Source organism: Rousettus aegyptiacus, unplaced genomic scaffold (genome assembly GCF_014176215.1).
Source record: "Rousettus aegyptiacus isolate mRouAeg1 unplaced genomic scaffold, mRouAeg1.p scaffold_m13_p_10, whole genome shotgun sequence".
Taxonomy (NCBI): Eukaryota; Metazoa; Chordata; class Mammalia; order Chiroptera; family Pteropodidae; genus Rousettus; species Rousettus aegyptiacus.
Genome location: NW_023416285.1, coordinates 12686489 through 13787830, shown reverse-complemented (window position 1 = coordinate 13787830; position 1101342 = coordinate 12686489). Strand labels below are relative to the sequence as shown.

Below are 1101342 nucleotides of genomic sequence, written 5' to 3'. Positions count from 1 at the left end.
GAGTCCGATACATAGCAAGCGCTCTGAGAGTAGCTCTTGTTAAATGATGGCTAATCAAAAAAAAAAAAATAGGAAAATAAAATAGCATCAGAAATAATACTTCAAAAATGTAGCTGTGTTTGTTGGCTTGATCTTCATTAAATTCTCTTAGGTCAGATGAAAAAAGAAAATTGAGACTGGAACTGGATTCAGAGCTCTTGGCTTAAGGGCCTTTTTCTAGTGGCCTACCCCCTCCCCTTTGTTCCCGCCTGACTTGTCACTGTTGGATTCACTTCTGTGTCTTATCTCCTATTTAAATGCAGTGGCATTAGGAAATAGATAACTGCTATTTGTCCTTATCAGTTAATGACATCTCAGTTTGGATGGGTTTATCAAATGTTTCCCTAAGAGCGGGTTATTGTTTTTTGTTTTTTTTTTAAATCTTTTTATTATAGAAAATTTCAAACATACACAGAAGTGGAGAGAACCTTGTAATGAAGCCCAGAATCCATCACAGCTTGGACACTTGAGTTGCTAAGTTCCACCTACGCCACCCTAGTATTTTAAAACAAAGCTCAGGCCTCATTTCAAGGTGTAGCTCACATTTTAATATGTATTTCCAAGCAAGGAACTCATTTTTTTTTTTTAGTCACATCATTATCACACCTAAAATAATTAACAATAATGTCTTGATATCATCAAATATGCTATCAGTGTTTATTTCCCATTACCTTTTTTTTTTTTTAATGTTTATATCAGGATCCAAATACGATTCTCTAAGGGTAGATTTTAATAGAAAAGGGGGAGAGATGTAAGAATGTGAGAGAGGAAATTAAAAGTACTTGAGACAGTGTTTTTCTAACAGCTTTTCCATGGATTAGTAAAACTGAATTTATGGGGCTGTTCATACTCCACAGGGACTCCTGACAATCCCTCCCGGATGCTGGAGAAGTTACGATTTGACCTGCTCCAAGTTTCACTGGCTATCATGAGAAATGGACTTGAGTTCACACTCACATCTAAGTCTTGATACCAAATTCCTGTAAATTAGGCTGCAAATTAGAACCCCAAAGTGGATTAGACCTGTAAGGTGGGGGGGGGGGAGGCGCAGGAGGGTAATCGTTCTAGCAATATAGAGGGGATCCTTGTACAGAATAAATGTATTGGGCTGCAGCCGGCCAGGCTTAATGAGCAGTGGAAGGTGGAGGGCCATCTCCAAACCAGTTTTCAGAGGAGGAGGGAGGCAGACAGGCCCGCAGGATCGATCGGAGGAGCTGGGTGTGATGCTCCAGTGGGACGAGTCTGCTTTATGTGTCTTGTGGATTACATTACAGAGTAAAAGAACTTAACGGAAAAGCACTTGGAGCTTTTGACCACACAAAAAACTGAAAAGCGTCATTCTGTACTCCCCACTCCAAAAATTTTGGTCATAGGCAGTAAAAAGGGCCCTTTACGCCACAAAGGCAGAAAGTGCTTTTAGTTAGAAAGCTGTCAGGAAAACAAAACGAAAACAACAAAACAGCAAAAATAAACCTCTTCTTGGAGAAGTTAACCTGGGAATGTGTCATCTGAGCTCCTGGAACACACTGGTCTAATGACCCGCCCCCTCCTCGCCCTCCCCCAGTGAAGCTGTCCCCCGTAAGAAAGCAGGTTCTGAGGCTGACTACCCAAAGTCACGCGGCTGAGGCAAGTCTCAGAGGCTGGAGCCACCAACGCGCCCGTGACAGTGCAGGGGCCAGTCTGAAGGAGGTGGAGAAACCCTTCTCAAGATAAAACGTCGATCCAGAAAGCGTTTTCACGGCTTTGAGGTAAACTCTTCCGTTTCTCTGTAAAATCCATCAATTTCTCTTTGTCCCTTCGGTTTCCCTTGCCTGCTCTCACCGTGTCCAGCTTATGCCCTATTCACCGTCGCCCAGTGACTTAACCTTCCGAGGTTGGGATGGGGGGTCGGTGGGGGTGAGAGGGGCCCGGGGCTGGGCGATGGGAGCCTTGTGCGTGCGCGACGTTCCCTGCTAACTTTTCTCGAAGACCAGTAAAAATCCTCTTCACTTTTAATCTACTAATTCTAAGTAAATGGACCTTTTAACATTAGGAAATTCAGCATTTTTTTTTGTTTGCATTTATGATCACTGTCTATTTTCCATTTATTCCCATCTATTTGCAATAAGTGTATTTTCGAGCCAGCTTGGTTTATACTGTTCCCCGGGAAAAAAAAAAAAAAAAAAGAAAGAAAGAAAACCCCACAACCAGCCAAACTGCTTATATAGCCATCCTCATGGAGCCCAGCGCTTCCTAGGCATGAAATTGACTGACGCACACAAAGGCAGCAGGTGCGGGGCCACATGCCACTTGCCGCCTTTTTTTTTAGTGTGTGTTTATAATCAGTAAATGGCTGTGGATGTTTAAATGGTTCCTTAATACTGATGGAGAGCGGATGCCATTATAACTTGAACTTGTATCGCCACGCAGATGGTGGGAATAAACATCCAATTCTACACACAGTTTTGTTTGTCTCTCACTTTTAAAGATGGGCTGCGTGTCAGGCCTGCACGGTGCCAGCAGGGGGACTCGGGCGGGGGCATAGGAGAGCAAGGCTGCTGTCAGATTCCAGACTGGCTTTTGTGTTGAGACGCCCGAGGACAGCAGGTTTCCCCAGAAGTGGGAGGGGGTTCATTGTGGCAGCGGACCCTGCCCCAGAGTGACCAGGGGGCAGCTCCATTATCGCCTCACACTCAAGATGTGCCTCGCACCTTTGACCTTCTCTCTTACAAAACTGTTGCAAACCTGACCGTACCTCCTGCAACTCCCCCTGCATCTTCCCCTCCACCTGGCACTTTTTCAGACGCCTCGACCACTGGGGTTGGTTTAGCACAGCGGCGATGGCCTCAGATGCGATGTTGCCCTCCCCTCCTCCCCTGCCTCCTTCGGATGCCGCCTTTCTGGGGGTCATTGCCTACTTCGTTCATTTTCCTCCTTTTCCTCGGCACGTTGGGAGACCTTAGTAAATATGTTGAACAAATGATCAACTAACTTGTTCACGCTATGGAAATTACCGGTAGGGTTTAACATTAGCCTATGCCAGAAATACTTGTTTTGACAAGTTTGGAATTAAGATAGAAATAAATCTCTCTGCAAGTTTGCAATTCAGTGAGCAGGAAGAACTGGGCATGTTCGGGGCAGGGAAGCCTTCCTGGCATTTTAAGGTTCCCCAGAGGGAAGTCCACTCCTTGGGAGGAAGTCCAAACCCAGGAAGGCCCTGGGAGCCATTTCTCTGGGGCAGAGGCACTGGCCCCATGTTTGAATGTTTAAGGAATAATTTCTGTCTCCAGGGCCAAAGAAACTGCTACATGAGCAAGGGGCACAGGTTTATGACAAAGGCCGTGCTAGCAGGTGTGGTCTGTTTTATTAATGACTCATGCGAAAGCAAGGCAGAATCCCTTCTCCCTGCAATTGGTTTATTTCCCTTGTCCCAACTTCCTTTCTCTGAATCAGATCATGTAGCAATCCTTCCCATTTCTGCAGAATGCTTTCCAGATTACAAAATGCTTTCCCATACATTATCTTGTTTCCATATTCTGACAGTCTTTGGAGCCAGGCAGGGCGTGATGATCCTTATTTTGCAGTTAAGCCCCAGAGAAGCTGGGTGGCTTAAATGGCTTAGCTGGTTTCATTCCAGGGGAAGAATCTAGAAACCCTGGTGCTCAGGGCTCTGACGCTGTTTTTGGAGCTTTCTTGGAAACTTTGGAACACTGTTAAGACCCTGTAGTTTGGAGCAGGGATAGGCAAGCTTTTCCTGTAAAGGGCCAGGTAGTAAATGCTTGACTGTGACTTTGCAGGCCACGCGGCCTCTGTTGCAACCGCTGACAAGCAGCCAGGGACAGAGTGTAACTGACCGGGCGTGACTGTGCTCCAATAACGCTTTATTTACAGACACTGAAATTTGAATTTCATTTACTTTTCATGAGTTGTGAACTATTTGTTTTCTTTTAATATTTTTTTCCAGTCATTTAAATGTGTAAAAATGATTCTGGAACCATACAAAAATAGGAGGCTGATTGGATTTTGCTCACGGGCCATTGCGTGCTGACCTTCCTTTGGAGCTGGCCGTATTTATGAAGCATGTAATTAGGGGCAGATTATCTGCATAAGCCTCAGTGTCTAAAAGAGGGGTAAAGTGTGGTGAATTCTACCTCAGGAACTGGAGGATGAACTGCAGTGACTACACTATGTCTAACGTCATGGTCGTCATACAGCTGGCTCTCGGTAAATGGGAGGTGTCGTGATTCAATGATGTTAAGTTCAGGGAATGGTTTGTCCTCCCAAAATATACTTATAAGGGATTCTGGTCTCTTTAAAACAACCTTGGCCTTTTCTGCACCTGGTGCTAATGAAGAATTGTGTGTCGAAGGGGATTCCAGACATGCCCACAGGACAGAAATACTTTTTCTTAACCAAAGATAAGTCTTTAAAAAATAATAACTCATCGGTGACAAGAAAGGCCCAAACAAAATGAAAACAGGCCGCACATTTGGCCTGACGACACAGACTCCGGATGAGGAGCTTCTGCTTTCTGGCCTTATTTTCTTCATCTATAAAATGGGGATAATAACAATAATCTCTGCCTCATAGGACTGGGGAGAAGATGAAACAGGATATTGGGCGTCAAGGGCATAGTGCGATGCTCGGCACACGATAAGCACAGTCCAGAGCTCGTGCGGAACTCCAAGTCTGCACCTCCCCGTGCCCGCCTCCCAAGTTCAGGGTCCAAAGGGACCAGCCTTGGTAGTAATGGCAGTGCTGGGGGTGGTGGGGAGCTGTCTAGTAGCCAGATATGTATCTTTTATACCTGAAGGCTAAGAGACTGTGAACTGTGGAAACTCTCCATTCCCGGCACCCAGAGGATTCGGCCCAGCCGGGGGTCACGGTGTGCGGGGCTGCAGCATCACCAGAGGATGCTGGGATGGACGCGGGTGGGGGATGCCTCTGAGCGCGGGAGGCTGCTGAGGAGCTGAATCCAGGAAGAAGTCCTGAGTCTGTCTCCTCAGCATGTGTGGACCTGGCCTAGATTTGCCCGAATCTGGCTCCCTGCTCTCTCCTTTCAGAAGCAGAAGCTTGTGACTTGGCACCTGTTTCTGGAACCCTCTATAGACCAACCGTCTTGGATGATTCTACACCCCTGAGCCAGGGAGGATGCAGGCCAGAGAGGAGAGCAAGGCTCTTGGGACCAAAAAGGCCAAGTGGGGCGTCTCTGGCCTGAAGTTCCCTGTCGTCAGCTGGAATCTGCACCTGCCCAGATGGCGGATGAGGGGAACCATCACTGACCAAGCAGACGAAGTCCTGGGGCGAAAGGCAAGCGAACAAGGTCAGCCCTGTCCTTGGCTGTCCCCACGCCATCGGGCAGCCTCACTGTCGGTTGGTCATCCCTCCCGTGCCCAGCGATGGTTCCGGCGGTGATTCGGGGGCCTTCCATTTGGGAAGGAGGAGATAAACCGGGACCGAAGAGTGTCCTCCTCCGCCTCACCCATCCCTCTTCCCTGGGCCAGGCTCCTACCTTCTGACTCCCACTCACTCAGGCAGCGGTCTCAGTGTGGTGTAGACAGGGCTGGCACAGATCACAGGCCAATTGGCCTTCAATTCGGTGCACTTCCCAGAGCGCATTTGGAAAGGACGGAAGCTGCTGGACCATCTGCCTGTCTGACCAATATCTGTCTGAGCACTGGCCAGAGACTGCTAGTTTCTTCTCAACTTTAACTGGGAATAATGGCACCCTTCCAATGGAGTGAATCTTCCAGTAGCCACCTAGTAAGGTCAGGCCAATGAGATGTAAGCTGAGTTACTGTACGCGACTCCTGAAAATGTCCTTAAATGAGAAGCAATGCACATTTTTGTGCTTCCTCATTCCTACCACAGAATTCAGATGGGACGGTTGGAGCTCAAGCAACCATCTTGGACCATGAAGTGAGCAGGCTAAGCCTGATGGAGGAGCTCGGCAGGAGGAGTTTGGGCCTCTGATGATGACAGCGCCACATAACTTTTCCTGGGCTGCACGCCTCCAAAAGTTTATCTCGAGGGACAAAGTGCTGCTTTTAAAACTATCGTCGTGAGTTCATTTGTTACGTACAGCTAAACCCGATCTCAGCTGACACAAGTCCCCACCCCTTCTTCTAGGTAGTGGCGACGCAGCAGTGAGTTTTGAGATCAACCTACCTTTATCGGAACTAGCCCCAAATCCAGGAAAACCTTCCAAGGGGAATCTCCGGAGGGTCCCCAAAAGCTGTGGAGTCATCTGAGGTTTGGGGAATTCGGTCCAGGATGGTCTTTGTCCTTGCTTTCAGTCATGTCCTGGTCACTCGCCTTGTGACCTTAAGCACGTGGCTTCCATCTTTCTGAATTTCAGTATCCCTGATGGGTGTTCCACCCAGACACTGCCTGGACCATCTGCAGCTTGGGACAGCTGGGCTTTGGGTGGCTGGGAAGATGACTGTAGAACTGTTTTCCCAGAAGAGGAGAACAATGGAAAGTGTGGTTTATTAGGGGTAAAAGGAGGGGAGGAATCTGGAACGAAAGGAAGGATTTTATTTTCGATAAGAAGGCATTCCTCCAGGCCTCTTGTTCTTCGACTTGCTTCGACCAAGAACAAAGCCCTTATTATATGTTGAACAAACGTCTTGTCCCCAACAGCTTCTTGGGAACCCCAGCTCCAAACTCACCCTGGCCGTGACCTCGGAGCACAACAACAGCTCTCCGCCCCAAGCTTCTCCGTTCTTGAAAATGAGAAGCGTGAGCGGAGATGCACGCCTCGGTTTGGCTTTGCCCCATTCCAGAGCCACGCTCCGTTAACGTTATCCCAAACTCAAAACCTCTGGAAACCTGAAGTTTAAAAAAATCTGACTCGAGGCGCTATGCGAGGCTCTTTTCAGTCCTCGTTGACCCCCTCTGCGTGTGAATATCCCTCCATTTTTGCTGCAGAGACGTCACAGTGTTTGCGTCCAGGACACCGCCCCACAGGGGCTATGGCCCACGGTACCTTCCTTAAAAACGCCCAAAACTCTGAGTACAGAAAACATCTGGTCCCAAGATGCCACAAAAGGACTTGTAAATCCACATCCGAAAACAGCTGGATGTCGCCCCTCCCACCCTCCTCTCGGTCTGTCTTTGCCCGTCTCCATCTTTTTTCCCCCTTTTTACTTCGCCCCTTAGAAATACTGTTTTTTTTCTTCTTCTTTTTTTTTTTTAAATATCCTGTTTCTTCTTTTCCTTGCCTCTCTGCTCCTCCGCCTTAGTTCTTTGGCTCTGTCTCCCTCCTATGCACACCCGCACCCAACCATCCACCCAGCAGAGACGCACAGCGAGTGGGCCAGGTGCACGACCAGCCGTGCGGCCACAATGCCGACTGAGCGGGCTTCGTCCTGGCCTCAATTAGGTCTTGAGAGCTGAGGCCAGCGGGGGAGCTGGCAAGCAAAGGGGTGATCATCAAGCCGTGGGAGTAAGATGGGGAGAGTATGAGGTGCTACGGGAGCGCGTGGGAGGAGTACCTCTCCCAGACTTGGGGGAGGAGGGGCAGGATGGAGCCCCAGTGGGAGCCTTAACTGGGATTTCCTTCTTTCCTTGTTATATTTTCTCCTTAATATCCAGAGTATTAGTTTGCTGGGGATGCCGTAACGAAGTACCCAAACTAAGTGCCTTAAACAATGGAAGTGTATTGTCTCCCAGTTCTGGGGGCTGTCAGCCTAGGATCAAAGCGTCAGCTGGGCTGGTTCCTTCTGAGGGCCGTGAGGAGGATGGTCCCCTGCCTCTCCTCCGGCTTCTGGAGGTCGGCTGGCACTCTTCTGTGTTCTTGGCTTCTGCCGCATCCCCCTGATCTCTGCCTTTGGCCCCACGTCTCCTCACGGCCTTCTCCCTGTGTGTGTGTCTGTGTCCAAGTTTCCTCATTTTATAAGGACACTAGTCATATTGCTCTACAGCCCACCCTGCTCCAGCGTGACCTCATCGTATTTACCTGTTTCCAAATAAAGCCGCCTTCTGAGGTGCTGGGGGTTAGGATTTCCGTATGTGAATTTGGGGGGAACACAGAGCAACCCATAACACCAAGTCATTCCTTGTGGACGCCACCTCCGGGGAGGAAGAGACCGTCGTCCCTACCATCGGCTTAGTCTGGGCCTGTGGTTCCTGAGAGGACCGACGGCGGATGAGTCAGGGGACAGGAAGGGAGCCCGATCGGCCTTCCCGGTGAAGAATGGAGAAGTGGCAGCTGGGAAGACGACTGCAGAACTCTTTCCCAGAAAAGGAGAACCATGTGGGCACAGCGGGGAGTGGCTCATACCCACGCCGGGATCGGGAGGCGGGGGACCAGGGGCGGGAGGAGGACTGGGCCTCTGTGAAGGTGGGGGCAATCAGGACGCGCAAAGAGCCGCCTAAGATGGGTTTTAAAAACAACCACTCACCAAACTTTAACAGAAAACCAAAAATCTCCCATCGTTCCATCATGCCGTAAAGGGCTTTCGAAGCAGCGGCAAAGGAGGGACAGATCAGGGCAGCGACGTGGTTCAGGACACGGGTTTGCGTGTGGGCTCTGCTGCTGACCAGCTGTGCGAACTCGGAGAAGCGACTCACACTCTCCGTGCTTCGGCCGTTTCATCTGCGCAAGGGGCTCAGTCAGTAGCCACACTCACTCCGCTGAGCTGTCGCACGAATCGCGTGTGAGCCGGCAAGTCAAGCCCTCGGGAACAGTGGCCAGCACAGCGGACGCTTTTCCGTCGACGTAGCTGTCACTACTGGGATGAGAGCAGGCGAGTGTGCGCCCCGAGCGGGCCTGACCGCATGCGCTTCGCCTTTGGCTTCTTCAGAGGGGCCGTCGCCTTAAAACAGCAGTGCGGGGAATAAGTAAACCGATCCCGAAGACCAGGACGATGGTGAAAGTCTATCAGCTCCTCCAGATCAGCACCGTTCCCAAGGCTCAGCAAACCCGCATTTTAGGATGCCAAAAAACCCGCTAACATGGCCACAGAACTGTTAACGTCCCATGAAGAATCAGGAAATAGGGGAACGGTGGGAGAGAGCCAGGGACAGAAAGAGGAGTTGTAGTTTATGTTAAAGGAGAAAAGGGTACATTATAGAGACTCCAGATTGGTGTGCTAAAAACCCTATAAAATTATTAGACAATTTGGGCAAACATGTAGAAGAAAGGAGAGGTCACCCAGGACCATCGTGGGCTCCCTACGAACGAGTCATGCCAACCTACTTTATCCCTTTTGGGGATGGGTTAATATGAATTTTGAAAACTCTAAAGACCTCCTAGACCTTGATCTGGTGAGATATTTATCAGTGACCCTCTCGATAGCCTTTTGGATAGGCAGGAGAAATGTGGTCTGGTTATCTAGCACAGGTAGGTCAATTCATCTTGCTTGTAACCAAAGAATGTTGAATCATGACCTGTTTGAGAGGAAGGTCTTCAAAGCTGAGCCCCTGGACCAAACACCTCCCTGTTGTCTTTTAGAAATAGAGTGCATCCTCCCCAGCACTGGATCTATTATTCTGGGGTGTTTTTTTCCGTCCTCTGCATATAGTGTTGAAGTTTTTTTTGTTTGTTTGTTCGTAGAAGCACCTTGAAACTAACAAAAAATGTTAGTTTTCTTTCCTTGCATTTTTTTCTTAAATTTTCTCCCAGTGGTGTAATGTTTCATCAAAATTCAAAGTTTGGTACTCATTTCACGGTTCATTAATACTGAGTTCCCTGCAGAATCTGGACGATGAAGAAAGAAGCCAGGTGGCCAATAGGCATTTTTTCTGCTGGTTTTTTTTTTTGTATTATTTTTTATTTGCTTAATACCAACTAAATGCCAGGCACTGTGCTAGACACAAGTCACTATCAGCAGGAAAGTGGAGATTTTTTAGAACAAACACAAAAGGCATGGAAATTGCAGATACATTTTAAAGAAAGCCATCCTCAAAAGGTTCGCAAGCTTCCTTACCTTTTGTACTGGGGTTTTATTTTTGAAATAAAAGCCGATCTCATGGGAGAGGCCGTAAAACCAAGACTGCAGTCCACGCATTCTTCTTTAAAGCAGGGAGGAGTGTTCAGACAGGAACTTCTGAATGATTACATTTGGCCAACCCTGGAAAACACACAAATGACCCCCAGCCCCAGCCCTCGCTGCTCCAACCACTGAAAAACCAAATAGCACCCCGACGTGGAGTGCTGGCTCCTGCCCAGTCCTGCTCCTGGCCCTCGCTGTGGCAAGTGTGTGGTGGGACCAGCTGCATATACTGTCCCCTGCACATCACAGGGAAATGTGTGCTTATAAGTGGAGTGGAACAAAACATGGATCATGATGGTGACAAGCCAGGAGCCACCATCCCCCAGAGGTCCCCGCTGCAGCTGCATTTCGTTACTTCCTAGTGCTATAAAGCGTGTTGTCTAAAAACGACAGGCCAAATAAAGCAGGGAAGAATCATTCTCCTCTTTTCGCCTAGCCCGCCCCCACGCCCCCACTTGTACCCTCCAGATCAGGTCGCAGTTCCATCAGTCAGGGGCTGACGGGACCCACATAATCCAAGTGGAGGTGTTTAGTCGAACTCGGAGTTGCCCTGAGCTGCTGGGAGTTTGGAGTCACATGGTTTCTTGGAAGTGGCTGAAGCTACTTGAGAGTTGAGAACTGCATCGCACGTGATCTCCATCCTGGCTGCCCATCAGGACCACGGGAGCTTTGAGAAAATACCAATGCTGGGCTCCGCTCCAGACCGAGTGACCCAAATCTCTAGATTCCTGAGATTTCTGTAGTTTCTTAACGCCAAGCTGGGGGTTCAACATCGGGGAGATCTGGGTTCGAGAATTGATTTTACTGCTGCCTTCGGAGGGTGTCTTTGAGGAAGTTTTAAAAGTCTTTGAGGCTGTTTTCTCAGCCATAGAATGGAGGATAATAGAAACTATCTTTCAAGGTTGAGAGGACTAAAAGAGACAGAACATATTAGTGCTTGACTCATAGTGAGTGCTCAAAACATAATTGTGGTTAATATTACTGGAAGCCTCCTCCATGTTCTGTGGGCTGTATTTGAAGATACCATGGCTCACCTTCTCTCCCTTCTCTGTTCTGCCCCCAGTGTGTGGGCTTCAGTCTCTGACTCCACAGGAACATTAGTCTTGCTTCTATCACCTCTCGTATTCATGACGAAAGAGCGAGCCAAAAATCCAGCTCAGGGGGTATAACTGGCCTCGGTGGTGTTACATATTCATCCTTGACCAATCAGTCGCTCTAGCGGTGAGCATGTAAGACTGATTGGCTCAGCCCTGGGTCACATGGTTTATCTCGGAGCCAGGGGTGGCGTGCAAGCTGAGGGGTATGGGCTGGAGATTGGCGAGGGAGTGGTTCCCAGGAGAGAAACTACTGATGGGATTTAGCGGATACTGGGGCAACAGAGTAGATGCCTGCCTCCTACAACCTGCCTTGCTCATAGTTAATTATAACCACACAAAGAAATAAGTCGGACTACAGCAAACGGAAAGGTGGAAGAGGACAAGAAAGAACCAGGGGGTCATGCCCTTTGTTTACTCCATTGATTGCCATGTTGTTGCTAATTCTTTACCCAACTACAATAAATTCCCGGCTGCTCCCTGAACAGATTCTGATCATGCTCTTCCATCTACCTGGTGCCGAGTTCCTTCTTTTACATGCACCTGTCCACATTCTACTGACCCGTGAAGCTTCCACTTCAAGTTCTGCTCCTCCAAAAAGCCTTCCATGAGCACCTCGCTCCTTCTTCTCCTCCCCGTGGTCAAAGGAAATGCATCCAGACTCCTAGCGCTGTTATCTGTGTCTCTGTCATATAGCACACGTTGCTTCCCGTGCTGTTTTAGTACACGGTACTATTTTAGTACACAGTATTGCTTCTACTACTAGTCTGTGATCTTCTTGAGGGCTGATTTTATTCAGCTCAGTGCCTTCTTTATTATCATATTTAATTTTCTGTGTCGACTTGGCCGAGCATGGCACCCAGGTATTTGGTCAAATATTATTCTGAATGTTTCTTTGAGGTGTTTTTGGATGAGATCAGCATTCAAATCGGTTGCCATGGAGTAAAGCAGATTGCCCTCCACAGTGTAGGTGAGCCTTATACAATCAGTTGGAGGTCTGAAAAGAACAAAAGGCTCGCCTCCTCTAGGTGAGAGGGAAGTTTGCCAGAAGACAGCCGTCGGACTTGAACTGCAACATTAGCGCTTCCTGAGTCTCTAGCCTGCTGGCCTATCCTGCAGATTTTGGACTTGCCAGGCTCCACAGTCAAATGAGTGAATTTCATAAAATAAATCTCTCCTTTATATATACATATCCTATCAGTTCTGTTTCTGGCTAACATAAGTACCTAGCAGAGCGCCTGGAAGAAAGTAGGAGCTCTGTGTTCGTGAATTAGTGGATTAATGAAGGAATGGATCCTGCATGGCTCTTAGGTGCTATGCATCTAAGGGAAAACCTGTCTTTTAACTTCAGCTAATGAGATTACATGTGGAAACATGCTTCGTAGAGGGCCAACCTCTCTACAAATGTCTGTTGTTATAATGGTTACTTCTCCCGCCACTGTTATCACCACCATGGTGGCTATCGGTTCTAAGACTTGTGCCACTGCCGGCCTTAATGTGGTCTGCAGCCCTTGCCTTCATGGACCATCAGACACTTTGTTCCTAATAGCCACACCCTCCTCTTCTTTCTCCAACTGTCTAGTACTGAGCTGATCAACTGGTGTTTAATTTCTAGCCACCCTCTCACGTCTGGGCCATGCTGTTTGAGGTTGTGGCTCCAACTGATGGAAAGAAGTCAAGATGGGGTGGGCGGGGGGCTATGTTCACTGTCCCCTCTTCTCTCTCATGAGCAAACCATGTAGTCATGGAAGAACCAAACTGCGTTAGCAGATAGAGGGGACCTCTTTGGGCAGTGTATCTGGTAGTGAGAGAAAGCCAGTTCTCCAAACTTATGATGTTGCCAAAACTTGTTACTGTCTCCACTGAACAGTCTTTTTTGAAAGTATAGAAACAATAAAAAGATCCGTGAGTGCCAGGGACGGGGAGGCGACGTGGGGAGATGAACAGGCAGAGAACACACATGATTTTTAGGGCAGTGAAAATACCTGTCTAATATTATAACGATGGGTCTATGTCATTATACATTTGTCCAAAACCATTGAATATACAACACCAAGAGCCAATCCTAAGGTAAACTATGGACTTTGAGTGATTGTGATGTGTCAACGTAGGTTCATCCTCGGTAAACAATGCACCATCCTGATGAGTGGTGATGATGATGAGGGAGGCCATACATGCGTGGGGGCAGAGGGTACATGGGCAATCTCTGCGGCTTCCTCTCTATTTTATCGTAAACCTAAAACTGCCCTAAACAAAATCAAATTTTAAAAGAGTGTTTGCTCATGGAGAACAGTTTCTGAAACCAATGACAAGCCCCAGATGAAACATCGCCCCAATTTATTGCAAGTCTAAACAGCTTGGCTCAGATGAGGGGTCTGGCACCACACTTGAAGAACAGCTGTAGATCAGTTCGGGTTTGGGCTTATTAGCCGTGAGTCGGGTTAGAAGGGTATCTTCGGGGAAAAGGGGTCTTGGGCAGGGAACCCAAGCGACTGTGAATAACCCTGACAGCACGTGTAGTTGCTGGGGAAGTTTAACTGCCTCAGCTGTGCCTCATCAGTCGGCCAGTTCAGCGGAGCCTCAGCAGATAGAAATACCAAGCCAGAGCCAGGGCTAGCCAGCCAGTTCCCAGCCCGGCGTGGGGCCTGGATTGGTTTCGCTTGTCGGATGGCCGCCTCAGCTTCTGAGAGCCTCGGAGTTGGAAGACATGCGAGAAGGTCGTGGAGTTCAACAGTTGTCAGATGGGAGGAGCCCCGTGAGGCTTTCGGAGGTGAGTGCGTCTCGCCTCAGGGCAGCAGCCCCCAAAGGCACGAGCCGTCATTGGACAGCTGCCCCGTGCCAGCCCCAGTCCCTAGATACACTTCAGGAGCTCGGATCCTCCCAGGGCAGAGTGTGAGGGAGTCCAGGTCTTCTGCGAAGACTGTTTTGCCTTCCCAGGCAGTTAGTTCCTTGGTTGAATTGTAAAGCTATTTTGCTTTTGTCTCATTCATTTATTCATTCTGTTTACAGAGATAATATTTGCATTCTGTGTATACGCGCTTGTAGAAAATTTAAATACATGAAGGTAGAAAAAAGAATGTAAGACTCCCCATCATCCAAGAACAAATCCATTGAACGTTCTGACATTTGACAGTGAAGTTTTCGACACCTTTCTCTATGTATATACTCATGTAGACAGTTATGTGTCACTCAACATAATGAGACATTTTCTGTTTCCCAATTTGCATTTTTTTTTACTCAGCAATGTCACAGAGAGCCTCCTCCAGCAATGACTAGAGATGCATAGCAACATTTTAAATGGCTACTTATGATTCTGTTACATCACTACATCAAAACAGACTCTCAGCCATCCATGGATGGACTTTTAGGTTGCTGCTGGCCTTTTGCTCTGAAATGCCCCAGGGGGTGATTCTCCTCAGACCCGCGCATGCCTTGAGAGCCTCCTGCCCCACGCTGAGTCACACTCTGTCCAGCCTTGTGGCGAGTGGGTTCTCAGTAGATGTTTGGGGAACAACCCAGATAAACAGCTTTTCCTTAGGAAAAGACCCAAGAACTAGAATTTTAAAATCAAAGGGAAGAGACACTTTGGTTTTAGTGATTTTTGCCAGATCGCCCTCTGGAACGGTCCTAAACACGTACAATCTTACACACATTGTCGGAGCTTCTCCCCACCCCTGCCGAAATTAGGCATCTCCCTCTGTTAAACCTTTCCCAGTCTAACAGCTTCCATGCTTTACACTTTACTCTAAGTACCATTTATCAATTTGGGTTAAAATTATTTGTCTACCTTCTTTCTTCTCCTCACTAGCAGCTACCCTAAGGTCTGGAGCAAAATTAGTATTTAATCTATATGTAACGCAGTCGCTTACGAATATTTATAAAGCCCATCACATGCTACGCACTCTCGGACCTGGAGAGGAACATGGCATGGTTTCTGCTGCTGCCTACAGGGAGACCCAGTGCTGGACCTGGTGTGGGGGCGCCTGCCTTTGGAGGAAAACAAGCGATGCCTGGGGAGGGAGATAAACAGGACGGTGAGGGTCGTCCCACGTGGCTGTGTCCTGGGAGCGCACACGGGGTCCAGGGGTGGAAAGGAGGAAGCACGGAACACCCCAGAGTTGGCATCCTGGCCGTCGTCTCGAGGACTGAGTCAGTGTGGGAGGAAGGCATTGGGTGTAGCAACCACGTTTCTACTACAGCTGAGAACCACCTACAAGAGAACACTGCCGAGTGCGTGTTCAACGTGCGTTTTCCTGAGCTCGCGTCAAAGCAACAGATTCAGGACCTGTGGAGACTGGACAGGTCTTGACACAGCCACCAGGAAATTCCTTTACACACCGAAACTCGGGGGGCCATCGCTCAGGGTGACGCCCACCCTGTCAGAGTGAAATAGTCAGAGAGAGGGGATTTAGAGTTTGCACAAAAGTGAATAACCAGTTTGTCCGGCACCCTCGCTTCCCCTGCACACCCTCACAGCAGCCCATCGTCCTGGGAGCAAGCAGACGGGGAAGGACATCCGCCTCCCTTCCCGGCCCCTCTGTGAACTCTGTGGCCAACGTTCCTTCCTCTGAGTCCGAGGGATTTAGAGAACTGGCCAGGTGTGGGTGCCCATGTGTCTTCCGCACCACCTCACTCACCACGACACCCTCGAGAGTCTGCGTGTGGCTAAATGGTCAACACAATGGGCAGTTCTCTTGAGCTCGCTCAGGATGCTCAGTGGAAGACCTCTGTCCGGCTCTTCCGTGGCCGCACAGAAGAGCACACTCGGACTGCCCTGTCTGTCCCCAGAACCAAGTTCCTCTTCCTGGGTGGCGGCAGTTACCCCCAGGGGAGTTGGCCAGGGCAGAGTTTTGGGGGCAGTAACAGCTGCTGGGAACTTCCCAGGTAAGCTGCCTGTAGAACTGAGGGGTGAGCCTCCTGAACGAGCATACTGTGGAAAATTCAATTTCTGCTTGTTGCCTCCTGCAGTTCTCAACCAGACGCTGCAGAGGTAAAGCCAGGAAGAGCTATGGAAATGTCATAAAGCAATTGACGCGGCCGAATCACGGCTGTCATCGCAGGCACATCCGTACGTCCTGATCTTGCTTTACCGACAGTCTTGGCTAAGGATCCCACTCCTGGTGGGGGAAGGGGGGCGGAGCAGGGGGAGCTGTGATGCCAGATGGTGGTGAGAGGCCCAATGCGCACATGTCACACTGACTGACAGCGTCGAGAATTGTGCAGATGGAGAAGGAGCCCTTTAGCTACAGTGGATGGTGCTTCAGCAATTCACTGAACACCTACGCGGAAAGTAATGCACCTTGGTAACTGACCGTGAACTCTTCCTAAAGGTCTGATTTGGCGAGACGGGCGCGCCTGTTCCAGCAGCGGCGGCGGCTGGTACGGTCAGCATATCAGGATAATGTTCTTCGGAGCCATCTTTCGCTGGAACCAAATAAAGCAGTTGCTCTTTCAAGTTTGCTGACTTAAGCCAGATAGATGACTGAGAAACAGAGAAAGGGCAAACGGCTTTATCCATGGACCTCCTAGTCTTCCTTGGTTTTCTCTGCCTCCTCCCACCAAGAAAACATTCTTCCGGTCCTGTAAAATCTACCCCACCTTCAAGAAGCCTTCCTGGATTTACTGGCCAATACTCTTTCCTTAGAATGCACTAGCACTAGATTCCAGCTCTCTGTTCCAAGAATTGCATGGCCTTGGGCAAACCTCAGGGCTGCTAGGAGGATGAAATGAATTAATATGCAAAGAACATAGAACTGTGCCTGGACTAGAGGGAGGCTAGTTGATTATAACTAGTATATATAATATATGCGACACATAAATAAAATATAATATTACATATATACATTATAGACAACATAGAATGTATGTATACATATATACAATGTAATAATAATTATTACTAATTCAACAAATTATTTTCAGTAAGTGCCTGCTATGTGTCCAGGATGATGCTGGCCACCGGAAATGGGGGAATCAGTACAAAGCACAGTAAAATGTCTCCCATTCTCATCTATATGTAACAGTGCCTGGAATGAGAGCAGGATGCACATGCCACTTGCTCCAAAATATAGCCAAACAAAATATTTTCTAAGCAGAGGAGGGGCGGGAGGAGGCTCAAGGGGAGGCCCGAAGAGAAAGAAGAAACTCCCCAAGTCATTCAAACGGCTGGAGAGAATGGTGGGGGCAGAGGCTTCCTGGAGAAACTTGAGCATGAGCGGGACCAGGACCCTGAGGGATCAGTAGGATTTGGGGGTGTGGTGGGGGGATGGGCCAGGCAACCTAGGCACAGATCGAGGGAAGGGAACAAAGGCATTCACCCATGCGGAGTGCACTTGGTGAACGCCACGGTGTGGCAGGCATTGTGCTAGACCTTGGGGATAGAGCAGCGACCAACATGGGTCACGAAGGCTTAGCCAGAGTTAGGAAGAAGTGAGCATGACATAAAGACCACGAACTGGTCTTTGCTTTTGTGTTCCCTGCTAGCCGCTGGGGGCGTAGGCAGCTTTAGAAGTATCCAGACAGGCAGGGGTACTCCAGGTCTGGAGTCCCCACCTTTGTTGGCACCAGAGTCCGGTGCTCCTATGAGACTCTAACGCCTGATGATCTGAGGTGGAGCTGAGGCGGTGATGCTGGCGCTGGGGAGCGGCTGCAAATACAGATGCAGTTTCGTTCGCTTGTCCACCGCTCACCTCCTGCTGTGCGGTCCAGTTCCTAGCAGGCCACAGACAGGTACTGGGTCCACCACCCGGGGCTTGGGGACCCCCGCTTTAGGGAACATGGCGTTTGGACCTATTGTACTGGGCGGGGCACGGGTCGGAGGAAGCTGCAGGCCCCCGGGGTGGGGCGGAGAAGTGCGACCCTCAGTGTGTCCCCACGCAACACGGGCACGGGGCGATGAGAGAGGGGCAGGCATGGGGAGCAGGCAGTTGAACAAGCCCGAGGTGGTGTCCCCCGGCTTCCAGGCCTCGGGCATTTTCACCCTCTTTAGTAAGGAAGCAGTTTCGCAAAGCTGGGCACTTTTGATAAGGAACACATCTTTCTAAATTCCTTTATTTCCTTATTTAAAATAGGCAGGCCAGCGAGTGGGCGGGAGCATGAAGAAGGGGAAAGCAGGGCCCCGGTAAGACTCTGAATTTTTTAAGGCCTGCGCCTCTCTTCCGAAGGGGACTCCTGCCACACAGCCCGGATCACATGCAGACGGACCGAGCCTGAAGGGAGAGATGCGTCTCCTTGCTGGCCGGGCAGAGGGCCCTCGGCCAGGAGTGTGGGAGCCACGACAGCGGGAGAGGTCACCTCAGGCTTGGCAGTGGGAGAGTCAGAGCTTCATTATCAGTCCTCCCTGCCTGGGCCGCATGGTGGGCCCAGAGTTGGCAGCGAGTTCCGGGTAAGGAGACCTGGAAGAACACAGTGCCAATGGATCTTCCCGGGCAAGGGAGGCCGTCGAGACCAGCAGGTGCAGGGAAGACTGTGTGAGGGCGTCCCCGCTCCCCCGCCATCCCCCACTGAGTACAGAGCCCTGACTTTTTATGATAGTAGGTGGAGCCCCAGGTGGGACATGAGGACTGGCCTCAGCCTATCATGGCAACCCCAGCTTCCTTTTCTAGATTTATCAGCCTCCCTTGCAGTGAGGAGTAGGCTGTTGTCCTGGTTTGGGTCTATGAAATGTAAGGGAAATTCTGTCGAAGAAATTTTAAGAGGGAAAGGAGACAGAGAGAAGGAGGGGCTGAGTCAGGGGAGTTCTTTCTTGCTACCCCGGCTGTCTGTCTGCTTTCTGCCTTTGAACGTAGCCGCAGTGTCGGGGGCTGCAGCAGCCATCTTGCTACTCCGTGGTGACAGACAGGAAGAGGAAGGGACAGTTTCCCACAGATGACGGAGCAGGAAGGTAGAACCTGCCCGAGTCCTCCGCGGCAGGGCTGAGAAACGAAGCCAGCCTTCAGACTCAGCCTCCAGACATTTTCCCGAGTAAACCATAAATGTCCTTAGGGTTTAATCCACCAATAGTTGGGTGTCTGATACTTGCAGCAAAACACACTTTAGCTGATGGACTGTTACTCAGGATTTAGTCAGGAAAGCAGAAACTAAATCAACTATCTTTAACAAAGATAGTTTAATATAGGGAATTGGCTGAACAGAGTATTAAAAAAGCAACAAGGGAACAGTGAGGTGTCCAAGAGGTAGCAACGAAGAGGAAGCAGGAAGAGGTCCGGGTTCTTGGGATTTAGAGCCAAGGGGAATGAGCTCTGCAGAACCTGCATCCGGGCGAGATCTGGAAGGGTGGGGAAGACTGGAACCAACTGCAGCCCCGTCAGGCTGAAGGCCACTGCTGAGGCTCCGCAGGTAGGAACGGAACGCGAAGAGAAAGGAACAAGCTCCTTCTCCCTCCCCTCCTGCCTTCCAGGTTCCCTCGACTCACAGAATGTGACGGAAGTGCTGACAGATATGTCATGGTGCCTAGGCCTCAGGAGGCCTTGTGGCTCCCAACTCACTGTCTCGAAATCGCCCTGAGACCACCATAGGACAAAGAACCTGCGAGGAAAGACCACGGGGAGAGAGACGCCCAGTCCAGACGGCCCAGCGGCCCTAGCCAACCTGCTGGCTGAGTATGGCTGCGTGCGTGAGCCCGGGAGAGTCCCGCTGAAGGACCAACCATTCCACCTGCAAAAATGTGAGAACTACATGTTGGGGTTTATTATGCAGCAATCGACAGCTGAAACAATGAAGAGACCAGTTAAGGACGGCAAGGCACCCAGCAGCAGGACTTGATGGTGCCAGGGCAGGTGGGAGGGGGCCAGGGGAGGGACAAGGCATGGAGATGGACGGTGAGGAAGAGGGGCCTGCCTCTCCCTTCTGACCTCTTACCAGGGAGTCTCAAGGAGGCCACAGCTGGAAGTGGATTCCTTTGGGTTGGCAACTCATACTTGCGATATTCTCTCCTTTCCTCTCTCTTCCCTCCCTGGCAACGCGGCTCCAAGGCGTAAGCTTGGGCCCCCTTCTGGCCATGCTGTTTGATGGCTCCTCTGCATCCTCACTCGAAATCCGCTGAGAATTCCATGCCTTCTCAGCGTCCATTGTTGCGTCCTCGGAGCAGTCCCTGTGGATCCTAATCCGAGTCCCACACCCCGTAGGTTCTCTCAAAACTGGCTGTTTGCCTACATACCACTCATCTCAATTACATTTGTAGTTATACACTTATTCGTGTGTTCCAAAGGTCCCAGGCTCAGCAAGACTTAAAGGACACATGTGCTGAGACTCTACAAGATGTGACGAGTGACATCAGAATGTCCTAGCCCTTCGCCTTTCCTATGAGTTTCTCTAGACCATCGGTCCTCAAAGCGTGGCCCCTGATGGAATCCGTGTCATGCGGTGCCCTCTGGGAACTTGTTCGGAATGTAAATTCTTGGGCCCCACCCCAGTCCTTCTGAACTGCAAACTCTGGAGGTGGAGCTCAGCATTCTGGGATTTAATGAGTTGTCCTGGTAATTTTGCTGACACACTAAAGTTTGAGAACTGCTCGTCTAGACGGCGAGGGGAGAGGCGAGCTGGGGAGGAAGCAGGAAATGAGATGGGAACTGGGAAAAAGACAACCCTAGGCCAGCTTCCTTCTCCGCTTGGTTTGACCAAATCAGCAGGTGGGGCCAGAAATGCCAGACGGGTTTGGAGGGGGCGGTTTACATGCACAAGGGGCTTCGCCCAATGAAATGGATGGATGGACAGACAGACAGACACTACCATATCCTCATTAAACAGTGCCGACTCTGAACTTCAGTGGAATTAGGTAACTTCCCAGATCCATAGCTACAGTGTGGCAGGACCCCTAGTTGACCCCGTCTGTCTGTCCCCAGGGTCTGCACTGCTAGCCAGCCAGCTCAGCTGCCAGCCTCATCATTATTTGGAAATGCATTTTCATAGTTTTCTTACAGAAGCAGCAAAGTGAGCATCTCAGCAGAGAAATGCCCAGCACTGCACTGTTGGCTCTGAGGCCGAGAGAGGGTCAGAGGCTTGTGGGCAGCTGGTGGGCTCAGCCGCAGACGCTGACTACAGGGCTGGCTGCTTGAACCTATTCTCCAAGCCCTTTGCTTCTAGCGCTGAGGGTGAGGCCTGGGGGATAAACCGTGGCTCACAATACATCACTCTGAGTTTATTTACTAAAACAACATTTTTTATTACCAGGACATGTTCACAGCGAAAATATGACAGCCTACATTTTATGTCGCCATTGATCTTTAATCCGAACCTGCCTCGAGGTTTCCTATAAAATCAGGGCTTCCTGGCCCCAAATGTGATTCCAGCCCCGGAATGAATGACTGACTGCCCGGGCTGCTCCTTTTCTCATCTGAAAAGGCTGAAATTGCTTTGTGTAAATGGGTGGAAAATGCTGATATTTGGATTCTATAAATAGCTCACCTCCCGAGCGAGCAGCGCAGTGTTTCATCTGTGCTGTCTCCTTGGAGTGTTTGGGGCCTTATCACTTTTATCCAGGGTGCAGCATACAAATGAACCCCGCCGCTGCGCGCCCCGCGGGGCAGCGCGGAGTTGGAACATTTGGGCGCATCTGCGGGTCAGGAGGGAGGGGCGCTGCGGGAGGCACCGGGCATTGCCTGCAAGCGCGGCGGGGGGGCTGGAGATGGGCACGAACCGTCCTTTGGGGAGAGAGAGAGCGGCACAGCCTCTTCTCTCCACTTCCATTTGCAGCCTGTGCCTGCCTGCGTGGGAGACGGTTCTATCTATAGCGCGCTATTTTTAGCTCCATCATCTGAAGAACCTGACAGCCAGTTAATGACTGGGACCCATCGCGGCGTGTCTGCCACGCTACGGAATGGAATGCGCACGCGGGGAGCAGATGTGTGGAGGCTCAAGGTTGCTGCATTTGCAAATGCCCTTCCTTCCCAGGGAGGTGGGCTGTTTGAGGGGCGTCGGGCCCCCCCCCTACCACTTTCTGAGCACCCTCATGTGGCAGAGAGGGGGCATCTTGCTAATTTCTGGTACAGTAAAGTGACATCTTCCTAACCCAGGATCCCATTCCTAGACACTGTTAACACAGCCTGGAGAGATGGAGGGGACAGAGAAGGAGAAGGCAGGGCTGGCAGTCCTGGGAGCTGAGAAAGGAGTCTCGTTTCACCTCGGGGAGATCAGGGACCCGGGAAGAAGGCCAGCGGATAGCTAGCATCCTGGTTAGAAAGCTGTAGTTTTCCCAAAGCGGGAAAAGCCTGCTTCAGAGATTTCATGCTCTTCAGAAGCTGTAGTCTGTATTGGCTCCAAACCCTGAGTCTACAGATCGGGTGCCTGGTGCTCAGAGAGGCCCAGCGATCTGCCCAGGACCACACAGCTCACTTCTGCCCCCACACCCTCTGGAGGGGCTGCATCCTAGACCCAGTTACAATTCAAAGGGTCTGCTTATCCTTGGTGAACGCACACAAGGATGTGTTCGTGTTTGTCCACTCATTCATTCTCTCACTCAGCCTACAGCCAGGGGTCACAGTGGGCCGGCCAGCGGGCCTGCTGTCTGGGATGGGGAGATCAGACTCAGAACAAGGCGTGGTATGGAAATGACAGAGCCAGGGCCTCACTTGGGAACCCTAGGGACTGGCAGGGACATGGCAGACGTGTCCAGTCAAGGCCACCTGTCAGGCCTCTCAGATAACAAAGACAGCTGAAATGTCTAGCAGGCGGTCTGTGCCAGGGCGCCATTCCCAGCACAGTTTCCGAATCAGCTTGGAGTTCGCACTGTGACCGTAGGAGACGGCGACCTATCCCCGCTCCCATCTTACGGATGGGGAAAGAGCGGGAAAGTAACTTGTCCGAGTCACCTGCCCAGTAAGTGGCGACCTGGGATTCGAACCCGGGCCGTCTGGCTCCACAGTTCATGCCCTTCACCACGCTTCTACACTGCCTTCGGGTCAGGCCCATCTGACTTGCCCCACTTGAATCGGGCCAGGTTTAAGGGACCTTGACATCCTGAGCAGGTTCTCACTCTCAGATGCCTCTGGAACGGTGCCATCCAATCACAGCCCTGTCAGCAAAGACGGAAATGTCTGATACCATAGCCACTAGCCCCAGGTTGGAAATGTGGCCAGTGTGACTGAGAAGCTAAATTTTCCATTTTATTCAATTTTAATCTATTTTAATGTCAATGTCAGTCATCGATAGTGGCTGCACGTTGGACAGCGCTGCTCTGGAGGACCGGCCGCACATTTTAATCCACTGGGGAGCTTTTACAGGTAGCAGCGCCGGGGTGTAGCCCTTGAGATTCAGATCTAAGCGGTCTGGAGTAGGGCATCATTATTTTAAAAGATCTTCAGGGGATTCTGATGTACAAGTGTTGGGAACCACTGGGACCCATGATATCCTGTCCTTCCAGCCTCTTCCAGCCTCTGGTAAGTAGTCCTCTATTTCTATTGTGGTAGATACTATAGGTATGTTTTATGTCTTACCTTCCTCTGCTGCAAAGGTTACAAAGCTAAATACTTGATTTCTATAATGGTCATGCAGCTGGGAGTGTCACGTGACACTGCTCTAGCCAAAGAAACATAAGTAAGATTCCACTGGTGTTGTTCCTTCTCCTTTCTTCCTGCCTGGAATGCAACTAGATGTCCGGAGCCATGGCAGCCATCTTACCACCCGGAGCATAGCAGACGACCACCTTGACCTCATGGCGATACTGCATCAGACCTAGCAGCAGCTTACCTCTGAACTTCTTGCTTTAAGAAAAAATACAACTTATTTGCTTAAGCCACTCTAGTTATATTTTCTGTCTCTTACAGCTTAAAGCATTCCTAATAGTGCTATCTTTTAATTTCCTTAGCAATGAAATTGCTCTAAAGTCTGAACATGTTGATGTTCGTGAAAACACTTTGCACACTGTAAACCACTTAGCAAATGGACAATGTTTGCAGTTGGTTTGGAAACATGACCAATCTCCACTTCAGGCGAGAAATCCATACTCAGGGGCTTGACATCCTTGATTCTAAGGAAGGTTGGGGAGAGTTCTCAATGGGCTTTGGTGAGGGGAGGGGCAGAGTCCTGGGAATAAGGTGACCAACTTGCTCTACTTTGTCGAGGGCAACCCGGTTTTAGAATTGCAAGTCCCGTGTCCCACGAAACCCCTCAGTTCTGACAAAGCCAGGAGAGTTGGCCACCCTACCTGGGAGCATGGGACGCAGACACCTCTTTTCCACCACAGGACATCTGCTCTTAGATTAGGTTGCGAACTGACTTCGCAGATCTGGCCACTCGCTGCTGGAAAACCCATCAGCTGATGCATTCTGGGCCAGAACATCCTCTACTCAGCATTTCAGTTGCGGTTGTAGAAAATGAATTGTGGCTCTTAGAAATGCTCACGCACTTCCCTCAAAGGCTCTGCTTCTTCTTTTTCTAAGGAAAAAAAAAAATCTAACACTCCAGAGGAGACAGGGCTGGCCTGAGGACTGAGTGTCCAGCTCCTCACACAGTGTCCAGCCAGAGCTGCCCTTCAAACCGCATGCTGCTTTAATGAAGTGTCTTGGGTTGGCCTTTGCTCCCCATCTCCAGCTGCTGTGTCCACATTTTGGCCACCCCGCTGCTGCCCCCTCTCAATCCCAATCCCTGCCGACTTCTCCAGTAGTCATGCTCACCCCTTTCGTTTGAATGGTGCGTCATGGTTTGCAAAGGAAGCTCATCTGTATTATCCCTTTCGATTTCTTCCAGCAGTCTTGGGAGGTGGTTCTTTTTCATTTCATCTCCATTGTCTAGATGGTAAAACTGAGGCTCAAGGGATAAAAAAGCGAACTTGCCAGTTTCTCCCCAATTTCTGTCTGCTCTTGCTGAGGCGTTGCGAGATGTGGTTCTAGACAGGGCTTTGGAATCTGACACATCTGGGTTTGAATTCTACCTCTTCTTTTCTGCTGTGTAACTGGGCATTTTATCCTCCTGAGCCTCACCTCTTGGCAAGATAAGATAGTGTGTCTGGAGTTTCCAAGACAGAGCCTGGAACCCAGTAGGGGCTCAGTAAGTGACCCTCCCCCTTCCTTTCTCCTCTGCCTCCCCACCCCCCATCATCTCTTCCACCACTTAAATTTTAACAGGCTTCTACAAGACTAAAAGTCCTTCCATAATAATAGCTGATGGCCATGTGCTGGACACCCCTCCAAGCATTCGTTAATTCTCTTGGCCCTTGAAGTTTCTTCTATTTTCATTCCCAAATCTGCAAATGAGGAAACTGAGGCACAAGAAGGCTAAATAACTTGTTTATAGTCTCACAGGTCGCCAGTTCCAGAAGGCCTGTCCCGAACCACCACACTGCTCTGTCTCTACTGCTTTTCTAGTCGAGGATTCCAGGAGCTGACAATACAGAGTAGCCGGAGGGCCTTTCTGGCTCCTACACGCCGTCTGTGTTGTTTCTATCAAGTGTAAATTTATTTAAAAATAGCTTGCATCTTGAAAACATCATGGTGCCTAGCAGTCACTGGGGGGTGTATCAGCTTCCTGTTGCTGCTGTAACAAATTACCACAAACTTAGTGGCTTCAAACAACGCTGATTTATTAGTTCTATTTCTGGAGGTCATAAGTCCTAAATGAGTCTAATGAAGCTGAAATCAACGTGATTACAGAGTTGCATTCCTTCTAGAGACTGGGGAAGAATCTACTTCTTTGTCTTTTCCAGCTTCTAGAGGCCTCCTGCGTTCTGTGGCTTGTGCTCCTTCGTCTTCAACGCCAATGGCATCTTTCAATCTATGATTATAGCCTTCTCTTTATAAGGATCCTTGCATTTGGGACCAGCCAGATAATCCAGAATGTAATCTTCTCAAGATCCTGAATTTAATCACATCTACAAAATCCCTTTTGTCATGCAAGGTAACATATTCTGGGGAGTAGGGCATGGACACCTTTGGGACCCCATTATTATGTTTAGCATTGGGGTGGGGCAGGGTTTGAATCATAGCTCTACTGTTTGTAGCTCTCTGTGCCTCAGTTTCCTCCTATGTAAAGTCGAAGGACGATGAGGCTGGTGGAAATACATACCTCTTAGGATTCGAAAGACTAAAGTGGATAATATGTGATCCCTAAGCACAATGTTCTTTGGCTGTGATGCAAAACCATGGTATATGTAGCATCTACCTGGGCCCCTCCCTGTTGTTTCCTATAGAACTTTGGAGAAGTGGGAACCAACCCCAACATCATACTCTTTTACTTGCTATGCTATGAGTAATAAATCCCTTTGTTTCTGACCCAGGAGTCTTGTGTCTTTTGCCAGCATCCATGAACTGTGACAGGTTAACTTATTAGCTTGCAGGTAGAGTAAAATCCCAGCCCCTGACAGAATGGTGGTGGTGAAGGGGAGGCCAGGGTAGCTTGAGGTGATCTTATCTGGATCTCAAGGGGCAATGAAATACCCCCTGATATTGAAGTTACATGATGTAGATTTGATGGTAGAAAAAGAGCTGTTAACATAACTAGGTGATTTAGGAAGCTTTAACTGGTGACTACAAGGCAGGTGAGGAAAATTGTTAGGTTTTTCAACAAAAGAGGGGAGTGAAGGTGATGGTAATATTGTCTACAATTTAATTAAACATTTTAGCAGATACTATGATATGTAAATGTACACTGGTTAGTTTTGTTCTATATTCTAGAGACAATTAACATTTTAAGTGTTCTAATCAGAACACTCCAGGGGGGATTGGTTAGCATTTCAGATTATAAATCCAACCTCTTGAGGTGACTACCACAAGTTTTCAGCTATCGGTATCTTGGATCAATATCAGAGGATTTGTTAATTAACATAATGGGTGCTAGAAATTATTTTTTTCATGTGTGAAAACAGTAGTATTTTTGATATGCAGGTGCTCTTGAAATATTATACAGAGACTCCTGGTCTTGCATGAACAGAATTCAGAAGTCCAGGGAGTCTAATAGTCTATGAGTTCTTAAACTTGGCTGCACATGTGATCAATGGGCAGGAAGCTTTGAAAAATACCTGGGTTCTACCAGCAGAGATTGACTTAATTGGTGTGCTCCACATTTAGCTCTGTTACCTATAAGCTAGGTGATCTTGAGCAAGTTACTAACCTCTGTGAGCCTCAGTTTCCCCACCTGTAACATGGGCACAATAGTATGTCTACTTTACCTGGTTGTTTTGAGGAGTTAATGAGTTAATTCATGTTGAACACTTGGAACAGTGTCTGGCAAGTAGAAAGTTCTCAGTTAAATATTAGCTATTATTATATTATTCTTATTCAAGCTGTTTTTCTGATGATCTTTGGAAAAGTTTTTAAGGCGGGATTATAGTGTCTAGATGTTCGTTGGCTAAAACCTGAAATTAGACTATTTGCCCGGAACGAACTTTTCAGATGTGGTGCTGTAGGAACTCCTTAAAAGAGATGGAACCGGAACTTGATCTCGCTTCCAGAATAAGTTGCAGGAACTGTGTTAGTGCCCACTTGCTAATAAATGTTTACAGCAGGACTCACAGTGCAACCTGGTGAGAAACTGGCAGAGTAGAGAACTTTGGCCTGTACCTACCTCTGGTTCAGGGACTTTTATTTCTTTTTAGGGCCATGGACCCCTTTAGCAGAGCTATGAAGCAAGATAATGGTTCTAAATGCATAACACAACATACTAGTATTACAGAGGACATAAGTTACAATGAAGTGCAGTTATCAAAATATTAATAAATAATTTATTATAATAATATATGTAATTTATTAGTAAGACCTAGCAGTAGGTTGTGATAAGCATGAAAAATATTTTAAGATACCTGCTAACAATTGTAATGTGATATGAAAAAAATCTATCTGTGATTTCTATTAATGACAGTCATAAGCACTCTTATTCTAGTGTGGCTTATTACATCGTAATTAAGGACAATGCTAAGTTTCAGTTAAAGAGTGATGTAAATAAAGATGTTATTATTATTTTTTATCCAAGTTTACAGACTTTCATGAGTTCTATGACTCTCAGGTTAAAAAGCCCTATTGGCAGGCTACTAGTAGCTACCCAGCTAATAATTGGATTATTAGCCGATAATCCAATTATTAGCTGGGTAGCTATTAGTAGCCTGAGCAAATGAGCTTCGTTAGGTCAGACTGCAGTGCCATACAGTGGAAAGAAAAAGTGCTAAGGGAGGCTTTTTTCTCCAGTTCCTACTGCTATATAACAAAAGATTTCAAAACTTAGTGGCTTAGACAGTGATTTCTAAGTTTTCTCCTGATTCCGTAGGCTATGTGTTAGGCCAGGGCTCAGCTGGGCGATTTTCTGCTGGTCTCACTTGGGGTTTTCATGTGTCTCCATTCACCTGGGACCTGGGACCTGGGGCTCCGGGCTGACCTCTCCTCCTATACATTAATCTGCTCAGGCTGCCAGAACTAGATACCATGGACTGAGTGGCTTAAACAATAGAAGCTTATTTTCTCACAGTTCTGGAGGCTGGCAGGTCCAAGAAATTTCTGGCAGCATTACTTTCTTGTGAGGGCTCTGTTTCTGGCTTGTAGACAGTCACCTTCTTGCTCTGTGTGCACTTGGCCTTTTTTTTCGTGCAGAGAGAGAGAGCTCTGGTCTCTTCCTCTTCTTATAAGGACATTAATCCTGTCAGATCAGGATCTCACCCTTATGACCTCATTTAACCTCACTTACTTCCATAAAGGCCCTATCTCCAAATATAGTCACACTGGAGATTAGGACTTCAATGTCAGGTTTTTTTTTGGGGGGGGAGGGGGCACAATTCAGTCCATAGCACCCTCCCAGGACTCTCTACGTGCATAATCTCTGATCATGCCACCAGGTAGCCTGCACTTCTTTATAGCATGGCTGCATCTGGACTCCAGAGAGACAAGGTAGCAAGTGCTAGTCCTTTTCAGGCCTGAGCTTAGAAATTCAGAAAGTTGCTTCCACAACCTTCTACTGATCCAAACAAGTCATAGGCCAGTCCAGGTCTCAAGGGAGGGAAGACGGACCCCACCTCTGATGTCAGGAGTGGCAAGCAAGCACAGGGAAGGGAGGGCTTATTAGGGGCCATGTCTGGAGTCTGGTTATCACAGAGACCTAACTTAAGGACTGGTGACTTCTCAGACCCAGGGAGGAGGAAAAGGATGAGTCGAAGCTGCCACAGAAGGGTTCTGGTCCAGGACTTGCTTTTTTTGTTCCCACACCAGACCTCTTCCCCCAGAGTTCCCAATAGGCTCCAACCAAATCGTCAAAAGCTATTCCTGAGCCCTGAGAAGTGTTAATCTAAATGAAAAAACGCGTCAATTTTATTAATACTCATTAACAGACTTAATTATGCAGTGTGTCCTATACTGTCAATAATATAAGGGGTTGTTGTTTTACAAATGAGAATTAAGGGAACACTTTTCCCTTCATTATCTCAGCATGTCTGGCTACTGCTGATATCCAAGCAGAGAGGATACTCCCCCACTTAGGGAATCTTCGTTAAGTCCTAGCCTCACCCCGAGTCAGAATCAGGTTGCCCTCCCTGGGCTCCTGCAACCCCCACACTTGCCTGTTTGTTTGTTTGCCTTTACCAGCTTTACTGAGATGGAATTCCATCACTTGCCTGTTCTAGCAACATCAGATTGTAATAATCTTTTCTCTGCCTCTCTCACCAGATCACTGGCTCTCTCCTCCGCTACACATTGGACTCCTCTGGGGAACTTTAAAATACTGCTGCCTGGGTCCCACCCCAAGAGATTCTGATTTAATGGGTCTGGAGGGCTTGGCACTTTTAAAAGCTTCCCAGGTGATCCTAATGTGAAGCCAAGCTCACCTTGAGGGCAGGAGGCCTATCTTACTAGTATACAGTAGGTGCTTAATGCAGAGTGAACAAGTGAATGAATGCCCTGCCTTCCTTCTTGGGGAGCTGGACCCTGCTCTTCCATAGGCACCCAGCTTCTGGAAAAGATATTGAGGTTTTAGTTTTTGTTTGTCCTTGCATTTGTAGATGAGTTGGTAAAAAAATGAAAGGTTTTCTTTTTTGTTTTTTCCTTTTGTCTTTCCTTTCCTTAAAAAGGAAGCAGAGCTCGGTAGTTTGGAATCTTAAGAGTATTTTTTGTCCTTAGGGCAGAGGAAGAGGCCTCTGTTTTTGAAAGCTTACATTAGGAGCCTAGAAGAGGGACAGAGGGATTGGCGGGCTGAGGAGGTGTTGAGGGTGGGGGGCACTCTGAATGTTAGCAAAAGCCAACGCATGTGCAGCACTTACTTTGTGTTAGGCACCGTGCCAAGGGCTTTATGTGAACTCACTTGTCCTTTGCTATGATGCAACCCCGTGAGGAAGACATAATTGTTTTCCCTTTATTGATAAGGAAACTAAGGCACCAAGCAGTTAAAGGGGTGACCTCAAAGGGGCAAGTGCCAGGAGGGAAGTTCCCGAAGACTGGAAGGGTGGCAGGAGGTGGCGGGTCCTGCGCCTCGGTGCCTTTGTGTGGGTAGCACCTTGGAGGGAACGTGCCAAGCATGGTTTCCTGGGAGGTTTCGGAGTCTCAGACAATGGGCTTGTCAGCATTGTCCGATAAGAACCGGGCAGCAAAGGACCCTCTGGAGATATTCCGGGTTATTTATAAGTCTCCGGTTTCCTCCACCTTACCCCGGAAAGGACCCTTCCCAAGAAAAGAACCCTGGTAGGTGATGGCTAGACTTGTATTAAATTTTACATTTAAGTATAACAAAGAAAGCAAGAATAAAACTCATGCTCGTGACTATGTCTGGGAGCAGGCTAGGGTCACAGGGTCTTGGCAATTCTGCTTCTGGGCCTCTCCTCCTGCTTTGACCAAGTTCAAGGTTACTCCATGCCTAGGCTAGCTTCTGGAGCATGTTCCCAGCCTCCGCCCCTCTGTGTCCCAGCTGCCTTCACGTTTCCACCAGTTCCAGTGGCCTGGCCCCCGCATGCCTCTTGCCTAGGCCTGTCTGATTGGTTTATTTAGGGAAATGAAGAACCAAACCCGGTTTAACTCAGATGGGCACCAACTCAATAATGTGTTCCTTTCCTGAGCTTCAAGTCAGCCTGAACAAACGCCAGTGAGCAGTGCTTAAAGGCACCGCCCCTCCGCCCCCTTAAAAAAGTTCCCGTCACACTTCTTGGCAGGTGCATGCTAGGAAGAAATCTGTATTTGATCATTCATATATGTGTTTGGTTTTACTTAATAGGATTTAGAATGTTCCAAAGAGCGGCAGGCAGGTGGCTGGCCAGGGGAGGGGTCATGTTAAGGGACAAAAAGGGGAGGCTCCTTTTTCTCCTTTGACAGAATCTGAGGGATCCTGATGGAGCTGGCAACAAACTGTAAGTTAAAGAACTCCCGTGGGAAAATAGCAAGTTCGTCCTCACGCCAGGAAGCGAGAGTCCCCGGAAGCGTTCCTTCATGATGACATGTACCATCGTGCAGTAAGCACTTCAGCTGCCTGCCAGGCACTGCGCTGTACCCACGTATTACCCCATCCATTCTCGTTGCCCCCAGGGTACAGAGGAGAAAACTAAGGACCAGAGCAGTTATCCCATGTGCCTGAGACCACACAGGAGGGACCTGAGGGGAGGCTTAGGCCTGACTCTGGTTTGAAGTGCCCTGCTTTTCGGAGCTCTGCAGACAGGCAGCTGGGATGAAGCCAGAACAGACTATTCGGCGCTTCTCAGCCCGGGTGCACATTAAAATCAGCCGGGGAGCTCTTAAAGCCGCGCTGCTGCCCAGGCTCCACCCTGCAGGGGCGGATTTAATTGAATTGAGCTGTGGCCCGGGTATCCGTATGTTTTTAAAGCTCCCAGGTGAATCTGATGTGCAGCCGGGGTGGGAACTCCGGCTGGATGATCTGGAGCTAGGATTGAGCCCTGAGGCGGCCCAGGTGGCCCAGACTGACGTAGACTGGGAGGCAGGAGACCCAGCGAGCGTGTTGCGGGGGAGTCTAGGAAAAGGATGACTGGGATTATTACAACTTTATCTTTCCTTCTTTCCTATTGATAAGGGACCCTACGTTCAAGATAGACTCTAAGAACTTTAAACACCATGGTTCCTTAGATACAACACAAAGAGAGCAAATTATCTAAAACTCTTTCATTTCCTCAGAAATCTAGGTCCAGAACCAACCTGGCTACCATTTGACACCAGCACCCCCGTTCTCACCGTGGTCTAGAGCCAGGTTAACCTACACCTAATTTTTAAAAAAATTATTTATTTTTTTAAATTGTGGTAAAATATAACATAAAATTCACCATTGCAAACGTTTTCAAGGGCACAGGTCAGTGGCATTAAGTACATTCACACTGTAGGGCAACCATCATCCCCATCCATCTGAAGAGCATGTTTTCACCTTGTAAAACTAAAACTCTGTGCCCTTCAAATAGAAACTCCCCTTTACCTGCTCCCAGCTCCTGTAACTGTCATTCTACTTTCTCTATGAATCTGACTACAGCCCAGACCTAATTTTATGGCAGATTAATTGTACCTATATCGGCTCAAATTTAAATAATAATAACTACCTTTGTATGAGCAACTAGTTGTACAGAAACCATCTCAGTAGGTCCTGCTGCATTCCCTTCATTGTAAGATGCTCAGACAGTGTGGCAGGGGCGATTCTATGTGCTCATACCGGAGGACCACCTTTTCTAGCCTCTATGACAGGTGGGACCATGCTGCTGGGCCTGGACGATGGCCAATGGACGGAAGTGATGCATATCGTTTCCAGGCCTGGCTCTAAAACCCCCATACTGTTTACCACACTCACTTCCCCTTCCATAGCAATCATAGAGGCTACATGTTTAACGTGGCATTGTCAAAATTTGGGAGGAGCCAAATCTTTGAGTCTCTGCTTAGACCAGAGCCACCGAGAATTGGTGCCCAACCTGCGTCGGTCAAATTGGCACATGAACAAGAAATCAAACCAAGCTATTTGGCACATTTGTTACTGTAGCAGAACCTATTTCATCCTGCCTAATATCCAGGGGTTAAATAACTTACCATGACCTCATAGCTAATAGTCACTGGATTCAACCTTAGCTCCTTCTGATACCAAATTTTGTGTTCTTCTGCGTTACACTCTACTACTATCGGGTTATCTTGTATTGTTCCCAAACTATTCATTTGAGGTTAAATATGTGGTCTTAAAAAACAAAAGACAGTGTTTACTTTGGTGAAGGAAGCTAATCATTTAAATGTGTCTCCACACCCTACCAGCCTTCTCTATATCATGCCACATCTCAAAAGAAAAATAAAACAAATTTTTTTCTGCTGAGCTCCATCCCTCCAGCTGATAAAAATTCTGGCAGCTTCTGGCACTCGAGTCAGGATGTTTAAACCTACTCTTCTTTAAGAAATGCTTCTCCAGCAATTTATTTTCTGTCACTGCCTTTGTTTCTGCCTATGAAGGATGATATTTTGTTCACCTTTAATGCCTTTACTTCATTGTATTCTGCAGTAAATGTCCCCAAACAATGCTTACACTATCCATTAGGTAGGGCTGTCTCGACTGGCTGTCACCCAGCAAGGCTGCATTTCTCAGTCTTTGGTCTAAACATAATGTCATTTCTTCTTAGCATATCACCCACCACTATCTCCTGTTGAGTGAGTGTGCGTGCATTAAAAAAAATGTTTCGACACAGTATTTCTTTTCTATTCTATATCAATACAGCATGTGTCAACAGACATAGAGCAAGCTCAGTGGTTGATAACCTTTTTAAAACTTCGAAGAGGAAGGTATAGAAAAATGACTCAAAGTTAACACATAAATCTGGGAACTTGGAAACAGAAAAGCAAAGCTAGATATAGAGAAGCACCAATGCTAAGAAGAAAATGCCAGAAAACTTTTCTCATTCTGAACTTAACAGACCAGCGAGGTATTCTTTACCCAACCATTGAAATAGAATAGGGTGGCCAGATTTAGCAAATAAAACACCTGCATTCACAGAGGGCCTCTTCGGTGTCCGGCGTTGTGGTGTGTATGCTCCACAACTTATTTGCTGTATGACTTGGAACAAGGTGTTAATCTTTCTGAGCCTCACCTTCATCATCTACAAAATGGAGCTAATAACATTTACGTTTCAGAATTACTGGAGGCATTAGCGAATTGTGTGTGAAGCACCTGGAACTCTCTAGGTCCTCTTCCTTTATTTAGATCACCTTTCTTGTGGCTTAAGTATTGGTCAGCAGCAAAGTCTGTCCTCTTGAAAGCATGGAGCAGCCCAAGGCATCAGGAAATTTGCTCAGGAGATTAAGTAGGGGCTCTGCAAGGGCCGGAGGAGAAAATGACACTAGGGAAAAGCAGAGGATCCAGAAGAAACCTTCTCTTTCCTTGAACTTCGTCTTGTGTGGGAGCAGCTGGGTTTCTGTTTTAGCGAGAGGTCTCCAGTGAGAAGGTACCTTCTGATTTCTCCCCACCATCCCCTTTCCTCTGATGCTGATGTCTGAATTTCTTTTTTTTCCTAGAGGACTCAATCTCTAAAGCAGTTTGATTCTTCAAATATTTTTTCAGCACCTACCACATGCATTCAGGTGTCAAGGGGCAGCGGAGGCATATATAGAATTTGAATGGGATCAGAGTCTTAGGCTAGAAGGAAAGGCTCTGCTGGTAGAATTTAATGAACTCAGAGAAGTACTTCTGGAAGCAGGAGGAGTTATCCAGGGACTTGGAGTTATACTATATAATTCCTTTATTCAACAGGCATTTTTTGAGTACCTATTGTGTCCTGGGGACTAGAGAGGTAGATGAATAAGACCCAGTTCTTGTCTTGTAGTTGCTTGTGATCCACTAAGCAAAGTGGTAAATACCATACAATGTGGCAACTGTAAGTATAAGAACATGATGCCATGGAAACACAGAGGAGGCTTAGCCACCTCAGACCTGTGGGGTCAGGGAAGGCTTCCTGGAGGAAGTAGCATTTGACTTAGGTCTTGAAGAAGAAGTAGGTAAAGAGACAAAACAGAAAGACATTTCAGGTGGAAAATATAGCACATGCAAAGGTAAAGATCAGTTCTGTCGACCCGCCCAATAATAATGAAACAGCACCAAAAATAGTAGCAGCCGAGATGTCTTAAATATTTACTGTAAGGTAAAGCACTTTACATACATGATCTCATTTAACCTCAAAACTGTCCTTGGAAATGGGTGTTCTTCATTATCCCTTTCTCTGAATGAGGAAACTGAGTCATAGGGAGGTTGGGTAATTTGTCTGAACTTATAGTCAGTTAACTTCTGAGATCAGAACCTAACCTGGCTTTTTCTATTCTGAAAGCAGAACTCTTAAAGCCTCTTCCAGATCTGCTGAATCTTAATTTGGAGTGTTGAAGCCAGGAGCTCAGCATTCCTAAGTCATCTTTCTATATATTTGCTATTTCCCTTTAACGTGGAAATCTGGCCCAATGTGAGACCCAGTGGCTCGGTGTGTTTTAGAATCTGTGGTGTTCCTCGTTGCCCTCTCACGGCCCAGTATTCCAGCCATCTATCTTCACAACGTGCCAAATTAGAAAAAAGTTCTGGGAAGGACAGAATCGATGGCCGATGTCACCTCCAGATCTTTAACGAAATTGCACGATGCCTGACTTGTGGTGGCCTGGGCCGCTCGCCGGCCTGCTCGCCTGCACGTAGCTGTTCCCTGTTGCGGGAGATGGGAGCCCACAAGGAAGAATCACGGAAGTCTGTTAACTTGCCTTCCTCTGTGGGTTGATTTTTCATTTCACCTGTTGCTTTTCCTTGTCTCATTTCCCTAGATGCTCCAGTTAGAAATAAGTTATATTGTCAAGCTAAAATAGAAAATAAAAGGAAAAAAGTGTGCTTGCCTTTGCTCTGCTCTGTATCAGAGGGAGCTGACCTGCTCTGTTTCAATGGTTGGGTAAAAAGCACTTACCTCGCTGTCCTGTTCAATTCAGAATGTGGAAACTTTTCTGGCATTTTTCTTCTTAGTATTGTTGGTGCTCTATATCCAGCTTTACAACTTTTGTTCACATCTATATATCAGAATTTGTGGTCTTGAGCTCTCACTGCCCAGTATTCTAGCCATCCATCTTTTTATTGATGCCAAATCAGAGAAAAGTTTTCAGAAAAACAAAATCGACAGCATCTATATCACTTTCAATATTCCAAGTAGATAAGCATCTCTGCTTATTGACTTATAGTGAAAATCTGAAATTTGAAAATAGCTTGTCTTAGGCAGCTTTGCTGTGCGACAGACAATCATAGCATTTCACGTCACGCAATAATTTAAATTGGGTCCCGAAGGATGAATAGGAGTCGACTAGGCAGAGGGAGGTCCAGGCAGAAGAAAGATGTGTAAATGTGGGGAGGCCTGAAAGGACACATTTAAGGAGCAACAAGGAGCTGGATGTGGCAAGAACCTAGGTTGCATGTGTCGGGGGAGGGAGGGAAGGTAAAAGGGGAGAAGTCAATTGGGGTCAGGGGTTTTAGTACCATCCTGAAAATTAGACAATGGACAGTCAATCAAAATTTACAAACAGAGTTGTGGTAGGCATCATTCTGTTTCAGGAAGTTCATGAGGCATCTTGGAAGCAGAGGGACAGTCAGCAGTTTCCAGCGAGAAGCCAGCCAAGGCTGGCTGAGGTTCAGCCCAACGCAGAGGTGGGGGGAAGATTAGACGGGCATGAAAAAGCAGGACTGTCAAGGCAAGGATAACCACAGACTTAATTTCTGGATTTTTAATTTTTTGAGACAAATGGGAACAAATAATTAGAATATGGTTGACACTTGCATTTGAGAATGTGAGGGGTATGAAGGAGGAAGGCAGTAAAAGAGAAAACTGGGGAGGCGATTGCCTCGTACATTGGGAATTCTGAAAGAATACCTTCCAAGCTGGTGCCAGCCTTATCCGATGACAATAAAATCTCTGGTCCTCCCTGGAATGTGTCCAGGAAGCCCAGTCCACTCCCACAGCTCTGAGGTGGACAGGCAGATGTCCACATGTTTCTAGCATCTACCCCGTTCTAGCCTTTTCTCTATCCATTTTCCTCCATAGTGTACGTGGGAGAAATAAGTTCATGAAATACCCCCTCTGAATTTGCTACGGATAAGAGAATACAGTTGGTGGTCAAACTCAAAATATGGATTTTCTGTGAATATCTACAATAGCCCTTCCTTGAAATGGGTGGATGTTTTGGACACTGGAGACCGGTTGTGCATGCACACTCACACACATGCACGTGTGCGCACACATGCAGAGCACTCTATCCCGCATACATTTTGCCTGCCTTTAAGAGGCGACCATTTGCCAAGCTGATCTGACTGCCCATGAAAACAGTTCCGCATATTACTGTGACATTCTTCATGTAATAAGAGAAAAGAAGAAGGTTGGGGTTGGCTTGTAGGGCTGCAAGCTGTGTCCAGTAATAAGGCCTTCAGTTTACAGGTTAATTCTGCCAAAAATATCCTTACAGAGGCTGCCTTCTCAGGCATGTCAGAGAGAGAATTTATTACTCAAGGCACTGCTGTCATTGGGAATGTAGGTAAATAACTGCACTGCAAATGTGGTGTGAAGGGGACATGCTTCTGTTTAAAGTCAGCAGGTGGGTGGGCTGCAAGGGGGAGCTCAGGCCTAGGAGGCAGGGGAGAGAAAAGACCACCCAGCTTATGTGTTTGGACATTTCCCATTTGGAAGCACTGTCATGTCCAGATATTCAGCCCTGGTTAAGCCTGGGAAAGAGAGTGGTTGCACGTTTTAGAGCCTGTTTCTAAATAGCGCTGTCATCATTCCTGAGGGCTTTAAATGAGCAGTAGCCTGGTGACAAAGGGGATTAAAATGCCAAGAGTGTGACCATTGAGTAAAAGCTGGCAATTAACCTCCATGACCCCTATTATCCACTGGTTTTCTCAGAATTAGATGCCAACCCCAGATGGAGTTCTGACCCTACATCACAGGCTCATGGTCTGTGACGAGTTAATATTCTGGGCCCAAACCTCACAGCAAAGCTTAAGAAATGTTTTTTTCCTATCTTGTGCTCCACTATCTCACCCTAAATACCTCATCTTTGGGGACTTCTCACTGAGGCTTCATCTCATGGGCTCCCATAAGTTTTTAGGGTAAAAGCTAAACTATTGCAATGATACCAAAAAATACAGACCCTCACACAAGATGTAAAGTTTCTCTCACATGACACTTCAGTCGTAGTAAGATGGTACAGATTGGGGAATTCTGGTCGGTCGGTCCCGATACTCGGGACCCAAGCTGCTTCTCTGCTGAAACTGATCAACCTTTAGATCAGGAGTCAGCAAATATTTTCTGTCAAGAGCCAGACAATAAATATTTCCAGCTCTGTGATCCAAATGGACTCTGTTGTGACTCTGCAACTCTGCAGCTGGAGATCAGACGTGAACAAATGGACATGGCCGTGTGCCAACAAAAGTTTATTTACAAAAACAGGTGGCGGGCGGGATTTTGCCTGTGTGTGGTAGTTTTGTTCACCCCACTCTGGACCAAGGCTGTCCAATGGAAATAGAATGCGAGCCACACATGTTTTTAAATTTTCCAGTAGCCACATTAAAAAAAGGACAGCAAGGCAGCTGTAATTCATTTTAATATTACATTGTATTTAACTGATGTCTAAAAGTTGATCATTTCAACATGTCATCAAAATAAATAAGTATTAGTGAGCTATTTTATATATATATATATATATATATATATATATATATATATATTTTGTTACTGAGTGTTTGATATCCAATGATATCCAGTGTGTATTCTATTTACACAGACCTCAGTTCGGAGAAGCCACATTTCAAGTGCTTGGTAGCACATGTGGCCAGTGATGCTCGTATTATAGCACGGACTTAGAGGGTCACCCTTTGTCTGCCTGGTTAAAGCTGCCTCATTGGTACCACTTTTGCTTTCTAGCTCGTGGGAAGAGAGAAGGGGAGAATGTGTCCAGTTGTTGTAGAGTCGAGACTCCAAAGTTGCATAGGTCACTTTCCTTGACTCAATATTGGTAACAATCTAGCCATGGGGACACATCCAGCTGCAAAGGAGAGTGGGGAATGCAGTCTCTAGCTGGGTGGCCATCTGCCCGGTTAACACTTGGCAGGAGTGGTTCCATCCCTAAGAGGAAGAAGGAAATAAAAGGGGTTCGTGGACAGTGATGTTTTTCCATGCCATCTAAGTTTTATTTAATTGTTCGACAGTCTCCTTTCTGTGTCTGAAATCATACTCTGGCTTAGGGGGTCCTGAAAGTCAGGGAGGCTGTAGAGAGTTTCTGTTCAGATCCCGTCTTTCTCTCCTTGGCACCACTGCTGAGTCCCTCTCCATCCCTTGGATCAGCACTTCATCTGTATTACTTTCTTAGAGCCGTCATAACAAACCACCATAAACTTGGTGGCTTAAACAACGGAAATTTATTCTCTCAAAGTTCTGGAAGCCAGAAGTCCAAAATTAAGGTGCCAGCAGGGCCAAGCTCCCTCCAGTGTCCTAAGGGAGAATCCTTCCCTGCCTCTCCCAGCTCCTGGACTAGCTAGTGGCCTTCCTTGGCTTATTGACCCATCATTCCAATCCCTGCCTCCATCTTTGCATCATCTTCTCTGTATTTCTCTGTGTCTTCAAATCTCATAAGGATGCCAGTCATTGGATTCTCAAGATCCTTGATTATACTTGCAAAGACCCTATTTCCAAATAAAGTCTCATTCTGAGGCTCCAGGTGGGCATGAGTTTTTGGGACACTGTTCAATCCACTACATTACCTTACTAGGACTCTGAATCATGGCCAGAGACTTTTCCAACTACCTTCCCCACATGTCCCTGGATTCTGCCCGTTTCGAGCCCCTTGCATGTAGGAAACCCAGTACCAGAGAAGAGCACAGGGTGCTTGTTGGGCGCCATCTAAATGGTAGGAGGACCCAGAAAAGATTGGAGAAGGGTGTGCAGAGCAGAAGGCCCCTCAGCACTGCAGGTGTCAGAAGGGAGTAAGGGACAGGGAGTGCAGAAGCAAAACTGACCCTCTGCACATTTCCACAAGGACTAAATACGTTTGCCCATCATGCCCCATCAGTGAAAAAAATATCAAACACATTGCATCCTGAGATAAAACAACACAAAAGAAAACAACAAAGGAGGAGGATCACCCTGTCTAGTCCTAGTACCCAAAATAAATGAGTCCTTGAGCATCTCTTGACAGTTGCTGATTACCTAGCAAAATGCCTTCATCTCTGACTTGCATAACGCTGATTTCTACAGATGTGGAGATGAAAATCACATCGGAAAATTGCTCTCATTCCACCATAAAGAGACAAATGGAAAGTTGGTAACCTTGGCAGTTTTGCAGGTTAAAAAAAAACAAAAACCTTTTTCCTAGCCTTCTTGCAATTCTTTGTAAATAGACTTCTTTCTCTTGTCTCTGAGTTTCCTTTCACAGTCTTTTTTTTTTTTTTTTTGGCTGTCGAGGGGGAAGAATGGCGACACTAACTGAGATGAGACCTTCCACTCTCTTTCCTGTTGATTTTGTCCCCTATCTCTTCTTTCTGTCCATTTGTCACCACCATTCTTGTTCAAGTCTCACCTGGACAATTGCCATCATTCTAATGTACATGGTTGTGTGCCAATAAAACTTTATTTAAAAAAACAACTAGTGGATAGAATTTAGCCTGTGGCCAACCCACAGTGTCTTCCTCTCTATAATCCATTTTCAATATGGAGTCTTGAATGACCATTTTGAAATCCAAACCTGATGATGTCACCTTCTTGCTACTAAGCTGCACTTTGTCTCTATTGCTCTTAGAATGATATAGCAAATATGTCTATGGCAATGAACGTGTGCCAAACACTGTTCTGAAAGTTTTACACACACCAGTGTTAATTAACTTAATTCTCCCATTAATGTCCTCATATTTCACATGAGCAAACAGAGAGATTAAGTAACACAGCTAGTAAGTGATGGAGTGGCGACTTGGACCCAAGGAGACGGGCTCCGGAGTCTAATCTTCCCTGCTGCTTTGGAAAGTGGCCTAGAGGCTTTTGACATCCTCCATGATACCCCTGCCCCCGGCCAGCCTCTTCACTCCCTGTATTCCAGTAAGGCCTGCCCGCTTCCAAGTCCTTGTCCCCCTCCTGCTGTTGCCATGGGGCCTTTGCACACACCCAGCTCTGCTGACCACGCTCTTCCTTCCTCTCGGGGCGAAGGTAACTCTTCCCAGATGTCGAATCAGGAATGCCATCCGTGGTCTCCTCCGGGAGACCAGACCTCCTTAGGGAGGCTTCCAGGGAGCCGAGAGCTTCTCCCGCACACCACACACCCCAGCACTACCTCTCGTTGGTCCAGATGACGACTCGGTAATGCCCCTGCCTCCTCTGTCCTTCATGGGACAGAGTTCTCTCTGCCGCCCCACTAGGGCATGGCACAAGGTCTGGCTCACACCATTTGAGAAGAATGTTGACGTATCAGTGATACCTGATGTCAGGCTTTAAAAGAGTCCTTACTGGCACAGCTCACGGAAAAGCTAACAAGAGATGGAGAGGACTAAAAATGTGGTTTCGTTGTGTGAGTTCTGGTTCTCAGAGTGACCTGCCACCGTTGGCCCTGACGCACAGAGGAGAGAGCGAGCAGGCTGTCATGGAGAGAGCCTGGGTCTCGTGACCAGAAAGACCTTGATAGAAAGCCTTTCCTCAGGGCTGGTGTTCTGCCACATTTCCGTGTATTTCAGATGCTCTTTTTTTTTTTCTTTCACATTTTAATGTTTTTGAAAGCGCAATTGATCTTACAACAGAGCTGTACATTTAATGAAGTGTGTTTTTTGTTGGTCCCTATAAAGCAGTTATGAAATCGATGGCGAGTCCCACAGTCAATGGCATTTTAGAATCGAGGTAATTCTATTTGTGGCCTTGGGTAAAGTTTTTGGTTTTCTGCGTCCTAATTTCCTTATCTATAAAAGGGCAGGGTTGTTGCAAATATTGGAGATGAATATAATGGCCTCGGTGACTGGTAGCTTTAATTCATCAACAGCAAGTCTATTATGAGTTTCATAAAATATGTGTCAGATTAGTGTTTTGCTAGAACAATCCATATTCTTGCATGATCAGTCACATATTTTGCTGCTCACAATTTTAGAAAAGGAAATGAGAAGATTTTAGGGGCTCTTTCTTCTTTACATTTTAATTAATGCTGTGAAACCTCTTTCTGGTATCTCTACTTTGTGAAGCGAGCCTTCCCCAGCAATAGCCACAGGAGAGGCGCTGTTTAACTGGTCACGAGGGTGAGCTCTGAAAGCTGGCTTTTCCTTCTCCCCACTTTTTAAAGACTCTACAAATACTTTACATACGAACTTGCTTCTCCCTTACATTAAAAATTATGTGGAATTTGATTCATCTACGAAGCACATCATTTTTTTTTTTTTTAACTCAGGGCAATTACTTGTTCTATTTCTACATCTAATGCTCATTCCAGTTTATTCTTGGTGAGCATTAGTCAGTGCTGCTATATTTCAGTAAAGGATTCTATTTGCTTCGAACCAATAACCGGAGTATAATCTTGGTAAAGTCATCTAAAGTCTTCATTTACATCACTGTTTATTATTCATTGACTTGAGCCAGGACCAAAAAAAAAAAAAAAAAGATAAAAATTAGGCCTTCAGATGATTCTGTGAAAAATTACGCCTTTGTGAAGGACCTCCCTTTACTCTTAAAAATATCACAGGGCCGATAAATAGCTGTCTTAACTATATTTAACTTGGCAGATTAATGCATACTAAGAATAATTGAGAAAACATGTATTTGGATTAAAAACAGAAAAAGCAACTGCTGAGTGAGGGCAGAGAAGGAGTGCCAAGTGAACCGAACATGCTTTTCAAGCACAGAGACGCAAATCCCTTTTCTGTTGACTGGAAGAGTCAGCCGTAGTGAGAGACAGAGTTCGACTGACCAGCTTTTGTGGATGTCAGCAAGTCATTTTTCCTCTCTATTTACGCTGCTATGATAAGGTTTTCCATTATTTGCCATAGAAGACATTCCCCATCTTTTAAGAGTTGATTTAATTTTTGGAAACAGCAAAAAATGTGAGAGCTAAGTTGGGTTAATGAAGTTGATGATCAAATGGAGTAATGAATGTGTGTGTGTATGCGTGCATGTGTGTGTGTGTGTGTGTGTGTGTGTGTGTGTGTGTGTGAGAGAGAGAGAGAGAGAGAGAGAGAATGAGAGAGAGAGAGAGCGAGAGAGAGAGAGAGACTCAGACAGAGGAAGCTAAAGCAATGAAAACGGTTGAAAGGTGACCCTTCCCCCAAAGATCTGTTTATGTCTTAATCTGAGAAACCTGTGACTGTGACCTTTTTAGAAAAAAAGTCTTTACAGAGGTAATTAAGTTAAGGATCCCAAGATGAGTTCATCCTGGATTATCCAGGTGGGCCTTGAATCCAATGACAGCGGCCTTACACGACCGAGGCAGATGGAGGAGACAGCAAATCGGAGAAGGCCCTCTGACGATGGAGGCAGGGACTAGAGCGACACAGCCATGAGCCAGGGGAGCTTAGAGCCAGCGGCAGCTGGGACCGGCAACGAAGGGCTCTCTCTCAGAGCCTTCAGGGGGAGCACGGACCTGCTGACACCTCGATTTCAGATTTCTGCCCCACAGAACTAACAGAATAAATTTCTTTTGTTTGAAGCTACCATGTTCGTGATAATTTGTTGTAGCAGCTCCAGAAAGTGAATGTGCTGGTGTTCTTTTTTGGCTTGAACATTTGGTTTTAAGATAATTCCCCAAGAGAAAGAAATTTCAGAACTAATTTGAACAATAACAGTATTATTGAAATAAGTGTCTATTTTCCTCCAAAGTCTACTTAAAATAATTTCTCCTGAATGATATCAATCAGGGTCCAACAAGGAAATGGAAAGCACTTTGGGTATTCATAGAAAGGGAATTTATTCCAGGAATTTGTCATACTACTGATAGAGAAGCTAAGAAGTCAAAAGGAGACAGAGAGGTAATTCAGAGACTGGCAGCAGCCATGAAGCCATGGCCACCACAAGGGAGGAGGTGGTGGTCAGAAGTCAGGGTCACCTACAAGAAGCTGGAACCATGGTGCGCTTATGTGGTGGGAGATGTTACCAGAGGTGGAGGTGGAGGGAAGAAATATCGCCAGCTTCTTTCTCCTCCGTCCTCTCATCTCTCTCAGTCCCTCTCATTGGCTGAACTGAGATCTAGTGAATCACTAGGGAAACTTATTAAGGGAGGAGGTAGGTGAGAAGGCTGTGGATGGGCTCCAGGCAGAGGGAATGGTTTGTGCAAACCATTCTAATCAGGTAGGACAAAAAACATGGCTCTTGGCCTGAGCCTTAGTCAATAACAGCACACCACACGTTGTCCAAACAAAACATTTCTCTGGCTATGTCGTTCAAATCCTATGGGGTCAGTTACGCCCTGCGGTCCCACCCCTGGTTGCCGAGGGGTGCTGTAATACAAAACCATGGACATGAAATAGTAAAGAAGAATCAAAAACAAGTCAACGGTTTATGGGAACATTGTATATAAATGAAATCTTGAAGAAAATAATCTAATAAACAGGGATGTAAGTTATTTAGGCACACTTGGAAGATGAGGTGAGCGAGCCCTTTAACAAATCCAATGATTTCAAATTACTAAAATACCCTCCAGTCATCACTCAAATGAAGCAGCTCCAGTGTACCCCCGTGAATTAGTGGTGGCTGTGACTTTCAAATGTCCTTTTCATGACGGGCAGCAGGACCAGTTTTTATTGGGTTAATAGAGATGAGAACCCCCCACAACTACACCAGGAATTTATTGAGTATAAGCCCAGCAAACCGCCCCCAGATTTGAACCTCTACGCTCCGAAGAGAAATCCTCCTCCATCCAAACGCAGGATGTGAACCTGACACTCTGAGCTGAGAACCTGACTTGAAAAGATGACAGAACAAGGAGGAGGGAAGAGAGAACCAGATCCATGTATTTACTTCCATGCTGAGCCCTGCTGCCTTCGAATTCATCTGCTTTCTTAGCTTGAGAAGAAGTTTCTTTTACACGTCGACAATTAAAATGCGGATGGTTAGCACTAGAAGGATGCCTTTTTTGTTTGCGTTCAGTTTTTTTTTTTTTTAATTGGAATAAAATACATATGTATTTCAGGAGTACAACATTCTAAGATGGCGGCTGTGTATACTACGCTGTGTTCACAGCTGTAAGTCTAGTTATCATCACCATACAATTGATCTCCTTCACCCATTTCACACCCCCCACCCCAAGCTTTTCCCCTCTGGTAACCATCAGTCTATTCTCTGTGTCTGTTGTTTTGTTCGTTTGTTTTATTTTGTTTTGTTTTTAAGAGTCCACGTATAAGTGGAACATATAAGTATTTATCTTTCTCTGTCTGACTTGTCTTCCTCAGCATAATACTCTCAAGGTCCATCCATGTTGTCACAAATGGCGAGATTTCCTAGAAGAATGTCTTTGAGGCAATCTAATTTTTCATACAGGCTAATACCCTTCTACCTCTATGCTCCTTCGAGAGTTAGAACCATTGCAAGTTCTTATTATAGCATAGTGTTATCATTCATTCATTTGCTCACTCACCCATTCATTCAATAACTTTTATAGAGCCCAGAGAGATTAAGGTTGTAGGGCCAGTTAGAGACAGAGTCCATCCTCCCTATGGTGAAGGAGAATTTTAGAAGCCAATCTTCATGCTGTATGATGGGAACCTCCTCATCATCTTAGACCAGAGATCTACATGGCTCTAGGGGCCTCACGAATCTTTGATTCTCCCTGACTTCATAGAGTTTTTCCTCTTCATTAGTGACCATTCCGGGTGCTCCGAATCCAAATGCTGTCTGGGACTCTTCCTCGGTCACACAGTGTGCATGCTGGGATAGATATCGGTCCTTCCTGCTTGCTTTTATCTATTCATCTGATGAATATTTGAAAGTCTTTGATGGGTCAGGGACTGGGATAGGCAATGGGTCTAGAACAGCGAACCAAACATCATGGTGTCTGCCCTTGGCTTCCCCCAGAAGCATACCATCCCAATGCCATCTGCTCATCCACTCATTCACCAGTCTTCACTGAGTGACCGTTCAGTGCCAGGAGCTTTTCTAGACAGCAGAGTATAAGACAGGCAAGGTCTCTGCCTTTCGTGGCGATCACATTCTAATGAGGAAAACGATGTTGAAAAAGCTGCGCGAACCGATAGAGGATGACGGAGGCAGGGGAGGCCTTGCTGGGGACTAGACACCTGAGAAAAGATCTTAATGAGGTGATAGGTGACCCATTGCTGAGCAAAGATGAGCAATGGGTTATTTATTATTCCTCCTAAGGGAAGAACTGGCAAAGGAGTCTCTCATCTCAGCTGCCGTGGCGTCTGAGTTGGAGAGGGATTTGTCGGTGACGTGAGGGTCTTCTCAGTGACGCTCGGTCTGCCCTCCCGGGCTCACAAAGTTGTGTCTGAAGTTGCTCAACATCTTCTTTGGCCGGAGACAGTACAGCGGGGGACAGTGGAGAGCCTGCCGGAATAGTCAAAGTCAGAGTGACAGAAAGGAGACTCGCCACACAAGGTCGCATCCCTCCTTCCTCCTGCGAGTCCTTCATCCGTTCAGGAGAGAAGATCCTCATTTCCAGAGCTGCATGATCAGAGCCTAATTATCCCTGGGGCCCTGAGTTTGAGCAGTGGGGTTCCTGTCACCTGGTGTTGAGAAATGGGTCAGCGGTCGGGACAGAATGTGCCGCCCTCGCGCACACGTCAGGGCTGGACACTCAGGTCTGGTACGGAGACACTTTCCCAACGGAACTATACTTGGCACCTTATTAAAAAAAAAAAAAGTTGTGGACACATAATCTCCTAGACAGGAGAATGGCCCTCTGGCCCTGCTACTCTCCCAGAAGGCACTGCCCCTTTCCCAGTGGGCGGCTCTGCCCGTGACCTTAGCCTCAGCACTCGGCAGCACCGGAAGCCACCGCTTCGTGCCTCCCCTCTCTGTATCCATGACATGTAGCTCTTCCCGCTGCTCCGACCTTCCTGCTTGCTCTTCCCCAGAGCCAACGGCATCAGCGGTTGAAAATCTCTGGGGTTGTGTGGTCTCCTGCTCCCCCGTGGTGACCATGAGACCCAGAGGTATTTGGTTGATTTAGCTAATGCTCAACACTTGGTTCAGGCTAGAGCCAGGCCCCCAGGCCGTTCCCTCTGCTCACTGTCACCTCCGTCCTCTATTCTGTCCCTTTGCTTTCTCCTTCGCTGGATTCGGTCTCCATCGCAGTTTCTCAGGCGGTGGCTAGAGGTCCATCCTCAGCCTGCTCTCACGCAGCCAGGCCTCCCTGGTCCACAGAGAACTTGGTAGATTTGATTTGACGCTCTGGCCCGTGAAAGGCCAGAGCCTTGCCCGTGACTTCTGCGATTCTCAGGCTTGGTTGTCGGGTCCCTCTGCTTGGGCCCGTGCTCTGAGCACATAGTCTCTGTGTCAGCCACTGTGGGCCTGGCATGAAAGTCTCCCTTGCTGGCTTTCAGCAAAACAAACAAACGACAACAAGAAACCCCCCACTCGTCCTGAGCTTGTGTGCTTTTGGCAGTTTTTCCAAAGATTGAGGAGTCCCAAGGAAGGGCTTGTAGCTAGCAGAGCCTTCCTCATCTGTCTCTGTCCTTCTTTCTTGCTCCCTATTTCTCTAGCCCACTCCTCTGCCCCCTGCTCCGCTCGTGAGGCAAAAACATACCCTGCTCCTCTTTTCGAAACTAGAAGGCATTTAGTCAAACTTTGGAGTCTCAAGACCATAGTATTTTTCTAAGCTGACCGGCTGCTCATCATGGTCAACGAGCAGGTCTCCACCTACTAACACAAACCCCTTCCTCATCCCAGTCTCTCATCCACATTTTAGATGCAGATTTCTACCTGGCTCCTGGGCACATCCACTCAGAGGATCCGCAGACAACCCAGCCCTGGACCCATGTTCTTCTCCCCCAGAATCCCTCCTCCTTCTCACCCTGCTGCGTGCTCTCCCCGGCCAGCGGTGTCATTTTATCTCAAATTCACCCAAGTCGGATGACCTGGATTTTCAAGTCAGATGACCTTACTTCGAAACCTGAATCTGCCTCTCCCTGTGCAACCGAAGGCAAATTGCTTAACCTCTCTGAGCCTTAGACTCTCCCCCAGGATGTTGGGACTATTAACACCTTCCCTTGAAGAAGATCTCTAACCACTTTGACCAAGTTCCTCTCAGTTTTTGTCAACTGATCAATCTCAAGTGTCTTCCTTTTCAATAGCAATTATGTGATTTCTTGCATTTTGAAAGTTATCCGTTGTGTGAGTGCTGGGCCTTTGAGGGCAGGACTTCGGCCCTGGGAATCTTTGTAGCCTCTGTCTTTCACCCAGGGTTTTTGCCATATTCAAGGAGCTCGGCAGATACATATTGAAAACGCTCAATAACTGATGTTTGCCAGAGGGGAGTATAGTGGGGGGGGGGGCAAAAAAGGTGAAGGGGAATACATGTTTCAATTATAAAATAAAAGTCATGAGGATGTAATAGACAGCACAGGGAATATAGTCAATAATATTATAATAACTTTGTACGGTAACAGATGATTACTAGACTTATTGTGTTGATCACATTATAAGGTATATAAATATCGAATTGCTATGTTATACACCTGAAACTAATATAATATTGTATGTCAATTATACTTTAATAAAAAATAATTAACTAATTACTAAATAAATAAAATAGAAAGTACTCGATAGGTGTTGAATCAACCAATGACCTATAAAAAATGGAGTTCAATAAGCAGCAGTTATTAGCTCCTGTTAAGCAGTAAATTTTTCAGAAGTAATCACAGCTAACCGTTTCTTGGGCCCAAAAAGGCCCGGAGTCCTTTTGTAACAGCTTTTACTATATTCCTCTCAGTTTGTGTCAATTGGCGAAGCTCAAATGTCTCTTTCATTGTGTTTAGCAGACCTGGGACATCACAGCTCAGGTGTCTCTTCCTGAAAAACCTGGATGACCAGTGGGCAGGACTGCGCTTAGCTGACAGTCTCCGGCTTTTAGCTTCTCTGGTCCTTTTTGGCTTGCAAGCCAACGTCACTCTTCTCTCAGGGAACATCAGGACTGTGATTTAGCAAGGTGGTGGCACAAAGGTCAGCCATTTCCTCCAACAGGCAGTCTCAGCTTCAGAGGCTCCACCCCCATAGGGCTGGCTGAACTCTGCGGGGTCACTTACTGGGGCCTCCCCTGCCCTGGCCTGCTTCTCCCCTTTTAGAGGTGTTATTCCTTAATAAGCCTTTTCCACTTTCAATTCCAACTCAGCCTCTGCTTCCCAAAGATTCCAAATAGCATACCACTGCGGACCAATGTCCCAAGAGAGCTTAGGAAGAGCCAGAGGAAGACTGACCTCATTTTTTAGGCACTGGGCACATTTACGACAGGTAAATACAGACTCTTGAGCTTATCTGACAGCATCAATTTTGGCCATACTCTGGCCCTTAGGAGCTGTTTCCAGATACCAGAAAAGCTTTGGTTTTTATGGGGGAATCCAGCTATAATCATGTTGTCCAAAATATTGTAGTAAAGTAGATTGGAGGAAATGCTATTCTCATGGCAAATTTTCTGATTTCCCAAATGAGTCTAAAAATAAGACATTATTGATGAATCCTATTATTGCTCTCAGTGGATAAAAGATAAAAATAAACAGTGCTGTTTGGGACTGTGCCCCCGAGGCGCTGCTCAGCCCCACTGGAATGGGAGGGGCGTGGAGGGAGGCTGGGGGCAGGTTTTCCAGCTAGCTCCAGAATTACGTGAGATCTCCAAGGGTGACTACGCCCTTTCCTCTCCCTGCCCTTGTTACCCTTCAGCAGCTCTCTCTTGCCTCCTGGCGATTCTTGCCTCCAGCCAGGCCTCCTCTGCAACAAGGAGAAATTTGCAGAGGGTTTTCATTTTACCATTTGCTTTATTGCACCCAGCTGGTGCCTCTTGGGAATTTTGGACATCTCGTAGGTCATGCATGGCCTGAAAATCATTGAGACCCACCCTCTGAGGGCTTGTAGAGTGGTCACATTTACCATTGCTTTTGGGCAATAGTTGAACATCAGAGACATGGCTTCATTGGATGACACTTGGACTATTTCCATTTTGTTGCGGTGGATGATGCTGCAGGTGTATCTTTGAGGTCCCGATTTCCGTTCCTTTGGGTCTACACCCAGTGGTGAGGCTGCTGGGTCACATGGCGGTTCTATTCTTAAGTTATTTTGAGGAGCCTCCATAGTATTTCCCACAGTGGCTGCGCCAATTTACATTCTCACCAATGGTGCACAAGGGGAAAAAAAGATATGCCCGTAAGTACCTTGGGGACAAGGTGGAGGAAGGAATAGCAAGGCTCCTGCTTTCTAGACTCTGGTGGAAGGGATTGATTTGTTGCGGCTTTTTTTCCCTAACATATCCATGCATAACCTTCACCCCAATGCCCTCCAGCATGATCGTGGTGGCTAGGACAACTCAGTCCCCCGCAGCCTGTGACATGTTGGCCTTGGCTGCCTGATCTCGGGCAGGACACTTAACCCGTCCATGCCTCGGTTTCTTTCTCTGAAAACATCTTCTATTCCAGGATTATGGTGAGGCTGCAGTTGAGAAAATGGGAGTGAAGAGGCCTTGTTAACTGTGAAACTGCTGTGTAACTGTCAGATCTTACCGTTGTATCCTTATGAGCTACTTTACTTCTCCTGCCTTGGAGAAAAATATCCTCGAGCTAGAAACACTCCTGGAACTTTTTTTTTTTTTTTTTTTTACACAAGACAAGCTTTTGTCGGATGTGAGCTAATACAGCCTGCTGAGGATAAATGGGATTTATAACTACCTCTTCCTGAAGTGACCACTCCTGCAGATTTGCATTTGGGCCAGTGGACACACCCCCTTGTCTGTCCTTAAATGAAGGATCACCTGCTTGCCTATCAAATTAACAGTCTTTAAGAGGCATGTAAATTCTAAGCTCCAATGTCATCCTATCCTTTGAGAACAAGTAGTCATGAGGTTTGTTTAAGAGATGAGACTTTATCTTAGTGCAGTGGCGGGTCTGGTTTTGCCCTGGTGTGCAGGAAGTTGGGGGCATGTGCGTTGGTGTTACCACCATATTGTTCCCTGGCTGGGCTCCTGGGAGTCTGTCCAGTTGCCTGAGGGCTGCTAATCCAAGTGTGCAGGATATCCACCTGGATTTGCTGCATGAGCAGGACAGGCTGGGAGCAGCAGGAATGCACAGCCACACCACATCTGCCTTTCCGCCACTGTATTCCCAGAGTCTAGCACGGCATTTTTCTCTGTGGAGTGGCTCAATAATATTTGCTGAACAATTAAACTAATCTTTCTAGCTTCCAGAAAAATGCACAGATTCTTTTTCTTGGGCTGTGGATAGATCCATTTCTATATCCATAGCCATATCCATAGCCATATCCAAGCCATATCCATAGCCATATCTATAGCCATATCCATAGCCATATTCATATCTGCAGTGATTTGTGGCTCTCAAGGAACAAGTAGAGATGTACTAGCTAACCACTTAATTAACTAACTTACAAAGAATTGTCACGTTCTTCAACTGGTTTGGTCCTTCAAGCAGCCCAGGGCGATGTGTATCATCCTCTCCCATTTGCAGAAGAAGAAATCAAGGCCTACAGAAGATGAGACCTGCCGAGGTCTCACTGGTGATAAATGGTGAAACTGGGATCCCATCAGGCCCTCCAGTAGCACTTTCCATGATGCCCTCACTAAGCCAGTGCTTCTTAGTACTAGATTCTGAACAGCTAAAGAGAGGGAGGCACAGGGAGGGCTCTGAGGATAAGCTTTGGATACTTTTCTTCAGGGCAACTCTTCCTATAAGGCATAGGTGGAGTGGAGAGGGGAGACCCATGCTCAGGGCTACAGGCGGCAGTGGAAGCCTTAGTCCATTTTCTGATTTCAGGGACTCTGTCTGAATTTTGCCTTTTGGTGTTTAGTTTATTCCTGAGAGCTATGTTCAAACATGTCCCTGGGAAGGGCGGTCCATTGAACAAACAGCCATTGGGATTAAATGTGGATGCATTTCAGATACTTCCCTTAGAATACATTTTGATCTGGGCTGGGGTGGGTTGAACAGAGGGTATAAGAACGCACAATGAAAAATGAAGAATGAAAAAATTTTAAGCCCCTAATATCTTTAAGTTAGCCTTGATTAAAATGGAGACCCAAGGCCACAGTTTTCAGTAGTAGGAATCTTAAGAGAATATATGTCGTTTCAGGATGCAAAGCATTGAATTAACCATTGTTTATGGATAAGGGAAGAACTTAGAGAATATTTACAGACCTATTGCTATAAATTTAAATCTGTACTCACTGTGTAACTTGTTCTCCTAAAGCAGAATTTCTAAGTCTGTTTGCAAATAAGAACAGAAAGATTTCTCATAAAATTATTATATCGACTCATAAATGTGAGACCATGAAAGTTTGTTATTTAGAAAACTGTCCTTGTCTTAGGGGATTGACTTTACTCAGACCCACTGTCTGTGACTTATAAATGTATTTTTAATCAACTCTACCCAACTAAAAGATTGGGCTCCTAGAAGTAAGAACATGCCTAAAGGCATTCTGTCTTACAAATATAAAGTGATATATTAGTCAGGGTTCTCCCGAGAAACAGAACCAATGATTTTACACACACACACACACACACACACACACACACACACACACACGAAATTAGCTGACATAGTTCTGGAGGCTGAGAAGTTCCATGTGCCATAATTTGCCATCTGTAAGCTGGAGACCCAGGAAAAACAGTAGTGTAATTCCGCTTAGTCCAAAGGCCTAAGAATCAGGGAGGGGGTGGGAGGTGGGGTGTAGCGTGATTGTGTAAGTCCCTATTCGAGTCTGAAAGCCTGTAAAACAGGAGCGGATGGATGTCCCAGCTCAGGCAGAGAGGGAATTCACCCTTCTCTGGATTGCTCCAGTTAAGTGATATGTTCCCCATTAAACTAGTCACTGTGGCTGGGAGAATGAAGTGTCCTGGAATGCTTTAGTCTAGATGACATATGCCATGGAAGATGGAAGTGTTCATCAAATGAGCAACACGGATTGAATGTTAAGAAGGAGTCATTCCCTCCCAAGCAAAACTGTGTCCCGCTGCCATGAGAAGGTGCAGCTGTGATTGGGTGACAAATATCCCACAGGTGCCCATTACACTGGCGGCGGGGGGGAGGTGGCAAAGGTCACCAGACGCCATGGCCAGGGTCTCGAGGGCCTTTTAACCGATTTAGGAAACTGCATGAGATATCCGCAGGCAGCCCTTCAATAACATGATGGAAAGTCAAGAGGCCAGGCTGGGGCAAGTTCAGAGTGAGTTCCAGACTTGTGACACCCACTGAGTTTACGAAGAAAGGAAATGATAAGAAGCCAGAAAGTGGCGTCTACATTTGACCAGCAGCCAACCGCAAGAGTGGTGCATTGGGGCGCTGTGGTCAAAGAGGGATTGGCAAATTCTCTGATAGAAAAAAAATGGACAAGACTGTTTTATTTTTGTTTTGTTTTGTTTTGCCCCAGGGAATCTCATTTGTAGCCATTCAAGTCCAGTGCCTTTGAGGTTTGGATGAAGACTTTTTCCTCTCTTGTTAGTGCGAACGTCAGAGCCAGAACTGTTAGACGTTAGTGAAGGCTTTCCAAAGCTTATAGTTCTGGTGGGAGTGGAGTCTGGTTGGAAAATAGGGAAGGGGGATTAGGAGCATGATGAGGTCTCTGAGATACTCATGAGACTTACAGTTTGGTTTATTGTTTGAAGATTATTTTTCGTCTAAAAATAGATCCCCAACTGCAGTGTTCCTAGATTCACCCTCTTCTGTAAGATTTCTGTTGTTCCTTGCTAATTGCACTTGAGAAATATCTTCCCTTTAGTGTCTATATGTTCAAAATGTCATTGATTCATTCGTTCCGTCATTTATTCATGCAATCAACCAACATTACATTGAGGACTTACTGAGGGAGAATCGACGTTTCATTTAGGGTATGAAGATTTCCCATCTTACCCCTGCCCCTCATTTCCACCTGACCATCCCTCCGGCCATCTAGCTGCCAACTCAGGTCTACATCGATGTCTCCTGGACATTTCAGAGTCAACATCTCTAATGCTAAACTCTTGATACCTCTCTCCCAGCCAACCCTTCTCCTCTTCTAGGCCTTCTCGTCTCAAGAAATGATGCCTCCATCTACCCACTGGCTTAAGCTAAAACATGGGAGCCATTCTTGACATTTCATTTGACCCAGCATCTAACAGAATTGACCGAATGAACTGACAGGTGGTTGAATGAGAGAAGAAATGAATGAACAACGAATGCTTTGATCTGTCTACACCTGCCACTCTGGCCCGCACCATTTCACCCCCTATGGGTATGAATGTGTGCTGGTGTCATGGAGACAGCTTGAGTAAGTGTACATCTGAACAAGGATTCTTACATTTTGAAAAACTCTTGCTATTTCCTGGAAACAGATTGTGTTTCTCTGATTGTCTATTAAGTTTTTTTTTTTTTTTTTTTTTTTAACAGCTGAAGATCTTGGAACCAAACCAAAGTAATCTGCATTTCCATTTTTATATCTTAATTTATAAACTGCACCTTATAATTTACAAGCACTCACTTAGTGTTTCTAACAGAGACGAAACAAATACCGACCCTGCCAGCTATGCTACCCAGCCTCCTCTCTGCACCCTTCCTACGGGGGACTTTGTAGTGTTTCTGGTCAGAGAGGATGGGCTGGAGTCAGCCCTTGCTTGGGGAGGGTGAGGATAGTAAAAATGATAATATGTCACATTTGTACAGGGAAGAGAGAGGAAGATCTTCTTACTCCCACTTTATAGATGAGAAAATAGAGGCTGGGAGTGACGTAACCAAAGTTTGCCAATGAATGGTGGAGCCAGGCTTAGCATCTGTACTCTGAAATTCCTCGTGCCAATGGCCTTTCCAGGACACCAGGCCAGGGTCTCTCCACTTAGGCACTGGTGACATTTTGGGCTGGATCATTCACTGTTGTGCATTGTAGGATGTTTTACAGCATCCCTAGCCTCTCGCCATTAAATGCTAGTCAGACCTACCCTACTATGACAACCCAAAGTATCTCCAGACAATGCCAAGGGTCACCCCTGATTAAGAACCACTGTGCCGTACTATCTTTGCCCTTGATTATAAAGGAGGAACAAAGGTTGGGAAAACTCATCTCTTTTCACAGCCCTCCTCTCCATTAAGCGGTAGCCCATCCCTCTTAAGGCAGGCGTCTTTCAGGGGTGCAGGACACACATCCATGATTGCAGGGGGGCGTGCCAGTCACCCTCTTCAGACTGTGGCCTGCGTTCTCGGCGCTGGCACTGGGCATGCTGAGTAAAGCATTTGTGGAATGCATGCCAACACAGCAGTGAGGGCTAGACACAGCAGCCTGTTCTGGAGTGGGATGCCCCTGGCTGTGTCCTAAGGACCCTCTGGGCAAGAGAAGAGCATCTCAGAGCTCCATTTTCCCATCTATGAAATGGGAAGACCCACTTGTCCGGGGGAGGCGGAGGGAGATGTGGAAATTAAATGATGATAAATGTAGACTGGTTTCACGCAGATGCTAGGTGCTGGGGAAATGCTTCCTGTGATGGATGTCCAACCCTTTCCCTGAGGTTAACTGCGACACACTCGCTTTCAATTCCCGAACCCCTTTTTGATCAGTCTGTGCCCCCTGGTAGCCATGTGGAGTGAATTCTTTAGGGCTATTTGCCTAGCTAGACTTCAAGCACCCTGAGGATAAGGCCTGTTCCTTTGTGGCCTCCCACAGGGGCCAGCCCAGTACATGTTCAGAATGGCTGCAGAAACAGTGATAGTAGCAGAGATTCCCGTACTCATAACCTTAGGCATTGAGCCTTGCCTTCTCTGGGCATGTCATAGAACACATAAAACGGGTTTCCTTCGTTAGTAGCTGGGTGACAGTGACCTGGATTCCCCACTCTGGGCAGTCTGGGCTATTAGCCATCATTTTAGTTTTGCTTGGGCCATTTCCTTTGATTTCTCCAGTTCACACTACCTTATGGTAAGATTCAAGCAAAGTTCAGAGTGGAAGAGGAGGAAGGGAGGACCTGGTTTCCCATCCCCATCTCTGCCCGGCCGCTCACTCCTGGACCACCGCTGGGGCTTCCTGTGCCTCAATTTTCCCCCGCTCAATTTTCTCGACGGAGCATCAGTTGTATTAACAGGACATGGCTCAAAGGGACAAGAGAAGATTAAATGTAGAGTGCCCAGAATGCATCTCTCCGTCAGTATCTATTAACGAAGCACCCTGTCCTTGAACTGGGGTGGCTAGGGTGCCAGAGAGCACGCCGAGGGAGAAAGCCTCCGCGGGTTTTCTCTGTGGGCAGCAGCGGGCAGGGCCCAGGGGAGCCCGACGCGCACTCTGTAGCAGCTTCTCTTTTCCACATCCTTTCAGCAGGAAAAGGTGACTTCAGTAACCCTGGGTGCTGTGGGGCCAGGAGCCAGACCCCACTGCCCCACCACAAAAGATCCGGCTCTGCCCAACTCAATGACAGCAGTCGTTTCGTTTCTTCTGTTAAAAATTAAGAAAGCTGCTCAAAATTCTACATTCTTCAAAGCACCCAGGACAAAATCTCCCTTCCCAGTCATCGACCCTACTTTATTTATTTATTTATTTTGCCGGGCAAGAGGAGCTCAGAGTCTCCCCCCAAATGATTTAGAACCGGTGGAGGGGCTGCGGGCATCTGATCCCCCACCGCTCGGCCGGGCCCCGGGGGTGGGGAGGGGGGTCTCGGTTCAGGCCGGCCCCTCCCCCAAGGTCACCTAACTTTTCCCGCTCCCTGCAGCTCCCGGGAGGGCCCGGAGGGGGGTGGCAGTCGCGGGGCGCGGTGGGGGCGGGGCGCGGCCCCACTCCCGCGGGGCGGGCGGCCGCCCCGCATTCTTCATTGGCCAGAGCGGGCTGCGGGCGCGAGTGCTGATGTCAGGCGGGCGCGAGTGCGGCGGGCGCAGCGGCGGCGGCCGCCCAGCAGCTCGGGCTCGGCTGGTGGGGCGCCGAGTGGGGGTGGCGGCCAGCATGCTGCTCGGCTGCGGCTCGGCCTCCCACACCCGCGGCGCCCGAGTCCTCGCTAGCGGCGGCGGCGGCGGCGGCGGCGGAGCGGCGAGCGGCGCCCGCGTCTGCAGAGGCGCCGGGTCCCAGCGCGCGGCGCGGCGGCGGGGGTCAGGCCCGGGGCGGGGACCGGGCGCCGGGCATGGAACTGCGGCGGGGCGGCGGCGGGGCGGCGCGGGGGCTGCTGCTGCTGCTGCTGGGCGCCGCGTGCGTGGTCCCGCCGAGCGCGCAGGTGAGGCGGCTGGCGCGCTGCCCCGCCACTTGCAGCTGCACCAAGGAGTCCATCATCTGCGTGGGCTCTTCCTGGGTGCCCAGGGTCGTGCCGGGCGACATCAGCTCCCTGTGAGTGAGTGGGACCCCTCCAGCCCCCGCCCCGCCCTGCCCTGCGCCCGCCGCCGCCAGGGAGTTGCCTCTGGCGCCGGGACAGCGCGACCTGGCCCCACTCCCCAGCCCGCTCCTTTACGTTTGGGTGGGGGCGCACTCCGGGACGTGGGTGGAGTCTCGGGGCCTTGGGGGAATGGAGGGAACCCGGACAAATCTCTGTGGCAGTGTTTCTCCAAGTGGCCCGCGGACCACCTGCATCAGACCCACTTGGGGGAGCTTGTGCCAGTGCAGATTCTGGGGCCCGCGCCGAATAAAGCAGGGGCTCTGGAGTGGAGCCTTGGAGTCTGAATTTGGCGTCCGCCGGTGATTCTGGGGCGCATTAAAGTTTGAGAGGACCTGTGTCGTTGTGAGGTGGTGCTGTAAAGGCGTGTATATGCAGTGAACATGACTGGAGTGAGGGCACCGCCTCAGGTTTGGGGCTGTGGTTGGTCCCCTTGCCCCCTCTCCCCGACTTCCCCACAGTGCAGGTTAGGGAGAAGCTGGGTAAAGGCACACAGCCTCTGGAAGTGGGGTCTGTCCCGTATGGTCTGGAAACAGGAGCACAGAGGGTGTGGCAGAGCGTTGGGGCATGCGGGGCACCCAGCCCAGTGGTCAGGTGCTGGAAGTCAGCCCGAGTTCACAAGGGCTTCTTGCTGCCCCAACATATTACATTAGATGCTCTTCTTGCTCTGAAGGAACTGACGGGAAAGGATCCACATCATTTAGCCACCTGCTAAGAGATGCTTTCAACCTGTCTGCACACGGCCACTCAAGCCACATGACCAGCTCTCATAATGGCTGTGGAAGGGGCTACTGGGCTGTTTCTTTACTGCTGGGAAATGTTTTCTGCTGAAATGACTCCCTTGCTCCAGGCCGAGGTGCTGGGTGATACCCACTCAATAGCAGAGGCAGGGAATTCCCAGGTGAAGCTGCTGTGCTCAGGGCTCTTCCTTTTGTACTGTACCCTCCTGCCCCAAGCAAGGCACAGGGGCTTGGACCCAGGGGCGAAGGGCTTCCCATTTGCATTTCTAGAAAGTTAGGAGTCTGGCGGGCAGAGGAAGAAGGGCTCTTTGGTTCCAAATATTGCTAAATCGGGTAACATGGAGGATTCCAGAAATTAGAATTCCCCTTGTTAAATCCTTTAGGCCAGTAGCCGCTCAACTGATCTGCATGCTATCTGATGAAATTCTGAAATAATGTGTTGAGGTTCTGCTTTGGCCAGAAAAGATGAGGGACCTCATGGCAAGAATAGAGCAAATCTCTTGCCCCCACATCGACTGTTATGTATGGCAGATGGCATCGCCTCCCACTGCACATTCAAGTTCAGGTGTCTCTGAGTTTTTCCCCAAGGCTTTCACGGTGCATTTAATCAGAAGTGCTCTGAGTGTCTTTCAGAGATGGGCTCCCAAGGGGAATGCCTAATCCTACCCCAGAGTTTCATCGGCCAACATCAACACTATGTCTACACAAACAGAATCATGGGCAGAGGTGAAGTAATTATCCATTTGCAGCCATGGCCTCCTGTAGTTAAGCGAAGGAGGCGGGGAGATTGATTTAAACTGGCTGAGATAACGTCTGTGGAAGGAGACTGATGGTAAAGGTTTCTGTTATTCAGACTGGTTTTCATATTGATCCAGTTCACTGCAACATGGCTTGACTCTTCTCCTTCCTGCTTCTACAAAGCCCCTGGCCACCTGTGTTAAGCCTCGTTCCCGAGTGGAGTTGTCTGAAGTACAGGTAGAGGATCAGGTCGATAGCCCACCCTGCCCAGCATTTCTAAAAGAAACCCAGGCTTGTTTTGTTGCTCTTTTACCCGTAGGAGCCTGGTAAATGGAACGTTCTCGGAAATCAAGGATCGAATGTTTTCCCATCTGCCTTCCTTGCAGCTCCTGTGAGTATGAGACGTTCCCTCTGAAAATGGGGGTCCCGGAGGTGTGGTACCGGGAGGGGCGGTCTTTGCCTCGTTGGTGTCAATTTTTCCTAAAATATCCAAGCTCCATGATAAACCGGTACATGTTCCATGGCTGGCTCTGCATGGTGACTTGGCCATGTCCCTACAAGCTGAGTCCCAAGGCTCTTTGCTCAGTCTCCTTCCTTTTGGCACATGTTTTCCTCAGGGACTTTATCGTAGATCCCAATGCCCATAGCCAGCAACTAGGGACAGGATTACATTGGCTTTTGACCAGAACTTCACCTAAGTGAACTGTTTCTCCACTTTAAAAGAAAACCTACGGTTTAAATTCTTAAACTTACTCTGGAAATAGGAATATTTCTAGTTGACTGAGTATATGCACTGTTGGGAAGCATATTCTGAATTTATATGCAAATTTTTATTTAATCATCCTGTTATTCTTACAAGGAGGGTATTTTTATTTCCCCATTTGACAGATGAGAAAATTGAGGCTCAGAGAAGTTAAGGAACTTGCCTAAAGTCACAGCCAGAATTCTAACCCACACTCCTTAACTGCCACTTTTGGCAAGTACTTCTGTTATACCCTGATGTCCAGGACAGTTAATGTTTGCTAATGAAAAGAAATGTCCAAAAACGGAGCGTTCAAAAGCAAATCAGTGACAGGCAAACTTGTGAATACAGATTCTCATTCTCTGTACCTGTACTGGTTTCTTAAATCTGAGATGAGATCAATATTAAAAAAAGCAACGTACAACAGAAAAATAAACTTAATATTGATATTTTTGTTCTTGAAATGCTATGTACCTACTTACAACATTATACTTAGTTTTTTAATCTGAAATTTCTTAGGAATTCCAGTTTTATTAAAATATATTTTTCACATTATAGAAATACAATTTTAGGTACTTTACCAAATAGACTTAATTGGTCACTGTATAGTCTGTATAAATTTTTACCAAATAGCCTTAAGTGGTGACTCATTAAAAACGATATGGTATTAAAGAGTCTTTTGAGGTTTTTAAAAACTTTTTTAATATATCATGGGAATATATCATATAGGAGAAAGATGTGTGTGCGCGCCTAAGCTGCTGACTTTAGTCAAGTCACTTAACCTCTGTGGGTTCAAGTTTCTCTAAAAATAGCATTGGATTAGACCCTTTTAGACCTCTAATTCAATGAATGTTCATGTATCGTAAGTATTCACTGGCTGTTTAGTTGTGCTAAGCATTAGAATGTTTGGAAATAACAGCTCTCAGGTCATACATACCGAGATCCACAGGGGAAAAAGGATAGAGTAATGGGGGTGACCAGAAAACGTGGCCGAAAGGAATCTACTGGCCATTGTTCATCAGCCTCAGCCAGTCGGCTTGTGCATCTCATGGGTAAGTCTTAGGATGAGAAGAGCCCATGTTTGCCCATGGATTGAACACAGGAAGAGAAACAAGTTAGGCTTCACTATGTGACTCCAGTTTTACATCTCTGCATTGAAATCTGTCCTTTTTTTTTTTTTTTCCAGATTGCTGAATTCTAACTCATTTACAGTCATCCGGGATGATGCTTTTGCTGGACTTTTTCATCTCGAATACCTGTAAGTGTTGCGTGCTTTGTCTATTTGCTGAGCATTTGGTCTGTCAGTAGAATTGCTGTATTGCTTTCCAAGCCAAACAGCATCTCTTGTAGAACTGAGGGGTGGAGAAACCCTATTCTCTTTTCAGTGCTGACCTTTTATAGTTTACTTGTGTATAAACATGTTGGGACAGGAGGAGGCTGGGGACAAAGAGTGGGGAAAGGAAACAAAGAAGGAGGGATATTCATTCATTCTCTGCTGACATTTAATTTGTCATGTAGTAAGCACAATTGGAAATTGCGCTGGATATTTTTACCCCTCATAACTGGGCATGGATTTGCTGATGAGCTAGAAATAGAGCTGAAGGATTTTGAGGGTTACATATTTTTAAATGAAGTCTCCCTATATGGGGATACAACTTCATGTTTTTAATTTAGCTGGCCTATATCCCGTTTGCAGTATCTCTTGTGAGCTGCTGATGAGGGTCTAATTTTATTTTTTCTTTAAAAAAGGGTTATATTTTTCCTTTTCAGATGTGCAGTTCCCCCCCAGCGATGAGCTTTTACCCTCCGATTTCTGCCTTTTCCTGCTTTCATGTCTTTTTTCCTCTTAAGTTCTTTCATCCTTGTCTTTTGTAACTTTATAATAATATTAATCCTGCTATCAGATGGGATTTCCTTCCTGAGCATTCAGAGGGATTTTTAAAGCCCTGTCTCTGCTTTCTTATCTGAAGTTAACAGGTAGATGTTTGAATTCTAAACACATTTTGGGTCTAAGAAAGCTGTCTGCTCATTTTATGTCCTGAGGAGGGATGTCGATGGGGGAGTTCGTTCCCCAGAGTACGCATAACGTGTATGCGCTCATGACACTCTGACAGTGTACTTCACGTGGGAGGAGTGGCCTACCGAAGCACCAAGTCCAGCCAGGCTCTGTGTGTCAAAGCGCATAAACAAGAGATGGCGGCAGTGGATGTAAAGCTACCAGTTTTCTCTTATGAGCAGTTCATCTTACTATCAAGCTGATTGAGGAGAATAACTTAGTTTGTACTGAAGTCTGTTACCAAATAGATTAAACAAACAAACAAACAAACAAACAAACAGACATCAGAGCGTTCTCAGTGCAGGAATCAAGAACTGCTTCACTAACTAATGGCCTTGTGTTTCAAAGCCTCTCCCTTGGACCGTCTCGTTAAAGACCTCCTTATATTTGATGAAATATGATGCCATAAACTAAACTGTTGGTGTCTATGTCCCAAGGTGGTCCTAGAGCATAATTGTAGTGCATATATTTCCCACAAAAACTTGAAAGCGTGGTCAAAGTTATTAGTGCAGGGCCCTATGCTCAAGCCCTAAGACCTTTTAGTCAGAGAAGGAAGTTTGGCCCATACAGAATTACATTAACTTCCTACTTCCTAGTGGCTTCGAGATCTTGACAGGATTCCTGCCTTGTCACCCATTTGTTCAGTGATTACACTGTGTAGGACATGATGAACTCAAAGTTTGACAGAAGCCAAGCTTAATGGAATTCTCCCTTAGCAAAAACTTTAATATGGAGCTCTGATGCAGTGGGCTCTCCTCAAGGGACAATGATACTAACACAAGTATTAATAGCCAGGCACCATGAAATGTAAGAAGGGTTGACCATCTGGGAGCATTCCAGGCTTGCAGAGAGATGAACTTTGCCTGCCTTTATGGAATGTCTTACTCTTTTTTTGTTTCCCAAGATGTTTTCATCCATGTTGCTGACTCTGAATTTGAAGACATCCACGCTTCTTCTGGAAAGAATACAGAACATACCCTTATGCCCTGAATCCTTTCACGCATGCTCTGCTCCCACTTAGAATCTGGTGGAGCTGACCTCGCCTTCAGAGATGAATATTTAAAATTCACGAATGCTTTTAGGTTTTATTTCGAAGGCATACCAATATCATTTTTTTTTTTGAGACGTTAAGCTGAGAAAATTCAGGTTAATTATACTGCCATTCTTTTTAGGTTCATTGAAGGGAACAAAATAGAAACCATTTCAAGAAATGCCTTCCGTGGCCTCCGTGACCTGACTCACCTGTAAGTCCTATGAAAAGTATTGCCAGTCGTTGAATGTGTGGGGTAAGGTTCACGTCCTGGTGCCGCTCTCTTTCTTAACTCTTTTGTCCACACTGTAACCTTCCCTGAAGGAAACTAATTTCCAGGTTGCCCTAGAGGTTTCTGTATTGTCAGTCAGGCACCAGCACATGGTGATCACTCACACGCTTGGCTTGATCATCTTATCCATCACCCTGGATCGCCATCATGGACCACATGAGTATATGTCAAGTAGGGAACACTCCAACATGTGAGGGATTTATGTCAAGTGATGGAAGAGGTGAGAAGGAAACTGACGAGTATCATATACCTACTGTGTGCCAGGCACAAGGCAGGGCTCTTAGTGAGCCTTTTCTTTATCTTTCATGATAACCTGAGCCCCCATTTTACAGATTTGGGAACTGCGGCTTGCTTGACTCACGGAAGAATGTTGAATGCAGGGTCAGAATTAGGGCAAAATGGAATAAAGACATTTTTGTGGTTTCTCTAATTTGAATGCAAATAGCTTTTTCTTTTATGTTGGATTAATCTGCAGCTTAAGCTAAGCTCTCTGGGTTCTTTAATAGCTTCCTGGAGAAAAAAAAATTAAACAAATTGATTTGAATTGGCATATCAGAATGAAGCAAGTGCACACACTCAGCAAATTCAGGAAACTGGAAAAAATAGGGGCTGTGTTTATGAAAATGTAAAAATAGCCATTGCCTTGGTAGAAGCCATTTATTAGCCAGGAACCGGGTCCCATTTGCATAGTAGATATTTTGTGTTTGAGTAAAGTAAGATAACACGTCTCGTCTCCCTAGTCAGCATGTGCATGGGAAAAGGGAGAACCGGGAAAATTGGAGGGCTTTGAGTGGGGGTGTTGGGCAAGAGCAATAAAGCCCTCAACATGTGTTACCCTGACTGATACAGCATCTAAAGAGATAGTCATTTACATCAAACCCTGGTATAGGCAAAGGTGCCTGTCACCAGGCGCAGGGAACACTTGATTCTGGAATCCTACCAACTAGCAGCTCCGCCTGAGTTCAAGCTCATACAGACAAGAGCTGAGGGGGCGGAAGTGAGAGGTCCAAACATCTGGACAAACGTCAGCACAGTTGATCCTGGAGAGCATCAGACTCTCGCTGGCATTATTGTTCCAGGTTTTCATTTTTTCCTCTAAAAACCTTGATTTTTTTTCCCCCAAAGTCTATCAAGATGCCGAATCCTCACATTCTTATAGAGGCTAAGACAATGGGCTCGGAGTCACAAAGTCTTGGGTTCAAATCTCAAGGCCATCATTTATTACTATTGCTTAACCATGTTGAGCCTTAGTTTCCTGATTCTTAAAATGAGGATGATTATACTGACCCCATAGGTTAACACTAGCTTGCGAAGCACCCAGCCCATCACCCATGGTAAATACTCAAGGTATGGTAGGTGTCATTATCATTGTCAGCGTCATCATCATCATCATCATCATCATCAACAACAACATTGTTCTCTTCCTCATTCATCAAGAGTTTCAGTTTCCTCCGTGGACTATTGAATAGCTTTGGCAGTTTGGGTGGCCAGACAGGGTCTGCTAAGAAAACAGCTGTGGGCATCTGGAGAAGAACAGCTGTGGTCAGATAAATCCAATACCCAGCAGTCAGGAATGAGGGGCTTTGTTTTTAAACAAAGACTCTGGGAAGATTGTGAATCTAAAGCAAAGCCCATGTGACTGGTTAAGTTAGCCGAGATGTCAACTTTCATTTGACCAATTGGCTGTGGGTCCTTGGTCTAAAAATGGAGGTATTGTGTGTGTGTATATTTGCCTTGCTTTGCACATGTGTGTCCGTGGGTGCATGAACTTCTCTACATGTGTGTACGTAACTGCGTTTGTGTGTGCATGCTTGTGCATCTGCGTATGCAACCATATGTGCATAGCACATGCGCATATGTGTAAGAGGCACTTCCTTTTCTGTGTGAAATGCAGAGGACACAAAGGAGTCCTGCTTGTGTCCAGAGTGCATCTGATGCATCCCAGCACGTATCAGATGTATCCTACAGTTCCCCAGATGTCCTCAGACTACTGGGCTCCCAGTGGGCCCCCGTGCATATCCGACCCATCGCACTCCTGGGCTTTTCCTCTCATCCTTCCTCTTGCCCTGGATACTGTTTCTTCTGCCTGTGATCTCTTAGAATCTGCTTTTTCTTCCAAGTCTAGATTAAGTGCTGTCTCCCCCATGGAGCCATTTCTGATCAGCCGTCACCGTCCTGTAGACCTCCCTGTCAGCCTCACGCACTCAGCACTTTACCATAGACTGAGGCTATGCTGGTCAGTGCTATGTTATGAATACAAGTTTTGTCTCCTCAGCCTTGAAAGCTCCCCAAGTAGAGGACCCATGAGAATCTTCCATTAGCTCTGCTCTTCTCCCAGTATCTAGTGCAAGACTAAGCCAGCAGGACATTCTGATTCGCTGGCTGACCAATGGGTTCCTTACTGAGCTGGATTTTCCATGCAGACCTACTTCTGGGCAAGTCAGGTGACTTTTAAAATGGACTCCTCTAGGCTGGAGATGTATGCTGTAATTAAAGCACTGAATACTTTGTTTAAGAACGAAATGATCCACATATAAGTGAAATCATATGGCATTTGTCTTCCTCCGCCTGACTTATTTCACTCGGCATAGTGATCCTCCCGTTTCACTTCCTTTTTTTGTAAACTTAGAAGCAAAGAGAGCTCACCGCCTGTCTGAAGTTCCCTCCTGCGCTTAAGGAAGTCCCCATCTGTATTTACTTATTTAAATATCTGATTTTTATCTTTTATGAACTTTTCCAACGCCTACAGGCTCACATTTATACTCAGAGAAACATAGATCAGGTTTCAAAGCACTGAAGAAGCACTGCCAATCTGTAAGTAAGATCGAGGGCATTTGCTTTCCAGCCGTCCTGTAAAGCCCAAGGGACAGGTTGCTCTTAAGTAGTTTTAGAAATGAAGTAAGTGGCATGGATTTGTAGATAAAATGAAGTGGAAAGTAAGATGTTATACGCCGAGTGTGGGCGGGGTGGATGGTCCACCTAAATAATTCAGCTTTCTGAAATCTAAGCTGAACACTTGAAATGGTTGCTAAACAGTCCGCTTTTTGGGCCTAGACTGTTTTATATATTCTTATTACTTTAATACTATACATTTGACTAGTTAAGTTTTTTTAGCTAAATAATTAACCTTTAATTAGCTAAAAAAATTTTTACTTTATTTTTCAGGAAAAGTAGCCATCAACCAGAAAAAAAAAAAAAATCAGAACAAACATGTCCTTTGTTAATTTCAGAAAGCTTTTGTAGAGTATGTTCAGTCTGATTACATATTCACTCTATTTTCCAACATCTTTAAAAAAACTTACATGAAATGGTATTTTAATTCGTTCGTGGTTACCTAGATGCAAAGGGGCATCCCCATATTCTGGTAGTATCTTGAAGTAAGATTAGTTGGTTAAAAAGGGGTTCAAAGCTTTCTATTCTAACTGCTTCTGTGGAGGAACACTCATTTCTTTAATTCCTCTTTCTGGGATAGGTCATTATGATGCTACAAAAGACTAAGTTCATGCGTATTTTCAAAGAAGTTGATGCTGAATTGCCTCCATGTTTATATGTTTTGCTGTTTGTACTTGTGTAGGAGAAAAAGCAGGCATCAGTTTCTTGGCTGACTCACCTCAGAGTAGGGTGCCTGGGGAAACCACAGACTTGTACATCGTTTCAGCATCTTTCAACATCGGCAGCCCAGCACTGTGGACATTTATCTTCAGCAGAATGATGACAGGGCACTGCAAAATCCTGAATCATCAGAGAGTCTATGGTGTTCAGTCAAGTCTACTTCTGAGAGTTGAGGAGTGGGCTAGGGCATTCTAGAAAGCTCTTCAACACTGAGAGCAAAAAGTGCAAAAATGGTTTCTGGTCAACCTTCGTTCTAAGAAAATGGAATTGATCATAATCATTCATTCCCTAAACATGGTGGTTCATTGAGATTTTCTGTTATCAGGGGTTAGAGCTGAGAGTCTTTATGGAAAAGGGTATTTACTGAATCCTTTCTAAGAACCATAAGAAATAGAACTCACTTCAACAGACCTTTAGGGAACTTCATGGGACAAGACTGTACATCTTTTTTTTTTTTTTTTAACCATTCTCATTTCAGCGCATAATTTATTCATTCGACAAAGATTTACTGAGTACCTACTATATTCCAGGCACTATCCTAGGAGCTGAGGATACAGATGTGGACAGACAAAAGTCCCTGTCCTTATGTTGGTTATGTATAAGGAAAATACACAGTCAATAATCAAATAGATAAATAAAATATATAGGATGCTAAGCAACCATCATGCAGTGAAGAATAGAGCAGGGGAGGGAGCAGCGTAAAGGTTAGGGAAGGTAGTGATAGTTGAGATGTAAAGGAGGTGATGGAGTGAGCTGTGTGGGTATCTTGGGGAGGAGTATTCCAGGTAGGTGAAGATGTGGTTTCACAGGTAGGCAGGCATGCAAGTAAACTAGAGAATGGAGGGTCTTGCATGCCATAAAAGGGACGTTGGCTTTTATCCTGATAAACAGGAGATGCCATCTGAGGTTTAACAAATGTATATCAAGAGCTTAACAGATGCTTGTTTTAAAAAAAAACAAAACCCTTATGATATACTCCAGCATTTATCTAATTATCTTTGTATAACTAAGCACATTTCTTTATCTCAGTATCGATGACCAAAGCCAGAAATTGAACCACATTGGGTTGAAGAGGTTTAAAGCTCTATTTTAAATTATCAGCTTTATTTAAGAGACTTCAGAGTAACAGGGCATGAAGATAATAACCACATTAAAATGTTACTTTCTTGTTCTAGTTCTTTGGCCAATAACCACATAAAAGCACTCCCAAGGGATGTCTTCAGTGATTTAGATTCTCTGATTGAACTGTAAGTAATGACAATCAAGTTTATGTCTGCTTGTCACTGTGCCCCAGTTAATCATGTCTTTAAATGCCCTCTTTCCTGCATTTACTGCATTCCTTTTTTATTATAGCTAAATATCTATGTTAAAGTGGTGCCTATAGTTTGTACTGTGTTTGGTTTTGCTGTTTGGGAATGTACTTTGTAGTATTTGGCTATCTCTTTCCCTCCGATAGCATATCCATCTGCTTTATCTTCTTGTGTTTGTCACTTCTTACCGGACATAGTTTAACAAGACCTTAAAAGTTTCCAATGTGTTTGTGAAAACTGTCTTCCTACAACGTCCTATTCTTGCTTGTGAGAAACTACATTGAGCGGTACTTCTGTCATCTTTCCCTCATTTCTAGCATGACATGGTGACAGTTTCAAGAGAGTTAGGAAAAATAATGATACGTTAGCTCGGAGAGCTCTCTGTAGGCCGTACAGTTACCATCGGGAGCAGTAAAGATCATTAAATAAAGTCAGTGATAAGTACAAGAAATAAGATGTATGAATACAATTTTTTTTTAATTCCATTTTTTGGAGGTATGAAATATATCAAGATGTTAATAATTCTAGAATCTCATATTACTGCCAAAACATTTCAGGCATGTCTGTGTCTCTGTTTGTGTATTTAGAGATTTAAGGGGCAATAAATTTGAATGTGACTGCAAAGCTAAGTGGTTGTATTTGTGGCTGAAGATGACAAATTCCACCGTTTCTGATGTGCTGTGTATCGGTCCACCAGAATACCAGGAAAAGAAGCTAAATGATGTGACGAGCTTTGACTACGAATGCACAACTACAGGTATTCAGAACCTCTATCATTGAAGATTGTTATTTAGAATATCCCCGTTGTTTGGCTTTTAGATCGTCAACAGGAATTAGAGAAAAGTGGGTGTACATTTTTTCTATCAAAATTCTTTTAGGTGAAGTTTAAGCCTCATAAAAGATACAAATCGATGTGCAAGAAAACTATCTCCACAATTTAGATTTTTGTTAACGACACCAGCTTTAATTTTGATTCTTTTTGAGTCTTTGCCAAATTCAAATTTCTCTAAAGATTTTTTTTTAAAGATCAAAGTATAAAGTAGCGAATTTGGCATAAGAACATTTTCAAATCGGCTTGGGTTTCTGGTGCAGAGCCAGTGCAGAGAAGCCGAAATTATTGTTCTCTTGATTGAATAATGAAGTTTATTGAAAATTTAACTAATAAATACCAGACTTTCCAATCTACAGATTGCTTTCATAGATAAGTTATAAGCGATGGCAAAGTGCAAATATAAGTTAACAATTAATTGTCAGGAGAAAAAACTCACATTGAGGGAAAAATGTAAAGAAAGTTTGATATTGTTTTTGAGCGCCCGCCTCAAGGTTTCAGTTTATACGTTTTTTTCAGGCTACGAGATAAAATTAAATGCTAACTGCCTCAGCTCTCTACAGATCTTATAGAGAGCAGGTGAGTGTCTCCATATGAACGTCTTAGATGGAGTTTTCACAGCTTCTAAAGCCAGATTTTAAAGGCAAGTGGATCAATCCACGGTATGAAACCTGCTTATCAGACTTATAAAAATAAACACTGAAGTTCAGAGTTGATATGTACAGAGCCTCAAGGCATGTCAGTAGGAGCAGCGGAAATAAGAACTTGGGAAATAGTTTCAGAAACTCAAAAGACAAAAGCAAAATATCACATTTAGGCCAGTCCTCCTGCTGCCCTCCAAACAAAATAAATAAAAACTCACAAAGTAAAAATTATTTCTATCTATCTTTGTAAGTAAGGGACCCTACAGATCTGAGAGAAAACCTGAGATCTTATGGAAGTGACCTTGTCTTTCATCGCTGAACAGGAGCTCATTCAGCTGTGTAATTGGCAGGTACCCTTTAGCCAGCGAGGCCACTAGCAGGTGATTTATTGTATTGCAGAGCAGTGTAATAAATCAGAGGTCATAGTCAATGACATTTGCACCAAAAGGTGGCATTCAAGGCCATTTGGTATGAAATGCTAAGCCAAAGCTCCCTGGGGCTCTTCTCTGTCTCTAGTTTTCTAGAGAGTTCTTGAACCCTTAAAAGTGAAGTTAGCAGCTTTTCCATTGTTCTGTTCACACCTGGCCATAACATGTAAAAAGTTTGCCAATCTGTGAGAGAAATGTCATGGGCTATAGTGGGCCTTGGGGAACTGGGGATAATTTATATGACAAAACGTGATTTCTGACCTTGGAGCCCTCTGGATGGTTATGCAAATGATCCAGGCTCTGAGAATTGTGGGAGGAATGGAGCGGCTTGCAACCCAGGTAGCCAGGTTCTGAAATCCATCCCGAAGCCAGAATCCATGGGGCAGTGTGAGCCCCCAATGCCGTAGGGTACTCTCTCTCTTATATATGTCTTGGCTAAAAAGCTTCCTATTAAAATTTAGGAAGTCAGCAGTCCTCCCTGGTAGCAAGGAGATGATGATTCTGTCTTTGCTATTGTTTTATCCCTTTAAGATTTATGGACGAATTGACTCTTGCTTCCAGTTTCTTCCATCATAAAGAAAATGGAGGCAGTTAAGTTGTGACCTGCCTCCAAATACAGTCCTTGACTCGTAAGAATTTAGGCTGATCAATTACAAGTTTTTCTGAGTTCCTACTTTCTGCTCAGCTCAAGCCTCATCCTCTGGTGCTTTATTAAAGGCTGGGGAGGAAATACGTGAGGAGGGATGGAAGATGGAGAGCCCAAGTCCGAGAGCCATGGCACTGTTATCATCTCCTTGCCTCAGAAAAGAAGAAGCACGTTTTCTGAGTGCACTGTTTTCCTCTTAGCTCGGGTTCTCGGGAGAGGAGTAAGTTCTTCAGGTAGAGGAAGGAGAGGCAGATGCTGTTCTTCCTGGGAGAGGAGGGTACTGTTACCATCCCGCTCCGGCTCAGAGGTGTAATTAACACCACGAAGCCACCCCTGGACTGTTTTAGCTCTCTGGATTAATCACAGTCCTTCTACAACCCTCCTCCTCCAGTCTATTTTTAACCACCTCAGAAATCCCTGCTACCTGCTCATGATTCCCCGTGTTAGGTGGATAATTCACTAAATTCCTTAGAGGGAGAGAATTTTGCATCCTAATGGTCCTGTTTAGCTTTCCTATTTCAGGGCTGATGAAAATGCAAAGAGAAATAATGCATTAATGTGCAGTTTCTCTCCCAATAGGGTTGGCATCATGTATAATTTATTTTCCGCAAGTGCTATAAATAGCTGTGTAAAAATCTGTCGATTCCAGTGGGAGCCATGCCTAAATTGGAAGAGTCCCACTGACATCATGAACTTAATCCTGTGTGAATGGAAGTGGCAGTGTCTTTGCAGAGAATACCAATAATACTTAAACGCTAGTAAATTGATGTCATATCAACATGTGTATCCCCTGAGATCTTTCCACAATGAATGTGCTTTTGCCATTAGTGGAAGATACATTAAAATGCGGATGGAAGAAGACGTTTAAATTCCTCGAGTTAGCTCCGCACCCGCATCCCCCGCACATACAAACATATGTATCATTTTTTTCACCCATTTCCTCTTCTTTTTCTTCCCTTCCTCTTCCTTTTCTTTTGGGGGGTGGAGGGTGGTGCTGGTGGAGGGGAGAAAGGGTCTCCTATTAAGAATTAGATTTATAATTCAAATGACTTAACAGTCTGTGTCATACCAGATACTCAGTAAATAGAAAATACGAAGAAACCAATGTTTTGGGGGAAATAAATAGAAATCAGGCCGTTAAAGGCTAGCTTTGTAAAATGCTCTCCATTCCAGCAGCTCCTTTTTGTTCTGAGATTCTTTAAAAAAAAAAAAAAAACACACACACCTGACTTTTTGATCTGCACTTGCAATGACCTGCCTTTTTAAGCGGATACTCATGTTGCTGAGAATTCAGAGTGCAGTTGGGAGACGACTAGAATGAGTCACGGGCATCACAGACGTGTTTGGAACCTTCTGCGGACTTGGGTTAGACGAATGCCACCGGATGTGAGAGATATTTATAGCCATCTCAGTTGTAATTAAAAGAATGCAGCTGTATTCTCCGAGTCCTTTTCTAACTCTAGAAAAGGAAGCCGGAGCAGACTGCTGGCGTATCCCTCCTCCCATGTCTCTACACGTGGACACAGAGGCCTCGGAGCCTTGTGTCGTCAGCCGGCGCTTTCTGGCGTCTACACTGGTTCTGCCAGTGCTGACTGGAGAGAACTGAGGTTGAGTTTTTCTCTTTCGGTCTTTGATCAGTGCCGGTATTTCGGGGGTGTTGGTAGAGGGGCGGGGCTAGGAGCTGTTGTTACTCTCCCGAGTCTTCACACAGTGAGAATACTATCATTGTCACTGTATCTAATTGTGTAATACATCGTTACACATGTAACTGTGGAGGGGATTACCATAGACAAGGTCTGTGCTAATACTTATGTGTCCGGTTTTATGAAATAGATGTCACCCCCAGTTTACTCAGGAGGACACTGAGGCTCAAGTGTTGAGCCCATGGTCACAGAGCTACAAGTGCAGGCGGGAACCCGAAGCCTAGTCTGTTTCACCTTCTGGATTGTCCACTCCCTGCGGGGTACGGGAGAGGGTACCTTGCCCACTATCCCCCCCTGTCCCCACTGTCCCTCGGCCACTCCTTACGGTTGTCGGGGTACAGGGGCAGCCTCCTCTTTGCTTCTCCCCCTTTTCCCTGTACCTGCAAGCATCATTCATTCAGCCCTGTCCTCTCGCCACCACAGTCTGCAGAATGGGCCCGCCCTCCCACACTCATTCAGCCAGCAAGCATTTATGAAGCACCTGCTGTACACAGGGAGGGGCAGCTCTGGAGCACTAACTGTGTGCTCGGTCCAATTTTAAGTGAGCATGAATCATAATATACAATGAGGAAACTGAGGCAGAGAGAGGTTAAGTAACTCCCCCAAGGTCACTCAGCAAGAAGGTGGAGTCACAGCTCTGGCATCTTATCTTAGGTGCCATTAACATGGACAACCTGTCCTCCCCACGTGGCAGCCCAGTGGCGGCCAGAGCAGAGGGGGTGGACTGTCCTTTCTCAGACCTCGAGTCCATATTTACCAAGCACCTACTATGTGCTGAGCCTTCCCGTCGGCATCACGCAATGTGTCCCTGCCATTAGGCTTGGGAGGTGTCATTGCCCCCATACTGTGGATCAGTAAACTGAGGCCTTGTAAGGGGAAGCGCACGGCTCAGGGTCTCACGTCCGGGAAGTGGCCTCGGGTAGTCTGCCTCCGAGCTTGGTGCTCCTTCTGGCGCCCTCACTCCCTCAGCCCTGCCGCTGGCCCCTGCCCCCTGACCGTCACCCGCTCTTCCTGCCCCTGCCCCTCTCTTCCCACCCCAGCGCTTGCTCAGCTGCTCTCGCCGCCTTTCCTGCCTCCATTCCTTTCGCACTGCTGCTCACTGCTCGCCGCCGAGTGCCCTGCCCCTTTATTGCCTTTCTCACGAGTCAGCTTTATGAGGCTGCTGAGTCAGAGTTTTTTCTTGAGGGGCTGCTGTGGGTGTGTGTTATGGGGACTCTGGGAATATGGGACGCAGGCCAGACCTTAGGAAGCACTCGCCCTGTTCAGGACACACCACTCTGGCTGTGTGGCCATGGCCAGACACGCACTTGCTCTGGCCTTCAGCTTCTAGCTCCGTAAAATGACTCAAAGCGCGAGGATCTCTCTCGTTGCTCCAAATCTGACTCTGTTTTTGGAGATTCAGGCGTCGCGAACATTAAGATACAAACGACAATGCTCTGTTACGGTCCAGCGTGTCAGGGAGAGTCCTGTGAACTGGGCCAGTGAGGTGGGACTTGTGGAAAGAGAAGAGATGAGCAAAGCCAGGATTTTCTCATGGGAACAACTTTCCTTAGCCAGACGTCCGCCGTCACTCTACCATGGCAGGGCACGTTTAGCCCGCCAAGAAGCAGAGCGCATTGAAGGGTCTTGGGCCAAAAATATACCTTTCCTTAAACTTTATTAGCATTTTCTTTTTCTTTCTTCATTGGTTCTCCTGCTACCCCGCACGCTCACCATTCTTGCATCCGAGAGCACCCTCACCCTGTAACTTGGTAAAATTGTACATTCCCTACCCAGATTTATTACAGTGAGTCAGTCGTAGCTCTGGGGAGCGATGTGGGCGAGCAGTATTGAGTTACCACTAAACGCAGGAGCAGAACGCGTGCTCAAATCAGACGGGTCCCACGCTGCTGGAGAATCCAATAGTTCTCCCCGTAAGTGCCTGCCGAGTTGCAGGGTGCGGCGGGGACCCCGCGCGCGTAGCCGTTCCGTACACTGCACCGCGTCCAGTGACCCGTGAGCATGCTCGGCTTAACTTCCCCGCACGGTGGGTGGGCTTGGTAAACCTCCCGGACCCTATCGGAGGGTTCGACTTCGTTTCCAAACGTGCAGCGCGCCATTCGGGGAGTTGGCTCCATTCTGAACGTACCACAGCAGTTTTCCCCACCCAGGTCATGCGGAGCGGGGGAGTAGGCTGCCAGGTGATGAAAGGGTCCCGTTCTCGGATAAGCGTGAGAGGCACCACGGCGAACCAGACCGAACAGGCTTCTCTCCTGCCCGAGCCCTTCGCGGGGGCCTAGGAAACCGGCGTTTCCCAAACGGATTTTCCCACGGGAGCCCTTCTTCTCGGAGACATTTTCCGTGATAGTTTCAGGAACATTGCTCGGTGGCTTTCTTTCTGTCTCGTCTTGTCTTTTCGAAAGCCAAGTCTCCCCAGATTTGTTTAAAACATCGAGATCCTTTAGCCAAACTCGGGAGCTCTTTATCTCAGAGACGCTGCGTTAGAAGCCGCGCGTTTGGCTGGATGGTCGTGTGCGAGCCAGAGCCGGCCGGGCTCTCCCGGAGTCGGACCCGCTATGATGCTCCCGTTCCTTCTCCCCTGTCCTCCCTCCTCCCCGTACCTGCTAGAGCCAGTAATAGAAAAGATGGAAGGGTAATGGTGGCTAATGATTCCCACAAAGGATCTCATGAGGTCTTTTTCTTTTTTAAACACCCACGCCCAGATTTTGTGGTTCATCAGACCTTGCCCTACCAGTCGGTTTCCGTGGATACGTTCAACTCCAAGAATGACGTGTATGTGGCCATCGCCCAGCCCAGCATGGAGAACTGTATGGTCCTGGAGTGGGACCACATCGAAATGAATTTCCGGAGCTACGACAACATAACAGGTGTGTTGTGTCTTTAAACAGATGTAATGGCCCGATTTCGGTGAGAGGAGAAGCGTTCTCTGCCGGACGGAGGGACCGCGTGCTCTCCGACGCGGTTAGGTTTGGGGAACACATTCCAGCCCGCCCTCATCCCTCTGGCTTTTTCTCAACATGGTTGGTTACGGTGAGAACAGGAACCTCAGGTGGCGTTGGTGAAAGAGAGAGGGTGGTGGGGTGGTGAAAAGTCACCGAGGGACCCCTCGATCTTGAGCACTTACGGCAGCCTAAGGCCGCACCCGCTTTGTAGCAGCTAAACGATTCCTTTGACTTTTGCTGAGTTGATTGTTGACTAATATGCTATTGTATGCACACACAAGTGTGTGTGCTCATGCACACACGTGGACACACACACGGACACACACATGCACGTGCACATATACGCATGCACCACACGGACACACAGGGGCCCTCTCTAGCTGTTTCTGCTGCCCCCTTGCCCGGTCCTGGTGATCACTGCTTCCTTTTAATAGTACAAACAAAATAAGAATAAATGACTCTAAATTCAGGCCTTTGGGATAAGACTTAGTTAATGCTTCTTTTACCGCTGGCAGGGGATTAGAGTGTCTTAGTGTTACCAAAAATGGATGGTTTACTTGCTTTTTAAATAAGTGGATAAATTCGAAATGATCTTTCAAAGACTTCTCATTTATCACGTGCAATCTGATAATCATACTCGCTTTATAAACAGCACACGACGGCCTGTTAGCCCCTGAGAGGATTTCCTTTAGTGGTTCCCGACTCGGAGTCAGAGCAGCATTCTGCTGTTGCAGCGAGGAGCAGAGAAGCCCAGTATCTGGGTAGAATTTCCGGATGGGGAGGCTCCTAGGAATTGGCACGAAGTGGCTTCTCAGCAGGTGCAGGGACGTAGGGACACAGGGAGCGTCATCTCTGCCCTCGGGGAGCAGAGCTGCTAATGAGCCTCATCTCGCAGCCCTGAGAGGTCTGTGAGCCGCACGTGCAGATGCCACGAAGATGCCATTTCAGATGAGCCGCGTTGCTCTCGGGCCATCTGGCTGCCTCGTGCTGAGCTCGCAGTCCTGGGAGCAGCCCCGCTCGTCCAAGTGCGGATTCAGCACAGAGCCGCGCAGGTGAATCTGTCGCGGGAAGCCGAGGCCTCAGCGCCCTCAGCCCAGCCCACGTCAGAGGGTAGAGGGAGGTGAGAGGGGGACTCACTCCCTACGGTTTTTTGCATCCTCTTTTCCGACTCGGAAGATGGGTGAGGGGTGAATGAGCTGGCCCCTCTGCCTTCCCCCCACGGTGGGAGGCGGGAGCAGAGTGAAGCTTTGCCCTTGTGCAGGGAGTTTCGATGCCAATGCTGGCTGCAGGCCGGCGAGGTGCTAGGCGCTGGTTTGTCTCATTGGAAACTGACAGCAGCTGCTGGGGGTATTATTGTGGGTTGCCCACCCGTAGGTAAAGGACAGAAGTTCTCTGTTCAAGGGAGAGCTGGCATGCAGACTATAAAAGAGCTTAGGTTTTAAAAACCAACGAGTGTGGATCCTCCTCCTGACTCTGCCGTGCGCTAGGAAGTAACAGTGGCCCCGGAGGCTCAGTTTCTTCATCTGTCAGATGGGCAGCCAATGTCCCTCATGTGGACGTTGTGCGGAGTCAGTGACTACCAGGCACAGAACAGACAGTGCTTCATGCTGGCTTCCTTCCTATACCTTGACAGATGAAGACGTCAGGGTGCAGGCATGTCGAGTCACTCCACCGCGAATTCTGAGGCAGAGCGCTGGGTCTGTCCCTGTGGCCTCCCACCCCTTCTCTCTCCCAGGTTGACCTTGGCGGGAAGGTTTAGCACTACCCTCCACCTGCACGTGGTAGCATGCCCGAGTTCATCAATTCATTCATTCATTCATTCATTCATTCACAAAGATTTCTTAAGCACGTGCTTTGAGCCAGACACAGTCTAGGTGCTGAGACCATAGCAATAAACCAGCCAGAGGAAAACCTTCTCCCTCAAGGACTTTGCATGATGATAAGAGGGAGAGGTAATCAAAAAGGCACATAATTGTAATACACGTAACACTCAGGTAGCAGCATGCTGGGAAGAGAGACAAGGTGGGGAAGGAAGCTTTGAAGTGCTGGGCGTGGGAGGGTTGAAATTATGGCTAGGTCCTGGTAAAGGCCTCATTAAAAAAAGGGCTCTTTGCGTAGATCTGTGGAAATGGAGAGCTGGGGAAGAGCATTCCAGGCCGAGGGAACAGCAGTGTAAAGGTCCAGAGGCAGGAGGGATTGTTCCTGTTTAGTCCAAGGGCGAAATGATCCAGGTGAGGACAGGAGATGAAGTCGGAGAGGTAGGAAGGGCTGATCGTGGGGCCTTTTACTCCGTGGGCTCTGCGAAGCCTTCGGGGGGTCGGCACAGAGGGCACAGGGCTGCACAGGAAGAGGCAGTGCCGGCCGGGCCCAGGGGGTGCTGGATTGTGTCCAGCTGCCTGTGGAGGAGGAGGGACAGAGGCGGAAGCAGAGCTACTAGTTCAGAGGAGCCCACAGGATACTCTTTACAGCCAAGCCCAAGAAATGAACTCCGACATCACACTAGCTTTTGATAAACGACTTAACTTCCATGAGTGCCTCTCAACTGTAAAATGGGGCCATCATCGCATCGGGCCCATGGGCACCAGGATGATGTGCGTAATGCATAGCAAGCACAGTGCCTGGCATGTAGTAAATCCTCAAGGAATGTTGGTTATCAGTCAGGCATAAAAATAGACATTTGGTTACCATTCCTTGCTACCACCACTAGAGGACGCTACTAGCCTCAGAGCTTTTAACCTTAATTCACGAATTCCACATATCATACAAACCCATGTATCAGGGGCCCAACATGCCTGCCTAATATCTATTCCCCCTTTTCTGCCACCAATTGTTGATTTCCGATCACATCTTACAATTCAACCACCTCACTTTCTTATATTTCTCCCTTCACCTGGGTCTCCATGCTCGAATGCAGCTTCTTACAGGAAGCATTCCTTGATGACCTGATTGGCACGAAGTATTTGTCTTCTGTGCTCCCTTAGTGAATTTCCATTAAACACAAATCGCATTCATCGAAACATTATTTTTCACTCAAAGAAAGGCAACTAACACTGATGTACTCAGTGATGTATATGCCTTTTCTCTCGTAAACCACATAACAACCTCGTAACGTGTACATTATTATCTCCATTTTAAAGTGAAAAAAAAAAATAGGAGCAGGTCTCCCTCCCCCGCAGAGCCTAACTCTTTGATTTCAATTAAAATCTCTCCGCAGTGTTCATAAGCATAGGAAATGGCAGGGAGCAGCAGAGAAGGGTCTACATGGGGCGGGGGGGGGGGGGGAGGGCGGGTCCAGGATTAGGAGGACCGCTTGGTGATGGAGGAAGCATGGCCAGCTGGACTTTGGCAGGGCCTGAAGGACAGAGCTGCACGTGCAGGTGCAGGGCAGATGACAGATGTGTACGCAAGGGAACAGCACAGAACCGCTGGCCTTGAACGAGACCGAGGCAAACGTGGGCCATCTCCCCTCACGGGGCTGCGCATGCCTCATTTGTCACCTGGTGTGATCACAGGGTGATCCCAGAGTCGGCAAGGCGCAGGTTTTTCTCAATCTTTACCCTGCAAGACTGGGCCTCCAAGGAATGGGAGTGGCACCTGCTTCTCCCTTGTGACCTCAGTGGGCATGGTGCCAAAGGGACAACTCCAGCTTTCTGTCATCTTCTAGAGGGGGTGGGAAACCCATGGTCACATTCACCCCAGGGCTCTACTCCTCACACCCTTTTCTTTCCATATATTTTCTTAGCTCTCCTTGTTTCAGCTTATTTTGTTCTCCTTTGAAATTCTATAAACAATGTTCCAGGCTCTAATCAATTTTCTATATGAAAACACACACACACACACACACACACACACACACACACACACACGACCTCAGCTGCTACAGACAACTCCATAGGCTAACAGCAATTACCTGGACAGAAGTGTTATGGAGCATCTCCAGAAAGCAGTTCTTTCTGTCTCTCACGGCCCCTCAGCTGAGACAGGCAGACCTGTAGGACACTCTGGGCAGTGAGGACCTCCGTGACCAGGTGGTTCAGGAGGGGGACCGGGAGCATGCACTCTCAGCTAGAGTTGACAGGGTGGGAGTCAGTGCCGCTTTCGAAGAGCAGTTTGCTAGTTTAAACCAGAAGCCTTAAAAATGTGTGCAGTGTTTGAGTCAGCAAACATTTAAGAACGCTGCCAGATGGTTTTCAAAAAAAGATTTCTCTACGAGGAAGCATGTTACTTACAATAATGAGAAGCTAGAAATAACTGCAGTGTCCAACAATAGGGGATTAGTTAAATCAACTATGGTGCATCCACACAGTGAAATTCTGTGTGGTCTTAAAAAAGTCTAGTTATAGAAGATAAAACAACGCGGAAAGTGTTCACGACATGGTAGTCAAGTGTAAAAAAAGTAGGTTATAAAAAGCCTGTGTACATTATAAGCTCAAATTTATTTTAAAAAGTGTTTTTGAATAAGAGCATAAATGGACAACTACAGAAATATATCGAGATAATATCATTTCAGCATTTGCAGTACACGCGATTTTGATTTTCTTCTTTGTGCTTTTTGGTGCATTGGTGGTGGAGTGTAACCTGAAGCAAGACTACCTGGATTTGGATCCCAGGCTCCACCACATACTAGCGATGAGACCTTGCATGAGTTACTTAGCTTCTCTGTGCCTCAGTCTTACCCTTTATAAAATGTGGACCATGATAATAGTAATCCGTGCCTCATCTGGTTGTCATAAGGATTAAATGAGTGAAAATACGAGCAGAGTGCTCGGTATAGTGCCTGGTCATAGTACACACTTTACAAGTGTTGCCTATTATTATTTTTAAAATTTGCTTTGGTGACCATTTAAAACTTGTGTACTTAGAGAAAAAATGTAATAATTAGTTTTAAACAAAGAAAAGGGACCAGGTTATTGCAAGAGGGCCAGATCGGTGAAAGAGAAAAGTAAATATTACCCTGAGAACCACCTCTCGCTGTCCCCAAAGTCATTACCAAGGACAGAAATGGGGTCGTTAGCCTTGTCATTTGCAGACCAAATGCACTGTGGTCCAAATTGCCTAGAAAATTAGAAGAAAGAAATAATTTTTCATTGAATGATCCTGATGGAGGGATCAACACTTTTCGAGATGTGGGTGGTACTATTTCTTGCTGGCTGGGATGGGAAGTCGGGGGAGGGTCTGGGGACCTGAAATCAAGTGGGAGAGGATGGTAGGAGGTGATCCTGACCTTTGGGGGAGTCACTACTGAAAACGTTCCCCTTTTCCTGCTGAGTTCTCGTTTGTGCTGCCTGAGCTAGATCATTCAGATCATTGCTGCTTCTATGGGATTTATGCAGTGGGCAGTCTGTAAAGGGGCTAGGTCTTTTGATCATCAGGACAATTGCTTCCATGATCTAATAATGATGACTACTAGTTATCGACTACTTCCTGTGTGCAGGGGCTCTGTACTGAAAATCCTAGCCGTGAAATTTCTCGTTCAGTCTTTACAGTTGCCCTGTGAGGTTAGTGCTGGCAGCAGCCTTAGTCTCATTTCGTAGACAAGGAGCCTGAGCACAGAGAGCTGAGTTAACCTCAGGGCCAGGAAGCTTTTCAGGTGTGGGGCTGCGTCTGGAACCCGGGCACCTGGTTTAGAGTCACAAGGTTCAACACCGTTCTGTCTCGGTTTCCTTTGGCGCTGGTCATTAGATGTCTTTGAGAGCCCTTATTAAAGCTTTTTCCTCATGCCTCTGAGACCCGACTCCTACCTTTCTACCCTACCCCCCCCCCCCCCCCGCCGCCAAGAGAAGAAGTCCCATTTGATTGCCTCATCCCACCCTATGGAGTTGGGAAATACTTTTTTAGAATAGCTTGAAGTTCATTTGGCATGATAGTGAATTTTATGAATTATACATCTGTCTCTACAGATGCAGAAGCCCTGGTGACCAGCGCTTAGCTATTTCTATGGAGGCACAATTTATTAAAAAGGTTTAACTTTTTTTTTTTAATTACGGGAAAAACTGAAAATCTATACCCATTCAACAGCAGCCCTTCATTTCCCCCTCTTCCCAGACCCAGGCAGCCACCTTCTACTTTCTGTCCTAATGAATCTGACTACCTAGGTGCCTCATGTAAGGGGAATCATACAGTATTTATCTGTGACTAGCTAATGTCCTCAGCATTCATCCATGTTGTAGCATATATCAGAATTTTCTTCTTTTTCAAGGCTGAACAACGTGGCAGTGTACGTGCACAGCACATTTGTTCATTCATTCATCCATCAACGGACGCTAGGGTCGCTTCCACCTTTTGGATATTGTGAATAGTGCCGCTGTGAACACGGGTGTACAAATATCTCCTTGAGACCCTGCTTTCCATTCTTTGGGGCAAGGAGCCAGAATTGGAATTGCTGGATCAAATGCTAATTCTATGCTTCATTTTTCAAGGAACCGCCACACCGGTTGCCATAGCGGCTGCCACATTTGACATTTCTCACCAGCTGTTCCCGGGGGTCCCCGTTTCACGATGGAGGAGCGTCCTTAACCGTGGCTGCTCTAATTCCCTCTCCTTTCTTTCGGAGCACAGGTCAGTCCATCGTGGGTTGTAAGGCCATCCTCATCGACGACCAAGTCTTCGTGGTGGTGGCCCAGCTCTTCGGTGGCTCTCACATTTACAAATACGATGAGAGCTGGACCAAGTTTGTCAAATTCCAAGACATAGAAGTCTCTCGCATTTCCAAGCCCAACGACATCGAGCTATTTCAGATCGACGACGAAGTGTTTTTTGTCATTGCAGACAGCTCGAAAGCGGGTCTGTCCACAGTTTATAAATGGAACAGCAAAGGGTTCTACTCGTACCAGTCTCTGCACGAATGGTTCAGGGACACGGACGCCGAGTTTGTTGACATAGATGGGAAATCGCATCTGATCCTGTCCAGCCGCTCCCAGGTCCCCATCATCCTCCAGTGGAATAAAAGTTCCAAGAAGTTCGTCCCCCACAGCGACATCCCCAACATGGAGGACGTGCTGGCTGTGAAGAGCTTCCGGATGCAGAACGCCCTCTATCTTTCTCTCACCCGCTTCATCGGGGACTCCAGGGTCATGAAGTGGAACAGTAAGCAGTTTGTGGAGATCCAGGCGCTTCCATCCCGGGGGGCCATGACCTTGCAACCTTTTTCTTTTAAAGAGAATCACTACCTGGCCCTGGGGAGTGACTATACATTCTCTCAGATATATCAGTGGGATAAAGAGAAGCAGCTATTCAAAAAATTTAAGGAGATTTACGTACAGGCACCTCGTTCCTTCACGGCAGTCTCCACTGACAGGAGAGATTTCTTTTTTGCATCCAGTTTCAAAGGGAAAACAAAGATTTTCGAACACATAGTTGTTGACTTAAGTTTGTGAAGGCGTGATGGGCGAGTTTAAAAGACACGTAGCACTAACTCTCAGAAGAGAGGACCAAGAAAAAATTTAAAAGAAGCCAGGTTCAGAGCTCTGACATTAAAAATTCACTGGGGGAATAGTTAGAAGTTTTCAAACTTTTAGAACTCGCATTTTAATCAGGGATTGCGTTTATTGGCTAACTGCATGACATGTCCATTCTCCCACTTAAAAAGATATCTTAAAGCTTGTAATTCCTGAGAAAAGAGTACAATATTAACTCTTGCTATCTAGGAAAGTAATGTGCTTTTTTTTTTTTTTTTTATGAAGAAGGAGAAAATAGGATAAGATAGGACAACTCTTATAATGAAACTTTTTAAAAAGACCGAACTATGGGCCATTCTCATCCCTTGTTAGCAATCTTTTTGGCAAGAACTCTTAAAGCGAAAGTCAGCTGAAAAGATTTGCTGATGATAAGTTTAAAAATCTGATAACACTCAGCAATGCTATTTTGAGCCATCCCAATTTCCTGAGCCACCCCGCCCCCCACCCCTTACTAGCAGAACCTTGGCTATTTTATTGGCTTGTACGGATGCTTGTTATGGGTGTGTCAACAAAATCATGTTTGACAAATTGCTTCCTCTGCTGCAAAGATGGTATTCTGCTGACACGTGTCTAGGTCCAGCATGGGCTGTAGGCCCAGGAGTGAGACAAACGAGTTTCCCCCTCTTCTTGTGGTTCAAAGCTGGCCCCTGTGGAGGTCGGAGCAATGATGCTTGTTTGATGCGCTCCATGACTCACCTGCTTCTCTGAACCTATCCTTTGAGTGTGTGGGTAACCAGCAGACAGGCCAAAGACTGAATGGTGCTTTTTATTCTATCCTTTAGAGCAATAGAACAGGTATTTCCATCTGATGAGGACTTTTGAAGTAAGAGTTTGTGGAGTCAAAGAGGACTTTACGCGAGTCTCGATGTCCTTTGAAACCTAGAGATGGCCCTCTGATTGATGCATGTCGTTGCCCTCTGGGCAACTTAATATTGCAAGTAATTGAATACCAACCTACCTCCCTGCCCGCCCGCCTCCCTCCCCACTCACCTAACAGTCCCGCTCTGTCGATTCGCTGGTACTTCCAGATCTGCTGCAGCATCAAACTACAGGACTTGGAACTCGGGACGGCAGGCCCCTTCCCTTCTCAGTCCTTCGCAGAGAAGCACACGTGCTCCCCCCGGGCCACGTGCTGCCAGGAGGCTCATCCTAGTCGGGCCGGGGTGGAGGTGGGGGAGTCTCATGCTGATCAGTAGGGACCAGGTTTGCAGCCAGAGACTCTGAATCCCACAGACCAGGTCTGCACTCAGGGGACCAGATGGCCTGTTTCAAAATGGGCTTCTCTGGTGTGGCCCATCGGGAAGCTCGTGAGGGGGGTCTGGTTTTATGGAAGGTTCTAGGTGGATGTTCTGCCTGGTTAGCTGGCTCTCTTCAAAAAAATATGATATGGATGCTTTTAGGGGTGGCTGTGCAAGAGCGAGCCAACAATGTCTCTTCTAGCCATGAAAGTAGCACAAACGTATCATGCTGTATTGTTATTTTGGACGATTGTTTGACAAGTGATGAGTAGGTAGATGTTTTGCCACAAACATGAATGCGTTTGTTGTTTCCAGACTGTAAGCAGCACAGATGGAGGCGACACACAGCACTTAGAGAACAATGCGTCCGCGTCACCACGGTGCCCTCGGGCACGCCTGGGACTGCAGGCCGAGGGCTCCGGGGATTTCAACCAACAAACTCATCCGCACATGGCAAAGCTGTTGTTGTTTGAAACGTTCCTACGAAGCACTGAGCAAACAGAAGAAAAGTGGTTTGTTTTTACTTTCGTAAGGCACAAATCACTCTTCCTTCGGCGTTCTTCTGCTTTCCTGGTTTATATGAACTGACTCAGATCCCAAAATTGGAGGCTGCAAGTGGGACAGCTCTGCTATTCCCCCAGCTGTCAAGATGGGCAAGCTATTCTCTCTGGCACATGGAACCCCTCAGGATAAAGCTGGGTGGAAGAGCGGGCGCTCGGCAAACAGCGTAGGAGGCCTTTAGACAGGCCCAGCAATCGTGCAGGGTCGAAATGATGTTCCCCACTCAGACAGGGCGGCCTCTGCGGAGCGGTGCACTGGTGTCTCAGCTTCGGCTGTGAGGGTGAGGTTTGGGGCTAACCACGGGCACTCACCACGCTGGCAACCGTTGCCTAGAACCTGGACAATCGGGCAGCACGAGGAGCGGGGCTAGGAGCAAGAGGAAGTGCCGAGTCCAGGTGAGACAGGATGAGAGACAGATCCGAAGCATGATGGGGGGAGGGGAGCAGGGGGGGAGAGGGTGGGCAATCCACACAGCCGCGATCAGGATTTCTTTTCTTTTTCTTTTTAAAACTTTTAGACTAGACCAGAGTCTGCGCTCTGCAGAGTCCCTGTGCTGAGGGAGGAGATATTTGTTCTGGCCGACTTACTTAAGGAGTGTAGATGTTTTTGGCACGAGGAGATGGAAGCTTTGCTTCATTAATCTTACTGCTCCCTCCCAAGAGTCCCTCAAGTTTTAAACAATTTCTGCAAGAAGTCTTCCCTCCAGTAATAATGTAAGACAAAACCAAATAAACAAACAAACAACAACAAAAATCCAAAGCAGAGAGACATGGGGGACCATCCCTGTGGAGACAGCTTTAGCGGGGGCTCTGATTGTGTCCTTTTTCCCATCACCTATGGGTCGATCATCTCAGCTTATTTCTTCTTTCTACGCTCTGTGGCTGGGCTCCCAGACTCAGTCCCTCCGCATAACCGTGTGGCCAAGACGCACAGCCTTAAATGAGGACTTGTCCCCAAACTCCATGGAGTCATCGATAGGTCTCTTATGAAGACTAAAAATAAACCTCGGGCGTAAATGGTGCTGTGTTCTTCGGCAGTGGGTAATAAGACCACCTTGCATTTCAGCAAAGCGTTATGTATTTTTTCCCAATGTACATTTGTGTTCACCTCATTTTTGTTCATAAATAGTTCTTCAGGTTATCGGAGGGCAGCCTTTACTCCAATTTCAGAGAGAAGGAAATAGACAAAGAAAATAGAAGTCAATTGCCTGCTCAAGATTATCCGGTCATGAGTGTCAAAGCTAGAACTTCCCTTCCGAATGGCAGGCTTTGTGTTTTCTTCCTTTGACACTGCCGTGCCCTCCAGACTTTGCAATCATGATTTTGAATATAGCAGCACCTTGAGATAAAATAAAAAATGCAACAGAATGTGCATAGCTAGAAGGAAAATAGTGCTGAATAGACACCATCCAATCAACCGGCCCATTTAACAATTAAACACCACGGAACTGCTATCACATGCAAGGCCCCACTCTCGAAAGCCTTTTGGAAGTCTCGGATAATTTTCTTTTCTGAAGAGGGCTGCTAGCTGGCATGGCTGTTTCTCCCCTCACACAGCTATGGAAAGGATGCTAAGGTTGAGATGCATCTGGTTCTTGTCACAGTGTCCACGACATAAACAAGAACAGTCGTGTGAGGAAAAAAAACTAAAAACTTGAATGCACAAGTGATGATGAATTGCTCCCGGCCACACTCAGCCTTTGGGGAGCATGCTGGAAATGGCAGTGCTGCGTTTTTCTTCCCCACGGAGTGAGAGGCTGTATATATTTTAGGAAAGAAATCAGCGTGGGATGCTGGAGGTTTGGCTGCCAAGAACACTCACGATGGAAATTTCTTTGACCAGGATATAAAGAAAGAGTGGTGGAGGGTGGAAGGAGAGGAGTCTATTTGCATGCCACCCAAAGAAAATCTTTTTAGCTAGCTCCTGATTCTTCTGCAGAGGTATCTGTCTGTCCCTCACTTGCAGCTTCGTGGGCAGTGGCCAAAGCGTCTGTTAAGCAGCACCCTGGAATAGGATGCAGTAATCTGGTGGTTGACGCAGTGAGCGAGATGGTCCAGACTTGGGATAAATGTAAAGGGGATGGGCAGAAAAGCAGGACGGATGGTTGTGGAGGAAACTCTTTGGGGAAAATGGAAATAAACTGGAAGGAAAGAAAAAGTCGTCATTGATTTCCTTTGGAGCGACTAGACAAATTGACGGCATCCGAATTATTAATGAAGAGAACCAATTAGAACGGTCATTAAAATAAGAATGACATGGAAAGCTGCTGAGATGTGAACCGAGATGCTCTTAGCTTTACATCATTCCATTGCTTGTATCAGAATCTACCTTTTCTCTAGTAGGAAACTGCAGTCCCCATTCAACCCCTTTGACTATCAGGAATGTATAAGACCTGTGATAAAATAGGCCAATATGCCGTTTGGTACCATTTTTATGTATTTTCAATGCATAACATAGGCAAAATAAGAATAGTTTATATGTACATGAAAGTGAATTTTGCAGTATGCAAGCTATAATGAATGCATTTTAAGGCTGAATATATATTTAGCTTTTTTTGGTAAATAGAGTTAACAAATGATATGCCTCTTAATTCGATATATTCTGTAAACCTATGAATAAAACATAATTCCTGTCTAATATGGCGTTGCTCTCTGGTCTGCTGGGATATGGCTCTGCCCTCTTGAGTCACAGAGTCGAAGGGCCGCCTGCCCTGGGCTGTGAGGAAGGGCAGAGTGTGCACGTGTGTCCTCGTAGCTCACTCCCTGGTAAACGGAGTGTTATCAGGGGCCTTATGCTGCTTCTACTTGCAAACTAAAAAGTCACAGCGAGTCACTGAAGAACTTCAGTTTCTCTACCCGCTCTGTGGAATCATCGTTGGACAGATAAACTGTAGGAATCAGGATGCCTCCTGATTCTGCGTGGTAAGAAGATGAGATCGCGAGGTCTCTTCCTTTGGACTGAACTGTGAATACCTGGACGGCAGGATTTCTGACTTATCTGCGTGCTTGGGGTCCGCCCTGGTACACAGTAGGCTCTCACAAAACCTTTGCTGTATGTCTCTGTCTTTAAGACCCATTTAGTTTAGCTGGACAAATGAAGGCTCAAAAACTCAAATTGCATAGGGCTGTGTACCTACTGTGTGCCAAGTACTTTGATGTACTGTGGGGCCTTTTAAGAAGAAGAAGAACAGTGTTCTTGCCTTCCTGGGACTTAACAACCCAGGTAAGAAGAAAAGGCATAATTACCTGAGGTTATAGTCACCATGCAAGGTCTAGGTAACATCCTGCATCACAAAGCAGCACACGGCTCCTTGTGTGATGAATGAAACGGGTGATAACCAGAGATTTACCTATTGACGTGGCATGTACACCGAATTCATCTTCTACTGCTGTGAAATGAGTGACCACAAATGTCATGGCTTTAAACAAAATATGTTCATGGGTTTACTGCTCTGATGGGTCAGGAGTCCTGACACAGTTCAGCGGGGTTCCCTGCTCACAGGGTCTCGCGGGCTGCAGTCAAGGTATCAGCCAGATCACGTTCTAATTTGGAGCCTCAGTGAGGAGATCTGCTTTCAAGCTCGTTCAGGTAGTTTGCAGAATTTATTTCCTTGAGATTATAGGACTGACAGCCTCATTTTCTTTCTTTTTTCATGTGTGTGTGGCAGTGGATTTTTCTTTCAAAACTTATTTTTAATTGTAGTTAACACACAATATTACATTCATTTCAGGTGTACAACATAGTGATTTAACACTTAATATACCTTACGAAGTGATCACCACAGTAAGTCTAGTACCCATATGTCACCGTACGTAGTTATGAAATCATCAATCGTATGCCCCATGCTGGACTTTACATCCCCGTGACTTATTTTCTAACTGGAAGTTTGTGCTTCTTAATTGAGGGCCTCCTTTTCTTGCTGACTGTTGGTCGGAGGCCTCTCTTCAGCTGCGGTGGCCTTCGTCACAAGCCCCCTCGCAACATAACTTGGTTCCGGAACTCATCGGTATGACACCCCATCACCTTCGACCTATTCTCTTGATCTGAAGCAGGTTATGAGTTCTGCCCTCATTGAAAGAGATAGGATTGTCAAGAACATGACTCATGGGGTAGGGGTCACCTTAGGGTGTGTGCACCACAGGTACTAACCAAACAGAATGGATGCCCAGCTGATCAGAATAGATACCAACCACAAATGACTACTGACCCGGGCCCAGTACATTTCAGTAGAATCTGAGCTGTGAATATAGATGATAAATTTATAGGAGAAAAGGTAACCTCAGGCCAAGATGAGGACTCTTTTGACCAGGATAAAGTGGGGAAAGGGCCTCGTTCACTTTCATTATTGTTTTACCATTAAATCATTGTTTTGTGTTTACAGAGAAGAATAAAATAAGAACTGAATTTTTCCAGATTTACAAGTCAGAAACTCATGAATCCCACTATCTTGGTGCATTACATCTTGGAACAAAAACGCTCTGTGTAAATTGTCCAGTCCTGACCATGTGCCTATTAGCGAGGCAAGTACACTTATTTTCTGTTTCTCAGAGAGCTAATTGAGGGCTAACTGTCTAAGAAAAATTGGAGGCATAAGTAATGTGTCACTTTCATTGATTGCCTGTTCTTGCAATTGGCTTTTTACCTGCTTCCCAGACAAGACAACCCTTTACAAAGTAGGGTCTAATTGGCACAAATGACTTTTCCCAACAAATTGGTAGCAGAGCTGAGACTGAAAGCCTTAGACGAAACCCACCTCTTGGGGCCACTACCCCAGGCAGCCTCTTCTTAAACCTGAGCTGCTCCTGCCTTCAGCCAGACAACAAACCAAATCAACACAGGAAACGAGGCCTATAGTGATAGAAGAGCTACTTCAGAATCCCCAGCACTTTCTAAAATTTATATGTGAGCCCTGAGGAACATTCTCCTGCATACATTCCAGGCGTCTACTCCAAGAAGTCTGCTAGAAACCTAGAGAAAAAGCACAGCCGAGTTCCTTCGCCTTGCAAGGAACAATTGTTAGGGCAGAGAGAAACCTGCTCAGGTCTCCATTGTCATCTCACCCCACCCATCACACCCAGAAATGACCCAGGGCCCTGACCAGCATCTCCAGAGGCAGGGCCGAGAGATTCCAGACTGTGTTGCCAGCCTAGTTAGTTCCGTCATCTTCATATTTGCTTTCAAGGGTAGGTAGCCTGGGCTGAAGAGCATATGAAAGTAAGGTTGGGGCCTCAGGAGAAAACAGCAGTCTTCACGCTTGTCCTGGCTCCTGCTCACCGCTGCTCGGCCCTGGCGCGGTTCACTCTTCATCTCCTACCTGTGTTTGGAGGATTGTATCTGACCCAGAGAAAGATGATAATGCGCTGAAGACCAGCCTCGGTGCTCAGCCTGTCACCAGCAGCCCTGGACTGAATGTCCGTGTCTCCCTAAAACTCATCTGTTGAAGTCTAACCCCCAACGTGATGGTAGGTGGAGGTGGGGCCTGTGGGAGGTGAGAGGGTCATGAGGGTGGAGCCCACAGGAATGGGATTAGTGCCCTCATAAAAGGAGGAGGAGACACAGGTTATCTTTCTACTTTCTGTCCTGTGAGGATATAAGGAGAAGGCGTTCATCTGCAAACCAAGAAGAGGGCTCTCGCCAGACACCTAATCTGCCAGCACCTTGGTCTTGGACGTCCAGCCTCCAAAACTGTGAGAAATAAATATCTTTTCTTTATAAGCCACCCAGTCTATGGTATCCTGTTACAGCAGCTTGAACTGACTAAGACACAAACCCCCAGTCTTCGAAGACTACACCCGCTGAGAAATGGGAAAATGCCAGAATAGCACCTTTATTATTCACAAAGGTTATATTGGCGACTCTGATTTATTATCTACAGGCAAGTGGGTTTCCTAACACTGAACCCTGAAATAGACCTGGTCACAGACTTACAGTGTGGAGGAACAGGGGGCATGCTCGCTCTCTGCATACAGACCAGGAGGGAGAGAGTAAGATGGGCTGGAGCCATCTCTGTCCTAGTTCACCAATCCTGTTAGGACATGCTGCATTGTCTCAAGTGGAAAGTGAAGCCCACAGGTTCGTGATGGGAGCGTTATGCTCCTGGGGCCCTTCCACGTGGACAGAGGCGGCAGGAATAGAGAAGAAGCCTTTTCTCCACTAACATCAACAACTCAAGACAAAGAGATGTTTCTTCATCCTTCAATGGATCTGGGGAGCTCAGGCTCCCTGTTTTCTAAGTCCATATGCCATTTATCCAGAGACCAAGGGAATATATTTCAAGCACTTGGAAAAGATCCTTGGGGTATGAAATAGACCAGAAGACAAAGAAAATTTTCCAGCACTGAGAGAGGATCTTTTATGCAGGTGACAGGAGCTGACACAGTTGAGTCAATCTCTGTTCTTCCTCATGATGCTTTTCTAGATTTTTATTTGCTGTTTTATATTTTCACATCAAATAGTACCAAATATGATGAACTCTAATGTCATTCCGGGGTCCTGAAAGAAGAAACAGGTCAACTTCAAATTTCTTTCAGTAACATAGAAAGTCAGGAGAATTTCCTGGCATTCCGTATTTTCAGCAAAGTGTAGTATCTGCTCTACTTACTAAAAATGACACTGTCTCCCACCGTTTCCATCTGCATTTACGTTCCGCACGTACCGCTGAGGTAGCTTTTCCTCCTTATGTTTACTGCCAATTCATTTGCATTCTCGGTCACAATAAATAACCCAGGAAAACCCTTCCGTGAGGAGGTGCCAGCCCCAGCTCTTTCTAAGCGTAGAGCTACAGGCAGTGACTTATAGTCAGTCATGATGGCTCGGAGGAAGGGAGAAGTGGACATTTGCAAAGAAAAATAAGTGAATGCAAATGAATGCTGACTGAGCTGTTAGGAAATTAAGGGCATGAGGCTAGAGTGGAATTTCTATGAGTCGTGGGTGTGGAGGGAGCCATGGCCGGAGGATGCTCTCGGTCCAGAGGCCATGTCCGCTTCCCCAGCACTCAGTGTGTCACCTGGCCGCAAAGGTTCCCCAATAAATGTTCACTGAACAGACGTTACTGAACGAATGGCGTGCGTTTGTTGAGTACTGGGCACTAAGCAGAGGGCATATTACCTGCCTTAACTCATCTATCCTCACAACTATTCTATGAAGCAGGCACTCTCATACCCCCATTTCACAGATGAGATCACGGAGGCACAGAGAAGTTGAGGGAATCCCTGGGTCATACAGCTAAAAACTGGCAAAGCCAGAAAATCATGCCCCAAAGCACTTCGGTAACTTGCTCAAGTTTGTACCGTGATGGGGGCCTGGGATACAAACACAATTAGTTCACCTCCAGAATAGGGTTGATAATTTCAGATAAACAACAATTTTTTTTTTTATTATAAGGATGTCCCAAATCTTGCATGGGATCTACCTATGCTAAAAATTATTCCTCGTTTTTCTGAAATTTGAATTTAACAGATGCGGAGTCTTGTGTTTTTTCCTGCTAAATCAGATGACCCTAATCCAGAAACCACACTTTTAACCACTGCATTGCCTTCAGGCTCAAAGCGCAGCTGGGGGGATGGCCCCCATTCTCATTTACTTTGCATGTCTGTATGGTTTGTTACACACATTAACTTTTGCAACGAATCCTCGCGACCAAGGGGCAGGTCAATATTGTTATCTGCTTTCACAGATGAAGAAACTGAGACTCAGATCACTCATGTCACTTGTCCAAGTCACACAGAAAATACTAATGATGGCACTTGACCGGGTGCCATTCTAAGAGTTTTATAACTATTTTCTCATTTAGTCTTCACAAATCCTGCAAGACACGTTCAGTCATTATCCCCGTTTTACAGATGAAGCAACAGAGGCACAGAGAGGTTACGGACTTTCCTGGAGTCGTACAGCCGGCAGGTGGAAGAGCCTGGCTTTGAACCCAGGAAAATCCGACACCAAAGAGTCTTTGCCCATCCACTGTGCTACATTCCTTCTTCACTCACAAATACAAAAAAAAAAAAAAAAAAAAGCCATGTTTTGTAGGTACCGAGTGCTAATCCAGATGTTTGACTCCGAAGTCCGTGTTTTTCCTGTAACTCCATTCAGAGTAAAGCCTGTGTGGTGTGTGGGGTCGTGGAGTGGAGGAACACACCTAGAGTGAGGGGTCTGTTTTATTGTGTCAGTGATATGAGAAGCTGACAAGGTCATCCTTGTCCCCAGTCCTCACTGCAGCAAGGACTTCCCAGGACCGGCTTTTTCTGCCGTCCGCCACGCGCTCTCTCATCTCGATGACCCATCGGTAGTCACTGGCATGGGCCCCTCTTCTGTGCCACCAGACAGTCACTCCGTTTTGGGCGCAGGACACCAAGGACCAGGCCTGAGTCTGAAGACGTGGGTCATGCAGGATGAAATTTTTCGGAGGCCTCTTGTTCCAAAGCTGTTGCTTTTTAGGTAGGAAGCCAAGGTCCAGAGAAATGGAATCAATTGGAGGTGATAGATGATGACAGATGATAGATAGATAGATAGATAGATAGATAGATAGATAGATAGACAGACAGACAGACAGACAGGTTTATTACAAGAAATTGTTCAGCTTGGTTGTGGAGGCTGGCAGTTCCCCGAACCTGTAATCTGAAGGCCTGAGAACCAGGAGACCCAGTGGTATAAGTTCTAGTTCCATCCAGAAGGCCTGAGAAGACCGGTATCTCAGCCTGCAGACCATTAACAAGGAGAATGAATTTTCTCTTGTTCAGTCTTTTGTTTTATTCAGGCCATCAAAGGGTTGATGGGGCCCCCGCATTGGGGGGGTCGGGGCAATCTGCTAACTCGGTCTACAGATTTTAATGTTAATCTCATTCAGAATTATCCTTACAGACACACCCAGAAATAATGTTTAACCATATATCTGGGCACCCTGTGGCCCAGCCCAACTGACATATAAAATTAACCCTCACAGTATATTTTGTTCAAGGGTTGCAGACCCAGCAAATTCCTGCTTATACTTTGTCTTTACAGTAGATTATGAACATGGCGGCTCTTTGGAATTTGCAACTCGAACCATCTTGGTTTCAAGTAAGTAAGACTGTAAAAGCCCATGACCTTGTGTTTTACCAAAGCGCAGCCCAGTGGCCTGCAAGGCTGTGGCCTCTTGAGCTAGAGGTGGGCTGGCTGTGCTGGAACCTCCATCCCTCCTTGGTACTCGCCTCAGCCTCACACAGTGGGAGCTCAAAAGCAGAAGCTGTGCTTCTGCGTGGAAGGTAACACTAGCTTAGTTTATTGGCAGACTCTGCATTAATTGCTATGCAATGTGCTTTCTTGTGTTTTGTTAGGGAAAGTCATTCATTCATCATTCAGGAAATATTTATTAAGGGCCTGCAATGTAGTGGGCACTGTGCTAAGCCCTGGGGATTTAGAGTCGAACAAAATAGACAGAATGCCTTCTCCTGTAGAGCTATTTGCTATAATGATGCTCAGACATTAAGTGTTTCTCAGAGGCCTGTAGTCATATCCCCAGTGTAAGTGGCCTACACAGAGCTTCATTCATTATTTTCTGGAGGATCAACTTTCGATAAGCTGAATAGTGTCATGAATCTTCTCAGCAGAAAAAAACAAAAGCACATTTCTATTTAAAAGTATGTCCAGAATCTGATCACATCCACCCTGGTCCAAGGCACCACCGTCTCTTGCCCTGTTCGTTGCAATGGACACCTCACTGGTCCCCCTGCTGCCTGCCTGCCTCCCTCCCCAGTGCGTTCTCTGCACAGTGGCTGGAGGGATCCTGTTAAAATGTAACTCAGATCATGTGGCTCTGAGAAAAGTCAAGGCTTGCCATCACATGCAGGGGAAAGACTACATGGCCAGAAGATCCTCTTGTGCATGCATGTGCAAGCGCACACACACACACACACACACACACACACACACACACATGCTTTCTGACCTCCTCTCCTATCCTATTCTGCTTGCTTGTTACACTCCAATCACTCCAGCCTATTCTTTGAATATTCCTTAGGCACAGAGGAGCTAAGGGCGGAAAGACCTTGGATCCTGAATGGCCACATGGAGCAGAGCTGCCCCGCTAGCTTAGATGGCTCACTTCTAAACCATTGATGAGAGAAAGAAATAAGCTTCTGTTTGACCTAAAACACCATACTTTACGGTCTCTTCGTTATTGCATAGGCTATACTCTAAGCAGGGGTTAGCAAGCTAAGACTCTTGTGCCAAATCTGGCTTTCTGTTTTCATAACTAAAGTTTTATTAGAACACAGCCTTGCTCATCCATTTAGGTATTGTTTGTGGCTACTTTTATGCTTCAATGGTAGGGCTGAATAGTTGCAATAGAGATTCTATGACCTGCAAAGTCTAAATTATTTATTCACTGGCCTTTTACAGTGTGTCACTGTAGAATTCTTGCCCGCCCCCCATGGCATACCCCCAACCCCCAACATCCAGGACCTTGCCCTTGCCTCTCTCCTCTTGTCCCATTATCTCCGAAGTAGAAAGAACGGACTTCCCCTGCCTTGTGTCTCATAGCATGGCTTCTTTCTCCCTTGTCTTTCAGTAAAACTATGATCCAGCCAGCCAATGAAACTAGAAGAATTTAGAAAATCCTTTTCTTCTGACAGCTTGCCTGGCTGTCAAGACTATTGTCTTGCTAAAGGGGTCAAGGAAGGCAGTTTAGAGATTCAAACTGATGAATGGCTTCTTTCTTCTGGGTAGAACCTGCCTTTTCCTCCCTTGGGGCAACTGGGAGTTATTATTATCCCCATGGAGAAGCACTCTGGCAGGTCCACTAGGTGGGGATGTTGTAGAAGGGAACTGGGCCTCAGATGCCTGAATGTCCTCCAAGGTCCTTCCTGGCTGGGTTACCTGAGACCGTAGCCAGGCTAAGGAAGCTCTGTGGGAGCCTTTGGTATTCCAGGGGGGCCAGGGCTCTGGGTTCTGGCTTTCTTCTTATGCCCCCAGGAGCCTCGCAAGTCCCGAGTGAGGGCTTCCCAGAGCAGGTACACCCCTGGGGACTGGCTGAGTGTACCTAATTTAGGGGACACTTCACAAGCTGCCGAGACACACTTTCAGTCGGCTCACCATGCTCATGCTTTTCCAAGCACAAACAAAGAAACCGGCCACAGGAACAGCAGCAAAGCGGGGTTGAAGGAATCATTGTAAAAAGAAAGAAATGTTTCTATCTATTAAGGCATCATGAGGAAAGGCCTGACTGAACAGTCATTGAAAATGGAGAACATATTTGAAAAAGCCCGTTTTACAGCATATGCTGGTATTGTGTATGTTGGTGGCTTCCCAAAGGGATAGATAGCCATCCTCCAGAGGGGCTCAAATGAGCCTCAGCAGAAGCCCACGTGAAGACCAGTTGCAGAAAACATGCAGTGTAAATTCAGATGATGTAGACACAGAGAGCGAGCTACAGTTGCAAATATAAACCGCAAATTAAGATTCAATTATTCCGATGTCGCAGCCTGTATTTTCCAAATTTGGCCACAGCAATACCTCCCATCCCAGAGTTGGAATCAGGGTGGGCTTATGGCTCACTTGTACCCAGTAAAACACAGGGGAGGTGGCGCTGTGACTTCCAAGGCTGATCTTACAAGATGGGTTAGGTTTCTGTGTTGCATAACAAATGACCACACGCACAGCAACTTACCGTGACATCTATGGTTATCTTCCACTTTCTGTGGGTCATGCCTTCGGGTCTGGCTTAGCTGGGTCTCTCGAGGATGAACTCAAGATGTCAGCGGGGCTGTGCTCTTTGCAGGAGGCTCAGGGAGGGAAGGGTGCATGTCCAAGCTCCCTCAGGTTATTGGCAGAGTTCTGTTCCTTGTGACCGTGGACCTCACGGCAGCTGACTTCTTCAAGGAATGTGTATTAGTTCTCCCAGGCTGCCATAACAAAATGGGACAGATCGGGTGGCTTAAAGAACGAAATTTTATTCTCTCACAGTTTTGGAGGCTAGGAGTCTGAGATCAAGGTGTCCACAGGTCTGGTTTCTTCCGAGGTCTGGCTTACAGGTGGCTGCCTTCTTGCCATGTCCTCACATGGTCCTTTCTCTGTGTACGTGCATCCCCACGTCGGTCTGCATGACCTAAGTCCCTCTCCTTATAAGGTTACCAGTTGGATTGGATTAGAGGCCACTTTAATGGTCTCATTTTAACTTAATCACCTCTTTAAATGCTCTGTCTCCAAACAGTCACATTCTAAGGTGCCAGAGGTTAAGGCTTCAACATATGAATTTAGAGGGGACACAGTTCAGCCCACAACAGCAAGCAATGGACAGAGAGAGTCTCTGCTTCTTGGAGCCTCTCACTTCAGGAAGGATCTAGGCCTTCTTTTAGAGAGTTCACATGATTAGCTCAGGCCCAGGTGGGATCAGCTCCCTTTTGATGAGCTCAAAGTCAAATGATTAGGGACATTAACTGCACCTGAAAAACTTTCTGCTTTTGCCATTTAATAACGTAATCATGGGAGTGACAGACCTTTGCTTTGGCGTGTTCTGTTGATTAGAATTAGGTCACAGTTCCTGCCAACTTCAAGCGGAAGGGATTCTACATGGTGCAGACATTAAGGGACAAGAATCACAGGATCTCTCTAGGGAATGTCCATCACAAAAGATGTTACAACTTTTGTTTGCTGGGACGCTCACCTGGAGCTCTGTGCCATCCTATAAGTGGTCTGATTGCAGAGAGGGCTCCACGCAGAGAGGAAGCTCAAACTGCTCCACGTTAGGGAGACCCCTTGAATCAACCATGAGCCTAAGTGAAGAAAGGCCGTCCAGGCACCCCCAGCGGCTCCAGCCCATCTGATCAAACTGCAGGAGAGACCGCAAGCCAAGCCGCCTGGCCACGCGTGTCTCGTATTCCTGGCCGACAGAAACAACGTGAGATGATGACAGAAGGATTGTTCTAAGCAACTACATTTGGGGGCCATTCTTGATGCAGCAGCAGTAACAGGAAGAGCGGGCATTCCAAATGGGAGAAGGTCCCAAGGGAGGCGCCCCTCGCCGATGACTCTCTGGGGGGAGTAGCACAGGAACCTGTTTATTTGGCAGCCCATGTTCACTAACCTCTTACCTCTTGTACTTTTTTCTGTTACTCTTACTGCCTGGCACGCTTTATGCTTAATTGTTTTGTTTGTTGCCTATTCCCCACCCCCCGCCGCCTCTTCAAAAGTAACTGACGTAATGGCAAGGCTTTGCCTGGCAGGTAGGGATCCTCAACATGAACTTTATTATGTTAAGTGTCGATGGCTGGTCTAACTGCGGGACAGAGGCCAGAGCAAGAAAACGAGTGCTCAGAAAAGGTCAGAAGATCAGAGAACCATACAGAAATAGAGCAGAGCTGGTCCTTGGCGTCATACAGTTCAATGTCCCATTTTACCCTTGAGGAAACGGGTGCCCAGAGGAAAGGCCGACACAGAAGGTTAATGGCAGAGCTGACTCTTGGAGCCAGGTCCCCCGACCCGCCTTCTAAGGTTCTGACCCCGAGGTCACGTCCTTGGTGGATTCACGCAAAGGTGCCCGTATCAACACTGCTCTCGTGATCTTCTAGTAGTTTTGCCTGAACTTATGCACATTGGAAGACATTTTATTTTATTTTTTATAGACGACTTCCTGTTATTTCTCCATCAAAATACAGTTAGAGCATTCTATTGATTTTTTTTTTTTTAATATGTGTGGAAGTAGGTTATCATGAGTGAATTTCATTTCAGGAGAATCCCAAAGATTGTCTTGGCTTGGGTCCCCCAGCAGGCAGGGCCTGAGACAAGGGCTTTGCTGGGAGGGCTTACTGCTGGGGAGTGTGATCCACGGAGCCGGAGTGAGACACAGGGGAAGGAAGCAGGTGGCGGTGCCGGGGGGGCTGCCACCCCATCCCACCGGGACGGTCTCAGTGGCCGTGGGACCTGCGTTTCAGAGCTGCCTGCAGAGGGGATGAGCGGGAAGCATTCGCCCACCAGCTCTCGTCCCTCGATGGCCACGGGGGACCTTGTAGGCATTCGCTGTTGCCCGTTTCTGGGTTGGGCAGCCTCTGGAGGTGCCTTGGATGACGGCATCAGGAAGTACGTCCTTGCAAAGCGGAAGGACAGAGGTGCGTGGAGGATCCTGCGCAACAGGTGTGGTTGTGCTCGTGCAAAGGCGGTCAGGGTCTGCCTGGAACCGGTCACTGCAGGAGCCACTGGAACAAAAGGTGAGGGCCAGAGGACTCTCAGGAGCATTCGGGGGGGGGGGGGGGAGTCTGTTTGGTCCCCAAACCTCAGTTCTTCCCAGTGCGGACAGGTGTCTGCAGTGTGGAAGACAGAGGCAGCTCAGAGCTTCTGCTACGAGCCGCTGGCGCTTCTGACTAATCGCATGGCCTGGATTTCTCATTGTAGAGTTCTCTAGGAAATTCCATCTGCAGGATCAAAGTCATAGGAGAATTTCAATGTGCTTTTATATGTGGAAAGAACCGAACCAAAATCCCGCCTCTGGGAATCCTTGGTTGCCTCAGGTGTCCCACTACCTCAATGCCGCAGTGTGTATCAAATCTGTCCCCCCATGGGCCCCGAGTGTGTGGAGGTGGAGGGGGGAAGGAGCATGGCCTGCTAGGAAGGATGCTGTAAGGAAATTAGCAGTTATCACTTGCCGAGAACATATTGTTTCCAGGAACTAGCCTGAGCACGTAAGAGCTCATTTAATTTTCATCGCAAACCTTTGAAGTAAATATTATTCCCATTTTATAGAGGAGCAGGACAGGCTACATAATTTGCAGGGGCCAGTGCAAAATGAAAATGTAGGACCCCTTGTTCAAAAATCAGGAATTTCAAGATGGCAGACTGCAAAGTATGAAAGTAACCGGGGGGCCCTGCTAAGCAGAGGGGACTCTGTGTAACCCCACAGGTCGTGCGTTCAAGAAGCTGGCCCTGTAGAGGAAGAAACCAAAACTCAGAGAACGTAAGCGACTGCCCTAAGGCCACACAGTGGGGAAGAGTTGGAGTGATGATTTAAGTCCAAGTTGTCTAACTCTATATACACTTTCTTAGGCTGAAGGCAGAGAAGTGAGCTGGAGAGCACATTTGATCTGGAGTCAGAGGCTGAGGTTTGAGCAGCTCCTCACCTGTTAGGTTTCCCTATGCCAGTCTTTTGCCTTTGTTTCCCCATCCATAACTTCACCCCAAAAAGCTCAGCACTGTTGTGGTTTCTGGGAACGAGATGGGTGGAGATAATAAGAATTGTCTTGCCTCTTGCCCATGTTGCAGAAGTCCAAAGTAAGGGAATGCCTGATCTCAGATCAGCCATTCCTAACGAGAAATTCAAGGTTTTTTTTTTTGGGGGGGGGGGAATTGGATTTTGATAAGAGAGACTGGGAGGGGCAGAACTTGCTCCAAGTCACAGCTGTGTGCATTAGGCCTTGAGGTTGTAGGCAAAAGACCAAGCAGAAAAGGACCTTATTAAAAAGCTATTGGGTATAGCACATAGATCCCCCTACTCCAGTCTCTCTGAAATGGAGTCTCCCTTAGTTCGGTCTGATCAATAGAGCCTCCTGCTGGGAGGGGCCTGCACATTGGAGTTCTTTGAGTTCTGCTGTGGGGAGGCCCAACGCTCCATGCCAGAATGTCCCCAAACATAGTAAGGATGCTCAAACATTTGAGACAGACAGAAAATGCAATAAATATCCACTGCATTGATCCTAAAGTGTGATGATGAGGATCAGTTAGGCTCATGTTCAGCTCATGTTACAGAAAGCCACCTGCAGGGGCCTAACCGAAGGAGGTGTTTGTTCTGCTCACACCACGAGCAGTCCCTGGGTGGGCAGTGCTGGGCTGGGGACGCTGTTCGGGGAACTGGTCTCCTTTCTGCTTCCACCATTCTTAGGATGTGTCTGCCAACCTCACGGTTCCAAGGAGGCTGCTCCAACGCTAGACATTGTGTCTGCATTCCAGGTAGGGAAAGCTGGGAAGAGCAACGGGCAAAAGGCACATGTCAACCAAGCCCCCCCCCTTTTTTTTAGATGCCCCATCCTGTAGATTTCCATCTGTACCTTTGGGGCAAGAACTGAGTTACGTGGGAAGGTAAGGAAAACAGCATTTACACAAGGCCATTCCGAACACGATCGGGATCTTGGTGCTTGGAGGAAACAACGCAGACATCGGCTGGGCTGGCGTAGCAGTGTTCGTCACGGCAGCTCTGATAGCACGGCTCAGCCTCACCGGCACATCCCGCCATCCGCGCCAGCACTGTCCGACGGAAACACGACGCACACCACAGACGCCAGCCACAGGCGGGCGTTACCTTTTCCTAGTAGCCACGTTAAGAAAAGTACAAAGAAACAGGTAAAATTATTTTAAATGTCTTATTTAATAATATGTCCGAGGCCTTATCATTTCATCATGCAATCGACATAAGAAATTTCATGAGATACTTCCATTCCCTTTTTTATGCTAAGTCTTTAAAACCCAGTGTGCTTGATCTTATACTTCTGGCCCATCTCGGTTCGGCTAGCTTCATTTCCTGAGCTCCAAGCCACACGGGACTAGTGGCTTTTATACTGGACGGCACGGGTTTATTTATACTTTACAGAACTAGTTCTCAGCTGGGTATTTAAAACAGTGCAAGGGAGTCAGGCTCTTATATGACTGAGGGGCAGTAACTGTGCCCAGTGGGCAGAGATTCTGAGGGTCCTGTAAGACCCTTGACAACCATACAATGACCAGGACAGTGTCAAAGAGGATGAAGAACCGTCCTGCCCAAATGCCAGTAGCTCCTGTTGAGAATCACTCCTCTGATATGTGTAAAGTGCTCAGAACAGGGCCTGGCTATAGTGAGCACTTGATACGAGTTTATCATCATTATTATTATTAGCCATTCAAGTCCAGACTATAATTCCTGGCAAATAAAATCCTCTGTAATCTAATTCCTATTACTAAGAAACTATAAGCACATGCACAATACCCATAACAACATATATGCCAGGTAGTTGTTATATCTACTATTCTATTTTATATATATTGTGTATGTGTATCTCTCAGCTCTTCATATTTCATTTCATGGGTCCTCAAATCTGCCTTCAGAATAAGAGAGTAAGTATTATTAGTCCCATCGTACAGATGAGAAAATGAAGGCCGCAGAAGTTGAGCTGCTTGCTTAAGCTCACACAGCGAGTGAGGGCAGAGACGTGACTTCAGTCATCTTTATGAGAGATTATCTGTAAGGCTGGGAGCCATACTGATCCCGAGGCTGCAGGCATCGCGGCTGAAGCCGGCCCATCTTCCACTCCCAAGCCGCTGTCAAGCTCTTTCTTGGGTGACACAGGGAAGAACGATTCTCCTTACCCCAGGCCTCAGGCTCACCACACAGTTTCACTTCTGTCCTAGAAATGAGCTTGGAGCCCGACAAAGAGAAACATCCCGTGCAATTGCAGCCTCAACAATGATAACTGATGAGGCACAATAGCAGGATCTGGCCTGTAATCAGCCTCAAGCTATACTCAGCTATTTAGGCGTCCATTCTGCTCGCTGCAGAGAGAGTGCAGGGAGAGGCACACACCCCTCAACTTCAGCTCCGGCTCATCATCGCCGCACCATGCAGAAAAAGGACCCCTTTGTGACAGCACCGCAAATTACAGCCCAGGCAATCTGGAGTCTCAGCTAGAGCAGATTCTTCTCTTTCCTAAAAGAAAAATCTGTTTTAAGCTTAATTATAGTCTATCATTACCCACAATCTCATAATGATCCAAAGTCCCTGGCAGAATGATAATAATAATAAAAAAGAGAAAGAGAGAGAGGGAGAAGGAGAGAGAATCAATTCAAATATGAGCTGAAAAGACTCAGACGAGCACGGGGAAGGGAGGTGATGGCGGCATTCTTCAGAAACAATTGCGAAATGAGGATCAGAGCTTCAGAGTGGTAAATAGTTATTCTGACTCGATTGTCAATTTACCAGGCCCAAGGGCTCAGTATTAACTTTACCCACTTTCTGACTCTTTAATCTTGTTGCTCCAAAATTCACCTTGTAAAATGTAGGAGCAGCTCCCAAGATAAACCAATGCCCAAAATCGAATGACCTAGATTTAATAAGACAATGCTTCCTAGATCCTGAGAGGATGCATTGAACAGGCTAAAAGCGTTCAGGGATAGTTCGTGGCATGTTAGCAAGAAGATGCTGAGGTTTATGAGAAGACCTCACCTTTTAAATCAAATTTTCTTTGTCAATTTCCCTGCACTGGACTGTAATTTCCTTTCAGGTACAGCCAACCACTGGGAGCTCCCTCTTGTGGCCATATTAGGAATGGACCTGTATCTCTTTACCCAATTCCCCACTCACCCCCAAAAGCAAAACTGAGAAGACCAATTGACCAAGCTGGTGGCTCTGGGATTGGATACTAGAGAGGCAGATTTCTGGGAGTCTGATGTCATGCTAAATCTTCCTGGAGCCCCGCTGTCCTCCTGAATCCATGAAGCTTCATGAAATGATGTGAACATCAGGAGAAATTTTTTTTCTCCTGTTTAACTTCTTTCTGTTATTTTTTAAATACATTATTTGTGGACAGAATTGTTTTATACTTTATAGAAAATATATGTCTTATAGTGTATGGAAAATGGTATTTTCCATTTACTGCTCTGTGAGAATTCTTGGAGCATCAAAGAATCCCTTTCAACTTTGCTTCCACAGGAAGATCCTTGATGTAATTCGGTTCTGTGGAACAAACATCAGTGCATTGGGTGTGGAGTTCAGGCTGGAACATGGAGCTGGCAGTGTTTCGAGAGGGCTGAGTGAGGGCCCCACGAGGTTCCCTTCACCAGAATGGCTTCTGGGCACGAGGAGGACCTGGCCGGCATCTCATGCAGCTCCCCATTCTCTTATCACTGCAGCCCAGTCTCAGGAAATGATGGTATGGCCTGCCCATCAGCCCCGTTTCCTGATTTTGAAACCACGGGGAGACTTCTTAGCTGTGGGAACAAGATTAGAAGAGAAATGAGTTAGGAATCATTAAGCTGCAAATAACAGAAAACTTAACTCAAACCAGCTTCAACAGTGTATGATATGGAGCAGATAAATGAGACGTCTATGTAGGCATCAGGTAAGGCTTGATCTAGCGGATCAGAGACATTACCGAGGATCTCATTTCTCCCATTTCTCCTCTCTGTCTTCTAAGGTGGAGCAGGCACTATCTGTGCTCTGCCTGTTTCCCCTCAGCCTTACCTGAAGCCCACGTGCAGATATTTCCTATATACTTTAAAGATTTTCTATATCTTTCTGACTGAAGGAGTGTACTCAACAAACCAGAAACACCAAGAGAGTTAACACCCCAAGACTGACCCTCAACATAAAAGAATAAAAGTTAGTGAGTAAATAGGCTAGCCTGCTGATGCCTAGTGGGATGCTTAAGATACGTGCTCCACTCCATCTCTCAAAGTCCCCCAAAGAACCGAGCCCCTGCCACCCACAACGGTCTCATTAATCCACCCTTTATTGGCTTCTGTCCTTTCCCTACTACCTCCCAGTGTTTTCGAGGGATTCCCTCACTCCAAAATCTCTTGCACACAAATCCTTGTCTCAGGATCTCTTTTGTAGGGGAGCCCAGGCTAAGAACAAAGAGTTCTGCTCCCCGAAAGGGGAGCGTGGACGCTGGACCACAGACCACGGATATCACCCTGTCGAGAAATGCTGAAGACATACTTGACTCAGAGAAGCCAGAGGGGCTCCTTTCTAGATATGGGGTGTTTCAGGGAAGGAAACCAGTGAGCACAGGTGGATCAGAATCTGCAGCCAGACTGCCAGGTTTTCCACTGTGACGAGTGCACGGGTGGCTGAACCCGGTTCATTCTTCGAGGGGCAGGTGGCGAATGGCGGCAGCAGGTCAGGAAAAGGCAAGATGGTCCATTTTATTCCCAGGGGAATTAGAGGCATCCAAAAGGTGTTCTACCCCTCCCCCACTTTTTGATCCGAGGTTTGTCTGATTTCCCCGACTGCTCCGGACTGACTGACGGCCCCCCACACCAACACGATTTGGACTAGTGGTGTCCAACAGAACTATAATGCGAGCTCCAAATGCAAGGCACTTATATGATTTAGGATTTGCTAGTATTCACATCAAACGAGGGAAAATAAACAGGTGAGATCAATTTTTAGTAAAACATTTTATTTAACCCAAAGTATCACACATATCATCCTTTCAACAGGTAATCAATGTAAAAATTACTAAGGTGATATTTACATTATTTTAAAAAAATACTAAAAGCCTTCCGAAACCAATGTGCATTTGCACTAACAGCGCATTTCAATTTAGATGAGCCGTATTTTAGTGCTCAGTGGCTACGTGGGGCTGATGGCTGTTGTGTCGGGCAGCGCAGCTTTGCAGCATAATTTATTGCTATGTTTGCACTGGGCTTTAGAATTTCGAAACACTTCCGTATCCTTATTATCATTGGTCAACATTCCTAAGAGGCAGACTTCTTGGTATTATGATCCCCATATTGATGGGGGAGGTTATGCTATTTTATACCCCTAGGGGGCAGCAGGGCTGGGACTTCAGCTAGATCTCAGTCCTGTGTGCCTTCCATCACATTCCGTGTATTTCATCTGGGTTCATACAACCATTTTTTTTTTTTTAAATCTCCTTCAATATCTGGTAGCTGCTAGACAAGATGACATCTCTCAGAATTGCTGACAGAGCCAAGCGGTGAGGGTTCCCTTGGTGGAATTCAAGGGATTTTCAGCCCTCTGGGTTCTGGGTCGGGTGGCGGTCCACCCACGGGGACGTGGGGGCATGGAGCCCATGGCATGCCAGGTCTCTTCCAGGCCTGTGAGTCTCAAACCACAGATGGCTGATTGGTGGGGACAGGAGCCAGCACCTGCGGGTCACCTTCGGGAGCAAACTGTCAGAAGCGGTTGTGCCTGAGGCTGACCTAGTTTGACAGTGGGCTGCGCACAGTCGCCCTCCTTCTCAGGATTCATTCCAGGCATTTGTTTTTTCGCAAACCACTCTATTTGCCGCTAAAAATACTTTTCCAAAGCAGATGCACAACTGACCGTGACCCTTCGGCTAGCTCTGGAGCACTAAGGCACTGGGGTCTCCCCGTGGGCCTCAGCTCAGGGACCACAGGGGGACAGGGCAGGGCCTTCCCGCCCCAAGACAGGCAGCGCTGGTTACTCCCACAGCCCATAAGCGAACCCCTCCCTAAGATACATGCCGATGGAGGAGGGCTTCTCAGTCCCCCTGTCCGGCTGTGGACACGATTAAGTGGAGCTCTTCAGTTGCGACAGAGTAAACTTGACTCAGACTGAGTTAATCACACACTCACTCACTCACACACACACACACACTCACACACACACAAGTGTTGTCTCAATGAGCAAAAATTCCAGGGATAGCTTCAGGCACAGCTGGATCCAGGGGCTCAATGGATCGCCAGAATCTTTTTTTTTTTTTCCTGGTCTTCTTGCGGTCTGTTTTCCTCCATGTTGGCTTCACTCTTAAGCAGGATTTCTCTCCGCAGTGTCAAAGTGGTTGCCGGTAGCCTCAGTCTTGCAAGCTCACTGCTCCAAGTTCAACCAAAAGGCGGTCTCTTTTCCCTACTAATTTTTTTTTTAACAGTTTTACTGGGGGTATAATTGATATACAGTAAATTGTACATACTTAGGGTGCATAATTTGATGCATTCGACATAGTCTACACCCGGAAAGCCATCACCACAGTCGAGACAGTGAGTGTATCCATGACTCACAAGTGTCCCTGCGCCTCTTTCTAATTCTCGCCACTCCTTTTCCTCCATCCCCAAGTAACTGCTGATCTGCCTCCTGTCACTTTAGATGACTTTGCGTATTCTAGAGTTTTATATACGTGGAATCATAGAGTATATACCTCTTGCCAGGGGTGGGGAGGGGCCGTCTGGATTACTCTGAGTTTAATCGACTCTTGTCCTGACTTTCCGTTGACGTGGCTGACCTCAGTCTCCTCGTCCTTAATCTCCCGATGATACATACGTATTAAACAGTACCCTCGTTGGCTGCCCATCTATCTTGCCCTTAGAAACCTCTCTTTCTATGAGCCAGAGGGTGGTTGGTGGCAAAGGCCTGGAGGAGGTGCAGTAAGGTGTGAGTGTGGGGTGCGTGTTGGGGAAAACCGAGGTAACAGATCCCTAAAATAATTTACATTGATAGCCTGAAATTGCCCAGATCCGGCTCAGTCCTCACAGGATGGCAGTGTAGTAAATTCACAAGTTCAGGCTGGTGAACAGCGGGAGTCAGAGGCTGTCAGCAGCCTTTAAACAAAACAGGACAGTGTTAGAAGTCACTTTGAAAGTCTTTACATATGTTAATAGAGGGTCACCAAGGGGGTGCGTTGGGACCATCAGGCCTGGGGCGAGTTCAGCGAAATCCTTGTTATGGGGTCAGGTTGGGTTAACTAGGTTTTCAGTCATCTCACAAGAATCACTTTGGCTTCTACCTCAGCGAAGAGAGAAATGACTCAGCATAGATCCAATTAATTTGGGAGAAGATACATGAAAACCTTGAGGTTTATATTTTTGTCTCTCTGTATTCTAACAATTGTGCCCCAATTGTTTCAGATTCACCTCTGGAGTCTAAGACATTCATTAAGCTTTCTGCCATTTTCTTGGGTGAAGATGAAAGCAAAGATCGTTTTCCTCTATTTTTAAATTAAATGTACCGGGGTGACATTGGTTAACAACATTATGTAAGTTTCCAGTGTACGATTCTATAATACATCCTCAATGTACCGCACTGTGTGCTCACCAACCATATAGGCTACTGTCCCTCCATCACCATATATTTGACCTTATTTACCTTCTTCAACTTCCCCCCATTCTGTTTTCCTCTCTTTTGGGGGGTGGGAATGATGTCACATAACTGAAGTTCCTAGAGGGACTTTATCTTTGTTTCTTCGAAAAGCCTCCTTCAAATGAGACCGAAGTATGACGCTCCTCCTCCTTTCTTTTCTACCAGGGGGATTTGGTCACATTGCCTCTCATGTCTGGAAGGAGTTATCTTGCCACTTGGGAGCCATGGGGCCTTCTGGGGCTGACGATACCCCGGGACAGCTCCCTGAGTCATCCAGACGGTGGGAGAGGAGGTCGGAGGGAGGCATGTCTTGACTCCATTGGGCCTCGCACCAGATGCTCTCGGAGCCGTCCTTATTTTTGTCCACTTGCTGCCTCTGCTTGCCACGTGCCAGTCCTCTCCAGACCCAATAGACAGTGAGTGGGCAAGAGTGGGAAGCAGAGCATGTTCCGGCACCGGCGAGTGAGCACTTCCCTGGAGGGTCAGGTGGATCTCGCAAGCAGCGCAGAAAGATCACTTGTATCTCCAGGGGCATCATGATTGTCTTCTAACAAACTCAGATCCGACCTTCTTCTAAAAAGTGATTTATAAAAAGTCAATGCTCTGTGATTCCACAAATTTGAGGTATCTAAAGTAGTCAAATTCATAGAAACAGAAAATAGGATGGTGGCGACCAAGGAAAATGGAGAGTCATTGTGTAATGAGTATAGAGTTTCATTTTTCAAAGACGAAAAAGTTCTGGAGAGGTTGGGCTGGGAGTGGAGGATGGATAGGCAGAGCACGGAGGATTTTCAGGGCAGTGAAAATATTGTGTTTGATTTTACAATGGTGGATATATGTCTTTATACATTTGTCCAAACCCAGAGAATGTACAACTCCAAGAGTGAACCCCAAGATAAACTATGGACTTTGGGTGACATGATGTGTCAGTGTGGGTTCATTAATTTTAACGAATGTATACCTGGTGGGGGATGTTGGTAGTGGAGGGTACGCATGTGTGGGGCAGGAGGTATATGGGAAATCTCTGTGCCTCCCCCTGAATTTTACAGTGAACCTAAACCTGCTCTAGAAAATTAAAGTCTTAATTTAATAAAGGATCCCCCCTTTCCAAAGTTCTGGAGATCTGTTCCACAGCAATGAGAATACACTTAACACTACTGTACACTTAAAAGTGGTTAAGATGGTAAATTTTCTGTCATGGGCTTTACCACAATAAAAAAATATTTTAAAAATCCACTTAAATTGCACCTATTTCCAAACCCGGGTGGTTCCAAACAGTTAATAATAGAAGAGGCATTATTATTTAAAGCCGGATGTTCCAAGCGTGGACCTGTGCACACACTACGTGTGGACATGAACTTAGATGCCCTGTAATCCTCTCAGGAGAGTGAAGTTCTGAGAGTCCTAAAGCCAACTGAAGAAATAATATCTGTGAGCCTGGGGATTGGTGCTCCTTTGTCCTAAGAGACAAGGCAGAGGAGGCTCTGAGAGAGGGGAGGTCGAGTCGAGCGTAGGTGATTGAAGCAGACGGACATGGGAACCCATGGAGAAGAGGATTATTGCAAAGAGAATAAAGGAGGACCTGGCCCTTCATGAAAACTCCTTGTCCTCCAGGATCCAAAAAGCCACGTTTGTGTACAGCGCTGACCCTCTGCAGAGTTTGGGAGGACGCGCCTGCAGTGTGGGCTTCTGCGAAGACCTGGATTATTAAGATGCAAATTAATAATCATAATTCCTGGCCCTTAAATGGCGTCTTTTCCTGAAAGGCCTCAAAGAGCTTTGCTGTTTACTGTTCTACACAAAATGCTGCTTTCTCCAATAACATTGTGAGGTATAAACAGCCACAAAACCAATATAAAAAGAAAACGTTTTAAATAGTCACTATCGCAAGTACGTTTTGGATGGGAAATGTATTTGGTCGGAGAAATTGTTATCAGCTAGGCTTTCCCTTCTTTTCTCCCTTTTAAGCCACCATAAAAACCCAGAGTAAGTTACCATGAAAAGCTATAATAATGCTAATTTTGTTCCCATTTCCTGGCTTTTTCCACTAGACTCGAGGCTCTTTAATATGACTTTAAAATTTTTTTTCCCATTAATAATACCCTTTCTTTTGGCCTTTGCTCTTTTGAAGTTGTCTTATTATTTCCCTCTGTGACTGACGGTGGCACATTTGCTGTTAAAAATCAACTCCTAATGCATGAAAGCACATTCCCAAGGGCCACGCTATCTACCCTCAAGTTTAAAAGCGTCCCCAAAATGAGTGGGGGTGCATCGCTCTGAATGGAAACACTCGAGGGAAGCGCGCCCTGAAACCTCCTTGGGAACAGGCAGATTGGGAACATGGGGGCGCGTCTAAATGAGGAGGCATGGGTCTGATTTGTCACTTACTGCTCGTAGTCCTGGTAACCGCCCAGGCACCAGTGGTACCCACACGTGGGGTAGTCACCCATCACCGGCAGCGATTTCTTCCACACTCCTGCCCCTGGCCCCTTTCCCTCCTCCCCAGCATGGGCACAGCTGCCTTCTTCTCCAGAAGGGGTCCCTGAGGGTCCACAGATGCCAAAATGGGGTGTCGAGGGAATCCATGTCCTTGAAGGCTGGAGTTGAGGAGCACAGGGAGCATCTGACTCAGAAGTGAGAATGTGGCAACTTCCTGTGGCAACTTGGGCCTGGCCGTGCTCATCAGAGACCCCGAGGGACCGTTACACATGTCTCAGACCCATCCCCCAAACTGGGAACAAGTTACCTTAATAAACACAGCTTGCTTGGGTGGCACAAACCTGTTTATTAAATAAATGAGGGAATGTGTAAATGGAAAATAAAGGAACGATTTACATTAAGCCCCACCACAACCTTAAGAGGTAAACGCCATCTTTGTCCTCATTGTACAGATGAGAAAACTAAGTATAGAGGGCGAGCCCTTGCCAAGGTCATAGTGCTGCCTCATGGCAGAACTAAGAGTCAAATATTTCCCTTTTCTAAAGCTCAGGATGCCCCACTTTCCCTTCCAACTTCGTGCCTATTAGCCAGATTTGCACCTCCAAGTCTACTAGATTTGGGGGCCATCTTGAAGTATTTTCACATCTTGGCCACCAGATAATGAAAATAGTAAAGTGGCATGGAGTAATTAGAACTAACATTTACGTAGTGTTTACCCTGGGCCAGGCACTGTTCTACGTCCGCTGTGTATATTAATTAATTAAACCTTCTCAACCATCCCCTGAGCTAGGGCTAAAATCTGCCTTTACAGATGAGGAGACTGAAGACAAATCTATTATTTGTCAGCAAGTGGCAAAGCCTGGCTTCAGAGCTGGGCAGTTTGGCTCCAGGGTTCGTGCTCACAAGCTTCACACTGTCATCGGTGACAAAGGTGGCTGCCCTTGCATATCCCCTGGGTCAGGGCCACCCCGTTCTCCCCATCAGGATGAACACTCTCCGTTCTCACTTCCCCAGGCGGAGAGAGACCTCGGCAGCAGAGTAGCCCGGCACGCCGTCAGCACCTCTAAGATCCTTGGCACAGACTCCACTGCCCACTCGCTGTGCGCAGTGAGCCCTGCTGCCCCTCCACAGACCCGTGGATTTCTAAAGCAATCACCCACCTAAGTCGAGAGCCCTGAGGGGTCTTGGGGGAAGGGCCCGTAGGTCTTATCCTTCTGCCCATCGCCATCTCCCCTCAGAGGAGTTGGCTTCTATCTGCATAACGTACTGTTCTTGCCTGGAGGTGGGGCCCCCCGTTATGCTTCAGTGCAGCCGGGAATGAGAGCTGTCCACAGGGCCATCTCCCCCAGGTTCCGAATCACACAAAAAGTATTTGGTGTGTGTGTTTGCAGAATGCATGCGAGCCCCTTGAGACCAGGAATCATGCCCTGTTTATCTCTTAACTTCAGAATGGAGCATAGAATCTGGCTCACTGAGGTGTTCTATTGATGATAGTTGAATAAGCGAATAAAAGAATATAGGAGCTGAGTCTATTTTGATTACATTGGATAAGGGAGCCACCCCCCAGCCCCTCTCCAGGTAATGACTTGGACAGAAACATCTTGGAAATCCCTTCCTGCAGGAGACAAGGCCCCCCAGACACAGGGGGATGGGGCACGGTGCATGCAGGGCCATCCTGCCTGCCGCAACCACAGCGGCTTCTCTCTCATGTGTTTATCTAAGAAGCCTCCACATGCATCGTCCCGGCAGGAAAGAGTTGCAACATTTCCATATGGTCATCGAGGAAAACTCAATGGAGAGGTTATTAACAAAGGTGTAGGTAGGGTGAAAGGAAACCCAAAATGGATGATGAAGCTCTCGAGACTAACAAGAATGGTTGCTACCCACGTCCAAAGGGGCAGAGGAAGCGGAATGGAGATGAAGGAGAGAGCCAGGAACCAGGCGGGAGCACAGCCCATAACCTGGCAGGGAGAGAGCCGGGGCAACAAATACCTTCATCTCTCTTCTCCCATCTTTCACTCACCTGCTGGCTCTTCCTCCTGGCGGAACCTGTCAACTCGAGGGGGTTTAAGGATGCAGTCCTCAGCATCCCGGAGCTCAGGGCAGGATCAGGAAGGTCGGTGTCTTCATCCATACGAGCTACTATAACGAAATAGACTGGCTGGCTTAAACGGCAAACATTTATTTGCTCACCAGCTCCCAAGGCCCCACTGCCGAATACCATCACATTGGCGATTATGTCTCAACATGTGAGTCTTGGGGGTCACAAACACTCAATGCCTTGCAGCTAGAGTATGAGTCTGAAGGGTAAATCAAACGTTCAATGAATTTGTTGATTAAAAACCTCCTGTTATTAAAAAGACAAGACTAAACAAAACTTTGAAAACCATTACTCTGATCCAGCCCTCTTATTTCACAGGTGAGGAAATTGAGGTACAACCATAGGGTCTAGAATTGATCCAAAGTGCAAAACCAGAGCCCTAGCTACCTGCTTGCAAATCCCTGATTTGTCCTCACAAATAACCTTCCAGCTTTTTCTTGTGGACATACTTCAGAGTCACATGGTTCTCTAAGCACTGGTATTCACAGCCACTTGCTGATTTTTTGTGATAGGTCTCTTAAATCACCCACTATAACCCACTGCCTGGCCACTCCAATGCCTCTGAATTTACAGTGCTACTTAGTTGCATGAAGGGGGCTCTCCCAATCCCGTCAAGCCCCCAAATTGATTTGGCACTCGAAGTCACTCCTATATTTTATACTGAGTCTTCTGAATCAGTTCATTGAATTTTAGCTGTAGCTATATAAAATCTTCTCCAGTGAAATTATTTGGCCATATTGCGAATGGTTTGGCCATGATCTATCAATGCCACTATCACCAATAATAAAAAAATTACCCTCCCTCTTTTCTTTTCATTGTAATGAATTTTCTAAACTCAGGTTGAACCTCAGAAGGCACTTCCCTGGCTTTTTAATTTTTAAAAGACAGCATTTTGTATTTTTATATGAAATGCAAGATGGATGGTGGCGAATGTTGACTATTTCCTATGTTGCAGAAAGGTTGCTGGGGACACTCAGGAAAGCTCAGCTTGGGTTTCTTGGGAGGAAACGATGGGCTTGGGGAAGGCTCCTGGGAGTCCGGTGTGACTTAAACGCCCGTGAGTCAGTGCAGGTCAGGAGGACAGAGTTTGTTAAGCAAAGATCAGGTATGAAAACCTGGCTGAGATTGTTTCACTGCATCAATGCATTGATAAAGGGAGAATGTTGGCTTTATGTACCTAATGGTTGCAAAAATATATATATTATTGTCTTGCACAAGAACCTGATTTCCAGATCAGGTAGGAAGCTATTAAAACTGACTTTATAATAGCATTATAAAGTGGCTTAGATGAGGAAGCAGATGATAGCACAAAGAGGAAACGATTTACAGTTCAGGAAGGAAAAGCTATAAATTTGCATGTGAATACTTAGACACCCCAAATAATTGTGTGTTAAAAATTTAAGTCTTAAACTCTGAGAGTCTATCTGGAGTCAACATAATGAGATTTTTTTTTTTCAATTAGAGTGGACATTTGAATTTATTTTATATTAGTTTTCTTATAATGAGAGTTTTAAGGCAAATCTTAGGCTGATGGTAAAGAAGGAGTTAATATTAACTTGCCTCATAGGTTAAGGAGAGGAAATTCCTACTCCTTGTTAGGATAAAGTTACCTCATATTCACCAGAACTGTGTTTTTTGTTTTTTTTTTGTGTGATTTTTTTGACAGCCATTTAATATATGTGTTCCTTCTTCAGGGGAAAGCCCTTTAGTTAATCAACATTTTATCTTCTCACTATCTGTACAATGGGATATATGATGGCATTTTAACTAATGGAAACAAAAAGATGAAAAAATAAACCTTTAAAAGGATCCTCCCTTTGTTGTAACGTTTGCATTAATTTTATAATTAGGGGAGAAAAAGAAGATTTTTTAATTGAAAAAATGTCGTTTGAATTATAAGAAATTTGAAGTAAAATATTAAGTCCTCACTTTTCCGCCACCCAGCTCAGCGTAGACCACGTCCAGGACACGGACGAAGGCTCCGAGCAAGAATCCTTCCTTGTCTCCTCCTCCTTCCTGGTGGTCGCTGGCGATCCTTGGTGATTCGTTGTTTGTGGATGGGCCACTTCAGTCTCTGCCTCGGTCATCACATGGTGTGTCTCGGGGTCTCTTCTCTTCTGAGAAAGACACCAGCCATCGTGAATTTAGGCTCACTCTTATCTAATTACATTTGCAAAGACCTTCCTTCCGAAGAAGGTCATTCTCTAAGGTTCTGGGTGGACATGAACCTTGGAGGAGAGACACTATTCAATTCAACACCCACGATATATAAATTCTCAGGCTCCATGTTAGACCTGTGGAGTCATGCATTTTGGGTGTGAAGCCTGTCAATCTTCTAGTGTCCTAGAAGGAGCCGCACGCATCTCTTCAGCTTCAGCCTTCAGCCCTCACAGAAAACATATGGAAAGTCACTACTTTGAGGAGAAAGCGTTCGTTAATGGGATTTGTGCCCTTATAAAAGAGATCCCAGGGAGCCGTCTTGTCCCCTTCTCTCCATGGGAGGACACAGCCAGAAGATGGCCACCTACAAACCGATAACTGGGCTCTTAGCAGATCCCGAATCTGCTGGCACCTCGATCTTGGACTTTCCAACCTCCAGAACTGGGAGAAACAAATTTCTGTTCTTTATCCGCGACCCAGTTTGTAGTATTTTGTTTGGCCATATTTTTATGGTATTTTGTTATAGTAGCTTTAACAGCCTAAGACACTGTTTGTTTTCTTCATAGCAATTATCTCAGTGAGAAATTACACAATTATTAGTTTATCTGTCTACTGTTTATTATTTGTCTCTCCCTCCGGAATATAAACTTTATGAGAAAAAGGACTTTGTCTTGTTTACCACAGCATTCCCAGTGCTTGGAACAATCCCCGGCCTATTTTAAGACTCAATAAATATTTGTCAAATCAATTAAAATATCGAGAATCCTAACTGATCCATGAGCCTTACTTTTCTACAAAAAAAAAAAAAAAACCAAACTCATATCTGTCTTCATGGAAATAGTTTCATTTAAATCCCAACATTGATTTACATTTGCTTATTAAACCAGAGCTTTCTATCAGGTTATTAGGAAAATGGCAGGCTTTTTTTTTTTTTTTTTTTAATCTGGAAAATACTTTAGTTCAAGATCTGTGGTGTATTTTTAAATGACTTGGGCATTATTACCATTCAGTGGATAGTGCAGAGCCATCCTGTGGGTGGGCTGATGACAAGGTAACACTTAGTCCCCCATCTTCCCCAGGACAGACTTCTCATGCCGCCCATCCCCTCCCATTTAAGTACATACGAGTCCCCACTTTCACGATAGAATATCCAAGAGGGGTTGATGGTTCCCTATTAACTCCTGAGATCCCACCAATTTTTCCATCAGGGCCATCCGGGAACAGCCCCCTCTGTGTTAGTCATCGGAGCTCGTGTTCTAGTGTTTTTCCTCCCTGACTCACTGGCCCTCACCGTGCATCAGACATCGGCCACGGCCACACTGGGGAATGCCTTCCCCTGAAATAGGTTTACTGCGATTTCTTTCATGCCTGGTTGGAACACAGAGTCATAATTAGAATAAGGCTCCTCTCCCAGATCATTGCTCTGATGGTTCTAAATTGGTTCACACAATCTCATTTCTTTCTGAGTGAACAGGATCTCTTTGCCTTTCTGGTTGTGGACATGTGAGGTGGACCACCGGGTCCCTGACACTTTCCTCTCGCTACCCTTCCCCCTGGTGTTTTCGGGTACTCTGCCCTATACATTTCATTTTGGGAGCCACATTGCTAGGTTGTAATTTAATTTTTCTAAATTTAGTCTGTAGAAGGTTCACAGCCAATGGAAGGGAATTACAGCTTACCAGAAATCCACATTTAAGCAAATGAAAGTCCTCTCTGGGGATCTGGATTTATTTATGAAGTTTGGGGACTCAAATGGAGACCAAATAGATTTAGCAGCCACATGTCCCTATTGCAATTTAACAGTCTCTTAAGCACAAAATCAAACACAATATAAATAAAGTGGCTGGAGTCTTTCCTGAGCGTCTTACCTTAACTTCTGCTGCCTCTGTCTTGCTATCCCCTAGATGTCCCCAAAGACCCCATTTTATCTTCTGGAAGACCTGTATCTTTTTAAGGAGAAACAATCGCATCTCCTAAAATGCTTCCTGATACCTCAGGAGCCATCCAGCGATGCTGAATGCAAAATACCTCAAAGATCAGATCTGTTGACGATCTTGATTAGAAAATGTGCTAGACTTGTGCAACATCTTTCAGAAAACCTCTTATGTGCCCCAAAATGTACTTGGCAGTGAAGGACATAAAGAAGTGAATCAATTTTCTATCTTAATCTCTGCTAATGAGCAAACTAAAAAGACAAGTGATAATATAATAGAGCAGTTCAGAGCATGCGCCGTGGAAGTAACTAGGCTGCGCTGGAATCCTGGCTAGAATCCTGTGGGAATGCTTAGCCTTTCTGTGCCTCAGTTTCCTCATCTATAAGTTAGAGACAATAAGAGTAGCTACTTCTAGGGTGATTATGAAGTTTTAAATAAGTTATTATGTGTAAATGACATGTAGTAAGTTATTTTTATTTTACATAGAGATGGATGTTTGTGTATTTTTATACGATGTAAAAATTAATTGGCATTATAAGAGAGTGGCAACAGAGAGTGCTGTCAGGATTCAGAGGCAGGAGACATTGTTTGCAGCTGAAAGGAATCATGGAAGCTTTCTGGAAAAGTGGCAAAGACAGTTATACTCGCTAAATACTACATTTGCTTAGTCTAGTTCCCAGATCAGGGTCACGTGACGAGTTCTGGCCAATAGGAAGCACGCGAAAGATCTGGGCTTACTTGGCCTCTCCTCTCTTGCTGCAGTGAATGAGAAGGCTACTCATCCCAGACACTGCAGCTAAAAATGGTAGAAAGGCCATTGGCCTGGGTAGCTGAGTGTTGGCGTAGAGTAGAGACCCCTCCTCTGACTCAAACACACCCATACAACCCCTGCAATAGAGATGTAGCACGAGTGAAATATAAACATTGGGACTTTGGGCTTAATTTGTCACCGTAGTGTTACCTAACTTCTCTTGACTAATATAAAATTTAATATACATTATAAGATAATCAAGAATCATGGTATTTATACTTTTTTCCCCCCAGAAATACTAAAACCTGTTATATTGGTGAAGGTGATCCTAGCTACTGTAGCAAATAAACCCCAAACTGTACAACAGCATCTCCTAACATGGCAGACATTGATTTCTTACACAATATCCCCAAACGGTGTTCGTGATTGGCAGGTGGCATCTCTCCATGTGATGATTTAAGGACCCAGGCTCCTTCCATCTTGTGGCGTTGTCATCTTCCAGATGTAGTTTCCAAGGTTACTGTGCCAATCTGCATCAAGCTGGCAGGCATGGAAAGAGAACGGAGGGCCATGCCCATGGAGATGGAATGCGCCAGGCCCTGAAGCGGTCAGGACACATCATTTCTGCTCACTTTCCATTGGCCAGAACTCAGTGACAGGCTCCTTTAACTGCAAAAAAAAGGCAACACAATGTCATTTACCCGTGTGTCCAGGAAGGAGAGAAAAGATGTTTGGGAAATAAAAGCAAGCTCTGCCACACCTGCTATCGTTCCCCTAAACGGCTTTCTTCTTGATATACGTCTGTTAGAAGAACGAGTTAATAAATTTCTAGTTTCTCAATAGACATCGATCAACACCACATGCTTGCTCGGTGGCTGGGGTGTGGGGGACGCAGGGAAGAAAGCAACGGAAAATCTCTCTCTCGGAGAGTTCATAATCTAGTAGAAGAAAAAAACGTGTGTGTGTGTGTGTGTGTGTGTGTGTGTGTGTACGAGCGCACGCGCGTGTGTGTGACATAAGGCAGAAAATGACAAAAGCTCCGAGAGAGTCAGGTAAGGCTTTTTGGAAGTTCAAGAGACGGGTAGAGGGAGGATTCTGTGACGTGAGGGGCTGTTACAAGCAAAACGAGAAGGCACAGAGGTAGATAATCGAGGAGTCTTTATGGCAGGGAGTCAGAGACTGAATCTGGCTGGAGTGAAGGGTGTAAGAAGAGAGCAAGTTTAAGTTAGGACAGTTTGTTGAGGTCCAAAGCCCTCAAATTCTCCCTAATCGCATATGAGGATGTGCATTTCTGAGACAGGCTATTCAATCACCTGTCTCCACACTTTCTATTTTTTCCCCATCTATTTTTCATTAAGCAGGTAACCTGCTCCCTTTCCACTTCAAATAATTATAAAGATGATTATGGAAATGATAGTGGTGGTGGTGCTAATCATTAGGAGGGAGAAGAGACTTTGGAAAATTTCCTAATCCACTCGGAAGCCTTTCCGTCTCACTCTGAGCAGAAGCCCGGAAATCATCATTCATGAGCTGCCCTGGGCTGATCTCCGCTCCCTGGGAGCCCACACAAGAAAAAAGCGCAGAAGATTACGGGCTGCTTTTGAGAATCAGCAGAGCAAGGCCGCGGGACAATCAATTTGGAGGACACAGAAGTCACCGAGCAGCACATTTAGGCCAGCTCCGAATGGGACCAAACGTCGTCACCAGACCATAGGACTGAAAACCACTGGGGTTGAGACTGGTTTTCTCCACCCTTGCCCATGATTAAAAGTCAGAACACCGTGCTAATAGGAGTGCTTATTCTTCGTTTAAATTATGCAGGCAGGCCAGCTAAGCGCATGACACTAGTAACCTGGCTGATGAAGTTTAACAAAAATCCAAGTTCATTTCAGCTGACCGGAAATGCTACTTAAAGAAAGGGTGTGCGCTGCCTCGCCCGTCACACGGAGCGCAACCCGCACCTCTTGTTTTTCTCCTTCCTTACTCTCCAGATTCATTTCTGCTCCCAGATGCATGAGGAACAGCAGGAAAACACCGCTACTCTGTGAAGATCACGGCGCACCTGTATTGGTTTCCTGGGGCTGTCACGACGAAGTACCATGAACTTGGTGGCTGAAAACAACAGCCATTTAGTCTCTCAGTTTTGGAAGAAGAAGGAACCAGAAGTGCCAAGAGTCTGAGGTGGGAGGATTCCTGGCCAGTGTGATTGGAGCAGAGAAAGCAAGAATAAGGGCAGCAGGAGCTGAGATGAGAAGCCTAGTGATGCTAAGTTCACACATTGGCAGTGATAAGGAGTCAGGAGGTTAATTTCTTTAAGAAAGGGAGAAAAATATACATACTATCCATTCTGTTAAAATTCCTAAGCATCCTTCAAAACCATCTTGTGTCCTCTTTCCCCGATTCTGTCCCTCCCCCTTATCCTCTGTCACCTTCTCCTTCCTGGGCACCTGCCCCATCTACACACACAGTACTAATCTTGACCTCTTTTATGCCAAATCATACAACTTACTTATCTCTAAAAAAGCACCTATCATGTTGCTTCGGACACAGTGAGCTCTGAGTGGTGTTTCCTTCTTTATCTCTTAAACTCCTTACCACGTAGGGATTTCTACTACAAATCAAATTTAAACTGTTTTTAGAGAAGACCTAGTCTATGTGCAAAGATGTAAAGATGTAATAGAATCCTTTCAAAGAGTTCTCTGGGCAATGCTACATCGTAAGGAACAATGCATTTCCTATCGTTTTCAGATTCTTAGACCAGAGAAAGAATATGATTGAGGGTGGGGGGAAGGAGTGACAATTTCGTAAAGTTCTTTGGTCCCATCCTTTTCCAGACTATATCTTTATTCGTGGGGCAAAGGAAAAAAATCCATGTAGAGTAAAATCGATTTTATGGATGGGCACAGGTGTATGTGCCCTGACTTTTGTCCAAGACAAGTCTTCGCTATAGAAAATACACATGGTCTATATAAAAAACCTAAGGAACTCTAAAGGACTCCAGGGGGATATAGGAAATTTTGTGTATGCGTGTGTATGTGTGAATGTGTGTGTGGAGAGGGAGATGGAGAAAGGGAAGAGAGAGAGCACCTGAGTTCGTGTGTGTTGTAGGTGGGAGGAGTGGTGGATCAAGTTAACATAAGGAAGTTTCACAGGCATTTGCTTAGACAGCTATAGAAGTAGTACCTAGAGAACGACGTCATTAAATGGAAAGGGTTTTTTTTTTTTTTTTTTTGTAAGTGGAACACTTCAGGCTAGGAGATTTCAGCACCTGCTTTAATCATACTCACAACTACTTTTATGAAGATTTACACTTATAGAAGTTTGAGTAGTTTTCTCAAGTTCTTTCCCTTTGCTTGTAGTTTGGAATTTTTCCATGTTTTTGGACGCAAATAAATGCAGCTGTTTGCTTTGTTAGAGCTATGGAAAACATATATTTATGCTGCATTTGTAATAGAGAATGTTCAATTGAGACCGAATTTGGCTCCTTGCCTTATGTTTCAACTTTTTTATCTAATAACATGAGGTCCTTCATTCATGCAAATGATGCTATTGACTCATCGGCATGGCATAGCAAAAGAACAGGGGTCTGGGCATAAAAACAACTCAGATTCAGTTCTGCTTCATCAGTAATGACCTTTATGGATGCAGCAGATTATATTTTCCAAAGATGGCCTCAAAAATCTTACATCCCCGAGGTCAGGACTGGTTAGTACTTGGATGAGCGACCACCTAGGAAGACCACCAGGTGCTGTAGGTGTAAAAAATAAAAAATAAGGGATTGTAAGCTGACAAGGTCCTTGCAATCTGTGAGGTCAACCAAGGGTTGCCTCGCCTAAAAAAAAAAAAATCTTACATCCCACATACTCCTTTACAATATGACCTTGACAATTTCCCATTCGGCGGAAGAGTCTGCATCCTCTCCCCTGGAATCCAAACAGGCTTGGAACTTCCATGTAACTAATGGAATGTCACAGAAGTGACCACGCGTGAATTCTGAGGCTGAGTCACAAAAGGCCATGTGCAGCGTCCACCTTGTTTACCAGGACATTCGCTCTAGGAGCTGGCCTGCCAGGCGAGGAGTCTGACTATCCCGAGGCTGCCATATTGTGAGGAAGCCAAGCGCCACGGAGTAGCCATGCATAGGTACTCCGGTCAAGAACCTAGTCTCTGTGTCCTCACAGCCCAGGTGCAAACCGATTGCAGCAGCCTTCAAAAGCTCCAAACTTTCAGTTGTGGAGTCACTTCCAACCTTCAAGTCTTTCCAACTCGAAGGCTCCGGATGTGCCAGACACAAGCTATTCCTGCTATGCTTTCTGAATTCTCCATCCACATAATCTGTCAGTATAGTATCCTATGCCACTGAGTTTGGAAGCAAGAGAAATGGAATCGGCAGCAATAGAAACAGAAAATCTGGAATCTGGAAGTGGGGGGGCTTCCGTAACAAAAAACTAAAACATGTGGCATTAGCTTCAGGACCCAGCAGCAGGCGGGTTCTAGAAACCCCTTTTGAGGGCAGTTAGGGCTTCAAGGAGTTTGCTGATGAGGGTTTAAAGCAAACTGAGGAAAACGTTATTAGAAACTGATGGGAAGGAGATTCTTGTTCTGTAGCAGAAGAAATTTCAGCAAAAGTGTTTCCTGTGGTAATGTATAAATAGAAAATATATCCATAGAACCTCGTAAACTGGATTTCTAGGCAGAGTATTGAGGGTACTGGCTGATTTCTAGTTGCCTATAATGAAATGAAAGCTGAGATAGGCTAAAGGATGAATTCTTAAGCTTCCACGTATAATGCAGAAACTATAAAAAGATCCTAGAACAACAATCTTTTCAGCCAGGAAAGAATCCCAAATGAAAAAGTGACTTCTGAGAAAATATAAGTTCATGATGTGGCTTTAAGATCCTTTGTTTAAATCTGAGAAAGGTCTAAAGTGCTATCTCAGAGATTCTTCCAGAAAGATAAAAGGCCTTCTAAGAATCTTTAGTGTGGGCCTTGTAGACCCTCCTCATTAAACAATGAAACTTCTAAAAATCTTGAGGGTGTTGCTCCACAATAATCACACCAAGGCCCACGAGAGAGAAGGGCCTGATTCAAAGACTTATAAACATGGTTTTGTCTAATACAGTGAATTATATATCAATACATAGTAAAAACATTTTTTTTTTCAAAAGGAACTACGTCAGCTTTGGATGGAAGAAACAGAAACAGGATAAAATTAAAAGATTTTTGACTTCTAACTCTTTAAAGATGAAAAGTCTATCTAGTTGCATGCATAAGTCATTTCTTGTGAAAAAGGAAGGATAACTCAGAGAGTAGAACCAAGATCCACAAAGAAAATCTCCTAAAGAGTAGGACTGAGTCTAAATCTGTGCCCAGGGTTCTGACTTGCTGTGGAACCAGCGGCCACTCATACCTCTGTTTTCCCTGTTTTTTAAATGGGAATGTTGACAATGGATATGCTAGACCTGTCTTACCATTGTATACTGCTCGTATATGCATCTCTTCAGTTCATAGATGTACAGATTAAGGAATAGTCTTTAAGGAGATGGACCAAAGAAAACTACCTCAGGAGCTTCATCCACACTTGGACATGACTTAAATGATGAGATTCTGGCTTATAACTGATGCAGTTAAGAGATGAAACTGTGTGTGTGTTGGGGGAGAGAGTTGATTCATTTTGAATGTGCAATGGGTATTGTGGCCAGTGGGCGTGGCCACTATCACAGGTTATACTTTCCAAAGATAATGGCAACAATTTCTCCCATCCCACAAACTCCTCTGAAGTGTAACTTTAGTACTCTTCTCACCTTCAGGTGGAGTCTGCATAAATTTTAACTCAGTTATGAACATAAAAAAATGTAGTGGAAATGATGTTAAATGTCTTCCAAGAATAGATCATAAAAAGCCACGTAGTTGCGACCATGTTTGCTGGAATAGTCATTCTTGCAACTTCACGGCACTGTGTGAGAAATAGCCATCCTGAGGCTTCCATGATGGTGAAAACCACGTGGACAGACTAAAGTCAACACTCTTGTCAATAGTCTTAGTGTCCTGCCAGACCAGGTGTCAGGCATACGATAGAATGAGCCGTTGGCTGATGCCAGCCCCAGCCAGAGTCACTCCCTGACTTTGAATCTCTCCAATAAAACCCCAGCCTCATGGAGAAGAGAAAGCTGGCTCCATTGTGCCCTTTCTGAATTCCCGAACATAGAATCCATGAGCATAATGACACGTTTTACATCAGTAAGTCTGGGATAATGTGTCACACAGCCCTGGACTTCATTTTGTTTTCACATTTGTGAGATGAAAAATTTGGTTGGTATGACTTCTAAGACTTCTTTTTTCAGCTACAAAGGCTTGAAAATCTGATTTCATCACCTTATGGCTTAAAAGCCTTTGGGTCAGACTGCTGGCTATTCTCTGACCCCAAATCTGTTCTCCTTTTTATGCACATGACCACCCAGGTAGAGAGTAATTTCCCAGGCTCTTTTGCAGTGGTACGTGACCATATGACTGAGTGGAGGGAACACTTTCCTTGTTTAGAAGGAAATTGCTGACCCTGGACTCATTTGCCTTCCCAAAAGCTAGAACGCACTTGGGCCAGCAACTCAGCTTCAAACTTGCACTTGAGATGAGTGAAGGAAGAACCAGAGTATGTAAAGAACCTGGGTCTCTGAGTGGCCTTGGGAGCAGGCCTGCCTTACCAGCCTGTCACGTGAAGGAGAAATTAAATTTTCTTATTCAAGCCACTGTATATTTGATCCTCTGTGACCGAAGCTTCGTTTTGATCCTAATACACCTCCAAAGGCTTCCAACGCTTTGTGACAAATTCCAACGTCTTTAACGTGGCTAAGGCTCTGGTTCTCCCTCCAGCCCACTCTCTCATTGGGTTTTTCCTACTCTGTGCTCAGGTTAAGCGGGTCATCGTGAAGTTCCTTTTTGTCTTCGTGTTGTTCTCTTTGCCTGAGTGGCACTCCTCAGCTAATCTCTTTTGCCTGGCGAACTTTTGCACATAATTCAGGTCTTGCTTTAAATGATATGTAACTTAGATTCCCTATTATATGCTTTCCGACCATCCTTAGATATTTTTTTTTTCCTCACAGCACTTATCACTTTGCTAATTAAGTAATCATTTGCATAAATTTGATGCCCTCTTTGTCACTATGCTGTAGACATTAAGGGGACAAGGTCCATGTCCTTTTTTGTTTCCTGCTCTATTCTAGGTACTCTAAACAGTGCCTGGCACATAATAGGTATTTAAAGAGTATTTGTTAAATTTTATTGAATGAACTTGTAAGACAGCTGACACCAAGTTTTGCAGTTTAGGCTTGTGGCCATAGATGTAAGTAAAAGATGAACTTGCCGCTACAGTTTCAACCTGCAATCTTGGTTTCATAGTTATTATGCTCACAAATCAGCTGAGCTCACCCCACCAGGCTGTGGGCCTCCTGAGTTCGCTCCCTATAGGCCATCTTGGTGTCATCAGGGACACTTCTGATAATAGAATCTCTCTCTTTAAAAAATTGGTTTATGGATGAAAAAGTCCCAAGTATATATAGGATGCTGAGTTTAGCAGAATTTGTATGTAAATTGGTATTTTGCTGGTGATCAATCTTGTGCTAAAAATGGAAAATCAATAAAAAAAGAAAAGAAAAGAAAAGAAAAGAAAATCTAAGGGGAAAAATAAGTTGTAGACATTTTTGGTCCAGTGAGTTTCCAAGTCCGAGGACACTGCATCTGAGACCAAGGTTACTGTCTGTTTCAAAAGTGTGCAGGAAAACCAGACGGCCCTCTCCCATGCACGGAATGCAGCCGGAGCTCCCGGCATAAGAACAGCTAAAACGCAAGGCTTCCCGTCACGCTTCCTGGGAATGGCCTTGCAGTATCTCCTTGAGATGAAGAAAGGAGTCGTCACCTGTGAACAGCAGTTCTGCGATCTCTCGGGCTGCAGAGTTCACTGAACTGCCGAAGGGGTAAGAGCTGACCTCGTGTGCCAGGTGGTGACTGCAGAAACAGCGGTGAGCTAAAGGACGTTGAAGTAGTAGGCAAAAGAATATAAATCAGTTTTTTGAAAAAAAAGAACCATCTCATCTCAGTGCCTTCAAATATATACATCGAAATGGGTTGGCATAACAGAAAGAAATGGGTTGCAAGGGGGAAGGGCAAATGTCATGAGTAGAACCAACCAGCCACTTCTGATTGAAGTGTGGGGTCGGGGTGAGGGGCTTGGGAAAGGTTAAGCATTTGTCGGGAAGCTGGTGGACCCAGAGAATTTATCTAGTTGCTTAATTAACTCTGTTGTAGAGAGATTTGGAGATGTCTCGTTGAAAAGAAAATAGCTGTGTGTTGTGAATTGTCCACCCCAACTCCCATCAGATTCGTATGTTGAAATCCTAACCCCCAGGACCTCAGAATGTGTCTTTATTTGGAAATAAGGTCATTGCTGATGCAATTAGGTTAAGACGAGGTCATACTGGAGTAGGTGGGCCCCTAATCCAGTATGACCGGTGTCCTTATGAAGAGCAGAAATTTGGGCAGAGATAGACACACATAGAAAGAAGACAAGATGAAGAGACACGGAGAAAACGGCATCTCCAAGGAGAGGCCTGGCATATCCTTCCCTCGGAAGGAGGCAACGTAACCAGTTCTGACTTTACACTTCTAGCCTCAGAGCTACAGGAAAATAAATTTTTGTTGTCTCAAGCACCCAGCCTGTGGTCCTTTGAACCAGCAGCCCTAGCCAACTCCCACAGTAGCATGGCACAATAACAGAGTGCATGGATCTCGGAGATGGGTTAGTCCTGGACCACCCACCCCTCACTAGCTCTGTGACTTTGGTCAAGCCATTTAAAAACTCTTTAAAATTCTCAGCTCCCTTTTCTTGTAAACACAGATAATCGAGAGTGATACTCAAAGCATTCAACAGCCCATAATCTGTAAGAGGCCGCTGAGCCCACTTACAGGACAGTGACTCTAGGTGTATTTGTTCTTGGAAATTCATTCCAGTCTTGGATGGCTAGACAGGCACCAAGCATTTACCTGCTGAGATGCCAGCAATACCTGCATCAGAGCTCCGCCTACTCCATTAGGGTCTGGTCAAATCAGGCCAGGAAGACACATGGGGATGGGAGCCATCAAGGAGGAACCACTCTGGGCTCTCGGGCTCATGGGGGCTCCCTGGCAGTGCACACCTGGTTCTCCTCTGTGCTGGGGTGTTCGGTGGCGGAGAGATATGAGGTAAGGGGCTCATTCAAGGGGCATAGAGCATACGATACTTACCCACCTATATGGAAGCATTTTACTATTTCAGCAACCAATAGGGCCTTCCTGAGTTTTACCTGCTGAATATCAGGCCCGGGACAATTATAGATAATTGTACAGTTTTGTGAAGATTAGATGAGATGACACATGTCAAGTGCTTAGCAAAGTGCTAATGGCGTATGGCAAGTGCCTAATAAACGCTAGTTTGCATTATTATTGAGAAGAATGGTATTTAAATAGAGCTCAGCAAACATTCAGTAAGCACCTACTATGTGCCAGGCCCTGCCAGACATTAGGAATGCAGAGCCGAATATGGCGAATATGGCGTACTCCCTTCCCTCAAGGAGTTTATTTGTAGCACAGCTGAGCCGCTCTTTTCTACTTCCCTGCTTTTCATAATGAAGGGGACAGACGGAGGGGCTTTTAGGGTGTCAGCGACTGTCATTGTCGGTTCCCCCTTCCTGTCCACACGAGATATCCTCGTACATTCCTCGCTTGAGCCTGTGTCATGGTTTGACTTAAGGGATCCCTGAACTAGTAGGTTCCAAAATGAACGAACAAACAAACAAACGATTTGTGTTGAGGCTTAAATGTAATTGATTTTGATTCTATTAAGATGGAAAGAGGTCAGGCGTGGTTACTACCTGCGCAGTATTCTTTCGCCAAACAGGGCACCAAAGGATAGTTTGTGTTCAAAATCAGAATTACTGCTGCGGCGGCTTGTTTCCAATGATGGCAACCATCGAATTTCTCCCTTTCCCTGTGTGTGTGGCTTCGCCCTCTCCCTTTCTAGAGGCAGAGTCTGCTCCCTGCCCTCTTGGATCTGGGCTGACTTGTGAGGCACTTCGAACAAAAGGTATGCTGGAAGTGACTCTATGCCAGCTCCAGGGCTAACTCTTAAGAGGACAAGCAACTCCCACTTTGCTATGGTCTCGATGTTTCTGTCCCCTCAAAATTAGTGAGTTGGAATTCTAACCCCAAGGTGATGGTATTATAAAGTGGGGACTTTGGGAAGTGATTAGGTCCTGAATGCTCTGCCCTCAGGACTCAGATTTATGTCCTTAGCAAAGAGACCCCAGAGAGCTAGCTCACCCATACACTGTGTGGAGGTCACAGTGAAGAGCGGGCCATCTAGCAAATGGGTTCTCATCAGACACCAAATGTGCCTGTATCGTGACCTTGGATGTCCAGCCAACTGTGAGAAAGAAATTTCTGTGGATTTTTAACTAACCAGTTTATGGTATTTTGTCATAGCCACCTGAATGGACAGAGACATGCTTCTACCTTTTTGAAATACTTCCTCTTGAGCAGCTCCCTCTGGGAACCGAGCAACTACATGTGGGAAGCCCAACATGGAGAGACGTGAGCCGGTGGTCCAGGTGACAGCCTCAGCTGAGCTCCCAGCTCACAGCCAGCATGGACCGCTAGCCACGTAAGTGTTTACCCTAGACACCCAGCCCAGCCAGGTCTTCAGAGGACCACAGTCCCAGTCTCTGTTTAACTTCCACCAGAGAGACTCCACATAAGAACTACCCAGCTGAGCCCAGCTAAACCACAAAACCACAAGAGGTGGTGATAAATTAACATTTAAGCCACTCGTTTGGGGCAGTTTATTGAATAGGAATAAATAAGCAGAATTCTGCTCTTCAGGAACCTTAAGCATTGTCATCTTGTAAGCACTGTGAAGAAGTCAGGGCATGGAAATCTGAAGTTCTGGGCTCCCACTAGAGCTCTGTCTATCACAAGCTCTGTGACCTTTGTCACGCTGGGCACCTATTTCTCCTCTTGTACAATAAGGGGTCCAGGTCACTATGATTCCTCAAACTTCTAACGCTCTGTGATGCTGTATTATCTCTTGGTAGGTATGAACATCATCTTCACTAACCTTTGGTACAGAGTTTCAGCCAAAGATAAAATTCTGCTTTAATTTAATAGAATCACAGACCTTCAAGGTCATCTGGCCCAATCTGCTCATCGCATAGCTGAGGACAAGTCACAGACAGGTGAAGGTCCTCCAGCTCCCACACTCGCTGCTCCCACCCACTGCTTCCTTTCTAAAGTGTTTGTCCAATTACTATTTCCTTCCTCTTGGAAAGGGGGCATTACTTCCTCTTGTTCAAATGTTCTGGGATTTGGTGAGTGAACTGGCTAACGTGTGCTTTTTGTATCTTTGTGGTCTTTGATGCTGCCCCGCCCAGCTTTCCACATGAACCTGGTTTTTCTTTTTGTGTGTTTTTTATTTTTATTTTTTTGTTTTTTTTCCTTTCACTTTTTATTATTCTAGAATATAGATAATATAAAAATTTCCATTTTAACCACTTTTAAGTGTATCAAATGGAACTAGTTTTCAGGGTTCATTCCCAGTGGCTGCCTGTATGACCCATCAAAACCGAAGAGGCCAGTTTTGGAACATCTTTCCATGTTTCTGCAGCATTCAACTGCTTGAGGAATGTGGCTATTAGACTAAAAGCCTCAAGGACAAAGACCTGGGTCTTAGTCTAGTTGTAATCCCCACAGCCTAGCTCAGCGTATAGGAAGGTTCGAGAAATGTTTGTTGAGGGAATAAATGATCTTTTATATTAAAAGAGACCTTCCTTAGACATTCTTATATCACCTTAAGATGATTTTTCCTGTTTTATGGGAACAAACAGCGTTAATAAATGGCAACCATCGTGTCACATGTGGGCACATATGTGACTCTTTCCCCAAAAGCAAGCTAGTCAGTGCAATAGCAGGAGCACGATGAGCTCGTAAATACTCTTGTTGACAGTTTCTCTTTAGAAATCATGTTTACTTGCCATGTTCGGTTTCTGTTAGAGAACAAGGAGAATTTGCCCTTCGGTGACTGAATGAGGTCAAAGCATAATAATCAGTGCCACCAAGGGCTGACAATTCTGCCCCACAGAATGTAATAAAAATGAGCAGATCACTACCATCTTTGAAACATTTGCTCAAGATCCGTCCGTGTTGTCACAAACGGCAGTGTTTCATCTTTTCTTATGGCCGAGTAATATTCCATTGTATATATGCACCACAGCTTCTTTAGTCAAAAGACACTTGAGCTGTTTCCAGGTCTTGGCCGCCCCGAATGATCCTGCAATGAACATTGGGGTGCATATGATAAGCGAAATAAGTCAGACAGAAAACGTTGAGAACCATATGATTTCACTCGTATGTGGAATATAAAACTGAAAGCAACAAATGAACAAAAACTCAAAAGAAAGAAAGGAAAGATTTGCTTAAATATGCCCACAAAGCAGAGCTGTGGGCTGTAACCAAACACCTCTTTGTGTGCCCTAAGACCAGGTGGGTCACAGCAGCTCAGGGCCCCACAATTGTTTGGACATTGGAAGAAATCCGCAGCTTTGATAGAAAGCAAGAATTTTTGTCACTAACGGGAATGAAAGGATGGTAAAACTCTTTGGCCTGGCCCTGTCTCTGGTGTCTTGAACTTCCTGTTTTATTGCAATTACAAGTTGCAGAATAAGGCCTGGCCCGGAGAGGCTACTCCCAAACTGCAAAAGGTTCTCTTTGCTGTCACCGTCAGGGCCGTGCTGGAGAGGCTGCTACCTACAGGGAAAAGCGCAGCATTAAATAAATGCCATGACCTGATACGAGGGAGAAGATAAAAATCAACATCCAGTGTCGTGAAGGACAGCCTAATGGACAATAAATATTTTACCAGCTCTGGCCGTTTATATGGAATGCCACCTTTTCACCCTCTCTAGCAAATTGTTTTGTTTTGTTTTTTGTTTTTTTTTTTTTCTCCCCAAGTCCCATTATTCTTTCGTAGTGCAGAAGGAAAAAACAACACTTCTGTCATTTCACTAACAAATGCTGTGCACATAGTAGGTCCTAGGTAAAGTTAATCTCTCTTCTTTTTTTCTCCCCTGCCCATCTCTACTGGATAAAAATTGTTCCCCAACCCCAAGACAAAAATCAGACAGGAGGACAATGTAGGTGATTCTATTTTGGACAGTCATCAGACATTTTTTTTTTTTTTAATAAGTCTTCCAGAGCAACAGGGTCAGTCCCCCTATTGGCCTGCAGGAGAGGCCATGGCCCCCAAGTCAGACGCTTCTATTTTCAGCTCCCCAAGTCCAGAGAGTGGTAACCTCGCCTTGCTGAGGGCCACACAGCCAACCCGCCAGGGCCAGCAGCTAGGGCCTGCAGCCTCTCTGCATTTTCATTTCCATAAATTTACATCACATTTGTGCTGAATCATATCACCCCCTCCCCCCATGCAAAAGAAATGAACTGTATTATCAATAAGTACGACGAATTCAAATAAGCTGAGAGGTGAGTATCTTTCCCTATCTCTTTTCCATTTAACGCCTTCCTTGGGCCATAGCTCACTTATTCCACGCCCCCCACCAGCCTGGGCCGTCTTTCTCCCCATCCACCCCTGTGCCCAAGGTTTCCCACTTTTCTCTTCTTGATTTTCCTGCCTCTCATCAGGACCCCCCGGGCCCTGCATCTCCCTCTGTCTCTCCTCTCCTACCTGGCCTCCTCCGGCAGATCGGCCTTTTCCTGCTGCCATCTCAGTCCCCCTCCTGGAACTCCTCCATCAGCTGAAGGAGCTGCCCCTCTGCGTCCCCTTGTCCCCACCCCCACCCCAGCCAATCACACCCACGCTTGTGCTCCGTCTGGATGGCAATTGCAGTCCCGGGCCTGCCAGGCCATCATCAGCCCCACTCAGTCATTTTGGGTACCTCCTGGAGGTTCAGCGGGGAGTGGAACTTCCTTCCACCCCCTGCTGCCGGGCTGATTGGCAGCCAGCAGGGCTGGAGGGAGCAGTGCACAACTGATTGTTTGCTGCTGGGCAGGGAGAGGGCCCAGGAGCTCAGGGGCTAAGAGACAGAGGATGCTCTGATCAGGAAGCTGGCCAGGCTCTCCTGCCTGCCTGTCTGGTGTCTGGCTGCCGGCCCTGGAAGAAAAATGGATGAGGCCCTTTGCAGAGTGTCCCCAGGTAGGGGGAAGAGAGGAGGTTCATCTTTTACAAAATTGAGGCCAGAGGCCCAAGGGACCTCAGGTCTCAGGGCTTTGCAGAAGGCCTGACTGCAGTGCACACTGGGACCTGCAGTCCCCGGCCGGAGGATGAAATCAAGAACAAAGGAAGGCATTTAGCAATCAGCCCAGGGGTACTCCTGGCAGGACCTGTCAAAATGGCCCCCCTTTGAAGAGCAAGAATTAGGGACTTTGGCTCACATAGAGCTAATACACACACACACACACACACACACACACACACACACACACATGCGCGCGCGTGTGTGTGTATGTGTGTGTATCTATCATTATAAGGTGCGGTCATTATGAATCATTTTCTTTCCATGCTCATCAGACTGGGTTTCTTAATTCAGGCAGGAGAAAAGTGACTGGGGAAAGGAGTGGCCATGAATATTGTCCCAGTTGTATAGTTCTGAGAAAAATCGAGCCAAAAATCTCTCCTGGAGATTTGCTTCATTTCCTTTAATGAGAACTCTGACATTTTTGCTTGGGCAGCCAGAATGTAACGAAAAATACTGTCGGGAGAAGGTGTATCAAAAGCTTTAGGGTTTTCTCTGTGTGTCTGGGGCTGCTGGCACTTGGCCAAAGTCATCCTGCAAGTCAGTAGATAACCTGCAAGGAGAGGCCCAGGTTTCTAACAATGAGTTCAAGTCGTCCTTTCTTTTCCGATCTCTCCAGGGATTTTGTTTTGTTTTGTTTTCATCAGTATCCTCCCTTTCAATTTCTTAGATTAAGCTATTTTTGGAGTTTCCACTTCTAAAACCCTCTCTAACTTTTGAAAGTGAAAAGCATCACTCAAAACCATCTGAGTACTTTCTTCTAACACTGGATGTGCATATAAATAAATAAATAAAACTGGCCTGGGGCTATGAATATACAAGGAAAAATTAGGTCCCCAGAGGTTTCTCAGAGAGCTAAGGGGATGTGAAAAGAGAGGCTCACACCAATGTGTTGCTGCTTAGCATGAGGGTGGCAAATTTAAGAGAAGGGCTCTTGGTTTTAAACTAGTCCTGTGCAAGTGTATGCTTTTATCAGAGTAAGGATAGTTGGTCAGCAGTTTTATTTATTTTTTGATTTTTTGAAAAAAGTTAACCACAGTATAATTAGCTTTGTTTTTGTCAGCCCAGGCTGCTGTTGATGAGGTATCTGGAGGCCTTCTGGTATAGGTGCCTAAAAGCTTAAATAGCATTTAATTATTATTATTACTCAATGTCAGGCTACATAAATGAAAAGAGATAAAAAAGAATCGCTCGCAGCAACACTGCCTTGGTTTGTGATTTCATCACATCTCACAAGCGAAGCAGATTCGAGCTGGCACGTGGGGCATGAAACCTCTAAGGAAAACCCAGGCGACTGAAGATGCTGTTTCAACTGAGTTGGAAGTTTTTCCACATGCTGGGGAGGGAAGAGGCTTGCCTCTTTGATTTTCCTCCTCAATTTTATTTTTAAATACCTTCATAACTGGCTGACTTACTTCAGAGAAGGAAAGCAAATAAGAGACATGGCGTCACACAGAGAGTGGTCCTAAAGGTACATGGCCTCTAATGTAAGATCTCTTGGCTCCCAACAGCTTGCCGATGGTCTGTCCTGCTGCCTGAAATACCAGCGAAGGCTCTCAATGAGCAGGAGTACTTAAAGCCTCAGCTAAACATGGAGACTGGAAGGGGCAAGATGCTTTCCCACCTGAATGCCAGCTGAGAGCAAGGAGCAGACCAGGAGGCAGCAGGAGGCAGATGGATCAAGTTATGTCCACTCTTACAGTCTATTTCATCGACAGGTCAGAATGAAACCAGACGGTTTGCCAGGAGGCAATAGATTGGCAAACAGTACCTTGCTTCTTAGCATGAGACATCAGGCTGTTCGAAACAAGTGCTTGGCGCTGAGTTAACCCCAGACGTTCAGCTCGGGGATGACCTTCTTTCTGCACTCCTTGGATTAAGAAGGGAATGAATTAGGTGGCCCAGCTTGGTCAGCCTTAGCTGCATTCTGGCCCCTTCTTTCTCTCTTCTTATTCCTTAGAGCAAAACTTTGATGGTAAGCATGCAAACCCATCAGGTTCCGGGACAGGGACTATGGGCAGCAATGATATAGAACCCAGGATGGCTATAGTATTTGCACACAACAGGCATGTAATAAATGTACTGGGTCCTTCTCTTAGTCTTTGGTCTGCCAGATTCTGTTGCAGAATCTTCTTTAGATGAGGACTCAACAGGTCATGATGCCAGGGCCTATTGCTTTTTAAGGGCTGCTGGAGCTCAGGCCATCCAGGCTCTTTATCACTAGTGTCACCATTTGTGTCAGTTATTTGTTGATGTGCAGCAAACTCCCCCAAACATCAGCGGCTTAAAACAACAACAGTTTATATGGCATGTGATCTGTGGGTCAGCGAACTAGGCAAGGCTCAGCTGGGTAGTTGTTCTGCTGGTCTCAGCTGGGCTCATCTGTGGCACCTAGGGGTTGATGGCCTCACTCACATATGTGACAGTTTGCTGGTGGTGTCCTTCATTATCCAGCAAGCTTTTCTGGGCTTGTTTCTATGGTGGGGACCACAGGATCCCAAGAACATCAGCAAGGATTTGCCTGACTGCACAAGTGTTTTACAAGCCTCTTTGTGCAGCACATTTGCAAACATCGCATTAGCCAAAGCAAGGCACATGGCTGAGCCAAGGGTCAAAGTTACAGACAATGGCTGTAACTTTGACAGTATTTTGCAAACAAGCTACCATGTCCACAAAACAAGGCCAGCAATAGAATGCAATCTTTCCAATTCCCAGCAGTGATACTTCATTTTCAGGTTTCCAACATACAAAAGAGGGCCTCATGGAGCCAGAAATCCTAGCTGAGTCTCTGTTTCTCCACTTTTCAAGCCTCAACTTCGCCATTTGATAAGTGGAGATAATGTCCACCTTATAGAGTTGATCCAGGATCAACAGGGGCTAAAAATAATAAATAAATGTTGGCTGTGATGCTTTCGCACCTGCAAAAAAGGTTCACTTCTTCTCAACCTACCTGTTCATCTCCACAGGCAGTGCTTCTGCAGTATGGAAAACTCACTCGCTATTGGTGGTGGTCCGTGAGACGATTTTAGGCGGCACAGGAAAACCACCTAGAATAATGTCGCTCATGGGTGAACCTGGCCTGCCCTGCCCACTGTCATTCTCTTTAAGTCCTTCCTCTTAGAGGATGTTACAGTTTGATGCTGTTACGTCTAGAGTATCTCTCCTGCCGTGTGCTAAACATCACACTCAGAGCCTTTGGTTCTATTTAGAATTCAATATCATTTTACTTCCAATTTTTACACTTGCTTTCTATTTATGACAGCTGATAATTTAAGAAATAAATAGAAGTAAACCTTAGTAGCTTGAAAAACAATGTTAAATATATTACGCGTGGTTCATTCATTCATGCGTTCACCAAATCTTTGTAGAGCACCTACTATGTGCCAGGCCCTGTAGCTGTCATTCATCAGAGAACACAGCAAAGCCTCCTGCTCCGGTGGGGCTTATACCGTAGCGGCAGGAGCCTGATGGCTTTCAGGGAACGGCCGGATCCGGGGATGTGCTTCCCGAGGGGGTCACACAGGTGCCTGCCCCGCCCGCCTCCCGCACTGCAGAGCGGTAATGCCGGGGTCAGGGGTCTCCTCGGGGCTGAGACCCGGGCTGCCCTTGCGCTAGGAGCCCGGGCGCGGGCCAAGGGTGGAGGTCGCGGGCGGGTAAGCGCGGGGCGGGCCGGCCGGGCCGGGCCGGGCCGGGCCGTGGCCGCGGCCCCCGGAGGCCTCGGCTCCTCCTCCCCTTCCTCCCGCCGAGGCTGACGTTGAGTCAACAGCGCGGCGGCCGCAGGAGGCGGCGGCGCAGCGGCTCGGAGGCGCGGGGCGCTCGCGGGCCCCGGGGGCGGCGACGGCCGCGGCGCGCGGGGAGGAAGAGGTGGCGGCGGAGGCGGGCGGCGACCGAGCGGCGGGCCCGCGCCTGCGGGAGGCGGCCATGAACAGCGACCGGACGGAGAGCGACTGGCAGGGGCTGGTGAGCGAGGTGAGGCCGAGGCGCCGGCCAGGCGGGCCGGGCCGGGCCGCGCCGGGCGGCCGCCAGCCCCGGGCCCGCGCCCCCGGGGGCCCGGGCCGGGGCAGGGACGCGCGGGTGCGCGCCCCCGGTCGCCGCAGCGCGCTGCCCCCGCGCGACCCGCCCGGTGCGCCCTTCCTCCCGCACTTTCCGGTCTATCCCGGGGCCACTCTCTCCCACGCCATCAGGTGCCAGCCTTTGGGGAGGGGACTTCCCTCCGGCTGGGCTTGGCTCTGGATTGGAGAGAGAAGCCCGGGATCCGGGAGCAGGAGCCAAGTCACACCTGCCTTCCTGTTCACCACTGTTTTGGAGCCAAGCGATTGGACACCCAGTGCTGAAGCTGCAAGGTGGTGCCAGGGGGGAAATCCGGCCCGAGTAACACCTGGACCAGGTGGAATTACCTGCGCAGATGTTTGGGTGGGGGACAGCTGGGTCCTCCGTAGCCTTCATTCATTCACTTATTCACTTCAGTTAACACGTGTTTACCGCCGGCCTACTATGTGTAAGGTGGTGAGCCATTTATCAAAGGCGTGAACCACAGGTGCGAAAGTCACCGACCTGTGGAAGCAGAGGTCACCATGCCCCTCTGTGTTGTCATAAACGCCCCTGAGGTCTGTTTTGGGACTCCTGCGCCATTCCCTCTTCAGCCCACCCTAAGAGTTTTTTGGACTGGTGGGGGCTGCCTGACTTCTCCAGGTGAGAAGGAGTGCTGGCGTCTCCTTATCACAGGTAATTTGCTTGTCCTGACTTCCATCGTTTGTGAAGGCAGTTAGTTACCCATGTTACCTAGCCATGCTGACCATCCACCAGAAATTCTCTCTTCTCTCTCTCCTGAGAATTATTCTCCACCCCAAGGCCCACGTTGGGCTTCTTTTTCTTTACTCCTGTGCATACGTGCAGGTGTAATGGTTTGCTTGCTCCCTTCCCTTGCAGGGTGTTGGAAGGAAAACCTTGTATTGTCTTTTTCTTCTAATCATTTTCTGAGCCTCCAGGTCAGCCTGATAACAGTACTTAATGTCTAGTATGTGCAAAGCGTTATGTTTCTGAAGAGGAATGAGATGTCATATCTTCTCCCCTAGTTGAGTTTACTCTTGGGTAGTAGATGAAAACTCCTAACTGCACAGAATTATGAGGTATTGTATTACAGCCTGTCCTCGTCTCCTCAGGCTTTCTGTCAGGGGACAGATCCTCTGGGCATCTTTTCTCTCAGGCTCTTGAGAATCATACCCAGTAGTCAAGGAGGCTGGAGGTAGTTCTTCATAGAAGTCCAGTGTTGGACTTAAAGAGCAGCAGAATATTCACTATGCTAACAATTGCTTATCAGATGCCTTTTGGGAGTCAGGTTCATTGCTAGGTGCTTGGGGTTGAGTGGTGAAGAAGAGAGAACTCCTTCCTCCCTCAAAGGACTCCTGGAGCATGTGGTATGGTTTGGGAGGGGAGTCACACTAACACTAAGGGGATATTAAAGAACGGAATGAAGGATGAAAAGCCGAAAGAAGGAGGTGCGTTGTATTGTAACCTAGCAGTCTCCCAGCTGGGCTGTGCGTTTTACTTTGCTCATTGTTCGAAGGGCCTACACACTGAGCAGGTGCTCAAAAACTGCTTGTAGAGTAAGTCGACATCCTGAAGTGGGTCTTTCCGGAGTTGTCTTGCCAATGCCAGCCCCATTTCTCCAGATGTATGCCTTAATATCTTCCATAGGCCTTCATTAGGGGCTTAGCATATGGAAGGCACACAGCAAGGAATTGGGGGGTGCGTATGCCTTCTGCCTTCACAATGGCTCATAACTATTTCTCGAGTCTGTCTTTGATGTCAGCCAATTTACGTGGCCTCGTCTCATAGCTGTATAAGGTAGAAATTCTTTCTCATTTTACAGATAAGGAGACTGTGGCTCAGACAGGCTAAGGAACTTGCTCAGAGCCTTACAGCTGGAGGGGACAGGGTTGGAACCCTGGTCTGTCTGTCTCTGGGGCTTGGGATCTTTAGACCTTACTTTGTGTTTTTAATCATCAGTTCATCTGTCTGTATTTTTCACTAGACAGCAGGTTACCCAGGAACCACGTCTTACTCATTTTTGAATCCTCAGCAAATAGATTAAGTGTTTTTCAGAATGTGATCCACAAATCACCTACATCAGAGTCATTTTGAGAGCAGTCACTTTGCATTTTTGGCAAAAAATGCAAGATTCTGGGTCTCTCCCCAGATCTGTTGTAGCAGATTGAAATATCTCCCTGCCCCCGCTCCGCTCCAGTGGGTTCGTCTGAGCCCTAACCGTCCAACCTCATGAATGCGACCTTAGTTGGAAATAGGGTCTTTGCAGATAGAATCAAGTTAAGAATCTTAGGATGAGGCTATCCCAGATTTAGGATGGGCCCTCAATCTAATGAATGGTATCCTTACAAAAGAAACCAAAGGTAGATTCGTGACACAGAGATCCAAGGGAGAATGCTATGTGAAGACGGAGACACACCGAGAGAACATCCGTGTGTAGACAGAGGCAGAAATGAGAGTTATGCAGCAACAAGCCAAGGAATACCAAGGGTGGCCGGCAGCCACTGGAAGCTGGAATGGCCTGGAACACATTCTGCCTCAGAGCCTCCAGAAAAAAAAACTAATTTTATTACCACCTTGATTTTAGACTGCTAACCTTCACAACTGTGAGAGAATACATTTCTGTGTTTTAAGCCACTCAGTTTGTGGTCATTTGTTGTGGCGGGCACAGGAAATAGATACACGTAGGACGTGAAAGTGCCTGGAGATGTAGCCCCAAATCTGCATTTCTCACAAACCGAGCTACCCAGGTGACTCCTCTGCACCCTCGAGTTCAACTGGCCAGGTGTGGACTAGGCCCGGTGTGGAGAGCTGTCCGGTGCTCAGCCAGATAGGATTCAAGAAAGAGTGTGGTCAGCGGCCATTGGTGTCTCAAAGTGATTTTGGAAGCCAGCTAAAGGAACTGGAGAGGACATCCTCTGACATCCGCCCGGGCCAGATGGGCCTTTTGATGAGCTCACAACTATTCCTGCTGAAGTCCCGGTTTCTACCTCCCACCCTGGATCCGCACTCCGTCGCCCGTCCTGCCCAGAGCCTGTGCTCTCATTCAATCAGTCTGCTTCCTTGGCTTGCCTCTAGGAAGCAGTTTTCATTTACCACGATCCTACAGAGATCAGTTATTTTCATATTTTTAGTGTAACAAGCTGAAATTACAGCCTCCTCTTAGGCCCCGAAGTAAACGCGGCCATGCATGTGAAAGCAGCGTGGCTGGAGTTCTGTTCTGGAAATTAGATATGTGGGGAGGGGGAAATGTTCTTCTTATCACCACCTGAGGCGATCTTTCAAAATCGGGAAAACCTTGACATGCAGCCGTGCGGACAATCAATAACTTTTTATTTCCGAGATAAAAATCCTGGTCATCTCTCCGCCTACTGCCCTATGATAAACCATGCCTAATTCAATTTCACTATTTGAATTTTGGTTAATTAATTAGATAGCAATCACACTCATTCTCCTTGAGAGTGTTGCATGCAGTAGCTGTGAGGCAGAAAGAAGACAGTTAACCCTGCGCCTCTACCCAAAGCAGAGCCACTGATTTTTGGAAGAGAGCGATTGACTGGGCACATCGTGCGGCCCTGTGGTTTAGGGCACAGCTCTGGGTCTTGGTTGTGGACTGAGACCTGGGCGTGGGTCTTGTCTCTACCGCTCTCTTGATGCAAACGATCAAAAGCCCAACCTAGAGTGCTTTAGCTCAGAGAGAATTTTCTGGTTGGTGTTGTGGGTTGAATTGTGTCCCCAAAAAGATAGGTTCAAGTCCTTACCCCTTTATCTGTGAATGCAACCTTATTTGGAAGAAGAATCTTTAAAGAGGTAATCAGGTTAAGGTGAAGTCATTAGGATGGGCTCCTGATCCAGTGACCAGTGTCCTTGTAATAAGGAAGAGGGAAATTTGGACACAGATGCGCAGAGGGAAGACAAGGTGAAGTCACAGAAAAAGGAAGGCCATGTGATGACAGAGGCAGAGATTAGAGGCATGCAGCTGCGAGCCAAGGAACGCCAAAGCTCGCTGGCCACTGTCAGGATCCAGAGAGACAAGAAGCATCTCCCCTAGTGCAGGGGTCTCCAACCCCCAGGAGGAGCCGAGGCCTGTTAGGAACTGGGCCTCACAGCAGGAGGTGAATGGCGGGCAAGCGAGCAAAGCTTTATCTGTATTTGCAGCCGCTCCCCAGCACCAGCATCACCTCCTCAGCTCCACCTCAGGTCATCAGGCATTAGATTCTCATAGGAGCACCGGTCCCTGGTGCAAAAAAGGTTGGATACCTCTGCCCTAGAGCCTTATTAGGGAGCTGTTCATGGGGCCCTCCCAGGACCATATGGACTGAGAGTGGTTTGGGACAGTGGGAGCTGTTTGCCAGAAAAGGAATGGGTGTTGATAGAATCACTACACTGTGCAACTTCTCTGAGCCTCGTTTTTCTCATCTTTAAATAAGATAATAAAATACCTACCTCATAGGTGCTATAATTGTGAGGCTCAAATGAAATAATGCTTGTTAGTGCTTAGCTCTTCACCTGGAAGGTAGTAAGTGTTTAGTGACCATTAGTACAATGAAAGTGACCCTCAGGACACAAACTCAGGTGTTCCCAAAATGAAAACTTCTTTATTTTGCTATAACATCTTAATTTTGATTACTAATTCCCATCATAAGAGTGGAAGAAATGTAATCTGGATTGGAGTCATGCCTCTCTCTTTCCCTGACCTTGTATTTAAATTCTAGGGGGCTTAAGTAGTACTCAGCCATCAGCAGGGGTGATGGGGTGGAGGGCACGCATCTTGTCTGGGCTGTTTTTGTTTAGCCACATGCTCCTTTTTTCAATCTAGCATCTTGTCATTGGTCACTGGAGGTCACGCTGCGCCCTCCTTCTGGCCCTTCGGCTGTCTGTACCACACCCATCCTACCTCGGGTGATGAAGAACAAGTTGATGTGGTGCTCCTTCACTGCTCTGGGCATCGAGGGACTTTGCTCCAAGGCGGGGGCAAGGTCCTATTCTCCTGCCCCTGAATCACTCCTGAGGCGAGGGAAATTTGGGGAAACTATTGTGCCATCTACATAGAGGTACCACACAATGGCTGGCTGGGTCCGGGGAACTCAGGATTGTTTTATACTTCCTAAGAAAGGTGTCTTTGTTAAACTCGAAGTCACTATAACCAAGATCTCTAGCCCCCCAAATATATCGTTTTAAATCAGGTAGCTGTGTAGGTGCCTTTCATGTCACAGTGTGGTGGTTCATCGAGAGGGCACCCTTGCTCTATGAGTCATTAGAGAACCCAGGTTTATTCCATCTTGTTACTCTACTGTGACTTAGCAGGTAGTCCTTAATGGTATGGTTAAACCTGGTTGTCACCACATTTTTGTCTGAGCCCATGGGAAGAGGAGGAGTGAGGGAGAGAGAGAAAGAGATCTAGGTGAAGAGTGAGTGGGGGAGTACAGGCAAGAGGCTTTTCTTTAGGGGTGACTGGAGAGTTGTACACATCACTTCTACTTTTGTTTCATTAGTCTGAGCATAGCCACATGGCCACACCTAGCTGCAAGGGAGGCCAGGCAAGGCAGTCTTTAGTTGGACATGTCCAGCTTAAGCTTGGGAAAGTTCTTCTTATCACCATCTGAGGTGATCTTTCAAAAATTTGGGAGATTAAAAAGTGAGAAGGGTATATAGGACACAAAAACCCAAACCATAAAAAAAAAAGAAAAAAAGAAAAAGAAAAAGAAAAATTGGACTTTATCGGAATTAAAAATTTCTGTTCTTAGAAAGATTCTGTCAAGAAAATGAAAAGACAAGCCACAGACTAAGTGGGAGAAAATGTGTGCTGAAGACATGTCTCATATTCAGAATATATAAAGAACTTTCCCAATTCAATAATAAGAAAATAACCTAAGTTTAAAAACAAGCAAAAGAGTTAGATAGACATTGCACTCAAAAAGAAATTTGGATGGCAAATTAGCACACGAACAGGTACTCAACATCATCAGTCATTAGTGAAACGTAAATGAAAACCACAATAAGATGCACAACACACCTATTAGAGTGGAAAAGCAAATAAAAAATCGATAAACCAAGTGTGGATAAGGATGCAGAGCAATTGGAAGTCTCATACATTGCTGGAGGAATGTAAAATGGTACAGCCACTTTTGAAAAGTTTCGTAGTCAAAAATACACCTAACTAAAGAACCCAGCAATTCTACTCTTAGGCATTTACCCAAGAGAAATGAAGACACATGTTCACACTGTATCTAAACATTTATAGCAGTCTTATTTATAATTACTGAAAACTGGAAATGATCCCAAAGCCCATTAACCAGTGAGTGAATAAACTGTGCTATATTCTTATAATGGAACCGTGCTCAGCATTGAGAAGGAACATACTGGTCCATGCAAAAACATGGATGAATCTTAAACAACATTCGGTAACTGAAAGAAGCCAGAGACTCAGATGTACCTACTGTAAGATTCCATTTATATGAAATTCTTGAAAAGGCAAAACTAAAAGACAGAAAACAGACTGATGGTTGCCAGAGCCTGGGAGTCGGGGGAGTGGACCAACTGCAGAGGAGCACGCAGGAACTTTCTGGAGCGATGGATGCATTCTATGCCTAGATGGCGAGATGACTACATGACTGTATAAGCTGGTGAAAATTCATAGAACTGTATACCCAAAAAGGGTGAATTTTTTTCTATGTAAATTTTGCCTCAATAAATCTAATTTTTGAAAAAGAGGGGAATGGATATTTAAGACAGCCATTGTTGTAGAGAGCTTTACTCCTCGCCTCTCCTCAATTTCTCAACCCCTCAGGTTTCCATCACAACAAGCCACACCCCCTTCCTCCTTGGTCCCCCAGTTCTTGCTTCGCTCTCCTCACCCCAGGCTGATTGGGCAAAGCTCAGTGTTTACTCTTAGAGACTCACCGATAACCAAGTTCTCCTTCCTTGAACTCTGCTTTTGCCCTTTTTCCAACTCTGAAATCTTTTGTAGTCTTTTGTAGGGGTCATGGAGATGGGAGATACTGGCAGACTCTTCCATGCTCTGATGTCTTAAGGACCAGGCTTTCAAAACTGAAAAGCCAATAACTTTGTTACCCGTGTTATCTCCTTGGAACACAAAGGCAGACTTCTGGCGTCTAAAAGGGCAGAAACGTATATGGGGAGAAACAGTGGAAGGGTTACAGGAAATGGAGGCAAGAGGGACAGGTAGGAGGATATCAGTTAATATTTCAAAGTATCGGTGATATTAATATTAGTGTTAAATGAAAAAACGGTGCACAATAGCGAATGATGTACTTTAGACACATACGTAGGGACTTGGTGAGGCTCAAAGTAGGAAAAGTCTTCTGAGAAGAAGTGGCACTTGAACTGGCCCCCTCCTTTGGTTCAGAGGGTATGAGTCGTCATGCCAGGAAGCAGGTGTGAATAGCTGGTGGCTGATGTCTGAAGTCATGCTCCAGATGAAGACCGAAACGGGAAACTCGTGGGTTGAAGTTTAGCAGACATGACGGTTGGATAGCCAAGGGCATCAGAGAGGGAATGACTTCAAAAGCAAGACAGAAGGGTGTGCTCTAATGTAGCTGGTAACAAGGAGGTGCTGAATGCTTTTTTTTTTTTTTTTTTTTTTTTTTTTTTTTAAGCTAGAATACAAGTTGATGAAAATGCTTGGGGGAGATTTGTTTCCACTGAACTCAGTAATCGCCGAGCCTTTATTTCCCAAATAAAGAGAAATTGGTAACTCTGCCAGGAATCAGGAAAAGACAAGACGAGAGACAGACTAGTAATCTAGTTTTCTTCTTTCGCCATCAACATTCCCAAATTACCCCTATTGTCCTGATATCATACCACTTTATCATGTGGTTTTCTAACTAATCCTTGACTCGTCTCTCTCCACTGGACTCAAAAGATCTAGAACTCCTTGAGAGTAGGGACCAGGTGTTATTAATTTGTGACCTTAGCACTAAGAGCTGTGCCTTGTCCTTTGTAGGTACTCAGTGAATATAGAATGCGTGAATGCCTTGGTGTTTGAAGAGGTAATAAGAGGATACGGCATCAGTGGGAACAGAGAAAAAGGGAGAGCTACAAGAAAGATTTTTAAAGGATGATCCCTACAGGATTCCTAGCCAACTGGCTTGGGAAGATGAGCTAGAATGAGTCCAAGGTAACCCTTGGCGGGTGGCAGGGGCGACCGAGTCTGGCGAGCAGAAAATGAGTTCCATTTAGAACTCCGCATTGTTCACAGTTTCCTGGGAGCACTTGAACTCCTATAAGGCAAGCTTAGTGCTTACTGGGAACGTTTTTGATGAGCAGCTATCTTCATAGAGGCAGGCTAATTTCAGAGTAAGTTTATTAAAATTAGCATGTGGGGGAAAGTGAGCGCAACTGCTATTTTTAACTAATGGGATTCATGTTCTCTCCTGTGCAGGGAAATTCGCATATGTGCCTCTAAAATTGACAATTTCTACTCTTATTATGTTAAAAATTAATTTACTGACTTACACATTGAATAAAATAATTGGTTGAAGATTAGAAAAGGACTTTGGCTAGTCCCTGAATGGAAATGGCCAGAGCGAATGACATTTCTTACTCACTGCCTGATTTTCCACCAATAAAACTGTACTGGGGCTTTGGGTACCTCATGGTAGAGGACTTGGCTCAATGGAGAGCCTGCACCTCTCCCTGGCCCATCAGGTAAAGTGGTGCCAGTGGTAGGTGCTACCTGGTCCCCAAGGAACAGAAACCTTTGGTCGAGTTTTTATTTCGGAATCCCCCCAGCTTCCTTTCACCTCGTCTAGTCTGCCGTTTCCATTATCTTATGCTATTTTATCCTAACACATCATAGTTATGTTCAGGATATCAGGTTGTCTTCAATCCAGTCTACCCTCTATACAACTGACCTATTAAGCCACCTTAAAAAAACTAAACACTTTCCACCAGGTTTTCTTACTTAAAAGTCCCCATTGCTGGTATTCAAGACCTTTCTCAAGCTGGCCTTGACCTTTATAGCCTCAGGTCTCATTGTTCCTTTTATAAATGGCTGCTCTAGCCAAGCTGATCAGTCATGCACTCTGGCTCCTACCTTATTCTCACACCATGACCTCATTCAGGTGGCCTTCCATTTCTTCCCTGACCACAGCCTTTATCAGTCCTTCAAGGTGGAAGAGATGCCCGCATTCCTCATAAAATCATAAAACCCTCCATGGCCAGCCATGCTTGAAAGAGCTCTTTGTCCTATTCCCTATGTGGCTTAGGTTTTAAACCATTCACACAGCACTTAATGGGCCCTGAGAGGAAGGGATATTCTCTGCGTGTGGATCTTAACTCCGACACACATTAGTGAGATTCTGAGAGAAGGGACTGTGACTTCCTGTGTTGGGGTAGGAGACAGGAATTCTAGAATGATGAGCTTCGTGCTGTGGCTGAAGAGGAGCAGGACCTGAGTGAGGATGCTGACATAGCATTTCAGAACCGCCCTGGTTCCAGCCCATTTGCATGGCCTCTGCGTTGATTTCGCATGCTCATTTATGGAAAGGAAGTCGAGGATATATAGCTTTATTAATGGCGGACGCACTGGCCACTTGTACCAATACCTGCACCTCTGTCTCCTTGTTCTCATCCATTCTCAACCCACCTGAGTCTGCCTTCCGCCTCTTCTTTGGTCCTGACAATGCCCTTGCCAAGGCCACCCAAGACCAGCCTCCTACTTGCCGCACCCAGTGGTCTTTCTTCAGGCCTCGACCGACTTGACACCTGGCTGTGTAGCCTCTGACACTACACTCTTCTTCCCCTACATGCCGGGCTTCTCTGTCCTTCCTCGCGGCCACTGGGCATGTCCCCCAGGCACCTCTCTCTCAGCGTGCCCTCAACCCAATTCATCCCTCTGCCTTCTGCCTTTTATCTTTTTCCTTCTTTTGTCTTATCTCAATTAACATCACTGTGGAGTTTTCTTTGATTCTTCTTCCCAACTTACCCCCCCCCCCAATTTAATTATTCATTGAGGCCCATATTTTCTGCTTTAATACAAATCCTTAGGTAAGTGCTCCATGTGACCATTCCCACAATCCCTCCATGGCCCAAATTCTCCATTCTCCGGGGAATATTTGCAATGTCTTCTAAGATCGTCTTTCCTCTATGCAGTTACAATAGTTGTCATTCTAAGCACTGAAGTGATTTACCACTCCTGTTCCTAAAGCTCTCGGATGTCTTTCCAGAGCTTCTAAAGCAAGAGCCAGCCTGTCAGTTAGTCTCCAAGGGCCCCGTTGCCTCCTTGTCCCCAGTAGCTCCCCCCATCCCAAATGCTTACTACCTCCCCTACTCTCTGCAGAACTCCTGACTGTTACCAGGTCATTCCCTACCCCGAGACATCTCTAAGCCTGTGCTTACATCCACAGGTGACCTTCTACTTTGAGGCCCAGCTCAAATATCCTCTGCTTGGGTTTCCCACCTTCCTTGGGCCTCCAGAGGTTGGGAAGTGGATGGTATATTTCAGTTGGAACAAGTGGGATTGTTGGCAGGATAAGAAGGCAAGGTAACAGGGTTCCTGAGTCTGGGGGACCCTCAGAGAGGTCGATGTTCACCGATGTCTAGCACAGTGCCAAGCACATGACACTTAGCGGGTACTTGTGAAAGGGAGGGGGCCAGGGAGGGAATAAAGAGAAGGAAAGAAGGAAGGAAAGAATTTACCCTGCCATTTGCAACACTCTCTTTAAAGCCAGCCCTGCTCACCGGCTGGTGTGCCCCTCTTCCAACCGCTCCCCCAGGCTGATCTTGGCCCTGCAGGAGCTGGGAGTGAGTGTCTACATGCCCCCAGCCCATGCCCAGTGTCCTGGCCAGCTTCCTGGCTCAGACCGCAGTGGGTTTAACAAATCTTCAAGCTCCACTACTAGGTCACCGCATGGTCTTGGACAAATCTGACTACTCCAGACCTGGACTTTATACAATGAGGATAAGAATATCTGCTTCGCGTCCCTCATTTAAGATGAGAATAAAGTGAGATGATGTGAAAGTGTGTGTTAAAGTCCCCAACCCTCTACAGCTGAGGTGATGGTCCTGTCCTTGCCCGGGCTTCAGCAAAACCCTTCTCAGGCCTTCAGAGGTGCTTCTGCAGAGGGAGGTAATGTGTCAGCTGCTGGCTGTCAAGATGATGCCGTTGAAAATTCATATCGATTGGGGTGCAGATTGACATATCTGCTTGCTCTGCCACCTGCAGACCCCATGGCCACGGCAATATTAGAGGCGGCAGGGATGGGACTCCCTTTTTTTAGCCAGTTCCGATTTGCTCTTTAGTTTGCTCCAGCCTGGTGAGCGCCGTCAGGGTCAAGCTGTACCTTTCCTTCTTTCCCGATAGCCTCCGGCGGCGCCCCACCTTCCAGCAAGTTGGTAGCTACTCGGTCATTTCCTGAGCACTTTCCATTTCTGTGGCCTCTTCTGTGCCCCCGTTAATCACCTTCTGACTCTGCATCCCTCTCGTGTCCAGGCTTCTGCCCTGATAATTTGGCCCCTCCCTATCTGTCTGTACCCCTCTCTGGTCTTCCGAGCCATCTGCTGACCACTCTCCTTTCCTCGTTCGTTGGGGTTTTGAATAAGCCTCTTTCTTATTAAGCCAATGGCGGCATTCAGGAAAAGAGACAGCACTTGCTCACAAAGAAGCAACTGGAAACCCTCTCCCGCATGGCTTCCTGCGGGCGCCTCCATCAGCCTTCTCGCCTCCTGCATCTCCCTCCACCTTTCTATCCCAGCCATCACTGCCTGCTCAGGTGCCTGGAAGCAGAACTCTGTCCTGACCCTTCCTGGCTCAGAGACCTCGCAAGCTCCTGTTGGCTCTCACTTCGGTTCAGTCTGCTGTTATTTAAGACCTTTCTTACTTTCATCCGAACCAAACGTTCTGACTGTATTTTGTATTTCTCCTTCTCACATGTCCTGTGCTCCTGGCAAACAGCCTCCTTGGGTTTCCATGCACCTGGCCTTTCCTCAGGCCCTGCCCTCTGCCTGCAACGCTTGCTCTCTTACTTCTCCTCACTTCTCTTCCAAGGCTTGGTCATGACCGCCGTGCCCCCCGCCTGGAAGCTCCCTTACCTTCTCGATCCCATAGCATCTAAGCGCACCTCTGTGACCAGTGTCTGCCTGGATGCCTGATGTTAGAAGTATTTGTGTTCTCGCCTCACCTCTATCTAGCCTGGAGTTACTGAGAGCAAGAAAGGGCTGATTCATTTGTGAATCACCCGTTGTGCCCAGCGCAAAGTCCTGTGCATAATAAACAAATTGAAAAGAGATGACAAACCTATTTGGCTCTCAGTTAACACCTGAATTGAGAAACTACTGAATTAAAACAAGGACAGCCATTTGTTTTTGTTGGGACAAAAGCATCCTCATCCGTTTCTTTCCCCCAAAGTCCTCATATATCCATTTGATCTCACAGACCGTCCGAGTTTCAAAATAGAGATTGTAATCTTTTACAGGTCGTAAGTCAAATCTCCTTTTATTAAGCTCTAAGGGATTTATGAATTTACTATTAGTCAAAATCCCTCCCTCCCTCACTCCCTCTCCCTTCTTTTCCTTTCTTCCAAACCGGAATTTTATTGTATCGGATATACTGCTTGAGAATAGTCATTTGCTTATAAAGATCCACTTCCTATAATAGGTCTCTGACTTGTGTTGTGTTGTGTCTGAACACATGCCAGCCTTAGCTCTGCTCTGGACTGGAATTGAAGCTTGCTCCAAGATTATCTGCCACCCATAGTTGACTCTTACACAAGACATGATACCATTCCTTTGGTTCTTCTGGTCATCTTCTCATCATGAGAAATAAGAAGAGTAACTCCTTACATTTGTCTTTATTTCACTGATATTTAAGAGGATTTACTATGCCCCAGGCACTTTGCTAAAAGTTGGGGTGCAAAGTCCAACAGGATGTCATAGCTTCTCTCTACGTTCCTTTATCTGATCCTTATAACCACCTTATCAGTTAGAATGAGCAGGGGGTAGGGTCCTCATTTTATAGACAAAAAAGCTTCTTTATGGTCATTTGGCAAGAGAAGCCCATCTTTTAAACTCCAAGTTAGGTGTTTTCTCATTGGACACTTTGGGTTCAGACCTTCCACCCACTCATATCAGCTGACCTGGCGCTAAACCCAAGACCTTGAACTGAAAAGAGACTTTTCTGGTCCAGTTCCAGATTTCTGCCCGGAATTCAATATGGGCTGGAAGGTGTCAAGAAACCGGCCCATGTGACCATAACTTTCAGGCCTGTCAGGATACCACCTCTGCTGCTCGTAGGCCAAAAGCAGGTGAGCCAGGTATGCCAGGTGAGCCGGCCCTGTCGGAGCATGTGAGAGAACCCACCCGTGCCGAGGAGTCACCTCCTCACTCCCGCCCACGTCGCCCCCAGCGCAAAGGGCTTCCTTAGGGAGCCGTGGGCGCCCCGCCCATGATGGACTAAATCTGGGAGTGCAGAGAGGTTTGTGCAAATTGAGTGGCCAAAAGGATGACCTGGACATGATAAACCCCCGGGTCACGGTGCAGGTAACTTCAAAGAGCCAAGTAATACGAACTCCCTGCACCCCTTATATTTAGAAAATATAGATACACTTAAAAGAAAAAAAAAAAAAAACTAATTCCGGTGCCCAGAGCTGACTGCAGACATTTTCCCATGCCTTCATTTCTAAAACCAAGTCGGTGTCGTACGCTATTTTATTTTTTATTCGTGTCAAGGCTAACATACATTCAGTGAGCGCTCTGTGTGTTTTCACATGGGCACGCACCTGTGTACCCGCCTCCCAGATCAAGATATAGAAGGCTCCACGTGTCCTTTCCCAGTCACCTCTCCCCCGGGTGACCGTTATTCTGCCGTCTGTCACCGTATGCTGTTTTTAGAACTGGTTCTTTCTCCTACTCAGCAATAAGTAGTGTGTAGCTTCCACATCACTAACTCCTTATCGCTGTCATCATAATCATCAGTCATAAAGGCATCCACGGCACTGACAAACCATACGTTTGTTGGACTTCGAGCCTACGTCTCAGAAATACTGGGCGCATTGTTCCCCACTGTCAGAAGGCCCAGAAGTCTGACGACACCAGGGGTTCTGTTTGGCTCTAGCACGGGCCGCAGGGCCAGTGCCTTCGAGGCTTTCCTGTGGCTCTTGGCGTGGCCCATTTGTACCTTCCCTGACTCGCTCTTTCTTTGAGTCCACGTGTGTCATGAGGAACGCCCCGCCCGCCCCTGTGCCCTGGGGAGGTCATCTCACGTCCTGACACGTGGTACCAAGATCTCGAGAGCAGAGCACATTCTAGGGTGCTAGTTCATCTCACTCCTCAACTCCTTTTTTTAAAAAAATCATTTTTGAGGGAGGAAAGAAACTCACTGGACAACTTACTTAACACAGGCAGGTGTAGAGAGAGGTTCTTTTCAGATGACATTGGTGGGCTAGGGAAGTAGCTGTTCGGGTTACTGGACTCTGCCATGAAGGCACCGACAAGGAGAAAAATTCCACGCGTCTCCAGAAACACTCTCTTGCCTGATGCTGAGCCGTTGGGTCTTGATCACGTAGCACTAACCACGCACCTCTGGGATCCTTCTCCGAAATCCCACTCTCAAGATTCAGCTTTTGGTTATTTTACTATCTCTATTACTAGGACCGCTACTCTGGTCGCCACTGCTACTCTTAGCATCATTATTACTAATCGCAGTAAAGTTATTCTTATATTCTTCCATTTATTAAGCACATGTGCCAAGCACAACACGAAGCATGTTTCATATAACGTTCAGTTCAGGCACACACGTGAAGGAAAAAGGAAACGTTTTATCGAACCCTTTTTAATGTGCCGAGTCCTGTGCCGGATGCTTTTTTGTGTGCGATTTCATTTATTCCTCCTAACAGCCTCAGCGGGCCACTGGATGACCACCATTTTATAGCCGTGGTGAATACAGACAAGAGTTGATAAGTAAACATGAGGGAATGTGTGAGTAACGCAAGAGCAGGGATTTGAACCCTAGGTTTTTCTGATTCCAAAGTGTGTCCCACTCTACCACGGCCTCACCGACTGAATGAATGAGTGAATGAATGAATGAGTAAACCAACCAACCGAGTACAGTGAAATACTCATTTTTAGGAAGGCTGTATTTTGAATGATGGAGCCAGAGCAAAAATACTCTTTCATTTAAACTCAGTTTAATACCTTGATTATGGTACTTGTACACTTTGTGCTGTGGATATACAGCGTCACCTGTCAGTGGTGACATAGGGCTCTAATATGAATTTGATTTCATATCTTGCATTATAAGGCATCGGATTTCCTCAATATCACTTATTTGGCAGTATCGGTATATTATTTAGGATTAATTTTAATGTAATACCAGAAATGACAGTGCTTTAAATAGGATAGAATTATATGTATTTCTCTCTCAAGAACGATAACTTTGGAGGTAGGCAGTTTCAGGGTGATATGCAGCTATCCAGTCACCTTTAGTTTCTCTGGCTTGCCACTCCATTCCAAGAGTGAGACTTTTCATTTTGTGGACCAGTATATTGCAAGAAGGAGGAAGACATGAAAAAAAGTGTGCCCTCCCCTTAAGGAAACTTCCCAGAAGTCCCACAGGACACTTCTGCTTCCTGCTTATTGGCCAGCACTTTATATGTATGTATGGGATCACAGTAGTACCTACCTCATAAGGTCTCACTATGGGGACAGAATGAGCTAACGTGTGCAAAGTGCCCAGAACAGTGCCTGATAAACAGTAAATGGTAGAGGAGAGTCTGCCATCTGTGTTTTGACTGATGCTTTCATGGTCATATCTGGATCTGGGTCCATCAAGCTTGGACTTGTCGTAATGACTTTAGTCTTTGTGCCTTCCCACACAATGCGGATAGCAACCAGTCCTGGTGAATCCATGAAGATGATGATTATGGATGATGATGACGATGATGATAAAGATACCTCTCAGTAAATGCCAGCTGCATGCCAGTTACTGGGCTAAATACCTTGTTTCATTATCTCCTTTAATCTCACAAATCCTATGAAGTATATACAATCAGGGCTCTCATTGTATAGATCAAGGGTCTTTGGCTCAGTGGAGATAGATTAATTTGTTCATGGTCATTCAGCTGGATGTAGCAGGGCAGGGATTAGAATCCAGGAATGTCAGGGTCTTACCCGGGATAGCCGCTACTCTTTGTATCCTTTTTAGTTCTCTCTGCCTCTGAAACTTCATCTTCCTTTTGGAATGTCAACCATCTTGATGCTACTATCTGTAGTGACCCTGATTATCACTGTATTTTCTTTATTGAAACCGAAATGCCTAGACCCTGATATTGCCTGCAGCAGTGATGTCTGTGTTCCCTTCTCCAAGGAACTTTTTAAATGTCAGGTCTCAATTCCATACTTGGAGAAGAGTAAAATGGAGTAACCTATTTTATTGTCATTAAAATGCTCTCCTGATGAACGGTGATGATGGAGGTAGGGGTAGTGGTAGACAAATTGGCCGTCAAGGACAGTGAGCAAAATTACGCCCAATATTGCCTTGAAGTCTATTGGTGATGTGTAGCCAATGAAGATTTTGTCATCTTCCCCGAAAGCCATAATTAACTCAGGTCACCCACAGGACCCTTTTACTAACATAATCAACCCATTTGCACAGTTATCAGTCAGAGAAACAGACCTGGACACTGTCTCCACCTTAAGAAATGTTTACAATTTAATATGTTGTCTGAAATCTCCAGTGATTTGAATCACTGGAATTGCACACCTACTCATGTTCTGGAATGAATCGCTACCTAACTTCATGCTCTGGGGCTAAGTTCTGAACTGACAGTTCTTGTTGAGGAAAATTTTTCAATAATCAGTACTGTCTGGAGTTGGTGGAAAGTAAGAATGACAGAGATGAAGCACAGGAGTAAATTAACAATATTCAGAAAAATATGAGACAGGGGGAAAAACAGCTCCCAGCCACAGGCGTCCACTGGGGAGACCTTCATCCTAGAAGTGGAAGTCTGGGCCCAAGCGAGATGACTCCGTGGTTCACATCCAGACAGAACCGCTGGGGGAGCTGTAATGATCACGATTGATTAGAATCTTGGCATATGGTGGTAAGAGCTCTATTTACTCGGATAATTAAAGCGGGGATGGATTTGCATGGCTGATTTCAAGATCTCTAGTCCGCAGATGACTGTCTTTTGGGGCAGACTGGGATGGAACACCTCCTTGCTTTAGAGTATCTGCACCTGACTCAAGTATCAGAGAGGTGGGAGCCAGGGAGTATTCGCACAAATGCTTCATCTTGAGTCGAATCTTCATCGTGAGTGCTCTGGTTCTCTCGTGAAACTATTCACCCCAGCAGAGAGAGAATATTTTTCAGACAGGCAAGGTCTGCTGACAGTCTTAGGAGTGTTTTTTTTTTTTTCTTTGAGTAGGACTGACACAGTTCTTTTGATTGCTGTGATAATTACTAAGAATGGTGCCTTTAGAATTTATTGCATGCTTTTTTTAAAAAAAAAATCTATTGTCATATGCAATCCTTAGCTGCTTCTGAGAGAGAGGCAGGGAGGGCACTGTAGCAGAAGGTGCATGGGACAAGCCTGGGTTCAAATTCCACCTTTTCCACTTATAAGCTACATGATTTTTTTTTTTAACCTCTTAGAGCCTTAGTTTCCTCATCTGTAAAACGAAGTAACAATGTTTAACTTTGGGGGTTGTGATGAAGATGAATGAATTTTTTTGTGTGAAATACTGAATCATCTCTGGGCACTGAGTGGCCTCCACAATGATGCTGGTCATTCATATCATCATTTATAGAAGAGGAAACGGACGCACAGAGGGGTGAGTGGCTTCTCACAGCCCCGTGGTAGGTGATTGTAGTGAAACCCACAGTTCACTCTAAATCCCAGGTGCTGCACTGCTTCTATTAATGGAGCCTTTGTCTCTGTATCTCCTGAATACCTTTTGTTAAAGGACAGTCCAGGAATAATTCTGGTCTGGCAAATGCCACCTCTTGAGCCTCTCAGTACCTCGTTTATAGAGTGGAAGCACTGCTACAGGTCCCCTCTGCCTCATGGTGTTTTGTGGGGGGGCGGATCTGAGAGGTTAAGAGCTGGTAGATATGTAAGAGGGTGCTATAACTCATCCATAGTGGGGATTTTAAGGTCTTTTTATGATTTCCTTTTGAGACAAAGGGAAGATGAGGCACAGTGTTTTGATAGCTTTTAAAGACAATTTGACCAAAAGTTGTCCATGCCTTGCTGACTTTTTACTGTTACCTCATCCATGAGAAAAGCCCTCTGGAGCTGAACCAAGTTATCATGTAATGAAACAACCAGAGAATCTATCATTATGTGTCACTTGTGACTGTTATATCATATGTCATTGCATCTGTGAGGATTGGTGACGTGAGCTGTCGCCTACATCCAGTGTATCCCAGGCCCACAGCAACCTGGATGGAGAAGGAAGAGCCTCGGGTGCCTGGGGAATTTTAGTGCTCCATCCTTAACACCCATCTCTGAAACAAACCAGAATTGCATGCCCCAGCATCAGCACCTCAGCCCGAGGCAAGGTCAGATCTGCCTAACAATGGGAAGACAGCAAATTCACTCCAGGCAAGTAATGATGTTTAAAAATGCATGCTCTCTTCAGCTGTGCAAAAGGGGGAGGTTCCTAGACTGTTTATGGTCAACAGCCAACCTTTTCCCCTCCCGTTTCCTCCTCATCTTTATAGGCCACTCTTTGTAGAGTGCAGAGACTGAGAAGATAGGGAGAAGGGAGGAAAGGAGAAATAACAGGAGTGAAACAGACATTCAGGCAAAGCTTCCTTGTTCAAAATTTGAGTTAACCAGACTGTCAGTGACTTCCACATACCCCCCAGCTACTACAGTTCGCATTATCCACTCTTCCAAATACCCGAAATCTCACTTAACTTAAACTCCGGTATGTCCCCTGAGGCATTCAAATCATCACAGTCTGCCTTTTGAGAGTACTACTGGAGAGGGGAAACCACCATGATGACTTTGAGAAAGATAGATCTTTTTTTTTTTTAAACTATCTTAGAGAATGACATTAGAATCGTTAAATTCCCAACTTGAAATTGCTGAAATGTTATTTGAAAATTACAGAGGTGAACAGAGCTTTAGACAAGGGCTGTGGAAATGCTCAGGAAGCTGTATAAGTGGAGACGAGGGTGTGGACTAGGCTGGGAAAGACTCGTTGCTGAAGGCCCGGGCGAGTCGTGGTAGGTGGTGGGGATTGCCGTGGAGGGCTTGAGCGAAATGTACATCAGTGCGTGGTTAGCCCCACGTGGCCCTTTACCCCGCAGCTGCCCAAAACGAGTTTGGTGAGGTTAAGTGTATGTGTAACTCCAAGTGACAGACCTGTACGACGCCTATCTGGGGTGGTGAATCTGCAAGATTTTAAAAAACGAAGACGGTGAACTGAGTATATGCCCATGTGATGTAGGGAGGTGCTCGTTTTAAGTGATAAAAATGAGGTTAAATACAAATGCCATTTTGACAATCGTATAGGAGCTATCCTGACTTCTACACACACATCTAGTTTATGTAACTAGCCTTTTTAATTTTTCCTTTGTTTCTAAGCATGATGCTAAAATGAGATTTAGAGATTTAGGCTTAACAATAAATTGATGACTACCTTAACTAAAAATATGTATTACAATTATAGTATATAAAAAGTATATATATATATATATATTTTCAGCTTCGTAGGAACAAAAAGTCCTTCATTTCTCACTTATTTACTGAGCACTCACCCTGGGCCGGGAGCTGTGCTCGACTCTGGAGATGCAAAGGTGAACGATACTGCTGCACAGAAGCCCCAGGCTGTGGGGAGGCAGACAGGTGGGCAGGCAGGTGGTCGTGATGCAGTGCGTGGTACTGTGATCAAGGCGTACCCAGAATGCCATGCGGCTACCAAGATTCAGCTCTTGTCCTGCCCACAGGGAGGCAGAGGGCTTCCCAGACACCGATGTGTGTGCTGGGTCCAGGACAGGATAAAGACAGAGAGAGGTGAGGGAGAGCGAGAGTGGGGTGCAGTAGCGGGGACTGATGGCAACACAGCAGGCGGGGAATGTCCGAGAAGGACTGGAGCCACCTATCGAAGGGCTCCTGTTGGCCAGTCTCCTTAGGGTGACATTTTTAGAGAAGAGTGGCAGGGCCCGACTTATGGTTCTCAAAGGGACTGGTACCTAGATGAGACAGGTAGGGAGACGAGAGGAAGCTGTCCTGATGGTCCTGGCCGGAGATCGCTGGGCAAGTAGGGTTCTGGGAATGGAGGGAGTGACTTCGTTGAGGTTGGGGAATTGACTCTGATTGTCGAATCCTTTTTACCTGGAGCTGCTTTTTGGGTGGGGAAGGAGGTATTCCTGGATGGGGGAGGGGGTAGGAAGAGGGCAGTAACAGAATAGAAAGGGGGGGTGGAGAGGAGACGGGGAGGGGAGGAAATACCTCTAAGAATGAACCTGCAGTGGAGAAGTTTCTAAATTATTCCTGAACATGAGCACTGCAGCCACATAAGCTCATCATCACGCTGAGAACCCTTTCTGGATTAGCAGGCTGTGTTCTTGCAGCGGCTGATGAGAGCCCGCCTGCTCCCGCCAGTGAAGGTCTCCAAGGGCCTGGAGTCATTGTTTCATGCAGAGGGTCACTTGGTGGAGAGGCCACCTCCCCGACATCCCACTACCTTCATCCCTCTTAGCAGTTATCTGGTTGTAAAGCCATCCAAATAGTAATGTAGGATGTCAGATAGTCATTTAATTATTATGATCTTCCTTGTAGCAATTATGACTTGCTTTATTGCAGAGAACAGTAAATGGTTAGATAAAAGCCGCTCAGTAGTGAAAATTGTGGGTTTGGGTCCTTAAGATGATAAGCACAAGACTACCTTCGTGGTGTTTGTAGGCGGGCATGAATTAACATCGACAAATGAGTTACGGGCTCTGCTTTAAAAATATAATTGAAATGCAATTCAAAAGAAAACTTCGTGAGAGGATAATAAAAATATTTCATGATATCTAATATACATGCCAAAAACTGGGCATATTTTATCAAGTTTATTCTATTTGTGTTTCACTGATTACCCAGTCTACTTGGTGTGTGTGTGTGTTTTTTTTTCTTTTCTGCAGTTGGCAGGTGTGTATCCCACAGCAGCCAGGTAAACTTCACCTCGTCTGTGTTTCTGCGTACAGTTAATAGAGGCTTCGAGGTTAATGAGAGTAAAAGATGTCCTGTCCTTCTCCAGGCAAAGGACAGCACGTGATCTGCTTCGGGCCAGGCGGAGACACCCTCGAGCAGAGGCGCAGAGGGCCTGAAACGCGGTGGTGTTCAGTTCTGCCCCATTTGGCGGCCTCTGGCTTGACCTTTTCTTCACTGAGGTTGGGTGGTTCCTGCTCCTGCCTGCAGACTCCAGAGTCACCTGCCTCACTGTCTACCTGTTTCTAGGTCTATTCCTATGAGTTCCGATGTTCTTCCAACACATTCCTATGTTAGAGTTACTGTCCCTGACCACCAAGGATCGTAACTGATAAGCGCAGGGAACAGTCCGGCTCCGCCGCTTGTCGCCTTCATGATGCAGGACCTCCTTGAGCTTCGGTGTCTTCATCTCTAAAATGGGGCCAATCGTTCAACCTGTTTCATCGAGCAGCCATAGGATGTCTCGAGTATTTAGCGCAATTTGGAAAACGGTCATGTTCATTATTATTGCACTTAACTATTATAATCAAATAAAGGTCATCTTATTATTATTCCTAATAGCGCCTGGCACAGAGTAGACATTCAAAAAATACTTATTTTTTTCTTTCCCCCGTCTCCTGAGAACAAACTGAAACCCTCCTTTTCTGAGGTTAGAGAGGAGAGCAAATATCTCTGGCCCTTATGTTACACGTGAACTTGACAAGCAGAATTACACTCTGCCTAAAGAATGAAAACAGAGGCACAAGGAGAAGCAAGTGACTGGGAGTAGGACATTTTTCTGTGGTTTGCCCTGCTCAGCTCAGCCTTATGAGATGTCGTCGGGTGGCCACGTGACCCACTCACCCACCAATGTGATTCTAATACTAGCTGCTATGGCTGAGGCTAAACCCATGAGTGCATCTGGTTGCCTGGGCAGCAACCTGCCAAACAGTATTGTGTTAGACAAGGTGATAACAGACCCCACATTAAGAAACAGCAAAGCCAGTATGTTCTCTGTAGGCCTGACGGATCAGATCAAATCACAAGATCCAGAGGTATGCCTGAAAAGTGGAGGGGCCGAACCCCAACCACCTTTCTCTCCTCGTGTGAGCAAGCTTTGTTCTGGCCCAGGTCCAACTTGCAGTCACATCATGGAACAGTCTCTCCACAGTGATGTCAGGACAAAATTGTCTTCCTTAAAGGATTCTTAGTGTCACTCTCCTATTCAGAGACCCTCAGGGCTCCTGCTTACTGGGAGATTAAAATCTGAATTTCGAGGTCGCAGTCCAGGCCCTTTCTGACCTGGCCTTCATCTGTCTCTCTCTCTGGCTTTATCGTACAGCTTGCGTTCCCTCCCCTCCTCCGAAGCCAGCCCAGCCCATTGGTCACTGTTCTGACCACTTGCCTTCTGGGGTCTCAGCTTTGTGCTTTGTTGTTGCCCGTTTTCCTTCCAATCACCACTTCCTGTCACGACACCCCTTATCCCTAAACAAAACAAATCCCTCTCCCTGTCCTTCAAGATCCCTTTCAAATTTCTACATCCTCTTCCAATAATTGGAGGCAAGCCGCAGTCACTCTCCTAGTGACTCAAACAGCCGTAATAACAATTAACACGCTTACAGCATTTACTGTGTTCAGTGTTTGCGTATACTAATTCTTTTAATTATCACGTCAGCCCTGTGAAGATACTATAACTATACCATTTAACGAATGGAGACACTGAGGCACAGAGAGGCTAAGTAATTGGCCGCATAGCTAGGGAGTGGCAGAGCCAAGATTTGAACTCAGGCATCCCGGCTCCTTCTGCCAGCTCTCAACCGTTACTCTCAACCACCTTCTCTACGTTCTGGGAGCTTTGTATCTCTTCGTAGCATTTAGCATACTACAGTTAATAACTCTTGGTGAATGATGATCAGACTACTTATTATTATCTATTTTATAATAATAATTGTTATTATTACTATTTTTAAAAAGTCCCAAGCACCACTCTAAGTTTATCGGCATTTATGTCTCCCTAGCAGGAGTGCGTACCTTAGCTTGGTAGTGTGGAGAGACCGCTAAACTCGGAATAAGAAGATTCTTAGTTTCGATTTTGGAACTCTGGGTCCTACCGGCCTTGGATACGTCAGTTCACCATTCTGAGTCCTAATTTTCTCATCTGTACAATGAATGGCCTGGCTTAGATGATTCCTATGGTCTTCACCAGCTGTGTGTTTGAGTATCTGTAAAATGGGGACAATATCACATGTGTTACAGGTATGCGGAGGCTACAATAAGATGCTATATGAAGCTTTCTCATTTATTAGACATGTATTTTGAGCACCAGCTATCTACCATGGAGTGTTCTCAGAACTAGGGATCTGGCATGAAAAAACAACATCCTTGCTGCCGTGGAGAAGGAGATGTTGAAAATAAACCAATAATTAGTTATTTAAGTCCAGGTCAAGTGATGAGTGCTATGAAGAAAAGTAGCAGCGTAAAGGGATTGAGAGTCTGGGATGAGCTTCCTGAGAAGGAAACATTACAGCAGAGATTTGAATGAAGACAGGGAACAAGCCACACAAGCCAAGCTGGGGGAATGGCAGTGCAAAGGTCCTGCGGTTGGAGTGGGATTGATGCAGTCAAAGCCTAGCAAGGCGGCCAGTGAGAATGGAGAGCAGTGAGCAAGGATGAGTGGAAGGACTGGATTTTAATTTAAATGTAATGGGAAGCCATCGTGGATTTTGAGCTACCACATAACACCATCTCTTTCATTTAAAAAGCATCTTTCTCATAGTACATCAAAAATAGACTGTAGGCGGGTAGAAGGATGAGACGGAAGTGGGAGGTTCGGGCCAAAGTCCACCTGAGACACGATGGTGGCTTAAATGAGGGCGATTGTGGCCGAAGTGGGTGAGAAGTATCCGAATTCAATACATCTTGTGAAGGTAATGCCAATAGAATACGCTGACGAATTAAATGAGGGCTGGGAGAGAAAGAATTGGCAAGGGCAACTCCAAGGTTTTTACGGAAAACCAAACATGATTTGTACCATTTACCAAGAGGGAAGATTCAGGGAGGGACAGGCTCGAGGGGATATCAAGGGTTCAGTTTGGGACGCCTCTCGGATGTTCACATGGAGTGATGCGGTCGGATATCAGAGTGAGAAGTGCAAGTGAGGGGTCCGAGCCGGTGAGATCAATCTGAGTGAGATCAGCGCAGAGATGACAGTGAAAGCCATTGGACTGGATGAGGTCACCTCGATGGGGTCAGGGGTAAGGCTGGGATTCGAGTTAGCCAAGAGAAGAGGGCTAGGGCCTGAGTCACCCCTCCCACGAACACGTAAGTGCCCTTGGAAAAACGAAGTAGGTCACACCTGCAGTTTCAGCTGGTAAAGACCCCCGTGTGGTGAGCCTGCCATTCAACACTCAGCTAGCCAGGCCTCTCGGGGACGTGGAGTTGGCTGATCGCTGAGCAGATCTGCAGGGGGACCTCTTGCACTTCAGCCATTTCTCATGGAAGAGGGTTGAAAAGGCCCCAGGTGGGCTGCTAGTCTTCTGAACAGGGTCTCGAAATACTAAGAATTAAAATGCATTGCTTTCAGGTACACAATTACCTCCGAGTGTCTTGTTAAAACTATGATTTGAGTCAATAGAAGTAATGTGTGGAACTGGTAATCATTTATTTGGTACCAGGATAGAATAGTAAAAAGAGCTTGAAATTTGTAGTTAGGAGTCCTAGTTTGAGCTAATAGCTGTTAGTTAATGTGACTCTGGGAAAGACAATCTCAGTTATTTTGTCTATAAAATGGGAAAAACAGTATGTGTCCCACTTGTCATAGAGGGTTGACTTTCAAATGAGAGCGCGCCCATGACAGTGTTTTATAAGCTTTAAGTGCTATAAAAATACCTTTAATTTTGAAAACGTTTACAAAACCAAATTTTATCATAGGCCCATTTATTTCAAGCTCATAGTAACCTCAGTGAGATGAGCAGAGCAAACATTAATTAATTAATCAGAGTTTGCGCCTCCGTCTCAAAGAATGGGCTAATTATTTCCATAACGTAATGGCCTTTATTTGACTGCGTTTTATGCCTTGTCGTCTCTCAAAACTCATTTCAAGCAGCATCTCCTGTGTATAGCTTCCCCCTGCTCCTCCCCCCACAATCACCCCCCCCAGGTCCCCTCTCGCCTCTCTTGGTGCCTTTCACTAAATATTTGTTGAACAAATGAATTTATTACAGAGTAGTAGTTTTCAAACTTTTAAAATGCAGCCCACAGAAATGTGTGAAAATATTCATATATGCGTATTTATTCCCACGCACATATTGAAAAAGAAAAGTTCCATGAAACAGTATGTACCTTTACTGCATGGGGTGCACAGTGATACTTTTTGTTCTAATCCGTGTCTTTTTTTTTTTTTTTTTTTAAAGAAAATGAGGGTTGCAACTGAACTGATTTCACTACCCAGACTGATGTATCATGACCCACAGTTTGGGAAACATTGTTATGGGATGTGCTGCCAGCCGGGAACCTTATTCTTTGCAATTGGGCAGATCACCTGAGTTACCTGTGAGGTTTAGCCCAGCTCCAGCATTCATTTTTTTTTTCTAAAGAATAAAGAAATTAGGAGGCTATGGGAACAGGCAATTGGGCGTTATGGCAACTCGAACAATTACTGCATGTAATGTACTGTTAGTTTTTCCTGGCCTCCGTAAGGAAGTCGAAATCTAATAAATGCTTAAGTTTGGGGCAATTACTGTTTGAGAAAGATTTGGTTTTAGTCACACGGTTGTCTTCAAGACTATGTAGAGATTTGCAAGGCTGACTTTAAAATAAAAATCAGGTCCCTTATTCAAAATCCCCGGGCCCCAAATGTTTCAGATGCGGGGACTTTTGGCACCTGGAAGGGAATGCGATGAGCACACTGTGTGTTTTGTTATCATCTCCGGTAGAGGTGTGGCCAGCAGCCAGGAATCAGACACACTGATTTGTCTTTAGAAAATGTATGAATATTCACACGCAGCGGCATAAAGACCGTAAATGACCTCAGCCGAGGTCGTTAGTGGGCTATGAACATGATTTCAGTTTTTAGAACTGTTGGGGCTTCAGAAAAATTCCTGAGGGATTATGGAGGTGAATTTTTGTGGTCCCAGTATCATGTTTTTTCTTTCAAAATGACAGGACCATTTCCAATGCTTGGCTCAGTGCCTAACACATAGAAGACACCCAGAAAACATTTGTTGACTGAACAATCGAGACCAACTACCCCTTACAGAAAACTCCTGTTACAACCAAGCCGCCTTGGAGGAAATAGCCCGCTAGTTCTTTTCTAAGACCCTCTGGTTCTCTCCCATTTCTCGTAAGTGAATGGAAACCCTCCTGCTTCCACGTGGCTCCCTCACAAAGAGCAGAGGGGAGAGACGCTTGTGGATTCTTTGGCTTTTTCCCTCCTTCCTTCAGGCTTTGCATCTGAGGAGAGAAGACGCAAGCCCACCAGTTTTAGAGCGATGGGGCTGGGTGCAGAGATAAAGGTTTTACCTGTTTGTTCTACATCTAAAAAGTAGCCAAATTCAAAATTGCCCTTTCTTTGCTTCCTTGTGCTAGGAATACCAACTTGATGCAGTAACCAACTCCACGAATATCCTGATTTTCTTTTCGTATGTGTTGGGGGGATGGGCACAGAATGCTTAGTCTGTCAGGAATTGGAGGTTCGCAGGCTCGGCTCTGCAAAGATCTGGGTGCAGATTCCGGCCGTGCTAATCCCTTGGCATATTACATAAACTCTTTAAGCCTCGCTTCTCATTTAGAAACATGATACCAACATAGTAACCTCACTGCGTTGTGAGGATTCATGGCAATCAGACATGGAAAACTTTTGTCACAAAACTTTATTTTCTGTCGTTGTTATTAGCCATCGCGGTAACGTTCATCCTTTTCATCGTTGTGGTGATTCAGCAGAAGCACAGAGCAGGTATCGCCTCTACCAGTCTCCTACCCTCCTGTTCTTTGGTACGGACTGTATTAGTCAGAATGGGCTAAGTGAAGCTGTGGTGACAAATATCCCCCAAATCGTAATACCACAAAAGTTTGTTTCTGGACCACACGAATTTCTCCATGGCCCCCAGCGCCGCTCCAGGGCAGCTGTCTGCTCTGTTGGTGCGGTCCACTAGGCCGTTTTGTTCCTTTGGCACCTCCGGATCGACACGTGCTTCCACAAATGTCGCAACAGGGGAGGAGAAGGCTTGGCAATTCGCACTTCGGTTCTTAAGTGCTTTCACCTTTGAAGTGCCTAGTGTTTCCTCTAGTCCCGTTTTATTGGATAAAGCGAGTTACAGGGCTCCGCCTTATTCCAAAGCAATGGGGAGGGACCGTCCCACCACGGGCCTGGAAGGAAAGGAGGACTGGAAATGTCAGAGAGAGGCGCCAATGTCGACCACGTAAACGTTTGGCCTTTTCCCGCTCTGTCATAAACTGCCGTTGAAACACGGCTTCAGCACCCCGTCCATCTGGGTGGCTCCCCTGAAGCCCCGGCCATAGAGAGATTCTGGAGCTGTCACTTTTGCAGGCCACCTTCAGAAGTCGTCGCTCTGGCTCTGCCCTAGACAAGGCCGAAGCAGTGACTCCTGGGGGCTCGACGTGAGTCATGCCTCCTGGACTGGAGCCCCTCACCACCCCCAGTGATATTGAACGAGGTGTTAAAATTGAGAGTTCCTCAAGTTGGAGGGCACTCCAGGAGACCCCTTATCTCCCAAGTCTGGAAACTTAGGCCCATGCTGTGTGTGTGTGTGTGCGTGTGTGTGTGTGTGTGTGTATTCCCTTGTGTTCTGTGGCCTTCCCAGGGTCCCAGCAGTCCATGACCAGCTCACCGTTAGACCCACGCTGGTAAGCCTCCTGCCTCCGCCTGGCGACTTTCTGCCGTCCACCTCCTCCCTCACCCTCCTTGAGGAGCCGAAATGTCCCAAGCACAGGCACGTGGTCCGGCCAGCTTTCTGCTCTTTACCGGTCCCTTCTAAGGCTGAGGAGTGAATCCATGAGTTGGCTGGTTGTTCAAAGCTCCCACGGGAAGGTCTTCAACATCTTTTTCTTTCTTTCTTTCCAGTTTTTGTTGTTGTCGTCATCGTTGTTGTTATTGTTGTTGTTGTTTGTTTCCAGTTGGGCAGATAGGACATGGGGCATTTTAGCAGCTACCTTCCCAGGTACGAAGCTATCACCATTTTAGTGCTAGCAAGAAATTACGTCCCATTCGCCAATACCCCCCACCAAATGCAGGACTCCGAGTGTCCTACTGTTGTGTCCGTGAGACTCTGCATTTAGAAGATCTTTGGCCAGATGCAGTAGAATGCAGTCTGTGCTTGTACTTGTTCAGAACACCTCTGTGCTACAAAAGGTGGCGTGGACGGCCCCAGCACGGTCCTGAGACTGTGCTTTAGCCTTGAACTCTGTGCGCTGCTGTGGTCTCTCGACCCTTCCGGACTACTGTAGCTGGTCCTAACTTTTGAGATACCGTAAAGCTGGAGGCCTCCAGAGCCTGGGCTTTCAAAGTGTAGATGGAGTCAGAGTCACTTGTGCCATGTGCTAACAGTGCAGAGTCCTCAGCCGCAGGAGATGCTGATTCAGGGGGTCTGCCCTGGGGCCCAGGAATCTGCATTTTCACAAGCGGTCCAGGGTGGTGTGGAGCAGTCTTCTGAGGTTTCCTTGCTGCTGTGGCCACACCAGGGTGTATGTGTGTATGTGTGTGTGTGGGGGGGGAGGGAGCTATAAGGTGGGTGTCCCACCTTGAGCCAGGGGAGTGCCCATTTGAGGTGTTTTAGAAATGAGGCTTCAGCCTAAGACTGTTGTACCGATGAAAATAACTGACATGTAATAAAAATTTTTGAAATCCACTGTTCTGGACCTTAGTAAGCAGAACAAGTAGCCCAAGCAGTGGCTTTCTAAAGACCAACCTTTTCTCGGCATGACTCCGTCTTCCAGACAGAATGCGTTTGCTTTCTTACCCTTTGGTAGAGTCGTAATTGTCCTGTTTTCCACGCCATGGGGAAGTCACACTGCAATGCTCGTTCTCCTCGCATCCTGGCCCTGGCTCTTAGGAGAGGCCAAAGTGCCTGTTTTCTGCCAGGTACCTTAGACCCAAGGGAAGGGCGTCCGATTACCACCCCTACAGTTTCCGGGACCCCACTTGGACCATGCCTCATGAGGAAAATGGCTTCTCCCTTGGGCTTTAACTGATCGTAGTTCAAGGTCAGAGGACTTGGACTTCCACTTGGCCACTAAGTGGTGGCCCGTACCCATTCCCCTTCAGTAGACCGCATGTTACGGCTAGCCCTGCCTCCTGCACCTTGCAGTGTTTCCACAACATTGGGATTTTCTTTCCCAAAGTCGGAAAATGCTGGGTATCTTTGGGGCCTTAGCTTGGGATCTGATAAATTAAAGGGACAAAGGTGACCATCTCGGTGCCACTAATACTAACAACACAACAGAGGCTGCAGATAATGAGCAAAGAACTGAAGGCACAAGGGTGGAGCTCTTCAATTGTGTGTAAATGGTATTTTTTTTCCTGTGAAATCTCAATACATCCCTTAGGACATTGCTGTTGAGGTTTCTGAGACACTCCTTTGATATTTACTCCTTGGGGATTTTACTCTGGAGAAATCACTGTGGCAACAGAACCATTTTTGCCTCCACGAAGACGATGTCAAAGTCTTAAAATCCAGGATGTTTTAAGGCAGGATTCCAAACTCATTACCGCCAGGAATACGATCCATCCAAGGTGGAAGTGTCCTCTCTTAGAACTCAAATCCATCTCAGAACGGCTTTTTTATTCCTCGTTTTGGAACCTGAGCAATTACTTTTTTTTTTTTTTTTTTAAGGAAAAAAAAAATGTGCTAATGCACAGAACTCTCTCTTTCGCCTTGCCTTTATTTGAAAGTGAACTTAACAAAGTCAGTTCCGAGCAAGCACTATATATGAGTAATGCTTTTTGTCCATAAAAGAGCATCGACTCTAACGGCACGGGAGTGCCGATCCTCCCCGCTTTGTGTGCGCGTCCATGATGACAAAGTGCTCGTGTCAGAGTGTATAATGAAACTATAAATTGTTTTCATGAATGCTCTGAATTTGGTCTTTTACGGGGCAAATTCAAAAGGTGTTTAGTGCCACATTTCACATGTGTGAGTAACACGAGGTGGTACAGTGCATCCAGGAAAAGCGGAAAAGTCCCAGGCGGGGCTCACACTGGCCCAGGTGGTGGCTGATGGTCCGGTAAGGGTGGTTTACGGCGGGGAGAGTGGGTTCCAGCAGGGTATGCCGACCGTTTGGGGACAATTCAAAGTGTTGCTAAAATACTTAGCTCATGAAATTGGTCTTTGGGGAATGGGGGTGGTGAGTGCCTACAGGTGCCTATCACGGAAAGTGCATATCTTGGCCGATCTGGTGAATAAAAAAATCTCAAGTGAGAAAATGTCTGCTGGGTTGCATGGTCAGGTACAATCTATTGCAGTGATTTATGGTTCAATTAAATTATTTTTTCATAACGTATTTTGTATTTTTTTATTATAGAAGGCATATGAGTATTCTAGAGAATATAGGAAACACAGAAAAGCATAAAGAATAAAATTTAAAAACATGCACATAATTTTACTACCAAGAGACAATTGTAATATACAAAATTTTTATTAAATATTTTTCCATGTGTATCATTTTGTAGAATTTTAATAAAATTTTACATAATTTTATCTGGATTTTTTTTTTAATTTGGGGTCCAGCTATCCATTTATGTATTTATCTATGTAATTTTAAAGAAGTATTTCACTTTTTAACTTATTTGTCAATTACCTTATTTTGTCTGTCCTAATTTGCCAAAGTTCATGAACTTTGTGCCAAGTCTCGGTGACATGAGGGAACTATGTCAGGTTCTGTAGCAGCCTTAGGGTGCATATGTCAATTACTGACAAATGTCTCTGGATATACGGTCTCTAAAAACAAAAAAAGGCCACAGAACAAAACGAAAACCAACCCTGCAGGGTGTGCTAAATCTCACGTCTGTTGACTGACCAGTCGCTTGGATTTGGCTGTTTTGCAGTACCTGGTGTGTAAAAGGAAGCTGGAGAGTAAAAAGGAAGCCCTGCTGATCCTTTCGAAGGAGCTGGACACATGCCAGCAGGAAAGGGACCAGTACAAACTCATGGCCAATCAGCTTCGAGAACGCCACCAGTCCCTGAAGAAGAAATACCGAGAGCTGATTGTACGTATTACGTCGCGGTGACCTATGAAGTATGCACATATATGGATGTGTTCGTATGTGCCTATTTATATGGAGTATTTTAAAGAGGATTTGTATTATAAGTCCAGACTGCCTGATACTGAAGCCATTAGTGACATGTGGTTATTTAAATTTCATTATGAATAAATTAGAATGAAATAGAATTGCAAACTCAGTTCTTCAGTCTCACCACACTTCGTGGGCTCAGTCGCCGTCGGAGCTGGTGATGACCGCACTGGGTTGCGTTGTTGCTATGGAGCATTTCCATGGTGGCCACTGTGCTGGACAATTAGGTGCAGGACATTTCCATTGTCACAGGATTCTGTTGGACAGCACTCTATGAATGTTGTTCTAAAACGGGCTCTTTTCGCTCAGCACTTGATTTTGGACATCTCTCTAGGTCATACATACAAATTTTTAAGAACAGTTGCATAGTAATATTTTCATAATTCTTGAAACCTTTCCTTTATCCTGGGCATTTAGCTTTTCTCTAAGTTTTTATACAGCAAGATTTTTAAGGGAAGAAACTATACCAAAATGGAGGGTACCAACGGCGTAGTGCTATTTTGCATTTCTTACTTATTTTTCCTCACTTATAGAATTTTTTTATGTGCTGACAGTATTACTGACATTTCACCATTTGTGCTGGGATCATTGGACTGTCTGGGACAGTGACAGAGGAGATAGATTCCTCAGGTTAACGTAGTGCTGACTTCTGTATGGACAGCACGGGATAGCAGGGCGCTGGCTCCCTGAGCATTTACTCATTCACCCGGGATATTTGTATTCCTAGATGGCACATGAGAGAGGAATTGCATTTTTTTTCAGATAAAAAGTCTGATAGGACTGGAAGTTGTCAGTTAATTTTCTTTCGAGCATATCCTTTCCCCAACCCCCCAAATTGTTCTGCTCATAGAGAAAATTCAAGAGTGTGTGTGTGTGTATGTGTGTGTGTGTATCTATTACTATTCTTTTGCATCTATTTAAAAGAGGAACTCAAACCAAATGAAATGCTCAAAAATAATTTTGATAAATCCAGTTGGTTTATTTACAAATTTTTTTGGTTCACATTGATGTAGAAAATATATAGATTTGGTCCTAAATGGAACTGATTCCATAGAGGTTTTTCCAAACTAACTCTGGTTCAGTTATTTGAGCACATTACTGATTGCAAGGACTAGGAGGAGTGGGGAGTATCTGAACTTACTTCATAGTTTGGTTCAATTCCTTGAATGTAAGAACATCTATTTTTTTTTTTTAAGTAAAATATAGCATGTGTTTCTTCGTAGGATGGAGATCCGTCACTTCCCCCTGAAAAGAGGAAACAGGTAAGACTTATTTCTGATCTTTAATATCTCTCCAATTGTTCATATTGATGCCTTACAATTAGGGGCATCAGGAAATCCCCCAGTGTACAGAGAAATCTTTTATTTTCCAAAATCTTTTTGTTGTACTGGGGGCAGTGAGTGGTAGGGAAATGCTGACTGCAAAGAGGGGCTGAGGTGGGGTGACGGGCGAGGGAAACCCAGTGAAGTCCAGCGGGGGTGGGAAACCGTGATTGAGGGTTCGTGGCTGTAGCACTTGAGCTTCCTGGCCCGGGGATTGGTGCTGTTTTGCTGTTAGTTCCTGCCGCTTCAGACTTGAAAAAAATGTTATTTTATTTTATTTTATTTTATTTTATTTTATTTTATTTTGTTTTGTTTTGTTTTGTTTTGTTTTGTTTTGTTTTGTTTTATTTTACTGTAGTATAATTGGCATACAACGTTATATTAGTTTCAGGTGTATAACATAGTGATTCAACACTTACATTCCTTATGATGAGATCGCCAGGATAAGATTAGTAACCATCTGTCACCATACGAAGTTATTACGATACTATTGACTGTGTTCCCCGTGCCGTACGTTACATCCCCGTGACTTGTGAATTTTATAACTGGAAGTTCGTATCTCATTCATTCCCTTTCACCTTCTTCACTCATCTTCCCACCCCTTCCTTCTCCTTTGGCAGCCATCAGTTTGTTCTCTGTTTGTATGAGTCCATTTTTGTTTTGTTTTGTTCACCCTTTATTTTTTTTAATTATTATTATTATTATTATTTTATTTTTTAGGCGAGGCAACCCTTGGTTGACCCCCAGATTGCAAGGACCTTGTCAGTTTACAATCCCTTAGTTTTTTATGTTTTACACCTACAACACTGGTCTTCCTAGTCGATCTCCCATCCAAGTACTCACCAGGCTTGACCCTGCTTAGCTTCTGAGATCAGACGGGATTGGGGTTGTTCAGGGTGGCATGGCCGTAGACACTTTTTTTTTTTTTTAGATTCCACATGTAAATGAAATCATATGGTATTTGTTGTTCTCTGACTTATGTCACTTAAAATAATACCCTCTGTGTCCATCCATGCTGGTGCAGGCTGTAAGACTTTATTCATTTTTATTTCATCATGTGTGTGTATGTGTGTGTGTGTGTGTGTGTATCACACCTTCTTTATCCATTCGTCCACCCATGGACACCTAGCACTTCAGACTTTTAAACCCCGTCATACCGGCAAAACTCACAAGTCTTTTATGTTTTTCTCTCCTAAATGGTAGCCAGCGATGTTCGTTGATGAGTCTAATTTTTTTCCTGTAGACTTTAGATGCCCCCTTTTATCATGAGCAAATCTTTGTTGATCTGTTTCTGAACTTACTGTTCTTTTCCACGGTGCTTCCTGTGTAATCCTGTGGCTGTAACACATGATTCCGATTTTACTTTATGTGTCCGTTTAGACTGGTGTCCTTCCCGTTGCTCGTCTTTTTCAGGAAGATGAAACTGACATTTTATCAAGTCCTCCTCTGATCTCACCCATCTCCAACCCATACCTATTGGTATTTCGATAGAGGTTTTGTTAAATATATAGATTAATTTGGGGACAGTTAACACTTTCATAATATTACATCCAGGAATATTGTACATCAAATTTATTTTAATCCAGTTGCAGGGATAGATACATATATATTGCTTTTTTCTAAAGATATCTTTATTAGAACTTTTCTCAACTTCACAATTGTTCTAGACTGGCGTGCTCTGAATTTTAGCCTTTTATGGTCTTGAAGGGAGGCTGGATGATGGTGATGCTAAAGCTGCGTGTTTTATGTTAGGGGAAAGGGTTTGCACCACAGCAGAGCTTCAGAACTGGTGGATGCAAATAAGGACACTGAATTGTTTGGTCTCTTCATAGTCGTAATGGCTAAATCAACTAAATCAACATCCTGCTTTTGTTCATTGGTCGTTCATATACCTGGCACTGCATATAAACTCCTTGGGTTTGTTATCTTGTGATTTTCGATGCTGTATAAACAGTACGCCCAAGACACACACACACACACACACACACACACACACACACACACACACACACGACCTTTACCCTCCGGTTCACCTTACTCCCATAACTCCCTTCCTATTTTATTTGACTATTTTACAATGCTTTGAATTTGATCTAAAGTCAAATTTTTCTATAGAATCAATTCATTTTTTTTTCCTAAAGAAATTAGGAATTTATCATTAATGTCTAAATATTGAGACCCTTAATCTGGAATCACTAGGTGATTTTGTGTTTATGTTTTTGGTGACCATGAGCAGTCACCTTTGCCACAATTTTCAAGTTTGTTAGTATTTACAAAGGAGTTTTACTGTGTAAGTGAGTTCACATTCTATGACTTTATAATAAAAAAATTTACATTGACTGGGGAGAACCTGATGGATTCCAGTAAGTCTTTCAAGCTGCATTTTTACAGAGCTAAAAAAAAAAAAAAATTCAATGTCTTAAATACTGGCTTTATAGCTTTTGATATGGCATTCAGTTTCTGTCCATTGAGGATTTAGTATGGTGGTGTGAGCCTGCATGCTGCATCCTTCCTGCCTAGGTTGAAACCGCTGACTTGCTGTAAGAGATAGGATACATCGGGGTGCAAGTGATAGAAATTCTAAACTGCTAAAACAAAGGAGTCAATGACCTCACGTAACTGGAAGTTCGGAGGTAGTGCAGGCTTCAGGTGCTGTACAGCCGTCACGTACCCATTCTCTCCCCTCCGCCACACTTCGCGAATAAAAATACAAGACACCCAGGTAAATTTAAATTTCAGGTAGACAATTGATACGTTTTTAGTACAAAAGTATGTCCCATGTAATACTAGGGACATACTTATGCTAAAACATCATTCATTGTTTATCTGAAATTCAAATTGAAATGGGCGTCCTGTATTTTATCTGGCCACTCTATCACTGTGTCAATTTTAACATCAGCGTCTTCTTAAACTTAGCATAAACTTTCTTCTAAGATGGGTTCCCCTACTCAGGAGAGGCAGAAAACCCAGCCCTGGACTAGAAGTCCTTCCCTCCAGCATGATTGGGCCAGTGTAGGACATGCCCCCATTCCTGGTCTGTAACATTTCCCAGGAGAGCACTATATATTAACTGGCTTAGATTAATCACCTGGATGGAAGGGCTGTTAGGGCGCTAGCAATGACACCCATCAAGATTTCCGTGTGGCCTTGGGAAGGTTCCTCTGGGTGTCTGAGTCTCAGCTTTCTTATCCATAAAATGGGAATAAATATGGTGCCCACTGTATGGTGTGTTTGAAAGAAACAAATGAGGTAATACAAGTAGAGTCCTCAGCACAGCACCTGGCGTGGAGAGAGCGTCGGCAAAGGTTTATCATTCCTCCTCCTCCTCATTATTCCTTTCTTTAAAAAAAAAAAAAAATCAGTTATATATTAATGCACCCTTATCAGAACCCTTTGGTTATACTTGGCGGTTTGAAGTAGCTTGGGCCAAAGAGGAGGTTCCTGGCTCACAGGACCTCAGAAGGTTTGGTTGAGCAGCCACCACGGGAGGCAAAAATGTAGCCAGGCCTCAGGACCAGCTACCACCAGAACCGAGGTGCCCAGGTCGCGCCTCTGCCCACAGTATTCTCTGTGTCGGCTGTCATTCCTTTTGTGTGGACCTGCTTTCCCCAAAGAATGGGGAGCATGGCTGCCAACTGCAGGAGGGCTACAGACTCCACTTCTTCGATCACTAGAAAAAAGCTGCCCCTCTAGTCCTAGGGACAGGCTCAGGGTGCCGGAGATGCATGTCGGCAGCCACTGCTTCCGAGTGCTCACTCTCGCAGTGTGTCGGACCTGCGGATGATCTCACTTAATTCTCCCACAACCGCGTGAGGTAGGTGCTGTTATTATTGTTGCCATCTGACAGGTGAGGAAATTGAGGCATATGGAGGTCAAGGAAATCAGCCAAGGAGGGAAGTGACGTAATCAATTGGTGATGGAGGCAGAGCTCATGCTCAGAACCGCCATAACTCAATAAGTATTTATTGGGCATCTTATGGGCATCTTATGCTAATTAGTTGGCAGGGACACAGGGGTGAAAACAGCTGGACCCAAATCCCTGAGCTTGCGGAACTTGTGTCATGGTTAGGGCGACACCTTCAGTTTGCCCAGGGTCATTTCTACATACACCTCTTGTCCTGTCATAATGTATAGTGCACTCTCCACAGCGTCTTAGTTGAGATGGTGAATTATATAATCATCTTAATTCTGGTAGGGGTGCTATGACCAGACAAGAAACAAAATAACTAAGTTGTATAGGATGTTAAGTCGTGGTCATTGGTGATAAGGAGAGAAAAATATAGCCCAAAGCAAGGGGGAAGAAATCTGGCTTGATAATGGGAGAAATGTCTTGATAAATAGTAGATGAAGACTCATCTATTTAAAAAAAAAAAAAAAATATATATATATATATATATATATATACACACACATGTATATAATTTTATTTATCTTTAGTTAGTTAATCTATTTGGGCATGTGATTGGGTTTGGAATAGGTGGTGTTAAGATGCCTACATCATTAGCTCACCGTAGGGAGGAAAATGCACCATTACATTTTTAGGCACTGGTTACAATGAAACTTTCCACTTAGCTAGAAGCAGACAGCTTTGGCACACGTGTGCCGGTATTGAAAGGGAGAGGCACAATTATTTTCTTAATTTCTTCCTCAGGGGTAGAAGCATGCACCCTGACCTAGTTCACCTTGTATAAGCAGAAGGCACTAGAACAAGAACCAGCTGCCAGGTTAACATATGGGACACGAAGGTCACAAGGTCCACATATTGGAAAAGAAGATGCTGAATTGTGCCCATTGGCCTTGAATCTGTGGCTTCCATTTCTTAACTCAGAAAAAATCTCTTTGATCTCTCCCTATCGGACTCTTCTTCTGTTCCTTTCTTGACTCAGAGGAAAAGATCGCTGTGATTACTATGTCATGGACTGAATATTTGGGTCGCCTCCCCCACTCCTCAATTCATATGGTGACACTCTACCCCCAAAGTGATGATGTTTGGGGGCGGGGTCTCTGGGGGGAAGTCAGGATGAGATGAGGTCATGAGGGTGGAGCAGTGCCCTTGTGAGAGTCACCAGAGAGCTTGCTTCCTCTCCTCTGCACTCCGCCATGTAAAGGTGCAGTGAGAAGCCTACAGCCTGGAAAAGGGTCCTCGCTAAAACCTGACTAAAATCCTGATTTCAGGTTTCCAGCCTCCAGGACTATGAGAAATCTGTTGTTTCTAAGCCACCCAGTTTTTGGTATTTTGTTTCAGTGGCTTGAGCTGAGGCACACTTCCTGTTGGACTCTCTTCTTGTTTCAATTCCATTTCTCTGGATCAGTGGTTCTTATTATACTCTTGCGAATCAGAGATATATTTGGGAATCTGATGGAAGCCATGGGCCTTTGCTCCAGAAATGGCACATACCCACAAAAGATTTATGTACCATTTTATAGATTCGCAGACTCTCTGCAGCCAATCCATGGGTCCTTCTCAGAAATAAGTAGAAACAATGCCACAGTCTCCATCTCTGTAGCGCTCTGTGCTTTTCGGGATCATGTATCCACTCATGGCGGGCTGGCTGGCTGGCTAGCTGGATGTCATCTCCCAACTATCTTCTGAGGTCACTCTGGCAGGTTATGTCTTTCTTAAAGTCTCAAGGGCACTTCATAGACATCATGGATTCAAATTTAATCCTTCCACCCTGCTGGCTGGGTGATCATGTGTAACCTTCCTGAGACTAAATTTCCTTCTCTTTAGAATGAACATAATAATGAGACATCTTCATAGAGTTCTTACGAGGAATCGTTTACTACCTTGTTCTTGGGGGCCATTCTATCGTGAATGCAAAAATGGGTTGGCTATTTTTTAATTTTTTTCCGATGACTTGTCCAAAGTCGCACGGCAAATTAATAGAGCAGGACTAGAATCCAGATCTTCTAACTTGTGGTTCGAGTTCAGATATTTTGTTCTACACTCGATTCTTAGAACGTGCGAGCGGAGAGGAAGCATGGTCAATATTTAATCCAACCCATTTTCGAAGTCCAAACATTAAGCCGCCTGCTTAGGCATGGTGGGGAACCAGAACATGAGTTAGGGATTTTTTACCTTCTATCAAGTCATCCATTTTCCCTGCTTTGTGTGTGTGTGTGTGTGTGTGTCGGGGCGGGAGCGGGGGGTCGTCCTCAGAAAACAGACCAGAACTTTATGTTTGTAGTTCTAGAGATATAGCTGTTGAGGCTTTCTTTTAGAACTTAGAAGCCTTTTTTAAAACAACTCAATTTCCAATGGCAAATCATCCGTTAAAGAAGCTGTGAAGGAATCGTGACAACAGTGATTGCGCTAATAGCTTCTCGTGGGATATTGGAATGAAAATTTCTTCTTGACACTCCAGGCAGAACTGCGCACAGAACACCTCTTTGCACTGCAGAGAGCGATCGCCAAAAGCTCTCAAACGACCCTTTAAATATTTTTCTTTTGTTAAACAAGCAGTTCTTCCAGAGGAGACAAAAAGGAATTTAAATTATCTTAGGTCAGTCTTCTTGTTAGGTGGGGTTTTGGGGGTCACCGCAGCACATTTTCCCCCACGCAAACTCCCCCTTGAATAAATAATCAGACACATTTGAGTCTTTTTCGGGTTTGATTTCCAGCAGACGTAGCACAGGAGGCATTCCTCTTGGTCCAGGAGGGAGCCTTTGCTTTCTTCCCTTGAAAAGTGATGGCTTATTTAGACGGTGACATGCTCCAGGATGACAACCCTGGAGAAATCAGAGCACAGAGTGGCCCTTTGTGGGAATGGGGGGGGGGAGCCTTTTACTTCAGTAAAGTCTTCTTGGTCAATCTTATTTTAGTCCCCGATGACTGCAAATCAGAGTAACTTTGTATCTGTGTCCGGGTTTGATGCTCAGAACCTGAAACTTCCTTCAAAGGTCTCCAGTGCTTTGAGATGTTTCTTTCATAATACTTTGAACAGTACGATTTTACTGTCACTCCAGGGAAACTGGGAAGACATCCAGGGCCCAGCCTGTGGGAAATCTCCCAGAACAGAACAGTAACTTCCTTCCAAACACTAAAGCCTCTCGCTACAAGCCTTTTGAATCCTTGCAACCATTTTGTAAGGAAGGTGAGAACAACCCCCAATTTATAGATGAGGAAATTTAGGCTCAGTGAGTCTGAAGAATTTGGGAGCTGTTAAGGGAGCCAGTAAGTGGCAGATACAGAATCATAATGACCAAGATTAAGCAAACATTTATTTAAATAGCAACCTCCCAAACCTACTGAAGAGTGTTAGCCTGTGGGCTGGAAATGCATTGACTCGCAAGTGTGTGTTTTGAGATTATGAGGTGGGAGGAGGCTGCTGAGGGCTCTTTGCACAGCCAAAAAAATACGTATGGAATAAGCCCTTGGGTGTTTTTTTTTTTTTTTTTTTTCCCATAAATAAGAAAGCTGTCGCTATAGCAGAGGTCGTCACTTTGACAGTTGCTATGAATAGGGGGCCTTGCTCAGCAAAACAAGTTTCACTCTATTACTGTTAACACAGAAGTCGCCACAGACCAAAGCAGCAGAGTAGAAACCGCAATTAAATTTGCCATCAATCACACTGCTCAAGTACACTTGATGTTTCATCAAGCATTTTTTTTTTTTTGTCTTTTTAACGTATTGTTACTTAATCTGGTACTTTCCCCTATAGAAGGTGTGGGTTGAAAGGGGACAGAGTAGCAAACTTTTAAAGTGGGTGAGCAGCGTTTTCTAAATCTGGTCTCTCTCTCTCTCTCTCTCTCTCTCTCTCTCTCTCTCTCTCTCTCTCGCATGCTTTTTTCTCCTTGCTCCTCTTGAGGGAAGTGCCTAGGTCAAGATTTTACCTGTCTGTCTCTCTCTTATTCTTTTCCCCTCCCATGTTTGAATTCCAGTGTTAACATGTCAGCAAATTGAGCAGTTATAGGGCTTTCTGGTAATGCATTATTTTTACATTATGATGTAGAGGAACGTTTGCATGGATAGGTTACTGAAATGGCGTATATCTAATAAATTACAAAGATTCAGATGCTTAAAGGATTGCTCCTGGAACCCAGCTTCTTTCCCCCACTGGTCACTGTGATGCAGGACAGGGCAAATTTCCCCTAGTTGTCAGGGGAGACCAAGCTCTGCACCGAGAGAAGAGGGTCTTTTGGCAGAAAGCATAGAAAGAATTCAACACACACTCCAAAGTTAGAGTCAAAAGGAAAGTTTATTGGAAACTTTCTAATACGTGGTGACTCTTTCTATATGTGGTAACTCTCCTCTCAGAGGCAGAGTGAGAGGGACAGTGAGAGGGACAGGGAATGAGACCGAGAGACAGTAAAGGCACTGAGAGGGACCCTGAGTGTTCAGGGAATCCAGTTTATATGTCACTCTTTCGTTCCCATTTCCTTTGATTTGAACATACAGTGAAGAAAAGGAAGAGTATGTGACGGGAAAGGCCTGCTGGCAGTTCCCAGCCTTTAATCCACAGGTCCCCCATGGTTTTAGCCATAGGGAACGACTCTGGGTTCCTGTTTCCCCTTCACGGGTGTGGGGAGTGGGCCGTTAGCAATCCGGCAGACGTCTTCCTGTTCTGCAGGGGTCCTCCCAGCCTGGCAGGGCTGATCAGCACATTGCTGTCTCTGATTGTGGCTTGATTTGCATTTTAATTCTCTTGCCTCCTCCCGGCACTAACTAGTCTGAATTATTGAAGGACTCGGTGAAAACAGGGGGCCTGCGCCTTTCACTGTGCTTCCAGTGTCCTGGCTGATGCCAGGTTGGAAGGTTAACCTCCAACTTTTCATTCCTTTCTTTCACTTTGTTGTTGCTGTTTTTTTAATCCTCTACCCTCTTAGGTTCAGTGAATGAGAGCCCGTGAATTTAACGAACGAAACACAGGTTGATAAGAGGGGAAAAAAGCATACAATTTTATGAATATTTTCCCTGCATATAAGTTCACAGACAAGAAGTGAAACTCAAAGTGGTTAGACTCGGGGGTTTATATACCATTTGAACCAAAAATAAAAAGGGTGATACATGATGCGAAAGTAACTGTGTAATGCATGAGGAATCTAACGGAAGGTAGGGGTTACTTTAGGTAGGATTATTTACAATGCCAGCGCTCTGTCTGGGGTGATGAGATGCTCTCCCCTTCCTGGTACTGAAGAGGGTATGACACCATCCCAAAAGGAAATCTATGCCCTCCTTTTAGGCAGAAAAAAGGAGGAAAGAGAACTCTCTGTATCTGTTGATTCTCAATTGCCTTCAGCTCAGAATAATCCTATGGCAAAGTGCGTACTTTGGAGTGGCACATTCTGATCCCCTCGTATCCATCTTTTCATTTCTTACATCAGGGGGAGAAACAATGTACTGTGCACCCTTTTGTCCCCATCTCAAAGATTTAGGGCTGTTTCTTACAATTAGCATCCTGAAGTCCCTTCCTTGTGAACCAGTGTCTATTACTTGATCACTGAAAACAGGAGTTTTCAACAGTGATTGTCATTGCCAAATGGGACAAATCACTTTTTAAAGATCTTCCATCACTTCTTATAAGTTTAAAAGGATGTGTTGCACCTGGAAGTAAACTGTTCCGACATCTTTTGTGGCATTTATAAGGGAATCGGAACACAGCGTTGGAGGCAAGTGCTAGAGTCGAGGAAGCAGCAGCCCTTGAAGAAGGTGGGAGAGCCCTTCCCTTTGCCCACAGAAGGAGGCTGCCTCGGGGAGAATTTCTGCAAAAAGGCGGAGCACCGGGGCGAGATGCAGGATGCAGGATGCGCGCTGGTCCGCCTGTCAGCTCCCAGATCCCCGCCCTCACAGCGGCTGTCAGGGTTTGTCGGCTTCATCTCTGTGCAGAGAGGATTTCCGTGAGCCTCATGGTTCCCACAGCAGGGCACGGCCTTGGCGAAATGCTTCTGCGCCCTCGGTTGTCATTGGGGGCTGAGTTGTTCCTTCGCGAAGGAAGGCGTGTCGGCGTGGAGAGCTGTGATGTGCTTTCGGCCTTGAGTGGCCCGGCTATATTTTCATCAAATCTCTCTTCGCTGCCTTCCCCATCCCAATTTTAATAGATAAACTTCGAGCCACAAAGAGTGATGTAAATATATGAATTCTACCATATATTTTACTATATTCAGCATTTCTCTGTGATCAGAGCTAAAATGTCAGCCTTTAATGTTGGTCCTGGCTAGATTCGAATATTTAGAAGAGGGTTTTTTTTAAGCCTTTTCATATTTTCGTATTTATGCCCGCCCCCTTCCCCAGAGATTGAGAGGAAATAATCTCTCGGTTTTGTTTTCCTTGCCTGTGAAATCTAACCCAGCCTTAGAGGGTCTGTCACCTTCCCCTGACATTCCCTGTACGTTGTGCTATTCTATACCGATGGTCACAGAGTCCTCAATAACACGGGGACAAAATGCTCTGCATAGCTGATAAATTACAAGCAGACGCCGTGTGTTAGCTTGATGGATTGTTACAGTGAATGTGTGTGAGTCATGGGTGTTATTTTTGGTCCAAAGAATCGTGTGAACTTTTCTCCTCTATTTCAGGTGCTTTGAAATGTACTACTTTTCTTTTCCTTTTTTTTTTTTTTTTTTTTTTTTTTTTGTACTTTAAAGTGTATGTCAAGGAATTAGGCACCATATCAGAATAGTCATTTTCTAGTTTTCGAAGTTATTGTTTTGGAGTTGAGGAGGTGGAAGGACTGAATAGAAAAGAATCGTGTGTTGACAAGTAATCCAGCCTGTGAAATGTAAAAGAAAATTACAAGTCACCTGCTTTAACGCGGGGTGCCTCCCCCACCTCAGCCTACTCTAGGGGTCAATTTTAAGGCTGGCGTAGATTTACTGTGAACTCACTCACTTGGAGGTGATGTGATTCTGATTGACTATTGTTTTGCAGCTACTGTAGAGACGCCCGGCTTTATTTTGGTAGATTTCTTTTCAGCCAAGCCGCAGAGTAAATAATGTTTGACAGTCGCATCACTGGGTCTCTGAATCGTGGTTTCCAAAAGCAGCCCTGTCCTGCGCCTCACGTGCCACTGGAAACCTGGAGGTACATCCTGGGTGCCTGCCCTGCTCCGATGTCTAAATACTGGGAGCATCGTTGAGCCCAGTGCTGCCCAAAGAGGGGCCCAAGGACCAGTGCCCGGCTGCAGGCTGCTGTTTCTGGATAGGCTAAGTCTAGAAATTAAGAGTAAGTGTTCAGAAACTTTGACAGCAACCCGACAGCATTATTTTATATCTGTTAAGTCTAGCAAGCAAACGCTTGGGATCTTGATGTCTACCTAAATTCATTTTCCTAGTAATTGACTTTCATTGCATTTTGCAAAAGTACTGATCTGTGTGTGACAAAGTGGAAGTAGAGAACTGGTCTTTCACCACTGAGATGGAGTCCTGTTGGTTTAGCTACTGCAGTCATGTTGGTGAGTGAAGATCAGGGTCCTCCCACCCACCAGAGGGGCTCAAGCTGTTATCGATTCAAAAAGGGAAGGTTAGGGATGTTGCTTTTGTGTGTGTGTGTGTGTGTGTGTGTGTGTCTTTTGTTAAGTTTTCACTGTTACTCTTACAAGCGTTTCTTTCCTACCACCTCTTTGCCGTTTAAGAAAAGGCAGACTCCTGTGAAGGTGAATTTTGCCGTGTCTCCTGCAGATGGGATGCTGAGATGCCCGAACATAACAGAGGTCGGCTCTGGTAGACCACCTTCAGCCAGGGGAGCCGTCGCAGGGCTGTTCCTCCAGCCCTCCTCTGGGCCAGTCACTTCGCCTGGGGACCTGTCCCTCCATCTATTGAGGATTATGCTTCCTAAGCTAATGTCTGGGAAATGTTCTGGAGTCCCTCGGAGGAAAAGCAGAGGCTGCCCACTTGTGATAGTGTGTGCTAAGGAGGGAGAGCTATAGGATGGAGGGAGGAACCAGGAAAAAAAAAACAAACAGGAATTGAATCATCTCTCCACTTCACTGCAGTATCTGGGGTCAGCCTCCTCCTGCTCTCCGAAGTGGAAGTCTTGCAGTGTGATGGGGGACGGGGAGAGAGGGAGGCCACTTGCCTTGATCCCTACCTGGAGCTTCCCCCCGGATATCCACAAGGCTCACGTTCACCCCCTTTTCCTTTTCAAGTCTTGCTTTAATTGTGGCCTTCCCGGTGAGGCCTTCTCTGGCCCTTTTCCCTGGCACACTCTTCCATTTCCTGCTTTGTTTTTCTGAATAGTACAGATCATCCAGCCATTGGGTCATTATTTATTGTATCATAATGTAATTTAAGTAATGAGATGTTATCTATAAAAAGGTAAGCTTACAAGGGCAAGGGGTTCTGTCTGTATTGCTTATTGCTGTCTAAAACAATGGCTGGCACATGATAGGTGCTCAATAAATATTTGATGTATAAATAAATAAATGGATAAATAAGGAACAGTGAAGGGGCAGGATCACAAAGGAGACAACTGTGTTCAAAGAGGCATTTGGCCACACGTACCCAATTGTTCACTGAGAGGCCGAGTTGGGGGCAAGCGAGAGGACAGTCAAGCCGAGGTAACCAGCCTTTAACTAGCACCTACTGTGTGTAAGCACAGTGGTGGGTGTCCTGCGTTCATTCTTCCACTTTAGTATCAAATCCCCACATGAAGTTACTCCATTTTACAGATGGGGAAACTCAAGAGATTAAGAAACTCGTCTAATGTCACCCAGCCCAGTTAAGTGGCAGATCCAACTTAGTCTATCCGATACCATCAAGAGAAATTTCCCGAAATAGTCCCCTGGTAACAGAGTCTCTTGTTTCTTTGGTTTCCTGCCTGTAAACATGGGATTTAATTTTTTCTCATCATTCAGCAAATTTTTACCTGCTGAGCACAGAAATCTGGAGAGATTAGAATGCAACCGTTACAAGACATGACCTTTGCAAAGATGGAGTTGAAAAATTAGCTTGCATTGTTGAGTAATGTTCACAAATAAGTGAGTAGAACTCAGGACTTGGTTAAATCCAGCCTGTAGGGATGAGTGGGGTTTTATTATGCAGGACTCTAGGCCAGGCACTGGTTTCAGCATTGTTAATTGTTATTATTATTTCATATCCTTCCCTATGCTGAGACCATAACCTCTAAGCTCAGCATATGATGTCTCATTTAGAAAAATATTTATGGAGTATCTACTAGGCGCTTGAGGTAGATCAAGTAGAGAAAACGAAGCTCCCTGTCCTTCATGGAACTTCTATTTTAGTAGGGAGAAGCGGACAGGAAATAAATAGCAAGCAATAAACTACGAAGTAAACTACGTGGTATATTAAAAGATGAGTGCTATGGTAAAAAAAAAATAGTGCAGGGGAAGGGACGTGGGAATTCAGGGCGGAGGTGGGAAGTGTGCATTATTAGGTCCAGTGGTCCAGGGGGAGCCCCTTGAGATGATCAACTTTGAACAAAGGCCTGGAAAAGGTGAGGGTGGGAGCCAAGGGGTGTTCTGGTGGGAGAGCATTCCACAGAGAGAGAACAGTGAATGATGCTGAGCTGGGGTCATGCCTGGTGGACATGGGGTACAGCAAAGAGCTGGGGGGAAAGCTAAATTGGGAAGTAGCTTCAGGGTAGAGACACCAGACACCCCAATAGATGGGTTATGGGGGATGAGATAAAGTGAGGAATCAAGGATGAGTCCAGGTTTAATCTTTCTTCATCTTCTCTCACCCTTATTCTCTTCTTAGTACCTAACATAACTGAGTCTTCCCCCAACGTATCAGCAGCGAAGTCTTTGGAGATTTAGCTAGTGCCATAAAGTCTCTGCATCTGGGTTTCTTCAGCCATAACATGAAGGGATCTTCGAGATAATCTTTAAAATCCCTGGGTGTTGAATGATTCCTTTCCAGGAGTCATTTTCTGATTGCTTGTTTTGCTTCCTTACCTGCTCCCTTCATTCATTTATTCATCACGAGTCTTTAAAACATGTACCGGAACACCAGCACCTCCCAGAGCGACAGTGTGTATAGATACTGAGGAAGCAGAGACTAGAACCTCTGCCTTTCCATGGCTTGCAGCCTTCTCGCTAAAGTTAGATGAGAACACAATTAGCAAGGTGAGAATTGGAGCAAATTACAGCTAGCAAAATACAAATGGTACCACAGAACAAAAAGCCATGCAAGCCTCAGTGGAATGATACGGTATAGGCTGGCTCGAGTAGATGCAAGCATGTACGTAGTTGGGGAGAGTCAGCGATTCCAGCTTTAGGGAACCTGAAGCAGTGGGGGGAGCGTGGTACAAGGTGCCCACATGCTCTGGAGAAAGGACAGTGATGGTATGAGATGAAGCGTGATTGAGAGGGGAGGCCGGCTAATGGACAACTGCCCACACAATATAGAGGCATCTGGGTCTGAGCGGGAGGCAAATCTTAACGTCATGAAGATGGGACTGGCAGCTGATCATCCCGGCTGTTTGGTACTATGGAAACTGGAGTAGGGGACTCAGGAGGTGGGGAAACCAGCCCAGGAGACTGCTCGATTATTTCTGGATCCTGGTATCTGAAATTATGGCACCTCACTTATCTTTTCTCCGGATTCTTCCATTTGTGATGAAATTCTGAGCTTTCAGGTAGCAAAGAAAAGTTCGTGAAGGAAAAAAACTATCTAAACAAGGAGATGAAACTTTTCCTATATTGTTAATCCAAATTTTAGAATTGAACTCTGTGCACTTGCAAGATTTTTAGTAAAGAGCTCTTAATTTTTTTTTTTTTTAAGTAGAATATGACCAACTCCTCCATTACTGGTCATGAGCCATTCTGAAAACAACATCCCCAAATTGTGGTTCATGGCCAACTTCATTTCCCTCTATGCAGTTGTAGTGGCGTGATCTGCACATTCGCTGCATTCATATATGTGTTTACTCCTAATGGGCTTTGTGTGGTTCAGCTGGGCTTGGACGCCGGCCCCTATAAGCCTAATAAAGCCCCACATTTATCCACTCCTCCATTTCTGATTATATTTCATAATGTGTTGGTATTTCCAGGCTAATCTTGCACAGCTATTGAGAGAATCTCAGGACCGAAATAAACATCTGGGAGAAGAAATTAAAGAACTTCAGCAAAGGCTTGGAGAAGTCCAGGGTGACAATAAGGTACCGTGAATATTTAAAGGGAAAAAGCTCTACTGAGTAATTGTGTGCTGGAGGTTTATGTAGAGCGCATCAGAAAAACGTAACGCAGCATTTGCTGAAAAATTTGTTATAGATTTTCACATTTGCAATGAAAATTCACAGTTGAGCATCTCTTATCTTTATGGCATTCCCTTTGTGTGCACGTGTGCACGTGTGCGTGTGTGTGTGTGTGTGTTTCTAGGGCGCTCTAAAATATTGTCAGAACCCAATGTAGAAGTTTCATTATGTTCAGCTTGGTGGTGAATAATACTGTGGTTGAGGATGAAATAAAACCCAAATGCTATACTTTCCCCCTTCTATACAAATAATGGATCTGTGGCTCAGATGATTTGGAATTATTCACATTCGGTTTTGAATTTTAAGTAGTCATCTTACTAATTATGTTCACATAACCAATTTATTTTATTGCTAAATTCGGCAATTTGTATGGAACATTGCTCAAAATCCACTGCTTGGTATTAATCAAACTCCCCTGTTGGCAACGTTAATTATAAAATATGAACTCATAAACTCCAAACTAAATGCATGCACTCTCTCTCCCAGCTGAAGCTCTGAACAAAAGTACAATTGAGAAAAGGAAGGAAAAACTACTGAAGTTTAATTCTGTCCCCACGAATAATTTCCCGTTTTGCCAAGACAGATTCATTTTCAACTCCTTGTCAGAGGCGGCTCTCTCATTAGAGATGGCCATAGGAATTTAACTCAAGAAAACTTCATGGAGAGAAAGAGGTGCTTTCTTGAGAAATGTCTTTTAAACAGGACCAAATTCCTTGACAAATTGTCATGACGTTCACAGTTTTTGGGAGTCGTCAGTTGTTGGACAGCACCATTTCGAAAGACGTTCTCTCTTGAAAAAAGAAAAAGCGTGGAAGCGTGTGGTCCCATGAACACTTCCGTCACAGAAGGTGGGAGAGGGCAGCTGGGCTGCCGGCTTCGGCCGCTCTGTCTGTGGGAAGTCTTCCTTGCGCAGCCTCTTCTCCACTCAATCTGCCTTTACGATCTTTTTTTAAGCATCTCGGATTTAACATATATTTGAAACACTAGGCTCTGCTATTTCCGGTCATGAAATAGGTGGTGGCAGAGAATGCTTAAGAAAGGTTCTAATTAACACAGGACAAGCTAATCAGGCCTCTGGGGTGGTTTTAGGCATCGCTGAAAGGATTGAAGCTCTGTAACCTAGGTGTTTGGTCAATAATTAAAGGCCAGACCTCCTTAGTCACATCCTCATGTGATAACAGCAGGGCAAGATTTTCTAGAGAATACAATGAAGTATGTGCAGTAGTTTCCATTAAATCCATAAAAATAGGACAAGCATTTCGGAAACATTATAAACCCACAGAATACTGTAATATTTTGAAATGGGACTTTTGGATTCCTGGTTCTTCTGAACTGATTTTTTTTTTCTTCTTTTCTTTCTTTTTTTTTTCTGAGCTATCCCTACCTCCATCTTTCCTAAATATACCTCTGCCTGATCTTTGGTCACTTTTAATTGTGTCATTGTTTAGGCATGAGATATTTTAGGAATTGCAGCTGATATGTCAAGGAGAGAAAGGGAGGGTGTGTGTGCACGTGCACTAATGTGTATGTGTGTGCACATTAGCTTGAGCACATGTCTGTGTGTGTGTGTGTGTGTGTGTGTGTGTGTGTGTGTGTGTGTGTGTGTAGCACTAAGCCTCAGTCCAGGCCTTCTTTTGCATTGTCTTAGCTTCATGATTTGCTTGTGCTCTGGGCCTTTATTCCAGTAGCTGGACACATTTATCAAACTTTGTTTTCTTACCCAAGGTTTAGAATTTAGTGACTCATATTCATGGCCCGTGAGGTAATTTGCCTGCCAAAAGGTGCGGGGACGGTGTTATAATGCTCAACAGACCCTGTATCTCAGTGTCCAGCCATTCCCCCTTAAAAAGGACCAGCCGCCACGAACCCCAGAGGTTTCATTTATTCTCATTTGCATCTAAAGTTATAGGGCTGGTTTATTTTCAGCGCCCTGTGAGTCACAGTCATCCCTTCCCCTCCCCCCACCCCCAATCACCAACATGAAGGCCGGATTACTCATTCGATAATGACACGAGGCATCTTGAAAACCTCACAGGCCCCTGTTCAAAGGTGGCTGTGACTGTATGGTAGAGAATGGGTTCATTACGTTGTTTTAATTTATCATGCCGCTGTCTGCTCCGACCTTTCTGTGGACCGCCGAATCCATTCCCACCTTCTCGCACGGTGCGCTAGGCCTTCCATTGTTTGGCCCCTACCGGTTTCTCCAGCCACATCTCTACCCACTAGTGCCCTCATACGTCAGCCCTGCAGTACCGATTTCAGCCCCTTTGCCGAGCTCTGCGTCCCGGTGCCCTGGTGCTCTTGCACCTGCTGTTTGTTCCGCCTGCAACACTCTTCTCCTCTACTAGCCCTGCAAACTCTTGCTCACCTTTCAGATCACAGGTCAAATGTAGCCTTCTCCATCCAACTCTTAGGGGCAGGTCCTACACATGCCCACGGCACCCTGCTCGCTCCCCTCTGCTTACACTGTGTGCCTCCCAGTCCCCAAAGGCCAGCTCTCTGCAGGCCTGCTTCCTGACTGGCATACTGCTGTGCCCCTAGGAGTTGGCATTCTTAGTTCCCAATATGCGGATGTTATTCGATAAATCTTTACTGAAGGAATGGAATGGAATAAATGAATGAGGGAATGAATACAACGAATGAAAAGCAAAAGGATTCAAAAAAAGAAAAAAGGAAAAAAAATATACAAGAAAATAAGTGGCCCGGCCGCCACTCCGGTTGTTATCAGTGATGCTCTTCTTCGGAGGGTGAGGAATAGTTTAGAAATCTGAAGAAAGGAGCTAGAAACGCAAGCAGTTTCCTTAGGGAAAAAGCCAAAACCAAACCAAACCCAAAGTGTGGGACCTCAGGGAGCCCCCGAGGAGAAAACTGAGGGTCCGAGGCGGAGCCCTGGTGCACGTGGGGAAAGGTTCTGCTCACTGGGTGGCTAAAGCCCGTTAAATTCAAGGATGCTTAGTAATTGCTGTTGTTGGACTCCTAACCATCCCCCTTTCCAAACAGAGGGGCCGATGGCATCATTTTATGAGCGACCGTTAAAGTGGAAGATTTTTATCTCTGAGTTGCCATTTTAACTGATGATCCTTATCCATATTTGGGAAGCCCAGCTTCTAGATGTTAAGTACATTTAAGAAACAAGGTGATAGGAAATTACTTGCCTTGGATATTTTAAGGTAGACTAATTTTTCCATTTGTTCAGCTAGAGCCTTGTAACCCTACGTGCCATAAAGCATTTTCAAACAGCCTCTTGAAAGATTTGTAGCCACCCTAGCTTACAAACAGCTTAGCACTCACATGGGTTAGGGGGGTGGTTTCTGTGACAGCGTGTAGGTCCTGTAATCAAACACCACCTGCCATGTCTCTGAACAGTGTCCAAGAATTTCTCGGGGCTCACAGATGGACACAAACCCCCAATCCAAACCATAGGAGAGGTTTCAAACCATAGAAACCTACTAGATACCCTCCCCTGCCTTCATAATTACAGTTCTGAAAGGTTAACGAGGAAAGAGAGGCCTGTGGGGATAGGAGGAGACACAGCTCCACAAATCACCCTGGGAAAAGCCTTCTGTGGATGAGGAGGGGCCCAGGGCCCTCCGTGTCTAAACGTAGGAGGAATAAGGACCAGTTAATTATGGGGAAAGACCCGGACAATGCTGGGTCTCATATAAAAAGCAGCCCATTGAGAGAACGCAGCTCCCCTTCCTGCCCCAGTATCTGCCTGCTTCCTCTGCTGGGCATTTAGGAAAGAATGGATTCAGGGAAAGGCGACCAGGAGGAAGAAGGAGGTCTCTGAGAACTTAAGGATTATGAAGAGGCAATTAACAAAACCAGCAGAGCACATGTGAATCACAAATCTCTAGAGGTCAGCTGGTGGACCCGCTAGGTCTTCAGAAGAGGAAGCCTGGCTGGTAGCGCTTTGCTAACTTCCAATGCGTACATACTGATGCCACGGCAAACACCAGGCTGCCAACGTGAAGTCACCGAACTCGGGGCTGGAGAGATCGGCATTGCAGGAGGAGCCAGCTCCAGCCCGCCACTGCCGAGTAGAGTAGCGTAGCGTGCTACGGGTCCTCGAATAATGCTGTTTCGTTCAACGTAATTTCATAACATTGAGGAGAAAAAAATAATTACTTCCCAGTCGGAGCCACTGTCTGTGTGGAAACTCTACTACGTTCTCCCCATGTCCGCATGGGTTTCCTCCGGGTCCTCTGGTTTCCTCCCACTTCCCAAAGATGTGCGCGTGAGGGGAACTGGCATCTCCACTGTCCCCGTCTGAGTGACTGCCCCCTGAGATGGAAGGGGGCCCTGTCCAGGGTGGGTCTGGCCTGAGCCGCTGGGCTAGACTCCGGCCACTGTGACCCTGAGCTGGAATAAGCAGGTTGGAAAATAATTATTTTATTTTATGAATTTTTCCCAAGTGCGTGTGTAGCTCACATTTATTTAAATACTTAATATCGTAAGCATTAGAGTCTTCATTTAGAAGTTCGGTGATGTTTTTGTGACCAGAAATAGGCCGTAGGAACTTAACTCTTGTTTATATCAATTAGCCTATTGTAAAACTGGTTTTGTCGTAGTTGTTTCTCTTAAAATCACAGTTTCCAAGGATCTATAGATGACATGCAGTGAAGAGTTACCGTAAGGTCTAAGTCCGTCTTTGGAAATTTTTAGACCCAGGTTTATATTCTAGGTCTGCCGGTTACTGACGATGTGGCCTCAGGCAAGTCAGTTTTCTCTTCAGGCCTCAAGTTTCCTCATCTGGAAAATGGGAATAATAACACCTTGATAGAATTGTTGTTGGGTTTCATCATTTATTCATCAACACGTAATCGAGAGTTACTATATGTTAATTGAGAGCTGAGGATACATCAAGGAATAAACAAGACAAGGCATCGCTTCTCACAGAGCTTATATTCTAGTTGGGAAGACAGACAGTAAGAAAATAAAATAGATAAGTAAGATCATCAGACATTATTAGTCCTGGATAAAAAAAAAAAAAAAAAAAAGGCAGGACAATGAGATTTAATGACCGCATGTGTGTGCGCAATATTGAGTGTTTGTAAAGGGCGCAGCATAGTGCGCGTCAGCCGCTCAGCCGGTCAGCGCCCCACCAAGGGTAAATGTTGCTGGTGTCTTTAGCATGACATGGGCCCACGCTGGATTAGAGCTCTCTAGTACGTGAATTCCACCGGGGATCTTTCAAGGTCTTCCTTCCTGTTGGTCGGCCATTTCCAGGGAACTGAGTCTGCGCCTCCCAACAAAGACAGCGACTGGGGTGAGAAGCCTGGCATCTGGCAGGTGGACCCCATAAACTCAGCCCTCCTTATCGCCTCTCCAGACTTCACCAGGACCAAGCTTCACTGCTCTGGTGCAGAGTTCCTGGGACCTGCATGCATTTTGTGCGCACTTTGTGGAATAAACACCTGATGGGTAGGCCAGGAGCTACGGCTTATGTTCCTCTTGAGACAGCCAGCGATTTTCTTGTCCATTTGCCTTTGTTTTTCTTCATTATACAAATTATGGAACTTTAGTGCAGAACAATAATGCCATGCAAAGTATTCAAAAGCAAGGAGGTCCAGGTGGCCAGCTGCTCCTACCCGCGTCATGCATTCGAATTTCCTAGGCCTCTGCTGGCCCATTTAAATGTAGCTGTTTGTGATATTGCATTAACACAGGGTTTTGCCCTTAATAATGTGCTTTATGTTACGCCAGCTGATGGTCTTTCAGTATCTCTGTTTTATCTGGTCTTGGCACCATAAAACGATAGAGCCCTTCTGTGACCATACCTCTATTGATGTGGGACTTTTGGATGGATTCAGCGAGCAAACCAATTAAGTCAAAGCCATGAGCCAATAAAGACGGACCAGTGAGCATGCAGGTGACTAATTAAAGTATACTTTGTTTAAAAAAAAGTGCTCAGCTGTGGATGTTTGTAACGGTCCAGGGTGAGGGATCAGAGAGCTCTTTGTAAATGGTTCCTCTTTATGCTTCAAAGAAGCACAGAGATATCCCAGCCCATAAGAAACCCAATGACGAGGGCACTCTAATGAAAAGCTCTCACCTTGGGGCATTATAGAAATTAATTACAAAGAACTGAAATGAGCGGTAAGGGACCTTCCCTCTCTCCAGCCCCACTGCATCTTCCCCTAACTGGGATCTTAATGGTGAACTGTAGGTAATGCTCAGCTAGTTCAGCGAGCAGCCAGACTAGTACAGCATTCCCTAATGTTTTATTAGCAAAAGAATTAGACACATTTCATCCCAGGGACCATATTTGACCCTGTCCTGGTTTATACGAGCTTGTAGCCTGGACGGCCTGTGCGACCCAGCAGCACAGTTTTAGACTTTAATCCCATAGACCACGTGCCATGACACTTAGAGAACTGGTTCTGAAAGCTCTCTCTTCCCAAGACTTATTTTAGAGTACACCACACCCAAATTATACTAAATAAAAAGAAATCGAAGCAGCTTTAAAACTGCTTGGTGAGACGCTATCGAGATCGTGGCTCTGAGAGTCATGTGTGCTGAATGGTCTGAAGGTAATTCAGGGGCTTCCTGGCTGTGTAATCTTGTGTCAGTTGCTTGACCTCTCTGTGCCTCAGTTGTTCACATCTGCACAGTGGAGGTAATAGTAGTACTTGCCTTATGGAGGGTGTTCAATTCATTTCAACGGATCTTTATTGAAAACCCAGCTACATGGCGTGGGGATAGGACAGTGATCGCTGAGTCCCTGCTTTCATGGGGTTTCCATTCTAGTGAGGACAGGCGGCCAGTACACGAATAAACGTGTTTCGCAGATTCTGAGACGCACAGGTATTCACATCTGAACACCTCTACGTGGTATCATGTCGTTATGACTGGCCCTTTTTATTCTTTTTAGAGTTGCGTAATGGTGAGTCTTAAAGCCGGCGGGCGTTCCGTTTGATGGAAGTACAGCAGTCCTCCCTTATCCACGGTTTTGCTTTCCAAAGTTTGTTACCTGTGGTCAACCGCGGTCCAAAAACATCGAATGGGAAATTCCAGATATAAACAATGCATGTGTTTAAATGGCGTGCTGTTCCGTAGCGGGATGAAATCTCGCGCCAGCCGGCTCCACCCCACCCAGGACGTGACTCATCCCTTCGTCCCATGCTGTAGATGCTCCCCACCCATCAGTCACTCAGTAGCCATGCCGGCGATCAAGATCTCCTGCCGCAGCTTCCCAGTGCTCATGTTCACGTCACCCTTATCGTATTTAGCATTGGCCCCGAAGTGCAAGAGCAGCGGTGCTGGCAATTGGAATTCGCCAAACTAAGAGAAGCCGCGAAGTATTTCGCGAAAGTGAAAAGGGATGTGTACGCACAGGAAAAAACACGGTCTATATAGGGTTCAGTCCAAGGTTTCAGGCCTCCGCTGGGGCTCTTGAAACATACCCCCTATGGATACGTGGGGATCACTGTACCATATAATATGTCAGCAGGCGCTAAGTGTTAAGTAAAAAAGTGACTTAGGGTGCCGTAGAGTGCAGCCTGGGCAGAACAGGGGGCACTGTTTATACGCTGTGGTCAGGGAAGGATTATCTAGTCACACGCCCTTTGCATAGTGATCTGAAGGAGAGCGGTGGGAAGCGGTCAGATAGCCGAGGGGTGAGGTGAGGGGACCCTGTAGGCAGAGCAAGCTTGGTGCGAGAGAGACCCAGCAGGGGGCCAGTGCGCCTTTTGTGAGGATTAAATAGGAAAAGTTATACAAAGCACTTAACACAGAACACACTCTGTGGTGGGGACATTGTGCAATACTGTTGTGGTTGCTGTGGAGAGAGGCGGCAAGGCATAAACTCCAGAACTCGAGACAGCTAGGATTCCACGCCTGGTTGCCATTTATGCTTTCTGTTGTGGGCAAGTTAATTTACATCCCTGTGTCTCGGTTTCTTACCTAAAAACGAGAGCAGTAACAGTACCTCATGGTGTGCTTGCTGGGCTTACACGGGGGTGTATAAGCATGTAAGGCAGGGCCTGGAATGGAGGAAGGCTGCATGCATGTTTGTTCTAAGTGTTATGATATTGCCTCCTTGGATGAAGGCAGTGAGGCGGGGTGGAGGGAAGGAGGGGCGAACAGCTTCAGTGATGGCGTTCAGGGAAGGCTTCTCAGAGGAGGCGATATTTAAACTGAGATCTGAAGGAGACAAATGCAGTGGTTTGTGAACAGGCCTGTGGGCAGGCTATTCCTAGGGCAGAGGAAGTGCAAAGGCCCAGAGGCAGGCAGGAGCATGGCGTGTCTGAGGCATTGAAGGGAAGCCGGTGTGGCTAGAGAACAGAGAACAAGGGAGGTCGCTGGGAACGGGGCTGGGAGGGTGGCAGGGAGCTGCTCGTGTCTTCCTCATCTGCCTCTTAAGGGCTCTGGCATTTAGTCCAGTGCAGTGAAAAGGCCACCAGAGGTATCATGTGTAAGAAAAGCTTCTAGCACATCGTTTAGCCGGGACCGAGAGCTCATTAACTGGGAAACATTGATGTGCACTAATGAACGTGTACACGGTGATTTCCTGAGCTTTGGGAGGAAGAAAATGAAAACTACTCTTTTTTGTTTTTCTTTTCATGCATGTGTGACAAATTCTTTTGTTTAAAGCCAGAACCGCATTGTAAATAGGTCTAGGAATTTGGACTCTAGTATACACAATCAAGTTTCCCACTTGGAGACTTGCTAAACTCTCATGTTCAGTTTTACTGAAGGTATTTTAAAGGTCAGGGGCAGCTGGAGACAATGTGGAGGAAACCAACAAGTGAAAGAAAAGATAGTCAAAGGCCGTGTTTATTAAGTTGCCCTCCGCAGCACTACACCAGATGAATGTTTAATAAATGCCTTTTGGTCCTGACCTCTTCTTAAGTGTGTCATTTGCATCGGTCCACAAGGATTGGGGCTGAGGAAGGGCTCGCATCTACTTCCTGTTAATTCTTTCATCTGATCCTCCCAGTAACCCTGGCAAACGGAGAGTCATTGTGTTAGAACTGTAACCATACCAACTGTGACTAGGGACTGCACTTTTAGAGCTCTGCATCAAAAGTGAGAGTTACAGCAACAGTGATCATTTGCATCATATCTTCGCATTGTGAGGATGGAGATCCTCGAGTTGAATTGTGCAGTGCGCAGACTGGGCAGCCATACATAGCCGTTCTGTCTATAACAGAGTTTTACTATAGACTGAACATATCCCCATAAGATTCACATGTTAAAACCAAATCTCCAATGTGATGGCATTGGAGGTGGAGACTTCGGTAGGTGATTAGGTTACGATGGCAGAGCTCTAAACAAATGGGATTAGCGCCTTCCTAAAAGAGACCCCAGTAGGCTCTTTTGCCCCTTCTGCCACATGAGAAGACCACATCCATGAACCAGGAGGCAGGGTCTCGCCAGACTCCGAATCTGTTAGTACCTTGATCTTGGATTCCCCAGCCTCCAGAATTATGTGAAATAAATTTCTGCTGTCTGTAAGCTACCCAGCCTGTGGTATTCGGCAGTCCGAATGGACTAAAATCCCATTTACAATAAAAACATGCCACCTTGGTGAGGGGTCAGCGAGGTAAGGCGACTGCCAGAGAAACATGACTAGGATTAGCAGAAGCAGGATCTGAACACAGATAACACCTGGAGAATAACGACTGCTTCCGCCCCTGGCTGCCTCTCACTACCTGCTGGGGAAAATGGATTCAGGCAAATGAAAACAAGACGAGGGAGAGACTGTTTAAGGCTGTGAAGGATGAAGGCTGAGAAGAGATCGGGGAAGGAACAAGTCATTCTGACCTGGGCATCTTGAGGAGGACCAGAGTGTGAGTAGGGAGGGCACTGGCAGAGGAGATGGACTCACTGGGCAGGGCAGGGGATGGGAGCCCAAGAGCCATATGGCCCCCTCCTTTCCCAGGCGTGTTCCTTAGCCACATCCCAGCTGCAGCTGTGCCTTATCCATAAACCGACGACTCACGCCCATAATTCATTCATAAACGTTTATTTCTATCTAAATCACCAAATGAATGCATCTACTGATGGCAGCATGCACGCCTCACAGGGCACTGGTCCACTTCAAGGGTTGGCATTGGGAGGCTAGCCGTGGAGTTTTGATGGCTGTGTTTGAAAGAATTAAGTGCCCTGAGCAGTTGCTTCCCAACCGTTTCCAAGATGGGAAATCTACATCATTGCCTGCAGTCTACAGATAAGGTTGGCTCGGGAGCTCTGCCTTCTTCAGTTTAGAAAGATGGGACTTTCCCCGTGGTGGTGGGGGTGAGGGGAGTCTATGTGGGGAAACTCGCATGGAGGATGGCAGCGATGATCATCAGCACAGCAATCGTAATAGCAGCTAGCACGTATTGAGCACTTTTTTATATTCCAGGCATTATGCTAAGCATCTTAGAGAAACTCCACCTTCCCTCATGTAGGATTAGGTTCTGAAGTCAGCATGTAAGAGGTGAAAACTTGTGCCTATTCAAAATCTCCCTTTATAGTCCCCTAAATTGTCCATAAAGTTTAGGGTACATGGTCAAGTATGCTCCCAAATGATGGTATTATGTATAAATATGAACAGTCTGATTTTGCCTAAATGAATTATCAGGTATTCTTCCACCTCTGTGTCTGGGACATTGAAAGCAGGGGTAGGTAGGGTCACCCAGTTTTTTAAATTTTTATTTCTCTCTCATCTTCTATTCTCTATTTCTGTCTCGGTCCTCTTTTTCTTTCCCCCTCATCTTTTAGGCAAACACATTAATTTGAATTCCGCTAAGTTAAATAACGCATTTAATGCTACTCAGCTCTCTCTTACTTCATGCTGAAAGCAACCGTTGACAGTAAAAAGCTGTACTATTACTGTAGTATTTTTACTAAGGCTCAGAGACATTTTAGGCACAGGCGTGAGGTTGCACAGCTCACAGACGGTGGAGCCAGGACATGAACCCCTTAGGCAGAGGCCTCCAGAGCCTGTGAGTTGTGAGCTGGGGAGAAGCCTCCCTAGGGGTTGCAGTGGCCTCGCTCCAGCCAATTTCACCCCAGCGTCAGACCCAACTAATGACCCAGCTATTACCAACTTGGGCCTCACTTTTAAAAGTAAGTGTTCCAACCAGTCTAGCCCTAAGATTTAATAGCCGATATTGTATGCACATTAAACACCAAACGATTGTTAACATATTTATTGAAGCTTAACAGGCATCCAGTATATAAAAGATGACTCTCTTATTTGGCTGTCAGACCTCAATAAACATGTTTAATAATTAATTGGCATTAAGCAAACATAATTGTGTGATTCTAAATTAAGTGTTCAGCGAAGCGTATTGCGAGTAGAAAACCACAGTGGTGTTTTATTACTTAAAGTTCAGGCTGTCAGTCTGGCTTTTCATGTATCAAGAAAAGAGCCCTACTTTCAAAGCCACGTCGCAGGCCTCCTGGTGCCTCATACCAAAAAAGGCAGGAGCCTACCTGTTTCTAGGCCCTTTGATTTGAGAAATCTTTCTTATTTGGTTAGTTCTTTGTCCTTCCGTATAACCACTTAGGGTTCTGAAAGTCCTGAGCCAAGAAATTGCACAACGTGAAAGAATTTTCACATGTCAGCTTTCAGATGAATTAACCAGCGCTGCCATAAACTCCAGCGCCCACCCTTGCCACTCCCAAATATAGCTGGTTCTCATTCTCTAAAGTCTCTAAAGTCACTAAAGTCACTGCGAACACTAAAGTAGCGAATACTGAACCAGTGCTCCTAGAGGAAATACAGGATTCTCTTTGTCAACTCAAGAAGACACCTACCAAGAAGGGCACTATGCTGTACACTTGCAACTAATATATATATAATTATAATATATATATATTAGTTGCAAGTGTACAGCATAGTGGTTACACATCTATATAATTTACAAAGTAATCCTCCCAATTACTCTAGTACCCACCTGGCACTATACACAGCCATTACAATACTATTGACTATATTCCTATGCTATATTTCACATCCCTGTGACTTTTTAAAACTAATAATTTGTACTTAATCCCATCACCTTTTTCACCCACCCCTACAATTCCCCCTCCCATCTAGCAATCACCAGTCTGCTTTCTGTATCTATGAGTCTGTGTTCATTTTACTTGTTCATTTATTTTGTTCCTTAGATTCCACATATAAATGAAATCATATGGTATTTATCTTTCTCTATCTGACTTATTTCACTTAGCATAATAACCTCTAGGTCCACCCATGCCAATGTAAATGGTTAGATTTCTTTTTTATGACTGAGTAATATTCCATTGTGTACACATACCAATCTTCTTTATCCACCAATTCTTTATCCAATCATCTATTGATGAGCACTTAGGTTGCTTCCATATCTTGGCTATTGTAAATAGCACTGCAGTGAACATAGGAGTGAATTTATCTTTTTGAATTAGTGGTTTGGTTTTCTTGGATAAATACCCAGAAGTATAATAGCTGGGTCATCAGGTAGTTCTATTTTTTAATTTTTTGAGGAAACTCCAGACTGTTTTCCATAGTGGCTATACAAATTTGCAATCCCATCAAAATGCACGAGGGTTCCCTTTTCTCCATATTGTTGCCAACACTTGTTTTTTGATTTATTGGTGATAGCCATTCTGACAGATGTGAGATGATATCTCATTGTGGCTGTAATTTGCATTTCTCTGATGGTTAGTGATGGTGAGCATCTTTTTATATGTGTATTGGCCATCTGTATGTCTTTGTTGGAAAAATTCCTATTCAGATCTTTTGCCCATTTTTTAATTGAATTGTTTTTTTAGTGTTAAGTTGTATGAGTTCTTTATAAATTTTGGGTATTAACCCCTTCCTTATCAGAAGTTTCACAGGCAAATATCTTCTTCCTATTCAGTAGGTTGTCTTTTCATTTAGTTGATGTTTTCCTTTGCTGTGCAAAAACTTTTTAGTTTGATATAGTCCCATTTATTTATTTTTTCTTTTGTTTCTCTTGCTCCTGGAGACATATTAGGAAAAAAAGATTACTAAGGGCAATGTCAGAGAATTTACTGCCTATATTTTCTTCTAGGAGTTTTATGGGTTCAATTCTTGCATTTAAGTCTTTAATTCATTTTGAGTTTATTCTCGGATATGGCATAAGAAAGTGGTCCAGTTTCTTTTTCTTTTTCTTTCTTCTTCTTCTTCTTTTTTTTTTTTTTTTGCATATATCTGTCCAGTTTTCCCAACACCATTTATTAAAGAGACTGTCTTTACCCCATTATATATTCTTGCCTCCTTTGTCATAGATTAGGTAACCATGTAGGAATGGATTTATTTCTGGGCTCTCTGTTGTGTTCCGTTGATCATGTGTCTGTCTTTATGCCAGTAACATGCTGTTTTGATTTCTATAGCCTTGTAGTATAGTTTGATATGAGGTAGCGTGATACCTCCTAATTTGTTCTTTCTCAAGATTGTGTGACTATTCAGGGTATTTTATGGTTCCATATACATTTTTGAATTATTCTAGTTCTGTGAAAAATGCCATTAGTATTTTGATAGGGATTGCCTTGAATCTGTAGATTGCTTTCAGTAGTATGGACGTTTTAACAATGTTGATTCTTACTATCCATGAGTCATATTATATGCTTCCATTTATTTGTATCTTCTTTAATTCCTTTCTTCAATGATTTATAATTTTTAAAGTATAGGTCTTTTATTTATTCCTAGATATTTTATTGTTTTTGGTGCAATTGTAAATGGAATTGTTTTTTTTTTAAATTTCTCTTTCTGATAGTTCATCATTGGTGTATAAAAATGCACTCACTTCTGAATATTAATTTCATATCCTGCTACTTTCCTGAATTCACTTATCAGTTCTGACGGTTTTTGATAGAATCTTTAGGGTTCTCTATATAGTATCATGCCATCTGGAAATAATGACAGTTTTACTTCTTCCTTTCCAGTTTGAATGCCTTTTATTTCTCTTTCTTGTCTGATTGCTATGGTAGGACTTCCAATGCTATGTTGAATAAAGGTGACGAGAGTGAACATCCTTGTTTTGTTCTTTATCTTAAGGGAAAATACTTTTAGATTTACCCTGTTGAGTATGATGTTAACTATGGGTTTGTTATATATGGACTTTGTTATGTTGAGGCATGTTCTCCCTATTTATAATGGATGCTGGATTTTGTCAAACCTTTTTTCTGCATCTATTGATATGATTATATGATTTTTATCTATCAGTTTGTTAATGTGTATCCTATTAATTAATTTGTGGATTGAACCAAACTTGCATCCCAGGAATAAATCCCACTTGATGATGGTGTGTGATCTTTTTAATGTATTGCTGAATTCGTTTTCCTAACATTTTGTGGATTTTTGCATCTATGTTCATTAGGGATATTAGCCTATAATTTTCTCTCTCTTTTTTGTAACATCTATATCTGATTTTGGAATCAGGGTAATAATGGTGGCATTGTAAAATAGACTTGGAAGCCTTCCCTTCTCTCGAATTTTTTGGACTAGTTTGAGAAGAATAGGTATTAATTCTTTTTTGAACGTTTGATAAAATTCACCCATGAAGCCATCTGGTCCAGGACTTTTGTTTTGGGGGAGGTTTTTGACTACTGATTTGATTTCGTTAATAGTAGTCATCAGTTCAGATTTTCTGTTTCTTCTTGACTCGGTCTTGGGATATTGTATGTTTCTAGAAATGTATTTATTTTTTCCAAATTGTTTAATTCATTGGCCTATAATTGCTCGTAGTATTTCTTTATAATCTTTTGTATTCTTGTGGAGTTTATTGTCACTCCTCTTTCATTTCTGATTTTATTTATTTGGGTCTTCTCTCTTTTTTTCTTAATGAATCTGGTTAAAGATTTATCAATTATGTTTATCTTTTCAAAGAACCAGCTCTTGATTTCATTGATCTTTAATACTGTTTGTTTTTTGTTTGTTTGTTTGTTTTTAGACTCTATCTTATTTTCACTCTGATATTTATTATTTTCTTCCTTCTACTCACTTTGGTCTTTGTTTGCTGTTTTTTTCCTAGTTCCTTTAGTTATAAGGTTAGATCATTTATTTGAGCTTCTTTTTGTTTCTTGAGGTAGGCCTGTATTGCTATGAATTTCCCTCTTAGGACTGCTTTTACTATGTCCCATAGATTTTTGAATCATTGTGTTTTCATTTTTGTTTCCAAGTATCTTTTAACTTCTTCCTTTATCTCTTTGCTAACCCATTTATTGTTTAGTACTATGTTATTCAGCCTCTGTGTTTTTGTGTATTTCTCAGGTTTTTTTTTTTTTGAATTTATTTCTAGTTTATACCATTGTGGTCAGAGAAGATGCTTGATATGATTTCAATCTTCTTAAATTTATTGAGACTTGTTTTGTGGCCTAACATGTGGTCTGTCCTCAAAAATGTTCCGTGTGCACTTGAAAAGAATGTATATTCTGCTGCTTTGGGGTAAAATGCTGTAAAAATATCAATTAAATCCATCTGGTCTACTGTGTCAGTTAAGACCACTGTTTATTGCTTTTCTGTCTGGAAGATCTGTACATTGGCATCAGTGGGATGTTAAAGTCCCCTACTATTACTATATTACGCAGATCTCTCTTTTTATATCAGTCAATATTTGCTCTATATATGTAGGTACTCTTATGTTGGTTGCATAAATGTTTACTAGAGTTATGTCCTCTTGTTGGATCGATCCCTTTATCATTATGTAATGGCCTTCTTTGTCTCTTATCATCTTCTTGAGTCTATTTTGTCTGACATATGTATCGCGACCCCAGCTTTTATTCATTTCCATTTACATGAAATATCTTTTTCCATCCCTTTACTTTCGGTCTGTGTGTGTCTCAGAAGATCTGAAGTGGGTCTCTTATAGACAGCCTATGTACAGGTCTTGTGTTCTTATCCATTCAGCTACTTTGTGTCTTTCGATTGGAACGTTTAGTCCATTTACATTTAAAGTGATTATTGATAGGTACGTTGTTATTGCCATTTTATTATACTTTTTTTTTTGCATGGGAGCCATTTTAAACAGCAAAATACCAATAAAAAGCACAAAAATGTGAAAAAAATACATGACACTGAATAGACCACGAAAAGGACACTCGTGTATAGTAGAGAGCAGAAACAGAGGCAGAGCATCGTCTTGCTCAACCTCAGTTGGGAACCTGGCTGATGGACCATTCACATTTTTCGCCACTCTACACTCGTCCGCTCATGTCCACGCATGATTCGAAACACTGAGTGTTGATTTTGAGGTGACTAGTAAACTGGTGCCAGTTCACAAATACAGAATCCTTGAGTAATTTGGCTCAACCATAATCAGATCCCATGAAGCACAGCCATCTGTGTCCATTGTCTGCCAGGTCTTTGTATGAACCCACTGCTGCGTGGAACATTGTCTGCCCAATCCCAGTGCTCCTTTAGCAAATAGGAGGTGCCCAGTCAGTATGTGTCCAATCCAATGGAGTATTTTTCAAACAAGGACCCAAAATTGATATCGTTCGAAAAACGCTCTTTTCTTTAACCATCATCTCTTTCAAAGTTTATTGCTGTTATTTACTATTTCCATCTAGTTAGTACTCTACCTTGGCTTTTAACTTTCTATTTCTCACTTGACCCTAAATCCCTTAGAGACTTGAAGATAAAACCATTTTTTTCTGGTGAAAGTGAATCCCTTAAGATTCACGCAGGAACATGGAAGTGCATGCCACAAGCCGGCACTGCTGGCTGATTTGGATCTATGTGACAGCAAAGAACTGTCCCCAGCATCTCATCCATATCTGAAGCCCATTCACACACACCCTACAGGGAGGCGAGGGAATCAGACTTAGAATAACTTCTTTAGAAGAAGTTTCCAGAAGCAGTGCCGTAACTTTAAAACGGGACTCCGGTGACAACCTGCTTGGCACTGATGGGCTTGGCAGGGGTGCATTGGGACTATCGGATCTTCCTGGGGTCTCAGAAAGTTCCCATCATGACCCCACCTAGAAGGTTTGGAGCTGCACCTGGAACTTGGCCCTGGAGTCTGGGGAGGCTGTGGATTCTGTGGGGATCCTTTGGAAAATTACATTTCTGAAGACTTGAATTTTATCCCTGGGAATTTAAAAACACATAAATAAACATATGTTATAAAAATCATGCACACTTATTCTAAAAGTTAAAAAACAAAGAATGGAACAGATAGAATATGCAGTCTCACCATCGCCTAAACATACATATTTTAGTATTTTGATGTATTTAGTAATTTTTTTTTTCTTTCGTGCATGGGTTCTCAGTGTAATTTTGGTCATACTGCATATAAAAGTATATTCTGCTTTCCCACCCTCCCCCCTCCCCCCACTGGACATGGTATCTTAAACGTGTCTGTGATATTACACTATTCACATCACACTCATTTCAGACGGCTACAAACCAGAGCATTGATTGATTGCATTCTGGTTTGCTAACAATTCCACTATTGTTAGACATTGTTTCTAGTTTTTTTTACTCTTTCTACAAATAACTGTGCAATCTACTTTTCTTTTTCCGTAAAGCTAATCCCTGTCTGGAGTTATTCTTAGCTCAGATTGTCAGAAGTAAAGTTACTGGATCATTGAGTAGGGACATTTTTAAGGCTCTTGACAATATAGCCTCATTGTTAAGAGTGTGGAAGCATGCCCATATCAGCATGTGTTATCATTTTTTAGTATTTGCTAAGTTTAAAAGAAACCCAGAATTTGTTTCCTTACCATAGCTGGGCTATATAGGTCATCCGCCTTCAAATGCCCAGGCCTGTGTTCCTATTAGCCTCATACCCTATATGCATCCATACATGTGTATGTGGAGGCTTGTACAAAATACACGATATTCTTTAAAATTCATCATATTGGCAAGACATGTCTTTGTCTCATGCTTTTCCCCAGCATTTCTTGAAAATTCTTCCAAAAGTTGTTTCTGCCTAGTATGCTTGGGTTTTTGTTTGGATCTGTTTATTTTAAATCTCTCTCTCTCCCTCCCCCATTTCTCCTTCCTTCTCTCTCCTTCTCTCTCTCCCTCTCTCCTACTGATGACAATGCAGCTCTTGAGGATGACAATTGCCAAACAGAGGCTCGGAGACGAAGAAATCGGCGTGCGGCACTTCGCAGCCCACGAGCGCGAAGACTTGGTTCAGCAGCTGGAGAGAGCGAAGGAGCAGGTTCCTTAGCAGCTGTTGAGAGGGGCGGATGGGTTTGCACAGCGGGGTGCGGCGCAGAGGAGAGTAGACTGTGTCCCTGTTGTTCAGAGAGTGTGGGGCGCCTGCGAAGCGAGTCGGAGGAGGAAAGATACAAGCCGGGCGGAGCACTTTTCTTCCTTCCTCCAGACTCCACTGTGTCCCTAAGCGGCCTCCTGTGTTTGTGGAGTCCATGGTTCTGAACACAACAAGATCTTGCCCCTCGCCCCCGCCACCCCCACCCCCACCCCACACACACCCAGGATTGACAAGGAGAGACCAAAACATGACAAACTGGCCTTAATTTGCAAGTATCCGCTAAAATGCTGAGTGATGCTTTTTAGGCAATATCTCAACCGATGGAGAGCCCTAGTTAGGGAACAGCTAAGATCGCCTAGACTTTGCTTTCCTTCTCTTGCTAGTTGGTTTTGAAGAGCAGAACAAGATTTCTGGGTCTAGGGTGGTTTGAAAAAGCACGGATTTGTAAGACACTGGCTGCTGTTCCCACTGTCTGAGTTTGCCCTTTCCTGGCCTCTGGCTTTGGGGCGTGCTGCTGTTGATAAGGGATCGGTTCCATCTTTCCAAGCTGCTGCACCCATCCCATCTTAGATACGGTGTCTGGCAGGAAGTCGTCCCCTTCCTCTTAGCTTTTATCATATTCCAGTGTGTGGTGCTTACGGTTTTATAGCATGCGGGTGGTATTGATTAGCTCCCTAAAAACCGGTCAACCTTAGCGGAAGGCTCCGTCTCTGGCCGCGAAGCAGGCATCTTTAGGACATCTCGAGTGAGGGCGCTTCCTTTGGTTTCAGATCGAGTCTCTGGAGCACGACCTGCAGGCCTCCGTGGATGAGCTTCAGGATGTGAAAGAAGAGCGGTCCTCCTACCAGGACAAAGTGGAGAGGCTCAACCAGGAGCTAAACCACATTCTGGGCGGGCACGAGAACCGCATCATCGACGTGGACGCGCTGTGTATGGAGAACAGGCGAGTGGCCGGCCCAGCCTGTGCGTGGTCGCAGTGCTGGCTCGCTCTCCCTGGACCTGCAGGCGGGCAGTTATTTGCAGCCCTTTTTACCTTTGAGAAGAATTGCCTTACGATGAAGGGAAAGTCACAACCCCCCGAAACAATATTAATGTCACATATTCGTTGTAAAAGTCAGAAAAGAAGTACCACACACGTACATGCCTGCATGCATACCTCTTTCTCTCTCCCCGGTTAAGCAAGAAGGGTAGGGAACCAGTGAAAGCTGCTTGTTATTGCTGTCAAGGAGAGAGAAAAGAATAAGAAAGTAAATTGAGAAATTCCCTTAGCTGTTTCTTTTTCCCTGAGGCAAATTTCAATTGTGTATGTGTCTGACTTAATGTTATGTCTGATGTAGCCTCTTCCCACCTTCCTTCCCTGCGGAATCATCTTAATGAGAATTATGTGAAAACCGTGTTGACGTCCCTGAGGGGACCTCTGTGCAGGGCTCTTCTGAAGTGGGCTTTCTGTGATCGGGGCATATTTGACCTTGATCGCACCCAGTTAAGCAGGTGTCACAAGGATGCACTTTTGTCAGCCTCCCTTCAGTGGTGAGAAGCGTCACGTGTCAAAAATGACTCCTCCAGCACGTGGTCTTCCTTTTTCCTCTTTTCTGATTTGAGTGTAGGTTTGTTTGTTTGTTTCACTTAGCTCTCAAATACTTTCTAGTTGAATCCATTTCTTTTTCCAGGTACCTTCAAGAGAGATTAAAACAACTTCATGAAGAGGTCAACCTCTTGAAATCCAACATTGCCAAGTACAAGGTAGCAGAATCATGACGGGGACGGCGATGATTCACTATTGTGCATCTAAATGTCATTCTATTTTAATTCTCTTTCATGTGCCAAAGATATTTTAGTGCTTGCCTGCCCTCCCAGAGAGAGGCCAATAACTGAGGGTAACCGGTAAGAATTAAACCCCAAACAACAAACACAACAAAACAGCTTTCGCAAGAGCTCCTCCTGTCGCTGTTATCGGGACGGGGCATACAGAGACACCCAGAATCTGGATGTGGCCACTTTATAGCCTCAGTCCATGTGAAATTAGGCTTCTTATCCGGCTTTTCTATAAAGCGTTCTGTCATCAGATGCTGTTTGTCTCATAATCATCCGGAAGAAAATGGTTTCCGAGCGATGAAGAAACAAAGATTGGGAAATCACAACCTAAACGATACTGTTCACGTCACACTGACAGGACACAATGTTTAAATTCTCCCCACTGTTATTTAGTCTCATTCCAGCACCATTAGTCTGATAATATCTGTTTCTGCAGATGTTACTTGTAAGTGTTATAATTAGAAAAATCTCCTGGGTTTCTCTGCTTTGAAAATAGATTGATTTCTCTTCCTGAGGGTGAAGTTTTACAGCAATCTAGATGCTTGGAGAGCCTTCTCATTTTCCTGGCTTTTGACGCTGGCTTTTTTTCTCAGAAGTCACCATGCCGTTCCTCCTTTCTGTAGTATGAGGGCCACACTTTAGTTTACACCAGTCGATAGATACACACGTAGCCAAAGAGAAATACAGCTTTTAAAGGTGTACAATTAATACATAATTGTGAAATATGTGCTTATGCTTTCCTTTAACAACGTTTATTCAGTTCTTCCATTTGCCAAGTACCGGCTATATAGTATATATCGATTTTTAATGTGAGAGTCTCTTGTAGGAATGACACTTAGGTGGCACGTATGCATTTCCCTATCCGGCGTCCATGGCAGATATCACTGTTGACGGTGACTCTTTTTCCAGTCCAGCCAGAGAATCCTTCCAAACACCACCAGCACTCTCCTGGCACGAGAGTAAACCCGTTTTCCATCTCATGCCTATTGGAAGGGATTTCATAACTAGTGACTTCACACATTAGACTGAGTTTTTGCTTCAGATTTGATCATTTAATAAATGTGCATTGACTTCCTTTTATATATGAGAGACTATAATTGCTGTCATCATTCCACAAAACAAAAAACAAACAAAAAAAAAAACAAAAAAAAATCCTTTACCAGGTCCATACAAATCCTAACTCTTCGGCAGGGACCTAGAATTTTTAAAGGTAGGCTAGCATTCAGAATTTGCAAAGAGTTCTTGTATGCTGGGTGGGAGGACACATCTAACCATAACTAGGTATCTTTCCATGATTGGCTTTTCTGACAGAGGTCTTTATTTTTCTCCCAATGCTGCTTTAGAATGCTCTTGAGAGACGGAAAAACTCAAAAGGCCAGGGTAAATCCAGCAGCACTGTCCTGACCGGAGTCCTCTCCGCAAAGCAAGGTAGAGTTCATCCTCCTGGAGGGGCCACTTACCATCACAGAACGATGCTAGAGCTGTCGTTCCACATCTTGTTTTGTGGACTGAGAACCGAGATGATCCTTGAAACTTCTGCCTGCATCAGAATTCCCCGGAAGGCTTGTTAAAACACAGATTACTAGGCCCCACCCCCAGCCCAGAGTTCCTAATTTGGTAGGTAGAGTGGGCCTGGAGGGTAGTAGTTCCAAAAAGTCCCCAGGTGATACTGATGCTGGTTTGGAGACTGCTTTGAGAACCGCTACCTTAGAGCTTTTCCTGATGGCTGGATCTCATTTGTATCCCTTCCTCCCCAGAACTGTGCTCTTCTTTAAAGAATGGTTTCCCTTCTCCTGGTCATCTCCGAGTACATGTTTCAACCTCATCAAATTTCTATTTTTCCTAACCTCTATGGTTGGCATAGAAAAGTCTCATAGCTGCCGAAATCATTTTATGATGAAACATGTGCCTTTTTCAAAGAAGCTTTTATTGATTGCAATTTTGTTCCTCCTCTTTGTCGATTCTGATGAAAAATAATGATCTTCCTGAAACAGTCCAGGGGAAGAAATAGCAGAGAGCTTGCTCCTGACACTTAATATTTGGGAATTCAGTTCTAAACATAAGCCTCAAGTCGAACATGCTCGACTGGCCCACTTTTGGGGTTGTTGGCAGGACAGATCAGCAACAATCCGATGGCAGTCTTAATCAGAGCTAGAGTGGCTTTCAAAAAAATGCTGAATCTCCAGCCTACCTAATAACCAAGGCACTTTAGCAAGCAGCTTCTTTTTTTTTTTTTCATTCCACTAGAATTTGTTTTTATTTTTATTTCGTTTGTTTGTTTGTTCGTTTTAAATGCCTATAGCACCTGATCTTCCTAGATGGTCTCCCATCCAAGTACAAACCAGACCTGACCCTGCTTAGCTTCTGAGATCTGACGAGATCGGGCATGTTCAGGGTAGAATTTGTTTTTAAAAAGAAAACTACAATACAGAAATGAGAAGCAGTGCATCGAAGATTAGCTTTGGATACCCTCATTAGCATAGCACCTTTGAGTGCTGAGACCCAGCCTTGTTGCTGCCGTGGGGAACTCCAGCCACACCCAAACGCCGTGGCAGAACACCCAGCCTGGCAGGACCTCTCTAGAGAACCACTGGGTGGCCTCTTATGAAATGCCTAAACCAATCCTTTCTGAGCTAGCAAGAAATAATTACACAGATGTACAAACATTTTGCTTCGAGAAAGTTCTTCCTATATTAATTATAATAAAAAAAAATTGGAAACAATATAAATGTCCAGAAGTAATTAATTATTATATATCTATATGTGAACAAGTAAGCAGACATTAAATTTTATGTTATAGGAAATGTTCATGGTGAAGCCATCAAGTCAAAAAGCAGAGGTTTTTTTCTTTCCATTTTTGAAGAAAAATGTGTGAATTTGTATATCTGCATCTAGTCATATAGGAAATGGTGTTCAAAAATATACAGTGATTTATGCTGGGTTTTGTTTGTTTGTTCGTTTGTTTGTTTGTTTCTGCCTGGTAGGAGTAAGTGGTCATTGTCTTTTTGTCTTTTATCTCTTGGTTCATCTACCCATTCTAAGAATGTACACATGCAAAGTATATTTTGCAATTTAAATAATGTCCTCAATTATCTTGCTACCCACTGAGGGTACCACACCCTGGGAATCTCTGATATAAGGCAAGGTGTTCAGGACATGAGTCATCGTCATTAGCACGGTGGCAGGACATCTAGCCAGTGTTTTAAATCAGTCCGCACCTAGCTTTCCCGTCCATAAAATGAGATTAAATACTACTTCCCAGGTAGATTTTTTTGTTCTTTTTAATTTTAAGTCTCAAATGACTTAGTCAATACCAAAGTGTTTTGAAAGTATACAATGCTGGACAGATGCAACAGATTATTGTCCTTTAAAAAATTGTTGATAAAAGTCCACGATGACGTCCTCTTTTCTGTTTAACCCACCCACTGAATTTTATTCTTTTACTCTTGACACTTGACGTGGACTCTCCAATGCAACGCGGTAACATTTCGAAGCTGGGTACCTATCACAGCCGGGGGAACTTCCACTGGTTGCGTTCCAGATGGCTTGGAGACCGAGCCGTACCTTTTATATCCCACTAGTTCAGGACCTGTTATCTGAGGATCACGGATGCAGCCTCCCAGCCACTCCGCAGTCCATTGCCGATCTGAAGTCTCTGGCGACGGCCCTGCTGGAGACGATCCACGAGAAAAACATGGTCCTCCAGCACCAGAGGCAGACCAACAAGTAGGTGACCGGACCCTTGGGTGAGGGGCGGGCAGGGAAGATATGGGATGATGGGTGGGACTACAGGCCTTAAGGGAAGAGGGTGAGAGCCCTCAAATCTGGAAGGAAATTTATTAAACTAGAACTGCATTATGATAGCACTTTGGCTATCAGCTGAGGTCCAGCAAGCAAATAATAGTGCTCACTGCTTATCGAATGTGAGCTCTGAGCTGCTCACTGAGTGATGCACATTACGTGGGTGGTTTCTATACTACACTCGCCTGGGTAACTTAGCCTACCTCTCCTCCAGATCTCCATAAGGCAGGCACCTCCTGAGCACCCTTTTAACCAATAGCATGACTTTGAGGGCTCTGAATGGCAGCAACAGCCAAGCATCGACTCAGGTAGCTGGGCCTCTAAGGAGGTCTCATGTCACTCTTTAGAATCAGCAAAAAAGATGGCGAAAGGAACAATAATTACAACACAGTGTCTTATTTGGGTATTATAAACACATATTGACTACATTGGGCAAAATCAAGCCAGTTAAAGTAGCCATTAGAGATGACAGAAGCAAAATTAAAGTGTTCAGAGAAAGCGAATAAACAATAAATTAAAGAAGTTTATTAAACATGGCAAACAGGGCGGACTTCATGGGCGAATGGCCCGTGCAGTTGCTCAGGGCCCGATGCTCAGGTGGGCCCTGCACTCGATCTAATGCTCCTTTCGCCATCTCGAAATTCTCGATCGTTTTTTAGCAAGGGTGCCCCGCATTTTCATTTTGCGCTGGACGCTGCAAATTCCGCAGCTGCTTAGAAGACCTACACCCAGAACCAAAATGAAAGTGTGGAGGAAGCGAGCAGGCCCCGAGAAGGCTGGGCTTCCGGCAGAAAGGGGAGGGATCGGGGAATTGGGGGCCTGGCGAGACAACTGGAATATGATTGAGAGTACTGTGAAAAACAAAATAGAAAAAGGAGAAGGCAGGAGTGAAAGGGAGATCGCGCCGGAGATTAAGATATATATAAAAGAAGGCAGGGAGCGGTGGAGGGAGTCTGGGCAATCTCAAAGGAATGACAAGGGTAATTTATTGACAGAGGAAGTTTCGAAATTCTTTTAAAAGAAATCTTAGCCAAGGAATGAAACAGCCAGCGGCTGAAATGCAGATGCCTCTCAGGGGAGGGGGACGGGGTGGGAAACCTCCCCAGAAGAGGTACAAGGTCTGTTTTATCCAGGCACAACTCCTGCAGCCTCAGTGTCTCTGCCTTTATCCTCACCCCGTAAAGCCCCCCTCAAACCTTCTCGGGTCTTCTAAACGCTCATCTATTCTCACTGGGGGACCACGGCCCCTCCTTGACTGAGAAAACAGAGGCTACTCCTGATAAGTCCCAAGACTTGCTGTGCCCCCTGAAACCGACGTCTCCCACCCTCTCACCCGCTCCTGTCCCTGGGGCCGTGCTGGCCACCAGTCCTGTTGGCCTTCCCTATCTCCCCTCTTCTGGGGCCTGGCTCCCCTGCGGCCTCCTCCTCCAGTCTCCTCAAACTCCGCCCCTCCTCTGGCCTCTGCCCCGTCACCCAGGAACCTCATAGCTCTTGCCGAACCCCCAAAGCCTTTCCTCAGCTCTGCAGCTGCCCATGCATTCCACTCACCTCGAAGCTTTGTGAACGAGGAGGCCATCCCCACTTTGCCAGCAGCTGCCCCCTCTAAGTGTCTATGGGGGGGGGGGGCACTTATGCTTGTTGAGAGATGCAAATTCAGCAGGAGGAGTGGGGATGGAATGCAGGAGTCCTGGATTGTAGCAAGCCCCAGTGATTCCATGCACAGGAAAGAAAGATCGCCTTGGCTTCAATTCCTCCCAACACCTCTTCTGGTATTTTCCACTGCGGGTCATCTCTACCCCCGAACAGCGCTTCCTGAATACCACTTTCTTCTATAATTGCTTTACATCCACACCTCTATCTGGAAACCCATCTTGACCTCCTCCGACCTTCTCTGGTGTCTCAGTCCTTCTCCCTCTCCCTCCTCTTCCCCCCCACCCCCCCCCCCCGCCCCGAGGCCTCCCCGTCCACTTTTCATTGCCATCTTTCATCCTTCTTCACTTATCCGGAGACCTCATTCCCCCTGTGCTTTACCTCTAGTTAGTTCTCTGCAGACTCTCCTCAGAGCTCTTGTCTCCACCGCCCCATCAAGAGCAAGACGCACCTTTCTAAGCACTAGGTCCACTGTCTCCCCTGATAATCTGTTAGCAACTCAGATTCAATAAATCCAGAGTCTGAGCCATCCATCCTTTAGTATGGTTTCAGACATTTTAAAATGCTTGTGCCCTGTAACCCAGATGGTCCACTTCTAAGAATTTATCCTAATGAAAAAAATCAGAATGACGCCCTAAGATTTACACATGCAGCGGTTCATTGGGGTCCATTTATGAGAAAAATGGAAACAACCCAAGTGTTTTTTAATTGGAGAATGATTAAAACCACAGTAAATCTAAAAGAAAGAAGATTATGCAGCCATTTAAAGCATGATTTGAAGAATATTTAATGTGCTCTGCCACCCTAACGCCCCGGTTTGACAAACTTCCACATCGCTCGGGTGTAAGCGGTCCCAAAGCCAGAATGTTTGTCCGTCTTGGTCACTGTTCTCTCCCAGTACATGGGATAATGCTGGGCCCACAGTGGGTGCTCATGACTGTTTGATGAACTGATGATGGAATCATCTCCTAACTGTTCCTTTTCTGTTAACACACACATCCAAACGGTCGTTAAGCTTTATGATTTTCATGCATTCGTTTATCCAGTATATATTTCCCCGAGTGTTAACCATGGGCCTTCAGTGAGTATCTCCTACCTGCCCGCTCTGCTTTCTCCCCACCAGACCATCACCTCTTCCTTGGGAAAACTACCATGAACCCTCCACCTCAGACCCCAGCCCCGCCTCCCCCACTGCCTCCCACACCCACTTGCCTGCCATGATTCTGATCATGTCACAAGCCGCCACTGAAAAGCTGGGCTGAGTCCCCACTGTCTGCCAAACATGGACCCCATTGCTGTTCTCCTGACTCTCCTGCCTCTCTGACAGGCTGATTTTCAAAGGCACCCCTAACATTTCTCACTGCAACCAGACACGCTCCTAAGTGCCGTGGGCTCTCCCCTCTTTTAAGAAAGACCAACATTTTTATCTTGCCAGGTTTATTTTTGCTTTAACGCACCTTTTCATTTTAACAATCATGTAATAATTTTGAACCATCTCGTAATTCAAATTTTAAAAATTTAAACAACAATACACAGTAAATCCTTGAGTAACATGATTTTGTTCAACGACATTTTGTTATAAGTTTGATGAGTCACATAAGAACTTAACTCTTCTGTATATCAATTAGCCTGTGGTAAAACTGGTGTCATTATACGTTGTTTCACTTAAAGTCAAAGATTTTATTGAGGACGTTAAGTTAGGTCTTTTTGTGTCTCAAAATTGCTGCTATTTCTCTGTCACTCACATCCCCTTCTTGGGCAAAAGCCCTGTTCCTTATTTCCTGTGGACCCTCCCCAAGGCTGCATGTATAAGCAAATGCATAATACACATATATAGGCACACAGAAATACTCATATGTACTTAAATAAATGTAGGTATTCCGTTTTTTTTTTTGTTGGTTTGTTTTTTGTTTTTTACAAATAGTAGCGAGTATACACAAAATAAATTTTTCCCCCACTGTTCTGTACCTTCTCTGTAACAATAGATCTTGACGATTGCCTCATATCCACACATAATGTACCTAATGTGCCATTTTTAATGCTCAGAGGGTCTTAGGTTTCATACTTTCAATAAATGTTTTATTTGGGAGCATGTAAAGAAACTAATTATACGACAAATAGAATGGGGGCTAAAAATAGAATGTGAATTTTGTCTGCTTGCTGTTATCCCCCATGATTTAGCCTTTCGTAATTAAAATAATAAAATAGCTTTCGTTTCGGTGGAGCACAGTAAGTAGGAATAAAGGCATCCTGTTCCGTAAGTGTGTTTTCCGCTGCCCACCCCTCGAGAGGGTTCGGTGGGAGCCATCTTGAGGAACTGATGAAGAAACCTAGGACTTTACATCTTGGGAGGATGTTCAGTTAATAGGCATTTTGCTTGAGGTACTTTTTCCAAAGAGTTGGCAGTTTTCTGATTATTGCTAAAGAAGAGATGAGGTTCACTTGTCTTATAAACAGATGGCAAAGCATTAATAGAAGAGGCAGATGTTAAAGCACTGTTTCACTGAATACCACATTCAGTTCTCCAGTCTCTCCCTCCAAACTGTCACTCTGCCAGTGATGGGGCGGTGGCGGCGATGGTGAATTTATGAGGACATGCCGGCCTTCCGCTGCCCTTCCCGCTACGCCTGACACTGTCCACTCCTCGTCCCCTTGCCTGTCCAATGGTAAATAGCTTGGAAGTTCAAGATCTTAGTGGCAGCAGGAGCTGTCAGGGAACAGAGCAGATTCAAAAGAAGGCCGCTGGGGCGGAGGTGGGGGCGGGGTTATCTCCAGGTCTTTACAGAGCCACAGCCTCCTGCGTCCTCGTCAGGCCCTGGCTGTCTTAGTGACCCTCACTCAGGGAGTCCAAGAAGCAAGGACAGTCACAGCAGTGGCCAGTTCCTGAGTTAGTTCCGTCTTTGCAGACCCCCTAATATGATGTCGTCACCAGAAACTGCTACCAGAAGTCCATCTAGGGGCCTGACGTCTTCAGGATCTTCCTAGACTACTAGGTGGACATATGCTGAAATCTCTCCTATCTTGACACAAACTGGAGCTAAATAAAAATTTTTATTTTTATTTAAAATCTCCCCTCTCCTACAAAAAAAAAAAAAAAAAAAAAAAAAGCCTCTCTCGAGCCTGTTTATGCCTCAAGCTACTGCCCTGACTCCTCCTGTCCCTGCTAAGCTACTTGAAGAGTCATCTGTATTCACTGCCTAGACGTCCTCCCTCATCGTCTGCTCTTGTCTCCACCCTGTCACTTGGATTCTGGATTTCGCCGCCTCCACTGTCTTGAAACCTCTCTCTCAAGAGTCAGGCATGTCTTCTAAGTAGCCTGCTCTAAACGTTCACCTAGAAGTCTGACCGCTTCTAGAGCCGGATAACACTGGCTGCCCTGTCCCACCTGGCACTGCCCCCTCCCCTGGCTTCCGAGGCCCACGCTGCCCTGCCTCCCCCCGTCCGTCGTCTCCAGCTGCGCTCCTCACAGCCTTCCACAGGAGGTTCTCTAGCTGCCGGTTCTTCTGACTCCTCCTGCTCCGTTGGCGAGTAGGGTCACTCCCCCAACCCACACGCTCGTCTCTGCGCTCCCAGCAATTCCCTTTCTCCCATGTGTCCAGACAACGAATACCCCGTAGACACCTCGGGCCCCTTCTTGTTGCTCCATTCTTTTGGCTTCTCCACTTCTCCGCTGTCTGGTTTTGGGCCACCGTCATCATCAACCTGGTCTTTCCACTTCTGCTCATATTCCTTCCAGTGCCTTCTCAACTCTCCACCAAGAATACTTTTTCTAAACATCACTTATGCTTAAAATACGTCAGTATCTCCCCATTGCCAGTGTATAAGTCTCAACCTTCTCAATACGGCGGCAAGATCATTATGAGCCTCTCTGGATTCATCTTTCATTTCATCTTCGCCTCTGCTCTCTAGTTCCACGGAAGTATTTCTGTATTTCCGAGCCTGGGTTTTGATTCTGGCCCCTCCACTCACTACGTGTGTCGCCCTGGGCTAGTTAGTTGACCTCTCAGGTCTCAGTTCCCTCCTCTACAGAATTTGGATAATAAGAGCTGCCTCATTGGTTGTGGCAAGAGACTGAGCGAGGTAGTAACTCTGTAATATCCGGTCAAAACAAGTGATCGATAAATGTCAACTGTCACGAAAGCCTTCCACTGGCACCCTGCCTGTGTGTGTCTGTGGGTGTGGATCTGTCTGTCCATCTCCCGTTAGATTTTTAGTCCCTCCAATACAGGGGCAGGATCTGCTTCTCTTCATCATCCCCTACAGCCTCAATAATTTTGTCGAATTGGTCAAACTAAATTGAATGGATCCTGGTCCTGCTTCTGCTGTCTCCGTCTGTGGAGACTGCCAGCTGTTAAGACTCTCGCAGCCCTCTTCTCTCGCTGGGCTGTGTCACGTCGCATTCGGTGGACCCCCTTCTGTGATCTTTTAGTGTGAAGCCTCTTTGTCATCTGAAACATCATCTCGGGTTGTATTTTGCAAGTCAACTGTGGCTACATCTATATTTCAGTACGAAGAGTTTTTAACAAGAATTCGCTCCTGGCATGAGAAAGCTCATTTTACAGTGCCATTACTGGGTATGGGTTAAGAGTGCGCCCTTTGGAGGCAAACCAAGGCTTAGGTTCAAATCCAGACTCATCACCTGCTGAGCTCCACATATGGTTTTGGCCAAGTTGACTAACTCCCATGCTTCTGTTTCCTGGTGGGAGGTATAGAGTATAGTGGACAAGAGCCCTGGGCATTGGGAAGAGACAGAGCTTTGAGATAGACTTTGTGTCCTTGGGCAAGTTGCCTAACCTCTCTGTTCCTTAGGGTCCACATGTTCAAAAGGAGGATAATAATATAACATACACTGCAGAGTTTTTGTCAGGTCTGATGAGATAGTGCAAGTCCTCTAGGTGTTCAGCATGGATTCTGACTCATCTCCAGGACTCAGGCAAGATTGGTTTTGCTGTTCATGTTAACGGTAGTGCAGTCATTATTGTTACTGATACTATCACTACGACCACGACGATGACTCCTGGGTCCGTTTTACTGCCTGCAGCCCCGTATCAGATGCCTACGTCAGGCCAAAGAAGAAAGCAGTCTCCACTGACAAATTTAGGCAGGTTCTCTGAAAGTAGATTGTTGGGGACACCAGCAAATTCATCTCGCTCCATTTCTGGGGAGACCTGGCTGTGTTATCAGGGAACATCAGAAAAAATACAACCAAATGTCTCTATGCCGTGCCCTCGAATGTTGCGCTGATGGCATCCTTCAGCGTCCACAGAAGAGTTAAGCCTTATCTTTTGTTTCCAAGAGGCAGCCAGGTACAGATGATCTTGATCTTGTTAAAAAAAAAAAAAAAAAAAAAAAAAAAAAGGCGTCAACGTGAACACTGCTGTGATTGCATCTCAAACCCATCGGCTGGTGAAAAGGGAGCTTGGATCCGAAGGTCTGAGCAAAATATTGAAAGCGAGATTACGAAGAATGGTGTTTATGGAAGGGTCAGAGACATGAAAGCAGAACGGACCCAACAAATGGAGTGGAAATTTAAAGTAATTGATAAAGACTATGCAGAATTTTTAAGACTTAAGGAAAAGAAGCAAAGAAAAGCTTTAAGTACCTAGATGAAGAAATCCACATATAATAACGTCAAAGAGTTTCTTGTGAACTCAGAGGGAATATTAATTAAGATGCTGCAAGTCAATTCAGGTAAAATTCGGATGAATTCAAAGCTATGTGTGTGTGTATATATATATATGTGCAGACATATACATATTCATGTCTCTGCATATATGTGGGTGTGTGCAGCTCTCTCTGGAATATAAAAAGAGCCAGGAGAACAATTCAGTGTTCTGATTTTTCCTGCTGAAAGGAATTGAACCTTTTCTTTATTAAGGATAATTTCCGTATCATTTTAGCACAGCAGTGCCAAGAAAATCTCCCAAATAATATAAAGACTGGTTTTTCAATTTCTAGGCCAATGGAAAATGATTCAAATTTTAGATGACTATCAAATCATTTCCCTTATATTTAATTTTGTGTAGAATGAAGGAGGGGAACTATATGCCCACACTTCTGTCTTTGCATGGAGATAGACAAAGTTTGACAGGTAAACAGTATAATCTTTTCAAATCATTCCAGAATATATATATCAATGAGTCCAAATGGTCAACTTGGAAAGCAATATCATTATTCTAGTGATTCTGCAATTACTGAGAGTTCTTTTGAAATGTCTCTTTTTAAAAATTCTCTCCATTGATAATTACAGACCATGAGAATAGAAAAGCATTTATTTAATCAAATACATTTTTGATCATCTACCAGGCATTATGCTAGATATCAAGCAAGAATTAGACATCAAAAAGATACAGGCTAAGAAGGCAGATTTTATAATTATTTTATTATTTTATTGACTTGAAGGAACATTACCAGGTATGTTCACTTATCTTATTTGTTGAACTGATTGTTTCCCAACTCAGATCCACCCTCAAAGAATCAAGATGTGATACTGCTAAGGGTATTCCAAATTAATCGTCAATTTTAGCAATGAGCGATTCCCAAATAGAAATTCTGTAAGACATTTGGATAATGGTGGAGTAATTGTTTAGTTTCCCAGGGGATCTACTTTTGTGGGAGAAGACTCTCTTGAAAAACATTTAGTTTTTAAAAAAATTGTTCACCGTATGTTTTCAGATGTATTTTCGATAGAGTATATGGGTTCTATATATGACACACACACACACACACACACACACACACACACACACACATACATACACAGACTCCATTTTTAGTGTATATCTTAAATCTCAAAACATTTTCTCTCTACAAGGGTACTAGTGGGTTTCTCATTAATCTGTCTGCTGCCATTTTCTTCCCTTTTCCAGAATCCTAGGGAATCGGGTGGCTGAACTAGAGAAAAAATTAAGAACCCTGGAAGTTTCTGGTTTGTGGAGTCTTCCAGGTAAGTAGAATTTCGTGAAAATTGTTTTCCTTTGTTTTTTTTTTTTTAAAGGAAGCTCTCACATAATTTGCAAATATTCTACCTCTTCAAGTGCTTTAAACTTAGAAACTGTCATTTTGGGAGGAAATCGGAAAAATACAGTAAATGTGCAGATTCTCATCTACGTAACTATAAGGTTTTGCTAAACTAAATTCTGAAATTGTCATTGTGTGTGTCTGTATATGGTTTTTAAAAAAACTTTGTAAATGTAGTAAATTATTTCATTTTTGTTACATATAGGTATCTTTTAAAGATTTGTTCAATTTAATTATCAGTTCTAAAAATGAATGTAAGAATATGTAAAGATTTGCTCAATTTAATTGTCCATCCTAAAAATAAAAATAAAAAAAAAAACAAATGTTCCAACCCAAATACACTTTACGACCTCTCTCTCCTCTCTTCCCCCATCATATATATATATTTTTATTTCAAGCTACATAAAATATATATATATTTTTATTTCAAGCTACATAAAATATATATTATATATATATTTATATATATGTATAATATATATTATATTATATATATTAAAATATATATAATATATATATATATGTAGCTTGAAATAAAAAATATATATATATATTTTATGTAGCTTGAAAATCAAAATTTCCTGTGGAGATCTTTTTCACAATTGTACACAGGTGTGGGGACACACTGATGTTTCCCTTTAATTAGCTATATTTATCTCATTTGCCTTGGTCAGTACCCCCTTCACAAGACCACCGTTAAGTATTTCCTCTTTCTTTACAATCTCTAGAAAGTAGTATTTATCATTTTCCACAACCTCCCTTTCTCTGGAAGCAATGTCGTACATATATTTTTAGTTACTTAACCTTTCTGCATAAATCAGTTTCCTCTACTCCTGATTTGTATCAGTTGCTTCCCTGTAATTTTTAAGAAATGAAAATCGTCACAGGGATGTGGACCACAACACATTTTCTTAATGTAAATTTGAATAGCCGCCTTAGGTCGCCTGGAAGTGTATTTCATAAATTAGAATTTCTAGCAGAGATTCCTTGAACTTGCTGTCAAAAGACCTAACAGAACTAATTAGTGGCGAGTGCCGTCCGGGGATTTGAATGATCCATTTTGCACAAGAACCTTTTGATGCGGTTAAAACCTTATCTTCTTTGAAGGCCTTTCTTTTATTGCATTGAATTTCAACACAGTTGAGCAAATTTATCGTTTATTTGTGCAGTCAGATTGCTATTTCTGTGCATGTACTGTTCTCTCCCCCTTCTCCAATGACTTAGTGAAATTTCACAATGTTTTATTTCTACAACTTACAGAAAAAGCTGGAAGTTGAATAACTGAACGAATGCTGAGAATTTTCTTTCTCTGATGTTGTTTGGTCTAGGTCAGAATGGCTATTATGCAATAACAATTGTTTTTTTTTTTTTTTCTTCCTTTTGCTGCCTGAAGGCCTGAGCTACAATGTTTCAGTAGGATTTGGGAGTATGTTCTATTTGAAATATCTGTGTTTGTGGCTTATATCAACAGTGCATTAATACCATCCCTGCATGTAAATAAATAGTAATGCATTCTCTATGTATCCGTGCGCTTTCCTGATTAGAACAGTCAATTGAAATGGAGAATTCAATTAGTACAAAGCAAATATTAAATGGTAAAATTAGCTGTGAGGCGCCCGGTTGAATGGATTTTACGCCATGGCTATGTTTGTTTTAATCTCCGGCCTCCACATTGATACAAAGTGGGACGACAGGAAATTGAGTGGCAATTTCCCGGATGTGACACAGTTTATGTAACGGAATAGCATTTCCCGGGTGCAATGAAGGATGTCACAGTGAAGCATGGCCTTATGATCATTGTCAAACCCTGGTAGAATAAGGGGGATGGGCCTCTCCTGGCGCAAATCAGACAAGTCCCTTCTGTCTGCTCATTGTTTTATGGCTCCGTTTAACCTACTGAATAGCGGAATAAGAGGCAGTGTGTTCTTTTCCTCCTCCTCCTGCTCATCCTCTTCTTTTTCCATTTTTCCCTCTTCCTCTTTCTCTGCCCAGGCAGGAGCAAATCATAATGTTTCAGCCAACAGGAGGGAGCTGAGTCTCAGTGGTTTCAGGGAATTGCTCGCTCTCTCTTATTTACCATTGTTTTGAAAGCATCAGTGTCTCCTTCAATAAATCGGTCCATCAATACGTTGGTACCTTTCTGAGCATCAACTTTGTGAGTTTAGTTCTGTACTAGGCATTGTAGACAGGCCCCTCGCCTTTTCCCAGAACGCATCAGGGAAACAAGATGAATATACATCAAACAGTGAGAGGAGAGCGGGAAACGGCACGTAACTAAGTGCTGAGTGATGACGATGTGAGTGTGTGAGGTGTTATAGAGTGCTAGACCCAGAAGGACGGTTGAAAGCAAAGCATTCTGGGATGGCAAACACTTGGTATATGTTAATTTCGCAACACCCATTCCCATGACTGTGGCAGACATTGCTCATCAGTCACATTGCTCTTCTTGTCAAATTTCACATGTGGCCCTCGAAGTCCTCCACTGTGGCTTGCCAGGAAGCCACTTCTTGATTTGTCTGAGTCGACATGTCAGAGAAAACATTTCCCCCTTTCCTGACCCAGTCTGTTCCCCTCATTTTAGTTACAGAAGCTCAATCTAGACTGAGACTACAGAGGCTGGTATTACAACCCAGGGGTTCAGATCTTCATTTCAGTGCTTCACCTATAAAGGGGGGCTAAAATTCAGAAAGGAGCAGAACTGGGTAGATCGGACCAGCTGAGGATAGGTTCACAAAGCAAGACGGGTTAGAGAAGAGGAATTCAGGAGCCAGAACGATCTCTTCTGAGATTCTAAAGGACAGTGGCGAAGAAGCCAACTCCTCATTGCTCCAAGGCAGAATCGTTGCTGGGCTTTGAGTGCGCCGTGGTTTTTCTTTGACTCTTCTCCCTCCCTCACTCTCTCGGCCAACAGCATATAGCTCTTGATGTCATTTGATAGAGTTGGGGCAAATGTGTGATCTTGCTGGGAAGTAGACAAGTTGGACAGATGTCACAGCCTGCGTGGAGAAATCATCTGAATGGCAAAGCATATTCCAAACTGTTTACCTGGTCCCTGAGAGATAGAAAAGATATGGGGCTCTCTCGAGGAAGCCAGAGGGAAGGCCACCTGACCACGCCCCGCAGGGAGGAATGACCCACCTTCTCCAGCCCCTACCTGTCGGCCGCATTCGCCCAGCCCTTCGCCGGCCTCTGTGGAGAGAACGATGCTTGGGGGACTCTGACGCGAGGTGCCTTGGGTATACTCGTGCTCCAAAAAGAAATAGTAAAAACCAGAACAAATCTGGCAACAGCAGAGCCTGGCTCTTTGAGCTTTCCACTTTAATTCTCTCTTCTCCACTCCAGCCTGAGGGGGAAAATGTATTTTGAAAGCAGAGGTACATTTCAGAGAGGGACGGGAGATACTGTGTTATAAAGAGTGAGAAGGACTTCCAAAAAATTCAAACCCCAGTTGAACGGGAAGGCCTATGTGGCCCCGCACGCTAGTTGTGCTTTGAGCGTAGTCCGTGGATCACCCTTGCCGCACCCCTCATCCCCAGGTCCTACAATCCACAGTGAAACTATGAACCAGCGGGCCATTAGATTAGAGCTCAGTTTAGTCAATATGGATGGAATCCGGACTGAGTTAGAAACCACAGAACTGGGCACTTTCTGAGAAAGGTCTTTGACTCCTTCAAATGCTCTGCAAGAATAACCAAATCTCGGCACTTTGCCTTAGGATTGGGAAGCGATCTCTCCAGGCAGACATTTCAGGAGGTATTTATCTTCTCTCCAGTCCCCACCTTGATTGCACGTGGGTAAGCGGCGGTTTCTGTTTCCTTTCTCTGTACACTCATCGCTCGGCTTCTTGGAGAGGCTCGATGCTGCTGGTAGCAGCATTTGTGAGGAGCCATGGTGAAGTGGATGTTGCCCTGCATGGAAGGAGCCATGAAACATTTCGTCCTGGAGAATTCTTCATGACAGAAAGGGGGTGAGGTTCTCAGCCAGCTCCCAGCGCTGCCCGTGATTCTTGTTCTTTGGCCACCAGGCCAGAGGGGATTTGGAAGGCTGGTTGGGACACAGAGGGACAGAGTGTATCTCTTACTGTCCCCTTAAGGGTAGAGAGCTGCCAGACCTACCTGCTAGAGAAAGAGGGTCAAGAAATGCAAGACCTGTCCCCGACTTGAGGATAATAATTGTTGCCTTGGCAGAGAGAAACAAGAGAAATGCAAGAAGTCCACCCTGAGGCGTCTGCTGTGGGTTCATGGGAACCATTAAGTCCTCAAGCTGTTTCCGGATGGTATCTTTACAGCACAAAGGGAGACCTGCTGACATTGACTTCATGTGGAGAGTCTCTTAGGACTATCCCAATAGTTCTCTTTGGAAAACCTCTCTGAACTGTGGCACTGAAGATTTCTGGATTTTTTCCACATGAGACAGTAGCTGTGCTGGTGGAAAACTTTAGGGTCAGCTCCCATCAGATTTCCAGTCCTCTGGGATGACCCCCAGATAGCAGAGAAGCCAGAGCACTATGGCTGCTAATAACACACTCCATCTGCCTGGGCAGCGGCAAGCACCAGGGCCTGGTGACACACCAGGATTCCCGCGAACGCATCAGCCATGAGTTCAGACACTTATGAGATACTTATTAAGCACCTACCACGTGCAAACGCTCTACTACAATTTTGGAAGTCAGGTTGGTAAGACGTGGCCTGATGCGAAGGCAGCGTTACAGACAAAGTGAGGGTAGAGTCCACGGTCCACCCGGTTCTCTAGAGAAGGAGCGGGTGTCATCACACAAATACCACTCTGTGCTCCGTCAAACCCGACACTAAGATCGTAGAACTTTAGAGCCTCTGACTTGAGCCCCAAAGACATTTCATGACTTGGCTTTAGAAAGGGTTTTGCACAAAGTCAGACGGCTAAGGCTGGAGCGTGGGCTGGGTCTTGGCGCACGGGGCTCTCGGGTGCGGAGCAGAGAGACCCAGGGCCTCGTGGAGCGGGGCTCAGGGGCCAGCCCCGCCTGGGCGCTCCCGACTGCCGCGGCAGCACCGTCTTTCGCCTGCGTGTTCTTCTGTGTGTCTGTTCATCGTGCTTATGTCTCAAAGCCAAACTTCGCTGCTCCTCACCTTCATCATTTGCCTTAAAACGGCCTTAAAAATAGACTTGTAATGATTTTCCTTTCCTCCTCCTCAAATAAATTTTCTCAATCCAGTTAGGGAGTTCACACAAATAGATAAAAGGGTTTGGCTGGTCTGGGACTGTATGTTCCAAGGGAAAGTTTAGCTGTGGTAATTTGGGGGACCTGGTACTACCTGACTTACGACAGAGCCATTATTCAATCTTAATGACCAAATTGAATTAAATTAGATATAGTACATATGGCGGCGCTATGTAAGGTGCCTTGTAAAGTCATAATTTCAGTAAGTGACATTTATTGAGTGCTGCCTACATGGCTAAGCACTTTACATGAATCGGTTAATCACAACCACCCGGTCCTGTGGGTCATTTGTCTTCCTTTTACCAATGACGGCCCTGAGGCTCAGAGAAGTTACGTGGCTTACCCAGAGTCACTCAGCTAGCAAGTGACCGCATCCAGCGGATGACCGCCACAGCGTGGCTGCAAAGCCTGCACTCCTAGGCACTCTGTTGTTATCGTCGGAATTGTCTCACCCTGATCAATGCCACTCAGTTTTCGGCTGCCCCGTAATGGTGGCGTTTGAGGGCAGCCACATCCTGAGCAGACTCTCGGGACCCATAGACAGCTGGCCCTGGACCTCACTGCCCTGTTCTCACACTACAGAAACGCCCGCTGGCCATTTCCCTCCTGTGGTATTAGCTACAACTGAAGAAGGAGCTTTGTTCGCAGTCCATTGTGTCGAGGCGAATGTAGCCATGACTCCCCTGAGGACCTACTATGTTTATTTTCCCCTTTCCATGACAGGGGGCAAGGACACCATCCTGTTCGGCGACCCTGCTCTTCCCGCCATACAGAGGTCGAGGTCCCCACTGCTGAAGTTTGTCGAGCAGCCCACTGAGGTCAAAGTGAACCCCAAGGATGGTAAGTGTACCTCGATTTCTCTGTCTTCGCCTGGGCTGTGCCTGGCACAGAGGAGGGGCTCACCGAGCATCAGTCTCTTCCCCTCCTCGCAGCTTCCGTGGCACTCTCGGGCCTATCCTCGTGTTTCTTACGTGGGTCCATCTTGTTTGGCGCTTCCGGCAGAAGAACCAGGGCCCTCGCACTCTGCCCGGTGGCATAGAGCTAAAGAGTGACTCGGTCATCAAACAATTTGGATTCATATTCCAGCCCTGCGTTGTATTGACTGTGAGAACTTGGGCTAGTGACTTCAGCCTCGGTTTCCCTACCTATAAGTGATGGTGCCAGCCTCAGGGAAATCTTGGCACACTGCCTGGCACATGGCGAATGGCCTGGGAATCAGCTGCGTGGAGAAAAAGCTTCCCCTCCGTCAGGCACACCTTCTGGAGGCAGGACGCTCTGAAGGCGATCAAAGACCCACGTAGGGTGCCAGATGAGCCAACAGGTGTGACAGCCAGGTCTCTTCCTGCGTGGCAGTCTTGTTTCCCCGACTAAACTATCCCTCCTGTCTTTCTAAGTTTGGCTTGTCTTCTTCCTCCCTCCCCAGTGTGGTTGCCAGCTTCCAAAATGGCCCCAAATGACCCGCCTCCTGGCATCCGTGCCCTTATGTAGTCTTCTCCCGCATCGTGTCAGGATTGGTCTCCGTGACTCAGAGAATACAGCAAAAGCGATGGCACGTGACTTCTAAGGCTAGGTCATAAAAAACACGTGGCGTCGGCCTTGCTCTGTCTGTCATGGATGGTTCACTCTGGAGGACGCTGGCTGCCATGTCATGAGGATACTCAAGAAGCCCTACATGCGTGTGTTGTGGAATTGAGTGAGGCCTCCCGTCATCGGCCATGCGAGGGGCCATCTTGGAAACAGATTCTCCAGCCCTAGTCAAACCTTCAGATGACAACAGCCTTGGTGAACGTTTTGGATATGACCTTATGAGAGACCATCAACCAGAACCACGCAGATAAACTGCTCCCAGGCTCCTGGGTCTCAAGCTGCTAGGTTTTGAGGTAATTTGTTACACAGCACTCAATGACTAATACACCCAGCATGTGGGTATCGAGGTTCTTTCTTTGGATATCTATCTTCCCTCTTCATCTTCTCTTGCTCAGAGTCATGTGTTCAACCATTACTTCTCTGAAAATATTCTCAAAATATTTTCCCCCCACTGGGTCCATCTGCAGAGTTTAGTCCCACATTTTCCAAAGCTCAAAATTTCCCACCTAAATATTTTGTGGACTTCTCAAGTATGACGTCACCGACTCTTTCGGCTTCCTCTCTTTTTTCGTCACCCTCTCAGCTACCCAGGCTTGAAACCTTAGAGTCATCATCAACCACGGTCAAGTTTCCTTCCCCATCCACATCTGGGCTTTTCTTCAAGGTTTCTCGTGCCTCCGTTCCTACCACCTGACTTGATTCAGGCCCACTTTACCTTTACAGCAGGGCTTCCATCCAGGTTTCCTGCTCTCGGACTCTTCTTTTTCTTCATTCCCATCTTCATCCTACTACTATAAGATGAAGCTTCTAGAACACTGCTTTCTGCCCTATTTGTACCCTGCTCAAAACTTTTGAGCGACTTCCAATTGTCTTCCACTTACAATCAAAATTCTGCGACCTGCCCTAGCCTGCCTTTCTAAGCCTATCATTATCTGACATGAAAATTGTGCCTTTATCAAACTGTACTAACCAGCTGAATCAATTAATAGCGTTGTGTAACAAACCACCTCAAACTTGAGAACTTAAGGCAACAGCTGTGTAGTATTTACCATGTGTCTTTGGGTCAGATGGGTGGGTCTGTTCATCTGAGCCGGGCTCTGCGTGCTCAGTCACGCCTCTGCACAGCTGTATTTTGAGGCCTATGCAAATCACTCATCAAAGTGCATGGAATAGTAAGAATAGATGTCAGGACAGGTCTGGGATTCCAACAGAGAGGTTTCCCAAGCGCACGTCGGGGAGAATTCCCAGAGCGAGCCCCTGACCTGAGTGGGGCTCACGCTGGCTAGCAGGCAATGCAGGGTCTTCCCAGCCGGCAGCATGTGGCCATTGGCGAGGCAGGCCTGTAACGCGCCATCATCCGCTGTGTAGTCTGGAACGTGTCTTGGCTGGTGGCCATCCCACGCCAGCGGCTGGTGTCCACATGGAGATCCGAAGCCCGCTATCTGCTCTGGGCTCGTTGAGCCCCCGGCTGGGCCCAGGCCGGCTAAACTGAAATGGAGCATGAGCCTGGCTTGATTTTCACAAGAGTGGCATAAGTAATGGCCTGATTCAAAATGATAGCTTCTAGAGTTCCATCATTAGCTCTCATTGTTCCAACCCCGTCCTTCCCCAGTGCGGGTGGGAAGAAGGAAGCGTTTGTGCAGCGCCCATCAGCGTCTGGGACGGCCTCATCACTGCGGCATCTCTGATTAATTCCAACATGAAAGCGGCTCGTTCTCCGGAGGACAAAGCCCATCAGAGACCAGTTAACAAAAGAAGACAAATGTCCCCTTTGGGCCAATGGGATGTGTGTGTGTGTGTGTGTGTGTGTGTGTGTGTGTGTGACATATTTTTAGGTAACCAGTAATCTTTCCTTCAAAGAGCTCCTGTTTCTTCATCTTTCAGAGAAAATATTTTTCTTTCCATACTGTTTGTGTCAGAATGCATTTGTATCAATTGATTGCCTCATCGTTATTAATATGTGTATTGTTATTAATAATAAGTATTAATGACACTAATTCTGTTTGCTTAAACAGCACAGAATAATTACTATTATTTATAATAATATTTTCCTACTCTGGGCTATTTCAGAAATCTTTCTTTTATGGAAATGGCGAATGTTATGTGTCTGTTCTCAAAGAAAAAATAAAATTCCCACAGCTTAAGAGTTAATGCTCCAGAATTACAGCATTAAAGGAAGATTTTGTCCCCACCGCAAGTAGCCAGAGGTCCTAGTTGTAGTTCGCCAGTTGTGGCATTTTCAGTAACTTTTCTTTGTCTCCTGATAGAGTGACTTGAACACACATTATAGGTAGCTTTCGGATAAACAAAAAGGCGAAGCTGATTGTTAAATCCTGCTCTTGACCCATGTTCTAGTCCTGGAGCCTGGCCGCTATATCTTTATGGTCCTGAGACTCTGAAAAGCTAGCATTTCTAAAAACAAAAACAAAAACAAACACCTGATAGAACCGAACAGTAGAATTGCAGCCTTGGTCATCAACTGGATTTTGGCCCATAACAATGACAAGAGAGTGTTGCTCTCCTTCCACACTCAAAAAGGAAAGTTTAAAAGTTTACTCTGCAAACCTCAGAGGCTTGCCATTAAAAAATTTAAAAAAAAGATTCACATATGGACATGAGCAGAATATCACCTAAAGAAATGGCATGAGTCAAAATTACCAGCAACGGGAGTCCGCGGTGTCGTTTAGACCACACCCGCACTTTGATGTAAATGAGGGCAGAGATGAACCTGACCTACAGTAAAAGCACGCCAAATGGTCTAGGGCCTCAGTTGTTGCTAGTAAGGCTGATTAATTTTTCCGGGGCACCGGAATATACTGTTAAGTGTCCTGGAAGAAGTAATTTCCAGAAGGAGTTTATTCATCTCACGCCGATGAAAAATCGAGCTGCAGAAAAGACCAGCATTCACTCCCTTTGAATAAAGCTTCTTGTGCTGTGCTGGAAACTTGCTCGTTTTGATTCAGTGCTTCCCATGTCCCCTGTACAGTCACTATAAAAATTTCCATTCGTTAGTATGAAACGTATGTGATTGCTTCCCCGAGCTACTTCAGATGCAGCTAAATACTTGTGCAAGTGAGAAATCTCTCTTTTTTTTAAAACTAAAAGTGCCATTTTAAGGACTTTTAAGATAACAAGCTACATACAACCTGAAACAAATACCATAAATTCAAGGATTGCTTTCGTTTGTTAAATGCATGATATTTAAATGTATGCGCTAATATATTCGTTTCTTCATGCATTCATGTATTCATCCAGAGAGTCAAATATTTAATAAGCTATATATTGAGCCCTCACTATAGAATGTCGGCAAAGTTAAAAAATTAATCAAGGAAGATTTTATACTTCAGGTATTTTTGTATAAGCCAACTATATGTAAATAACAATTTAAGGGTAAACAAGTACAAAGTACTAAGTTCCTTGGAGGTCCAGACACAGCCTGGTGAGGTGGGGATCAGAACACTGGGGAGGTTACTTCTGGCTGGCTTAATCAGGTAGGCTTCCAGGAGGAGGTGGACGTAGAGCTGACTCTTGAAGTTAATCATCTGGATACATAAAGGAATGATGATCAAGGAGGAATTAGACACCTAAGCAAAGGTGCAGAGGGCAGTGCAGGGATGCCATGAAGCTTCCATGGGGCCAGAGTGTAGGGGAATACCAGGAGGAGAGTTGGGGTGTCAGGTAGGAAGGTCAATGGCTGTTGGGTCATTGCAGTCATTAAGAGTCAGGCTAAGAGCTTGGGCTCTGTTTCTGAGGCAGTGGCAGCCTTTGAAGGTTTGATAGCTGAGGAAAGGAATGGTCAGATTCATGTTTCACAGCGCTTCCTAAACTGTCATGTGCGCCTGGGGTCTTGTTAAAATGCACATTCTGGACCACTAGTTCTGGGGCAGGACCCACTATCCTGCATGTCTAACAAGCTGCCAGGCGATGCCACCGCCCCTGGCCCGTGGACCCCACTTTAAGTAGCAAAGCTTTAGGGAAGGTCCTTCTGCCAACAGGTTGGACGAGAGCAAGAGACCAGAAACAAAGACACCTGTTAGGATCCACATTATCCTGGTTGAGCAGATCCGAATAGTTTTTTATTTTTATTTTTATTTTTAAATCAAGGCTTGCTTTTTTCACTCATTTATACATTATGAATTTCACTGTAGATACAAGTGATGGTCTCATTTCCAGGTGCAATGCTGAGGACAGTGAGTTCAGAGAGTAAAACATAGTTGTCCACACCTACTCACAGGCTTTAGAGAGCTTAATGCAGAGTGGGTCGACCTTCTGTCCCTGGGATTTCGTCCGTGGATGTCAAATAGGCTAAAGAGAAAGAAAACGGCTTCCTTTGAGGGTAAGAAGAAGCCAATGTGTAGCAGAAGGGACCGAGAGGTGTGGGGGTGGGGAGGGCAGTCGCACCTGCCTGGCCGAGTTGAGACGCACTGTCATCTTGCACAGAGACGCCAGCCTGTCGGCTGCCGCGGCCACCACTGCTGTCTACGTCACCTCTCTTGCCCACTCTGCCCGCCCTTCTTCATCTTAGTTTCATTTCTGTCTTACAATCCATTCGATCTCACTAATACTTCATTTCCTCTGGAGTTTCTCAGAGTTTTTACCAGCGTTCAGCTATCTTTAAGTTTCTTAAAACACTAAGAACTAAAACACTAGTTACTTAAACACTATTTTAAGAAACTAAATGCTCGAAAACACTTCTAGGTATTTAAATAAATAGATGCTCAAAACATCCTATTCTTAAAAAATACCTTCATGTTTTGTATTAAAATTAAAGTGGATCACATACATAACAATAGTTACATGTTGCAGAAACTCTAAGCTGCATTTTAATTTAAATGTTTTAGATTATTTAGGGGTTTTTTTTTTTAGGTTGTATCTACTTGGATTTATGCATTTTTAAATACGCAGTCTTTCTAAGTTATATCGATAAGCCTCAAAAATTCATATAATTCTTATAAACAGTCACAACATACCTTTCACCTGCCAGGGCCTGGATTTATGAACTACCAGGAGTCGTTGCACTTGTTTTCGGAATGCTTACCTGTTCATTGGCTGAGGCCATGATAAGTCACATCCTGCCGAATCTTGGGAAAATATGCCCAAGGGATTTATACAGAGAAGCTTTAGAGAAGCAGGCCACAAATAGGGAGGATCCGCACTGAGAAAGGAGAAGAGCGGGCAGATGCAAGAAACAGTTTTGAGTATCCTAGCTCAGGCCGCTATAACAAAATACCATAAATTAGGTGGCTTAAACAACAAATGTTCATTTCTCACAGTTCTGGAAACTGGCAAGTCCAAGATGAAGGTGCTAATGCGTTCAGTGTCTGGTGAGGGTCCCCTTTCTGGCTTGCAGAGATGACCACCTTCTTGCTGTATCTTCACACTGTGGCTGAGAGGCAGAGAGAGAGAAAGGGCAAGAGTGAGACATTGAGAAAAAAAGAGAGGAGAGAAGGAGGGAGAGGGGGGAAGAAGGAAGGGAAGGAGGGGGAGAGAGACAGAGAGAGAGTTTAAAGCATTTCTCCACCCTCACTCCTGCCCTGACCCTCGGTTCGTTCCCCAGGGGCATCCTAAATTTTTAGTGTATACCGCCAGAAAAAATTTTATAGCTCAGCAAGTATATAAGAATCCCCTGTGGATGATGAGATCCTTTCTAGGTTTCTGCTATTAAAAGCAGTGTTGTAGTGAGCATCTAGGTCCATATGTCTTAAAATATTTGAGTTGATATCCATAGGTAGATTCCTAATAATGGAATTACTGGGTCAAAGAGCAAATGCATCTAGGATTGCAATAAATATTACCCAAATGCTCTTTCAAAGAATTTTGCTGATTTTTATTCTCTTTAGTCATACATGATTGTGCCCATCTCCCCATACCCCCAGCAACACTGAGTTTTGTCAAACTTTTAAAATTTTGCCAATCCGGTAGATGAAAAATTGCATCTAAATCTAAATCTACAATTTAGATTTTTAAATTTTGAGCAATGTTCTGAATCATGTCATGTGTTTGCTGTCCATTTGTATTTCTTCGTGAATTGCTATTTGTGTTCAAGACTTATATGCTTTTTGAAAATTGTGGTACATCCAAGTGAACCCATTCAAGCCATAATAACATGGATCAGTCTTATAAACACGAACTAATACAGATACAAACCAGCACGTACAGTACAGTTTTAGTATATGAAGTTCAAAGACCAGGCAAAACTCATCCTTGGTGTCTGAGGTAGGGTAGTCGTCACCCCTGGCAGAAGAGAAGTGACTAGGAAAGGGCACTAGGCTGGAGGCCTAGACCGGGATATGTCTGTGAGGTATTGGCAATACTTTGTTTCTTGTCTTGGCTGCTCATTGAATAGCGGGTTTACGTTGTGAAAATTTGTTGCGCTCTAGACTTAGGATTCGTGCACTTCTGTGTATGTTATGCTTCCATCGGAAAAAAAAAAAAAGAGGAAAATGAGGAACTATATTTCTCACGTGCTTGAATGCTTAGAAGTTGCCAAGTTCAGTGAACAAGTCTAGTGAGGCCCCGAGTACATTCTAGAATGAGGTAAACGTGTAAAATACTGAGGGTCCAGCCTAGCACAGAAAGTTACCTGATACGTATACGTGGTAAGAGTCATTTCAGAGAGATTTAGAGAAACCAGATGGTGCAGACAGACTGAGAGGCCACATGGAGTGGATAGAGGAACACATGTGGAGGGGGGGACCATAGGAGATGAGGCTGCAGGGCCACGTAGGAACAGATCGGGTAGGACCTCGTGACGGACCTAAGTGAAAAGAATTGAAATGTCTCCTCAAAGTGGCCAGGCTCCAGCAGAACTTTTACGCAGGGAGATGCATGGTCAGAACGGGTCAGCTTCCTTTCTAACCCTCCTGCAGTTCGCCCTCAGCTCCCCCAGGCTCCAGCTCTCAGCCCGAAGGCACACCTGCATGTATCTGACGCAAGCCTGACGGCAGTGGGGTTCCACTCTGGTTCCGTTGCGGGGGACCCCAGAAGTGTTCCCCAGGGCCGTTAACCCTGGAGGCCTCTGCCTAGGCCGACCTCAGCCCAGTGAGCCCCTTGCATACATTTCATCACTGTGTGGCATGAGGGCTAAGAAAACCTTGACTTTGGGGAACCTCGGAGCCCGGCGTTGGATGCACACGGCCACGTGTGAAAAGCTCACTCACCTACCGCTTCCCAGTCATGTGGAGCCGCCGCTGCTTGTTAGGTCCTGGGGGGACATCAGAGGGTCTTCCTCCTCATTTTGTATCTGAGAAAAGGAGGCCAGACAGGTCCCCTGATCACAAAGCCAGCGAGTAGGAAAATGGGGGCTAGACACTGCTCTCTGGGGGGCCGAGTTCTCTCCCGCCCCCTCCAGCTGCAGCTCGAGAATATCTCTTGTATAGAGAAGGGGTTTAGGGACAACAATTTAATTGGGGTCAGAGGGAGCTTGAAACTGCTTTTGCATGTCGTTTTCCTTGAAATCGAGGAAACAGCCGTGTCTGCACCAAAAAATGAGGTGCTGACGGAGAATGGGAGTTTGGAGGACACTCGTCCCTCCCTGAGCGCTGCTGCTGTTTGCCACCCTGAAGGCATTCCCTTTTTATTTCTAAAGAGCCCCAGGTCTTCGCTGAGCTACAGAACGTACAAAACCTTTGTCCTCAGTGTAAATATTTAATGGGCCCGAGGAGCCACCGCGAGGGAGTGAAGCAGGAGATAACGAGGGGCCTCGAAAGGATGCATCGTGAACATGGCCCAGGTGCCCCCGTTCCCTCCCGTAATGACATAGTGAACTCGAGTCCCGGGGTCCCCTTCAGCAAGGGGGACAAGAGCCTAAAAGCATTTTCTATCTCAGAGGCCCTGTGACCGCGGGCGGGAGGCGGGGAGCCGAGGGGAAGTGAGCGCTGACTTCTAGCCAGAGGTTTGACGCTGTCCTCCGTCTGTTCCAGGGGAGGCTCAGAAGCAAGCACGAGATGAAAGCTGTGCCGCTGCCGAGGTGTTGACAGCGCCGGAGGATGCGGGGAGGCCCGCTGTCAACTCCCCAGCAAATCAGGGCCACGGGAGCCAACGCAAGCACTTTCATCCTTCCTTACCCCAGTTACCTCCCCAGGAAGAAGTAAACAGGCTCGGAAGGGAAATAATGAAACTGACAGAGGAACAGGCAGCCGCAGACCCAGAAGGGGTCGGGAGAGAGAGTCCTGTAGAGGGTCAGGGGCACGAGACGGGGCCGTCCCCTTTGAGCCTGGCTTCCAAGGGGGAGCTCCCCAAATCTTGCCAGGACTCCTTTGAGTCCAGCCAGCCAGAGGCTGAAGCGTCCACCCTGGAAGATGGCAAGGAGAGCCCGGAGAGTGGAGACCCACGGAGCGCCATGACAACTTGAAGGAGGGAGGGACCTGGCATGATGACACGTGGAAGGCCCTGGGGACGGTAGAGCATTAGGCCTCAGAACAGCTCGCTGAAGTCGCGTTCTCCTAAAACGCCTCCAAGTCTGCAAGTGAGAACAGGCACGGACCGTTTTGCATACTGTGAATATTCTGACGACGCCAGCGCGGTTTGATTTATTAAACGCTGGTCCTCAGGCTTCTCAGTGTCGTTTCTTTCTGCCGAAGATGCACTGCTGTGAACACGGCCAGGCACGGAATCGTGTCCGCCATATGGCTGGCTTTCAGCATCCGTCTTTCTGTCGGCATTTGTTTTATTAGAAATAAGATGTTTTCCTATTAGCGTTTAATGTTGTCGATCAAAATTATGGGAAGGGCTTGAAACGGATGGGATCTTTAATCAGATCTTCGTCTCTGTGGCGGCGAGGCGGCTGGAGAGAAAGGTGTCACTGAGCATAATGGGTCCGGAGGGCCCGCCGCTGCACTTCGTCATGTCAGGGCCCAGTAGGACCTCACGTCATGGGTGTTCTTGGCACCCTGCCTGCAGCTCCGCCTGTCATGGCACCGACCGGCGGGTGGGAAGGGGCTTAACGGGCTCAGAAGGTTGGGCTTCCGGTTCGAAATCCACAGCCCCTGCGGAGCCCTGTTTGCTGACTGCCAGAGCTGAGCCTTCCAGCCTGTAATTCTGGAGGATTAATCGACCTGGATTGATGCGGAGATAAGAATGGAGGAAGGGGACTCCAGGGGTGTTTTGATTTTTTGTTTCTGAGATAAAATGAGGGTCAGAACCTGGAAATGCTGTTTCTCTCATTCGGCCTGTGCTGCATGTGGGGGTTTTTTATGGCTATGTGGGGTTGGGGCGACATACAGCTGCTTAAGGCCAGTCCCGTTCCTCATACCACCTGCAACTTCAAACCTTTCATTCCTCCAGCAGAACGGTGAGGCCGTCTCCTCTGTGCAGCCAGGTGCAGGGATCTTAAAGACCAGACACAGACCTCCCGGCCCTGTAATGGAAGAGAGAGGAAAATGAATAACTTTATTCCAGCCCGTTAAGGGCGACCGTGGAACCACATACTAGCTCCGAGGGGGGGAAAGGAGGGAGCGGTGGACCCTGCCTGGTTCTCTCTTTGGGGATAAAATGAGCTTTTCTCGGCAGCATCTGGCACTGCAGAACATTGAAGGCCCATGAAATGGTAGAAGTTTCTCTGAGCCGAGCTCAGTTCACGTCTCCAGGAACACCTGGTACCAGATCCCAAGGCTTAAAACGCCCCTGAGAACCAGAATCACTCCCTCGAGAGGCCCTCCTGCAGGAAAAGGAGAGGCTCCCGAGGCGGGAAAGGTGGAAAATTCATCTTAAACATCAGATGTTTACACCAGGCCTGTGATCCCAGGTGTGACCCGCGCACGGGTGGCCGGTTCTCCCTGGCCCTCCCCCACTCCATCTCACCTGCGGGCCCCACTCCGCTAGCAGCGAGCCCTCAGACTTTGTGTGGTCTTGCTCTGAAGGAGGGGGCAGTGCGGACAAGAAGGTCCAGTCTTTTGCCACATGCACGATGGGGCGAAGGGGACCTGCAGCTGCTTTCTTTCCACTCACCAGAGCTCAACTCCACTGGGGGCGTGGGAGCACGCCCCAGTCCTGGCGAGCTGGACATACCATTTACCCCTGCCTGCCAGGCCCCGATGCCCCATTCCCCGCTCTGTGCTCCAGCTTCTCCCCAGCCCCCAGGCCCATCCTCTTAACTTCCCCTCCAGGGGAGATTCTTTTTGCAGCTGCAGAGCATGCATAGCCCAGCAGCTGCAAAAATGATTTTCCTGCTGCACGAGGCCTTAACTATCTGCAAATGCTCAGCACTACTGCGTAGAACACCGGAGCCACCGAAGGAGAACACGGCTACGATAGTAATAAAAAGAAAAATCCCTCCCCTCAGAAGCTCTGGTTTTGACACACGGTTGGCCAGGTGCACGTCTTTAGGGTTCATTCATCACCGGGAAACCGGCTTCTCATGAAATTCCAACACATTCCATCCTGGGCAGGAAAACTGCTGTGAGCACCAGAGAGTCTGGGGTTAGGGCCAGGGAGGTCATCGGGAGTGACGGTTTGTGCAGTCGGCCTGGGAACGTTTTAGAAGGTTTTCGACGGCATCGGAACCATTGAGCTCATCCGTCACCTGGGTAGCCTTGACGATGCCCCATACGCACATGCACCCCTGCCGCACCTCCGCCGTCTCCACCCAATGTGGTTCTTCGGGCCCCCAGACATTAAAGGGAGCTTCATCAACTGCTTACTGCTGCCTTTTGTCTTTTTAAGACCCGTCGTGAGAGCGCGCAGCACGCAGCATTCTCTCCCCTACTCCATCAGATAAACCTGCACGAGTCAGGTATTCTCAGCGATGATTCATACTTGGAGAAACTTTCACAGTAGGGGAATGAATCCTACTGCATAATAAGAACTTCGGAAGTGGGGCATCCTAGGGCTGGTTCATTCAAGGAAGTCGTCGAGGGCCTGGGTTTCCGTCTTTCCGCTCTGTCCCCCTGGGCGTCGGCTGCTTCCTCAGGCTGGCAAGACGGCTGCAACGGCTCCAGGCATCACCTGCTGTCACTTTTGTCTGCGAAGGTAGAAGCCGTTTTCTCCCTGTGTGTGTGCGAGTGAATGCATGTGCGTCTTCGTGTGTGTTTAAGAACAACAACAACAACAACAAAAAACCCAGTTCTTGTCACATTTCATTGGTAAGAATCGTCACATGCCTGTGTCTAAGCAGTACCTGGCAAGGAAGATGAAATTATGTGACGGGTTTAGGTGCATCAAGATCACCCTCTGTACTGGGGAGGAGCCCTGCGCCTGGAAAGGCTGACTCTAAAAGGGTAAACACCACAACAAAATCAGGTCTTGAGAGGTACAGGAGAAGAGGGGTAGATTTGAACAGGCCGCCAACAGCATTGTCTCTGCACCCCACATGTCTGTTTTTGTTTGATATGCTTCCCCTTAAAAAGCCAGAATATCATGTTACTGATGAGTGTGGAGTTGGGGGAAGGGTGGTAGGTGTTTGTTGGTTTGTTAGTTAAGAAAAATGCCATCTCATCTCCCTTCTTCCCTGGCTTCTTTATCATCTGTCCTATTTTGTAGCTGGAACGTTCCTACCTTTTTTTTCTTCTTCTTCTTACCTCTTCGAGTGTGTCTCTCCTTCTATTATTTTTCCAGCTCGGTTGCCAGCAGGATGCAGAACAGTCTGGATAAATGAAACAGAGCTGACAGGTCTCTTAATGAAAGCTCGTTTGCACACACTGCACTTCTTGTGATCGCTCCGTACCTGAGAGCTTTTAGGTGAGGATTTTTACATATGAGTGTTTGCTGTTCTTTTAATTAAGGCTGGTGGAAATGGATTGGTTTCTGTAAACCAGGCATTTCTCATCTCTAACTCCTTTCATTTCCAAGCCTCCTCTGCCCACCTTCTCCTCCCCTTCCTCCTTTCCTCTTCTTCTGCACAGCTATCCCCTGAGCCTCTCTAGCTGGCATCCAGCTCAATCCCTCTAGAACCTCCTCCCAGTTGGCCATCTTAAGTAAACTAAATTCGTTTCCCATCATTGTTTCTCTTCTGTGCCCTCCCTCCCAAACTCACACCACCGTCATGATGTGAAGTCCTAAAAAAAGGTTCTGCTATCAGTCATTCACGTGTTGGGGTGCATTTTTGTGTATGTTCTTCCTACAGAAGGATTTATACCCCAATTCACTATGCAACATAAAAGGTTCACTCTCCTCCTCAAGGAATTTCAAGGACTAGCTCCCTGCTCTTTGGGGTTCCCGTCCCTGTCTTATTAAAATGACGGCATGCCTTTGCCCCTCTTGGTTTTCTGCTCCTCCGAAAAATGGGACTCTCTCCTGGCTTGATCATTTTCCTGCAGCTCTGTGGGTGGCTTGGTACCCTACTTCTCATGGAAAGAGTTCTCTGTTTGAGCACCTTCTCCCTCTGCCCTCTGTGTTCATTTTAGAAGCCTCGATTTAGAACAATCCTCCACAATAATACTGAGGGTACTTTAGGGTGTCAAAAAGCTAAAGGATTCCCCTTAACTCACTACTTTAATACGTTCCCATTTTCCACATGTCTTTCTGAACAGAGAAAATTCAAAGATCAGAGAGATGCAATAGAGAGCTCAGTAGTGAATTTAATTAGAAATGAGAAGTAGAAAAACTAAGAAGAACCCATCTCTTGACATTAAGATTGCTCACAAAATCAAAACAAGTTGATATAGCATGAAGGTAATTTAAAATGATATTTATATCACCTCTTTAATAATTGGAAAATTTTTGGATACATAGGGAATGTTTGCATAATACTGACAAGTTTGACTTTCTGGAATCTATGTGAGCCCAGGAATATATTTTGAGAACTTAGCTTAGGCCAGTGATAGCCTATTAAATTTAAAAACAATTGGCGTAAAAAAAAAAAAAAAAAAAAAAAAGCAAACCAGCTGCTATTTTGTGATTTAAAGAAAGAAGTAACTTTTAATCATTTGCAGACCTTGCTTTATTGGATTCTAGGATCATCGTGTATTATAACTTTATCCTTTTTGTTACCTGAAATAAAAATCTAGTAATTTTCCTGATGTTGATGATTAATTATCTTTATTATTTGGGTCATTCTCTCTTTCTACCCTTGCTGCAGCCCAAGTATTGGCTGAGGGTTTCTTCTAGCATATTGTAGCAACTTATCAGTTACAATCTGTCACTTAAAATTATTAGATCATATGCTAGTCATGATAATTATGGAAAATGTAAAGATTTTATGCATTCAGTCGAAAATGCCAGATCTAAAATCAGTTGGTTTATTTCCTGCAGGCTTTCAAGTTGACCAAAGCACTCACTGATTTGCTCTATTTTCTTACGTTTTTAGTATTTCTGTATATACACTTGCTGAAAGGCCCCACTCAGAAAAAAAAAAAAATTCACTGCAATTCTGAGAAAAAGCTTATCCTAAACATCTAAAGATAGCATTTCTAATTATTGTCTACATTGTGTTTAAACTGTGCAAACTTGAGCATTCTTCTCACTTTACCAGCTGTGTCTAGGTAGAGTCATTACATCAAATGCTTCTAATTTTACAAAAAGAAATCAAAACAAGTGTGTGTTTAAGTCTCAGTGACAAATGCAAACCCTGTGAGTCAAATAGGCAAACTGATTAGCAAGCTGGCTGGGAACTCAAAACAGCAAATATAAAGAGATTAACAAAATAGATCTGGAAAAGGAGAGGGGTAAAAATAGTCTCCAGGGGCCAAGCGGGGTCCACAGGGCACGTTTGGTGGCGCACATCCAGCTCTGTGCCAAGAACCAGACGCCTGCCTTTATGGCCCGTAATCTTTCCTGCATCTTAGCTCCCCTCCCCGCAAGAGCTGGGATCACAGAGTTTCTCTCAGACAACCTCTTAATGAATACAGAAATCCTTCTTACAAACCCAAGAGGTGGCGACCGTTTCTTTACTTGAATCCTTCTAGTGGCGTGACACTCGTTACCTTACAAGGTAGCCCAATCCATTAGTACGTATTGCTTTGACCTTAGCCATCGTAATCTATTAATCGCCCACTTACTAGATCCTTCGGTCTTCATGCTATGCTGTACGCCGCTCATGAAAAACACCTGATTTAATTCTCACGCTAATCCAATGGAATAGTTATATTCTACGGATGAGAAAACCAAGGCCCAGAGAGGTGAGGTGACTTGCTCAGGTCACACAACTTGCAAGTGTAGAAGACCTGGGATTCCAAACAGACCTTCCTCCCTGAGCCTGAGCTGTCAACCACCATGCCGTATGCATTCCTTTGCCCCGACAATAAACTGTAATGTGTCCTATTATTTCTTCTCTGTTTCTCGGTTCTGGATCCCTGAAGAATCTATCAATTCCGTTCCCCTTAAAGGACAGAACGGAAAGGAGTGGGTCTGCTAAGTGGGGCTTTTTAGCGCGAATATATACGGAAATACTAAAAACGTAAGAAAATGGAGCAAATCAGTGAGTGCTTTGGGAGGAATGAGAGTAGGTGAAGAAAGAAGCTAAGAACAGATGTATCTCCCCAAAATTCATGTTGTAATCCTGCCCCCCAAAGACGACGGTAGTAGGGGGTACAACCTTTGAGGGAGGAGCCTTCACAACTGAAATCAGTGCCTTAGAAAAGGGGTTCCAGAGATATCCCTCACCCCTCCCTCCATGTGCGGATGCGGCAAGAAGAACCGGCTACGCACCTTCGCCCAGCCATGCTGGCACCGTGGTCTTGGACTTCCGGCCTCCAGAACTGTGAAACAAAGTTCTGTCGTTGCAAGCTACTCCTGCGGTATTTTGTGACAGCAGCCCAAACGGACTAAGACAGAAGGTTAGTGATAAGAAGCGCCAGCCTCCTTCTGAAACATAAGTGCAAACCTCCCTCGATGATCCCGAATTAACCTATAATCTAGGCAACAGAGTCGAAGATGGCATGTTGGGCATTTCTTTCCTCTCCACCGCATGTCCCTAAGTAATCACTGCCTTGTTTCATAACTATTAATTGTGGGGTTAGGCAAGTACATCTATTTGAGATCGGGATACTTAAAGACTCGGTTTGCTAATTCCCTTTCAGTGCTGACCTGGATGGTGCCAGTTACTATTTCAAACTGGTGGAAACCTGCTGGTGGAGCAAAGTCACCAGGCAATAATAGCCTTTCTCTCAAGTCATCGCTTAGGTTCAAGGAAAGATTTTTCAATAACGAGTTAGTCTTAGTAAGAGATAAAAATAACCACTGGGGACAGGTTTCTGGCTACGGTGCAGTTTGACTCACTGCCCGTAAGCGTCTGGGAGAAATGGCAGCGGCTCCTAAGTAACCAAGGTTACTCAGAAGGTTACTCATAGCTAGGAAGTGCGTCTACTCTGGGAGGTTAAAAAGTTATGAATACTTTTGTTCTGTAAAGGCGGGTGGATACACAAAACTAATCTAGTGTGTATAGATTAGAATGTTTAAAAAGAGGCCAAACTCCAGCAAGCCTCGAGTCAAAATCAGGCTGCCATTGGACCCCACTGCTTCCCATGGCCTTTGTGTCAAGGAGAGCATTATTATCCTGGCTGACGACTTCAGACGCCAACACCAACCTCCTTGTAACTTGCTCGGTGACATTGCCTCGCTGACCCTGTTTGTGCCACCTGGGAAACAGACCTCAATGTGCACTTAGAGGCAGATGGGAGGAGCCACAGGCCCCAGACGAGTTGGCCCTCACCTCATGCCAGGCCAGTGGCTCTCATATCAGACACCCCGGAAGCTTATCACAGAGTTCCTCCTCTCCCAGTGTGTCCCACAGCTCCGGGATGCCACCCAGGAAGCTGAATTCGTTTTTCTCACATCCCAGGACAATGAGTGACTGAACACTGTTGCCAGCAGAATTGAGGAGAGGAGGACGAGGGGAAGGCCTACAGAGATTTGGGAAATATCTTTGCTATTTTCAAGTTGTAACTGAGCCAGGGAGAGAAGTCTCAAACAGAAACAGTAACCAAGGCCCGGATGCAGTACTGAGTTGCTGAGTTTTTAATGTGCAACATGAAGATTGCCAACCAGCCTCCAAAGGGAGATGCCGTCCTGCGGGGTGGTGAAGGTGGCGACAGCCGAAGACTCTGGGCGGGGGCGCTTAACTGCAGTTTGCACGCACCCGCGGGGCGCACCTTGGTGATGGGTGAGGAGCGGGGTGGACCCAAGGCCACCTCAGGAAGGAGTCTCAGAATGCCTAGGAGGAGCCTAAGGGGCGGGGGAGTTGGGTCCTTAGGGCATAGAGGTACCTCAGGACTCCTGAGGTGAGAGTAAGGGATGTCGGGGTGGCAAGGGACCTCAGTTGTCTAGGAGATCCTCAGGGTAGGTGGGGTATATAGTATACAGGGGGGTACCTCTGAGGGCTCAGAGTGGGGTGAGGGGCTCTGAGGGTGAAAGCTGCCCTCTAGGTGGAGGGGTGTGTCTCGGCATACATGGTTGGACAGCTCAGGTGGAGGGGGTTTGTGGGGAGACCTCGGCTATGGCAGGGTCAAGGCTGTCTCGGGCACAGAGAGAGAATATGCCGCTTCCTGCGCTCGGCGTGCTCCTGCGCCTGGCGCTCCCAGGGCGCCGGCCCGCACAGGCCCACGACGCAGCAGGCCAGCCGCCGGCCCGCGTTGCCGTTCTCCAGGCTGGCCGCGTTGCCGCCGCGGCCCAGGTCGTCCTCGCCCGCGTGCACCACCACGGCGCGGCCCACGATGGAGTGCGGGCCGCTGAGCGAGGCGGCGAGGTTGGTGTAGCGCTTCCACAGGCTGCCGTTGCGCACGACGAAGTTGCCGAAGTCGCCCGGGTGCTGCGGGTGCTGCACGGCCAGCGGGTTGTAGTGCGGCCCGGTGGCCTCGCAGCCCTGGCTCACGTCCCCGAACTCGTGCACGTGGATGGCGCGTCTGGAGACGTCGGGCTCGGCCGGGAAGCCCTCCAGCGCGAAGAAGGCCTCGAGCCCGGCGCGCGGCGCCAGCTGCCGGAAGAGCACGAGGCCGGTCACCCGCGGCTGCGAGGCGTCCAGCGAGGCCGATGGCCGCACTTCGCAGGTGGCGTGCACCGTGGGGTCCGCCCGCCACGTGGTCATCTCCTGCCACATCTCCGTCACTTTGGCGTGCATGTCCTGGATCTGCTCCTCCATGTCGAAGCTGCCATCCGAGGCGCAGGCCACCAGGAGCAAGCAGGCACACAGCAGTGACAGCATGGCTGGAGGGGGGCACCTGCGGGCACCCCCGGGGCGGGGGCGGAGCGAGGCTTAGAGGTTAGATTCTCAGGGACCCCAGGTCTTCGGCGCTAGCCCGTCCCCTCCAAGGGTCACCCTTGCCCAGCGTGCATTCGTTCATTCATTCATTCTTTCGGCGCGCGTGTCTCCAGGGCTTGTGTTCCAGGAATTGTGCTAAATGACGTACTTGTGAAGTTGGATGACACAAAAATCTCGAAACAAACAAACAAACAAACAACCTCTCAGGGATCTCACGACATGATCAGCACAAATCTGGTCATGGTCCTCTCAAGTCCTGTCTGCACCCAGGGGGGTCTCAGGGCACCCGAGGGGTGCCTCATGGCCCTTGCAGAGCTCCCCTCTCGCCCCGCCTTCCCTGCCACTGTCCTTAGGCATCCTCCCTCAGGGGCACGCGTAAGACGTGCCGCCCAGGCCACTTGGTCTTTGCACTGCTGCGCCCTCTGTCTGAAGTGCTCTAGCCCCTCTTCTCTCCCATACTCAGTAGACCGGAAGACAGAAACTTTTATGCCTCAGTATCCCCAGCACCTGGAAGTAGGAGATATTTAATATGTGATTGTTGCATGAAGAGTTCACTAATTTGATGTTATCAAATTGTTCCAATTCTGTCCTGTGATTGAAGATGGAGCCTTGTGCTGGGGAAGGACAGAGGAAGGAGTGCCCATCATTCTGGGGACCTCCAGGAAGACTTCCCAGAAGAGGTGACTTTTGAGCCGGGGCCCACAAGACAAATAGAGGAGTTTTTCAGCCAAGCCAGGTTGGAAGCCCATTTCAGGCAGGAAGAACATGGCATGTTCATCAGCCGTGGAAGGACACAGTTTGTTTGGAGGTCGGGGGACAATGCAGTGTGTCTGGGACATGACCTGTGCCACCGGGGAAAAGTTAAAGTTCAAGAAAGATCTTTGAGCCAGGGACTGAGGGTCTGGTTTTACTGTGCCGAGTGTGGATATTCACAGGGAGGCTTGTGCTGATGAAAGTTTTTGAGCAGAAAAGTGGGTGATGAGATAGTTTTTAGTTCATTAAGTCTGGCAGGAGAGAGGATTTGGGCTGGACTTTGGGGATACAGGGGACGGAGAGAAGGAATGGGAATAGCCTAGGGAGAGATGGAGACAGAGAAGGAACCAGAGACAGTCAGAGGAAACGGAATTGGGAGGCTGTTGCAGTAACCCAAACCGGCAATGATGAAGGCTCGTTCCAAGGCAGAGGCGGCAGAGGTAGAAGAGGGCGTGGGTTGGGGAGACATCATGGGAAGCCCAGGTAGGAGAGAAGGAGGGGGAGCACTGGAGGATGGCTGAGTTCCCAGCAGGGGAGACTGGGTGCCCGGATGGTGGTCTGAGGCCCCGAGGAGAAGGGGGAGAGGACGCTGGTGAGTGCCCAGGTGGGGCGTTCAGCAGACGGCTGGAAACGTGACAGGCACTTGGAAGGGGCAGCGTAGCCGGGAAAGTTTCTCAGTGTTGGCTGCACATCAGATTCTGGTTCTTGAAAATCAGAATCCTGGGCCCTGCCCCGAGAGATTCTGATTCAGTAGGTGGGGATTTTTATTTTATTTTTTTAAACTCCGTCAAAGATTCTGGGAACCAGCCAGGGATTTTTCGAGTCTGACACAGATTCGAATCCTAAGCCCAACACATAATAACTGTGATATCGTGGGAGAAGGTATGATTCTTTCTCGGCTACTTGTGAAATAAGGCCAGCGACACCACAGAGGAGCAGGTGATGATTAAATGAGATGTTGTATGCCAGGCTATGCTCACATTCTTATGTCTGCCCACAGGGACCAGTGCTCCCTCCAAAGAACTGGTTCGAGGGTCAGCTGCCTTTGCAAAGGCCTTCTCCAACCCCAAAGCAGATGCCATCCTAGAAAGTGATGCCGGGGTAGAATGTTTATTTCTTCCATAACCATTACGGCGAGGCAATCTAGTAGGGTGATTAAACGCATGGATTCTGATACTCACTCCCTAGATCTGAAGCCCGACTCTGCCACTTACTCTCTCTGGGTTAGCTGCTATTGTCATTTTTAGTGCAGAGTAGCAGAGAAAATGCTGGACTGCAAATTCGAGTAAGGCCTTACCTCCTCTCTGAGCCTCAGTTTTCTGATCTGCAAAGAGAGATGATAACGCTTCCCTTTGCGGCTTGTCGTGAGGCTTAGAAGACACCGTTCGGACTGCTGACATTCATTGAACACATGTGCCAGGCAAGAGCCGTGTGGGGTAGGTGTTATTGTCACACCCACCCCGAAGTTGGGGGAAACCGAGGTGCAGAGAGGCAAGTGTCTTGGTCAAGGTTACACATTCGACAATAACTGAGAGCAAGATTGGAGAGTGTGTGGTCTGCTCCAGGTGTAGACACCTGGAAGGCTGTCATCCTAGGCACTTAGCTTAGAGCCTGGTACCTAATAAGGTTCTCAGTAAATAGCAGCTCTTTTCTTAGTGATCAGAGACAAACCACTGATAGAGATTTCGGGTCCCTTAGCTGAGAGAGGATAGTAAAACTTTGGGAGAGGGAAGAGTCCAGGAAAGGCTCCAAGAAGTGGCAGGTAGGAAGAGAAGCCCAGAAAGTGACATCAAGGTAGCCAGCTATCGCTGACATGGCCTGATGTGGCTTACTACGCCAAAGCCCCAGGAAGCGGCTGCAGAAATGGGGGCCCACCCTTCTGGGCCTTGGCCTCAAGCTTTCTGTCATCAGGGACCACCCTCCCCCTTCCAAGGTAGTCTTCCTCCTCAGGATGGCTCAGTATAGATTGGAAAGTTCTTCCTTAAAAACATAGAGCAAAACCAGATTGTTCTTTTTCAGGAACAATTGAGTAATAATTAACATGGTATAGAGATGTTTTTCTCTTAACAGAAAGAAAATTCTTTCTGAATCCCAGGTATGCCCCGACTCTTTGTTTCTTAAGCCTTTGCCTTCAGTCTCCTGAGGTCGGCCCACATTAGGCTCACCTTCCTTGCACAGTCACCCCCCTTCGTTTGAGCTGCGGATGAACAAGCAGAATAGTTGTTTTCAGGGCCTGCTGTATGCCTGGTCAGGAGGGGACGGCAAGACTATCAGAGAAAGGGCTCGGAGGAGGCCACCAAGCCTGCGCCTCCTTCCCGAGCCTGGATCTGGGACGGTGGCAGCCTTTCTTACTTCTCTCCTAGAAGGGAGCTGGCTGTGAGCCTGAGCCACCAGGCCCTCCCCTCTGTGCCTTCCTAAGCAAGTGGCTTTTCCTCAGTAGCTCCCGCCACCAGAGGCATGTAACATCCAGAGGGAGCAGACTTCCTCCCTGCAGATTTCTCTTCCTGACACTACAGCCCTCTCCACCTGGCCCTTGCAGATTCAAAGAGTCATTATGTCCCCCATGCCTTCCTCACCCCATCTCCCCACTTACCCGCTCAGAGCAGCCAGGCTCCATCATTGTGTTTCTCAAGAAGATGATTAAATACTTTCCCAAGTCAGGCCCGATGCCCCACCCCGGTTTCAAACTTAAAATAAGCACATTCAGAGAAGACTGAAATGAACCTGAACTTGGCACCCACCTTTCCAGCTCTTCCAGGAGAGCTTTTCTGCCTGAGAAGTAGGAAGCAGGACCCAGACAGCCGGTCGCAGAAACGCAGGCTGACTCCTGAAGCTGGGCTTTTGGAGGGCGTGTGGGAAAGCCGCCCAGGGGAGTGGCCGCTTGGAGGAAAGAAGGTCATTGGGCCAGTTAGGGAGGGCGAGCAGGCCAGGCTGGCCTTTGCAGAGCTGCCTCGCCTCCTTCTCTTCTGTCTTTTTCTCCCCCATCCCCTCCCCAGCCCCGTTTTCCCGGCGTGATTTCACAGGTTCGTGCAGACGTAGCTAGTGACCTTTAGCACACAGCAACAGGGCAATAAAAACTGGCCAGAAAACAGCCTGTTTGGAGAGATGTACAATGGTTTCTTTCTGGAGCGGCCCTTTGCTCTCTCCCAATTTCCTCGGCTATTGACTTCTTTTTGCTGGATGCTCCTACGTTCCAGATGGGCACCTGACAGATCTGCATGATGTTTCCTCAGAACTATGCTGCTGCACCTGTGAGACGTGAGAGGCAGGCGGGGTGGCAGGTACTCGCCCGGGCTGCAGAGTCCCAGCTGTGTTTCTCCCTCCTGGTGTGCCCTGTGCCTCCTCCCCCTCATCAGTCAGCGGGGATGTAATGCTGACCAGTGCCTGGCGTGCAGTGGCACTGGGGAACCTTGAGCGGATTCCTTCCCCAGTGGCTTTTCCTCCTTTGCTGCCATGATCTTTTCTCAGCCACAGCAGCTTCTTCCAGAAATAGAAGTTTTTCTTTCCCCGAAAAGCCCACATGAGAAAAGGCGGCTTGTCTGCCTGCTTGTGTGTCCTCCAGCCTTCCTTAAACAAACACTCCGCGCCCGGTGCCCCGCCCCGTGCCGAGTACCCGAAGCTGCGGAGTCCCTGCCCATGCGGTTCCGGTCCGTACTCTGGGGAAGGAACAGTGGTGTCAACAGATCCATCCAGTCCAAAGTGGGGAGAGAAGCTGGGGAGGGATGAACAGGGCCCCTGGAGACACAAACACTCGTCCTGGCCGCGTAAAACTTGTTCAAAATCCAGATTTCTGGGCTCCGCCCCAGGCTGAGTGAATCGATGGCCAGCAGGAGCTTCCTGGAATCATCTTTTCAAAAAGGCTGGTCGTTTTAGTGAGCAGCCGGGTTTGGGAACCACTGCTTGTCAGGAGGAGCTCAAAGCGAAGATCTTTTTCTGGGACCAGCCATTCCCAAAGATAAGATGGAGACGACCGGGAACTCAGAGACTCCAGCTCTTCGCCTCTGCCACCCACACTTCCACGAACTGAAAACTCAGGCCTCGTCTGCTCAGTCCTTGATGCTCTGCATTCTGCTGATGGGCGTAGATGTCAACTCTTGACTTTTCGCAGTTCCGGATGCCACTTCCCACACCGCCCCATCCCCCAAACGTTCTGGCTTCTCATTGCGAATCTTTCATCAAATTTTTTTAAAAATCTGTATTTTCGTTCAGTTCTTGACATAATTATATGTAAGTTCGTGACTACAGTATCAAGAGGCATTTTCTTCATTTGACCTAACTTTATTTCTTTCAAAGTCCAAGAAGGATCTCCATACGGTATTCTAGGGCTGCTGTTGAAGTCCATATTCACTTTCATTTTTATGGTCTTCTAGGAGAAATTTGCCTTTTTTTCTCACCCTGACCCTGGCAAACTCAGTTTCCCCTTCCTTCTTGGAAACCACTGCATTTTCAGTTCGTGCAGGGGGAACCAACTCCACCCCGTGCTACAGAGGCGGGCTTGTGACCAGCCACAATGCTGCACTGCTCCCAGGATAATCTATTCAGAGCCAATGAAATGCAATGATGCTTTTGCTAGGACTGTTGGAGGAGAGGTATCCTCTCTTTCCACCTGGACTTGAAGCTGGAGGAGAAGGACCAAAGGTATCGCAGCCACCTTGCCCGCTAACGGAGGACCTGTCCGAGGATGGGGCCGATGTGGAGGGAAATGAAATGGAAGTACCGTGAAATCCGGACTCGATCACAACGTTTGAGCCCTTGGATCTAGGCATGCCAGAAGCTCTGACTCTTATGAAAGTTAATACATTCTCATTTTGCTTAAATTGTTTGGGTTGGGTGTTCTGAACCTGTAACTGAACACTTTACAAAACACTTTCTCGTTAAATATTTTATTTAATGCTCGCAGTGATTTTGTGGTAAGACTATTAATTTGCTCACTCCGTAGATAAGGAAATGAGATTCAAAAAGAATCAGTAATGGGCCCAAAGTTGCAGAACTGTAAAACAACAATATCGAGATTTAAACTCAAGACTCTTGGATTCCTAATCCTGGCCCCGTAATCATTATACTTTACTACCTTCTAGCCTAAAGGATGAATAAAAGGAAAGTTAGAAATAACCGATGGGTCTACACGTTGTAGTTATCTCTGTAACATCAGTGACTGCCTTACACTGAACCATCGACCTCCCATTTTTTCATGTTTGTTAAAGCATAATACAACAGAAAATCAAGTGAGCACTGTAAAGCATCTGTATGAGGAGATACAATCAAAATTACCCTTATCTGTGTAGAAGATATCTGTTAGAAGACTTTGTACTTCTTTAATACAGAGATACCGATTGTAAACAACTTCCTTTCCATTGTGTTCAGAAAACTGGTAGAGTTAAATCCCACCAGGAAATAAAGTGGTTTCCACAAGCAGAAAAATTTTGAGAACAATTAGGGTTTCGGATTGCCTCCCTAAAAAACCAGGTTCAGTGTGATGACAGTTTACTCAACCAAAGCACTTCAGACATGCCCGAGAAAACTTCAAGTGCGTCTTGCCTGCCCAAGGTTCTTCCAGAAACCCCATGGGGAGTGTCAGTGAAGCCAGAGAATTGCATAATTTAATCTTAGATCTTGTCTTTTTGTCCAAACATATCGGGGGAATGTGGGGGAAAAAAGAGATCCTTTTTGGCAAGGTGGGCAAGGAGAAAAGAAGCATCATTCTTATTAAAAATAATAATAAATTGATAACATCTAACATATATTAAGTACCTCTTGTATGCCAGATACTTTTTAAGCACCTTTTCATTTACGGGCGCATTTTCATTAGTATTAATAGCACTACTCCTCAGTGAGAACGAGAGATTGCATTGTGTTCATGTCACACGTGGCAAGTTCCCTTTTCACTGTGAACATGTCACTCTCCCATGCAAATGTCATGATAATGTGTTTGAATCAGAAGGTAATAAAAACCAGTCAGGACCAGAAACTTCTCAACAAGTTACACTTGGCTGGCCATGCGAGGAGAATGACCAACAGTAGAACATGAAAGCCATGCCTTTTCTGACCAGGCGAGTTTGTATAAAGCATCCTCTCAGGAAATTACCGGAGTGAAATTCCTCCAAGCTAAGTTTTTCATGAACTCTGACCTTGCCTCCCATTCCACTTCCTGCCCATGCTTGTTAGAGAAAGCTCTAGTTGTTTCTGCTCTAGCACATTAAGATAAGACAGCAGTAAGTAAACTAAGAACTTAACAAATGCAGTGCTGACTTTCTCAAAATAACTGCACAGGACATTCCACTTGGGAAAAGAGAAGCATTTTTCGGCTTCCTTTCTAGTCATGTTTATTTTAAAATATTTGTTGAGCCCACAGCCACATTCACCCCTCTTCTTGCTGATCCCACTGTTGAAGCTGGAAAACCGGGTGCTTGCTTTCCCAGCATCCCTCTAAACTAGTGGTGGTCATTTGACCTAGTTATAGACAAGGAGACATAACTCAATGTGGCTTTACATAATGAAAGTCAAAGGAAACTGGATTGAAGCCAGCTCCTTCCCTTTTTTTTTTTGCCTTGAACTTGGATTGGAAGGCTATTGAAACTATCAGTTGACAAGACTCAGACAAAAAGGCTAATGTGCTCAGGATGGAGGAGGGGAAAGATAAAAAGATCCTGGGGCCTCAAAAAAATTCATTGAAATAGTAAATAAATAAAATAAAAACTAGAAGAAAAAAAGTGCCTCACTTGGTACCTTAACCAATACCAGCATAGCGCTAGTCTACATTTATGTATGTATTTATTTATTTATTTAATAATGACAAAATAATTTTAATTACTATCTCCCTTGTAGATAACTGACTGCTTTTCTCATGCTGCTTGTAAGAGTATTTTTTTGTTTTAATCTTTGGCATTTTAATTATGATGTGTCTTGGCATCGGTCTCTCTGGGTTCATCTCGTTTGGGCCTCTCTGTGCTTCCTGGGCTTGTATGTCTATTTCCTTCACCGAGTTAGGAAAGTTTACCATCATCATTTCTTCAAAAGTTTTCAATTCCTTGCCGTCTCTCACTTCTCCTTCTGGTACCCCTATGATGCAAACGTTGGTATGCTTGAGGTTGTCCCAGAGGCCTTTTAAACTATCCTCATTTTTTTTTGGATTCTTATTTCTCGTTGTTTTCTGCTACCTTATCTTCTAAATTGCTGATTTGATCCTCTGTTTCATTCATCTATTGTTGCTTCCCCCTAATGTAGTCTTCATTTCGGTTATTGTAGTCTTCATTTCTGACTGGGTCTTTTTTATGTTTTCTGTATCCATTTTTATATTTTCTGTCTCTTTGTTAAAGTTCTCCCTGAGTTAATCTACTCTTCCTTTAAATTCATTGAGCATTCTTATAACCAGTGTTTTGAACTCTGCATCTGGTAGATTGCTTGTCTCCATTTTGTTTAGTTCTTTTTCTGGAAATTTGTTCTGATCTTTCATTTAGAACATGTTTCTTTGTCTTCCCATTTTGGCTCCCTGTGTTTGTTTCTATGTATTAGGTACAGTGTGTTTGTTTCTATGTATTAGGGAAGGTGGCTGGGTCTTCCAGTCTCAGTAAAGTGGCGTTATTGGTAGGTGTTCTTAGGGCCCCGTGGCATAGTCTCTCTGGTCACCTGAGCTGGATGCTCCAGGTGTGCCCCTTGTATGGATTGTGTGTGTCCTCCTGTTGCAGTTGAGCCTTAGTTGCTGTTTGCATGTCAGCAGGAGGGACTGACCCTCGGGCTGATGGCTTGTGAGGACTAGCCCTGACTATAGTGGAGGAGCTGTTGTGCAGGGGCTGACCCTATGGAGCAAGATTCACTTTAGCAAGGTTCTGGTGCCAGCCCAGTCTGCCTTTTGAGTGTTTCATCCTGGAATGTGGCCCTGGGTGGTGCTCCAGCTTAGTCCAACAAGCCACCAGGACTACAGGCCCCAAGGTCTCCTGGGAAGGACCCTGCCACAGGCTAACTTCAGATGCAGCCTGTGCCCTGCTGGGGGAAAGCTGGCAAGAGCCACCAAGCAATCTGCAAGTGGCTGACAAATGCGCTGTGCTTGGAGGTGCCTGGTGAGGCCTCGCCATGAACCAAGGCCGGCTGCTGCTAGTGCCAGGCCTGGAGCTGCTAAGCAAGAGGCAGGGGGCATGCTGAAGCCAGATGCTACTTGTTTGGGTTTTGTGAACTTTTGAGAGATTTTAGGAAAGTCTGCAGCATGAGCCAAGACACACCATTTGTATGGAAAAGCCACTGGAAGTGTTTTGGGTGGGCCAGCAAGTGGGGAAGGCCTCTAGTCTTCTTTAAACAGAAGAAAATAAATCTCAATGTGCTCTACCATTAGTGGGTTTGTGTTACTTTCAGCCAAATGTAAGCCTAACTGATACAATTACAAACCGGATCCTGTCCTGAGCATCATGACTATGAAGTTGTGGAAATCATAGCCTTACTCCAAGTGGCTCATGGTCTACCCAGAGAGATCTATATAAGAGGAACCATAGACTCCTCCCCAATGTCACAGTCATATTTTACAGGTAAGAAAACTGAGATCCACAGTGGTTAACCGACTTGTCTAGTCTTACACCTGTTAGGTGTAGAGGAAAGACTCGAACCCAGTTCACGGAGCCTTCAGGTTGGTGACCTTCTGTCTCATCAGTTCTGAGTTTCTATTGCCCATCTCTTCACGCTTGTCCTGCTGAACCTTCACACACACACACCCTGTACCCTCACTATAATAAAGAAATACACCCCCACACACACTCAGATAGCTGGCTTGGCCTGTTTTCTTTCCTGTACACCCCTAGAATGTCCAGACTACCAGAACGCCTGGGAAGAAAAACCCCAGGGAGCTTGTGAAAAATATACAAATGTCACAACACGTAGAGAAAAGAATGTAGGGACAGAGGTGACAGAACATTCTCTACTCTTAGGACCATGAAAAAAAATGGTTTCTGGAAAAGGCTCTAGAGGGAAGAGAGGTCTTTTGACTCAGCTTCTATTTTAGAAAATTAATTAAGAAGTCTAAATACTGGCAGGATTCAAAAGCTTCAGAATCAAGGCCCAGGGAATGAAATGGTCAGGAGAGCAGCCATGTGTCTCACCCCAAAAAATGAAATAGTATAGTTCTGGCCATTCTTAGACAATGTCTAAGTAGAATGGGCCATGACTCCCATCACAGCCTCCAAACCACCATCACCCACCCACAAAGTTTGCCCAGAGAGGGAAGCCATGGAACAGCAGTAATTTGAAGATCAGGAGATTCTGTGCTATACCCTAACAGTATATTTTGAATTTTATTTCACAGAATTTTGGAGCAGTCTTATAAAGCCATCAACCCCCTCACAGCGCCCTGGGCTCTGGCCCAGCTGTGTAGGACGCCATCTTGCCCTTCCCGGAGAGAACACAGGAATAGTGTTGGGTCTTAGGATATCGTCCTTCTAGTGGGGATGTAATAGGGGCTGCTGGCAGCCCAACCAAGGACCAAGGCATGGAACGTTTTTAATGTTTCTTCTAACTTCTGTCTATCTTAGCATAAGAAGCTTTTTACACTGGTCTTTCTTCACAAAACTTATATAAGAAGAAGGAGTTTATCTCTCATTGGCCTAGCTCCCTCGAAACCCAGAGCAGAAAAGATGGAATCTAATTATTGGCTCAACAATTTTATTTTGCTTATGGAGACACACTTTAATAATCAGAGAATTGTTGTGGATGGATAATATTGACCAGAATAAAGTTAAATTTTTATTTATGAGTATGTATTTATTATATAAACCTCAATATAGACTTGAAATTAATTTTAAATGCACTTACAAGGAGAGAACAATCATTTGTTAAAGAAAATGGCTATGCATATGCTGAAACCATCCTCTCTTTATTTTTAATTCTAACCCTCGAAGTTATAAAATCTCAAATAGAGCTTGAACATAGAAGCTCAAATGCCTATGGAGGCCAGACAGCTCACATAGTGAATAAAGTGGGCAAGGTATATGTCATCTCCTTTTTGTCTTTAAACACACAGCCTTTAATCTGCATTTTGTTTTCCTGTTTTAGTGGAGCTATTTACCCGAAGAAATATTTCTCTTCTATGGGAAGAAGATAGCAGTATGAGTAACTCAAAAGCATAACCAATATAGAGCTGTTTTCTTCAAAATTAATTGTATGGTTCATGCCAGTTGGAAAAAGAGAAGCATTTTTCAGCTTACAGAACAACAGCCCATTGAAAAATGGCAATTCAGCCCCAGCGCCTGGGAAACAATAGAGAAGAGTGGGAATTGGAGAGAACATGCCAAATCTATAGGGGGCAGCAGCTGCTCAACCGTATGTTGCCAAGTAGCAACACAGCCTATCATTGCCAGATCTTCTATTCTCAAAAGAGGCTAGAGATTCATATTTCTGTGTGATATCTCTCATTTCTTAAACGATGGCTCAGTAGTGTTATTTGCCATCTATAAGAGGTACTTATCGAATTATGTTATCTGATTATGGTGAAAAAAAAGATTTACCATGCAAACAGTTAAGCTTTAGATGAGAATGATTATATTAATATCAGACAAAGACTATTGCTATAGATAGGCACAGCGACTAGACATTCCACAATGATAAAAGGCACATTTATCAGGAAGACAATGATACTAAATGTTTATATGCCCAATAACAAAGCTTTAAAATGCATTAAGCGAAAACTTACAAGAGAAAATAAATAAATCCATAATCATAGTTGGAAATTTTTAACATACTCTCTTATTTATTGATAGAAGAAATAGACAAAAAAAAAAATCAGTGTATGGATTATCTGAACAACACTATCAACCAAGATGACTGAAATGATTGCAGAGTAAATGTTCTTTTCAAGTTTTCATGAAATACTTACCAAGATAGATCATATTCTAGACTATCTTGGTTTTATTAGATTTTAAAAGGTTAAAGACTTACCTCCTATGTTATCTGATTATGGTGAAATAAAAACAGAAATCAATAACAATGAGATATCTAGAAAATCCTCAAATATATGAAAATTAAATAATGCATGCTTAACAATCCATGAATCAAGTAAGAGAAATTAGAAAATATTTATAAGTAAATCATAATGAAAAAAAGTCAAAATTTCTGGGATGCAGACAAAGCAGTTATTAGGGGAAAATATATAACTTTAAATGCTCATATTAAAAAAAATAGAAAGGTTTACATGTTAAAAAGCTAGAAAAATAGCATCACATTAAACCAATATAAATAGAAGGAAAGAAATAATACAAATTATAAATCAATAAAATTGAGAACAATAAACATTACAGAAAGTTTAAAAAGCCAAAAGCGAATTCTTCGGAAAGCTAATAAAATTGAAAAGCTCTAGCAAGAATAAGAAGAAAACAGAGAAATTCAAATTACCAATCTGAGCAGTGAATGAGGATATATCACTTTATATCCTATAGCTACTATGAGGACTAGTAAATATTTTGAACTAATATATGTTTATAAATTCAATAACTAAGATGAAATGGAAAAAATTCTTTAAAAACATAACTTACGAAAATTGATACAAGAAAAATAGTAAATTTAAATAGCCCTATATAAAAAATCCTTCCCACACACAAAAAATTTAGGTCCAGGTGGGTTAACTGTTGAATTTAACAAAATGGTTGGTTATCAAATATTTAAGAAAGAAGTAGTATCAAATTTATGCAAACTCTCACAGAAATTAGGGAAGGAGAAAATTATTCTCAATTCATTTTGAGGCTAAACTCTGAAACCAAAATCCAGATAGGCCAATGTATCTTATGAACATAAACTTCTGTACTTAAAAATTACAAAATATACAAAAATATGAATGTTTCTGACAAATATTAAAGTAGGTCTAAGTAAATAGAGGTATTTTATATTCATTAGTTATAAAATTCAACATTGTTAGGACTGAGTTATCTCAAATTCAGTGCAATTCTAGTCATAATTCCAGCAGACTTGTTTTTGTAGAAATTAAAGAGGTGTTTCTACAATACATGTGGAAAAACAGAAAATATTAGAATTGCCCAAATCATTTTGGGAAAATAAATTAGAGGACTTACGTTACCTAATTTCAAAAGTTATTATAAAATTTTAGTTATCAAGCATAGGAGATGAATCTTCGTGACCTTCAAGTAGGCAAAGATTATTTAATTAAGCACAAAAAGCATCAATCATAAAAAAAAACAATGGAAAAATTGGACTCATCATAAGTAAAAATGTTTGTTCTTCAAATGACACCTTATAAAACTGAAAAGGCAAACCATGGATGGAAGAAAATATTCTTAATACACATATCTGTCAAAGGACTTGTATCCAGAATATACAAAGAGCTCCTATAATGCAATTTTTTTAATGCATCAAAGAATTCAACCAATGCTTCACAAAAGAAGATATACAAATGGCCAATAAGCATATTTGTTGGTCATTGGAAAAATGCAAAACAAAACCACAATTGATTATCACTCTACCTCGGTATGCTTGGCTGAAAATAAAAAGACCGACAATGTAAATATTGGCAAGGATGTCAAGTAACTAGAACTCTCATATGTTATTGGTAAGTGTAGAATGGTAGAACCACTTTGGAAAATTGTCCAGAAGTTTCTTATAGGGTTAAATATATATTTAACATGTGATCCAACAATTTCATTCCCAAGGAGTTACTCAAGAGAAATAAAAATGTATATTCACATGAGACTTTTACAAGAATATGCATATAAACTTTATATATATTAATAATAGTGCCACTGGAAATATCACACATGTCCATCTATCAGTAGGTAAATGGATCAAATGGATCATTTGTGTTGTAGTCCAACAACTGAACATTATTCAGAAATAAGAAGGAAAAAAATACGGGTACATACAACAACATGGATAGATCTTAACAATATTGCCCTGTGTGAAAGAAGCCAGACACAGAATAGTACATATATGACTCTATTCACATGACTTTCTAGAACAAGTGAACTAATCTATTGTTATAAAAATCAGAACAACAGCTTTCTAGAATGGGGAAGAAGGGGCATTGATTGGGGGGGTGTGTGTTAGAATTAGCTGCAAAGGGACATGAGATATTTTTCTGGGATGATGGAAAGTTCTGTGCATTGAATATGGGATGTAGATATGAGGGTTTACATTTGTCGAAGATCATGCATTTTATTGCCTGTAAATTGTACTTCAATAAACTTGAAAACCAGAGACATTTGTAAATAGCAGATAACAAGGCTGGCAGCTGTTGAGTTGACCTCATTGGTGTAAAGATAGCTTTAAGTTCAAACTTTTTCAAGCAAGGTCATCTAAATGGAATTTTGTATTATATGTTGTTACTTCTTAAAATTCTATCTTGCAGAGATTGAGATCAGACCTCTAAGAAGCAAGCATTCTAAAATAAACAGAGAAGGCTTTTGTATTCCTTGCTGGGATGGTTGTCTTGTTGAGGTTCTAAACAATCCTGAGACAACTGCTGGACTGTTGACAACTGATGGAGACCTCAGGAGTGTTGAGAGTGCTCCTCCTGACCGCAGGCTAACTAAACCAACACTCCCCTCACAGCAATTATCCACTCCCAGCGTCAGGGGCCTCCCATGTAAAAGCAGGGACAGTAATCGTGTAAGGATTACATGAGATATAAAAGTAAAAGTAACCAGCAAAGTGCTCGGCATATAGTAACCACCACGTTTTCTACTTTTATTGCATGCTTGTGAGGATATTTATTCTCTAAATTGAGCTAGGTAACACACACAAGTATCAGGGTGGGGATGGGAAGATTGTTGTGAATATAAAACGAATTTCCTTATATCATGACGGGTGACTTTTTCTCCTCTTAAGGACCCAAGATACTTGTACATTTTGTTTTTGTATTAGCTAGATCGCCTTAGGTTGCAAATGACAGGAAAGCAACTCATGACAATTTCAGCAAAGAGGAGATTTTATCGGCTCATATAATTGAAAAATCCAGACTCTTACATTCCAGTAGCTGTACAACTCCTAATAATTCCAACAGAAGTCCCAGGTTGAGTCTCACGAAATCTATTTGGGTCATGTTACCATATCTAGTCCAAATACTGCATCAATGATGATGGAATACAATTCTGGCATAGACCCACCCCTGGTAGCCAGGAGCAGGGTCAGCACCACCGGAACCACATGCGAGAGAAGGGAAAACACAGGTGCCACTCTGTTCTGTCCGAGTTCTGTGCGTCTGGCAGGTTCTTCCTGGCACTACGAATTGTTCTCCCCTGTGTGTGCCACACCAAATACCACGGTGGATTATGCACAAGCTGATGAGCATCCTGGGGAGAACTTAACTCCTGCGAAGCTGCCCGCACATTACATGATCCTGACGCTCAGTTTTCACATCTATTCCCAGTGAGGCACCGGTTCTCAAAATTTCTAAGAACATTAGCTCCACACTGAAAAATGGACTATTTCTACTATGTGTCCATGACTTAGTCTTAATATTAAACAGACTTCGGAATCTCTTTCCATTTAAACAGTGCTTGGGTTTACTTTAGTACCACCCCTTTGTACAGCGAAGGTGGCTTCATTGGGAAGAAGAAAAGGGAGGAATTATGTGTTTGTTCAAATATTCCAGGATACTTGGTCCCTTGGGATACTTTAATTGCTTCCTGTTATGTGACAAGTCAAAAAGGATGGATGAATTGGACCATTCACTTAGCAGCCATAAATGTTAGCTGAATGGACAAGAGAACAAGCCCTCCATTTTCAAGTGGCAGCCAGAAAGTGTTCAACCCAATGTTGGCACTCAACTGGTAGAATCGTCATCATTGTTTTGTACTCTGGAGTTTTCCACATTTTGCAAAGTCCTTATATAACATGTGTGTCATGGACATTTGTGGCTTCCTGTGATAATTAATCCCTGCTTTTCTTTCTAACAGGTATACAGTTTATTCAGGTATCTAACTGTACCCAACAGGATTCAGGGGGCCACCAGGGAAAGCTCCTGATGAATCCAGTTTCAATTAGCACATGGGGTTCCCCAAGGATGGCCAAGCAGAGAGCTGCAATAATCTGGGTCCCTGAGACTGTGATGGCTATGTGACTGGATTTTTTTTTTTTTTTTTTTTTTTACCTCTGGACTTCCCACTGTGTGATCTGCTATATAAATTAGTGCAAGCAGGAGTTTCTTTTAATTGTAGCCCGGACTAGTACAATGTGCCACGCCCCCTGTGAGGAATTGGCCTTTATTCAGGCAATGTTCAATAAAGAATGCTTTTTTCTTTATCTACTCTGGGCACAAGAATCCAGGCAGCAATTTCCAATTGGATCCACCTAAGAGTAACTGCCAGGAATACTTTTAGTTGCAAATAACAGAAAATATGATAAGAAGTTGTTTAAACCCTCAGATGTTTGTCACGTGGAACAAAACGTCTGGAGCTGGTAAGTGGCTCCAGTATGCCATTGGGGCTCAGGGCCTTCCCATCTTTCTTTTCCATCACCATCGGTGTGTAGACTTCTGACCTCATGCTTATGGCTTTTACAGTTCCAGATGTGGCATCTCATTTCAGGCAGGAAGAAGAAATGGGGGAAGTAGCAGCACCCTATTTCCCAGATGACTCCAATTTATGTTTCATAGCCAGAAATGTATCAGAGGGCATCCTCAGAGTCATGGGAATCTGGCAGAGCAAGTGTTCTTTGCCGAACATATTGCTATCCTAACAAAATTGAATTTTCTTTATTAAGGAGGGAGAGAGAATGTTTATTAGGTAGGCAGCTAGCCATGCCTGCCACACAGATATTTATCTTTAGTTCTTTAAAGAACTAGGAGGTTCTTTAATTTGGAATTTTATAAAGACAGCAAGAAGATTAGATGAAAAAGGACTAAGCTCATTCATGGAGTTAACTCCTGACATTTAAGTTAGGCATGAATAAAGAGGCCACAAACTAGGAAAAACAACAATGCCTCGTATATTTCTTATCTGAAAGGGATAATGTAAACCTTAACCAGGTGCAGCTAAGGAAAATGTTTCTCCCAGAACTTCTTAATCCCTCACCGTCCTAGTTCTGCACCATTCACAAACTTTCTATGGGTCTCATGTTGACAAATTGTTGTTTTCCCTTTAGCAGAGCTTGTGGGCAAATTGTACTCTCTCTGTCCAATATAGACATCCATCCATCCAACCAACCATCCATCCATCCCTCTATCCTTCCTTCCTTCCTTCCTTCCTTCCTTCCTTCCTTCCTTCCTTCCTTCCTTCCTTCCTTTCTTCCTTCTATCCATCCACTCATCCATGATCCAACCACTTATTCATTCAATCTAAGTTTTCTAAGATCAAAGTAACAGGGCTTGTCAACAATACCTCTATAAATTAGCATAATTAAAGAATGACTCTCCTCTGTCTCCCCAGTCAATACCGCCAATGCCCTAAGCACGATGTTTTGCTATTTAACCCCATGGGGGTAGGTGGTGTTCTTGTTTTTACACAGGGAGAAAACAAGAGCGAGAAAGTTGAGGAACAACTTAGTCTCTCTCTCTTAGCTTAGACTAAGAAGTCTGCAATCTTATCTCTAAAAATCCCGGTGAATATAGTTATTTTGCCAAGAAATGGAGATACACCTTCTTCCACGACCATGTGTGAACACATGGAACACATGGGGAGAATTTTCCCAAATGCATTTGGAGATACCTTGGAAATGCACAGATTGGTGGTCAAGAGGCAGGTGAACATCGTAACGGAAGAGGGGCAGAGAGAAGGTGTTTTGATTATTGCTTTGCAATATACACCTCACACTTAGCAGCTAAAAACAACAACCATTTAATCATATCTTATAGTTTGGCTGGGGGTTGACTGGTCTCACTTGTTTTTTTCTTACTGTTGCAGTCAGTGGGCAGCTGGGGCTGCCACTGGGCTGGACATATGAGCCTCAGGTGTTTCTCCACGTGGCCTTTTTCTACAGCAAGGGCACTCAGACATCTTACCTGGTGGCTCAAAGCACTGAGGAAGGTTCCCTGGGCTCAGAAACCCCAAAGCATCACTTCTTCCAAGTTCCATTGCTCAAAACAGTCATAGACCAAACCCAGATTCTGTAGAAAGGAATGCATAGATAGAGGCATTTTAATGCTCAGAATGCCACAAGGCAGAGAAGAAAAGGCACCCAACAAAACTTGCCTATTTCGCAGCTTGACTTGTAGCCAGCTCTGATGTCTTCCCAGTGGATTTATTTAGGAGACAATCTGACTTAGAGGACCTGGGTTGTGAAATAGGGTTGTGTAAGATTCTGGAGTCAGGCTCGGAGTGAGGGAGACTCTAAATAAAACACTCATTTCCTCTCAATAATACACTCATTTCCACTCCGTCGTTCCACACATGTTTTTAATAATGATGATAAGGGCTGCTTTAAAGCATTTGCAGAAAATGTGGAGAAATGGCCTCATTTTACTTTGACTTAAGCAGCCTGCTCGACCACCTGTAAGTGCACCTTATTTGCTTATTTAAGCAAAATGTGTTGAGCATTTTTAGCATAACTTACGCCCCTGGAGACTAATGAGGTGTTAACAGTGTGTGTTAAATATGTGATTTTTGTTATCTTCATTAAAGTTAAGATTCTCAATCCTATTTGCCACCTGAAATCCCAAAGGATCCACATTACTCTTCTGACCCTGACATCTTTTAGTTTCCCGCAGTTCGCACAATCACATAAACATATTTTGTTTCCCCTGTGGAGAAGCAGATGAACGTGGCTCACACACTCAGAAGACCTTGAATACCCCTTTTTAAATTTGTATCCACTTTAATCTCCATTCTTAGTCGTAGGAACTTACAGTAAGCTTGTAGGGCAGGATGCTGGCGACATTAGCTCATTTTTGACCATTTAGAATTGACTGTCCTTCAACTCAACAGAAAACTGCCAGAGAAGCTGAAAACCGGAAGACAGAGAAGCACAAAAATCAGCTTTCGTTGCTTTTTGCAGCATTTTAATTAACCAAGGAATTGTGTTGCATACACACGATTCTGATTATTTTAAACTTCTGCAATATATGCTATACCTCTGTCTTAGTGACAAAACATCCCATCCAGAATAACCTGTTCTCAGAAAGAGGTAATCACCTATCTCTGACTCATTTGAAGCCGCAATCAACATCCCTTTCATGACTTTCTCTGCCTTGCTGATGTTCCGAAGGAACTTTATTTGGCAATGGTGTTAGGAGGTGAGTCCAGAAGGTAATGGAGTTCAGGATTTCAGCTGAGGACACCTCAATGATGGCCTCATCCGGGTGTATGAAGTTGTAATGAAAATAGCAGGCGAATCTGACTGCAAATAGCACATGAGTCTTTCTAGTAATTAGCGCTGTCTAAAAATGAAACGAGCTGTCGCACGAGGTTGCAAGCTTCCTGTCAAAGAATCAGGGATGTTGAAGCGAGGGATCCTTGTCAGGTGGGGGTTAGATTCAATACTCTGTTGGGTCTCTTTCAACCTTCATCTACATTCTGATTGTTCAAAGCCCACACAGAACAGGAGTCTTAACTTCAGGAATTTCTAAGTTTGGTGTCATGAGGCAGTGTGATGCTGGAGTAGAAAGTCAGGAAGTCTTGGGTTCCAGTCCCTGCTCACTCTCACTAGCACTGTGGGACTGTGAATAGGTTACTTAAACTCTCTGTGCCCTGTAAAAAGAGGATTGAAATATATTGCTTCTAGGGCTGTTGTATAAGTTAGAAACAATAGATTTAAAAATACGAGTCCCAAGGGAAGCACTCAATAAATCATGGCACTAGTTACCCTTAGGAGTCTAATTCTTTTACTTTGTTATTCACTCTCCACTTCAATGGCACAGTCTTGATTTATGAAAACAGAAGAAATGGAGGACTCATAAAAACGCTGGAGAAAGATTGCATTAGTAACTGGATTAGTTGAACAAAGAAGGCTAAGCAAATCTTCATGAGAAGACACCAGGTAGAGCCCTTGAGAGGAAAAAGCCTGCAGCACTATCCACTTCCTGAGAAAGGATATTAACATTGCTGAGCGCCTATAGTGCCCTAGGCACACCCTCATGTTATCTTAATTCTCAGAACCATTGCCATATCAACTCTGAGAGGTAGGTCTAATCACCTGTATTTTACAGAGGAGAAAGCTGAGGCTCAGAAAAGTCACACGTCCAACCTAAGGACATAAAGGTATTCCCCAGACAGTTCTTACCCCCTCTACTACCAAGTCTCCTGAGCATTCTGCTACCACCTGATGGAATATGGTGAATTTAGCCAACCAGTGGGAGCCTCTGCAAAGCTAGTGTTTGCTGAACTGAGCTAGAGCCTTAATTTGTAGATTCTCAATTAATGGTGATCTACCACTAGCTCATTCTTTACCTATTTATCTTGATCTTTGCACGTGTCTGTTACACATTCATAGCCCCTCTTGTCCATATGTTTCAAAATTTCAAAGTAGAAAAAGGTATACAGTGGAAGTCACCCTTGCACCTTGTCTCCCAGGAATCCAGTTCTACCCCCAAGAGACAATTAGTTTACCAGTTTCAGTGTATAGCCTCCCAGAGGTTTTCGGTCTCATTTTTTTTCAAAAATTGAGGTAACATTCGAATAGCCATATGAAAGTGTACAATTCCGTGTCATTTAGTGTGTTCACAGGCAACTACCACCTTTTTCTAGTTTCAACTTTTTCATCAGCCCAGAAAAAGAAGACAAAAAATAAAATTTCCCATTGAGTAATAATTCCCTCCCACTTTCCACTGCCCATCTCTTGGGCATCACTCTTCTTTCCATCTCTATGGACTGGCCTGTTCTGGATGTATCATATAAAGGGAGTCGTACAACATGCAACCTTTTCTGTCTGGCTTCTGTCACTTACCATAATGTTTTCAAGGTTCATCAAGCGATAACATCTATCAGTACTTCATTCCTTTTTATGGTTAAATAACATTTGAGTTGTTTTCACCATATTCGTTCTTACGAATAATGCTGCTATAAACATTTGCGTACAAGTGTCTGTGTAAACATATGTTTTCATTTCTCTTGGGTATATACCCAGGAGTGGGAGTGTTGGGTCATACAGTAATTTTCTGTTTAAATTTTGAGGAATCAGAGGGTTTTTTTCATGCATGTAAATTACTCTATTTTTACATAGTCACCAGCATACTGTACACATGTGCCGCATCTTGCTTTACTCCCTTGAAAAGAAGTTTTGGAGATCTTTTCAGTGGCGTGCAAGCAAATGTTTAATAACCAGCTCTTGTGGGTGAAGAAGTGCCCTGATCGGTAGCATTTACAGATTTCCGTAGCATCACTTCTACCAGAGCCATTTTCAGCTCTGTGAGATCACTGACTGCGGAGTTAAGAAGAAACTCTGATAATCTGCCCTCGCGAACTGGTCCAAGGCGGCTCTAATATGTGACTGACTGGCTCATTCCATGCCGGAGCATAAAGAGCTGCCTCATTCCTTTTCATGACTGCAGAGCATGTCATTTTAGGATGGACTATAATTTTTTAACCAGTCCCTCATGGTAGACACTTAGGTTGTTTTCAGTCTTTTATTTCCACAAACTAGGCCTTAATGGACAGCCTCATGTGCAAATATATCAGTAGACATGGTTCCACGGCTTCATAAGAATCACTATGGGAAGAAATTCTCAAAAGGCAATTTAGTCCTTCATTGGACAGTTATGGCTGCTAGGAACAATTCTCTGCAAAAAAAAAAAAAAAAATTGTTTCTTTTTGTTCCAGTGTTTTTGTCAGTCAAATAGATGCAAATTAACTAGCCACTTTGCCAGCATCAAAGAATTAATGTAAAACTTTGAAAAGTATGTTTTCTTTTTAAAGATAGGAATTTGTGTAAATACAATGTGGCACGGTTCACAATTGATGACCTAAAAATACACTCAATGGGACATTGTAACTCTGCTCTATAATCTCATAAAGGTAAGATTTGCAGAAGTGGGAGCCAATCAAACTGATTAAGAAATAGAATAGTTGAAGAGTTTTAACCCAGCTGTTACTTAGATTTTTTTGACCAAGAAACTGTAATATAATGTTTTCCAAACAGAATCACACTTCAGAATCACCTGGGAAGCTTTTAAAGTCTTGACCCTCAGGCCACAGCCCAGACTAATCACATTAGACTCTGGAGTTGGGAGTCCAGACATCTGTGTTTTTTAAAGGTCCCTTGGTGATGCCACTGTTCAGGCAAGATTAAGGAGAAACTAAAAGGAAGGAATCAAATGAGAGAAACAGGAAAACACATTTGTGTTAGAGTTCTCCAGAGAAACAGAACCAATGCGATGTATACATACACAGAAGGGGATTTATTTTAAGAAATTGGCTCATGTGGTTATGGAAGTGGCAAGTCTAAAATGTGCAGGGTGGGCCTGCAAGCTAGAGACCAGGGACCAGCTGATGCTACCATTCAAGTCTAGAGGCTGTCTGCTGCTGAATTCTCTCTTGCTCAGAGGAGGTCAGTCTTTTGTTCTATTCTGGCCTTCAACTGATTAGATGAGGCTCACCCGCATTATGGAGGTCAATCTGCTTTACTCACGGTCCACTGGTTTAAATGTTCATCTCAACCAAAAACACCCTCATAGAAACATCTAGAATAATGTTTAACCACATATCAGGGCCCTTTGGCCCAGCCAAGGTGAAACATAAAATCAGTTATCACAATTTAACACTTGTTTGGAGATACTCAAAAACTATCTTTAAGGAGTAAAGACAGGAGTTCAATGGTTATTTGAAGTTGTATTTCTCTTTTTTGGTCAAAAACAAATTCTCTCTGAAATTCCTTGGCTGCTCCCCCAAAAGGAAACTTTTACTTGTCACTCGTAAGCCCTGCTCCCAGTGCTCACAAATTTTATTAAAATTAAGCATTATGAGAAGATAACGTAGATTGTTCCATCATCTTGGAATTGACTGTTTTTATTGGAAGATTATCAACTTTTTTTTTTTTGCCAGCAGGAGCAAGTGTTGTTAATTGTGCAAGAAGATTCACTTGCATAGATATAAAAAGATTGATCTTAAGCCATGAATCTATTCCTTTAAGAAACTCTGATTCCTTCTGCTCTCTTGAAAGAACTGTAGTATCAAAACTCAGAATTAAAAAAGATTAGTGTTGAGAGTTCTATAGGTCTCAGCAGGAAGGAAACGTGGTTTTGCAGGGGAACCATCGACAACCTAATTATCTTTTTTTTCTCCTTTATAAAAGAGCTTTAGAGCCTTTCCAGGTCACTAGCACTAGGGTTTACTTTCTTCTATAACTAATTGGGAGTTTAGTTTGGAATCCAGTTTTTCTAAGCAGCTGACCATCAGGTTGCCTGAATTTCCTAAGGTGCTTGATTTTAAGTAGCAGATGAGGAATTGGAGGCCTTGGGCTCAGCAGCATCTGAGCCCTGTGCTTCCGGCTGGCCTTGCACCTCCCGCTGTTGTTCAAGCTCCCATTTCATATTGCAAACTGGAGATATTCAGCCCGGTGAGAAGATCCAGGCCATGAGGACAGTGCAGGGGGTCTGAGGCCTCACACTACCTCTCACAGTGCCATGTGCAATGCTCTGATTCCCAGAGATCTTGGGTTCTGCTTGGAGCCATTTTTAACCTGTGGGACCAGCTGACTGATAAAGCCAGGACTCCTGTGAGTCAGCAGGAAACTGAGTCAGCCTCATTGATTTGGAGTAGGATGGTGTGGGTTGAGGTGGTGGGGACCTTGGATGAGTTTTTGTGGTCATGGAAATAGTTTCACTTTGCCAGCTACGAATCAACTAGCATTCATGCAGGCCCAGAAGCAGAAGAGCTACAGTTAAAAATAAGTCAACCTTTTTATTTTTAGGCAAGGCAGAGCACAGCCCTATAACGGGAATTGGGGCACGTGGGCCTGCTCGCCTTGGAGACTCAGTGGAAAGGGGCAGCAGCACGGAGCCTCTCCCCGGGAGCCTCCCTGCCTGCTCCGGAGGGTGGAAAGACCTGCCTGGGCGTGAGAGGTGCGCCGGACTGAAGCAAGGCTGCCCTCCCATCCGGTTGCCAGCTAAAGTTCGAGGGGCCCAGATAGAATTTTCTATCTAAACCCTGGGTTTTAGAAAATGACATCTAGGTGAGGACACCTCTACTGTGTGAAGGAGTGGCATGTGTGGGCAGGACCAGTGCGCATCAGTACCCAGATGCTCCAGTTATTAAAACGCTGATGTATTTTCATGCTCTTTGGTAAATAGACCTCGACCAAACCTTCTGTTTGCCTCTTTAATACCAGCCTCCCAGCCCCTCCTCTGGGACCTCACAGACTTCCTCAACATCCAGCAACTAAAGGGTCGACTCCTGGCACAATGGGGCATTCAGAAAACCTGATTCCCTCTGTTCTCTTGAAAGAACTCCAATATCAAAATCTAGATTAGTAGTGAGAATTTTATCGGTCTCAATAGGAAGGAATCCATGGTTTGATGGGCAAATCAAGGACACCCCAATTATTCCTTCTCTTCTTTATAAAAGAGCTTGGAGCCTTTCTGTATCACCAGAAATAAGATTTGCTTTCTTCCATAAATGATTGGAAGCTTCACCATGAGAACCAGCTACATCCTTTGGGATTGTCTTTGTCAATACAGAAGTGATTAAATATCGTAGCCATTGCCACTGGGCATGAAGGTATGTGGGTCCCATTAAAGGAAGGTGTTTAGGTTGGTAACCCAGGGGACGATATCCATGGACTGGCCTACTTAGCAGGAAGTACTCCCCCATTTTATCACACCATCTTCCAGCTGCTTCAGCCCTCAAAGTGCCTTCTCCCATGGGCTCGGGCACAGGCCCTTGAGTTCTTCCACTCAGGCCTCCTCATCGATACAGTGCCTCTGCACGCAATGACCCTGTGCTGATGACTCCACTGCTACTGCCAGTCTGACCTTGGGGAAGTGAGGGCTCACCTCCACGTGTCTGTTGAATCTCAAACGTGGGCAGGCTTGATCCCCACAGGGGATCCGAGACTGAGTGTAGGTGTGGGAGTAATGACAGGGAAATAAAATACAGAGAAAAGCTAATAGCACTGACAAGTCGGGCAGGCTTAACAACTCAGTTTCCCTGACATATACCCTTCTGGCTGCTTTGGGGCTATGATGGGCTTCCCTCGGTTTCCATCAGAAAGGCCCCAGATGTCCCCATATCTTAGAGTTTAGGCCAAGGCAACTTAGCCAGGCTCTGCAACAAGGGAGAAAGGATCTTCTCATCCAGCTCCAGGGCCCACTATGAGACACCTACAGTTTGGTCAAGGCAAAATGGGCCAGGTTCAGTCAGTCTCTCTCCAAGAATCCAAGCGTCCTACAAAATAGTCTGACCTGGAATCAACCAGGTATGGACCCCGTTTACCATAAGGATGATTGTTAAATTGTCATTCCCATCTTATAGACGAGAAACTGAGTCCCACAAAGGTTTAGTAACTCGACTAAGGTCACACAGTTCATGAAGCTTCTAAGGCTTTATACAGAGATGATCGTGCCAAAACCACTATGCAAAACACTTTTAATGGGGATCTGAGGCATCCTTAAAGCTCTTCAAATATCAACACGTTGCAAAATGCAAAAGGCATATGGCGCTCACGAGTCAGGCATGAAGTCAATCAAGCTTGAAGGCCTCTGGTAGGCTTCACGTGGAACAGAAGTCAACAAGAAGAAGCTTGGAAGAGGACACCTCAGCAGAACGCATTCGAAATTTTCCAGTTGGTTTCTTTACCACCTTATCAGCGACATCAGGAGAGGCAGCTTCAGCCACAGCGCTGGCATCCGCTAATTCTTCGGTTGCCTCTTCCCTACTCACACTATTCACGCGCAGCTGTTGAAGATCCGCAAACACAAGCGCGAAGATCATAAACAGCTCAGTGTTTTCACAAGACCTCGATCAGAGCCACATGCCGTGGTCTCTTTTGTATCAGGCTTCTTTCAACTGCGATAAAGCTCCATTTGTGGAGAGCGTGATTTTCTCTGCTGTCTTTTCAAATCGGGTTCCTCACTGCTGTGTCTTTCTGCCTTCTATCTTTTAAGTCTTGCCACCAATTGAGTCCCTAAGTGAGTTGTCCGTTTTCCTTGTCAGCACCAGAAAATGTCCCTATATATTCTACGCACTCTTTTTGGTTGCTCATATATATGAGAACCTATCCTTAGATTGTAAATTCCTTGAGGTCAAGGACTATGTCTTAAACTCCTTTGTTTTCCCTTCAGCTTCTACCGTATGTCTTCCCGTAGACACACGGGAGTTGTTGGGAATTCATTTACATGTTCTAAGTCTTCCCTCAGAGGACGTTTTTCAGCGTGTGCCTGGTGCGCTCCGATGGTATAAGCCCTCTGTTCTTCTTACCGCCCACTTCGAGTCCATCCTGTGACAGCTCTGTACCATTTCCATCTATCTCCGCTGTGCAGGGAGGGTAAGAAATAAACCATTCTTATCCTTGAAGTGCCTCCTCATTTTCTTAAATTTCAACTAAGTTTATTTTCAATATTTATCTATTAGGAAAAATTACAAATGCGTGTTTTTAAAAAAACTCTTTTTGTTCTCATGAAACGAAATTTCATGTGATGACATACTTACTGGCCTTCGATGTAACACAGATAGGTTGGGAGGATTAGGGGGTGAACATCTTTGTGAGGAACATTCTCCTGCCTACCACAGGCAGGGAAAGAATTAGATGACCTGAAACGTTTTATCATGCCAGAAAGTAAAGAAGGGCTCAATAAATGATAGGGACATGTCAAAAAACAAACACCAGGAGCCAGCCTAAAGGGCCTTGCATTGGTCTGCTTTGTCTGTCCTAACAAAGTACCACAGACTGGGTGGCTTAAACAACAGGAATTTATTTCCCCACAGTTCTGGAGGCTGGAAGTCCACCATCAAAGTGTCTGCAGGTTGTGTCACTCCCGAGGCCTCTCTTCCTGGCTTGCAGATGGCCAGCTTCGATCTGCGTTGTCACGTGGCCTTTCCTCTGTATATGCGCGAGAGAGAAAGAGCTCTCTGGTGTTTCCTCTTCTTACGAGGACATTGGCCCTGTTGGATTGGGCCCCACCCTGATGACATCTTTTAACCGTAATTATCCCCTATAGGCTTTATCTCCAAATGCCAACTCATTGGGGTTATGGCTTTAACGTACAAATTTGGGGAGAACACAGTTTAGTCCATAACAGTTCTTTCCACTTGTATTGTGATCCAGGCCCTGCTGTGAGCAAAAGCAGGTCAAGAAAGCTCTCTGGACATATGGGGGGTGAGGGGTGGGCAAGATGGGGTGTGGTGGATGACACATAGACAGTTTTTGACTCTACATTGCTTGGGTGACTGAATGGAAACACATTCTGTTTGGAGAGCTTTGGACTATTTTTCAGTGTCCTCATTTTATTTATTTTTTCCTGTTAATTGTTTCATGGGCAGAACAGAATTTGATTGTACTAGAATATATGAACCTACTTTCAGAGTTCTTGAGCATACAAGTAAAGAGAACACCTTTGGGCTTCTTCCTGGCCCTAACTTACATTGTTTGCAAAATGTCGTATAAAAACCTGAAGACCACTGTTGAGTTGGTTCCCACCACAGCCACGGGCGATTCCACGTCCAGTCACTTTATCGATGCTCCATCTCACCCCTAAACCCAGCTTCAAATGATTTTCGTGGCTACCCTAAGCATAAACTATAAGAAAAATAAAAGAGAGGCTAGGGAGCAAAACCATCCTTCTTTTTTTCCTATTATAAAATAAATGGAGAAAAATCATCCATAGTAACAAAATAATTACAATAATTTTTTGCATTTGTTTCCAGTGTTTTCCATATACACATTTTTGTGTATCACTTCAAGGACAGTATACATGCAATTCTACATTCTGCTTTTTGTACTTAATCTTAGGGAATTTAATACATTGTATGGCACTTTAAAAATATACCTGCAAATTCTTTGTTACTCCTCTCATAGAGAGGTGGTCCCTATGTCTCCTCCCTTAGAATCTGTAATGACTTACTGACATCGTTGTAGACAACAGAACGCAGGAGTGATGCTGTGTAAATCTCAGAACTGGGTCAGGAAAGGCCATGCAGTTTGTACCTGGTTCTGATGGGACGTTAGGTCTAGTGGAAACTAACAGCATGTAAGGAGACCAGGTATCCTTACAGACTGCCATGCAGAGAGCCCACACGCAGACACTCTGATTAACAGCCCCTCTGAGCTTGCAGCTAACAGCCAGCACTGACTCCCAAGCATACAAGTGAGCCATCTTGGACATCTAGCTCAGTCAAGTCATCAGATTTTTTCCCCAGTCCCAGCTGACATCTTACTGTAACTGCATAAATAACCTCAAGTGAGAACTGTTCAGCCGAACCCTTTCAAATTTGTGATGCACAAAATTATAAGCAAAATAAAATCGTCTGTTTAAGCTGCTCGGTTTCGAGGCAACGTTCCGTATAGCAATATCGACCAAAATGAATTTTGGTACCTGAAAATAAGAGATGGCTATAATAAAAACCTAAAACATGTGGTATTGGCTTTGACACTGGGCAAGGGACACAGGCCTTGAGAATTATGTCTGTGAGAGCTTAAAGAAAACTGAGGAAAATGTTATAAGAGGCTGAAGAAAAGGAGATCGTTGCTACACAGAGGTGGAAAAGTTAGTAAAACCACCACCTGCAGTAATGTAGAAAGTAGAAAATGCACTCAGTGAACTCTATGATCTAGCTGAGAAAGTGTCCAGGCAGAGTGTTGAAGATGCCACCTGGCTGCTTCTAGCTGCCTATAATAAAATGACCTTACAGAGGTATAAACAGATTGACTAGAAAAGCAACTATTCAGTTTTCAAGTGGAATTTGGAGGAAAATTCAAAGGGCCCAAGAAAGTATTTTTAGTCAGCAAGAGTTTCTTAAAGTGAGAAGGAGCCTCAGAGAAAAGATTTTCGAGAAAATGTGGTCAGATGGCAAAAACGAAGCCAGAGGGGTGATTTTAAAACACTTTTGAAAAGATTTTAGAAAGATTCAAGATGGTATCTCATAGACACTGCACATCAGATAAAAGGCGTCTAAGGATCATGCTTTGTAGATTACACCTCTTAAGTAATAGACTTTTTAGGCACCTAAGGATATTGCCCTTAGCAGCCTTACAGGGAGTCTAAGATAGAGCAGGGTCTCTCTCACAGACTCTTTGTTGGTTTTGCTAATAGAGGAAACTCTAGTAAGAGTCATAAAATCCCACAAAATTTTCAAGAGAATTGTATTAGCAGAAGAAATACCATCTCGGACTGAAAGAGACAGAAACAGAACAAAATGAAAAGAGGTCTTTGGACCCCAACCCTCTGTGGGAAGCAGAAATGAGAAAGCTACCCAGCTGCAAACACAGGCAATTTACTATGGAAAGAGGAAGGACTACCCAAAGCTATCTATAGATTTAATTCAAGTTCTATAAAAAGTCCAATGGAATTTTTCACATAGTAGAAAAAATAATCTTGAAATTTGTATACAACCACAAAATATTCCAAATACTCAAGGTAGTCGTGAAAAAGAACAAGTTGGAGACACCACACTTCCAGGGTTCAAACTATGCTACAAAGCTATAATAATCAAAACAGTACAGTACTGGTATAGAAACAGGCACGTAGACCAATGGAACAGAATAGAGAGCCCAGAAATAAACCCCTACATACACAGTCAATTAATTTTTGACAAGGAAATATAAACTGGGGCAACCACTATAGAAAACAGTACTAAGGTTCCTCAAAAAGTTAAAAATACAACTACTACAGGATCCAGCAATTCCACTTTGAAGTATATAGCTAAAGGAAATGAAGCAGGATCTCAAAAAGATATCTGCATTCCCATGTTTATTGCAGCATTATTCACAATAGCTAAGATAGGAAAACAACCTATGTGTTCATTGATGAATAAATGGAAGAAGAATGGGTCCGTAAAGTGATATATATATACACAATGGAATATTATTAAGCTATAAGAAAGAAGGAAATCCTGCCATTTGTGACAACGTGGATGGATCTTGGGGTCATTACACTGGGGAAAGTCAGATAGATAAAGACAAATCCTATATGCTATCATTTATGTATGGAATCTGAAAAAAGCCAGCTCGAAGAAACAGAGAGTAGAATGGTGTCTACTAGGGCCTGGGAGATGTGGGCAACTGGCGAGTTGTGGACCAAAGATGAGTGAGTTCTGGGGACCGAATGCTCATCAACGTAACTGTAGTTAGCAATATTGTATTGTGTACTTACAAGTTCCTACTACACTGGATCTTAAACATTTCATCACAAAAAAGAAACAGTAATTGTGCGACATGATAATGGTGTTAGCAAATGCTACTGTGGTAATCATATTGCAATATTGAAGTTTATCAAATCAACACACTGTAAATCTTAAACTTACACAATGTTATATGTCAATTATATCTCATTAAAAATAAAAATAAAAATAAATTACCTTAGCTGCTTCCTGTTTTACTCTTTTCAAATATAGGTAATAATAATAATCACCTTCCTGATTTTCCTTCTTTTGGATTATTTCCTTAGAATAAATTTCCAAAAGGAAAATAAACAAGTGAAAGAGCATGAATATTTTTCTAACTTCTAATTCACAGTGCCAAATTACTTTCTTAACAGTTAGTACAAATTCACTATCTAACAGGTATGGGTGCAGAGGTCACCAGTTTTAGGTGTTCTAATTTTAGGTATACTTAAAAACATCACAAATTCAAAAGCTGTTCTTGTGTATATATTGTAAAGTTTCATTACCCCAATCCTAGAAATTTGTACCAATTGTAGCCATAGAGCTCTCTCTTGCTCAGTCTAACTCAGTCCTTGATTATCTGGTTGGTGGTTTTCTTTTTATCTCAAGAAAAAAATTCTTCTGTTGCATTCCCAGCCTCCTTCTGGAAAGTTGGCCATGGAGAATCTTTGCAGCCAGGGCTGTGTCTAGCCCTCTGCCCTGTCTGTCAAAAGTGGCCCTGAACTATACAGACATTCTGGTCTACCTCTAGCCTGCTAGGATTCTAATGATTGAGAGTTTACTGTGAGCCATTCTTAGGTTGTTTCACTCTTTCTCCCAACCACCTTGTAAAGTAAACTTTATTCCTCCTTTTCGGCTAAGGGCTAGAGATCAGAGATATTAGTAACTTGCCAAGGATACATCATTTGTAATAAGTGAAGGGGACAAGATTTGAAACCATGCTTTTGGCCACTACACTTTACCGCCTCACCTGGACTGCCGATCTATAAGATGTTTCCTTCCCACTCACCCAGACTTCCTGGGAGGGAAGTAAAAGTTCATGAGAAATTCCCATTCACTTCCTTCAGGTATCGTCGACTTCCTCCAAACCCTGTCCTGCTCCACAGTTGTGAACCATCCTAACTTAAAAAGCAATGTACAAGTTTTAACTATGTCTCTATCTCTACGTGACAGTGGTATTACCATGCATCTTGATGTGCATTTAGTTAGAAATGTATTCAGAGAAAGTAAAAGTGAGTATGCCTATATATATGAACGTCTTTTCTGAAAAATTTATTCACAAGTCTAAGAAGTTTTATACTTCTTAAAATGGGAAGAAAAAAAGGTATTTTAAGTTATTTTACTTTTCTGCAGTCCTTTATATTTCTTCTCCTTCCTCAGGATAAACTGTGATATGAAATATTGAACCGAAAGAATCCTCTGGGAGGTTAGGGAGCGAGCTGTAAACAAGATTTCGCTTCTCTGGAATGTGAACTCTATGGAAGTGAAGGCTTTGCTTGTGCACTGCTGTGTCCCTAGAACCTTTAACAGCACCTGGCACTCAGTAGGCACTTATAGCTGCGGAATGAATGAATGAGCTACCTGGCTCTCTGCCCAATAGTCCTCTAATCTCTACAGCTGAGATAATTTGTCACATGACTTCAGGCTCAGAAGCTGCCACGGAACCAGTCTGAGGCATTTGATACTCAAAGCCTGGTCCCTGGGCCAGCACCCGGAAGCTTGTCCAGGGAATGCAAAATCTAAAGCCCCACCGCAGCTCCACTGAAACAGAATCCACATTTTAACAAGATCTCTAAGTGATTTGTACCCACGTTACAATTTGCAAATGACTCTCTAGTGTGGTCCCTGGACCAGCATCATCGGCGTGACCTGGGAACCTGTGAGAACTTACCAAATCAGAAACTCTGGGACTGAGGTCCATCAGTATATGCCGATAACCTCCAGGAAGTTCTGACGCACCCTAACATCTGAAAACCACTGGCACATCCTCACCAACTTTACTCCTAATTCCACTCAGACTTTAGACCTCGTCCTAGTAACTAGACTGCTTTTCTTATTTCCTATAACCACACCTTTGCTAGGACCTCTCTAATAATGGAGAATCCGCTTTCTCCTGAAGCTTCACATTTCAAATATGGATAGCTCCGAGAGTTCTTCCGTACCATTCCTTGTATGTGGTGTGGTGTATACCATTCAAACATGATGAATAACTTCTTTCTTCCAACGCAACCTTTAAAGAGTCCGGATACAGAGTTCTAAATATGGGTTTCAGAACATAGGAATAGACCTTGTCAAGACTCTCCGGGCCTGTGGATACAGATATTCCTTGTACAAGGATGCTCGGCAGAAGGAATGTGAGCAAGACGAACTGTAGCTTATGCTCTACTTTCTAAATGACTCACCTACAGCGCTGCCTCTTCCCAGGAGGGTGCCTTTTTCAAATTCACCCAAAGGTGTTAGATGAGCAGGCTGTGGCCCCGAGTCTTACTCCTGTGACGTATGTATGATGATTTAAATGGTTATATTCGGTAGGGTCCTACTATCCAAGCGCAATGCAGCGCACACAGTTCTAACGACATGTTATGCTTTGCCCATTCACTTCGATTACAGCTGCCGGATTATTCTCTGCTCTTTCTGACAGTTGCAGGGCTGTTTGCTCTTCTTCTAATTCCCACCTTCCTCCAGGTTTACTCTTAGCCCCTCGCTTGTCAGCTATTTGATCTCTTCTTTAAGGTTTTTATTCGTGTAGCTTCTTCCATTTCTCAGAACTCTTACACATGGTTCAGCAAATTCTTTAAAAACGCTTTAACACCCTTAAGCAAATAAATGCTCAAAATACATATAGTTCTTTTATAAATAGGGTTTGTACGCTGTAGTAAATTCAAAATAGGGAACATATTTTTGCTATTACAGGTTGCAATCTGTAATACAATTGCTAAGCTTAATTTTTAAGAGTAAATAAACAAAACCTTAAACACATATATACACAATTTGTATAGCCGTCATCTACCTGCCACTTACAAGTGTCAGTCTTTATAAATTAACAGCTTTGGTCTTCACAATGATGCATCCTTTGACTAAAATTATAAGGTGAAAATCCATTGCCAGGTGACCTTTGGAAAAATATATTAAAGTTTTTCACATAGTAGGATATGGAATTAAAATGTATTTATTTGTGGCTTCTGCCCATTGATCCCAGATCTGTCTCTGGAGGCAGAGAGAACAAATTTTCTCTTTCTTCCACCTGTTAGACCTGCAGATTTTAAACAATATCTATCATGCCTCCCTTTCTCTATTCCTACCCCTTTATTTTCCCCTCTCTAAACCAAAAGCCTCTGCTCCTTTCATTGTTCATCACATGGTAATTTACATCAATTCACCATCTTGACTGTTCTCCTCTGAATGTGTTCTTGTTAGTCTACAGCACACAAAATGTATGATGCCAAAATAAAGACATAACTTTAGTGTTCTGAAAAAGCATGAACTAGAGGACAATCATCTCCCTTAAAATAATATACCTCTATCATCAATGTGCTTAATATCAGATTGCTTACTTCGCATTCACATCCTGTGGTTAGCCTACATCAAACAAAACCTCAGGTGTCATACATGATATAAGCCATTGCTACCCAACACTCCTTCGCATGGTTTTTGGTAGGACTTCTTGCTACCACAGCCTTCTGGGGCTTTCCTCCCAACTTCCTGACCCTCAGAAAAGACTGCCAGCAGCGAAGTCTCTTTATACCATGTTCCTAAGTCCAGTCCCAATCCAGTCTCCCAGTACACCACAACAGCCTTTATAACTACTGCTGGCTGCTTATTCACTAGCAGACTTGAAAACTTGATTTTTAACAAGAGCAACAGAAAAGAAGTGCTATTTGTGAGGATATCTGGTGACGATGATTTGTTATTATTACTGCTATTTCCAGCCCAGATGGTTCTCCAGATGAAATGGATAAGAAATTGGATCTTCTTTGTGGCTGGTGACAGGTGCAGACTTGGCCCCTCCAGTGGGATCTCATCAGACACACAGCACACCGCCGGCCCAGGAGCTTTTCATGGACACGTGTGTTTTGTGGCAATTCTGAAAATTGTCAAGTGAATAATTGGCCTCTTATCTGGTATCTTTAGAAGACTCCCTTCTGCACATCCTTTGAAAAGCTATACCAATCAGGTTCTTTGTTTGCAAGCAACAGAAACAGGTTCTGGCTAACTTGAGCAGGAAAGGTATACTTTTGGTTGAACATGGAGGTCCTTCCATAACTGATGAAAAGTTAGAGAAATAGGCTTTGTATGTGATGAGAATCGAGGGAGCCCCAGATATGTAGATAGAAGGAGATAAAGGAGAATCTTGCCAGGGTGTGTGGCTAAAGCAAATGAATTACAAACTTTTATTTTCTGTTTTTGTGTCACATCTATCAAGATTTAAAAATCTGAGTCAAGACCATTTAATGGCTCAGCCTGTGTCTTAGGTGTATCTCCTGGCTGGAAAAGGGTGGGGCCCCTGGTTAGCAGTTTCAGCAAAGCAGCACACAATAGAGAAATAATGACATAAAATTATATTTAAGAGGTAGGATTTCCAAACTGGCAGGGAGAGAAGGATAACAAATTCTTTCCCCCCAAACAACTATAAAACTGGGCAGAATTGTCAAAAACAACTTTGAGACACTGGAAACTGACCAAACTGACAAAAAATTGAGAAGTGTTTATTCAAGTAAACCTACTGAAACTTGGCTAAGGACAGTTGGACTCTATGCTGTTTTGCCCTGGGGCTGTTCCCATTATCCCTACAGTTCCGCGAGTATAGTAGGTCTACTAGAGCAGGGCAAGATGTGAAAATCAACAACTTTGTCTGCCAAAGGAGACTGACTTGATTTGGTGTGGAGCAGAGAAAAAATCCCATGTCTCCAAAATCGTGGGAAACAGTAGTGGTTGCCTAAACAAACAAATGGGGAAGGCCAATGTCACAGTTATTCTGAGGCTGTGGTATTGGTTGGAATAAGCAATAGACTGGAAGCATAGCCAGAAATTTGACACAGACATCTAGGTAACTAGATAGGTATAGCAGGTCTAGAAAAACTCCATCATGGCCCTAGAGGTCTAAAAGGCTATAATGATGCTCAAAGGCTGAGTGCATGCTCAGGAGAGACTGGAGAAAACTAGTTTCCACGTATCTTTGGATGAATGTAAGAGTTTGTGTGCATCAAGAGAAAACACAAACAGGCTCAGAAGAAAGTAAGAACAGAGTCAGATTTATAAACTGCCTGAACTTTAAGTGTGTTCCCCAATCCATACAGAGTTCCACTGGCAAAGGGTGAAAGAAAGCCTTACTAGCTCAATGTGTTTGAGCACAACTTCTGATAGATTAGTAAGCTATTCTAAACTAAAGGCAACTAGTAAAGCCAAGCTTAGAAATAAAAACAAGGAAAAAAAAAGAAAACTTAGCAAAAACCTCAGCTGCCACATACCCAAGTAAAGAGACGCTCTACAGAATAAGTCCAGACAAGTCGCTTAACAAACAATAGAACAGCAATGACAACTCCAAGAAAGGAAGTAAGAATCCAGAGTTATTACCATAAATGTTATATAAAATGTCTAGTTTCTAATAAAGAATCATAAGACATCAAAGAAATATGAGGGAGGAAAAAGCTCAGGGGAAAAGCAGTCAATAGAAACGGTTTCTGAAAGGTCCTTGAAGATGGTGGATTTAGCACAAAGACTTCAAAGGAACTAGTAAGAACATGTTTAAAAACTAAAAGAAATTACACTTTAAAAGTTAAGGTAAAATATGATGATAATAACTCATCAAGTATAGAATATCAACAAAGAAATAGAAGGTATATTCTTAAAAGAACCAAATTAAAAATCTAGAGTTGTAAAATAAAGTAAACGAAATGGAATTTTCAGTAGAGTGGCTCAACATAATATTGGAGCGGGTATAATAAAGAATCAGTGACTTTGAATATAAATCAATAGAAATTATCCAAATCGAAGAACAGAAGAAGGAGGAAGAATTGAAGGAAGAAGGGGAGGAGGGGAAAGAGGAGGGGAGAAGAAGAAGAAAACTGAGCAGAGCCTCAAAGAGCTATAAGACTCTATTGAGAAGACCAACATACGTGTAATGGAATTCTCAGAAGAAAGAAGTGTGAGAAAGGTCATAAACACATTTGAAGAAAAAATGGCCCCCCAATTCCCAAATTTTATGAGAAACATTAATCTATACATTTGATAAGTTCTATGACCTTTTTAAGTAGGATAAATATAAATAGATCTACATCTAAATACATCATCTATAAACTGTTGAAAGCTAAAGACAAGCTTAAAAGCAACAAGAGAAAAATTACTCATCATATACCGAGAGGAATAAATACAATTAACAGCTGACTCCTCACTAGAAACAATGGAGGCCAGAAGCACTAGGAAGAGATATTAAAGGTTCTAGGGGAAAAAATTTTTCAATCATAAGGAATTAAACTAAAATTCAGCAACAGAAATAAAATGGAAAAATCCATAAATATCTGGAAATTAAATAACACACTTCAAAATAACCAATGAGTCCCAAAATAAACCCATGTTTATGATCAATTGGTTTTCAACAAAGATGCCAAGGCAATTCAATGGAGAAAGAAGAGTCTTTTCAGCAAAAGGTACTGGGATAATTGAGTATCCACATGCAAAAACATTAATCTAAACTCTTACTCCACATCACACACACAAAAAAATAATTCAAAATGGATCATAGACATAAATTTAGAGGTAAAACAATAACATCTCTAAAAAGAAAAAATAAGAATAAATCCTTGTGACTTTGAATTAGACAAAGAGCTATTATTATTATTATTATTATTATTATTTATTAATTAGTTTTTAGACAAAGAGCTATTAGATACAGTATCAAAAGCATGATCCATAAAAGAAAAAATTGCAAATCTGATTTCATCAAAATTAACAACTTTATGTGCAATGGTATATTTGAAAGATACCATTAAGAAAATGAAGAAACAAGTTATAGACTAGGATAAAATATTTTCAAATTAATATCTGATAGGAGACTTGTATCAAGAATAAATGACAAAATAAGAAGACAACTCAATCTAAAACTGGGCAAAAGATTTGAAAAGACATATCACCAAAGAAGAAGATAGATGAATCACTGATAGGAACATGAAAAAATGATCAACATCATTAGTTATCAGGAAAATGCAAATTAAAACCATGGTGTGATACCACTTCGCACAAACTAGAAAGGATACATTGAAAAGGACAAACAACAAGCTTTGGTAAGGATGTGGAGAAATTAGATCCCTCATACATTGCTGGCAGGAATGTAAAATTTACAGTGGTTTTGGAAAACGATTTGGCTGTTTCTTAAATAAGTAAATATAAAGAATATTTAAAAAGTAAATATATAAACATATAGTCTACCTCTACCACTCCCAGAAATCTACTCAAGACAAATGAAAACATATCTCGACAAAAAGACTTCTCCATAAATATTCATGGCAGCATAAGTTATAATAGACAAATATTAGAAACATCCACAGGTTCATCAACTGATGAATAGATAACCAAATATGGCATATCCATACAATGAAATACTATTCAGCCAAAGAAAGCCCCCCAAAACAAATAAAATGAGTTACTGATGTAGCCTTGTTACATAAATGTGCCAAATAAGGCCTCTGTGTAGTGCTCCTCAGTTGTTTATTTCCACAAGCTGAGTCTCATTAGCAAAAAATTCCAATGAAACCCAAATTTTTACATATCCGATTATTCTAAGAAACAGTCCAAACAAGCACGTTTTAGTCATTTAGTCGTTGCCTGCTTTGCATTCCCCACTAAGCCTCGGCCAGCTTGTTAGCAGTAGATAAGATAAGCCCCAAGCCATGTAGACCCCAAGCCGCTGTGGCCCTTCAGTACTCTCTCACCCAGAGGCTGCCACTGCACTGCTATGACATCATCTAGACACTAAGGCGCCTCTCTGAGCCAGCTTTCCTCCGGGAGTCCTCCTGTTCTCTTCCTTCTCTTTATGAATGGAGGCCCCACCGCCATAAGGCTCCAGATGGTCTCATCCTGAAAGGGACTTCGCCTCGCGTGCAAGCCTAAGCACCACCCAATAAAGTGTATTGTGTGTTACTGCCTGTCCTAGTTATATTTTTTCTGTCGTCACTCCCCAAAATCCTTGGAACCCCCTACAATGCTACGACGTGGATGAACCTTGAAAACGTGCATAGTGAAAGAAACTGAGCATGAAGCATTGCACATTTCTGTGAAATGTTCAGAAAAGGTCCAAATGTAGAGTCAGAAAACATTAATATTCACTCGAGTGAGGACTGACGGATAGGCACGAGGGGACGGAAATGCTGGATCGGGGTGATGGTCGCACAGCTCTGCACACGGACTAAAAATCGTTGAGTTGCACCTTTATAACAGGTGAAATGTGTGCTGTGTAAATTGGATCATATTGGATTGTTTGAAAATTATATTTCGGTGCTGATTCCTAAATAAGGAAGAATTCATGCTGGGTATCAAAACACAACAAACACCCAGAGCTCCTCGCTCCTCAACCTGTCACCGACTCCCGCTGTCATCGCTGGGAATCGGGTGTGTAGAGTCATGCAGGGCTCTTAATAGCAAGTGTGCTGATCCTTTTTGCTGCTCATCAATGTGACTTCCTGCTCGCTGTCTTCTGGGCACCTGGTGCACCTGTCCTTGCCCTTAGATGCTTTCTGATCAGAGACTGCCGCTGCGCTGCTGAGTAACATCACCTAGACATGCATAAAAAATAGAACCATGTGACTAGCTCTGGTCTATCAGGTGAGAGTGGAAGTGTTGTGAATCACTTCTGGGCTGAGCATTCACCAGTGGAAGGAGCTCCAGACTGTTGACTGCTCTTTGCTGCCATGGCGAATGGCAGTGTTCCATGTGATTGAAACCGACAGCCCCCGGCCAACCTGGGATGGACAGGTACTATGTGCAAAAATAAACTTTCGCCGTGTTATCCCCCAGAGATCTGGAGGCTGTTTGTCACCACGGCGTAATTTAGCCTATCTTGGCTGACACAAGGCAACCAAATTGGAACCCAACATTTTTTGGTTTGAATCTGAACAATATTGATGGCCACGAATGACTGTGGTAACATTTTATCAATCAACTACTGTGTGTCATATGCTGTGCAAGATACTTGACATAGTTCCAATTCGTAAAGCACCACTTCCAAGTAGAAATTACTTTTCTCACTTTACATATGAGAAAACTAAACCTCGGCAAGTTGCAGCAACTTGAATAAGGTGATCTAAGCCTATCAGTTGTTAATATGAAACTCATTTACTCACCTGTGCAACAAAGATTGGCTGTGGCCATCACCTGCTGGCCATAGCTGCTGGGTGCCAGGAATACGATGGTGAGCAAGGCAATCACGGTGCCTCCTCTCCTGCGGGTTTAGATGCTTCAGAGTCCTCTGGACGCCTCAGCCCCACCCCTAGAGATAGATTTGGTTGCCTATGTCTTGGAGGGACCCCTGGCATCAGTGCTTCTGTAAAGCTCCCAAACGAATCTTTTGGGCCTCCAGGGTCTGAACCACTAGTTTGGAGTCCAGAAGATCCAGACTTTTTGATTCCAAATCCACAACATCCAGTCTTATCGCACAGCTTCTCGCTTCTGTGCAACCTGGACCAGGTTTGATGCGGCTAAAACAATTGGCTGGGTTGCCAGCATCTTCTTATTTCCTCCCACAGACCTCGCCATAATCATCTTTTGTTTCCCCAATTGTCTCCCTTCACTTGCCTGTGCTACTACAGGTTCTTTGAGCTACATGAGACTTCAGTTAGAAAGATCAGTGGTTTTCTAAAAATTTTAAGCTCTAAATTCCTCTTTTTTAAAAAAAAAATTATTATGAAAGCACAATATATGATGCAGATATTAGTAAGACCTGAATGGAATTAGGGGATGGGATCCAGGAGTTGTCTTTGCCTATCTTTTGTTCTTTACCTGGGACATCTCTCTGGAACCCTCAGGCTCCAAAGAACATAGCTTGGAGTCTACTGACATAGCTCTACTTCATCATTCAATATACAGAGCAAGTGAGGCCCCCAAGAGGAAGAGAAGTCCCTGAGGTCCTACAGCTTCCTTAGCAGCAGAGACAGAGGCAGCACCCTGGGGCCCCTCACTCTCTGTCCAGCACTTTGCCACCCCAATGTGGATCCTCCTCGGCCATGTCAAGGGCAAAGGCAGCAGCAGCGTCATTCTGGAACCTGAAAATATCCAACCAGAGAATAGTGGGATATCCAAAAAGGCCTCCTGGGGGAGGAAGTGGCGGAGTTGAGGCCTGAGGCCAAGACAGGTGGGTAGCATTTCATCTTGAGGGCACTGCATATGCAAAGGTGCTGAGGTGAGAAAGAGAGAAAGAGAGAGAGAAAGAGAGCAGCTTTAAGTCTGACTAGAGGATAAGTGATAAGAGATGAGATTGAATTAGAAACTAGAAACCAGATCATGAATATATACTCATCCTATTGGTTTTCTCGAAAATCCTGATAATGCAGGGAAGCAGCTTTCTTGGTATTCCTCTTACCCCTGTTTTTGGAGTTAAGAAACCTACTTGGAAGCCCTATTCTCATTGGCCAAATTCAAGGAATGGTACTACCACTATGATTGGCTTAAACCAATCTGAATTTATCTAAGTGACTCGGGGGAGCTGTGGAGACTGAAACCAAATTAGACCTCCTCCAACATGGAAGAAGGAGAAAGGCTTGCCAGTGTCAACTGGAGCAGAGAATACTGGAGCTCAGGGCCAGCAAGCCTTAGGTCAGGACCCAGACAGACAGGCACCAGCACCCAGGAGTCCATGACACACCACTGACTCTGAGTCAAGGCTCTAGTTCCTCGGGTATTCTGTGGGGGCCAGAACCTATCCCAGCAAATGAGCTCCGCAGACACTATAAGTGAGAACTGGATGGGGATTGTAGTTGCCTAGAAACGAGGAGGTGCTGAAGGCAGATTCTGTCAGCCAGTCTTAACAGGAATATATGTCACTGGCCATGGAAATGTAGAGATTTCTAAATTTTGCCCACTTCTTCTTGCCCTTCAAATGAATCCAAAGATGCTGCTGCTCTCAGCGAGTCCTCTGAGGAGCAGTCACATTATCTGTCTCTGAGAGGTAAGCTATGAATATCTGTTATCACTGAAAAAAAGTCCATCTCCACACGCTGGAGGCTGTGAAGGATTGGAAACCACCCATTCCGTTCCATCGAGGAACTTACAATTTATTCTGGACCCTAAAACATGAGGCTATAATTAATATTGCTTCTGTTTCTAAGGAGTGCTTCCTAAATGCCAGGAACTGCACTGAGGATCTAACATGTATCAGATCATTTACCTTTCACAATAACATAAGAAGATTATATACTGTTATTACCATTTCACAGACAAAGAAATGAAAGCTCGAAAACATTCCTAACTTGTTCAAGTTTAGATGAGTGGTGGACCTGGGACTCACACTCACCTCTGTCTGACACCAAAGCCTGTGTTCTTGCTTATGAGGCATGAGACAAATAATACATATTGAAGTTTGAGAAAAAGAGAAATCTTTGTGGATGGGATAGAGGCAAAGAACAAAGATCTCCTGAAATGAGAGTAGTTGAAGGAAGCTCACCTTGAATAATCAATAGAATTTATTATAAGCTTTCTTTCTTTTTTCTAGAGTGAGACAGTGAGACACAGCAGGGGACAATGAATCTTCCAAGGTCATGCCACAGTCACTAGCCAAGCCTGACCTGTCACTCACGGTTCTGAATTCCCAGCTCACTGAATTCAGTGGTAGAAGCAGCTTTGTCAAATAAGTCTGGAAGGAAAAGCCTGCCTGCAGTGTTCCCCTTTCTCCGCCTTTCCCCATCACGTCCCCTACCCCCTCCACAATCAACCCTCTTCTCATTCCTTCTACAATCCATAAAGAGCCCAGGAAATGCCAGGATCTGAACACCATATTGGCCATGAGGGACTCGGTCAACTTCTTTGCCTTCTGGCTGTTCTAAACAAAGGGCAGTGCACAAGTTATTAGTAAATACCAAGGCTTAGTTTATTGTATGAAACTTCAATCCAACAAATAAATGAGCCATCAAGTTTGAATTTATGTAGCATTCAAAATACATTAAAGCCATTTGACCATGACAAAGGCCTTTCCTGCTTTGAATGATGAAGCCAGCACCACAAATACCCTTCCGATGAGACATGAAGCGAGGTTCTTTCGGTTTGTCTCTGGGGACTGTCAAGGTGGAAGGTAAAGGTTCTGGTACTCTTTCTAAAGAATTCTTTTGGGAAAATCCCATCTTGGCCAAGTCTGCTATTTCTAAAAAAAGGGTTTGTGAGCCCACAATGGTCAGAACAATTATAGTCACTCCGCTAAGGGTCATCTTGCTGACTGCCACGAGGCCCTTACCTACCTTGAGATAATCCTGGAGAGAAATCAAAGAGCAATGAGTTCTCATTAAAGGATGCTGGCAACTCATCGCATGAGGTTTCAGCTCGTGTTGTGGCCTATCTCTGAGTAGTTTCTCCATCTGCAAATTGGTTATAATAATACCTCAAAGGGGAGTGGTAAGAAATAAATGAGATAATACAGGGAAGTGCATTTTTTCACTCCTGAAGTCATGTTCAAATAAAAGGTGTTGTTATTAATAATATATAATAGGTCAGCCACACCTTTTTACTTTGTTTTAGGTTTTCCTGCTTTTGCTACAGGCAATGGAAACTTTCTCATTTCAGCTGGTTTTTCTCCTCTTGCAGGGAGCTCTTGGGGCCAGCAGCTGCTATTAGTGATTGGAGCTGACTCGTTGGAGTTGAGCTCCATCTGGCCAAAGACTGAGCCTCTCCGTAAACAGGCAATTTTCAGGCAGACATTGCCTAGAGACATAAAGAGCCTAGGAGAAATTATTTTCAGGTGGTCTTTTTTTCATAACACCCCTAATTCCCACCAAAATGAAGTTTAAAGACAGCCTTAAAAGTCCTTATCCTAAGACAACACCAAAAAAAAAAAAAAAAAAAAAGTCCCATGAATCTGGGTGGGAGGGTTAGTAGAAACGCTCACTCAACAAACTGATTGGACACAGGTCATGGGCCAGCACTGTGTTGGTGGCTGAGTTACAAAGATGAGTAAGACGCAGGCTCTGCTCTGCAAGGGAATCAGACGTAAACAGACATGCTGATAATAGATATGGTCTGGCTGGAAGCTGTGACCAACTAGCTGTGCCTCGTGGTGTCCAGTTCTCCACCCTTTGTTTCAGGGCCTTTGGGATTAGGACTGATTTGTGTTTGTAAAAGTTTCAGGTCCTTTTAGCATCTCTTTCTTCTACCTGCAAAGACCTGGGTCATTCATTACCTCCTCGGTCTCAGCCTGGGGTGGTTGACTGGGTGGATGCACAACAAGGTGCGTCCCATACAAAGTCTCTACTAGAAGGAATACTGTGTGACTGAAATAACCAAGGGTTTGCAGAGGACGAAGAAGACAGAGATTGAAGAGACTAAGCCCAGGCCTTGATCTCCAGATGTCTGAACTGTTATGTCAGAGCTGGAAATAATTACTAATATTTACTAAATTCTTTTGCTATACTCTCGATCTCACTTAATTATCACAGTAACCCTGGGGAATGAATATTCATGGCCCTGTTCTACAGCTCATGAAATGAAGGCTCAGAGTAAATGTTTTTTTTCTAAGAGTCATAGCTAGTAAAGTCAGGATTCGAACTCACACCTAGCTGACTTCGAATCTGGACTCTGAACTGTGATATGTACTGCCCCCACCTGAGCCCTGTTAACTTGGGCTATTTGGTAAAGGCCTGATTTTATTTTATTTTTTAAATATGCTTTGAAGATTAAAGTTTAGATGAGTTGATGGGTTCAAAGCGCCTAGTATAATACCTGGAACCTACGAAGTGTTGAATATATGGCAGCTACTTCTACTATTATTATCATGGCCATGGTGGGAACTCAGAGAACAGAATCCAGCTCCAGGAAAAGATGTCAGGGGGAAGCCAGGCGGGTTATCAGTATATTCAGGGCAGGATCCAGGTCCCAAGAAAAGACAGAACTGGGAAATTTCCTGAAGCCGCCTATGGAAAGGCAGGACGTTACACTCAGCAACAAGATTCCATAGTGTATGCCCATCTTTGCATCCATCCATCCATCCACCCATCCATCCATCCAACAAAATCTTTCTAAGCATGTTTCATATGCCTAGCATCAAGTATAAAAAGGAAGGGGTAAGGCAGACTGAATCAAGCCCTGACGCTCACAGAGTACCCAAAGGGCCACCTAAGCAAATCCTACTGGAAGAATAGCTTACCTGCAAGCTCTCATATGGGAGTGGAAGCTGGTAAATGACTCTCCCTAGATTGTTGGTTTAAAGACTGGGGCCCCCAGTTTTAAAAGTGGTCCTAGGGAAGGTCCTGGGATCTTGTGATATCAAAAACAAGGACACCAGTAGGCACTGATAAGTTACCATCCAAATGCTCCCCTAATTCCTCATGAGACACATTGTGTAAAGGGGTTACAAGTAGGTCGGGGCCACCAGTGAGCTCTAGTTCCGTCTGTTTTCCAAAGTCCCAAAAAGAGCACTACTGCTATTTACATTTCCATGTAAATCGTGCTGCCTTCAACCAGCAAGGCTGTGTAAACTTGTCTTTAATGTCAGGTTTATATTAATATTTGCATTAACAAAATTGATCGTGTACATAACAATACATACGTAAAGTCTGGGCTAGGTCTGGGTTTACACACATTTGCATACTGTTTACAGATTGATTGATTAGACAAACTGAGCATAAATTCAAGTAAACTGCTAGTTGTTTGTTTATTTTTTCTGTTGGGGCTCAGTAGCCTATATCTTAATAAATGGGCTAAACTGAACCTAAGTCCTCTATTATAACCTTCACAGAAGATTTAATAGTTCTGAAAAGTAATTTTCGCTGAAAAGAGTAAGATGAAATCATTGGGGCTATTTTTTCCTTTAATCTCAGCACCGAGTGGTAAAGAGGACACTAGCTTTAAACTATGCTCTAACAGAGATAAAACCAGGCCTTAGGCAGAAAATCAAGATTCACAGTTCCTTCTGCCGCAGCCATTGAGGAGAGTTTCTTGGAGAAGTTCAGGTTCGTCAGGGACCTTGATGGGCCATGTGAACCTCTGCTACCCACTGGTCCCAAGAAGCCAGGGGAGAGTACAGCTTCCCTTTATGCCTTGAGAGCCTCCCTCTGGCTGGATCCATGCAAGGCCCTTATCTCACGTCCAGTTCATTCCCACCCCACCAAGGAGTACCACTCGAATGTGCCCAACAGGTTTCTGGAGATCATGGAATCACATGGAAGCCAACCAAAGGAGAATAAGCGGAAGCTATTTATTCTGAGCTTGGTATATAGCAAGGCCAGCCTCTGCCTGGGCAAATACTCAAAGGCGGACAGAAGAGTGAGAAAGCTTTATAGTGGAAGAAAGGGGAGGCTTCAGGTGTGCCCTAATAGGAGGCCGTCGTCCTGGGGAGGCTGGAGGTGGGCTACCTAGACTGGAGGTATCCTGTGTGATCAGTTAGGTACTTGTTTCTGGCCTTCTCAGGTTGGTGTCCTAAGTTGGAAGTGGGGACACAAATTAGGAAAGCCGTCAGTTATTAATCAAATCCTGGGCATTTGGGGTCAATCATTACAGAAGTTGTTGTTTAGCTTCCTACATAGGTTAACAGTCTGACTTTCTACGAGAATGACAGAGTAGGTTGGCTCTTGGGCTGGTTACTGCAGGTACCTAGTGGTTTCCTGGGCAGGTTGCTACAGGTTGTGGGTCACAGTTCTAAAACCAACTTTAATCTTTGTGTTGAGAAAAGCAAGTAATTAATGATGGGCCACTACTTCAGAAAATATTGAGTTTATTAACCTTGGGGACTTTGAATAGGGCCATATATGGTAGGTCAGAGTTTTCTAGGGAATAGCTCTATTAATCTTTCCAGTAGTCCTTGCGGATAAAACCTGCTATCATTATTGTCGTCGGCGTCATCATCGTCATCATTATCATCATCTTTATTCCCATTTTATACATAAGGAAATTGAAGTGTCTACCATCTAAGTACTTTTTCCAAGCCCTGTGTATCCAGAAAGCAATAAAGCATAAATGCAAATCCAGGGAGATCAAATGCCCAATCAAGCACTGGAGAAATCAAACTCCTTCCCAGTACCTTAAAAATACTAAGGTATTCCCATCATTTGAGCTGGTAGTCTCAAGCGGTTGTTAATCGTTCACTGAAGCAGTTCCCAGTCGGACCTCTATTTGCCAAAACTTGGTCCAGTTCTCTTTATACCCTGATCTCCAAAAAGACTTTATTACTTCAAAAATACCCTCAGCCAGGACTTTCCCTAGTTCAGGCAGGACACCCTCTCCCCTTCTGGCCGTTATGCAGAGGACGGAGCTTGTAATTCCTGTGGTGCGCCGCAGTGGTCACAGCGGAAGGCTTCGACTCTGGAGGGCTTTCAGGAGAAAATGCTCGCCGGTCCTTCGGGGCCAGGCCTCTTACACTTTCGGCGCATTGATTTCTTTGGCGTTGCTCCACCATGGCCGGCTTGCTCCCTCCTGGGACATTGGCATTTGCCGTTCCCTCAGTCTGTAACAGCTGCCCCCCAAGTCTTCCAATGGCTGTCTCCACTTCATTCACGTTGCAGCTCTAATGTTACCACCCTGAAGTGTGCTCTGTGATTCCCGTCTCTAAAATACTTCCCACCCCTGCCCAGCATGTGCCACTCCTATAGTTTGATGAATTTTTTTCTCCGTAGCATTTTACACTGTCTATAATCATCTCATTAATTTAATTGTTAAAGGCTTGTTGTTGAAGTCCCCCATTAGAAGATTAGTTCTATGGGAACAGAAACCCCGTTTGGCTTGTTCTTTGCTGCATTCCCTGTTTCCGGCACCTACGAGGCCCTCAGTAAAGATTCGTTGAATAAGTTATCCCACCTAACCTTCCCGAGAACGCTTGACGTAGATTTTGCACTGCAGTTGAGGGAACTCGAGCTGCACTACAGCTCAGAGACGTTAAAACAATTTGCCCAAGTCACACAGCTAAAAACTGGAGTGGAGTAGAGCGGTGACTCGAACCCAGGATCACCTGCCTCCCATTGTGTTCATTACCTCCTATTCAGCCTGTTGGTGAGGGAGGGATTCTCTCCCCACGGCTGTGGGATTGCCGAAGGCCTGATATCTGTAACCCATGAAACCGAAAGCAGTTTATGAGTTACATGTACTCACAGCCCTAAGGGAAGAGGAGAGGACACTGTGCCGTTCAGGGCCTCCACGGGGCTGCACCAGGGAACAGAGCGAACCACGGGGGCTGTGGGAGGCAGGCTTTGTAGTACCAAAGCGTGAGGTGCCCTCACTGGTTCCAACAGGAGGATGTGATTGGCTTGTCTGAATAATTTTTGGAGCTGGTGAGAAATGGAAACCCACCACGCAATGATAAGCAAGAACTAACTGCACCTGGTCTGTCTAATGGGTGGGTTGTTTAGCTGGGAGTCCTCATCAGTGAGAGCAGAACGGGAACCTCAGCGTTAGACCATTTGAGGCCCTCCTGATTTCATCAGATGTAAAGGCAGCCCATAACGTGGGGCCTTAATTTTAGATCTTAACACCACACCTACATTAAAAACTGTGTTCATGGCAAAAGAGAGAACAAGAGGATTGTTGGCAAGGAGATGAAGTAGAAGTTGCCATTGAATAAGGCACCTAAAATCAAAGGGTAGGCCAGCACCCCCCTGAGGGGAGGACACAGCTGTTTCCAAATGCGGTGCAATCCTCAGAAGATTCTATCTTATTTCAAGAGAACTGAAGAATAGGTAAGGCTGGTCTTTCTGGGAAAAGCCTCAAGGGCAATATTTTAGGGCGTCGGAGCTCACGAAGATTAGGAACATTGGCAGACTTGCATCCTGGAACCCATTCAGCACCGATGCATAATACCAGTGGGTCTTGGTAGCGTGATTTTAAATAGCTATAAAAATCAAGCTTTATTGATAGGGAAAACATAATATCTCCTTGGAAGTGGGCCCTGTTTTGTTCAAAGAAAGTATACACAATGTTCCCACTATAGATAGCTGACCCAGGAGTCCTCTGGGGCTACCGAGGCCTTGAACATAAACGTGTCCGAAGAACTCGTTAAAAACACCATGATGGACATCTAGGGCATGTCACTCTTTCCTACATTTCAGATACTTTGTTTGGCCAGACGTTAAATTATTTTCAGTATGTGGGATGAGGAGATATTTGCAGTCCTTTTCCATTTTGCTTCATGTACACGTGTGTTGTTATTTTTTACCTTCAGTTCATCGAAACTGAACTCTCTCTGTACTTTTACATCAGCATACAGGGAAGAGGAAGTGAGGATGGAGGTTGACATCTCCTGACTTGCCGGGGAAATGTGCAACCTTCTTACATGCATCACTTGGAGAGTTATTTCCTATATGCCCTTCCCCTGTACCTATTGTGTGTGCATGCACACACAGGAACACACACACATGTATGTACACATATATACATATATGCACACACAGTTGCACACTAATGCCACAGATGGCCTGGATCCAGCTTACCTTTTGCCACTTGCCGCCTTCCTCTCTCACCCCTGCCGGAGAGAGCATGGGTGGGCATCGCAATTTCTTGGCCTCCTGACAACCCTTCTGTTTGAAACACTGTTCCCTACCCCATCTCCCTTCTCTTTCACCTCCAGCCTCACCCTCTCTCACCGGCTGACCCATAGCCACCTTTTGGATCTTACTTCTCAGAGAGGCATGTGCGATAGTCCTGTGTTTCCCATTCTGCGACCCTCTATGTTCAGAGCTGCCCTGGGAGGTGCAGGCAGCAGCCTCTTCAGCTACAGCACGTGACCTGATCAGAGCGGCCAGGGGCCAGGCTGCAGCACCAGCTCGGAGGATTAAACCCGGCAACTTCTCTTCCCGAATTGTCCTCTCCCTGCAACGCTGTTTCTTCCACCTTGGCTCAGACCACCATTAATGTCCCATGAGCTATGACAGAAGCCTTTAAACTGGCCTGCCCTCACGTCTCACCCCTGCCCAGTCTGATCAAGTGACATGGCATGACCTTTGCCCTTGGGCTTCTTTCCTAGGGTCTAGCGCTCATTCTCTTCCAGCCGTGCCTGACCCAGGGGAGTGAAGAGTCACCCTAAGACAAAGAGTCTGCAGGCAAAGGGGATGTTCCTACCAAAACCTGTGTCCCTCACATCTCCCCTTGCCCATTTAATTCAAAGGCTTGATCCAGATACCCAGACCCCTGCCTTTCTCCAGATCTGAGCCCATTCTGGGCCTACACAGGACCTGCCACCCCTCGGTCCATTCTCCTGAAGGCAGAACTGTGACCAACGTGCACACTGCCAAGGGACAGCTGTTTGCCTTGGAGTGGGGGATGAAGCCTGAACACAGGCTGGAGAAAGCCTATGTCCCCCGTGGGGCAGAACTTGGATGAGAAAAGGTGAGGCACAGGGCGCAGGCTGGGGGCTCTGCAGGTGTGAGGGGCAGGCCTGAGGGCGATCCCCGCCCTGAAACCTCAAGGGCTCCTTACTGCTCTCACAAACTCTCCAAACCTCTGAGAATGTGGTTTAAGGCCCCCAAAGGCCTTTCTTTTCTATACTTCTCCATCATCAGCCACTCCTCCCAGGTTCTCTCTCAAATTCACAGTCCAGACCTCCTAAAACAATTGCATCCTCTCAGCGGATATTTTACTGTATTTCAGCATCGTTTCTTTACTCTCTGATCTCCTTCTTCCCTACTTCCTCCTTGAGACGGATCACTCACAGGTGTCTCCCAGGCCCCCAGGACTGTGCTTGGAAAGAAAATATGTGGGGAGGGGGGGAGGGAGGCAAGCAGGAAGGGGTCCTGAGGAGAGCCGGATTTTCTGCGTATGGGACGAATAGCACAGAACCCCCGAGCAGCCCCAATCCACACGCCAGCACTTCTGCCAGTGCTGAGCTGTGTGCTGTGCCGCTTGGGGGCGGGAATGGGGAAGAAAGACACGATCAGATCAAGGAGCATCAGTGGACAGCCAGCCGCATTACTAGTCCTGGTTCCACCACCCGTTATCTGTGTTAGAGGTCAGCAAACTCTTTCTGGAAAAGGACAGGTAGAAAATATTTTAGGCTTTGCAAGCCTCAACTTTTCAACTCTGCCTTGTGACACGGAAGCGGCCGCAGACAATGCATAACTGAAAGGACATGGCTGTGTTCCACATAAAACTTTATTTACAGAAACAGTGGGCTGGGCTTGGTCCACTGGTTCTAGCTTGCCAACCCCTGATCTCAGCAACCTAGAGCATATCGACCTCTTTCTGAAAAAAGCTGGGGATACAGTATCTACTTTATAGCAGATGAAGAAGTGTTCTATGAAATTATTTTGCAAATTATAATGAAGTAAGGGAGTAGAGAAGTGTACATATATAGCAGTATCAGTAGCGCCAATATGCTGTGATTAGGCTCACCGATAAATCACATACGTTAATCGCCCACAGTATGTTAGGTGCCTTGCATTGCCTTTCCTCAGTCTTCATAAAGATCTTGTGAAAAAAGAAATTGTTACAATTTACTGATGAGGAATCTGAGACTCAGAAACTCCTTCAAAAGTCTCATGGGTTGTGGGAAGTGGGGCTGAATTCTAACTAATAGCAGTTTCTGGATGCAAAATGGTGGCCTCAGAAGAGAGAGAGAGACAGAGAGAAAGAGAGAGAGAGAGACAGAGAGAGAGAGAAAGAAAGAAAGAAAGAAAGAAAGAGAGAGAGAGAGAGAGAGAGAGAGAGAGAAAGAAAGAAAGAAAGAAAGAAAGAAAGAAAGAAAGAAAGAAAGAAAGAAAGAAAGAAAGAAAGAAAGAAAGAAAGAAAGAAATGTAAGAGAGTGTGGGCATAAATAACAGAGAAATAGATGAATAAATGCATGCAAACAGATGGGCCCCTGTTGTGTTCAGATAGGAGGGCAGGACCAGGTAAAGTGCCCCTGGCTGTTAAATGATTGCCCGTGCTTGCCATGGCATCTGGGGCTAGACATTCTTCCCCGGAGGAGAGAGGCTTTTCCTGGGCAGTGTCCCAGATTTAAATCCTCAACAAGGCCGGCTATCTCCGGTGGGCTTTGCCAGCGGTGGAGGGCTGGCCTTCTCGGCAAGGGATTTCCTGAGTCACAAGGCAGCCCTCCAGAACTTTCTGGGCCTGCCCGGAGCCAGGCCTGCCTAAGCCCCGAGGGGAGACTCAAGCAGCCAGTGCCACTTGAACGCAGAGTCCCTTGCCTTGAGGAGGCCAGATTTAGCAATCTGTCACACACAGCCCGCCTCATCGTGACACAGGGCTCGGAGAAGCAGGCAGTGCCGGCCGACATGCCACACAGACAGGGATTAGAGAGAAGGGGGGAGGATAATTATGGCATTTGCTTTCCCATAAAGTGCGTGTCAGGAGGAAAAGATTAAGCTAATTGAAGAAATCTCCAGCACTTGCATCAAAGGTGGCTACAAAGCGATTGCTTTATCTCACATCTCACCTGCTTCTGAGAGGCCAGCTAGAGGCCTACCCACATCTTCACTCTGTCCCCAGCAACTCTTTTCAGAAATAGTTTGAGTTGGCGTTAGCCATTATGCAAAAGAGAGAGGAGCTAAAAATAAGTGTATGTGAAGGAGGTTCCCTGCCTTTTTTTTTTTTTTAACTTCCAAAGCTCACATCAAGTTTCCCAGAGAAAGATGGAGAGCTGATTTCCATGAGGTTTTACATGTGTGTGCATGTGGCAGGTGAGTAAATAGCGCTGAGAGTGTATGTTCTACCCGGGGTCGGGTGGTGGAGCCTCTCAAACGCTCTCTCTCTTTTGGCTCACTGGAACCTTCGCCTGTGCTCCCGAGAGCCAAGTTCATGCAAAGAGGAAGCACAGACCCCAGGGTCGCTTGCCAATGCTCTCCCTCCCCCATGCACCACCTCCAGTCCCAAGCATGTCCAAAACCAGGGCCAGCCTCAAAGGAATACGCTTGTGTCTTCTGTCCCACAAATAGAACTCATTTGTAGTTGCTAGGTGGCAGATTTTGGAGTCCTCTCTGTGATGAATTGGGGAAGGCAGTGAGTAGTCAGAAAGATTTCCTCTTTCTTTTACTTCAAAGTATTATACTATATCTACCAAATAGTATTTGACAAATGGACTGCCGTTTCCTGATGAATAAAATAACACATCTGAAAAACATAGCTGGTTGCCCAATTTTTCCTTGGCGCATTCTTCAACTGTCTCAGAAAATGGACTGGCAGATGAACCCAGAAATATTTGTTTGAGTGCTTAGGCCTGGAAACCTGGCCCCATTCTCTGTCACTCTCTAGCTTCCTGACCTTGGGTGAGTTATTTCAACTCACTTTGATTTCTTCATTTGTGAAATGGGGGAGGGCTGCCCACTGCATAGAGTCGTTGTGAAGATTACATGAGATGGTTCAAGAAAAGCATCTGGCACATAGTAGGCACTCAAGAATGGAAGCTATGACCATTGCGATCATCATCTAGCAGAAAATGATACAGCATAAGGTGCTGTATCAGTCAGAGTTCTCCAGAGAAACAGAACCAATTGGATGTGTAAAAAAAATATATATATATATACACACACACACATATATATATTTATATTTATATATATATATAGACTTGGCTCATGCAATTGTGGGGGCTGCTGGCAAGTTCTAAATTTGCAGGCTGGCTGTCAGGTTGGATATTCCGCCAGAAGGTAACGTTTCAGTGTTCGGTCCCAAGGCAGTCTGGGGGCAGACTTCTTTGATCTTCGGGGTCCTCAGCCTTTTCTCTTCGGGTCTTGAACTGGTTGGGTAAGGTCCGCTCACATTGTGAAGGGCGATCTATTTCACTCAGAGCGTAGTGATATAAATATTAATCAGATCTAAAAAAAATACCTTCACAGCAACATGTAGACTGGTGCATAATCTAACAACCGGGCACCGTAGGCCAGCTCAGCTGGCACATAAAATTAACCATCACAGGTATGTCATCTTTTATGTCAGGAAAAATCGTACCTGAACAAGCAGTGAGCATGGAGGTAGAACTAACAGCACAAAACATACGACAACCAGTCACCTCCTGAGCCCCCTCGGAACCGATCAGAAGTCATGAAGAAGGAAGACGCCCTGGTGTTAAGACAGCATTCCACCCTCAGAGGGGTCGGCACAGGGTCCAGCCCCCTCCGCCCCTGGCTGGATGTGTGTGTGGTTTTTTAGGCAGATCACCGACTGCCTCTGAAATTCCTCAGCTGCAGCTCGTAATAAACACATCTGTCCTGCCTACGGCACATGGCAATTCTGAGAATAAAATGAGGCAACTGTTGGAAAGAGCTTTCAAAGTGAACTGTTTAATGTCCTAATAGAAGGCGTTATGCTACAAGGAATGTAATGCTCTGGGCAGATCAAGTCCAGTTCTTCGTACTAAAGCAAAGAAAAAGCAACTCCATGAGGTCATGTTTGACCTAATTCTGCTAGCCGACATAATCATTAATGCTTTCAATTAAAATCAATTTTCTTGACTTCTTGGTATTTAGAACGGTTTCTTGGATGTGAATTCGATGATTTAAGTTGTCCGAATTCTAAACTCTTTTTCTTTCTCTCAGTAAATTTTCCCTGCATTTGAGCAGGGCTCCAAGCAGCAGGTCCAACAACTGTTTATTGTGGATAATTCATTCATCACAGAGATGTTTATGGAGCCATTGCCATGTGCTGGCCACTGCCCTGGGGCCTGGTTGGAGAGGGTGGTGGCTTCAAGGGCTGAGCCCAGTCATGGCACAGGGTAAAGTACTTGATAATGCCAGCTATTTACTATTTGTTTATACAATATCACGTAGCCTTTTTAGAAAAAGAAAGGCAGGATTAATGATTTAAAATAAAGACAAGGCAGAATAAAGTTTCTCTCCAATCTCTGTAGCTTGTTCAAAGTTCCCAGGCCTGCAGCTCAGCATCAGTTCAATATCACTCTAAACTCCAAAATCAGGGCACCGGGAGCCCAGAAAGGTGGGGTGATCATTCTTTGGAAAACTTCGCCATCAAAGGAAATTGTCCAGTGCTGTCTCTTAGAACACTTCACACTTCATTGGGAAGCTATAAAAACAATTACCAGGTCATTAGTAAAGGTTATAGTCTTCGAGATCCAAAAGCATCTCTCCCAGAATGACCTTAGCAAGCATTCCAGAGACAGACGGTTGCGGTAGCAGAAAGAGCGAGCGCTTTGGAGTGGAAACTGAGGGACTCTGCACGGGGTGCTTCGCCTTCTCCGAGCCTCAGTTTCCTCAACCCTGTGCTGAAGTCCCTGCCCATCTCATTGGGCTGTTTGAGAGGCTGAAATAAAACGGCTTTGGGAGTAATACCCAGCACCAGCCTGAGCACTTGGAACACACTCTGAAAATGAAATTCCTTTCTTTCCCTGGTTCCATGTTGCCTGTGTTTGTGGTCAAGAAATGAATGGATAAAACAGGAAGGACTGGAATGGACACTAGGCTCAAATAACAATCTGAAAACCTCGGCAGCTGAATGCACCAAGTTCATTTCTCTCTCACATCTCCTGTCCGTCATGGGTTGACAAGCAAGCTATACTCCCCCCAAGCCACTCAGATGGCTGATGGACAGAAGCACCATCTTGTCACGTGATTCCAAGATCACAAGGGACAAAAAAAAAGCATGGTGAATGATGCGTTGGCCTTAAAGTTCCTGCCCGGAAGTACTGCTCATTAATTCCACTCATTTCACCACAGCAAATCACATGCCATGCCTGGATCAGCAGGGTAGCGTGGGTCAGGCTGCCAGGGCAACGAGGACTGGCGGTGTAGGAACAGGCCAACGTGTAGGAACACGGACCGAGCCAGTGTCCGTGTGTAATAAAACGGAGGTGGAAAGCTCGCAAAAGTTGAGGTTTCAAATGTAATCTAGCCTGTCACACCGACTCAAATGATTCTCTTCAAGTTGTAATAACTTCCTTTAAACGTCCTTCGTTTAGTCATTAATTTGGGTACTTACCTAGTGCACCGTGATCTAGTGAACGTGATCCGATCCCTGCCGTATGCAGCATATCTTCTAGAAGGAAGACAGACGGCAAACAAGTAGGAAATATATGCTGTCACTACGAGGCACGATAAGCACTATAAAGGAAAAGGAAGCAGGATCAGGAGATCCGGATGGCTAGAATTAAGTGAGAAACTCAAGATACGTACGTGCTTGAGGATGTTAAGTGAGTTGAATGGTATTTTCCCAGATTTTTATTTTATCTTCCCCCGCCCTCCTGCTTTCTGGAAGGCAGTGTGACTGCCTCAGAATAATGGCGATGATGACAACAGTTCTCATAAACATAAGCGCTAACATGATTTTCCACCACCATCCTCACCCCTGAGCTAGATCCCCTCCTCCCAGCGTGGACCTCAGACACTGGGAAGTGTTCCAGAGGCCCCACAGGAACACAGAGCGAGACAGACTAGACTAAGGCAGGACGAAAAACAGCATCCGCTGGCGCCTGGGGTTATGACGTAACTACTGGCAAGGCCTCAGCCTTCCTGTGCGTCAGCGCGCTGGTCTGGAGTATTTCATTCACTTACCGACACCTGCATCTGCACATCTGTATCACTGGTCAGGCTCAAAGACAGTACCAGGATAGAAATGGATGGGCCGAGGGAGGGTAGATAGCTTGCATTTGCTGAACACCTCTGCTGAGCTAGGGGCTCTGCAGACACTCCTCCCCTATTGAACCTTCACGACATCCTTGGGAGGTAGTGATGTTTATCCTCAGTTTGCTCAGAAAAAGGAGGTAATTCATTCTAAGTCACAGGGTAAGTGCCAAAAGCAGATTAGAGGACCCCGACGCACTTTCTCTTCATCGATGCTGACTTCCAACTCTTTGACCGACCTACGCCTTCCTCTTTTCTTTGCCCTAGGGGCATCCGTTGGCATCAGTTCAGCCCTGCAGATGGTTCTCAAAGTGCACCAGGTCTTTGTTTATTATTTATCGAGTTCATGTTATATTCCAGAAACTATGCTAATAACTTTACATACATTATACACTATAATATTTTATACTCAGTAGATTATGTCTATACCACATCAGACCTGAGAGGTGGATCATTATAATCCCATTTTTTTTGCATTAGAAAACAGAGGCTCTGAGAGGCGACATCAGACTCTAAAAACCACACTTTCACCCACATTGCCTCCCTAAACCCAGACTTTTCCCCCCCAATAAGCCCACAGGCTGCTGTCGCTCTTCTGCAACAACCCACCAGACTTCCCAAAAGAGAACATGTTTTTCCTGTCCCAGATTTTTTTCATTTGGTGATTGATGTATTTATTTTTATTAATTTTTAACTTATTTTTAAATTACAGTTGACATACAACATTGCATTAATTTCAGGTGTACAACATAGCGATTAGACATTTATGTAACTTATAAAGTAATCACCCCAATAAGTCTAGTACCCACTGACGCCATACTCCTTTGAGGATCTGATGAAAAGGATAGAATATCTCCTCAGAAAAATGCTCATAAAAACCTAAGTGGGAAAAAATTACATGTAATGATCTTATTACGTTAGAGATGTGTTTACTTCATATGTGTTCAACTTTTTTAAAAAATTATTTGATAATTCAAAAATGAATGGTTAATTCCAGAAATAAAAAAGTATAATAAAACAAAATTCAATTTCAAATCTGCTCAAAGGCAACTTTCAATTTAAAAAACATAGTCATGTTTACCTTAAAAAAGCAGTTGAAACTGTAATATACATTTTGACCTGGTCCATGCATGTCATCTTTGATATCCAATCAGCCTGAGTTTTCCTTTGGAAAATATTAAATGATGACTCACGAAAGAATCAATGTACCCGAAACTCTTTGCTAAAAGAGGGAAAACTTAGTTACGCAAGGAGCACCAGCATTCTCCAAAAGAGGGTTTGAGTCACGGATCCTCTCTATTTGTTAAGCTGTTTTGGAGGACGAGTAACAAAATATCTAACTAAAGTGAATTAAATCCTAAGAATATATATATTTTTTCCCACCAGGTAATCTGAAGATAGAGAATTCCAGTGTTAGTTCAGCAGCTCCACAACGTTAGAATTCTGGGTCAGCTTCTCCGCGATTCTCTTGGCCACCCCCTCATGGTCACAAGATGGCTGCAGCAGCTCCAGAATGACACACCCTCATAGGATATCATATTAAAAGGCATGTCAGCAATCCCAACGGGTGTTGCCATGTGACAGAGGTATTGCTTCAATTATCTTTATTTACTCCAAGCCCCAAATAAGCTAGGTCATATCCACAGAACAAGCCTTCCCCAAATGTAAACTATATGTGGCTTCTTTTGCTTAAAGGATGAGTAAGCAATTGTGTAAGGTGTTTCAACAAAAGGATTTTGTGTCAAGACAACACAAGTTTAAATACAGTTCTGGCCTTTTAAAATCATGCTTTCGCAAAAAACCATCTGCATTGTCCAATATATTTTCAGGATGGACAGTCATAATTTTTTCACTCGCTAATCACCGTGGCTTTTAGGAGAGAGTGAGGAGGGAGTCCTTATCATGTTCATCGATAAAAATCAAAATAAAGGATATATATAAATTTCGACGTCATTTCTTTTCATTGATATTTTTCTAGGCTCAACATAAGAAAGGCAGAAGTGTATTGGGTGTATTGTCATCTACTCCTATCAGCGAATGCTGCTCGCAATAACAGGAAGTTGGGGTAATCACTAGCGTGTCTATCGACATCTTTTTCATCTCACATTTGTTTATAGCGAAACCACATATTAAAAATATTTTTACATTAAAAATATTATTTTCACATAGGTAATTTACAAAGTGACACACACACACACACACACACACACACACACACAATCCGAAAATACTTATCTTCCCACCAGATCATTCACAGTCTGAAGAATAAGAAACATTGTTTGTAAACAATTTCTCTTTTTCCCAATGCGACAGAATGGTAAATGCTACTTTTCGTGTGATTTCCGAGTTCTGCCTCTAAGAACACCACCTGCATAGGACATGTAAAGAGACTGAAATGCAAACGATTTTTAACCCTTCAGTTATCACTTTCTCAAGGGTAGATAAAACAGGCTGGAGAAAGAATAAGGGTCTCTTTGTAGGCAGCTGGTGGAGACGGGAAATTATGGTCTGCCGAGTGACACAGACATGGGTCACTGGTTTGAATCCTGGCTTCCTTACTCTCTACCTCTGAGACCTTTATTAAATCAGTCATTCTCTCTAAACTTTAATCTCCTTGCCCCCCCCAAAAAAATGAGAATAATCATGTCCCTCAGTAGGACAGAGCATTTTTAAATTACTAAAATAGATACTGTGTTTGTGACTTTAGTTACTTTTCAGCGTCCAAACAATGTTTTATTATCTAAGAGTAATTAGTGAGTTCATAGCACCAACCTGAGTTTCTACCCATAGGCAGGGGAAGACAGAAGAATGACCAAGTTTGTTATAGAATTCTATCCCCGTGCTTGTTCACAGTGTCTGTTTCTTAGACAGAAATCCACAGGAGATGTGAGTTGAGTCCACCCTGCCATCCCGTGTATTCTGTCGTTCTTTAGAGGTAGCAGGGCGAGGGAGAGCAATCGAGGCTCACATCAAGGCAACGCTCATCAACCCCTCAAATCCAGCAGGAGAAGATGTTCTGCAACCCTTCGGTCTACAGTTAACTGAAGAGCTGTAGCAACAATAAGATGGGCAATGTGGAGGGCACCAACACTTGGTTTCTTTACTCGCTTTTGATCAGGCCAGAGAGAAAAACAACAGCCATGCGAAAGTCAAAGCTCACACACAACTCTATGTCTGGGGCAAGTCGCTCAACTTCTTGTGTTCTCCCAGCCCTTCCATTTGCATATTTGCATGTGGTTTTGCTCATTATGTCATTAGCATGAGCAGGAGAGTACTATTACCAGGGTAACTAGGATGGAAGCTGGTGCCATCCACTCTTAGCTGAAACCACTAACCCACGTGATTAGTCTGCGGCTACGACCCTAACTCACTTTGTTTTGTTGGTTGCCATATGGTAGAGTCTTATATATTTTTACTGTTTTGCTTGTCTTACTAGCGAAACATGCTCTCCTACATCCATTTATTGAATATATTCATTTCTGCATACATAAGCATATGGTTCTTTGTGTGAGGAAATCTTATGTAAACCAAATACATTTTATGTACTTATTTAACCAAATAAATGTCCTTTCCCTTGGAAACTAGCCCTCCATCTCTCACATGTTGCAAGGGTTCTGATAGACATTTATCTCCATTAAAAAAAATTTTTTTCTGCATTTTTCTATGCTCTAAGTAGTGTTTCACATTTCCTACCTCTCGAGTTGTTGAAGACATTGGATCACACTTCCTACATTCCCAGAACCTGTGGAAGTCAAAAGTTGCCAAGGATCCTGTGATTCCTAGGTGAGCTCAGGTCCTCGAGGGCTCCCACAGCTGTCATGTCTTCTCGTGCTGCCTCAGATCTGCTGCCTGGTGTGAAACGATGCCCTCCTCGGATTCTTCCTCTACAGTCACGTCCAATCAACGGAAAAAGTATTATCCAAAAATGAGAATTCACGGCTCTTCTCCCACCTCTCACCCTGAGTTAAAAGGGCAAATTCTGATGTGTCCTACTGCGCATTGCCCTGTCTTATCCCCTCCATCCCCTCTCTTAAGTAGTCAACAGATCATAGAGAGATGAAGAATCAAAGATCGGGAATCGCATCGGAGAATGTAGAGGTTTTTCTCAGAGAGAGAGAGAGTAAAAGAAAAGAACAGAAAAGGGATGAAAAGAAATGGTAGAGGAAAACTAGGAACAACATTTGGGTTGAATTGTTTGTTAGAAAAAGTAGATCCTGAGATGTGCTTATTTATTTAACAAATATCGATGTAGCTCTTCCTATGGGTCAGGTACCGTCCTAAAGGCTTGAAAAATATTAACTCGTGTCCTTCTCATTACCACCCTAATAAATCGGTACTATTATCATCCTCGTTTTACAGATGAGGGAACTAAAGCACAGAGAGATTAGATTTGCCAAAGATCTCACAGCTTATAAGCAGCAGGCCCAAAGTCAAACTCAGACCCAACGTTTATGCTCTCAGCCCCGCTCTGGACTTCTTCTCATGTGGCTTACTAACTGCGCCTCCTTGTACACTAATATAGACATTCGAGTAGAGTTTGAAATCAGCTATTAATGTTGGCTGCATTTTGGCCATGTGCAAAATAGTGGACTGCGTTAACTTTGTCCGTGACATCAACTTGAGACTGGGCCACGTGAGGCCCCAAGAAGCATTTGGCTTTTAAAAGATCACCTGAGTTGATGGGATCTTCTGAAGATGGAGAGGTATGGTTCACAGAGAGGCATCATAACATAACTTTACAGCCCTCTGCATCCTTAACAGCCTCCTTCTCCTCCTCCTTCCCTCACTCTCTCACCGTATTATATCTTTCCTCCAGGATTGGGAACACCAAATTCTTCTCCTTATACAGCTTTTATCAAGTTTCTTCTCTCAAATATGTCTGCCTCAGACCCATTCCTGCACTCAGACAAATTTTACAGGGCCAACTTTTCGTTAAACAATTTTAAAAGTTTACCTTTGACTGAATTTTCTTGTTTCTTGGGGTTCTAAAAAGATGAATTGGAACTCAGTTTTACCAGAGCATTATCCATAGAGTGCCGACAAAGACAAAAGGAGAATACCCAGAATTATCAAAAAGAAGGATTTAGAGTCACCCCTAAGAGTTGCCATGGAAAAATGCTCCCGCCTGACTTTTCTATGTTATTTAGCTTCCCTTCAATTCACTCTTCTGATAAGCAGAATCTAGATGTTGGTGCTTCCCAGATATAATTGCTTATTGCTGACTCCCTGAAAAGCCAAGGCAGAGATATTTTTCAAAAATCTGGCCACTTTGATATCAGCGGTGACTTGGACCCAGTGGAGAATGTTCCTTCTTATTGCCAAATTGCAAAAACGCCCTCTTGAGCTTCCAAAAATACCTCCCGGCTAAAGAGTTCTTTGCCTCAGAGAGGAAGGGTGACGGGTCGCAACAGCCACTGAATAGAAGGCAGCAGACATTCGTCACGTCGGCGAGAAGTCGCAGATCAATTTTAAGAGCCCCTGCAAACACGGGATCGTATGGTGTCCAGGGGCATTTTTGTTTTAGCAGATATATCTTGGGATCTTTGAAAGAATGGTTGCACTGCCAACTCGTCAATTAATCAAGCCTCTCAAGGTCGCCAGGGACGCTGTGGATTGGGCCCGGGCAGCAGGGGCCTGGAGGAACTGGCTGTAATTAAAGGATTTATGCAGTAATGGAATCCTGAAATCCTCTGAGCAATGTTGCATGAACTGGGCCTTTCAATCCCTGTGTGCATTTTCCATGGCTGCGAAAAAGCGGCAAATATCCTGACCAAGCACTTCAATGGAGGGTGTTGTTAACCCATTTAGAAATCCTGCTGAAGGACACACGGTTGGGAAACAAGCCCAAGCAAATGAAAAAGAAAATAAATAAAACAGCACCCTGCAGTAGCGGGAAGGATATCCGTTCTCCAAACTCTTGCAATAGAGTCCTGATGCGGTCGTTACTATTTTAAAGAATGGCTCTGTAGGTGTTAAATGTTGAATTACCTGCACTTAAATATTCGCCCACTGTCTTCATTTAAATCGTTGGTTATGATTTGGATGGAACGATTAATATCTGAGAGTGAGAGTCTTGTCATTTGGGAGGCCCACAAACTGGGGGTCCCCTGGATTCATTCTGCCTTTGATGTTTTCTGACATGCAGAATATTCTGGTAGGGCATCTATTGGCTTCAGAAAAAAGTCAGCTACCCTCTTTTAACCGGGAGTGGACCCTGGCCCCACCTGCCTGGCTCTTGAAGATATTTTTTGTCTTGTGACTTTGATTAGACATTTTCCTGAAGCTGGGCTCACCTTTCTTCTGTCATTTGGCATGTGTAAAATACACACGCACACACACACTCCATACTCTCGTGGGTGTCCCAGCTTGTGGGCTGCAGCACAGAAAATATGGGTTGGGCACAACACTAGTTCCTGGATGCTAGCATGAACTCCACCTGGCAGCTATCTGCTACACACCTCTTATCAATCCAATTGACGGAAGGTTCAGAGCCTGCGTCCCCAAAATCTCTTCAAAGATCTGTGATTTAACTTTCAGGCATCGGCTTTTTATCAGGAGCTGTTATAAGGTCATCTTATGTGCTTTGAGAAACTGCTATCAAATTCTAATATATTGTTCAGTGTCTTTTATCTACGTGACCTGCAGGCTGCATTACTCTCAGAGCTCGAATCTGAGAAAACAGTTTGCTTTCTTTCTCGACAACCAGGCCCGTGCAGCACAGGTCTTAGCTCAGGCTGCCATGACAAAGTACAACAGATCAGGTGGCTTAAACACATAGGTATTTATTTCTCACAGTCCTTGAAGCCTGAGATCAGGGTACCGGCAGGGTCAGGTTGGAGTGAGACCTCTCTTCCTGGCTTACAACACCACCTTCTCACTATGTCCTCACGTGGTGGAGAGCGAGTGAGCTCGCTGGTGCCTTTACTTGTAAGGACACTAACCCTATCAGGTCAGGGCTCTACCCATGACCTCATTCAACCTTAACTGCTCCTCTAAATACAGTCACACTTGACATATGAATGAGGGTGGCACACACTCCATCGTAACCGTATACACAGTCCATCTAATTTTCTTTCTCCCTTGATGCTATGAATAAATAACATGGCAAACTTTGTGACTCAATTTCATTAGCCCCTTACACCGAAATTTACATTTATAGTTTTTCCTTACCTCCTAGCCCTCATTATTTAGCTCTTGTCCTTTAACCCTCATAATATTGTAGAGTTTTGTTTTGTTACTCCATGTGTTTTAACGAAATCTTCCAAATAAATTTTGGAATCTGATGGGATGTAAGAATGGTAAATACAAGATGAGATTTATGTCATGACACCAAGGGGAAAAAATACTCTTCAGATACGTTTGTTTCTTTGTCTTGGAAATCTGCTTAACTTGCTTCTGAAGGTCTTAGCTTGCAACGCCCATTAAACTAAAGTTGGCCTGTTGAAAGGCCCAGTAACAACGGGTGCTAATGCTAAAAACAGATGAACTCTGTGTTCTGTACCTTTTTTTCTTCAGGAAAACTGTTCCCAACAAAAGAGTCCTAGTAATCGGTGATTTAATTTTTCAGCAGCCACTGACTCAATAACTAGTCATCTCTTGCTTAAAATCCTAGATATTTAACCGGTAAGTAGATTCTTCCTTTGTATTCATACTTCACACCCAATATGTTACGAGCGTCTGTCGATTCCACCTCCTTATCATCTCTCAGATATATTTTCTCCTCTTCCTCTTCCCTATCCCCCTCCTTAGTTCGGGTCCTCACCTGTTTTTTCACATTCACTGTCAAAAAATAAATTCTGTAGTGGACATTTGTCATGTTTTTGGCCATCCAGAACTCTTTTTATATTTTGGAAATGTCCTTATCTTCATAAGGCAAGCCCTACTCTGGTTTTCCCAGCATCCCTTGCAGCCAGGACACAGACATTGACTTGGCCTCCAATCGAACATCCACGCACGAGGGTTTAAATCAGAAGTGATTTCGGTGAAGCCACACCGAATCGCCCCCTGGCACAGGTGAGGGCAGAATCTTTTGGTTTCTAGGGGCTGTGGCCCTGGAAGTCATGTTCGGCATCTGTGCCCAGTGATCTCCCAGTGCTGGGGGCGGTGGACTCACCACTGCAGCTGTTCCCAGATGTGGTTTGGGCCTGGCTGCTGGCTTCACAGCTCCTCTCTGACCCACCGAGAAATCCTGTAGCTTGCCTGTTATCTTCTAATAAGTCATGTTCTGCTAAAACCTGCTCCAGTGGTTTTCTGTTGTTCACCACTAAGAACTCTATGCCAAATACAATCTTAGTTTTACACAACAGAATCTGACTCTGATTAAGTAGTAAAATAGTTGATTAAAAAGATATTAAACGACTTCCATTTTCAGGAAGATGCAGTAGAATTCTTTCCTCTATTCTTCCTACCAAGTATAACTAAAAACACTAGACATTAGATGGACAAATATAAGAAATCTCTGAAAGAAAACAGACTGGTTCAGGAACATGGGATCCACAGAAAAACATAGCGATGAGGTCCCTGGGTTTTCTTTTCAACTCACATATCCCGGATTGGAGATTGGGGAAGTTAGAAAGCCAGAAATATCAAGGAGAACAGACCAAAAGTCCATACAGAATCCTGCTCCCTCTATCAAAATGACCAGGACAAGGGAAGCCAAGCGAGACAGAAAACTTTTAGACAGTAACTACTCTTCTCCAGCCAAACACCACAGGAAAGCACTGTGGTCCCACACCTACCTTTGCAAGAAAAGGCCAACAGCCTAGGCTCCCCCTCTTGCTGGACTGTAGCCAGGTCCCCAATCTCCCTCCTGTGGTGGTATCAAAAAAAAGCCAGGCAGTGAGGATTTTGCCCCCAACAGGTAGTAACGTAAAAGAGAGACAGAAGAATACTCTCTTTTCCCAGCCCACTCCCTGAAAGGGCTGTCTATGCTTTCTCCCCTTGGGTTCTATTAAATTATCCCCTTTAAATAAATCTTCCTTTTAATTTAAGCAGTTTGAATAGGGAATCTGAGTCTCACATCCAACCATACCCCTGCTCAGACAAACAAAATTCAGCGGGACGCCTTGTGCATGTACATAGTAATTGTTCAAACGATGATGTTGGTCATGCATCTGCGTCTTACAGTCCTCCTCACACCTCTGACACAGCCTTCCTTTCTCAGGTGAAATGTCCCTTCTGCTGTGAGGGCTTCTCTAACCTGACACTGCAAATTATGACTCCAGTCGGGCTCTGGTCCCCCTTCGCAGTCCTAATCACAGGTGTAATTGCACATTCATTTGTGACTGTCTTCCATACCGCCGAGGCACCCTGGGAAAAGGCAGCATGTCATTGTTCAAGTTCACACACCCAGCAAGACACAAAGTGCAAGATAAATAGTAGGTGCTCAGTAAATAGCGCTCGAATGAACACGTCTCTGAAACAGCCATTCCCTGAATACCTCTCAAGCCTCTCACGATGACAGGAGACATGACATGTGACAAAATATGCAAACGTGGGAGGTCAGCTTCTTAATAATAATGTGTCTTCTTGTCCCCTCCCTGCCCCCTGCCAAGCCTGTTCCCTTCACTGGGAAAGCTCCCGAAAAGAAGGAGCTGACTCTGATCCCTCCTCCCCACTTAACCCATCTTCCCACAGAGAAGAGAGGTGATGAGGAGGAAGAAGAGGAAACCCCTTTTTCGCCAGAGGAAGGACCTGGCCTGAATGTGCGGGGTGATTTGGCAGCTCCTGTGATCCCGCTGGGATGCTAGAGAATGACCTCTTGATGACCTGCAGCCACGAACTTCATGCCGAAGTCAAAACAACCCCTTCCGTCTTCCAGAATTCAAAATATCGGTGTATTTTGTCGACCTCCATCATTTTAAATTGGTCACATAAGGAGTGCATCGTGGTGGCTGTTGTTTTTAAGTGGGTGGAAGACGCTTTTGCGCTGAGACCTCTCCTTGGCCCGCTGCCCGTAACAAATGTTGCGATCAAATTACCATCCCACGGAAACAGCAGCCTAAATGGGAAGTGCTGACGACTTCTCACCTGGGCCGTGCAAATGACATTGATAGAATATCAAAAATAAATGAATACGGCAGGGAAAAAAAAAAAAGGAAAGAATCCTGAGGTGTGGGTTTCCTTAACACAGCAGAAACGGTGCGGCTCAGAGCCTTCAGTGCATGGGAGCGAAGGGAATGGCAAGGCGCACGGCGGGAAAGACTCTGCTGACCTTTGCAGAGGATTGTGTTCCACCAGCATTGTTCCGAGCAGCAAGCGGCAAGCGTGGCTCCGCAATGCGGGCTGGTGAGGGGAGAGGCGTCAGGAAGCGCCTCGGCCTTCCTGCCCCCAGTCAGGGCTAGGGGGGCTGCGCTCCTGGAATCCCGAGAGTGCCTGTGATCTCATGTGCCGGAGGTCTCGTACCCACATAGCTTGTTCTCTTGTTCCACGTTTTTCTGAAGGAGGCGTGACAGGCATCTAATACGTCATTGTACAGCTAAAGAAACCAACGACAAGTGCATGGCTCATCCAGGTCTGGAGCTCAAACTCTATGATCCCTGATCCAGGGCTCGTTCCTCCAAAATCATGTTTGGAAGCTTAAATAATAACAAGGATCATTATATTAATGGTGGCCGACATTTATTGAACGCTCATCTTGTGACAGGTACTGTTGTAGGTATTTTAATGCACGCTATCCCATTCCTATGATGTAGGCACTATCATTATCTACATTTTATGGGTGAGGAAACTAAAGTCTAGAGAGGTTAAGTAATTTGTCCAAGGTCACGCAGCTAGCAGGTGGCAGACCTCAGAGCCAGGACTCTCAACTTTTATACATGAGGCCCAGCCAAGTTCAACATTAAGAGAAAGAGTAACACTTTTTAATTTATATAGTTTGTTTTATTTATTCATTTCCTGTTCTAAAAGGAATTTAATTACATGGGTTAAAAATTAAGAGGGATTCACTCAATGGACTTCTCCAGCAAAATTTGGAAGATTACTTAATAGCATAGAAAGATATACCTGATAAACAGTTGTGTATAAAAGCAGGATACAAAATTATAAGTACTATAGAATTATAACTGCGTAATATAAGCATGGAAAAATAAAAAACTATTAAGGAAGTACACCAGGTTATTATCAGTAATTGTGTTGGAGTGGTGCAATTATATATATATATATTTTTTAAGTGTTCTCTAGTTCTTAGTTTTCTGGTTTTTTTTTTTTTTTTTTTTTTTGAAAAAATTTAAGGAAATGTGAAAAACCTCCCAAAGCATAGCTTGACATTGATTTTATTCTCTGGTATTTTGGGAACCACAGAGAGAAAATAGTGTTATAAAAAGCAAGAAAGATGAGAGCAGCTCGTGGTTTGTTTGTTTTTTTCATTTTTATTGTATCAAAACATCAAGGAATTTGTTTTAATTAAACTAGTAAAAATCATCTCCCACTGCCTCCCCAGAGAGAGAGAGGGAGGAGAGAGAAGAAGGAGGAAGGAGGAGGAGGGAAGAGAAGACAAAGAGAAAGAAGGAGGGAAGGAAGGAAGGAAGGAAGGAAGGAAGGAAGGAAGGAAGGAAGGAAGGAAGGAAGGAAGGAAGGAAGATAGGAAGGGAAGAAGGGAGGGAGGGAAGGAGGGAGAGGAATTTTGCTGCACAGCAGAGCCATTAAATTTCATTGCTTTGTTTAAGAACTACTTAACAAGTCCACAAACACTAATCTTACTGGGTAATTAAAACAGTGTAAATGTCACTATTCCAATCTTTGACATTTAGTTTGGGTCCTGACAGGGCAAAATGAATTGTAGAGAAGGAATCTCCTTGTTGTGAACACATATGTTAATAATGCTGGCACGAGGCTTAATATTCCTCTAGATATTTGAAAAAAAAAATGTGTTTAGCTAGATATATGCTCCTCTTTGGCACTTCATCCCACACCGCCTTGTGGCTCCTCTTCTACTGTTGTTTTGCATTGTTGTGTAGTTGTCTTGAATTATTTAAACTTCCATGCATGTGAGTCTGAATTTGACATAGATGTCGTATCTTTCCTGTGGGCGCTGATTGTGTTCTATCCCTCAGTAACACAATGTTATATACACCAGAGAATGTCAACTACATTTTAATGATATTAATAATAATAATAATAATAATAATGGCTACCATTTATTGCTCTCTTTCTATGCGCCAGGCCTTGTGCTTCGTGCTTACCAAATTATGCTCGTCTAATGAGAAGTAGTGTGTGCAGCAGTTAGAACAGGCAGCCAACCAGCCTGAATCCCAAATCCGCTATTTACTGGCTCCGCAAACTCTCGCAAATTTTTCAGCCTTCCTGTTTCTTCATTTCATCAACAGCAAAATGAGGAAATAATGGTACCTTATGTCTTAGGGTCGTTGCAAAATTAAATGAGTTGGTTTAGGTAGAGTGCTTGCACATGGTAGGCACTCAATAAATTTTACCCTATATTATGCTCGTTTTATCACTAAAGTTGTTCATTCTTACGGTGAGAGAGCTCTTGCTTCTCCCCACCCTGATTTCTCCCGTAGGCCTTCTCATTTCAGTAGATGGCACCACCTCCCTCCTAATCGCCCGCGTCAGCACACGAGGCATCAAGGCATCGTCCCTGGGTTCCTTCTCCACCCTCCTCCAAATCCGATCATCTAACAAGTCCTGAATCCTCTCACTGGATTCCGCCCCAGGAAGCAGCATTCTGTGGTGGCCCTGCCCGGGTTAGGAGGCCGCCTCCCCTCCCCCTCACCCCCACCCCCACCCCGTTTATCGTGTACATAATCATGGGCGAAGTACTGGAACTCTCTTCTGGGATAAAAGCAGAACCTACATCATAGGGTCGTTGAGAGGACAAAATCAAATAATCCCCGTAAAGCACTCGAAAGGATGCCTAGATTCAGAAATTCCTCAGGCCACGTTAGTTGTTGTTCCATCCACTACTTCCGGACTGGTCCAAGCCGTCATCAGCTCTGACTCGGGCTGCAGCCGCGGCCTCCTAATCAGCCTCCCTCCTTCAGTTCTTACTTTTCTATCCTTTCCCCACACAGTGGTCAAAAGGATCTTGTTAGGCAGCTTTCACTAGTTTCCCATTATACTTAGATAAAAATTCAAACCCTTAGCTCTGGCCTACAAGTCCCTGTGTGAGGTGAGTCCCTGGGTGAGGTGACTGTAGGGAGCCATTAGAGACATCGAAGAAGTCACACAGCTGATAGCCATGAGGCAGCTGCTGAGACTGCTTAACAATGGTTCAAGGAAGCAAGATGTTAACTTAAACATTACTGACCCTGGTGGGGAGACTTGCATCATAAAGAAACCCTTTTAAGATAGTGGAATGTTTTACAGCCCAGAAAAGGATGTTCTACCCTGAGGGAAGGATATATAGGAACTTATGTAAAGGTCAGCATTCCTATGGTAATGCACTTTGTGCTTTGCCATTGTACTCTGTGCTTTGCTATCCTGCTCTGCTATTGTATCCAAAAACTTATATAAAGGCTGTGCTAAATAAACTCGGGGCTGCAGTAGTGACTGTATGCCCTCCCGAAGCACTTTCCTATCTTCTTCTTTTTTCTTAGGCTTCATCCCCCCCCTTTCAGGTACTGATCTACTTTAGCCGTCTGGCTCCGGCAGGTGACCCTGTCTCCTCTGCCCTCGGCTCAGACTGTTATGCTCCCCGCACTGGAACCCAGGGGCACCAGCTATTTTTTAGGTCCTCAAGTGCCAAGCTCCAGCCTGCCCCAGGGCCTTGGCACTTTCTGCTTCCTCTGTCCCCCAGGATTCCCCTTCTTATACGTTCTGGTCTCCACAATGCAAATGTTTTTTCTCTTTTGCCAGGATTTCCAATCCTGTCCAGGACTGCGCCTTGCTCCTCATTCCCCAGTCACATTACCCTATTTTCAGTTCTTTGTGGTCGTGTTTCACAGCATCTTGTTAATTTGCTCACTGGCCTTTCTGTCTCCCCAACTAGCTTGTTCTAGTTACTAGGGTGGCGTGACTAATCGCTCCGAAACATGCAGCATAAAACAACCACTTATTTTGCTCACAGATTATGAAGGTAAAGACGTCACATAAGGCACAGCATGGATGGCTGAGGTCTCGAGGCCTCGGCCAGAAGACTCGAAGGCTGGAGGCTGGAACAAGTACGGGGGCTTTGTGCATCTTTTTCTGTCTCTACATTGTCTCTTCATGTGATCCCTCCAGTACAGCAGCAATGATGTAGCTATATTTCCTATACATCGGCTCACCAATCCCAAGGCAGAAGTGGGCCAGGAGAAGGCCCTCTCATCTTTTACGATGTAGCCTTTTAAGATTTCGAGCATCACTTTTACCATAGTCGCAGGCTCGTCCCAGTTCAAGGGGAGGCAGCGTAGACCCTCATCTCTTCATGGAGGAGTGCCAGTGTCCCAAAGTAAGAAGGGAGCATGGCGTGTGCATACAACACAATGTAATTTAGTTTTTAAAAAGAAGGAAATTCCGCTATTTGTGACAACAGAGATGGACGTGGAGGAAATTATGCCCAGCGAAATAAGTCAGACACAAAAAGACCAATGTTATGTGATCTCACCTGTAGGTGGAATCTACAAAAGTCGAACCCATAGAAGCGGAGAGCAGAATGGTGGCTGCCAGGAACTGAGGGGAGAGGGAAACGGGAGGCGATGGTCCAAGTGTACAAAGTTATACAAGAGAAATAAGTCCTGAAGAGCTGCTACACGGCACAGTGCCGATAGCTAAGAACGCTGCATTGTACACTTAAAATTTGCTAAGAGGGGAGACCTTGTGTTAAACATTCTTACCACAAACATAATAGTAAGAAGAAGAAGAAGGAAGAAGGTGGGAGGAAACTTTGGGAGGTGATGGGTATGTTTGTGGCTTTGACGACAATGTTGATTTCACAGGTGTATACTTATCTTCGAACTCATCGAGTTGCACACACTAAACATGCATAGCTTTTACATGTCCACCATGCCTCGCAGTGACTAAAAAACAGTAGGCGTGTATTCATAATTTGTTTTCAATGCTTGCAAGGGTGTCTAACATAAAATAAAAAGAAAGTTAAAAAAAAGAGAAAGAGGAGAAGAAAAAGGAGGAGGAGGAGGAGGAGGAGAACAGAGGAATGTGGGATGACGTATAATGGTGCTGGTGTCTTTGAAAAGCCTGCCAGAGAGCTCCATGGGAGCGGCGAGCTTGCCTCATTCATATTGTACTCTGATCAGTGTCTGGCACATAGTAGATGATCAATAAATATTTATTGACTCAAGGAATTAAATGCCCTATAAGTATATATCGCTCTACAGGTGAAAAGTTGAGACTCAGTGAATGGCTTAGGAAGAAACCCAGATCTGACTCCAACAACTGTTTCTTAACAAATTATAGACTCTATTCCCTCCCTACTGAATAAACAAATAAAAGAATAAAGGATTGAATTATTCCATTTCTTCCCTAGTGAAATTATTCTAATATCAGTGACTAATGTTCAGATTCTGTCAAGTCTCCAATTTCTTTCACAGATTTTTTTCCCCCAAACCTTTTAGTGCTGGTTCTTAACACCAATATGCACGGAGCACCCTTTTTCAAAAGGATCATGTAATGTATGGTCTTAGGATAGCTAAGGTAAAAGGCCCTGGAAATGGTTAATGCAGCTCTCAGTGGCCTCCAGCCAAGGACTGTCTAAGCAGCCTTCAAAACCAAAAGTATCTAAAGATTCCTTTTACTGTCACTTTTCACTTTCTGTAGGCAGTTTCTGGTCTTAGGTGCGTGGGGTGGCCCAGTCCTGGTCATGGTTCAGAGGAAGAGCGCCACCTACTGATGACCTGCTCCACCTCCAACCCCACTGCAGCTGGACTTAGCCCTTCCAGGTCATGGTCAAAAGCATCCCAGGGGTCTTCTGAGCAGAACGGTGGAATCTTGGTTTTGACCTCCAACTCCAGTATTTGAAGTAACACTGAGGCAGACAGAATCATAGCACATTGAAAATAGGGCAAGCCCGTGTGGTTCTACGAAGTAGGATAGTAACTTAAGTGGGAAACGATTCTTTCCAATATACAGCTTGCATTTTTCCTGGCGGGCCTCTCCAGCAGGTGTTACTTTATTAAGAGATAATCCTATTGCCTATTTAATGCTATTCCAGCAAGGCATTAACTAAGTTATTATTTACGGTAATAAAGTGGTGCCTTCACTTCCATTTTCATGTGTTCCTGAGAAATTCTAATGCATAACATAAGGCAGAAAAGATTAACCTCAAATACTTTGTGTTTCAGCTAGGAGGCCTGCAGCTACAAGTAATAGAAAGCCATAGCAACTTGACTAAGGAGATGGTTCATACAGTACGATTCTATTTATGTGAAGTTCTAGAGTAGGCAAAGCTCATATATAGAGACAGAAATAAGAACAGGGACTGAAGAAAAGGACGAGGAGGGGTTAATTGCAAAAAGATACAAAGGGAGTTCTGTAGGGATAAAATCTTCTATATCTGGATGGGATTGGGGTTATTCAGAGGTACGTATTTGTCAAAGCCCGCCAGATAGTGCAATTAAGATTTGTGCATTTTACTTATATAAATTTTCCCTGAAAAAAAAAAAAGATGTAAATAAATATTAAACTCTGGTTAATGACTCACATTTGATGTCTGCAACTTACTTTGAAATCTACTAAAAAATAAGACAGATTGACATGCAGAGAGAGATGGACTGATATGGATAAAGCAAATAGAGCGAAACGTTAATCTCTGTGGGATAAGGTGTTGTGTACGTGGGTGTTTGCCACACAAGTCTTTCAACTTTTCTGAATGTTTTAACATTTCCATAATAAATAACAAGGAAAATGGTGGGGGGGGGGAGGGGAGAACAAAGCTGTATTGCACATGTACCCACCTCAGGTTGAAATAACTTAAGAAAAGGTTAAGTTTGGACTGCTTTGAGCTGGAATTATCTCAATTCGGTTATCTTAGTAAGAAGTACAGATTAGGGAATTCAGATGTCTCCAATTAATTCTTTCGAGTGAGAAAATTTTTAATTTTGAGGTGCCCCTGAGCTTCCTGGCACATCCCTGTGGTAGTGGTTGGCTTCCAAATTGAACTAATGAGGCCAAGGGAAATGATACTGCTTCACCAACTACTTGTACCTTGCTGTAACCTCTTGACTAGCAAGAATGTTTTAACAAATGGCTGGGAGCCTGCCCTCTCCCAAGTCTATCACCTTCCTAGACTTGTACTTATTTTTTCATTGATAATTCCCCCTCCTGAGCATCCCGTCTCTGGAAAGAAGCTGTACAAAAATTCTTATTTAAGAGAGCCAACAAAGCTTTTTAAGCCATCAAGTAATTTAAGCAAAGATGAACCAGAAGTATATGCATTAAATTTCCCCTCAAGTCCTATAGAAATCCAATAAATAAATTAAATGCGTGTGGATTAAAAAATTAAAGGCCAAGAAGGCTTGAGGCAAAGTGCATTTGACATTTGAAATAATAGAAACCTGAGAGGAGGCATGTAGGAAGATGCGCACTTACGTGGTGTGACAGGGGCCCTTGGTCACTGCTCGGCCTGACTCTGTGTTTATGGAACATAATGGCATTGCAGGAAAATTCAATAATACTCTCCGGGCTCCAGGTGTGACTTGAGTGCCATCGGTTAGGAGAAACGCCAGCGGGCTCTGGCTCAGCTCTCGACCCTGGAGGGCCGTGACTGCTGCGGGTCTAAGTTCCCTCAGAGTTACCTTTCCTGCTGGAAGGATTTGCCTACAGCTCCAAAGCACATCCACAGAAGGGACCGGAGACACATTGCAAGAACCTGAAAGACGTTCTCTCGTTTCGACCTGGTAATTCCCCCTTGAAGAAATTAGCGTAAGCAAGGAATTCTGAGACGTGGCCAAAGCTGTGTATAACAGAATACTCATCACTGTGTAATTCAACATAGTAAACATTTTAAAGCAAGAATATGTCTGACTATAGGGAATTAAATAAACAGACAGTCATGTCTAACAACAGGGGATTGTGGATGCTGTTGAACACAGTGTTAGGATGATAGGTATGTGTTTGAGAACTGGCTTAACTACCCTGCTGACTTTGACACCTTGGTCCAGTTCCTTATCTAACCCGGCTGAACCTCTGCTTTCTCGTCTATAAAATAGAAATAATGACATCATCTTATGGACCCGTTCGAAGAATGAAATGAGACAATACGAGTAAATGTGATGCTTAATCACTGTAAGTGCTATTAGTATCATAATTATGATTATATGTATTATAGTATATATGTATATACATAGTACTTTTACATTAAATTGTTCAAGAAATGTTTACTAGCATGAAAAATTCTCATAATACCGTATTAAGTAAAAGAGACAGGATACAAAAATAAACATAAAATAGAACTCAATTTTAATAAAATAGACATTTCGTGGACATAAAAAAGACTCCAGGAGGAAACCATCAAAATGTTATTAATGGCTATTATGTTTGATTGGGAGACGATAAATGATTTAAATTCTGTTGTTTATGCTTTCCTCTATTCTCGAGATTATCAACCTGAATCACATATTACTTTGTGTAAGTTTTTTTTTTACGTAACATCTATTAGTGTCCTTCGATAGAGATGAATACAAAGAAAAGAGCCAAAGTAGACCCATTATCTTATCACCCAGAAAATTCTGTTGGCTTCTTTTTAAAAAAGTAACACATAAACACGGTTAAAAACTGAAAACATAGAGAAGTACTAAATTAACGGTGGAACGTCCCATCTGCTTACACCCTCTGCCATCCCGCCCAGAGCTAAACACAGTTAATAGTTTCCTCCAAGGGAGAAGAACAACAGTATCTATCCGTGCAAACAGATCCATCTCATTCTTTTCATTTGTGTCGAATTTTGTTTACACTCTATTCTAAGAAAACTATTGCTTTTAAAATCTTTTAACCACCATTCAATCCACGCCACCTCTCTCTCCCCCCGCTTCCAGCCCAGCCAGGGTTAGCGGTTTGTTTGGTGAGTTGTTTGGTAGCAATTCCTATACACTTACTTGCATGATGACATTGTCATACATAACATATGGCATTGCTGTGGGGCTTTTCTTTCTGGTGTAGCTAGTGGTGTAACTAGTATCACACTCTACACATAAGTTTAACCACAGCAGTTTCCCACGGCGTGGATGTACCACAGCGTTTTGAGCCTTTCTCCTATGCATGAATATTTAATCTCTTTTTTATTTATTAGTTTCATCATCAGAATAAAATATTCATTGTTTTTAGGGTGGCGGAAGCACAGAATTCGAAGTTTGTGCAGCTTGCTTGAGTATCGAACCAAGAAACCCTCCTGGTGGTCTCGCGGTGTTCATCCTGTCTGGGCCCTTAGGATGAACTGTGCAGCCTCAGCCTCACTGGACCTCCGGGGTCAGCACTCCCAGGGTCTGATCCAGACCTCCGGTTTCACCTTCTCCACCTCGAGGTTTCTCTTCCGGGCATTCACGCCCACCAATCAGACCTCCACTGAGCCCAGTAACCCAGTGCCCACTTGGCCCAGCCAGGAGGTAGCCAGCCCAGCTTGGGACACGCTCTGCCGGCTCATCGCTAATAGACAAGAAAGAAAGGGCTCAGAAAAAAAGAACTCTCGTCTGTTTTTGTACCTTAACAATAGAGAAATTGACACCTGGGGTGCTGCTGTAACATTCTCCTAACAAATCCAGAAGTTTATACTTGAAGTAAGCCCAAAACACGTGGCTCCGGGTTTAGTGGTCTGCCTTTCAAGCCATCACAGGTCTTTTGTCACTCGGCGAGTCTTTCTAATCTCCGGGACCAGCTTCCTTGCTTGTCCACTGCCCACCTAGTTAGAGGCAAATGAGCCGAGAGGTTGCTGTCCTTTGTCTGAAGCAGAAACAGTGCTAAGAAAGAGAACGCGTATGATCCACCTTACTTGCTTCATGGTGGAGCAAATATCCTGAATGTTAGTGCTGGAGGGGTCGTAAGGCATCCGAGTTCATGTTCGTTATTTTACAGATAAGGACATGAGGCACGCAGAGGGGAAACGATTGTCTGAGCTCCCACGGGTGGCGAGAAAGGAGGGCGTGCCACCCCAGCACTCTGGTTTCTAAGTGAAGGCTCAGGATCAGGTGAGACGCCTGGTCCCAGATTGTCCCTGAAAGCATAAAGGGAATCTGGAAATCTTCTTTATGTGTATAAAGTTCAAATTAAGAAGCAGAAGACTAAATGCAGGGCAGGAGAGGTTCAAGGGGAGTGTGTCGGGGGTTGGGGTGCAGAGGGGCAACGAAGTGAATATTCGGGAAAGCTGTTGGCAAGCCGACTCGACTCACGTGCTCCTACCACTGGGCTTACCGGTCACACCAGCTGCACCTCCCAAAGCTCATCCCTTCCCGGCCTTCCACCGACAAACTGCATTGATTTACAAAACAGACAACTCTGCAATTGCCTGAGTACATTTAATCTTTTTAAATTAAGCCAACTTCACATTCGGTATACCATATGGAATTCTTCAGGGTGTTTATAAACATGGTTACACTTAAGCCCTCGTCCACTCTGCTTAAACTGTAGCAGAAATAGTACAGAGAGCCAAAACCATACAGATTGAAGGGACAACCTGCTGCCAGGCCAAATCCTTTCAGGGCTGGAAAAGACTTTAGACATCATCCGGTCCAGGGGCTGCACTCTGTAGGCTCATGGACCGAATTCAGCCCACGGATATGTTGAGTTTGGCTCTCTTCGTGTTTCTGAACATGTTTGTGCCAACAGTTAAGAAATGGAAGATGTCACATAAAAATCCAGACTTTCTGCATTTTTGGAAATCTGGAAGCGTGGCCACACTGAGCCCTCATTCCCAGACAACAATCATAGCCGGAGAAGGCAGAGGTGCCTCTGCCGGGCATCCCCTTCCTTCCCTGTTAGCCATAATTTCCACCTCTCCCTATTGTCTTACACAGAAGATCTGCATCACTCATTCTCAATACTCGCCTGACCCTTGAAGACATCAGGGTCTGCCATCCTTGTTCAAATCAAGACCTTCATTTACAGAAGAGGAAACTAAATCTCAGAATCCAAATATGACCTGTCTACAGTCACATAACTGGCAAGTGGCAAAACTAGAATCTGACTCATAATACGTAGTGGGAGTGGGCAGGTTGATACAGAGGTAGGGAGGCTGAGGGAGATGATGAGGGCACAAAACTGTCCTCACACCCGAGAATTTCCAGACAATCCAGAGAGACCTTTGGACTTTCCCAGCCCATGGAGTTGGGTGTAGGGAGGGTGGAGGAACACGGCCACTTTTACCTATATTTTGAGAGCATGAGAGACCACAAACTTTAGATAAGAAGGTGAGGTATTTGATCCTTGGCCTTCTCGGATGTTCATTCATTCATTCATTCATTCATTCATCATGCAACAAGCATTTATTGCCTTTCACAAGCTACTTTAGGCTCTGGGGCGACAAAGATATTAAATCTTGATTCTGTCCCTAAAGAAGCTTATAGTCGAGCAAGAAAAACAGACATAGGCTCACAAATTCTAACGGCCCGTCTTCCCCTCTCTTCTAGTCCAATCTGTAGATGGAGGGCAGTGGAGGGCAGTGGGTAGTGTGAGATCATGGAAAAGAGATATCAGTCTCTGCCCCCAGTTCCTCGCACTGAGCTCCTGAGACCCTTACAATTTACTGGGTGACAGGAGTGTCTTTCGTTGTAATGAGGTGAGGTGACTCTGAGTGGGCTCTGGATGGCCCCTGAATGAGGGCTGGTCACCAGAAAGAACGAGCCATGATTAGAAACTTAGAATTTTCAGCCCTGCCCTCCCATTCTCTTGAGAAGGGAGAGGGGCTGAAAATGGGGTTAGTGATCAATCATACTTAAGTGATGAAGATTTCATAAAGAGTTCAATAGAATGGGGTTCAGAGAGCTTCTAGATTGGTGAACAGGCAGGGTTCAGGGAGAGTAGCTCACCTGGAGAGGTCCTGGAAGGTCTAGTTCCCTCCCCACATACCTGGGCAAGCACATCGCTTCCATCTGAATATTCTTCTTTATCCTTTTTCATAAACCTAAGTAAGTGTTTCCTCGAGTTCCGCGAGCCACTCTTGCAAAGTAATTGAATCCAAGGGCATGAAGCTTGTGGGAACCTTCCATTTGCAGCCACGTCAAACAGCAGGGGTGGGCCCCGGGCGCCTACTGCTCGCCATCGGTACTGGAAGTGAATAGGTAGTGTCCGAACTGAGTTAAATTGTGGGACACTCGGCTGGTGTCAGAGAATTATGGGGGGAAAATCCCACACATCCGGTGACTGAAGGGTCAGAACTCGAGTGTTCCATGCGAGTGATAAAGGAGAAAGGTTTGCAGGAGGCAGGCGGGACTAGATGTTTTCATTTGTTTTACACAGTGAGGTAACAGGCTTTCTTGCCAATTTGGATTCGAATACTGATCCCGTCCCTTCTTAGTGTGGACAAGATGCTTCCCATCTAAGCCTCAGTTTTCGCATTCGGATAAAATAATTAAATGCCTACCACACAGAGTTCTTGTAAAGAAATACTCGAAAAGTTCCTTGTACAGAGTAAGCGTTCGATAATCAGTGAATTCGATAATTCTTCTCCTAGAATGTTTTCTTCCCTCCTCTGTAGCTCTTTCTTCTACTCTTTTTTCTACTTTCCTGTCTTTCTCTCTAGTTTGTTCCAGACATTGTTTTCGATTGGGAGATGCGAATATTTTCATCACTGGGTGACAGGCAGCCCTTATAATGAAAAGCGCCTGCACTTATTAAAATAAACCCGTACGGCCTTGACTCCCCCAAGCACTGCATTGTTTGTTACTTCTTTGAAGGACAGAAAATAACTAAGGAGCGAATCCTTAATTATTTGGTTTCTTATTTGTGTGGAGAATCTTGGTTGACGGTCCTGCTCTTGGGTTCTCACACACAAAACCCATCTGGGCCTTGAGCATTTCCAATTCAAAGCTGAAACAAAGGACTGAGAGCCAGAAAATCTTAGACATTAACCCCAGGACAGATGCTGGTTCCCTTGTTGGCCACAGCACATTATCCCCTGCCCCCCCACCCCCCGTCACTTTCCCCACCAGTAATGCAGAAATCAATTATTTCCTGGTCTCACTTGAGGGCTGAGAGACTTAATTAAGCTTTTGGAAGATGGTTGTTAGTTAACCTAATTCTCTCCGTAAACTAACAATCCTTTGCTTTCCTAATCACACCTCCCAAATCTTCATAAACTATTCTATTTTTCCTAAAGACAGAATGTAGGATAACTCTTCTTTTACTAACTTGCTTCTATAAATGGCTTTTAATGATATTATTATCACTTTTCCATAAACAGACCCAGGGTGGGAAAATTCTAATGAAGGGATTGCCTCAGGATTGGCCAAGGCCACAGAGCCCCAGCGGAGAGACCTATCTCCTCCAGAGGGAAGTGTTGGCTTTGTTCTTGAAAACAGAGAAGGGTCTCGAGCCCTCTGGTCCTTGTATGCACCCTAAAGAGAATTGTGAATTAGATTAAACTTGCTTATTTTGCAGTGGCATGAACAAAGAGTAAGTGTCCCTCAGAGAATTTGCTGGCTCTGCCACTTCCTAGCTGAGCGACCTTGAACATTTGCTCAACTTCATAATCTGCAAAATGACAATAATAAAGTCTTCTTTCCAGGCTTGTTATAAAGAGGAAGTGAAGTCATATGAGTTCTCTCTTCATATTCCCTTTTAGAGATTTGTACATCTGTCCAATTTCCACAACTAGGTTATAATAAACTCGTGGAGAACAGGGATTGTTCAAGTGTACCCATTCTTTCACAGGAGACTTAAAGTCCATGGAAAACTAGATGAGAGAGTATTTTCTCAATTCTCCCATGGGTGACACATCACTGGTATCATGTTAGATGCAAAAGACAGAAGTTAATTCATTACTTACAGTGGATGCTTAGGGCATTAGAGCTTAATTCTTTCCTGCAACCTGTTTAATAAACTCTAATAACACTAATCATTATCAAAAGACAAACTCCAAACTTTCAGTGGTCTGCTATAATAGAAGTTTATGTCTAATGGGTGTTCCAAATTGGCAGGAGCAAAATAATTCAGAGCTTCCCAGCTGTCCACGCTCATCTGCATGAAAGGAAAAGAACTGGGAGAAGTGAGCTTTTCAGTTTACATTCTGTTAGATGGAACACAGGGACGTGGCCCCTCCCAACCGCAAGGGAGGCTGGGAAATGTAGTCAATCTGTGGAGCCAGGGAAAAGAAGAAAATGCTGGCAGGCCTCTTCCACATACAAGCGTTATCCCCCTGGGGTTAGTCTATGATATAGTCTCATACAGTTGGTGACAGTGCTCAGTAAGGGTTTGTTAAATTTATGAATGAGTGAGTGAATTAATCATTCATTCAATCAATCTTCACACCCTGACTTTCTCTGTTTATCCTGTGTCTTATTTTTCCTGAACCCTTTCTTCCAGCCAGCTCCCCCAATAAGGCAGTCATAAATTGATCCAAGGCATTAAAAAGTATTTGGAGGTCCCTTGGCCTCAACTTCCAAAGCCCTGGGGCCAGTCACTTTTTACCGATCATTACAGATAGGTATTACATGCTCCTTTATCTATAGTGAAAACGACGGTTTGTGGCCCATCTCATGGTTTGGGGGAAGACCACTGAACTTAATCTAAACTAAGGTCCTTTGAGAAGTGCAATACCCATGTAAATGTGATTGCTATTCATTGTTATTAAGTTATTACCCGGAAACACTCAAGGCATTTCTTCTTCTCAAAGGGCATCTGTAGTATGAGAGAAAATTCTGAACAGATTTCTAGTGGTAAAATATCAGGCGCTTCCTTGTAAAGCCATGCTTTTTACTTTACGTGTCTGTAATTACATGACAATAATTTCCATAAATGCCACCACAGGGGACTAGAGCACGAGGCTATTGTTTGAATCTATAGTGATGGTGAGCTCTAGGATAGGGAGGCACATGCGAACAAGAGATCGTTCTGTCAGTGAGATTCAGACCAGACGGGCACAGAGGAGGAAGGAGAAGAGAGAGGGTTGGGGGTGGGGGGCAGGCACGGAGTACCTCCCTGCCTCTGTGCTGTGTATCTCTGGCAACGTAAGTGATCGTAACTGACCCAGCTGAATTATTTCCTTTAAAAGGAAGGGTTATAGAGAATCAGGGGGAAATTCAAGGTTTATAGACTCTTTCAATGGGACAAAAGAACAAAGCCTTTGTCATTTGCAGGGAAACTAACCTCGGTAAGTTCTAAATTAAAGCAGTCACCCTTTGTGGAATAGGAGTTTGAAGGGCATCCTGCTACCAAAAGCCTCTTACCTCTTAGGAAGGGAGAGGACATGGTGTTACAGAAAAAAAAAAAAAAAAAAACACTGGCAGTGGAGCCAAGTGGCGCTGGCTTCAGATCTTTGCTCTGCCGCTTAGTTCTAGTTTGATTTTGGGAAAACCTCTCTGAGTTTTTGGAGATAATGATTTCTGTGTCAAAGATTTGTCATAAAGACTTAGATACAACAATATGCCTATTGTCTTACCTAGCACATGGTAGGCATTCGGTAAGTATAACTTATTGTTATTAAAATAAACCAAAGCATCCATCTCCCCTAGTGATGTAGTGATTGACATGCTCATTTCTGGACCGAAAAAAAAAAAAAAAAGGAAGAAAGAAACTTTGAAAAGAAAGAACTGGGGTTAAGCATCACTGCCTCTGGGGAGGAAGGGTCTTCCCTAACCATCTTACCCAAAGCAAACCTCCTGGGGACTTCAAAATTGGGCGTGTATTTTTGAACTTAGGTTTTGCTTGTCATTTTAACCAAAATGTAAGCTCCAAGAGGGCAGAGAGCTTGCTTGTCTTGTTCATGGTGGTCCAGTGCGTGACGCAGCCTGGAGTGTCATGTGTTCAAAAATAGCTGTTGGAAAGAAAGATAGGGAAGGAAGCTGGGCTGCCTGAATGATTAATAAACATTTTAACACTGACAACGCTGGCATCCCACAGAGAGAGCTGCATCCTGAAACGCAGATACCCCTGGGAAAGGCAGCAATTGACTGAAATGTGTTCTGACATGTAAAGAACTCAGAGGAGATCCCTGTACCGGAAATAGTCTCCTGAGAAGCTGAGCTGAGGGATGGAGGCAGCAAAGAGCTTGTCTGGCTGTCACCTGGGCACACGAATCCAGGTGTGCAAGTAGATTAGGAAGAAGCCCTCCCCAACCCGACCTGCCCAGGAAGAACCCAATTTGCATGCATCACCCACACCCTCTAGCATCCGTCCTCTTTTTCATCAGTGGTTGTGGGACAAGGGAGGAAAGTACCTTTCAAGACCAGACATGAATCTTGCAGTAAACAAGCTTCTCTGCCCTGTTGTGTGGGATTTAACCTTTCATCATACCCAAAGGGCAGACAGAAAGACTGAAGTAACACACTGTAAAACTTCTGTGCTAGGCTGGGGAAACTCTAGCTATGAAAAACGAACAAATAAAAAAACATGAAATGCCATCATGAGCTTTTTCTCCTAAAAGAGGTATACAGACCATCGTCCTTTGTTTGGTGGACTTCGTTCCCCATTCCATTCCCTCAATCCCTCCTTCCCTCAATCCCCTCCCTCGCTACCTCTCTTCCCGCCTCCCCTCCCTCTTCTCATCCTCCTCCTTCTTATTCTTTCTTCTTCTCCTTCTCCTTCTCCCTCCCTGTCTCGCTCCTTCCTTCCTTTCTCCTCCTTTCTTCTTCCCTCCCTCTCTGTGGATGAAGTTTCACATCCAATGGGGACTGAGGAAGGAAATAACCTGACATTTATAAAGCACCTACTATGTGCCTGGCACTGTGCTGGAAACACCTACATGTATTATTTCATTAAACCTTCCCAACAAACCACATAACGGTCATTCTCTCGACTCAGCAGCTAACTTGTCTGAGGTCACACAGTTAATCGGTCAGACTTCGCCAGCCATGTTACTTAAATATTTTTAATTTCATTCAAACTGAGAAATATTTTCTTACGAATGCATGTGCTATGTTCTTTCATCCCTTAGTATCATTTCCTGTGGAAATAATTGAAGATGTATACAAACATGAAACAATGAGACTTGATTATAGCATTGTTTTTGATGGCAAAATAATAATAAAATAACTTAAATATCCATTAGTAGGGGCTGGTCAGGTAAATTGTGGAACACCTATGAAGTGAAATACTTCATAAATATTATGATTATTTACCTATTGCCATAGAAACACGTTGCTGACTTATTATTTAAGAGGGAAAAATACAGGTTTCAAATGATGCGTAGAATCCTATTTTGGCAAATAAATACACAGGCAAATATATGCACATAAAAATTCAAGAAGAATGTAAAAAATGAACAGTTTATCTCTGAATAATAGGATTATAGGTAATTTTTATCTTCTTTTGCGTCTCTATATTTTAAAATATTTTTCTACAATGAGCTTGCATCCCTTGAGCAGTTTGTTTTAGTTTTTTCTTTTTAGGAGTAATTTTTAGAATGATTAGAAAGCTGCTTTCTAAAACATTTTGCTTGAGGGCCCAGAATTTGGAAATGTCTCTCTTCTTTTTTAGCCACCACTGAAAGAAGAAATAGAAATCCTAGCCAAATACCGACAGTTGGCCAATATTGTTTCTTTTTATAATTACATTGTCAATCGCTGATTAAAATGTAAGCGCCTGAAAACAGAAACGTGTCCTTTTTTCCTCTTTAATCCATGTCCTTTTGTGGTGTTTGATGAATATTCATGATCGTTTTATTTCTTCCCTTTACTCCTTTGATTTTTTTTCTTCCTATTTTACACCAGAGTTTATTATTCACTTGGACCCTTTTTAATTCTAGTTTGCGAAAATTTGGAAAATTCATATGAGACCGAAAGTTACTTTTTTCTTTGAATGAAAATAGGGTTTGTCGAGGGAAGTGTCCGTGTAAGCAAATGAGGTGGGAGGAGCGTATTTAAGATACTTGGGAAAATACTTTTGAACTCTTTACAACGTCCTTTTGTGCCCAGTTAATTAATGGACTGATTACAAATGATTATAATTCATTGAGTTGTTTTGGCAGAATTTCCTCCTGGCATCACTCTGTTTCCTATGAGTTCGTGTGACTTGCCAGTATTGAAAGTAACACATCTACTTTGCCTTGCAAAACATTCACTAATTCAGAGCCCGTTCAGCTTCTGAGTGGGTCTTCGATACTCTTCCAATTTTTCAGATTTTACTGTGCTTCTTAACCCAATAAATCCCTCTTTAAAATAAAACCATGCTTTTAAAAATACAAAAGTTTCTTCTTCCTTCAAAAAATATAGTTATGAATGAAAGTATTAGTCATGCCCACTGAGTTAAAAATAACGTAAACAGTACCAGGGTGTGTGAACGTTAAAGTCCACACCCTGACTCGCCCTTCTCCTTGCACAGGTAGGCGGACTCCTATCCTGTAGAGAACCACAGCCTACCTCTGCTTTCACGGTGCAGTCAGCAGGGCCCGGCCCCCTCCTCATTTGACTAATGGTGGCTAGACAATGTTTTGACCCTCTGATGAGACAACCTCAGGACCTTCATGGCCACTTAGCACCCAAGCACCGGTTTAATAGAGCTGTAGATTTTCTGGTTTCACAAGGTGGTTTGCTGTTTCATTTAGTTTTGTTTTGTTTGCCAAGAGCAAACTCTTTAATGGTCTTTGAACAAACCACATACTTATCAGGTAATTATTTCCTTGACTAAATGAAACAGAAATAGAATGAACATAAGAATTGATATTGGGAGCACATGGAATCTAAAATGGCCCCTCAGGAGCTGGACTGTTCAATAAAGTAGCCAGTAACACGTGTGGCTATTTAAATTAAAATAATTAAAAGTAAATGAAATTTAAAATCCAGTTCCTCAGTCACATCGGCCACATTTTAAGTTCTCACTAACCACACGTGCTTGGTTAGTAGCTACCATATTGAAGAACACAGATGGAGAATATTTGCATCACTGTAGAAAGTTCTATTGGAAAGCAAAGATCTACATGAGACAAAAAAAAAAAAAAAAAACATTAGTGAAACACCTCCCTTGAAATGTGAATATATGTTTCAAGTGAGGGCTACAGATCTCTTCCACTTTGTACAATAACTATAGTTCAGAATATATAACGTGACTGGAAGAAGGGCAAAAATCTATCCCAGGCACTTTCCATTCTGGTTACCATTTTGTGGAACAAGTCACCCCAGAACTTAGCACCTTAAAGCAACAACAATCAGGTTACTCTCTCTCCAGGGTGTGGACTGGGCTGAGTGAGGCCGTTCTTGTGTCTTTGTGCTGGAGCTGGACTCACTTCCTCCCTCCTGTGTCTGGAGACTGATGTGGCTGTCTGCGGGGACCTCAGCCTGAGTCGGCCCTGGAGGAAGCAGTAACGCCTCTCAGAACCTGGCCTGAGGAGGAGCATTCAGTATCACACGCAGAAGTCCTGGCCCTCCCCAATTCAAGAGGAAGGACTAGGAGAGTCATCGTCAGGATCCGAGGCTGTGGGATGGGCGAGCTTGGAAACTACCATCTGCCGCGCCTTCTCAGGACAGGCCACGTGTCCCTTTTCGCATCACTGCCCTCCTGGTCACTGGCCCTGACTGCAGATGGGAGCCCCAGCTGGGAATTGATCGCGTTAAAGGAAAACTAATTGCATAACTTCCGCAGTGCTTTTTCCTGCCAAAGCACGAATTCTAAACCTTTTCTGTGCCGCGGGTTCCTTTGGCAACATGGCGAAGACCGTGGACTGGACTCTTCAGGATAAGGTTTCTGAGAGCATAAAATAAAAACATAACATTTCAAAGAAAACCAGTTACATGGAAAGACAGTTACCAAAATAGTTAATCACGATTTAGTAATTTTAGCAAGCTCTAGCAGCAGGTCTAATAAGTACTATAATTTCAAAGTTCTGATGAACCTAAATGATATTTCGAGACATCTGTAACAATTATATGTGATGCTGAAATACCTGTGATTTCTATTGATGATAAATTCATAAATTCTGCTGAAACCGTTGTGGTTTGTTGACTACATTCATATTTCAAGGAAATGCTAAATTTCGGTCAAAGGCTAGTGGAAATAAAGATGTGATTTTCTCATCCAGCTTTGCTGATGTCTGAATCTGCTTTGCCCAGGAGCCTCTGAGCCTTAGGGATTTGGGAAGCGGAAGGCGAGGTACAGGCTGGGTGCAGGGCGGGTGGGGGCCAGGAACACGGGGCTAAACCGCTCAGAGCGAGAAAGTCACAGGAACCTGGATGGAGAAGGAGAGGTTTGGGAAGGAAAGAAAGTTGGAAGAGATGGTCAAAGTGGAGGCCTCAGGAAAAAATCTTTTAGTGAGGAAACTCCCTCTGGCTAGGATGGCCAAGGAAACTTTAAGGTCTCCCTTTGAGATTTTACTAGGCTTTGCTTCCCCACTCCCGGCCAATGATTTGAAATTACTTATTGCAGTCACAGCGTGAGCTACTTTTCCTTTTCTGCCAATCTAGACTTTCTTCCAGGACCTGCAAGCAGAGTTGTTGCCACAGCCCCTTCCCTGAGCCAGCTGGTCCAGTCACTTCTGTGGTGCCAGAGGGGACTAATTAACTATACCCCTCTCCCTTGTGCCCAAATCCTAAATCAGAGAGAGCCAGGAATGAGGAGAAGGATATCAAAACATCTATCTGTTTTATTGCTACAAAAATCTGGATTGGAGGGTACCGCTTAGAAGTGGGTTTCCTACTTCTCCCTACATTTCAGCCCTTCGCCCCCAATCCCTCAACACTAGGGTCTGGCCAGAGAGCCACGCCAACCTGGCCATTGTCCCCTGAACACTTTCAGAGTGTATCCACTTCTTTTGCTACCGTCACCACCTGACTCCAGATGGCCATAATCTCTTCTCCAGATTCTTGATCTGTTTAAAACAAAAACTCTGATCGTGTCATCATCATACCTCCTCGAAATGGTTCCCTTCTGACCCTAGAATAAAGTTCAGACTTCCTCGCCAGTGCCTGCCTAACTATACAGCTCACCTGCCTTCACCCCCTCGTTTTCTCTCACACTGGGGGCTCCAGGCAACCAGACTTCGTATACTCCACAAATATGTCATTCTCGAGAGAGCCCTTCTCCAGGTTCACATGCACACTGTCCCTCTGCCTGGAGCATTCTGCCTGTCTCCACCCATCATAGCCATTACTTCCTCTGATACTTTCCCCGATGCTCCCTTGGGTTCCTACGTCACCTTGCCCATCCTCCAGCTTATTAGTTTCACAGTTCATTGTGTCTTTTTTCTTCAGCTCTCCACCTCTCTCACTAGATGTGCCTGAGTCATAGTAGGGTTTTAATAAGTAAGTGTTGGGAAAAATCGATCAGTAAGTGAACAAAGAAGGGATGAAATTAAAGATCTATGCTCCAGAGGACTGCAAGGTCTTTTAAAGTATGTAGCCAGTTATGGACCTAAAAGAAGTTTAATTCTGCTCTGAGAGAGAGACATACAGTTCCCATGTTCAAATGACACACAGATATGTAGGTGGATCCCAAACCCCATAGATACCTTGGCACCCACAAGGCTACAGTGTGTCACGGCTAGATTCCCAAATGCCCAGGATATGGCAGTGGCTGTGTGTTAGGATTCACTCTTCATGCTATGACTTTATCCCATTCTACAGCACCAGGGCTGAGTCCCATCAGAGGCGTACGACTTTCTTGATTTGCTTTTAATATCCATCTCGAACATGATGAAAGCACGTTTTTCCCAGCCTTGACATGGACGGAGACCTTGGTCGTCTGAATGGATGCCGGATGGGGAGCGGCCTTTTCTCAGGGACACTTTTTCGTTAACGATCTCATTGCTGCTGTCTCCTCAAGGGCAGAGGCTAAGGTCACCTGTAAACCCTACAGAGACTAATGTTGCCCAATTTGCAGAGACCAGGGGAGAAGGAATAGTTGCTGCTTACTCCAAAGAATCTCGATGTTAGCATTTTTAGGCAAAATCACTAAAAAATATGACTGAAAAGTTATGTATGCCTTAAGGACAATAACGGTGCTTTTAAAATCTATATTTAATATATAAACCGAATCAAGAAAATTAAGTTATGTTACATAAAAGTTCACACAGCTAATTATTATAAGGAATGCCTTCTATAGCCTAAAGATATGATGCCTCCAGCTTTGTTGAGCGCAAAGAGAGTATTTCCGAAGTGAAAACATCCTATTTAAGACCCCAGAGTAATCCTGCTGATTTCATCCATTAACCTTGATGCCATAGAATGAGTCGATGTCAGTGAAACTGCACCCCAGACCGCTGAGTGCGGCGAGAAGATTATAAACCTCCAGTGTGCTTGTATTCACACTGGGTCTTGCTCCACAAAGCTTTTGAAAACACATAAATTAAAATAGTAAGACATAAACAAATGATAAAGCAGAAGAATCAGGAAAATTATCCGTTAGAATGGAATGTCAAGTTTGTGAGTGGGGAGCACAGTTTTGAAAACCCAAAAGTTCCATGCATTATTATAGATGAGATGCAAATTCAGCTTTGAGTTTCCTAGTCCCCCAGATAAGAAGGGAATATAACTAGTGACATTCAACATGGTACTACAGGTTGTGACTTAGATCTGCACCCCATAAGGGTAGCCCTTGCACAGGAATTCCTCCTCTGCCTAGGGACATTGAGAAATTCCAGAAACTAAGAAGTAGGTATAGTAGCGTTTTATTTTACCTTGGGTAAACCAATCACTTCTTGCTGTCCCTAAATCACATCGTGAAGGTGATAACTTATTCTGTCCCTCATAGGTCTGTCCCAAGGCTCTGAATGGATTCATTCATTCAACAGATGTGCACAGAGGGCTCACTCTGTGCCAGGCACTATCTTGGGATTGTGGGGACTGTGACATGTGGCCTGAGACCCCCTCAGGCAGGCAGGGCTCTCCTTTGACTGCTGAGATGGCTGGTGACATCAGCCCTGCTGTCTGCTCACTTCTGAAGGGAGCCTCCTCCCCTGGGTGGTCCACACCCAGTGACTAGTCAATTCGGGGAGATAACGGGGCCTGGCCCCCCTTATCTCAGCTTGCGGCAATTCTGAAGGGATATCCTGGCTTCAGAACACCACATCCTTAGAAGTGTCTGGGGGCTCCAGAGAGGCCACATCACAGCCCAGGCCTGCGTCCCTCCCTCCCTCTCCACAGGCGCCAATCCCAAGAGCCCTGCCTGATAAACCTCAGGCCCACTATCTCCATCTCAGAGCAAACTCAAAGGAGAGGCAGAAGAGAATCCACACCTGGTTAGCAGTCACACGCCTGCTTCCTGTCCAGGAAATCACAGCAGAAGGGGGGAGAGAGGGAGGATGCTTCGGTGTCCTGGTGCTCAGGAGCGTGGGCGGTCCAGCTTCCACTGTCCTTCGCCTCTCTCCCCATTTTCCTCCCCGCTCGGGGGCCCAGGGTTCTTGGCTTACTCCCTCATTATTAAGAGCCAATCTTAAGTGAAATTTTCCTACACTTAAAATAGGGGAAATGCACTAAATGCTTTGTAAGCTCTATAATTATAATTCTTGAGCCTTTTAAAACATCAAGTCATGTTCTTTTACGTCTCAACCGCGTACTTCAGAGAGTGCCGATATATGTAGAAGCAAATACAGGATATCACAACACACTGTTTGTTTTTTTCAAGATGGTATATTTTAGTAAATACGTTTACACCGCCATCATTGAACACCATTCAACGCGCGCCCACCGGATGCATGACACAGCCCTTGAAAAATCAGCAGTCGTTGAGACGTTGACATGTTTAAACTTGGCTCATCGTTCGTGAAGCAAATGAGAGCGCATGACTTAGACTGGGGATCACGTTCGTGGCACACGGCTGCTGTTTCTTCTTCCTCTTCTTTTCCTTTCTTCTTCCAAGCTGCCAGATGGTGCAGATCAAATTATTCTAGAATTCAGAGAGCCCGGATCTCCGCAGACGAGCGTAACGGCGCCGCCGCTCACAGTGGTGTAATCTGCTCCCCCAGGAAACCCCAGCCATCCACGCCGCTCCGCTATGATGGTGGTTCCGGCAACATTCGTAAGTGCGCTTTGAGAATTCGGGGGCTCAAACTCGAGTTTTAGCTCCTTCGCTTATTTTGTTAAACTCTTAGAAAGATGTTTTATCCTTAGTTTCAAAACTGAGCTGAACTACTTGGATCCATTAAAACACAGTGATTAAAACTCCAGCTTGAAGAGTCAGATAGGCAATGATGACAGCCAAATTTTATCGAGTAGTCTCTATTTATTGACTTATCGAAATCTTACCAAAAGATCTGCATTTCACAGAGGAGAAAACTGAGGCACAGAGAGGAAGGGCAACTTGCCTGTGCTTACCCACTAATCAAAGGGAGGGCCAGGATTATAACCCAGCCATTCAGATATTAGAGGCCATGCTTTGAACTGCTTTTGTCTACTGATATGTGGCCAGTTAATAACTCTGTGACTCAGTGTCCCCTTAAAAAAAAAACAGGGATAAGAACATCATCTTCAATAAAGGGTTGCCATAATGCAACAGGAGGATGCAAGGAAAGCATTTGGCTCTCTGCCAGATGCATAGAAAGAGCTAGAATGCATTTGCCGCTATTAGAGTTCTTGGGAGTTCAATGAAGGGACATGCAGACAGCCCCTCAATATCTCACCATTGAATCTGACTAGGAAACCTGAACTTTGAGTAGTTTAGAACTTTGTTCTTTAATCACACTTGACCAACAAGGATTCTAAATGTCTAGATGAGCACGGAGGCTATGGGGTGTGTGTGTGTGTGTGTGTGTGTGTGCGCGCACGTGCGGATGCACACAGCTTCCAGTACGCTGCCCACGTGTGTCCGGGCTGCATTCACTCCTTGTGGATCCATACCTGGGAGTTCTATGCTCATGTCCACCTCCGAGGTACAGAAGAGATAAAAAATGCTTTGAGCAGTGACCAAAGCGCAGACAAGGGCAACAGAAACGTTTGGCTCCATCTTTCTTCGCTTGCTGGCGAGAAGATGTAAGCTGGTATAGGCTTTACAGAGAATGACTTGGCAACGTCTATCGACATTTTAAATGCACATACCTTACGACCCAGCAGTTTTGCTGGAAGAAATTAGGTTAAACATAAGGTCGTCACTTCAACAACATTTACAAACATGGATGACTAAAAACTATGTAGATGTCTTTCCATTACAGTACAGCTATACAATGAAATACGACATCGCCAATCAAAGAATGAGACAGCTCTCTATGTTGATAAGGAATAATCAGCAAGATACATATTTAAATGAAAAAGTAGGATACAGAATATTATCTCCATGTAAAGATACATAAACACATATGTGTATCTGTGTATGCATATATATATATGTTTATATACATACATATATATCGTTTTAGTCCATTGGACTGCCATAATGAAAACCATAGATTATATGGATTTTAAACAACATAAATTTATTTCTCACACTTCTGGAGGCTAGGAAAATGAAGGTACCAGTAAATTTGGTGTCTGATGAGAGCCCGTTTTTTTGCTGTAGCCTCACATGGCAGAAAAGGCAAGGGAGCTCTCTGGGGTGTCTGGGGTGTCTTTTATATAAGGCACTGATCCTATCCATGAGGGTTCACCCTCATGACCTAATCACCTCCCAAAGAACCCAGTTCCAAATACTATCACATTGAGGATTAGGTTTCATCATAGGAATTTTGAGGGAATGCATTCAGTATGTCTATGCAACCTTCCACTACATATACATATGTGTGTATATGTTAAACATGTAATATATAAAGTAAAATAATATATGTATACATTCTATAATGTGACATATACATATGTAATGTAATCTGTACATATACATATATGTAACAATACACCTACATATACATATATATACACACACTGTTCACCTTTAGAAAACAAAGAGCCATTTATCCGCAAATTGGATTAATTCAGGAATAGAATAGAGAAATTGCAATTTAGGACAAGCAAATATGGCGAACCACAAGTAAATCCAAACAATAGAGAGAGGCCTGTTTTTGTAAGAGAAAAAGAAGTCGGGAAGGGCTGTTATGAAGAATTCAGGGTGGTAGTGGCTTCTCATTGGTTAAGTGTAGCGGTTTCTCATTGGCTGAAGGCAACCACCTAAAGAGGTTCAGGTGACAACTGATTAAAGTGGGGGAGTTTTGCTGGGCAAGTCTTCCTTCCGCTTGCTGGGCTATGTTCTCTTGTTTGGGGTCTGAGTGGTAATGCGTGAGAGCTTCCCTTTAGGGCTTCCCGACTGCATTCTAAATGAGGTTTAGTGCGTTACATTATGCATGTACATAGTACATCGTGTACGTCCACATACATCGTGATGCACACGGGCAGCCTGACTCCTGCACAGGGCATGTCTGGAAGGAGATTTTATTTTAATCCTCCTACCCATGTTATAAGTAGATTCCACAAAAAATGAAGATCATTCCAGTCCTGTTCTCACAATTTCTCCAGCATCGTGAACAGTGCTTGGAACAAAAGAGGATTGTTCCAGAGTGCTGGAGAAGGAGGAGAGAAAACACGAATGATGATAAGGTAGAAAGAAAAGGGACGAGGCAGAAACCAGGGCAGAGATGCCGTGGACGGCACCAGGCATGGCTTCTGCTGCTCAGAACTGGAACGAGATGAAAGCCCTTCTCCCAAAAGGTGCTGGGATACCTTCCACGACTCCTCCCCACCTTCTGCCAGTCACCTCCCAGAAGCTGGAGCTGGACCACAATTTGCAGGGCGTAACATTGTCAGAGGGAGATGACATCTCTGAAATGAACTGATTTTAGATGAGTTCAGATGGCTCCGTGCCCCATTTATCAGGTCCATGCACCATTCGCCAGTTTTGCAAATAGGCAACGGGGGGAAAACGGAGTCTTTGTTTTATCACAATGAAGGCCAGCTTTTCAGGAGACCATGGAGCATAGCTGCCATTGTTTGAGTTATTATCGAGCAATAGTCATTCTCCCTCCTGCTGCGGGCCATGTATATGTCCCTGCTCCATAGATACTGGGCTTGGCTTCATAACTCCTTTTGGCCAGTGGAACGACTAGAGGCCTTAAATGCACCGGTCCATTTGGCTTAGTTCTTAACCCTGGTGTTCCCCCAAGAGAGGACATACCCTGCATGACCACTGCCCTTTTACCTGAGCCCCAGAAGGAACACATATGGAGTCAACCTGAGTCCTGGTTCCCACAGAACCCACAGCCTGAAGCAGAGTCACCCACTGAGTTTAGCTGAGATTACTCAACCCACAGTCCACCCACAGACCTAGAAGCATGAGAATAAATGCTGGTCGTAAGCCATGGAGTTGGGGGTGGTTTGTTAAGCAGCGTTATTGTGGTGATAGATGGCTGATTTGATAGTAATTAGTAATACCTGCTCTAAAGTTAGGTACGAGCTTTAATAGTGGCTCTTCCCCTACCAGCTACTTGGCCTTGGGTAAGATAACCTTTGAGCCTCAGTTCCTCATTTATAAAATACAAGTAATAATAGCATTACTCTCAACACTGTTGTAAGGATTAAAGGAGATAATCGATCTAAGGTGCACCTGGACCAGAGGAAACATTCTTAAGTCGGAGGTCACAAATTGGAAGTGTGTTTTCAAAAAATTTAGTTAATTATCTCTATGGGGATCAATTCCCAACTGCTAACTAGGGAATTTCATGTTAAAAAAAAAAAATCTAAATTTACATCTTTTCTTGAAAAATCTAAACTGGCAGCACGAGGCCAGCATTCCTACATGCCAATAAAAGATAGACCTAGGGGCAGTATCTCACCACGTGTCTAATAGAAGATGTGACCACCAGGGTTTCGACGAGTAAGGGGTTACTTTTTCTCATGCAGCAAGATGTCCAGGAGTCAGAAGTCCAGGGCAGGCGCCGAGGCTGAGCGATGCCATCGGGAACCTAGGTGCCTCTGTCTCACCGCTCTGCCCGCCGTCTTCGGCCTCCGGTGTCTGGTCTTCATGACCTCAAAACAGCCGCTGCACGTCCAGCTACAAGGTTTGTGTTTCAGGCAAGAAAAGAGGGTGGAGGAGGTACTGAGGCAAAGAAAAAAGTCTCTTCTAGCAAGGCTTCATCTTTTCATATGGGAAAGGAAGACTTCCCAGAGACTTCCACTGACACGTTAGAGGTCAGAAGTAAGTTGTCTTGGCCACAGCCTGCTGCAAGTTTGGCCGGGGAAATTGAGCATTTCATTATTGCCTCTGTAGTTAAGAAAGAAGGGTATTAGAAAGGTGCTGAATAACTCAAACTAGAGTACTTCAGATTAGCACAAACCCTTCCCAGTCATTGACCTTCCCTCCATGGCCCCTGAATCTGCTTGTGTTTGCAGCTGCTGACAGACATGGTACCTGTTCCCAGCTGAGTTGGGGCCTAGTTTTAGACAATGCTTTCTCACTTCCGGCCTAGACCTGTCTAAGCTCACAGAAAAACAGCAGTCAAGGCCTCACCCTCCCTAGGTAGTTTTCCCCATTCTTTATCTTCAGCTTCTCACCTGGGCAGAGAGAAATATACAATATGCTCACAGAAACAACAGAAAGTTTCTGGTCCATCCACCTCTTGAAAGTAGCTCTGACCATGCTAGCCATGTTCTTGCTGTGGCCTTGGCTAAAACTGAGAAAATATTCTTTCCCCTGTACTTCATTTGTCCTATTTTTCCCTTTGATAGACTTTGATAGCTTCACACCATTTTTCAAGGCAGGCTATTGAAGTTCCAGGAGGTGACCTCTATTTACTACAATAAAATTAGTGATTTATAGAAAGTCAGAATTCCACAATCCCCCAAACTCCCCTTTTATCCCTAACTACTGTGTCAACAAAGCACCCAGCATCCAGTACGGTTCAAAGGTCTGAATTGTGCAGCAAAATAAATCATTTTTTAAATCCCAATAGTAATGTATGGTGAGAGCATTCTTAACTCGAATTGAGTGAGGAGAAAGAGAGCCGATGCAGCCAACCTTGCCTGTGGTATATTACTCACGTCGATGTGGGGCAGGAAGATTGGATATTTAATGTCAACGATGTTGTGAGAGGGGGTGAAAAACTCCAAGTTCCGCTAGAAAATAAGAAGGTAAAATTCGAGTCCCATAAGCCCTAGTTTATTTTTGTCTTCCTCCTCCACTGACATTCGCCCCGTTTTCTTGCCTTCCTCCTCCTCTCTCCCTCCCTTCCTGACTGCTTGGCTGTTGCTGTGCCGACTGTTGAAGACCTAGCGCCTTTTTCACCAGGCCCCTAATTTAGGCTCGGTGTTGACATTCTAATATATCCGAAACCCTGGTCTCCAACTTGTTTATTCAAATGCACTTGATGGTGCTTTCCATCACAATATGCTAATCTAAATCTCTGGAGGGTGCGGAGCTGTCCGGAGCCTGTGCGGTTTGCTTCGTTTGGGTGAATTCACACATTCAAGGAGGCATTCACTCCAGGAGGCTCAGGAATCGAGGACAGGAAAGGTGGTGGAGTAGGCTTCATGGGTTTCGCTGCTCAGGGGTATCAGCTCATTTCAGTTCAACCAAGTCGTTTTGAGTTCTTACTCTATTCAAACACAATGCTCGGTGCTGCTCTAAGAAGCCCACCATCTAAAATAAATTATTTACCCCATAGAAGAGCGCTAAATCTCCTAATGCGGGGCTTCGCACACTTTAGGTTCCTGTGGAGTGTTGATTTGCATTCAGCAGACCTGGGAGGGGCCTGAGGTCCTGCACACCTGAGGAGCTCCCAGGAACGCTCACGCTCCTAGCCTGGGGCCACACTTTGTGTAGCGTGGGCCTACGGTTGGGTATCAGCTGCGGGTTCTGGGGGAGAAAAAGCCCCAGGGAGCAATTAGAAGCTGTTTCTTCCCCCATCTCAGTGGCATGTAGCTTTCACTCAGGAAGTATAAGCAACAATATAAACAGGCTTCGCCCATCTTGCTGAGATCACAAGGAACTGTGTTGCCACAAACCAAAGGAACATTTTTCAGCTGTGGGTTGAGTGATAGGGCAGTTTCAGGAGGCAAATACTTGAAAAGGAAGCAGGAAACCATTATTTAGGGGTGAGGGGGTGTAAGTGCACTCCTGTTCTTAGAAAAACCTTCTTTTCTCTCTTTTCCGTATTTGTTGGAAAATGGGTTTTTTAAAGTGCACTGCAAATTGTGTCGCTCTCCACAAAGGTCCTTGTCTCCCATGTCCCCTCCCCCACATAAATGTTACTATATCGGAATTCAAATGGCACTCCACACACAGTGGGTGCTCAATAAATGCTTTAACAACCCAGCAGAAAACACGTGGAGGCTGTTTTCTGCTATTTACTTTCTAAAGCCTGAAGCTGGACTCTAGGACCTATTTTGTACCTCTCAAGCTCTACTTAGAAAACTTTTTCTTCTGTTCTTGTAAAAGACTGTGTCAGGGACACACTATGTCGAAAACCATTAGGACATCAATGAGTTTCCAGCCCACGAGACTCCGAATGGGTGCTATTGTGTCGGCTGTCTATTGCCACGGCTAATGCTGTGTGACAAACAACAAGCCCTCATAAGCAATATATTTATTGGTCATGCATCTGGTGATCAGCTAGGAGGTTCTGCTGACTTGGGCTTGGCTCACTAACATATCCAGAGGTCATCCAGTTGTCCCAACTAGACAATTGGTTTAAATGGGCTCTGCTCCATGTGTCCTATCTCCCAATAGGCTCTCTCGGGCGTGTTTTCATAGCAATTGTGGAGGATGCAAGAATGCAAGCAGAGACTTGCAAGTGATTTTTTTTCAAGCGTATGCCTGTGTTATGTCTGCTAAAATCCCATCTGTCAAAAAAAAAGTCACATGGCTGGACCAGAGTCAGAGCGGAAGGCTCTTCAAGGTTCCATGGCGAAGACATGGATACAGGGCGGGGAGAAAAACTCTGCTTATGGATGCAATCCCTCTACCACAGCTTTCACATGTAACAGAGTAACTTTCCAGTTCATAGTTAGGCTGATCCAAAGCAACATCTTTGTATACAACAAGCATCTACCCTTCCCTGCCCTGGGAAATGCAGAAAGTCCAGGGAAAACAAAGTCATCTGAGAGGAGGGAGAGCTACCAGTGTTTACTGACAATGCTCTATTAATAGTCCACATTTAATTCAAACTCAAAAGGACATATTTACAATCCGCCAGATTTTAATATTCCCACCCTTAAGTGGCCTCACTGCAGCAATAGCGATACCAAGCTTTCTACCTCTTTCAAAAGCAAGGACCTGTGCTTGCAAGGTAAACAAAGGGTAATGAAACAGCACATGGCAGAGTGTCAAGTCGTTGGAAGGTGTCTAGTGGGATGCCACGGGGACGTGGTTTCATTCTGGTCTCATTTAACATCTTCATTAATGATCTGGAAGAGGGAGTAAACAGCACATTAATTATAATCACAAGTGATGCTAAATTGGGATTTGTCGCCTGCACCAAAGGAGGGGACTCTGAAAGGATCAGGCAGGAGATGGATCCAGCTTGGAAAAGGCCAACAACACCTAGCAAAACATCGCAGCACATGGTGGGGAGGGGACAAGTCATTTGGAAGCAATGAGGCCAAAAGGCAGGGAAGCTGTCTGAGATCCTTTCTGGAAAAAGCGAAGGTGTTTACAAATAAACCATAACGGGGGAAAAATTTACATCAAAGAGATGGCATCGAGAAATTAGATGCAAGCACGCTGGAGAAGAAGAGAGAAAGACACCATAATCTGGTTTATAAACGAGGGAGTAGGGTTACCTGACTTGTCCTTCACAGCTCCCTGCTCCCACCAGGACAGTAGCTCCTGAGGGCGTAGATTTGTGCTGATTTGTTTCTGCCAGGTCCCCAGCACCCGGACTTATGCTTGGCACATGGAAGCCACTTATGAATAAATACTTGTTAAATGAATGCCTGAACGAATGAATGAATGAATGAGGAATGGAATGTGACTTCCGAAGAAGAAATCTAAAGTGGATTTCTTTCCATCAGGTATAAAACAGTCAGAGATTGATTTAAAACAAAACAAAACAAAACAAAGAACCAAAACAAAAACTGAATGGGGAGGAAATAAACAAAGTGAAATTCAGCGAAGCTCCCCAGAGAACAGAGGTCCTACTGGTTGTATTTTGTAATGCTAATAGCAGTAATACTACTAGCAGTCCTCGTAGAAGTAATGGTTATACTTTGTCTCTGTTCTGAGTGCTTTGCATGCATTATCTCAGTTAATTAGCACAACAAAACCGTAAGGTATGTTCTATCAGTGACCACATTTTATGTGTGAGGTGCAGAAAGATTAAGTAACTTTTCCAAGGTCCCATAGTGACGGTGGTGAGATTTAAATCTATGTAATTGTATCTCATTTTATCACCACTCTATCACATTGCCTGCCACACTGGTTTAAGGGGAAAGGGGGAGAGAGGAGGATAGAGAAAGGAGGAGAGGGTGGGGAGGAGGAAGAGAGAAAACAGACAGAAAAGAAAAGAAACAGTCAAAACAGGGCAGCTGACTCTTTCCCATCTCCCAGCCCTTCTGCCTGTAGGTGGCTCACACCAAATATCATTCTATTATTTAAAGATAGATGTTTTTCAGTTCTAAATTCCCCTTAATTTTAAACTGAGTACTTTATCTGGTGCTCAATTGAAGAGACCATCTGTTATCTGTATTTTCTTCTTTATTATTCCATTTCTCAACTCTTTTTTGTGAGTAAAAAATCTAGAACTGTATAGTTTGCATATGTACTCTCGTTAGTTTTCTGTACATTATTATTTTCTGCACATTACTACCTGCCTCTGTCATTTGAATATATTGAGAGTCGAGTACATGAAGCCACATAGAATGTACTGTACTTTACAAGTGATTTAAGGGACTTTCAAGGGTAATATTCTTTTTTTTTTTGTCCTACACTTTGACATTAAAACAAAACCCCATTGTCCTGGGCCTTTGAAACCGCCCTCTGTTGCTCAACGCTGTTGCTGTGGTTATAATTTTCAAATAATTTCCTTCGTTTTGTCTGATGTTTATTACACGAATACTTGAAGGTCATGAATTTGACTTCCGGAATCACTAGCATCTAGAGAAGCAGCATGGTCCAAGGTGGGACAGACTGAGGCTCAGGCAGAGACAGGTTGTGGTTGAGAGAGAATCCTGGAAGCATCAAGAAAATGGGTCCGGCCCGCAAGGCACCCAAAGGTGCTCAGTTCTTGAAGCTTTTCCTCTGATTCTGTAAGTGTCTTCTCCAAATTACTATCTTTGTTTGTCTCTTACAACCAAATGATTCCTTAATAGTGCAATTATTAAATTGGTCTTCCCAATTGTAAACAGTCTATGCTTTGATTCTGCAATTCTGATGTTGTTATTAATGAGAGGAGGTCAATTTAGAAGTGTTCTGGGGGACAATGGGAAACCATTATTCCAGGTAATTTTCATCTGGCGCTCTTCTAGAGATTACTAAGAAATGACCTTATTTCATATTCGATGTGTAAGTAGTAAAAATGTGTCACCGAAGTGGAATTCTTAAGGCTGATAGAAGGCGCTATAAAAAGTTGCTCTCCACAAAGATGACAATAGAACATCGTTTTCCAAAGCACGTTCCTGTTAGAATAGGGTGACCATATCATTTACCCTCCAAATAGGTACATTTTAGGGAATGAAAAAGCATGCCTTCAGCAATCAATCAAAGACGATAGTTATAAAACAGGACTGGTCACCCTATGTAACATACACCTCAACAAAGGGGCTTCCTTGGTCCCAAAAAGTTTAGGAAGTCTGCATACTACGGTTTTATTCTTAAGGGTCACAATACCCAATCTGTTGAGAAATCTGAGTGTTATAATAAAGAAACTCACTAACTGTCATCTAAAACAGCATTTCCCAACTGATTCTATAGTGGGATTTTTATTTTCAGTAACACTTACCACCATCCCAGGGACTCAATGTTCCATAGAATATACTTTAGAAAACCTTGACCTTGAACATGTCTTATTCAGATACCGTATCGCCTGCCACCTGCATGGATGACCTGTATCTAGAGGCCTCCAAAACAAAAGAATCTTCCCACCAAGCTTCCATTTGCCTGAAATTTCCACCATGATTTCCTCCTTTAAGGACCTTTGGGAGGATATATACATCATAATGGGGTTAGGCATTGTGTCGTCTGGAAAGAATAAGTCATTCGCTAGCTAAACATTAGCGATAATTACTTTATCTGAATAGCCACTTACCACCCACAGATTTTTAACAGAGAACAAGTCCCCCAGGAATTATCTTCACAAAAAGAATGGGGGAAACAAAGGGGGTCTGGTGTGTGGGACACGGGCCTGGCCTGTGCAATATTTTAGGGAAGGGTTTTTTTATTAATATGGTTCTCAACCGTTACTCCACCAAAGATCACTTCTATTTACCTGCTCCCCATATTCCGAATTTTAAAAGGTGTTGCCTCCCAAATAAACTGAACTTACTCAGTAGTAGCATTTGTAACTTTATTGTCATCTTATTCATTTATTTACTTTTTTTTTGTCTGTCCTTTACCTTTCTTATTCTGTGAATGTTCCTTCCCACCTTCACCCACGAGATTCTAGAAAGGGCTTCCATGATCTTCTAAAACCCCATCTTTTGGACCTAGTGATTCACCTAGAAGTGAATCCCTGGACTAGGCTGGGCCAGTCAGAGTGCTTCCCTGGGAATTTGGACATTTGAATCAGAACGGAGCCAGATCGGTCCCATTCGGGGATGTGGGCCTGGAAGCTGCCAGCAGCTATGTTTCCGGCCGCAAGGAGGAAGCTGGTCTTAGAGCAGGGTTTCTCAGCTGCTACTGACATTTGGGGTCAGATAATTCTGTGTCGTGTGTGGAGGGCTGTTCTGTGCACTGTAGGATATTTATCAGGATCCTTGGTCACTACGCCCTAGATGTCAATAGCACCCTCCCCACTGTTGTGACAACGAAAAATCATGTCCGGATATTGCCAAATGTCCCTTGGGAGGTAAAATCACTCTCTGTCCCTGATGGAGAACCGCTGGTCTGGAGAAGGAAATGCACACTCACAGGAGAGCACAGGTGACAGCTAGGGAATGAGAGAATGTTCTGGTGACATTTTTAAGGCCCCAGTTCCAACTGTCCCCGAGGCTCAGTACACCCCAGTTCTTCCTGTGGATTGATTTCATAAATCAATTAATTCTATTTTTCTCCGTAGGCTGGCTCAAGTTGAATTTCTGTAGTTGCATACAAGAGTACTGTGTTCATCTACAATTTTCATTCAGATTTTCGACAAACTGAAAATAGCTCACTTCCTTGCTCTCCTCCTCCTGCCCCCCCCATCCCTTACCAGTACCCCGATTGTGTTCTAAGACCCCTATGAGTCAGAGTTCCCTACCCTAGACTGAGAGTTTTGAGGCATGAATGAGCACGGAGGTAGTAAAAATGAGCCCTGGGCTGGATCCAGGACACACAATTGAAGCACTGTCTCTCCTTTCTCCAGTAGCAGCAGAAGTGAGCTTGCCTAAAGATAATTTTTTTTTTTTTTTTTGAGAGAGGAAGTAGGATGGGGTTTTGCAGGAAAGGAAAGTATTTTTTCTTCGATGGTGGGACTAAGCTAAGCAAGAATTAGAAAGAATAGAAGGCTGATGTCTCAGCGTCAAGAAAGCCTTCCTCTAGGGCTGCTGCAGGTTATAGGGAATTCCCTGGGCACCAAAGCCAGTGGCCGCACCTGCCGGGCCTGGGGAGAGGCTGCGGCCTGTCTCGCTAGCTCAAAGCTGCACAGACATTGCCTTCTTGAGTCACTAGGCCCGGGGCTTCTTCAATATGATGCCCACAACTGCCCTAGGATTGAGCTCACTGACGAGCCTCTGCCCCAAGTGCATAAGCCAAAGCAAGGTAGAGCTTTCATAGGCCCATCTTCACCCTAGTTTTGGAGCTTGGAGGGTGTTTAAAAAGGGGTACAGGCTGGTACTCAGGCAGGACAAGCCAGGAGAGCCATAAAGTTGTTAAAATATCAACATGTGTCTACACTGGTGCGGAAACGGATGCTATCCTGAGCCCACTGGGCATACCTTTGCCAATCCCATCTCTCGCCTGGAACCCGATGCTGCAGAACTACAGGGGTAAATCCCAGCAGATGGCCCCTGTACCCTGCATCTGAGCAACGCTGCTTCTATTCTGATTGGTTAGTGCTGGTGCCTGACCGGTTGCCACACATTTGGAATATCACATCTGAAAGGGAAAACAGAATCCTGCAGGAAAGCAATGAGAGGGTGGCACTTATTTTCCATTTCCGCCTTGGAATGATCCTGCATTATCACTTATTCTTCACGGATGCATTTATTCCGAAAGCGTTCTGGACTTGCACTTGGAGATGGAACAGGGTTGGCACCTTCTCAAGGTGCTCATAGCCCAGGCAGGGAGAGGACAGGTACACAGTGGCCATGGTAAGAGCGTGCAGTCGATGGAGAAGGCATTCCAGATGAAAGGCTGCTGGGGACTTGGCAGCAGATAGCTTCACTTCCTCTAGAGGTCCCGCTGGCTTTCTGTGGTGTCCCTGGGAGCTGGAATGATGGGCAGTGCGCATCCGCGCTCTCTTTTGGTCCTTGGTGATGCTCTCTCATTGACAAGTCCGCTGGTAGGAATTCTGCTCACCTCCAACTATGGAGAAAGCATACACCTCTCACCCTGGCCACATCCGGGCATTGGTGCCACCCACTGAACTACCAAAGCCACGTGTGTGCCACGGGACCGATGCTATCAAATGGGGCAAGATTTAAACTGGAGGGGGTCCTGCTGTGGCCCTTTCCTTGGATTAACTCCGCTTTCTTATTCAGGCATGACAAAGCAGAGAAACTCCAGCATCCCTCCTTAAATCCATTTATGCTCAGGTCAGGGAGAAACAAACAAACCATTGTAAAACTACTGAGAAGGCAAAGAAGAGGGCTACGTGCGGGTAGTGAGCAGAGTTCATTCTGGTCAAAATATAAGAAAGACCCAAAAATAACCCCTTCAGTAAATACTCTCTCTTCTTCTTGAATCTACTTGCTTTTCCACAGTACTGCCCATCCCTCCACCATTCTGGCCCCATTAAAGCAGGATCCTGTGTTCACGCAATAGTCAACTATTAACTGATAAGGCTGAACAACTCCCAGTAGGTATTTGCATTTTAATAGAGAATTATTCAAGAGCCAAATGCTTTCAGAGTCCAAAAGAACAAAGAACTGAATTAGAGGCTGTGAGGTGGCTATTTGGGGGAGCAGAAAATTGGCCTGATTATTCTCAAGTTTTACCATGTTTACTTTGTCCCCGTTACAAGGGACACCGATTGTCAAATCCTCTTCTGATAGTCTCCCCTCATCTGCCTCTCACCCACACGTCTGCTAACGCATTAGCTGTCAGTGGCTTGTTGGTGGGGTCCTTAAGGGGGAGAGAACTGTCTTTTATTTAGTGAAAATTCTGATGGGCCATTCTGTATGGAAGTCTAGTCCTCAGGGTGTGACCTGCTGGGTTGGAAATGGTAGAGGAAGAGGTGAATTGCTTGACTTAGGAAAATATCATGAAAGGAGGGTGGCCGGGTTGGGGGCTATCTGCTAAAACGGAGAAAGTAAGAAGAGATTTAAAAAAAAGAAGAATAGAGAATATGGACACAGACTGGCACTAAAAAGTTCATGGTATAAGAAAGGCCAATGGACTTTTAAAATATGGTTGTTTAATGTTTAACTTTAAGTGGGGATGTAAATGTGTGCGCTCACATGTGTGCGTGCTATACTGAGTTTAAAGCATCCTCCTATAACTTCAAAATGTCAGGAAAAGTTTGCCATGCCTTGTGTCAATGCGGAATTTTAGGGAAGAATGTGCATTTGAGTAAGCAGTGCTTGCTGTGGTAGCAGATAAACCTTAATACAACACAGGTTTGTTTCTCTGGTCACAGTCCAATGAGGACAGGGCAGTCATTTTGTGGCTATAGATTTGAAACACATGGCTTCCAAGGTCAAAGACCTACGTGATGTTAAGGATGAACTCAATCGGGCAATGTGGAATAGGAACGGCATGCCCCAAAAGGAAGCTGTAGAACAGAGATTGAGAATTAAATAGAAGCAGGAAATTAAAGCCAGAGGGGACTAGAGGAATTTAAAGCCACAGACAATAGTAAAGGATGTTGATTCCCGACAAAATCAGTGATGCTGATTCCTGACAAAAATGAGATTGGAATTTGAATTGATCTTCTTTCAATCCTGAAGGACATAGTGACTGCAGGGGGAGAGATTTGGAGCCATTTAGCTAGTTGACAGTCACTCTGAGATAGGGTATTTACCTGCCCCTCCTCCATCCTACTTCGAGTATGTGACTGTTTCAAATATTCTGGTCATCTTTACTATAGACCTGGAAAGAATAATTTTCCAGGAAAAACGAGAAGCCAAGCCCCAATGTTTCTAATCTTGGATACAAAAGCACAAAAGAGCACAGGCTACAAGCCATTGTGCTTGGAGTGATCATAGCAGCAGCAGCCGTGGGTGTGATGCTAGAGTTGTCTTCAGTAATAGGATACAGGATATGCCGGAGCACTGCCCAGTGGGGAACTCTGCTTCCAGACCAGGTCCTGAGTGAAAAGAGATTCTTTCTGCCAAAGAGAGTTGAAACACTGTTCACATGATTACAGATGGGGCTTGGGAAACAGACCCGAGAGAGGGCTAGAAGTGAATGATTAGCACCCCGAAGATGCAGCCACAATAGAAACACAATCTAATTTCAAATACTTATACAAGATTTCAAAGGCATCTGCTCAGCTGCAGAAACCAAAGCTCACCCAGGTCTGCCTAAGAGGGATCATGGCCAGCAGAGAGAGGGCTTAGAATAGACAGACAGAGCCAAAGGCCCAAGAAATTAAACCAAAAACTTACAAAAACAATAGAGAGAAGCCAAACCTCCCTGATAATAATATGAAAAAAAAAAAAAAAGAGTTTTTGAACATTGCAGATACAAACGCCAAGTTCTATCTACAAATAACACACAGGCAGGAGGCAGCTATCCTAAGATCCATTTTTCCCCTCCCTCTGCTCTGTTCTGCATCCTGCAAGGTGTGTGGTGTGTATTAAGAGGCGGAGAGATGGGCTGACGCTACAGGTTGCATTTCCCAGGCTGCCTGGGTTCATTCAGCCACTGGGAGGAGATCGGAGGAGAGGAAAGGAGAAGCAGGAACTGCTCCCGCCTCCGAAGAGCTCTTTCAGTAAGTAGCATTGTGTCACAGCTGCCAGCTCCCGCAACAGGCTTGTGGTGGTGCCTGTGTCTGCCAGGTGACCCCAATTCCTGGGTTCCAGAAAAATCACCTTTACCCTTTGCCCCTCCAGCCTTGGGGTGAAAGTGGCTTTCTGCCGTTGCAAACCTCTGGGCCTCCTCACTGTCCCGCTTGGCTTCACATCCTGCATTACGCTCCTTCTGTGTTAAATATTTGGAAGGTTTCTGCTGTTCTGGTTGGAGCCTGACTGTCATAGCCCTGAAATGGGAACGATCACTGTGCAGAACAATGGGGAGATGAGACATCATGCACATATCCAGGGAGAAATGGGGCGTAGACAGAGAACCTCCACCGCACTGGTTAAAGACCGCCATCCCATCCCAGAGAGAGGGTGCTGGAAGCTGATGCTGGAAGTGATTAAGCGCATGTTCGGTGAAGTGCTCAAACACAGCTCTCATCCCAGTGTGTGGGTTCAGCTATTCTCCCCCCATTTTTTTGTAATCTTGATGAATGTAAGCTCTATGAAGTCAGGGATTTCTGTGTGTGTATAAATAATTTCAAACACTAGTTTTAAACATAAAACTAGTACAAAGAACACCCACGAACTGTTTCCCCAGATTCACCTGTTGTTAGCATTTTGCCCACATGTGTTATAATTTACTCCTTTTCATAGAAGACATATGTGATTATTTTAATTATATAATTATATAATATTTTTTTCTGAAGATTTTGAGAGTAAGTTATATATATCAGGCCCTTTACCTCTAATTACTTCAGCGTGTATTTCATAAGGATTGAGATATTCTTCTAAATAACCACAGTAGTGTTATCAACTTCAGTGACTTTAACTCTGATAAAATACTTTACCTAATCTACTTACTGAATTCCAGTGGACAATTGACCTAATGTCAATCAACCCAATACTATTCTTATAGCATTTTCCCCCAGTTCAGCCTTTTCTGTATTTTATAATATTGACATTTTTTTTGAAGACTATGGTACCTCTCTCTCCCTCTCTCTCTCTTAATAGATGTTTCCTCATTCGAGTTTGGCCTGATTTCTTCATGGTCATATTAAGGTTATGCATTTTCAAACAGGATACGTCATTGGCGACGTGTGTCCTTCTCAATGAATGACATCTGGAAGCACACGACATCCACGTGCCCGTCGCGAGTGATGACAGTTTTAATCACCTGGTCAAGGAGTTGTCTGATTTCTGCACTAAAAGAACAGTTACTGTTCTTTACCTTAAAACAGATGACCAACCAGTCTCTAGAGAGATGCTGAAGACCATGTGATCTCTTGTTCCTTTTGAAAATTACCTCCTAGATTTAGAATCCATTGATGATTTTTGCCTGAGCCAGTCTTTATTATGATAGTTGTACAATGGTAATTTCCAGCCTCAGCACTCTGTGCCATTACCGGTGGGAACTTGGTATTTCACTATAAGCAAAAGCCTTCTCTTCTCTTTTGTTTGTTTGTTTACCTACCTATTATTACAATGGATTCATCGATTTCTGTTTTTTAGTGGTTTATAATTCACTGTTGTCCTTTACTGTTTGATACTCAAACTGTCCCAGATTTTGCTGGTGGGAACCTTTTCAAGCGGGCTCTGTGTCCTTGTGCCATGAATTCATTATTTCTGTCGAGCACTTCCTTACTAATATTCACTAGAAGATGTTCAAGGCTCACCCTGTATCTACCCAGGGCAGGGGTTTTCATGCATTTTGTTCATTGTTGTATCTCTAATACCAGGAACCATGCCAGAATACAGTCGGTGCTCAGTAAGAATGTGTCGATTGTATGAGTAAGGTTTTTAATGAAAAATCTCCTCAGGTACTAAAATCGATACCTGTGCTGGGCAAAAACCAAGTGTTAAAGTTAAGGTTTTGGTGGCCAAAAGCTTGTGAAAATATTTAAACCCTATAACCTACTAATGCTATTTCTAGGAATCATTGTTAAAAGGAATAATCTGAAATTAATATAAAACTTGATTATACAAAGATGTAAATATAGTATTATTTACACAAATTAGATTTAGACATAATGTCCAAAAGTGGGAGAATGATTAGGTAAAACTATGGCATATTCACCTGATATAATATAAGGCAGACATTAGAAGTTAGAGTTCTAGAAATTTGTTAATAATATTATTAAATGTTTTTTGCTCTAATATTAAGGGGGAAAGGAGAATCCAAAATTGAACATATAGTATGCATGAAATATATTAAAATATGCACACAAGAAAAACCAAAGGAAATGCAGAAAAAAATGTTCAGCAGAAGTTGCTACTGAGTTGGTAGGATTATGATTATTCCTCCTTCTTTTTACTTTCTTTCTGTACAATATGCTTGCATTCCTTTTGTAACTAGAAAAGTTAATGTTAAGTAAAAGAAAAGAAGATATTACCATGCATGATGACTGGGTAGGCGGTTTCCCTTATGTTTGCTCTGCCTGTTGCATTGTTACGAAATCAGTCCCAGGTGCTGAAAAACGCTTCTCAACAAATGAAAAGAGGAGCTTAGAACAGCTGGAAGACTTTATTCAAGAAAGATCCTATACCTAGAACACCACACCAGCCTCCTTGTCTCTGTCAATATCTTATTCATTCTTCAGGGTCTCTTAGTTTGATTTCCTGCAGAAGCAGAGCCTGGGACAAAGGCTTGGGTGAAGGTGGCTTCTTTGAAAGAGAAAGGTGATAAGGTGTATGTTAATGAGCAGGTTGCTACCAAGAGTAACCTGGGGGACAGTCCCCAGGGGATCACCTGAGCAACTTTGTAAAATGTGCCACAGAACTGGTCCACCATGAAGGGGAAGCCAGTGTATTGATTCACCAGTTCCTACCCTCACCTAGGTTGAAAATTGCCCTTGGGGAAGATTTTGACACTTGAAGGCTGCCCTGGAAGTAGGCGAGCTAACTTTGAGCAGAACTTTTTTTTTGTTTGTTTAGGTGAGACAGACTGTGATTGGCCTCAAAGATTGCAAGGACCTTGAGGGCTTACAAGCTCTTATTTTTTACACCTACAGCACCTGGTCTTCTTAGGTGGTCTCCCATCCAAGTACTAACCAGGCCTGACCCTGCTTAGTTTCCGAGATCAGACGGGATTGGGCTTGTTCAGGGTGGCATGGCTGTAGACTGAGTAGAATTTCTTGAGGTGAGAAACTAGCAGGTTGTCCACCACAGCTACTGTGCCCCAGCTCCAATTCATTCTTACACCAAAGAAGCTTTTGAGTTTTTTATAAAAGCATTAATATCCCCCTTCACCAATAGTTCTATAGCCTTTTGTTTATGATGCCCCAACTTTCTGTGGGAGCTTAGGTACCTCTCTGTGCCTCAGTTTATTCATTTGTAAGATGAGGATAATAATCCCTGTGGTAAATTACAAAATGGACTACAATTCTTCACTTCTCTGGTATCCATGACCTTTATAACATAACTTTGCAGCTCCTCCCAAGAGATGGAGCCTAGTCCCCATTCCTCGAATCTAGATTACCCTTGTAAATTTGCTTTGGCCAAGTGCAAATGCCATGTATCAGTTTTGAGTTTTGTCTTCTAGAGGTTTGTGTGCTTCTATGTGTTTCTTGGAATCCCTCCTCTGCCATGAGAAGAAACAAGAGCTAGCCTGCTGAGGGGAGAAGAGACTAAGTAAAAAGAAGGCAAATTGTCTCATCTCAGACCTTCTTAGGCCAGCCAGCCCCTGGCCACCCAGATGCAAGAGACATCCCAGCCCAGGTGCCTCAGCCAATAACCAGCTGCCCCATAAGCAGCAGCTCCCAGCCGATGCACAGACTTGTGATAAAAAATAAATGTTATTGCATGCCACTGAGGTTTTATGGTCATTACATGGCATTATTATGGTAATAGCTGATACGGCATCAGTTTCACTAAGGATTAAAGAAGTATGTCAACACGTGCAGGATTTAGCACTGTGTCGGGACCGTGATAGACTTTCCTTAAATGTTAGCTATTATTGTTATAATCTTATTGCCCTGTAATAGCATGCCATATTGTCAGATTATTTATACATACGCCAGCTTCTCCCATTAAACTAGGGGCTCCTGCATGATAGAAAACCGGATCTAATCCATTCTTGATGACATATTTTCCTATACTCAGGAGCCCATAATTCAGGAGGGAGACAGATGTGTGCTTGAAGTCCGTTGTGGGAACCAGAGATAGCAAATGTCCAAAAGTGCTGAACACGGAGCTGAGCACAAAGAAGATGTCCGATCGTGATAAAAATAAGTGATGAAAACCAAGAATCCCCCACGTCAGGGTGTTTTTGTGGACGAGAAGCTCGATAAGGACCAGGCCGGCCGTCACCTCTACTTCATGGAAGCACAGCCAAGGGAATGATGAGCTAATTTGGCAGTTTTACAGCCATAGCTGCTGCTCATGCTTTAACGCTCTCTCTTTCTCCAGAGACAAACCATCACATGATGAAAAAACTAATTAGAGCAAGCATGGTGCCCAGAATAAGCGGCCTATTAAGGAAAGTTGAGTCGAATGAAAGCAAAAGGACATCTATTATAAATATATTCTTAAGTATTTATTTTTTGGGTCCCCCCCCCCGCCCCCCCCGCAAACTTTCCTTCGGGAGTTGATTGTTTGAGAAAAGGCCTGGTGAAAAATCAGAATATTTTTACAATGTCTCCTGGTTCCCATAGAGATCCTTGCTGGGGCCAACAGGCTGCACGGAGAGAGCTCCCAGCAGGAACGCAGAGGCAGCACGTGCTGAGCCTGGACAGCAGGTTCGCACAGATCCAGACAGATTCATCTTCATTTCATGTCTTCGACAGCCTCTCGACTTAGGTCAAGTCCAAGGCAAACCAAGTGATCTTATTAGAAGCTGAGAGAGGTGGCAGAGAGCATGTGAACTAACTTGGATTCCATTCACAACTCCACGACCCACTAGCTGGGGGAACTTGACCTAGTTACGTAATTTCTCTGAGTCTCACTTTGCTCATCTGCAAAATAGGGATAAAAAGAAGTCACCTTGCTGGGCTGGTATGAAGAGCAAAGAAGAGATGCCAAATGTCTGGCTCACAATGGCAGGTATGCAGGGGCAGGATAGACCAGTGGCTAAGCAGTTGGGCTTACCAGCCAGATGGCCTGTGTTTCCATTCCTGCTTTGCCATTTGACAATGGTTTTTAACCTGTCTGTGCCTCAGATTCTGCAAAATCTCCAAAGGCGAGGAGGGGCAAATTATCACTAGCTTTTAAGGTTGTCATGAGGTTTAAATGAGTTCCCACATCTGAAGTCCTTAGAATAGTATCTGTACATGGCAAGCACTCAGTCAGTGTTAGCTATTATTGTTCTTCAAATGGAATTATTAATAGAAGTCTCTGATGACCAGAGACCTCCTAATCATCTCACTTTAGTCCAGATATCAGCTGCAATACATTAGCTACAGGCACAAATGGCGAGAGTGGATTTAAGCAAATCATAATTCAGTGAGTCACGATTCCAGTTTATAGGCAGAGAAGCACAATTCGATTTTATAGGCAGCTGGGCTGCTAATTAAGAAGCCTGTAATTACAGCACCTGACGTAGGAGACCTGCCTCATGCTTGCTCGCCTTATTTTTCCTCACTTCTCCTCCCTCAATCTATCGCCCATCTATTTCTCTGTGTATTATTTATTTCCCCATCTCTGCAGAGGGTTTGCCAGTTGTCTAGAGGCTTAAACACTGAAACTTCTCCCTGGCTCTAGCACTCATATATCTTGGCTTGAAGTGAAAACAGTGTTCAACTCTCCAGGTGGGGTGTGGGGGTCTGAGGTTAAGGCAGACAGATGCGTGGGAGCCATAAGAGTTTGGGGGAGCCAAGAAAATGATCCATAGGATCCACGCAAGAAAAATGAAAACCTATGCTCACATAGAAGTCTATATGCAGCTATTTACAGTGACTTGATTCATGATCACTCCAAATTGGAAACAACCCAAATGTCCTTCAGCTGATGAATGGATAAACAAACTGGTACAGGTTCACAATGCAATACTATCCAGCAATAACAAAGAACAAACCACCCGTACAAGGGCATCATGGGTACATCTCAAATGCAGTAGCTGAGGAAAAGATGCCAGACTCAACAGTGTATTATTTCATTACTATGACTTTCTGAAAAAGACAAAACTATAAGGATTAAAAATAGATCAGTGACTGTCAGGGCTCCGGGCATGGGAGAGGGGGTCCACTACAAAGGGCCCTAGAGAATTTTGGGAGGGAATGGAAATGTTCTATACCTTGATTGTGGTGGTTGCACAACACACGTGCTGGTCAAAACTCATAGAACTTTACACTAAGATAGGTACATTTTAATGCTTGTAAATTAGAACTCAGCAAACTTACCTTTAAAATAAAATGGTCCATAGGGACTACGTAGCAGCAAAAAGAGGACCTTGACACTTTCCAAAGACAAAGAAATAACCTCTATTTTTTTCCTTTTATTTTTTACTTTATGCATTTCTTGACATCCTTGTTAAACATTAAAATGTGTGTTTTTGAAAGTAGGGGGCAATTAATCTCATCAAATATAGTAACGATAGCATAAGAAAATAGTTCAAGTAAAATCAGTCTTTTAGAAAGAATTGAGTATGAATTCCACTAGGTAAAAGCCATTGCCCATGGAAGACAACACACAGGTGGGATATGTATATTTCATCTGAAGTAGAGGGGACTAAGGGTTGTTAACATATTTTGTCCAACTGTTTCATATCTGACCTCAATGCACAATGACCTCAACACATAGGGAAGCAGGTCCTACAAAATTAAGGCAAAGTCAAATATAGACAAATGCCAGATGGATGTTCCCAGAAGAATAGCTTTGTCCAAGCAAAAATGCCGGCATGAATAACAATCCAAGAATTCCCATTCAGAATATGCCCAAACTGCCCAGGGCCTAGCATTGCAGAAAGAAACCTGGTTTTCTCAGTTCATCACAGAACTATAAAAGAGTGTGGATTGATTGTCATGAGCCTTTTCCACCATTAAAACAATTTTTCAATGGAAAATACACTTCACTGATGAATCATTAGTGTCAGCTTTTCCAAGAACACAACGGCTCCAAAAAGCATCTGGATAAATAAGTAACCTAAGGCTGGCTGGGGTGAGGAATGGCGGAGTGATATGAGCCACCAAATATTGAGTATTTGCTGAGTGCCGTCATGCTTGACCTAGTCTTGTCCCAGCAAAACCTAAGAGGAAGATGTGATTATCGACATTTTACAGACAGGAGATGAAGGCTTAAAGAGGTGAAGCAGCTTGCTCTTAACCATTTTCTATTTTCAAATGCAAATGATCTGTGACTCCACAGCAAGTAGAAATAATGGCTCTGAATCAAATTCAGACAGAGGTGGAGTGAAGCAAGAGGAGAGAAAATAAAATCATAAAGAGGCGGAGCAGCATGTACTGGTAAGTGTTTAACAACTGGCCTTGGGGTGGACAGGGCTGGGTTACTGCCACTCCTCCGTGGTCAAGTGGAAGCTACCCATGTGAAGTCGACCAGCTTGCAAACTTCATGATGGTTTAACAATCAGCAATCCTGAGAATTGCTGGTAGGAAGTTTTTTGGTGAAAAATACTAGTTTAGAGAAAGTTTCGGGAGAACCCTGGGTGAACTAAAATGCAGGGATAAGAAGAGCAGGGTAATGGAAGAGGGAAAAAACTGAAGGATATGGGGGGGGGAAGCAGAGGAATACAAAATTTAGGGGAGAAATCTGAGACTCACTGATGAAGATTTGAGACCAGTGAGAGGTCTCGCTTGGGTTTTAATGAAGCCAGGGGAGCCCCAAATCACCATTCTCTGTCCCATGGCCCCAAAGTTTAAGCTGTGCGTAGATTGGGAGACTCAGAAGGCTCAGCTCGAGAAAGGCCAGGAACAGAGTGATCCCTGGTCAGGGTTTAGATAAATTTATCTGTGGAACAGAAAAGGGTTTGAGTCACTAAGAAGTGGAAATAGTGATTTCAAGTGGCCATATTGCTTAGAAGTCCAAGCATAATTAAGCAACTACCCAGCCATCTGCATTCCTTTGATAATCAATATCACCCCATATCCCACACTAGAAGGTTCTTTGGATAGCACCATGAAATGTTGGTTTATTTAATTCCATCACATGAGTCGAGAACAATTTTACAGCCGATCTATTACATGGTAAATGTATGCGATAAAGAACCATGGAATTTAGGATGCTCCACACGAGATTTTGCATCACTTCTAAAGGGAATATCCAGCGTTTCTTGCTGCTTGTAGATCTTATTTCTGGATACATGATGCCAAGAGTTCCCTCTGTCATGAAGTTTCCAAATCTCGTTGCTTCAGTTCTGGTCTTATTTCTCATCCTTCCCCTTGCAGCCTGCAGACTCACCATGCCCTTCAGGCTTGATGGGCATGCAGTCCTTCCCCACGTAGATTTGGCTTTTTGTTGGATTATCCCCACCTCTACACTCATGGCAGTTTTAAAACAAGTCTGAAAATTCTTTGACACTCCTACCTTCGAGAGGCGGGATAGATGTCCCCACATTTTGAAACTGGGCAAGCTTGGACCAATCAAACATGGTGGAACTGCCAGTATATGGTTTTGCCCATGCAGGCCTGGGCTGCCACGTAATAAGACCAATTACCTGAGGCTACCCTGATAGAAAAGCCATGTGTAGGTACTCCAGCGGACAGTCCCAACTCAGCCGAGCCTTTCATCTAACTTGCCAAGCCACTAGACATGTCAGTAAAGCCATCTTGTGCCCTCCTGGTCATCCCAGGACTCCATCTAAATACTGCAAGTAACCTTAGGTGATGCCACATGGAGTCCTTCGGCTGACCCCTGCCTAAATTCCTTGCACACAAAATTATGAGCAGTAATGAAATAGTTGTTGGTCTAAGCCAGTATGTTTTGAGATAGTTTGTTATACAGCAATGGATAACTACAACGCCCTACTTCTAAGCTCTACATGCCTCCCTTTTTGAAGAGACTCTGGGCAGACAGTGCCTCGAGTCCTAACCGCTAAACGGTTGTAAAGGTTTTTGAATAGCATCATTTTGGGTTATTTAATTCCATCATATGAACCAAGAGCAATTTTATAGCCTGTATATTATGCGATATATGTATACAATAAAAAACCACAGCACTTAGGACGCATTTCCTTGAAAATTGGTCTCTGGACCTACGAACTATCAGATATTTCTAAAGCATCCTGTTAATATTTGCTGGCTACTTGTTTATTCACTTGTGTATGAACTATTCCTATCAGAGAAATACAAGCAGTTCCAAAATTCAAGGACAATTTAAGTGAGAAGATTCTATCCATTTATGTGTATCTTTTCCTCTTGAATTTGAGAAACATTTTTCGAATCATTTGCAAAACACCTTTGTCACATTCATGGAACAAGGAAGAACAAATCGAATCATGCGTTCAACCTATGTCAGTCCAGCCAAATAACTGACACTTGAACTTGTATCATTCATAACCAGACAAGCTTATAGTTTGCATTTACCCCTTCATTCCGCAGTATTTATTGAACATGAAATCCATAGCAAGCACCATACTGGATCTAGGAACACAGAGATGAAGTAGAAAAATAGCAGAACTAAGGAGCTTATAAATCTTGCCAAGGAGGAGGGGGGAAAAATGGTGTAGATAGAGGCTCTGTTCATCCCTCTGGCGAGCAAATCAAAGTTGTGATGGAAACAAGGAGCAAGCAACAAGGAAAAATCACCTGGGATCTAGATGAACAAGCAATACAACTAGGGAGAAATCCAAGAAATCACCCTGCAATGGCAGAAAGTAGGACCGGGCAAGTACGCGGGGCTGCCCGGTCTGAGCAGCTGAGTGAGACCGAGACTGCGGCAGTGGTGGACGCCTCTTAAAGGGACCGCACCCTCAAGTGGACTTTCGCAGTGACAGACCTGCTCGCTCTGAGCACCAGTGCTGAGTCGGCTGCACAAAGGGGTGCCAGGGATTTACTGGGAGACATTGTCAGAGTGAGGGCCAAAGCAAGATTCACTCTGCACCAAAGTGCCAGTGGTATCCACTGTTCCCTGTTGAGCCCTTCTCCGTCCCAGTGTGCAGCACTGCCATAACCCAGACGCCATCAAACTGAATAACAGACATTGCTCGGCCCTGGAGATTCCCTGAAACCCCGCCTCCCCCAACTTACGGCTCCGCCCAAGCCACATCCAGATATATTCTCAGTGAGTCAGGTGCTCCTTGCTGAGCAGTGCCTAGACTCACACTGGCGCCAGCTGGCCTCAGTTTCTGGTGTGGCCTTTTGAGGCAACTATAAGCACAACACCTGTGGATTGCTTGCTGACTCTTAACAGGTGGCCCCTGGGGAGTAGCGGCTTGGGCTAAATTTGCCCTGCAGCTAAACCCCTCTCAGTACTGTGCCACTGGATACCTACTTCACAAAGCCACACTAATAAGGCTAAGAGACTTAGGATCTTTGCTTAGTACATAGAAACAGACATGGAAAGGCAGCCAAAATGGGAAGACAAAGAAGTAGAAACCATATGAGAGAACAGAATGAGATCCAGATATAATGGAGTTAGGTAATCTAACAGATGCAGAGTTCAAAACACTGTTGTAAAGATGCTCAGTGAACTTATGGAAAGCATAGATAAATTCAGTGAGAACTTCAACAAAGAGATAAAAAAAACCATAAAAATGAAAATGGAAATTATAAAAGGGAACCAGTATGAAATGAAGAATACATTATTCAAGGAGAGAAGTATGTTAAATGGAATAAGCAAACCGAATAAAGAAAAGGATCAAATGATGTATCTATAGGATGGGAAAGCCAAGGACACTCAATCAAAATGGCAAGAAAAAAGATGCCAAGACTATAAAAATAATTTAAGGAGCATATGGGACATTATTACGGGTCAAAATAGCCACCTGATTGGCACACCTGAATAAAATTAAGATGTGGAACAGCTGTTTGAAGAAATATTGATGGAAAACTTCCCTAATATGGTAAAGGAAGTGGTCATTAAATCCCAGGAAGCTCAGAGAATCCCAAAAACCAGGGATCCAAAGAGACCCACACCAAGACACATCATAATTAAAATGCCAAAGGTTAAATACAAAGAAAGAATATTAAAAGCAACAATAAAAAAAAAAGTTACCTACAAGGGAACACCCATAAGACTGCAGCTGATTTCACAAAAGAAATTATGTAGAACAAAAGGGATTGGCACAAAATATTCAAGGTGATGAAGACCCAGGATCTACAACCAAGAACACTTTATCCAGGGAAGCTATCATTTAGAGTTGAAGCACAGATAAAGAGCTTCCCAAACAAAGATAAGCTAAAGGAATTTATCACCACCAAGTAAGTATTACAGGAAACGTTGGAGGGACTTCTTTAAAAAGAAAAAATATATATCAAAAACAGGACTAAAGAATGATAACAACTACATTCCTATCAATAAGCACCTTGAATGGAAAAGAATTAAGTGCGCCAACCAAAAGATGGAATGGCTGAATGGATTAGAAAACAAGACCCCTACATATGCTGCCTACAAGAGACTCGCTTCAGATTAAAAGGCACCCACAGACTAAAAAGGATAAAAAAAGGTAGCGCTTTGATGGACCTAGAAGGTATTTAAATCAGACAGAAAAAGATAAACACTATATGATTTCACTTACATGTGGAATCTAAGGAATAAAAAAAACAAACTAATCAAAAACAGACTCATAAATATAGTGGACAATTTGATGATGGACAGAGGGGAGGGGGGTTGGGAGGCTGGGAGAATAGGATGAAGGGTTAAAAAATACAAATTAGTAGCTGATGGATGGTCACAGGAATGGGGAGCATGGCATAGGGAATGCAGTTAGCATTAATACATTGGCTAGGTGGAGGGTCAGGGGAGGGAGGAAGCAATTGGAGGGATCGTTTTATGAACAATATAGATGTCTAACCAATGTATTGTATACCTGAAAATGATTAAAATAAATAAATTCGTAAAAAAAAAAGTTGCGAAGGAAACAAACACATACACTACTTTCTTATTTTGTGATTATGAATGCAAATATTTGTTAAACTTTGATATTTTTGGAATTAAAATGTGCTTTTACAATGAATGCCAATTTTTACTTTTCTATCAGCTGCCAGGTGGAAGAGTAAGTTGCCACTGCCCAGGATAACACAAGCCCAAATATGGAAATATTTAGTGATACACAGTGAATATATTTACACTTTTTTCACCTCTGTGAGTTATTTGCATTAGTGACAAAAATTTAACTAAACTTTGGATTCCTAATTGTTGCTTAAAATGTCTTTCAAAAGATTCTGATATGATGAAGCATTAAAAGTACAACAAAAAAATGAGCACACAGTAAGCTTTTACAGCTTTACCAATTCCTTTACTATTGCAAAACATAACAGAAGGATGACTGGACCTTTGCAACTTAACACAATTGTGTTATGAAAAGGACGTTTCCACATCATACCATTCCTGAGAAGAAGGCTTCTGTAGCTATCAACATCCAGTAACTTTCTTTTGCCTCTAGGAGAAATCAAAATGAATTAAAAAGGAGGAAATAATAGTACAATGAGATGTTACTCCAAAGCTGTCTTAACGGGTTAAATTAAAAATAGTGACAATACTGTATTAGTGCACTAGGGGTGCCATAAACAGATAGGGCGGCTTAAGACAACAGCAGTTTATTTCTCACAGTTCTGGAGGCTAGAAGTCTGAGAGCAAGGTGTTGGCAGGGTTGATTTCATTCTAAGGCCTCTCTCCTTGGCTTGTAGACATCCTGTGTCCTCGCATGGTCCTTCCTCTGTATGTGTCTGTGTCCTAACCACCTCTTTTTCTAAGGACACCAGTCACACTGGATCAGGGCCCAACCAATGACCTCATTTAACCTTAATCACCTCTTTAAAGACCTTATGTCCATATACGGTCACATTCTCAAGTACTGGTAGTTAGGACTTCAACACATGAATCTAGGGAAGACATAATTCAGTCAATAACAAATACCAAATATTGGGGAGATTGCAGAGAAACTGGATATCTCATGCATTGTTGGTGGGGATGTAAAATGGTATAGCCACTCTAGAAAATAGTTTGTCAACTTCTTAAAAACTAAACATACACTTAGGATATAACACAGCAATTGCACTCTGGGGCTTTGATTCTAGAGAATTGAAATCTTATATTTGCACAAGAGCCTGCACATGATTTTTCATAGCAGCACTACTTGTAATAGCCCAAAACTGGAAACAACCAAAATTTTCCTCATCAGGTGAAAGGTTGAACAAGCGCTGGATCATCCATGCTGTGGAATACTACTTCGCAATAAAAACGTAAAAACTATTGATGCAAAGGCCATTTTGCTGAGTGGAAACAAACAATCTCAAAAAGTCACATACTGTATGATTCCATTGATATATCATTCTTAAAGGAACAAAATTATAGATGTAGAAATTACACTATTTTTTGCCAGGGATTAAGAATGGGGAAGGGGAGGGATGACTGTGACTGTAAGGGGTCGCGTGAGGGAGATTCCCGAGGAGATGGAATCATTCTGCCTCTTGACATAGAACTATACATATGCATTGCACAAATGTCAAATTACTGGTTTTGACACTGTCCTATGGTTACGTAAGATGTAACCATCGTGGGAAACTAGGTAAAAAATGCGCAGGACCTCTCTGTACTGTCTCTGCAATTTCTTGTGAATGCATAATCATTTCAAAATAAAGTTTTTTTAATCAAGGACAAATAAAAGAATAAAATTTTAAATAAAGACAGTATCCAGGGGGACCAGTATGAGGGCGAGATGGTGAGTGAGGCAAGTTGTACAACAGCAGGGTTTATTTAAATTTTGGATACTTTATTCATCATACATTTTTTTTTTTTGCATTAACGTTCTTTAAAAAAATATATTCCATTAAAATATCACTGATCTTGACTATTGAGTTTTTTGATGTACCCTCAAATTTCTCCCCCAAGGCAAGTGCCTCGTTCACCCCACCCTAGTCCCAGCCCTGTGGTTCATCATGTGTTGCTGAACTGTTTGCTCGAGGGATTTGCTTGTAGTGACTGCTATGTAAAATACAAGCATATTTTACAATGTTTTAAAATCTAATTACAAAAATACTTTATACTTACAAAATAAAAAGTATAAAATAAAAAGCAAAATTTATCATATCTTTCTTCTCTTGATTCCATTTCTAGCACTAGCCAGTGTTAATAATTTGTGTATCCTTCCAGATAGTTTTTATACAAATACAGTCATGCACCCCATAATGATGTTTCGGTCAATGACATATCACATATATGACCGTCGTCCCATTTGCTTGTATCTGCCTACAAGCAAATCTTTGATGGAAAAAAAAAAAAAGACAAACCAAGCAAACCACCATGGACATATTTCTGAAAAGAGGGACACCTCCTCAAGACAAGCCTCAGGCAGGTGGTTCAGGAGGTGTTCCAGAAGAAGGCGTTGTTATCATAGAAGGTGACAGCTCCGTGCGTTATTGCCTCTGAAGGCCTTCTGGTGGGAAAGGACGTGCAGGTGAAAGACAGTGATGTTGATGATCCCGATCCCGTGTAGGCCGAGGCTAATGTGTGTGTTTGTGTCAAAAAGTAGAGTTCAAAAAGTAAACAAATAAATTTTGAAAACCTTTTAAATAGGAAAAAAAAAGCTCATAAAATAAGAATGTAGAGAAAAATATTTTTGTACAGTTGTACAATATGTTTATGTTTTCAGCTCTTTTGTTTTTACAAAGGAGTCAAAAAGTTTTAAAAATTTTATTCAAGCAAACGCATTACCATAAGCTGAGGTTAATTTATTGTTGAAGAAACAAAAACATTTTTTATAAAGGTAGCGTTCGTAGAGTCTACAGCGGTGTACAGGAATGTCCTAGGCCTTCACATCCACTTGCCACTCACTCGCTCACCCACCCAGAGCAGCTCTCAGTCCTGCAGGCTCCATTCGTGGTAAGTGCCCTTTACAAGTGTACCATTTTTTAGACCGAATTTTAACTGTACCTTTTCTATCTTCAGATATATTTAGATGTACACATACTTACCATTGTGTTACAGTTGCCTACAGCGTCACTACTATAACATGCTGTACAGGCCCGTAGCCTAGGAGCACTAGGTTATACCATGCAGCGTAGTATGCTCCTGGGTCCATAGTAGTCTCCAACATCTAGGTCTGTGTAAATGCTCTCTAGAAGATTTGCATAATGGCAAAATCACTGAATGACGAATTTCATGGAACTTATTCCCCATCATTAAACAGAGTCTGACTGAATATGGAAAGCATACAGGCCATATATACACTTTAAAAATCAAATGGGATCATATTGTACCACTGTTCTGAATTTGCTTCTTTTTTCAACTAATAATATAACAGATACCTTCCCATATCCTTCTAATCTAGCACATTCTATTTGAGCTACATAGAAGTCCATTATATAGCTGTATCATAATTTAGTCAATCAATTCTCTATTGATAGATATTTAGTAGTATCTAGCATTCATTGTTTTAAACAACGATACAACAAAATCTCTAAACATATTTTTTCATATTTACTCTAATTTAAATTTTTTTTAATAGTGTCAAATTGCCTTCCCAAATATTTTATGTATCGTCTCATCCTTTAGCAATTGTTTTGGTAGAATCTTATTCCCCTGTCTGGGGCCAACACTGTATGTCACTGATTTAAAATATGTACATGTTAGCTAATCATAAAAGTGAAAAACAGAATTACATTACTTTCCTTTGATATTCCTCTATTATCTTTTTATATATTTATTAGCTCTCCTATGAATTTTGTGTTCATATCCTTTGTTCATCTCTCTGTTGGATCATTAATTTTTTTCATGTGAATTAGTATGAACTCGGCATATTAAAGTTATTAGTCCTCATATATCATGTATTACAAATGTTTTCTTTCTGATTCTTGTTTGTCTTGATTTTGTCTATGGATCATTTTTTGTTTATTTGTTTTTGAGGGCTTTATTTGCTACCTGGAAATTTCAGGTTTTAAAAAATTTTTAAAATAATCAATTTTATTATCTGTGGTTTCTTAATCTCACATCACAGTATGATCTTTGCTATTCAAATCCATTTTTCAAAATTTACCCGCATTTTCTTCTTGGGTTTTTGTCATTGTTGTTATGGTATTTCTTTAAGAATTAAAGCCATTGAATTTCCTTTGGTGAAAGAAATAATGTAGAGATCCAGATGACCTTTGTCAAATTGCTTCCATTTTTTACAACATACTTTATTAGACAGGCTATCTTTTTTACCACTGCTTTTGAGAGGCTAACTTTATCATATAATAATGTTCAGACATACTTCCGACCATTTCTGAATTTACCATTCTATGTATTTCATAGAGTCTTTCTGTCGCCAATTTAGTCCATAGAATGTTAATCACTGTAAGTTAATAAAACATTTAAATACTTGATAGGGCTATTTTCCTTTATTATTTATTTTTCTGTGGATATTTTTCTAGATGAACTTCAGAATAATTTTGTTGATTTTTTTTTTAAACCTTGCATTCTGACTTGTGTTACACTGAATTTATCAATTAATTTCTAGAGAATCCCTATTTTTTACTATAGTTTAATATATGCATATTTTTAAATGCCTGAGCAAAAAGAACACATGTCCATCAATGTATTAAAGTCTTCTTGAACAAAATATTATTGTATCGTATTGCATATTTTTAATAAAAGCTTTAAAAGTGAGATTTTTTTTCTGTAATTCTATAGTTACTATTTACATTTGTCTTAACATGAACCAATTTATTCTATAAGCAGTTATGAAGTACCTACTGCATGTACCACACACCATGTTAGATAATGAAAAGATAATGAAGCAAAGACATGGTCTCTACTCTGACACCTTATTAGGTAGTCATTTCTAGTATGGAAGATGGTGATATAAATAACTGCAGAATAATGTAGTGACTGCTATAACAAGGGCAGTACAATATGTTGCGGAATATAGAATCATAGAGTTTGAAGAAGAGATCACTTTCCCTAAGAGTTTATTGGGGGCTACTAAGACATGTCAACTAACTTTTGAGGAAAAGCGAGCATTGGTCAATAGGAATATTTTTCATTCATTTATCTACTAGAGTTGCTGTTACTCGAAAAGATCGTCTTAATTTAAAACAAAAATAAATAAATAAATAAATAAATAAAGGAAAACGAAAAAAATGAATACAAAAGTTATTAAAAATTGGATCTTATATACAAGCAAATATTCACACATGTGAGTGAATTCTTTAGGTAGTACAGATATGAATTTTTTATGGTAATATGTGATGCAAATACTTTCTAAGCCAGCTTTATTAATTTTCATGGTACAGAAATTTTAAAAATTTTGACAGTTAAATCTGTTATTTCCTGTTTAATTTCTCTTATTGTTCCAATCTTTCAAAAACCACCATCTCTACAAAGATCTGGTAAATGGGGTCCCAGGTTGGCCACCACATTTCAATAATCACATGAAATTGCTGAACTAGCATCCAAAAATGATGAGAAATGAAAAATAGGTTTTCTTCTTTTCATGAGTAAAAATTAAAATAGAACAGACCAAAGGGAGAACTTGTACATTGTTCTTGTACATCGAACTTGTACAGAGGATAATGAGCAATCATTTTCCATGTCCAATAATTTCGATTAAGAGAAAATGAGTTTACATCAGAGTGAGAAAGTTTTGAATGAACACAAGAAAGTACTTATTTACTATCAGAGTGCTAAAACGATGGAATAAACTTCAAAATAAGATGAGGGTCTTCGTTCCCAAAGATTTTCCTAAGATAATAGAGTCATTTATACCAATAGTTTACAAGCTGGAATTCTAATTTGGAGTTCCTTGGGGAAGGAAAGGGAGAAGGATAAAATTGTTAGCAGGAGGCCAAGAACAGGGGTCTATTGGTTAAACAGAAAGATCTGGAAAAACTGGTTTACCCAGTTCACAAATGGGGTGTTGATAAGTGGGGTCTGACCGAGCTGTAAGCTCAAGGTCTCTTCACAGTATTGGATAATATTAGTAGTCAAAGGACAAGTCACATTCTTAAAAATAATAATTTTGGTCACGGTTTTGTGATTTTGTTATCTGACTTAATGCACGTTTAGCCTTGAACTAAAGGTTCACAGTAGACACTTTTTCCCCCAAATCCAACACAGTTGCAAATTTTCATAAAAGCATAAAACCAAAAGCATTGAGAATATAATTTTTTTAAAGGAAAGAATAAAAGGCATGTTTTTCTGTGGTTTAAAAATGCTTGCTATGCTGGTGGGAAAGTTAGATAAAAATAGTTTAGCACAATCCCAAACTCCCAAATTAACCCAATTTCTTTACATAGAGCGGGCATGGAAATCAATGGTCAAAATCTGGTCTTTAGTGACTTTGAAAACAGACATAAAAATGCATATTTTACATTTTGAAAAGTCATTAATTGAGTAGTTGAGCCATGGTAAAAGGAGATTAGAAATTTTTTCAGCTGTGTAAGATTTTCAATGAGTTCCCTAAGGATGTGGGTGGATATCTTTGATTTTAAGATTGAGTCGATTAGTAGAAAGGAAATGTGTCAGGCATTTGAACTTCATTTTTATTATTTAGCATTTATGTAATTCATTTCCTTCCTGAATTAAAAAAATACTTTATAATATCTTGGTTAATGCAAGCAGTGTTATATTGAATAGGCTGGAGCTAGAGACATTAAAGGAAGGCCAGCTGGTGGCCCAGCCAAGCCTCATAAAGCTACATTGTATTGACAAGGCCACCAGGGCCTAAAGTCCAGTAAGTCAAATTCATCGGATTCACCCAGAATCAGAGAGACTAACACTAACCAACTCCCAATTTTCCAAGGCCAAGGATGGGAGCAGTGAGCACACACATCTGCCTTTCCTTCTTCACCAAATACATGATGTCAACCAAAGAAGTATTTTTTAAAAGACTATATCTACAACAGTGTGGGGAAACAGTAAAAAACAAACAAACAAACAAACAAAACAACAACAAAAACCTTTGGTAATAAACTAGGAATTTGGAATTATTCGTACAAGAGAAAAGGCAAAAGGAGTCATATTTAAGAGAAAAAAAATCTTATAGGACATCTCAAAAGGCAGGCAAAACAAGGAATCTTAGCATTGGGAAAAGTATTTTGGGAGGAGCTCTGTACTCAGAGCTAATGCAATAGAAGATACTTAAGCATTTCAGTATATTAGGAAAGAGTGAGTGCTATGGAAAATGAAAAAGTAAGTGGAGGCAAAAGAGATTCGTGGGCCTAGTGGCAACAGGCTGTTTATTGAATGAGAAATTCAGGGCAGGTCTCTTAGAGAAGGAGAGGAGAGAGTTAGCCAAGCAGCCAACTGGCAGAAGGGCACTCAAAGCAGAGGGTGCAATAAGTGCAAAGGCCCAGAGCGGAGGTGGTGGATCTGTCACGTGCCAGGGACTTTAAGGAAGACAAATGTCTGTGCAAGAGTAAGTTAGGAGGAGAGTAGGTGAGGAGGTCAAGAGGTCAGAGGGAGCTGGGTTGTGTAGGCCTTGCACAAACATTGGATTTTAATCTAAATGAAATGGGGATAGTATTAGGGGGAAGCATGTAGGGGAGAGAGGGAGGGCAGGGTTTTGAGCAAAGGAGTGGTTTTATCTACTATGTATTTTAAAAGGCTTGACTCTGGGTGTCATGTTGAGAAGAGACTATAGAAAGGCAATACAGACTCAGGACTCAGTAATCCAGGTGAGAGAGGATAGAAACAGTAGGGATGATGAAAGTGATCAATTCTGAATACATTTTGAAGGTCAAACAGGAGTTCCTGATGCATCGGGTGTACGGTGTGAAAGAGGAAAGTCACAGATGACTCACATTTACTGGCCTAAGCAACTAGTTAAGTGAGTTAGGTGATTGTCCTCACCTGAGATAGAAACAGCTTTGGGCAGAGTAGATTTGGTGGAATTTAGGAGAGGGAGAAGGTGGTCATTAGTTGCATTTTGGATGTGTTGAGTTTGAGATATCAGTTAGACATTCAAGCAGAGGTTTCAATAAGAAGTTACCCAGGATCTGGAGTTTGGAAGAGAAATCTGGGCTGGATATGTACATATAGCTGATGACTGTTGACATGTATATGGTGTTTAAAGCCACAGACTGGATAAGATCAATACACGAGACAATAATGATATGGAAGAATAAATTGACATTAATTGGTTAAAGAAGAAAAACCAGATGATCATCTCAATAGATGCCAAAAAAGATTTCAATACTCATTCCTGATTAAGAACAAACAAACAAAAACAAAGAACAATAACAGCAAAATTTTTAGCAGGCTAGAAATATAAAAAAAACTTATTTTAGGGGGAAAAAAAAGAGCTCAACATATAATGAAAGATATCATGTTCTCTAGATGGAAGACCCAATATATTTTTTTCTTTATTTTCTCTGCTTGATATTTCTCAAATCACAAAGCAGTACAGCCTTGTTGTAACAAGTAAGACAATACAATGGTATGTAAATAAAAAGCCAATCTCCGTTTTATCCCTGTCTCAATCCCCTTTGAGGTAACAAATGTTAACGATCTGGCATTTATTCCTTCACATCTTTTTCATGGCTCATTCAGTATTACAAGGATTACACAGCCCACAGAAATGGAGGGGTTTTTTTTTTTGGGTATGTGCTTTGTTTTGACAAAATAGAATCATACCATACACATTACTACTTTTAAAAATTTAGCAACTTATCATGGACATCTCTGCAAATATGTAGATGTAGATTCAACTCTGGCTTTATATACGCACATACATAATCATTACACACATATATTACAAATACGTGTACATATGTAATGCATGTTCATATTAATGTGTGTATGTATAATACATACATGCATGTTAATAGGATGTCGTCATTTAGCTATCGGTATGCTACAATTTAAAAGATTTGACCAGATTTTTTTTCTGTCTTTCTTACAGCATCTATCCAAGTCTCATCCCCCTACCTTCAACCTGACGTGGCCTCTGTTAACAACTCCATGCAGAGTATTCCGTGGTTTCCCCCCAAGTTCATGTAATCATAAATAGACAAAATGTTGCATACAAATGTATGCATTTACTCATGCACACACACTCATACACATGTACTAGGTTATCACTGGGAATTACAACACACACAATTTTTGGCATCTTGCCTTTCTCACTCAACCTCTCATAGAAATCCTGAGCAGTGATTCTAATTCCTTCTTTAATAGCTGTCTAATATTTTATGATGCAGATACACAATTTATTCAGCCATTTTCCTCATAGATGCTTATTCACTTTGTTTTAGGTTTTATTACTATAATTCTGCATTAAACAAGTTTCCACTTAGCCTTCTGTACTGGTTCTTTTCTTTCCGCTAGCTACATTCCCAGGAGTGCAATCTTTGGGTTGAAGGGTATATGGATTCTTTATTTAAATAGATGCTGCTAGATTTTTTTTTTTTTTCAAAAGGCAACTCACATTTTCATGAGCAATGCCTGAGATTACAATATATAATATCATTTTTAAAAATTTTTACCAGTCTGATTGATGTAATGACTAATTATTACTTTAATTTGCAATTCCCTGACTACTGATGAGTTTGGGTACTTTTCAATATGTTTCTTAGCCATTGGATTTGCTGTTCTCTGAGTTGCCTATTTATACCTTTTGCCATTTTTAAAAATTGGAAGGATTTATCTTTCTCTTATCACTTCATAAGAATTTGTTTTATATAAAAATATTAACTCTATCTGTTATCTGCCTTGCATATATTTTTCTAAATGCATATTTTGACTCTTGAGTTTGTTTATGGTATTTTTTTGCCATATAAAAGTTTTAAATTTTCATATAATAAATACGTCTATCTTTTTATACTTTTCATTTCCGGTTTTAGTAAAAAAAAAAAAAGTGTCCTCTGACCCCTGGATTTGCATGTAGTCACCTAAATGTTCTTCTAAGATTTATTGTTTACATTTAACTTTTTAATCTACTCGGAATTTAGTTTTGGATTTGTTGTGAAATTGAGATGCAAGTTCATTTTGTTCTAGATGAATAGCCAGTTATGCCGGCACTATTTATTAAATAAACCATTCTTTCCCATAGAATTGAAATACTACCTTTGTCACATATTAAATTATGATATATACTGAGATCTATTTTTAGATCCGCTCTTCTGTTCCACTGATTTGTCTGCTCTTATGCCAATACTACGTTGGTTGTATTACAGTGATTTTTATTATAGTGGCTTTCAGTTGAAGGCAGATCTCTCATTATTTATTTTCTTCATAGTTTTCTATGCTATTCAGGCATTTATATTTCCATATGTATCGTAAAATAATTTTTTCCTCCTCCCTCTAACCCCCTAAAAGAAAACTGTTGGGGTAATAAATGGAATTGTGTTATTTTTATTTAGGAGAATTTTTTTTTTTAATCTGTAAGAATTTCAGTGTTTCTTTCTTTAAAAAAGAAGTACCATTATCACACCTTTAAAATGAACAATTTCTTGATGTAATTAAATGTCTATTTCAGAAGAGCTGCTTTCCTTGAATTCTCTAGCAGTGACCACTAAGTTTTGTTTGTTTTGTTAAGAACTAGTGGGCATAAACAGATTTGATATGCTTCGATATATTATAGTGATTGTGTTTCAGTGGCCTGAGGGAGCCTCTTCACGTTGGCTCCTGAGGCCCTGGGGATCTTTGCAGTCACACCAGAGAGCAGGACTCTCAGAAGCTTAGATAAGAAGGGAGTTTTCCTGCCCTTTGACCTGTCACGGCTCTAATCCCAGGGGCCTGCTGCCTTTTAGGGGAAACCAAATTGGGGACAATCATCTGGGTACTTGATGTTACTGGCCTAGTCACTGTTTCTGGACTTTTTTCAATGGACAAAATCAGAAATGGTGTTTGTTGGTAAGGTTATATATGTCATGAGTTTATACTAAGAATTCTAATTCAAATTAAAGCGTTTTTTCTTAACTCATTGATCTCCATACTGAAAAATTTCGGTTGTTGACAGTTTCAGCAGAACTACTTGCTTACCTCATGCCACTCTGCATGTAGCACAACAGTCTCAAAAACAACAGTCTCCACACTGTCTTTAAAACATGAGATTTCTGAGAGCATCGTAAGGTATTTTTGCAATTCTTTTTATGTCCTGAAGGCATATCCCACTAGGGATGAACTATCAAAACACTGTGCTTTAAAAGTCATTTTAAATTGGTTCTCTCTGTGTAGCTGTGACACCAGCCTGATTCCGGTTGGGTTAAGTTCATTTGTTTTATTTTACTTTCAGTGTTTAGGGATTTCTCTTTAAAACTGTGAGTTTGATGTACAATTGTGTAAAATACACATGATTTTAAAGTCGAATAGAAAAGCAAGGTATATTCAGAAAAGTTCAGCTTCTCTCTCGGCTTGTTCACTACTTCCCCCACAAGAAGCCATTTAAAACTGCTTTTGTAGCTAATTAACTTTGCATTTTTTTTTAATTCAGGAAGTTGCAGATTTATGCACATGTGTATATGTATGTGCATATATATGTGAGTATGCATACATAGTATGTTTACATGTACTTGTGCATCTCTTGTTTTTTATGACAAAAAAACAGTATATACTTCTTTCCACCTTGTTTTCTTATACAACAAACTAGCTCAGAGATCACTATCTCCTTAATCTTTAGAATTTTTGTGTTTTCATCCAGTGGAGTTCCCATCCTCTTCCACTTCCATAGCCTTGAATTGGCCTCTTCTCCATTGGGTCTTTTAATGCACAGTCCAGTAGTATCATGCATGCTCCCTCCCAGGCCATCAACAGCATCCAACAGCTGAGACGTGTTATTTTACGATATTAACTTTTCCTGTGAAAGGGCAAGGTATGTACAAATGTAAGGATATCAGTTATATCTCATTTTAGTAATCCAAATCCTAACAGGACTTTTTAAAGGAATTTAGTAAATTGGTTATACAATTCATATGAAAGAGGAAGAGGCCCAAATAGCCAAGAAAATTTTGAAATAAAAATAAAAATGAGTGAAGACTTTCCCCACCAGATATTCGAGCACATTTTAAGAGTCTATAGTATAGATTTACTTTACTAACATACTGTACGACTTCCGCTTCTAGGCGTGGGGAAGCGATGGGTCTAGATTTAGCCCTCTCCCTACATAACTAAATTGCTCTACAAATATATAAAATAACAGTTTTCAGGCTGAGGTTGATACATGGAGGGAAGAGAAAGTGTGTTTGCCACAGTCCAAGAATGTTCGTTTATACCTTTCCCCCAGATTCCTCAAACGGTAACAGTGGACCCATACGGCAATCCAGAGGCGGTCCAACTGTGTTGCATATTAATACACATCTCTTCCTGTTGGAAGAACCCAATATTATTTTTTATCAGCTTGTACCCCTTCTGTGGGGTCTTGGACAGTGTATCAGAACTCATGGCTTTACCTATCACTCTGTGTCATGTCTCTGCTCCCCTTGAAAGAATTGTCTATACATCTTTTTATCTCTTATTCACTCAACCCACTTCATTTGGGTTTTCATCTCCATTACTCTTCTACAACAGCTTATAAAAGGTCACCAATGGCTTCCATCATCCTAAAATCAGTGGTCAGATACATGTCCCATCTTACTTCTGTTTTAGTGTTTTATTGCTGCTTGAAACAAACTCTACATATTTAGGAGATTAAAGTGACGAGAATTTATTATCTTATAGTTCTGTGGGACAGAAATTTGATAGGAGATTTACCAGGCTAAAATAAAGGTGTCAGCAGAACTTTATTCCTTTCTGGAGGCTCTGAGGCAGGTACTGGTCTGTGGCCTGTTAGGAACCGGGCTGCATAGCAGGAGGTAAGCAGCGAGTGAGCGAAGCTTCATCTGTATTTGCAGCCACTCCCCAGTGCTAACATCACCACCTCAGCTCCACCTCAGATCATCAGGCATAAGATTCTCACAGGAGCACCAGTTCCTAGTGACAAAAAAGGTTGAGGATCGCTGCTCTAGGGAAGAATCTATTCCTTCAGTCAATCAAATTATTTGCAGAGTTCAGTTTCTTGTGGTTGCAGAATCGTTTCTTTGCTGGCTATCAGCTAAGCGTTGTCCTAGAGGGCACACTCATTCCTTCCCTTGTGGCCCCCTTCCTCCAGTTTCAAAGCCAGCAATGGTGGGTTGAGTCCTTCTTATGCTTTGAATCTCTCTTGCCCCTTCTCCCATCGCATCGATCTGACTGTCCATTCTGCCTCCTCTTTCATTTTTAAAGGCTTCTGTGATTACATTGGGCCTGCCAACATAACTCCAGGATAATCTCTGTATTTTGAAGTCTGTACACTTGACTCCATCTGCAAAGCATCTTTTGCAACATGCTGTAAAATATACAGGTAAAACATCAGGGAATGAAGATCATGAAGCAAAAGTCCTCCGTACTACACTGGGCTTCTTGAAAACATTTATTTCCTTCTTAATATGTTAACTATTTTTGGTTTAAGAGACCTGGTTTTGATGGCTGGTTCTTCTGTCATCTCCGCTGGTTTGGTAATTGATTCTTCTCAGTTGCCTTTACTGGCAAATGAAAAAACACCTGGAGGATACCAGAGCCTGGTTCTCAGTCTACGTTTCAAAATGAATAAAGCGATCTCACTAGTCCCATGTTTTTCAATAACATCTCTATGCTGATAACTCCCAAATTTACCTCCCAATCCTAAGCTCTAGACATATATTCAGCGGCTTCTTTGATATTTTCATGTGGATGTCTAATAAGGATCTCAAACTTAGCACGACCAAATTGGACCCTTGATTCATTGTCTCCAACCCTCACTGCAGTCCTCCTCATCTTAATAAACATCCACTCAGGTGATCAGACATCCTATATTCTTCTCCTTCCTTTCCACTATTCTGAACTTCTGCTAAGACAATCCATTAGCATGACCTACTGGCTCTGCCGCTAAAGTATATTCCAAAGCCGCTACATCTTAACTGCTTTATTGCTACCAATCTAGGTTTAGTCACCGTCAAATCTCACCTGAGCTACTTCCATAGCAGAGTCTTTGCTCTCACTTTTGCTTTCCCCCCCATAGTCGATTTTCCATCAGTAAGTAAAGTGACTTATGAAAAAGTAAAACAAATAATAGTGCTCCCTTGTTTAAAATCCTCCAATGGATTTTTATTGAGATTAGGAAAAATCTAAATGCTTTCTAATGACCCAGGGGCCCTACACAATCTGGCCCCAGTCTACCTCAACGACCTCACCTTAGTCCACTCCCTCTTGTCCACCACCTCCATCCACTCTGTTAATTTTCTTACTTTTTTGTTCACACTGATACTCATTTCCTTCCTTATGCATGCTCTTTCCTCTGCCTAAAATATTCGTCCCCGGTTATTGAAAGGCTGGGTCCCTCTTACGTGGCCTGAAATGCCACCTGCAAAGAGAAGTCTTTTCTAACCACTTTCTCCGTGTAGCACCTCACACCTTCAGCACTTCCGGTCACTGCCATACTATCCTGCGTTATTCTCTTCATGGCATTCATCAATATCTGAAATTATTTTGTTTCATGATTATTGTTTGTTGCCCTCCACTCGAATAGAAGTACCACGAGGGCAGGAACCTTTTCTATTTTGTTCACCACTGTAGCCTTAGCATCCAAAACAGTTCTGCGTATGTAGTTGGTGATTAAAAAAAAAAAAAATTTTTGTTGAGTGAATGAATGTATATATTAAATGTTCAAACTTTCTGACAGTTCATCTAAAATTTGTTTGGAGGTTGTTCATATTTCCCCAAAAGGCCTAAGTCAATCTCAAAAGGAACTCCGAAGCTAGGATAGTCCTTCCAATCTGGTCCAGATTATGATGGGTAGGACCAGGAGTCATATTCTCATGATGATCGGTCATCGCATCCTGTGGTGGAGGTGTGCCGTTGGGATCATCCACAGACACCACCACTGCAGTAGGCCTCAGTACTTCAATTGACACTCGTCATCTTCCTCCTCGCTGGCCATCTCCTTCACCCTCATCCTCAGCCAACATCTCTGGTGCTCTACCTTGTAGTATGGCACAGACTTAGACCCTTAACTTTGAAGGGTCTGAGCCCCTGCTCACTAGGCTGTCTTCAGGCTGGAGCTGCAACACTTGTCTCTTCACTATTGAAATTGTACAGGTGAGGACCAAGTGGTGCTCAAATGAATCACCTATGTGGAAAACAAATTTTATTTTCTCTATTGTGTAATTGCAGCCTTACCTCCTCCTGGTGACCAGGGCCAATTACTTCTGCCAGGTTAGTGATTCCTCTTCTTGCCCTTGCCCCTTGGCATGAGGAGCTTAAACTGCCCAATTGACAGCCGTGGTAGAAGTATTCCTTTTCAGGAAACAGGAGGACTCTTAACTGTTCAGAACCCAGAGTTTCTGGAATGGGAAGCACAAATTTCCAAAGTGGGTCATTAGGAGTGAAGGAAAGTGAAAGTACTCCTGCTTCCACCTCCTGATTCTCAGACCTATGTGTTCTGCCTATTGGGGGAACAGCACTATGTAAAAGAAATAACAGCACTATATAAAGGTTATTTATTTAGAATGTACACTGCGTTACGGAGGATGATATGTCACCTGCATAAGGTATTGTCTCTGGGCCAGTTCTTCTATCAGACTAATGCTTCTGGGCATTGCAGTATGTGATATGAACAATGGATCTCCTGGTCATGTGCCTGTTTCAGCACTTCCTGTAATGTTAATTGGGTCCTTTTGTCTGATACAATAGCATATGAAATGTCATGCTGGGCATGCTATATGCTATAAACGTTCTATATGCTCTTGGATAATGGTACTGTTTGCAGCCCTTTTGTGGGCAAGAAAGGCAAATCCATACTCAGGATATGTGTCCATTCTTGTGATAATGAATGCTACCCCTTCCGGGGTAGATAGTATCCAACGTAGTTAACTTGTCACCAAGTGGTTTTCTGTTGCTGCTTGAAACAAATTTCTACATACTCAGGAGATTGTATCTCTAAGAGATCGTGTCCCATTGGGCACTCAGCATTGTTTTCTGTTGCTGACAGGTTGGACATACAGTGGTGGAAGTCGCGAGATCGGCCTCGTTAAATTGGACTCAAGCCGTTACATCCATATACAGCTTTCATCCCAGCTACCACGTGAACTCCTTTCATGAAACTGTCATGCAAGCGCTTGGAGCGGCTGATGACAGAGGCCGGCTTGTATCAAATGAATGATATTTGGTTTTTTTAGTGCCTCTTCTATGGTGGATGCTCCCTGATGCTCATTAATATGTGAAATAAAAATCTTCACACTCTATGCTCACTTCCATATGTTCATCCACATGGCTCACCCTAGTATACATTGCTCCCAATCTTCCTAGCTTTCTGCTCCCAGATCCCTGACCAGATGGTCAAGCTATTCAGCACTACCCGTGAGTCCCCGTGTATTCTAATTTCAGGCCGCCTCTCTTTCTACACAAAGTGGCTGACCAGGCGGGAAGAGTTCCCCTTACTCCTGTCTTGCAAGCCCATGTAGAGCGGGGCAGCAGCGTGGCCAGTGTCCATTTCGAGCTCACACCATCAAATCATCTTGAACCATTTGTGAATCAAGCTCAGATTTTTTTCCTCTTACATTAACTGATTATTAGAGATTCCACCCCCCCACCCCCACGCAGTAAGAGATGTGATCTGAGCAGTAGTGTACAGGTAAATAGTAAACAACCAGTTTTATGAGAAGAAAAAAATATCTGACTTGTAGCATTAGCTAATTTTCATGATGTAAATATTTCTGCTATGGTCAATTTCAAACTACCAATGTGTCGTCGCCATCATACTGAAGATTTGGCCATGAGCTCTCATGAGCTTGTACAGACTGGCTCCAGCACTCCACTAGAGCAGAGGGAAAGATGCTGTGTAACAGTAGTGGATGATGCAAGCCGAGCTACCTGCATGCTACTCGCTCTTGCAGCTTGCTTGTGCCTCTGGACCTTCAATCTTAGATATACCTCTTCCATCTGGGCCCACTCCACTTAACGGAGTGGAGAGCGTGATAGAACATAGCTCATGAGACGTAGTTTTGCTGTTGTGGTCACCTGAGGTTCCACAGTGAGGCACTCGTCTCTATCAGGGCCTGGTAGTACTCTAAGAGCTGTGTTTTGAACGGTGGTTAATTCTCTGTTGTAGTTGGTATGGTTTTGAACCCTACGGATCTACACTGTGATTCTCCTATTGGGGCTTGCATAAAATCCACGTCATCTTTTTCTACCACTGATACCCTTAATACTATAGGGTCTGCTGGGCTGTGGGGTCCAAGAAGCCAGGTGCTTGCCCTACAGCCAGGACCTGTCCTTTCCTGCTATCCCACTGAAAAATGACATCCTTTTGTGTCATCCTTTTGTTGAAAGTCCATGCAATATATTGGGTGATAGGAACTGAAGTCAACAGTAGGCCTTCAGTATGTGCGCTGGGGCAGTATTTTTGAGAATGTATTACTTTCAGAACCTGATGAGGCCTCTCTGACAGGAATTATGCTGCCTTGTTCATTACTGCTACGAGACACAGTAATGTCTCCTTTACTTTGGAGAGGCTGTTTCAGTATACCCCATATCACTGGACTCTAAGATATTACTTCTGAATCTTCTAAGTTTTATCTCTCTCTAGAGTGCATGTGAATTACCAATATACCCCCGAGCTCATAGCCACTTCTTGTTCATTTGGTTCAACTAGCATGTTGTTAACAGTTTACTGGACCAGTTATGTTCTGTAGGATGTCCAGCTGGTCTATTTCTCTTCAGACTATGTTGTGAGAGAGGACACCAGAGCTCACATAACTCTGGGACAAAGCTATAAATGGATACTGTTGTTCATTCCAAATGAATGTGGATTGTTTCTGATTCTCTTTTTGATAGGCCTAGGAAAAGTGTCAATTTGTCAGATCATTGGTCATGTACCATGTACCTGAATCCATGCTAATCTACTCTAGCAAAGATAACACATCTGACATAGCTGCAATCGGGAACACTATTTGGTTAGGTTTGTGATAGTCCTTTGTCATTCTCCAAGATATGTCTGGATTTCGTAGAGGTTGTTTCCACCTTTTGGCTATTGTGAATGATGCTGTTATGAAAATGGGTATACAGATATCTGTTCAAGTCCTCGTTTCAATTCTTTTGGGTGCCCCAAAGCAGATTTACTGAATCATATGACAATTCTATATTTAATTTTTTGAAGACTCATCACACTGCTTTTCATTGTATCTAAACCATTTTATGTTTCCAGCAGCAATGCATACCGGTTCCAATTTCTCCCCATCCTTGCCAACACTTATCCTCTCTTTGTTTGATTTTATAATAGCCATCCTATAAGTGTAAAAGTGGTCTTTCACTGTGGTTTTCATTTGCACTTCTCTAATGATTAGTGATATGGAGTGTCTTTTCATGTGTTTTTTTGGACATCTGTATATCTTCTTTGGAGAAATGTCTATTTAAATCCTTTACCCATTTTTTAACTGAGTTGTTTGTTTATTGTTGTTCTTTCCCTAGGTTGATTCTGTAACTATTTTCTATTCATTGTATTTGCTCTTTTTTCCCCCATGTCTTTTTCTGCCTTCTCTGGTTTCAACTGAACATTTATATGACTTCATCTTATATCCTCTCTTAGCATATCAGTTATACTTTAAAAAATTTTAGCGGTTGTCTTAGACTTTTCAACATACATTTTAACTTATCTAAGTCAAGCTTCAAATAACACTATATTATCTCATGTGTGTAGCACTGGCGATTTATAATAGAATATCCCCAATTCCTCTCTCCCATCCATCCCTTAAGACATTGTTGTCATTCATTTCACTTATCTATTGTTATAATCACCCAATACATTGTTACTATCTTTACTTTAAATAAATTATCTGTTGGATCAATTGAGAATAAGAAAAATATTTTATTTTACCTTCTTCATTCATTCTCCAATTCTCTTCCTTTCTTTATGCAGATCTGAGTTTCTGACCTATATCATTTTCTTTTCCCTAAACTTCATTTAATATGTTTTGTGAGGCATTCTTCATTTTTGTTACAGTATTTTTAATTTCTAACATTTGCTTTTGATTCTTTTTTAGAGTTTCCATCTCTCTACTTATATTATCCATCTTCTTTGGTACCTTATCTATTTTTTCCATTAGTGCCCTCAGCATATTAATCATAGTTATTTCAAATTCTCTCTCTGATTCTAATTCCAAATTGATCAGAATTCGGATTGGAATTAGGAATCTGGTTCTTAATTCCAAAATCTGTGTCATACCTAGTCTAATTCTATTACTTGTTTTGTCTTTTCAGACTATGTTTGCTCTTGCTTTTTAGCATGCCTTGCAATTTTTTGTTGAAAGTCTGCACAATATGTTGGGTAATAGGAACTGAAGTCAACCACAGGCCTTTAGTATCAGATTTTAGGTTAATCTGGCTAGAAATTAGGCTGTGTTTAGTGTTTGCTTTAGCGTAGGTGCTAGAGGATTTGCATTCTTCTAGTGTCCTTGCTTAGTCTCCCCTGTGGAGGCTGGGCTTCCCTGGGAATTCTTCCTCAGTCGAAATCTGTATCTTGCAGCTTTTTCAACCATAATCCACTCTTATTATACTGGAACCCTGCTGGTGTGTTGGTAAGAAGTGGGAAGGAAAAATATTCTACAATCTTATGTTCGCAGCTCAGTCTTTTAATGGGCCCGTGATCCTGAGCTAGGACCTTCTTCACAAACTCAGCTCTTTTTTTACTGCCTTAGGTGGCACAGGAAGGCTAGATGGGGCTAGAGTGGGAGAAATCCTAAGCTTTTTCTCTTGGAAAGTCGGTCCCTGGTATGGAGAATGTACTGGGTATATTTCACAACGCTTACTCTTTCCCTGTCTCTCCCAGAGCCACAAGCGTATCTTTCATTGCTTATTATTCTAAAAACTTAATGGGATTCCTGGAGGTAAAACCCATGAGAGTGTGAAAGCCCCACTAAGACTGAGGCTTGCAGAACTTTCTCACTCTCTAGTCCCACTCAGCTTTAGATTGGTCAAGATGACCATTTAAGTGTTCCAACCAGTTTATGGCTCCAGCAGCTTCTTGCTCCAGGTAAACAAATCTTTCTCATAACTCTTTGAACTTGCTTGTCTCTCTAGACTTCAAGGTGACAGCTTACCCTGCAAATTCAGTTTCCTAAGGGCTCTAAGAAAAGCCATTGTTCTTAAGTTTGTTCTGCTTTCTCTTCCAAGAATGGATGTGATAACTTCCAGACGCTACGGGTTCAGAGGTATAAGCAGAAATTTCTCCTTGGGGTTTTTATTTAGTTTCTTGGCTGAAGTGTGTGTGGTGGTGGTGGTGGGGGGGACAGTTTCACAAGCTTCTACTTGGCATTTCCTTTTATGATGGTTCTTACTTCTTGCAGGCCAAGAATTCAATATGGGGGTTGTGCAAACTACCAAAGATGTCTATTCTAAGTGTATATTTGTAAACTGGGGACATGACAGTGGGTGGGTTTGAGAAACCAGGAAAACTACTATGAGTTGGACATGGGCCAGACCTCCATTAGAAACTCCCCCCATTAGAAGCTGCTCCCACTCTAACAGGGAGCCAATAATGACACTTTGAGTCTCTTGGGACCAATGTCAGTTCAGATCTTGTGTCCAATTGTCCTTGAAATGTGGTATTTCTCTTTTCCCCTTGCATGGCTACCTAAGTAAATGGCTATAGATTACTTGGAGAAAAGACTCAGGGAATTATTACTGTGTACACTTGTTATGGTATTATAGTCCTTGCTCTTAGGGACTATAATCAATGTATCCCTGGTTCAAAAAATGGTTGTGGAACCAAAATAAAGTCACTCCGTTGGGAAGAAAATGGAGTTAGCCAATACAGGTGTATTAAAAAAAAAATAAAACTTAACCTTACCTAACATAGGTAAGAAATTTATAGCTCTTCTCAGACATCAGCAGAGGACTCCAGCCAATTATCAAATTTCAAGCCCATTTATGTCATCTCTGGACTTTCTTGTTCCTCTGACTCAGCTACCCCGATCCAAATATGAAGAAGACCACTAGACAACCAACTAAAAGCCAAGCAACTTCTGTAATTGCCTCCATAAAAACCTTTTACTAGTCTGTGAGCAACTTAGAACTCATTGCTTCAATAGCCTTGAGTTTCCTGGCTCATAGGTCATAATGCTTACAATAAACTCATCTTTCTGCTTTGTTTTTCTTAGTGTGCAGAGTTTGGTTTTTGACACGGTTCAAGTCCAGACACTGGGCAAGTTTTCATTGGGGCAACTGCCCTCAACCTTTTGATCATCCATTCTTGACTTACTTTGATTGTTCAGATTGAGGTCTTCCTTTCATGGTTGCCCATCTATTTTGCACTGGGTACCTAGTCTTATTTCCAATCTCTATTACCTTGTAACTTCCATCTGGCTTATGATGTTTAAAAGCCACCACGTGACCTCTATTTTACAGGCTCCTATCGTTTCTTCTGTTCTCAGGGAGCCCCGTTGTGAAATAGCATCTTCTACCTTCAGCCCCGGACTACAGGGAGAGCCACCATTGAACTTCTGAGTGATGTCGGTGCCTCCTTCCCCAGAAGAGTCCTTATTGATTTGGTAAGTGGTATATCCTCTGAACTTTCCTGTGGAATATATTCATCTGCTGGGTTTTACACCTTTCGGTAAGTATTTTCACTCTAGCATATTTGCTGCTTTCAGCGCTTTAATTCCCTCTTACACTGTCAATCACTGTAGTTCCGGCATTTCTACCTAACTTGCTATACTGTGGGCCATTGTTTTTCCCATGCTTTTAGATAACATCACACAACTGCCTGGAGTGCTTGTGTGTGTTAAATCCTATATCCTGGAAAAGTCCTCTCAGACTGATGTTTTTCCTTATGTAACTTTATGTTCCACCTCCCTCCTTTCTTCATGCAGGACCTTCAGAATTCAGTCCCATGCATACTTTCCTGGCTCCTGCTAGTACCTGTTGGCTAGGTCCTACAGTTTCTCCTAGGATGTCCCTGGAATATCTTAAGCTGTAACTTAACCTTAATTATTGCCTGGTGTTCAACAGGGGGAGTAGGGGTATATCCTGTGGGAGAGGTACATTATCTCACAGAGAGTAACCCTCTGATTATCTCACAAGGAAGGAGGACCAGCTTTTAATAAGGAGGAGTAGAACTTTTTGGCAAGCTCACCAGGTTAAAGGAAGTTTAAAAATTCAAGATTTTTCAGGTCCATCAACTTAATGTTCCCATCCCAGGTGTCAGAGGGCCACTCTTTCACAATGAGGGCCCTAACCTTGACGTATCACTCTTGCTTGAAGACTTTAATCTTCTTTGGAAGTTTCCACTTGGCCTTCTGCTACTGTTACATTTATGTCCTGGGATTGGTTGTCATTTTTCTCTTCCTTACCACAGAAGGAGATGAGAACCTGTTTATTTGCTCATAGAAGGTCTTCCTGCTTTTTGGATTTTAATTCTGACTGATACGGTCTGTATGAACTTGGGCATGACCTTTTGTTTTCCTCATTTGTAAAATGAAGTAAAAGGAGAAATTCAGCTGGAAACTCTTTTCCAGGTTTACAATTCAATGATTATGCACCATGACCTCTGACAAAAGTCAATATACTGTTAATGTACATTTAGAGAAAGTTGTACTATTTTTCAAGTGAAGATATTCACCTTTCTTTATGCCGACTTTAGGATGTGGATTTGCTACAAAATAAAATCCTTCTTGATCAGCTGCAGTCCTGAGGATTTGATAAGAACCCAAATATAGTCTTCCAGGGCATCCAAACGTCCATTTCATGAACTACATAGATCCATCTTGGGTTGGTCCACAAATCTTTCTTTTGTGCATTTCTTCTGGGAATGAATGCAACTGAGCAAGCATAAAGGGCACTGGGGAGAGATCCACAAATTTACCTCGACAATTTGCAATGGCTTTAGGGACAGCCCTAATGACTGTGCGATTTCTTAACCTTTCTCTGCTTTATTGTCCACATCTATAAAATAACACCAACCTTGCAGGGTTACTGTAAGAATGATAGAGGTGGGGTTAATACTGTGAAAGTGTATTGCAGGCACACAGGATAAAAAGGTCTCATTATGTCCTTACCGCCAATTTTCTCTATTCCATATTAAAAACCACCAATGGGTTGGTTGAGTGCATGTTATCGGAACTGGGTAAAAAACGGGGCAAATAGATCATGGCAAATTTTGACATTTTTCTCACCATGGTTTCCTCACTGCAATTGAGTGCCTGGTCGGTGGCTTCAAGTTCTAGAACTGGAGTTATAAAATAGTTGGGTTCCAACCTGGCTGTGCCCCTTACCAGCTGTATGATCTCGGTTTCTCAAACTCTCTGGGTCTCAGACTCCTCTGATGCCAGGTTAATACAGATGGATAGTATTTTCTAACTAGGATTTATCTTTCAATTTCCTAAATCAGAGAAGGGCGTGAAGGCCTTAGGAAGTCACCCCGCCTCGCATCTACTTGGGTGACCTAAAGCTCCCGGGGCTGGGAGGAGATTGGCGGGAAAGAAGTAGGATGGGCCTGGAGTTCCCGCCTCCGATGCGTGCGCGCTCACTACGCACGCACGCACAGCACGCTGCGGAAGCGCGCACGCCGGCCCAGCCCTCGTCGCCGCCGCCATTTTAGCTCCTGGTTCCGGCCGCACGGTGTAGGCTGTTGTAGCGGGAGGAGTAGGGGGTCCTTCAGAGTTAAGTAGCTGCCGTCGACTGCGCCTATAAGGCCGCCAGCTCCTTTATTTTCCTTCCTTTTAACCGCCCGTTCGAAGAGTCTGAAGATGTCCAAGCGGCACCGGTTGGACCTGGGGGAGGATTACCCCTCCGGCAAGAAGCGTGCGGGGACCGATGGGTAAGCCAGGCCGGGGGCGCGAGGCAGCGGCTCGGGCTTTGTTGGGGTCGCGGCGGGAAGCGGGCCAGGGCCGGCTTGGCCGAGCGTGCTCGGAGCCCGACCTTTTGTTTTCCTTGGGGCTTGGTTCACTAGCGGCGGGCGGGGAGAGCGGCGCCACTCCCGGCGTTCGGCCGGGCAAGGGCGCGGGGAGATGTATTGCGCGGCCGCCGCCCGGCCCAGTTGGGAGGGTGAAGAGGCCTGTTGTGGCCACGAGGGCACCTCCTCCCCAGATCTTGCCAAGCAGGAGTCACTTCGAGGGGAGCGGGCGGGAGGAAACCGCGGACCTCGTGGTCTGGATTCCCGGGTAAGGCCTGGAGTCGAGGGAGGCGATGGGGGAGGGCGCGGCGGGAGAATTCGCTTCCAAGGGCACCAGGTACTGCTCCGGCAGAGGGGCCGGGAGAGGGCCCTGGGAGCGGGTGGATGCCCAGCCAGGGGAAAGTAGGAGGGCGGCAAGTGAGGGAAGCGCATGGATTCTTCTTGTTGGCTGGGGTGGGGGTGGCGGGAGTTGAATGAGGCTTGCAGACGAGGAGTTCTCGGGGGAAGGGAGAGTAGAGGGAGGGCCTGCCGGGAGAAAGGAAAACGTGGAATCTACCTGATGGGCAGGAAGGCTGGGAGTTTGGAGCCGCTGAGTTTGTACTTTGGCGGGAGAGCGCGTGCCTCGGTCCATTCAAACACTTCAAAGTAGATACTCGGCAAACTTCCGCTCTCTGCCTACGCTCCCGCCATCTCCTTTATTTCCTGCTTTGGCTAAAACAGTGGTTATTGGGCATTCCTGGAATAGAAATTAGAGGGCGTTTTTTTCCCAGCAAGCTCTTGATTTCTACCTCACGCCCCCGCCCTCCTTCATTAATTAGGTTTTTAAACGAGAAAACCCCTTTCAAAAAGTTTTTAGTATATATGGCAGAATAACGCTTGTGGGGAGGTTGAGAGTTGAAATAGATTTGTAGTGTTTCAGATTACTTTTTACCTTAGCGTTTCTTCGAAGGTACAGGTGAATTTAACGATAGACTTTAGCAGTTGCATTAAAATCATTTCTTGTCCAGTGAGTGTTTTCATTCCTGAAGTACAAAATTATTTGGGTAATTCAGGCAATTTGTTCACCCCAGGTCCTTGTATTGCTTTCCAGGTATCTGTGTTCGGAGTATAAGCCTGCATTATAAGGGTGTGCTTTTTGATACCTTTCTATATATTAAATATGGAAAGCAGAAGTATGTAACATAATATTGTAAAACTTTTAGTTTACAATGTTAGATTTTAGTTTTCTCTCTTTTTAAGCTGTTTTCCTTTTACCTTCCTGCACCTCCAGCAAAACTTATAACTCATTAGAGCTACTTGTCACAGACTGTTTACAGCAGGACTTTAAACTCACTCAAGGGGTGAAAAAGGGAGACTGAATTGTAAAGGTGGCTTGCACAACCTGACACAGTTCACAGCTGGATTTAGAACCTTGATCTTTTTATTTTCACCCTTAGCCTCTTTTTCTATTACAGCACACAGATCATGACTGTAGTTAACAGTCATTACAGCCTACTTTAATACCATTTATGATGGGTTGATAAAGTAGGGAACACTTGGTTCTTGGTTCCTGTGAGGCAAAAATAAATTGCTTGTCATCTGGTTAAGATGCAAGTGATGTCTCTCACAAGAGTTGAGATTGGAACAAAATACACTGGGAAGGATTGAATTCACTTATTCATATTTGTGTGTATGTGCACCATTTAAATGTTTTTCTTGGGATTAATGGTCCCATCATAGGTACATGGAGTTGCTCCCTTTCTCTTGCAGATCAGATATCATTAGTAAAACTGTGGACTGTATAGGTCTATGATGGTGACCTTATGATACTCAGTTATTATTATGACATCTATCTGTAATAAAGCCCACATTCTGAGATACCTCGTTGGACAATTGTATTCTCATTTCTATGTCACCTGAATGTCATTTCTCAGAAGTAATTTTCTTTAGTAGTGGGCTTACAAAGTTTATTAGTGCTCAGGTTTTTTGCTCATATTTCATGACTTAAAAAGTCACTTCTGACTGCCATGGAAGCATGCAGCTTTGATAGTTAGCAGGTGGTTTTATTTGAGAGGATAGCCGTTAAGTCTTGTGAACACTGCCAAACATGGCTATACCATTTCCCCAGTACTGGGTAGGAAAGGTAATGCTTTGGGAGATTTCACTCAAATTCAAACTCCCAAACTATATATAACTATTTACTCTTGGTAAATTTTAACTTGGAGTCAGGTAGAAAAGTTAAAAAGTTTGTGTTACAAACTGACCTTATTCATTTTTCCGTCATCCCACAAAATTTTCTATATAAAATTATTACCCAAAAGAAAACCTGCTGTTGAAGTATAGAAAAAACATTTTGAAAATAGGTACATTTTTCACTTTGACGTTAGTTTCTGATACTTTCTGATCAGAGCTTTTGCTGTTAATTGTGGAAATGTAAAAGAAATATACTAATAATATGATAACATATCTAGAGTATATACTGTGCTCCCGAAACTGTTCTAGATGCTTTGTATGTACAAGTACATATTTCACTACAGTCCTCTGGTGAGGTTAAGTAACTTGCCCTCTGGAGAACACAAGAATGGCCATACATGAAGATATAAACCAAAAGGCAAAAATTTCCATGAAATTTTTACCCCTGTCTTTAATCTCTTAACTTTTAAAAAGATCTATATTTATTCGCAAATATAAATTATAGTATTTAATAACCAATGGGATTGTGCTTTGGTTTTTATTTACTAAGAGATGTCATTCTGTGAAATAGATCTCCTTTTCATTGGCTGCATAGTATTCCATTTGTAAAATGGTAACCATAACTTATTTAACCAATTTCTTGTTCAGTGATGCTTTGGTAGTTTTCCAGTCTTCATTATTCTGTAAGTGAAAAGTATGATAAACCTCCTGTGTGTACATATTTGCACACGTATATTCTCAAAAGATGTTCCTGGAAGTGAGATTGCCAGATAAAACCCTAGGCTTAATTTAAATATTCTGATTTTGATGACCAGTTTACATCTTCCTTTGCAGTACTTCAGTTCCTATTATTCTGTGTGCATTCAAAATTTTATGAAAAAACCTTTAAAGATAAGCAAAATTTATTGGGCATTTACTGTGTTTCATGCACTGTATATGTTAACTCATTTAATTCTTGAAATAACCCACAGGACATACGAGTAGCCACATTTTATAGTTGAAAAAAAATCAGTGGTCATATAGTTAACTTAAGTGCTGAATTAGGATTGAGCTGAGACAGTGTATAGAACCACGTGTTCAACAACTGTCTTGTGTCTCTCCCTGCCAGTCTTATGACTAAGCGAAGGTAAGGCACTACTTCGATAGTTTTTAGGCATTATACCTCAAGTAGTAAATCTTTATAACAATAAAACTTCTTTATAATAAATGCCAGTTTAAAAAAAATGCATATGCACAACCGTCTACACATGTTTATGAAACATTGGCTTCAAACTCCTTTAACTGACCTTTAATTTTTATTTTCCCTCTCCCATTGAAGGTAGACAGTTTGAATCACAGGCAACATTTGAAGATGATTGGATTTGTTTTCTGCATCTTTCCTATTGGCTTTCTTTAAGACTGTTTTATTGATAATTTTCACTTTGCAGATTAGTGAATTGAGTACCTTGCCAATGGTTATGCATCTCAGTGCTCCATTTACTCATATCACAATCACAATTTACCCTCCCCCCGATCATGGTCAGCAGTTAATCTTTGTGTTTTTAGAATGCATTTTATGCTTCCTGCATTGTAGTGATTTTTGGTAATGACATTTCTGATGAAGTAAGCCCCTGAAAAACATCTTTGTTAATATAGATATTACTATAACAAAACATGGTGGTATGTGATTTACTTTGTCTGTCACTTCGTGTCCCCTATACTTTATAACATCGAAAGGTTAGTTCCGTATGTTAAGTGTCTAGTACTGTGGGAGAAGTATAGAAGTTCATTAAACTTTGTGGTCACATCCCATGTCCATCCGCCTCACTGCCTCTTCCCGCCACCTGTCATGATAGAATACTAGAAAAGTGAATTCTTTTTTATTTAGATCAAATGTTCTTTATGTTCTCAGATCTTTAAGATGTTCATCCTTTCAACCATTTGTGGCTTTAGTGCTTCTCATTTTGCTGGGCATATTTCTCTCTACCCTATTATAAACTTCCTCATTTACAACATAAATTTTTAATTAATGAGCACCTTAGGTCAGAGCAGAATGAGAGAAGCAAAGAAAGGATGGTTGGTGGCATGTTTCAAAGATAGACCAGGAAGCCCAAGTTTTGATTTGTGAGACTTCACATTGTTTGATTGGTTATTCTTTGGGTTCTTTTCCTTTTTTTCTTTATGCCAGATGGTCTGAGAGACTTCCATCCTAGCTTGTATGTCCTTTGGTTCTGTAGAAGATGAGCACTGGGATATCTGAAAGTGAATGTGAATATATATGTTATCTATGTGAAAATTATATATTATAAGGCTTTTCTCTAAGTAAATGCCTATGGAATAGAATAGAATGATATATTTTAGGATGGGCAAGAACAAATTAATTGGGTAGCTTATTGTTTCTTAAATTGGAGAACCATCCTACCTCTTGCTAGGTTGAGCATTTTAGCTATATCGTACCATGGGGAGTTACTGTTGCCCAGCCAATGTGCTATTATGGCGAATGAATAATCTTTTCCACTCAACTACTGATAATTGAGGTGTAGGAAATTTGTGTGTCTTTTGTGTGTTTTGAATAAGGAGCAGTGACGTGTATTGTGGCTTGTGTCATAACTCCATGTTGCCTGACAATTCAAGTCTGGATCCAAACACATTGTGGCAAGATTGTCTGCTATAGGACTTGGTCCAAAGTAGACTGAATTAGTAGAATGAATAGGCATAGATTATATTTAAATTATGATTGTATTTGGGATCATCTCTAGTAACTGGAAGTAGATACTAGAGTTGAGTACTTAAAATTGACCTAAGTTTATTAGTGGCCATCTGCATAATTTTAAACAACTTAATAGTGTTTATCAGTGAAGTGTGTTTTTCATGGGCAGTGTTTCACCCTGGGTGACCAAAGTGTACATAGGTTCACAAAGTATTTCCAATGATTTATTGTTACCATTAATGTCATGCAAGAATAAACAATAAAAACAAAAGAATTAAAAGTTTCAATTTTAGTTTTTCTTATAGAGTAATATGTGCTTATTGAACAAAATTGGGAAAGTGTAACTTAAGAAAACACAGCTATAATCCTTTATATTTATGTTACTCTGTGAGGTAGAATTGTCTTTGTGTCCAGAAGCAGTCTTCTTGCTAAATTTTTAACATAACCTGTGTAAAAAGTACCTTTTTTGCATGAATTGAAGGAGAATCTGGGAAAGATTGTAATTCCATCTTTATTTATGTATTTTTTTTTTTTTTTGCCCGATTTGGCCCTACCATTTCCCTACCCTGTCCTCAATCTAACTTCTAAGTAGGAAGGGGTTTTACTTATAGGAAGAGCAAGTTCTTAGGTTATCTGATGGCTAAAGGTTGGAGAAAGGATGTTTATGGGAGAGGCCTGGAAAATCCTTGATTATAAGTTCTTTTTCATTATTTCTGCTATTTAATGTAATTCATTGAGTTTTATATCAGTTTATTCATTTGGTTGATTTCTTTCTGACTATAACAACGCTGTGAACATTTTACATAAAATTCAGACTCTGACTTCTAAATTTATTTTATTATTTTTTTAGGAAGGATCGAGATCGTGACCGTGACCGTGAAGATCGGTCTAAAGATCGAGACCGAGAACGTGATAGAGGAGATAGAGAGCGGGAGAGGGAGAAAGAAAAGGAGAAGGAATTGCGAGCTTCCACTAATGCTATGCTTATCAGTGCTGGATTACCACCTTTAAAAGCCTCCCATTCAGCTCACTCAACCCACTCTGCACATTCAACACATTCGACACATTCTGCTCATTCAACACACACCGGACATGCAGGACACACATCACTTCCACAGTGTATTAATCCATTTACCAACTTACCCCATACTCCTCGATACTATGATATTCTAAAGAAACGGCTTCAGCTCCCTGTTTGGGAATACAAGGATAGGTTTACAGATATTCTGGTTAGACATCAGTCCTTTGTACTGGTTGGTGAGACTGGGTCTGGTAAAACGACACAGGTGAGTTATTGTATACCATGGTACATATTTTATTAATGTTTAAGTTTACTAAATGTTTATTCCTCTCATTGTCTACTGTCTGGTAGGCCATCTTGAAGAATAGCTGCTTTAGTATTTAGCATTTTTTTAAGTGACTTAGACAGTGGGAATCCGGTAGGGAATACCTATTTTCTTGAGTTGTGGGGGAAAATAGCAGTGCTGTTTTTTTTCCCGGTTTTGTTACATTAAAGGTAGCAGGGTGATGCTCTCCCACACACTTTGACTCTGGGGTAGTACAAATGTGGGGGTACAGGGTTTGTTTTCCAGTGCTTGAGTAGAGAGATCTGAACCATTGGAGTGGTTTTCATTTTAGTCCTTTTTTGTTTCTTTATTTTGAACCATGTGAATGTTACCATTTAAAAATAGAAGAGCTAAATAAAATCTCTTTACTTGTGTCTGTCATCCATCTAGTATTCTCTACACACACACACACACACACACACAAACTAAACAATTACTAGTATCTTATTAGTAAGATATCCAGGAAATTTTCAAACATGGATGAGCCATTATTTGCGGGGCCTATGTAATAGACACCTAGGCTGCTTCTGATGGTGGTTTTGCATGGGCAAGCTTATCTATTAGATAAATTCCGAGAAATGGAAATTGCTGGATCAGAGGATTGTTCATAATGATGGTACATATAGCCAAATAGCCTTCTACAGGGAACATAGCAGTTTACCTTTCCATGAGCATACATGACAACATGTGTGGGAAACCATTAGTGTGTACTACTGAACTTGAATTTTTATAAATCTGGTAGGTGACAAATGGTATTTTATTGTAATATTTAATTTCTATTCTTGCCGTGAGTGAGGTTATGCATATTTTCATATGCTTGAGCCTAACCCCATCAGTAAAAAATTTCTTAGAGATTACACAGTAACAGTCCCTGGCCATTTCAGGAAATTTGAGGAATTCAGGAAAGTGTTAAAATGAATTTAATGGTTACTCACCTTGCAGAAATAATAATTTATTGTGTTTCTTGCTAGCCCATTTTTTGTTTATATATCTATGATACATGTTTATATTTATGCATACTGCATAGATGTTATCCTTTAGTTACATGTCACAAATTATCAATTTGAGTAGTTCATAAAGATGTTTTGAAGGCTGTAATAGCAATTAAAACAAGTTTTATTATAAAAGTGTGAGCCTTAAAGAGTATGATTTTCTTTTTAAATGAGGGGAAAGTTAGTGTTGATATTATGAACTGAAATTTTATCACCTTATGGAAATTTAAGGAATTGAATACGTGAAAAGATATTACTCTAAACTTGTTATTATAGTATTTTTAATAATTCAACTAGTTTAACTCATTTTCATAGTATTAACACCCATTTAATTAGCAATTAGGTAAGGTACTGTGTACTTGGTATGTGTTATCTCATTTAAGTTTTTCAACATTCCCGCAAGGAAGTTGTAATTACTGTTTTACAGATGAGCAGAGTAAGGCTTAGATTTATGAGAATCTTAGGTTTAGTGAGTTTCCCTGAGTTTCATGGTAGATTTAGGTGGGCTCAGTATTTAAAACTTTGTCCCTTGGTCTCATAGCGAAAGGTATATTATTTCATACTACTATTCTTTGATCTTATATGGTTAATCTTATTACAGAGATGAGTTCATTTAATAGCAGTGTAGAAGAAGGTCAAGTCGACTCAGAACGAGATTATTTGAATTACTATTTGGGTTTTTTTTGGTTCTTATTTAAGATACTTGAATACTCAGGATTGCAGGGCTTGGGAGATTTGAAGGGAAACTAAACAGTTAAATAGTAAATTTCATCCAAATGCTTATTAAATTTTGACTCAAAACCATTAAGAGTAATTAGTCATCTTTTGGTTATCTTTTTGTGTCTATTAGAAAAATGAAATCTGAATGGAATCAAAAGTAATAACTTTAACTTTTGACTGAGTAAAGACATTTCATGTTGCAACTTGGTATGCACTTATGATATCCACATATAAGAAACTACAACCAGTTCAGCCAAAGAACATGAACAAGGACACATTTAAGGAAGGGAAAGCATTACATGTCTTGGATAGAATATAGGATGTGTGTAAAGAGTGAGGTAAGGGCAAGTGAGACTGGAACAGGGGGTTGGGTCTTAATGTATCTTGCTGTAGATCCGGGAGCCATCAGAAGTTCATAATGGGAGGGAGATGACAAGGATTTTTATAGTGTCCTGTTTGGTGAGAATGTCGATGACAGATTGATTATGTAGGAGGTCATAATGAAATTTTGACCCTGTAAAGGGTGATAGAGCAAAAGATAGATTTGAGTTATGATACTACTATTTTTGAGTAGGAGGCATGGGAGGAATTAATAAATATTTGGAGGAAGGTGAGAAATAGTTTTGGTTTTGAATTTGTTGAATTTGGGATACCAATAAAATATTCAAGTGGAAATGACCACTAGGTGAGGGATGGGAACTAGAGTTAGGATTGCCATTTGATATACTGTAGGTAGTTACCAGATGTCAAGAGTAAATAAGACTGCTCAGGCTAATGTATAAAGCAAGGAGACTAGTGGTTTGAGGATCAGTTTTTAGGAAGGTGGCCACAAATGGAAGAAGGGAAGAAGGTGAAAGGAAGGAATAGCCTTGCAAGATCTGATCCCTGGCTTGAGCAGCCAGTACTGTATTTTCAGGATTCACTTCCCTTAATGCTATTCTTAGAAATATGAATAGATGAGATCAACTAAGCGGTTCTCCAAATACTGCCTGGGAACCCTTGAAAGTCCTTGAAACCTTTGTAAAGGTCCTGGGATTTTCTTCGTACACTTCAAACAAAACAAATATTGCAACACATTCAAAATGGAAGCAGATAAAAGAATCCAGCTGTGTCCTATTCAGCCAGACATTAGAAATAAGCAGAAATGTAAAACTACTTTTGCTAAATTTTTTTTGGTTTAAAAGATGTTATTCATAATAATTATTTATGTTAACATAGGATGAGTTTTTGTTAGAAATTAAATATTTTACTAATTTTTCTGTTTTAATTTCCTATTGTAAATCTATTAGTTGTTTGGCATCCTAGATTATTTTAAGTGTATTAAGAGTTCCTGAGATCAAAAGTTCGAAATTGCTGAATTAGCCGGAACATTATATATTTGGTGTTTAAAGTGGGAGTTAGCTCTCCATTTCATTGGAGTGAGCTTGTGAACATTCTTGCCTTGAGAATTCTGAATTAATTTTAGATAGCTTTAATTGACCAGTAAATGTTTTTTTGAATTTGATTTTATTTGGTCTTATAAAGTACATTGTGCCTTTGTGAGAGGCTTGCTGAGATGAAGATATATGTAAAGCCTTGCTGGAAAACTTAAACGTTGGTCTTTGGGTTTACAGACCCAGAGGGCCACTCTTCTTTTAGTTGAGTGTTTTTGTTCATTCAAATGCATTGGTATGTTCCTAGAGAAGCAGCAGCATAGCCCTCCCCCTTTCAGATATTTGTCAGTGACAGTACATCCCCAAATTGCAGAAGTAACTTAACAAAAATGTAGTAATAGTACGCAACCAATATTATTCAGTTATTATAAAAAATCTGTACCCCAAAATCCCCCAGAATGCATTTCTTCTAGCATTAGAGCCTGATAGGCAGGCTCTTAGAGGTTTTGATGGAGACCCATCACGTCTGTATGTTAGTGGATTCCCATTTAATGTCATAAGCACTTAGATTTCTTTTTCCTTTTTTTTTTTTCCTTCAAGTAAGTGAATGGAGAAGAACCATGAAATTAGAGGATCTATTAGCTTCTATTGATAATGGAACAGGGTGGAAATGCCTTATTGTGGCAATCAACCAACTTATACTAGGTGGTTTTTTTCTTCCTTTCCCAATGGCTGCCCTTTAGGGAAGTGCTGCTTCTCTTGGTCCTCTTGAATCTGAGATGACAGTTACTAGAATTGACTTTTAATATAGTACCTAAGGTGCTGCCATTGTGCGTACCTCACCTGAGGGGAGAAGGATAGTGGTTAGGTTCTGCCTGCTTTCAATTCAAACCATATTTGAATTGAATTTGAAGATAATAGCTTTATAACTACAAGTAGATATGATTTCTACTTTCACCTGCATTTTGTAACTCAAATTATATAGGAATTTAAGTTCTAGTTTCCTAGAATATTTTTGGACACTAACCTTTGTTATAAAGTAGAATTTTTTATAAGTTGGATTTTTTGCAGGGCATAGAATAGTGGTTAATAATAGAAGTTGATACTAGAACATATATCCAGCAAAGCCTCTGGACCTAGCCCACTCACGAGTACAGTTACGTCATGTTAGTATTATACATGACCTTTTCCTTGGCTCAGAGTGCTCCTGCTATTATAAGTTTGAGTCATAATAATTTGTGTTGTGCCTGATTTTTAAATTGCTAGAATGAGGTAAAACACTTTATGTTAACTATATCTGGTATGCAGGCAGAGTAGAATTAATTTAAATGTGAAATTATTTGATAGATTCCACAGTGGTGTGTGGAGTACATGCGATCATTACCAGGACCCAAGAGAGGAGTTGCCTGTACCCAACCCAGGAGAGTGGCTGCAATGAGTGTGGCTCAGAGAGTTGCTGATGAAATGGATGTGATGTTGGGCCAGGAAGTTGGTTACTCCATTCGATTTGAAGACTGCAGTAGTGCAAAAACCATTCTTAAGTAAGTACTATCTTTAAAAATGGACACTTTCTCTTTTAGTTTTCTGCCACTAGACAGGAAACTTTGCTAGTGGAGTCTCGAGTCATCCACATTTAGAATAGTCTAAAATGATAGGACTTTTTAGACTTACTAGATAACACTTAAATGTAGATTCTTTTTCTTGGTAGTAGTATATATAGCTATTAGTAGACGTTGAAGTTCAAAGGTCAGATTTTAGTTACCTGGCACTTTATCTTAGGTAAAAAGTTATATGATTTAAATGTAATAGAAAAGTAAAGTGACACCTTAGTAAGGGACATTAAGTTTAGAATGATGTATGGGATGGGTTAGGATTTATTTGGGCTTTTAATGTTAATTATATGCTAATACCATGCATATGTTATGAGCTAAAAGGAGGATTGTCTTTTGTTCTGTGATATACTCTTAGAATTCTCAGTCCTCACTCTTCTTCATAATTACGTTGTGCACGTGATTGACTACCATATTGAGCTTTTCCTAACATTTCCTTGACTTGTATATTTTTTTATCCTTATCTTACATTTTTCATTCTGCATGACTAGAAATGTATGTAATTCTCTTGAAAATCTCGTTTTGTTCTGTTTATTTTGCATGTATGTGAAATACAAATCACATAGGAATCATTTTTTTTTTTTAATTTTTTTTATCATGATGCAGTCTTCCCAGAGGTTTCTAGAAGACAGTTTTGGAACAAAGTGTTACATGGGTAATGACATGAGCCTTTGATGGCAGAATTATGAATAGTGTTACGGAGTAAAATGATATATTACATTTTTTATGTATTAGATATTTAAATTCAAGAATTCAGTATCAGTTTTAATAACAGTTGGAGTTAAGTGTTTACTTAAGTCAACTCGTCTATGACTATGAGGCATGTTTTTGGCTTAAGCCTTAATCTTCATTGAAGAAATCTTCAGTGATACGTTACTGATTAGTAGTAATTACAGTATAATTGACAAAAGAATTACATAAGCAAAATCAGCTCATGGTTTTCTGTTTAAAATACAAATAATGTCAATGACTTAAGGATAATAAAGGGCAGATTTAACTTATTTTAAGGAAGAATAACATTCTGACATTTGATTCACATTGAACTTTTCTTGGTAAGCTACAGTTGATCAGGGAGAAAAGAATTTGGAAATTGGGAGCCGAGAGAAAGTTATATGCACTATTGGGGCAAAGTGTGTGGGGGGTGGGGTAGGAAGTGGTAGGCTTTCAAAAGATGTTCGCTTGTGAAAAATTTCGGTTCATTTGCTAGGGAGTGACAAGTAACATAAATAGATTGGTTAGCTCAAAATGAAAGTACTTTTGGGATTGTGATTTTTTTTTTATGGAATGGTTTCCAGAGGCTGTAACCAAATTAAAAAATTATTCCAGAGTAAGGTTACTGGCATTTCTTAGAGAATCTTTTGAAGGAGCTAGAAGCTAACCTAGTGGTGTTTTTAAGTGATGTTAAGTCCTATTTAATAGTATGGGGCTAGTTGTTTTGACTGATGGGATTGGTTCATTCATTAAAAAGTGTTTTATGAATCCCTAGATATATTTTGTATAGTCATATATCAACCCATATAATGAGAACACTGATGTTAGAAATAGCTAAAGCCTTAATGAGTATCAGCTATATAGTTAATTGTGTAGGAAGAGTGACCGACTACATGAGACAACTATCAATACCTTCTATTAACTATTATATGTTTATGTATTCATTTCAAATGCTTCTAGATATCCATTGTATAACCAGAAGACTTTAAGTTTTCACCATAAATGTTGGTAAAGAGGACTAACTTGGGAAATTTCTGCCTGGGGACTCAGAATGTAACCATGTCCTTTTTGATTTATTGTTGATGATAAACAAATACTATTTAAATTAGTTTGTGAGTTCTAGATAAATAAGTTTGTCTTTAAGTCATCTCTACAGGTTAAGGGTCAAGAGATAGTTCCTTCAATGTTTGGGACACATATATATATATATGTAAATTTTAGATTCTAGGTCTAATTTGTACAGTTTTCAGAGGATTGGATCTAGTATAAATGAGTGCACACTCTTGTTAGACCAGTTTTAATTACCTATCCAGTCACAGTAGACAAGTTAGTGCAGAACCACCACTGCTATGTAAGTGGTTTTCCCTTTTCATTTGTTGTGTTTGCCTGGTTTAATTTTTCTCCCCTGAAGTATTCTTGGAATGGAAATTATGAAATTATAAAAAAGAAAAAAAGAGGGAGGAGCTAAAGAAGAGCAGACCCGTTAGTGAAAGATATGTTGCCAAATTTGTGACCAGTTGGTGAAAAACAGTTCATTTTAATGTAAGGTAGAAGAGGTTGGTAGACTTTAGCTATGGACTTTAAGAGACACATTATAGTTGGGCTTGTAACTAATGAAATTCATCTTTTTTTTTTTTTTTGATGGAGCTGATAATTCTTTAGGGAATAAAATAAATAGTCTTGAACCTTCAGTAAAACATAATATTTAAGGTTGTTAATTTGATAGCCAATTTCACTGTTACTTTAGATGATATTTCTTTTCTGTTTTCTTCTTGATGCAAAGTTTAGTGATTTGTTTTGATATTGATGGAACCCAGTAATTTACACAAGTACTGTTTGGTTCACAACTGAGTACCTTCTGTATATCGGACAGTGCTGGGTACAGTAATAAAAAGTATATCTGGTTCCTGTCCCCACATGGTAAATAAAATGTAAAGGTAAAATTTCAAATTGCGATTAGGCTTCTGAAAGAGAATGTTGGCGTTTATATGAAAGCATGATTTGAGAACTCAGTTTAGATCAGAGGAGGCAGAATTTAAGTCAGCCTGAATTGAAAGTAATGATTTGCTAGAGTAGAGAGGGGTTGAGGTACAGGGTGCAGAGTGTTCTAGGCGATGGAACAGCAATTTTTTTTTTTACTTTTTTTTTTTTTTCTGAAGGGAAAAATAATTTTTACTTGAGAAGGCATTGTAGTCTCTACATTTAAAGTATCCAGCTGATTTGTGTAAATTAACATTTCCACGCCAGATCACTTTTGAGATGTAGGACTGGTTTATGAACAGAATAGATGGTCACAGACTGATTTCTTTTTCTCTCTTGCCTAATCAGGGAGAGTATAAACTCTGGGAATGTAGATTATGTCTCTCTGTATACTTGCTTTGTTCACGGAACCTTTTTTTAAAATAAACCAAAAAATGAGGAAATGGAAGGAAGAAGTATAAAGTTTGTCACTACAATAATAGACTCTGGGAGAATTTTCAGTATAATCATGAAAAAGGTTTTTCATGGAAAGACATTTTTCCTGATTTGTACAAACTTCTTTTAGTGGAGAGGAGGATATATATAGAGAAAGGGCAATTTGGTGTACATACTTTGCTTTTATTCTAAGTCGTTTGCCTTTGAGTATCAGATTCATTTGAATTTTGGAATCTGTCGCAAGGCTAAGGACCCAATCTGGGGATTCTGGGGTAATGTTTATGAAGCAGGATATGTTGTAGCTCAGAGACACTTGTTTGTTCTCTGTATCATGGTGAGATGTTTATCTTACATATAACTTCAGGACAAGCTGCTAGATAATCAAGAAAAGTTAAAGACAGGATGTGGCATTCAAATCTATAATTGAGTGACAGTGAGAAATGAATAGTCTTGGGTTTCAAAGTGTGATAAGCTGTAAAACTTAAGTTTTGAACAAACCAGCTGAAGAAGTGCTACTTTACACAGTAGGGATTCAAAACTTACGGAATATATTTTTTTTATCTCCAAAAGTCAATCTAGGCAAGAAGATGAAAGGAACCCAAAAACTATTTAGCAAATATAGGAGCCTAGTGCAAACTGCTGCAGCAAGCTGGCTGGTACAGAATCTTTATGGTTGACGTTGGCGAGGATATACCAAGCATTGCCATAGCAGGTTTCCACACTTTGGGGGCCCTGAAAACAACAGCTTGAAGCACAAACGGCATAAGACCTACGTAGATTCCAGAGTGGTTTCCAACGAGGCAGTCTCATTTTAAAATAGATGACTTGAGAAGAGAATCAAAAGGAGATAGGTGCTAGAACACAGACTTCAGGATCACAGTGCCAGAGTTGTATGCTACCCCTGCCACTAGCTGTGATCTTGGTTACATTGATTAAGCTCCTTCTGCTTAGTGCTTTTTCTGAAGATGGAGCTGATAACTATTTCATAAGATTACTCTAAGATCAAATGTGTTAATTTGTGTGCAGCCCTTAGTAATTCCTGTCACCTGGCAAGTGCTAAGTCAACATTGCTACCGTTGCTGCTGCTGATAGTGGTGGTACATTTCCAGTTTGAGAAATTATTGGATCTTGTTAACCAGTTAACTCAGTTATCTCAGTTAATTAGAAAGGGGCTTATAAAACCAATTTAATAAAGTTCCTTTTAACATAACAATTGAATTATAATTTGAGGGTTTTTAACTTGAATTAAACTTTGACATTACTCGTCACTATGAAATGAATAAATGAATCCAAATATTGTGTTTTACGGCTGATGGTGCGATGTGGAAAGAGGCCTGGTACTTTAAAGATCATTAATTATACAGACATTAATTATAAACTAATTTATTGAATGCGATATGGTAGGCTTTGTTCTAATTCCGGTGTAGCACTGAAGTTAAAGACAGTTTTACTGGATATTTAGAAAGAGATGGCACTAAAGAATAACTGTGGCTTATTTACCACTTACGTGGTTCCTATCAGAAAGACTTAAAAAATCACTGTTGCTCTAGAATTAGAATATATTGGCTTTGTTAATTTCATAGAAAGCTAACCTAATTTCCTAAAGGTCTGGATATATTATTACAATTGACCTTTGTGTTTATCCTTAAACACTTACAAGGTATTAGTTATAGAAAGCTCTCTGTTTACAGTGCCAGCATCTTTAAAAATATAAAATAGAACCTACGTATTCTAGCTTTCTGTAAATTCTGTTTTGAGGATGGTAGAGCATTCTTTCAAAACCTGTGAAAATTTAAGGAATGGATAGTGTTTTGAAAAGTGATTTAATTGCCTTTTTTATCTGTTGTTAGTTTCTTAAGCAGTTCTTTTGCTTGATTAGACATCTAACTCTGAAACACATGCGAAATGTGTTTTGGCCATTTGCAGAAATAAAGCTTTATGCTTTGGCTGCTGATTTTAAGCATTTCTGCTAAGAACCATGAGGCTATACATAGTACAAGTGGGGCTTCATATTTTCTGTCTGCTTTCTTTTTGTCCTTTTTATTTTTGGTATTGGAAATGCATTAAAACATTATAGATTCCAGTTTACTCAAGATACCTTTTCATGGACTGTCCTCATAATCAATATTATGCTATGTATAGTTGCTATTGTGACTGTAGTAAGATTAGTGTTGCATCATACTGTGTAATGTTTTTGCTAATAATATATCAAATTGAACTTGAGCCTATATAAATCTTTGTTTATCCCATTGCCAGTGAAAGGAATGTTACGTACATAAAGGAACTGTGCTGGTGTCACTGGCTCTTTTACTTGGTTGAGGAGGTAAACTGTGAAACAATTAAGAAAATAGTTTGAGTGTCAGATGAGTTGGAGAGGTATTTCATCTGAGGTGAGAAGGACTGAGAGACTTCGTTGTAGGAAGATTAGGTTTCATATAGAATAGAAGTTCCCATGCTGCTTTGGTTTACAACATGCTTAATGTCTGAGTAATTTTTTTCATGGTACCCTAGGCCTAAAGAAATAACTCAGTTCCATTTGTTTAGTAGTTCTAACAAGTTAAGTATTTATGTTCTAACAGCTTAGTAGTTTTAAACAAATATATATAAGTTGAAAGAAAAATCCAATGTTTTAATTTCATTCTTAATCACCATTATTTGCTAATATGATGTCTGTACCAGTTAAACATGGGCATTTTCTTAAACCTTGGAATCAGATTGGATACTGCCACCTTTATTGTTCACTAGTTTTTGCCTTGTATAGTTGACTCTTGAAACGGGGGTTAGGGGTGCTGGTCAGTCATGTTTATCATCAGTCATTTCCAACTTGAGTTGTCTCAGTATCCACAGGGTATTGGTTCCAGGAACTCCCCCTCTTCCCCCACCACCAAAATTTGCAGGTGCTCAAGTCCCCGTATAAAGTGGAGTAATCAATGCTTATAGTTTGTCCTTTGCATCCATGGACTCTCAGCCTTAGGTGGAAAATAGTCCAGGTATTGAAAAAAGATCCATGTATATAAGTGGGTCCATGCAGTTCAAAACCATGTTGTTCAATGGTCAACTGTACTCGCTTTTTATCGTAAATATGAAAAATTCAGCTTTTCAAAGATAACATCAAAAGGAGTGTAGCATGATGTGCAGTTGAAACTCTGAACTACCTCAAGCTAGTAGTCCTGTGGTAGCACATTTGAGTATGGAAAACAGTAATATAAGTTGTTTTGAAACATTAAGGCAGAACATATTTATTCTCTGGAAATAGGCTATTATTTAACAAATTATATACTCAGAAGTAGTTTATTCTTTTGACTGGATATATAGTTATGTGCCGTTGAATTATGGGGTACATTTTGAGAACTAGGTTGTTAGATGATTTCATTGTTGTGCGAACATCATAGAGTGTACTTACACAAACCTAGATGGTATAGACTGCTGCACACCGAGCTATATAGTATGCCACTTTCATTTGTGCGATATGTTGTTGACTGAAATATCGTTACGCGAGTGCATCACCGTACATCGATGTTAAGATTACACAGTAGTCTGAACTCGGATTGTGTTAGGAAATTATACATAAACTGTCCATGAGGAGATCTTAATATTGAACTACAAAATGTCTTTTTTTTTTTTTTTAAGCTGCTGTGTTCACATGGATCAGGTTTGTGAAATTGTCTTAATTTCAAAAAACTATGTAAATTGAAAAATATAGTGCTAGCCATTTGGATACACAGAAGATATTCTTAAATTAGCGACGAATTAAAAAATAGCTAGATCACTTAAAAGAGGTAAATAACTTCAAATTTTAAACTGACATCTATACTTAGAGTAGATGATCGATTCTATTTTTTGTACCCATGGCATACAGAAGTAACTGATACTGGAAGAAATTGTTTTGATATAGGAAGGTAATTTGATGACTTTTATCTGTAGCTATTGAATAAGTAAAATGGCATTCACTGAGCATGTTTGAAAATTGTTTGCTTTTTTTGGTAATCAACCATTTCATAGTGTTGTCATTATGAAGGATGGTTAGGGTGTTCAGTCTCACCATATTTAGTAGTGAAAAGAGCTGTATTATAAAATCACTATGCTATATATAGTTTTGTCTTCTAAAATAGCTCCCGATAAGTGTAAGCTGTTTAAGCTTTGTTCTTCTGTTTCTTACTGTTGTCAAAAAGTATTTTACTCATAGGGGCTATAAACAAAAATATGTTACATGGCAGGGAAAATAAAAGTGAATAAATCTTTTGGTCATAGTCTCTTTTAGAAGTTTTAATCTATTATAACTGACGAAATTACTATGCAGAAACCTTTTTGTGCAGGCATTTTAATGTGGATAGCTTTTCTTTAATAGAGGCATTCAGGTGACTTGACTGGATTGTAGTGGATTTACCACTAAAAACTTAGTGGTAAATAAAATTTATACAAACCTTAAATATTTCATTTATACTTAAAACCTCTACGTCCTTTATCAGTCTATTAATGTAGGACCAACACCATTTCTCTGAATATGGGCCCTTTGTTTGGAATTCCATTATCCAGTAAAATGTCTAGTTCTTAAGGTGGGATTTAAACTTCAAACATTTGTAAAATATATTTGTAAATTCCAGGCCCCTTTCACTTTTTTATATAGTTATCACCCATTTGATTTTGCGAGTGTGTGTGTGTTTTGATAGTTTTTCAAGCTTTTCTGAAGCATACAGCTTAGAATAGATGCAGTTCTCTTTTCTGTGCTAAGAGTAATTACATTTACCCAACTGGTAAGGGCAAATGTGGCTTTACTACAGAATGTTTCAGAGAGGATAATGTTATTCCAATTTATCAGATGAAAGAGTATAGTGCAGAGTTCTACTCTGTTGAATACTTAAGTGCCAAGCAGTTGGTATACTAGGTGCATTATATACATTGTTTATTTTAATTTAATTAATAGCCACCATATTATTTTACAAGTGGAACATTAGAGAAGTTGACTTGTTCAAGGTCAGATACCAGTAAGAAAGCAAGGACTTGAACCTAAGCTTGTCTTATAATAGGATGTGCTCTGAACAACTGTACATGTTGCTTCTTTCCATCTTCATCCTCATCTTGGGATGCTTTCCTAGGTGATAGGGAAAGCAGTAAATCTAATTACTCATATTAAACAATGCCAGTCATTTATAATACTCTTGGAAGCAGATACCATGGATTTCTTTGGGTTGTACTGAGTCAAGTGTTTTGATTATTTAGAAACACCGTTTTGATTTATCTGTGTATTTAGTTATGCCATGATAAAGCTTATGCCTTGAAAGGTATCCAGATCCTGACAGTAATGGAACAGCACTTCCTAACTAGGATTTTCAGAACAAATTAACTTCTTCAGCATTTATAGAAGCATTGTTTCAAGACACATGACTGCTGATTTCACTTACATTGTATTTTGGAGATGGTTCTAGAACAGTAAATGTAAAGTTGCCTTATTCTTTTTAATAGCTGTGTAGTTTGTTATTTAATTCTATTGATTGGTACAAAAATTTGCAGTTTTTGTTATCAAAAATTGCTGCTGCCCTCCTTAGTACCCTCCTACTACCTTGTACACACATTTTCCACACATGCGCCGATGTATGTCTGTCAGATGAGTTCCCTAAAAATAAAATTGGTTGGGTCAAAGGGCATGTTTGAATTTTATTAGCTGTTTCTAGTTTGCCCTCCATAGAGATTTTATCTACTCTGACCAGTAAGGAATGAGCAAATGAGAGTCTGTTTTGTTCCCTTCCCAACACTACATTGAAGAACTTATTTTTGTTGATACCGTAAATGAAAAATGGAATCTCTGTGATTTTAATTTGCATTTCTTTTGTATGAAGTTGAGCATCTTTATGAACCATTTGTATTTCTTTTTGAATCCGAGACTAGCGCTTTTCTCATCTTTCCCAGAAGTATTGCTACCTGGTTGACAGTTATTTGTGAGGTGCTATTTCAAATGCATCCCAATAACAAAAAAAGTAAATTTGAAAAAAATGTATTATAGGATTGATGAAATTTGATATCTGTTTATATTCTTTGCCTATCTTTTTATGGTTGGTTAACTTTTTTCTTACTGATTTTTAGGAGCTTTTAACAAAAGTAGCATTCTGGATGTAAGATGTAATTTTTGTCCAGTTTGTCATTTGTTTCTTTGCTTTGTTTATACTTCATGCCATGCAGAAACCTTGAGTTGTGTACAAGTGTTTAATGAATCACTTATTTTAACACTGGATTGTGCATTATACCTTGCCTAAGATTATTTTAAATAATTTAATCCCTGTGTTTTAGAATGTTTTTGTTTCAAACATCTTTGATCAATCAGGCATTTGGGAGAGGGGAGGTAAGGTTCAAGAAAGGGATTCAGGAAGGCTCTCCCTTTCTCCCTCGCTCCCTCAACCCTTCCCCCACACACCTGCACCAAATAACATAACACTATGTTATTTGCTTCCCCCACGAAGACAGTTTTTTCATCACTCATAACTTGAGTATTAGTCATTGACATTCATTAAAATTATGAATATTATATAGTTTATTTAAAATTTTTCTGGCATTCATTATGGAAAACTTTTCACCTTTCTGTGGATATTTTTTTCCTTTATGATTTTTCTTTTAACCAGACAGTGTGAAATGTTTTGAAAATTTATAAATGTATATAAACAAAACTATAAACAAGTGTAACGCATATATAGTACATAATATTTTACCATGCTTTATTTACATCACATTTGGTAATGTTGACTGGGATAGGGTTGGCAATTGGCTTGTAGTTGTATTGTGTCGTCTGTGTGAGCCAATTGCAAAATTATTTAAGCAAAGTTGATAGTACTAAGTACAGTAGATTTTTTTTGCTTTATCTTGTTTTATTCATTAAATGTCGTGGTTGGAAATATAAACTATTTCTGTCTTAATCCAAGGATGTTTTTGCTGCTTTTGACATCTGCTTTGCTTAATCTACCTCTTCTGCCTTCTGTTTAACTTGATTTGGACTGGTGTTTCTCATTTTTGCAAGCATCAGAATCACATGAAAGCTTGGTAGAACAGATTGCTATGCACCACCTTCAAAATTTCTGATTAAATAGGTCTGAAATGAGACCCAAGTTTTGTATTTCTAACCAGTTCCTAGGTGATGCAGATGACTTTTTAGGTGAGTCTGTCCCAAAACAGAAAAAAAAACTGTAGATAATAGGATACCCAGTAAAATGCAGACTTCGACTGTCCTGTGCAATTTTTTTTGCTAGACCATTATTGAAATTTCAAAATTATCTAATTACAGTTTTATTTTTGTGACACCCTATTCTTGTAACTTAGTAAAACTTGACTTGGGAAAAGGAAAATGGCTGTGGATTTTATAGGACCACCAGTTACTTGGTTCTGCCTTTTCTCTGTTTCAGGTACTTTTTTTTTTTCTTTTTTTTTTAAGAACAAAGAGCTTCATACATCTAACAGTACAACAGATCATCAGGTAGCTTTTTGTTATACATAAACACACACCCTGGGATTCTGAGGGAGAGTGTTAGTGTTAGGGACTCAGAATTGGAATTGGTACACTGATACCTAGTCTTTGTGTTCTTTGGTTTTGAGACCCTGAAAAAGTTAACTGCTAATATTGTTTTTTGTTTTGTTTTGTTTTGTTTTTTTCACTGTAAAAGCAACCAATCTGATTATATGTTTGAGTCCTTCCAACTATAAAAATACAATTTTTCCCGAAGCTCTTTCTATTGTACAAACGGCCATCTTTTTATTAACTGGTGATGCCAGGGGATAACTATAGCATCTCATGGAATTGGATCACTGGGTGAGGATCGGATTGAGTTGAGAAATGTCCAGGACTCTGGCCCTGGAACCTGGAAGTCAGTGTTTGGGCTCAGTTGACCTTTTAACTTAGTACATATACTAAACATAGTTGTTAATAAAACAAGGGAAATAATTTCATTAATCTAATTTTAGAATACCTATCTGCTATTTCTAACATTTCCCCTCTTAGAAGAATATAAAAAAATGAATATTAAGGTCAGCTCTCTTTGCCTTTGACTATCTCTACACCGTTGTGGTTGTCGAAGCTGGATTAGTATGAGGAGGAAAAAGATGAAAATAAAAAGGGTGCTTTTTAGAATGAGTTTTAGGATATGGTTTCATAGTGTAGCGATTAGGACGTCTGCTTTACATGCAGAAGTTCCTGGGTTCGCGCCCTGGTGGAGCCACAGTCCATGATCTACAGCTATACCACCCTGAACAAGCCTGATGTCTGATCTCGAAAGCTAAGCAGGGTCAGGCCTGGTTAGTACTTGGATGGGAGACCACCTAGGAAGACTAGGTGCTGTAGACGTAAATAATAATAATAAATAAATAATTTTAGAAAAGAAAATGAGTTTTAAGGAGTTGTCAAGTTAATGTCAGATATTTTATCAGTTGTGACATTATTCTCAATTTTACTGTGTGAAATTCTTGTGCATTTTAAAATCTATGAGAGTCTTATAAATTGGTGGCAGTTTGGTTGTCATTATGAATACTTGAACTGTACATATTGTTATTTCAAATAAATACTAAACCGTATATTGAGTTTATTTGCTAATTAAAATGCTTTCAAAAATATACTAGGATTCCATATTGAAATGAGTAGGCTTGTAAACTGAGAGGCAGGGCGTAAGTTTACTAGTAAACATTTAGCAAATATTTGGAAGAGTGACTTTTTTTTTTGGCAAAACAAATTTGTTTAATATAAGGAAGTTACTTACAAGCAGGTGAAACTGTATTATGTTTAATAATAATACAGAGATAATGTGCAAAAGGAGATAACGTGCAAAAGGATTGCCTATCTTATGTCAGTACTAATAATGGAAGGCAGGAGAAATTACCAAATGTCCCCAAATAGATCAAAGACTTTTCAAAGCAACTGGAGGCTATAACATAGCTGATTCATGCACTGTACTAACCTGTCATTAAGGCATTGAGTCATAGTTTAATTGGCATTTTTTCTTTCATGGTCTTAGTATAAAATAATCTTGCAGATAATGCTGTGTAGATTCCAGAAATGTGTTTAGGTGAAATAATGAGAATTCATTTCTCTTGTACACTGTCAATTTGCCGAATTTATTGCTCCAATAGATGGCATCAGGTAAAAATATCAAGTTGGTCCATGAAAGATCAGGTTAGACTAATTTATGAAAAATAGAGCCAAAATAGTGAAGTGATAAATGATGACTTCAGATTTTATACCACTTTTAAATTTGTAAATAAAATCATGGATTTGTATGTATCAAAATGAGTTGTGACTTCAGCATTTACAGACAGACTTTGTTTTGTTCTGTTGCCACACTGAGGATAGTTGTTTTGTATTCATGACAGTAGTAGCTGGAATGGAATGGACAGGAGATGGCTGACCCATTCAACCATTCTGCAAACCACCCTTCAGCTGAGTGCTTGGATTCCATATTAGCTGACTTCTCTTGAGCTATTCCTAAGCCTGGTTTCCTCCTCTTTGGTTCATTGATCTAGCTGATAATCATGTGGCTTTTCTCTTCCATATATATTTGTCAGCATTCTTTAGTACTAATGCTGCTCCTCATTCCATGAATATTTTTTTTTGTGCTGCTTTATGATCATTTCATTGAATTAGATGGGGCAGGGGAATGGGCATTTGCATGTAGTAACATTTTAATCATGGCGATGTTATAAAGCAACTTAAAATGGTTTCTTAGTTTTGTTTTGCAGGTTGAATATTTGTATGCTTCAGATTTTGCTTTGGCATTGGGTGAAACCATGTGATCATTGTATTTTGTAATTAGATTTGTTTTCTCAATGCATTTCAGTATTACAGTCACTTGTTAAGATCTGATAATGTATAGCTTGTTCGATATATACTCTTAAACTTTTTCTTGAAGCCTAATTTTGCAAATGATTTCAAAACAGTAGCACATTTGTCTTTAGGCAGAGTTTTAATTTTGACTAACCCAATGTTTTTGCGTTTCATTTTTATGTCATGAAGTTTAGTTTTAAAGTACCCTAAATGAAACTTGACCAGCACGTTCTTTGTGAATATAGGTACATGACTGATGGGATGTTACTTCGTGAAGCTATGAATGATCCCCTCCTGGAGCGTTATGGTGTAATAATTCTTGACGAGGCTCATGAAAGGACATTGGCTACAGATATTCTAATGGGTGTTCTAAAGGAAGTTGTAAGACAGAGATCAGATTTAAAGGTGAGGTAATTTCTTTTACTCATTTCATGAAATGTGTATATATAAAAAAGAACACATGCTGATCACTGATCAACAATAAAAAATAACCGCAAAAGAAGCAACCAATGAGCATCTACATTGGGTTTTTCCTAGTCTGCTTTGTCTTTGTTTTAGACTTTTAAGTATACTTGTACTTTTTAGTAATGTGTTTTTAAGCCAAATCTCTTCAATTTCTAACCTATCCAGATTTTAAAAATAAGCATGGTATTTTTGTAACCTTCCTGCTCACTCTACACTTTTAAGTACAGAGGCCTCCTTTAAGGATCAAATCTTTGTCCTTGTCCCAATACAAATACACTTATTATAATTGTAATGTCAGAGATGGGAATAACTATGTCCAGAACAACCCACACCTCAGAAATGCTTTTGCTTTAGCCTACTGGCTCGTTTTTTTGTTAATTACATTTGTACTCTGGCCAGTATTACTATGTTGATAAGGGCTTAAAGCAATGCACACACACACATAGCATTCATTAGAAAAACTCATTATATTAGTTTTTATGTTACAAGGAAATTTATACACTTGGTAGAAAGTCTGGGTCTTAAAAAAAAGTTGGTATCTGAGTATGTTTTTCTTTAAAAAATTAAATTATTCTTTTAAAGAATATATTTGAAGAACTGTATGAGTATTACCGTTATTAAACTTCATGAGCTATTGAAATTTTAGGGGAGAAACTCAAAAGTAGAAATTAACTCTATTGTAGACTGTTTTTTGGAGGGAGCCTTTTAATGGGTTATAGAATGTATGATTTACATAAAGAAAGGCAATTGCAGTCCTGCAGCCCTGTACCCGAGCAACCCTTTGTAGCTGCGGCTTTTTAAAAAGGAAATTTGTGTTCGTTTTAGGAATTTTTTTTCAAATAAGTCATGCTTATTAACGGTGAATTAGGATAAGGGAAAAGGTTTACATCTTTGTCACTGGTATTTTTGTGTTCATTTTTAGGTTTTTTTGGTGGAAGGGGATTTTCTTTCTGTTTTCCCCATAAGCAAGGTGGTGGTTGTGTTTCAATATATGTAGCAGTAATCATACTACACATTAATGATGTCTTTTGACAGTCCCTTTACTTTGTAACTTTATAAACTTTGGTTTTTACAGTATTATTTCATGAAGATAATATTGTAGTTTATTGGATATCAGGTTTATTTCTAACTTTAAAAAAAAATAACTTACTGCAGCTGTTTCTCTAAATTTAATTTTTTTAATTACAATTTATTAGTATGAAGACTTTTTTACGCTTCTTATAACTGGTATACATATAGAACAATAAACATTATTGTACTTGTTATTTTAAGACAGCATGAGAATCCTGTAAAGACAGCTTCAAATAATTTACTGTTTTCTCTTCAGGTTATAGTTATGAGTGCTACCCTAGATGCAGGAAAATTCCAGATTTACTTTGATAACTGTCCTCTTTTGACTATTCCTGGGCGTACACATCCTGTTGAGATCTTTTATACTCCTGAACCAGAGAGAGATTATCTTGAAGCAGCAATTCGAACAGTGATCCAGATCCATATGTGTGAAGAAGAGGAGGGAGATCTTCTGCTTTTCTTAACTGGTCAAGAGGTATTGTCATTATTTGCTTCATTATTTAGCCTTCAGCAAATTATTTCTGTTATACATCAGCTTTAATTTTAACAACTTGACAAATATTTTTATCCCAACATTTATTAAAGGTTTTTTTCAAACTGACTGTAAATGAAATACATAAACTTTTTTAACCATGTACTCTAATACCTTTTTATACCATTAGTGTTTATGTTTAAGCTAATTATCTTAATACTAAATGCTCTTAAGTAGCTGCATAAGTTCAGGAAAAGCTATCTGAATAAAAGATTTTATAAAGCCTTTTATGAGGTTTTCTTAGACCCTGGCATTTGCTCTAATAGGCTTTGTGAATTTTCTAGAATGTGCTTCACAAAATAACATACATGCAGATCACTTTACAAAACTTGCAGATTCCAATTTAAAGGTAAGGTAAGGCCTGAGATTCTGTATTCCTTACAAGCTTCCAAGTAAGGCTGAAGTTTTCAAGGGTCGAGTAGCGAAGTTTAAGAGCAGTGCTATTCCATTAGAACTTTCTTCGATGCTGGAAGTGTTCTCGTCGGTGCTATTCAATATGGTAGCCACCACCATCATAAGGCTTTTGAGTATTTGAAACATTGCTGGTGAGGAGGAACTACATTTTAATTTTACAGAATTCTAGTTAATTCAAACAAATAGCTACATGTGCTGACCTCCTGTTTTAGTTTTTTATGGCCCACTAGTTAAGAAATGTGTTTATATTTTTAAAGAGTTATAAATAAAAACAAAGAATATGCAACAAATGATATGTGGATGCAAAGCTTAAATACTTTGGCCCTTCTCAGTAAAAGGTCTGATCCATGCTCCTGAACACTTTTTTCCTTAAGTGTGATCAGTGGGCTATCTGCTGAGGGGCGGAGAGTTTGTTAAAATAAAGCAGGGTCTTGGTCCTTTTCCAGACTTGCTGAAACAGGTGGAATTTGAGGGTGAAATATAGGAATCTGCAACTTCCACAAGTTCTTTGGGCCATTCTTTTATTCCCTTAGGTTTAAAGTTCACTTCTCCCAAGGGATGTGGTAGCCAGTCTAAAACTTGGGGGACATTAATGACACCACTCTAAACAGTGTTGTGGGAAATAGCGCTAGTTAGTCCAGAGGTCTGTTGTTTGACCACCTGCTTCCATTGGAATGTGAACTTTTATTTGTGTTCAGTTTCTACAGACAGGCTTGATATATTATATTTGAGTAAATGTTAACTGCATTCAGAACTATAAATGTTGACTAATTTTTTTTGTCCATTTCTTCAGTTTCGTTTGTATGATTTATGATTTGTACCTCATTGGCCGTAGCTGCTTTTTTGTAGATCAAGATTTTTCAACCTCAACACTATGTTTTAGGCCAATTAATTCTTTGTTGTGGAGTGCCCCGTGCATTGTATTAACATCTCTGGACTTTACACATTAGATGCAGTGACACTCTTCCCCAGTTTGACAACCAAAAATGTCTACAAACATTGCTAAATGTTGCATAGAGGGGTTCATAATCTTTCCCAGTAGAAAATTAAACTTATTCTTTTGAGAAGTAAGATGTATTGCAAATTTAGTTTTACAGATAAATCTCTCTTGTTACTAGTTCTCCTTTTTTATGCATTTTGAATGAACAGATTTTTATACATTTTGTGTGTAAGAGTACCAAGTGCTTTTCTGATGGAATGTAAACTGAAGTAACCTGTAAATACATTGTTGTGGTATTTGTTTTGGCCTATTTCGTGTGGTCTTTATAAAAGTTTTTCATTTCTTCCAAAGCGCATAGCATATTTTCTTAAATGACTGTTTATAAGAGTTATTAGAATTCTGTCAGAAATTTCAAATGGCCTCATGGTGAGGACCCGAAAGGCTTGTCTATGAGTTAACTTCCTTAGTTGATATTTTGGCAACTATCCTATAGCTGAGGAAAAGAAGGGAGTAGTAAGTAAGCCCCATGGTTTTCAGCTATGAGCTACAGTGGTATTATATGTCAGTAAAGTGTCACTATAATTGTGAACTGGGTTTATATGTGTCCTGTTATGTTTTTAAATTCCCTTTATGTGGCAAGTCTTGAATTAGAAGACCTTTGGGGAGAAGAAGGTAGCAGATTTAATATATTTAGTTTTCATTGATTTTGTATAGTAGATAAAGATATGTAAAATAATTGTTTCTCAGGTTTTGACAATTTGTGTTTTTTTTTTTTTTTTTTTTTTTTGCTTAGTCAGTAAAATGGTAGATTCTGGGAATTTATTACTCATGTCTTCACAAATTTGAATAGCATCCATAAAATTTATTGTGAAATTTTTAAATGATTTTTTAAAGACCATATTACCATTTTGACCACTTTAACAATGGTGCTTCTATAGTTATCTGACAATTTGAGAGAGACTAGTGTTAATTAGTGAAAAGTTGGGAAAGATTTGAATTCTAGAATGTTTTATATGTTTTTTATATGTTGATGCTTAAAATCTGGACTTAAGTACTTAGGGGAGAGCTTCAACTACCAAATTAGATAAGAATTGTTGTAATTGAAATATCAATTGTAAATGCATACTTGGAGATATTAAAACCATTCTTTAAACAACACATTCTTTTATCTTTAATTTTTCTCAGTAAAATGTCTTTTCCACACGTAGTGAGTTCAGCCTCTTCAAATGAGTAGGGTCCACTAAAATTTACTAACAATATTTTTGGAACTGAAAGTCTAATCAAATCAGAAACTCCTGAACTTCTGTCTGAATTCTCAGTGTTGCTCATGACTTAGCAGATGGTTGCTTTTTGCTGATGGCTGTCAGTGACTTTTGTGGTCTTCTGAACTGGCAATGAGGACTTTATGGAAATTGGGTAAACTTTAGGGAAATTTTTTGCTGCAGTTTTAAAACAATCTTTAGAACCTTGTTTATATACAAATATAAGTGGTGTTTATAGATGTCTTTATATGCCATGAAGTAGTGATTTCATTTTTGCTCCATGTATACTTAGCAGATTGGATAGTCCAGTTCCAAGAAAGTTGAAATTATCTTCTTGTTAAAATTCTAGAATCTGCAAATGTACAACTTGGAGCACTTTATTTTCTAATGCTGTATATGAAATCTAGTTGTTTGGTGCCTTCTAATTTATTTTCCAGTCAAACATACTATTAAATTAACAAAATTGCAAGTATTCTGAATATTGGCTGCTATTTTTTCATTTTTTCTTTTAGGAAAAAAAAAATCTAATTTTGTATTTGCATACCAGCAGGGGGCATTCTAATCTAGATACAGCATTTAAAAGCAATTTTTTTCTTAAAATATCTTCCATTTGTTTTTGTTTTTTTTTTTCAGTGAATAACATTCTTTCATTTTCTTTTAGAAACTTTAGGTCTGAAAGAACTATTAACATGGAATTTTTAATATTTTCTATATCACAATTTTCAAGACCTTATCTGTTATTTAAGAAAAATAGTATGTTTGGAATAGATGACCAAAAAAAATTTTTTTCTTAAGTATCCAAGAACTTTGCGTTTTTTAACATGAAAAAAAAAAGTTGCACTTCGATTTAAAATCATTTAGAGTCAAGGAACATTATCCTAGTTTAATTAAAATATGGAATAAATGTATCTGATAATTTTTTTCATTTTGTAGAAATAATATTCTGTCTTTCGAATGAATGATAATTTCTTGATAAGGATAACTTCTGATTGAGTCTTTCATTGGACAGGCTGCCAAATCAGCCATTTAACATACTTCTGAGTTTAATTGAATTAATGCTTCAGTGAATTTAAAATATATCTCCCTCCTGATTTTTAAGTCATTTTGCCAACCCCTAGAGCCTCCACCTACCTCTGTGTTTTGCAGTCTTGAGTATTCATTATGTTCTTTCTTTAAACCCAGGTTGTATGCATATGTGTTAAAATAGTTTTCTGTGGTAGGGGAATTTTTGAAGATGTCCTCAAGTATTTGGGTCAGCCTACTTCTTAAAAATGTTGATAATACTGTAAAGGTGTTTGTTCTCATTAGGAACGGTGAAGCAAATCTTCCATATAATTGCATTAGTGATAACATGACATTAAAGCCTAATTGGCTTTTTAAAAAATCTAGCACATCAATTTCTTTTATAGCACATCAATTTCTTTTCGATTGTGAAAATCGAAAAGGTTACGACTACAGTTAAATATTCCTGGGTGAGAAATTTCAGTTTTAGTACAATTTGTTGAGAATTTATTAGGACATCCAACGTTAAGGAAAGGGGTACGGAATGAGTGCCAGTAGGCACTTGTATGTTTATTTGGCTACAGAAATCAGTTTCTTGGATTATTTTGGAAATCCCAATGAAATTCGCTAAATTAGTTTTGATTACTGAATTGAGAATGTGCTTCGTAGAACTAGGATTACGATGACTTAAAATGTTTCAGTGTGTATTTCTTTTGTTTTCAGACTCAAACTTTTATTTTGTAGGAAATTGATGAAGCCTGTAAGAGAATAAAACGTGAGGTTGATGATTTGGGCCCTGAAGTTGGTGACATTAAAATCATTCCATTGTATTCTACGCTCCCACCTCAGCAGCAGCAACGCATTTTTGAACCCCCGCCTCCAAAAAAACAGAATGGGGCAATTGGAAGAAAGGTAGCGTAGAAATGTTCTCTGTAAACATTTTGTATATATTGTGAGAATTGTCTTTGAGGTATCGAACTACATTGAATTACAGAGGACTAAGTTATGGGTGATTGCGAACTGGATTGTACAAAACAAAATAGTCTACATTTTAAAAGTCTAAAAAATGAATTTAGATGGAGTTTCGTATATAGTTTGACCTTAGAGAAAAAGTAGGTACTGCTTTTTCCACCCTTCAAAGAGTTCCCCTTGGTAAATGGCAAGTTGGTTACGGTAATTTAAGACGGAGAAGAGAGCCAAGTGCTGTCTTCTCCCCATTAAATCACTTGGCAAAAACTAAGCACTTTTTTCCTTAGTGCCTTGGCTTCTGTTTAGAATTTTCTTTAAGATCTAACCAAATGTCATCTATAGGTATAAAATGTTTCCTGCACAGCTCTCTAATAGTAGCACAGTTAGCAGATTACACTGCATAAGTATGTGGGTTTCCTGAGGGCAGGAACTGGATCTTTTTGGTATATGTGTGTGCTTGGCACAGGAAGGGAGCAAGGCGTTTCCAGCCCTGTTTCTGGGCACTTTGTTGGGACGGGATGGAGATCATCGTTCCAGTTTGAAACTATGCAGCTACGTTTTTATTTTTTTAAGAGATAGGGATTCTAATAGAGTCTTTGAAAAATAAGATTGCATTGTTTGAAAAGGATTGAAAACGACTAAAAGAAGAGCGGCATTGACATTTTTAAAGCTCAGCCATTGATTAAGTTAGAGCTGTATGTGAATTTTAGTAAATATCTTAATCTCTGGTTTTAAAGTTCTCATTTTCTTTTTTTTGAGATGGGTATAATTCATTACCTTCATACCTTGGGGGATGATTGTTAAGGATTAAGCTTGGTGTATACAGGTATTAACATATCTAGAACAAACTAGCCTCTCATAGTATCCATTATAAATTTTAAATTTATATGTTTAGAAAGAAATCTTAACCTGAAATATTACTCATTTGTGAGGTACTTGTCAGTCAGATTTGGAATCTGTTGCTTTTCTTATTTCTGTATATCTTTTATCATATTTTTAATGATTTGAAAAAATGACATTAAAGATATTTATCTGTATCATGGCTAATTAATTTTTTACATGGCTGTGTAAAAGTTACATGAACCAAGAATATTTTTCAAATGAAAAAATTTACTGAATGGATATGCAACACCAGCCTAGTGGATTATAAATTCACAGGCAATAGGAAAAAAATCGGTTTTTGAATTTTTCATAGATCAACAAGAGTAGTGAATGCCTTAAAAAATAGTCTTATCCTAGCTTCATTATGTTGAACTTTCCAATTATTTTCATGGCATTGTGTCTAGAACAATTAAAAACATTTTTCTCCTATTTATTTGCATTCCGAACTTTGGGGAATACTTGAAATTTTAAGGGATACATTTGGTATTCAGTTTTGAAGTTCATTTGTTGACTGAAAAGTGCTAATTCTTTCTGAAGTTTTAGCTTGATTCTGTCTCAATAGATGTATATAAAACAGCAATTTCTTAAAACATTTCTGTAGTAAAGAGGCGTTAATGCATCCTCCAGGCAGAGGATTTGTCTTGAAATCGTATATGTATATCTGGATTTGTTTTTATTTTAAAATGGTGTTTTTACGATTGAGTAAAATTGGCATATTGTCAGATTTATTATGTCTCCATGTGGTTCTCTTCTATTTTAAGTTACTTTGAGCTATATGAACCCACATTTATTAAAACTTAATTTTACATGTGAGCCGCCCTTTGCTTTGTTTATTTAGGTGCCAATTCAATACATGATATGTTTCATAGAATCTACAGCTTAAACCCATGGAGCCGAATTAGTTTTTAACTTTTTGTGTTCTTGTAAATCCTAAAGATTTTGAGGAATAGTCTTCACTGTAAAGAATGAATGATTCTTCAGCAGCTCATTATAATGTAGATGAGGGGGGGATCATTGGAATCCCCATTCTTGGGCTTACCATGGCTTTTAATTCTGAATCAGAATTAAGGGTCACAGTACCCCTTCATTATCCGTTAATGCTACTTCATTCAGCTAAAACTACAGGACTTCTTGCTGGGAAATCATGTTACCTCTTGGCATTAGTCAGCTTCATCTTAGAGGTTGAGAAGAGCACTGTCATAGACTCCCTGGATATTCTAAAGAGAGGGTTGACTTCCTTGGCATTTGATACATCATTCTTATTTCAAGGAAAAACACTTTGAAGTCAGTGTTTAAGGGAAAATGAAAATTTTTTATGGAAGGCTGGTTCTTACAGGAGGATTTGTTCATCGAATCATATATTTTTGATGCTGGATAGTGAAGCTGCTTGGAAGGAGGTAGGAGTGCCAGTTGAAAACCTAGGCTAGCTAAAACGTGCTGGCCAAGCACTGACTGGCAAGCAGGTGAGCAGGTGACCATCAGCCCCAAGGCCTGCCTGGCCCAGACTGAATGAGAGAAGGGGTTGGTGGGAATGCGGGGAAGGAGGAAGGGTAAGAAGGTGCGCACAGCATTTCTGAAGGAAAGCGAGCAGATACCAGAACAGGAAAAATTGGCATTCAGTTGCCGTTTCCCCTGTTGTTAACAAATGTCACAACCAATAATATCCTGTCCACCTTATAAAACAAAGGACTGGAGGCCAAGGCGATCCTTTGTCATGAATTTATTAAACATTACTGTGCCATTATTAGAATGGGGTGTTTATTCAACAATGTTAATTGTTGCTGATTGACATTCACAATTAATTTAAAATTATATTGGATTCGGGATATACTTTTTATTTCCAGTTATGAAAAACAAAATCAGTCTGATTCATTTTTTGTTAAATCGTTTATGTATTTTGTTCTAGTACATGGATAATAGCTAGTATAGAGTAGAATATAATTAGTATTGAAAGGTTTGGAACAAAAAGAATATATATAGTAGTCTTGAAAAGTCCTAACAAAATAATCGTAATTCTGTATTGCTTTATGTTTGATGGGTACCTTTTTTGTTATTCCTCATTGTATTAATTTATACAAAATAGAGTTTATAATTTGTGGTGAAACTAATAAAGCTTTTTAGTATTAAATTTTTAAAATGTAGCCTATAAAAATTTATGGTCATTTGGGGTCTTAATTAGCATTCCTTTAAAAAGTTACTTATTACCTTTTAGGTCTATTTTTAATGTAGCACTAATAGTGAACTACTTCACGATTTTAATGATTAAGAAAGGATGAGAATGCCATACATGTATTTATGTGAGGAGTAGATAATTTTACCAGTTTTGATAATTCTTGACTTTTTTCAAGTATTTGATTATAAGCTGCAGCATTTTTGTACATGCTTTGAAGTTTACTCAACAATCACTTCTATGTATTTTTTGACTAAGTCATAATTGCTGTGTTATGAGTTTGCTGTTAGTAAAATCTAGCAACTGTTCTTTGATTTTATTTAGTTTTCATTAATTTTGTCCATACAAATAGCTGATTTTTCTGTAGCTTATGTTATAGATTACTAATTAACATAGCTCAGAGCATACATTGCTCAATAGAAAGCAGAAATGGCCTTTGTGGAAATGGTTCTGTAGTTTTAAAGAGGACTTAATGATCCACTGTCTGAAGATAGTGCGGTACTGCAGGGATATTTATAAACAAGTAAGTTAATATTGATACTGAATTGGAGACTCCCTCAGAGTTTCTTGGGGCCTAAAAATCCAAACTAGTTTAACCTAAGTGCATTAGTGTGTCCAAATAGAATTCAGGTAGAGCAACTCATGTATGCTAAGTTCTACTACTTCAAGTGGAATTTTTGAAATAAAAGTAGACTCTAATAGCATAGTATAGAGGGGGAAGGGAACAAATCTAGCAAACTTAACATATAAAAAGATAAAATTGGCAAGAATATCAAACTTTTTGCCATGGGGTTTATCATATATTTAGGGTTATTTGCTTGAAATAGTTACTCGGTCAATGAGGCTTGAACACTTAATGCCCAGTTAGAATCTATAAAGTTTGTACCATTTACATATATATATATATTCCAGTTCGTCCCTTGACAAATGTGTTTTGACCAGTTCCTTATTAGATCATGTGCTGCTTACATCTAGAACACACTTAAAGCTTGCCTCTCCCCACTGTTAAGATTTCAAGGCAGTGTAATAACTTTTATCATCTCATATATTTGTCTGTTCTTTTGCATTATGTGTGTGTGTATGTTTTATTTAGCCTTAGCTAATAGTATTTCTCTGGCTCTAGTGGTAGAGTCATTAGAAGACATACCCTCAAGGTCATAAAATACGTTGCATAACTTTTCCTTCTTCTTGTCCCAAAACTTACAGTCATGGTTTCAGAACCCTGCCCCTTTTCTTGTGGTATAGACATTTTAGTAATTAAATCAGTACAGTAGATAGGTTCTACTCAAAACATTTTTCATTACCATAAAACTTCTTAACCAGTTTACTTTTAGTCTTTGGAAAAAGCCCAAAGACCATGCTTCTCTAAGGTTGTTTTTAACACTTGTATTTTGGAATTTAAGTTTCAGATGCAGAATACTTAGTAATGACATGGACTTGCCAAGTTGGCATGATCTCCTGATTCTTAAACACTTGTAGAATCACACATCCTCACCTTATAACTATTTAATAATTTGTCTCACAAACACAAAGAAAACACATGCACACCAAATGAAATTATTCTGTGAGGAGAAATTATTCTAAAATAACTGAAGAGTTGATCACATCAATAAATTCTTAATCACATTGACTGTATTCTATTCTAGAAGAATAATGTATAATGTATCTTTTCCAGAAAAACTTTTAAAAAATAATTTTTTTACTGTCCTAAAGATCTGTCCAGAACTATTCACAGTTTTCATCCCACAATTCCAGAAAACCAGACCTCTTGTATAATCTCAAGCATGCATTAGTCTCCATTTAATTTGTAATTCCATATTCAGTATCTAATTTCTTTTTTTACAATCTCATTTTAGCTAGACTAAGAGTTATAAAAGAAAATGGAAGCTTGGTGATGTTAAAACTTTTCCACTATTACTTAGCTACTCAGGTTTGATTACTGACTCTGCTACTACTCCTAAATTCATTGCTTTTACAACACACTCTCTGTAAGAATATTAAACTCAGGTTATATTTCTTTAAATTCACCCATCAACTTGATAGGCCTTATTTACGTTTGCTTTGGTTCTGTTTATTGACCATGTCATCTAAATGTTCTGAATAATGGATTTCAGTAACGTCAAACCATCTCTGATTTCTTAGCCGTTTTCTCATTAGCAGTCTTCAACTGACCAATGCAAAAAAGAAGTATTTTGTTTCTAGACATGTAAATGATTCTAAGATAATATCTTGCTAGTGATTTTCCAGTATGTTTTTAAAAATTTCCAAGATTTCCTGTTACTGTGAGTTCTTTTTGTTTCTTACACGTGCCTGTGGGCATTGCCTATATGTTCTTGTTTAAGCCGAGCAGTCTGTTTGTTAGCGTTTGTCTCTGCTCTTATGAATAGATCCCATCTTACCTTTAATACCTCTCCTCAATGCCATTTTCTCAGGAAGCTTTTTTTGTTTTTGCTGTGGAAGTAAATCCATTTTAAATCTCACAGGGAATCTTTAGTGTCATTTACACTTTTTCTCCATGTCTAATCTTCCTTTACAAACCATAAAAGCTATAAGAGTAGATTCTGTATCTGATTTATCTTCTGTGTCAACTGCTCGCGTATACAGTCATCTCCTCCTTAATGGCAGTAATCTTTTCCTGAAAATCAGGTGTTCTGAGAAAAGATACTAATGAGGATCTCGTTTTCCCATTGTTTAAATAGGGAAAAATTATGTGGCATGCTATTCTTAAAACCCTAACCAATTTCATAAAACATCTCAAATATAGTAAAACAATGACATAAAAAAGCAAGATATCATTAATATGTAATTGCTTTAAACATTATCCCTGTCAATAAAAAGTTCAACTGATTCTTAATAATTGTTTGGTATGCAGCGGCACATTACATGTCATCTCTTTTGAGATTGTATACTTTCTGAAACGTATGCATTGATTCTCACAATCTGCCAGTTCTTGGATTATAACTTGAGATTTTCCCCCTACATGCCATTTTGTTTAAAATTCTGAATTGTGTTCTGGTGATACACAGTTTTCCCATGTAAATATTGCCTGAAAGTACTGAAAGATAGATATGTTGTGCGCAATTTGGATATTAACCAGGAAGTGTTCAATCAGGGAGACATTTTGTAAGCTCATGTTGCTTTATTGATATTTTTCTTTTGATGTTATCCTTCTGTGTGAACAATCAAAACATAATGTGGTTGAGTGATAACCTGAAGTAATAATCTTTGTTGAAAAGGAAGTTACTAAGATGAGGTAAATAAAATTTCGAATTCTTAAAATATTAGTATTTTTATAGGATTGGCTGTTGAAGAGCAAACCTTATTTCTAGTGTATTTACTGTATCGAAATTTGATGTTAGTGAAAGTTAATGGCTAATCTTACTGTCATTTGAATTATACTTGTAATATAATTTATATAATGCTTATTTCTAAACAGGTAGTTGTGTCAACTAACATTGCAGAGACATCTTTGACAATAGATGGTGTGGTATTTGTGATTGATCCTGGATTTGCAAAACAAAAGGTACATATTTTAGCACAGTAGTCACATGGTTTATAAATTAGTGTTAGCTTAACAGTACTTAACTGCCTACTCATTTAATGACTGAAGTTAACTTTTTAGAAGTATTTTTCTGTCTTTTCGTTTTTAGACTTCTGCAATATGAACTCTGTATTCTAGCTGGCTCTCACATATTAAGCCCATGTTTAATGTTTAATCTTAGGCTTTTTTTTTTTTAAGGTTTTATTTTTTTTTTAAGGTTGCATTTTCTGTGTTTCTGTATAATAATGGTGTATATTTTGGTTTGTATGTTATGTTTAAGGAATATAAGGGTAAAAATAATAATAGAGCGTTATCATCCTTGCAGATCAGTTATTCAACTAGAGTTCCTAGTATGTGCCAGTTATAGTATTCGAAAAAAGGTATTATGTTAACCTCTAGTTTAATAGTACTGAATATCAAGCACTTGTTAAATAAAGTGACTACTGAACAAATACTGTATGTTTTATTATTTTAAAAAATCTTTGTTTACATTTTATAGACATAATTGGGAGAATTCATTATATATAGTGTTCATGCTTTTGATGGTCCCTTTAAACTGAAAGGATGTAACTGACTACTTCTCTGGGCCAAGTTTAAAATATTTTTCTTGATGCCCACTCAGGATATCAGGTGTTGGAATTGGCAGGCTCTTATCAGGCAGAAGCCTTTAGCACTATCCACGATTTAAAAACAAGGTAAAACTGGTAGAAGAACTGGAATTATTTTAAATTAGGAAGAGCAAAGGTGATCAGCATGTTAGATAAGAGCTTTTTCATGTTAGCTCGAGTCTGTTGGAATTACGGAGTCAGAATTTCTGAAAGAAGGTTAAGGCATAAGGGTGACATTCTCTGTGGCAATATGATTTGTGATAATCATCAATACATTAATTTGGGAATTAGCTGTTGGCTTTGAGTACTTCCGTTAGATCACAGTTTTGTGTTTAATTGAAGAAGAATCATTCTTCTGTTATTTCCATTCTAATAGGTGTACAATCCTCGAATCAGAGTTGAGTCCCTTTTGGTGACAGCAATTAGTAAAGCTTCAGCTCAACAAAGGGCTGGTAGAGCTGGACGTACCAGACCTGGGAAATGCTTCAGACTTTACACAGAGAAAGCTTATAAAACAGAAATGCAGGTATGAGGTTTTACTCTGTTCTTTCTATGTGTTGAGAAGATTTAAGTTGAATTTGTTACCAGAAGAAAATGCCTTTATTTACTTCATTTTACCTTTTGGCAACTTAAGCTCCTTTGTTTTTTTCTGAGTTGGGTTTTTTGTTTGTTTGTTTATTTGTTTGTTTTATGGTAATCTACCAGCACAACTCTTGTTACAGTCTGAAGTTGAGCTGGACAGCAGCAGTGACATTTTGAGCTCTATAAAGATAGTTCACAGAAAGTCCTTTCGAGTCTGTTCCACAATATTTTTCTCATCTGGTTCAGTGGTGTAGAAGTAATGCCAAAGTAAATAAATAGCTAAGGAGGCAGAGAACAGATACGTTTTGTTTTCTGGAGCCAGAGGATTAAAGAGTATTCAACAGAACAAACATTTTTGTTTTTTTTGCTAGGATAACACCTATCCTGAGATTTTGCGTTCTAATTTAGGATCAGTTGTGTTACAGTTGAAGAAACTTGGTATTGATGATTTGGTGCATTTTGATTTTATGGATCCACCAGGTATGAATTCTCAACATATTTTATCAAACCTTTTAACCAAAATTGACACTCTTTCTCTGTCCTGTCTAGTACATATATATTAAAAGCCTGTTACCTTTTTCTTCCAGTAAGCATCAAAATAAGTCCTATGTGTTAGCATTAAAACTATAAGGGTGACAATTATGTGCAAATTTTTCTTTAGAATAATTAAATTATTCTAGGAATTATTGAGTGGGCATGGACTATGAGAAACTTTCCAATTTTTTTAAGAAATATTTTGAAAAATACATTATCGAATAAACAGGAAGATGACAATTTTATATAATATACAGGAATATTTTGCAATTCATATGATTCATCGTTTGCTAGATCTCTGTAATAGAGTTTGATGACAGTTTGAGATTTTAGTTTGACCCACCGTAGAATTAAAAATGAGATGGCTTATAATAGTTTTTACTTTTTCAGATTTTTGCTTGCTAAAGGCAGTTTGTCTAATAGATTGTCTTTTCTCCCTAGCTCCTGAAACTCTGATGAGAGCTCTAGAACTTTTGAATTATCTGGCTGCTTTAAATGATGATGGAGATCTGACTGAATTGGGATCCATGATGGCAGAGTTTCCTCTAGATCCACAGCTCGCTAAAATGGTTATTGCAAGTTGTGACTACAACTGTTCTAATGAGGTCCTATCTATTACTGCTATGTTGTCAGGTAATAGAGGGAAAGGAACTAAAAACCCAGCTCTTCAAAGTTTGGGTGGACTTCACTTTTGGTTTTCTTTTTTAATATTTAGCATGATAGTGCATTTTATAGGTGGTTTTGAGGAACTCATTTTGTTTCCTAAATATCTTGTAAATAACTTCATAACGACATAGTATTTAGAAAAATAAAGTAAGTCATTGTACACAAAATATAGTAAAAACATTGGCTCTCTTGAGTGCAAATAAAAATTTCAGTAAGAAGTAAGTCTGAACACCATTGTTAACTGAGTTCTTTAAGTAGGCCCTTCAGTTTTATGGTTTATTACTGACAGTACCAGAAGAACTTTGTTCTAGTACTTGGCACTATTGAAGTGAGCCTGAGAGACACCCAAACTATTATTTAAAGTAAACTTTTCCTACCTATATAAATATGTATTCCAGTGGCAGTCAAACATGAATTTCAAGCTTAGTATTAAATAAATAGAACTAGTAATGTATAATTTAGGCTTAAAATCTAATCTGATGATAATTTTTTTTTTTAAATAGAAGAAAGATACTTGATAAAAAACATACACCTAATAGATAAAATTGCTAATTTTGAAAACTGGAACATTAAGCTGAACAAGTAGTGCTGTTTTAGTAGCCATAAACTTAGTCCACAATGAATGGTAACTTGAAAGTTACGCTTTCCAAAAAGAAGAAATGTTGTTAATACACAAATGTACACCGATTCTCCTAGCTGAACCTAGAGTTTTTATTGACTATCGAAGTACTCTATAATTACTAGTTTTAGTACTGGGGAGAATTGATTTCCAGTTGCAGAGTGGTTTATTGGTCTTAATTATAATGTAATGCCTCAAATAATTCAAAATCTGAAATGGAATTAGAGAATAAATTGAAAAGTTTCTAAATATAAAAACTTTGGCCTAGTTTAGATGTTCGGTATATGTTAATGGTGTGAATTTCTTCTTTAAGAACTAGCTAAAATGTTTTTTGCAGAGTTATGACTGATCAGACTCAGAGCAGATGGGCAGGGCAGTGTATCGAATTATTTTAATTAAATTGTAGTCTCACTTGCGGAGGTGGTGGTAGGTTGTTGTCTGCCTTTCTTACATGTTGTTTGTTAGATTTCCCAGTCGTGCTTACCCCAAGATTTTAGTTTTTAGAGAAAGTATAGGGCAGGAGTTTAACAGATTGTGTATTTATCTGCCTAGTTTTTTTTTTTTTTTCCCCAAGTTCTCTTATCAGGCATATTGTATAAATTACTATTGTTTGAGTTTAGAATGTTAGTCCCTTAAAAATTGGTCATGGTGATGCAGTTGAAATCTTCCAGCTGCATGTCTTATTTGTATTTGTAATAGAAGTTCTGCCAAACATAGGGTATACTGGTCATTCATTATCTTTAGCACATTAAGAGAGTGAATAGTTATATGCAGCAGTTATTAAGCATGACATTTATAGTGGAAAATGTTGAAGGGCGAGGAAGAAGTCATGGAACAAAAAGGTTATTGAGCTCGTAATGCTTTGTTTTCCATTTAAATAGTTTCTGAAGTTTTCAGGTCCTGATATAAATAGTGCACATCAGAGGCCTTAAAGAGTACTACTTATTCCCACTAATCACTGTTAGCTAGTTCACATTAACTTTCACAGCTATGAGAGGTTTCTGTACTTGTATGAATTACTTGCTTCAGTTACATTAAGCAAGACTTTTAAAATTTACTGTGATCATGTGTCATTGTCTCTCTTTGGCTTCTTTGGCATCTTTAAAGGGGAAACTGTGTGGGAAAGAGTAATTTGATACTGTATATGATTTCATTGTTGATTATTCCCATTATCTTCTATCTGAACTTATAATTTATAATTTTTTGAATTGACAAGGTTTTAACAGCTTTAAAAATGTGTTGACAAAGTCCCAAGCTGTTAAGTATTTTTATTTTCATATTGCTTTTATGACTATGGAATTGCTAAAGTAAATTAAGGAAAGTTGTATTTCAAAAACTGTAGTGCACGCTTTGTAAAACTTAAAGTTTTATGTGAATTAATATCGAGGCTCTAAACAAATACTGGAGTTAAGCATATTTTGATGACCCTTGAAATAATGACTGTTTCAGACTAATTGTCAACTTTTTAATATTGGATTTTGCTTTTATATTGAGGTTTCGATTCAAATAACATTTTTTTTTTAAACTTGGGACTTTATATACTAATCTTTTTATTAAAATGCTGAAAAATTAGGCTGAATATCCCCAGCCTTTTTTGAATTTTCTTAATTCAAAGGCGGTTTAACCTTCCACCACTACTGCTATCATCAGAACCCAAGATCTCATGATATTTTTTATGTTTACATATGCTTCTGCTCACCGGTGCTAATAGTGATACCCACCAGTTGGTAATAGCCACACACTAAGGAAAAATATTGCAGTAGAAATGTGACAGTAGACTGGTTGGAGAGTTGTTTTTAGCCCTGCAGTGGGCAAGTGTAGCTTTATAACCTTCATGGCCATTCAGTGGATTCAATGGATGGCCTTTTGAAAAATTACACTTAGCTAAAAGGCTATTGACACCATCATTCTGGTTATTGGTAGAGCTATCAGCACTGGTTTTTGAAATAAGTTGAGCTTTCTAGTATCTTGATGGCCTTCAGAATAGCTGTTTTGATGCCTACTTATAGATCTAGTTAAAATAATCAGGTACTCTGTAGCTTTGAAACCCTCTTGTCTTACAGATGTGGTTAGGTGTTGATGTACCAAATCAAGGTAGTAAACAGTCCAAGATGCAGTTGGAGGCCATCCTGCCCTGCCCTATGCTCTGTGAACTGACCTAGCTAGGCCTTGTTCCTCTATCTGTGAATGCGTGACTCATCGATATGGGCGTTTGTGTTGGGCCCATACCAACCTTGTTTAGTCCCACAGTGTTTTGTTCGCCCCACGGAGGCCAAGAAAGCCGCAGATGAGGCCAAGATGAGATTTGCCCACATTGATGGAGATCATCTGACACTGCTGAATGTCTACCACGCTTTTAAACAAAGTGAGTATGAGTTAGATTCAAGGCATTCTTTGTCTAAATGTCACATGCATCATATAAGATTCTTTTTCCTCTCACTTTCATTTATTATTTGTGACAATTTTATATTAGAAACCCAGAGGTGCTTTAGAAAAAACTCCTGACTAGCATTTAAGATAGAAATTGCCCATGTTTTTTAAAGTTTTACCTTTATATTTGGGGTTGGGGCACTGATTTTAGGAAGCTTGAAAATACAGGACAGTAAAAATGAAATACTTGTATAAAATTTACCTCTAACATAGTGATTGATATACTTTCTTATTTCTATAAAGTTTATATTTTTTGTAAATAGTTTTATATCATTTTATAGGATCATTACTGTAATATTTTTACATAAAAGTAAAAACTAAATAAAAAAATGGGCAACGAAGATGATTATTCTCATTCAGGCTACAGTGGTCTGTAAATTCCCATGAGGGACAAAATTTGACTCTTCAAGAAATGCATTATTATTGAGGGTTACCAAACTGTCACCTATGTAATTGGCAAAGGTCAAAAAAAAAAAAAACTGTACAGGTGGGATTAGTGGAACAATCATACAACAGAGGTAGAAATATAAATTGTTGTCACCTTTATGGACAGCAGATTTTATATGATTAAGAACCTTAACAAATTCATACCCTTTGCAGAAGTAATCTATGAAATATCTTTTAGTATTTTGTGAACACATATGATTAAAGATTTTTGTCCCAGAATTATTTATGATAGTAAAAAAAATGGAGACTACTTAAATGCCCACCAGTAGAAAGGTGGTGCAGTGACATGCTATAGCCACGTGATATTTTAGCTTTAAATCATGTTTTTAGAGAATATTTAATGTGAAAAATATTTTTCATTTAGTTGAGAGGAAAACTTAAAAGATAAAAAACGCAGAAATAACTGCAACAGGTTCTGAAAGTGTTTTATTTCTACTTATCAGATAGATGATATACAACCTGTTGGATGACATGCAAAGACTGATAGCCCTACATCATCATCTCTTTTACCAAAAATGAGGGTTCTCAGTCACTCTTGAATTTGTGGTTTCTGTTAATAAAGAAATTAGTAGCCTTATTAATAACATTGACGTTCACATTTTGCACCTGTTTTATTTGCAACTCATTTTTATTGTAAAAATCCTATTTACACTTCTAAAATAGTCTGTTCACTTTGGCACATCTCTGTGGAAATGATGGTGGATTTATTCATCTCCGGGTCCAAAAAGTGTTTGAGGGCCAATATGTGAAGCAAAGAGCATAGCAGCCAAGGTTTTGCACATCTGTGTTTTATCTATGACCCCTGGTATTGGTTGACTAGAATTTATGAATATCAGGTATGAAAAAGTGTGGAATCCTTCTCTCTCCGGGTCTTACAAATTTGGGGTCAGATAAGGGAGGGAAATGAAAAGATTGAGAAACCAAGAGATAACGGTCAAGACACAAGTTTACCTCAGAACATTTATTTTATCTCTTGTGCCTGAAGTACCAGTAATGCATGATATTAAAGACTTCATCCCTGATAGGACAGGTCATTTCAAGAAATGTATATTCCTGTTGTGTGCTAAACTATCATACTGGTTGATACTAGGTGACTATTAGACATAGAACCTGTTAGGCTGATAACTGTTGTAAAGGGAAGGCCTTGAGAAGGAGCCAAGGTTCACATCCATCTTGGTTGTCAGAACCCTTTGATATTAGTAAGATACTATTCACGTGGAAATCAGAAAATTATAAAGGAACAGAATAGGGTTTTTTGGGTTTTTTTTTTACCCTTGTACTCTCACAAGACATTTTAATTCTTTTAAAATTAAGAGATTATATTTTATCATAAAGCTTTTAACTAGCATAGAAGTGTATTTCAATTTAAAAATTGTAATGAAAATAAAATTTAGGATTGATGTTAGGACTATTTTGATTTTAAGTATAAATGTAACGTGCAATTTTTAAAATTAGAGGAATTTAAGATTTTAAAAGGATAAAGACTACGAAATAATGCTTGTCTTATGCACGCATTTAATAGTTGGGAGCTTTCTGTGAAAATGTAGAACAGTAGATATCTGTGGAAGCTTTATCCTACCCCTAAGTAGGTCTGGGACTGAGAAGAAGCGTCACGAGTTAGAATGGTAGCGTCCACTCACTAGCACTAACATCAGATTTGTAGATTTAATACAATTTGTTTAAATAACACTTGAAAAGCAAAACTAGATTTAAGTTATTTTGCAATGCCTTAATTTCTATACTTTAGATCTTAAGTGTAGTATACTGTACTGGTGAGAAATATATACCCCGAATTATTTTAGTATAAGGTTCCTGTTTTTAGATTTTATCCCTCCCATTTATTATTTCTTAGGATAAAATCCAATAGTTCTGTATATCTTGACAACTTAAATTTGTCATTTTGTTACTCTTTTGTATATTCTAAAACTTTAGAACCTCAGAAAAGCTACACTCCAGAGTGCAGATCAACAACACTTTTCAAAAATCCCCTTTTCCTCTTGTCTCAATTTCAGCATTTTCATTGCCTTTGAGCTTGTTACAGAGATAAGCAAAAATAGCTCTAAAGCATACTTTCTTCCTTTTTCATCTCTGGAAGATACTCAGTGCTTTGTTCTAAATGTCAGTAACTTCAGATGGATACTTTTATTTCTCATTCTTGATCGGTTAATTAATGGATGTTTTAACACATCAGTTCTTTAAAGAATCATTTTACTACTCCACCTGTCCACCGGCCCTGTTTATGAAATATGGCTATATTTTGTAATTGGTAAACATTTGTTAATACATTTGTTGTTCCTCTGAAGAGCTATAAAGAAAACATGCATTATAATAGAATCCTAAAACCAAAGAGAAAAAAATAAAAGGTTAAAAGTTAATGTGTATCACAGTAGCTGGAGAAGGATCAGCACAGTTCCAGTTTTTAAGACCCCTCTTCCTATTTTACAATAACTCTCTTACCTTTATGAAAAAGCCTCCTTGTAACTCTCTTTGGTACATAAAGATGTCACTATAATTCACATCATAATGTAGTGTGAGCCCTTAAGATGAGCAACACTAGGTTGGTTGGAAGTTTGTCAGGAATTCATCATTGTCTAAGAAATGTCCCTTTGATAGTAAATACATACTTGGAAGTGCTTAAATATAAGCCTATTTATTAAACGTATGAGTGGGGTGTCCGGACATTCTTATAAACTATATCACCTGTATTTTAAACCTTGGTTGTCCACCACTAAGATACAGGTGGCTCACAATAAAACTTTAAATACCTGAGGTTTCAGGTACTCTAGCTCAGTAATAATTAAAAATACACAGTAATCATTGGAAATTCACTGTTAAATTTTTAAAATTGTTTTTGATAATCTAAAGCTGTCTTTTCTTTGAAAATGAGAAAGATGAGGCATTTTACCAAATTTTCTTCAACCCACCACCCCTGTTAGATCATCAATTGGAAACAACCAAGTGGATGTTCATGGGTAAAATAATTCATTAGAAATAGTTTGTTCAAAATCATTGTTTTGTCATCCAGTAGCCAAAAATCTTAGTGTATTTGTGATTTTGAATTTCACTACAGATTTTTAGGGAAGTTGATAACATTGTGATATATTTATAAAGATGATTTGGATAAATCCCCTTTCTATATTATTTAGCTTATTCTTTATACCAATTTTTCTTTTAAATTAGGTGATACACCTATTTAGATGATTCATGTTCCCCCCTTTTTTTCCCCCTCCCTCCAACTTTGTAGATCATGAATCGGTTCAGTGGTGTTATGACAACTTCATTAACTACAGGTCCCTGATGTCAGCAGACAATGTACGCCAGCAGCTATCACGAATTATGGACAGATTTAATTTGCCTCGCCGAAGTACTGACTTTACAAGCAGGGACTACTATATTAATATAAGAAAAGCTTTGGTTACTGGGTATTTTATGCAGGTATGTGGATAATACAGCAATACAAAATCGTTTACATAATATTGTTTGCTTTCTATAACAGCTCTTTGAATCCATCTAAGCACAAATCAGTTTAAGAAAATCTTTGAGTATTGATCTTAAATATTACACCTAGAATCTCAAATGAACTAATATACTAAGAAATTTATATGTCTGATGAGTAACAAATTCCCTAAATGGCAAGTTACCAATCCAATTAGATAGAAATCAATTCTGGAGTTACTTTTTTATTTATAGATTGTTTTTTATACCAAATGGATATGTTTGCCATTTTCAAGTGGGATTAGCAGCTATTTCTTTAGTGTAAATTTCAACCCTTGACTTTTGATAAATGTATTTTAAAATTTCCTTGAATCCGGATATCCATTGGAGACATAGTCATAACAATACTGAAAGGAAGCCATTGTCTGGGCGGATCCAGAAGTACAGTTTGCTTTCCTCTTTTTGTAGAAACTAATCACCCCCAAATTCAAATATTTAAACAGCTGTATTTCATCCACAGTTCTATAGGTTATCAATGATATTTATAAGCAAAACATTTGGGCATTGCCAAAGCCAAAAATGTCTTTTGAGCCAAGTAATAAAGATGAAAAATAATTTAAAATGTTTCACTTAGTTTTGTGTTATATTAGAGGCTATATGAACTGAAGTAAAACTTAGGTAAATATAGTGAACATTCAAGCGTCTTAAACTATGTTTCAAGCTCAAATTTCTTGTGATAAAATTGAAAACAAATCAATCTTATATAACTTGAGATGGGATTGATTTTAATTATCTCTTCTGTCTCAGTCTTGTTTGTTCATTCTCTTCTGGCTCTGTTAAGTAGGATGTGGCCTGCCTCAGGCCATATGAGCTCAATAAATAGAATGGACCTAAATGCACCGAGTCAAAATAAAAATAGGTTGGAGCATTGTCTGTATTTGAAATCAAGGTAACTAAAAGAATGTTTATTGTGGCATCTTATATATTATAAGACCTCATTCTTATTAGAGTTAAGTGAGTAGTAGAATTAGGTATGAAAATTTTCCTGACCCAGCTGTATTCATACTATGTACTAGTGTACACTAGTTATTTTTGATGTGTTCTTAAATTTTCTTTTAATAATTCAAAAAATGTACAAAACCATCTTCAGGCATTATGGATTTCTGATTCTCTCCTTAAGATTTAAATTTGTTTGAAAGGGGCATACATTATAGTACCTGGCACTTAGTAGGTGCTTAGGAAGTATTTATTTGAATTTTTTATTATTCATTTTTTCACACACTTTATATTACTAGAGTTCTAGAATTGGAAAGGACATGTAATTATCTGCTTTAGTATTTGATTAAATGTTAGAGTCACCAATCAATAGATTTGATTATAGACAGAGACCCAAGAAATATAGGTGAGAAGCACATGCATCTTCTTTTTTTTATTCCCTATTCTTTTCCTTAAATTTTTTCTTAGTAGGTTATTTTTTGCTTCTCCTTTTTGCTCTCTTTATTTTTATGTCTTAAACATGACTCTTCTAGTAATTGTTTATCCACTCCATAGATGTTACCTGGTGCTAAAGAACCCACTCTAATAGTCTGAGACAGAGAAAAGACTAAGAAAGATGTATTAGGCTCTGCAGGCCTGTTGGGCCCCTGTTGACACTATTCAACTCTGTCTGTCCTTCTCATGCAAAAGCAACCATGGACAAATGACTGTGATCCAATAAAACTTTCCTTATGGACACTGAAATTTGAACTTTATACGATTTTTACTCCATACCAAATGTTTTCCTTTTGATTCCCCCCCCCCCCCCAATCATTTAAAGAAGTATAAACCATTTTTAGCTAACAAGCACCTTACAAAGGTAGGCAGGGAGTTGGATTTGGCCTGCGGTACTTTGTCGATCCTTGCTTTTATCAGTGAAAAAAGTATAGCCATGGGATACAAAGCAAAAGGTGTAGCCTGCCTGTTTCTAATTATATAGGTAGTTTTACATCACTTGTTTTGTAACTAGCACATCAGAAGCTTTATATTAATTTACAGGGTTTTGGTTTCAGGTGGCACATTTAGAACGGACAGGGCATTACTTAACTGTGAAAGACAACCAAGTGGTTCAGTTGCATCCCTCTACTGTTCTTGACCACAAGCCTGAATGGGTGCTTTATAATGAGTTCGTTCTTACAACAAAGAATTACATTCGGACGTGTACAGATATCAAGCCAGAATGGTAAGCAGTGTCTTTTTTTCTAATAGTTTTTGTTAGCATTTTGCTTAGAATGGAACCTGACTTGGTTATTGGAAGCCTGTCCTTTTCCCTTACAGGAGAACTTGGTTTCTGTATACTTTAGTGTGCAGTTACAGTACAGGGCTTTGACCTACTGGAATGGTTGATTTCTTACAATCTTAGCTTTGCTAAGAGGACAGTGGAGTTGCTCGGGGGTGTGGCCAGAATTTGGAGCCATTGTCTTGCCATAATGATTAACTCAAATTCCCTGGTTCCACAAGTTTTTATATTTTATCTGTCCCATTACAAGTAACTCTCAACTATTTATTATATGTTGGTGCTCCTAAAGCAAGCATAAAAACTGCCTCCAAAAAAAAAAAAAAATGCGTATATGCCTCTTTGTATCTCAGCATATTTGATTTTACAAAGTATAATCAGAACTGATTGTTATTTTAAGCAAAATTTGTGCCCACCCACCCCGCCCCTTGTGGGGCGAGGTGTGGTTTTTGAAGGTTGTGTGTCTTTTATTTTTTGCCAGAATCCATTCTGTAACTTATGATGTGAAATGTCAGCCAAGAATGGTGGGCCTGAAAGCATTTATTTTGGTTGATGTCACTTTCTCTATGTTGTGGGGCTTCTTTCCTACACTGATTTATGACTTTTGACACTTAAATTGTGTAGTACATTACCATTTTATCTTACATGCTTTGTCGAGAAAAAATTGTATGGCTAAGCATTAAAAAAGATTTTATTCAAATGAATTCTTTGAGGTATAGAGTTATGTTTCTAGTTATTAAAACTTGGAAAATGAGAAGATCCAATCACTTTGACTACAAAGGTGTTTCTTATAGAATCTGTATTACTATAACCTTAGAGAGATTGGTCAGAGTAATGTTCTAGAGTAGAGAAATGGACAACTGTATGTTAATATCTTTATATTAATGTAAAGAAAGTGTTTTTAAGAATTTCTCAAGTTTAGTTTTGTTTTTTTTTTTATAGAACGTCCAACATCAGAGAATTTACAGCTTACTAGAATAACACATTGGTAAAAGTGTTTATAAGGATTAGGCATTTGTAATTTTAACACTGATTTGGATATGTAGATTTGCTATTGCACATCAGTGTATTAATGAGTACTGCCTACCTTGTTGGTAACTCTAGTACTTTAATTCAATGTTAATTTGGTGATTTTTCCCCCCCTTTTCTGGACAGGTTGGTGAAAATTGCCCCTCAGTACTATGACATGAGCAATTTCCCCCAGTGTGAAGCTAAGAGACAGCTGGATCGCATTATTGCCAAACTTCAGTCCAAGGAATACTCACAATACTGAATCCAGTGTTCAGAACTGAAGTTATTCAGAGGACAGCTTTAAAAGATGAATGAACTCAAAAGTTCAAGTTGTGCTCTTCACGTTGGTTCAATAATGGCCTTTATTTGAAAGCTTTTTAATTTTTCTTTACAGTAAATATTCCATTCTGATTTCATAAATTAAACATTTATGCCTCCCTTTTGTGTTGACACTGTAGCTCATACTGGAAAAGTCGATCAATGTTTTGCAGTTTATTGAAAGTAGTTCTATATATAACAATGTTATAAGCATTTCTTTAGAAATGGTTGAAAATGCTTCTAAAATGTGATTATCGACCATGGTATGCATGATCGTTGTAATTGTTGACATTCCTTTTAGAAGTTGTGAAATGTTACAACTTGTGCTTATGTAGACACAATCTTCTGTCTCAGTACAGAGGCACTGACTTCAATAAAGTCTATTTATACTAATTTTGGCCAAAGCACTTTGGTATCTTTGTTCTATTCTCTTTAAAGTATGGCTTCTTCTCTTCTTAATGTGGGGCTTTTCCCCTATTGTTAGTATACTATATGATTAGAAATATTTAACATCTTCCCTCAAGGACTACTGCTTAGATAAAGTAGTCTTTAAAAACATATCTTGGCACTTTGTTAGATTAATCAGGATGTGATCTAATGGGATAAAGTATGTAGTTTTATTCATTTTTGGATCCCAAAAGACAATAATGAAAGGAGAGTTTTTCCTTCATTGTAAGGTTCATTTTATATGGCTGGTAATTATTTTGTTAACCACATTTTTAGTAGACCTTTTTGTTAGAGAAGGATGCTAAGCCCTCTGCCTCTGAAATCAGTTCATTGGAGATCTTGGTCTCAGTGTTGGGTGTTTTCATGCACTATGCAGAAATAATGAGTATGTTAAAATGTGAATTTGACTTTTCATTTTCTGTAACAGGCAGTAAACAAGTGAAAAACCATTTCTTTAACCATAAATGAAATATTTCGTGTGACCCTCAAAGGGTACTGGACTTGTTAATGTCCAGACACCCTTCTAATATACTTTTACCCCTTTTAAAAATACTTAAAGGAAGTTTATAGGATGTGTGTACTGAGAATTTAAATATCCTTTGAAGCATATATTCAGTGTGTGACGTAAGGGGAGCTAATCGGGCACATTAAAGAGTTTTTCAGGCTACTGGCATGCTTTTTAGTGTAGGTAGTTGTTACTTAATGATGCCTAGTGGCTTAAAGGAGTTAATGTGCTTCTGTAAGTACTAATTCTTTTGTTCCCATAGGATAATTTACATGCCGAAATGATATTTTAGGTTACATTTAAATTGCTTAACATTTTATCCTACATTAAATATTATCTGCTAGAGTTTTTTTGGGTAGAGAAGGTCTAGACACTTGGTCAGACTGTTTTTCACTAAAAAGGCAGCCTTTGCCAAAATAATGTTGCCTGTTAAAATTCATACTGCAGGTATACAGTTTGTAAGACAGTTGCATATCTTTATGTAAAATCAGACCATGTAACCAATTTTAAACAGGTCGCAATGTGTATGTATGAATTAATCTTGTTTTTAAAATCTAATTATGCCTAGGTTTTCCAATAAAGAAACTTAAATTATAGCGCTCCTGATATGTAGAACAAAGTTTGATATTTGACAAAGTTTCTAGGAATGGTTTGTGGTCGTTCCGTCTTGCACTATTGGGTGTGCGTTGGGAGTGGTTCATGGCAAGGGAGAAAGCTACGCTTTCACTCTGTAGTGCCTGCTCTACTGTCTCAGTGTTGTGAGGCTGGCCACATCTGGCCCAAGCTGGGAGTTTCTTGATCATTGATATTATTGGCAAAGGGGGGATGGCTTTTAAAACTTGTTTTCTCCAACCCCTTTGTTATAGGTTTGGCAACTGAATACTAAAGTAGTTAGAGTTCACAGTAGGTGGTTACAACTATAAAATAAGTCCTCTCTGATGTAGAACAAGTAAACTGAAATTCCCTCTAATATTTAGAAAATAATTTTTAAAGATTTTCTAAAGAGGTATCTCAACTCAAAATAGTAGAGCTACTTTTTTATGGGTATATGGCTTAAGGAAAAAAGGCCATCAGCAAAGTAGAACCTTTGACTATAAAAGTTGAAATGGACACAGCTTAGGGAGAATAGGACAGGATAAAATATACCGTGTAATCAGCTCATTGGACCCAAATCCAAGGAGCCAGAAAGCATTCAATGTTCAATTTAACTTTATGTAGTGTGTGATTTTGTCCTAGAGTTTTAGGTATAAGGGACCTACAAACACTTGGGGGTTCTCCTCTGAATAATTTTAATGGCCATCCCCTCTGCTTAGGTACTTTAAAGAAAGTCAGTAGTTTTGAAGACAACTTAATAGTTCTGTTAGAAATACTGAGCTAAAATCTTCGTATAACTGTTTACAATTCTTCCTTCTAGAGCAGGGTTAGTTAAAGCTGTGCCACGATGCCACTTGAGTTAACTGAATCCTTTACTCATATAGGTTGGAGAGCCTGTTTTCCCTTTAGCCTTCCTCTTTGACATGGTTTGTAGGTAGCCTGAACATTCCTGATTAACACTGCCAGGTGTTTCCTTAGATTGCATTCTATATGGTCTAAACTGGGCAGAATGTGGTGGAATGTATAATTCCCAGGGGACGAGACATGCCAGCACTTCCGTTAATGCAATTTACGATTAACATCATGTTGGTAACAAAATGATTTATATTAACCTTTCCAGCAGCCACAGCATGCTTTTGGGCCATATTAATCTTACTAACTATACATTTAAGGCATCTAGTTATTACATACATGATAGGTAGTTCTGGGTATGGCCCAGGACTGAGAAAAGACCCTTACCAACCTTGGGTGGTGTGAATCTTGGGAGACTTCACACATTAAAGTGTATTCGTAGCTCATCAAATAACATTTAAAACAAAGACATTTTAAAAATTGCTTAAGTAATTGGGATAATATCTTAATTATACAGTTTTCTAATAGTTTCAGAATTCTTATGGTGAGGAACTAACCTACACATTGTTTTTGAATGCACCTTTTACCAGTATTTTAAAATAAACAGGTTTGGTGTATGCTTATTTGAACATTGATTTGAATTTTATAGTTATTATATTGGAGAAAGTAGAGGGAGGGAATTGTGTTCTCTTCTAAGCACTTTAGTAGTGCCTTAGTACCATAGCTGTGGATAAAACAGCCTCGTCAGTAACATTGCACAAGTGGTCAAGTAGTTCTTGCCATCACCAAGGCAAACATGTTTGTTGAAAATTTCTTGCTGCGGTGACTTAATTCTCTTGTTATACCCTGGCCAGATTATGGGTACTTCCCTATTTTGCTTATTCGAATTCTCTAGTTTGAACTTGGTAATTCTTCATTTTTAGGGTATTCCAACTACCTAGCAAAAGCAGCAACTTCTGGCCACCTCTATTATCAGTTTAGCCCAAACCTAAGAGTTACTTACGTTTAGCAAGTTTCTTACCTTTTTAATTAATATACAGGCCTATTGTTTGGAAATAAGGTATTTTTGTTATCTTGTAATGAATAGTGAGTGGAACGAAACTGAGAACTCTATAAACCTAAGTCAGTCATTCATATGACTTGGTTTTGTCCTTTTTGCTTTTAAAATGTCTCTCCCTGGTGACAGTTTTGTTTTACTTGTTAGTGGTATTCCTTCATAGACTTCCTGTATAAATTGCTTAGTTGTACTGATCATTGCTCATTTTATCAAACTCTGGAAGGCATTTTGTGAGGCTATAAAAATAAATTCAGAGACGGTTGAATTATGGTCTAGTTGGGGTTTTAAAAATATGTGCAAATATCTGTAAAGAAAGGTATATTTAATGTGGTAATAATGATGAAAGCTCTAAGTATCAGGAAAGATTAGGCAAGTATTGAGGAAAGCAATGTAAATAAGCTGCCGAGTAGGTTGAATGGTTAAGTGTGAGCCACTGGAAGTGGTGAGGACTGAGCTGACATCCCTGGCTCTAGCCAGTTACCAGGTCAGGATGCCTGGATGTATTTCACACAGCTGGAAATCCATATTTACATATAAAATATTCCTGTTAGAAATTTTAGGCTTTTTAAAAATATATTTTTTTAAAGCTGAATTCTGGGCAACCATTTGCAACTTCTGGGTTAAGTAATCAGGGAAAATTTTGTGGAGGAGGTTTAGTTTGCCCTCCAACAAATAATTAGGATTTCCACAGCACAAAAGACTGGGATAACAGTATTTCAAGCCAAGAGCCCTGGTTCATGGACAGTTTTTTAAGTTTGTCTTTAATTGAGGTATAAGTTGCATACACTAAACTAACCATACCTTCTTAGGTCTATAGCTCGATGACGTTTGACAAGTTTATGCAGTTGTATAGTCACGATCAATACACATTTCATCACCCCAAACTGTTTCTCCCTGTCTCTTTGTAGTGAATCCCCTCTACTTCACGTGCTTGGCAACCACTAAACTTTGTCCTTTTAGCTTTTCCCAGAGGGTGATAAATGGAATCACATTGTGTGTAGTGTTTTGTGTCTAGTTTTTTCTTTCACTGGGTATGTTGCTTTTAAGCTTCATCCATATCGAATATATCAATACATTTCCTTTCCGCTGCTGAATAGTAGTCCGTTATGTTTTCATGCATTTACTGGTTGCTAGAAAGGAGTTTTAAGTGTTTAAGTCTACATCCTCACCAACACTTTCTAATTATCAATTTTTACTTAACTTAAGATTTTAGTCATTTTAGGTATATAGTTGTACCTCATTGTGGCTTCAGCTTGCATTTCACTAATGACTAATCTTCACTGATGCTGAGCGTCGTCATGTGCCTGTTTGACATACATCTTTTTGGTGAAGTGACTGGCCCCCTCGTAATTTTGAGTTTAAGAGTTCTTTATGCATTCTCCATCCAAGTCCTTAATGAGATGTGTTTTACAATTGTATTTTTAGTCTGTTGACTTGTCTTGTTATTTTCTTGAGTGTCTTTTTGAAAAACAGAACTTTTAAATATTGATGAAGTCCACTTTATCTTTTTTTCTTTAATGTGTTCAGGGCCAGTTTTCATGGTGTGTTACGGAAGCAGCAAGGAGTCCAGTTTAGCCGAAGCGATATCTAAACTTAAAACATTATTAAAGATGACTGTTGATCATACAAACAAACTTTAACACTTGATGACGTAGTCTACTTTCAGCGAACTACCAAATGGGGTGGAAGGTGCAAGAAGCTTTTGAAGGATAAAGAATAAAGAACAAGGAAGGGGAAAATAGAACATACTAATTGGCTGGAGCCACACTGTCAACCTTGTTTGGGGTGAGAAAGCCCAGAGTTGGTGTGGCATTCGGGGATCGGCTGTGTTTCTGGTCAAGCGGAGCATTTTACGGAGACACAAGAGTTATCCTAAGTTTTGGTGTGCTGATGTGGCACCCTGGACAGGAGTGGCTCTATCTTAGGCGTAGAAGTTATTTTTATTTAAACATTATTGTAGAAGGTAGACAGATGAGGCTATGAATTTAGGTTGAGATTGTTAAGAGTGGATTAGAGTTCCGTATAGAAAATAAATTTGTAAGGATGAGGAACGACACTGAAGCCACTTAGAAAAAAATACTATAATAACCCAGGTAAAGAGACTGAACCGGAACAAAGAATACCAGTGAAAGGGCAAGAGATGAAAAGCAAGAGAGCATAAAGCAAGAGAGTCATCAAACATAGCCGGTTTAGTGCATATACGTGAATGAGAGGCGTGGTGTGTCAACTGTGAATCTAGGGTCATTTCATTGTGATTTTAGTTGCCATTTAGAAAAATGGCAGAGATTTTGAATAGAACCTTTACTAAGGGAATGGGAGAGGTATGATGAATGGGAATTGGGACTTCTGGAGGCCGTTGGGTTTCGTAGTTTTGTCTTGAGCCAGCTTATGTTGGTTTAAGATAGAGGCTGTGAACAGGCAGCCAGAAGAGCTGGATGTTGCGTGACCATCTCCTTCATGTGACCCTCAGTGGGTGTGCGAACCAGTTAGAGCCGTCGTTTAGAAAAGGAAAGATACCGCATACTCATAGATTTGGTAAGGACAGACCTAGTAATCTGCTGCATTGGGGTTGTGGCTGTCCCCTCTAGGTAGGCACATACTCTTCAGTTTACCATAGCCCCTTGCATGCCCTCATTTACTCTACCTAACTGGCCTCTGTAGGCGCTATTGAGAAAGAGGGATCTTTTTATAAGAATCTGTGTGGTTAAGATTGAGATCAAGAAGAGGATTTTTTTTTTTTTTTTTTAAGAAAGGGACCAACTTAACATATTTAGGTGAAACTTTGACACAATGTCTTAGGAGAGACCGGGGTTGAGACCAAGCTTGGTGGCATTAGCCTTGGAAATGAAAAAAATTCCTACACAGAAGGGAAGGTTAGCGGACCTCAACTTGGGGCTTTTATTGGGGGAGGGGGAATATATCTTGATCTGAGTGTGAGGTAGAATCAGGTTCAGGTTTGAAGGAGGCAATAGTGACTGCAAGAGACTTGGCAAGTGATTTGATTGTGAATTCGCAAGGGATTATGAAAAGGATGCTTTAGGTCATGAGTGGGTTTAGATCTTCAGAGTTTGATAGTTCACTTTCCTCAGGTTTCTTTCCTGTGATCTATATAGCCTGGGAAGTGAAAACAGTTCAGGCTGTGGAAGATGAGTATGGTCAGCATTGAGAAAAGTAAAGTCTTAAGATACCTGAGATTGAAAAAATTATTAGGCAAAGCAAATGTTCTTTATATTTAAGGTTTAGCATTCTGTATATTTAGATTTGGATGGTGACTGTACCCATGAACTCATCTTAGTATCACTGAGTTTGCCACATGCCATGTGTTCTGTGATTTCGAGTTAGTGGCATTGTCGAACACAGTATGTGTTCAGTAATTAATGTCTTTGCTGAGGGACGTCTTCATGTCAGCTCTTAGATTTGTTACTCATATGAAGAATTGTGGGACAGTTTAAAGAAATTTAGACTTGGCGAAATCTGAGGCATGATCAGAATGAAATGAGGTGTACTCTTCAGTTTTAGGGAGTGGCAGATTTAAAACTCAGTGCTGTTTTAATGTTTACAGAGGTGTGTGGTTTAAATTTAGATTATATAAAGAAGTGGGGTTACCCAATTAGGTGCTGGGGAATATTTCAGCTCTGTGACAGGAGCACAATTTAGTGCTTTATCAAAGAACCTAGGATTGGATTCACAGGGAGATTTACCAGTGCTAACATCTTTAAAAGGGAAGCATTTTCATTTTTAAAGAATCATAAATAAACTTGTGCAGAAATTGTAAAGAATGGTTAGAATTTCATCTGAATTGTGGTAGTGAGCATTTGACATTACACTTAGTTTTTTGGCTTTTTATTCTTGGTTTTGCTTATTAGAAAAACAAACTAGACTTTTGTAAAAAGTTTCCTTAAATATCCTTAGTTTTATATTTGACTTTTGTAATCATTACTTCCCAAGATTGATTATATTAATGAAATTTGTTGTAATTTAATCTAGTTTATATTTTTTTGTAATTGTTTACCATTTTACATTGTAGAGGGGCTGGATTGGTGATGTTAAAGGTTTTTATTTTTAAGCTTTGAATGTCTGAGTCTGTAGTTCACTTACCTTTCTAGAGACATTTAATTACCTTAGAGAAATGGGAGTTTGTATAGAAATGCTGACTGCTTTAGAGATGTCTCCTTAAAAATGTAATGATCAGGATCTATCTACTGTGTCAATTTTGGTAGAAGGCATTTGGTTAGAAGTAAGAAAAGTATTTGAAGCCCACATACCCCCCTCCCAAGTTTCTTCTTTTTTTTTTTTTAACTATAGAGAAATGTAATATTGGGTATCTGTTAGTATAAAGGACTTTTTAAGTGAACAAATAGCTCTTGGACAGTCAGGTTTTCACCAAGAAACAGTAGGATGGACAGGCTGAAGGCAGTAGACGTGATTGGGCATGGTGGAGGAGGAGAAAGCAATCAATAGCAAATTTTAAAATAATGTATAGGAACTCTTCAGAGTCCTTGATGAGAACTGACCCTCATAAGTCTAGGATAGATTGCATTATTTCCATTTCTTTCTGGAAGCACTGAGATCAAAGTCATGCGGCTCTATCAGGAGCGTGGGCATTCCTCCCTGCCTGGTAATGACTCCCCGTGCCATGCCATGCATGTTTTTTCTCTGAGTCGGGCACCGGGGAGTTTGGATATTACAAAGCCTAGTTGGAATCCGTGATTCACTGCGTGGTTCTCTTTGCGAGTTTAGAATGTTGTCCACAGTATATATTAGGCACCTGTGTGAACAAGGCGAGTCTAGTTTTCTATTCTGGTTTAATGTTCACAAGAAAATGGGAAAGGGAACTTCGCCTCCCAGGTCCTCCTGTTAAGAGGAGCTGTAAGGTATCTTCTGTTACCTGGTGACTTGCTGCTTTATTGTAGTATGGATTTTCAATGCAACCATTTCTCGATTGTGTTTTTAGATCTGTGAAATACTAGTCCGAAGTGAGCATAATCCACAAGTGACTTGTTCAGTTTTAGGAGCAGAAATATTTCCAAACCAAAGTGAACCACATTTCCTCTCGCTTATCCGCACTAAACTGCTTTCTTTCCCCCATGACTTGGAGCCATCACAATGATTGATTGTCTTCCCCATTTCTGTTCTTGGAGTCCAAGTAAGGTGCTCCAGTAGGCTGTGAGGTCCTTAAGGCTGGAGCCAGGTCTTATGTCACTGTCCCCAGTACCTAACACTAGGCCTGCTGTGCAGGAATTTTTCAGCAGATATTTTAAAATATAACAGCTGTGGCTTTTTCGTGTTTCTTTAATAGCTTCCTCACCGGTGGTGGTGGAACTTCATAGTAGGACCTCCTACTCTCTTTTCCCCACGAGGCTAGAAACCAGCTTGTCCAAGGAATGAGACAGGAATATGATGTCACGAGCTTCATAAACAGACTGATCGGTGTTAAATCCCAGCTCTGTCTTTATCCAGCAGTGAGATTGTGGATTTGTGACTCACCTAACCTACTTTTTCATTTGTAAAGAAAGGGAAGATTGATTTGAGAATTGCCAAAGGATTGGCTTTATTAAGTGAAATAATATAGAACTAATACCTGGTCCGGTGAATACCCATAAGTGGCAGCTTTTCCTGTTCCACTGTTATAAATATGATTAAATAGGTATTTTGTGGAGCCTGATGGACTTTGAAATATTTATCGTAGCCTTCCCTTTATAGTGAGATCTGTCTTGCTTACCCTGACTCGTAGGGTTCTTAGTTAACATCACCTGTGTGAACATCGATACCACTGTGAATTTGACAAGATTTAGGTAACCTGAATGCTTTCCCAGGGATGCTTGCAGAGAAGTTTCTTGAAAGAATGTATGGAGAGGAATCACAAGCTTTTCATGGATAAAACCCCTATTATATTTATGAATTAGCACAGTGTACTGATGCTGTGCTGTAGTGTGCCGAAGTCAGTATTTGATTACAAGTAAAGACCAAAGTGTTTGTCTAGGGAAATTCAGCATCATGTACTCTCCGAGGACCCAGCGTAAGTCCCCAGGGAATGGCCTTATTTATTTTTGACCTTTCTTTTCAGTCTTGTGAGCAAGTTTAGGCTCTGCTAGGCAAGCAGTAGCAGGTGCTTAGACTTTAAAAAGACTTCTTGAACTGTTTGGCAGAAATAAATTATTTTCCTTCTGCAGCATCTTTTTTTTCCAGTCCCGTAAGGGAAGAGGGAAGAATAATTAAATGACATAAATAAGGACATTTGCTCGTTATACCTCATGTTAAAAAGTAATACTGATAGTTTTTATATAGGTCTATCTAGAGAGTCATTTTTTCAAAACTCATTTTGATTGTAAAAAGTAATGTTAGGTGTTTTTTTTTTTTTGCTAGATTTATCTTGTTAGTAAACAAACACTTGGTAATGAGTTCATATATATTATTAAGTTATACTTGAAAAATACAGAGACCTACTCGTGATCAGAAGTTTTCCTTGGACATTGGGTTCCCTGCAGAATTTCTGAGCCTGCTAGATTTATGCTGTAAGTTAGTGTTTAAAGTTTTGCTCTTTATTAGAAAATAGAAAACTTGGAAAAACCAGTAAGTGACAGTTCATTACTTCTCCACCTTTTATTCCCAAGTCATTATCTAGTTTCTGAATAAGGCATTCCATCCCTGATATTTTTTAATGTTCTGCACTAAAGCATTTGAGATAAGTCCTTAGTGTTGAGGAGATCCTGAATCCCAATGCCCGGGGGTTAAAAGAAATACAGTGACAGGCTATGGAACAGTGTTGTCATAACTTATCAGTGGTGGTAAATAGGGTCGTTGCCTTCTGACACCATTTTGAGTGAAAGCGGTTTAATTGTGTTGCCTCTGTTTAGATAAGCATTTGGGATCCACCGTCAAATATGTGAATGCTGTGGCGAAAGTATTTCCATTCTATAAGATTTGATTTCTTAAGTGATTTTTTTTTTTTCTAAGTTCCGCTTTACAGCAAAAGTTATTTGGACAGTGTCTTTCACCGTGTGTGTACATGAACAAACGTCACCTACAAATGAATGTAAATGCAGGGACTAAAAAATTGGAAATTTGCAAACACATGATTGATAGTTGGTGATTTACCCCATAGATCATCCCCTCCCCCACCACCACACACACACACACACACACACACACACACACACAAAACACAGTCTTGTGAAAACAAACAATTCAGATTAAGAATTTGTAGATTTTAGTTGTTAATTTTTCTTGAAAAAGACTTTTCCTGTCCAAAGATTCTAGTTTCTGGGCATATCGCATTCATGCCTCCAGCCTTTCTAGCCTCATTGCTTCCTGTAGCATAAACAGTAAACACTTAAACCACTAAGCTTTACCCGGACACTCATAGAGGAAGGCTGCAGATATTTGAGCTAATTTTTGCATGCTTTGTCAATTCAAATTTTCTACTAGGTTGAAAATCCACTTTGGTTTACAGTGGTGATGGGTTTTATCCTGATGATTTCAACCTTTTTGATATTTGAAAGAGAAGAGTTTTAACCTTAGCAGTCATGTAGCACTTTAAAATGCAAAACAAGAATTTGACTCTGGCTTTTAGAAATGATACTGTGTGTTGTTTTTTTGTGGAATGGGAGGGCCGAGTGGATGAATAATTTCTATTGCAATTGGAACAGCTGTCATAAAATCAGAGACAGTGCTGGAAGGGACCTCAGAAGTCATTGATTTCAAACCCTCATTTTCAAAGAAAAGCAAGGCCCTGATATAACGGAGTCGTCTTCAAGGTCATTCAGTTTGTTATTTTGTCTCCTTATTCCTTGGGAGGGCTTTTCCCCTTATGTGGTTATCTACATTGCGGCTTTTATTTATAATCCCATTCGATTCCTGCTTTCCCTAAGTAAAAACCTGTTTTTGAACTATGCCAGTGTCATTAAGAGAATTTGAATAATAGTTAACCAAAACTTTTTTTTTTTTCATTTGTTGCAGTGGTGATTAAACTGTGGAGGAAGTTTTAAATATTTATTGATTTCAGACTTTTTTCTAACCATTAAATTAACGTCTGATGTGGCTATGAAATCTAGATTGTTTACAACTAAGCACAAAGTGTATTTTTTTTTTCATTACATTTTCAAGTAAGGATACCATTTCTTGGCTTTCTTAAGGGAAAATCTGTTGAACCTTGGAAGAAAAACATGTTTTGAGTTGCCCTACCATTTTTTGAACACCGCTTTATTGTACCAGGTACTGTGCTAATTAAGCACTTAACATGCGCTAAGTTTATCAATTCTGTGCAACAGCCCAGCCGTGGAAAATGAGGCGGTGTGAGGTTATGTAACCTCCCAGAGGCCTAGGACTAGTTAAGTGCGAGAGCTGGTTTTCAGATCTTGAAGGTGGGCGTGGAGGGTGGAGAGAGCGGACCCCGAAGCCCGTTAACTAATCTCTATAGCAATGTCGTTTCCTTTAACCCACTTACCCCACTCCCGCCACTGCAAAACTGAGCTTCGTTGTCTTATCTGTGCCATTGGGACGTTCTTTTCTAAAGGCCCAAGATTTAGTAGAAAGAACAGTTACACTCCGCCCCTTATGCCCCTGTCTTGCTAAGTCAAAGCGTACGCTGTCGCATCATCCTTATTTGAATTTTCAGTCCTTCCGTCCTCATCCTGGGCTTTTTCTGGTTTGCTCAGCTATACATTTTGAAAGATCTTGTTATGTCATTTATTTCATTTTATTTTGTTTTTACATTGCTGGATGTTTTGTTGCATGAAGCTTTCAGGTTATCTGTCTCTAGAACTGCTGAATATAGAAGTTGACCACTCCCCCTTAATCTTTAAATCAAGAGAAAAATTGAGGTCACATCACTGCTACCTAATGAAGTATTTGTACAGATGTAGAAAAGATAAATATTTATTGATCTAATCAGATGAGCGGAAGTTTAGTAAGCTTTCCTTGACATATTGACACACGTGGGCCGTCCAATTTTCCATCCTTTAACAAATCTCACTTGAGTTCTATTGGCATAATTAAGTGGGGTTGATAAACCATCTATTTTTTTCACCCCCCTGAAGCCTGACACCTAGCAATCAGGCTTTGAAACCAAAGCACTTCTTTGCCAGGTTAACTAAGAAAAGTGAAGGCCGTTCTTAGCTTCCTGCCTCACACTTTGATCTCCACTGTGGAAGAGGAGGCTGAAATACCGAGCCAGAAGCCAGCTGGGGGAAGCCACACAGTTTTTGAGATGTATCTAAGCTATCCCCTCACAGGGGTCTGCCTTAAGGAGACGGGGATTAAGAGCCACTTGCTTGCTCCATGTCCTTGTTACCTGACTGTTGGGCTTTTGTTACTTTCCTCATCTTCTGGACAGGGGTAAAGTGGAGTCTCATCTTTTACCCAGGGATCAGACTCTAAAGTGAGTCCTTAGGGCAAAAATCATTATATAGTTCAAATTAAATCTCCCTGAGAGGGTGATGTGTTAAAGAAGCATGCTGGGCTATTTCAAGGAGGCAGGGGGACCACATGGCCACATTTTCCTCCAATACTGAAAGAACCCAGACTTTTGAGCTGAGACTGAGTATAGTTGGCCTTCACTCAGGCCATTTGCAAAAGAGAGCAAAGCAAGAATTCCGCTCATTCTAGAAGACAAGTACACTGCGAGATGAGCAAACAGCAGATTCACACCTGTTTCATACACTCAAGGTACTCTCACTCAGAATAGTGGGCAGAATTGTCCAAACTATTTATATTGAGTTTTCTGTTTTGTTGGTGTTCACTGACACCTTATAATTGAATTATCACATTTAATTAATTGCTATCTTGGATACTGTGAGAATTACATTGAGTAATCATTGTGGTGAATGCTTTGTAAACTGTAGGATCCCTGTGGTAGTCATTAGTGCAATTCTCCAAATATTCTGGTTCTAGGCATGTGGTAAGTTTTCACATCCCCTTGAAGTTGCATATGGCCATGTGACTTGCTTAGACCAATGGGATAGAGCAGAAATGACATCGTCACACCTGAATGGAAGCTGTAAGAACACAGCCTGTAATTCCCATGTTCCTCTCTCTGCCGTGGCAACATTCCATAGTGTGGAGACAGCACAATTCCCAGCTGACCCCATATGGAGATGAGCAAGAAATAAACCTGTCGTAGAAGCCACTGAGATTTGGGGATGTTTGTTATTACAATATAACTTACATGGTATTGTGCTATTTACACAGGGCTTAAGCCAATCAAGGCTTATTATGGTGAAGGTACAATTTAAACAGAATTTACACCCGTGATTTCTATTTAAAACTAAAACTTGAACTCTTGACCGAAGAAGATAAATCCAGGATCCTTCAAGGATATGTTTGAGTCATGCCCTGTTTCCACTAACCAAACGTGAGCATTCATAAAAAAGGTGGGAAATGGCTATTTAGCGAGCGCCTTCTCTGTTCTGCGCTGTGCTAGATAGAGCTCCTTGCACAAACGACCTCCTTCCGTCCGAACAGCGGCACTAGGAAGAACCCTGGGTGCTATTTCTATTGCTCAATATAAAAAGCAAGCCTGAGATATTTAATGTCCCGGGTCACACAGCTAGCGAATGAGCAGATGGGGAAATTATCTTAGAGTGCACAAAATGCTACTTTCATGCACAGTGACGATTTTAGCTTAAACCTAGAAATTGGCTAAGAGTACCTGCTCGCTGAAGGTGAGTTGCTCAGCTTAAGGGTTAACTACTCATTCTGAGCTTAAAAGGGAAAACTTAAGTCTACCTACTGCATCTTGACCTTGACCTTCAGAAAGTCTCCCTAATGTAAACTACATAACAGCCCTAAGTCATCCACAGGCCACCCCTAGCAATTTGGAAGTTAACTTACTGTTTTGGGTGGGAATGTTGGTTGGACTCTGTTTTCCCAGAGTTTGTTTTATTGCTTGATTCATGTTATTATATCTTCGCTTAAAAAAAAAAAAATAAGGCAACCTAAAATAATATGTTTTCAGAATGCTACACCTTTCAAATTCAGATTTTTTTAAAAATTACCAAGTCAAATATCTTCATTTGCATTTAATATAAAATAGGATGAATAACTGAGATTAACACTTAATTGCTGAAGAATACCATCGTTCGGCACACATTATGAAGACGGCCATCTTATTTTCATTCGTTACACAGCTATATCGATTTCTCCGTGCCAGTTTTTAATGGGCCCCTTTATACATTTAAAACTGGTTCTCAACCTGGCTCCCACGTCAGAAAAATTAAACCGAAATCTATACGTTTAGGATCTCAGCATCAGAATTTTTTGTTTTTTCTTTCAAAACTCCCTTTTGGTTCTAATGCGAATCCCAAATTTAAAACCATTGTGTTAAAATCATGGGCTCTCGTTGGTCAGAAAGACTTGGATTCAAATTCTAGATCGACCGAGGAAGTCATTTAACGTTTGAGTTCTGCCATGTGTAAAATGGGGGCAGCGTTAGCATCTACCTCTTACACTTAAGTATTAAGTATAAAAGTATGCAATATACGTAGAAGAGCGTAGGCCCAGCCAAGACCAAGTACCCAGTAAGTTGTCAGTACTGTGGTTTGCTTTTAAATGCCTGGGAACCGCGTACCTAGTAGAGCAGGAAAGAAAGTCTCCATCCGCAATGAAGCAAACCGAACTTGACGAGGGCTCGAGAAGCGACTCGCCCTAGTTCTAGTGCCTGAGACCTCAGATCCTGTTCCCGCTGCCCGATCTGCTTTTCTTGTTGGCCTCCCATGCTGTCTCCCCTTCACGTTTCGGCTTCTCAGTCGCATCACACAGCGCTGGCCGACAGAAGAGAGCCGGGTGCCGCTCCGCAGGGGACGTGAGCACCGCGGGAGCTGAGCACCTCCACAGCTGCGCCTCCGGCGGCTCCCAGGCTCTTTCTTTCTTCTTGGAACATTCTGTTGGATGACCCACCTGGGGGCCTGTGGAAGTGAAGGCACTTTTCTAGTAAGTGTTGATCCGAGCGAGCCCTGGGGTGCCAGGGAGGCATGATGGGGTAGTCGTGGAGGGCTGGGACATGGGGTGGCCCTGACTCCAGCACTCGCAACCCCCCACTTCACATCTATTCAGTGACGATGATCATACCTCTTAGGGTGGTGGGAAGGGCCGAACGGACTGATTCTGCCGCTTCTCACTGGCGTGACCTCGGAATAATTACTTAATCTTTGGTGTCTTCGATATTCCTTCCTGAAATGCTCTTGCCCCAGATCCCCACATGGCTTCCAAACGCACCTGCTGCATCTTCTCAGGTCTCAACTCGCAGGCCACCTATCCGGAGGCCTAGTCACATAGTGCACATGCTCCTATCAACATATTTCCCCTTACTCTGCTTTATTTTCTTTATTGCACTGATATGAGTGTATGTGTATAATATATATATGATCAGGGGCTTGGTTTTATTCACTTTGCCTGGCATAAAGTAGGGGCTCCATGAAATGTTTGTTGAATGAATGAAGGGAGGAAAAATCTTGCTTGGGATATAAATCCTCTAACTTAAAGGCTTCCTAAATGACATTCCCACTTTACCAGTGTTCTTAGCATGGTTTGTTTGTTTCTTCCTCGAATCTTTCAATAAAATGAGGGCACTCCACTTAAATCATGGAATGCTTTAAATACACAGAGGGTTGCCAACAAGAAATCGGCATTAGTTCTGTACTGCAAATGAGGAAAACGAAGTGCCTGGTCCAGGGCCAGCAACCTTTAAAACCGTAATTGGGGATTTGGGCCATTGTGCTGGGCAAAGGGCAGGGGTGAACTTGATGGCTCTGATCAAATGGCTTCCCAGGAGAAGCAGATTTCTTTTGTCCTAATTCACCATCAAAGATCAGCAGAGCTGGGAGGGAGGGAGCTGGGGAGTTAGTTCATCTGGATTCACTCTCTGCCTTTGCTGTGTGACCATTGAAACATTGCCTGGCCTGCAGGGTTTAAAAACAAACAAACAAACGAAAACCCTCATTCCCAAATAATACAGTCAGTTGTGTCTGGTCCCAAACTTCCCAAGCTTCAGCGACAGGTGTTACAATACTGTTGGGGACAGAGAAATCCTGGCCATCCCGGCTCCACGCAGAGGCGGTCAGGCGGGTAACTGTCACAGAACTGTGGGACTGGAGCTTGTGCCTGGCTGTCGAGGCTTTTCCTGGCACGATGCTGGATGCCCCGAGCGCATGCCCCAGAAGCACTTCTCCCCTAATGTTTTTAGTTGTCCACTCTTCTCTAGGATCCGTCTCCTTCACACCCCCCCCCCATGGTTCACCCCCAGCCTCCGTCCTGCCCCCCACACCTCGTCCTTCTCTCCATCTTAAAACCTTTCTTTACTTCCTTGCCTGCTACTGACCGCACCAGCACCTCACACTTGATGTCAAACGGCCTGGTAGAGCTTGTTGTCTTTTCTGACTTCTCCCTAAGAGGCTTTGGGCACCTTGAGGACCATTTATTTTAAATGCATCTCTTTAAGTGCCCAGTTGGATGACTTGTCCTGTGCTGTCTTCTTCATCCTCATCTTCTAGCTCTGCAACCTCTGCAATATCCTTTTCCCGTTCCTCTTCTTCATAGCTTTCTCGTCGGAGAGTTAATGTGTCAGTCACTATGAGAGAGATGCATTATGTCATTTAATCCCCGGTAACTCTGTGGAAGTAACAGAATCTCTATTCAGAGAGGTTAAGTACCTGGTCCACAATCACACGGTCAGGAAATACAACAAGGGCTGAGTGATTCCACTATTTTTAACTACCTCTTCACCACTTAGCTATACATACAGTTCGTTCCTTCCTTCCTTCCTTCCTTCCTTCCTTCCTTCCTTCCTTCCTTCCTTCCTTCCTTCCTTCCTTCCTTCCTCCTTCCTTCCCACCAGAGGTACTTGCCTATTCTGCCCCAAGCACTGCACTTAGGTAATCTCTTGCTATGCAAGAGAAACTTATAGACTCAAGGAAAACATGTATAAACCATTACAACGCAAACTACTAAGTTAAGAAAGCAAAGGGAAATAGGCAAGTCAGTGGGGAAGGGGAGCAAGAAAGGGTCCTGTTTCTCAATCACGTAGGTGGTGCCCGATAAATATTAATTATTTCTTGCTTGATTTGGCTCTGTTTGCTCCCCAGGACAAGCATCTGGTCTTAGGACGAAGTGAGCATGTGGATAAATGTAGTTTCTAAACGCTAAAGCACTTACAAATGTAAGGAAATGCGCCTGGGGTTACCTAGCAGAGGAAGACCCGAAGCAATGCTCACCTGTAGTAAGTGCTAAATCCATGAGCACTCTTGTCAAAGACAAGTGTCAAGGTCACGGTTGGTGTGCCAGCCTTGATAATTTAAAGGAAAAGAAATCCTTAATATGGCAAAAATAGTTCCTCCTTCCCCCTCCCCCAGCCCCCGTCCCCGATTCGGTCTATAGCAGTGATACAACCGCAGCCAGAAGGAGAGCACATTTTCATCAAAATTCTCCATTGCCTACAACTGTTATTTTAGGCCAGAATCCGGGATTCATTCTCTGGCACCCACACAAACCTACCATTCACTCTACTTTTCTCCCTCCCATATTATCTCTAGCGGATCTTGTGGATTCTTCCCCTAAAGGGTTTCTTCGTCATTAAAGATAATGAAGATAGACAAAACAGGATTCCTGTGTAACTTTAGGTGAGTCTCATAATATGCCCAAGGCCAAGGTCAGAGCCTTAATTCTCCTATTTGTCTGCTTGAATACCTACGCTGTCTCATGGCGGCTCTTAGGAAGGTGACAGAAGACAACAGAGCATCTACTTTAGTGCCCGTCCTCTAGTAGTCGGTCAATAAAATTGTGATCCAGCTTCTTGATGCTCTTTACCAAATGACCTCAAATTCCATGGGTTGAAACAACTATCTTGCTATATTCCATGAACGTAGGGTCAGCTTCCTCAGGAAGGGCTTGCCTGGATGGCTGAGATGGCTCGCCTGGGGCTGGCTGGCAGATCACCTCCCAGGTGGGCACTCACATGGCTGGCAAGGGGCTGCTGGCTGTGGGCTGGAGCCCAGCCCGATCCCCACGTGGCCTCTTCACAGGGCTGCTCGGTCCTCCTTACAGAAAGTGGCTGGGATGCTTCTTATTGCTCTAGCCTCAAAAGTCCCAGAACATAAGCGCTGCCACATTTTCTTAGTCAAGTGAGTCACGAGGGCCAGCTCAGGTGCACGGGGAGGGAAATTAGACCACACCTATGCGAGAGAGGCGTATCAGAGGATTCGCACCCAGCTTTAACCGGCCAGGAACAGCACGTGTTGTTATTCTATGTCGTCCTGAGGCCCGAGCTCAGTGCAAGCTGCGGGGCTCCTGTGCCAACCAAGGGGTCTATTCAGGGTCAGTCCTGCAGCTGTGCCAGCTGTGGAACAGCAGCTGCTCCCTGCCGGTTTCTGCCTCGTCTCCGATGGCCTCGCACTGAACTGGAGAAAGCAGATTTCAGAGCCAGCCATGGGTTTAACCACCTGCCCCTGCAGGCTGTACGTTTCTCTGCATCTCTCTCTCTCTCTCTCTCTCTCTCTCTCTCTCTCTCTCTCTCTGTGTTAGCTTTTATCTATCTATCTATCTATCTATCTATCTATCTATCTATCTATCTTTCCATCCATCCATCCATCTTTCTTTCTCTCTCTCTCTCTCTCTCCCTCCCTCCCTCCCTCCCTCCCTCCCTCCCTCCCTCTCTCTCTTTTCTTTCTTTCTTTCTTTCTTTCTTTCTTTCTTTCTTTCTTTCTTTCTTCCTTCCTTCCTTCCTTCCTTCCTTCCTTCCTTCCTTCCTTCCTTCCTTTCTTTCTTTCTTTCTTTCTTTCTTTCTTTCTTTCTAATAGTTCTCTCGAATCTATTTTACTGAGCAATCCTTTAAATACTGGTTTGTTTTCGGTTTTGTTAAGATACAACTGATGTACTGCGCTGTATAAGTTTCAGGTACACAGTATGATGACTCGACCTATCTATATATTGTGAAATGAGTACCACAATATGTTTAGTTAACATCCCCACCTCATATAGTCATACACAAAATTTTTTCCCTCAGAGATGAAAACTTTGGATTTACTCTCTTAACAACTTCCGAGTGTACCACAGAGCAGTGTTGAGCCATCGTGCTGTATGTTACACACCCGGTACTTATCTTGCACCTTATGACTTCATTTAATTCCTCCACTTTCCACATGCCACCTCTGGTAGCCACAAATCGGATCCCTTTTGCTATGAACTTTTGTTTCAGATTGCACATATAAGCGAGAGATCACATGGTATTTTTCTTTGTCTGACTTATTTCACGTAGCACAATGCCCTTAAGGTTTATCCGTGTTATCCCAAATGCAGGATTTCCTTTTTTATGGCTGAATAGTAGTCCATCACAGTTTCTTTATTCACGTATCCATCAGTCGACACTCAGGCTGTTTCCATGTCTTGCCTATTGTAAATAATGCTGCACAGACTGTACTTTTTTAAGCGATTGAAACGTAGAGCCGTAGCGAAACCTCCACCCATGTTGGTGAACACAGCAAATTTGTGCATAAACTCTCATTCCATGCTAATCTTAGCTCTGAGCATGAACTAATAAAATACAGGTTTTGTACCCCATGGTGTGAAACGACTTCGTTACCATTTTATTTTGTCTTCCGGATTATATCTGTGCGTCGCCCCGAATGCTGCAATGGTTTTCCTATCGTAAAGACTTTGGATTTCTTTATGGTTCCGGTTCCGTTTTTGTTTCGTAACTCTGACTCTCCACAAGTATCTTGCACGGACACCTTCTCCTCTGTCCTTGAAACATCGACGCCAATGCATTATTCGAGTGTGCAAAGTCCCATTTCCTCACTCTCGTTATGTTCCTTATCTGACAAAACCACCACGTTTATCCACACGCCCATTTCATCGTGAGAACAGGTGCGTGTCCTGGGGAGCACACAGAGCCAAATCAATGTCAAAGCGAACATTAATGGATGTCACATGTATATAAAACCCCTGATGTCAGATCGGCTGGGGAAACGCTGCCTGGCTTAAACAAAATCAAGCAGTCAGGTTTCTTTACTACAGGACTTGTCGGGACCTTTAACGAAGTAATGTGTACTTTGCATTTCAGAGAAAAGAGTGAAAGCCACATTTTACGAACTTGTACGACGACCCTAGACCCTTTTTACAGAGCACCTCCCAGGACTTATGTTCCATGGGACACACTCTGGGAACCGTGGGCCGAAACCTACGCCCCTCTTTTGGGGAAGATGCATGTGATCTACCCGTTTTCCAGTGTCTACATTTTACATGTCTTCATACCTTCTCTTCCAGGCAACGTGGTGTGCTGCCCTCTCCTGGGATTCTGGGGGCAGCCTGGTAGAGTAAGAACTCTGGGTTCCATTGCAGTTTCTCCTCTTAGCTCTGTGATCCTGGGCAGGTTAGCCTGAGACTTCTCAGGTCTTCCATGGAGTTAGTATGGCTTCCCGAGCGGAGGCAGTGGTGGTGAACACAGAGGAGGGCCTGCAGTCAGTGCCCCTAGATGCTAGTTTCCCTTCCCAGTCCTGGGACTGATCCACCACAGAGAACAACGAACGGGCGCCCTCGCCCCCTAGTGGGCATTCCTGCCTCTGCCACCTGAACGACCCATCCTTAGAGAGGACTGGGTGGTTTCCATCCTTGGCTTGTTAGCAGCGGTTCCCAGCTGGTGTGCGGGCAATTCGTTTTAGACGAACGAGTCAAGACATTATTTGAATAAAGGTGATGGATTTGAGAACAGAGATTGTAGTTTCTCTCCCCAGCAAGAGACCATCCCTATTGAATAGATGTTGGCCTTGAGGGTGCACAGAACTAACAGGTGATGCTGGGCCTTACAGATGGGCCATCTCCACACAGCGGAGCGCTTGTGTAGACCACCGGAAACAAGGTCTTCTTACTGCCTTTAGTAACAATCTGAGGGCAGGGGAGAGGTTTGATTTGCCCGATTCTGTCTGCGGTTCGACGTTTTCTCTAGTATCTATCAGTCTCGCAAACAGTAGGCCGTCAGTGATAACGAAAGTTATTGCTCACTGAGAGCTCGCTCTGCCAGGAACCATCCTAAGTGCTCCACTTATTTAATCTTCGCAACAAGCCTCGGAAGTTGGTAGAACGACTCAGTCCCGTTTCAGAGCCGGGGAAAGCGAAGCACGGAGCATTTGAGGAGCTCGCCTAAGGTCACACAGCGAACGTGGCACAGAACCAGCTGTCAGACGCACGCGGCCCGACTGCACAGCTGTGCGCTTAACCAGCACCCCGAACTCGCCCTCCTAAAAGCTGCTCGCTGCTCGCTTGGGCACCGCGGCTGCAACAAGTGTTTATTGTGTCCCCACCGTGTGCTGATGCCCGTGTCGGGGGCTCGGGAAGACACCCAAGATTCATGAGGCTCTCTGGTATCTATGATTGCTCCAAAATTGGCTTTCACTTCTTAATAAAGGGTGAAATCCCCGAGGAAAAAAAAACGAAGGATGAAATTTAAAAGAGCAAGTTTTTCAAAGTAGGAAGAAACTGGTTAATAGCAGGCTGAAGGGCAAACATGTTTAAAAAAAAAAAAAAAACCGAACAGACGCGGGGAAAGCCAACACTGTATTAGCGACACGGAAGATTTGTACGCCTGTGAGCAGGAAAACGTGAAAGGGAGAGAAAGCTGTCTTCTTGAGTAAATGAAGCATAGAAGTTCATTAGAACTATAAAGAAGTGTTGACGGAGAAACCCTGCCTTAAGAGTATCAATGGATTGTCATATAAACTATGTCAGGTAGGTGCAAATTGGAAACCGGAGATGCAAAGGCAAGATCTGAGGACTACATTTGCAAAAATAGCAGATAAATAATAAATTATTAAATATGTTAAAAGCTAAAAGGATCTTTGTGTCTGCAAGGCTCTTAAATTCAAGAGAGAGAAAAAAAAAATGCCAGGTTGGTCTGGTCCGAGAGGGTGAAAGGAGGGGAATGGAGACCGTCTGGCTGGGTTAGTTCTTCCTCTGAAGACGCAGGAAAACACCCTGGGAAGAGCTCTCACAGGAAATCATTAGGCACAGGCCACATGCAAGTCCCCTGGGGAAGTGAAGAAACAAGTTAAAAACACCACGAGTTTGAGAGAAGGGAGGAAGGGAGGTCCCTTGCCCTGTCCCCATTCCGTGCCCAGGAACCTGAGACCTGGGGGGAGATCGCATTGCCCGGACCGTGGGTTTTTTATCCTACAGATGGAAGAGAGAGACCCAATGGCTGGTGGAATGGCAAAGTGGGTGTGAGCTCAGGGTTTGGGGCCAGTCTCAGCTCAGCCTCTTAACCAGCTGGCGACCTGAGGTGAGGGACTCAACCCTTGGTTTGTAAAATAAGAATGGCAGTTATAATGGCACTTCCCTGAGTTCTTACAGGTACTCGTGGCACACCAGGCACTGGGCGGGACAGTCCTGTCTCGGTGGAGGTTACAGTGTAAGGGGACTCGGCCTTCAAGCCCCTCCCTGCTTTGGTCCCATGCTGCCTGCTGGTTATGTCCTCAAGCATGTCAGCAACACTAGTTTGTCACTGCCGTTATCCTGTGAGGTCATTATTACGATGTCCCTCATGTTACAGACCAGGAAACTGAGGTGGAGGGAGGCTAGATAACGCCCACAGTCAGTCACTCAGCTGGGAAGAGGCGACGCCTTCTCCGATCCCGCACGCCTGGCGTCTGAGCTGCACTCTTAGACTCGACTTTGTACAGGAAGCCAATAGTCGCGTGGACAGCCGTGCAATGGCAGCTGTGACAGGCGGTGCGAAGGAGAATGCAGGGCGTGGTGAGCCCATAATGTGGGCGTTTCACAGAGAAGGTAACATCGCTGGGATCTGGGGACGAGGGGTCAAGCTCTTTAACGCCTCGGGTCCTCGGTCCCCTCACCTGTAAAATGGGGAGAGGAGGTCAGAGGACGAGGTTAGAGGGTGGGCATGATGTGCTCAGTCCACTGCCCAGCAGGAGCCACTGTTAGTATTATTTATTGTCATGAACATAGACCCCTGAGGAAGGCTCTTTCCCACCAAGGTCTCTATGTCAACAGCAGCATCACCCAAGAGCTGAGGTCAGAGGTAGCTGGGGTGGTCCAGTGAGCCTTTTCTGTTAGTTTACCAGACAGAGTAAACGTTAAATGAGAAGCCAGAAGTCATTACTCAGAATTTGCTAAGCCACCCTGGTGGTGAGACTTAACACCTGATGCGCATAGTATTATCTGGATCTTAATCATCATCCAGCGACAATGCCCAACGTCCTCATGAACACGTGTAGTTTGTGAGGTCTCAGGGATCTCCTTAGTCTACTGTTAATTAATATTGATGTCTTAAGCCCAGATTTGGCCCTTTAACAGCCAGATGTACCAAACACTGCGTGTCAATGTCAACGGCGTTGAAAGTGTTCCATGTCCCCTGGTCCAGGTGCCCCATATGGCTATTACATTTCATGTTCACCGTAGCCCTGCCCTAAGGTAAGCATCACAAGCCCATTTTGCAAATGAGGTGACCGAGATTGCCTAAGTCCACACAGAGGACAGAGCCAGGGCCACGCCCTCCAGCCTCTGGCTGCACACCTTGCTAAGCCCCCTCCTGCCCTCTCTCACTCGTTCTTTATGATACATTTGTAGGTAAATGACACTTTTTTAAATTTATTTTTTTAATGATGACATTGGTTAACGAAATCCAGTAAGTTTCAGGTGTATAATTTAATAGTAAGGCATACACACACACACACACATACACATACATACATATGCTTTACTGTTAAATATATAAATATATATATACACACACATACATATATATTGCATTGTATACTAAATGGTGAATGATATTTCTACCTTCTCTAGGGTTACCATTTTGTTTCATGTTGAGAGATTTACATAAATCGGACTCTAGGCTACCGTGCGATGACCCCCTTATCACTCGGGCGCTGCTTCGAATCGTCACCTCTTTAAACAGTCTTCCCGAATTCTTGCTGCCACTCCTATTCGTCCTATCGAAGGGTAGCATTGTTTTTCTCGCGTGCTCGGCGTCTCTGTTGAGTGGACAGAGAGAGCCAAGCTCCCTGTCACGTCACGGTTGTTCCCTTTACTGTCTGTCATTCTATTGAGCATCCAAGCCTCGCTTTTCTCATCTGTAGAACGAAGATAATAACAGACACACGGAATAGTATGCAGCCATCAAAAATGATATTGTGCCCCAGCAGGGAATGGTACAGAGAGATATTTCTGATGTGGTAAGTGGGAAAAAATTAGGCACTATAACAGCCTGTCGGGATGAACCTGCAAAGGACGCAGAATACAGAAATTAACGGCCTGGCCGGTGCCTCCAGGCTGCCTGGTTTTTAACCTGAATGCCCCAAGTCCTAGCTATGTGCCCTTGGAATTACTCTCCCTGCGCCTCGGTTTTCTCACCTGTAAAATGAGGATAGGAAGAGTCCGCGTCAAAGTGTTGTTGTGAAAATCAGCGAGTTAAGGCACTCAGTGTGTGCGAGGGGGCGCTTGGCACGTAGTGAGGACCTGGCGCAGAGGGGCTGTTGTTAGCGTCGATGCCTCTGCTCTTGTTTCTGTGGCCACTGCGATGCGTCAGGTGAGAACGAGAGACCGCGAAGTGGCACGCACGTTGTCATTCCCTTATTCAGGATACGTGCGTACGTGTGACTGGCCGTGTATAGCCATGTCGTGTGATCGCTCTGGCAGATGTGTTTTTTCCTATTTAGTTTTATTCTTTCCTCCCTCCTCTGTGCCTTCCTCTTTACCTCCCTTCCTATCTTCTTCCCTCTTTTTTTTTTGTTTTTAAGCAAATATGTATTACTTCGTATCATGAGAAATAAAACCAAGCAAGTAATTTAATACTAAGAGTAATGAAAGAATAAAATGAGCGAGGCATACTTCCTGGGCAGGAGGGGAGGTGGGCTCTGGTCTCTATTCTGTCTCTGTTGATGTCGTTTGGGAAAGAAGGCTCTGGACCAGGTGATGCTCAGCGACACTCACCACGTGCTTCTATAATGTGCCAGACGTTACTCTCAGCCTCTCCCGTGCATCACACAATTGAATCCTCTTGGCAGACCTGTCTGATAGGCGCTGTCTTCGGTGTTACACAGATAAGAAATCTAGGGCCCAGAGAGGTCAAGTAATTTGTCCAAGAGTGCCCAGCTACCAAAGAGGCGGTTCCCGGTCAGGCCCACTTGACTTGGAGTTGAGGTCTAGAGCTAGCTGTATCACTTGCATTGTGGGCCCTGGGCCAGTAGCATCAGCACTGCCCAGCAGCTTGCTAGGAAACGCCCCAGCCCAGCTCTCCCAAGCCAGAGTCCACACCGCGCCTAGATTTCCAGGTGGTCCATGCGCACGGGCGAGCTCGAGAAATCCTGGTCCAACCACCATGCCGCGTGTGCCTCTCCGGCTTCCCCCACCTGAGACCCACCTCCCCCCGCGCCCGGCTCTGATGGCCTCTCACTCCTTGCTGTGGTCTCGCTCTCCAGATCTCAGCAGGGGGAAGTGGTAGGAGCGACCTCCAAACCACTGTCTCTAGTGATGACTTGGCAGCTCTGAGACAGAGTCTGAAGGGAAAAAGATGTTTCAGTCCATAGTGTCTAGACCCATGTTATGCCTTTCCAAAGAGTGGACCGTAAAGCGGCTAGCTTTGTCATTCAAAGAAAAATAAATGCTGCAGGCCTCACGACCAGAGGCCCTTCTGATACGCTCGAACCAGTCCAGGGTGCCCTAGGTCACGGTTTAGCGTTCAGCGTAGAACAGCGAAGGTGAATTATCCTGGCCTTTGGGTGTTTCTATATGATGATTATGATGATGGAATGCAAAAAAGCATTGTCTGGCTCTGAAAGCAGAACCGGGGAAAACTTCATCTAGGTATTCAATGATACAGGGCCGAGTGGAAACGCTCTTTTATTTCCTCACTGGCCCATGGTTGGAAACCCGCAGGTCACTCTAAATCAAAAGGCATTAGCGTGTATAGGAAGGAGCTGGAACGTAACATTTAGCAGAAGTTTTCCGCATTTCTGGTTGTGTTCTTTTCTGCGAAGGCTGTTTGCACTGTGTAATTCATCTATGGAGTCGAATAACACGGTGGGTGTGCATGCGTGTGTGCTCTTTGGGTGTCCGTGAGAAAACAAAATGATCAAATATGGCAATTTGGCATTTAATTCCACCTCGGTAAAAGGGGGAGTGCAGGCGAACATTCCTTCTGGACACGTGTACATAGTATGGGTTGCACAGCCAGAGGAAGTCGAGACACTGTGCTGTAGCTTTGTTTTTGCAAGTTTCTAGTGGAATATCAGAGTTTTTTTCACTAGTGTTAGAACCAAGGCAGAGAACTAGAAAGATTAATGATTTAATTCGGGCTGTCAGGTTCTGTTTGTTTGGAAGCCAGGATTCACGAGGAGAAAAGCACTTTAATTGAGGTCTCAAGGTGGTAGTAGAACACATTTTCTTTATCACTGCTTTCTGTGTAGGGGGATTGCTTTTTTTTTTTAATTTTATTTGGTCTAGTTCGGTCAACTTTTTTTTAGTAGGTAGGTCCCGTGCTAGGTGGGGAATATCGGAGAGAATCAGAGTGGCTCATGGGAAGTGGCCTGTAGGAATGATAGAAGCAGGGACAAGAGAGACACATGGGGTGTCCTCTGAGACGGTGACAAGGGGCCCTCCTCCAACGGGTGGCTTCCAAGCTAGATCTGGAGCAGGTCTTGCCAGGCAGGAAAAGAAGGAAAGGCATTCCAGAAAGACGGTACCATAGGACCAGAGCTATACCATCGGGGAGGAATCAGGCGTGTCTGGAACTTCAGCGTGCTGGCGGCCCTGAGGCTCATGTGGGCTGGGAGACCAGAAGAAGGAGCAGCGAAGGAAGTTACTCGAGCTGGGATCGGAGAGGTCTGTGGTAAGAATTCCATCATGAGGCGTCCCGTGGCTTCTTAGGCTACGTGGGATCAGAGAAAATCATGCCAGACATGGCGGGGTGGGGGGCGGTAGGGGCAGGCGACTAGTTGGAGGAATTGCGAGGGGTCATTTTAAGAATTTGGGCTTTGATCCAAAGAGCAAAGGAAGCCATTAAAGGGCAACCATGATTATATTTGTTCTTTGAAAAGTTATTTTATTGGCGGGGTGGGGAATGGCTGGTAGACGGCAAGAATGGTCACAAAAAGACCTGTCAGGAGTTTCCTGTGAGCTCCTGGTAAGAGAGAAAAGCAGAGAGAAGTGAAAGTACTCAAGGGGAAGAAATGCTGGAGACGGGCGTTGAGGGGGAGTTGGGCGTCATGATTGGTTCTCACACAACGTGGCCCGGACTTCTTCCTAATCTGCCTCCTATAGACAAACGCAACGTGCCCTCATCATTCGTGTCTTCAGATGGCACCCAGCATTACAGGTAGGGTCCAAGAGTGGTCCAGAGAGTACAGGCTTCTGTAGACATCTCACCCCCTGACAGCCACATCCTCTAATTTTATTTTAGCAAATGTCAGATCCAATTCGGGCAAACCAGTGTGACAAGTGATTGGAGCTCGAGTCCACTGAGCTCCTATGACCTGCCCTATGGCAGATGTTGTAAATTACCTTATTCAGATTCCATTGCAACCCCTCTGAATTGACTCTTTGGTACTTAGAGACCGGGAAGATGAAGACTACATTTCCCAAACCTCTTTGGAGGTAAGGACATGCATGTGAAAGCACCCTCAAGCACACATACCTGCTCCGGACCGACAGGCAGAAATGAGCAATGAATGGTGGCTGCTAAGTGCAAGACGTCAGGTGTTCTGGCCAACCAGGTGGCAGTGCCTTCTTGTTCTTCCGGGGCAGTGGGTGGTAGAGTTTCTGGTGTTTGGTTCCTACTGCCACATAGCAACTTTTTCTGGCTGCTTTGTTTTTATTTGTAGCATCCAAACCCAATTCTCTGGCTCTCCCAGGAATTATACGCGTTACCTCAGAGTATCTGCTTCAAGTATTGAAGTGAATTCTGTTGCTTGTAAATGAGCACCTGTAATTAACTTCATTTATTATTATATATTTCTTTCATTGTCTTATGTGTAATGCTACTTTTCTCTGAACATAGTATGAGCCCCTTAAAGACAAGGAAGAGGTCACGTGTTCTCTGTAATGTCAACCACAGTACTGGTGTGGATAATGGCTATTTCCACCTGCTTGACAGCCTGTCACCATTCTTCTAAAAAATAAGAGATTACCAGATTGGAAATTGTTCCCTAATTTCTCTCTGGGGAAACCCCATCTTCTCCACTGTTGGTTCATGTGCTTTGGTTCATGTGCTTACTTCACCAGGAAAGCTGAGGATGGACTCATGGCTCAAGTCTGGTCAGCCAGAGCATGGCCATCATACTTGGTGTGAAGATGGGCACATGCTCCAATCAGAGCCAATGTCGAGGAATGTCAGGTAATTTTGCTGAGACTCTTTAGAGAGAGGGGAATCTATCTACTTTTTCTTTATTAGGGTCGCTGGTTAAAAAAAGAACAAGCGAGCCAGGCACTGCTGAAAGTTTCATGTGGGACAGAGAATGAGAGAATGAAGTCAACCCAAAGGCAGGCGAAACCAGGAAACTGGTGCTGACATCGTCTGAGCCTTGCCTAGATCCAGCCTTTCCTGAAGACAGCCCTGTTCTTGGTTTCATCAGTTAGGTAAGCCAACAAAGCTCCTTTGTTTTTCCCTTCCGCCAGTGATGTGGAGTTTTTGTCACTTGCAACCAAGTCCTGACTAAAGCAGGAGTTGTTTATAAATAGCTCCTGTCTGGATTATCAAAACAAAACAAAACAAAACAAAAAACAACAACAAAAAACAAAACAGAAGGTCTTAATTTTCTAATTTCTTTTTCAACTTTCTGTTACTTCCCCTCCAGCCTTCCTTAAATGGCCATCGATAAGACATGGCCACACATTTAATGATTTGATGGAATGAACAATTCAAACAAAGCTGAGATGCATCCTGATCCATTATCCTCTTAAACAAACTGGCAGTGGCTTCTGGAAGGAGACTCCAAGTGAGGGCCAGGCTCTGAGAAGGATGATATGGCTCTCGGGTTCTGTTCTGTGGTAGATGCTAATTACCACTGTAGAGCATGATGGTTAAGAACATGGCCTAGCACTGTACAGAGATAAAGTTACTTGGCCTTGAATATTACCTCCATGTTCATGAAATGTGTGAGCTTAGCCAAGCTGCTTAATTTCTATGAGTTAAGCTCAAACTGGCTTACAATTAAGAGGAGTTTATTGGCTCACACACTTAGATATTCCAGGGAGGTGTCTAGCTTCAGGCTGGGCTGGATCCAGTTGCTCCAAAGATATAAGTCAGTCATCTGTGGCGCTTCCTCTCAACGCTGGCTTCTCAGGCTGGCTTTCCTCTGGGCTGGCTTCATTCTCAAGCAGCTGGGATCATTCTCGTGGGAGTAACATGGCCTGGAAGAGCTCCAGGCTTATAGCCTCCAGCTTTGCTCTCCCGGCAGAAAGAGCTCACCCCGCGCCCCATAGCTCCAGTGAGAATCCGAGGTACAGCTCTCATCAGGTCACCTTGGGTCACCTGTGCGTACCCGGAGTGAGGGAGTTAGGTCCGATTGCTGAGATGGGGCAGGGGGCGGGCAGGGAATGTTTCTCCAAGGAAAAGGCGGGGAGGGAATGGCTACCAGAACAGGGAGCTGATGCTAACTGGGTAAAAACAACAGATGCCATTTCTTACTCTCCTAGACTGTGTTCTCTTGGGAAAAAGCAGAAATGTAATAGTTCCCACTTCATCAGGTTTTTGTAAAATGAAATCAGTTAATGTCTGGATAGCAGATGCTCTTGGTGCCCTACCCCGTCCCCACAGCCCTTACTATACATGTGGCCCCAGATTCTAACATCAGCCTCTGCGTCCCTTTGCCTGAGGACGTTCTCTGGTTGCCAGACCCCACTTCATTCGTCCTTGCCGCAGGTGGGATGTGCTGAGGAGTCAGTAACACCTGGGAGCAGCCTTCTGCTGAGAACTGCCTCAATGGGGTAGTTCTGAAGTTTGCATTCTCCCAGTGGTCCCGAAGTAGGGTTCAGCTCAGGTTGCCATGGCTGTGCATTTTCACGCTTCCTTCATTTCTTTATCTCGTTCCCACTACTTCCTTACCTGTGTTTCCTGCTAAATAAACAACCTGCACCCCTACCCTTGCCTTAGGGAAACCCGAAGTAAGACAGTAAGGCAGACTGTCCTGTACCTACTAACATCACACCTGGCTTATTATAAGCATTCAATACTTGTGCATCATTATCGCTGTCATAGTTGCTTTGAGGTTCCTTTTCTGCCTTAGTTCCTTTTTGCCTTAACTGCTGCATCTTTCTTCCTGCCCTTGTACTTTTCACAAGATAGCTTCCTTGTTTGTTATACCATTCCTCTGCCTTCTCAACTTTTTTTTCCTTGTCTCACTACTTTTTAACTTGAATCCTTCCCCAGAGTAATTATAACTTTCATGAGAGAATGTGAAAATTTTAAACAATTACTGAGAAAAACTGGCAACCAAAAAATACTGGTAGACCAAGCGACATTTGTTGAGACTGTAAACTTCTTGAAGGCAGGAATGAGACAGGTGTTCACTTTGCCTGGGATTAACATAAGAGATTGTATTTAGAGGACTTTTTAAAATAGGACAAATTAGCAGACTTTATTTTAATAAAGGAAGGAGACTGAATGAAATCGAACTTCCTCTGTACATTACATCTGCTTCCCATCTGCAGTTTTAGCCAAAACGATCATTTTTTATCCACATCCACAGCAATTTGGCCTCTCGCATCTGCAGAGCGGAGCAGCCATTCACTAAATGATACCCTAGTGGTATGAGTGTGTTAATGCACCTCATTTATAAACAAGGAAAACACCCCAGCATCATCTGGACTATCAACCAATTTCCAATACGAAATTAATGAAAAACTTATTTCTTGAGGGGAAAGTGTTTATGAATAAAGATGGATTTTCTAATTAATGGAATGAATCAATTCAACAATTCACACATTTTCAAGTGTGACAAATTGTGACTTGGCAATATGACAGAGGAATACACGCAGAAGAAAGTTCGGTTTGCTTTGAGAAAACCAACCACAGTGGATTTGGAAGTCAAAAGCTTTCTGTTTTGGGTTCCCATCTTCAGACTCCTGAATACCGCACAGCAAGGAATTGGCAAGGTGGCTAGGTGATCTTTTCTCAATGAGCTTGCGGCTCCCTGATTCCCAAGGGGTTGTCTCCATCTGTTCTAGGCCCCCGAGGGGGCTGGGGGGGTGCTGGTGGTGGCTTGTTTTTATGTTGTTGAGAACTACCAAACAAACCTCCACGTTACCGGGCTAACGCCAGGTGAGCAAACCTACTGAGGAAGAATGCTTTCAGTGTGGAAGTGCTGCCCAGGAGAGGGGCCAGCTGGGCAAAGAAGGTGGCATTTTTTCAGACGTCTATCCAGGTGGCTCTCGGTGGACCTTCCCTGTTTAAAAAGAGAGCTGGAGATTTGAGGAGAGCCAAATTTCGTGGCTGGAGGCCAGACTTCATTTATACAAATGTTCCGCTGTTTGTTGCTCAGAGGAGATTTTTTCCACCTGTTCCTGCCTCTCCCTTGCTAGATATCTCTGGGGGCCCTGGGTTTGCTCAGTGGATCCATGTGTTTGGACAGACTAACTTTCAGGGAAAGAGAAGTCACAGGCCAGAGGTCTTTGTTCAAGACTCAGCTCTGCCACTTGCTAGCTGTGGAGAGGATGGGGAGTTACGGGGGGTCTCTCCCTGGGCCTCAGGTTCCTCAACTATAAAACAAAAATATAATCATAGCTTCCTAACAGGGCCCTCTTGAAGAGCGAACGAGCTAGTGAACATGCGATCGGTTTTTAAATGAACACATCTCACAAATGTATACTTAGCACCAAATTTGGGCATTTAGTGGAACCACTGGTTCGGTTCTTGCAGGGATCTGTGGAATGGTCATATAAGAGCAGGGCTAGGATGGGCTCAGTTAGATCTGGATGAGAAGGGTAGGTGGGTCACAAAGTTTGGGTTCCATTCCTCCTTTGTAGCTAGGTGACCTGGGGCGGATTATCTAGCATCTCTGAGCCTGTTCCCACATCTATGAAATGGAGGTTCCTGATTCTTCCAGGACCGTCATGAGAGAAACAAATCTATTCAACAAATAGGAAAGGGGATCACAGAGATAGAATTAGCTCCCATCGGAAGTGGGACCTGAGGTGAAACCACGTGGCTGCAGGAACAGAAGGTTAACCTGAGCCCTCCCCCCCCCTTTATATATATATATAAAACCGGGACAGCGTGAAGAACGTGTCCCTTTGCCTCCCAGCTTGGGGACACAAGAAACAATAGGAGGGGCAAGGGAGGAGAAGCCCCTTTACTCAATTTCGGTGAGATCAGCACTAATTTTGATAACTGAATGGAATTTCTGAGAGTCTAATATTTCTTAAAAACCTATTGTATTTTCGAAGGCAGGTCAGTTAGCAGTATCTGGGTCTGAAGTTAGTACATTAAATTTCATCTCTCAATGTTCTGACATCATTTTTAGAACAAAAACGCTTTTCCCCTTTATTAAAATCTATGGTGGCTGGTGTGGTCAGTGACAACCGATTTGCAACACCATTCTTCATCAACTCAGAGGATGGCGACTTATTATTTTTCTTTTTAGAGAAGATCATTTGACATATCTTTGAAAAATAAGTCAGTTTTAGAAAAAGGAAACAGGTATTTAGCCAGAAATCTACTGTTTTCTGAATCTCTACTAGAGGCAATGCTATTTGCAAGAAAACAGAAGCTGTCTTTCTAGAGAGAGCCTTTTTGCCTGCTTTATTTCCCCTCTGAAATCATGAGCCAATATTTGTGACATCACTGGGTTGCTGTGGAAATGTTTATTTCACAAAGGATTTCGACCTCAAGTGGGGAATTTACAAGAGGAAGTGTGAACTCTTGGAAAAAAAAAACAATTGGCTTGAATAAAATTGAACAGCATTTGGAAAAAGGACTCAGAAAGAAAATAATATAAATTGCCTATAACAGGTTGTTTCAAGTTTTTTTTCTTCTTCTTGAGGATTCAAATATCTATAAAGGTACCTTACACAGATACACCAATTTTAATTTGAATTTTGCTTACTATAAATACCTGTATAAAGAGTTAGGGGGAATGGATAAGGAATGGCTTTTTGGAGAAAAAACTTTCGGCTACTCAATTATTAAGAAAGGTTTGTTCCTAAAATACTATCGTGTGTGTGTGTGTGTGTGTGTGTGTGTGTGTGTATGCGCGCGCGCAGGAATTGTATCTGTTTACATTTTTATAACATAAAATAGACTTAATAGAATAGCTCCATTTAAAGAATTGTGACTCAAGGGCCTGAGTTTTAGTGCAGAAGCCACAAAATCCGTTCTCGTTTGTAACTGTTAAATCAACAGAATGCCAAACTAGAGCCTTTCTTCCTGCTGGGGCAGTATTGTCTCCTAAATCCACTTTTCCAGTTCTCTCAGCCTAGCCTAGTTTGATGTAGCATTGACTTAGCTTAACTACAGCAACTGCCAAAAGGAAGTGGGTTTGCATTTGGGATGGGAGGCGGCAGCCACGGGTGTGCGTGTGCCTGCGTGTGCGCGCGCCCGCGGGGGACGAGGGACACCGGGAAAGAAAGAAAATCGAGACGTAGTAACTGTGAAAATAATTTCTCGGTGGCTGGAAGAGGGGCCTCTGCAAGAGAAAGAGATTTTAGGAATTAAGAAAAAAAATCTTCAAAGAGGGTAGGAGGAAGGCTTGCCAGGAGGGTGCGTGGCGTAACGCCGGACCCGAGCGTCTCCGCGGGCATCTTTTCCTCCCTCCCCGGGGGTGGGGCGACCCCTTCCCTACCCGCCCAGCTCGCGGCTGCGCCCGCGGCCCCTGCCGTCCTGGGGCACGCACGGCCCGGCGGGGAGGGCGGCCTGAGGCCCGGGGGTTTGCAAAGGTCTGGCGGCGCGGGCTGATTTAGTGGCCGGGGCTGTAGTACAGGCTGTCCCCGGCAGCCGGCGGAGTCAGCGCGCCCACGTGACGGCACTGGCTCTCCGGTGAGCTCCCCAAACAGACGCACACCCAGCCACACGCGCGCACACACACACGCACACACACACGCACGCACCCCCGCGCGCACACGCCCGCCCGCTCTGCCACTGCGCCCTGCATCCCGGCTTGCTCATTCTCTCTCCTTCTCGCTTCCCCTGCGGTCTCTCGCTCTGCGCGCACACACCGCACACGCACACGCACACACGCGCGCACACACGCAGCCGGCACAGGCGGCGGCGGCGGCGGCGGCTGCCCAAGTCAGGACGAACCTCTCTAGGTACCGTCTTGAGAAGGCGGCAGCGGCGGCGGCGGCGGCGGCGGCGGCAGCCCGAGCATCCCTCCTTAGCCGGAGAGGGAGCATTGCCGAGAGTTTCCGTTCCCTTCGCCGTTTCCTTCCCCCTCCTTTTCTTTATTTTCGAGAGAATTTCTTCTTCTCTTATTGGTTTAATTTTGATTTTGAAAATTTTTGGTTGCTTTTTAGTGTGTGCTTTCCCCCCCACCCCCTTCCTCATTTTATTTGCATCCAGAGCATGGCGGGCTGCAGGCTGTCGGAAGATACCTTCCTCTCTTCCTTCTTTTACAACTACGGCTCCTCCTGGGAAACCCCTTCCAACCAGGTAAGGGGTGGCACGGTGCCGGGCGGCGTGGCGCCCCATGCCCCCCGCCGCGCGCTCACTTGGCACTCGGCGGGGAGGCAGAGGCTCAGGAGGGGGTGGGGAGGCTGGGGGGCCAAGTGGGTCGCACTGTCTGGGTCAGTGCCAACCGGCGAGAGGAGGTACCCTTCTTCCCCAGCATTAGCTCTCCAGTCTCCAGGGTCTGTCGCCTCACTCTCGAGGCCAATTTGCCACCTCCCCCACCTGCACCCCCCACCACCTCCCAGCCCAGCGGGAACCCGAGAAAGAACCTGGAGCCGGCACATTACCCCGGACAACTCCAGGCAAAACCAGGAAACTCGAGCGCAACCTTCCCCAAGTCGCCGCGGGCGCCGCGCCCCTGTGCGCCCGGCGCCTGCCGCCCTCCGGTTGCACCGAGGGGTTGCGGAGCTGCGAGTCCCCCGCGACGTGCTATTCCTCCTCCACTCCCCCCGGGCCCCCGAGCCACCTCTTTCCCTAAAATGGCTGCAATCTCAAGTGGAGGCGTCCCCTGACCCCGTGGAGGGGGGAGGGCAGAGTGAATGCTTCGGTGCCCATGACCCCGCGACTCCCCTGGCGCGCACAAGCACCCCACAGACACACACTTAACTTTGATGACTGTGCAATGCAGTCTGGCCGCGTCGTGCCCTCGACGCTCCCCGCCGCTGGCCTCTAGGTGTGCATGTCGGTGTGACTGGGGTGGGGGGGGGGAGGCGGGAGGTAGACGCCGGAAGGGGGGGGGCGTGGAAGCAGATGGATGTTAGCGGGCCACTGGTAACCTGGAGAGGCAGGAGTGTGCTCAGGGTCTAGGGGTGCTAAAGCTATTCTGGGAGCCAGAGCGAGAAAGAGGAAAAATTCCTTTTAATTAAATAACTGTTGTAGTCTGCTGCCCCCACCGCTTGTTTGGTGAAAGTCTACAGGCATCTGTCATCCCCAAACTACACAGGGAAGTGGAGCTGGAGTCGAGGGAGGAGGTGTGTGTGTGTGCGTGTGTGTGTGCGTGTGTGTGTGTGTGTCTGTGCGCGCGCGTGTGTGTCTGTGCGCGCGCGCGCGCTCGCATGTCCAGCCTGGGGAAAGTTGGGGCTGGTGGCGAGGCGATGGAGCGATGGCGAAAGCCACAGCCGCCCGGTGGCGAGCCGGGGCGCGGGGGATTCCCGGGCGGGGGGGGCGCGCGCCGCGGGGGGCGCGGGCCCGCGGGGACGGGGGGGCGGCGGCGAGGAGAGGACGTCCGCTCGGCCCGGCTCGGCCAGCCGCCGAGGCGTCTCTTCTCCCCGGCCCACCCGCCAGTCTCCGCCGCTCGCGGGGCTGCCGGCCGTACTCTCCGGCTCTGGCGCACTCCCTCCTGGGCTCGGGGCGCAACGCGCTCCTGCAAGCTCCCGGCAGAAAAGCCCAGTCCCCAGAGCAAAACAACTGAGAAAAATGCGCTCCGCCACCCCCGTATCACCCCCAGTTTCAAAAAACCTGGAATCGCCAAACTAGTAGTTGCCGGGCGAAGACCAGGCGTCTCCGGCGCGGACTCTCCATAAAGCGCCGTGGCCATCCGAGTGAATAATACATAAGGGCGGCCAGAGAGCCTTGGAGAGGCTCCTGCCGCGGCGGCGGCAGCAGCGGGAGGCGGCGGCGAGCTCCGGCCACACCGCCGGGCCGCCGCCAGCGGCGGGGACGTCTGCGCCGCTCCCGGGAAGCGTGCGGCAGCTTTGGGGTTGCAGAGCTCCGGGTAGGGTGGGAAGGCTGCCCGGGCACGTGAAGTGGGGCTTCGGGGTGAGGCAGCCAGGAAACGGGAGACCTCGCTCTAAGTAGAAACTTGCAGGAGCTGCCGGGGTGGTCGCGCCGGCGCTGGAGTTGGGGGGCGCGGGGGGTTCTCTGGCTATCCGTGGCCGGCGCGGGGGGCTTTCTGCAGGCCACCTGCCAAGTCCGGCGCGGCCCGGTGCTCTCCACGCCTCCGCGCGCGGGTCCGTATTGCCGAGAGCCAACGACCCCTCTGGTTCGGCAAACTCCAGCTCTCCGAGAGCGGGCGTTCGCGCACCTGTGTGTGTGGTGTGTGTGTGTGTGTGTGCGTGTGTGTGTGTGTGTGTGTGTGTGTGTGTGTGTGTGTGTGTCGATGAGTCAGAAACCGACTCCAGCTTGTCTTTAAGAAGCGAGACCCGTAGGAAAGGCTCGACCCACGCACGCGGCACAAGCCGGGCTGGGATTCAGGATTCCTCGGCAGCGCCGCGCCCCGGGTCCTGGAGTCAGATGCGTTAGGATAAGTTTCCCGGCGCGTACCTCCGACCTGTACCTCTCGGGCACTTTGTTTCCCTCCGAGGAAAGACGGAAAGGAGACTTGGGTGTAAGGAAGCACGCAGTGATACGGCTTTCCACGCTTGGGAGGGCCGGCAGCACTTTAATGAGATAGGAAACAAGTCGTTTAGAGCGTTTAAAAGCGGAGGGCTGCGGCCGGATTTTGCAAGACTGGCAATCACGTGCAAACTCCTTGGAAACCAAAGGAGGTGGGCGAGAGGGAGGCGTGCGGGGCAAGGTTGGAGTAAAGGAAGGAAAGAGCCAGAGAAGGGGGTGGGGGCCGCGTTTTAAAAAGAGGAAACCTATCGGTTTCTTCGGGTAAAGTTAGTTAAACTTGGTTTGGAAAAATATTTTCCCAGAAGGTAAGATCTTTCTTCTAGATAGGGAGACTCATGTCGCTAAGAAAATCGGGAAGCGTTTCTGATAAAGCAGCTGGCGCTTCTCCGTGGAGGATGATTAGCTCACAGGCTGGTATTGGGTGGTGTGCTACTCTCAGTACAGCGGAATCGTATGGTGGGGAAAGGGAGATCATTCGAAATATCGATTTCTTCTTCCAGTGGTGCGGTGTGAACTTTAAGATAAAGTACAGAAACAAATGGGCGGTGTGCATCATTAGAGGAAGGTGCCCTCAAGTCCTCCTGAAGCTTTAATCTCTAGGGGTAAATACAGCCAGGCGGTGCAATTTCCCCAGGATTTGCGGTTTCCTACGCAGCCAGCCACATTAGCATTTTCAGGGATGAAGAATATATGTGTAGAAGAACCTGGGTACTTCTTGACCCCTCAGTTTGCATTTTCAGCGTTTGAGCGTGGCCAAATGACTGGGAAACCTACTCCTAACTGTTTGTTCCTTCGGAGGAAAAAGAAATAAAATAAAAGCAACACTTTAAACATCATCTTGGGCTCTGGGCAGGGCTGTTAGGGAGAGGCCTGGGCCGGATTTGAAAGAGTGAGACTTATTCATGATTTTCACCTGAATTGCTGCCAAAAAAGCTTACAAATCCTCTGTTCCCTAAAAATAGCAATGCTCTTCAAATATAATTTGTTTACTCTACCTCAATTAAAAATAAAACTCTCTTCCTAGTGTACAAAGTGCTTATGAAGGTAAGGGTTGCCTGTACTAAAAGAAAACGAATCAAGCTTTTTATTTCTAGATCAATATGATGTGCTCTCAACATCTAATACCATGTAAAAGGAGCCTTTTCACAACATCAATAGCAGGCAGGCATGTCTCCCTAAGAAGCTCTTTTCCTGGAATCACAAGGCATTTTTGATTACTTTCATTTTCACAAGAAACCTGATTATGACACCTCTGGTTGTAAATAAGCAAGTGAAAAAATAATGAAGATGGGGGTTCTTTATAGAGAAACCTGGACATTTGGGAGAAACTGGGGCATTTGTTCATTACTTCCTAACAGAACACAAAAACAAAACAACCCAACCATGAATCATTGTTGACTGGAAGGGTTTTAGTTATTCTGTGACGTTCTGTTAATAAAGCTGGTGGTGGGGAGGATCGGGGTGATTTTTTGGGAGAGAGCCCAATGTGTATTAGAGCCGAAACTGCATCTGTTACCATTTAAAAGCTGGGAAATTCCATCTTATATCTGAGTAGACCACGCTGCAGATATTTTGCACCCACTTGCCAATGTGAAAAACATGCCATAGTGAGAGTGGGGGGTAAGCATCTGCTTAGGTGGAATTTATTTCTTCAATTAGAACGAAAACCCCAATTAAAGTGTGTATGTAAAATGTCTCTGATTTGGCTCTGTGGAGCAGACAACAGACCATTCTTTAATTTACAGTTTCACGCCTAGGGATGGCAGTAGTGCAAGCTTCCAAAACCCAGCTTTATCTTTTTATTTTGTGCTTTTCAACCTGTGAGTCCCTCCTGTAGTTGTTTAAACGTACCGTCTCCATCATGAAGCTGACCATACGTAGGGTGGTCATTACTGCTTGCAGTTTGGGCCTAGGTCACCTTATTAGTTGTCACTATGTAAGCCCAAATCGAAGCAGGCCAGGTCTTTATGATATTGAATCAATCAATTGAAAGTGAAAAATGGAGCCAATTAGCTGACTGCCTGGGTGTCCATGAGGCCAGACACCTGACTTTATTCACCCGATTGACCAGTTCTTTGGTTACTGGGTCGCTGAACCTGTGTTCGTGAAAAAGACATGACAACACACTCGACTCTGCTTTTTTTTTTTTTACTTTCCTTTTTCTCCCCAAACCCCCACCGCTCCATCAAATTTTCCAGACTACAAATACAAAATGGTTCCCTTATCAGGGGGCACACTCTCTTCTCGGAGCAGGCAGTGTCTACACCGAATTCAGTCCTGGGCTTCTGTTAGCCAGTACCTGTCACTCTTTGTGCGAGCTCTGTCTTTTCAAGCCGGATAGAAGTTTCAGGGCAGCACCATTAATGGATGTGGGGAAGTTGTTGAAAGCTTGTGCTGACTGTCTTTTTTTTCTTTTCTTTCTTTTTTTTTTTTTTTTTGGGCTTGGCTTGGCACCACTTCCATGAATATGGATAGCCAAAGCAGAAGGCCGCCCACTGAGGAGCATGTCTCTAACATCTAGTCCAAGGACTATAAAGAATTTCCCCCCCTCTTTTCTGAGTGTTTCGTGATTCTTTAAGTTGTAACAGTGTTTGGATCCATGGAGGTGAGCCAAGACTGGGGACTGTCCTCCATTTATAAAGTTGTTAGAAAGCTAGTGTCCCAAGGTTCAAAAAATATAAACCAGGATTCTATACATCGTAAACATTTTTATTTTCCTAAAGATGTATTATGAACTGTGAAATAGTTTTTAGATGTATTTCTATATATTTTTGCCTTAAATAAATTTTAGAAATTACACATCTAGCTCACCTAACCGTAGTTTTTCCTATGTTAGGTAGAGAGAAAAGTAAAAGACTTGTAATAACTTGGGTTTGTTGGGTGTCTTCCGGTAAGGCTAGCTTCCTTAAGGCACTGGCTTAAAAATATGATTTGCTTTTCTTTATAAAGTTCTGTGAACTTACGTCTTGAGAACCAAAGAGTAGTGACCATGGCTATCGTTTATTAATGCTGTTCCAAGCACTTTACATGTATTCGACTCATTTAATCTCCGTGAAAAAATATGAAGTACATACTTTTATTATTATTGTCATATAGATGAGGAAAATAAGGCGCAGAGAGTGAAGTACCTTGCTTAAGATCTCAATGCTAGCTAGGGACAAGACTGGGACATCTCCCAGGCAGTCTAGTTTCAGAAGCTAGAGTGCCAGCTTACTCTTACTCTCTAAACTCTGCTTAACTTTTCAGTACAATATAGAGACATCATGAGGTCGTATGCACATTTCTAGCAGGTTTGTGATGGTGTCATTCATGAAACAGTGAAGGTCTTTGCCCAAGTTTGCCCCTCCCTTTTTTTTACATAACCAGATAAATTTTTCTTTGGTGAATGAGGTGAAGTCTTCTGTTTTGCCGAAATCAGCCATAACTACCTGACCCTTTTTTCACTTTGATGATGAACTAAATGTTATAGTTTGCTATTCTTTTTGGTGCAAATGGTTGATCCAGTTTGAGAGAAAGACAAAGTCTTCAGATTGCCAGCTCCCAACATCAAATAATTATATTCAGTGAAGAGATCATTCCAAATGTACATATCAGTCAAATAACGCTCTACAGAAGAAATGCAATGTTAAGATACACAAATGGACTAATTTTAGAAATAGTCATTCAAATGCATCAAAGCCATATATGTATATATATATATTCACATGTATATCTATATTTTTTGAGGCATAAACTCACTTTCTTTTTATAAGCAAACCATATCCTTTTTGGTTTGCACTGTCGGTATTTATGTTTGTGATTTAGACCGAAATTTACTTTTCTCATCATGCCAGGTGTCTTCTGTACCGAATCATGCACTTAACATTTATGTCCATCATGAACTAATATACCTTTTAGTGGTTCATCCCTCATATTGTGATCGTCCAAAATACAGCTGTGAGAAGGGGAGGGAAAACATTAAATGTCAGTAGTTACAGCAAGACAGTCTCTAAAAAGAGGGTGAAGAGTTTCTTGCTGGTTTCGCGTTCCTGTGGCCCTAGCAGAAATGTAAAAGTGCAGGCTTTGCGTTGGAATGAGAATGGGGTCACCCGCCCTTCGTAGTCATGGGCAAGCAGGCAGAACTCCCTCCCCGAGAGACCATAGGAAATCAATGATCACACTTTACAGTGAGGAGGAAAATGTGGACAGCAGAAGGCATTAAATAAAAGGGCAGCGGAAAAGTGATTTACTCTAGAAGACAGGGTGACTTTTTCGGTCCCTTCAAATAATTCACATTTTTGATATAACAGTTATATTTAAATATTTCTTTCTTTGGATTGTATGTAAAAAAGAAAAGAAAAGGAGAAAATGCATTAGGGGACGTTACTGTCTTTGCACTTGAAGATGTTTCTTTTAGGTAAGTGCAGTGAGTGTGGAATATGGGACCAGATTCTACCTCCCCTAAGTCTTTCCTTAATAAGAATTGACCTGATTTGTTAAAGTTACTGGTTTTCTGTTTGTCTGTCTATATCGTGTTCTCCCTGACTCAGAGGGGAGGCTTGTCGTGGGGGAAGGCTCACCTTGAGAAGAAGGATCCTGGTATAGGAGGGGTGGGTGTGGGAGGGGGTGATCGCTGGTATGGAGGGGAATGTAGGTGTGGAAACTTAATGAAATGTGGAAACGCAGGTGTGCCGTTCTAATCCGCTTCCCCTCTTTAGCGTGCACTCCTGATTGCTTTGTGAGCACATCTTCCTGTAGGTTTGAAATATAGAAACTGCGGGTAATAGCCAGGGGGCAAAGTGAATGTCTGGCTTATCTAGGAGAAGACAAAACATTCTTGTAATCTCTTGCCTGAACGAGTACTAGAAAGTGTGTTAGTTGTGTACCGACAAAACAAAACAAGCCAAAAACGACGCAAAGAAAAAGAAAACTCTAACCCAAAAGCCCTACCACATTTTGCTCCAATTTTATTATTTCCAGTAGCAGTTTAGTCCTTAATGTTAACAATGAATGATTATGATTCTGTGGTTTCGTTTACAGCATAAATTAGCATTTTGTTTTCTGTTACAGCTTTTGAATGAGGAATTATAATGTATAATTTGCTGAAAATAGATGTTATCATCTCTTAGGATGAGAATAACCACATAAACTTGAACAAATGATAAAAATGGAATCAATTACATTTCAAATGGAAGGAGTTTACAAACCTTCAAATACAAAGTGGCGGTAGTAGCTGGTTTTTTGTAACAAATAATTAGTTTTTTTAAACAACATTTATTGAATTCCATTGAAGATTTGGTAATTGTTCACAGTCGACTATAGCCCTCCCTCTTCCAAAATGAAATGTGGCGTGGGGTGACTGCATTTTATAAACTGCAGTTTGCCTCATTATTTAGTATTGGAACCAGAATGTATATTTATTTGCATATGTAACCCTGTCCGAGTAAGAGGAACACATCGAATAGAATAAAACAGTGTCACCAAGGCTAGTTGGTGGCTTAAGATAAACACCCAAGGGCTGATGATTGAGAGTGCTTTTAGATGCCTAAGAAAGAAAAGAAACAAATAGTCAAAATGGGTGTGACTGTATGTTGAAGGGGGAAACATTGTAAATGATTTATCAAATAGACATATCACATTTTTACTTCAGCAAGAATTAACTCCTCTTTGCAACCCCTATCACTCTCCTCATCATAAACCCTTTCTGTCTTGTGCTGTCATTTCTGTATAATTCTCACCTCCCAGTCGACTTAGAACCTCCTAGAAGAAAGGAAGCACACCTCCCTCAGTTCCGTAGTAGATGAACAGATGTGTTGGATAAATGGCTGGAATGTCAGAAAACCACTTTTATAACATCGTATGTCTCACTTTTATTGTTCTTTGCTCCATCTCTTAGGGCGATGAGGAAAATTCTGCGATGTCTTTGAAAATGAGAGTTTGACTTCATTTAAGCATCTCCAGGGAAGAACGTGATTGGTTTATCATAGGCTCACTAGATCTCTTAATTTTTAAAATGAAAAATTATGAGGCATATACTTAAATTAATAAATACAAAAAAGATAAAGGAGGGAATGTAGGAATCTGGGGTTTTTAAATTTTTACTTTTTTTTTTTTTTTTGGTAACTGCTACATGCTGAGTGGGTCATTCATTTTTGATTATTTCTAAAAGATTAATCTATTTCTTCAAAGTTAATATGCTAAGAAATATGTTCAACATCACTTTATTTTTAGATACCACGATTTAGTCTGAAACAAATCAGTGGTGCATTATAAACACACAAGAATGTATCTAATGACAGGAGTCAGGCTGAACAGATGCTAAAAAAGATGCTTCGTGTGAAGTCGAGGGAGCTGCAGGAGGGAATGGAAAAAAAATCTCTAGAAGTTGGAGGGCTTGTGAGGTGAGCTCTGAGGAGACTCTCACCCATCAAATAACGCGTGTGTGCAATTCAGAGCAGAAGGGATTCCATTTGCTCCTGCGTAAAAGGAGGAATGATGACATCTATCCCTAGCATGGTTGTAAGGATTAAATGACACCTTGGACCTGGGAAGAACTTTGTTATTCACTGATAAAGGGCTGAGTCAGTGCTAGCATTTATCAGCCAGTTCTCAAACATTTAGAGAGTACCTACCGGTGTGGCAGCAGCAGCATAGTGCCTGGCACATAGTAGGCTCTCAATAAGTTATACTGAGTCAATAATAATAGAATCCACATAGTGAGCACTTACTCTGACATTCTATAAACCTTTTAAAGTGTTTTACGTGAATTAACTCATTTATTCATCGAAATAGCCCTATGAGGTGGGTCCTATGATTAGTATACATATTACCTATTACAAACGATGGAGGTGAGATGCAGAGAGGTGAAGAGGCTTGACCAAGCTAGTAAGTGGTACATCCACTTACAGATGGATGACAGAGGAGAATCAAAAGTGAGTAAAATATGCCGCCTTTAACATGGGTGTGAGTTTCCAGCAGAGCCTCACCTCCCTGCAGGGGAGGTTAGAGGACGGTTCAGCATGTCAAGAAAGGAGCAGATACTGGTGCTGTGGTCATTTGGATGAAGGGGAGTTATTTTTGGCTGGAAGAATCACAGAAGGTTTTAATGAGGCAGTGGTAGTCGATTTGGGCTTTGAAAATTGGGAAGGATTTGGACAAGTGAAAACAAGGGTGGCCTTTAGGCAGGAGGAAAGCGTGGGAGTGTGTCAAGGAAGAATTGTGAGGGTTTTTTTGTTGTTGTTGATTTTTTTTCATTTAACAAGATTTATCGTTTACCTACAATGTGCTTATTCCTGCCCTGAAGGAGCTTTAATTTAGTAGGAGAGAAATCACATTATATATTTATGACGTATAGAATAGTCCCCCATTATCTGTGGGACATCCATTCCAAGACCCCCAGTGGATGCCCGAAACCATGGATATTACCAAACCCAATCCATATTATGTTTTTTCCTATATGTACACACCTGTGGTAACATTTAATTTATAAATTAAGCACAGTAAGAGATTAACAACAGCAGAGCAGAACAATTATAACAATATACCATATTAAAAGTTATATGAATGTGATATTTCTCTCTTGAAATATCTGATACCTGATTGGCAGCCAACATGGCTACTAAGTGACTCATGAGGGGAGTGTTTACAGCATGGATATGCTGGACAAAAGGGTGGTCCATGTCCCTGCTCAACAACACGACATTTCATCACGCTGCTCAGAATGACACAGTTTAAAACTTAGGAATGGCTTATCGAATTGCTCGTTTCTGGAATTTTCCATTTAAGTTTCAGACCACGTTGATGGTGGGTAACTGAAATCAGAAAAGGGGAGACTGTTGTATATAAATCTTTTGTATCTGTATCCATAAATATATGCACATCAACCTATTTATCATCTATCTATCTATCTATCTATCTATCTATCTATCTATCTATCTAATCTATCTATCATCTATCAATCATCTATCTAATCGCCTTTAAACTGTGTGAAGTGCCAAGAAAGAAAAAGAATGTATATAAAGAGTAGGACAAGTGTGGGGGCCGGGTCTGCCATACTCGGTTTCGACTTTTGAAATTTATAAGTAGGGACGCCTAAGGGTTAATCTCCAGTGCTCCCTTGGTGATATTGATCCTCCCACCAGCAGCCCTCCTTCCTCTCTCTCACTTAGCGAAAGGAAGGAGCTAGCAGAGTTGGGATCACGTGTGTTCGTGGTTTCGATAGGAGAGTTGCTTTCCATCCTGTTCTATCTGTCAAGAGCAAGCAAGCAAGCTTTCAAACTTAGCTGGAAGTTAAGATGCTTGCATCATTTAAAATCCGCTCACGTAACAGTTTAATTTGTAAATCAAACAAAAAGTCTAATTTTGGATTTTATTGTACTTCAATAGCCTACTAAACTTTTTTCTGGATTAGAATTAGTCACCCAAGCTGGAGAGTGAAATAGCATCTGAAGTTGAGCCCGCTCCCTGAGACCCACGCAGCCGTGCTAATGACATCCTTTACTTCTTTTTTTGTGTGATGTCCCAGTAAAAGGGTTACAATGCCTTGTGAAAACAGATAAAAAAAAAATTGTAAAAGGGAATGGAATCATCTTTACAGTGTTAATCAGAGGATTGTTATTTTAGGAAGTAGGACTTCATTGCTAATTGATTTTTTGACCCTTCTAGTAACAGTTACATTAGAAATAATTTAAAAATTATTTCCCTCAATTAAACTGCTCCTAAGGAACGAGTTGCTAAAAAACAATGGGTTGATTCTGTTTTATTTTTTTTTTTACATGTATTAAAATAAATACTCATTCATTTCCCCCAAATCTTAGCCATATTCTTTCTTTTCCTGTACTAGTATAGTGCAGTGTGATGATGTTTTGGGGAGTGTTGGTGAAGTGCTGTCTTAGTCATGATCATTATGGTGGAAGGAGAGTTTGCCTTCTAAAAAGAGAGACCATTTTTGTATAATGGGAGCATTGAATACAGACCCAGAAATAAGTAAACGTTAAATAAGTATACATTATATTCACTTAGGTAGTTATTTTTAAAATGCTTGCTTACAGTGATATTAGATATTTGCATTGCGGTGGCTCCTTCCAGGAACAATGACTAAATCTATATTAAATCTCTTTATCTCTTCTGTAACTGATTCTATGACCTCCTGGTGCATCCCAAACAAGCTTTGACTGGGGTCATTGTGGGCTAATGAGTCTGCCCCCAAGCATTACTTAGTTGTTTAAATAAAGTAATTAGAGAATGTTCTGTAATATGAGAGCCTTTAAAAATCCTTGAATATTCCTCTTTTGGAGCACTTGGGGAAAATGCTTCATCTTTGGGCATATACAGTATTTAAGAAATCTTCATAGATAGTAAGTACTGTTGGAATGCTAGCTGTTTCTATTCTTTTCTGCCTACATTGTATTTAGACTAAATAGCTACAGTTGTTTTTCTTAGTTGGTTTATAAATGTCTTTTTTTTTTTTCCTTTTAAACACACAGTTGCACTATCTCCAACATTAAATACAGTGTCGGACACGAAATACGTTCTAACTAAAGTCTTTATTGATCATTTAAATAGAGAAATAACCTTTGACTCATTCTGGGAATTTAAAGATATCAGCCCTTAATTCAAAAGGGGTTAGAACACAGAGGAATGTTCCTTGAAGTGTCAGCCCAAAAAGACATTTGTAAAAACGGAGTTTTCCCCTTGATATATGGACAAATAATTCTTTTCTTCTACATGTTTAAGTATAAGAAATATATATTTTTTGTTTTTTACATTTTACTACTTAATTAAAAAATATATTTAAACTTGATTTTCCAGGGTACTATTTTTGATTATCATATGCCAGGAAACTGATAAAAGCATATTATTAATTTTTCTTATTACAGATATTAAATATTTTTGTTTTGGAAATTTTTTTTAGAAAAGTTCAGAAAAAAAGAAAATCAAAACCATATACATAATGCAAACACTTAAAGATAATCACAAATATGTTATTTTGTTATTTTAATGCATATCCTTTCTGTCTTTGTTCTAGGCCTATGTACTTCCTTTTTAAATTGGTATCACATATATTTTCATAACATGATTTTAGTCCATTAAATCATATCAACTTGCCATGCAATATTTAATATTTTAATGGCTCTGTAGTATTGTATGATTGTAGGACCATTTATTTATCTACCTTCGTAATTATTGGTTATTTAGGTTGTTGCTAATTAAGACTAAACTTGGTACATACCTATAATAATTTTTTAAGGATAACACAGTAGTAGAACTGCTGGGTTAAAGGACATACAATTTTTTAAAAGACTTTTTTTGCTAATTATCTCTCAGAAAAGATGCAGCAACTTATACTCTCAGCAGCTGCACGTCAGGGTACCAAACAGAGGCTGTATAAAATGAACGGTAATATCACAGTACTTCCTTTGTCCATTTGAAAACTTCAAAATAAACCTTTTTAATGACCATATCAGTCAAGGGGTCATACTTATAACAATTATGACCTTTTTTCATCTTTTTTTTTTTTGCAGATTTGTTGGCCTGCTAGAACAAAATGTGGGTCAGGTGACCCAAGCAAATAGTTTATGTCAAAAGTTTAACTCTGGTTATCAGATAAGCATTTTTCCTCTCTTTTCGGGGTATAACATCTCTGCAAATACCTTCTGGCTTATGTTCCTTTGAGATCTGCAGAGAGGCAAATCTTTCTTGTTCCCCTCACAGAACTACATAAACTTCAAAACAAGGAGTAAGTCTGGGCCCTAAGCACTTGAGCAGCATCTCTTGTCATTCCTGAGATAAGTCCAAGGGGAGAGGAACGTGGATTCTGTACTACTGCATCATTGTTGTTGGTCTGGTCTGGACGCAGATATCTTAGAGATATCTGTGACAATAAAAACTCTTATATAAAGTAACAATGGTTAGGTTCGCGGTAAAGGCCACTCTCATTTCTCTCCGGCTCCTGCCATTTCCCTTCTCAGTTGACCTCACAACTTTTTCAATAGTGCTTTTGGACACTTGGTCCGTTAACAGTAAACTTTCTTTCCCCGAATCTCGCCTCTTCTGCAGTGTGGCAGGAGGTGGCTGCTCCTTCGTCCACACTCCTGAGGCCGGAGGAGCTGTGGTCGTTGTTGCTTCCACTACGTGACTTTGCCCCATCACACAAAACCCTACCATCTCTATGGTCCCAGCAAAATTCCCGTAGGCCACATCCTACCCTTCTTCCTGGCTGTCTCATCATCTCCCTGTCACTTCTCCTTGTCCCCGAGGGTGCAGACACCTGGCTCTCATCCTCCCCTTGACCCCAGCTGCCACCACTGGGGCGGCCTTCAGCATCCATGCTGGGGGACAGACCCGGTGGCGTTAGCTTTGGAGTTGTACCACTCCACCCCTACTATGTTTCTGCAGCGCATCCTCCACACCCTGGCCTCATCTTTGGAATGTTCTAGAACCTTAAACTCCAGTGGAACCATAGATGATAACAGTGTCACGGCTTTCTGGCACCCTCGCCCATTTATTTCCAAGATTCTGGTCCCTGTTCTACTCCCCATCAGCCATTCCCTTCCCCTCGGTCTTTTTATAGCCAGCCCAGCGCCCATGACTTATCACTTTAAACACTCTCTTGCCCAAACCCCAAAGCCCTTAATCTCTTGCCTTTCTATATCTGTCCACAAAATTCCAGTCGTGGGTTAGCCCACCTGTCTCGTTCGCTTCTGCACGCAAACTGTTGCCCGCTACTGGAAAAACCCAGTCATGCCAAGGAATGCCACTCTAATTTTATTGTCCCCAAACTCAGTGCCATTCAATAAGCCTGGTATGGGTCATCAAGTTCACTCACTGTCCGTATCCGTAACTGCAGACGCCGCCCAGTGTCCTCAGCTCCCTTGCCCACCGCTGGCTTCCTTCCCAGGTGAGGATTCGTGGTTCACCACTTGGCTGAAATTCTTCTGGCAATGACTTCATCATTCCCAAATGCGGGAATTATTAGTTCCATTTTTTTAGAAAAGACATTTCTGTCGAGAAGTTTCTTTGACTTTTTTTTTGCGACAGCTTCCCACTTTTCCTCATGCCTCCTCCCCTCCCTCATGGACTCTCTCGCTTTGCCCGACCTTAACTGTGAAGTTCCCGGGGTTCCAGCCTGGAGCTCCTCTTCTTTCACTCTGATCGTGCTCTCTGTGGCAATCTACCCAAGTGCGGACCTCAGTCATGTGACTGTCTTTTGGATTTGTATTTCCAGGCAAGATCTCTCCCCTGAGCTCCAGAACTATTTAGCCAACTGGCTACTTGACAGTCCCATTAATATTTCAAGCACATTATGTGAAAGAATTCCTTATCCAGGTTGCATTGCTCTTGAATTTCTCATCTGGGCAAAAGGTGACAAACAGAAGAAACAGTGTGGGTATGTGCACAGAGGGAGAGAGATGTTTTAAGTAATTGGTTCATGCAGTCGTAGAGACCTGGTAAGTCCAAACTCTGCAGAGTAGGTCAGCAGGCTGGAGACCAAGGGAAGAGTTGCCCGTCCAGTCTAAAGGCCATCTGCTGGCAGAAGTCTTGCTCAGGGGCAGTCAGTCTTTTGTTCTTTTCGGGTCCACAACTGATTGGATACGGCCCACCCACATTATGGAGGGCAATCTGCTTTACCCAAAGTTCACCAATTTAAATGTTAGTTTCATTCAAAAAACACCATCACAGGAAAATCCAGAATAATAGTTGACCAAATGTCTGGCACCATGCCCCAGCCAAGATGACACATAAAATCAGCCATCACATAGTCCAGCCCTGCTGGTCCTACGAGGTACTTCATGGTATTGGACTGGAATGGAGACAGAAGGATCGGACTAAAACAAATGAGCAACTGACCTATGTACCTATGCAGAGAAGACTCTTGTTGAAAATGCCATTAGGGTCTTTCCTGATGCGGATGTTAGCCAGCATTTAAAGAAGATATTCAGTAGTCTAAAAAGGGATAGTCATGTGGTTTTCTGTAGCTGGAGAAAATATGATGAGCCCTGAGTGTTTAAAATTGAAAATCCTTATTTGGTGGTGAACTTAATTTTAATTGGTAAGACACAACACAACTATAGATACAATATTCATTTTTGTGCAGACATGAAATCAAAGTTTCTGGTCTGTGCTGGGAAAGAGTATTATAGACTAAACAAATTAATGAAAATCAAAGAATTGTTTGATTAGGAACCCACGCCGAAGTGCCGATTATTGCAGCTTAGTTATTTTTCTTTACTATTGCTCTTAGATCTATTTGTGATTCTAATCAAATTCCCTGTAGTTTCTTGTCTTTGAGGCGACTCAGAAGAGTTATGAAAAGAAATAATTGTTTTCTTAGACAGTTTTTAGATTCTGAGAAAGACTTTAGTGACAGAAGAGGCCTGTGTGGGTGGTCCTTTGAGGGACAATAACAGGCCTGGAGCTACATCTCCATTAAGCCTTAAAAACATTTATAAGGGTGAGGAATTTGGAGCAAGCTATTTTTTTTTTTCCTTCAAATGGCCGAATATTCAGATGATGAAATACTGTCTTCAAAGATGTCTGTAGGCACCTGGCCCAGACTTAATATGCTGTGTTTATGAAATCAAGGGAAGAGCGAGAGGTTACTTGTAATGATGAATTCGACACAATTATTAATGCTGTCATCGTGTTTGCCAGTGAGTATAATCCAGGCTCCAGATTCCTCCATTTCTACTCAGAAGGAAAGAAACTCTGACACATTTATATCTTCCCAGGCAGGTTTGTGTAAGGATTCTACGTTGCTTTAAGGTTTCGCTCTCTCCAAATTGAGCTCTCTCTACCTAGACATTCTAGAAGGAAATCCAACTCCGGTGTAATGGTGAAGGTCTGGTATTTTAGAGCCAGTTCCGCGAGTTCCTGACTTTCAGTTTTACAGTCTATAAAGTGGACGTGGTACCGTCTGCCTTCTGAGGTGGAGCTGAGAGTTAAACGAGGCGATGCTCGCGAAAGGCTCAGGGTGGTGCTCGGCGCGTGGGAAGCAACGGAAGCTACAACGATGCCGTTCGTATGAAAAGGAGGAAGAGGGAGACGGACATGTACGGCCCGCGTGAACAGATGCTCTCCAGGTCGACAGGAGGCAGTTTTGGGGAAACCGTGACATACATTTGACCCCGCTTTTTTCCTCTTCTCTTCTGGATTTGTTCCCACAGACCATGCTGGTGATGAGATAAGATTCAATAAAATATTTTCGAGAAGCAAACACATTTTATTCCTCTATTGGGAAGGCTTATGCCCTAAAGTCAAGGCATTTCCGGAAGGTCTATTGTCAGCTTCAGATCTTAATATATATATATATTTTCACGATTTGCAAACAAAATGGAAAAACATTGCCTATTTATTGGCAGGGAATAAAAACATGTAATACCAAAGAAAATTAGAAGGTAGAACTCCAGAATAACATGATCCTTCAGGAGATATAATTCAATTAGAGGAAATAGGTAATATCCAGTTCAGTTTCGGTTTAATAAATGCAGGTTGCTCAGGTAGTTAACATAGAGTGGTATTTCACAACGAAATGGAGACTATTATTTCTGTTATCAATGGAAAAGTAATGTTAAGGTAGAAATCCGTACTTTGGGTTTATAAATGGGAAACAACACATCTACCTGAAAAGTTGTAGTTCTTTACAATCTTAATTGTAAAGAACATCTGAGTGTGTGGTGAGAAATGCAAAACATCTACCTGAAAAGTTGTAGTTCTTTACAATCTTAATTGTTCCTTCAACAAATATTTTTGGAGGCCCTATCATGTTCCAGGCATCGTTTTAGAGCATGGATAGACAGCGGTGAGCGAGAAGAAAGGCCCTGGCTTCGGTAGAATCTATAATCTGGAGGTGAAGACAGAAGAAAAACGATACAATCGAGTGCAGGCACAAGCTGCTTTCTGGAAGTGATGAGTGCTGTGAAGATTATTTTTCAGAAGGGATCTGATGGGTGGTGTTTGGGCTGGGGCGGTCAGGGGAAGTCCCCCAGTGGACGTTTTACTGGAGCTTGGTGTGGGGTGGTGCTCCAGGCTGGCAGGAGGGGTGGGCGAAGGGGTGTGGCTGAAGACAGGGATGGGAGAGGTAGCGGAGCCCAGATCCCCGGAGACTGCCGTGGAATCAACAGCAACCCGCATTGATTAAACCAACAAGAAGAGTTTAGAATTCATTCTCAGGGACTACGGAATCCATTGGAGATTTTTAAGCAGGGGAGGGACGTGGCTTGGTTTATGTTTTCAGGAGATGACTCTGGCCGCTCCGAGGAGGACGGGTTAGAGCAGGGGCAGGAATGAACAGCTGGGGGCTCTTGCATAAAACAGGTGACAGAGACGGTGAAGGCAGGACCGAGGACGGAGAGTCATTAACCTAAATACGAGGAGTTTGGCAGCGGCCTCTGTTTACCGGCGTCGTAAGGACATCTGAGTGTGTGGTGAGAAATGCAAATGATAGACCCGAAGTGCGCTCCTCAGACATTAACCTGTGGACAGACCCTTCTGGGCCCAGGCACATCCTGCTGTTTCCTGGAGTGAGATTATTGTCAAGTGTGGAGCGATGATATATCCAGTTGTATAGAAAAATGACGTTTGTTGGGGGAAGGGAGAGGTTTGAGAAAATTTAGGGTGACAAAAATTAAGTAGCACGTTCAGGGCCGATGCCTGTGGTTCTGTGCCATGGGTCAGACTCCATGAACATGGCACATAACTGCAGTGGACACACTCTGAGCATTCGCGTGAACCCCTCGGTGTTTTCGGAAATAAATGATTTAAACGATTAAATGGGCAGACCTCTGTTTTGTTGGTTACTGTGAATATTGACGGCCCAGTTTGAAGGGCTTTGTGTTGACATCTTTAGAAGCTGCTGGTCATTTCTTCAGTTGTTCTGTGGAAAAGGATGTCTTCGGGGGATGTTTCATGCTGGTCTCCTCCCCTCCCCTCCCCTCCCCTCCCCTCCCCTCCCCTCCCCTCTCCTCTCTCTCTTGCACGCCGCACACACACAAACACACACACGACTGGTGGATAGCGGATGCATGGCAGAGATTCAGAGGCATCATGGCGTGCAAGGTCAGAAAGTGAGGCGAAGCCGCGTGTCGTGTGAGTCAGGAGTGGGGACAGTGACCGCTCGCCCTCCCCACCCGACTCCCCCGACTCATGGTGCCTAAGATTTAGCCCAATCGTCTGCCAGTCCTGATTCTGTCTCATCACCTCTCATCTCCAGTGCCCCCGAATCCCAGCTGATGTTCCTTTTCTGCCTTATTTCGCTTGGTTTCCCAGAGGGCCGTTCTGTTTGGCTCAGGCCCTGGAGTCGCCGGCCCCATCCTGGTTCGTGGCGATGGCCTGGGTCTGGCCCCTGTCTGTCCATTCAGCGGTGCTGGGCAGATCAATCAGACCAGTGATGGATGGGTCCGGTGTAGCCGTTTCGTGAAGAAGGGCCATCTTTGGCTTCTCTGTAGCCCTGGAGCCATGTGGGAGGAGAGTGTTTTCCATCGCGTCATGGAGAGGAGAAGGCACCATTGGTGCCAGGCCCACCTGCTGAGAATTTGGGATTGTCTCCGAGGGAGGAAGGGAGGAAGGTTGCAGTGCAGTATCAGCGGTCACATAGAGACACTGCCAGTGGCCGGAGGGGCTCGCTCTTGAAGGGGATGTCCTAGTTGCAGGGGTCAGACGTTCGCTTGTAAAATAAGGCAAGAACGTGAGACAGTGCTCTAGTAAAGTCAACATTTCCCATCTGCCCTCGTCAATTTGGGCTACTGGAATGCAGTACCATAGACTGAGTGGCTGAAACAATAGAAATGTATTCCTTATACTTCTGGAGGCGGGAAGTCAGAGGTCAGGATGCAGGCATAGTTGGTTTTGCTGAGAAGCCTCTTCTGGGTCGCAGAGGCCTGAATTCTTGTTATGTCCTCACGTGCCCTAAAGAGAGACTTTTGGTCTCTTCCTCTAATTATAAGGGCACTAATCCCATCGTGGGGGCTGCACCCTCATGACCTAATCACCTCTGAAGGCCCACCTCCTAAAACCATCACACTGAGGATTATGTTTCAGCATGTGGATTTTGAGGGGACACAAAGATTCCACCCATAACGTCACCTTCTCTACGCTGAGAGTGCTTTACCTTTCATTCTGGCAATGTGAGCTTCTCCTTAGCATCCTTCTGTGTGATTGCTATGTTAAAAGTGTCTTTTTTTTCCTACTCTCCTCCCCTAAGGGAATTAAAATATGTAAGGAACTCCTACAACTCAATAGCAGAGAAAACTAATAACCGGATTTAAAAAATGGGCTAAAGGCTTGAATAGACATTTCTCCAAAGAAGACATACAGATGGCCGACAAGTAAATGAAAAGATGCTCAGTGTTATTAATCATCAGGGAAATACAAATCCAAGCCACAATTAGATGCCACCTCACACCTGTCAGGATGGCTATTATGAAAAAAGAAAAGAAAAGAAAAGAAAACCAAAAAGACAGCATGTGTTGGCAAGGATGTGGAGAAATCCAACCATCCCCTTTCTCGTCTTGGCTTTGGCGTACTCCAGTTTCCAGAGCAAGGTGTGACGGGAAGAAGCTGCGTCACGACTGTCTTAGTCTGTTTAGGTTGCTATAACAAAAATAACTGGTGGCTTGAATAATAACCACTTATTTTTCACAGTTCTAGAGGCCGGAAGTCCAAGATCAAGGTGCTTGGCAGATTTGGTGTCTGCTGAGGACCCATTCCCGCTTCACAGATGGCTCTACATGAGTCCTCACATGTAAGAAAAACCAAGAGCCATCTCTTTTGTAAGGGCGCTAACCTCATCCATGAGAGCGGCACCATCACGACCTAATCGTCTCCCAAAGGCCCCGCCTCTTAATGCCACCATGTTGGGGTTCAGGATCTCAACATATGAATTTGGAGGTGGGGAACACAAACATTCAGACCATAACAACATGGACCGAATGATTTTAATGATTATCTTTTAACCAAAAATGTTCCCCAGAGTCTCAGAATATATTTTGGCAAACACGAGTTATTCCTTCTTGCCCAGTAAACCCCAAAAGGCATAATGGTGGGGTTTTCCGATAGTTTTCATGTGCCCCCCCCCACCCCTGCCTCAGATCTGAGGCCTTTAAAATGTGCTCTTAACCTCTGAAATGCTTTAAATTTAAAGCTTAGCAAATACCAACACACTTCTTGAGCGATTGGAAGAATTGAATCCTATGGATGCAAATTTTTATTATTATTATTTTTCATTATTATTTATTATTATTATTTTTTATAATAAAGCTCACTGCTGGGATTCTGGACAGAGCCCCTGTACAACACCGATCCAGTACTGACAACCTGGCTGTGTCATCAGAATAGACAAAAAGGAATTGTGAAGATATTGATTTTATATCAACACATGATTTAGGAAACATTTAAATAAAAGACCAGTCAGAGAAAGAGGATTACATGAGTCTTCAAGACAGAGAGATCTGATTTAATGTTCACACGTTGTGAATGCGACTGACTGCCTAGGGTTTGGTCCTAGATGATGAGGGTGACTGTCTTAACATTAATGAGTGTTTTGTGTAGAGTTGGCCATTTAGTCATGCAAGTGTTTTCTGGCGCTTCTGAGAAGGCTTATCAGACTTGCTGAGCTGACTTGCTGAGCTGCCTCAATGGGGAACACCGCTTTGTAGCGTTAGGTTGGTGTGAGGCTGTCGGAGTAGCTGTCCTCTCTCTTTTTCTTGAACTAACCCACTTAGCTGCTCACCAAATACCCAGGTCACTGTCTCCTGAATCACTTCTTCCCTGGTTTAAGTCTGGTCTTTTCTAGGGGGCCAGTCTTGACTTTGTAATTTACATTGATCTCACCTTCCCTAATGTCTGCACAGTTGGCAAATGGATTATGAATGACCTTGAACTGTTCTCTGTTTTAGTGCATTAGTCTTATCTTCCAATCTGGTCAACAGGCTCTTTACAGGGTAGAAACAACTCTCAAAACTGACCTATCCTCTTGGCTACAGCTTTCATACTTTCATCTATTTTTTTTTTCTTTTGCCTCGAGGAGTACAGTAGATTCATAACTGACCCACCTAAAAACAAAGTTTCTAAAACACAAATCTGGCTGTGGTCGTCCCTTGTTTAAAAGGCCGGAGTGAGACCCACCGCCTTAGGTTTAATTTCACGCTCCTTGTCCAGTCCTCCGCAACCTGGTCCTACTTATCTGTGGTTCAACCCCTAACTTGCTCAGGGCCAGAGCTATTGCTTGGTGTTAGTGGGATGTGATCTCTCGTTCCACTAAGCCTTTGCTCTTGCTGGCCCTTTACCCAGACTTTCCAACTCTTACAGCTCTGTACTTTTTAGCATATTTTAAAAAATAATGCACATTTTTAGGACTAAAAGAATGACATTAAAACTTAAGGAAGAGAGGTAAAAAGATGTATGCAATAATGAACATTGTTTGACCAACCAGACAAATATATCATTTGTGCAGGTTAGAAAAGCGTATTAATAACTTCATGAGGTTAACCAATTTCGGACTCAATTAGAAATGTGATCCCAGGAACTACATACAAATTATTATAATTATGGTGACAGGAAATGGCACTCCTAGAAAATGGTAGGAGGCAGAAATTTAAAAGGGAGATATATTATTTAAAAGTCAGGCAGCTTGTCTTTGCGGCCCTGAAAGTCGAATTGGGAAAATTAAAGATCTCTGATCATAAAACTACCAGCAGAATGAAGTACTAAGCTAATCCACTCAGCAGAAAGCAGTTCACCACCATAATTGGAAATACAGGCTTGTGGTTACTTAATAGAAATGAACATTTAATCATGTCAGGGCCACGGCGTGCCATAGATTTAACACGCCATCTCTAACATATTTTGCAACTTGGACAATTAATTCCACACCTGTACTGTCCCATATCCAGATTTATAAAACATGTCCTCCCCATAAAAATAAATGTGTGTGGCAAATAGCCCTCCCTCTTGTTTGCCAAAAAACAGATTACTATCAGGAAGGCCGAATTATCACCTGCTGTCAACAAACGGATTATCCAAGTTAAGGTCATTATCATTGCTGTCATTATCTTAGATATTAAATCTGTTATGTAGGAACAGGAACGAAATGGATGATCTTGAATTTATCCGGGGTTTCTATTAGACCTTTCTGGACTTCATTTTGCATGCCTGTAAGGTTATGAATTAAACTATCCATGCAGCTCCACATTTTTTAAAAAGAGAAACTGCTTCTTTAAATGAAGAATTTTTTCCCTCACTGCTAAAGGTTTTAGATTAACTTGGCATCCCATGAACCTTTTCATGTTGTCGTCTACTGACATTTTTCTTACTGGATTTTTAGAAATATAATACAAGATAAAAATTCACTTGGAGGTGAAACAGCACGCGGTAGAGATAACAAGAATATTTAGTTAGTTTACTCTTCTGCTTTTATTTTTTCCTCATTATTTATGTAATTTATGTTTCTACTTTCTTTAACCTCTAAAGTCTGCTTCGGTTAACTTTGATTTCCGCGATTCTATTTTATTTAATTAAACTTTTTGAAGACTTCGTTTCCACTCCATTTAAATGGAACACGACTGAGGAGAGGGTGAATATAAACATCTTTGCATAACTGATATGTTGAAAAATGCATGACCACTTAAATGTCACAACTCGAGGAAGCAGTGCTTTTTCCTTCTAGTGCCACTGAATTTTAAGGACAAGCTGAATTCTGCATTTGTGGCTTTGTGAAAATCGGGTGTCACCGTACTCTTGGGCTAAGCTCTATCTCGGGGGTGCATGTGTTGAACGGTCAGAGAGGTTCAGCCTCCCCTCTCCTGCCCTCCCCTCTCCTTTCCCTTTGGCCTGCCCTCCTTCCCTCCTTCCCTCCTCTCCTCACTCTTTCTTTCTTTCTTTCTTTCCTTCGGCAAACAGCCAGGGCAGTGGGCACGACAGATGTGAGGCCAGCCTTGGACTGAGGCAGCGAAGCCCACATTCAGAGCAGCTGTCCCTCCTCCTGCTTCCTGAGCCTCCCTCGGCCTGTTACTGAGTGAGGCTCCGGTTCTGCCAGGTCCGGCAAGCCTCCGGAATTAATGTGGCTCTGGGCGGCGTACCTCTCCCCTGCCCGGACTGCTCATTTACTTGCTCTCCAGCAGTCAGGCTGCGATAGCTTAGACTCCAAGAATGAGGTAAGGTCTGACTGATTCAAATGTCCTACCAGCAGGATCCCATGGGCAGAAAGGGGCAGGGGAATACAAATCTGAAAGGGAAGGGAAAGGACACAGAAACAATTAGGTTATTTTGAGACAAAATAAATCAGAGCTAGAAGAAGAGCGTACGGGCAGGGGAAGTGGGTCAGGAAGACTGCCGTTTCCTGAGCATCTACGAGGAGCGAGACGCTCACATGAGATCAGGCGCCAGGCAGGGATGACATGAAAGAGGTGCGATTGGTGGCTGGTGGCTGGGGCGTGGCCTCGTCAGTTTGTCGCAGTCCTCACCGTTCCTTAGTGTCTCTCTAACAAGCAAGCGACGAACGGGAATTTCTATATTGCCTTCGGTCTTAATATTGCACACGGTTGCTTGGGACTGAGGAGGGCCCTGTGAACCAGAAACATCTCTGCTGCTCTGGAGGAGGCAGCTGCTTCTCGGCTTTGGCCAATTGTTGTCACATAGGAATACATGTGGAGTGACGAGCTCTGATTCTTCTACCGAAGTAGGTAGTCACAGTTTGTTAGTGTGTGTTGTATCCTGATTTTCAAATGTTGAGAATGAAATAAAAGCTTTAGAGATTAATCAACACTATCAAACGAATAGTGTTGCATAGAGAGGAGTGTGTCTGAGGCCGGGGGTTGATGACTTGTGGTCCGTGCCGTCCATGAACTAGCCGACCCACTCCTCAGTCCAGCCCCATGAGGTGAGGATTGCTCTTCCCTTTCATAGGAAACTGACAATGAGCGTGGAAGAACATTGAATTTGGCAAATCTCTCCTGGGCACCTACTATGTACCCTATGGGAAGATATAAAAGAGTTCTTGCCCTACAGATACTTCTGGTCTACCTCAGAATGCTGGAAGGCTGTATGAAAAGTTAACCACCAGCACAATACTGAAATAACAGTTCAGAGCCACAGTACAAGGGTTCCCAGGATCAATTATCAAATGAATTGCACAGATAATCATCGCTACAGGAACTCCTAGTGGGGAGAGAGACCTCTCTTTAGCCTTGATATAGGTAAGGAATTTGAATAGGGAACAAAAACCTAGGAATAGTCTCCAAAACAGATTGGATAAGGAGGGCAGAAAGTCAAAGCAAGGGACGGGGGCAGCCTCTCTTTTGGAAGAATTCCTCCTGGAGGAAATGGTTTCTTTGGTGGTATGAGATTTGACCCAGAAGACTGGGTCACTTGCCTGAGAAAAACAGCAAGTTCATGGCAGATCTGGGCCTAGAGGCCCAGGTGCCGTTTGAGTAAATGGGCCATTTTATTGGGATCTATTTTGGATCTTTGATGGGAAGGATCAGAACAGTTAGAACAGGAGTCTGCAAAGTGACTGCGGAGTCTCTGTGCTGGCTGTCTAGAAGCTGTCTAATGCTGTCTTGGAATTTTTCCTATTTCGTTCTGGAAATCTTTTTCTCATGTGAAAGCAGTTGTGGTAGTACCTGGATGGTGGCCATTTAGTTCCTAGGAATGAACGTCTGCCCAAGAGCTGTTGAACACTTATAGTCATTGAAGGCTGCTTTCATGACTTCTAGCCTTGAACCTGGAAGAAGTCAAGAAGGGAACAGGAAAAAATTACAGCAAGTGCAGAGAATGGAAAGGAGTGTGCAGATAGCATCTAATTGGGATGCCTACGACGTCCTCCATCCTAGCTGCTCTGTAGAGTAGTGATTTTCAAACTCGATAGGGTTAACTACAAAGCTCTTTGTTCGGTTGAACTTCTCTCTCAAAAATCCCCTAGTTTAAAACAGATGAAGTGGTCCTCCCACGTTCTCTGCACCTAAGCCATTAGGGTGCTGCATTTAGCCCTTGGGGTTCTCTCAAAGAATGAGAAGGATGGATAAGAATCAGAGATGAGAGAGTGGGAGTGGGGGTGTGGGGAGGACAGAGGTGTAGGCCAACCCTTCCCGAACTGTGGGGCATTTACCCGGAGTGGGAGCCGGGGCCATGGGGAGAGGGAAGATGATATTAAAATGTCTTTGGTTTTTCTTTCTTTCGTATCTCATTTTCTTTAAGTTCTTTTTGGTTCATGTGTTATAATGTATGTAATATATTAGTGTAGGAGAAGTAACTTATATCACATTTTTGTATAAATTAAGAAACACATTCTGGAGTATGTACTCAGCTTTATGTTTTATTTTATTAATGAGGTTCAGGATCAAAAATGTTCAGAGACCACTGTCTTAGACTGTGATTTTCAACCTTTAATATTTCAATTCTCTTCTACTAAAGGATCCGGCTTCCTCCACGATAGAAATAAGAAACCCCATTTTCCAAGAAGTGAGTTTAACTGCTCACGTTCTGTAATTTGTCATTTATGGCAGGTTTTGAGGGCATCAACATTGCAGTGGTATTTTTGAGAGGAAATTTTTATCATTATAGCTCCAAAACACATCACAAACAGAAACAATAATTTCATTAGTAGCTGAAAATTGTAATAATGCTGTTGAATATAAATTTCACTGCTATGGTAATTCTAAAACACAAGAATGATGAATAAAAAATTGCAGCAGTATGATTGGGAATAAACTTTATTGCCATGAGTAAGACACAAGTGGGAGGATTGATGGGGACTAAAATTTGAGGTGATTGTTTTCAGCTAGTGATATGGGTATTATCAGTAGGAATGTATTATTATTTTTTTTCCCTCCAGTATCCTACCCTCACCTTGGATGGAAAATCCCTGCTTCACAAAATGGGATAAAGCTCCCGTCGCTCCAAACCCAGCTCACATCTGTTTCTTACTCAGCTTTTCGTTACCTCAGTAATTCTATCCTGTTGCTTAAGCCCGAGCCAAGGATTATCCTCTCTCCTCGTTCCTCTACATCGACCCAATCACCGAGGGCTACTGGTTCCACCTGGAGCCAGTTTGTTCCTCTCCATCTTCTCTGCTACCCCCTGGTCCAATCCTGGACTATATGGTATCCTCCTACTGTGTACTCACTCCCTGTACTGCCCTCTTTCAACCAATTACTCGCCAGAGTGAACCTGGCCATATGGTCATTGCATTTGATACCTATATATTCTATCATGTGAAGCTAAAGCCCTCTTGTGGCTCCCCTTTATTTATAGATTCAAACCCAAACTCCTCACGGTGGTCTTCGAAGCCCTGCGGGATGGCCAGCCTTATCTCCTGCAGCTCTCTCCCTGGGTCACTGTGTTGTCTAGCTACTCATGTGTCCCTTTTAATTCTAGGATGCTGCTATGGACTGAATTGTGCCCCCCAAGCCCCATTCATATGTTGGATCTCTAAACCTGCCCAGTGTGATGGGGGATGAGGCCATCTGGAGGTGGAGCCTTTGGGAGATAATTAAGTTTAGATGAGGTCATGAGGGTGGGAGCCCCATAATGGAATTAGTGTCCTTTTAAAAGGAGGCACCAGAGAGCATGCGTCTCTCTCTCTGCCATGTGAAGACATGGTGGGAAGATGGCCTTCCAAAAGCCAGGAGGAGTACCCTTACCAGGAATCGAATCAGCCAGCACCTTGACTTTGGACTTCTTCACCTCTAGAGCTGTGAGAAGTGAGTGCTCTGTTGTTTAAGCCACCCGGTGTGTGGTATTTTGTTAAGGGAGCCTGAGCTGAGTGAGACACCCCAAGAGCTTACCAGTCATCAGACATCCCTGTTTCCTCAGCTCTGAGCTGGCTGTGCCCACCCTTCAGGTCCCCAGCTACAGGTCCCTTCCTCGGGGAGATCCTCCCTGACGACTCCAGCTCAAGCGGCCACTGCAAGCTTTGTTTCCGCCCATCTCCTCACCAGAGCTGTGGCCTCCACGCCTCCAGGGGGCATTGTTTACTCAGAAGACGCTGAGCAGTGGCCACTGCAGCCGTCCATCATTTCTTAGCTTCATAGACACTGTTTCAATCTGGCATCACCTTGCATGTTCGTTACTGTTTATTGCTTGTATACACAAACGCCTTGTCTTTAAAGAAAGGGAGATGTTGTGACCTTCAGCTTTGTAGTTCTGCATCTGACGGGGAGAAGGACATCGTCACATAATGGCGAGCAGGACGCCCATGTGTTCCTGTTGCTCTGCTGAGTTCTCCGTTGAGCTAGCCAGGCAGACATTCCTTGCTGGGCAGACGTGCCTCTGGGGTAGCAGATAGATGTCAACTTGTCTGCCACCTCTGCTCACTTGTGAGAGTTGCGTGGAGCGGTGCTTTGCGAAGTCACATTGGAGCCGAGGCAGGAGAAAAATAAGCAACGCCCATTCTGTCTTTACTTAAACTTTTGACATTTGGTTCATTAATTTTTCTGTCAGCTCTGAATAGATTGCATTAAAATATTATCTTGATAACTGAGATTCTGGAGCTCCCTTAAGTTGTGCACCCAAAGCAAATGCCTCACCTCCCCCAGGCCACCCCTCGGTGCTGGCTGGGAACTTCGTATTGATCAGGAATGTGTAAGGAGTATGTAAAAACCAAAGGCCTTATTTTGGTTCTATGGAAGAGCCATCGATTTGCAAAGGGGGCTGTGGAGTTGGATTGCACCCCTTCTCCCCCCCAACTAACCTGACAGATAAGAACCGTACATGGATGACAGGGGCTGGGACATTTCTGGTGGTTACTTTTTGACATCCCAACATTGATAGTCAAGCAAGATGGTAGGAAGAGCAGGGCTCGGGGTCTCATGGCCTCAAGTTCAAACTTCGCTTTTGCCAACCTCTTAGCTGTGTGGTTTGGGCCAGGTGATTTATTCCTCCTTGAGCCTCAGCCTCTGTGTTATTAAAACAGAGGTTTAAAAATATCACTTTTTCATTGAGTTGTTGTGAGCGTTAAATGAGATCATGGATTCATTTGACACACATCATCTACTGGGCACCCAGAATACGCCAGTTCTGTGCTCGGTGCTGGATCCAGAGGTGAGGAAGAGAAGTGAGCATGCTGTTTCACCCCTGTCAGATTTGTAGTCTAGAGGGGGAGGTGAGTCACAGGCGTAAGTACCCATGCTATGATGGGATGGTTGCCCCCATCAGACAGAGAAGGGGAGAAGCGATGATCTAGCAAGATTTGAAGTTAAAAACAGGAGTCCATGAGCCAGAGGAAGTAGGAAGGGCTTCGGAGAAGGGGAAACAGCTTGAATGAAGTCCCAGTGTGGGGAAAGGCGTGGCCCGTGTGCAGGACCGAACAGGTGACAGTGTGGCCGCAGCGCAGAGCGGTAATTTATGTAATTTATGTTGCCACTTTTATCATTCATCAGCCACTCTGCTGGCTCTGGGTGTGAAGGGCAGGACAGGATGTAGGAGCCTCACTGGCCTCCTCACGCCTCCCGCAGGAAGAGCAGTTCTGCCGCCAACGGCAGGAACCGAGTTCTGGATACGAGGCTGTATTTCTAGAGAAGTTTCCAGTAGGGAGCAGGAGAAGCCAACAGGATGAAGAAAGGGGGAAAAGGGTTAAACCAAAAAGAGCCGCTTTAGGGTGGACGGCGAATAAACAAGATGGGACATTTCTGTGTCACCTGCCATATTTCTTTGGAAATGAAAATTATTTTTCCAGAAATAAATATTTGCCACAAAAAAGTCCTGAGCTGTAAAGCTCCAGTGTTGTGAAAATGTCCCGGTGCGTTAACGCTTCTGAGCAAAATGTACAGGCGGCTCTCATGGGCTCTGCCCATTTTCCCTAAGGAGGTAGTTGAGTTTGGCGGGGGAATTTTAAACGTTTCAGCTGCTAACATGTTTCTCAGGGCCTGTCACGAGTGGAGGAAGATTAGGTGAAAGGGAGAGTAAAACTGTTGAACTTTAAAAGTGGTTTGAAAAGCTCATTGAGGAGGAATTTGCATTCCTGAACGGCTGGATGTTGGCAAAGTCCGACCTACCCCGGAGGTCACAGAACAGGTGGACAGGGCTGTTAATTCTGTCCCTCAGCCTCGCGCTTTCCCGAGCCTGGGTGACCTCAGAGAGCGCGAGTCTCCAACCTTTTCCTTGAGACACTGCGCAGTGAGTGCGTGTCACGCAAGTGCCATTTGTGACAGCTGATATGGCCTGGAGACTTTCCCCGAGTCCACCAGAAGACAGCGGCTTTTCATGGCCTTTTACATTTGAACTAGTGACCCAGGGGTGAGACATTCCATATGCCCCGCCTGACTGTCTCAGCTCACCTGGGCACCCTGCTGCGGCCGTGACGCTAAGTCACGTGGGGCGTGCGGTGGAAAGTGAATCCTTCATGCAGATTCCATGATGCCAGCCTAGCAATTAACGGCTCTGACTTTCCTGAGACGGGCTGCCTAAAGCTTAATCCTGCCAGACTGTTCGACATCCCAAAAGAGGGGCGGTGAGGTCATTGCGAAACCCCCTCTTAGTCTGTTGTTTATGCCTCTGTTAGCGTCAAAGCTTTCTTTCCTTTTTGGGAGGCAGAAGGAGCCATCCTAATCAATGCCCTGCAAGGAGGGATCAGAGGGACTCAAAGGAAGATTCGGGGTGACTCAGAGGTCGTAAAATGTTTTGACAACGATGATAAGAATAGCAATCAACAGGTTGTTCTCCCCATCTAGGGTCTTCTGTGGGCGGGAAAAAGGAGCCATTATGGAGGCCAGTGAGGCTTGGTGTCATTTTGTTAATAAAGGCTTTATAAGAACCGGGAGAACGCCATCTGGTCCTGGGGCTCTGCCAGGTTGAGGAGACTTTAATAGCTTCTTGAGTTTCAGCAGTAAAAATCGGGCTATCCAGGGAACAGAGCATGTGCGCAGGAAGGGTGGAGAGTTAGAGCTTATTCAAAAAGTGAAGGGCGGGGTGGGGGTGGGGGCTAAGCTAACTCTGTGCTTTGGCACAGGACAGAGATGGACTGAGTGGCCAGAGCAGCTGCTCTAATGATGCAAAAAAGAATAATTTATAGCTGTAACTTAGCATTCCAGGTGACACCATTGTCTGGGATCTGTGAATCAACAGGAGGAGACTCGTTATGTAAAAGGCTGTCCAAGAATCCTTTAGGCGAGAGACCTCATTCATAAACTCAGTGCCCTAGAAAGGAGCGTTGCAGGCGAGGGTTTGTATGTCCCTTTTGCAGATAATGGTAATTAGCATCTGTTAAAGGAGATGTGGATTTTTCTAGTTTATAAAACTTGTAGGCCAAACTGAAACCCGGTGACCTGTTTCATGAAGTAAACTGTCGAAGAGTTGACAGTCACCCTCCAGAGAATCTCTTGTCCCCACCCCAGAGCAAAAGAAGATAATATTTATTCATGGTATTAAAAAATTTAAATTAAGTCGTCCCATAGCAGCCTCCCGAGAAAGAAATAAAAGTGTACAGGGACACTGGTTAGAAATGTTGCTATAGATTAAGACTATGGAGGCAATTAATATTGAGGAAAAGTCAATCTAGCAAGGTAAAAAACTGAAATATTTATATAAAAAGTTTAAAAAGAATCCCATTAGCTATTACCCAGGTGGACATATCTGTATGTAATTATGGAGTTTGCTAACAAAAGCAAATTTCTCTCTCCTTGGTTCCATCTCTAAGGCATTAGAATTGGCAGAAGTTCTTTTCATGGGGAAATAATTTAAATAGATGCTGAAGGAGGTAAGGGTCTCCTCTGTTAATTGTTCTTATTCTGTAGGTTAAAATGTGACTCCAGTGGAGCAAGGAGAAGATAGAGAAGGCGACTGACAGGTGCCTGCTAGGTGTTCAATATGTCCTCGCCGAACGGTATTATCGGAAATGGCGAAAGACTGATTTGGGGGAGCAGCCAGGTGGGTGACCTGAGCGGTATGTAGGAGCTGGCAAAAGTCTTTCAGATAAATTGTCCTATTCGAGCCCCACCACAAGCCAGTGGGAGAACAGTATTATGATCTATAGTTGCTGAAAAGCAGCTCAGGGTCCCACAGTCTTGAAGGGATCGTGGGGTTAAAGCCGGGGCTGTCTGCTCTTATTGGTAACGAAGAAGGATGGGCTTGCTTCCAGGATCCTTCTCAGTGGACCACTCTACGGAGGCACAGCGAGTTCCGTTTTTTTTTTCTTTGCCTCTGCCCTGGGGCTCTAAAGGGAGTTCCATGACCATGCTGGAAGATACCACCATGAAACTGGTTTCCAGTTTTGGTTAGATCTTCCGTGCTTCTTGAAATCTCTTTGATCTCTTCTAGTTGGCCACCTTTCCCATCCGAAATGAGCGATTCCTCACCTTATGCAGATTTTGTAGGTAATCTTGCCTTATCTTTTCGTAGAATAAAAGAAAGATTCCATCACTTGTGGATTCCCTCATATGTTTTTGGGTGTATCTGACCATTTTATCCATGGCAACCCACATTTTCTCCTCTCGTTTCCTGTAGCAGACAAAGCTTTCAACTTATGCTCTGGTCTGCATGTTCGAGTTCCCCTCAAATTCATAGGTTGAAATTTTAACCCCCACTGTGACGGTATTATGAGGCGGGGTTTTTGGGAGGTTATTAGATCATAAGAATGGGGCCCTCATGAATGGGATTAGTGCCCTTACACAGAAGACCTTCCCCCAACCCCAGAGACAGGCCTTGTTCTACTACGTGAGGACGCAGCTCAAAGATGCTGTCTTTGAACAAGAAAATGGTTCCTCACCAGACACTGAACCTGCTGGTGTCTTGATCTTAAACTTCTCAGATTTCAGAACTGTGAGAAATACATTTCTGTTGTTTATAAGCCACCTAGTATATGGTACTTTATCATAGCGGCTCAAAAGAACCAAGACAACTTTCTCACTTGCATTGCTCGTGTTCACTGAAAGACGGCCTAACACTTGCCACCTTTTCCACTGCCTCGTTCCATTGCTTTCCTCCTTTTTTATCTTCAGTTTTTTTTTTTTTTTTTGGCTTAGTCATGAGAGTGTCTGCGTGCTCTCAGGTTGCTTCCATCTCTTCTCTCCCAAATTAACCTTCTCTTGACATTTCCTTTTATTCTCTTGCAATTAGTGCCCTCACCCCAATTTTTGAAAAGCATAGCAGTTTAGCTTTTATCCCAACACTTTATTGAAATGACTCTTGCTAAGGTTACCAATGACCTAATTTTCAAAAGTAGTGACCTATTTCAGTCTTCTTCTTTCTTGATTTTTAAAAGCGATTGCCTATGTTGACGATTCCCATATGTAGAAATACTTTCCTTCCTTGGATTGCATTTCTTTCTTTTCTCATTCACTCTCAGCTCCGATTTATTGAGTCCTACTGTGTGCTGGGGGCACTACTCTAGGTCCTGGAGGTACAGAAGTGTGTCATATTCCAGTGGAAGAGGGAGGCAATAAAAAATATGGAAATGAATATAAAGTATCATGCTGGATAACGACGAGGCCATGAGGGTGGCCGGCCTCCCGATGCTGGCCACTGTTCTCTCTTCCAACGCCTTTGACAGTCTCTCTGGCTCTTCTTTCTGGTTCTTCAGCTTGGTATTCCCAGGGCGACATGTCTGTTCTCTGCTTCTTCTGCATGATCCTTTAGGAGACCTCATCCATCCTCAAGGCTCTAAGGATTGTGTTGCCACTAATTACATCCACATCCACGTTTCCTCCTCTGAAATTCGGAAGCATCTCTCCAGCCACTTCCTGGACATTCCCGCTGGGGGTGTCCTATAGTCCCCTCGCACTTACCGAGTTCAGACTGACAGCCTTCTGTCACCCGCGCCTGCTCTCCTTTATGTGTTCTCTATCCCAGTTAGTGTTGTCATCATCCCATCAGTCTCTCGACCTAGAAAACTTTCCTTCATTCCCACTGTAGTGAGTCACCAAGGGTAGTTGATTCCGTGACTTAAAGGCTCCAGAACTTGGCCCAACTTTCTGTCTTTGGAGTCATTGCCATAGTTCACACTCACATCATGTCTTTTTATAGACTGTTGCTTCTAGCAGGCTTCCCTAATTCCAGGGATCCCTACTCCAATCCACCTCTCATTCTGCTGCCCACATTATCATCCTAAATTTACCTGATTTTGTCATTTCCCAATTATAAAACTCTCTTGCCTCTCTGCGGCTTGTAGCGGGTCTTAAGAACTGTAAGATACAACTGATGTGTGGCTCATACAATCATTTTGTGGGGTTTGCATCAAATATTAAAAAAATATGAAATGGAAAGTATCAGAATGAAATTTGTGCAGAAAGGGCGAGTGTTGTTTTGTAAACGTTTCTTTCAGTTATAAACATATGTGTGCGTGCGCTAGGTTGTGATTTAAAACGTATGTCTTATCTGGGCAGCACCAGAAAAGTTAAAAAAAAAAGCAGTGGCTCCTGGGGTATAATCTAAATTCTTTTGCTTGGCATATAAGCCCCTTCTCAGTTCTGCCTCAGTTTTCCTGCAGTCTTTTACATAGGGCCCAGCACAAGAAAATATTCCTCAAGTCACATGCGAGAAAACTCACTGACGCTGAGCAGGTCTGGTCCTTTGTCTGTATCATGCCATTGGCCACGCTGCTCTCTTTTCTGCAGCAAACTTCTTCTTGTTTTTTTTTTTTGTGACTCGGCTTCAGCGTCGCCTGCCTAGACCAGGCTATTTGTTCACTTCCTCTGTGGGGAGCCCTCTGGGCTTCCTGGTCTTCCAGGGTGGCATCGATCCCTTTGGAATGTGATTTGCCTGTTGACGTGTCTTGTGGCCCTCATTAGAGAATGACTGTGAGGTCAATATCTGTTTGTATCTTTGGTACCTAGCATGGGGCCTGGTGCACAAAAGAACTCAGGGATGTAGGAAGACGAGCGTGCGTACAGAAATTGCACATTACTTACATATGGGTGTGTATGCACACACAGCTCACTTCTGGGGTCTTTGATACTTTTGTGTATTTACCACCTCGGCCCAGGGCCCCTGATGCCAAATACTGATCGCAAGGTGCACAATGACACTGTTCCAGGTGGAATAGATGGGACTTGGCAGTGAAATTCCACATGTTTTTTTTGTCATGCGCCAGGAGCAATATGACACTAGTCTCTGCCCTTGTATTAGGACACTCATTACTTACTAAGGTCAATGGCTTGTGGTTTTGGGTCCAATGTCAATTATGGTCTGTCCTCATAAAGCCTGAGATGATTCCATGACCGAAGGCTCTTAAAATAAGGCATTCGTATAGGTAATGATAAGGAAGATACAATTTCATCTTTTAGCCCCTAAATGAATTTGGCTTACGATCACCACAGGAAAGGGGGCGCGGGTAAAGTGGTGACCTGAAGTGAAGTTTACTCTTTTTCTTAGTACATGATTCTTACTCCTTAATTATTTATGAATATTCTGGAATTCCTTTTAGAACATGAGTCAGCCACCTCCTCGCAGCATGACCAAATAATGTCCCGGGGTGTCCTTTACTTGGAGAGGGCGCTTGGTCCTGGGGCTTGATGCACATCTGGTTTCGCCTTTACAACTTAGTAACTTGGGTGACCTTTGACAAATTACCTGTATTTTGTGAGCTGCACTCTCACCCCATGTAGAGTAGGAATATAGTACTTCCCTTATCAGGTGATTTCAAAATCACACAGGTGAAACTGCTTTGGGAACTCAGGGGTACTCTCCGAATGAAGCATCTCGGGGGCAAAGAGAAAGAATAGAGAGTAGAATAGGAGCGGGAGAAGGGGACACGGTAAAGGGGAGAGATGTACAGAAGGAGAGGGGAGAAAATGGGACATAAAATGGGAAGGACAAGACTGGCTGTCTCTTGTCAAGAATTGCCTTCGGTGGTTCTCCGCCGAGTGCTTCTCCAGCTGGACACCAGCGAGGGGCTGGGGACGCATGCGCGAGCGGCATCTGGACAGCGAGGGGTCTGCACCGGAGCTCCTCAGCCTCTGCGCTGTTCACATGTGGGGCCTGATAAATCCCTGTCGTGGGGGTCCTTTTCTGTGTGTTACTTGGCCTTTATCCATTGTATGCCAATAACCACCCCTTCCCCCGACTCCTTCAGTTTATGACAACCCAGAATGCCTCCAGATATAGCCAGTGTCCCTCTGGGGGCCGAAATGGCCCGCACCGAAGAGCCACTTCTCTGGACACGTCTTTGCCCTCCCGCCTGTGGCCTGTTCGGCCTTGAGGCAGCTCTGGAGGTGTCGTGTAGGTCGCTACCGGCATCGCACACCCTGAGCTCTGCACCTGCAAAACGACGTGAATAGAGATTGGAAAGGAAGTTGACTTTGAGCTTCCTTCAGGACAGACCCTACTAAAGATCAGTTAAGTGAAATCGGTAGGCAAGGAGAGAATGGGGAAGCCAGCAGTAAGAACACTGAGAATGACAACAAAAAAACTCTTACGTTTACTTAGTGGACTGTTTCACACTTTAGGCCACAGGCTTGTGTTCAGGGGGTGAGAACTTACGTTCCACCGTGACCCAAAGGAGCCCTGGCAGAGTGCGCCCCACCCCAGATCAGCTAGGAGGAGGGACGCTGGTGTCACGGTTCTCCTACTTCTGTGTTTCAAACAATTAAAAATTTTTTTATTTTTCTATAACTGATATCATTTCATGTTTTCTAAGAAGTGCCCAATTTTCTGCACTCTACCCTCTCTGGCTTTGCCAAGAAATAACTAGTGGGCTTCAGTGGAGAGCCGGTAATTCTTGATAAAGCGGTGGAACTCTTTTCTCAAGTCTTGGAGTGGAATATTCTAGAAGGCTTTAGATCTAGCATTGCTCCTAGACTGTGCAGTGTCTTCTAGCTTGGCCAGAGACACATTTGCAAAGATTATTTCATGTAAGAAAATTCATCGAGCAGAAAAATCACAAAGAAGAAAGCAGATGCAACATTCCCTGCATGTTTGAAGAAAAAAATTAAAAATGTGCAAAATACCCTGCTTTATAGGAGGCAGGATAGAAAGACAAATATGTCCGTGAAGAAGGCATCCGGAAAGTGTGAAAAACTCGCCTTCATGCAGGAAGCCAGGCCTGCCCAACCTCAGCGCCTTTGCCTTGCTTCTGCCCCAACAGGTCATGTGGCTCACCTGCGCCTCACTGTTTTGATTGCAAAATGGGAATATTGTTGTGATCCCATTTCGCGGAGGTGATGAATATATTACCTGAGATCCTTGTAGCTTTCCCGACAGCTGAGGCTTAAAAAGGTCAAAATGTTCTCCCCGAATCTTGACGTTATAAAAACATTCACCTGCATTACAGGAGTCCGCTTCCTGTGTGTGTGTTGTCGATGACATCCATCTGGGTATTTATCTTCGCAGTATAGCGCGATTACCCTAAGGTACATATTCTTCAGATCATTATAAGGTTCCTGGTGTGATAATGCCGGAGAGGGAAAAATCCATGCATGCAAGCCAGCCTCGGAACAGTGTAAGCATTCATGGCGAGACTGCATTGCTTGCTTCTACGCTGCACATCTGCAATGACCACTAGACCATACTTAAACCGTAATGTATGGTTTTAAGGTCACTGCCGGTTGTTATCTGACCGGTAATGACCACAGAAGTATACATTATTGCTACTAGGAGCCATTTTTGTACTATTTTCAGTTTTCCTTTTTATTGAGTAGGGGCTGACACCCCCGGACTTTCACAGAGTTGGATTACAGTAGCTGAAATTCTCAGTAATTTCACTGGGTTTTGTTTTGGGGAGAGGCCGGTTATGTAGCTGCTGTTTTTGTTCATATGCTGTCAAGGGGATTGAAGTTTATTTGAAGTGTTCCTTTTATTTTGAAATGGCACTTGGGACTTCCCACCCTAGGAAGCCCTATTTTCTCCTCCTTTAAATTAGGGATTAAGGTTGAAGGAGGAGTTGGATTTGTTTATTTTCTTACCCTTTGTGAATAATTAGTTATTATGTCTCAGGAATAATCACAATGTCTATATTATATATTCTGGAGTCAGAAAGCATTCTAGTTGGGGCTTCGCCTTCTCTCTAAGAAGAAATAAGAACGGAGTCCAAAGTTAACTGATCGTATTTCCCCAGAGTTGTAATTTTAAATCATATTTATGATTGTTTGGGTTACTGATCTGACTGAGAAAACAGTAGTGCTGGCATCTGAACAAGTAAGGTCTTTATTTTTCCAATGTGTAAGCATTCTTTTTTGAAATATTTACTGTTGGAGAAAATGCCAGAGTGGTTTTTCTGCGTGTAAAAGCTGATTATTTTGTGGTTAGCTTCAGTCAACTTTCATTTTCTGTGGAGGTTCAAATAATTATTCAGAAAGTAATACGAGGGGAAGGAATCAGAATGTGGCATTGTGACAATTTGATTCCAGTTGTGAATTCTCTCTCTGAAAGTGCACAAGCGATATGGAAGATTTTATTCGGCCAAACAGTTGGATATAAAGGTCTTAATAATGAAACCTCGTTTTGACAGCTTTGACTGTTGGACAGCAGGCTTCATTTTATTTGCCATGTTGATTTATTATTTTTAACTTCTTTTACATATGCATGCATGTGCTGTAGCAGTTTTGTCTGTATCTTTTTTCCCTATCGCTATATGGCCTTATGAAGAGATGGATTAACATTTTTAATGGGAAATTTTATGTAGAAATAAGAAACAACAAACTAACATTAATTATTATACTTGTCTAAAGGAGAGAAGACTCTTCACCATATATCTTTGTCTATTTATGTAACTGTCTAATGGTGGGTAAATTATAACCTAGTTGCTGCTGTAGTAAATTAAAAAAAAAAATCCAAACTAGAAAAGCAGTTTTATAAATCTGTGGTCCTACAGAAATATTTCAGGAGATGAGGAAATTTCTCCAAGACTTTGTTATTATGTCACGTACAAACCTTCGTTAATGAGTGTCATTGTGGTCCAGTTATTGAGACAATAATTATGGTCGATGCCGTTTTAAAGTATCTTTTATAATCTTACCATCATAGTTTTTTTCTTCCTTAAGAGAAATCAGATGGGTGGGAAGTTATGCTCCTCGTGATTCTTTGCCAAACGAGAGTGTTCTTGAGTATTTGGATCATGACAGAATGATCTCTTTTATACTCTTAAATACATAATCCCAAGAAGGTTTAAATCAACGTGTTAATTGGTAAGTGATACTGTAATTACATGTATAATCAGGGAAATTTTGAATCCAGATTATTTACTTGCTCTCAGGAAACTAATCTGCAGAGGTCATATATTAGATTGCTTGTTTATCAAGTGGAACCCCTGTAGTTACAGAGTGCCGACTGGCTCCGCCCTCCACGAAGCATCTCTGTAGATGTTCCCAGCAGGTGTCAACGGCACAGAGCCTCGAGTGCGTATTGATCCAGATTCAAACAGTTCATTAATCTAAGCACACATTATATAGATTTTTCAATGTAATTTTGAAAGGGTTGAAAAACTATATTGAATGATGAGAGATGATACTCAAATTATACTTTTTATAGCACATCTCCCTTGGGATGATGGCATTCTAACTGGGACAGATACTGGCAGACATGGTATATAGTTCCCTCTGGATTTAATATTTCTTCCACTTCCTTATTACTAGGTGGTTACTTAAACTGCCCAGCATTTCTCTTTCATAGTTTATTTCCCATTTTGCTATTTAGCATAATCGGTGAGGCTTCCCCACCCCATCCCCCTGAAATGCCAAAATAAAAAGTCAGCTATGCAAGTGTGAAGGCTACGACAACAACAAAAAAGCACAGAGAACTACGTATTTTTTTAAAGGTTTTTTTTTTTCTCTCATGAATATAGTAAAATGTTTCTTGGAGTTTTTCATTTCTTCTCAAGAGCTTTACTTTTACACATATACCAGATAGTTTCAAATAATGTGTCATATGTTCTGAAATAAACAAAGCGACTCTGAGATCTGGAAAAGATGCTGAAAATAATCATTGAATGTATGTCAATTTCCGTCATCACTGTTGCCATTTTGTACATCTCTAGTTGAGCCAAGATAACATTCCATCCAAACGGGCTTGACTTGTAGGCAGAGTTGGGGAGTGTTTCACCCTTCCTTGGCTTCTTGCTCATGTTGCCAGCTTCTTCAATCTGGGGTAATGCCTTTATAGCCTCTGTTAGGATCGAGGCCGGGAAAGGTAAATATCTAAAAAAACTCACAGACAAACCTTATGATTTTCTTAATATTTATTTCCTCTAGCTTATTTTATTGTAAGATATAGTATATAATACATATAGCATAAAAACTATGTATTAATTGACTTTATGTTATCAGTACGCCTCTGGTCAAAAGTAGGCTATAAGTAGTTAAGTTTTTGGGAGCCAGAAGTTATACTCAGATTTCAACTAACTCCCACATTTTTAAAGATCAACTGTCTGTCTGTTTGCTGTCTGTCTGTCTGTCTGTCAATCTATCCATCTATCATCTATCTATCTATCTATCTATCTATCTATCTATCTATCTATCCATCCATCCATCCATCCATCCATCCATCCATCCATCTATCCATCCATCCATCTAATCTATCTACCTACCTATGTATATATTTGTATAATATATGAACTTTCTAGAAATGTTCAGTATCTGTAACAGCACAATAATAGGGGTTGTATTCAATTTTATCCTAAACCTTACTTGCCTATGTCTCCTCATCTTAGTGAATTGGCTTGAGATGCTGCAATACTGCTGACCTGTTGGATTAGAATGCATCATGCTTCGGGATGCTTAACTACTGGGGTGCAATTGCGCTTACTCAGATATTTGCAGCTGATTAAAGCTTTATTTCCAGAGCCTACCCATTGTTTCAGAAATAATTTGTGCATGATTATGGAAGTTACTGTGTTATCTATTTGTGCTAACTTTAACATATTCTGTACTAAACTATTGAGTTGTTAGTTATTAACAACTCGATAGTTTAGTACAGAATATGTACTAAACAGTTATCTATAAGAACATATGGCTTTTTTTTTTTTGGTATTTTTAAGCAGAACATAATAAAAAGCATGTTGGTATATTTCATTTACCATTACCTAGTTCAGGGTGTAGGTGGGTCTGAGTTAAGGGAAGGCTTACTGGAAGAAACAGATCTTAACTCCGAATCTTAAGCATGAGAATTGAAGGATGGAAGGCCTCAGCAGAACTAGGCATGGCGAAGAGGTTAATGAAAAGAATCTGAAACGGGAAATGGAAGACCTTGTCAGCTTTAGGCTTTATTGTGCCATATTTCACTCTGTTCAAAAATATCTCTGTCGTGAGGACTTTTGGAGTTCTATCTTTTCTTTTGACTATCTTGGATAAGTGATACTTTAGGTCATAGGTCAGCAACTTTTCTTTTACTTCTTCTTCTTCTTCTTTTTTTTTTTTTATAGAGAGCCAGAGAGTAAATATTTCAAGCTTTGTGAGCCATATGGTCTCTTTTGCAACTACTCAATTCTGCTGTTGTTTCATGAAAGCAGCCATAGGCAATATATATACGAATGGTTGTGGCCGTGTCCTGATAAAACTTTATTTACAAAAACAGGTAGTGGGCCAGAGTTTGCCTGGGGGCCAAAGTTTGCTGGCCCCTACTTAAAATCGAGTCTATGGCATGTTTCAGCAGGGGACAGTGGATAAGTTGGCCTGACTAGAAGATATGGGTCAGAAATTAAGGCAGGTTCTTATGACTTGGAGTCCCAGCCAAGAGTTTGGACACAATCCATTTCTGCACCAGAAAACCACTGGAGGGTTATAAAGAAGAGCTTGTGTGATAGGGCAGGAAATAATCTTTCCGAGGACTTCGCCGTTAGCCTATTTATGTAGCTATATCCTGCCTTCAGTGCTCTGGAAAAATAATCAAAAGGAGAATTTAGAACTGTTCTCGGATTGTCAGTTTTTCATCTAAAAATGTTAATGTACATTTAAACTTTTAATTAAAAAAAGCATATCCCATCACAAACTATTTTTAATATGGAATATTTAGCGGTGGTATACACATTCTGTTCTGAGCTCCACCAGGCTATTCACTGAATAATTTGAGTTTAAAAATGAACTGAATTAGGCTGTTTACCTGCAGGTTAAGTCCCAAAAGTATTGCATTATTTAAACTGCCATCCTCACAATGTTTTTGGTGGTTCTATGCAGGATACAGTTGCAACTCAGTTGTGAGTTTCTGATGGCATCGGACATGTCAGCAGTCAGCAAAGCCATTGGTGGAGAACAGAAAATAGGAATCTCATTACAGATCTCTAGAGCCTATTTTTCCTCTAACTTTTTGTTTTAAAATGATTTTATGTATATATTTGCAGTACTTGAACATTTTAAAGGCAACGAAGTTGCCTGAATTTAGACTAAATATTTGCGCAGGTTTGTATGAGGATGCATTTGGACATGAAAATCTAATGCTGGCAGGAATTTTTCTATTCTCTTGTCTTTTCCTGGTGATTTGAATGTGATTGTAATTAGGAAATGGTTTGAATAGGATAGAACCCTAGTGATTCCTAATTCCAGCTGTCATGAGCAGCAGCCACTTCTGTTTCTCTTTGGAAAGGATCAAAGAGCAATTAGAAGTTGCTTTTTCAGACTGAATGAGTGCACGCCTAGCTCACCTGGCCACTAGGTGGTGCTGCAGCCATAAGGAAGTGTGGTCGCAATTACATAGTTTGGCTGTGGCATTAAGGAAGTTCTCTAAGGCTGGAATTGGGAGAGGGGTAGTCTTTGTGTCTCTGGCTTCTCTGGAGTGTAGGGCTTCTGGATTCTACAGCATGTTTTGTATTCTGGGATGCTGCTGAAAGGGGAGGGGATTATTTGGTTAGGATGTGATGTTTCCTGTGTTTTGTGTTGCTGTAAAACACACACGCGCGCGCACACACACACACACACACAGAGTCAAAGATTAGCTGGGGATTGGTGTTGGTTGGGGAGTGGAAAGTGAAGGGAAATATCACACTTCCTGAGCTGGGCGGTCTGTCCCAACTGAGCAACATATTGTGTCCCCTGAGTGAGGAGGCATGTCCTTGGCTTTGGAGTTTCTCTGCTGGAGGGCGCTGTGGGAAGTGTTCTCTTAGAGAGATGACCAACTTCGGAATGATGGCAAGTCTCATAGCATTGCTCTTTATTCCAACCTTCCCTTTTTAACTCTTTTCTCTCTGCTTTTAACCACTGAGGAAAAAATATCTTTGTCTGAAAGACTTTTTGTGTTTCCTTCCCGAACACAAGCCAAATATTTGAAAACTAGACACCCCACTGTCACCCCAAAGAAGAAAAGAAACTAAGGAAGCATCTAGGAGTATCAAAGAGTGAAAAATAAATAACAGCAACCCCAGTTACTCTCGAAATACAAGAATTCCTGCAAAGAATTAGCAAAAATATTTCCTAAATAGTGAAAGATGAAGTGTCTGATTGAAACTAAAGTGTGCCTAGTGAAAAAAATTTGCTACTAAATGATTTGAAGAAGACTTTGCTGAGGGTGTATTGGTGATTAAACCAGCAAACAATGGGATTCATAATGGAAGTGGTAATAGCTCTGTTTATTGAGGTCCTACTATGTGCCAGGCCCTGTGCCAGATACTCTTGCATAATGGCTTGATCTTTAGGCTTTTAAAATGAGTATTATCACCCCTTTTGGCACATAAACAAATGGTAGTTTAGATAGGGTAAGTACCTGGTTTGGGTTCTGATACCTTTAAGAGCTCTAGTTAGAATTCTAATACCTTTAAGAGCTCTCATTAGGTCTGTTAGTGTCCAACACTGGGCCTTGGTGTTTAGGAAATGACTTCATAATGGACCATAGCGGTAGAGATAACGTCTGTGTCGCTTCTCTGCATCTCTGGGACTTGCCACAGTGCCTGGCTCATAGTAGGACTTTGGTAGACATTTGTTCAACTGATAGATAAATACCAGATGACTGGAAGTATTCTACGACGCTTAATCAGAAAATCAGTTATCCATGAGGTACAGACTGTAATAATAGCTTTATATTTGGGTGGCCCTTTACAGTTTAGGACTGGCACGAACTTTATTTCTTCAGCCAACCTCTGACTGAGATCGCTGGGGTGGGGAGTATCATTAAGTTTTACAAAATGAAAAGCTGGTGCTCTGGGGTTAAGGAAGCTGTTTGAGCTCAGGTTTTCTGGCTGTACCCAGCAGGGTCCCATGGTCCACAGACGGCCACGTAGTCTTTTGTAAATTAAATGTGTGTAATGGTAACATTCCTGTTATTTTTCATTATGTGTATATAATAAACACTACTACGGAAACCCCAAAATAGGTAGTCTGAGGGAGTGTGAGGGTTATAGCCATATGTAGGCCATCTCGCTTCTAAAATATGTTTTTAAAAACTCTTACTTACGATAAATATTTATTCCAGAAAATTTAGAAGATACAGATAAGCAAAATGAAATATTAAAATCACCCATTATATTCCCCGCTTTAGAGGTAAATATTTATATCGTCTACATTTTTCTATGCATATATATGTTTTTTTTAAATGAGATCATATTCTTATAATTCACTTTTGAAGTGTAATATATTGTACACATCTTTATGTGTCAATAAGTAATTTCTACATCATAACTTTTAATGGCTACAAAGTAACCTACTACATGAACATACTATAATTTATTTAACTGATTCCTTATTGTTGGGTATTTGGATCGTTTGCAGGATTTTACTACACTAACGCAGTAATACAATGAACACCCTTGAATATAGATTTTTGTGCAATTAATCCTGACCCATTGTTTTAGAGATGAATCTCCAGAGACCCAGAGAGGTTATGAAATTTATCTGAGAGGCAGAATTTGTGGCCTGTGCTTGGAGTCACTCAGCAACAGGGCTAAGCTATCCCCAGAAAAGAAAAGTCAAGTTAAAAAAAGACAGATATGGTTATTTTATTGCTTTTTCACTATTAGTACAACTCTTTTTTTTTTTTTTAAACCCTTTACTTCCTTTCTTCCGTAACATTATATTCTCCTAGTTTCCCTCCCCCATCTCTCCGTTCTTTCCTTCCTGTCCTATCTACCGATTGTTCATATTACTTAAGTTTCTGTCTTTGTTTCTCTCTACTCTTTCCCTATTTTAATGGCTTCATCGATCACTTCTAGACAAACTACTCCCAAAGCTAAAACTTCACTCCCGAGGGTTTTCCCACAGGCCAGCTCTGTACTTCCGACCCACTGCTGGAACTTCGCGTTCCCGGACGCGGCACGTCTAATGAAAGCCACACTCATTTTCTCCGGCTGGAGCCCTGAGACGTCCGATTCTTCCCTTGCCTGCGTCTAATCTCCCGCATCTTGCCAAGGCCGCTCACTTCTGTGTTTCTGGCACTTAGACGCCCTCCGCCACCTCTGCCCTCATTCGACATGTATCACCTCTTGCCTGGACTATTGCAGTGGCTTCTCGTGTGATCCCACTGCCCCTGTTCTCTCCCTGGCCAATTCATGTTGCCCTAGCTTGGCAAACAAGTCATTTTTCAAGGTCGTTTCTCTGATCCACGCTGTCTGCTGAATAGATTCCAAAGCTATTAGCCTGGCCTTTAATGACTCTTTGTCATTTGACCCTGAATTACCTTCGTGGCCTCATGTACCCTCTTTCTCTAGGGTAGACATTGCGCTTTAGTCAGACTGGACTCCAGATGCTTTCTTAACACGTCTAGGTTATAGACTCCTGATGCTTTCTTAACACGTCTAGGTCATAGACTCCTGATGCTTTCTTAACACCTCTAGGTCATAACTGTCTATGAGCCTTGGTTAGGCCAGGTCCTGGCCTCGAAGGGCCTGTCCCCATCAGCCTTAGACATGATTATCACCTCTTCCATGAAGCCTTCCCTGATTTCTTAAGCCAGAGGTGATCTTACCCTTCTTTGGTTTACCACAATCCTTTGCTGGGAGTACTAAGCATCCACTATAACTATTTGTGGACATATTATGTCCCACTCGGATTTTAAACTCCTCATGCAAATCTTTTCACAAACCCTCCTTGCCTAACATAAGTATCTCCCTCATGCAGCGTTCTCAGAAAGTATTCGTTGAGTAAATAAATTAAAATAATTTGGGATTTAGGACATTTAATATACATTTATCAGAAATAGAGCCATAATATAAAGGAGACTTTAACGGCTTGCTGTTCTTAAAGGAAAAACTACCTTATTATGTTTTGGTAAAAGCTGCTACTTGTCAACGTGTATGAATGGGATTCCAAAATAGCTGGTCAGAAGGTCAGTAGAGTTGTCTAGAGATCTGCTTTGTAAGTAAGAACCAGAGTCTCTGTCCTTAAGATATACTCTGCCCCATTACCTCTGGAAGAAAGGTCATAGGACTGGAGTCGGAGTATCTGGCTACTGTGACTTATAAACTGTAACCCTGGGCGACTTTTCTCATTTGTAACACTGTGATGCCTATTACGTTACTTAAGAATTGCATTTGGCTGCTGGTAACAGACAGTTGATATGGCATCTTAAAAAAAAGAGAAAGATTTATTTTTTCTTCCTTGAAAATGAAGTCTAGAGTAGACAGGCCAGAGCTCTGCAGCTATCAACGACCCCAGCTCCTGCTCTTCGTTGTCCCTTTGGGTGTGTGGCTTTCATCGTCAAGGTGGTCTTACCGACAAACACGTCTGCTTGAGCCCCAGCTGTCATGTCAGCATTCCCAACGAGAAGGAGGAAGGGCCCAAGGTCACCTCCTCCTAGCTGAGTAAGCTCTCTTTAAACAGTTTAACAGAGTTTTTGCAGAACTGCCACCTAACAGCTGTGACTTAGAGCTGATGCTGCGCTTCTCGGCCCCGGCTACATGCTTGAAACACATGAAGTCTCTCAAAAAGCACCTGTGCTTAGGCCTCACTGCAAATGTATGAAATCAGAATTCCTGTGGTCGGGATCAGTATTTTTAAATGATCCCAGGTGAGCGAATTGCGTAGCTGAGGCTGAAGACCACTGAGCTGGGTGTCCATATATATAATTGATAATCCGAACAGGGACTCTTGAGAGTAAAAGAGGGACAACTGGCTTCAGCTGTGCCTGTCTTGGGCAAGCCCAGAGGTACAGTGACCCAAGTCGTAGTTTGCTTCTACCCCTGTCTGTAAGGGAGCTGGGCACTTAGTTTTCTACTGCTTTGAAAGGAGAAGAAAGAAAGGAAGAAAAGCTCTCGGTTGGGCATTCAGGGTTTCCTTCCTTTCCTACTCAAGCTTTGGGCAGGATTAAATGAGATGTATGCATGTGAAAGCACTGTGTAGGCTGCAGTGTATCAAAGATGAGTTTGGAAATAAGGTTATCGTAATTTAGTACAAATAAGTGCACTTGGTGGCTGGAAGAAAGGGTTTGGATTTGCTTAGCATGATTGGCTTAATTCAGTGCCTTAAGGTCTTTTCTTAACAAATGTTCATTCAGTAAAGGTGCCTCACAGCGGTTTTAGATGTGAAGTTTGGAGGCTGATGAAATCACCCTGGGTTCTAATCTCAGCCCCTTACCAGCTTTGTCACTGGACTTCTAGAAGTCTCTGGGACAGTACTTAGCTCAGAGAGTTGTTACAGCAATTACAGAAGCGAACATGCAGACAGAATTTAAATCGAGGGCCTGGCTTGTAGTAAACTCAGGAATTGGCCACTATTATTCGTAAGATTACTTCGAGGAATGTAAAAAAAAGTTCTTCTTTCCTACATTTCAAGAGTCTAAAGCGTCAGCGGTGTTTTCGGCCTCACATTGGCCGTTGAGCCCTTTCTTCCCGCCCCATGGCTGAGAAGTGAGCAGTGGAAAGAAAGAATCGCAGATTCAAGATGTCTTTCCATTCTCCGTGACTGGGTCCCAACTGACGCCCCAGCAAGGGTCTGGGTTGAAATACCAGTGGGGTTCCCAGCTGGCTAAAGAGACTAAGAGCCGGAATTACATCCATTATTTCAGTGACTTGATCCACATGTTGGACAGTTGTGCATTCGAAATCACCTTTGCCTGTGGCGGCTTTGTCTCCAGTGAGTCTTCCTCCTGGCCACTGTGTTCACCTGTAATCTCTCTTTCCATCCTCTCAGCTGCTAACTTGTAAACTTTCTTCCCTGGGGCTTGCTCCTCTAATCTTGCCTTCTCCGGTGTTTTGCTGTAGTCTTGTCTTCCTTTATTCATTCTGCATTGCTTTTATCTCCTTACCTTTCCGCCTGCTGAGTGTAAACAAACCTTAAGGCAAAAAAAAAAAAAAAAAAAAAAAAAAAAAAAAAAAAAAGAAGCCAGGCAGGAAGCTGCCTAGCTCCCTTGAAGGAGAAAACACAGTCTAAATCTTAAAGGCGGTGCACTTTACTGTTGGCAGTCAAAATTCAATACTGCCTGCACGATGCTAAGATATCTGGAAAAAGTAAGAAAGAGAGTTCCGTGGGGAGGATAGTTGCATAAGAAACTGCTTTTGAACAAATTTTCTTAGTTTGTTAATAGAAAACCATTACGAAGCCTAAGATTATCTTCACAGAGATGATACTTCTTATTGGGGCTGCTTCTTCTGTGTAGGGGTTGGCAGACGTTTTCTGTAAAGGGCCAGATAGTAAATATTTCAGGTGTTGTGGGCCATGCTCTCTCTTTGGCAAATGCTCAACTCCGCAGGCACAGCACAAAAGCGGCCATCGGCAATGGGTGAGCAATGAGCGTGGCTGCGTACCAATAAAACTTTATTTATAGACACCAACATTTGAATTCCATGTAATCGTCACGTCATGATATTTATTCTCCTTTTCATCTTCTCCCCCCCCCCCCAAAACATTTAAAAATGTGAAGTCCATGTTTAGCTCGCAGGTTGTAGAACAGCAGGTGGTGGGCAGGATTTGGCCCCCGCTGTGGGTTTTCCATCCCAGGTTCTGTGGCGAAATGGAAGGAGCACAGAACCAGGAGTGGTTAGAAAACCTATGGTCCAGTTACTTCATTTGGAGCCTAGACACTTTTTCTTCATTAAAAAAAAAAAAAAAATCAGGTTGAATGACACCAAATGCTAGCGAGGGTATGGAACAACAGGAACTGGCATTTTTTGGTGAGTGAGCAAAATCACACAGCCATCGTGGAAGCTAGTTTAGTGTTTTTTGTTTCTGTTTTTTTTTTAAACATACTTTTACCATATGATTCAGCAAGCATGCCCCTTTGCATTTGCTCAAATGAGTTGAAAACGTCTGTCTACGCAAAAACCTGTATGCAGATGTTTATAGCAGCTTTATTCATAATTGCCAAAGCTTAGAAGCAACCAATAGGTGAATGAATAAACTATGGTACATCTAGACAATGAACTATTAGAGCTAAAAAGAAATGAGCTATCAAGCCATGAAAAGACACGGCGGAATCGTCAATGCATATTACTAAAAGAAAGAAGGCAACTTGAAAAGGCTACATATTGTATGACTCCAACTATATGACCCTTTGGAAAAGACAAAACTATGAAATCAGTAAAAAGATCAGCACTTGCCAGGGGTGAGAGAGGAGGGAGGGATGAACAGGTGGGCAGAGAAACTTATGCCATCTGATACTACAGCGGTGGATACATGTCATTATACATTTATCAAAAGCCATACAATGTTCAGCACCAAGAGTGAACTCTAGTATTAACTATGGACTTTGGGAGATAATGATGCGTCGATGTAGGGCCACTACATGTAACAAAGTGCTCTGAGGTGGGAGGTCCATGGCGGGGAAGGCTGTGTGGGGGCGTGTGGGGACAGGGAGGCTATGGGAACTCTGTACTCTCTGCTCAGTTTTGCTGTGAACCTCAGAGCTCTGACAAAATAAAGTTCACTAAACAAAATAGGGTTATTGATATCTGCTCACCCTAACTCATAGTGGTCCAGCAGATCCTGAGTAAGTTGTGAAGCACTAAGTAAACAGGAAGTAAAAGCTCCCTTCTTTCCTCTGACATGGTCCACCTGGAGAGCAGTCTCCCGAGTAAAACATTTCCGGGTTCCTCTTGGAGATTCACAAGGTACGCTTTAACTTCTCAGGAGGCTTGGCATTATAAAACAACTGCCACGAAATGCAAAAATCTGATCAAGGTAGTTTAATCTATCTCTCCCTGCTCCCACCCCCCGGCCCCCATGACTCCAGAGACCATTAATGAACGCAGCACCAGTAAAATTAGGTGGCACGGGGGTCTGCAGATGCTCGTTGGGAAATGCTAGTCAAAGGGATTTCAATTCATGCCATAGAAAAGATAAACACACAAGTAACTTATCTTCATGGAGCTTCAAATCTAGTAGAGAGAGAAAGGCAAGGAGTTGTCTTATACTGACATTCGTTTTACTTGATGTTACCTAACATGTTATATTTATTTTATTAGAAAATTATGAGCCATTATCAAATGTGTGGATTTAAGCTGGGTTTTAAAGTTAGATTATTTTATTCATTTTTTTTTTCACAATTTATTTTAAGAGCAACGGACCATTGACATGGAAGGCAATTTAATGGAGGAATCTGCTTCAGTTACAGATATGTGGTTTTCTCTGTTTATTACCTAAAGAGAGATGTACATAGAATTCCAGTTTTCCATATAGCAGCATGCGTATTAGTGGATTCATTTAATTTATTAGTGAAGTTAATGACTTGTTAGCCTCTTCGGTATTGTTTGGGAGCATAACCAACTATCCTGAAATAGATGCATTTCTGAGCTGCTCACTCTGCAGGACCTTATGTAGAGCTGCCCACAGCAGGAAGCAGTTTGATTGACCTCTTGTTTGCAGCAAGCCTGGTTTTCTTGTCCAAACATAGAGCCTGTTTTCTGGTGCCCTGGGTGATGTGTCGGCTGTCTCTTTAAGATGCACCCCACCTTTACAATGAACCTTACATAGCCTGCATGGCTTATACTTTCACCAGGCCATCCCAAATGCATCCTCTCGCATGCAGCGAGATCTGTTTAGGTCTTGAATGTGGTGTGATAAAAGAACAGAAATTTTATGTCATTTACACTGGTAGCCAGATGATCTAGAGTGATATAATGTTGTCAGGGCCATGAGAGTAAGTGATTTCTTTTCCATTACAGCTTTCAACAATAATATCTATACTTGTATAGCACTTTCTAGTGTATGTTGCCACTTTAGCTGCTAAAGAATCGGGCAGCTTCATCAGGAAATGGTCGTTTGCACGTGAAACAATGGAATCCAGAGACGCTAAAGAACGTGCCGAGGACCCCCAGCGAGAAGGCCTTTAATTCCACGCTTGGCTCCAGGTTTTTTCAGCTCTATTTGCTGTGTTCTCAGAGATGGATGTCCTGTGGTGGGAGAGGCGATAATGAACTTATCAATACTGCCTACCACTCAGAATCACCGAATAGCTAATATTCTTTTCTCTGTAGTCTTGAAACTTCATCTTGATACATTCAGAGCTCTTAAGAAAGCATTCATTAGAAAACATTTCAAAAATTTTCAAGAATAGAGAGAAGAGTATAATTACTCCCTATGATCCAGTTTCCCAGTTTTAACAATTAGCAGCGCATGGGCAAGCTAGTTTCAACAATACCCCCGTGTCTCAACTGGGTTAATTTGAAAATCCCTGATACCATATTATTTCTTCTGTAAATATAAGAGATAAAGTTCTCTGATTATTTTTTCCTGCATAACAAATCACCTCCAAGTGTAGTTAGTAGCTTGATACAATAGCTTATTGTTATTTCTCATGGTTCCGTGGGCTGACTAGGCTCATCTGGGCAGTTTTCGTTTGTGGTCTCTAACACAATTATAATCAGATTTCAGATGGGGCTGCAGTCATCTGAAAATGTGACTGGGTTGGATATTTAAGGTGGCTCAATCATGTGATTGTCACCTGTGAATGCAGGTGCAACTATTGACTCTTTTGTTCCCGCAGATGGTCCCTTCATGTGGTTTGGGCTTCTCCCAGCGTGGCTGCTCGGTTCCAAGGGGGAATGTCCCAAGAGCAAGAATGCTAAGACACTTGGGTAGAAGCTGTCAGGCAATTCTTACAGCTTAATCTTGGAGGCTGTGACCATTGCTTCTATCACATTCCATTGGAGAGGGGAGTCACTAGGGCTACACCAGAGCCATGGGAGGAGCAGCTAAGAAATTCGGAATAATCCCGTAATATCACAGAGATCAAGTTGGTGTTCAAATTGCCCCATTTGAACTATTGGTATTTTACAGTTGGTTTGTTGAAAGTAAGATCAAAATAAGGTCCATATCACAATTGGTGGATACGACTTTTATGTTTCTTTTAATCTAAGATGCTCCCTCTTCTTTTATTCTTTGCTTGAAATTTATTCGTTGAAGAAGCAGGTTGTTTGCCCCGTTCAATTTCCCACAGCCTGGATTTTGCCGCTTGTGTCTTGATGCTCCTCTGCTCCTTTTATTTTTCTCTCGGAAACTGTTAGATCCAGAAGCTTGATCAAGTTCAGGTCCACGATTCCGGGAGAAACACTTCATAGGTGGTGATGTGTAGTTCTTATTGCATCACACCAGGAGGCACGAAATCAGTTTTTCTCTCTTTGGTGATGTTAAAATTGATTTGTGGGTTCAGGTGTCGAATTACTCCAATTGAGCTTCTTTTAGAAAAAGCTTTTAAATAGTTGCCTCTGTTTTGCAGGCTCAGGAAGTAGAATAAGTCTGTATTTATATATCTTCGTCTGCATTTACTGTGTGCTAACCATATGCCAGACATCATATCAGAGACTCTACACGAATCAGCTGATTTGTGTTTCATAACAATTCCATAAAAGAAGTAGTATGATTATCCCCATTTTACAGAGAAGGAAACTGAGGCACCCCCCCATACCCCACCCTCATATCTCCCCTCCCGAGCCTGATATCCAGACAGTGGATACCTTCTGCTTAATTCTCATTTACCAAAAGGACTAATGCTCACGTTTAGGATTGCTGGGGGAAACCAACTTAGGTCCACGATTACAGGAATAAGGTCAATGGCAAGACAAAGCAAGGATTCATACATTTAGTCATCTCTAAGACTGAATCCAGAGGCTTGCGAGGCAAAATCTGCCCCAGCTCCCAATGCAGGAAAATAATTTATTTAACAATAACACGTGCCCCTTTGCCTTACTGATGGCGGAGCCGAGGCAGCCGTGAGCGGCCCGCTGCCTCTGCGGAGGACGCGCGGATGACATCCGCGGTTCCGTTTGTGCTACTTGCGTTACCCAGACACTGGGTGCCTACAGGAGTCTCAGAAACGACAATTTTATTTTAAAGAAAATATTTTCAAATGCAATTTGCAGTTTATACATGAAGAGTAATGAGCAAAATGGATGCAGCTGTCTTTTAAATTAACCCGGCAGCGCCACCCTGGTTCGCTTTCCTAACAAAGTGATAATGTAGGCAGCTTTTGTGCCTTTTGTCAGGACTTTGGAGCCTTCCGGAGCTTCAGAGAGAGAGAGTAAAGTTGATCTAAAAAGTACGTGCACGCCTGGTGGTGCCTGGCGTCTATGCTGAGAAAGAAAAGGCTGGAAGGGGCAGAACCCGCGAGCCCGGCGAAGGGGCTCCTACTGGAGCATGCGCAGCGAGCGGGGCTGTGACAGGTGCAGTGTGGTGAGCGGGCAGCTTCCCCCTCTCCAGGGCACATTTCCGAAGGACACAGCAGCGTCTCTTGCGCCTCTGCGGAGCTATTTAGAGCCTTCTTCGTGCTGCCTGTCCAGGCTCACGTGGTCTAACGCAGATGCGATGCTCTGCCAACCTCAGGAGGCAGTTCTCCGCCTTTCCATGCAGGTTCGCCTGGACCGTTGGCGGCCGCATGGAGCCAGCTCTGTCTTCCTTGGAGGACTCGACATTCTGGAGACTGACCTCTCCTTGTGGTCAGCGGGTGCCCAGCTGTGTGGATCTCTAGGCTCATGAGCATTACACGCTGACAACCAGTTACTGAATATTGTTTGAAAGGGAGAAGACTAGTCCCAATTTAGGAAATGCAATTTTGTGGCATTCCTAGCCTTTGCCCTTAGTTATTTTAAAGGGCACTGAGCGACTTAAACCAGAGTAAGCCCATATGCCTTTACAAAGACAGATAGGCAGGCGTGAATGCAGACCCACCCACCAGCTTAATTTTTTGGTATCCTGGTATCCATCACTCCAAGCAGACACAGTGATGGTCTCAGGGAAAGAAGGTAGAAGCCTCAGGAGTAACAAAGGGACACAGATTTATGAGAAGTTGCCATGGTCTGATGAAGGAGATAGGATTCGCTCCGAGGCTTTATTCATCTGCAGCCTAAGTTCTTTTCGTGGGGTGGCGGATGGCCGTAGCTGCCACAAGGAGCATCCGAGTTAATGCAAACATATTAGCCACTTGGGGCCAGGGCATTTTTACTGACCAAGCAGTTGCCTCATTAAGTGTGTGATGACACTTTATGTGAAGTACTGTGGTGGTTGCTTATTACTTGAAATACTTTTCTGTAGCGCGTCCTTTTCCCAGGGACAAAGAACCCTAGAGGAGCATTTCTTTGCCTGGTGTCTTGTGACTTAGGAATTGAGCTTTGTGTTCTAATGAGAACAGCAGGGAGAAAAAAGGAAGGAAAAAAAGAGAGGAAGGAAGGGAGGAAGGGTGAAGAAAAGAAAACATGCAGAAGCCTTACACTAACCCAGTTCATTGGAGTTGATTTGAATAAATTATTGTTGAAATATTTGCTTTTCCTCTCACGTCTTCTTTCCTAAGCTAAGGGGATTGGCCTCACAGGTTGGTCATAGGCCATGGAAGCCACCGTTGGGTTCATCTTCATCTCCGGCTAGCAGTGCAAGTGTCAGGTGGGGCAGGATCCTCAGCCGTGATGCAATGAGAGTTTCTACCTCACACTTGTATGTCATTCACACAAGTGGAGCATCATGGGAGCTGAGCTAGATTGATGTCCCCTCCAAGAATAGCTCTGATTATAGAACAGATTTTCCCATATACAGAGCCATTTTTAATTCACTGCCTACCACAGCTGCCAGCCTGTGGAGATAATTCCTTCTAGCAGAATAGCTCTAGATTATTATAGGGAAATCAAATTTGCATAAAAGCACTCTCTTCTCTTCCCTTCTCTCTTTCCCTCTTCCTCTCCCTCTCCCTCTCTCTGTCTCTTCCTCTCTAAGTTACTAAACAGATACTATCAATTACTTTTGTTGAAAGAGCTTTTCCAGGGAAGAAGGAAAAATAACATTTTTTTTTTGAAAAATACCAAATAAAAACTTTCTGTACAACTTTCAAAGATTTTGAGGACTGGCATTTAGTATGACACTTCACATTTGATACATGCTTCGCTGTTTTCAAAGTGCTTTTCCCATCAAGGAACTATATTTTATTTTGAGCACAGGCCTTGGGAACGTAGAGATGAATGGCCCTTGCTTTTGAAAAGCTTTTTAAGAACTCGATTCATGGAAAAATTGCATGGAATAAATAAAGCCGACGTCATTGGGTCCATTTTGCAGATGAGGAAACTGAGGCCCAGGGAAGCTTAAATGACCTTTTAAAAGTGTGCTCAACTGGCAAGTGAAAGGTCAAGAGCTGAGACCCAGTTCTTCAGCCTTACTTGGGCTTGTTCTGGGGCAACACGATGTCATCGAAGGGAGAGGTCGCAGTTGAAAATTGGCTGCCTGTAGTTGTTTGGAGAAACCTTTTCATTTGATATTGAAAAATCAGAAGGTTTTACTTTGCCTCACCCCCACCCCTCAAAAGAAAAAGAAATCATTCTGGCTTCTTTTGAAAAATACCCTAAAATCCGGCAACACTGAGCCTGTATTCTATCAAGGTAAGACTGCTCCATCAGACTGAGCGTGACCAGTGGCCACCACACCCCACACGCCACTGCCTAAGTCACTCGTTTAAGTTACCAGCTTTTGGCCCAGAAGGCTTGGAGTGGCCCCCTCTGCCGAATCTGGGAGGGAACCAGGATGCGGGTGCTTTGTACTGGGAGCAGCATTCTTGCACTGTTTTTAAAATCATCTTTTAGTTTTTCCATTGCTTCAAATTTTCAGCTTAAAAAAAAAAAAAACGTTGGCAGTTTTTCAGCTTTTAAAAAATAGATTGTCCCCTGTGGGTCCCCAATCCTGATGATTCAGGATTTGGAGACTCACAAGAGAGTTTTCCTTTACTAGCCACTGTAGACTGATATTCTACTTGTGTTCTTATAACGGCTTTTATGCTATTATGTTATTTAACTGTTTCCTATTTTCCAGTCTGTTTTAAGCCACCTTTTGGGGGATGAAGAGCGTGAAGGCGGAAGCCTACCTAGCCCTCTGTTTTGCATTTGGGCTTCAATTTTCTGATTTTGTTGGTCAAATTTCTATGCTGAATATAGGTTCTTATTAGGAAATGAGGCTAAGCCTATTGTAAGAAGTAAATAGAGAGATGAGCATGGTGTTGAAAACTCCTTACCTAGAAGGTGTGGCTAAGTTCCGATTTCCCACAGACAATTAATTAAATCCTTTGATTTAACGGCGGAAGTTACAGGTTAGGTGGATCACTCGGGAATCGAAACGCAGCACTCCAACATGAGAGACCTAGGAAGGGGCTGGATGCGGCCGGTCCCGCGTCCCCACCACTAGTCTACGTCTTCCTGGGGTTGCGCTGTCGCGTTTTTGCTCCGTACGAGTTGAAGTGACAGTCTGTTGAGGGTCTCGCATTGGGTGGAAGGTCGTCTCGGTGCCCTATGCATAAGCTTGCAACTCTGCAATTCCAAATGTGAGGATTCTGTCTGTCACTCGGTTCCTGAGAAGGCGGCTGCGTGCAGGTAGTATTGGTTTGATTTCAAAGCTAGGACAGCCCTCTCGTCCTCACAATTTAAGCACTTCTCAGTGCTTGAAATTCACTGAAGTTGTGCTGTTGTGGCTTTAGGCTTTGATTCTGTGTTAAAAATCATTTATCAACCTTTCCAAGTGCAGAGTTTGCAAAATGCATTCATATACCTTATCTCAGTTGACCTTTATAATAGCCCTCTGAGGTCGGAGGGTGGCATTGTTTCCTTTTGAGAAAAAGAAATACAGAGGAAAGAGTATGATTTGGGAGCTAGAGATGATAGGTTTGAGTCCCAACTCATTAACCCTGTGACCTTGACCAGAGATGAGACCTCTCTGAATTTAATTTCTTTCCCTACATACAGAGAATTACAGTCTTACTTTACGGAGTGGTTGTGAGGAGTAGAGAACAAATTTTCATTCATTCATTCAACAAATACTTATTCAGTCCCTACTGAGACCTAGGCTCTGTGCTAGGCTCTGAGGACACATTAGTATGTGTCACGGCCGCCTTTCCTGTGCTCACGGGGCTCCCAGTCCAGCACGGAGCGCACAGTAGCTCCTCAGTAAATACTGGTGGTTACAAATGGCCGGCCCCTTCCTTTGGTGAACGCAGCGCAGAGGAGGAGCGGAGCTCAGGTTTTGGAGTCTTTTGCTCCAAAGTCTTAGATTCTTGGGCCTTGCCCGCCGGTCCTCTGGGGAAAGGGGGCGCGTTGCGATCGCAGCTGCAGCCGCTTAGTCACAGTCGTTATTGCTGGTGTGCACTGTCATAAGAGGGTGTCTTAGCCTGTTGGGGCTGCTGTAACAGAATCCCATAGACTGGGTGGCTTGAGCAACGGACATTTGTTTCTCCCGTCTGGAGGCTGGGAAGTCCAAGATCAAGGCACCAGCAGTCGGGTGTTGGGTAAGAGCCGGCTTCCTGGCTCGTGGACAGCCCTTCTGGCTGTGTGCTCGTAGCGAAGGCAGGAGGGAGCGCTGGGGCCTCTTTTATAAGGGCACTAATTTCATTCATGAGGGCTCTACCCTCCTGACCTCTCAAAGCCCCACCTCCTAATGCCGTCAGGTTTCCACGTAGGAATTTGCAGGGGACACACACCTGTAGTCTATAGCAGAGAGCGTGACAGGTGGATTATGAGGTAGCTCCCGGCTGGGCCTGGCTCTGCTCTGTAACTTCGTGCCCTTGGGCAGTTTGCTCAGTCTCACCAATCCTCAAATTCCTAGTGTGCAGAGAGGGCGAAGTGACAGCACTTGCCTCAGCGGGTTGTCATGGGGTTCGGATGGAGAAGTCCCTGTGAGGTGTCGAGCACAGCGCCTGGCACATTGCGAAGCGTTTGTTCAGTGGCGGCTGTTGGTATTGTTGGTTGGGCTCTCACACATGTTGGTGGGGAAGACATGTCCGCTTCCGCCTCTCACACTGGCTGACCTTCCTGTGGCCGTAGGGGACAGAACTCAACAGCAGCTGCTGGGTCCCAGAGGCTTGTTGTTCATTCCCACAGCCCAGCCCATAGCCTTCATTTCGTGACCGTGCTGGGCTGTGACAGGCCATGGAGTGGGGCGGGCCAGGAGGACGGCCATTTCCTTGGTGTGTTCTGGTTCCCCTTCCACGAGTCGTGTCTGGGGCGGGGTGAGACCACTTAGATTTGAGGAGGAGGCTTCAGAGCTGCCCTGGGAAACGTGCCGTGTGCCGAGCTTCTGCTTTAGTTCAAGTGTCTGAGGTTAGACGGCCCAGGTTTGAGTCCTAGGCCTGCTTCTTACGAGCCAAGTACTTTGACTTCTTTAAATCCCAGCTTCTTCATCTGAAAGGACTTAATAAATATTTGACATTTACAGTAAATATCCTTATAGTAGTTACAGCTAAGACATGTATTCTATTTCCTATGTTCCTGACACTTCATATATGCCAATTCACTGATCCCTTCGTCGGCTCTGTCAGTCAGCTGCTGTCGTCACGCCTGTTTGTAGATTAGGAGGCTGAGACATTGAGAGTCTAGCCAGCTCTGCTCAGGGCAAACGACAGCTGGGATTCAGACCCAGGGGGACAGACTTCAAGCGTCTTTGCTCTGGACCACTCTTCCGTGCTCCTTCCTTAAGAATTCACCTTAGAGGGTTTTTGTGAAGATCAGTCGAGGAAAGCAGGAAAAGCGCTGTGCATCAAGTTAGGTACATGGTACGTGCTTAGTAAAAAAAAAAAAAAAAATAAAAATATATATATTAATGAAAAATATTAATTTTGTGTTATCCAGTATTTCTTTATAATTTCTTCATAACATTTATGCTTAGAATGCCCTCACCCTTTTTGATATCAGCTATATTTATTTATTTATTTATTTATTTATTCATTCATTCATTTATTTTCAAATGTTTTAATCTTTTGAAGTTTTTGGTATTTAATTATATTAGCCACAAAAAAATATAGGTTTAAAAAAATTGTTTTATTCAATTATTTTTTCATGTTAGTGTGATAAGAACATGTCACATGAGAGCTACCCTCTTAACAAACCTTTAAGTGATCAACATGTCACTGACCCTAGCTACAGTGCTGTACAGCTGGTCTCTAGAGCTTACTGACGTTGCTTGACGGAAACTTTTGCCCACTGATTAGTAACTTTCCATTCCCCCTCGCCCCCAAGCCCCTGTGTGTGCTCAGTACATATTAATTGTCATTCTCAGCTCTGAAGGTGGCTGTGGATCTCTTTTTCTGAAGCAGCAAGCAGAAGGCCCTTAGCACACTAGGTGTAGGGTATTTTTCAGAGATCTCAGCCTCAGATGGGTACATGTGTCCCTCTTGGCCTCATGCTGGAAGCTGGAAACCTAACGCCCTATAATAATACTGTGGCACCCTCGTGGCAATACTAATATTTACTGTAAATATCAAATATTTATTAAGTCCCTGCTTAGACCTGATGCATTGTCCGACGCTCCAGGTATAAGTAAACAACTCTGAATTACACCCCTCTGGAGTTTTAAGTCCAAAACAGAATGCCCCATTTGTTCTGTCTTGATGTGAGTTTCCGGTCACATGGGACGCCTGCTTCACATGTTAGTGCTTTTAAAACGACTACCGTCTTCATCACCATCATCGTCCCCCCTTATCATCATCACAACAAGCTCTTACTAGGTGCCGAGGGCTAGCTACATGCTTCGCCTGAACATCTCATTTAATTCTCACTTTAGAAAATAAAATGAAGATTTCTGAAAATTAGTCACCTACCAATGAAAGCAGATGTTGTGTAAATACCGTTGCTAGCAATAATTACAACAGAGGGGGAGGGGCGAGAAATGGAAATGTATCCCAGCTCTTTGAATATTTGAGAATTGTGCTGTAGAACATTTGAGGATTTTCCTTTGGTATAAATGTCCATATGCTTAGAATAATAGGATATTGCGAATATAAAAATATTGACAAAACTCTGTTAGTACTAATTTCCAAAATATTTCCTAGTGGATGTGGGTATTTTTATTTCATGAATATAAATATTTAGAGAGTAACTACTATGTTCTGGGACCTCCGTGTTCTCCCATACTCACACTTTCTCTGCTCACCTGTGCAAGATCTTGAGCCACAGAGCGAGTCCTTTCATTCTGGTGATGAATTAACAGGTACAGGGATTTTCCTAGAGTAGCCTCACACTGCTGAATAAATTTTAGTGATGGAAAAGCAACTTGTCAGGGAAGTTTTCAGGATAGCCAATAGGTGAGATTCTCCTCATCTTTCAGTGCTTTTTTGTTTGTTCTTGGTTTTTTCTTTCTTTTTTTTTTTTGCACTTAAAAATTTGCAGATTAAAAAAGTGACAGCTTGAACTTCTGATTCTGGCTATATGGCAGGTGTGAGGCTCAGATTGTGTCGCGGCTTAGTTACACTATAAGGGCACTAAGATTCATCCAGGTTTCATGTTTGTGTTTATAGTTTTTCTGTAGTGTTTTGATGGCAGAAATTAGAGTATCTTTCTAGGAAGGAATCACCAGAAGGGGCCTGGAGAAAGATGTGCCATGGAGAATTATATTCTGCGTGTTTGAAACACGGGTCACGGGGTCATTTCAGTATTCCTTGACCTCTAAACTGGTTTCCCGGCCTTCCTGAACACTACTTTGTCAGGTCTCAGAAGAAAAAAAAAATAGTATACCAAGATGTGAATTCTCTTATTTCAAGGGTGAGAAGGTTGTAATGATACCACCTATCCATTAGAAGGCGATCTACAGACAGCCGTTGGCTGTCAATCAGTGGAGAGCGTTTTGTAGATCCTACCTTGCTTAATCTGCACAAGCACTCTACCTCTAGTAAGAACTTTATTACATCACTTTAGCATTAGACTATAAAAGGTCCTGAGACAACAACCCTTAAAGAGCGGCCTGCTTTTAGAGATCTCATCTAACAGATGGGGAGAACTCCTGCCTAAAAAGTTCGTATTAAAGTACCACATTCTTCATACCTACCTGCCTTCACCGTCTCCTGCGTCTGCCCTGTGTTCGGGCTGCACACCTGCGCTGGAGAAGCCCACCTTGCAAGATCTCCCTTGAATTCCAGGTGCAGCCCCCTTGTGGCTCCACCTGAGAACAGTACTCTGTCAGCACGCTTGTGACCAAGGCCTGTCCACCACTCAGCCCAAGACTCTGCACGAACAATGACATGTTAAATCTCCCAGAAACATGTTTCATCTCAAGAAAACACTGAAAAAAGCGGGTGAGAGTTTGAGGGGTAGTGAGAAAGCTTTCAGGACCAATGAAGAACAAGTCATGAACCAAAAATGAGAAGGTAGAAGGTGGTTGAAGAACAAAATGATGTATCTACTGATGGCTTTTTTAGTTTAAATTGTTAATTAAAAAAAATATGTTGTTTTTATGTTATAGAAGCATGGAACAGGTAGGATGAGCACCACATTTGGAGACAGATTGCGGATAGTGATTGACTTTGGGGAAGTCCCATCAAGGCCTCTCTGAATCTTAATTTTTTCCCCCCATGAGTTGCAATGATAATGTCTGTCTTATTCTAACTCCTAGACTTCGTATGAGTCTCCGATTGTGTTGCAGTGTAGAAGTACCTGGTCAGGTAACCCACAGACTAGAGACGCTGCTCTGCTAATACGAGGAACAGCTTCCTACCTCCAGGGCTTGCTTTGTGGTAGATCATCCATGCCTTCTCTTCAAGACAGTTCACATTAACAGAGTTATCAGTGTCCAGGAGTGCTCATGGAACAGAAAACCGGAATCTGGAATTTTAAATTGACCAACTCAAACGAAACTACCTATATGGGACACAACTTTATTTGTGACTGACCAGTCCTCATGTTCTATCCCATTTAAATGAGTGTTTATAAAGTATGTATTGATAACCTAAAACCAATCAGCACCATGGTTCTTTAGGTCTAGAAAATAAAAGGAAAAAAAATGAAAACTGTATTATTACAAATGATGATTAGCTTTCATTAGAAATCAGTTCTCCTCACAGGCTACTTGTGGAAATGTAAATTGGTACAACTACTAAGGAAAACAGTATGGAGGTTCTTCAAGAAACTTAGAATTATCATATGACCCAGCAACTCTTCTCGTGGGTATTTACCCCAAAGAACCTGAAAACATGTACCCTGATATTCACAGCAGCATTATTCATGGTGGCCAGGACATGGAAACAACTGAAGTGTCCTGTGACAGATGATCGGATAAAGCAGAAGCGGTACATATATACGATGGAATATTACTCAGCCATGGGAAAGGATGAAATGGCGTCATTTGCGACAATGTGAACGGATCTTGAGGAATCATGCTAAATGAAATAAGTCAGATAGAAAAATTTGAAAACCATTTGCTCTCACTCATGTGGGATATAAATAAAACTGAAAGCTTTTTTGTTTGTCATGACAAACAAGCAGCGAATCACAGACACGGACAGCGGATTAGTGATTAACAGAGTGAAGGAGGGGAGGGGAGAGGTAAGTAGCAGTAAAAGGGGTCAAATATTTGGTAATGGAAGGAAATCTAACTTTGGGTGGTGAACATACAATGCAATACACACACACGCATATCATATATTATTGAATAGTACCCTTGAAACATTTGATTTTATTAACAAATGTCATCCCAATAATTTTAATTAAAAAAAAATCAGTTCTGACAGATCTGGAAAGAATATGCTCAGGGTTCTTTAAGTTTTTCATTGGGGAAGTATGTTAAATATTGAAAAACACAGAAGCATTTTGCAGATGTGCCAACTGAAGATCTCAAAGTTTGTTGCTTGTTTAATGTGCCACATCTAGTAAGTGGCAGAAATAGGACTTGAACCCAGGGTCTTCCCAGCTCCTCTTGGAATCACTGCTCTATATTGCCTTGTCTCGGAAAGATGATAATTTGTTGTTCTAGTTACATCAAGTAGGATGTTGTACCAGATATGCTTTTTCATTGTTTTCTGAAAACCAATTAACTTCCAAGCTCTATATTATTTGCTTTTAAGCAATAGTGATTAATAATGTGTCTCATTGATTCCAAGACAAGCATTTTTCCCCATATTTTAACATCTCTGAAATTGGATTGCTTTTTACAAGTGATGGCGTATCATCATTTAATTGGCAACATTTTTCTTTCTTAGTGGCATATAAAATAATGGTGTATCTCACAATTGATAGTATCTTAAATTTGATGAAATGCAGTAATAATGACTTGGTTCATATGAATAGAGCAGGACAGAGAAGCATACAGATAGCCACAGGGCGTGCTAGGGTGGGGTACCATTGGGAAACAACATTACCTGTTATCCATCTCTTCTATTATTCTAGTCAAGACCCTGACTTCTTTCAAATGAGCTATCTCAGCTTTTATCTCCTCTCTGTCAAGTATCTTTTGTACCACAACCAGTGTTTTCTTCTTAAAGAACTGCCTACCAGTAATGATTCCCCAGTACCTCATGTGAAGACCAGACACTTGGCGTGAACTTCAGCATCCACATCTGCTTTCTGCCTTATCTTCCATTACATCTTTCTCTCAGTCGGCTCCCAAGATCTTTGATCTAATCCAGTGTTTCCCAGGGTATAGGACAGTGATTCAAAATGACTTTAGATGCCACACTAACATGGCATTGAATAACCCTGAGTCATCCTATGAGTGATTTATTGTTTGGAATTCTTTTTCGACCCTTTGAAAAATCTTGAAAAGAAAGTTTTGTTTGATGCTGAGAAGTCTTCAACATCTTGCTGTACATGCTTCCCTTTGTAACAAAAAGAGGGCAGTTCAGACAACAGTGTGTAGCTGGAATTTCATTGTTTGTTTGTTTTTCATTTATTTAATTTTACAGTTATCTTAGACTTGGGGCAAGCAACACTGGATTTCCATTTACAGTAGTGACATAAAATTCCTTTGTAAAAATAAATTTATGTCAGCAAAAATATTGAGCAAATACTAGTGCAGATGATATGTAGATATGGCAAGAATTGTGAACGTGGTACTTGCATGACAAAAACATGGGCAGCAGTGATCTGTTCCAAGTACTTCATTTCTCTGTGTGCGTGTGCATGCTTGTCCTTAATTGTAGGTGCCTTTATTCCTACTCAGTAATAATGAGACTCCATTGCTTCTTCCTCCTTGAAGCATTCTCTGATTTCTCTAGTCAGAATTAATTATGCATGCCCACAAGACATTGCTTTAAATTTGATTTGGTACTTTCGTTATTCTAATCTTATCCTAGTTAGATATTCACATGCCCTTATCTGTTGTGATTGAAAGCCTTTATCTGGCATAGACCATTTCCCAATCTAGCTCCATAGCTTCTTCCATGCCATATATGTGGTTATAGGAAAGAACAAATGGATGCATTAGAAATTCACATTAACAATTATTTTATGCAATTCCCCCTCATCCCCGCATTGTGAAGAAACCTAGCCTGGTTTTAGACAGCTCATGTGCTTGGCTTACATTTTGGCTTCATTGTAAGTAGCAGTTACCGAGGCATTTGTAGAAACTGCAGTGTTCTTCAGCAAAAAATATTTTGCAAGGAAGGTCATAGAATCATCTGAAACCATTCATGAGGAAGTTAACCTTAGGATAAAGCCAAAGAAAGGCCAGAAGGAACTGTGCTCAGTGTGTGCCTCTGTGTGTGCGTTTGTATTAGCACGTGTGCACATGCTGAGAGAGCAGTAATCCATTGGGTTTGGAGCTGTACCTTCTGGTTGACTTTGCTCTTCATGCGAAGCCCCCAAAGACAAAATTCAGTGACCAAAGATAATGGTAATCTAAGCAGAAAGAAAGAGAGATAAATAAAATACTTGCAGTTTTTGTACTTGAGCAGTCCTGTTATCTTTTTCAGAGTCTTAGATAAGGAGCTTTGCTCAGCCTGCATGAGCCGAGGCGACAGGGAAGTGTGCAGAATTGCAAAGACAGGTGTCATTTCTAGAAAGAACTCTGATTCCGCTACCGAGGTTGTCTTCCGGAAAGAGAAAGCCGAAAAAGACCTGGTACCACCACGACACCAAGTAAACTAGATGCGTGGTGTTTGAAACAGCTCCTACGAAAGCCCACTGCTTCCTAATCTTATTTCTGCTATGGAGGAGTGATGCCAGTGTGTCGGAGTGCACTGCGAAGGGGGGGGGGGGTGACAAAAACGGGGGGCAGCCTGAAGGGAGCTCACCTTGATCTTTGTCGAAGACTTTCCAAGCCCATCTGGCTGCTATCAAAAACAGCGCTGCTCGGTCCACAGTATATTCCTGAAGAGTACGATGAGGAGGCCTCATAGCCATCTGCTTTTTCTTTCTTCTTTAAGGATTCAACTGCACTGAGGTGTAATCAACATGATAGTTTAATTGTTCTCCAAGGAATGCTCTAGTACAATCAAGACTGACACATGATGGTCTATGCAGTAAGAATCTTTATTTAAAAAACAAACAAACAAACAAACAAACAAACAAAACCTTCGCCTAGTTGTCAGTCATTTACAAAAGAGAGTCCAGTTTTAATGATTGATGGCAACTGAACACATCTCACTGTCCTTCCTGTGCCGACTTTTTCTTTTTTCTTTTTGGTTCTAGTTGGCAGATCTAAGGGAGAAGGGAATAGGAATAAAATTCTTACACCGTCAGGTTTTCCTAGGGCCTCCCTTGTGCTCTGGGAAACTGAATTGGAATAATAATTAATTAGATCAATTTTACATTAAAAACTAATTTCTGCTTGTATCTTCTGTATCCTTTGTCAGAGAACAACCCTGTGGTCTGCTGCTCTTTCAAAGAATACACAGCATATCTGTTTCAGAGTCCATTGAAAGCAATTTGCTATTCACATGTTTAATATATGGGACAGTTGGTCTTGCTACAGCAATACAATTATTCTGGAAAAGAATTTTCAATGATGAAAATGAAAAAAAAAGTTAAAATAGTCATAATTTACTGCTCTGGAGTGCCGGGCAGCTGTTTGCTGCCTCGATCTATATTCTAATAAGTCTTTTAAATGAAGAGATTTATGAGATTATTTTAATTTTGATGTCTTTTTAATGCTTCATGCATTTTAAATACAACCTTTTAATAGTTTTTGAGATTGAAGAATTTAATTTTGTTTTATACTGCAGAAATAAATGTATTCTCAGGAGACCGCGCCATTATTGTAGTTCTTTCTTTCTCCTTTTTAAATCAGCATATCTACTACATACAGCCCAGTTGCCAACCAGAACCCACAAAGTCTTTGTTTAGTTGGGGAGCTGGCAAATTAGGAGAAAACTCTTTCGCACCGTGTGATGGTGTAACTGGTGCCAATAGAATTTTCGTGGGTTTAGTTGTGCATTTACCCCAGATTTCTTCACAAAAATGACCCAACTTTACTTGGATAAGAAGTCAGAGATGTATGTAAATTGAACATACCGTTGACCCTTGAGCAACGCCGAATGTAGGGGTACCAATCCCAAGTCCCCACTGTTGAAAACTCTTATATAACTTTTGACTATACGGTCGGTTCTTTGCATCCAGGGATTCAACTAACCTGAATCAAAAACAGTGTTATTCTGGCTTGGGTATCTGTGGTTGGAAAACTACTGTTGGGAATGCGAAAATACTGTTTTCAATCCTCAGTTGGTTGAATCTGCGGATGCGAAAGCTGCCGATAGAAAAGGATGACTGTATTGAAAAAAAAAAAAAATCCACGTGTAAGTGCAACCGCCCAAGCAAACTTGTGTTCTTCAAGGATAAACTTGTATGTGGCCAAGTCAAACCCACATTTTAGAGAGATCGCTGTGCTGTGTATAACTATAAACCGGTTTTAGAAATCCACATTATGGACAATAGTCACCAAGAAACATGTTTTAGAAAAGTAGTAACTGGTACTATTAAGTTTTTAAGTCAAAGAGATGGATTGAGAAGTGGTCCCTGCCCATAAAAGGCTTCCAATCACAATATAGATATGGACTTCATAATAATATTTCACTTTTACCTTTACTTTCTAGGCAGGGAAAACCACTAACGCTAAGGAAAGCTGTTACAGCCAAAAGGTTTTAAGACAGATCTGTTAAAATGGAAACACGAGGAGTTATCTCTAACGAAAAGTTTTCCCCTGATAGTTTAAGGTAAAATTTAATTATATTTCTAAGTTGCTTTAAACAACTTCCCATGTGTTGACAGGAGGTAGGAAGGATCATGAAACTTAAGAGTTCCGTAGGATGTCAGAGGTTCAAAATACATGAAGTTCTTGACTCTGTGTACTATTTTAAAAAGATGAGATATTCAAATCCAGAAGTCATTAAAAATACTGTTTCAAACAATGTTTAACAACACGGGAAATGCTCCTGATATAATGTTAAATGAAAAGCAAGCAAGATAAAACTGCATATATATTATCCCAATGATAAGAGGGAGCAGGTTAGTATGATCTTAAAGAAGTTATAATATAAGCTGCAGGGAGTTGGAAATAAAATTTTATATTGAGGGTTCATAAAGAAGTATATGCTCATGTATGCATGCTACCCATATACAAAGCATTACAACATTAAGAATATTTATTTTGAAGTTGTGAATGTTAGGATGATTTTTCACTTTCTTTTTCGTGATTTTCCACAATAAACATATTTTTATATAGTACCCAAAACTAATAAAAATACATCTAGTTGTGTAAAGTAATGCATAAAAGGAGCCAGAATTTATTATATAAATTGCTAAAAATCCCACGTTCTTGTTGCAAGCACAGTTGTTTTCAAATAGCAATCTTCTCTTAATTTGTATTTGAGGAGAAAAAAAAGTGCTAACTTCCCATCTTGTGGCTCTGATCTAATTTTGAAGCTGGAAACAAGGACTCGTCTGAGGACTAATCATATTCTGTGAACTTTAGGATATTGCTGCTAAAATATAGTTTTCATAGTGCTGCTTTTTGCAGCCCCTTTCAATCATTTTTTTCTGAAAAAAAAAAAGTTACTTACAATTCCTACTTTGATTAGGGATTACTCAAGTTCTACTATACTGTTTAAAATTTCAAACCCATCCAATTGCTTTGTCAACAAAAAAGCAGGTCGTAATCTCTAACCCCTCCTACCCGCCCCCCCTCCAGGTATAGTGGGAGAGTTGACATTGTTTATATATTTTCCTCTACTCTGCAGAATTAAAACAAAATCTACCTAATCTCTTAACTAATATCCTATTTGTGGGCAATCCCGTCAATTGCATCGTTCTCCTAGACCTTAGTTTACTGAGCTATATAATGGATCTAAGACCTGTCTTACAGAGGTAGTGAACTCAGAAGAGTTAATGCATGGAAATGATGGCATGGCTGAAGAAGGTATAATAATACTTGCCATTAACCTTATTTATGTCATCATTATTAATAATAATAAATGCAGGCTTCCTCTAAGCCAGAGCTCTGATGCTTCTGTGTATCCTTGCAACATTTAATAATAATATCAGCTAACGTTATCTGTGTGCTTAGGCATATCTCTGAGTACTCTCCATACATTAATCTCACTTAATATTCACAAGACCTCATGAGATAGATACTACAATCATTCCCATTTCGTAAATGAGGAACCAATGGCCCAGAGCATTCCTGTAACTCACTGAGGGTCTCCAAGCTAATAATTTTAGAGCTCCAATTCAAACTCCTCTGACTCTGGGCTCACCTTCTAACTATTTCAGGCCTTCAAAAAAGTAAGCAAAATAAATAATGGTTATATGAAGCATTATTATAGGTTGTAAGAAATTCAGTTCTTATGGAAATGTTGGAAAATAGCCTTTGTTAATCCAAAATGCTTAAAATTGAAGCAAGGCCTGTTAACTACAGACTGACCGAACTCTACCTTAATGTTGTTTGAGCATATTCAAAAATTTACTAGAAATATTGTAAAAATAAAATTAAGTTTATCATAAATAGTATTTCACTGAAAATGCAGAGAAGCTTGGTAACTTTAGCACTTCGCTAACAGTTTACTTATGCTGGAACTGTCTGCCATCTTTGTTTCTTTGTTTTCAGTAAAATTGGTCAAAAATATATATTTTTTTAAGTCTACAGACACTGCCTGGAGAGATGACAGGGTACCTATCGGTATCATTTAGGTGAGTCATACTTGCAAACGGATAACTCCATTTAACCTTGTGTCAGTTCTAGACAGGGCTTTAGAGTCTGCAAATGAGTCACAGTCTACAAATAGTCTGCAAATATGTTGAGGTGCATTTTAGAATTTTTTTTTCTTACTTAAGACTGTCTTTACCCCCCCTGGCTTTGATGCTAGTTATTTCCCCCATTCCCTCCCTCCTTTTCTCACTCACTCCTACCCTCCCAGCCTCCCTCTCTTCCTTTTAACTTCTGAAAATTCTTATAAGGACATTCAAGGAAAATTTGAAAAATGAAACCAAAAACGTTCTTATTCCTACGACATGACTTTATTTTTTTGGTTTGAGTATTGTATTATCTTTAAGGATTTATTTTGGTTTGCATACATAATTTATAATTATATAATTGTGGTTAAAGTCAATAATTTTATTCAGTGCTATTTCATGCAATTAATGACTACATATTATTTCATCAAGCAGATGTCCATAATTTATGCAGTTTTCTCCTCATTGTTGAATTTTTAGGTTATTTCCATGCTGTAGTTCTTCTAGATAATATTCTAGTGAATATGTCTGTGCATATGGCATTTTTCTCCTATTATATCATTCGACAAATTCCTAAGAGCAGAATTATTGGGTTAGAAATAATGAATCTTTTTATGGCTTTTACACATATAATGAATTTGATATTTCTAGGTGAATTGAAGGAAAGAATGGTATAGACTTTGACTCTAATATGGGCTAAAGTTCCTAACACTAGTCCAATGAGAACCACAACAAAAATGAAGTTTCTTAAATTACTATGCAAACTTCTTCAACTAGTTTATATTATACAAGGGGATTTTTATTGAATCAACTTTAAGTTTACTTAATGTTGAAAGACTTATTCGGTTAATTTAAAACTTCTTGGCCATTCAGTAAATCATTTAGCCAAAAATTATTTCATTCCTGATTTCAGATTATTTATAGCTATTTATATTAGCCCAGTCTTTTGGTTACCTGAGTAACATCAGAATTTAAGACGGAACTTTGGAAATGGGAGCGCAGAGTTTTTCTTCACACTGACCAAAGATCTCGTGAGTATGACTTTTAGTTGAATAATGTTGACATTTTAAGAGCAAACATTTGGACGTATGTTGTCACATCATTGTTTTGTGCCTATATGACTATATTTTTATTAGATGAAAAAGGATGATTTAATTTCCTTGGTTGTCATTCCCGTGCTTGCAGATAGTCACCTATTAATAAACAGTCGATGCCCTTCCTTCCTAGTCTGGTGTTTGTCTCTATTTTTGGTGCTGTCTTTCTCCAGTTCATGGTTAAGTTTGTGAAAGTAGTTGCCGCATTCATTGTCTCTTTAAATCTGAATTATTTCTCGATCTGTTTTAAGCTTCTGACTATTCCACAAACTCAAACTGCTCCAGCAGTGGTCAGTGAGGATTATCATTATCAAACACAAATGATTCCATGTTTGACCTCTGGAGGCTTTCACAATTTTGGTCACTCCATGTTTGGAAATCTCTGCTCCTTGGCTTCTATCACCTCCTTCTCTCTATTTCATCTTGGTTGCTTATCCTGGGTCTGCATGCTTGGCCCTAAATGCTAATGTTCCCGCCTGATTCCCAGGCTCTTCACTTAGCTTAGTCTTCAAGGGTAATGCTATCCATTTCTAATTTTTTAAACAGGTAGCTATATGCCGAATGTTCTCAAGTGTTCCTCTCCTTTACCTATGACTTACATACTAATTCATGCAGTCTACCATTTATTTATTCTTATCTGAATATCCAGAATCACCTTGAATTCTACATGTCCAAAAACAAATTGACTGGCTTTTTATGCAAATCTGCTTCATTTAGGTAATGGTACCACTGCCCGCCCAGTTATTTCATCTAGATACCCAGGAATTATCTCAGACACTTTTTCTCATTCACCTACCTCTAACTGGCCTCTAAGCTATGCTTATTCTTTTTGTTAAGTATCTCTGGAACTCCATCTCTCTGTTTTCACTATTCCCTGCAGGGATAAACCTATCAGGATCTACTACCTGGTCCACCTGACTTTATTCTTGCTTTCCTCCAATTCTCTGATTGCTGTACCTAGTTACCTAAATAACTCATCTAATCTTATTACTTTCTTGATCTAATTCCTCCTCACATCCCATTCCTTAGCAGGCTATGCCCAGGATGTAAAAAGGTGTGATGTTAGATCCTTTCCACAGTACTCAAGTTCTTCTATGAGCTGGCATGTACTGTCTCCATCATCAGTACCTGCAGTACCTGGCCATATTCTTTGTCCCAATGTAACTCTTTGTTATTCCCATTTTTATGTGTCCTGTGCTTCTGTACCTTTGCATATGCTCTTTCTAGACTGTTTTTTTCCCCCGTTATTATCGAATATCTGCTTACCTTTCAAAGCTCAGTTCAAGGTTCTCCTTCTTCTATTCTGAACCTCTACCTTGGTTTCTCCCACGATACTCTCTCTTCTCCACTTTCAAAGAGATTATGACACTGATGTTTTCTACTTCTCCAGGAGAGTGTAAGTTCTTGAAAGCAAGGACTGTGGTTTTATTTTCCTTTAAATAATGTTTATGTCCCATAATTAAAAAACTGTTTTTTTAATTACCAAGAATTTAAAGTCCAAAGGTAGTCCAAAGAAGGAAATAAAATGACAGTACTCCTGTCACTCATATTTATTTATCCAGTTTGCTTATGTGCCTGTATATAATTATTTTTTTTTTGTAAAATTGGCATGATAGGTTTTAGATAATCTTGTGACCTTTTAAAAAAGCTAGTATGGCGTGTAAATTTTCCCATTTATTTAAATATTCTTCAAGAACATAATTTTTAATGGCTGTGTTTTATTTGATAATATTGCATCATGAAGACATACCATAATCTAATTATTTACTATGATGCATGTTTAATTTTTTCCAATTTTATTATGGTAGAGCTTTGTTGAATATCCATTTTTGTTGATATTTAATAGATTTCATGAAGTAGAAGTAGATAAAGATCTAACATAATAGAAGTCTAATTTCCTCAAACTTTACAAATTCAAAGTTTTTTTTAATGAATAGTACCAATCGCCAAAGATAACAACAAAGGTAAAAGTTGTTAACCTTTTAGACAGTTTTATAAAACAGTATTGATAATTAAGCATGTTTTAAAAACATAACCGTTTTTTTGTGGATTAAACATATAGAATGTGTGAGAGTGACTGTTGCTAAGAGAACCTCAGGTTTCCCATTTTCTGATTTTGCAGTAATATAACTTTTTATGTAACTAGTTCATATTTGTGAAGAGCTTTGAAGATGAAAGCTATTATGTAAGGGCAAAATCACTTCATAAAAATGTTACATATAAAATACAAAAATCCATAGACAGACTTTAAGATTCTCAAAGTAACTACAACTCTTTCATGTAATCATTTATAACCACCATCTTTAGACTAGTAATCCAGGATTCATTTATAGATTATTCTTGGAGTATTTTAGTGTTATCCATTACAGTGAAATTGTTTTTATAGTCAAAGGCAATGGTTAGGAGTGGTGTTATTCTTTTTAACCATGGCTATTGAAGTTGTAGCACAATTTATAAATAGGCGAGGGTAAATAAAAATTGGCCATAAATAGAAATCTTTCTTTCTTCCATTGAACATTGCCACAACACAGATTGGTATTTTAAAGAAATAGATTTCATCATGTGTTGTTTAGATTTTAAAGTAGTAGCAATCATAAATTACAGATCATCTGCTTTCTGTAGCGTATTTAAAGAAAGAGTGTACAGACTGTGTGAGTAAAGGACCTGAGAAGATAGCCAGGTGTTAAAATAAGGATTTTTCCCTGTGTGCGTCACTAAACAATATTACACATAAACAGTGTGTCATACCTAAACTAAAGGTGTCCTGATGTTAACATTTGGCCCTTTTATTCATGCAATGATCTTCATTTTAAAATATCGCCTTTAAAGTTTCTCTGGATCTCCCCTACCCTTTCCTACATATATGTTACTGAAATGAAGTGTTACTGCTGTGCCTTGAAACCTCCTATTTTCAGTGATTGCTTCTAATGACAGTAACATTCTTCACACAGGCACATTTTGACTGACTTCAAATGCCCACCAAACCTTCTTATGATGCAAGCTCTCTCTGATCAGAATTGAAACTCAATTAAGATCAGGAGCCCAGAATTGTAGCAGTGCAAGGAATCAATAATCAGGTTGAACTTTGGGTATAACTGGCCTGTCATGATTGAGGTCCAATAATTTTGCTTTTGTTTTTAAGAAGCCTTTTGGCTGGTGTTTATGTATATTTATGCAATATGACTTCACTTTTGGAAACTGAAAACAAATGAAATATTTTCTATCTTACCTTTTTTTTTTTTTTAATTCTAAGTTCTTACTTTCTCTTACACTAGGCTCCTCCTTCCTATTCTGCAACCCTGCCCTTGTCCCAGTCTCAGCCTGGCTGGTTTCGAGGGTATTTAAACCCAGGCATACGTGAAGTATAAGAAAATTAATGTTGTTCCAGAAATCTTTTTTTTCTTGGCTTCTGACCTTTTTGTGCACTTGAAATTACATTTAATATTTCATTACTACAGGTCTTTCCATTTAATTTCCTGGATTTTTTTCCACTTGAAAAAAATCTACAAATTTGGTTTTGCAGTACAGAGTTATGGGGCCCAATAATTCTCCAGCCTATGACAGTTCAGTAACTGGTGCCCTCCAGCATTTTTATTACACATAATTTTATTGCTAAAAGGTTAGGCCATTTGACCATTTTTTTAAGACTTATCCATCAAACATTGTTCAGAGAGAAATAAAATCATGCACAATTTAAAATGCTACCAACATCTAGTCATTTCTTGGAAAGGGGTATCCTTTAATTCATGAGAAGATCTCCCTCCACCCCCCAATTAGAAGCAGAAAAGATAGGTTTGTGAACATCGAAAGGAGAGTAAGGATGTAGCATAGGTATGTCTAGTACTCCATGCAGCTAACCATGCAGTAGTGAAGGTAATAGGTAAGTATTTCTCTAGTCTTCCCCTTTTAGTCACCCATAAATATTTCTAGAACAATGACCTTTAGTCAAATGGTGAATTCTTTTGCTTGACAAGGAAAGATCAGTAAGCTCATTAGGAAAACTCTCTTGCAATCCATTTTGTTTTCCAAATGGCTTAAGAGCAATCAAGAGTGCCATAAGATTGGAATTCTGTGAAATGTATAACTTTTCTGATGATTGGGAAAGGGAAGCATACTTTAGACAATTGGGAACACTCTTTTGTGTGCCCAAGGATTTACTTCTATCCATAGCAATCAGCTTTCGTGGAGAGCTCACCACTTCTACAATCCCTCCTCTTCATGCCCCACGGGGCTGAAGTGCCCAAGCGCCATTTGCTCCATAGGACATGCAGTAAATACCTGATTGCTTTAGGGTTAACTGATTTGATGGAGGACTCTTCCACCATCTATACTGGGAAGTTTATGTGTTTAGGTGCTCAATGCATTAAAGAGCAGTATAGCACACTTAAAAGTTTTTGAGCGAGTCTAATGATAATATTTAATAGTGATGATTTTCCAAAGAAAAGTAAAATGGAGGAGCTATTAGGTATTAGTTAATGTGTGAATGGAAAGCCCTTAAAGAGAAGAGAGGCAAAATGCTCAGTTTTCTTTCGAGTGTAAAGTCTCCCATTTTGTATAACCACACAAGTAATTTCTGACAGTGTTACTCTTAATAGCACCAGTAACCATTTGGCGTTGCAAGTCATGGTGGGCCTGGTCTGCCTCTCCTCCTCACCCCTAGGCCCTGGATGTCCATGACCATGATAGGTTCCCCTTGACCTTGGAGTCTGCTCTTTCTTTTGCATGAGACTCTCTTCCTTGGCTCTTCATATGGCTGCCTTCATCCCATCCTTCTGCCTCAGCCTAAATAACTTCCCTCGTGGAAATCTTCCCCGCAACCCTGACTAAAGTAGGGTTTCTTTATTTTCCCTACCAGAACATGCTTTTTAGTTCTATGGTAGCTCTAATCTCAATTTTAATGGTTTTTTAAAATTATTCCCTCAGCCCCCCACCATCATATAATTTCTACAAGGGCAGAGACTTTGCCCTGTGATTTGCATATCTAAAACTTGTACCCCAGTTCTGGCATAGAGTACATACTCAATAAATATTTGTCGATTGAATGAATATATACACAAATGACCCATTTAAGCACAATTCCTGCTTCAGCTAGTTGATATGACATTTTCCTTTTTAACTGTCTTTTTAGTCTATCCCATGTTCAACTCTTAAAGAAGCTGACTGATTTTGATAAAATTTGGTTCACTGCTCAGTATAAGTCCCATCTTGAAATGGATTTATAACTCAGTCTGTCATCTTGAATCCAAATGGTGGCAGATAAAACTTGACAAATGAGACTTGGAGCAGTTTTCAGTACAGTTTGGTACATGGGTTGATGTACCATTTATTTGACACGTGTGGAGTCTGAATTTCACGAACCTTTAAATCCTAATCTTAAGCTACCCTAACTCTATTTTCCTGCTTTCTTCAAAACCTAACATTTGCGGCTAGAGTAAAAGTGTCTTGGGAGGTGAAAATCCACAAGGAGTTTTAATGGCGGGTACTTAGCTGTTTTCTCTGCAAGTCCCCATATCCCCTAACTGGACAGGGTTTAATAGATGCAAAGTTTCTTCATGACTTCTGGCAGCCAGGCCATGTGGGACGTTCTTAAAAGAGAGAGTGACAGGGTGGGTTGTTTGCTCGCTTCCTCGAGTGTGTGCCAGTGGCCAGGGATGGATGCAGACAGAAGGACCGACCTCGGGTTAGAGAAAATGGAGCCATTTCCACATGGAAAATCTGCCCCTCCCCAGCGGTGTCAAATGTCATAATTCTGCTGTTGAAGCATTTTGAACGTCGTAGGAAAGTTTTAACTCTGACATCAGCGATGGCCTCTCAGAAATCCGTGACATCTTGTGTGAGGTCGCGCCTATTTTTAGATTGGAAAAATACTGACAAGCCAAGTTTTACAAAACATAAGCCCCTCCTTTTTGGTTTTTGTTTGTTTGTTTGTTTGTGCATGACTGCGCCCAGTGGTAGGTTCCCGTGCTAGAGAACTTGCCATCATCAGCCTTTCTCAGTGATTTATTTGTGTTTGCTATCACACAGCAATTCCCAGGTTCCAAAACGCTGGAAAAGCCAGTGTCAACACTGCAAGCAGAAAAGGTTAAAATATGGACGGCAGACTCATTGGCTATTTGCGACAGTAAAGTCTGACCCCGGTCTCCCAGAAAACATGGTCTCGTGAACGGTTAACCCACCGAATTTTCATTTGATCCCTTGAAAGCAGAGCTCTCTTTTTCGATATCTTAATCTTGCTTCCTCCTCCACCTCCACCACATGCCTCTTCGCTCCTTGTCCCTCTTCTCTTATTTATAAACTTGTAGGACATCCTTCGTTTCTTCCTTTCCTCTTTTTCCTTGCTAATAGGAGACATTCGTATTCATTATGGATTTGCGATCTGCAGACATGCATATCGAAGAGAGCAGACACGACCCCCAGGTTCGCCGTTTGGAGGCGAGCCGTGTTAACATTTCGGCGTGTTTCCTTGCAGTCTTTTCCTCATGCCCGTATGTGCATGGAGACGGTCAAGCTAATTTTTTTTTTTTCATAGCAATCTTACAGCCGTACCAAGCGTTTTCCTTGCTGCTTATTCTCAGTGGTCTGAGAAATTCATTTCGTGGCCCTGCCAAAGCTGGAAAGGGCAAGTATACTTTATCTTTCTCATCTCTCCTCTCTTCCATCTGTTGCAGACGGCTCTTTGCCTCAGTGGCACTAGACTCCGCCGTGTCCTCATTAGTTTCCTTTGACCGTTTGCCGCTCTCTTCCTGTGCCTTTGGCTGCAGGAGTCGGAGTCTGGGCTCCTTGCCTCGGGGCCTGCAGTTCTGTCCGTTCACACTCGGAGCTTCCCCCTTCCAGGGTGAAGAACTGGGCTGTGTTTCCACTTCTCTGCTGCTGACGGGTGGGAGGACGCTGCCGCTCCGGGCAGGAGGCAGAGCTTTGAAGCTCTAAGTGCCTCTGGCTGGCGTTAATCTGCTCAGCCAAAGACGGCTATTGGGGTTCTAGAAATTCCGACTGGCCTTCCTCCAGCAATTTCCTCTGTGAGCATTAGGACCCCCTGTCACCTCCAGATTGTAGGAAGGGAGCGGTATCAAGCATTTATTCAGCATTTACATGCACCGTACTTTACGTGCATTCTCTCCTCACAGCGATCCATGAAATAGGTATTACCATTTCCATTTTGGAGATGAGAAAGCTGAAGCTTAGGAAGAGGACAAGGTTTGCTCAAGGCCACTGCACGGGGATTCAAAACCAGGTCTGTAGTTACAAAGCCCGTTATTCACCCAGCTGCCAAGTCCCCTTTGGTAGAAGAATAAACTTCAACTCTTTGGTGGTGGCCATTCTCTGGATAGGGCTAAGAAGTGCAATTGTAACAAAGGCAAAGATCTTTACAGAGAAAGACTGGGTAGAGCAAATGGAAACAGGAGAAGGCCGCCTGGCCCTGAGTGAGCTTCAGAGACTCTGAGAATGTTAGAGCTGGACAGGTCCTTAGAGGTCGTCTATGCCAGGGGTCTTCAGACCACATGGGAAGCCTTAAAAAATACAGACGTCCACCAGTTCTAACCCCCTAAACAGTTTCTAGGTGGGGTCCCGACCTGGACATGTTTATAGAGCTCTCCAGGTGATTCTATTCTAATGTGGAGCCAAGTATGAGCTCTGAGTTAGGTCAACCCCCTATTTGGCATTAAAGTAAACCCAAAGCCAAAAGGTTAAGGGACCGTCCTGGAGTCACCAATTTGGTGAAGAAAACACTGGGAAACAGAGTGCATCTCCTGGTCCTAATGTACCTGCTGCCTCAGGTACGGTTTGAGGAATGAGCCCAGAATCCTGTGCTAAAACTTGGTCAAAGCAGAAACGCACATGCTCCTCCTGAATTCTGGAGGTCGAGAGGGAGACAGCTTTCTCAGTGCCCCTTCTGTGAGGAGCACTAGCGAGGAGACCTTATGTAATGACGAACCCATCCTACTGACTTCCCGTGCTCCCTGTGGGGAAGGGGCAGGTTTGTGTGTCCATACCTGACTCACGATTCTCCCCTCTCCTGCCCGTGTCCTTACCCTCATAGAGTTTCGGGATTCCTGTTTTCAGAGCTATTCTCTTGCCTCTTCTTCGGAGAAGGCAGTGGGTAGGGACTGAGGACAGTGCAGGTTGGGATAGATCCCACCACTCGAAACCCTTTTCAAGTCTCTAAGCAACTTGAAGATTCTGGAGGAAGTAGGTATTAGAGACAGAAAGGTGTGTGAGACTTGGAGGCAGGATAAAATTGTTTGTGGCAGATTAAGGGTGGTCTGTGTATTTCATGTGCGGTGTAATAGAATTTCCATAATGGAGATGAGAGAAGGCGAGAGGAAGGTGATGAGAGAGAGTGAGGCCGGATGTCCTGTGGTCTTGGGTCTTGTTTCTGCTCTCTGGCTGATCTGGAGGGAGCTGGAGCACATGCTTCTTTTTTTTTGTGGCTGGCCCTGAGCCATAGTGGGGCCCAATCTGTGTGAAACAGAATACCTTTGACTGAATCGAGAGTCAGATCATCATGGGTTAAGGGTATTGCTATTGAAGAATGGGATTCCAAATCAATATGATGATAGTCCTAAAAACAAGGCTTCTCAAATGGAAGTCATTCATCTACTATAATTTTTTGAGGGTCATATCTAAATCTATATCTCTATATATGTCTTATCTCTCTATACAAATATATCTATTTATTTTGTCATATCTATATACCATCACTATTATTTACTCCCTATCTATCACATATCTATTCATTAGGCCAAATCACGCGAAAGTGTAAAATTTTGATCATTTTTTGTCTAAATAAATACCGCCAGTGGTTTCATATGGTTCAACCTAATATTTTTCTCCCACTTTTTTTACTTCTAGAAATTTATTCATAGAAGAAATTTCATGTTACCATTTTAAATTGAAAACCAGTATCATTTGCTATAAATAGAAGGATACCTAAAAAAAAGTTAAAAGAACACCAAAAAGTTAGTATATTTAGCTAGACACTGTTGCCTGCTGAAGGCTATGAGCCTGAAACCGTTTTTCTTTGGTTAAAAAAAAGGTATAAGAAGCCATGGAAGGTTAAGGGAGGTGGTAAAGGTTTATTATTTCCAAGTCAAGACTTCCTCTTTGATGCAATCACAGTGATTGAAAAGAGTATTAAAAGAAGATAGCATGTTATTTATTGTTGTGCTTGCCCACTCAACATCATCCACTTTCTGCTGGCAGATCCCTCTCGTGCTGTGAGTAGCGTGGAGCCATAGGACATGACCGTGCCTTGCTAAGTCCCTGCTAATTTGGTGGGTAGGTGGGTGAGCCCGAAAGTCTTGGCTGCCTCTCTTCATTGTGGCTGAGTCAAAAGTGTTGACGGGGCACTTGCACCTTCTTGAATAATTATACAACAGCAAATATGCCAAAATTCTTCTCACTGCATTTATAGCTACAGCTTTGCAGGGTGTTAAAAAAGCATGGCGTGTTACCAGTTATGATGTTTTTAAAGAGTGAATAAGTTGGATGTTTTATATCTCTCCGTGTGACCCTGAGCGATCTTTCTATTTCCTGTGAGCTTCAGTTTTCTCATGTATGAACTGGAGATCGTACCACTTCTTCTACCCACTTCATGAGATTATGGTGAGGACAAATGCAGTCGTGATTGGGAAGTGCGTTCGGGATGTAAAGTATTGCTATTATTCTGATTCAAATGAATGTACTCATAACTTCCATGTCACTGAGAATATTGCCCCCACCCCTTGCCCTTATCAGGGAAAATTAACTGCTAGCGAGAAAACGTTTCCTTTATCCCTGATCTGAGTTTGAAAATGAGGTGGGAAGCTGTTCGATTTTAATTCTGTTTAAGCATCGATGGCTTTTTGTCTGAGTGTCAAAGTAATCTGAGTGTTCAATTAAAACATTTACCAAACAGAAATATACAAAACGAAGGAAGCAGTGATTACCTATGTTCGCACCATGCTCTTCCGGTCCTTTTTCTCCATGACTGCTGCTAACAACTTAAATCTATCTTTAAATTCAGTGGCCTCAGGAGGAGATAAGAAGCTTGTCTGGGCTTCAGTCCTTGTCTGAAATGGCGCCTGTCAAAGCCAGTTGGATGCTAGCAGGGATATAGAGCTTGTCTGCATTCTATTGTCGGAGAGTTTGTCTGTCTTCTCATTACAAAAGAGAAAACACAAGGGAAAGAAACTGAGTCAGCAGGCCACAAGAAAACGACCATTTCCTAACCATTCCCTCTCTGTTCCTGTGTCTCTCTTGGTGGATATGCTTCATTCTAGTTTTGTTTAGGGCAAGTTCTGTTTTTCATGCACGTTAGGTTTCACCTGCGTCCCGTTAGTGTAGAGCTCAAGAAATTAATTAAAATACTAATCAGTTTATTGCACAGCCCATTGGGAACAGGACACTTAAAGGTCTTTTTTCGCATTTTGACAGTGTAAATTATATGGTACAAATGTATAGAGTAATATATTAATATTAAATGAAAGCTCTTGTTCAGAAGATTTGCCTTAGAATTGCTAAGTTCCATCTTGAAGAGAAAAGTCCCCAAATTAGATTCCATTATTGCTGGAATCTTAGTTACCCAGCTTTAGATAAGGATATAGAAAAAAGAAAAGTAGAAGTGGTATCAGGAAAAAGGAAGATTTAAAAAAATTTTTTCTAAATTTGCATGCAGGTTACCATGACTACAAAATATCTTTATCACTTATTGAAAGTATCTGTTAACCTTCTGTGGCTGTCCCATCCATAGCTATATTTCAGGATTGCTACCCTAAAATTGTGTAGTACTTCAAAATTGCCCTTTTAACAGATTGCTGCGTCTGAGTTGGAGTCGTCCAGTTTTACGCACGCGGAGTTCAGAACTCACTTCTTACTGTGGTTTCCTGCTCACATTTGACCCAGCTGGTTAAGACGATTCGCGTCTGACATCTTAACATACAGCACAGCGTTTAGGTTTCTGTGACTTGAAAGTGAATTAGAAATATCTGTCATTTTGGCAAGTTATGGGAAGGTATTTTTAGAAAACCTTACTTATATAATTTCGATGTCTTTTCTGTTCTGTCTTCTCCATGTAGAAACCATAGGTGAATGCACGAAAGTATGATATTTTGAAGACTGGAGATATTTGGGTCCTTTGAATAAAAGGTTTAAATTCCTAGCCACACTCCTGGAGGGTCTGGAATATGATTTCAATCATCGTCACTGTTTATTGGAATGTTTTGAAGTTTCTGGGCATGTGGTTGTTCCAAAGCACATCTACCTCTTCAAGCACAAAAAGAGCCTCAAAGGGGCCAGACTTGCTTTTTTTTTTTTTTTTCTACAGCAACAAAGAAACAATACACTCATTAAAGCAGCGTAGATATTAATACCTGGCTTCTCAATAAAAATGTTTATAGAAATTAACATCTATTTCAAAGTGAGCGAGAGAGAAAAAGACTTTTTTTTTTTTTTTGATATTTTAAGATGCCTGTGGCATCTCCCCACTGTTTCCTCTACATTATTTATTATTTGTCTTAACCTGGAATTACTCTTTTCTTTCCTAATTGAAGCTGCTGACGTTGATTGCAGTCAGAGATATTTTAGCTGACCAGATTCCTGACATATTTATTTGCTCATTGCAAAGCCCATTTCATTTGGAATTTTCTGGTATATACTACTCAGGCTTTTAAATAAATGCCTTTTTAAGTCAAGGTGGGTATTGAGGATTATAACTTTTCTTTCTGTATCTGCTCTTTCAACCTTGATTCTAAATTAAATAATTGATTCTTGTGACTAATTTGGCCCAATTATGGCTATTTAGTATGTGTTTCTCTGAAGAGGGAAATTTCTCTTGTGATTTTCCTGAGGACTCCTCCATTTCTTCCTCCTGTGCCCACTTTTTCTCCCATGGGAGTGGTTACTAGCCTTGGGCTACTAGTGATTGCCAACCATTAAGCCGAATGCTTTTCTTGACAGCAATTGCTTTCCGAAAGGGCCAAAGCCACATTTCAACAATTTCACCCATTATGACCTATTTTGAACGTACACACCAGAAGAGAGCTGGAGTCTAAAAAAATACAGCCTTGTGGCTTCTCTACCAGTGTGCACATCAAATAATGATCCCTCAGGCACTCTTTCTCCTCTCCTAAAATGTTCCTGGATGGAATCCCAGCATAGTTGTCATCTTGTGAGCATGAGTGGAGTTGGAAGGTAACAGAAAAGAGAGGAAAATACTTATTTTTATTTCAGAGAACAAAAAAGACCTGCCCATGGCTGGTATCAGTGGAAATCCCCTGTGAATGACCTCACGGAAGGGTCTGCTGGCTCCTAGTTCATCACAACAGGGTGCTGACTGAAAATAGTGAGGGGTTTGGATCTCAGGGAGGGTGGAGGAGAATGTCTTGCTTGCACCAGGGTCGAGTCTTTTGCGTAGCTTCTCTTTGGTTAGACTGACCTTTGGTACTGGCAAAACATTTAATGCTGCTCGTTTAATTGGTATGAGTTTTGTGTCACCCAATTCTCTTGAAACAGAAGAAAAATATTTTCTATTGGTTGTGGTGTGAGGAGCCTTAAAATAGTAGATAATCGTAGATAAAAACAAACAAACAAACAAACAAACTCATTCTTAGCAAGATCACTAGTACTTGAGTCAAATATTATGGTGGAAAGTCATGAATCAATCCTTTCCGGAATGGAAAGGCTTCAGGTAAATATCAGCTCTCATGAATGTTGTACAGGGTCAATAAAAATTGGCCTAATCATTTCAATAAACATGACATTATTTCTTTTCTCATTAAAGATTTAAGGAGTAATGCTATAGAAATGATAGCTCTCTTCAATGAATGAAGCTGAATAAAATATGGAAAAGAATATTTTGGCTGGCGTTTTGGTTTAAATGCCAAAGAACTGTATTTTCAAATTAATATTTTGATGGTGTGAATTTCAGCTCCTGGTTAGGTAGCTTCTGACTGATGACTCTTTCAGACTGGTTCAAGCCCAGTGGTTTTCATCCAGGAGATCAGAGAGTGAGAAAATGTTCAGATCCTTTTTTCTCCCTTACTGCTTCTCCCTCCCAAGTTGATGATTATAAGAGAAGCCAAAATCGGAAAAGTGTAGCATACTAAGTGATCTGGCTGTTCTGAAATTTTCATTGTATATTCTCTAATTTTGAACCTGTCAAGTATTATCTGTCAATCATCTGCATATAGCTTGTTAAGATTATGGAGTCGTGAGTGTGTCTAGCAGACTGACTAAATCCTGTGATTAGCAACAAAACTTATAAGAGAAAAAGTTGAAGCATACATAAAGAAAAAAAAAACTAATAAAGACCTCGATGTTTACTTATGAAAAATAGAAAATCAGTGATTGGGAAAAAAGGTATTTTGGAGAATGCGGCACAACTGGAATTTATCTGATGTACATTTAATAATAGAATAACAATGCTGCTGCAGAGACAATGCTTAAGGACAAGAGGGATTATTAGATTTGCGCATGGAAGGTAAAATTACCACAAAGAATTGCTTTGGGGAATGTACAAGATACAGGATATGAAATGAAATAAAGTAAATACAAGGCAGATGACTGGTTTCTCTGTATTGCTGGGTAGATTTAATTAATTGCTAATATAGCACTGAACCGTGAATTACTCAATCATTACCATTATTTCTATTGTGGAATTTTCCTCTTAAATACAGATACATTAGGAAAGAAGAAAATGTCACTGGGCAGGGAATACGTTTATGATTTTGAATGTTAACTTTTCACAGCCAGCTGTAAAATATTGAGAAATCTTGCAAAGGTTATTTTAAATAATTTGGAAGAATTTTCTTTCTTATTTTGGTGGGAGGCTTTATTGTCTTTAGAAGTCCCATTGAAATCTGAAATAAATCAATGAACTTTTCAATGATTCGGAGCCATCTCTCTGTGTTAGTTTGTTACTGAAGGTATTTGAGAATCAGCAGGATGTAGTGCAAAGGGCCAGGGATTTAGACTCAAATGAATCTGGTTCAAATCCTAGGTTTAGCATCTTAGAAATTTGACCCTTGGCAAGCTACATAACTTCTCCAGTCTCAGTCTTCTGTTGTATATGGGCATAGTGTGAGGATTCGTAATCATTCATTCATCTGCTGTTATTGAGTACTCACAATATACCAAGTGCTGGGCTAAATGCTCTGGGTACAATCCAATGGTTGGAATTATAGCTAACTTCTATCGAGAGCTTAGTAACTATTGGATATTGTACTAATCATTTCATCTGTATTACCTAAGTCAATCCTCGTAGCAACATGTACACACAAAATATTTAAATATTTAAAAGATAATTTCATAGCAGAAGTGGAATGATGTTCACTCTGGGGAGATCAGTTTCCTCCTCAGTGGTAGGTTTAAAATTCTTTGATTTTTCTCTCTTCTTTTTTTCTTTTCAAGTTTTTTTTACAAGAGTTTGTTTGAGCCAAACTGACAACATATGCTGGGGAGCAAGATCTCAAATGCCCCTGCTCTTACCTCTTTTCTTATTGTTCTTAGAAAGAAGAAAGGCTCAGATAGTACTCACCTGAATGATTAGAGAAAGAAAAGAAGGAAGAACGTGATGTCATAGGGGGGCAGGAAATGCTTTCCTCTCTTGCAGAGTTGCTTGAAGGTCCCTTGAGTCAATCTCCCCAGAAGCAACATGACAGGCATATATGGTTTAAGTGCTTGCAACTGTTAATGTAGCACTTTGTGTCTGAACATCCCTCTGCTAAGGATTTTGCCATTTGAAATGTCACGCAAACCAAAGTTTGCCATGTATTAATTCAGAGAGAAAAGGGACGGTGTAATTGCCCACAGGAAATCCCTTCATAGAGTTTAAATGTCTTTATTATAAATAAGCCTCAAGCACCTTGACTGGAAACACTTTATGTTCATCTGAATGGCCTGCTTCTCTTTCTGTTTTTGAAAGAAGAAAAGCTAGGAATGATGGATCATCCAGTGTTGGTGTTTGCAAGCCGTTTATTTTGCAGTCGTGGTGGTTGTTAAAGACCTGGGCTTCTTCCGGCCATCTTGGGCATCTAAAGCTTAATCTCGTAAGAAAATCTTTAGCCAAGTCAGGTTTTTAATCGCTGTGTTAGTCATCCTACTAATTACATAAGGAACACTGTAGGAGCATTGCAAATGCCATCAGCTCTTGGCAGTGGAATGACAATGAGGATGAGGTATTAACAACTAGGTACCCGTTAAGGCAGCCACAGGGAGAGGGCCTCCACTCTCTGCTCCTGAATATGCCTCTACATTAATTCCGCTCCTTTATAACAGAACTCACTGGAAGAAAAGAATAATCTGAATTAATTATTCGCACATATGGTGTGTTCCTGATGTCAGCTAATGCTGCATTAAGGACAGACATGCTGGGCACCCATTAAATAATCAAGTAAATATTTGTATTGTTTATGATAAACTAGTTCCTTCTGTGGGTATTTTCTGTGCCTTTGCGAGCATTCCTTTAATGGGCAGACTTTGTTTGTTGGGGCTTAAATCTGACAAAGAGCTGTTTAAATTCCAAATCCAGCAGAGACCTCACACCCACTGTGTTTTTTGGAGCGAAGTGAATATTTAGTAACACTTAAATATAATAGCCGGATCATTATGGTATGTTACTGGACTGAATGCTATGTTAATAACAGTCACACGGACTCATTCTTGTCCTTGCCTTACTGTTATAAGTACTTCTATGTGATTTGCACTATAATTCAATAGTAATTAGTGATACAATTACTTCAAGCTGGCACCAAATATTTATATCGAGCCAACACGAGTGTTAGGTCTCAACCTAGAAGTCCCAATGTGTAAGCCCAGCCTCTGAAGAAAAGACGGGGGCCGAGTTAAGTCAACCCGGTTTTTCTTCCGTGACACGGGTTACGTCACCGGAATGCACGCAGGTTGATAACTGCTCCAAGGACGTGAATGAGATTGACTTTTCACACTGTCCACTGAAGGTCACACTGTCATAGCAAATATGTCAAGGAATCATCGCTGGGCACATTTCCCTGAAGAGAACCCAGTGTTTGAGAAGAGCTTGACGTGAGACTGGGAGCGAGCGACATGGAGTTGAAGGGAAGCCTTACGGTCTGTGCTTGGCGGTGGTCCGAGTGTCAATTCCTAATGAGCGTTGGGCCTTTTGGAATAAGGTCCTTATGATGGGTCTTTTTCAATGAGCTTTGGGATTGTTTTTTTTTTTTTTTAACGTGCTTAATATTTCAAAGGGGCCTTCGTGTGCACTTCCGAATGCGTCTCTTTTTGTCTCACAAAAGGAAGGTTATCATATGCTTGGCCTTGCTCTACTTAAAACCAAGCGTGGAAGCCAGTGGCCGTGCTTTACCAGGAGTTTTGGGAACAAACTGTGCCTGACTATGTCAGCTAATGAAGATTAGTGTAACTGGATGAACAGACTTGCAAATAACCTCCAGACATTTCTTGGAAAGTTAGAAGCAAGGATCTCGTTACTTTTCTAAAAGTGAAGAGAATGGATCAATAAATACTTGTATTTATTTTAAGGCAGGGTGGCTTATAATTGGCTACTTCTTAGCCGTGGGATTTAATTTGTGGAGGGAAAAAAATCCTAATCTTTCTATCTTCCCCTGAATCCTGTCTTTATTTATTTATTTAGTCCTTTATGCATTATTTTATTTTATTTTTTTAAAAACAAGTCTCTAAGTGAATTTGGTTCTGTAACTGTAAAGGCAGATCTCTGGTCTCTTAATAAGTGAACTCATTCATTCATTCATTCATTCGTTCGTTTGCTTGTTTAACAAAGTTTATTGATAGTGTGCTAGGTCTTAGGAATTGCGCCCGGTGCTGGAATTGGCGCAGGAATCTGGAACCTTTATTTTCCGGCTGGGAAATGAGATGGTGGGAGACACATGTTCAGAAACAGGAAGATGGTCACAGCCAGTATCTGAGGTGGGCGAACTTCTGAAAGGGCTGGCACTAGGGAGGGGGACCCATGGCTGGAGTCTCTATAGTACAGGACTCCAGGGACAGGAACGTGAAGAATATCCTGGATAAATTGCAACTCTGAAAGGAATATGAGTTTTGTGTTGGACTTAGTCGTGTGATTCTTAAAGTTTTATTATGACAGAAAAACTTCCTCAGAATGTCAGGATTGGACTGAAGTCCGGTGTATCTGTTCATCTTTATTTCTCATGTGGTAAACCCTTCCAAACAATGCATTTGTGTTTAAGGGGATTGGTCCAAGGAAAGGAACATGCTTTGCGTCCTTCTTACCTGGAAACTACTGCTTCCTTCTGCTGCCTTCTTGACTGTCTAGATGTCAGAATGAGGCTTCTTTAGGGGATCGCGCAGCCTTCGCATGCCCAGCACGCAAAGTGGGTATTGGCACGTGGGCTAGGAATTCCAATTCTTGCTTTGTTTTGGAGTCCTGAGTGTACATTTCCCTAGCCTTCACCTAGATATCTTGCATTTAAAAACATTAGGTTTTTCCTCTTTGATTTTATTTTGAGCTAAAAAACTAAAACAGAGGCATTCCAACAGAAGGTTATCAAACATACAGTGTTACAACCTATGCAGAAAAGGATATTGAAAGAGATAGAGACACAGAGAGAGATAGATATTGAGATAGATGTTGAGAGAGAGAGAGAGGGAGAATGAATGAATTAATTTCCATTGGGGGAAAGCTCATGAAAGTCTTACTAATACTGACTGCAAAAGGAAAGAGGGTGTCCATTTTAGACCTTATTGACTATATTGCCATAGGAACTTAGAAGTTCAACTCTCAGAGTTCAACTAGGAGTTTTAGGTTCTCATTGAATCTCTGATATGTTTCATATAGGCTGTTTTCCCGCTTGTCATTTGAATCAGATCATGTCTTTTTCTATCCCTTAGAAAGTGGTCCTCAACCGTTTTTGGCACCAGGGACCAGTGCTCCTATGAGAATCTAATGCCTGATAAGCTGAGGTGGAGCTGAGGCAGTGATGCTAGCGCTGGGGCGCGGCTGCAAACACAGATGAAGCTTCATTGTCTCACCTGATGCTCACCTCCTGTTGTGCAGCCCGGTTTCTAACAGGCCATGGACCGGTACCAGTCTGCGGCTGGGAGGTTGGGGACTCCTGTCCTAGAAAGCCTTTTGGGATCTGGCCCATGCTACATTTCTCACTCATCTTTGGCTGCCTTCCTTTTCTTCTCTCTCTCCCCCACCTCTCCCAGGCTGCCATGGTTGATTTATGTCCCAGCCACACTAAGCACTAGCAGTGGCTGTCTTCATACCTCGGGCAAGTCCCCGTCCCATTACCTGCTCTCATCTACCTGCAATTCCCATTCTCCTCACCTGCCAAGAGATAGTTCAATCAAGGGACACCTCCTTTGTGAAGCCTTTCCATTTCATTGAATTCTTACCTTGCGCTAGACACTGCACACCAGACATTCTTTATCTAAATTTAAGCTATACATAAGCTATATATCTGTCTATCCACATTTAAGCTACATAGTATAGCCGATTTAGACTATGCTATAGCTTATGCTGCGTATAAGCATTGCATTATCCCAGGGGATAAAGGATATTATTATTCTGCTTTAAAAGATGAAAAGAAAAACCAAGCCCTAAGATAGAATTAGACACTGCCCTCTGGCCACCACGACTGCTGCGTGTTTGCTCTCTCTAGCACTTCATAGTTTCAGCAGATATACTGAAGGTCTTTGATGAGCTAGGTACTATTCTAGTGCTTGACAAATACTACTTTTCTATCATCACGAATGTCTTATTCTAGGGAGGGAGACAGACAATACATAAGCTCATGCGTAATATGCCGGGTAGTGATGGCGCTAAGTGCTAAGAAGACAAATAAGCAGGATGAGAGACAGAGGGTGAGGGAGGGGCACCATACAGATTGCTTCCTGATACAAAAAGGTCAGTGTGGCTGGGGCACAGTCAGGGGTGGAGCCAGGCCAAGGATGAGCTCAGGGAGGGGATATGGGGCCACAAGGGGGAGGGCTTGCAAACTATAGTATAGAGTTCGGATTTTATTCTGGAGCCATGGGATAGTGGAGCAAGGAGTGAAATATTCTGATCTGTGTTTTTGAAATACATTTCGGCAGTTGTGAGGAGAATGGTTGGTGGCTCTTGGAGAGTTGCAGCAGGAAAACCAGTAACAAGGCTTTGGTTTCAACCCAGGGGAGGGTTGATGGCGGCTTGAATGAGTGGCAGCTGCACAGGTGGTTAGACATTGTCACCTATGAGATGTATTTGAACATTGAGCTGGTGACATTTCCTGATGGATTAAATGTGAACTGGAAGAATAAAAGAAATGGAGACTTGGCCTGACCACTGGGGAGAAGGATTTCTCTTCCATTCAGATGGAAGCTGTGGGTTTGTGGAGGGAGGCGTATTCATTTCCTGGGGCTGCTTTAATAAGTTACCACAAACTTGGGTAGTTTAATACAACAAAAATGTATCGTCTCATAGTTCTGGAGGCTTAAATTAAAGTATTAGCAAGTCTGTTCTTTCTCTGAAGTCTCTAAGGGAGAATGCTGCCTTGCCTCTTTCTAGCTTCTAGTGGTTGCAGTCTTTGGTGTTCCTTAGCTTGTGGATGTATCAGGCCAATCTCTGCCTCTGTAGTCACATGACATTCTCCCTGTGTCCAATTTCTTTCTTCTTATAAGGACCCTAGTCATTGCCTCAGAGCCCACCCTAATCCAGTATGACTTCATCTTAACTTGCAAAGACCTTATTTCTAGATAAGGTCACATTCACAGATACTGGGTGTTAAGTCTTGAACATATCATTTTAGGGAACGCAATTCAGTCCACAACGGTGGGGATCAAAAATTTGGCTTTATTCAGGTTAGGATTAAGATGTCATTCAGTATCAAAGGGGAGGTGGCATGTGGGCAGTTGGACGCAGGGATGTGGAATTGGAGTGGAGTCTGGGCTGGAGGTACGAATGGGGACAGCATTGGTGCAGAGGTGCTAGGTGAAGCCACAAGACTCTGGAAAAGTGCATGCGCTGAAAGGCAAGCTTTAAGGACTGCGCCTGGAACTCTCTAGGGTTAAAGGTCAGGAGAGTAGGGTGGAGGGAAGAGAATCTAGATGGAGCTTATTTGGTTTCCTGTCTGTCTCTTACAAGTTCTGAGCTCCTAGAGAGCAGCAAAGAGAGGCTCTCCATACATGTTCGCTAAATAAACGAACAGTAAAAGTTCTCAGGTTTTAAACCATAAGTGAACGCACAACATTAGTGGAGAGATACTACCAATGGCAATGAGGGTGCTGGCCTGTCTGCAGCACCCAATGTGTTTGCCGTCTCCCTGCTCTTCTGTGCTGTCAGCCTCGAATGGGAGAAGGGCATATGTGTGGACATGGGGTTAGAATGCGATCAAAACGTCTCTTCTACCCTGAGCTTCGCCGCGGGACCCAGCACTAAAAATGGCCCCAGGCTTCACCAACCCAAGTCCTGCACCAGGCATAGAAAGTCATCCCTACCTTTTGCTGCACAGTGGTCCAGCCACACCTGGAGAACCTCCGTTCTGAGAAATTGGCTCCTGGGATGGAGAGTTTCCAGCGGGCTTGGATGATGTGGCAAAGAGTTTCCAAGTCAAGGCATTGTGAGAAAAGTGAGAACCTGTGAGAAGAAATGGGGTTGCCATCTTGAAATATTCAGAGTTTTATCAAGGGGAAGGGATGAGACTCGTTTTGAATTGTGGAAAACAAAACTAAGAATATTGGGCAGAAATGGCACTGGGGACATTTAAATGTAGCATAAGAATTTGTGTCAATATAGAGTGTTTTGTTTATGAGAGTTAACAGAAAGTAGTGTTTTAGAACATGGGCCCGAAGCCGGAACGCCTGGCTTTGAATCTGGCTCCTGCCATTTACTGTGTGACCCCGGTAAGTTATTTCACCTCTCTGCACCACAGTTATTACGACTATAAAATGGGGTTGTTTTAAATATGAAATAAGTTAGTATTTCAAGATCTTGGAATAGTAGCTGACACATGTAAGCACTATTTGTTGTACAAAAAGAGCGTGGCCTTGGGGGTCAGACAGGCCTGGATTGCAATTCTGGCTCATACTAACTGCATGCCTTTGAGGAGGTCACCGGCCTCAGTTTACTCCTCTGTAAAATGGAGATGATAAAACCTGCTTTGAAAGGCTGTTGTGACGATTACTAATATAGTAAGTCTGACACCCCTGGGACATCACCTGATATATTGGGCACACTCATAAATGTTAGTGCTCTACTAACAGGAAGGACTCAACTGTCTCTAGACATAGCACGAACGAGATGCAAGAGGGCCATATGTCAGGGATGCAGCGATGAAATGGTTGCCTTAGAAGGAAGGCGAGAGTTAGTGCCTTTGACAGCCTTCAACCCAGACGATTTTAGCAAGTAGAGCTACAAGAAGCAACATGGACAGGAGAAAAATTATAACAAAAATATGGGACAGTAAAATTCCAATTTATTACTTGAATGTATTGATCAAATATGATGCCAGGCGTGGGACAGTGAATCCTTATAAAGACACCAGGCAGCCCGTGATGAAAGAGCCAGTCTGACCTAGGGGTTAAGAGTGTGGACTTTAACATCGGCCACCCTGTGTTTGGGTTTAGCTGTGTCATTTGTTGGTGATATGGTCTTGGGCAAATATTGAGGTTGGTCTCTCCCAGAAGCTGACCCGGAGTCTTGAACTTGAGTTGCAGTTACTTATTCGGGTGCAGATTTCTTTGTATGCTCTCAGTCCTCTTGAGGAAGAGGGTCAGGAGGCCAGTACAAGATATGTTAAAGAGCAGGTCACTACTGCAGGCATCTGGAGCCCAGTTTGACTGGGACCTCTGGATGACCATGTAGGACTACCTCAGCCTTGTCCCTCTCCAGGGGAGAGGGAGTGTTATCCGGCAATTCCCCTTCTCATTATTTGGAGGCTGCTCCTGGGACAGGGAACATCAACCCCTCGGTGCTTCCACACTGCCCTGCGCACGAGCCCACGTGCTCCCGTAAGCAGAGAAAGGCCTCAGACAGAAAGTCTGGGCTTGTAGGGAGAAGCCAGGAATGCTAGCATGTGAGTATGGAGTGTGTCTCACTCAGCTCGGGCTGCTCTAATAAAGCACCGCAGACTGGGTGGCTTATAAATAACAGAAATTTATTTCTCACAGTTCTGGAGGCTGGAAGTCTGAGATCAGGATGCCAGTACAGTTAGGTTCTGGGGATGGCCCTCTTCCAAGTTGCTGACTTCTTGCTGTATCCTCACACGACAGAAGGAGAGCTCTCTGGGTTCCCTTTTCTGTGACGCTAATCCCATTTGTGCGGGCTTCACCCTCATGACCTAGTTACCTCCTAAAAGCCCCACCTCTTAATATCACCTCAGAGGTTAGGATTTCAATATATGAATTTTGGGGAGATGTCAATATTCAGTGCATCGAAGAAGGAATATGGATGGCCACTAGCAGTATCTGCTAAGATGTGCCACTTGAACTCTCTAAAACTTATCTCCTCTTCTCTAAAACAGGTGTAATAATAACAGACAGCCGATAAGTCTTTGTGTAGATGAAGGGAGATAATACACATACAATGTTTAGCTTATACTGCTGGGCTGTGGAAAGCCAGCAAGGGCAGCTATTATTCTAAAAGAGAAATGTATGAATGAGGAGACCGTGCCATTCAAAGAGTAGGGCCCGTCAACTCTGCTGAGGAAGTGAATTATTAGAGGGAGTTTGTGTCCATTTAATTTGCTTGGAGAAGTGCCCATAATAGAATCTTATAAACACTTGGTCACTTAAAGAATTATGTGTGGCTGACACACCGAAGTCACATTTATCCACTCGGACAGAAGATTCATCTTGGGTATAGAGCCTGTAATTTACTTACGGGTGTATATGGCGGGATAACTCAGGTTAATGTCTGTGAACAGAGACCAACAATTAGCAAGTTAATTAGGGTCTTGATTTTTCTAGCGAAGGATAATCATTTATTAGTTTAGGTCAGACCTTGGGCCTTCCCGTAAAGTGACTTTCTATGAAAATATTGACTGAGTGGGACTCCCTGTACCTTCCCTAGTACAATTCACACATGCTTGGGAAACTCATTATCTCCTACAGTGACAGTGAGGATTATAATAAGTTCGAGAGGCCTGGCTTCAGCTGGCCCGTTTGAAGCCGGTGGCGGAAATAGAAATAGAATTCTAACATGAGGATGCCTTGTTTTATTGTGCTTCGCTTTATTGTGCTCCGCAGATGTTATGTTTTCTATAAATTGAAGGCAAGACCCTCTACTAGCAGAAAGGTTACGACTTGCTTTCCTGAGGTAGTCGCTTTATTCTCGTGGCCTGGAACTGGACCTACACCATCTCCGAGGTGCGCCTGTGTGACAGTCGGAGTGTCAGCCCTTCCCTACCCCAGCCATGCTTATCGGGTGCTGTGATGCTGGTTTGTGACCGTCGTGCGCTAGCACTTAGCTCTTTTCCAGCCAATAATCTCCGATCAATTAACTTCATCATTTCATTTGAGGCCTTTGGTGGAGAAGATATATAAAGGGTATGATTGTGTTTTGGGGCTAAAAGCATTAGGAAGTGGTAAGCTTTTCTTTTTTTATCATTTTTCACAGTGACAGCCATTGACCCGTACCTGGGATTCTGTATAAGGGACTGGAGATTATAAATCCAATTTCGAGAAGAGGAGTGGGCAGGGATCGCAGGGGCGTCTTGCCGTGGGTGAAGATATGAGCATCAGGAGGCTCCTCTTCTTGGCAATAAAAGGCCTGAGGTTCACCGTGTTGGTTTTGTCTTCTCTCTAGACCCTTCTTGGCTTTTTTTTTTTTTTTTTTTTGGTACTGGTGCCTACTGAGCTTGGTTGGAAAATTACTTAGAATGCCCCTCGACTAATAGGGTGGAGGCTTGGCCATGCCTCATAAGCTGTAGGGAGGATGATGGACAAGCCTTTTAAAATCTGTTTGGCTCTTGTCGTCGATGCCATCTGTCATGAATTGTAAGAGTGAGTTGTTTCTATTTGTAAAATAGGAGTAGAGATGGGGTCGCGACAAACGTAGCTTTCTAAGTCTCTTTGGCTTCTGATGGAAGCTGATCCCTGGTGATGGGAACAAGCCCTGGCTTCTCTTCACCGGGGCTTGATTACCTCAGCACCTTTCCCATTTTGGTTTAAGCTGAATCTGTCAAAGGACATGCCTGCTATTAAAAGTCCAAGTCAACAGCAAAGAGGCCGTTTTAAATGACACGTCACCATTGCTTTTTTCTTAACACCATGTGAGTAAACTCAATTTTAGTTAATAAAAGAAAATAAAATGGTGGAAATACCCTACAAATAATTTTCCATGACTTAGATCCCAGGTATAAATTAGTGCACAGTTTTATAAGTTTTAAATGTTCAACAAATACTCTTGTGTGGTGTTCAGAATAATGTCCTCCCCAAATGTCTGTGAACTGACCCTCTGCCACCAGTGAGAGTTACTGACCTGGCGGAAGGCATGTTGCAGGTATGATTAAAGTTACAGACCTTGAGATGGGGGAGATTCTCTTGGCTTCTCTGGGTGGACCCAATCCAATTACACAAGTCCTTAAAAGCAGAGAACTTCTCCTGTGATGAGAGAAATGGCAGTGCGAGAAGGATCCGATGTCCACTGCTGCTGGTTCTGAGGCACAGGGACTGAGCACAAGGAACCGAATTTAACGAGTGAGGCGAACATCCACCCCAGAGCCTCCAGCAAGGAAGTCAGCCCCGCCACTGCTCTGAGTTCAGCCCGGTGGGACCCGGGTCAGAATCCTGATGGACAGAACTGTAAGATGATACCTTTGTATTACTGTAAGCTGCAGAGTCTGAGGCAATTTGTTGTACCAGCAATAGCAAACGAATGCACCTCAGTTTCTCTGGTCTAGAGTTTAACTAATGGTGAAATGGTTCCTGAACTGTGTGTATCCTGCAACCCAGAAGGCCTGAGTCGTTTTTTTTTGTCAGAATCAAAAGCTCTGGGTTCCAGAGAATTCCGACCTGTGGTCCTGGGTTTCTAGAATGTCAGAAGCCTTGGGTGATGGAGAACCAACCGGAAATGAATGACTATTCATGGAGCACCCCATCCCCTATGTTTCGGGATATTCATCCTCTTACTTAACCCCATAGCAATCTGTAAGGTAGATATTATCATATTTTACAGTCAAGAAGCTGCTTCCAAGAGGTTAGATGACTTCCCTGAGCTTACAGAAGTAGCGGGTGCCGTAGCGAAGTTCTGAACTCCCAGAACCTTCCATGTCGTTTCCGTCTTCTGTGCCACTCTGGCCTCCCGTGTAGCAAGCCTCAGGAATCAGGAGCTCGAAAGTGCAGTGGCTGAGCTTTCTGTTAGAGAAACAAGGAAACAGAGCAACTTGCCATTCTCTCCTTAATGTTCCTTCAGTTGATGAAACATTGCTGAAGATGGAAGACATCCCTGGCGTTCTTTCCCCCTAAAGCCCGCAGCGGGAGTGAGAGGGACCCAGACGGACTGGCTTATCCCTCCATCTGCACTCCAGTCTCCTCCTATGCGCGGCATCCCTGATTACTAATCAACGATGCTCTGTGGCTTGCAGAATAAGTACCTGGTTTGTTAGCAGAAGAATCAGGTTGGTATTTAAAACGAGAGAATATCTGGGGAAAAAAAAAAGATCGATTATTTTAAAGGGTCACTTGGGACTGGCTTTGCAGATCCTACTGCATTAAGCCAGATTTTGGTTCGACAGCTTGCAATGCCGTTTGGATTGGACGCATGCAATGCGTCCCCGAAATCCTGAGATCCTCTGTTATCCATAAAACAGTCCTCCATGTTGTCCAGGAGGACACGGACTCTCAGCTAATGAAACCCAGCACCCCAGCCCCTACCATGCTAGAAGCTGGGCTTCTTTAAATTCAGCTGTGATGCTGGTGGAAGCCTCCAGACAGGCTTTGTTTAATGGGTGGTTTTAAAGCATTCGCTCACAGCATTAGGTTCTGTGAGAGTAGGGGAGAAGCATAAACATGCTACCTGCTTCTGAGGAGCATCTGGCCTAGAGACAGCGAGAGGCTGTTTAAAAAGACTAACAGCTTTTGGTAACCAGATAGTCCTGTGCTCCACAGGTGCAGAGGAAACTCAAAGGTCACCCAGACACATGCCCAGGTTTGGAGCAGGCAGTCAGGTGTTGGCAGCATGTGTTTACTCACGGGCTGGTCGGTAAGGATGCCTAAAGCGACCCCAGGACCCTCTGTGAAGGAAGGATCAAGTCCTCAGACCTTCGCCAAACCTCGATGGCTGGAGTTCAGTGTGCTACTCGAGAGCTCCGTGTGGATGGGTGGTGAGCTGGATACCCTCTGGGCCCCCTCATCTGTAGGATGTTGAATGCTACCTAGCTCATTAGTTCTTTCAGATTCCCTTCCCTAGAGCTGAATCATGCTTCTAGAACGCTTTTTTGTCCTGCTAGAGTTTTGCCCACTTGTGTGGGCCATTGCTGTCCTAGCTGCCTCCTCAGCTGGCTTCTGGCTGGGTCCAGTGCCTGATAGCTCTGTGCTTTCTGTTAGATTGATGTCTTTGTGCCATTTGGCCCAGCTTACAACTTGCTTTTCAGGCTCAAAGCTCTCTGCCCCAAACCTATCTCTGCCTCCGGGTCCGCTTCCATTCCCACTGCGTCCCTCACATCCCTGGCTTCCTCTGGCCTCTGGCCTCTCACTCTCTGGTGGCTCTGTGGTCAAGTCCCAGCGTGCCTCGTTCGGGAATTTCAATAGCAGCGAATGAACCCCAGTCCATCCCTGTGGGGCCTCCTTGATTTCCATCCATGAGGTCTGTAACTCCCCTTCAAGGCTGAAGCAGTGACCCTGAACCCAGCCAACATAGGACCCAGCTCTGCAACTTTTCACAGACACTGCTGCACAGGATGGAATCAAATTCTTACTGAAATTTAAAAAAAAAAAATGTGAAAACCTCTCTCTTCTTTGTTGACTACAGGAGGCCTTTTTATAAATGACCATATTAAAAAAAAAAATAAAAGAAACCAACTGTGATTTTTTAGGTTGGAAAATCATCTCAGAGTACACTATGCCCCAAATCAGGATGCTGTATGTGTTTTGTACCATAAAATCTCTCCCCCGCCCCCTGAGCTCGACTCTTAAGATAATTTTAAATACTTTAGACTAAACACTTCTTACATTAGATGGTGTCTTTTTGGAAAGGGTTTTGGGTTATATCTGGGTTTATTTTTGCGAACTAACTTTTTTATGTCGAGTTCCGTAATGTACATTGTAATGGTTTTTTGTAAGCACTCTGCATCAAGGAAAACATCTGTAGTCAGAATAATCTGCCTTAAACACTGCTTTTAGCGGATCATAACACTGCTCAGAAATTGTAGGTTGTTTTCTCATCTCTTTTTCCTTTAATCTAAATTTGAGTGTCTGACTTTCAAGGTTTACCAGCATCTGACCCCACCTGACATTTTCCAACAGGTTATTTTGTTGTCCTCACTCCATGTTCTGCTCATGTGAATGAAAGCGTGTTATCCTTAGTGACAAGAGAGCCTGAAGTCGGGGTTCCTGGTTCCAGGTCACGTCCATAACTGCGTGACTTTGGCAAACCGCCTAACTTGCCTGTTTCAGTTTCCTCATCTGTAAAATGGGGTCGTGGTATGACCTAGCTTATAGGGTTGGTATGAAGATCGAATACGTCCTAAGAAAGCACGAAAGCCTTTCCAGCACACAGGAAGAGTTTCTAGGAGCGAGCTGTTTCACATCGCCTCGAGAGGGGATTGGTGATTTGGATAAGGGAGCTGTTAATGCTCTGGTCTTCCTCTTTTCCTTACACACCTCAGGTATAGGTGTCCTTGGTTTAACCTGAAATGGGCATACCATTTGGAACTTTTTTTCCCTTTATTTTTGCAGGTACAGGCAGATTAAGGGTAGCTTTGCTCAGAATGTACCAACTGAAATTTTTCCTAAAAGTAGCGGACACATCAAAGCTCTCCTCTCAGCCTTAACTAACCATTTGCATAGCATACAGCGTATTGCCTTAAATCCAGAAAGTCAAATACATTTTAGGTTTGGATCATTTTTCTGTGTTTATGGCTATATTACTGAGACTAGCTTGGGAGTTATGGGTACAGGGTAATTCATCTATGAACAAGGGTTTGGTTTGAGTCAGGAGATGCAGAAGCAGAGTGTTTTAGTGGTGGTTTTGCTATTTTGGAACTTTCTATTCTGGTTCTCCAGCCCCTCCCTCCAAATAAACCCCACAAGCCAACTGACCTTCAGAGCTTAGTCTGAAGCTCATTGAGAACACGGGAAAATGAGACTGCCATAGAGGGTCTGATTTTTGCCCTATCTAGCCCAATTTTCTTTCATTAATGTAGGAGGGAGTTTTAGTTTTTAGGAGAACATGTCATAGATCTACCACACAATTATCTTCAGCAAGTCAGGGGCTTACCCTAGCAGCTAGCAAAGCAAGGCACCCCAATGGATCAAATTGGGTTAGATGCTCACAGTGGATGAACCTAAGGAGGAAGTCAAAGGCTCGAAGTCCAACTCTGTAAGGTTTGTGAATTGTCCCAAAATGTACTTTAATGAAAATAGTTTTGCTTTTGGCAACTTTATTCATTTACTTTCAAGAACAATCCCCTTTAATTTTACTGTGACCTAATGAAGAAAATGCATTTTGCATCATGAACTTAAGTCTTGGTGATATAATAAAGAAAAGACTTCCTTATATATCATCTAGTAGCCATCATACATATTTCTTTCTGAAACATAAATCAGTGGAGTTCGTTATAGTTTAGTTGAAGGAGATAGCATAGTGTCATAGGTGAGAAGACAGATTATTCTAGGGGTAAAAGATCTGGTGATCAAAAACAACATGATCTTGGGCAAATAACCTCTGTAAGCCTTAGTCTCATTTGTAATTGGAAACAAAAATAATAAAAAATTTTCTCTCTCTTCCACTAACATACACACATACTACAAACTTTTTTTTTTTCAAACTTGGGTAAATCAATGCATATTAAGTGCTTAGGACGCTCCCTGGCCTATACTAGGGACTCAGTAACCAGGGGATTTGGTCACTAAGTACTCAAGTGCCTTTTTATTCCATGTATGCAGAGGGCACAGGGGTCACAAAAATTAATAAGAAGTGGCCTCTGCCTTTAAGAGTCTTACAATAACGATGCGAAGTACAGTAAGTCTGTGGGTTTAGTCATTAAAGAGGGAACAAGTTGTTGTGGGTTTGTCAGACGTGGGGTGAGATGATGAAACCAGCGGTCTTCAAAACGGCAGCAGGACCCTCACGACGTGGCCCGGGTGAACAGCCTCATTTTAGGCAGCGCCTCTCTTTGCTCACTAAACTTCAGCTACCCTGGTCACATCTACTCACTCAGCAACCACTTAATAGATATTTAGTGAGCGTCTTGTACGAGCGAGAATGTCCGTGAGCATGACACTCTGAGCACGTGGCGAAGGAAGCAGGTGGGTGCCCTGCTGTCCTGGCAGAGTCTCGGACATGCTAAGCTCTTTCTCATCTCGAGGCCTTTAATCACGTGTCTCCTCTACCTAGAATGGTCCTTTGTTCATGCCTTCTTCATGCTAACTTCCAAAACATCCCTCATGTCTTAAATGTTACTTCCTCAGACAAAGCCTTGCTGATCCCCGGTCCCAAATCCAATCTAAACTAAATTCTGCTGTTATCTTTACTCAACGTGTCCCTACCTTTTATTTCAAAACACTATATCACAGTTTATTCGTATCATTATTTTTTGCTGCCTCATCCATTAGACTGTCAGCTTCCTGAGGTCATAGACTGTATTGATTTCATTTATTGTTGTTATCACATCTGGGACTTAGCTGGTTCACAATAGATTTTCAAGTGTATTTGTCGATTTAGTAAGAATCGACAATGTCAAAATATATTTTCACTTTACAGGCAGCGATAGAAAATTTGTGCAGACTTTTAGTGGTGATAATACATTTATATAGGTAGGCTTATTTTGATTCTGCCAGCTGATTGTTTGCGTATGTGTACATATACTTTTTTAATTGCTAAATTATGGCCCTTATGAGCTATTCTTTATATGTGAAAAGCTTTCAAATAGTACCCCCCCCCCCCCCCCCCCGCTCCGCTGGATTAGCTTTTTGAGTGAATTTTTCTTGGGTTTTGTCATGTTCTTTAATCTTTATGATAGCATGGGTCACTCAGAACAGAAGTCCTTGGGTGCTTCAGAGGCTCATTCTTCACATGGCACATGTAAATCTGTTCTCTTGATTGCCTGTGCTATCGGTGAAAACCCACATCTCTGGAGGTAATGTTTAGAAGAAAAGGAAGAAATGGATAATGCGCCAAATACGCCTCAACCCTTTTTTTGTCTGGTGGAATGGGAGAGGCAGTGGAGCGGCATTAGGTTTAAATGTCTGTAGCTGATATTAGCTTGAAGCATTGGTCAAACAGACACCGCTTCTTTTGGTGAAGTTGACAAAGCCAGCCCACATTTTTCCTATCCTTTTGACGTGTTAGTTCAAGTTTTCATACTGCTATGAAAAAAAAAAAATGTCATTATGGCAAATGATACTGTTGGATGTGGATGGAAACCCCATAAAATTGTATGGGTGATATTAATTTAGTCACCTGGGGCTTAATAGTCATTTTATGGACAGTAAAAAAAAGTTTTGTAGCCATAATGTTTTATCTGTCTTTATGGTCTCTTATGCTGTGTTTAATCAGTGTAATTATGGGAGAAGATAATTAAATGTAGTACTATACAGTTCTTAAGATTTTAATGCTGTTATTACTAATTTAACCACAAAGATGATATATAAAATTTAATCTTTAAGAGAAGTACGCAGTCAGAATTTTCAGTAAGCAGTTTAATAATAGAGATGTAGCTGTGCCTTCTTTTTTCAGTTAGTTGAGGTCATTTAATATATTTTTTATTTATAACTGAGAAGAAAAAATCAAGAGGAGAAAAATATTTGTACTGTTTTTTGAACAAAGTGATATCTTTCTTTAGTTCAAACTGGTTGCATTAGAAAAAGTCTACTTACCCCAAAGGCTATTCAGGACCACATTTTAAAACCGAGATTATACACGCAATATATTTTATTGTATATGTGTACTCAGGACATATTACCTATATTTTTATATTCTTACTGGATATACATAAAGAACATTTCTTTTTTTTCTATTGCAATGAAGACAGGGACTGTCAAAGAATTGGTGAACATGTTCTAAATGGTCTTGCTCTAAGGGAGGTAGCATTGAGCCGGCATTTGCTGGGGTTGATTTTATGGTGGGTTCGACTGTAACTGGAGGGTTTCTTAAACATAATGGGTGCTCCATAGATCTCTCATGAGCCATGTGCACCTGGACCTCTGTGGTGGAGAGCCCTGAACTGAGCTCATGGAAGAACTAGGATTTACATTAGAGAAAGCAGGGTGGAGGATGTGCTGGGATGGGGGGCCAGCGTGAGCAAAGGCGAAAGCCTTGAAATTCCTTGGGAAGGTGTGAAGAACTCCTGGCGACCCTTCTCCATCCCAGGGCATGCAGAGCTATGTAATGGGACATAAGTTAGGGGAAGGAAAAAATCAGGCCAGAATGCGGAGGTTTAAAACGTCATGCAAAATGTACTGGACTGAATACTATGGAATAGTATTCAGCCTTAAAAAGGAATGCAATTCTGACATATGCCCCACATGGATGAACCTGGAAGGTACCAAGCTAAGTGAAGTCAGCCAGACACATAAGGACAAGTATTGTGTGCTTCCGCTCACATGAGAGACCTAGAATAGTCAAATTCACAGAGGCGGAAAGTGGAGCGGAAGTTCCCATGGCTGGGGAGGAGGGCGAGTGAGGAGGTTTTTTTCCGTGGGTACGAGGTGGTGGTGATGGCCACACAACAATGTGAATGTATTTAATGCCACCAACTTGCACACTTAACGATGGTTGAAGTGGTAAATTTTATGTTATATATGTGTTTTTTTACTACAATAAGAAAAAATTAAAAAGTACCACGCTGAACTCTATAAACAATGGGAGGCATTGAAATCAAGGAAGGGAGGATGGGATCCACGTGATGTCTTTGGAATTAATGTATTGGCTTTTTTTTTTTTTTTTTACTTTGTTGGCGAGCTGCGTCGAGACCCTCTTTGTCACTATCGCGTAGGAAAACAAGTTTTCGGTCCCTGTGAGAAAACTAGCAGGGCTGATGGCTGCAAGTTTCTAATGGAGAATGTATGGCTGAGCGTGGAATTGGGGCAGCACAAAACGATTCGAGACCCGTGTTGGCATCCCATATTCGGAAGGCTTCCTGGCAATTGCAAAGAAATTTTGATTTGCCTGTGTGCTTTAGGAAGCTCGAGCTGGGTGAAGCACTGAGGTCTAATGCTGAGAGTTATCGGCCTAGACTTAATGAAAAGTGTGAGATCAGATCCTCAGGTTTTAGAGCAGTTTCGTATACTGAATTGATGTCATGTTCTTTTTCGTTCTCCAGCAAACATATTCTCATTGTGTGCTCTAAGGAAATGACATCATTAAAGTACCTCTTTTCCTTTCTTCTTCATTGGAAGAGGCCACAAGTGTCTGCTTTTTCAATTTGAACCAAACCCTCGCTTTTGAATTCTGATAGCAGCTCTCAGTGCCGATGGTGTGGTTCAGTGGCTCGCAGGATTTTACATCGTGAGACTTGCAAAGGAGCTCACACATCATCATTTTGATCTTCCCGCTTTAGAGACAGAAGCTGTGGTCCAGAGAGTCATTATTGATCCTCTTATAATTCCATCAATTTTCTGGCAGTTACAACAAATTTATACTTGAATGGCAAGGCTAGGCAAAGAGAGGCATGTCAGGTGCACCAAGCTCCAGGGAAAAGGAAAGCCTGCATTGAGTGATAAAAGAGCTAAGGAAGGAAGTCACCCCTGCAGGACAAAGCAAGGGTGGTTGTGTTGGAGGAGGCAGGCTCGAGGGGAAGGCATCTCTTTCTCATCACAGAAGGAACTAGGGACTTGGAGCTCAAGGCGTGGAAAGCTTTATTTGGACAGATGGAGACTTTGTATTGGGCATGGGATGAGCTTGATGGTAGAGCTTTGAGGTGAGATCTGGGGTTACATTTGGCTTCACTCTTTATTAGGTCTGTGACCTTGATCAAGTTATTTATTTCTTTAAACCTCAGTTTTCTCATTCGTAAAAGAGCAATAATAGCTCCTTGGTGGAGGGGTTCTGAGGATAAATGAGGCAATGCTTGTAAGCAGAGAGCTCAGAAAGAGCGACTATTATTATGTTGTTGAGGGAGTGGTCAGGCATCATCTCCACTGGGAGGTCTTTCTGACTCCCCCTCCCGCACCCTCTACAGATGCCCTTCTACAAGCACCTGGAGCATCTGGAACACTGGGGCCTCTCTCTGTGGAGCTCTTGTCTAGTGGTGTTGTCATTTATTTACATGTCTCCCTGCCCCATGACACCTGTTGTTTCTATAGGTTAGCAACAATGGTTTACTCATCTTTATATCCTCAGCGCCCTGCATAGGGCCTGGAAAATAACTGGCCAACAACTACTCATCGGTTGAATGGATGAATAGGGGAACGGCTTTATTTGACTTGTCTTGTGAAAAGGAGAGACAAAGCCTAGGCATAAGCTATTGACCCTTTATATGTGGTGCGTGTGTGTGAGGGTAAGAGTCAGAGTAAAGATGGACCTCAACTTTTTTGCTCTTTTCACAAAGAACAAATCAGGAGGTGATTATTTGTTTCATAAAACTACTTCGTAAGATTTATAAAGAGATTCTTGGCCTGATAAGAGATCACAAGAGAGCACACACTTCTTGGAACACAATTTAACAATATAAAGAAACTTAAAAAGTTCTCATGACCTACAATTTTACTTTTGGAATTATTTCCTAAGAGAATAACTGAAAATTACAGAAAGAACTTTTTGTACAAAGTTGTTCATGGTAGCATTGTTTATAATAGCAAACAATTGAAAAAAAATGCCAACTATCTACCAAAAGGAATATGATTCACAGTATTTTGATTCACATCGGAATAAGATACAGCTATTAAAAATGATGTTGATGAGAATTTTAATAACATGGACAATGTATGTATATATGTAAAATTAGGGAAATATGCAAATTTATGATTATGTTAAAATAGAGGAATAACATACATGCACATTTAATAGTAATCACTTCTTTCTGCAACGATAATGGATACTTACTTTTTTATATTTTTCTATAGTTTTGGTAAATATTTATTAATTTTATAATCAGAAAAAAACTCTGAAAAAAAATCTAGTTTCTGTTTAAAAAGAGACACTGGGCACAGTTTTCAGGGTGCCTTTCAGGAAGCCACATCCTGGCTCCGAGGGCACCAGCATCATCTCCATCTCCTCCTGGGAGCAGGAGAGGCCGATACATCAATGTGCCTGAAGTGACATAGTGACACAAAGCTCTTGCCCACAGGAAATGCTGCCACTCTGACATCTCCTCTTAGAACCGGACACAAAATCCCAGGGAGAAGGTGCTCAGGCGGTGAAGGAAAATAGAGTCCTTGAAAAGAGGGACAAAAAGAGAGATCGAGAGGAAGGATGTGGAAAACAGAAAACCGTAGGAGGAAAAAGGAATGGAGGCATAGAAATGGGAAAAGAATATAGAATTAGTAGAGGAAGACAGCTGGTGTTTTGGGGGAATGTAAAGAAAGCCGTCGATTAGTCCTTTTCATTGCTCTGGGCCTCCATTATATTCTGGTAAAGTCATAAATTGGTAGATGCTTTGCTTTTATTTAGCAATGGTATCATCAGGCAATAAACAAATGGGCATATCCACCTGACTCTTGTCTCCAGGAAGCATTTGTAATTCAAATTGGAGGCAAGACCAATTTTTCCTCCCATGTATCTCTGTCACCTTGAGCAGCTGGTTCATACTGTGCTGGGAACCTCGGCCCTGGGTGATGGACTGTTGTGTGACTGTTGTCTACACACAAACACTTTGTTTTCCTAAATAAAGGATCCTCGGAAATGTGCCCTAGTGCTTATAGCTGAGGACTGAGGGATAGGATTTAGGAATGCATTCCATATTTTATTCTGAGCCTTTCAGGGGTGGCTTTGAGGGATCACTTTTTCCTACTATGAATTGATCCATAAAATGGGACTACCTTGCTAACATTTGTCATTGGCTGGCATTTACAAAGACTTCTGGTATCTGTGAAAAGACTTCAAGAGAGGAGAGGAGACAAAAAGCAAGGAAAGAAACAGCCTCGTGTAGTAGAAAGAAAATTGCTTTTGGCATCAAGTACCTGTGGGCTGGCATCTTAACTCATCTACTTACCTGATGACCTGGTAAACATCGCTCAACTTTTATGAGTCTCAGTTTCCTCATCTAAAAATGAAGATAGTCATGCTTAATTCAGGAGTTATTATGAAGGCTAAGTGGCATAATATGTGCAAAACACCTACCACAGACGAGGTGGTCATTTACTGGGCTCCCTGTTCACTTACTGACTGCCCACCTTATGCCAAGAATTATGCTAAGTGATTTCCAGGGCCCCTGCCTAGTAATTTAAACAGACAACTCCCATTATTTCCTCTGAATGCAATAAAGTTGTTTTGAGTATATCTTGATAAGTAATTGCTTCCCTTAATGATACTCTAGTGGAATACAATATGGAAACCTCCGAAGGTTCTTATTCTTGAAACTAATTTTTAAGTACAAGTGCTTACAATTAGTCTTGCCTCAGCGTGATTTGTAGCATACCAAAAAGCCCTGGGTTTCTAAATATAGAAATCAAAATACCTCAAATCCTTGGCCAGGCAAATCGGAAAACCTTATACTAGAGGAGGACATGCTCGCTGTACTCTCTAACACGACTGCATTATCACATCGTAAGGAACACTGTCTATTCGGTTACTAAGCGTCTTAGAAAGGGAAGTGTCTGATTTGTTACTAACTAGCCCTCCATCCATGCACGCCCCATGAACACCTAGTATAGCACAGAAAAGAATTTCTTGGAAAATCAAATTTGGTAATTAAAACAAAAACAATCCTACAACTCATGGATGGTAATACTTGGATGGTGAGTACTTTGCCAAGCTGCTGGCTAAAAATATTTCATGCAAATAGAAAAATGACCAAGCACGTGCTGAATGAGATTCCTGGAAATCTACCTTACTTATTTTCTAGCGCGTCGAGTCCTGTGATAGAGGAGTGTTAAGGGCTTGACTTTGCTAAGCACTTCTTAGGCATCGTGTCTTTTTAATCCTCACAAGATCTCTGACAATATTTTTTCAATAATTGAAAAAATGGGCCACAGAGAGGTTAGTTGACCTTCCGAAGGCTGTACTGAGTTGGTTAATTGCCAAGCTGGAATTAGAGCAGAGTGTATTTTTTTGGGCTTCAGTCTTCTCATAGATGAAACTGGGGTAATAGTGTTTATCTCACAGGGCTGTCGGGGGGGGGGGGTGAATCAAAGGGGTTAATGTATAAGAAGGTGGAATTTTGGTTCTTGAAGTAAGGTCCTGGGACCAGCAGCATCAGCAACCTGGACCTCCTCCTGAACCTCTTGAATCACAAACTTTGGGTGTGAAGTACAGCAATCTGTGTTTTAATAGACCCTCCATGTGATTCTGATGCCCCCAAATCTGAGGACCACTAGATCAGTTTCTTTTGCACTGACTTCTCTCCCAGGGACTATTTTGTAGGCCCAGTGGTCATTGGCTCAAGAGTTTCAACTCTGGTTTTGCTCTTCTAATTTATCCTCTGCCTCTGTTAAGATAGGGAAGCTCCCTATGCCACAGGAGTCTTTGTTTAAAAATGGGGAGAACACTCAAAATATCAGTGAAGAATCATGGAACGATTATGAAAAACTTTGCAGATTGAACATTTGGAACAAATATACAATCGTCATTTGTGAATGCATCACAAAACTTAGAGATAGTAAAATATATTAAATTGATTTTTAATGTTTCAAATGTCTTTTAAGTCTTTGAAATGTCAAAAAGATGGGAAGATAGAAAATATCATCAGCTCACATTCCTACTACGCTTTAACTCTTCATCGTATTTGCTCATCTATTATTTTATTTTAGACATTTTGAATATTTTTGGTTGGTAGATAGACAAGAGAGTTTCTTCATCTGCGAACAAATGAGGAAACTGAGGCTCCGTGAAAATGAGCAAATCTACGAAGTTTATACTTCAGAAAATTAATGTAAGGAAGTGTCACATCTAATAACTCCCTCCCCCTACCCCCCTTATGACCTTTTCTCTGATGACTTCTCTGCTCGCACATCATGTATTTGGGGAGCATAGATGTTCATTTCTAGTTCAGTTTTGCTTTGTGTGAATTAGTGTAAATGGTATTACAACTCTTTGGCTACCTTTTTTGTGTGTGTTTCACTTACACAGAATAAAAGATGTGCTCTGAGTTCTTGCACATATTGAAATGCTAGGCGGTAAGTGATAAGACACAAGGCAAAGATGATTCATTCATTCATTCATTCAACAGAGGGTTTACTTTGTTCCAGATACTGGGCCGAATCTCCGTGTTTACAGTAGTGAGCAAAACCGACTTCTGATGGATTTAATATTGCCATTTCATCATCTCCAGCTATGTGGCCTGTATTAAAGCGCTGTGAAGTCAGCCTTCTCAGCCTCCCTCTGTCCTTGGGATTGTCCAAAAGACACATCTTAGGCCCAGCGTTAAAACCACTGACCTCCAGAGAACCTCAGTCATAAAGAATGGTCAGTGGTGGTTTAGACAACAAACTAACACGTGGCTACTGACCCGCCTTGAGAACTGGCTAACCATGGAGTTTACCTGAGGGCCAAGTAAAGGCGTTGTTTTCTGAGAAATGGAAGGCTGTACATTATAGTAGAGATGCAACTGAGATGTTGGGGGAAAACACTTTATATATATTAGGAAGCCTGGTCTGTGGATATTCCTGTGAAATGAAGAGTCAACAAATAAATATTCATTGATTTAGTCAACAAATGTTTTTTTCAAGAAGCCAGAAACTGTCCTGGGGGCTGGGACTATAGCAATGAGCAAGACGGGTAAATTCACCATCCTTACGGGACTTGTTTCCAAGATAAAGACATTAAGAAATAAATAACAAAATAATATAATGCAGGGTGAGGAGATGGAAAATGACTGCCTGGCGTGGGGAGGGGTGGCTCGTTTAAATACAGCTGTCAGGGGAAGCCTCTCGGAGGAGAGGAGATGTGAGCTGAGATGGGAATGCTGTAAAGGAGGAGCTCAGGCTGATAGCTGAGAAAGAACATTCCAGAAGAAGGGAACTATGGATGTAGGGGCTCCGTGAAGGAAACGGGCTTGGCCAGTGTGGCTGGAGAATGTATTTACCGAATGCACAGCACTGGGATAGGCGAGGTTCTGTTGAGAGGCAGGTAAAACAAAAGAAAAGATTCGATCACAACCTTCAGGAAGGATGTCTGTCGCGTGAAGAGTCATAGCAGAACGACTGAAGGCGAGATCACGTGCCTGTCTTTAAATGTGTTAAGGACTTTGGAGGAAGGGGACATCAGTGGAGAATTCAGAGAGGGGATCATGGCAGAGGTAGAGAGTTAGATGGGCGGGCAAAAGAAGTGGGAAGGGGACCCATCTCGAGGGGTAGCAGCTGGAGAGACTATGTCTAGGAGTCCAGTGGAGGGGGTCCCTCCGTGGAGTGATGAGAGCCAGGCTGCCTGGGTTGGACTCCCAGCTTCGCCCCTTACCATCTTGTGCAGTTGGGCTTTCTGTGTCTCAGTTTCTGCATTTGTAAAGTAAGGGTGATAATAGTGCCGATGTGTTCCGGTTATTGCTGCATAGCAATCCTCCCCCAGACTTAGTCACCTAGAACATCATTTTTTTTTTTTATTCTTAGAATTTTGTGGGTTAATTGGGATGAACTGAGTGATCTCACATAGAGATTCTCATGTAGTCACAGTCAGATGTTGGCTGGGGCAGGAGTCAACCGAAGGCTCCGCTGGGCCGAATGTGCAAAATGGCATCTTCACTTACATTTCTGGTGTCTGGGCTGGATGGATGTAGCATCTTGGGGCTGGCCGGGCCATCTCTCCTGGGGTCCTCTTCCAGTGACTAGTTTGGGTTTCTTCCTTGCATGGTAGTTCTCAGGGGAGCCAGACTTCTCACATGACAGCCGACTTCCCCCAGAAAATGGAAACATACATGCCGTCACGTGCGGTGTACTCTATCCTTCAAAACGGTCAAAGGCGGCTCAGATTTAAGGGGAGAGGGCAAAGCCCCTCCTCTCAGTGGGAGGAATGTCAAAGAATTTGCACATCTGTACCCATGTTTTATCTGCTACACCGTTTTATGGATCGTGGTGAGGATTGGGAAAGTTAGTAGAGGACACTTGGCAATGCGCATGAAACAGAACACATTCAATGATGTTAACTATGATGAAGATGATGATAAGGAAAGGCCTTAAAATCCAGACAGGAGATTTGATAGGGCAGCCCTGATGGGATGGCAAGGTCATCTGAAATCCTCGTGTTGGGATGGCGGGAGAGGAAGCGTTGGAGAGAAAACTCGTTCCTTAGTTTGTGCACATTTAAAATGAATTTTTTTGTTCTGCTGGGTTTGCTTTGTGAGGTTTGCTCATAGGCAGTCAATATCTCTTGCAAATGTACTTCATTCATTCATTCATTCATTCACTCATTCAGACCCCAGTGCTCAGTGTTGGCGCTGAGTGCTAGGCGAATAGGACAGACACAGTCCTGTCAGTGGGGGAGCAAAATTTAAAACCAGTAGTCACCAATAATTAATTGTTATTGTGCTAAGGACTGTGAAGAATGAATATACAGGGCCCTCAGGAGATCATAATGGTAGCCAAGTCTCCGTAGATAACATTCAACCTGGAACAAAGAGAATAAGGAAGACTTGCCAGGTAGAGAGCCCCAGGAGGAGGGCCCAGCACGAGCAAGGGCTGGAGGTGGAGAGGAGCCCTGGGCACTCAGAAGCCTGAGTGGTGGCTGTCGTGGTTGAGTTGAGCGCTGTAGGCTGCGGGGCCAGTGGCAGAGCTGGAGCTGGTGAGGCAGGTCGCACCCCCATCACGCAGGGCCTCGAAGCCTAGTGAAGGATTGCAGATTTTATCCTGAGGGTAATGGGGTTCATGGGAATGGTGCTGTTTGAAGACTTTCCAAAATTGCTAAGTCTTTTTGTCTGGAGAAAAAGAAAAAAAAAAAATATATATATCTTAAAGAAATGGGAGATGGTGCGGAGGGATGAACTGGGCTAGTTTCACTTGAACAAATAAATCACCGGTTGCCATTTATCCCCAATCAGCAATAATCTCAGCATTCTCACCTGGGTCAGTCTGGACAAAAGCTGCCCACTCTGCTCCGTTCCACATTTGTCAGCCTGTAATAGCATCCTTATCTTAGGGAATCTCTAGTTTGCTCCCTAACGTAAACTATGTGCTGGGCAGCCAGGGTCAGCTGTGCCTGCTAAGCTCACAGGCCGACCCAGGTGCCCTCTCTGAACTGCAGAAGGTTCAGCGGAATTGAAGTGGGCAGTTTGAGGTGGTGGTGTTTACCGATGCACGTTCGGTGCCTAGGAAATCCACCTGCACTAACCAGTTCACGTGCTGAACGGCCAAGTACTGCATGTGGCCAAAAAGGACGTTACTCCCTCACTGGCCTCAAAGAATCAGATCATTTAAAATACCTCCACTCATTCAGGGAGTGGGATTTCTCATAGACTGGGATGGGTGGTTTGGAAAAAACCCATCAAATTACAAAACCAAACACAACCACACACACACACACAAATACACATGGCCTTCACTTTTTTTGGTGCCAATATTGAAATAAAAATAGCTCTCCTTGGAAGGGAGCTGATTTTAGTAGGTAAACTCCTGTAACTATCTGCTAGATAGGCTGCCTGGGCTTAAATGCTTTAAATGTTTTGAATGAGCAGTTTAGGCTGAAGAAAAGCATCCTTGCCCAAAGGGGTTAAAAATGTGGAACATGTTTCCCGGTGCCTCTTTTCTTTTGTTAATGGGAACTGACATTCCCTACAATCAAATGGGACTGAGTCTAATCATATTCTCCCTGACAGAAGAAATTAAGGTCTGTGGTAGAAGACATTATAATCCTGACAGAAGTTTCATGTTCTCCAAAAGCCCAAATTACTCTGTTTACTAAAATCACATGTTGGCGGATCTTTGTTTCAATGCTCTGATTTGGGGGCCCGCTAATTTCCATTTTGTGGGGAGGAGGCGGCCTTCAGCATTGTCAACAGCCTTCCATCATTTCTCTTCAGATGTGCTTGAGCAGATAAGTGGCTCCAGCCTACAGTCCTTTGACCAGAAAAATCTCCCCCATGCTGTCTGACTTCAGGGTTTGGGCTGGCCAAAGGCAGCAGTGAGAACTGACTCATTTTGTTTTTCTCTAAGGCCCAGCATGGTTTCTTCCTTCTCAAATGATCTGTTTGGAATCTACCAGCAGTTGAGCTGTAAATTTATTCAGCAGAGTACCTGAGGTCCAATGCCGAACTCGAAAAAAAAAAAAAATCTATCTATCTATCTATCTATCATCTACCTATCTCTGATGATGGATAATATGATAGTACCTGCTGTTTTTCAGTTATCACATCCAAAGAAGAAATAGACGTTTTAATGACATTATTTGGTTACACATGTATGAGGGGGATACTCAAAATACTGCACGCGACCAATCTAAGTGCCTGTGTAAACAACAGGTATAGCTATAGCCAAGGTGGACTGGGATGTATTTAACAACGGACTCTCCCAAAACACCCCTTAGGCCTTGACTCATAGTGTGTGCTGATTTCTGTGGTGTAAGTATTCCCACCACAGTCAATTTCAAGCCACCAAGATGATTTTAATTGGCTTGCAAAATTTCTGCTAACTTAACAATCAGCTTTTGCAAAGCCAGGATAAGCCAATTCCGGCGCACCACTGTCTGAGCAGGTACATGCCAGTTTAATACCCCTGCATGCACATATACATGGATATACATGCATCCAAGAGATACTCTCGCCCTCCAAAAAACGTGAAGTGAAAAATGACATATAGGAACAAGTCAGCTGGGAAGCAAGTGTCTGAAGTGTTAGCAGACGAGCCATCACGGTTGTCAAGAGAAAAGATAGTTTGATTATTTTCTGCTTCTCCATTATGGGGAATCTACAACTCAAGCTTCGTCTTCAAAATGCACTTCTCACCCCCAAATTTTTAAATACCTTTCTTCAGAGAGGAGAAAATAATTTTGTACCCTGTCCACCAGCGAAGCTAGCTCAAAAGTTACCAATTTAAAGAACCATTTTCAGGTTCGGTATGTGGAAAATAAGCAGAGACTGTAATCAGGAATTCTGCTTAAGAGCAAATGGATTCGAGCTGATTTTAACTTGGTGGGTAACAAATTCTACAACATTATAGCGGGAATAATTCCTTGCAGGGCTTCTTGGGGCAGCTATGTTCTAAAAATGGTTGGTGCTTCTATTAGGTCAGTGTTCTCCATTAAACCGTGATCTGTTTTAGAAGGAAAAACAATCCCGTGCAGCCGGTGAGATTTTTGATTTGAGCTCTTTGGTCAGAGGCTGATTATTTCTTTTATGGACAAGTCCGGAGTTGCTCCTTAGAAGCGCAGTCCTTACGAAGAATTCTAATAGGCATCCTGCTGGGTGTTGTCTGTTCTTAAGTCTCTTTTCATTTGAATTGGAGAGAAATAGCAGTCAGTTGAAATACTGGTCTCTTTGGCAGTGGCCTTTGCAGAACTAAACAATACAAACCGATGTCCATCATCACACATTATGACTAAATCATTTCAGTCAAGTTGCATGGAGCAGAAAGATGGTGATGTTTGTATTATACAGCCTCTGACAAATATTTCCCCATCCATCCATAAACATGTCTATTGGTGCCTCTCTGGCTTCTGGAGAAGTGGTTCCAGCAGGCTATTGCTGTGAAGAAATTAAAGTCAGAGAAATACTTGTATTGTTCTTTTTGTCTTGATTTCTTTACATACCAAGATTACTTTCTGATTCCCACTTGGGAGAAAATAATACAGTAGCTCCTAGTGGAAAACCTGTCTTCAGTTATATTTAGCAGGGAAATGAGTCAAACTGTTGAGGGACTGCCAGCTTCATCATTATAGGATTATGCATTTTAATGGAACACAAGTTTGAAGGCCTTTGGGTTTGAGAGTTGCGTCACACACGTTTTATTTTTCCAAGCATTCGGAGGCCTGGAATCTACCTGGCTTTTAAAAGCCAGGTGTTGGGTGACCTCTGTTTCTTTTTTGCTTCATTTTAATCACTTGATCCTTCTTACACAGTATCGTTTAGGATGAGGGAATCAACACCAACAAATTTAATTCGAAGGGCACCTCTATTTTGGAAGCTTGATATGATGACTTAGCAGAGAAATGAATTTCCTCTTCTTCAGAGCTCACATAGATGATTCAGGTTTGCACAAAGAGGAGTGAGCCCTACGTCTGGCAACTCTCTGTTAGTACAGCTGGACTAGGTGAGAGAAATGGGGGCCTGGATATCTTTCTGGTCTTGTAAGGCTAATTTCTGGGAACTGTTGCAGTAATGCTGTGATTTCAGAGGACTCTGAGGGCTGGCTTTCTGGGAGTCATTTCTTGGCTACCGATCAAGTTTGCACAAGTGCAATTTTTGTCAAATTAACAAACAGGCCTTCAGAAGTTTATGACCTAGCTTCTATAGTTTCTATGTGTGTTTCTCTTGGCTGAAATCTGTGCATCTGGACAGTCCCCAGGACTGCTGAGAGGCATTCTTACATAAAGCCTTTGCATATATTCCCAGGAGCTCCTCTGAGCTTTTTGCAAGGGAGATACCTGTTTACTGGCTTGGTCATCAAAACCCATGTCTCTGTTTTTATATAAGAATGTCCATTGTTTTCAAAGAACGTTCATTACCTGGCAACACATTTTCAAGTTCCTAATGCTTAAATATATTTGAGAAATGTCAAAAAGAGTGAAAACCAAGTCTTTATTTTAAATGTATTGTCTTATGGAGAAAAGAAAGGGAGAAAGAGAAGGAGTGTATCTATCATGACTAATCTTGAATGCTAAGGTTGTTTACTTACCTTTGGACTTCGCCAAGAAAATATAAATCTAGTGGAATAGAACCTATGAAGCATATTACTAACTGCATATTTATTTTCTGTGAAGAAACTATATTATTTATTCTAGAATAAAAAAAATGTGGAACATTTTCTTCCTTTTTTCCTTCTTCCGATGTGACACAGAAGATAGAAGATAATTTTAGGAAACATTGCTGAAACCTGCAGGGAACAAAATGCTTCGAGGAGGTGTAACAGAGGTTGTGGCCATGCTCCACAGCAAATGAAACTTTCCCTAAAGAAATCCACTATTTAGAAATTTACGTTAACCAAATAAATACAAAGAAATCTGCCCTAGTGTTTCTGTAAACGGTGCTTTCTGGTGATGCTCTCACGATCCAGTGTTAGTTTTTCCAGCTGTCTTAACGTAGGCCTTGTCTTAGAATAATGCGACACATGCCTATGTCCAGAATGACTCTCAGAAAGCAATCGTCTCTTTTTGATGAGTTGCTTTTTTGAGAGAAAACAGGAAGTAACCAAAAAAAAAAAAAAAAAAAAAAAAAGGGAGAGATTACTATGCAGAGATATCCCTGTGGATAGAAAGAGGTACTTTAGAGAAAAGTAACATATCCTTACAGTGCATTCAACTCATTCTATGACAATTTAATGGCAGGAAAACTCTTCTTCTCGACCCCAGATGTCTGCCTTGAGTTATGAGTATCAATAACATTAGCTATAACGGCAGATAGAACTGCTACTTGTATGAACATATAATTCCATTAAAAATAAAGCTCACTAAGCTACTCAGGACAAGAATATCTGCAGCAGTGAATCCCATAAGCTAATTATGTTACGTTAAAAGCACTTCCTCGAACCATTTATTTTTTTTCCCCTCTCTTTAATTTCATGGAGTGTTTCCTTGGTCTTGTGTTGTGGCACAAGGTTTAACTAAGAGTATCCATCTGCATAATTATGAACCCTCATTTATTAATTACTTCATTTGTACTTTTTATTTTTCTTAGTTCTGTTTTCACACTGAAGTAACTCTCTCCTTAGGATAAACTAGGTCTTTTCTCAAATGAATGACTTCATTTCTGATCTCTTTACTTCTCCGCTCCTGATTGATTTTTTTTTTTAAATGTGGAATGATAACCTCCCTGTTTTCATCCATGGAAATAGTCACCATGGAAGGTGATGCTTATATACTACTTTGCCTGGGAAGCTCTTCAAGCTCAATTGGATGGGTTATTAATGTGGCTCAGCCAATGCGTATATGTCTTTTGTGTTTGTGACTCCACTGACTAGATTGCAGATGCTCCAGAGAAAGGATTCAGGGGCTTCCCAAATGATACACCCTTGGCTTAATCAGTATTTGTTGTTTGATTCAATAAAGATTATTCTGATGATACCAGAGACAAAGGTAGGACAAAATTAGGACTATGATTTAGGCCATAGTATAATGATACACTTCTGTATATTTTCCGGTACTTCAAAAAATTGCTGTATAGGGTTTATTGGCACTTTTGATGATGCCAGACTACGAATAGGTGTTCTCATGAACCTGTCCATCGGGATGCTTACAGCTCTCTCTGAAAAAATGATCACTTATTCTGAACCAATCAAGACACACAAACAGAGCAGGCCTAAAGGGCTTCCTTTTGCCTTTTCTGATGCCCCTTTTCATCATGGATCGCTGAATTTTGTTAATTCTTTTTATTTCTCTGGTTTACCTTAACTTTCAGTTCAAGAGTTTTAGCTGTTATCACAGAAGCTCCAAGAGTCTTTAGAGCATATCTTGTGTAATCCCATCATTTCACAGATAAAGAAAGTGAGGTGCAGAGATACGTACTAACATGTCCAGGCTCGGCCAGGCTCCCTGATACGACACCAGCCCGATGCTTTCTCCAGTCTACCAGGCAGTCTCTTGTCATTAGCTACCTGCATTTTTCTGTTTACTGTACTTTATTTGACAAATCATTAAAAATAGATAGCACAACATTGGCCTCAGGACTAATCTTTGAGCGGCCCCATTATTTTTAGCTTCCCATGTGGAGAATTGCTTATTTTTCGTGTGCTTTGTTTCCTCCTTCCTTAAGAAGCCTTTAATCACGACAGAACTTGACCTTTCACCCTGTAGTTACTTTCTTGCCTGTCTGGCCTTAATAGCCTCCTAGGAGAGACCTTCTCAACAGCCTTTAGAAAGTCTAAATAAATTATGCTCGCAGATTCCTTTTTATCTGCTGTTTTTAGCACACAATTTTCCCAAACAAAAAACCAGGCCAGGGTGCACGTTCGTCTTTGTGGGTGCTTTGAAATGCCTTTTTGTGGAAATTTTTCTGTTCTTGTGCTTGGGTTAAAATGGATGTTTGTCTGTGTCTGGGGCGGTGGAGTGGGGTGGCCAGCTCTGAAGTGAAAAATGCACTGAAACAAAATGCTACGTGGTCCCCTAACTGCACACTTTTTCGGGACAGCCCTTTTGCTGTTTGTTTCTCCTCTCCTTTCTTAAGTCCTCTTAGATCTGGACTCCTTGAAGTCAGCGCTGCTATGAAGGCTGTGCAGACATTTATTCTTTCATCCTTTTCCTTCCTACAGTCCCCGAAGCGAGCAGAAACTCACCTGCCTTGGGGTTCTCTGGTTCCTTCTATCATGAAGCCGCAGTGCTTTTGACATTCTTTTATTGGTCTGTTGGTTTCACACCAGCAGACTGGCCGTATGTGCCTGCTGGTGCCAGAGCCCAGCACGGTGGCTGCCGCACAGCAAGGACTCAGCCGGTACCTGCTCAACGAATGACTCCTGTATCCCCCGTGCCTAGCATAGAGTTCGAATGAATACAGTCGGAATTCAGTAAGTGTTGCTTAATCGATGCATGAACGAAACAAGGAATGAACAGAGTCGAGTAATCATGGTTACAGGTGACATGCTCCCCAACTAGCTGAGCGAGCACGGGGAAGCTACTTACCTAACCTTTTCGGGCCTCATTTTCCTCATCTGCATAATTAGAACCGTCCTTAGTTACAGTTCGGTATCTTTATTTTTATTTTTACTTGTGAATCAAAATGAAGTAATTTTCTTCTTTCCTCATGTGCACACACAGCAGAAATGAACGTGGGCTCTGCTGGAGGCGGTGGAACCAATAGGGATGACTGTAGTTACAGCTGTACAGAATTAGCTCAAGACAAGGTGGCTTAATGAATGCCCGCTTTTTCAGATGACTAATAAAAATTAATTTCTATTTTCAGAGTTTTTACCATATGCCAGCCAAGTTACACACGTGATCTCATTTAATTCTCAAAACCAGTCGTTAAAGGTAGGCGTTATTATTCCCATTTCACAGACGATAACAGAAGCTGAGGAGAGTTGAAGGTGATGTAGCATGAGTAAATGGGGGGGCCGAGCGTGGACTTGGGCTTCTGCCACCGCCCCGTGGGACTGTACGACCAGCTCTTCCAGAACTGAAAAACACTCTTCGATTAGTATTTGAGGAACAAGTTCTTCTGCAGCTAAGGCCACTCAGCTGTATAATCATGTCTCTTTATTTTTGCTTCATGAGAGTGATAGGACTGCAGGTATTGAATTAGAACTCATTAAAATTACCACAGAAAGTAACTCAGCAACTTCAGAGATGTGGTTGGTTCATTTGGCCCAGGGGTCTGTCTCCCCTTTTGCACGGGTTGGCTGTTTCTCCCCATCCAAGACAGAACCCGTTGTTGCAGACACATTCAAATGTGGCATCACTTTGGCTGGCTCCTTGTATCTGGATGAACTGTGATATTCCAGTTAGAACAAGACAGGTGAGAGCATTACTGACCCTGAAAATCATTTTGGAATCCACCAGAAGAGACAAATTGAGCAGAACCCCTAGCCCGCAGAGGTGAGGATGCAGAAGATGCTTTTTTGGCTTGGCCTCTGTCGGTATTGGGTGCATGCTGGTTCGTGGCTCTCCACGTTGGCCAGAATCCTTGGACATTAAGTGTCCTTTCTGAAGAGTGGGTACAGAATGGAACATTTAAGTCTGTCCCACGTGGTCCGGTTTGGTTTGGCCTTGAATGCTCAGGAAGGCCCTGACGGACTAACATATAAATGATGAACTTCGAGGAAGGGTTTCTAAATTGTGACACTATTGACATTTTGGGCTGGGTAATTTCTTTGGGGCTTGTCCTGTGCATTGTAGGCTGTTTACCAGAATCTCTGGCCTCCACCCACTCAATGCCAGTAGCCTTGCCCTAGTTGTGACAGCTGATAAGTCTCGGACATTGCTAAATGTCCCCTGGGAGAGCAGTGAAATCGGCCCTGGTGGGGAGCCACTGCTACAAGGTCATTAGGATGTGAAGTCTTGGCTTGGGCAGAGCTAGTCAGTGGAGACTTAGTTAATTCACTGACATATCTCATCCCCAGTGCACTTTCGAACGTTCAGCAGCTGATGCAGTCTGTTCCTCTTGGTTGGAATTCTGTAAGATGTTTGGAACCTAATACCGTAAGACGCCGTGCATTGTCAGTATTGGTATATCAAAGAAGGCCGTTTTCTTCAAGTGGCCAAGATAGGGATAGTGGATACAGCACCTCCCTTATCCGCGGGTTCACTTTCTGTGGTTTCAGTTACTTGCCATCAAGTGCAGTCTGAAAATCTTAAATGAAAAAATTTCAGAAATAAACAATTCATCAGTTTTAAATCGTATGCCACTCTGAGTAGCATGATACAATCTTATGCCATCCCGCTCTGTCTCTCCTAGGACATAAATCATTTCTTTGTTCAGCATGTTCGCACTATACATACGATAAAATATTTTGGGGGAGTGAGGGAGAGAGACCACATTCACATATTCACATAACTTTTATTACAGTATATGGTTATAATTGACTTATTAGTTATTTTTGTTAATCTCTTACTGTGCCTAATGTAGAAATTAAACTTACAAACATATATATAGGAAAAAAACATAGCATATATAGGGTTCAGTGCTATCCATGGTTTCAGGGATCCACTAGGGGTCATGGATGGGGGGGCTACTGTATGTGGTTTATAGTTCTCTTCCCTCCCCACCTCCCCCCATTCCACTCTCGTGCTCATGGCAGACATCGCAAATCCATCATGACACTCTTTCTACTAACCTTAGTGGCTTCGGTACCCTTTCAACTTAGGTACCAGGAACCTATCATTGTTCAGAATTAGCAGGCGAGAAGTAACCTGTTTGCCATCTCTGGGCTTGACCCTTTGAAATAAATTCAAAAGGAACTGCCAAATATTAAGATAATGGTGGGAAGAGAGTCTTCTTGACATGAGAAGATTCGGACCCTTGATTTCTGGTTTGTTTTCTTCTCTTTCCTTGACATCTGAGGCCTCAGTTGTTCGTTTTATAAAATAGAGTCAGACTTTCCTGGCAGAAAAAGGAATGTTGTAAGAGCTGTTAATTATTTTTTTATGGATTCTTAGATGGTGAAATGCAGGGAGCCTTGGGCCTTCGGGATGGAAGAGACACTGTCTATATTATCATCATCTAAGGTAGCAGAAGAAACAATTTCTGCCAGCACTCTGGACTTCCAAGGCAAAATTTGAGTTTGGGCTAATAATCGTTCTTGGTGCATTCAATAGTAATCAATTTAATAAAGTTAAACTTTGTACAGAGGTGATGGACACATTTTTGTTTTCTTGAAAATTAAAAACAAATAAGAAAATAAAGTACTCTAACAGAAACTCTATTACCACTACACAGAACTGATAATTGCTAATATTTTGTCATATTTACCTCAAATCTTTTTTTAATTAAAGAGGTAGATCTTCACAGATAAAGTGAAATATTCAATCCATCTCTAGTCCCATGCCCTGCTCAATCTTTCCAGAAGCATCCTGTATTATAGATTTGTTGTGTATCTTACTAGTATATTTTTTACTCTTTCATTTATATATATGAATCCATTCTAATAGAATGTGTTCTATTAAGTATTATTTAAAAATTTGTATGTAATTCTGTCAATGCTATCTATATCCTTCTGTTGACTTGCTTTTTTTTTTTTTTTTTTACTCAGTAGTCAGCAACTTGATGCATAGAGATCTAGTTAATTAGGAGTTGAAAACTTCATTTTGTATTTCATTGTATGAATATCTTTTGTTTGTCCGTATCTATTTATGAGCATTTATGTTTGTACCAATTTTTCACCTCTAAAAATAATCCCGCAAAGGACAATCTTGTAATTTTTCCTAGAATTTCTCTAGCATATGTTCCTAGCAGTAAAATTGGTGGTTGGTTGGGTATACACATTTTGAACTTCACGAGATGTTACAATTATTCTCTAAAGCTGGTGGTACCCATTTATACTCCCTCTAGCAGCATGAGAATTTCTGTTTTCATGTATTCTCAGATGGGATGGATTAAAACTCCCTTTCCTTGTTTGACTTTTGATCAATCAGCCAGTTGGGTTATAATATACTGCTTGGATGTTTGCAGTATGGAGATCATTATACTATAGAAAAGAGTAACTTTTCTGGTCATGAAGGACTGTAATGCCTTCTAACTCACCACAGTATGAAGCCTTTTAAATGGCAAATGATAAGGCTGTAAGAAATCAGAGATTACAGGCGCTCTGCGCTCCTGAATTCTCTGGCGAGTGTTTCCTGCTTTGGCTGGAACATGGCAATAGCTTCCTTTACTGTTTCATTGACTCATGGTTTCCTTTGATGTCTCAATCTGAGCTGGGCCTCTCTTTCGCATAATAAGGTTTTGCCTCTCTTTCCTCTATTGCCTTATTCTCCAGTGTGGAAACTGATGCAAATGCATTATTTAGTTTCCCGGCAATCTCCTTATCCTTTTGAATATCTCCTTTGTGCATGGCGTGTCTAGCCGATTCACTGATCCCTTTGCAGCGGTCTTATTTCTGATGTACTTAAAGAATTTAATATTATTTGTTGTGTTATCATTGGCTGTTTGTTTTCAAACATCATATTTAATCCTCTCTAATCTTCACTTTACATCTCACCTGCTAAAGTTTATTCTTCTATAAGCCTCACAGTGGAATGGATTTCAATTTTTTGAAAGATATTTTTTTCTTTGGTCTCAATAAACTTCTGAAATGTGCTGGTTTTTTTTTTTTTTTTTTTGCCACTGTTTTAATTTTTTGTTCTGATGTGACATCTGTTCTGATTTTGGATTAAAATTAGAATTTCTCTTTTTCAGGGGACTTTTCATGATAGGATTCCTGGAAGAATGTTCTGCATAGTTTTATTTTGGGATAAAAGAGTAAATGAACTAACAAAGTTATAGGAAACTAAATTTTCATGTGTTTTAACAAATCACTGCACTTCATACTACTGGTTAGGTTCTAGTAACAAAGTAGACAGAGGTATTGACAGTAGGTCAATGAATTGCAATTCTATTTTTTTTTTTTTTTTTAGTAGGTGAAAGCCTGCGGTGCTCAACTCCCTCCCCTTTTCGTGGTTGGATTTGTGGAGAAAAGCAAAGCTTCAAAGCCAATTTTTTGATGCATGAGAAGAATATTAAAGAACCTTTTTGTTGATTCTTTCTTCAGCGGAAGCTCCTGAATATTGCTGTACTCTAGGGCATAGTCCTTGGACCCTTCCTCTTCTTTGTCCACCTAGATGATCTTATCTAACATTTCTAATTATACGTATCTTAGACCTTTTGGTATTGTCCTGCAGGTCTTTGAGGTTATGTTCATTTTTTCTTTCCAATCTTTTTTTTATCTGTTCTTCAGATCGTATATTATCTATTGATTTCTATCAAGCTCATTGAATCATTCCTGGTAAGCCCATCCAGTGATTTTTTTAGAAAGAATTTCAGACATTATATTTTTAGTTCTAGAAATTACACTTTTTTTTGTAGTATTTATTTTCCTTCATAAAGTATCCTATTTTCTAATTCATTGCAAGCATGTTTTCTTTTACCTTGTCGAATAAACTTCTAATAGTTGCTCTAAATCACAACCTGTTAATTCTAACATCTGGATCATCTTGTGGTTGATCTCTATCAGTTGTCTTTAATTTAATACTGGGTTACACTAGCCTAGTCTTTTTTACGTTGAGTAATTTTAGATTGTATCCCAGACATTGCACATTTTATGTCATGAAGAGTCTGGATTCTGTTGTTGTCCTCAAGGAGTATTGGTGTTTTTGTTTTAGTAGGTAGTTAACTTGGTTGTACTCAGATAGAAACTCTATTTCTCAGGTGCTGGCAGCCGAAATCTCAGTTCAGGTATTTTATCTTTAGCCGAGCAGCTTTCAGTTGGCCCCATGCAGTTGTGGTTCGGGGTCACAGATACTTGCTGTCCTCTAATTTTTCAGGCCCCAAACACATTTTTTTTCCCCTTAAATAAGCTAAAAACCATATAAATGGAAAACTCACCTATGATACCTTTTCCCAAGTATTAATTTCTCTCTAAAATCTGCCACTTTTATTTACTTTTTGGAGCCTTCACATAGTGGCTTGGTATTTTGTCCAGAGTTCATAGTTGTTGTCTATGGATGGTCAATATGGAGGAGCATTTTCAGTCATACTGAAATGGATCTCCCCAACTCCATGTTTTTAATACCATCTCCATGCTTATGGATGCCACATTTTCAGCTCTAGCCCTGAATACTCTCTTGAGCTCCATGAGTATATAGCCAGTGACCTACTTATTATCTCCATTTGGATATCAAAAGACATCTCACACACAGTACACTTAAAATGGATTTTTTGGGTTCTCTAGGCGAAATATCCCTCCCTCATTTTCAACAAATGGAATACCATCCTTCTTGACATGCTTTTCCTCACTCCTCCTCCTCATTCAATCCATCAAAAAATCCTATTGACTTTACATGTTGACTTTATCCACTTCTTTCCATCTTTAATATTACCACCTTCACCGCCATTATCTCTTTCCTTGACTAATGCAATTGCCTCTCAATATTGGTCATCATTGCCTCTATTTCACATCTCCTACAAACTAGTCATAATACACCAGCCAGAGTATTCTTCAAATACAACTCAGATTATGTGACTGGCCAGAAACTCTTCAGTGATTTATGTTTTTTGCTCTTACAATAAAATTCATATTTTTTTTCCAGAACCATTGTCCACATGGCCGTGCGTGATCTGGTGCCTGTTCACCTCTCCAACCTCATCTTGGCCTCTCTCTCCATTGGGTTCCAGCCACACTGTCCCCTTTTCTGTTTCTTGACAAGGTCCCAATCTTTCTTGTTTCTGGAATGCTCTCCCTGCCTCTTTTGCATTACTGGCTTCTTTTTTTTCTCTTGCTAAAATTTAAATATTACCTCCCTAAAGTGACCTTTCCTAACCAATCTGTAGAGTTACTTTCTATCTCACGACCTTGTTTATTTCCCTCATGGTGTGAATCACATCTGTAATTACTTTGCTTATTTATTGGTTTGTAATTTTTTTTCTCCACACTGAAGTGTGAGCACCATGAAAACAAAATCCTTTTCTATCTTGATTACCGTTCTTCCTCAGTGCTTGGCACAGGATCTGGTATGTAGAAGGTACTCAACAATATTTGTTGAATAAATGAATGAAACCAGGAGTACTGAGCTTTTCTCTGTGTTTAATATACTACTAACTCCTTAACTTATCTAAGCCTTTCCCTTTTCTGACACCTCATACTCAAAGATTGAAAGAAATCACTGATATGACTGTGATTTTCTCTATTTGCATCAATCCCCTTTGAGATTTTTACCCTCATTCCATTACTAATTAGCTGGATGATCCTGGGTAAGTCTTCCATCTTCTTGGGACCCAGTTTTTTTTCCATCTGTCAAATAAGAAAATAAATTGAGAATCAGTGGTTTACAGTTTTTTTTTTTGAACAATGGGAAACCTTCCCTTCTTTTATTTCCAATGAAATCTCATGCAGAACCTCAAATAGCTTTATTTAAAGCGAGATGGAAGGCCTATAACCCTTCCTCTCACTCACACTTGACCCTGAGACACCTCAATAGAACCTGAGGCCTTCAGAATGCAGCCTGAAAACCATTGTCTGTTCAGCTCAAGCAGTCTCTGACTCTACAACATGATAAATTTTTCTGAGATGAATTCTAGGTATATAAATCCCTTACTGTCCACTGAGTTAAAAAATATAATTAATCCCTCTGTACTGCATATATCAAAAAAAAAAATAAACAAACATTTGTACTTGTTAAAAAATTAAAGCAAGAAAATATGACCCCAAGCCCAACAAACTAAATAAAAATTAGTCTGATTTAAATGTACCTCAGAGAAGACATGCTTTCAAAGCTGCTCTTTTCCCCCTTTTCCTCTTGGGAGAATAGCTGTGCCCCCTGTTAGTTGAGAAAGGAAGGAATTTGGACATCAGAGCTATGGAGCAAGGGTCTGTGTCCCTGGCCACTCTCTAAAGGATTAGGCAGGGAGAGTTGCTGCTATAGTACTGTCTTGGGTATTCATTAAAATAGGTGGGGCAGGCTAGTAGAAAGAGCCAGAGCTGGACTTGAGGGCGGCTTCACGAGTCAGCTGGGAATCTAGTTACTGTTAATTAATGGCTCAAACAACTTTTGTCTTCTGAACCAGCTCCTCTGCTGGTCCTAAATCAGGACTTCCTTTTCCTCTAATATATCTGCGCCCTCAGAGAATCTGCTTTTATCAACTCACTCTCTTTTTAGTCTTTTAAGTGCTTCCCACAGACTCTTAAATCTCCTGATTCTTTTGAACTATGTCCACTATGTCCAGTAGCAAAATAGAATTGTGTTCAGCTTCATCCTTGCCTCCCTCTATTTTTGGTAGAGGGAACTCTTCTCAAGGCCAAGTTGGGGTATTAGAATTGCCTCAGATTCACAAGTGTGCCTAACACAATGCCAGGCATATAGCATGTGCTTTTGACATGGTTCAATTCAAATAAACATTCAGAAAAGTGTGTTTTCCTCTATGTGAAAGTAATATGCTTTTATTATAGAAGATTTAATAAGCAGAAAGGAAGAAGTGTATCCAAGTGTCAGCTTGGAAAAGCTGCCTCCAATTTCTTGATAGGTTGGGTGAGACCCACTACACAACTTGTGGGACTCTGACACCCTTTTCATGGCACCGCTGCCTTCGGGCCATGATGATGTCTCATGCGTGTTTTTCTGCTTTGGGCTGCAGAGACCCGGACGTGAACCTCTTGTTCCTTGACTCAATTTTTTCTCTCCCTTTCAGCAAACAAACAAGCAAACAAACGGACCCATACCTATGCATACAAGGCACCTGTATATATAGCAAACTTTATTTTTCTGTGTGTGTGTGTGTGTGTGTTTCCCAATAAAGAGCATGTTTAACTAGTTTTTTCTTCTCTGTTTCCTGTATTGGGTTTAGTCTAAAATTTTTTTTTTTTTCCAAAATGAGGCTCACGAAATAAATTTTAATTATTTGATGAGGCAGGGTAGGACATGGATGAATAGAAAGTTTCCTTGAAATCTTTGTTTCAGGGGTATGTGTGTGTTGCTGTACCGCAGGGTCCCAAGGGGAAACAGCTTTAGTTGGGGGAAGAGATAGTTCTTAAAAGGAGAAGCAATAGAATTTGAACCCTGGGCCAGCCTCTTGATTTGTATAGGGATGATGATGTAAGAATAGACTTATTGCTTGGGGCAGATAATGGCAAAGAGGAAGACAATTCCTTTATTTCTGTTTATTTTTCTCATCAAAGGCAATGACCTTCAAATAGAAACTGGTTGCTCAAGGACGATGAAGTCAAGTTGAGTGGTAGATGTGCCCCAGCCACCAGGCCACCCAACAGTACTGCGGAGTCTTGGATGTATTGCAGGGCACTGTTCGTGGTTATAGGCATATCCCATAGAAGTGGAGCCAGGCTGGAGGCCTGGAAATATATATATATATATATGACTTAATTTTTTAAACAAAATAATTAAATGTATTTTGGAAATCCTGTAAGCCTGTAAATATTCTATAGATCTTCAGAAAAATTCTTGTAAAATTCTGGAGAATTAAATAACTTCTTATTAAACATAGATAAAAAAGAAAGATGACTAAAGTCAACAAAAAAGAAGCTAAGTTAACCTCATTTCTTTTCTGGTGGATTATTAGACTGATAAATTAGGACATGCTATGGATAGTGTGAATATCGATTTCATCAGTGTGTTCGACCAAAATGCTGAAGGTTATTTTTCTTTTGGTTGGGAGACAGTAACTAAGGTGGAGAACTGGAGAGTGACACATAGAAGAATTTATTGCTTATCAAGAACTGTGTCACAGATTTTCATATGTCAAGCTTAACATGGCCACCAGGTTATCACCCTTACCTCGTAAGCCTTCTCTGGTTAATGTCATCGTTTTCCTTCTAGATGCTAACACTTAAAAGCACAGAAGCATCTTCAGTAGTCACTGCCTTCTTATTGTCTACATTAAATCCTGTCAATTCTAATTCTAAAATGTTCTGACCCTATGCTGTTCACATCGCTGCCACTGTTTCGGTTTAGGCCCTTTTTGTTTTTCACCCAGGTTAATAGTCTTGTCCTTAAGTTTGCTTCCCATCTGTATCAGACCTGAGAGTATTCTTTCCTTAATACTAATTTGATCATGTCACGCCCCTTCTCAAAAACATTTGCTAGCTTCCCACTCCCTACAGTTTGGTTCATACTCACTTTTTATTGTTAGTGCTAAGTCCTGCTGACTCTTCTCTCTTTCCTCCACCATTACCCTGAAAACACCAACCACTATTCAAAGTGGTGCTGCTGGGAGCTTCAACTTTGCTTTATTATTTACTCACTCACTCACTCATTCACTCACTCACTCACTCATTTGCTCCAGGAGTTTTATTGAACATTGAGTTAGGTGTTGGGGAGATAATTATGATAAGACATAGTGCTAGTTTTCAGAGATTCTGTGGCCAGATCTTAAATCTATTGTCATTGACTCGTCTTGTGCTGCAGTGACAGATATGAGTAGTTGCCACCGACATTGTATAGCCTGCAAAACCTAAACTATTTACTATCAAGCCCTTTTCAGAAGAAGCTCACCATCCACTGGCCTAGACTGTCACCCAGAATTTGCAGATAAGAGAACTGATATCTGAAAGTTCACTATGTTGACCAAGGTCTTGGGGTAAATCTATGAACTGGCCAAGGACCCAATGAGCATTTTTACTTTTTTCCTTCTGATCCTCCTTTCTCTGGATTCTATTTTCTTCATTATGGGCATTGACTATTCCTCAACTCCTTTATTTTTGATGTCATTCAGATTTTTTCTGTAGTTTGAGAACATAACCTGATTTCACTATGCTTATATCTTTTAGGCCACCTTCAAAATTTGTACAAATTCAGCCAGCTAAATATCCTTTAAATTCTATATACCTATTAGATTTTGAATCTACCTACGGCATGAGTTTGGGGATCCATTACTGGAAATCTCTATCCTTTAACACTCATTAAAAGTGTAACGAAACATGTAAAGCTCTTCTCCAAAAGGCTGCCCACTTGTTAACAAAAGCTGGTAACCAGCAGGCATTCATTAGATCAAAATGCCCTCATATTGAATGAACAATTTACTTCAAGCTTTCCCAGTCATCCCAGATTTGTCAGCTTGTCTTCTGGTTGACCAAATCTTCCAGAACAGAAACTTGTCTTTCCAGAGTTTCCCTGCATTTCCAGGGAGATGGGAAGGGGGCATGCGGAACGGTGTCCCCTTTCGAGGTCTGCCGCTAGACCAATTCATATTCTCTGTGTACATTTCTGATTGGCACTAACCCCACAGCAGAAAGAATTTTGCTTGCACGTTTCCCCTCCTCTCTGGCATTTGCTTTTAAAGTGAAAGCATCTGGGCAATGCAGAGCTCAGTTAAGCTGGACGGGAAGAGTCTCTGGTTTAAAAGGCAGTAGAAATGAACAACAACCAATTTCAGCCTTTTTTTCCTTCTTCTGTACAACACTGTTTATTAGACCAGATGATGTACTCAACTCCGAAACATTCGTATGGAAAAAAAATTGAAGAATTGTGATTAAAATTGATTTTTTCCCTTTGGGAAGTTGGAATCAAAAATGGTTACCTGCTCATTTATGAAACAGATTTATTCTGTTGACATGGAGGCTTGTTTGAAATGTAATTGAATTTCTGTTACCTAATGGAAAGTGACAGTTAACAGTATTTATTTTCCATTTGTGTCTCAGCAGATAACATAACACAATTTTGATTTGTAGTTAGCTTCGGAATCTGAGATTGTTCTATCTCTGTAATTGAAAAGATGGGAGTGTGATGGCCCCAATACAATCCTTTTTGTCTTTATACAACCAGTAAAGGTAGCTCTAATACAGTAAACAGCCTCTCTTCCATGATGCTAATGGTTATATTCAGATGTACTGTGTGCGGTGTGTCTTTCTTATTAGGTTCTAACACATCCTTCTGTGTTGATAATCTCTCCATTTAGAGTCACATTTTTTTCTCTCTCTCTGCAACTAATTTCTGTAAATAACCTCTCCTCTGCCTTCTCCCCCTCCCTTTTGTGCAAAAATAACTTCTATCTTGGAAATAAAGTGAATATTCTCCACGACAATTTCAACTGTTCCTGTCTAGCTGACATTTCTGACAGGCGGCCTTGTGTATGGGAAATGGATGTCGTGGGTGAAAGACGGTTATTGAATGTGGTGGTAGTTCAACGCGGGGTTTTCATGTCGGGGAACAGAATGCTCCCTTTGACTTGGCGTTACTCTTTTTCTTTATCTGAGTCTAGAGCGAGAGGTACAAGAATACAATGTCTTTCAAAGTAGACCGAAAATGGGACAGAATTTTCATTAAGATGGTTTTCTTCTTCATTTAGAGAATTTAAATCAGATCTTGAGCCTGTCTCCCCCAGGCACAGATTCATTTGTCTCCCTGTAACTTTTGTCCTCGGACCCTTTGCTTTCCCAGAAACCCCTTTGGATGATAATTCCTGATTGCTATTTGAGAAACACTGAGCATGCATGAAAAATGGCAGAAATGGAGGCTTCACGGCCATTGGACATGATTATGGAATGCCCTGCCTGGCCCTGACTTTCTAAGTGACCATGGGAAGTTCACTTTATTCACCTGCTATAAATGAGGGCCTCAAAAGGCCTTCAACAGTGGTTGGATGAAAGGTCTTCAGTGAAGCCACAGTGTTTGGATTCAATAAAACCAGCCCTCTGCCTCAGGGCCACCTCTATCAAATGCCCTGTCAAAGTGCCTACATTTAAGACATGTAGCCAAGGTGGCCTGGAGGGCAGGGCCATGAAGAGATTGGCCAAATGCTAACCATTCATAACAGCCTGCAAGGGGAGAACAGACATCGTGGCTCTTGCTAATTTTAAAGTCGCCCATCAGTCTCTGTGGGCAGTGCCTCTCTCCTCTAGAAATATAATTCCAGCAAGGACATTACTCAGGACGATTTTTTTTTTTTTTGTATGCGATGTTTTGTAAACAGTTATGAAGCCATGAAATCAAACCTTTTATACATCAGATATCATAACCATCAATTATTATTCTATCATCAGACCATTTCCTTGTTCATGCTGAAAAATGAATCAAGAAGGAAGATGGATTTTTGGAGGTGGCTTGAATCTAAGAGTGGCGAGGGACTCATGAGAATGCAGAGCGTCTGCCTCGAGAGGGACAATTTGGGGTGAAATGAAGAGAATAGCAAATGGCCATTCTTTATGCAGGGATATCGTTGCTTCCGAGTGAATGTTTAATTTCAGGAGCAGCACAACCTGCAAGATGACTTTAGAAAATGGCTAATCAGTAAACATTTATCGGGCACCTATCACATGCCCAGCACTATGCTGGGTTAAATGGGCAAATGATAAAAAGGCCTCAGACAAGATTTTTACATTCGAGAGTCATTCTTTCTAAGTACCAGGAAACCTCGGCTGCCTGCTTCAAAACACATGCACATATTTTTTTTTTTGATGTGGGCGAGGAAAGTGCATTTTAAACTTTTCATAAAATGCTGACCCTTAAAGAATCCTCTTTGATGGCCTTTGAAGCTAACTGCGATCTCTCTCAACTGATGTTGCTACTTACTAACTAGACCCCAGGCTATTGAATGACTTGATGACTCAGTTTCTCTGTCAATAAAATTATGTCAGTAATTTTACCTACCCCATAGGGCTATTTGCAATTTGCTATAGATTTTAAGGATGAAAGGCTCTAAATCACCACTGCTGTTATTATTTACTTAACAGCTAGACTTTGGTTCTTGTCAACATGAACCTCATTAACCCTGGACCTGGGTAGTTTTGCCAGATAAAACCCTTCCAAGTCGTGGGGTCTGAAAGATCTTGTGCTACTTCTTTTGATAAATGTTGAAAAAGAAATCAACTTTTATTAAGGTAAAAATCAGAGTTGTATTTATGTAGTCACCGGGCTCATAGATGATTATTTTGACTTCTAAGGTGTTATCTTTTATATATGCTGAATTAGGTAGCAAATACACAAAATTAGGGGTTGATTATTTTTTTCTCTTTATGAAGGAAGACCAGAAATGGGCCATTTAACAAGGGTATGGCAGCTCCAAAATTTATTAGGGACCCATGTCTTTTCTGTCTGTCTGTTCTTTCATTTGTGGTGTATGGGCTTTCATCTCCAACATGTAAGATAGTTGCTGAGTCTCCAATCATGACGTCTATGTTTCAGGCAGGGAGAGGAAGGGTAGGGGACAAAAAAGGGGGGAGTTCCAGTCTTCCATCATCTTTGAAGGAGTTTCTTGGACATTCTAGTCAATGAGCTCTGCCTACATTTCATTGACCAGAACCTACTTCTCCTCATGTAGCTGCAAAGGAAGCTATGAAATATAGATTTGACTGGACACACTGGTGCTCCAAATAAAATTGGGGCTTTATTATTAAAGAGAATGGGAGAATGAATTTTAGGTAAGTGGCTTACCTAACAGACATTAGATAGACCTTCTCTGTGGCATACAAGTACCAGTTTGTAAGCTGATGGGTCAGTTTAATAACAAGTTTATTGCATATGTCAGCTTACAGCCACATGCCAAAGGTAAACTAGTTTATCTAACTGAAAATTATATGCATTTGTAGTTACGTGGGTGTGTATACATACATATTTATTTTTATATATCATGTATTTTGAGATATCCTTAAGTAATGCTTCATCGCATATATGTGTATATATATGGTATATATATATATACACACACATACACATATGTGTGTATATATATATCAGTATGCCTATATCATGTAAGTTTTTAAGTTATACAAAAAAAATGCTACAGTTTGGAAAAACACAAAAACATAAAAGCAGTAGTAAGTCAGTTTTGCCCTATCTCTGGATAATGAGGTCCTATATGTGAAAATGTGGCGAATTGAATAATGCTATAGACATATGAGAAAGACTTGGAGGCGAACTGTTCCTGTGAAGGCAGCTGAGAGTGAATACCGGAGGCAGGAAAGCCGGAGTCCTCACGTTTGTTTCATGCTGCTCCCACGTCATCAGACCTGACCTTTAGACGCGTGGGACCCATCAGATCGGAAATGGTGAATTAAATAAAAACTTAAATTGCAAATATGGAAATGTTTAATTTGCACGTCACAAATAAAAAAACCACATGTTTTTTTGACGCAGACTGTAATTTCAACACACATGGTTCTTATAGATGAGGTTGACAAATATGCAAAGAGGATACAATGACTTTTGTATTTCTCAAAAAGTCACTTTCTCACCTGGAATTTTGGCCTGGACCTTGTCTCTAGTTGATGCTGTATGAATATTTTAGTGTTAGATAGGCCTTTCTTGAAGAATCCAAACAGCCTAGGTAAATAGGTTTGTGATAGTTTATAAGACCGAAGTTACTTATGGGTGAGGGTTGGGAAGCCCTTAGTTTGTCATGTTTCGTGCCACAGAGATTTGATTGGATACTAGTCTACATCCACATGATCATTTAACTAAGAGTCATATTTTGACTTATTTGGAGAAGAAGGACTAAATTATATCCCACATTTTCCAGATTCAAAACAGTGAGCTAATTCTTCAACAACACTAGGCCTGAGCAATGTGGTTAACCGTTACTGCCCCAGGACATGCTACAACCTTAAAATGCCTGTATACTTACTTCTGCATACAGTTCTACACTTCAGATAGAACTGAGTCCATTATGTCACAATTGCTCAGGCAATAATGCTCATGCATAAGATGTGGACTTTTAATATTGTGATGTCAATATATTTTTTTATTACACTGAAAACTGGCTTTAGTGAATAATTTTTAATAGCAAAAATCTCATTCATCAGTTAGGTTCTGTGGTTGGCTGTGGTGATCCATGCTGACAAATGAAGAAATCAGTTACTGAATTTAAAATCATGTCCTTACAGAAGTTGTGTAATAAAGAGCATAAAAATTTCACTACAGCTGTTCTTTGTGTTCAATCTGTGTATTTGGCAGTGACTTTTGGCAGCATTTATGCATTGGTTTTGGTATAGAATATTTTATCCTTTTCTTGGTAATGAGACCTATGGATTTTGTCAACTCAATTCTGTACTTCTTTTTACTGCTCAGTCCACCAGTGGCCTATTAGATGTTATATTACTGTAGCAAGAGGAGTTGTTTAGCTTCTTATCATTAAACATTTAGTAAGCACATTTATTAAACACATATGTAGTATAAATGCTATTTCACAGAAGGGAGGCTTGGGTGCTTCTAGATGTTTACGTTTTGAGAAGAGTAAATTTATACGACAGATCCTAGTAAAACCCAAGAACTTTATAGGAACTATGCCTCTTGGACATCTGTTTCTAGGATTTTCAGTGTGGAATTGAACATAGTAAAAGCCATGTTTTATAGAGACACTATACATTTTGAGATCAGACATTACCTTTCACTATGAGTGTTCAATGCCTACCTCAGAATCTGGTACATGTAGGTACTTAGTATGTGTTTGTTGAAATAAGCTAACCTGTTAAGAAGGTAAAATATCTTGTTAGTCAGGATAAGCTAGGGTATGCTGCATTAACAAACATTCCTCAAATTGCGGTAGTTAATAGCAACTGTATGTGTCAACGAATGATGACCAACACTTCTTGAGTAGTTACAACACAGTAAGCACTATTCTAAAGAGTTTACATGGATTTAACTCTTTTAATCTTCACAACTACTAAATGAGATGTAAACTATTCTCATTCCCATTTTATAGTCAAAGAAACAGGCAGAGAGACGTTAACCTTCCCAAAGTGTCCAGCAAGTCTCAGTGCTGGGATTCTAACCTTGGAAGTCTGGTTTCAGTGTCTCAGCTTGTAAATACTACAAAATATTTTTTGTAACCATTTAACGTTTTTGTCTGCCAAAGTGTCAGTCCTCCTCTCTGCCTTTTTTGGGTCATAGCCGGTGAATTTTGTTTTCCCCCTGTTTGCCTATCTGATTAAGACGAGACCATTCAGAATTTCTCTCCCAGGAATGGGAATATTGATTTAAATTGGAGCTACAGGAGATGCCACATGGAAGTGACAGGTAAAAAGATCTGTTAGGTCCTGTTATTGAGGTCCTTGTTCTATCCTAAACCTGACTCTCCAGCCTTTCCTTTGGTATTATGGGTTACCACATGTCCTCTCGTTTTCTCCTTGTAAAAAATGATTTGGGGTTACGTTAGCTGAAGATAGTTTCTGTTGTATACAACCAAAGAACCCCGATTGACTCAGAGAATAGCTGACAGAAGAGTGGTTATATCTTAGTGACACATTTCTCTTTTGTTTCCGGCTCTTGGACATGGAACAATAAAGGCTTTGGGTGCAGGCAAATTAGACTGTTTTGGCCACATTTTTCTTGTTTACAAATGGGATTCTGATTTGACGGTGATTGAATTGAATTAGATTGTGAAAGGATCTCACTTCCTCTACTTCCCCTAATGCTCACGATGAGCTCCAGCTGTTAGTTATTTTCTGGCTCCTGGGATGGAAATAAACAGTTGAGGTTGGCTTTTTTTGACCAAGCTGAAGACTATGAGAAGCCTTTTTTTTTTTTTTTTTTTTTTTTGCCGTGACCCTTTACTTCTAGATGGAACGATTACATATGGATGAATGAAATCTGTTCATTGGCTTTTATGGAGCCTTATACATCCCCATAATGACCCATGAAGGTAAATTGTGTGTTTGTACTTTGAGGTAAGCTGAAGACTATGAGAAGCCCATGGGCAGAAAGGAGATAATTTTAAAAACACATTTCTGAGAAGAATGTATATCAAAGCATCACAGTCTTGTGGTTCAGAGCATGGGCTTTGTGGAAAAGGCACCACAGGAATGTAGGTTTGAGTCTCCTGACTCGGCTACTTGGCATTCCTGGGCAAGCTGTTGAGCCTCTGCTTCACTTACCCATTTGTACTAGTCAGGGTGTAACGCCTACCTTGTACCTGGTGTAGAGCAGCTGTTCATTAAATGATGCTCGTTATCGCTAATATTGACTTGATACCCAGAACCCTTTCTACTCTCAAGTAGGAGTCCCTTTGACACTTTTTAACCGTCTTTTATGTACTGTGCGTCAATGCCTCTGTCTTGTCTTCTTAATGATACTTAAGTCCTTCGTCTTTTGTCTTCTTCCTCCACCATCAACCTGAATCAATGTCCAGTATCTAACACAGTCCTCCACCCATTAGATATTTTCAATTGACAACAAGGAATAATGTGTTGATTTGGATGATGTGATAGAAGGATATACACTTAGGAGTAGGTTAGACCTTGATATGCATCCTGGCACCTCCATCTTACCAACTGTGCGACCCTGCCCAGGTTTCTGCAAAGTAATACCTGTTTCTTAGAAAGGTGAGGATTACATAAACTGGAGTTGTAAAGGCCTAGCACAAGAGGCTGGGCACAAAAATCAAGACATTCTTGAGGATAACATCATTTTCTATGTGAAATGTGAATGGGTTACTACTTTAAAGCATGTGTCACAGGTACATACAGCTAGGAATGTTGAAGTGGTAAAATTCACACAGGCGATGGCTGAGGACCATGTTGCCATCCAGGCTAGGTTCTGAATTTGTGAATACTTCAAGCAAATTCTCCATTGGCCTAGTTGATTTAAATGAAGAGTCTGACCTTTGAGTGAGTTTGCCAATGGGACTTAAATTCTAGTCTTCTCGGGATACACTTAAATCATTTGGAGGGTAGAGTTGACAGATAAAATACAAGACAACCACTTAGTTTAAATTCCAGATAAGCAATGAATAATTTTTAGTATAAGTATGTCCTATGCAATACTTTGGACACACTAAAAAAATTTATTTATTTATTTGGCACTCAAATTCAATTGGACATCTTATATTTTTGTTTTCTAAACCTTTCAACCTGATGTGGGGTGACAGAGCAACTACGCCTGTTAGTCTTGCTTGTAAAGACCTTCAGGGTGAAGTTGGGTTGCTGCACTGTCTGGTGCCCTGGATTCTAGCACAAGGCTCTCTCTGATGCTTTTCCCACAAACTCCGATAGAACCCTATTTTACCTTAATTTTGTGTTCGTCTATTTTAATCCATTTCATCAGATGAACAGCATTAACTCATCCTATTTATATGTAATCTATTTATAAGCACTGAAAAAGAGAGTGTATATTTGGCAGGAAATTCAGTTCCTATTTAGCAATTGGCAAACGTCAAGAGAGGTTTTGGCTTCGATAAACATCTCTAAAAGTTGTGATGGAGGGAAGGACGTTATTACCATCTTCTTCCTTTTCGGGTAAACTTACAAAATGAAAACACACACACAAAAACATCTTGTGATAAGGAATGGAAAGAGGTTTTGCGTTTATCCTTATGGAATATTCTTTGAAACTGTTTCTCAGCCCCAACTCTCAGGGCACTAACTAAACAGCTTTGCATTAATTGGAGAGGCAGCTGGGTTGAGAGCCATGATTGATGCCTCTGATTGACCACAGCATGGCCAGTCGCCTATGAAACTGCCTCCTCAAAAGCCTTCCCATGGGCCCTCTGGTGCAGGCGGGGCTCAGAGCGGGCAAGGGGCCTGGGGTGGTGCCGTGTTACTGCCCAGCTAGAGCTGCTTCCCTCAAAGAGCCTGATGGTTGGCATCCTGGAGCTGCAGACACGATTGAGGCCAAAGAACTGGGAACTCCTGTCGCTTTGTCATTGCGTCTTTGTGGGATCATGGTGGGGGGAGGGGGGCGAGGTGGGGAACATAAAGGGAGATCCTTTGCTTGGTTTTGGATCTTTCAAAGGGAGAGATTAAAATTCGACTGCATAGTGATTTGGTAGCCATGGATGAAGAGACCTATGTGAATGCTGACTTTTGTTAGAAAACTACAAAGTCAGTGATTGTCTACCCACAGAAAGCTTGTACCAGTGGGTGGGGAAGGTTTCGACCTCACTAGACTTTCTTGGTGGCAACTCAGCTGATTTATGCTCACTCTCACTTATTCCTTAATTTGTGACCTTACTCTGCTTAAGAATTGCTTCTTATTTATTTTAGAAAAAAGAATTTTTAGCAATAGACACACAGTGTTTATTCTGAGAGAGAGACTTTCGAAACGAGGGCTCATAAAAATTAAGCCTTTCATGGAGAAGTTATAATTTGCATTTTAGGACATACCTATGTATTCAGGGAAACTGAAGTATCATTCAAGTCATATGTCTGAGTATCAACTAGGCACCAATCGAGGCACCGTAGCTATTAAAGTAGTAATAATAATAACTAACAGTTATATAGGTTTTCTACCTGCCTAGGTCTATTCTAAAAGTTTTATGCATTTATATATTTATCTGTCTCCTCATTCACTGCATAAAAATAGCCTCAGCTTTGGCCCAGGCCTTCTCTAAGAAGATGCAGAAGGGAAGAAATATAGCAAATATAATTTCTATACTCAAAGACCTGGATTTAAGTACCTTTATACCCTTAGCAATCAGAAAACAATGTGGGGTGACTTGTAACACCAGAATTTGGAGCCAGGGGAAGGTACTTCGGAACGGGATCATTTGAGAAAGCGTGGAGGAAAACCGTCATCCCCGATTTGAGCCTTGAAGAAAGCCTGGGCTCTGGAGTGGTAGGACAGGGAAAGCTCAGGCACCTGGGCCGTGCGGCAGAAGAGCACGCCTTGGCAGCGCAGCAAAGCAGGCGCGACAAGGTGACATTTTGCACGTTTCTCTGGGAAAGGGCGTTCCGGGAGACGGAACATCAGGGCTTGACCACCTGCTTATTTGTAACTGACATTTTCCCTAGAATCGTGGACAGCAGTCCTGACCTCTTATCTCTTCCTAGCCCCTCCTTTCCAGAATTGACGTAATCAGGCCATTTAGAGCAAATCGCAATAGTTCTGTCTTGCAGTGCAGGAAGCATTTGTTGAGCAGCTATTTTGTACCCGGTGATTTATACGTCTTGTCCTGCGGTACATCTGTATGCTGAGGTGGGAACAGAGGCCAGATTTTTAGGACAATCCCCGCGGGGGAGGGAAGTCGTAGAGAAGCCTCCGTGCTGATTTATCTGTCTAGGCACGTCAGCCCTGCTCCCTCCTTCGGGCCTGCCTCCTTGCCTTCTCTTTTCTTTTTCTTCACCCCTTTTTTTCTGTCTCGATGGAAGCAAGGCCCCTCTCACCGGTTTACTGCGCTTGCTGTTGCCCGACATCCAAAGCGATAACCCTTTTCGGTTTGCGTCCACAGGAGGCCTAGCCATTTTCCTCCAGCTGCAATGGCCATTTTCTCCCCAAATTCACTTATGTCTTCATTTCTCACATTCTCCAATGAATTCTCTCTCCAACTCTTCCACTCTTCACTGATTTCCTACCAGATGTTTCTCTCTGACTTATTGCTTTCTTCCTGCTTCTTTTCTCTTTTAATTAATTAATTTATTTTTCACGTCTGCTAGTTTCCACCTCAGGTACCGTAGCCCCTGAATTCTACTTAAACATTCAGGCTGGTCGAGTGCGTGGGGCTTGGGATCAGCTGGACTTGGGATAAGATACTACTTTAGTAGCTGTGTGTTTGGTTAGCCCTCTGAGCCTCAGGATTCTCATTCTTGGGGATAAAACTCCCTACCACCTAGGGATTTTTGTGAGATTAAATGTGATACTACAGGGTAGGTGTGGAACTCAGCATCATACATGGCAGAAAGTAAGGGCCCAATGAGTTTCAGCCACAGCTATGATTTACTCTTTAATGCCATCTTAGTTCATGTTCAAGGGATACTTTTTAACATTTACATGAGATATACATTGACATTGAATGGCTGTACGTGACCTCTTGTTCACTACAAAACCAAGATAAGGAAATGGTGGGAAGAAGTTAATTTATTATGTCATTAAGATATATTGACAGAGAGAGAGAATTTTAAATAAGGTGTTTTTTTAGGTTCAGTTCAGACTTTTATAAAAAGTGAGAGAGACAAACTTTTTAAAAATAACTTTCTATTTTTCAATCACAGTTGACATATACTATTATATTAGTTCCGGGTATACAACATAGACATTTATAAAACTTATGAAATGATCACCCCAATAAGTCTAGTACCCATCTGACAGCATAGTTATCACAATATTATTGACTATATTCTCTATGTTATACTTTACTTCCCCATGACTATTTCGTGGATACCAATTCACACATCTTAATCCCTTCTTCTTTTTCACTCACTGCCCCACGTCAAGCTCCCTCCCATCTCGCAACCATCAAAATGCTCTCTGTGTCTATGAGTTTGTTTCTGTTTTGTTTGTTCATTTATTTTGTTTTTTAGATTCCACATAGAAGTGAAATCATATGTATTTGTCTTTCTCTAACTTATTTCACTTAGCATAATCCCCTCTAGGTCCATTCATGTTGTTGCAGATGGCAAGATTTTATTCCTTTTTATGGCTGCATAATATTCCATTGGATATATGTACCACTTCTTTATCCATTCATCTATTGATGGCCATTTAGGTTGCTTCCGTATTGCTGATCTTATCCTCTGCTTCGTCTAATCTTCTGTTGATTTTCTCTAATATATTCTTCATTTCAGTTATTGTTTCTTCATTTCCGACTGGTTGATTTTATGACTTCAATATCCATTTTTATGTTTCCTATCTCTTTGTTGAAGTTCTTACTGAGATCATTGAACATCCTTATAACCAGCATTTTGAACTCTCCATCTGGGAGATTGCTTGCCTCCATGTTGTTTAGTTCTTTTTCTGGAGTTTTCTCCTGTTTCATTTGGGACATTTTCTTTTTCTCCTCATTTTGGCTGCTCTCTGTTTTTGTTTCTATGGATTAGATATTGCTGCTACTTAATTTGTCTTGGTAGAGTGGCCTTATATAGTAGGTGTCCTGTGGGGCCCAGTAGCACAGTCTCCCTGGTCACCCGAGCTTGTGTGGGTTTTATTTGCCTTCCTGTTTTCATTGAACCTTGATTGCTATTGGCAATCAGTGGGAGGGATTGACCCTCAGGCTGACTGGTTTTGAGTACTGGTTATAACAGTGGAGGAACCGTTATTCAGAGGCTGACCTATGGGGCAGGATTCACTTTAACAAAGCTCTGGTGCCTGCTGAGCCTTCCCTTTGGGTATGTCATTTGTGGAGGTGTTTAGGTGGTGCTCTGGTGTGGTCAGAAACTGCCCACCAGGTGTGTTGGTTCTGGGGCCTCTTGGGAAGAGCTCTGGTGCAGGCCAAGGTCAGCTGCTGCCCGGGGCCACTTGATATGAACTACAAAATGATCTGCAGATGGTTGGTTGCCATTGCTCTGGGCTTAGGGGTGCCTGGGAGGGGCTAAGCTGCCAACTGAGGCCAGCTGCTGCTAGTGCTGGGCTTGGGGCTGCTTAGCAAGCGGTATAGAGCATGTTGCAGCCAGATGCTTATTTGGGGTTTGTGAACCTTTGAGAGATTTTAGGAAAGTCTGCAGCATAAGCCAAGACAGACTGTATGGAAAAGCCACTGGAAGCAGCTTTGGGTGGAGTGCAAGTTGGGCGAAGTGGGGTCTCAGAGGATCACCAGGGTAAGGCAAATGGGTTGATGGAGACCCAGACTTGGTGCCTGCCCTTCTTGCACCTGCGTCTATAGGCTGGGTGGGGGAGGGCTCAACAAAGGTTTCTGCCAGTACTTCTGTCTGGGAAAAAGTCGCCTCTCCAGCCCTTGCACTGAAGCCAGAGAATTCAGTTCTTCCCTTATGTCCCTGGCACCTTCAGAACTGCTGCCCCAGCGCTGGAGCTTAAAGTGAGTGAGTTTGTCATTCAGTAAGTCTGTATGTGGGCCCTTTAAGAGGAGTGCCTGGGACTCCGGCCACTCTCCGTCAGACACAATATCTGCTGGTTTTCACAGCCAAAGGTTGTGGGGACTTCTCTGGAACCCTGGGCTGGAGAGCCTGGTTTTGGGGCTGGGATTCCTCGCTCCTTGTGAAGACCTCCACAGCTGAGATATCTCTCCCAATTTTGAACCACCACACATGGGTGTGGGACCATCCTCTCCTCATCTTCCCCCCTCCTACCGGTCTCTACATGGTTTCTCCTGTATGTCCTTAGTTATAGGACTTCTGTTCAGCTAGACTTGAAGCGATTCTCAATGATGGTTGTTCTGTAGTTTAGTTGAAATTTTGATATGGTCATGGGAGAAGGCAAGCACAGCATTTACCTACTGACTGGAAACCATCCTGGCTGGAAACCAGGAGACAAATTTCTTAAACAAAAGAATGGTACCGGGCACCCATTTCCAGGAGATTTGTCTGACGATTGGGTGGAATGCTTTAGGGAGATTGGAGATAAGAAAATCACTTAGGAGGCCACAGGGATGATCTGAGAGGCGGAAAGTGGAATAAAGACCCAGAGCAAAGTGACAGCAGAGAGGGAGGACGGATGGGGCACAGGAGAGGAGGTGCAGTGAGGGGAGGAGAGAGGAAAATGTGAACCAAGATTCGACTGAAGGATATGGCGAAAATGGTTGTTTCAAATTAGTAAAAACGAGCACTTTGTAAAAGCGAAATCAGGAAGAAAAGAGACACTGAATTAAATTCTAGGTAGACTGTGACTCTAATGTCATAGCAAATGGATCTTAAAATCAAAATTGGGTAGAGATAGAAACAAGGGGCTGTATGCTGGAATCGCCAGCCCTGAGTCATTAATTGAACAGTTCTTTCTTTTCATTGGTTCAAAGAATAGTTTTTCAGTGCGTACTTTGTGCAGGCGTGACTCTATGAGCTAGAGATATGGAGTGAGCGAAACAAAGCACTGCCCTCCCAGAGCTTACATTCCGAGTGTGAGACTGGGATAGGTACACAGGGAAATCATGATCGTAAGTGACATTGACTTCGGGATGGCATCATGCTCAGAGCTCTACTTGAATTATCTGTTATTTATCTCTCAAGACAACTCGCTGACATACATACTATTAAAATCTCCAAAGACTTTGGCTTAAGACCAAGTTTTGCAGGATATGGACCAATGAAACTGGTGCAGTAAGAAAGGAGAAGAAAGAAAGTCGGAGAGAAATCAGAAGCAGCTAGTAACAGTGATCAATGTCAAGTGCTCTGGGAAGTTAAGCTGAATAAGAAATGAGAAAAGACCTTAGGAGGTGGCTAGAAAGATACTACTGATGACTTCCCAGTGGTCAATCTCCCCAAGTAGTGCGAGTTGATGCCAGGTATCGAATTCCTCCCCAGATCAAGCAAATGATTAGTGAGAAAATGGACAAAGACCACTCATCCCAGGAGTCAGAGCGAGAAGGAAGTGCAGTAAAATAGCCGCTAGCAGACACAGCCACATGAAGTGATTTTCTACGTGGAGGGGAAATGCAGAAGGGAGAATTAGTATTGGCGAGGTAAAGAGAAGGAAAGGCTGGGCCCGGGTGGCTGGAGGAGATGGGATTGAGGGCGATGGTGGAGGGGTCCATGTTTGATGGCGGCGGGGGGCAGGGCTCAGTTCCAGAACAGTGCAGGGAGGTTGAGAAAGGGGATAGGAGACGTGGCTTTGCTGAAACAGAGTGAAGTAATAGATAGGTGAGACTCTCGCTTCAGACAACTAACTTTCTTCAGATGAGAAGGCACCATATTATCAGGTACAAGTCTTGGTCAGCAGACAGGACTGGTGACTAAGAAGAGTGAGGAGTGTTTCAGTAGTCTCTCTGGAGAATTCATCAAATGGGACTTTACTATTCAGTCGGTTGTATTGCTGATGTCTACCGCTGTTTATTTATTTTTTTGATTTCTAAAATAGCTGTTCCTCTTATCCTGTTGGCGCATGTCTTGTTCTTGTAGAAGAATGCTGGTGATATTAAAAGGAAATTTGTATTTGCACTTTCGTTAGTCTTTCACATCCTCTTCCTGTCAACTTTATTAGTGTGAAATGCCATTAATCATTACAGTGTCATAAAACACATTTTACAATAAGGTTATTCCCCCCCAAGGTTTATTTCTGCCATTCTAAGAGATACTTGTGTTGGAAAATAGCTTTCATTTTGGGTCTTTCATCTTGAACTCCATAGTTATTCCTGGGACTATTGCCCCTTAGTTGATAATTGGTTTTGGATGCCTGTTAGAGACTTTGTAATCCCCTGAGGGAGCTCTGTGAAGGGATGAGTTAGGCCAGTAAAAAAGACCCTTAATTTTTGAACAAAAATCACCATATGGTCTTTCCCTTCGAAGTCTGTGGGGTTGAGAAACCCAGCCAGGGTCATCATAAGTTAGAAAGGGTTTTATTTTATTTTATTTTATTTTGTCTTTGGGAGACTGTAAAGAGTGGTCAACTCCTGAAGGCTCTGAAGAATGGAAGCAGGGTTGTTGGTACATTGAACGGACTCATAGAGTTCAGGTTTGGGGTATAGCAGTAGGGTAGCTGGAGAACTGAAATGGGTTGAGGAAGAATGCAATATTTTCTAGGTCCCTAAAGAGAATTAATTTGGAGGGCATCCTGAAAAGGTGTGTGTGTGTGTGTGTGTGTGTGTGTGTGTGTGTGTGTGTGGTGGACAGGCACAAATATGAGAGAAGGTGCTATAGGATCAGAGGGTTGTCATTCTTCTGTGTTATGCAGTCAACTCTTAAGTCTTCGGAATGACAGATAACTCTTTTCTGTTTCAACTCTATACTCAAGGCAGGTCTTTTTCTGAGCATGTGACATTTATTAAATGCTTAAAGAATCTAATTGGTTATTCTTTTTTTTTTTGAAATGGTAGCACTTTTTTTTTTTAATTGCCGTTCCTTATATTATGACTTCTGTGTCTTCTTTCAGTGAAAATGCGCAAGATTGAGGTGGTTGATATCTTTCCTTTAGAAATTTGTGTGTGTTGGGGGTGGGGGACGCAGAGCTTTTTATTGGTCTGAAATGGGAGATATTGGTTCTTTCCCGGGACACAGTAACTGAGTCATTTCATTGGTCAACGTGGTGCTTTTCTTGTTTTTTTTTTTTTTTACTTAGTACTCTTAAAAGACGAGAAAAGAAACAGTTATATTAATAGATGAAATAAATGGCTAGTCCCTTTTTATCAGTTAGGGAGATCTTGACTTCAAATAACCAAAGGATCAACTTTAAATGGCTTAAACATTAAAGAAGTTGATTATCTCATAAAGCAGGATACGGTATGCAGGCTCAAAGATGGCTCCCAATGGTCTCTCCTCCTTGGCATTCATGCCTTCTTGTAATTCTCTGCCCTTGGTGTGGGCTAGATTTTGTGACTCATTATCAATCAGTGATTTTCAACTGGGGATGATTGTTCCCCAGGGGACATTTGACAATATCTGATGACTTCTTTTTTTGTTACAACTGGAGGTGGTAGTGGTAATGCTGGCATCTAGTGGGTAGAGGCCAGGGATGCTGCTAAATATCCTACAATGTACAGCCCCACAGCAAAGAATTATCCAACCAAATGTCAGTCGAGCCAAGGTTGAGAACCTCTGCACTAAAAGAATAGAATACAGCAGAGAGTAACAGATGTTACTTCTAATATTAGGTTACTGAAAAGACTGTGGCTTCCATATTGGGTACTCTCCCTCATTCTCTCTTGGATTGCTTGCTTTGGGGGAAGCCAGCTGCCATGCTGTAAGGCTCTATGGCGTAGCCTGTGTGAGTGAACTTGGAAGTGGCTCTTCTGGGTCCGGCAGACTGCTACTGCTACATGAATGAGTTTGGTGGTAGATCCTTCCCCAGGTGAGCCTTGCGTTGACCGCGGCCCTGACCAAAACCTTGGTTGCGGCCTGCGGAAGACCCCCAGCCAGACTCACCCAGCTGCACCCTCTCAGATCCCTGATTTGTGTCACTATCAGATTCCTGATCCACTGACGTTGCGAAATAATGTTTGCATTTTAAGTTGTTAAACTTCGGAGTAATTTGTTATGTAGTAATATATAATTAAATGTAAGAAATATGGAAGCAAGATGGTTCTGGAATTGGATCAGAGATTCAGTGATGTCATCCAAGCCCAGATTTTTTTTTGTCCCTTTGCTCAGTCATCTTCTGTGCACTGACTAGTCCTGGGGTTTTTCCTTATGATCATTATGATGGCTGCTCTCGGCATCATACACTCAAATCTAAAAAAGTGGGAGAAAGTTACTTCTTTGGCATCTCTTTTTTTGAGAGATGAAAATTTTCTCAAGTGATACCTGCAGGACTTTCCCCTCAGACTCCTGTGGTCACGATTAAGACATAGTCCAATCTCCTAGACTAAGGCAGATTGGGAAAATAAATATTAGACATTTTTGGCTTCTACCCTGGGAAGTGGTCTCTATCAGTGAAAAAGGAAGAGTAAGGCTGCAGAAGAGACAATTCCATATCTTTCCCTCTGGAAGTCGAAGCCTGTAGCTTTGGGCACCTTTCCTGTGGGGATAATAGCCATATTCTGAGTTCAGGTCTCTAGGTCTCTGGGCACTGACTGCTTGGGCAATTATATGTTCCATTTTTTCTTTTCCTTTTTGTAGCAGATATTTTCCCACTGACATAGGCCTGCACGCAGGGAATGGGTGATAGAAAGAGAAGGCATGGATTGGTTCAGGTATTTTTCTCTTGGCTGCAGGTGGAATCTCGGGGGAAGGCTGCTGTAATAGAGAGCATTGCTTCCTCTGAAAGTTTGGGCAGCCTTATTGGAGAGGGATGGACTGTGCTTTAATAGTTTTGTTTTTCATTAAGCTTCAGTGCAACCCCTGTTGCTTCTGACTATGACCATAGCATTCTGTAAATTATGGAGAGAAAAATCACATATTTTATCCTCATGACTGCATTGGAAGTGGTGGGGAGATAAAGAATACAGCTGAGGGTGAAAAGTTTGTAAACACGATGACTTGCTAAAGGATGGCTGAGCACGAATTCCGATTCAGGGATAGTGACCCCTGGTAGTATCTGACTTGCAAGAACTGGTAGTTTAATATAGAGAGGAAAAGGATTAGGAGGTATGATCATGGAATTGGGAGGAAAATGTCTTTGACTCTCATCGCTGCTCCTTATTAGCCGTGTGATCTTGGCCAAGTCATTTAAACTCTTGGAGGCTCAACGCTAGAATCTGTAATAGACGAAAGCACCAACATAGAACATAGTATCGTATTTCTGTCTCTCTCATGAAAAGTCAAATCCAGTTGCTTCCCTTTGGTGGAATCTTGAAGTTTGGTTTTTGTTTCCCTTCCCCGAGCTTGTTCTTCAGAGCCCCCGTCACCCTTTCGCTCCTCATTTCTCCCTGAAGACATACACGTCCGAAGGACACAGCCACCATTTGGAGACAGGACTTTAATTTTTTTCTTGCCCATCAGAGGCATATTTGCATTTTGAAAGAAGAGGACTGAATGGAAACCAGCTAAAAGCAAAAGCATAAATCGTGAATAACAGGACATTAGTGGATTTTTTTGGGGTAAAGCTGTGTCTTTCCATAGTTTCTTAAAACATTCTATTTAGGCAACCACCTCTTCCTCCTCTGCCCAAGACTGCCTCTAAAAATGCGAAGTTCCCGTTAGAACGAAAGGACTGCATACAACACGAGATTATGCCCTCTTTACCTCCATGGATGACTTTTTACTTTTTTCTTTCCCTTCAGAATGCCATTTAGTTAATCTCCTAAAGCTTCGGTTTCTACATCTATAAAACTGGATTAACAATTGTAATAATATACAATGGTTACCTGAGCATGTGTCATGTGTCAAGACCTGTTATAACGCTTTCTACACATTCTCACGTTTAATCCTTACAGTAGTCTTAACAGCTGAATCTCATTATGCCTATTCTGTGTGTACAGAGCTGAGGCAGGATAAGCTAAAGTTACTGGCCCAAGGTCACACAGCTGGTCCGTGGAAGAACCATGATTTCAACTTGAGTCGTATGGATCCTGAATCTTTGCTTCCAACCACTCCACTGTCCTGATTTCATTGGAAACCTTTGACGATTCATTGAGATGATATAGGCAAAGTGATACAATGACTCCTCAATTGCTGTTACTGTTATTGTTATTTTCTATTTATTGGGTTACTTTCTAGAGAAAATCTGAAGTGTGTTCTTACATGTTGATGAGGCTGATGACCCTTAGGAATTGGCAGAAAAGAAAATTAAAGAAGTCTTTTCACTTCCTTTGTTTCAAGTTCAATTGCTACCACCTAGAAGGAGAACGTTAATGTTTTAAATATCCGAACGTGAACTGTTAGGTTTTATGACACCCATTTCAAGCACAATAAAGGAGAAGCAGTGATGGATCACGTGGCTAGTTAGTTAGCGGTGCAGCGGGAACTTACTCTTCAGGTAACCTGTATGACCCCAGAGGGAGGTTGATTTGGATATGGTGGGAAGAGAACTAGCAGGAAACCTCCGAGGTGGAGAACAGTCATGTCTGGTATTGGATCATGATCGTTTTGGATCCAATACCAACATCATGTCTTTGTCACTACATAACAAATGTCACGAGAGGGAGGCTTGTGGTGGGGTCAGTCATGTGTCTTAAAGTTGTTGCAAAGGAGAAGTGAAAGCCAACGACCAAGTTGGTTTGTAAGGACCCAGGGAAGTAGCAGCTGTATTATTGAAGCTGACCTGCTGCTTAAACCTGTAGCCCCTTCATCAATCACCTACCGGCTGGGGCTCCCGGAGGTCAGTCAAATGATTCCGTTAATCGCCTGCTCATTCTCAGGTTCTCGCTTCAAGAGTAATAAATTTTTAAAACTTTTTAAAAAATGAAAAGTTGGCTGACAGGTGTGTATGGAAGAAAAATAATCAGATGGAAGAACAGTCATTTAGGAGCGAGCCATCCGAGTAAGTGCTGGAAGGGGGGGAATGTTCTCTGACTCACAGAACTGTGCCTGGATGAGAGAGGGGGCGAGGTCCTTGATTTACCCCAGGTGTGTCACCAACGCCTCTCAGTTCTATATTCCTCAGGATCAAGAGTTACCAGTACCGAGTGAGCAATGCCCAGAGCCCCAGGCAGGGACATTTGTTACAGAATTAACCACACAGATAAGGTCCTCTCAGTGACAAGCTCTGATGAACAGGCTCCTTTGAAATCAGAGAGCTGCCTGACCCACTTCTCACTTGTCATCTAAAATATCAGCCTTTCTTTTGTTATATGGCTTATTGGGGAAAACAAAAAAAAAACACACACACTCAGACCCTTAAAGAGATATATCTGCTTTACTGTAAACAAATTTCTTTGTGTGCAAAAATAGATGCTGTTATTGATATGCAGGAAAAGAGCCAGCCCCTGAATAGAAGCCCTGAGCAAGGAGTTAGAATACTGCACTTGTTTCAAGATCATGGGCCTCCAGATCAGAAAGACTTTAGTGGAGCTCTTATTCTGCACACCTAGCTGCGTGACCTTGGGCAAGTTACTTAACCACTCTGAATCTCAGTTTCCTAATTTGTAGGTAAGGATAGTCATTTCCACCCCCCCCCCGCCCCCAGAGGTTGTTGTCATGCTCACATGAGAGCCTTCATTCATTCGAAAGATGTTTATCTGTACAATAAACATTCTATAATAGCAGAGAGGTTAAAGGCGTAGCTTCTGGAAGCAGAATCTGTGTTTGAATTCAGTTTCTCTACTTACTTGGACAAGTTACCTAAGGCCTCTGAGACTCAGTTTTTTCATCCATAACAAAATGGGGATAAGAAGTGTATCTTACAGAGTTCATAGGGTTGTTGAGGATTCGATGTGTTTCTGTACGGGCTGCCTTTAGAATAGTTCCTGGCACTAGTTAGTGCTATTTCAGTGTTAGTCATTATTATGTGGTAGGAACAACGGCAAACTAAGAGAGAAACAAAAGGAGAAAAAGCGACAGAGACAAGATCTTTGCCCTTCATGAAACTCCTGGCTTATTGAGAGAAGACGTATAAAGTGATAGAGTGTAGAGCTTGGCATATATGTATTCATTAGATGGTAGCTGTAAGTGTCATCACTGTTACCAAATTTACTTGGCCTGAGCCACCAGAAGCCAGGATCTGAAAGGCAGAGATGAGCTATAAGTCACGGCTAGTCCGTATGTCATGCCTACGCCTCCTTCCAGTTCCTCATCCTGCATATGGGATGGATGTATCCTTTGAGATAGGCGGGGAAATAGAGGGGGGTGCCTGACAGCCCACTGATATAGCGTATTTTTACCCACGATGAGAAATGTTGGGCTTCTCCATCTTTGGTTGGTTGATTCAGTTGTACATTACCTGTGCCCAAGAGAACACAGACTGCAATATACCAGAGTATCTTGAGTGATTAATTCCATTATCTTTCAGAAAGGAGTTGCTGTTGAGAAATGTGTCCCAGGAGGCCAAAGGACCAGGAGCAGTAGAAAGGTCCACCCAGTGATATCTTTATCTATGCAGTGGGTACATGCCTGGGAAGTCGAGGATCGAGGGAAATGAAACCTGTTTTCTCATTAACTTTCATTGCACAATTGGAGATTAAGTCCATTGAAAAAAATTAACTCCCAAATCTCTAATTTCCATAGAAACGTATACTATAAAAAATAATAAGGCTGTGTATTGTCTTCCTGGCCAATATTTTCCACTCATTAGTTGGAGGACAGATAATAGGAAAGGCTTTTTCCCCTTTCCTCCTTCCTTCTGTCTCCACCCCCTTCCCCCAACACACACACACACACACACACACACACACACACACGCACGCAGAGGTAAAAGAGCATCAAAGACACACCTGAGCTGCCAGGATGCGGCTCTGAAGCAGGTCACAACATATTTCTGAGAACAAAAACTGTGATCTCCTGCCCCTTCTGCTTCCTGGGAAGTTGGTTGCTTTATTTGGCATTTGTTTAGCTTTTATTTACAAAGTTTAGGCAGCAGCTGCGACTTCAGCAGGTACACAGAGAGAAGAGCTAGCAGGTTGCCAAGTTCCACGAGTACAAATCCAATGTAACGCCACGTTCCGTGAGTTCTTGGTATTATGTGAAATTAAACCTTGGACCATCAAGTAGCTGTACGAGAAGGGATGCTTCCACTGATCTCTGCGTGCCGGTGGTCGGCATTAAAGATGAGATGCGTGTCTGGCTGGGAAGCATTAGCACAGTCCTGCTTGAAAGGAGGTGGAAGGTGGGTGCGAGGAGGAGGCACTGTTGCGGGGGAAGAGCCAGTGGATGGGCTAGATATTGGCTTTCTGGTTGAATTGGGCTGGGCCTCTCTAATAATAGCTATGGGAAGGACAGGCCAATTTGCTCTCCCGCTGTTTTCTAGAATGCTTAAATTCCTTTTTCTCAGTGGCCCAGTTATGTACCTTAAGCATATGGGGACTCCAGCAACTATCTGCCCCAAATCACACAACCCGAGCACATTTCTAACAATGTGCCATTTGGGTGGGGAGCAGAGAGAAGGAGAAGAGGGAGGCAGAGATGACCCCACGGCAGCTGAGCGTGGGAGCTGCCAGCCACCCTTGCAGAGGGGGCTGCAGAGGAAGTTCCAGTGCCGGAGGACACTGTGTGTCAGCGGAGCATTGCCACCATCTGTGGCGGGAGTGGAGAGTGAGGAGACCATGTGTGAGTCGAGGCAGGAGAGTCTGCCTGGTTCTGGCTGGAGAATTCTGTTTGTTTGATTTCACTTATTTTTTTATTTTTTATTTTTTTATTTTTGGGTTTGGAGAGCTAGACACAATGACAACACATGCTTGGCCTAACTACACAGGATTCAAGATAGAAGAAACTTTTTTCTCTCCCTCCGCTCCTTCTTTTGCCAACATCTCGAGCACCTCCACATCCTCTTTCTCCAGCTCCAGACATTCCTCCATGTGACCCAAGAAAAGGGCTGTACAAGAGCTACTCACTAGATTCCTATTCTTTCTTTCTCAAGATGCCTGGGAAATAACTAAACCTTGCTTTGCTCATGGGCCAGTTCCAGGCTCCTCATTCATCTGCACTATATATTTATAGGGAAAACAATGAAACCAGCAGGCTGTTGGCTCACTCAGGCCAAAGAGCGTTTTATTGTTTAAGCGTTTTGGAAGAGAATGGAATGTGGTTTTTGCCACATGGTCAGCATGGAGCTGGAAGAGGCCAAAAAAGATCAGATGGGAAAAGGCAGCAACCGATTTTGCCAGCCAGTTGAAGTAAGAATGCTAACACCAACAGGAATTTTTTTCTCAGCCTTGTAAGCTAGTCTTTTGGTTCAAGGAACAAACACTTTTTACTTGTCAGTTTTTGCTGTGGGAAAAATGTGTCTGGAACTCAGCCACTTAAGCACAGGGACGCACTCTCTGGTCACTAGGAGCAGCCGAGGGGAGGGTGTCACAGGTGAGGCTTTCTGTTCTGGAAACAGGCTCAGAGGTGGAGTTGGGTGAGCGCTGCAGACACTCTCCTGGTGAGGGAGGGACATGAAAAGACTACTGTGACTTCGTCCCTTGTCTTATAAAGCTCCCAGCGTGGGAATTTGTCAGTTTGTTAAATCAAAATGGCATCACGATGTGGAAATTCAGAGACTGACCTTCATCCAGGAGCTAAGAGAACCCAGGGGAGGCGTTGGGCTGGAGGTCTCCGAAGGCTTCTGAGAGGGAGGACGTGCTCTTCAAGATTCATGAAGGACGTAAAGGACTGACGAGCCTGCGTGCAGGGTATGGATTGGGTAAAAACATGATTTTGCCAGCACCTGTTTTTTTCTCGTGTGTTACCTTAAGTGTTGGTACTATCAACTTTTAAAATTAGAGGTCCAGGCTCGAGACAATTCCTGGTACCTGGGACAAAGCCTGACATGTAATGTTCAAATACCAGTTAAACGAATGAAAACATCTTATGGGCCATTACTTGGACCTGAATGGATTTTTTAGAGGGTGGCTAATTCTTTGTCTGTCTGTCCGTCTGTCTTGTATTTAAAGATGTTAAAATTGGAGATGGGCTGCATGCAGGGCTACCATCTCGGGCTCCTTATGCATGCTTGGTGCACGACAGTATATCAACACAGCAGCCATCACGCAAATCTTATACTTGTTTTAGACATGACAAACCTGAGGCTTTCGAGGGAATAAGTCACTTGCTGGTGACACATAGCTAGTGTCCCTCCCATCTATCTGACCCCGAGCCACACTCTGTCCCTGTGCCCGGGCCATCTCATGTTAATGCTCGTAGCTGATTGGAAAGATTGGGGAGGGTCAGTCTTTTAAACAAGGGAATAAATGAAATGAGGGAATTTTATTTCCCTCAGATTTCATCTCTTGCAGAGAGATTTATGTCTTCAAATTGTATTTCATGGGGCCTTTTTACGAGTAGCTAGATTTATAGGTAATAATCGATACAGTTCTGAGCTGGGTTTCTCTTGCATGTGTATACCTTTGTAAAGAATTGGGAAGGCGGATCAGGGAAGTGCTGGTCTCCATAACCCTACACACCCTAACTAAGCTGATAGTAGTGGCCGGGTGGGGGAAGGGAGACGGAATCTTCACTAGGAAAGATGCTCGGGAAGTTGGGAAGGGACCAGCTCTACATGTGAAGAAAACAAACCCTCGGAGGAGGCCCACCTGTCAGGAGAGAGCATTAGGCTCACACCAGAGTCTCCATGTGTATGTTTTTGAAAATGGATCCCCATAAAGGACACCTGGCCCAGAGCATCCTAGAGCACAGGGACCTAGATGTGAATTCCTTTTGATGTCAGGCTGGCCTCTGCAGAACCAGATGCAGCCGGGATGCCTGACCCTTGATAGCCACATGTTGTGTGCAGAGGGGTTAGATACTCACATAACCCACGTGTGTTTATGTGTGTGCGACTGAGTCCATTCCTGTCTGAATACCTTCCTTTTATGGGCCACTTTCTTGCCCTTTTGGGAGTGCCGTGTTTAATCTCCACAGGGCTTTAGCGTTTAACGAGACATGATGCAGTATGAGGGCTTGAGCTATTTCTTCTAGGCCTGTTTCAGTTAATTTCAGTACCCAAGGAGACCAGAAAACCTTTAAAAGGCAACAGAATGAATTGCTAATTGTGGGATTCCAGGGTATTGAGAGAGCAGTGTTATAATAATGTCCAGGGCAAAGGGCTCTTCCCAGAGGCCTTTCAAATACTATCGCAGAGGCTGCTGGTTCCTAAACTTTGAGGCATGTTGGAATAGCTTATGGAGCTTATTAAAATACAGGATGTCTAGAGTAGGATCGTAATCCAGACACACAAGTTCGGAAGAGGACTCGAGGACTTCAACGTTTGAGACCCTGCAGTGTAGCTGGCTGCTTAATCTGCTTTTTTTTTGGTGGAGATTGGAAGTCACTGGTATGAGTGTGGGAGTGAGTGCGTGCATGCGTGTGTGCGTGTGTGTGTGTGTGTGTGTCTGTGTGTACACATACTTCAGGACGCAGAGTCAGCACGACTTTGGGCTATTACCTAAGCTATAGACATGGCTTCTCTCTTAACAAAAAGCGAGCACTGAGTATTTCCTTGTTCACTGGAGGTATTCAGCTTCTGTTGCCTTTTTCTTGCGAACTCTCCTGTGAATGTCATGTCCGGCCCTGCTAAACTTCCCTCCGCTCATTCTGCTTCCTGGATGGCTAGGAGCATCCAGTGGCAGCGTGTAACTGTTGACTCACAATATTTTTATATTTATACTTTCTATAGCGTTTCTTATTAAAATATCATAACATCTCCCTTCATTCCCTTCCTTCTATCCTTAATTCCCATCTTCTTTCTTGTTCTCCCTCCCTCCTTCCCTCCTTTGCTCCCTTTCTTCTGCCTTCTCTCCCTCTTTTTATCCCTTCGTTCTATACCTCCCTCCCTCCCTCCCTCTCTCTCTCCTTCCCATCTCAAGATAAGGAAATCAGTGTGAAACTTAGTATTCCGAGAAGCAACTATAGTTTTTTTCCATTAGCCCGTATGTATTATATATATGCTCATCACTCGTGCATTTGTATTGGCAATGCATGCTTATGAATGCTGCCATAAACTCAGTTCTTCAATCCAGGATGAGAATGGAGTTGTTAAAGACAGTTGATGAGGTGGCATCTGTTGGCCAACACTTTTATGCTGCAGTAGCTCTGAGCAGATAACATTAATAGGAATCACATTTTAAAGTTGTAAATTTGATGTAAAATACTAAATTTGACAATAATTGTGTTATAAAGCAAAAATTCTATTTATTCAAGGGCTCCCATCTCTCCTTCGTGTGAGGGGCTCTGGAATTCTTGCTTGTACCTGCCCCTGGCAATTATCATGCCTTCTCTAAAATTCTGTTTTATTTTTCCATTTTCATAACAACTACATTATGATGTGACATATTTTTTTCCAGATATTTTGCTTGAATAAATAAATAGGATATTAAATTCAACTGGGGTATTAGATTATAAATTAGTTCTGTAATAGGCGTCATAATGTTATTTAGATTTTCAGTTTACACAGACCTTGTAGCAACTCCCTAGAGCTATGCTACAGAATTAGAAGTAGATAGAAGTTGATGTAAGAAAATTGGTTTTTGTAATATGCTGATGCCAGTAGAGTTGTACTGTGTGTAAAGGTATTTAAATGGAGCATTCCGACTTGTACAGAAAAAAGATTGATAATGATTTCACTGATTGACTTGCTGGTGCTAATATTGGCTGTGTATAAAACCTAAAATAATTCTTTCCAAAATTAAAGCAGTGTTTATGTATGAAGGCTAAAATATCCAGCAGGAGGACCTATATCAACTGTTCTGTGGATGAATGTTTCTCTTTCATCCGATCGGTATAATAATGACATTATCTCACAACTCTTTCCTGGTGATCAAGTTAGTCCTTTCAATTACATTTCACATCAAGGAAGATACCCACCCAGCAACACTGTGTGATGACTAAAGTCTCTAGCAAGTAGGACATAACCTCACTGAATTAAGACCTATTGTACACTGGTGGAAAAGCATGCACATTGAATAGAAAATGTGGATTAGCCAGGTGAGTGCTGGTGGCAAGGCACAAAGGGAACAGCAAAAGGAGGCTGTCTTGGTAGCGAGTGCTTTGTAAGCAGACGGGGTGGCAGACTATGGCAGAGGTGGGACAGAGCTGGCGCGCGGCCTGTTTTAGTATAGCTTGTGAGCTGAGAGTGGTGTCTGTGTTTTTAAATGGTTGAGTAAAAATTAGAAGAGGAAGAATGCTTCATGACACAGGAAAGTTGTATGAAATTCAGTTTCAACATGGATAAATAAAGTTTTTAACAGAACACGGCCATACTCGTTTGTTTACGTTTTGTCTGTGGCTGCTCACACGCAGCATAGGCAGGACTGAGTAGCTTGGACAGAGACCAAATAGCCGGCGACGCCTTAAATAGTCCCTCTCTGGCCCTTTACAGAAAAAGTTTGCTGACCTCTGTTTTAAACCAAAAACCGGGGTGGACCGCTGTGTCCTGGCCCTCGTGGAAAGCCTCATGCTGGGGAAGGATTGCGTGGGAAGCGCTGGCCACTAGTGAGCAGCAGTGCTTTACTTAAAAGGGCGAATGTAGAGATAGCAAATCAGAGAGATTGTGCTCGTGGATCTTGGTTAAAAAAATGCCAAACGTAAAATCAATCCTCAGGGATAAGCTCGCTTCCAAGTTTTATGGAACTTTTATCTGAATACAAGAAGGTTTTTGCCCCATGGGGCTTACAAAGGTGCCCTAACCTGGCAAAGTCTATTCGAGCATCTGGTCAACTGGTTGGCACCAGGGGAAGGCAGCCTTGGCGTGGCCAGGCCAGACCTGGGCCTGCTTGTCTCTGTCCCTCACCAGCCCCGATGCTTTGGAGACATCTTGTTCTCCCTCAGGCGTCAGTCTCTTCATCTGTAAACTGAAATGGCCCATCTCAGTGACCACTAATGGCTGTTCGGTCCTGAGATGACACAGTACCTCTGATACGGGGAACTATCACTGGCGTAAGAAGGTCCTAGTCCTAGGAAAGAAGCCTCTTGTTTCTGGTGCTTTTTGTAGCTCCCTCTTGCTTCTAAGATGCTGCATTTCATTAAGGGTTCACAAGTCTTGACATGTTTGTAAAGAAAGACACGGCAGGAATTTATATGCCTTGCCTTATAACAAACATGTTGTGAATAACCTATATTTGGAATACAATTTGTCATAAGGATGCAGGCAGAGTTTTAAATTTGAGCAGCTTCTGCAATGCAATATTTTATTCTTCTCGAGCAGATCCCAGAGCTCTTCCACTTTACACCTTGAAGGGAGTCTTTATTGGGGAAAGCAGACCCCGAAGAATGGGAACATTTGCATTAACAGTTGCAAGAAATGCCATTGTAATTTCATGAGAATTACCCTTTCCAATGAAGAACCCGGCAAAATCCCTTGAAAGTGGCTGGAAGATAAATTAGAGCCGAGCTGCAGTTAGGTAGAACTAAATTTTATTCCTTCTCTTTAAAATGGGTTTTAATTGATTTGGCATACTTTTTAAGTTAATAATGAATACTGTACCTGGGTCTGCATGATTACTTCTGTGAATGAGAGCTATTGCGCTTGAAACAGCTTTCCCTTACAGAGGACAGTGATTTTAATGAAGAATCTTTGCTTATTGCACCGATGGAAATGCGGTTCATGGTGGTTTCAGACAGTTCTCTAATTAGCAGTCCAGTCTGTTCCCCTGAATATTTTACCTGGAACTGTATGGAAGTGTAGACAAGAAAGGTGCTGTATCATAATGCTGGGACTTCTTCCCCACTTTGCAGAAAACCATGTAAATGCACGATCTTGGAACTGGGAGAATTCTGCAAAGATGTTACAAGGCCCGGAGATCCTTTAAATTTAGTTTTTATGTTGAGTAAATCCAGAGATCTTTAAAAAGGGGTGGAAAGAAGTAACTCTGAATCCACAAATGGTTTCTATGTTAGAATAACAAATTTAACCCTTTTTTTTTGAGAGGGGTGTAGGTGGGGTCGGTGGGTGGAAGGTAGAGAGAGGAACGTTAAATTCCTAGATTAGGGCCTGGTGATCAGATGCCAAGTTGTAACATGGGTGGTGGTGGGGGTCTCTGACTCTTAGACTCGCTTGTGGAGAATGAAGTTTCTCACTGTCTCTTCAGCGTTACCTTAATGGAGCACACGGTGCATAATGGACCATGTTTAGAGGCCATGGTTAAAGCTGACATGGAGATGGAGGTCAGGAAAGGATGAGCCAAAGCCAGACATTTATGAGAGGTAAAAATATAAAGACAGGGGCTTCCCATTGACTTACAACAGCGAGTGAGGGAGAAATGGAGAAATCACGGAAGGAGAGGAGAAAGGAGAAATACTAGATTTTGAAAAATATAATGCCCTGAGGGATCGAGGGATAGAAGCTAACATTCAGCACATTTCTATATTAAATAGGACATTTGGTTGCTGTTATTAAGACTATGGTCTTAAAAGTTTAGGAAAATGACTGATCAGATTTGTATTAATATAGAATAATAACAACCACTAGTATGTATGGAAGACTTACTGTGCCCAGATGCTAGGCTAAGTATTACACACAGAATGATCTAATTTAGTTGCTATTATCAACCTCTGAGGTAGTTACTACTAGGTTTTCCATTTTAAAGCTGAGAGAACTGAGGCACAGAGAAATTATCATTGGCCAATTTCACAGGGCTAGAAAATGATAGAATAGGGACTTCAATCCTGGAAGAATGACTCCAAACCTGGTGGTGATATTGATTCTGCAGAGGGAACTGGGCTTACTATTTACAGGCAGAGAAAACATTGTGCCTTTCCTGAGCTCAAGCAATGGGAGTCAGGGCTGGGGCTGAACTGAGGACCTGCTGGTTCCCATAATGCACTTAGAGCCACAGACTGCTGTGTACACTTGTGTTACCCAACTGTAATTAAAATTATCATACAGCATAATGATTTCTAATATATTTCAGACCAAATCACCATCTTATATCCGACATGTTGTTAATGTTTACTACCATAATTACTAACTTGAAATATACAGCAGCAATTTTTATTAGTGTTTGGTTATGTATAATTATGTCAAATATGAGACCACAATTTAAATTGAACTGTATTAGCAGTGATCATACAAAATGATTATGCTGTATATTCGACACCCTGGATACTTTATGTTGCTATAGATTTTTTTCCCCTTCCAAACTATAAAGAATATTTAAAGATCACCCAAAGGTTCTTTATAATGCTTTTCATTTAAAGAGTTTTAGAGCGTGAGGATATACATACTGAAAACGGAGCATACCGAGTCATGGTTTAAGAGAGGAGTGGAAGTTACTGATCAGTGAATACGTCTGATGTGCCAGACCCTCTCCTGGGTGCTTTGCACAATGAGGATACTATTTTCTTCATTTTCCTGACTGGATAACTGGGCCCTGGAGAATTTAAGAGGTGTTACTCATCTAGTGAATAATGGAGCTGAAATTCAAGTTCATGATCTTTCTGGGAGTTTTTATCTTGGGTGGTTAAAAAAGAGATCATCTTATGATAAACCGTTGTCATAATGTGCATTTCTATCAAATTAATAGCGTTCTGTATTTAATGAGGTATGTATATGCTGGCTCTTTCTTATACATTATCTTATTAAATAAATTCTATCAGGTTCATTTTTGAGCTGGAAAAACTGACTCAGAAATTTAAGAGTTTTATCCAAGTTTGTGCAAGAAGAGCTAGGATTTGAACCAAAGACTTCTGAAATGTAATATTTTCTCAGGATAGATTATTACCAGGTTCCTTTTGGTTATTTCCAGCATTCTCTACAGCTGCCCTTTATTACAACAGACCTTGAGTTCTTTTTTGTGGTGGTCGTGATGATGATGATGATGATGATGATGATGATGATGTAGTGTGGTGATGAAGGCAGCTCACAGTGACCGAAGACTACACGTTAAACTATTTACATTTATTATACTCATTTAATTTTTATGATATGCCCCTTTTATGGATAAGAAGACTAAGACGTGGAAAGATTCTCACTGTATAGTAGTAGAGCCAGGACTCGGGTATAGAACTTAGCTGATCCCAGAGTTTATTCTCTTACATCTCATTCCCCACAGAGATAATAAATTATTTCTTGGGCTAAATGATCTTGATTTCTTATCTGTTTTTTTGTTGTTGTTACATTTCCCTGAACACTGTCTATTTTCTTAACATATTTCAAAAATTCAATGATTAAAATTTCTTTGGATGTTAACATTTCAACGAATAACAGTTCAAAAAAAAACAAAAACAAAAATGAACAAATACAAAAACCAAAATCCAGAAAGATTACTTTCTAGTCCTGAAGCATAATCAAATTATTTAAAGTTATAAATTATAAAATCAATTTAAGAGAACAATGGAGTAGTTACATATCTTAATTCGATCACTAATATGAGTTGGTGACTTTCCACTCATGCTCACACACACATACTTTTCAAAAATGATAATAAGTAGTACCATGTGAGTGGGGGAATATATCTGTTTTGTTCACTGTACTTGATATTTAATAAAGTACTTGATATAGGTGGTAGGAATTCATGAACAGGTACAAATTAAAGAATCAATGAAGTCTAAGTATTAGTTTGTGTCGCCTTCTTATTTTGTTGGTTAGTGTGTCATTATGATTTTAATCATAATCCCTTCAAATCCTGGTTAAAATTTAGTCTTCGAAGTAATTGATTATTAACGAAGAAATTTGCATCCCAACCAGGAGTGAGATTTTTGTCTTTGATTGATTTTATCAAAATTCACATTCCTCTTTTGGAATGACTCTAAGTTGAAATAATATACCTCTGTAAAACCAAAGACTGTTCCCTATAAGGTCCTATTTGATAGCTATGGACACCATTTAAACAAATATCTAACTACATCCATGTTTTGTCACTCATCTGAGAAGCCTGTGCCCAACAGAAGGGAATCTATTATGAGTTTTTATCAGTGGCGAAGGATTTGCTGGCTTATTTCCACCAGCTTGACTAGTCTTCATTGGACCAGTGACTTGCACTTGCAAGGCCAGCATTATAACTGGACAAGGCAGGGTTTGAGCATGTCATAACTGAGTGGGCTGACCAGACCCTGATTAAACCTGAGGCTGTGACGTTGGTTAACACTGGGTTCTGTCTGAGCTATAGGGCACCAAGTCATATCACCTCGAAAATTAGCTTGCTGTTTCAGCCAAAATGAAATAAAAGAAAATAATTTGTCTATGATTATTTTTCTGTTCTTGATAGTAGAGGCTTACCCCCCTTGCTTAAAAAACGTACATATCAAGATCCAGAACCTTACATTTTAATAAATCAAAATTACATTTTATCGTTTTTCTGTATCGAGTGCTTCTAACATCAGAGAGATGTATGAACAAGTTTTTTTTTTAAGGGTTTATCATAAAACAGAGACCTATAAATCCTTTAACCCAGTTCTTAAACTGATCCTCTAAGAAAAGTTAAATATCACCATTGTTTGTAGATCACTAGATCACCACAAAGATAATTCTTTTATAAATACAGATGGTACTCTTATGGAAATTACATGACAGTAAGTAGATGCCAATAGAAAAAAAATGACGCGTTGATTAGCTAATAAAATGGTGTTCAGTAGAATTATGATTCTTTGTCTAATTTATGGCTTATTTGAACTTACGATGCCCTGTTTTCATTTTGGCTTTTAAGAAGTGTTCCTTTAAAAACTTTTAAAATGTAAAATAATATGAATTTGATTGTCTCGAGCATAAAATGCTAATCATCGATTAGCAGTGAATCACAGCTATAAAGCTTCCACCTCCTCACCCCCTTCTCATTCCGAGACATTCTTATGAATTGATGAAGCTGAATCAATTGCCGGCAGGCTGGAAATATAGCATTAGACTGACAGTTATAAAAAAATGAGCCAATGAATAAGTTATTGGCAAATTATTGATATAAAAATCAATACTCAGGGTTTGGGCATGCAAAGGGAATGTGGAGTGGAGAAAGGAGACTGTTTACCAAGTGCCTAGTGTGTGTCAGGTCATAGAAATACTTTTTTGGGGGGCTCCTTTGGTGCTTTATTCTTTTATTCTCTCTGAGCCATGTTGAACCAAAATAACCACCTCCCTTCCCTTTCTTAACATCAGTTAAAAAAAAAGCGGAGAGGAATTTTATCATGGTGTCAGGACAGGGAGAGCATTTGAGTGTTAGCGTTGAGTTTTCCACTTTCACGACTCTGTTTGTTGGTGGGTGGAATGTTGAGAAACAACCTTTTCCAAATGGCACGTGAATAATCCTGTAATCAGTGTAATGTATTCTGTTATGGGAGTAATCAAGTCATTCAGCTTTGAAGTAAGACCCAATTTTTCAAAAGTGGCTGATGAATGCAGTTTCAGGTATTTAGAGGCGGCTGATGTACCTGGGCTATTTGGGTCTTCTGGTTGAACAGGAAAAAAGTACTTGAGGAAACTGAAGTGGACCATTCTAAAAATATCTAAGTTTCAGATTTATTTTCCTAGCAGGCATAGTGCGCAATTTGAGATTTTAAAATTAAACATGTCTGTGTGCTTTTGAATTTAGTATTGCTGAAAGCTTCGTTGGTTGGAAGCGAGTCACGAGGAGATGGAGACTTTGTGCTGAGTCTAGCTGTTCTTTCCCTTGATCTTTGCAGGGTGGGGTCCTTCTGTCCTTCAAGTCTTTAGCTTAAATGCACCTTCTTCAGACATGTCTGCCCTGGGCACATTTTCCGTGCCCTGGAGCCACAATCTCCCTCAACACCTCTTTCCTTTTTGATTTTTTTCTCATGACTCTTAGCACCAATAGAAATTCTTATTTACTTGCTTACGTCCCCTCTTCTAGGAGAATGTATGCTCCTTGAGAGGAGGGATGTGGTCTATCTACAAAACCCCAAACAGTTTCAGAAGCTTTGTGGCACTGACGAAAGAGGGATTGGAAGAATGAGTGCTTGATTCTGAACTCAGAGGGTCCACCTCTACAAACCTCATTTGCAATGCTAAAGGATTCGATGGGAGCCTGTCATGAACCTGCCATTCTCTGAGCTACACCACCACCAACCATCTCCTCAGCCTCACACCTAAGGGTTACAGCTCACTCACCTAGTGGGTTTTGTCCCAGGTAGGAGGGACAAAATTGCTGGTTGGACAGCCCGGGGTGGCGCGGGGCAGGGGCCGGGGGTGGGGGCGGGGTGGTTCCAGCTAGGTCACCATCCTGCAGCAGTCAATCAGAATGCTTGGAATATCCCTGCCGGTTAAGCTTCATGTTACTTAAGGCGTCTATTTCAAAACTAACCCCGACATCTATGGTTGTGTTCTGTACTTGATTTACAGGGCTCTAGCAGCCCAAATCACATTAAAGCCAGAGCTCTCACACGAAGCTTTTTGTATTGACTTGGGTTAACTTAATCTCTTGGCTCGTGTCCCCTCCCCCCACCTTAGGCTCTCACCCACTCTCTGGCTACCTCCTCTCTTGCTTTCTCTGTTTCTCGCTTATTCTTTCTTTTTTTCCTTTCTCCCACCCTTCCTTCTCTCTTCTTTCTCACGATCAAATTCTAAGCATATGAAGAACTATCTTGTCCCTAGCTTCCTCTTCACCTACCCCTTCTGCTTCGGATTTATCTAGTGTTTGAATATTAAGTAACATATCTTCACGAAAAGCCCCATATATAAAAATCTTCATGTACAGGTAGGTAATTTTTGGATTAATCATCGGTGTATCAACATCTCCCTGTAGAATTTCTTTTTCTTTTCTTTTTGTTCTTCCAGCATTGATTTTCTATTTATGAAAGTAAGGCACGCTCACTGTGAAGCATTTGGATAATAAAGAAAACCCAGAGTGACTTTAAGCGCAGGCTTCCCCAGCGTAGCCAGAAGAGGATTTGGCTTTCAAGAGAATAATTAACGAAACTCATTTTAAGAGCTCATTTATTGCAGAAAATAGGGGAATTACCTGTCCAGGGGAATGAGAAGTGTTCAGATGTTGCCGACACTTCCCCCGAATGCACTGTGATCCCAGAATAATGACTTCTTTTATAGGAACAGGAGGAGACATTGCCGCGGCACTGGGGGTAGGAGACACTGTTAGTAAGCTTCCTTGGTTTGCAGAAAATGTGCCCCAGTCAGCCTTTTCAAAGAAAGCCATCAGACAGCGTCAGGGCCAAATAGGGTATACATTCCTTATCTTTTGATTCATTCGTTCTTAGAGCAAATCCACATTTCCCAAAGTCTCTTTCATTGAACAACTGTCACATATGATTTTCCATGCCATGGGGTTCCACAGCCAAGTAAGGCAGGGAACACTCAGCCATTGCTCACGTTTCTTGGAGATGTGTGATGCGCGTCGGCACGCAGGAAGACACGGGGTAAACAGAGAGGCCTGGGTTACTTCATCTGCTGCTTCCGAAACATATTTGACTGCGGACTTTTTTTTTTTTTTTTTTTTTTTTTTAAGTAACATCTAATTATATTCCCTGGAACTATTTGGCCACAAAAACAAAACAAACAAGCAAAAGGAGTTGTTGTATACAGCTGACCCTCGAACAACATGGGTTTAAACCCTGCGGGTCCGCTGACATGAAGATTTTTTTCAGTAAGTACACTCGGCCCTTTGCATCTGCTGGTTTCACTGGGCACAGTCAACCCAAAAGACTGAAAACAGTATTTTCCCGTTTCCGGTCTCGGTTTCCCAGCCTCGGATGGAAAATACTGTTTTTGATCTGTGATTGGTTAAATCTGAAGCTGCTATCGAGTACTCGAGTACTCTTACCTGGTTTTTCAGTGGGGGGGGTGGGTGTCAGAGCCTGTAACTCCCCGTGTTGTTCAAGGGTCAAGCGTACTTACTCAGGGCGCATGTCTTCTGTTTGGGGCTTTTGCATTTCCGATGCGCTTTTTTTTTTTTTCCTGGATGAGAAGATGAGTGGGCAGGGGCTCAGCCATCAATTCTCTGGTGCCAGGCACTGTGCCGGGCACTTTCTTAGCATTACTGCCTTTGAACCACCACTGCAGCCTATGATCCTAGATTTGCAGATATGGATCCTGAAACTCAGAGGTGATGGAACTTGCTGATGGCCACTCAGAGGGGTAAGTGGGTGGAGCTGCGTGAGGATCATGGGTGCTGATCTGATCTCATTCCAGGGCTCTGGGTGCTTTAAACACTCATGCCCACTAGCACAGCAGACACAGACCCCGCTGCACCTGTTCCACTTTCGGGGTCTCGTAGAAGCATTCATCAGTCACTCTTTCGAAAAAATTACTGTTAGGAGTACAATGTCATACACAGACCCCTCGGTGAAGACCGCATTCCCTATAGGTGAAAATCAAGCATGTGATATGTATGTATCCATATCTATCCATCCAACCACCCATTCATACATCCCTATACATGTGACCATGTCTATTCTGGCTTCTCCAGAATCCATTCCAGGACCTGAAATTTAATAGGAGCTTGGGGACAAATATTTATTGGCACCGAATGGGGAATTAATACTATACGAAGTATGACTTCATGCCTTATTACACTCGCCAGCCTCCTCTGCTTTGTTTTCCCCCATGGCATTTTCACCACTGGACATAGTTTACTCGTTTGTTTGTTTTGCATTTACTTGCTTATTTGCTTACAGGGCGTCTCCCCACATTTGGATGCGAACTTCTTGGGGGAAAGTTCTTCTGCTCACTGCTGTGAACCTAGAGTAGATGCTCAGTGAATACCGGGTAAAAGAATAAATGTTCGAACACAAGCGTTTATCATTACTTTTACTTTCCCCAAATGCCTCAAATTGCTTTCTTTATTCCTCCGCTTCTCTCTCAGGAATAGTTAAAATCTACTTAGGGCTGTAAATAAAGGAAGTCTACGATCTTTGCTATTCTAGTGTAGCAAATATCAGAGGGCTCTGGGTTAATGGGCACGGGCAAAGCAGAAACAGCGATGAGTTCTAGTGCACGGGAAGGTGTATAGACAGTCACAGGGACATTATGCAAAGTCACCACTTTGTGCCTTCTACTGTAGCCCATCATTTTCACAGCACACATCTCTTCAGTAGAAATCCCAAGTTTTTTTTTTTTTTTTAATCCATATAGCAGCTCTGCTTCCCATACACTAAACCCACACCCTGCTGGGCTTCTTAACCTGGGATGGAAAAGTATTTCAATATAATTAATCTCCTTTTCAATCCTTTAAAAACCATTCTTCTTAGAAGGAGGTCCATAGATTTCATCAGACAGCCAAAGGGATCTGGAAAAGATAAGGCCCCCTGAGCAGCCCTGACCGGGTGGAATATTTTACTTGGTGCTTAGGGAAGGCAAAGGGTTGAAAAACGGTCTTCCTTTAATCTTTGAAGTTAAAAAAATTCTGTGTGTTTGTTCAGCATTTGCCCATGCCTTCCCCGCCACCTGTGTGTGGGTGCCATTGGAATCTCAATCTCAATCTCTCTCTCTCTCCTTCCCTCCTTCCTCCCTTCCTCCCTCCCTCCCTCCTCTCTCCCTTCTTCTCTCCCTCTCTCCCTCTTTCCTCCTTTATGATGGATGCCCTTCTGGTATCCTGGGGTTCAGGAAGGCAGGTGAGGCACTGCTCCCAGGGCAGGGTGGCCCATGGCCACCTTCACTTTTACAGAGCCATTGGAAATGAGCACAAGACTGGCGCAGAATGCAGAGAGCGGCTGAAAGGCATTCTGCCAAAATGTTTTCCTACGCGCGAACGGTAGAATGGTAGAGATTGAAGCCGGCCCAGCCCTGATTGGATTACCGTAGCCCCAGAAGCACTTTAATCTCCACTGCCGATGCTGGGGGTGGGGAGGGTGCCAGGGGAAAGGCCACGATTGAGATGTGTGTGCTGTGGAGCATCTCAGAGGCTTGAGTCTCCCTGCTTTGGGGCTGGTCTGGGAACATGAAACTGCTTGCCACAGAGATAAAGTGAGCGATTCTTGAGTATGGGTCTGTTGATAACTTCCCTTTGCTTTGGATTCTGGTGTATAAAATCGTTGTCAAAATGGGCTTTTAGCACACACAGCTTGGTGGTGGCAAGTTGTGTATCAGTGGCTGATTGCATTCAGGAAATAAACCTCAGTTTTCAATAGGGATATGCTTTCTTCATAGGTATGTGTTGGGGATAGGAGGTAAAGGGAAAAACAAAGCTGGATTGTTAAGAAGGAATGAACACTTTGATAGCCAGAGATAGCAACGTAGAAGGAGAAAGGAATGGGACGGAGCATGAATGAAATAGAATAACCAGAAAAATATCATCAAAGTGAGTGGTGTTTATCCAATCACATACTTGTACCTAATAATAAAGTAGTTGAAAAAATTTAAAAGCCCTATCTTGGAACAAATCATTTCCCGAGGCCACGCAGAATGAAGGAATGAATCATAACAGGCTGTGATTAATTATATCCAAAGTAAAAAAAAAAAATGGAGAAAAACAAGGTTTTCTACCCATTTGGGACCCACGGTCCCAATATAAGTGAAGGTATCCTCTGATCAGAGGTGAATGTCTTTCTTGGTCGTGAAAGATGAGCCAAGGGAGGGGCTGGGAGGGGAGCTGAAGACCGAGAGGCACGGGCTGGTATGGGGAGGTCTGGGCTGTACAGGTTGAGCCACTTACAGTTGGCTGAGGGCGGAGGGGGGTCAGGGCAGGGATTCAGGAATGTGGCCTCAGGGAGGTACAGACGGCTTTGCCTGGCATTAGCAATTCAGATGGGTCGTAGAAATGGGAGATGAAGGCTAGGAAAAGCAAGGCAGGAAGAGCAACGAGAGGAACATTCTCTACGTTCTCTGTGACTCCGAGACTTCCTCAGTAGGGTGAAAAATGGTGGTTGGGTGTGTGTTGGGGGGGGGGGTGGCTGTTGATTTTGGAGGGATATTTATGAAAACAGGTCAAGGAGGCAGGTATAGAGCTCGTCGGAACAGGAATGTTCCTGTCTTCCTATGTTCGAAGGATGTATGAACCTGTGTGTACGCAGCTGAATGGTAAAAGTTATTGGGGAAGCGTCAAGGTGGAAATTCATAGCTATTATATTTGTGGCCTCTAGCTACAGGAGCTAACAGGTGAAGATAGTCTAGGGACCCAAAATGGGAAAAAATGACATTTTAACATTTTTGTCAGGTAGGCAATTTAAAAATAAACTTGAATTCAACATATGCCATTAATGCTAGAGGTTGTGTTATAACGATGCAAAAAATGCCTTCTTTTCGATAGCAGTTTTAAAAAAAGTATGTCATAGGGGGCTAAGAATCATACACGGAAGAGGCCAATGTGACTGTGACAGCCGCCCCACAAAGCGATCGAAAACGTACCACGAGTCTGCCCTCCAGAATTAACACTATAGCCTATGTCAGGGGCTCACTCTTATCCTAATATCTGCTTTTGGATTCTGTCCAGTCCCATTAGCGATTCCCATGTTGATTGCTCTGTTACCTGTGAATGTTAATTGCTTCTAAATCTCTTTTAGAAGATGCTTAGGGAAGAGAATTCTGACTTGCAAAGGCGCGAGTTTTATTAACGTACAGGTAAACAGGGAAGCCGTTTAGAGGCTCCAGTGAAGGGTCTGTGATGCGAGATGCCAGAGACGGGTGATGCAGCCTCTTTCTTTGCACGTCTGCCGTACACGGGCAGTGCAATAGTGGAGAGAACAAGTTACCTACGGCGTTGGTCCAAAATCGGCACACTCGCAAGTGTGGTTAGGTAATCGGACGCTTCCCTCTGGGACCCTACTTGCTTAGTACGAGATGACCTGGCTACCAATGAGGTAAGCTTAGACCTAGAAAGTGCTACTCAGTCAGAAGTTGTAAATCTATGAGTGTAATTTGGCTCATCGCCTGCATGTTGATCTCCATAGTTTCTGAACCAGAAGAAACCTTGGAAATAAGTTTTCTAAGCATCTGTATTTTGCCACTGGGAACCAAAAGCCCTGGAGAATGGAGAGGACAGGGCCCCAGAGCAGCTCGCAGTAGAGCTGGACACAGAGTGAGGTTAGGTTACTCTCGGCCCGGTGCTCCAGCATTCAAGAGAAGGGAAATGGCAAAAACTGGTGTTTATTCTATTTTCAGAAACGTTGCACAGAGTGTTTGTGGAGATCTGGCCCTCCCCCCCCCCCAACGCCACCACTTTGGGTGGAAACATATATAATGATCTAGTATTGACTTCCAGGTATTGGGCACCATAAGAGCATCCCAGTGAGAATGAAGGGAGATGCCAGAGGAGGGCAGAACACCCAGCGCTGTGCTGCGATGCCTTGGTTCAGCCAATATTTACGGAGCGCCTTGACTCTGGGACCAAAAGAGTTCCCGCTCTGACGGGGCTTGTGTCCTCCCTGGGTATGGTGTAGCAAAACAAGAGATGGACCACGTAGTGTTAGGTTGCGGCGAGTCTGATGAAGAGAGAGAAAGAGCGGTAAGGAGACAGGGTGCGATGAGCTAGTTTAGATTGGTGCTCAGGGGAGACCTCACAGAGGGGGTGGATGAGCAGAGATCATGGAAATATCTCCAGTGAGATTGCCCCAAGCAAAGGGAATGGTGGGAAGGACAAAGGTCCGAGGTGGGAATGTGCTTGGGTATTTGAGGATGAGCCAGGAGGTCAGTGTGGCTGCAGAGGTGAAGTCAGTGGGAGGATCATGACCCTCAAATCATGGGCTTTGGGAAGTTTCTGGACCAGATATTTTTTAAGGAGACCCATCTTTCAGCATCTCTATAATCCCGAATAGTATGGCTCATAAACACAGGCCAAACTCATCTTTTTTGAGAATATTTTGGAGCATTCCTTCTGGGTTGGTGTCTGGGACTCACTGAGAATCCAGAAACCATCAGATCCTTCTGGAGACTTTTAGATTAAAATGGTTGTCACAGTAGCCAAATCATCAACCATAAGATGATAAATTTCATGATGCTAGGACGTGTCATACACATTTTCACGTCCTCCAAGAAGCCACGTGGAGTGCAAAACTTACACATAGTAAGAATATTGTTTGGTCAATATATAAATAAATGGCCCGAGAGTGGTAGAAAGGATGGGGTGTCCTAGAAAGGTTTGTTAAAAATACACCCTTCTAAAAATGTTGTTAGTGAGATTACTTCTGAAGCATTCTGACTTCCTTGGAATAATTTTTAAAGACAAGTCCATATGCTGACATGTGAACATAAGTATATAACAAACTGAACAGTAGTAACATTATTTTCAGGCCAAATTTGAGTTGGATGCCTGTACTTGTCAATCTAATTTTTCCTTCGTGTTTAAACTGGATGTGGGAAGTATTTCCAACCTTTTATTTGGTATTAAAGAATTACTGGTGTCTGGGCTCATTCAAACAAGGGATTACATTTAGCACTGTCTTACTCTGGATAAAACGCATTTAATATGTTGAGACTGTGGTAGAAATTACATGGGAAATATCAGTCCCCGAGGAAAAGATGGGTGGTTAAATTGCACTATGATGGGAAAGATGAAAGTTTCAATTGTCCTTCCGTTACTAAATTCTCTCACTATAATGGACCAATAATTTATTCGCCTGTTGCATTTCATATCCCCATCTGCAAAGTGGGGGTAACACAAACTTACCCTCTGCCTTTCAGGTGTTTTGCGAAAATCAGTGAACTAATATTGGTAGAATTGGAGCCCCATGGATGAAGGGTACTTTGTAAGTATAACGTTATTGTCATGTTATGTTTTATTACTCCAAAGTGCAAATATCAGATGTCTGTTCTTGCTGTATTAGGAAATCAATAACACCAAGTTTCACAGCCAAATATCAGTGATCTGATTTCTTTTGAGGAATTTAATATTTCTGAACTCTCTAATGTTTTGTCGGTATGTTGGGTGTAGAAAAGCCTGACCCCCTACCCCCGCTCCCACTAAATATACAGGCAATATTTACTAGATAATTTAGAAGGATACATGTCTGCATATTGTGTAAAAATGTTGATATGAACCCTGAATGTCGAACGCAAGGTATCTTTTCTTCTTTTTCATTTGCATTTAACTCTGTGTTTTGAGCAGTCACTTTGTGTTTTAAAGAAATGGTTGGTTTCAGGGAGAGACTGAATGTTTCACTGAGGTCAGCAATGTTTTGTTAATGATGAAACTAAATGAGACATCCTTTAGACACGTTGCTAAGCATTGCGTTTCCAGACTTTGAGTGGTGGAGGAGGCCAACTAGAAGGGTGAGCTAAGTGCAGATCATCCTCCCTGACCGTGTTACAGCCAAGGTGGCTTAGGAGTAACCTTCTGTCCATGGACTGGCTGAGGACTGCAAGCCACAAGACCAGAGACCAGGCAGAAACTGTATAATCCCAAAGCAACTGCTGAATGGTACATATTTTTATTTTGCTAGGTCAACCGATGCCCTGGCATTGTGTGGACAACTGTAGACTGGCTGGCAACATGCCTGGTACTTAACACGTGGTATTTTTTTTAAAAGATAGTCGTCATCCTTTAAAAAACTCCTATAGAAAAATGTAAAAAGTGTTGTGAATGCCCATTTTAGTGAGTCACCCTGAGATTCATGGGACTGTGGGATCTTATGTATGGAAGGTCCTATGTGTCTCATCCATTCCTACTTCTTGGCCAATTGAAGGGTTCATCCGATGGGTGCCCATGATCCTCTTGAGGCAGATCTGTTACCTCAAGAAGAGACTTTCTAGTTACAGCGTTCTTTCTTGAGTTGAACCCCAAATCCACCCTGCATGTATAGTCCACCCTTGGATCCTAATTTTATTATCCATACCTACAAAGAACAAGCTTTTCTCCTCTGAAGTGATGTCCTTTCAAGTATTTGGGGGCACCAATTGGGTCCCTCTTAGAGTGGTTCTTTTGTTAGCTTCAGTTCCTTAAACAACTGGAGCTTATATGCCATGACTTCCAAACTCTTTACCCCTCTGGAAAGGTTCTCATTTGTCTATATCTTTCTTACTTAACAAGCAGCACTGAGACTCTACCTTCTCCAGGCCCCATTCTGCAGCTCAGAGTCAAGATATCTAATCAAAGGCATGGAAGAGAATGACCTCGAAGAAATCATCTGGAGTCACGTGCACCCATGGGTTGGTTTGAGTAATGAGACAGCAAAGCCCACATCCCTCTGTGAGGTGCAGATGATTGACAGGGAGAAAGTTGTTTTGGTTAATAATACAATCTGCTTGCCTCCTGGAGACACAGCAGTAGCCTACTAATTCGTTGGAAGTGAATTAAGGTTGTTTACCGATGTTTTAAAGTAACTGTCAGAGTGAAAAAAGAAGTTCGTACTGGATGAGACCACTCACCTACTTTGGAGTTGCTGTTTATTTTAAGCTGAGTGCATAAATAATATATTGAGATACGAAGGGTGATTTCAAGCATTAGAACACGAAGCCTCCTGTTTACTAACTGTCATTGGGCTGAAGAGAATTTAAACAGCACTGAACCTTTTTGTCTGTGAATGCAAGGCATGAAATTAACTTTCATTTCATAGTTAGCAGAAATCATGATTAAGGCAGTCTTGTTGATGTGTCTTCTGCTGATCTGGGTCTCTTTTGCTATGCAAAACAGGCCTTGGCAACAAAATGCTTCTCCGTATCTCAGTTGAAACATGACTCCCCCACAATCCACCCCATCCCTCCAAAAGGCAAGGATTCTTCCGGGTCACCGAGCTAGTTTTTTTTTTCCTGATAAAAAGAGAAATAGTGAAGAATGCTAGGCTAGGTTCCAAGGGCCCCAGTCCTGATCCCAGGAGCCTCTCTGAAACTCTCCTTCTTCACCTGTCAAAAGGGGGTAACAGTATCCGCTTCCACTACTTCATAGGAAAAGGATGAGACCCCAATGAAGTCCTCATTGTGAAACGGCTTTGAAAGGTTTCAGGTGTCATATCTGGGCAGGACAAGGCTGTGTTCTAAGTGACTTACAGTTACTAACTCCTGTGGTCTGCCTGACAACCCTATGGGATGGGCACTATTATTGTCCCAATTTTGTCGCTGCAAAAACAGAAGCACGAGGAAGCAAAGGGACTTGCCCCATCATCTCACAGATAACAAAGCAAACTGAGATTCAAGCACCAGGCAACTGGGGTTCAGTTTGTATTCTCAATTATTACTTTTTTTGGGTGAAGGGGCCAGGTTTTCTTATATATGGTTGTGCCTCTTAATCATGCTGAAGAAAATGAAACATCATTTCTAATAGCCTGGAGTGATTTTAACTCGAGGAAATGCAGGTATGACTTCTTCATGAGTGATTATCAGCAAGGAGCAGTCCCAAGGGATAGGGATGTAGCTGACTATATGGGTTAATTATGTTTTATGTGTAAACAGCCTGGCGATTCTTCGATGAAAAGCACTAAGGGAAAGAGAACTATTACTCGTGATGCTTTCAGAAACAAGAAATTTGATTCACTTTTTTTTCCTGTAAACTTGAAAGTGTGATAGCCTATTTTGGAGTATAGGGAGAGTGTTAGAGAATGAATAGAAAATGTATGGAATGTTTAATTTTGCATGATTACGTTTCATATTTGCCAAGGCAACTGTGGCAAATAGTAGTGCATAATAATATCGTAGCACACCTATTTTAGATGTTTCGATGAAATACTCTGGGTTTTACAGTCTGATACATGAATCCTTTGGGATAAGTCCTTACTATGCAAATGAACAAGAATGCATTTGTGTTTGAATCATTGGAAATATGTAATTCACATAACTGCTTTTTAATTTATATTTACATTATATTTATTTGAATTTCAAAAGAGGAAAGAGCCAAAAGTGATTAATGAAAACAAAAATGATGAGAATTTATAGACACTTCCCCTTGAAGTATGCTCAGCCTGTAGCGGGGTCATATTTAAAAGTTGGAGTGGCAACACCGGGGATCTGATTTGCTTTGGATTTCTGAATGAAGCAGTTCAAAAAATAGGGTCATTTCCATAATCCCAGAAAAATGGATGGACTCATGAGAAGTAATCAGCCGAGGGGAAGAATAAAGTCTCCAGCTCCAAATGGCCGATGTCTCTGCAATTGCTGCTGTGCCCCAGTACTTGTTAATATAATAAGATAATTGCATGATTAAATACACTGTGGAATTTCAATAATTGGGAACTTTGTTTTCTCATCACAATATGCAACTTGCTGATGCCGAAAAGCATCGCGGCCTTTTGCAGGGGCCGGGCTCGTTCTGTCACACCATGTCCTCTGCAGCCTTCTGCGGCTCTTCTGGAGGTTCTGAGCACGTCCCTTTCGGGTTATTTTTAGTTGGTTATATTTAGACAAGGTGAAATTAAGCAGGAAGTCCCCCGAAGTCTGACTTGTCTGCCGAGGCCAGGAGAGTTGAGGATCATTTTGCTAACAGTGTCCCTGGTGCCCTCTAGATCTTTCTAGGTAATAATGGGTGAAAAGCAAGCTGACGATGAGTGCTGTTTGGAGCTGGGCAGTGCCTGTGTGGGTCATAGTTCTGAGACAGCTTAGTGGAGTCGCTCAGTGGACAGGCTCTAGAGCTGGGCTCCTGGGTTCAAACCCTGGCATGGCCTCTTACACGCTGTGCAACCCTGGGAAATAAACTCCATCTCCCCTGTTCGCTTGTGTGTGAGAGGAGAATCTCAGTGTTGGTGCAAGGCTTAATTGAGTTAACATGTGGAAGGAGCTCAGAAAATACCAGGCAGCTCATAAAAACCCAGTAAATGTTAGCTAGTATTATTTGGCAATCCGGGAGGAAGTTTCATATTCATCCGAATGTGGCAAATCTTTTAGGAAGAACAAATAAGTAGATTTATGGTTTCAGTCTTTCAAGATATATTTATTGACCACTTTATCTATCACCATCCTCGGTGTCAAAAACAAAGATGAATAATACCTCTTCCCTGCCCTGGGAATTGAATTGAGAAAATAGACATGTCAATAGATGATGATGATGATGATGATGATGATGATGATAAAAACAATAGCATTAAAACAGTGTCTGGCAGATAGTAAGATATTTTAGAAGGGACTGATCTGCTGTCATAGTGCCCCCAGCACTTAACACACAGATAAGTCCATGAAGAACAGGAATTCGGTCTAGAAATATTTTGCCTGAGAGTCACAATGGTTTATGAGCACAGAGTAGGTTCCTAGCTGAATAGTCACTTAGCATAATGCTGGGACTTGGAATATGTCTGGAGAGTAAATGAGTGAATGAATGATTGGATAAAATTGATTTTAAGCTTCTCTTCTTCGGAATTGCTACAGTCAGTTCGAGAAAGCAAGTGAATTCGTTAATGTTGAATGTTAGGGCTGGCAAGGAGGTGAGGCAAGCGGGGTGCTGAAGGCGCAAAATTTAAGGAGCCACCCACTTCCGGGGTCCTACAGGTGCCTCCTTACGTTTTGTACCTTAGACGCCTCACTTTCCTCACCCTAGTCCAGGCTCAGTTGAATATGCTGGTCTCACATGTGTGACTGCTGTATTTGAACGTGCATTCAGATGCTTCCCCCAAATTTTATTTCAAAAAATTTCAAAGCTACAGAAAAGTTGGAAGAATAGTACAAGGAATACTGTGTACACATTTTACCTAGCTTTAAGAATTGTCAATAAGTGGCCACAGTGACTGCGTCTCTCTCTATAGACATAGCTTTGAACTTCATCCTAATGCACCAGTAAAATCACATACCCTCCATACAGCATCCTCATCCTACAGCTGGAGCACATAATGTTAAATTCACTTTCTGAATTCTGCATCTCGAAATGATAAATTTGGAAGAGAAAGGCAATAAGAACATTAAGAGAATGTTGCTTAAATACTTCTTTTTGAATGTAAAAACTGCTGCGTGAAACTTATTTGTAGACTATTAATATACTCACGTATTTAGAACACAGCCACCAATATGATATGCCTAAAATTATAAAGGTTAGAAAGTTTTTCTGGGTTTTCTGACATTCTCTTTCACAGAGAAGATTTTTTTTTTTTTTTGGAAAGGCAGATTCCCTTGACCATTGTTTTTCTGAGAGCCTTTCAAAAGTAGATGGTCGTCCAGTTACTAATAAATGAGATCATCGTTCTCCGTGTTAAGAATATGCACGATAAGGGGAAATTTCGCAAATGTAATATTGGGACTATTTATAAGTTTGATGATTTACAAATAGCCCTAATATTATGCTTTCAAATAAAAAGAAATGCATACTTGGCTTTGGACTATATTAATAAACTTTCATGAAAAAAAAGCTTGTCTGATAATCTTGAATGTTTATAAGACATAAGATATCTGTCACCATGGCCACATCTGCCAGAAGGTTGTGTTATTTCAGTGGCTTTAAAAATGCTCTCTGTGGAAGCCTAGGAAATCTGGGGAGCGGCCTCAGAGCCACCATAGGTGTTGGTGACAGGCCAGAGGAAAGGACGTGAGACCGGCATTGGAAATCCGGGCCCCTGGTTTCCATATTCTGGTCTATCAGAATCTCTCTGCTATTCCGTGCTTTATATTGGCATCTGCCTAACAATCAATGTCCAGCAAAGAGTTTTAAAGCAAAAAAGAAAGAGTTTGGAAACCAGAGCATTGGTGTCTAAAAGAAGAAGCGGGAAACGTTCATGCAGCAACGTTTGTTGGCAGTGGGGAATGATAGCTGTCGACTCGCAGGGTGGGAGAGGTCAGAAACATCACGAAGAGGAGATGCGAGAACTAAGACACAGTCCGCGTCCGGGAGTCGTCAGCAGGGACAAATGCCCACGCAGGGTCTGCAGCGGAGTGACTCCTGGTCCTTCACCCAGAGATTCTGATTCCGTAGATCCTGGGAGGGGCTCAGGAGTCTGATTTTTTTTTAACAGTCACCCATATCACACTGAGAAAAATTGTCCTAAAGTCATGTCGAGGTCATAGGACGTTACAGTATTGTATGTCAATAAAGATGACGAGTTATAAAGAAAATAATAAATTCAGTCCCATGTAATTCAAGCTTTTTTTTCAAATGCAGGGACAATTTAGAATGATTTTTCTTCCAAAATGCTTAAAGTAGAAAACTTTGTCCTGAATAACAGAGGGGAAAAGACAGAGAAGTAAGTATGCTATAGAGTTCACTAAGTCCAATGGGACAGGAAAGAAAGCTCACATCTGGCTGAATGCTGTGATCGGTTTTTAGAGAGAGAGCTTCATGGTGGAGCCTCATGGTTTAATGGGACCTGTCTAGGAGTCAGGGGGAACTGGGTTTGAATCTAACTCCCTTACTTTCTCGTTGTAGGACCTTAGGAAAAATCACCTAATCTTTTTAAGCTTGGGTCTTCTTCATAGGCTGAAAATTAAATGAGGTGACATGCTCAAAGGGCATAGGGCCTGCAAAGTCATAGATGCTTAATAAATGGTTGTAATTACTATTATATCTATTTAACAAGCATCTTAAAATGGGTATGCTTTCAAAGGGGCGGGAATGAGTATGTTGTCTGTCGGTTTTGTTTTTAATTTTTAGGTGTGTGTGTGTGGGGGGGGGGGGCATTACGGACTATCCCCAAGAAGAGGAACGGGATAAGCTGATTTTGAGGTAAGAGATGGTATATATTTTTATGCCTTCAATGTTCCCAGTGTTGCTCATGTAGAAGATTCTAGATGGCACAGATATTTTTACAAATATTAACAAATTTAATCCTGGTAGCGACTCTGTGAAGTAGGTATTATTATTTTACAGACCATGAAGCTGAGGCACAGAGAGGTTAAGTAACTTGCTCAAGATTGCAGAGCGGGTCGTGGCAGAGCCGGGGTTTGAACACACTTCCAACCACTGTGCTATGCTATTTGTGTTAATGCATCTTAGGAAGAAATAAGTAGCACAGTAAAAAACCATGGTTTTGTCGATGCTATTGCCCGGAACAATAGTAAAACTTTAAAAAGTAACTTGATTTAAATGAGTCATATAAAACGAATAATAGCAGGAATGACATCTAATACGACAAAAATCTTGTACGTGGTCCCTAGATGATTTTAGCATGGGAAACTCTGGGGCAAGGATAGATTAAAGCTACACCAGGAGACCAGTTGCCTCCAAATCATTGTTGTGTAAAACAGCAATAAAACCTTCAAGTTCCGGGGAAGAATCAAGTGATTTACCCCAGGGTGGGAAGCCAGGGGAAGGAAGGCCTCGCAGAGTGCCAAGTTTACTCCCATTTCTGGCACGTGGATGGGGAGGGGTAAAGCATTCCCTGTGGCCCGGAAAGGCAGGGGTAAGGGGGGGCCGGTAAGGGGGTAGGACTGAGATCTGGGCTGCTTTGCAGGTTCTTAGTTCCTCCTCCCGCTCTTCTCCCGGCATCCCTTCTCCTTTCCAATCTGCCTTCTTCCCTTTTCTCTTCTACCACCTCTTCCCCTTCTCCTTCTTGTTATGGTGGGTAACAACAGATCCCAAGAGGCCAGGCCCCAAGAACGCAAATGCCTAATGCGATTCAGTTGGAAAAAGAGTTTAATACTGTATCTGGCGTTTTAATTCACCTTTGGTTTTCCAGGATGGCACTTGTGTCTGCCCTTTTGGATGTTTAGATCATCCTAAACCAATCTATAAAATAAAAAAGCTCAGGCTTTTACATTTGTGGCAGATTTACCTTCTTAACAACTGTTCGAGGCTCATAGTAAAATGAGTGTGCATTCCTTGGGCAAATGAGCACAGGAATTAGTCTCTACGTTGCAGGAAAGCAGAGTGTAACCACCTACCCTCGGGATAATTTTTGGATAATTCCACAGTCTCCCAAAGCAGGGAGTGGGATGCCTGGAGGGGGGGCTGCAGATCTTAAGTGTTCTCCATATGTGGTGCTGGGTCTCGTACCTAGAGTCTCCTTATTCAGTTCTGCACCTTTCCTCTGTCTCGCCCTGAGGACTAGCTTCGTACTCCATTCTTCTAACCTCTCTATTCCCGCCATTGAGTGCCGGGCATACGGTATGCATTTTATGCCTTGGCATATAGTATGCATTTAATATATAAACTTGCCCATCGGTTAAGGGGTGATATCAAGAATTTAGTATGTCTTGTTTCAGATTGTCTTTTAACAAGTATTTATTGAGCACTTACTATGTGGTGGGCATTATGGTGTTTAATTCTCAGGACAGCGCTCTTCATCTGTCCATGATGGGGAATCTGAGGCTCAGGGAGGCTAAATGAGTTAACGGAGACCACGCATGACTCAAGTCCCGATAGCCCGATTTTCAAGCTCAGTTTTCTATTTTCTTTATGCTGCTCTCCCGGGCCTTGCAAACAGGGAGTGGGTTCCCTCACAACCGATTCACCGGGATCTCAATCAACCCACACGTAGAAGGAAAGCTTCTCCCTTTCTGACTGTAAATAAAGAATCTGCTTCATGGCTTGAGACCCTGAATGCCATCAAATGCCACCGCCCACGGTGAGTCCGGGCCCAGAAGCCACTGTCAGAGTTTCCAGCAGGGGCTGCCTGTGAGAGCCGCACAGGATTAGGCTTGCGCGTGTGCTCCAAACACTGCTTCACAGATGAAAATAGTTGTTGCAGTGACTAGAAAATTGAATTGGTTAAATCGTCTGGTTTTAGATTGTTTTTGGAGAGTGAGTAACTCTATGATTTTTACTTGTCACAGGCTAAACGGAAAAAAAAAAGTAAGAGTGAAACTTTGTAGCTATTTTTCTTCCCTGTATGTTCATAGTAGTTATTTATATCTGGAAAGTTTCTATAGGGATTTAGTTCAGGGTATAGACTTGGCAGGGTGGCTTCTGCACTCCGCGGTGACATTTGACAGACTGCAGGCAAAGCGGGATGGATTTCTAATACCTAGATAGATGGATTTGAGGGCGAAGTGTTGGGATCGTACTGTATTATGAAATGGATTTATTGATCTGAATCTAAAAGTGGCCCTTTGCCTGTCAATATCAGATCTGTATCAATAGTTTTGATAAATTAGGGTTCCCGACCCTTTGCTTTGTTTGTTTTATCAATTCCACTTGACAATAACAATAAAGGACTCCAGGTGGTGTATTGCAAATGCTTATTGCACTCGTCATGTGCTACTGACCCTAGGGCCCGGTTTTGCAATGCCACATATGTTAGAACCACCCAGAAGTGCACTGCTGTGCCCGACTTCCTCCCCCGAATTAGACATTTCCCCGCGATGTTGCATTTCAATATCAGCCTTATGCATTAACCTTGAACTGCTGTGCCCATGATGTAGGTATCGTCTTCATTTTCCAGATGAAGAAATTAAGACACTGTGAGGTTAAATGAGCTGCCCGAGGCCACACGGTAAATCTCTAATATGACTGGGATCCAGACAGAGGTGTCATGGTTCCTGGGTGAGGGTAGGACAGTTTCTTTCACTGTGGTTACAAAGTAAAAGGGTCTGGATTCACAAAAAGCTTGCCGATTATATACTTTCTTCCCAGATGTGGTCAGGCTTAGCCATCTTACCTCTGAGTCTTTTGAGGAAGAAATCAATGTACCTGTATGAGAGGTAGAGGGTTCAGAATATGGTTCGTTTGGTCTCTGTAGCCACAGACCAAGACTGTGGACTTTCTATATCCCATTGGATGCTGACCCTCAGGGGGTGGTTCTTATCATGCCACTGGTATTTTTTGGGGGAAGTTATATACCCAGCCAGATGATAGATGGTACAGTGGGACAGACAGACAAACAGAAGACATAGTTCTCACCACTGAAGTGCTTACATTTTAGTTGGTGAGAATGGTTGAATGCAAATCTGTACCTGCAAACCCCTTCATCTGTGGGCTGGCAGAGATCTTTGGTGGGTGAAACAGGCCCTGTGATTCCATTTAAGTAAACACAGCCACGGCACCCCAATAACGAATGATCACACTGTGCTAAGTGCACACACTGAACACATTGACTCAGCCAGTCCTGGCAACAACCCAAATAAGGTCTACAAAGGTGTTTGGAGCTGGCCACATCTGTGTGTGCTATGTGGGATTCAAGAATAATTCTGAAGGTAGAGCTGTTTTTTTTTTGGTAAATTATGTTACTTTTTACTTTTGAACCTCTTCTGGAATTCTGAATTAAGTCACTTACTCTGTCATCACAATGATGATAAGCTGTAATAGAAAACCAAAGGGGTGATTTTCTGGTAAAATATAGCAAAGCCTTTCAGAACTAGAATGCTTGGGAAGTCAGTGGAGTTTTATCTAGGAAAATGCCCCCCCCCAAAAAAAAAAACTTTTTGGTTGAAAATTCATTCTGTAGTAAAAAAAGTATATCATAGAAACAGGTTCGCATCTCTGTTTTCATGCCTTTTTAATTTTTTTGAGCCTCAGGGTTATCATTCTGAAGACCAGATTTTTTTATTTTTATTTTTTTTTTAGGTTATATGGCATTAACTAGGTGATGATCTTCAGGCCCAAATTTTTGATATCGGCTTATTTCAAATGCAGTGAATTAGCAAGTACATTCCCCACGATCTCATTTGCATCCCTTGTCCCTGGGAACATTGTCTCGTAGTTTGTTTTTGCTTTCTCTCCTCTACCCCCCCACTCCATATCCCTCAAGACTCCAAGGAGAACACCAGTGTCACCTGAACGTAGCATTAGAAGAGTAGGTCTCAGAGGTGCAGACCTGAGTGGCTTGGAATGGCATCTAGGAATCTCCGTTTCTAACAAACACCCTAACAAACTTATTAGAATCTTAATTTCTAACAAGCACGTGTTCCGAGACCCACACTTGGAGAAATAGTTATAAAGGCAGAGACGTTGACTCCTAAGGTGACATCAAGGGGGAATGTTAGAGGAAAATGTCCCCTCTTCTGGAAGATGGTTTCGTGGGTGATTACGTGGTAGCTTTTCGTCAATGACTAACTAGTTATACAATCTTGTAGGAAATTCAGACCATATACATGTATTATCCCAAGTTGAAGTTTACAAACATTTATTGAACACATTCTCTTGGGATCTCAGGATCCGAATGAGAAACAGTATAGTACTGATCACGGGGAAATATATTTATTATGAAAGCTGTATTTTTTTTTTATTGTAGGGAGAATTTATTTCATGCAAAGAATATATTATTTTATGCTATCAGATTATAGGAAGTCTATGGGAAAAGAAGCAATAACACCAGTAAATTATCATATTAGAGTTGTTTATCCAGGCATTTGTATACCATATGAATAAGTGCTCTTCGAAATCTTTCTTTATTCTGTCAAATAGAGAAATTATTCACAGAAAACATTTTCATTACTTTCAGAGCAACGCCACCAGTGTGATAGAGAGAGAGGGAGGGTGTGTGCGTGCGTGTGCGTGTGCGTGTGTGCACATGGCTTGTGGGTGGATATCAACAAACAAGCCATGAGCTAATAATAAAACAACAAATTAGCAACAATTTAATTAAGCACAATTTATGTCAAAGTATCTGAATAGGGATATGATTACATAATTATATGTAAAAATTTGAGGGAAAGAATAGACTTTTTTTTTTTTTTTTCATATATTTGACTCCATTTTCTGCTATTGTCCGGCAGCTGTTTTTTGAGCTGCCAAGCTGGGTCACAACTTGGGCCAAAGCATTTCCGAAGGCATGGGCCGTGCAGGCTGGCGGGCTGTCAAGCTGTGTGGTCCTCGTACCAGCAAATGAGTAAATCAGAGTTATAAGTTGCAAATGTGCCTCAAATTAACTTCTGCGTCGTAGGGAATGAGCTTGGCATAATTTGAAGTCCGGCTCGGCGACAGCCTTCTCTTGTGGCAGCTGAATCAAGGAGATGATGGAAAATTAAGGCATGGTGGGCCACGGAGCTTCCATAGGGCACGAACTCAGTGTACTGTGCTCGAAATGTCACATTCCGAGAGGTCCTGGCATTAGCAGGCTCAGTGTCCTAGCGCGCTGAGGGCTCTGTTCACATGATGCAGGCCTTTGCTTATCTGACCAGGCCTAAAATAAGACGCTCCGATGCTTTATTTATGAGCTCTGGGCCACCCAGGCCCGTGATGTGAGTAACCTTGGGGTACGCAGCATTTGATCACTTCAGTTCCCATTAACTACCTGTTTCTAAATGGGGAAAAGCATTTAGCCAGCACATTGCGTTATTCATGAAGACACAAAAGCAGCCTGTTGTGCTGTCACTGGCTGATTTCCACGTAATGCGATCCAGCTGTTGAATGCTACAGTGCAGGTTCCTAATGTTCGTTTTCTCCTTCTTTTTCTTTTTCCTCTTTCCTTTCTTTTTCTTCCTCCTCCCCCCCCCCCCTTTTTTTCCCCATTGTTAAAAAGCTTTGGTCAATTCCTGACATTGTTAAGTATACGTCTTTATGTCTAGAAGTTACGAGCTGTTCCCCTTTTTAACACAGAAGGTCGTAAGTCGATGGCAGAGAACCCCTTTATATAATAATGGGAGCGTCTAGTACAGAGTTCCCTGACTTTGGCACTGTTTATATTTTGGATCTGATTATATTTTTGTTGTTTTCGTGGGGGCTGTCCTGTGAAATATGGCATGTATGGAGCATCGCTGACCTCTATTCACTAGATGACAGTAGCACCTACCCATTTGTGACAACCAAAAATAACCCCAGACAATGCCAAATGTTCTCTTGTGAGTCATTTGCCACTGGTTGATCTAGTGTGACAGACAGGCAGCTTACCTGGTATTTGTTAATGAAAATCTCACTGACTCCTTCTGAGATGTGATTATTAGATTTGGATTCAAAGACAAAAGCCGGTTCGAATCCTGGCTCTAACGCTTTTTTACTGGCATGACTTCAGGCAAGATATTTGGCTTATCTAAGCCTTCAATTTTTCACCTATTAAATAAGGATAGTAATACTTAACTTATTAGATAATTAAAAATTGGTGAACTAATATGTATAAAGAATGTGTCATGTGATTGACACATGCTCAAAACCGATGATCTCATTATATGATCTGATATATGAAATATTACGATTGTCAATTTAGATATGCAGTGAAGCAAAAGGAGACCTTTTTATCATGTGTTGCTCCATTCTGATCTTTTCCTTCTTTTTTCCCCCTCTATTTCCATCCCTCAGATGTTCTTATATGTCAGAAACTGACTAATTATGGCCAAAGCCATGAAACTGGGAGAATGGGAAGAGCAATGGTGAGGAGATGGTACAGAGCAGTTGTCCTGGTGAAAGCATCCTGTGAGGAAGCCCCACGGATAGGCGCGGGCAATTCGTTTAGCTTCTTGAGTGTGAAACCATAGAAAAATTGTAAACACAAAGAAACCCTCAACAGAACATTAATCTGAACCCCACTCTGCACTCAACAAATGCCAAATTCACCTTGTGGTTTTGCTTCAGAAGAAAGTGAAATCTCTTTCCTTATTTGGGAACGAGGTGACAAATGTTAAATCTGTTTTCTTAGGAAACAGCTGAGAAAACAGTCGAAATGATTCCATGTGACTAGCACAATTTTCCGCCTGGGTCTTCAAAGTCTGAGTCCCTTTTGAGCTGCATCTAAATCTAGAATCTAGAAATAAGGGCCAGGATAAGGATGAATGAGTAGGCATCGGCTAGGGAGTGAAGACTGTGATCTCCGACATGAGTCCTTCAGCCATCGCGTGCATATTTTACAGAGCCTCTCATGCCTGCTACTTGCCTGCAATTAAGAAAATCTTGGCAAAAAAACCTACTCTTCCCATTTGTTCTGAACCACTCCTTTCTGGGAATGTTACAATTTCACTCATACCCTGAAGATCTTTCTTCCTTATGTGCACTGTCTTTCTAATCCTTTCTAGTTGCACCAGAGAACACAAGGGTTAGAGAGGATATGAGAGATCATCAAGTCCATTGGTCGAATTATTTCTAGACCATTCCTGACGTGTTCCACTTGTCCTCTCTTGAAAGAGTCCAGTGATGGGGAGCTCGCTATTATGTGAATGAAGATGCATAAATGCTGGACCACTCACTCTACTTGTTACAGGTGGCGATATCTGCTTCTCTCTCCACTCAAAATATTCCTTCGACAGGTACATCTCATGGACCTGCAGTGTGCCAGGACCCAAATACGAATGAAATACAGCTTCTGTCCTCAAGGAGTGAATTGTGGGTGTGATGATATGTTGCATGGATGTAAATCATTCATTTATTCATTCAACAAACATTTATGAGCAGTTATGATGAATTAGGTACCTTGCTGGGGACTGGGGATACATACAATAGAGCAAGAACACCACCTCTAATCTCAATGGAGCTCGCATTGAGAGAAAGACATTAATCGAAAGTTCACCTTAATCAATATGTAATAAGATTGCACTAACTTAGGTGCAATGAGGGAAAGGGCTGTGGTTCTGTGTGTGTATAACCATGAAAGCTGATTTGAACTGGGTGGAAGGGGGGTGTCAGGAAATGTTTCCCCACCAAACAGATTGTGTTCTCTGACCTGTGAAGGATGTGTGGGAATTAGCAAAGATCTGAGATTGGAAGGGAAGGGGAGGGGTTGGCATGATGATGGGGGGATGGCAAACGGAGCAACAGAAGCACACGTGGAGACTGGGGGAATGATGGAGGCCACAAGCCTGGAGTCGACATCACAGAGCTAGATCAGGTCAGCAGGGCTATCAAAGCTATAGATTTTGGTCTTTATCTTGAGATCAAGGCGGTGAAGGGATTTTAAGAGCTACTTATGGGGTAAAATGAACAGACTTGGTCAGAGTTAGATATGGACCAGATCAGACACTTGGATGGAGAGAATACATGGAGACAAATGCTCCGAGTGCACTGAGGCCGGGGCAACAGCTAAGACCATTGCAGGCTTCACGGAGAAGGTAACATCTGTGAAATAAGAGTGGGCATCTTCCAAGCTGCGACTACACAGATAGGCAGGCCTGACAATTTACAGGAATATTCCAGAACGCAGCAAGTTATCTTTCATGGGCTGGAGCCCAGGGCCAGTGCCAGCAGTGAGAGCGTCAGGATGTGAGGCTGTGAGTTGGGTGTGGCCAACTGGCCAAGAGCTCTGTAGACGATGCCAATGTATTGGACGTTGTTCTGAACGTGAGACTTCGGGGGAGCACTGAGAAGGATTTCGAGATCATCGGCTGGAAGTTTAGAATAGTTGCTTGGCTGTGGAGTGGAGGTGCAGACTGGAAGCTGGGATGTCCGATGCAAGGGCTGTGCAGTGGTCAAGATGAGGAATAATGAGACCTCTTCCCAGGGTGGCAGTGGTGGGCTGAAGCTATTAAAGAGAGAGAGAGTCAACAGGACTTAGCATTGGGGCGGTAGCGTGCCACAGCTACCCTGACAATCGCTTCCCTACTAGCTAAGGAAATGCTGGCTAGTGCTAACATTAATCTGTACAAAATGGGGCTTGGAAGAAAGCTTTACAGCAGAGCAAGATGACAGGAATAAAATATTCCAGCACATGCAGAAGGAACAATGTATATTTCCCACTTTATCTGCTCTTTTGGATTGTGCAGGCACCTGTTCCTTTTCTTTGTGAAAGGCAGAGTATTATTTATAAAATGCTGCCCCCTCTCCCGAACATCTGGATGTTTGGAGTTACACAGATAAAACATCTGGATTTAGGCCTGAAGTTTTGCCTCCTCTTCCAGATGTTTGGTGTCCCGTTGACAAAGTCTTTGTGAAGAGTCATCTAACTAGGTGCTAAACAAGCCTTGAGCCTGCGAGGAATTTTAAGGGGTATAAGAATGAATAAACCCCACACAAAGGAGCTATAAAATAACCAAACTAATTATGGATCCAAGAGGATTGAGAATTTTTCTGGTTGACAAAAAGGGATATAAAATAGTGTTATTTAGGCTTCTTAGGAATATATTTTCAGGTGAATATTTGCTTTGAACAACTAGGGGTGAGGAAGTTGATCGTGGAGGGAGATTAAAATATTATGTGTAAGGAAGGGTAGTATAGCTGAATTAAAGTCTGTCATTTAAGTTGGCTGGCAGACAAAGAGCCAAGGAACTTGAAGGTTGAGTTCATTCTTTCCTACATAGTGCTTTTTGTTACAAAAGTATTTTCTAGGCTTTTTGATTAACTCCTTGTGATCTTTTATAAAAGAATGAGCCACAAAAGGTTTGGGCAATTATTTAAATATAGGAATTATATGCGAACTTTAGAAAAGTACAGCTCCATCATATACGGGGCAGGAGAAGCATGGCGGGTAGAATATGCAAACCGCGTTAATAAATTGTTAGTAAACAGTCTTAGCCGTTCCTGGAGCTGGGGGTATGTTAGTTCATTTTCTACATTCTCCTGCCACCCATCGGCATCATAGCTTCTCTTGGACCCTCACGTGTTCATACATTTGGGTGGTTTGAAGGGGTTGTGGCTATGATGTGTTCGGTGAGGCTGCTCTCGTAGACCCGGACAGATGTCCCCTTTCTCACCCGACCTCTCGTATGTCTCTCCTGAGCAATGTCTTTGCTGAAAAACCATTTATTTACCTTTTCCAGATAGAGGAGAGCCACCTTAGGGCCAAGGGTATATCTGACTGGCTATGTTCCTCTGCTAGAACCTCCTCCGTTTGAACTACTGTCAAGGCGAAATTGCTTTATTTTCTAATTTTGATGATATTAGCAAATACATGTAATGGGAAATAAAATTAATCAGTTTGTGCTTGTGAAATTGCCTCCTGTTTACCTCAGCCTTGTAGCAATTTTCCCCCCTCCTACAGGGGTTATTTTAATTAACAGCGTGAATTTTTGGTAGTTTAATTTATTTTATGATTTTGTAAAAATACTCCTTTGTAAGGGTTTATATATAACTAGCCAGCTAATTAGCAGTAATATTTTAACAGCAGCTGTAGAAGCAGGGAGTCCCATGAAACATGGCTTCTCCCTTCAGACCGCCAAGATATTTATTGGTGTCTTTCCTTATCAGCTCTAGCTGAAGGCAACAAAGGACGGTAGTGTGAGCATCAGATAATTAAAAGAGAAGTAAGCATTCGAGTCCTCCTCTCACCTGACACACAGAACTTCCTAAGGACTTCTGTGTCTCTAAGCCTCTGATTTAAGATGCTGTCTCCTTGGCTTCTAGTTCTTCCAAAGTCTATTATATATTCCTCGTGGGCTTCAGCATAAGGCATACCTTTCTCGAAAATTATGGGGAGTCTTTTAATAGCATTAACTTGAACTAATAGTCACCAGCACTTATGCTAAACTTTCAATCGATGCAAAGAACTTTAACACAGAGCGAAGTTCTCCGTCCATTTAACTTTCTGGAATTCAAAGATAACACTGGGGAGAGAGTGGGGGGATAGGGAGTTTGAGAGAGGTCAGAGCGAGTGATACAGAGACACAAGACGTGGAAAGTCGGAGAGAGAAAAAGCAAGACAGACAGGGATGACGCCTCTCTCTCTAGCTAGCACAAACCCGCAATCAGTTCCCTTCTCCCTCACTGTCACCAAGCACCCATTGTGCTGCTTTGGGTTTGGGTTTGAGGACGGGGCACAGGGGTAGTGAGAAGGTCACACATGGAGAGGACTGTGGAAAGGGAGATGTACTGGGGGACAAGCAGACTCCTTTTAGGGCGGGAACCCATTGGCCACCCCGAGTGAGATTTCAGAGTTCAGGAAAAGTGGTTTGCTTTTCATACCACAATTTTTATTCCCAAAGGCAAGCCAACTGCTTCCTCCAGTGCTAAGCATGAATTCTGCCTACACACCTCTTTTCCCCTTACGTGCTTAGATTTTCAATTCTAACTCCTGCAGAAGTGAGTGATCCTCATCATTGTGGGAGGGTGGGGATCCTTAGGCTTACTTTAGATTCCTAACTTGACTTTAGAGAGAGGGATACTAAGGGCTAGGAAAGTCAAGTGACTTGCCCAAGGTCACGCGGCAAGTTGCGGTAGAGAGGCAACTTGAACTATATATACATCCAGTCCTTAAATGTCTGTGGCCTGTTGTCTTGGAGGATGCTCGGAAAGCCTCACTCGTTTTCCGAGAGAGAGCACGCCAGCCTTTTCTCTGTGCGCCCACAGCGCATCACCTGGGTTATAGCACCATCCCGGTTTTCTCTGCTCTGTTCATCTGCATGTTGTCCCCATCGCCAGACTGTGTGACTTCTGTGAGAGCAGAATCTCTTTGTGCCTGTTTGGTGCCTGGTCCACAGCAGATGCTTAATAAATAATTATTGTATGAATGAAAAAAAAAAATCATAGTAAGTCGAGTCTAACTTTCCAATGCAAACTTCCCTAGAGTAAGGAGCCTAAGTTTCTGATTAAGTGTTTGGTATTCAACTCCTAAGAGTTGTGTCTAAAAATATACGTGCCATGTGGTACAGTCCCTGAAACACAGTAAGGGAGCAAATGTTAGCTATCATTATTTTGTCAACTTTGGTAAATTAGAGGGAAAGTACCTATAGAAAATACAACGCAAAACTTTCCAAAGGGTGTATAAACCACTAAAACGCGGGGAATCAGTAATCGTATACACATGTACACATGCGCGTGCACACACACAGATGCATACCTTTGGTTTGATAAAATTCATTTAAGAGATCTTCCAGAGAAGGAAAGTGCCCAGTGAGGGGCTAGGTAAAAGGTTCCTAAGAAGTGGTGACCTTGTGCTGTATAATCACTCCAAGGATTGGTGCAATGACTTACAGTTGTAAAGCACTTTATATTTCACATCCGTTCAGAGAAACAGACGTGGAGAGCCGAAGAGACAAAAAGCAAGATGGACACAGACAGCTTCTCCTACTCTAGTTCGCACAAACCCACAAGGGCACAGAGGCAGTGACTGCATACCCAGCTCCTTGACAGTACCTGCCACATAGCAGACACACAGTATACGTTTGACAAATGGCTGAATGATATAATTTGGCTTTCACCATACCCCTTCAAGGTGGGTATAGTTATTACCTCTATTTGGCCAATGGGGTACTTACTCTCAGAGAGGTTAATGTTCCTGGTCAAAGTTCCCCAGCTAATCAGTGACAGAGCCAAGAGTCAAACCCATGGCTTTTCATTCCAAAGTTTATGCTTTGTTTCATTTATTGTTAAATAGCACCACTAACAATGTGTTTATTTATGTGGATTTGGAATAACTAAGTATAAAGTTGGCCGGAGGTAATATTGAAAGGATAGTCATTAGAGGGTAGGCTCTGTAATTCGATAATCTTGATCCTGCCACTTATGATCCGTTTGTCTTTGGACCAATTACCTAAAATAGAAGTGTTAGCACCTACCTCATGAGCTGTCCTGAAGATTATGGGAGATGATGCATTGGCTGAGTGCTGGGCACAGAGTCCGGTCTCATTGGAGCTACCTAAGAAATAGGTGACGTGTCCTGCCTCTGTCCCTAACTGCAGTGTGATCTTCCTGGGTCATCCTCTCTTCATCTGGAAAATGACAGACTGAATGACATGATCTATAAGGCCCCTTCTAACTCTACAATCAGTGAACCTATAATTTTATGAAGTCTCACATCTAATGTGATTCCCCTCAGTATTTCTAATACGTTTTTATTTTCTGATGAAGAGAGAAAATAATAACGTGGAGTGGAAAGAGAGAGAAGAAAAGAGGAATTGTAAGAGCATCAGTAAGGGATGGATGAAGGAGGGGGTATCACATGACAAGTAGCTAAATTGACCATTATGGGTATTGAACTCCATTTGGTGTGTAATAGTAGGTAAGCACTTGGCCATATGAAACTCATATCTATATATCAACTCTCCCCAAACACCATCTCAATTAATGAGCACTGAATGAAGAATGGAGATTTGGCTGGGCAGAGATAACGGTAGAAAATATGAGAAATACATATATAATACTGCAATTAAAGGAAAACTGATGTGACTTATGGCCTCCATTTCGATTCCTTTTCTTTCTTTCTCTGTTAAGAAGCAAGAACTGTTGTGGAAAGTAGATAGAGAAAGTGATGTTTCTTTAAAAAAATCTTAAAAAAAAATCAAAGTTGGGATTTCTTTTGATAGGGAAACAATAAAGTGTTAGATAATTCTGAGGTTCTCACTGCAAGAAAACAATAATTTCATTTTGTATTTTATTATAATAATAGGTTCCCGGCTAAATGCACAAATCTAATAAAATCATAATACCAAGTTACAATGGGCTTCATGAATTGGAAATAGAGTGAATTTAAATGTTTTTGGCACCTGCCACCCAGTTCCCCAATAATAAGATCTATAATTTCCTGATAAGGGTGTGCACAACTCTTGTGAATTTAGCTTTGTAGAAGGGCTGAAGGCTGTTGTCAGTGTTCATGTTAATTTCTTATTGGCCTTGCGAGACCCATTCCTTCATGGCTGACCCTTTTGCAATTTAAAAAACATTGAGAGTGCTGAGATAGATTTGGGGACTTTTAAAGGGATTCTTCAACATATAATTATCTGTATAGGACCAGAAAATGGTGAGTCATCCAGGATTATTCGAGCATCACTTATACACATTTAAAGAACACTATGTGTTTATAAAAGAAGCAGGAAATGTTCCTACGTGTGGGTAAAGTTCAAGGCGCAGTGGAAGAAAGCTGCTCCTACTTTGATCTGCCGTGAAAGTTTGGTGCAATTTTCCCTCGTGTAGGTCGCAAGTGTGGGTGTGATGAGTAGAGTAAGAGGGTTGGGGTTCCATTTCTTTGCTCAGGCTCTTGGTGCTTGGCAAGGCCTCTCGGCTAAAAGCAGGTACGACTTGTGCTGTCATGCACAGCATTTCCATGTACCACTCGGGGTCCTGGGAAATCCCTTTCTTCCAAAAAAGGGTGTGACATCGCTGATGGGGGCAGACGTCAAATTGGATCCCATTTTATGGCTAATCTAGTGCCGAGTCCCCAGGGAATACAAAAAAGCTACCAGGAGCATCTTCTGCCTTCAGATATGTCTTGTTTACCCCTCCCAGACTCACATGGTACCATAACGGTGGCTGCCGATGGTATGACCCAAGAGTCTGGGAACTGTAGCCTCATCCTAACACGTCCAGGTACATGAAAAAAGTTTCGAAACCGTCGGCTCAGCACTAGAAACCAGTGGCAGGTATTTCCCCCCAGTTCTCTTTTCCTCCTGCATTTAGCTGATAGGTCACCCCATAGAAAGGGTTTTGTTCTTTTAGGCTCAGGCCGAACCTTTGACTGTTGATGGGGACTTAATGATTTGTGGTGGAAGAGTTTGAGATATTTTGAACGAGTTTAGATATAGGACCAGGATGAGGGAAAACGCACCTCTGAAAAACTTGTAGTTTCTCCCCTCTGTACCCCATCGCAATTTCTGCTCTCCTTTCCGGCATGGAAAACGCGGTTCAGTTGAGCTGAGTCACCTGCCTCTGATCACTTCCTTATCAGCTGCGGAGGAGTCTACCTTGACTTTGCCCCCAGTCTCATTTAATTAGGTATAAACCTACCTCAAAGTCAATTCATTCTGTTTCTTAACATTGACTGCAGTTTCTCTTTTGGCTAACTCCTTGCCTTTCCCTGTGATTGAAGCAGCGGAGGTTGATAATTCATTTTGTTCCGCCATTATTGATTTGGTGGCTCTGGTCCAAAATTTGAAAATTTTTCTCCAGGTTGTTCTTGCCCTTGGTTTTTACAAAGACGTTGCATAAAATGAAGGGTGTAGGTCAGAAATAGAAGCATCAGTGCTACTTTAGGGTATGAGGGTCCACTTTCAATCGTGAAAGAGGCTTATTGTTAATTACAGAGATTTCCAAGGGCATCACACACTTCTCATGCGGTGGCTTGGGAAAAAAATCCTCCTTACAAATGCTTTCTAAACTGAGAATGGATTTGAAAGACCATTGTCTGCCCTCGCTCAGAAATTATTCCCTCATAAAGGACTTGTGTAAAGGTTTTCAAGATACCTTTATGTGAAAGATAAACTATATTAAGGGCCCAAGAGCTTCTGCTCACCACATTTTTTACTGACGGTTTCCTTTCTTGATTCTTGTAAATGTCAGTTTCACCGAAGAGTTTCTTAAAGTCACCGCCTCCCTTGCATTAAGGATTCTAAACCCAAAAGTGGATGCTCCTCTGACATCCTTTTTTTTTTTTTTTTTCAATTCTGGGTACCTTGGTCGGTGTCAGGTGTGTCCAGTGGAGTTTTTCTTGATGGATCGTAATGAGGTTATTGGTGGACGCTTTTATCGCCTTAAAAAAAACCTTCCTTAAGTGTGCATTGCAGAAGCCCCAGGAACTAAGAATTTGTGTCGTGAGCCTCTTATGGAGGCTTATATTTCTTCATGATTCCTCTAGCATGTGATTTATTTTTCATGTTGCAAATAGTTGGTAATAAAGCCTATCTTTGGGGGGAGGGGGAAATGGAAAAAGGAAAAAAGCTTATCTTTCTTTGTTTTGTTTTCCCCAATTAGTATGGCAAGCTGAGTCAGGGACCCCGGGGTCTATTTACTGAATTGTGTGAAAGAACAGTGGAAATGAACAGAATGCATTATTTTCCTCAGGTTACTTTACTTCCATATGAAGATGGGTCCTTTGAATTAGCTCATAACCATGGTGTAGTGTGTAAGCATCATACTTTCTTCCTCTGATATTTCTAAAGGCAAAGACAGAACCCACGACATTGTCTTGTACCTTTAGAAAACTGGTAGAAGACGCCTTCCAGAGACACTTACTTCAAATAAAGCCGAATTCTTCCCTCTCCTCCTTTCCATCTAGTTTGATATCTTAGGCATCTATAAATAAAACGAGCCTACAGTGCCACGTTCTCATTGGCCTAGAGATCAGCTCAGCCTTGACTTCCTACCTGTCATGAACTCGGTTTCTTGTGATCGGAGAGAGAAATGATAACCCTAAAAAGTATTGTCCTGAAGCTAGATAGAAAACCCAAAGATGGAACCACCACCTAAGGCCTTTTAAAATATTTCCTTTCTGTCAGTCACGACTGTTATGAAACAGGTAGGGCAAGGATGTTTTCAAGCCTCGCTGATTGTCGGCTCCCAAAGTATCCAGCCAAAATTGGGGAAAACTCTTACTGCGTTAAGTATTCTGGCTTGATACAGCAAAATCCAAATCTGCCCATTGTGCTTTCATTTCAATCGGCCCTTTAGATTCTTAATTACAACATGGGCTAATTATGCAGTCAAAGCTCTAAACCGCACAGCACGTCCATCCTTCTCTCCTTCTCCCTGGCATTATTGTATTGGTTTTTCCAACCCTGTCAGACCGAGATATAAATCCTTCACCTTCTACCCACTGTGTTCCACGTATCAACCTTTCCTGCCTTTTAGAGTTACACGGCCAATAAAGTTCTCATCTCTGTCATAGGTCAGGACTCGTTCTTTTATACATTCTTATGCCAGGGCCATTTAAATTCTGTTTTTGATTTTATCTGGCCTCTTTGAATGATTTGCCTTGTAAGTGTTTTAACTTTTTGGTCTTTAGCCCCAGCGTCTTAGACTATTAATTTATTTTTTAACCTGCGTGACCATTGAAGCAAATTTATAGACAATCTCATTGACAATGAGGTATCTTCATTCTGGAGAGAGAAGAGAAATGTTTGGAAGGTCTTCAAATGGGCATATTTGCCAAACCCAGTGTGTGTGTGTGTGTGTGTGCACACACACACGTGTGTGTGTGTACGTGCATGTGTCTGTCATCAGTGAAGGTCACCGAGGGAATCTCCGGCTATTAGAGCCTCTCAGGTTTGCATTGGAGAATGTACTCCATCTATTCACTTTCTCTAGCCTGTTCTTTTAGTGTTGTTTTACTTTCATCAGGACAATGGCTTAGTTTTCTCTTGAGAGAAAGAAGGAGAGGGCGGGGAAACGGAGGGAGAGGGAGGGAGAGAAAAGGAAGAAAACTTTTATTGCATTGCGTACTATGAAAGGCTTATGATACATGAATAGGACAACAAATCACATCATATTTGCTTAGTTATTGGGTGACTTGTTAGAATATATTCGTATCTTTGTTTTGAGTTGGAAGGAAAGTCTCCAATCTCATTTTATTTACATGTGCCTTGAAGTGGGACTTTTTGGGCTATGCTTACAAATTCTGAAGATATGTGGGAGCCATATTGTTTCTAGGCTTTCTTCAACAAGAAAGGGCAGGCTGGGGCTCAAGGCAATATGGAAGAGCAGACAGACAATGCTGGGCCTCTCCAGCCCTGGCGCCCTGGCACTGTCTTGGGACATCTTTTGTTGGTTTTCCAGCCATCGCTGGACATTCTCACATTCTCTGTCAACTTCTGCCTGCCCTGGGTTCCCCCGCAGCCTGTCTCCTCATCACACTTACCCAGGTTTGACCCCTGTTCTTGAAGATTTTTGCTCTCTGCCAGCTAAACTATAAACATATCCATGGGAATATGTTAGAAACTACTAATTATACAACATGCTATCCCCCTATATAAAATATTTGCATTTTTGAACTGAACCCTTACAGAGACAGCGTCCTAAGTCAATAAGATAGTGCTCGTGGCAGTAATTTCATCTTAGTGTGTGGCTATTCCCCAGTCAGGCCAGGCTAAAAGCCAGCTTCTCTGTATAAGAATTAAACTGTTTCTATTTGGAATAGGAGCAAGTCTTTGTGAATTTTTTTTAAAAAGTATATTCGGGTAATATGTATTATTTATATATTTACATTATATATATAATGTGTGTGTATATATTTTTCTGAGCGGACAGCTTATTGATCCCAGCAGATATTGAATTTTTATATGTCATTTATGATTGTTCCCATGATTTAGTGAAATATTCAAGGCAAATTTGATCAGTGTTTCTTAAAAAGGTCAAATACTTCTATGGAACTTTAGTCTGAAGACATTCTAAGATGTTCCCTGCCAGTCCAAAGGGAGTTGGATTAGGTATCTGTAACTAATGGAGTCACAGATTGGAGGCTGGCAAAGTAGCAATGGTGGAGTGTAAGCGAGCCAGGATTTGCATCAGTAATTCTAGTGCCCTGAGATCTCTCGGACGCGGGAGCAGTTTAATTCTGCTGGGCCACTTCGCTTGTGCAAATAATCAGCTAGGATTCTGTTTCGGGATTTTTTAGTGACTCTTTTTTCCCCACCCTGTCTCCTAGGAAGTAAAGAATGGACTGTGATAATGATAGCAGTTGGTCAGCTACAGCCTAATTCAGTCATGTCACATGCCGAACTGTCTGGTAATTTCATTGTCAGACTGAAAGACAGATTGAGACATATTTCCAAAAAGTGTTTTGTGGTGACCTGAAAGGTTATATATTTGAACATGGCCACAGAAAAGCAGACAGTGTATACTATTTTGTGTGAATTTGAAAAATTTTTCTCTTAAATTGAGGGGAAAACAAGGAGGAAAAAAAGACCAAATGCAGGGCTATTTTCTTTGCTAGAATAGTTGTTACCTTTTTTTCCTCTGGAAAATGAATAGGTTACTATCTAGGTCTTTGTGTTTCTGTTCCTCAACTTTGTTGTATGTCTCGTCGGTTTCACTCTGGCGGTATTACATGTGACGAGAAAGGACTGGGTTTTGAGTTGGTGAAAAAATAAAAAATAAAAAACACATGCCCCAAATACCCAAATGATATGCAGTGGCACCCTCACCCTTAGTGTTCCCGTATGGAAATATAATTTCTTCCTGAGTGGAAGTTTCTGGAAATAGTATTTGACGGCTCCTGTAAACTGCGGCTTGGCAGCTAATTGGGGAGGATTATAGTTCCCTTTCCAGAGACTTTTGAAGCTTGAGTAAAGTTCCCAAATGTGAACTCCATCGCCTAAGATTTCCAGTATGAGTCCTTTGGGATCGGGCCACTCTGGGCAATGTGGCGAATCCACTGTACTGGGAGCCCTTAGGAGAGAGACTGGACCAGACTGGAAAATGACTTACGTCTGTTTGAAATGTTGACTATCAGGACTCTGAATGGTCCGAAATTTTTACTGAGATTTATAAGTGAGGATCCAGAGAGCTATGATGGATAGGGAAGTAAAGTTATCAGCCTGGTGTCACCAAATGAGTGAGTAGTGGAACCAGGGTTTCACGCCTGAGTCTTTTGCTCCGGACCACTCTACTCCCATGTCTCATTTTAGGAGTATAGTTTCCAGCTGCGGAGAGGGTTTTCTTTGTGGAGTGTGAGAACGTGAGACTAAGGAGATATGCAGGGGCTGAGTGATGAAGTGGCTTGGGAGTTAGGCTAGGTCATTTGGACTTTCTCTTGGAAGCGCTGTGAGGCCCTTTTTTTTCCTATAGCTGCTCTCCTGCATCTTGCTTTGGATTATTCACTATTTCTGAGTTCTGTGTTCCTCTTCCGTATCTGATGAGAGCTTTCACATTGTAAACTTGCAGTGACATCATTCCTTGTCAAACAGTAAAGCCTTTTATTCTTTTCTACACATTTGATGATCTGTCTGGTTCCTTACCCCTCTGTGTACCTCCCCCTGAAAGGTACAGCCCCTCGATCAACACTCCTCCTCCACATTTCTAGATCATATTTTGAAATCTGTACCAAGCCAATTTACTCGACATGTACGATTGGCAGTTATCTCTGTCAAGCTAACCACATTTGTCTCAAGATGCAAGATGCTAGTACCCTCTCTTCTTTCTTCCCCTGTTAGCTCTTTCCTAACTTCTGCCTTGAGTTCCCTTTCTCTTCTCATACTGCCCAGAGCCATTTACTCTCGAACCTGGTCTACTGTTTTAAGATTTCCTCCTGGTTCAAGGTAGAGAAGTAAATCTGGGATAAAGGCAGGTACTATACGGGGTGGGTCCGAAGGTACCAGAGAGGGGTTAAGAAAGAATGTGTTCTACTCATGCTCCACTAGTCACCAGGGGATGATCTTAGGTAAGTTAACTTTTATCTCTTGTCCCTGCATCTGTCATCCTTGACATGAAGCAGTCCACATAAGATGGGCACTGACTCCTATTAAACTTGGTATCAGGTCCTTGTCATGCCCACGACTCTCCCCAGAACTTAAATCTAGAGGACCAAGAGAAGAACTCCTAAAGTGGGCACTTTTTCTGTTTGGGGTTCATTTCATAGTCAGAATGGAGATCTGAAGAGGATCCTTCTCACCCCCAACATATGCTAGTTTAACGACAAGGGTTTGTTCGTGCCCATGTAGTCATAAAGAAGGACTAAGGATGATAAGGTCGGAACGTGTTGCCAAGAGCAGCACTACAGTCCGTCGGACAGCAATGGTCGTAACACGAGTAGGTCTAGTTAAAGACATGTAAAACCCACGTCATTTCAAAGTGAGTTGGAACTACAGTGGAGCAAAGTAGGATGAGGACTTGAGCTGCCGCACAGTGGTAATGCACTTTGATGATGGTGCTGGGACTTTGGGATTCTGGTCTGCTTTTCCCCAAATACCTTCAGCTACCATGTTGTCCATACAAAGGAACGGGAACTCCAGAAACCAGAAGGCATCCAGCAAACAGAAAGCCTTTCCTGCCATCATCAACAATAAGTGATTTAAACAAAAATTTCTTATGAGGCGCTATACCAGTGGGTCTCACTCTGACTGCATTAGAATCACCTAGAGAACTTTTTACAAAGTCCAGATATGCAGCCTTCACCCTTAACCAATTAAATCTGAATTTTTGGGAGTGGAGCCCAGGTAATCAGTATTTTTTAGAGTTTTTCAGATTATTCCAATAGGAGGTGAAGGTTGAGAACCAGCCACTAGTTATAGAAGTTGCTTCCCAAAGTGTGGCACTCACTTAGGGAGCTTGTAAAAGACATCAGGGCTTGCTACTGACTCAGAATCCCAAGGGTTGGAGCCTGGTCATCTGAATTTTAAATTTCCCCAAGTGACCCTGACCACAACAGAAGTTGGAAGATAAAAATGCTAGCAAATAAAGAGATTAACTTTGATGAAAAATATCTGCTTTTGAGGACATGAACAATGACAGTCTAATTGATGAGCAATAATTCTTATTAATTGTGATTTGGTGCAGCTTGGCAGCATTAGATCAAAGACTACAGCTGATCTTCATTATTTGGGGGCTTTTAAGGGGCTAGATCTTTATCCTCCGAGTCTGGAACAAATTGAGAAATAAAGGAGATGAAGTAGAGGCCACATCTCATCTTCATTTTCACTGGAGCTGATATTAGGCTTGAGCACGAGAGGCAAATGGCCCATCACTATAGCCCTGCGTGAGGTAGATTTATCCATCGAGTCATCTCAGGATGCTCCTCACGCCACCACTGGCACTTGCCGGAAGAGTCAGGATGGCCAGCTTCATAAGGGTAGCCCCAGGTGAGAAGCGTAGGGCTGAGCTGGGCTCAGCAGGCTGTCATTCTCAAATTCGAGCAAAATGAATCATTACACGGCCCCACCATAATGGGATAGGAAAGCAGCTGTTTCCTAGGGAAAAATTTCCCCATGAAAACCAAGGGTAGGGAAAGGGTGTTTCTCTTAATCGTCATACAACCTTGCAAATTATTTTCCGCCTCCCATTCCCGTTTTGTACTTTCATGTACAAAATGAGGGTGTTCACAGCCTTTCCTCCTGGAATCCATCCTCCGATTTTTCATTCATGTCTTTTTTTTTTTTTTCTCTCCCAGGTACAAGGATCTTGGAGGGCTCAAACCAGGCTAGGGTTTGGAGGTCTGGAGCCTGAGCTGAGGTTAGGGGTTAGGGGATAATGGGCACTCTCGATCACCAGAGTAGCTGACCCTTTGTATTAAATCTTCCCTATTTTAATATCTAGAGTGGTCTGTTTTTGTGACTGGACCATGACTACTAATAAGGTTGGTGTTTTACACTTAACATCTTATTTAATCTTTTTCAGCAACCTAGATTTCTTTGTGTTATTCTATATCCATTTACAGATGAGTCCACAGAGATGTGAAAAGGAATTTGCTCAAGGTTGTATTTCTAGAAGCGCCGGAACCAGGAATTCAAACCCAATTCTGTCTGAATGCAAAGTACATGGTTTTCACATCATTTCCTGTTCCACTGCTCTCCACAGAATAAAAAGCCAAGATAGGGGTTTTTCTCTTTTTGCTAAAGATCCCATAAGAAGTTCCACTTGGAGAAGGTGCGGGAGGGTGACTGATCACATCTGTTCCCTGCACACATCTCTACACTCCTGCCCTTGTGCATTTCACTGTCAATAAACATCACACGATCATAGACCTTGGAGCCGGAACGGCCTGATCCAGATCATCTGGCCCGGCAGCCTGCCTTCTGGCAGGCAACTGTTAATTATCTTTACTTTTCCAAACAAGAGTGCCGAGCACTGACAGGTTGTGTGACTTGCCCAAGATGACACAGCGAGTAGGTGATAGTGCAGGCCCAGAAGCCAGGACTTCTGGGGATGATTTTGGCTTGCTCCAAACGCAGAGCCAAAGAAATCAACCCTAAAAAAAAAAAGAGCTGTGAGATAGCTCTTCCAGGGTAATTCCTGAGCAGCTAATTCTTTGAACCAGCCTTCCCACCTGACGTTGGAAGCAAGGTCAGGGGAAGCTGCTGAGCGAGGAGTCCCCACCTCATCTGTCCTCCCCCTGTCCGTGTCTTTCTGATCCTCCTTATTGGTGGTGAACAGCCTTTTCTCAACGCGCCCAAGCCAGGCGTGCAGAGGAAGGACCTGTGCACTGTTCCTATTCCACGCAAACAGGTATTGAGAAGGGCCAGGCGGAACTGACATCATGGGATGCAGAAGGCCGGGCCCTCTGCCCGGCCACCTGATTTCCAATGTCCAGTGATCCCACAGTCCGGCCTGAAATGAGCACGTTTGAGACACATGTACGGGAAATCGTCTTGTCACTGGTGTTTATTTACAGTGTCAGGCAACAGCGGATTCGGACATGTGCTCTTAATGATGAAAGAAGGGTTGCGGGGGAAACTCGGACCTCCACAGAGGGGGACGGGAGGGCGACGGACCCCAGAAAACACGGCTCTCCCAATCAGCTCTCACCTCACGTCCTCGTTCTGTTTTATTTCCCTCTTTTGTAGGTTCTTTCCTCCTTTGTTTTATTACAGTATTAGTATTATTTTTGTCTTCTCTCTCCTTTATTTTTGTCCCGTTCTGTTTTCACGGTTTCATTTTTCTGTTCTTTGACCATTTGTTCGTATATTCATTCACCCTAAACTTGTATGTTGGCTTCAATATGTAATAAGTTTGCAAAATTATGTCCCCAAAGACCCCTGGTCTTCTCTATCCAATGTACTTCTTCCACACCTTTCCCATTGTTCAAGCCAAAAAGCTTGAGATGATACTCGACCCCTCTCTTTCTATTCCACACCATATCCAATTCATTTGCAAATCTCGTGGGGTCTCTCTTTAAAATATCCCTGGATGCAATCACGGTTTAGTACTTTTTAATCATCACCTTGGTCCAGGTCTCTTAGCTAGATTATTAAAATTGGCCTAAAACTGGTTTCCCTGCGTCTTTCCTCTCCTCTTTGGAGTGTTCTCACTCAGCACAACAGTAGACTTTTACAATTGGTCAGATCAGGTCAGATCAGTCATGCTCCAGACTCTTCAGTGGTTCCCCATTTTACTCAGAGTCTTAAAATTGCTTCTGAGGCCCCAACTTCTCCAATTCCTTTCTGAGCTCATCACTCCGCTCCACCTGCAACAGCCTCCCGGCTGGTTTTTAACATTCTTTACATGTTTCCACCTCAGGGCCTTTGCATGTGCCATTTCCACTCCTTTTCTCAGAGGTCTGCATGGCTTACTCTTACTCTTTCTCTAAGTCTTTTCTTAGAATTATACCTAAATACCCAGCTACATATTTCTCGAGCAGTCTGTTTAAAGTTACGAGCCTCCCTCTTACACCAAGCACTCTCATTCACCTGAACTCTTGCATTTTTTTTCATAGCATGCATCACGATCTAATGTTTTGCATGCTTGACTTTTTCGTTTATTATAGTCAGTCATCTCTGCCACTCTTCCACGCTTCTCTATCCCCACCAGAATGGAAGCAGCCTGAGGGCACAGATTTTTGTCTGTTTTCTTCAGTGCTTTGTCTCTTTTACTGAGACGATTGCCTGACACATAACAAATGCTTAGTCAATTTTCTTAAATGAACGAATGAACGAATAAGTGATTGAATGAATTATTGAGCAACCACTATGGGCCAGGTATGGTGTTAGCGTTTAGGCATATCTAAGTCACTCTTTCACTTATTTGTTTCTTTAATAAATACTTGTGGAGGACCTATGTGATGTCTATAAGGATGATCTAGTACATTCTCTTTTCTTATTAGCTTATTTCTCTTTCTAGGATTCCTTTTTTTTCTGCCCCCACGTCAGCTGCCTGGTAGCTTTCTCATGTTTGAATACTGCCTTATCTTCTTGCTCCTCTTTCTACGGAGCCCGACTGTTTTGGGCCCTATGTGGCAACAGATCCGCAGCCCGAACAGGTCCCCACATCCATCTTAGGCATTTGGATGTGAGTTTACGCTTCCTCCCAACCCACTGCAGCTTTCAGGGGTGAGTGTCCTTGGCGATCGCACTGCCGCTCTGCCCCCTTCTCTGCCTCTGCACATCCTACTGGACTCTTAAGTTTCTGGTTCTATGGTGAACAGGGCATCTAGGTGGCTTTTCACTCCCATCTCATTGATATTTCTGCCCAAGATTTCACTGGACGTGGATGTCAGTCAGATAAGGCATATTTCCTTCTTTAGAAAATGAAAAAGAAATGTTAACACATACATGACCTCATAGTAACATTAATGGAACTCTAAGTGAAAAGAAGAAAAAGTATTACTTGTAAATCAAACTGCATTTGTCTATGTTTCTCTTCTGCTCTGGCCCCTAATCAGGCAAAATTTATAGTGGTCGTAGTCCGTATTTTCATGTTTTTGTACAACCTCTGACGACATGCTACTGCATTTTCTTGAGTGTGAGATTCTAGACTGATTTTAAGATGTACCGTTTCCTTCAAGACAGCTTTTCAAAGAGGAAGAGAAATATTACCCCTTTAAATGCATACTTTGAATGCAAGATGCAGCCTAATTTCAGAAATGTTGAAAATTTACCAAAAAGTGTGTTAAAATTGAGAAAAGTAAATAGTTCACAGTATATTTATTTTACATTTATATTTACATAATTTACTACAAATAACACTGCTGTGAAAAATCTTAGTAATCTTAGTGCTTATGGCTTATATCTTTTCTACTGTTTCTTTGGTATAAATTCACAGAGATATAAACAAATATTTTTATGATTTTGAAGCATATTGTGATGATGTTTTTCCAAAGGGCTAAAACACTGTAGCCTATTACTCAAAATGTATACTTGCATATCTATGCTTAATTGTAACTCTGCCAGCATTAGGTTTTATCATTTTTTTGTTTGGTTTTGTTTTTGCTAATTTTACATATGTAGATGGTTTGTTGGCATTGTTTTGATTATTCGAAAGGTGGTATGAGATATATTAATAGCAATTTAACCATATGTCTGAACTGCTAGTAAAAGATGTTGCTATTGACATGGTGGCATAAGATTATGTTATTCAGATGACAGAGACTGGAATTTGTTCTTCAAAGTTCCTGCCTTTGGCTGGGTGGAGAAGAAGATTCAGTGAATAGAATTATCGACAAAAAAAAATCAATTTTTGTTTCTGAAAACAAATCTAATTAGACTTTTGCCATTTTCCAAGGATCTTTAAAAGGGGGTACTATAATCTAACCTTGGAATTTTCAAGAATTTTATTTGAGTGCTTTAATACCTCTTGTTTCTGTTACGGAATATGTTAAGAAGGGATTCGGTTTAATCGCTTTGAACATACGCTAATAATAACAAACCTCTACATGTGGCATTTACCATTTGCTGGATGAAGTTGCAGTCACTTTAGATACTTGTTGATTTCTTACAACGACCCCATGAGATAGGTATTATTCCTATTATTTCCCATTGTATGAGGAAATTGAGACACAGAGAAGTTGACATATTTAGCAAGTTAAAACACTGGGATACCAACCCAAGAAGTCTGCGTTATTATGAGCCTATTTTATTAACCCTCAAGTTACTTCATTTTAGGAGTGAAACACACTGTCATGTGGACAGGAGGCTAGAGAGGTGGATGGAGATGCTCGATCCTGGCACACTTTCTGCTCTACACTAAGGAGCTCACTTCCGATGTCTAGGAGAATGAGATTTATCTCTTACAACTGAAAGCATATTTTCCAGACTCTGACTTTCAACTCAAGTTCAGACCTAAACACCCAGCTGATATATCTTTTGCCCTTGGAGATGATCCCTGAATTATGCCCTTCTCTTGTACCTCTTACCTTCCCCTTTGTGTTATCAATGTGTATCTCTTGTTAGACAGATGTTCAAAATACTGGTACTTGCTAAAATAATGCAAACTTTCCAAATGCTGCGGCATCTGGGATGTTTCTAGAACATTTTATTTCTCAACTGGACAGAATGGCGAACTTCGAGCAAAGATAGGTCTTATTGGGACAAACAAATCTTTTCAACTAGCTCGTTTAACTACCACCATTTCATTGCTCTTTAAAATGTATTTTGTGCATTTCCTCCGTGCTTTGTGTCACATGCAAATATCTCCTCTGTGTTTGATTGTCAAGAATTAGTCGTATGTTTCATTTATATGAAATTGTGTCTGTGTTTGGAAGATAATTTAGCCTGGTGAATAAGAGCATAGGTTTTGAAGTCAGAATGATCTGGATAAAATCCCGTTCTGCTCTCTCTTGTTCTGTGACCTTCTATAAGTTGTCCAATTTCCTCAGTTCTAAAATGAGGATAGTAACATCCTACCTCAAAGGTGTGCTATAAAGATGAAATAATATTAATGAGCTAATTATTATAAAATGCACAGACAGAACATGGTACATACTAAGTATTCAATAAATTAGCTACTAATATATGCAATAACATTTTAATAAAATGTAATAAGCATTTAGATAAAGGCCAAACACAGAACTCTTTTGGGAAAGTGTTTCATCATTTACCTGTTTCTCTGAGTTAATGACTCCCAGTGTCTCTCACTGTTGAATTTTGTGACTTCGTCCCTCTAAAAAGAAGAAATTAAGATTTGTCTGTGGACTTTTTTAAAATGTCAGTTTTTTTTTATGTGTGTATTAGAGACATCCCCTCCCCCCCACACCCACTACAGGTAATATGTATTATTTTTTAGTAGTTTCTGGGGCTCTGCAGAGGAATCGTAAAATAAGCGAACTTGTTTCCCAGGAGTGAAATTTTTTAAATTCATGTCAAAAATCGGTCCAAAGAGAAAATCACTTCTCCATAGGGGTGAGACTCCCTTAGTGGATGTTGTCATCAGGAAGGACCTCACGAGAGGAGAGACTGATGTGCTCCAGAGTGTGGCAATGGCTTTGGTGTGGACTTATGTCTGGATGGCCTCCCATACCAGATCCAGTGTCCCACTCACAGAACATCAAATATCCAAACATCATTCCCACTTCCACATTTTTAACTAGTCTCAAGAGCAGCCGTATTTGGGGAGGGGATGGGCATCTGGAGTCTAGCCAGTGGCTGCAGGTGTTTAGTGAAGGATGATAAGAGTTAAGGGGATAATGGAGACAACTCATCGATTGATTGATTGTTAACCTAGCAGGACCCTTCCCCTGAGGCTTTATCTTGATGGTGGCTCTCATGGGGTAGAGGCAGTGATGCAGGTAGTGACAGAAAAATGACTTCATCACTGAGCAGTTCAGGGGAAGCAAGAGCCCAGTATGACAGAGCAGATAACCTGGTTGCTGTCGTTCGCAAGATTCTACCTGGGATGTAGAATGTCGCAATCCCAGCCTGTGGGCATTGGTCTGACAGCAGCTCTCAGCATTGGAGAGAGATTCTGGACAGTTGCTGCCAGATAACAAGAGTTCAGAGGATGCTGGCTCAGGTGTGACGACCCCCAGTGGTGTCCTGGCACTTGCAGACAAGCATTGCGGTCTCGCTGGCTCCATTTTCAAGGGTCATGGGGTCCTGAAACATCTCCAGGACTTTTGGCCCGGTACCACTCACCCTGTGTGCTCATCTTTCTGCCATTACTACTTCTGAATCAGCTGAAAATGTGAACTTTAAGGGGGAGATAAGTACCCCTTTCTTCCTCAACTCAAATAGCACTACAGTTCTTTTCATTGGAGGAAGATTGTGTGTTTACCATCTTGGACTTGGCAATTACATCAGAAAAGGACCGACCTTATCCATTTGCATCTCAGCCAAAGCAGGGTCAAGTGTAGGCAGCAGGGCAGGTCATTGGGACATCGATTTCAAAGAGACATTAAAACAGCACTGGGGTGAAAGTAAGACCATGTCAGATTCATCAGAACTCCACTCAAGGCGAAAACTAAAATGTGGTTTGAAGGGATGTCATGATTGTGCTCCTGGCGGTGGGGGTCTGATCATCTCAAGAGGCACATTGACTAACTGCCTTCTGGGAGGATGGAAGTGGGTAACTGGTTCGATGAGCAGGATGTGGCCGTGTGGGCCAGAGCTGGCTTGCTAGGGGCATTACAGAAAAGGCTTGACTACTGCCCCCTCCTCAACCCATCCTGTTGGAAGCTCCTGGCCACGTTTCTAAATAATTATTTAACCAACATTTCAATGCCTTTTTGAAAAAAAATGGCAGCTTAGAAGTCTGTTTTCAAGACCCACATGACTTGGTCCAGCCCCGCATCCTGGCACAGATGTCAAGACCCACTTCCTTCTTCCCCGTCTGGCTGCCTCCTCGAGGCCCGGCTCCTTCACGTGCCAGGGTCTCCGCACCCTCCAAAGCGTGAAGAAACTTGGTTGGTTTTGTCCAGGGTTTCCCAAACTTGTCACGGAGGCTTTTTCCTGTGTAAACCATCACCATTTAGTCTTTCGTGTTTTAGGTTCAGTGAGAGTCGGGTCTGTTTTATCTAGTCCTCCTTAATTCTCAGAACAGATAGTCTATACGTCATTCACTTATTTTTTTCACAAGTATTTATTGACCACTTGCTTCATGTCAGTTGCTGCAGTGTGCCCTACCAACATTTCAGATTTAGCAGGTTTCTGGATAAATTCATCACCATTCTCCAGTTCATACTCCAGAAAACTTGTTTATCTTGATTTTCTAAGTTTGTCTAAGCGGCACCAGTAATCTCTCCCAGGCGCTCCAGGTTAAAGCCTTGGCGCCATCACTGACACCTTTTTTAATTTAAATATGTTGTTTACTTTGGCAATTTTTAAAATTTCTTGTCGTTTTTATATAAATGTTATACACTCATTGTAGAAACATGAGAATACACATTAGCTAAAAATGAGGGAAAAAATGACCATTTCACATCAGCTGCCAAGTTCTGATCTTTCCGCCTTTCCATGTTCTCTTATACCAAGTACTGTCTCTTGTCCCTGTGGCCACCATTCGACACCCTCTACCTGCTCATGTTCTCATACCTGAATAATGGCAATATCCTCTACCTGGGCCTCCATCTCTCCACATCCTGGTGTCTGTGGGGCCACTTCTGTGAAGGCGTGTAGGGGTCTGCAGAAGACCAGGCGATCAACAGTAAAAGTTAATTCCTACATTTTCTCAACCAACTGTTACTAGTACCTTTGCACCTCTGCCACTAAAGCAAGGTCATAGTTTCCTAAATCAATTTAATCACTTTAAACATGCCTGTGAACGTGAACATGCTATAAGCAGTTGAGGTATAGCTTTAGACCTCTGGGGGAAACTACCTAAGAGACGAATAACCTCTTGGCTCCTTTAGATCTTGAACCCCTGCTTCTCCCCACTTCAGCCTATCCCATGCGGATATTCACACGCTACCTCCACTCCGGACTCCGTGAGGTGGAGACCGGATACTGAGATCCTGGGACGTGCCAGGCATTTTGCACGTGTTCTCGCTGACATGCTCTTTACGACACTCGTAGTTACATTATCTAGCTCTGTTTTAAGATGAGGGATTGGCACGAAGAGCTTAAACAGTGTGCTCGAAGTCGCTGTTTCAAAGCCAGTTCTTGATGTTCGTGAAGGCTCCCTTCTCAGGGAGAGTTTTAGAGGATCAGAAAATTCAAGGGCTGCTTCCTAACTTAATCTCTTCCTGGGTGAGATTTCCTTTCTACTCTTTTTCTGGTAGTCAGGTTTGTTTGTGGGTTCTAGGAACTGTCCCTTGAAATTCACTCAAATATTTCAATAAAGAAGAGGCTTAGACTCCTGATTTTTTTTTTTTTTTTTTTTAAAGCGATGTTTCATGAAATAAACAGTCTGGGCCAGGAAAAAAACTGACATCATGCGAACACTCATGGCAAAAAAAAAAAAAAAAAAAAAAAAAAAAAAATTCTCAGTGGGTCTTTTTAACTATTGAAGAACCTGAAGAAAAGCTGATTTTGAGTAAGTCAGCTCCATGATGTACCATCTTATAAAAAGTTAGCTGCAAAATGAGCTTGTCCTATAAGGTGGTTCCATACAGGTCAGGTGGGATAAATCCCTGCCTCAAATTACCTGGTAAAAACACCCACCTCAGAGGTTTACACGCAAATTTAAATAGGAGCTGGGAAAAGTTGATTGGGTTGCACTAGCCACAGCGCCTCACCCCATGCCTATGGCATTTGCTTGTCTCTCTTTTCCTGGTCTGCAGAGTAGGCTTCGCCCTCCCCACGGAAGGCACATTCTCGTAGGCATAGCCTAATGTGTGGTGATCCAACCCGCCTCTTCCAGTGAATGCTCAATAAATACCTCCCCACGTTGCTCCTTCTGTAACTGCAGGAGAGAGGAAAACCGCGAGTGCTCGCCTGATGTCATTTCATTTTATCTTCCACCTCTTCTTCCCTCTCAAACCTTTCTAAATTTGTTTGAAAACTTTTTCATTTATGTCTCCTTTTTCTTCCGTATTAAGTGTAGCATTCTTTCAAAGCTGCACGTAAACCCCTTTAAGAAGATGTCAAATCCCCATTGATAAAGAGGTAAACTCAAGTTCAATGACCTTCAGTCAGTGGTCATTAGCAAAGGCAAGATGATTCACTACCAGGATTGTCTGATTCCTAACACTTTATTTCCCTTCCAAGGACCCTAGTAAATTCTTCTAAAAATCATTCAGCGAGGCTGAAAAACCACTACTTCCATCAGTGAAATTCAGGTTGGGTCTCCCTAAGCTGATCAGATAGCAACAGCCTCCTTGTCCCATGCAAGTGTACACAAGCCATTCTCTGTGCGTGTGGCTCTCTGTGGCTTCATGACGTATGAGCGGACAAGATGCTGGTGAAATCACGGGAGGGTCTGAAGCCATTTGTTTCTTTATAGCCTGGGCACATCCTGGGGAGACAGAACCTCTCTTTCTCCAGACTAGAGGCAGAACTTTGAGGGAGGAGAGCCAAGGAGGTGAGTATTCTTTGTCTTTTGGCTCTGAGATTTGTGACTAACAGAAGAAGGTACACTTCAGGCTCTCTGTAATGGTGACTGGGATGCTTTTTCCTTCGCTGGACTAGTGGGATGAAGCCACAGACTTGAACCCTCAAGCGTCAGAACCATTCTGGTGGGGACAATGAGTGAGGGGCAGCATCTCCGGGGTGTGTACGAATCCCGAGCACCCCGATTCTTCTGTGTAATCTCTGCCATTTAGATACTTTTCCTGCTCCCTCTTTGCTCGCAGGAAGCGCTTTGCTTTTCTGCTTTCAGAGCATTATTTTCTTTGGAGGAAGAATTTCAATTATGACAGGAGAATTAAGGATTAGCTTTCTAGTGCTCACGCTCTCTCCCCTCAGCACTCCTGCTCCTTGTCCTATGGCAGGCAGAAGTGGCCTGTGCTGGAGGGGTCACCCACACACCACAGACAGCTGGAGGGTTTGGCAGGCAGGACTGAAGAGGTGACACACTCTAGTCCCGGGGGCATTTGCAGAAGAATCTGGAAATCTGTATTTTCCCCATCACGTAGCTATCCGTTGGGGTCCGTCTTACGCCTCTCATTTCTCACATGGTAGGTATCGCCCAGCTCGCAGGATTTTGTGTTCTCTTCCTCCTCTCTGTTGCCAAGAATCCTCCAAAGACCTTTTTAGAAAACCCTACTCTGTAATTCTTTCTGCTCAACTTTTCCACACAGGGTGTGGTTTTCAATGTGTGTGTAAAACCCCACCACCCACTCCAGCTTTCCTAAATCCTTAGGAAAATAATGCGAAATAATGCCGTTGTTTTCGGGGAAGCATGTCATTTGTTTTACCGGTCCGTAGTTGATTAATTTGCAAATGATATTCCCAATAAAGTGCTTAGAAGTAGATAATTACAACTATATTAACAGTTCCTGGGGAAGCAGATGGTATTCTGAGGAGCTGCCATGTAGCATTAGTGCTGATGCTCCACTGTAATGTACCATCTACCCCAGAAAACCACAGACGACAAGCACAAATCCTGCTGATATTCCAGATTGGGAGGAAATTGTGCTTTTGCCTCACATTCCATTCTTATCGGAATTTTTATGTGCGTTTTCTTCTTGATCGCAACAGTGCTCAGTGAACTGGTACATTTTATGTGGAGTCCCTCAACTCCCCAACTCTGTAATTCTGAATTAGCCCCGTATTAAGCCTGCATGGAGCAAGTTTTTAAACTATTCATCAGCGTTCCTCCTACCATGCCAGATATTTTAAAGCATAGATTATCTCTGTATAAACATATAATTTCAATTTCCTAAATTACCTGAGCCAACATGCCATGTGAGATAATCAATTAAGAATTTTTGAAGACAGAAGAATCTCTTCCTCTTTTCGTGTCATGCACACACTTCTACACAGGCATGCATTCACACACACACACACACACGCACACACTCATTCACTCTTGTCTATTTAGCATCATAATTTATTAAGCTACTTAATACAAAGGGGTTATTTTTCAGCTTCTAGCTCTCAGGAGAAAGGCCACACTGTTACGAACCTGTCTGTGCATCTGTCTGTCTGTCTTAAGTGAGCTGGAGTTATGTTAAGTGTTAACACACAACAGGGCATGGGAGTTAGAGTCAAAGATTCACCTGTGCTCTGGTCACCTGAGGACTGGTGGGCCATGGAGAAGAGCCTGTGGATCACCAAGAGCAGAAGGTAAGCATGACATGGAGCCTCTTTGGTGACCACGGTTGGCTCTTTGCTCTGGGTCAGCAGTAGACCTTGTCATGTAGGACTAGCCTTGTCATGCTAGGGTTTGCCTTCAGTTGCTGTTATCTCGGAGTCACTTCTGGCCCGGAAAGGCTATGCATAGGCCATTGCAGTGGAACTGGAATGACCACTTTTTTACCTGTCCAATTTCATAGTCATTTCTGTGAAGAGAGTAGGAAGAAAGCACCATCGTTTTCTCTGCTTTGCCTGGGTGGGAATGGGCTAGGAGGATATGTGTGGGCTGCTGAGTGCTTTGTGCTTATTTAAAGCTGTCTCAGAGCATATGCTCATTGGCTTTTCTAGAAGCAGGCCTTGTGGTTATTGCTGAGGGCTTACGCATTAGGGAGCTTAGCTTGATATGCAAATAAGCACTAGGGTTCCCCAAAAGTTGCCCAATTATCACCATACGCCTTTTTCTGTTGAAGTACCCTAGAAATTTTTAGTTTTGGCCACCATTTTTTTCTTTGAGTGTACCATGCACTAGGCACTGTGAGAAATAATTTCAAAACATCATTCCACTTAATTCTCACAATTTTCTATTAAACAAGCAATAGCTGCATTTCACCAAAGACGAACTAGAGCCTCAGAGAAGATAGGTAACTTGTCTAAGGTCACAGAGCTAATAAGTGTCAGAGTTGAGACTGAAACTCTAATCTGCTTGCTGTCAAAGCCCAGGCTGTTAACTGTGACATTATTTAGTATTCAGTCATTTGATGACGTTAATACGATGAACGCCACCTAGTATGTTTTTATAGTCCTGTACATGTGCATGGATAGGCAAACAATGCATATTCTTGATTTATACAGACTGTGCTCAGGATGGGCTTAAATGGGACATTGGAATTGGGTTGGAAAAGGTTTTGACAGTCATATGAAGGAGATGGACAACATTCCACAGGCTGTGTGGAAGCCATGGGAGTTTAGGAAAGTGAGTCAAATGATCAGATAAGAATTTTTAGAAAGGGTTTAGAAAGAGGATGCTTTAGGACAAGGTATGGCAGCAGACAGGCAATCTAGCTAGGAAGGCTTTGGAAAAAACCAGGTGAGTAATGCTGAGGCTCTGGCTGGCACAGGTGTTGAAACAGTGAGAAATGTCACAGAGGTAGAATATGCCAGTGCAAGAATAACAACAGCCAATATTTATTATCCTATGACCATATACCTATCATTGTTTTAAGCAGTTTTAAAAAGTATATGAAGTCATCGAAGCCTGACAACATCCCTATGAATTAAGCTGCATTATTTTTCCCATTTAACAGATGAGGAGATGGAAAGAACAAGAGCCCAAGGTGACATCCTTTGTAAGTGGCTGGGCTATATTCAATCTCAGCTTCTCTCATTCCAAGTCTTGGTATCTGGCAAGTATGGTGTCAGACCCTGGGCCAAAGTGGGGTGTTGGAGTCCAACTCATCTTTTCCTAGACATGCCAGCCATGCATGCACATAGGGATATACACACCTGTCTACCCAGGACAAAATGCACGTGGGGCACATGGGAAGAGAACTGGCGTTAGTGAGTGTGATGATTATGTCCCCTTTTGGGTATCTTGGCAGCTCTTTCAAGGCTATGCTCGGGGGAGGGGCATTCAACTTTCTATTTACTTTATTTAGGTAGGAATTACTTCTATATGAGAGTCTGGCAAAATTGAGATCGGAAGACCTGGGTTCAGGGCTATCTTTGTAACTTATAAAAGCATATTTTGGGGCTCTGAGTTTCAGGCTATTCATCATGAAGGTGAGGGTGATAATATTCATTCATTTGGTCATGCTTTCGAGGGATGGATATCGAGTACCTATGTGAGTCACGCGCATGCTAAGGAAACACTGGGATACCGAGACTTGAAAAAGTCATGATGTGTACTCTTAAGGAGTTGAGTTTAGTGGCTGATACAAGTAAGTAAAAAAGACTAATTGCAATTCAAAGAATCAAGGAGATAATATTCATTACAGCTTTTTAAAATCTAAAGTGCTTTAAGATGGTATGCTATTATTGTTATTAATTATACTAGGGGGAGTGGGAGGAGAAAATCAGAAAATGCCAGAGAAATCTAGATTGGGGTTGAGTTCCCTGCATCTCCCAAGCTCCCACTGGGAGAGGCTCCCAGAGAGCAGGCCCCTCCAAGCAGGCTGCCATGGCTCCTGCCTGCTTTTGACCTTTGTGAAGAGTGCTTATATGAACACACTTCATTTTCAAAAGTTTAAAAATATGCACTTGGAATTGTAGATGATCAAGCATGAATCCCAGGCCACAAGCGCGTGGGAGATTGGTGCTGGTCTGTGAGCGTGCGAGGCCACGCGCCCCTCTGATTTGACGTCAGCGCGGTGCGGGAGGCGTCCAGCGTCTGTGCCCGTCTGCGCGGTCAGTCTGTGATGCAATGTGTTTTTACAGCCTGTGAATCAATTCCCTCGAGGAGAAGAAAAAAAAAAGTGAGCACCATGCTGATTAACTCGATATACCGCTGTTGAAATTCCCGATTTTGCAATATGTAAGCACTCTCTCAGCTAAGACGGTGAAATAGGGTAAGCAGGAAAAAAAAAGTCACATGTACTTGCTAGAATCAAGCCCTTTTCCTTTTTGAATGTTGACCTTTGAGTTTCCAAATTGGGCAAAAGAGTAATTATTAGGAATATCTTGATAAAAGGTTGTATGATCGCAATTTAGGAAAACAACGCTATATTTATAAATCCTTTGTATTTTTGGTAGCACTTTAATATCAGTTACCTAATTTAAGCCTTCAAGCAAACTCTGTGAAGTAGATGGAACATTCATAATTAGGTTATAGATGAAGATACTCAGGAAGGAGAATTTGTGGCCTGTCCACAAAGGGGACAAAGGGGACAGGGTAAAAGAAATGAATATTTATTGAGAGGCTACTTTACGCTAGGTGCTTATATAAATAATTGAATTTAATTTGTCATACAATCCTGGGCATGAGCATTCTTATTCCCATTTTACAGATGGTTAAACCAAGGTCAGACATTTAATAGTTAGAGGTTGAGTTAAGAATTGGATCAGAGATCTCCCTGATTCCAAATTTATATTCCTTTCTTTCCATTTTCAGTATTCTGATTATATGCTCTTATCGGCAAACTGTTCTGCACATTTAACTCCAATATATATATATGTTTTTGTTTGTATACAAAGTATTTTTGTGTGCTGTTGTACCACTACTTCATGGACACTGTAAAGCATAGATAGGACATGAAAACATAAAAATGCATAATTATGAACAGAAGACATACGATTTTCTTTCTGTGCCCATTTAGAAGACTTCCATCTAGGCTATGCCCTTTCTTGGCAAGTTAGGAGCACAAAGTTCATTCGTATGGGTCATTTTCTTAGAAAAATCCACTAGGCCACATAAAGATACTTTAGGGTTTCTAGCAGTGGCGCTATCAGCATTTTGGACCAGAAAATTCTTTGCTGTGAGGGCTATGCATCATAGGATGTTTAGTGGCGTTCTTAGACTCTCTTCCAGCTGCTGGATGCCAGTAGCATCCTCCCTCTTCCCCGTCCCTCCCCGCCCCGCCGCTGCCCGAAGTGTGACAACCAAACATGTCTCTAGACTTTTGCCAAATATCCCCTGTCGTGGGTAGGGGGAAAAAATTATCCCCAGTTGAGAACCACTGTTTAGGATAATCAATAGGAATGTTCTCCTTGATAATGATCCAAGAAGAAGGCATCAGGCAGCACCGATATGGGAGGCATTTTTTTCTTGGCCATTGAAACTCATCCAGAGGACCCTTGGGCTTGGTTCCAACCTGTATTTGGCAACTCCTGAGGCTGGCCAACCAGAATGGAAGTCCAGCTGTTTAGTGATGCTATCAGCCTTTGGATGGCTCCTGTCTCCATGCATGTCACGTCTACTTGTAACATCTTGTGCTTCACTGCCAATGGACTTTGACAAAACCCAGTGTGGAAGACCACGGTGGTCCAGCGTGGAGTGTGGCATGGCACGGTGCATCAGAGCATGGACTCTGGAAGCAGTAGACCTGTGTTCAAATCTACATTCCGCCATTATTATCTGTGACCTTGAGCCATTCCCTTGACCCACCTAAGCCTCTTTTCCCTTACCATGCTAAGACATTTAAGGGAGGAGGACACCCATATAATAAGGTTACAGCATTTAGCACAATGACTATTCCTGGCTCTTAATAAATAATAGTAGCTATTATTTTTATTATAACGATGATTATATAAAACACTTAGAGTCTTGCCAGGCACATAGTAAGCATTCAATAAACCATATTATTATAATGTATAATGTAAAATACACATATGTATTTGTTTGCATATAAAGTATTTACATGTAATATTGTACTACTACTTCATGAACATCATAAAACATAGACAGGAAATAAATATATATATTTCCGAGTTTAGTGAGTTTTAATACAGATTCTATGACATGGGGACCAGATCTATCTTATTTATCACTTGATCCCCATTACCTAGTTCAGTCTGGCCTGTCATAGGTGGTCAATAATTGTTGGTTGTGAATCCACGAGTGCAAGTATTTTTCATTTTAAGCCATCAAAAATTGTGATCACTATATCTTTTGGTCTGCATTGATATCACACATAATCCCTGGCTAGATAATGCTCTCAGAATTTCTTCTGCCCACTTCACTCTGTGAAGCTTATTGTGAATAAATATATTTGGCTCAACCACGGGAAAGAAAGGAGGGAAGGCAGCTCAAACTTTTCCTTCTTTCTGATGGATTGAAGTGCAAGGAAAGGGAATTCTTTATAATGTTATCTAGTCAATGCAAATGCACAAACGTAATCCTTAGGATTGTCTAATTATTCCCTTGGATTTGACCAAAATGCTTGCTGTCATGGTATCTTCCTGAATTCTATTTCATAATACAAGTTTGCTTATCTGGTTTCAGGTTTTTGATTTATCCTTTGTTTCCTCTGGCTACTATGAGAAACATTAGAACTCTTTTGTGGCTTTACAAAAAAAAAAAGATAACTTATGAGGTTGAGGAAAAATTTTTTTTAATTGGGAATACATCAAAAATCATCAATAAATCAGACATAACAACACTTGATAAATTTAGGAGAAAATTGATTGCAGCAGCAATAGCTGATTTAAGCTCATGCCTGGTCGCGTCATTACTCAAACAAACACAGGAGCTACATCAGTTTTAATTTCTGTCTTGTTTAAAAATGAGCAAGTTTCTTTCCAGCAAATGACTGCTGATGATCTGTATCTTTACACTGAAAAAGGGGGAAAATTTTCCACCATTTCTGACTTATTGATGTTGTATGTTCTTCAAATTTTCAGCACCTCAAACCTGTAATTTTCAGAATATGTTATATAAAAGCGGAATTAGCAGTGTGGGCTTGTTTTTGTGTTTGTATGGGTATTGGGAGTGTGTTAGAGAAGTGTGTACATAAGTATGCATGTGGTTTTTGTCATTTAAACTAAATGAGATATGCAATTGGAATGTTCCTTTTGTTCAAAAAGCATGTATTCAAAAAACATTGCCTCTCAACTTCATGGAGTAACCTCTCTTTAGGTATTAATGGAATAAGTGAATAGAAGCTTTCATTTTGCCTTGTCTAGTATCACTCAATGACTGATTTTATGTTAAATTATATGTAATTGCCTAGCTACATCAAAATTTGAAAAAAAATTGGGAGCAAGATTAGCTAGCACCATTATTCCCACTGCGTCTAGGAAAGGACATTGAGATTCAAAGGAAATAAACAACTGGGAGACTGGGGGTTTCAAGTTTCTTTTTTTCCCCAACTCTGAAAATATGTAAAAAACACACAAAAAAATTTAAAAAGTCAATAGAAAATATTTATAAGTGTTATCAAGTTCTGCCCTCTAATAGCAATCAGTGTAGCATTTTTTTTTTTTTTTAAATAAGGCCTCAGCTTTTTTTTCTCTTGGACAGGTTCAAATAAAAAGGTCGAGATGTTATTGCACGTGCATGTTTGTCTCCTGAGTTTTCTTTTATGTAACTATAGTCATGTTTTTGCGATATTGTAAATTTACAGCAGTTTAATAGCTTCATCAGTGAGTAAATCATAATTGACTTAACTTTATTATTAGATATTTAGGTTGTTTCCATTATTCTTGTTGCACAAAATCGAGGACTTCTTGATTAGATGAGAATTCTCTGGCTCAAATACTTATTCCTTTTCTCATACTTTTGTGACTTGCTTACTCCTCTCTCTGTGGTATCTTAACATGGCCTTTTCACTAATCTAAATGGCCTGGTCTACTTGGCCTTCTTTTTAAGAAAATCTTCACATCTTCACCAGGGGCCAGTCTCAGGCATAACGGACCCAAATGATTTACTACAGTTGACCCCCAAGTCTTGACCTTGGTATGGAAACATTATTGCCCAGAGCCCAATGAATGGAGCTACGTAGCTGCCTTTAGCCAAGAAAAGAACTTGGCTGGACGTGGCCTTGCCTTTTAAAATCAAGTGTTAATAACTCAAAGGTTGCTCTCCCCCCAAACCTACTTGTTAAATCAAAAATGGTCAGAAGTTTCTTATGTTTAGGCACATATGTCTCTTACTGAACATGGGTTACTTTATACAGAAAAAGTATGATTTTTTTTAGCCATATTAACAGACTTTCCAGTATGACCCTGTAGTGGAATGGCCCCCAAATATCCTAACTCTGACTTTGCCATGTTCTAGATGGGTATTGTGTTTAGAGCGTAAAATCGTACCATACGCTGGTCATGTTTCTGTGAAGACAAACCTCCAGTTCCTCTTACCCAGGTTGGAAGCTTAGAATCACGTGTGTGTGCTGATCTCTTTTGTGAAGAGGGGTCGAAGGTTTACCTTTTGAACATCTTTCGGTTACATCTTTTCATCATTTTACATTATAATTTTAATGACAGATGTCTTTGCTAAATGCCTGTATGTTACATGCTGTTTGTATCTGTATCCCTGAAGTCTCTCCTTTTGCTTGGTGGGTCTCATTCCTCAGCCAGTGGTCTCACTGGTTATGTCTACCTCCTGGTCTTGGCAGCTCCCTCGATCACGCTGGTGATACCGCTGCTAGTCTGGTGTGAAAGGAAGTTTTCATTCATTTGAAAGGTATGTATCGAGCTCTTGCTATGTTCTAAGGGGCTGCAGAGACAGGAAATAATAGAAGATAATTTATTACGGAGTGAGGTCTATAAGATGCTCTGGATCAATATCACCAGATGTCCACATGGCCTACCCATCAGAAAATATGAGGAAAACATGACGTGTGTTGCACGAAGTTTTCTACTGTTAATACTCAGTTCTGAACTTCCAGGCTTCTGTGTATGACTCTGTCAGGCCCAGTTTCTCAATGGGCAGGATCGAGTAAACAAACTTGTAAACAACTAATAAGGTGCAGAGTGGTGGTCAGTGCTAGAGAGGACTTGTGAACAAAATGTTACAGCACGACACAAGAAGGGCGATGAATCTGACGCTCATACCCTGACCTTCGCAGCTCTCCCGCCAGCTTTTATCCTCTGCTTCCATCTCTCAGGATGCTGAGGGGTAAGTGGATGTGGGAAGGAATGGTTTCTGGGAAAATTACTCTAGGAAGACTGTTCACGGAGGAAGATAGGCTTGTTTCTCTTCTTTACTGTGAACCTATCCTTTTCTCCCTTTTTCCCTCCCTCCTTCCATCTCTCCTTACCTCCCTACCTTCCTTTTTTCCTTCTTTCCTTCCACCCCCTCGCCTTCCCCTCATTTATTACTTAATTTATTCAGCAAATATTTATTAAGCAGCTACTATTTACCAGGATGGAGAATACAGAGAAGGTTTTTGCCCTCAAAGGCTTATGTTCCAGTGGATTAACCTATCGGCACTGATTAAAGGACCAAATTACAGTGCCCCATATGCAAATGTTTCCACTGCAGTCAAACCAGGCTATCTTAGCGGAAAAGCTCCTTTGGGCCCTATCCAGCCTTTAACTCTTTGCTGCCCCAGTGTGACTTTTATTAGCATCACACTGTGTACGTGGTAGGACCTCATTAAGTACTAGTTGATCAGTTCTTGGCTGATTCTGCAAGTTTCCGAATAGTTATTCTTCTTTTCCTTTAAGATTCAGTCTTCAAATCTTTGACTTATCTCTTTTTCAGGCAGCGTCTCTGCAGGAGTTGACTCAATAACGGTTTCAATTCTAAATCTATAATAAGCAAATCCTTTAAACATTTATTTTTAGAGGTTATACTCAACTCTAGCAACTTAATTTCACAGTAACAAGGGACAATACATTTTCCAATGAACACTTCAAAGCACCCGTAGGCATAGAGTCAAGTTCACTGCATTCAGGTAATCCAGAATTTAAACCACTCCAAGTCAGTTCTTTGGCACATTTCTTTTCCTTCAGAGAGCTCAGAGCAACTTGCCTTGATCCTCACATTCTCCATCAGATGTTCATGATGGGGTATCATCATCATCACTTCACCTTCTCTGAGTCAGCAGGCAAAGAATAGATTCTGATATTCAAAGGTGTCTTATGCATTTGTATTTTAAAACCAAACTCATAAATGCTTCTTTATTTGTTCTCCATTCTCTCTTTCTTATTCTTTCTCTTGTCTTTCTTTTTACTTTTTTATTTCTTCATTTTCTTTGACGGGTTCATTATTTCTGTGTTGAAAGGATGGATCTCTAGTATTATCCATTTTTAGTAAAAAGTAGCTATGGGAGTGATATCTGTGCTCCCACTGGCCAGCTCCCCGTTACTTCCCATCATGAAGTCTTCCTGTGTGTGGAGCACAGGTCAGACTCTAAAAGCTGTGCCCTGTTAAGTTGATAACGGTTCATTTTCAGAGCTGCCTCTGTGGTGACGGAGTCCCTGGTCTCTCTTGTGAGCTCTTTCTGGGGCCACAGATGTTTTGGAGGGAGAACCTCTTCCTGGACTGTTGAGGGGACAGACACCTCCTAGGCCTCCTCTCTGCTTATTTGATGACTTGGCCTCTCAAATGGTCATGCACACGGTGGATTCTTTAAACCTTGTTTATCTGGGGAAAGGCTGTAGACAGGAGATTGAATCCTTGCTGTCAATGACTCTTCTCTGAAATAGGGCCAGGGAGATAAGAAGACTTCACGTTGCCAGGTAGTGACCTTGCCTGGACCCACTTGAGAGGGGAACCTGGCAAGCATCCTGTTGGGAGGGGTCTGGCAGAATGATGAATGGGCTGGCTTTCTGGCAGGATGGGGGTGAGGGGGAGGGGGAGGACTGTGTCCTCTCTGTCTCCAAATGGACTAGGAAGAAGAGAGTTGACTCACGTGGACGGTTTTCCAACTTGCTGGTGCAGTGCTCTGTTTTATTCAACTTGTTGGAGTCATTTACTATTTATTCGAATGTCTACTCTGCATGAAATGCCAGTTGTCTTCTTCCACCCCAGCACATGCCACTCATCAAGGAACTAGAGACAGTGGGAGTACCAAGGCCACAGATGCACTCAGTTCGTGAGCATCTCTTGAGTACCTTGCAAGTGCCTGGCTCTGCGTTAGGTTTAGTGGAGCCATCACCACCACCACAAAATACGTGGCATAGTCACTTGCTCCCCAGTGTTGTTTGAATCGTACTGAGGCCCTAGGCAGGGCTACATGAAGCAGCCTGAAAACAGCACCTGGCTGTATAACATTGAGCTTGACAAGGAAATTAATTGAAACATTATTTAAAATTTCATTGAAATTAGAAACACCCTTTATGTCCGTCAGTATGAGAATGCTTAGAAGTGATGCTATAACCAAACGATGGAATATTTTGCACCTGTTAAAAGGAATGCTATCAATAGAGCTGTGGGCAATGATATTGAAAGATTGACTGCGAAGACTATTGTTAAGTGGAAAAAAAAGAATTTTGCTTTCAGCATAAGCCATTTATTTTAAAAATACATGTATATGTTTCTGAATATAGATAAATGTATTGAAGAGAGACTTCCATAATGTTTACAAGTGGACTTTTGTTTTTCTGTGTCATAAGGATAATGTATTCATATTTTCCTTATATAAATTAAACAGTAAATAAAGAAGGAAGTGCTAGATTATACAAGGTCAGAGGAGAGGAGGGACAGAGTGAGGGCTCTCTCATTCCTGACTCTGAGTTCTTAAGCAAAAGTCCAGGGGCCTGGCTGGAGTCACTTCGCAGTCCCAGCCTGGGGAGGAGCTGCCATAATCAATATGTCTTTCAAAATGGCTGACTCTGCTTGTGAACGACAACCAGGTGGAGGGATCCACCATTTATCTTCATCTTCTTCTAGCCAATGTGTTTGTGTTAATGGGGCTGAGGGTTGGCAGTGCAACTTTTGGCTCCTTGTCCTCAAGAAAGTCATAACCTGAGTGTCTAAGGCCTTATTCTGCTGTTACATTTTTAGATCTTGACAACTGCTGAGACATGAAAGAACTGATATCATATTGATGGTTCCAGTGTTATTTCAAACTGATACCAGCCACATACTAATAAAATATAAGGTGCATTACGGCGATGTAGTTTTATGGCATATAATTTCTGTATACTTAAGTGTTTAGGAGCTATTTGAATGTATATATGTCCTTTGCCTCTTGCCAGATTACATACTCATTGAAGTGGAGGATTTTGTCTTTTGAGGTTCTGAGTATCCCCTATTATTATGTTCAATAGTAACTTTTTATGCACTGGCCACTTAATAAGTGCTTGTTGATTGAATAAATGGTTGAATTAATGAAGGGAGTAAATAGTCTCTGACTTTTTACTTTAATAAACAGAGTCGACTCAATACAAATGAGGCCATGGACTGAAAATTATATAAAGTAATTCTGTCTGTCAAGTAAAATTTCTTTAAAAAATATGAAGTCTTATTGAACAGTAAGAAAAACATAGATAAATACAAGTGTCTGAGAAACACCCATGTATCCAACCTGCCCATTTAACAAATGTTCACAGTTTATCATATTTGCATTATTATTATTTTTTTTTGCTTTAGAAATAACACATTTAAAACACATTAAAGTTCCATTTGTTCCCTTCCCAATTCCATTAGCCCCTGTCACCTCTCAGAGGTAACCACTACTCCATAGGAAGCTATATCCATTTATTTATTTTTATTTTTTTTAAATTTTATACCCATTTTAATACTTTCACTTTTTATGTAAAAGCATACTCCACAGCCAAGAGTTGTGAGTTTTAACATAGGCATAATAGTGTCATGATGCAGGCACCCTTCTGGGACTTGCTTTCTTTTCTCAATATATCACAGATTTCTCTATGTTGATAATGTAGATCTAGTTCTTTCATTCTAACTCCCCTATAAATAAATTTCATGATTTATTTATTGCCTATTGATAGATTCCTATTCCCCTATTGATGGAGAGAGAGATTTTCCCCCCAGTTCTTCACAGTTATCAATAGCGCTGTTAATGACATCCTTGTGGATGTCTCCTTTTGCTTGTGACAGCATTCCTCTTGGGCATATACCTAGAAGTGAAGTGGCTCAACTGTGGGCAAATTATATTTTCAACTTTACTAGATATCAATACGCCGTCCTCCAAAAAGGTTGCGCTCATTGACATTCCCCCCGCGGGGGAAGAGAATGCCTGCTTCTGCACCTTTTCACTAACACTTGGTATCAGAGTCTTTCACTTTTGATATTTTAAGGGGATTTATTTCTGGCCGATGAAGGCTGTGTCGCAGAGTTCAACCCCTGCCAACGTGCTTCATGCTCCAGGTTTGTGTAATGTCACACAGCTCTCTGAACATCACAAGAGCCATCTCCTTTGCCAGGAATGCATTTATTGCCTCTGAGTGGCAAACCCTTACTCATTCATCAAGTCTCAATTAAAATGCCCCTGTCTCTGTGACACTTTTCTCTGGTGCCCACCGGTCATTCCTTGTCCCCTCTCATTGCCCTCATCGCTCTGTGTATAGGTCTCATTTGTTGCACTGATGATGTTATATTATTATTACTTTCTGTGGCTCTTTTCGTCGCTGGACTATGAGATTCTCCAGGGCAAGGATGATGAGCACGGGACTCAGTTCATGAGCAGCTCTTGTTCTGACATACCTTGCATGTGCCTCGTACTGTGTTAGGTTCTGCAACAACAAAAAATACATGATAGAGTCTCTCGCTCCCGGGGTTGTTTGAATTACATTGAGGCCCAAGGCAGATTTATAAAGTAGCTAGAAAACAGTGCCTGGCTGTATGGAATTGAGCTTCTGTCACTTCTGACACCCTAGCACTGAGCCCAGGTACAGTTCAGTTAATGTTTACTTTCATAAGTACATGAGCAAAAAAATGGATAAATGAACGGATCCAATAAAATCTGCCACGTACTTTTGTAAGTGTTGGAGATGTAGCAGAGGGCCAACCTGTTACCTCTCTGTTCTCATCGAGCTCAGTCATATGTGTTTGTTGAGATGGCAGTGGGGAGGGGAAAGGGATAGATAGTAAATATATTAACAAATCAATATACACTATGTCAGGGGATGGGAACGGCAGGACAATTAATTCAAGTAAAGCAAAGGAGAGGTGGCAGGTGCTGCTGTTGTCCCGTACTGTGCCCTTTGAGCCTACCTCTGACTTCAGTTGCCTCTGAGGAAGAGGTCCTTTGATTGTGACAATGACCTATGTTTAGCACTTTCTCCAAAGCCGAGGAGCTGGCTGGCTTATCCTGGAAGAAGCAGCTCTCCCTCTGGCAATATTGAGCTCCAATTGTCCACAGTGGTCCCCAGCTCCGTCTTTGGCCCTCATCATCTTTCTCTTATTCCCTGTTTCCCATTCCACTCCTTCATCCCAGTTCCCTAGAATCACCTTTCAATAAACATTCAGCTACAAGTCTGAGCTCAGGCTGGAGGAACTCAAACTAAGGCAGAGGATGCTAGAGGGATGCTCATTAATAAAGGATATGCAGGAAACGACTCTTGGAATGGGGGACCTGAATGAAAAGAGAGTAAGCTGTGGACAAGTGGAGGAAAGGTGCCTCAGACAGAAGGAACAGTAAGTCTAACCCCAACCCTAACCCTGAGGTAGGTATGGCCTTGGAATGTTTGGGGAGCAGTTAGGAGAAAGAGCTGGAGCAGACGGGAGCAAGGGAGGGAGCAGGGGATGATGTCGCAGTAGGAGCGGAGACCCTGTAGGCCCAGGTAAGGGGTTTACAGTCCGTCCCAAATGAATGAATTGGATGGCTTTGAGGAGAGGCAGGATGCAACTGAGGTTTTAAATGAGTGAATGAATGCAAGCATATTGTACTTACAATTGAAACAGACCTAACAAATTATTTGGTTATTTAGAGATTCCAATTCATGCAGATCTGAAGGGCAATTGTATTTCATGAGACAGTGCTGAATCACAACCAACTGCTCTGGTCAGGACTGATTAGATTCCACACTTGGATATCCCTGGAGTTAGCTGCTGTCAGAAGTTTCTTTGCTTTGGTAAGTCTGTGAAGGAGGGAGAAGTTGGAAGGGGGCAATAGGAATTTGAGGCCAATTGGAATTTCACTGGGTACGGAGGATTTTGAAAGTGGTATTTGAGGCTGCAAAAAGGTCACAGACTACTTGTTGCCTTGTGGTGGGCGGGTTAGTCAGAATGTCTGTTGCTTAGCAATGTTTCCTGGCAGGTGGGCTGCAAGTAAAGGTAAGCTTCCCTCACAAAACCAAACTCCACAGCCGAAGGGGATATTAGCTAATTCATCAGATTTGTAAGAAACTGATAACTGGCAGCTCGATTACTTCTGCATTCCCCGTGGCAAAGCCACGCAGGATTGGTGGGTTCCACAGCAGTTTCTCCTTTGCAAGGTGGCATCTTCCTGCGTCATTGCCGGGATTTTGGAAAGAGGCGTTTATGGTATTTATTTACTGCTCTGTTGAAAAACGAGCACCCTGATTAGATCACAAAATGAGATGACTCAGAAAAATGATTTCCCTTCCTCTTTAAGTCTTAGGAGCAAAAGGGCCTAGTGGTGTAGGAATGCAGAAAGGGTATGTGGAATTATTCGGGCCAGGTGGTCAGCATTTGGGCACCAAGCTACAAGACTCTGGAAGGAAAGTGATGAACGTTCTAAGGAGGGAAATGCTCCTTTTCGTTGCAGAAACTCAGGAATGAACAATCCCATGCTTATCTGACTTTCCTTGGGCCTACCGCTCATTTGTTCCGTGTGCATTAAATTTATCATTACCGGCGTAGCTGGAAAATAGAGGTCAAATTTCATTTTGGCCTGCAACATGATAAAAATGACCTGCAAAAGGTAGATGACAGGTTATTTTATGCCCTGGAAAATAGCAAAGGTCAGATAGTGGCTCTTCTGCGTCCTCCTTTTTTCCTCTTGGATGGCCGATAGTAACTTTCCTGAGTATCATAAATGCACATCCTGATTTGTTAGAAGGGTAGTCAAGGTTTAAAACAAGAACGATCTATTTCTCAGTAGCATTTTCAATCAGGACAGGTTGACTAGGCACCTTTCGCTGCGCGAGTTCTTTACGGAATCACTGACAAGTCATAAAAATATCCAGAGCACAGGCGTGACATTCAAACACACTGTCTCTTCTGCTTATAGTTCATTGACTCCCAGAAGTCATCTATTTATAGCAATTAATGATTTCTAAGCAATTAGATCCTCCTGTTTCAACAACTATCATGTTGTAGGAGAAGTCCTTCCCCACTGAAATGCATGTGGCAGGCAGTTTCAGATATGGGAACCGAGGCCGAAGTTGGGGTGCACAAGGCAGGGGAAGAAATCGTTTCCTCTAGTTACTTTACTTGATGTGGGTAGAGTTCATATCAAATAAGGACTATCAGGAATTGTCTCCACATCAAGGGATTTTTAAACTTAGGAAGAGCTTACCTTCCACCTTGCCTTGCCCTCAAGAATGAGAGTGACAGCAACTGCCTGTCACGTTTCCAGGGGACAGTCTGGCTACTGCATTGCAGGCTTCTCCACTGGAGGTCCTTCATGAGTCAGTACTACTTTTGCTTTGCTTTGCTTTGTAAAGATCATCGCAAGGGCTTATCTTGGGTAATTGTTATTACTACCATCTGCATTATGGTATAATTACCTTTTCCGAAATGCTAGATCTCTTTAGCTGATGTTTAAAGATAAGTAATAGGCAAATAATTGCAAAGCCTTTGAATACAGAGCAGGAGCTCTGGAAAAAAAAAAAAAAAGGTGGGCTCTGTTTAGAGCGTGTGTTTCTCTCTCCTGTTTTTATTTTTCCTTCTTTCTTTGGGAGTGGTAGAGGGCAACTGGTTTTCTTCTCTAGCTCTGCCTTTGTTTTTGCTAAGTCAGTGCTGTAGAATTTATCCTTATCCATATCTGATATTAATTCTACACAGCCGGCAGGATATGGAGTGTGGCATTCAAGAAAGTCAGCTTTTATTGGTCAGAAATCATGGCAGGTAAATTGCCTCTATTCCTGAGGACCAAGACTGAGAAGGCAGATGAGACGGATTAGAGAAAAGTCCCATGGCCTCATTCGGATCAGACAGCGAGATCTGCTGTTATCTTGTCCTGACTCTCCAACTTGGGGATATAGTGTTGGTTAGAACTGCTTTATTTGCGGCCCTGGATGCACCGAGGTTTGGGCTACAGTTTGGTGATGAAAACTTGAATGTATATCCCTTCACTAGCTTGATCAATCAGCAGAACCTTGGCAACGCGGGGACCTGGCGCTTTTGCTGTAAATCTTAGAGTATCTAAGACACAAAACTATGGACAGTGAGGCATAAAAATGAAGATAATGGGGAAAATGAAGAAAATGGGAGAGAAAAATATGGATCCATTGATAATGAAGAGAAAAAAACATTAAAATATGTGATGGTTTGTATAAAGAACAGTATTGAATTTACAGTTTTAGAATTGCTATTTTAAAAATCTTGTTTTTCTAGACATTTACATGATTAAGCAAATCTGCCTCAGATATCTACCTTCCTAGATTCTTAAACAGGTAAGGCAGATGAATTACCTTGAGCCATGTGGACTCAGGAGTAGGTACCCCATATGCCCACAACACTTGCGGTAAGTTCTAACTTGTAAAATGCCGTAAGTTTCCAAACTCATTTTTGCAGTGAAGGCTCATGGCAGATGTGATCATTATTATTAAGATTCTTAAACATCGTAACCATTTGAGAGTTACTTTGTGCCGCCACCTATACTAGGCTTTCATTAGCATTATCTAATTCAATCTACACAATAGCCCTATGGGTAAATTTACTATCCTTTCAATTTTATAGATGAAGAAACTAAGCCTTAGGAAGTTTAAATATCTTGATTAAAATCATCTTAGTTACCAGAGCTGGATTTTAACCCAGGTCTATTTAATCCAGGTCTAAGAGTCTGTGTTATTTATTACTCACATGCGACATAGATACTCTACTCATTTAGCAGAGTAGATTAGATACCTGTATTAACATCCACAAATATATCTATATCTATAAAGATATGTATGTGTGTGTACATACACACACACACACACACATACATGCATCTAAGTTTATTTGTGAAAGTGTAGTATGACCATCGGATAGCTTGGCTATTCATCTGTTATAAGCCATGATTCATGTTGGGCAAACCGGGAAGGATGCTAGTTCTTAAAATCTCAATAGCTAACCATACTCCCCACTCCAAAGAGAAAGTGTGCTGGAAAAGATTTTGGTGGGTTAGTATTTATTTTAAGGCTGTAGATTAGCTTTTCCCCAGCTGAAATAGCATTCCTTCTCATGTTCTAGTACCACCACCGATTAAGCAATCATTTTAAAAGCATTTTGTATAGCCCCTTTTAAAGAAATATATGCACCCATCAGAGCTGACATTGAATAGGCAAACTGTAGAGCATCCTGATGAATGTGTGTGAGTGTGTGCGTGTGTGTGTGTGTGTGTGTGTGTGTGTGTGTGAAGGCAGATTAAAAATGCACCTTCCTCCATAAAACACATTCCTGGCCCACTGGTGTCTGAAATTCCTGTTAGATCTTGGTTCTTTTGGTGTAACATTTTCTTCCATGTTTAAGGACAAAACTCCTGAAAGAGTGCTACAGTAAACCCTGCCACTTCTTGTGAACAGTTTTATCAGATGTTTTCTAGGAAGCAGACTTGGATGAAGGCACTTAGGGAAAGCTCCCCGTGGGAATTGCTGGAGGGAGCATTTGGGGTGGAGTAGAGCAGGGCAGTGCTAAGAGACATGAAGGTAGCCTCCACTTTCTTCCCCATCTGTCGTTAAACCAGCCCTCACTCTGGTTATTTAATTGTATTAACCAAGCACAGATTTGCATCAATGCTTGTTGCTTTACTGGAAGTTTTCATACCGAGCGCTAAGAAGATACATTCTTCATGGTGGAGAGTTGCCCAGTCTATGCCCTTTCTTCATCCTTCCTTTTGTTTATTGGTGTACTCTTGATTGAGTCTCTGCTTTGTAGGAGGTCCCGCGCCTCCTCAGAGCACAGAGAAAATGCACAGTGCTGGTCCTCATGGAGCATTCAGCCTGGGTGGATGCACTGAGGATCAAAATGCCTTGGGTTTCATAAAGCTCAGGCAGGGATTGAGTTGGCCTGGAGTTGTTGGGATAGATTTTATTGAAGATGATATTGAAACATGAATAGCATTCTCCACATGTGGAAAGGAGAAAGGTATGGAAAATTCTCAGAAAAGTGTCATTCTGGAATCAGGATTTTCAGATCCTGATGAAGCCTCATAAAGGTTGCGATTAGTAAGGGTAAAACAGATCGGTCCCCGAAGGGCTTCACTGTAGGATGTTCCCCACCAGGATGCATGTCCCAGGAAGGCTGAGGTGACTTGAGCTGCAGCCGATCTGTGTCCTGTGTCCCTCTCCCTTGCATTCCTCTGGCATCTCTGAAATTGATGCAAATTAAATTTTGAAGCAAGGGTTCCACTCCTCAGCTACTGTGTGAATGTCCCTGTCATTGAGAACTGGCATAAGCTACACACTCCTTGGCTTCCGCTGTTTGTTTAGGAGTCTCGGCTGCAGGACAACTCAGATAAAGGCAAATATGTCCCCAACAGATAGATCAACACATTCCCAACAAAGGAAACTGGGAAGGTCTCTCAAAAATGGAAAAAATAAAGACCAAGGAAAAAAAAAAAACAAATCATTTGATATTTTTGAGAAAAGTTATTTATCGAACACTCTTAAATTTGCATTACAGCTTAAATACTCTAAAGCTTTTCATTTATAGACTCAGTAATTGATCTAGATATTTTTTCTTGCTTTCTCTTTTCTAATGTTCTGGTGCTGAGAAAAAAACAGCATTTCTAATTTACATGTCCAAATTAGTTTCAACTTACTTATATTGAATGATAATAGATTTCTTTTTCTTATAATTAATGTTGTCTGAAAACATAATACAGATTTAACTTATCATTGTAAAGATCTTAAGATTTTAATATTTTTGCAGAGGCATAAATACAGTGTAGCTATAATTATTTCATTATGTATGTATAAAAATAGGATACAGCAAAAAGTACATGCTTTCCCTCACTGATTACTCTTAATGTCTCCCAAATTTCCTGATTTACAATATTCTCTAAGGATGTAGATTTTTCTAATTGAAGTACAGTAATTTGCATATTTTTAGACCTTGTTGACACAGTTAATTGATATGTCATTACTTATATCATGCTGAATATAATTTACACTCTTTATTCACGGCAGACTTACAATGCTGTCCTTTTGGGGAAGAATTCACAAAGTAGTTTTCTTTGTCTTGCTTTTCTCTTTTGCTTAGCCAGCCTTTGCCCAAGGAGAAACAAAAGGAATAACGGTCAATTGGCAGGGTTTTCTGTTTAACTAAATATTAACCACTAACATAGTAATCTAATATATCTTAACATTGGTGGTAAAATGTACAATTTTCTAGTAGTTTGCTATTTTCAAAAGACTTTCACATATTATCAATCCCCATGTAACCCTTGAGACAGGGAGGGTTGTATTTCTTTTACTGGTGAGCAAGTGGAGGCTAAGAGATGCATCAAGACTGGTCCAAGGTCATGAAACTAGAATATTGCAGAGCCGGGCTGGAACGTAGTTCTTTTGTCTTCAGAATTGTGTGTGTGTGTGTGTGTGTGTGTGTGTGTGTGTGTGTGAGTTTCCTTAACTCTCTGGTGGAATAAAGAGTGCACATGTGTTCCCATTGCACTCCTTATTCCACCAGAGAGTTAAGGAAACAGGACTAGAGTAGTGTGAAAGAAAGATCAGGAAAACAAGGAAGACATACTAACGGAGCCATGGACCAAGTGAATAAGCTCAGAGACAGGATAGAAGTTCATGTCCAGGTGTGTATAAAGAATCCAGCGTTTCTCAGTATGGTTGGACATTTCCCTCTCAATCTGAGGACTGTGAATGCGACTGTTATGCACCCCATATGGGGTGGGCCCCAGCATTTCGCTCCTTTGTCACTCCCACAGTGCTTTACTGTGCTCAAATGAGGCACTCAAAAGTAATTGTTGAATGAATGGCGTTCCTCAGACGTCGGAGTTATGGCTTCATTGTTCTCGTGATGGGCTGTGGTTATATCTGTGCCAGCTTTGGCCACCCACACCCTTCCGAATCACACAGGCCTCTTCCGAGAGGTAGAATTACTCTTTGCCTTTCTCCTTTCCCTTTTCTTTTTTAAGCCCCATTGCTCAGGCTGGAGAGTTCTCTTGTTAAAAAAGATGGTTGGAATGTGGCCTAGCGTTTACGAGGACTGCTAAAGATGTAGGATCTGCTTTTGGTGGATTTCCAAGTGTGCAATCCATGCGAGCAGCTGAAAATCACAACAAATGGAGTTCAGAAAGCATGCAAAGGCGAGACATTATCGTATAATGGAAAAGACCGGCCTGGGAGTGAGACAGACCTGGGCACGGATCCAACATCCGGCATTTGCTCGCCGTGGAACCCCTTGCCAATCGTGTCCCTGAGCCTCAGTTTACTTTTCTGCACAACAGCACGCTAGTTAATGCTTCCCTCTGCAGGCGGTTCAGAGATAAGGTACACGAAATGCCCGGCCCAGGACCTGGTGCCTCCCGGATGTTGTTGCCCCTCCCTTGTCCATGTTCGGGCTGACGCTGACCCCGTTTAGATGAGCTGTCGCTTCTGTTCAAAGAACACACGCAGCTCAGTTCTTCATTCATGGATACGGGATCATGTGACTTTTTCGTGCCTTGTCGATGTCACGGTTTGTGTTGAGGACTGTGGAGCACTGCCTGCCTTCCGCTCGGAGCCGAACGGAGGGGCTGCTCTGGGCTTTGTTCCTATCGTGGAGTCTCAGGGCTCAGCGAGCTGCCCTGTTGTACAGAAGCGGGCTGTTTGGGGGGCCCGAAGGGTCCTCCTCCTCTCTTCCCAGGAAGTCTTTTCTGATGAAGGCCAGGCTGCTCTTCCTCTTGAGAACCCTGAAGCTATGGGTCGTTTCCCACCAGCAGTGACGAGTGTGCTGGGCTGGAGGAGGGCACGAGGGCTGGCTACTGGTGGGAGTTTTCCTTTATTTCTAGAGAAATGCGGTTGAGGTGGTGGAGTAGGAAGAGCCCAGGCTGTGGAGACCTGAAGCCGAGTCCTGCCTTTGGTGCGGGGAGAAGTCACTTCATCTCTCCGAGGCTAAGTTTCCCCTCTTTAAAGTGGGGTTAATAAAACCTAGTTTGTAGGACTTGGAAAGCATTAGGACCTGGTGTTGGTAGGAGTTCAGGAAACAACAGAGGTTATTATTTTTTTATTGTTTTCATGAGATTACTTACAGACCAGCTGTATCATGAGTATGGTCGGTAAGCACCCAGGCGCTGTAATTTTACCAAAGGCTGACCAGCAGGAGGACCCCACTATGGGCCAGAGGCTCATAGTTCTTATAAGTCTTCCAGAATTCTGGGCATTTTGATTGGGGTATGGCGTGACGCCACCTAGAAGGGAATCTCCTTAGCTGGGTACCCTGTCAGCAAAGATTTGTCTATCGCATCCACCATTTCCCATCCCTGTAACCGAGCAGGAAGGGGCAGGGCCTTGTGGAGACGATACAGAGCAGGTGTGCTTGGGCAGAGGGTGCTGGGAAATGGTAAAAGGACAGTGCTGCCGAGCGAAACCCTTTCGGAGGGAGCCCAAGGCAGTCCGGTATAGATGTGGCTGAGTAGGCGGTGAAAGAGTGAGCGCTGCCCATAAACTAAACCCATTAAGCTCAGTATTTGCATGGTGCGAGGGGCTCCTCTGTGCCAGCAAGGAGACCTTTGACGAAGTCAGCCTCTTTTCTCAAAGGGCTAAGAACCATAGGTGGTCAAAGGAGTGAGTTCTCACTTGTAGTAGGGGCAATTAGGGAAGGCTTCCTGGCGGAGGTGACATTAGAAGCACCTGGAAGTCTGAAGGGCACAAGTGCCAAATGTTTCCTATTTCGCAGTCTTGCCGGGGGTGGGCTAACGTACTGAGCTAGGGCTTGCTTAGTGGTGCAGGAGAACTTCATGGGTTTGCGGCATCTGTCTGTGCAAAGTAAAATGGAGACTCCGTGCAGATATTTGGATCATTCAGGACAGCTTTGTAGGCAGTATTGGAGATTTTCCTTGAAGAATCCAAGTAGTTGTCTATTTTTTCCTTCTGGGCTCTGTTTCCCCTGTGACAGCCCCGTTGGTGAAGAGAATAATACAGATAAATGCGGTCAAACTATTCATGGTGCCTGGAGGGTTTGGAAGAGTCAGCACCTTTGTATTACCCCTAAACTCACCTTTTTGGAGGAAAGCCTGACATTGGAAGCTTTGGAGATGGAGATGGGGAAGACTTCCCTACTGTGGTGACTCTTAGAATTCTAAGGTAGCCTTAGGATACAGGACATGGATGGACAAAGACACCAGCGATCTGGCCCCTGCCTGCTCCCCCAGCTCTATCTGGTACCATTTTTTCCCCACACACATATCTTAGCCACGTTGCCTTTTCTCCATTCCTACTGTACATCATATTCTTTCCTGTCTCAGGCCTTAGAATATGCTGTTTCCTCAAACTGGCACACCCTTTTTTGCACACTTTAACCAACTTCTACTCGTCTTAAATCTCACATCCTCAGGAGATCCCCAATGTAAATTAGGTCCTTCCTGATATTCTCTTTCATGGAACTCTGGTACTTGTTCCTTAGGGCACTTATAAAAAATTGTGATTATTTATCTACTTGTGTGCTTACCATTATCTCCTCTGCTCAACTGTGAGCTTCAGGAAGGCAGAGAACATGTCTATTTTTTTTTAATCCCTGTTGCATAAGACCAATACAGTGTTTATAACACAGTAGATGCTTTTTAAAAATTTATTTATTTACTATTCACGGTAGATGCTTAATCCCCAACAATTAGATAATCTTAGGGGTAGCATAACATGGTGAGTGATGAAGAGTAAAGATTCAGGAGCCACTAGAAATATGACTGTGGGCAAAGTATCTAAGTCCTCTGCATCTCAGTTTTCTCATCTATATAATGGGCATCAAAAAGGATACCCATGTCATAGGATGGTTGTGAGAAGTAAATGAAATACTCTAGGTAAAGCACTTAGAGAAATGCCAGCTTATCGAGAGTGTTCAGTAAATGTTAGCCATCATCATTACATCACCACTATCATCATCATCATCATCTCAGAGTCAACGAGGGCATTTGCCAATGACACGTGCCAATGATACCCTCTTAAGGTGCATAGGTTAAGAGGAATTTTATTGCCCTAAAACTTAAGTCCCTAGAGGCAAAAGAAGCCGCAGTTACACAGCCCTCTCTATAGGTGGCTCAATGCTTGGCAATGAAAAAAACAAGTGTATTTAAAGGAAAGGTGCATCCCTTTTCCACACGTAGGTGCTCATCTAGAAAGCACCTCTTGCTGCACAGGCAGAAGCCGTATGTGTGGTCACAGCAGGCACTCAGATTTTTTGCTGGCAATTAGCTCTGTCTTTCCTTGGCAGTCCTGCCCATTGTTCTGGTAACTATTGACACCGAGTGGGTTAGAAGAGCCATCACGCCCCCTTGTAGGCGCTCCAAGTGGCTCCGGTGGGGCATCAGCTCTGCAGCCTACCTTCAGAGACTGTACTGCGATAACGGGGTGTGAGCAGTAGCAGTGGACGTTCAGTGAGCCCTTCCTTATCGTGTGCCAGGCGCTGTTCTTAGCTCTTTACCCGCATTCGCACTCATTTAATTACCCCAACAATCCTGTTAGGTGGGCTCCATTCACAGACACCGAGAACACTGAGACACACGGAGTGTGAATAAACTGCCCAAGGTCACAAATTATGGACGTGAACCCAGGCCACCTGATCCAGAAGCACCCATACGCTTAATAACTGGGTGATCCCGCCTCATGAGGCAAGCTGCAGCACGTGACAGGTAGAGTTATTTGAAGCCCAGATACTTATTCTAAGGTGGCTTGACTTTTACTTAATGGTTTCACAGAAGGATCTTTTTTTTTTTTTTTTTTTTTTGCGTTTCTGAGACATTCGGCACGACCTCTGTTTCTGTCTGGCGGTCTCTGTTTGTCTCCATTTGTGTGTCTCCCTTATCCCTGTCTTGCTCTCCCCCCACTCTCTCTTCCTCCCCCCTCTTTCCCCATCCTCTCTCTCTGCCTCGCAGAGGGCTAAAGTCTCCAATCTGCACATAGTCTGATAATTGACATGTTTGGCAGAGGTATCAAATGCAACAAATTCATGGACATTCAAATTGAACTTGCTGTACATGAGTAACCAAAGATTAGTTTAATATTTTTTTCCTTTCTCCCCTTCCCCTCCAAATATCTGCAAATAGAATCTGGCCTAGGGATGATTCCTCATAAATATAATGCTTTTGCTGCAAAGGAGAGGAAAAAGGTAAAAATTCTGAGGCCCTGACAGAAAGCAATATCCTCAACTAAAAAAAAATTTGTTCTCTCCAGCTATAAACATGCAGTAAATCACCCATACAAAGAGCCTAATCTTTAAGCTAAAAGTTGGTGGCTGCTCTAACTTGCTTCTTGGACTGGCAAGGGGAGAAATAGAAGGCCAACGTACGTCACTGGCGCATAGAGGGAATGGGCTGCGTGCTGACTGTGCGCACTGGGAATACCGCATTCCGAGGTGAGCATTTCTGGGGTTCAGTAGGCAGATGCTCATCTTAGCTCTTTCCAGAGCATTACAAGGTTTGCTTTGTAAATACGAGTCTGATTTGGTCTTTGGCTATAAGATGAGAAAATCATCCATCCACCTCTTGGTTTCTTGGGTACATGACTTAAGAATTTTAATGATTTTGGAATTACATTGTGACAGGCTGAGGGTTTTTTCTTTTTTTTTTTTCCTTTTGTGGGTGGTGAAGGACATAATTACCCAAGTTTCAGGAAATATCTGGTGTTTCATGAGGGAAAATGTCAACATTTGGTACATCTGATGATTTCATTTTATATGTGTGAAAACAGAGGCAAATGTCTGTATTTGAGCAGAGTAATTGTATAGATCAGTGTCTGTACTTTTCTTGAACACACTGTTAAAATAATAATTAAGCCCTCACACCTGTTAGACTGTGAACAAAATCCTCTTCTCAGACACAGTGCCTTTAGAGAAGCTCCCAGTATCACCAAGACCAGGATTGGCGTGGAATACAGCCCTCTTGCCTCTTAATTCTCCTTTTCTCACACCTATTTCTTTCTCTCTCTTCTTTTTCTTTCTCCTTCTGTCTCTTCTCATCACCCTCTCCTCTCTCCTCCGTCCTCATCATTTCTCTTCTGGGGAAAGTGATTTCTTAACCCTAGATAATGATGTTAGCTGGGATGTCTCTGAGCCGGACCGCGATTCAGCACCTCCTTCTATGATTTTCAAGCCAAGTGATATTTTAAGTGGCTCTGAAGGACAGAAAAGAGGTGGTGAGTGAGGAGAGAGAACCGTCATCAGCACCAACAACAGCGTTGTCACTTTCATTTGCCCCAGGCTGAGGCTGGGCACAGGGAATAGACCCAATTGGCTGGCATTTATTGCACACCTGCTTTGTGCAAGGCACTTGGTTAGGTCTCGGGGAGGCACCATTTCTGCCCTTGGTGACCTGATGGGATTAGTTGGTACAAAACAAAAGTACCTTCCACAGTACCGGGTATAGATTAACCTATGGTAGGGCCAGTTGGTTAATTTCTCAAACTCCTCTTGGATGTTAGTTTCAGCATTCTTAAAAGACCCAGGGGAGGTGGGAAAGGAAAATGCAGTTCGGTGCTCACCACTGGACCATCTGACGTCTCACCAGAAACCAGAATATTCTTTTTCTTTTTAATAAATTTACATATTTTCTTTAAGAAGTCAGTTTCCCAATTTTGAAGTGCCAAACTCCGGGTGAAATACTTAGGTCAGTGCCAAACACATCACTATGCTCAATAAGTGTTAGCTGCTATTGTCACTGTTACTATAAGGCGTTGGCTTCCTGGACTTTGGTGCACCAAGTCCAGGTAGCCCAGCCGCCCTTTTCCAGCACCGTACTTCATCTAACGATGGTAGGGGACAGGAGTGCAGCTAAGGAAGCTGGGCACAGCAGGGCAAGGAAGTGCATTTTATTTTTTAGGAATGTAGCAAAGGAAGATTCAGCAGCGATTTATTCATTCATTCATTCATTCATTCACTCATCCATTTATTTATTTTGTAAGCAAGTATTTTTCACACCAGACCTTGTGTACATGGAGTTTTGTATCTCTTCCTCAACTTGCAAACTGGTCATTTCTCAGAAACTAGGCTCCTGTAACATTTCATTAAAAAAACATCTCTGCCAGGCAAGGCACTAAGTCGCATCTTGCATTTTTCCTTTTATCGCAAGCAGATCCTTTTCAAGATCAGATGTTCCTGATATGGGTAACAAGGTCACTGAAGGGAGAATGGAAGAGCAGACTAAGGAACGAAAACCAGTGCACGCGATAAGATCATTCTGTATCACAAGGATGCCGCCGTACCTGCTGCGAGTCTGTTCTGAATATAAACATCCAGTTTTCACAGCAGCGTAGTAGATGCCAAAAACATGCCAGGTGTCCAATGACCATTTGTTGATGGACATTCACAAAGCTCTTTTTCAAGACCTTAAAGAAACCTCCCAGCCTTGGTTCTGTTTCTGCCTTCTGGTCCACCTCAGAATATAGATACTCCCTTCTGATGAGCGGATCCTTCAGTCCTTGGAAGGCACAGCAGCCACAAGCCTAAGCTTTGGAGCCAGGCTGCCTGGTCCAGAACCTGGATCTCACTAGCTCACCACTAATGTGATCACAGGCAAACTTCTTTGTCCCAGAGGGCTCATTCTTTTGAGTCTTGATTTTGTATATGACACAGGAAGGCTGGCTTTAAGTATTTCTGTTTAAAGACTTATGTCCAGGATCACAAGTATCCAAAAAAAGGTGTGGGGCCTTGAGAACAGTCTAACAGCTTTCGCACATCCTTCTTCTCATCCACATGGATGGGAATGGACAGTCTCACGACCTCAGAGCCATCTGAGGGCCTGCTGATATTTACCATGCCCTATCTCAAGTTACTTACTTAGATCGTGTGTGCCAAAAAAAGTAAAAAACTCAGCGGGGACCACTGAAATAGTGTCAGCTTGTTGGCGCCTAGGGCTAGGACACTTGTGCATCGCTCTTCAGATGGCAGGGTGTTGCTCAAGCAAGTGACCCGCAGAACTGTCATCTCGATCAGAGTTCCCTTTGGCCTACAAAAGCCTTGTAAGTTGCTCTTCCCCTATGGCTGATATGCAAAAGTGAAGAGTTGAAGTTAATCGAATATGGGTAATGCAATGTTTCTTAGAGTATAACAAGCAAGATGATTTAAGGGGTACACAGATGAATGCATGCATTTTTATTTTAACGGTCATGTGCAAAAATATATAATTAGTTTATAAAATAAGTGAATCTCATGGTTATTATTGCTCAGGATTAGGCCAAGTGAAAAATGTGAGTGAATTTGAGTTTCACTTAAAGAAACATATTCAGTAAATAACAATCTAGGTAGTTTGCAAATTAGCAGAGATGGTGAAAGTGATATGTAAATGAATAAGGTTTGGAGAATATTGGGCTAATGCAATGTTAAATTAAAAACGTAATGTTATATATGTAAATACCACTAAAAGTTTTTCATGCTCATTATATTTTCAGAGGTCAGATTGGGCATGTGGATGAACTCATTCATTGCAGGAAGATGAGTTGATAAGTTGCAGAAGTAATGCAACAATGAGGGTAAATCCTAGAGAGACATCACTCCTTGGCAGAATGGTACATAGGATCTGGTAATGAAACACATACAGAGGAATATTTAACCCCTACTCATTATCTAAATCAAATAATTCCATGTCTTTGTCTTTTACTGTTACTTTAGTCCTACCACCCCCAATGTTTGTTTTTTCATTCCAAAGTAATCTAGTTTTTCTATAACAAATCAACAACATACTGGCTGAGACAGCCTTGACTATTTGAACTCTGTTTTCAGCAATGCCGCTGTATTGGTCAGCTCTTACTATGTAACAAAACACCTCAAAATTTAGTGGTTAAAATAATAACCATTTTTTTCCCTCATGATTCTGCAATTTGGGCTTGTCTTATCTGGGTACATGCACACAGTTGCAGTGAGCTGTTGGTTAGTTAGGCAGCTTCGCATCTAGGGCTTGTCAGACTGTCAGACTGGGCCACATCTCTCATCATTCAACGGACTAGCATAGGTTTGTTCTCTTGGCAGAGGCAGGGTTCTAAAAGAAGAACAGAGAATAATACAGGACCTCTTGAGCCTCAGAATTGGCACGTTACTGCTTCTGACACATTGGATTCATTAAAGCAAGTCCCAAGGCCAGTATAGGTCCAAGGAGGAAGAGATTCTATTTCTTGATTGGGGGAACTGCAAGGTTACATTGTAAAGAGGAGTAGCTATGGGGAAGGGAAGCATTCTGGACATTTTTTTTTTTTTTTTGCAGTCTATTATAACTACTTGACAAATGTCGCCTTGGACAAGTCACTTCATTTCTGTAGGTCGTGGTATCTTTGTGTGTAAAAAGAAGATAACATACTAGCTCTTAGCAGTGAGAGTTGCGATCATGCCACACAAATCAGACCATCTATGCCAAGACATTGTGGAAGCTACACAATCTCTAAAAAGGTGCAATGTTTTGGTTTCTTTGCACAGATTCCTCTATAGAAGAGAACATCATAATAGAACTTGGTTCATAAAGAGACCCAAAGAGTCAGTAAGATGATGATTGTAAACTACTTAGCCCAGTCCTGGCACAGAGAAGGATTCCATAAATGTCCGTGGCTCTTTTATTATTAATTTTTTAAAAATGAAGATAAGTTATAGGTGGAGAATACTCAGTAGGTTGTGATTAAAACAACAACAACAAAAAAAAACCAAGAGACAAAACAAACCCATTGTAATGAAATGTGAGCTTACCCCCAAATCTCCAAATGCTTTACGATAAAATGTATTTGTTCATCACCAGTTGATGGCTTTTGAAATCATTTATTTTTATTGTCTAACAAAGGGCACTTTGTTGAGTGCTTCATTATCTGTAGAAATGCTTTAGCATTTGCATCAAAACCCTGTGCTCAAATGCTGGCACCGGCAGTACCTCTTAGTGATAATTTTCGAGTTAAGTATTATGCATCAGGTAAATGATTGTGCATATAAATGGTCATTTTACATTGTGCATTAGCAGGTAGAAATGGACGATGTTTTCTAAGAAATATTCAACTCCTCCCGCCACCACAGTTAACTGTTTCAAGTACAACTGTAGAGAATACCGTGATGGCGTACAAAGTCAGATGAAAAAGAATAATAATAAAGACCTTAAAACTGTTAGCTCTTCCAAGAAAAGACTTGGTACATTTGCTGTTTCCTTTTTTCTGCTGTACAGCCTCGCTTATGTTTGTGATGTTATTTGAGCAATGCTAATAAAATACAAACAAACAAACAAACAAACAAACAAAACACCAGTAGCAATATGCCATTTAGAACTTGTGGCATTTATTCATGACAAGCCTTGTTTTAAAGTAGAGACACCCAGGTGTTACAATAGCATGTCTCCTCCTCTGTCCAAAGTGCTTCTCTGCTTGCTGTTTCTGTCAGGAGATGATATGGCTCTGGAAGGCATGGTTTAGAGTTTCCTTAAATCTCAATAAGTTGCAAATAGTAGATGTCAAATAATATAATTAAAATGAGTAATGACTGAATGAATGAATGTATAATGGTGGTTTATGGAGAATAGTTGTGTCTCATTTAGGTGCTATTCTTGAAAGTCATCTTTTAAGCAAAATCTTACAAAAGAACACATCTCGCTTAGAATGTTCTCAGTTGATGTTCGCAGGGGTGTACCACTGTAAGATAACCTGGATATGACATGCAGAGAAGCCAATTCCCTTACAAGGTAACCTTCAAATAGCAAATGATTTTCTGGAAATGGAATCTGCATTGTGATATATAAGTGACAACTCGCTCATTACATACTTCTATCCTAAGACGTCCCAGATGTCATTAAAGTGACCTGTTTTTCTGTGGGTCCCCTTCTTTAAATGGTAAACACCTTGAAAACAGAGAAGCTGTGTTTCGTTTCTTGTATGCCTGTCAGTTCTCAGAATGCCTGGTATCTGTTAGACACTAGGAAGTCTAAGAATTCTGCGATAGCTTGAAGACATTGCCCAAGCCCTGCCCTTAAGGAGCTCTCCATATGATGGCGAGGCAGCCAAGAGGCATAAAGGTTGAGTTTTAAGATCCATTTCCAAACATCACAAGGACCTTTTAATGACTTCTGTGCAGAATAAGTAAAATAGAGCAAATTGGCATCACACTGAGGGTTTGGGGTATGTTGCTTGCACTCCCTAACTTTGACCTTTCTTTCTTGGCTCTGCCTCCTTGTTCCCAGTTTCATATTTTCCATGTTGTTCTTAGTTGGCATTCTTCTTCCTCTTAATCTGGGGTTGTGCTTCTCTGAGGAAGGTGATGATCAGGAGTACAGTGGGCCCTTGGCTAAGAAGTGACAGCTCTTTCCCATGCTTTGTGGGGGTGTGTTTAGCATGGGGCTCTGCATACTGCACATGCTAAGGAAATATAGTTTTAAATGACTAAACAGATTCTATCCTTGGCTTGTAGCTGTTTCCTAGTTGCTCATGATTCCTCCCTATTGTAATTTTTACGATCCTCTCTGTCTTTGAATAGCATCTCATTGCTCTCCTTCACCCCACTCTACGTTCAAGGATGATTCCTAGGTACATTCCCATTTCCCCCCTCCCATGACACCTTTCTGTTGTGTGGCAAGACAATGGGGAATAATGGACACTCAAGAAATAAAGGCCATGTAATGAGGGAGTTGAGACAAGTTGCAGAAAGAAAAAAGAAATCGCCAGCTTTAAAGGTAGTTCTACTCTGTGTCAGCATGGGGACAAAGCAACGAATAATGGTGACTGAGTCCTAGGATGGTGGAGCTGGAAGAAGGGACATTCTTATGCCACACACATAAATCAGGTGTCCTCAGAATGTCAGGCACCGTGGTAGGTCGCGGGAATATACAGCCATACACTGGTCTAAGACTCTGAAGACTGGCTTTTTTTTTTTTTTTGGAAGAGGCCAAGTTCCAGCAGTCCTCAAGACTTGGGGAGACCTGAGAGAAGGTTAAGTCTTTGTTGGTCATTGTGCTTCTAGTTGGAATCCCCAGAATGGTTGCATGTGAGGGTGACTCAGTTGACTCTGCTTGTGGCTTCTAAGCTTCTAAAAGCCCTGTGAGATGAGAGGCTGCCCTGTGCTGCCTGCTTAAGTGGTCATTATTGGAGTCATGAAATAAATGAGACTTCAGTGGATTTTGTGCTCTTTTCTGCTAAATAAATCTATGAATTGGATTACAATGAATTTTTTAGGTATTTTATTATTTACGTTTGGCTTGAAGCCATTAACTATATATAAAATAAAAGACAAGCAACAAAAGGATTTAAAAAAAAAATCCCCCAATCAGAGTCAGCTTAATGGTTGTTATCACAAAGTGGGATCATCTCTTTATCACAGAGAGCAGGGATGGACCTTCATGCCTCCCAGGACTGCGTTCCATTTTCTCCAGTAAGTAATATGGGGTTTCTCCCATAATTACCTGATAGATTAGAATAGCTTCTTGGGACCCACTTCAGTGCGTTGGGTAAACGATATGTTTTCTAATGGCATTTCTACCCAACAGTGGAGCTTGTGAACTAATGATATATATGGCGAGGCCTCCGTAGGGAATGGTGTAGAGGCAGTGGTTACTTTTATAAAGTTATACGCTAGGCCCCCAGCTACCAGATTCCGGGGAGACACCATTTGTATTTAGTATTACCAGTGAAAATAAACACTTTGCAAGAGCATTCTTAGGGCATTTTCACAGGATGTCTAAAGAGGCCATGCATTGGGCAAGGTGCCATTTCCAGCCAGTGACATCCCATTTTCAACGCAGCTGCTCTTTGCTGCTATGAAAGGCATGTCAGGATTAGTCTGAGAAAATCCCATGACTAGTCCCATATGGCTGCCTGGATCATCAGTCTTGCAGTTGTTGATAGAGGAGTGATTTAGATTACCGAGGCAACCATGAGGTCATGGAGAAAGGCCCCGAGTGACAGTCATGAGTCATGGATCGAAACCTCAGCTCTGGCACTTCAGGGCCAAGTCAACTCACCTCACTGAACTTTAGTGTCTATCTTTAAAATGGGGATAATCATTACCTCATCACACAGAAATTGGGAGGATTGCGAGGCATACCTCAGGTTCATTACTATGGGAAGGTTCCTGGCATATACTAGGCCCTCAGTGGGTGCTTATTAAGAAACCAACGATACATGATTTGGCACCAGAACAAATATTCTTCAAACTTGCCTACTCCCATGAATCAACTGGGATGCTTGTTAAAATACAGATTCCTGGGCCTCCTTCCTTGCCTATTAATTGAGACCTTCCAGAAGTAATGCCTGGGGATATGCATTTAATAAGCATCTTAGATGATTCTCATGGTTAGGCTAGGCTGGAAAACAGTACTGAAGACAAGCTGCAAAGGATTCATTTGATTTTTTTTTTTTTTTTTTGGTCATTTATAGGGCTCGGTCAAGCACATGCTTTGCTTATCCATCCCATTCACATAGCACTTGACTCCCGCAATTAGCAATATAGCCAACCATTATGATCAGTTATATGTTGATTCAGGTATGTGTGCAGATGTGGCCTGTGACTCTGTTATGACCATCTCGGAGTGGCTTGGCTACATTTCTTTGACAGATCGAATTTTTTTTTTTTTTTTTTGGTGTAATTCTAAATCGCAAGGCATACAAAATGTATTCTTAACTTAAAATGAATATCAGCCCCAGAAGCATGATTCCCCAAAGAAATAGAAAACAAAGTGACAAGCCTGCATTGCCCTCTTGGAGCTGACCCAGCCTGCTTCCTGCAGGTTCAAGGCTGGTTGTCTGACGGTTTCAAGCTTTCTTTAAAATACTGTCCCTGGAGTGGTAAATGCACCTTTTGAGGAGTCTGCTCAGCCAGACATCTTCACAAGATGCCTAAGATGTGCCCCATGTGTTAGATCTATACTGTAGCCAGCCCGGCATTTTATCTGGGGCTGTACCTCTCTATGACAATTTGTGGGGCATCTGATAGTTTTTTTCCATGCTGATGATCTAGAAAATAGGACACTTTAGGCGAAATAGAATTAATAATAATGAATTACAATATCTAGGAAGCTTCATGTGTGTACTGCTTTTAAAATGTCATTCTGTTTAATCTTCGTAAAAAAAACCAGTTATTGCCGTTTTACAGATGAGGAAACTGGTGTTTGGAAAGAGGCTATGTAACTTGAGTGGGGTTTCTGAGCTACCATAGTGAACGTCAGAAGTAAAACCAGAACCCGGTTTCAATCTCGGAACTTCCAACCATCCTGCTGTGATATTCTCCCCGTAATGTTCCCCAGTGTGGCAGACTTCTTCAGCTGCTCTGTACAGGTGTGGTTCCCCGGCTATTAATGCACCCAGGCTCCACTTCTGAGACTTCAGTTTATTTGGTCTTTGACAACCTGCCTCTCTCCAGACATTTCTGAAAATTTCTGTGGGGAGGAGGCTTCTTTGTCCAGTCCAATACTGACCACTGCTATTTTGCTCTGGTAATATCTTATGAATCTGTCACTTCCCATTTGAATATCAGAATCTCAGAATTAGAAGGGCTTTACTGGTCATTTGGACCAACCATTGAACAATGTCAGAATGGTGACTCACTATCTCTGACATGTCATTGAGCCCTCTGTCCGAATGCCTCCAGGGATGGACAACTCATTACCGTCATAGGCCATCTGGGACAACTCTGGGCAGACAATACAACCTGTTCCCATTGTCTCTGTAAGAAACGTCCAAACCTGTAGGGAATTTTTATGAGTTTATTTGCGTCAAATTGATGACATATAGGGGAGCAAGATCTCAAATGCTCTGGAGAATAGCTGTTCTGCAGTTTCTTTTATGCATTTGAAATTAAGGAGGGGATGTAAGGAAGATCACATGACGTGGGGGAGCAGGAAGAGAGTGGGATTAGCTCCTGCATGCTTCCGAAGGAAGCATCTGAGAGGGAGGTCAGGTAATCAAAAGAGGGACTTCAAAGGGGGCATTTCAAATCTTTGTTAACCCAGATGCATGGTAACAATGGCCGCAGTTCGCTTGGGGCAAAGGGAAACCTTTTAGTAAAGAAATGATATGCCTGGGGCGTGACTATATACCACAACCCACGCAGGTGGGCATTGACTATCAGATCACCCTGTGAGGTTACTTTCCGTAGAACCCTCGTTTCTTCCACAATTTTTACCTCATGTACAGCCTTCTGCTGGGCTGATGGGGAAGCTCAAAGGACTAAAATACAATATACAATGAGTAGTGGTTGATTGATCCCTGGGTTTTTGGAGTCGTCACTTTCCTTGGATCAATGACAAAGCGACTTCATGTCCGAGCTGAGGAGAATGGTTAAATGGTAAAAACTGAGGAGGCTTTGAAGTCACCAAGGGCGCGAATATAAAGGAAACACTGATGTTCTCAGGACTGAAGGGAGAGAGTCTAAACCAGCAAGGGTAAAGTGCCATGTTTGCATTTTATTGATTTCCTACCTATTGATTTTAATGGATGAACTGTCCGCCTGATAGAAAGAGACCGACAGGGAAGCAGAAGCCCAGACTTCCAGGCCTTCAAGGGAGGGAGGGAATTACATATAAAACACCCCAGGCGTTCACTTCTTTGACAGTCAACCCATGAGCACATTCCAGGCCTTTAATCCTTCTCTTGGAATCCTGGAGGGAGAGAGATTTGTGGGCTAGCCTGAGCTTCCTCCACTATCCTCCAAGGAAATTTCAGCTGTAGGGAGAGAGGACTAGGGGCTCTCATTTGGATCTTACTGAACCTTGAGTGACAATATCAGAACTATTCTGGACATCACTGTGTCTGATGCATCTGTGTGTTTCCAACACCTAGCTAGTGACCGCACAAAGCAGATGCTCAACAAATGCTTTGAAAATGAAGGAATGAATGCTTGATGAATCGCTCTTTTTTGGGAAGACTCAGGCATTAAAATATTCTTAAATCGGGAGTTTATCTGAGCATCTCATCCCTCCTTTCCAGTTGGTAAACACCCAGGGATCGCTCAAGCTATTTTTAGTGTTCTGCTGCCATACCTAATACACTCTGGAGGCCTTGGGGTTTAGGATCAGCCTTTCTCTTCCTTCGATGAGACTGGCGGTAGTTTTTGCCCTGGTAGAGGACCACTGTTGGAGGCCATTCTTTTCTGCCTCCTTCCTCTGCATGTCTTGGAACACTATGGGAAGATAGTATTGGGCTGGTTCCTAAATATATTTTTTTTCCTTTAAAAAAATATTGATTGAAATATACTTAGCATTCAATAAAATTTACCTGTTTTATGTGTACAACTCGATGATTTATAGTAAATTATATAACTGTGCCCTACCTAGAAAGATTCCTCATGTCCATCTGCAGTTCCATACTCAGCCCCAGGCAACCACTAATATACTTTCTGTCTCTATAGATTTGCCTTCTCTATAGTTTTTATATAAGGAGGTCACGTGTTATGTGAATTTTGCTTCTTTCATGTAGCATAATATTTTGAAGTTTTGTCCATGTTACAGTATATATCAGTAGATCATTTTTCTTTATTATTGTTGAATAAATTTCCATTGGATGGACACACCACACCTTGTTTCACCATTTACTAGTCGATGGACATTTGTATTTAGTTTTACTTTTTGATTCTTATGCTGCTATGGGCATTCACATATAAGTCTTTGTGTATTGAAAGTAGTGAGCATGGCTCTGTGTAGAAGAGAGGAAGACAGAGATGAATGAGAAATGAATTTCATGTATATTTGTGAATTTCTGTGACTTTCCCATTCAGTACCTAAGTAAGAAACAAAATAAACCTGTGTCATTATAATCACTTTTAATATGTAAGGTGATAGTATTTTCTAAGCCAAAAAGTCAGTCCTAAAAGACATGTTGATAAAAAGTTTATAATATCATAAAAGTGGAATGTCACATGTAGATATCATGGAATTAGCCTTTTTATAGGAGTCATGTATAAGGTCCTTATAAATATGACCTGCTCATCAAATAGAAAGTTTTGCTTGAGAGTTAATTATTCATTCATTCATGAATTTATATGAATTTAGTGACACATATCAGCCACATTTCTGAATGCTGGAGGTATAGCAATGAACCCTGACTTCATGGAACCAGTACTCAAGAGGGAAAAAAAGACAAAAAACAATAAATTAGTAAAAAAATATGATATGGTAGAGAATGATAAATGCTATAGAGAAAAATTAAGCAATTAAGAAGGATAGAGTATTGAGAATGGAGGTGAAATGGAAAGAGTTAAATAAGATGGTCAGGGAAAGTTTCATGAAAAGGTGACACGGGCAAAGACATGAAGAAGGTGAAGAAGAAGCAAGTCCTCTGAGTATATCGCAGAAGAGCATTCCGGGCAGGGAGAAAAGCAAGTGCAAAGGCCCTGAGGCAGAAGTGCATATGGAGGGAACAAGCAACAGCGAAGAAGTCAGATGGCTGGGTGGAGGGAGCGGGCATAAGAGATGACGTCAGAGAAATGGGATCGAGTAGGGGCAGAGATGTCCTCGGAACATGCCTTGAAAGGTAGAGGCTGAAGAAGCCTTTGGCAGGGATGCTATGGTGATGGATCAGGTGTCAAATAATCAGCTGGATACAGTAGCTTTTAGGCCCCTTGCAAAACTGAGACAGCACCATGATTCTATGAGATTGAAAATGGCTATTCTGTACTAAACAGGTAGGCCGCCAGAGTGGGTGTGATTTGAGCCAGAAGGCCTTCACTCTGTCAACGAGCTGATGGGATATTGCCCAGCAATTGCCGTAGGTGGGGGATGCGAAGTGAACAGGCTCAGAAGACTTCAGCACAACATCTCATTTCATCAACTGGTGTCGTACTCTGGCCCACTCCCTGCCCTGGCATTGGAATTTGGCTCAATTTAAAAATCAAGAATTCTTTTTTTCCCCTGAGTAGATAATACCCTCTTGGTATATAGGTAGGAGGGGAAATAATTTAGTTTGTGAGGCTCCAACAGGTATTTTATGGCACATTAATGTCCACTTAGCTGCCACATGGATTGACCCGTCGATACCCAAGGCATTTAAAGTTGCAATTTTAGGATCTCTTTCACACTGTGTACAGACATACTCCAGCTGAAGTTGTTGCCTCTTACTCCCCTGATGGTGAGTGACTGATTTTTCACCTTTCGCCACCACGTAGTAGAGGATTGTAGGGGCTGGAATCAGATAGCACAGGTGGTACGACCGCACAAGGGTGGTCGGGGGGGGGGCGGGGGAGGCGGCGGAGGATGGGGCGGAGGAGGAGGGGCGGGAGGAGGAGGAGGAGGGCGAGGAGGAGGAGGGAGGAGTGAGGACGGAGGAGGAGAGGACGGAGAAGGAAGGTCCAGACGCGAGCCTCCCCGTCCTCCTCTACTCCTCCTCGTCCTTCCTCACCCTCCTCCTCCTCTTCTTCTTCTTCTTCTTCTTCTTTTTTTTAATAGTCCTTATTTCTTTAGCAGCTGTTGCCTCAGGTCTTTTACTAGTTTGCTCAGTGGCGAGGAAGGATGGCCCACAGATTATAGAGGATCTTATGATTTTGAACTATTTATTGTAAAAACATTTAAGTGGCTAAAGCTTTTGGGCTGTCAGTGTATAGAAGTCATGGTTAAGTTTCCTCCTTTACCCCGAATTAAGATTCATCCTTTGGTCATGTAAATGGTTTTATGTGTCATGTATATGGTGCAAAGAGGTTATCTTTCTTTTCTTAAAAATAAATGTTTAGTGTTAGAACAGTTTTAGATTTACAGGAAAATTGCAAAGATAATAAAGAGTTCCCATATATCCTGCACTTAGTCTTCCCTCTTGTTAACATCTTATATTGGTACAGTACAGTTAATGAACCAACATTGGTACTTCGCTATAGACTAAAGTTCAGACTTTTTTGAGATTTCCTTAATTTTATACTTAATGTTCTTTTCCTGTTCTAGGGTCCCATCTGGGACACCACGTTGCATTTGGTTGTCACATCTCTTTAGGTTCCTCTTGGCTGTGACAGTTTCTCAGGCTTTCCTTGTTTTTGATGACCTTGACAGTTTTGGGGGAGGACTAGTCAGGCACTTTGTAGGATGTCCCTTGATTGGGATTTGTCTAATGTTTTTCTCGTGATTTGATCAGGCCTATGAGTTTTGGGGAGGTAAAGTGCCATTTTCATCACATCACGTCAAGGGTGCATACAATCAACATGACTAATCACTGGACATGTTGACCTTGATCATCTGGTTGAAGTATTTGTCAGGTTTTCCTACTATAAAGTCATTCTTTGATTTTTCATTTTTTCATACTCTACTTTTTGGGAGGAAGTCACTATATACAGCCCACCATTAAAAAGTTAGAGTTACACTATACCTGTTTAAAGGCAGCATGCATACAGAAATTATTTGGAATTTTGCTATATGGAAGATTGTGTCTCCTCTCTCATTTACTTACTTATTCAAATCACTTACTTATATCAGTATGGACTCATGTCTTTATTTTATACTTCGAATTATAATCCAATGCTATGTTATTCATCTTGTTCCAGCTTTGGCAGTTGGAAGCTCTTTAAATTGTCTCCTGACTCCTTTTGAGATGCTGTCATTGTGTGTGTGTGTGCGCGCGCGCATGTGCCCGTGCCCGCACGTGTGCATGCGTGCATGCACTTCCTTACTTTCTGGTACTGCAAGATGCTCCAGGGGCATTTTATAGGTTTTTTGCCCCTGTCCATTTTTTTTTTCAAGGAGCCCCGGCTGCTTTTATTGGAGAATGGTATTAGAAACCAAAAATTAGGCAATAGGAGTGCTCACTGTTACTGGGATATCATTGCTTCTGTGCCCGAAGGGGTTATCTTTAGCACGACGTTTTTTGAGGAGACAATGTTGTGATGTGATCAGATGGGCTCCAAACTAGAAGCTGCTGTTTGGAGGATTAACCTGCACTTGTCCATGTTACTGTGTGTAAGCCACTTCACTGGCGAGCCTCGGTTTTCTCTGTGATATATAACATGGGGATTTAGTGTCTTGCTCACCTCATTTACAGTTACAAAAAGATCCAGAAAGCTCATGTCATCTGAAAATATTTTGTGAATTGATATATACAAAGATTTGTTTTATTTTTATGATCTTAAAGCTTTTGTATAAATAGTACCTTGTCGTTGTCAGAATTTTAGTTTGACCAAATTTTATGCATTTTCAAGTACAGAATCATAAATATCAGCATTCAGTTATTTTTTTAAATGAGTTATTTTTAATCTTAGAATTTATTTGGTAATACGTCCATTAGAAATTTTTGTCATGGAAGAAATTTTCTAATATTTTGCTTAAGTGGTTTCTCTTTCCTCAAGTGCTTCCATGTTTTAAGAGGTTTAAGAAGGAGTCAAATAAGTCAGATACTAACCAAGAGGCAATTGTAGTTCCTACTAGTGGTTGTGTAGCTTGGAGGAACTTTGAACCTGCTGCCTCTTCAGGCTCCCCTCCCACACCAAAGGAATGTGCTAAGTCAAAACAGTGCGTTTGTCATGCAAAATGTCACATTGAGACAGATCCTCTTAGCACTCATTCCAACCTGCTTGCCCACCCCTTCCCAATATAGACATTCTGAGTCTGTCAATGTGTATAGTCAGAAGATTTATTTACCCTCCAATCTGTACACTAGGCACAAAGCAAAGACTAAATAACACTTTCCCCATGTGCTGCATGAAGGCTGTGCGTTGTATGTAATGGGATGGAGCTCCCAGTAATTTTAAAACAGACTCTCCAAGGCAACTAACTAATTTGAAAGGGCACAAGAAAATCAAATCAACCCCTTTCTGTTTGATGTCCCTTGTGTAAAGCAACTATGTGTATATATATGGCACCATGGTGATTGAGGACAGGAGGCTCAGCTCAAAGCTGTCAGTCTCTGGGTATTGCTCCCTGGCCTGGCGACCCTGTGGAATAACCCCCAGCTGTGGGCTATAAATACATAAATGATGTAGAAGAGGCAGTGAACCATCTCAGCATGAAGGGAGACACATTTTGCTGGCACTGCTGTGTTTTGCTGCTTATTGGAATTTTAAAACACGGTCTCATCCAAAAAAAGGATCCTTTGCCCTATCCCCACAACCAGCACGACAGAGACTTCGCTCCAGCACTGGTGTCCTGTCTGACTCCACATCGTTTTCCTTGGCATGGAGCTTGGTTCACTCATAATACCTGTTTAAATCAGGTTATTTGTCTTTCCTTTTAATTAAGAGCTAATGTCAGGGAGAGGAAAGACATAAACGTGCAAGGAAGATAGTTGCCTGTTGTACGATGGACACGAAACGCAGAGAGATGCTCACCGAAGGTGAGAATTATGTTGTCCAAATGGGGTTTTCGTTTTGCTGTAAGTCAACCAACCTAAGGTGAAATGACCAAGGAAAAAGAGGGCAGGACAGTAGAAATCCAAGCTGCTTGAAAATGTGTTTCTTTAGATGAACAGTCATGCTATTTCAAGTCTGATGTGGGAAGCGAGCCTTTTCACTGGTTTGGGAAAAGCTCCCTATGGGCTGTTTGTCTTAAACACAGCTTAACGGAGTGCTACTTAATGGGGGCAATGAGGATCCCAAATTCAATTTTGTTTCTAACAGGCTAAAGCACGTATTTAACTTTGATCTGTAAATAGGAATCAGGAGCATGATTGGCTAATGTTTGACTTTCAGTTGGCCTAATGAGATTTTATGAATACCAGTATTGCTACAGCATCATAATATATTTGCTGGCTTTTTGTGGCAGTGAAAAAAATATTGCTGTCTATTATTCTAATAACTCAGTTTCATAATGTCACAGTAATTATTCCAATTTCCCTTTGGTGAGTGTGGGACTACTGCTTCTTAATTTTTGGAAAGGTCAGCATATTTTTTTAATTGATGCTTAGTTTGACTACATCTAATGTCAGTCAACTGTTGTTAATAGGCTCTATTATAACACAAAAGTGCTGATATTTTAAACATAGTTGGTGAACCCCAACAGGGCTGTGTGTTCAGGGCTGCTCTGCAAGGTAGCATTAGTCATTCAGCAGCGGTACTGAATTTATGTTGTTAAATTCATTTCAGCCATTGAAACTTGACAACTAATTTTGGGTAAGAATGATTGGAATTGATAAACTCTCTTATTTTTGGAAGTGTCTGTTTTTCAAAACAAATCTTTTATCTGGTATGGCACATAATTTAGTGGAAACATACACAAATCGGCATTGCTCTTGATCATGGGGCAGGGGAAGCATTCAAATCATTAGATCCTTTATTTTTCAGGATGAAATAAAGAATATTGTGTGAGGGCCATTTGTAAAATACCAGTTTTTAGAAAGGGAGACGGAAAAAAAATATACTTGGTGTCTGTTTTTCCATAAATCTTATGTTTTTACATTTAGTTAGAAGAAAACAAAACCCTTGGACGTTTCTGGCATGGCAGAAAATTCCAATAAGGAGGAAATAATGAAAGATTATTTTATAAGTACCTTCCTCTATAGGAAAGTTTCTTTCCATGTGTATCTCACTTAATCTTTGCAAGAACTTCATGAGGCAGCTAATAATAACCTCATTTTACAGCTAGGGAAATAACTTTGGTGAGGTCGAATCACTTGCCCAAGACCAATTGCTAGAATATGGCTGAGCTGGAACTTACACCCAGGTGGGCCTGGCTCCAAAATCCATTTCTTTTCATTAAAATGGAAGCTTCATGAGCAAATGGGTCATATCACTTTTGCTCACCTCTGCGTCTCCCAGTGCCCGATGCAGTAGTTGGCACTCAGTGACATGAGAGTTCCCTGCCAATCCTTTCCCTGACCTTCAAATTTACCATTTGAACGTCTGTGAACCGTCTCTTCCCCTTAACTACTCTTTCATATTTTGTCCCCAATTAAATTGAATCAAAAACCCACCATAAGGATGCCTTGCCAGTGCCCTTCTCTGACCTAATAACACTCTCGTGGCATTTCATTATGTTTCCACACATGAGATAGATCCAATGGCTCTGTTTTCCAGGTGAGGAAACCGGGCCTTCAGGGGAGTTAGGTGGCCTCCCATAGGTTCACATGTCTATGGGCTCAGACCTGATATCGGATCTCAAATGTTCCCTACTCCAAAGCCTGGGCTCCTTTCACATGGAATCTGAGCTATGTCTCGAAGGTGGAGGATGAATTGTGTTGAGTTGAATATTCTGGGGAGGGCAGGCTGGAATGAAGAAGTATGAGCCACAGCTCAGAGGTGAGAAAGCGTGTGGCTGGTCCTGAGAAGAGCGACCATTGAATAAAGTCATTAGGATTCTGGTGCCTTAGGTTTGTTTGCTAAGGGAGGAGCTTGGTCATTGGCCGTGTTCTTCCTCCCTGACCCTGGTGATCTGGCATCATGCTCTTCCTTACTTAGGACCAACCATGTCATTTGTGGAGTTGACAAACTCCTTTTCTGATCACTCAGCAGCTGCCTCCTGTTTTGAAGCATCTACACCCACACCTTTCCTGTTATTACCTTCTAGGCATAGAGGAAGATTTGGCTCAGTCCCCACATTGTTTGTACTCTAGAGACACAACAAGGTGCCCCAGTTAAACCATCTTTGCCGTCTCCTACCACATCTTCTATGGTTACACTTCCCAGTGAACACCTAGTTTTGGGCATTGGGAGGGAGGGAGAGCATCTGACAGAGCCAGTGATTCTCAGAAGCCCATTCCAGATGAAAGGGTTAGCTTTTTCTCTTCTTCTGATGTTGTTTAAGGTTCAGGTTTCTGTCTAGGGAGCCTCTTGAAGTTAAGAAATTAGACCACAAAGAGTGTCACTGTTGAGCTCCCATGACAAAGTGGTATAATATGAAAGCCCAGCAGTATCAAGCTTGTCAAATGTTTATTGCAGATTATATAACAAAGGAAAATCCTTAGCTGTTCAGGTCTTGCCTTGTAGGCAGAGGGAAGCAGAAGAATCACGATTTTCCAAATGTTCTCATCTGACACACCTATTGCATTTTTTTTTTTTGTCCTTGCTAAAAATTAGCTCCCTTTTTCTCTGTCTCAATTCTTTCCCATTCTCATGAGGATCAGAAGCATTGACTATTGTTCTTGGCAAACAGTCCATTGTCTGCTCAGGTCTCAGGAATGAAGAAACAAGGCTGGTTATGTACACAGTTGTAGTTCTTTGTACCCAAGCCTCTACTCTCAGCTTTGAAATACAATGAAAGGCATATCTCACTTGTCAAGTTCCTTCTCTGTTTCATAAAACTAGCACTTATGTGTTAAGCTCTGGTCTAGATCTGAGGATGCAATGACCAGCAAGGAAGATAAGGCCCTTGCCCTCCATATCCTGTTTTTACTCTCCCTAGGGGGGCCTTTGCCAGTTCAAGACAGTTTTCTACACTCACAAAGCTACTCCTCTGATATTCTTCTGAGAATTAGGTAGAATCGTGAACTTTTTCTGCCCTTTTACTCAATCAGCTCAACATTTTATTAACTTGAAGAGTTTGTTTTGCTCAGCAGAGCTGGAAAATTGAGTATGTACTTCTATTTAGATCATTTATAAAAATATTAAAGAAGGTCAATATCGGTGTAGTGTGTGGGGCTCCCTCTTGTTGCACTTTGTCTTGTCTTTAAGCTGAGTCACCTGCCATAGGTTACGTATATAATACACATTCAATACATTTCTTGTTGATTTGCTGATCACCTTTCCTTGTCAGGCTAGTTCCCACAATGGCCCTGGATGACTTGGTGTTTTAATGGCCCTGGATCTGAAATATTGTCAGAAATCTTTTTTTTTTTTTTTTTTTTTTTTAGGCTAAACAAACCATATAAATTTATTTCTTCTAGTTTTCGCGTTTGCCTCCTCCGAGGAGTTACACAATCATTGCTTCCTACCTCAATCCTATTCCTATTCTCCCATTGGTATTTTTGTCTTCAGTGTGCGGTGATATGAAGACTTTGATTCTAAGAGTTTTCAGGCCTATAAATAAAATGAAGTGATTTGTCTTTTCGGAGCCCGGAAGCCAGTTTCTGTAGCTTTCTGCCAGCTCCGTATCACATGGGCTACCGGTCACGCAAGTTTGGTCGTTTTGTTCAGGCAGTCCCCAACTTTGCCCTCGAGTTCAACATGTATATAAATTGCAGCTAATGTCACCGATGCTTATTCATGTACATATCATGTGCCGGGACCTGTTCTAGGCACAAAGAGCAGGGTCCCTGTGCTTGGAGAGCTGACATTCTCCCGGAGGATAGGACAATAAACAATCAAACAAACCAACATATCAAAAACTGAGAATTTCAAACTGTGATGAGGGCTCTGAAGCAAACAGCTCACTAAGGTGGGGTGATAGAGACATGGGGTCAGGCAGGGAGGAAGAAGCTGGTTCAGGTAGCATCTCATCTTTGGTTTCGATAATGACTTTGGAATGAGTATGGCATGATGAGGCAGACACGTGATGACCTTGATGAAAAATGTTCTTGGCAGAGGAGACCCAAGCACGAGGGCCCTAAGGTTGGATCAGCTGGGTGCTTTATGAAAAATTCACAGATGAATTACAGCTGGACATCCATTTGAAGCATAACTTCTATTTAATAGCTTTAATAATAACTAGTACTTATGAATCACCAAGTCATATGCAAGACGCTCCACATCCATGATCACTAGCTGTTTAGATGTAAAGCGGATGAGGGCAGGGATATTTATCTGTTCTGTTCAATGATGTATCCCATATGCACATAGAGAGTGCCAATGACTATTTGTGGACTAACAAACCTCCTGTTGCAACCCTGCAGAGGAAGTAGCACCTCCCAAATTTTAAGGTCCAGAGATGTCATGTTAAGAAGGAGAGTTGGGGTTTGTTTGAGCCTGACACGGTCAGACTTGAAAACCAATACTTTTTCCCACTATGCTCTATTCTCCTGTTTGTTCTGGTACGTTCAACCCCACCTGCCTCCAAAGTCTAATCTTGTTAGCGTTTCTCAGAGTCAAGATGGAGGAAGGGGGTTAATTTGGCTTTTCTGTGCTTTCTCATTCATCAGGAAGCAGTCCCTTGGCAGCCTGATCATTATGTGGTCCCACTGATTTCTGAGCTAACTTGCTGCTTCTTTTTTCAAAAAGCTAACATTTTTTTTTTTTTTCAAAAAGCCAGACCTCAGACTCTGACTGACAAAGCTTGCCCTCTAAAAGGTTTTATATAAATCATGGAATCAGAGCATGGTTCATGCTCTTAAATTCAGGCAAATGTAAAGGAGCAGAAAGTAAGGGAACACAGATGCCCTGAATACCTGCTATGTGACTTTCTTGTGATGGGCATTTTGTATTTTATGTACAGAACCTAAATTAATTAAAAAATTTATAATTATTATTGCAGCATGGCGATGGGACTCCATCTGGAGGTCAGATAGATCTGGATTAAATCCTGGGCTCTAGCACTTAGAAGCTGTATGACTTTAGAAAAGTTACATACTCTCCCTGTTCCTTAGTTTTTTAGTTATACAATAGATCTAATGTTATCTATCCTGTAGGCTTATTATGAGAACTAATAAGATAACACTTGTATCTGCTTGCTTAAAGCCATCATTCAATGAATGTAACTTATCGTAAATTACTACACATTATTGAGTCTAAGATGCCATATATTAAGTACCATTATTTTATGTATCACTAAGAAAAAATGTTGCCAATTTAACTATCATGCACTATTAATTGAAAGATACATTCTGATATGATAGATGGTAAAATGTGGGAAAACCTTCATCTTAGAATGGGTGAAATATTGTGCATGTTATAGGTTATATAACCCACTAATAATGACAATAAATTAACAAATTACTGAAGCATCTGAGGCAAATCATTGGCTATTGTTTGTAAGTGCCTTAGGAATTGAGAGATGGCACCTCTCTTTACAGCCTCTCTCAATTATTCGTGACCCTCAAAATCAAAAAGATTTTTCTTGCATCAAGTCAAGCTGTCCCACAATAATTTCAGCCAGATTCTGCTTGTTTATTCCACTCTGCTGACAATGAACAAATGGTCAGTGCCCTTAGAACACTCATCCGTCTGCTTGTTAACTTACAACTTAAATGACTTTCTTTCAGACTAATTACAATACCGTTATCTAGGCCTGCAAAACATCTCACCAATGTAGTGTGGATGAGTTCAGGGAATTAAGAGATTTTAAAAGTTTGCTATTCATTCATTTAAAAATATTTATGGAGAGTATAAGATAGGCTTGGTCTTTTAAAAATATCGAGAGTTGGACTTCGACTCTGACAAGGTGTCTGCTTTCATGGAATTTGGAGAAAAACAGGTAATAAACAAAGAAATGATATTTCAGATAGTGATGAAGTCTATGACAGACGTAAAGCAGGATGATGAGCTAGACAGTGACTGATGCTGAGGCTATCGTGGGTAGAATGGAAGGGAAATTTCTCTGGGGAGATTACTATTGAGAAGAGACCTAAATAACTGGGAGGGATGGAAGGGAGGGACAATATTTTGGTCAGAGGCAACAGCTATTGTAAAGACCCATAAGGTATAAATGGGCTTGGACTATTTACAAAATAGAAAGAAGTACAGAGTGTAATAAATGTACAGGAGAATAGGGGAAGGAAAGTAGAGAGTAGGCAGGGGCTAGACTATAGTGGGCATTGACAAGGCCAGGGTAAAGAGAGAAGAGTTTATTCTGAATGTAAGAGGAAACCAGCATAGGAAGGTGGTCATTAAATTAGGGAGTGAAAATTTCTAATTTGCTTTTTTATTTTTCTGATTTCTATGGCTGCAGGGTAGAGAGAGAATTACGGGGTAGGGGACAGAGGCAAGAATGGAAGCAAGGAGGTCAGTTAGAAGGATGCTTCAGAGATCCAGAATAAATTTAAAATAGCAGGAGTAGAAATGGAGAGATGCGATCAGATCAGGGCAGATTTGGGAGGTGGAGTTCTTGGGGTATGGATTTAGGAGGGTGAAGGAAGGAGAGAAATCAAAGCTAACTTCTCGACTTTGGAGCTGAGCCCCAGAATAGATGGTCCTGCCACTTACTGAGGTAGGAAAGAGCCGAGAGGAGCTTATTTAGGGCGACATCTGTGGTCAGGTTACCACTGAGGTGCTTATTAGTCATCCAAGTGGAGGGGACAGAAGGCAGCTCTGTGAGTCAGGAGTTCAGAGGAAAAGTCACTGTTAGAGGTATAAATTTTGGATATTACTTAAAGCTCAAATGAGATTTTCTAGGCGAGAATGGAGATAGAGTTGAGAAGATGTTTAGAGGAAGAGAATGAGCCCACAAACAGAAGGGGCGCCCACGGGGGTCGATGCTTGGAGAAGATGGTGAGCTCTGAAGATCAACTGGGAGGAGAAAAATAAGCAGAGGATTAAAGACATTGAGGGTCGGGTCCTAACTGCAAAGTAATCGAACCATTTGGGCTGGGATTCTGGTAGACAGACTTTTCCTGGGAACAATATTGATGATGATCGAAGGAGCGGCTACCTTTCATCTTATAGACCCTGAAACACAGAAGGATTAAACGACTTCGTCAAGTGACTTGGCCAACGTGACAGAAGTGATAGAGAATAGGAATTTAAACGCGGCTCCAGCATCTGGGCTCCTAACCACCATACTGTACTGCCTCCACGTGGGATCCTCGAGAAGTTTAAATTAAATGGAGGGGGAGAAAGGAATGTTTTGTATCAAAGGAGTAGCGTGATTGGAACTACGGATTGGCTCACTGTAAAGATATTTTGGGTCAGTTTCGCCATTTGGGTGACAGTGCCATTTTGAAAGAGGCTAGAAACAGTCATAATGAAAATAAATGTCTGGAACAAAGAGAGCAGGCAGAGTTTATTTTCTTCCTTTTCCTTTCAGGTAGTTCTGAGCAATAAAGGCCACCAACCACTATATGTACTTGATTAAACAAAAGTAAAAATATTAAAAAAATAAAAAAGGCAGAGAAAAGACCGCAAGAGCAAGTGGCAAGCTTAATCTTTGGTATTTAGAATGATGAAGAGAAGCAATATGTGAAATCCACTTAAAATATGATTTCATGTTCTAATATACATTTTAAATTTATGGGGAACTGACTTCTGCCATTTATTCAGAGAGCAAAAAAATGCATATGCTATGCAGCTGAACTTATCATACCATAATGGGACACCTAGCATTTTTCACAAGTGATTGATCTTCCCCACCCCTTAACAGTTCTTTCCTAACTGTTACGAAAAATGGAATACATTTCAAGCTTCTCTTGAGTTGAATTGAGCAGAAAACCAAAGAAGCCACTAATGGCTGCCAACTTTAGTAAGGAAAAAAAAAAGAGATAGGGGGTGGGGAGAGTGTCTCCTTCACTTTACAAAAAAAAAAAAAAAAAAAGGAGGAAATTTCAACTGGGAGAAACACCCTGGGGGTGGATATGTTAATTGGAATATTCCCCACTAAGGTTAAATAGAACTCGAACACTGTTTGAAGCCTATGTTATAGATCCCAAAATACATACTGAACCAGGAGGTAAAGAAACGGGTTTCATTTCCAGCTGTGTCGTTGATTTGAACAAGTTGTTTAACCTGTCTGTGGAGCTCAGTTTATCTGTCTTTAAAATGAGAAAAAAAACAGTGTTTGCCCATATCCAACGGAACCAAAAACCAGGTTTCATATTCGAAGTGTGGGGTTCTATTTAAATTTGAATTTTAAAGTGAGTGGATCTTTAAAAAAAAATAAAAGTTCAGAATCCTGAGAACAGGAGGAAAGAGAAACAGCTGGATGCAGGGGGTCTTATTTTGTACAAATCCTCCTCTGATTATACAGATGCTAGTGCTAGTTGCCTTCCAGGAGTTCTCGTGAACGTTATAACTTGCACGTCTCCACTAGGGTGACCAACTCGGGGTGTTTGATGTCCTAGGAATGCTCTCAGTCTGGGTCAAACCTGGGTGGTTGGCCACCAGAGTTCCATGGAGCCCTGGATCACACTTGCCTTGTGTGTTCGTGTGTTCACATCTAAATCCTGAGCTTCACAAGGGCAGAAGGAGTAAAATGTATTGATTGTTCATGTTCCCCGTGTATTTCTGGCAGTGAGTGTGGGATCCTCATCATGTCCTTCTTGTAAATAGTTTGTTGATTGATTTGTTTCCCAAGTGCACCGTATGACCTTTAGCCTTTGCCTTCCGCAAAATATTGGGCCAGACAATTTTGGATGCATTATCACTTTAAATACCTGTGTCCATTGAGGGTGGCAGTGTCCACAAGGCTGTCCACCTTCTAAGTGGCAGACCGTAGACCAGAACCTGCATCTTCAGTGAGCGAAGCCCAGAGCCTTTGAAAACATCATGCCACTGCTTGCTTTGTAGGCCTAGAAACCCTTGTCTCACTTGGTGGGTGAGCATCCAATACATTTCTCAAGCTTTAGCTCTAACAGCTACCCCAAGAGGCTTTCCCCAATTCTCTTGCCTGTTGGCATCTCTTTCCTGTTTGAGTCAACATCATTTCATTTTCCTTTGAGACTTAAGGTTCCCCTGCCTTTTATAATACTGGTTTTCATCTTTATTTCTTGCTTTATGTTTCTTGGGTGATTGTATGCTTCTTGAAGGCAGAGATGAGGGCTTCACTCATTTTTGAACTCCCAGGTCCCAAGGGCTCATGTATTTATTTATCTACTTATTCATTAATTCAAATGTTTAGCAATATCTTGATTGTGCAGGGACAGGGACATGCACTTTGCTTGAAGTCAGTGGGAAAATTTGATACTAAAAAACCAAGAAGAAGTCTTCAGTTAAGTTGGCTGGCCATATATTTTGAGTTTTATTCAAGTGCCATGCCATCACGGCTTACAAAAGACTCTATCCATAGCATTTTCCATAAGTTTTCTTGCTTTTTTTTTTTTTTAAAAGCTCCAACAATAGAAACTGTTCAGATTCCATGAATATTAGAAGAAAGTCTTTTGCTTGATTAATTAATTTGACGGGCACTTGTGAGCATCTGCTGTTTGTGGGATGTCAGGTCCGGGTCCCGTGGGAAATGTCAAGGTTGTGAAGCCCCTGCTCTCCAGAAGCTCATAATCTGGAGCTTCAGTCACTGTGAACTTCACCCTTAGGTGGGCACCCCGATCGCTGTGGTGGAATGCAGCTTCTGAGTGCACAGGTTGAGGAGAAACACATCGTGCAGGTCATGACACTAGACAACCTCCAGAGATGATAAGATCCCAACTGGGCTTTGAAATTTGAATAAAATTAAAAATCACAGTGACGATCAATTTCAGGTGCCTTCGTGGGAAAGATGCTGCCTGAATTCGGGTTTGTGGATTCCTTTTCTTTGCTCCATGATCTTTGTTCTCTTTGAGAAAATCTAGCTTTTCTGAGATAATTTGTCCTATACCCACTGCTCTCTTTCCTCTCTTTTACATACGTTCTCTATTCTCTCCCGCCTCCCATTTATCCTTCAGAGGAATCTGTTTTTGTTTGGCAAGTCCGGCATTCCTCTCTGGGACCGATGGTTCAGTTCGGTTTCAATTGAATCTTGTTTCCAGGCTCATCGTGATGGAAATCCTACAGTCCAGCCCACAAAATTCAGATCGCACCACTTCCATTCATCAAGCGTCATCGACCACCCCAGTTAATATAGCACAGGAAATAATATCATTAGGTTTTCATGTAAATGAATAACATGGGGAAATATTTACGACATTTTATGAAATTTTTATGGACTAAGCAGTGATTGACACGTTAATAAACAGCAGAAAAATAATTTGGTTTGCTTTCTAGTTATCTTAGTATTTCCTATTGGAAACCTGTTGTCAACAGACATATGTCTTCCGTGCCCAGTGTACACATGTCTGCTTATAATTGCTATTTATACTTCAGTTATAAAGAAATCCTAGAGGAATATTGCAACACCAATCTGTACCATCTACTTTCATTTTTATTCTGATCAGATCTTCCTGTCACTGAAAAGAGGGGAGGTGCTAATGCTCGATATTTTTTTCAAAGCGTGCCATTTTTTTTTTTCTTTGAGATGTTATCTAAATTGTTTTATTTCTGAATGTTGGGAGCCTGGAAAAAATAATTGAATTGTCAGTGTTTGGTGCCAATTCTAATATTCATTGGCTAGGTTCTTTTCGGTTTACCAGTATTCCTGGTTCTCTTCCATGTGGCCATGTAAACAGAGTGATCGTACGTTCGGTGTTTGCAAACACTCTGTGCTCCTCTTCAGTACCTTCTCCACATCTGAGCTCCTTTTGCCTCCTGCATCCAAAGTTGTCTCTCTGAAATCAGAGTCAGCGCTATTATTACTGTTGCTAACAATAGCTCATGTCCACAGCAGGGAAGAACAATTAACAAATTCATGAATTGTGTTTGTTTACATGTCTGAGCTCAAGGCTAATTATTTAATTAATGTCTTCTGTCTCGAACAGAAGTGTTAGCACATGGAAGTGTTGCCGAGTGGCAAACAAGGTGAGATTGAGAAATTCCAACTTATTTGTGTGTATAAAAAGACATTTATTCATTGAAGAGCTAGAGTTAGGGTAGGAGTATTTTAATCTCAATGGTTAACTTTGGGAAATCTTCATAGAGAGTTAATGAACTCAGCTAAAGCCTTTTGCAGTTATTTGAAGGTACTTCGTAGCTATGACTAATATTATACTAGGAGTAATAATAATAATATTAAATGGCAAACTATTCAAATATTTCAACAAAGAATCTGTCGCATTTCGTATTGTAGTATTGGATGAATACATCAAATTGATTGTTCACAGCCTCAAAGCCCCAACTCAATCTCTGCCTCTTCTGTGTGCTCCCCAAACTCCTTATTTATATTTTTCATATGGTGCTATACTTTGCATTGTGCAAAAAGTTAGACCTTCTCCTCATGAGTGTTGACGTGCATCTTGATGTCCCAGTATCACTCACAATGTTTCACGCATTTCAGGAGCTCCGTGAATGTTTGCATGAATACAAGGCTGATTTCTAGAGTTTCACTGATTTTAATACCAACCAAGGAAATGGTTTGCCTTTGGAGCTGCTGCTTTTTAAATATGTCAGTACAGATAGGAAAGTGAAACACTTACCAGGCTTTCGTAGTCATAATAAAAAGCGTCTTTATACAATTATCTTTATGTGTTGGGCAGAAGTGGCTTAAAAAGAAGAAAGAATAACTTGAAGCATCAAGAGTTCCCCCCGTTGAGGAGCAATGCTTTTCTTTTTTAGTTTTTTTTTTTTTTTTCAGCAAAAGAACAACATCGGCACCAGGTCCCACGTTCCCCTCCCTGTGCCTAATTGTCTAAACAAATGAATGAGATGCTTCTGGAGACGACAAGCTCCTGAGCTTGACTGAGTTCGATTATTTCAACCACTTGCAATTATTTGTTGCTGCCTGTGTCTGAGACACTTTGTTAGGTGCTCTTTTAGAGGCTCCGGTGCATATGGGGGTGCTTCGATGTCAAAGCTGATGATATGCCCTCGGGAACCATGAGGCCTGTGTTCACTCATTGGCTGTGTGATCTATGGGCTTTGTTACTGACCACTATGTGCCTCTACATCCCCATCTATAGGATGGGGATAGTAATAGCACTTATTTATAGGGTTATTGTAGTGGATAAATGAAAGAATGCATACGATCAATAGAAAGAGCTTGGAACAGTGGTTGGCACAAAAGTATGTAAAATCTATCACCAATAGATAATAGGGGATATGGATTGTTTGTGTCCCTCTGAAGTTTATGTGCTGAAGGCCTAATCTCTTATGCGAGGGTATCCGAAAGTATTTGGGAGGTGATTGGGTCATGAGGGTAGAGTCCCCAGGATGGGATTAGTGTCCTTATAAGAAGAGGAAGTGACCAGCTCTCTTTCTCTCTACCACACGAGGATACAGTAAGAAGGCCGACACCTGCAAACCAGGAAGAGGGCCCTTACCAAGAACCGAATCTGCCAGCACCTTGACCTTGGATTTCCTGGCCTCCAAAACTTTGACAAAGACATTTCTGTTGTTTAAGCCACACAGTCTATGGCATTTCATTATAGCAACGCGAGCAAACTAAAACACCAAGGCACACGGTTTGAGGGGGCGGAATGGAGGAGAGACGAGGTGGAGAAACGCTGAAAGGGCAACTGACATTAGATAGCAATAGAAATGCTCGTTGGCAGCAACGGGGAGGAACATGAATTTCGGGGAGACAGTGCTTACGGCGCAACATTGAGGAACGGAAGACTTTAAAAGGTGGAGGGGATCCCAGAACTGGGAATGACCTGTGAAAACTGCAAGTGGCAAAGCACAAGGCATGTGTGGGCCATTCAGGAGATGGGTGAGAATGGAGAGGAGAGGGTGCACGGGGAGGCAGTGGAAAATCAGGATGGGCAAATCGTGGATAGCCGTACTCAGCCACGGTGTCATGCATAAGGAATGGGCTTTGAACTCAGACTGACTTGTATGTGTGACCTTGGGCATGAGGATGTACCATTCCGAATTTCAGAGGCCCCTTCTATAAAATGAGCTTAATTTGCATAAGCCCCAATGCTGCAGGTACTCAAAAGACTCCTACAATTAGCATGTGTTCACTTCCCACTGGAGTTTTCACAATCGAGGAGTTACACTCCAACGACAGTCTTTTAGAGTTAACTGGCAGGAGAAGAGAAAGCACCTCCTGGTTGTTAAATTTCAAAGAAGTTGGGCTAATTGGGGTTGGTAAAGCCCTCTAGTTTTAATGTGAAGGGTTTAGTCTACATCGATAGGTTTTCTTCTGAACATTATTTAATCAAAAGCTAAAGTAAGAGGTCTCTTACTCTTGCTCCCATGAGAAGAACAGAAGCTTCAAAGCCACCAAAATGCTTGCTAAAGGAGGTTGGTGGAAGAATAATTCATTAAATTTACATTTGTGTAGAGTGCCCTTTTGTGTCGCGCCCACGTGTCCTTTCTGGTTGCAAATCCCACAGCAAGTTGGTCTCTACTGACCTTCTTACTCAATAATCCCCAAGCACACCATCCTGAGAGCAATTTTTAACCATGGAAACCCAGCCTTGTGCAGCTCTTCAGTTCGTGACTGAAGATGAAATAAGATTCTCTCATCTTGTTTGCACTGCTGATTTGTTAGCTCTCTATTGATTAAAGATTGCAATGCACAATTTGTTTTTCATCTTAAGTAAGGATATTCTGTATCTGCCATACTCTCTATGAGTTATTGATTTATTATGATCTGTAAAAACTCTTTTAAAAGTTGGGGGCACTCTAATTCTTGAAGGATTTTGGAAGGATAGTCATCCATCCTCTTCCAAATCAATGAAGTCCACCTTCCCCCATGAGGTTTGCTGTAACTTAGGGAAAAATTAGATTTAGATTAGGATGCCAATAGTCAAGGCTAGGAAGGCCTCTCTTAATTTCTATTATTTCATAAGTGGCTTATTGTGGAAGGATCTGTAAATATATACAAGCGCTACACAAAGCTTCTACTGTGCTCAGCATTTTTTCCTTTTATTTAGAGTGGTGGGCATCATGGCATTTCCATTCTATCTGCAAGCACGTTTTAAGAACATGTGCATCTATTGCACCATTAGCGGACAGCTTGTCTGAGCTCTTACAAACTGCAGAGCCCGTTCACATCAGGAAATGTGTGTAAATTGTAAAATATATGAAACCCAAGACTTTAATGGCAGCAAATTGATTCCCTAAATGAACAAAGCAAATTAGTAATAAAAATGGTAACCCAATAGGCCTTTTTTGCTTTAACCCCAACCTAATTCTGTAGACAGAGATTCTCTTTTCACTGTCAACTTATTTTATTTATTAGCAGATTGTCATAAAAGATGCTAATATTAAAATCTTCTTAAACCTTCGGAATCCAACAACTCATTAATATTGCTTACCTTGACCTTGTCTTTTAGAAATTGGCTTTAGGAGGAGATAATGAATTATGGAAGTATGTATGGGTTGCATATCTTCATTATTCTTGATTTACCATGCAAGATGGATAGAGCTAATAATAACTGTACTCATATAGAAAACTCTTGATCAGAACCATTTTATTCTTGAATTCCATGCAGTTGTGAGCATTCTCTGTATTTTGCCAATTTTATTTTTGCCATTGATTTAAACGCGCTTTTCCTCCTCATTTAAAGATAAGTGCAGTAATAATTTCAATGGGCAATTTTAATGGGTGAAAGGGAAGATCAACCAATGATTAATATTTGGACACAGCATGACTCGAATGCCATCTTTGATACTACTGAGCATGTTAGAGTTTTGAACGATAAATCAAGCACACGTGTTTACATTGCATTTGGAGAGGCATTTAGTTTTATGTCATTAATGGGTCATCTCAGGTAATGCTTGAGAATGTCCTTGATTATGAAGAGAAAGTATTTTTTATCTACCTTGATAAACATGTATCGTGTCCATGTCTACATGACAGAAACATTTCTAAAACCATTTTTTTTTTCTGCGTTGTGCAAATATCTTTAGCTTTGACACGGTGAGCAAATAATGTTTTCCCCTGACTTAGCCTATTTCAACTTAGGATTTATTACAGTCACCAATTCTGAACCCGAATTCACCGAGGAGATCTCAGGGCTTTCGACCCATGTTTTCCTCTCTTTAGTTCTTAATAATTCTGTGCTGCAATTTGTGTTGATGTTCTAGTTTGTTTTCATCCTGCCAGGAGTTCCTCAAGGTCAGAGACCATGTCTCCCTTATCGTCATATAACCAGGACCTGACAGAGCATCTGATGGGTGCACAGCACATAGAGGAGAGAATTCCAGTAGGTGCCACATGGAGTGAGAGGTTCCGACTGAGTGTGTAAGGAGGAGTGATTGTTCTACTGGGGCTCAGAGGAGACTTTAAAAAGAAAGTAGGGTTAGAGCAGGGCCACAAAAGGAAGGGGAGAAAGCAGGGTTTATGTGGATAGCCCTAGAAACACAGATAAAGGAACAAGATGTCAAATGTGAATGCTAATGCACCTTAGACACAAAGTAGGTGTTGTAGGCAAGAATATATTTGTTTGTGAGGCAGGAAAAGCCACACAGGCTAGTTGAAGTAAAGGGGAGTGTGTGGTGGGGTGAAGGACAAACTCACAGAATTAGGAAATAAAGACTGATCAGACCTCGGTTGAGTTGGAGTTAGGCACCTGCTAAGAGTGGAGAGCATCTCTAGCTGTCTCTAAGTGGGTGGATCCTGAATTTTCAAGTGTCTTAACTGCAGAAGCCCCACAGTATCTCTTTTTGGCTTCTCTTTGTAACTGTATTTTGACTGGTGTCCTTCTGCTCATTCATGAGCCAATACGCACACATGTCTTAATTTGTTAAGGCCTCACAGTTCTATTGCCCATAAACTCTGTGGCTCTTAGCTATTCTCTCAGGAGAATTTGAGCTGATTGGCCACTGATCAGTCAGTGGATGGTCAAGTTGTGATGTTGTGTTCATTTCCCGTCTAGTTGGCCAAGACTGAATAAGACAGCAGGCACGCCCTACTGGAGTATTTGAGTGATTCAGGTTCTTTAGAAGAATCTGTAGGCAGGGCAGGTAATGAAACATGCCCAGCACAAGAAAGGCCCATGGAGGAGCCCTCTCAAGTGTTTATAGGTTTTGACGTGCGCCCCATGCCAGAGGGCTGGTAGTAATGCTTGGTGTCGTCTGCTCTGATGCTGGAATTTGGGAAACAGCCCCTTTCTTGAAGAGCTTGATCCTCTGGTTGGAGTATGAGCCCAAGGACCCATGTGGCGTGGACCTCTCTGCTGGGCTCTGCTTCCTTCACTCTGCCTCTCCTTTCTTTACTTCTCTTGTGCTGGGTTAGGTTGAGGCTAATAGGAGTGTAAGGGGCAGTGACAATTGTGTCGTTAAGACAGGAAATTAAAACCCAGAGCTGTCACCTCAAAAGCAGGGTACCTGGTCACCTGAATCTGTTTTCTAAAAGCAGACCATTCATTCAATGTTCAACAAGTACTTATCGAGTGGTTAGCCTGTGGGCAAGCTCTGTTCCAGGCATGGGGACTGTGGTGATGGATGTGACAGAATTGTCCCTGACCTCATGGAACTTATATTCTAATGGGAGGAGCCAGGTCATAAAGATGAAAAATAATAAGATAATATTAGACATTAAGAGCTGTAAAAACAATAACAGGGAAATGGGCTGGAAAGCCACTGGCAAAGTCTCTTCAGATAAGACCTCTTTGACGAGGGGACATTGACTGTCAGAAGGTGCTAAGGTCCTTTGCATGAGTGTCCCTGGTGCCCTGTGCCAACTAGCACCAGTCCAGCTACTCTTAAGGTCCAGTGTTGATCACTGTATTGATTTCATCTTTCAGGCCTCATTTAGGCTGTACACAGCCTGTCTGCTAATAATGGTTCATCTCTGGGAAAATGTTGATGCTGTTAGGTTCTTCAGTAGGCACCCACTTTATACTGTGCTTGTGATTTAATATTGGTGTTTGCTATTGTTCTTTGGTTCAGTGTTTCAATGGTCTGATAATCAGAGAGGCCCTCTTTTGAAGAAAATTTCTTTGGTCTACATTTGGAAAATCGGACCTAGAGTATCCCATCTTGGAGATTCAGAAGACCCATTAACACTGATACTACATTAGAAATTTTGAGACAAAATGAATCTGTTTGACTCTCTTTAACTCACAGTCTCAAACTTGTTTGGCCACGAGGCTACTTTTGGGGCATAATACCAAATAGTCGTTCTGGGCGTGTATGCATGAAAATGCTCATTGGACCTGCATCTCCCAACATTGAAATATAAGGCTCGGAGAAAACCCCACGTACTTGTGGAAGTTCAAGCACATTATCGCTCACTCACAGGCACTAATGACTCCCATAATGTAGTGAAGTTTAGCATAAATAGGCTCATCATTAACGTCGATGGCAGAAGTATCAACAAGGCCCACACTATTAAATTTGTATTTGTTCATTATGCATCTGGAATTACCTTCCTGTCTCTAGCTGTCTCATCTTGGGTGTTTATAAAACTAATTGGAATGCACTACTATTTTTGTTTATCAGTGAGTCGATTTTTTCAATATCGCCCATCTACACATGGGTTTATTAAAGCAGGAAAGGGTGGATTTTGGCCTTTGCAAGGTGGCGTCTGGCATTCTGGCCATAAGACCTTTCAGAACATCACTATTTTATAGAAAAGCCCACAAAAACAAACCGAAAAACAGCAGTAGGTTCATGGAAGAGGGTTAAGGGTCTGAGGGTGCGACCGTGGGAAGACACTTCGACATGCTGAGTCTTTGTGCCATTATCCGATGGTAGAGATGGTAGAAGCAGCATTATCTGCCATGGCGGGTGGCGCTGGGCACCGTGCTGTCACCAGTGCAGGGCAGGTTCGGAGCCAGGCTGGCTGGTTGTGGTTGCTGGTATTGGCCAAAGGACTTTGGGCAAAGTACTTCATCTCTTCCTTCCTCTACAAAGAGAGCATGATAATAGAGGAATCGTGAGGATTAACTGTGTAAACACTAGGCCTCTGCCTGCTGTGTGTGTGTGTGTGTGTGTGTGTGTATTAAATAAATACTAGCTTTTACACAAAACAGATGTACCTGCTAGTGTAGAAAAGTGTGGAGTCATGCAAGATATTAATTATTCCAGCTCTCAAAGATCCAGAGACTAAAAGTAAAAAGAAACCAGAAACATGTTTATTGCATTCACAGAGTTCGTGAGTGGAAACATGCACGTCCCTGGCTGAGCTACAAAATCACAGTTCAGTTATTTTGCCAAATGTCAGCATCAGAGGATGGCTAACACTTATTTGTACAGTGCATCAATTTTGTAGGGATGCTGGCTCTGTCCTTCTAGCATCTCGATTAGGTGACAATGAAGGTTTGAAGGACAGTTAGAAATGGAGGAAGTGGAAGGAGAGGGAACAGGCTAGCGGGGTAAGAAGGAAGGGAGGTAGGTTGTCCTTCCCGAGTCTTTCGCATTCTGCATTGGTCTCGCCGCCTGAACCTCAGCTTTAAAGCAAGGAATAGGCTTGCCCTGGTCTACACCCAAGGCCAGCAACAGTACGGACAATGGTCCTTGAGTGTTTGCAAGTGTCAGCTTGCACATCTGTATATGGAAACTCCAAGGCTCTGTGAACTTCCTCTTTCTTTTAAAACCCAGCGCCAGCATCACTTCCTCTGGGAAATTGTCTTTAAAGATATTAAGCAGATCTTTTCCTATTTCTTAATCACAGACTTGTGTCTACCTCCCTTAGAGTGTTCCTTAGGCCACCGAGTATCCTAATAATAATACACACCTTCGTGAAGTTAACATTGGGAATTACATACACAGGCATGGGCGAGAGTATTGAACATTTGTGATTTTAAGGTGATCAAAGGAGTTAACTCCTGCCCACTCTGTTTGCTAAAATACATATGAATCAGCACATGACTCAGTTGTGCAGACACTTGCTTGGGGCACTGCACACTGCGATTGTTTGACTCTCTGTCTCACCAAATAGGCTGTAAGCTCGTTCGGGGGAAACTTTCTCCCATCTCTGTACCTTTACCTATCAGCACAGAGTCAGTACAGAACATGTGGTCCATAGGGCCTGGTCGAGTGCGAATATGGATGTGAATAAGTGAAAAGCACATATACTCATTGTTCAGTCAAAAGCGTGCTAAAGAAAACCAGTTTAGCAGCTATTTTTGCTTGAAGCTTGCAGCAAACTTGGAGTAAGACTGCCAGGTTCCTGAAATTCATCGCTGGCTCTTCCCCAACTTGCGGTAATGCCAAGTGGGAGTTCCGAGATCCTGGTTTTGCCTCTGATTTGACTTAAGCCTTCCTGAGAGTAGGGACCATTTCCGTGTTTTTTTATAACCTTATTCCTAGCACAGTGGCTTGCATATAATAGTTAATAAGTGCTTGTTGAATGAATAAGTGATCAAATTACTAGAGTCATATAACCAAGTAAGACTACACACACACACAGGCACACATACACATCCATGCGCATTATAATACACACATATTGTGTTCACACCATCTCATGCTACTCTAATTTATATTTCCTCATTCGTTTCTATCCCACAAACAGGTCTTTATCTTCTTTCCTCAAACAGGTGTCTTTCCTGCCTCAGGGCCTTTGCATATGCCAGTCTCTCATTTAGAAAGTTCTAGCTACACTTGCATGGTCAGCTCTTTCGACTCTTTTAGGCTCAATTTAATTTACCTCCTTACTAAGACCTCCCTTCACCACTTTCTCCTAAACCTGTTATTTCCTATCTCAGTTGTTTGATTCTTCAAAACACATGCCACAAACTGCAATAGTCTTTGCCTATTTCCCGTTATGTATAATGCTCCTCTCTCTATTAGAATGTCAGCTCAGGCGAGAAAGGCTTCTACCTGTCTATGCGCCATTACATATCCGGTGCCCGGTCTGTAATAGATTCTCCATACACATATAAACATTTGCTGAATGAACAGTCAAAGGAACTGAAAATAAGAGAACAAAAATCACTTTTAATCTTCATAATTCTCCCTCCCCCCCCCCAAAAAAAACTCACCATTAACCTTTTCTGGTATATTCTATTTTTAAAACATATATATTATATATACGTTTTTAAATAAACATAGATTTGCCCAATACTGAAAGTTTTCATACTTGTCTTCTTCCCCGCATAATACTATATTTTACCCCTTTCTCCATGTTGTTATTACTAACCCTTTATTAGAGTCACAGTGGCCCCTTTTCTGTTCCTTGACCACACCATGCTGCAACCTCAGGGCCTTTGCACACCCCATTTCATCTTCCTCTGGATATCCGCATGACCAATGTCCTCATCTCCTTTGGGCCTTCAGCTGTTCAACTACCGCCTTCTCTGGGAGATCGCCCCATACTACCCACTCCTCATTTTAAATTAAAGTCCCAGCACTTGTCTTCCTCTCTTGCCTGCTTTGTTTTACTCCATGCTCCTTGTCACTGTTTGACATGATACACATTTGACTGACTGACTTATTAGTGCTCCATTTCTACCCCCCCCTAAAATGTAAGCTCCACGAGAGAATGGAATTTTGTGTTTTCTTCTTTGCTGCATTCCCGGTGCCTAAAACAGTGCCTGGAATGCTTTCTTTGGTGTTGGTTTCAATAAATCTTTGCCGAATGAATTACCCCTCAATGCCATCAGTTCGGGTGATTGGACTATGTGGGTCACAATGATTTCATTTGTTGGGTGAGTGTAATATTATGTGCTGACTCTCTTAGAATAGAATACCATTATGGAAGTTAAGGAGTTATTTGAGCACCTCAGAAAAAGGGCACAAATTAGTTTTATGAGTGATCATATTTAGCATGATGTCATGGTTTTTGAGCCACTATTTGGTAGCAGATTTTGTGCCGTGATTAGAAGCACGGTCCCTTTTCTTGGTTGCTGTTCTTAGAATCTATTGACCTGTGGTGTTTTATTTTCACTGAAGAAAACAAAATGTTTCTTTCTTTGCTTCAAATGGTCACATCTTTAGATCCTGAAGCAAGGGATGCAGCCCATTCTCTCAGGAGTCCAAATGCAGCAACAGATTTTGCCTTCAAGCAAGTAAGACGTGCCATAAAAACAAGCAACTTTCCTTCACCAGCCCCTCTCTCATTCGAAGTTTCCATGCCTCAGTGGTCATTTCGACAAGATAGCTAGTCGTACAGTAGTACAGTGGAGAGGGGAAACATGCTCCATTTTTTCCCAGGGCCTCCTGCTTTAGCTTGATAGAGTAAGTCCTTAGATCTCATATTCTTTACCTCTAGCTACTTTGCTTGAAGTCTCTGCAGGTTCCTCTGAGAGATGCATAATTTGACTTAGGCTGTTAGTAAACCCCAGATATGGGGTCGAACTACGTCAGCCCAGCAATTCTTGAGCACAGGGTCAACGCCGAAGGTGTTGGAGGGACTTCACATCTATCTGCGACGGCTGTGTAGACGCTTGCAGCAATGCATTCCCTGAGGGGTGGGCAAGCTCAGGATAGAACATGTGGACTCAGAGGCCAGTTGGCCGCGGTCTTCCTCTCTGTGCCTCTTCAATGTACCCCGCCGTCTTGTAAACCAGAGTTATGTTCAGGTTCTTTTGGAGCGAGGGATTACGCTTGCCCCTTGTTTTCTCACTTCTCTCCCTAACTCGCTGCTCTAAAGATCCCGGCTCAGCATCTTTCGGTGTCTCTAATGGCTGTTGGAAGCCTGTGTTTAGTGATTAGCCTTCCCTAGAGTTCTCCCACTCTTATGAGTCCTTTTGTTATCTGGAGAATTATTTGATATGGTTCGGAGGAGGAAAAATGATGTGTGCATTGCCAAGGACACTCATCATCATTTTTGGATGGGACTGTCTCTATCTTTGCTTTCTTTGGGGTGGTCCCAGGTGGGAAGGAGGAAGAATCTCTGACTACTCTATGGGTTTTTTTGTGGTTTTTGAAGACAAGTATGCTCATCAGTAACTAGGGGTTTGAAAGAATCCTCTTAAATCATACTTCTCTCAGGTACGTGAGCACGAAGACAGAGATTCACCTTTCTTTGTTTCCCTTTTCATCAGCAGAATCCTATTTTTAGACCATTGGCATATAATTCAGCTTCCCTTACGACCAGGTCCTGGTGTTCCTTTTAGGAATTTCTAGAGCCATTAATGAATGGTATGTGGCTAAGTTGAGGGCAAACTGTATTATCTCAGTCCTCTTCTGGCAATACACACATTTGAGGAATGTGCTATTTTCAGAAAGTTTCCAGAGTAGCATTGTCCGATGATCAGGTCATGAAATCACAGATCTGAGGCTTTGTTGTGAACAAAAGAAATTCCCTGTTAACTGTCTCAAGGCAACACGATTACAGGGCCCGTGATCAGGCAGGTGACCCAAGATGGATGCCTTCCTGAATGTGCTTCAAATTTATCTGTCCCTGTCCCCAACTTTATCTCTGCCAGTGCCCTTTGCATCTGAAGATGACACGCCTGTTGGATTTATTTCCAGCCCTGTCTTCCACCATGTTCTGTATTCTCCCTTGGTGCCGTGCTGAGGGCGAATCATTTTCTCACCCATGCCTTTGTAGTCCAGTGTCTCACACAGCCAGATGGCAGGCAGGCATTGTGGGCAGCTTTTGGCTCCTGACCGAGTGACGCTCTCCACATGACCTCTGGAGTGGCGGGCGGAAGATGGGTCTGTCTCTGCTTGGTGCCTGGAGATATCCCAGCCCTTTCCCATTCTCCACTGGAAAGCAGCAAACCTGTTTTTGTTTGTTGGTTTGTTTGTTTGTCGGAGAAGCTTCCAGTTGGGTTTTCAGATGACCTTGTTTCAGAGATGCCGCCTTTTAGGCTTAATCCTGTGGATGATTGAGCAGTAATGGACCAGAGTTTTACAGCCTCCCTTTTTGGTGTGCTCAGTTCCAGCATTTAGGCTCACAAATGAGCACTTCCCTGTGAGTCACTGAGTGTGCAGTTTGCCTGATGCTTGTGTGCAAATGCTTATTACGTGTGAGAAGGAAGAAAGTGCGCCCTCTTGTGGGGTACACGCAGGATCCTTTTATATAGTATCAAGAGTCCTGAGGCCGTGAGAAAGGGAAACACATCGGGGTGACAGCAAGCAGTGATCTTCATGTTGGGATTTTGTTCATTCTCACTCAATAAGATCCCTGGGAAGATATTGCATCAATTAATAACAAGAAGTCTGTTTTACTCCCGACTTAAACTCTGTAAAAAAGAGAGCAACGTTTACCCAAGCAATCAGTATTTTGCGCTTAGAGTCATTAAGGCCAGTTGATTTTTTTAAAAAAATAACCTTTAGCAAAAATTCACTAGTAAACATGTGAAATTAAAAGTTTCTGATGGTGGAGAAAAAACAATTTCGTAACTTGCTTTTTTCGAACTAGCTTAACCCGCTTTGATTCGACCATTGATTCCAGGAGAGTAACGATGGCACTGGGGAGCTCCATGGAGCAACGAGGAGGCATTTCTCACAGCAAGCAGCTTCTCTGGGTAGAGCAAGTATATGCCCGCACACCGTAGTTGGAAGCATTGGATCGAGGCCACAGACTGTCTTGTAGATTAAAGGAGTAGTCTCAAAACCAGTACTCGTGGGGGGAAATGTATTCATAGGCACACACTAGGATCTTCGCATTGACACGGTCTCTCATGATGTTTTCAGCTGAATTGAGTCAGCAGACTAAAGGGAGAGCTGACCAGTTTCATGGCCAAAGGCCCGTGCTGTTGTGAGGAGAGAGACAATTCTACTCTTTCACTTCTTAAGGAGAACAAGCAGGAACTGAATCATGTTAGGCCTGGTAAGACTTAGGATTTGCGAAGGAGAATGCATTTTATGTAAGCAGGCTGGTTATTCCCAGGCACGTACTTTGGGATTTCACCAGGACCAACCAGACGCACCAAAACAAACAGCCCTGAAGGATTCGTGAACAGGAAGCATGCCTTCCCTTGTTGACCTTAACTTATATGTTGAGTAAACAAGTCTCTGTTCTGTATACCCTGGTGTATCTAAGGCAGCCTCTAATTTCACTGCAATTGGACAGCATCCAATTGTCCCTTTGGTTCTGGTTCTTAAAACTGCCAAGAATTGGAGGTTGAGAGAGACCTGACTTAACTAGAGAAACTGAATTGGAACAGACTGTGGGTAGAAATGCACATTCTCGGGGCTGGGGCGAGTAACCTGACTTCCCGAGGGAATTAAGAGGGGCACACATGACTTGGTGGCCCTGTCTGACTGCAGTGTGAGTGCTCACCTGGCAATATGTTTGTTGTTCTAACTTTTAGATGTCTCGTAGCTGGTTTAATCTGGTGATGGGCCGTGGGCGTGCGCAGTCGTATACTCAGAATCTTGGGTCCCACATTCACCCTGGCCTTCTGGTGCCCTGGTTTTCTCTTTGGCATGAAGCTCCTGAGGTGCTTGCATAACAATCTATGAACATGACTGAGAAAGGTTTTCACAGTTACGTTAGATAGCTTCGCGGGGGCGGAGGGTGGTAGTTACAGACTGGGTTAGTATTCATCGCACAATTGTCAGGTGGCTTTGTCTGTATATGAGGGGGGCAATGGGTTAGATATTGCTTTATTGTTTGGATAGCATCAGAGAAGGGATTTTTGAAAAAGCTATTTTCTTGTACTCAGTGATCTTCCACTGACTCCTTGCTCGTGGCTTAGAATCATCGATGCTACATAGAGATATGAATCTGCCCTTGGCCGGAAGCCAGGCGTGTCATCTAGGCCTTTAGTTTGGTGTGATTCCCTTACACCTACTGTGCTTCTGTTTCCTTGTGGGAGGCAAGATGGTCCAGTAGACCAGGCACGGACTGAGAGCTGGGTCTCTGAATTTGAGAAGGCGACTTCCTCCTTCCTCACTTACTGTATCATCTTTAGGCAACTCATCTTAATTGATCTGTTTCTATTGCGCATCTGTATAATGGGGTGGGGTGGGGGGTAGAATGGGAACCAGCATCCTGCGAGGCCTGTGCTGTGGCGAGCAGCGGCTGCATCTGATTGCACTGGGACTCAGACACGTTAGTTTGCTAGGCCGCCGTATCAAAGTACCATGGAGTGACTGGCTTAAACAATGGACGCCTGAGACCAAGGTGTCGACAGGCTTGGTTCCATTCCGAGGCCTCGCTCCGTAACTTGAAGATGACTGTCTTTTCTTTGTGTCTTTACATGGTCTTTCCTCTGTGTGAATCCGTATCTAATTCTCTTCTTATTTCGAGGATGCCAGTCATACTGCATCAGCTTCTTCTCCCATATATCCTAGTTTTACCTTAATTACCTCTTTATAGGCTTTATCTCCAAATAGAGACAAATTCTGAGGTTCTGGGGGTTAGGACTTCAATGTATGATTTTTTTTTGGAGGGGGTGGAGTAGGGTGGGGACATGGTTCAGACCATACACAATACGACCCTTCTGAGATGGGTCTAATATAGTTTTTAGGTGAGAAAGCAGGTTGAAAAAACTGTTAAACCTTAACACGGAGAGAAGTGGAGCCAGGACTTGAGTTCCTCTCTGATTCCTCATTCTGTGCTCTATTTTGTTCCTCTGTTTTTGCTGAAGCAGACCTCCCTCCTGGGGACAGTTGGTACAATGACTTCTCAAGTGCGGTGTTTCCGTAGCACTGTTCTTGTGGCTCTTCATCTCTGATTCTGACTTCCGAAGAAGGTTGGATAATGTTGAGTTTGCTTGTCTTATTCTCAAACCATGAGATTTTATTATGCTGTTCACATGGTCAGTAACGCACCATAACTCAGAGCCTTCCTGTGCCCCATCAGAAATCCACCTCTAGGAACATGGATTCTAAAATTTAAAAGATCATTCTTTGTGAAAATGGAAAATGGACTTATCACCTTTGAATCATCTCTTTATAGCTTGAGTTCACAGAATAAATACTCATTGACCTGGTTGACTATACCCTTCATAATCTTAAAACAGTTCAATTAAGTGCAAATACTGTGGCTCCATATGTTGGCTGGATGCAAGGTGCCAATATTTCGACACTGCTCTCTCATTAAAATGATCAGGGCATAAGCCTGGAAGATTCCAGTGTGTGCCTCACCTGGGACCTCCCCAAGGGGAAACATGCTTGCCAAGCAAACCAGAAATAGTGTCAGAGAGGAAGCACATCCCCTCTGCTGACTCCCCTCCTGGATAGAGTCATTAATGAGCACTTTTTACCCTTGGCAGGACCAGGTAAGTTCGAGAAGTGTACCTCCCGTGGTGTTGAGACGCGTTCTAGTTACTCCCATGATAGCGATGCATGAAGCATCAACATATTGACCCCCCCAGAGTATATATTAAATTCTGAAGGATTAATCAAAACTGCACCATGTTGTGTGCAATTAAACCCTTGAAAGGCAAAATAAATTTGCTGGAGCAGGAGCAGCTCTCATACCACTTCTAGCCGGAAATGAGGCATTTTTCACTTCTAACAGATGAATTTTTGCTCAGGCGCATTTTTCAGGAGGTGGGATGGGTCAGAAGGAGGCATCTGCAAAATAGTTTATGGATGAGAGGAGAACAGAGAGTCAAGCTCTTCTACTGTTACCCTTTGGAACTGGGCAAACGGCTAGCAAAACCCTTCCATCGGAAGGAGCGCTGGATTGTGTCATTTTTCTTATAAGAGGACAAGCATCAGAGAGTTGTCTCAGGAATAATGAAAGGAGTCGGAGCTCAGCTGTCTGTTAAGGCCCTTCATGGCTGTGGGCATCCCCAGCAAGGTGGGCCACAGGGAAGGATGACTCTGTTCACTTAGCCATCCATGTTCTTGCATTAATGAAGATGACGATTTGGTGTTCATTTCTAAAAGAAGTGAACATAGCCCTGGAGCAAACCCTTTTTGGAGGAAAAAGAGAGTCTTGGAGAAAATAGAGTTACCTCTGCTCTCCCATATAAGTATTCTGGTGGTGCCAAGTTGCACCTTGTGTAGCCATTTTAGTTTTTGTATATATATTTTAAAGAGTCAATTAGAATCTATTGCAAGGAGCTAGGAAGCTGTATTTTTAGTTCACTAAGGAGTGAAGAAGGAAGAGTTTGTCACTGGATTGCTCTGGAGTGACATGTGATAGTCAAGGAGTCACAGAAACAGTGCTTCCGAGCCGGACCCGTGAAGAAGAGTCAGAGCGGTGTGCAGTCTGTGGAAAGGGAGTTAAGAAGTTAAAATAATCTTAATGAAGGCATGAGTGAGACCAGAGTCATATTTTTCTTTGTCCACTTTTGACAATAAATTTCCTGCGCTAGCCAAAGTGCCAAGGCTTCAGAGAAACAAGGATGGAGAGCTGCTAATGGCACGAATTTGTCCTCACATCTCCTGTTCCACCAGAAAAAAAAAAAATTAGGTGCCTAAGATGCTCCCATAAATAATCCAAAATTGTATTCATTGCAAGAAAAATATTATGTAGAATGATGTAAGATCATTGAATTAATAAATTCAGAAGCTCTCGCTGTGTTAAATGTAGCAATTAGAAAAATAAGGATAATGTCCTTAATTTATACAAAGTACATTTGTTTTTTTCCCCCAAAAGTTCGGAAATAAATTTTATTGGGAGATGCATTGAAAACTCTCATGACATCTGGAATATGGAGATATAATTGCTGATTCAATGGCATTGCGAACACGCAAACATATTTCCTTGGTGAAATGTCAAAAAGGCAGCAATCAAAATGAAGCGTTTAAGCATTAAAATGAAGAAATGGTGACTGGGTTGATTTGTAAACATTTATCTCTAACCTTACTTTATGAAAAAGAAGGAATAAGTTTAGGAACGTATTGGCAAATTTGCATATTCTAAGTCCTCGGTATCGTGAGGGTACGGAGGTCTCAAGATACATGGTGGGTTCAATCAAAATTTGTATTTCTCTAAATTCTGAAAACCCCACTTGGCTTTTTATGTGGGGTTTATTGCACTTTCTTGAAAAGAAGGAGATTGCAAGGGGATTAGGGAAAGAATGGCTTATTTTGCACCCCCAGCTTAGTTATTCTGGGAAGGAACTTTTCTCTCTCTTGGAAATGATCACTTTTTAATGTGTATTGGAGCCATTTACGTGTCCTGCGATGTTGCTTGGTGACCACGTTAACTGTCGCCTGTGTTATTGAGTAAGCTCGGTCAGGCGTTTCTGTGTCATCGAACTCTGGCCTGACTGTGAGAACCCACAGGTAGCTTGTTCATGAGCTCTGACTATATTCTGAAGAGGCTGTTACGATTCAGGATACACCTCAAGTGCATCCTCCTTCTGGTAGAAGAAGCACCTAACAACTGTTAACTGGGGCATTCACTGTAAAACCAAAACGTGTCAAGCCACCTCACAACGGCAAATAAACTTGTTGCTGACATAATGTTGCTTTGTGCTTGCTTATACAAACCTCTGCCATTTAGGGAAGCAGTCCAGAAAGTATGTTGTAAGGAAGGTGGGTGCGGTGGGGATTGTTAAATCTGCAAAATCCCCCATCTAGGGAGTCACTCACGGTGATCTTGGCCATGAAATGAGTAATCTCTCCCCAGTGAATGTATCTTCAGAGTCCTATAATATGCCAATCATTTACCATGAAACCCCTCTTCAACAAAGTCCTGTAAAAGAAATAAAGCCTGCTTGAGGAGCACAGTTGTCTTTCCCAAAGGCAATGCATTTGTAAGGTCTCCACTGTATTGTGCTTGCAAATAACATTTATTTCTGTAGTGTAAATATGCAAGAGTTCATTTTAATAAAAAGTAAGTCCTAAAATAAGATAAAACCCATGACTAGACTTGCATTTGAAGATCTAGAGTATATTCATCTGCTGGTTTTCGGTATAAATATTCATTGGTTTTGAGCTCTCAGGTGTTGGAACTTTTAATCTGCATTCAGATGGAGGTGCTTTAATCAGGGAGTTCATAAAAGTCTGCAACTTTCCCCCCAAGAATTAAAAAAAAAAAAAACCAGAATAACATAGAATAGTGGGTGCTAGAGCTTCAAAATAACCCACCACGCTGAACTTTATGGCTGAGGGTGGAGGAAGTAAACACCAAATGCCATTTTGTGCCATAATATCAACATTCTATTAAAAAAAAAAAAAAATCTCTCGCTGTTAGACCAAAAAGTCTCAAAAACCTGTCACTTGACTGCAGTCTTCAGAGATGACTGATAATGGGTAAAAAAAAAAAAAAAAAAATTCCTAGCATCTGTTTACCATGTACACATACAAACCGTTAGGAATGTTTTTAAATGTCAGCAGTAATGTATGCGTGTGTATTAGCCATTGCACAGTAACGCCACCACCGAGACGGCACCAGGGACTGCTCTGAATTAGGTAGGTCAAGTGAAGAAGGTGCCCGAGGAACCCTTTTGAAAGGATGTTGTTTGCCTGGGGGAAAAAAAAAGTCTGAACTGCAAATGTTAATACTTGAATACTTAGGAAATTCCCTACCAGATTTTGAGTCAAACCTTAAATCACAGGAAGGTTTATGAGGACTCCAGTGCTCAGGTCAGTTTTGGGAGAGCAGGGGGTGGAGGGAAAACGTTTGGCATTAGATGCGTTTCACATTAGCAGGCTCTCAGATTCCTCTTGGTAACCTAAGCACAGATCAAGAAAGTCATTGAGGTACAAACGCTGACTAAACAATGTAACGGTGACAGCGTCGTTAGCAGCTGCTGCATTACTTGACAATTCCGTGCTATTTAACTACTCTGAGGCAGGGAACACGGTGCAATGGCCCAGGAAAGTCACCAGGACTCCAAGCAGTCTTCGAAATGAGCCTTACGGCGGCTATTTTCTTCAAAAAACAGAAAGAGGTTCGGTGATTGATTTTGGTAATGGCTTTTATGTTTTTGATATGGTAAAGCCCAGGGAGGTAATCCGGCAGACTGAGGCCTGGGGAATGGAGGAGCGAGAAGGAACCGAGAATGAACTTTTGTTCCACTGCGCGCCAGAGTGATGCTGGGTGCATTTGGTGTTTGATCTATCTGCCTTGGTTTCCTCTTTTTAAAAACGGGAATGATAATAATAGCCCTCATGGGGTTGTCGGAAGAATTCAATGAGATCAGGCGCACAAAGTGTCTTCCTTAGCGCTCAGTAAGTGCTCCAGATGCATTCAGAGGAAGGCCAGTGTGGATTAGTGAGAGGCCTAAACTATGCCACGTTTTTAACATCAATGTGGGTCCCTTATTTTCAGGCGTGTGCGAGAATCATGCCATGCCATCTAGAGAGTGTTGTCCTGATAATTTGGTGGCACAATTCGTAACTCACACGTCACAGCTGTTGGCCTCTGCCTATGTCACGAGAGGTGTGTTTGTGTACAAAATGGCTCTTCCTCAAATGCCTAGGAGAGTCAGCTTCCTTTCTGACCTTGCTTTCAACGTGAATTGGCTTATTAAATGCCTTTTTAAAAAATTGAACCAAAGTCACCTTTAGAACACCTCATATTCTGGTTTACATTTTAAACTGTGGTGTTTTAACAAATTCGGTTTTATTTTGTTTGACTAATCATATAAATTGCAGAAGGAAAAACATATAGAATCAAAGTAAGTGGTTTCTTTCCATTTTCCCAATCTCATTAGTTGGGGCAACTATTCAGAAGAGTGCTTAACCTTCTCTTTTTTGTGCCCAGTATAACATTTCTCCCTCCTACCCTGTGTCCTATTGTGGTATACACTCCTTGTCTGTCTGCCCAGCCAGCATGATCCTTACCGGTGCGATGTGTACCCTCAGAGCAATGCTTGGCGTGTCCTAGACATCATTTATCTTTTGTCGACTGCTCGTAGTCGTAAGAGCGGGGTGGTAATGGAATTAGCGAAGTCAGTTCTTAATGTTTTCAGGGCAACTAACGGATGGTACTCAGATTAAAACCATTTTCAACACTTTCTCAAAATATAAGTTTTTACTCTGCTCATTCAACAAAACAGTTTTCCCTCCAAGCCCTGTGCACCTGGCACTGTGCTAGGTCCTGAACACAGACATGGCCCCTGTGTGCACTGAGGGACGTACAGGGATCAGTGGGCGCTGTGACAGAGGGCCGTGAGGAGCCTGAGACCAGGAAGTGGTCAGTTCTATCTGAAGGGGAAGCACGTCCACCAGAAAGTGAGTGGGTGAATCTCAGCCTTGTTTTGCTGGGCAAAGAATGGTGCAAGGGGGTGTGTTCTCGGCTGGGGGAGCAAAGTACAGGCACGTGGCTCAGCAGGATGGGTCTGTGTGTAGGCACGGGGCAGGTGCTCGAGAGAGGAGCTTAGAGAGATGAGCGGGCTATTCCCCTTGTAGGCAGCGAGCGGCTGGCGGATCTTGAGTAGGCCGTGGCACGAGTCGACTTTTATTTATACAAGCATCCAGTGTTAGAGCTGGAGGTGGATTTAGAATAAATTAATTTTAGAATAAATTAATTAAAATGTATTCTAAATCCACCTATTTTACAGATGAGGAAATTTAGGCCTGGAGATGTGAAGTATTTTGGAGGCGATGATGCAACATAGAAAGATTGGGGGGATTTCTGGGACGCGGTTGGTGGTCAAAATTGGGTCTAGCCATCTTATTAATTCCATTTCACTGAACAAATCACTTAATCTCTCTGAACCTCAGTTTCTCCACCTTAAAATGCAGATTGTAATTTTACCTGCAGTACAGGTGTGTGGGCAGGTGTTGTTTTGGGGCGCAGTGAGGCAATGCACGTGTAGGCCTTTGAGAACATGATGGGCTGGAGAAACGTGAACATTATTTGTCAGAAGCACAGCTTTTGACCTCAGGTTGGCTGGGTTTGAACTTTGGCTCCTCTGCTCTCTAAATGGACAATGCTGGGCAGGCAACATGACCTTTCCGTTTCTTAGTTATACATGGAGATAATAATAGTACCTACACCATTAATTATTGTAATTATATTTTAATTATTATTAGCATTAAGTGATAATGCATACAAAACTCAGTCCCCTGCACATTTCAAGCTCTTAATAAATGCTGCCCATTATTAATTTATTATTTTAATTATTATTAATCTATTATTCTTTCTAATATACCCCACTATTTTTCTTTGACCATCTCTAAGACAACTTTAAAGCCATAGAGGTCTTGAAATTGATCAGATGTGTGTTCTAGATGTTACAATGATGAGTCATTTGCTAGGTGATGGCATGCAGACTTTGGCCATTTAATCTTAATCCCACGTAATATTGCATACCATCTATAGATCTCTACCAAGCATCCTGCGGAGGCCTTTGGCTCTAACTAAAGGGTTTATCTAAGGTACCCTCATCACCTAGAGGGTCTTGGATCACAGTGGTTGTATGAAGAACTGAAATCTGGAAGATAAAATCTCCCACCTGCCACTCCCATTACTGTTACTTTAGATGCATTCTTGGTATATAACTGCTTCAAATAACTAGAATACCCAGTAAATTCACTTTAACTTTAGTACAAGATATAGGAGTCCTTAAAATCCAGAGTCACCCATAAAATTGTTTCCATACTTACATGATACGTTTCTGTCATTTGTGGCTATCTATTGAAGTATTCTCTTCCTGGTGAAGTGTTCCGGATTGTCCATCTTCTTAGAAAGTGAAGAGTGTTTTGTCACTTTCTGTCATCATTTGCTGAGTGAGACTTCATTGGTTGTTAAAAGGGGTACTGCTTCATTTTACCTCAAACTTCGGACCCTTTTCTCACGTTACAGTTGAAGAGTAGAATCCTTTTAGAGCACCGGGAAATCATCCAGGCTCTTACTTAGCCAGGCCAAAGTGGTTTTAAGAGAGGATGGGGGAGAGAATTGTTTTTATTTTTTTTTAAATGCTATAAATCTAACAATGATACTAAACAAAAATTTAAAAATAAAGGTAGAACTCACCTATACGTTCATTTTGGTTTGCTTATTCCCTTCCTATTATTATCTCTATACACAAATGTGAGTACAGTGTGACAAGTTTGAAAGTTGATTTTGGCTCTGGGAGCTGAGATCGGCTTTTCTTCTTTCTTTTATGGACTGCAGCTTCTCAGAATTGGATCTACGATTCATTCTTGTAACAACAATAATAATAATAACAATAACAACAACCACAACAACAATAACAAACACCATTGATTTAGTACTTAGTACTTGTGAGGCACTGTTCCAAGGGCTTTATACATATATCATTTCATTTAGTCTTCACGGCATCGCACAGGGTGTATGTACTACTATCAGTTACAGAGAAGGAAGAACTGAGTTTCATTGAAGCTCAGTAATTGGCTCGGTGATGGGGGGTGGTAAAGCCAGGATTTGGAATGGCTTCTCAGGTGCACCCTAGACTGCTAGGTGATGGCGGATCTGAGCATACCTCATAGAAGAGGCCCTGCTGTGGGACAGTGCTTTCACAGTCTCCTGCCCCTCATTTCTACAGACATGTATGGAGGATGCTAAGGGAGCTCACTGCATTGAGATTTGGACACACAATGACTTGGGTGAGAGGAAGTTCAAGAAAAGTGTTTAGAATTTGAGCTTGGTTTAAACATTAATTACAGAGCTATTATGGGCATGGGAAAAATACTTGGCAACTCGTCTTTGATTCTATTCTGGGGGACTTATTTGGTACTTTATGGCTGGATTTTTATGCGTTTCCTTTATTTATTTATTTTTTCTCTAATGGCACCCTCACTGATGTGCTGATGTACCAATCATGTTGATATAACTCTTTCCCTACACACCAGTGTATGTGTGGCCCAATTAACCTCCTTGATTATGAAAATGTCCTCCAGGAAGAAATAGAAAGTCATTCTAGAATTTAAGTTTTTATGAAGTTGAAGCTTTATTTCTATCTGTATGTATTATATAATATTATGTATGTATAGCTACATATATGCACACATATATATGTGCATATATTACATAATATTATGTATCTCATATATCATTTATATCTCATAGGATTCTTGAGAATTGTTGTATTGAAATTCTAATTGCAAAAGCATGGTCTACCCCATCTCCATATCTTCCCCCACCACCCACCAACTAAAAAAGTTTCTAAACAAAGACTTTGATGTGATAAAAAACCTTCAGATTTGGTTTATGATGTAAAAAGCCTCCTGATTCCTCCCACTCTACCCCGGCTTTTATTAGTTGAATTTTCTCAGAGCAGGGCACATTTGAAACTTTTCAGATACTCTGGCCATGACAGCTAATGGTGGATGGTACCATGGTTAGGAGGTTTCTCAAGGCTAATCATTTTTCAAAGGGGGAAAAAATAAAACAAAAAACAAGTAGATTAATAAAAAGGGCACGGCGTTCTTGATGAGGCAGGCAAAATCTCAAGGCATGGCTCATCCCCTCTTTTAATTATCCAGTTCATTTAGTCAGCTGTGATCCAGGGCTTTGGGAGGTCATCTGCAGCACAAAAGGAAGCTACGGCAGCTCTTGACCCACAGTTTGGTTCAGGGATGCAGAATGGCTGCCCAGGGTGACCAGTCCTTTTAAAAATGGCCCCTGACAGTGAGGGCTCTGGGTGTGACGTGTGGTGCGCAGAAGTCCTCCTGCTGCTGTGAGATTTCTTGAATCTCGTTATAAGGCATCGTTATGTACCATCAGCATTGTTGTCAGACCCCTGCGTGTCCCGCCCCCGTCTTCTTCCTACTTCAGCCAACCATCTGATACACAAGGGGCAGCCTTCGGGTTGCCTGCCATCAAGGCGAGGCAGCCTCCGAGACATCATCTTCACGTAGGGAAAAATAGCCAGGAAAGTTCACCTGGCGTGTGCCTCATTATCTTAGACTGGCTCATCCTAGGATGACTAAGGAAAGTACCCATCTCACCACACTGCCGGTTTCTTCTGAGTCCTCTTGAGGTGAGACATCCCCATTAAACCACCCACCATCTTGTGACCTCTTTAGTATGTTTCATCCACAGAACTGGAGGAATGATGTATTCGTTATGTAACTTCAGACTGCAAAGGGCATTGCTAGTTAGTTAACTTAGAATACATTTTGGGTCAACTTAGCCATGTGAAAAATGATTGTGTCTGTGGGTGGTGACAAGCCAGGCCCAGTCATCTACGCTGGGTTGTAGAAACAGCGAGATGGATTGGAGTCTGGTTCTGTTACCACTTTGGGCATGCCGCTTAACCTCTCTCATCCTCAATTTCCTTATCTGATCCTCTTTTCCTTATCTATAAGATGATGACTGCCTCGGCAAGGTCATTGTGAAGATGAAAGAGTAACCTTCACTTCATAGCTGCGAGTTAAAAAAATTATGTTTGAGCTCATCCATTTTTTGATTTTGATCTCATAAAGGCAAGGAAAGATATTTACTAATTTATTCAAAGAAACCTGTGCCACCCTTCTAGGGACATGGGAGCATTAGCTATAAGAGCCACAACCCTTCACCTTATCTCAAGGAACCAAGGAGCTGATTGCCCTACTGTAGAAATAAGTCACATTTAATAAATTTGGAGTATGGGGTCCCTCTCCCAACTCTTCTTATATGAATTCTAATATTCTATAAAACTTTTCAGCAACTTTGCAGATTTGATTGTCTCTCCTACAGAGATAATTGTGAATACAGGGGATTCAGAGGTAGGGAAGGAGAAAGGAGGAAGGTGGGAATGGATATTTCCACTGAAGCCCAATTGCTTCATGAAAGTAAACCAGTTGCGGAACTTGGAAAACTGCTTCTGTGAGGAGAGAGGGTGCCAAGCCAGGCATCTTTGAAGCTAATGTCAGGTGCTTCGTGGGGTGTGTGGGGCTCCTCTGGAGGACTCAGAGGCCAGGAATCCATAGCTCTACATCATATAATCAGAAAGGCAGGGAACATTTGCCCTGAGACCACCTTGGGGAAGGAGATGGGGAGGAGGTGCCTCTGTGCGCTCACTGTCTGTGACCAAAAAAAAAAAAAGAAGAATTTATAAGCACTTCGTTGGTACTCTCTCTAGTGGAGGGAAGACCTGGCAAGTATCTCCAAAGCCTAGAATGATAATGATAAGTGGGAGTTAATTATGTGAGCCCTATCATGATTAATTTAAGATGTGTAAAATACTGTTGTTGGACTCTATAGCAGGGGACCATTATTCTCCGTGCATTTGTGTTGATCATAAAACATATTTTGAGATCTTTTCACAGGCTTCTCTAACCTCAGGCTGTCTAACCCGATATTTTCTATGAAGCTTTAAGTTACTAACTGTGAATTTTAGGGGTTTCCTGGACTAAGATTCATCCCATGTTTTCTTTCATTCAAAAAGGAAGCGTAAATTGTTTACTCTGAGAAATTGCAAGACCTGGGGAGGTTTTCTAAAATTCTGTGCTCCCCTGTGTTCACCATAAATCTGACAGTGATACGATCAGTAGGCTTATTTATGTCTGAGTATAAAACACGAATGCGATTTAAACAGAGCAGTCTCCCTTTCTAGCATCTCCCATCGTAGGCTGAATATGACTCTTATAACTACGGTGGACAGTCTGTCCCACTATCAGTTATTGATCTGTAATTTAGTTTGCAGTAAATTGTTCTCTATACTATCATTTGCATCTCCTCCCTAAACAAATGTGCTTCTGCCTTCGGCTCCCTCTCCAATGTCATTCGAAGACTGCAGCTGGCCAGCAAGTGAGGACTCCCTCCTCTCTCGTCTCCACGCCGGCATCCTGGAGAACAGGTCACTTCCGGCAAAGACATGTAGCTCCGAGTTTCAGTGCTGTTCTAAAGGGACACCCAGACTGCAGGTCATGACTGTCAACGAAAGGTGTCTGCTGGCATCAATAGGATGACTTCTCAGGAAGAGACAACTTTAAAAATGTATGACGAGTACCACTGAATTAAGACAGATGGGCTGATTTGTGTTATTCCTAAAATAACTGGCAAGTAGGTGTTTATCTCATTTTACAACAGGACAAAATTGCTTTTGCAGTGATTCATTTGTGAGCCCAGCTAAGCTGTACTATTAATTTACTTTACTTCTGACTAGGGTATTTGCCTCAGTATTTATTGTGTTTCTCATCAGTATTGTCAAACTGTGGTGCTGTTATGACACCTCTACATTTGCATTTAGATTATGAGGTTATGGGTTAGCATTGTAAGATAGTGTATCCAGCTACAGTGTGGTTATTGAAGCCGTATTCGTGGCCATTTCTGACATCTTTCCTTGGGTTCTGTATGTGGAACCTCGGTGATTACTGTAACCCTCCATCAGGTGCCCTGCTTGCAATCTCTCCCCATTTTTTATCATCCATTCTGGACATACTGTTGCTTGAGTATTTTTTTTTTTTTAAATGCAGATTTGATTTTGTCACAGCTCATTTTTTTTTTTTAAACGCAAACCCAGATTTGTAAGGGATCTGGGTTACTGAAGGCATGAATCCATTTAGATGTGATGGGCCCCTGGTGACTAGGAGAGCATACCCCATCCCCCAAAAGCAGTGCCATTCCTGCTAATGAGACAGTCAGTCCAGCTTCATAAGGAAAGTCAGAAATACAGGCGTATGCAGAATATCTTGATTTTGAAAATGTCCACTAGAACAATTCGCAACTGTGCATGGCTGCGATTTTGAATCCCTGGCTTCCGGTCACTCACCCATCCCCCACTGGACCTCAAGGTAAATATCCAAACTATTTAGCATGGAATATGCAACTCAATAATCGGACTTCATTTCCACGCTTACCTTTTTCTACATTGCATTCCATTCCCCCGTCTCTATGCTATTCACACTGAACCGACTCTAATAAAAAACCTTCCACAGTGTGATGAGTGGGTTCCAAATAGTCAGCTGTATAGAATGAGGGGGCAGGAGCTTTGGCTGAGAAGTGGATGAGATGACTAGGGCGAGCCTGTGCGGCTAGGCACTGGGGTTTCGGGGACCTGGCTGCAAGATCCAAATCTATCCCAGTCCCATCTGCAGCTTGGCGCCGCATGGTGGCAGAGCTCTACTCTGGTTTAGTCCTTGATCGGAACCATTCTGGTTGGCTGGGACTTTTGCAGTAGCACCAGTGATTCCAGGAATCTCTAGGTACTAGTTCTGTTTCATCAGCCCTCTCTTGACAAAGTTGGTATGAGAGACTACTCGGTACGTGGGACCCAGTGTCAGCCCCCCTTTTGGTGCACACACATACACACAGGCATGCCGGTAGGCACACACGTGCATGCACATGCAGAGCAAAAACTTTAATTGTCCCCTTTTGAGAACTGGGGCTGGACAGAGAGCAGAAGGAGATTCTTAATTATGTCCAAATTCACGTTATTGTGTGACACGTTATTCTGGGGTCTTCCTGTACCTGTAGTTCCTTAAATGTCAGCACCAAGCTGTGTTTAGCCTCTGGCCATTGTAAGGACTCTTCTTTCTGGTGGCATCACTCTGGTTAACTCTTCTTGACCTAGGGTTCAATTTCTACTAACCACTTCCTTGAAGACATCTCCACGGCCCTAGAAGAGTCAGGTACCTCCTGTTAGGAATTCTTGGTACATCTGAACAACTTATCACAGCTCTGCAATTGGTTCATTCCACTCTGGGTCACAGGCTGGCCCCAAGTTGCTCAGGGACAGGGACCACGTTCTCCATACCCTCTTCTTCTCCCAGTACCTTGTGGTACCTAGCAAGTGCTCATTAAATGTTTGTCGAATGGCTGAAAGAAAAGTTTGCCAAGTAAGAATGAAGCAATTTGAAAAAAATATATGTACATATTTATATTTTATATTATAATTTTAAGAGTATATGAATATATATGCATATATATGCATATTGATGTACATATATACATATACATATGTATATATATACACACACACATACACATACACATACATAACCTATGTGTTTTGGCTCCTATGGAGGAGCTAAGAAGTTAGCGTACCTTTCTCCTCCCGCCTCCACCAGTGACTTTCTTCCACATTTTAGTTTTGCTCTAAATTTCCTGGCCCAGAACGAAGGTCTCCACGAGTGAAGGCTTTCTTGCTGCTTCCTGGCTTGGCCTGAAGTCAGATGCAGCAGAAAGGAACCTCACAAATAAGTCTGCTCTTGCCAGGTCGCCAGCCAAGTTGGGACGACTCGATACGCTCGTTGAAGTTTTAAGCACACTGTCGCACCGAACCCAAACTCTCTGCGGCCCTCTTCCCCTCCTCCCCATCCTCGGGACTAGTGCTCGTCAGCTCTGGTTCCTTACCCTCTCAACTTTCCACTCCCTTTGAGTCAGCGTCAGTGACGCGCTCTTCCCGAGTCACTTCAAGGCTGAGTCTTGCTAAAATGAGGTTCTCGGGAACAAAGGGAACTCAAGTTCAGGGTTAAGATGCTAAAATCAGATTGTTCTCCTCTGGCAGTAAATTGGTATGCCACTCTCACCACCGCCGCAGATAAAATTAACCATGCGTTGAAATCATTGCAATAGGCAGTGTCATCAAAGCTTATTTGTAATGAAAATATGATGTTTCAAACCTAAACTCAGGAGTATAATGAATGTAGGACCATATGTTCCCCTCCCACATAGGGCTGCAGAGAGGAGATGCTATTTAAAATATATAGCTGTGGATGGGGCGCCGATTTTTCTCTGCATTTCTTGCCCCTGGTTGCCTGTGAGTGGTCCAGAAAGGGGGTGGGGGATGTAGATGACGACAGGTGCCCGGGGCTGGCCGGGATGGCTCCTGCCTCTGAGGTGGTGGCCGCTGAAGTCTCTGGCTTTATCAGCTTCTCTCATTCGGTGGCCGTTGTTTCAGTGTTTAGTAGCCTTTCTCTGGTTCTGCTTTGCCCTTAGCAGTTGGGCTTAGGCAGCTGTTGGAATGAGGGGGAGGAGCAGGGACTGACCGAGGGGAACTCTGAGTGTGACCCCTGAGACAAGGGGTCAGGCTCAGAGGTTCTTGAGGGCGGAGTTGGCTGTCGTTCTTACTTGCTCGAATCACGGAATGGAAGAAGTCTCACTACAATAGCCCATGTTCTCTTTCGTTAACTTTTTCCTGGCCAAAGCTGGTTCTCCAAAGGGCTGACCACTGTCACATGACTATGAACTTCAGCCACCCAGGTGCTTGGGTTTCCTGTGAAACTGCACTGAATCCTTGTTTTGCAAATGAGGAAACTGATGACCAGGGAGGTTAATCACTCCCCTTGATGAAATAGGGACCAGCAACCTGAAATATTTCACACTTGTTACTGCTGGAGAGAGTAAAGCAGCAGAGTCTAAATAACTGGTGTGGATTCTGGCTTCGCCATTTAATAGCTGTAAGACCTTGGGCAAGTTACTTATTCTGAGTCTTGATTTTTCTTATCTTTAAAATGGGAACAGTGCTAATCTCAAAAGTCTTTATGGGGATTAAATGAGAGATTGCACGTCATGGAAACAAATCAGTTCATAGTAAGCAAGCACTCATTAAATCTTGGTTACGAATATTGTTCCGTTGTCTCTGCCAGGGTTTGCGGAGTTACTCTCCGTCCACTGTGTCTGAGTCGCCTCTACCCACACGGACCCGATGGTGGTATTACATGCTTACTTAGAAAATTTTTTTTGCAAAGATTAAATGAGATAATATATGTAATACCCTTGGTACATAGCAGGTATTCTATACCTGCGAGATTGTTTTGTTCCTTCTCCTACCCTTAGCTGCCTTCCTGCGGCGTTTACTTTGCTCTCAGGCCTCCTACAATGTCAGCCGTCCCAGCTATGGTAACTTAAGAAGGGGACTCGCGAGGACCAGAAAAGCATTTAAAACTCGAGGAATATGTTTCTGATGGAGGAATTTCAGGCCCCGTTCACAAGTATAAGAAGATGATTTTATATGTGTCTAGGATGCGTGAAGGGGGGACGGGTTTTTTGCAAGGTTGTAGGGCTGAGGACGGCTCAGGTAGTTGTCCACATCTCCTCGACTCACCTCAGATAAACGAAAATGGATTAAAGCATCCATTTCTTCTTTTCTTCCTCTCCCTGTTAAAACATGCACTGTATTATCTAAATTAAAATTCTCCAACCAGTTGCTACTTTTTTTTTTTTTTTTTTTTTGCCAAATATGTGAACTGCATTACCATAAAGTCAGGTAGGCCTTCAAGCTTTTTTGTTAAGCTCGTTAAAATATTGAGGCGCAAGGGAAGAGATGACCGTCCTGGGAAACTTCGTACATGCTCCTTTGAGCTCTTACCGGTTTGCTCAGTGGCCACAGAGAAGCATCCCCGCCCCCCCCCCCCCGACTCCATATCTTTCCTCCCTTCAGTTTTTTCAGGTCTAATGACGTAGTTAATTTGGGGGGCAACATTCTGAGTGCTTTGGGTGAACTGGTGGTATGGAGAGCCACAAGGGGTCCTACTTTCGAACCGACTCTTAGCTCTTAAATTGAGAGGTTTTGTTACGCGGTGGCGAGGGCAGTGTGTGGGGTGGGAGGAGGAAAACGCTTGTGTCTCATCTTCTTGGTTTTGATCAAACGTCTTTTAGAAAAGCTTCCTGACAAGAGAGCCTCCCTCACGCCATCAGGGAAAGCAGGCTTGGCGTTCTATTTTATGTTGAGACAATGCAAAACAAAATCCCTCCCCAATGACTGCCTGATAAAGGAATAAATTGACTGTACAAGGTGATGCGTTTGATAGGTCATTCTTGCCGATGCACTAGAAACACCTTCTATTAAGAACAAAATGAGGACAAATTTGTTATGCACCTTTTGTTATTTTTAGATTGCATTGACATTTTTTTTTTTTCGGGTTGGAGCCTATTATCCTGAACTTCCTAATAAACAGGAGTGACTTAGAAAGTGTTTCATTGTGTTGACCTTTACTTAATTTTCTATGCAAGTGAAAAAAAAAAACTATCAGGGAGGACCAATCAACACTTTAAATATCCTGTGTGTACGTTATGCTTATAAATAGATGTGGGTACAGCTTTGGAGCATATTTTTATCAGCCCATAGAATGGTAAAGGGCTTATTTAAAAAAAAATATGTCTCTATATTTATCTGTTTCTGAGAAGGGGGTAAAATGGTTCATTTAGGACCATTGTGGTTCTAGAGATCATGTGGCTGCTAAAATGTTAAAACCGGGTAGTGTTCTAAAAATAATAATATTCCACTGTGGCTTGCCTTTGGTGAGTGCTCTGCATAGGGCAATTAGACAAAAATGATATTCTATTGCTGATTTCCTCTTTTGCAGAAGACAGTGGCCGGCAGTTGAACTAAAAGTGTTTTGCAGGGCCAAAAAAAACAAGGCAGGGAGAAGCGCACGTCAGGGAGAAGCACCTTTTAACGTTTGGGGATTTTTCCTTTAATTTTCTTCAAACGTTCAAACTGTGTAGGAGGGTGGGTCACGCAGCTGTTCTTTGTGGCTTTTCTCCTGGCAGGCCGACAAGAAAATCAGAGGGCCGCTGGAGTCCCTGACTTGGCCCATAAACAGAGGCAAAGTGCAGCTCATTGACCGTGTGCCATGGCCGGGATGCTCATGGTTTATGTGGCCCGCAGGTGACAGGAAGATTTCTGCAGGCAGGGTTTTGTTGTAAATTCCGTCTGCCACGCTGCCTCCTACCGTCAGAGGTGGTTTCCAAGTGATCACCGGCCTTTTGAGTTACAGCGAGGGGTGCCAAGATGAATGATGGGTTGGCCTAACACAGCTGTTGCTCCTGGCATGTGGAATTCCAGACGAGATTGTGCTGTGGAGATGTGAGAATTAGAAATGAGGCCCAACTTGTGTAACAAAGCGGGCACTTGTGCGATGACTCTGTAAGAACTTGTAGGTTACCGTTCCGGAACTTCAGTGGATGTGAGGATAATTCATCCCACGCACATTGATCTTTCTTACTATTACTGTTTCTTATTAACAGCAATTATGCCTTGTTCCTGCAACAGATTTGAGTTCCACAGTGTCCTCATATCTTTCATCTCATTTTATCCCCATACCAAGTGGCAGATATTTATAGAAGGAGTGGCGGTTTTTTCGGGGGAGCCGCTGGGCTCCTTTAGAAGTGCACCGTGTGCCAGGCACAGTTGAAAGTTAATTAAAAAGACACATTCGCTGCCCACTAGACCCTAATAGGCCAGAAAGACAGGAAGAAGTGCAAATGCTAAACATCTAATAGCTGTCTTCTAAAAGGCCCTTTCTTTACAAATAAGGAAAGCAAGGGGGTGAAGTTTTTTTTTTTTTGTCTGTTAATCGTCTTGGTGGACTTGTTCCTGGAGAAATAACGCTGACAAACAACAACATTGAACGACATTAGTATGCGCTTGGCCCCGTGCTGGCTGGCACGGTGCATGGATTCCCTCATTTAATGCTCGCAGCAGCCGGCAGTGCTGGTCTTCCTGTTAGCTCTGCTGTACCAGAGAGGAGACTGCCACACAGGATGAGCCCAAAGCCATGCAGCTGGGAAAGGCATGGCGGGACTTGAATCCAGGCCACTCGGCCTTCTTGGAAAAGGATAAAGCTCTCTATTTATGGGGATGTTATGATTTTGTGGTTCCAAAAAGCCTTCTGGGAATCCCCCTGCTCAGTACAAGTACGGCCCTTTCAGAGGCATCTAAAGCATTTTCTTTCCAATGATTAGTTACCAACTTCCCTAAGTAGGCTTCCTCCATCAGGTATTATTATCATTTTTTAAACTTCGTGAAGGCCAGAAGAGAGCCCCGCCGGGAGGACAGCACAGTGCCGAGGACGGGCTTGCGAGGACCACTTGGACCTCATACCAAAGGATACGATGGAAGCGCAGGGCTGTGGTGTGGGGGAGAAGCAGGATTAGGAGGCTGAAGGTCTGAGTTTGAAACTGGGGATTTTCCCAGAATCCTGTTTGGCTGTTCGTTTCATCAGTTGTTAAATAGGGACCATCATATTCTTCTTGCCTATTTCTTCATGTTCCTTGTCTACATTGTTTTTACCTCTGAGCCTTTGCATATGCCGTTCCTTCTGCCAGGAATACCTTTCTCAGATCTTTGCAGCGTCCCTCATCATGGCCACAAGTAAGCTTCCAGAAAGGTCTCCCTTGACCACATTGCTGAAGTGGCAGCTCTCTACTCTTGAGCTTCCCTTGCATTATTTTCTTTCATATTTTTGTATGTTTGTTATATTCTTATGATGCTTGTCGCTTTTAGAAATAATCTTTTTATTTGCTTACTTGTTGATCATCCATGAGCCCAAATGCACAAGAGTATCAGTTCCTGAAAACAAAGACCACAATCATCTTCTTAACGATGTAATTCCTGTGCCTAAAACCATGCATGGAACAGAGAGGGTGCTCAATAAATATTTGTTGAAAGAATAAATGAGCACGTGACTAAAGGAGTCACCTCACTGGAGGGTTATTTGAGATAAAGTAAATGAAAATCACATATATAAACTACTGTGAATATCAAACACAAATACAGTGCAAACAAGAGAGCACATTTGCTTAGGATTTTGGGATGCGGCCATATGTTTTACCAGAAAACTTGCTTAGGTGGCCGCATATGGACTTTTCTCTCATCTGCCTGTGTCAGTTCCAATAACTGGAATGCAAGATAATAGCTAACTTAAAATTAAACAATCTCTCCCCCACTACCCTCATCCTAATGCTGGAATCAAGTAAGTAAGTTTCTTGGATATATTCTTGATTGGAATTGAATAAAAATCAATGTAAAGTGGAACCCAAAGCCTTCCTTTAGATCTTCCTTTAGACAAAGTTACACGTCTCTGATCTTATCAGAGAAGGCAATCAAAGGGAGGATGTGTTGGGTCAGTCTCTGGATAAAAGAGAACTCAGGAATAGCCATTAATGATTTCCTAATACTTGGTCAGCACGAAAGTGCTACACCTTTGGTCTATGAAAACGATTGCATTTCTGGTAGCCGCACAGAGTTCTCATTTTACTGGGAGCTGTTTGAGAGCCTACTAGGTACATCGTCACTTCGCATTCTGTTTTTTTTTTTTTTTCGGAATAATATGAATCCTGGTTGATAATGTTCAAAATCAGAAAACCATCCAAATATGGGATACGCTTTCAAAAAAGATTGAAATCGAGATATCATCTCCACAGATCTCATGGGCAGAATGGTGTATGTCAAGATTCTCATTTTGTTTTTGCAAGCCACAGGGTTTTCCTAAGCAAGGATAACTGTCTTTGCTACCTCCCCGTTACCCAAAAAAATGTTTATTTAAATATTGTTCCATCCCCACAAGCACTTTTATTATTTACCGATTTAAAAAAATGACATCATTACTTTTCTTCTGAATTTTTTAAAGCGACAATTGTGCAATTAAATTACTGGATTCATTTATATTTAATTGTGCTTTTGGTTTTAATGTGCTGTTGGACGGCATTTCTTTCTGAGGCTGTTAGTTTTCCACGCAACACGGAGAATCTAAGGCTATATCAAGGAAATATATTACATGGGCAAGACAAAGTCTCATTAGTGTTATTTATAGCATGCTGAAACCTCATTAGGGGAAGGTATGCTGGATTCAAAAATGCATTACCAGGAATGCTTTATTTTTTTGTACTGGAGAAATTGCTTTTATTGTGTTTCTTTGTCACAAGCATAGTGGCTACGGGACATTTTGGTTTCTTAAAGTATGAAATAAATTAAGTTGGAAGAAAAGAGTAATTAATCCACTAGCAAGTATAGCCTCATCATATTAGCAGAATGGTCTACACATGGTTCTAAGGAATTTCTACTTACCTACACACCTTACCCTTGACCAACCGTTAATTTATAACTGGTTTCACCTCAGGTAAAAAGCAATATTTTTCAGGGCAGTAGTTTGCATCTTAAACAGTAATAATGTGCTTTTAGTGCATTTCAAATCAGGGATGAGTGAAACTTGAGGAGCAAAGTCACAAATTGCCCAATTTAGGAAGTTCTATTTGTTCTAATGTGAGCCATATATTCAGTCCTGCATAAATATTGTCCAGGAGGCATCCTTGAGGACTGCAATTTGTGGCAAATGGAAACAAAAGAATGAGGCCCTGAGTTGTCAGTCTTACGAATGAAACTCATTTGGAATGTGTGGTTGCCTGATGAGGTGGAGCAAGGGAACGCTGGACTACTGCAGTTAAAATTCTGATTTTTTTTAAAGACTTTGCCTGGCTGCAAGGCAGGGTAGTGGAAGTAATTCAGACCCAGCCACTAATTTTTATGCTCCATTATCATCCTGACTGTGGTTGTTTATTGTCATCTGTTTTTGGTTGAAAGGCTGTATCAGTAAGGAATAATTTCCACTGAAAGATTCAGAAAACTCAGCTAACAGTTGTTTATGACGTAAGTACATTTGTTATTTATTATTTACTTAACAGGAGATATAGGTGGTCTCAATGTTTTTGTTCGTTAGCTCAACACTGTCATTAAGAATCCAGTTTCTTTCTATTCTTCTTTTCTATTGTTCTCAGTTTTTCCTCTTTATGCTTATTGCCACATGGTCTCAAGACAGCTGCCACAGCTCCAAGTATCACATCTTTACACTGAGTGTTGCAGGCAGGCAGGGAAGGGCAGGAGTGGAAGTTTTGTAATTTCTTATCTTTTTTTTTCATCGCCCCTCCCCACCCTGCCCCCTGCCCTGATAGAAAGGAAGCTCTTCTCTTAAACGCCAAAGTCTTCTCCTTAAGTTTCATGGAGCAGAGATGGTTCATTTGACTCTTCGCCAAAATAAGTCTCTAATGAGCAATAAAATTATGAGCATGGGACTAGGACATGGAACATTCTCTCTGCAAAGAGGAAGTGAGGTTATGGGTATTGGGTAATGAATATCTAATATTTGTCATCTACCTTGTTGGCCACAGAGAAATTTATAAGATGGTTTTTGCACAGCAAATCTTTTTACTAGTCATATATGCAAGCATGCCCTTTGGGCCAATGTAGAGAAGATCTTTTAAAATCTATCCTTCCTCTTTCTTTCTATCCATCCATCCATCCATCCATCCACTTTTCTATCCATTATCCATTCACCTACCCATCTACCAATCTACTGAGCATTTGAAGAATAGCTATCATTTACTAAGGACTTATTAATTGCATTGTAGGATACAGAGATAAATCAGATAAGGATTCTGCTCTAAAAGAAACCCTGATATATTTTGGAAATTAGACACATGCCCAAGTAATTGTAATTCAAGACAGAAAGTATGAATTGACCTGGGAGTTTAGATGTGGGAGAATTGGGGAAGCTTTCTGGAATAAGAGGAGATTTGAGCATTTTATATCTATCTAACACTCTTATTAAACTCAACAGTCCTTTCTGAAGCCTTCTCATTGATTCTCTCAGAAGTTATTTTGGACAGCTTTTCTCGCCTCAATTCCTGTGGCTGCCAGTGACACGTCCAGGGGTGGGGTGGCCTCTGGTTACGAGAAGAGTGGTGCTAGGGCAAGAGGTGGGTCTTGATGTTCTTTTGCTTCACTTAATGATGAGCGCATTTAAATTCGCAGATGGATTGGGTGGCTGGTTTTGATGAGATTGCTATTGGAATTATGTCACCGACGACTCCAAGTGATGCATCCAGGGCAAGATCACTACAGCAGAAACCAAGAGAAGAAATAGAAATCATCAGCCACATTAACGTGATGAACGATGATGGCGCCGATGTGGTCTTTTTTTCCTCCTCTTGGAAGCAGACAGCCCTATGCCTGGCTACATTTCTAAGACACAATGACATAAATAGCTCCTAGGTGTCCATCTACACGTGGCCCTACTTGAAGCCAGAAACCATTCAGGGCAGAAGGGCAAATGTAAGGTTTGTGGGTCCAATCCAGCCTGTGGTTATATTTTGTAAGGTGTATATAGTGTTTTAAAAATCATGAAATTTCAAGGAATGCAAATTTAGATTTGGGGCTTTTTTTAAAAAATAAAAAGATATAGAATTTTAGATCCATATTCCTGCACAGCAGTAATTGCCTGGAATTAAGAATTTCCAACTTCTTCGAACAGGGTGTGTCCTCTGCAGTTTGCCACAATGCCTACCGTTCCCTGTTGCTGTTCACTAGCTCTGCTTGGTTCGTAGGATTCCCTCAGAGTCAATAGAAACAGGAGTTTTGGTGTCCCTGACTTACACGTTTTAGTTCAGATTTAGGCAACACAGAACAGGTATAACTCTATCCATTTAGAAATTATTCTACTCTTCTTATCTTTTGAAGTCCTCAGAGAAAGCTTAGCACTATCTTCTAAAGTTTTTATTGTTTTGTTGGTTTGTTTTGTCTAGAGTCATGAATAACTTCATATTTGAATTGCTAATAGTCCTCTTTATAATGTGTTGACATTTCAGTTAGTTTTAAACGGAGTAAAACTGGGCATAGTTAATCTGGCTAAGTGTAAAGTAATATGTTCCCTCACAGCTATACTATATATGTATATAAATGAACTCTCTCCATTGGGAGCCATTTTGGAAGACAATTAACTCTTTCAAGAAGTGTCGTTAAAGAATCCCAAGGGGCTTGAAAGTGTTAACTCATTTCCCAAGTATGCAGTTCACTTCTTTGGGGCACAGCAAATTACAATCTTGGAAAATTGGGTTGAGTTATTGTGGTTGTGAGTATTGTTGTTAAATAGTAGTGATAATGGATTTATGTAGTACCTTGACACCACAGAGCTAAAAACAATTACATTTAAATATCAATTTAACTTAATGTGGAACCACGTTTTGTCTAATCATTATAGCTAATTGCCATCTTTAGAAGCAGTTTTCACAATGTTTTTATTAATGGTCTGGTAGCAAGTTAGCTGTTTATTAGTTTCTTGCTTGAAGTATCAATCACGCAGCATGAATTTGTAGGTGTCAAAATCTCTCTTTAAATGTATTTACTAGTTGATGTGTATATAGTGTATGACCTACTGAAGATTAGAAATATCAGTATGGGAACATGTCTTTGAATCAAATACATCCAGAGAATGTTCGTGAGGATAAGAGGAAGACTTTGAATAATAAAGTCGATCTAAAAAACAATGAAAAGAGAAAGTTGGCCCACCTACTCCTTCTGTCAACTAGAAACTCTTATTAACAATCTATAGGTGTTCAGTACATACCCAGAGATCAAAGAGTATTGTAATAAATAATTTTTGCAATAATCTTCCTGGAGCAATGCAAGATGTGTGATGTCAGAGTAACACCAAAAAAAGATTAAATACCTTAAATGCTTTCTCTCTTAAGCCCTTAAAAGAAGAAATGATCAAAAAGTCTAAGTCAGTGGAAAATAAACCATAACGACCAGACAGAATGATGGGCTTAAAAGTCAGAAGGCCTAGTTTTCAGGCTTGATTCTTTCACTTTTTGACTGTGGGAGCTTAAGCCAATTATTAGACATTTCTGAGCTTTTTTCAATTTCCTCTTTCTAATGAAGATAGATATAACATATATCTCACAGGGTTATTGAGAAGTTTAAGATGATTTATGTGTAGAGCTTGCATAGTGCTGAGCATATCGGAGATGCTCAATTGGGCTTGGTAAGTGTCAGGTTCCTTGTCTTTACAAGAAGAAAAACTTTTTTTGCACTTGTATGTTAGGAATTTTCCAGAAATGGCCGATTTTATTGGACCAAGTTCATGAAAATGATTTGGTTGTTCCTAGCTGTATCTCTTGCCCTGTCTGAAAATGCCTATTTGGCTATTGACACTTGGACCTTCTTGCTTATCAACCATTTTCTTTATGATTTGGTGATGCTTATTGCAAAGCTGGGACAGGAGTTGCTAGGTTTGGAGCTGAGACTTTAAGTCCTGTAGCACTAAATTAAGCAATTTAGACAGGTGTTTATTTTGTACACACAGCTCAGGCAAACTATCAGCATTTGCGTGATTCCACACTCAGGTCAACCTGTTCCCAAAAACCACGTGGTTGAGTTGCAGTGATCCCCCATTATCTGCAGGGGATGCATTCCAAGACCCCTAGTAGATGCCTGAGTCCCTGGAGAGTACCCAAAACCTACTATGTTTTTTCCTATATGTATATATATCACACCTATGATAAAGTTTAATTTATCAAATGGCACAGTAACAGATTAACAGCAATAACTAATAATAAAATAAATCAGTTATAACAATATATTGTAGTAAAAGTTATGTGAATGTGGTATTTCTCTCTCTCTCTCTCTGATAACCGCTCTGATAATTCAGGCAGTTACTAAGTGACTAATGTCCTGGGAAGGATAGAGCAGGATGATGTGAAACTTCATAACACTACTCGTAATGGCATGCAATTCAAAACTTATGAATTGTTTATTTCTGGAATTTTCCATTTAATATTTGTGGACTGTGGTTGATTGCAGGTAACTGAAACCATGAAATCTGAAGCCATGGAAAGCAAAACCATGGGTAAGGGAAGCTACTGTATTTGGAAGTGAAGCGAGGCATATGGAGCTCTTAAGTTAAAATCTGGTGTTGTTTTTGCCACACTCGGGTCATCTCCACACACAGTGTGGCCCATTGGTCTTTATACCTAAGGCTAAGTTGTGTGGTCCAGATGGGTAGGGTAGACCAGATGGCTAAGTAAGGGCACTGGCATCCAGACCAACTTGTTCAGGCTTGATGTGGTAGAGAGCAGGGCACCAGGCAAGCAAAGAAGCCCTGTGGAAAGATACAGAGTCTGGTTGCCACCTGTAAAAAGGATGGCATGCTCAGAGGGCAGAGTCGGGACCCCTGCTAGGAGATGATTTCTGTGAGCCCCTCCTCCCTTCACGCCTCACCTCCTCTCTAGGCTCCTGGGGCTTCTTTCCCTTCCTCCTCTGTGGGGATGCTGAATGCATCTGCAGCTGGAGGGGAGGATCTCTGGCTCCCTGCCACCACTTCTGAGGAGGCAGACGTAGACAAGGGAATGGAGTTTCAATGACAGGGGCTCCTTGTGCCTCGCCTCCCTGCCCCTCCTATCTTCTCCCACGTACTTGAACTTGCTCTTTCCTCCCACCCCATTGCTCATGTCTGTTGTAGAGGCCTAGAACATAAACGAGGTATGGGCTATACCTCTACTCAGCATCTATTTTCAAGGTTGATTGTGGGGATCGATAATGGAACAGTGAGTTTTAAATATGAAGTGCCATATAAATGCTAAATAGACTTGCAATTGATGGGAACTCTGGTGTTTCAGATGACATAAGGTAGGGTGGGAATGAATAGATATAAAGGCTTATTCCATAAATATCACGACAAAGTAACACATTCATTTGTTCAACAAATATTTATTGAGTGCCTGAGTGCCTCCTAGGAACCAAGCATTTTAGTAGGTACAAGAGATACAGAATGCATAATCACAAAAATCACAATAAACTCTCCACCCTGCCCAAAGAAGTTGTCCTGTTGGGGAGAGAGAGTTGATAAGCAAAGGAATAAGGAAGAGATACAGTATTACAAAATGATATTAAATGCTATGCAGAAAAAGCAGAGAAAAGGATAAAGAGTTGGGGAATGGTGACATTTTAAATAGGATGGACTAGATAATTATATTTTAATAATTAATTCTTCAAAGGAGTTTAGATTTTTCAAATTAAAAACTTATTTCAACCTAGGATAAAGAATGCCTTGTCTAGAAAAAAAAAGAATGTGTTTTCTGTTAAGCAGATATCCTTTCTAGAAATGGCATTTATAATTGCAGAGGTGTGTGTGTGTGTGTGTGTGTGTGTGTGTGTGTGTGTGTGTGTGTATGTGGTTTTTTTTACAGCTCCACAAATTTACTAATCCTTTTTCTAATTCTTTCCAGTTCTTTCAGCTTCCTCTTTCCTATCTCTTCCTCTCAACATATCCCTTCTGTTCCCTAAGTTAAATAGCATCTTGTGGCCAAAGTCGCCCCTGTGTGAACTCCTAGAAAATCAAATGCAGAGGCCCTTGAGAACTGACGGATGAGTTCCAAGCTCTCCTGGGTGTACGTGAATATGCACACAGCTGTGCCATAGTGGTCGAGAGCCTAGCTCTGGAGTTAATGTTGACATCTTGGGCAAGTTATTTGATCTTTCTGGACCTCTATTTCCTCATCTGCAGAATGGAGATAGTGATTCTTCTTTCAGAGCGCCGTGGTGTGGATTACATGAGAGAACCCAAGGAAAATGTATGACACGTTGCTTGATCTATAATATGCTCAACAGGTGTTAAGTGCTTACCTCCTGATTTCTTCCTCATTGTAATTTTTGGAAGATGATTAGAATAGTATTTTTATCTTAGACCTAGCAAGGGTCATGGAAATCATCTGGTTTAAAAGTTTGCAAATTTTTATTATTTTTTAAATCAGTAGAAGGAAGCCTATTATTTTTTTTTTTCCCCCAAGTAAAATCCAGTGCAGAACCCCAGCACGAAACGAAGCTTGTTGACACGGTGGCCAGACGCCTGGACCCTGCTCACTCGGGGTGTGCTGCTTCAGACCTCACCCTTCCCTTCTCTCCCCGTAATAGCCTGTAGGGCACTTCTGAGAAATACTGGGGTTTCTTGGGTCTTTTAGACCAATCAAAGTAGTTTATTGGAGGTGACTCTTATCTTTCCTCGAATGCTCTGTACCCTTCAATTCTCTTTGTAAATGATCAGCCAGTCTTTCCTCCTCCCTAGAAAAATTTGGGGTGGGAAACTGGCTGTTTGGATTTCTAACCCATCTATTTAATCCCATTCCCTTTTTGTATTGTATTGAATTTTCCTTTCTAAGGTCACTATCTACTTGGCAAAAGCAAGTTTGTTTTACCTCTATACAGAATCTGCAAGTGACCACCTCAGCCCTTCTGGAGCTCCATCACGCTTTGATGTTCCAGTAAGGGCTTGAGGCATCTCAATGTTTCTTAAATGATAGCTCTATGTCTCTCCCTTTCTCAGAAGCCCTCCATGGCCCCCTGTTGCCTATAGAATCAAGTACATGCTCTGTAACCAATATTCAAGAACTTTCATTTATCTGATGTAAAGCTTCTTTTTTAACCTTCAATTTTATGACTGTCTGGACCTGGTCTTGGCCAGAGAAAATAGGGTGGAGTTAGGGAAGATATAAAAGAGAAAGGACTCTCTGGACCTGATAAGATGGGCATGATTTAAAGCAGTAAAGACGGCAGCAAGAGCATGACATAAGGTGAGCAGGTGCCTTTGTCAACCCTACAAGATAGAAGTTATCTGAGATCACGGACCAATGTGTTATTCATCTTCAGATCCACCCCCAGTCTTCAACTCACAACCCAGCTCACCATAATCCTCAGTAAATGAATGCACAAAAGAAGAAATGACCCATTGAATTTGACATCTAGCTAATTTAAAAAATTTGCACAAGTTAATATAGTGTATTAATAAATGGACTAAACCCTTTGAAAAATGAAAACTAATATGGAAGTGTGCTTTTATTATCTAATTTCCTAATGTGTTTTTGTTTTATAAATGATGCAATTATGTTATTACAATGCATTTGTAATCATTAATAATTTTGTCAAAGGACAGCCAGTGTCCTGTTGGAATTATTTGTATACCTGGACTTTTTGTCATGGCTTTTCTAAGGGAAGCTGTATCAGTTATTATTAATTTATTTTCCAAATAATGCTGCCTCACAAAGCACTCTAAAATTTAGTGGCTTGAAGCAACCACTGTTTATTATTTCTCATAAGTCTAAGGGTCATCTCTGCAGTTCTGCTAGTCTAAGACCAACTCAAATGATCTCAGGTGAATTCACTCTTGTGTCTGGGGTGGCTCGTGGTTTGGCTAGGGGGCTGGCAGATAGAAGGATAACCTTGACTCTGCTCTAAGTAGTCTCAGGCTAGAGCAGATTGTTTTCTTGGTGTAAGCAGAGGAAAAAGAGAAAGCACAGAAGTGTACGAGGTCACTAGGCTCAGATCGCACACATTGTCATGTCTACCGCGTTGTACTGACAAGGCAGCCAGGATTCAAAGGATGGAGAGATAGACTCCATTTCTCCATGGCTCAGGGTGTGCATACGAGGAGGGGCAAGAACTGGGGATGTTCATCTTTGCATTTGCTCTGCCAGAGAAGATCTACATACTTCGTCAGTTTTTCTTAAGATCAAAAAGTAGACCAGGGAAGATGTGCATCACCCTAGCTTGAAAGACCACAAGCTTCCCTTTGACTTATCCACACTCAAGCTGTGCCTTGAAGGTACTCAGAGTCTCACCATTCAATCTGTCCCTGAAGCTGATTTAGTTCTTTAAAGGCTAATTCTATATTCTGTCCTTTTCCATGCCCTCTTACTTTCTTATCTTCTAACACAGGAAATGATAGATCGGTTGATTTGTTGCCATTGTGTCTATAATGAGACCAGAAAATAAAAGGCATCGGGAAGTTTGTAGAAGTAGATATATGGACAAACAAAAAGAGGTCTCTTCGGTTTGCCTTTTACTTGGTTTATTTTTTTGAGGCAAAACCTACAGGAAAGTCGAGTCTCCGGGGGATATTGTTTGGTTTAGGAAGGATCTAACTCGGTGTGTGAAGGCATCTGAGGAGGGGAAGTGAATGGAAGTGCTGATCTGGAGTATTGGAAGGCATGAAAAAGAAGGGACTGATCAATAGCTATTTTTCAAGTGCGGAGCATAATTTGTGTCAGACTGCTGAAATGACTTAGTGCTTCGTAGTTAATAGCTGTGAGCACATTCCTTTATTGCAGTACTCTCCAAAATGTTTGCCATCAACAAATCTAAAAGGCTGGGAGTGACTCACAACGTGACTAATGCACTGGTGCTTCGTGAGCCGGGGCCTCTTCTTTTCCAAAAACCTTCTCCTTGGACATCATGTCTTTGCATTTACATCTCTGCCTTGGCTGCCCCTCAAATCAGCCGCTACTCTTGCCATCTCGTTTGGACAGTACTCGCGTGCAAGTTGCCCTCCTTCCCTTTGGGGCTCTACTGGCTCCCCCACTCAGTTCTTTCTTAAACCCTAAAGAAACACCATTCTCTTGCTGTTCAAAGTCTACTTTGTGGACCGATAACACAGATACTACCCAGGGACCCCAGTCCAGACCTACCAAATCAGAGTCTGCACTTGAACAAGATCCCCAGGGGATTCTTGTGCATGCCAAAGTTTGATGAACACTGAACTATTCCACAAATGTTGATTTTTGGCCTTGTTATTTCTCTTCCCTCACTGTTAACCTCCTCAAGGCCCTTTCCCCCCTTACCTTAGATTAGAAAATGCTCCTCAACTTTTCACTAACCTCTGTATGAGGGGTTTCAAAGTATGGCGGGCTGATATGGATTGAAGTAAAGTCCCATTAAAAGGTATGTACTTTTTCAGGGTTGAGGGATTGTTTTGGTCATTGGAAATTCCTCTATAAACTGGTATGAGCCACAAAGAAGTCTGACACTTACACAGCGAAGACCATGTTCTCTTAGCCTTATTGTCCCCTAATGTTAATCAAGAATTTCTGCCACAAGAGTGGCGTGTAGGTAGAGGCATCTTAGAGATATGATCCGATTTAAAGAGCTCCCACTTGAGTGAGTCATACCCATTCACGGAGCGTTTTTTATGAACCACGTGCCACACTCTGAACCAAGTGTTCTATGTCCATGATATGTTTTAATAGCACATCAGCCCAATGGAGTGTGAGCCCCATTTTACAGATGATGAAACTGAGGCTCAGGGGAGGCACGTAAATTGCCCAAAGTTGCACACAGCTGGTGAACTGCAGGATTTGAAAGAGACTATATTCTTAAGTTTTATGTGATCTCTCCAACTGGAAATTCTTTCCTTTGATTATAAAGGCTTGTTCCTCCAGGTTTACCAGGCATATGTTTTGAGAGGAGGCATTACGCTAAGCTAATTCCTGACCTCCTTCCACGCCTGGGCTCGGGTGTTTTGAATTCCTCATCCCCATTCTTGTCTCCATTGTCTGTTTCAAAGCCCACCTCCAGCATGAGGTCCATTCTGACACCTTCCAACAAGCTGCCACCTCTCTCTTCTTTGAATTCCGTTACCTGTGGTTGTCCAGCAGCCTTATGTACTTGTGGAATTATCTGGCACCTTCTCTAACAAGGACATTCCATCTTTTCTCCTCTCTGCATCCTTTGCCCTGCCTGGCATTGTGCCCGGCACATCACACATAACACATATGTGTTCAGCGAATCGAACCTGAGCTGATTTCTCTCTGAGAGGGACCTTGGGAATGTCAGGACTCCAGCTGGAGAAAACATTGTTAACAGAGGAGAATTTTTCTACACACACTATTTCACACTTTTTGCCAAGGGCCAACCCAGATTTCTCTTAAACTCCAGTCTACAATGAGCCGAGGCTGAGGGAATGATGGGTAAGGAAACAGAGTATGTTATAAAGCCTCAATAGCCACCCTGACTGGGCCTCTAAGGAAATGGGGAGCCCATTTGACTGCTTTTGCTCCTTAAAAATCTCAACCAGAAAGAAAGCGGAAAACATTTAAAACTTCCTCTTGGAAAGCTATGCTGCCTTTGATTTTTCAGAATGTCTTCAAGTGATTTGGGTCTATTTTTAATACCCGTGAGACATGATGTTGTAAGGAGAGCTAAATATAGGGGCCACGTCCCCGTTTCTTTTATTCATTGGCCTTAATCTTCCTTAGGAGGAAAGGAAAACGCACACAGCATTTCACCACTGAGTTGTGACGTTTGCCCTGATGGGCTCTGCTGAAAGGAAATTCATAAATACTGTGTCGGAAATACAGATAATGAATAGATTCTTTTTGGAGAAAACGTTAAGTGGGAGTTTATGTTAAACCTCCTCTGTCTGCTGAAGACTTCGAGATAGTTCCCTTCCCTCAGGGTCCTTTGGGGACAGCAGTCAGCCTGTGTTACTAGAGCAAGCTTCAGCACCCTACCCTCGGAATCCAGAAGAGCAGGACACTCAGCCAAAAATAACACACGGCATCAGAGCAGCAGCTATAATTCTGGTTCATTATAAACTTACGAGGCTGCCACTGCATTTTTTTTTTTTTTTTAAAGAAGGCATTAAGTGCATGTTAAAAGCAAACAACTTTGTGAGTACCCATTGGACCAGAAGGAGAGACTAGGGCTTCTTGCAACAGCTGTAAGCCTGAGGGATCTGTGCTGGATGGTTCTGCTTTCTCTGTTTTTTATGTGTTTTTCATGCCTTTGCATTTTCCGCACACCTTCAGGACCCATCATTTCCATTTATCTTGAGTGGATCCCCATATTATCAGCATCTGGGATGTGGCTTGGGAAGTCCTCGGGGTGAGTCTTCAATCTAGTGCCGATACCATTACCGCCTTTAGTCGTGGAGGCTGACGAAGAAAGCAAGGCAGTGGGGAGTGTGGCTAACAGAATGGGCTCTACCATCCCTCCTTTGGTCCTGGCTCTGCTCCTTGAAAGCCATGAGAACTTTAGAAAGTTATTCAACTTTCCAGTGCTTCAGTTTCCTCATCTGTAAAAGAGTGATCATGATAATACCTAATAGAATTGTTTGAAAGAATGAAGTGCCTGGCATGTAGTAGGTACTCAACATCCTTTAACCTCTAAGTCACCATTGTAACCAGGGGTGGGCCAATGAATCTTCTAGAGCTGTGACTTGATTCAAGCCCCTGGATTCATATATATTTAATAGCTTTTAACAATCATCTGCAGGATGGTCTTGGCTTACTTTGGTTTCTAAATCTGTTTGCAGTTCTGATTCCCAGCGTTGGGTTAGGTAGGGTGGCAGCCTCAGCTTTAGATGAGAAGTTGCATCCGCAAGTGTCATATCTATGCTCCGTGTGGTCTGCCTCTGGGAGAAGAGGTCTTCCCCTCTCTGCCTCCTCTGCCATTCCTCAGTAAATAAGAGCAGCCCACAACCCCTCTGAGGTAGAGATCTGCAGCTGGAAACATTGGAGGATGTCTTCCAACGAGGTCAAAACCCAGAGGTCCTCAATAGTGCTCTTTCTGCCCAAGTTCAAAAACTATAGTCCCCACCTACTCCCTAAACCTTCCCAAAGCAGCCGCATTTTATAATCTCTGCCTGTGTGTACTTCTGTTCTTCTGTCTTTAAGGAAGGCAGCTCTCCAAAGGGAGATCGCTTTGTTAACTGCCACTCAAAAGACTGTTAACATCTCTGCTGACCTCTGGTTGGCCTGGCTCTGAAGGGAACCTTTGGAGAAACAGCCTCGGGGCTCTTAGGTCAGAAGGACATTTGTCTCCCAGTTTCTCTATTTATACAAATCATTGACTGGAATCTATCAGAGTAGAGTTTGTCTGTGTGGATCTCGGTATCTTGTAGGCATCTATGGATATTTGGATTTGGAAATGAGTCTAAAAAGAAAAAAAGAATTCAGAGCTCAGAGTACCATGAGGTATTATTAATGATGCTGCTTACATTTCTGTAGAAACATTTCAGAAAGTATTTTATTTTAAAACACGGCCACCAAAAACCTTAAAGCTTGACTTTATGCTAAAGGTTGGAGTAGGGACTCGATGCCGCTTTTCTCTGAGGATGCCGCAACTTGAGAGAAACTTCTGGAGGTGAGCCTTGTGGGCACAGGAGGTTGGAACGGGGTGGATCCTTGGGGATAGAGTAAGTCCCTCTCCATAGCTCAGATGTTACTTGAGGCTGACATGGTTTGCTGACCTGGTGGTTATCTCCCTCATAGCATGGTGAGGGCTTGCATCTCTCAATCACTTCTCAGTCACTAGTACCCAGCACCATTCTTAGCACAAGGTAGGTGTTTAATTCATGCATTTAGAATCCATGAGCAAAAAAAAAAAAAAAAAAAATGATGTAAAAACACCACTTTGCATCTGTTTACTAATGAAGAAAGACGTATATCTTGATTTCTGTTACAGAACTTGATTTATTTCTGATGTCAGTTTAGGACTCAGAAAAACATTTGATTTTTAATTCTGACATTTGGTTGTCTATACATTTATGGTTTATTTGATAGCTCTAGTAGGCACATTTGAAATCTAAAATGAAGTGATTTAAATAAATTGTAGAATTTGTCTCCCTACCCCTACTTCCTACACCCTGAAACTGTTAAGCAAATATATGCTCGGTTTCATGGTTGCTAGGTTAATGCATGGTCTGCATCTGTAAATTGGAGGATTTTTTTTTTGTTGTAGAGCCTTAAAAAATTATGACTGTTCAGACAGAAGCTAGAAAGTGTGAATTTAGCTCTTATTTTGTGGTTCCTGTCATGATGCTTTCTTGGAAAAAATAAATGAACAGCCATGTTCGTCGCAAGTAGCCTTACCTTTAAATTATGTATATATTTTTGTGGTTTTAAGCCAGATGCTTGATGTTACTTTAACTTGGTTTTCATGGTTTACTTTATTTTAGTTTGTAAAGATTATTCATCACTCATTTAATTCTAAGGTTATCTATTGATTCTTTTCTCCTCATTTGGTATTTTCTGACATTTTGTGGCACTCAGTATTGATTTATACAAAATCAGTCATCTGAATGTTCATAGGAGGTGCCGTTCACTTGTCATCAGCTGCTTTTCTGAACTAGTAAGTGGAATAGTTATGTACGTAGAGGTTGTTGGGTGGTTTAGGGGTAGGATAAGTGTCCTGCCCTTCACGAATACTGGATTATGTTTATAGAAATCCTTATATAATTTCGTAAGTGAAATCACTGAGAAGGTTCTCCAGAGGAAGCATTATGCAGTTTCTTGGTGGGGGGCTCAATTTTTTCTTGTGATGTTTATCAAGTCATTCTGTTCCTAGGCCACTTTAAATCTATACTCTAATATGATGATGATGGTGATGATGATGATGATGATGATAATAAATAGGTTGCTAGTCAAATAGACTTTTAAGGTAAGTCTCCCTAGCCCATTGTATCTTAAACTTAATGAATCTGCCTCATTACAATACTAGTGAAATTCCGTAGATCTGGAGTGGGGCCTGAGATTCTGCATTTCTAAAAAGCTCCTAGGTGATGCTGGTCTGTATAGTTTGAATGACAAGTCCTTAGCCTACCTCCTAACCACATTCCCATCCTAATATGCTCTGTTTTTGAAATCCTCGAACTGTATCTGAGGTTCCCCTTGCATTAAGAGATTGGGATTTAGAGTAAAGAAAGAAAAGATGGACCCCGCTCCCACACCAATTTATATTTTATAACAGGAATGACAACCTAGGTATGTGTTACGAGTGTGTGAAGCAATTAGATCATTTTTAAATAATCTTCAGTCGAAAGAATTTGATGATTGGTAAAGTCAATTTTCATGAGTTTTTGAATTTCTATTTTCTAAATTTATTTGTGCCTGAGGGACTCGGGCAACCTCTTACCCCTTCCCCTCTAAGCTTTTCTCCTCTTTGGAGGTTCTTCTTGTCCTCATCATTATTCCTTACCTGGTCGTAAAGAGTTTTCCTTTCCAAGTCAAACTGGGAAATAACCGTGACAATGTTATGAAATAAAGTTTTAGGTTCCTCCTCCTAGGAGTATTTGCAATTTTATAGACAGTGACTGAAAAGTTTTCAAAACCAAAAGATATGACTGGTGGAATTTTAGCCCCATGACAGTCTACTGGAGGATTTTTTGGGGGGAGGGGTTGGGGGTGTGGGGGGGGGGAGCAGAGGGAAAGATGTCTCCAGCTTACCCTATAACTAATTTCTCATTCCTGTTACTCATAATATCTACCTTTCCACTCTAGTCATTTGTCCATTGGTTATTATTTCTGGGGGCTTATGACTTCGGATGGCCTTTAAAATAAATTCTTAATGAAAATATTTTTTGATTCATCTCTGCTGTGCTTAACATTCGCCAAGGCAATGCTCTGTGTCTCTTGGCTCCCTCGATGTCCAAGATATCACAAAGTCAGGAACAGTATATAAACCTACTGGAAGGAGAAATATTATTTTTATATTGAATTGGGAAGGATGATATATGGAATGTCTTCACCTGGTTGGACTTAGATTTGATTCTTCTCAAATCAGCGACAGATTCATATGTAGAGAAAAATTGAGGTTTTCATCTGTATGTTTTTTTTTTTATTACATTATTTTGCTTCAGGCTCAAACATATCAAAGTAATTCAGACACTGTGGATGACATCATCTGATTTTCATCAATACATGTCTACTAAATCCTTCCGATTGTAGGCAGTAGGTATTATTATGTGGTTACTGGAAGACATGGTAATGCCATGCAGTAATTAATTGGAGTCTATGTAGCTCAGATTTATACAACATTTAATGTTTATAGTTATAGCCAGGATGTTTCTTGTGTAGTGATATAAGCAGATGTAGGTATTGAAATGGATTCTGTCTCTTGGTTTGAAAATTTGAATCTATTACTTTCTATCTCTGCTCATTACATGTAGGTTAAGAAGTCCTCCTGGTTTACCATTTTCTTTTATTTTTATCATAGAAGCCATCTTATTCTACACAACTGAAAATGGTTGTTTACTGATTAATCACGTAAGTTGATTAAGTTAGGGGATCATAGATCATGTACATACACGAAACATTTGACTTTTGCTTAAAATCCACAATTTATTCACCACTATTTTGCTGTGGACCCAAGGCCTTTGTTCTAAGTAGAGTTCACAGAGTGGAATTCTGGAGTCTTTTTGTGTGTGTGTGTGTAAATTGTATCCCTAAAGGAATCTCACAAATTTCAGTTTCAGTTTTTTTCAAGTGAATTAAGAACTTAAAAACAGTGACCTGTGTAGAGAATCTGTATAGATTTTAATGATCCCTACCCCTACAACAGTAATTTTTTTTTATAAAACAATTTTTCTTATTGGGTCTTTCCAAAGCATTTGACTAGTTTGATAAAAGGAACAACTCCCTTTCCATTGAAACTTATGTTTTATAGAAATGCTATCTAATTAAATTATGTAATTACATAACTGGGTAAATAAGATTAGGAACAGATACAAGTGAATCATGGTAAGTATAAAACTCAGCTACCTGAAAGTGTATGAGTGTATGAGGAAGTATTCTACCAGCCACAGTGTTCTACTGGCCACAGTCCTGTGTCTGTCACTGTAGTTCAGCTTAGATATTTTACAGGGGGAATGGTTAGCATTCATTATTCCAGCGAAACTGTGAACTGGGAGGAAAATCCAATTTTTTTTTCCTTTCTGAAATATGACTATAACACCCGAGTTCATCTTTTTCAAATTTATCACTTTCATGACAGTTGTTGTTGTTGGTTGGTTTGTTTGTTTTTGTTTTGTTAGAGTTCATATACAGACATCACTGGCGTTGTGGATTTGATACATTATTATAGTTTTTTGTGAAGCAAATGTCTGAAGATAAACACTTTACCATTAGCTTCCAATAAAAAACAGCAAAAACAGAAGTAAAAGTTTGTGAGACTATCTCTTGGAAAATTTCATTGAGAATGGATTTAAAGTGAAGATGTATAATATGAGGGGAGGTAGGAACTCATAAAAATTCTAGCCCAGGTGTTAAGCGAAAGTGTGTTCAAAATCCTACTATTGGGTAAAAGACCATCACATTTCTTCATGCCTGGGGACTCCTTGGCTCTGTACTTATTTTCATCAATGTCCCCCCGCCCCCTCCACCCCAAGTTTTCTTTCATTTTCTCCTCTAGACTGAATATCTTTCTCTAATAGAACAGGTTAAAGCGTTGCAGTCTACTGTCACAGAGCACTGTGGATTGCCTGGTTTAATTCACTTGGGAGACTTTATTTTCTAGCTTTCTGATTCTTAAAATGAAGCAATAGCATGGTTTTATTATATAAGTTAAAGGAATTTTCCTTAAAACCAAGTGAGGGCTAAGAAGTGATACACACTGTATAGATTTTTCCTTTTTAATTTTTACATATAACTTTTCCATGAGGAAAATGTTGCAAATTCGAAAACACTTTCTACTTCTTATAAGTCAGCATATTCTTAATAAGCTGCTCGTCTCAAGGGAAAAGTAGTGATTTGCTGGTAATCCTTGGCATTCCATGGCTGAAGGATGTGTCACTCCAATCTTCGCCTTCATCTTCACATGACGTTCTCCCTGTGTGTGTCTGCCTTTCTGTTCACTTTTCTTCTTTTTATAAGGACACCGGTCATATCGGATTAAGACCCACCTAGTGACTTTGGCTCAGCTTCGTTACTTTGTGAAGACCTTTTGTCCAAATAAGGCCACATTCTGAAGTACTAGGGGTAGGCCTCTGGGAGGACAGAATTCAATTCAAAACACAGAACATAGTTATTAGCACTTGCATTTGAAAATCATTAAAAAAAAAAAAAAAAAAAAAAGTTTTCTTGGTGGTGTCTCAGGACAGGTCTCTGCCTTGAAATGTCAGTGCTGATCTGGCCAGAGTGTTAGCCATGCTTTCCTTATACTTGATTTTCATAGTTGAATCTTCCGTTAATGAAAACATTTAATGAAGGTAGAGAAACCAAACTAATTCCTTTTTGATTGCTTGTTTTAAGAATAGTGAATAAAAGCTATGCTACTTAATAAGCTCCTGTATTCACGTATGTTCTCGTTATGTTTACATTTTGGAGACACGTACTTCATTTTATCAGTTGTGAATTCATTCTGAGCTACATTTATGATTTGATGCTTCATTTTGCTTTCATTAATTTCCTTGCTAAGTGATAAATAGCATTAAAGTCATGCTATTCTGAGTTTGCATTCTGAGACAGAATGATGCTGCATTATTGAACACTTTCACCCTTTCTTTTTAAAATTCATATTCCTACATCATCTATGGAAATTGCCACACTTAATGCATTCAGTTATGAGTGGGAAAAACCCAGGCTGTGAGAGGAGGAAATAGTGGAATATATGGGACATGGGTAGAACAAACTGGGTTTGTAATAGAAACTACTTAAAATAATATTTCAGACTTACCCCACGCTTGCGATAAGTGTTCTAGTTATTCTTATATCTCTGTATAGTGAGGACTGTGTATTGGTCAGGGTAAGCTAGGTTATACTAACGGAACAAACAATCCTGGAAGTTTATTTCTTGTTCACATCATGTCTGTTGTTGGTCCAGGTGAGTCTGTTACCCAGGCAACTGTTCTCCCTGCGTTGGCTCAGCATTTTAGTCTGCTTTGATGTTAAGGCACTTCTTATCAACACATGCTTTGCAATCACTGCGGTTAGGGGAGAAGTAGGCTGAGAGTCAAGTGCCTGAGATTAAGGCCTCCCCCTCAGAAGGTTATACCTATCTTTTTTCTTATATTTCATTGGTCAAAACAAGTCATAGTTATGCCCAATTTTAAAGGGTTTAAGGAAATGCAATCTTGCTCTGTTTTCTAGGGTAGAGGGGAACCGGATATTCATGAACAATAATATGCCTGAGACAACAAATATTTCCCTTTTACAGATGTGCAAACTAGGATTCAAAGAGGTCAGGTAACCTTCCCTGGGAGCATAAAGCTAGGTGATAACAGGGCTGTGAATCAAACCTCTGTCTGATGTTGGAAACTATATTCAGTCACTTTGGGTACTGCTTTCCTCAGGAGCTGATTCAACTACCTTGCAGGTAGTGTGCCTCAAATGGTAAAAGCAATTGCTCTCAGTTTTTTTTTTTTTTTTTTTTTTAATGAAATCCTGTTGATAAGGATTTAGAGGAGATGGAGGAAATCAGATGATTGATGAGTCTTCCATTGAGTCTGATCTCTAGAAAAATTTCCTGGACCCTTGCTCTACTGGCCTTTCTCTCATGGAGAAGCATCTGAATATTCTCAGTAAAAGTGAGTGGCCAAGCAAGTAAAGAAAGAATTTTACATTTATCTGCTTTGCTAGGGTGAAGCGGAAGGTTTAGTCTTAGGATTATTAAAAGGATAATAATGGCAAGTTAGATTTATATGGCAATTTGTAGTCTATAAAATATATTCCTGTACAGTCTGAAGATAAGAATAAACTTATGTGTACTCATGGGCTGTGATGCCATGTCATTGAGTTGTGATTGTCAAAACAGTCATCGGGACCTGAGGCTGCTTCAGTGGAAAGGCACTAACTAGCATGCGGTAGGGATCAAGAACACAAGCCTTGGAGTCACATCCGGGCTAACTCCTGGCACACCACCTAGGCAAATGTCTTTGTTCCTTTTGGATTCTTTATCTGTGAATCAGTAGCATAATGATGACTTCATGGGATGTTTTCAAAAGATGAATGAGGTAAGGTTAATAAAGCACTTAACTCAGTGCCGGGTGCCTAGGTTCATGCTCAGCAAATGCTGACTGCTCTGATTATTATTATGGTGATTGTTTTTGTGAGGATTTTTAAAATAAGGCATGTGGTTATTAGGCTCTTTGTGCAGTGGTAAATCATAGCAAGAATATTATAATTGCTTCTGGAATATTATAATCACTATCGCTTCAGACAGTGGAATATATTCTGAGAATGGCATCCCAGATGGAGAAATTACTTGACATCGTCTTACATGGTTTGCTGAAGGAACTAGCAAGGTATAATACAGACAAAAGACACTTTTGCAGAGGCTCGAGGGTGTGGGCCATTAGTGTCTTTGGATCTCTGAAGGGTTATTCTACAGAATAAGCCTCAGTCTTATTCCTTATGGAATTAAGAAATAGTGGTAGGGAGAAGGATATTAGTTCATTTTGAGACCAGGCTATCAGCCATGGAACAGGATAGTCATGGGTGGTAGTGAGTTTCCTGTCATTGGTGGTATGAGCGTTGTTTGTGGGGACTGGCAAGGTTATGGGGATTTAAGCATTAGCTGAGTGATTAGAGAAAGACTAAATGATAATATTGAGTTCTGTGATTCTAATTCTGGGCACTCAACAGAATTATCCAGAGAGGTTTTTAAAACTGTACCAGCGTGTTGGGCCCAGCCCTCGACCAATTAAATCAGAATCTCTGGGGATGAAGCCGCGGCAGCAGTGTTTTTACAAAGCTCCCCGATTTTACTCTGCTCTACTGGGCAGTCGAGTTTGAGAACCACTGTCCTAACTGAAAAGGAGGTGTCGTGACAGGAGCCCCTAGCTGCATGTTTTTAAACTACAAGTAATCGACACTGAACAGCAGGCGAGGGGATTATTCCATGTAAAAAATAGTAGTGAAATAAGAGTTCGGTCGAGTTTGGTTTGGCTGAGCCCCAGCTTCTGAGGAATCCACCAAACTGAAGCCTCTGATTGTTTTAGATAATGATTTGGGAAAAGGGTTGAGGATCCATGGTTAGGTTGAAATGCCTGTCACAGATCATCTCATGGGTGGGGGGAACCAGGGACCGTCGATGCTCAGGATTCAACTACAGGAATGAGACTATTTTCACCCCCAAGGAGCTTGCTATTATTCATGTTTACTGGCTGCTGAGTGATTCATACAGTGTTGGGGGAGATATGTTCAAGGGAAAAGTGCGACTTCTATGTAAAGCAGCTTATTTCTTCCAGGATACTCCAGCCCACTGATGCAGCCTTGCAGAAAAATGCAAATTCTGGTGTGTGTGTGTGTGTGTGTGTGTGTGTGTGTGTGTGTGTGTGTGTTGGGATGAAGAGAAGACAGATCACACGTAGAAATGTATATTTCTAGGGCATAGAGCATGCCTTCACTTCCCTCCTCTGACCTTTACACCAGAAGCATAAGAATGACCCATTGTCCGCTGGCTCTGGAGCCTGGTCGTTCCTAATCTCTGGATGCTCAGTGGCTGAGCTGGTCTCCCACCTGGCCAGTTGGCAGCTGTCAGGGTTGCCCATGTATCCCAAATATGTTCCCGTGTGGCTTCTTCCTGCCCGATCCCTCATCCTCTGGCATGGCATTTTCTCCATGACAGTCTGCCCCTGAGCTGCCTTCGCTGCTGCTTTGGTAGAGGCTTGCAACGAAAGAGATTAACAGCCACTGGACTGGCGAATCCAGTTTGTGCAAGCAGCATCAGCAATGGATGAGACCTCCCCCAGGCTGGAAGAAGACTGGAAAAAAGGACTTCAGCGAGAAGCAAGCTGGCAGGTAAGTGATGTCCTCAGCTCCAGATGGATCCAAATCTCTCTCGCAACTCTTTTAACCCAAGTGTAGGTAATTCGCATCAATCTGTTTGCAGAAATGCATTATCTGCAGGCACATCCATTTGGGAAAAGTCATCCTTAGTTTCTCTTTCTTCATAAACCATGCAAATAAGGCTCCAGATGAATTAACTCTAGATTCTTGAGCAAGCTAATATGGTTTTACAAATCTATAGATGTTGCTAAATTCATACTTTCATAATAAAGGACCTTGAATTAACAAGTTGCAGGTGTATATCAAAGGAAACATGCAGATTTGGTTTGTGTGAGTATAAGTTCATTGCAGTATAAAAATTTAATACAACACCTGTCATCAGACTTTCTTTATGGTGTTGTAGTAGCTTGGAATAAGGGGCTTGGTTTTAACCTATTTTAATGAGGTGGCCATTCTTTTAATGCAGTTTACGTGCCTTTCTTATTTATGCTGAACTCATAATAGGTAGAAGCTCTGTGGTATGCAGAGAGTTCAAGCTAAAGGATTCATTCTGGTGTAGAGGCAGTTTTCATTAAAATATGCAAAGCAGTAATGTTTATACGTTACAATACCTATTTCAAATTAGCAAAATTATATGCTCCTGTCTCGTAAGCTGCCAACTGAAATCCCTTCCTAAATCCTGTTGAATGGCTTTGATTACTCTTCTTCACATTACACATTACACACCTCTGATGCATATTTTTACGCATCCACTCCATTGCTATTTAATTAGACAACAATATTGAAGAGCGATGCCAGAGCTTTTTTTTTTTTTAATGCTGTTGCCTTATGGAAAAAAGAACGCTTCCGTGCACGAAGCATTTCTTATGGGTGGTGTTGGATAAAGTGATCTTCTGTGATCTTCCATTTTGTCCACAGCAGAGTTTTCTATAAAAATGGTGATTCGGAATGAGTCGATTTTCAACATCAATATTTAAAAATAATTCTCTTTTTTTTTATATAAAAAGAAAGAAAATTTTCATAAGATTTCTCCTTCGCAATAGAAATTTCAGCAAAATATAGCACTGATATTGACAGGTATGTTCTGTTCTAAGCAGTGTGATGATGTTAATGAAGGAGGCTTAGAAAAAAATCCTCCAGCCTGTCATGAAATTGAAGTCCTTTCACTTTGAGTGGGAGTATTATTTAGGCAGCAGGAAGGAATACAAAATAAATAGCTACGTGCTGCTTTGAGGATGTTATGTGGTCGGTCTCCAAGGGTTCTAAACAAATATTCAGATCTTTTATGATTGGTTGATGTGACTTTTTGGATTTTTGTCTTTTGTTTCTATGTTTTCCTTTAGAAAGTTGGTATCGTATGTGTATTCTTTATTCCTAAGGAAGATAAAGGGAGGAAGGATGTGAGGTGATGACTCAGATATCTCAGTGAACATACGTTTACACTACAAATATGAAATCCAAATGTTTGTGTAAAAAAGTATGCATCCCATGAAGCTTTTAGCTTGATGATTTTCCCGAAAGCAGATAATGAAGATGTGATCCTGTACAGCTGGTCAACTTCTGTCATTGCCACTGTGATAAACAAAGCTCTCCTTATAGCTAGTAGAAGTAGAGGTGTAAAAGGGCCATTCCAGTCTCTTATCTGGTCTCCCTGACTTTTGGTAACACACGGCACTGGGTGGATTGGATGTCATAAGGTATCAGCTCCAGCTTCACCTGCTTCTGGCCCTTTGGCCCTCTGTGCAGTCTGTCTGCCGTCCCCACTCTTCAGTCACCTGTACTGCCATGCTGGGTCCCCACATGCCCAGAGTCACCCCATTTCGAGCTGATGCTCAAGCTGTCCCTAATGGAGGAAGTTAAATCTAATAGCACAGGATGCAAGATCTTTGTCATGAGAGTGACTTCTTTTAGCCATTCATGGTAGTGATAAAGTTGGAGGAAGCTTTAAAACAAATTTTGATTGATGCTCGTGCTTTGATTTAGCCAAGTACTACATTTCTCATTGAAACAGATCCAATACTTTCCTACCTACTATCGACTAATCACAGTGCCAGGGGTTTTGTGTGTGTGTGTGTAAATACACACACACACACACACGCGCGCACACACACACACACGTACACACACACACACACACACACACGTGCCAGTCTTTTTTAAAAGCCTAGAAGGTAGATCTGATTACCCCCCACTTTATAGACGAAGAAATTAAGAGTCAAGGAGTTTACATAACCTATCCAAAGCTATTTCATATTCAAGTCCAGGCCTGTTTGACTCCAGTGCCTATGTTCTTCCTATTTTGGTTGCTGTGCCATCTGAATTAAATTTTATCTCATTTTTTATCTTATGGAATAGTAGCTTATGAGCAGCTGTGACGTGGGCAGGCAGGAAGCAAGAGGAAGAAAGGGAAAAGCATGTCGATCTTCTAATGGCATAATCAATCTCTGAATCATTAAGACTTTAATAAAATGTTTTTTAATAGTTTATTTTTTAACCCTTATTCTATATCAGTCACTAAGCTACATTTCTAATTCTTTTAAGTACTCTGACAGACAGATACGATTTATTCCTATAATACGTATAGGGAAACTGAGGCCATAGGTATTAGGGAATTGCCCAAGGACACATAGTTACTCAGAAACTGAAAAAGGATGAGATCCCACTTGGACTGGCCCTGAAGCTTGTATTCTTATATAAGGCTGCCTCTGAGAGTGTAAGTTCAAATTATATTTTGAGTATACGTATTTTAACTATCTCATCTCACAATGATGTGATGAGTTTGGTCCTTAAGAAGTTCTCCTGATATTATTTTTTAAAAAATGAATACATTCAGAGTTGAGCAAAGATGCCTTACTCGCTTCTTCAAAATGTATTTTAATTGGATGCTGTTTGCCTTAAATGAACCAGCTTACCCATTGGAAATGGAATTGAAATGAACTAGACAAAATTTCGAAAATCAGCTACAAACCTATACTGGAAAACTGACATCAACTGTGTCAAAGTTAATGCTCCTGCCTTGCATAGCCCACCTCAGCTCCGGGAGAAGCTCAGGAACGGAGAGGGCGGTGGCTTCTGCCATCAGCTAACCAACCAGGCCACTGGCAAACTTACTTAAGGCAACGCCTTTGCTTCTTTACTTGTAAAGGAAGGTGATTACACTTGAGTGAGGTCCTGGAGGGAAGATGGGAGGAGACTTGATAGTGTTTCATTGTTCTGGGCAATTGTCAGTTGAAAGACACAGAGGGCCAAATGACTCATTTCTGGATCATGTTTTTACTTTGGGTTGGTTCCCTTTAAAACAGCCGATGTAATTGCAGTGTGGCCATCGTGAACTAGTCTATCAATATCGCCTGTCTGTGCCTATCTCCACTACAAGAAGATGAATCCCTCAAGGATAGAGATGGACTTTGTCTTTGTGTCTCTGTACTTAGTACTGGGCCCGACCTTTGATGATGTTTGCCTAACTGAAGAAAATGGCGAATGTGATCAGGAAGAATGCTGAGATGTGATCTGGCCCTCACTTTACACTTGAAGAACCAAGGCTGAGGGAGGCTAGGTGATTGCCCTGACACCCAGGCTCTACTGCTTCACTGATAGGGACATGCTGTGGTTGAGACAGATTGAACTGCGTCTTGTACATGTCTCTGGGTTCAGTGAGTCTCCTACGATTATTAGACTAACTCAGTTTGTTAAGGTGGCGCAGGCCAGCCTTACAGCTCCCAACAGAGGCTGCGCACCGTGAAGGAAGCTCCTAGCAAGGCCGGCCCATTTCCTAGCCAGTCTGAGCCCAGCAGGCTCTTCTGTATGGGAGATGGTAGTCCTGAAAACTAGAAGGGAAGGGCTGCTTGTCCTAGATGTGTGACCTCAGGCAAGTCTCTCACATTTCTGAGCTGTTTCCTCCTCTGCAAGCTGAAAAACAAAGTACCCGCCTTCAAAGTAAAAATTTAGCGAATTAATGTGTGTTTGAAAGAAATTTTTCTTATGTAAAGCATGTTACAAGTATACGACTTTATTTCTATTAACTGAAAGGAAAGCAAAATTGTATGTTTGAAATAATACCAAATATAAAATTAGTTTCGTGTGTTCTCTACCTTCTCTTCCAATTCCATTATTATTTTGTGTTTCAGTTTCTATATGAGGAGGAAAATAAATAGGTTCGATGTTGTTTCCTACTCTCGGGAAAGGATTCTTTTTTTCATGTTTTAAGCACCTTAACACTGAGGTCAATGGAATAGTGGTTCATATTTTGCGTTTACTCAAAATATGTGAATATTTTGTGAAATATGTGAATATGTGAAAATCTGCTTCAAGATACTAATATCAACTGTCAAATGAGGAAATCGGTGATGATGGCTCAAGTCAGCACGTGAGGATGCAGCCAGTCCATTATGTCAGGGGTATGATGGACCCAGCAAGAAATGGTCTGAATGTAGAAGCCGTAAGATTTTAGGTTTGTTGGAAAATAAATTTCATTTTTTTCTTCTATTCTTACATTGCTGTCACAACAGTATGTTTGAAAAGACCCCCTTTCTTGCTGTGATTTTTATTGTTGTCTTTTAAATTATGTGGGACTCATTCATTCATTCATTCACAAAGGAAGGTAAACTGTTTGATGTATTTCTTAGATACAAATATCACAGGTTTATAAGGCTAGAAGAGACCTGAGGATGACATGTCATTGTTCCTTTTCACCCTCAATGATCCTCACTCAGAGCAGAAGGAAGTCCAAAAGGCTGAAGCCAGATGACCTTATATAGCTTCTCTCTATTATGCATTCCTAGGCCTAACAAACAATTCGTAGGCTAAGGAAATTCTTCCTGGTGGTGGATTTAAACCGTGCCTGTTGCAGCTGAGGACAAGTTCCACTCCTTCATTCTCCCTGGAGGTGGAGAAAAACAGCTCAGTCACTGTCCTCAGGAATCAGCCATCCTGGCCTTGAAGATCATAATGAAAGCAGTCCTCAGCTTTTGCTTCTCAAGGCTGAGCAACCTAAATCCTTCAGTATAATTCTTCATTTCCACCTTCTTGAATTTCTCTGAACCTTCTCCAAGTCTTCTCATTACGCTTAACTTCTATAACCTAGCATTTTTCAAGAGGCTCTAGCTAGGGCTAACCAGTAGTGATCAACTGCTTATTTATTTCATCATCTAATACACATTTATTAAGCTTGACATTTTAAACAGTAGAATACTGGGCGAAGCCCTGAGTGTACAATGATAAATAAAAATAGCATAATGTAGCACTTAAGAGACTAGTTCATATCCTGGATCACTGCTTACCAGCTGTATGACCCTGCATTTTACTTAAACTATTTAAGTCTCAGTTCCCTCATGGGAAAAATTAAATCATAATAATACCTATCTCATAGGGTTGTTATGAGGATTAAATGGATAAATACATGTAATACACTTGGAATAGTGGTTGACACATAGTTATAGTCATGTAACTGTTAAATAAAATAAAAATTAAATAAGATGCAGACCCTCCCCTTGAATTGTACTCACTCTACTTGGAAGGATAAACCAATAAATAAACAACTAATTACAACTCAGTCTGTGTAGTGCTCTAGTGGCCGTCTGAGCATATGGGTTGGAAATTCAGGGGACTAAGAGGAATTATATCCCAGGGTATCAGGAATGTCTTCATGGATCAAGGAAGGTGATCTGTTTCATATACTTCCTAACTTCACATGTTGATGTTGCTTATTATAAGACTGGGAGAAACCTCGGGATGACATCTCATTGTCATTTTCACCCTACAATCACTGAGTTGGATCTTAGGAGAAGAGTAAGGGCTTTCTAGGTAGCACAGAGGGTAAAAGGTGTTCTAGTCAGAGAGAGCCTTATGAACAAAAAACGAGAAGAAGAAATGGTAGGCACATGTTTGAAAAATAATGAGTGGCTGGTTGTGCCATTGGTGTGATGGGCAGTGAGTCTGGGAAGAGATTCTTGCATCTGGATGGCATCAGACTGTGAATGGAGTTGGAGGCCTTGTGGAAACATTTGCTTGATCCCTAACCTAATCCATGCTCATGGGTACTTTATTTTTAAAAGCCGTAGATCAGTTAGGGAGGCTGCCAACACATTTCACGTTTCTCTTCTAGTTCTGTTTTTGCTCTATCTTAGATCAGAGTTATGTGTCAATCTCAAGAGGCCAGAAACTGAATCTTATTCATTTTCCTATTTCTCTCAGGGCCTAGCATAGTACCAGGCATGGAGTAGGCTTAAGTTGTGTGTGTTGAAATCAGATTTGCTATGTATAACCAATGCCCTGGTCTGCTTGTGCTAGGACAACCAATTGTGCTTATGCATGAATGAACAAATGCAAATAAATGAATCCAGGGATTTTACAGTTTTCAAATTTGACTCAATTTCGAGTACCTCTTGGGAAGGGAACAGTTTTGTGTAAAACCCAAAAAACCAATAAAAGAAACAAATTCTCCCTGTGGTGTCTTTGCCTTTTACATTCAACTTCCTGTTCTCCTGTGTGCCGTGTTCATGGCTGATTATTCTGACGGGGGCCTGATGAACCTTGAGTGAGTTTAAGACTTCCACGCTTTTCTTGCTCAAACTCTTTCTCAAGTATTGACTTATGTAGGTTCCAATTCACGCTGACAATGGCTAAAAAACATTTGAGAGGTGGAGGGCAGATTTTAAAAGAAGGTTAGGGGAAAAGGGAGCTCTTGAGTATCTAAAGAGACAAATATGTTTTACATCAAGTTCCCTTGTTGAAAAAATGTCAAAAATAAAAGTGAGAAATATTCAAGTTGTAGCAGCTGGTCAAATGCAGAGATTCTCACTTAGGGTTCAAAAGCCACAATTTTCTATCTAATTCACTGTTCAATCATTCCATGGCCCTGTCTCAAGCTCAATTTAAGCTCAGTCCCCAGTACACAGAGCCACTGTACAGTGAATAAAGAACTGACCGGCTGAGGGACTGAGGGGGGGTGGAGCTGTGTGGTAACCCAAAACTTGAGTTACCAAGTAGTCCTGGGTTTGCGTGGCATCTCTCGCCAACGCCTCTCATAAAATCCATATAAAATAGGTCATTTTTCCTTTAGCCTTTCAATTGTGATTATCTCAGGCTGACAGATAATATGATCAGGCATCGCCTGATCCTTCTGTTCAAGTGCTCACCATAGGTATTGGGGAAACAGTCAAATTTAGCGGAGACTCAGGGGTAGCACCTAGATTGAAAATTTGCTGCCTCAAAGGCTTTGAATTGAAATGAAAAAGGGCTGGCTCTCGGCAGAACTCCATTACTGTTGATGACTGTTTGTCTTTTTTCGGAGGAGTTCGGGTGAGCAATAAATATGACTGCTCTTTTGGGAGACCATCCTGGAAACGTTGGGTCTTTCCTTACACATGACAAGTGTATTTCAGTTTTTAAAAGCGCTTTTCCATTTATACTCTGTTTTCAACCTCATAGAAGCCGTAGGAAGGAAATGGCAACCATATTATTATTACCAGTTGTCAAATGAATTAACCGATGGCTGAGGGGTTAAGAGCCTTGCCCAGTGGGACCAGGACTAGAACCTGGGTCCAAAGTGCAATCCTGTGCTAATTCGCTCAGATCAAACTGCCTCTCTGTTCATTGGTCAAGGATAAGCTTTCCCAAAACTTGTAAAAAAAAAAAAAATAGTATTCTTAAATGAATACTTAATTAGCTCCAAGGAATTGTCCTCCTCTTAAAAGAGTGTGATATTTAAAGCTAAAAACTTTTATGTAATCGTTTCTGAGGAAGAAGTTCTTCCTCCAGTCCCAACAGTATACAAGTTTGGTGAGAAGCCAGATATGCATGTCCCTCCATGCTGATCATAGTGCTTTGGGCTTGGGCCTCGAGCAGTAGTGGGAGTCCGGCAGTGCTATTATGCAGTCAGGAATCCAGGGATATATGCTATAGAAATAGATAATTTTGTGTAACACTCTAAGAGACCTTATTTTTAGCATTGCTAGATTCCTTTTTTTTTCCGCCCCCCACACTGGGAAAGGAGGCACACTGTCTCCCACAACAGCTACTTGCCAAGAAGTGACTTAAACAGAATGCACCACCTCAAGTCCCACCTTTTGAGTGAATCAAAGGCTCAGAGATCTGAACTAATGAGACCAAAATGTCTTCTTGGAGACTGAAATGCTCAAGAGATCACATGATACAGCTTTGTTGTTTGCGTGGGAATAATAACAAACCCTTAGATGCATCGGTTTTTGAAATATGTTCTTCCCTTTGGTAATTGATCTTGGCGTTCATGCCGGACTTGAGGAACCATGGGGAAGCATCTCATGTTGTGCTTTCCCCGTGTCCTTTACGTACTCTTTATCTCTAAATTTCATCTGCCCGGAATCAATGTTCTCTTCTCTCTCCCATCTCCCTTCTCAACCAAAAAAGTTCAAAACCCTTATGGCCACCCTTAAAAACTCTCATTACCAACTCAACTCATATTACTTGAAATTCTAGGATATAATAAAGCATATTACTCAAAGCATGAGCTCCGGAGCCAAAACCAATGTGAGGTTGAATCCTGCTTTGCCATTGACTAGTTGGATAACCTTGGATATATTTTTACTCTAAAGCTCCTGTTTTAGTACCTATAAAATGGGATTACGATGGTAACTTTCTTCTAAAAAGATTATGAAGATCAAAGGAAGTAACATACCTAAATCCCTTGGCAAAAGGAATAGCATATCGAAAGCACTTGATAAAAATTAGCACTTAGTATCTCATTGTAAAAGGGTTTCCATTTAGACTAGCATCCTGACAATGCCGTTCACAGTTTTATTCATGGCAACCTACTAATGCATGTGACAGAAGTAAGATATAGTAAAGAGGAGACAAAAATTATCATATTATCGGGTAAGATTATTGACTATAAAAGAAAGTTAAAAAATAGGAAAAATGAAAAATTATTAGAAAAAATGAGAGTTGCATTAGTTGAGTCAACATAATATAAATATGCAAAATTAATAACTTTCTGGTATAGTAGTGATAATCAGTTAGAAAATGTGAAGATAAAAATCATTGAAAATAGCACAAAGATATAAACTACCTAGGAATAAACTCATTAAGTGATAACGCAGTCTTTGTATAAAGAAAACAGTAAAATTTTCATAGAAGACAAAAAATTCCAGGCTTGGATACATGGAAAAAGGTGTCATCTTCCTAGGAAAGGAGAATGAATACTGTCAACACTTTACTTCTTTTCAACTGAATATACATATTTAATGTAATTCTAATTGAAATCACATTACTGCTGTTGTTTTCTGGAAACTTGACCAAGTATTCTAAAGTTCATCTTGCATAATAAATAGGATGAAAGAGCTAAAAACCATATTTACAAAGATCAGTAAAGCAGATTTTTCACTAGTAAACATTATAATGTACTATAAAGTTATGGTAATTAAAACAGGATGTTGTGGAGTAAGATGCAACAGACAAATAGAGTTGAAATAGACCAAAACCAGATTCTAGTAAAAACAAGACAATGGAATGGGAATGTGGTCAGAATTAGGTCACATATTAGTGCAGGAACTGACGACTATGCGTAAGTTGTTGAGTCGCCTGGTTAACTGACCTGGAGAAAATACTACAAATTAAATCCCAAAGGGAAAAGAGTAAAATATAAAAAATTTAAAACATATAAATAGGAGAAAATATAGGGTAATATATCTGATCTTGGAATGAGAAGCCTTTCTAAGCATAGAGGAAAAGAGTGATAATTTTCGTTATATAAACATTAAAAAACTTTCTATGTCAGAAGTATAGTAAATGAACATAAACAAAAGCCATCAAGTAATAAAGTGGAAAAATATTTTTGACAAATCAGACCTAAAAGGCTTGATATCTTTCACAGATTAAGAGTTCATGCAAATAAGAAATTACCTAACATTTTACTAGAAAAAAAAAAATGAGTTTGGTCCGTGAGCTATTAATGGAAGGTATATGTTCTCAACAAATATATGAAAAAAAAGTTGTAGTTATAGTTCCCAGCAGAGAAATGCAAATTAAAACAATAGTGAGATACAACCGGCAAAGTGTTTGAGAAGCAACAATGTCAGTGATGATATTAGTGGTGATGAGATGAATCCCACACTGCTACTGCCTCTGCCTTGTGGGTGTGTAAATTATTACCACCTTTCTGGAAAACAATTAGGTAAAATGTATTTAAAGCTTAAAAAAAGAATTAAAAAAAACCTGACAATATTATTCTAGAAATAGATCTTATGGAAATTATTAGAAACAAAGCTATAACTTCATATACAAAGATGTTTATTTTGATGGTGTTTATAATAAAACAAATTTGACTCATCTTAAATTTCCAATTACAGATAAATGGTTAGAAATAATACAATATAATCATCAAAAATGATGTTTGCAATATTTAAATAAGGGAGAATGCTTTTGATATGTTTTAAGTGAAAGTAGTAGAAAATGTACTTTGAATTAAATTTGGTACCCGAAACCCAATGATAGACAGTTATGATATAAAAAGTTTTAAACCTCAAAGGATGAAGAGGATAAAAGAAGAGGTTATATTGGTGAACAAATGTTAATGATATTTTGAAAGCTCAAAAGAGAATAAACCAATGGTAACTGAGGCACAGCATTAAATTAAGAGTAAAATTTAAGCTTGTGAGGAGGAATCACCAAAATGTGGGATGTTTTGCACTGGCAAAATCTGGAAATGCTCAGGAACTGGGTGTACCAGGTACCTTAGAAGATGAAGGTGAGGGATAGAATAGAAGATAGGTGAACAGGTTGAAGGTGTTCAGAAAGAACAGAGGCCAGATCCCACTGGTCCAAGGCAGCCAACAAATAGTTCACATCCTACTGAAGTTGAGCCAAATGAGGTTAGGATTCGAGGACAGCAGGCACCATGGAGGGACAGGTAATATGAAAATAAGAAGGCTTCAAATAAAAGTCTGCATCCTGAACAGTGAGACCCCAGTGCTCTCTTCTCTTCCGAAGTGTTGGCAGCTTGCCTTATGCTCTGCCAGAGAGGAGAATGAAAGATTCCTTTCTGGGGAAACTGACTTGTCCAATAGAAAAAGCTTCTTATGAAAAGACCAACTCTTGTCCGTGTCACACTGCAGTAAAGCCCACCACTTGTAAATCCTGTCCATGCTCCTGGAACTTCCAGGCGGCCTTGGGTGTTTTACTCTTCAATGGAGCAGATGACCAGATGTTACCGGAAGGCCTCTAATGTGAAAGAGATAGACTCAAACAGAAACAAAAAATAATTGGAGCAAAGGAAGGCAATGCAGAGCACAGGAAAACGTCTTCCGCCTTTCTCTAGTTCTCCCCACACTTCCAAGTTGGATGCCTCAATAGAAATTTCATTCTCTGTAAACTTGTATTGAATTAAAATAAGTAACCAGTGATTTTTATTATGCATTCCATGTGAGTCTCATTCTAACAGGCAGGAATTGTGCTGTTAAGAAAACTACTTTATGAGAATAGGCAGACTTAATATATAAATTGTGATTTGAGTGAGCTGGCTTTGTTATTCTTCTGGGTCTCAGTTTGGGGGCTGATTCTCCCACTGGTTAGCTGTCCGACCTTGGGCTAGCTACTTCATCTATGCAAGCTTTGGTTTTCTCACCTGTAAAATGGGAATAAAAGTAATAGGTATGTCAAGGATTAAATCACATAATGAATGTAAAGGGATGAACACAGTGCCTGGCTCATACATGCTAAGGATTATGGCAGCAGTAGAAGCATGATTGTTGGGTACGGAGCAGGGGGGGTCTGTTGATGTCAGTAATGCACTGTGAATACTGTACCGATATATTCGTAATGTTGTAACTACATTACATAGCTGTTGGGAACTGTGACATAGAATGTGAAGGGAACATGGAGATTGTAGGGAAACTAGTCAAGGTGATGTGGTACCCATTTTAGGTCTCATGCCTTCACCAACTACTGGCATGGGTGAGAAGCTGGCCCTACCTCTGGTAGTGGTGGTTAAGTATTGGAGCAGAACTAACAGCAGGAATATATTATAAGTTTTTTTTTTTATTTTTTCCAGTTATCCACAGGATACTACATGGAACGTCTCTGAATATGAAAGTAGGTTTGAAAATTATTTGAAAATTGTATGGGTGCCAGTTTGAAGAAGTTGCTAAGCAAAAGTGAAATGTTTGACCTTGCTTCCTTGCCTTTACAGGTGACGCTGGTGGAAACCACCACCTGTTACACATTTTTACAAGGCAGTAGAATGGACTGCTAGGCAGCTTGGTCTATAACGTGAAACCTATATGGCGATTTTCTTGTTTTTAAGAAACACACCAGTCATGGTAGAGTATTTTCAAAACATGATGTATTATTTGATGACAAGCCCTGTTCCCTGATGTATGAGGTGGAGATGGGCTCATATAAACCTGAAGGTTTCTGCAGAGGGGGGAGTATTTATCTTCCCCTCTCGGGAAATGATGCATTTCTCTCTCTCACCTAAAACTGCTACTTGGCTTCTGGTATTTGAAGGGAAGTGAGGGATGGTGAGGGCTTAGGAATATCTAGAGCAAAAAGCTGGAATCTGGGAGGGCCTTCCTTCCTTCTGCTTTCTGGGAAAGCACTCTTTTCCACTTAAGGAAGGTGGGAGCTTCCTCTTCATTGTACTTTGTTCGTACTGTGGTTCAAAACACCCACAATCATCTCTCTGTGTGGAGTTAGGGATGTAGGAAACACTTGGGCAGAAGATGCTTAAGGGCCAAAGCATCCAATTATTTGTACCCTATTGGACCGGACAAATAATTTCAGTCAGCGGGTGTTATCACAGGGAGAATACATTATTCAGAATGTCAGCGAATTCTATGAAGGAATGGAAAGGTGAGGCCGATTTCACAGTAGCAATAGGAAGGGAGGGAAAGGAAGGAAAAGGATCATGTGAGAGAAATGACTTCCATGGAAAAAGGTAAGATATAGAAATAAATGATCGGGGAATTGGAAGAAGGCCACTGAGGTACTATTTGCTGACTGACGTCTGTGGTTGTTTATATTTAATTCTCATGGCAAACCTGTAGGTGTAATTATGTAATTATTCCCATTCAGAGATGAGGAAACTGGAAACTGAAAGATGGAGAAGTTTGTTCTCGGTAGGGTGCTCAAACTCACGCAGGTAATGGTAGTGTCTTTTTAGGTCCTTCTGGCCCCAAAGGCTGTCATGTTTCTTTCTCCTTGTGAGAGGAAATTTAATTATTTTCCAGGTATTCTTCTGTTACTGGAAATCCTCTTTCCTGGATCCTCCCTTCCCAGTATTTGCTGCGACAGTCCACTTTTTCTCTTGGTAACGATTTGCTTTTATGGAGCTCCCTATACAGGTGAAGATGTGGATTTGAGCATCCAGGCCGAGTGCTATTCTATGTCTCTCTTTGTGCTGGACGCTCACCAGGAGCCATCAGGGATAGTCCGAAGACATCACAGTTCTTCTCCCCCGCACGCCAGCATGCCTCATATTCCACAGACTGAGACACACAGCTGGCTAACACGTCCATGTGATTGCCTATGAAGAGGAAAGGCCAGTTTAATGCTAAGGCGGTAGTATTAAATAGTCCCAATCTTGGCTCTACCTCTTAGAAGCTGTGACGAGAACTTGACAGTTTACTTAACCTCTTTGTGCTAACCTCTGTGTTTTCCCACCTGTAAGTTGATGATAATAACAGCAGCTGTCTTATAGAGCTACTACGAGGATTAAATAAGAAAAACCACATCACCGCCATCATCATCGTCATCATATAGCTACCACCCTTAAAGAACTTGCAGATAGTGTGTGTATAGGGCTTGGTGGCTCTTTTCACATTAAATTATTTTCAGTTATTGGAAATTTGGATTTACAGGAATAAGGGTGATTTAGGGGAGGTGTCAGGGTTCAAGAGAAGGAAAAGCAGAAATCAGCCAACACTTGTGAATATAAGTTCCCTAGTATGTTTGACACACACAAGGATACACACACATTTTATTATGGATAAAATTCACCATTCACCTGGAAACTGTTATCTGAGTCACATTTGAAACAAACAAACAAACAAACAAACAAACAAACCCTGGGCCCTTATCTATCGTTGGAGCTATTGTTCCTATCTCTTAAAGCAACTAGTTGGCCTTCAATTTGCAACCAAATGCAAAGTTGTCATTGTGACCCTGAGTGCTTCAAGACATTTCTGTGTATTGACTTTCCCTTTAGCAAGTCTCACTTGGCCAGCAATTCCCACTATAGTTGCATTACTCCAATGTTTCTACCTGTTTTTTTTTCTCCCTGGCACCAATGGGCTCGTCCAAGAGTCACTGACTTGCTTTAGCATCTCTGAGCAAGGCTGAGTCACCCCTTAACCTTCTGAAATACCAGGAGCCTTACAGACAATGGTGGTTCAAAATGTTGAGACTGCTTGAGGTTGCCTGTAGAATCTGTATGTGTATTTTAAGTAGGATAGTTTAGAAATCTTTGACCATTGGATGCACAGGGCCTGTAGCTAGGGAAGAAAAGCTAAACCATTTTTAAATTCCTAATCTTCAAATTTATAACAGCAAGTAATTACATCACCAATTAAATTGGTGAAAAAATCTATAAAACTAAAGAAACACTATTCTTGTTGAATAATATACGTACATAAAATTAGAGCAACCCACAAATGCAGAATCCTAATGTCGTATGAGATGGTTACGATGGCAAAGCCCGTGTTTCTATTTCTATTACAGATCTGTTTTCTTTCAGTTTGAAGAAATGTTTCCCTTAATATAAAACTCTAATTCTTTATTTTAGCCTAAAGGGATAAATTTCATGCAAGATCTGTTTTAAATGATTTTTTGAGGTTTCGAAGAAATAAAATATTTTTATTTTAACCTCATTAATTTCTTTTAATTTGTTTTGGAAGGACTCAAATATAAATGAACTTTAAAAGTTGAAACTTTCCACCTGCCTAGTTCCCAGGGAGGAGAGCTTGCTCATGAACTGAGAATTGTTTGGAGAGAAAATGAGAAGATGGAGAGAAAGTATAAGTACAGGACCTGGCACTGGAAGGGATCCTGGTGTCATCCAGCCCCATTTGGTCCTCTCAGTGACCCTTGGGATATATGTTTAAAATTAATATGCATGTCTAAAATTCAATACTATATCTAGGGACATCAATCAAGATATGAATTGGAAGTAATTTAAAGTCCCTTCTAGCTTTACTTTAAATTTTTAAATAAAAATAATACGTACTTTTAATATTTTCTTTTAAAAATCAAAATCTTCAAAAGGACTTGTAGTGAAAAGCTGTTTACCACCCCTCTACCCTATTTGGGCCTTACTCATTAGCAGCAAATACCATTATCCCTTCTTGCTTTTCAGGACATAAAAAAAAAAAAAAAAAAAAAAACTTAAACAGTCTGAACCAAACTGCCATTTAATATTTTAAATTCTTAACTGACGCTAAATAACTAATTAGAATCGATGGGTGAGTTATGTTCCTGGAGTTAGGGAATGTGAGAATGGGAAAACTCCTTATGATGTGAACTAATTTGTTTATATTGTTAATGAAGAAAACAATCTAGAGATGGATAATGACTTATCCAAGGTCAAACAGTTAGTTTATGACACTCTATGAAACAAAACTTGAGTCTAATGCTCTTTCCCTTCTACCATACTGCTTCTCAGGATTTGTTTTGACACAATTCAGGCACATCTTGAATAATGCTCTGATAAACTAGGTCTCTTCTTTTAGACAGACTATTTTAAAATGCCAGTTAACGTGAATGCAATAGGAATGATGCATTCGTTATTTAGAGACTAGTGCAAATTATAATGTTCCTATAAAAATTATAATGCACCTATAAAATTGACCCAGTTTGGCAGAAAAAAAAAGAAACAGGCAATTTGGAACAGGAAAAATCAAGCATTATTGATACAAGGAAGTATGTAAATTAGAAAGTACATTTGGTAGGAGCTTTCCAATGTTGATATTGTTTCAGTCATATTTTCCCACATGTGGTTCCTTCAGTTTGTCATTAGATGAGGAAACAGTATTAATGGTTTAAAGATTACAGAAGATCGTGTAGAGACAAGGCAGTGGGAATCTTGGGAAAACAGAAATCAGAATTAGGGATGCATGTATGTGTGGGGGGACTCTGTGTGTGGTGTATCTATGAATGTGGTGATGATAAATTAGAGGCAAGAGTGAAGAAAGTACTCTGGTGTTCTGGGAACTATCTTTAACAGAGACTGACACATTTGAAATCTAGTCTTAAGGTCACAAAGAGTTCGATCACGTAGCAGCTAGGCCAGTTAGGTCGGTTTCACAAACTGAAAGAAATCGCCATTGGCCTAGACAAGGGGTTGGCAAAATTATTCGGCGAAGGACCAGATGGTAAATATTTTGGGCTTTGCCAGCCATAAGGTCTCTGTGGCAATTACTCATTTCTGCCATTGTAGCATGAAAGTGACCAGAGACAACACGGAAACGAATGAGCATGGCCGTGGTCCAATAAAACTTTATTTATAGTCACAGGAATTTGAATTTTATATCATTTTTATGTCCCAAAATGTTCTTTTAATATTGCTTCAAGCATTTAAAAATAGAAAAAGCATTCTGAGCTCACAGGTCATACAAAAACAGGTGTCGACTGGATTTGGCTCACCAATCATAGTTTGCCGACCCCTGGGCTAGACTAACAAAGGATTAGGGTCTATCATTTAAGAAATGATTCTGCTTCCCAGCAAACAAGTAGAGAGAAGCTGCCACTTTTTTTTCCTCCCTAATTTTGTGGTTTCCGGAATCTAAGTACTCTCTGTCTTGCTTTGTTTTCTGAAGACCAGTGGTCTTGACAGAAGACAGAGTAAGGTCTGTGTGTGATCTTTTCGCTCTAATACCCTATTTCCTGATCTACAAGCGTTCCAGTGGGTTAAACAAAGAGCGTTCTTTACTGCATTGTACAGGCCATTTGTTGAATACACTCCCATCATGACTAAGGTGTAGGCACTTCTAAACATTTTGGTTGTTCTGAAGTGCATTCTGCATTCCGATAGAGTTCTGTGTAGGGGGTCCACTGGCAGGAAAACCTTAAACCTTTCCAGTGTCCCTTGGGTTCTAACTTCCTCCCATACGTTAGAGGGGCTACTGTTGCTAACAAACCACAGAAGTGCACTTGGCAGAGAGTGTGCTTAGCACCGTGCTTAGCTGCACCCTTCACTGGTGCTGAGTATAAATTCATATTTCCAATCCCTATACTGTTGATTGGTTCCTGGACCTTTTTATAATAGTAATACTAGATAATAATAGTGTGCTTTTAAGGTGACAGGTTTCTTCCTTATAAAATCTCTGATACTGATGGCATCAGAGACTCAGGAAAGTCACACGTATAGAAAGTGGTAGAACTACAGCTCAAAGCCAAACTGGATGCATTGCTGGTTTAGAGTTTATAGGGCTTGGGATCTAAAGCCACTTGTAAACTTTGATTTGATGAGGTCAATTATTCTTCAAATTTATTGCCAGTGGAGAGCGTTTATGCATTTTATTAATGTGTTTGCTTCCTCCTAAGCAAAAGTCATTGACTTGAGTGTGGGAAGATACCTCATGCTTTAGAGGGTGAAAAATTAATACCCGTGTTCAAATTTCTTGAGTAATTAGCCCCTTTCCCTCTGTTAACATTTTTTTTTGCCTTTTGCCATTAAATAAGTACTTAAGGAAACAAGAGAGTTTAAATAAAAGATTAGACGATAATTCAAAAATTGAGTTCCTTAGAATCAACAGGCTTGATGGAGGTATGTACGACCTCTCCCCACCACCCCATTTCAACTGATTTATAAATTACTTGATTTCTTTCTCAACATGTATTTATTCCACATGTGGATGCCTCTAGTATTTACTTATTCTTTATTCTGCCATCTCACTTTGAAAATTTATGCCCTTTGAAAATTTATGCTCTGGCTTCTAGAGAAGATACCGAAGCAGATAAGACTTGATTACTGGCCCAAGAAACATTGAATGTGGTTGGAAAAAAACAAGAAATTTAGAAATTATTCAATACAGAACAGTATGACTGGTGCCAATATGAATGGCAGATATGCTAAACTGGAAGGGATTTAAAAAAAGGAACACTCGATGTAGACTTGAATGTCTGGAAAAGACTTCATGGAAAGCCCAGATTCGACCTGGATTCTGGACCAGGTAGGATTGGGATAGACAGAGGAAATCAATATTTCTTGGGTCTGTACTGTGCTGGTCACTGAAGTAACTCATTTATTCCTTACCAAACATCCACTTTGAGGAAACCAAGGCAAGCAAGAGAGGTGGGATAGCTCAGTGTTTAAGGTTTCCCATGGTTGGTTCTAGGCACTTCCATCGTGTGGGCTGTGTGACCACATGCAAGACACTGAACCTTTCTTTGCCTTGGTTTCCTTTTTTTGTAAAATGGGGATCATAATAGAACCTTGGTTATCATGAAGTGTGAATGAATTAATGCACGGTAAGCGTCTGGCATATGTTAAATGCTGAGGAGATATCAGGTATGGTCACCACTATCATCATCAGGGACCTCGCCCACATTGGACTGCAGGTCTGACCCTAACTCCACGCTCATGTCACTACAACCCACTTGTGGAAGGTGGTCCTGGTGGGTCCTGAGCCATCAGAAGGCTGGAGTACAGGATGAGGCATCATTGTGGTACCACGAGGGTCCATGGGGACAGTGTTGTGGTGAAGTAGAGGGTTTGGAGTTATCCAGGCTGTGACTAGATAACTCTAGCTCAGGCCCAGCCTGTGGGACTCCTGTTCCGATACCACATGCATCTCACAATATACACATGTGTCTCACATGTACACACACGCAGTGGCACTCGACCTACGGTCTAAATCCTAAACGTAACGTGGCCAAGCTGTGCCCTTATCCTTTGTCCCCCTACTGTGCTCCAGTCATATAGAATTAACTTGTAATTCTCTGAAGTCCACTGGAATGTAAACCCTGTGAGGGCATGGCCTCTTCTGTCACACCCCACTGTATCTCTACCGCCTCAGGTCATGCCTAGTCCTCAGTAGGTGCTCAGTGAATGACTGGTGAAAAAGTGAAGGGAAAGAGATGAGTGAGCGAGAGCTCTCTCACGCCTCCGGACTGCTGCATTCACCGTTCCCCCTGCATGGAGCAGTCTTCCGTCTTCTGTTTTATCAATCGCCTCTTCCAGAAGGTCCATCCTGCTTCTTTCTTCCCACATTCTGAAAATCTGAGTTCAATGTACCAAGGACCCATAGTTAGTCCTTCCTTGACATTCATCACATCGTACTGCGATCCCGTCTTCATAAGTCTGTCCACCTCATTAAACTGTGGCTTCCTAGAGGGTGAGACAGTTTCCTTACTCAGCACCACATGCCCTGTGCCTAGCAGAGTGTCAGACTCACAGGTGGGCTCAGCACCTGCTTGTGAACACAAGTGAGGGTGCACAGTCACACATTCTTTCAGGAGCTGTTTTGTCCTGGCCCCTCTGAGACAGTGAGTCACCAAGGTAAGTAACAGGTGACTCAGGACAGTGGCAGATGTCTCTCTCCTCCTTTCCTGGCAGCAGGGGAAGCGTGGCTCAGCCCCCACAGTTACTCTGACAGTTGGAATTGAGAGAAATCAGCAGCCAACAGCAGAAGTGAAGAGCCTGAGACGGGAAGTCCAGTAATCAGCCTCAGGACTTTTAATGAGTGTTCTCTAGAGCAGAGTCGCTAACAAACCATCCTGGACTCCCTTGATCAGTTTAATTGGAGGACAGACGGTCTTAAACATTTAAAAAAGCTGACAGACGGATCTAATTCCCAAGGCTTCCCCTCAAGCTAAACCCGCCTCTCCGAAGCTCACTTTCCTGGACACGTGCGATGCTTACATTTTGACCTTTAGTGGATTGTAGATCGCTATGTTCCCAGCTCTCTTTCTTAGCATGATCTTAATTTTGTCCTTTTGAGCACATACAGAATGATACTAAACTCTTTATTAAATCTGATGTCCTGCGACTGGAAATATGTTTGAGCAAGGGATTGCTTTGGGGGAATTCTGATGCCTGTTTATGCCACGGATTTTTGTTTATCTGTTTTTGTAAGGCATATTTAAAGCTAACTATCTTTTTACTCCCTGACTATGGAGGAATCACTATAGGATTTCCTATTAATTGAGATGCTTCTTTGCATTAAGCGTGTTTTATTTTTCTTAGCGAATTAAAATACTTGGAAAATTGAATTTTTGTATTACTAATATGTGTTATAGAAGCTGATAAATGTGAGATTAATGGCTAAAAAGAGACATTTCAGATGGATAATTTAGATTTTTATCATTTATTAATCATGGAAAGTAAACCTGCTGTATAAGTAATTTTAGTTTTATCAAGAAGATAAATTGTTCTGGCTAATGAATGTATAGATATTCTATGCCAAAGGCATTTGGAGTAATCTGTTAATCATTTAACTGTGTCAGGGCATATGCTATGTCTTCATAAAGCAATTAAAACACATAACTTTCTCCACTGAAATGTGTGTTGGCCTTCACCGCCTAAAGCAAATTAAAATGGCATTTGTCTTAGACTAGGTTTCAGTGGCACAGTATCTAAAGGCAAAAAACATGGGAGGCTGTAGATGTCATGGCAAAGAAAGACTAGTTCAATCTCTGATTCTTGGGGCGAGGTTACAAATCACTCCCAGAGTGAAGCTGTACTAATGAGGAAGGACTTTCTGGCTCCCAAGTACCTATCACAGTGGATGGGTTCTTGGCGGAAAATCCCAGGGGACCTTTTCCCCTACCAGCGCCTGGGGATTTGCATCTGTAGCTCCCATTAGCACTAATGGGTACTCCCCACATACAAACTGTCCTCTCGCTGATGGAGGAACAGACCCCTGAATGATATTCTTGCTCCATTTATCTGGTGTTTGCAGACGGACAGAGGGCTGCATTAATAGGGCTTTGATAGCGTCATGGTGCCATTATGCTAATAGAGATTTGTGTCAGCTCTTTTTTTAGAGGATCATAATTCTACTTTTAAAACTCTCTTTTGGCTGAAACAAATTTTTAAATATTAATTTTTCCCCTTCCCCTTCCTTCCTTCCTTCCTTCCTTCCTTCCTTCCTTCCTTCCTTCCTTCCTTCCTTCCTTCTTCTTTCTTTCTTTCTTTCTTTCTTTCTTTCTTTCTTTCTTTCGTCTTCTTTCTTTCTTTCTTTCTTTCTTCCCTCCCTTCCCTCCCTCCCTCTCTCCCTCCCTCCCTCCTTTCTTCCTTCCTTCCTCTCGCAAATGAGCAATCACTACCACAACCACCACCAAAAATAAATAAATGGCTATTTTACCACTTAGTAATTGCAGAAGGTGATTTTTACTCAATCTGTTTTCCAGACACACTTGCCCCCAGCTCAGGGCTCAGCCTCAGTCATCCTCCCTGTGTGGCTCTGTCAGTAAGGAGTTTTTGAGAGTGCTTTGAGAGAGGTGCTCAGCAGAAAGCTTTGGTTGATGCCTGAAGAGACCAAAGGCAGAGCGAAGTGAAGGAGTAGCTTGAGATTGTGTGGAAACTGGAGGCTGAGACCCCCTTGCATCGGAACTTAGATTTCTGGTTCCAGGGTTGGTGGGAACCCGACAGGCAGGTCTCCCCAGAACATCTGCATAGATGTAGAGGCCACTGATTTCTATCTCGGTTTCCATTGTCTTGCTGAGGGCACGGTACACAGTAGGTTTGCACTAAATGTGCGTTGGACCAACCGTTGTACACATGAACACCTAAGAGTGACGCTGGCTTTTGTCATTTTCTCTTATTGGCTTCATCACCTCCTCATTCTCGGTTTCCTCACCTGTAACTTAGAGAAGGCAATCTGCTCAGACATCATAGTGCCTTCCTGAGGAGTTGGGGTATCATGTTCATGAAAGCTTTACCTCAAGGCCCAATCTACAGTAGGCACTCATGCTGGCCAATCAAGTCAAGTCCCTTCTCCTGCTCTGGAGAGGAGGGCACCCTGGGGTGGACAGAGGCCAGTGGTGTCATTCTAAATGACATCTTCTCCATGGAAACAAGACAGGTAGGGGATAAACACTCCCCCTAAGCAGGTCGAAGGTGTCCTGAATCTATTCTTTAAAGGGCTTGGTGCACAACTTTCTTAAAGCATTCCAAGGCAAAGTCCCAAAAACCTTTCTATTGTAGAATGACAATCTTCACTTTCTCTTATTTTTCTGAATCCTAACATCCCCTAACCTGGATTGTATGCAAGGCCCGTGAAGGGCAATTCAGAAAGGAAGAAGGCAGGATGGGCTTTCATTTTATAGTTAGCAAGATGTATGTGTTGGCACTTAAAAAAATCCAGGAAGAACAGTGTTTTATGTAGAGGAAATCTAAAAAAATGGAAGGCGCTGAGGGCATTTTGAGGCAGGGGGGTTGTTACAAAGGACTCGGGGCGAAATGAGGGTGTGCAGAAGGGGACAGCCGCCCTGTGCATGTGTGTGTGTGTGTGGGGGGGGTGTGTCCTGAGAGGGGCTTCATCACATTTCTGCAGAGACTGGCTGTACCGCCGTGTCTGGCAACCTTGTCTACTACGCTCTGTGCCCTGACTGCTCTAACCTGATTCTCCCGAGTGTCCCAGCTTGCCAGCTGTGGGGCAGTTCTGACTCTCCCAGGACTAGTGACTCTCATTCCCTCCTCTCCTCGACTCTTCCCCGCTCACCCCAGGTAACGAAACTACTGCAATTAGCAGTGAACTCATCGCTCCTGCGCCCTATACCGCTTCGGGCCCCACTGCTCCCCTCCCCTCCACCAGGTCCCTAAAGACGCATGGGACGCGTCAGAAGCGAGCAGTCACTGACGTGTTATAGAGCCAGGGCATCACCCTGTGACAATTCCCTACCCTCCTTTCTTATTACCGCTGAATTATCTTCTCGATTCTTTTTTCCTTATTGGAGTCATCCTCTAGGTTTTTATCCTAAAATAAAATCAGCTTCTTTTCTGGCCACAGAGGTCTGTGCACAGCAGTCTTCGCTCTGTTTTGGAGCCGGGGGGCCTGGAAAGCCTCTCCCGGGAGGGGGCGGAGCGGGGGAGAGAGGCGCTGCTTGGGCAGTTCGGATGTGGGCGTCTGGCCAGCTCCGGAAGGCTGGCCCACTCTAGAGTCTCGAACACAGATTCCCTGCTGAGTGGCACGTTGATGCCAGCAGACTGCCAGGCGGGCCCCCTGATGTTTGTAATACACAGATCCATATCAGCGTTATGAAGTTCCATATTAATATGATGCTAAATAGGGATTCCGACGCTGGCAACAGGGGAACGGGAACGCGTTGAAGGAGGTCACCAGTAAAAAATGAAAGCCCCGGGACTGGAGTCGCAGCGGACCTGCAGGTGACTGTCGAGATGCATTAACAGTAGGGGGAAGCTCGAACAGCATCTGCCTGCATTATTCTTGGTTCCAGCCCAGTGCCCCTACTCTCCTCTTTCTCATTGAATTTGATGCTTTATGGAAGCTGCAACGTCATAAAAATAACACTCTGCTGCATCCTTCACCCCGGGATCTCAAAGCCCTCTACCGACATTAATATTTATCGCTAGGAACCTGGGATGTCGGTTGAGAAATATTATCCCAATTTTACAGATGAGGAACTTGAGATTGGGCGGCTAAGTGACTTGGCAGAAGTCACTCCCTACCTACTGAGTGGTGGGGCCATGCCCTGGGCCAGATCCCAGAAAAGTATTCTGAGCCCTTGGCAGCATGGGAGAACGCCCTTTGTTTTAAAGGAAGAAAACAGAGTGTGCCCGGAACGGGCTGGAGGAAGGCAGGACAAATGGTCTTATCTCCTCTCTCTGACTTTGATTCCCCTCCTGTCAGGCTTGAGGGAGTCGACTCTCATGGCCTGCTTCGTTTTTCACTTCTCTGCCAACCTTGCCAGTTAAATCTGCCAGCTCGGAATCTGTGGCTGGAGCGTAGTGGATAGTCTCGGTTACAGAACTTTCAGGAAGCATGAAAGGGCCCTCTTGGGAGAAGGACGATGGTCAAGAAGAAAGGGGACCTGCCATAGAAAGACAGCAAAAAGACTCTCAGTCTAAAACAATGGTGGCCAAGAGGAGAATAGTATCCAAATGAAAGGGTTTTAGAGAGGGCGGACCCTCCATCAGAAGGTCTAGAATTCTAGAACCATGGGCATATTTTCTTCTTTACCTTGAAATTGTTCAGGAGGAATGAAGAGTGAGTGTACATCTCGCTGTTTCAATGTGAGAACTTCTATGTCCGGAAAAATACTTAAGTTTAAAAAACTAATTTAAAGACATTTATAGACGAGGCCTATTTTGAAGGCATGTGTCTCTGACTATTTGGGTTGATACCGGGAGACAAGGCTGCAGTTCTAGTTTCTAGCACCCAGCGTCTGGCCACAGACATCGTGGGTGGGATGGTGCTTTACTAAACGTTTGCTAACCATTTGTGAAGCTCCGATGATGGGCCGTGTGGTACCAGGGACACAGAGCTGCATAGAGTCGAGTTCCTGCCCTGCCAGTGGGGGCCCCCAGGCTAGGTGGGGGAGGCAGATGTGCCAATGAATAATAACGGAGTTGTGAGCTGAGCTGCGGCTGCAGTTGGTACACTGTACTATTCCCATGGTACAGAGGAAGAGGTGAGTCATGTCAGGGAAATTCTACTTGCAGATTATATTCTTCCCAAACCGGCCTTGATGAGGCTGGCACATTCTACCTATTAGCAATTGGATGGTGACCACCTGGTTCATTTTATGGGTAAACAAAAGCTGTTCTGAAACACTTGATCGAGTTGAATGCCAGTTATGTCCTATAGAATTTTAGGAGGCATCAAAAATCTGGAGTCTTCTGCGGGTGTGACAGTAGTGTCATCGTCACCTGTAACATATCCTGAGTGTCATTAGGGGACATCGACATTGCTCTCTTAGGGCCAAGTCACGATATTTTCTTGTTTCTCAGGTTTTTATCAGTAATGATAGAACAATATGTTAGGATCCGGTTTGCAAAGGGCTTTCTTTATTGCTTGGAATGTCAATAGATACTAGGATATATTTTATGGTAGGGTTCAGGGTCTTTTGTGCCAGAGCCTTGACCAGATCTGCTGTAGTCGTAATCACTTCATCCCATCAAGTACTTGAAGATGATATAGACGACAAGGTGAAATAAACCACACTAAAATAATAATAGAGACTGTGCCTCTCACCACAAACCATGTGAAACTCAAGGTCTGGCCATTTAGCTGGGCCGAGAGGTGATTGAAGATTCCGCTACTCACACTGGGGGAACCTATCTGGCTTCTTTCTCTTAGTTTCTATTTTAGCTCTAAACATGTCTTTGAAGTCATATGTGAGCATCCATTTAGAGCAGTAGTTCTAAGAGAAAGGCCACAGAGGCCAGGTTGCCCATGAGCCTGGATCCAAAGGGACCACAGAAAGTTGACTCCACAGCTGAAGTCTCTTCCTTTATCAGGCCCTCCAGTAGTACCATGACCTAGTATATGAATTTTCTTCTAATCATGATTCCTCACTAAAGAGACGTTGAGTGTTTTGGTTTACAAAGCTTGATTGTGTTGAAGGCAGTTCTTGATGCTGGAGGGATTGGGGATGTTCATCTTCTTCTGGTGGTTGATGTGAGCCCCAAGGAAGTAGAAATGACTTGGTTGCAGCCACAAATTTTATGCATTTTCTAAGACACTCATCAGTCATTTCCTTTGGCCAAACTCACCTAGCTCAGCGGACACAGTAAAGGCCTCCCAACTTGCCCAAATGAATGGAAATCAATTCATCAGTCCAAACACAGATTCCAGCTGAGGTGGCCATTCTTCAGCATGGTGAATCCAACCAATTTAAGGTTAGAATAGTCAAAACTGGGTCAGTTTGCCGAGAGTATATCAGTGCTTTCTTAGCATGGCGGTTAAAAGTCCAGATTTTAGAAAGAGGTGGCTCTGGGTTGAATCCTTGTGTGACATTCAGCATGTTCTGTAACTCTTCGGTCCTCCTTTTCTTCCTTATTTTTTTTTAGAACAAAGGAAGATATGCCATGAAGATATGTCATGATATTAAGAGTCGTGAGGGTTAAAATAATAATGAATATCAAATATTTAGTACCATGCCTGGTGTATGGTAGGTGCCTTCATGTCCCCATCTGTAAAATGGGGCTAAATATGATATAGACCTTACAGGGTTTTTGTTAGGATTACATGGATTAATTCACATACAACACATGTGTGTAGTGCCTGGCATATAGTGAACACTCAATAACTGTTATTTTTACCATCGTACTAATTGCTACTATTTTAATACATTTATACAACTGTTTCTAAGGTAGACCTTATGAAATGCTGCCCTTTCCCCCTCGCCGGGCAAAAAGGGAAAATTGATTTGAAACATCCAAGTGGCCAGGACATTGTGGTCAACTGACAACCTGGAAGCATTTTCTTAAAATTTCTTTTTTCAAAAGCACACCTTTCCCCAACCTTAGAAGGGCTTAAATATTAAAATGCAGTGGTTGGGCACTTCCATTTTTATAGCGATTTTTTTTTTGGTTTGTTTGTTTTTCCACAAAAGTATTTTTAAAAATAGCACAACCCAGTATTAGACAAATGTTTATCTGATTATATAGGCATATCAACTGAGAAAACATAATAAGGTAGAGTTACCAGAAATTCTAAATGTGAAAAACAGGCATATTAAAATGAATGAAAAATTATGGGTATTACTGCAGTAAGCTGCTTGTAATATTCTTTAACGGCGTATATTTCCTGAAATTGTGCTCCGTGGCGGTTTGCTTGCAAAATGAAAGAAAGCACGTTTCCAAAAGTCTGCCTGTGTGGCAATACACATCACCAGCACATACTTCCAAATTTTGTGTTTGTTTATCACATTTTTTTTGCTTGTGTGTTTTTTAACTTTCCGGCTTGAGTCAGATGAAGTTTAGTTTTTCTTGATGTGACTCGTCAGAGCTTAAAGCTACACGTTCCTGGGAAACTCAAGAGTCTGAGAGAAACAGCTTTGTGATGACGCTTTCTGGGAGGCGCAGGCTCAGTGCTCCCTGGGCTGGTGCCCGAGGCAGAGTGAGGGCTGCTTGTGTCGGGGTGAGGATGGAGGTGCAGAGAGTCGGCTCTCACATTCACACTCTTTAGAGCAGGGTCTTGAGAGATGGGGACCCAAGTGGCTTTGGGATTGCTGCAGCTTTGAAGGAAATGATCATTTTAGGCTATGTTGCCCTAGATTTTCGTGTCTTTTGGGAATAACATGGAGACAAGGGATCCTTATTATAGGGGTTGAAGAAAGCTGGAGACACCATAGGGGAGAAGGGGAGGAAAATCCTCCCTTAAGGGCGCTGAACCCAGGTTGTGAGTGCAGTTGGGAAGCTGGCGACTTTTGGCTGTTGTTCCGCATTGGGGGTTATCTTGAAGGTGCTGTTATACTTTTCAGGAAAGTGACCCCTGTCGAGAGTGTGTGACCGCCACTGCTGTGCCCAGGATGGGGGACTGAGGACCAATAAGCATAGGTACAGAGTCAAGTGCAGCTGGCACTTTGGAAGAGGAAAAGTGACTGCGGCTGTTCCTTTTCTCTCCCTTACACCAAAGAACACCTCATGAGAGACTCAGGGTGCTTGTCAGTAAGATGAATGGCTAAGTAGGAAGTTTGAAAACTGCCGGCTGCTTAGAGCCATGTCGGAAAGCGGTTCGCTCAGTCTTGTCACGGGGGCGGCGCATTCTGGGGCACTCCTCGGTGAGCCTTTAGCCTCTGACATCGCAGTTCCCACCCAAATAAACGACACATCTGGCGAATTTGCTTCAATGCATTGGATAAATTCTGAGGAAAGTCCCATAATCCATGACTCTGGTGAGGCCAGCTGCTGCTCCCCTTGAAAAGGTCAGGGTAGCATTACATTAAAAAGCACATCTTTTTTTTTTTTTTTTTTTTTTTTTTTTTGGCGTATGATAACTCATTATGCATTTTGTTCGGATTTCTCTCCCTCCAATAGCCACGGTATCGGCATGGTCTCTTTGGTTAAAGTGGTGGAGCTTGATTGAAATAAGCATAAAAAGAGCTCAGGGAGAGATCTTTTGATGGGTCTTATTGGCAAAATGCGATAAATTACCACTTCCAACAGCACTCTCCCAGCACTCACACGCAAACTCACACACGCACACACGCACACACATGCATACATGTGCACACACATGCATGTACACGCACAGACATGCACACACATGCGCACATGCACACACATGCACACACACATGGACACATACACACACACATACACGCACAAGTTATTTTTCCTTTTTCTCTCTGGTCATCTGTGTTCTAGGAATGTATTGTCCTTAGCACACGCTCGTGTCTGCATTTTTATCTTTGTCCTCACGACCCTACTTTTCATTAGTCGCCCCGAACCTATTCCTTTGGCTTCCTTTTCCTATTTGATTTTTTTATCTCATAAACAGGAGGAAGGGGTTGCAAATCAACGTCTGCTGGGCACGTGGTGAGGAGAGGGGCCCCTCATCCGGGCTTACACGCGAGGGTGCAGGCGGGCAGGAGTCAATTAGCTTGCAGATTTCGGGAGAGTCTGTCATCAGCGTCCTCTGCCAGGGATAATGCGCAGTGCCAATTACAATTGATTTCTCAATAAAATTGTGTTCAACCTTCCCCAACATAATCTGAGACAGAAATGACAGAGAACTATAGAGAACTGTCTCATTTTAAGAATTTTATTCTTTTCAGTCAATTTTGTCCTCGGAGGTTTATTATTGGTATTAGCCTTGGCCCATGACATGCTCACTCCCCTGACCTTCTCAGACATCACAAAAGAGGTAGAGTCAGCTGAGGAAGTGCGGGAGGGGTGGGTTGGCCCCTCGTTCAGTCCCTCTAGGTGAGGGCTCCGGAAGACGCTACTGGCCCCTAAGACTCAAAAGTGCAGGAGTTAGCGCTCTGTGTTTTCAGTCATCTGCTCAGAGCCCAGTGGCTCCTTAGAGCAGATCGTCCCCCTTCTCACTGATCAGTCAGCCTCCTCTCTCAATCCCTCTCTCATGCGTGTACATGCTCAAGCACGTGCATGCACAGCCCTCCCCGTCGTGCCCAGAGCCCATCGCTTTGGGAACCACCAACCAACTAACCTAACTAACACATGTTTTTCCAATTGCTGGAGCAACTCCCCAAATGCTGTGCCTTGCCGCCACCATGCCGGACCTGCTCGGTTCACGACCTGTGCTCAGCCCCACAGAGGCTCCTCTTGTGCAAAGGAAGTCGATTCGCTTAGTGTTGCCTTCTGAGGTTCAAAGCATGCATCTTTCTCTCGGGAGCCAAACTCTCCTCAGGAGAGAGCTGTACGCGCCCCGAATTAATATCCCGTCTCCCCCTCTACCACCCTTGTCACCAGCTCGCCACCACCCCCCTTCTGCCGTCTTTACCAACAGTTCAACATCCCTTGAATAACTGCAGCGGGCCAGCTCTCTGCTAAGTACTTTTTCTTTTTTCATTTCAGGCACTTCGATTCACGTTATTGCTTCCCCTTCCCTAAGCCGGCTGCCCCCATGGCATTTTTTTTTTTTTTTTAAACTATAGTAACCATTTTTAAGTGTGTTTTAAGTGTATTAAGTACTATTACATTGTGATGCAGCCATCACCACCATCCATCTGCAGAACTCTTTTCATCTTGCAAAACCAAAACCATTAAACAATAATCCCTGTAGCTCCCTCCCTTCGGCCCCTGGAAACCATCGTTTTACTTTCTCGCTCCATGAATTTGACTCCTCTACTTATTTTGTATACGTAGAATCATACAGTATTTGTCTTTTTTAAGACTGGCTGATCTCAGTATAATGTCTTCAAGGTCCATTTATGTTGTAGCATGTGTCAGAATTTCCTTCCTTTTTAAGGCCAAATAATATACCGCTATGTGTGCATACCACAGTTTGCTCATCCTCCCCTCCGTCGACGGACACGTGAGTTGCTTCCACCTTTTGCAAATTGGCTGTTGTAAATAATGCTGCTATGAACGCGGGTATAAAATATCTCTTTGAGATTCTGCTGTCAGTGCTTTTGGGTTTATATTCGGAAGCGTAAACTTCGTATGGTAATTTTATTTTTAATTCTTTGAGGAACTGCAATACTGTTTTCCACAGCAGTGGCACCATTTTACATTCCCAGTGACAACGCCCAAGGTTTCTGATCTCTCCACATCATGGCTAACACTTGATTTTGCTTTTTTGATGGTAGCCATCCTAATGGGTACAAGTACTATGGACTTTATGTACCTCATAACCACCCTATGCAGTAGGCAGTATTATTTTTCCTCATTCCAAAGATTAACAAATTGAGGCTTAGGGATGTCAAATAAATTGTTCCAGGTCACCCAGCTGGTTACACTCAAATCTAGCCATCTCATGGCCATTCTTGGAAAAATAAGGTCCCTGTTCTATAATGACCTCTCCTAAAATCAAGGGCTTTTCTTTTTTCCATTTAATGGCTAAAATTGCCACGTACCTTGTCAGGGAAACAGAGCTCTGAGCATTGCATGTGAGTACCAAAAAATCATTATCCCTTTGTTATTTTAGGAAAAGCAAAGGAAAAATAAGCTAAACAACATGCCATAACTTTCCTAACTGCATGGGTAAGGACTGACCTAGTGACTCCTGCTAGCAGCGTAAGCAGGACATGCCTTTATGAAGAAGAACTGGTAGCTCAGAGGGTATTACCTTAGCCCTAAGGTGAAAAGCATAGACATACAAATATATGCATTGCCGCTGGGGAAACTTTTGTTTAGCGATCCTATAGCTGAACCCTAAATCTGCCACTTCTTCGCTAAATAACCTTAGGTAAATTTACTCACCTCTTTGAACTTTAATTTTCTCATCTATCAAGTGGGAGTAAAATATCTAGTTCATAATATCTGTTCTCTTCTTCCCAAAGAAGGGACGAGAACAAACTAAACCTCTTACGTACATAAGAAAGTCAAATTTAGTACCTGCGCCTGCTCCCTGTGGTTCAGCTTGGCAAGAGGTATCCCTGATTCAAATTGATGACTTCGTCACCAATCAATAGTAGGGTTCGAATGCCTCAGCTGAGATGTGATCTGGTGCCAGGCACCAGTGGGAAAGCAGGGGGCAGAGCACAGATGCGCCTGGTGGGGTTGGATGCAAACATGAAGCCTGGGGCTGGGAAGTCCCGCGGACTGGTCCAGTCTTGGGTTTAACATTAGCTTACTGCTGTTGGTTTGGGGCATGCCACTGAAACTCTCCCAGCTCAAGTTCCCTAATCTGAAAAGTGAGTAGCTTCCTTTTCCTAATAAGTCAATCTAGTTTTCTTAGTCTTTCTGTGAGTTTAATATAATTTTGTCTTTTGATCACTTGTGGCTCTTTTTCTGAACTCTTTGCTTGAATGAAATGAGTTCTTATATATAAAGTACTTAGCACTTTTTTTTTGGCACTTTTTTTTGGCACTTAGTAGTTGTTCAATAAAAAATTTTCTCTCTTTTTCTCTTCCCTCTTCCTCCTTCTTTCCTTTCTTCCCACTTATATTCTGGAAATGAGCAAGATTCTCAGTGAAGGTCTATGGAACCACTTTCCTGATACATTTTATTTTCCAGACCTAATTTATAGCTACATCTTGGGTGAAGATAGCTAGTTATATACTCTGAACTCATGAGATGGGTCCCTCAGAACAGTATTTATTCAAAGGCCATGGGAACTTCCTGATAGAGAACTGAGGTCTCAGATGCATTCTGCAATCCCACAGACGTGGGCTGGAATCCAAGCTCACTTTCCTTGTAGCCGTGTACGTGAGGCATGTTACGAATCTCAGTTCTCAAGTCTTTCCTGGTTTAAATTCTAGCTTTGCCACTTAATAGCTACATGATCTGGGGAAATACTTAACTTCCTTGTTGTCCCTCAACTTTCTCTTCTGTGAAAGAGATAGTAATAGAACTTAATTCACAGGGTTGTGAGGATGAAATATCATAAAACGTATAACTCATTTAGAGAAATGCCCGGGATAGTTTAGTAGTACTGTGGCTTATTACTATTACTGCTGCTGCTACTACATTAATATTATTACTTCTATAGCTATTATATTGCTATAGTGGAGTTATCAACCTGTTTAGAAGCATTACCCATTTCATGACTGTTCCTTGGATTCAGATATATCTTGTGAAATATACCTTTAAAGCACATTGCTAGGTGTCATATACTGGCTTTGAGTTCTGAAGGGATTACGTTTCTTTATTTAAATAGAATTTCTCATACTATTAATAAAGTATGTTAGTAGTAACTCCTTTTCCAGTTGAGTGAAATTATGTTTTTACCATGGGAGTTAAATATGTATGTAAAATGTAAATTATATATAAATTTTACTCAATTGAAAAGATATCTTCAAGCATCCACCACACTACAGTATAAGGTTGAAGAATTTAGTACTTAAAAACACTAAATAGACATGTGCAACACATACAGTTGGAAATTCAAGTGGAATAAACATCTCCAAAAAATTCTCCTTTTTCACAAGACATCAGTATTAGGCTGTTATCTCCGAAGGGCAACTTCTAACAAACATGCGTTTTAAATACCCAGAGAACAGCTTTTTTAAAAAAGAGGATATTAGGAGGGAATGTGTTTCACTCCTTCTGGAGACCACTTATCCTCAGTAGCAAATAATACTGTGCATGTAAAAGCGAGCATTTCTTTTCCCCTTAGAATATCTCTTCTTAGAATCAGATTCAGATTCTTATAATTCCACTACCTCACACAGCTGGTTCTGTCTTCTGATCCTCTCCCCGTTAGATAATTCAACACCACTTTGAGTAACTGATGGCCCAGGTCTCCCTAATTCAGTGCAACTGTAACGCTAGCCCAGTAAGTAGTATATATTTTTCTAATTTACTCCATGTGTTTTCTTGTTCCCTTCATGTCTTCATGGTGTTCTGATGATTGAAGTGGCGTTACATCCAGAGGTTTGTTGGCTGAAGCTGGTGAGGAGAAAGGAGTTGAGGGAGAAAGACTGATATTTATTTATTTTTTTCCTTCCTTCCTTCCTTCCCTCAAGCACCGAAAGACCCCCTCCCGCCAGCCTACTCCCTCACTCCCTCCTTCTTTCTTTCTTTCTTCTTTCTTTCTTTCTTTCCTTTCTTTCTTTCTTTCTTTCTTTCTTTCTTTCTCTCTCTCTCTCTCTCTCTCTCTTTCTTTCTTTCTTTCAACATTCATAAATAATAGCTGTGATTGAGCACTTGACTGTGCCTCAGTCAAATGCTAAGAACTTAAATACTTTATCTTTTTCAATTACAACTGACCTGAGGCTTTATCTTGATGTTACACATGTGGAAACTGAGGCAGAGAAGTGAGACAACTTGCTTTCATCACATCGCTCAGTTAATGGCAAAAGTGGTTGAGATTCAAACCCAGATCTGTCTGGCTTTAAAACCTTCATCCTTATTCACTAACACTATAGTGTTCGGATGGATGTGTCTATCAAAAATTCCATTTTTAATGGTCTCAGAGATTTAGGACCGTTGAACCCTTGTTGTTCCTGTCGTTGTCCCTCATCATTTTTTTTTTTTTTTAATTCGGGCTACTCCTAAGGCAGAGTGGTGGTGGTCAGCAACACTAGTCTTTTATGTACATGCTTTTCGCCAATATTATTTTGTTTCCTCTTCTGTTTTTCCCATTTTACATATGCTTTATGTCTAGAGCATGATGCGGGACTAATTCCTTAGGTTATTTGGGTGAAACTTTGGGTTCTCTATTTGACTTGTATTCTGAAGGAGAGTTTAAAAACCTTGTATTAACTAGATAGAGGTATTGTTTGTCTTCTTACCAGAGAATTTAGAGAATGAGAAATCCTGCTGGGCTTAAAAAATAAAATCTGACTACACAACAGAAGAGTTTCTTTGGAATTACTTTTGTAAATCTGAAAGTTTATTTACCACATTATCAACTCAGATAAAGGATTTTAAAGAAGATAATACAGAGAAAGGAAGGGGCAATTAGTATATTTGACTACAACAGAGGCAAATTTAAGAAAAATGTTAAAGAACACAGAAAATATAAATTATTTCTAGGGGAAATTCTATGGGATTTGATTCTACTTGGAAGGCTCTTCTGTCCCATCAAACACAGCTTTTCTATAATTCCTCATTCATTCATTCATCCTTTTATGCATTGTAAGAATATCAATATCAACTATTTTGTCAAGCTATATACTATTTTGTTAAGCTCAAACTGACACCTTTTCCTGACTTATATAATTTTCAATAATGGCAATAAGAGTCATTAGTTTCAGAACCTCAGAATCATTGTTTACACCCTGCAGCAAAGTTCAGTATCCACATCTTATCCATTGTTTTTATGTGAAGTCTATTCTCTTTCTTCAGTTTATTATTATCTCATCCACAGAGTCTTATTTTCTTCTAATTAGTATCAAGGCCTCTAGTTTTCAGTTCTTTGTGCACATCACTGCTGGGAATATCCGTCCCAAATTGACACACTCATCAAGTTTCTTCCCAGCTCAAAGCCTTCGGTGCTTTACCCTTTCTCTGCAGGTTTCAGTACTCACTCTATGACCTGGCCTCCCAGAGAAGTCTCAGGCCACTCCCTTAGCCCGGATGGCCATCCCTTGCCTCAGTTTCTCCTTGACTCAAATTCGTTGAAGCCACACTGTTTTCTTCCCAACCCTTCTTTTTACTAACCAATTGTGTACCTACCACATATCAGGCACACTTGTGCTCGTTCTGTGTTTTTAGAAACTAAAAATGCTGATGCTGTAGATATGAATTCTAGCTCTGCCACTAGTGAGCTATTTGATTTGGGCTAGTGCCTTAATTTCCTTAATTCTCCATTCTCTTATCTGTAAAACAAAGATGACAGTAACACTTAACTCACAGTGCTGAGGCGAGTATCGAAAGGGAGAATGAAACCTTAGTACAGAGACAACCCACACAGAGTAAATGCACAATAAATAGCTGCCATTATTATTGACATCACTAATTACAAAATGTGCTCTTTTTTACAACTTGCTCCCTCTTGCTCAAATATGAAGATATTTTCTTTGAAATACCTCTCCAGAGGGTAGGGACTATATCTTTCATCATACTCCTTTTCTTCATATACTACCAGGCATTCGATAAAATATTTGAATAAATTGATAGGGTTCTATGAATAAACTAGGTTCTAAATAGACTGTTCATTGGATTTGATACCAAGGCTGATAAATTTGCTTTTGAAGTAAGTTAGCTATCAGTGAATATTTAAGGACTGGTCTTGCCTTGGACAATTTGCATTTTGCAGAAATAGATTCAACAATACCAAAACTAATCTCAATTAAAATATTTCTTCTAAGCAATGGAATTAGAAAATAAAAAGAACAAGGGGCCCGATAGCCACTGCATGGGGAGAGGGAGGCCAGACTTTAGAAAACTGTGATGTGAGGGGATTAATTAGCAATTACTTGGCTCACCCTTTTAACTAAATTACAGAGAGAAGTTTAGAGGTGCCAAGGTTGAGATTTTTGATGGGAATGTCAGAAAGCTACATAAGAGGCTAAATAAAAGAATACTCTAGCCACTAAACTGCACCATATAAATCAGCAAGATTATATTATCTATTCCAAGGGTTCTTAAAGAGCTAAGAAGGGATTAATTTATGAAAAAATATCTTCAGAAAAATTACAGAATGAACATTAGAAATTATGGAAATAGATAATTCTCCACACAGTCAGTCCTTGATTAAGCATATAAATGGAGGAGAGTTCAGATAAATCAAATTCGTAGATAATCCTCAAAAGTAATGGTTTGGTTTTGAAGTAGTTTTGTGCTTTTCCTCTTCACAACAGGAGAATGAGCCTTCTAACTATGATTGCTAATGTCTAGGTGGACATTAACTAAAGTTGGGGACAGTGTCTCAAAAGGGCGAGCAGAGTTTGAAGTGGACCCTTTTGGATTTGGGGAGGTGGAACCAACCAATGGCCTTAGATAATGAAAAAATGAATAATCTACATGTAACCTTTATAAAGCTAAACTTCTCATGGGCCAATCTTTGTAAGGATCGAAGTCAAAGGAAAATAGTCATTAACACTAGTGTTTGTGTGTGTGTGTGTGTGTGTGTGTGTGTATGTATATATATGTATAAATATGTGTGTGTGTATGTATATATATGTATAAATGTGTGTGTGTGTGTGTTTATCTCCAAGGACTTAGAGGAAGAGAATATACCAATACTAAAAATTTTATTGGGGATGAGAGACTTAAGGGAAGAGGCTATAAAAATTAATGTGTTATCCATGTAATGAGAATGTGCATAATTGAGAGCTCTCTACATAAAGAAATGCTTAATATAGACTACTATCTCTATTTTACACATAAAAAACGCTGAGATTCAGAGAGATCATATGTTTATTAAAGATAGAAAGGCTTTTCCTTAATTTCCATTGGTTAGAATTATCACATTAGTTGACCGATAGTTTGGAAGAGGTTTCTGTTTAAGCTTGGAGTGTGAGCAATGGAAGATTGGGGGTAAATAAGATCTGTGGACAGCTCAGAGGGAATTAGAAAAAGACATGGTAATAACAATACAAATTTTTTTTTCCTCCATAAGTTCTCTACATTCAGGTTGTGTATAGACAATGTTCTCACAAGCACCATTTGGGATGAGATGTATTTCATCAGTACTGGAAAGACTGACTTGAACCCTGTCTGAACCCTGATTTACACAGGGTGCTGCAAGAGTCCATTTATGGCTGCTTGCTACATTCATTACTCTTTGCGATTCTTGAGTTTTTAAAAAATTGGCCATAAAATATATTTACTCATGGCTATCATAGCAGATCAAAGAACCATTTGTGACCACAGACAGTAACGGAGTGAACATGAGAAAGACAAATCTAGGTAGAGAAGGTAAGTGTTGACCAAAGAGGCGAGCCGAAGATGAGAGAGGCCAAAAATTATGTCAGCTGCTGTCAGGAGAGGATTCTGATGGAAAGACTGGTCCTGGGGTGCCGAAGATTGCGTAGTGTGTGTCGGTATATGAGTGTGTTTGTTAGAGCACCATTTTGCTTTTAAAAAAAGATGAAAAGGAAATACTGCAAGCAAGGATGATGAGAATGATAAATGGATTAGAGGGCATGACTTACTGTACAAAGAGAGATTGAAGTAATATAGTATAGATAGCCTAGAGGAAAAAAATAGCAAAGGAGAAGGGAAATTGCTAATACTTCTAAACACCTGAGAGGTTGTAACATGAGTGACATTCATTTTGGAACTTAAACACATCAAAAGACATGTTTAGTATGTTCTGGAGATATATATTTGCCCATTTACCCACTAAGTTCAATGGAACTGAACCAGAAAAGGAAGGAAGTGAAGTGTAAAGTCTGAAGAGTTGGAAAGAAAACATTTTAAGTGTTTATGTTACCTTCAAGGAACGATATTATTAACTTTCTGCTCTGTAAGATTAAGAGTGACATTAAGCATGAGAAATTGTATAGCTTCTCGGTGTGTGTTCATGAATAGAGTCTCTGGATGGTGCTTGAGCCTTTAAAGTGTCCTGGGATGGCCTAGTGATTGCCAGACCCTGGGTACTTTTCCTGTTGGCTAAGAAGGACTCATTACAAAGCATTTATTGATTCATAAACTAGTGGTTAAGTGCAGGGGTTCTTTATTGTTTGAATAAGTTCAAATCCTGACTCAGATGCATACTAACTATGTGATCTAGCAAAGAACTTAATCTCTCTAAGCCTTAAATTTCATTACATGTAAAATAAGGGCAAAGAGTAGTACTATCTCATAGGGTCCTTGTGAGGAATGCACACATACACACAGATATATTCTGTTAACACAGGGCAAGGCACATTGTAAATATTTTAAATCATTAGCTGTTGTTGTTAGTCCATTTGTTCAAGAAAGATATTCAAGAGTCTACTTTAAACCAGGCTAATCAAGGTGCTGGGGATACAAGAATGAAGTGATTAAAGTTCCTGTTCGAGGGTCTTAATTTTTAGTAGAAAAGAGAGAATAAACAAATATGTACATAATATTTCAAGTAGTGATAAGTGCAATGAAGAAAAATAAATCAGGCAAAGAGATGGGGCAGCGAACTAGTCTAAGTAGAGAGAGCATCCCTCTAATGGAACCAAAGTCAAGAGGGAAATAATGAGTTTGGGAAATCATGGTAGTTCACTGAGGCAGAAAGATGGTATGGGATGGAAAGGAGTGATGAATGAATGATGAGATGGGAGAAGTAGGTAGGGGTCAAAAAACTAAGAGCCTCAAATGGTGTATTTGTCAGAGTAAGCTCGGTGCTGTAATGAACAACCGTCACAAACCTTAATACAATGTAAATTAATATCTCTCTTATGTAGCAAATACCTTTCTATATTAATCTAGGAACCCATATTCTTTCCATTTTGTGACTACCATTTCTTAGGTCCCCAGTGACCTGTAGGGGATCCTCCTACTAGAAGAGAGACAGCATAAGGGATGGCATGGGAGATTTTTATGAACCGAGTTAGAAATAGTACATGTTATTTCTTTTCATGTTCTATTGTCGAGAAACTTATCCATGTGGTCACACCTAACTGCAAGGATTGCTGGACAATTAATTCTATCTTCATCCCCAGGAGAAGAAAAAATGAGTTTTGACGAACACATACATAGCCAGCAGTGTCTGCCCCATATGGCATGCTAAGGGTCTGAGATTTAATCCTGAGGGCGGTAGGCAGTTGCCGAGGTAATTTAAGCCAATGGATAATCAAGTTTGCATTTTAGAACGAAGAGGATGGTGGAAGAAGGATTGGAGGGGCCAAAAATTCACGTTCACGGAGTCAATAATCTGAGGCACTATGAAGCCTCAACTAAAGGAGCGATGTAGGGATGGGGAAGAGGAGGCTGATGAAAGAGATGTGGAAAAGTTTACATGGACAGGCTTACAAATTAGAGGATGGGGAGTGGAGAAGAGAGGAATTGCTGTGGAAGGATCAGGAACTTTCGATTGTCATTCACTGAGAGAAGAATCAGGAAGAAAAGAAATTTATGCGGGGAAATGAAGAGTTTGAAGAACAAAACACCCCACTGCCTTTTATTCTGACTCTTATATTTTGGTGAGCCTGTTTTCCAAACCAACACTGAGACATTTTCTGACATGCACAAGCAAAGTGGTGGGGCCAGCATGTTTACAATCAAGATTATTTTGGAATATTCAGTGTATACTGTTACTTTTTATCTACTGTTGTCTATAATTCATGTATTTGTCCATTCACAGTATTTGTTCATTTGACATTAATTGAGATCTTAATATGTGCCAAGAATAGTGCTTGGCACCTACAGTTGAACCACGACCCCTACTGACCTGTGAAATCAGTCAGAAACAAATAATTGGAATGCTTGGTAATTGATGCTGAGAAATATGAGGTCTTTTGTTTGATTGGGCTAGGTGATACAGCTCTCATATTGATAGTTGTACTGAGGTTAAAGGGTGCCTAATGTGTTTGCTATAGATTGAATTGTGTCCCCCTAAAAGATATGATGAAGTCCTAACCTCAAGAATCTGTGAATATAACCTTATTTGGAAATAAAGCCTTTGCATATTTAATCAAATTAAGATAAGATCATAATGGATAAGGATGGGCCCTAATCCAATTACTGGTGTCCTTACAAGAGGAAGAAAGTTTGAACACAGATGCACAAGGAAGAAGGCCATGTGAAGACAGAGGCAGAAATTAAAGCAATGCATCTGTAAGCCAAGGTAAGGATCGCTGACACACATCAGAAGCCAGAAGAGGCAAGAGAGGTATGTAGGAGAGGTATGTAGGTACGTTAGGATTCTCCAGAGAAACAGAACCAATAGGATTTATCTTTATATGTTACACATATATAGATATATAAAAATCTATAAATAATAAATCTATAAATTATATATATGTATGTGTATACATATATACATACACACATATATGGATGTATATATAACGAGATTTATTATAAGGAATTGGCTCTTATTAGCGTGGGGGCTGAGAAGTTCCAGCTTGCCATCTCTGAGCTGGAGACCCAGAAAAGCCGGTAGTGTAGTTCCGATTGAGTGCAAAAGTCTGAGGGCGAGGAGTGCCAGTGGTTCAAGTTCCAGTACGAGGGCAGGAGAAGATTGATATCTCTCTCCACTCCCGCAGACAGAGAGAACAGAATTTCCCTTGCTCTGTCTTTTTGTTCTATCCAGGCTCTGGAGGGACTAGATGAGGCCCACCCACACTGGGGAGAACAATCTACTTTACTCAATCTACTGATTCAAATGCTAATCTCATCCAGAAACACCCTCATAGACACACTCAGAAAGAATGTTTAACCAAATATCTGCGTACCTTGCGGCCCTGTCAAGTTGGCTCATAAAATTAACCAGCACAGAATAATTCCTCTTCTAGAGTCTTAAATGAAACTATGGTCCTACTTACACCTTAATTTTGGATTTCTGGCTTCCATAACTGGGACAGAATAAATTTCTATTGTTTTAATTCACTCATTTTGTGGCGCTTTGTTATGACAGCCCTAGGGAACTAACGTGTGGTATCTAATGGCATCAGACAAAGAGGTATTTTGGCAGAGAGGGCTGATACATCTTTGCTCTGCATCTAAACTAATCATTAACTTAAAAAATAGTTTTGTATTACCAAGTTGTAAAACCATTTTTATATATATTCTTCTCATACAATATTTATTATTTTTACTATAGAGAATAAGAAACGAAGACTTAGTGAGTTAAGGAACTTGCCCAGTTCACATAGCAGGTAAGTGTATTGAGGTCCTCTGCCTTCAGTATCCATTCCTGAAACTAGGGTGATCCCTTCTGTGCAGGAATTAGGAAGTAGGCTCTTGCTGAGTCATCAGGTACCACCCAGGGAAATTAGGAAGCAGTGACCCTGCAGGCTGTGTGGGTCATTCCCCGGAGAACTTCTGTGCTCAGTAGGGCTTAAAATACTTGCCTGTGCAAAAAGGCTTACATTTCCCCCTGATGAGCACCGCCTGGGAAATGCAAAAGACAAGTACAAACGCAGAGTTGTTTCTGGTTGTCATGTGGGCTTTATGCAAAGAGTTTTGTAACTTTTGTCCTCTTGAAATGTTTCTTTGGGTGTTGCCCAAGTGGCCTTCCAACTGCTGGCGAGTGAAGTGTGCTTTCTAGTGACCAGCCTTGCCAATAACTGGCCGCCCTGTGCTCTGGTGGAACTCTGTGTTACCGTATGTCATTTTGAGAGGCACCCAGAGGTTCTGCGAGCTGAATGTACATGATGCCTAAAGTGTCTCAGAGCAGTTGAGTATGCCTCAGCTCAGGTTTTTCATTCTAGCTCTGGATTCAAGAAGCAATCTTTGGACAGAATAAAAACTGTTAATGCTGGGTAGATAGTTATGAGGTGTGTATTCCTTACTAAAACAAATCCAAAATGGCCGCTCCGATTCTACGTGAGTGTTCTGTGGGGTGGCTGTGATTTTGACTAATGAGGCTGTATTTCCTAATACTTTCTGCTGTGCTTGCAGGCAGGCATCAGAGTGGTTCTTTTAAGAGACTCATCACAGTACTACTCAGATTAGAATCTGACCCTCAAGGTCTTTTAAAAGAGGAAGGCTTTGTGAGAAACTGCAGACCAAGATGACAAAGTGGCATCTCATTTGCTTTCTATGTAAGTGAGTGCTCAGGAGAGCTGAAAAGGAGGAAATGGGCCCTATTCAAAGACGGACTCAGTTCCTTTGGTAAAAGTGGCAAGGTCCTTGTTACACTCAACTGCCATCTTGCTCAAAAGAGCTACAGCCTAGGCATTGCGGCTGACATGTCTTAGAATTCAATTAGTGATAGTGCAGTGACTCAATTTAACACCCTCTCTTAAGTGAAAGCCGGTGTACAAATATGGCATTTCCAGGCCAAACCGATTCACACAAATGATATACTCAGAATCTGAAACTGTTGGCTCTTTCTTTGTCCCAGAATTGAGGACATGCAATTTCTTCTATTTCCTCTGTTCCTTCCTGAGTTATTTATACTATAGTATAAATAACTCAATATATTCAATATTTTAAGTTCCTTAGTATATAGTAACTGTTTTAAGATAAAAGTGAGAATCACAACCACCACAACAAAAACCATATCTGTACTTTAAGTGTTTAATATATTTAATATGCCTCATACTTATCTTTATCAACTCTATTTTACAAATAGGTAAACTGAGTCTAGTAGTTTACAAATAGGTAAACTACTACCAGATAAATCACCCAGTTGGAGAGCAGTGGGCAGTAAGCTATAGAAAAGATGGCATAATGTGTTACAGATGAGGTAACATTTGAACTACCTTAGGAAAGGCATTCTGTATTGGTAGAGGGAAGAGATGAGCAAAGCCATGGTTATGAAGTTTATGGTACTTCTGGGGAATGGTGATGTAATTCATTTGGAACTCATAGTAACACAGAGCAGAAGTAGTAGAAATCAGAGTAAACCCAGTGCCGGATTATTAGGGGCTGTGAATCCTAGGCTATAGCTTTCAAAGAACTTCTTTTTTCAGTAAGACTGGAAGAGCCCTTGGAGGGTTTTGATCAGGGTGGGTTGGAGGTTGGGGCATAATCAGGGCTGTGCTTGTAGGAAGATTATTTGGCAGCCCCGTGTTTGATGGAGTCAGGGGTAGGGTCCCTGAGTGAGCTGGAAACAACAAGGAGAGCGCTCTCCTTTGGACTTTTGAATTCACTTGCATGTTTTTTCTTTTAAGATTAAACAGAAGTCATCTTCTGATTCAGTAGGAGAGGATCAGTGTGGGGAAAGGATGAAGGGAAGACATCACAGGTTGCTGAACCCAGATAGCTACCTGCAAGGTTGGTAGCTTCATGGCAGATTAGGAAATCATGAGGGACAAAAATAACATTTTAGGAAAGACCACTCTTTCAGGACTGCTGGTGATTGATGTTAAAGGTAGTCACCAAAATAGTCAAGAAGGTCTCTGTTAATTAAATAACATAAGATAATAAAGAGAGGCACCCCACTGCTAATAAACCCCATGGACTATGGAGTTTATGTATCCATGTATTCTTTGAAATTATAAACACCGGAGGTCTCTTTTATGCTAATCTTATTTTTTAAGCCTGATAAAAGAATAATTTATATGCCCATTGGACACATAGAAGTTTCTATGCACTCTATCATGGTATTTAAACTAGTTTATTTATTTATTTTTTTTAAAAGGTGACTTTTAAATACAGGGTCGTTAAGATGACTGACATTAGAAAGGAAACGCGAACTAAGTTTCTTTTCTTTTTACCACATTGTTTTCTGTTGACATTTCTATGGTCTGGTGTCTGTCTTATTGGTTCTTTTGTTCCTTCTAAACCACACAGAATAACTTAAGCTGCCAGTAGTTTAAGGAATGTAAGTAGCATGTTTTTTTTTTTTTCTGGAGTCAAGGATTATACAGTGCATTTTGAATTTTAACAGCCACTGATAGAGACCCTAAGAGAGTTGACCCACTAGAGTTTTGGACTTCAGCTTTTTTTTTTTTTTTTCTATAGAAAAATGCTCACCCTGGACCATGGGGAAGGCCTATCGGCAGAGAGGGTGACTATTTGAAGTGGAATTTATTTTTCATCACAATCCGTGCATGTTTTCTATTGGGGCAACTTGGTGTATACATTTTTAATATTATGGAGCCACCAGTGTTAATAAAAAAACAGCTGAATACATATCAGCATCCTTGGGGATAGAGCTTTGGAATGCTGAGTGGGTCTGCTAGATGGTAAAACTTTAAGAAATCTCTTTTAGAGATTTTTAAAGACATTTACTTATCAGTAGTCCAGATGCCACTTGAAATGATAAATAAAAAACTTTGCAAGTAGGTTTAACTTTGCATTAGCTAATAGAAAAACATTCTAAGGATATATGTGATAAATATATGACATAAAAAAAAAACAAGGAAAAATATAAAATTAAATATGCAGTATAGACTAATATCTTTTATGTTTATTCTTCATTTGGAGATTTTTTTTAGGAGTGGGTGCTTTCTTATAACTTTACACTCCACAATCTGAGATCCATAGTGGGACTCTTTAAAGAACAACATGGTACCCATATAATTCACTTTTGAAAATACAAACTGTTTTCTTACAAGTCTCACCATAGTAAGGGTTCATACTTCAGTATCCATGGATAAGCTTTAAGGTATCTCTGTCAGCTCTTTGAATTGTATCAGGAAATTCATATACATGTGACTATTGCATTTTAGTATATATATATATATATATATATATATATATATATATATATATACCAACTATATACATATATATATATATATATTTTTTTTTAATTTAGGTTCTCAAAGAGGTTTGTAACCCCAACCGGCAGAGTGCCACTAAGTTAATGGAAGGTAGACATGGAAGTCAGGATTTTGGCAGGTAACAGATGAAAAACTCAATTGGGATGAGAGTTTCATGGAAGGGTTAAAGGACATCAACAATTGATGAATCCCCAGGGCTAGCAACAGTGGAAAGCCAGCTGGGACCACCCCCAGACCTGAAGATGCCAGCAGAGTGTCCTTGTTCTGAAACCCAGAGAGCCGTAGCTATAGCTGATGGATAGGGTACAGCTCAAGAGTGCGGCCTTTGGTGGAGGAACGCAACCCCTTTCAAAAAAAGCTTTTTTAAAGTCCCTGGATGGAGGGAGTTGGAGGTAAAATACACACCTTGTTTCCCCCTGGACTTGGACCATTGTGTATGCCTCCCAGTATCTCAGTCTAACCAGAAGTGGAAGGCAAAGAGGCCCCCTTCAGGGGCTGCCAGTAGTAGAGAGGGTGAAACGTAGATCTGGAGAAGCAAATAGAGAATGTGCAGCAAGCACAGCGGAGCTGAGCTAGCATGCTTCTCTGTAGCCCTGGCGTCTGTCTCCCTGATGCCAGCGTGAACCAAAGCCAAATTCTGCTACAACTTTCTCGGTTTAGAAGTACTCACTGTCCAGCCCAATCAAGCTTCATTTCCAGTTACGTTTTTGTTTTTTCAATATTCTACTTTGTAAGGATGGTTTTTGATTGAGCCATGTGAACATTAGTGGGTCAGCAGCTTATAATTAATTTTAAGTTAAGTTTAGTATCATGGATGATGGGAAAATTTTAAGGCATTTAGATATCATGTGAAAATACAGCATCAGAATGCTCTAGAAGCAAAGAGGACAATAGTCATTTATCTACTCCTAGTGAGACAAAACTATGATTGTACTATATATTCAACAGAATTTGTACTTTATTTTTATTTCAGTGAGATACTCAGATCTGTAAGTACCCAATATTGCATTAACTCATTGTATGGAGTTCATTATTGTAATTAGACTGCTTTTTAAGATTATTAGTGGACTCACTAATGTACTTTTAAAAAGCTTTATTTGGAAGGAAGTCAATATCCAAAGCCAATAGACCCGATGGGCTTGTGTGCCACATGCTCTGTTGCTGAAAATCATGTTATCAATTTTCATGTGACTGTTAATCAATTAGAGTGACAGAGAGATGATTCGAAGTCAATTTTCTGTTTATTGCTAAATTAGCAGTTGATCACATGTGCTTATTTTGGGTTCCAAAGAAGCCACGCTTTCCTTTATCAAGAGACAGAATGGAGGTCAATGATGGGAATAATCATTTGTGATTTTAAAAATATTTGTATATTAAAATTCAGCATGGACAACTGTCAGTTACAGAGGTAAACTGGCAGATCCGTGCTGGAATTTCAGCTGAGACAGCTAGTCTAGGAAGACTATGATGAAGTGCCCAACCCGATGCAAACATACCCAATTGATGTATAACCCAGGCAATGGTTTGGTCAGTCAACATGTTGTTCTTGAAATGAACAGGGATCCAGATTTTTCAAATGGAAACGTGTGCTGCAAGACGTACTTTCTTCGGATTGGGTGGAGAGATATTCTGGCGACTGTGGAATAGTAACCATGCTATGCGGTGGCCAAATTGTTGGTCAGACATGGAGAGTGTCAATAAGATTTAAATAACACTCTAGGAACGATACAGTGACTAACACTGGACACAGTGGTGGTGGTGGTGGCGGCAGCAGCTAATTTTTTATTGAGTGTGCTACTGGGTGCCTAACACGATGCTGAGTGTTTTAGAAAACATAACTCTGTGAGCAGCCCTAAGAGCTGTCATGTCTATTTAGCAGAGGAAGAAACAAAGGCATTTTTATTTAACCAGATAACAGTCTCCATCTAGTTGTTCTAGGAGTTACCATCTTTAAGAAGAAGGAACAAAGACATAGAAAGATTAAGTGGCTTGTGTATCTTCGAGGTCGAATTTTGTCCAATTTCAAGAGGTTGCACATTTGATTATAATGCTAAATTTTCTGGATTGGCAACCGAAGGCCTCTTTTTGAGGCCTTCCTTTGCATTTTATAAGCTGATTAATCTTTGAGCGTCCATTTCCTCATACATAAAGCAAGGGGTTAAGCGAGATAATCTCTAAGGGTCTCTGTAGCCCTAAGTATTCAGATTCTAGAACTATCCAGGAGGGAGCAATTCCTCTCAAATGTAGAAAATTATGCCAATATTCTAATTATAAATCAAATGCTGGGGAATCTGGAATGCAGACATTATATTTCTCATAAGAACCTCAACTCCTTGTAATTGCGTATTTTCAATTACTCAGTGGTGTAATTGAATCACTAAAGTATAGCTCCTTAATTTATGTTGGATAGCAGGTGGACAAGTTTACTATCAGAAGTGTTGCACATTTTGACTTTTCTTCCTTTAAGATATGCTTCCAATTGGAAAGTGGAATAAATTACTGAGGATTTGTTGATGATTCACAGTTATAGAGAGAACATTAAAGCTTTGGGATGACAGAATGTATTTTGTCCATATATTTGGACAAGTGAAGTTGAGTTTAAATTACTTATGATAATATTTAATGGCGGGCCAGTAAACGCACTATTGTCTATTTTGTGAATGTAATTAAATTGTGTAAGACAAGACCTCACTGTGGCTCTTAGCTATTAAATCTCTGTGGTGACGTGAGGTAAGGCTGTCAGTGTTCTGTGGGGAATTACCAAGCCAGAGGAGTTAAGAGGAAGGATTTGCTAGCTTCTGCCATATATCACTAGCTCTATTTGGATTCTGGAATACCCATCTCAGTGCAGTGTCTGGGGTGCACTTACAGGGTTTAAATAGAAATTAAGCTGGAGATGGGTCCATTGCCAAATATAGCCATTTGCCTTCATAAACACGACTAGAGGGAGAATAAAAAAGAACCGAAAGGAATAAGCCAAGCCAGTGGCAGCCCATATAGAGAGATGATTCTCCTTCTTTGAGGATCCCAGGGGGAATATCCCCCGCAGGAAGAGTGGTTAGGATGGAGTCAGCCTCCGAATTTGGAATGGTCTTGCTCTGGACCCACTGGGGGAGAGAATTAGATTTGGATGCTGGATCCAAGTAACCTTGAAAGGTCAGAATCAGGAGAGGAAATTACTCTGGTACCTGTTCCCCAAAATATAAATATCACTCGTAGACTTTTAATCCAACCTTGAACTGATTGCATCGGCTCAGCTGGTGCCCAGGTTATGGAGGGTGGGTACTACTGATTCTCCTATTAAGGAAGGTTTGGACCACCTGTTCTGCACCCGTGTTAACCTTGCTGTTAGTTGGGCTCCCCCTGAGTTACAGTAATCTCATCTAGAAGTGACAGAGACATTCAGATTAGGTTAACAGAGAGGACAGCAGATAATCGTGAGTGAGAGCTATGTGTATACAGTATTCGTATGTATTTGTACTTGTGTATATGTGTATTAATATATGTGTATACAGTATTTCCAACACTCTGGAAGGTTCCCTTGTGCCCCTTTCAAGTCAATACCCTACTCAAGCCATAGATACTCTATGTTGTTTTCCTCTGCAAGGTCACAATGTTCTTTTGTCCATCCACTTATGTTTAGGCAGGTTGTTTACCGCACAAGGGGACTTGGTTTGAGAGGGCAGGAGGAGCTGAAATCCAGTCCATTCTCAGCTTGCTAAGCTGTGTGCCCTGGTGTGGGGATGCTTGTGCTGGAAGGAAAGGGTATCTTTGATATTTAAAAAGCTGCCATTTAGTTTAGCAGCAGCCTGGATCATTCTAGACATTTAGGTCAACCCAAAATTGTTGAGTGTCTACTTTGTACTAGGCACCATGCTAGGTTCTGGTGGGTATGGAATGAGCAAGCTGTGGCTTCTGCTTTTTAGTAGTTTGTGATCTAGTGGAGATGACAGCCAGGTAAATGAAGAAAGGTGCTATTGTGCAATATAGGCAGCAATAAAAGTACATACACACAGCATGTCACAGGTACAAAGGGGAGGGAGGCTTAGGTGGTTTGGCAAGGTTGAGGCAGGCACACATACAAATACCAGCGCAATATACACTCGCATGTGCAGAAACCTACACTGATTCTTCTTTTCTTTGAGCATTGGAAAATCCATCAGTGATCAAGAGATGAATGCAAACATACAGCTTGAGACTCCTAGCTTTCCCTGCCGGTAATAGAGATAATACTTAAAAATAAAATCGTAATTGATTGCCATGTTGACAGGTATTCACAAGCATGTCTGTGAATAAATTGGAGTTCATACTCTTATGTAATCTTGAAAGATCGGTTAGCCTTTCTTAGGTGATGTCTACATAAACATTCTGAAATAATGACTACGAAGGTGAACCTGGGAACATAGCTAACTCGGTTATAATTAATGCTTCTAAAATATTCAGTTTTAGCCCTGATCATTTTTTCTCCAGAAAGAAATCAAAGATTAAATCAATCTAAAAATAGTACTAGTAGCTAACTTTTTATAAGCATCTCAGAACCATCTTGTGAAACAGCTTCTTTTATCAGCTGCATATTAGAGATAAACTGAGACACCAGGATGTTAACTCACATGGCTCAGGCCTTGTAAATGGCAGAAGCAAGAATCAAAGGCAGGTTTTTCTGACCTCAGAGTCTGCATGCTTAATTGCTAAGCCATGATGATGCTGCTAGAATAGTGACTGAAACCGTTTAACAGAGCTTCTTAATAGCTTTTGCACTCCTTAGGATGAAAACTGTATTTGAGAACCTTTATGCCATCATAACATATTTAGGCTCTCGAGAAATGCTGTGGATTCTTTGAAATGGATAACTAGAGGGTAAGATTAAATAATAATAGCAAACACTTCCAGAGTACTTACTATGAACCTGATATTATTCTAAGTACTTTATATGACAAGTTATTCTTTATCCATGTATAAAAAATACGGTAAAGTGTGTAAAGTGCTTTAATCTTAAGTGTACGGCTCAGTGGATCTTTTATATGTGTATACAATATTTTCAACACTCCAGAAGGTTCCCTTGTGCCCTTTTCAAGTCAATACCCTACCCAAGAGGTTACCACTCCCAGAAATTACTTCTATCACTATAAATTAGTTATATCTGCTCTCGTACTTCATGTAAATGGAATTGTACATTATTTATTCTTTCGTATCTGTCTTCTTTTGCTCTTTAAGATGTCTGTTGATTTACCCATGTTGTTACACATATGAGTAATTATTTATTCTTATTGTTGTGTAGTATTTCATTTTATTGATTTCCCACAATTTATTTAGTTCTTCTCCTGTTGAATTGTTTCCACTTTGGGGCTAATCTAATTAAAAATGCTAGAAGCATTTTCATTTATGCCTCGGGTGGAATATACATACACTCAGTTCTCCTGAATATAAATGTGGGAGTGGAGTTTCAGGGCCCTAGCGTGGGCGTGTGTCTCACTTTGGCATTGACTGCCAGATAGTTTTCCAAAGTGGAAAATTCTAGTCACTCTGCATTTGTGCTACTACTTGGTACTGTCAGTCTTTTTAATTTCAGCCATTCTGGTGGATATATGCCATTTTATTTTCTTCTAAATATTTTAAATTTAATCCTCACAATAACTTTTGGAGACCGGCACTATTATTATCCCCCATTTCACAGATGAGGAAACTGAGTTACAGGGAGGTTAAGTAATTTGCCCAGGCTCACACAGCTAGTCATTGGCAAAGCCAGTATTCGAACACAGGCAGCCTCGTTCTGGAATGCATATTCTAAAACACTTTGCTATGCAATGGTGCTCCTTATCAGAAAGAAGTAAACAGGTAGCCATTCTCTGGGATTCTGCCGTTTAAGCCTGCAGTTCTTTAACCCTATGAACTACATCTTCAGGCATTTTTGCCCTAGTTCTTTATCAACAGTATGAATACTACTTAGTCATTTTATTTAAAATTTAAGTCATTGTAGCCTCTTCCTAAACTGTTGTATCTGTGTCAATGCAATTACTTTTATCCTAATAAGTATTAAAAATAAATATATAACTCTTGCATACCATTGTGATGCTCATACTTTAGGAAGCACTGACTTAAGCTATGTGATGACCTGCCTGCCAAAATCACCTACTTCCCAGAAGTTAAAAAAAATTCTTTTTGCCATATATAAAATGATGAAAAAAATTAACATTAAATTCAAAATTTTGTCCCCATAGTGACGCAAATGCTGCTTTAACAGTTTCAACAAGTGTTTTTCACACATTTCCTGTGTTTCAGATAATTCGTGAGGCTCTTTAAGAGGCAGAGCAATAGCAGGACCCAGTCTTAGTGATGGTCAGTCTCATGGGAGATTACAGTTTACTGGAGGAGGAGGAGGAAGAATTAGGTCCAGCCATAAGTCGCAGTACCAGAAGGCAGAATGTGCCGTGTGCTATAGAGCGGTTCCGCGTTCTCCACGTCGTTGTCTTCGAAATGGCTCTGTGGTACCATCCGGATGCCTCCTAACATGCCATTGAGGCAGCTGTTGGTGATTATATGTGCCACTTTTTAATCAGAGGGAGGAAAAGCTATTCCATCTTTATCCTCAATCACTTGCCTTTTAAAATATATAATTTTTGCTCCTTTAAAATTAATTTATTTTACTTTTAATTATTAAATGTATAAAAAGAGACAAAATAGTATAATAGTGACACGAACCACGGTATACTATATACTGACTGCATACCTGCTACAGACTTTAACAATTAACAATTCATGGCCAACCTTCTTTCTTGTTTCTTTAGTTCTACCCACTATCCATTTCCTCCTCCCATATTACTTTGGAGCAAATCCAAGACATTATTTCTTCTGTAAATATTTCATTATGTGTAAAGAAAAGCAATCACAATACCATTAGCACATCAAAAAATTAACAATAATTTTTACTATCAAATATATAGTCAATGTGAAAACTTCCAATCATTCTACACGTGCCATTTAACAGTTTGTTTGAAAAAGGATCTAAATAGGGTCCATTTTGCCATCAGCTGATATGTCTTCTAAGATTCACTGACTCTATAGATTACCACCCCCCATCTCTTTTGTTGTACCTTATAATTTATTTATTCTAGACCAATCACGTCCAACTTCTGAGTTTAGAATAACAAAATGGAATATGGATATTGGAGTTTCTATTCTCTCCATCCTAAATATCTTGAAAGAAAAAGACCTTAGTATTGACTTCTGAGTTACTCCTTGGGAGAAACACTGAGGCTTTCTCGAATGTTTAGAAAATATATTTTTTGCATGTCCAGCAGATATCTACATAATTATTTATTTATGGTGCGATGGCACCGCCAGCCTGTGCTCCACTCTGCTCACCCACAAGTCGAGGCCGATGAAGGCAAAGTGGATCACTCAGCATCCTGAGGCTTCAGATCCAGAACTCTGCCATTTTGATGTGAATAGTATTTTTGAGGGAAAACCGACTTGAAAGCAGCTTAAATGTAGCAGTAAATGAATATGAGTCAGAGTTAAGCGCCCCATCAACCGGCTCCGCACAGCCCCGTCTCTTGCAGCCATCTGAAGCCATTTCTGCAGAACTCTGCCTAGTCAGTCTCACACAGGGTAGCAGCATGACATGGGAATAACTGCCTTTGTATTTCTGTGCATGCGCCTTTTCCCCTCCATCCTGCACTCGAAGGCATTTTGGAAGAGTGTTTTTTTTTTTTTTTTTAAACAGCATATAAAGCTAAATTGAATTCAATGCTAGTAAAAAGGGCGGCTTATGTTGGAGACAAGAATGTGTTCTTTCAACTCTAAATGGAATGGCAAAAATCTAAATGCAAGGTGTTATTTCCTGTGGGGCCGAGAAAGATTGTTTTTTTCTTATAATACTTCTCTGTACCACTCTTGTACTGTTTTCTAATTGGGGTGTGTGTGTGTGTGCGTGTGTGTGTGTGTGTACATCTGTTTATTCCTTCTCTCTCCTTTACTATGAAAATAGTAAGTGCTATATAAGTGTAAGGCAGCATGTGCTAGGCAATGCTCAAAGTGCTTTGTGTATGTTGACTCATGTGTTTCTCACAGTAACTCTTTGGGGCAAGTATTCCAATTACTTCCATTATACAGGTGAGGAAACTAAGGCAGGGAGAACTTCCTGGTCCTGGATCACACTGATAGTAACTAATGGACCAGGGATGCACACCCAGGAAGTCTGGCTCCGGAGCCTGTGCTTTTCAGCACTGCTCTATTCAGCCTCTTTGGAGTGGTATATATGTTCACTTTGAACCATATGCTCCTTCTGGACTGTTGCTGGGACAATCTACATACCATCTGGGTGACTTTGAACAAAACCCTTAAAAATCTCTGCTCCTAGGTTCTTAACATAAAATGGAGATAAATCTCATGGAAGGTTTTAGTGAGATCAAATAAGATAATATTAAATATAGAAGTGTGCTTGTTTCAGAGCAGATGTTCCATCCATTCAATTTGGTTTTGCAAGAATTAGTTGAGCATGTGTTCTGTGCTAGGCACGGAGGATAAAAGAAAGCCAGGACAGACACGACCCGTGACCTCTCGCAGCCTCCCATCCAGTGGGAAAGGTAGACAAAACCAACAAACGATGACCAATCTTGACAAGTGCTGAAAAAGAAATAAACTGCTGCTAGTTTCCTTAGACATGCTGAGCCTTGAACTTGGTCCACAGGAGAAGCTCAGGGAATACTTATTCGATTAGATGGACTACATCAGCTGCTGAAGAGTATCACCAACTGTGGCTTAAAAATGCAAATATCACATGGAAGTGTGATCTGAAAGGGCAGAAGGTGGAGCAGGGCTGACTCAGATAGAATGCAGCGAAGAGAAGTCGGAAAGAGCGTAGCACAGCGGCCGGCTCCCCGCTATGGACGCATGACGTAGTGGGAAGGCAAGAGGCATCATCGGCTTGGAGCCCCTCTGTGAGTCCTGTCTCTGCTTTTGCCCAGCTCTGGGACCATGGACAAGATTTTTAGTCTTAAAAGAATGTTAACCTTTAACCTCTGCCCCTCATTTATAAAAACAGAGACGGGAGTATCTACTTCTAGGATTTCTGTGATTGTTACATCAAAAGGTTATGAGAAAATGCAAGAAAATTCTTAGGGAACTGACTGATATATTATAATTTCTCAGTGAATAGTTTTTATTATTATTGTTATTCATTATTATTATAACTGCATTACCGTAAGAAGCCATCTATATCACTGCTAAATTAATGTTAGCTTTTTTTTTTCTTTGTTAGATGACTCAAAAAATAATGTCATAGAAAATCATGGTATGGTAGAAAGATTCTTGTCTGAGTGGCAAGGGGCTTGGGGTTTATTCTGCTACCATTGGTAGGATAGACTTCAAATAGCCACTTCCCCTCTCTGGGCTTCAGTTTCCTCACGGGGAAAATCCGATTTGGGCTAGACAGGCTCCAAGGTCATTTTTAACACTGGGACTCTGTGATGATCATCCGAGATTGCACGTTGTCCATTGGAGACCCCCATGGGAATGAATTACTAAGAAACTGTCATCATTAGCAATTCTCAGATAGGAATTATTTCAAATGTCCTTCCACCTAGGGGCATTTGTCCATGTCTAGAGACATTTTGATTGTCACAACTGCGGTGTGATACTGGAATCTGGTTGGTGGAGGCCCAAGATATCGCTAAGCATCTAATAATGTGCAGGACAGACGTGTACAACAAAGTGTTAACAGTTCTGAGATTGAAAATTCATTGCTTACCTTGTGTTTTCTAACATCAGAAGCCGAGCCACAATTGTACATGGATGTCCCCATCCACAGTTATTTTACTAGGCATCTTGGTCATTTGAAAGGGTCACATACAAATGTTATTATTCAGAAGCCTTTTCTTTCTATTCTCTTCGGTCTCTTCATGACTGCCAATTGGGAACAAAGATGCGGTATCATACGGCAGTAGAAACACAATTAGGGACACCTTAGAGAGGAGAGCATGAAGCAGTTTCTGTGTAAAGGGGCCGACCGTAAAGGGAATGGAAATGGGTCACCATCTATCTTGCTAATGAAGTGATAGGCAATGAGTGATTAGATTCTCATGGGAATCCTTTTGTAACATTAATTCATTAACTCACTGCGTGTGGCATGCCTGTTGCGTGCCAGGCTCTGTGCCGTTGCTAGAAATATAGAGAAGAGCAAAACAGAACCAGTCTCTTTAATGGGAGCTTTTCTATACCTTCTACGTTATCATCTCCCAGGCAAGTCCTACTAATCCTTCCACACTCAACTCAGAGAACCTCCTTTTTCTGACTCTTTCTGAGCTAGGTGCCTTCCTGTCTCTTCCCCCTAAACTCTGCATGTGCTTTCTTACTCATCTGTTTTTCTGTCTGCTTTCCTGCAGAGATTAGGTCTTGTTCTTCTCTGGATTCTGAACTAAACGTCTTGCCTTGTGCCTGGCACTGAGCAGGTACTCAAAAACTGTTGAAAGAATGAGTGAGAAAGAGAAGAAAAGAAGGAAGGAAGGAAGGAAGGAAGGAAGGAAGGAAGGAAGGAAGGAAGGAAGGACAGTCTTCTTGCAGTTTAAGACTTCTCCCCTTCACCTTCATTCCAGTCTGCCCTGTGTATCTCAAATCAGAAAGAGAGAGGGAAGAGGTATGGAAGACAGCTTTCCAGATGAGGTCTCACTGGGGTGCAGAGAGGTGACTGTCACTTGGAGAAAGGGAGGCTAAGGGAGGCTAATGGGTTCTGAGGTCAATTTCAACACAAGCGAGAATTGTGGATGAGCTGGTGTTGTGGGTCAAGACACGAAGGTAATCAAGAAAAATAATGGGACTGGTAACTTTAATGGGGAAATATTAATGACCTCTATAAAGCTGGTATATGGCTCAAAAGGTATTATTTTTAGTAGATGTTTTTGAGTTGTATGAATTCATAAGGAGCAGCTTGGGTAGTGGAACTCATTAATTTCTCAAATCTAACTTATTTACACTGAATATAAATGTTTCTCAGACTGGTGGCATCAGCCATTACAAAAGGTGTGCCCAGTGGAAACTGTACTTTCTGGTAGAAACTGAATTCTCGTCTTAGGGCACGGAGGTGGGAGGGAGTCCTCTGATTCATTAGATACCTTTTTATAGGTGACTTCATCTTCTGTTACCTGCTACCCCCACTGAAACCAAAAGTCCATACCCACTGAGAAGACATTTACAACCAATCACATAGTGACTGTGTTTATTAAACATAATTGGGTAGCAATTAATTCAGTTCTTTTGGACTTGCTTAAGTTGGTCAGCGGTCTGTTGTCCTCATCGAGAGGTTATTAGTGTTAACTTACAGTGCAGTTCTTCCCTTTCACTTGGCCAGCGAAAGCACTGTGTCTGCATGATGGGTGGCTGACTGTGGAATGGGGAGTCTCCCTCTGATGTCGGTTTCTTCCTCTAAACCCCTTTCCAGACCAACACGCCTCCGATAAACAGAGTCTTGGGAAGCTGTGCTGTCCCCAGAAACTGTTCAATACATATAGGTCATTTCTCTTGGATCTTTAGTTGAGGACTTTAATTCAGGCAATGGTATAAAAACACCATCTTTCATATTATTATTTTCCTGTGGTCTAACAGACATTTTGGAGTCTTAGCTATAAACAGATAATAAGAGGGAAGCAATTTTGCTGAAATAATTCTTAGGCTTTATCATTTCCTTTTCCTCACCTACCCATACTAATGGCTGCATCGTCTGCTTTACAAAAGAGAATGGAGAAGGGGAGTCGAGTCTCTTGGGCGTTTTCAATATGAATCCCCTTTGACCCTTCCTCTAAGGTAGGCATTATCTGAATGGGGAAATCAAATCTCTGGGACAATAGGTAACACATAAAAATCAGAGAGCCAGAAAGTGGAGAACTGGGATTTTCAGTCCCGATTTGTCTTTGCTCCAAACTTTTGGTAAATCCTACCAAATACTATCTGTGAGGGGAAAGAGAGGACCAGGTAAAGCTGAAGGCAAAGGACTTTATAACTAGAAAATAGAACATTAGCCATAGTATGCAAGAAAAAGTTCTACTAATAGGCGTCTTGGAGGCATATCGATTTCATCCAGCAAACCCTTGAAGTTCCTCATAGTTTCCCCCCATAGATCATCAACCAGGGCTTGAAAGAGTCAAGCTCTGGTCAGTAAAATTACCAGCATCCTATGTCTTGAAATTTATCTTCTTGATGCTGTTGGAATTTTTGGCTTCCTTTGTAGAAAGTGGAGGGACAGTGTAGCAAAGAATTATATTGCTAGCTACCATCTATTGAGAACTTTCTACATAACAGGTAAACATCTAGTGCTTCTAAAACTGCTTCTGGGGGACTCCCCCTCTTTTTTTCCCCCAAAAATTCTAATCCGTCATGGACTATTATCTTATTAAACTGTGATAAAAATTAATTAATAGAAAAATGAAATTTAAAATGGCATAAAGGATATAAGGCCATCATCTTATTATTATTAGAGTCAATGGTCATGAAAAATATTCTCTCAGATGGTTGATTTCAGTATTTACCTGATCTTAGACTGGTGACATACAGAATGATGTATGACTAGCATGGTCCCTGGATCGCACTCTGAGTAGCAACTTACATGAAGGTATTCTTGGGAGAATTATTTTCCCATGTTACAGGAAAAGAGACAGAGGCACCAGGATGAATTTCCCAAAGCTATAGAACTAGTAAGATGAGGAGCCGACCTTGGAAGGCAAGAAGCTGATTCTAGGCCCTTCGCTGTTAACTTCTTATACATTCTGCCTTGACTCATGGGGTACAGAATTTAGGCTCAGGATGAGATGGACTCCAGGCAAATCCTGACTCAATCTTTTAACATCTGTATGATATTAGGATTAAGTGACTTCTCAAAGACTCATAGGTGGCCCCTGGCATGATGTAAGGTGCTCAACAAATAGAAGCCATTCATTTTGACAAAGACATTATTCCAAATGGCACTTTGATAATGATTTAGGGTGGATTATTTGATTTGGTGCCGTTAACATTCCACATGCTAATGTGTCTCGACTGTCATATTTGTCAGAAAAACACTTCGTCAATGGTTTCTTTATTCCATGAAAGAAATTAAGTTTAATTTTATCATTTTAATATCTCTGTCCATTTATTTTTAAGTTCCATGGCAGGAATAGCCAGCCGCAAAATTTATTAGGAGAATAGATTTTGTTTCTTTGGGGAGACAGTAAGACAGCTCTGGGGTCTGATCCCTGGTTTAAATTCCAGTTTTCCTGATTATTAGCCGTGTGCCCTTGACTAAGCTGATTTCCCCAAAACTCCGTCTCCTCATCTATAAAATGGGGATGATGATAATAATATGATCTATTTCAGTGTTGCTGTGACAATTCAGTGAGTCAATACATGCTATGTGTTTGTCACAGTGCCTTGTAGATAATGAGCACTTAGCAAATATTAGTCATTATTATTGGTGCTGATTTGTGGGGAAAGGATAGGATGCCAAGACATCACTCATTCACGATATGTGCATTTTAATAAAAAAAGTTTGTAAAAATCAATGCTACTATTAATGGTTAGTTATTAGAATTAGTTTTCTTTAGTACCTGTACTGCTGGTCCTGGTGTTAGTCATATCCACACACATTATTCATGTAATTCTTGCACCATTTTACTGACCCATAATCAAATCTCATGGTTGTCAAGTAACGTGCTCAGTGTCCCATAAAGGCCCCCAGGTGGAACCCAGGATTCACCCGGCTGCCCTGCACACTGTTTTCTGGTTTGTTCTACTCAGAAGCAAACCTGATAATAAAGAATGAGTTTGAATTTACTTAACTTCTATGTTGGGACCTGTTCCAAGGCTTTTTACATGAATCATCCCATGTTATCCTCACACAATCCTATGAGATAAGTTATCCCTATTTTTTACAGATGAAGAAACAGAGGCAAGGGAAATAGGGGACTCAGGCAGTGAGAATGGGACCAAGCTTTAAAGGCAGGGAGTCTGATTCCATAGCCCATCCTATGCTATAAATGAGGGAGAAACACACACACACACACACACACACCACACACACACACACACACAAGCCTGGGGGCAGGTGCACATTATCCTGATTCTTGGGTTAAAAGTTTTCCCTTCTCTGTAAAATAAGAGGGCTGCATTAGAGTCCTTTCTACCATTAAAAGCCGAGGACTCTGTAAGTAAGAGGACAAAATACAGCTTTCTTTGTATGTCTTCACCACATTACTGACCTGTTAGAAAATGGCCATCACATGAATGGCTTAATTTATACTTAGGCCCTATTTATACAATTTTGGGGAAAGAAGTCAAGATGGAGGCCCAACAGAGCAGTTTCAAACATGTTATCAGCCTCTTACTCGGGATTAGTCCTGGAGTGCTGATTCTCTTCCTAAACACACACAATGGTATTGTGGGCTGAGAGATTTCTCAGGTTGTATTTCTTCCCCCACAGCTTTCCCATACATCCAGCTCCTCAGAGAAACTACCGATGATTGCCCATTGTGCAAAGTGGACACTCCATGACTCGGAGTGGAGAATGGACCATTATTTGGCGGAAGTGTGTCTAAAGATTTGCCAATTTTCCCCATGGAGTCGTTGAATGTTCTGTTGATAGTGGCTCATTTGTTGCTCTACAGAATTAAAGAAAAATGTTTCGTGAAACTCTTAGCTTTCCACACTGATCTTGAGAATTTATATAAAAAGCAGTTTTTGTTTTTCACTTAAACTCAATGGGAGAAAAGGACCTAAAAGATGATCACGTGCACTCTATAGACAAGAAACTGGAGATCAGAGACGTGACCTATCTAAGCTCGAGAAGCTCTGGATCATGGATGATCTAAAGCAAGGGTTCCGTTCACCTCTGATCCTTTACCGTGAATTTTGCATTTACAGACATTTCTTGGAAGAGCATGTTCATGGTGGAGATCAGAAACTCATGGGCCCACAGACGATGCAAATGAATGCTGCAGTCAGGTAAAGGGCAATTAGGACTGGTGAGAAGTGTGGCTAGTTACACATCATAAACCCCATTGTAACGAAAAGTTACAACTTAGCATCAGCTAGCTGTTACCCAGTACCATCAGACCTTTGAACTTTTCAAGAGAAGCAAATTTTCTGAACTGTATGTAAAATGTTTCAATTTTATATCATCAACTCATTCAGATTTTTAAGGTAGTGCAGGCCCAAACACAACATGATGTTAGGTTAGCCATAAACCATGGCTCACACATTTGCAAACACAGATTTGCCAAACACATCGATGACAGCTTCTCTAATGACAGTTACGGCACCAGGACGTAAGTTTTCTCTTGTTTCTTTTCCTATTGAATTATGTGATGACAAAAAAAAAAAAAAAAAAAAAAAATCACCTACACCTGGAGTTATATTTAAGTCAGTTGAGAGCAACTTCTCCTTTACTGGACATTTCATGTATTTATGACAGGGTCTCTTACTCTATCTCGCTATCGGTGGCGCTTGAGGCCGTGCAGACTTCTGTATCACTAGTATTAATATCCATACTTTCTTTCCTGGTGATGAACGCCCATTTGTGAGGGGGTGAGCTATTGGAGAGAGGTGACCGGCGGTTCTAAATAAGTATTAGAGACATGTCAAACTCAGTTAAATAAGAGATTTGAAGGGGGGCCTGGGAGAGGAAACGCATCTGTGATTCTTGTCAGGGAGGAGAGAGTATTCCTTCAAGAAAGATGGGAGAAATGAATGTGAATTGAAAGAAACTGGAGATTTTATCACTGCAGATAAATCTCTACTGCACTCTCCAAAAACAGGGCCTTAGCTATGACATAAAGATGATGGTGTGTAGTCAAGTGTATTGAAACTCCCACAGATGTTTATTTGAAGTTCAGTGTTAATAAAATACATAAATATGTCTCTCTATTTCTCTTCATGTTCCCTCTCTCTCCATTCATTTATCCTGTTCGGCACCTGAAAAATTCCCCCTTTTTAGAAGACAGTGCATAACTCTTTGCTCTGGGTCTACCATATTTAAGAGTTTCCAGGAAAAATCAGTTTTAAGGGACTGGGGATCATTTTTAGCTTTAGGAAAGGAAATCCTGAGTTTAGGGACAGGGACATTTTATATTACAAGTCTGTAACAGTGTAGGTTTTCAGCTCACCTGTCAGAAGGACTTTATTTATCAGTCTTAAAAGTACTAAGTAACTTGTCATTACTTCTATAACAGTGGGAGTTAATTAAATCCTACATGCTTTAAGGAATCAAGCCAGGGTCAGCGCTGTTTTGCATACAGCATGCACAGATTAGTGGAAAGTAGCCTGTTTAAACTGTCACTTGATATTATATTAGCTATTAGATAAACAGTACAGGACTGGAGAGCACAGCAGATACCTGGCAGGGCCTCTCCATCCTTGCACTATGCCGTTGCGTCATCTGGCACTCCCTGGTTTGGGAAGAATGTAACACACGTAGACGGTAGGAGAACTTGACCACTGGCTGGCCTGTTTAAATTGCCATTTCACGCCATCATGCTTGGGGCTTTTTACTTTCAGGGAACTCTTAAAGTCGGTCTCTGAGAAAGACCTGGACAGGGATGAAGTAGATGTAACTTGCTGCCCATCAGAATTTGGGGATTGTCACACTGGGGTGTGGGCAGCAATGGGACAGGGCTGTTGAGAAAAGGCAAAAGCAGAGATTGAGTTAAGTGGAAGACACAGGCAGGCAGTGAGGGCAGAGGCAGTTGCTGCTTCGCGTGAACCAGGCTGGAGATGAGCCGGCTGCTGATGCGGTGGAGTCAGATTCTGGCTTCCTCGCTTACCCACGGTGTGACTTGACTTGACTTTCCCAGCGGTGGTTTCCTTATCTGTAAAGTGGGCTCATGCAAGGTGCCTGTGTCAGGGCTTTGCACTCGGGGTACGCTCTGGATATACAGGTCCTGGCAGGATAAGAAGGCTGAGCCCAGACTTAGTACGGTGTGCATTAGTGAGTCAAGTCTGAATATGGCACCAAAGCAGAGAAAGGAAGTTTGTCACTTCTTATTGTAGTCTGCCTGCTAGGTGTGTTGGCCTTCGGTTTCCAGGTGTTGATTGCACCAGAGGGAAGGCAGACGTAAGTAAACGTTGTTGGCATTTGCAATGTGGACATCGCAGGACAACATGATAGCTGTAAACTGCCGGTTAAGTTGGCTGCCCTTTGAAATACACTCCTAAGAGAAGCGAAGGTTCCACCTGCTTTGAAGATTTGTAACAAAACATCCCCAGCTCTGTCGGGAATGCCGCCTACTCTGATCACCCCTCATGCCTCATGCTTTATTTTTACTTTTCTTATGCGACCTAGTTTTTCTACCTTGCATTACGGTATTTGGAGGTTTTTAATCTCCTCTAGTCCAAATCCCTGTGTGATCCAGCTTTGACGCATTGAGAGCATCCAGTACCAACCCTGGCTGTCATAGGAGTTCAACAAATGGTTGTCGAATGAATACACAGTTTGCTAAAAGATGGCACGGTGATTTTATTGACCTGTTTTGGTTTTTCTTGGCCAAGGATTACATCACGTCTTCTTTAAGTGTCTGAAGAAAGTAAGTCTTAAGTCAAAGGCCCCAAGAGTTTATTTCCTGAGACATCAAACCCCAGAGCCTGTAGGTGTCAGGCTAGAAGATTCCGGAGTTCAGAGACGGGAGCGCCCTGCGCATTCAACCAGCAAGCGCCATGAGCAGCGCGGAGGACGCTGGTCTCATTTCCCTCCAGTTATTGGCACGGGTTGCAACTGGCCCTTAACTGTTCTTTTCTAAACCTGCTTCGTCTTTGTTAACTTAGATTTCAGAAGCTATAAAAAAAGGACACTTGGCTGAAGCCACAGCAGTATGGAGAGGCCAGGTGGGCTGTGACCCACCCACCCTGCCAGGGCCCCAGGGGTCTTACTCCTTGCTCTTCGGTCTGGGGCAACTGGCGATGCCGACTTTGAATCAGATGCTCTGATTCCTACTTAGGGAGGCACCTCGTGCTGCTGTCTCCCTGTCTGCTCCCGGCCAGTCACCCACCTTCGCCACCACAACAAAAAATGCTGGGTTCACCGTGGGGCGACCGCCATGTGCCATGCGCTTTTCTAGGGCCCTGGAGTATGTCAGTGAGCAAACGGGTGGAAAATCTCAGCCTGGTGGCACTTACATCCTAACGGGCAGGGAAGGGGCCCAACAGGATAAATGGCGTAAGTAAGTGACGGCTGTGTTGGGAGAGACAGAAAGTGCTGCGGGAAAAGAGCGGGGCGGGAGGGAGACGTGAAGCGGGGAACAGAGAGACAGACTAGAGACAGAGGGTCTGGGGAGAGTCACACACACACAGGGAGAGACAAAGGACCAGAGACGAGACAGGAAAATAAAGAGAGAACCTGTGAGGGACAGTGACGAGAGGGACAGAAAGGGCTGGGCAGAAAGCGAGGGGGGACCGGCCACTCCGAAGCGCAGCGGGTCCCCCTCCCGCCCCGCCAGCCCACCTGCTGCTCCTTCCTCTTCTAACTTCCGCCCTCCGCCCTGCCGTCTGCTCTGGGCGCCTTCTCCCGCCGCCGCCTAGCCGTCTTTGTAACATCCACAGCCCATCATTTTACCATCACGACCCTCTCCGAAAGTCACCCAGTTCCTCCCTGTTGCCCTCAGGCTACGTTCACCCCCAGCACTGACCACTCCCCACCTCTCCAATATCGACTCTCGCCATCGCCCCCACCCAGCTACATTGCCCTGGGCGGCCTTTCTTAGAGACAGAGCTCTCGCATCTACCCTGAAAAGCCTGCTCTGAGTACCCCACTTCCATGGGGGATCAGGGCCCACTTTCATGGACTCCCCCCCGATTTGTCTCAGTTCATAGTGAGCTGAGACAGGCAACGCTAACGCGAATGCAGGCTAACCCGTAACTAGGGGCCAGGCACTGCGCTGAGCATCTCATGTGTCAGCTGGTTTGATCCCCCTACCAGCCCTTTAAAGTGGGTACTATTATTGCTTTCACTTTAGAGATGATGAAACCGTGGCACAGAGAAGTTTAGGGACTTGCCCGAGGTAACCCGGCTTGCACATAGCAGAGCAGCCTACTCTTCCAACGTAAACAAATATGTACACATGGCTCTTATTCCTAATGCTGGATTGATCACTATTTTTGTGATGTTTCCATGCTAGCCCTTCGCTCTCGCTCCTCCCACTCCCCGGATAACACATCTTACTGGACCGTGAGCTGCTCAAAGACAGAACAGACCGTTTTGGTGTGTACTTCAGCACCTGGCAGAACCAGGTCTAAATACAGCGTGGAGGAAGGCATGCATCATGCTTAGAACGTCTGTGCACGGTTAGAACATCTGTGCAGGGCTAACAAGTGACCCGTGTGTTTCTTAGCCTTGGCTTTGGAAGTCCTGAGTGACATTGTCTAGTACAAGCCTGTCTTAGGAAGCAAAGAATTCTGGAGGGGGTTTCCTGGATGAGGAGACCTTTGGAAGTGGATGGTCCCTTGTGCCCTGGAGGCAGCTGCCTGGCCAGCAGACTCTGCAGTTTCTCATGTGCCTGAAAGGGAAAGAGGGACAGACGAGGACACCCCTGCTTAGCTCCTGCGCCAGGAAGCCTGCCAACAAGCCAATGCGTCCAGGTGCCGTTTCAAAGGCTCTAATGGGCTGCGATGCGTAGGGGGCCACATAGGCCTTTGCCAGGAAGCCTGGGGAGTGGTCGGTGCTCGCTCTTGTTTCTGTAGCCTAGTTTTGCAGAGCCACCGAGGCCACATTTGAACTCTTGTTAGTCAGCATTTAGGTGATGTTTACTTAGGGATTCTTGAAAAAGTAGAGTTTATGAGCAAAGAGAAAGAACATAGAATATACTAAGTATTAACCTTCCCCCCTGGGGAGAAAAATACATGGCTAAATGTACACGTGGTCCCTGGGGGGCTTTGAAGAGGAAGGGGTGTAAGACTCTGAGAAAGGAGATGCTAATATACCTCCTCTGTCTCCCCTTCCCTTTCCTGTCTCCATTCTCAGCAAACCCTCCCCACCCGCTAGGACAGGAGGATGGTGAAATCATAGTGTTTTACTCACACATCCTGATCCCTCTGGAAAGGCCATGAGAGCCCATCTCCTTACAAGTATGGAAGTTACTCTCTCCAGTAGCCAGTTGCCTTAAACCTGTGAAGTATTGTCTGGTGAGGGTGGAGAACATGGAGTGCAGGAGGAAAACAAAAATAAATAAGAGCTCCTACGACATCTGTATTGATATTATACTTTTAAAACCTAAAAGCCCCTGCTGACTGTGGAAAATTAACGATGGGTAGAGTCAATATTAATTGTCCCTCCAAAAAGCAGTGGGAAAAAGCCTCCAAAATGAAGACCAATATAATCCCCCTGCCAGTACTGTATTGAGCCTTTCTTCCAAAATATATATTTTTTAAACCACTGACAGGATTATTTAGGAAAGCATTTACTTAGTCCTGCTAATGGAAAACCATGATAATGATCTTGGAACAATAGGCTTTAGAAACATCAGCTCTTGGGTGATGACTGGCTTCCCACTCAGTCGATGCTGCAGTTTTTTTTTTTTTTTTGAAAGGGGAGCCACCAGGCCTCAGGGTGGAAGGAGTTTGGATATGTGACCTCCCTGTAGAGTTTTGTGTGTGTGTGTTTTGTTTTGTTTTGCATTTCCCATGAATTATTAAATGCAACTCCAACAAGGGAGGAAAAAGCAGATGATTTCTCTTCGAGTTTGCTGATTAGCCAGTTCCTCCATCCGGGTAGGGCTCCACGTGTTTCTAGTTTCTATATACGTCCCTAGAAATGGAGCATGGTCCTTACTGCATCTCAAGTGAATGATTTTTCAATTAGCCTGTAGTTCCTTTGTGGTATCCCCTTCATAATCCTATGTGGTGATATAGAGCAAAGGTTTAAGAGGTTTTGGACAATTTACGTGGTTTGGAGAGGCAGTTTGTCACGGAACAATATCTGCAACAACTTTTATGTTCAATTTGAGTCCTAGGTCTTTTGCTTATTTTTATAGCTCTATTTTCTGAGGTGTCACAGCAAACTGGAAGGCAGTGTGTCGATGGCGGTGGTGGCGTTGGTATGGGGTTTCTGCAGGGGTCTGGGAGAGCTGGGAGGACCACTTCCCCAATACATAAAGTCAATGGCCATTGGTATAGTTGGAGAGCTATTTGGTGAGTCTCATCAAAATATTTTGCACCTTGAATATCCTTTGGGCCGAGAACCTCACCTTGAGGGTGGTGGAGTAGTGTCGGTGGGGAAAAGAATTGATTTTGGATTCAAGAGATCTGAGATTACTACTTCCTAAGATAAATTACAGCTATGCCTTGGAGGTATTGCGTGTTTGGTTCTAGACCATTACAACAAAGCGAGTCATAATATTTTTGCTGGTGGAGGGCCTTGCTTTCAATTTGTAAAAAACACAACAGCAATGGACTTCAATAAGGAGCATGTCTGTACTTATCCTCATTGTATCTTGGTTTGCTGATCTGTAAAACTGGGATTGGTGCGATGATTCCATAAGATAACCCTGAAAAGTGTTTCCTTGGAGCCCAGCACAAAGTAAGTCCTCAGAAATAATGTTTCTATTATTGCTACTGCTGTTAAGACTTTAGCCCAAGACAATAGATAGGGGCACACACAAAGATTTAGTTAGAAAGATGTTCCTCACAACATTGTTTCTAATAGTGAAAAACTGGATTGACTAAATGTATTATGGCAAACACAACAGCTATTGTATTATTTGGCTGCTAAGAGCCATGCGATTGATATTTATTGATAGAACAGTATTCACAATAATTTAAGTGAAACATTAGGTTGCAAAGTAGCATCATTTTATTGTTTGTTTAAATAGTACAGGCATAATTATACAACCACATACCGAAAATGTATAACTAGGCATATTGGTGGGTGGCGGAATACAAATTGTTATGTTATAATTAGTTTTATTTATTTATTCTTTTGCTTGTCTGAAGTTTCTTTTACAATGTCCACATATAGTTCTTGATTAAAATCTATTTTTTGAGTGGAAAAAAGAATACTTTAAAATGGGGCTTCCGGTTGGGGGATATCTTCTTGAGTGGTAAAAAAAAAAAAAAAAAAAAAAAAAAAAGTCACAGCGTCATTATGGCTTTATCAGAGATTTCAGGATGTGAACTTCTATGTGCTGGGGCTTGTGTCACTGGATCGGAAATCATAAGAAAGGGATGAAAGATCAGGAACATTTGAAAATGAGATCATGAGGAATGAGAACTCTACAGTCGCTCGGCCCCATATATTTTTTTAAATAGAAGACTTACTGACATTTGAAAAATGGAGACCTGTGCCACCGACTCGAGGTTGACTGGCATTTACGGGCAGTGTGAGGTATGACTTGCCTCCCTTCCAGCACTCTTACTCCTCATCCCCACACTCACCCATCCACCCTCTGAATTAAATTGGATAAGCTATAAAACTTTCTGAAATTGCTATGTACAGAAAAGACGAGTTGTCGTTTTCAAAATATGACTTTTCTGGATAGAAATTCGAAAAAGTAACTTGTGACATTTTAAACACTTTTTACTGATGCTTGTTAAAAAAGAAAAAAATAAAGACAAAAGAAAATTGTACCTGTTCAGAGAGAAAAATGAGACGAACTAAGATTAGTTTTATGCCGAGTCTTTATTGAAAGAGTTGGGTCTAAATCTCAATGGATTTTGTAAAAATTAAAATAATGTTTGGCAGGAGCCCATGATTGCTATAAATATCTATTTATATTCATATCTCAGGAATGGGCTGGGTCTCTTAATTTTCTTCCTAAATGGGAAATTATTTTTACAAATGCAGATTTATCATCTTTGTGATGCTATCACTTGACCGTTAAACTTCTGGAATTTTCAGGACTTCCAGCTGAAAATACATTTCAGAGATGGGATGTGCGTATTCACATATAAGATTGCACCCAAATGCTTGTGAACCCTTCTTTTTCCTCCAAAGAGTTTAAGCACATTTGTGACTATTTTATAAGTTTTAACTCTAAGTTTTTTTGCAAGTGAAAAGTTATATTTGTCTCAAAACTAGCATGCTTTCAAATATGTACACAAACCCTTTCGCTCTTCTTAAGTATTTAATTCCAGGAGTACAGTTTTCTTCTCGAGTCCCACACATTTTTAACACAACTCAAAAGTGTAGCATCGAAAGTATGCTGGATGCTATAAAAATGATGACATTATTGTCAGTAGAAATTTCTAAAAGCCGTTTCGCTAGCACGACTGTTCTAAGTGAAAATTTAGAGGAATTATACTTACTTCCTTGAAACGCTCACGTCTGCTTTCATTCCTTTCTTTGCTTTTCTGTTTCTTCCGCCCCCTTTGTCCCATCACACACATCCACACACACTCCTGTATGCTTGCCGTCTCTCTTTGTCCCCGATTATCTGTCTCCTCTTTTGTTCTCTCTGGTGTTTTCCTCTAATTCCCTCTCCTGCCATGGTGGTCAGAGCTTCCCCCGGATGATGTACACCTGTCATTCATTTCCTCAGAGCTCTTTTAGTCCTCAAGAATTATATTATTATATTACTCTAATTTCACGCGTAGTGTTAGGAGGTGGAAATGTCTTAGTGTTTTAAGGTCTACTGTAGTGGTCGCAACCAGCTGCCAGGTTGTTTTTTTTTATCCAAATGCTGTTTAATTTTCTCTTAATTGGTTGCTAGGACTTTAAGATTTTACATGAAAATTTGCATTTAGAAGAAAGCAGAAGATTAAACCATTCTGAGTACCTGACCGCTAGGTAATAGTAAGCTGAGGTGGAGAGGTAGCTCCCACGTTCTCCAATACGTTCCAGCTCTTCCCCCTCCCTGTGGGGTCTCCGTTCACCTATGTTACTTCCTGATAGTTGTAGGCATTTGAGTTTGCACCCCTGTTCTCCTTCTTGCACCTGAAGTTTCTTTTTTTTGGAACCACCACCCCATTCCCCTGCACCAAAAGGAGTGAGAACAATGAGAATTCCACTTGTGATGTCTGGACCAATAAGAGGGAATACCTTTGGTTATCTCTCAAATGACTTCTCAGCTTGTATGTAAGGTTAGACCCCAAACAGACTGCCGATAAGAGAACGGCTTTGAAACAGCTTCTAATTCAAGGTCACTGATAACTGAGTCAATCAACCATTTAGATTTGTGGTATAATTTGTTCTCTGGTATTTTTTGGGTGTGTTATTCATTTTTCTAAACTTAAATATATATTATCACAATCTGAACAGTAACAAAAGTTGAAAGAACTTAAACATTCTATTAGTGCATGTCTAGCTTCCATTGAGACACGTGTCTTTGTGGTTCTTCTAGGGTGCGGAAGGTGTCTTTTCAGGAGTCATATCTGAGTTTTCTTTTTCATGTACAAATGTTTGATAACTTTTCCCTGGTGTTGCCTCTTCTGGCTGTGCTGATCTCTCTAAATATGCCAAGAGTACGCTAGAGCCTGAGCTGTGCTTAGCATTCAATAGATATTGTTAAATGAATGAATATTTATCTAAATATTGATGCAGAGAGGCGAAACAACTTGCCCTTGGTCTTATGTGATATCGCTGAGAAAACGGATTATATTTGGCCGTTAGTTCAAACACGTATTTAACTGTTTCTTGCAATTCCTATCACACTACAATGTAACCAAACTTTTCAATAGATGTTCACTTTTCACTTACCATGGGCCCTTGAAGTGATCACATGCATTAGTGGTTCTGGTTCTAATTCACGCTTCCAACAGAACTGTACTCAAATAATGCTCTCTAATTTTCAGAACATTTACAACCTATTTCCTTGCTTAAACAATTGGCAGAATTCTGATATTTTGGGTTCACAATTTCCTATTCATATTGTAAACATCTCAGGTTGTAGTACCATTCTGTTGACAGTGGTTTTGTCAATGACAAGTGTACATGATCCCATACGTATGCACGTTTATCAACCTGCAAACAACTCATGCCTTTGTGTTGTCGGGCTTGCCCACGGAAGTCAGTGTTACCTCTTTAGCAATTGTTGTCATTGAAACCAGCATGTTTACTCCACTCCATATATGATGTCTTCTTGAAGTTTCTCCACCTTACAAAATGAACATGAGTTTGCTGTTGCTGTTGTTTTCCTGATTTGGGCAAGGCTTTTTCTGTGTAGCTTCGTACAAGTTGCATGCATTGCCTGTTACACTCAATTTAATTCATCTGTCAGAAATGACAAGGGCTTTGGAGGCATTTCCTTCCAGAGTCTCCCAGTGTATGTACGCGTGAGCACAGCACACTCACTCACACAAAGACACATGTATGCCATCATGAACTGAGGATGGCTTTAAGCTGCTGACGATCTTGGCGGTCATAAAGCTTTACTTAGAGGTGAAAGCCTAATCTAGAATGACCTATCTCTGGTTTCTGGCTTCCTTGGGACTGCATTGTTGCTGGAAAAATGGAGATGAAGATGGCGAAGAGGACCTGCTAAAATAGAAAGTAAAGAATGACTGTCTTACCCCTAAAACCACTGAAATCTCAGCTTAAAAACACAGTAGGTACCCAACTGGAAAGAGTATTCATGAGTACCCTAGAAACAAAGTGGTTAGGAAGGCTCACTTTATGAAAAGAGACTGATTCTGTCTCTATCTTTATCTGTTTCTATCTCTATATATCTCTATAATCGATCTCTCTGTCTGTATCATCTATACCTGTATCTAAGTCTATATCTGTCTATGAATTTATATTTATGTTATCAGTGATTTCATATGGCTCAGCCCAGTAACTCTGATTGTAGGGTGGGTTCCTGCCTCTCTTCCCTACCTGTTATTTCTTTCTCTACTAGAAAAGTGACTAGGAGCTGGAAATGTCAGGGAAGTATTGTAGTAGGTGATATTTCACAATGGTCCCCAAGATTTCTAGTTCCTGGTTTCTGTGCCCTATATAATCCATCCTCCTGAGTGTGGTTAAGGACATGGAATGACATAATGTCACTTCCATGATTAGGTTACTTTATAAGGCAAAGGTGAAGAGATTTCACAGATATAATTAAGACCACAAATCAGATGATTTTAAATTAATCAAGAGAGATTATACTGGATGGGCCTGATTTACTCAGGCAAGAGCTTTAGAAACAAGGACTGGGCCCTTCTTGAAGACATGGATACTCCCTCACAGTCGTGACAAAGCAAGCAGCCATATTGCAAACTGTACATGGCAAGGAATTGCCCCTAGGAGCTGAGAAGCTCAGTTTTCAATCTCAAGGTACTGAAGATTGCCAATATCAGCTTCAGTTTGGAAGAAGACCTTGAACTCTACATGAGGACACAACCTGGCCATTGAACAGAAGCCCAGCTAAGAAATGCTCAACTTCTGATCCACAGAAATCATGAGATAATAGATGTGTGGTGTTTTAAACCACTAAAGTTTGAGTAAATGGTTAAGCGACAATAGAAAATGAACATTAACGTCAAAAGATCTGTATGCTCAGTGATGGGTCTGATACATCAGTGCCTGTGACTACCTGCCTCTTCAGCATCTTGCTTCCTCAGCCTCTGCCCTTTAGTGAAACCAAAGAAGGTTCTAGGTGAGAGCCTGAGGTGCAAGAGAGCCTCGTGCTCTGGCTTCAACTGTGTCCTTCCACGCCTATCCGTGAACTCAGTTTTGTGCTTATTTGCTTTATTCTGTTACAGCAACAGAAATAAAAGGAAGAAGTTCTCTTCCCTTTTCAGGAAAAAAACATTTAGCTTGCTCTTGGTTTGGAAACATCAGCCTGTTGGTGCTAGAAACGGTGTCTTGGACCATTCCTGCAGACCCGTCATCCTACGGCATTGCGTGAGGAAGAAGGCGTGTGGCTGCCATCATATGCTTCTTTCATTTCCCTACTCTCTTTTAAAATGTTCTTTCCTGTTCAGGCTTCTGGGTTTTTTCTTTCCTGTTTCCCTTTGTGTGGTAGCATTTGCCTTGAATGTTGATGAGGAAAACTTGGTCCCTCCCCAAGAACTTATTTGGGGGTAATTAATTCTTGGCTCCACAGCAGTGCTTCACAACTGTGACATTCTTAGGTATGAATCGACTGAGTAAATGTCCAGGCATGGGACATGTGCAGTTATTGCATTTTCTTTTGCCAAAAATTAATCGTTTCTCAAACTTGCTCTAGTGGGAGTGGGAATAATGATTATGTGTGTGGACGAGTAAGGGCAGAATTCACACAAGGGCAGTGAGGGAATCCTTGAGAACATGGACTCTAGTCTCTTAAGTCATATTCTTTGCAATTTTATGCTCTGGAGCTCTGGAAGAGCACCATTCTAGGAAGCTGAACCATGCCTCGGGGACATTGCCATCTATTAGGGCAGCAAGCATGCCAAAATGACCGTTGATGAACTTTTGGTAGATGGTGTAGCCACAAGTGCAAAGAGATGAAGGACAAGAGAATAGGGAGACCAAGTGTGTAGTTTTGCTTGAGTTGGATAAGAGAATTTGGCCAGAAGAAAGAGAGTACCTGGTGATAATGAATTCATTGAATTTTCAGCACATGTTGAACTTGAACATGAAACTGGGCATAGTTTTAGGGAAAATTTTGTATGGCCCAGTACATGGCAAAATGCAAATTAATTAACTAATACTCTGCTAATTTAGAGTTTGTGAGAATTTGGAATGTAAATTTCTCCAGGACAGGAGTCATCCTCATCTTTCTCTCTGTTGCAGAGAAAATGCTTGACAAAGTTTTGCATGTGGTAGGTGCTCAAACACAATTGGGACCTAAGTGAATGAATCTCATCACACTGAGCAACCATTCAAAAGTTTTTCTAATAAGATTAATTGCGTGATTGCAATTGTGAAAACAAAGAAAAAGTGGGAAGAACAAACTGTTTATGTGGAAATGATTGCTCAATCACAAAACATTGTTTTCCATTCATTTAAGCAGGGCCCCACAGGAAGGCTGCAAATGAATTCATTGATAGCCCAGTGGGATTCACTGTATATTTTGAATGTATGAAAAAAATTTACCTTTTCAAAAATAGTATCTCATTCATTAATCTTTCTTCCCATCTCACTTTCTCAATGAGTAAAGATTTTGTGAGGTTTTAGCACAATCTCCTTTTTGATAATTTACCAGGTCAACGGACAATAATGGGCTTTGGAGGCTAAGTAGTCAGCCAGGCCTGAGCTCAGATGCATGATCCAGATCTAGAAAGTGTTATGAATCAGGGGTTCAGAGCAAAAGAGCAGGTCAGTACCAAGTAGACCATCGAGAACCTGAGGAAGAGGAGAGAGTCCAATCTAGATGGCCAAAGACCATTCCAAAGGTAGATGTCCAGGCTGGATGCTGGCTGTGGAGGGGCAGCTCAGAGGGAGCAGCAGAAATCATGTGCTCCATCTGATTAAAGGGTCAGGAGCATAATAAATTCAGACCAGCCATTAAAAACTGAGCTATAGGGCACGAGAGTAGGCCTTTCTACTGCCATTGTCCTCACCTAGAAATCACCCACACTGTGGTTGCCCAGTGAGGTCAGCTGGTCCACAACATACTTTTTATCTGCCCGCCCCCCCCCCCCAAAAGGCTCTCTTCTATGTATATGTGCAATTTTAGCTTTAACTACTCTGGATACCCTTTGCAAAAATCTTTTCCTGCTTTCTAAGATTCACTGGGCACACAAGGGCAGCTTCATTTTGCAAGGAGTCACTCTATCACTATTTTCTTTGTGAATATTGCAAGTGTGCCTATGAGGAAGTTAGGAGGATGAAAAGTATAATATAAACCTAGATTTCTATTTTAGGGAGCATGAGGTTCTGTGCACAAAAGATCTTTTGCTTGATCGTACATTAGATAGCTCATTAACTTAGAAACAGAATTCAAATGTAAATTATAACCCTTGTTATTACTCATAACTGCAGTTCAGATGGTAAGTTGGCAGTTTTCCCATACCTTCACAAACCAGTAACCCCAGAATAAATTATACATTGCACCTTATACCAATTGTCCTTAAAGAGGCAACACTGTTTCACAAATGGTATAGGCTGCCATAGCTTGTGGTAGTTTATGGTCTTTCTACCATGTCCCTGCAGGCTCTCAGCTGACTGAATTCAGGTCTTAAGTATGAAAGAGCTAGAGTTGTTACGTCTGGTTGTAGTGACTGTGGGTCAGAGATGGTCCATGAGAATGAGAATCCAGGACCTTGCAGACACAAGAGAGCAGTCTCTGTGCACCTTTCAGGTGGCTCCAGGTGACTCTTCCCAGAGCCCACTTACTAGAAAGCCAAGAGACTCTGTCTCATTTTCTCTGGGGCTCCAACTACCTTGTTTACTCTCTAAACATAAGCATTAAGTGCTCTATAGACTTCTTGAATGAGAGTCCCCATTATGCATTTGCATGTACGAGTGTAAATTTGTGTAGGAGTGTGAGTACATGTGTACATGAGTCCATGAATATATAATTAGTGCTGTCTTGTTTCCATCAAGACTTTAAAATGGACAACAACTGTCTTGATGGTTGATGGTTAAGTCCCTGCATGACACACCTGACCAAGAGCTTCAGAGAGAAAGGATAGAAAGTTTTGAACTTTCTGAGAAAGGAGATGACTCTACTTTAGAATCTATTATGATTCAGCTGACTTATTTCACAGTCACAAGAGAAGGAAGAGGATGCTACTTGGACTTTTCTGGGTAGCCAACAATTACTTGCTTGGATTAAGCTTTGGATTGTGCCAAGTATGTCATTGAAAGTGCCCAACGGAGACTCTTGAAAAGGAAATACTCATCTATGAAAAACTGTGTGACATATATGTTGAAGAATGTGGAAAAAAGCCAAAAGTTATAGAGGAATTAACAAGCAACGTGAACTTGTTAGAGAAGCCTTCTTGGAGAGAGTCGTGTTTAGAGGTGATCCTATACCCAGGATGGGAGGGCTATTCCTTGATGCTCAAGGGAATAAATGGGACTTATTTGCATACCATTCAATTGCCTTACAAAGAAGGGGAATTGCTTAAATACCTGGATACAGAAGAATTACTTCCTATTGATGATGGTGGTTGCTTCCATTTGTTCTTAAAACTGTAAGGTCCTGCTTCTGCTACCAGTTCTTCAGACATCCCAACACATTCCCCAAAGAAACCCACTACCCCTCATTATCGTAGTTGAACAGATGGTTCTGAGCAGTTCTTTGGATTTCTGTATGATGCCAAGTGAAAATTATCACTCATGGGGACTCTCTGTTATTTTAAACCAAGATCTTAGTTTTGGTGTTTGGAGACCCTGCCCCAGCCTGGAATGTATCAGTGGTCAGTTTTCAGTGTTTCTGTGCCTCTTAGGCAAATAGGCATAGGGATGCAGTCTGCTCTAAGGAGACTATGTGGACAGTTTTAATTTCTAATCTCTCTTCATTTCTTGATGTTTTAGGTACATATTTGTCAAAATTATTTTTCGGTCATCAGAAAAAAAATGTTATATAAGCTCTCATTTGTAGAGAGCAGTCATAAATAAATATACAGGAAATGAACGAATAACTGTGGTGCATCATTACTTTCTGACACATTACACATTTCTTGATGTGTTTTTTATGGGTCACCTCCACTAGAATATACATTCTCTGAGGGCAAGAATCTTGTTTTAGCCAATGCATTTTTCTCCAAACATGGATATGATAAACATTCAGTAAATATTTGTTAAATGAGTGGGGTCACCTACGGGGACCGAGTGAATGAACAAATCTCTGGATGGTAGCAACGTGAAATCCCACTTACGAAGCTATTTCTGAATGGCTTCTTCCTTTAAATACTCCAGCCTGCACAAAGCTGCCTTGAAGTTAATATTTATTAAATGGTCTACTGTGTTTCAGGTACTGGGATAGAAGTTTGTTGACACATGAGTGAGTCTTTCATTTACAACCCTATGAGATATATATTATGATTATATACAATGTGTAAATGAAGAAACTAAAGTTTACAGAGGTTAAAGACTTGCCCAAGGTCATAGGTCAAATAAGGTGAGTGATCAGGTTTTGACTCCAGGTCTGATTAACTTCTTGAACCATTTAAACTTTCCCACATCTTTCTTGGACTTGTTTATTCACCCAACCCGTCAACTATCCTACTGTTATTGAGGGACCTCCAATGGGTCGGATGTCATTTTGGGTGTCTGGTGGCATAGTCCCTGCCTTTTCTGAGTGCTGAGGAGGACAGTGGGTCAGGGAGAGGAGGTGTAGGTGGGTCTGTATGCCCTAGTAGGATAAACTGACAAGTGTCAGCCAGTTTACGCCACAAATGTTCCTGATGGAGAGAATGGGTAATGAACGGTGAAATGCCCCATCGTCAGATCAGAGTGACGGTCCGTTTGGAGGAGGCCGTGGCTTCTTCCCAGACAGACCCGTGTCGTGTTCCAAAACGGAGACCTCATTAGTTTCCCTCCAGTCAAGGCAAACCCAGAACTGTCCCTTAAAATATTGACCCAGTCTGTGTTTTACCCACTTCACTTCTTCTTAAAATGGAAGTTTGTAGAGAGTTGTTTGTAGTTACAAGAAGAAGGAAACTAATTAATATATTGTCAGCACTGAAATAAATGTGCAGCTTCTCATCGCTCGTCATCCTAATGGGCTGATTGGCTCTTCAGAATTGCTTGCTGTTTTTTTGTTCAGGGCTGTATTATTTTCACATCATTCACGTTGCGTCATGATCCTCATGCCACCTCCAGAAAATGCCTCGAGCAAGAAAAGAAGCAGGTTCTGTTCTCAGAAAGGAGGCTGTGGAAGAACCCTGACCACCTTCCTTTCTTGCTGCTGTTTTTGCAGACACGGTTTCCAAACGTCTGTATTAGCTTATTAACGCAAATCTGTACAGGAGAGGTTCTGTGCTTCACAATCAAACTCTCAATTCATCGCGTAAAAATTCTTGTAAAATAGCAAATAATTGTCGAAAGTGTTTTGCCTTCTATTTTTTTCCTTGACTTTTTTTTTTTTTTTTTTTTTTTGGCTGCGGGACATATTGCAGCAAATATTTCACACGGGAATTGGTGCCACCATAATAATTAATGCCAGAAAGTTATGTGAAGGTCTTCCTGTATTAAGTAAACTAGCCTTTGCTGAGAATGGAAAGATAATGGCAGGAGAGTTGAGGAAAAAAGCTGCTGTAAAAATGACCTAAGAATTAGGATATATAAACTGCGGGGGGAAAAGAACTCACATATTTTTTATCTTTGCCGAGAAAGGTTACTATTTTTCTTAGACGGTAACAGAATAACAACATCTTCGGATAGCAAATAATTGCACAACTGGGTGATCAGATGCTTATAGCCTTTGCAAGGGAAAAAAATTAACAGGGAACTGTGCTTTGCCCAGCTTTTGTTTGCTGCCCTTCTAGCGATTAGAGTCTGTCAATCTGTTTTTATATAAAAAGCCATTAGGAGTTGGATCTTCAGTACTTCTGAAGGGTGACCAAACTTGAATGCAGCTAGAGATAGCAGTTACTCTATGGCTAATGTTATCATGGGGGTGAATTATAGGTATTGGCATTTCGCTTTGTAAACCGTGCTTACCTAGGGATTTTAATAAACCATGGATTGAAGTTTTATGTTTTCCTGTCCTAAGAACATATAGCATTTTTACACTGAGACTTTATTAGTTGTTCATATGGCTTCATCAGATCGCAATTCATAGGGCAGATGTACAAGGACTGGAAATAGATAAACCCAACCGGTAGAATAAGATCTGTTTGTAAGTCAATATCTGCCAAGAAAAAAAAAAAAAAAAAAAAAAAAACTCCTAAGAATCCTTTGTGTTCCCTTTAAATAAAGAGCTCTTTTTCTTCAAGCTTCAAATAAACTTTTATCTTCCCCAAGTTGATGTGAGACTCTCAGTGCATCGAATGAGGACTAAGCCAGAGGGACAGTAGGTGGACTCAGCGTTGGAAAGTTCAGAGGAGGGTCCAGGCTCCTCACGCAGCTTCCCAGCTGGGTGAGACCCAGCCGATCAACCCTCCCTCTCCCCATCCGTTCCCCAAACCCCTTCCCTGTTGTGCTTTGCTCGCGGTTCTCTTCCACCTGCAGCAGTCACCTTATTGAATAGTCTGACCTCATTTTCTGGGTATTGCTCCCAGGATGTCACTGCAAGGTTTGTGTACGGAATAGGTGACAGAAATGGCTGCACTGCAGAGCTGAGGTCTGCGCGGCTGAGCTGGTGAAGAGAGCAGCTCCGAGTCTATATTTCCCCATCAATTCTTGTCTGAGCCACTAGAATTGCCTCCTAAACTGTGCCCTCCGGTGGACCCCACGTGGCATCTAAAACGCTGTTTTTGATCTGAGCATCTCGCCCCTCCCACCCTTCCCCCTTGGTTTTATCTGTTCGATGCCTTCAAATTCTCTTAAGAAAAAGCAGAGCCCTGCCATATTCTGACTCCTGACTCGTTTCACCCCTCATCTATGTACCCCCTTGTTCTCTGGACTCCAGCGACATGGCTTTCTCGAAGCTTTGCTTTCATCTATCAAAGGACCTTTTGATAAGCAATTCCCTCTGCGCAAAAGGCTCTGTCTTCAACCTTCGCCTGAGTATGGTATCTCAGCTCATTCTTCACTCCTCACCAATGTCAATGCCCTCTTCCATATGCCTTCAGAGACTCATGTGCTTCTTCCAAGCACTGTACCACACTTGCAGTTTTATTTTGTGGCGTGTGCGCGCGCGCGCGCGTGTGTGTGTGTGTGTGTGTGTGTGTGTGTGTGTGTGGTTTGATCAGTGTCTGTTTCACCGTAGTAGATGATAAGCTTTATGAGGCCAGGGATCACTTCTTTTAGGCTTGTTATTTCATCTCTAGTGCTTAGCATTGTGCCTGTCACAGAGGAAGCATTTCATAAATCTCAGGTGAAATGAGGAAAGAACCAGGGAATGAGGGCGAGCGCTAGTGACAGAATGTGCACACATATAAGAGGAAGGGATAGAAATAGAGAGAGACATCTTACGCTTCACTCTCCCGTAGCAGATGGAACATAGTGATGAAATGGCCCATTTCCGCCTCGAATACAATATTTCGTTGAGTGTAAGGTACTATAATTGTATGATACACAGTTACTTTACATATCACAAAGGAAGAAAAAACACTCCCAACTGAACTATGACATACTATTGATTGCAAAATGCCTCATTTTAAACATTAAAATTTCAGATGGCAAAACGTGAAAAGATGTGAATCTTAGAATTGATACATATTAGAATTGGATTACTTTAAATCTAGGAAAAATGAGCTAAATCAAGAGTCAAATAGATGTGGGTTGAAGAATGGTGGCCATAAAGATTGACGCCACTGCATGCCAATTTCTGAATATCGGAATGACACTGCGGCAATGCTATTTTTTTTTTTTCTTTCTCTTCTGGCAATATGACACGGATTGGGGCACCGCTAGTCACACAGGTGCTTGGTCATCTGGTGAGAAGTAAGTATCATTTTGGTTTCTGATGATCGAGATTATGAGGGGCAGTCTATAATGGGGCAAGAAGAAGACGTGGTTGTCCATGGTATGCACTAACCAATGGACTAGCAAGGTAGCGACGGTATAGAATGCCCCAAGCCTTTCTTTTCCCTCAGCTTCTATAGGGTAGCATAGTTATGTATCTTTCTGGGATTGTTTCTGCACCACGCTGCTTGGAAATGGCGTAATGGATGAGGAGTAATGGATTAACAGTGGTTGGAACTGATGTTTAGGGATAAACCTGTAAGCTGTAAAGCCACCGCACTTGTTCTCCAGCTACAGAAGAAAGACTAACTGGTTAGCCGTTAAGAATCTTGGCTCTGTTCCTCGGGCTACAACTAGCTGAGTAGTCTTGGCTGGTTATATGTCACCCCTGTGTGCCTCAGTGGGGTACCTGTCCCCAAGACATTTGCAATCCCTACTCTTAATCTGAACCCCTCTACTTATATGATAATGAAATCATGAGATTTCTAGGATTTGTGTAGGTATACCTTCTCTTCCCTATATTCCTCTATTGATTTTTCTCCATCTTTCTTTTTAACCAATCAACACATTTTCAGTACAAGTTACTATACTGTAGTGATGGCTTCTGCCCTCCTCCCCTTTTCCCCTCTGTTGTGTTATTTCCTTATTCTTGGTATTTGTTCTTTTTATAAGTTCACCCCCATGTCCTTTCCACCATCTTGGGTGTAGTGCCTCAAATCCGGAAACCTCCAGCTGCGTCTAGAGATGAAAATGTGAATAACATGGCACTTAACGCTTCTCTTGGTGCCTGTGATCTTAGGGCCACAGAAGTTAAGAAGGCTGAATCTGACAGTATCTGTAGAGATCATCTTAGCTAACTAGCTCACTTAATAGGTGAGCAGACTCCCAAGGGGATGAGTGGATGACTTACCAAAGGTTACCCAGCCCGTAGCGCAGGACTTGAGACGTGACTCTCTCTTTGCCGTCCCAGGCTCACTTCAATCTTAGCAGTACCCAGGAAAATAGATAGATTCCTGTACCCTATTCTAAGTTTCTATTTACTTTGCCTTCTGAGCTTTGCAAACCTGTTTTGAAAAGGAATCCTATCTTTTCTTTTCCAAAAGCTCTTCTTTTATTTCACATTAAAAAATATGAATATGAATTCCCTTACAAGTTTAGTGCTTTAATTTTCTTTAAGATGCCAGCTTCAAAACTCTTTGTGGCTGCTTTTTAAATTTGAATTCTCTTCCTTAGAAATAACCTGGAGACCTAGGACATTTCTTCGCTGTCCTGTCTTAAGGCTTCTCCTTCCTTGAAGATCTAGTTTCTGTGCACAAGAAGATCGTCTTAGTCTGTTCAGGCTGCCATAACAGAAATGGCATAGATTGTGTGGCTTAAACAACAAACATTTATTTCTCACAGTTCTGGAGGCTGGAAGTTCAAGATCAAGGTGCTGGCAGATTCAGTGTCCGATGAGGGCCTGCTTCCAGGTTCATAGATGGCCGTCTTCTCTCTGTATCTTCACATGGGGCAAGGGAACTCTCTGGAGTCTCTTTTGTAAGGACACTAATTCTGTTCGTGAAGACTCCATCCTTGTGCTCTAATCACTTTGCAAATGTCCCACCTCCAAATAGCATCACATTGAGGATTAGAGTTCAATATATGAATTTTGGGGAGACAAAAGCATTCAGTCTATAGCACAGGTGGAATTTTTCTAAGTCATGAATGCTGTTAGAAAGCCCTCAAGGATGGGGTGGGAGCAAACTGTCATGAAATGAACATTTTTTGTATACCTACTATGTGCCTTATAAACATCACCTTATTTTAACCCTCCCAGCATCATCATTCAATATGACCCCTCAAGTAGTGAGGGGTCGAACCAAGATTCAAACCCAAATCTGTCTCTTCATGAAGCCTGGTATTCTAGTAGTTTGGCTGTTCAGATCCAAGAACTTGAATTTTTCATAATGTGTGGACAGTGTGTTTTTTGATCTGTTGATTTAATTATCTTTTATTGAAGACGAGTAACACGAGCAGTGATTTCCCTAAAGAGATTTATAAATTGTCCCTTTAATTTTCTGTCTTACATGAGCATCCCTGGGAATTTATCATCAATGGGCAGTGCTTTAGAGGTGAACTGTTGCTTGGGTTAATAGTTCATAGTCACTACCAAAACTGAATATTCAGAGATCAGTAGAATGAGATTAATTGTTTAGAATTAAGTGGTCGTGCAGGACTTTTCTATTCTTTCGGTGCAGGAAATCACCAGTTGTGTTTTAATCATTCCATCTAATCTGGACCTTTGGTCCTAGAGTGTTTCTTCTTTTCAGTGTAGAGGCTACATTTTTGTCCTTCAGATCATCCATGCCACTGCTTTTAGAAGCAAGAAGATCTTTGGGCATTTGTATAAATTTATTGTTTCTACTCTATTCAGCTTGGAAAATGTAGGTGACGGAATTCTGAATGGTCACAGCTTTCAGCACCAGAGACTTGCCTGTGTTAGGGTTTGTGTGTGTGTGTGTGTTTTTTAAATCTGCACTGGCAACACAGACGGCTTGAATTCCAGTGACGACTCAACCCAATGATGCCCAACTTCAGTTTCAAAGATCTATCACTCAGTGTTTCAGAACTTGGACAAACCATATGCTTTTGACTAGTGGTTAAGTTTAAGACATTCTCTGGAAAATATCACTGCATTATTATTTTTGAAGATTGATATGCTGTTTATAATAATGACAGCCATTGCTTCCATTCAGATTTTGCCTTAATGTTTTTTTTCGAAAAGGACTTTCACATACGTTATCTCAATCCTATAATCCATTTTTCACACTGAAGCCAAAGTCATCTTTTTAAAAAAAATCAATCTGATGCTATCACATCCTTGCTTAAAATCCCCGTTCACTTCCTGTTGTCATCAAAACAAATGCAAAATTCCTTTCCATGGTTTGAAAGTTCCTGCAGGAGCTGACTCTCCTGCCCACCTCCCTACTTAGTGTCTTGCTTACTCAATTGTAGCCACTTTGATCTTTTTCCTTTTCCTGGAATTCATTGCCGCTCCTTCAGGCTCTTTGCACTTGCTGTTCCCTATGCCTAGAATCCTTTTTGTGAAGTTGTCTGGGTGGTTGGCTCCTTGACACCTGAAATAGCTGTCAGTCCTCGAGGCCCGAACGATGGTCATAGATGTGCCCACTAACTTCACAGCCCAAACTCTACCCTATCCCTTGCTAAAATCTTCTTTGACTGCACATTTTTATATTTTAATTTTAATCTTTCATCCATTGGACATTTATTTTAGGCCTCAGATACTGTTGCAAATATATTCAATTAAGTTCCCAGAGACCGAAGGAGCATATCTTTGGTTTTTCTGTGATTTTCCCTTTCCATGCTCTTCGCTTGAATGGTAAGAAGGTATGCGATTGGGGGCATAGTGGAAAGAATATTGAACTCTGAGTTAGCAGATATGTGTTCATTATTGACCTGCCTGCTAACCAACTGTGTTAGTATAAGTAATATATCTACCTCTCTGGGTCTTAACAGTTTCTTCTCCAGGAAAACGAGATGCTTTGACTCCAGCTCATTCTTTCTATTTATGACCAGAGTTTTCAAACATGACCATGATTCCTGTGTGATCACAAAAATGGATTTCTCTGTGGTAATCAAAAAAAGATAAGACTGAATAAATCCAACAATATTAAAGCGAACATGGCTTTCAATATCTAATTATTTCTCTGTTTTGCCAAAAATTCAAGACTGTCATGTAGACTCGGTCTCATGTAATTTGGATTTATTTCCCCCACCCCCTCCGTAATTGTGTTTAGCATATCTGACTGGAATAAAACATAACAACAGAAAGTGGGATATTTGTGGGTTTGTGTGGCATGCCAGGTGGCTAGATCTAAACTGTGATATGGTCGCATGTAATGAAGGACATGGCAAGGTGCATTTGCCAGTCCTTTTTCTTGAGGTGCCTGTGGAGAATTTGCCAATCCAGCGTTGTATCTAGTTCTTTTTGTTTGTGTTTTTGTGGAAAACAAAGCTGGAAAAATGTTGTCAGTATTGTGATGATTGCTTAAAAAAAAAAAAGCAGCCTGCACTTTTGAGAACCATAATTAATGCTGAGATTATGCCAGAATCGCTTGCTTGACTTTTATAAAACCCTTTCTACTGTCTCAACAGCAAATTGCAAGGAGATCAGTGACTTTTGCTCTCTGGAAATGACAAATGAGGTCAAACTGAATTTCTAAAGCACAGAAGAATGTTTCAGAGTTCCAGACACTTCAGAAATGTTTGCCTTTACGTTCTTTCTGTGTGTGTGTGTGTGTGTGTGTGTGTGTGTGTGTGTGTATCATCTAATTTGTGTGAAACACAACTAAATAACCAACCACAATGAATGACTCTCTTCCTGATGGTCATGACATGTGATTGATTGTATGCCCTGCTCCTCTGTGTTTTGGTATGTTTAGTGATAGACATACGATTTGGCTGATTATATCTCTTACTTCGTAAACTAATAGATTCATTATATCTCTTTGGATACTCGAAGAGTGTCTGTTTTGGTGCCACACTCTAATTAAAGGCTGGTACCCAGCTGTAGAAGTTTACAGTTCTTTAACAGCTTTTTTTTTATGTTGTCACATGAAGTTAGCTCTCTGAAGACAGGCCAAGTTTATAGCAGTTAAGGCTCTTGAAGGAGATTACCGTAATTACCAGTGATCAATGTTTCGTGCCTCTCCATCCAACCCTACCTTTGCCCCTTTACAAGACAGGATGTAGAGAAGAAAAAAGTCAATGATAGAAGCTCATGGTGAGCTTGATTTAGTTTACGAGAAAACTGATTCTGGTCTGGCTCTTAAAATATACCCAGGCTTCACAAAGCACTGTTTCTGAGTATTCTCTGGGATGTCATTGCTAGATAGTTACTATGTTTTTACACAATGAATCAGGTTCTTTTTGAACATGTACCATGTTCTCACTTTTAAAAAAATTACTGGGAGAAAAAAAGTCATTTGATTTCTTCCTCTCTGTTTCTTACAAGGGCAATCTATATAGTTCAGTCCGAGAGTTGGTGATTGGTGTGACCACTAGCAAAGTGATCAAGGTAATGCCAGGATTCAACACAAAAACCAAGGTACATCTCGGAGAAATGAACCATTCTCCCCACTCCCACTAATTAGTAGCACATTATAATAAAGGAAATCATTAAAACATGAAGGTATGTTTTTCCAAGTCACATTTATCAAACATGGTAAAGTGTTTCCTGAGTGCTATTAGTTCCTGTGTATTTTTAACATGATATATGGATTTTCCTTTTCTATTGTTCACATGTGAAATGTTTTAAAAAGAAAAACATGCTGTTACTGCCATTTTTAAAAGTGTCGAAGGGGATAAAAAGGAAGGTGTAATAAGAGCAGTATATTTTCATGTCAAAAGTAACCCTTCTGTGGTACTCTTTAGATAAAACTGAATATTGGTTAGGAAAGGGAAAGATAAATAACTCCCTTATTCATCTTAGTCCAAAATCTATTTTACTCACTGCTGGTCGTTGGCATTACGTGGTGATATGACATAGTTCCAGAAGATCAGATTATCAGAAAAGAAGGAGAGTCCCAATTTAATAGTTACTCACCAAAATTTTGCCCTTATCTCTACATCACAGAAAAATAAGTAGTTGTTAAGTTTCAAATCCTGTTGTCTTTCTGATTTATCATCAAACTGTGGTTGCACTTAGCTGCCTAGCGTCAGGGGATCCAGTAAGTCCTGTCACATAAGAAGAAAAGAAAAAATCCCATTGGATAATGGGTTACAGTCTCCCCCACAGTGATTTATTTCTGTCACAAGACTTAATTTTATCATGAGGCAGATGCTCTGTCTGTATCAGTGTATTCATTTCTGCATTTATCTGCTTCATTAAAAAAAAGCACCTGCTGCATATTTGGGGATATATTTGGCTTTATTATGTGCCCTGATGACCCAATTATGTGCTATTTAGTCACATCTTTAATTTCTACTTTTTATGATTTGGAAATTTCTTAGCTATTTTATAAAGTGAGTCTGATGTGAAGGGTGCCACAAAAAAAAAATTGCAGTTGCGTGGGGTAACTGTTACAGCAACAGAAGGTGTTAGCATCTGAGCTCTCTGGTACCAAGTCTCTAAGATTCATGTCAGAGGGAATAAGCTGAGCTTACCGGGGTTATCAGGTGATACTTGGGATGAAACGGTGACAGCCTCTGTTATGAATTAATTTTGTTGGCCTGCATGTGGAATACCTTGCCTTTCACAAAATCTGCCAGGTAGACATAAAAAAATACATATATGAAAAAACAGGGGGTGGGGAAAGGCAAAGAAAAGAATAAAGGGAGGAAGGAAAACAGATAGGAGGAAAGGGAAGAAGGAGGCAAGCAACTTTTAAAAACGCCATAGTTTTATTTGCTCTGAGTCACTTATACCTCACTGAAGAACATTTTAATGACATGCTTGTGTCTCATCAACTTAACCCTCCCTCCAATCTGCCACTTAATATAGATTCTGCTCCTCCGAATAATCATCCTTGTTCTTGGGGCAGCGGAGGGCCTCAGGTTGGAATCCTCCGCCAACTGTCATCATTACAGCGGAGGAGCTACATCTGCCTTGCACATACTCCATGCTACAGCCTGCCCGTTGCAGAGTGCCTTTCTCCCACCAGCGCAAGGAGGTCCCAGGGAGATGTCAGAACTAGCTGAACTATTCGATAAGCTTAGAATATCTGCACTTCCCATTTTGACATTCGGCCCAAAGGACTGCCCCATTATCAGCTGCCAATGACAAGTGACAAGACACTATGACTTCTAGGCAGTTTCCAAAAATCCCTTTTTTGCCTTTTTATGGCTTCTTTCTTTCCATTCCTGCTTCTTCATCTGATTTCCCTTAAAAAAAAATATCAGCCCAGACCATGCACTTTTCTTTTCTTTTTTTTTTTTTTTTTTTTTTGTGGGGGGTTGGGGGGAGCAACTAAGAATGCACAGAGGTTAAGGTAGATGGTGATGCTGAGTTCCCCAGATTTGCATTTTAGTGAGATCGCTGCAAGAAAGCTAATAGACAGGAAAGGAGACCGAGTTAATGACAATTCTCTAAACAGCTGTTGTACGATTCAGCTTCACTACTTCAGTTAATTAATCAGCACCTTGCTGGCAACTCTGGGGGAGAGACTCGTTAGATACTGGTAGCAAACAGACAATGCTTTCATATCAAATATGTTCAACAACATCTAATACAGCGATAACTTCCACAGAGGAGGGTAGGGAATACAGTGGCTTAGAAAGGCACTCGGAAAGAGGCCCTTGGTATTCTTGCAGATATGCACTTGCTAGAAGTGCTACGTATGTTGCTTCCTTTGTTGTCTGTAGCCAGCCCAAATAAAACATGGGCAAAAGAACCTCCAGGGGTCCCCGTTATCATAGATGCCTCTTTTTATTGTAATAAATAAATATGTATTGGTAGGTTGATCGCAATGTTCATGATACATAATAAATCAAGCATCTTTATTTCTGATTTTAGTCACAGCATCCCATTTGGAATTTTAATCATTGAAATAGTCCTCAAAGTTGACAACAACTAAAGGAGATCAAAACGTTCAAAAATAGGCCACTCACCAAGCTACCACAGCATTTAGCATGAGAGCGATTGACTCTTGAGCCTCTCCCTAAGTTTTTATATTCTAAAGGGAAGCAACCTCTTGTTCTCCCCAGGAAGTCAATAACGCCATACATATTTTATGAATGATAATGCACAAAATCTTAAACAGACAAAATTATGTCTATATCTGGCCAAAGTGCTCTGCGTTTTCTTACTCTTCCAGAATTGTCATCAGTAAAATCCTTACTGAGTTTAGTGCAACAGTTGTTTTACTGAGTTTCCTATCATCACATGGCCTTCTCATTGATTAACTAAGAAGATACCATTTTGCATAGTCGTTAGTTTAATTTTTCTTTGTTACTTTACGTCTCTACCCTGCCTTTATACAGAGATAACATGAAAACATGATGGCTAAAAGAAAAAAAAGGTTTATCAAATGATACATATTACTTTAGTTAAACTTAAATTTCCCATTTTTAATATGAGGAAGATAACCTTGATCACAATAAATAATATACATAATTATTACATAAATCTTAAAGATATGCATGTATACATTTGTATATGATTTTTATCTATTTTATCATTTACTGGTTTTAGGAATAGAATTGTGATGTAGAAATTGTCTTATGTGTGTAAATAGCATCACACTTGGGAAATTCACTTTGAATTCTCTTTGCTGATATTCTCCCAAGTAAAACACAGCCTTCAGTTTGCTGCCCGCCTGCCAGGGGTCAGTTGGAGAACTTCGTACCAAGGACTTGAGGTTGTATTAACCAATTCATTTGGACGATTTATCCACTTGGCCCGTATGTACTGATGTAGACAATTATAGCTTCAGTTCTTTAATGAATCCTACATTATGGCAGAAGAATATCATTGAGTCTATAAGACTCCAGGGAACTATAAAGAGAAATGTCCCTTTTAAATTAGCTTTATGGCACTGAAGCTTTATGTATTTACTTGCAAGTTCAATATTAACTCAAAGTATGATTCTTGAACTGTTTCTGTTATCAACGACAACAGTGCTTGTGGAAAGGGCCTTCTTAATAGTTATTAATGGTGATCCGTTTTAAAAAGAACAAAAACTTCCACCTGCTCTGTTGCTTTTGCTACAGAGAGAGCAGGATGCTTTCTTAATGCTAGGTAATCTGGCATACAAAATTTAGATAACAAAAGGGCTTTTGTTTAATCCAGCTTTTAAAAGTGTAATTTACTTTTATATTTTGCCTATAGCTAGAACTTTCGACTTTTTTCTTTTTCCAAATCATAGGATGCTGATTTGTGACCCATTTAGAATAGAAGCAAGATGAAATTTACTAGGGAAAGAGGCGGTTTCAGAGTGGTGGCATGCCCGTCACTCAGCTAAGGTGGAGCTTGGGCTACGTTGTCTCATGGCCTCTTTAAAAACTCATTTGTGCACTCGAAGCTTAACCACAAATGACAATTATGGCGCGTGTACTACCATGATCCTTCTGACATCTATAGAAGACATCACCAACTGATCATAGCATCTTTCCTACTGGGCCACAGATGTGAGAACCTTTGTGAACACCAGGCTTCATGAAGCCAACTGCTACTCAGTGATCAAAGCTGACACATGAGATGAAATTTATTTACTGCCCTTGGCCTAGACTAGGGAGTGGCATGCTATAAGTCATGGGCCAAGTACAGTTGGCCATCTGTTTTGGAAAATAAAGTTTTATTGAAATACAGCCATGTTCATTCATTCATGTATTATCGATGGCTGATTTTACACTACAATGGAGGAGCTGAATAGTTGTGATAGAGATTGCATGGCTCTCAAAGTCTAAATGTATTTACTCTTTGGCTCTTTATAGACAAATTTTTTTTAACCCCAGCACAGATTTTTATAGGTTTTCTGTCTCTAGGCTTTCCTTGTCTTGCAGAAATGGAATATGTTAAGAAGCTGTCTCAGGGAACACAGGGTGTGATAGACGGAAGACAGAGGGTGAGGCCTACTGCCCGGCTAAGCTTCGTAAGCTGCTTTTTTAGGTCTGGATCACGTCTGGGTGCCACTGAGAATGAGAAGTGGCGTCCTTGCTGCATGAGGAATCCTACTTTGCAGTTCTGACTGGGGAATTCTTTTTGGTTGAGACAGGAAGTCCAATGACGAGAAGGATTTTTCTCATCTATGGAAGCTGTACTATAGTGGAAAGATTGTAAGTTTTCCCATCATCATACCTGAGTCGGAACCCTGAGCACTACTCACTTCCTATGTGACTTTGGGCTTTGCGTAATAAATGGGGGTAACACTATCTCTTCAGGTTCTTAAGGGACACATGGAAAGTACTGGTAAGAGGTAAGAGGTGAATTCTTGTTAATCTCCATCACCTCCATTTCATCGAAAGTAGAAAATGCCATCACAGCTGTAAATGTAGTTGCAAACTGCTATGTCTAGGCAAAAATACTTTCTCCTTAGCATCTCTAAGAGTTTCTAGACTTACATTCTTTCTTGCCTTTGAGGATCTTCTGGATTTGGCCCAAAGTCAGACTCTCTTTGGAAGGCTGGCTAGAACTGACCTCACCTTTTGAAACATTCTGTATTGCTAAAAGGCATTGTTTGTTGTTTCATTCAGCTAATCAATGAATATACAAAACTTAACATGACTCATTTCCTCCCCACAGTCTACCAGAGAAATAAGCAAGTAAATGACAATTAAGATGAGGAAGGAAAGGGTGGGCCTGTGGTGATGCTCCAGGAGGGTCTGGCTCTTCTCCTGGGAAGTCGCTTTCCACAGAAGGGTCTCTAGTCAAATCTTGAGAGATGCATAGAATGCAGAGGAGGGATGTGGTCAGCATTCTAGGCCTAAACACAGTCAGGAGGTGAAAAAAATAGAAATCAGAGTGTAAAGAGGTGCACACAATTGAGTACTACTGGATAGTGGGAGGAGACAGTGATGGAGAAAATCACCAGAATCTTTATGTGTGAAGCCAAAGGAATTTCAATTTTCTTTGCCATACCACCAAGGACCACTGAGGGATATTGAATGGGACAGGGCCATGATCAGATGATGAACAAGTCCTTAAAAGAGTACTTGGGAGGTTGAAGAGGGATGGTGAACTGAAATATGACCCTTGCAGGCACACACCTAGGGCAAGGTGGAAAAGTCCAAGTCTTTGTGTTTCTCTTTTTCAGGAAGTTAATCTACACAACTTTCCCGTGTCGTTTTCTACTGTGCAGCCCCGGATGTGGGTCGGGGATGGGGCCCACAAGAACCCACCAGCCTCTACTGCTCTACAGAGTTTACTCAGACTTGAGAAATATTGATTTAATCAACACCACTGGGGCTTTTAAACTGGAACTTGTCACAAAAAGAGATTGATTATAAAACAATGATTTCGACTCCCACTAAATTATATTAAACTGTTAACTTAGGGCTAGATCAATTTTCAAACATGGTGCTGTAAATGTGAGTTTCTTTTTGGTTAGTCATCTCAGACATCTTAAGTCTGAGATGGTCTCATTTCTGTATGTCACAGCTGTGTATGTTGTAGTGACCAGATCCATTCCTTGGCAGAGTCTGGTCACTGTCATTTCTGAGAGGACTTCTCTGTGGCTACCCTTCTAATAAAGCCCAACAAACTTCCTTCCTTACCCTTTCGGCTTCTTTCTTTACTGCATTTGATTTATTTTTTTAATGCATCCTTCCATCTGGATGGCTGCTGGACCCCTGTTTTCAAGGCATTGGGATGTGTTGGAAGCAATGTGGGCTTTGAAATCGGACAGACTTGAGGTGGGAACCAAGAAGCATCACTAAATATCTTTGTGACCTTGGAAACTTTTATTAAGTTTTCTCATGGTCCTTTCCTTCATGCATAAAAATGATATTACTAGTACCTGCCTCGCGTATTGTTGTCAGGCTTAGGTTGGATGTGAAAAATGTGTCTAGGTCGTGCCTGCCATAGTCTCCTTCATCCCTAGAAAATGATGGCTATGAGGCTTTAGCAGTTGTAATCTTTTTCTCTCTCCCCTTCTCTGCTCAAGCTGCGTGAATGTTTATTTCCATCAAGTAAGCCTATTTTATTAGTAGAAAGACTGACTTCTCATAGGTTACTTCTCCTCTCTACCCCCTGGAAGACATGTGCTCCAGAAAGCAAAAAAAAAAAAAAAAAAAGGCCTTTTCTGCAGTCTTTTCCAACTGATATACTTTAAAGTTTCTCTGCTGAATCTTCTAGGCAGGATCAAAAGAACTTTGGGCTCCTGGAGCTTCAGAACGTTTTAAATCTGCTCGGGAGCCTTTCACTGATGAATGCCTACACACGGGGATGCCATAGACAGGGGTGGGACGGGTTTAGCCTGAGACAAAGGGAAAGGGCCAGAGTGGCAGTGTGAAGAGTGTTCGTCCAGATAGGATGTGGCCGGAGCCCTAATCTCCAGCTCATTAGTAGCTCATGGCCTTGGCATATGAGCGGACTTGGGTATTTTACCTCCAATGCACATTACCTGGAAACTTCTACTCTCAAGAGAAATTGCCAAACACTAATATTAATCTTTTAAAGTCTGAAGTGTTTTTAGGAAGGAACAAGTACCCAGTGGGTTGTTTTAAGGCCTTAGGATGCCACTGAGAAAATTACTCTTAAGGGTACTGAATGGCATCCTAGTCATTCAAGAAATCATTATACCTTTGCCGTGCTGTTTAGAAAAAAAAATTATTTCCTTTCTTCTATCCTCTAAATGCTTGCTGACTTTTTTCAATACCCACATAGATAGGTAACAAGCAGTCATGAGAGCTTTTTAACCTTAGTAGTCAAGTGCTTAGACTTGGGAGCTCGGTCCCAACTCTGTCTCAAGCCCTGATGAGCTGTGTATCCTTGGACAAGTTATTTACCCCTTTCAAGCCTCAGTTTCAACATCTGTAAAACGGGGCTGATGACATTAATACCTGGCTCATAGAGGTAAACTATGAACACAATATATAAGCAGCTAAAACAGGCAGAGCGTGGTCAATTTCAAATATGCTACTGTAAATGTGAGTTTGTTTTTTGCCCATCACTTCTTGGTGGAGGAACTTGGCAAACATTTTCTGACTGGGGATCCAGAGATGTCAATGTTTTATTCCTGCTCTGTTGGCCCAGGGAACTGTCTTCTCTGTCCTCATTTGTTATAGTCTCTATATATTGCAGGGGTTAAATCTACTCCTTTTGCCATGAGTTTGTGTCTGATGTGATTCAGTTTTAAAGGAATAAATAACTGTGTAAGGCTCTTGGTGAGTTAGCTGGCAGGGAGAATGTACTAAATTGTTAAATACCATTGTTATTACTAGTTTCCATGAGTATAACTTTTCATTAATTGTTCTTTATTGTTATGTACACAGTTTGCCCTTTAGCTTTGTTTTGTTTGTTTGTTTGTTAGTTTTGTTTTGTGACCCTTGTTTTTTTAAGGGAAGGCAGAGTAGAGCCAATTCTCTTTAGATTCTAGGATTAGGGGATAAAAATACTTTGTCATCTAAAGGGGACACAATTAAACTTAAGCAACGATTAGGTACCAAGAGAATCTGATTAAAAGCACCCAAGGCTCTTTGAATTTCTTAGAAAGAAAGTGCTGTGTGAATTAAATATTGTTTAATTGAAATAGAGGCTGTGCTTTCATTGGCTCTTTAAATATTGAAAGATGTGTATAGAAGGAGCCTCCAGACTTTATTTTGATATGTGCCCATAGAGGGCAAGAACAGTGGAGGAAAGAAAAAGAGTTTAAAATGGAAGCAGAAAAGCCGCAAAGGGAATTGAAGAGATTTTGATACAAGTGGGTATAAAATTAATGGGGTATATCAAGGCTTTCAATCACTCTTTTAAAGTGGGAACATGCAGCTTGTCAAAAAGTATGATTAAGCGTCACAAAACCAGGCACCCTCCATTTACCACTGGTTCAGAAGATGGGCCCTGATATTGAACTGACTTGAGTTCAAACCCCAATTCTGCCTTTTCTGGGTACAAATTTAATTGGCAAGTTATGTAATCTCTTGGGCTCCCAGTTTCCTGATTTTTTTTTTTAACGGAAACATATAATACTCATTTTATAGGGCCGAGATGTGGATTAGATGAAATAATGTATGCAATATGAATGGAACATAATAGTAATAATATTACCCGATGATAATCATATCAATAGTAATACAATCGGGTGCATTCCTGCCCTATGTAGTAGCAGAATGACATAAATGAAGCTCCTATAAAAGTTCTGGTTTCCATGTGACAGACACAAAGAAATATGATTGAAACTTCCCTTTCTAAGGACTTGTAAGGAGGGAAAAGAAATCACCAAGTGATGGTTGATGTAAGAATCATTTATTTTATTGTCCAATGCGTGTTATAAAAAGGATACCATGGTAAGTGCCTTCCAAAATGCAGTGGCTGGAAAACGTTTTATTCTGTTATACTGAGATCTTGCCTAGTATGGGATAGAGAGAACTTGCTAGATTCAAGGATACTCACCACCAGTGATTTTGTACTCCAATGTTGTAGCATTCCTCGGCTAAGATTTCTTGCTATGTTTTTCTTTCCTTTCTTCTTTTTCCATTTCTTTTTCTTTATTTCTTGGCTTTTGACCTTTCTTACGTGTTAATTTTTATTTTAGTGTAGCGGCTGAAATGCCTGGGGCATCGAAGAGAGAATGTGATGATGGCGTTCAGAAGCCCCCGTTCACATTTCTACTCTGCCTTTTGTCAGTGGAAAGTTTTGAGCAACTGATTTAAGCTGTCCTAGTCTCAGTTTTCTCACTGGTCAGATGGAGCTCTTAAAAATAAATTAGCAGGGCTATTGGGACATAAGCACAGACGATGTGGGTTCAGGTCACAGAGCGGGATTTGGCCCATGGTGGGGTCATGTATGCCACTGCCTCCGACACCCTGATTTTTCTTTGACGTTCTCTTTGAAGCTCTCTGCAGATGCGATTCCTACATGGGATCTCAGTGGAGAAGCCCCCCGAAATGAAGGGAAAGCAGCAGAGCCGGGATTTGTCTGAGCACTTTCTCAGGGTCTGATGATTCTCTCACCAAATTAATTGCTGTTACTTCTGGATTAATCAATTGCTTGATTCGTCCAACAAATATTTATCAAGCAGCATTGCGCTTGGCACTGGGGCTTACAAAAATGGAGAAGGCGTCGTTCCTAATTTCATAGCACTTTCATTGTAGTCTTAATATTTCTTCTCATCAAAACGACCAAACCATCCGCCTGCCCATCTCTCTTTTTGGGTCTCTGGGGGAATGACCCTCATATCCAGAAAGCGAAATGACCCTGTTGTTTGTGACTGACCTTTGGGGATTGGGCTCGGAAAGATCTGTCCCTCCTGATCACCGATGTGATTGTGGAGAGCTCTTTATTTCTCATTTTAAATGGATATGTGAAAACTAAATTTAAACAAGTCTCCTACTTATAAGGATGCTTTGATTGCAGCTGCCAAACTCTCACAGGGTGAGATGGTTAGATACTTTTATTTTATTTTAGCATTTTGGTGAGCAGCTTTAGCAACAGATGTAAATTTCTGTATCAGATGGTGATGCTTCTTTCCCTCTCCTACTTGACTTGATTTTTACTTGTCAGGTGGTCGTGCTTTGATTAAAATTTGTGCCTCAGTCCTCAGTGCTCTTGCCTTTCTGTGGATCGTCTGTGAGTTCGTGATGGCTGCAGAAGCCCTACGTGTTGGTGCCCTGCTGTGCCCTCCGAGCTGGAGTTGGCCACAGTAACTCGATTCTCCAGTGATCAGGAAATGCCGAGTGTGTTTCTCAGCGAGAACTTGCTCTTTAGAGAGACCAGCAGGGTCTGACTGCATGAAACAGGAGATGGATGTTGTTCCTTACGTTTCTTGAATGCCTGTGGCAGTTTTCTTATGGATAATGCGGTATCCTAGTAATTACTATAGGGAAATGATCTATCCTAACGTGTATTAGTTCTGCTTACTACAATCTAGGGTACACTACTACTGAGTGCAATGTTCATATAACGCAACTTACTATTGGTGGTGGTGTGTTCTGTGCGTTCAGCGTACTTAGCAAATTATCGGAAAGGAGGCTCAATACTTTTTTTGTTATCATTATCAATGAAATATGTATATTAGAGGTGAGCATAAATGTAGAGGCAGATTATTTAAGGAAGGTAATTTTAAAAAGTCTTCAAGTTTTTGCCTTTTGAGGTGGGAATAAAACTTATTAACCATCTGTTTTTAATATGCGTAATTATTTTCCTTTAACTCATTTTTAATCTCATCCGGGAACAGTCCGGAAACAAAAGCTGTTATATATTAGGAAGTTCATGAGACTGAGAGTCAAGAAATTAGAGTTCAGGTCCTATTCTTGCAGAAAACTTTAGTACTTATTTACTCATTCACCCACTCATTATCTAATTCACTAAATATTGAGCGACCACCATGCTGGGGGTAAGACAAGCAAGGAAAAAGAGCAGCAGACAGTGTCCTTGTTTTTCTGGAGTTCATGTTCTTCAGGAAATTCGATAACCGTTCCACATTTTGATTTCTATGATTCTGTGAAATGTAGAGACTAGAGTCTTTCACCTTTCTCGCCTGTCTCTCTTCCTCTCAACCCAATTTCTTTGTAGCATCGTGGTGCCCGTCTAATGGGATAATATATAAGAACACTTTAGAGCGCAAGTTAAAAATGTAAAGCCCACATGCCTCATGCTACACTTTTCTCTTCCCTCACCCATTTGCACTTCGTTATGAAGACAAAGCATACATTTAAAAAATCTGTCGAGGAAGTGATGCAGTGAGAAACTGCTACAGAAACCATTAATTATTGACGTGACCTCTTGTTAACAGAGGATTGAAATGTGCATTATTAAAAGAAAACTCCACCCCGAATTCTAAAGCCATTAATCTGAAAGTTTAGAAGGTATTAGATCTTGTAATGACGGAGACATTAGAATCACTTTGATAAATATATACTTGCTGGCAACCTTTCCAGCTTTGAATTTCTGCGTAACCGTGTCTGCATCAGGAAATGTTCAAATGTAAGATTTGTTCCCTAGAGGTCAAGGAATTAATGTACTGATTTATACACATATATAAACACATAAACTCGTAATATAAATTATTTTTATGGTTAAAAATTGTTCATGTGTTATATATAATATCTATTATGCATAAATATATGTAGAATATGTATGTACATACATATTCATTTAGACATACTCTATAATTTTTTCTATAAGGAGCGGTAAACTCATATATATGATTGGGATGATTTCTACTAATATAAAACATAACTATATTCTAAATTCTTAAGAGAGCAAGAAAGTTATTAATCTTTAGTGCACTTAATTTCTAACAAATTTGTCTTTCAAAGGTATGTCTGTTCGAGGATAGCTTTTGCATTTGGGTATTTCTAACATCTAACACCAGAGTTATTCGTTCTCATTTATTTAACATGTATTTATAGATAACGTGCGATCTGCTAGGAGCGAGCCGATGATGGCAAACAAACTCAGGTTTCACGCTCACGAGTGTGCAGCCGAGTGGGGAAGCAGACGAGGAACAGGTGGTATGTGTGAGAACACGGAGGTGATGAGCTGCTCCGGAATACCGCGCACAGGCTCTTCTCCTGGGCGTGGGGGTTGGGAAGCAGGGCCACACTGACACCTGCGGGGAGAGGGGCGTAGGGTAGTGTGGGCCGAGTGAGCAGCGTCTGCTAAGGCTCAGAGGCGAGGATAACATGATGGGCTTCGGGAGCCCAGTGCAGTTCCGGAAGGCTGCAATGTAGTATTTGGGAGGGTAGAGTGGTGAGGAATGAGTGTTACTAAACAGGCAAAGGTTAGAGTCGAGGGTGGAAGAAAGCCCACCACGACAAAACCACTTTTTGCAGTCCTTTATATTTGGAGGGTATCGTGTGTGCGCCATCTGTGGTTTACATGCAGACCAGCCAGAAAGGGAGAGAAGTGGACAAAGTCAATATTTTTAACAGTGCTTTCAACAAGCGATTTGTGATTCCGTGCCTTTGGCCTGATATTTCTGCCACGTGGGGTACCGGTGAGGAAGATTCCATTTTGCATGATCAAAGATCCACAAACGCATGCCCTCAGGAGTGTCATGGGACTTTAGAGTTCAAAGTAGCCCTAGATTCCTTGAGGTTTACTTTCACAAGTTCTGTGCTCTTCTTGGTAGTAAAATAACTAATGGAACACTCTTTAACAACCCGTAATTGCTACGTTACATAGGAGGATTTGAAGATGAAAAAGAGCAATTACATCCTATGTTTAATATGCATTTGCGCATTTCTTTCTGATTCCCTCTCTGAACATGCCGCTTATTTAACATGGAGGGTCAACATGAGCCATTGTTTACTAACATCCTCTAGATTGGCGATTTTAGTGTGATGGAGAGAACTGGCATGCCCGAGTTTGAATTTTCTGTTTTCTGGATACCGGGCTATGTGACATGAGGCAAACTGGCCTCTTCTCAGCTTCGGTTTCTTCATCTATAAGATGCAGATGATACTACCAAGTGTTATTGTGCGATTGATACAATGAAATGAGATTATGATCATCAAATGCCTAACGTAGTCTAGGCTTCTGTAGGTTTTTCCTGTAAGCGTTGGCCCTACCTCCTGAAGAGAAATTCAGTTGCTCTGATTTGTTGAGAAGCTGTTCGGCTCTCTGTTCACTTGGTAAATGCTTCCCCATTTCCCTTACAAGTAGAGTCTTATTAACTATTACTTTTAACTGAATGTAACCTGGAGTCATACACAAATCATTTTAATTTGGGAACCTGTGTCAAAATGTCATTTCATTTAAGTTTAATTGATGAAGGATGCCGTGAACCACAAAGTAAGGTAAAATCTTTCTGTTTTTCCCTAGCTAATCTCTATTAAGTGTAGGTAAATATTTTAGACTTTTTTTTTACTTTGCCTGCAGGCATTTCAATTAACACTGAGATGCATCCCAGTGAACACTTTACTTTCCAAATGTTTACTAGAAATTCTTTAATTTTCAGATTGACACAAAGAGGCCCTCAGTACAAAACTTACCTTTCATAACTCTTCAGAGATTTAAAGCTAGAATCAGGCTGTTTTAGAACTGGAAAAGGCCTTGGGCAGTCCCAAATCAAGTCCTCATTTTACAGACAAGGAAACTGAGGTCTAGAGAGGTGAAGATCATTGTCCAAGGTCAAATGGCTGAAAACATTGGTGTTTATTTGGGGGTTTGTCTCAGAACTGAGGCTGGAAGGGCATGTATTCCGAATTCTTGACCAACATTCTAAATTAGTTTACCATTTTCCATCTTTGTTTTTTCATTCAAAATTGGTTGAGATATGATATGTAACATGCTTTTGGCGTGATTGTCTTTCATGAGAAATAGACCCAATAAAGAGCCGTTCTAATTTTGTTGTTGCTTAACTTGACAATAATTTAGAAACATCTAAATGTCCTCGTATACCCTCTGTAATCCCTTAAAAATTGTGATTTGTGTGTGATTTTATATTTATATTTTAAAAATTCATTTTGAAATTTCAAATGCTTTCTACTGAGATAAGTAATTGGTCAAAATCACCATACCAGATAAGCATTGACCTCTGCTTCCTGGGCCTGTTGGTTTAACAACAACAACAACAAAAGTATATATATATATATATATATATATATATATATATATATATATATATTTTATATATATATATATTTTATATATATATATTTTATATATATATATATATATTTTTTTTTTGTAAAAATACTAAGCCTCAATGTCTATAGTTCAGGAATTGTCAGCAGGAAAAATTGTGAGAATGTGCTAATTTTCCTGGACTTGCCTACTTTGTGCCTAACAGCCACCTCTGAACAGTGGATGGTGCTGGTCAGCAGGAACCAGTATGACTTGCCTCTTCCACTGACTTTCCTTCTGAAGGGACACCCTCTTAGGCGAGCCCTCCTGCTCTTCATCAGCAGGGAACTAGGTACCATACCGTGAGTGAATTCTACAGTCTAACAACCGTTATGCTCGCCTAATCATGTAGTGAATGGAGATGGTGTCCTCATATAATTTAAAACTCTCTCCTATTTGTTTCATAATCTTTGGAGCTGAAGAGCAGCTGGCAACCAAACCTCCATGTAATGAGCGTTGATGGACTTGAAGGCTGTTAGTTACTCACCTCTCAGTTTCTGTCCTCTAAACTCTCACCGTAGCCCTGTAATCTTTCTGTTTTAATTCCCAGGGCTTTAATTATTTCCATTTTTGTCTTCTGGCCATTCTGAAATGTTTGTCAGTGTTCTATAGCAGTGCATATAGTGAGTTCTTCTGACAGCTCTAATTTGTATCTTCCTGAGGGCATCAAGATTCTCCCTCTTCCTGGGCTTGATAGTCATATCCCCCCTGACAGTGGGCAGTGTAGGCTGGGGCTGGGGGACCAGGAAGCCAGTTCTTTTTCTGTTACCAACTAGCTGTATGGCTTTAGGAAAATTATTCTAACTCTCTGAGTTTCAGTTCTCTCATCTGTAAAATGGGGATAAAAATCTCTAACCTCATTTCCTTGAAGAGGTGTTGGGAGAATCTGATGATTATAGATAGAAAAGGCTTTTTGAAAAATGAAGATGCCCTTGGAAAGTGATATGTGATTATTCACCTGGCTGTATCTTATCGGCTACTTTCTTGATAAGGCATTTCTTATTTTCTAAATTTATCCTTTCTAAGGCTTTTTTTTAAAAGCATTTATTTATTTTGTAGGATAGTTTTATGTATTCGTCTAATCAATATTTAGTAAGACCTACAATGTGTCAAGGCACAAATGATAAGGACACCCTGGGAACTAAAACAGACATGATCTCTGCTCTCATGAGAGGCTAGAACAGACATTTGAATAGATGTTAGAATTGGTGATGGGTTCAGTTGGTGGGGAGAGAGGGAGAAAGACGTTCGTTGCATAATTCCAAACGAGTATGTAGTTTAAACTGTAGTAAGTATCACGAAGGAGAAGTAAAAAGAGTTATAAGAGCAAAGAACAATACACTCATGGTGCGAAAAGTTCTCTGGGGAAGTGACCTTGGAGATAAGACCTGAAGTACAATGAGTCAGGGGGGGAGGCTGAGGAGGAAAACTCAGGTGCGCATGTCCAGAGAGTGTGGGAAAAATATCAAACGTTAGCTTTGTAACACCTTTTTATCTAGCCTTTAAATTTTTTATTTTTGGCATTTTTAGAGCAGAAATACATATACAATGTGGAGATATATATATATATATATATATATATACATTCACATATATGCATGTGTACATACATAATTTGTGAATGACTAAATATTCATGTATTTGAGTGGGTGCTAAAACATTTTTGTTAATAGACATGTACAATCAAAAAGGTAAAAGAATGCTATTTTAGCTAGATAGCACAGAATGCACAAACGTTCTGATAAAGGAAGGAGGAATATGGACAATTTTAAGAAACTTCAAGAAGAGCAATATGGTTGGCGAGCAGCAGATGAGAGAGACTGGTGGTGTGTGCTGAGCCGGGAAGGAGACAGGATAGGCCAATTAAGAATCTTCTTTACTGCGAGAACATTGGTAAGCCACTAAAATCTCCCTTCCTTCCGTTCTCCCTCTCCTTCTCCCTCTCCCTCTCTTCTTTCCTCTTTGTATTCAATAAATATTTCTAGGGGCCTAGCATTGTTTCATTGTCATTCACATTCTGTAATTCTAGAAATTCTTGGCTTAGATTTTGCATCTTCTCATTCAAAGCTTTATGTATCTATACTGGCCACATTTAGATAAGAATTTCTTTATGTGTATGCAGGCCCTATTTTTTTCTCTTTGCACTTCAAATAATAATTAAAGGTACACACAGCTATCCCTGGCATAACTAACTAGCATGAGGTATTGCTGCCCTGGGTGGTTGTGCCAAAGTTTTAAAGGCTGTGCATCTGAGCTTAATACATGAGCACATCAAAGTGAGAGACTTGATTTTGTCTAACGATGTCTTGCATACATTTAGTAGTCTTCTGGTGGGACCCATGATCACCATATATCAAGGAAAATAAGATAGGACTGAAGGTTATAGAGTGTTTGCTATGTGCTTGGCTCTGTGCTGGGTGCTTTACATAATTTATTTCTTTTAGTTTTTTTTACAATAATGCTTTGAAGCAGTACATGACTTATTTGCAACTAAAGAAACAGAACATATGTGACTCAGCAAAAGAAAGATTTTTTCTGCTTTATTCATCAAGGGTTGGCAAACTTTTTTTCTAAAAAAGAACTGGAGAGTAAATATTTTTGGCTTTGCAGGCCATACGGTTTCTGTCTCGACTACCCAACTCTGCCTGTGTAGTGTGAAAGCAGCCACAGACAACATGTAAACAAACGGTCGTGGCTGTGCTCCAATAAAACTTTATTTACAAAAACAGATGGCAGGCTAGATTTGGCCCTCGAGCTATAGTGTGCCAACCCCTGTTAAGAATAATAACAGTAAAGGATTAATAATTGTCATCAACTGCCTATTCTGTGGGTCAACTACTTTACATGCATTATCCCAGTGAATCTTCACAATTCTGTATGGCAGATGTTTCAGTTTCATTTTATAGAAGAGAAAACTGAGATTTAACCAGGATAAGTAGCTTGTTTAAGGTTAAGTGGCTGGTCAATGACAATGCCAGGATTTTATCCCAGGTCTTTTTTATTTTTAGACTTTTGGGCAAACACTGCTGGTTGTCCCTTAATACTTATCATTTCTTCTTTTCTTCATAGTATAGTAGCTCTGAATTCTAGCTGAGCTCCTGCCTGTCCAGTTACAGACTATGTGTTCTTAGCTTTCTTGTAGTGGGGCATGGCCATGTGACAGTTCTAATTGATAAGTCAATGCGATGTGAGTGAGCATGATGTTCTCAACCTCCAGGCCCAACCCATAAAAGGAAGGAGCTTACCTATTACATGGTCTTGTTCCTCTTCCCACTGGCTGGAATGCTGTTGCGATGGCAGGAGCAGGAGCAGCTCTCTAGATCACCAGTTGGAAGCAGTGTGTTGAGGATGGTTGAGTACAAAACATTCAGGCTGAGTACCCACGATGGACCTAGCATTTCAGTGTAGGACTGCACGTTATTTGAACTGCTGTGTGAAACAGATTCTTATCTTGTTTAATCCACCGTTAGTTGGAGGACTTTGTTATAGCAGTAAATCTGTCTCTTTACTCCTATAAAAACCCATAGTGTGGGGAGAGGGCACACTCTGAGTAGATTCTCAGGAAGATCTTTTACTCATGGGTGGAAGTGGGTATACTTTCAGTGTCTGAGGAAAAATGAGATAAATAGGCATTGTTATCATGATGTGTTTAAGTCTAAACCTGGTTAATTCTCATCCTCTACCTTGGGCTTATGGTTTCTTTCTTGCCTCAGAGCCCACTTGTCCTATGACCACTTCAACTTTCCTCTTCTTTAAATCAATCATCCTTGTCCTATCCCTGAGTTTTCTCTACCCACTGATCCCAGCATTTCTTCAGCCTTCAGCTTAAAATGGGGTTTGTGCATTCAGGTCCTTCGTTTCTGGCCACTGACTTTCCTTTGAAGAGTTGAGAACTATCCTCTCTCTTTCTGTGCTGCAAAACTCCCTTCCTCCTCCTGGCACCTCTTTGATAATTGATACTGATCCCTTTTTCCAGAAATTTTCCTTTTCTAGATCATACCTAATTTCTCTCAAGCTTCCCAATTGGCTTGAGTGGCTCTAAGAGACTCAGAGGGGGAATTTCTATAGCAATGGTGTCCTTGAAAGTTTTCCTCCTGCTCTCCCTTGAAAATGTAATGTGCCACGGTTGGCGTGCTGTTAGCTTTGTCCTATAAGTTCAAAAGAACAGAACACACATGCAAAATTGTTTATATTTTTCTAAATATGAGGCCAGCAACTTGGGAAAATGGACATTCAAGGAATGCCGGTTCCTGACTTCCGCTCTCATGGTGTATTTACTGAGGATAATATGTAGAGTGTTTTAAGTAGGAAGCTTGGCAAGTTATTCATCTTCACCAAAATTTTACTGCCTATAAGATGGGATCACTAGGGATACTCGACTGGCAGATTTGGGAAGATTAAAAAAAGATATGTGTGTGGAAATACTTTGCGAATCATAATGTAGTTTAAATGTGTTACTCAAGTTGAACATTTGAGATATAGATAATGAGATAAAAGGAGTTTAGAGATGAAGGAGAATATCACGTATCAGAAAGCTTGAAGAAGGTCTTATGGAAGAGGTAGGGCCATAGGACTAATCTAGTGTATATTTGTCAAGTTCGTGGTCATCCAGCACCATACACATTTGTGCCTCCCTAAAGGCAGACGACAGTAACTCGTTTCCTGGATTCTTTGATTCTAAGGAGCAGGCATGTGATGTAAGTTCTGCACTCATATGGGATTTCAGTTTTGGAAACAAACTGTGAGAGGGAGTAGCTCCACTCAGAACCTGCTGTTGGAGATAGCAGGGAAGCCTCCCATGCCAGCCTCTGTCCTGGGCGGCAGGGAGTCTGTGGCCCCGTCTCAAATGCCTTGGGTCCCACTAAGCGGGCCTGGGATATTATTGCTTTGGTTGCTTAACCTCTGGCCTGATGCTCTTGGAGTTTCTGCGAGGTCCTTTATATCCTTTGACAATTCTTTTTTTCCAGCTTAAGGTGGCACAAATGGGTTCTGTTGTTTCAACTAGGAATCACTGCTGATAAAGATTCAGGGATTTGTTAAGTAGAATGACCAAGAGAATATGTATATGCTCAGAAAAGAGTGTTCAGCAAGGAAAACGAATCGGTCAAGCAGCGGATTCCTTGGGTGGGAAGTGGGATTTGGTTTAGATACCCAGAGTAGGACCAGTTGGCAAGAGCCTCGAATGCCTTGCAGAGGAATGAGGATTTTAAACCCTAGGGAAGGTGGAGCTTCTGAACATATTTGAATAGAGAAATGGCGCCAGTGAATATGAATTTGGAGGAAAATAAAGATCAAGCTCCCATTTTCTGCTGACTGGTGACTCAAGCCACAAGACGTGACACTGGCTAAATTAATCACGACAAAGAAGAGAGGCTATGGAGTAGCTGACTGCTGAATTAGAGGAAAGAAAACCTGAAGCACCAGGTTTTAGCAAAGTAGCATTCTTGAGCATTCCTGGGATTCCAAACCCCAGGAATTACAAAGCAATCTTTTCAATGGGCTGCTGCTTGCATTTACCCCACAGCTAAGAGAGAGCCATGCACCCCGTTTAACAATCCCGGTAAGACTGCCCGTAGAGAGACAAGTTGCTCTCCAGAGAGATCAAGCACTATAAGTAGGCGGGAGAGGTGATGCCCACCACACCTGTCCTTAGCTCCAGTCCTAAAAGGCATTGGACACAGGGACCGAAGAGGTACAAAGCACATCCGAGTCTATCTGAATAGAGGTGAAACAAAACCATTGGAGTGGTTATTTTCTCTCCCAGTATAGCAAGGACCCAAGGCAACATCCCTCAATAGGTTTATAGCAGCTTCTTGTCCCCCCTGCAGGGTTGTGAATTGGGATCATTAAGTTTTAAGTTGTTCTGCGGCTTCTGTGTAAGTGATCATGTAAATATCAGGATGCTGGATGGGGGAAGCAAGTAACGGCATGACTCTCAAGATCCTGGATTATCGCTTATTAACTTTCCTCCAGAAAAGCCTTAAGAATAGCACCTCCCTCCCCCAAACCTTAAGCCAAGCATACTTTATGAGCACTGCGTTAGAAAGGCAAAGCTAATAATTGTAACCATGTAGATGCAGAAACTGTTAATGTTTCTCATGCCCTGTGGTGGGAAGAAATATATTAAAAATTGATTTTTGGTTTCTGCCTTTGTCTGTGTAACATTTACAATAAAGGATATAGGAGACAGTATCCTTTAAAATTGATATTTCAAAGCATTGTGGGCTTGTTGGTGTTAAAATAAATTTTTATTAATGGTTTCATAGTACATGGTAAAAGGTCAGCATCTGAATATGACAATTTTATCTTCTTAAAAAAATTGTTGCTAACATTCTTCGATAATTATATATAAGCCAGAATTTTTGCTACATTATTGGGTTAAACTATTTTTAGACATGAAATTATTCTTTGAAGGTAATGTGGGCTAAGTGTAGTAAAATGTGCAGCTTTAATTTTTTTTCCCATTTTCTGTCTTTTTTTACTCTTTCGCTGTCTCTTTCTTTGTGTAATAAGGTGTAACTTGTTTCCACGTTTTATATGGTAAGCGGGAAGCCATGTGTTCATATTACTTCTTTGTCTCTGGGATTCTATTATCAGTTTACTCTTTTATAATTGAAGAAGCTTTTGTTCATCTGAGAAAACACATTTCATTTAATTTTGTTCCTGTTTCAGCTTCTTGGACATGATGTGGCGAACATAGAATTCTGTGGCGTTTTTCTTTTTTTCTAGTCACTTTAAATAAAATATACTCCTAAAAAGCCTGCCCCATTTGTTCTGAATGTTTTAGAATGTATCTTAGCTGTAATTCCCCAGAAATGAAATGTCATGGTGCACTTCCTAATGGGTTTTCATTAATCTGTTATAGTTTTGCTGCTGATTCGAGTTTATCAAATAGGGTTATAACCTGATAGAAATAGCTCTGTCAAATGCTTGGATTTATCATATGTTTCGTAATTCCATAGATGATGTGGGCAAGATGGATCCATATCAGAAAACAGCCTTTGATTCAGAATCGCTGCAAAGGCTCGATGCATTAATTGCCAAACCACCTAAAGTGTATAAAGAATGACATTTTATGCTACCTCATTCATCATGTTTTTAGAAAGACTATGTGATGGATTAATAAAACATAGCAAATCCTCTATGCAAACCAAATGTTTGTAATAGATGGAGCATAATATAACTATTCTGCTATAAAATGAATTAAGGTAGTCTCTAGCCAGTAAATTCAAACAGAATGGAGTAGGATGGTTAGGTGACCTCAACAGGCAAGTGTTTTACTTTTAAATACATAATTTCCTTTCAAATGGTTCTCCCCTGTTCGGGTTGGAGTTGGTTCAAAGAAACACTGGAGTTTAGAGCTGGAAAGTAAGCGAAACTGGATGCAAATTGGATGATTAGAGGCTGGGGCAGGGGTCAGGGGGAGGGGCGGGTTGCTTAAGACGGCCACTGGTATCTATCCGAATGGAGTCCTTCTGTAAATGCCAATGGAAAATAATGTCATTTTAATGTGATCCTTGCCTTGTCGTACAATGTAGTAGTAGTTTTTTTAAACTTAGTTTGTCACCCTTTGTATATGAAAAGAAGACAAACTAATATAAATTTAATATAAATTGCGATGAGAATATATCAGGGGGCTTATAATATAGACATGTCTCAAAATATTTTTTACCTTTACTATTGGCAAAACAGGCACCATGTTAGCCTTCAGCGTTGGAGGGGAAGTGGAGATGATGATAAATAACAATTGAGTGGAAGTGGAAAAAAAGTGCTTTACTTTTTCATGTGTGTATCCATCTTAAAACTCTCCAGTTCTTAGCTACTTCAGTTTTTTTACGCATTGTCGCAGTATAACGGGTAGACAGATTTTGCTTCATTGTACTATTATCTTTAAACAACGGAATTTTGACAGCTAGCTAAGCTTCCATTCTATTCTTCTGTTTAGAGTAGAGATGATATCATTTAAAGTGTTGTTTTGCTTTGGGCTCAACTTCAGTGAATACAATGGCCACGAAGGCTACTGGGTGACAAATACTGGAGGCTTTAGTGCGTGTGCGGAAGGGAGGGTCACAGGGCCCCACTCGTGGGTACGAGCCCTGTGGCGAGCAGACACCATCTCAGAGGAGGATTGTGGAAAGGGTTCTCAGCAGTGATGACTTGGTGTCATTCTCCGGCGTGGATGCTGGGAAGCATTCTTCCTCTCCTCCTCCTGTGCCTGTTCCTTTTCCTCGTTCTCTTCATCTCCTTCTATGACGCCTCCTTTTCCTCTTTCTTTTTCTTCATCGGTTAAGCAGAAGAACACTCCTAAGTCTGTAAGTTCTTAGAGCTACTGCATTAGTTTGCTAGGCCTGCCATAGCAAGATGCCACAGACCAGGTGACGCAAATAACAGAACTTTTTTTCCTCACAGTTCTGGAGGCTGGAAGTTCAAGATCAAGGGGCCAGCAAGGTGGGTTCCTCCCGAGGCCTCGTTCCTTGGCTTACAGGTAGCCACCTTCGTCCTGTGTCCTCACACGGTCTGTCCTCTGTGCGTACGCACATTTCTGGTGTCTCTTCCTTTTTTTTTTTTTTTTATAAGGACATCAGTGGTGTAGGATCAGGGCTCAACTCTTATTTAACCTTAATTATCTCTTTAGAGGACTTATCTCCAAATACAGTCACATTAGGGATTAGAGCTTCGGCACAGGAATTTTGGAGAGACACAATTCAGTCCATAGTGTTTACTGTAAAGGCTGTCTAGGTAAATGGTCCATTGAGACCATTGTATGAAAATATACTTAAGACCTTTAGGGGGGAACAAAAGTTGAATATCTCACATCCAAGAGAGATCTATTTTTGAAGAGCCAACACTGTTCTCTTCCCCCTTTTAATATACCACTTCCCTTTCAAAGCATCTCTCACCCCAAAAACCAACTGTCCCCCTCATCAGGGTGCCGGGCCTGCATTACCCTTAGGGTATTTTTTTTTTAATCAGAACCATAAATTTTAAAAATCTTCTTTATTTAATGACTAAATAAAAGTTCCAGGTTTGCTTTTTCCTACCCCATATCAAAATTTACATACTTTCATGCTCATTCATTCCGAATTCTGTCCTTCGTATGTCTGGATGTCTCATATCTGCCAAGCCAGACTTGACTTAGTTAGATGATGAGAATTTCAAACTCCAAAAACTGGCAGATGAAGGACCATCATCATCCTCATCACTACTATCTTTATCATCATTACAAACATTTATTGGGCAAACTTTGCTGTAAGTATATTAACTTATTTTTTGCTCATGACTGTATCCCATAGTTACTGTCATTAGTCATGTATTAGAGAGGTAAAAACCGAGACGATCAGGTTATTATTTGTGTAATAAAAACTAGAAACAAAGGCCTGTAAGAGGTTAAGTGACATGCTCAAGATCTCACAACTTGTAAGTGGCTGAGCAAGGATTCGAACTTGGGAAACCTGATTGGAGCACCTGCACTATTAACTATTATGTTGAGAGGAGTGAACAGCATAGTTTACATAAATAAGAGATCCTAGAAACCATTCATAGTTCAATTCAGTATTTAAACTGAAGAAAAAACCGAGGTCCCAAGTGGTTCTTATTTTCACATGGTTATACAATGAAATGTCACCCAACAAACTCTAGGCAACTGGTTTTGCTGTTTTTATTATAAATAAAAAGATATTTATTTTATTGTAAATAAAAATAATATTTACCAGTTTTGAACACTTAAATACCACTTTGTCTCCACAATCTCTAATTTTCACAATTGAATAAGATATAGTTCAATTCATCCACTTTACAGATAACGAAACTGAATTCAGCAAAGGGGTTAATTAATCACACAGTAAGTAGTACCGGACCTCAAGCTCAAACTAGGCAGCTCTTTGTATTATAACCCGGCTCTTTTCTCTCCTCTGCTTTTGCACTGTGCCTACAGACATGGCTCCAAATCCCAAGGCCCTACCCCTTGCACGCTTTGCAGGGAAAGATTATGCATGTTCCTGTCTCACTTTCAGAAGTATTGCCGAAATAAAACACAGGCACAGGCAGTCCTGGGTCCCGGCCAGCCTCTGCCACTACTACCTGTGCTGTTTCCTAATTTCTTGAAGGCGCTCTGAGACTCAGTTTTCATATACATATATATGTTTTTCATATATATATATATATATATATATATATATATATAGAGAGAGAGAGAGAGAGAGAGAGAGATGAAAACAAGGGTAACCACATCAAAGTTATGTTTAATTCATTCAATAGATATTTATTGAGCACCTTTTATGTGACTGTGAACACGAAAGACAGGGTTTTGGCCTCACAGGTCCTTGTGAAAATTAAACCAAATGTGCAAAGGGCTTAGCACCGTTCCCTGATCTATAGTAAGCACTCGGCAAATGTTATGAGGTGGTATTATTATTGTTACTGTTATTTTGGGTCCCCTTACATACAGCGTCATCCACAGATGTTTTGTGGGAAGCGTGCGCATGTGCGTGCACACACACATTAAGCAGAGAAGTTTTTTTTTTTTTTTCCTCCCACACTGTCATTATTAGATCCTCGATAAATAGTGGGCCTGATGCAACTAATTCTTCTCTCTCAATTTATCCTGCTCTCTATACCTTTGCAGTTCTTCTCCCTTTTCATTTTGCTAGACAATTACAAGTCCCTCTCGTCGATCTCCAGTAACTCTCAGAAGAAGCTGGGGAAATCTTTTTTACTCCGTGAGCCACTCTATCTCCTCTGTTCCCCTCATATGCTGCCCTTTCTGTGACTTGGTGATGCAAAGCCTCAAAGGTTACCAACCCATCCTGGAGCCAACAAATCTGTTTTATTTTATGGATATTAGTGTCCTCCACCAATGGCGTCTCTACTTTTCTCTGAGCTTTTGATTTAATTTCAGAAGTAGATCCCATATATTCAATTAGGGACACTTAAAAAACTTCTTTCTACTGGTTTATAGTCCCATCTGGAGGAAGGGAGTTACTCTGCAGAATAAATTGAGTGTGAAATTTGACTATGCAATAAGAATTCACTTCCGTTAGGGCAAAGAGAAGAGATGCATAAAATTCAAATCATGCGTAGAATAAATGCTTTATCTTTAAGAAACATAAATAGACATCAAACACCACAGAAACATAGAGGGTTTCCTCTGTCTCTGTCTCTCTTTTTTAGAAACAAATTTGTGTGCAATTTCATAGCAAAACTTTGCAAGGAAAGATTATGCATGTCCAATGCTGATAAGACTGCTCAAATATAAATTTTATGATGCATTTCCTTTAGAATTCCATCTTTCTACCAGCACAATCAAAGAAGGGAAAATAAAGTTTGAAAGCTTTTGGAGAGCCAAGTGCAAGCACCTGAAGAAATCAGGAAAGAATTGAGAACCTGATATTGTAGCTAATTTGTAACAATTTTTTGCTAAGCCTGCTCTCCTTAAAAGCAGGCACTTGCTCTAAACTTTCCTCCTTCATCCACAAGACTGCCCTTCCTGCTAACATTTGCCCTGATAAAAATGCAAGGTAGGATGTGAGGGGGTGAAGCAATTAAGGAAGCTTGCAAGCCAGCATCTTGAGCCCAGGAAGGCCACAGTGGAAGGGCCCATCTGATTCTGCAGGGAGGTGACAGTGGGTGACTTGCATTTGAATAATAATGCAGTTAATCTTTGCTTTCCCTGAAGCTGAAGGATCCTTGAACTAACATAACTCATGCAGATAGGAAGTCACAGGAAGACGCCTGAGAGGGTCCCCTTGAGCAAGGTTCCCCAAACCCCAGGCCGCAGTCCAGTACCTGGTCTGTGGCCTGTTAGGAACAGGGCTGCACGGCAGGAGGTGAACGGTGGGCTGGCAAAAGAGCAGTTTCACCTGCATTTGCAGCCGCTTCCCAGCGCTAGCATCACCGACCGCCTCAGCTCTGCCTCAGATCATCAGGCATCAGATTCTCATAGGAGCGTCAGTCTCTGGTGCCAAAAAGATTGATGACCACTGCCTTTAAGGACCCCTAGGGTTGGACACCTGAAGATTATTCAGGAAAAATATGTCTTTCGAAAATCTTCCAATAACATAGTGATTACACCTGACAATTTTCTAATGTAACTCTCCTCAGATAGCGACACATAAAAATGGCTTCTGTGTACAGATAAATTTGGGAAATAATGATTATAGATAGATAACAAGTGATATTATTGCAGGACTTCTCAGAGCTTTTAATAGATTCATGAACATTGTGAATATCTAAGAGAGAAACAGTGCAAAATAGCAGTTTGATTTTTCATTAAATATCTCCCAGGTCTTTGATTCTTTGAAATACACTTGAAGATATACTGGGTTGGTATTTCACAAAGCACTTTCATGCAGGTTATGTCTGAAAAGTGAGCACATGTATATTTCATCAAGAATGTGCTAAATTAAGTTCGGTCAGTTTAATAAAATCTGTTACCTGAGGGACTGCGGGTCCTCGTCTGTAATTCCACAGAATCTCACACACACACACACCATACTTTTGACCATCGCCATCACGATCTTCTGAAACTTTTTGCCTTTCTTATCTGCGCTTTCTAATTTTAGAAACTACTGTTTATTTGCAGGAAATATTGAATTCATCTTTCCAGACTAGGTTTACTCTACTGGCAAGGATTTCAGATTTTCATTTTTATCATTATCTCTTTAAACCTGATTGTGTTTAACTTCTTACAGTTTCATTATTCCTAAGCACCACCTCTGATGTTTTACATTTCAAATTTGACTCTATTTCTTTAAGTGTCTGCACCTTTATTCCTGTCATCTGGGGAGAACGAATCTCCTCCTTTCCATTCCGCTTAACCAACATCATTGGAGATAAGCAACTCGGCAGGCAGAGCATGCTTTCTAAGCGTAGACGATGGTCCAGATGACAAATTTTGTATTTGTGTTTGGTGGGAAAAAAATGCCGTTTTCTGCTAAAAATATGAATTAGAGAAAGCTTGACCAGCAAAGTCAGGTGCCAGAAAAACAAATCCAAGTGGCCACCTCCAGGTCATTGGGACGGGGGCCCTTTGCTTCGGGTAGTTTCCCTGCGGAGGTGGATTAACCTTGAGTAAATGAGAAATTACAGAATTCCGAACTCAGGATACTCTAACCATATTGATTCCATGAGTTATTACTATAATATTATCTTAAATTTTTATGGACCACCCAAAAATCTTCCAAAAATCTCTTAAGTATCCTTGTCCGTATTATCTTACCTCTCTAGGGATGATATTTGGAATATATAACAAGGAGCAAAACAACCCAGACTACGACCAGTCCGAATGGACCCAGGTTTGTGGATTGTGGAGACCCCTGCTGTGCCGTGCTGGGCGCTGCCCTCTCGGGTGTTGGATGCTCTTAGGTGAGGTCTGGCAGATGGTATTCTAGTGCTCACCCAAGTAGCCAGCATAGAATGATCTTTAATATTTTAACAACCAATGCAGCTAGCTATACTATGCCAAATATCAGACCAGCATACATCATGAGAAACATACAGAAGTGGGCACCATTTTTCTCATTTCAGAAAAAATTTCAAAGAAAGAAAAATCTGGAGTATGAAGACATTTTGATGTTTAAACCAAAATCATAGTCAGCCACTACTCACTATATGTACCAACCTGGTATTCTTTTTGTTGAGGCGGGAAGAAAGGATGTAAAGTAGTGACTTGAAGTCCCTCGGCTGTGGGTAACATATTTTGTAGGATTTGGCAAACACTCAGAAGAATACATCGATCAAGGCAAAGAACATAGTATACAACTCCATGAATTGTGTCCACCATTCTCTCAGGGTCAAAGGCAAGCTCGTTAATTGTGCTAAATCTTCATGTAGCGCTTCTCCATGGTTACCTACCCCTTTCTACTAACCATATAGCACACTGCCTCTACCAGACATAGGCAGCCAAGCCTATAAATCATAATTTGAAAAACTGAAGGACCTAGACTGGCATATGTGGCTAACAGCTTGTTTTCTGCTAAGTTGCAAAATAACAGGGCTGCACTCGGAGCTGCGCTGTCCATCTGACCAGAGACTAACCATTAACTCATTCGGCCTCAGCTTCTGTAACAGAGCCCGGAGAGGCCGCAACCTGAACGTCTCAGCCCTTCCCAGCAGTGGGAAAAGGGTTACATGTATTATTTGGTTCCCTATGTTTGGTGAGTTGGAATTTGTTGTACTCAAGCTTTTTCTCCAGTCTGCAGCAGACTGATACAGGAAGCTTTAACCCGGAGGTAAAGGATATCTGGTAAATAAGAAGTCCGTCTAAATGTTAGTAAATTTGCCTTGCTTTTGGGAAATGAGAAGTAGGGTGGTCACACACTACGCCATCCCATCGAGTGTTCGAGGAAACTAATGTGTATCTATATCTGTGTCACCGTCTTTGGCTTGCTTTTGGAATGCTGAGGAATATTGTTTCCTCGTCTCTGTGGGAAAAGAAAAAGGAAGAGAGAAAAAAGTCCTCATCCATCCTTGGGGGAAAAGGTTAGGGACATAATGGGGTGTTTTGAGCAAGTAGTGTTGAAGTCGCCTCTTGCTGAGAGTGTGATATTTATGCTCAGTGGCCACCCTCGAGGCAGGCACATCTGGGGGTCCTGATGTGGGCATGTGAAGTGGGTGATGGAGTAGTAGAAAGAAACAAAATATTAGAATATTTACATGTCTGGGGCTGGGACTGCATCAAAAAACACATTAGAGAAAGTCGATTCATGAACAGCTATAGTCATCATGGGAACTTTGGAAGAAAATTAACAATCAAAGACTTCCAACTTACTGAGATACTTACACTTCGGACAATAAAGTAAACTATTATTTGTATTAATAAAGAACTAGTCATTGAGTCCCTCCAGAATTCATTGGGGTTCTCCCAGCACTGGAAGATTCCCAACAAATATAAGAGAAATCCTGTCATTACAAGAGGCAGTATGCATAACAATTATGGATATGTGCTATAGAACTGGTCTAGGTATAGGTCATGGTTGTATCACTTAATAGTTTAGTGACCCCAGGCAAGCTGTTAACATCTCTGTGACTTAGTTTCCTTGTCCATAATAAAGCATGTAATTCTGGTCCCTGCCTCATAGGATTATTGTGGAGTCAATGTACTTTGTACATATAACATTTTTAGAATAAGTAAGTGTCCAATAAATGTCAATCATTTTATCAAGACTCTCATAACAAGCACGTTTGGTGTTGTGACTATAAATAAGGCTTGAGTCCTAGCCTCAGCTCAACCATGCAGCAGCTGTGTGGCTTCAGACAAGTCACGTAGCTCCTCTGAAGAGCAATGTTTTTGTCTATAAAGTGAAAGTTTTAATATTTGATCCACTGACCAAGGTGGTTATTTCACAAATATCTATAACAATCCCTCTGGTAAAGTCATTTGCGAGGTACGAAGTTCTGGGGAAGTACAAAGTCTCAGTAGTTCTTATTCTAATAAGTCACTTATTATTAAGAATAAGTTGTTATGATCGACTTGCAGAAATAATGCACATAGAAGGAAAAGGTGATTATGTAGTAAGGCAGTATGAGTCGAGAATGAGTGGGGAAGAAAAGAGTGATTAGGATGCTCTAGGTGAAAGTGGGGTCTTCAGTGATCCCAGAAGGCTTGGTGGGTGTAGCGAGGCAAGTACTGTGACCTGAGGAAGGGGAGGCACTATAGAGCTGGCAGGAGATGAGATTCCAGTGACCATTTCAATGAGAATGATAATCATGATGATAATAACAACAAAGTAGACACCCTTGTATTTATGAAGCCTTTAGTGGATGCTGTGATATATACTCACTCAACATAGTCTCCTCTTATTCTCACAAAAATACTATCATGCTTCCCATTTTATAGATATGGAGAATGAGGCTTAGAAAAGTTAAGTCATTTACTCAAGGACATAAGGCTATCATGTGGTACTCAGGGGATTTGGGTACTGTTTTGTCTTCTGCTTGATTTCAGGGAGGAGACTTTCAACCACAGGGCTCTACTGCCTCCACCTGAGATGGGGCGGGGCTAGCACCTGGTCCCCTTGTGGAGAGGACCAAGGACTTTCTTACTTCTGGTTATTCTCTTCTGTTGTTCTCATGGCCTGAAACATTCTCCCCCTTCAACCATTTGGCTCTCTCCTGCTCCTCTTTTAACTTGCTTTTCTAGGAAGTCTTCTTTGATATTTTCCTCCTCACCTCTGAGGACGGCATAGCCCTTGTCACGTTTTTGTGTCACACAGGCTGAGTCTACAGCCTTCACCTTGACTATGAACACTGTGAGAGCACATATGGGGGTCTGCCTTATGAATTATGGTATCCTCCATGCAAGGAAGAAGGGAGGATGTAAGAAAAGGAAGAAGGAAGGAAGAGAAGGAAAGAGGGAGGTTCAGATTGGAATCTGATTTTTAGAGCCTCGTTAGTGCAGAATTCCTGTATCCCTCCTCTTTCCCATTCACACATATGAAAACATATTATTCTTCCTCTTGAACCTGAAGTTCTCAGGAGCCAATAAGGAGCCCAGTTCCTGGGTAACACAACTCATCCCATCAGAACTTGAGCCACTGTTGTCTGCAGGCATCTACTTTACCTGCAAAGCTGACGTGTGAGTCCCATTGCTCAGAGCCATTGCAGCCAATTTGGTTGATAATCTGCAAATTAAAAATTCAATAAGTAGTTCCCAGAATCATTTTCAAAAGCTGGAACATAGAAATTAACATGTTAATAATAGGTGCACGGTGGGGTGGTTTTTCTGCTGTGGATTGTCATTGCTTTAATTTGGTATTACAAAAAGGCCACAGGATGCATTCCTTTAATTTTGCTGCACAGAATGTAGGCTTCTAGGGGTGTTTTGTAAGTATCGATGTGGAGAAAGGTATTGCACATGGATTTTGTGGCAACTTAGGCAGGAAATAAATAGAGTGTAGTAGGATTCATCAGAATTTCCTTTAATAACAAGCCTTACATCTGTGCAGTAGTTTAATTCTTTAGTACATCCTCAAATGGGTGTCGCCTATGCTTCCAACAAGCCTGTGAGGCAGGCAGGGGCTGATGCTTCTTCCCATACACACACGAAGAAAGAAGTGTGCCCGAAAGTGCATGACCTCACACCGATGGCTAGCAGGCGGTAAGGCGTGATGAGAAGCTGGCTCTCTCCATTCCTACATGGAAAGCTTTGCTGAGCTGACTGTTGAGCCCTGTAGCGTGAACAGGTTCATACACAGGTTGCCCTAATGATCAGATATAATAACATCAAGCCAGAATGCTTGGTCGAAAAATCTGAGAGCAGCAAAACGTTGATAGACCTGGGGTCAAATCTCTGCGCTATCACATGTTAGTTGAGGGACTTCAGACTTGCCGCTAAAACTCTCTAAACTTCAGGTGCCTCAATTAAATGATGGAGATAATAATCATGACCCCACTAGGTCAGGAGGAAAGCAGAGATGATGTGTGAGAGAGTACTCGGTGGATACTTGGTGTGAATCCTGGCATTTGAAATTGAAGATGTGTGGAAGAAGGTATCTGAAGTGGAGGATGTATAAAACAGTTTTTACTCCGCTGTCCGTATGATAGCCATGAGCAATGTGTGGCTATTTACATTAAACTGATTACACTTAAAATGAAAAAATGTATATATATAGTTCCTCTGTCTCACTACCCGCTTGTCCAGTGTCCAGTAGCCACATGAGGCCAGCAGTTTCAATACTGGGCAGTGTATCCATAGAGAACATTTCCACCACTGCAGAAAGCTCTGTTGGATACCGCCGCCTAAGAAGAAATGACCCCTCCCAGGAAACAGGGGCAAGTCAAGACTCAGTGTCCTCAGCAGGGGAGGCCGGCAGGAAGACGTGGGCCACTGGGTGCCGCTTCCTGTTGTTTCATGATGTTGTCAACATTGGGGCTATGCAAATGGCATGTGAGGAATACAGCGCGGGGCATGGAAGAGGCCCACCCTGGAACATCCCGCCAGTACGGCGTGGAGCGCTGCAAATGGCGGGTGATTTCCTCTCAGGTGCCCGTTCCACATGCTCGTTTGGCATGCTTTATTGCCGGGTGGATTTACACTCTGCATTTGCCATAAAAACTGTTTCCAAAAGAAACAAGAAGCGTGGCAAGATAAAAAGCTATATAAAAAGGGTATTTTGTGATTTATTTATGTCAAATTTATGGAAGATGACAGGAGGCATTGCAGTTCCAAAATTAGTTGTCACAGTCGGGCTATAAATCCTGCAGGACAGAAGTTAAAGGAATGGGTTGGGAACCGGGACCCCTGGGTCTGTAAGGGACCATGGGAAATCCAAACAAGGCTCGGAATTTCTAAACACCTCCGCAGAGGGGCTGGGCCAGCCATCCAGATGAGAAGCTGACACTTGCTAGCTAACGATTATTAGATGTTCGCTATGCTTTAAGCCCATTTCATTTATAATCTTATTTAGTTTTCACTAACTCTGTTTTACTCATTTCACAGATGCAAAAGCTCTATCTCTGTACCGAGAGGTACAGTGAATAAGAGGTGAAGCCAGAATAAAGGTGGAAGCTGATTGAATGTACCTATTATGCATTCACTAAAGGATTAAAGTTATTCATGATCCACAAACATTTATCTATCACCCCGTAGATGTCAGATATAGCACCAAGTACCAGTGGTATTAAAAGGGTAAGATATGACCTCTGCCATCAATAAATTTTTGTTCTTGCAAATGATTGAAATGATATACAAATAATTGTGATAGCAGATCTCCCCCACCCCCAAATGATGTAGTATAGATATAACAGAGTTCTCTAGGACTACCAGGGAACATGGTTGTAATTCCAGTTAGAGCGCGTGGGAGAGCTACGTGGAAGGAGCAGTCTTTGGGATGAGCAATAGATGGGTTCTGGGCAATCAGAGACGAAGAGAAGGATAGGCCAACTGACTTCCCCTTAGCCCATGATGTGAATTCTCTTATTTTCCCAAGAAATGAGCTGGCAAGGCACGGGTCAATCTACACTGTCTTTTAAATTCTTTGTGTTTGGTTGGAGAGCAGTATCCTGAATATCCTGAAGAGGTGAGTAGGAGAAGATAAAATATTTTGTCCAATTAAAAATAGTTTTTTTAAAAATTTATTTTTATTATTTTTTTTTAGGCGAGGCAACCCTTGGTTGACCTCACAGATTGCAAAGACCTTGTCATCTTTCAATCCCTTAGTACTTGGATGAGAGACCACCTAGGAAGACCTACAGTACCTGGTCTTCCTAGGTGGTCTCTCATCCAAGTACTAAGCAAGCCCAACCCTACTTAGCTTCTGAGATCAGACGGGATCAGGCTTGTTCAGGGTGGCATGGCTATGGACAAAAAAATAGTTTTAAACCAGAGAAAGACTGTTGAAAGCTTCTTCTCCCTTGGCTTCCACCAAGCACTCTCCTTCTCCAGCCTCTCCCTCCTGACCTCTGCTAAGGGCCCTTAGTACAACCCTTCAATGTTGGTGTTCCCGCTCTTCCCCAAAGGCATCCTCTTCAGTCATCTTCCTTTGTTATTCTGTATACTGCGTGCGTGATCTTTCGCTCAAGTGACTCTAGTTCTCAAGTATCTTCTGATGACTCCCAAATCTATAACGCCTACCCTAACTTCTCTCTTGAGCTCCAGATCCATATATATATATATATTTCTCTCTTAAACATTTGTATGTTTACTGAATATTCTACAAATATTTTAGACTTGCTCTGTCTATCCCAAGCAGGGTTCTATTTCTGTATTCCCCACCACTGTTAGAGAAGTCATAGACCATCCTTAACTCAAAATGCCAGGAACTGCTCTTGGTTATCCTTTCTCTTGTCATCCCTACACCATACCTTCCTGTATCTTCGGTCTGCCTCCATCCCTAATCTATCGCCTTAGTGATTAATATTAGCCGCTAATTGTAGAAGAGTGGTAAAGAGCACAGATTCTGGACCTGAAGTGTGTGGATTAGAATCCTGACTCCATACCTCAAATTTCTAACCTCTCTACCCCTTAGTTTTCTCACCTGTCAAATGGAGGCAGAATATAATACCTGTCTCTTAAGCAGTTGTGAGGATTTAATGTATAATAAAACAGCGCCTGGCATACGTAAACACTATTTAAGTTTTTGCCATTAAGATTGAACATTTATTGTACCAAATATTGTGCTAGTGATTTACCTTTATCTCATAGAATCTCCACAACACTATGGGGATTTTTGTTAGTGTCATTTTGTAGAAAACTGAGTCTTCAGGAAGGGAACTAAATCACTCACGTGTCTAGAAAGTAACAAAGCCAGCATTCTAAGCCAGCATTGACTGATGCCAAAACCTGAGCCCTTCGCCACTATGTTTCCTGGATTTTCCCTATGAAGATCTCTTCACTGACCTCCTGGCCACCAGCTTTGCCTCCCTCTAAACTCTCCTCCACATGGCTGCTTAACCATGTTGTAAAGAACAGTTGTTTCAAGAAGATTAAGACATCAAAAACTTTACTATCTCCTTCCTGGCTGGCTGGCCCGCCTCACCCTAGCCCCGCCTCACCACCTCCATTTTCCATCTCTTTGGCCAACTTTCCAAGGGCACCCAGGGGTGACTGCCGGAATGCCAGGGTTCACAAATGCAATCATGTGGTTAGTAGGGACTTAATATTTCGGCCACACATTTACGGACAGTTAAGCTGCCTAAAGGGGATTGGGAAATGCACTGACCTCCCTCTAGGGCCTGAGTCAAGATTCGGCCGCCATGCTGAACCTCCGTGTTTCCAGAATTTTCCACCTCTACAAAGGGAAAATACCTCTTATCTCGAATGGACTGCGAGGCTTAACTGATGATTATAAAGGGCTTACAGGTGCTCGAAGACAAAGGCATTCCTTAAATACGCATGTAATATAAATCATATGTGGATAAAAAGAGACAAGTAAATTAGATCAACCAAAAGTCACTCATTTACTCAGCTGGGCACTCTGAAAGTTCATCCAGGATTGTTTCTTGCCAGGAGTGAATGGATTTGAAAGTAAAGATTTTCAATGGTATTTTGCTCACAAAAGGTTCCTGCAGTGGGTAAAGAATGATATTGCTCATGGTAATAGCAGTAAGAGAGGCTAGTGAAGGAGAATAATTTGAAAAATGAATGTCTCTTGCTATTTTCCTTTGACGAACAATCATAAAAGATCTTCCAGGTTTAACGCTAGGTCCCATTTTCTTGAGCCTGTGTTTTAGAAACTGATTGATTGTTGTTTTTCACTGGATCTCCACCAAGTTTGGACCACAAAATGTCACTTTGCAGTTAGATGGCCTCCATCTGAAAGGCACCGAGAAATGCCAATTGCAATTCAAAAATCTCAATTTTCAAATATACCTTACAGCTTATTCCTGGTGAGAAACACTTTCCCCCCTCGTGGGCATGCTAAGTGTTGTGCTGAGAAAAAAGGTGGAGAGTGTTCTTTTGAATGAAAGGAAATTTGCAGCTAGGAGCTCAAGTCCCTGAAGCTTAAGAGGCCTCCCTTCTCTTAGTGTTTCGTGCTGTGCAGCTTTCCCGTGGGCTCGGGCAAGAGTAGGAGACAATTGAAATGGGAGACGTAAAAGGCCCAGACTAATGGCAGTTGTGTTTATCACCTCCTCCACTTGGGCTTCGGTCAAGGTTATAATCTATACATGCAGGTGCCCAGCAGGCCCTATGGGCCCAGTGGACCGAGTTCTTGCAGTAATCTCTGGGCAAACAGCAGTCTTATGCTGACATTTGGGATTGCTCAGAGTCAGAAAAGCATTTTTCTGGCTAGGAAGAGCCAAGCCCAAGTTCCAACACCCAGTTTGAACTTGGGAGTTGGATGTACTGAGTGTTCGGGACGATCAGTTGCTTTGGATCTGGTGGTCTTACTAGAGAATTCTTTGAGCAACCCATTCATCCTCTCTGTGCCTCAGCTTTCTCCTCTTTAAAACGACGGTGCTGGGCTGGGTGACCTTATAGTTCTAACATGCTCTGTTTAGGTGACTAACCTAGGTCCAATTCCTTTCGATGGCACGTTGCTTTCACACACAATGTCCAGAAGAATTTGACAATCGTTGCCAAATAATATTCAGAGTTTTCTATCCCACTATATTTTATCTAGAAGAAAAACTGCCCCCTTCTTACTTCTGCTGTCTTCCTGGTGTCTTCAGAAAAATAAGAGAGGGCGTTGTGGAAGATGGGTCCATTTGGCCTTCTCAGCAGATTTGCCATTTGATTTCCCCTCTAGCCCTTTTCTTACTGGCCGGAAGCGTTTGATTTAGTTGGCAATGGCACCTAACAGTGCAAACGCTCGTTATCTTTATTGATCATGATCCTCGCACCCATTTCTTTGTCCAGAGCCCTCAAAACAGCCTATTAGTCGAAGTGTTCATTTGGATACCTTTAGGGCTGGTGCCACCATGCAGGGAAAAGGAAGATTTGGGAAGAGTCTTCTGCGATGAGCATCTCATCACTGCATAACAAGCACGAGGGCCTTGTGATAGGCAGAAAAGGTGGCCTTAATGTCTGTCTCAATTGCCACGGTGAGAGAGGCCATTTTTTGCACCATGTGGTTTATAACTCATGGGAGGGTGGGAGTGTGTCCTTGTCAGTCAGCCTGGTTGCCATGTGTTTCTCTGGGAATCGGATTCATATTGAAATCACCCACAAGTGTCCTAAACTTTTATAGGAAGGTAATGTGGGGGCTTGCAGGGGAGGTGACTGGTATCCCCAACAGATTTTGAAAATACAGTTGAATATGCTGAGAACTTACTGGTACCATATGATTTCCATAGAAGCGTAAGGATAAATCATGTCACATACTTCAGCTGCATCCCTGAAAACCTCCGCAAGTGGAATTGCTATGCCCTGGGCCTCGAGTTAGGCGACTCTGACCTTCTTTCAAGTTTGATGAAATTTTGATCAGAGAGAAATTAAATCTAAATCGCTATTCTGTCATCAGAGCTTCTGCTATGGTGGCAGATCTTTTATGGAGAGATTGTACTGTTATGAGTGAAAATAGTGAAATGGTGCAACTACCCTTTTCCTGACATTGTTATTAGCTGCCTAGACGTTTGATTAATTTTTCAGAGCACTGTCTAGAAAAACTACACACACACACACACACACACACACACACACACACACACACAGACTCACATCCGGTTAGTGTTCTCTGTGTTTTCTCCACTAATGTATAGACTTAGCTAAATTAGAACATAGAAACACAATCAGGATAACTATTCATAGATTATTTTCTTGATGACTCTAAACGAGAGCACTGCCTGGTCAGAAGGATTAATGTAACTGCTGTTGTTTTGCCATGTGCATAAAAGCCCATTAGTCCTTCAGGTTCTTAGATAAATTGGGAAGACTTACTTTAGTGACACTTAATTTTGTTATGAATTTGGTAAGATTAGAGGGAGCTTGATGCCTCAGGCGCTGGAGCGACGTGATGATGTCCATCTTAGGTGGAGGTAACAGCGAAGTGAGCATGCCTCTTAAATCTTACCCATCTGCAGGACACATCACGCAATTCGAGACGATGAGCCTCTCTCCCAGAAATAACAAAGATTTTACTCCTTTTTCCTTTTAGCCAGTTTCATAGGACGAGTGCATGATGCTCAACAGGATGCACTTGACCAAAGGATGTCCAGTGAAATGCCAGTAGACTTGTAGGTTTTACTCATTCCCACCTCTCAAATTAGGAGCCAAAATTTGCCAGCTCACTCTTGCTGGCAGAACTAGCTGTAATTTACTTACTTTTCTATGCCTTGGAGAAGGATTTCTTGATAATCCCTCAGTTCTATTGACATTTTAGGCCAGATACTATTCCTTTGTTGGGGGGAGGGGAGCTGTCTTATGCATTATTGGATGTTTAGCAGCATCTCTGACCTCTATTTACTAGATGCCAGTAGCATCCCTGCCCCCTATAGAGTCACAACTAAAAATGTCTTCCCACATTGCTAAATGTCCCCTGGGGAACAGAATCACTACTGCTCTAGAGATGTTTCTGACAAAAAAAGGGATGAGAAGGTAGGCCTTCCTATCTAAAATAGAGGCTAAATCTATCAGGCCACCTTATCGGGAGAGTTCAAATCAGTTTTTAAAGGTTAGCCTAGATTGCTACCTGATTCAACTCAGCAGGAAAAATCATACCATGTTGCGTGTGAAGTGACTATAATTTATTAGCTCATTAGTCAGGCCTTGAAATAGCCATTTTGAGCACTTGCCCGCTGACCAAGCTTATAGGCTTAGTTGCTTTTTTAAAGACTCAAGGTTTTCCCTCTGCTGTTCGGTACTCATTATAGAAGCTCACTGAACTTACCATAGCCTGGTGCACTTACCGATAAGTAGCCTCTGCGTGTGCATCCAACGATTCGACATCTGCTGCTGCCATCACTGCCCCGGCTGATAAAGAAGTTTTGCTCTATAACAGAGAAAGACAAAGAAGTACTGATTGAAGAACTAAGTAGAAGATGGACTGACTGGTGGCCAAATTCTCCTTGGAGGGTCCAAGACTTCACAGCTTCTTGACGGTTTAAAAGGGCAGCAAGAGTCACTGTGCTCACGGTTGGCATCTTTCCAAATGGGTAAGATGAGGGAAAGGAGAGTGACTGTCCTCAAAGCCACACTGTGCTGGTCTGTCCCCACTGAAGAAATAGGAAGGCTTCTCAATTTCTAATCTTCTACTCTGTTCACCCTGTCTTCTCATCACCTTCGGCGGAGTGAAAAAGCCATACTGCCCAATGAAGGAGCTTTTTCCATTTGAGGATATATCATACACTTTCTAATGCCATAATAATTACTGAAATATGCAAGAGGGTCACATTTCATTTTACCTTGGACTTGATGCCTGCAAGTAATTTGGAGACCAGGCAGCCAATTCAAATATCCTGATTTTTTTTACCTGACCAGGTGTTCACTTTGTTCCCTGCTTCGTTCTCTGTCAGTAAAAAGCCCCTTCTCATGTTGAGTTCATTGAGGAGGACCATATGGTGGGCAATGCCTCCCCTCAATCAATGTGGTCACGTTTGCATTTATCCCTTGATGAGACAGTAAAGGGGAGATTCCTCTTCCTCCCTAAGAACCTTGTGCTTAGAGCAGAGCTGAACACAGAGTGATGGAGACTTCACTTTTTTTTTTCCTTTTAACAAATCAAGGTGCTAGCTAAAAGTCATTTATTTGCATACTGAAGTTCTAGGATATGTTCCAAATTCTGCTCCTTCTGTCAATATGAATAAACCTTTTGGGGATAAATCATACCTTTTACAAAGTTAGATGTATTCTTTACAAAGTTAAGGCAACAAGGATTCTGTTTGGGTGTATCTCCACAAACACTTTTTTTTTTTAGCCCTTCTTGATAGTAAGGACATATTAATCTATTTTTATTCTGTGTCTGAGTCTATGTGAAAGACAATCCTGTTTTGTGAATACATTTAGACACTTTCTAGAAGTAATTTTTTATAGACATTACAAGAATAAAACCTTTGTTTTCTCTTAGCTATTTAGTATTAGTTATACTGTATTTCTATTGACTATTTTTCATTAGCTATTTTTTCTATAACGAAACCTATTTCTTTGTAACAAAACATAGAAATATGTTTTGTTATAGAAAGTGCCATGAGTTACATTCACAAACATAAATAAATGTTGATATCCACATTAGACCATTGATTTGAAAACTGTTTTACACTTGAGCAAAATGATACCATTAATTGTCAGAGTGGATTACAGTTGATTCTACTTAAAATGAGGTGGAATATTTAAAAGGTAAAGAAATTCCTGAATCATGAACTTGGAAACTCTGTTTAGGCCCCCAAGTTTATATCCATTTTTGCTATGAATTTGTGGTTGGTCTGAAGTCAAGTTGTCAGCCATTTTTAATCTCAACATACCAATTTACAAGTTTATCTGAGGTTTTATGAAAATTTAATAAGGACTTCAGGTTATAATTTTTTATAGGTATACTTATATTTCTATTATAACTATAATAATCCACACAGTAAAAATGACCAGTAAGTAAAATAAAGAGTAAATAAAATGGTGATTATTAAAATAATCTAATTCTTAGAACTTAATTCAAACTTGAATCAAATGAAGTTAATTCATTTTTGCATTTCATGTACGATTAAACAAGTTTAGCTTTCCATCCCTCTGAAAGATAGCTATTTCTGAAACTTTTGAAAGTTTTTGTTTCATATCTTTTCACTTTTCTAATTTGCAGTGTCCTTATTTAAATGCACATCTAGGAATGGGCTGCTAGCAACTAATTATATCAATTGTAAAACCACCACAAATTTTAGGCCCAAATGGACAGTATAATCAACCTAAACTCAGGTATTCCTCTATCATTTTGTTAACATTGCAGATTTTCACTGTATTGGTAATTCATATTTTTTAAAGACCAGAAGAAACTAATTCTAAGTCACATGCATATGAGTTGATCAATAAAATGATAGTTATTACCTATAAATAGCTCTCCATTTTTATGTGTATGTGGATACTTCTATATAATAGACATATTGGCTTTTTTTCTCTCTGACATTTATCGCTGCCCCACATTGTTCTCTCTCTCCTGTCAGACTGCAAAGGGTACGAGGACAGGGACTTTGCTTTCTTTACTATGACATGCTCAGGACCTAGAATTGTGCCTGGCATGCTGTAGATGCCTAATAAATATGGGCATGAATGAATGAATAAATATAGGATGTTGATGAGAACAATTTAGAACTTATCTGATTCAATCCCTTCCATATACAGATGTGGAAATTAGGCTAACGATGGCTTATCAAATTGATTTCCTATCCATTCATGTATTACTCAATCCTCTTGTTCATCCATCAAATATTTATTGAATACCTACTTACCTACCAAGCATAGTATAAACCGATGACAGTACCAGAAAAAAATAAAATAACATAAAACAAGGACTCTTCCTTAAAGGAGGCCAACTTTAGTAGGAAAAATGGACATTAAGATATAGCGACTCTATGGGCATCTTTATACTTTGAGGAGGGGCGAGAGAGGTGTGGCATGTGAGGTAAGTTTTGAGATAAGAGGAAGACGAGGCAAGTGGTGATGAACGTGAAGGAGGTTGTAGGCAGAGGATGAGCAACCACCCAGGCTTGGGGACAGGAAATGATGTGGCCTATGTTAGGGACTTTTAGGTAATTCAGCCTGAGGAGCACATAAGGTAGCCTTGAGAAGGATAACACCTTGTAGTCAAAGTGCCTGGGTCCAAATCCTGTCTCTGTAGTTTCAAGCTCTGTCACTTTGGGCCATTTAAGCTCTTTGTGTCTTAGTTGTCTTGTCTATAAAATGAAAATAACAGAATTTACCTCATGTGGTAATCTGGAGCAAAAATGAAAAGAAGTACAATTGTGCTTATACATAGTAGGAGCTTAATACAAGTTTGGGGCTATTACTGTTGTTACTACAATTAAGAAATGGTGGAAGACAGAATTGGCGTGATTGGTTAGGTGAGACTGTGACGAACTTAGCATTTGAATTCTATTCTGTATGCATCGTAGTGCCCCTGAATGAGTGTGAGTCAGGGAGGGAAATATTTGGATTTTATTTTAAAGAGAAAGAAGTCTCAGATGGCCAAATAGAGGAAAGCCTTCTAATAGGGAGGACTGAAGGTGTGAGACCCACTTGAAGGTTGGGATTGGGCAATGACATTGAGGATGGCAAGAAGGCAGAGCCTCTGGAGAATTCAGACGTAGAATAAACGGCACTGATCGAGGAAAGGCTCTAAGGTTCCCAGCTTGGACCACTGTGTGTTTACTTGAGATCTTTAACCAAAGGCCTGGATATAGGAACATTAGCATCTTTAGAGATTGCTTAGGATAGCATTACAATGTAGAGCTTTGCTCTTTAGCATGGTCCCTGGACAGGCAGCATGAACATCACCAGAGAGTTTGTTAGAATTTCAGAATTTCCAGACCCCACCTCAGACCTCTTGAATTAAAATCTGCATTTTAACTAGATTCTTGGGCAACATACATACACATTAAAGTTAGAAAGGCACTGGTCTACAGCAGATTTTGCAAACTGCAGCCCGACCGAATTTGTCTGTTTTTGTTTTTAACCTGTGTGCTTAGAATGGTTTTCACATTTTTAAACTCACTAACACATTGTTAATGGCCACTTTTGCTCTCATTAGCAGAGCTGAGTAGTTGCCACAGAGAATGTAAGACCCACTAAGCTTAAAATATTTACTATTTGGCTCTCTGCAGAAAGCTTCCTGGTGACCTAGAGAAAGGACTTATAAGTTCCGCAGATGTAGGTCCTGGTCCTGGTGCTGCTGTTTACCAACATTTAGTTCATGACTGATAGTCTCTGTGCCTTGATCTGTCCCACTGGTAAAATGAAGATATAATCTGTAACCCATGGGATCATAAGAATAAATAAAAATTATCTATTGTACTTATCCAAAGACTAGTATATAGTAAGTGCTCAGTACATGTCAGCTTTTATTACTCAGTAAAAATGTTAATAAATGACCATGGCACCTCCCAAGTCTTTGCTTTAATCCTGATGTGGATTTCTGTTTGGGCAGATCAGATGCTGTGCCTTTCCAAACATTCACTCTAAGTTCCTTCGATTTCTGCCCTGGTCCAGCTAACCGATTTTAGTGAAATGCCTAGTAATAAAGAAAATTGCTCCTTTACATTAGCAGTTAGGCCTGTCATGAGTAACGATATTAATACCTATTAACCTACAATGTGGTGTAGATACCAGGGCGTAATTTATTTTGATATTTTTATGCTATCATAATGAATTTGTTTGCTATTCATTGTAACTCTACTTTCGAGACATAAATCAATGTTGTTTTATATTCTGAGCAGATGCTGTGTGTTTTTCCAGAGGTTTTCTAGGGTAAAGAATTAACAGTTACTAACAGTAACATGAACATGGGATATTTTGAACACATTTTAAAAGCCTCAATAAAGAAATCACTGCCATGGATATTTTTCTCATTTGGAGGGAAAGCTGCAAATAACCGTGTTGGCATTTCATACTTGGACCTTGATTTGAAATTAAATTGAATATAGATAAACATTTTGGTTATCTCTTCAATTGAAGTATTGCTTTCCCTCAAAAGAACTATTCTGTTTCAAAAAAAAAATGAAATGTTTCTGCCTTTTTACCTTTGCCGTTTCTTATTAGCTACACTCCGATATCTCCTCTAGCAAATACCGACATTCAGGGACGCTTAGAGCAAAGAGCAAGCAACAACAAAACCGAGAATTTATGTTCTGCTATTTCCTGGTTGTGAGTAGAATATTTGGGCTGTGATGTTAAGTATCCGATAATTTCCTCAGATCATCAATTATTGCTATTATGTTCTCTTCGTATAGGCTTTAAGAGTTAGGAAATACAGCAACCGACTCAGATATCTGACAAGTTATAATTGTTACGAATAAAAAAGAATAGAATATTGCCTCTGAATATGAAACAATCTATTTCTTCACAACTTTGTAGAGACAAATGCATGCATATGTTTTCTATTTATATTCTTATTCTCCATCTTATTTTGTGCTGTTAATAAACATTATATTTCAGATTGGCATCTGCTAGAATTATGCTAAAATTATGTCATATAATTATTGAGAATTTTTTAAACTTTCCTTTAAACTTCTTCAAAATAAACATTTAAATGTAAGCTCTTTCTAGAAGACCTTGAGTTGTAAAACAGTGTGAAAGAATCCTCTAGAGTTCTTTTAAATATAAAAGACTATACATTACAGTTAAATTACAAGTAGTACAAAATTATCCAAAAAACCTTTAAAATAACCATTGCTTAAAACAAATATATATTTGATTACTAACATATACCCAGGGCCGGACTATTAGTAAATGTGCAATAAATAAAAACTGTAGTTATTCCCATATTTAGCATTACTAAACATTATTAAAATGCAAAACTAAGAATACTTATTTTCTGTACCACATTTAGTGTGTTGAACTTGCTATGGAGATTTCATCCTCTCATGCTTTTCCTTTCCATCTTAGAAGTATGATCATAGTAAACATTTGATAATGTAAATTTTGGGTTGCCAGCATCCATTAGGAATTTAAACTCTTAGTTGTGAAGTTGCTCTGAACAGTTAAAAAGAACAAGAACTGGTTATAAGGGAGTTAGGTAGATAAGTGATGATATGGAGGGGGAAAAAAAAAGCCAGATTTCGAAGGAAATTTAACTGAATATTTCTTAGTGGACAGTGTGGCCTTATGAAAAATCTTAGTAACAATGAATGTGCCATTCTAATTTGAAGCACTTTTATCCTGCGAGGTGCCTGGAATACCGTTGTATATTTCCACCTGTGACGACATAGCCTCGTATTTTCTTCTTGGCACGTAGCTCTTAGAGTTTCTAACTTTGGGAGGTGAAGTTGTTTGATGACCTGAATCAGTTATAAAATGGTCACTGTGTTTTTTGTTTTTGAGTATTCCATCTGTGGATATTAGTAATGACATGATTCTGAAAATTGAAACAACAGGTCATGCAGTACACTATCGCAGGCGTAATCGAAGTGAGCTTTGAACATTCATGGGAATGAAACCCTGGCTACATCACTGGGACTATTACTCTATAATCTAATGATCACACGATCTCAAATGCATACCCTGGGTATTACAGTAAAGGCAAAAGGCTGGTCATTCAAACACCTGTATCTAATACCTGCAGAATTGCGTACTCTGTATTGTTAGAGCCAAACCAACATGGTTCCATAACAAAGTTCTCTCTGTTTCTGTAATGTCATAACACTTTGTTTTGGGTGTGTTCTAAGAGGTTTATTCAAAATGAGCAGCAGAGTGTTATTTAGAAATACTAGATAGCTGCATTGCAATTACAGCTGCTACAAATCATAGTTGACCAAACACCCTTTTGGAAAGGTACCATCATATTTCTTTTCTGCATTTAATAAGTGTATACCTAATACATTTAGCTTGTGACCTGCTTGGGAAAGCTCATAAGAGAGCAAAGTATTTCCTTTTAGTCCTGCCAAGCCCATTTTCTTACTGCTTTGGGAAAGAAAGCTGAGATTCGAAAGTCTTATGAAGTTATAGCAAACTTTAATGTCTCTCAGTAGATAGGCAACAGGGGAGGAAAGCAAGGTTGTCTATCATATCATCACATAATATATCAGAATCAACTTGTTGGCAAGGGTTTCTACAAGACAGAGAATCTACATAGATTGCTTATATGAAGGAGCTTACTTCAATGCAGGGGATACTTGTAGAGGTGTGACTGTGTAAAGAGAACAAATAGACATATTGGGGCACCAGGAGACTAGCAAAACCTGGAAGTCGTCAGCAGAGAGGTGACCTGTTGTGAAGCTAATCAGTCAAGCTTAGGCTTTAAGGCCCTCTCATCTGTGCAGAATGCTCTGGAGGCCTGGAGAGGGGCCGGCAATGTGTTCTCATGGTCGCGAATGTTTAAACAAAATTTCCAAATCTAATGATGCATATTTTGGGGTCCATAAAACTTGGATAGCATAGGGCAAAAGGACAAGAAGAGAGACGTAGTGTTACCTGAGCCCAGAGAGAACTGGAGTTATGGGAGGAAAGGAGGGGCAGCCACTTAAGTGAGGTGATGCTGTAGAGACACAGATACCTGTAGGCAAAAAGCCCAGAAGCAAGGAGGGGGTGGGAAGGACGTACCTTGACCCCCTCTCACCCCACTTTCTGGTTTCTTGACGATGCTTGATTGGCTGAATCCAACAGCCAGCAGGCAAGGAGCCGGGCTGAGGGGCACCTAAGGTGTAGAGTCGAACAGAGAAGGATACGAATGGATTGGAGAGGGGCCGGGGAGAGAGGGGAGGCAGGAGCATAACCAGCAAAAGAGTGAAAAATAAAATCGACATCGTGGTCTGTTTTTTAATTCGGATGATTTGAATATGCAGTTTTGTGTTTTAGACTCTCCTTTGGTGGCCCCTGTGAATCAGAGATTTTTTCCTAATGGTAGATTCTGAGAAGAAGAAAATGCCGTATGGTGTTTAAAGTTGTACTGCAGACTTCAGTTTGTACCATAGCCTTGGTCCGAGCATGTAACAGAACACACGGAGTGACCATGGGCCAGTAGGCCCCATGCAGTGAATTGTGATGGAGGAGTGGAAGGAAATGATCATGAGTTATAAACAGAATTATTCAATCTATAGACACTTTCCAGACGAGCAACTACATTTCAGCCTGAGCTTTCGTTAATAACTGTTCAAATATGTACACATATCACTGATGAACGAATATGAACGTTAGGCTCCTGAACGTTGTCTTGGAGATGAAGGTGATGGCTTTTTTTGGTAGGGCAGAGGGAAAAGAATTTATTTTCCCTGAATGGGTCTAGATTAAGAGACTGCAAATTACCCAAGTCAATAAATCGAGGCATTTAGAGCAAGACTGTTAAACTCCAGGGTTTTCCTTCTAAACTCAAGTTTTTTGGTGAATTTCAAATGGAGTCAGCTTCTTAGTTTCCCTGAAACACTTGTCCCCTCACTATACATATCTAGTTGTTCCTTACGTGGGTTACGCAAGTTTTCTTCAGAATCTATCGAAAGCCTGAGATTTAGACTAGAATACATTTCGCTTATATATTTTGATCTTTGTTTTAAGAAATACTGTGTGTGGTATTGATATCGATGGTGAAGAATCTTTCGATGGTGAGTGGCACCATTTTTTCTATTCCTAGGTTATCTGTTTATCATATTTCCTAACCTCTTGTTCCAGACCTTGCTTTTTTTATGTTTGCTTTCTAGTAAAAATGAACAGCGTGTAACTCCTTGCAAGGGTTTCATGTAGGGTTTTGTTTATGCTGCTCCCTCTGCCTGACACACCCTTCCCACTTATAATCACTCGTTTAGCTCTTACTCATCATGAATCATACCTGGCATCCCTTATAGGGAACCATTCCTGATTCTCTGTGCACCTGTATCTTATCATGTATCACATCAAATCTGTGTGAATGACTCTGCCTCCTGGACCATTGTGCTTTCTGGGTCACTGAGAGGGTCTAATTTCTCTTAGTATTCAGAGAGTGTGCAGGATCTGGCATGAAGCAGGTCATCAATAAGTATTTGTTGAACTGAATGATTATAAAAAATTTTATTTTCTCCAAAGCAAGAAACACTGTGTAATCCTCAAGGTAGCTCTAGTGTCCTACTTAAAATTTAGTCTAATGTATGAAATTTAATTATCTCTCTCTGATTAATTGGCTCCTGAGATGACTTTTGGATTTTCTCTGTGCTTGGGGTAAAATTAGACTAGTCTGCTTTATTGCACTAAGCTACCTGAAAGAGTAAGTTGTACTTTTTGTTAAGACTAAATTGCAGATTAGGTAATAACTTTTCTATGAAGTAATAGAGACGAGAATGGATCCTGATTATCACTCTCATGCCAGGTCCTTGGTAATTGAGGTGACAATGACAATGTCCATTATCATACTGGATCTTCATGCCCCCCACTTTGTCATGCAATGAGAATAAGGGTCATATGGTCATTTTTTTTTTTTTTTTTTTTTTTAGCCAAGAGAGATGAAGTAATTTTTCCAAGGTCACTATTCTGAAGGAAGATTTGAACCCTAGTCTTCCTGAGTTAGGTCTGATGCCTTTTATCCATTATTCCAAGATGTGTTGAACCCCTGAAAGTAGGCTCCATCATAATCAGGTATTATTTTTGGTTCCATCTGACCAATGCTTGCTACTTTATATAGCTTTGATGAGGTTTTTAGTCTCTTTTTAAGGGCTGTCTTGTGCACTGGGCAAATGATGAACTTTTTCATCAATTTAATGAGAGCTGGCTTTGAAAGTAGTGTTGGAAAGGAAGGGAGTCTATACGAGAGGTGGATAAAGAAATGCTAGAGATTGATGATATATTCAATATATAACTTTTCTTAGGGCAAGAAAATAGACTCTTTTGAAGATAAGTTTCTCAGGGAAGATTTATATCAGTATTCATCAAGATGCATGGAATGTATACCTTTCAGGAAGTGGCTTAGAAATCTACTTTGGGTCTATACCTATGATGAGCCAATTTGCCAATGAAGTGTTTTGGGGTTGAACCATTTCCTATCTGCTTTTCTAAGTACCTCAGTGTTTTATACCTTGCTGGGCATCATCCATTTCAGAGGAGAGCACGTTTAAAATGAGTTTCTGTCTAAACTCAGTCACATTTTTAGCGCACGGTGAAATTCATTTGAATAATGGACTTTATTTTCTATGTGCTTTCAGCAGAATTGTGAGCATGGAAAGAAAACAAGGCAGATTTGTAGGGTGGCTGCAAAGTGAAAAATGTGCATTTGAGTGAGTGATGGCTTGTGGTTGTTTTTATTCCCTCACCTTTTGTGGGCACTTCCCTAGGGTTTCATGGATGGGGGAGGAAGGCTCATGTCCTTGAATCCACATCAGGACACTGTGACACTTCACAATAAAATTCTAGGGAAAACATAAAACAAAAACATTCTGAAATTTGCGAAGTCTAAAGAAGTCCAGGAAAATGGATTCCATTTGCTTAAAATGGTAGGGAGTTTATTTACCGGATTAAGTGTGAAGTGTGTTGATAACAGATGGAATGAGTGATCACATGACATATTTAAATAGTCTAAGGATAACCTCGATGTCCTGGTCAATGTTCCTTCTCTCTATTAATGCCTGTGCTAATTAACTGGCACAAGTGTTTCTAGCCATATGGGGGATGTTGCTGAAAACCGGCTGGCAGCCTATATCTAGCCACTACCTGTATGTAATTTAGTACTTTGCTTGGTGCTTTGGGACTTCCATAATGGAACAGCCCAGCACGGAGAGAGCCGATGGTTGCAAGCGTCGTGATATTTTCTTTGTTTTCTTTGTGCACCTCACTCCAAGCAAGCATGGTTGAAAAATTAGAAATCGCGTTGACTTTTTGTGGGATAATTGGAGCTGTACTTGGCTCATATCTGTATAAGGGCTCCTTCAGTTTCTGAGTGGTCTGCTAATTGATCTTTATTCTGATTTTCTAATAATGGGCACCAATTCACAAATTATCTTCATTGAGCCAGTGCTGTGCTATTCGGCTGTCTATTTGCCTATGACCTGATGTTAAGGGAAGAACTAGTTTAGGTCAATAGAAAGTAATGTGATTTGAGAGTTAGGTTATAAGTCCATATCCAGCTATGATTCTATAGGAAGCAAGTGTGCCAGGGGGAAGAATGCTGGATTTGGAGTCTGATAATTTGGGGAAGGGCCCCAGCCCTGCTGGTCACTAGTCTCTTGGCCTAAGTACCCACGAGGGCTGGCTTGGGGAGTAGAGACTTTCACTTCAACAATGTCCACAAGTTCTCTCCAACTCAAATTAAGAGTAAAATTGAAGTCAAAATAGCACGACTATGTAATTTGTCATCAAAATGGAACTCTTAAAAGTGAAAAAGGAGTTTGTAGTAATTATTCAGGAACCAAAGGCAAAAAGAGGGGCTATCTGGGGTACACTGGGTTGCAGGGTATCTGTAAGCAAGAGCAATGTACTTGCTCTGCAAATGCAACTTCAAGACAAGCCCCACAGAGCTTCCTATTCAGCTAGATTCCAGCCCCACAGGGCCTCTCAGACAGAAACTTTGAAACCTGTATTGTTTGAGAAAAGGTTTGTTGAACCTCTCTGAACCTCGGCTAGAAAATGGGGATACAGTACTTGCTTTTCAGAACTGTAGAAGGGGAAAATGAGATATATGTGTAAATCATCTACAACTGGGACTGTCACGAAGAAGTTGCTTTCTAGTAAATGTCTTCTTGTCCTCTTGCTTCCTACATGTCCCTCCCCCTTTCTTTGCCTCCCATGTGGACGACTGTACTATATCAAAAAAATTAATATGCATTTTTAAAGAAGGGATCATAGTTTTAGACTCCTTACTTAATTAATGGCAATGGTTTATTAATCATTTATCTTGACCGCATGGTGCCTGGGACAAAGTAGTGCTCCGTAAACATTTGTTTGATAGATGAATGAATTTAAGAGTGAAAGAGTGGCGATCATTCCTCAGCAGAGGTTTTTCAGACAGAGAGAAGTGTGGCTGCATTTTTGGCTGATGAGAATTCAGGAAACACAAGAACATAGAGGGGTCTTTCCGAAAGGGAAATTTAGGTTGAGTGGCGAAATAAGAAGGCTCTTCAAGAACGTTTGTCATAACCGAGGAAGAACTGGGCCCTCTTGTCATCACGTGGCTCCCCAGTTCCCGCTGAGTTTCTGAGAGGGAAAGGAGGCAAAGATGGAGCCCCGCACAGCAGGGAGGGAGAAACACACGTAATTTCCCCCTGCATGTAATGTCTGTGCAATCTGACGGGCCGTGCCTCGACTTCGTGGGTTTTGTTTCCTGTCTGGTCCACAAGGTTGTAAGCAAGCTCTGGGAAGTGGGGCCTGGGCAGATATTCTCGAGGAGGATATGGATATGATCTGAGCAGTGGAGCCGAGTGCAGGCTCTCAGGGTCCACTGCTCAGGTTCCAGTCCCAGCTCCACTAATTAACAGTAGGGTGACCTTGGGCAGATTGATCAAATTCTTTCAGTCTTCATTTTTCCATCTGTTAAACAGTGATGATAATTATATCTGCCTTACAGGATTATTTTAAATATAAAATGAGATAATCTATGTAAAGCATTTAGTACAGCTCATGGTACATAGTAAGTACACAATAATTATTAGCTGCCATTTTTTTTTTTTTTTTTTTTTTTTGGTATCAGTACTAGCAAGATTGTCACCATCAGCTTCATTACTGATGGGTTCTGAACCTGACCCTTCTTTATACCAAATTCTCTCAATGAGGTGATTGGTCCCAGTTAGCTGGCACCAGGGAACCTCCAGGGGGGAAAAGTAGATATTGTAAGACAGGGAATTGTCACATTAAGTATATTATATGCTTCAATAGCCAGGGACTGATTAAGTACAAATTGAATTTTGCACTAACCTGCCGGAGGCAGAGTGCACAACTGTGTTTTGCGGGTTTAGTTAGATTATTGTAAGGAGTTATTTACACGAGAGGTGCCTTGCGAATGTTCAAAAATACGATCTTTGTAGCAGTTAATAACAGAGCAAAATACATACACATATACATACATATACGCATATCTTTAAAAAAAAAGTTTTAAACTTCCCCACCAGGAAAGAAATAAATACACCTGAGCCTATGCTCAGACTTGAAGCTTGAAGGGCAGAACCCGCCCTGGAGAAAAACTCAAAAGATCAAAAAAAACCCCCAAAACCAAAAAAAAAACCCTCTAAACTTTAGGAGCAGGCTTTTCTCGTGGCCTCTTTTCCTTCCTGCATGCCTGGGTGGCACTGTACCTTTGCTGCTCTTCCTAATAATATTATTCTACTGTCAAGTTCCTGGCACAGCAGAGTAGGAAGGAATTTTTCTGTACCGTGAGCCTGAGCTGGGCACGGGGAAGCCCTCCCGTCCGGGATTTGCAGTCGCACGGTGCCCGTTCTTCAAGCCCGAGCTCTCTGCACCTGAGCACGCGTTTTGGCCATTGTTAGACTCAGCCCTGCTCTGGCTCGTGAGGGGCTGCGCTTGAGGCAGAAGAAAAAAGCGAGTTTCTCCTTTGTGCCTCCACTCGCCGCTCTCTGCCGATGAAAATAGAAGCTGCTTTAATCTCACTGGGCCTGAAGAAGAGACACCTCCCGACTGCAAGTCAGCATTTGCCCACACGAGATCGTTTGGCAAAATCTATTTTTAAAAGTCCATAAATTCTGCCAGTAGACAAATGGGAACTCTTTTTGGGGGGAATGGGAGCGAATATATATACCCCACGATGTGCTGTCAAGTAATGAAGTGAGAGTCCCCATTTCTCTTCACCCACTCTCTATGTGGGAACATGACATCCTAAAGATATCCACATCAAGTTATGATATGGAGGGAGTTGATTCTGCCCCAGGGAGGAGGGAGGGTCTGGCCTGTCATTCTGTAACCGCCTCCAACTGTTCTGGGTTGTGCCAGTTCTGCATCTCAGACCATTTGTGACTCACATCTGCAGGTCACATGAGACTGACCATCGTGACATGTGCGTCACCGGCATTGGAAATACAAACTCAGAAATCAGGTTGGGCTTCTTTCGGTCCGTTGTTCCTTTTTCTATGCCATGGGAGCAGATTAGGAAGGCTTGGTGAAAGTTTTATTCGTTAGGAGGCTTAAAAAAATAAACTCGAGGGAACTTGGGACGATTAAAGAACACAGATTGATGTAAAGATTTCAAAGGCAAGCATTGTGCCTGTAACTGCAGGGTGCCCCGAACGTCCCTAACTCTGTGCATTTTCTCACTTTGTCGCGTCTGCTAGGGCCACCCTACCTGTCCACTCTGTCCCCAGCTGTCATCCGTAGCCTTGTCCGTTCCTTTCTCGCAAATTCTGTCCTCATGATTGCTCCTTCCGGTCACTTGCCTGCCCATCAGAGATCATTTTAAGGCATCTTTTATGTTGCTTTACTGAGTGGTGTTTCAGCTTTTCTGCAGTGGTTTTGTCCCTTGCTTTTTAGCTAGATTGTAAATTATTTAGAGGACAGACAATATCCTATGTGCCTTCGCTATGTATCATTGGTATATGTGTGTGCACGTTAATTTTATTTTTATTAGCATTTTAATTAGTGCAATTTATTTTTATTATCTAAAATTACAAATAAGAGATAAATAAAAATAAATTTAGTTTAATTGAAAGCTCACATCTTAAAATGGAAAATATTGTTCACTCTAGATGTTTGACTTCACACACACACACACACACACACATATATTTTTTTTTTACATCACTCCAACTGAGTGATGGAGAGACAAAGAGAGGTTGAGGGAGAGATATTAACCCCTGAATCCCCAGAACAAAGCTATGAAGTATGTGTAGTGATCATCTTTGTTTTTAAAATCGAAGAAAGTGAGGCTCAGAGCTGTGAACTGATTTGTCCATGGTTGTATAGCTAATATATGATAGAGCATGCCATACAGGTGTGTCATAATTTACTTTTATTTTTTTTTCACTTGACAACATGGCAACCTATTCATTTAACAGGTATGTATTAAATACCTGGTCCATGTCATGTATTGTGTTAGGAGAGGTTTGCACAGAACAGAATCAGTCTCTGCTCTCATGACGTGGGAAGGAGACTATTGAAAAGTCAATTGCATGCGATCTGTGCTCTACGAAAGAAGCTGGGAGTTGCGCATGGAGACGCCTAACCTAACCTAGAAATGACGCGCGTATTTATTTATCACCGCGGTTTGTGGCTGCATTATTTCAAAGAAATCTTTTATTTTTGAATAGTTTTAGATTTATGGAAAAGTTGCAAAAGTAGCTCAGAGAATTCCCATATACCTCATACCCAGTTTCACCTAATTTAATATTTTATATTACTGCGGCACAATGTCGCAATTAATGGACCAATAGTGATACATTACTATTAATTAAACTCTATACTGTTAATAGATTTTATTAGTTTTCCCCTAATATTCTCCTTCTGTTCCAGGAGCCCATCTAGAGCATCACATTATTTTTAGTCATGATGTCTTCTTAGGCTTCTCTGGGCTGTGACAGTTTCTTAAGACTCTCCTTGTTTTTGGTGATCTTGACAGTTTTGAGGTGTACTAGTCAGGAATTTCATAGAATGTGCCTCAACTGACATTTGTCTGCTGCTTTTCTCATGAGTAGACTGGGGTTTGGGGTTTTGGGGATGAAGCCTACAGAGGTGAAGTGCCATCCTCAACACATTACTTCAAGAGTACAAGCTAGTAACAAGAATTATGAGGTTAACCTGGATCACCTGGCTGAGGTTTCTCCCCTGTACCATTTTTCTCTACCTCACATTTCATGTTTTATTCTTTAGAAATAAGTCATTAAGCATAGCCCACACTTAAAGGGCGGGAAGTTATATTCTACTTCCTTGAGTGGGGAGCAAGACTGCATTTTTGCACTGCATGGATATTCTACCATCGATTTCCTCAACTTCTTGTTGATAGACCTTGAGGTTTTCCCATTCGTATCATTTTTATCATTTGTATCATGAATATCCTTCCTCAACATCGCCGAATCCCTCAATTAATTTTCTTAAGAAACTTCTCTACACAAATTTGGGTCAAAGTATAGGCATTTTTAAAGATTTTAAATTTGTATTGGTAATTTACTTTCTGGCAAAGAAAGATACCTATTTATACTGGTGAGTGCTAGCTTTGCCAAACCATAGCAGTATTATGTATTATTTCTTGTAATCACTGATGATTTGATAAGCAGAGAATTTAAGCATGAAATGGGTATACAGTTAACAGAAGGATATAGAGCTAAAGTTCTGTTTTGACTGAGAAATCATAATCACTTCCTTATTTTATAATGGAACAATCTCAGGTTAACTGAAAAGTTAATTCAATGGATATTTGCTAGACCATGACCAGGATAGATAAATAGTTCCTCCTCCTAAGGATATTTCAGGCTGAGGTTGAAGGCAACATTAAAAAGCTCAAATTATTCCTTCAACTCAGGTAATACTTACCATTCAAATTATACTTACATTTATTCCATTAAAAATTCACAAAATACCTTTTTAGACTGTCTACATGACTTTTCATGCTGAAAAAAATAGTGAAGATTGCTTGAAGTATTTCTGTAGTGCTAAAATTTATGTAACATGAAATTTAGAGACCTACATAGATGGAGAGGTTATTGGTGCATGAAGGAACCTACACTGTAAACGGAAACTGTTGATGTAAATATCGGACTCTGAACAGATCTTCACTGAGGAAACCTGCCATTATGAGTTCACAGATGCTGAATGGGAGGTGATTACGAAAGAATTATGAATTCCAGCATGTAGTGTTATGTGCACCTAAGTTTAGATCCCCAAAGGGACCAATTTACTAATACTAAGTGGATGAGCGCTAAATGGGATAGGCGAAAACAGAGCCACACAGATTCAATAAATGTGGAAGTGAATTTTAAATAAATAACAGTAATGCGGGTGTTTCAAACGACTGAGATTTTTGTCCTAAGCTCTATACTTATTTAGGATGACCTTAACATATTATATCTAGATTGGTTATCAGAACAAAATAGAAAAAAATTCTGAGAGTATTCACAGCAAAATCCTCTGGCTCTATTGCATTTGAACACGGAGAATTGGTAAGAAATCGGGAATCCTTCAGATATAATCACAGTCTCAGTATTGGCACTAATTCCTTTCCCACAGGGACATTTTCAGCTATTCTTCAGTGAATCCAATTACTTATTCCTTTTACTGCTCATCAATTCCTTGTTTATGCTGAGGAGGATTGAGCTATCGATGGTACTGTTTCAGACTACGCTTGAATCAGTAGGGTGAGAGATAACATTTGAAAATCATTTCATTAAAGTAAATAATCCATGAGATTGTGCTTCTTTTCCTCCTTCTCTTTCTCTTTCTCCTTCTTCTCCTTTTCTTCTTTTCCCTTTGCCTTTTGGCAATACAGTTTTCTGCAATGGAAAGACTGCATCTGGTCATTTAGTGTATGGTGTGCTTGGGTTGTTGATGTTAGGAACTGAAGTCTTTGCCCACCATCGCTAGGGAGGACAAAAAGCTCTGGAATGGTGGCAGTTTTTTAGTCACCAAATCTAATTAAAATCCTTCTCAGGGCACAAGTAAGCAGGAAAAGGAAAGATATTAGAGTTATTCTCTATAATGTGATGTAATGTTGGTCAGTGCCGTGGCTTAGGCTCACGCGGTGATTTTCTTTAGTGACGGTGACCAGCATGTATCCAGGGAAATAATACCTGGAAGGATCGATGGATATGAAGCCCACTTAGCGGTGACACTGTGCCCTAGGACTGTACATGGCCCCCATAAAGCTAAAATGGTCTTGCATCAGAATTTCTGCTCCCAAAAGCAACACTAGGCGCCCTCTGACATGGAAATCTGTCACCAGAGCCATTCTCCTTTCTAAAATGAGTATGTGTAAAGTGGAATACATATCCTATCTGTGGAGTTTATAAGTCCCTTCAGGAATGAGGTTAAAGGTGAATCATTACTTCTATTTTAGAAGGTAATCCCAAAATTTTTTGTTTGTATCAGTGGCCCATCTGTTGCAATCTGATAGGTATCACACTTCGATCTGTAAATTGTGTTTTTACTTTCTCTCTTGCAAAGTGGTGTGGATCAGTTAATTCACTTTATTTATAAGGCATTGAAAAAAATCTGTTTTCAGTGATTTAGAGTTCTGTTTTTGCCATGGTTTCTGTCTAACAAACAATAAAGACATTCTAGCTCAACCTATGTTTTAGCCTTTGGTTTGAGGACCTTACACCTGGGGCTTTAAAGTTAATCTATGTCATATAAACTATGTTGTGTTCTAGAGTCTGGAGAAAAAATAATCTTACTCTGTGGCTTTTAAGTAGCAAACACCGAAGTAGGACTCAGAAGAGTTAGAATCAGACCTTACAGGCTGACTCTTTGTAAGGCCTATATTTAGTTTGTTAGAAAGTCCATAAAACAAGATAATTCCATGAACTTACTACAAAATAAAAACAGAAGGAGCAACAACAGCACACACACAGTTAACTTAGAAACTAAAAATATTTCCTGGATTAATTGAATAATTTCCTCTTCGTTAATGTCATCTCTTCTCACATTGCTGTTACCACTGGCTGTCCAATTACTAGTCACATGATATTATCATAAGCATGAGGAGTCAGTGAGTCAGTGAAGATTAGATGTTTCTTTCATGTTTGTTTTTTTAATAGGAGAGTGAGAGCTATAGCATACTCTCAAATGAAAATCTGGAATGTGATTTAACCTGTCTCCCTCCTTTAACAAATGCCTGTTGAGGTCACCTGTGAAATTTCAACTAATTTTTCAAAGACTTAAATGAAATGTCACCTCCTTCTGGAAGTTTCTCTGAAGCTAATGGAAGGGTTGGCACTTTCTCTATCATGTTCTATGTAGAAATGTCCATAGTTCTTTTATAAGACAGAATATGTTACATTACTGCAACTCTTCATTATGTGTCACTTGAGTTCTTCAAGGCAGAAATTGTATAATTTCATCTCTATGGATAAACAGAGGAGTGCGTGGCAAAGTAGGCCTTTGATAGATGTTTGGTAAATTACTGAATGAAGAGAGACCCACCCACAACTTTTATAGGTTCTGATAAACCATTGATTATATTTTATAAATTTGGACCAATAAGGGGAGGCTTGAGAATTGGAGTTCTAGGGAAGATTTAAGGCTATTAAAGGATATATTTTCAAATGCATACAGTTATATGCAGATCCTGACTACTTCCAAGTGAGAGAAGATGAGAAGAGATCATTTAAATTAATGAGAGTGATTTGTTTCTCCCTTGTTGAGTGGTTACTATCTTTGAAAAAAAGATCAAATATTAAAGGTTCTTATCCTATCCTTTCCCTTACTGGTTGTGTCTTTGAACCTCAGTGTTCTCATAGGTAAAACTAAGGTAATATCAAGTTCTTCTAGGGTTGTTGTGAGAGTTAAGTTATAATGTTGTGTGTAAAGTTCTCAGCATTAGTTTCTGCACAAGATGATTAATGGTAGCCATTATTAGTGTTGAAGTGAGGATCTCTCTAACTCTGAGGTTTGTGACATTTATTAGTAAGCTTTACCCCCTGATTCTTTACCTATTTTGAACTCTCAAAGGGTGTAAAGATTTGTTTTCCAGAGAACATTCACATGTAAAACAAAGGCAGGAAAATCTCTGAGTGCCCAACCACTATAGAAACCTGTGACCATGATATTTCTGGAAATGTTCTTTGAGTACATTAGAAGACTGTATTGAAATTTTAAAAAATAGGTTTCTTTTTTTTTTTTTTTTTAAATGTCCTTCGACCTAGAGGGCAGCAAGGTGAGGTACACATTTCTGAGGATGCTCATTGCATTTATAAATTATTACTGCCCATCTGTCAATGAATTAGTCTTTAATTAGGGCTGAGCCATTTTGGTATTTCAAAACAAACATATTTTGAAACAGCACAGAAGAAATGTCATTACAGATTTTAATATGTTTACTATTCTGTATTTTGGGAGATTTTGATATGCAAAATTCCTATTGAAATGCAGAGGATGTTGCCACCATTGATTTGAGTACTAAAAATAAGACGTAGCCATGTTCTTCTTCTTCCCCCCATCCTTATTTGAGTAATTGTATGGTATAGAGTGAAATGACAAGGAAAACAGAATTCTAAAAAGCAACACTGGGTAAGCTGCCCTGGCCGAGCCATCATCACCATGGACCCCATCCAGCCTAAAATAGCCTTGATGAGCTTCTGAGCAAGAGCAGCTGTGGAGGCTTCTCCCTGACTACAAGGGGTCACCCACGGGGGCAGCCACAGGATGCCTTCTAGCTGCCAAAGGCTGACCTTTGCTGGGCAGCAGACACACTGTCTCCTCGCAGCTCTCACTTCTCCTTTATGGAAGCGATGTCCTAGAGGGCTGGAAGGGAGGTCCACTTCCCAGACATTGACTGTCACCGCTTCTCTGGTCTTTGTTTCTAACCCTCTCTCTCAAACCATCTTTTTTTTTTTTTCCTTTTCTTTTCTATATGAGCCCTACCTAATGAAAGGGGTCATAATACTACCACTCCCTGAAGTATCTTTCTCTTCATTCTTTGCCCCTTGCACTCACATTTGTGATTTTGTTGTCCATGGCGTTTTATACATTACATCTTCAAGGAGTCTTTCCTTGTCATTTTAGAGTTAGTCATTTCTCCTCTCTCCTCTGTTAGCATTGTATATTTTAATCTGTCTTTTAGAGCATGTTTTTCTGACTACTGCAAACTCCTTGAAGGCATGTCTTATTTGTCATTGCATCCTCCAGTGACTACCTAGCATAACATATGACATGTACTAAATGTGCAGTAATTTAATCAAAGAATGAATTAATGAATGACCTAGAGAGGTGATGGACCAGGAAAAGCTGTGAATTTTTCTTTTTAAATGTAGAAATCAATTGGTACCTCTACTTTCCAAGGAGAAACTCTTCATGGTTCCTCAGACTTTCTGTAACAATTCTTACTCAGGCTGCTCATAGATGCTGAAATTAAACCTAAGTAAGAACCAGACACTGTATTTAGCAGAAATATTTTCTTTCTTTCTTTCTTTCTTTCTTTCTTTCTTTCTTTCTTTCTTTCTTTCTTTCTTTCTTTCTTTCTTTCTTTCTTTCCTTCCTTCCTTCCTTCCTTCCTTCCTTCCTTCCTTCCTTCCTTCCTTCCTTTTCTCTCTCTCTCTCTCTCTTGTTTTCTTTCTTTTTGCTGTATAGCTCTTCTACTTCCTCAGGTCACTTATTTTTGTGACCTCTCTAGAGCCTTGACTCTGGATCTCACAGGACCCATTTTGGCCATTCTGAGCTTCCCATGGGCCACAACAGCATTAGGAAGTTTGTTTTGGACTTGCCTCCAAGCCCAATGGTGTCTATGCATATTATTCTGACTTAGCAAAGTTCTGTTGAGATGAATGGGATATTTGTCAAAGCACTTCCCTTTGGGCCACTGTGAAAAGGGACCGATCCTAAATAACAAGACATTGTATAATAGAATGAACTGTGATGATGAAGCAGAAAATATTACAACACAACTTCTCTACTCTTCCTCTAAGGGAGAGAGAGATACAGAGAGATCATTTCTGTTCCTGGTAGAGATCTATTAACTTTTTCTGATTTGAAGGGTATCGAGTGGGAGAATAATAAGCAACCAATGAATTTATGCTCAATGATTGGACAGTTGGTGGTAACTTCTTACCTTTCTGGAAGCAGTAGACCTGTTGAGGACAGGCATTTAGCTTATTTTAATAGGAAAAAATGTGGAAGAGAACCAATAGAGTTTATTTCTGAGTTAACTTTCTATTTTTCTAGTGACAAGAATAGGGAAATTGTGGGCTGGGAATTGGGTATGACCCACAATTCTACCTCTGGCTTAGTGCCAGGTTTTACTTTGGGCAGAAACAGTGGAACTTTCTGACCCAGTTTCCTGGTTCAGAATGGCATCAGTAGCACTTTTGAATGCATCATTATACATTGCACGAGCTCCCTATGTTGGTGGGAAAAAAGACATGAAATAAATGAAAGATGAATTTCACTTGTGAGACTACTGTAGAAGCGGCAAAAATATAGGATAAATCAGTAGACGATACATAGGGACTTTGGGGGAAATTTAATCTTATGGTATCTCCTGTCCTTGTTTCCTCTCTTTTTTATGTGAAAGAGATATGATTGAAAGACTTGCACCATTCTATGGATGAAGCTTTTTCTTCGTTGCTGTGGCAAATGTCCTTCATGGTACCATTCCTGGTCTCCAGTCTTCTAAGTGATTTTGCGTACAAAGTTCCTCCTCATTCTACGGCATTACTGAGAAGTCTACAGTTTTGATGTATAGTACACGTTGGTGCTTTGCTCTGCTCTGGGGGCCTGTTTCTTCCTTGTTTTTACATGATTACCCTTTTTTACTCCTGTTGCTGCCTTCCATGTCTTATCGATCACTACCCTCCAGATCTTTCAGTCAGTAGAGTAGAACCCAGAGCCAGACTGCCTGTTTCATATTTGGGCTCCTTAAGATTTCAGTGTAAAGTTGGATGAATTAGAGTACCCACATTATAAGGGTGTTTTTAAATGACTTACCTATACCTAACACGTAGTAGATACTCAATATGTGCTAGCTTTTATTAGCTCTTGAAATGATTTTGGTAGATCAGTTGTATCTAAGGGCTTTATGATGATATTGGATTAAATAAAATCAATTGAATGTTTTTCTGAATACGAGCATGAATTAATTAAGCAGTAGTGGCAATGCTTAATATTCACTAAATTAAACAGATATACAAAAAAGATTTTAGATATTAAGAGGATAAGAAAACTTAATCCATTTGCCTTTTTGTCTTGAAACAATAGAATTAAAGATCCGCTTGTATACAGGGTCAATATTTAGAGTCCAACCTATTTAACAATTCTTTTTTAAAGGTTCATGTCCAATTGTTATCTTAGGGCATCAGTTAGGCTAGTGAAATAGTTAACAACATGAGCTTTGGACTCAGACAGTCCTGAGTTTAAATCCTTCTTCTGCAACTTACTAGTTGTGTTACTGTAGAAAAAACCTTTAAACTTTCAATACCCACTGGTTTCCTTGTCTGTAAAACAGACATGCTAATGCCTGTGATACAATTTGTCACGATAAAATGAGATACTGCACATAAATTGTTTTGGTGCCTGGCATACAGAAAGTGTTCTATAGAAAGAGCCATACTGCAAACCTCTGGAGGACACTTTTTACATTGAATTCTATGGAGATGGCACCCCTTTGAGTTGTGGGCCTGATACAAAAATTGGTATCTACTAACATTATCATTATGATGATAGAAATAGGAAAAGTACCTGTGAACCAGAAATACATGCTCATCTGTTCTTTCTCTGCCAACTGTGTAAGCAGAAAAAAAAAATAGACAAATTATTGGATGTAGTCTCCCTTTAATTTCACCAATTGATATCTGAGAGATTTCCTGAATGTGTGTTGTGTTTATCAATGATCAAGTCTGTGACTCTTATGAAGCTTAATGGAGAAGAGAGTGGGCATAATTATTTCTTGCTGGATATTCTGGTCACCAGTGCTTGATCCTGCCCAGCCCACCTGCCAGGCACGCGGGTATTGTAGACAGCTCTTTTAGGAGGTGGTACCAGGACACCAGTAGTATTTTGCAAGAAGGATCCTTGGCTTTGCCTGTGGAGCAGAGAATGTGATCCCTCACTAGGAGCCAAACCACAAGCATGTGAGCAGTACCTCGAGCTTGGTTTCTGTCCAAGTACATGTAGGGGATTGAAAAAGACAGGGAACCTTTGTGAAAATGATGCCACTCACATGCAGAGACAATTCCACAGTGTCCGATGGTGTCTGATGGGATATTCCACCTTTGTCCCAAAGGAGGGAATTTTTTTTTTTTCCACCTAGAATCATCTCCATTGGAGAGAGAACTTGTTCATCCACTTCCTGGATCGGGAATCTTAGGCAAACCTCTTAACCTAAATGAGCCTCAGTTTCTTTATCTATAAATTGGGGCTAATAATAACCTTTCCGTCTATATCCTAGTGTCTGGCCCAGAGTCATTGCTTAATCAATATTCGTTGTAAATGTAATCAATATGGTCGGCTTCACCAGCAGGGGCCACAGAGTCATCATTATCAATCAACCGAATGTCTCGGATGCTATTGTTTCGGGAGGTCGAAAATGCCCTCCCGACATCTCTCTATCATTTCATATATTACAGTCGCAATTGTTCCAGATCATGTGGGGTTTATTTAGTCTAGAGGGGTCGGTCTTGTGTTTTAAACACCAGGCTCGTGAGACAAGTGGATGCCGTGATCTTTCCACCAGCACCGCTACCTCCGTTGCTACCACACGGTGCCACTGTTGGACGGCGGTCCTGCATAGCACAGTGCAGGCTGGTCCACTGCCCTGCGGGGGCCTTTAGAGCTGTGGCTTTCTACATAGACCCAATGACATCCCTGTCTTGGGCTCCAGCTTGTCGCTTTCTTTCATCACAACCCATGCTGAGTTAGTGCTTCCATAGCATTACACCCAAGACAGGGAAGCAGGCCCTGAGTGGATTTCCAGTCTTGGCCAAATCCATCCTCTCCAAGTCACTCGTTTGGGCTCCCTACCCTTCTTATGGGTCTTCTCTTGGAACTTAATCGAGACTGCCCCATTCTAATAGAGAAACTCCGATATTATTGAACATCAAATGAGAGCTTCCAGTTTTTCTTCCCAGGAGTCTCCTTATCCCCTATGACAATTCATTTACTTCTTCCTAAGGGGCAGTGCTGCATAGCAAAGGATGCTGGGAAATATTATTTAGACACTACAGGCTACACAACGTCTTTCCTGGATGGCATTGGTGTTTGAGAGCCTCATCTTTATGTAGCGAAGGAAAGCCTTGCTTTGCCTACCTTTGGCAGATGACCAGCCAGCAGCTGCCAGCACCCAGCGTCACATGAATGATTAAATCGTGTCTGTGAAAATGTCTTCTAAACTAAAGCACTTTGTATAAAAGTAAGCCATCATGATTATTATTAAATGGGCAGGGATGATTTATACCCATGTCATAGGCAACACTAGCACTCATGAACTTTAGGTGATAGCCAGAAAGCTGTCTGAAATAGAATGCTTTCTAGCACCTCAGACTATGCTGGGCCAGTAGGTTATTTTCCTTAATATCGAATTGTGTTTCTTCTTTTTCTTCTTTTCTATTTTCTTCTGCCATTTATTTTCACATTAGTTTCTCTTACTTAGGCTCCAAAAGCCCAACCAGTATGGGGTGAGCAGGTGAGAATTAGTCCAACCGACACCTCAACCTTGTGCGTGGTGGAGAAGAAGAAGCTGCAAACACATGCCCCCGGAAAAAAATAAAGGGGAAATAATAGTATTAATAACACAGTGTGCCAGGCACACCCATAGCATCTCATTTAATTTTCAAAACAACCCCGAAGACTTTCTTTTCCCATCTGAGTAAAAGAAGATGGAGGAGGTGAGCTTGAGCAACAGACCCAAGTCCACACAGCTTTTGAGTGGCAGAAGCGGCAGCCTTCTTCTTCTGTGATGGGTTTCTATTTTAGCATACTATCTGGCTTCTGAGAAGAGAATGGCCCTCAGTTAAAAAAAAAAATCATAAAAGCTTTTAGACATTTTCATATCAGAATAATTGGGAAGAAACTCCAGGAAATGGCCTCAGTTCCTTCTTGTTAAGATTCACTTTTGCTTCCAGGTTTTATAATTTTTATCCCACTAGAGCTTGTAGGGAATAGTGTGCCCGCGTGGCCAATGCAAATGTTCTTTCTTTTCCTCAGAGCACCTGTCTGCTATTAGCTTGGAACCAACAGGACTTGGATTCCTAATTCCATGTGCTGGTGGCTTTCCCTTCTGCAGAGCAAGTTGCCATGGGCCTCTGTCAGGGAAATCTTAGAACACGTAGTACCCTGAATGATCACACTTGGGGACATTAGCAGGAAAGGTCTAGGTTTCCTCTTTCCCATTGGAATTCTTCCTATTTAGATTTGCCCATGAAATTCTAGCTCTCTTCATTTATCTCCAATTAGATATCTTTCTACTAAATACATTTTTTATTTGTTATTTTTAACATTTTCACTTTATCAAAATACTGTTTGTGTTTATTAGGAAAAAACCTATCGTAGCCTTCCCCCCAACCTTTTCTCCCAAAGTAAACAGTAATTTTCATTGCCGTTTACTAGCTTCAATTTAATTGCTAATGTTTCTCTACTTATACTGAATTTTTGCTATGCTTTTTCTTACTAATTTTTCTTTCCTAAAATGTAAGGCAAGGACACTAGTCCCGAGTTTGGCCCCCTTATACTATTTAGCTATGCAATCTCAGAAAAGTCATTACAGACTTCCGAGTTCCAATCTGTAAAATGGGAAGAATGACGTATTACCTCCCCGGAGGCAGGAGGAGGGTGGGTTAGTAGATATTATTAACCCCACTCGAGACATTCTCTGACTTTCTCTGTCTTCTTGTGTATTTGTGTCCTTTTAGAAACTTGTCAATCTCTATTGACCTTTACTCTTGATTTTTAGTTATTTATTCCCTATCCCTTTGTATATAATTATTACTTTTACTTATAGTTTTTACACTTTTCATTTGCCAAATAAATGAAAGGATTGCCTATTTTCTACTACCTACCTACCTACTTACCCACCACCAGCAGTCACTGTCTCCTGAATACCTACTATGCATGTGACTTTGTGCTGTGTTAAACATCACCTTTGGAATTCCTTTAAACAACCCTGACAACTGGATATTATTATTCTCATTTTGTAGATAAGGTGAAATAACTTGCCTAAAGTCACATGCTAATAAAGGATGTAACCAGAATTGGGGCCTGGGTATCTCCGACTCCAGAGATCATGGTGGCTTCTGTGACTTCTCAGTAGCTACTGTTTATCCAGCACTGACTGCTTGTAAGCCACTTAACATATATCACTTCTTTGTATCCTCAGCAGTTATGTAAATTAGGTATTATTATTCCATTTTACTGCTGAGGATAATAAAGCTTAGTGAGAGAGTTAGGTAAGTTCGCCAGAGGCACACAGCCAATAAATGTTCTCAAATCCAATATCAGATGACCTCCCTTCTCCCTTCCTCTCTGCTCTCTGCTTTGTGAATGAATCAGTGAGTGAATGGGTCACCTTCCTTTCTTCTTCTTTTCCACTACTCTTTGCTTCCTTTAGTCTCCTTTTCAAAAAAAACAAAAACAAAAACAAACAAACAAACAAACAAAAATGACCTTACTGTTCAAATTAAAAAATCTAAAACCTGCTGAAGGCAAAAAAAGGAGGGAGAGCACCAGAAAAACACAAATAAAACTGAGCCAGTCCATCCATAATAACCTTCCACTCAGAGGTGATCACTTTTCCTTCCGTTTCCCCCCGCCCCCCTTCCTTTCCTGCCCTTGCCCTCGCCGTCCTCTTAGGCAAGTCACATTCCTTCTCTACCTCTTCCAGCACAAACTCCCTTTGGGGGTCCGAGATTCCCTACCGAGGCACTTGGCATAAAGTGCAACACGCACATTTGCAAAACTAATCAACTGTGGAGGGGACAGGGAGTCCCAGCACAAGCTCGGGAAGGCAGCGGCAGCCACCGCAGCACGGTCCGTTGCCAGGCCCCAGAGGGAGGGGCGAGCCTGCGACTGCCTGTAACTGAGCTCCAGCTGCCCCTCGCGGGGACTGTGAAGCAACAGAGGCCCTAGCAACGGAAAATGCCACCGGACACTGCAGGTGGCGGCATGTGCAGGGCCGCCCCTGGGAGTCTTTCGCTCTAAGCCAAAGTTCAGCTGAAGGGCAGTAGCCAAGCCAGAAAGTCATGTGGCTCTCATGTTGGTTAGTGTGTCACTTTGAACAGCTCTTATCTGATAGTATTATGACTAACCCAGTGCTGACAGCATGGGACAGATTATAGGGGCCATGTGACGATTATTTAAGGTATCACTGAGAGCACTGTGTGGCTTTTATTAACCCATTCTTTTCAGGATCAGTTTCCTATATGAGTTCGTATGCTCGAGAGTCTGGGTAGGGAGGGGGAGGAAAAGAAAAAAATAAGTCCATTGGACATCGAAGGGTCCTACTGGCTCCCGTTTGGATGGCCTCTCAGCAACAGTTTATTTTTTGTCCTCAAAGCTAGAGTGGTATATGCTCTTTGGGCTTAAAAAAAAAAAAATCAATGATGATGGTTGTTCATATTTCAAAACCTTTCTTTTCTTACACCTTGTACCGATAAATTCCATGCCTTTGTTGCTGTTGTTGCTAAGGTTGATCTTTAAGGTATTAGAGAACTGTATTGAAGTCCTGGCTAGAGAAATAGTCCTTCGGCGTGTACCTAAATGTCAGCAGTGAGCAGGCGCTAGTCCCCACGATATGATTGGCGTCTTGGATGGCGCAGGGCAAATATAGGAAATGCTGTTATTTATTATTTATACACTGCCCTGAGTGTACACGGCATGGCACGGTGGTAGGCAGCTGCACGAGGACCGTGAGGCCGAAAGTCAAAATCCCAGCCTCTCATGTAGCAGAGAGGGATTTTGTCCCGCTCCAAGTCCCGAGAAACAATGGAAGTGATGTTTATATTTGAGTGAAGAGGAATTTCAAACCTCGTTTGGGAACTTAAAAGTAAATAAAATAGAGTGTTTGTTTGGGTCAACGTTCAAATGACATTGTCTAAAAGGTGTTCCAGGTGCTGAATTATAAACATATTCAGTGGGGAGCCTGCAGTAACCGCCAAAGGGGTCTGCAAACCTTTAGGAGATATGGGACCTCAGCCATGTTTTCAAGATTTATTTGGAGAGTTCAGGCTCTGTTAACACTCAGCTGTAAAATGTAATAATAATAATACCTTCTTCGTAGGATTGTTAAGAAGATTTAATGAGAAGAGACTTAGAAAGGCTTAGACTAAGGCACAATGTGTGCTCAATTGGAAGGTGGCAGGTGTTATTCCAGTTATTATTCTTGTTATTGTTATTGTTTGTCTGCTCAGCAGCAGAAAGGAGACATCTTTGAACAGAACTTGCAATGTCGAGATTCCCAGGATGGTATCAATTTTGGGGCCACCGCAACCTTTCCCTGCCGAGGGCGAAGCCATTCCTGATTCATGCTCCTGAGTGTCAGACTTTTTCCTCTCAGTAAAGTGTCTGCCATTGCCTTTGTCACTGACATTCACACTGTGCCACAGCAGAGAGACCAGGACCAGTTCAAGAAAAAAGATAGAGTGAGCAGGAGGACCCCTGGAGGCAGCATCAGCCTCACCTCCGTTGCCCAAGCAATTCAACTCTGGCCCCCAACTCGCATATGCTGCTCAACTATGCAAAAAGTCTGCGTCTAGCTGGGCCTCCATCCTTAGATGGTGGTTTAAGGAACATCTGTTATGATCTGAGCACATCCTTGGGGGTTTTGTTCCTCCATCTTGAACAACTTATCAAAGCTTTCCTTCTACTACATTTAGCACACATAGTCTCTTTTTCAATAACAATGCTTTAAAACCCTTTGTAAATTGGGGCTCTGCATTCCTCCCCATTTGACCTGACATTTAATCCATTTTTGGTGAGTTACTCCTTCATTTATTTAACATCACCGAGTGCCTATTTTGTGCTAGGCACTCTTCGAGGGCCCGGAGATACAGGAGAAACAGAGCCTAGAATCCAAGAATAATTTTTCTGCATCTGTTCTTCTACCAGAAATTGTGGATTTCCCCTCTAAAGAAATTCTAGTCGATGGTAGTTGCACACAAGGACACTGACCCTGAGGAGAGTAAAACACCAAACCCTGAGAATAGGCCAGTCGCTTTTTCCTGATATCTGTATTCCGATATTCAATTGATATTATGTTACAGTATTGGTGGTCAAAATATTGAAATCTCCCAGACGAACAGCTGCTGCTGACGCCCCGTGAGTGCCCAGCCCCCATCACCGTGGCTTCTGCTCTTACACCCCCGTGGCTACCTCATAATTTGGGAACCCAAAAGATTGCTATAGCAAGGGCCTCTAGGACCCATTCTGATTGGCTGATGTCCATTTCTGTATTGGTTGTTATGCATTTGAACATTTTGAGTCATAGCACAATTCTGCGTTGTGGTGTAGGAGTTAGTCATTGTGAGTTGAATTTTGATCAAGGGCAATGTAGTATACAATTGAAAAGCCTGGGTTGCATCATGATCCCATTTCTTCTGATTGGTGTGGCTTTGGATGAGTTATTTTCAAGGCTCTAGGAAAAATGTTTTTTTCTCTTTGAGTAGATGGGGAAAATAGAAATACATGGACCCCTTTCCCCCAGGCCTAGGGCAATCGCAAGGATAAATTAATTCAGACATCTAAAGCACCTAGAATAATGATGCAACATGGTACATGTTCAGCAAGGATTATTACTTATTATTTTGCTATTAGAAAGTTTGTAAAACTCATGCTCAAATTTGATTAATTTTAAGAAAAGATGAAACAGCTCCAATTATCCTCTTTCCCAACTGCAAAACCAAACGAAATGAAGAAAGAAACCATATAACTTTCCTTGATGGATGTAAAGAAATAAACATATATGAAGTTTTATTTTACAGGCATGATAAAGGGTAGTATCTTTATAAGATCTGTGTGTAGGATATATGTGTATGTGTTTTTGTGAGAGAGACCATGTGTTGATAATTGTTATTATGCATATAGTGGACATAGGGATGAATAACAGCTTCTGCCATGAATGAGCTCATTATCTGTTTGGGGAAACATGTAGAAACCAACCATTATCTTGTGCTAGGTGCAGTGGTAGATGAGTATACCAGTCCCTGGGCAGAAGAATCTAACTTAGCCTTAAGGGGTCAGAAAGACCTCCTGGAAGAGCTGACATCTTAGCTGATTCTTAAAGGAGGAAGAGATGCAAAATACAGAAAGAAAGCACAGAAGGGATTTCAGGTAGAGTTTGAGTAAAGGCTTGAAAGAAGCGGGGGTTGGGGGGGGTGGTAAGAAGCCAAGCCAGAGGCATGGGCAGGGGCCGGCTTAGAGAAGGGCTCCCTGCCATGCAAAAGAGCTCCCTCCAGGTCAGTATGGAGGCATTGAAATGACATACACTCTGGCGAACTGTGGTCAGAGCTGTGTTTTAGAACGATTGCTGGGGTAAAGTTAATGAGGGCCTGAACTGAATGAGGGCGTTTAGAGTGGGACAGCAAAGAAGAAACAGATGTAAGTGTGCTGAAGATTTAAAAGTGACGACTCTATGTTTTTGGCTTGGGTGGATCTTGTTGCTACTTTCCAAATGATACCAAAACCACAGAGAAGCAACTGGGGCTGGGGCTGTCTACTTTGAGTTTCTTTGGACCTGCAGGACGTTGGTGGTTGGCAGCCCCCGACTCAGAGGCCGAGAGGGTGCAGACATGGATTTGGGATCATTATTGTAGTGATGGCGGTTAAAACTTTGAGAGACAATGACATCAGCTGAGGAAGAGCGAGAAGAACAAAGAGAATAGGCTAGGAATAGAATGACAGGGAACGCAGCCATTAAGGGATGGCACACTGGGAAACAGCATTTAGAAAGGCAGGAAGACCGGAAAATACTCCACGACTAAAATCAAGTTTGAGACAATCAGGTGGACATATAATCACGCACGATTAATACCGTTCTCTTACCACCGTTCTTTGGTAACATTTTAGGTTCAAAGTTTTATAGGAACAGCCTTGAGTGAAGGTTTTTTTTGTTTTTGTTTTGTTTTGTTTGTTTGTTTTTTAATATTCTTAAGTATCATATTTCATGACAAGTAACTATTAAGCACTAAACTGATTTTTAATTTTTTTTTCCCTTTTTTCTTTTTTGCCTATAGACTAAAACAAAAGTATAAAGTGGGGGATAAAGATGATCCTCCTCTCTTCTCCCGTGTCTCACTCCTTTCAGTGAAAACTAGACTCATAAAACCTTTTAATTAAGTTCTGGACTGTGTTTAGGTCAATTCTTTTTAACCGAATCCACTCCATTTCTCTCATCATCTTCAAAATATGTTCCCTTCACTGCTTTTCACATCCTTTTATGAAATGTTTGTCCTAAATCTCTTTTATTTTGAGTGGCACTTATAAACTAGACTTTAGCACGGAGCAGATGTATTCATTTAATAGTTTGCTTTGATGGCTCCTTTAAGAGGCTTTATAATCTTTCTATTTTACCATTGGGTTTGGAATTTTATGCTCTTTTAACAGGTGTATTACCTTCATCAGATGTTTTCATTTTAAGCTGTTGACTTATAAACACATGGCCTGCGGGGATTGGTGTACAGAAAATTTATTCACTTACAGATTTATTCTCCTAGCAGTTTTCGTATTTAGTGCAACGATATACAGACAACCTGAGATTGATTGATAATGACAGTTCATTGGTAAAAATGACTCTTTCAATGACCAAAATAATTGTTTCCTTCAGTTGACAATGGGTCAGTGAAAGATCACTTGTATCCAGAGGAATTTTAGAAAAGTTAATTAAAAACAAAATGCTCTCAGGCCCATATTCAGTTCTCCAGTTTGCGTTTTAGGAGAAAATTTTGCTTGCACATCTCTTCTGAGGACACTTGGGGAGTTGTCTTTTAAACTATTTAATTGTTCAAGTAGTTCATACATTTCAAAACATGACGTTTTCACTTGAAACTGATGTGTTCTGATCTTATAACCATGAATCCATCACACTTCTATAAAAGAGAAAAGGAGGAAAGAAACCATCTTTCTTTTGTTTGGTGTTTGAAGGACTGTTACATGCAAACTGTGTGTAAGGAACCAAAAGGCTGTGACAGGTGGCCAGGTACTTGTGTCCTGTGACGATGTGGATGAGCAGCTGTGGGGGTGTTGGTCCTGCCTGGGCGTGGTGCTGCATGGACATATATGCAAATGGTAAACTGTCCCAGAGCCTTGTGGTTGGTGTCCTGTCTGGGGAAACAAATGGAATGAGCAGACTCCCTTTTTACTTTTTGCTTTAGACACTTGAACATCCACTGTAGACACAGAGCACTCCTTCCTGCAAACAGCAGTGACAGTCCCTGAAAATGGTGGACTAGGCAATCCCAAAGGCGGGGTTGCGCAAGAGCATTTGTCTATACAGGGAGAAAGGCTAAGAAGTTTAAGACGGGACCCTTCGGTGCCCAACCCGTTTTGCAGTATTATGAAATGAAGTCGATGGTGAAATCAATCACCTGCGATTGATCATCTTCATTATAAAATCACTGTAAGTGATTTAACATAGTTTGGTAGTATTTCTGCTGGTACCCAGGAGAGGCCGTGACTGAGCCCACATAGGAACTAAATCACCCACGCTACCCAGACTCCCTTAGTAAAGAACGAGGGGAGGGGAGATAGAGAGGGATACAAGGGGCCAAATAGATGGCGACGGAAGGAAAGCTAACTGTGGGTGGCGAACACATAATGCAATACACGTTCGACATACCGTTGAATTGTCCACTCGAGACTTATTGGATTTTGTTGATAAATGTCACCCCAATAATATTTAATTAAGAAAAATGAGGGGGTAAGCAGCCCTGGAAGGACATTGTATGATTTTTCCTTGCACTCCGGGTTATGGTCCTCTCAAAGAAAGCTCCGCGGCTTTGACAAGAGTAAAAAGAGGGAAAATATGAAGAAGCAGTTCAAGGAAGGAGGTGAAAAATCATTTCAAAAGTGAACTTTTTTGGAAATCTTTTATCTCACGGGAAGAATGGGGGTGGAGATGATGCCTCTCTTTCTTTTCCTTCTCAGGAGGTCAAGTTAAAATTTTACATCAGTGTAAGTGGAGCATTTTTGGAATCTATTTCTAAATATATGCAGATCAGGTTATACTCCCTTCCTTTCCTTTTATTCTGACAGTTTTTTGATGTATCTCATTTCTAGAAACTGTTTTCACTCTTATTCATTCATGTATTTATTTATTTTTGCCTCATAAGTATTCGTTGACATGCATTTTCCCTATGGGACTATAATTTCTTGAGAGGAGCATACATATCTTATTCACTTTTTTTTGTTTCTATCATTAGCATCCAGTAATCTTTCTTATACTAGGTACTTGTTTGTTGAATGAATAAACAAGTGAATAAATAAATGAATGCCTGAGCAAGTGAAGATGTTATGACAGGAACAGATACTGGAAAAGAATTGTTTTCGAGTGGTTGAGTCAAGCATACAGCCATGTTTCTCAGTTTTCTCTGCTGACCTGCATACAATTAATGCTCTCAACTTAATTCCATACCTCATTCTGCCCATCTAATTGCATCTTCATTAATATTTCTCTAACACTTGACACAACGCTAAAACTCAATTGTTAGGGACAGGGGGCCTTGATATCCTTTTGCCAAACACCCTCTCTTGCCCCACTGTACTATAGGCTCTATTACTTTCAGAAAAAAAAAATGACCTGGGAATGTACAGCACTAGAGGAGTTAACAGCAGCCAACAAAATGAAAAGCAAAAGCTCCTGGGGAAAAGTCAAAAATTAGAAAACGCAATAGTTAGTTGATAAAACGTCTGCTTTGGTTTTGGCCAACTTCCTTGAACCTTGCCCCATTGCGGTGGTCCCCAGTTGAAGTGGCAAAGAGGTGTCAGTGATTAATCACCCTGCCATGAAACAGCACAAACTTTAGTAAATTACATGTGCAAGTCAGAGTGGGTACAATAATGGTGTAGCATGGGTGAGCCAGCAAGCCTCCAGTGGAGTCGAATATTTATTCTTCCTTAGCCATGGGATGCCTTCTGTTCATTCATAGGTGGAAAATGAGTTGGGCATTTTTCGTTGAAGTATTCCATTGTATCTGTCAGGAGTAAACCAAACAAACACACAGAGAGCTAAAACGCTAGCAGAAGCCCTCACCTCAGACCCAGAGACTTAGTGCCTGACCGTGGACTGTTGAAGTCAACTCTTACTTTTACTCTTGGTTTGTTTTTAACGTTAAGAAATCAAAGGAAAGTGAACTAACTGAACTAATAAAGCTAATCCTCTTAAAACATGACAGAGTTAAAAAAAAAAATGAAGCTTAGCTATTGTGCGGACACGTCTACTCCTGCTATTATTGGGGCAAGAAAGGAAAAAAAAAAAAACCTTGATAACTATAGAAATTCAGCCCACATGTGGATGTGTACCTGCATATCTTGGCAAGAAAGTGAAGTTGTCTTAGAGATTCTCTTTTCTTGATGTGATGGGATGTTGAGAGCTCCCTGCCTTCTGTTGGATACCAGAGTTAAACAATATACTTTGCCCCAGCAAGAATCAATTTCTCTTCAAGAGCCAAACACCCAGTCTCTTAGGGGCCAGTTTCTAACCCACCAAACTTTTGTCCCTTGCACTGAAGGATCTTTGGTGTTTGTGTATCTATGTCCCTATCAGACTGCAAATTCCGTCAGGCCAAAACCCAGCTCTGATGATCTGGGGATCCTTCTTGCTCCGTACACCTTCTAGTAGGGTAGGGACATTTCATCAACACTGCGGATGTTCAAGAATTATCTGTGGAATGAATGAGATATCATTCCCCATTGATGGGTAATGAGGAAGACTCGAACACGTAGAAAGTGTTCCCTAACATTTCTGACACAACATTATAATTTGGGGACCCGCAGACACATTCTGTTTAGGTAAGTGCCATATTTTCCTTGAAACCACAGGATTATTATTGTTTTTCTTTCCAGAATGAGCTTTTTTTTTGAAAACTAAGTCCAAGTCACTTTTCTTCCCAACTAACCCATGAAATATGCACGGGTAAATTTCCTTTGCATTCAGTAAGGCCTCATGTGCCTTTTCCAATAAATTCCAGAAGAGCCAGGCACAACGGATACCTGTCTTATTAACCCCTCTCCTGCCGCCGCCTACGCTTGATGGGATCTGAGCATTTTCAGACAGTTCTATTGTTGCCAGTGAAATGTCAAATAAAATTGTGTTCCGTGTGCCCGGGGGCTTTACACAGGAGCTGCCTGGCACCCTGGAGTCTGCCATGCAGTACAGTGCATTTGTTAACGTTAGGGCAAGCAAATCAAATCCCACGCCTGGCCTGGCTCAGGCCGAGAACTGGAGACTCCAGGAGAAACATAGTTTTAAATTACAAGGTATTTCACTTATAAGCGCTTTTCTTTGTGAAGACTTTCTCAGGAGGTGAAGAATCCCTTCTCATTCAATTAAATTCCTTACACTCCCCCCAACCCCTCCGCCCCCCACCCCAATGCACACACATACAAACACACTTGGTTATCTGAGGACAAGAGTTGGTTTGTTTACCATTTTCCCAGAGTACAATGTCTTGAACAGTTTAATTGTGAATGTAATCTGAAGAATCAAAGTCAGCCCCATTCCTCGGAAGAATGTAACAAGTAGGAGGAATTGTTCCTTTGCCCTGAGCTCAAAGTGATGTGTCTCACTCCTTTTCCTGGGAGGCCGCGGGAGGAGGGAGATGGGTGGGTGGCGTCCGGGGACTCAATTATCCTCGTTGATGGAAGAACCCCCAGTCCTCTGGGCTGTGCCCTCCTGGCTTCCTGCCGCTTACTTGGTGGGCAAGCCCAGGCTGGGTCTCAGTCATGTGGCTATATGCCCTCAGCACAGATTTGGTTCTGGCTGGGACAGGCTCCTCATTGGTTGCCGGAACTGGTTTGAAGAATGGGAAGAACCTGAGTCTGGTCAGGCTCTGGTCACTTCAGGCAGGCAAGGCAGGAAGGATTCTAGAAGCTAAGTGATGACTGTGTAGGGTATGGGAGACCATATAAAAGAATAGATAGCAGATCATAGCAAAGAATTCTAGGAAAACATGCCCCAGTTTTCCCTCTGGAGGTTGGGAGAGGGTCGGGATTGGGAAAATGGGAGGAGGAAAGTGCGGTGGGGAGAGGAAAAGACGAGAAGCATATAGTTGGCCCTTGAACAACACGGGTTTTAATTGTGCAGATCCACTTAAACATGGATTTTTTTTTTTTTTTAATAAATACCTATACCGTTTTCGATCATTGGTTGGGAATTAGCAGTCAGAGGGAGCCTACTGGATGCATCGATGCTGTTTTATACAGGGGAATTGAACGTCCGAGGATTTGGGTGTCTGCAGGGAGTCCTGGGACCAAAACCCCATGGACACTAAGTGACAGCTAAATGTGGGGGGAGTCAAAAGTTACATGCAGATTTTCAACTGCATGGGGCGTCGGCACCCCTAACCTCCACATTGTTCAAGGGTCAACTGTAATTTCAGGGTTCCCTATAGATCAATCTAGAGCCTCAGGGGAAACGAAGCTTTGGTTTGTCCAAGTACTACTTCAAGTGAAAGGGTTGTGGTATTTATGCCTGAATCAAATCACCCAGGCGCAGGAGGCCCAGCTTTCCCGCTTGTGGGTTCTATTTCCCTCCGTGCATTGCCGAGCTGCTGGCCACGTAGTATTTTCTGCGCTTTATGAATTTAGTGTTAAGGGATGGCAAAACGAAGGCTTGACCACAGTATAAGCAGACCACCATTGTGAGGACTAACACAGATATTAACCTTGGTTCCATTTTTGCCTTTTTAAAATTTAGATGGATCAAGTCATAGTAGCCAGAGGCTCCTTTCTGAGGGAGGCGACCTGGCAGGTCACCGAGTTAGTTCATCAGCTGCACTCCCACGGTAGAAGCTGCTCTGCACTCGATCTTAACCCACACCATTACATTTATGATGCTCCTTTGAACATTTTACATTTTATCTCTTAAAATCAATAGATAGTTTTTGACAGATGGTGATGGGATTTCTTTATGCATACCGCTCTTTTTTTTTTTCTGGCTGAGTTAAAAATTACAGTCTCTAAAATGATTTCATTTACATTTGATCTTATGTAGACCGCAAGGGTCAAACGGAACAAGTCTGACTTTTGGATCTTTACCTTTTTTTTTTTTTTTTTTAAACTCTCATCCACCACGGGTGATTCTTACACTCCTATTCCCATTGCCTTGTTGAATACGTTGGCTTCTGTTACGTCCTCTTAACAGAGTCTCTTATTAGCAAGAACCCTATAATGCTGATTCGATTCTTCCAGTTTGATCCAAGTTTCAGGTACTTTTCTTTGTCCTCCATTTACTCTCTGTCTCTGCTAAGCTATTTCATCAGCACATGAACAAGGAGAACATTCTGTCAATAACAATATTTTATCTAGGGCTTCTGACCAATTAGTGTAAGGGCCATCACTCAAATCCTATTTTCTATTAGTAAGAGGGTGGACTTTTTTTTAAGGGCTTGAAGCAAGAGACAATCACTATTCATTTATTGGGAACTTAGAGAATGAGTGAAAGCCGAGCTGCCTCTCAAGAAGATCCGCAATTCACTTATTTTGTAAAGGGGAAAAAAACCTCTTGTTTTATTAGATAAAAAGAAATATTTTGAGCTGCAAAAGTCCTCCTCTAAGATATGTAGAATCATTGAATGCTAGGTTGATTTGGGACCTTAGAGATTTCCTATCAACTCCTCTCTGTATTAGAGATAGGGAAACTGAGGGCCAAAATAATTACGTGAATTTATGCAAAGTAATGCATATAGCAACTGGAGAACCATATAAAGTATGTGAAGCCAGGTTTTCAGGGCTCTGAAACTGATCCTTTCCCCATGCAATCATACAAAAAGTATTTGTTGAGTACATTTGACATAGCTAGCAGTGTGCTTAGTGCTGTAGAGGCTAAAAGAATGAAGATAAAGATTGCTCCCCTCAAAGAGCTTTACGATTTTGTTTTTTTTAAAAAAAAATAAGGCATATCCAAAATGAAGAAACTAAAGAAGCATGAAGCTTGACATATAATCAAGTGCTAGACGAAGTGTGGATAGGGGCAGTGCTCAATATTAACCATGTTGGATCATGGTCTACAAAATAGTTGGGCCTCAAATAACTCACAAAGGACGAGTGAAATAGAGCTGTTCAGAGAGACCAGCAGAAGGAAAATAAGCAGGGTCAGCATGAAAATACATGGAATAGGAATGTCAAGTACTCGACACACAGGCCAGTTGACCCATTCTCTATTCATGGAAGACATCACTCATCGATTGCAGAATTTTCCCTAGAGTTTAGGCATGATTGAATCTTTTAAAATAGGTATTCCTGATAGCCATCATAAAATATTTGGAACAGGTAGAACACAATGAAGTCTTTTCGCTAGTCTCCATGTTGGGATAAAAAGATTTTCCTGGTTAGAGTGATTTTAATATTGGCAGATAAAAATATATAAGCCCTACCTTTGATAGCCATGAATAGTATCCGTCATGATGATCCATTGTTAAAAGACCTGAAATGTTTATGTATAATCTATTTGAATTTAAATTATCATTTTTGTCATGTTGGATCTCCCCAGATCTAGCGGTGCTTTTTGCAAAGCATGGTACATGTTGGCCATGTAGTAAATATTTGCTGAATGATTGAAGCTCATAAAGAAGTTAATTGTAGCCTCGAAGAGGTGAAAGGCCAGAGTTTTATAAGCTGAACCCATCCAGCTCATGCTGGGACCTGAGCCAGGAAGTAATGCATCCACCATATATCTCAATGTACAAGCCACCTTCCTTTGCAAAATTGGTATCAGCAGGGACCTCTGTTTCCTGCCATGCACATTTGCTCTCAGTCATAACATTAATTAACAGAGAAAATTTATTGTAAAAAAAGTGTAGCAATTCTAAATTACTTGTTTTCATGCAATTGGATGCCCTACCCAACTCCATCCTACCAGAAATAATATGACAGGTTTTATTTTCAGAGACTACATTAGCGCTTTTATTTTAATTTTAGTTATTAATCAGTGAGATTGTAAAATATGTGAGATCAAGGTCTTCAGTTATTATTTCGACTGCTCTCCACAAGAGAACAATATTTATTACCTATCTGATACTCTTCTGTAGCATTCTATTGGGCAAAGGTGAGGCTACAGTAAAGGACAGGACGTGTTTTCTAATCTCCAGGAACTCAGAATATAGGTGGGTCAATGACGTAAATTAATATAACTGTAAAATATGCATCTCGCAACATGTGTACCTTATAATATCTTCTCTGACAATACTTGTAGGTATAACTTTTTATTCTTTATATCCTCGACATGGGGCTAACAAATACATTTTGTCTCTCCTGCCTTTTCCAATTGTTTCATAGTGACTACTTGGAGTTCATTGTCAATAAAGGTTCTGATGCCATGGGCATATTCTGAAAAGGCCCAGAATCAGTGAGCATTGCCGGTCTGTGAGCTAAGTAGAGTACATGGGATGGCACATAGCCGGAGAGACTACACAGCTTTCGTACTGAGATAGGCCCTGCAGAATATTCTCGAACACCTTCTCTAGTTCTGATCTAGTAGTTCGTATGTTTTCCCTGTTCATATGTGAGATTCCAAATGGCATGCTTTTACGAACAGTGGTGGGGGGTTAAAATACAGTGAAAGAGACCTTTCAGAAGTTCAATGGTGATGTCTCGATATTTATTTTAAAAATAATGACGATTATAGCTAACATTTGTATATTACTGTGTAGTTTACAAAGCACTTTCACAAATTGGAAGCAGCCTAACTGTCTGTGAATGGAATATTGGCTAAATAAATCAAGACACTTTCATACAATGGAATACTAGGCAGCTATTACATAGAATAATGTAGATCTTTATTTGCCGATATGAGATAACACCCATGATAAATTTTTTTAAAAAGCAGGTTTCAGAGCAGTATGTTGTATGTGTCTAACTCTGTTTAAAGAGTATATTTTCATAAACACATTATATCTGTATGTTGATATGGTATAGAAAGAAATCTGGAAATTTATACAAGAAAATGCTAATAGTACTCATCACTGTTTACTGAAATGTAAAGGATTTTTCCTTTCCATCTTTTTGCATTTTCTGAAAAACTTATGACGAACATATGCTACTTTTATGAAAATAAAAAGTAAGGCATCTATTAAAAATTAAGCACTTTAACGTATATTAAGAGAACTTGATCCTTATGACCCCACCAAGGGTAATTATTATACATGTTTTACAAACGAGGGTCACAAGTTCAAATTAACAGCCAGTGCTTAGCTTTACCCTGTGCCAGACAACATTCTGATTGATTTCCATCTATAAGCTCATTTAATTCTCCTAGTAATCCTTTGAAGAGCCTATCATTATGCACATTTTACAGACGAGGAAACTGAGGTCCAGAAAAGCTAAGTAAATTGTCAAATGTCACACAGCTTCTAAGTTTCTAGAGCCAGGATTTAAAATCAGGTTGCTTGATTCCAGAGTAGGTGTGTTTCACAGTTATGCATTTTGTCTGATAAAAGGCAGAGGGCAGGAGGAGGTGGCCTTTGTGGCTGAACTTAGATCTTCTGGCTCCATATTATGTTCCCTTGTCACTGCATATTTACGGGTGACTTGCATGTTATGCTGGTTGTGGCCATTTACTCCCCACTCCAACATATAGCCTCATAGCCTGATGTAGTCTATTTAGGGGACATCATGATAAATTTTTCCTGGAATTCGTTATTGAGGATAAAATCCCTCTGGACTACATGAGCGTGTATATATATTCTACCATGTGTGCCAGATGCTATTCTAGGAACTCGAGATAAAACAGTGAACAAAAAACAAAAGACTCCTGTTCTCATGAACCTTACATTCTAGTGGAAAGGAATGGAAAATAAGCAAATATATAGAATTTAGAAAATCGATTAATACTTTGAAGAAAAATAAAGAAGGAACAGGAAAACTAATGGCTGGGCGGCACGAGTTGTGTGGGGCTCCAACCCAGCGAGAGAAGTAGAGGAAATCCTGTTTCCTTTTCATCGGATAATGAATATTTATTTAACTCAACATATTTTACTTTTTGTCCAAACAGCCAGGAAACACAGAGCTAAATTCAGAACTCAGTTACAAAAAAAGGAGTGCATTCCAGATATATACTAGCGTTTACTTCCTTGTTCCTTTTAACCTGATTTGATCTGGTTTTCATTTGTATTGTCTTGTTTCATGTGTCTAACTTGGTATGTAACCCAGAATCCCATATTTGGAAATAGATAGGACACACATTTGAAACGTCAAAAAATGAGTGGAGTTAATGAAAAGTACAAAAGAAGCCAAACAGCCTATTTTCTTTTAGCCCAAGGGAATCTATTGACTGTTGAGTAATCTCCTCTCTGATTTGATTGGGGACTCTTACCTTTCCCTTATTGCTTTCTTCTCAAAAGCACACCACTACCTCGCTCCTAATTTTCACTTCCAAGGAGGTCTAGATTTGTGTTTTCTGGATAGAATTGGCCTTTTTCTTTTTCTTCCAAGATACAAAAATCTTTCCTCTTTCATTGCTATAACCTTTTCGAGTGTGGAACTTCCTAAGAGCGTGGTGCTACTTAGCAGGAGTCGAGAGTATTGACAAATGTTGTAGTTTTCTTTGGTAATTAAAACTAGTTATTTATAAGGCTTCATTTAGAAATTGTTGCAATATATAGTTGCTGTTAATGGGTGGCAAATTTGTGCTATTTATCAATATTGCAGGATATTTATATCAGCATCTTCTGTTGCTGCGCTGACACTGTAAGCATTAAGATCTTGAGAAACGGTGCTTTATTCTAGAAGGGGTGACTGGGAAACACTGGGGTTGACTGGCATCTGAGGGTAGATGTGTTAGTTTCAGGCCAGGTTGACCTGCAGTTATCTTGGTGTCTAGCCCTTAGTCACATACATTATAAGAGAAAGTTTTGTTTTTAAATATAATTTTGAAGATCTATCTCTCATGCATGTTAACAATATTTCTCTTTGGCTATTTTTCTTATATAAGGATAGGACAAAACACCCTGAACACATTTCTATCATTTGTATTCAAAATCATATTCTTGAGTTTTTGGAAAGTTTTGGCGATATCACGCTCATGCTTGTGAAAAGGTCTTTGCAAGACTGTTAGAGTCAAAGAGTCTGAAACTGAAGTTGTTTGTGGGTTCGTCTGTCTCTTCTGTTAAATATAAGGGCAGAGATATGATGTAATTATCAAATTGGTGTCTAACAGTGTTGCGTGCCTTTTAGATAGTAGGTGATTAATAACTCTTGGAAGTGTTAATATGTGAATTTATGCCTGTGTGATTGTCTTATAGGAAAGAGTATGGGAAATACATAGTAGATTTCTGAGGTATAATGAGAATCACTAAATAAATGTAAAGGATTTAGAACAATGCTTGAAACATAGCAAACACTCAAAAAATTTAGCTATCATTATTATTGTTTAATATGCTGAGTATACTCAGGACATAGTGTAGGGCTTGGCCCAGAGTTCACCTTAATAAAAATTCATTTAAGAAATGAACGCATGCATGAATGAACGAATCCCTCCCAGAAGAGGATAGCTGTCCATTCTCCGAGTTTGCCCACACCTCCTGCACTGCTCTAAGCTATAGTCTACTAATGTAATTACACTCATTTATTCTTCTACTCGGTTACCGGCCTATGGTGTTCCAAAGGAAATACTTTTGTTCTCTTTATCTTTACAGTCCTAGGGCTAGCACTGTGGAATGTGGCAGGAACTCAGGGCATGTTTTGTGAATGGGTGGATATAGAGATAGATGAATGAACACATGCCTCACCCATGATGCTCTTCTAGCTTAGAAGCAAAATGGTGTGGGTTGATACTAAGTAATAGATAAAAAAAAAAAAAAAAAATGTCCTGACTTCCTCTACTTAGCTATGGAATTCTTTCATTTATTCGTTTTCAACACATTTACTGTATTAAGTTGTTCACTCACTATTTTAGATTATGTTTTTAAAACATCTTTAAGCCTCATTTTATTTGCATTTCCTCTCCTCTGGGAATCCTAAAGTCGCTTTTGAAATCATATTAAAAATTACAATCCTGGGCTTTTAGACATGAACCAGTTGATCTGCAAGGCCTATATTCTACATGTTCATTTATTACGTGGGAGTGGGAATGAGAAAGAGGGGGTGGGAGAGAGAGAGAGAGAATTAATTTAAGAGTTAAAGTTGTTAAAATTCCTAGAGTACTGATAGCACATAGTGACCATTCAATATGTTGAAGAATATTATATTAGGTTCTCCAGGGAAACAGAGGAACAAAAATATCTATATTTATATCTATCAGGCCAGCAGGCTAGAAACTCAGGCAGGGCTTCTAGGTAACAGTCCTGAGGCATAATTTGTTCTTCTTAGGGCATCCTCGGTGTTTGGGCTATGGCCTTCAACTGATTGGATGTGGCCCACCTGAACTATAGAGCGTTATCTCTTTAGTTAAAATCAACGGATTGATTGTAGATTTTAATTATATCTACAAAAGACTTTCACAGCAACACTTACAGTAGTGTTTGGATCAACCACTGGCCACCATAGCCTAGACAAGTCACATGTAAATAATCAGGTATATTATATTTTATGATCCTTAGAGAATCCTCTTAAGACCCTAAGAAGAAAACTAAGGCATAGAGAGCCGTCACACCTCTTCTCAGGCCATATGGCTATGAGCCAAGGTCAGTGTCAGTTTCAAGGGTGTGAGGTCCTGCCCTGTGCCTTGCTGCCCCTCAGCCTGGCCAAGGAAATGCAGCCAAGACTCCGCTTTTGAAAATGCCATTCCTTCCTCTGTGTTTCTCTCTTTCTCATTTTTTCCCCCAAACCTTTTCTAGGACATTTTCCTACTTAAAATACTAATTTCTCATCTTTCTAAAGTAATCCTAATGACCTCTCTGGGATTCGACCTTTCATTTTGTGTTCATTCAGTTTATGATTGATTACATTTGGGGACATGCAACTCCTGAACTGCTTTTTAAAAGACACCCGAAGCATTTTAGTATATGTATCTTGATGAAATTGATATTTATTAATCATAATTGCTCTAGTCCATGGTGGACTCTGTAAATTTTTTTGTCCAATTGGAAAGTTATTAACTTATTAAAGTTATTAACTTATTAACTTATTATAGTTTAACACATGTTTCGTGGTTAAATTCATGGTCACTTATCTTAGTTTATCAACAGTTAACAACAGGTCCTATCAGACTGGGGGCCCTTTGGGAAGATTATCAGGCAGCTATCAGAACCTGGCATGTGATTATATCAGGACTCCAATTGGATCTCACGTCTGGCATCTCAAGATTTCAGGTTATCACAACAAACCATGCGAACTCACGTTAGGATTATTTGACTTCATGTCTCTGTCCCCACAAGACTGCAAACTCTTGGGAGATTAGACTCGATTTCATTCATATTTGTGAGTAAGATCAGTGGTGTGCCTCACGCTGTGGTGGGCACACGCAGAATGGTTTCGGAGAAGGGGAGAGGGGAGAAAGCTTCTGTTCTGATAACGCCTGCTTGTCCTTTGCCGCTCGCTTCCGGGCAGCCTGGGTTCCTCTGCTCTCTGTGTTTCCCTCATGACGCCCTGCCGATTCCTCTGTTGCTTCAGACTCAGAGATCCCATTCCCTCGATTAGCCCGTGGATTCCGTGAGGCCAGGAGCCAGGTCTCATTCAACTGTGTAGCTTTAGTGCTTCACACAATTTTAATTGGTGAAGATTTAAAACTGTGGCAGGTGGTAGAGGGCAGTAAGTTTAGCGGAGGGGTTAAGGGCGTGCACTCCAGACCAGGCTGCCCAGGATTAAGTCCCAACCTTACCACTTGTTATATGGGTGGCTTTGGTTAAGTCACCCTCTGTGTCTGCTTCTCTGTCTGATATAAAAGGGAGTGATATCCGTCATTCCAATATTACTTAGATAATGTGTATGTGTATATATATATATATATAGCACTTAGAATAGCAATGGGCACATGGCGGACATCACATATTTTATTTTTTAAAATCTGCCTTATTCATTTTAAATGGCTCTAAATTTTGTATCTCTTGCGTTCTAGTGACTTACTGGAAATTTTGAGGGTCAAGACAGATTTTCAATAAGATCACATGAGCGGCTGCATTCCACCACCTGGCTGGCCGAGAGCCAAGTCTCATTTCTCACTATCTTTTCTATTTCTTCGTGTTTCCCTCAGCAGCTAACACGGGACCTTGTATGGTTCATCATTTGTCAGTAGGACTTTTTATTTTGTGGTGCCCTCACTAGCATTTAGCAAATGCTTACCGGGTGCCGCGCTGGGTATCTGATCCTCACATTCTCCATGAAGACACTCGTGTCATCTCTATTTCATAGAGGCCCAGGGAGACTAAGCGTCTTGACCCATTTCAAAGAGTTATGAAGTGTCGGCGCCTGGTTCTGCCCCCAGTTCGGCCTTATTTCAAAGGGAATGCTGTCTCGCCCTCATTATCCTTTCTCCTTCTGCCTCTTTTCCTTCTTAGATCCCAGCAGGCACCCCAAAAGCTAGAAAAATTCACATGCTCTTTTGCAGCCAAGTATGCCTCTTACAAGCCTTTATCCTGGATTCCAGAACTTTTATTGAAGGGCCTATGAATGGATGGGTCCTGGCAAACCACACCTCTGTTTTCCTTTATTTGTGTGTTGGCACCAACACAGGATTACCCAATACTACACCAAACTAGCAAGTAGGGCATCCAGCAAAACCGAGCACCCATACGGGGGCACCAACATTTTACCTTTGAAGGACTATTCTATTTGACCGCTTAAAGCAATCAGGGAAACAGCTATTATGACAAAAATTAGAACTCAATTGGACTTCCCGATACATACTTAACTTAGTAATAAGTCTAGTTTTTATTTTCAATTATATATGGGACAGAAGCCTCTAGGTGTCCACAGAGCCTGGCTGGTGTACTCATTCTAGGCTGTTCGTAAGGTTAATTAGGTCTAGTTTCAAGCCTCTAACTGATCCCCACCTCTTCTCTCAGAACACACTTGCGATTGTTGCGTTCACATGTGGGTATGGGGACCGAATGAGAGTCCGAACTTGTACTCGCCTTTAGACTGTAAGCATGGACAGGGCAGAGAGGTATAAGATCCTACAGAAGTTAAGCACCTGGCACGTGGCTGGGCCACCTTTTGGAACACAGTAGATTCTTACTGATTTACTGGCTGGCTGTTTCCTCTTTTTTGCTCCGCACATTTGCAGAGAGATACATATTTTCCCACACACATGTCTGGGTGCACAGGATTTATGGCATGTATGTCTCTTTCCCTTTGCCATGGCGTCATGGAGCTAAAGCAGTTCTTTGACCCCCCCTCCCCCGCCACCCCCCACCTGCTGAAGAGTCTTTTAGCAAGGATTTTTAGTTTTAGACTTTAGAATCGACTTTATCTACCTTTACAAGGTAGAAAACAATGAACTGTTAGTATTTACTAGGCAGAGCTCATGTAGGAAGGAAGGAGAAGAAAGGAGGAGAAGGAAATCCATTCCACACTCTTTGAAAAGTCTAGAGTTACCGTCTGAGACTGTAAATAACAACCGTAGACATGAATTAAGAGAGGTCCTTCCTTCTTCCCCTATATGTGGCCAAGGCACCCACAGAGAGGGACCCATGGGGCCTTGTTCCCACACACATTCGTGTATTCCTCAATCTCGGCATTCAGTCCATGGGATCCAAGGGGCAGAAATCTTACTGCATGTGTTTACTTTTAAAATACTTTGGAAAGGAGGGAGAGGAGAGGCTGAGACGAGAGAGAAAGAGCTGGAGCTGAGAAACTCACTTCCACTGCAGACCGCGCCCCCTGCAGGCCCCTTATCTTCATCCTTGCTGCTCATCCTGATGAATCCCCATGATAAGCCTGGGGCGTAGGTGTTCTCCCTTTTGCTCGATGGAAAAATGAGGACTTGGAGCAATTAAAGGGTAGTATTGAGGTATTGTAGGATTGAGCTAGAGCGTACCGAAATGACTTCACGTTCATGCTTATGTCTCACATACTCTTTGCTGCGTGCATGGCCTTCACGGCCAGTGCAGTCTGCGGTCATCTGAGCTCTGATCCTGCTTCGTGGTATTTGTTCCTAGCGGCATAATTTGCATACCTGGAAAGGGATCGTGAATATGGACTTGGCTTAATGCTCTTGGGGAAAGTGAGTTTCTTTTTGTTTTAAATCACTACCTTCACCCCAGACTTCAAAATATTACATAATCGAAAGCATGCAACGTTCATTCCTTCTGAGTTATAATCAGTGTGGTTTTGATTTTTTTTTAGATGTGGTGGTGATGGTAGCCATGGGGATTTCAGAATTAACAATACTTAACTTCTCCAAAAGGCCATAGGCCATCCCTGTTTGCCTTTGTTATTCTAGGAGCCGGAAGGTATGAGAGTATGAGAGGAGGCAGCCTATTCTGGCTTTGTATTTTGGGTCACTTACTTTAGAACCCGATCCCATTGAATGGCCCTCCAGTTTGCTAGGCAACCCAGGTATTCTGGACCTTAGTTACAATGATTTCAAAACCAGAGCTACGGTGTCCTCCAAACCCATTTTAAAAAAATAAATAAATAAATACATTCAATGGAATTTGTTTTATTTATATTTTCTAAATTAGAGATTAGAAAACGTATAATTTGGACCCTCTTTCTGAAGATTTATACCACAATGGGTTTTGAATGAATCTAACTCATGTGACCTTTTCCTGTTTGACCATACTTTCAAGCAAAGGCTATAAAATGTGTATCAAAAGTTGATTCAATTGTCGGTGTTAAGAGTCAAGGTTAAAATCTACTTGCTGAGCTTTGTTCTAGAGTGACATAAACACATCGTATGGACTTTATGGCATGGACTTGCATGGAAACATCTGATAATGTGCTTTGCCATGTGATCTTGAGATGTGTTCGAATCTGGCCTTTATCTGCAATTGCCGCCTTCGAAAGGAGTCTTGATTTCATTGAGGGAGAAGGGAGGCATCATAACATGGCATTATAGTAAGCACTCCTTCTCCCCTGGGGGCGCTGTCGGTGATCTGAATCAGACACCTCAAGTTAACTTTAGAGGCAGACAGCAAAGAAAGGTGCGTTGTTTTCAACGACATGCCAGGTCACAGGTAGAGTCTTGACCTATGGCTTCTTTGGACCAGAGCAGGGCGCCATGTGTTGACTGTGTTCCTGTTTGAGTGCTACCTTTTCTTAATTTCCCCAGTGGTTTTTAGCTAGATGTGTGTGGTGTTTTCACTTTCCTTCTGAATGTGAGGCTGTGGTTCCCTTCTGACTTGTGAGGAGACGCCTAAATATCTAAGTTAGGTGATTATGGGACAGAAACATAAATGCCATTTTTTTCTTTCTCTCTCTCTTTTTTTTTTTTTTCTGTACAGCCTGCTCATTCCGAGAAAGATGTCTGTAGTCACACAACACTATCTTCAAGTCCCAGGTCATCCGCCCATCAGCTCTTTTGTCTTTAGAAAAGTTACTTAACTTCTCTAAGCTTCAGTGAGTTTATCCCTAGAAATGACATAACAACAGTTCGTGAGAAAACCCCCGTAACTACTCAGCATAGGGCTTGTTATGCAGCACATATCTACCAAATGCTGGATACCATTTCTTTATTGCTATTGTTGTTACTCTAGCTCAAAGAGCTATGACTTACGAACTTTAGAGAGAAGTAGAGAAGGCCCCGTTTTTTGACAGTCAAAGGAGAATAGGGGGAGCAGGAATACTGTTCTCTATTCCCTGTTCTCCAGACTTGTTTATTACAGCGGTAAGCTACCATGGAAACTTTTAGGATTAAGATGTCATTATAGTGGTAAGCCTTTAACGGACACCTCAGGAGAGTAAAGTTATCGCCTGTGTACACGCCATACGTGGTTTTCAAGAGAAAGGGTTATTTGGGGCTGAAGAGGGGATGGCAGTTCCTAATTTCCTTCTCCCATGACATTCCCTGAATTCTGTAAGAGAATTATGACCAAGAGTGGATACTGTGATCGTCACCCTGCCTTTGCAACTTTGCCGACCATTCCACGAGGTTGCCTGTCAGTGGTTATAGCCAGAATTTCAAAATGGGAAGCCGCTCTTTATGTACCAGGGAGTGGAGCTTTCCAAAATAGATCCCGAAGTCAAAAAGAATTCAGAGATTCAGAGTGTTTTTTTTGTTGTTGTTGTTTTTATGTTTTTTGGTGATTTTTTTTTTTTTTTTGAGAAGAGTTGACCTCCTTTCATGCCACTTACTGTGAATTAAAGCTGCAGAGGGGAACGAGTTTGGGCACGTGGTATGGCACATAGAGCCGCTGCTGCCAGGGAACAAGATTTGTGTTTCTAAGGAGATACAACAAAAAGGAGAATGCTTTAAAAGCCAGCGGCTGTCAGACTGTAAAAGTAGGTATGTTCAGAAAGGGAAATAGAAGTGGAATTAAGTAATTTTATACACACGTTACAGGGAGCCCTTCTGCTAGTAATTCTTAAATGCAAAAGCAAATAGTGTGGCCACAAAGGGCTTAGTACGTCTCAGCTGATTTTAGTTCTCAGACTCAAACTGGATCGCATTGGTATCGACCTGCTCGACGCATGTGATTTTCAGACGGTCTGACTCTTGTCTGTCATTTTGTTGGGCTGTATTAGTAACAGAGGACAAAGGGTGACATATTTCAGCAGAGGTTTGGGCAGCCACTTGACAACCTATTCTGAATAAATGAGAGGAGGAAGGCCCTAGTTCTACCAACTGGGACAGCAAACAGAAGTTTTCTACCAGGATCTTTAATGCAGTTTCAGCCAGTTTGCAAATGTTTAGTCAGTTATTAGACTGGAAGGATGCCCTGAATAAGTTCTTTGGATAAAGTATCATCACAGGACAGAAATCACAGGGAGAGTGCACCAAGGAAAAATTACAGTACAGCTATATTTACTTACTGCCTCTGCAATAGGGTTTTATTTTCCACAGTTGGAAAGGGAACCACCTGTCTCAACTGCTGATGTCAGAGAGCTCCCCTGAGACACAGGGCTGTTGGAAAGCACGTGATACTGTACATATTTGCTCTTACGTACATATCTGGCTAAGATTGGGTTTCAGATTTGCACCCTATTGTGGAGTTCATTGAGCAGTGACTTCCAGGTGTTCTCCTACGTCACCATGCCCTTGTGAATTAAAAACTAGCGTGTGTAAGCCCCTGTCCTGAGTGTTCCCTTGACTTGCATACCAGAATTCAAACTGCATTAAAATGAATGGCCCACGGCGTGGGGGTTCTCATCTATGGATCCGGTTTGGAAAGTGAGTATTAAGAGACATTATCTCTGTAACTATGAGCCAATATGCTGCTGGTGTTCTGGCTTTTGTTTTATTTCTAAGAATCAAGATTTTTTAAAAATCCATATCAGCTTCGAAGGTTTTATAAAAATAGTATGTGCCTATCTTTAAAAAAATTTTTTTTTCTAGTAACATGTCAGTATGGAGAAATTGTTATAGAATGAATGAAATGTCTAACGCCCGATTTGATAAGACTGGATATTATGACCATGCATTTCAAGGGACCTATCACGTTGTTGTTATTATTATTATTATATTTTTATTATTATTATTTTAGGTTTTCAAAGAGTCGTGTGATCGATCCATTGTTCCAGTTCTTTGTATCTAGGGGCAAATTAGGCATTGGAAACACGGTTCCTTAAGGAAATGCGAGGGCCACTGCACTGTCTAACTCTAGGGGGCACCATTTGTGTCATAGTCAAGGGCTCATGCTTGAACTATCCCACTGACTTAATGTCCAGTTCCAGGAAATATGATGCTATCAACATTACTCAAACATTACATAAAAATAGATGGGTAAAAAAAAAGGCGAAAGGGATTAAGTACAAGCTGCCAGTTAAAAAATAAGTCACGGAATGCAATGCCCAGCATAGGGAATATACTCGATAATATTGCAATAACTATGTATAGTGACAGATGGATACCAGATTGATCAGAGTGGTCACTTCGTAAGTTATATAGTACTGCATGCCAACTATAATTTTAAAAGAAATTTGAAAAACACTACAAAATGAAACAAAAAAGTAGAATTGTTACGAACAATTGCAGAAAGCTTGCTATTAGTGAAGTCATCCATTACTTTAACAGTGCCCTGCACTTGAATTTGAATATCTTTACCAACTTGCAAATTATAAATTATATGGCTGTTAGACAAAATAGGTGGAAAAAGGAGCCTCTGGAACTGTAAATTTCCTTCTTGGGCCTCATCACATCAATGTCCTGGTAGGGATCAGAACCAGGATTTTTAATTCCCAGGCTTCCCATGATGCGTGCCTTCAATTAAATTAATATTTGAAGTGGTGTTTGGTATCTTTTTCTCAAATCCTAAAAATAGAGTAAATAGGATGGGCTAAGACCCCCTTGTTCATCTAATCTTTCCCCCAGTGTAGAATTTGCCTCTGAACCATTAAATGTGTTATAATATATGATTGGTATTAATTAGTTTTCTGCATAGTACTGCACTCCTTAACATGAACCGAACTAGAAATAAATATATTACCATGAATTAAGATTTTATTAGTCGCCAAAAAGAACTGAATGAAGGCACCTATGTGAAATCCCAAGTACAGGCATCAGATTGAATTAATGCCAGCACTGCCTTGAGATTAATTTGAGTACCGAATAAGAAATAGTATACCATAACATAACTGTGTTTACTGAATCATTTTTGGCATCAAAAACTAAAGCTACATTATAGATGCAACAACAGGCTTTTCTCCTTGGAAGAGAGAGGCGGGTGCATTTTGTAATTAAAGTGAATGTTACCCTCTGAAAAATGCCTCTAGTCTCCAGGAAGAAAACAGTCTTCGTAAAGAACATTGCATCCCTGTCTATATCTCAGACTTTGCATACTCTGGCCTTCTTCTGCATCCCATTAGGGTTTTATAATGTGATCAGCTCTATTTTCTAGCTGCTTAATCTGGAGTACTGGGTAGACCTCGCTTTATCAATTTGCATCTCATTATTATGTATATATTTGAAAGAAGTGTGAAAGGTGTTGAAAAAATGTATGGGATTGCCTCAGGGATGTCCTAGAAGGGGTTCCTGATTATGTAGGGAGGGTGGATTACACAGCATTTACTACAGTGCTGGGCAAGCTGAATATTGTAAAGTTCCGAGGATCGCTTTTTAGGGACTGGGACATGAGTAGTGCCCTCTGGAGTTGTGCATTGCTCGGGCCCTGCTCCAATACCCCTTTTCATTCCGAAATGCCATGATTCTATACTTCATTAATTTTATTTGCATGTATGATATAACTTACTCGAGGGTAAGTGCAAAACTTTAAACCAGCACCATCAAATCTCGAGTTAATGCACATCGCACATGTAACTTAAAGTTCCTAGTAGCTACATTTAGAAAAGGTAAATTTAATTTTAATATCTTTTATTTTTCCAGTACATCCAAAATATTGTGTCAACATATACACAATACAAATGCTTAATGAGATTTTTAATTCGATTTTTCATGCTAAGGTTTTGAGATCCTATTGTATTTTACATTTATAATACATCTTAATTTTGATTAGATACATTTCAAGTATATTTCAAGATACATTTCAAGTAGCCATATGTGAGTAGTGGCTGCTGTATTGGACAGCACAATTTTCAGTTTATATGCCAACTTGTCAGCATTTCATTACACAGAACAATTACTTGTAAAAAAAATTCTTAACTATCTAAGGCAAAATATAACATCCTTTATGTCATTTTATCAATTTAAAAGTGCCCATGATTAGTCACAAATTTGTGACAGAGTACGAATGCTAAGACAATACCGGCATTAGGCCACTAGTGGCAAAATTGGCTTTCTATTGAATTGTTTTGCTCCTGTGGGTTTGTTTTCCCATTCATCCCCCATACATACCATCATTTTAAAACACAATTTGATACTTTGTGGTACTCGCGTTTGTTAACTCACAGGTAGTTGTCAGTTTTCATGTACCATATGGATGTCTTGTTTCTTAACAGAGAAACTCTTGAAAGACTTTTAGCTCAAATAACTTTTGTGGCCAGAGTAATTGAAATAAGAACGGTTTCTGCACTTGCTGCTTCTGGTCTCTCTAGAAGTAGAGCCAGGTCAGGACTAGTATAAATCTGGTTTTTCTTTTCTTAAAGTAAGCAAGAAACCAATAGAAACTTGGCATTCCAGCAGCTTAGGTGATGATTCTGAATGTGCACTCATAGAAAGTCAGCTTAATATAAGATTTCAGATGAAAGTCTGTGGTACTTTGTTTCTAAATCTTTGTTTAGATGAGGAAGCCAGGCAAAGCGTAAACTTATGCATTTACTCTAATGTTGCTTGGTGTTAAATTGAGTTTTAAGTATCTGTATGTGACTAGCGGGTATCATTATCGTGTACTTATTAATATGCCAAGCATTGGTCTCCTATGTATCTCATTTAAACCCAACACCAACTATGTAAAATAGGAATTGATATTGCTGTTTTCACAGATGAGAGATCTGAGGCCAAGACAGTTTAGGTAATTCACCAGGGACCACACAGATAGATACAAAGTGGCAGATGTACACCAACTGACCTCAAAGGCCAGGTTCTCAGAGAAAGGGACCACATTTTCAAACCAAGTCAATGACACTTTCAATCATGAATTTTGAACAAAGGGCAAGATACTTAAGTTTTAGAGTTGAAAGTTTCTTCTGTTTCATTCATTTAAGAAACACATTCAGAGAACATCTAATTCTTTCCCATCTTTTGATAGAAAATAGATCTAGAAAGTTGAAGTGGCTTTGTCCAAGGTCAAACAAACAAATCTAGACCTCATGACAGACCTCTGATTCCTGCTTCACTGCTGTTAACCTATGTGGTTTAATGGATTCTTTAATAAGATAAGTTGAACGTTAAAAATTTTAACAGAAACGTAGCAAATTTTAAATCTTTATACTGTAGGAAGACTCTTTTCTGTGCATTTTAGACTTTTGATTGAAGTATAATATGAATACTGAAATTGCATGTTTTATAAGAGTTTAGCTCTGTGAATTTTTGCTAACTGAACATACCCATATAACAAGCACCAACAGCAAGAAATAAACCAAAACTAATTTTCTGGAGCTCCCTTTTCCAGACTATGCCCCCAGATCCCAACCACCTCCAAAGGCAACCTCTATCCTGACTTCCAATTGCATAAATTAGGTATATCTGTTTCTGTGCTTATTTATACAAAGAATAGAACAGTAAGATGTGAACTTTTTTAATGTGTCTGGCTTCCTTTGATTCACATTATGTTTGTGGGATTTTTCTATATTTTGATGTATAGTAGCAGTTCATTCATTCTCATTGATATATTTGGCTATACTTTTAAAGTATAAAACTTCAACAACCATAATATTGTAGGTGGAATTAAAGGTTTATCATTAATTATTGTTTAAATTGCTTTTCCCCCCAGAACATTCTTAGCCATTGTTTTACTTGACTTAGTCTAAAACAAAATAACAAAGCTCAAATATGGTACCTTAGAGGTTGCAATACAAGATACATATTAGCAAACTACTCTTAGCCTGTGTTTTTGTGCAATATTCAACATAGGGTAATATACGGAGACCACAAAGAGGGCACAGTCTGAAAATATCTACAAGAGAACGCTGAGTTGGAGCCCCGTTTAGTAGCTTTGTATGGCTGTGCAAAAGGTTAGGTGTGGCCTATTTTTAGGTGCCCCACGTGGAAATGGATCCACTAAGATGGATGGCAGAAAGTTACACCTCAGGAGCTGGCAGAAATTTTTGTTTTGAAAAGAAGTAGGAAAAGAATCCTTTCTGATCAGCTGCTCAGGTCAAAGTACAACCTGGGCTCTTTAAAGAATAATTGAGCCTTTGGCTTATTTAAAAGGGAAACTCTTATAAAATGCCTTTTGGAGATTGTTTCACAGGCACAGAAATCAAGCTTTCTTGTGTGTGTTTTCTTGTTTCTTTCCCTGGTTGCAGGAAAATGTGAACTTAATTATGTCATGCTAGTGAATACTGCTTGAGCATCCACCTTATATGACAATAGATGGAGGTTTATCAAGACTTTGTCCTTTCTGAGGTTTATCATTTACCTGGTCTTACTTTGCTTACTCCGGTGTTCCTTCTCCATATTTTCTGTTAGGAAATTTAGTGTGTCTGTGGCTATTCATTCAGCCCTAAAGGGACATCTCCAAGCTGGGTAGTATTAGGTGGCTCTGAAGCACAGATCTACCTCCTGCTAAATAGGGTTGTATGTACAAAGAAAACAGCTGAACAGGAAAACTCTGTAACTCCCAGTGACATATCAGCTGTCTATCCTGTGGTATGGCCTCACTTTAATACAGTTGCTAATAATGCCATGGTAAAATATTTTAGGCATATGACCTTCTTTCCTCCCTCCACACCCTATAGGAATAACTCAAATGGCTTTCCTTAAATTAAAAAGATGTAAGGTCTCCTTTTACCAAACATAATGAGATTTTTATTTAAGGGAGGAATGTCTTGGTAGGAGGGGACAAAAGAGTTACTTTACGTTCTTACTTCCCTAGATACTATAGACATTATTCCTGTGTACAAAACCCTGAATTTAGGGTCTATTCTCTTCTCTAAATCTTCTCTCTCTGAGTTGTATAATTTACCTGTTGTAAACCAAAACATGTTATATGTTAAATTGCATCCATATGCAAATATAAGTAAATAGTCACTATCATATCAGTTGTGTGATTTTTACCCCTATTGTATAACTAGGGGATTGGTCTTACACATGACTTGTGCCATTTAATTTAATAAAATTAATGGTAAACAAGATGAAAGCTTGCTGTTTCTCTGGGGCAACTATCTATGCCTTGTAAGAAACCCATGTATTTAGAAGCCTGTCTTTTACACCAATATATGTAGTTGAAAGTATTCTATTTTATGAGTTCTCATGTGATCTTTTTCTGGAATCATTGGGAAGTTAAATATGCTTATTACATGGAAACCAATGAAGCTGACTTCTTTCAGCAAAAGTGAGCACCGACTGCCTTTCTTGTACCTCCTCCCTGAATTCCAGTGCCTTCTGTACGATAGAACCTTTGGACTCACCCTGCATAGAGTAGTCTTCCTAAGCTGCCTGTCTCTGGAAAGGCAGATGCATCATTGATTTGAGGGTTGGCAGGGATCTTAGCTATAACTGAAGCTGACAGATAAGGAAACTGAGGCTCAGAGTCATTATGTGAGCTGCTCAAAATTGAATTGCAGGCCAGTGGCATACCTGAATGAGGACCTGCGTTCTTCCTGACATCCTTTCCTTCCATTCTGGGCTAACTCAAGATTCACAGAGTCACTCTAGTTATCAGATAGACTTGAGCCTGTGTAATCACTTTAAATCTCACGAGCTTGGCCTTGGTTCCAGCTTCATTACCCCTCTTTTCATGAAAATTCTTAATGGTCAAAATAATGATCGTCCGAGTGTAGAAAGAGTGATTTTCAGGAAAGGCCGGTGACACTGGTGGACCACTCGCTTGAGGAGACTAATAGTGAAGCTTTTATTCTTGTGGACATCGTCAGTCTTCCATGGGAAAGAGCGTGGGTCACCTTTCATGTGATACATGGAGGGTCCAGAATGAGCCTCCTGTTTCAGGACAGAGCTGCAATGTGACAGCTTTTACGCAGGTTTCTCCACATTTAGGAACCGATTTTTTTTTTTTCCCCCCCGAAAGTTCACTCTCAAGTCACTGACTTGAAAGCCGGACTGCATTTTGCCTATCCAGTCAATTTCAGTTGTCTCCAGTAGCAGCCACATTTCTTATAATTTAACCATGCCATTCTGAAAGCATGTGCTGTTTCCCCGCCAACCCCCCCCCCCAACTTGGTTTGTGCCTGTGAACTCTATCACATGCTAGGAAAGAAGAAAAAAAAAAAACTAACAAATAGATGCTTTTGTATAAATAAATGAAATCCCCTTACCCCTACCAAGGATAATTATATTTTCTTTCAAATGAAAAGTTTATCTGATTTAATTGATGAAAATTCAAGTTGAGAAACAAAGTGAAGATGGTAGTGGCCTCTGGGGGTCACTGGTGTAGGCCCACCTGGGAAGCAAACTAGTAGTAGTTGATACCTTCCCTCTCCCTGTAATTTAGGGCTCAGAGGTTAGTCTAAAGGGCCAGGAGGAACTTCTCCCAGGGTTGCTCATAAGCCTTGCATCCTAAGTGGAGTAGCTGATAGACTTGCTGTGATAGAAAGAGATGGCTTTCTTTTAAATACATGATGAATATTTGAGACTTATATTGGATGTCAGGGGCTATATCTATTTGCTCTATTTTCTGTATGTTAAGAAGGCAAGTTTGAATCTCTATATGTCTTTTGAAATTGAATAGTTTGAATCTCTATATGTCTTTTGAAATTGAATAGTTCTTCTGAGTATCAAAGTAATATAAGTTTATCACAGAAAATTTAAAAATTACAGAAAGGCACATACATACACACATAAAGAAAACTAAAAAGTACTTATAATGTCATTGGCCACTATTAACGCCTTGTTATATAGTCTCCTTATCCTCCTTTTTCTTCTTTCATTCTGAGTGTATATATTTACATGTAAATTTCTTGGGATTATAGTTTTTTCAAAGATAATTTTAAACCTTAATACATTTTGGGCATTTTCTCATTATGCTATTATATATATTTTACAACAGTTTTAATAATATCATTGATTATGTAATAAATACATATATATGAATAAATATACTGTTCTATACTTTATTTAACTAGCCCATTACTGTTGGATATTTACACTGCTTTCAAGTTTTCAGTAATGTAAATAATGTAGTATTGACGATCCTCACACCAACAATCTTTGCACATAGATATCCCTTTGTTATTTCTTTAAGACAGATTTCTAGAAATAGAATTTCTGGGTTCATGGAGATGCCGATTTTAAACATGTTTGATATGTACTTATCACCTGCTTGTCCTCTAGAAAAATATGTACCCATTTATAATCGTACCAGTAGCAGTTAACATCTATTTTTAATTATTTTTAATCGACTTGCTAAGTGTAGAAGTCAATCTTGGAAGTGGTCTTCTGGGTTAAGGATATTTCTTAAAAAATTCTATGTCTATTTGGGCTAGCAAATATAAAGTAAGATTTTATATGTCATCACAAAATTTACCTTAGACCTTGAGCTAATTGCTTCCTAAGATGTGAATTTATTTTCTTTCTACACCACATTTGTAGGATATATATTTGCTCTGCTAGAGTAAAATTCAAATATCAAATCACTGGAAAAAGCTACAACAAAAAGAAAAAGTAAAATAATCAAAAGCCTTCCAAAGCTTGTCTGGTAGGATTTAAAAAAAGAAAGAGAGAGAGAGAAAAAAGCTTTACTTATTCAAGTCTTCCATTTTGAGGCTAGTTGAAAATACAATTTTCTCCCCTAAAATCCAGAAGTATTAAGCTCATTAGGACCCAAGCTCTAGAAATAAGTACCAGGGGGAACAGTTTGACTAACAAGTATTATTTTCAATTAATTAAATTGTGTGCCTTGGTTTTCTCTGGTTGTCACTAAACTTCGGTTAGGGGAAAAATATCTTTCTTAGTAAGTGAACCATTATATTATTGAGGTTCAGTAGCACTTTAAATTTTTAAATAGTACCAAATTTAATAAAATATGATGTGCCTTATTTTCAGTTTCAGTCAAGAAACATCGCTAAATAATCCTATTAAAATTTTTTTGTCTAAATAATCAATAACTCACTTCATTATGTATGAATTAACCTGAAATAATTAAGGTAAATGAAAATGTCTCTAGATGCACAAACAGGGCAGAGTTAAACATCAGACTAAATCAGACTTTAACCATCCTTTTTTTATCTCTTATCTGTGGGCCTGATAAGCATATTTCTTGCTTTATATTTAGATGAGTCCAATTGACTGCAACTCAGATTAATTTTCACGTTATTTTTTTTTGCTTTAATATGAAAGACGCCAAAGGCAGATTTTGAGTTCCATGTTACAAGACAAACTAACTCAGTCACATATTGCTGGTCTGCAGAAGGTTTTACTGGAGATGAGAGATGTGTTCCTGAGTTTGTCTTTGGCCTCTAGTTTATGAAAAAATAAACAAACAAATAAATAGATGCCAGGAGGCATTAAAGCTGCCCACTCACTCGCCTCTATTTGTTTGCCCAAAGGTGCTTTTGTGTAAAATGAGATTTGATTTTAGAGTGTTTGTAGGCTAGAGGTTTTTATTAATATCCTACCTTTTACTATCTTTTGTGCCCTGCACAGCCTCAGCCTCTGCTCAGGAACTGGCCTAGGGTATTGGGATCAATTAACTCCTCTAGGAATTAAAAGCAAGCCATCGAATGCCTGCTTGTAATGATTAACTTTAGAAATATTAGCAATTCTGGGAAGACCTCTTTCCTTTCTGGAAGAATGCTCTAGACAGACGATGATCCCAGGAATGTTGGTTTCCAGTTATATGAAGTTGCCTCAGGGGTCTTTGCTTTGCCTTTGATTGGGGGATGAATATTATTTTATGTATGAAACTTTAGTTTTTCCTAGTAGGACTTTGAGGACTCTGGATGTTCGTTTCAGCTACTATCAAAACTTTTGGCTTTTATTTTTCTCAGTTGTGAAATGGGTACACAGATGATCTTTATCTGGCATTTTTGAGGACTAAGTTGACAGAGATATGACCTATTAGATGCTGATTTTAATGTCTAGCTCATGCAAGCTCTGCTGTATCTGTTTTCTCTGCTTTTCCTCCTTGAGAAATTTAGTATCAAACTTATTCTTGTATTGTTTATTACAAGCTTATTGAAAATGGGCAAAGATACTTATACTAATAGCTCATTACTTCTCCGAGTTCTCACCTATGTACAAAAAATAACATCAAAACCAGATGTCTTTGCTACTGTGTACTTGAGTATTTGAATCCTGAGTATTTGAGTTTGATTGTGTTTAAGTTTTAGAAGTGGGCAGTTGTCTGATACATGGGGCGTGGGAAAACCTGTCATTTTGGGCAAGAATAGGGAAAGAAGCCCAAATGCGATACCTGGTCAAATATTTTTGTCATAAAATTATATTATTCTCTTGAAGGTTTATTTTCTCTCTTGTCATTAACTCGAAGGACAGATGCTAATTCCTCCACCAATGTAGGAGTTTGGGGAATCATGAAGTAAATCAAAGGAGGAAGAAATTCTATTGGGATAGAATCTAGGCTCTGTGTAGATTTGCAGCATCAGGGTCACTCAACAGATGTTAATAAATTCCTCTTTCTATTGTTGTGAAAAATGGGATTGATTCGGGTGTGAATTATAATGGTTAGTCAGAGGACCTTGTACCTAAAAAGGGTGTGTTTTAAGAATAGGAAACTGGATATTGAGAGGGAAAAAAAAACGTTTTTTTTTTTTTTCATATTAAATTATTCTCTGTTTTTAAAGGCTGTCCTTCTCCCTAAAATTGCGTGCTCCCTTGTGCCTTTGTCACATGCCTTCTTGGCAATCCTTCCGATACTATGCTGTGGACACAGCAAGATTTCAATAGATTCTTGTTGATTGAAACTAAACGTTTGGAAATCTCGAAGGCAGAGTTGATGAAGGGGTGAAAGGAGGGTTGCGGGGAGGGAGGAAGAGAAACAGTCAAGGCAGACACAGAATTAAATATAGAAACTGCCTGGGAAGCCAGAAAAGACCAAGGTTGGTGAGCAACTACCAATTTATGTTCTCCTGAGAAAAGAAAAAACTGGACAGAGGAGAAATTTTAATCTGAAGAGCTAATTAAGCAAAGTACAAGACCTCTAAAATATCCCTCTCTTCACGTTGTAATTTTGAGACTTAAAAAAAGAATAATGGAAGGTACTCTAATTTGTCCCAAGAATCTATTTATACTTTGATTTGTACAGTAATAGAAATTTGAGGGAAAATATAGTATGCTGTAGTTTATAAATCACTTCAATGTTTTGACTCCTAACTAACTCTTTTTTTGTGTGATGGTGAAGAAAAAAAAAAGCATATTAAACCACCTCTGGTTTCAGTGAATGTGCTGATTCAATTAAGAAAAAGTGAAATTAGGTGGCAAAAAGACAAATGAGAACCCGACAACACAATATGAACAGGTTAAAATATCAAAAATGATAATACAGAATGTTCCAGTGTAAAGAACTTCTTTATAAAGTATGAATAGGGTTAAAAAAAAAATGTAGTGGATGCCTAGCATTCGATCAGCACAACGAAAAGTATCAGGATATCATGACACAGGGATCACTTGATAATAATTAATAAAGATCAACTCTTCTTGGTCAAGTGACCAATATTATTTCACAGTTGACTGTGCTGAGGGTAGAGCCAATGACCTTTTCCCTGAATTTTAATAATTTACTGTAGTTTTACATTAAATCAGAATATAATTTCGAGGAAAATTAGTGTTTCTTTGTGGGGAGTGCAGAGTAATGCCACTAATTGCATGCATGAAAGCCTTGCCGAGGTTGTATTTTCCAGTTCTTTCTTGATTTAGAAAATTAAAACTACAGTAATTTTCCACTATTTGTAAGAGGGAAGATGTGCCAATGACATGTATTCAGCTAACTTCAAATGTCAAAGCTTTCAGCCATCTTTGTACGTCCAATAATGACAAACTGTCAATTTCATCACATTATTCAGAAATTTACTAGCAACTTGTTGCAGATATTGGAGTGGACACATCTCTTATATGTGTGGTCTGAAAGAACAAGCAGCCTGATTGTATTTTTGTTTTGTTTTGTTCTTCTTTCTTTCACTTTAATATTTGAGCAACTTTAAAGTATATGTTAGAGCAAATTACCATTTTTTTCTTCACTAAGAGGTGAACAGTAGAGAACACATTAAATTAACCTAGATAGAAGAGGAGTTTAAGTTGATAGTGCTTTAAAAACTATTTTTAAATACATGGAGAATTTTTTTTCAGATAAGTTATTATCAAGTAAAATAATTGAGCTGATTTGAAAAGCACATTGGGCGTCGAATTTTATAAAAACATATATTCACAAATATACCTATTTATACATGTATACACGTTCCTGGAACTCGGAAGGGTTAAATGAGAGCTCTGTAGTGTTATGGAAAGTGTTTTTCAGTGATATCTAGTATCTCGAGTTTGTTATGTATTCAATATGTAGTGTCATCATAAAACAGTTGCACCTGCATTAGCCCTCGGTGTCTCAGAGTAGAAGCTGGGGAGAAAAAAAAAAAAAAAAACGAGAAACCCAAAAAGCTCAAGAAATGAATATTTTTGTTAATAGCATGTTGGTGTTTTTCCCTCATTCCACGGACATTCTTGATCTGGAACACAAACTGCACAACCCAGGGCACTAGGGCTGGAATCCAGTGTTTATTCAAAAAGGCACCCTAAGGCAGTTAGAGAGGAAATGCTACATGTACGAAAAAAAGGCAGCCGGGAAACTAACTAAGCTGATCTGGGCACAGGAGCGGCGACTGTATTGACTCACACTTGTTTTCTGGGAGCCTATGAGAGAAATGGAAATAATTAGAAGGGACCTGAAAGGATGGCATTTTGTTGCTTGTTCTCCTTATATGGAGCAAAGCACTCTGCAGCGACACTTCAGGAGCTGATATTCCCTACTGCCACAGGGGCAGCCCATTTCTGGGTGGAGGAGTTTGTTTATACCTTAATACAGGCTGTTTTGTTGATAAAACAAGCAAAAAAAAAAAATGAATTCCCCATTCTCTGCTTTCAAACACTTCTCTCGACTAGAAAATGTCTCATAAAAATGCATCATGTGATAAGCTTTTTCTTGAGTCCCAAACCTAGCTAGAGTCCACTTGGAGGTCTTAGAATTCTAGTCCTTAGAGAGTACACATTTAGTTAAGAATATAGTTACTCTCATGAAACAGGGCGCTTTGCCACTTGCTTGTTTTGGAAGGAAAATAAATTAAAAAAAGATTGCAGAGGATTTTAGTTATTATATGGCCAGGGCTCCGTTTAGAGTCTGTGGCATTCAAAGCTGGCTTTAATCACAGCATGATGCTCAAAGCCTCCAAAAGTCCAAGTGTTTCCTTTCTTTTTTTCTTCTTTCCGTTTTTTTTTTTTTTTTTTTTTAACGTTACTTCACTGAGGCAGAGGGCTGCCTTTGAGTGACGTCACGAGTTTGAGCAGCTAGCTGCACAGGAGAAGGGAGGCTGGGTGAGTGACAGCCCAGCCTACTTTTTAATAGCTTTGTCATGTGACTGGGGACTGTAGTAAGACAGGTGCCTTCAGTTCACTCTCAGTAAGGGGCTGGTTGCCTGCATGAGTGTGTGCTCTGTGTCACTGTGGATTGGAGTTGAAAAAGCTTGACTGGCGTCATTCAGGAGCTGGATGGCGTGGGACATGTGCAACCAGGACTCTGTATGGAGTGACATCGAGGTGAGCTGGGGCTGGGCTCGGCATTGCAGCCAGGACTGAAGCTTTCCTCGCGATGCAATTATTCCTGTAAGGGGGGAAGGGCTTGGGTGAGGAGAGGAGGCAGAAAAGTAGCCTGGGCAGGAGCTTTTAGAAAGGAATCTTAATCTTATCTTAACTCCAATAAGTTTGCTATTTTAAGGTGGCTCTGAGATGCCTTGAGCAAATCAAAGCTTAGCTGCTGTCATCTGTATCTGTTGCAGTTGGAAACTCTTTCCATGTGCCTTTGGCTCTGTTTCTACTCATATGCAATATTTATGCTCTAAGATATTGATATGAATTAGAAGCTGAAGTCTTTCCAGTGGTGTTTAGTGGCCTGGTTGGAAAAATGCCATTTCTATTTATAATAAGATGAAGATAAAAATATTAAAATGGATGTGCTCAAACAGAGTCAGTTTTGACTCTAGTCTGGATTTTTTTTTTTTTTTTTTCTGTGTCTCTGTGTTCATCAGACAGAGAACTCGCAAAATTCTAAGTAATCCTGCTGGACTATTTTAGATTGCTTTTCCTACAGAACACAAAACAATGAAGCTGACTCCTTTAGAACTCTTCTATGTAGATGAAAGATTTGACCAGCAAATAGAAAATAATATCTATGCCTTACAGTGCGAGGTTTTCCGTTAGCATCGGTGGCAGGGAAGCCAACGGTTAAATCTCGCTGTACCACGGATTGCTGCCTGAAGCCGGAGAGAGAATAGAGTTTATGCAGGACTGTGTGTGGAGCTGCTCGCTGCTTGTATAAAAATAGACGGCAATACATCAATTCCACAGTCTCTGCTGGCTACAATTCATACCGAGGGAAAAACGCAAGCCGTTTCCTTGTAATCTCTGGAGTCTAGAGCGACTTAGCTGGGGGACGAGGACCTGGCGTGTTTGCATTCTGCACAATGCAATGTTCTCGGAAAGTTTGGGCAACTTGGGAAACAAGTGAAACTTTCAGTGGACTCTGGCGAGATGGACCCGAATTGAAGTGCACGGAGGATCCGAGCTGCTCACAATGAACCTGGCAAAGGACTGCGAGGGCTCCCTCTGGGTAGCTGGGGGCACGTAGGGTAAGGGGGAGGATCGAGTGCCACACGTGATTTGATTAAATAAGATGTCCATGTGGTGCAGCGATACACATCTAAAGTGAAAATAATTTGGCTAAGGCCGGCTGCGAGCGCATTTTTCCTATCTAGCCAGGCATGCCGTGGATTCTTAACTCTTTGTTGGGTTTGCAAATGTTGGCTCCGCTTGTGCTCTCTTGCCTTGGCAGATCATATGTGTGGATTGTAATTGTTCTTATCTCATTGCGATTTCTCGGTAAGGCGGAATAGATGTGGATAATTCAGATATCCCGTGGCTATTATGAGTCAGGGTTATAAGTGGCTTCAAAGTCCTAACTATCTTCGGGTAGCCGGTGCGTCTTCTGGGTGGTCGCCTGAGTAGCGCTGTGGTCTCAGCTGCTGTAGTTTCATTTTTCCATTTTGTATTATTCCTGATGCTGCTAGGAGTTGACTGAGGAACCAGATCGTATGGAAATATGGCAGATTTATTTTAATCATTGGAATTCCTGCAGTCACTTTTCAGTAAGCATCAGAGCCATTGAGGACAGTGGCCCTTTTATTTTTGTCTTACGGAGGTGAGATCTTGGGCTAATTGTCCGGCTGGGGTTTGAGCTGTCTGTTTGTTGGCTGAGACTGGCCCGTCGCTTCTCTGTGGCGCGGTAGGCAGCAAGCTGCTAGGAGCCCTGCCTTGGTGGCAGCAGCTCTAAAATCACCTCCGCCAGTCTAAAATATTACAAGCAGCAGGTAGTGCAGGCAGCTTTCATTTTTTGAATCATTAATGTTTGCTGTCATCCTAAAGCGTATTATGCCCTTTTGCACATAATGACAGGACAGCACATTGGTTAATAAAGGCCTGTATCACTATAGCTACTCAGAGTCCCCAGAGTTTCATAGTTTAATGAAGGTTATATACAATAAGGTTACTAAGATTGACAGAGATGATTCATGTGACAGACACTCCACTGAGACTCATTCTTAACTGCTCCCCACCCTACCCCTTTTCCCCCGTCTTAACTTATTTTTTTTATGAAGTACGATTTTTTTTTCATGAGTATAATTAATGTGGTCAAGTCCACTCTTTCTTCTCCCTCTCTTTAAAATTTACCATCAAAGGCACAAAACCTCCAAAAGGTTAATGGAGAATTATACTTAATTATAATGATTCATTATCATCAGTGCAGTTAAGCTAATTTATTGTTTGCTCCTTAACTAAGAGAAAAGTCTGTTGGGGTGAAATAATGTACAATAATTAGGCTTTTGTGTTTAGTGACTGCTTTATCCTCTTAAATCTTATTATTAAAATTAAGGCTACCGTTGTGGAATAGCTGTCGTAGCTGTAGAGAAGCAGGAGAACATGTGTGTGTAACTGCACTAGAACACACCTGTTACCGATGTATAGAGAAGCGATAAATATCAGCATGGCAGAGGAGGACAGTTACAGAGCCAGGACTGGTGAGTCTGGCATCCTCCAAAGGCCAAATGTAAATGAGTAACAGGAACGCTCGCTACCACTAATGTGTTTTAGATTATCAGGATAATGCCACATTCAGAAGCCCTGACTTTATTAGCTTGTCAGCCCTGGCAAGAGCACATGCATTTCATAACATAAAAGCAAAAATGAGAAAGAGGGAGAAAGGGGAAGAAATAGGTGGATTATAGCACAGAGAACTATAAAACACATTGATCTGATGTTTCCAATGGTTTTTAAAAGTGACCTGAAATACATATTTATGAAAGGTTAAAGGGTTTCGAACTAGCGGTGCCTGGAGAGGGGAGTTAAAGAGAGAGCAAGGAGCTGCTCCCCTATTGGACATCCCCAAACATGGTTTCTAAGTTATGCTTAGGCGGGGTATGGAGATCTGATGATTTCTAACTTTTATTTTTTTTTGTTTTTGTTGTTTATGCTATTTGTTTGTTTGTTTGTTTTCTTAAATAGAACTATCCCCCAGGGAAATCTTAGTGGTTTCTGCACCATTGAAGAAGCTACCCCCTTGTCTCTGAAGCAGTTGCGTTGTGGAAGACTTAACACGGCAGTGTTTGTGCTTGGAGGATGAGCAGTGGGGGCAAGAACGGAGGCTGGGAGCATTAGACCCAAAACAAAACAGGAACTTGGCGCCAGAATAAAATCTCCTCGGCTGGGTCTCCACTTACTCATAAACCTAGTCGAGGGCAGTGATCTGTAACTTTGGGCTACCTCGGATAATAAAAAAGGAAAAACCCGTAAAGTGATAAGGAAAGAGTTTGGATGAGGGGCTTGCCCTTTCTTTGTGTTGCCTCTGTGCCTGCAGTTGAGGTCTTGCTGGGGCCTGGTGGTCTTGGGGAGGATCTGCAGGGATTGTCAGGCTGCTCCCGGCCTCCCCTTACCGACTGCTGACTCCGTTACCCAGCATCCACCTCCCAGCGTGGTCCCCAGGATCACGCTGCTGCATATGACCCATGTAATGTAGTCTGCCAAGGATGACAGGGATGCTCGAGAGCAATATCTGCATACAACTTATTTTATTCAAAATCTAAATGTCAAGCAGGATCTCCAGCCTTATGCCCAGCAGCCGCTGGTTGTGAACGAGTCCACAGCATCTCTCCTGACCCCGGAAGGTCAGGCCACGAGGCTGCCACTTCAGAGTGTGAGGCCGCCGATTTAGATTCCTTGGGACGTAGGTGCATAATGTCCTCGGTCTCTGCACCACCAGACCCCCGCGCTAGGAAGTTTCTGTAGGGTTCTTCACCGTGCTCAGTGAGGAATCAGCAGTCCGACACCCAGATGGAGGTTGGACGACCCCCTCTTTGATAACGGGGTGGAAGACTATGCCAATCTGAAATTGCCTTGGTGATAAGTAGCCCATCCACAGTAGAAGATATTTTAAACCTCTCAATATATCGAAATCATTTTTAAAGCGTCAAAGAAAATGAGTTCCTTTGAATTCACTTAGAACATAGTTTAGGAATACATAAATTATAGAATATGTATATTATATATATATAGTTGTGTGCTGTAGTGGTTTTTCTTTACAGAACTCAGGTGATCACACTCACACACACACACGACTTGCATGTTACACGTAGTGAAAGATATAAAGATCATTTAGGAAAAAAATATGATTTTTGTCCTTCATCACAGGAAATTGATTTTGACCTGTGTCAAGATAAAGTTCAGAAATACATGAAGTCAAGTAAAAGATTTAAATAACCGTTCAAGAGAACCATGGACAAGTTAAAGGACTTTGCATCATTAGTTGCTAAATGAATTAAATGGATTATAATGGTTAAAATGAGCGTAAATGGAGAAAGTTTTCCTAGTACAGTTCTTATGTTATACTTTTCATTTAGCAATTCGTTATTTTCTCTCTGTTATGTGTGATAGCAATTCCAAGGTAAAATCGAATTTTTAGCCCTCTCTCAAAAGGATTGTACTCTTAAGGGTGGAGTGAAATTTTGCATATCGTTAACTAGAAAACAATTTGAAACTTGGGAAGTGCTAACTGTCAAAGAGGCACAAACAAATCCAGCTGATTTCTAACTGGAAGAAACAGTGAAGGCTTCATGGAAGCATGGCATTTACCATGGATTTGGAGGTAGAATTTGGGATCCAGATGGATCGGGCAAAGTCTCCTTTGGGAGTAAAGTGAGTTAAAGAATTTAGGATGTTTTTTCTAGTGACTAAAACCCTGGAAACCAGCTTTCGTGGTGTCGTTGAATTAACCAGGCTTAATTCCTTTCACATGCTGTTGCAGTTTAATAAATTCCTGAAGTTAATGAAAGCTTTTTTCACCCCCCTCCCGCCTCCTGCAGTGTGCTGCTTTGGTTGGTGAAGACCAGCCTCTTTGCCCAGATCTTCCTGAACTTGACCTTTCTGAACTAGACGTGAACGACTTGGATACAGACAGCTTTCTGGGTGGACTCAAGTGGTGCAGTGACCAATCGGAAATAATATCCAATCAGTACAACAATGAGCCTTCAAACATATTTGAGGTAAGGATACCTGTTGATGAAAATTAATTTCCCATTCAGCTTGGCTTGAGCCAAACTAACGTGATTATTGGTCTAAAAGCATACAAACTTCTTACTTTGCTGTCCTCAAAAGTCTTTTTACTACAGTTAGGTACTTCCTATTTTGTGAAAAACAGTGTTTGGAAAACAAATGGATTTTTTTTTTTTTTTTTTGAGAATTAAGGGGCTAAGGACTCACAACAGAGTGCATTAAACTGTGTCGAAATACTAAGGGATTGTGAAAGAAATAGTGACAAAGAAGAACTAAAGTCTAAACCTGTTTATTCCTATTTTCCTGTTTATCCCTATTTTCCACAGAAAATGGTACCTAGTATAAATTAATGTAAAAGAAGCCGTTTTTTTAAACCAAAGAGTACAATGTCTACCTTTATTTGTTTTGGAGTAGGTGAGCAATTTATTATTATTATTATTATTATTATTATTATTTTAATACATATCTCTGATTTCTATATATCTTGGAAATTTCAAAACCAAATACTCTAATATTTACTTATAAATTAGTCAAAATTTAATTGTCTTTCAGTAGTGAGAATTACCTCCCAGGCTCTACCTATACTCTTATTAGAAGCCTACCCTATAATAAAGAATATTAATATGCTCCTATAAAAGTGTTACTTTGAGGAAAAAAGTTATTTTTCACATTATCAGTACTCATTTTATCAAAAATATGTTGTTGTTGTTTTTTTATGGAGACAAACATTAAGTGAGTACTCTGCCAAGTGAATCGAATAAAAATTGAATAAAAAGTTGCCAAATCGATCTAATTTTCAGTATCGAAACCATCAGCATCACCCTCATCATCTAACATTTTCTACCTACTATGTGCCACACTCCATACAAAACACTTTAAGTGTATTTTTTTATCTGCCAGCAGAGATTTTTTTTATACTTCAATGTTATTTGGTTGAAATCTCCAGTCATTAAAAAAAACAATTTTACAATATTTATTGAGTTTTTCCAGCACTCAGCACATAAAAGCCACAGAATAAATGTTTATTGAGTCATTAAGAAACCAATTTTATAATATTTACTGAGTATTTCCAGCAACGAGCACACAGAAGGTGTTGAATAAGTGCTTGTCAAACAGTGAGTGAACTATGAATATCGTAAAGCTAATAACAATAACAGTAATAACAAAACGGCCAACATTTTGGAACACTTGTGCTTTATGGATGTCATCTCATCTCAAAATAACCTACTATTTAGGTCCTAGTGTTCCCATTCCCATTTTACATGTGCAGACACCGAATCTCAGAGAGGTTAAGTGATTTTTCTCAAATCACACAGTTGACAAATAAAGACTTGGGATTTGAACCCCACATTTATCTGACTTCAAAGTCTATATCATTGATAAAAATAGAGTCACAGTGAATTTGGGTGACAGCCATCCTTTACAAAGACATATCAAGCTGCTTCTTTGCTCAATGTATTTAAAAATAGAACAGAATCTTTCCTTTCAGTGTTGGTTAACATGAAAGCAGGGATAGTTGGTCAGCTGGTGTGGCAGTAGGTCCTGCCGACGGCTAAGATTTTTTAATACGTCTGAAGCATTACATGGGTCAGAGTCTTAAGGTAGTGGAGGTAGGGCTGGGGATCAGGAATACGGTGGAGGAAATGCTGATGGTTTGTGGTTAGTTATACTTTCCCAGGCTTCTCAGTTGGGTCTTAAAAAGTTCATGTGAGGACTTGGCTGGTTCGAACTGGTAAATTGAACATTCCTCATTCAGTACACTTGTCAGGTTACAGGCGCATTTTAAGTCATGCTGCATTAAATAAACAGTACTTTTGAAAATGTCTATCTCTATAGACCTCTTATCTAAAAATCGGCTATTCCATATTGGATGAATGCCATACACTTTGTAGGTGATAGTTAGGAAATAAAAAAAGGTGGAGAGAGATCACATGGTAGTCAATGGCTTCCTGGTGGACTGGTTTCACAAAAGGCAACTTTCTCCGTAACTTATGTCCCCATATTTCATGTTGCAGCACCTGCATGAGGTACTTCTCTCTGATACCTTTGGTTCAGCAACTAGTTATCTGTAGATACTTAATCTCCACAAAGAGAGCAAATCCCTTTTTGTTTCCCTATGTAACTTTCTACCACTGACAGAATTATTTAAATTTATTTTAATCTCTCATTAGGTCATTTTAAACCAGCGGGTCTCAACTGAAGGCAGTTTTGCTTCCCAGGTGACATTCAGCAATGTCTAGAGATAGATTTTAATGTTAGGGCTGGGAGCCAGCGGATGCCACTGGCATTTAGTGGGCAGAGACCAGGGATACTGCTAAATATCCTACAATGCACAGGACAGCTCCCCACGACACAGAACTCTTTGGCCCCAAGTGACAAAGTTTCTATGGTTGTGAAACCCTGTGTAAAAAAAAAAAAAAGGCATTGAATGCTCCCTTTATAAAACACTAAAGATTAATTGGTCAAATTTCTAATAGAAAATGTAGTTAAGGTACAAGATATGAAGAAGCAGATAATCGCATAAAATTATCGAGGTGCCCAGGGCCTTGGGATTGATATGTTGGGAATGTTCTTAGTGACAGACAACAGATGTGTTCGTTAAATCCCCACAACAGTTTTCGGTGAAGTCACCAACCCATTCTTCTTTGTCAATGCAAAGGGTAAGGTCGTGTGCGTGGCAATACCAGTTACAAATAGCAGCCGCTTCCTCAGCGTTTGCATACAGCCCAGATGCCTCTACTCTTTCCCCTCTAGTGCTCAAGTCAGACATCTTTTAGGAAAAAAAAAAAAATGTGTTTTGAGCCTAAGTGGAATTTTAAAATTCTGTCTGGCTTCTTCCCCTGCAAAGAAGACCCACGTGCCACAAAATAACCCCTGAATGTCCTCAGCTTCATGTTGCTTCTACCAAAGCTGCATGTTGCATCAAGTCGTTTCCCAGAGCCTGTGCCTTTAAAGCTCTCACAGTGGACTTCAACCCGTGCTCACTTTCCTCCAGTTCTCAAAACCCTGCCTCATCACATTTGTGAAGGCCTTGTACCTGAGCACGCCAAACAGTCACAGTCTCTGCCACCTCTGATCTGCCAGTAACAAGCATTATCTACCTCAGAATCCCAGAATAAAATAAGGCACCGTTAGTGAAACCTTTTTCCCTGACTCACTGATGACCCCTCTGGAAACAGGCCACGGGATTTCTGAATTCTAATCAAAGCAGAGAGAAAGGGGTTTTGAGAGCGACAGATAGTACAGCAGGATGTTGAAATGCTGGGAGTAAATAGACGTTTCTTCCTTTAGCCTCTTCCATACACTTGAATCTAAGTTAAATTTTTATTTAGCTTTAGAAGAAAAAAAAAAAAAAGGAATGAAATTGAATGTCACCATTTGGGAAAGAGTGAATTCCTGAGTGGGAGCAAGCTGGGCCAACACGCAATTGTACACGTTGATTGAGTAACTGGACTCACAAACAGCGACCTCTGCTTGCACAACCTATCTTTGGATGTGTAAATGCAGGTAACCAGGTACGATCCAGAAGCCGCCTAGAAAAACAGGACACAAGGCCTATAGGCACAGCGTCCAGTGAATCTGATCCATGTGTCAGGAAAACAGGATACTGTCCCTGGACTGGCTGGTAGCAAGATTTATGCTTCAGAATATTGCAACACAACTTCCTTCCCTGTGTTGCCTTTGTGCTTTGTTTGAAGGAAGAGAATAAAGGACTATTTTTACAGCATGGCAGTGTGTAAAGACGGGTGGCATGGGGTTAGTTTAAATAGCACATAGCCCCTTCTGGGTCATTGTGGGCCACCTTGTCCCGACTTTATTTTAACACCTGCTTTAATGGGCATCTTTCATTCATTTGTCTGTTATTTACGAATGCAGCTACTTGGGGTTCTTTAGAACATGGCAAATGAGACTGTAGTTGTCTTGAGTGGGTCATTTCTCACAATAAAAATCTGAAGGCTGCCTGTGCTAATGTGAGAGAAGGGCTCACAGCTGCAGCCCGTACTCACATCGGGTAATTGCCCGAACTCTCAGTAAGGTCTGACACTGTGAACTTTTACAGGCGAAAACGTGGGAAACAATGTCCTGCTTGCCGTCTCTGTAAGGTATCCTACGATGTTCCACTGAAGGAATGGTGGATGAAAGCTTGCAAGAATACTTGATCATTCTGATGGAAATATAGATGATTTACATGTCTTCTTTTGACTTTTGGTTATATTCTATTTTTTTTTTCTAAAATGGACACATATTCTATATTTTTCAAAAAGTTAAAAAAAAAATCAATCTTAGCCACTCAGTGGTCTGTGAGCATTTTAGGTGTCAAGGACCTACTTGTCTTGTTCACCGATGTTTTCCTAGACATTTTCTTAGAAAACAGATGAAAGTAAGTGCTCTATAAATATTTGCAGCATGCTTAATGAGTTAACCGCGATGTATTTTTTGGTGATGTGGTCTGTATTAGATACTGTGAAGGTTATATATAAAGTACAAGAGATCTATTTCCTAGAGAAAAAAGTTAGGGAGGCCAAATGAAGAAATATAATTAGCAAACAATGTGAGACTGTGTGTGTATGCATATATACATATACATAATATATAGCCACATATATTGGCAATTGAAACACAATGTAAGACTGTATATTCCTCTATACATGCACGTGTATCTTTGTATGCATAGTTATTTATATATTACATAGATTAGCAACTGGGAAACATTGCAAGACTGTGTATACATGTACGTGTGTGTGTGTGTGTGTGTGTGTGTGTGTGTGTGTGTATCCTGGCTAAGAAAGGAATCCGCAAAAATAATGTCACCAAGGCTGCTAAGAGAATAAGAGTGAAGTGTTTTCATAGAGGGAATATGTAGGCAAAGAGCTTGGTTTACTCAAAGAAAATATACATGGATGGGAACAAGAGCCTAGTAGTAAATTTGCATTTAGGGTGGGTACAAAATTGTGGCCTGCCATGCGAACCCAGTGTTTAGAGTTTACATGGTAGGAATTAGGTGTCATTAGAGATTTCTTAAGTAGCAGAGCCGTGTAACAGAGATGGTATTTAAGAGCGGTAATTCCGATAGCTGTAAGAACTACGGACAAGCAGAAAGGAAGGAATACTCGACGGCAGGCCCGGCCACATTCTAACCCCATGCAGTGCAGGTGCGGGGAAGGGACAAGGTGGCAGCAGAAGGGACAGTGTCCAGGGAAATTCGGGGACTTTGAAACGCCTCGAAGGAAAATTCCATCAGCCCTGATGAATATGAGTTAGGTTAGAGAGGGACGTCGCAAAGAATGCTAACTCAAAAAATGTTCCGAAGAGAAATAGAACTGCACGGATATCTTCTTGGTTAAGTTTCTGCTCACCTTTAGGAGCTCAACTACTTTCGCAGACTTGTGAGTTGTTTTACAAAGGGACTCTCCATCCTCCTGCTGCTTTAAAGGGGCAGAACATCTTTAACCCAACCCACAGATTTACTTGGTGTCTGCATTTTCTCACTTGTCTCCTTGGAGGAAATTCTGCAGTCTTCCATGCTAACGAATTCCTGCTTCTGACCGTGCCTGTGGTCAGACCGTCTTTTCTATGAATGGCAAACCTCTTGGAATTTTAACAAAACAAACAGAGGGGGAAAAAAAAAACGTGCGTGAAAACCATCGCACCTTAATTTGATCATCGGGAGAATAAATTCTCCTTTGTTATGGTAGAGAGACTGAATTCCTGCACAAGAGAGAGGGATTCGAGATTTCTGGAATTTCCAATTTGCAATCAATAGATGTTTGTCATTTAAATTAAATTTACAGCCCACATCCAGATTTTTGCCACACTTGGTAATAACACTTACGGAGAACATAGACTTCAAGTAAGAAAATAATAGCCATTTAAGTGGGGAGATAATTGGCTGTAACATAAGAACATTGAAGAATGTTGAAACTCATGGAGACTTATGGAGTATTTTAAAAATTTATGTTGTACTTATCTTTGCATTTGTAGTCTACCACAAAATTCCAAATTCTGGGTATAAATCAGTTAAATGTTCATCATGGAGAGTCACAAATCAGGAAGCAATGATCTGGCCCAGCCTGTGTGCTGCATTAGTTTCAACTTCTATTGTCAGCTTATCTTGCAGGAAGTCTAAATATTTTGTGTGTGTGTGTGTGTGTGTGTGTGTGTGTGTGTGTGCGCGCGTGCGCATGCACATGCATTAATCTACACACCTCAGTTAAAGACTGTTTTAGACTCCTCGGCTTGATAACATCTGCCTTATCTTGAGAACATCTGGTTTATCACCCTATTTCTTCCCCACCATTATGCTGACCACTAGAAAAATATGGCTCAGGAGTTCTGACCCACAAGGCTGTGTCTTTTGGCATCAGCCCCTATGAATAAATAGCAAGTCACGGGATGCCAGCTACATGACCATCTTTTCACTGACTTTCCTGGCTGTTGCTTTTGTGAATGTAGGTTGTGGTTACGAGAGATGAGGTTGGCAGCTGTTTTTCATGGAAGTCGATTCAGTTTTTAGCTATTTGCGATTTGGAAAGTGAGAATCGATATGTTTAATTAGGCACAATGATTGTAGAGTGTACTATTTTTCGTTTTGAGGGGATATAGACCAACTAATTTGTGGCAGATATTCTGGGTACCCCCAAAAGTGGGTAAGCCATTTAAGGGCACATCTTAGGCTTTTCCCACCTCCCCAACTCTCAACTGCGTCTTTTAAGTAAAAATGACTCCACCTGGATATCTTTGAAGCCAGGATAGTGGAGACCCATAACCACAAGAAAGAAAACTTGGAGAGGAGTCAGGAAAAAGTGGCTCATTGACTCTTAGATTTACTTCAAAGACAAAGTAATCAAGACACAGGATGCTGCATGGGACAAACTGTCCGTTTGTATAGCAACTGCAACTGTGTGTGCTTGTGTAGTAACCTTGTACATATGCTGTGTCTATTTGCCCACGTACCCTATCTATATGCAATGTCGTGGAAATACAGCCCAGCAGATGGCTCACCTCTGAATGAGATCAGCACACAAAGCAGATAAAAAGATGAACATTAAAGACTGCCTCGTTAAGCCAAATTGTTCTTCCACTGCTTCCTACCTTAGATTTTACATTTTTAACAAGGTTAATTTGTCCCTATAATTACGTGCCTATTCTTTTAGCAGTGAAAACTTTTATTGTGAGTTTTATAAAATGAATTGCCTGTGATGTAAAACAATTTTGCAAGGACCATTTTTTTGCCTTCTTCTTTAACCTCTCAGGTTACTTTCAAGACTGTGCACGCTGAGGTATGTAGTTTGAAAGCAAAGCTGGATACTGTATTTTACTATAGCCTGCCAAAGATGCTGAATTACAAGCAGCCAGAATGAGAGCAAAGGAAAAGTTGAGAGAGATACACAATGAAATACACATTCATATTCTTGGCAAGGGCAAACTTTTACTAAGACAAATGACTTCTTATCCATTACACCATTTGTCCCAAAATGATGATAAGAGATACTTTTATGCCTTTTCTGTTCCAAAATAATATAATACTTTGCATAGTTTTAGATTCTAAACACTAACACTTTGTAGACCTGCCCATCTCCATTACTACTGCAAGTTATTCATTCAAGGTTTGCAGCAGGATGGATTAATGAATTACCAGATCTAGCATAAAATGACTTGGCCTGACTTTTAAACAACTACCTTCTTTTTTTTTTCTCCTTTCTTTCTCTTTTCTCTTTTCTCTTTTCCTCTTCTCTCTCTCTCTCTCTCTCTCTCTCTCTCTCTCTCTCTCTCTCTCTCTCTCTTCCTTCCTCCCTCCCCCTCTCTCTGCCTCTCTCTCTCAGTCTGTCTCTCACTGGTCTTGTGGTTGATATTAATGGGCTCTGGAACCAAACCCCCTATGGAGTGTTCTCTTTTCTTTTCACCCAGAAATAGCTTCATTAAGTATTTCTTGTACTTTTTTTTTTTTTTTTTTCATTTTCTCCCAAACTTCTGCACAGAGTCAGTCAGTTCAAAGAGACACCAGCAGGCTGGTCGGGCAGGGAGGAGGGAGGAGACTCAGTCGCCAGGCCCTCGGTGGCAGACACACCTTTCTGTGCCCAGTCGGCATGCTTGCTCAGAGCCGTGTCCTCAGCACAGCGAATTTAGCGTGGGTTCCTTGGTGTTCCTCACACAATAGGCAAAACTGGAGCTCTGAACTTTGAAGGGAAGCCTCAGAGCTATTTGCAAAGTGCTGGTGCTCAGTGAATACTAAATTACATTTAGGAAATAGTCTACTGCTACCAGTTATACTTCATTTTTATTCTTGACACAGACACCTAAATCAGAGAACAGTAACATTTCAGAGATTGTGGAAGCAGTTTGGGTATGTTCCAACACTATAATAGGATCAGAATTTTAAGGCCTTTTGTATTATTACCAATAGTCACTTAGTTTCTACTGCAGTGTATTTTGTAGGGAATTACAGCTTTTACTAAAAAGATTAAAATGCTATTATGCAAATGATTGCAGTATGTTATTATGTTTACAAATTAACATCCATGGCTCAACACACAAATTAACTAACTATTTTATCTATGTTATTAAGGATTTAATAAAGTAACTGTTAATAAAAATGGGTAGCTTGGAACATTTAATAGGAAACAATTGTGATTTAACACAGAACTTGAGCATTGTGTTTAATGTTCTAGGTGATGTAGTGGGAAAATAAAGTTGAGCAAAGCACACAGAGGAACCAGGGCTGGGTGAACTGCAGAGATACTTGTCTGAAATACTGACGGTGAGCTCAGTAGCTTCGGGCTATACAATGGGCAGCATATCAATAAATCTAAGCGAGGCACACATACCATCTTCTATTAATAAACAGTTCATTGAAATAATAATTGCTCTTCATGACACGTTTGATATGTTCCATACGCGCAGGGAATACTTACATTATTCTAAAATGGAGCTGAGAGCAAATTTCGCTGGGGCGAATGGGGTTTAGCTGTAGAATACCACCGTGTGATAAAAGAGAGAAAGGCCAGTTTCAGACTAAGATGGCTTTACAAACAGGCTGCAGGTTGCTATTCCTGGCTGTTCATAAGAGATCATAAAAGCTAGGAGATAAGAACCGCCAAGGTCCCTGAGAAATGAATGTACGTGATTATGTTATCTCGTGGGTTGGATTTACTAGACAGACCGACGACACCTTCGCTTTAGTCCAACAGGAAAAGTGGGAAGAAATGCAGATTTTGGATGGCAAACTTTGTTAGAATGGAGTTTCTAAACACTACAATTAAAATAGTTCAAAAGAGATCTAGGGTTCTGGTCGCTGAATAACCTTGCTAGATTTCAAAACAAGAGCCAGGGGCGATTCCTATTATTAAGCAAACAAACATAAAGGAAACCAAAGAATTACTAGAAAATCCTGGAACAACTTACTTTATATTTCAAATGCTTTAGATTTATATTTCTGAAAAGTCAAATAAGGATGTAGAAGACTTTCATGTAAACAACAACCTTTTTAGTTCTACCTAAAAATGAGTAATTATATAAAAGAATAAATAAATAAACCATTACCAATGTAGGTCAACCTATAGAATACAAGTAACTTGAGATCTTAGCAGGACTATCTGGGTGTACTTAAGAAATATATGAGCAGGCAAACAACCACAGACCTGGTCAGGCTTTGTGCCCTTGCACCCAATACAAGCAATTTATTTCGTTCCGAATAGCACCTCTGCTGTTGGAAAACTACTTATGCAAATTTTTGATATCTAGCTTGAGCAAGGTGCCTGGTTCCTTCATTTCCTTCCACATTCGGATAAATTGTGTTGTTCTTTACTCTTCCAAATTCGTCCTTGTGGAAGCGAACACTTGCAAATTGGTCAAAGCTTGCTAAAAGAAAGGAATGGATTGGGGGGAAGAAGAGGAGGAAAAAACCTGGCCAAATACAGTGGCTGCGACAGCTTATGATTTGATGGTTGGTGGCCTCGTCCTGTTCCCAGGCACCTGATCGATAAAGTGGTACAATCCTGTGATGCAGGCATTCTGGAATGCTTGCCGACATTCACCTGGCACGACCAAGGTTTAAAGTGCTTGCGGTAACTTTATGCAGCACAGTAGAGGAATTGTGTGCCTGTGTTCTGTGGGCATTCTTTTTTTTTTTTTTTTTTTTAAGGGAAAAAAAGTGATACTTGCCATAGAAGGGTGGTAAAATAATTAGTCCAGTAGACAAATGTCTTGGCCCATGTTTAAACAGAGCTTTAAGGACACAGTGTTCCCAACAGTCACATATCTAAATACAAACTGGTGTCAGCTGCCATGCAGACCAAAATGTAATAGCTTGCTTTCACATAGGTCATCGTCAATCCATTTTCGTCGCAGTCACACTGCACATCTGTTTCTGCACTCTGCAGCTTCTTAAGGTGGCATTTGGACTTTATAAGAACACAAACAACCAAGCTATAAATTGCCACTGCTGGAGTTATTTTGAATAAGTGTATACTGTTTCATATTTATAATGGTGAAGCTTCATAATATTCACAGTGAATATATAACACCGATCAGTTCAACAAGCATGAAATTGTATGTTGTCAACTCGTCACATAAATAGAGTCATATTCTGGCTTGCGATAATGTTGAACTAACATTTTTTTCCCCCCAGAATTGTTGAGAGGGTCACAAAAACGTGGCAAGGTAGCACTTCCTTTGGGTAGATAAACCGTCGGGGCTATTGTGAAGTTGATGTCGCTCTTGACGGCTTCCCTTTCTTCACTCTCTCCAAAGCATCTGCTTTTCTTGGGCGAATGCTAATTGGCTAATCCGGTGTGTTTCTTCTGTCATCCAATGGTATCATTTTCAGCCAGTGCTAGAAGTTATTTTTTGGGGTTGTGTATGTGTGAGTAGCTTTTTTTGTTCTCCTTTAAAACATTTTTTTTTTTTCTATTCTCGTAGCGCAGATCAGTGCTAATTGTCGTGAGATTCTCTCACTATACTCTGGAAAGCTCTCTTACTACATTGGCACCCCAGGTAATTCTGAATTCATTAACAGAGCACTATTAAGTGAGAGCCTAACATTTTGGTCAACCTTTCCCATGATAGAGAATTTAGAGAGATGCTGAAAAGACATCACTGAACTGAATGTGTGACGTACTGCAAGGCAAAAGGAGGACAAATGAAAAGTATGCACCAGTCGCTAGGGAGTAACTGCAGGGACCAGTTCCACAGTGGCTGATGTTTCTGCACCAGAGACGTGTGTAGAAACTGATGCTGAGCATCCTTCACTTTTGAGAAATTCTTGGATGTGTTCCATCTTCCCCAGCATCCTTCAGATGACCTATAAAGACAGAAGATGTTTCAGTCTGTATCTACAATCATGTCGATTGACCTGCTAACTGTAAAACCTCAGGACGAAGCTATGAAATGCATGTCTTACAGGGATCGATGCCTGACGTTGGTCCTTTCATCCAAAGCCTGTGGTCTGGATGGTCACATTTTCTCCTATGAGAAACAACTTGCTGGCCAAAACCCTTGATCTCTACCTTTTGCAGATTTTCACATTTTTCTTCATGCTTCTGAATTTTAAAAATTCCTCTATTATCTCACTGATTTATGTGTCCATTTATCAAAAAAGCATCATAGTCAACCATGAGCATACATTTCTTCTTGCCGATGTCTGGAGGTTAGGAGTTGACACAGCCCGTGGCTCCATGAAGCTCATGGTTGGTGATGAAAATCAGGCGAGATGAATGCGCTGACAGAGAAAGTAAAGCAGGAACTTCCTCCATCTGCCTGTTATCCTGTTCATCACCAACAGATATATCCTGCCCTTCTCTGGGTCAGTGCACTAATCATCTTCAGCAATGATTTTACCTTGAAGTGGAATTTTGCTGGAGAGCATTTCTCCTAGTTACCAGTACCTTCTTTCCAAACCAGGAGCCCAGGCTTAGGGTCCAGCAAACACAGCAGGGCGGATAGAACACTCGACATTGAGAGACCTGGGATTTACCGTGTCCTACACATCATGTGTTGATAAAAACAGCAGTTTACTCATTGCAATTGCTGAGGGAAGACAAGAGGAAGCCAAGCTCAGGGAAGAGAGCAAGCTGTCAGCAGAAAGTTCTTTAACCAGCTCGCAAGGCTGACGTGACTAGAATATGGCGCCTCTGGCAATGTATGTGGCGGTCCTTTGGAAAATACCATTTTGAACCGTTTTAGGCCTGTTGACCTTTTTCTCTGAGAATGATATTTCAGTTCAGCAGGAAGGGCTGACACGCTTTTGGCCAATATGTAACATCTTGAATATGTGGCTGAGAAAAGCCTCGGAGCCGTCTTCTCATTGTCCCATGGGGCGGTCCCACACAGGGACAGTCTTGTTCCCTTGCAGGGGGCCTGCACACCAAGCACAGTACCAAGCAAGAGGTATCAGACATAGCACCTCTGCCGAGCTTTATTCAAGCAGATCGCGTTCTCTTTCCTGTAATACTCTGCTTTAAATCTCCTCTCCCCTGGTCCTTCCTGAGAAATTTATTTCTGCTTTTGAATGATGATCACGTAGGGGGGGAAAAATTCCTCTTTATAAGAACGCCCTTGGTTTTCCCATGGGCTCTTGGCCTAAGGACATTAGCTTCCCTGGGTGCCATCTCATTCGTTGCAAAGTTGGAGCTTATGTATTCCAGACATAGTTGTCCTGGGTGTCCAGAGAACCTTGCCAGCTCAGATTCTGTCCAGAAATGTTCTCATGTCAGGATCCTCTTGTGTCTTGCCAGCACATGCTTAGCGGGGACACCCTGCCCTCCTCCGAGCTGTGTGTATTAGCCCGGCTTTTTCTTTTAGGTGATGCCGCCTGATGGGCAGGCTTACCTTCTGGAGAAGGGTCTGGACAGATGCCAGAGCCTTTGAATGCACATGAGATCTGCGACTTCTTTCTCTCGCTGTTCCCCAATTCCAGGGCTCTGTGTGCAACAGATTTGAGAGTTACATCAGGTCACAGTGCCACTTTCTAGCTCCCTTAATCCTATCACCCGCCAATCTCAGCGATGTGGCTGAGGTGGCTGCTCCTGTCCTAAAGGAATTTATGTCAGTTTCTCCTGGGACAAATCTAGTCTGACTGCTTTGCAATATTTGCTCCAACTTAAAAATTCTACAAAAACATTCTGTCCACACAGAACCAAAGAATTGTCTGTGTTTAGATGCGTTTGGAGATAACTGACTGTTGGCTGGTCTTGGCAGATAACTGAGGCTAGCGATCCACGTAGCATGATCCACGCCCCATTTAATCTGTCTTTGAATGGCAAATGCACTTTTTCTCTGAGTCAGCAAAAGGCATAGCACCCTCCGACAGTACTGTCTGACCTCTCTGCTGCATTCGTGGTACAGAAAAGGAAAACACCGATCCCACCTTTTTCCTTTAGTTGCTAGTTTGTTTTTATTTCCAGCTTCACATTTCAGAGCTGAAAGAAAAGATGTATGTTCTGTAGATGGGTTGCATTTTTACTTAATCACAGTGGTTATTTTTATAATTCATAATAGTAGACCTCATTTCTCTGGCCATTATTAACTTAGCATTATTAATTGTCTGAAATATAGCTGAGAAACGCACCATTTGTAAAAATGTCTCTGTGAAGCAAAACCAAATGCAGGAAAATCATACCCTCCAACTTAATGCATTTTATTCCCAGTTAAGCTTCTCCAGCCCTCATACTTGCTTCCTTCTGTTTTACTTACAATTTAAACCAATCTAGTTATCTATTTCCCAAGCACATGGGAGAGAAGAAGAAATAATTTAGAAAGTTAACGAGCTGATAGAGGAAAGGAGATCATAGCAGGAAGTGGGCCTTGAGCAAAAGAGACAAGACTCAAAACTGAAAAGTAGACACATAAAATATGATTCTCTGTGGCCTTTTCGTTTGAGGGCAAATAGCCCTGTATTTCTCAGGGCTGTATTTCTAAACAGTTTCCTACAGGCATTGTGCAATATCACACAAAGCTACAGAAATCAATTCTCATAATTTTTTACACAGGGGAAATATGTAAATGATTTTGAAATCTTTCCATTAAATGCTTTAATAAAAAATTTGGTGCTCCAGCGGGTCAACTTCTTGATTCATCTGCCCAGGTACCTTTGGGGATTGAGGCTTGATGATGAGAGATAAGCGAGGCATGTATATAAAAACACATCCATTTATTTAGATCTAAAAGATGATCATGGAGTCTTGGTATCATCCTGTAAGTCTTTCCCATGTAGCAGTACTAAATAAGTACTGCAGAATGCCTTCATAAAATTGGAATTCCATTGCATTATTTGTCAGATTACTTTCTCTCTTAAAAAATAAAACTGTTAGAATTTCCTCTGATAAAGAGACGGCTGATTACTTTTTTCTTGTCAATAGTAAAGCTTTTTGGTGACAGGTCATTCGTTGGTCAAGACAAATACAGCTCAAGCAGAGTTATCCTTAAATAAGTAATTCACCACATTACTTTAGAATGAAATTACGTATACTTTCTCTCTTTGTTGCTTTTCTACATAGTGCCCCAATAAACCAGCACCCCCCACAATGCCTGCTTTATGTGTATATATTCATTTGAAGCATACTAAATTGTAATATTGGTACTATGAGTAATTCTTCCCTTTTTTCCATTTTATTTGATGACCTTTATAGATAAGTCAGTAACCTTAGCAACTGCAAAATAATCACTAAAATGTGCAGCCTGGTTTTGGATAAAAGATTTTGGGTAATGTACAGGATCGAGTTCCTTAAATCTAATTTCTGTCTGGAAACCCAAGGAATGCTGTAACTGTGTCTTCTTTATCCAAACTCTCTCACCCAGCTCTGTCACCTTTCACCTGAGGGGAGAGAATGGACAGCTTGGATTTCTCTCTATCGAACCCGAGCTTTGGTCAGACGATGACCTCTCATTAATATTCAAACTTTGGCAATTTCAAAGAATGATCTCCACCTTCACTACTGTAAGCAGCCCGGCTCCCCTGGTACTTTCATATGCTTATCTTTTGTACGAAGGCATTTGTGTCGCTTTTCATGTCCCTTTCAGGAGTAATTCTTCCCTTGTTCAATTTTTCCCTTTCTCTTTATGGCTGTCATAATAGCCTTGATACAGTCAGCCAGCAATGACCCTGTCCATCACTCACCTGCAAGCTATTCTTGAACCAGCGGATGGTCCCTGAGTGACCAGATTAATTGTGCCGATGGTGGGCCTTTCCACCCGACCTTTCATCCAGTAGCATAAAAGCTGATTCCAGGCTGCGTGCAAGCCTGGTTGTCCTGTCACCTCACTGCCCTCCATGGAGCCAAGCAGTGGAAAGGAGAGTATCAATGCAAATTAAGCGCAGAGACAAGAATAGAAAAAGGTATGCAGTTGGGGGTTATCAGAAATTAAATCTGTCCTCCTTTGAGTGCCAGTGGAAATAAGTCTTAAGGAGTAAGAGTCCAAAGGAAATTTTCCGTAGACGCCATTTCCATAAACTATATTATAACAGTGTGCTATTCTAAAAGCTAATTGTTTTGGTCTGTGTTCAGTTGGAACTTCTACCAGGCAAAGGATAAACTATTAAGTCCCTAAATTTAGGATGATATTTGTGGCTCTCTTGGAAAAAGAGTGTTTATTGTCACTTGAGCAAAAGAGCATCTTTTCCTTTTGTGAAGGCTTTTGTATTGTGGCTATGGCTGTCTAGGTGATAGCTTTCTATTAGTGTCTCTCAAGCTATATTATAGACTGTAAGAGGGAAAGGCTATGCCTTAAGCTGGTGCCTCATCATCTTCTCATTGCCCAAAAGAAAATCATGTACATGACTCTATTTCTGATGTCTGTTAATGGACGGATTTACAGTGGTTCTACCAAATTGAGAAAGAGAGAGAGAGAGAGAGAAAGAGAGAGAGAGAGAGAGAGAGAGAATATGACCTTTCCAACTATTCAGACCAATCATGCTAAAAATAAGACATATCAAAGATCTGAGAGCATGTTCTCTAAGAGATGGTTTGTAAACAGAGCCAACAGTGACAGCAATATGTTGTGTGATTGCCAGAGTGGCTGTGAACTTACCTTCTAGCTCACCGAAGAGACTTGTTGCTCACATTAAGATATATGGGTAGCTTTAATGGCAATTTCAAAACATGTGGCTGTGTCAAGCCAACGTGTGTTGGCATGTCAAAGCACTGCCATATTCCCGTAATAGACATTGAACATTCACTCCTATCACCTACAGAAGAGGAAATGTTTTTCACACTCAATGGAGCTAAAGGAGACCTTCGTGCAGTCCCTCCGCATCATCAGAGTAACTGCCTCTGTACAAGGAACACCTATTGCCTGGGAACCCACAAAAGTGCATGGCCACAGTTTCCCAATGCTGCGCCCATACTTCCTGACCTGTTTTGACTTTCTCAGTGGATCCAGACTTCAAACTTGTGCGACTATTTTGTTGCTGTTGTTGTTGTTGTTGTTGAAGAATTCTCGTCAAAAATTATCATAAAAAGAATTTACCTCTTGGGGAAAGGGATGGCATGTTTGAACATGTTTACTGTGCCATTGTGATATACCAGTCACCTGATATCTTAGGAGAATCAAACATGGGGAGAAATGGTGAGATGGTGAAGGACAGCGAATTCCCCAAGGCATCTGGGCTTTGCAGACGTGAATGTTTTTGGCCTTGCTTTCATTTATAGGCTGGGATCATATAAACTAGGGTGCAAAGAAAGGAAAAAGAGGGGATGATACCCTTAATCTCAATTTCGTACTGGTTTCTGTACAGAAATTGAATTCATGATCATCTTTGCAATTTTAGCAAAGGCCTTAGCGAGCTATCTTGGTTAGAAGAGAACAGTTTGCCCAGGCCAGGGCTTTAGGCTGACTCATGTGTTACAATTTGGTATGATATTATACAAGGTGCTCTAATACAGGAACTGATTTTATTCATTCTTAAATTGACCCATTTATTAACTGTTCAAAGAACACCAACTATGTGCCAGGCACCGACTTAGGTACTTGTAATACAAAGAATTATGTATATAATTCTTAAAACACAGGAGTTGGTTTTCTAGTAAAAAAGACAGACTTCAACAACTAATTATAAGATAATAGGATGAATTCCTCCAGGGTGAAGTTAAAGATGAAGGGCCCTGAAGACACAAGCAGGAAAAATGTCTGCTACAAGGATGAGGAGAGAGGACAATTGATCATTGTTGGTAGATTATTTACCCATGAGACTATCCATGAAAAGTTAAGCATATGCTTATTTATTTGCAAAATATAGCAAACTTCCTGTGTCACTTGTTAGGAGGAAGACAGATGGGTCAACAAAAAGGATGCACATAGTAGGCTCTTAAACACATTTTCTAATAAATCTGCCTTCTAACAAAACTTGTCTACATTGTGCCTGGCAGGCCAACAGTTCATTAGATTTTAACAAAAGCAGCAGAGTTAAATAAGAATTCTTCAGTCAAACACCCTGGGCGGTATCTCTGAGAGCAAATGTGACAAATAGAGTCAGAAATGAATTAAATAGTCAGCTATAGCCAGCCACATTTAAAAAAAAGGAAAAAAAAAAAAGCCCTGAAATGACCAAAAATGGAAACATATTACAGTTATCTGCATTCATAGGACAGAACAAGTTTGGTCATATTTAAGATAATTCTCTAGTGCCTGCTATTTTTAGCTCAGGGGTAAGCTCCTCTAAGAGGCTTGGGCACTGCACCCCTTAACCTGGCCTAATGAACTAAGCCAATAAGCCGTCTGATTTTCCTCGTCTATCCTGGAGGAAGAGAGATAGCTAAAACAAACCATTTGTGGGAAAATACTCAGCCTATCTTGTATTAAGAGCTTTTTTTTTATATAGATTTTAAAACATCCCAATATTAAGTGTTGCCTGTCAGAGACCAAAATGTCAAGCTTTGCTGTTTTGAAATTGTAGACTCATGGTTATAAAAAGAGGATTTTATAGGCCCAGTCTAATGGAAATAAACATTACTCCATTACCTTCAGTAAAACCAAATCTTTACAGTTCAAGCTATCATTATTAATGTCTATGAGAAGAAAGAAACGTTTCCAGGCTGTTTATTTATTTTTTTTAGGCAAAGAAAGACCAGCGAGATGTACCATAGCAAATGAAAGTTTTCTTAAAGCTTTCTCCTCGGTGATTTTGCGGTGTGTAATTTAAAAGCAGAAAGCAAAGCAAATGCAGTTTTAAAACATTTGGCTGGCTATTTCTGGTATCTTTCTTTCTTCTATATTAACAACGCTTAGAGACTATTGCTCTATCAAGCCTTGTCTGTCTGTCTCTGTACAGAATATACAAACAACTTTTATCAGGCTTTCATTGTTCACAGCCTTCTTAGAGTGTGTGTGTCTGGAGGCGTAGGTGTGAACTGTCTCAGCTTAAATCCTATAACCACCTGTGTGGATTACAACACTTAACAGTGTATTGTCTTCTACTCTGTTCATCAGAAACAATGCTGTTAATCGGTGAAGTTTAATATCGCTCCCAGGCTGACCAGGTTATCCAAGTTCAGAAGACTAAGTTTACCAATTACATATGGGGCGGATATAAACCACAGATGCTGCTTGTCAAGCAATCAATGGCTGGATATTTATTGAGCTCATATTATATGCAAAGTGTTATGCCAGGTGTGGTGAGGGATAGAAAGGTGTTTAAAGTAGGACCTCAGTTCTCAAGGAGCCTCGCCACTGAATTGCAGGAATAGGATGGATACCCATGCCTACAGAGTGGCATTTAGGGAAGCTTAGGGTGATTACAGAGATCCTTTTATGTCCCAGACACTATGCCTTGAGCTTCTCTCTTACAGAATGAATCTACCTCAATTACGAACCTCCTCATAAACCTTCTTGGGCCCCTGCTAAGCACCGATCACTACCCTTGGTTATGCATGGTGGTTATTCTCCCATAGATTAGGAATTTAGGAGTTAGTATTTAACCAAAACTCAAATTTCCTGGTTTCTACGGCTTCTTCTCACTATCAGGAGGATGGAATTGGTGGTTGTTTTTGTTTGTTTGTTTGTTTTTGTTTTTGGTCAGGAAGCCTCAGAAACACTGGCCAGTCACATAGCCATCTCCAAGGAGAGATCTGCTTTATTGAGACGCTTTATTGACAATTAACTGATCAAATAGTGCCCATTTCTGCAGAGAGCTGGTGGATATGGACATTTGTCACCCTGCATTTGCAGTCTGCTGCCAAGGAGGTATTAGCCACTTTGCAAGCTGGCTCCTGATCTTTCGTCCCCTTTAAGACCCGGCTGTTAACCTTTAGCACAGGCTGACTCTGCAACGCAGTGCACACCAGGTTGCCCAACTCCTTGTTTGTGTGCTCTCGGGGATCAGAAACCAGTTTGCTGTTTTTCTCCAAAACCACACACCTTGAGGTCACTGCTTCTGTCTCTCTGTCTGTGGTTCTCCATGTTCAGTCTGTTGCTAAAGGCTTCCTTCTTGTTCTTAGGTGTACGTTCACCTTCTTCCTCCATCACTTCTTTTTAGCTCCCAATAACTTGTAGTTAGGCGATCACAGCCTCCTTCACTGCCTCCCACTTCCCCCTTTCAATGTCGTTCCAGCCACCGCTGAAGGCATCATATCCCACACATACGCCACTTGATTATGAAACCAACCATTGTTTTTTTTAGTTCTGTGTGCCTACAGCTTTGCCAGAAACAACGGTACATGTAAAGTAAGTACATAGACTTCAGGGATTATCTTCTTCTAGGAATACCCAGCTTAATGAGAAGACAAGACCTACCCATGGGACACAATGGCTGAAAGCTCTTCTCTAGGCACCATAGCTCTTGCCTTCAGTTTTCATTAAAAACTAATTGTCCCATAAGGAAACATGTGATCATTGGCTTGATATCAGCTAACTACTTTAGAGTTTTAGAGGTGAGAAGAGATCCGTAAGACCTGTGGGGAAGAGGGAAGCCAAACTGTGGATGCAGCCTCTGAAAAAGGTCTTTGAGATGGAGAGAGATTTCCACCGGAAGAGAGGAAAGGAGGTATTTTTGCCGTCAGCTTTCATCTCATTATTTAGGTAACACACACTTATTCATCGCCTACTATATGCCAGGAGTTATGCCAGGCGTTAACATGACAGACTGGGTAGGACAGGGACAATGGTACAAACAAAGTCATAGTAGCGAGGAAAGCCCAAGTGATAACTGGGAAATAAAGACTCATTTAATTGGGCAGAAGAAAAAGCAGATACAAATGAATGGAATATTGCAATTATGCTATGGTCGATGCTTGAACAATGTGGGGGTTTGGGGCGCCAACCCCCCATGTAGTCGATAACTTGAGTATAACTTTTGACTCCCCAAAAACTTAACCATCAATCAGCTTACCATTGACCAGAAGCCTTACCGATAACATAAACAGTTGATGAATACATATTTTCTACGTTACATGTATTATATACTATATGGTTATAATAAAGTAAGCTACAGATAAGAAAATGATATTAAGAAAATCATAAGGAAGAGAAAATACATTTAGAGTATTTGTTTGAAAAAAAAATGTGTATAAGTGGACCCATGCAGTTCAAACTCAGGTTGTTCAAGGGTCAACTGTAAATTAATATAGGAAGAGATTCAGTCTAGCAATAGGGGAACTGAAGCTCAGGCACACTGACTGACTTCCGTAGGGGATATCAGCATTAGGTCAGGACAAGCAGGGAGAAGACAGTTTGCAGGGTTTGCTGTCATGCAGGATGGGTTCTCTTGCATAGAGATTGCAGGCAGGGACCCAGGTGTTGTGGTTTTCAAGCTTGAGGTAATAGGGCCTGAATTAGGGGGTGATGCTGACAATGGATAGAAAGGGGTGGATGTGGGAGAATTTGTGCAAAAAGAATCGATAAAGATCTTTATCACATCAAGTGATAGGTTTGATGCTGTGGTAAGAGAAAAGGGAGTAAAAATGGCTGTGGTTTCAAGCCTGGGTGAACTGGAGGATTTGGGATCAGTTAAGAAAAATAAGAGAATCAAGGGAGGATATGGTTCAGGGAAGGGTCCAAGAGAAAGGCTATAGAAGGGAATGGGTGTCGATTATAAAGTACATGGGGTCGCTGCTATTGGAGGTCTGCGAACAAATTATGATTACAAGTGAAATTGGGAGTAGTCAAAGAAGTCTTTACGAGGAGGGTGTCTTAAAGGAAATATTTATTTGGTAGACACAGTGGAGGAGGGCTATCAAGGTTCCCCTTAGTCTGACATAGTAAAGATTTTTCACTTTTGCTTTGAAGTTGATGATTTGCCAGACTTCTTGCCAATAATAATAGTAACTATGGGTATTTTTATGTGCCAGACCCTGGGGCTGAACGTTTTTAAACAGTGTTTTAATGTAAAAAGTTTGATAAAGTTTAATTGAATAAATTAAAAGAGATGATCTCATCTAATCCTCATAATCATCATAATGGGCTAGGGGTGTAGGTTGATTTCATAGTTCAGAAAGTGGAGCTTAGATAAGTAACTTGCCCAGGACCAAGTCACAAAAGATAACCAGAGGAACTAATATTGCCTAACTCCAAACCTTGAATTTTTAACCACTCCCTTGTACTGTCTGTTACTTCGTACCCCTGTTGCCAGACTCTGAGCTTCTCATCCCCTCCCACTTCCAGGCTTTTTCAAATTTTCCGAATGCTTGGAATTATTTCTGTCCTCTTGTTTCTGATCCTCCTGAATTTTAAGATCACAGGAACCTCTCGAATTCAGGAAGTGTTCCCTGATTAATTCCACCTCTACCTAAACAGCTAGCAGATCTCATTGGAGTAAATTTTATGTTATTTTGTGGGGAGATGAGCATGAATCCGTCCTGCCACAGAATGGTCAACAGGTCAAGTTCCCGCTCCACTGCTCGTGGATCTGTGATGTTTTCATTTGCAGAGGACTGAAGTGGAAAGCATATATTAAAATCGTAAGGCCAGGAACTGTATGCGATAGTCTTTGCCCCAGTGTGCACATTCTTCATACTTGTTGACTGATCGACTAAGATTTTTGTTGGCATTTGGTTGAAAAGGAAGGCAATTATAAAGTATTGATAATGCATCCTAAACTTGGCTTTAAAGTCTTTTTATTGAACTCTTGGGCATGTCTTCGTAAACTAGATTTGGTAGAATATGCCTGTAAGATAAGTCTCCCAAGACAAGTTTAGTAGGAAATATAACACTTTTAAAATGCAATTGAAAATAGATATATTTCCCCCAAATAAACCATTTCTTACCAATTGCACTTAGCTCTGATCATTCTCCTCCCCTTAGTAGGCACCATATCCATTTTCATTTGTGACTGTACATCTTTTTTCTTAATATTTTGGCTTTCTGTTACTCCTGAGTTAAGGAGTGAAACTGTGTCTTATTTATCTTTATGTATATAGTAGCCCAATAAATACATGTCATAAGACTGTGTGTTATTTCTTCAGCTGACTTATAAATGGGGATGATGATTTTTATTTTGTTTGGTTCCTGTGTTTTCCTAGCAGTTCTTTAGTTCCTAGTTCAAAATTCTGTGTACAAAGAGTATTCAGTACTGCCCAATGAATAAACAAATTAATGGCATTTAACTTGTGATCTTCTAAACCATACTGGAAATATTTTCAGGGGACTGGGAAAATTACCTGAGTAAAAAGATCTGTTGAATAGCTGCCAGGATGGGTCTGGTGACTGTATCAAAATCATCGGTTAGGCCAATGATTCCATTTCAGCTTGTTCATACTTTGTTTCAAATAATACGGGTTTTTGTGCATTGATGTATAAGATAAAGTGGTGCCCATTTCGCATTTCTGGTTACATTTACAAAACAGAGTTTTATTGCTGTCTAAACATAAGAGTACTCACAACCACTCCTATTGCAGCACACTGAGAAAGGATTGTTATGTGCACTTGCCCTTCATTTGAAATATGTTGTATTTAAAGGTCATAGTGTTCCAGTTTGGGTAGCAAATTATCGATCGGGGTATTATGGTAACAGCTTTACTGCTGATTGGCTAAAGATAAATATCCAAGAATGCAACTGGTATTACCTGCATTATTGTTTTTCCTGGTAGTCTGGTTGTCCTGTGAATGCTAAGGATGGTCAGTGGGTAAATATTATTATCAGGCAAGGCGCAAGCCCGCAGTACCCAATGGCCTCTCATCACCACTGTTTGGATTCTGGGCCTTTTCTTGTCCCGAATCCATCTTTTTACTCTTTGTTTAGAATTCATTGACTTTTGGGAATTTTTCTGTTACTCGCCACTCCTTTTTTCTTCTTACTTTAGTACTCATATTCTCTTCCATTTTCTTGAGGGATTATGAGGAGATGACATCATTGAAGAATTCTTAATTGTCTAATATAAAGCCATTTATCAAATCCCCATTCTTCTGGAATTTTTTGTGCTACTTCAGTGTTTCCCATTGACCAGGATGTGGTGACGCACCTTGCTCCGTGGTATTTTATTTTCAATGTTTTGATTTTTGTTAATGTCCCTCTTTGCAGTTTCTTAATTTTCTTCCTACTTCTTTGAACACATCTTTTCTCTTTCCTTTGCTAGAAGATCCTAAAGGTACTTCTCCTTGACACTTTCAGCATGAAGGCACACTAGAGCTAATTGGACAAGCCAAAGATTGCATCTCAAATGGCTCACTGGTGCCTCTGTGTTGATTGTGATGGCATCATCTCTGAGCTGAGCTTTGTCTTGGTCTGACTTTGAGACTGGCATTTTCAGTAATATCACTCTTCCCTAATTAACAGAGGCAACCAAAGGAAGACCAGTTTATGAAATGATGCTTGCGAAGTCTCTTAGTTTAACTTTATCCCTTGGGAGGTCCATAGAGTGGATAATTTTCTGGAGTGGGCTGGTATTAAAAGTTATTATAATAATACCTTAATTTATATTTATAGTTATATTTATATTATATAAATTTATGTTTATATGTTTATACTTTAAATTTATATCACTTATATTTATATAATTATATATTTATGTATCTTAATTTATATTTATATTTTAACTCATAGAGTCAGTTTATACAACTGTTGCTATTTTTTTTCCTGCCTTTTTAAAAGGATCGGAAGGCAAATGTTTTGTAGTACGGAACTCGTTCTCAGAATTAAGAGATTTGCTCGTCCTCAAGCTAGCAATAGCAAAGGTGAGAGTTGATTCTTAATCTCCTCTACCAATTTTGACATATTATCTCTACACAGCATTTCTCATATATATGAAGGGATTATCGATAACCAACAAAAGCCAAATGAGGGCCTTGTCTGTACTTGACAATGAGGAAACCAGGAACCAGAGGGACTTGCCCAAGCTCCTGGACATTGGTGGCCCTCTTTCTTCTCTCTATTCCAAGAATCTGAAGACGTAGTAATGTGGTTAGGAGATCGGACCTTTGAGTTAGACAGGCCTGCGTTTTAAATTCTAGTTCCACCACTTCCTTGTAATTGGACAATGGATACATTTACTTAGCTTCTCTGAGTCTCATTTTCATTTTCTATACAACAGCGTCTGCCTCATAGCATTATTCATTCATTCAACAAACATTTACTGATCACTAATTACTTGTGAAAAATCTGCTAGACACTGGAATTTGATAGTGAACAAGAGAATAGAAAACCTTGCTCTCCTGGAGCTTATGTTCTAGTTGGCTGTTGTTAGGGTTAAATAAGATAATGTATTGGAAGTACTTTGCACCAAGCCTCGAATACAGTGTATATGTGATAAATATTTTTTGACAAAAGAAATAAAAAGTCTATGAACAGTCGAGGTTGATGATGTTAGCCTTTTATCTGTAAGTGTATCTATATAGATAGTCAATGTAATATTAATAAAGCCTTTACTTTTCCAAGAATCAGTCTATTCCATGGAAAACATTCAGAAGTTAGTTACAGTAGTTGAGATCTATAATTTAGAGTTCTTTGGTTACAAACAGCAGAATACAAAACAATTGGAAACAACTCTAACTCCCCAGGCAGAAGAGCAGGAGGATGTCAGTGCCGATGGAATTGACGAGAGGGTGCTGAACTGGGCTTAGAAGACTTGCCACAACACTGCAAGAGAATTCTGGTCACCAGGCAAATTTCGCCAGGTCTCCCCTGGGTTCTGTGCCCACCCCTGGGTGGTGAGCAGAGAGTGAGGTTTTTGCTTTCTGGCTCCCAGGGTGTATCTCGTGGAGAAGGGATAATTTTATAAAATGAAACTGTGTTGCCATTACAAACACACTGGGACAGTCAAGAGCCAATACATAAAACATCTAGGGTCTTAAGATGGCTGGAGGATCCTGTCAGCATAAAGTGCTTGATATCAGGGAAAGGAATGGGATTCTCGCTCCCAAATAAACAGTGGGAATTCTACCACCCAGTGGCTGTCCTCCACGTTTCCATTAATTGAAAACAGTGCTGATATTTTAGTTATCTGTACCTTTAAAATATAAATATATATATATGTATTTATGTACATAAATATATATATTTGTATGTATGGATACACACACTAAATACATTTTATGAAACCTTGCCTCTAATATTATTTGCCAGAGGTGACCTCTCCATCTTGGTCTGTGCATCTCATTGGCATTCGGCACTGTGCACTCATTGCATTTGTAGTGATCCAGCAATTCCAGAAACACGTATGGAGCATCAGCACTGAGCATCTTCTGTGAGCCCAGTGCTTTGCTGGCTCTGGGAATATGGAAGGATGTGATAAATTATATTCTATTCTACAATAGCATATATTTGTTATCCCTGAGAAATCACTTATGTGTCTCTGCCAAGAAACAGTAACCTTTTTGTTTTTAAAAAATTTCCAAATAATATATGTAGAAATAATGTAAGAGAAGTGCATAGTTCAATGCTTGTACATAATTGGTAGTCGATAAATGGCAATTTGTAGGAACATTCAGTATCCCGAACTTCCTGGATAGCTCTGTAAAACCAACAGTGTCCTTGGGAACAAAACTGCAAGAGAATTCTGGGCAGGATTCAAATTCTGGGGAAGGAGTGTCCAGCAGCCTGCCCCTGGGCTCTGTGCCAGCCCCTCAGTAAGGAGGGGAATGTGGGGCTTCTGTTTACTGGCTTCCTAGTGTGGATCCAATATATACCTTGAATCCAAGATAAAGTCCACAAGGGAGGGGCTGTGTCTTTTTTATTCACCACTTTACCCTGCTCCTAGCCCAGTTCCTAACACGTGGTATGCACCTAAGAAATACTTGTTGAAGAAATGACCACATTGGGAAGCTCTAGACAGAGGCCAAAGGGAAATGACTAAGCTACTTGCTTGAGTGGCTATCATTAATGCATAATTTTCAAAAGCAATCCTAGAACAGGCAAGATGTTTAATCTCTGTCATGAAATGTAACCTTTGGAAGGAAGACAAGCAACCACAGTGTGACTTCTCAGAGTGCCCCGCAGCTCTGAGCACAGCCAGCATCTCTCTGATGTGGCTGGTGATCTCCAACAAGCAGAGGCGTTTTGCATGTTGAAGTGAATCACATTTAGTCAATGATGTTTGCAATGACTAATGAGTCCAGGGCAAGTGGAAACCAGGAGACAGTGGCCTACACTACAGAAAATATTACCACAGAGCATCCTCACTCAGATGTTGGTTGCAGAAGTTCAGCATGTGGCATTTTCAGTAATTGCTTTTGGATTTTCTTTATGGTTGTCGTGGCACATTCTGGAAAGGCATTAAGCTCTAATATAAATCATTTGAGCAATTTGGGGGTGGGATTACTAGATATAAATGGTTTTTGTTTTATAACTATAGCAACAAATTTCCAAATACCATACTAAATTTGGTTTCAGGATGAGAGAACCCAGTGGTTCCCATAACATAACACTTGCATAATTATTTACTTATTCAGTGACTATTTATTCAATATCTACTACTATGTGTCAGGTCTGGTGACACTAGGTTTTTCTATGTGTAAGTTACATTGTTTGGTTTAGATGTAGCATATCTCTTTATTTATCTCTGCTTGCCTAATTCCTTATTATCATCCAGATTACCCTTTCTACATCACTTCTCCTAGACTACCACCCTCTGGTACCCTAAGATGCATAGGTGCCTCTACTCTGTGCCCTATAACAACTGTTCTTTCCTAATTCATTCTCAACTGTTTGTTTCTAAGCTATTCTATTTCTCCCACTGGATAGGAAGCTGGTTGAGGATTTTCACTGACACAGTGCCATTACCCAGCCCAGTGTCCAAAATATAATAAGTTCTTATTAAGTATATGTGGAATGAAAAAGGAATTATATAAATCTGAAATTATTTTTATAGTGCATTATGCTAAGGCTCAATGCTGGTACTTGGAAAATCATCAAGCATTAGTAGGTACTTACTTGTCCTAAAGGAGCTTCCAGTTAACTTAGCCATTCTCGTGTATTTACTAGTGCTTTTTGAATGCCTACGATGTTTCAGGTCACCATCTCTTTGGAAGTAAAGATGAGTATTTTAAAAGGTAACTAATATTAAGTGTTGTTTGTTTTGAGTGCTAAATGAGACAATGAGAATAAAACAATGAGAAATGAACAGTGGCATGGATCCAACCACTTAAGGAGTCTGGTAAAATATTCGAGCCTATTTTATTTTGAAATAAGGCCTTTTTTCTCTTTCTTCCCCCTTTTCCTTCACATCCTTCTGAAATTTATTCACTATCTGCTGTATTAGATACTTAGAATATAGAAACGAATGGCACGACCCTCCTTAGAAAACACACACAGTTGAATGCTTTTTAAGGTGAGCCATGCCTTTGAGCCAAACATTTTAGTACAATGCTTATCATCAGTATTAAAACACATCTTTATTATTGACATTCGGATAATGAACTAAAAGATATAAATGGTAGCAAAAATTTTTGTTGTTGTCGGTATATCCTAATATGCGAAGCTTTTTGTGTGGAGCTGATAGGTTCCTATTATATCATTACTATCAAAGAAATCGTATTTTTTTTTCCAGTTGTGGTTTTTATTTTAATTTCGGATCCATCCTAACTTATATACATGCCTCTGACATTACTGGGTTTAAATTACAAAATACATAAATAAAATAAAACTCTACATCTACATTTGAATTAAAGGTTAATAGATTGTTTTTAAAAAATGACTAAAAATAAAACATCTTTATGGAACAAGGGTATCTTCATGTATAGATTTTTTATTTCTTCCCTCAAACTATATTTCTTGGTGAAGCCTGAGGAATTGCTGGACTATATGGCCTCTCCGTCAGGCTAAACAAGTTGGGAGGCCACTGGAAACTTGTATGTGTTTCTGGTAATTGGATAGTTTCATAATTAAGCTTTATGTGAAGTCTAGATATGTTTACTATGAGCCTTCATTCTCCAGGTCAAAGGGAAAACCTAGATGTCTTAATATACTCAAATGTTAGGAGAAGTCTGTTTTGTAATAATTGTCAAAGGGATTTCCATGACCAACATAATGTAACTGTGCAAAAGTTTTATGGCTTGATAAGAAATCCCTTGCCTGGATGACAACATTATTTAAAACTAAAAACGATTCTCTCTTCTCAGAAGTAATCCACAGTATCTGAATGACTTATCTGACACTTGTCACACATCCATACCTTATGGAGTTATATTTTCATTGTTTCTGTCCCACTTCTTGACTAGGTTATAAACTAATTGAAGATAAGAAAAATAACATTTAACAATAGTTAATATCTATTGAATGTTCTGTGTGCCAGATAGTTTTCTAAGCACTTTTATATGTTTTAATTAATTTAATCTTTACGATAACCCTGAGGCAGCTATTTTATAATTGTCTTTACTATAGATGGAGAAGAGAGTCCCAGAAAAGTTTAGTGGCTCGGTCTAGTCCCCAGTTCTAGTGCACGGCAGAGCTAATACTCAGGCCCTTGAAGTGCGACTCCAGATCCTGTACACTTAGCCACTTTACTGTTTGATCTCTTTGGATATCTCATTCTCTACTGCATGATAATAAATACATGCAATGGAATGTAAAAATACCAAATGACTGATGTATCAATAATTTTTCAAATGTTCTCACAATGGTATCAAGTTTTGATATATTTTTCTGTATTAGAGATAGAAAGTAGTTCTCATTACCATAATATTCTTGGTAAGTGTTTAAATAAGGAACAGGGATTATTTCAGATGCCGCATGAGTTTCCTGCAGAAATCCCTTCTCGTTATCAGCACCCAACACTCATAGTGGCTAGGTTTTCATCAGGGTCAGATATGGAAACACATCTGACTCCCAGATTTGAGATTCACCTAGTACACTTTCCCTCCTCCAAATGTATCTATTTTCTTCCGAGGCAACATAGTAGATATAACTTTGGAAATCTTTCTTTTCACCTCTTTTATAAATGATAATTCTTTGGCCCATTTTAATTGAGCACATAAAGTATTGTGATCCTAATGTAAATATTGCTTTTATGCTGAATTTTCTGTACTATCCTTCTCTTACACACTTCTCACTTTCCCTGGTCAAAGAGATGTTTTAGAGTGCCTTCCACTAAAAACGATCCCTTCTTTCTGAACTTAACCTTTAATCAAGCTATAGAATATTAAGTAGTTAAGAGTTTTGACTCTGTCTTTGCTTTCTGTAACCAAAACCTTCTTCTAATACAGAAAAACAATATCCATGCTAAATACTTAAATAAAAGAAAATACATTCTTTACAAATCCCTCCTACGAAAAGGAAAACTTGTGAAAGGAGATCTATCATAGCTTTAGAATAAGATCAGCAAATAATTTTGCCTGTATTTACTTATGTGAATTATCCCGTTAACCTGCAAATGCGGTGGCACATTGTAAATTCCTGGAGGACAATGACAACCTAGTTGATAGTTGAGATAGTTGGTTACAAATATACACACACATGTGCAGATCTGAGTCATGTCTCTTTTGCATATCTACTTCGCTACGTAGATAAAAGCTGATAAAAATGTGCTCACAAAAGAATAAAAAAACTCGGTTTCTTACCATAGCATAAAATATGGCGTGATTGCTAAAACATGCTTAAAGCATTAAGTTGGTGTGCTTAAGTGATATTTAATGGGACAGGAAAAATCCAACAGGATCTTAAGATACACGTAGGGTTTTTATAAGGGAAAATGAAATTGGAAACATTTTATATTGAAGATATCATATGAGGGGGAAGGAAAATGAGAGAAAAAGAAAGAAAGGAAGATTAGAGAAAAGAATGACTCCGAAGCCAATGAGAAATACAATGAGGGTGGCTGCAGAAAGTCAATGTCACACGATCTGTAAGTCGTGGAGGAGAGAGTGTGAAGTTCAAGGGGACATACCTCTGTGCAGGCCAATCACCTTCTCCTCAAATCATCTGATCTTCTGATTAGTTTTGGAAAAAAAAAAAAAAAACAGATATTCCAGATGAAATCTTCAGTTTAGTAAATATTATTAATGAATCTAATACTGTTTCAAACCCTTTATTGGAAAACTGTGTTATCCAAACAAAACATATGTCTGGGCTAGTTCTGGCTTTAACACCTCGAGTTTGCAATCTAAGCTGGAATGAGTGATATGATTTTAAAAATCTAAAATCATTTAAAATGTTGTAGCATGCCTTCCTAATGGTAATTAGTTGTAATTAAAAAGAATTTTCTACCTTGCATGATCGGGGCAAGTGCTAGAAAAAAATGTGTGGAGTCGTTGAAGAAAACATGAGTCTTGCTGCTCAAAATGTGGTCCGCAGACCACCATTTAGCATCATCAGGGAGTTTGTTAGAGGTTCTGAATCTCAGACCTCAGATCACACCCCAGATTCCCTGAATCAGAATCTACATATTACTGCACCGTCAGGTGATTCGTATGCACATTATTGTTTGAGAAGCACCAGATTTAATACACTTAATGTACTAAATAGCTCCTGCAAGACAAATCATGCAACAAAAAGTTTGGGCAAATAGTAACATTTCCAAGAACTTTAGTGTTACTAGTGGAATATGGAACCATAAAAGTTCACTCATACTGAAATGAAGCTTGAGCAGAACAGTTAACATGGTAATCTTGACATATTTAGTAAGCTTTCACAGTTTTAAGTTCTTTACAAGAACATGGTAAGCCAGATGCAAGGCTCAACACAGGTAGTGCATTTATTTGGTAATCAGTAAATTACCTTTTATAGTCAGTAAATGTTGAGTCCTGGACAACTAGTAAATGTTGAGTCCTGGAGAACAGATAAAATTATTTGCTTTCATGTGTTTTTTTTTTTTCTTTTTTTTTCTTCAATATTGTGCTCAGTCACAGTATAAATTGAATAGAGTGACCTTTTGGTACTCTATGAAATTGACTGCATTTTCTAAGATTCTGGTTTCAATTACCATATATTTTTTTATATTGAGTCCATCGCCATTACATTGGCCCTGGCATGACAATATCTTATCATTGGTTCTAATAATGCAGTTGGCAGCAGTGTATACAGCATGTCGTTACTAACGTGTGTGAGTCCGTGAGTGTATGCGTTCCTAACTAGAACTTCATCTCAAGTACAGGAACACTATGCAATTTACCCAGATCAAATCCAATCACTAAGTGGTTTGCAAAATGTGAATCATTTTTGTTTCGATGATGGAAATTGTGTTCTAGAGTGCTAGCTGGATATTGAGTTTGTGAGAGAGATAAGTCAATTAATGGTTCCTCAGTTTATTAGCAACTTAATTGTCAGAGTGTTATGGGAACTTCTGAACTGCAGGAACTCATTAGAAGCAATGAAACATGTGACATTTTTTTTTCTAGAAGGATATTCAGTGAGCTTCCCCCCCCCCCCAAGATATCTTGAAAATAAAATTAACAGTTATGTTTACAAGAACACCTGCCAAGGTATGAGGTTTGAATTCTGCCACTGGAAAAGTGCTCTGGAAAAGTTAGGGGCACTAAAAAGAGAGGGAATGTGGGTTCAGATTTTCATCTGCCACATGTTTATATGCTATCAGGTGAATTTCTTAACCCCCTTTGGCCTCAGTTTCTTTATGTGTAAAATGGTGCTATAATAGCTATTTTGAAGCATTATTAAAAGGAAATAGCACATGCCTAGTGCTTCAAAACAGCCCTAGCAAGAGTGCAAGGACTCAAAGGCTATTATTCTCTTTTATTTGTTCAACCTAGATATTTTTCTCCACTTACCCTTTACCTTGAAATAAGTTCAGTTTTAGAGCAAATTTATTGTTTTCAAGATTAAAGATTCGATCATTAAAAAGCATGTAGCCATTGTATTTTCTACTAGAAAGAGGATATATCTTGCTGTCATGTTTGTATTTTACAGAAGTTGATAGTTTCTGCCAAAACAGGAGTTTACTTTCTAGTTCCCTGGTAGATAGCGGTTTGATTTTTTGGGGCCTTTATGGCCATAATACTCTGATCACTGTCACCGAATTTCAAAGAAAACTCTTGTATCTCCTCCAATGCTTTATTATTGCTGTAGCTTTCAAAGGAAATCCTGGCAATGTTTCAGAAGGGAGAGTTGTTGAGAGTTGTGTGTGGTGATTAAAACTTTACTTTGTATTTCAAAGGTACTAATTATTTTCTGAAGCCCATGGCCCAAATGAAGAGTATAATATGAAAAGGATATTTCATTTCCATCTAAAAGTGGTGATAAAATTATGGACTTTTTCATTCTCTTAATTCTCTTTTCTTTGATTTTCATTTTTCTTTATTTCCCATATTTTCATGTTTTAGTCTGTTTCTTCATTCGACATTTAAATAATTATATTATACACCAATGACTGCTGGGCAGCTAGGATGCTGTAAATATCATGAGGACAGGAATTGTGTTTGTTAAAACCTCTGTCATGTGCCTGAGACACCAGCCATCCAAAAAAAAATTTCTAAATTTACAAATAAATGAAAGATGGAACGAATAAATAATGCCAAATAAAACATGGCCATGAACTTCAAGTAACTTGAATATGTACTGAGCTTTCTTTCTTCTTCTTTTTTTTTTTTTAAAAAAAAAGGTATTGTAAAGGACTTAAGTAATTAATACCTGCTGTATTTACGGAAGACTGTATTTTACCTGGTCTTATTTTTAAGTAAAATGAATTAATTAATTTCTCTTCTTATTATCTTTAAATATAATAACCCCCCCCCCCATTTATATCTCCTGTTTATATTTCCTATGACCCAGGGGTACTTGATATTTTTGTCCTAGTTCAGCTATTTCAGTTTGAATATCTGTAAGCATCACCAGTTACTAAACCCAATTTATTATGTAAGCAGAAAGACTGTTTAATCAGGGGAAAAATTGTGAAACAACTCGTCTTAAGTAACATGTTAAGTCCTCATTACATAGGGTTCCTTAGAATTTCCTCTATAGTTTTGTTCTTTTATTGACAGGAAAACATTTTTAAAATTATTTTTAAACACTAACATCATTAGAGAAATAGGAATTTTTATAATTAGTACGTGTGTGTATATATATATAGTAATAAAATAATTAGGAAATAATTATATGGTGTTTTATGGTGCCTTTTATGCCTAATATATAATTTAATCCTTACCACAATGATGTGAAGCAAGTATCTATCTCCATTTTATAGTTGATAGCACTGAGGTTACAGGGCCCAAGTGGCTTTTCCAAGGATAGAGACGAGTATGTTTCAGAATTAGAACTCAAACCCCATTCTTCTAAGGCCATAACTACTACTTTGAAAATAATTCACAGCAGGCATAGTATCAACAGGAACAGAAGCAAACTGAGAAACCTTGGGTTAATGTTTAAGGAATATTGAACTACTAAATGCTCGTTCAGGGACGAAGTGTAATGGCACATAACTATTTTGCTGTCAATTGCTAAAGCCCGAGGCTGGGGGTGGAAGGATCTACCCCAGGGCCGCCTTCAGCTGATAGCATCAGATGTTTGACCACTGAGGACATTACAGCTGGCTGACATCATCGCAACAAACAGACATGGAAAGTTTGTCTACAGCCACTGATGCCACCAGGGCAGCCAGGACTCCTGGGAGACGGCACAATGGTTTCTCATCTCCTCCCATGGCCTTGCTGTAGAGTCTCAAACAAATTCTGTCATTGCTTTTATGCAGATTGTTATAATTCGCTTGAATAGTGAAGTGTTATGAGGAAAAAACTAAGTATTCAACTATATTAGTATAGAACAACTTTAGTAAATATTGCTTGATTTTTATCTGAGGTGCATGTATCTTTAGCACTACATTTTTACGTAATGCTTCCTTACTCTTTCTCGGAACACATAGGTATTATGCTGTTTTTATTTCCAGTAACCATTATCTGCTGCCATTTTACGCATGAGAAAATTAAGGCCCAAGGAAGGCAGACTCTATGCCAGGGCCACCAAGCAGAATGGACCTGGACTGACCTTAATTGATTATTTAATCACATTTAAGCTTTTTTTTTTCTGTCTTTTTTATTACACACTACACATGCTTTTTATTTTTATAATTTTATACATACAGAAATGCTCATTACAGGAAGATTAGAAAAAAGACAAATTAAAGTCATCTGAAGTTTCACGTTCTTGTAATATTTTGGTGTTCATCCTTTGAGATGTTTCCCAATATGCACACATAAATGATAGGGTGAACAAGTGAAATTTGCTAACTTTCTTGATTGATTTAATAATATTTAATGAGTATGTTTTATTTAAATGATATACATCTATATTATCATTTTTATGAATGTAGCATGTCACTGTGTGGGTTCTCCTGGGTGCCTTTTTACTTCTAAACCCAAGCTTTCATAGCTACCCAGCTCATGGTCAGAAGCCATTCACATGTAATCTGTGATGGTGTGTTTTTAAAAGGGATCCAATCTGATAGCAGCAGTGATAGTTATGAGGCTCTTGTCTGGTGAGTGTCCTAGCCATATACCAAAGAGATCTATTCAAGGGACTTAACCACACCAGAGAAGGGTCTGGCACTGGAGAAAGATATTGACAAGAACGTACCAAGGATCAAAGCTTCTTGATCATAGTTTGATGGGTAATTGAGGTGAGAACTAGGACCCAGGAAAGACAGCTCCCCTAGTAAAGGGACCAGACTTCATATACACTGGATGAAGGTGAAGCATCTGCATTCTCTGGGAAAAGTGAAGGATTCAGGGCATCTCGAAATGGAACACTTGATATGGTCTGCACTGTAGGAAAGTCTTCTCTGTCTCAGTCCATGAGATAGATCACACCAAATATCTTTATCTTCTCTTGAAGGCTCTGCCATTCAGTCTTTTATAGGAGAAGTTCTCAGCCCTGGTTCCCATTAGATTCTCACCAGGGGAGATTTTAAAAATACTAACTGCTATGCCCAAAGATGCTGACTTAATTGCTCTGGGGAGGAGGGGGCAACATAAATATTTTTTAAATGCTCATGTGATTCTAATACACAGCCAAAGTTGAGATTCATGGCCTTGCAGGTACCTTTCACTTTGTATAAAAGAAGGTTGGCAGGAAACTTTTTATTGAGTCAAGTTTTTGTACTAAGAATTATATTTTCCACAGTTTCAGAGATTTAAATGTTTCTAAGTTATCCCAATATTGAACCTTTTCTAAAAAAATAATCATATTCTGCTTTCATAAATAAATCTGATTTTAAAAAAGATCTGGCTTTCCTTAAATAAAAGTAGAATTCTTATTGCTTTATATATTCATTTATTCTTCACGATAATTTATTTTGTTAATCATCTGTATTCCCCTGCTAGAATAAGCTTGGTGAGGGCAGGAATTTTTAATTGTTTTGTATATTGTTATAACTTCGGTGTCGAGAATGCCTGGTACAGAGTAGGTACTCAATAAATATTTATTAACATTTTTTGACACTCCGTTTGACATGCAAATCATGATTCATATTCCCAAGAAGCTTATGATCTATTGAAAAGTACAGATGTGGAACTTAAGTACAGTGAAGTATTTCTATAAGGGTCTGCTTTGGCAACTTCCCATTTACAATATTTTAAATAATGTTGAGGCCTCAAAAAGCAAGTGTAAAAAAAACCTTCTTTGCTATTATTTACTTTTTTCCTCCTGGGAAGTAACATGATATAGTATAAAAACTAAGGAGCCCATAGGCTCCAAACAAATGCAGATTTTGATCAGTTGCTAATTGACCTGGAGAAAGTGTTTAACCCTTTGAGTGTCTTCTCATCTCTAAAATCATACAGTTGAATGAGTTGACTCTTTTTAGCTCTTACTTTTAATGAAATTTCTGTTATTACATCCTACCATTATGTGAGCCTATTTTTAAGTGACTTGCTTTTTCCTTTTGTTGTTCTATAATTCTTGAATTTTTATTCAGTTTGATTTGTACTTTTGTCATTTCCTATGTTGTTACTGGCACATTCACTCTTTTAATCCATTTACCAAGGTCACTTTAAAAAATGTCCCTGTCGGCGTTAGTAGCCACTTTGTCCAACCAGATGTCAAACGCTACCCTACTGTGCATGCTCATCACATATGCACAAAAATCACTAATAATTCTGAATGATTCTGCATGTAGAACTGATGTAGTGTACTTAAAGATTCTACACAAGGGGTACACTCAGTCCGGCATTAAAAGAAGCTCTGTCTCTAAGTCCTAGGAGATTACAGACTTACTGAGTTGCTTTGCAAACCTAAATCCATGTGGAATACTTAGATGCGAAGTCCTGAGATGATGAATTTTTTATACTGTATTTATTTGTCAAGTATTTATTGACAACCTACTACCACACTCTAGTGGAAAATGAAATTTGCTCTAGGAGTCTAAGACCCGATCCCAGCCTCTAAATGGCTCGTATTCTCTTGGGGGAAGGACCAGCAGTGGCAGAGAGAATTACCAGGAAGCAAGCACACTTTGATTTCCTTCACCTTAGATGGCCCACAAAGAGGACAGCCTTGCCTCTGAATAGCTTCTAGTGACCTTGAGACAAATTTTCTCTCATTTTAATGCTATTGCCAGAATATTGCAATAACCAGATCATTTGACATCCCCAGCTTAATATACCATACGGATTCAGGTACCAAGTATCCACAGCTGCACGGTTTGCACATATACCTTGTGGTGCTAGGTCTTTATTGAACAAATAGCATTGGCCTAGTGAAGATGCCTTCTAAGCACTTCTTTGGGCAGAAAATGTACTATCTTATAGAGCATTTATTGGTACTAATGGGAAATTATAAAACATTTCTTACTGAGTCAGTCTGAAAAATATTGCTTATGTCCAGGGTTAATATCTGCTAATTTGCAACAATAAAACTTTATGAGTCATTTACAAGAGGCCTCCTTTCTGAAGTCCTGGTGCTACTGTGCTCATTGATTAATTCTCATGTGTAATGTTTGTTAAATATTTTAAAGATCACCATCTTCCCACTTAAACCTGTATGTAAACTATGAAAATTTATCTTACTTATTCCAAGTTCTAGCCTCAGGACCTTTGTACTTGCTCTTTTCTCTGCCTGGAACATTTCTTTTTCAGTTATTATGACTTGCTACTTCAAATGCTATCTATCTATCTACACACATATGTATGTATATACATACACACACATACTCTATTTTCTCTCTCATATATATGTGTATATATACATGTATTCCAAATATATCTTCTCTCTCTCCATACACACACACACACACATACACACGCACACATCTGTATATAGATATACAAATTTTTTTGGAAGGGGATCATTTGTTTATTACCTGTTATCCTCTCTTCACCAAACTAAAATTAAATTCCTAGAAAACAGATTATAGCTCATAGTAAAACAGGTTATAGCACATAGTAGGCAGTAAACATGTGTAACAATTATATATATATATATACACATATATATATGTGCAATAAATGTGGTACAGATCTATACGTGTGTGCAGGAGTAGAGGGTGTGTCAGGTGTAGACATCAGAGTTCAGCTCGGTATGGACTTCAGATAGTCATTCCATGTGATAAGCATGTAAGTAGCTAGTGATTATGGCAAACTACTTCCTTTAATTCCAACATATCAACCCTAACGAGTAACAGGTAGGCAATGACCTTTATACAATTTTTAAGAATTTCTGAATATCCATGTATTTAATCATTTTAATACTACACTTAAAATCTCTATGTCGTGTCAGCTTCCCTTATAAAGGAAAGAATGTTCTTTTTCCCCTTAATTTTTTATATTCCATCCCTACCTCAAAGTCTACTTTAAATGATTCCTCTATTGTGGGATTTTTTTCAACAAATTCATATTTTGTTTCACTTATTTTGAACTCAGTCTAGTACATGAAGACATTAATATAATAATGATAATATTAATAAGAGCAAATATAGCTCTTACTATATATCAGGCACTGTTCTACACTATTTGTATGAATTAGCTCAGTTGATTCTCACAATAATCCTACAGTATAAGTCTTATTATTATAACGTACTTCTCAAGCATGAAACCTGAGATGCAGAGAGGTTAGGTAAGTTGCTGAAGGTCACACAGCTTGTAAGTGATGAACTCGGATTCTAAACTCAGGCAGTCTAACTTCAGAGTCTATATTTTACCTCGCTAATTGTTTCGTTAAAAAAAAAAAAAACTGTTATAAGGATTTTAAGTCCTTTTTGAGCTACAAAATAATCTTAAGAACTCTAGAAATGTTTAAGAACTCTGTGAAAGTATACAGAAGAAAATCCTCAAGAATCATTTAACGTGGTCTATGTAATCAAGTAGATTACAAAACTAAAATAAACTTTATGATAATGGTGATGGTCAGAAAATGTTGAAGAAAGAGGAGGATGATTGACAATAGAAAGAATTCAATTCTATATGACTAACCAAAAAGAAATTTAGGAAGTAAATAAACAGTAAACTATAATCAACAAGATATTTTAGACCATGAAACATCTAAGCACATTAATGTAAAATATTGGGAACAAGAATTCGCACAGAATAAATTAAAAATATGTTATTAATAACTATTAAGAGCTGCTAGAACTGCATGTGTTAGAGGGAATAAATCCAGCATACTTGGAATCGTAAATTCTAACTTGATTTATATACTATTCGACAGCCACAACACAGCGACTTACCCAAATTTGCATGATTATCAGAATCACTTGGTGTGTTTATTAAAACTTCGGAATCCTAGACTGCTTCTCTAGCAATCAGTTCTGGACTAGAAGCAGTTTACCTTCTGGCAAATATTTGGCAATATGTGGAGATATTTTTGGTTTTCATTATGGAGAGATAGGGGTGGGTGCTACTGGCATCTAATGGGTAGAAGCCAGGGATGCTGTGAAATATCTTAACATGCACAGGGCAGACCCCTACAATAGTGATTTATCTGGCTCAAAATGTCAATATTGCCAAAATTGAGAAACTCCGATCTGGAGATTCTGATTTTGTGTCTGCTCTAGGGCCTAGAAATAGATATTTCTATCCAAAGATCCAGGTTATTCTTATAAAGGCTTTAGGAGCTTGAAGATACCAGTAGAAGCTGGATTTGTTGAAAAACATCCCATTGAAGAGGGAACGCCTAAAGTAGGCTTTAAGGTAGGGATGTAATATAAACAAATGAAAGGGAAAGGGAAGAACATTCTATTAGAACAAATCACTCTCAGTAGGGCTAAAGACAGGCTACACAGTAACATTGGGCTGGCAATACACAGTGAGAAGCAATCTAAAGGCAACTCCCACTTTCTACATGAAAGACCAACTCTGCTTTATGGAATGGAACTGCATTTTCCTATCTTAGTCCTTATCTGTTGTAATGAACTTTCCGATATACCTTTCTGATTCGTTTTGTATCCTCTGATAAAAAAATAAATTAGGGTAGCTCATGTTTATGCCTATTTTTGTTTTAATAATTTCTTTCATAAAATTCCAACATATAAAGAGAGTGAGAACAAAGTTTTATCAGATGCTTCATCTCCAACTCTACTTGACTCATTAACCGCATGAGTTTCATGCTAATAATAGAATTAATGGGTGGTTTAAATGAAATTGTACATGTAAAGAAAGTAATTCGCCACCAGGTATATAGGAAGCACTCGGTAAATATCAGCTGCTATTTACTATTATTTACTATATTTTTTAATTAAAGTAACATTTATCTGTCATAATATTTATGCCACTAAATGAATAGAAAAAAGTGAAGTTAAGGTTTAAGATAATTGGTATCTTATATCAAACTTAACAACTGTTTATTTTATATTTTGTTTTGATTGGAGAGAATTGAGAAAATTCAGCTTTATAGAAATGAGTATTTGTAAATGGCCCCAGGTTGTAAACTGCTTGCCCTCATGTCTCAAGATTTTTTTTTAATTCTTGAGACCAACACAAAATAATCCATATAGCAGGTTAATGTTGTGATGGCCTCTACTATTTAAGATAAGATAATGCATTTGAGTGTGCAAGTTGTTTTCTAAATACAAATTCATTATGTTGGTATTTGAGTTCAATTATGTAAATATAGAAAATATATACCACAATATTTATAGGCAGTCCTTATATTAACTAGACCGATGTCCAAGATTCCTTGGAACATAGCTTGAAAAAAACATCTGGCTAAGACTAGAATATATTTCTAGATGAGTGTGTTATGCAGTACAGAGTGAAGAAGCTCACTCTAGTCCAGATAGAGTACATTTATTGTTTTCTTGATTGGGGAGCCTGATGCATGGATAGATATAGTAAGTTAGCCTGGAATGGTCTTCTCATCATAAATCATCTTGGCTCTTTCAAGATATTTGCAAATTAATTGTTTGACGATGCATTCCGGTGTCCTCCCAAACACTAGAGTTGGAGTGAGTACATCTTCGTTTACAAGACACATCTGAACCCCTTCCTTTATAAAAGATGGACATTACATTGTCTCCTACTGATTCAGTGCTTTGGAACTAATTTCAGAATTAGCTCTTTTGTAGTTGTTGCCGTTCATATTTACTTCTTTCCCAGTAATAATACATTGGCTGCTTGCCTGGCCTATCAGCTGGTGTATGAGAAACGAATTTAAGCTAATTTTAAATCATAGCCTAAGATAAACATTATTAATAAGATAAATCTCCTGGGGATGGAAAGAGATGAGATGTACAGAGCAAACAGTGATGACAACAACAAAGGGAAAATGAAAAGTCAAATTAGATTCTTAGGACTGGTTAGACTTTTTAGTTATTAGTCCCCATTATTTTTATTAAGCATCTACTATATGCCATGTATCTTAATAGTGATCAGAAAGGCCTCACAGACCTTCTATTTTAGATAGACCATGAACAAGATAAATCAGAAAAAAACACATATTGAGTAATATAAATCAACATCAAAGGAAAAAATAAACCAGGAAGATGGATAGAATGTGTCTGGAGTAGTTGGGAAGGTCTCACTAGGTATATGACATTTGAGTAAATAAGTGGTTAAAAGGGCAAGCCATGTGGCCATCTGGCAGAAGAGCCTTCTAGTAAGGGGAAGCGGCAGGTGCAAAAACTTTAGGGCAGGAGAATGCAGGAGAATGCCTGACATTTTTGTCAAGAGAATGCCTGAAATTTTTGTGGACTAGTGCAGAGGTCAGAATGATTGGAAAGGATTCAGATGGATAAACGGGGGTGTTGACAGGGTTAGAAGATGTGGGTCTCATATAGAACAACCAACCATACATTTTGGCCTGCAACAGACCCAGTTAAGGCCTGAGTTATTGATTATGTATAGTACCCCTTCCCACTCTCAGAAGCGCTTGGCTTGGAAGATACATTTTCTGATAAGCCTAAGCTTGTAGGTCACTCTGAGCAGTTTGAATTTAGTCTTAGAGATATGGGAAGCCATGGAGAGTTTGGTCATAAGAGGGCCAAGGTATGACTTAGGTTTTATCAGGATCACTTAGTCTTCTGCATTGATAATGGACTGTTGGGATGGGTGGCAAGTAGCAAGAGTGAAAATAGGGAAGCCAGTTAGAAACCTACAGGAGTATCATTCTGCCATGCATAATGTAGTCAGAGCTGGGTTATTTCACTTGAGGCCACGTGGTGAAAATGGGACTGGGATCAACCCTCCCGGCTTCCTGTCTGGTGTTCTTTTCACAGTGCCCAGTTTCTCTCTTAGTTTAAACCTGTGGACCTATTTTGAGAAATAGACAGAAAATACCCCAACCCCTTTGTCCCTGAAATAGCTCATTTTGAGTGCATTAGCCAGGATTTTTTCAGACCTTTCTCTTGAACCTCTGTTTTTATACTTTCAGCTCCTGTAACCTCTTCAGAGTAATACACTCCACATGTTCAGTACATGCTTATTAGCTCATGAGTGTGTGATATATGCTAATAAGTTAGAATGGAGTCTAAGTACAGATGTGAATGTACATTTATGGCTACTTAAATAGGAGCATAAATATTAACAGGAATTAAATAGACTCCCATAGGTCTAAATACATCCATGGGTATATTTATTTTCACTTGATTCTTATTTTATTTTTATGGGGATTATCTTTAGTTTTTGATCATTGGTTTCCTTATAGTGGGTAACTGGAAGGAAAATACAGGTGTCGATTATACACTCATATAGTCAACTACAGTGAAATATGTGAGGCTATACTTAAGAGATTGAGATATATATGTGCATACATTCTGTTTTAAAAATGTGTACTTTAGATGCAAACGTATGTGTGTTTAGGGGATAAGGTATGTTATGTATAGGTGCATTTACATATACGCTATTTTAAGTAGCCTATTTGTCCATAGAGAGTTACAGATAGTGAAGTTAAATTCTGTATTCTTTCTACTAGCCTGTGCATCACTACTACCTTAAATTCCAGTATCTTTGGCATTCCGCAAGGCAAATACTTGTCGCATAATGTGCTTATTTTATCTCTCCTGGGAATAAAATAGGGGAATAAGCTAGCTCTCAGGGCATTTGTAAGAAATGAATAGATACAAAAGTATTTTATAAGAAATGTGTGATATAAGGTGGTCCTTATCATCTTTATTATTTTTCTGTTGTATATATATGCTTGAGATTTATTATGTCATTTTTTTTTCTACCTTCAAGTGCTCATCTCTTTTTAAAAACTATTCCATATGCTGAACAAAAAGATAGTGGGGTATTTTGGGAACTTTTCTTATTGAATGGGGTACAAGTTGGCATCTTATAAGAAGTGCCATACAGGAATTCTGCTCATTTCTTTTGGGGCATGCAAAGGTAGGCAGACACATTGTTGGCGCTCATGCCCGGGTTTAAGAGAAGCAAGAAAAAACAAAACAAAACACAGTGGATTATAGAGCATTCAAGGAGAGAAAAGAAAAAAGGGGAAGAAAGAGAAAGAGAGTTGTTTAAAAGTGGGTATTCAAAACATTTAATGACCTTTTCAACAAAGGCTCAGACCACTGATTGGACAGGTAAAATAAACAATCAGTGAAGTGATATCTATCTTGATTAAAATGGTTTAAAGAAAAAAACTGAAAACCTAAAATTCTATTTTAGTGGTATATTCCAAATTATTTTTTATTTCATTTCAGAAAAAAAACCATTTTTTTAATTTTAAATTTAGCTTCTCATAAATCTTGACTCAAACTTTATATATCAAAAGCAAATTTATACATGCAAAAGTTTTTTGCCTTTTTGTGCAACTGAGGTACATAACTTTATGTGTGGACACATTCAGGAAAGGGACTTGTATGATCAATTGCATTCCTTACTTGAACCCCTGAACTTATCATAAAAGTCACTTTCTCATTTATTTATTTTAATTTCTGGTGGGGTCTAGTGGAACAAATAATCCAAAATAATAGACGATCCCAAAATGCATTTATATTTGGCTTCAGAATACATTACCAGATGTTACTTTAGCAAATTTCTCTTCCAAATTAGGCATCACTTGAAGTAGAAGTTAATTTAGTCTTTCATTAGCTACTTCCAAATCAGCCAGATACAGCAAGGAGTTAGCCCAAAGCATGCTGGGTAGTTGGAAGGAAGCTGGCCCAGTGCAAGAAGACAAGAAGTCAGTTCAAAGAATGAAATTCAAATACAGGTAATCGAGATGGGCATATATATGACATATACACTGAAAATGTTTATTGACTATCTTCTTGAAGAATTCCAAGGCCTTTATCAACTCTTTATCTTCCTCTTACTCATGAGTGCAGAGAAAAAAAAAAATCTGTAAAAGGGATTAAGCAGATAATAACTTGAAATTCTATATAGAATAAAAAAGAGGTTCAGAGAGGTTAAGTGACCTCTCACACAGATTAATCTCTGAGTAAACACCACCTAAGATACTGAAACTGATTAATGAATCATAAGAAGACCCCACTGTTTCCTTCTTATTGATGATTTGAATAATGAGGAAGCAAGAATTCTCCTGGCCTAATTCACATTAAGAGAGCTAAGATAATGAAGCCGTGATTAAATGGCTATTAAACTATTTTTATCAAACAGAGATCAAGCAAGTGTGAGAATCTAGGGACGCAGAGCGTAATTGCAATTCCACAAGATGTAGAAAACATTACTATCATAAGCAGGGCACGGTCCTTTCGTAATAGCCTGCATTTAGAAATCTTGGGGATACCACATGCAGTTTTCTCTCTGGGTTTCTCCTTTCAGGTGTCCGTTAGCATTTCAAAGGCCCTCATCTCCTACTTAATTTAGTGGATTTATTCACTCTGTGTGCAGTGGGGTGAGTGGAATGCCCCAGGATGGGTAACCAGTCGGAGTATCCTAGTGGCAAAGCCAGAGGGCCCACATATTACACACTAGATTCCAAATTTCAATTTCGAGGTGACTCTGGGTACTGAAGAGGCAGAATTTACCTTCCTTCAACTGTGCCTTTTGCATTATAGCACAATTAGTACAGGTCATATGGGGACCCAGCAGTCCCAAAAGGCAGTCATGAGCCTTCTGATTCTGTTGACTGTTCCGAACTCTCATTTATTAAGGACAGGGCATTGCTTTGGAATTGTTGCATATTCTAAATTTTGGGTTGTTCGTATACATGCATGTGTCTCATCGTCACTAAAAATTTTTTACACCTTGAGTGAGTTTTTGTCAATGTGCCTTCTTTGTTCCTGGGGAGGCCTTAGAGAATGAAGTGTTATAGTCACAAGGACCTTTATTTAGGTCGGAAGAATATCTGTGGACTTGCACTGTGTAAGGAGAGCCCAAGGTTGCAACCCTCCTTGGGAAGTGCTGCTTGATAACCACAGAGCTCAAGGGTGGAAATGCCTCTTGGCCTAGTTTCTACCTTCACTTGTACCCCGTGCTACTGGGTGCAAGGCTGAGTCTAGTTTGCGTAGCTATAGATCGCTACCCAATTGGTGATCTGTTCTCTCTTTCTCAGCTCACTGCTTTTCTTCTTTTTTAACTTCCTTATAGCTAATAAGTATATTTTTGTAAAAGCAGTCATTTCAAACGTCTAGAAAGCAGTATCAGAGCCGTGTCTTTGAAAGGTTACCTTGTCATGTCACTGACCAATGTGTCTCCATGTCCTGTCACCTGTGAACAGACATGTGTTACTAGGCCAGTGTGCTTCCTCTGCAGTGACTTTGATTTATTTGCTCTGTAAATTGGGACTGAAGCAATAATGGAAAGTGACATTAATTGTTTAACGGTCCTTTTTGGTCGCATCCATTGCCTTCTCTGGGGGGGCGTTTGATTGTTGAAACTCATGGTGAACTAATTGAAATTGCCACGCGAGGGGCAGTGTCCACTCAGGTTTATGTATCAGGATATCTGTTGAGCTTCAACACAGAAGTGTCATTGGTAAATATTAAACTTTCTCCCCAGCCTTCTATTATTAAAGAAAACACACAAAATTTAAAATAATAACATTCTTTTCTTCCTTAATTTAAAAACAGCTTTTTGAAAATAATTGGTCTAGGAGCTCCTCTTGGACTCAACTGCATATAGGGAGGATCATTAAAAGATTTAAAATGTTTTTAACAGACACTGACTATATATGATGATTATAGTCCAACTGGTCCATACAAGTTGATTACCAGCCTGCTTTTCCTACAGACCCCAGCACACACGTATGCCCACATATCTGCACACTCACTCACGTTCACACACATACAAAAACACGGTGGCAATCTCCCATCCAATAACTCCCCTCCTCCCATTTTGACTCCAGTAAAGAGGAGAATTAAAAGAGTTGGTGGTTTAATCAGATCTTATAAATTAATTATTATCAGGTTCCAAGATTTCTGCCATTGTATTTGGCGTACATTTGCTCAGGCTTATTAAAGAAATTGAGAAAAAACTAGTTAATTTAAGTGTTCTTTGTCATTTTTACTTGACTGGAATTATTGCAGTTTGTTTACACTAGGGATGAAACTAAGGCGCTATTGTGTTATGTGATTGAAAGCAAATAGAGGCTTGTAGTATTGCTGAGAATCCAAACAAAATTTAAATCGGGGTAAACAAAATTGCTCATTTACTGGTAAACATTCTTAACTAATATTCTTGAGCTATTTTTAAACTTGAAATAAGCCTTTATGAAAAGTGGGATACCTGGGAAAAAGTACAGTTTACTGAAAGTGTATGTGTGTGTGTGTGTGTGTGTGCACGCGTGCACGTGCTTGAGATATTTCAAAATTATTTCTAATAAATAACATGAAGATACTTATATTAATATAAATTTCATGATTTGGGAGACATTTAAAATCATATATATTTAATTTAATTATAATTTTTATTCAGAACAGTTTCATAACCTGACTTGGTGTTTTGATATGTGAGGGAATCTAATTAAAAAAAAAAAAAGCTATTGGAATCTTTGGATACCAAATTATGATCCTTGACAGCATATAAAGAAAAATCATTTCAGTATCTTTATTATTAAAATCACATGGACATTGTCCAGAAGAATTGAAGGGAAGAGAGGGACACCTTTAAGGTTTTATGACTGAACTGAGCCATTTGAATTTTAAGGAATTGGTCAGTTTATGGAAGGAAGTGGTGCCATTTTGAAGTTAATGTTTTTTTTCCTTCTGATTACGAATTAGTCTTAAAACTTATACGTTGTCACTCCATTCTGTGTACCTCAAATCACTTGACTCACAATGTCAATTCCAGGGGCATTAGGGAGATGCAGTATGCAAGTGTTAAAAAAATGCCCAGTAAAGCCCTCTTTGAGTACCAAACAGCTCGTCTTGACTTCTTGAATCCTAAAGAGAAAGAAATCTGTAGTTTTCCTCCTGGAATAGAGGCTGATCAGTGATGAGGGAAAACAATTTTTATGTGGAAATAGAATGGATACGTGATAAAGGCCTGCCTAATTTCTCTAGTAATACAATTTGATTTTCTGATTAGCTGTCTTATTCTGTGATTCTTGTAATTTTGTCAGGTCAATTAACTGGAGTTCAGTCCTAGAGAGAAAGGAAGTGTGGGCACTGCTAGCTTCATTAGATGTCAGCAGCTTAGGTGCATTTTGTAATAGAATCTGTGTGGGATAATTTAGCTATTGTTAATGTCATAGTGTAGAGAACTTTAAAAAAAGACATGTGAAGCAGGTCATTGGACAAAGAATACGAAGTGCTAAAAGAAGGAAAATAAACCGATATACACAACAATTTTCTAGGAAATAAATGCAGAACGATGAATTATTCAGCAAGTAATCGATGACCATGCTGTGTGCCCAGCATTGGTCACTCAGGTGCATGAAATATAGCACATTGCACAATAAGCAAGGTGCATAAGCTTGAAAGTTTTTCTATAGACTACTGAAATAAATAATACCTTGTACAGTAAATTGTTTACAGGTTCTTCTCTTCCACTAGAGTATTATTTGAGGGGCAGAGTTTTGTCTTATTTCTCTTTGTACCTTCAACACCTAGCATGGCCCTAACATGGAGTAAGTGTTCAAAAATATTTGTGGAATGAATAAGTAAAGATTAGTTTTCCAAGTATGTGTTAGTGACAATGAGTGTGGGAGGTGGGAAGATGAGTTAGAATATGTTTGCAGAAGCCCCCGTTAGAAGTGACGTTGAACTGGAGTAGTGCCCTTGGCCATGAGAAATGAATACCTTTAATAGACATTACAAAGTAAACCTCTAAGTAGTGACTGACTAGAGAAAGAGGACACAAGGTAGTTCCAGAGTTATGGTCTGAAGAATTGTAACTCATACATGAGAAGTCAAGAGAAATATCAGTTTTGTCATCAGAGTTCTTGAAGTCTGGATTTTGGAGATGAGGGAGCTATTCTCAAGTATAAAATATCCAATAGGTAGTTATAGATTTATGACTAAAGTTGGGCAAGTTGTCAGAGAGAGAAATAAATGACTATGGAGTGTTCAGTGATAAAATTATAATTGAAATCATGAAAGTATATAGTTTCTCTTGGTAGAGTTTGTTTCCAGTAGTATTCAAATAAGAGGGTTCTAACATTTTGCCAGTTATGCTCCATAGGAGATTGAAACACTGTATGTGAAGATGAAATAGATGATGATTAAAATCCTCTCAAATCCTGAGATTCTCTAAATCATCTCTTTTAGTTGGGGAAACAAGACAAACAGGTGGAACATGACTGTGAACAAGACAGAATCATATACAGCAGTTTTAAGCACTGACATAAATTGCTAAGTCGGATAGCTCAGCAATCAGAGATTGGTACAGTAGAGATATTAATTGATTGTGTGTTTCAGACCAAAAGTGAAATTTGGAGTTTGAGGGAGATGTGATTTTGTATTCTGGCACGGACACCCAAAATTTCACGTACAGTTTACTCATTGAGCTAAACATGTCCAACCTACACTGATTAATAGTATTGCCTATCTCCCAGAGTCAACTCACTCACGTCTTCGTCTGTTTTTCTGTTTTTGCAGAAGATAGATGAAGAGAATGAGGCGAACTTGCTAGCAGTCCTCACAGAGACACTGGACAGTCTCCCTGTGGATGAAGACGGATTGCCCTCATTTGATGCACTGACAGATGGAGATGTGACCACCGAGAATGAGGCTAGTCCTTCCTCCATGCCTGACGGCACCCCTCCGCCTCAGGAGGCAGAAGAGCCGTCTCTAGTAAGAACCCTTCCTACTGTTTAACAGGAATTGGAGTTGCCTCTGGCTACCCGCTGCATGGGTATGATGTAGTAACAATAAGGTCTGGATTTTTGATTTAGACTGATGCCAAAACAATCCCCAAGCACACTTGGAGTTGCAGATCCTGTGATTCTATGCTTAAAAATATTGATAATACAGTCTCTCTGTGCTCTTACTGCATTTTTTAAACTATCTTTTGTGTGTATATATGTGTACTTTTATATCTTAGTATTTTTTATGTTCTTGGTAGCAATTTGGAAAGTGTAGGCAACCAAAAAGAATAGACTAAAAATTCACCTGTAATTTCAAATAACCTCAAATATATGAAATGATTGAACTCCACTCTTTTATTAAGATATAGCATCAGTCCGTTTGTGAATTTTAAATACATTCACTTTTTTTAATGATTGCATAGTATTTTATTATTTGAAGATGTCCTCGTTTATTAAGCAATCCCTATGGTTGGATATTTAGTCATTTTCTCCTATTTTTTACTGTCATAAATTGTATACTAACTGACATAGTTATAGTTTTATTCTTATGAATACAATTCTAGAAATAAAATGTAGATCAAGGAGTATATAATATTTTAAGCCTTTGAATCCATAATTGTTATGAAGATTGAAAAATTATAGCACATTTGCAACCTAAGGTTCCTAAATTTATGGTAGACAATGAAGGGTGAGTTTGTTGGTAGTAAAGAGTGAATTTTCTTTTCAGTGCAGTGCTTGACCGGAATTTTATTAATTCTAAGACACAGTTTTACCTTCTCATCTGTGGTAGCCATTTGTCATTTGCAATAAATCTGACGTAAGAGCATACGATGTAAATTAGGGAATGCTATCCTCCAAACTTTAATAATGTCCTTGATGTGCCATTTAGAAGCTGTTTCTCTCCCATCTCTAAATTTTTAAATGTTAAAAGCACTCCTTGTAAACATAGAGAGGCTCTACTTTTTCTCCTGCCTTTTGAATTTTCTGATCTAGAATAAAATATCTCGTGAGTAATTGTTACTTATTCCCCAATTTCTTTATTTGTCAGTATTACTGTCTAGGACTCTGATTTCTTTACATTGACATCAGATGAGTTTTATCCACACACTTGGTTCAACTGGGAGGCATTGTTGACCTAGAGTCATACTAAGTTAAGTGTCTAATCAGGGAGGTCCTGAAAAGTCCTCGAGTCAAATGAAGAAACAGAGGTCCAGAGACAGTAAATATTTTGCTTGAGCCGGAACCCACATCTCCTGATTCTATTTACAAATCCTCTTCAGTGGCAGCCACTCTTTCATCCCAAATATTCTTTGAATCAGTAAAGTTTTATACTTGGTTGTGCAACATGATTCAAAACATCACAGAATATTTTACTTAGTGCCACTTGATTCATTTGGGTTATTGAGAGGAAATCGTCCATATATTACCTCCCTACTCCCCAAGACCTCATTTAGCAAGTCAGCTTTTCTCACGTAGTAGTGACTTGGAAGTCCTTTTAGCAAGATCCTTTTGCCTAATTTCATCTAAAAGAAAAATCAAGGCGGACAATGCTAAGTCTCAAATATAGAAAAAGGAAATACTTTCACAGTTGGCAGTGTAATGTCAAACTTTTCCTTGCTTTTTTAAAATTACCTTTCCTTTATTCCTTTTTGCTAAGATGTAATTAAAAGTGACAGAATTACTTTTTATGATCATAATTTATTTTAAGTTTGAAATTTTGATAACTTAGTCCAGTGCTTAGAAGATGCATAACTTTTTTTGCTTCTTCCCTTCTCTGATATGTTTCTAGCTTAAGAAGCTGTTACTGGCACCGGCCAACACTCAGCTAAGTTATAATGAATGCAGTGGTCTCAGTACCCAGAACCATGCAAATCATAATCACAGGATCAGAACAAACCCTGCAGTTGTTAAGGTACAGATGTAAGCTTTTTAATACAGAAGGGAAAGTAACAAAGGGTTTTTGCTTGAAGCTGTAAAGCAATCGATAGTTTTATTTATATGTGTTAATTCAGCTGGGATCCTGCAGTTGCTTCATCACGGCGAAACACATTATGAAATGCGTTTCCAAAAGCAACACTCCAGCTACTTTAAACTAGAAAATGTTCATTTACGCTTTGTCTTTGGACAGTTGGAATGGAAGTTCTACCGTCTGTTACTCCTTGCCCATTTATTAATATATGCAGTAATGTGGGCTACAATTTAATTTGCCAATAGGCTGGTATTATCTATGAGTGACTTTAAGATGCAGGATTGCCATTTTGCCAGCTGTCTAACCTGAGAAAGATTGCTCTGGAATCACTGCAAAAGATCTATCTCTGCCATTAATTGGATGGAATGCTGGCAATGACATAATTCGGTTAGCGGGCTGTATTAAACAATGTTTGTCTTGCCATTCACTGTGAGTGAAAACGGAGCGTTAAGGGGTACTTAAGAGAATTGTGAATACTGGGCTCCAGCAATCAGTGGCAAATTAAGGTTTAAACCAGCTTATTTTTTTTTTTATTCACAGTAAAGGCGCTGTAGGGTCTTGTTAGTTACATGTTGCTGAGTAAGAACATTGAAATGTAGGAGAAATGAAATAAAAAGCTGCATAAATGTCATTTAGGAATTTTAAATGTAATTTTCTTTCCTTGTTCTGCAAACAATTATTCACAGCTCATAGATCTAGTACACTTAGACTGAACACTTCATTGAAAATCCCATCTCTTCAGAAAACCTATATCCATTCTGATAAGGTTCAGTTCACTAATTTTAGCTTTCTTTATGCCTTGTTTTTAAGACCGAGAATTCATGGAGCAATAAAGCGAAGAGCATTTGTCAACAGCAAAAGCCGCAAAGACGTCCCTGCTCAGAGCTTCTCAAGTATCTGACCACAAACGATGACCCTCCTCACGCGAAACCCACAGAGACCAGGAACAGCAGCAGAGACAAATGCACCTCCAAAAAGAAGTCCCACACACAGTCACAGTCGCAACATTTACAAGGTAGGCTGGGGAGCGAAACGCACTCTGTGGGTGAGGGTGCTGGAGGCAAAGCCAACACGCACCGGGCTGACGATGCCCAAACTTCGGGCTTCCGTTCCGGTGGTGCCTGTTCCGATAGAGAAGTCAGCACTTCCTTATAGATGCGGGGGGAAAAAAATCCTTCCTTGGACACAGGTTGAACATATCCTATTCAGCTGATGTGCAGCCTAATTCACAATCACCAAAAGACACCTGAAATGTAAGCCGGGGTGAAGGGGGGTGACGTCGAAGGAGGGCATAGAGACACCAGATGAGGCGAACATGAACTCTGAAATGCTGAGATAATTGAAGTTCTGAACAAGCCAGGCTAGGCAATTTATTAAACAGCTTTGATTTTTTTCCCCTTTCAATCATGGAAAAAATGAGGCGTCGTTGATTGCTATATATACCTTAAGAAATAGTAAATAATAATTACACAGCCTCCCTTGATTATTAAGTGCATTCTTCGTTTTCTTTCTTTCTTTCTTTTTTTTTTAGAATACATATTAAGCTCACGGATTTTATTTTGTAAATAAAGATTGGGAAATTCCTTGGATTTTTATGTGCTTTCTGTTTTTAAAAAATATTGCCTAGATTACACGAAACATCTAGGTTGATTTTTATTATCTCCATACATTCCTAGAAGGCTGGAGCTTCTGAGGCAGATCAGGGTGATTTGGGGAAGAACTCTCTTGGCAGAGCAATAATTTTCTTTCTTTTTGGCTCCTTCTCTCAAAATATTCTAGTCCGAGAGGCCCAAAGAGAGCTTGATGAAAGTTACTGTGGCTTAAAACATTCCTTTTCTTGTGAACACAACCTCCAACCTTGTAGTGCCAATAGGCATCTTCTAAAAGAGCAGTTATAAACATCCGCCTCTTTTTTTTTCCTTTTGTTTTTCCAACTCCCCATCCAGCTGCAGACTGGTAGTCCTTGGGCCTTGTTTTGAGCCATGATTATTTCACACAGGTATGCTGTTGCTGCTGCTTTTCATAAGTATTTTCTTTCCCAGTGTTTTAAATTTCCCTCTCTCGTCACTACCTCACCATATGCCCAGAATTTTCAGGAAGCTCCCTTTAATATGTTATATTGGCTCTCAGTTAGATTTTCCTGGTGGCCGTCTCAAAATCACCCTCTGTCCCTTTCCAGCAGTTCAGGGAAATGTATTCTCGAAATGAGTCGAATTCATTCTCTTGGTTTGCTTAGCCCCGATAGGCCCCTCGTACACACTCGCTGGAAGAGTTTTTCCCAGAGCAGAACTGGACATGCTGTGGGACTCATGGCTGTCGAAAGCCTAAGTGAAGGAAAGCCAGCTGGGCTTGCGCTAGTGAGTGAACTGAAGAATTCACTGGGCTATTCTCTGCCTCGTGTTCATCATGCGTTGATTTTTCTGCAGGTGAATTTGAAGTCTCAGGCTCAATAAAACCTTGCAGTCAGTGAACCCCGTCCGGCAGCACATGTTTTAAAGATTTTTTTTTTCTTAATTTAATTGGTCCTTTTGGATTTTGAGGCTTAAAAAAAATTTTTTTTTAAATATGCTTACCATAAAATATTACTGTAAACTGTTACAAACCATGTCAGGTAAGGAATTAAATTGGCCTATGGAAGAATATTCTTTAAAAGAGACCTGCTGCATTTTATTTATTTTTTATCTTTTTTTTTTTTTTTTTAAGATTTATGTCTTCGGTGGGACATAAAAAGCTTATCCCAGAACAAAGCCATTTGCTCCCCCCTGCCCTACCCCCCCAAAAAAAAATTCTGTAGTTAAAAAAAATAAACATGTCTGGCTGTTAATAACTAACAGGAAATAAATGCTCAGCTTCAAGGATTATTTAAATTATTATTCAAAATTTAAAAGTATAAAATATATGAATTATTGGAGACAATAGCTAAGAGGATCTACTGGTATTACCTTCATATATTGTAATTTTTTCTCACTGAACTTTATGTGTGCTCTTTGTAACGTTGTGGGGTCAGGTTCTTTTAGGTTTCTTAGGATAATGGTCTGGCCTTTGGCCCATGTTGGTGTCTCACTTATTTGTTTACTCATTCATTTGTTGATGAATTCATTCATCAAGAATACCATGATTTGCATGAAAAAGATGCATTCCTGCCCTCAAGGATTATAGAGTCTGTGTCTACCAGTCATTGGAATGGGTGTGGGTTAAACTTTGAGGGAACAAAATCCGGGTCCCTGTAGTGGTGTCTTTTGTGAGTATGGGTTTTTTCGGGGATTAGGATTTGAATGTGGTTTGAGGCTATACCCCTCCTAAGGCCCTCATTTCCTATTTGCCTCTTCTCCCATCAAATATGGCCCCTGCTTTCTTCTGTCCTTCCATTGTCCTTGGCCTTAGCTGTACCCAACTTTCAGAATTTTGAGGGTCTTCCTTTGAGCATCTTAGGTAGCCTACCTTACGCCTTAAAACTAAAATTCCAGTGACTGATTTTCAGTGTACATTTATTGTGTGAGATAGGACATAGGACATAGTTCATATCTGGTGACATATTCTATAGAACCTGTTTGCATTATCCTAATTATTCGCTGAATACTGTAAAAGTTGATAAAGTTCCTTCATAAATGTGTTCTTTTTGAAAGGCTCATTATATCAGACATACTAAAAAAATTAATGTAAACCCGGTTCATTTATCTGTGTATATGAAAAAGCCAATCAATCAATGTACCTAATTTGTAGAAGACAGCATGAGCTTCATATTACTGGTTGCACACTGGATGGATGATAAACCATTCCTTTGCTTAAAAACTAAATCTAAGCCTACAAATTAAATATGTAAATACTATTTATCCAAGTAAAGTACCTAATTTCAGTCTAATTTGGACATAAATATTATTTTCACATTTCAAAGGACCTTAATTACTGGGGTTGATTAATTTACTTTAATATCTATTGGTTGCAGTTTTTTTTGATAATAGGAGAAAGGAAATATATTCTGGGCTGCCTCTACCAGTAACTAGTTTTATGGCCTTGGAAATATCATTTAACATCTCTAAAGAGTTTTCTCAGGTTTTTCATCTATAAAATAAGGAAGTTTATTCTAAAGGTGTTTTGGGTTTCATGTCTATGATTTTCATTACATAAACAACTATCTCTTGACCTTTCGAAAGTAGTTATTTTACTGAGAAAAAAACTGACATAAACCCACATACGTACAACTATATCTTTATAGATAAGCATATATATACATAATATGTGGATATATATCCCAAGGGCATTTCTCTTATTTTCCCTTCCTTCTGTTCAAAATACAAGACTGCCAAAGTGAAGCAATTAGAATTTGGGTGTGAGAAGAGTCTTATTCTCCCTTAATAATTGGGAAATGCCTTCCGGGTGGGGGGCGAATTTAGGGAGCATAAAAGGAAGTAGGTAAGCTATCTTTACAAGTCTATAGGTCTCTCGACTGACAAACATAGTATGTTACGTTAGTCAGTCGTCTAACAGATCTGGAGATCTGAGCCCCTTTTAAGCCACTTGGGTCAATGTCCAAAATTTGCCATAATCTCTCAATTAATTTTTAGTGAATTAGAATGGTTATTGAGTGAGTTTTGGCCTCATAGAAATAATCTATTCTCAGGCTAGATATAAAATTATACATGTTAGGAGAAAAATCAACTGAATATTCATAACGTTCTGTCGTCTTGTAGTTACTCTGCTGTTTTCTTGTCTAAACAAACCGTGTACTGTATTCCAAATTAAAATAGAACACATTATTTCTCTCTGATGGTACGATGCAAAATTTTGAATTCTTAACAGGGATGCTACATTTCTTTTTTGGAAAATTCTGTTTTTATATGTTTTTTGAATGATAATTTCCTGATGCAAATGTTATTTGGAATTTATCTTTTTTTTTTTTTTTTAACATAATGGACTGTTGTCTGACTTTGATCCAATATTCAGGGATTTTCTTACTTTCATTTTCCAGTTTCCAGTTTCCAACCTGACTGTAGTAGAAAGAAAACAAATCTAAGAAAAACACTCAATATTTCATAATTAGTTTCCTTTTTTTTCCTTTAGCCAAACCAACAACTTTATCTCTTCCTCTGACCCCAGAGTCACCAAAGTAAGTATTAAGAAATGTAACCATTTTCAGAAAGGGAAGGGGGTTCTAATACATTTGGCTACAGCAACTCCATTTCAGTTTGTTTTTATAAATGTGCCGTATCTTCCAGTGACACCAAGGGTTCCCCATTTGAGAACAAGACTATTGAACGAACCTTAAGTGTGGAACTCTCTGGAACTGCAGGTAAGCCTTACATTTCACTTGGAGGTGTGCGTGCGTGTGTGTGTATACGTGAGCATGTGCACACGTGTGTAATATATATTAAATAGGGTGTATTCTACATGTGATTAATGAAATTAACAGAGAACAAACAACAAAGTTATCTATCAATATTTCTAGTTGTTTATTTATTTTTTTCAAGAGAAGACATTTATTTACTGTGGATCAGACTTGGGCCAGACTCTCTGATGAATATATATTACTGCTTTCGATCCTCAAATAACCCTATTTCTGATTAACACACCAAAACTTGAGTAGGAGGAGAAATGAACATTTACTGATTTCCCACTCAATACATGTGCCAGACATGTAAGTGGTTTTGGCTAATTTTATAAGACCGCATAGGGATGGCGGTAGTTTTCTCATTTTTAAGCTGAGGAAATGAGGTTCGGAGATGTTAAGTAACTTTCCCACGATCACAGAGCTAGAAAGCAAGGAGCAAAGGTTCGAAGCCGGGTTTTCAGTGCTTCACTTGGAACATTTTCTAACTCTCCTTTATACGTAACAGTATAATGCTCTCCTGTATAGCATTACTGTTTTAATATCTTTCCAGCAAAGAAGAAAAATGAAAATATGCTCATTTACCAAAAACGTTCTAATATATTTTTAAACAAGAGCTATTTTCATCATCGTTTGGGCTTCCGAACTTATTTAGGCAGTCTTTATCTCACACACTGAAGTAGAATGAGCATTAATAACTTGGACTGACCTTTGAAAAACTTATCAGTCTGAAGAGTTCCAAAGTAGACTTCTGAGTTGGTTGCAAATGGTGTCTTGGCACTGAGTGCTTTAGGTTTAGGTACTGGAATCCCACCAGAAAGTGCATGTTAGGATGTCTGAACAGGAAGTTCCTTGGCTCTGGCCATTGCTGATAAGGGTAAAGGAACTGTAAGCGAAACAAGATGCTTTCGACCAGAACCATGGTGCCTACACGCACCATGGTCATTGTTGCTAAGTTTAATTTCACACTTTGAGTTTACTAAATTACCTCCTTTTGAAAGGTCCATTGCATGATTGCATGATTTGGTAAAGCAGTGGAGTAGTTAATTTTATGGTATTTATATATATTTTATATGTGTGTATGTATATGTAAACACACATATGTACATACATGTACAAATATATCTTTATATATGTACATACATATACACACAGATGTTTGCTTATAAGCATGTACATAACATCATTTTTTAAATAAATTATAATTTACATATATGATTATAAGTTACTCTCGTGTATATATATTATAAACTGTAGAGGCCTTTCAGTAGACCAGTGAGAATGTGTATTTGGTGGGTTTATCTAAAAAGTTGATTTAAGTATATACTATTTTATTGTTTTCTTTTGCTTAAAAAATATATATATAAATATACATTAAATATCAAATTTTGGGTAAGAGGCAGAGACCTTTACCTAACTTAAGTGTGCTAACTCGAGATTCGTTCATCTGTCTGGCACAAACCTCGCTAGTAACACGTCATAATGGTCTCCACTTTTTGTTTCTTACTCTTTAAAAGCAAAGAATTAAAGGCATTTGCGTAGTAGTCATAGTGTATCACCATTCTAGATTTTTAGTTTTTTCATGTAAATCATTATCATAATCCCCCACGTTTCCTCAGTTTTCTGACAGCACCCATCTACAAGTAATTTGACAGCCTTTGTTGGTTGGGTCTTTTATTGAAATAAGTTTTTTGGGTTTTTTTTTTTACTCATATTTTATTAATTTACATAATATTTTATTTTTTTTACTTAATTTTAGTCGCCAGTGTAATGGCATTAACTGGTTTGGGAAAATACACTTCTGCAGCTTACAGTAGCAAGGTAACGGAAAGGAATCTATTCACTAGGAGTGTTCAGAATGCTGCCAGTATTAGTTCTTCTGTGTTAGTGAGGATTGAGAGAGCTTCCACGGTGCATACCAAAACCAAGTTTTCTATTAAAAGAAACACTTTTTATTTTTCTCTGATTATAATAAAATTTACTGTAAAAATGTCATTAATATAAACTAGTGGAAGAATTATTCATAGATCTAAAGTGAAAAAATATGCGTAACATTATTTTCTATGTATATTTTTAAACATCTGTGACCATTTCGTGTGTGTGTGTGCGTGTGTGTAATTTTGCACCTTGATATTTAGTTAACATTTTAATAAGAAATTTTCGTATTATTACAGGCCTTTGTTAGCAGGCTTTTAGCATGCCATATAACAGTTTGAGTAGGTATATCAAATTTTACTTCATCATACTCCTCCTGTTTCACATTTAAGTTGTTTTAAAGTAGAACCGTTTTGAAATAGTACTACAGTGGAGATCATTGTTCATAAATTTTATCTTATTTTCTCAAATAAATTTCTAGTAGTTATGAATACTGAATGTAAGGATATAAATATCTTGGGGCTTTTTGATGTATCGTACCACATTATTTTCTGAAGGGGGTATTTCCATTTACAGTCCTATTAGCACTCTATGCATAAGCTTGTTTTATTTCATTCTTGCTAGCATTGGGTGTATTCATTTTTGAAATGTTTTGCTAATTTATGTGTATGAACATGTCATTTAAATAATTCTATTAGTGAGATTACGTTGTTATTAAAAAAGCATTTATTTATATTTTCTTTATGCTATAAGTTTTAATATTTATCTTATTAATGGACATCTGATTTTAAATAATTTAGTTAAATTTTGATAGGTTAAGAGCCTATACCATTGAAAGGCAGGAAAAGATTTATAGAAAATACTTTTTAAATATTTTGAATCTTTAAAAATATATATGGTGGATTTATTTCTATCAGTGAACCAGAATTCATCTCACTAGTTTAAATCCCTTTTTCTTGGTGCTTTGAAAGATTATTGAGTAAAATGAAAATTAATTTAACAACATATTCTTAATACCTGCTCTATGCTTACAATATGATAGATAGGTCTTGGTAGATGGATGTATAGCAAGTGTCAGATATAGAGGCTAATCCACATAAAGCGTGGAGCATAGTACCTGGTTCATAGTAAGTGCTAAATTAATGTTTTTGTGTTAAGATGTGGGCTTATAAACTATTGGGAGAAAAGGACACATTGATAAGAAGCATGAAACATTATTATTTATAATGTTTTGCTACCTCCTAAGAAAGGTGGACAAAAGTGGTTTTTAGTTTGTTGAGCATGGTGCTTGTAAGTGTGAAGATGCAAATTAGAGAAGCTGAAGTGGGGCCAAATTGCTTTACATAAGAGAAGGAATTTAGAGCTATAAAGAAACAAGGGGATGAGGAAGAACTTGGAGGGTGCTCAAGGAGGCTGGAAGGACTCTTTGGAAATTGACTAGAGGATGATGTATAGAGGAGATTGGTGGAGGAGAGGAGGTTATTTTTGTAGCAATATTGTGCATTTGAAATATGTGATGTTTATGATCTCTATCTTCTCCAAAAATCTTGAGTAAAATGTATTTTGTAGTAGTATTTGGAGGATATGACCAACACTGATTGTGCCTCAAGAGAGTCACCAAAGGGAGAAAAGAAATTATTAAAGAGAACCCTGTAACATGATGTCAAGTTAAATATAATGATTACACAGAAGACTGAAAAGAATTATAAAACCTTCTAAGATCAGGAACAAGATAAGGTTGTCTGCTCTCACCACTCTTACTCAGTACAGTGTTGGAAGTCCTACCTAGAGCAATCAGGCAAGAGAAAGAAATAAAAAGCCTCTAAATTGGGAATGAAGAAGTCAAATTGTCACTTTTTGTAGATGATGTGATTCTCTTTAAAGAAAACCCTAAAGACTCCACCAAATAACTATTAGAAACAATAAATAAATACTTTTAAGTTGCAGGATACAGAATCAGTGTGCAAAAATCTATAGCGTTCCTATATAGTAACAATGAAATTTCAGAAAAAGAAATGAAAAACAACAACAACGACAACAACAATATCTTTTGCAATTGCAACAAAAAGGCATTTCAGGGCTTAAAGAATGATTAAGACAGTACCATTATGCAGTGAATGACAGAGGTGATCTGGGGAAATGAGCTTGAAAGAAACTGGACTCTCCACAGGCTGACCTGACTTGGGGAGCCTTAAGGGAGAAAATTCTGTATATTGGATTTTGAAATATACAGATGGGAAGGGGAGAAGATATTGATGGAGTAGAAGCAAAAAAGGCAGCAAATCAAAGGGATGTTTAGGTAAGAAGGAATTTTGCATGGACAGTGAAATCAACAAGGAACTATCCGAGATAAAACACATACTTTTCCTCCTTCATCTTTTAATTGCTAAAACTCTTCAATCTCTTCTAGATCTCAGATTCCTGAATTTTAAGTCCTATTTATAATTCACAATGAAATTACTGTCTGACTCAAAGAACTAAATTATAGGTTGAAACATAAAATTGCCAGTATTCAACTATTTTTGACATAAAAAATGGCAATTTCATGTGATTTAACCTGAACTAATACACTTTATAAGCAGCAACGCTCCAAACAAAAGTAATTTATAATGACTTTTAAAAAACAGTCAGTGTAGCTTAGTGAAGTTGGGCAGAACCTTGTTTCTGATTTTGAACAAACTCAAGTTCAAATTCTGGATCTACCCTCATTTAGCTGTATGCCTTTTGGTTAATTTAAACAACATCTGTAAGACTCAGGATCCTTATAAATCAAATGGAGATAATAATTGTACCTGCATCTCATTGAGCCACCATGAGGATTAAATTAAATAAAACATGAAAAAAAAGTTTTGGTTTAGTGCCAGCATATATGTGTTCAATAAGTATTAGCTCTTTACTGATTCTGTGTTAACTTCATTGACTGAGGCCATTGTACCTCACTGCTCATCTTTTTAACTTTTGATTATCTTACCTATTCCTTTTTATTGACTTTAATGTTATCTGTTCTTTGGCACGCTCATATATAAACTTCCATATTTTTTCGTGGCAAACCCCACTAACTCTCCATGAAACTGAACATCTACTACTTTTGATGTGGGTGTGGGATTAACCAAATCAAGGTAGAAAAATGTCCTCCCTTATATTCTCTCTACAATAGCTGTATATAGCTTTACTACAAATTCTGGAGGTTAGGCACATTCCCAATAGGCACTTTACGGACGTATATTATCTTTTAGATTCTCTGTCCATTTAATTGTTGAGGAAAAGCTGTACGTTGATTCTATCTCTGTGTAGATGCATGGGTTCAAAGGCAGGTCTGTTTGGCTAGAGATTATGTCTATTTCCTGAAGCCTGAATTTTAAAGATAATAGTTGACATCTGTTATGTTAAGAAATGTTAGGCTTCATTTCACTTGCCAAGTGTCATTGTTTGGTATCAGCTGCCAGGAGCATTGTGTTGAGAAGGATTCTAAGGCCAAATTCATACTCAGTAAGAATATCATGATCAGTTAGTGATGTCTGCCATAGGTGCAGCACTGGGGGTGGGCAGGGTAGAAACAGCATTCATGTTGTTGATTTGTTGATCCTTGGTCTAGATGCTTAATCTGTTTGTTTGTGAGAGAGGAATTGTACCAAGTTGTTGCCTAAGACTTTTTGATGTCTTCTTTTTCTTTCCTCTCACAAATTTTAGAGAAATTTTCTGAACATTTTGGAGGAAATGTAAAGAGTCAACAAAATTCTAAGACCTCCACAATAATCCCTCTGTCCCATCTGCAGAGTCTCTGGAAAACAGGAGGGATGAGATAGGAAGTTTGCTTTATTAGGTGTTGCCAGCTGGTCTGACTTTGTGATTGTCCTAAACTACTAGCTCATTTTGGCTGATAAAAAGAAAAAACCAAAAAACTTCTCTTTTACAGGTGTAAAAACTAATTTGATTTCAAAATAGCTGTTAGTAAAGCAAGATGAGAGAAAAGAGGATGCTCTTTTGGCAGAAGGCATTAAATCTATTGCATATGGAGGTTTTCAGAGCACTAGATTTTTTGTTTCTGAAACTGGAATGGCAAAGCAATGTCAGCTCAGCAAGATGGTGGTATTAACCACAAGACATGAAGGAATTTGGTTAGGGACCAAAGTGACTTACCCCAGAATTTCATATATATGTATATGTATATATAAATCGTTTTATTGTTATTATTAGAAAAGTAATAAAAAGCAATATAACTATTTTATAACTAATTAGGGAAATGAGAAAAGCAAAATAATCAGCAATCTCATCACCCTAGCACATAGTGTTAGCAATTTTTTCCTCCATTGATATATTTTTTTTCCCCCATGGTTTTGATGAGAGTGGACATGTGATTTAGTGTTATTTATTTTTCACTAATGTTTCCCTCAGTTTTATTTGGCAATTTTTCACAAAGTGCTTTAAAAAGTGGACTCATTCTTTAAAAAATACTCATTAACCAATTAATTTGAACATTTTTTCTTTCTTTGTGTGGTTTTAAATACTGTTTTTTGGACTTCCCATTTCATAGTTCATTGTGCTGGATGGAATATTGAAAAACGGCATACATTTGCTGTACCTTTTTGGTATATACTTTTTTGGGGGAAATAGACCAAAGCAAAATATGAACAGTAGTTGGTTGTTTTAAAAGGAAAACTGTAGTGTCAGAGAACTAGAAAGTTATTTTGACAGGTCCTATAATCCGTTCTTGTGCCTAAAGAATCCAAGGGAGACCCAACAAAATTGCCTCTTGCAATTTTTGGCAACTCTTACTGTCAGGAATTTCTTCCACATTTCAAATATATCCTTTGTTTTCTATTTTTAATCTCATTCTTCTCAACCTAATATCTGGAAAGATAATCCTTTGTTCCTCAGTTTTCTCTTCTGAACATGATACTATCCAGTTTCTTTTAAGCCAAAGATGCGATTTCCTTTCCCACATTAGTTTGTGGGGATGGGGGAGGTATAAACACCTGGAAAGCCAAGTGCCCATCACCACACCCTGCTCCCCAATCTTGCCCTAGCTCAGTGGGAAAGGATAATATCTTTGTCTTCTGTGATAATATCTTTGTCTTCTGTGAACAAGAGATGGGGAATTCGTTACATGTCATAATAATGTTCTGAAGCTCTTCTGTAAGGCCAGTTTGTTACAAGAATACTTAAAAAGCAATAAAGACAAGGGTATGCTCAGCCAGAGAAAGGTGTGGGAGGCCCCTTTGTGTTAACCATTAACACTTTGGTTGCTGGCTCTTGTGGAGTTCCAGTGATTTCTGGAGCAGGTGGTGGTAGATGGAAGGTACTGGAGGAGCTTTTATCAATGAAATATCCTAACAACCAGTATAGCACTAAGAGCTCATTCTGAGTGAGCATCAACATTTCTTATACCTTCTTGACACCCACTCCAAGCTCTTGAGGCCAAAAATATGGGGGTAGGACAAGTCATACACCTCTCTTTCCCCAGTCTTTTCTTTTCTTTTTTTTCTTTTTTCTTTTTTTTTTCTTTTTTTTTGTTTTGGTGATTTTTAAAGTAAGTTAAAACTCTTCTTATTGTTTTTCCTTAGGAACTCTCTGAATTGGCATGCAACATAAGAAAAATTTTGCCATCAAATAAACTGCAAAGCAAGTCACAGATTTAGCAGTAGACTTTGTAAAATTTATAAACTATTAAAAAAAAAAAAGATCCTGCTGAAATTATTGAGTGGATAGGGGAACACAAAAAAACAGAGCAGAAGAGTCACCATTTACCAGAGTCATTCAATTAAACAAAGAAGCCCAAAAGAGAACTCCTCAAAGAAAATCGTTTTACAGCACATAATGAAACACAAAACAAAACAAAACTTGTCTCTGACTTTTTTTTTTAAATAAAAGGGCTGTTTAAAAAGATGACTGTAGAGTGTGTACCACTTCTCCCGGATTTGCCGTGCAGAAGTGCATAAGTGTGAGTGATGTAGAGGTACTTGTTTATTATAGAGCACATTTCAATGCAGTAATCATAAATATTGCTAAGGTTGTGCTCTGTTGAAATATGACCTACATACTCTTGATTGTTTGTGTTACGTGATTTGTCTGACACCCATTACATTCTGGGTAATAGCAGCCATTTGTTGCTCTGCACAGCAGGCTCTTTTGACAAAAGAAAATAGGCAGCAATAAAAAAGCTATAGTCTGAATTACATTCTGCACAGTGCTGCACTGCTGAGAGTTTGTGCAAGTGTGTTAACAATGCTCTGAACTGCCTCTTGTCAGCCTTCAGCCTGTAATGGCCATCTGTCCTCACATAAATCTGTCAAAACCTGCTAAGTTCAAGAGAGAGCACGGAATATACCTTGTACTGTCAACACCAAAATGTACACATTCCCCAGAAAATCAACACACAGGAAATAATCCGGAGGTTATAGGAGGCATTAGCATTGTTGGTTTAGGCTTGTGGGATGAAATTGAGAGTCTAGCGATTAGTGGGGTGATGAGCAAAGATAGTGGCTTTTAGGGATTGGTATCGACTGCCCTCCTACCCCAGGGGGAAAAAAATCAGGGTAGGAGAGATGGAGTTAGAAAAATCCAATTAGTTCAGGTGCAGCGAGGGGTTCCCTGTCCCATCAGCAGCTCTTAAAAGTTTGACACTGTGTTAAAAGAAAAAAAAAAAATGCTATTTTGTACTGTTGTTTTACTCTCCGTCTCAGCTATCTCTGGAAATGGATTTTCAATTAGGCACTGGTGGTTCGAAGTATTGTGATTCCTGAGAATTCTTAGTCCTACTTGAAAGTATTGTCTGATTAAAGACATTTCAGTAAATGGCAGAAAGTTCAGGGAGTTATCTGAATTATTTTCCCCTACCCACTGATCCTAAAATAACTTCTACCCACAAAGCGATTATTCTTTGTTTTAACAAGTAGCACCAACAGAAATTGACAACCCTGATATTTTCACTCACAAGGTATATTTGGTTATCTCAGAGTTTCTGTAGATTTTAAGCACATGTACAAGAAAATATACTTACGTCAAATTTTAAAGAAGTGTTTCTGTATCAAAAATAACTGTGACATTCTTGGAACTGAGTCCCTGACACACCAGTACTTGACGTAGCATCCAGCACACAGTAGGCATTCAGTGATTGTCTGTTCAATGCCCACAGACTGTCTGATAGGTAAAGGAGGTGAAAGGCTTTGTTTTTAACTCAAAGAAACTGCAATTGGGGTGTCGCCATTCCCAAGAGCAACTTGAGAATCAGTTATTTAAGTGATAATGAGCTTAGGTACTAGGGTGAGGGTTTCAAATGTTCAAGACTAAAAAGAATTTCTATATTTAAAATCCCTAGATAGCGGAGCTATTTTTAGAACTAGTCTCTCTTTAATAGTGGCCTAATTTGGTGTTTCTGAAGTTTAGGGTTTCTTTTCATAGGTCTAGAATGTCAGTCAAAATACATATACCTGAGTAAAAGGCAATGTGCCACATAGGCACTGTGGGACAGTGGCTCTCCATATGTGGTCTGTGACCCATCTCATTAAAAATGTTTAACCAGCTTCCCGATTGATCCTTGGGCCACCGAAATGTGAGATCCACCCCTGAAGGAGAATCTAGAAAATAAAAATAAAAATGAGTAAAAAATTTTGCAAAACTAAGCTGAAGTGACATTCTGCTAAGAGCTTATAATGTATTTGGAGAGATGAGATATAATTCACATTCAAAAAAAGACAAGCAGGAATATATAGCTATATCTGATAAGTATCAAGTGAGTAATCCTGGCAGTAAATTATTAGCAAAATAAAAACTACCTTAATTTGGAGTGTCATGAAAAGATTTATGGAGTTGGATTTCAGGATGTTGTATATCATTTCCCCCAATTCAATGGCTATGTCATTTGGAATATTTGACTGTTGTTTACTCACCCAAGAGAGATTATTCATCATTATTTCTTTGAGCAGCTTGGCTTCCTATGAGAAATATTTGAAAACTTGTCATTAGTATCTTTAGATTTGTTGTAATGGTAATTGAAGGTAGTAGGTGGTAGAGATCAGTATGTATCAATGGACAGAGCAAAAGGTAAAGAACAAGGGGGAAAAAAGAGAAAGAAAGAGAGAAGTGATTGCTCCATAGGGATTTCTAAGATTGAATAGAAGACATTTGTCTATGAAAGAAGGAAGAAAAGGAAGGTGTGCCTCAGTGATGCAGATGATGCATTCAATAATGTCACCTCCCTATCATGTATAAGCAAAGAAGGATAGGCATACAGTAGGCTGCTAATAAAGGGAGACTTTTTCGAGACTCAGATGTGTCCCTCTCTTTGGGTTTTCATTTCCCCATCTTTCTGAACTTTTCTGGGATGGATTTCTAAAGTTAAACTGCTTTGTATTTTGTCCCTTTTCCTCCCTCAATAAGGTGGAATTAGCCATGCATGATAATATTGCCAAGTATTGGTATAAAATATTTCATTTTAGGGAGAATATCAATTTCTTCCATCTCTTTAATATAAAGTAGGAGAGAGAAACAGCATCTTCCTGTTCATCCCCAAATTTCATGTGGCTTTCTGTGACCTACTTGGTTCTCTCTGTATAAATATATATAAAGTTTTTTTTCTTTTTTCAGCAAGGTAGGATTGCTCTGCCTTTCCTTAAAACATGCAGTTGCCTTAAGTCTAACCCCAGGCTTGCTAGCAGACTTCAAGTTCTTTTCTGCTGAATAGCATTCACCCATCGTCCTAAATAGAAAGTGTATTGTAAACTAAAATGTTCCCTTGTAAGCATAAAGTCATTTGAACTCCAGCCTCCCCTCCTTCAAAGTTCCTTGGTCTCTAAAGCCACGTCACAATTATTCTCCCTTGGTGAAGGGATGAGTAGCATTTACTCGGGGGTGAAACTTCACAGAGGCAACTACACTTCACAGACTCTCCCACAGTGACTCCTGATGGAATTTTGTGCCCTTCTATAGAAAAGCACAGAACGCAACCACTGATGGATTCTCCCCCTTCTTCCTTTATTTTAAAAATATTTTTAATTAGCTGGTTACCAAAGCTTGGATTCGTTTCAATTCTTCAGCCTCATAACCTGCCCTAATGTTATGCTCTAAATAAAATGGTCCCCTGGCACTGCAATCTTTCGTGTTACTGTTCATTTAGGTTTCTGTAGCAGAACCATATTTTAGACAGAATGTATTAGTTATGCTTACAAGAATGTATTATACCTACATTAGCCATGGTTTACTAAGTTAATGAACTGTGGAGACGAAGAATCATTTCCATCAAGTTGTAGAGTTGTCTTGTTCCCTGCATTCGTATGTCATATTTTACTGAACTTACTTTGAAGCTGCCTATGTCATCCCACCCTGCCCTGTTTTTGCTGTCATTTCATGCATTTGTTTTCAAGCTGCCTGACTTTGGCTCCATGGGTACATTTCTTGGATAAAAAGGCCCTGAGCCACTTGCCTCCTTGACAGTGTGCTTTGCAGACACATGCTACCAAAGCTATTCTGTGAGTCCCCTGAGTCCCACCGTGTTAATTTTCCATAACACAGATGATATGATGCCCTTGAAAATTTGAGCTTCAGTGTTGCTTGGTGCCATGGAGGGTGGAAGGGATGCGTTAATGTCTTCTGGGAAGCAGAATCTGTTAGCATGAGTGTTTGAGATACAAAATATCATGACTCTCACTGTTGCCTGTCATTGTAGATCCATCTTTTCTTGGTGATAGAAACTTAAGGGAAGAGAGTCACTTTTTCAGGTCTTGTCATGAATTCAGTTTTTCTTTTTCACTCAGTTTTAATCATTGTCTGAAACCTTGGAAAAGTTAGGAAAACTTATTCTGGCATTTAAGAACATTACCTCTGTCTCTTCTCTCTTTCTCTCCCCACCCCCTTCTTCTTTTTTTCTCTTTTTCTTTCTTTCTTTTGCCTCAGGCCTAACTCCACCCACAACTCCTCCTCATAAAGCCAACCAAGACAACCCTTTCAGGGCTTCTCCAAAGCTGAAGTCCTCTTGCAAGACTGTGGTACCTCCGCCATCAAAGAAGCCCCGGTACAGCGAGTCTCCTAGTACCCAAGGCAATAACTCCACCAAGAAAGGGCCCGAGCAGTCTGAGTTGTATGCACAACTCAGCAAGACCTCAGTGCTCACCAGCGGACACGAGGAAAGGAAGGCCAAGCGGCCCAGTCTACGGCTGTTTGGTGACCATGACTATTGTCAGTCACTCAATTCCAAAACGGAAATACTCATTAATATATCACAGGAGCTCCAAGACTCTAGACAACTAGAATATAAAGATGCTTCCTCCAGTTGGCAGGGGCAGATTTGTTCTTCCACAGATTCAGACAAGTGCTACATGAGAGAGACTTTGGAGGCGGGCAAGCAGGTCTCTCCTTGCAGCACCAGAAAACAGCTCCAAGACCAGGAAATCCGAGCTGAGCTGAACAAGCACTTCGGTCATCCCAGTCAAGCTGTTTTTGACGACGAAGCAGACAAGACCAGAGAACTGAGGGACAGTGATTTCAGTAACGAACAATTCTCCAAACTACCTATGTTTATAAATTCAGGACTAGCCATGGATGGCCTGTTTGATGACAGCGAAGATGAAAGTGATAAACTGAACTACCCTTGGGATGGCACGCAATCCTATTCATTGTTTGATGTGTCGCCTTCCTGCTCTTCTTTTAACTCTCCATGTAGAGATTCCGTGTCACCACCCAAATCCTTATTTTCTCAAAGACCCCAAAGGATGCGCTCTCGTTCAAGGTCCTTTTCTCGACACAGGTCGTGTTCCCGATCACCATATTCCAGGTCAAGATCAAGATCCCCAGGCAGTAGATCCTCTTCAAGGTAAACCCAAAACCCAAGCAAAACTTAAGATGTTCCCAGGAAGTAAAAAAAAAAAAAAAGAAAAGAAAAAAAGAAAGAAAAAAAAACATTCAAAACCCACAGGCAGCCTGGCCCCTCGCCACTGCATTTCTGGTGCCACAGAGCTAATGAGATTGTTGTTACACATATATTCACCTCATCTTCTTTTAAATCTGTAGGCCTTGAGCACAGTGCCTTAAGCCAGTCAGATCAGAGAGAGCAATTTGTAAGAAACTTGCTCATCTAACTTTTTCCATTACCTGGAGAGCTGCCCTGTGCCAGGGTAGTTGAGATCCATGTGAGATAAAGCTGACAGTGTACCAGACTGGTGCTCGGCGTTAACATCAATAAGAGACGCTGGAGAGAACACATCACTCCCAGAACTCTAAGCTGACTAGACGATCAGAAACTGTCACTGGGAACTCTCCCTCATAGCTAGGAAGAAAAAGCTGGTTTATATAGCACAGTGTTCCATGGGATGTTCAGTCGTGCCAAGCGACGGGGGTTAAGTGGCAGTTGCAAATGCCCTTTTTGTTTTTCTCCTTTCTCCCAGATCTTGCTACTACTATGAGTCAAGCCACTGCAGACACCGTTCACACCGAAACTCTCCCCTGTGCTCGAGATCGCGTTCAAGATCACCCTGCAGCCGTAGGCCCAGGTAATGATGTGTGTCATCTTCCTCGGGCTCCTCTCATCTCTACGTTTCGATGACAAGACGTTACCTAAAACCCTACCCTTCCCCAGTTTATTATTCATTTCGCTTTGTGCAATTGGAGGTGGTTGACTTAATGATGAAGTTATGTTTCTCAGGTATGACAGCTACGAGGAATATCAGCACGAAAGGCTGAAGAGGGAAGAATACCGCAGAGAGTATGAGAAGCGAGAATCTGAAAGGGCCAAACAGAGGGAGAGGCAGAGGCAGAAGGCAATTGTAAGCAGCTCGCAGCTAACTTTCATTTTAAAGGAGGGTTTCTTTTTTATTTTTCTTTTCTTTTCCTTTTTTTCTTTTTATTTTTTTGTAGATTAGAAAATTAGCTAAAGCTAAGGCTTTGTTAGAATACGCAACGTTCAGCCTTTTGGAATTAAAATATCACTGAGTCTCTAACCTCTCTTAACACAGATTATTGGAAAACCAAATGTTAAGTCAGTATAATTGTCATTCATCTTGAAGCTCGTTACTGTTTTCAAAAATGGAGGGAGCAGATATTTATTCCGTCAAGTATTGGTTCCATCTGGTCAGATGATGACTTCTTACTGTTCTCTGCTGCTTTTTTCTCTGAGTGGAAAATGAGGAGGTATCACTGGTTCATCTTTTTTGGTAGAAGCGTTGGATTGGATTGTCCATGAAGAGACTGGGTTCAAGTTAGATTTAAAGGAAGCAGGAGAGGAAGATTTGCTAAGAAAGCCATCATTTCTTACTTGTGCTGAGTCAACATCTAACTGGGCCGTTGACACAGCCACACTTCTTATGAACTACTTTCCAGTTACCCATTATGTATCTTGACATCACTTACCACAGGGTATTATAGTCACTTGACATATAGATAGTATGGAAAGATCCAGGTTATGTTAAACGAGTTCATTCTTTGTGGGTCAGTACTTCTTCAGCAGCTGCCTACTAATGGGTAGACTTTACCCAAACTCCCTCCCAGGGTCTGCTTATCAACCTAGACTCTGAGGCAAATATGAGTCACTTCAATTATGGCGCTAGTCAATTATGGCGCTATTTCCCACCAAGCCTCCATTGCGTAGTAGGGTGTTCCCTGACAGGGTGCTCCCGAGAGCCCTGGCTAAGCCATTGGGCGTGGCGCTGCTTTTGTGCCCTGCAGCAGCTGCCTGTCTGTGCTGGCTGCTAAGAGTCATTTCCCTCGAAGATCAGCTTTTGACATATCTTGCATATTAGCAAACTACGAGTTAGGGAAAGGAATTTTAAAGGTGAGATTTATATGGCTCCTTTAAGAAAACCCACTACCATCCACAAAATCTTGAAAGCCTAATGAATCTTGAAAGCCAAATGAAGTTCAAAATCAAGCATTGGCCAATGGTTATTGGCTGGAAGAGAAAGGTTAACTGAGAGGTTTGCCAATCACAGGTACTCAGGAGGAGGGGAAAAGTAATTGGACATGGGCTCAAGGCCTAGGGTGTTTGCTGGTGCTTAACGTTGAATCTACCTAAGGCCGAATCAAAGGCCTTGTGCAAATTACACCACTTTTCCTCATTTTTCTTAACTTTCAACGAGCTGTAATATTAAGGTCTGCAGAGTATCATTAGTTAACACTTAAGACTAATGAAAATTAAAAATTCAATTTTTCTAATTTTGCTGTTTTTAATTAATAGCCTATTCAGTAATTATAATAACTCACATTTATATAGTGCCACATAGTTTACAAAGCCTCTTAAGATGGCACATTCCAGTTAATCTTTACAAAAGAGAATCGTGTTGAATAAGTATTTAGGAAAATAATTATTTCAGTGTTTGCAAATTTGTATTTTATAAAATTCTTTGTTTCTTCCCAGAACTATGCCATTAAAGAGAGAGATTGGTAATTTTATCATTTATTTACTTGTTTGGGCAAAATACACATAGCTATAGCCAAAGCTGTGTAAATAAATATAGATGAATGATAGTGCTTAATTGATTCCTTCAAAAGCTAATTTAGTACCAGATACTAAACTGGAGTGAAGGAAGGGAGGTTAGTTGCACTTTTGCTAGTTTGGCTCTTTTTAAATTGACCAAATAGTGTGATTGGTCTACATTCCATAGTTGATGCCTGAGCCAAAATCACTCCTGAAGTCATCAACCTCAGTTCAGGAGCAGATACCGCCCTGCCTTCTCTCTGTGTTGCAAATGTTAATCAGTCCCTTAGTTAATTCTTTGACTAAGACAATCTTTCGTCAGTTCTCTTCTAAAGATGGCTTATATTATTGTGCAAATGACAACTTGGTTTATATTAAGTAGTTATAAATTAACTAGACATTTATGAGAATCTTGGCTTTGAGATTTTTTTTTCTTTTTGTTTTTGAAAAGTAAATTGAGAAAAGCTATGACATAGAGATTGTTTACTAATACAGTGGTCTACATAGATAGTAAAACTTAATATAAAGATTTGGGACTTACTATTAAACCAATTTCTACTTGGAAAATTATGTACTATTTCCATTTAACGCAAGTGAAAACTCATGACTCTTTATGTGAAAGGCATTTGCTAGGTGCTTAGGATAAAAAATTAGGTAAAATCTGGTCCCCTACAAGTCTTCTGGAACATAAAGACAAACAGCCAATAGGGGGTGTTAAGTGCTATTGCAGAAAACATATTTAAGGTGGCATTCGGTGGGCACCCAGACCCAGGAATGAGGGAGGTCATCCCTGGAGAGAGTGAGATTGATTGAAACCTAAAAGTATGGAGATCAAAGTTTTTCTATACCTATGAGGTCCAGTATGGTAGCCATTAGCTATATGGCTAATTCAGCTACTCTCAAATTTAGATGCTCTATAAATGTGATTGGATTTTGAAGAGCATACAAAAATGAATGTAGAATACTTCATTAATATTTTTTATATTGATGACAACTTAAATCATAATATTTTGGATACACTGAGCTAAATGAAATATAACATTAAAATTAAATTTCTGGCTTCTTTTTACTTTGAAAATGTCCCTCTTAGAAAATTTAAAATTACATATGCTGCATTATATTTTTCTTGGACATTGCTATTCTAGACAGAGGCTATAGCCCATTCTGAGTCTCTGGAAAAGAGCAAGGTATATTAGGAAGCTGCTAGTCATTTAACTAGAACACAGGAGAGGCAAGAAATAAGTCCAGAGGGCTCTGTGGAAGCCAGACCTTTGAAGGGTCCCGTAAGTCATGATAAAGATTTTGAAGTCTATCTTGAAGGCATAGTGGAACTGTTTAATGAGTTTACCCACAGGAAGATTTTCTGATTGATTTCCTTCCTCAAAATGATCTGCTTTCTTATGCCAAAATGCATTTGCAAAGTGTATTTTTATGAACTTGGGCACAGAGATACAAGCAATGACTTTTGATTCATATGACTAGATTAGATTGAAAAGTCATTCATGAGACAGCAAAAGGAACTAGAACAGTCCCTCTAAGTCTGTTGAGTAAGTAATTTCCATTCAGATTTTTGAGATACCTTTAAAGTAATGAATAAGTAGCAAATTATATTTGGAATACTTTAGGTACAGTGCTGGATTTTGCATAAATTCAGATCAATCATGTAATTAGTAGACTAACAAAGCAGAGGCTCCAAAGGGAAATGAACAAATATAATGTTAAAATCATATAATAGTTGATAACTTATAAAATTAGTCTTTGCTACCTTTGTCTTGTGGTCTGTATTGCTTTTATTTTTAGCTCCATAAGAAAGAGATAGTTTGGGAAGTCTGTAAACTTTTCATTGCATATGCCTCTAAAAGTCTTTATCCAAACCAACCTGAGTACATTAAATCAAAGACAAGAGAAAACTAGTAATTAGTAATTCGTATATTGGAGTTGAATATTGACATTATTTCCATTGCTACTTTCCTCCAATTTTCATCCGAACTCTTTTCCCAAAACCAGTTCACCCTCTGCCTTTCTCAGCCTCATAGGCTTGAGATAATTCAGGTTATATTGGAACTCTGCAAGCCAGAGTTTAGTATTTAATGTCTAAACTGTCACTGCTCTAATTTTTTGTGGACTTCTAAGTCCAACTCCATCTGCAATCTGTACAGTTCCCTGCCAGAAAACATGATAATGGGATGTTAATTTAAAGGGCAAATCTAGACATTATGATATGGCTCAGTGCTTAAAACCAAAACCAGATGTGCCTGGGCAATGCCCGTGCCATTTCATTTCTCTTCTCCATCGGTTAGTATGCAGCCCAGGAGCCAGGAACGGTGCATCATCGCTGATACATCAGCGTCTTCCAAATGAAAAAAAAAAAAAAAAAGTGTAATTTCTCATAGTTTTCTTTTGGGAGAAAATTAAGTAGTTTTCTAGTCGAGGCTTTTTCGATACATATTTCATGTGGGTGAATATATCTTATGAGTCTAAGTTCACTGTTTAGAAATTAGTAGTTTTATCAAAAGTAGTCATATATACCCTCCATCTACAGTTTTCACATTTTCTGATTTAGCACTGTGCTCACTTGCATCTTAGCTCTTACTTGCATGTTAATGGTTAAGTAGACTAACCTGAATTTACACACATTTATCCAAACTTAGACAATAAGGGAGAATATTGGTGGGTGCTACTGGGATGGGGTTAAATTTGGAAAACTGAATTCTATAGTTTTGTTTCTTCCCTAAGAATGTCCCCTAGTAGTAGGCACTTATTGAATGCCTACTGAATTAAATGAGCATAATCAATATTAAAGGCAGGAGAAAAAAAAAAACCTTTTGATTTTGGATTTCGTCAGAGTTTGGACATTTTTCTGTCCATCCATACCTTTTCATGGCCACCTACTCCTCTCGGTTTATCCTTTCAGTTGAGGACCTAGCTATACCATTCACCCTAGAAGTGGCGTTGATATTATCCATTCCGCTCTATAGTATTTATGATGCCCTTGGAATTTTTGAAGGAGTCAGGTTGTAGCTCGTCTGGAAATGAACACAGATCTTTCACTGCCAAAGTTGACATGCAGCTTCCTTCACATAGGAGGAGGAATTTTCATGTTATTCTGAGTCGGAAATATAGAATGAAAGTTCTGAGGACTCAAGTTCAAATTCTATCAGGCTGTTCCCTGATTTTACCTAGCACTGCAGAACATTTTAGTGAGATAACCCATTAAAAAGCATCAGACACGGTACTTGGCATATTTTAGACAGTAAATATCGATCTCCCTATTATTTATTATTATTCTTAGTCAAACCCCTTTTACCATGAGTTCTTTATTTTTTGATGAGAAGCAACCGCTGTATCTTCTCCAACTAAAAGGGAGTCTCTATTCCCTTTTTGCAAAGTCAGTTAATTCAGTCAGGATTTTTTCTTTTATTTATTTCTTGTGTTTTGATTTAATGAGGATTTACCATACCTGTTAATACAGCATAAATCTTCAGTTTTATTATCCACCACATCAGCAAACTGGCTTTTGTGAAAATTGAAGCTAAAAGATGTTTGATAAATGTAACTTCCTCCTCAATAGTGAAAGCTGGTCTGAAAATCATTTTTCAAAAGCTTTTGCCAAAGGTTTAGAGTTCCTCCAAGCCTTTAAGAAGTTGGAAACGTTATTAAGCATTTTGATTTCTTTTCCTTTCATCTCCTGTTTAGAAATTAATGTCTTGAAAAATTGGCTGCAAATGTTAAGGTTTTTTTAAAGATATGGAATCTATTCATCTGTCTAATAAAACTGTAACCTGTTAAAAATAATCGGTTCTTTGCTAGACATTTTGGCCAGTCTTGGAAAGATTTTTGTCTTTGCTTTTAAGACCTTCAGATGCCTTTAGTTTCATTTTTAGCACTAGGAAAAATGAGCACTCTAATCATTTTCTCAAATGAGAATTTTAGCATGTATTCAATCTCTGGTCTTTGTAAGGTAGCAAGACATGGTCCCATTCCTGTGTTTCATAAAAGGAGATGATAGACAAATAGGTAACTTAAGTGACTGTGGACCAGCCCTTGGAGTTCTGTTTCTCCCATCTAGGTTGTGTCTTCTTTCTACTGCAGAATGTTTCAGTATCTGATATAAAAAGTCTTCTGGTTTATCTTCTTTGTGGGATCATTGTTGCATACAGCATTGCTATAAAGAAGCAATTCAGAGACTCTCCCAATATGTCTGCATATGGACGTGCATATGGTCGATTTTAGCTTTAACTTCAAATTTCCTTGAATACGTAGGCTGTGTATATTCCCGTAATGGTAGTGGAGCAATTTCCTTGTGATGGTTCAATTTCTTTCTCTCTCTTCTGCATTTCCCCCTCCTTTTCCTCTATACAGTAGTAACCTTTCTGAAAAAGCTCATTAAAAAAAGTCCATAACACCCATGCAAGCAGGCGCCGGGAAGTTTAGATAACAGTCCCATCACATTTGGCTGTTTGGCTAGAGCTGGCTGCGTAAATAGAATGGAATGTGATGTTATGATTCCCTCGCTCAAGTGTACGATGCTGCCCCAGGACGAGCCTCGCCATCATTTATACTTATTGACCTCCAGAATGTGCTGGGTGCTCTAGAGAAACACAATTATAGCCTTCGATTGAGACATACAATCTACATGGAAGTGAATCAGGCAGCCTACTCTGTTTGCTGTACATCATCTGGTTACTTACTTAAGATCAACAGCTGATGTCAGAGGAATTGTGTTTTACCAACTGTTTCAGCAGAGCTCTGCCTCTGTTTCTCAAAGGTGATTTTTAAGAGTTAGAATCCTGCGAACTTGCAGCTACTCCACACTTCTAACACTTAAACCTGTAAAAACATATGGAAACCTTTGTTAATTCACTCAGCTGAGCTACGTGAGTAGGATTTTTTCTGTGATAAAGCATCAAACCTGGCTTTTATTCTCCATTGCCTTAGAGAGCCTCACAGAGTAAGGACACACTTAGGCATCTTTGATATAATGAAGGATATGGGGTGAGTGTTAATTGATTGCCAATTGACTGATTTTTCAACAAATATTCATTGAGACTTCATTATATTTCAGGTACCCATAAATCATAGTAGTCTACAGGACAGATATGGTCTCTGTTTTCACGAAGCTTTCATTGTATGAGGAGATAGACATTAAACAATGAATAAACTATTAACTATTTAATTATAATTGGCAAAGAACTACAAAGGAGAAATAGCATGTTCGATAAGAGCAACTAATAGAAGCCTGACCTCATTTCAAGTCTCATAAAAGAGATGATCATTGAGTTCAATGTAATTCTAGACATTACGCACATGTTGGTAGCGGGAAGGGAAAGGCAGTGTGGGAAGGATGCTTCAAGTAGCAGTGGAACAGCTGGTGCAAAGGCTTGGTAAAGGAAGGGGCACAGTGTATCCTCAGGGATGCTAGAAGCTCAACGTGGCTAGGTAATAGTGTAAAGGTATGGATGGGTTGTGGGAGACAGAACCCATGATGATGACAGGTCCAGACCACAAAGGGCCTGGTAGGTTCTGTTAATGATTTAGGGATTTCTTTAAAAGTTGTGAGAAGTCATTTAAATGTTTTACACAGTAATTGATACAATCAGATTTCTGTTCTCATATCAAAGACTACTCTGACTAAAGTGGAAGACTAGGTTAGAGGATGGTAAACATTGACATGGGATCCAAGTTAAGAGGCTGTTGTTCTACTAGTCCAGAAAGAGATGCTGGCAGCTTGGTTTAGGGGAGATATAATAAAGGAGATGGACTAGAGATTTAGGAGATAAAAATCAACAGGACTTAATAGTGATAAATACGTACAGTGGACTAAAAGGAAGGAATCAAGGAAGGCACTCAGGTTTTTGTCCTGAATAATTGGTAGATGGTGCTAACATCACTGATATGAGAACACTGGAGAAAGACCCACTGGAAAAAGGCAGAACTGGAGAGCTTGGTTTGGGTGATGTTGGTCTAGTTTGAGGTATTTAGGGGGCATTAGGCCTGACATGTCCAATACATAGCTGGTTATTTGAGTTTAAAGTTAGAGGAATTTCCCCGATGAAAATAGAAATATGAATGTTGCAAAGGTTAAAGGAAGATGCAACATGGATGATCAGATCACCCAGGAGGATATCTATTACAGAGTCTGTAAATTGTTCAGTTATATTTCACAAACCCTTATTGAGTGCCGAGTCTTTGCCAGGTTCTTTGCTAAATACTGGACACATGAAAAGGAAAGACATTTCGTAAATAACATAGGACATCTCTTTGCCTTAGGCCTAAATTACTTTTCACATCATCGAAGACAGGATACTCTCAGTACATCCAGGAAAAACTCTTAGGCAAGCTAAATTCATATCTCAGTCCTGTGCTCCCTCGCCTTTGCTTCCCTCCACCTTAAATCTTTGCAATCTTAAGTTCATTTCATTCTTGTTTGTCCTTGATAGATATACAGCCTAGTTGGTAAGCACATTCTTTATATTAACTCCTTATATTCTTACCTTTTCTCACTTTTTAGAGACATCATCCTCTTTAGCATTGTCTTCTTAGAATGGGAATTATAGGGTGGTTTCTTACCTGAAGAATGCATTTTTGTCATTTTCTTTTTAAGAAATACATCCTCAGGGTATAAAATATTCTTCCCATATTTTTTAGATTATAAATTGTTGATGAGTTTCAGATTGTGATGATATTAACTCCACTTGTGAAAATTAGGCCACACCCTTCTAAGTATGTTTCTAAAGATAGGATTCATTGGCAAAGTGAAGTTTATAGCCTCTTCTCTAGCTCTTATTTTTTGGAGACATATGGCTTAAAATAGTCTACATTTTAAGACTGTATTTTTCAAATTATTGTCTTTGGACCACCTGTATCAGAATCACTGGGGTGTGCTTGTTAAAAATGAAGATCACTGAATCCTATCTTCCAAATACTTTTTAGCATAGCTGAGATAAACCCTAATAATTTGCATCTTTAATAAGATTCCCAGGTAATATTTATATATACTAGAGTTTGAGAATCACTTTTTTGTGGAATGTCAAAATTTGTACATCAAACCATCATGCTGTACACCTTAAACTTATTTAGTGATATATGCCAATTATTTCTCAATAAAACTGGAAAAAATTATACTTCTCATTATTAGAATGGTGAGTTAATGAGAAATTAAACAGTTTTGCAAGCCAGGTTAGTTGTTTGTTTGTTTGTTTGTTTTTACCAATTTTAAAGATTAATAATTGAGCCACAGGAAATAAAATATTTAATAGGTATTGTCCAGTTATTCAGTGACAAAATGATCCCCTTATACATATATATTTTTCTAATATATAAAAGTTCATGTGATTGAAGAATAGGATTGGATAGGAAAAGTAAAAGAGAATGAGATGTCAAAGAGAGAGAATGTAAGAGATGAGAGTGATATTGAAGAAATGGAAATTAAACTTGGTCAGTTTTAGCGTATGTTTGTTTTGCTTTCATTGGCATGGCCTGTGGGTTCTTATTATGCATGATTTTGCCTTTATGAATATTTCTGGAGGTTCAACTTCTCTCTTATCTCCAGAACTAGCAAGTCTCTCTTTGCTCCCCACCCCCAGGAAGAACGCCGTGTGATATATGTTGGTAAAATCAGACCTGACACAACACGGACAGAACTGAGGGACCGTTTTGAAGTTTTTGGTGAAATTGAGGAGTGCACAGTAAATCTACGGGATGATGGGTGAGAATCTTCAAGATTATTTCTTGTTTAGAAGCTGACATATGTAAAAAATTATGGCCATACGATTACTAGGATGGGGATGCTTTGACAGATGACATGTTGAGTTCAGAACCTTATTTATTTTCTTTCATCCCTATTTATTAATCTTTCTAGTTGAGATTTTCTGTCCCAGAAATAAGTATTTAGCTGCTTGACAGGACAATCACACTGATAAATGGATGCAGTGGTTCAGACGTTGGCACGAGCGAAGTCTCCCAAAGTAGAAAGGGTTACAGTCAGATATGCTAATGCTTTCTCACTAGATTTGAACTTCTCTTTGTCCATTGCAGAGACAGCTATGGTTTCATTACCTACCGTTATACCTGTGATGCTTTCGCTGCTCTTGAAAATGGATACACTTTGCGCAGGTCAAATGAAACTGACTTCGAGCTGTACTTTTGTGGACGCAAGCAATTTTTCAAGTCTAACTATGCAGACCTAGGTATGGATTTTATTGTACATGAAATGAGGAATCCATATGTAGAGCTCAAAATGGAAGCAAATGTAAACCATAGGCACAACGGGGTGGACCATTATTTTATTTTCTGCAGGGACTATTCGAATACAAATTTCATCGCCCAAAGGGCATTCAGAAGCAAGGGGCATAGGTTTTGTCAACAAGGGCCAGAAGTCAATTCATTGTCCTGTCTTCCCAGATGCTGAAATTCTGCACTGTTTGTATGTATACGTGGAATGTTGTGTTTTGTGAGTACATTATCGTGTGTATGTGCGGGGTATAGTATGTGTCTGCATGTTTTATGTTGTGTGTGTGTCTTTGTATGTGTGTGTAATCTGTTGTTGCTTTCTGTTCCCACCACGAATCCTTTTAGACAAACCATTGCCATCATTGTTTTATGGAACAGACTATACAAAAGTCTTGTTCTTTTTCCCTTATTATATCGCAAAGTTGTAAAAATTTTAACTTTCCTACAAATTATACCTTGAGAGGAGAAATAAAAATGTATATGCTAGATCACACTAGACTTTATTTAAAACAAAAAAGAAGAAAAGATGTTATTTTTCTGCGTATTTCCACGTGCTAGACACTGCCAGGAGGGGCTTCGTGAGCATTTTCTCATTTAATTATCAGCACAGTCATAGGAGTCAGGCATTATTACCATCATCCCCATTTTACAGATAAGGAAATCGAAGTAGATATAACTATTGATTTTTTTCCTATTATAAAAGTACAGACTCAAGGGGTAAAATTTAGAAAATGTAAAAAGTATTGAGGAAAATAGTAAAATCACCTATCAGCTTATCACCTAGAGATAACCACTATTACCTAGTATGTGATTTACTTTCCGGTATTTCGTCTCAAAATGTCTAATTTCTTATAGTTGGTCATGTGTTATATATAAATATGTATTTTTAAATTCTACTTCTTAATTAAATTGTGTAAGTTCATTTTCTACTACATTCACAAGATTAAAAAATAATCTATCAACACGTTTTAATGGCTACACAGTATTCTGTTCAGTGAATAGTACCTTTATATTTAATCATTCCATTATAGCTAATCATTTATTCCATTTTCAGTTTTTCACATTATAAATAAAGCCACAATGGACATCTTAATTTCCTTTCCAATTTTAATTTTGTTCCTTTGCATGTGATTTCCTATCTAATGTGTGTATTGTAAGCCTTTAAATTCTTTGATGAAGGAAAGAAAGTGGCAAATGTCTTGTGCATATGACATAATTATTTTAAATCAATTAAACTAGCAATCGTAAAATTAACATATAAATCTATTCCTAAGCATTATTATATTTCTATCTGCACTTGCTTTGGTTCAGTGTAAAGAAAGAAATGAATACCAAACACAGAGATTTTTTTTCTCCCTTTTACCAAAGTGATGTCATCTTAGAGTAATTGATATAGGTGGTGTGCATTGTTCAGTGGGAATATGCTATAATTCACTTCAAAAGCTAAATAGATAGTATGAAGCCAAGGAGAGGCAGCTGACTGTTAGAGAGATAGAGGCCTAGGGATGAAAATATAAACGGTGGCAAGTCATTTGTTCAAATGTTGGGTGATAAAAACAGTCAAGACAGATTGAAGTCTTGAGTTGATTTGACTTATTTTCTTCAGTGATGAAGGCCAGGGTGTTTCTAGTCTCTCAAAACATCTAGAGTTTAAAATAAGCTACCTAGAGGGGCCTTTAGATCACGATTCATCACTGGGAGAGGGAGGATTGAATGGTGTTTCCAAATTGAACTAGAGCCTCCCTGAAATATTTCTAAGAAGAATGCTTCCCCTCTCGTTATCTCACCGTCTAGCCAGCAGCAATGAAACTTTGCCGTTGCTAAGCTAGCTCTGTATTTTCTGAAAAGAGTGTTTGATGTATATTGTAGTAGCATGGGTTTTTCCAATTCCCTCAAGCCCTACAATTGCACGAAGTGTAGTCGATCTGAGCCAAGGCAGGCTGTAGTCAGAGAGCCCACAGACCTTTGGAATCCTGCAGACCTGGGTTTGAAACCCAACTTAGCTTCTGACCTTAAGCAAACAATTAACCTCCCTCTGCTTCTGGTTCTTCATTGGTAAAATACCTTATCGTGTTGTAGCGAAGATTAAATAAACATTTGTGAAGCTATTAACACAGTGTCTGGCATACCACAGGTACTCGATAAAGAGTAGCTATGATTATAATTAAAAATGATAGTACTGAGAACCAGTGGGAAATGTCAAGTTACTTTAAAATGGAAGAATCAACACTAGTGTCCGGCTCTGGAACTGAACAATATTTATATGTATCTTCTCTTTATTTCCTGAAGAGTTCAAATCAAATGCATGAGGGCATGGCCACTGAATATGGTGAACAGAAGCATATAATGGATTCCTGGAGGGAGTGTGAGCTGATGGGTGTGTCAAGAGTAAAGTGAAAATGATGTGACACAGATACATTATACCAAGAGCAAAGTGACTGATCATTTTAGATAGATTTATCCAATTTTTTTCTTGTTTTTCTTTTGCTCCCCCAAATTAAGTTAACTCACACATCCTATTTCTTTACTAATGAGGCCACTTAATGGCCACTACAATGGCCACTACCGTAAAACATAATGATTCCAGTTTCTATTTGTGAGCCAGTTTTATAAATGAAACTCAGGATTTAAAGAGATAGTCAAAGTTACTATGGTGAAGCCAGAATTTAAGTCTGGTGTCTATGAATCTATAATCTATGTGTCTTTCTATTCACTGTCTTATTAAAAAAACAGATCTTTCTGAAAGACCTTGATTAAAAAATCCAAAATAGGATGGATAAAAATTAAATTAAAACCATAGGATCAGAACAGAAGGATGGGTCAATACTAAGAATATAATAATTTCAATTAGAAATTCGTTATGGAATGGAACTTAAACATATAAGAAAAACTGAAATAAATAATGTATTATCACACATTTTTATTGACTCAAAGAAATGTATTAAATTATTGGCATTTTGAATACATACATAACTTGTCATAAACCCTTGCCATTTATTAGTTAATGATTCCCTGATTCCAACACACATATTTCAACCATAGTGTTAGTAATATGCTGGTCTTCAAGATTAATATAGTCACTTAATAAATAATTAATTTGACTGCCTACCTTGTGAAAAGAACTTTACAGGTACCAGGAATACAATTGCAATGTGATTTGCTTCTATTTATCCAGTATTATTTGTAATAATTTTTTTTTAAATCATTGGAGTGGGTTTTGGATTAGTCCAAACAAATTTTATTATATTTCACTTGTGTTGCGGTGTTCTTCCTTTGGTGTAGAAAAAAGTGTGGAGTAGATATTTATTGCCTCAGGAAGTATGCACAACCACATTCTATCTTCATTCAAGAAAAACGATTTTATGGGCGAGTATTGTGTGACATAGTATGCTCACATAAATGGGTATATATGAAATACCAGCTTTTTATTTTTCACAACTGAAGAAATTCTTGAGCATCACTGTTTCAAAATGTTATTAGTTTTTGCTAATAAAAATAGAAAAACACTAAAATTCTGGTTTTCTTGGAGAATAATCCAAAGTTAGTTCATTTTAGATATTCTCAAAATTTCCTACAGGAACACACACACACACACACACACACACACACACACACACACACACACGCTGAGCTTAATGTCACGCAGACTCCAGTCATCAGGATTCTTCTGTTTTCATCTATAATGCAAGTAGGATTCTGACTTCAGACTAATTTCTAGCAATGAGTAGGACTTCCTTTTTTTTTTTGTTTCTGCAAAAAAGATTTTGATTCAAACAACAGGTGCTCATAAGGTTTTAGTAATAGAAGCAAACTATTCATTAGGCTATGAAGAGAAGGGTAAGAGCCAGTATAATTTAAGAATTAACCATTTAAGATGTTAGTGAGGAAAGATTGGCCATTTTTGTCCTTGTTTTTATCTTTGATGCTGACTAATTGTTGTTGTTTTTTGTTGTCTTTTTACCTGGAAAAACTCTCTTGACAAAAATTTAGTGAAGACAAGGAATGGTGAGAATGAAAGAAAAAATAAGTAAAGAAAGTTCTTTGTTTTAAAATCTAAGATGGTTAAAATAGATTGTAGCTAGGGGTAAAAAAAAAAAAAATTAAATCAGCCTGGTACTGGATAGCTGGAGGAATTACAATATTTTCAGTGAAATAACTTGTGAGGTCAATGATTATGCCTTTGCATTAGCTGGCATTATCCTCTTCTGTCATTTTGAGCATTTCTAATTTGTAACTTAGTCTGGGTAAAATATAGATATGTTCATATTTTAGAAGGATTGTTTGTTTTCCCAGAAAAGTTTATTTTCCCTTCCCAAAAAGTGCTTTTAAAAGAACGAATGTATCGGCAGAGGTTTTCTGTTATAGTTCCAACATATTCTTTTTCACTGTCTCCCGTAAGACCAGAAAAAATATCTGACTTTTTTTTATGGATGTTCATGGAAAAATAAAACTCAGAAATATTAAAGAGCATTTCACTTTACTTTCAATATTGTTGAAACATATCGATTTTGTTAAGGGCTCTTTGAAGTAGCACGTAGAACTTTGCACAAAAGCTGACTTAGACTAATGTAAGGGTCCAAAAAAGACCATGGCTTTATTACACTTGTGTATTTTCTGTCTCCCATTCATGAATAACAAGACTGAATTTACTCTCTTCAGACATGAAGCATTTCCCTAAACCTCTATTTTAAGAGAGTTTGTTCCCTATCATGAGTGTACCCCAATGTATGGAGTAGGTGACTGGATCATATGTTTCTTTTGCCTCAAAAGGGAGCAGCATTTTGGGGAGTGGGTGAAATTCTAATGATGCCCTCTCTCCTACTCAACTGAATTTTATGCTCAATGAAATCAGTCCCATTGAATAGCAAAATTAGTTCCAGCATCTACCCTTATTTTTCCATTTAAGTTGTTAAGGAACCTTGGATAAGTCATTGAATATGATATATATGTATGTGTGTGTGTATGTATGTATGTGTGTGTGTGTATGTATGTATGTGTGTGGGGGGACTTATTTTTAAAGCATATTGATTTTAAAGTATATTGATTGAATAAGTTGCTATCGAATCTTGAATTGGATGATTAAGTTAAAGACCATTGGCAAAGTGTGTATTAACCTGGCTTGGATTTTTTTCAGATTCCAACGCAGATGACTTTGACCCTGCTTCCACCAAGAGCAAGTATGACTCTCTGGATTTTGATAGTTTACTGAAAGAAGCTCAGAGAAGCTTACGCAGGTAACATGCTCCCTGGCTGAGGATGACAGAGGGATGGTGAACACCTCATGGGGCAGCGCGTCCTTCCCCAACAGACTATTGCAAGTCATACTTAGGAATTTCTCCAACTTTACACTCTGTACAAAAACAAAACAAAACAAAACAACAACAATACAACAAGAACAACAACAACAACAATGGTTTACATGAACACAGCTGCTGAAGAGGCAAGAGACAAACTGGATATCCAGTAAGCACATGGTTATTCATGGGTGTCAGCTTTGCTTTCCCTGGAGTCTCTTGGTGATGGTGTGTGTGTGTGTGTGTGTGTGTGTGTGTGTGTGTGTGTGAGCATGTGTGTGTGTGTGTGCGCGCGCATACGCGTGTGCACATGCAAGTGCGCCTGGTTGGGGGAAAGTATGTATGTACAGGTGAGGACTGGGGGTTCCTGACCAGAGTGTGCCAGGGCAAACCACTTCAAATGGCAGCAGTTCCATGAAGACACACGTAAAACCTAGAACTTCAAAATGTTCATATTCTATTCTAAAGGAAAAAAAAATGCATAAATTCAAAAGGAAAGAAAACTAACCAACCAACCACAAACCACCCTAAAATGACAGCCGCTGATGTCTGGGCATCGGCCTCCGTACTCTGTTTTTTAAGGAAGTGCAAAATCAACTTGAAGCAAGCTTTCTCTCATAAACGTAATGATTATATGACAATCCCGAAGAAACCACAGGTTCCGTAGAACTAATATCCTTTCTCTCTCTCTCTTTTTCTTTTCTTTTTATTTTTCCCCTTTTGCCATGGAATCTGGGTGGGAGAGGATACTGCGGGCACTGGAATGCTAAACTTTCCTAACATTTTGAAGTTTCTGTCATTCGTCCTTTATCCTGACACCCATGTAAATGTCCAAAAATGTTGATCTTCCACTGCAAATTTCAAAAGCCTTGTCAACGGTCAAGCGTGCAGCTTGTTCAGTGGTTCTTTCTGAGGAGCGGGCACGGTGTTACATTATGAATGAGAGTTGGGTAGAACTCTCTGGGATGTGTTCAGATAGTGTAATTGCTACATTCTCTGATGTAGTTAAGTATTTACAGATGTTAAATGGAGTATTTTTATTTTGTGTACATACTATACAACAATGTTCTTTTTTTGTTACAGCTATGCACTGTAAATGCAGCCTTCTTTTCAAAACTGCTCAATTTTTCTTAATCAAGAATATTCAAATGTAATTATGAGGTGAAACAATTATTGTACACTAACCTATTTAGAAGCTGAACTTACTGCTTATATATATTTGATTGTTAAAAACAAAAAGACAGTGTGTGTGTTCGTTGAGTGCAACAACAACAACAAAACGATGCTTTATGCACATCCATCCCTTCTTAGGTGAGCTTCGATCTAAGCATCTTGTCAAGAAATATCCGAGCCCCCTAAAGGTATTAACCACTTCTGCGATATTTTTCCACATTCTCTTGTTGCTTGTTTTCCTTTGAAGTTTTATACACTGGATTTGTTAGGGGAATGAAATTTTCTCATCTAAAATTTTTCTAGACGATATCATGATTTTATGTAAAGTCTCAATGGGTAACCATTAAGAAATGTTTTTATTTTCTCTATCAACAGTAGTTTTGAAACTAGAGGTCAAAAATCTTTTTAAAATGCCGTTTTGTTTTAATTTTTGTGATTTTAATTTGATACAAAATGCTGAGGTAATAATTACAGTATGATTTTTACAATAATTAATGTGTGTCTGAAGACTATCTTTGAAGCCAGTATCTCTTTCCCTTGGCAGAGTATGATGATGGTATTTATCTGTATTTTTTACAGTTATGCATCCTGTATAAATACTGATATCTCATTCCTTTGTTTACTAAAGAGACATATTTATCATTGCAGATAGCCTATTTATTATAAATTACGAGATGATGAAAATAATAAAGCCAGTGGAAATTTTCTACCTAGGATGCATGGCAGTTGTCAGGGTGGAGTTTCAGTGTTTCATTTGGGAAATTCAGCTTTTGCAGAAGCAGTGTTTCTACTTGCACTAGCATGGCCTCTGACGTGACCATGACGTTGTTCTCGATGACATTGCTTCTGCTAAATTCAATAAAACACTTCAGAAAAACCTCCATTTTGAGCATCAGGATTTCATCTGAGTGTGGAGCCCCTGTGGAATGGAAGTCAGTTGTCTGGAGTGTGCATTCGAGTTTCTAAATTGAGATTCGATTACAGTTTGGCTGACATGACTTTTCTCGAAGACATGATATACCTACTTCTTAATCGTTCTTTTCCCTTCTTTCGCCCAACACGATCTTATAAAATGGATTTCACCCCCAGGCCGATGCAGCTAATTTTGGTAGCTGCATTCATTTATCACCAGCATATTGTGTTCTGAGTGAATCCACTGTCTGTCCTGTCGGATGCTTGCTTGATTTTTTGGCTTCTTATTTCTAAGTAGATAGAAAGCAATAAAAATACTATGAAATAAAAGAACTTGTTCACAGGTTCTGCGTTACAACAGTAACACATCTTTAATCTGCCTAATTCTTGTTGTTCTGTAGGTTAAATGCAGGTATTTTAACTCTGTGTGAACGCCAAACTAAAGTTTACAGTCTTTCTTTCTGAATTTTGAGTATCTTCTGTTGTAGAATAATAATAATAAAGAAGACTATTAAGAGCAATAAATTATTTTTAAGAAATCGATATTTAGTAAATCATACTATGTGTTCAAGGACCAGATGTGTTCTCTATTTTGCCTTTAAATTTTTGTGATCCAATTTTAAATACATTCTCCTTTTTGCCCTGGATCGTTGACATGAGTAAAAATACTTGGTTTCTTTTCTTACTTATCAAAAGACAGCACTACAGATTTCATGGTGAGGATTAATTTATTCCCCCTCTGGCCTGACAAATATTGTTACCATAAAGAGAGTTCTTTTTTCCCCCCATGGACTTCAAATTGCATCTAAAATTAGTGCAAAGAGAGAATCACTACAGATCCGAGTAGAGCTTTTGTATCTTATGCAGACACTGTGGGTAGCCCATCAAAATGTAAACTGTATTCCTTTTATTTTTAATTTTTTTTATTTTGGAGAGAATATTTCAAATCAACACATGCACCCCATCATCACTGGAGGCAAATTTCAGCATAGATCTCTAGGATTTTTAGATGACCATGGGCCATTGCCTTCATGCTGTGGTAAGTACCACATCTACAATTTTGGTAACCGAACTGGTGCTTTAGAAATGTGGGATTTTTTTTTTTTTTAAAGAGATGTAGCAGAATAATTCTTCCAGTGCAACAAAATCGATTTTTGCTAAATGACTCCGAGAGCACAACGGTTGGGCTGTCAACATTCAAAGCAGCAGAGAGGGAACTTTGCACTATTGGGGTGTGATGGTTGGGTCAGTTGAAAAAAGGAAACCTTTTCATGCCTTTAGATGTGAGCTTACAGTAGGTAATGATTATGTGTCCTTTTTTGATGGCTGTAACGAGAACTTCAATCACTGTAGTCTAAGACCTGATCTATAGATGACCTAGAATAGCCATGTAATATAATGTGATGATTCTAAATTTGTACCTATGTGACAGACATTTTCAATAATGTGAACTGCTGATTTGATGGAGCTACTTTAAGATTTGTAGGTGAAAGTGTAATACTGTTGGTTGAACTATGCTGAAGAGGGAAAGTGAGCGATTAGTTGAGCCCTTGCCGGGCTTTTTTTTTCCACCTGCCAATTCTACATGTATTGTTGTGGTTTTATTCATTGTATGAAAATTCCTGTGATTTTTTTTTAAATGTGCAGTACACATCAGCCTCACTGAGCTAATAAAGGGAAACGAATGTTTCAAATCTACTTTTGCTTTTCTTATTTATCATAACTAAACTCCTGGCATATTTCTCAGATCAGTACATATTACTCTCTTTATTATTATTATTATTTATTATTATTATTATTCTGTTTCCTTTCTGGATCTCCCTCCCTGCTTTTCCATATTTGTGGATGAATTTCAGCTCTAAGGTAATTTGCACCTTTTGTGTTGTACCTTGTCTCCTTGCAAATTGCAAAGGCAAAGTGGTGATTTCTACTATGAAAAGTGAAGTGAGACGTTAGCCAATGGATGAGCTCTGTTTTTCTACTTAGCCCTGGAAAGTGTGTGTTTTCAAGTGCAGGCCATTTCCCCTGGTGAGAAACTTGCTAAATATTCAGCTTAAGAAGTAGTTCCAATGTACATGAAATGAATATTTTTTGAAGACTCGTAATAGGAGGCACCTCCTCCCATCATATGTAAATCATCAGGTTAAATATGGGACTAGCTGATAGCTGCTGACATGACTTGCTGTCAGGACGTCCACTGTGTCTCATAGGTGATTGGTGGTTCAAATGACAGAGATGACTGGGAATGCACTGTTAGCACTTGGGTGTCTCCTGATTTCAGATGGTTGTCCTGATTCCCAGCAACTTGCACAGTGAGACCCAACATAAGCACAGCATTAGAGAAAGGTGGCTGAATATATCCCAACCCTGCCCCCTCATCTCATAGAGAAAAAACATGCTTTTAATTATTGGAAATGTGATAGAGATATCAGTCGCACATTGAGATTTGCTAAATAAAAAGAAACATTTCCCATGGTTCTATTTCTATTGTGTACCAGTCTAAGATTCGCCACTTCTTTTATCAAAATAGAATATAAAAACTTACCATTATCTTAACCAAATAATGCATTCTTTTACAACCATGGCTACTTAGCACTCCTAAGATGCAGTGGATAAGCCTCAGGTATGGACTTGCCTCCACCGAGCCTTAAATCGTATAGTGAATTTTTCATCTTCTGGTTGGAACCAGCAAGGACATCAGAACAATGCAAGTCTTCCCTTTAAAGGGTTAACTTTTTACTCTTAAGAACATTTTGAGGGTAAAGAGATATTTTTTAAGAAATAGAAGAAATAGCCATTGTAGCTGTTGGTCTGATACAGGGACATCCTGATTAGAGATAAAGGATTCATTTGATGTTGTCCTCAAACATTAAATTGCTTCCACCCTTGATGATACTAATGGCAAAATAATTACTGAAACCAAAATTAGGCTGGCAAAAATAAACGAACACTGGTTATGAATAGTTTATTTAAAAGGAGCTTATTTTAATTCAAAAGCCCTCTAAACTGAGTTTGTCTAAAGTATACAATGTGATATTGGTTCAAAATTCTTTTTCAGCATTGTCAGTTTTCATTGTAGCATTATTTAGCTAATCATTGGATGTAATTTACAGCTCTAACAACATTATTATACTCATTTGACACTAGCGTTAGTAGCTACACAGTTATAACTCAGTATTAATTATAGAATATTTTAACCAAAGTAGTTTTTGCAATATTTAACTTTATATTTATCTTATATTTTGCAATTCTCTTTGCTATTCCTTGTTTTCAAGCACATTATACGCCATTATAAATCAATCTTTGTATTTTATCCAACAGCTGAGTAATAAAGAAGGTCACAACTCATAGAGGAGTTCCTTAGAGGTTTGTAACATTGTGATTTAAATCTTAGAAAGACTTAATCAAAAGCTGAATTAATCCCTGGGGGAAAAGATGCTATATAGATTCTATTGATGGGCACGAAGCAGCCTATTTCTTTTCATTGGTCTCTGTTAACATGCTGAAGAAAAGGAACACAGTTTTTCAGGGAGAAAGACAGTAAGATTTCCTTGGTGGGGGAAGGTAATATGCAATAACCGTTGTGTCATGTTTCTACCCTTTCATTCAAAATGGCTCGTTTTATTCCTACTGTGACATTATCTGTTCTTCTAGTGCTTAGATAAGTTAAATGTCCTCCACCTTCTTGGTCCCCTAAATATATTCCATGTGACTCCAGTAATTCTGCAAGGTCCCAAAAGCTCCACTCCACTCGAGCATGTGGAATGTGTGGGTCACATGAGCTGGTTTTCAGGGCTTCTGTTGTAATCAGGTGACTGCCCCGGGGCAAATTCTCAGGGGCACTGGAAACTTGCGGGAAGAAATGATCATTAAGCGCAGGTATTTCCAGGACAAGGTTCTACTAAAAAGCCTAACATTTTCCATGACGGGGATGTTTACTAAAGACAGGAGGCCACCACCTTCCCATATGCCTCTTTTCTGTTCTTAATCCATAGGAATGGGACCATATTCCTTTTAGCTCAAAAAACCATTACTTAACATCGGCTGACTTATAGAAGGGGCAAAGTGGAATTAATTAATTGAAAAAAGTGAGAGAACTTTTAGAGGAGAAAACCAAATGATCCTGTAATATTTTCATGATTAAATTAAATGAGCGTAATTATACATGCACATATGCACACCAACGCAGTATTATAATCAAGAACCTTAAAATATTGTATTGTTTCAAATTTATGCATATAGCACTTACTGAAGGCAAGTAGCTAGTGTGATATTTGAATTTGCATATTGACCATTTTCATATTTTTTCATATATTAATTTCTAACAGGAAGAATCTGAATTATTAGGAAAAATCCTGGGGTGATTTAGAAAAAATATTGTGCTTCTGCTCATTTTTGAACATCAGGGGCACTTAGCAACATTATCTTTTTTTTCCCCACATCGCTTTCTGTGATGGATTTTCAACGAGATGACATCCAAGTGAAAGCCAAAATTAAATGGGAAGGAAAGAATGTTAAGTGGTAAAATCCTAAATAGCTTATTAGACTACTTAATTGGAGGAAATTTATTTTTGCTGCTGGTAGGAACTCTATAGTCAAGCTTCTCTTTAACAATACTAATTGATGGAAAAAAAGTATCTATAGTAATATAGTTACTGCACGATACCCTCCAGCAAGTCATTTAAAGAAATTCACAGGTACTTTTCTTTGATTGACTTTGGTGTTGTTGAAAATCAAGTCCCATCTTCCTTCATATCATTGCTTTCTTACTTTATTTTCAACCAAGTCTCTTGTTAATTCCTACCAGAGCTTCCCAGTGAGCCCAAAAGACTTGAAGGAAAATGAGGCTGTTCCCGTGCCTCATTTAAACATTTAGCAGGTTTTCGGCGTGATCGCTATACACTTTTCTGAAATGACTAATGTTTCATAGGGCTGAGAGGTGGTGCCCTCTGTAAGCACTTCACTATTTGTTGGCAGGAATGTGTGTACGCTCCCACAGAATAATGATTAATTGCTCTGCTTCCTAAAGAGGGATAAATTAGTAAACTGGTCACACAGCCTGTGATATGGCCATGTTACTTTCACGTCAGGTAACCTAATGATCAAGAGCAACGCATGGGCTAGTCAAGAACCCTAATTTCCCTCCAATTATCTGGTTATATGAAAAAAACAAAATAAACATTCTGGTACCTATTTACTGATCTGTCTTTCCCAGGGTCAACCATCTGAATTGCTTTTAAGGCTGTCCAACAGGAAAATAATCAAAGGGAAAGTAAAAATTGGAGTTCACCACCCAATGTTCGAGCCCAGTGTCTGAGGGTGGGGAGCACCTGTTTGTTGGGCTGACATTTTCCTACTTTTAATGACAGGTATGGCGACATACAAAGGGAGCACTAGTGCCTGACCCTGACGAATGAAACAATTCGGAGAGTTCATAAGCGTTTCCTTGTCATGTGGTGCCAGGGTCTCAGTGAGTCGCCTTCTGCCATGGTACCCCCACATTGAGGACTAAGACTAGAAGATCAGCCGAAGGAAAGAGAAGGAATAAGTAGAAGGTTAAGCAAACACATTCGAACTTCGGGTACAAAGCAAGGTTTGGGTAAAGATTTTCCATGGTTTCCTATTTGCTTTCCATGCATGCAGCCTCATTCTGTGGAATTCTATAAACAAAAGAGACGATTGTCCAGCTTGGACAGCAGAGCTGTGAAGAAGAGGATGTGCCTTACAAAGCTAGTTCCATGTGCCTGTGGTTCTGGGTCAGCTAGGTGGCAATTGGCCTTTACCAACCTGGTGTTTGCTCAGAGGAGCTGATTAAAATCCATAAAGTGGGACTGCGAGTGTCTAGTGTTCAATTTTTGCAGTTATCCTAAAACCTAACTGTACAAAGGTTGGCAAATGCATCTGAGAAACTGAGCACTAGACACTCACAGCCCCAGTTTATGGATGGTTTTTTGGAGATAGTGTCCTTGCTACATCTGGCACCAATGGTAGAGAAAAGAGGACTCAGTTTCTAACAGTGACCTATCTGGGCTCCATTTCCAATCCAGCGGTTCAACTCAATGATGTCAGTTAAAATTATGTAGTGGGAAAGAGAGGTAGTTGGTCCATGGACTTTGGTCTTTGGAATTCTATGAACTTAAAAGAAAAATAGCCTAGGGCTTGTGGACCACATGGTGGGAGAAAAATGTTTGAGGAATGACAGGTATAACAATGGCCACAAAATGGGTATTGTCACAGACACTTTAAAACATGCTTTTAAATTGTAATTAGAAAACATTTTAAACAAACACATAAGTGCATAAAATAATAAACTAGAACTCCATGTATACACTTCCTAGATTTACGGAGATCTTAACACTTTACCTTGTAAGCCTGTGATCTCTCTTAAACCACATCACTTACTCATCTCCTTTTCCTCCCGCCCTGCTCAGCAGTGATCTGTCTCTTGTGGTTGGTATGTATTATCCCCATCTATTTCGTTTTATTTTAACTACATTTCCATATATCCCAAAGTAAGATGCGGCATTATTTTCTGTCTTTTGAAAATTTACATAATGTTTTCTTACTGTATGTATCCTTTTTGCAATTTGCCAGTGGTGCCTTTTAATGCAAATGCAATTAGTACAATTCAGCCCTGTTGTAAGCCAGAAGGAAATCCTTCTTTCCAGGTGTTTGGAGTTGCCTTAGCAGCTGCTCCAACTGTCCCAGCTAATCATTCTTCACAGCGTGGCTGACATTCATCTTGGCTTCCTATTTATCACTTTGGCTCAGTGCATTTATGCAATATCTTTAAAAGTCTTCGACCCTTGATCCACATCCTCATCTTGCTTATTGAGTGGTTATAAAGTTATTCCAAAGGAACAGGAGGTTATAAAATCACAGCAGAAGATGGAAACCCATACTTAGGTAGTTATTTATTTTTTTAATGAAAGAGTGAATTCTTTGATTTTTCTTCTTTGTTAAATCAGAGATTTTTTTGCCAGACTCCTAACCTTCTCATTCCCGCATACCTGCAAGCGGCCATGCCCTCTCCAGAGAGGGCATTGAGGAACCCCAGCACGGAAGAAATTATTTCTTGTAATAGTAACCGATTAAACTAGTTACCAGCTGCGGAGCATGTTTCAGCACTTAAGTTAATTGAACTGTTGCAAACTAAATATGATTCTAAATTGTTTCAGTATTCCAAAACACTTCATGCGTGCAGATAAAAATGAAAAAAAAAAAACTTACCAAATCAGTTTGAAATGTGCAAATCAGGCATACAGCGCTGACATTTAGATCTATGACCTGATAACTCTGCAGTAGGTACCTTGAAAAACTTTGTGGGCTTTTCTTCTTCTTTTTCTTCTTTCTTTCTTTTTTTTTTTTTTTTTTTGCTAAGCTCTCCTTTGAAACCCCTGAACCACTACTTGATGTGATATTCAATAAGTGGAAGTCAGGCTGCAATCAGAAAGGGAACTGTCTGCACCAGTGTTTTTGTACCAATTTGCCCAGAAAATAATCTCTTCATGATTCATTTCACAGGCCAAAAAAGAAGAATTGTTGAAAGGAAGTTGAGCTTAATAGAGGAAATGCAGTATTTTATTCTGGGAGAAGCTGGCTAGAATTTGGTTTGTGAATCTGTCTGGAGGGCATGATTCTCCTTGAGGTGGCAATCTTTCTGTATTTTGGACCACTGTGCACAATCAATGAATCTTTAAATTGAAGAAGGAAGCGGGTTCTGAAGTAAAACCTGGCTAGTGAAAGATGTCACTCCCTCATCTGATATGTCCCTTCTTCTCCATATCTTTCCCATCACCTAACAAATATATGGATGACATTCAATTTCCAGAACTTTCTGTTAGGTGTGAATTTTCCAATTCTCTACGTGGGTCAGGCCAAAGGATAAGACAGCATGGATTGTTTTGAGAGGCTCAGAAGGAGTGTAAACCTGTTGGCAGTTTAATGAAATTGCACAAGGCCTATAAAAATTCTCCCTCTGAGGCCTCCCCTCCACCTCCCCAAGAAAATGTAAGAATGAAATCAAGGGAAACACCATGTCTGTTGTCTTTCAGAATTCAGGAGGATAAATAAAAGTCAAAGAATTATAAAACTAACATCAGGATGAGGGTCTTAGATGTCACAAGCATATATGCTCAGGGTCACATAAGAGGGTAAGTTCCTGGCTTCAAGTCACACAGCGGTAGAGTCTGGGTTAGAACATAGGCCATTGTCATTTCAGTTACCCCACAAGCTACCGAGCACCATACACTATCAGAACATAAACCAGCAATGCATCGACAAGGACAAAGATATGTAGGACAAACAGTCCATAAGGACCACGTGGATATTGACTGAGCAGTCAGGCATGGCTGGAAAGGGAGCAGGTCCACCTTATTACAGATTATTACAGTTGCATCAACAGTATGTGTTGGGAGGTCCATGGCAGAGTCTTTTCTCCAAAATATCTCTTCTATGGCTTACAATTAACTAGGAATTGAACACTTGGTGATTCAAATATTTTTTCATTAAACTGAAGATACTCCTGAGAAAAATAGTAAACTATAGCCGTTTCCAGTTCTAGCCCACCACTGCTCAGGTAATTTCAAGAAGAAAGCTAGTGTGTTAAGGCAAAAATGGGAGAAATTTGAATATTTATGTCCTTACTTCCTGGAGGAAGGCTGGAAGGACAATGACACGTTTGGAAAAACTTCTGTGTCTCAGACACTGTTTTAGTCATTGAAGTGGCAAAAATAAATTAATGAGAGACCCTGTCTTTAAGCGATTGGCAATCTAGTGGGTGCACACAATGTGCAATGTGTAACTAAGAAGTGTCCCATGATCTATGGAAACGAAGCCACCACTCAGAAGGGAGGATGAGCAAGGAAGGTGTCATGAAATCTTTATAGCCTGAACTGCCCCTTGGTAGGTAGAACTGGGAAGTAGGAGAAGCATGAGTAGTGAAACCCTCTCTTTCCTCAGATCGTTCCTGGAACTGAGAACATTTAAGATTTCCCTGATCTGTCTGCCACCTTTCCATGACTTATTTCAAGTGATGCTTTCTCTACAAAAACTTTCCTGACCTATCTCTCTCCACTTTTTTGCCTCATATTTGCAGAACTGAAGCCTTCATTTTTGTGTCTTCTGCACAGTCACGGCGATGATAATATCATATTCTAATTTATTAATTTACCTTTGTTTTGCCCTTGAATTTGGGAAGATGTTGTCTGGCTGACTGGATGGATAGATGAAAATTGACAGAATTTTCAAGTTGAGCTACACTAATCCTCACATGCCCTGATTCTGCTTCATTTCTGGAATATCATTCTTCTCAAGATCATATATAAGTGGCAAGTTATGATCCTTGAGTTGGGAGAGTAATTCCTGAAGCCTCCTCTGAGAAATTGGGTGTACGGAATACTCATGTGGTAGCATTTTCCTTCTTATGGCTCATTAAAGAAACCACCCTTTGACACAACAGTTTTACTAAGACAGAAATGTGATTTCTTAGTTTGTGAGTAGTTATCACAAGCTCACTCAACTTGGTCCATGCAAAACATTGGCTTTCTTTCCTTTGAGCTTGACAACTCCACAACAGGCAAGCTCTAGGGAAGTTATCTGCTGCTTCTTGCTTCTAAACATCTTCTAAACATGGTTTGCTTTTCTTTTCTAGCTGCATGGTTCTGATTTTGGATTATTTGGATTACACATCATCCGGAATAGTTTTTAGGGGTTTTTGCCCAATGGGGAACTTGGGTCAGGTGAGAGGGATGCTGATCATTGGGGCACAGAGCCAGCTTTCCCAGGAGCCGGCAATTATTTAAACACTCTGGTTACAGTTGTAGGGGAACCTGTTCGGGAAAAGAGAATATCTTCTGATCCTGAGAACTTAGGGAGGTTTGAAACTTAGAGCGAAAGCCCCACCTGAGCTCATATGGATGAAGCTGGGGAAGATTTGCTCATGGCTTCCAAATAGTCCTCCAAAAAGTCTCATTTCTGTGTCCAAATGAATTGTCACATCATGTGCATCTCTTACCAGAAATCTGTTTATCAAGAAAGAGGAGCCTGTTGTCCCTAATTTCTGTTCTCCAGGTGACTGATATTAGTTAGTTTTCAGCCAGAACAATTTATTTCTAGCTGAAACAAAAGCAGACAAAAATGCTGCCATGCAGTAAGATTTCTTTTCTCGAAATGATAAATGAGATGAAGATACTTATCTGGGAGAAGAGATTTCAGGTGGAGCTTTCATCAACAGTACTTTGAAATTCATTGTTAGACTATGGCTGACCTAGGTAAGGAATAAAAATAGCATGTCATATTTTGACTACATTAACTCATTTCCAACACAAGAGGCTGAGTCCCCTGCACAATGATAGACTTGCTTTGAAATTAGAAAGCGCTGACTTTGTTAATAACTCTAGAGCCAGTTCTCAATTATTGGCATTTCTTGAAAGATATCACTACTTTTCCCAAAGCTATGGCTCAACCTTAGAATTCATCTCAGATCCCCAATATAGAGAACAAAGCTTTAAATCAACCTATCATCTTCTTTATTATTGATTGCTCCCCTAAAATTATCCCTTCTGGGTAGTATGTATATGGAGTCAGCACTGAAACCCCAAGAAATTGACAAACTGAGAAATAATTAGGACAACCTGACAAGGAAATAACTGTCTACCCTACCTGTATATGATCCTAGGAAATTTATTTCTTTACATCTTAGCCTCATTTTCTTCAATATAAAAGAGAAAAATAAAACCCATTTTGTGGGGTTGATATGCCCTTTCCAGAGCTTATCTATGTAAAAGAACTTGGCAAACAATGAACTTACTCCCTTCTCTTTTAGTGGCTCAATTGGGCAATTGGAATGTCTTTGAAGAAATGGAAAGTTATAGTGAAATCTGAGGTCAAAAGGATACCTTTTTATATAAGATTTTTAAAAGTTCTCCTATACTATTGTAGACAGTAAAGCTGAAGGGAACAAAACAAAACAAAATCTCTGAATGAGGTTGGAACTAGATGCTCTGGGTTCCAGTTCTGGTTTTAATATTGACTGGCTGTAGGTACTTTGCCAATGTGCTTTACCATTCTAGGCACTACGTTTCACACATCTGACTTGGGAAAGATAGCTTCCAATTAAAATTCTACAGAATTAGAAAAATCTACTTAGCGTATTAACCTCATCTTTTTCTTTCTATTCTAGCAACATATACATATTCTCCTCCATCAATTTATTTTCTTTTACTTTCATGTTAATATTCTCCTGGCTTTTCTCTTTAATTGTCTCTTCTTTATACATGTTCTTCAAGATGCATCATTAACTACAATAACATTGACCTCCCGAAGAACATGGAAGATGACTTCTGAATCGATTCCTCCAACCCAAATCACTCTCCAAAGCTTCAGACTAATAGACCTAACTTCTGGACATTTTCCTCTGGAATTTTCAATACAGTATGTCCAAAACCAAAAATATTATCTTATTTCCTAAAAATATATTTATATTTCCCTTTTCAAAGATTCTCATCAACTCACATTTCCCTGGCAAAAACATATGAATCATTCTAACTCCTCCTTCCTTTTCGTCATCATGTCTAATCTCATCAAATCTAAGATCACCAAGTTTGTTTTTCCAAAACTTTCCAATTGATCTATTTTGATACTTATTATTCTAATTATAATCAATTCCATTATATCTTCCATTTAGCAGTCAATGTATTGCTTCTAAAACTCTCATTTCATCCTACCCTGCCCTTATTTAGAGCCCACGGATGGTTTCACATTGCTCTCGAACCAAACACGAAGTCATTATCATAGAGTATAAGTTTATCTAAGAATGGTCTCTACCCTCTCTACAAAACATTACTTTTCACCATGCTCTCAGCCTCATTGCTCTCTGTCCTATAGCTCTACCCTTACTTCATCCTTTGCAGCTTTTGGAATATACCCTACTCCAACATATTTCCAAAACTTTGCAAAAGCTATTCCCTCTGTTTGGACTGTCTCCTCTCGCCTTCTTTAATGAAGCGGGCCTGGGCCTTTTTCCTACGGTGGTTAAAATTCATGCTTTGGAGTAAGACACGCCTAAGACAAAATCCCAGGTCTAGCACTTACAAGCTCTGTAATGGTAGGCAGGTTACTTATGTTCTCTAAATTTCAGTTATATCACCTTTAAAATGAAAATAATAGTACCTGCTACATAATGTGGTTTTAAAGATTAAATAAGATTAAGTAAAGGTTAAATAAGCTTTGAAATGGCACTTAGTATGGTATCTGACACATGAAAACATTCAATAATTATTAACTAATATTTGTCCTTTACTACTAGACTCTAAGTTCCTGACCCTATACCACAACCACACCTCTCTATGTCCTGATCTGTCCCTCCATGATGTGAGGGACAGCCTATTTTGTTCACATTTACTTTGCATTTGTCACTGTGTCTGACCCACAGTAGGCCCACCATGAAATTGTCATTTCCATCAAGATTTAACTCTGATGCTGATTCTTCTAGGAAGATTTTATTAAACTCCTCTAATCTTCCCACAGCATTGGTTAAATATTTTTCTTGAGTTAGAGGCTCTGTTTAGACACTATTGGAATGATTTCTCTTTCTTCTCTAGACTCTTGCATTTCTGGAGGACAAAAGACTAGGTCATTTACATCTTTGAATTCCCAACACCTTTCCCAGATCCATATAGTAGTACTTGAGAAAAGGTTTTTGAATGAATGAATGAATGAATGAATGGATTCTCCTTATTACTCTTGTCTTTCTCTCTTTGTTTTCTTCTTATCATTCTCCATTTGCATTCATTTATAAAAATAAGACAGATAATGTGGAAACGAATGGATGTCAGGCAGGTGAGACCATTCCTCACCCTAGAGTAGGCATCATAGACAGCCCCCGGTGTTCCGCTGAAATACCCATAGGACAGTGGCACCTGGGTTGGAAATGTTCTTCTATGACAAGAGCTCTAGACAAGCTTTGCCCTGAACAAAGGCATGAGAACACCACAGGCCAGCTGCCGGGGACTGGGCAGACCTCCCTGAAGGTTGTCTGGAAGCCTGGTATGTAGGTAAGGGTCCACCCTCTGACTCTACCCATAGGGGTTTAAACAAGAGACTGGAAGAACTATGAGTTTCTAAATGCTCAAGGGAGAGTGGCTAGAGATGGTCTGAGAAGGAAGAGGAAGACTTCTCTACTTTGTTCTCTGGGCCACGGCCTCCAAATCACCTTGCAGACAAGGCAAAAAGCTGAGCTGCCCCTGATATGCATCAGAGTGAAAGGGAAGAATTCTTTCAGCACCTACAGGACTGGTGCCAGGGAGTTAACATTTGGAAACCTCAGCGCAGCTCGGTCGTTGTTTGAAAAGCAGCAGATCTTGAAGCAAATGCCAGTGAGGTGCAGAGGGGAAGATGTGAGGACAAGGACTTCAGGAGGGAGCTATTAAAGAACGTTCAAGAAACCAAGAAACCTGATAGCTCTTTTCCTTGTCAAGAGAGGGAGAGAGAGAATGAGGGAATGAGGGAGAGAGAGAATGAGAGAGAGAGAGCGAGCGAGAGAGAGAGAGAAGGCCATTCAAAGGAGCATTCATCGAAGAAGTCTGCTCAGGGTTTTCAGGGAATTGGGAGGGCAGATGCTACAAGGTTATTGGAGTCAGTGTCAAATGCAAGAACAAAGTGGCAGTGACATGAGCTAAGAAATGACTAAGCACTCGAGGCCTGGAGTAGCTAATAAATGGATCCAAATGCCAAGTGAAACAGTTGTCTCAACTCATTTGAATAGTTCTGAAGAGGCAATGAAAAAAAATCACAAGAAAAAAAGGAACCTATTCTCTTCTGGAATATCCCAAGATAAGAAGACAATATTGCCTTATTCTGTTACACTGGATTGTGATTGATCTAGCCTCTTCCTTAGTCACTTTCTCAGAAGTTTTGCAGTGGACTTTTTAGAACCAGTGCATACCAAGATTCCTTTTGATATGGGGGCTTTCCCTCTTAAGGAATCGCCTATTTGCAGCATGGGACTTCCTCTCTCTCATGACGATGCAGAGTTTTAAGTTAAAAGGCACGGTTTGGCACAGAAGCAATTAAGCTTTTGGTTTATATAGAACTTGCTTCTTCTTTCTCCCATTTCTGTTTCCCTTTTTTCATCGGAGTTTCTGTATTTGGGGGAGGATGAAGAATTTGGGTCTGAAGGATACAGTGAAGTAAAGAAAGAAAAGTTAGAGAAGGCAACTTTCATATTATGGATTTTATGCTCTCTCAGGGAGTTTCGTATGTGAAGAGTCATTGAACTAATAATGGTTGGCACATAGTAGATGCTCGATAAACACTCCTATCCTTGCCACCCCCTCCCTTTTTAGTTTCCTCTCTCCTTAGCTCCTCTTTATTTTTTCTTGATTAAGAAGGATAAATATTGTTTTGAGGTGAATTATCAATAGTGACAAAAGCTATCATTTATGAAATATCTCTTCTACACCAGATTCTATATTGGACATTTTTGTTTTGTTGTAGCACGGAATGGTAGGGTCAACTATACCCACTTGCCAGATAAGAAAACTGAGTAAACACGAATGAGTCCCTGGCTTTATAGCTAAAAAGTGATGGAGCTAGGAAAGTTCAAGTTTTCCAGACTCTAAAACCATTATATTTTAATGTGCTGCATTTCTCTCATGGACTATGCAAATGTAGCTTTCTTGGAGCAAACCTGTGTCACTCATATTGTCACTTGGGTCAGAGCTAGTTAAGTTGGTGAATTAGTTTTGAGTGCCCCTCCGTTTGACATGCTCCTTTTTCCAATCTTCTGCTTGAACAGTATCTAATCATGACATCCTTTTAGTCAAGTACTTTTTGATCATCTCCTGTAACTGAAACTCATCTACCCCCATATCTCTGTCCTATTGGGGCCCAAGATTTCTATTAGCTAACTAAAAATAAACTTGTTTGGGTTAATAACTCTTAATTCCAAATCAGTTCCCCTCCTTAGGTACCAAATGCGGAACCAGTGCCTAAAATGGGAATTTCAATTGGTAAGGAGTTATTGGGAGAGGGAAATTTTTGAAGTAGACTGAACCAAACTTCACTGCCTCTCAAATTTCAGTGAGGAAAGTTCATCGATTCTACCAACATGCTGGCAGCTCATTGCTCATAAAAGCCCCCACTGAAAAACCACCACCAGATGTTGAGATCTGAGCTTCTAGTTTTCTAAATAATAAGCTCAATTTAGGAATGACTTTTTCTGATTTTCAAAAATATTTATTGAGCACTTACTATATGCTAAGCTCTATTCTAGGTAGGAGATTCAGTGAGGGAATAACTCAGGATCCTGGAGAGGTTTTATGCTGCTGGATATTTACTCTCTTTCTTCCTTTTTTTTATGGCCATTTTTCTAGCCTGTTGAACACTTGGGAAGACACCCTTGAAAAGATCAAGTAGGAAGAAAAGAATAAGAAAAAAAAGAGAGAATATTAGTTTTAAACCACTCATTTAGAATTACTAGTTTCAATCAATGACAATTTTAAGATATTGAATTCATTCTGGAGTAACTTGTCAAAAAAAAAAAAAAAACAGAAAAGGTGCCATTACTGATATTCTCCAAGGTTTTTCTAATAAGATCAGGGTCAGTGATGGGAAATAAGCTGGAAGATGAATAAGTTGTCAGAATGCAATTGAGTTCCAAGGAGTTACCACAACTTCCCAAGAAACGCAGCATGAGCAACTTTGTTCTGAGACAATTATTAGCGAGGCCTTCGGTGAACTAGCCCAGGGAACAGCTGCTGACTTCTCATCACATAAAATAGTGCTGGACCCTTCTTGTACTTAACCTATTGAAAAGCATTTCCTGGCATTCTCCTTTGAGTTAAAGCAGAGAAAGAGGCAGCTCCGGGAACCCTCTCTGCTCCCCTGATTCTGCACTCATTTCTATTTTGTCAAAAAGTCTTGATAGATTCTTCACAGGGCCTAACTGGTACCAGATCCTGCCTCTATCAATTACTAGCTGTTTGACTTTGGCAAGCCTGTAAATCCTCTAAGCCTCAGCTCCTATATCTATAAAATGGGCATCATATTAATGGTGACTAATAGTAACAGCAAACATCGATACAGCAACTGTTTCTCTGTCCAACCACTGCGGGCCGGAGATAAATCCCCTCATTGGATGCTCACAGTCCCCATTAGTTAAGTCCCCATCAATAGCTATTATTATCAAGAATTATGGTCATAGCTCAGAAATCAGTAGAGGTGACATTTTAAGAAATCATATATATTTCTTTTAATTGCAAATGACTGTGCAACTTCTCCGATAACCATCTCTGCCAGGAGGCGTTTTCATCATTTAATAAATGGCCTACTTTGGAAGGGCTTCTGCGCTAAGCCCCCACCAGTGCTCTTAGGACTGTAGTATAGTGAGCCACTTAAATGACTGAAAATATATACTAGGTAGTAAACAAGTACATAGAGTCCTTAAGTGCCATAGTGATTTCTTGCTGAATGGGGAGAGAGAATGAGAGAATGAGAGAGAGAGAGAGAGAGAGAGAGAGAGAGAGAGAGAGAGAGAGAGAGAGAGAGAGAGAGAGGTTTCCTACATGCTTCATTCAGCACCCTTAAAAATGAAGCGGAAAATCAATGTCCCCGCCTGTGCCCCTGATTCTATGTCCTGCTCTGTGATTTGGTTTGCAAATTCCCAACCTTGCAGAACCCAGAGGGATGCATGGGTTTCATTCTCTGTAGATCCTGGTGAAGTCTCCTTGTCATCAGTCTCTGTCTCTAGAGAACACCTTCGTCTTGAAGGAGGAAGGGGAGAGTCCCTTTAGTTCTGCCGTCTCTTCTTTCCATCCTGATGGCCCCCAGTCCTTTCTTCGTTCCACTCTTGTTATGAGATCTGTTAGAAAAGAAAAATCAATTCTCTAGTTGACATCAGCCAGTAAAATTTACTCGTAGGTCCTCTAAAAACTACCCGATGAATCCAGCCACATTTCTCCCAGGTTACAGTTCAATAAGGTCTCCCAACAGCCTTTATCATGACTCCTTCACACAGACCCCTCAGCAGCCACTTTTCATGATCACTTTTAAACCTTCTGGTAGGGATCTAATTTTGTCATTTAGTCATCTGGTTTATTTAGAAGGCAAATTGAACTGGGATGGCGAGGGTGAGGGTTCAAAAACCAAAGCCCTGGGTTTTTAGCCACCCTTAGTTATTCCATTGAGTGGTTGCAGCAAAATATTAGAGTAAGAGCAGGTAACTGTAGACAGTGCTGACTGTTAAAGGCTTGAGATAGCTACTTCCTAGGCTCACCTGGTCCCTGCATCATAAGCCCCATTTTTTGAATCATTTATTTATTTATGGTAGACCATGGATGGGAAACAGTTTATGAACCCTTGCTAACATGTGCAATAATGGGGCTACACAGGACCAGTTCACGGCTCATAGTCTAGAAAGCAAGCTAACAGGGTTCCTAGAATAACGGCAATGGGATCAAGGAGTCTTCAATGGCTTTCAGATTGCAAGAGAAGTTTCTTCTCCTACCAAGGGTAGAGGCATTGGAGAAAACACTTCTAGATGTGATTTCTAGGCATTGAGTCTTTAAAGTCGCAGGAGAAAAAGCAGAAGATAATGTTCTTGGATATCAAACAGACTTATGCTAAACTTTTGTGTCTACCATATATCAGCAGTATTACCTTACACAAATTACCTGGCCTCTCCAAATTCAGGTTCCTGAGCTCTACAATAGATATAGTCTGTTTGTAGAATTTTGTAAAAATTAGCGAAAAATACGTAAGCACAAGATTCATTTCTAACACTGAGTAAATACTCAATACATGAGACTGTTTTTGTTAATATCGTGTATGATAATTATTTTATATTATAAAATTTATCAAGGATTAGTTAAACGATAGAAGCAAGGCATGCTCTATTGAGGAAATTAAAAAAAAAATCAGTTTGATATTTTTTGCCAATTGGTATGGAGGAGCTAGGTAGGAGACCTGGGTAGATGACACACATGGATAGCCAGGCAGGCGACAGTCCATTTAAGGCCCTTGTAACCTGCGTTAAGGAGTGCGGGTTATTTTTCTGGAAGGGGATGGGAGCCACTGACAACATTTTAGGCAAGTTTGTGCGGAAGCAGATAGACATCCCAGTGATGATGTGGCCCTTCCTGTTGTCAGCTGTCTGATGCCAGCTCACAAAGCCTTGGATCATTTGTCACCTCGCCATGGAAAATAAAACCTAAGGAAGCACTTTGGCTCTGAAAATTTTTCAGCAATTTTTCAGAGTAAAAATTCCCTGTAAAATTTTGAAAATTTCTCCCTGTCACTCTGAAATGCCCTGAATTTCAAGCAGCTATTATGTTGCTGACTCACTTCCAGTTTCATAAGGATCTGGGTTGAGTTGTCATATGCTATAAATCTCTGGTTATGGAATCTCTCTACTGCTATAAGGTAGACTTGGAAGTGTGTCAAAGGAATTCAAGGTGGGCTAAACAGAAGTTAAGTTCTATAATTTTGCTCCCTCTCTCTCTCTCTCTCTCTCTCTCTTTAACTATGAAAAGACCTATAATGTTTTTATAGAGGGTCATTATTTAATTTTTTTCTTAAGGAGGAGATGTCAAGGCGTGGAGTTCCAAGAAGTATGTCTGTGTAAGACTGATTGTATTTAACAGAAATTTCCCAGGGCCGATTTTAATGCCTTATGAAATCTCTGCATCATTCATACAAACACATGTCCAATCTCTGACAGGAGGCAAATTTCTATTTATTTATTTATTTATTTATTTATTTATTTATTTTCTTTATGGCTGAGTAATATTTCATTGTATGTATGTACCACCTCTTCTTTATCCATTCATTCATTAAGGGACACCCAGGTTGCCTCCATATCTTGGCTATTGTAAATAATGCTGCAGTGAACATAGGGATGCACATGTCCCTGTAAAGTAGTGTTTTGAGTTTCTTTGGATAAATATCCAAAAGTGGAATTATTGGACCCTTCTCTGTTTCTTGTTATAGCCTTTGTTTTAAAGTCATTTTGTCTGGTATAATTATTGCTGCTCCAGATTGTTTTTTTTTTTTTTTCATTTTCATTTTCATGAAATATCTTATTCCATCCCTTTACTTTCAGTCTATGTGTGTCTTTCGATCTGAAGTGAGTCTCTTGTAGGCTGCATATGTAAGGATCTTGTTTTCTTATCCATTCAGCCACCCTATCTTTTGATTGGAGCATTTAATCTTTTTTTCTTTCAAAGTAATTATTGATATGTAGTTATTGCTATTTTATTATTCATATTTTTGATACATATTTTTTCTTCTTCTTAAAGAAGTCTCTCCAACACTTCCTGTAGTACTGGTATGATGTTGATGATCTCCTTTAGCTTTTTCTTTTCTGGGAAGCTCTTTATCTGTCCTTTGATTCTAAATAATAGCTTTGCTAGGTAGAGTAAGCTTTGTTGTAGGGCCTTACTTTTCATCCCTTTAAATATTTTATGCCAATCCCTTCTGGCCTGCAAAGTTTCTGTTGAGGAATCAGCTGACAGTCTTATGGGAGCTCCTTTATAGGTAATTAACTGGTTTGTTTTTTTGTTTTTGTTTTTGTTTTTGTTTTTGTTTTTTTTGTTTGTTTTTTTTTTTTGCTGCTTTTAAGATTCTCTCTTTGTCTTTAACCTTTGGCATTTTGATGTGGTAGTCTTTGAGTTCATCTTCTTTGGGACTCTCTGAGCTTCCTGGGGTTGTATATCTATTTCCTTCACCAGATTAGGAAGTTTCCAGTCATTAGTTCTTCAAATAGATTTTCAATTTCTTGCTCTCTTTCTTCTCTTTTTTGTACCTCTATGATGTGAATGTTGTTAGACTTGTGTTGTCCCAGAAGCCCCTTAAACCATCCTCATTTTTTTGCTTTCTTTTTTCTTGTTGCTGTTCTGATTGGGTGTTTTCTGCTACCTTATCTTCTAAATCACTGATTCAATCCTCTGCTTCATCTAATCTGTCGATGTGCTCTAAGGTATTCTTCATTTTGGTTACTGTATTTTTGACTGGTTCTTTCTTATGTTTTATATCTTCATTTTTATGTTTTCTATCTCTTTGTGAAGTTCTCACTGAGTTCATCTACACTTCCCCTAGGTTCATTGAGTGTCTTTATAACCAATGTTTTGAACTCTCCATCTGGCAGATTGCTTGTCCCCATTTTCTATAGTTCTTTTTCTGTAGATTTGTTCTGATCTTTCATTTGGGACATGTTTTTTTGTCTCCCCATTTTGGTTCCTTTCTGGTTTGTTTGTTTGTTTGTTTGTTTTTCCTCTCTTCTATGTATAAGGTAGGGCCTCTAAGTCTCTCAGTCTTAGTAGAGTGGCTTTATGTAATAGGTGTCCTATGGGACCCGGTGGTGCAGTCATCCCTGATACCTGAGCCAGGTGCTCAAGGCATATTTTTTAAATGAGTTGTGTGTTCCTTTCTGTTGTTGAGCCTTGGTTGCTCTTTACATGTCAATGGGAGAGATTAACCTACGGGGTGATCCATTATGAGAACTGGTTGGGGAGAGGCTGATCCTATGGAGCAGGATTCATTTTAGCAGGGCTCTGGCGCCTGCTCAATATGCTCTTTGGGTGTGTCCTCCTCAGATGCAGCCCTAAGTAGTGCTCCAGCTCTGGTCATAGCTGGTCATAAGGCATATGGGCCCAAGAGCCTCTTAGGAGGGTCCTAGCTACAGGCCAAGTTCAGCCACACCTGTGCACTGTCTGAGGCCACCTGGCGAGAATCACCAGGCAATTCCCAGTTGGCCACCACCTGTGCTGGGCTTAGAGGTGCCTCTAGAGGCAAAGCTGGGAACTAAGGCTGGCTGCTGCTAGTCCTAGGTCTGGGGCTGCTCAGCAAGAGGTATGCGGCACATCCAGGCCAGGTGCTGCTTGTTTGGTTTCCATTTGAGAGACTTTAGGAAATTCTGCAGCATGAGCCAAGACAGGTCTTTTGTACGAGTAAAAAAAAAACCTCTAGAGGTGGCTTGGGTGGGCTTGCAAGTTGGGAGGGGCGGAGTCTCAGGGAATCACCTGGGCGGGGCAAGCTGTGGTAGCCAGACTGGAGGAGCTCAAATATGGCGGCCGCCTGAGTTTGCTCATTTTGTTGGAAGAGGGCTCAACAAAAGAACAATGGTTTCTTCCAGCACTTCTGTCTGAGAGAAAGCCACCCCTCTGGTCCTTGCCCTGAAGCCAGACAATTCAGTTCCTCCTCGTCTGTCCTTGGTGCTTCTTGAGCAGCTGCCCCAGCTCTAGAGCTCAGAGCGAGTGAGTTCGTCACCAAGTAAGTCCGCGCGTGGGCCCATTAAGGTCAACATTTGTGATTCTTGCTGGTTTTCACAGCCTCAGCTGGTTTTCACAGCCAGAGGTGGCAGGGACTTCTCTTTCTGGCACTCTGGTAGAACCTCCAGGGGAACCTTTGCAGCCAAGATAACCCTCCTGATTCTCAACTGCCATGTGCAGTTGTGGGGCCAGCTTGTTTGGGCTCTCTGGCCCTCTTTCTGTCTTGAGGTGGCCACTTCTGTGTGTCCCAAGTTGTAGGATTTCTGTTGAGCCAGATCTCAGATGATTCTCAAGGATGGTTGTTCTGTAGTTTAGTTGTAATTTTGATGTGGTTATGAGAGGCGGCAAACAGTGTTTATCGGCTATGCTATCTTGACCGGAAGTGCAAATTTTTCTTTTTAAGATTTTGGCTTGACTTTGTCTATCTCTGACAGAGAAAGACATCTAGCAACTTTGGGAAACTGGCACTCAAGCCTATGTGTTAAACAGGAACTGTAAAGATGTGGCAATGCATAGAAAGAGAAATAGAGACTGGGCTGAAGACAAATCGGGTTTATGTCATAGTTTTCCCCACCAAAAATTGGCCTACAGAATAAACTCCATGAGATTTGAATATGATTTTGCCAAACAACTTACACAGGGCGCCTCTTGTGAAGATAAACTTACGTATGCCTTTGCATAAGCTGCTCTCTCCTTCTGGAATACACGTATAGGTGGACGGCTGGATGAATGGCCTAGAACAGCAGGCCTTGCCTGAATACATAACTCAACCTATTGTTATACTTAACTTTTCCACCTTTAAAAGAAGACGTTTTCTCTGTATGGTTTGGCCTTGATTATTGTTACTAATTTCTTTGATATTTTTCTGTTGCTACACCTTGCTTTACTCCATTCTCTTCATGGGTTTAATTCTCATTGGCCTAAGGTCAAGGTCAAGGAGAGCAACATGCAACAGATTGCCTATTTTGACTTACACCTCCTGATCAGGAAATTGAGCCTTTATCTTTTACCAAGCGATAGTTTCCTATAGGAAGAGATGCTGACTTATAAAACAGTCAAGGCTATGTGTATATGCAAATATGTAATTTACCTCTTATTCTGATTTCACTAGACACCAGGTCTGTGGTATCTGAGAAGTTGTCAAATACTCAGGCTTAATTTTACATAATTATACAGTATAGAATGGCGTTTCTATAGAAAATAGAAATGTTTCCTTATTGCTGTATCACCTCTCTTTCTTTCACTAGAAATGTAGACAAGGGTTTTGAGGCTTTTATTAACTGATATACAAACATCACCTAGAATAGTGCTTTGCAATAGAAACTCACTAAATGTTTGAATAAATGAATGACTGAATATAGAGTCAAGACTTTCTTCTTTGTCTAATTCCTATCTTTGTTTCATGGATGTTTTTGTTCACTCCCTTTGGGGGGGCTCATAGTGTCACCTACAATGAAAGAACCTACAATTTTTTTCAAGATCATAACATTTTACCGTGAGGAGCTGGGTTTTCCATGTCTATTCTTTCTCACTAACAGTGGCTGATTTTATGTCAACCTTTTCATGTTTTTTATGTACCTTGTACTCCTGGTGTTACTTTTAGCAGATGCCTATTTTTCTTAGATTATTTTTTCATGTATATAAACTTATCCCTAAAATCTTATTAAACTTAATTAAATGCTTTATTTTTTATCTCCACAAACTAGATTTTATTTTCTTTTCACTTATTTAATCTTCTCATATGTAACTATTTCCTTTTAGGTCATCATATAGAAATTGCCTGGGTTTCTTGATAACATCTGTTTGTATTTTGGTAACTTTTAGTACTCTTTTAATATAGCCAGGATTAAATAAGTCCATTCCATATACTAGGTAGGAAAGTGTTAAGAATTAACTCCTAATAGCCCTCCTTCTTTTTATCCTTTAAGTTAAATTGCCAGGTAGACTTAAAGAAGGAAATGGAAGGTCACTCAAGCAAGTATCTATTTTCTTGTATAAGAAAGAGGCAGTCCTCTAAAAGTCATATCTGGAAATAATTTTTTTCTATAGACAGCTGCTTATTTTGTCCAAAAAGGCAGATAAATAATCTGTTGTAATGGCGTAGTGAAGGCACCTTTTTATATTTAACAATTAGTTTGACCAAATTTTGACCAAGTTTCAAACGTTCAGATAAAAAGGTAAAGGGACGGAGATAAAAGCAATAAATTATCAATACAAAATGCATGGATTGTTTACTAGCTATAGTGGTGAGTACAATGTCATAATAACAGCTTTGAATAGATGTGATGTATTTCTGTGTGTCTTCTTGACTAGGTTGTCATGAAAATGACAAGGTCAATTAGGTTGTAAGGGAAACAAGAGGGTACAAAACAAAGTTGAAACACTCAGTTGCTAACCTCCACCACCACTCCCTCCCACAAATATATTATCAATTCTTGGTCGACATGTACTTGTGTTTGCGTCATGAACCATACCTACATAATACTTGTATGCAATTGCCAAGAAATATAGACAAGTTTCACATTATGCGCCAGCTCCAATCACTTGGTAGTAGTTGCCTAGAACATTTCACCATGAAGGATTCTCAGGCATTAGGTAGTATCTGTGAAAAAATGTGCTTTAATCATCAACAACATCTATCATGGGCATTGTTTGAGTTCTATAAATTTTTCATTGTTGATTCAAGTCTAATTATTACTTCGGTTATGTTTAGTTTTTCTTCTGATAATTTTAAGCAGTTTCTAAATTTGATATTATAAAGTTTTCTACTGGAAAGATTGATGTATAATAATATCCATCTGGCTCTTGTATTGTTTGCCCAATTTGGATTATTACAAAATTATACACTAGCAGCTTCTGTAACAGAAAACAGACATCTCACACAGACCACGAGGAAATAGAGATGTTGACCTAAGAAAGGATAAAAATGCACAGTGCAAAATTCATCATTATTTTCACTATACCAATGATGTTAGAGACTTCAATTATATTGCAAAAAAACAAAAGCAAACAGAAAAACAAAAACTCTTAGGAAACCCAATCAACAATGTATAAACTAATATGAATAACTTTTTCACTTAAGAATCAGGAGGTTGGTTATTACTTACATGTGTTCAATAGCACAACCGTGTCAGTGCTTGTAACTTTTTAACTTTTTTTTTTTTCATGGTTGTCATAGGGATGCTACATCACCAAGTCTCATATTTACCTTAAAGTTAGGAAAAATGGGGTAAGGTAAAGAATCAGTGATGTCTGCTCATTTTATCAGTAAAGTAAAAGCTTTTACACATTACCTCTGACCTTCATATCTTTTTTTTAGACATGCATCATATGGCTCACCGTGGTTGCAAGGGAAATTGGGACAGCATGTATTTAGCTTTTCTGGCCTCTGTAGTGGATGGGGCAAGCAAAAGAAGGTTGGAGGTATCAAATTAACCAATCAATAGTTTCTGACACAATCCATCCCTTAGACTAGTTGGCATCCATGAATATTCTCTTTGTGTATATATACATTTTAATAGAGCCTGTTCACCCCTATTGTGCTGGAAGTACCTCCAAATATTGTCATTTTAGACTCTAGCCTGAAGTACATCCTTCTGAGTGATGTCTACCCCTCACTGTAGAGTCCAGATGTGGATTTTCTGGTCTAGTGATCATTTGGTAAAAGTCAAGTTATCTGTTCCCTTCATCTAATGTACAAAGGTGGTGAAAGAATAGAGTAACTACAATAAAATTTCCATTTTGGAGAAAGGAAGGATGAGAACTACACACAGATTACTGGCTTATAACGCACACCAAATAGCAAGGAGTTTGCCCTGGCAGCAGAGTAAAATTTTTGTTAGGCAATCTTATTTTTTTCTAGGAGGATCCTTACTATCTAGCATGGTCATATCTGAAATGGACTTTGAAAAAGATGCTCTTTCTAAGGACTGTACAACCTTCTTCATTCATTTCTTATTTGTAAAATTTTAGACTCTTATAGAGTTAATCAGTCAAATTTAGAGATTTCTTAAGCAATATCATTCCTTATGAAACACAGTAACCGTGGGGGTAATTTTCCTTGTAATAATTTTCACGTGGAACAACCAAAGCCAAATACATGTGTAGACATAGTTTTTTGCATGTGCGTGTATGTGTGAGAAATCCTGTGTCCTAGATCCTAAGTTTAGGGATTAATCTAAGGGGCAATGTCTTGTGGGGATATGAAAGAATTAGGCTTGTGTTGAAAAATATCCAAGATCAAATCTTAAGATATAGATATGCAGTTGTTATAAATTGTGATGCTCTCATATCGCTTGGTAAGTAGCTGCTTCCCAGTATCCCCGTTCTGTATCCTCAGATCCAGCTACTAAAGAGTTAATATTTGATATAGTATGGGACCTTCCAGGATCTTCCTCCAATCCTATTTCCAACATTCATTCTGGTTCCTCATTGCCTCCACCTTATCATATGTTAAATATTTTATCACCTCTGACTTATACTCAGTTAAGACAGCACAGAAGTATGTTCATTAGTATGGCAGATCCTGGGGCCAAGCCAAATATTTCCTAATGAAATGTCACATTAGGAGAACGCTAATAAAAGCCTTAAAAAGACTAACATCAAGTTGAAATGGCAACTTGTAAGGAAGTAATAAAAATAAAGTGAAGGTCAAAAATAGGTTGGTTTTGAGACCAAGTAAGAATTGGTAGAAAGTAGATTCAGGAGATAATTATGCTAATATAGACCAACAATTGTGGCCTTCTTCTACTGTGTATTTTGGCACAGAGCACTGCCTGGGGGGCATGTCTTTAAAGCTATGGACCCATCCTTGATACAAGCCAAACAAGAAAGGGTCTGGAGCAGAAGCTCAATTAATCAGCTATCACCAGTGCAGGTGGACAAGGGACCAACAGTCAACATGAAGTGGGCAAGATGTCATAGATCTCAGAACACAACAGGGTCCAGGGTCTAAGAGGTTAGGAATTTGGCAGAAACAATTTTAGTCATAAGGGTTGAACTTGGATTCTAGGGCAGAAGGTGCTCTGTTGTCCTCTATTGCTGCCTGCTGAATGTGAATGGGTTGAGACCACAGGTGCTGGGCATTGTCAGGGAGCCACAAAGGCAGGATAAAGATGCCAACAAGAACTTATCTAGATTTTACTGCCGAATTACTTTTTTTTTTTTTTTTTGCTTTTTTTTTAATGTTCCATCCATTCATTTATCACGTTTCTTGAAAGTATATCATTATTGCTATTAATAATGGCTGACATTTTTTGGAGGAGTGCTTATAACATGTCAGGCACAATTCTAAGTGCTTTACATATGATAAATATCTCATTAAATCTTCAGAGCAATATTATGAAGTGGGTATTTTTATCATCTCCACTTTATAGAGGGAATGTTAGCCTCCATCAGCTTTCTTTACCAAGCTCTCTACCAGTCTCATCTGCATCCATCCATCCATCCGTCCATCCAGCTATTTATTCATTCAACAAATTGACATTCAAGTTGTTGTGCTCAATTCTGAGAATAAAATGGTGAATGAGATCAGAAAGCTCTCTTCTTTGAAAGTTTACAGTCTAGCATGAGAATCAGACAGTTAAATCATCACTTGTGATAAACTGTGATAGGCACAACAATAACATGAAAGATGCAATGCGAACTCATAGAAGGGGCACTTGATGTTATTTCTCAAGGGGCAGGAAATCTTTGATGAATGCTATTTAAAGAAAAATCAAATGATCACTAAGAGTGCGATGAATAGGAGTAAAATTATGCTCAAGAACTGGAAAAGCACACATTTTCTAATTTGAACATAGAGTGCGAAGGACAAAAGCATGAGAGATCAAGCAAGAAAGGAATGCAGGATGCTGGGGTATAAAGGGCTTTCTGAGGGGCTTGGGCTTTATCTTAATGGCACTAGAAAGCTTTTGATGAGTGTTAAGTAGGGGAGTGGCATTATTCATTCATTTTACATTCTAAAAGTATCCCTCGGGCTGTGGTACGGAGGATGGATTGGATAGGGCAAGACTGCATACAGAATCATTTGAGCTGGAGTCAGTTATAGTCTTCAGGTGAGAGAAATATAGTAGCCTCAACTATGGCAGTGGCCATTGGAATAGAGAAAAGTGAGTGGGATGAAAAGATATCTAAAAAGATAAGCCAGGCAGAACTTGCCATTGGCCTTTCACATGGAATATGTACTATGATGTGTATATTGCTGTTCCTCTGGTATAAATATGACTTTAGATTTCCCACCATATTTTGGTTGACCAGGAGCTAATGAGATACCTATGGCAGTAAAATGTACATTTTCATAGTTAGTAACACAAGAGAGAATTCCACGTTTTCATGAAATAGGCCCAATATTTATGGCAAAGGGTGAGCTATATTAGAGCATGAGGGTACTTAGTGTACACTTGAATTTTTTGTCTACAATTGTGAAGGCAAGTGGAGCCTCCACTGTGAGACATTTAAATATGGGGCTCAGAGGGGAAATTTGGGAGAGTTCTTCCTTTGGGAGAGTTATTTATTTTATAAGAAAAGCATGGTAGAAAACACTGACTTACCACACTCAGATTCCACTCTCCCTTTTAAGATACTTTTTCTTTAAATGAAGAAAGTCTTGAAGCCAGATTCTGAGAAAACATATCGACAGTAGCAACTTGGAAGACTCTGAACTCAGCCTGAATGCCCATGCTCAACTGTGACATAAATCAGAAAAGTCTTATTTTTTAAATTCATTTTATAATTAGGAAGTATATGAACGGAAGCTCCCTTTTGGCTTTACGCTGCCTCCCTATTGTATTTAACTTTGTCCAATTGAAAAGACTCATGTTTCTCAGCCAGTCTTCTCAGCAGCTATCCAGCAGTCCATCGAGGGCAGTTTTTCTTGCCTGTGGGATGTATTTTTTATTGTTATTTCATGCTATGTTCTTTTAACCTACTCTTGTTTCTATGGTGTGGCTGACCGAAGTCGAATCATCAATGTCATTGTTGCTGAGCTTTATAACTTGTTTTATCAAGGTTTATATCACACATTTAATTGATATCCAGATGAAGCCAGATTTAAGGATTTCTTCTTGTCTTCATTCTATAGCTTTCTTGTCATTTCCCGGGGAGGTTTGGAAAGTAGTTTGTTTTCATACAAATTTCAAAGTGACCCATGATCAAATTTGAAGATTAAAAGATTGAAAGAGATGTGTAAGAGTTGTTAATGAATGATCCTCAAAAGGTGATGAAAGAATGAGGATGTGACTCTTTGGGTTAACTCGTAAGGGAATTATTTACACTTTTAAAAAGGCAGTAATTTGAAAAAGTACCAATAGCCACACTATAAAGAACTCTCAAAACTGAATAATAAGGAAAAAATAACCCAATTAAATAATAGGTAAAACATTTGAACTGGCAGTTCATGAGAAAAGATACATGGATGCAAAAAAAAAAAAAAAAAAACAAATACACGAGAAGTTCAAAAACATTAGCCATAGGGAAATGCAAATTAGAACCACAAAGAAATACTACTACATAGTTATTAGAATGGCTCAGTTCTTTTTTAAATGGCAAGAACAAATGTCAGCGATAATGTGAAGAAACTGAAACTAATATATTGCTAGAGCAAATTCAAAATGTTATAGTACTTTATAAAAGAGTTTGGTAGTTTCCTATGAAATTCAACATGTACTTACCATAAAACTCATCAATCTCTTCCTTGGTATTTACTAAAGAGAGATAAAGATGCATGTCTACACAAAAAGTATATGAAAATGTTATAGACATCTTATAAATAACTGTCAAGAACTTAAAACAATTTGAATATCAACCAGCTGGTGAACGGTTAAACAAATTGTGGTATGCCATACAAGAAAATACAACTTAGCAATGAAAAAGGAATGAAGTACTCAACCATGAAACAGAATGGATAACTCTTAAAGACATTATGCTACTTAAAAGAAGCCAGACTCAAAAGGGTACAACATTGTATGAATCCCTCTACATAACCTTCTAAAAAAGACAGCTAAAAGGACAGAGATCAGATCAGAGGTTGCTAGGAGCTGGGAGTGAGGAAGAAATTTTTTACAAAGGGACACAAGAAAATGTTTTGGGGTGATAGAGATATTCTACATCTTGATTTCTGCTTGGTTACATGACTATATGAGTTTATCAAAATTCATAGAACCATATACCTAAAAAGAATACATTTTATTATATATAAATTATATTTCAATATATATAGGGGAAAAAAAGCACAAAGCTCTACTAAAAATATGCTCTTGAAGGAACGCTATGGGACAATTGTGTAAATGGGTTTGGACTATTCTCCTCAATGTCCTCTTTCATACAGAGTTTATTCTTTTGATTGAGTCACTTTCTAATTACAGATGCAAAGCACAGAATCCTCCAAAGTTTTTTCCTAAGAAGAGCTCTGAATGGAGAATCTCCATGTGATAACAGTGGGACAAAGGATCCTACTGGCAAAATGAAAATTAAAGGAAAACATTTGGATCACTCTCTACCTGAAGTCTTTTTACCAACTTATTTCCTACTAGAAATTTGAAATGTATTAATAATGAACTCCAGTGTCTTATAGCATTATACTCAAAGGCAAACTCATACCCCAGGGAGAAGTAATCAACTTAGTTCTTGCCATTCCTACTATACCTTAGAGAACAATAGAAGAGATAAATTTATTAGATATTTGTACAGGTATTAAAATAAAGTGTGTCTTTTTTTGAAATGCATGCAAAGTAGGAGTGTTTTCTTAAAAATAATGTTAAAAGAGTTTTTATTTCCTTAGATCCAAGTATAGATGGAAAAGAGCACCATATGATGTTTTACCCAATCAGGTCATAGCATAAAAGACCTAAACACCTGGATGAGGAATAAATATGTTTGATAAGCAAGAGGAAATGAAATTGAGGATGGAAAAGTGTTAAGAATAAAATGATAGCAACTTTCCGTCATTGAATCTCTCACAATACCAAGCACATGTTGTGGAACTTACATATATAGGTATATATATGGGGGTAGGGGATTGAGTTGAATGGCCTCAACTCAAGAGGAGAGAGAAGGCTTGATTCATGGCCATTGACAGAGTAGCTTTTGGTTATTCATGGCCAAACACAGAAAGCACATAAAGTTGCTACGTACCATTGTGGAGTTGATGTTGATTCCTTCATTCTTCTACCTGAAACTTCAAACATTAGTCACTGGCCATCATACAAAGTAGTAGAAAAAGAGAAAGTGTAAATAACCAAAACATTTAGCTGCTTCAGTCCTGCTTTTTTTAGTAGCTAGGGAGGAGGCCTAATTTGGCAATCGACACTGTCATCTACTGTCACACATTCCAGGTTTCTTATAGTTCTAGTGGCACCTTGATTAGATGGGTGCTGAAGTAAATATTCCCATAGTTTTGTATCTTTGGGGATCTTTTGAGGAGAAGATGGGGAGGAGGTTGATTCAGTTTTCCGTTTATTCTTACTATTTGGTCAGGAGGTGCGTTTCATACATGGTTTCCTTTTACCTCGAAGGCAACAATCTGATGACCCAGAATCAGTCATTTCTGCAGGCACAGTGACCGTTTTCTACCTGTTGGTGCAGCAGGAACATAAAATGTCTGAGGGGAAGAATCCACTTCTATTTCAAGAGTATTTGAATTAATACCATGTTTCAGTCATTTCTCCTTTAGCATTAGAATTTCCAAATTCATTAAGCTTTTGTAGGTCAAACTAGTGACTACCTTGGCTATTCACCTACTGTTGGATTACTCTTTCCTTCAAAAGTGTCATCTGATTGGAGGCTATGTTCTGAAGGGTACTGTATTAGTGACCCAGGGCTGGCATAACAGTACAACAAACTGACTAGCTTAGCAATAGAAATTTATGGCCTCATAGTTTTGGAGGCCAAAAGTTCAAGATCAAGGTGTCAATGGGGCCATGATCCCTGTGAAGTCTCTAGGATAGGGTCCATTCCTGGCCTCTTCTCCAGCTTCTGGTAGTTTAGTCACTTGTGGTAGCATAACTCCAATCTTCATATGGAATTTTTTCTGTCTGTCTCTTTTTTTCCAAATTGTCTTTTTTTTTTTTTTTTAATGAGAATACAAGTTATATTGTATTAAAGGCCCCCTACTCATTGTGAACTCATTTAACTTATCTAATCAGATATGCAACAACCCTATATCCAAGACACTGAGAGTAAACACTTCAACTTATGAATTCTGAGGGGACACAATTTAACCCATAACAGGAACCATAAGAATCAATATGCATGTGTCTTCTCCAAGGCAGCAGAGTATACCATCTGAACCTGTGCCCATTGAGAGGAATACTGTCTTTCAAGAAAATGAATGGTATCCATCACAGTTCCTACTCCATGAAGATAGGGCCACTTTTATTATCTTTGTAAGGCCTCAAATTAAAGAATTCTCCCAGGTACTCATTATATACAAACACCACAAGTGATTTGGCCACCAGACCAAGTAGGTAGCTCTCTATTGAATATTGCTTTAAGAAGTCCTCTTTCTCTGTGTGCTCTGTGCTACAAATGTTTCCAGTGAAAGTTGGAATTAATCCTGAAAAAGTTTTGCATGGATGAAGATAGATTCAAATAAAAGAAAAATTTTGTTTGCTTTTGAGTAGATCCAGTCATTCCTCATTAGTGCCTGTATTTTTTTTCTCATTAGAAATAATTATAGAAATAGATCTTTAAAACCTTATTTCTATGTTATTGGTTCTTTAATCATGTTTCACTTTAAATATTTTTTCTAAGACCAACATATAGCCATATGTACACCTACATGATATGGTCATTTGCATAATATATAATTTAAGTGGCAATAAAATACCTTTTTTGCCTCAAAGTCAATCTCCCATTAAACCACTTTGAGCTTTAGAATTGTCATTTGTATCAGGCAAAACTTTCCTATTTGGAAAGTCCTTTGTTCTCATAAGTTTTTCTTTGGAATAAGATGCTATGGTACAATGAAAAGATGACAGACTTAGAGATAGGGAAGTATAGACAACAGTTCAAGTCCTATCCCTAGTTGTCTATTTAGGCATGACAAACTATATCTATTTGGTCCCCTACTGCCTCATATGAAAGATACAAATGTTGGATAAAATTGGAGTTTCTAAAATTTGACTGATCATATGGAGAGCTTATTAAATGACAGTTTTCCAGACCCTACTCCAGACTAATCACACTGAACTCTCTGGAATAGGAACCAGTGAATTTTTTTAATGCTCCCTCTAACCCCTGCAATCTACCCTAGTTTCTCATGACTGACATTTGGGGAAATGCCATTTTAGGTTATTTCTAAAGCTCACTCCTGTTCCAATGATCTGTAGAAACCAAATAAAAGCCACTATATCAATTAACTTATTAGCCTGTATTCCTCATAGTTTTCCAGTTACTATCAAGTAGAATAGGGTCTTGAAAAATAAGGCCTAGAATGGATAACTTCCGATGAGCAGAGATGCCCAGATGTCAGGTGCAACTGAGGAAACTTGGAGAAGTTAAGGATAGAATGAGGGACTCATGGATAAATTTGGGGAAAAGAAAAATAAACTGTGAATGTGTATTTTATCTATGAATATATATATATATATCAAGAAGAAACAGACTAAGTGTGCAAATTATGGATACATTTATAGATATTGCTAAAAATGGTAATGTAGATCTATATTTATTGAAATGAAAAGATATACAAGATGGATTTCTAAGTGAAAAATAGATATCTCATACAGGTTTTGCTTTTGAAAAAAAGTCTTTTTGAATTTAGAGACTATACATTTGAAGTAAGGTGAATTTCCCTGAGTGGTGAGAGTACAGTTAATTTATATGCCCTCTTACTTCCTTTATATATAAACAGCTTTTTTTTTTTTTTTACAATGAGAATTCAGTATTTTACAATTATAAGCAGCAATAAAGCTCTTTCTATTCTGACAATAAAAGAGAGCAAAGAGAGCGTGTGTTGCATAGGGGAGTGAGAATGGTACTGGATGCGTGAAGGGATCAAACAAAGCAAGTGTGAGGAGGAGTTGGATGGACAGTGAGGAATCATCTCAGAGCTATAGAGGAAAGGGAAGCAAACGAGGAGAAGCAAGAAAGGCTAAGCCGGGTGAAGTGCACACTCTCCTACGTTCTTATCACTACTCTTGGCACACTGGCCCTGTACTTTGTTCCTTCCCAGGGCTAATAAGGAACCCATGGGTCAGTGCAGCAGGGATAATTGCTGTGTGCTCAGGTGATATTGGATGGTTTAAGATTTAACTCCTCTGCCGCCAGTTTCCAGCCTGCAAGCTAGCTTGGTGCTGCTCACTCCAAACACCAATGCATTTTTTTCTGATATGCAACTAGGGTGGCATGGTTGACTAGCAGCATGGAGAAAAGGCAAGGAAATGGAGGCTATTTATAGCAGAAGGCAACAAAGGCTTTCCTTTCTTTTCTTTACCACAAGGTGTATTTCTCTGAAACTCTGCCCATGTTGTACAAAAAATCAAAAGGGCAAGAGAACAAGTTCTTCAGAGCTTGTTGGAAAGTTCCAGGGCTGTTTTTAGAGCAAATCTGCCAGCTTCAGAGGAGGTTGCAACCACCCTCGGTTTCTAAATCAGCTTGATGACGGTGCAAATAGATGCAAATGAGGGTCAAATCAATTTCCATAATGAACAGCACAAGCAGAGCGGACTCCTCTCCACCTGACTCAAACTTACTAGAAAATCAAAGGAGGGGGGAAGGAGAAACAAAGAAAGAAATTGCAAACATCTTAGTGACTTGAAGACTGTCACTCTTTAGATCTTGGGAACGAAAACTGTGTGGTCCAAAAATGATTGTGGACTTTATTCTGGAAGCTCGTCCAGGAATAGATGGGTCCAGTATAGCTCTTTGGAGGATTTGGGTTGTGATCACGCCTTTGGCTTTTTTTTTTTTCTTTTGCCATAGTTCGTCTTTCCTCATTCCTAGCTTCTGCTTAGTACCATACCCTTTTGTGTTTTTCCCCTTCATAACAATCTTATTAAGCTGTAATTTACCTACAAAAGATTCACCCTTTTAAAGGATATAATTCAGAGGTTTTCATATATTTTCAATTTGTAGAGTAGTACAACAACCACCACTATCTAATTTTGGAACATTTCATAGCTACAAAGATAAACCTCATACCCATTATCAGTTACTCCCCATTCTCCCTCCCCCAATCCCTGACAACCACTAATCTAGTTTCTGACTATAGATTTGCATATTTTGGAGATGTCATATAAATAGAATCATGTAATATGTGGCCCTTATGATTGGCAACTTTCATTTGGCATAATGCTTCAAGGTTAATCTATAACATGGTGTGAATCAGTACTTCATTCCTTTTTATGGTGGGTTGGCCTTTTTAAGCAAAACCAGCACAAGGGTAATAAACTTCTGTGTCTCAGAGGACTGCAGTGAGATCCCATTATTTCATAGATAACCACATGAATCTGGAGATAATAGTAACATGAACTAAACTTATTACTTTTCTAGTAAGTCTTTGCCCACTATGTTTAATTCTCGATCTCCCTGCATTTCAGAAATCAGCTTGATGTCATTCGACTAATACTGGGCTGAGTTGACTTAACGTTTATGATTAACAGGTATTTTTATGAGCCACAATGCAGAGACATTCATTTCCAATGACTATTATGATATTCTGGAACAGCCTATGTCACTGCATATGGTCGACTTGTATCTATGAAAGAGATGAGAGTCGCTAGAACTATAATACATATGGGTCATTGACTGAACCATCTTAGAAATTTTTAATTAACGTGGCAATGGAATGTGATAATTTATATGGATCTATACTTTTATATGCTAAGTACATGGAGGGAACTAATCGAATGGGTTTTATTTTCTGGAAGGCCTTAAATGTCTTTGGATAACCCCAAATTTCTTCATATAAAATTATATTTCCATGTAAGTTATTATCTTTAAGACAAATGTTTCCCTTGTAAATGGCCATACTTTGAAGAAATGTGGTGTCCCGTCAGTAATCAAGTAAGAAAACCTCAATTCGGTTTGACTACTTTTGACTACTCAGCCAAAAGAACCTCACATTTAACCATCAAATACACAGGCAGATGCTATGATAAAACTGAGGTATTTGATGATGTCTCTGAGGCAGTGCTTAAAACTGTTGGGGGTCAAGAGAGTCACGTTTGACCTTAAGTTGTGTTTGTGGTTAGGGTTCAGCCATGTCAGGACATGTGTGACAAATGAGTAAGAAAAATATGCCAGAAATCTATTTCCCACCAAGTACTAACAAAGAAAGAATCTCCTGGGAGAGAACTCACTTATTCCAAGGCTGATCCAGGACCGTGACGTAAGATGTGAGTCTCGTTGCAGCTGGTGTGGTATTCCAGAGGGTACCCAAAGCCGTGAAATGGATTAAAAGAATGCCATTACTTTACATTAACATAATACTATGAAGAGGATGCCAAATTCATATGATTTTTTTCTAAGATAAAAGATGAGACATCAAAGAGATTTCGCACTCATGTCAACCCACTTTTGGCTCTATTCCCAGACACACAAGGGTTCAGGTTCACTGAACATAGAAGTTGGGTGGGACAGTTTGAGGAGTGCTAACTAGAGTGACTTTCTCTTCTAAGAGAAGAGAAAGCAAACAAATTGGCTGTGTCTAGTAATATGACCCTGTTATTGAAAAGGGAATAAGAGCAATTCTAATAGAAGAACCCTTTCAATCTTTCAGATTTTATCCCAAACTATGATCTGAATCTCTACTTCCCACATACTAAAACCCTACAAAATATTGGGCCAAAAGACAAAACCATTTTTGTGCCTATGTCACAAGTTTAACACAGCAGATGGTGGCAAAGCATTCTTTTCCCACTTTGGCACAGAACTCAGTGTTTCTTTGGCACATCAAGAGCTGTCGTACCCTGGAAATACCCAGGACTCAGGTGGCAGGGGAATACGAACTAGCAGTGCCTAGAGGTAGCCGTGTCCGCTGTGAAACCATTCAGAGGGTAGAGGATTGGAAGGTGAGATGACCGCACTGTTGGCACCCGTGAGATCAATAAAAGAGTCACACGGCTTTCTGAATGGATCTGCTGTGGCCACATTTCTTCACCAAGAACCTCTGCTTCTCCTTCTTAGGCTCCTTGTATGGTGAAGGGTGAGATGGCATGTTCACAGACATAGAAGGGACACCCTGTGAGGACGCTCTGACTACATGGGTGAGATTATCAGGGGAGTAAAAGTCTGCAGTAGCAGGTTTGGGTGAACGTCAGAGAAATAGTAATAATAATTGGAGTCATAAAAATAGCAGCTATTGAGTATGCCGTGTGCTAGGCTCTGTGCCAAGGGCTTTACTTCAGTGTCTCTTTCAGTCCTCACAATAACTTTTTGAATTAAATACTTTTATTATGTCTATAATACAGTTGAAGAAACTGAAGCATCATAAACTAGATTTTCTTGTAAGAGATATTGTCAGAATTCAGATTGAAGTTTGTTCCTTAATTCTAGCCTGGGCTTTTAACCTTCATATAATATTACCTCTCAGGTTATTACTATAATAAGACTCATTTTTAGCCATCCATATATTATATCTGTATGAGTAGTAGGCAATATATTCCTCATGTATGCCATTTAAAAACTTGGTTTAGATACATAAAGATACAATTATACACATGTGCCTTAATATGCTCTGTTCACATGAATAAATAACTACAAAAGAAAATATGTAAACTTTGTAAAAGAGTAGGGTAAAATGTGAATGAAACCTGGTTTTTTTTTAAAAAAAGCATTTTTATTAGTGTTTAAAGTAGCTTCACTGATGAAAAGCAGGAAGAAAACGTGTTTACTGAACATCCTGGTATTTGGCAAGTATTAAGATAGCACTGGATCCTAACATCAACTTTGTAAGGTGGGCATTACTGTATTTATTCTGTAGGTAAGGAAAAGAAGACTGTAAGATATTAAATAACTCACCTAAAATCTAAGATCAAAATGAGATTCAAAATCATATGACTTTAAACACATCCTTTGCCACCACTGAGGCCAACTTCTGGCAAAATTTTAAGAATTAAAGGACTCATCCTTTAATTCATTCTCAAGCATGATTAAGCATGGCAGATCTATTCAAAATTTTCAGCCAATTCTTGTAGAGTACATATTGTGTTCCAGGTACCATGCTAGATGCTAGGTATTGAATCTTAGCATTGACCTTGGGGTGGAGAAAAGATTCCATTGTCCAGTGGAAGAGATGAAACATGCAGATCATTAGTTAATATGCCAGAAGTACAAGGTTACATAAGAAAAAAAGGGAGGGAGAAAGTTCATATGCTTGGTAAATTAAGAAAAAATTTTACAGAGGAGGTGACATTCAAGTAGAATGTTGAGTAGGAGTTTGTCAGGCAGAGAACAAGGTAAAGGAAACAGCAAAGACCAACCGTCCGTAAGTTGTAGAAGAGATAAGTTTGAGAAGGGAAGGATCATTATTTTGTGTGGTTAGAAGATCTGGTTTTGAGACAGGCAGTGGAGAGAAAGAAATCTGATGGCTTGCTCTTGGGACCTGGTTTTGAAGGATTTTATATGCACAAGTAATGAATCTGGACTTTTTCCTAAGCTGAATTAAAAACAGGTAAAGTTTTCACATAAAATACTATCAAATTTTCCTGTTAGAAATGTAACTATGTAAGACTTGAGATGAAATGTTAAAGTACAGAGAAAAGGACATCAGGGAAAATTTTTAAAAGGCTAATTGTAAATCATCCTTGACTTCTTCTATAGAACCCCACATGGCTGGTCTTCAACTCCTAAGAAATTTCTTCAAAATCATGTTCTGTTTTCCGTTCCACTGCCATTTTCGTGGTTCTTCAGCTGTCCTCACTTATCTGGAATGTCTCCCTAATCTCCAACTCCCTCTTTCAAACCTCTGGTCTCTTATAGCTCCAGTCAGGAGTCACTGAAAATCCCAGGCCTAGAGGATCCCCTGGCAGACATGTAATCTCAGTTCTTTGGGTTCTACCATCATTTCCTATCTTTTCCTAAGCAGAGGGAAGTTGTTCTTTGCATGAAGCTGGACTTTATAGGAATGTGGAATATTTCGTTATCGGTTTGACCCAAATGGGTTACTCTTGGTAGAGATTCTGTTGCCTTCACTCTTCAGAATAGTCTGGATAGATGGGGTGGGTAGAGTTTGAAGCTAGTCACCTGGACCAAAGACATCATTGTCCATTTACTCTCATTATTCAAACAAGTAGAACCATTTTCTGTTTGTACCACAATGTGAAAACACAAATGAGAAGAATGAAAAGGGCAAAGTTGCTCCTGGGGGTTGGAATTATAGAAAATAACAATGCAGAGTTAGAGAAACATACATTTAACATTTCCCACAGTAGACTAGAAACATTTTCAGAGATCTGAATTCTGTTCCTGACTCTCTTTGTAGCTTGTTTTATAATTTTAGCCAAGTCAATTAACCTTTCAATTCCTCAGGTTGACCTAAGTAAACTTAGAATAATATATCCCTACCTGCTTGGCTCCCAGGCATGCGAGGTCGAGAGAGTTAATGGGAGAAAGTTTAGAAAGTATCCAAAGCACTGTTTATCAGAAAGTCCGTAGTCTGTTGTGATAGGCAATCTACAAGTGAGAGTGCTAGATAGTAGAGGGTCAGTAAGAAAGATTATTGGGTATAGTTATCTCTTTTCCTTGAAAGCCCTCAACTTACAGGTCAATGAATACCTATGTACTGGATGATATTCAAGGTCAGAGGAAACACATGCCTTACTACTGTATTGTAACAAATCAGTTAACTACAGGGCAACCTGTTCTTAACAGCCCCTGAAGGCACTGCGTGACCTTGTACCAGGGCTGTGAAAAGACACTTCCCTACAAGGAAATAACTGAACTTATGAGGGCTCTCCGTGTGTTCAGGTATTTACAAGGTTATCTAAATACAGCAGTTACAATTTCCTTTGAAAATCACCACACCTCCTCTCTCTCTCTCTGGTTTCTCAACTTTGCCCCAAAAGGACAGTAGCAAACAGCAAGTGGAAGTTTGCTTGGGCATTTCAATGACTAGACAAGGGGTAGCTAGTGATAGAATAAGCACCTTCCTATCACTGGTTTATAGGTGAGGTTGAATCCCAGTATAACCTCCAGACAGACTGGAAAACAAAGGGAGGACCCGTTTTCAATGTCACATTGAAATCACATTGGAAACACATTTTAAACAGCAAATAAATGTCAGTTGGCACAAGCTGATCGGTACACATGGTTTAGAGACTTATTTGTCAGTATCTGTTAAGATTAAACTTTCTTATTCTCTATGGCTCAGCAATTTCACTTCACAGCCTTACAGAAACAATCACACATGTGTAAAAAACTATGAATATAGACTAACATTCTAAGAGACATTGTAATTTAAAAAAGGGAGGAGGGATGCCTTAAACATGAGGAAGAGCTAAATAAGTCATGAAATATTCAAATTGTAGAATAGCATGGGGCAATTAAAAAAATATGAGTGACCTATGTCCAATCCACTAGCAAATCCAGTTAACTTTTCCTCTCAAGTATACTATGTATCTGATCAAATCTCACCAATTTCATCACAGGCATCCTTGTCCAAGGCACCATCCATCATGGTTTATTGTGAACTAGGACCTAGCAATAGCCTCTGTACTGACCTTTCAGCTTCCTCTATTGCCTCCTATAGTTTACTTTCCACTCAGCTTCAGAGTGTCCATTTAAAAGGCAAATGTGGTCACATCACTCTTATGGCTTCTCATCACACTTAGAACAACACCTAAAGTTCTCTTAGGACAACACCTGCTAGGCCGTATGTTATCTGAGCCCTGAGTGCTTCTCGAAATTAATTTCTTTTCCATACCTGCACTATGCCCTATAGTGGACGCTCGACAAAGCATTGCTGAATCAGTCAGTGAAAGATGGGGTGTATATTCACGAAAATGGAAGGATCAGCAAGACACATAGGCTGTGCTGTGGATAAACACACTGGTTATTAATTTGGTTGCCTAGGTTTAAAGTCTAGCTTTCACACAATTTTAGCTGTATGGTCCTGTGAAGGTTAGTAAATGTTATGTATCTTAAATTTCTTGTCTCAAAAATGGGATTAATAATGTATCTATCTCTTAGAACTGTTGTAAGGATTAAATGGCCAGTTTTTATAAAGCTCTCAGAGCCATGTCTTATTTATAGTTTCAACTGACATTATTTCATAACTATTTGAAGCTTCTACGACTTTTTGGTTTTTGCCTCTTTATATTTTCACCCATGTGTAGTGGGTTCTATTTTATAGTGTGATCAAGAGGGACTTATGGATGTGATCATTTCAGTAGAGATCTGAAGACAATTGGCGAGACTGTGTATTTCTGGGGAAAGAATATGTAGACAGAGGAAATAGTTGAGGGATATGCCCTGAGGTGGGGGCACCCCTGAATCTCTCTCTAAAGTAACAGACGATGTGATGAAATACAGAGAGAAAGGGAAAACATAAATACGAAGGCTCCAAATAGGAGCGATACAATATTAAGACTTACTATCAGTAAGATGAAGCTCTAATGTATATGTTACTTATAACAGTTCTATGAAGTGGGAGCATCCCGAATTTTCCAGATAGAGCAAGAAGGCCAGAGACAACTGAATGGAAAGAAAAAGAATGGAAGGAGAGTCAGAGATGTGACAAGGTGGCGTGGAGAGAATGCAGTCATTTCAGGGGCCATGGTTGGACTATATTTTGGGTGAGCCGGAAAACTCCTGGAGGGCTTGCTTTAGAGAACATACATGTTAGAAGGATCACCAGGTGGAAGCAGGGTTTGTCACCTAGGAAGACAGTGTAGCAATCTGTATAAGAGATAATGGTGGCTCCTGGATGAGCAGAGGGCTTGTATTTTGATAACAGAACCGATAGGCTTTGCTTAAGAATTAAGTCAAGATGACACCAGAACTTCTGGTTGAACAACTGGCTGCTCTTTATTGCATTTACTGAGTAACTGTGGGAGAAATTTCAATCAAGAATTTGGTTTGGACATCCAACTAGAGACATAAAATAGGCAGACAGATCTGAGTCTCAGATTCTGAGGGTCAGGTTGGGGCTAATTTGAATCTCTAGAACTCAAACTTGTGCAGGATCTATAATGAATTTTTCGTCACTAATATGGGTTTGTTGGGGGTATATGTCAGGGAAGTCTTTTTTTTTTCTTCTCTAAATTTCAGTTCTAAGATTTATCTGTTTGATCTTATTCTTCCCACTCATTCAGGAACTGAAGGAAAAAAAAGATCTCCCTCCCGCTTCAGTTTCCATTCAATATGGTGCTGCTTTTAGAAAAAAAGTGTAGGAAGTCGATGACCATGGTGGGATGGGGGGTCGGGGAGGGGGCTACTATACTAAGAATTAACAGCAATCAGAATTATTACATATAAAGAAGGAAAAAAGGTTTATACTGTTTTATAATGTAAGACCTTAGAAACATGTGCTTAAGACTTTCCTTTATTAAAAATTTTATTTTATTGGTTTCAAGTATATAATACATTGGTTAGGCATTTATATAGTTTATAAAACAACTCCCCTAATTGCTCTTTCTCTCCTCTGGCTCTCCACATAGCCATTACATTAATGCTAACTACATTCCCTATGTTGTGCTCCCCATCCCCGTGACCATCTATCAACTGCTAGTTTGTACTTCTTTAACCCTTCACCCCATTCTCCCAGCCCCCTAACCTCCCTCCCCTCTGGCTGTCACCAGATTGTCCTCTATATTTGTGAGTCTGTTTCTGATTAGTTTGTTTTTTGTTTCTTAGATTCCTCACATAAGTGAAATCAAATGGTATTTATCTTTCTCTATCTGACTTATTTCACTCAGCATAAAAACTTTTAGGTCCATCCATGTCATTACAAATGGTAGGATTTGACATTCTTGAATAGAGGATACAGATGCATAAATATGTTAGCTAAAATAATCTGAAGAATATTAGTTCTAATGTTTCAAAGATAACTAGTTATCATAGTAATATTATTCTTAGCTACTATTATTCTCAGTAGCTCTTCTTGTTAACTTCCATTGTTTCTGAACACCATATAGCATGCCAGGTGCTTTTCTTGGTGTTTAATATACATTACTTTATTTGATCCTTACACTTTGCTGTGATATTATTGGTAGCTCTGTTATTCAAATAAGAAATTAAAAACATGTGGTTGATTTCATATGGCCTGTCCTGGGCCAAAATTTCCCACTTATTTCATAGAATATTAAATACTATGAAAAAAGAATAAAAGAGAAAAAGGTGGCCCTAGAAAATTGCGAAATGTTAGATTAAGTAAATATAAGCATGCTTTTTAGCAGAACTTCTCATGTTACTCATTCGTTAATATATCTCTCTAAAAGGGGCTATAACATGTAGCATTTCTCAGCTCCTTGAGCACCAGCTACTTGAACCAGTTTTTTCCTCACAGTTTAATATCAGGAAAAACACATTTTGGGACATGTCTCTTTAGGACAACTTAACCCAGAGTAATGATGTATGTCCGGAACTCAGGTTTTTTTGTGTGGTATTTTTCTAATATTCTTTTTCTTGCACCTTCAGTGTCACATTGCTACAGGCATTTGATGCTGTCTATATTTCTGATTTCTCAGTACACCCTGGACTTGGATGCACATTTTGATCGATGTACTGTTGTTGATCATACAAACATGCTTTCACTTTGAACATGATTTCGATTTGATGGATGCCCAGAGTGTTTGTCACATGAGTAGGGCCTGGCCATGCAGGGTATTCCTTTGTCTAAGTGCAGCTACAAGCCATCGCCCTAATGCCATGGTCATCCTTTAGGCACCGGATGCTTTGTGCCAGTCTTAGTCTCTGTTGACCTGCCTCTGTTCCTCAGATCCTCCCAGTTTGGTCCACAGCTGTCCCCATTCCTGGGTTTAGTCACACTTCAACTGACTTTGCGCCAACTCAGACAGAGAGTGCTGACTACTTCAAATCCTTCCTATATGTGTGGGGGCTCAGTATGAACCCATTGCTGTAGAAATGAGGAGAATGAGGGCTCTACTTAGTTATGGAATCACAGGTCTTTCTTCTTACTGGTCCCAGTCTTAATGTAATCAGATAACATTTCTGCCTCAGTCCCATTATTGAATTCTCATATCACTGTCCATTCAAAAGTCTCAGTTCTGGTTAAGGGGCCTCTTTCGTCTCTTGTCAATGGCCCTAGAAATTAAATATTTAATTGTTATTCTTAGTCACTGGTCTGGAGAACAGCTATCCATACACGGATGCCTCAATGTTTTGCTTAGACTTCCAGGCATCTCTTAATCAAGTGCCTTTTTAGCTGTACCTTGCCTGCTATTGTTATACTGACAGATTGATGCCTATAGAGGAAGCTTCCATTTTATGAATGCTATGTACAAGCTTATGCTAAGCTTTTTATAAATGTTATTTTATTTAATGACTTTATTAGATAGGTATAATTATCCCCATTTTT

General features: G+C 41.6%; 5 protein-coding genes and 3 pseudogenes across 18 annotated transcripts; 5 read left to right on the top strand and 3 right to left on the bottom strand.

The window, feature by feature from the left end:
- Positions 1–57130: 57130 nt before the first annotated feature.
- On the top strand, positions 57131–82850 carry LGI2 (leucine rich repeat LGI family member 2). The gene is made up of 8 exons (XM_016154816.2): positions 57131–57423; positions 59264–59335; positions 60873–60944; positions 62915–62986; positions 67852–67923; positions 68574–68743; positions 74939–75103; positions 81737–82850. Exons 1-8 carry the CDS (start codon positions 57224–57226, stop codon positions 82552–82554), a joined length of 1641 nt encoding a protein of 546 aa, XP_016010302.2. The 5' UTR covers positions 57131–57223; the 3' UTR covers positions 82555–82850.
- A 51543-nt stretch (positions 82851–134393) lies between these two features.
- Positions 134394–230672, top strand: CCDC149 (coiled-coil domain containing 149). 5 transcript variants are annotated; one of them, XM_016154818.2, is made up of 13 exons: positions 134394–134473; positions 166166–166327; positions 167635–167673; positions 182681–182788; positions 200878–200994; positions 201819–201991; positions 202719–202791; positions 204207–204291; positions 206445–206589; positions 215184–215260; positions 216728–216760; positions 221255–221371; positions 230041–230672. In XM_016154818.2, the coding sequence occupies exons 2-13, from the start codon at positions 166268–166270 to the stop codon at positions 230469–230471; spliced, it is 1458 nt and encodes a 485-aa protein (XP_016010304.2). In that variant the 5' UTR covers positions 134394–134473; positions 166166–166267; the 3' UTR covers positions 230472–230672. The 5 variants fall into 5 exon arrangements, with proteins under 5 accessions (XP_016010304.2, XP_016010303.2, XP_036083456.1 ...); XM_016154817.2 differs by lacking the exon at positions 134394–134473 and adding an exon at positions 134772–134884; XM_036227563.1 differs by lacking the exon at positions 134394–134473 and adding an exon at positions 148095–148227.
- A 2865-nt stretch (positions 230673–233537) lies between these two features.
- SOD3 (superoxide dismutase 3) lies at positions 233538–243427 on the bottom strand. 2 transcript variants are annotated; one of them, XR_004953055.1, is made up of 3 exons: positions 242744–243427; positions 236702–239208; positions 233538–233699 (listed from the first exon to the last, which is right to left on the bottom strand). XR_004953055.1 is itself a non-coding variant. In XM_016154819.2 (2 exons), the coding sequence occupies exon 2, from the start codon at positions 239190–239192 to the stop codon at positions 238497–238499; it is 696 nt and encodes a 231-aa protein (XP_016010305.1). In that variant the 5' UTR covers positions 239193–239208; positions 242744–243427; the 3' UTR covers positions 235228–238496. The 2 variants fall into 2 exon arrangements, 1 of the variants encoding a protein (XP_016010305.1); XM_016154819.2 differs by lacking the exon at positions 233538–233699 and having other exon boundaries at positions 235228–239208.
- A 103548-nt stretch (positions 243428–346975) lies between these two features.
- On the bottom strand, positions 346976–347094 carry LOC118608766 (annotated as a pseudogene).
- Positions 347095–379567: 32473 nt separating this feature from the next.
- DHX15 (DEAH-box helicase 15) lies at positions 379568–430276 on the top strand. The gene is made up of 14 exons (XM_016154820.2): positions 379568–379803; positions 385590–386025; positions 390518–390711; positions 403945–404104; positions 405492–405710; positions 410130–410297; positions 416843–416929; positions 417932–418081; positions 418509–418617; positions 419113–419304; positions 422199–422321; positions 426078–426268; positions 428317–428486; positions 429696–430276. The coding sequence occupies exons 1-14, from the start codon at positions 379733–379735 to the stop codon at positions 429811–429813; spliced, it is 2388 nt and encodes a 795-aa protein (XP_016010306.1). The 5' UTR covers positions 379568–379732; the 3' UTR covers positions 429814–430276.
- LOC118609231 lies at positions 402114–402229 on the top strand (annotated as a pseudogene).
- Positions 430277–464382: 34106 nt separating the features above from the next.
- Positions 464383–1063828, top strand: PPARGC1A (PPARG coactivator 1 alpha). Of its 9 annotated transcripts, none has more exons than XM_016154829.2 (14): positions 464383–464909; positions 779473–779645; positions 970350–970529; positions 1019208–1019402; positions 1021206–1021328; positions 1022196–1022400; positions 1026447–1026492; positions 1026602–1026675; positions 1038478–1039393; positions 1039965–1040069; positions 1040222–1040342; positions 1049575–1049696; positions 1050026–1050177; positions 1055355–1063828. In XM_016154829.2, the coding sequence occupies exons 2-14, from the start codon at positions 779577–779579 to the stop codon at positions 1055456–1055458; spliced, it is 2412 nt and encodes an 803-aa protein (XP_016010315.2). In that variant the 5' UTR covers positions 464383–464909; positions 779473–779576; the 3' UTR covers positions 1055459–1063828. The 9 variants fall into 9 exon arrangements, with proteins under 9 accessions (XP_016010315.2, XP_016010317.2, XP_036083450.1 ...); XM_016154831.2 differs by lacking the exon at positions 779473–779645 and adding an exon at positions 633085–633149 and having other exon boundaries at positions 464386–464909; XM_036227556.1 differs by lacking the exons at positions 464383–464909; positions 779473–779645 and adding exons at positions 965363–965478; positions 966121–966547.
- Positions 896612–896730, bottom strand: LOC118608961 (annotated as a pseudogene).
- Positions 1063829–1101342: the final 37514 nt, after the last annotated feature.

Excerpts from the sequence above, each read along its gene's own strand:
- LGI2 (XM_016154816.2), top strand. The coding sequence starts at position 57,224 with ATGGAACTGCGGCGGGGCGGCGGCGGGGCGGCGCGGGGGCTGCTGCTG. Across the intron at positions 62,987-67,851 it reads CTCCGTGACCTGACTCACCT|TTCTTTGGCCAATAACCACA; the intron begins GTAAGTCCTATG and ends TTCTTGTTCTAG. Across the intron at positions 75,104-81,736 it reads GAGCTACGACAACATAACAG|GTCAGTCCATCGTGGGTTGT; the intron begins GTGTGTTGTGTC and ends TTCGGAGCACAG.
- CCDC149 (XM_016154817.2), top strand. The coding sequence starts at position 134,837 with ATGAACAGCGACCGGACGGAGAGCGACTGGCAGGGGCTGGTGAGCGAG. Across the intron at positions 182,789-200,877 it reads AAGTCCAGGGTGACAATAAG|CTCTTGAGGATGACAATTGC; the intron begins GTACCGTGAATA and ends ATGACAATGCAG. Across the intron at positions 204,292-206,444 it reads AGTCCTCTCCGCAAAGCAAG|TTCAGGACCTGTTATCTGAG; the intron begins GTAGAGTTCATC and ends ATATCCCACTAG.
- SOD3 (XM_016154819.2), bottom strand. The coding sequence starts at position 239,192 with ATGCTGTCACTGCTGTGTGCCTGCTTGCTCCTGGTGGCCTGCGCCTCG.
- DHX15 (XM_016154820.2), top strand. The coding sequence starts at position 379,733 with ATGTCCAAGCGGCACCGGTTGGACCTGGGGGAGGATTACCCCTCCGGC. Across the intron at positions 386,026-390,517 it reads GGTCTGGTAAAACGACACAG|ATTCCACAGTGGTGTGTGGA; the intron begins GTGAGTTATTGT and ends ATTATTTGATAG. Across the intron at positions 410,298-416,842 it reads ATGGGGCAATTGGAAGAAAG|GTAGTTGTGTCAACTAACAT; the intron begins GTAGCGTAGAAA and ends ATTTCTAAACAG.
- PPARGC1A (XM_016154821.2), top strand. The coding sequence starts at position 779,577 with ATGGATGAGACCTCCCCCAGGCTGGAAGAAGACTGGAAAAAAGGACTT. Across the intron at positions 1,026,493-1,026,601 it reads CTGACCCCAGAGTCACCAAA|TGACACCAAGGGTTCCCCAT; the intron begins GTAAGTATTAAG and ends CGTATCTTCCAG. Across the intron at positions 1,026,676-1,038,477 it reads GGAACTCTCTGGAACTGCAG|GCCTAACTCCACCCACAACT; the intron begins GTAAGCCTTACA and ends CTTTTGCCTCAG.